Source organism: Bacillus rossius, chromosome 2 (genome assembly GCF_032445375.1).
Source record: "Bacillus rossius redtenbacheri isolate Brsri chromosome 2, Brsri_v3, whole genome shotgun sequence".
Lineage (NCBI taxonomy): Eukaryota > Metazoa > Arthropoda > Insecta > Phasmatodea > Bacillidae > Bacillus > Bacillus rossius.
The window spans coordinates 45,391,728-46,425,322 of NC_086331.1; the positions used below are offsets into that span (position 1 = coordinate 45,391,728).

At 39.2% G+C, this 1,033,595-nt stretch overlaps 2 protein-coding genes and 1 long non-coding RNA gene across 5 annotated transcripts; 2 read left to right on the top strand and 1 right to left on the bottom strand.

Moving 5' to 3' along the window:
* The first annotated feature begins 92,983 nt into the window (after positions 1 to 92,983).
* LOC134529260 (uncharacterized) lies at positions 92,984 to 234,027 on the top strand. Of its 3 annotated transcripts, XR_010074515.1 has the most exons (6): positions 123,990 to 124,259; positions 197,304 to 197,365; positions 208,055 to 208,218; positions 225,222 to 225,389; positions 231,356 to 231,626; positions 233,529 to 234,027. XR_010074515.1 is itself a non-coding variant. In XM_063363160.1 (3 exons), exon 3 carries the CDS (start codon positions 208,270 to 208,272, stop codon positions 210,184 to 210,186), a length of 1,917 nt encoding a protein of 638 aa, XP_063219230.1. In that variant the 5' UTR covers positions 92,984 to 93,073; positions 197,304 to 197,365; positions 208,055 to 208,269; the 3' UTR covers positions 210,187 to 212,790. The 3 variants fall into 3 exon arrangements, 2 of the variants coding, with proteins under 2 accessions (XP_063219230.1, XP_063219229.1); XM_063363160.1 differs by lacking the exons at positions 123,990 to 124,259; positions 225,222 to 225,389; positions 231,356 to 231,626; positions 233,529 to 234,027 and adding an exon at positions 92,984 to 93,073 and having other exon boundaries at positions 208,055 to 212,790; XM_063363159.1 differs by lacking the exons at positions 225,222 to 225,389; positions 231,356 to 231,626; positions 233,529 to 234,027 and having other exon boundaries at positions 208,055 to 212,790.
* On the bottom strand, positions 230,996 to 720,534 carry LOC134529262 (WSCD family member AAEL009094). The gene is made up of 5 exons (XM_063363161.1): positions 720,436 to 720,534; positions 385,664 to 385,812; positions 316,849 to 317,038; positions 233,506 to 233,757; positions 230,996 to 231,676 (listed from the first exon to the last, which is right to left on the bottom strand). The coding sequence occupies exons 2-5, from the start codon at positions 385,778 to 385,780 to the stop codon at positions 231,339 to 231,341; spliced, it is 897 nt and encodes a 298-aa protein (XP_063219231.1). The 5' UTR covers positions 385,781 to 385,812; positions 720,436 to 720,534; the 3' UTR covers positions 230,996 to 231,338.
* A 41,803-nt stretch (positions 720,535 to 762,337) lies between these two features.
* Positions 762,338 to 770,096, top strand: LOC134529263 (uncharacterized). Its single transcript, XR_010074516.1, has 2 exons — positions 762,338 to 765,131; positions 768,568 to 770,096. It is a non-coding gene; the product is annotated as an uncharacterized LOC134529263 (long non-coding RNA).
* Positions 770,097 to 1,033,595: the final 263,499 nt, after the last annotated feature.

The following is a 1,033,595-nucleotide window of genomic DNA, read 5'->3' on the forward strand; positions in this document are numbered from 1 at the left end:
TTTCTCCAAATGCTTATGATTATTCCTAACTAGACATCTGATGGTTTTCTCCGAGTTCGCCTGATTATTTCTGGCTAGACATATGATGGTTTTCTCCGAGTGCTCCTGATTATTTGTAAGAAATCTATCTCTGCATGAAAGATTTTTTACTTAATGAGTAATGTCATTTCTATTCAGAGTTACATTTAATTAGTGAAATTCTGCTAATAAATCAGCACTTACAATTATTTTAACAGGTGGATTAAAAAAATAATAACCATACTTAGAAAAAAATAATATGCTTTAATGCAGCTAAGAAGCATTAACATGTAAGACAAACTGCATTTTTCTTGGTGTCTAAGACAGGTAATTTTATTCAGAGTTGTCTAAAAATTACCGAAATCATATTATCAAATCAACTTATTTTTTTTATCAGGTGGAAATCAGACGAAAACGAAAGTTCATTAATCAGACTATTACTATGTCTTGAAACAACTCAGAAATGCTATCATACACGAAGATTTCCCTTCTCCTTGAGTTGTAGCGAAGCCCTCCTTATGTTGCGATCGTTAGGGAGCATCCCGAATCCCACACAAAACAATGACTGCTTATACAGACAACAGAGACTGCTTATACAGACAACTGATACATGATGGTTGCTAATATGTGAATAGGTTATCTTGTGATTCTCGCTAGGCCATGATGTTATTCACTAATTTTTAAATAAGGTCGATGTTCTTCCTCTTAAGATCTAGGGAAGCACACCTTTTTCAACAGATCGTTAGTGAGCATCCCGCATCCCGCATAAAAGAAATAAATATTATTTACCAGCTAGCAACACGTGGCATCATCTGTTGATGATTAGTAGAACTACTTACAACCAGTACTTTTGTTCTAGATAACTTAACTCTCGCTGACGAAATAATTAAAAAAATCTATTTAAGTAATGGTTTAATTTACAACTCTTAGTTTTCATCTGCCATTAGTCGCAGAAGCTAACATGTACTCTGATTCGTTGCCTGTAGCTGTATCAAACCGACATCACTGTAGATACTGCAGCAAGGTGTTTACATTGAGAAAGAATGCTAAACGTCATGAGAGAAGCAAGTGTAGTTTGGGTCCTTGTCAAAAACCATTTAATTGTAGTCAGTGTCATAAATCCTTTTGTAGAAGATATTACTTGGATAGACATTGCAAGAACTGTACAACTAAGATGAATAAAGATAACGAAGACTGTGTTCCAACATCGTGGAAGAGGAACGAAGGTAGAATATTAGACGACATTAATAATTATGAAGAATGTAAAAAAGCTAATGCTAAAAATATTGATATAGATCAAAACAATAATTTAAATTTAAAAACAAACGAAGAAAGTAGCAACCTCATTAGAAATGAAAAGATATTTACATCAATATCTAGTCGTCTCAATGAAAATGTGAAAGATGGAGAACCACCTGAAGCTGACAAGACCGAAGACTGTGATGAAACATCTGAAGCTGACATGATTGAAGATTGTGGTGACACATCTGAGGTTGACATGATCGATGACTGTGCTGTCACAACTAAGGCTGACATGATTGAGTACTGTGCTCAAGCACCTAAAGCGGTCAAGATCGAAGACTGTGATGGCGGTCTAAGACCAAAACGGTGGAAACGTCGTAATAAAATAAATTATCTTGATCAATATTGTGATGCTGACATGAATGAGTACTGTGCTGAAGCACCTAAATCATACAAGAGCAAAGACTTTGATGGTGTCTTGAGACCAAAACGATGGAAACGACGTAATAAAATGAATTATTCTGATCAAGCTTGTGATGCTGACATGATTGAGTACTGTGATGAAGCACCTAAAGCGGTCAAGAGCCAATACAGTGATGGTGGCCTGAGATCACAACGATGGAAACGACGTAATAAAATAAATTATCCTAATCACGCTTGTGATAAACACTGTCTCGATGCCGAAAGTGTCCTTGTAGTTGATGTTGAAACAGAAGACACCAGGGATAATAATATTTATTATAAACATAATAGGAAGATGAAAGTAGCAGAAGAGATTGATTGTAGCTCATGGGAAGATCCCAACATATTGTTTGACAGGCTAAGACTTCTACATGGTTCGCTTTGTGCAGGAAACTATTCGAACATCAAAGAAATATCCTTCATACTTAAAGAACTGAAGGAAGCCGGCTACATGAAATAATGGTTTCAATTAAATGCATGTGTATAAACTTGAAGAAAAATTAATATTTTTTTCAAAATGGATTTTAACATTTCTAGAAAGCTCATTTCTAAATAAATCTTATAAGGCGTAAAAAAGTCATCACTGACATTTAAAAATGTATACTAATAAAGTCATGCATGTAAACATGTCAAGTTCGATAAAAAAAAGTAATTTAAATCAGTTGGAACGTTTGGAGCGATTGGACCATTTGGAGCAATTGGAGCATTTGAAGCATTTGGAGCATTTGGAGCTGTTGGAGCATTTGGAGCATTTAGAGCATTTGGAGCTGTTGGAGCATTTGTAGCATTTGGAACATTTGGAGCTGTTGGAGCATTTGGAGCCTTTGGAGCATTTGGAGCTGTTGGAGCTATTGTAGCATTTGGAGCTGTTGGAGCTATTGTAGCATTTGAAGCTGTTGGAGCTGTTGGAGCTGTTGGAGCATTAGGAGCAGTTGGAGCTGATGAAGCTAAGAATTAGTCGTTTCACGTCTATGCAGGGATAAATGTTTATAAGATTGTTGACTTTCGCAAGTGACCCTGTAGTAGGATAGAATTTATGTAATAAATATTATGTTTGTAAAAGAACTTGTGGTGTTTTATTTCTCGAACCTGACACTTTTCTGGTATTTAAATTTAATTTATTTTAGCTTCGCCATATATCGAAGCAAGTTTGGATTCAATATGTAAAATAATGTTTGATTTTTTCGGTGAATTCTGGAATTTTTTCCGAACTAATAAGTCAATAAATACAAATATCTAAGATGGTACCCAAGTTTCAATATGGCGGGCACCTCATGTTAAATGACCGAATGTACATAAATACTAGGTTGTTAATTGACTTCTTTTAGTTTTTGTGTGCTGAGTGCAGTCGAGTAGACTGATGAAAATAAGTGAGGAGCTTAATGTAGAATGGACTTGTGTTGATGGATATGTTGGTGCATAAATCGAATGCTAGTGGTCTGATAATATTTTGGGTTATTTACGAAGATATTTATCGATGTGTGCTATGAAAAGCATAAAATTGTCTAGTAAACTTATAGAGTAGGACTCTTGTTTCGGAGAATTTTGTCATAAGGCTTAATAAGGATCGACTCTAAAGGCTTTGAAGATGTATGGTACTGGGCATATCTTAGCTGTAGCTATATAAACACTGAAGGTCCTCTGAACTGAAGATGAGAGGTACAAAAAATAATTGACTTTGGACCTAGCCTGGTATCGGATAATATATTTTAGTCATGTGTTGAAGACATTTGGAGGTAGTTGGAGGTTTTGTGTAGCTGTACCTAATTAAATTTAAATTATGTTTGAGTTCTGAAAGTTCCATTGTTTAGAGACTCTTCGTCCTTCTAGTAAGTCTAAATTAACCGTGTATGTAGGATGTGTGATTAGTTCTTTGAATATATAATTTAAACTTGTACTCTTTTTAATTCCTAATTTTTTTTAAGTAATAACAATAGATGTTGTATAGACTTGCGTATTATACAGGCGGACGCTGATATTTAAGCGAGTCTTAGACAGCAGGTCCTTCAGTCCACCACTTGTAGTGGTGCAGTGCAGATCTGATGGATTGACTTGTCTGCATATAAGTCCGATACATGAATATTCATGTGTATCCGAACTCAATGATAGCAACGATGACATCGGTACAAATCCCAATGGTGGCGGGGTCAACGGCTGCAGAGATCTTGTCGGAGGGTCTCGCGTCTTCACCTGGGTCCCTGACGACGGAGGCGATGATGACGAAGGAGATCCCGATGACAACGATGAGGGCGGCTCCAGAGATTCCGATGGTAACGAGGCTACCATCTCCAGAGATCCCGATGATGGCTGTATCTACTGTCTCTTCACTCCAAGAGACTTCAATGTGTGCATTATCGAACGCAGGGGAGACTCCGATACCTGCAACTACACCGCATTTGGTAAATACAACATTTTGTGAGCAATTCCCAGCTTCTGCATCAGTCGTGTATACATCAGATTATTTGGCATCCAGTACAGATGATCTGTCAATGTCGACTGGGAAATCTTCAGCTCATGCAACATACGGGACTTCGTCGCCTACAACAGCAGTGTACATTGAAAAAAAAGATACTTTCCGAGCCGTCGGTAACTCAAGGTCTAACGACGACACATCTGTGTACGTACTGTGACAAAAGTTTTAAATACCGTCAACATGCAAGAAGACATGAAAATCATGTCTGTAGAAGAAACGCTAATCGTGTGACATTTCCGTGTGACCCGTGTGGTGTACATTTCACAAACAAAAGTTATTTGATTAGGCATTGTAAAAGCAAATTTCATTTGCAGGTTGTACAGCGGGGAAGCGATGATAATTGCGATGAATATCTGTATCAGTGCTGCTACTGTGGTAAACGATTTGAACGACTACGAAGTACACGCATCCATGAAAAGCATGGCTGCAGAAGAAATCTTGACCGTGTAAAATTTCTGTGTGAGAAGTGCGGTGTACCGGTTACACGAAAATTATACTTGAAAAAAAATTATAAATTTTGTAAAGGAAGGTTTCTAGCATCAACATCTCTGGTCCTCTAAGGTGCTACACTCCTGAACTGATGTATCAAGATCTGTATGAATTATTTGTATTTTGTCACTCTATAAACGAAATATAATAATTTATTTTAATAAAAATTAATGTTACATGAACTGAGAAATGTATACGATATATATACAGTGTCAAATTTCTTTGTATATAAATGTAAACTTTTAAATGAATTATATAATTAAAATATTATTTGATTTATTTTTCTTAACCTACTTAATTCATCTTAATGTAATAAACTACATGTGACACGTAATTTTGGTCGGGGCTGTAATGCACGTTTTGACTTGTTTGTGTGTATTATTATTTTTACCAATAATGTTCAAGACAGTTTATTTTGCTAAAATTATTTTTGTCTGAGTATGTTATCTGCATTCATAGGATATTTATGGGAGATGTTTTGGTAAAGTGCTTGTGTATGTAATACCGTAACGTTAGAGCAAATCTGATAGGAACTGGATTTATTTTTTCTGAGAAATAATTTATTACTTCCCGAAATAAAACTAACAGACTTGTGGGAAATTTATGTTCTTAAAACGTAACCTGTCATATATTGGTGTACACTACGGAGGTGATATTAAAAAATTATATGATGTTAATCAATTGATCATACTTCGGAATACTCTGGTGCACTGTATGGGCTGTATAAGTATGATTCTGGATACTTGGAAAGCGGTTCTTCGTCCCAGTTACTCACTCCTTCGTTGCGGATTGCCAACATTAATTTTTACAACATGGAAAAATGAATGTATACTGGCCAAGGTCTTGATTTGAAATATTTTGTCGCTTATAATTATCAGAGTATTGAGAATGGTATGTAGGAATCGACTCCTCTCGTATATGTGCTAGAATTTTTTTTTTGTTGGTAGCAAGTTATACATGCGTAAGCTGATTTTCTGCTCTGGTTCAGTGATGCATACTTTAAAGTGGTTCCAGCAATTACTTTACGTATGCTGGATTACGATTTCACTGGAGTTTTACGTGAAATGAGTGGGAAGACTAGCGACGTGATGTGTGTATGACTCGAGCAAACATATGACTGTCACAGCATTCTGCTAGCTTGCAACTCCTGCGCGAGGGGTCAATGTTCATTTTCTGGTGACGGTATGCGTGTCTCGATCGAGAAGTCTCTGCCTCTATCCTTGAGATTTTTTTTTTGCGGTTGACGTGCTTTTAATTTATATACTTTTGACTAGTCGCACGTGAATAAGTTTAAATTCGTATGCATTGGAACATATTTTTCTACATGAGGTAAGAAAAATACACAGATGCTATAATGTCCGAGATAGGTATCGAACACCTGTTTTTACCCTATGAGTGACTAGCACTTGTTTGACCTATCTCCTCTAACCCTCGTTTACTTTGTGATATAGATGAGACATGGTTGTTTTCAGACAGATGATGGTTAAAATTTCTTGTACAAAGTGTCTTTGTAGATATTACTATGTGTGGTAATTATTTTAGTCGAAGAGATAATTTAATAAAACATGTAAAAATAACGTGAAGTTTTTTTATGTGTAAACAAATCATTGAAAGGATGGATTTGTATGTAGAAATGGTGGTATACCACATCTCTTGAAGAACGCTGCATGGTATATATAATGAAAGACTCTTGGGCTCAAGAAACTAAACTATAGGTGGAAAGGATGATGCGGTTCCTAAGATTAAATTAAAGGAACTTTGATGATTTTTTTTCTATATACTAAGTGATTTAATTGAGTTTGTGATGATGGGTTGACAGATAAAATAATAAAACTGGACTCATAGGCTTTTACAGAAAATGAGAATAAGCTCACAAGATCATAGATTGTGGTTAATCTCTGATAACTGAAATGTAGAAACGATATCATAAAATGAGTTTTATTGATACAGCTCATGACAATATTGATGACAGCTATGATGATGATGATTTGAATCTGTGATAGTCACACGGATGCAGAGATTTTAAGACAAATAATATTATTAATATAGAAAAGATGGAAGCCGTAGCACGCCTATCGTGACGAGAAACAAATATTGAAGGATGCTGATGGTTTCGGGAAAACTGAAACTAATAGAAGTATCAACACCGTGAAAAGTGAGAATACACTCAAGCCTATATTCAGTAGATCGTCCATATTGTAAAAATAATGGACTCCTAAAAAAGGAAGCGTGCAGGCGATGCAGACACTTCGCCATCAACGATAACGAGTTCTTACGGTAATCTGGGTGAAGACGATGCCTTCTACGGTGATTGCTACAGTGACTCTGAAGCTGGCGACGTGATCGAAGACTGTGCTGAGGCAGCTAAAGCGGACAAGACCGAAGGCTGTGGTGGTGTCCTGAGATCAAAACGATGGAAACGTCGTGATATATTAAATAAATCTGATCAAGCTTGTGTTGATCACTGGCTCTATGACGAATGTGACCTTGTGGAATGTGTTAAAACGGAGGACAGCAGAGATCATAATATTTATAATAAACGTGCAAGGAAGATGGTGGCAGAAGAGATTGATTACACATAATATAAGATCCAAACATATTGGTTGACCGGCTAAGACTTCTACATGGTTCGCTTTGTGCTGGAAACTAATCGAACATTAAAGAAAAATCCTTTAAACTTAAAGAACTGAAGGGAGCCGGCTACATAAAATAATGGTTTCAATTAAATGCATGTGTATAAACTTGAAGAAAAATTAATATTTTTTCAAAATGGATTTTATCATTTCTCGAAAGCTCATTTCTAAATAAAACTTATAACATAAAGGGGTAAAAAAGTCACAACTGACATCCAAAAATGTATTCTAATAAAGTCATGCATGTAAACATGTCAAGTTCGATAAAAAAAAGTAATTTAAATCAGTTGGAACCTATTGAAGATGGAGCTGTTGGAGCAATTGGAGCATTTGAAGCATTTGGAGCATTTGGAGCTGTTGGGGCCATTTGGAGCCATTTGGAACGTTTAGAGTCATTTGGAGGCCGTTTGGAGCATTTGGAGCCATTTGGAGCTGTTGTAGCCATTTGGAGCATTTGGAGCTGTTGGAGCTAAGAAGTAGTCATTTCACGTCTATGCAGGGCTAAATGTTTATGAGATTTCTGGCTTTCGCAAGTGATTCTGTAGTAGGATATAAATTGTGTAAAGACTTTGTGGTGTTTTATTTCTCGAACCTTACACTTTTCTGGTACTTTTTTAAAATTAAAGTTGTTTTGTATCGGCCAGGGATCGAACCAATGACCTTAGTCGATCTAATCAATCAGTATATAGATTACAAATTTATTTAATAAATTTTGAACTTGTTCCCGAATCTCTAGCATTACAATTACGAATTTCCAATATGGTGGACTTGATGTCTGATAGGATTATGGTAGTAGAGGATTTAAAGTCTCTTTAAGAATGTTGAACGTGGTTTATTGAAATTATTATTTTTTTCATAAAATTAAAAAAAATATTGTATCGATCGAGAATCGAACCAAGAACTGGAGTGGATCGAATCGATATGTAAGTTGATGAGTGATTTTTTTGATGAATTTTGGATTTTTTCCCGCTTTTCTAGCTACATTATTACATGATTTCAATATGGCGGCCGAATTTCAAGATGGCGGGGGCACCTCGCTAATAAATGATTACTGCACTAAAGTGGGTTAGAATAAAATCATCCAGATGGAAATGTACTCTATAACACGAGTACACACACAAGATGGTGTACTCCAGCAGGTGGTAGCTCCTGGTAGCATGTACTGAACATAATTGTCGGATCCATGATGGTCGACAAGGACAAATTTAAATTTAAAGGTCAAGGTCAAATTTCAAGGTCAAGGTCAAAAGTGTGGTGACCAGATAATTGTACTAACATGGTATCAGCACACTCTAGCGGACGAAAACAATATGGTGATCTCCAAGCGGTTATTTCAAGATGGTGGTCGTAACGAAAGGTGCAATGGCATTTCTAAAGATTTCTATTATTTAATTCGATTGATTATTTTTTTGATGATTTTTAAAAATTTTCCCGAATTTCTAGCTAAATAATTACGGATTTTCAAGATGGCGGACATGACGTTATACTAGGTGACGATATATATACTTTGACAAAAGTGGTGGGGGTCAGTATGCCAGCAGCCACCACGGGGAAGGATCGGTAGTCATTTTTTATTTTTTTGCCCTCACCGGGTTCGAACCGAGGACTCCGAACTCCGTATCGTAAAAGTACATTTTTTTTTAAATATTTTTTATTAAAATTTTATTATTTAATTTTTTTATAAAAAAATTTCATTAAAATCTTATAATAAATAAAAAAGTTAAAGATGGCGGGCTAACGGAAATTGCAACGATGATGTCATCATCCAATATTACGGAAAATACATCGCCGGAATGTTCGAGAACACAATGACGTCATCCAAAATGGCGAATCCAAGATGGCGGATCCAAAATGGCCGTCGGGGTCAAGGTCAAAGGTCAGGTCACAACCATCCAAGATGGCCGCCGTGACGTCACAATCCAAGATGGCTGACCGGCTCCCTGCTCCACAGTCTGAAGCTTGTCCCCGGACATACATTTACATACTACTGACCAATTTTTCCTAACTGCCAGGGATGTGCAAGAAGCCACGATAATGCCTGATTATCAGTTTCTAGTAAAAATTCAGCATGTTCTAGATAGGGACTAAATTTGTCAGTACCGAAAACTACTGCCAAACATTTTAATTCATAAATCGATGATTTCTGTTCCTGTTGAGTGAGAGTTCTTGACGCGAAAGCTATTGGCTTTCTAACACCATCAAATTGCTGCGCCAAAACTGCGCAATAGCTGAACCAGATTCATCTGTTTGTAAAATGAAAGTTTTAGAACAATCCGCCATACGAAGAACCGGGGAACTTTTTATATCATGTTTTAATGATTGAAAAGGCTTTTGTTCCTCATCACCCCATTCAAACTTAGTCTTTTTCTTACGTAGTTTATTAAGTGTAATTGCTTTTTCAGCTAGATTAGGAAAAAATTTGCCAAAAAATTGTATTATACCAATAAATCGAGCAACACCTTTTACATCTGGTGGTGGAGGGAACTCTCTAATAGCTTTCGTTCGTTTAGGATCAATGGATATTCCACATGGAGAAATTTTATGTCCTAAAAATGAGATTTCCTATACCGCAAACTTAACTTTTTCTGGATTAACCATCAGACCAGTCTTTTTAAGGCAAGACAAAACTTCCTTTATGTGTTGAAGATGGTGATCAAAATTCTCAGAGTATATGAGAAGATCATCTAAATAATTGTATACAAACTTAAATTTGACATTGTGGAAAATTTGGTCTAATAAACGCGTGAGATCTTGTGCACCTGTTGCAAGACCAAAGGGCAGACGGGTGAACTGATAGGATTCCATGGTACACAGAAACTTGTAATTGGTTTAGATTCATGTTTCAAAGGTATTTCGTGGTAAGCTGAGTTTAAATCGACAGTAGTAAAGAATTTGGCCTTTGAAAACCAGTGAAAGGCTGAATGCAATCTGGTAATGGAACAGATTCTATTTCAATCTTTTGGTTCACACGGCGGAAATCAACTACCATGCGTTGTTTACCATTGGGTTTTCCTACTAAAAACGCAGGACCTGCATACTGAGACGTAGACTGTTCAATTACTCCTTTATCTAATAATTGTTGTACCTCTTTTCTTAGAACATTCATCTGGGGAGGTGCTAAATGATAAGGGTGACTTTTAACGTATCCATTGTCATGGAGTTTTATTTCATACTAGAGAAGATTTATAAGACCTAAATCAGAAGTGAGAACTTTAGGAAATTTTTCACACAAATTCTTAATGGCATTATGCTGATGCTCATGTGGGTGACTCAAGGAATCAGAAGGTTCACCAGAACTTTGTTCAACACTAATTTCAGAAAGGCTATTATTATCACACTGATTTTCACCTGCAAAAGGAAATTTGAGGTTAGGCTGAAATTTGAAAAAAAATATGTTTCTCCTGCATATCAAGAACAAAACCGGATTTTGTCAAGAAATCTGCCCCGAGGATAAAGTCTAAACCCACATTTTTTGAAACTTAACAAGGGAACATCCACGTAAAATGTGCGATTTTCAATTTTATGACAGCACAACAAGCGATAGGCAAAACTTGATTATATGCAGTGTAACACCTAAATTTACCATTTTCAATAGATTTAACAAGGTTATATTCTTTAAGTTTATTCAACAATTGATAAGAGATAATGGAGCGCGTGGAACCTGAATCCACAAGAGCATGTTCTACAAACGTGCCAAAAGAAACTCTGACACGAGGCAATGGCACAGCATTAGATCCTACTAAATGAGGTGAACTAGAATTATTAACCTGATCTGGAACTTGTCTATTCTTAATTGGTGTACCAAAATACTTTTGAAAACAACATGCTACTTTCATCTGCCGAAAAATGTGAGCATTATACTGAGAATTGTTGGCTAAGCCAAATTTGCAGGGTGAACCGCTCACCTTGAATCCCTGCTCCAGGCGTTTTTTTTGTTGCAAAATTCTACATTTACTAACATCATGATTGGTTCTTTTACAATATTTGCAAATTAAGTTTTGAGGTGAACCTTTTGAAGTTTCTGGCACCTGTGTTCTTTATTGCAAATTCACATTCCTTTTGGCATAGTTGCGGTTAGGTTGTGTTGTGTTGCAAGTACTTGTGAAATGTCTAGATTGTTTGATACCTGAAAAATTGGGAGATTGCATATCTCTGTGTCTGTCAGCAAATCTTATATTCTGAGAATGAATACACATTCTGTCAAGTTTAGCGAAGGTACATGGTCTATTTAAGAAAACTAAGCGAGATCTTTCTTCAAGGGAAAGTCCATCATGTATATTGTTTACTATTTCCTGTTCAGTGACCTCTAGACGAAAAATAGCCGCAGCTTCCTTGACATCATTAACGTAATCCGAAAGTGGTTCACCGGGCTTCTGTAAACGACTGAAATGCGTTAGTTGAAGTTGTGTGAGCAATCGTGATGGAATAAAATTTTTATGAATGTCATCGTGGTAACTATCAAAGGAAAGACTTTGAGAAATAGCCGCTCGAGTTCGTTCGGCCAAGGGACCCAAAGTAAAAGGGTAAATAACCGCCAAAAGTTGTGTTTCGTGCACACAACGACTTTGTCGCAACCTGACAATGTTTTTAGGAAATTTAGTAAGGGTGGAACATTAAGACCGTCGGTGACTGGGAGCTCCTTCAACATATTTTCAAGTGGGTGTGTAATCTTGCCAAAAACATTAGGGAGAGAAAAATTACTTGCTGCTGTTACTGGCTGTGACGTTCCGGGTGCTGTAAAAATACTACACGAGAATTAGATCTCGTAGGTGGTAATGTTGTAGTGTTGGTTAGGTTGGTGAAATCCACAACATGATTAGTGGTACTTGGAACAGGATCCAAATTCAACATGGAAGGCCCAGGGATGGGTTTGCAAGGAAGGTTTTCATTAATGGAAGTGGGCAATGCTAACCCCGCAAGTTGGTCACAAACTTGTGCCATAGAAGCTGAAGGGGTGAGATCTCGCAAAAGAGAAAATTCAGTTTCTGACTTGTTAAAAATTTCTAGCAGTCTCTTAACTTCTACTACTACATTCTCCAAGGAGGCAACTTGGGCCTCGGACAACACTGAGGAATGAACCTCCAACAGCAATTGAACACATTGTTAAAATGAGGCAAACGATTTCTTACTCTGGGCAAGGTAAGGGAAAAGTTTTCATCATATGTAAAATTAGTAACTATCTCCTTTAAACTAAAATTTTACTTGAACATACATTAAATTCGTGATTCGGGTCAATACTTTTCAAATTGTCTTGAACAATAGGCACATCATTATTAATAGCTGTGCCACGCAACTGGCACTCAAATGTAAGCTCATCCTTTAAAAGGATTTCTGGGACTAACGTTGAAGGCATGATGAACACACAAATTAAAAACAAACAACAAGATAAAAAAGTTCAACAAAACTATTGCCACATCCAAGCTACATGTAAACTGTTGAGGTAGGGACACATGCAAGATTTAAAAAAAATCAACACATGCATAAAGTACATCAAAACAAAACTTCAGAACCACCAGCTCTGATACCATTACTGCGCCATCAACCACCTCTCTCAAAATCCTAGTTAGGTTAAGAAGAGTGAAAGGTAGGACAACACTGAAAGCCCATGAACCAAAGACTCAATGAAGTGTTTTGATGTGAGGTTAGTTGAGACAAAAAATTGGCTGACTGGTCATGCACACTTACACAATTGGGGTAGTTAATTAATAAAATATAATGTCTTTTAAATAATTTATTTCAAGAATAATTATTTTATTTTTTTTATATTTTTACTTAAACACCTTTGCCATATCAATTTCACAATATCTCTTGAGTATCTTATTTTACAAAATCATTTTTAAATTATTATTAATATGTATATTTTGATTTTTAAGTCTTTAGCAAGGGCCCCGCTATCACAAAAGGTAATTAACGAACATTCAGAAACAGACTCTTTTATGAAAAAATAGCTTAAATTATTTTTGTTACACAATTTCTCTTTCTCTAATTATTACATTATTTTAGTGTTGTCGTTAAGTTGTTCCAAAAGAATTTAACTTCATGCGTAGGAGACTTTAAACGAAAATGTCCGACGTGAATCACTTCAAAAAAAAGATTTTAACACATGCCTTTTTTGAGGTTAGTAAATCATGCCCAAAAAAATCAATTAGGTGAAGGCTTTCCTGGAAGATGCAGTCACTGCATGGCTTCAGGGCCGATGAGGACAGGCATCATACTCCACAGCACGAGTTTGATTCAAGTAAACCGCATGGCTGGTACTCGTCGACCGCTATTAACAAAATAACCAATATATTTTACCATGTCCGGTGTTACAAACATTACCAGACGATCTTAATTAACAGATCAGAAAAACTCACCACTTAGTGCGGTAAAAGAATGCTCAAAGCATGTTTAAATTCCACAAACTTCTACAAACACGAATTCTCACTACTTGATCATGGCGTCAAGGTGTTAGAAAAAAAAGTCCTTTCTTACTCACTTCAAGACGAAGAAGAACATAGAACAGAGTACTAGTAGAGAATACTTTTTGGAAATACAATATGTATATATTATTACTTGACAATATTTTACCACAAAATAATTAATTAACTTATAATTTATTAAATTATTATTTCATATTTACTAAACTAAATAAATTAGAATAAATAAGATTCATAATAAACTTGAAGTTAAGTTGGCACAATAACAAAATTGCTGCGTTACAAATTTTTTAGTTACACTTAATTACAATTATTATAAACAATTCCAACTTTGTTCAGTAGTAAACTTTAAATATTTAAATATGACATATTAAATTAATAAATTCCAAATTGAATAATAAAAATGTGTGGAAACCAGTTCGCCATTAAAACAAAAAAATTATAAGGTAAGTAAAGTTGAGCAAGTGCCACCAAACAATACAATGGCACAATGTATACTAGTCCAAACCTCTTTTTCTTGATAGAAGAAATTTTTAAGGATTCTTGGTCTTCTTGTAAGCGTAAAACATGTCACGTTGGTTTAATGGAATATAATTAGTCAACGTCGAAGAAGGTCATGTGATTCGGAAAAGACTGGTCTATATGTCTGACATCGTTCATTGCCCGGTCTCGCGTTCCGAAGACACTTGACCTATATGTATAGCAATTTACATGAACGTTTAAGAGGTTATTCTTAGTATCGAAAAACATTAGACTTTCATGTTAGGCATAGTGTCACCGTATTTATTTATTTGGTCAGGAATGTTGTATAGAGTTATTTTTCGTATATTGAATGATTAATAATCTCCGCGAAAGGTATTCGAGAACTGAATATAATTTTTTTTAATATTTAGTTAATTTTGTCACTGACCAAGAATCAAACCGAGGAGGGGAATCCATCGATTTAATATGTATATCATGTGTGATTTATTCTGTGACTTTTGGAATTTTTCTTAAAATTATATGACAATAAATACAAATTTTCACGATAGTGGTCGTAATGGCTTACTGGAGGTTGGTAGTAGAGGATTTGAAGCATTTTTTTTTTTTTTTGGATTTTGAACATGATTTATTACAATTATTAATTTTTTCATAAAATTTAATTTTTTGTATAATCCAGGGATCGAACCAAGAACAGGAACTGATCGAATCAATTTGTAAATTGCTTCTAAAATTTTTTGGTGAATTTTGGAATGTTTCCCGAATTTCTAGCTTAATAATTACACAATTCCAAGATGGTGCCCAAATAACAAGATTGCGGGTGTCACAGTAATAATAAATGATTACTGCACTCTAGGTGGTAAAAATTAAATTAGCATGGTGCGAGTGCACTCTAGCAGACGAAAACATGATGAAGGCCTCCAGCGGACGAAACAAGATGGCGGACATGACGTCATACCCTTGGTATTGGTGTTGGGAGGTCAGTCTTAAGGTGGCTTCGATGGAGGAAGGATCTGTCAATTTTTTATTTTTTGCTCTTACCTGATTCGAACCAAGGACAGAAATCAATAAAAACATCCATTAGTATATTAATTAGTTAATTTAATGAATTTTGAATTTTTTCAATAAAATCGGATACTAAATAAAGAATTCAAGAAGGCCTCTGTAATGATGATTGATTCAGTGGTGACATAATTCAAAATGTCGGGTGTGATGTAAAACATTTTATTACTTTTTATTGATATTTTTCTTTAAATATTAATAAAATACTGGTTTACTCTCGCCGGGAATCGAACCGAGGACCACATCGTTCAAGTATCTAATTTGAAGTAGGCAATTTTGAAAATATTATTTTGTTTTTTTGTTTTATTTCTAACATTAAAATTACAGATTTTAGAGATGGCGGCCGTAAAAAAAATATGCAATGATCTAGAATCCAATATGGCGGCCGTAACGAAAAGTGTCATGATGTTTTAGTACTCAACCAAGACGACGGCAGTAAGGGAAATTGCAACAGTGACGTCATAATACAAGATGACGATTGAAACGATATGTGCAACAATGGTTTTTAAGTAATATTTTATTAAATTTTAATTAATTAATTTTAGAACTTTTTTTATTACAATCGGATTACAATTATTGATTTTCAAGATGGTGGACATGACGTCATACTATATGACGAAATATATACCTTGAGATAAGTGGTGCGATGTCAGTCTGCTGGTGGCTCCCATGGAGGAAGGATCTGATTTAATTTTCTTTTTGACCTCGCCGGTTCTAACCAAGGACTCCGAGCTCCACGGTGTAAGTGTTCATTTAATTTTATAGCTTAACATTTTACGTACTAGGGTTTTTAACACAATCATTTACCTCGTGATATCTAGGGTTCCTTAATAGGTCAAAATCCTTTCTGAAATATCTACATCTCCGTTCTTCCGATTCAGCTGCAGAACAATTTTAATACTTTTCTCTCTACACTTGTGTAAAGTAAATTTCTCCTTGGAAAAACTTTGGGAAACTGGTCGATCTTTTAGTTTCAAGTACATAAATAACAAATGCAATTTCGTCTATATCTGTGCACCTATTTATATTACTTTTATAGTTACTGGAAACTGAGCCAATAAAACACTATAAAAATAAACACGATAATGAAGTTAGTTCCTTGATATACATAATTTTTATAATGCATTATTCGTTAGCCATTACAATGGTGGCTAATACACAAATTGGGTCAATATTGGTTCGTAGGGTTGACCGTTTGTAAAAATATTACGAGGTAACTTCCACGATAGTTAACAATAATAATTAACAATAAGAATAAACAATCCTAGGATTCTAATGATTGGCACATCGTGTAATTAATGTTCTCTAATTATCGCATTTTGGCATGCTGGGGTCTAATGGAGAATTTAAAAATATGATGTTTGGAACTAGGTGGCCGAAGATGATGTTTCACGCGGTAGTTGGACTACCACGGCGCCATAGCAGTCCTGGGTCCGAGGACGGGAAAAAAGCATGCGGTCACTATGTTCTCTCCAACTCTTGAACCCAGTCTGTGAACAAGCAAAATCCAACATGATTAGACCTGGTTCACAGACAGTCATTAAACGGGCAAAAGAGCCCACAAAAACGGTGATGGTCGGGTAAGAGAAAGGTTTTAGAAACTCACCAAAACAGGGTGTAGCTCCTAGCACTCAGAATGTGTGCCCCCCATGATTTGAGCGAAGACCATCCCAAACAATCGCGGTTGACGCGGATGCACTCAAAATTTATAGAAATTAGAATTTAGAAAAATATGACTATTTCTACATGAAACACAAACTTACTAATTAAGGTCTAAAAACACCTAGGAAAACATCCCTTTATGAGGCGACTACATTCTCGTATGACGGCAGAAGTGAAGTTTTGCTGTGGGTTGGCCGAGGATGCGAAGTGGTCAGTCTGATAGCGCAGCGCGAAGTCTCCGTGTGGCGGGAGTGACTCTTAATTAAAACAGGCTTTTGCTTTCGAAAGAAAAGGGGGAGGACTTTCGCTACCAGACCGAAAGGTTCCGAATATTTCGATGTTGGGGGGGGGGGGGGGCGAAGAAACACCTATCTCGATATCTCGATATTGTCATTAGCTGCCCGAGTGGAGCGCAATCTCTTGGGTGGTAGTCGAAATAGAAAACAAATCGACTTGTGCATATCTCGCACGAGGCTACTTCGAAATCATGGGGCTTATGAAGGAGACTAGTGGGGCACTCTGGTGGCTTTCAGAAGAATTACAGAGCACTTCTTGTGGCGTGAGTCACCAGGGGGCAGGCTGAGTTTGCCCGAGACACACAGCAGTTGCTTCCTCCGCCGGTAAAGGTCAGAGGCGATACTTCTAGATACCTATGGCTATCCTTAAATTAGGCCGGGGTAAGTGGTGGTCATTGCTCTGGGCAAGTGTTCCCAGGAAAGGTTGGAGAGGGGGGAGGAGTAAATTGCAACGACAGTATGAAACTAGCTCTACAGAGGCCGGAGACATGATGGGATGTTGGGGAAAATGACTCGTGATCATGCCACCGAGTGGTCGCGTCAGGAGGGCTCTTAGGACCGAGCTGCTCTGATAGCTTGAACGGCATAGCAGCTTTTATCAGGGCTACAAGGAGAATTACAGGCGACGGGCGTGCATCAAAGCAGTATAAAACGAGCCCACATGCTGGTTTACAAAGACTCGGCATAAATAAGATCTGGCGCTAAGAACGGATTGGGGAGACTAGCCTGACAAAGATTAAATGGTAAAATCATGGTTCAAAATTCAAATTTAAAATTCTGCCAAAAAATACTAATTGGTGGGACACAACAAACCAGGATCCATGTTAGCTTATGTGACTAATGAGAGATGCAAATTGAGATATTTATTTAGAAAAAGATACTTAAATACGAATTTGAATAATCCATGAGCGAGAGTTAATTTTTTTATTTTGAGAGACTCTTGCCAAAATAATTCTGCTTATCAACAACAGATGTCACCACATGTTGCACGGAGGTAAATATTATTATTTTTTCATGTGGGATGCGGGATGTTTACTAGCGATCGCAAAAGAAGGACGGCTTAACTTTATATCAAGGAGAAGGAAATTTGTCTGGCATGATTGTGATTCTTAGCTGTCTCATGACATGTTATTTGAATGAGAAATAGATGCTTCTTGTTTGAATTCCACCTGATAAAAAATAATTTTAGTGCTGATTTAGTAACAGTTATTCAATAATTATATGTAACTCGGAGTAAAATTGCAATTTTTATTAAGTGCAGCATAAATTTATTAATTCTGAGGTGCCTGCCATCTCGAAATTTGGATGCTATCTTGGAAGTGTGTAATTATTCATCTAGAAATTTGGGAAAAATGCCAAAATTAAATAAAGAAATTTTCAATAAGATAACTGATTGACTCGACCGATTCCTGTACTTCGTTCGATTCCTGAGCGAAGCAAAAAATTTAATTACAGTAAAAATATCATAAAAGTTACAGGTTATAGACATAAAACACCACAAGTTCTTTTACAAAAGTAATATTTATTATTTAATTTATATTCTACTACAGGAACACTTGCGAAAGCCAGCAATCTTATAAACATATGCCTGCATATGTGTGAAATGGCTTATTCTTAGCTCCAATGGTTTATACTAGACAGAGACCAGCCAGAACCTTTACTGACATAGTCCTCCTATTCCTGACAGAGTTTCTGGATACCATGTTTAACAGTTTGCTTCACATCGTTAGAACTGTAAATTACTGCAGCCGATGTCTTGAATGTTCACGTCTTCACTTTTTGATGGAACGGATATGGCTTTCCATAAATACAGTCCAACCACAAGTTATATTTTAAAGGATCGTTTGTTGCTATGTCATCAGTAAGCTGATTGATTGTGTCCTGTCTGATATCATCAAGAAAATTACAAATGTCTTTTGACTCACTTAATGTATTTAGATAATAGTAGTCTTTAAATGTTCCACGAAATGCAGACTGTGCCAAGTAGAAGCCATTATCATTCACCTCTAATGTTCCGAACACAGTATTAGGTTTAGTTTTGTGCCGCCAACTAATATTTTTGGTACAATTTTAAATTCTAATTTTTTAAAAAATTAAATAATGTCATCAGTCATTCTTTTGCTGCAAGAACTTTAACGTGTTCCTCCTCCTGTACACTACCAATCAACTTTTATCAGACCTGTCTCCCCAAGTTTTCCCAGCCCTATATCCGATTTCCGAGTACTTTGTCAGTCAGTCTGTGTATCGTTTTATCCCCGACTTGGCGCACGAACGTTGCTTTTAATTCGCCTCCGATTCATGACGAGAACTGCTATGTCCTGCAAGCTCTCGGGGAAGGCTAATTCTAGGACTTCACATGATTAGAGCCATTTTCACCAACGTATAGTTACGCCTCCGGGTTAAGTAGAGCCTCTTGCCCACTGTCATCAGCAGTTTTAACACCTCCCCCCCCAACTCTCACCAAGTTTTCCTGGGAACACTGGCCCGGAGAACTGACCAGCCACTAACCCTGGCCAGGGTCGGCCTCTCCCCAAGGCCACGACAGTAGTCCCAAAAGTACATGCTTATGCCACCTGGCGGCAGTTAAGCGAATCACTTCCCCTGGGAGTTTGAATGCCCGCTGAATGCCTGCCCTCTGGCATCTCCCGCAGCAACCAGTACCCAGTAGTTCCTTCCCCGGCCACTAGAGTGCTGGCTTAGTCAGCTCCACAAGCACCACGCTACTAGCAGTCGCCTCGTGCGAGTTGACCTCTACTTGGTTCAGACGCACCTCAGTAGGTCGTGCTGACATCGGCCGGTACCACTAACTTCGAGATATCGAAGTCTGCTTTTCTCGACAAGCCCCTCGGTAATCTTCGGAACCTTTCGGTCTGAAAGCCGAAGCATCCCCCTTATTTATTTAACTTCGCCTTTTAATTACGAAGCACTGCTGCCCCAAATTTACTGCGCTTCGCGACTATGAGCTGACTACTTAGCATCTACGTGATCAGGACGCCTCTCTAATTTTCTTTTAAGATATGATGAACTAGACAAGGGATGATTCCCACAACGGTAGTGTTTAGGCATTTGTCAGTCCGTATAGATGAAGCATGTAGAAGTAGTCATTTTATAGTCATCATAAATAATTAATTTTTAAAATCATGAAATGTCCGCAACGGGTATATGTGCTCAACACCTGGGCAGATCCTGGAAGACATCACCCTGTTTGGTGAGTTTCTAATACCTATACTCCCCGACCATCATCCTGACTAGAAGGCATTTTCTGCCTATTACCAACTGTCTGTGAATCAGTCCTGAACATATGTGTTTCGGATCTGTTCACAGACAGGGTACAAGTACCGGACCAGGTTACAAGTACCGGACCAGTTTATAAGAACTGGACACATTCCAAGAACCAGATCAGTCTCCACAGGCCAGATGACTAAGGCCCTTTGATGTCATGTCAGCTGTTCCACTTCGTCCAGCAACCTTCAAACCGCCAGCCCTTCAGTTTTTTAAAAAACCTTTTAGAACTAGCATAGAATCACAACATTGAGCAGATCAGGCAGCCAGCAATTTATCGTAAGGACTTGAAATATCCTGGGACTTCGAAGCGGTATATTGTTACGAATTTTATTTAAATTATGTTAAAAATCTATTTAATTGTCTAATAAGGGCCGGCCCATTATTTTAATAATGTGATTTTAAATAAATGTTATGTATTTTTTTTTGTTAATCAACTTACATAATATAATGTGAAAATAATCAAAAGTAAAATAAAAACAGAGGTATTAATGTCTAGACAAAATCATCATCATGCCTTCTAAAACCAAAATATCCACTAGTTACCCCCAGTTATTAGGAGAGACTGAGGAGTATAACAGTTTCATGTCCAGACGTCATAGAAATCTGTTGCTGCACATCTGATTTTTGCTTCTACGATCACGAGTCTCCAATCTAAACCGAGGAGTCAAAATTTCTGCAGGTAGTTCAACAGTAGGCACACGGACTTCACCTTTAAAGTTTTTTGAATGTCGACGCAAATTATCAATTCGAGTTAACCATTCATGACAATCATCTCAGCGAAACTTTATGTGAGCAGGATTCTTCACACATTTGTTCCGTTCATGTCTCCATGCATCATGGGAAAATGCGAACGACATATTACAGTAGCTACAAGGATACCGTGGTGATGAAGACGAACCCGAACCAGATGCCGATGTCACTGCAATCGTACCATTTCCAGGCATACTCTTATGCACATCAATCATTCGCTGTTGCACCGAAAACTTTATTTTTATCGCAGAGCAGGAACTTTGCATCTGTTCATGTGCGTTTTCATATTATCTTTCCTGGCAAACAGTTTACGACATTTCTCACAACCAAGCATTTTACGAGGAAGATTCTCAGCACATTCTCTCTTCTCATGTCGACGAGCATTGCTGTTGTTTGAGAAAATCTTGTGCCAGTAGCAGCAGATGTTCGTTAGTTGTTGTCGAATGACCAGACATTGAAGTCTCCATCGAGGGCGAAACGTCGTTGATCGTGGTTTCCTGTGCTACCAGCTCTGTAGTCATTAAGCTCTCTTCTGCTGGTGGTACCACGACACCTGAAGTCTCCTCCAGTGTTGTCGACGCCTTTGCCAACGGGATCTGCTCCATCTTCAACGTCGCTGACGTCAGGGTTCCCGTAGACGATGGTTCAACCTCCATCGAGTTCGCCGTTAAAGATGGTAAATTTGCCAATGAGTTCTCAAGAACAGGTAATTGCGCGACTTATGCACCATATGAAACAAAATAGGTGATCCTTACACCGTCGATCGACAGTAACAAACTGAGCGACCTGCTGGCTAGGACTCGCTTATATACATGCATGCGCGATGGAATAATATGCTAGTCAAATAAAGAACCATCTACTATAATACACGAGTCAAAAACAACATTTCAAAAAGAAGCATATATGAACGAAAAAATTCGATGTGGTGTGATACATTCTCGTCTCATGAATTCGATCCCACCAGTATACACTAGGCTCCAAGTGCTACAATTCGCGCCATCAGATCCATCTACATTCGGCTCCAATGCTCCAATTGCGCATCAGCTTCAAGTGCTCCAAGAGCTCCTAAGCTTCATTCGCTCCAACATGCAATGTACGTGCAATGCAAGCAATGTACGCGCAATACACGCAATTAACGTGCAATACGTAATTAAAACATAGTACACACAGGAAACGAAATGAATACACAGTACACACAGGAAACGTAATGTGCACACAGGAAAATGGAATGAACACACAGTACACACAGGAAACTGAATGAACACACAGTACACACAGTACACACAAAGGAAACTGAATGAGCACATAGTACACACACTAAACGGAGTAAACACCAAATGTTCACGCAATTGAAGCACAATACTCACAAAGTACACACAATGTATGCAATGTACACGCAATGAATACGCATAGTTCACACAGGTGACAGGTCAAACATTTAATGAAATCGAAGCACATTTGGATTGAAATTCTACAAAACGAAAGCGCATTTAAAGAAAAGGAAATGCATTCTCACGTACATTCAACTCGGTAGGATGCGATCGTCATTGATAAGTTAGGATATAATGTCTCCTACAGTCTATGAATCCAACAGTTGTTTGTTTCAAAAGTAATTGGATCTATCAGTATATGACTGTAAGAGTATTTTGGCTGAAAAAGTCATTGGCTCCAACAGTAATTGGCTCCAACAGTCATTTGCACCAACAATCATGGCGTTAAAAGTATTTGACTCCAAATAGTCTAAGACCTAGCACTATTTGACTACAAACTATGAGGCTACGAAGATACGAGACTACAGGACTACCTGTCTACATGAGTACTTGAATACGAAGCTACAAGGCTCAAATTGCTGCATCTGTCTTGGGCAGAATTTTCTCTTTGGCTCGAACTGCTCCAGCATCATATATATATAAAACATTACCATATTGTGTTGTGATAGCGAACTGTTTAGGCAGTAGGATTCAATATTGGTTATAGTTTCTGGAATATATATATATATTTTTTTTTCTCAAAACATTTGCATGTGAACGATTTTGTATGCATGGTCGCTTTTCTGCTTTGGTGAAAAGAACAGTGACTCTCTGCCAAAGTGATTTATGAACTTTCTATTTCTTAGCTGGTGGCTGCAGATATAAATTATGTAGAATTTGAACTTCCACTGCCTTCTGAATAACATAAGCATTGCCTTCCTGGGGGTGATACATCCTGTTCTCGTCCTTTGTGGAATTCTCTATTCATTGTTAAAATATAGTGTAAGTTGTGTTTTACATTCGTGTTTTTGAGTTAACTTATTTTTGTAAGATTACTTTTTTTAAATGATAAAGTATTTATCAAGAGTTTCAGACACCTGGATTTCTACTTGTTTCAGCCATTTCATTGTAACTTTTGGTTTTGAGCAAGGCAAAGTATTCATTTAAGATTACTCTCAAAACTAGTCCATGTTTTATTGAATGTGAACGTTGTATCGGAATGGCCAGAATGGACATGTTAACTACTGTCAATTATTTATAGTGGTGCTTTTGTCTACCCCGTATGGCATTTTTAAAGATTTAGTAGTCCCTTTGTGTATTGTATTGTGTTTGTCATTATGTTGTTTTGAATATGATAATGGTTATATAACATTTGTTTAGCTTTGGATTGGGCATGTCCTGATGACATGCAATGGAGAGGGATGTTTGTAAGTAGATCTGCTTTGGAGGCTGGATCCTGACCTCGGTGTGAGTTGCAGATATCATGCTATGGGTTCATCATTCTAGTGCTTCCTTTAGGCCAGTCTATTTCATTATTTTGTCAATCCTTGACTACATGCCATCAATTTAAAACTATTTTGTGAATTTCACACTCTCAAAAAAAAAAGAGAATGTTATCTTTGAAACTAATCTAATTTTTTGCCAAAGAAACTAAAGGAACTGACACTTACAAATTAATATTTGTTATAATTTTTTAAGTGCATGCTTGTACAGCTGATGAATTTCTTGTGAAAAAACATCTCAATATTTCGTACTTTCTCCTCTTTTGGCCAGATTATATGATCAGTCTCTTGCCTTGCAGGCTCTTTCGCTTCGGTAACATCGAGAGTAATCTCTTGTGCTTGTACTTTCTTAAAACCTTTTATTGGTAAAGTTTTTTGAATTTGTGTTGGATGTGGGGAACAAGCCACCGTCGTCAGAGGAGATATCACGAAGAAGAATTTTAAATTGATTGGAAAAGCATTGTCTCCTGTTTTGAAATTGTATAAATTCCTCGCGTCGTGCCAGTGCGCAGTTTGTGACACCCGGGTTTTGCAATTAATGTTTCCATTGCACAAGTAAGACTGTATACGTTGCCAAATTATCTGGGATGGGTGACTCTGTATCTCCTTGCGGCGCAGCTGGCTGCGGTAGTTATTGGCCGGCCAGTTTTAGTTTGTACGGTGTTGGCAGATCTGTGCATCGCGCGTGGTTGGTAGCATGCAGTGTGTGACGCAATTGTTTTACGCATTATGAGGGGGGGGGGGGGGGGTTCTGGTGGGTGGAGAAGGAATAACGGGATATGTAGTTGGTTTTATGTGGAAGCAGTTGGCTGTTTGCCTCTGTGCTGATACTTTTAGGTTTCGCAATGTAATCATGTTTAAAGTAGGAATTTACACCCCCATCCCCCTGGATGTTCCATGGCTTTTTTCGCCTTTGGACTTCCCTGGTGGGCGGGTGCGTGGTGGTATTCGTGTTGCAGTATAGACAGAGAGGTTAGGTAAGAAATGACACCTGTAAAAACTAATTTAAAGTTTGTTGAGATGGCCACGGCCCATTTACAGGTAAGTCATAATTTTGTAGACCTATAGGCCTATTAGCTAATAAATGCTTTCAGAGTAGGTGTATCAACGGCTGTTGCGGCTGGGTTAATACACTCATTTGTTTTCATTTATAAAGTAATCAGTTGGACATGCAAAGCAGGACTCAATTGCACCACAAAGAGGCCTATGTTGGTGGCCAAGAGCTTGCGTTGTTTGGAAATTTAATAAGAAATTGTGATACTTTATTTATTTTGGGTATTTAATGGACTGATTGTTAGAGTGTATGAATTGTTAATTATTTAAATATTCCTGTACCTATGTGGTTTTTATGTGTTTGGGTGTACACAAATGTTTAGTTTGTTTCAATGACAGACAGTTTATTTTTTTTATTTAAAAAAATGTTCTTCCTGATGGTTGAAACGAATATTTTTTTTTTTCATTTAGATAACAACTTACGACCATCCTACCCTCTCTGTAGAGAGCGAGTACCTATCTCTATTAGAGATGCTACTGTTCCCTCTCAAATTTTAGAAGCAGTATAAATTTATAAGTTGTTTTCAGCTTCCATTACATGTTTCAGTTTGGTGGCCATACCACATTTTTTGTGTGAGGTTTCGGGTATACTTACGACTTTTGGTGTAGGGTGTGTCACGTATGTTTTGGTGTGTGGGGTATTAGCTATAAAATTTTTTTTATATTTCATGGGCCGAGGAGACGAGCAGTAAGTTGCTTTCTTTATTATTTTTGTTGACATTTGTTTTGTGATGAAGGTAGTGATTTTTTAATTTTTTTTTATGTTGCTGTAAAGCTGTTTTTTCCTATGAGTGTTTGACATTGTTTTTTTCAATTAGGTATTTGATGTTGACCTAAGAATGGTAAAATATTTTTACAGTAACTTTTTGTAGGCTACAATGGGGAACTACAAGAGATATACCTATCATGTAATGTTTTAAGCTTATCTAATTTTTTTTGGCACTTTAATTAATTTGAAATTAATTTTTTTAATTTATTTCATTTGACACTTAAAAGAAAATTTTAAAATTTATTTAAAGTTGTGTGATTGATTTAAGCTGTTGTTTAATGTTATTTTTATTCTTGAACTGTTATGTGTGAGCTGAATATTTTGAGATTTTATTTTTAATATAAAGTTGTTAGGATGACAAAAGAGGGATACTATATTTACAAAGAAGTAGTTCAGAACAATATATTAAGGTTACTCTACAAGACAAATTATATAAGCTAGAGTCGGGCCACATTTGAAGATTCAAACAACAAAGAAGCAGAAAATTTTTTTACCCAGGCTATTTATGGGGCTAAAAACGTGAGAATGTATGAATTTTGAAAACATGTTAGGTGAGAGGCCACAGTTATTGGGCGGAATGACCAAAAATGTATATTGTAATTACCGACATTTCTCAGATGACCTGTTAAGCATCGGTTTAACAGTTATGAGCAAACTCTGGACAGCCTTAACACTTTCGTAGAGCTAACTACTGCTTAAAAAGCAGCATTCGTATGAGTATACCAGGTGGTAGACTTTGAACTAAGACTACCGTCAAGTGTACAGAGGGTAGAGGAACATTTCGAATAGGTTGTTTATGGTCTATTGCATTTATGTGAAGAACGCTTCAAACTGCTAATCAATATAAAGGGGGGAGGGGGTTCTTCTAGTAGAACCTTTTGCAGCTAGTTTAGAGGTGTACTTAAAAATTGAAGGGATCATAAGGAACATGTGACTCGTATATTGATACATTGATCCATTTACACACAATGTATATATTCTTTGTTACAAAAGTACAAATTGAATGGATCATTAGGAACATGAGACTCGTATATTAATACGTTGATCCATTTACACAAAAATGCATATATTCTTTGTTACAAAAGTGTGTCACAAGCGGTATTACTGAGCGAGTTAAAAGTTAAATTAAAGTTAAACGTTAAATTAAAGTGAGCACCTACGCTCGGACCAATTCCTCCTCTAGAATATTGGGTTTGGCATGGCATGGCCCAACGTAACGTATTAAGCCCCCTGCACAAGGGCAAGAAACAGTAGAGCCCGCGACCCCATACCGGGTAATCAAATGGGGGGAAGGGGTGGCCAGCCAGTAGGCTAATGAAAACCACACTTTACAACGGCACAGGCCAAAAAAAAAACAGAAAGAATGGCAATGCAAAACCATCCTGTAACACCCGGGTCGGCAAGCGACGTGTGTTCCCATGCAAGGAGCGAAGGTCAATTTTAAAAGGTGTCAGCAAAAAAAAAAAACGTTACAGTTAAAGTATGGAAACACACGCTTAACTTTACGCAAGTTCCAGTCACCTCGCGGACAATCAAAGCACCTAAATACATTACCTACCAGACGAGAGAGTGGACAACCGCCATCGAATGCACAACCGACCCCAACAAGAGCTAGAGGTGAAAAAGGCGCAGAGGCGATGAGCCTCTGTCGCACCTCGACTTGTCACTGAAGGCGCCACCATCGAAGCGCGGGGAGAAGGGTAAAAGAAGAGCTACGTCACAGACCCAGGATTGGAAAGAGGGGAGGGGGTAGGCGCGAGGCATGACGTTTATGTCTAATAACCGAAGAGGTTCTCCGGGCCTCTGCAACCCCGCCCCCTTTTCGAATCCAAAGGCCCTTCAATATGTTTACTGTCCAAACAACACGAGCTTCAGAGTGCGACGGCCAGGAACATCTTCTAGGTGCGGCGGCCCCCGTAGCTTCGTAGATGGTATCATAAACGGGCGGCCGGCAGCTGGAGATGATCGCGCAACAAGACGGCTACCCTGCGGAGGCGGCCACCATCGCCGCTCCGCTGTGAGGTGGGAATCGAGCTTCACAGGGGCAAGCAGGCCGATCAATGCCCGCCCTAGACTGTGACACCGCCATAGGGCGCCCGGCACACCAGGCATCTCTCGGCCGAGCGAGGCACGCCTCACAGCTCAGCACAGGGCTCGCGCCTCACGCATAGGGGACCGCCACAGACGACAGAGGGGTGAGCCTCTGGAGGCGGCAAGCGTCTTCACGGGAGCCCACAGCGCACTCAGCCTGGCGCTCTCAGAGCCGACGAGGGGCGGCTAGGTGGGCCGCAGGCGACTCGGGGACAGCAACTTCACATCTCCACTAGGCCAGCCGATCCCGGGAGGCATCGGAGTAAAGCCGACCTCGCAGGTGGGTCCAGTGGCCGACAAGTGCCATGATCAGCAGAGCAAGCGGAGCAGCGGGGCGGGGTGCAGTCCAGCATCACAGTGATGTCACTTCCAGGGCCGTGTCCCGTCGCAGAAGCAGAAGTAGTCCAACTAGCGTTGACGTCCACGCCCGCGCCAAACAGGAGAGGGGTGCCGAGGAAAACTGAATCTCTAGCAAGGGAACAGATGGTCAGCGCTCAGTCTCCACACTCGATATTACTTATCAAAACGCAGCGTGCCTCACAGGCTGCTGAGCAAAAAAAAAAATTACCCACACCTCAAAACAGTAACAGTATCCTCATTTCTCCGACTAAAGATTTAAATGACTAGATAATCCACATTCCACCACATCGGTTTAAGAACAGAATAACAGTACAAACAAGACACTTAAATTATACATATCAGCATATACAAGTAATAATTTATAGCATGAAGAACCAGGGCCACGAGCAAATTCTAAGTTCACACTGTGATGGCAACAAAAACACAATAATGAATTAAACATTATAACATCAACACAAGCATGCCGCACCGTACCTAAGCATATAATCGATCAAGTGACGTAAGCTTTAGCTGTGACACGTGCGCCTTGCGGAATTTCCGCTTTGAGTTGAGGTCCTGTCAAAGAACAGTGTTATTTCCTAGCATGCGGGTAATCAAAAAGGGTCCCGCATATGGCGGCAGCAGCTTCATGTTGATCTGCGCAGCCAACGACGGCAGCACGTGGGAACGGCACACAACCATGTCTCCGACTGAAAAGGGGTGAGCCACACACGCGATCTAAACCAGACTGCGAAAGCGCGGAGTCCAGCGGTGGCAGGCCCCACAGGTTCAGAAGGGGATGGGTTATCTCTCGCCCAAGAAACGGGAAAGAGGGGGGGATACCGGAAGCAGAGTGTATCGCAGTGTTCAGCCCCACATAAATGAATGAATTCGTCGGTGTCCCAGAGCGTCTGATCTGCTCGGTAGAATGAGGTTAAGATGCCCTTGAGAACTTTGGTTTACTAGTTCCGACTGGTTTCCTTGCGGAAAAAAGGCGGAACTGTAAACCGGCTTTATTGCCCACTCAAAACACATGTCCTTTTTATAGATTGCTCTGGAAGTACCGGGCGTTGTCGGAAACCAAAATGGCGGGTGATCCGAAAAACTTCCAGACCTGTTCTCGCAAAGCCTTAACAATCGAGGACGTTTTCATGTTTTTGAGCGGCACGAGCATTACAAATTTCGTAAGATATCCAAAATCACCAGCAGACATATATTCCCTTTACGTGATCGCGTAAGTGGGCCGAAGATGTCCAGATGGACTGAGTGCCAGGCGCGATCGGCGGATCAGCGTCATACAAGCCGATCTTTGTGGAATGAGGGGGCTTTGAAATCTGACAATCATGACAGCTGCGCACATATTTACGTACGTCGCTGCGCAGTTCTGGCCAAAAGAGGTGAGCCGCGATTCTGCGGTAGGTTTTATCGATTCCCAGGTGCCCGCCAATCAATAACGCATGAAAGTAGGATAAAACCATGGGCCTCAGCTAAAGGGGAACAACGGCTTTGCGGGCTCTGCCCGAGCATCCAGTAAAATACAGGATGTCGCGATCCTCCACAAAGGGAAGCGCTAGGCCCTTCTGTAAATCCTCATAGACCCTCCGGCAAAGGTCATCGTCCCTCTGGCAATCCTTAAGATTGAAGTATGACTCCGGGAATAGTCTACATACGGATATAAAGTCCGTGGATTCAGGGGGATCGGTAGTGTCTACCACGAACTCCTCTGGAGCAAACATTCGTGACAAAGTGTTAGCCACCACGTTGTCCACGCCCTTAACATGATGGATGACGAACTTAAATAGCGACCGGCGAAGAATCCAGTGACCTATCTGGCCTAATTGGTGAGGATGGTTGCACAGCCAGGACAGCGCACTATTGTCTGTGAATAGATCAAAGCATCTGCAATCCAGAAAAGATGAAAATTTTTCAACACCAAATAAACACGCGAGGGCCTCTTTTTCATACGTCCCCACGCACCGTTCCGACTCGAGGAGCGTCCTACTGGCATAAGCTATGGGTCGCAGCTTCCCCTCCACCATGTGTCCCCAGACCGCGCCAACCGCAATGGAGGACGCATCCACCCAAACGGCGAACCTGTTTATCGAAGTTAGGCAGAATTAGCACCGGGGGGGAAGCCATGCGTTCCTTCAGTCGCCTGAACGCCTTCTCTTGCGCGTCACCCCATGCAAAAGGGACGTTTTTTTTATGTAAGGCATTAAGAGGCGCGCATAGGGTGGCATAATCAGGGATAAAGCGCGCGAAATATCCCAGCATCCCTAAGAATAGCCCCACCCCCTTTACATTTCGGAGCTGGGGAAAGTCCACAATAGGCGCGATCATTTCCGGGTCCATTATTAATTGTCCCTTAGAGATGACATAGCCAAGGAACTTGACATGGTCCTTCGCCAGTAAGAGCTTACCAGGGTTAACGGTCAAACCCACGTCTCTGGACCGCGTGAACACCTGTCTAAGATGCGAGATGTGTTCCTCTAACGAGTTGCTATAAACGAGTACGTCATCAATGTAATTAAACACAAAGTCGAACTTAAACTCGGCGAGAACGTGATCCAGCACACGACTAAGCGCTTGACTTCCAAAGCTCACACCCATCGGAATACGATTGTACTTGTACTGTCCAAAAGGCGTGGAAAAGGCTGTGAACTTACGACAGCTCTCGTCCAGTAAGCACTGATGGAAGCTGTGGTTCAAATCAATCACGGAAAATACACTGGCAAGGCCCAAATGCTGCAATGCACTATCGACCGTGGGCAGTGGCCACAAATCGTCCACAATTTTGTGATTTAACAAGGTATAATTATGCACAAGTCGCCACTCTTGGTGCCCCTTTTTGGGGAACAAACAAAGTGGGAGTGCTGAAGTCCGATTTAGACGGCGAGATGACGTCAGCGTCCAAACAGCCGCTGTATGATAGTACGCAGGGCCTGCAACTTGGGTGGGGAAAATTTTTGGTATCTGCTGCGGACCGGCACTCCGTCCTTCATATAAAATTTATATGGCAGGATATCGCACTTGCCTATGCGACGAGTAATCACGTCCGGAAAATCGTTAATGAGCTGTTCCACGGCTCGCTCAAGGTCACAATCCCTCGCCTCGATGTTGTGACGTAACAGTATCTTGACAGAGGGCGCAAAGGCGAAACACATCTCATGACGATAAAGAAGTTCTACTGTTTCTTGCCCTTGTGCAGGGGCCTTAATATGTTATGTTACGTTGGGCCATGCCATGCCGATCCCAATATTCTAGAGGAGGAATAGGTCCGAGCTTAAGTGCTCACTTTAATTTAATGTTTAACTTTAATTTAACTTTTAACTCGCTCAGTAATACCGCTTGTGGCACACTTTTGTAACAAAGAATATATGCATTTGTGTGTAAATGGATCAACGTATTAAAATACGAGTCTCATGTTCCTTATGATCCCTTCAATCTGTACTTTTGTAACAAAGAATATATACATTGTGTGTAAATGGAACAACGTATCAATATATGAGTCTCATGTTCCTTATGATCCCTTCAATTTTTAAGTACACCTCTAAACTAGCTGCAACAGGTTCTACTAGAAAACCCCCCCCCCCCCTCTTATAATGATTAGCAGGTTGAAGCGTTCTTCGTCGAGCAGAGTAGCCACCATATGCGGGACCCTTTTTGATTACCCGCATGCTAGGAAATAACGCTGTTCTTTTACAGGACTTCAACCCCAAGCGATAATTCCGCAAGGCGCACGTGTCACAGCTCAAAGCTTACGTCACTTGATCGATTATGTGCTTAGGTACGGTGCGGCATGCTTGTATTGATGTTATAATGTTTAATTCATTATTGTATTTTTGTTGCCATCACAGTGTGAACTTAGAATTTGCTCGTGGCCCTGGTTCTTCATGCTATAAATTATTACTTGTATATGCTGATATGTATAATTTAAGTGTCTTGTTTGTACTGTTATTCTGTTCTTAAACCGATGTGGTGGAATGTGCATTATCTAGTTATTTAACTCTTTAGTCGGAGAAATGAGGATACTGTTACTGTTTTGAGGTGTGGGTAATTTTTTTTTTTTTTGCTCAGCAGTCTGTGAGACACGCTGCATTTTGATAAGTAATATCGAGTGTGGAGACTGAGCGCTGACCATCTGTTCCCTTGCTAGATATTCTGTTTTCCTCGGCACCCCTCTCCTGTTTGGTGCGGGCGTGGACGTCAACGCTAATTGGACTACTTCTGCTTCTGCGATGGGACGCGGCCCCGCAAGTGACATCACTGTGATGCCGGCCTGCACCACGCCCCGCTGCTCCGCTTGCTTCGCTGATCATGGCACTTGTCGGCCACTGGACCCCCCTGCGAGGTCGGCTTTACTCCGACGCCTCCCGCGATCGGCTGGCCTAGTGGAGAAGTGAAGATGCTATATATATATATATATATAAATCATTACCATATTGTGTTGTGATAGCGAACTGTTTAGGCAGTAGGATTCAATATTGGTTATAGTTTCTGGAATATATATATATATATTTTTTTCTCAAAACATTTGCATGTGAACGATTTTGTATGCATGGTCGCTTTTCTGCTTTGGTGAAAAGAACAGTGACTCTCTGCCAAAGTGATTTATGAACTTTCTATTTCTTAGCTGGTGGCTGCAGATATAAATTATGTAGAATTTGAACTTCCACTGCCTTCTGAATAACATAAGCATTGCCTTCCTGGGGGTGATACATCCTGTTCTCGTCCTTTGTGGAATTCTCTATTCATTGTTAAAATATAGTGTAAGTTGTGTTTTACATTCGTGTTTTTGAGTTAACTTATTTTTGTAAGATTACTTTTTTTAAATGATGAAGTATTTATCAAGAGTTTCAGACACCTGGATTTCTACTTGTTTCAGCCATTTCATTGTAACTTTTGGTTTTGAGCAAGGCAAAGTATTCATTTAAGATTACTCTCAAAACTAGTCCATGTTTTATTGAATGTGAACGTTGTATCGGATTGGCCAGAATGGACATGTTAACTACTGTCAATTATTTATAGTGGTGCTTTTGTCTACCCCGTATGGCATTTTTAAAGATTTAGTAGTCCCCTTGTGTATTGTATTGTGTTTGTCATTATGTTGTTTTGAATATGATAATGGTTATATAACATTTGTTAAGCTTTGAATTGGGCATGTCCTGATGACATGCAATGGAGAGGGATGTTTGTAAGTAGATCTGCTTTGGAGGCTGGATCCTGACCTCGGTGTGAGTTGCAGATATCATGCTATGGGTTCATCATTCTAGTGCTTCCTTTAGGCCAGTCTATTTCATTATTTTGTCAATCCTTGACTACATGCCATCAATTTAAAACTATTTTGTGAATTTCACACTCTCAAAAAAAAAAGAGAATGTTATCTTTGAAACTAATCTAATTTTTTGCCAAAGAAACTAAAGGAACTGACACTTACAAATTAATATTTGTTATAATTTTTTAAGTGGATGCTTGTACAGCTGATGAATTTCTTGTGAAAAAACATCTCAATATTTCGTACTTTCTCCTCTTTTCGCCAATTTATATGATCAGTCTCTTGCCTTGCAGGCTTTTTCGCTTCGGTAACATCGAGAGTAATCTCTTGTGCTTGTACTTACTTAAAACCTTTTATTGGTAAAGTTTTTTGAATTTGTATTGGATGTGGGGAACAAGCCACCGTCGTCAGAGGAGATATCACGAAGAAGAATTTTAAATTTATTGGAAAAGCATTGTCTCCTGTTTTGAAGTTGTATTCGTTCCTCGCGTGGTGCCAGTGCGCAGTTTGCGACACCCGGGTTTTGCAATTAATGTTTCCGTTGCATGAGTAAGACTGTATACGTTGCCAGATTATCTGGGATGGGTGACTCTGTGTCTCCTTGCGGCGCAACTGGCTGCGGTAGTTATTGGCCGGCCAGTTTTAGTTTGTACAGTGTTGGCAGACCTGTGCATCGCGCGTGGTTGGTAGCATGCAGTGTGTGACGCAACTGTTTTTCGCATTAGGAGGAGGGGGGGGTGCTGGTGGGCGGAGAAGGAATAACGGGATATGTGGTTGGTTTTATGTGGAAGCAGTTGGCTGTTTGCCTCTGTGCTGATACTTTTAGTTTTCGCAATGTAATCATGTTTAAAGTAGGAAATTACACCCCCATCCCCCTGGATGTTCCATGGCTTTTTTCGCCTTTGGACTTCCCTGGTGGGCGGGTGCGTGGTGTTATTAGTGTTGCGGACTAGAGAGAGAGGTTAGGTAAGAAATGGCAGCTGTAAAAACTAATTTAGAGTTTGTTGAGATGGCCACGGCCCATTTACAGGTAAGTCATAATTTTGTAGACCTATAGGCCCATTAGCTAATAAATGCTTTCAGAGTAGGTGTATCAACGGCTGTTGCGGCTGGGTTAATACACTCATTTGTTTTCATTTCTAAAATAATCAGTTGGACATGCAAAACAGGACTCAATTGCACCACAAAGAGGCCTATGTTGGCGGCCAAGAGCTTGCGTTGTTTGGAAATTTAATAAGAAATTGTGATACTTTATTTATTTTGGGTATTTAATGGACTGATTGTTAGAGTGTATGAATTGTTAATTATTTAAATATTCCTGTACCTATGAGGTTTTTATTGTGTTTGGGTGTACACAAATGTTTAATTTGTTTCAATGACAGACCATTTATTTATTTTATTAAAAAAAATGTTCTTCCTGATGGTTGAAACGAAATATTTTTTTTTCATTTAGTTAATAACTTACGACCATCCTACCCTCTCTGTAGAGAGCGAGTACCTATCTCTATTAGTGATGCTAATGTTCCCCCTCAAATTTTAGAGGCAGTATAAATTTATAAGTTGTTTTCAGCTTCCAGTACATGTTTCAGTTTGGTGGCCATGCCACATTTTTTTGTGTGAGGTTTCGGGTATACCTATGACTTTTGGTGTAGGGTGTGTCACGTATGTTTTGGTGTGTGGGGTATTAGCTATAAAATTTTTTTTTATTTCATGGGCCGAGGAGACGAGCAGTAAGTTGCTTTCTTTATTATTTTTGTTGACATTTGTTTTGTGATGAAGGTAGTGATTTTTTAATTTTTTTTTAATGTTGCTGTAAAGCTGTTTTTTCCTGTGAGTGTTTGACATTGTTTTTTTCAATTAGGTATTTGATGTTGACCTAAGAATGGTGAAATATTTTTACAGTAACTTTTTGTAGGCTTCAATGGGGAACTACAAGAGATATACCTATCATGTAATTTTTTAAGCTAATCTAATCTATGTTGGCACTTTAATAATTTGAAATTTTTTTTTTAATTTATTTCATTTGACACTTAAAAGAAAATTTTAAAATTTATTTAAAGTTGTGTGATTGATTTAAGCTGTTGTTTAATGTTATTTTTATTCATGAACTGTTATGTGTGAGCTGAATATTTTGAGATTTTATTTTAAATATAAAGTTGTTAGGATGACAAAAGAGGGATACTATATTTACAAAGAAGTAGTTCAGAAAAAATATATTAAGGTTACTCTAGAAGACAAATTATATAAGCTAGAGTCGGGCCACATTTGAAGATTCAAACAACAAAGAAGCAGAAAATTATATGACCCAGGCTATTTATGGGGCTAAAAACGTGAGAATGTATGAATTTTGAAAACATGTTAGGTGAGAGGCCACAGTTATTGGGCGGAATGACCAAAAATGTATATTGTAATTACCGACATTTCTCAGATGACCTGTTAAGCATCGGTTTAACAGTTATGAGCAAACTCTGGACAGCCTTAACACTTTCGTAGAGCTAACTACTGCTTAAAAAGCAGCATTCGTATGAGTATACCAGGTGGTAGACTTTGAACTAAGACTACCGTCAAGTGTACAGAGGGTGGAGGAACATTTCGAATAGGTTGTTTATGGTCTATTGCATTTATGTGAAGAACGCTTCAAACAGCTAATCAATATAAAGGGGAGAGGGGGTTCTTCTAGTAGAACCTTTTGCAGCTAGTTTAGAGGTGTACTTAAAAATTGAAGGGATCATAAGGAACATGTGACTCGTATATTGATACATTGATCCATTTACACACAATGTATATATTCTTTGTTACAAAAGTACAAATTGAATGGATCATTAGGAACATGAGACTCGTATATTATTACGTTGATCCATTTACACAAAAATGCATATATTCTTTGTTACAAAAGTGTGTCACAAGCGGTATTACTGAGCGAGTTAAAAGTTAAATTAAAGTTAAACGTTAAATTAAAGTGAGCACCTACGCTCGGACCAATTCCTCCTCTAGAATATTGGGTTTGGCATGGCATGGCCCAACGTAACGTAACGTATTAAGCCCCCTGCACAAGGGCAAGAAACAGTAGAGCCCGCGACCCCATACCGGGTAATCAAATGGGGGGAAGGGGTGGCCAGCCAGTAGGCTAATGAAAACCACACTTTACAACGGCACAGGCCAAAAAAAAAAGAAAGAATGGCAATGCAAAACCATCCTGTAACACCCGGGTCGGCAAGCGACGTGTGTTCCCATGCAAGGAGCGAAGGTCAATTTCAAAAGGTGACAGCAAAAAAAAAAAAACGTTACAGTTAAAGTATGGAAACACACGCTTAACTTTACGCAAGTTCCACAGTCACCTCGCGGACAATAAAAGTACCCAAATACATTACCGACCAGACGAGAGAGTGGACAACCGCCATCGAACGCACAACCGACCCCAACGAGAGCTAGAGGTAAAAAAGGCCCAGATGCGATGAGCCTCGGACGCACCTCGACTTGTCATTGAAGGCGCCACCATCGCAGCGCAGGGAGAAGGGGAAAAGAAGCGCTACGTCACAGACCCAGGAGTGGAAAGAGGGGAGGGGGTAGGCGCGAGGCGTAACGTTTAGGTCTAATAACCAAAGAGGTTTTCCGGGCCTCTTATACCCCGCCCCCTTTTCGAATCAAAAAGCCCTTCAATTTGTTTACTGTCCAAACAACACGAGCTTCAGAGTGCGACGGCCAGGAACATCTTCTATGTGCGACGGCCCCCATAGCTTCGTCGATGGTATCAGAAACGGGCGGCCGGCAGCTGGAGACGATCTCGCAACAAGACGGCTCCCCCACGGAGATGGCCACCATCGCCGCTTCGCTGTGAGGTGGGAGTCGAGCTTCACAGGGGCAAGCAGGCCGATCAAGGCCCGCCCTAGACTGCGGCACCGCCATAGGGCGCCTGGCGCACCAGGCATCTCTCGGCCGGGCGAGGCACGCCTCACAGCTCAGCACAGGGCTCGCGCCTCACGCATACGGGACCGCCACAGACGACAGAGGGGTGAGCCTCCGGAGGCGGCAAGCGTCTTCACGGGAGCCCACAGCGCACTCAGCCTGGCGCTATCAGAGCCGACGAGGGGCGGCCAGGTGGGCCGCAGGCAACTCGGGGACAGCAACTTCACTTCTTCACTAGGCCAGCCGATCCCGGGAGGCATCAGAGTAAAGCCGATCTCGCAGAGGGGTCCAGTGGCCGACAAGTGCCATGATCAGCGAAGCAAGCGGAGCAGCGGGGCTGGGTGCAGGCCGGCATCACTGTGATGTCACTTCCGGGGCCGCGTCCCATCGCAGAAGCCGAAGTAGTCCAACTAGCGTTGACGTCCACGCACGCGCCAAACAGGAGAGGGGTGCTGAGGAAAACAGAATCTCTAGCAAGGGAACAGATGGTAAGCGCTCAGTCTCCACACTTGATATCACTTATCAAAACACAGCGTGCCTCACAGGCTGCTGAGCAGAAAAAAAAAACTTACCCACACCTCAAAACAGTAACAGTAACCTCAATTCTCCGACTAAAGAGTTAAATGACTACATAATCCACATTCCACCACAGCGGTTTAAGAGCAGAATAACAGTACAAACAAGACACTTAAATTATACATATCAGCATACACAAGTAATAATTTATAGCATGAAGAACCAGGGCCACGAGCAAATTCTAAGTTCACACTGTGATGGCAACAAAAACACAATAATGAATTAAACATTATAACATCAACACAAGCATGCCGCACCGTACCTAAGCACATAATCGATCAAGTGACGTATGCTTTGAGCTGTGACATGTGCGCCTTGCGGAATTTCCGCTTGGAGTTGAGGTCCTGTAAAAGAACAGTGATATTTGCTAGTATGCGGAAAATCAAAAAGGGTCCCACATATGGCGGCAGCAGCTTCATGTTGATCTGCGCAGCCAACGACGGCAGCACGTGGGAACGGCACACAACCAGGTCTCCAACTGAAAAGGGGTGAGCCTTTCTATGACGGTCGTGAGCAGAGGCAACGGCCTTACCTGCTTTTTCCAAATAACAAGCTATGTCGCCACACACAAGATCTAAACCAGACTGCGAAAGCACGGAGTCTAGCGGCGGCAGGCCCCACAGGTTCAGGAGGGGATGGGTTATCTCTTGCTCAAGAAACGGGACAGAGGGGGGGAAACCGGAAGCGGAGTGTATCGCAGTGTTCAGCCCCACATTAATGAACTCTAGGTCGGTGTCCCAGAGCGTCCGATCTGCTCGGTAGAATAAGGTTATGATGCCCTTGAGAAATTGTTTACTCGTTCCGACTGGTTTCCTTGCGGAAAATAGGCGGAACTGTAAACCGACTGTATTGCCCACTCAAAACACATGTCCTTGTATAGATTGCTCTGGAAGTACCGGGCGTTGTCGGAGACCAAAATGGCGGGTGCTCCGAAAAACTTCCAGACCTGTTCTCGCAAAGCCTTAACAATCGAGGACGTTTTCATGTTTTTGAGCGGTACGAGCATTACAAATTTCGTAAAGAAATCCGAAATCACTATCAGACATATATTCCCTTTACGTGATCGCGTAAGTGGGCCGAAGATGTCCAGATGGACTGAGTGCCAAGGCGCGATCGGCGGATCAGCGTCATACAAGCCGATCTTTGTGGAATGAGGGGGCTTTGAAATCTGACAATCATGGCAGCTGCGCACATATTTACCTACTTCGCTGCGCAGTTCTGGCCAAAAGAGGTGAGCCGCGATTCTGCGGTAGGTTTTATTGATATCCAGGTCTCGCCAATCAATGACGCATAAAAGTAGGATAAAACCATAGGCCTCAGCTGGAGGGTAACAACGGCTTTGCGGGCTATGCCCGAGAATCCAGTAAAATACAGGATGTCGCGATTCTCCACGAAGGGAAGCGCTAGGCCCTTCTGTAAATATTCACGGACCCCCCAGCAAAGGTCATCGTCCCTCTGGCAATCCTTAAGATTGAAGTATGACTCCGGGAATAGTCTACATACGGATATAAAGTCCGTGGATTCAGGGGGATCGGTGGTGTCTACCACGAACTCCTCAGTAGCAAACATGCGTGACAAATTGTCAGCCACCACGTTGTCCACGCCCTTAACATGATGGATGACGAACTTAAATCGCGACCGGCGAAGAATCCAGTGACCTATCTGGCCCAATTGGTGAGGATGGTTGCACAGCCAGGACAGCGCACTATTGTCTGTGAATAGATCAAAGCAATTGCAATCCAGAAAAGATGAAAATTTTTCAACACCAGATAAACACGCGAGGGCCTCTTTTTCATACGTCCCCAAGCGCCGTTCTGACTCGAGGAGCGTCCTACTGGCATACGCTATGGGTCGCAGCTTCCCCTCCACCATGTGTCCCCAGACCGCGCCAACCGCAATGGAGGACGCATCCACCCAAACGGCGAACCGTTTATCGAAGTTAGGCAGAATTAGCACCGGGGGGGAAGCCATGCGTTCCTTCAGTCGCCTGAACGCCTTCTCTTGCGCGTCACCCCATGCAAAAAGGACGTGTTTTTTACGTAAGGCATTAAGAGGCGCGCATAGGGTGGCATAATCAGGGATAAAGCGCGCGAAATATCCCAGCATCTCTAACAATAGCCCCACGCCCTTAACATTTCGGAGCTGGGGAAAGTCCACAATAGGAGCGATCATTTCCGGGTCCATGATTAATTGTCCCTTAGAGATGACATAGCCAAGGAACTTGACATGGTCCTTCGCCAGTAAGAGCTTACCAGGGTTAACGGTCAAACCCACGTCTCTGAACCGCGTGAACACCTGTCTAAGATGCGAGATGTGTTCCTCTAACGAGTTGCTATAAACGAGTACGTCATCAATGTAATTAAACACAAAGTCGAACTTAATCTCGGCGAGAACGTGATCCAGCACACGACTAAGCGCTTGACTTCCAAAGCTCACACCCATCGGAATACGATTGTACTGGTACTGTCCAAAAAGCGTGGAAAAGGCTGTGAACTTACGACAGCTCTCGTCCAGTAAGCACTGATGGAAGCTGTGGTTCAAATCAATCACGGAAAATACACTGGCATTGCCCAAATGCTGCAATGCACTATCGACCGTGGGCAGTGGCCACAAATCGTCCACGATTTTGTGATTTAACAAGGTATAAATATGCACAAGTCGCCACTCTTGGTGCCCCTTTTTGGGGACCAAAAAAGTGGGAGTGCTGAAGTCCGATTTAGACGGCGAGATGACGTCAGCGTCCAAACAGCCGCTGTATGACAGTACGCAGGGCCTGCAACTTGGGTGGGGAATCTTTATGGTATCTGCTGCGGATCGGCACTTCGTCCTTCATATAAAATTTATATGGCAGGATATCGCACTTGCCTATGCGACGAGTAATCACGTCCGGAAAATCGTTAATGAGCTGTTCCACGGCTCGCTTAAGGTCACAATCCCTCGCCTCGATGTTGTGGAGCACAATGGACGTCCCAACTCGTGACGTAACAGTATCTTGACAGAGGGCGCAAAGGTGAAACACAGCTCATGACAATGAAGAAGTTCTACCATTTCTTGCACTTGTGTAGGGGGCTTAATACGTTATGTTACGTTGGGCCATGCCATGCCGATCCCAATATTCTAGAGAAGGAATTGGTCCGAGCGTAGGTGCTCACTTTAATTTAACGTTTAACTATAATTTAATATTTAACTCGCTCAGTAATACAGCTTGTGGCGCACTGATGTAACAAAGAATATATGAATTTGCGTGTTAATGCATCAACGTATTAATATACGAGTCTCATGTTCCTTATGATCCCTTCAATTTTTAAGTACATCTCTAAACTAGCTGCAACAGGTTCCACTAGAAGAACCGCCCCCCCCCCCTTATATTGATTAGCAGGTTGAAGCGTTCTTCGTCGAGCAGAGTAGCGCAGAGTTGAAGAACGCTTCAACCTGCTAATCAATACAAAGGGGAGAGGGGGTTCTTCTAGTAGAACCTTTTGCAGCTAGTTTAGAGGTGTACTTAAAAATTGAAGGGATCATAAGGAACACGAGACTCGTATATTGATACATTGATCCATTTACACACAATGTATATATTCTTTGTTACAAAAGTACAAATTGAATGGATCATTAGGAACATGAGACTTGTATATTAATACGTTGATCCATTTACACACAAATGCATATATTCTTTGTTACAAAAGTGTGTCACAAGTGGTATTACTGAGCGAGTTAAAAGTTAAATTAAAGTTAAATGTTAAATTAAAGTGAGCACCTACGCTCGGACCAATTCGTCCTCTAGAATATTGGGTTTGGCATGGCATGGCCCAACGTAACGTAACGTATTAAGCCCCCTGCACAAGGGTAAGAAACAGTAGAGCCCGCGACCCCATACCGGGTAATCAAATGGAGGGAAGGGGTGGCCAGCCAGGAGGCTAATGAATACCACACTTTACAACTGCACAGAACAAAAAAAAACAGAAAGAATGGCAATGAAAAACCATCCTGTAACACCCGGTCGGCAAGCGACGTGTGATTCCACGCAGGGAGCGAAGGTCAATTTCAAAAGGTGACAGGAAAAAAAAAAAACGTTACAGTTCAAGTATGGAAACACACGCTTAATTTTACGCAAGTTCCACAGTCACCTCGCGGACAATCAAAGCACCCAAATACATTACCGACCAGACGAGAGAGTGCACAACTGCCATCGAATGCACAACCGACCCCAACGAGAGGTAGAGGTGAAAAAAGGCTCAGAGGCGATGAGCCTCGGTCGCACCTTGACTTGTCACTGGAGGCGCCACTATCGCAGCGCGGGGAGAAGGGGAAAAGAAGCGCTACGTCACAGACCCAGATGTGGAAAGAGGAGAGGGGGTAGGCGCGAGGCGTGACGTTTAGGTCTAATAACCGAAGAGGTTCTCCGGGCCTCTTCATATGTAATCGGCTCGATGCTAAAATTTCTGAAGCCAATATTGTGATATATTTGTTGAGAGGGCATCGACCCGACATATTAGAGAAGATTATGCTATTTCCTAACAACACAATGAATCATCTGTTATGCAATTTAAGAAACATTGTGGCAGGAATATACTAACTAAAGAATAATGACAGCCCCCAGGTAGGAAATGTCAAATTAAAAGTACCTATCCGAAATGTGTGGGAAAATGGAATCACGGCACGTTCAAAATTCGTCCAGGGATAAGTACAGATTTCCTAGAAACACAAATATCAGACTGAATCATAGGCGTGTCTCATCTTATTCGCCTCCAGTCAGGAATGAGTATTGTAACATTAAATTTCCCATTCTCCACTGTCTAGTATTGTGATAAATGCTAGGCTCAAAAAAACCTCAGAGCGTAGACCCATCTGCTTTAATCGTAACAAACCCTGTCATATGCAAAGGGATGGTCCATCCCAGCCAACTTAACAGTAGCAGGAAAACAAGGAAAGATATTTTATGCACGGAGTATTAAACCATTCTGGGAAAATAAAATGTCCTTTTTTTGTGTGATGTGGTGTTGAGTGAATAAACAAAACAATTTGGAAAATAAATCCCAGTGTTTAATACCAGTGGTATTTAAGTATCACATGTGGATAGCAGAATAATACCAGATACCTACTGGAGGCCTGCTAAACATGGAGTATTTGCAGGAGTATTTAACAAAACCACCAAGTAAAACATATGAACAGGTTATACTTTAGATTAGGCTAGTTCTGATATTCTAACCAATAGGTGCTCATAGAGACTCCAGTAAGTGACCATATTCTGGGGTATATTTCCTCAAAACATTTGAAGCAGAATTTCTGGTAAGGTAGACAGAAAGTTTTCATTTACGATAGACAATTCTGACATAAGTATCCAAACCCATTGTACTGAACCAATGGAAGCTAGGTATCACCTACAAGCAAAGTCTATGAAGAGGAGAAATGATCAGACTTATTTACTTAGCTGTGACAGAAGTTGTAAAAAACCGACAACACATGTTGAACAACCTAACTTAAACCAAATTGAAACAACCAGAAGCTATTTTATGGATAGGTTGTTTCACTGTGAGCGAACACTTGCTTCTCGATACCTGGCCCATTACTTCACTTCATAAATTCCGTGGCTTCTTATGCGGAGATTTTAGATTTAGGTCTGAGTGAGGGAGAGCTAGTGCAGGTAATACTGGGAAATGTTTCGCCTGTGGTAATCCTGAATTGTGCTATGTTAAGCACCCCATCAACCTTGGATGAGCTTAGAAAATGCCGTGGCATCGTGGAAAAAAGGCTACTAGCAGTTGGGGATTACCTCAAGGAACAGAGGACTGTTTCAGCAATTGCTAGTCCAGTCCAGGTAAGTCAGGATAATCGGTGCATGAGTCATAAGGTTTTCGTAGCTTCTCTTTCTTCGGGTAAGGGTTCTCAGAGTGATCCCGACTTAGCTAGGCAGGTGCCACAGCAACACCAGCAGGCTGTTAAGCGAGGCGCAACTCAGCGCGAGGATGCGCAGTCTAATGTTCCCGCGCCGAGCGCGACGCAGTACATGTGCGCCAACTGTTGTATCTACAGTCATGGCATTTCAGAATGCATTCAGCCGGCTCTGGATTTAATGCAGCGGAAATGTTTCCGGTGTAAGCAGCCGGGACACTATCGCTATAATTGTCCGTAATAAATATAGTTTAAAAAACTAAAGAAACATGCTTTTAAAGATTATCAAACTAAAAAGTAAAAAATAATTTTAAAATTAAATTTATGACAATAGTATATAAGCAATACTAGTATAAATGAGAAAAAACTTGAGGCGCTTTGTGCCATATTTTTTGTATATTAAGCGCCCCATGATTTTTTCTCATTTATACTAGTATTGCTTATATACTATTGTCATAAATTTAATTTTAAAATTATTTTTTACTTTTTAGTTTGATAATCTTTAAAAGCATGTTTCTTTAGTTTTTTAAACTATGTTTATTTTTAACTTTTTAGTTTGATATTCTTTAAAAGCATGTTTTTTAGTTTTTTAAACTATATTTATTTTTAACTTTTTAGTTTGATATTCTTTAAAAGCATGTTTTTTTAGTTTTTTAAACTATATTTATGTATAATTATCATAGGGAAATGAGTTACCGACACTACCTATTACCATCTGAGATAACTATTTGGAGTTGCAACGTCACAAAGAAATGGTAAAGTCTCTACGAATCATTTGCAGTTAGATGTATGGATATAATATTAGAATTTACCGGAGAAAAAAAAAAACATTTTTTTTTTCGGCGTGGCCGGGAGTAGAACCCACGATCGCTGAATCCGAAAGCTGACGTCACAGAAGTCGCGCGCCTTAGACCGCTCGGCTAACAAACGTTAAAAAAGGGGTGGGACATTTTACAGTGATGAGTCACTCACTCTTAGTCGAAAGAGTTACAGACGGACAGACAGAGTTACAGACGGACAGACACACATACAGGTGAAGCTAATATAAAGCATGTAAAAATAAACTCGACCCGGCGCAAGGATGGTCGCCGAGGCCGCAAGTTTCGTAAAGCCATCTTCAGGGCGTATAATAACTACGTACAGATTTCTGTTTACAAGATGTTGCATCTGGCCTTGATTGACACAGGCGCAACGTGTTCGCTAATTAGCCAGTCTTTTTTGGATCAGTTAATACTTCAGCCCGCGGCTTGTTAGTTTGATATGTCCTAGTGATGAGGTAAAAATTTGTGTCGCTAATGGTTAAATTTTGCATTCGCAAGAAGATGTTACTTTGCATTTGAAAATTGACAGATTTGCCTGGAACTGGTGTTTTGCTATTCTGTCTGGATTGACAAGTAATGTTATATTGGGGTTAGAATTTCTCGGTTAAACACGCGCCATGTTAGACGTTTATGGAAGTGAGTTACGTTTTGGCTTTGCAACCGAGACTAAGGTAGGCCTGAATCATCATTCCTTTATGCTCTTATTGGTTTCCAGTTGTTCCGCCACGGGTCTGTACGGCCATGAGAAGGATATTGCCGATTTGGTTAGTGAGTTTTCGGATGTGGTTACCAAGCAGCTTAGTAAATGTGACGTTTGGCTGTACAATTTTTACTTAAAAAGTAATGAGCCTGTAAAAACTAAATGTATGGGAAAAACGTCTCCTTTGGATATCCAGGCTATGAAAAGCATAATTGATCGCCTATTAAGGGCCGGTGTTATATCCCCTTCTGTGTCAGATTATTGTTCGCCGACGTTTCTGGTCGTTAAAAAAGAGCCAGGTGAGTGGAGGCTTGTACACAACTTCAAACCACTTAATTATCATATTTTTCATGACGAGTTTGTACTCCCTACAGTCGATAGTGCACTTCAGCATCTCGGCAAGGCTCAGGTTTTTTCTGTCATCGATTTGAACGCAAGTTTTCTTCAAATCCTTGTAACACCCGGACTGTAGAAAATTTACCGCCTTTTTTACCCCTTGGGGCCAATATGAATTCAATCGAATCCCTATGGGTGTTGTGCCAGAAATTAGGATTTTCGACTCGTTTTTTTTTTCTAATTTTAAATAATTTTAAATTATTTTTGGAAATTTTATTTGCTCTATAATTTGGTTACTTAAGGGCGATTTTCACTTTGTTCGGCTGGTGTACTCCCTTAAGTTAAACTTTGTGCCAGTAGTATGAAGCACCTTTCCCAGAGACGTATCTGATATTTTGCAGATCTAATACTTTGCTGGCAGCCAGTTTAAAATTTCCCTCGCTTACAGGCACATCCCAAGCCTGTAACGTTACTTCTCTTCATGACTAAAACCGCCTACAGCAGCTCTGGACGAGCTGTTACCATTTCTCAGAGACAGGCTGACCATAGCCTTTACTGTCACGAATACGTATTAGGTTCTCTCCTCGAAAAGCACGTCATAGACGCTAATTCTCAGCGTCGTTGCACTTTTGTTCACCCCCCTCCTCTCTCGGTTCTAAGAATTCATCTAAGGCCAATGACCGGTCAGAAACCCCAGCAGACAGCGACCGTCTCCAAGGACGCCTTGCATAAAAAATGAGTGTGCCAAGATGGACCGCACACGATACTTAGTGGCAAACTCGCTAACCACCCAGCCAACTTACCCTGTAGGCCGCCAGAGTGTAGCACCTGACTGTCCCTTTAACCCTTGGTTTAAGCAGACACCTTGGGCGAGTCGATTCTTTTTATTTCAGACACCTCTCAACAGGTAGTGCTAAAGTCGGCCAGTGCTACCAACTTCGAGACATCAGTCAGAGTTTTTTTAAAACGCCCACTCGGGGAACTTCGGGACCTTTCTGTCTTGACTCCCAGCTCCTCCCCTCCACTTATGTTTTAAGATTTACATTTAATTACAAGACGCGGTTCTCCGCGGGACACTTCGCGCCGCGACTGCAGACGGACTGTTTGATTATCGGCGAGTCAACGAGACACTGCAAGTCTTCCATCCGGCCGCAACCGACTATGTAGTCGCCTAAATAAGGGATGCTATTCCTATAATCTTTTTCAAGAAGTTTAGTCCGTCTGCGTAGTACAAAGTGTAATAGTTATTTTTCTTTTAATTGATAACGACCGCGCCCAGTCGCGTATTTGCGGGATCCAGTTCCTGGCTGGCGATGCATCTGTAAATAGAAGTCAACTTCCTTGTCTGGTGAGTGACGATCCACGACTTTCCCCAACCTCCCCTTAACTTTTCGGGGCATTTTCTGCCCCGTATACTGTCTGTGTTCAAGTTCTGATCAGTTTTGATTAGGACTGTTCCAGACAGGGTCCGAGAGCCGGACGCCGAATTGGCATTTTCATCTCCCTTCCACAACAGGACACAAGTGCCCTGGCATCATGTACCCGCGTGATCTCCGGGAAACGAAGCCCCGACCTCCGGTGCTTCTGTATCTTTTGACACTTTTCTGAACTTTCTTGAAATTACTTCGTCAGATGCAGTTAATTAGATAAACATAATTTCTGGACTTTAAGTATATATCCTGGGAATGTTTAAACATATGTGTTTTTTTATTGGTTTATATATTTTTTAGTAAATGAAACCTTTGATAATTCCATGTACGGCCGGCCAATAATGTTTTTTGAATATACCTGAGAGCTTTTTAAGAATGTAATTAATATTGTACGTTAATATTTTCTTGTATATGTTATAAGTTTCCTCAGTATGGAGTAATTATATTTCAGACGGAATCACACCTTGTTTTTGTTCATTTCTAATAAACTGGCGAAACCTAAAGATCCACTCAGCAAGGCAAAGATGGTAATCAGACCGTGGTTTGCTGCTACAAAAATAATAGCAGTTAGCATGGTTTGAACCTTGCTACAAAAATGGTAGCAGAGCTGGGGTTTATAGTTTATTAGTGTGATTTCGTCTCTAAACAATCCCAGTAAAAATAACATAAAGTAAAGTAAATTTTTAGATATTTAATTTTTTTAATATAAATATTTGAGCGGGAATCTTGTAATATATTTTTTTAGCGCGAATATAAGAAACTTTAATTTTAATTCCTTACAAGCAATATTTATCTAACTTTCACGCAAGCCGTCGCCTAGCGGTCCTCAGCTGTCCCGACCGCGGCGCGTTTACCAGACGTGACACACACAAGGTCACAGACACCCCCCTGCCCCCTTGCAACCCGCCCGATGGCCGGTGCATTCTTATCATAGATACGTGCCTCCGCGCTCGTGCGGACTCTCCCCCCTTCCCCACAAGTCCCAGAGGTCGCTTACCTCTGCAGGATACAGACAGACGTTCCAACTTATACGTCTGCCGGTCGTAATAATGATAAACAGAACACGTTGTGTGATCGACCAGTATTTTTTTTACTAATGAGGCCCCCCAAAAAATAAATTACAATAATGTCCTTTCGAACTGTCGTGTTTGTTTGTATTTTTGTCTCTCTGCACTTGCGCGTGCCGCCATGTTATCTTCTCACCTCATGACCGGACCGCCAACCGTGTGGGACCCTCTCTCCTCCCCCTCTTCACTCCAGCCACGTACCACGTATTTTGTAAACAAACTACCCATCCTTTGTATGTCCTAATAATATAAGTTTGATGTCACAAGACAGGCACTATATATAATCTATACTGCTCTAAATCTAGCAGCGAAGTATTTTCTTAATCTAGAGGAACTAAAAATACAACATAATAATTTTCTATATAACTTACAATAATATTAATAATACAAATAATATGATAATATAAAATATGTTGTTTTAGCTAATGTTTAGAAACCGCCATTGTTTACATTTCCTAAGCTTCTTAACTTAACGATTAATTTTTTTAATAGTACATTTAATAAATCACAAAAAGGGTCCATTCATTAAGTAATATAATATAAGAATATGTTCTTAAGCAATATACACAACTACTCTAATCCAATTGCGTCGTTCACAAGCAACGTGAATATACTTCGACATATCATTTCATTGTGTTACCATATCCATCCATGTGCCTAGCTTTTATTTAAATGATTTTCATGACCACCCACGAGAGGTGCAGTCACTACCTTCAACTAAAGGTTTATTAGATTATATTTGTCAGTTTGTCGGTCGAATTTTCCCCACATATTTTTTTAAAATGCTAGCACTGCGATGATGATTTTTTTGTTAAGATAAAGTACTCCTTATTTACGTCGACGTATAGGTGAACAACTAAGAGATAAGTTTAAGCTATCAAAGTAAGTGAGTGATAAATTTTTTATTCCGATTTTTATTGTAAACCATCTATTTCTTAATTTTTTTTGACATTAAGTATATTTTTTATTGTCAGGTGATGTACACCTACGTACAGAAAACTGAGCACAGCAGCTCGTACATCTATGTTTACTAAATTTTCTTAGTTAACATTTTTTTTATTGTACTCTCTCCAAAGTTAGTACTTTATTTTGCATCATTATGAGGATATGATTCTGCATTGTTTTGCAATTGTGAATTTCAAGGTGGCATCAAGGTTTTATTTTTGTGTGTTTCCTAAAAGTCGAGCAAGGTCAAGCTAGCCACCTAGCAGCGCTAAAGTAAGGGCCCTCTGCGCCAACGAGCCACGACCCGGTCCTCTAGGTGAAACATCCTATGACCACCGAGTGTCACTGGGTCAGATCCCCAGCACTCACCCTTTGGACGACCTATGTTCAAACCCCCTCTCAGCAAGTGTGAACTTTCATGCCCGCCATGGAAGATCCGACAGCAAAAATTAAAATTAATTATAAGTTAGTTATATTTTTTTAGGACTATAATAATATCAGGTGTTACAGTTTTGTAAACATTTTTTTTATTAATTAAATTTGAGTGCACATGAAAACCTTTAAAGTTCAAATATTTTTTTTACATTATCCATCATTCATCCGAAATTCGTTGATCTTTCGGGTTTCGAACCCGAACTAACTCAGGGGTTAATTTCCCTCTTAGGTGTCTGTGCTCCAGTCTGTTGGTCTGATCAACCTTCAGTCTGAGCATGGAGCCTGAGTGAGTTAATAAATGTAGGTAACTGGGACTGAGGTTCTGTTTCGCCTTCGGGCAAGCAGCAAATTCGACCGTCTTCTCCATCGCCTGACTGTGTAGGGCTGAGTCCCAATGCCTTCGGCTTCTTATGGAAAGACTATTGTACAGGGGTTTTCATTCCCATTTAGTTTGTAAGTTACAGAGCTATCACGCTCATATACAGGCCTACCATACCCATTTACAAGGGGTCACAATCCCCTTTCGTCACTGAGCGCTCAAGGATGCTTATCCCTTGTTTCGGCCTCAGTGCTTTTCGGCCTCCCTCATAGAGCCCATTTTGTGATCCTAGACGATATCCAATATCTGAGATCAACGGGATAAATTCATTTCATTAATATAGCAATTTCATAAATAGTTGTAAGCATACAGGTACATTAAAATTAAGCTTTGAATTAAATATTTTTTATTGATACTATGATTTTAAACATGTATTTCAAAATAATTAAAACTGAGATTTTAAATGGACCCTTTTAATTATAAACGTTGTTTTAGACCTATAAGGCATTACAATCAACGGTCATTGAATTAATTTTGCATTCATTGTAAGTTTTTTGTAAGTAGTTTATCTAAGTCGATTCTGGTACACGGTAAGTATGACAGATTTCAATCATTTTATGTTTAGTGTTGGTTGCTTAACCTGGCTCCGCCTTTCAGTGGGGGAGTATGTGCCGGAAATTAGGAATTTCGACACTTTTTTTTTCTAATTTTATATAATTTTAAATTATTTTTGGAAATTTTATTTGCTCTATAATTTGGTAACTAAAGGGCGATTTACACTTTGTTAGGCTGGTGTACTCCCCTAAGTTAAACTTTGTGCCAGTAGTCTGAACCACCTTTCCCAGAGACATATCTGATATTTTGCAGATCTAATACTTTGCTGGCAGCCAGTTTAAAATTTCCCTCGCTTACAGGCACGTCCCAGGCCTGTAATGTTACTTCACTTCATGACTAAAACCGCCTACAGCAGCTCTGGACGAGCTGTTACCATTTCTCAGAGACAGGCTGACCATAGCCTTTACTATCACGAATACGTATCAGGTTCTCTCCTCGAAAAGCACGTCATGGACGCTCATTCTCAGCGTCGTTGCACTTTTGTTCACCCCCCTCCTCTCTCGGTTCTAAGAATTCGTCTAAGGCCATTGACCGGTCAGAAATCCCAGCAGACAGCGACCGTCTCCAAGGACGCCTTGCATAAAAAAATGTGTGCCAAGATGGACCGCACACAATACCTAGCGGCAAACTCACTAACCGCCCAGCCAACTTAACCTGTAGGCCGCCAGAGTGTAGCACCTGACTGTCCCTTTAACACTTGGTTTAAGCAGACGGCTTGGGCGAGTCGATTCTTTTTATATCAGACACCTCTCAACAGGTAGCGCTAAAGTTGGCCAGTGCTACCAAAATCGTGACATCAGTCAGAGTTATTTTATGACGCCCACTCGGGGAACTGCGGGACCTTTCGGTCCGGACTCCCATCCCCCTCCCCTCTACTTTTGATTCAAGATTTACTTTTAATTACGAGACGTGGTTCTCCGCGGGACACTTCGCACCGCGACTGCAGACGTACCATTTCGCGATTATTGGCGAGTCGACGAGACACTGCAAGACTTCCATTCGGCCGCAACCGACTATGTAATCGCCTAAATAAGGAATGCTATTCCTATAATCTTTTTCAAGTAGTTTAGTCCGTCTGCATAGTACAAAATTTAATAGTTATTTTTCTTTTAATTATTTTTGAAATGATGAAAACGACCGCGCCCAGCCGCGTATTCGCGGGATCCAGTTCCTGGCTGGCGACGCATCTGTAAATAGAAGTCAATATCCCTGTCTGGTGAGTGACGATGCGCGACTTTCCCCAACCTCCCCTTTACTTTTCCGGGCATTTTCTGCCCCGTATACTGTCTGTGTTCAAGTTCTGATCAGATTTGATTCGGACTGTTCCAGACAGGGTCCGAGAGCCGGACGCCGATTTGGCATTTTCATCTCCCTTCCACAACAGGACACAAGTGCCCTGGCATCATGTACCTGGGTGATCTCCGGGAAACGAAGCCCCGACCTCCGGTGCTTCTGTATCTTTTGACCATTTTCTGAACTTTCTTGAAATTACGTCGTCAGATGCAGTTAATTAGATAAACATAATTTCTGGACTTTAAGTATATATACTGGGAATGTTTTAACATACGTGTTATTTTTATTGGTTTATATATTTTTTAGTAAATGAAACTTTTGATAATTCCATGTACAGCCGGCCAATAATTTTTTTTGAATATACCTGAGAGCTTTTTAAGAATGTAATTAATATTGTACATTAATATTTTCTTGTATCTGTTATAAGTTTCCTCAGTATGGAGTAATTATATTTCAGATGGAATCACACCTTGTTTTTGTTCATTTATAATTAACTCTCGAAACCTAAAGATCCACCCAGCAAGGCAAAGATGGTAATCAGACCGTGGTTTGCTGCTACAAAAATAATAGCAGTTAGCATGGTTAGAACCTTGCTACAGTGTATGTTTCGGCAGTCAGGCCATGAGCCGTGTGCTCGATTGCGTGCTTAGCTACTTGAAGTATCAATACATATTCAATTACGTCGATGACATTATTGTCTATAGTAACAGCTGGGAAGAGCACAAAGTCCATCTGCGGGAGGTTTTCGAACGATTACGAAGGGCAAACCTAACTGTGAATCCCAATAAAATTACTTTGGGAAAGGATCACGTTAAGTATCTGGGTTACGTTATTGCTAAGGGACATCTGCTGATGGATCCGGACAAGATAGCTCCCGTTGTGAATTTTCCCCATCCGAAAAATCTAAAAGGCACTCAACGATTTCTAGGTTTGACAGGCTATTACGCTCGTTTCGTTCCTGACTATGCTACTTTGTGCGCTCTGTTGAATAAGTTGCGTAAGAAAGGTGTTTATTTTGTTTGGGGCGAGGAGCAACAGAAATCCTTTGACGTCTTAAAGGGGCTTATATCATCTCCGCCTATCCTTGTTTTACCAGATTTTGACCAAAGATTTGCCTTGCAAGTGGACGTGTCCTGTCTGGCTGTAGGCGCAGTTTTAGGGCACATGCGGGAGGGTGTTTACCACTCTATCGCCTTCGCGAGCATAACCCTCCAGGAGTCAGAAAAAAGGCTGGATATTTATGAGAAGGAAGCCCTGGCTTGTCTTTTCGGTGTAGAGAAATTCGAATCGTACTTGGATTGTTGCGAGTTCGACTTATACACCGACAACCAGGCGCTTAGTTGGCTTTTCAATCACCCGCACCAGCTGGGTAAGCTGGGCCATTGGGTTCTGCGTTTGTCACATTTCAATTTTCAGTTGCATCATCTGAAGGGTAGCGATAATGATGTCGCGGACGCTCTTTCCCACATGTTTACTACTGAAGAGTTTGAGCTGGATAAATCTGAGGACATGTCGGATCCTGTGTGCATTTCTGTATGTAAGGATTTGCCTCAGTCATTTTTTAATCTCCGGGATTGTCAGAAGGAGGACCAGTTTTGTAAGGACAATGTTCGCGATCTGCAGACTTATAAGCATATTCCTTACATTGTCGAAGATTGATTACTGTATTTCACCGGGAAAAAAGGGTGTGCCCGTAAAGTTGTTGTGCGGCGGTTGTTAAGGCCCATGGTGCTTAATTCCTATCATGCTTCGCTAATAGGAGGTCATCTGGGCATGGACAAAACTTTCCACAGGATTTGTGCTCACTTAGCCTGGCCCGAGTTATGCGCAGACGTATGTAAATTCGTACGTGTATGTAGAGATTGTCCAATTTCTAAGCCTGCCGAGTACTCTAAAGTTGGTCTGTATTGTGCTGACACCCTGGTCGCACCTTGGCATGTACTCCATGCGGACATATTTGGCCCGCTTACTCGCAGTAGAAAGGGGAATAATTATTTACTTGTTATTTTGGACATCTTTTCTAAATTCGTTGTTCTCATCCCCTTAAAAAATATAAAGGCTACAACAATTGTTAGGGCGCTGCGAGAGCAGGTCTGGAAAATCCTAGGTCTGCCTGCCATGATTGTTAGTGACAATGCCCGCTATTTTCAATCTTCTCTCTGGAAGGATATGTGTGTAGAGTAAACAATTAAGCTGATCTACAGCAGTGCTTATTTCCCAAAAGGAAATCAGAGCGAACGTATAAATAAGGTTTTAAAGGGAATTTTTATACCATTTTATAGGGAAGATCAGATGTTTTGGGACTCAGAGCTAGATTTTGTAAGTGTAGGTTTCAACAGTGTTGTTCATTCTTGCACAGGTTTTCCCCCTTCAGTACCCTTCTTCGGTCGCGAGTTGACTCATCCCCTATTAAATGTGTGGGGATTGCGGCCTTTGGACGCCGAGGCTACCTCCCAGGATGAGGTGCTGGATAAAATAACTAAAAATTAAAAAATAGCCAGAGACGTAGTACGTGAGTTGCATAACAGTGGGCGTAGGGCTCACTGCTTTTGCGTGGGTAATAGAGTTCTTTGTAAAAATTTCCTTTTGCCTTCATTGGCGGAAAAAATTAATTTTTAAATGATACCGCCCTATAATGGCCCCTTTGTGGTTAGGTGTTTTTTTAAATAGAGAAAAGCTCATGTGAGCCATTTAAACACATTTCATTCCTAGCTAGGAGGATTGTGCGTGCTCAATTGGTATATTTATTTATTGTTAAGTAGGTATTGTTTGCCCATCTTAATATTATAGTTGTGTATGTTTTCCCTTTCTATTGGGGTTGACACACGCCCAAAGGAGGTCGCTTCGTGTCTCAGTCGGGATAGACTGCGACGATTCCTCCCCCCTCTAGACTGTTCACCATTTTTTTCCTGCTTATTGTGGATTAGGTGTGTTAGAAGATTATTAAGCATGTTAGTCAGTGAGAAGGATCGCCTAGTGGCTCGTGCTTTGGGTTTTGTGTTGCGTTTGTCGCCAGTTTTATAGACATCAAGCTTGTCGGTCGCCTGTCTGCCTGCTCGCTTGCCTTTACTGCTGTTTGGCTACGTGATGATACGCGTGTCGGCGCTTTTTTTTTGGCATCCTTCCCCACTCCCGCCGCTTTGTCTGCCGTTACGCTCGCCGCCAGCACAGCGTGACGGCGCGTTCTTTGGGATGCTGCCTCTCCTCCCGATCGCTCACGCTTGCGCGGGCGCGCTCCTTCCGACGGGTCGCACTGGACTTCGGCCCATTACCGCCTGGTTTTTGGCGGACCGCGTTATGTGACATGCCATGGACGAGCTCTTCTGATGTTGCCGATCTCCCCTTGGCTGGGCCCACCTGGGGGAGGTCGTGAGAGGTGCCAGCTGTGGGTGATATCAGCGACGGAACTGTTGTGGTGCGCTGTGGGGCGTCGCATTGCTGCGTCGTGTCTTGACCTCGTGCTCGCTGCCATGGCGGGCGTGACGTGGCGTGGTGTTGGTGTAGCAGGCGCAGCTGTTGCTGTCCCATGCGCCCCTTGAGACAGAGCTTCCGCATTTATTGGATTTTTTGCTGTTTGCGGAGACTTCATGCACAGAAGCAAGAACAAGGCTTTTATTTTGAAAATTCTGGGACGCTGTTTGGAAAACACAATAATACGTCGACATGTGGAAATTTTTGTGACTTAAATTATGATGATAGACGATGCTTATCTACATTGAGATAATTGTGCATATCGATATTTAGAGACAGTGTTTGTTTACAGTGAACTAGGATTTCTTGTGTGTAAGCAACTTTTTTCTCCAGTGTTGGGGAATTCTAAAACTTATTTACGTAATGTATCCGACCTTGATGACTAATTTGGAGCATTGTACTTGGTTTCAGACCTTGAAGGCATATCATCACTGCAGGAAATACAGACATTGAAGGGGTGGGAAGTTGTAATGACAATGTCATGTACTTTGAATTCGGCGCGGCATGGTCGTCACCCCTCATACCCATTCCCCCTCCTTTCCCCTTTAGATACGTCATGATTCCTTCTCCTTCCAACTGGTAATTGATCCCCCACCCTTCAGGTTTACTGCGCTTGCGCTGTATCCCTTCTGGAGTGCGGAGATTTGCTTTGCGAGAGTCCGATTACGGGACCTGATAATGTAAAATATAATGGTTTCATGTTATTCTTATAATTTTGTACAATTATTGAATGTTACAGTTGCAGGGATCAGTAGTATACTTGTTTGAGCGAATTACTCAACTATGTAAAAGCATTTTGTGAAAGAAACTATTTGAATCTATCTATAATGTACCTATTTACAGTTGAAAGGATAATAATTAAAGGAGATGTAAGGATAAAATTTAACTTTGCTTGTACCTACAATAACACACATCTAGTAGCCATTCCTAATCCAGCTTAGGACTTTGTCATTTTTTAAGGTACATATTTTGTGAGGGTACTTTTTATAATTTATCCATGCGTGGGTTGGAGGTTATTTGCTGATCTGCAACAAGTACCCTTCACATTATATATTACCTGCATGATTCGAGGGTGACAATTTGTCAGCTGATTGAAACTTAAGATGATGATTACAGTAAGCAATCAGTATCAGTCCCCCAAAGTATTGTAAAAAAACCAACATACATGTGGATCACAAATACTACAAGTAATCCAGTAGTTTTACACCCAGGAATGAAACTATGTTACTTACAAAAATTAGAGGACACTGTTGACAACGGGGCTGAGGAAATCATCACATTCGTGTAAGCCAGGGAGAAAGATGATTTTGATCTGTCAAAACTTTATATCAATCCTATGTTATTATTTGATGAAAGAGATAATTTATTGGGGTACTCCACAAGTATCGAAGTTGTTTTAGCTGGAATACTAAGGAACAGGTGGTTTTCCTAGACAGAGTAGGTATCATGCCTTATTTTTCCATACCTTATCAACAACATAGTTCAGGAACACATTCAAAATAAAATTGCCAAACTTTGTAACACAACCTGGTGCTCATCTGTTGATTTGGTTATGAAGAAAGATAATGATTTCTATGAGTGTGTGTTGACTACAACCAGCTCAGTGTAGTACTAAAAGACAATAATTATCCCCCCTCAATGGATAAATGATTTTCTGAGTGTACTTATTGCACACTATTTCACTCGTATCGATGTGAATGCTGGTTACCAATATTTACGAGCTGCAGAACGAGTTAAGGCAAAACTACTTTTGTAACTACAGATGGGATCTTTTGTTTGATGACTTTGAATTTCGGCTTGAAAATAGCAACCTCTATGTTTCAGAGGTACATGGATAATACTTTAGCAGGACTGAAGCGGAGCTCGTGTCTTTGTATTTGGATGACATACTGACTGTAGAAAGTTCTTTTAATTAACATTTAGTCAGAATAAAACAAGTTTTAAAAATACTTCATGACGTAAATTTAACTTGAAACCTACTAAATGTAATTTAGGTTATTTTAGTACAGAGGTACTGGGACATTTAGAAAACAGGGAAGGAATTCGACCATACCAAGACAAAATTAGTGCAGTCAAACCACCAACCGCAGTCCGCCTCGAGGTCTCAACACTAGTCTGCGGATGTACCACCTCTGCCCTCTAGCGGCGGTTTTGCGGTTTATTTCCCCTGGGTGTTTGAACATCTGCTAAATGCCTGCCCCCTGCTCCCTCATACAACAAGCAGTGCCCCGTAGTTCATTTCCAAGCCACCAGAGCGCTGCACTAGTCCCCTCCATAAGCTCTATGTGTCTCATGCAAGAAATGCACGAGTCTATCTTTTCTTGTTTCTGGCACCCCTCAGTAGGTCGCGCGCTGACATTGGCCAGTACCACAAACTTCGAGGTATCGAAGTCAGTATTTCTCGACCACCCCCTCGGATATGTTCGGAACCTTTCGGTCCAGAAGCCGAAGTCTCCCCACTTTCTTTCAATAACCATCGGCTGTTTTTAATTACGAGTCGCTACCGCCACAAAATACTTCGCACCGCAAGAGCAGACTGACAAAATCGTATCCTTGGCGAGCCACACCACAAGACTTTAGTCTGGTCGTCGTTCAAGTATGAAGTCAGCTAGACAAGGGATATTGTCCCTATAACTCATTTCTTAGTTAGTAATTAGTCAGTCTGCGTGCCTCGTATAAATAGTCATGCTTCGCTAGTAAAACTTAATAATATTTTACTAATCATTCTAAATCATGGAAACGCATGCGACGACCACGTGTTCGCGAGCTTCGCATACTGGCAGGCTACTTTACTGACGCTAGAAGCCACCTCTCTGTATGGTGAGTTTTTGACAAACTTTATTCCCCAACCATCACCATTTTTAATGGGAATTTCCTGCCTATTTTATTAACTGCAAAAACAAACGGATGGCCCAAATCAGGATAAAGTCGCCCGCAAGCATTCAGAAAATGTTGAGCTGAAACAAAATTCATCAAAACCAACATCAAGGAAACCCCGGAAGGAGAAACAAGAACTTTCAGATAGTGACAGTTCAATTGGCAATGCTTTTTGTATTCATGACTCAACCTCAGATGATTTAGTTATCACTGATTCTGAAACAGATGTTATTCCAAGTGCAACATCGCCCACACTGTCTGATATCCTCCATACGCCTGAAGCTCCTAAGAAGAAAAGTGTAAAACCAAGAAAAAAAAGCTATCAACTATCGTGCTCAGAAGGTTGTGTTAAGTCTGTTTCAACCCAAAACGCATATCGGGATTACAGAAGACTCAAGGTTCAAACGAAACATTGCAGGAAAAGAACTGAAACGTCAAAAGTCTACAGCAGTAAATCACCCCAAAAAAAAAACAAGAAAGGAAAAAAATAACGTGGGACAGAAAAAACAGGAATCAGTGCCATTTGAAGTTCGTCCTGGTACCAGTGGGATACAGGCAACAAAACAATTCAAAGACAGTTGATATTGTCATTTATGTAAAGTGGATAGAATTGGTGACATGCGCCTATGTAACCGATGCATGAGATATGTTCATGAGGACTGTGAAGGCAATTTACCAGCAAGTTTTTTCTTACATGTTGGAATGCCTTATTCTTATGTATTTTCCTCTCATTTTGTACTGTGATTTTTTCAATTTTTGTATAGATTTTGACGACTAACGTTGTTTATTCACACTTATTAGGTATGTTTTATTAGTGTATTTCAAAATAACATGCCATTTTTTCCATATATTTTTGAAAATTGTAAAATTATGCATATGGGCCACCTTAGGTACAATCGTTGGGCCACCTTAGGTTCACGCTGTTCCAAAGGTGGCCCAAATGCAATATTTTCCAAAAAATTAAAACAAAATATTTAAATCTAAATTTTTTCAATTCATAGTGTTCGCTTGTAGTTGCATATGGTTCAATGTTTTAAAACATAAAATGACGATATTCTATCTTGCACAAGACATTTTTAAAAAATTATCAAAGCTTAACTATGGCCACCATTGGTACACCTACCTTACTAAAAAAAAATTCAAATTACTACCCCTATCTCGCTACTCCCAGCAGAGTGGCACACTTTTTACCACTACCCTTGCTCTAGGTCAGTAGTAACAACACTAGTACCCTTCAGGTAGCTAAGTTAAACAAAAGTGGCATACACATAATCAAATTTTTTAAGTGCCACAATAATCAACGAACTAGCTAGTGTGTCTGAAAGGGTGCCAGTAAATAAATACCAAATCATTACTGAAATGTAATAACATATAATGGGTTAATCCATTGTCACGGGTGTGACATTTGCAGAGCAGTTTTCAGCCTTCAAATAATTTATTACAACATTATAATTTATTTAACTTTAAATAATGGTCACACATTTGTAGTACAATGCCAGGCGAACATTTTGAGCTAATTGGTTTTGGTTTTATTAGGTGGTTATTTTGATTAAATAAAAGTGAAAGTTATGTCACGGGTGTGAAAAAAATAGACAGTTCATTTCACTTACATTAATATCATTGTAAAATTCTGTGAATTTATCAGAATTAAAAATTTAAACAATTATACTAGAAAAAAGGATTTCAAGACAATTGGGTTAAAACCCATGAAAATTCAATAACTATTACATCTGGTTACTAAAAAAAATTATTCTTTCACGGGTGTAACACCAATTCACTCTATGAAAAAAATTATTTTCAGAGTTAACACAGTAATTACATAAACAGGAACTGATAATGTACAATTCTGGCTTGTTTTATATGCATGATATGAAATTATAAATGAAACATCAACCTACAGTATATTGAGACAAATCTACTGCGAATGACATGGTGGAAGCAGCCCTTAATTTGCCACCTGGTAATGATGGTTCTGGAAGATTAATCACAATATCACTGGCTGACACCAGATAAATATCACTTTGTTGTGGAAAGAAAAAAATCCAGGAATCACCTTTCTTACGCAAAATGTTATATGGAAATAACTGAACTCTTTACGCTCAATTTTACCAATAAAGTATTTCTTGGAATTCTTACTTGCAAATTCTACCAGGACAAAGTCATTCACTTGAAGGGTTTCAATGTTTACACCTACAAACAAGTCAGATGCATTAAGATCTTGATGATCTGAAAGTTCACTAGAATTCTCTTCTGTTTCATCCACTTCAGAATCGGAATCTGTATAAACATCCTCTACCTTGTTCTTGAAAACTTGGCGAATATCAAGTTTGGAGGTACTTGTGCGTCCTATAAGTAGACTGTTAGCGGTGTTCACCTTGAAAATATGTTTCGACTGCAATTCTGGGATTGGTCTTACAATTTCCCATCTCTTTCCTAACATTTCCATATTCTCTGCATTTGTCTGTGACGTCACATAAACAGTGTTTACAGTTTTGACAACATTTTTCGCACATTCAAAAAAATCTACAGCAGAGTTCAGTAAACATTTTCTTGCTTTTACTGCATTCCAAACCAGTCTCTTCACACGGCTACCAATTCCATCAACAGCCCCCTTCCCATGGGATGTGGCAAAAAATACCCACTCACCCTCCATGTCAAAATCAGGTTACATTAAGCAGAGATTGGAGAGTGTAAATTTATTTTTAAATTGAGCTGCACACCCATCAGAAAAAATTGTTACTTTTTTATTTGTGGAAACTGTTTCTTAAACAGAGCAAAAATTTTAACTTTTGCTTGGACATCAGTATTTTTGCACTCTCTCTTCTTTTCTTGTCCCTTTCCCGTCCCTTTTGCAAGTGCATTTCTCTCATTTCTATGTCCTTCTTAAATTCTCACGGAGCTTTCTCATTCGATCTGTTGAACTCATTTTATCTGAAAAACAAACAGCGACATTTTGATGATCTACAGACGTACTTCTAATTAAGTTATATGTTGTTATTTTATGATATAACAGTTAAGTGCATTACCTCCATCTGACATGTGCAATTATTTTTACTACATCCTGATCAAATAAGACAAAAAATTATTTGTATTTATCTTTTCTGTCATGGGTGTGACAATCAACTAAAGTTTTACTTAATTCCCAAATCATTGAAAGATAAATTACTTAAAAAAAACAGCAAATCTTAACAAATTAAAGGCTTCCTACAAAATTGTCTTAAAAAATGTATGCAATTTCTTGTGTTAAGAAAGCTGAATAATTTTTTTATGTAGTGTTGTCATAAAGTAGTCACGGGTGTGACATAAAAAGAAACAAATTTTCTTTAAAAAATATAAGTTTTTAAAAAATTGGAGCTTTTAGGATATAATTGTCAGCTACATAACCTCACTTTTAGAAGAGCAGATTTAACTACTTCTACTGAGATGAGAGAAAATTTACTTTTGTGCCTTTTTCTGTCACGGGTGTGACAAGACAACATTAAACTATTATGCCAATAATATTATAGATACCACTTACCTCTATCAAAAGTTTTTGCCAGTTTCAATGAGAGTAGGTAGACTTGTTGCTTCAATTTGTAAATAGTTCAGCTGAATGATGTAAACATTGCAGCAAGTATCACTGTTGCCAAAACACTCTAAAAAGGTGTGACACTACTTAAACAATGAATGCAAACATACAAGCATTAAAAATTACAATCAAATTTAATTTACAAGTAAAATAGTTTGTTTACGCACATAACATGAATCATAAATGATAAGATGAGAATGTAATATTTCATATTTTATGTATTTTATTTTTTTATGCTCAGGCTCACTTTTGAATGGATTCACCCTAATCAGAAAAATAGAGGCGTACGGATAGGCAAAAGAATTAAAAACTAAAAAATATCATTAAATGATTTATTAAAAAAATTAAAAATAATATTAAAAATCTTTTGCAGGGGAAAGTACCCATAGCCTAAGTTGTTTTGCAAAACACACACTATAATAGCTTAGCACGGTAAAAATATTAAAAAACATAACATGCAATATATTAAAAAAGTATGTAAGAAAGAATTAACATATATATTTATATTATAAATAACAAATTATTATGGCTAAGTTTTACAAACATTACTCATTAATGCCAAGGTCTAAAATTATTAATATTGTCTTGTAACAGTAAGTTTAACTTTATACTTGTGATAAAAGTTTTTTTATACTAGACAAAAAAAAATGCCATATAGGCGATGGCGACTATTTCTTAACAATTCAAATAAAGAGTTATTTCCAGGGGTGTTTAAACATTCTTATTAATAGTCTCGCGAATCCTAGACCAACACCAGTGTTCTGCTCTCAATTGTATGCTTGAACACACCAAGTAGCTCGGCGCTGACGCCATAATTTATATCCATGAAAAAGTACGGTTTTTCCTGGGTCGTACGTAAATATGGCGGGCTAACACTTACTTCCAAGTCCGTAGCTCGTAGTGGGTTGCTTTTTCAGATGTTATATAAACATAGCACACTACAGCAGCACAGGGCGGGTCCGACGATCAACATAACCCAGTATTATAGGGCACAAATACATGCACTCGTAGATCTTTAAAACCAAAAACTACATTTTGCATTATTCGTTCACAATCATAGTTACACCGTTATTTTGCAATACGTACGAGATTATCAAAAATACGTTACACTAACGCAACATCGGTTGAAAGTATTCTCACGGAGTCTAGGCAGTGGCTCGCATGTCTTCCGTGCCGGCCCATAGCTGTCACTTGTCCACCCATCACCGCCTCCACTGTAATCGCGCGGAAACACATGTAACCACCTTCTGGTGTACATACACACAAAAGAAAATCGTTCAAGCACACAATCAAGGATTACCTGCCTATTACCAAGGTATCAGTACTAAAATATTAAACTATAAAAAACTTAATTAAAAATTAATATAATATAATGCTCTAAAATACTTACAACATACAAAATAAAATATAAATTTTACTAAACCAGAATGTTATCCGTTTTTCAGCGCCATTTTTGGTTTTACCAATTCGACAGTCATGCTTTGGGCATGTTCCCAAACAATTTGCCGATCACAAAAATTTAATTATGTTAACATAATTTATAAAGATAATTACAACACAAGTGCAAAAATTAGTAAAAAAACTTTTAAAAAAATTAATTAAATATAAAAACCAGAACGAAAACCGAGTTTCAAATTCCCCCTTTAAAAATATATTTATATAATATATAATGTCTTTCTTAGTCTCACAAAACTTTTCAAATTTAAAATTTTACCCGTAAAAACTCATAGTAAAAAATAGGCTTAACATAGAACAGAAACATTAAAAATATTAATTAGATTATGTCAAGAGTTTACAATAAAACTATATATCTAAGTCTAAACTCACAAATACTCCATATTACAAGGAAATTAGTCTCGACATGATAGCAAACACTAAACAAAACGTAGTGAATTCTTTCTCGCTAAAACTTTTTAAAATTAAATCCATAAACTAAACTAAATATTCATTAAAAATTCCATTTTAACCACAATACATTATGAAGAACGTTTGCAATAAGCCGTTAATTTGGTAACATGAACTTTTTTATTTTTAAAGGTATTAAGATTATCCTGCAGTAGTAATGTCACTGGTCCTTAAAATTTTTTATGACAGAAAGCCCAGAAAATGAATTCTCAAACTTTCCAGACTAAAAATTCGCTTTATTGCTGAACACTTACTGCCTACAAAATACTTTCTGACCAGCATTGAAGTGGTTTGGCTATCGGCTCTTGTACTGGTGACTTACTTTACTTTGTGCCTTTTCCAAAGTATGCGCGGCCTCTTCCTAAATTCTTTCTAGCGACCTTGGACTGTTCACCTGAAATATCTCCGGGTCAACTCCCCAAACATTAAGGAAAGGATGGCACTATTATATAATAGGGCATCCGAGCCCAGGCTTTCGCAGGTGCCGGCGTTCAGGCTGTGTATTATGACGTCACGTTGGCCATTGTAGATGACCTTGACCTTTGATGTTGACCTTTAATTTTGACCTTGACTCCGGCAGCCATTTTGGATCCGCCATCGAGTTTTATAGAACTTACCATCATTTTGAATAATTACATCACGGTTACAATTTTCGCTACAGCCGCCATCTAGAAAATCCGTAATTATTATCAGAAAATTTGAACAAAAAATTAAAAATTTATAGAGAAATATTTTTTTAAAATTTAATTAAAAAATTAAAAAAAAAAAACACCATTACAATTTTCATTTTGGTCGCCATGTTGAAAATCCATTAGTGTTATCAGAAAAATTAGGAATTTTTTAAAATAATAATAAAATAATAAAAATTTATATAAAAAAATTCCGCCATCTTGGATTATGGCATAATGACCGAAATATGGAAAATCCGTAATTATTAAATAGAAAATAAAAAAATGTTAGGATTAAAAAAAGTAATCAAATGTAAAGAAATAATTATTTAAAAACGCATTTACGTCCACGTTTCAAACCCAGTGACGGCAAAAATAAAAGAAACTGCAACAGATACTTCCTTCTCTGAAGCTGTCGACAGACAGACCTCCCACCACTAATGCCAGGATATAGATATCGCCAGCTAGTATGTCGTCATGTCCGCCATCTTATTTTTGTCTGCTAGAGTGCGGTACCAAGATATTATTTTAATTTTTACCTACTGGAGTGCAGTAAACATTTATTATTACTGTGGCGCTCGCTATCTTGACATTTGGACACCATCTTGGAAATCCGTTAATATTTAGCTGTAAATTCAGGGAAAATTCCATAATTTATCAAAAAATCTACAATTAATATTGTTACGATTTACCGCGGGTTCGTAATAAATAGCCCAATTAAAGATTTTTATCACACACAGTTTTATTTATTGCCACTACTTATGTCACTTACAAATAATCTAAAATGGCAATTAATCAATTGTACTTAAAAAAAAATGTTGCTTCCTCCAGTCACTCGTTTCTCACAATCCACACGCATCGCTGGGCCACACCTCTGGCGCATCTCTCGCCGCAGCACCCCTCGTAGTCCTCCGTCGCAGGACTCCGTCGCCGCATTCCGCCGCCGCCGTAGCACTTCCTCTCGCCGAGATCCCACTCGACGCTTCGCTCGCAACTTCGCTCGGGTCTCAGCCGCACCCGCGGCACTATCGCCCAGAAACTTCGCAGCGGGAAAACTCCCGACTCCACTCACTCACTCACTCCCTGCCCTGGAATCTTCGTCCAAGGACTTCGCCACTCTGCCGCACCCGCGGCACTATCGCCCCGGAAGCTCCGCCGCGGGAAGGCTGCCGCCTGAACTCTCTGAACTCTACTGACTCCGCTCGAGGCCGCCGTCCTAGTTTTATCTATCAGCCGCAATTTCCTGAACTCGCGAGCGCGGCCGGGGCCTGTCGCGTCATTCCACGCCGACACGACGGCAGAAATCTCTCGAAACACGTGTCGGTGGCTCGTGTAACTCCACAGCTGTCAGGTTTCAGTTACGTGTCAAAGGTAGGGCGCCGCAGGGGGGGCCACTCCCGCTAGCCGCCCGCTATTGGTTGGCGTGACGTCACTGCGCGGACACCTGCCGTCACCACGCGCGAGCCGCACTACTCTCCAGGCGTTTTACAATTCCATGCGTTTCTCATTGCTCACAAACACCAAAACTGCCAGCATCACTTGTAGTTTTATGCCATCTTCAACATTTTACTGTACTTCAAGAATAGTAAATACATGTTATACCAATTGCATCTATTGCATGTAGAAATATGTACATACCGATTTAATTATATTCGGGTACTTCATTAAAATTTGCCATCATTTTATCGCGCATATTTAGCCTATAATTATATTTAAATTTTGTGTGCATGGTTGGTTATCAATAAATAGCAGACACTTGCATTTATTATGTAATTTACAAGAATGAAACCTAATAATAATTTGACTTATAAATTAATTTAATAACACTTGCAAAGACATAAGTTATTTGTTACATTGAATGTAATAATATACATACAAAACCACTTGATGACTTAGTATTTATTGATGGAAAAAATTATAGAAACTAAGCAAAATTTATTAAAACTTATTTTTAAAAAAATAAAAATTTAGCTTTTATCTACATCTATGTTTTACAAGAGTAAACTGTTAGATATAGGTAATCACTTCTTCAACACGCTATTAAACTATCCCAGACCATTACTAGTACCCTAATGAAAATACATAATTAACTACAAAATGTACTTAAACGAATATATTATACCGATACGAAAGTAATTGTTAAAATTTACAAACTTTACATCAACTCTAATATTTATATACAAAGCAAATTACGTTTTGAACCTCAACATCATAATGTTTAGGTAACTTAACTGCAAATAGAAAAAAAGATAATAATCACGTCGTCCCTTTATAAAAATGTCCAATTTCTAAAATTGGTATCCTACAGACAACAAATATTTATAATGTTTAGGAAGTTATCCATTTTCTCTAGTTTCTTGAATGTCTGTATATATATATATGATTTATATATTTATCAGTAATGCACACGCCTACTTAGTACTTAAGTTTTAGTTTTTTATAAGTCAAACACTGTACTAACTCCCTAGCAAACAATTTAAAATGTGAATTTTTAAGTTGAATGAATGTTGTACATTTAACCACATGATTGTTCACATTTATAGTTAGGCATGCTCTATTGATATTTTAAGTTGGATTTAAAAATTTCAGCAAGTGTTTCAGAAGTAGGCCTTTACAGAAAACCTACCAGACTTATTGTTTAGCACAAGAAGATTGTACCCACAGCTTGTTCTTTTTTGCTGCGTACTTTTTCATTGCACTCATTTTCATTACATGATTTAAATGCCTTATACGAATAAATGTCCTTGTTTTAACAAACAAATGAATGGCCTTCTTGTGGCACTCGGGAAACTTATTTTGCAACAGAGCCGTCAGAGTTGTAATAACATTTTTACATTTAGAAATTTGTGGGCCATGAAACACTGAAAATAAAATTTCGAACTGCCTGACTTTATCCAACCATTCTGGAGATGGATGCAGAAGTCCTCCACGAGAAATGACTGAAATCCAATCATTTTGTACATTGGTTATGTCACCCTTCTCATGACATACACCCAATGATTTGTCTACGTTTTGGCATTTAAATGCCACATAACCTGCAATGTACTTTAAAGCATCAAGTCTTACATCCGTTTGAAGTTCCTTTTCGAAAACTTCACTTTCAACATCATGTTGTAAAAGTTCTTGAACCTCTTCGTCCTCGTTTGGTTCTAAGGTAGGCCTACTTTCTGTTATGCCTATGCAAAGCTCACTAGATATGAAAGTAGATAAATCTTCCAAGTCGTCACAGTAAGTCGAAGGTTCACAGTTTTCTTCAGCAACTGGTGTATTTTTTGACAATGGAATATCACTTGCATTGCCTGTTAACACAAGTAATCGTATTCTATTTCTGATTTCAAATGGTGTTGGGTTGTTGTAGAAAACACCAAAACCACGGATTCTTGAAAAAAAGTTTTCAAGGCAGTCTTGATTCAACCGAGACGTCAGTATGTAGGTTGCATTTTTTTTCTTCATGTCCTGGAACAGTCCAATGAGCGACTTAATAGATATTAAAAATCCATTTTGAAAAGGCAATGGATGATTTCTTTTGCCAAAACGCAGTACAGGACAAACTTCTAAAAATCTTTTCAGAGTATTTTCCTGACTGGGATTAAACAACCCATAACCACTTCGCAGAGGTGTTTTGACGTCTTTTGGAATTCTAGAGTTTAAAATATCAAACACATCGTTGACTAGTTCAACGAAATTGCATTCAGTTGTTTTCTTCAAAACATGATTCAAAGCCTGCGCAGTGCGGCGAGAAAGCAACTGTGCAGCCATCCTCACATTTTGACGAGTACGTCCTGCAACATTAACATGAGCTGCAGATATGTGATGTGTGATGGAAATGTCACTTTTTTGATGGTTAAGTAGTTCTTCTATTAGTGCTTTCCCAAATTTTGTACCATCGGGTAATGTGACGCCATCATCTAAAAGGTGATTTCGTAGAAGTTTAAGTAAATGAGGCACATCGTAAAAGACCCAAATCTTCTGGTCTGTGATCACAGGATTCATGAAGTATGGTTTCTCTATGTTAACATACAGTTCCCTCCATACTTTGTTGTTCTTTCCTCCCATATCACATGTTACTCCTACAATGTTCACTCCACAGGCCTCTACTTGTGATATTATACTTTTCAACAATTCACTTGTCATCGTTACATCGAAACCATAATACACCGGCTGCTTCCAACCTTGAAACAGTCCTCTGAGCATGACTACTTGTACATTTTTGTGTGGCCCAACTACAGTGTCTTCCGAAGAATCATAGCACATTCTGCCATCAATGTTCATTTCATCGAACGACAGCACTGCAATTTTTTGAAATTCACTTACATTTTCAAATTTGGCTTTCAAAAGACACAACACTTCTTTTAATATGCCTGCTTTGCACGTGAAATTTTTGGTCCACTTTTGTAGTGTCGAACGAGATGGCAAGGGAATGTTGCGTTTCCTCAAATAAAAGTATGTTTTTCTCGAAAGAGCTCGTAAAGCTAAAGCACTTGCAATGTCTTCGGCACTCCAGGTTACTCTTCTATTGTTGCGCAACAAACAGCGAATCTGACCAGGTGTAAAACACTTTCCTAATATTGTTTTGACTTTAGAAATTGTTTCATTTCTGACATGATGTGATGTTGCTGGTTCCTTCTTCTTCACTACATAACGCATATTTTTAGCTTTCTTCAGTGATGCTTTACAGTTGTTCAAAGAAATTTCTAGAAAAGTGTTTCTCTTCTTCAAATCATCTATAGTTTTCTTTAGCCTCTTAATTTCTTCATTCTCGTCCACACAAATTTCAGCTGTAATAGTTGCCTGTTCAATTTTCTTCTTCTTCGGAGAAATAGTCTGTAGCTTTGATAGTGCTCTTTTTCTTATTTCTCTTTTTTGACAACGCTCTTGACGTTCACTTTCAGCCTAAAAGAAACAATAATAAATGCCTTTCAATTGTTAGCACCATGTGCGAATTAAAACATTTCCAACATTTTACTATTCCTAATAAACCTAGTTGGCAAACGTAAACATCATTAGCGAAATCGTGTTTTTTCCCATTTTTTTTTTAAATTATTATTTTGCGGTACCCAGTCGTCATCACTGAAGGTATTTTGAAAACTATTTAAGTTGATAAAATTTTACCCTGAAGTTAAAATGTTTGGAACGAGAGGAAATGCTGGGGATTATAAAATTCTAAATTAACAAATTATTAATTATTTGATACGTCTCCATGGCATTTCTTGTCACATTCGTCACGTGTATATAATTTTTAGAGCTCTTTACAATTATGATTTTATTTTCAACTATAAGTTATTTTGCATTTTATTAGACCATTTTGTTGCAGTTCTATTGTTGTGAAAGTGAACTGCAATCATAGAGAACTAATTAGTTTTCCATTATATGCAAAATTTCAACCTCAGAGTGTAATATTTTGGAACTATAACAATATACTAACTATAAGGTCAGGAAAAAAAAGAAAAACTCGGAAATAACATTTAAATGTCTAGAGGGATATTTGAGAAGGCATTCATCGCGGTAAAATTTACAAACTAGGTATTTGTCATTAGATCAGCATGCTAAAATTTTCAGCACTGTGTGAAATAATTTTGGAAAATGTGAGAAAACCAACATTGCGATGGCAGGGCTGAGAATCGAAATCGGCAGAGCCAAATTCGAATCCAATTTTTACACACAGCACCAACTCTCTTTATCATGAACACTATGTGAAATATTAACCAATTATTGCATAACACTCAAATAGGTACCCTATAATAATTATTTAACTCAAATTTGTGACTAATAAAGTAATATAAGCATACACAGTGGATGCAAGCATTTATGTTAAGAGGAAATGAGCCAGAAATTAAGTTATAGCGAGAAAAAACGAAAGGTGTCATGACAATGTAAAAAAAAATTTGCATACATCACTCTATATAAGCAAAATACTTGCAATACTATTAAGACAGATTATTAACTACAAAATACACGGAAAACATTATTAGCCTACTATCTTATATGCCTACATGCCTTTATAATTGAATGTAGGCACCACAACTTATCGCTTTCCAGATACATTTAAATCTGTAGGTAAACAATTAGTACCAAAAGCGTAAATGTAGTTATCTAAATATATACAAAAAAAATGTCAATAAATTTACCTGCACAGCTGTCTCTGCCTTCAGTTTGAGTGAAGTTTCTCCGTGTAAATTAGACAAACGCTGAGATGGGACTGCAGTTGGCAACAATTTCTTTTTAACAGGCAGTCCTAAAAGTTCATTTTTTAAGTCTCTCTCATAATCCCCCGGTAAAAAATGATCTGAACACACTCTTGCATTGTTAACATTAATTTTGTCAGCTCGTTTGCATAGAATCATCCATTGTTTCTGCAGGTCAACATTCTTCGGGAAGCTGTGGTAAATAACACCTACTGTTTTACGACCGTAATTAGAACACTCTGCTACGGCACAATTACTATTATTTCTTCCCATACTGAAAGTAAAGATTCGGTCTTCTAAATATTGTATTACATAGAATTTTGCCTCTGTAGCCTACACTGGTCTAGTTACATTGGTAACCTACGCTACACTAGTGCGGTGCGCTGCGTGGAAGCGACGCGATTGTCCGCGCGGTGACGTCACGTCTGGGTTGAGTGGAGGGGATAGAGCCAGGCAAGCCCGGAGTGGCCTACCTGAAATAGTCTAGTTACATTGGGGCGCCGCGCGGGGAGTGGAGGAAGGAGGGGGGAAAGCGACAATCCTTGTTATCTTCCAGGCGCGCGCAGCGCATATAATGTTGCGGCAGTCGCCAGCCAGCTCTGCACCTGCACGTGTTCCGGCCTTGCTCTCGTTCGTTAAAATATATTGAATGATTCGATCGATACATGTCCTTTGTTCGGTATTTGAACGAAGCAAAAAAATAATAATTTTTTGTAAAAAAAACTTCAAAAAATATAGATGAAAGTATTAAAAGAAGCTTATAATTATTAATCTAACAGTCTCCAGTAAGATGACCGCAATCTTAGAAATTTAAAATAATTAATGTAGAAAATCGGCAACAATTTCAAAATTCATTAAAAAAAACCATGAAATAATTATAATTATTGAATAGATCGATATCCGTCCTTGGTTCGATAATTGATCAATGAAAAAATATATTTTACACAAAAAATACTTATTTATGAAAGCATTTTAAAATCCTAAAAGCAGCTTAAGTTCCTCACATAACAGCCTTCTATAAGTCGATTTGACCATCATCATTTTGGAAATTAGATTTTATTGACTTATAAATTAGAAAACAATTCTAAATTCATAAAAAAAATCACTTATTAAATTAATGATTAACGCGATAGATGTCCGTTTTTGGTTTGATTCTCGGCTAGTGATAAGGATATTTAAAGCGTAAAATAAACTGTAATTGGTGTTTCCCAATACTTTTCGTGAAGTTTATTAATCATTCACTCTACGAAAAACGACCAAAAAACCATTTATCTGTCTGACGAGATAAATAAGCTGTCGTGCTGTCTAACACGGTAGTCTTTTTTTATACATGAAATACATTCCAAACATATTATGTACAATGTTATAACTATAGGCCAGTTGTCTTTGGACTTCAAGAGCAAGTCATGAACAATGTCAGACGTATAGACCAGACATTTCCGAACCTTAAGACCTTCTTCGTCGATAGCTAATATATCATATTTCACGTAGTCAAGAAAAGTCTTCGAACAGTCAGACTAAAGTATCGATAAAATTAACTACAAGCAATTAGGCCAAGAAAACATTTGTTATGCTTACTAAAGACCCAAGAATACCTGAAAAAAGGTTTTATCAACATCAAGAGGTGTTGAACTGGTAAATATTCAGAGTTACTGCAGATTTGACTACGCAGATTTTATGCAACGACATACATTCGACAGAAGAAAAGAACACATAATACACTCTCAGTACACACACACAGTAAACACACTAAAACCACAGTACACACACTGAACACACAGTAAACACATTGTAAACACAGTACACACACTAGACGCACAGTACACGCAGAACACACACACTAGACACACATTACACACACTGAACACATAGTACACATACTGGACACACAGTACACACACAGGACACGGAATGAACACACAGTTCACACACAGGACATGGGATCAACATACAGTACACACACATGACGCGTAATTAACACACAGTACACACGGTACACACAGAAAATGGCATGAACACACACACCGTACACTCAGCACACACAGGAAAAGGAATGAACACACAGTACACACAGGAAATGGAACGAATACACAGTGCACACAGAATGAACATACAGTACATACAGGATATTGAACGAACAAATAGTACACACGGGAAACGGTATGAACACACAGTACACACAGTACACACGGTATGAACACACAGTACACACATGAAATGGAATGAACACACTGTACACACAGGTAACACAGAATCAACACACAGTTCACACTGGAACAGGAATGAACACACAGTATACAAACAGTAGACAAAGTTAACACAGTACATACAGTACGCACAGTACACATTGAACACACAGTACACACAGTACACACATTACAAACAGTACACAAAGTAAATACAGTACATACAGTGCGCACAGTACACACTGATCACACAGTACACTCAGTGCTCACAGTACACACAGTACGCACAGTACACACTGAACACACAGTACACACTGGACACAGAGTACACACAGTACACACGGTATATGCAATGGGCATGTAACGCAGACATTGAACTTGCAGTAGTGTGAACTCTGAACTAGATATCATAATTAGTGAAATCACAAACATCACTTATAAAATCGTCAATATAATTAATTATTTTTAATTATAGAAAATTGAGGTAAAAACAAGTCATTATAGTATGAAGCTTGCTTCCCATAATTAATTGATATTTATTTGATGTGGGAATAGTTTCCTGCACAAAGCGAAGCATGTAGAAGTCTTAACCTGTCAACCAATATGTTAGGATCTTCCCATGATGAGTAATTCATCTCTTCTCCTGCCATCTTCTTTGCATGTTTATTAAAATTACTTTTAATGTCACTTTTATCGCAACGATCATTGTAAGCTTTAACAGAATAATTTATTTTATTACATCGTTTCCATCGTTTTTGGTCTCAATGCTTCAACACAGTCTTCGATCTTGCATGCTTCAGGTGCTTCAGTTCAGTCTTCGATCGCGTCACCCTATTCAGAGTCACTGTCGTCATTTTCATAGAAGTTCACGTCTTCAAATGAATTACTGTAAGAACTCGAAATTGTTGAGGTAGAAGCTTCTTTATCGTCTAAAATCTTCCTTTTGTTTGTCCATCATTATTCCAAAGTATGGAGGGTATACTGAATATGGGCTTGATTATATTTTTACTTTTCACGTTGATGATACTTCCATTAGTTTCAGTCATCCTTAAACCATCAGCATCCTTTAATTTAAATTCTTCGTCGCGATCGGGAGAGCTAATAACATCAGTCAATCTTAGTATAGTGTCTTTATCAATATTATATTTCCCGTAAGTGTGCTCCGCCTCGTCACTCTCACCTGATGATTGAGGGGAATGAGTGAAATTTTAGTTCCAGAAGGTAAAAGAGTAGTATATAATAGGGGCTCCGGAAACTGGCTTCTGGGTGTGGTGTCTGTGGTGTCGACCGCCATATTGGATTGTGACGTCACAGCGAACATCTTGGATGAGCGTAACAGGACACAGCGTAACGGGACAAGTAATACCGTGACCTTGACCTTGAACTCGGCGACCATTTTGGATCCGCCATCTTGGATCCGCCATTTTGGATTACGTCATTATGTTTTCTCGAACATTCCTGCATTTAGTTTTCTGCCATTTTGAATTATGACATTACCGTTGCAATTTCCGTTACGGCCGCCATATTTAACATTTTATTTATTATCCAATTTTAATGAAAAAAATTTAAAATTTACAAAAAAAATTCAATTAATAAATTTTTAATAAAAAATATTAAAAATATAACATACATTTACGACATAGAGATCGGAGTCCTCGGTTCGAACCTGGTGAGGGCAAAAAAAATGGCGACCAATCCTTCCCCCGTGGTGGGTGCAGGCAGGCTGACCCCCACCACTTATGTCATAGCATATATATCGCCAGTTAGCATGATGTCATGTCCGCCATCTTGTCCTCGTCTGCTGGAAGCCATCATCATGTTATCGTCTGCTAGAGTGAGCTGACACCATGCTAGTTTAATTCGTACCCGCTAGAGTGCAGTAATCATTTATTATTATTGCTGTGACACCCGACATCTTGTCATTTGGCTGCCATCTTGGACTTGTGTAATTATTTAGCTAGAAATTCGGGTAAAGTTCCAAAATTAATTCAATAAATTACTCATTAATATACATAATGATTCGATCGATTCCTGTTCTTGGTTCGATACCCGATCGATGCAATAATGTTTAATTTTATGTAAAAAAATAATAATTTCAATAAACCATTTTCAACATTTTTAAAGAGACTTTAAATTCTCTACTACCATCATCCTATCAGACAGCAAGACAACCATATTGGAAAATTCGTATTTTATTTCTAGAGATTCGGGAAAAAGTTCAAAATTCACTAAATAAATTTGTAATCTATATAATGAATGATTAGATCGACTAAGGTCCTTGGTTCGAACTCTGGTCGATACAAAACAACTTTAATTTTAAAAAAGTACCACTAAAGTGGCAGGTTTGAGAAAATAAAAACACAGCAAGTTCTTTTAAAAAAACTTTCATTTCATAAATACTACACTACTACAAAAACAAAAAAACACAGACAAATTACTAAAGTTTTGTGGATTCCTCGATTCAAACAGTCTTCTTAATGGACGAAGTAAGTCTTTTACATGTAAATGACTATTCAGTTTATCAGGTCGACATATTGGTACACCACAATTTTCGCACAAAGACGAATTATCGACTTCATTAAAAGGATAGTAATATATATCGTGTTATTGTGCACTTTTAATATTTGCTAATGTTTTGTTACAAAATAAACAGCTTGATTCCGATGAATGTACAGCCAGTCTATCACAATTCCTGAGGTGCCGTTTTAATCTTCCATAGATTATAAACTTGCTTAAACACCTGTTGCACTGATATCTAATGCGTTCAGAGTTATTATTACAATTGTGTATTACATAATCCCGTAACTTCATGTTTTTCATCTTCTCACAGTACCTACAGTTGGGTGATGGAACATCGTTGGATGCTCCTACCTTCATCAATATCTCTGGAACTGTTGACAACCATTGTAACACTGCTGAAATGTTAACTTCTGAAGCCTTTGAGGTCTGCTCTGCGGAAGATGTTGCACGCGTCGGATTATCCTGCTGTGTTGAGAGTGTAGGTGTAGCTGTAGACGACGTTGTCATCAAGCTTTGCACTTTTGATGGTAGACCTTCGATCCAGGTTGGTGTAGATAGTGGTAATGATGCCATCGAGTTCTCAAGAATAGCTAGATACCGGTCTATTATGTTATACAAGTCTAACTATCCGATCCGTTCATCACTGCAGCCGGAGGCGGACTGAAGTTCATATCACCAGAGTCTCACTTATATAGTCTAATCAGCTGGTACAACACATTAGTCAAAACAATAACCATGTTCTTTATACTCGCACTTAACTTTCTCGGAGCATTTTTTATAATGATGATGTAAGCTATCGAGATGTGAAATTAGTTTAGTACATTTTATACACTGAAACAGTATTCCTTGAGCATTATTCTGACAGATGCTTCTTACATGTCTGCGCGCATTCGTAGGTTTAGTAAAAGATGCGCCACAATATTTGCATAGATGCACTTTACGCTCTTCATTAATTGAAGTCTGGAATGCAGATGTTGAAACTTCAGCTGATGATGGAACAATACGCATCGTCTCCTCTGCAGCCGGTATCGGGATCTCCGACACCATCATCGTTGATGCCATCGAGGTCCCCACTGCTGACGGTAAACAGTCTATCCCGGTCGACATTGGTGCAGTAACTAAATCTCACGAAACTTACTGAAGAGAGCAAGTCCGTACTGCACCGCGGCCAGAGGTGAACTGAGGGTCCAGTCGTCTGAACCTCGCTTATATACCCACGGTCTACTGGTATACCACATGAGTCAAAATATTGTCCGTATATAAAATTATTTTTTTTATTAGGTACCTAAAAATTATAGAAATAAAAAACACATAAGTTCAAGTTCAAGATTTACACATTTATTTATAAAAAGAAACACAAATACTCATTAGGTTAAAGAATCAAGCATTTTCGCAAGCAAAGTCTTTAATGCCGCACGCACTGTATTGTCGACTCCAGTTCCAACTGGTTCGCAGGCCACGGGATCAGGAACACAGGTTTCCAGCTGGTCATCTTCTGCGACGTCGACAACTCCGACAAGACATGGTCCATGAAGTCTGTGACCTCGTCTACGCCTGGGCTTTGGCTCAGTGCTAGTTGGGACAGATTCACTGCCTGAACTGCGACGACGAGACGCACACCGTTTGGACAACTGCGTAGAAGCATTACAGGTCGCAACAGGTTGCAACACGCCCATGTTTGGTGTTGCACATGCAGACGAGGCGACTACCTCAGTGATGCTAGCAGGAAGGATTGTGTGTGGTCTCATGTGATAGATGCCACAGTTTCCAGGTTCGCAACAATCTAATAGCTGCTGAGTCGGTTCGTAGGACACAGGAAAGTGCGCAATCCGCCAATGCTGAGCGCCTCCATCACAGGTTTCTGTATATGTACGTAGATACCCGGAATCCCAGTAGCTGTACTCGACACTGCTGAAGCTAGGTCTTACGCTCACGTACACGTTAGCAGAATAAAACGTAAACATCTTCTTGCAGGTCGAACGACAACTGAAGGCAGGTACGGATGTACGCCATTTATATATGCAGGCTTATACTAACACTATGTGTGCCATTTCTGCATTAACTGCGAATTTGTACAGGCACAGACAAGTTCAATCTTGTCTTTTGGTTGCTTAACTTTATACATTGAACAAAGTTTGCGTAATGAAGGACAGCCGTAGTTGGTCTGTAGGTCTACAATTTCAACTGACGCTTCACTCAAATTGCTCAACAATTTCTTCTGCTCAGGTCCAGCAACATAAATTATTTCGTTTTGAACCAGTAAATCTTCAATAGTGTTTTTCACTTGGTAGTATGGAATTTTTCCTTCGTCCCACTCTAGTCCATTATAATATTTACATAGCCATTCATTCGATCGATTACTTTTTTCGTCTAGTAGTTTCCAAGGATACGGAGGTCGGAAGCTGCTAGTTCGAGTCTTGTCTCTGGAGGTGACGCTAATTTCCTTGAGCATGAATCCATTTGGACTCTGGAAACCTTGCAGGTTGCAGTACATCTTGTTGCTAGCAATGCTCGATCGTAACTAAATGATCATCGAAAACGAAACAATATTTATGTCAGAATTTTCACAAGTTTGTCTCGGCAATTGTACGATGCAAGCCGAACGTGAAGTATCAGACAAAAAGCATAGGTGTTTGGTGGAATATTTCCGCTAGTCGTTATCTCGATCCTACAGGCGATGATGTTTGAATTTATTCGATCATCCTGTTTGGAAACGTCAACCACCATTAACGGAGCCTTGATCTTGAAAATTGTCGGGAATCAGTATCGGTGACTGTCTCCGCCCATAGTAAGCTTGCTGAAACTTGGCTTACATTTGATATGCGAGAAGGAATCTTCCACTTTCAAAAACCATGTTCATGTCAACGTACGGATAATTTTCGCTGTTTAAAAATATTTTTACATTACGAATTTGACAGATATCGAATAAGGAGCGACTTACTCCTGCATTGAGCTGTCTTCCGGTCTGAAGCCCGACGATGATGTATCTTGGTTTTTCTGTAGCGAAGCTGGACTTTACTATCCAATTGATACGCTGACTATGAGGCAAGCCAGGATAAGTTTCCAGGCTCCAGGATTGGAATGGCACATCGAAGTTCTTGCCATTTTCTATGTTCTTCAACATCTTGACTCGTTCAACGGTGCTCACTTGGATGTGGGGCATCATCCACTCGATTGACTGTAGTGTTAGCGAGATATCTTGAGGGTTTTCTGCAGCGGTGACAATTCCATTAATGTTCATGTTAACTAGAAGCAGTATGAGGTCTTGTTTCGAATAAATGATTATATGCTTGTAGTCCTCATCGAAACCAAGAAACATGGTCAGAGGAACACAAACTTCGTACATTCCTTCAGCATAAACCAGAAGCTTATATGCATCCTTGAGAGCCCAACCGGCCATCTTTGCAGCAGATAGTTCATTTGGTGTGAGCGAAAGGTAATTTTTCATAGCAGATATTATGCCTACAACTCTCGTCTGGTATACCTCGATGCCATTGAGTACATATGTAATGCGCTCGATAAGGTGAAGAATACCGTTGCAGGATATTGACGTCGTTGTCGGATGCGTACCATTCGCTTTTGTCAGCGTGCCTCTTATACGAAGAAATTACTGCGAAGGTAAAGTACAAATATCTTGGTGCTGTACAGCAACTTGTACTTCCGATGGTAGTGCGTACGGTCCGAGCAGGAATGGCTGGTACACGTGCAATTCCCTTTTCGTAATGCTGTCTTCAAAAATGACCAGATTTTCCACGTTGAGGATTTCGTCTTCCATATTTATTCGGCACTTGTCCAATACTAAAAAGATACTTTATGCTGTTAGGTGTTAATTGCACCGATGTCTGGTAGAGAACTGTTCTTATTCACGCCAATACTATTTCTTTTATAACTGTTTGGTGTTACGAAAATTATGCCCATCGCTTCAAGTGCAGATGTAATATAATTTCTTCGTCTTGAAAATTCACCAAACGTCCTCACTGGTCAACGATTCTGACGACGACTTCGTGTGTGCACTTCACGACGTCTGAAACTTAAATGATACTTTGCGGTACTTCAACCAGTTTATATCATGCCGGGACCATCGGCGAAAACTCGTGCAGCATGTTGCTTAGCCTTCCGATCAGATACGTTCCACTTGCCAAATTACAGTTATTCTTATGACATTCACATGCAAAATGTTTACTGCGTGTGTAGATTCGTAAGTTCTTCCTATATTATACACCTTTGATTCGAATCCAAGCATCGTACCTATGATCCCGGGTTTCGTAAAGTCGACAATTTCACTGCATGTTAGAATGCTTTCTTGAGTGTTTGGATTTCCACGCAGTTGAAAGTCGACATCCTGTGGTAACATATCCCTGATGTAATTTGCAATGTCGTCAATTTCGTAAGAGCCGACTGGTAACTGTATTTCATGAGCGGTCCCATCGCTTTTCAGGAAGCAGATCTTGCAATTGTCTTCGTCGATATTCGGTATGGCATTATACGTTTGTATATCTACGAGTCCGATACACCATTCTCCGTCTAAATCCAGAGGCGGAAAATGAACTGACCGCAGCTTAGATGCGTGACCTGTCAAGGTAAGTGTTATCGACATGACTTATAATTTATCATCACTGCACAACCTTTAAGTAGCAACTTTTATTTGTCAGCTAATTTTTGTTTGTTAAAAAGCGAAGACACAAGTGTCCGCAGTTTGTTTGATTAGGCTTCTGCTCCGTTTCGTAATTGTAGAACAATGTTGTGGTTCGGCCCAGGTACCGCTTAAGTTCTGGCGGAGGCCATAAATTTCCAAAACTATCATAGTACTCGGCCGTTTTTCCAGTCTTTACATACGCCACCCAGTGAGTGCCACGACCTGCCGACGTGTCTATATTTATTATGGCGCACTCACGTGTCTTTGGCTTGCTGGGCAAAGTGTCTCACCTAAACACGTCTCAGAAATTTGGTATTTTCAGTTTGTGTGCGTACTTGATTAAATCTATATTGGCGAGAGGACATTTCTGCAAAGAACTTATGGTTTTTTCATTCGTTTCTTTCTCATGCCTTGGCCAGATTTGTGAGATTGCAAGTAGAGTCATGCGCCATATTTTTATCCATGGCAATGGCTTCCATGCTGGCATTTGGTCGCTGTGCTACTTTTAACTGCTTGCGCTCATTCTTCGAAGTGTTGACTGCCCGCACTATACCACTCGTTGCACCGATGGGGCCGCCAAGAGCACCCAATGCAGGAAAAAGAAAAGGAAGAAATCCCCCTATAATCTTCTTGTTGAGAGTCTGTAATTTTTGCTTGGCTTTTTGCACGCCTGCACCAGTCTTGCTTTTGGTCTTGCGTTAGTAAGTCTTTAACTTGATGGAGCTGGCTCGACGAGGATTCAGTCCTAATTTGGTCCGTGCCTTCATGAATTTAGATACACCTCACGCTGCGATTTTTTCTCCAAGTCTCGGGTTCGACGATTTACTTATATCTTTGGCTTCCTGTGCCAATATCTGATCTGCTCTGTGCCTAAATTCCAGATCCTTGCTGAGCGAGTAGGCGATATCGTGTTGTTTGCACTTTTCGTCCAGAGAATTAATGCCCACGTCACCACGAGCTAACCTTTTCGCTAGTTTAGTGCCGGGGCCGCAGAATCTGTAGCCGGGAATGTGTAGCTCGAATGACAGATTGTTTATCAGTGAGTTCAAGAGTCCTGCACCGATGTGTTTTTTGTTCTTACCACTTCGACTTATTGCGCACAACTGACCCAAAAGTATAAATATGCTTCTTTTATACAATTTTTTGTCAGTACAAGGCAAGTCGTCCAGCAAGAAGTGTGTTTACCCGTGCGCATTACGCAAGATGATGTATTTAGTGCGCGTGAACCACGACATGGCTTACTGTTGCCTTCTGCCGTACTATGCATAATGGCTAGTCCGTCCAACTGCGGTAAAACGTGCGTTCTGCTGAGTTTATTATAGGAACCAAATGGACTTAGGTTTGAAAATGTTTACGTCTATTCCAAATCGTTGCAACAGTCAATATACCAGCGCCTAGCTACGTTTCTACAATCGGTGGATTATCTGGAGTATTTTACATTTAATGATAATGCAGATGTGGTACCTCGAAGCGAAACAAAAGCCAATTCCGTGTTTGTTTTCGACGATGTGATGTGCGAGAAGCAAGGCATAATACAAGATTACTTTTCCATGGGCAGACACGCCAAGGTAGACTGCGTTTACCTGTGTCAGACGTACAGTCGTATTCCAAAACATCTCCTACGAGACAACCCAAATGTCATAGTACTTTTTCGCATGCACGAACTTAATTTACGTCACGCTTATGATGATCACGTAAACACTGACATGACATTCCAGGAATTCAAAGACATGAGCTCCTTGTGTTGGAAAGAAGAACACGGATTTCTAGTTATAGTCAAAGACTGGCCTCTATATAAGGGCAGTTACAGAAGAGGTTTCGATTAGTTTATCGTCAAACATGAGTCATAGCATTTCTAAATTCGGTCGTAGCAGTCGAGACTTATGTACTGCTCTCAATTCTCATGAAGACGTTATCCGCAAATACATTTCGCTACTGACTCAAAAAGTATAAAGTGTGAAAAACGAATTAATAGAGTATCTCATTGCCATCGACCAGCGTGTGGAAGCCTTGGATTCTCGCATTCGCGACATGATCGATGTATCGAATGCACAAAGATGTGACGATATGAGGACTTTTCAAAGTAGTTTGAAAGCAGCACTAACTGACTTGTCAACAAATTCAGGTTAGTCAAACCTAAGAAAGAAGTTTATGCGAACGAATAAAACCGTATAAAAGGAGGTCTTGCAGTATGTTATCAGCCAGTACAATGTCGGACCTGGCCAGTGACCTTCATCGAGCTATACAGTCTGTTCGTAAAAAATATCTACTTGCTAGATGAACCAGACTTACACGTGTAATGGAAAATGAGGAGATATTTAAACCTATCACTAGTCGCCTCGACGAACTTAAAAACAAGGAAGAACCAGCCATCATTCTGAGAACAGAATTTGAAGATGCAATGGCAACTGTAAAGAAGAGAAAGTATATACCAGATCGAGAAGAAGAGGACTTAACAAGTACAGAGTCCATGCACAAGAAAAAAGATACCGAAAAAAGGGCACCAAGATAATGCAATGGTCCGGCCATACCTGATATCGTTAACGAGTCGGAATAATGACACGACCTACGGAGTGTACAGAAAACATAATAAGTGGTTCCTCGGTGCTAAAGAAATAGACTTTCTACCAGAAAATATCGTGCGCGTAGAAGAGTTCAAAACGCGCGGGACTCCGGGTCTGTACAAATTGCTGTTTCGCAGGGAGCCTAAAGGATATTCTCACAAAGACTTACAAGAGTACAAAAAACTGCTAGAGCTTACCAATGCACATTTTCGAGATAACGATCCAGATAGTGGTGTATATAAAAATGAAGATCATGAAAAAATCGACATTCTCGCTAATCTCTTCAGTGAACTAACAATACATGGAGAAGGTTTAAAAAAGCTAGAAAGTGGTCAGATATTTGACTATGTATATTGGGATGACCCCAATAAATTAGTTGATCGTCTTAGAATTCTACATGCTTCGCTTAGTGTAGGAAACTATTCACACATCAACGAAATATTCTCCATACCTGAAGAACTGAGGGAAGTTGGCTACATACATTGAGTCGAACCGGAATCGCTCGCGTACTTCATGCTCCTGGTAGACGGAAATACCTTCGTCGCAAAGACATTGTTCGCGGAATTGATGATTTATTCCAGGCGGAACTTGTTGAGATAATACCGTATTCCCGATTGAATAAAGGTTTCAAGTACATGTTGACAGTCATCGATGTTTATAGCAAGTTCGCTTGGGCTAGACCTGTAAAATCAAAGACTGCAACTGAAGTAACCGAGGCCATGAACAATATTTTGCGGGATGGACGTGTACCATCGCACCTGCAAACGGACCTCGGGAAAGAATTCTACAATGCAACCATCAGTCTTTGATGAAGAAGTATGGCATCAAACACTACTCTACATTTAGTAACACCAAAGCCTCAGTTGTCGAAATGTTAAACAGAAGTTTGCGTTCCAAGATGTGGCAACAGTTCACGGTTAACGGGAATTACAAGTGGCTTGATATCTTGCCGAAACTAATAAGCGAGTATTATTCCACGGTGAATTCTACCACGAAAATGAAGCCAAAGAACGTAACGGACAATCGCCTGCTTCAAACGGTGTTTTCCAAAACTAAGATGAAAGATACACAATATCTTAAAGCTAACGTTGGTGACATTGTGCGAATCTCCAAACAGAAAGGTATCTTCGAGAAAGGTTTCACTGCGAACTGGAGTCCAGAACTTTTCCGTGTGTCACATGATCGTGAATCAGATCCTAGGATCTACTACCTTGAAGATTCGGACCACAAACCTATTCGTGGCGGCTTCTATGCGGAAGAGATTCAGCCTACGATGTATCCCGATACGTACTTGGTGGAGAAGATTATAAAACGAAGAAATGGATAGTCCTACGTCAAGAGGTGGGGCTTTCCACCTCGCTTTAATTCGTGGGTGGCAGATGCAGAAATAGAAAAATCCACAAAACTTTAGTAATTTGTCTGTTTGTTTTTTTTGTACTTGTAGTAGTGTTGAATTTATGTAATAATTTTTTTAATAGAACTTGCGGTGTTTTTATTTTCTCAAACCTGCCACTTTAGTGGTACTGTTTTAAAATTAAAGTTGTTTTTTTTTTATCGGCCAGGGATCGACAAAGGACCTTAGTCAATCTAATCATTCATTATATAGATTACAAATTTATTTAGTGAATTTTGAACTTTTTCCCGAATCTTTAGCAATAAAATTACGAATTTTCCAATATGGTTGTCTTGCTGTCTGATAGGATGATGGTGGTAGAGGATTTAATTTCTTTTTAAGAATGTTGGAAATGATTTATTGAAATTTTTCTTTTTTTATATAAAATTAAACATTATTGCATCGATCGGGTATCGAACCAAGGACAGGAATCGATCGAATCAATACGTATATTAATGAGTGATTTATTGAATTAATTTTGGAACTTTTCCCAAATTTCTAGCTAAATAATTACTCAATTCCAAGATGGCAGCCAAATGACAAGATGGCGGGTGTCACAGCAATAATAAATGATTACTGCACTCTAGCGGGTACGAATTAAACTATCATGGTGTCAGCGCACTCTAGCAGACGATAACATGATGATGGCTTCCAGCAGACGAGGACAAGATGCCGGACATGAAGTCATGCTAACTGGCGATATACATATGATATGACATAAGTGGTGGGGGTCAGTCTGCCATTAAAATTGGATAATAAATAAAATGTTAAATATGGCGGCCGTAACGAAAATTGCAACGGTAACGTCATAATTCAAAATGGCGGAAAACAAAATACAGGAATGTTCGAGAAAACATAATGACATCATCCAAAATGGCGGCTCCAAGATGGCGGATCCAAAATGGCCGCCGAGGTAAAGGTCAAGGTCACGGTACTACTTGTCCCGTTACACTGTGTCCTATTATGCTCATCCAAGATGGCCGCCATGACGTCACAATCCAATATGGCGGTCGACACCATAGACACCACACCCAGGAGCCAGTTTCCGGAGCCCCTATTATATACTACTTAAAACAATGATTTTGTCTAGGTGTTAGTTTCTCTGTTTTTTTTTTTTTTACTTTTGGTTATTTAACATAATATAGAGTTATAACATGTGATTTAATTAACAGAAAGCGTAAACATTGGATTGAGATTACATTAATACAAGAATGGGTACAACAAGAATGATTACAAAAACGGGCCGGCTCTTATTAGGTGATTAATATGCGTAGATTTAACAGTTTTGAATTACAATCCCTAATAAGTAAACATATTAATTTATCGTAGTCATGTTCTTAATTTCAGGTCAAGAAAACATCATGGCTGGATACTATTCCGAAAAAGGTTTTAAAAAAAAAATTGTAATGCTGGTGTTTCGGTGATAGAGGGATGAAGTGGGGTAGATGACAAGACGTCAGAGGCGTTGGGCCATTCGCCCTTTGTAGACGGATCTAGTCCTTGGCAAAGCACCCGGGTCTGGTGTTCGGTGCCTGGCACGAGTACGTTTGTACTTGAATACTGGGGCACTTGATCCCTGTCTGTTATAAGATCCAAACACATATTTTTAGGACTGAATCACAGACAGTAAGTGAAATAGGCAGAAAATGCCTCCTTGTTATGATGACGGGTGGCGGATTAGTGGTGCTACAAACTCACCAAACAGGGTGATGGCTTCCAGGGTCTGCCCGATGATTGACCATGCGTGCGCGGCGCGGATGATCCATTATTCACAAAAAAAGTATACTATGGTGACTTCTACATTACTACTTTAGATATATTTACTTGGACTGACTAATGCCTAAACACTACTAGGTTGGGAAACATCCCTTGGCTAATCTGATCACATCTTCAGAGAAACGGCGAGGCGTCTCGATGACTTTCGTTCTATGCAGTCAGTCCTGAATCGCGGCGCGCAGTGAAGTAAGTTAGAGACGGAAGATGTTAATGAAAGAAAGGTGGGGTGCACTTTGGCTCTCGAACCGAAAGGTTCCGAACATTACCGAGGTGCTTGTCGAAGAAAGGCAGACTTAGATACCTCGAAGTTGTTGGTACTGCCCGATGTCAGCGTGACCTATCGAGGTGTGTGCCGTAAATTAGAGATTTAGGCACGTTTATTTAAAATTTTGTAATCTGAAATATTTTTGAAAATATATTTTTTTTCTTTCCTTTTCTCTCATCTTATTTTCTTTATGGCCAGGCCCTCAGCCTCTGTTCTCAGAGGCGAGCTGATTTTCTTTCCCAGCCTCATGCTAGGCTAGCATTCTGGCTAATATATCTCCCGCCTCCAGGCACGTCGGGGCCGGTAACTTTATTTCTTCGCGTGACTAACTTTTGCTAAGAGCAGCTTGTGAAGCAGTGCTGAGCCCTGCTAACTCTGTCACGAATCGGTATAAGGTTCACTAGCAGCAAGACACGACAGGAGGATCCCGTGGGCCTTGTGTCCCACAGACCATGCGTTTTTTGAAGCCACCCCCCGCCTGCTCACCCACCCTCTCTTCTCAAAAGTGGCTAGGAGCGACGACCGCTCGAGTGCGTTAACCGAAGTCAAAGTCATCTCAGGCTTGACAGCCGCAGTTACGATTCTGCACCTTAACGACACCTAGCGACGGCTGTGGTAACTAATGCCACTTGTGAGGCGTCGGCAGCGCCGACACTACCGCGCTCGCGCGGAGGTAACGACAACCTCTCTCCCCTCCTTATGTCTCAGGCCGCTAGGTGGCACCACTGGTTACTCCATTAACCCCCTAGCTTGACACTCTCGTCGGTCACTAGTCGATTTATTAGTACTTCTTCTCGCCACCCAAAGATAGCGCCTCAGTCGCGCAGTCACTCCAGTAAGATCTAATTTTTTTTATGCCAGACACCTTCGGGTGGACTCGGTAATTTTCGGCTCAGAGACTACCCCCCTCCCATTCTCTAGGGACCCCGCGCTTATGATATTCTGGTGATATCCCGCTCTGAACTTACTTCGGTGCGCGCCTCCTGACTGATTGGTACCGTTTGTATCTGCAATCTTCTGGAATCATCGACATCGTATATTATGTAGTCTCCTCAGACTAAAGGGATGGAGTCCCTAGCTAAAATTTATTAACCAGTCAGTAGTTTAGTTGAAAGTAGAGAAACTTAGTATTTTTATATAGATTATTTTTTTAATTAATCATGATGACTTCCGTGGCTACCGCGAATCGTGGTTCGAGTTTGCGGAGACGAGACGCCCTCTCCTGAGCGCCAGGACCAACACCCTGTTTTGGTAAGTCTTGACGTCATCCCCCCCCCCCTTTAATTTCCCTCTATTGGCCTTTTGCGCCATTTAAGTATACTGTCTGGAAACAGGTCTAATTCTTTGGAATTTGGACTTTTGTTTCAGACAGGGTTCCAAGTTTGGGGCAACCAAAATCCTCTGCCAGAACCTCTGGAGTCGGTTCCTGCGCAGAATCCAACATCATTTGGCCTACTACCTTGATCACCATCTACCTACAGCCCTGGGTGATACCCGCATAATTCTATCTTTTTATTCACGAACCCAAGATTAGTGTAACCCAGTTAAGACAGCGGACAGTAAAAGGCAGTTCGAGGAGAAGAAATTTATATTATGTTTTGGAAGGACTATATGTACAATATTTAAAGTTACCAATGTTAAATTCATTCTTGTTTTTAAATATTTTAATTTTTGTTATACATTAAGGGCCGGCCCTATCGTAAATAACGTTAAGTAATATCATATAATAAGTGTAATTGTGAGTTATGTAAATAAGATCACTTATCAATGTAAAACAGTCTTTACTAAGGAAAATTTAATCTATAAAAAAAAAAAGAACAATGATTAATAAAATAAGGAAGTCTATAGACGTAACAGTTGTTTTTATTTATTTAATATATAATAACGATCCTTTTACTCCCAAGTATTTGTAGGGAGTCCCTAAATTTTCTTTGTTTACTTCTAGTGTCGCCTCTGTTGTTGACTTTTATAGTTATTAATTGAGGGCCTCAGTAATCAAAGCTTCCAAATCTTTTAACCTTATTATTTAATTATTCTTTAAGACACTTGGGGTATAACAAAATGGTAGCAGAGCATGGTTACGTCTATAGGCATACCTAAGTTGAAAGGTCATACCTAAAATTAAAATTAAAAAAAAAAAAATTGATTAAAAAAAAATTTTTTTATATATTTTTTTGTCACTTAGAATCTTTTTGTAGTAAGTAATTTGTGAACTGTCCGCTGATACACGTAGTAGCTAAATTGACCCTTGAATCTTAAAATTATCATAAGTTTTGTGTGTTTACATTTGAGCGCGCACTGTGAGCAGCTGGCTGGCTGCCCGCCCACGCCACTCGGGCCGCGCGCGTGGCTTATCAACAGAGACGTGTCCGCTGGACAAGATACTCCCTCCCCCCCCCCCCACACCCCTAGTTTAAGGCGCTACGCGCCAAGGTCAGTCCTGCCGGCTGACGTGACGTTCCTTGTAGGTACCCTGTTGTGCAAGCTAACCTGACAGCTTGTTACACCCGAGTACACGGTTCATTTCCCGACGCGCGTAGTAATAATAATAATAAATGATGACGGCACAGGTGTGACTGAACTGAGTAGAGATCGACTCGCGTGGGTCAGCTGATAGTAGCATTGAGGCTTATGGAGAGGACTGAGCCAGCGCTCTTTTGGGCTGTGAAGTAACTATAGTACTGGTTACTGCGGCAGACGCCAGAAGGCAGGCGCTCCGCGGGCATTTTAACTCTCAGGAGAAGAGATTCGCAAAACTGCCGCTAGACGGCATAAGCATGCTTTTCATGTACTACAGTCGTGACCTTGGTAAGAGGTGGGGCCTGGCCGGGGTTACCGGCCGGTCAAAGACCTGGGGCAATGTTCCCAGGAAAACCTGGAGAGGGGGGAGGAGGGGTTAAAACTGCAATGCCAGTGAGAAAACTGGTCTACAAGACCCGGACGTGTGACCATACTTTGGCGAAGATGATTCACGAACATGCCAAGGAGTTCTGGCGTGGGGGGTGCTCTAGGAACTGCCCAGTCTTGGGAGTTCGCAGGCCTTAGCAGTTCTCGTCATGAATCGGGGACGAATTACAGGAGACATCCGTGCATTAAGGCGGGATTAATGGGTTCATTCGGCTGGCTCATTGAAAAGTGCTGCTGAGAAAATTAGGGGAGACGATTCTGACAAAGTTTGGATGGGAGTGTACAGGAGGAGGAACAAGTTTAAGTCCATGCAGCAGAAGAATGATTGGAGACATTATTTAAGTTAAAAAAATTCAAATTTTAAATTGTGCCAAAACTACTAGTTGGAGGCAAATTCTCCCCCACTGAAAGGCGAAGCCAGGGTAAGAAACCAACACTGAGCATGTGAAGCCAGAGAACCGTTCATACTTAGCCTGTACCAGAATCGATTGAGATAAACTACTTACAATAAATGATAGTCTTACTAGTAACACGATTATACAAAACAACCTTAAGTACTAAGTCACATTATTATTCCTGATTTACACAGAACTTTGCAAGCTAATGGGCATGGTGATTCATGCTTTACATACAACTTTACGAACAGAACTCTCTTATAAACGAAGTGTCATTACACTCTTATAAACTAAGTGGTACCACTCTCTTATAAACTTAAGTGTTACGAATTTCTTATGAACTAAGTGTCATTACTCTCTCCCTCTCTCTTATGAACTAAGTGTCACAGCTATCTTATGAACTATGTGGCGCCACTTAAAATTAATTTTTTTTACTCTGTATTTTTAAGCTGTCAATTCGTGTTAAATACTTACTACACCGATTACAGATTAACATTTTGCATAGTGGTTTTTTAACTCAAAGATTCTTCTTGTGACTTCTAGCATTCATTCTCAGGTCAAAATCCTTGCTGCAGTAACTACAACGGCATCCTTCCGATTCAGCCGCACACAGCCAACCAATATCTTTTCTTTTTCGTTACATGTAAGACAATGGTACAAACACAGTTACACCCGAAAAGCCGAATGGGAGCCGTGCGTCCCAGCGACACTGCGCTCAACCAGGATCCATGGCAGCTTCTATAAATAATGTTAGATGCAAATTAAGAGTTTTCAATTGGAACAATTTCTTAAATATATATATTTTTTTCTTTTTTCGTCAGTCAGAGTTATTTATCTCCTACAAGAAACTTCTCGCAAGTAGTTCTGCTTTCAACAACAGATGACGCCACGTGTTGCGTAGTGGTCAATATTATTCTTTTTTATGTGAGACGCGGAATGCTGTCTCACGATCGCATGAGAAAAGGGGTTTCGCTATACAAGGAGAATGAAGTTTGTCTCTGATGATAGTGTTTCTCAGCTGTCTCAAGGCATAGTATTCGACACAGTAATGTTTTTTATTTCATTTGAATTTCACATGATAAACAAATATTATAAGTGCTCTTTTGGTAACAGGGATTAACCATTTAAAGGAATCTTTAATATAATTGCATGTCATTTGGAACAAAAATGCATGCAAAAATTATTTTTTTCAAATCAACCTGAAGCACTCAAAGAGCACCTGCGGTCTTTTATAGATATAATCAGAAGCACACGGAGAACACCAACAGTCATCTTTCCAGGAAAAAATCAGTAGCACATGGTGAACACCAAGAGATGTCTGGAAATTCCCATTCAGATAACACATTTCGATGATTTATACATATAGTAAACCTTACATAATGAATTGCTTACCATATATCTGTTTCAAATGTGTATATGCATAAAGCAAAAAGCATAAAACAAATAAATTGTGCTAACAAATTATTATCTAAAATATGTAAGCATTCATATAAATGTATTAACTGAGCTTGATTTTCAGACTTTTCATGGTTCTCTCCATGCACTGACGATTTTTTTTCCTTGGTAAGATGGCTGTTGGTGTTCTCTGTATGATCCTGATTATTTCTATCAAGACTGCTGGTGCTCTCAATGTGCTTCAGGTTATTTCCGAAAAAAAAAATAATCGTTCATGATTTTTTTATTTAAAATGAAACATGCAATTGTATTCAGAGTTTGGTTTAGTTGGCAAATTTTTGTTACCAAATCAAGACATACGATATTTTTCATTAAAATATTAAATTCGAATAAAATAAGATACATTACAAATACAAATAAGATACATTACTTTGCCTTGAGAAAGCTAAGAAACACTATCATGCAGGACAAACTTCCTTCTCCTTGATGTCTAGGGAAGCTTCTTCCTCTTTCGATATTGAGAGAGCCCCCTGCCATCCACATGAAAAAAAAATATTTAAATCAACACACATGAGGGGACATCTGTTGGCTGGAATAGGAACTACTTGCAATAAGTATATCATTAGCATGATAAGTGAGAATATATTAATGCCCATCTCAAGAAGATCTTCCATAGTGTGGACAAATGATAGACACTAAAAAGGATGTTTGTAGATTACAAAAAAGGTTAGAGGTCAACGATTTAGAATTCTAACTGTAATCCAGGTGAGGATGCTGAATGCTGTGATGATAGTGACAGTGACTGTGAAGCTGGTGACAAAAAAATATACTTTAATGAAGCACCTAAATATGCCATGATGGAAACTGTGATGAAGCTCTGAGCCTAAAAATGGATGAGACTCGTTACAATAAATAAATTTGATCAAGCTATCTATGATCACTGGGACTATAATGATCTTAAAAATATTAATAACGAACATTCCAGAAAGATAATGATAGCATAAGAGACTAATTATACATCATGGAAATATCCTAACACATTGGCGATCGCCTGAGGCTACAGATAGTACGATTAATGGATGAAACTACTCGCAACTCAACTAAGTAGCCTTTATACTCTTAAGAACTTAGGAAAGCTGGCTGCATACAATAATGCGTTCTTTTACCTGCATATATATAAATGGTAACTGTCTCGATGGCTTTGCGGTTAAAGGTGTATGTTTTTCAACCTAAAGATCAGAGTGGCAATGGTTCGATTCACAGCACTTCCAATGTATTTTTTTCATAAAAATTAAATTTAATATGTCGATAAGACCATAATAGCTCTGGTAGGTAATGGAACATCGACCTTATGTGATGAGACAGAGTGTCGCTGGCACTCTCTAGGAACATACAGCAGAAACAAATTCGATGGTATCCAAGATTGTGACCTCCAGCGGAACAGAAAAAATCAATATGGCAGTCGTGACGAAAATTCCATCAAGAGTGAGTGGGGCGCTTGATTTAAAGATGGCGGATCCAAGATGGCCGCCAATGTCAAGGTCAAAGGTCATTATCAAAGGTCAAAGGTCATAGTCAAAGGTCAAGGTTATCCAAGTAGGCCGCCATGACGTCAGAGATTGACGTGACATCAGAGCTCGGTCGGCACCACTCACCACACCCTGAACCCCGTCCCCGGAGCCCCTTTTCTATACTACTCTTCTTTTTTGGTGTGCTTCCAAATGTTCTTCCAATTTGTCAAAAGACCTTTTTTTAATGTGCTTCCAAATGATCTTTCTTTTTATCGAATGTGCTTCTTTTGTTCCGAATGTGCTACCTTTTGGTTAAATATGCTTTCTTTTTGTTTAATGCGCTTTCAAATGTGCTTCCTTTTCGGTAATTTAGTTTCCAAATGTGCATTATTTTTGTAAATGTGCTTCAAAAAATGTTTTCTTTTATTAATTTTCTTTCTTTTTATTGATTGTACTTTCAAATGTGCTTCCTTTTTGTCAATATTCTTACTTTTTGACGAATATACATTGACAAGACTGTAGTAAGGCCTGTCCTCTTGGTTGGAAGACACTTGGCCTATATGCCTTACAATGAACATGGCTTGTTTAAAATGTTAGTCTAGTATTGAAAATTAGAACCTCTTGGTTCGGAGATGTTTTGTCTGTATGAAGATTTGTTGTTTCTTATTATTTAAGGCTGTATCATGTTTGTGGCATATTGCTTGAATTGGACTCTGGTATATGTACTACAAAGATTTTCGAGGCGCTAATGTTACCTTGATAGGCTTGTTTTCTAATCTTGTTTTCCATGTTTTGTACGTTAAAGCGATTCCAACAAGTTCTTTTCATGTACTGGTTTAATATTTCAAGCATGTTTTTACGTATTGGCAGGATGTCCAGGAAGCGATGGCCTACATGTCTCGAATGAGCATCTGAATGGTCACCCGACTCTTCTGCAAGCTTGCAAATCTTTCCCCTGTACGCAAGGTAAAGTCTTTAACACAATGACAGACTGGCCTTTTTTTCAGCCAGCACCTACTTCTAACCTTAATAATTTAAAAAATTCTTGTGATTGAATTTAGGTACTCAGACTAATTTATGTTTATGTGTATTGAAAGTGTTTTTCTATGCAAGGTAAAAAAATACGATGTTGGCAGGTGTGTATCGATCACATGGTCTTTACCACATTAGTGACTGGCACTTAGTTTGTACTAACTATTCTGTCCTGCTGTTTCATATGTTTTTGATGTTTTAAATTATTGTATATCAGACTTTAAACTGTTCAATATATAATTAATATATCGAATTAAATACATAGTGTCTGGTATCAAACTCTGGGCAGGAATATTTCGAATCAATCGTTTAATAAATAGCTAATTTTTTGATGAATTTTAGAATATTTTCCAAATTTATATTTTAATAATTACTATTTACAAGATTTTGGCTATTCTGTCATCATTAGCTTACTAAAGGCTGGTAAATGAGAAATTTATGATTTTTTTTTAGTTTTTTTCACTATGTTTTATTAAATAAGTGATTTTGCCTTATATTATAATTGTCTGCAACTATCAAGGATCGTACCAAGGTCAGGATTCGCAATAATCGATGATTATTTTAACAAGCTATTTTTTATTATTTTGGGATTTTTTCACATATGTCTAGGTCCTTAATTAGAGAACTTCAAGATGGTGGCCAAGATGGCCAACAAGATGGCAGATATCGCGACCATCGACTGTCTGTCAATAAATAAATACTGCACTCTGGTGGGCAAAAATTTAACTAATATGATGACAGAACCCTCTAGCATACGAAACAATATATCGGATCCAATATGGCGGTCTCCAGCAGACGAAAAAAAAAATATGGTCACCATGGAATCATACTGGCGGATGTAATATCTGCCTTGGCATTAGTGGTTTGAGGTAAGACTGCCGTTAGCTTCTATTAAGGAATTCCATCGCCATTTTTAATCGAATTATCTCGCCGGGTTCGAACAGAGCACTCCCTGATAATTTAAAAATGTTTTATTATTTACATTTTTATGAATTTTAGAATCTTTCTTGATTTTATAGCATGAAAGTATACATTTTCAATTTGTCCTACAATTTTCAATATAGTGGAATAATTTTTAAAATTATAATTATTTTTAAATAAATTTTAATATTTTTTTTGAGTTTCTATCTCAATATTTTTGGATTGACAAGATGGTGTCCATAACAAAAATTGCAATGATGATGTTTGAGGTTAAGTTCAATGTCATACATCCCCTACAGAAACTTATTGGGGGCCTGACAATGGGGAATTTTCTTAATGGGGAATTTTATTTTTTTAGAAGGCAAAATAATTTTAAGGCGTTTCAAATATTTCATTTATTATTTATATGGGTTTTTCTCTCAAAAATGGAATTTTTGACTTTTGATAATTTTTTATATTTAGGTTGAATATTTTTCCTTAATACTGAAAATTTTGGCGAATTTTAGAGAATTGTTGACATAATTTGACAAAATTTGATCCTGTTTGGGAATATTCGGCAAATTTTGAAGGTATGGGTCAAGGTGAAGGTCATCCAAGATGGCTACCATGACATCATGATGGTAGATCATTGACCCCATACTCACTATCCTGCCCTTAAACCCTGGTGCCAGACCGCCATTCTGAAACAACTTATATGGGTAATGAAATCCCTTTCTTTAATGGTAGAAAGTATGCACTTCGGTGTTTTGGTTCTTATTACGATTGCATCAAAGCAGACAAGAGGACAAGGCCTAGTTTGCGCGTGGAGGATGGTGGAGTCGCATGTTTAGAGGGTGGACATGCAAGGGCTGTTAACCGGGTCGATCATATTTCTGGGGGTTTTGGGTTATTCCCAGGGAGCATTTAAAATTTCGGACAAAGTCGTGACAAAAATCATGAACATTAGTATTGAGATGCTCACTGTGCCAAAGGGTACAGTTGTAGGATTTGCCACACTCATCGTAGAGAATGCTGAAATTCTATTGTGTAAAGCCATGCCCCGTATATGCAATGAGTTCGTGTAAATGCATTCGGGAACTGTGACTGAGTTGCCATGTGTGGTTGAGCAACCGCAAACAGAACCACGGAGAAAAATCTTGTTAGGTGTCCCCATACTTTCTGACGAAAAGTGCCCATTTTAAATCTCTAAAGCAGATCAAAATCCTTCAAAAAGATACCTTGTAGAGAGTGAAATTAGTAAAGAGGTCATGGAGTATGGCTATCTTTGTCACTGTATCCACTAACACCCCCGAGCTAGAGTTAAGAGATACCCGAATCGAGGTAAAAAAATCCATAATCCTGTGATAAATTGATTCATGTGGAATATGAGAAAAATTAGGATTATTCTTTGATATCTCATTCACATAGTTATCAGTAGGATAAATTAAAATATTGTGAAAACGCTTTTAGAATTCAGAGATATCACGCAAAATCGCATTACGGTCTGTGCGACTAGAATTAATGCCACAAAGCATAAAAGAGACCGATGGTGTAATAGGTTGTCTAATGAAAAATTCCAGGAGATTAAGGAGATTATTAAGAAAAAGCCGAACCATTTGGGAACGAAATATTTTGATGTAATGTTCCAATTATTGTTGAAAGAGGCGCATGTATTCAAGTTCGATGGAAGTGCAAATTTTCGATGCACTAACTTGTTGAAGCATAAAATTGATACAGGAGAGGCCAGACCAGTTAGGAAGAATCCGCATATAGTTACTCATACTTTAAAGCCAGTTACTGAAGAACAAACAAGCGATATTTTAGAAAAAGGTATTATTTTGTCGAGTAAGTTACTTTGGAAGTTTCCTATAGTTATAGTCAAACAGAGAAATTAAGATGGCTTGTTTAAAATGTGTTTCTGCATATACTTTAGATATATGAATGCCACTATAATAGAAAATGATATCCAATTCTAAACATATAAAAGATGCTTGATTCATTGAAAGATTTTAAGTATTTTACTATGTTAGATTTAATAAGTGGCTATTTCTATATATAAGTTAATGAAAAGATAGAGAGAACACTAGCTTTGCTTCCTTAATGAGGAAATTGAAATTTAGTAGGCTTCCATTTGGGCTTTGTAATGCCACAGCACTATTTTAAAGACACATGGAGAATTATATGATAGTAGGTTTGTCAGATTCTATGTTACTTGTGTATCTTGATAATGATATTATAATACACTAGCTGCAGTACCCGGCTTTGCCCGGGCTGAACACCGGGTGAAATATTGTCCGCGAGTTACAGAAAAATGGATAGCGATAAGTCCAGTGTGGTGGACATTAAGAAATGACACATAATTACTGTTTTTGTATCTGTGACCTTTGGTTTTCTGTTTACCCATGGCGATCGGTTGAAAGGTTTAGAAGTTGATGCGCTACAGCGCCATCTAGCGGCGAGTTAAAAAAAATGGTTAGCATAAAAACCTTCTCCATGATAAAAACACTTTGATGTGCCAACTTTCATGGCGATCGGTCAAACGGTGTAAGAGTTTATCGACGTCATACATGCCAACATCCAATTATATATATTCTTATATTTCGAAATTTTGGGGCTTTCACTTTTACGGAAAGTGGATGTTCAGGACCTCGAATGGTTTGGAACACTCCATCTCGAAAGCATAGATATTTGAAATTCCTGAAATTGTCGAAATTTTGGGGCTTTGTTCCCAGAGGGGGGCGGGGAGTTCGAGGACCCTGAATGGCTCGAAAACACTTAAAATCGAAAGAGATAGATTTTTAAAATTTTTTTAACTTTCGAAATTTTGGGACTTCAACCACGGGTGGGGAGGGGGGGGGGGGTGATGTTGAGAACCCCGAATTGCTCGGAAACACTCCAAATCGAAAGATATATAAAGGGATATAAGAATGTAGCCATTTACTATACTCCTATCTACCATAATAACAATATTGACAAATAGAAAGCTTATAACCTACCTATGAATAATTATCTAAATAAATTAATAAATAACTGTATGTTTAAGAATTTACGTACATACATAATATTACACTTCAAACTATACACACTAAAAAAACTAAGGATGTTATTGAAACTATTTTTTATTTGCCATATTGTTTAAAACATTTCTAGGATTTGTTTATATGTAAAACTGTGGTAGCAATATTCTGCTTATCCAAAGGAGTATAGAAATTAATAGAGATATCACTCCCTGTACACACCACAAATATTTGAATTAAGTAAAAAAAAAAACATAGTCCAAAATGAACCAAAAAGTATAAATAACAACTAATTTGACAAAAAAATTATACAACTGGAATGACAATATTAACATCCACCTGAAATTTAATAGAAGTAGGTAGGTAAGAATATATATATAAGAAATTAAATTAAATTATAACATAGATAAATAAAATTATCTCACACTCAACCAAACATAATGTTTAATATGAAATAAAGGAAGATGGCAATTACACATAACTATTCTAATTAATAAAAAAAATCAACTATCCTGAAATAGTAAAATTCAAAATTTTTCAACAATATAATACGTAATTGATAAATATTTCTGGTCTTCGGTATCGGCAGCCCTAAGACTCTTGACGCTCAGCAGATAAATTATAAACACTAAACCAAACTCCTTGTTAATAAGTAGGTACTGTAAAAAAATTACAATATTGACAAATAGAAAGTATTAGTAGGCCCCACCAACCTATGAATAAATTTCGAAGAAATTTATAAGTTTAAGAATTTATGTACCTACATAATATTAAACTTGAAACTATCCACACAATAAAAACCTAAGAATGTTAGTGAAACTAATTTTTTTTATTTGTCATAATACTTAAAATACGTATGTTTCCAAAATTAAACAAAGTATATATAATGACCAATTTGACAAACAAATGTACAACTCGAATGACATTGAAAACATACACGTGAAATTTAAAAGAATTATGAGTGCCCTAGGTAGGGAGAAAAAAATATATAGAAGAAATTAAATTTAAATATGGGTGCGTGTACTTAGGTACGCGCATGAGAAGTTATACTTCTTTGGCATCATTAAAAAATATTTTTTAATTGCATGCAAAATATTGCGTGGAGTTCCTCCACGTGGAAGAAGTGAAACTTCGTAAAGTGCAAATGAAAATAGGAAGGGGTAGAAATTGATTTTTAGTGAAATCATATTGTATCAAATCAAACTAAAAAAATAAAGGAAATAAATTTGTAACGATTCATAGATTGATCTTCAGAGAGAGAGATAGACACCTATTGAATGTCTATAAAACTAACTTTTTTATGAGAGCAGATTTTCATGAAATAAATCATGAAATCATTCAACGATAAAAGCTGTTTATTTAACTAAGCGGACGGGTTCGCCCCAAGGAGAAAATTGACGCGGCGAGACCTTGTGGACATAGAGAAATGACACACACTCACTATTTATGTGTCTATGAAACATTATTTTTTTCTGCAATTTAAATTGTAATATACAAACACGGTATTGAAAATTGAAACAAATATGGCGACACTACAAACTGTCAAGTTCTTTATTTTTTTCTTACTCATTACTTAGTTCCTTACAATAGCAAAACGTAACGTAATGGCTTGAAAGCTATTGCTCGGCAGACATAGAGGAATGACACTAACAGTTTGTATATCTATGACACACATTACATAAAATTAAGATATATATTTTTTAACCCGTTTAAAATTTATTTTTTTAGACAAAAGATAGCCTATGTCCATCCTTTAGGATATAATATATCTCATTGCGAAATTTCATTACGATCCGTCCAGCCGTTCAGCCGGGAAAAGGTAACAAACAAACAAACAATCAAACAGACAGACAGACAGACAGACAGAGTTACTTTCGCATTTATAATATTAGTAAGGATAGTAGTAGTTCGATAGAACAACGTGCTGAACACACAGATAAAGTATTCAGGAGATTAGAAGAAATGAAATTAAAGATAAAGCCAAGTAAATGTTTTTTTACAAGACAAAGTAGAGTATCTAAGGTCATGTTGTAAGTTGAAAAGAAGTTGAACCATATCCAATGAATTTGAAGGCAATAAAAGAGTTGCCAGTTCCCCAGAATATATCAGAAATCAGGTTGGTAGTATGACTAATTCAGTATTATAGAAAGATATAGCTAAATTTTGGTGATGTGGCGAAACCTTTTATGATATTAATGAATAAAAATGAATTATTTATATGGGTAAAAGAACACGAGAAAGCATTCTAAATATTAAAATATAAGAAAATGTATTATGAACTGTTGATTTATCCAAATTGTTTGCAAATTTATTGTGAGTACTGATGCCATTAACTATGTAATCGGTGGTGTCTTTTCACAATTTATAAATTGAGAATAAAATACCACTACTTATGCGAGTAGATAGTAAATAAAGCCGAATTAAAATATAGTAAAACTGAGAAAGAATTATGTTTTTTAATGTTTGCAACAAAATATTTTGAGCATATTTGCATGTTTGAAAGTTTATGGTTGTTACATACCATGCTGCTCTAAAATGGTTACTAAATTTTAAAGCTCTGAGTTCTAAATTAACTTTATGAGCTCTTAGATTAGCCAAATTTTTATTATGAGGATATATTAACTAGGTAAATGGCAATCAAATGCCTAGAATGGTTAACTCCATTGAATCACAATTTATTTCTAAAGAGGTTATAATCAGAGTACAAGAGAAAGACATGACTTGTCAAGGGGTTCTTTTGGATAAAAAAATTAAAAGGAGTTCTTTAAAGATAGTAAAAGTATTTTGTATAAGAAAGATTCTGATAAAATTTAAGTATTTATTCCAGATTATTTTGTTAATCAAATGATGGTTCATTACTATGAGAAGCCATTTATGGCCCACCAGAAAATAAAATTAATACAGGCTTTAAATATACATATATTCTGGTGGCTTAGTTTACATAAAGATATAAAGGGGTACAACGCACAGTAATATGTGTGTATTAAAAGGAATAATAACAAATTTATGAAAATACCATTAGGAACCTTACCTGAAGTATCTGCCCTTTTCAGTTAGTTTCATTAGACATTCTTGGACCATTGTCAATGATTTAACAAGCAATTTAACATGTTTTCGCTTCCATGGATTATTTTACGAGATATTGTAAGGCAGTACCAATACCTGATCAGTCAACCTAAACAGTTGCAAAGCATTTGGTGCAACATATTATGTTGAAATATGGTATGCCATATAGATTATTGTCAGATCAGGGACGAAATTTCGTGGCCTGTATCATGTCAGTGACCTGTAAGTTGTTACAAATTGAGAAGTTGCAGAGAACCTTTTTCAGACCTAAGTCAAATGGTAGAGTAGAACTTTTGTACCGAACTTTAGCGGATATAATTTGGCATTACGTTGATGAAGATAGTAGTGATTAGGAGTAATACTTACCTTATGTGGTTCATGCCAACCATAGTATACTGCATACTGTAACAGCATTCAGTCCTAATTTTTATTATACAGGAAGGAAATGAGACTACCCCCTCTAGGAGAATTAAGTCCTGGAAATAGCGAAGAAACATGTCATGCATGTATTGAGGACCACATGATGAATTTAAAGAGGTAACTAGATGAAGTCTATAAAGCTGCGTGAGAAATAAATAAAGTCGCTAGAGAGAAACAGAAATAATATTATGACTGTAAGTCAAAAACTCCCAAGTTAAGAGTAGGTGGTTACATGTACCTCCACACACCTAGCCTCAAGAAGGGATGCGTTTCAAATTTTGGTATTTTTTTTCTGGACCTCATAGAATAAGGAGGAAGTTAGGTGATGTCACATATGAAGATATGTTAGACAAGATATCGTGATGTAAAAGGCAAATCAGATTAATTACACAGATTGTCATGTGAAGACAATAAGGAGAAAACCTTTTCATGTGAAGACAATAAGAATAAAACCGTGTCATTTGAAGACAATGAGGAGGAAACACGTGAAATATTAGATGAACATAGTTGTTCTCCATGTGAGGAGGGTAGGCAGGAAGTAAGTAACAACAGTATTTTGATTCATAATGATGAATTTTGTAAGGAGAGTATTGTAAAATCATATCTGTTCATAAATGAGTTAGATGAGCTAGGAGAAATAGAGAAGATAGATTTAAACATGCCCGACATCAATGAAGATGATAGTGAAGCCCAAAGTGATGATGAAGTTGTCGATAATATTGATGTAAACGATAAGTGGGAACCATCGCGATATTTAACAAAGTGTATAAAATCCCCTGTAGCCCCTGGTGATATAGCTCCCAGCATCGTAGACCCTGGTATTGTAGCCCCCGATGTCGTAGCCTCTGATATCACTTGTAGGTATATTTATGTTCGAGAAATAAAGAAAGGTACAAAGCAGAACATAAAGGAAACTTATAAAAGGGTAATAGTGAAAACTTGAAATTTTATACCTGAGAGCATTAATTACAGATAGATGATTAAGTATGCATCATTTTTATATTCCAGATTACACCATAGGTGATGGCATAATAACGTTTTAAGTGAACAATGCCTTGCTAACAGGATATAAGTGTATGATTATTTACATCCCAGTGAAGTATTTTGAGACAGCTGTCGAGGAATTTAAGAGAGAACTTAATTATACTAAAGCTGCTGATGTAGGGATAGGAAATTCGTATTCACATAATAAATTAATATATCCCCTAATATAAGATTAATCAACAATATGATTAATGAAAATTCATCACTCACAAAAATAAAATATTAACAAATGCATACAGGACAATTCTTTATGTGATCGATGAACTGGAAAATAAGATTTCCGACCTGATATTGATTTTTCCGTATTCTCAAAAGAGGAGAAAATGAGATTTAATTAATGTACATGGTTCAATTTTAAAGTTTTTTTTGGGACACAGTTGATAACAAGGTTTATAGACATTTCATGAAATAACCAGTCAAATTAGATAAGACAACTAACAGTCTTGAACGGATTAAATGTGAAGGTTGAAAATAACTTTAAAGATGTACAAATTTTGGTGGATAGGTAAGCCAAAACTTTACAAACAATAAAGGAAAAAGGTTATGTAGTAAATCACTCTATTTTAACCTTAGAGAAAGTTAATGTGCGAAAAATTTTTATACCAGGATTAGAGATAGTTCTTGACTTGTATGTACAAGAAATATATAAATTTAAAACAGTGTTACGTATTATCTGAACAGGTAAACTTCCAATGTCATTTATTTATCCAAGATGATTGCATGAATTTCTGAAATTATTTTCTCTGAAACTATACCCAAATATATCCTTAATATCTGGCACAGTAATTGATCAGATCGATGAATAATACGAAGTGTCGACTCTACATGCTTTAGTAACATCTTCTAGTATTCAGATTATAATTAAATGTCCCTTAAAATCTGTTGATATGTATTTTACTCTTTACAAAGTCTTCCGACATATGAACAAAAGTTAAATAAATTATTTCCACAATATCCTTAGACAATAATAACGGAACAAGATATAGCAGACTGTAGAAATGGAAATAATGTAATTTGCCCTGCGAATGTCACAACATTTTCTCATAAATTTACGAATTTTTTAGCTTATTTATTAATGTTGGGTGCAGAGATTATTAATGATGAATTTCTATCTGTTTTTATAAAATCCATAAATTGATACAAATGGTACTATTCAGTTCTCAAAAGGTTACAAATAACAAACATATGTCCTAATATTTGGATAGAGAAAAATAGAGGAGGAGTGGATCGAAGCCCAAGGTGAGTTGGTGTAGCATATTAAGTGACAAAATACAGCTTCTACCATTCAGTACTAAGTATATAAGTATAAGTACTTACTTATAAAACAGAGAAAGTTACATTTAATTATATAAAGTCAATTTTAAGCCAATAATATATCAAGTTTCTCTATTCAGCACATCTTAAAGTAATTTTTAAGTTAACAAATTAACAAAGTGGTGAAAAAATGAAATCGATGATTTAGTCTCTGATTTTCAACATATATAGAATTGTTAAAATATTGAAAAGCAAATGTATAATGGATTAATAATTGTTGGTGTAATAATCCTCTTAAGTTTTATAATAAACATCACGATGTTCGTCCGACGAAGTCTTCTGTTCCTGATGACCATGTGTTCGAGACCAAGTCGAGCCGACCGTGGGAGAAATAAAGAATCCAGAAGAAAGATTGGAGCTGTGCTCAAGCCCTAGCACTGCTCCTCACAATGCTTCCTCTTCATCAAATCAAAACCCCTGTGCTATAACCCGATTTGTGAATATGGTAGGTAGTGCAGCATCTTAAATATAATGCAGACTAGTGTGTCCTTGTTTCACCTATGTTGCATAGGGTGCATATGATACAGTAAATAAAATTCAATGCGATTAAAATTCTAAGAGAGTTAACACAATAATATCTTCAGAAAAATGAGTGTATAATTAATTCAAATTAATCGATATTGTTGATTGTCAATATACCCATATTATCAGTTTTGCAATGCATTAATTGAAACGAAACGATATAATCCATTACTTAATGTAATGCATTATGTTTAAGTTAAATAACTGTTCACAAAAAGTTGATAAAAAAATACAATTACAAAGAGATCTATCTAATCACCAATGATGATAAAAAGTTTTATTCTTCAATTTTATGTGTTAATGATGTAAATATTTATAATAATTCAGAAAGTAATATCAACTAGTATACGATCATGTATGTAATGTATGAGAAGGAAATTGATAGACTATGGGATTCTTATTTAATATTTTTAAGTATATCGAATATAAGAGTTGTTTTAACTTTATTAATTGAATTATATGAGATAAAAAGCATCTTAGATAACTTCAAGAAAGAAAAACGATAGCTCTAAGATATAGTCACCCAAGCTAACATTTTGGAGACCGACAATCCACATCCATCAATATGCCGAATGTCTCTTTATTCTGATGCTCCACAGAATTCCTACTGACCGACAAACTTCCTGTAAGCTGTAAGCAACCATCAAACAAATTTGGTAAGATATTTATCAGAAACTACATCCGAAAGAGTTTCTAATCTCGTTAGCTCTAAACTAATCTACTGCTCAACTCTTTCCTATGACACTTTATTGTTCCAGTTATAGTTCCAGTTTTTTATTTAATTAAAAGAAGTGTTTATCCTGTATCATTTTTCTTTGAAAAAGGGAGTGGTGAAGTGCCCCAGCTGTTCACCCACTTATTTTGGACATTCTTTTACTTAGGGTATTTCGTTTGCAAACATACTACCTTCTGCCTGCATTGCCTCCCATCGAGAGTCACATGGATCCACGCAGTATCTATCTGTGGAGTGGTATCTCGCTGTGACATGCTATCTCGCCACATCCATATGCAAGCCTCGCCTGTATCCACCTGCTGATCTACGCAGCACATACTAACCAGTTTTTGTTCTGGCACACTCAATACAGGGCATTTCCTCATGTTGTCTCTCGTGTCTTCATGCCAAGTTACCTAGCAAACAACATCCAAAAGCTGGTTCTAACAGGGTTTCTTTCCCCTTTGTTCGAAATATATAAATACTGCAGTCTGTGAGAGTGAAATTTGAGGACCTGGCTGTTGAGGACCTAGCTGCTCGTCGCTGCTCGCCACAAGCCTGAAGACACACCCTAGGCCAAAAACCACTACGACCCTTAGTCAAGAGATACTTCTTATCTCATTAATTTTGATAGTATTAGGGACTACATCTAAGTTCTTCTCAAGTAAGTATTAAACTTGCAATTGCTTGTTGCTTAATTAGGGCTTAATAAAATAATATACATTTTGATGTTTATCATATCATATCACATTTTTATTTTGTTGATGCCTTGCTCCCAGGCCGCAGCATAACAAAATGTTCTAAACAATGAGAGCCGGCAGCAGACCGGCAGAAATTAGGATTTTAAAACCGTTTTAAAACCGCAACAAAAGAATCAGAGTTCGCTCAGAGATGAGTAACCTCCCCTCCAATTCTTCTCCCGCTCCATCATAATTTATTGGTATAAATAACAATTGCGAGCTTGAGTAGTGGGACCTAGCTGGTTCTATGACAGTGGGATCTGCGGGGGATAGGGGCGGTAAGATCACTGTGATAAGGATAGGCCCCTCAGGGAGGGTAGGGGAAGAGGCAATGATATTCCTATCCCAGGGGAGGGTACCACCCAAGAGGGTGGAGGGGGTAGGAGGCTTTGTTATTCTGGGTCTAGAGGCGGCCATAGCAACAGGTGGTTGCTTGGGGTAGGCGTGGCAGATGGGTGGGTCGCCATTTGAAGTTATCTTTGGCGAGGAGCATCGTCTGCTAGACGGTGTCAGTTGTGGTTCATTCTTTAGGAGCTAGGAGGCATTGCTGTGTAGTGGTGAAATTATTTCTACTAATAATAAAATACTTGGAGGCGGTAGCCGGAATTTGATCCATGGGACATGAGCACATCGAAGTTAGGAAGCAGAGATATTAGCCACTAGACTACGAGGTCAGTTGAATAGTAAAGAAATAAATAAGGGATATAAGCTACTGTACTAGCTTTGATATAAGCTGCCATACACTCATGAAGGGCGCCACCTACGTGTACTAGCTATGATATAAAGCACCATCTTTAATACCAACTCTCGCCACAGAGAGCGTGCCACAGAGAGCGTGCCACAGTCAACCGCCATCTAGTTGTCTTCTGCTGGGACTCCATGCACATTTCGCACCTATAATATTTATTCCCCCATGCCATTTTTTATATATAGTTTTAGTTCAGAGAGAAATGTATTTATGACATAACTTAAAATACCATAGTGAAATATATGCACATATCATAAACAAATTTAAAATAAAATGTTGTATTTTAAATAAAGCATATGTAGAACTGCTTCAGTAGTAGGTCACACAAAGACTGTCATTTTAAAGTACTAGTCTAAATTCATATACTGCCACTTTTATAGAACTAGGTCACAGTTAAGTTCAAAGAGAGACCGCCATCTTGTTTTTATAGTACTATAAGATGACATCACATCCAAAGACCTTTAAATTTAAAATACTATAAAGTGCCACCCATATTTTCGCTGTTTGCCAAAAAAATTTATAATACTAGCATCACATTTAATAGAATGTGTATAAGATACTATTATTTCCTTATAAAAATATTAATTCTATAATAAATATGTTTTATAGTGTTAGATAGTCTTTAATACTTGTTGTGTATATCACTATATGGATATAGTTTTAGATATGTTCAGTAATTCGGTGTTAAGTAATAAAAAATATTTTGAAATAAGTTTAGCTCTTCTTCCGTTATAATATAAAAAAGAAATAAATAATAATATTTGGGTTAATAACAGCCCCCTATTAGCTTTATTATTTATTTGTAACACTCCTATGCATTATAACAGTCAAAGTGTTTAAAATCTTTTAACCAAGCCTCGCAGACATGTCTTCCCAATCACAGAAAAGGGCAGGCTATAAATACACTGCACGCAACACCAGCCAACCACCACAACCACATAGTTCTTTACACTTATTAAAAATTACTTGTTCCTAGTAACTTGCCAGCCTCAAGTAACATACAAAGCATATTGGATGTTGAAATAATATAAGTGACACAAGAGGATTCATTAAAAAAAGTAAAGAAATTTTATTTAAATTGTTTTAACAATATTCACTCTTTGGTTTTTTTTTTTGCCTCTAATGCTAGGGAGAGCTGAGTGGCAAGGGCATATGGGGTGGGGAAGGCATGTGGTAGCCCCGGAGCTCTTCTAGGGTGAGGGGGCATCCCAAGGGACACAACCATGATGGCCCCGCCACCACCTCCAACCCCTCAGGCAGGCTCGCAGCAGTCGTGGACGAGGGCGTATGCTACGGTCCCTCTTGCTCCTCTTCATCGAAGAAGGCTGCCACAATGTCAGTAGGTATGCCCTCCTCTACTTCTTCTGCGAAGAAGGCTGCAATGATGTCGCCCAGGATCTGTTCCATTTTTAGGGGAGTAGATCTGTAGAAAATCACATAATTAAAGCATTTAGTCCGCTACTGTTACAGCAACACATTTCACTCAAATCAGGGCAGCATTTAAATAGCAATTAAGCCTGAAAAAATATACATTAAGTTCAATCTAGACTGAAAAAATTACTTTAAAACAATTAAGATACTAGCCTGAAAATAGTATGTGAAGTTCAAGACAGCCTATAACATGAAATGTAAATCAGGGCAAGAATTTAAAACCAATCTAGCCTAAAAATAAGTTAAAACAATTATTATACTAAACTGAAAAAATACATTAAGATAAAGCTACCCTGTAAATTATATCTTAAATATTTAAGATGAAGCTATTATGTAACAATTTGATTTAACTGTAACAATAGTATAGATTTAAAACCTCCATACACAATTATGCTGCAATAGGTTGGATTGAAAAACTCTATACACAATTTTTTAACATACTGATGTTTAATTTTCCACATGCATAATAGAGGGGATCCAGTGGTGCAAGTTGGACTCGACTAAGGGGGTGGGATGTTCAGAGAGTTCTGTTGTTTTCTTACAACCACCCCTCAGGAGTCAGCTGGGGGAGGCAGTATACAGTGCTGTTGTTTGCCTTCAACCGTCATTAGTCCTCTGAGCAGGGGAGGATGGAAGAGTGCTGTTGTGTTCCTACAACCACTGCTCGGAGGAAATGTCAGCCGTGTTCCACTCTGTCTGATTGCTGAACATTAACTAGGGAAAAATTCAGGGTGCATGAGGCGAGGCACATGTTGGAGAAGGGCGTTGATGTTTATGCCCCCAAGGTAAAGTGCTGACACCATCTTCAGAAAGCCAATGCTATTTGTTTCCTGAAGATAGTGCTACCTTGTTCACTCACTCTGCAAACACGGCGTGGCCTCGGAATCAGAAATGATACTGAGTGCCGAGAACCTGGGAATAATGAAGAAAGCAATTCAGGTACTGAGGGAACAGGAGCGATCGCAGTATGTTGGCCTTAACACCCTTTGATTTTGCATATAAGAACCATCTTACATCAAAAATGCATAAAGTTTCGGGCGAAGACCCACGTACTCCATGATGATCTTGCCAGCGACTTCAACCTTCATCACTCTTGTTATACCCTTGTTAACAAAGGTGCATAATTGGAATTATCAAAATGTGGAGCTTAGTCGGGGCAAATTGAATCATAAACATTGTCACACTCAACATGGTAAATTAAAGAATCAGTATCCGAGTACAAGAGATGGAGAGTCTGTGTAGAGATTTTTTTATATAGTTATAATGAAAATCTTATAAAACTATTATTGAAAAATCCGAAATGGCGATGCTCATGTACAAAGGTTTGTGGAATGTTATCGAACCTTTCTGCAACTCTATGAAGACTACATTGTCATCGATGATTTGCCGAGTCTTGAATGTTGGATGACATATCAGCTCAGCTGCCCCATAAATAGAGTCATACCGCGAAACAAAATGTATATCTTAATGTTTGTGAATATTTTAAACTTTTACCATATCTGCTATTGAAAAGTAATTTAAAAACAACTTTTCGAAGGGATTCGCAGCCTGGTATCGATGCTCAGCATTGAAGGTTATGTTATCCTTCATTCAGGCCAACTATTCGAAACATAATACTCAGTTAACGTGGTAAGTGACCACCCCATACTAAACATAGTGCTACAGTGTTTTAACATGGACAACATAGTTATTCCACTGTATGAGTGTTAACAGTAATTTACTCATATGGCCATTTGATGGTACACCATTCACAGGGGCCAGAGGCAGATCTGATAGGCGATCGTGACATTCATCAAGAAATGTAAAATCCATACCCACAAAATATGATGTATCACCATATATGCCAATGGTGTTCAAATCCCAACTCGCATACTCATCCCTGAGAACTCACTGAAAATTACCCACAGGCAGCTTGCCTAACATTGTGTGAGCATACAAGGCATTCACATCGAAAAACATGAAAGAAAACGGAAGGGAAGGATCGTGACTGGACTTGTAAATATTATTAGCTTTTGCATGATGTCGACTTACATTAGTAATATCTCCACAAACTGCAGATACAAGGAAGAGGTATGTGTCTGGGTCAGTTATGAGCTCAATACATGCACTGGTTTTAAAGAGAAGAGTATCCAATGCGAGCGAGGGAGCAGTAATGTAATGGGCAGGATCTAGTGAATAATACTGCAAACAAACAGAACGAAATAACTCGAGTATGATGGACAGCAAACAAGTACCCACCTTAAGGTAACTAAGCACATACTCATTGAGTGTGACACAATGGAAGATTTCCCAAGAATTTTGGGCATGAGTATAGTCCAGATCACTCACATCCACACCACTCATTATGTTATGGAACTCTTCATGTCTAGGTAGTGAGGCACTTCGCAATTATTCACTAGATTAAACAAAATCATAAATAAAAATTACAAAAAATTCTGGCTTATACTGGAACTCTATTCTTGTTCAACAAAAGAGAAGTTCACAAGCTGACAAAACCTGTTTTTATAATTTTTTTCCATTTTTTTGTTTTTATTTTTATTATTTTAAATTTTTTACTGTGATTCTTCTTATATAAAAGAAATAGAGTGACGGTTTTCCCTGTGTGCTCCCAATTATTCTAGTCAATATTATTATGGCTTTCTCCATGTGCTCCCAATTATTCTTGTCAATATTTTGATGGTTTTCTCCATGTGCTCCTGATTATTCCTGTGATTTCTACAAGTGCTTCTCGTTATTTGTGAGGAGATTTAACTGTGCATGAAGGATTTTTTACTCAATGAGTCATACCATTTTATTCAGAGTTACATTTAATTAAAGAATTTCTTCTATTAAATCAGCACTTAGAATATTTTAACCAGGTGGAATTTAAAAATATATATTTTTTAATTTACTTTGTTAAATAATAAGCTCTGAGACATCTGAGAAACACTACATGCTACAAGAACTTCCTTGTCCTTGGTGGTAGTGAAGCCTTCCTTTTTTTGTGATCATTAGTGAGCATCCCACATCATACTTTAAATAAATAAATAAATTTTAAATCCACACAACACATGACGACATCTAATGTCAATAATCGGGACAACTTACAAGAAGTTATTTTGCATGAGATAAATTAACTCTCGCTGCTGAATGGAGCTATTGTAGCCAGTTAGTATCATGTATTCTCGAAGCATGTCAGTCTCATAGCCACGTATCATTGTGCTGTGTCTTTTAATATTTTTATCATTTGGAATTAAAAATGAATTACCCATTACTCAGTCGAATAATATGTCACGAGACATCTAAGAAGCACTTACATGAAATACGAACTTCCTTCTTCTTATTGTCTAGCATAGCTTTCCTTATTTTGCGATCATTAGTGAGCATTCCACATAAATTAAATAAATAATATTTACCTACAAGCAACACATGGTATCATCTGTTGTTGAAAAGCAGAACTACTTACATCAAGTTACTTGGCATGAAATAACTTAACTCTCGCTGATAAAATAATTTTAAAAATTCTATTTAAGTAATAGTTTCAATTTGAAAAATCTCAGTTTCCATCCAACATTAGTCATAAAGGTTACCCTGGATCCTGGTTTGTAATCTGCAGCTGAATTGGAAGGAAGCTACTGTAGATACTGTAGCAAGGATTTTGACACGAAGGAATGATAGATGTCATGTCACCCACTACACAAAATATTAAGCTGTAATCAGTGCAGCAGGTTGTAAACACAAAATTTAAAAAATTTTAAAAATAAATAGTATAACATGAAAAGCCAAGCCCACTTACCGGATATAGGACTTTGATTAAGACATTACACTAAGGAAGAGTGTGCTGGTTGATGTAAATAATATTCCTTGTCCTGAGCATGATGGTATTAGTTCACCCGATCGTGACAAAGAACATAAAAATTGAAGGATGTTGATGGTTCTGGGAATACTGAAACTAATGGAAGTGTCAACACCGTGGAAAGTAAGAATACATTTAAGCCCATATTCAGTAGATCCTCCATACTTTGGAATAATGATGGACACTTAAAAAAAGATTTTAGAAGATAAAGAAGCTCCAACATCATCAATGATTTCGAGTTCTTACAGAAATTCGGGTGAAGATGCTGCCTTCTATGGTGATATTGGTAGTGATTCAGAAGCTGGTAATGTGATCGAAGACTGTGCTGAAGTACCTAAAGCTGGAAAAATCGAAAGCTGTGATGAAGCCCTGAGACCGAAATGATGGAAAAAACATGTTAAAATAAATAAATCTGATAAATAGTATTATGATCATTGAATTAATAGTGATATTAAAAGTATTTATAATAAACAAACAAGGAAGAGGTTTGCAGAAGATATTGATAACACATCATGGCAAGATCCAAACACATTGGTTGACTGCCTAATACTTCTACATGCCTCTCTTTGTGCAGGAAACTATTCGTGCATCAAAGAAATATCCTTCATACTCAAAGAACTAAAGGAGGTATAATGTTGAGGAATAAAATAAATAATTTAAATTACAAAATTTAATGTTTTGTTTATTGTATTATTATTTCTAATTAGGCCTAAGCAGGTGTTCTCGCTACTGTGTGTACTGTGTTCATCCCATTTCCTGTGTGCACTGTGTGTTGGTTCCGATTCCTGTGTGTACAGTGTGTACTTTGTGTTCATTCCTTTTCCTGTGTGTACTGTACATTCAGTGTGTTCTTTTGTTGAATGTGTGATGTTTCATTAAATGTACGTATTCATATCTGTTGTATCTCGGCATTTCTACTAGTCTAAAACCTCTAAGTCTTAACTAAACTATTTTTCAGGCATTCATGGTCTTCTTGAAAGTGTAAAACATGTTAGGTTGGTTTAATTGAATATCATTAGCTGACGTCGAAGAAAGTCATGGGTTTCGGAATGACTGATCTATACGTCTGACATTGTTCATGACCCAGTCTTGTGGTTCGAAGATGCTTGGTCTATATTGTAACACCCCTCCCTCGTGTCTTGTTAAAGTTATTTAAGTTCCTTATCAAAATTAGGAAACACTTTGAAATGAAAATCTGAATTATATGAAATTGCTGGAAACGAACTGTTAAAAAAGAATAACAGAGGTGAACGAGAGAGTGTGTACAACAAATTTCATACAGCCCCTGAATGGCTTACAAGGAGCTGGAGGATATTTTGGTTATGAACTTAAATTAAAAGTCAAGATTTGGGTTGATAGGATTCTTTTTGATTTTTAAATTAAATAATTCAAATTCTTTTCTTTAAGTTTGCTGGTTGAATTGTAATAAACAACATTATTTCTTAAACAACATCAACAAAAGTAAAGTCGGCCCGGGCCCTACACAGAATTATACCATTTATACATTAAAGTTAAATCCTTCCTTAAAAACAATATAAAATACATTTATAAAGACAAAAACAAACTAAATTTAAATTGTCTCCCAGCTGGCAATATTTGATTTTATTTAGGGAATGTTGCCAGCAGAAGGTGGGGAATTCTTTGTCATTGTTGCCCGGGACTAAATTAAGACCGAATTGTGGTATGCCAGCTGATGACCGCTAATGGGGTTGAACAATGGAGGCTTGGCCTGCAATCCTGAAGCCGTCAGATTGGTGGAATCTTGGCGGTACTCTTGAACCCGCCTACAGACCAAACCAATCAAAGAAATTAGGCCTGATTTGTAGGCGATTAACGGAGGGGCGGAATTCGCCCTCTTGAAGGGGTGGAATCAAAAGGGGCAGTGGTGAACACTTACCGAAGCGGGGAGTACTCAGCCGTCTCGGTACAGCGTTGGTGCCCATCGTGCGAAGACGTGGTCGTTCGCGGAAGCCATGTTCTTGGAGCTTAAAATACAAAATAATTTACAAATTTTTCCAACTGCTCTGGGCAGACTACCGAAGTTAAATTAAGACTTAAAAATAAGGCCAGGGTGCCTTTATTCTAGGTAACTACATTCAGCAGATGGATGACAGAATTCAGCAAAATGTGTGTGAGTTGCGGATCAGCGGAGAAACCCGCCCGTCTGCTCTGTTGAAAAGCTGCCCAGAGAATCCTCCTCGATCAAGAGGACTTCCTCATTAAAATCGGGGGCTCTGCCCTTTGGCTCCAGGTGGAGGGGGACTCTTCGATCTCTCGAACCTTCAAGCGCACGGTCGACTCCTGTGAGTTGCCTCGCAAAAGGGTGGTGGGGGGTGAACAGTGCAGCGCTCTGGCGACAGTCCGGAGGAAGTATACATGGTTAGTTGGTGTAGCTCTCGTTAGATGGGGCGAGCTGTCACTTCTGGTGCGCCCAGATGTTTTTTTGAAAGGCCTCCCCAAGATGGCGGCCCTATGGGGGAGCCTTGAGCAGGGGGTTGAAAGGAGTTAATGATCGCCCGGGGTCACCTCAGGCAGGGTTCTAGGCGTGGAGAAAGGGGTAATTTCAGCTTAACTCTTTGAAGGGTGCGGGTCACCTCAACTAACCACCAATATGATACTGTTTTATGGGTGGTGGTTACTGTAGCTAACCACAAAAATAAAGTCGTTATGTGGGCGGTGGTTACTTCCTCTAACCACATTATTTTCGTGTGCTCCCTTTTACGGGTCGCGGCGATTCTCTCTAACCACACATTGTAGTTGTCCTGCGACCCAACAGATGGCAGGAACAGTACCGCGCCACATTTATATGTCCTGTTTATTACTCGAGCCACCACTTTACTCAGACTCGCCATTGTTTCTTGCGTTGCTACGTATTATAGTGCTTTTTACTAGGAATTTTACTATTATATGTGTGGTAAGTGTTTGCTTTTATATTTAATGTGTTTATATAAATGTTTTAATAGTATTTGGGCACTTACAAATGTTCGTTTCTATTCCAGACAGCGTATTTGCATGTGGTTAGTGCTGCTAACCACTGCCCTCCCAGAACTTCAGCATAAATAACAGATCTAATATGCCTCGGCAAAAAGGTTTATCGGAGGATGAAATTTACCGTTTACTGTTTGAAGAAATACCTTCAGAAGAAGATAGTGTCATAGACTCCGATGACAGTTCATCTGATCCTACTTACATAAATAAGAATTTGAACAAAGAAAAAGTTTTCAACACAGTGTCAAGCAGCAGTGAATCTGAACAAAGTGACAGTGATGTGCCAAATGTTTCTAAAGTACTCTCTCGTACAGCTTCATCCAGCTTCGCAGTTACATGGACCCAAGATACTCGTGTTCTTCCAGTCCCTCCCTTCACAAAAGAAAGTGGTGTAGCAGCAAGAATAAAGAACAAAGCAAATATCAAGCCATTGGACCTCTTTTGTGAGTATTTTGATGAAACGCTTATCAACCATATTGTATTTCAGACAAACCTTTATGCTACCCAAACAGGAAAACAATTTGTCCCTACTGATGCATGTGAAATCAGGACATTTATTGGGATAAATTTATACATGGGCATAACCAAAAAACCAAGCTATAGAGACTATTGGAGTTCTGAACCTGACCTCGGTGAGAATTACATTTCTAAACTAATGACTGTGAAAAGATTTAGCTTCCTTTTGAGCCATCTGCATCTAAATGACAACACCGTAGCTCCAGACAGAAATAGTGTAAGCTATGACAAATTATACAAGCTTCGGCCTTTGCTGGATCATCTTTCGAAAAAATTTTTTGAATGTTACCAACCTCACCAGAAACTGGCAGTTGATGAGTCGATGGTAAAGTTCAAGGGGCGGTCGTCCCTCAAGCAGTATATGCGAGATAAGCCTATAAAACGGGGCTATAAGTCATGGATGTTGTGCGATGAGTCATCCTACAATTTGAAGTTTGACATTTACACAGGAAAGACATTAGGGGCAACAGAAGTAGGGTTAGGTGCAAAAGTTGTTCAAAATTTGTTAAGTGGTCTCGAAGGTTGTCATCACATTGTTTTCATGGACAATTATTTTTCTTCTTATGATCTGTTCAGCAACCTGAAGTCAAAAAGTGAAATATATGCGTGTGGAACAATAAACCCTAGAAGAAAACACCTACCTGCACTGAAGGATGAGAAACAACTTGAAAGGGGTGAATTTGATTGTCGTGTTAGTGAAGATGGAGTGGCTGTGTACAGATGGAAGGACAACAAGGCAGTGAACTTGATTTCAACATGCCATGATCCACTGGATGTTTCTTCTGTCAACCGCAAAATGAAAGATGGAACTGTAACAACCATCAAGTGCCCTCAGGTTTTGAAAGACTACAACTCACACATGAATTTTGTCGATAACTTTGATAGACTCAAATCAGATTATGCGATCAACAGGAAAAGTAAGAAGTGGTGGATGAGGTTGTTTTTTCATTTCATCGACTGTTGTGTTACGAACGCATTTATAATGCACAAGGAACTTCCTGTAGAACAATTTACAAACAAAGATTTTCGTCGGGAGGTTTACAAAGGGTTGCTAGCTCCAAGAATAGTTGCTGTGATAGCATCCACTCCATCTGGAAGCAAAGGAATGTCTCCAGTCGCAATCAAGACACATAAACCATTTGTAGACAAGAGTATTCGCCATGAAAGCAGCGGGCACCAACCGGTTCATTCAACATCAAGGAGATGTGCAGTCTGCAGTTCTAGGAAGAAACCAGTTCGTACTGTGTGGATGTGCACTGTATGTAAAGTGCCCCTATGCCTTAGAGCAGGAAAGGAATGTTTTAGAAGTTATCACAGTAAATAGCTTAACTGTTATGGAAGGATAAAGTTACTTGGAAAAGTGTTGGTTATAAACAAAACATTACTGTACTGTTTGTTACATTTGATTGCCTAGTGGGGCTGTGGTTAGTTGTCTAACCACTTTTCATGATCATAGATTATGATTGTTTACAAGTTATTTTAAGAATGTTTCACAGTAGTATACATAAAAAGTAATAAATATTTAAATATAAGTCAGTTGAAATTAATTCGTGAATTTTTTTTTCTCTGCCCCTGTCAGGTATTTTTTTGCTCGCCATTTCCGCCCTTCACAGGTATTTTTTCGATCAAAATTTCTGCCCTTCAAAGAGTTAAGCGATGGAAATTCGTGGCGAACGAAAGCCGCTACGTGTCTGCTCCGGCTTGAAGACTGCTGATGGTCATACTTCCACGAAGTCCGTTGGGAGCGACGCCAGTGCTCGACACAGCTTTTCTAATCACGAAATCGTGTAGGGTTTTGAGGTGCTGGGCCTGACTGGAGCCGGGAATTATAGGACATGGCTGCTTAACGCAGCTTCGGCGAGCCTGAGAGCTGAAGGTGTGAAGGGGGAAGGGGTGGATGGGAAAGAACACGCTACAAAAAGAATTGACCCGGCCGGACATTGGGCTGAAAAAAGGCTGTAGGCCAATAAATTTAAGTTTAATTTTATTTCTTAAATTAAAAATAACTCAATTATTATAAAATTAAAAAAGGTGCTGATGATGCACATGATTGGCACAATATGTATGTATGGCTTTGTACATGAACATTTTAGAGATTATTCTAAGTATCGAAAAACTATTCTTTCATGTTAGGCTTATTGGCAAAATATTTAATTGTTTGGACAGGTATATTGTTTTGAGTTGTTTTTCGTAGAGTGAATGATTAATAAACTTTGCAGAAGGTAATGAAAAACAAAATATATTTTTTTTTAATATTAAGTCACACTTGACACTTGTCAAAAATAAAATCGAGGACAGGGATCCAGCTATTCAATATGTAAATTATTGAGTGATTTTTTCGGCGGAATTTGGTATTTTTCCCGAATTTTTAGGTCAATTAATACATATATCCAAGATGGCAGTCATATAGGTTCACTGGATGCTGGTATTAGAGGATTTTAAGCCCCTTTAGGTCTTACCATCTTATTTATAGAAATTGATAATATTACGTAAAAATAATTTGTTTGCATCGCCCAGGGATCGAACCAAGTACATGAATCGATTGAATCAATCATTACTTTAATGAGTGAATTTTTTGATGAATTTTGGATTTTTCCTGAATCTCTATCTGCATAAATATATGTTTCCAAGATGGTGCTCAAATTTCAAGATGGCGCGCACCTCAATAATAATAAATTATTACTGCACTCTAGCAGGTTAAAATAAAACTAGTATGATGGTAATGCTCTCTAAAAGATGAGTACACACACGAGATGGTGTCCTCCAGAAGATGAATACAAGATGGTGACAATTTCCTCTAGCAGGTGATATATGTTAACTATCGCTCCTGGTAGAGTGTACTAAACACAAAATGTCAGATCCATGATGGTCATCAAGGTCAAGGTCAAAGATCAATGTCAAGACAAGAGTTCAAGGTCAAAGTTTAAGGTCAAGGTCAGAGATAACTTTCAAAGTTTAAGGTCAAGGTCAAAGTTCAAGGTCAAGTGTAAAGTTCAATGACAACAGTCGAGGTTAAAGGTATGGTGAACAGAAAATTACACTAACATGGCATCAGCACACTCTAGCAGACGAAAACATGATGGTGGCCTTCAGCAGATGAAGACAACATGGCGGACATGATGTCATACCAGCTGAAGATATATACCTTGGTGGTCGGAGGTCAGTCTGCAGGTGGTTTCCATGGAGGAAGGATCTGTTGTTTTTTTTATTTTTTGCTCTAACCGGGTTCGAAAGAAGGAAAGGAATCGATTAAATCACTCAGTAAAATAATAGGTTCTTTTATTATGAATTTTGAACTTTTTTTCATTAAAATCGGATAATAAATAAAGATTTTCAAGATGGCATTTGTAACAATAATTGATGTAGTGGTGACATAAATTAAAATTTTTTGTGGTATAAGACATTTTTATTAAATTTTAATGAGAATTCTTAAAATATTTATTAATAAATTACTGGTTAATGCTTGTCGGGAATCGAACTGAGGACCGAAATTTTTTAAGTATTTGAACATTTGAAACAGGGACTTTTTAAAATATTTTTTGGAATTTTTTCGGAATTTCTAGCATTAAAAATATGGATTTTCAAGATGGCGGGCGTAACGATAATTTCAGCAGTTACATCTGAATACAAGATGGCGGTTTCTATCACGAACAGAAGATGATATAATAACTTCAAATTAAAAAATATTACAATTCCGAATATGCATGTTATTTTTATATAAACCTTATTTTATTCTCAGTCTGGTAACTGTCTTGATGGCCGTGTGGTCAATGGTGTATGTTTTCCAACCTAGTGGTCAGAGCTGCAATGGTTCAAATCACAGTGCTTCCAAAGTATTTTGAATAAAATATTAAATTTAATATGTCGATAAGGACCATACTAGCTGAGTTAGGTAATGGAACATCGACCTTATGTGATGAGACAGGGCAACTCTGGCACTCTCTGCGAACACACAGCAGAAACAAATTCGTTGGTATCCAAGATGGTGGCCTCCAGCAGAACAAAAAAAATCAATATGAAGGCAATGTAGAAAATTTCATCATAAAAAGGAGTAGGGTGCTCTATTTAAAGATGGTGGGTCCAAGATGGGGGATCCAATTGGGGGATCCAAAAACGTTGCCAAGGTTAAGGTCAAGGTCATCCAAGATGGCTGCCATGACATCAGTTTGGTCGGTTATTGTCCATCACCACACTCCACAACCTGTAGCCTGTCCCCATACATACTTTCATATACTACTGGCAGGATTCTTATGGATAGTACTTAGTAAGGTATTATGATATATGTGCATTTATTGGTGTGTTTAGCACAGATTTTAAAATGTAAGTTTAAATTTTCATTTTTAAAATTTTTGCATTTTTATTCTTATTTTATTTTTGTCAGACTTCTGTACACTCTTATCAAACCTTTTTCATCCTAGTTCTCTTTCCCTGGTTTTCGGTGCACTCTAGTGGCCGTGTCCTTAAGTCTCTCCCTCTCTCTCTCTCTTCTTTGGCCACCAGAAACACTCTTGTTACCCCCCCCCCCCCCCTTTAAAACTCAATGCTGGTTCCAAGAAACCAAGCGCGAGATTTGGAGGTCGAAGTTAAACTTAGGTCGACTGCGCCTCCACAGAGCACGTGGCGCTCGATGGCTATAGATGTTTTTACCAAGCAACAGATCTTTGTTTTACCTTGCCTCGGACGTCTTCGGCTCCTTTCGGCGCTGAGCCATAGCCCACCCCCCCCCCCCCCCCCCCCACGGCATTCCGGGTCCCAGCATCCTTTTTTATAGACGATATAGCCGCCATGATGGAATTCATTCGCGGGCTGTTGGGCTGACTACATCGGCGTCTCTGTCAAGTTGCAACTCGACTAATAAATCGCAAGTAGATCTGCCTTCTACTGCGGTATAGGATGTAATCATCTCGGCCGAGGGAATTTTTCCCTAAACTTTTCCTTATCCTCTGTTAGTTAGTCAGCCAACCAGAATAGCTACGTTTTAGTATTTTTTTTAATTATTTTCTATGTTCTTCAGCGACATCTCCGCGTCGCGCGTCCTAACTGGCGATCGCACAACATGAGTGGAATCATCTGTCATCACCCTGCTTTGGTGAGTCTTTTTATTTCAATATTTTCCCCAATTCGCTCCTTTTTAGCGGGCTTTTGCCCGATTGATGGTCTGTCTGCTACCTGGTCTAATCTCTGTCGATATTGGACCTTGTTGCAGGCAGGGTACAAGAGATACCCACCGATTGAAGGAACACCAGCATCATCCGAGAATTATCATTCGATAAATGGTCGTGATTCAAAGTCAATTGAGTGAACCCCAACAAAATTTATTCTGCTCTTCCCGCCGACTTGTATCTGGTCGTGAGTTCTGAACGACAAAATTTCTTAAATCTTGGTGTTTCAGTGGACAGGGGAGAAGATTTTGTTAACGATATAAAATTATATCTTCAGTAATTATGACTCAAGAAGAATCAACCCTTATCGGACATGGTGATTTCACTATGGTTAGAACCTTGTTAAATTTTCGCTAGATTCGCGGTCCGGACTCGCTAGCACTATAAATTGTGTTCATGTTTTCTTCAATAATAATTGCTAAGATGTTTAAATGCTAATTTGTTGATCGATGTTTAACCGGCCTTGATCTTTTCTGGTAAAATCTATTTAAAGAAAGGTTATGCAATACATTAAACCAGGAAGCCTATAGATCACATGACTTATTTTGTTGTTTTTATTTGAGTACCTATATATATATATATCTACCGATCCACTAACTCCCAAATGGATTGTGTGTAGGGAGTTGCTATATTGTTTTGTTCTCCGACTCGTGCCACCTCTGGTGATGTTCGAATTTTATGTCAATATTGTAGCTTGTTGTTCAGCTGTTTCCTAAGACTTTTTAGAGGTGTTATAACACTAAAAATTAATTGCACTAGAGGTGTTACAAATGGTAGCAGAGCATGGTTTGGTCTATAGGCATACCTATGACAATTAGGCTTATGCAAAATTAAAAATAAAAAATTCTAAATTTTGAAAAAAAAAATATATATAAATTTTGGTCACTTAGACCAGGGTTGTACGAAGCAAATTGTGAACTGTTCGCTGGTACACGCTGTAGTAAAATCGCACTTAAATATTTTAAATTATATTGAGTCTTAACATCCCACTGTGACTGTGTTTGAGCGCAGCGCTAGAGACCGCCCACGCCTTGTTGGTTCGACGTTCCTGAGGCAGCGTGCATTCGCGAGCGCGCGTTACATTCTCCCTGTGAACCACTTTCCCCCTTCCCCTCTCGCCACACCGGCTCTTTGAGGCAAGGTCATTCTGTTGCCCAACATGTCCAGCAGCGTAAACAACGCGTTGCAATCTAGCCTGATCCTCACGGCCGACAGTGCCCTGAGTTTGTCTTAATTCTGTATTTTGATCTGTGTTTTGTTTTAAACACTACCATCGGAAAACAAGGCTGGATTGGTGGAAAACAAAACACGTCCACTTATTGTTATTATTCTTTTAAAAGATTTACTAAATCCCCCCAAAAATAATATACATAGAAGTCCTTTCGGACATTGTGGTATTTTTTGTCTCTCTACGCTTATGCGCAGTGCCATGTTACTCTCATGTTCAGGACCGCCAACCTGACGGCTACCTTTTCCTCCCTGTTGTCCACATGCCTTGTGTTGTTAATAAGGCAAGCACATTTTCGTAGCCACCACTGACTTCTTTGACAATTTACTTTTTGGGAATCTAAAATATGGTATATAAAAATAAAAATTAAATTGAAGTATAATTTCATTTTGTTTTGAGCACATAATAATTAAATGCGGTGTTATATATAAATGTATACATAATTATATTTGACATTTTAAGAATAATCCCAAGTTAAGATTCATAATATTTAAATGGGGTCTAGAAATTACTTTTATAAACATTCTTAATTTAATAATCATAATATAACTTTACACCAATCATTTAATATTACAACTAATGTTAACATAAATATGCTATTTACTATTGTCCCAAGTACTTAATATTTACTAGATGTAATCCATATGTTAACATTTAAATTTTACAAGAAGTTAATTTTGTAAATTTATCTAAGGTCAGATATAATAATTATAATGACTATAATAATAATAGGATTTATCGTATTCATTTCTAAAATAATTTCATTCTATTTAATTCTAAATTAATATATGCCTTGATGCTATTGTTTATTGTTTTTTTTACTTTTCCAAAATTTGTATCCATCATATAACTAGCACTTTTGTTCTGATGATATTATTTTTGATCATCTAGTGAGAGGTGTATCCATTTTAGCCGTTGACGAAAGGTTCCTAAATTAAGTTGTTGTGGTGTAAGTTAACTAACCAGATATTTTTATAAGCTAGTACGGAGATGATGATTGCCTAGGACGTCAAGTCCATTTGTTTACATTGACTATTTTAACCAGTAACTGAACTGTATATTCATTGTTTCTCAGACTGTATTGAGTGTTAACTAATTTTGTATTATTGTTTCAATAAGATTTGTATTTTCATTAATAATTAAATTTTTTTCACTGTACAGCTACATAAACAGAATTTGAGCACAGTAGCTGATACCTTTGTGCATCTAGATATTTAAAGTTTTATTTTAATTCTCTTAATTGTCTTACACACTCTCCCTAAAATTAGTAGCTATTTTACATCATTATGATAATATTATTATACTTTCTTTTGCAATTGTGACTTCCAAGGTGGCATCAAGATTTAATATTTGTGTGTTTCCTAAAAGTCGAGCTAGGTCAAGCTAGCCACCGAGCTGTGCAAAAGTAAGGGTCCTCTGCGCCAACGAGCCACGACCCGGTCCTCTAGGTGAAACATCCTATGACCACCGAGTGTCACTGGGTTAGATCCCCAGCACTCAACCTTCGAACGACCTATGTTCAGGCAGTGTGAACTTTTGTGCCCGCCATGGAAGATCCGACGGCAAAATTAATCAATTAAAATTTAGTTATGTTTATTAGGATTATATTATGCGATGTTAAGATTTTGTATATATATTTTTGTATTAATAAAATTTGAGTGCGATGATTTATATTAATTAAAATTTAATTATATTCACAATTAATAATTAGATAACATAACGTTTAAAATATAGTTTACCAAATAAAATATTTTTCAGAATATAAATATTATGGATTTACACAGTCTGTGTTTGTTTTAATCTTTTTTTCTCAATTCATCTAAATTCGTTGATCATTCGGGCTTCGAACCCGATCTAACTCGGGGTGAAATTCCCTCTTAGGTATCTTTGCTTCAGCCTGTTGGACTGATCAACCGTCAGAGCTTGAACATATTGATCCTATGTGAGTTAAAAAATGTATTTTTCGAGGATAAGATGTACTTAGGTTTTTGAGCAAGTATAAAATTATATAATTTAGTTTAATCCATCGCCAGAGTGTGCAGGGCTTGGACCCATGCCTTCGACTTCTTGTGGACAAACAAATATGTACAGGGGTTTTCATTCCCCTTTTAGATTGTAAGTTATAGGGGTATCCAATCCCCTTATATCACGGAGTGCTCAAGGACGCATTTCCCTTGTTTTGGCCTGAGTAATTTCGGCTTTCCATCACAGTACCCACTTTGTAAAGCTACACGATGTCCAACATCTGAGATCAACGTGATTCAATATTTACTTTATTAACTATGTCTGATCATTACATATAATTTTAGATTTATCATATGCTAAAAATTAAAATTTTATTATGAGTCTCTTGACATAACAATATTTGAAACTTTCTTTATTAATAATGCACCCACAATAATTATCTATAATTATACATTTTCTTTCAGAATAAGAATTTTTCTAATAAAATTAGTAATTGAGATTATCTGTAAGGTTTTACCACCTACATTAACCAATAAGTTTATTCATTTCCCTCTATCTCAACCCGACTCCCTCTCTTAACTCAACGCGACTGCCGACGCGCCGCAGCCGTGCGTCTAATGTTAGTAGTAGTATACAGCCGAACCTTGTAACTTTCCGAACTGAAAAGTTATTTTGTTGCATTTGTTTTCCCCGGTGCTTCGCATATTAGCGGGGGAGTATGTGCCGTTTATTGGTGTTTTGGCACAGATTTGAAATTTTAAGTTTTCATTTTCATTTTTAAAAATATGCATATTTATTCTTATTTAATTTTTGCCAGACTTCATTAAACTCTTATCAAACCTTTTTCATTCTAGTTCTCTTTCCCTGGTTTTCGGCGCACTCTAGTGGCCGTGTCCTTAAGTCTCTCCCTCTCTCTCTTTCTTCTTGGCCACCAGAGCACACTCTTGTTCCCCCCCCCCCCTTTTAGCACAATGCTGGTTGCAAGACACCAAGCGCGAGATTTGGAGGTCGAAGTTAAACTTAGGTCGACTGCGCCTTCACAGAGCGCGTGGCGCTCGACGGATATAGATGTTTTTACCAAGCAACAGATCTTTGTTTTACCTTGCCTCGGACGTCTTCGGCTCCGTTCGGCGCTGAGCCATAGCCAGCCCCCCCCCCCCCCCCCCTCAGCATTCCGGGTCCCAGCATCCTTTTTTTAGACGATCTAGCCGCCATGATGGAATTCATTTGCGGGCTGTTGGGCTGACTACATCGGCGTCTCTGTCGAGTTGCACCTCGACTAATAAATCGCGTGTAGATCTGCCTTCTACTACGGTATAGAATGTAATCGTCTCGGCAGAGGGAATTTTTCCCTAAACTTTTCCTTATCCTCTGTTAGTCAGCCAACCCGAATAGCTACGCTTTAGTATTTTTATAAATCTTTTCTATGTTCTTCAGCGACATCTCCGCGTCGCGCGTCCTAACTGGCGATCGCACAACATGAGTGGAATCATCTGTCATCACCCTGCTTCGGTGAGTCCTTTGCTTTCAATACTTCCCCCAATGCGCTCCTTTTTAGAGGGCTTTTGCCCGATTGATGGTCTGTCTGCTACCTGGTCTAATCTCTGTTGATATTGGACCACGTTGCAGGCAGGGTGCAAGAGATACCCACCGATTGAAGAAACACCCCCGTCAACCGAGAGTCACCCCTCGATAAATGGTCGTGATTGAAAGTCAATTGAGTGAACCCAAACAAAATTTATTCTGCTCTTACCGCCGAAATTTTTCTGGCAGGGAGTTCTCAACGACAAAATTTCATAAATCTTGGTGTGCCAGTGGACAGGGGATAAGAATTTGTTAACGATATAAAATTATATCTTCAGTAATTATGACTCAAGAATAATCAACCCTTATCGGACATGGTGATATTGTAATTTTTTGCATAGGATTCAAAACCAACATTGTAAACATTTCACTTTGGCTAGAACCTTGTTAAATTTTCGCTATATTCGCGGTCCGGACTCGCTAGCAATATAAATTGTGTTCATGTTTTCTTCTTTAATAATTGCTAAGATGTTAAAATGCTAATTTGTTGATCGATGGTTAATCTGCCTTGATCTTTTCTGGTAAAATCTATTAAAAGAAAGGTTATGCACTACATAAAAGAATAAATACTAATATTATAAATGCGAAAGTAACTCTGTGTGTCTGTTTGTTTGTTACCTTTTCCCGGCTGAACGGCTGAACGCATCGAAATTAAATTTGTCAAGGAGATAGATATTATCCCGAGGATGGACATAGGCTATATTTTGTCTAAAATAAATAATCTTTTAACGGGTTAAAAAATATATCTTAATTTAATGTAAAATTTGTCATAGATATACAAATTGTTAGTGTCATTCCTCTATGTCTGCCGAGAATAGCTTTCAAGCCATTACGTTACGTTTTGCTATTGTAAGAAATTGAGTAGGGAGTAAGAAAAATTAAAGCTCTGCATCGTAGTACCTCAACACACCAGTATATGTCACTATTAGTTTTTTTATTAATAGTTTTATAGTTTGCACTTCCTAACTAATATTATAAAAGCGAGTGTGTGTTTGCTACGCCATGAAATTTTGCATAGAGATAATTTATGGGCTGGAGAGTGACATAGGCTCATTTATATGTACGGTTCCAGTGGAATTTTGTTAATACCTCTAAAATTGCGTAATTTTTTATTGTTACATTTTGTTTGGTTGATCGCAAGATAAATTTATTTATATATATATATATATATATATATATATATATATATATATATATTTATTTAAATTCTTCTAAATATATTTTCTCCCTACCTAGGGCACTCATAATTCTTTTAAATTTCACGTGTATGTTTTCAATGTCATTCGAGTACAATGTTTTTTTGTCAAATTGATCATTATTTATACTTTCTGTTTCATTTTGGAAACATACTTTTTTTTAGGTATTATGACAAATAAAAGAAATTAGTTTCACTAAAATTCTTAAGTTTTTATTGTGTAGATAGTTTGAAGTTTAATATTATGTAGGTACGTAAGTTCTTAAACTTATAAATTTCTTCGAAATTTATTCATACGTTGGTAGGGCCTACAAATTTTTTCTATTTGTCCATATTGTTATTTTTTAGAGTAACTACTTATTTGCAAGGAGTTTGGGTTAGTGTTTATAATTTATCTGCTAAGCGCCAAGCGTCTCTTAGGGCTGCCGAGACCGAAGACCAGAAATATTTGTCAATTATGTAATATATTGTTGAAAAATTTGAATTTTACTATTTCAGGAAGTTTGATTTTTTTTATTAATTACAGTAGTTAACGTGTAATTGCCTTCTTCCTTTATTTCATATTAACCATTATATTTGGTTTAGTGTGAAATAATTTTATTTATGTATGTTTTAATTTCATTTAATTTCTTATATATATATTCTTACCTACCTAATTCTATTAAATTTCAGGTGGATGTTAACATTGTCATTCGAGTAGTACAATTTTTTTTGTCAAATTGGTCGTTATTTATACTTTTTGTTTCATTTTTGACAATGTTTTTTTTACTTAATTCAAAGATTTGTGGTGTGTACAGGGAGTGAAATCTCTATTAATTTCTAGACTCCTTTGGATAAGCGGAATATGGCCAGCAAAGTTTTACATTTAAACAAATCCTCGAAATGTTTTAAACATTATGACTTAAATAAATAAAGCGTGTAAAAATAGTTTCACAAACATCCTTAATTTTTTGGTGTATAGTTTGAAGTTTAATTTTATGTATGTACGTAAATTCTTAAACATAGAGTTATTAATTAATTTATTTAGAAAATTATTCATAGGTAGGTAATAAGATTTTCTATTTGTCAATATTGTTATTATTGTAGATAGCAGTACAGTAAATGCCTACATTCTTATATTCCTTTATATCTCTTTCGATTTTGAATGTTTCCGAGCCACTCGGGGTCCTCAACATAACCCCCCCCCCCCCCAGAAGTCAAAGCCCCAAAAACCCCATTCAGGGTCATCAAAATCACCCCTCCCCCTCTGGGGACAAAGCCTCAAAATTTCGAAAATTTCAGGAATTTCATAAATCTATTCTTTCGAGATGGGAGTGTTCCGAACCATTCGAGTTCCTGAACCTCCAACCCCCCCCCCCCCCTTTTCCACAAAAATGAAAGCCCCACAATTTCGAAAAATTGGAGGAAATTGTATTAAAATTAAGTCATTATGAACTAAAGTGTCCAGGGCATGGTGGGAAATTTACCCAAAGACGTCTTCTCCATCAAACTTGGAGGAAAACGTTGGGAGGGGGGGGGGGGAGGTGGAGAGAAAAATGCCAAAAGCTAAAATTTCGAAACAGTTCAATTTTTTATTTAACTATATATTACTTTTTTTCGATTTGGAGTGTTTCCTAGCCATTCGAGGTCCTAAAACTAACCTCCCCCCACAAGGAGTCAGGGCCCCAAAATTTCGACGTTTAAAAATTTCAAAAATCTATTCTCTTTAGATTTTGAGTGTTTCCGACCCATTCAGGGTCCTCAACCTACCCCCACCTCAAGGGATAAAGCAACAAAATTTCGAAAATTTCAGAAATTTCGAATATCTGTTCTCTTTAGAGAGATAAATAGAGATAGAGAGATACATAGATCTACAATAGATGTAGATAGAGATAAATATATATAGAGAGATGGATAGATTATTTGTGTATGTGTAACTACTTCAAACATATTACAAAACAAAACTGAATGAGGCATTGAAATGCATGCCGAGCAATGGAATCTTTTCAATATTCGTAATCTCTTATTTTTCAGCTTTTTTCTATAGTGCTTTATATAGTCTAGATTACATACATACCACCAATTTTTATATATATACTGGTAAATAACTATACACTAGCAGAAAAACGTCTGTCGGGATCTGAAAGTGATATAAATTATTTTGCACACTTTACATTCAAATTAAGAAGACAATTACTAACTACATCTGATTTCGAAAAAGGTCCCGCTCACCCTGTTTTCATCCCGGGCAACGCTGGGTACTGCAGCTAGTATTAATATAAATAAACCAGGAAGCCTATAGATCACATGACTTATTTTGTTGTTTTTATTTTATTGAGTACCTATATATATACCAATCCACTAACTCCCAAATGGATTGTGTGTAGGGAGTTGATAAATTGTTTTGTTCCAATTTTGTAGCTTTTTACTCAGCTGTTTCCTAGGACTTTTAAGAGGTGTAATAACACTAAAAATCTAGGGCACGAGAGGTGTTACAGATAAAGGATGTGTAGAGACAAGATCGAATCACTCAGCTATTAAGGTTGTGGAGGGGTCAGGGTGAGGGTGAGGTGGTTGCGCTGGTGACGCATGAACAAGATTGGCAAGGAGTGGGAAGAGGTCTGGAAAGGGGCATACTAAACCATGTATATATATATATATATATATATATATATATATATATATAAGTGTGTGTGTATATATATACGACTGATGTTTGAGAACAAAACTTCAGTTCAATGTTAGCGATGTTACACAAACTCTCTCTTAATGACTTGTGTAACTGGTGGATCTTTTAGTTACAAAGGTAAAACAATAAAAAGGGTGATTTTGTCTGAATATAAATGCCTTTACATTTTTTAACCATTAATTGCTTTCACACCAATAAATAAAACATTGATTTTACAAACAGGTTAAAAAGTTAACTTAATTTATGTATATGTATATTGACAAAGTATATTAAAATTATAACTTTCAGTTAGTTGGTTGACGAATATATTAAAATTATTGCATTATATAAAAAAAAATATTAAGTAAAATATATTTAATTAATGGGCTGGCCTGAATAAGACGATTACCATTAAGTTTACATTAGGCATAATTAAAACGGAATCATAAACAATAAATTAACATAAACAATCTCCAGTAATTAAAGTTATCAAAGTTCTGCAATAAATAATGTTGGATGTTCCAGTCTCTTTAACGGAGTTATATGCTGGACACGCTGAAGACATCACAAAAATCTGGAGCTCTGGAGATTTGACGTTAGCTGGACGAAGGTGATCTGTTACAAGGTACCAGGGTACCATAGTCGTGCAGCTTCCCGGAAGGAGTCGAGTGTGGTGTGGTCAAGTCCTCATCTGGCACTTGGACCCTGTTTGCGAACAAGCCCGGATCGAACATGATTATAACTGGTTCACAGACAGTTCGTAAAATAGGCAGAAAATTCTCACTAAAACTGTGATGGTCTGGTCTGGGAATAACGTTTGACAAAGACTCGCCTGACAGGGAGGTGGCTTCTGGCATCAGCAGGGTAGCCTACCAAGGTGCGAACCTCGCGAAGATGTGCGGTTGTCGCTGGCAATTCCAGGATTTATAATCATTATTAAATTTAGCAAGGATGAACTACCTCTACCATGCACACAGAATGACTAATTAAAGATTAAAAATGAGTTGTAGGGAGAACATCCCAGTTGACTACATATTTTCACGACATCTGGACTGACATCTTTTTTTGCGGCACGCTGATATTGCGAAATTGTCAGTCTGCTCTCGCGGCGCGAAGTATTTTCGGGGCAGCAGCGACTAGTTATTAAAAATGTGATGTCAATCATAAGAAAGGGGAGAGACTCCGGCTTCCGGATTGAAAGGTTCCAAAGAATTCCAAGGGGTTGGTTGAGAAATACTGACTTCGATATCTCGAAGTTGGTGGTACTGGCCGATGCCAGCGTGACCTACTGAGGGGTATCCGAAACAAGGAGAGATCTACTCGCATATCTCTCGCACGAGATGCGTAGAGCTTATGGAGGGGACTAGTGCAGTGCTCTGGTGGCTTGGAAATGAACTACGGTGCACTGTTTGTTGCATGAGGCACCAGGGAGCAGGCGTTTAGCGGGCGTTCAAACACCCAGGTGAAATAACTTGCAAATCTGCCACGAGAGGGCAGAGGCAGTGAATTCGCAGACCGATGAGCATCCTTGGAATCAGCCGGGGTTGATGGCCTGCCATTGGACTGGGCATGGTTCCCTGGAAAGGCAGTAGGGGATAAAAATGTGCTTGAGGCATTGGAAAACTCTCTCAGCATAGGCCAGATATGTGCCGGGGGCTTGAGCAAATAGACCCGTGCTCGTGTCTGGAATCGCTCGCGTAAGGCTGGCTTGCAGAAGAGCTCCGAGAACACAGTGCCCTGGGAGAAAGCCGACATAAGCCGTCTTGATCACAGCTCTGAGGAGAATTACAGGCGATGGATGTGCACCAAGGCGGAGATAAAACGAGCGTAATGTCTGACTTGGACTGGGTCGGCAAAATCAGATTTAGTGCTAGGAAAAGATTAGGGAGACTGGCCTGACAAAGATTTAATGTGAGTGTACAGACAACGGAAAAAGTTTAAGTTTTTAACTGCAAATATGACTGACAAAATTATTTTTCAAAATTCAAATTTATAAGTGTGCCAAAAAATGCTAATTGGGGGCATGGCTATTATGCAGTATTTTTGTAGTAATATGGTTATATTTCAAAACAGCGACTTCAACCATAATTTTTCGAGTGTATATAATAGTGGGCCCTCTGCGCACATTACTGTCATCAAAATTACGAGTGATGAAGAGGAGGATAAAGAAACTTTCCTCAACAACTGGGTAGCTATCTAGCGATACAGGCATCAGTACCGTCGCTGGACATGAGAAGTGCGGTTGGGTTTAACTCCCGAGCTAGATTGGTTATCACTAGAATTTGCCCAACAATTTTTAGGGGTAAACTCCCAACAGCCACTGAACCATGGAAACGTGTTTGTGGCAGTGCAACCTCTCACCTTCATTACTACTATCAGTCATGATGGAGAATCAAACCCATCACCACCCCTAATTATGATTACTGCTATCCAGCAGCTCACTTCAAACCTTGCTGGGGTGTGTGGCCTACCACCACCCATTATCACCAATATTGCTGCTGGACAGCAGTAAACCTCTAAAATTCGTGCTGGATCACTACCTTTGGCTTCGCTTCTCCTGGTGGGATCACTTATGCCACTGATGGCGACTGCAAGACATTGACAGTAAAGGTAAGGAGGGAGTTCTTTGACAGCAGCTACTGTGGGTGGTGAGGGGTAATGATCAGCAAAGTTAAATAGAGCCCACCTTGAGGAGAGGTAGGGAAGGGGACCCTGTTTTTGACATGGAATGTGGGTATTCAGACAAGTCGTCTGCTGGTGGCCGCTATCTTGTTGAAGTCTGCCATTTTGTTTTGAAGGTTGTGGCACCTGTGATTTATACAAAAAATCTGGTAGTGGCAGGGATTCGATATGGGAGACATGAGTACTTCAAAGTTATAAAGCAGAGACCTTAACCACTAGATTACATGGTCAGTTGAAGAGTAAAGAATTAAAAAGGAATATAAGATATCAAAGTATCCAATAGTACTATCTATGTTTAAATTTAAAAAAATAGGCTGCCATCTTTAATTCTACCTCAAACTCCCAAAGGTTGCCACGTTAAAAGATAGAGGCCACCATCTTTAATTCCACCTCTCGCTCTTAGAGGGTGCCACATTAAAAAAAAAGGCCCCCATCTTTAATTCCACCTCTCGCTCTCAGAGCGCACCACATTAAAAAAAACAGAGGGGACTAACTAATTTTTGTCTGCTGGGACTCATTCCATTACATGCTCAGTGTGCACAAGTAATGAGATATTTCCCCGCAATCTTGTTGATGCCTGCTAGGACTTATTCCTTTATGTGCAAAGAGCGCACCAATAATCTCTCGATATCTTGTATTGAAAAAAAAAATGTCATCAAGGATGAGAGGCATAGTAGACCTAAGAATACATTCCCTAATGTGCATTAGAAGCATGCATAAGAAATATAGTTTGTTAGAATATGCCTATAGCGATATAAGTAATTATAAATATACAGGCATAGTATAACCTGTATGCTTATAGATGACCATGGATGCATATAGGATAATTTTAAAATTGAATGTTGCAAATAGTCATAATATTTTTGTTACAAATATGTCTATAGGGATATAAGTAATTATAAATATATAGGCATGGTATAGACTGTAGTGTTATATGTTACCATGGATGCATATAGGGATATCATAAAAAATTGTAGCATAAAAAGTTTATCCCATTTTATATTGTATAGTATAATATATTATTAATTAAAACAGTTGTTTTAATAAGCATAGTTAAAATTATTTTTCTCTAGGCAATATGTAACACCACTATAGTACTATAGCCCGGCAAGATACTTGTGAACCTGCGCAGACCCCAATTCGTGGCGTGACGCACACTACCGTCACGTGATAGACGCCAGGGGAAGTGGAGGGGATCAGTTACGCGCTTCACTCGGCTGCGTGAGGATTGCGTCGGTGCGTTATGCCGGAACCTGGGTTACACGGTACAACAAGCGAGCCTATCCCATCAACCTCGGGAATTAAGTGGAACCTTATTCCAGGACGACCCTTGCGAGGACAGGCGCGTGAAATTGTATACAACGTTGCGACGCATCTGAAAGAAAAGAAGTTGCTGTACGGTTTAAAATACAATGTTACTGAAGCGACAAGTGCTGCGACGGGTGTGTCTAAATCAAAGGTAAAAAGGATTTTGGCTGAGGGGAAAGTAAAAAGTAAAATTGGTCTGAACTTTTCAACACCTACTGGCAAGAAAAGAGAACGCAAAAAACAGTTAAAAGTTGACGATGTTACGTGTGGTGCTGTGAGGAGAAAAGTGCATGAATTTTACACTGTCAGGAAAACTGTTCCAACTTTAAATAAATTAAAGACGGCTTTGCGAGATGATGGTGTTTTGGACTGCAGTAAATAATTTTTGAGAAAACTTTTAAAGAGACTGGGATTCCGTTGGACGAAGTGTAAGTCAAGGAGAAGGATTTTGATTGAGAAGCCTGATATAGCAAGAAATGCGCAAGTTTCGAAACGATGGTCGTTCAATCGTTTATGTAGATGAATCGTACATCCATGCTACCCACAGCGTTAGTTCTTGCTGGCAATCGGACAATGAGCTGGGTGTTACAGAGCCAATCGGGAAAGGCCAGCATTTAATAATATTGAATGCAGGAGGAGAGGAGGGATTTGTACAGAATGCATTGTTGATATTCCGGGCAAAACAAACAACGGGTGATTATCATAATGATATGAATTTCGAAAACTTTTCGAAATGGGTTACACATAAATTGCTTCCAAATTTGCCTGAAAACTCCGTCATTGTTCTCGACAATGCAAGTTATCACAATGTACAGACAAATAAGAAGCCGACTTCCGCTAACACCAAACAAGTGATTCAAGAGTGGCTAAAAATAAACAACATAACTTTCTCCTCTGACCTAACAAAAGCCAACCTATTATTACTTGCGAAACAAGTGCCCACTTCCAAAACTTACAAAATTGACGAAATCATTAAAATGAACTCCCACGAAGTAATCAGGCTTCCACCCTATCATCCTGACCTCAATCCGATAGAGTTAGTGTGGGGATATATTAAAGGACAAGTGTGCGAAAAAATATCATCCTCACTCGAAGACAAGAAGACATTATGTGAACAGCTTTTTAGTAGCTACTCTAAAGAGCAATGGAAAGAATGCTGCCGGCATGTGGAAAAAATCTAGAATGAATACTGGAACAGTGATAGGTTATTAGATACTGAAATAGATAAGATTATTGTTAATCTTGAAGAATCTACAGACGAAGATTCCTCTAGTGAAACGGAAAATGCCAGCTTTACATCAGACTCAGATTTGGTAAACAACATAATATAATAACTATCTAACTATTAAAATATTACGTTGGCATCTTAAAATTATGTATCTATAATCAACACGCGGTTTTGCATCGAACATTAGTGACGGAAAAAGTAGTGACAAAACGCAAATGTTCTATATTTTACCTTTAAGAAAATGCTATTTTTACAGAACCCTTAACCAAATGATAGTTTGATAACCAGTCCTTCAAAGAAAGAGTAATTTTAACACATGCAGCATTTTTGTTTATGATAATATAGTTTTTTTCACAGAGAGGTTTTTTATGACTGCAAACAAATAGCGTGACTGTTAGCATGCTGATGTTCTGTTAACTTGATTTATTTTTGTAAATATGTATGTGTTTGAATGATTTGGACATGGGTTAACTATGTAGTGTATTTTCCAGTTGTGATTACATCATGCAGTTCATGTCGCGTTCGTGTAAGACGGGCTGACACTCCATCGCCTTGATTTGGAGGGGTCGCCACGCCTTCCCCTCCAGACACTGTCGTTGCGCTAAGGGTGGTAAAGGGGAAGGCAGCCCATGCGCATAGCGATAAGAAAGACGGTTCAGATTGAACTTTTCCCCCTATAGTCATCCTTTGATTATAGTGGTAAATTACATATTGTTAGCTCTCCTGTAATAGGTAGTGAATCTATAAAATTATTTGTGTTTAGGAATAAAAACTTATATTATGCATAGTTCCAACATCTCTCTCTTCAGTTATAGTGTACTGAAATATTAATAATTAATGTTATAGTATCATAGACAATCTCTTCTTGTTTCAATTTGAGGAATATCTCTCTGATGTGTAAGCTGGAAGACAACTTGTATGTGAAATTAGATAGTCAACACTGTACATATATATTTTATTTATTAGTGTGTAAGTCCAACGACGATTCGGCGGCTTGTTGACGGCACTCGCTCAGTGGGCAGCAGCCGTGAAAACTGTTATCGTAACAGGCTGGCGAGCCGGACAGATGTACCAAGCTCAGAATGAACTATATTCTGCAACTTCTTCTCCAAAAATGTGTCTTGCAGGTGGTCTAGTACGGTCTCCACTTATTTCAACCATCGTGTTCGCTAAAACACAACCTTTCATGCAAATCAGTCCCGAAATTTAAATAAATTTGACATTTAATACTGATAAGTTTAATTTTTTTTTTACTTTAAAACAATTTTACATGTAAATTTTATGTTAAATCAGGCTAGCCTGTAACACTTTAAAGCAAGCTATCGTGTAAAGGTTTAATTTACATGCTGCAATAGGATAGATAGAAAAAAAATTAAAATTATATTTAACATACCAATTGTTTATTCTCCACATGCAGCGGCGTTAGCTGTACTTGACCGAGGAATTGAGCTAGATGTCGCTGTTGTTTTCCTACAACTCCATTCGGAGCAGCATTGGTATGTTTGCTGAACATGAAAAGTGGAAAGGTTTTTGAGCTGAAATTTATGGTGGACGAGGCGAGGCACGAGCTGGGGAAGGCCGTAGATCTTTATGCCCCCAAGATAAAGTGCTGACACTGTCTTCAGAAAGTCAATGCTTATCGTCTCCTGAAGACAGTGCTACCTTGTTCACTCGCTCCGTGAACACGGTGTGGCCTCGCGAGCGGAAATTGTATTTAGGTGCGAGAATCCAGGAGTTCTGAAGCAAGCAATCGAGTACTGAGGAAGCAGAATGGCACTTAAACGTGTTTAGTTTTGGATGAAGACCCATGTACTCCATGATGATCTTGCCAGCAATTTCAACTTTCATCACTCCTGTTATGCCATTAATAAATAAAGGGAATCGTTTATCATTACCTTGTGCTTTGAAGTATCGAAATGTGAAGCTAAGTTGAGGCGAATTGAATCATTAATGTTGTCACACTCATCATGATAAATCAAAAAATCAGTATCGGAGTAAGTAGATGTATTTGGTATGTATGGGGGCACCGGAGGACGGAGGGGGATTCGGGGATTACGTCACTTCCTTCGACCATGCAGCACGAAAAAGTGTCCCGTTACGTTCATCAGACATGTACGCACGAAAAAGTGTCCCGTTACGACTAGATGGAAAATGCCGATTCAAGGACAGGCGGAGGAGCGACGAGCCGACCTTGACCTTGAACCATGACCCTAGTCCTTGACCTTTGACCTTGACCTTTGACCTGGACCATTAACTATGACCTTGATTTTTAACTATGACCTTGAGCTTGACCTTGAAATTTGACATTGACCTTGAAAATCGACCCTGACCTTTAGCCCTGCGACCCTCGATGTTGCCAACCTCTTGGATGACGTCATCGGAGATTATCTTGGATGACGTCATCTAATCCATGCTAATCCATATGCCAATCTATGATAATCCGCATGCCAATACATGCTAATCCATGCCAATCTATGCTAATCCATGCCAATCCATATGCCAATCTATGCTAATTCGTATGCCAATCTATGCTAATCCTTATGCCAATCCATGCTTATTCGTATGCCAATCTATGATAATCCATATGCTAATCCATGCTAATCCATCCACCATTTTGTATTTCTAGAAATTTCCACCAACTTCGAATCGTGACATCACCGTTGCACTTTTCGTCATGGCCGCCATCTTGGATTAGATTTTTTTTTCGAACTTCAACTTTTCGAAATTTGATGTAAACATCAGCCGCCATCTTGTTTCGTCTGCTGGTGGCCACCATCTTGTTTTCGTCTGCTGGAGGCAGCCATCTTGTGACATCATATAGTTCTGTTGGTCGCCACCAGGTAGCAGCAGGGATTATTTTATTTTTTTCTTTAACTAAAATATTTTCAGTGCCGAGGCTGGGAATTCGATCGATTGGACGTGAAAACGTCCAGGATGTCGCGGTTAGAAAGCAGGCACCTTACCAACCAGACCACGAGACCAGTTGGGATATAGTGAAATAAATAATCTATATATGCTACGTACTGACGGCAAGTTTATGATAAATGGGGGGGAAGGGGGTTTTTGCCTTCCTTAATGCATACCTAAGGCGCCACATTTGAAATTAAAATTATTATACAGCCACCATCTTTAATTCCATCACAGACTACCAGATGGCGCCAAATTAAAAAATTAGTTGCCATAGGCGCCGCCATCTTGGTTCTCAAGTTGGCTGGTAGATGTCGCTAGTATCGCGCACCTAAATTCAAAAATTAGTTGTCAGAGCCACTGCCATCTGGTTCTCAAGTTGGCTGGTAGATGTCGCTAGTATCGCGCGCGAAATTCAAATATTAGATGTCAGAGGCGCCGCCATTTTGTTTCTCAAGTTGGCTGGTGGATGTCGCTAGTATCGCGCGCCAAATTCAAATATAAGTTTTCAGAGGCGCCGCCATCTTGGTTCTCAAGTTGGCTGGTAGATGATGCCACCGTCGCCATCTTTTAGTTCATATAATCGATACCAGATGATGACACCGTCGCCATCTTTAGTTCCTAGTGTTGCTACCAGAGCATGCCACCGTCGCCATCTTTAATTCTTATAGTTACCGCCGGAGCGCACCAAATTCAAATTCAAAAACCTAGTAGATAGCGTCACAACAACCATATTGGCCGGAGAAGTGTGGCATGATGCGTCAGACTCACACACGAGATTTTTCATTGACAAAGTCCCTGAATGTATTGTTATAGGGGATTATTCGTTTAACAGTATATACCTATTAAGTTAATAACCTACAAGTGTTATGTAGTCAGTCGAGACAAGTCGGGAACGAGTCGAGACAAGTCTAGACGGAGTAAGTCTAGATAGTCGAAACAAGTCGGGGGACAAGACGAGACAAGTCGGAAGCCTGCACTCACCAAGTTCACTGTTGACGTCACTGCCACCCGGGTATCTGACGATTCCTAATTAATACACTCGTACACATCCTACCTCTATGATTTCTACAGACTGATTGTCTGCATATAATTACATTTTACCTATCTCTAAGACATTTATAAGTATCTTTACCTTGGGGGATATATGTTATAACAATTAAAAAAATAAGTAATATGTAGGTAAAATCTTATTTATTAATTTAAGAACATAAGCTGAAACAGAAACTATACAACAAAAAAGAAACTATACGACAAAAATGGTAACCATTAAGCCAAAGAAAACAGAAACTTTACACCAAAAATGGAAACTATACACCAAAAATGGAAACTATACAACAAAATGAAAACCATAAAACAAAAAATGGAAACTATACGACGAATGGAAACAGAAACCAAACTACCAAACTATTTACAACAAAAACTATTTACAGAAAAAAAAATTATTCGTCGCCTCCGATATAGCCGTGGGGGACTGTGCGGATGCCATCTTCACAGATTAAACGTTTGTCATGCTCCCATGTTATGGCTAGCTTATTGCTGTAATCGCTGTACAGCACATGCTTTCTCGACCGTATGACTCTAACACCTGCCCCCCTTGTGCGGTGGTCTTGCAGGGCATCCAGGTAATCACCGAATGTGATGTGGTTTTTGACCACACAATGCTGGATGCCCTTAGCCTTCTTCTCAACCTTGCCACCGCACATGTATGCATAGAGTTTGGCCCGCAGACTGACAAACTAGCTCATTACTTCTCCCCCACATTCATCTTTGAATTTGCCTACAACTTTCTTGTTGATGGGGGAGAAGCATGGGTGGTCAGGAGGGTAGCAGATGGTGTCGAATTTAGACATGAACTTGGGGTCGGCTCTTAGATCATGGTAGAAGTCCTGTGTTTGAATCTCATACACAAAGCTGTCTGTATCCATATATGCCAGATGAATATTTTCCTGATATTTTGGTTTCATAGTATTATAGTGGAAGTCGTACATGAGTGTTTTTGATAGATCAAGTACTGCGAGTCCGGCATTGATCGGCTTGTCGAAAATTATGGTCTCATGGTTCAGGTGTACAAGAGCCAAGTTTGGCTCATACATCGTGCGGTCCTTGAAGGACGGACGACACACCAACTTCTTAAATCTCTTCTCAGAGCACACCAACTCCATTTTGAGCCTCCGCCTCTTGTTTTCCATCAGTTTACCAAATGTCGAGTTCAAAGCGAGCTTGAAGAACTCCTTCTCAAACTCGTTGGCTGCTGCTTTGCGCTTGTTGGTGTTCAGCCGAATATAAGGCTCCAACCATGCCGACTGCTCAAACTTAAGAACTTTATGTATTCTTATGATTTTTAGACCATGCGATACTGCTTGCTGTAGGATTCTGTAGTGAACGATGCAGTGCTCTTTATTTTCCAGCGTTGTCATCAGCTTTGATTGCTTTGAGCCGGGCGGACACTGATTTACAGGAATAAATGGCAGGTCTTTGTGACTTTCGTGGAGTTAGAGAGGTTACTCCACATCACACTCGATAATGTAGCCTGTGGGTGAATTTTCCGGAATAGACATGACATCAATTGATGTGTCTGTCCATTGGAAATGACGAATGGGGAGCGGCAGAGACATCGCCCACCCGTACAAGTTGTTTGCATCAATGTACTCCAGGAATGTGGATGGCTTGGAAGCATCGTGTGTTTCTGGTATGTAAGCGTTATTGGCTACGAAATGACGTTTAATGCTTTGAGCTACACCACTGCGAATACCAGCCTCCACAAACATATACATGTCGTAATCTGTGAGTAGCTCTAGCTGTACACCTGTGATTCAAAGCATCGCGTCGAAAGCGAACCCAGGACAAGAAATTTACTGAGACGGATCTAAACTATATGTTTCCAAGCAAAGACTGCAAAAATTCTCAAATACATCCGCCAAAATCAAAACATCCGTCTTCGGGTACAAGTCAGCGTACTCCCCCAAAGTAGCACACTGAAACTTGTCCCAGACATTTTGTGCGTGAGCGTAATCCGCCTCGGGAATACCAGTATCAGTCAGAATATTAAAGAATTCATCGATGGATGGAAGACTAGTATCTTCTAGTCGAGAAAAAGAATCAACGAAGTCGTATGGGAATACTCCTTTGCGGGTAACCAACTCCAACTCATCAGGAGCGAAAAACTTTGCAGTACTTATAAACTTGTCTGCAGGCAAGAACTCGGCGAGCGAAGCAAGACCCCGATTCATAATACGGAAAGTATCAACAAACTGGATACTGAACTTATCGCATAACTTTTTGGAAAAAGTTATCAGCTTCTCTTCTGAATTCGGAATTACGAAAATATCTTTAGTATCATACCCCAACTTCCTGATAATGAAGTTCTGGTCGTATGCCAGGTTGTGGAAGAACACAATCAACTTTTTTGGTCTGCGCCTGAGAAGGTTGCAGTCATTACATGCAGACCCAATAAATTCGCCGGTGAAGTGATTATGGTCACGAACATTCTTTACAGTTCCTCAAAACTTTCCCCCACAGTAGCAACAACACCTTGCTTGCAGAAAAGCAGTGTTCTGTGCATGTGTGAGCGGAGTCATAGGAACAGATGTAGAAAAGATTTTCTGTACGTCATGTCCAATCTCCACAATGCGGGATATGAATTTATCTTCTGCATCACACCCCCTGTATACTTCAGGCTGTGAAGGAAGTGCAGAAGTGAGGTGTGCTGGAATGACTGTATTATCTGCTTTTACATAAATACAGTAGCTGTACACTTTATGCTTTTGGTACTGCAGCGTGTATGACTCATCAGGATTCGGGTGACACATATGGATTTTCTCTAGAATAGCTTCAAAGTCACAATATACCACGATGGGCATCTTATTATCATGATGGAAGTTTTTGAACTGCAGAACAGGAGGCTGGCCATTTTCATCAAACTGTGGCATTTCCATCCTAACTGCAGCATGCTGTTTGCAGAGCTCACTGTGTTTTGCCTAACACTGAAGACCAGTGAGCTAACTAACCCTTTCCCGATCATCATAATGCTTGAAGCATCTTTTACATACATGAATAGCCACAGTGTGTGTAGTGATTTGGGACCGAACCAGGGCAGAAAAATTAGTGATGTAGGTACAATGGGACAAATTGTCATTAACCAAGACCAGAAGATCGAAAATATGCTCTTTTTCTTCAGTAAAGACTCGTGCAGGTTTAATGTTCTGGTTCTCATCGATACTGTAGATGTTGATGGAGACTCCAGGGTTCTGTTTTTCGAACAGTGGTATTTGCTTGATTGGAGTAGGAAACTCGATGTTGTTGAAGTTTAACTTCCCCTCCAAGTCATGGTAGCGCTGGTTGACACGTTCAGGATGCCATCCTTCCACATACTTGACAAGAATTGACCACTTAAAGCACATGTGGTCTTCGAGGTTTTGCGGATTGATCACTGCGAATTTGTCTTTGATAGAAGTAGGTAATTCGATGTAGGAGCTGGCACGGAGTGGATCGAGCTTGTTTATTCGTATTTTAAGTCGCTTAACGGCTGACAAAGTCCATCCGCACCCCTTCCCCATGTAGTCTTCCTCCTCCTTGCAGATCTTAGAGATGGACTCGGTAACTGCCTCCTCCACCTCATGATCTGCGTAGAGGGGGACATTCATGGTTTTGAAGGCCCTCTTGACTTCACTGGCATCTACTGGTTTTTCGTAGTCGCACTCGAGCACGATATTGAATTTGAGAGGTCCGTTTTCTTCAATCTCCTCCACAAGTTGGTTTATTATTTGGTTCTTGACGGAGTCCAGGTACGCACAAATGTCCTTGGCAGATCTTGATGTATTTACAGCTACGTAAGTCTTTAAATTACCCTTGAATCCTACTTCTGCGGTGGTGAAGCCATGGGTATTGGCCAAACCCGCGCCGGTCACCACCTTTGTTCGGCTGGTCGATGGTTTATGCAGTACTGCTGGCAAGACTGCTGCCATCTTCTGCTTCTTTGTCGGAGGCGGAGCAGGCCCCTTGCACACCTTGATGTGGGCTTTCAAATTATCTGCTCTGGCGAACTCCTTAGCACAGTTGTCGCAGTAATGTGCTATGCAGTTTGGGTTGAGGCCACAAGCAGACTTCTCATGACGTCTAGCAAAATCAGCGCGGGTGAAGACCTTATAGCAGAAACTGCATCGCATGCCTGATGTCGTGGCGACAGCTCCAGCACATTTTGACAGGTGCTGCTGCATTTTTCGCTGCGTACGAACATCTTGCCACATAGGTGGCACTGCTGGAAGTCACGCTGCTGGTTCTAGGCACACAAGCGCTCATGTCGGTAGCGGTTGTGGGCCAGCGAAAACACGGCAGGACAGAAACGGCATTTCTGCACGGTAGATGCCATCACAGCCATCTGCAGACTGTTCTTGATGTACGGAACAGGCGAAGGAAGATCGACGTATGGAGAACTATAACAAACGAATAAAGAAAACAATGTAGCTAGATGTTACACGAAAAAGTTGCAAACATAACCTCAAAACTCTAACCCTTAATCTTATTACCCCAAACTGTTAGCAATGTTACTAAATAAAAAATTTCCAAACATAACCTCAAAACTCTAGCCCTCAAGCTTACTAACCTAAACTGTTAGCAATGTAACTAAGTAAAAAAGTTGCAAACATAACCTCAAAGCTGCTCCTTCATGTACAATCCAAAAAAAGGGTATAATATTTAAAGTACTGGTAAAAGTTAAAGCTGAAAAAAAGTATTCAATGTTAACTAAAAATGATTGATTACATAACCTCAAAACTACTCTAATGCACAAACCAAAAATGCTAGAATATTTAAAGTACTGTTAAAAGTTTAAGCTAAACAATTCCTGTTTACCCACACACATGTGTACAGAGAAAAAACTAGCTATCTTATAACCTACAAAAAAGCTGAGAAACATAAAAATATTAACAAAACATGTAGCATACCTCAAAAAACGATGAAGTGGAGCTGCAGAAGATGATGTAGCGTTGGCGGTAGGAATCGTGGTAGCAGCGAAACTCACACACGAACTAACTTACTCAAACTCTAAGAACACACTGAAGCTCCGACAGCTAATCCCGGCCTTTTATAAGTAGTTCTGCTTTTCAACAACAGATGACACCACGTGTTGCTTGCAGATAAATATTATTTATTTCTTTCATGCGGTATGCAGGATGCTCACTAACGATCGCAATAGAGGGATGGCTTCGCTAGACTCCAAGGAGAAGGAAGTTTGTTCTTCCAGTTAGTGTTTCTCAGATTTCTCAGGGCATATAATTATTTATTTGTATCATTTTTTTTAAATTCCATCTGATAAAAATAAAATAGGAGCACTCAGAGAAAACCATCAGGGAGAAGAATTATTTTATAAACATCATAAATTATCAATTTTTTAAAAAATTCCAAATTTAATCCTGCTTAAGAAAAGAGTTCACAAGCCTGCTTGTGAACTCTTTGCTGAAGCAACATGAGTGTTCTAGCACAAGCCAGCTTGTGAACTCTTTGCTTAAGCAACATGAGAGTTCTAGCACAAGTCAGCTTGTGAACTCTTTGCTTAAGCAACATGAGAGTTCTAGCACAAGCCAGCTTGTGAACTCTTTGCTCAAGCAACGTGAGAGTTCTAGCACAAGTCAGCTTGTGAACTCTTTGCTTAAGCAACATGAGAGTTCTAGCACAAGTCAGCTTGTGAACTCTTTGCTTAAGCAGGATTAAATTTGGAATTTTTTAAAAAATTGATAATTTATGATGTTTATAAAATACATCTTCTTCCTGATGGTTTTCTCTGAGTGCTCCTATTTTATTTTTATCAGATGGAATTTAAAAAAAATGATACCGTCAAATAATAATATGCCCTGAGAAATCTGAGAAACACTAACTGGAAGAACAAACTTCCTTCTCCTTGGAGTCTAGCGAAGCCATTCCTCTATTGCGATCGTTAGTGAGCATCCTGCATACCGCATGAAAGAAATAAATAATATTTACCTACAAGCAACACGTGGTGTCATCTGTTGTTGAAAAGCAGAACAACTTATAAAAGGCCGGGATTAGCTGTCGGAGCTTCAGTGTGTTCTTAGAGTTTGAGTAAGTTAGTTCGTGTGTGAGTTTCGCTGCTACAACGATTCCTACCACCAATGCTACATCATCTTCTGCAGCTCCACTTCATCGTTTTTTGAGGTATGCTACATGTTTCGTTAATATTTCTATGTTTCTCAGCTTTTTTGTAGGTTATAAGATAGCTAGTTTTTTCTCTGTATACATGTGTGTGGGTAAACAGGAATTGTTTAGCTTAAACATTTAACAGTACTTTAAATATTCTAGCATTTTTGGGTTGTGCATTAGAGTATTTTTGAGGTTATATAATCAATCATTTTTAGTTAACATTGAATACTTTTTCAGCTTTAACTTTTACCAGTACTTTAAATATTATACCCTTTTTTTGATTGTACATGAAGGAGCAGCTTTGAGGTTATGTTTGCAACTTTTTATTTAGTTACATTGCTAACAGTTTAGGTTAGTAAGCTTGAGGGCTAGAGTTTTGAGGTTATGTTTGGAAATTTTTTATTTAGTAACATTGCAAACAGTTTGGGTTAATAAGATTGAGGGTTAGAGTTTTGAGGTTATGTTTGCAACTTTTTCGTGTAACATCTAGCTACATTATTTTTTTATTCGTTTGTTATAGTTCTCCATACGTCGAGCTTCCTTCGCCTGTTCCGTACATAAAGACCAGTCTGCAGATTGCTGTGATGGCATCTACCATGCAGAAATGCCGTTTCTGTCCTGCCGTGTTTTCGCTGGCCCACAACCGCTACCGACATGAGCGCTTGTGTGCCGAGAACCAGCAGCGTGACTTCCAGCATTGCCACCTATGTGGCAAGATGGTCGCACGCAGCGACACGATGCAGCAGCACCTGTCAACAAGTGCTGGAGCTGTCTCCACGACATCAGGCATGCGGTGCAGTTTATGCTATAAGGTCTTCGCCCGCGCTGATTTTGCTAGACGTCATGAGAAGTCTGCTTGTGGCCCCAACCCAAACTGCATAGCACATTACTGCGACAACTGTGCTAAGGAGTTCGCCAGAGCAGATAATTTGAAAGCCCACATCAAGGTGTGCAAGGGGCCTGCTCCGCCTCCGACAAAGAAGCAGAGGATGGCAGCAGTCATGCCAGCAGTACTGCATAAACCATCGACCAGCCGAACAAAGGTGGTGACCGGCGCGGGTTTGGCCAATACCCATGGCTTCACCACCGCAGAAGTAGGATTCAAGGGTAATTTAAAGACTTACGTAGCTGTAAATACATCAAGTTCTGCCAAGGACATTTGTGCGTACCTGGACTCCGTCAAGAACCAAATAATAAACCAACTTGTGGAGGAGATTGAAGAAAACGGACCTCTCAAATTCAATACCGTGCTCGAGTGCGACTACGAAAAACCAGTAGATGCCAGTGAAGACAAGAGGGCCTTCAAAACCATGAATGTCCCCCTCTACACAGTTCATGAGGTGGAGGAGGCAGTTACCGAGTCCATCTCTAAGATCTGCAAGGAGGAGGAAGACTACATGGGGAAGGGGTGCGGATGGACTTTGTCAGCCGTTAAGCGACTTAAAATACGAATAAACAAGCTCGATCCACTCCGTGCCAGCTCCTACATCGAATTACCTACTTCCATCAAAGACAAATTCGCAGTGATCAATCCGCAAAACCTTGAAGACCACATGTGCTTTAAGTGGTCAATTCTTGTCAAGTATGTGGAAGGATGGAATCCTGAACGTGTCAACCAGCGCTACCATGACTTGGAGGGGAAGTTCAACTTCAACAACATCGAGTTTCCTACTCCAATCAAGCAAATACCACTGTTCGAAAAAAAGAACCCTGGAGTCTCCATCAACATCTACAGTATCGATGAGAACCAGAACATTAAACCTGCACGAGTCTCTCCTGAAGAAAAAGAGCATCATTTCGATCTTCTGCTCTTGGTTAATGACAATTCGTCCCATTTCACCTACATCACTAATTTTTCTGCCCTGGTTCGGTCCCCAATCACTACACACACTGAGGCTATTCATGTATGTAAAAGATGCTTCAAGCATTATGATGATCGGGAAAGGGTTAGTAAGCTCACTGGTCTTCAGTGTTTGACAAAACACAGTGAGCTCTGCAAACAGCATGCTGCTGTTAGGATGGAAATGTCACAGTTTGATGAAAATGGCCAGCCTCCTGTTCTGCAGTTCAAAAACTTCCATTATGCTGATAAGATGCCCATCGTGGTATATTGTGTCTTTGAAGATATTCTAGAGAAAATCCATATGTGTCACCCGAATCCTGATGAGTCATACACGCTGGAGTACCAAAAGCATAAAGCGTACAGCTACTGTATTTATGTAAAAGCAGATAATACAGTCATTCCAGCACACCTCACTTCTGCACTTCCTTCACAGCCTGAAGTATACAGGGGGTGTGATGCAGAAGATTAATTCATATCCCGCATTGTGGAGATTGGACATGACGTACAGAAAATCTTTTCTACATCTGTTCCTATGACTCCGCTCACACATGCACAGAACACTGCTTTTCTGCAAGCAAGATGTTGTTGCTACTGTGGGGGAAAGTTCGGAGGAACTGTAAAGAATGTTCGTGACCATAATCACTTCACCGGCGAATTTATTGGGTCTACATGTAATGACTGCAAACCTTCTCAGGCGCAGACCAAAAAAGTTGATTGTGTTCTTCCACAACCTGGCATACGACCAGAACTTCATTTTCAGGAAGTTGGGGTATGATACTAAAGATATTTTCATAATTCAGAATTCAGAAGAGAAGCTGATAACATTTTCCAAAAAGTTATGCGATATAGTTCAGTATCCAGTTTGTTGATACTTTCCGTTTTATGAGTCGGGGTCTTGCTTCGCTCGCCGAGTTCTTGCCTGCAGACAATTTTATAAGTACTGCTGAGTTTTTCGCTCCTGATGAGTTGGAGTTGGTTACCCGCAAAGGAGTATTCCCATACGACTTCGTTGATTCTTTTTCTCGACAAGACGATACTATTCTTCCATCCATCGATGAGTTCTTTAATATTCTGACTGATACTGGTATTTCCGAGGCGGATTACGCTCACGCACAAAATGTCTGGGACAAGTTTCAGTGTGCTACTTTGGGGGAGTACGCTGACTTGTACCCGAAGACGGATGTTCTGATTTTGGCGGATGTATTTGAGAATTTTTGCAGTCTTTGCTTGGAAACATATAGTTTAGATCCGTCTCAGTAAATTTCTTGTCCTGGGTTCGCTTTCGACGCGATGCTTCGAACCACAGGTGTACAGCTAGAGCTACTCACAGATTACGACATGTATATGTTTGTGGAGGCTGGTATTCGCAGTGGTGTAGCTCAAAGCATTAAATGTCATTGCGTAGCCAATAACGCTTACATACCAGAAACACACGATGCTTCCAAGCCATCCACATTCCTGGAGTACATTGATGCAAACAACTTGTACAGGTGGGCGATGTCTCTGCCGCTCCCCATTCGTCATTTCCAATGGACAGACACATCAATTGATGTCATGTCTATTCCGGAAAAATCACCCACAGGCTACATTATCGAGTGTGATGTGGAGTAACCTCTCGAACTCCACGAAAGTCACAAAGACTTGCCATTTCTTCCCGTAAATCAGTGTTCGCCCGGCTCAAAGCAACGAAAGCTGATGACAACGCTGGAAAATAAAGAGCACTACATCGTTCACTACAAAAACCTACAGCAAGCAGTATCGCATGGTCTAAAAATCATAAGAATACATAAAGTTCTTCAGTTTGTGCAGTCGGCATGGTTGGAGCCTTATATTCGGCTGAACACCAACAAGCGCAAAGCAGCAGCCAACGAGTTCGAGAAGGAGTTCTTCAAGCTCGCTGTGAACTCGACATTTGGTAAACTAATGGAAAACAAGAGGCGTAGGCTGAAAATGGGGTTGGTGTGCTCTGAGAAGAGATTTAAGAAGTTGGTGTGTCGTCCGTCCTTCAAGGACCGCACGATGTATGAGCCAAACTTGTCTCTTGTCCACCTGAACCATGAGACCATAATTTTCGACAAGCCGATCAATGCCGGACTCGCAGTACTTGATCTATCAAAAACACTCATGTACGACTTCCACTATAATACTATGAAACCAAAATATCAGGAAAATATTCATCTGGCATATATGGATACAGACAGCTTTGTGTATGAGATTCAAACATAGGACTTCTACCATGATCTAAGAGCCGACCCTAAGATCATGTCTAAATTCGACACCATCTGCTACATTCCTGACCACCCATGCTTCTCCCCCATCAACAAGAAAGTTGTTGGCAAATTCAAAGATGAATGTGGGGGAGAAGTAGTGAGCGAGTTTGTCAGTCTGTGGTCCAAACTCTATGCATACATGTGCAGTGGCAAGGTTGTGAAGAAGGCTAAGGGTATCCAGCGTTGTGTAGTCTAAAACCACATCACATTCGTTGATTACCTGGATGCCCTGCAAGACCACCGCACAAGGAGGGCAGGTGTTTGAGCCATATGGTCGAGAAAGCATGTGCTGTACAGCGAATACAGCAATAAGCTAGCCATAACATGGGAGCATGACAAACGTTTAATCTGTGAAGACGGCATCCGCACAGTCCCCCACGGCTATATCGGAGGCGACGAACTATTTTTTTTTTCTGTAAATAGTTTTTGTTGTAAATAGTTTGGTAGTTTGGTTTCTGTTTCCATTCGTCGTATAGTTTCCATTTTTGGTTTTATGGTTTTCATTTTGTTGTATAGTTTCCATTTTTGGTGTATAGTTTCCATTTTTGGTGTATAGTTTCTGTTTTGTTTTGTTTAATTGTTTCCATATTTGTCGTATAGTTTCTTTTTTGTTGTATAGTTTCTGTTTTTGTTGTATAGTTTCTGTTTCAGCTTATGTTCTTAATTTAATAAATAAGATTTTACCTACATATTACTTATTTTTTAATTGTTATAACATATATCCCCCAAGGTAAAGATACTTATAAATGTCTTAGAGAATGGTAAAATGTAATTATATGCAGACAATCAGTCTGTTTGTAGAAATCATAGAGGTAGGATGTGTACGAGTGTATTAATTAGGACTCGTCAGATACCCGGGTGGCAGTGACGTCAACAGTGAACTTGGTGAGTGCAGGCTACCGACTTGTCTCGTCTTGTCCCCCGACTTGTCTCGACTGTCTAGACTTACTCCGTCTAGACTTGTCTCGACTCGTTCCCGACTTGTCTCGACTGACTTCATAACACTTGTAGGTTATTTACTTAATAGGTATATACAGTTAAACGAGTAATCCCCTATAACCATATATTCAGGGACTTTGACAGTGAAAATTCTCGTGTGTGAGTCTGACGCATCATGCCACACTTGTCCGGCCAATATGGTTGCTAGTGACGCTATCTACTAGGTTTTTGAATTTGAATTTGGCGCGCTCTGGCGGTAACTTTAAGAATTAAAGATGGCGACGGTGGCACGCTCTGGTAGCAACACTAGGAACTAAAGATGGTGACGGTGGCATCATCTGGTATCGATTATATGAACTAAAAGATGGCGACAGTGGCGTCATCTACCAGCCAACTTGAGAACCAAGATGGCGGCATCTCTGACAACTTATTTTTGAATTTGGCGCGTGATACTAGCGACATCTACCAGCCAACGTGAGAACCAAGATGGCGGCGCCTTTGGCAATTAATATTTTAATTTGGCGCCATCTGGAAGTCTGTGCTGGGATTAAAGATGGTGGCTGTATAATAATTTTAATTTCAAATGTGGCGCCTTAGGTATGCATTAAGGAAGGCAAATACCCCCTCCCCCCCATTTATCATAAACTTGCCGTCAGTACTTAGCATATATAGATTATTTATTCCACTATATCCCAACTGGTCTCGTGGTCTGGTTGGTAAGGTGCCTGCTTTCTAACCGCGACATCCTGGACGTTTTCACGTCCCATGGATCGAATCCCATTCTTGGCACTGAAAATATTTTAGTTAAAGAAAAAAATAAAATAATCCCTTCTGTTACCTGGTGGCGACCATCAGAACTATATGATGTCACAAGATGGCTGCCTCCAGCAGACGAAAACAAGATGGTGGCCACCAGCAGACGAAACAAGATGGCGGCTGATGTTTACATCGAATTTCGAAAAGTTGAAGTTCGAAAAATAAATCTAATCCAAGATGGCGGCCGTGACGAAAAGTGCAACGGTGATGTCACGATTCGAAGTTGGTGGTAATTTCTAGAAATACAAAATGGCGGATGGATTAGCATGGATTAGCATATGGATTAGCATAGATTGGCATACGAATTAGCATGGATTGGCATAAGGATTAGCATAGATTGGCATATGAATTAGCATAGTTTGGCATATTGATTGGCTTGGATTAGCATGGATTGGCATACGTATTAGCATAGATTGGCATATGGATTAGCATTGATTAGATGACGTCATCCAAGATGGTCTCCGATGACGTCATCCAAGAGGTTGGCAACATCGAGGGTCGCAAGGCTAAAGGTCAGGGTCGACTTTCAAGGTTAAGGACAAATTTCAAGGTCAAGGTCAAGGTCAATTTCCAAGGTCAAGGTCATAGTTAAAGGTCAAGGTCAAAGGTCAAGGACTAGGGTCAAGGTTCAAGGTCAAAGTCGGCTCCTCGCTCCTCCGCCTGTCCTTGAATCGGCATTTTCCATCTAATCGTAACGGGAACCTTTTTCGTGCGTACATGACTGATGAACATAACGGGACACTATTTCGTGCGTGCATGGTCGAAGGAAGTGACGTAATCCCCGAACCCCCCTCCGTCCTCCGGTGCCCCCATACATACCAAATACATCTACTGGAGTACTAGAGATGCAGAGACAGTGCAGGAAATTTTGCATGCATGTATTTTATATTATAATATTTTATAATCAATTTTGATAAATCCAAAATGGCGACACCCTTGTAAAAAGGTCTATCAAAGGTTATCGAACTTTTCTTCAGCTCTATGAGAACTAAATTTTTATTGATATATCTTTTCCTTGGCATTCATTTTCTAAACTTTTCCTATATAAGTTGTAAGAAAGTATTTTAAAGAACGTTTTGTAGAAGGGATTTGCAGCCTGGGCGCGATGCTCAGCATTAAAGGTTATGCACTTCTTTAACCAGGCCAACTGTATAAACCTCAAAATCCGGTGAACATGTCCGATGACCGCCCCATACTGAACGTAGTGCTGCTGTGTTTTGGCATGGATGATATAGTTTTGCCGCGGCACAAGTGTTAAAAGTAATTTATTTATACGGACATATGGCAGTACGCCATTCTCAGGGGCCAGAAGAAGATATGATAGGCGATAGTGACAATCATCGGGAAAGATTAAATGTACTTCCACGAAATATAACGTATCACAATCTATGTTTATGGTGCTCAAAATTCCAATTCGCATATTCATCCCTGGGAACCCACAGGAAGCTTGTCCCACATTGTGTGAGCATACAAAGCATTTACATCGAAATAACAGATGTAAGAAGGCTAGGATCATGAGTGTACATTTAAATATTATTAGCTTTCGTGTGACGATGACTTACGTTAGTTATACCTCCACAAACGGCGGATTCTAGGAATAGGTTTTATGTCCGGGTCTGTTATGAGTTCAAGACACGTAACGGTTTTAATGAAAAGAGCATCCCAAGCGAGCGAGGTAGCGGTAATGAGCAGGATTTATTGAATAATAATGTAAAAGAATTTACAGGTATGGCAATGTGTATGTTTCGCTAGCCTTGCTGTGATGGCTGAAGTCGGTGTCTTAACAGCGATGGTCTTTGAATAAATATCGCAAACCCACTTTGTCTTTGAAACTAACTCTGCGACAATATCAGCAAAACAATTTTCACCCTCAAATTGCACATATTTTGTCAAATATCTATCAAACCCACACACTAACAAAATGCTACATGTTTGTCTACCTGTTTGGTACTACAAGACTCTGCTCCAAGCAAACATGTAGAGAAAGGCTTAAGGTATGACTCGGTGTCACATTACGTAATAAAACTGAGGCGTTCCTGTTTTGCTATGTTTGTAAACTGTAAAAACTTGTTTTAATGGTGTAGGGAAACAGGTAAGCACTGCATTAACTGGCTACAGAGAACACTGTGTGAAGTCAAACTGTCTTTTGTTCGGAAATATTGAAGACAGCGCTTGCAGATCCATTTCTTAATATTAGCCCGGAAAAGTTGTGAATGCAATAATCTGGAGAGACTCTTAATAGTTAGAAAATCGTGGTGCTCTGGCATGTCACTTAAACGAATCACTAATATGTTTACATGCTTTCCTCTTCGCATGGAGGATACGCGAAGAGGCTGGAAAGAATAATTGCCACTAAAACATACTGTCCATTCACGCATACACGTTAACGGAAATATTTTTGTTCTGCTCGATTATTTTGATCTGATGGAGACAAGACAGTAATGTCAAGCCAGGTATATTTAAAACCACAAGTAGATTCGGATATGAACTGGCTCGGCTAACATTGCATTCCACAGTCGTCACACCTGCCATGATAGCATACAGAAAGCAATGCTGCTCGGAAAAATCAGTGTTGACACAAGCTTTACTTTTGGACAAAAAACGCCGGCAATTTCATGTGTGGTGCACCAACCATGCAAGCTTTAGGGGAAGGCGGGGTAACTGGACGCATTGGGTAATGGTACGCACGTCAGTATCTGGCTAAAGAAGAGGAGACACACGCGAGAAGGCTGGTGCTACTATGCGGCGAAAGGAGTATTTTCGTTCTAGTCGAGTGGCAATGGCGTGAGGCTGAAGTTGTGTCTAATATTCGTGTTTTTTTTAAATCGGAGATTTTTCCAATAAGATCCTGCATTCATTGCATTTGAGGTAAGGAAACAACTGTGCACTTTTGTAGCATATTAGATGTTTACAAATAATTAGTGGTGTTTTTGCTATAACTTAACACTGTAAGGGCCTGTACTTTGTGATCGTTTCAACTGTGACTGCCAGTAAACTGAAATGGCGTCGTTTGGGGTATTCGTACGCAGGCATGCGTACAAATTCTCCATCTGCGTTTCATTCATCCGTGCGAAATTTGGTAACTGTTTTGTTTAAATAGATCATATCAATGGTTATGTACATTGCGAAAATAACAAACAAATATATATACTAATTTCCCCAGTTACAAAACCATCGACATCAACTATAGGGACCAGGCAGGCGCCGAGACGAAAACGGCGTTTGGAAATGTTGACACTCCAAGAAAAAATGTGCCGGCAGAAGTGGATACTTAGAGGAAAAATAAAACGGAAACACAAGCTAAACATGATATAGGGAATCCAAAAAAAAAGAAGAAAGAAACAATGAAAAATATTTTAAGCGATTTGTACGTTTCTTCTAGCGAAGACGAAGGAAATACAAAAAGGTTTTGTCAAGATGATGACATTGAAGATTTGGATATGTTGGCTTCATCTTTGACACAAAAAAATAGCACTAATGAGATCTGTAGGTTTTGTGGAGAGTTTGGTAAGGCCAGAGAACTGTGGTACCGCTGTGGCAGGTTTTCTGACTATGTCCATTCAGACTATAGTGCTGCAGAAAATCACTATAATTTTGTATGCGTTTTTTTTCAAACCAAAGTATAATTATTTCAATAACTTTGTTGCTAAGATAGTAGTAGTATAGTTTGGCCGGTCCGAGATCTGGGTTCTGGGTGTGGAGCCGGAGCCGGTGTCTGCCATCTTGGATTCTGACGTCACGGCGGCCATCTTGGATTGTGACGCCACGGCAGCCATCTTGGATAAGCGTAACGGGACACCGTGTAACGGGACACCGTGTAACAGGACATCTAGTAACGGGACACAGTGTAACGGGACATAACGTAATGGGACAAGTAGATCACGGCGGCCATCTTGGATCCGCCATTTTGGGATGTCATTGTGTTCTCGAAAATTCCGGCGATGTGTGGTCCGCCATCTTGGATGATGACGTCACCGTTGCAATTTCCGTTACGGCCGCCATCTTTAATTTTTTTATTTATTATCCGATTTAAATGAAATTTTTTTTAAAAATTATAAAAAAATTCAAATAATAAAATTTTTATAAAATATTTATAAAAATCATACATTAACGACACGGAGCTCAGAGTCCTCGGTTCGAACCCGACGAGTGCAAAAAAAAATGGCGACCGATCCAACCCTCTCAGTGGACGCAGGCAGACTGGCTCCCACCACTTTTTTTCAAAGCATATATATCGTAACCTAGTATGTCGTCATGTCCGCCATCTTGTCTTCGTTTCTGGAGACCACCATCTTGTTTTCGTCGGCGAGAGTGCGCTGACGCCATGTTAGTTTAGTTCTTATCCGCTAGAGTGCAGTAATCATTTATTATTGTGACACCCGCCATCTTGAAATTTGGACGCCATCTTCAAAATCCGTAATTATTTAGCTAGAAATTCGGGAAAAGTTACAAAATTCATTAAATAAATCACTCATTAATTTACATATTGATTCGATCCGCTCCTGTCCTTGGTTCGATACCCGATCGATGCAATAATGTTTAATTTTATGTAAAAAATAATAATTTCAATATACCATGTTCAACATTCGTAAAGAGTCTCTAAATCCTATATGACCATCATCCTATCAGACATCAAGGCCACCATATTGGAAATTCGTAATTTTTTTTATGCTAGAGATGCGGGAAAAAGTTCAAAATTCATTAAATTAATTGACAATAAATATACTGATTGAATAGATCGACAAAGGTTCATGGTTCGATCCCTGGCCGATAAAAAAAAACTACTTTAATATTTTAAAAAAGTACCACAAAAGTGACAGGTTTAAGAAAATAAAAACACCACAAGTTCTTTTATAAACCTTTTATTACATACATACTACACTACTACAAGTACAAAAAAAATACACAGACAAATTACTAAAGTTTTGTGGATTTCTCGATTGAAACAGTCTTCTTGTTGTATGGTACTACAATTGTGTATTACATAATCCCGTAATTTCAAGTTTTTGATCTTCTCACAGTACGTGCAGTCGGGTGATGTAACACCGCTGGATGCTCCTTCCTTCATCAATGCCACTGGAACTGTTGACAACCATTGTAACACTGCTGACATGTTAACTTCTGAAGCCTTTGAGGTCTGCTCTGCGGAAGATGTTGCACGCGTCGAAATCTTCTGCTGTGCTGAGAGAGCAGGTGTAGCTGTAGACGTCGTTGTCATCGTGCTCTGCACTGATGATGGTAGACCTTCGATCCAGGTTGGTATATATAGTGGTTATGATGCCATCGAGTTCCCAAGAATAGCTAGATACCGGTCTATTATGTTATACAAGTCTAACTATCCGATCCGTTCATTACCGCAGCCAGAGACGGACTGAAGTCCATATCACCAGGGTCTCACTTATATAGACTCATCAGTCGGTACAATACAGGAGTCAAAACAAGAACCATGTTCATTATACTCACACTTAACTTTTTCGGAGCATTTTTTATAATAAAGATGTAAGCTATCAAGACGTGAAATTAGTTTTTTGCACTTATTGCACTGAAAATGTATACTTTTAACATTATTAGAACAACTGCTTCTTTCATGTCTGCGAGCATTTGAGGTGATAGTAAATCATGCGTCACAGTATTTGCACTGACGCAATGTATGCTCTTCATTAGTTGAAGAATCCATTGCTGACGATGAAACTTCGGATGATGGTGGAATCACATCTGTTGAAATCTCCTCCAATGTTGACGACGTCGTTGCCAACGGGATCTGCACCTTCTCCATCGTAGCTGTCGTCAAGGTTCCCGTAGACGATGGTACAACCTCCGAGTTCGACGTTAAAGACGGTACAGATTCCATCGAGGTCTCAAGAACAGCTAATTGACACGACTTATGTACCAGAAGAAACAAACTAGGTGATACTTACACCGCCGACGTCAGTAACAAACTGAGCGTCCTGCTGTCTAGGACTCGCTTATATACATGCACCGTATGGAATAATACGCTAGTCAAATAAAGAACCATTTACAATAATACTAGAGTCAAATCAACAAATTAAAAAAGAGGATCATTTGATCGAAAAAAAAATTCGATCACTCCAATATACGCCAGGCTCCATGAGCTACAATTTACGTCATCAGATTTATCTACATTTTGCTCCTATGCTTCAATTGACCATTAGCTGCAAGTGCTCCAACAGCTCCATCAGCTTCAACACGTAATGTACGCAATGTACACGCAATACATGCAATTTACACGCAATAAATGTAATGATTACACAGTACACACAGGAAATGGAACGTACACACAGTACACACACACAGGAAACAGAACGTACACACAGTACACACAGGAAACGGAATGTACACACAGTACACACAGGAAACTAAACAGACACACAGTACACACAGGAAACTAAACGGACTCACAGTACACACAGGAAACGGAACGTACACACAGTACACACAGGAAACTGAACGTACACACAGGAAACTGAACGTACACACAGGAAACTGAACGTACACACAGGAAACTGAACGTACACACAGGAAACTGAACGTACACACAGTACACACACAGGAAACGGAACGTACACACAGTACACACACAGGAAACGGAATGTACACACAGTACACACAGGAAACTAAACGTACACAATACACACAGGAAACGGAACGTACACACAGTACACACACAGGAAATGGAACGTACACACAGTACACACAGGAAACGGAACGTACACACAGTACACACAGGAAACTGAACGTACACACAGTACACACAGGAAACGGAACGTACACACAGTTCACACAGGAAACGGAATGTACACACAGTACACACAGAAAACGGAACGTACACACAGTACACACAGGAAACGTAACGTACACACAGTACACACAGGAAACGGAACGTACACACAGTACACACAGGAAACGTAATGATCACACATACAGTAGCGGAAACACACACAGGCTTAGTTGGATATCAGAATACAATAAATAAAAACATTAAATTTTTACTTTCAATATTGTATTACTTCTCAACATTACACAAATACAAGTACAAGAAGCCATTATTGTATGTAGCCAGCTTTCCTCAGTTCTTTGAGTATGAAGGATATTTCTTTGATGCACGGATAGTTTCCTGCACAAAGCGAGCCATGTAGAAGTCTTAGCCGGTCAAACAATATGTTTGGATCTTTCCATGATGCGTAATCAATCTCTTCTACCACCATCTTACTTGCTTGTTTATTATAAATACTTTTAATATCACAATCGTCCCAGTGATCATAATAAGCATTATCAGATTTATTTATTATAACACGACGTTTCCATCGTTTCTGTCTCAGGACATCGCCACATTCTTCGATCTTGTCAGCTCTAGGTGCTTCATCACAGTCTATGCCTTTGTCAACAGCCTCAGAGTCACTGTAACAATCACTGTAGAAGACATCCTCTTCACCCAGATTACCGTATGAATTCGCTATCGATGATGTCGAAGTGTCTTCATCGTCTTCATGCTTCCTTTTTAGGAGTCTATCTTTGCTCAACAATGAGAAGTTCACAAGCTAGCAGAATGTTTGAATTTTTTTTCGTTTTTATTTTTAATTTTTTATTAATTTTTTTTTGTATTTTAATGATATCAAAGAAAACTTGTGGCGGTTTTCTCCGTGTGCTCCTGATTATTCTTGCCAATATTATGATGGTTTTCCCCGTGTGCTCATGATTATTCTTATCAATATTTTGATGGTTAATCCGTGTGCTTGCGATCATTCCTGCGGTTTCGGTCAAAGGTCAAGGTCACACCAATCCAAGATGGCCGCCATGACGTCGTAATCCAAGATGGCGGACCGTGAGAAATCTGAGAAGCACTAGCAGGAAGGACGAACTTTTTTCTCCTTGGATACTATCGAAGCTAACCTCCCTTTGCGATCGATAGTGAGCGTTCCGCATCCCACATTAATGAAATATATATTATTTACCTGCAAGCAACACGTGGCGCCATCTGTTGACGACAGCCAGAACTACTTGCATCAATTTGCTTTGCATTAGATAACTTAACTCTCACTGATGAAATATTTCAAAAACTCTATTAAAGAAATGGTTCCAATTGGAGAAAACTGACAGTTTATATCTAACATTAGTCACAGAAGCTACCATGGATCGTGGTTTGTTATCTATAGCTTAATCGGAAGGAAGCCGCTGTAGATACTGTGGCAAGTATTTTGTCATGAGAAGGAACGCTAGACATCATGAGAAGAATGATTGTGCTAGAAACCCACTACGCAACATGTTAAGCTGTAATCGTTGTAGCAGGTTGTTAACACGAATTGACAGCTTAAAATGACATGGTAGAACATGTAAAGTCAAGACTACTTACGGCATAGAGGACACCGATGGATCCACTAGACTAAAGAAGAGTGATCTGCATTATGACAATAATTTTTCTTGTCCTGAGCGAGATGGTATTAGCTCACCCGATCGTGAGGAAGAACATAAATTGAAGGATGCTAATGGCTTCGGGAAGACTGAAACTAATGGAAGTATCAACACCGTGAAAAAAGAGAATACTTTCAAGCCTATGTTCAGTAGATCCTCCATTCTTTGTAAAAATGATGGACTCCTAAAAAGTAAGCATGAAGACGATGAAGACACTTCGACATCATCGATACTGAATTCATACGGTAATCTGGGTGAAGAGGATGTCTTCTACAGTGATTGTTACAGTGACTCTGAGGCTGTTGACAAAGGCATAGACTGTGATGAAGCACCTAGAGCTGACAAGATCGAAGAATGTGGCGATGTCCTGAGACCGAAACGATGGAAATGTCGTGTTATAAAAAATAAATCTGATAATGCTTATTATGATCACTGGGACGATTGTGATATTAAAAGTATTTATAATAAACAAGCAAGTAAGATGGTGGTAGAAGAGATTGATTACGCATCATGGAAAGATCCAAACATATTGGTTGACCGGCTAAGACTTCTACATGGCTCGCTTTGTGCAGGAAACTATCCGTGCATCAAAGAAATATCCTTCATACACAAAGAACTAAGGAAAGCTGGCTACATACAATAATGGCTTCTTTTACTTGTATTTGTGTAATGTTGAGAAGTAATAAAATATTGAAAGTAAAAATTTAATGTTTTTATTTCTTGTATTCTGATTTCCAACTAAGCCTGTGTGTGTTTCCGCAACTATATGTGTGATCATTACGTTTCCTGTGTGTACTGTGTGTACGTTCCGTTTCCTGTGTGTACTGTGTGTACGTTCCGTTTCCTGTGTGTACGTTCCGTTTCCTGTGTGTACGTTCCGTTTTCTGTGTGTACTGTGTGTACGTTCCGTTTCCTGTGTGTACTGTGTGTACGTTCCGTTTACTGTGTGTACTGTGTGTACGTTCAGTTTCCTTTGTGTACTGTGTGTACGATCCGTTTCCTGTGTGTGTACTGTGTGTACGTTCCGTTTCCTGTGTGTACTGTGTGTACGTTTAGTTTCCTATGTGTACTGTGTGTACATTCCGTTTCCTGTGTGTGTACTGTGTGTACGTTCAGTTTCCTGTGTGTACTGTGTGTACGTTCAGTTTCCTGTGTGTACTGTGTGTCCGTTTATTTTCCTGTGTGTACTGTGTGTACATTCCGTTTCCTGTGTGTACTGTGTGTACGTTCTGTTTCCTGTGTGTGTGTACTGTGTGTACGTTCCTTTTCCTGTGTGTACTGTGTAATCATTACATTTATTGCGTGTAAATTGCATGTATTGCGTGTACATTGCGTACATTACGTGTTGCAGCTGATGGAGCTGTTGGAGCACTTGCAGCTAATGGTCAATTGAAGCATAGGAGCAAAATGTAGATGGATCTGATGACGTGAATTGTAGCTCTTGGAGCCTGGCGTATATTGGAGTGATCGAATTTTTTTTTCGATCAAATGATCCTCTTTTTTAATTTGTTGATTTGACTCTAGTATTATTGTAAATGGTTCTTGATTTGACTAGCGTATTATTCCATACAGTGCATGTATATAAGCGAGTCCTAGACAGCAGGACGCTCAGTTTGTTACTGACGTCGGCGGTGTAAGTATCACCTAGTTTGTTTCTTCTGGTGCATAAGTCGTGTCAATTAGCTGTTCTTGAGACCTCGATGGAATCTGTACCGTCTTTAACGTCGAACTCGGAGGTTGTACCATCGTCTACGGGAACCTTGACGACAGCTACGGTGGAGAAGGTGCAGATCCCGTTGGCAACGACGTCGTCAACATTGGAGGAGATTTCAACAGATGTGATTCCACCATCATCCGAAGTTTCATCGTCAGCAATGGATTCTTCAACTAATGAAGAGCATACATTGCGTCAGTGCAAATACTGTGACGCATGATTTACTATCACCTCAAATGCTCGCAGACGTGAAAGAAGCAGTTGTTCTAATAATGTTAAAAGAATACATTTTCAGTGCAATAAGTGCAAAAAACTAATTTCACGTCTTGATAGCTTACATCTTTATTATAAAAAATGCTCCGAAAAAGTTAAGTGTGAGTATAATGAACATGGTTCTTGTTTTGACTCCTGTATTGTACCGACTGATGAGTCTATATAAGTGAGACCCTGGTGATATGGACTTCAGTCCGTCTCTGGCTGCGGTAATGAACGGATCGGATAGTTAGACTTGTATAACATAATAGACCGGTATCTAGCTATTCTTGGGAACTCGATGGCATCATAACCACTATATATACCAACCTGGATCGAAGGTCTACCATCATCAGTGCAGAGCACGATGACAACGACGTCTACAGCTACACCTGCTCTCTCAGCACAGCAGAAGATTTCGACGCGTGCAACATCTTCCGCAGAGCAGACCTCAAAGGCTTCAGAAGTTAACATGTCAGCAGTGTTACAATGGTTGTCAACAGTTCCAGTGGCATTGATGAAGGAAGGAGCATCCAGCGGTGTTACATCACCCGACTGCACGTACTGTGAGAAGATCAAAAACTTGAAATTACGGGATTATGTAATACACAATTGTAGTACCATACAACAAGAAGACTGTTTCAATCGAGAAATCCACAAAACTTTAGTAATTTGTCTGTGTATTTTTTTTGTACTTGTAGTAGTGTAGTATGTATGTAATAAAAGGTTTATAAAAGAACTTGTGGTGTTTTTATTTTCTTAAACCTGTCACTTTTGTGGTACTTTTTTAAAATATTAAAGTTGTTTTTTTTTATCGGCCAGGGATCGAACCATGAACCTTTGTCGATCTATTCAATCAGTATATTTATTGTCAATTTATTTAATGAATTTTGAACTTTTTCCCGCATTACGAATTTCCAATATGGTGGTCTTGATGTCTGATAGGATGATGGTCATAGAGGATTTAGAGACTCTTTACGAATGTTGAACTTGGTATATTGAAATTATTATTTTTTACATAAAATTAAACATTATTGCATCGATCGGGTATCGAACCAAGGACAGGAGCGGATCGAATCAATATGTAAATTAATGAGTGATTTATTTAATGAATTTTGGAACTTTTCCCGAATTTCTAGCTAAATAATTACGGATTTTCAAGATGGCATCCAAATTTCAAGATGGCGAGTGTCACAGTAATAAATGATTACTGCACTCTAGCGGATAAGAACTAAACTAACATGGCGTCAGCGCACTCTCGCCAACGAAAACAAGATGGTGGTCTCCAGCAACGACGACAAGATGGCGAACATGACGACATACTAGGTTACGATATATATGCTTTGAAAAAAAGTGGTGGGAGCCAGTCTGCCTGCTTCCACTGTGAGGGAAGGATCGGTCGCCATTTTAATTTTTTTTTTGCACTCGTCGGGTTCGAACCGAGGACTCTGAGCTCCGTGTCGTTAATGTATGATTGTTATAAATATTTTATTAAAATTTTATTATTTGAATTTTTTTATAATTTTTAAAAAAAATTTCATTTAAATCGGATAATAAATAAAAAAGTTAAAGATGTCGACCATAACGAAAATTGCAACGGTGGCGTCATCATCCAATATGGCTGCCATGGCATCCTAGTTTTTAAGGTCATGACCTCGGCGGCTTAGAGCGGCTAGCTCTTAGGAGTTTTAAGCCGCTTTTAGGAATTAGGGTTCTTTCTATGGCAAAACTACTTTTGAGGATTTTCGAAATCCTGATTTTTGAATTGAGGAATTTTTTGAGAATTTTTGGCGGATTTTTTTTCCACAGAAATGGAAATTTTGGCGAATTTTGAGGAATTTTGGGCAAATTTTGCCCAATTTTGGCAGACTTTGGCGATTTTTGAGGACCAAATTCAAGGTCAAGGTCTAAGGTCAAGGTCAATGTTCAATGTCAACAGTTGAGGACAAAAGTATGGTGACCAGATAATTATACTAACATGGTATCGGCAAACTCTAGCAGACGAAAACAAGATGGTGGTCTCCAGCGGATGAAGACAAGATGGCGGACATGATGTCATACCAGTTGATGATATATACCTTGGTACTGGTGGTGGTAGATCTGTCTAGGTAGCTTTCATGGAGGAAGTATCGACCGTTTACTCTCGCCGGGAATCGAACCAAGGACGTACATCGATATAATCAAACAGAATTCAAATACGTTAATTTTTTGATGAATTTTGGAATTTTTTTCATTAAAATCGGATAATAAATAAAGATTTTCAAGATGGCGTCCAAATTTCAAGATGGCGGACATGACGTCATACTACCTGATGGTATATGTGCATTGACATAAGTGGTGGGGGTCAGTCTGCCTGCATCCACTGTGAGGGTTGGATCGGTCGCCATTTTTATTTTTTTGCCCTCACCGGGTTCGAACCGAGGACTCTGAACTCCGTGTCGTTAATGTTTGTTTTTTATAAATATTTTATTAAAATTTTATTATTTGAATTTTTTTATAATTAAAAAAAAATTCGTTAAAATCGGATAATAAATAAAAAAGTTAAAGATGGCGGCCTTAACGGAAATTGCAACGGTGACGTCATCATCCAAGATGGCGGACAACACATCGCCAGAATGTTCGAGAACACAATGACGTCATCTAAAATGGCGGATCCAAGATGGCCGCCGTGATCTACTTTTCCCATTATGTTATGTCCCGTTACGCTGTGTCCCGTTACGCGGTGTCCCGTTACGTTGTGTCCCGTTGCGCTTATCCAAGATGGCCGCCGTGACGTCACAATCCAAGATGGCGGACACCGGCTCCGGCTCCACACCCAGAACCCAGATTTCGGACCGGCCAAACTATACTACTAATAGTCTATTCCTTTGTCATATAAAAAAACTGTGATTAGTTATTTTGACGAAAATTTAATTTTTTCATTCATTGGGAACAATGGTTTGTCAGTGTGTGTGTTGTTTTTTGTTAGCTCTCCCTACTTGTACATTAACAATGCAAATAATGAGTAAGCTACGTACTAAACTATGTATAATTTCCTCCAAATACCTACATAAATGTTTTAAAACTATTATACTGCAATTATGAACGAGAGCCTATGAAAATTTAAAAGAAAAAACTTTAGATAAAATTAAACTCATGAATGTATTTAATTTGATAAGAAAAGAGGGGAAAATGATGTCATCTCTATAGTACAAAAAGTGTATTTTGTTATTTAGGTACATTGTCATTTTTAAAGAATTATATTTTCTTTCAGGGAATATTCGGGAAAATTTTTATGTACCAGAATTAACATAGGGGGTAATAGTACGCAACACAAATTCAGTGCGTACGATTACCCGACTTGAGTGGGTAATCGTACGCAATACATATCATAATAATTTAAGTAAAATATCACACTTCCCTTTTAAACAAAGTACTAATACTCGGCTATATTTAAACTGACTTAATGTCGCTTTGCAACAAATTATTAAATAGATTTTTAAACTTTATTAACAGAAATATAATGTGTCAAAGTTAAGTGCGTGCAGTTACCCCGCCTTCCCCTATAGCGTGATAGGTGCATATTCATTTAATCAAACTCTTTATAGCCCAGTCACTGCCACGAGCATAAAAATTTCTAACGTTCCTATTAAGTTTCGGAATGAACACTGAATCATATATTTCTCCTACTTCATCAGAGATCAGTACCGTAGTTGAGTGGGTGGTGAAGTAAAATGTCTCACTCTCGTTTCCCTCCATAGTTTCCTTAACAAATGAAGCCGAGAGTGAAAGGTAGACATTAAAGGGACAAATTAAATCGGAAGTTAAGGTTTGAAAAAAAACCTACATCTCTGTAGAAACCAGTTCAGGTCCACGTCAAAAGTCCACTATCCTGTTAGCAAAGGTAGTGTCTCCTGCAGGGGAGGCGAGTCTTTAGTCTCACTTGGCTCCACCCCTGATGCCGATTTTTTTCCTTTGGGGCTTTTTTATTAGTTTAGGTCCTGAGTTAATAAAACTTTTTAATAATTTACCATTAATTATTATTTAATTAATTTAAATATAAATGTTAATTCCTTGAACTATTATAAAAAAAACTTAAGGTTAAAGGCGGAGTCATTTTATAGTAAATATATATGAGCAGATTTGTTTTAAAGTTATTTAATTGTTTTATCTCTCATATTATTTCACTACCATCGTACGGTATCTATCTACTCAACAATTACACTGAAGTTTTCATATCTGAACTTGAACATTATACTGCAAAAAAGAAAACTACCTATCCAATGCCTGTAGAAGTATTCCACATTTTCATTATTTAACATCTCGACTTCGGAATTCCAACCATTGGTGTGTTAACTGATTTACATGCAGTTATGGCATACTTATCATGAAACCCTCTCAAAAACATTCCTGTCTTATTTCAGCGAAAACCTCCTTTAGAATTTGTTTCATGGTAATGCCTAAAAATGCAGAAAGTCATCCCAAATATTTCACATCACTGTTTTTCCTCAAGGCCTGTTTCACACAAAAATTAGGGCCTTTAGAAGATACTGGAGTAAGTCCAGGAATATAAAGTTTTGATTTATCCATACCGAATAAAAATATGAAGTTTTCATTTGTCAAATACGTAGCTAACTCAAATATATATATTTTTTTTACTCATGCCACTCACATTTCGGCCACAGTTATGCCAATCAACAGAAGGTTATCAACAAACATTAGTACATAAGAAAGTAGATTACTTTTGCACGCAGGCCAAATAAAACAAATAAATAAATAAGTTAAAACGGTCTCTGAAGCCTCCAAGCCAATTTCATTTTAAACTACATCCCCAAGTCTAAAAGCAAATGTGGAAAACAAAACATAGAATTAGTTATACGATGGTAGTGAAATAATGAGAGAGATAAACATTAAAATAACTTTAAGCAAAGTCTGCTTATTTTTACCATTAAAAAACTCCACCTTTAACGGAAGTTTTTGTTAAGAGTTTAGCTAATTAACATAAATAATTAAATTATTTCAAAATAATTTAATACTAAAAAATTAAAATTAAATAAATTGTATTATTGACTCAAGACCTAAACTTACAATAAATCTGTCTTCAGGTTACAACTTAAAAACTATTTTCCATTTCCCAGTTAATTAGCTAAGATATTAGTGATTTACATTTAAGAAAATCTAAATTCATAACTCTAGGGGTGTTAAATAAAAAGTATCTCACAAATATAAATTTCTTGTTTTAGTTCATTCTCCTAAATAGAGCTAGTCACGCTTAAGGGACAGGTAACTTACATTTACATGTCACCATCGACTTACACTTCTGGAATCATGTACATACTTGTTATCATGGGTCTCCCTACCCGAAAGAGCCTTACTCGAGACTTCACTACACGATATATCTTCATACTCCGTGAAATACAACTAATTAAAAGACTATCACAAAACAAGTGAGCTTAAACAACCTAAATATTTTCATCTTCACGAACCTTTATTCGCTAACTCGTTTTACCATGGGCAAACCAAAACGAGAGAGCATACATGACTTCACTTGCTTTAAACTTAAGTTCATAATCAATGAAACCCAAGCTATCCACTCGTTCACACCGGAGGGAGATCTCCATGTGAGCTCCGAGCAAAGGCACTATATGTAGAACGATAGTGCTAACGTGAGCAAATTTTGGATGTCCAGTAAAGGATAACCCAGTTTCAATGTATGCTGTATCAATTTAATTTATATTATTTACAACAAGTCATTATTAAATTCAAAGTGCACTAATCTAGTTTTTCTTACAAATATTCAATATGTGCGCCTTTACTTATAGGGCACACATCAAACATAAGTCTTATTCTTCCCACACAATAGCCTCTTCAGTTCTTTGTCTCAACTCTGGAAAATCATTAATAACAATAATATCTGAAAGCTTGTGAACTTTCTCTTGCTAAAGCAAGGTTAAAATTCTAGCACAAGTAGTTAGAAATTATTGTTATTAATTTTTTAAATAAAATAAAAAATTACAATAAACAATTTGATAAAATTTATAACTTGTAAACACAACCTTGTTGAAGCAATGATAGAGTTCAAGCACAAGCAATAATTTTATTAAATTTTTTATATTAGTTTTTAATTTTATAATTGTTTTGGTATTTTGTATTTTTAATTAGTTATTAAATCTGTAGGGAAAAATAATATTTTTATTGCTATTGCTGTCAATCTTGATTTTTTTTAAATTCATATATTGGAGTCCCTACATAATTTCCACTCTTAGAACTGGTGACTCTGTGGCCTTATTTAGAAAAAAATTGGTTTTCACATAGCATTTTTCAGTGAATTCTGAGGTAATAATCCATCATTGTCAGATTATTTCTACATGTGACTGGTTATGTGCTGAGAATTTCGGTTAGTTTAAACAATTGTTAATAACGATGACACTTGATTGAAATCCACTATCTTGTTACATATAAGAAATTTTAGCAAGGAGACCTATCAAATTCTTCCTTTTCTGGCGAACATGAGTATTCATCCTCCATGCTACATTAAAACATACCTTTATAAACCGCGTAAATACATCATACTCTGAAACGATGTGAGTTGAGTATCGTAATACATATTGGTTACATTTGTTACCGAATTTACTTCATTTGTAGTCATATGTGGGTAACATTAAATTATGGTTGACTAATATTATGTACTTTAAATAAGGTTTACTTCATTTCAAACAAATAATTAAATATTTTCAATCAGCATGTTGCGAATTCTGTTGGTGAGAAGCGAAACTATTTGACCATGTACTATTTTCGATTCAGAATTAACTCCCGTTGATAGTTTATTTTAATTTTCTATTTAATTTTAGTATTTCCAAATAAACTTTCAGGTTACTTCTGACACTTTTCGTAGAAACTAATATAGATTCTGGATCTATACTATTAATAACATTAAAAGATCACTGCTGTAGCTATTGTGGCAAGGGTTTTACCGTGAGAAAGAATGATCATGTCAAATGTCAACTACATAAAATATTAAGTTGTGATCGATGTGACAGCTATTTTGCTCTAAGAGAGAGCTTAAAACACATTACAGGACTTATAAAGCTACCAAGATAAATTACAATGATGGAGCTTCAATACAAAAAAAAATTATGCTGACTGATGAATATTATTACTTGCCATAAACTCTCATAGCTCTCCTGATCTCTACAAAGAACTTGAAATTAAGGATGTTAAAGGTTTAGGAAGACTGAAGACGATGGAAGTATCAGTGTGAAAAGTGAGAATATGTTTCAGTACATTTATAGTAGAGCCTTCGAACTTTGACAATTTATGGACACATAGAAAGGGTTGTTGAAGATAAAGAAGCTTCGATGCTAAAGAATACGAAATATTATAGTAATCTGGATGAGTATTTTGATCATGATGATAGCTGTGCTGATGATAGTTGAGAAGATAATGAGATTAATGAATATGTGGCTGGTGTTAAAACAAAATATTATTGTGATTTTCAGAATAATGGCAGCATAAGAGATATTCTATGTAGGTATCTTGATTTGGTGGCCAGGGTGATAAATTTAATTCTTTCTTTTCGTGTAGGAACCTATACTAGTATGGATAAGATAACCTCCATACTTGAACTCATGCATATTATTCGCCTTGTATTTTTAGAGTGATTTTTAATTATATTAAGTTCAAAAAGGGGTCTGTAATAAGCAAACCTGTAGATTAATTTTAAGGTGTTTTGAGTTGTTTGATAATTTATCACTGTGATTTATGGATTTCATGTGGGTTTGTAGGTATAAAGTTTTTTACTCAAAATGTTTCGTGAGCAACTAATGTTTTCGCAGGTATGTGTGTGCTCTGAATCTAAAAAAGTATTAAATGATTTTAATGTTTCTATTTTTTTTCATAACTATAACATTTACCATGTCAAGTATTCCCATGCCGAAGTTTAACTGTGTGAGTAGATAATGTCTGAGTCCTGAGTGACTCTTGGGTCTACGATGTCGTGAATTAGTTGAGTCGGTTGTGGCTATCTCAGGCTCTCAGACGTTATTGAGCCAACAGTCATGATTTTGGAAGTACCTCGCGACCATAATATTATCTATAATAATTGCCAAAGTCAATAGTAGTTGTAATTGGCACTTGCTATAAAGGTTGCTAACATATTTTTTACTCCATTGCAAAGGTGACGTCATAATTCAAAATGGCGGTCATGGTATCCTTATTCCTAAAAAAAAAAGTATTATCGGAGGCTGTAGACATGGATTCGTAAGCCGTTTTTAGGAATTTCGTGGTTTCTAAGGCAAATTTACTTTTGAGGTTTTTTTTAATCCTAATTTTTGAATTGTGGAATTTTTTGAGAATTTTTGGCGGAATTTTTTTCCAAAATAATGGAAATTTTGACGAATTTTGAGAAATTTTGTGCAAAGCTTGGCTAAATTTTGGCTAATTTGAAGGTCAAAGGTCAAGGTCACACCCATCCAAGATGGCCGCCGTGATGTCACAATCCAAGATGGCGGTTCGGCACCAGGAACCACATCCTGAATCCTGTTTCAGGACCGGCTATTACACACTACTCGTGTAAATGAGTATTTCATTTTAATGCTTCTTTGAACTTAAACATTTGGGTAAGTTACCAGTTTTGTGTGGATTGAGTGTGGTTTATGTTTGATTTATATGCGGATTGGGTGGATTAATTTAATAGCTTTGTAGTTCACTGGTTTGAGTTTATGTATGCAAATATTTTTCATGTCACAGCTAGCTACATTATTTTCTTAATTATTTTGTTATACTTCTACGTACAGCGAGCTTCCTTCGCGTGTTCCGTGCATTGAGTACAGACTATGGATTGTTGTGATGACATATACCATGCAGAAATAACGTTTCTGCGCTGCGGCCTTTTAAGTGGCTAAGAACTGCTACCGACATAAACGTCAGTGTGCTGACAACATGCAGCATGACCTCCAGCAGTGGTAGGATGGTTGCTCGCAGAAATAAAATGCAGCAGCATCAAGCAACATGTTCTGGTGCTGTCCCCACGACATCAACCACCCGGTGTTACTTCTGCTACAAGACATTTGTAAACTCCAGTCATGTCAGACAAAATGAGAATACGGCTTGCAGTCTCAACCTTAACAGCAAATTGCACACTTGGGAAAAATGTGGTAAAGAGTTCTTCAGGGATCATAATTTGAAAGCACTCACCAAAGTGTGCAAGGGACCTGCTCCAGCTCCATCCACGAAGCAGAGATTGGTGATGCTTAAGCATGCAGCTATACCTAAGCCAAGCACCAGCCGAACAATTGTGGTTACCGGAGCATATTTGGTCAATGTCCACAACTTCATCATTGCCGAAGTGTGGTTCTGTGGTAATTTGAAGACTTATGTGGCAGAAAATAACACCGGTTCTGCCAAGAACTTATGTTCGTACTTGGACTCAATTAAGGCTTAACTATTAAGCCAACTTGTAGAGAAGATTGGGGAGAATGGTGGTCCGCTCAAGTATAACATCGTGCTTGAGTGCGACTATGAAAAGCCGGTGGATACAAGTGAAGAGAAGAGGGCCTTTAAAACAATGAGTGTTCCCCTCTACAGAGTTCATGAGGTGGAGGATGTCATTACTGAATCCATCTCTAAGATATGTAAAGAGTAGTAAGACTACATGGGAAAGGGGCTCATATGGACTTTTTCTTCTGTCAAGCGACTTCAACTGAGAATAAATAAGATTGATCCACTTAGATCTAGCTCCAACATCGAACTACCTACCTGTATCAAAGAAAAATAATCTGTGTTAAATCTGTGAAAACTTGGATGAGCACATGCGTGTTATGTGTGCTATCCTGATCAAGTTTAAGGAGGACGAACATCTGAGCATGGTAACACTACCATGATTTGGAGGGGAAGTTCAACTTATATGTTTTTGCTTTTATGTTCATGAATGGTGAAATAAATGTCTAGGTTGGAGTAAATAATTAAATTAAATTTTGATGGAAGAATAGTTATAAATTTGCTAAGTATTTTTTAAAGGTATTACATGTTACATTAAAATAAATGTAATCAATGAATCCGCAATAATGAGATGGTTGATTTGATATGTGATAACATATATCTCAGGCTATACATATAAATATAATATATGAATATGTCTTTAAGAAAAAATGTTTGCCACAACCACTATCATAAAAAAAATGGTCGAGAATTTTGTGAATATTGTGGATTTGTAGATTTTTAAAAATTTACATATTTTTTTTAGGTCTATAAGGATTATAACAACACTGGGAGGAAATATAATGTCGACCTTAAATGCGGAAGAGCGAGACTGACATACTTTTGAAACAAACTGAAGAAACAAAGATGATATTTATAAAATGAAATCAGGATGGCTGTCTCCACTAAATGGAAATAAGATGGCTGCCTCCAGCCGATGCTGGTGGTGCCAACATAACAAAACGTACAACGCACTGAAGTGGGGTGTTCGATGATGATGTCATCCTAACGAACATTGCAATGTTCAGGAGTGGGTCTCTCGAATATTTTGTCATCATAACGAAAAGTGCAATGTACAGGAGTTAAGCGCTCGATGGTGATGTCACCATAACTAAAAGTGCAATGCACAGGAGTGGAAAGCTTGAATCAACAAACATTTTATTAATTAATTTTTTTTCATAAATTTAAAATTTTTCTGATTTTATAAGTTAATAATTATTAATTTTCAAGATGGAGGACGTGAAATAATAACTCAAAATAGTTGAATGTTCTAGAAAACAAAATGGCGGCATCGAATATGGCCACTGGGCTCAAAGGTCGATGTTAAGCTCACCCAAAATGGCCACCCAAAATGACGTAATCCAAGTAGGCTGCTGTAAGTGACATAATCCAAGATGTACGCTGGAAGTGATGTAATCCTAGATGGCGACAACAGATCCCTGGATCCTGACCCTACACCCGGTTGCCCCATACATACCAAATACACCTTCTCATTGTATATTTTGCAGTTCCTTTGTAGTTGTAAATTTAATGTGAAAAATATTTTTCACAATTACAATGACCGATGAGAGTACCTACAAGTAAAGTGAACTTACAAAAAAAGACGCATATTAAATTAACACTTTTTCTATATATAAATTCATATATACATTCAAATATGTAAATTAACAAGTTAGTTTTTGTAACGACAGATACATTTTTATATACTTATCCGTAAGCCTGTAGTAAAATTTGGTTCTCTAGAAAATGTTGTATAAAAATAATAAAAATGTACTATATTTCAAAATCAAATCACATAGATGTAAAATGATGTTACCTTTGTACATATAATTTAAGGCGTTTTTACATTGTAGGTTTTGTGAAATGAGATTAGCTTCGATAAATTTAGATTTTGTACTTAATAAATATAAATTAAAACTATACGCCAACGAGAACATGGTTAAGTAATACTGCCAATTCCCGGTTTATAGTTTAACTAGCTGCCCGACCCGGCTTCGCACGGCTATACTAATGGAAAAAAATTAAGCCACATCTCCCATTTATAGTAATGGTAAATAAAAAAATCAGTGGAAATTTATTACAATGCTGTATAATGTACCGGAGAGAAAATGAATAGCACCGATGGTTTCCCAACTCGTGCACGCAACGTACAACTAATGTACCCGTAATTCGCTACGGCTGTCTACAGGCAGATCACTCTTGCGCCGCTCATTATACATGCCCCTCCTTGTGGGTACGCCACTGCCGCGCGATGCCCGTTGCAATGGAGACGCAGAAGGCATGAACAATGCAAAATCCTGTTCTCATGCAGACAAAGTACCCACTGTCTTCGTTTTAGACACCCATGGGATATTATTTTCGGAAAATGTCATCCTGCGTAACATAAGGAACTTTACTGTGAAGTTTCAAGTCTGTAAAATATATATACTTGAAAAAAAGGGCAATAAAAAGACAAATTAAACACAGAGAGAGGAAAAAAAACAATAGTTTAGGTTTGCGATTTAAAGTGATAAAAAGTATTTAAATACTAATTGAACTCTTATGAGGGTACTGATTGCTTCATTGTTAATATCACACGGGTTTTTTTTTACTTGTATGGGAAAATTAAGAATGATAAGGCATCTAGTGCGTGGCAACAATGTTAATAGGCAATAGGAAATAAACTTCTATGCGCCTGCGGCATTGTCAACACACACTTCGTATCTAACCCCTTCAAACACATTTGATTCTAAATTGGACTTTTAGTAAGGATCCCTAATGTTATTGATAATATAGTATAGCCTATAGCCTTCCTTGATAAATGTACTATCCAACACTGAATGAATTTTTCAAATCGGACCAGTGGTTCCTGAGATTAGCACGTTCAAACAAACAAACAAGCAAACAAACTCTTCAGCTTTATAATATTAGTATAGATTAGTGGTCGTAATTCTAGCCAGTGGAAATGTGCAAGAAGGCGTCCATGTAAAAATAACAGTATTTTCTTTATGTGTAGTAGGTACCCTGTGAATTTTCTTCAGTACGTTTTGTTAGGAAACGTTGCTGATTTATAAAATGTTACATAAGTACCCAACTACCTGCCCACCTAATTAGCTACCTACCTAACCATCTACCTACCCGATTATCCACCCAAATATTTATATACATTCAAAAATACATAACCCAACGACTTACTAAGCACTATCCTTTTGGGTAATGTATTTAAATTACCAGTCTAATGACCACAATGAAATAATTAAAAAGGAGTATTTTTAGCTCGTAACCAATAATTTGTACACGAAACAGAGACGCAAATAGTCAAGAAACATATACAATTCCAATAATGTTGATAAAATTATGGAATAAAATATTAATAATTCTAAATGTTTATTAAATTATTATTTTTAAAAAAATCTCCTGGTGAACTAACCTCAACATTTTGGTTATGGAATTTACAACATTGCTTCAATATAAAAAAATTGATCCTGAATACACAAAAATTCTAAGAATTTCAACATCAGCGATTGTGATTTCAAAAGGATTTAAAAAACGAATAAAAGACTGACAAATGAAAACTATCTGTGGAAAAGGTATTTTTTTAAGTTAATTTTTTTTACAGCCAATAGAGTAAGCCATTGCAAAGGCTGATCAGTGCATTACAAAATGTGCGAAGCTCAGAAGTATAAATGTTCGTGGTAGGAGAGGGGAAGGAAGGATATTGTTCGCCTCTCTCCTCACTCTAGGACAAGTCTTACTAAATCTATGCTTGAGTGCTGCATTTTTCGTTACGCTGCTGCCACACTCGTCCTGTTGACCGCCGCTCCTTTTACACAGCCTTCTGGAAACACGGAGACAAACACACCCAGCCGGTCTCACAGCTGTGCATTTCGTATGCATAATAGTATTTAGTATGCTATTGTGTACTTTATTGTTTTATTTAGCGTTTCTGTGCACTATTGCATATTTTTTTATCGTTTAAGTGGTATTTTGATGCGTGAAGTAGATTCATTTCTAACGTGAGTGGCGGTCGCACATATTTTATGCTTTCAAAATAATATTTTATGCTTTCTACATAACTTGTGTGTGCACAACTCTGCCAGTGTAGAAGCTACATCCAACTTACCGCTCAGTTTTTATTTTATTTTCCTGTTTAAATCAACCTGAAGCAACATTAAAACAGAAGAAAACACAGCACAAATATTGGAGAGTCCGTCGCACTTGCTCTGGACTGCAGGCATAGATTTGTATTAGGTATAAACTTTTTTTCATTTTTTGCGAATTTATCATACCAAGCAAGACTCCTGCAGTAATAACTACTATTTTCCTGAACCATTTGGCAGGCACAGGGTTATAAATAATAAAACGAAATCCAAACTTATTTCACTTAATCTTATTTCGCAAATGGCAATGTACTCTTTCCCTTTAAAGACTGTACATACCATAAAAGAACAATTCAAACCGTTTTAAAACTTGATGGCTTGGAAATGTACATTTGAAAAAAATTCACAACTATAAAACTCAACACTGCTCCAAATGCAGTAAAATAATGGTTATTTAAGAAAAAATTACAAAAGGTTTACATTTACAAATAAAGAATGCATCTTGCATTAATGTAAAATATATAAAGCTATAACTGTATAAGGGTTTGCTCCTCCTTTTTTGATCAGGAAAGGTATTAGAGCTTAAGCTATGACCCGAGGCTAGGGCTACCCATCTCAGCATGGTCACCACCTCGGCCCCCTGCCTTACTCAGTTAACAAGACAGTTGACTGTGTCCTTAATCCTTAGACCTTATCAGCACTGCTGTTGTTTACCCCGATCTACCACATCACACCTAGTGAGCCCGTGGTCCGGTGGAGGCCTATCCAACCTCTCCATGCTAATGTCGTAGTGACAGATTATTCCGACTTACGGCTGACATTCTCACATTCCCCTACCACATATTCGCCTTATCAGGGTAGGTTGGGAAAAACTTCCACTTAGTTTTACATACATTCCAGAGCTTATTTAAAACAGAACTGTTAGGTATCAATCCCTGATGTTTGATCGGAAGGGTATTAGAGCTTCGGCCACCAACCTAGCATAGTCACTGCCTCAGTCCCGTACCTCACTCAGCTGACCAGACAGTTGACTGTGTCCTGAGCCCTAAGATTTTATCAGCACTGCTGGCACCTTCCCCGATCTCCCATATCACACTGGGACACCTCAAAACACCCAGTGGACCCGTTGTCTTGTGAAGGCCTATCTAACCTCTGCTAGCTGTCCAAGCAAGTACCAGAGCTGTGTCGTCGCTCACCACATTGACTCCGCATTGGGCTAGGGAACCCTTGGAGCATGCTCCAAGCGATCGGAGCACAACTACCAAGTTCGAGTCTTACCCCTTCAGAATCCTGGGCATTGGAGAAAACCTCAGCGGGACACCATTCAATCTTTCATGGATTATTCCAGTACTACTAACAACTTGGTGTCTATGCAGCAAAAGAATATTCGCCATAAGGCTGACCAACCGCCACTCTTCAGAATCACTCCACTGGATGTCCTCGTCTCCTCAGACCTGACATACCTCGACTTAACAGATTTACAACCAATTAAGGCTCGGGTGTGCCTCGACTCTTCCGGTGGCGACCGCAGAGAGCTCTGGCTAGAAATGACAATCCTGTCAGGCGTGGGCTGGAGTTCCTCAGGTTTACCTCGGTACCTCCCTTGCCCATTGGAATAGTGGAACATATCACACCTAGCTGAGCAGTTTACCGCTCTTTTAAAAGCCAGAGAGCCCCCGAACATGCCGGCGCCATGCTCGGTCGTCTCCATTACCATAGGACTAATCCAATCACTATGGGGCTCTTGGGACCGAGACACCAAGGCTCGGCAGTCGAACCCCCCAGAAAGGCTTCAAACATATCTGCTGTTGCCCGCAGATTCAGCCAATTCACCATTGCTGGTCCCATACATGTAATTGGGGATGCACTGTGGGGAGGTTACGCCTGGCATTGTCCTCTTTAGTTAAGGCGATGCTATGACTAGAGGTTGAGGCTACCCATGCCAACATAGTCACCACGATTCATCCCCAACAGCAGTGCCCACAGGGAGGCAGAGGATTGCCACTTGGTGCGGAGAGGCTATGTATTCGCATCCATGCACCCATTCCGTGAGCCTATTGGATCATGTCTCGGATACTAGAGCCGGCAACAGCCCCGACACCACAAGGGACAATCACCTTCCCGCAGGGTCAGGACCACTCCCGCCAGTGGTAGTGACAGATTATTCTGACCTTACAGCTGACATTCTCACGTTCCCCTCCCACATATGTGCCCTAATAGGGTAGGGTAGGAGTAACATTCCAGTTCGCTTTTATAAGCAAACCAGAGAATTTAAGAAAGCAGAACTCTGAGGGATCACTCCCTGTTGTTGATTGGGAGGGTATTAAAGGTTCGGCACGGACCAGAGGCTGGGGACACCAACCCAGCATAGTCACCGCCTCAGGCCCTTTACCACGCTCAGCTAACCAGACAGTTAGCTGTGTCCTGAGCCCTAAGACTTTATCAGCACTGCTGGAACCTTCCCCGATCTCCCACATCACGCTGGGATCTCTCAAAACACCCAGTGAACCCGTGGTCCTGTGGAGGCCTATCCAACCTCTGTTAGCTATCCAGGCTAGTACCGGAGCTCTATCATTGCTCACCACGTCGACTCCGCATCGGGATGGTAGTGACATGTTTTCCGGAACATGTCCGGCTTTCCGCACCTCCTCCCTCCCTGTAACTGCACCTCAAAGGTAGAACCAGGGAACAGCTGATAGACATGTTTAAATAGGCCTATCAAAGCTTCGACACAAGCTTGTTGCCTATCTCAAAGATCCGTACTGCTTGAAAGCACGCCCCTCCGCCTGCCCGGCTGATGCCAGACAGGTTTCTCAGGTACACTAAGACAATCCGGTTGCCCACGTGCACTTGCAGATTCCTTTAGGCTGATGTTCTAGCCTTCTAAGCAATCCACGTATGGGCCAGGATGCCACCTGTATTAGCACAGTCTGGGATGGTGAACTACTTCATCCCAAGTCGTAAGATTCACGGGCACCCACCACTGGCTGAGGCTCAATTCAATTAGTTCGGACCGTGGCAGGCGCTGCATGCACTGTGCTGGGTGGGATTGTTCCCTAGGGCCTCTGCCGGAACATTGACAATGGTACTGGTCCCTCCCATACCTCCCACGATCCAGTCGGTGGGTGTCCTTCCACCATCCGAATGTCTCCACCCGAGTGTCCTGGACATCTTGGGAGGGCCCTAGCACACCAACCTTTAGAGCCGACATGCTGAGCTGTCCCGCACAATAGTCGGTGTTATGCTCCAGCTTAACATACACATTGCTGGAGCCTTGGCACCTATGCAACCCGTGCATTCCCTGGAAGGAGGCGAGTCACCCCGCCCACTGCAGCCAGGTTAGCCATCTGGGGGTCTCGGCGTCAGCAGTGTTTCTGCTAAACTGAGCTGGTGGATCACTTTACGAGCAAATGCTCCTAATAAGGCTGCTGTGCTCTTATGTAGGAGCATCTCAGGCAATGTTATCTCACTCACCAGGAGCCCGACCTGGTGGCGCAGTTGTTCCCGCAGGTCCTCCACATTTCCACAATTGGTCAGAACATGGTGAACATCATCGTTCACATGGCAATACAGGCAAAGTGGCGTGTCCACCAGCCCAAACTGGTGCAGGCTTGCCCAGAAGTTACAGTGACCATTCAAGATCTGCGCAAGTACATGGGTAACTTGGATGAACCCAGCCCACACGCGACACCACACAGACGGAAATACCACGTATGTGTGCTGCCCTCTCTCCAATGTGTCCCATATGAACTGCCATGCAGTGAGACTGTGCTCCCGCACCAGTTGTTCACGTGCAGAGGTCATCTCTCGGGTGATTCTGAGTCGGGCCAAGGCCCCACGCACCAATACTTCAATATCCAGGGGTGCTACACCAGCAAGGACAGGTAGGGCATCACTGGCCACAGTGGTGTATGCCTTGGTCCCCGCAAGAAGAGCTGCTCGTTGAGCCGAGAGCAGTTTCCACCATACGTGTGCCTGGGCAGCCCGCTGCGACCACACCACATACGTCACAATAGGTAGGAAAACACTGTGGTACAACACCATCATTTTTCCAAAGGTTAGACCTTCTGAACTAGGTGAAAGTTTCCTCTGGTTCTGGAGCACCTATGTCGCTTTCTGAGACACACAGGTTACATGCTGGATGTACATTAGATGCTTATCCAACAAGACCCCCAAGTACCGGATGGTCGTCACAAAACCCAGCCTGTTGCCAGCAAGATTGATTTGTGGATAATGCGGCCATTTCCCCTTGAATTAGCCATGCAGCATCATGCACTTGGTTTTGGCAACCGAGAAGTGCAACTTTGCAGCTGCTCCCACATTCTCAATTGCCTGCATGGCTGTAAGGGCCTTGCTTTCCAGTTCCGCTCTGGATTCTCTAGGAATCAGGACTAGTCCGTCATCCAACATACCCAAAGACTTGGTGGTCGGGGGCAGTGGGATCCTGAGGAAGCCGTCAAATAAGATGTTCCAGAGCAGGGGATGCAGGACAGAGCATTGGGGGCAACCCTTGGTTAACGTATTTCGACATCACAGGTGTTGAGCCTGAGTACTCCTGTGTGTTTGTCAAAGTAGTTTGCCAGCAGCCGATGTAAATTTGCGGGGCATTAATGTTCGCGGAGCCTCTTCAGAATCCCAGGCCACCATGTAGAGTCGAAAGCACCCGAGTTGCCAAGGAACACCCCTACAGGTATTTACTCTGACATGCTCTCACACAATATGTGACATCGTAAAGAGCATTGTCAGGGGGTGGTAGTGACAGACGCTCGAGTGAAAGCAAGGATAAGAAGGCTCGTCATGCGAGTCGCAGCCCCACATGCCACGAAAACATTACACCAGACAGCCCGCGGTTATGATGTAAACATTTGTTTCGCATTGCCAAACTAGCGATAGAGCAATGCAAAGAAAACTCTTACATTGCCAGGGGCTATAGAATAACGTCAAATAGTGGAAAGGTAAATGGCCAACATTCTAACGATAGTTACGTCTAATATTTGTGCAATTGAAGCTTTATATAAATTCCAGGCTCTACACTGCATTGTACATGCACAAGCTATCGACATGTTATTTCTACAAGAATGTACCATAGTTTAGGTTACATATTTTTAACAAAATAATATCTACCTTAACATTGGCACTCATGGTAGAGGCACTTTTATTGTCACTTATAAGCACATAGAGCTTACACTCTTCAGGGAGCATACATTCGGAAGAATAAACGTGCCAAAACATTTTTAGATAGAGCCTTTTTACATCTGTCCGGAATGACAGCACAGGCATTTTTTTAGGTGGGGATTTCAATTCAATAATTAAACCCATTGAACATATTGGAGGCAACCATTAAATAAACACTTCATTGCAAGAACTTGTTACAGCTATACAAGTAGAAGACATGGTAGATATCTTCCCCATACCAACACCGTGTTAATCGTTCCATGGATATTCCTCTAGCTCAAGCTTAGACATGTTTTTTGTTTTAGTATCACAGCGGAACAATGCCAGGACAGTGGTGGTGACTTATGATACCATGGTTGTATGCACAGTGGCAGCCCCGAAAGTTTTACCAATGCCAGGATGGAATTATTGGAGACTACAGATGCGATTACTGGAGCAAACAGAAGTGGACGATGATTTCCGAAAGTGCTGGCAACAATGGTTGTGGTACAAGCAATGATATGCGGATGTAGTTGATCGGTGAGAAAACTGTGTCAAACTAGGGATTACCAAACCATTTAAATACCACAGAGTATGATGACGACAGGCACAAGGTTCTGTCCTCTACTTGTACAAAAGGGCGCCGAGAGAACTAAGAGATGGATACGAACATGCTGGAAAAATCCCATTGACTGAAAGAAAAACTACTGGCCATACACCGAGCTAACATGGAAAGTCGATTCATCTTCAATAAACCTCAGAGTGTGGTCCAACAAGAACGGTTTAGTATCCACTTCCTCACGCGGGAGCGGATGATGCGGAACAAAAGGCACATAAGTGCTATAATGAATGGAGACGGTGCGGTAATTAGGGATTCAGCCACGATCCTAACAGCATTTACGAGTACATACAAAGAGCTTTATACTGAACATACAATCGATTTTGCTGCATGAACACGATATCTCGACATATATGACAGCAGCCTCGGTGACGTGGCACAGTATGGAATGGTGGCAGAACCAATATCATCGTTCGTCGAGCTCCGAAAACAAAATCCCCTGGCATAAATGGTATAACATATGAATTTTCCAGCATTATTGGCCGATAATTCGAGGTGAATTCTGCGAATTGGCTCGAACAGTCATCCAATGAGGATGCCTGGGGTGCACACAAACATAAGAAATTATTTTTCTCCTTCCTAAGGTGAAACAATTACATGAAATCACTCATTATAGGTCTGTCACAATTTTTTGTGCTGACTACAAACTAATAGCATGGGTGTATGCTAATCGAATAAAAACAGTGCTCTTGAATGTGATTGGACCTGATTAACATTGTGCAGTGCAGGGAACATCCATTGCACACACCACCACCGCATGCAGGATTTTCAGATACTGGTTCAAAATCCCCGGTGCTATAGCTCTACTGAACATTTATCTCGAGAAAGCCTTTGACAGGGTGAATTGGACATTTTTGGACAGGGTTCTTGAGCACCTACGCTTCCCACCAATGCTCCTGGCAACATTAATTACATTCTGCGGGGATCTAACTTCCAGGATGTCTATCAAAAGCAGATTTTGTGACAAATTCCCAATCCTGTCATCTGTTAGACAAGGGTGCCCGCTCTCGATGGCGCTTTTCGTAATATACATCGGGATCATTATGAGGGAGTTCAACACCACTCTCTCAGCCCTGAGTATTAATGGGAACCAATTAATATGCATTGGCTACACAGACGATGTCACAATAATTCTGAGCAAAGAGGCAGAAATAACATATGTTCACATGAGTCTATCCCGGGATCACCAAGCTACACAGGCTAAAAGCAACTTCTCAAAAACGCACATCCTTAACTTGAAAGCAGAACCCGATGTGATCGCTTTACCTCATCCCTTCCAACCCACAGATGCGATACGAACGCTTGGAACAAAACTTAACAGCAACATATAGCAGACAATTACAGAGAATTGGGATAAATTTGCTCAAAGGTACATGACAACTTGCTCGAATTCCACCTCCGAAATCTTGAACGCATACGAACGTATGCTCCCTGAAATGTGTAAGCTCTAAGTGCTTATTATTCAGAGAATATACATTATCAACACCTACTCACTGTCACAGTTGTGGTACATGGCGCAGGTGTTCCCAATGCCATCATCTATAGCAGCTCGCATCAGGCAGTATGTAGGATGGTTTATTTGAAAAGGTTCCCTTTTCATGGTCGACAGAGTTCAAATAACGATTCCTGCTATCAAAAAATTTTCTAGGACTCATTTAAAACGAGCAGAAAGCAAAAGCTTTATTCCAGAAGTCCATCATACAGAATGTCTTAATGAGTGGACTTTCATCGGCTTTGTACACAGAAGCATGGGATGCTATAGGGAGGTTTCGCTGGCACTACAGTACAGCCGCAGAGCATGTAAAGACCACCGTTTCAGGACTCCCGGGTGGAAAAAATGTGTCATCTTGTTTCCTCTATGATTTTCATCAAACAACTACCGTGCCAAAATCCAGACCAAGATTCTATCATTGTGTTGGACGCAAATATGGAAAAATATCGCGAAATTGGAACTACCCACTCATAATCGTGCCGCAGCCTTTTGCTTTTTTAAACGACCTGACTTCCACCTAATATCGCAGGAAAAGAGTCACGCTAACCCAGGACCACTGGTGTGAACTCTGTGGCTATCGCGACACTGTTGTACATCGAGTGTATGACTGCGCTTTCTCGTGCTATTTGTGAGAGTTGTGTCAACGAACACTTTCAAGACATCTAGGAATACCACAGAGAGATGTGTGTGCGGACAGGATGTGCTATATTGACATATAACGTTTCCGACTATGAAGAGGAGGGCTGCCGTGTGGCTCATGACAAACTTGATTGCTTTCGTGTTTAAACCGCCAGTGCAATACATATAGGGAGACTTCATCTCCCAGTTACAACGTGACAGGTGGTTAGTGGTCAAAAGGAACACCTTAAGAAGATGATATGGATGTTACCTTTTCCTGTTTTTAAAACATTAATGGTAGAACATGTTGGTTGTTGATATGAAAGAATGTTACCCATTTGTACACCCTTCTTCCAAACTTAGTTCTGTAATGTGAATTTACCAGCAACAATTTTCTAATAAAAAAAATGGTCAAGTGCATGGCCTGGAAATCTTCCGGTTTTAGTTCAATACCCACTGGTACTTTTTTTTACATTTTCTTTTCTTCATTTCTCACATTTGTAAACTGTTAATCACAGATTCTTAATATGTCTAAACAGTTAAATTACATAATTGTGTAAGGTTTTGATTAAAATCGCAAACCATGCTCTACAGTACATACAATTTAAAACTGTATCATTTATACAATCCTGTTAAAAATGTATATATAAAAATTTAATTATTTACCATAAACTTTACTATATAGAATATATTAATTTAAAATTAATAGCTTTAACTGTTTCAATATATATTCAATTTTTGTAATCAATAAGAAATAAAAAATTAAAATGTAAAGAAACTTTCAATGGGTAGTGAACCCTAGCTGCCGAAATGCCAGGCCATGCGCTTGACCACTGCGCCACACCCCTGAACTCAAAATCTTGAAGACATATTCCTTAAACAATTTTTAGACTTAACTAACAAGTTCGGAAAATTTTTAATGTATTAGTACAGATTAGGCATTTACCATGCACCCAAACCAATGAAAAAATAGTTATGTGTGAAAATTTTTTAATACATTGAGATGGTATTAGTAAAAATATATTTTATACGGTATTCTGATTTAAAACAATGCTAGTGATGCATTCAATTACTACTAACGCCATTATTTCACAGGATACCGCGAGCTTCACTAAGCCGACGAGACATGTCCAGGCAAAGGATAGGAAGTTGCCAGACCTATCTATATGACAGTGATAATGACTAGCACGCATCTAGGTTGCAGAGACGAAGCCAAATAACCAAATGCAAGCCTTCGGTAAGCTTGCAGACAGCAAGTCTGATTTTCAGGTCAACATAAGTTTGAATCATTTTTTTTTGTGTCAGGTTCTCACGATAAGTATAATTCAAGTCTATGGCAAGCTTACAGCTAGCTGTCATGTGAAGTAGGATATTATTACATTACTTCGTATTAAAATAAATTGCCATATTTGGCTTTTTGATGTTATAATTCTTTGGGCTCATTATGAAAAATGATAGTGAATTTTTACGATGCGTGCGCACCATGCAACAAAATATTCACAGGATAAAAAAGGCTAAATACAAATAAAAATTATATAAGGACAGTAGTATAGGAATGTTTGTCCGAGAGCTGAGTTTTAGGTGAGGTGTTAGGTGGAGTGAATGACGAAAGACCTCTGATCTCACAGTGGCCATCTTGGATGACATTGACCTGGAACTTTGACTTTAGAACTTGGCCTTGACCTTTGACCTCAGTCGCAACCTTTGATTCCACCATATTGTCATCGAGTGCCCCAATCCCCAAACATTGTAATTTTTGTTCTGGCCCCGTCTTGAATTCAAATAACATGTTCTTCATTTTGGATCTGATGTTATAACCATTTTTTTAGAGTCTGAGGTCATGTCCACCATATTGTTTTCGTCTGCAGGAGGCTGCTATCTTGAATGAAGACATGATATCCATCTGCTTTTTTTGTTCTGTTGGAGGCCACCATCTTGGATACCGATATCTTTGTTTCTGCTGTTTGTTCCTAGAGAGCGCCAGCATCGCTCTACCTCATGCACATAAGGTCTATGTTCCATGACCTGCTACTGTGGTGGTCACTATCAACACAATAAGTTTATATTTGTATAAAATACATATAGGAAACTCTGGGATTTGAACCATTACAGCTCTGACCTCTGAGTTGGAAAACATATTTCTTTAATCGCACAGCCAACGAGACAATTACCAGACCGAGAATTAAATAAGTTATATAAAAATTAACACATTCAGACTGAGCTGCCATATTTATCTTTTAATAAATGATAACACGAGTGCTAGTTAACACACAACACCTGCTAGAGAGTACTCCCGCCATCTTGTTCACTAATTTGTATCAGGAGTGCTAGTGCCACATAGAACACACAACATCGGCGAGAGGGCGCTGTCACCATAATAGTTTTTTACCCGCTAAAGTTCAGGAATCATTTATTACTCTGACGTCCACCATTTTTAAATTTGGGTGCCAGCTTGAAATTCTCTAATTATTGAGATAAAGATTCGTAAAAAATCCTAAAATTATCAAAAACTTACTAGTAAATATATTAATTAGATATATATCCATCCTTTGTTCGATCCTTATTCGAATGCAAAAAAAAAAATACAATTGAATTATAATTACCAAAAAAAAAATTACAGGTTCGAGAAAAAACAACAAAAATACAAATAAAAAACTTATTACATAAATTCTACAAGTTCAAAAAAATTACAACTGTTTCTCGATGTCTGCAGTCTTCTTATAAAGCAAAGCGAGTTGTTTGCATGCATTTACATGGGTTTTCAAGGCATCTCCACATGTCAGTCGAATAACCAGCCACATCCAGTCGGTGGCCAGGTACTTCAGTCGGCTGGTCAGGCTAACATGTCAAGTTGATTGCAAGGTGCTAGCGCTTCTAATATCGAGCACTGAAAAAAAAATGGTGCCTCGGTCTGAAAAAATTGATGATATTATATATTCGATTTATAAATTACAAGTCCAAATGTGTGTTATTTTTATTTGCCTTATTTAATTCTCTGTCTGGTAATCGTTTTGATGGCCGTGCGGTTAAAGGCGTATGTTTTCCAACCCAGAGTCAGGGGTTTGATGGTTCTAATTACAGCATTACCAATGTATTTTGTATAAAAATTAAATTTAATATGTTGATGAGAACCACAACATCAGCAGGTAATATGTAATGGTTTGCGGTTCGCTGTTTGCAGTTCCCAGTTTGCAGTTCGCAATTTTTTAGTTTGCAGTTCCCAGTTCGCAGTTTGCAGTTCGCAGTTCACAGACCGCTAAATTCGCAGTTGTCAGTTTGCGGTTTGCAATTAGCATTTTTACGATTGCATTTGTAGCTCGTAGTTCGCAGTTCGCAGTTCGCAGTTCGCAGTTTGCACTACCCAGTTTGCAGTACGCAGTTTGCGGTTTACGGTTTTGTGGTTGGCTGTTTGCGGCTAGCAGTTCGCATTTGAAGTTCGCATTTTTCAGTTTGCAGTTCGCAGTTTTCTGTTTTAAAATTGTGGTTTGAGAATTGCGTTTTGCGGTTTAAGGTTCACATTTGCACTACGCAGTTTGCAGTTTGCAGTTTGAAGTTCGCAGTTTGCAAATTGACATTTGTGGTTTGCGGTTGGCAGTTTGCGGTTTGTGGTTTGCAGTTTGCAGTTTGCAGTTCGCAGTTTGCAATTGGTAGTTTGTGGATTGCATTTTACAGTTGGCAGTTAGCAATTTGCAGGTTACAGTTTGCTGTTAGCCAATAGAAGTTCTCAGTTTGCAGTTCGTAGTTTCCAGATAGCAGTTCGCAGTTTCCAGTTCGCAGTTTTCAGTTCGCATTTCGCAGTTCGAAAATTCGCAGTTGTCAGTTTGCGGTTTGCAATTTGCAGTTTTACAGTTGAGGTTTGTAGCTCGTAGTTCGCAGTTCGCAGTTTGCACTTCGCAATTTGCAGTTCGCAGTTCGCAGTTCGCAGGTAATTTTAAACAGTTTGTAGTTAGCTGTTTGCATTTCGCAGTTTGGCAGTTGGCTGTTCGAAGTTTGCCATTCGCAGTGTGCTGTTTAAAGTTTGTGGTTTGCGATTTCGGTTTGCAGTTAGCAGTGTGAAGTTCGCTGTTCGCAGTTTGAAAATTGCCGTTTGTGATTTGCGGATTGCGGTTTGCAGTTTGCAGTTTTCATTTGTGATTTATATTTTGCAGTTTGCTGTTCGCAGGTTGCTGTATAAAGCTTGTGGTATGTGGATTGTGGGTTGTGGTTTGTAGTTCGCAGTTTGAAGTTTGCAGTTCAAAGTTTGCAAATTGCCTTTGCGGTTTTCGGTTTGTGGTTTGCAGTTAGCAGTTCGCAGTTTGCAGTTCGTAGTTCGCAGTTTATTGTTCGCATTTCGCTTTTCACACATCGCAGTTCTCAGTATGCCGTTTGCAGTTTGCAATTCGCAGTTTGCAGTTTGCAGTTTGCTGTTCGCAGTTCGCAGTTTTCATTTCGCAGTTCGCAGTTCGCATTACGCAGTTTACTGTTCGCAGTTCGAAAGTTTGCATTTCGCAGTTTGCAGTTCGCAGTTTGCAGATAGCAGTTCGCAGTTCGCAAACTGCCATTTACGGTTTTCGATTTGCGGTTTTTGGTTTGCGGTTTGCAGTTGCAGTTTGTAGTTCGCATTTTGCATTTCGCAGTTAAAAATCAGCAGTTTTTAGTTCGCAGTTTTCTGTTTGCAGTTCGCAGTTTCTAGTTCGTAGTTTGCAGTTCTCTGTTTGCATTTCACAGTTCGCTGTTTGCAAATCGCCGTTGCGGTTGGTGGTTTGCGTGTTGCAGTTGTAGTTTTCATTTTGATATTTGTAGTTCGCAATTTGCAGTTCGCAGTTTAAAGTTTGCAGTTCGCATTACGCAGTTCGCAGTTTGCAGATCGTAGTTCTGAGTTTGCAGTTTGCAGTTGGCAATTTGCTTATTGAATTTTGTGCTTTGCGGATTGTGGCTTGCGGTTCGCATTTGCAGTTTACAGTTAGCAGTTTGCTGTTTGAAGTTTGTGGTTTGCGGATATTGGTTTGCGGTTTACGGATCGAGTTTGCAGTTCGCAGTTAGCTCCACGCAGTACGTAGTTAGCAGTTTGCAGTTCGCAGTTCGCAAACTGCCGTTTACAGTTTTCGGTTTGTGGTTTGTGGTTTGCGGTTTGCAGTTGCAGTTTGCAGTTGGCATTTTGCATTTCGCTGTTTGCAATTCGCAAAACTTTGTTTGAGGTTTGTGGTTTGCGGTTCGCTGTTTACAGTACACAGTTTGCAGTTCACAGTTTGCATTTCGCAATTGGCAGTTAGCAGTTCGCAGTTTCAGTCACAGTTTGAAGTTCGCAGTTCGCAAATCGCAAATTGCCGTTTGCGGATTTCGGTTATTTTGTTTGCGGTTTTTGGTTTGTGGTTTGCGGATTGCCGTTTGCAGTTCGCATTTGCAGTTCGTAGTTTCAGTTTGCAGTTTTTCAGTTCGCAGTTTGCAGTTCGCAAATACGCATTTTGCGGTTTTGTGGTTTGCGATTTGAGGATTGCTGTTTGCAGTTTGCAGTTTTCATTTTGTAATTTAAAGTTTGCAGTTTGCAGTTCGCAGTTTGCTGTATAAAGCTTGTGGCATGTGGATTGTGGGTTGTGGTTTTAGTTCGCAGTTCAAAGTTTGCAAATTGCCGTTTGCGGTTTTTGGTTTGTGGTTTGCAATTAGCAGTTCGCAGTTTGTAGTTCGTAGTTCGCAGTTTACAGTTCGCATTTCGCTTTTCGCACATCGCAGTTCTCAGTATGCAGTTTTCAGTTCGCAATTTGCAGTTCGCAGTTTTCAGTTTGCAGTTTGCAGTGCGTAGTTCGCAGTTTGCAATTCGCAGTTTGATGTTCGCAGTTCGCAGTTTGCATTTCGCAGTTTACTGTTCGCAGTTCGTAGGTTCGCATTTCGCAGTTTGCTGTTCGCAGTTTGGAGTTTGCAGTTCGCAGTTTTCTGTTTGAATTTTATGCTTTGCGAATTGCGGTTCGCATTTGCAGTTTGCAGTTTGCAATTTTTGCAGTCTGTAGTTTGGCCGTTCGCAGTTTACAGTTCGCTGTACGAATACGTCTATCGCCGTTTGCGGTTTTTCGGTTTGCAATTTGCGGTTTTCGGTTTGCAGTTGCGGATTGCGGTTTTACTTTGCGGTTTGCAGTTGGCAGTTTGCTTTTGGCAGTTAGCAGTTCGCAGTTTGCAGTTCACAGTTTGCAGTACGTAGTTTGCATTTAACAGTTTGCAATTTGCAAATTGCAGGTCGCAGTTTGCAGTTCACGATTTGCAGTTCACAGTTTGCAGTTCAAAGTTTGCAGTACGCAGTTGGCAGTTTGCAGTTTGCAGTTTCAGTCACAGTTTGAGGTTCGCAGATTAAGTTCTCAGTTCGCAGTTCGCAAATTGCCCATCGTGAAAATATAACGGTGTGCTTTTGCGCACCTATCTCTGTCTCTGTCTAACAACTTGTGACGTCACTTTGGAGGGATTTGTTTTAGTTGGTATAGCGAAATGGTTAGTAAACTGTGTTCATGTACTTTTCAAACTGCGAATATTAAAAGAACATACAAGTGCATGCTATGTGGTTTTCACAAAAATAAAGTTTAAGAACCATTTTTCACTTATAATATTAGTTCTTCAAGAAAATATATGTTTAAATGTTTTTTTCCCCCATTTTTGTTTCTTCGTCCGCCAGACTCCTTGGTTGCAAATGGACGAGAACGTGGAATGTCAGTTTGTAGCAATTGGTTTGCAAGTTAAGGTAATAATTGCCATATGTTTGTAGCATAGATAAAAATATTGTTTTGTTAATAACAAGTAGTTATAAAAATGCATAAAATTTGGTTTACTAGGTGAAGAGAGAAATATAAGTATGTTGATATTTTCAAGCAGTCACATTGGACTAACGTTTTAAAGATTGTTACATTACAGTAAGGTAGTAAAAGTTACCATTTGTTTTAATGTGTAAGTGTGGCTTTTATGAAGGTGAAGCCTATGAATGTCGGTTTTACTGTAGGATTCATTAAAATGAGTTCTTACAACTTTCACCTGAAAACTTAACCTTGAAAATAATTTCCCAAAACTAACCTTTAATATAGGTATATACATTTATTAAGAAGAAAAGTGGTTATGAAGTTCATGGTATTAAAACAAATAATAGACTGAAAAATCGATACAGTTTTTTTTTATTATACCTACTGCAAATGTGTGAAGCTACATGCTTTTCTTTAGAAAAAAAAGTAAAAGGACTAAACATTTTGGTTAGCTCGGTAATATTCATACGTCGCATCTTCTCTGTAAATAAAATAATGATTTTTTTTTTCAGTACTACAGGTGTTCTTTGTTTGACTCTGAAAACAATGTTGATAAATTCTTATTGGTTTCTGAGAAATCACTGTTTACAGCTTACATTACAATAGCTATTCATTGACGTGGCCACCTCCATTTTTGGCTTTCCTGGTGGGGCCGTGTGTGTGTTTAGGAAAACTGTATGAGCAAATGTAACATTCTTCACATCAGTCCATTCTGAGACCACGTTTATGCATTTTAGGTGTTAATATTACAAATTTGTGATATTGTGAGAATGGTTGATTATGTTAGTATAGCTACATTAAAATACATACTGGAAAATAATTTTAATGATTAGTTTGGATTTAACAATTTAAGATGTAGTTATTCTGACCTAACCAACTGTACACATAATTTCACAGTACTTATATATAACTTAACCTAATCAATGTCCATATTTTTTGAAGGACAATTCTCTAATTCTTATAATATGTGCTATTAAGGTTGCACGAACGAGCAGCGAACTTTGGAACTGTTCGAGCATCATAATGAACTGGTGTGAAACGTTTATTAAGTTGCTACACTAAAGTGCAATTGCGGTGGCCGTGTCGCTGCATAAGCTACCCATACCAACCTGTAAACAGTAATTTCTCAGAAACCAGTATTAATTTAGAAAAGCTGTTGTCAGGGTAAGTAGAGAAACTCATTTAATGTTCCAAAAAATCATTTTCGCAATTTTATTATTATATTTACAGAAAATCCCTAACGTAAGAATATTACCGTTCTCTCTCTTTTAAAGTTTAAATTTCCACCTTTTTACTTTTGCACTTTCCAAATTTTCTCATATTTCTTCCAAGAGTGTAAGTGAAGGCCACACCTGTCTACCTATAGAATTTTATCTGTTATTTTTAAGTTAATTATGTTATTTAAACTTATCTTGTAAAAAAAATTGATTTTGTGTGTGTAGTGCATGTATAATTTAAAAAAAAAAGTTGTTGATTTTTGTTTCTTGCTCTGATAAAAATAGCAAGCTGATAATAACAAAATATTTTGTTGCATCATATAGCCTACTTTGCGCTGTGTACTCATTATTGTGATTCCAGAAAAATTGTAACAAATTTTTTTTATTACATTTTGCCATGCCTATTAACAGCATTAAGCCTTAGAAATAGGCACAATACAATTAAGAATAGGTATATAATGACATTACATCAAGAGATGATACCTCCACCAAAATACACACATAAACAACATTACTAACAATAAACAACATTTTTATAACATTTACAGAGACAACAACAAGACTAGACAAAAAAGAACTATACACATTTTGTGATAAAGGTCATGCTTTTGATCCCAAAACCTCTGCATGATAATTATTTTTTGAACAAAACTGGTACAGAACTATGGACTCAAAACCTTACCTGTACTTTATACCTAGAGCGCACCATGTCTCCCTTTATTTCTTTTTCACACCCCACGATGGAGCATAGAGGTGCAATAGTAAGACACTAGACTTGCATTATGAAGGGTTTAGATTTGAATCCCTGTTGTATATATTTACTGTTGTTACTTTTGTTGTAACAGTGGTTAGGTGACAGGAATCCGTGTGTGCTCCCCTAGAGTGGTGCAACGCACAAGCGATAAGCAATGAACACATTACTGGTAGATGGAAGTTTGCTCTGCTCATATTGAAGGATTTTTTTATTACCAACAGAAAATTTAAAAGCAAACAATATGTAAATTAGCATAGAGAACAGATATTTTTAATATTTAAAAACATATGTTTTAACCTCTTAAATGCAGATGTGTCGCTGCTCTCTTTCTCCCATCACTTTTCTGGCAATAGTGGACCACATGGCGTGGTCTGGTCATCACGCCAGCCATTTGCAAAGCAGAGCCTTTTAACTATCACATTATATATATATATAGTGTAACTAACCGTGCTAATAAATATGTACTTCTGAAACAATGTGTATTTTTTTGTGTAATCAGGAGCTGAAAGAGTGAGGCGTGTGGGATGCCTGAAGAGCCCAAGTGTAAATCACTTCAGTAACATCGAAAGCGTGCTTGTTGCTAAGATCTGGCATGGTCTGTGTTAGGGTGCTACAAAGGGGTTCAAGTCTCGTTCCTTACACGGGCGACTGTATCTCAGTAGGGTCTGTGTGCCCTTCCACACAGTTGCTTGTGCGAAGCACACTATCAAAATAGAACCTGATACACAAAGTGCATATCAGATGGCTCCCTGATGGGGCAAAAGTTAACACAAGTATACTCTGCATACATCAAGGATTTCCTGCAGAAAATGAAGTGTGGTTGCTGAAATTACAGGTGCAGTGAGAAGAAAAAACTATTTACATTGTGAATTTTAATTAGTGCTCCATTTTTGTATTTTTTTCCTAGAGTCAAATTCTATTCTCTGTGTGTGACAAATTTTGTGAGTATTTAATTAATGCAACCAGTTTTGAGTAGCTGAGACAGTTTAATAATGTGTGAAATATAATTGTTGGGGGCGGATTTATAAAAGGCCCAGAAGTATATACTTACATTTTTTTTCTTACTAATTGAATTCAGTAGTTATATTAGGTAAATGTGTGCAATCTGTGAGTTCACTATCCCATACTTTATAAGTTTTGCATGTGCTTGAATTGGCTATAATAACTTTTAAAATAACTTTAAAAATTATGACCTCTTGTGACATTTGATTAATGTTCTATTTTTATCTATAAATTATTCAAATACTTTGAATAGTGAGTCATTAATTTAATTACCCTCTAATAGCCACATCATCTTGAATTTTTTCGTATTTTTGCTATAATTATAATTTTGAACTATTTACCCCAATGTTCGGCATATCAAGGCATAAATCGTATTTCCCAGACCTTCTACACCTTGTTGAGATCCACATATTTACCACAGACTCTAGTGTAAGCGCTGCGAAGAAATAACTTATTATTTCACATGAGCATCTTCAACAATAAAGATAATCATGCAAGTTCACAGGTGTCGACTTCAAAAAGCAGCCAGAGCTAAGTCCTATGCTTTGTGAAACCCAAAAAGATCACGGATCTTTATTGCAAGCGGTATCAAAACAATTGGAATTTTAAGCTTGAGAAACCTTATACCCTTGATTTAGATTATAACTTAAAACATTTATATAAATAAAAACTGTATCATAGGCATTAAAATGTAAATTACTGGAGATTTTATAACAATTAAAATAATAAAAATAAATAAAAGTTTTACATACCTATTCATGATTCACAGTGGATTTCCCATTGGTGTTACACAAAATATCCTAGGTAGTCATCTACTCATGTGGAAATGTCATTCAGAACCACAGATATTCTTCCTTCTGCTCTCCTGAAGATCATATTTAAAATCACAGGACTAAATATTTGACACGTGAAATATTGATTGACATATTGGCCAGTGCACTGTTTACACTTAATTATATTGTAAAAATACTTTCAACGTAAAATAATAATTCAGGGAAATCACATTGATGTAGCATGGACATGAAATTGATTCTTCCATTTTACGTTGAATTTCTAGATAATTTTGTATATATATCTATTGTATATGTATTTATAAGTGATGTAAAACCCATAGTTTTTTTATTCAATTCACACTGACCCTAGCACTGGTCTTTGGGCTGAATACCTTTCATTACTTCTTAAAGTTTGTGTACTTGGCAATTTTTCCTTTTAATTTTTTTGCAAATATTTGAAAACTTATTTCTTTGTTTAGTTTTCTTAGTCTTATGTATGTCCTTACTCTTGCTAAACACAAAATAACTTCAAAAGGAACTTTCAGTCTAACAGGTTCAGGGAGTTCTGCGACAGTTTTTTTGGCAAGTTTGTCAAATAAAAGATCTGTATTCAAAAGTTTGCTTCCATGCATACTGTAGAATTCTGTTTCAAGCTGTGCTGTAACTTTAATTAGCTCTTGACTTGGATACAATAAATTTCCTCGTGATATGTGATGAAGCCAGTCTGTTCCTTCGTTTTCACTGCTTTGGTTAGCAGATTTTACCCCAAGATGAGTATATTTATCTCTAAATCGATATGCAATGTTGCCTGCAATATATTTTAAACCTTCATTACTGACTATTTCTTTTTGTTCAAAATTTCCAATCAAACTTTCCAGTTCTGTTGTTATTTCAAAATTTATGAGTTGACTAGTACCCAGATTATCATTTTCAAAAACTTCTGAAGAAAAATCACTTGCTTCAGTTGTATCTTCTTTCAAAATATGGTTTGTTCCTTTAGTGATCGGTGTCAACATCTTCTGTGTTATACAGATTTCAATGTTTTCATCCAAAGGCTCGACCAAACATTTTTCTGCATTTGATTCTATATCCTTTGTGCTCTGTGTGAATATAGCAGAAGAGTTTTTGCCAAGAATATACCATTTTAGTCTGTATTTGAAGTCAAGTGGAGTAGGGTGGTCATTTGATCCTCCCATACCTCGTATGTAGGAAAATAAATTCTCTAATATGTCCTGGTTAAGTCTGTATGTTAATAAATAGTCAATGCCACAGCGAGATTGTAAATAGGCAATTATTTGCAGCAAAGAAGTGTTGCTGAGTATGATTCCTTTTTGAAACTGAATCAAGGACTTATGATTACCCACAGTCATGGTAGACACTACTTGAGTAACTTCATTCACAAGGGTAGTTTGATTAACTATATCTGTTCCAAAAGCATTGCACCCAACATGACTCCCGAATTTTGATTTAGAGTTGAAGAGATCAAACCAGTCATTGATGAGTTTAACAAATTTTGAAGTTGCTTCCCAGTTAACTTCTTTTAGAAATCCATTAGCTCCAGAGTATTCAATTGCTTTTGAGACAGTGTTGGAGAGTAACTGGGCAGCAGGTTTCACTTTTTGTCTTTCAGTTCCCTTTAAATCTAGATGATACTTGCTTATTTTATGTGCCAGTGTTATCTCAGTACTGGAAGCTGTCAGTAAAAATTCAAAACATCTTTTGTTAACAGTAGTACCATCAGTAACAAAACCATGATCAAGTAAGTGATTTCTTAGCAGTTTCAGAAAATGGGGAACATCAGCAAAGAAGAAGATTTTCAAACATTTGTCTCTTGGATGATAAATATAGCACTTGCTGGTATGTTTAATACCAAGTTGTGACCACAAACTCATATTTCCTACCCCCATGTCACATGTTATGCCAACTAATACATAACCTGCATCATACAATTTTGATGTCAAGTCTGAGATAATGTTCTCATTCATTGGTTGGTCGAACTGATAATAAATTGGTTGTCTCCATTGGCCAATTAATCCGCGAACCATTACTGTTTGGCAGCATTTATGGGGTCCTAAATTTTTTTGATTTTTTTTGTAAATGCAAATCTTGTTTGAAATATAGATCTCATCAAAAGTTAAAATGGTCAAACGCTGTAAAATGTTTGATCCAAGTGATTTACTTTTCATGAGATGGATGACTTCATTCAGAGGCCCAGGACTCAACTCCAAAGTTGTAGCCCATGCTCGTAGTGTTAAAAGTCCTGGCAGAGGGAAATTATTTGCTCTTAAATAACGATACGCTTTTGGACTTAAACTTCTTAAGGAAATAGCAGATGTAATATCATCTGAATTCCATTTCACTTTACTTTTTGTTGGATTTCGCAGCATGTTTATTTGACCAGGTGTGAAAACTCTACTTAAAATATTTTGAAGTTGCTCTTCAGTGTTGTTTGCTTTTAAGAGTTTTTGTGATATTTCTGATTTTTCTCGTAAAAGCTGTTCAACCCTCAATTCCAAGTCACAATTTTCCTTTTCCAAAATTGATATTTTCTTTTTCAAGTCCTGGATTTTATTTTCATATGTTATTACTGATTCTAAACTTTTAATTTTGGGCTCAGGCTCAGTAACATGAATACTTTCAGAGGTGTTACTATTGTCAGACATGTCTCTTGTTGTAATATCAAGACTTACAGACATGTTACAAGTGTCAGACATGTAATCAGTTTCAGATGTCAGCATTTCCATGATGAGAGTCTTGACTTCAGTTTTGCGGTTCCGTCTTTCGACTCTACTTGACCTTTCCATATCAGAAGACTTATTTGTTTTGTAGTGACAGTTATACAAATTTTCAGTTGGGATGGCATCTGGTTTTAAATTTCTTGCATTTCTTGGTGTGTAATTCAAGAGTCGTTGTTGCATTGGAATTTGATAACATCTCTCATGGAAATGAACTGAACATATTCGAGCTGAAATTAAATCATAATCACAATTATTAAAATCACAATAAAATAATTACTTCAGAATCATATTTTACTGTATATACATAGTAAAGATTCAACTAATAGCTAGAATACTGGTTGCGTTATATTTAAAATTTTAACGAAGATAATGGCTTAAACAAAATTCATTAATTTAGATTTTATCAGATTAGTAATTATTATGTAAATTTATGTGACCTAGACTTAATTCATAATTTTTTTATGTGTATATTGTTTTGTGTTATATATATATAATATAAATTAACGAATTATATAAATGGTAAAGTATTTTAATAACAGACAAATTTTTAAAATTTTTTGTGTTTGAAATTTACGTTAATTGTAATGATTTATTTTTGTGTGTATGTTTATAAATGTATATATTAAAATCATTTCTTATTTTTTATTATCTCAAGTTCTTCAATGCCATAGTTTGCCTAGAACAAGAATAGGGTGGAAACCTTGTGTGTCCTAAAAGCATTTTAAACAATTTAGAATATTAAATGCTTAAGGGTGTGTTTCAACATAATGATATTTCAAAGTTTGTCTTTGGTGGCCAAGTATTTACTGGTCATGCTCATATGGTTGCTGGACTAAACATGCATTAATGACTTAACTCAAAAATCCTTGCATTAACTCATCATTGGTCATGTTACAATGTTACACTGTTAGTGGTGCGTGAAATTTTTTCGCACATTCGCTTCTTTCGCATCCACGCCCGTGGGGGCCCCAGGGCGGTAAGGCGTATGTAAACAGCGCTGGATTAACAAAACAAAAGGGGGGAAACCCTTAGACAGTCTATGTCTAAGTCTATAATAAGAACATATTTGAGTGAATAAAATAATACATATTGACTACTTGTTATTTATACTGTAATTATTTTGAGCATTAAAATTATTTTATAATACATAAACATATGTGTTTAAATACAACAAAAACTATTAGAAAATAAGTTGGTTTACTTTTAACTTTTCTTGAATATACCCAAGTAATGATTTAAGCACATGAAAAAATTAGATTATACAAGATAATAAAGTATAATTATAAGTGAATATTTTTAAACCCCACAGAATGTTTATGTTTGCAGGTTGGGCAGATGGGTGCCTCACACAATGAACGTATCTAACTTAAGGAAATATGTTTCAATACCAGTGCAGAAAACATAAAATAAACTCAATATGCAGTGTTATACCGATAATATTGATAACCTTCTTCTCCGGTTTTATAAACGTGACTGGCTGCGCAATGAGAAAAGTTCACACATACTAAGTATGCACACCAGTTAACAGAGACCTGTCACAAGTACAACAATGCATCATTCGTTGCAACCAGTTTGGGTGTTGGCCATTGAAAGTTGAAAACTCAGCTAAAAAAAAATACAATAGTGCTTAGACTTGTCTTCAAAAATAAAACCATATTTTTTTTCAGTGTCAGATAAATGATCATAGCAGGACTAATGACGGGTTAAGTTGATAATTAGTGATCAAAGAAGAAAATAGCTACACAGGTGTAGCACTCAATCCTTCATGAGGCAGCTAATACATACCCACTTGAAAGGAATCATCACACAGAAAATTTCTATGTACTTTGGTTGAATACACTACAAATTCATTCAGTAAGACACCCTTACAAAAATATCTATCTTCTCTGACTGAGGAGCATTTTAGTAATAATCTATATACTTTCAGAAATAACTTTGCCCAATAAAACTAATTTTATATTAAGCTTAATAAAACAAAAAATGCATTTAAATGAAGTATTTGTTTCATAAAATATGCAAATGGGATTTGCATTGTGTGCAGAACATGAAAAAGTTACATGTCAGGTAGGTACACATTTGAAATATAACTGATAACTAGAGCCAAGATTTGGTGGTGTTAAAAAAAGCAAATATTGTCATTGAAAATTGTCGATTTTGTCTTGGTCATTAAAAAAAATGTAATTAGTATAGATCATGCAAAATTACATTGAATAACTGCTTCAACAATTCATCTTAGGATAATAAAATATGTACATAAGATCATACTTCATTTATTGTTGAGAGTAAAGAAAAAGCAACTATATAATACATACAGTATTATTCTGTAATGTTTTTTAGCTCAATAAAAAAGTTATAAATCATAAAGTACAGCCAAACATTTTTATAAAATTCCGTGTCAAGAGTCAAGATATTATATATATATATATATATATATCAAAACCCAAGAAATAATGTTTTTGCAACCAATAAATATACATAAATTTTAAGTGGTCATGTGGATTAAAGTTTATTTCGGATGCCAAAATATTCCCAAATTTTATTTTTGGTTATTGTCACTTTTTTTTTTCATATGAATAAAAGCCCCAAGGGGTATCAGGGTAGGGTATCAGCTTTGAAAAAACTATCCTTGGAAACTAAATATATATAAACATAATATTTTATGGTTTTAAATAAAAGCCTGGACTAAAAATTTATGAAGTTCAATATTTTATTAGACAATATGAGGAGGTGAATTCAACTGTATTTAATTTTTTTCCCCCTTTTGCATTTCGGTGTTAGATGTGAATTTTCTTCCATTTCGATGTTTGGCAGTGTATTGACTTTAATTTCTCTGTTATTTTGGTTTCATCACTATTCACCATATAATCTTTCTCTACTGATAACTCTTAATCCTTGTAGGCTGCTTACCTTAAGTTATTTATTACAGATGTAAGGAAGCATCAAGAGTGCAAGCAGCTTACACCTCTGTGGCCTGTCTCTTCATGTAAGGTAGGGAATTATTGTAGTCCCATACATAGTGTTGCATGCAACATAAGAGCTGCTAGTGGTGACTATCATTTCACAAGACACAAAAAATGAAAGTTTGCACCATTTAATTCTAAAGAAATTATCTTTCAAGATTTTATGCAATGATTTGAGTAAGAGACTACTAAGAAATCTTCAGTAGTTATTAAAATTTTGCACATTTGAAATCCTATGTAATATGTAAGGTAAATAGACTGGCATTACATAGTGGAGGCCATGATAAAGCAATCAGATTACTTGCTCTTCAAAGTGTAGTAAGAACCGCGGCGAACATTATCATGCGTCCTACACACATTCATTTAGTCAGTCATCCATTCTGATCTCATCTAAACTTTTGCCTTTTAACAAAGACCTACAAGTTAAAAATGTTCAATACCTAATGGGAAATTGCCTTCCGGTGTTAGACTGAGTTATGTTGTCCATTATGTGGATGGTAAAGGTAAACCATTGCAGAATTAATGTGCCATCAGAAAACTGAATGGTCTGAGACTTCCTCACCATGCCACTGCATGATGTCACCATGTTTGATACTGAGCTGTAAGAGCTGATCATTGAGGTGAAAACAGGTTTGCTTTGTACACGTCTTAATTTTGCAAATGTTTTCTATTATATTTTTTTTTACCTCATATTTAAGAGACTCCCAATCTCTGTCCCTAAAATGTAAATAAAGATCTACTGGATGCATCATTAATAAAAAAAAAAGAGCATCCACGCTAAATCTGAAAACAAACTCTCTTGAGCTCACTAAGCTTAACGAATAAGGTTTTTATGCCTTATATTTTCTGCTAAACTTCTCTCATCATTAATTGCTATTAGTTTGTGTTTTTTTTCTCTTCCAAAATGGTTTTATATCAGTTGAAGCAATAGGCATAAGTACCCAGTAAGAAATCCCAAACTATCTTTGACTTTGTATATCACATAGGTACTATGTTATTAATTTGAAAGTGACTATGTTACAACTGAGATAGGGCCTAGCTGTGCTCATCATGATGAAATGAGTGCTTGTAATTTACTCTCATATGCCTACATTTCAGCTTACACTTAATGTTATTAAGGGGGAGTCTCAATATTCCAATTCATCTTCTGAAGAATGTAAAAGTAGGAGTTAACTTGGTTTGTGAAGAGGCTTAAAATAAACACTTAAAAAAAAAATAGTGAGCTCTGAACCACCAGGACATTTGGTAGGTAATGAATTCCCAGAAATTGGGTAATTTGGGGGGGGGGGGGGATACAAAACCTGCTTTCGCCCAATAAATGTGATATATTTGTGGGCACTGCCACTGAGGATCCCCTTAGGAGCATAGAGAAGTATTAATTGACATTAATTACACTAAGAAATATAATTTGGATCAGTCATTGTGAATGCTGTCAACAAAGTCTTGCATTAAGGCATAATTTAGCTTGTTGCAAATACTTGTTTAGAGTGAGTCATTTTAGTAGCTGTGCTCCCGTTATTTATATTCACAGGCAGAGATGCTAACATATTAAGCAGAAATTTGTTTCTGAAAGTGTCCTTACTTAATCCATGCTTTATATAAATCCACTTATATGCTCCTGAAAAATCAGCCATTATCTGTTACAAACTTAGATGTGTAAAAGACAAGTTTTTTCCCAACAATTTCTGTACCCACTACATGCCAAATTATTAATCCTGACATTCTTAATTTTTGCATGTCTTGAAAATATTGCAATTGTGAAACATTTAAGTTGGGGATTGCACGATTATAACCTAAAAGTTGCAGCACTATTGTAAGAAATACATTACAAACATCAATAAAAATAAACATTGGTTAGGCTTGTACATCTACATTTTAACTGATGATAGAGGCTATTATGTTTAAACTAGTTTACAATAAACTATATATAAAATTTTTATCTTTAAATAGAAAATATTTGTGTTAAATTATAAAAGTCGGCTGCAATACTGTGTATCTATAAATAAGTAACATGTACTGTCGTTTACCATTTTTCAAATTTATTTTGTCCTTGCGTTTACATACATGTACTTAAATTTTGGCTAAATCCTCATTTTTGGGGAAACTATAATATTTTATGTTCTTTCCTTTTGTATTTTTATTTTCATTGCAACAACCATATACGGCACAACTCGGCATTTTTTTCTCGTCAAACATTCAAATGTCCGTTACATTACATGCTAATCGCGCGCCAATATCGTCTGCAGTCCCTCCAACGTGACGTAGATGCGCAGAACGGAAAAAAAATGTCCACGGATGAAGCAGGCCTGTATATTTAGGCCATGAAATTGCCATTTGCGGTTTTCGGTTTGCGGTTTGCGGTTTGCGGTTTGTAGTTGGCAGTTTGCAGTTTGAGTTAGCAGTTTGCAGTTCGTAGTTCGCAGTTCGCAAACTGCCGCTTACGGTTTTCAGTTTGCGGTTTGCAGTTGCAGTTTGCAGATTGCATTTTGCATTTCGCTGTTTCAATTTGCAAATCTTTGTTTGTGGTTTGTGGTTCGCTGTTTGCAGTTCACAGTTTGCAGTACACAGTTTGCTTTTCGCAATTGGCAGTTTGCAGTTCCCAGTTTCAGTCGCAGTTTGAAGTTCGCAGTTCGCAAATCGCAAATTGCCGTTTGCGGATTTCGGTGTTCGGTTTGCGGTTTTTGGTTTGTGGTTTTCGGATTGCCGTTTGCAGTTCGCATTTGCAGTTCGTAGTTTGCTGTTTGCAGTTTTTCATTTCGCAGTTTGCATTTTGCAGTTCGCCAATACGCATTTGGCGGTTTTGTGGTTTGCAATTTGTAGTTTTACAGTTTGCGGTTTGCAGCTCTTAGTTCGCTGTTCGCAGTTCGCAGTTCGCATGTTACAGTCATCAGTTTGTAGTTCGCAGGTTGCAGTTCGCATGTTATGGTCATCAGTTTGTAGTTAACAGGTTGCAGTTCGCAGTTTGCAGTTAGGAGTTTACAGTTTGCAGTTTGCAGTTCGCAGTTTGCATTTTGCAGTTTTACAGTTGCGATTTGTAGCTCGTAGTTCGCAGTTCGCAGTTTGCACTACGCAATTTGTAGTTCGCAGTTCGCAGGTAATTGTCAGCAGTTTGTAGTTCGCTGTTTGCATTTAGCAGTTTGCAGATGGCAGTTCGAATTTTTCCGTACGCAGTTTGCTGTTTGAAGTATGTGGTTTGCGAATTCGGTTTGCAGTTAGCACTGTGATGTTCGCAGTTCGCAGTTTGCAAATTGCCGTTTGCGATTTGCGGATTGGGGTTTGCAGTTCGCTGTTTGCTGTATAAAGCTTGTGGTATGTGGATTGTGGGTTGTGGTTTGCCGTTCGCAGTTTGCAGTTGGCAGTTCAGAGTTTGCTATTCGCAGTTTGTAGGTTTCGCATTTCGCAGTTTGCAGTTCGCAGTAGCAGTGTGCAGTTCGCATTTTGCAGTACGCACATTGGTGTTTGCTGTTTGCAGTTCGCAGTTTATAGTACGTAGTTTGCAGTTCGCTGTTTGCCTTACACAGTTTGCAGTTTGCAAATCGCCGTTTGCAGGTTGCGGTTGGTTGTTTGCGTGTTGCAGTTCGCAATTTGCTGTTTGAATTTTGTGCTTTGCGGATTGCGGCTTGCGGTTTAGCATTTGCAGTTTACAGTTAGCAGTTTGCTGTTTGAAGTTTGTGGTTTGCGGATTTGGTTTGAGGTTTACGTATCGAGTTTGCAGTTCGCATTTGCAGTTCGTAGTTTGCTGTTTGCAGTTCGTATTTGTAGTTCGCAGTTTGCAGTTTGCAGTTCGCAGTTCGCAGTTCTCAAACTGTCGTTCACGTTTTTCGGTTTGCGGTTTGTGGATTGCGGTTTGCAGTTGCATTTTGCAGTTCGCATTTTGCATTTCGCTTTTCGCAATTCGCAAATCTTTGTTTCCTGTTTTGTGGTTTGCGGTTCGCTATTTGCAGTTCCCAGTTTGCAGTTCGCAATTTGCAGTTCGCAGTTCGCAAACCGCTAAATTCGTAGTTTTCAGTTTGCGGTTTGCAATTATAATTTTTACGATTGCATTTGTAGCTCGTAGTTCGCAGTTCGCAATTCGCAGTTTGCACTTCCCAGTTTGCAGTACGCAGTTAGAGGTTTACGGTTTTGTGGTTTGAGGTTTGCGGCTAGCAGTTCGCATTTGAATTTCGCAGTTTGCAGTTTGCAGTTCGCAGTTTGCTGTTTAAAGATTGTGGTTTGAGAATGGCGTTTTGCGGTTTAGGTTCGCATTTGCACTACGCAGTTTGCAGTTTGCAGTTTGAAGTTCGCAGTTTGCAAATTGACGTTTGTGGTTTGCGGTTGGCAGTTTGCGGTTTGTGATTGGCAGTTTACAGATTGCTGTTCGCAGTTTGCAGTTGGAAGTTTGAGGTTTGCATTTTACAGTTGGCAGTTAGCAACTTGCAGGTTACAGTTTGCAGTTAGCCGTTTGAAGTTCGCAGAGTGCAGTTCGTAGTTTGCAGATAGCAGTTCGCATTTTGCAGTTTGCAGTTCGTATTTCGCAGTTCGCATTTCGCATTTCGCAGATCGTAGTTCTTAGTTTGCAGTTTGCAGTTCGCAATTAGCTGTTTGAATTTGGTGCTTTGCGAATTGCGACTTGCGGTTCGCATTTGCAGTTTACAGTTAGCAGATTGCTGTTTGAAGTTTGTGGTTTGCGGATATCGGGTTGCGGTTTACGGATCGCAGTTTGCAGTTCGCAGTTAGCACCACGCAGTACGTAGTTAGCAGTTTGCAGTTCGTATTTGCAGTTCGCAGTTTGGAGTTCGCTGTTTGCAGTTCGCTGTTTGCAGTTTGCAGTTCGCTTTTTGCAGTTCGCAAATTGCATTTGGAAATTTGCAGGTAGCATTTTACATTTCGCTGTTCGCAAATTGCAAATCTTAGTTTCATTTTCTGTGGTTTGCGGTTCGCAGTTTGCAGTTTCCAGTTTGCAGTTCGCAATTTTTTAGTTTGCAGTTCCCAGTTCGCAGTTTGCAGTTCGCAATTCGCAGACCGCTAATTCGCAGTTTTCAGTTTGCGGTTTGCAATTAGCAGTTTTACGATTGCATTTGTAGCTCGTAGTTCGCAGTTCGCAGTTCGCAGTTTGCACTACCCAGTTTGCAGTACGCAGTTTGCGGTTTATGGTTTTGTGGTTTGCGGTTTGCGGCTAGCAGTTCGCATTTGAAGTTCGCAGTTTGCAGTTTGCAATTCGCAGTTTGTTGTTTTAAGATTGTGGTTTGAGAATTGCGTTTTGCGTTTTAAGGTTCGCAAATGCACTACGCAGTTTGCAGTTTGAAGTTCGCAGTTTGCAAATTGACGTTTGTGGTTTGCGGTTGGCAGTTTGCGGTTTGTGATTGGCAGTTTGCAGATTGCTGTTCGCAGTTTGCAGTTGGTAGTTTGAGGTTTGCATTTTACAGTTAACAGTTAGCAATTAGCAGTTTGCAGTTCGCAGTTTCAGTCGCATTTTGAAGTTTGCAGTTTGCAAATCGCAAATTGCAGTTTGCGGATTTCGGTGTTCGGTTTCGGTTTTTGGTTTGTGGTTTTCGGATTGCCGTTTGCAGTTCGCATTTGCAGTTCGTAGTTTGCTGTTTGCAGTTTTTCAGTTCGCAGTTTGCATTTTGCAGTTCGCAAATACGCATTTGGCGGTTTTGTGGTTTGCAATTTCTAGGTTTGCAGTTTGTGGTTTGCAGCTCTTAGTTCGCTGTTCGCATTTTGCAGTTCGCATGTTACAGTTATCAGTTTGTAGTTCGCAGGTTGCAGTTCGCATGTTATGGTCATCAGTTTGTAGTTAACAGGTTGCAGTTCGCAGTTTGCTGTTAGGAGTTTACAGTTTTTTAGTTTGCAGTCCGCAGTTTGCATTTTGAAGTTTTACAGTTGCGGTTTGTAGCTCGTAGTTCGCAGTTCGCAGTTTGCTGTTTGCAGTTTTTCAGTTCGCAGTTTGCATTTTGCAGTTCGCAAATACGCATTTGGCGGTTTTGTGGTTTGCAATTTCTAGGTTTGCAGTTTGTGGTTTGCAGCTCTTAGTTCGCTGTTCGCATTTTGCAGTTCGCATGTTACAGTTATCAGTTTGTAGTTCGCAGGTTGCAGTTCGCATGTTATGGTCATCAGTTTGTAGTTAACAGGTTGCAGTTCGCAGTTTGCTGTTAGGAGTTTACAGTTTGCAGTTTGCAGTCCGCAGTTTGCATTTTGAAGTTTTACAGTTGCGGTTTATAGCTCGTAGTTCGCAGTTCGCAGTTTGCACTACGCAATTTGTAGTTCGCAGTTCGCAGGTAATTGTCAGCAGTTTGTAGTTCGCTGTTTGCATTTAGCAGTTTGCAGTTGGCAGTTCGAATTTTTCCTTACGCAGTTTGCTGTTTGAAGTATGTGGTTTGCGAATTCGGTTTGCAGTTAGCACTGTGATGTTCGCAGTTCGCAGTTTGCAAATTGCCGTTTGCGATTTGCGGATTAGGGTTTGCAGTTAGCAGTTTTAATTTTGTAATTCAAAGTTTGCAGTTTGCAGTTCGCTGTTTGCTGTATAAAGCTTGTGGTATGTGGATTGTGGGTTGTGGTTTGCAGTTCGCGGTTTGCAGTTCGCGGTTTCCAGTTGGCAGTTCAGAGTTTGCTATTCGCAGTTTGTAGGTTTCGCATTTCGCAGTAGCAGTTTGCAGTTCGCATTTTGCAGTACGCACATTGGTGTTTGCTGTTTGCAGTTCGCAGTTTATAGTATGTAGTTTCCAGTTCGCTGTTTTAATTACACAGTTTGCAGTTTGCAAATCGCCGTTTGCAGGTTGCGGTTGGTTGTTTGCGTGTTGCAGTTCGCAATTTGCTGTTTGAATTTTGTGCTTTGCGGATTGCGGCTTGCGGTTTAGCATTTGCAGTTTACAGTTAGCAGTTTGCTGTTTGAAGTTTGTGGGTTGCGGATTTGGTTTGAGGTTTATGTATCGAGTTTGCAGTTCGCATTTGCAGTTCGTAGTTTGCTGTTTGCAGTTTTTCAGTTCGCAGTATGCAGTTCGCATTTTGCAAATACGCATTTGGCGGTTTTGTGGTTTGCAATTTGTAGTTTTACAGTTTGCGGTTTGCAGCTCGTTGTTCGCTGTTCGCAGTTTGCATGTTACAGTCATCAGTTTGTAGTTCGCAGGTTGCATTTCGCAGTTTGCAGTTGGCAGTTCGAATTTTTCCGTACGCAGTTTGCTGTTTGAAGTTTGTGGTTTGCAGATATCGGTTTGAGTTTTACGTATCGCAGTTTGCAGTTCGCAGTTACCACCACGCAGTACGTAGTTAGCTGTTTGCAGTTCGCATTTGTAGTTCGCAGTTTGCAGTTTGCAGTTTGCAGTTCGCATTTTGAAGTTAGCATTTCGCAGTTCGCAAACTGCTGTTTACGTTTTTCGGTTTGTGGTTTGTGGATTGCGGTTTGCAGTTGCAGTTTGCAGTTCGCATTTTGCATTTCGCATTTCGCAGTTTGCAGTTCGCAGTAGCAGTTTGCAGTTCGCATTTTGCAGTACGCAGATTGGTGTTTGCTGTTTGCAGTTCGCAGTTTTTTGTTTGCTGTTTGCAGTTTCTATTTCGTAGTTTGCAGTTAGCTGTTTGCATTTCACAGTTCGCAGTTTGCAAATCGCCGTTTGCAGTTAAGCTGTTGGTTGTTTGCATGTTGCAGTTCGCAATTTGCTGTTTGAATTTTGTGCTTTGCGGATTGCGGCTTGTGGTTTCGCATTTGCAGTTTACAGTTAGCAGATTGCTGTTTGAAGTTTGTGGTTTGCGGATATCGGGTTGCGGTTTACGGATCGCAGTTTGCAGTTCGCAGTTAGCACCACGCAGTACGTAGTACACCCAGTATGGAGAACAAAGAAGTAACTAATATATTACAAGCTAGATATAAAAATCATGTTGATTTTGATGTATCGAAATTAAACATTAATCCAGAGTTACCAGAGGAACAAAAATACAGACTAGTAGAGTTGTTGTATAAATATCAAAATGTTTTCAGTTGGGACCCCAGCCAGATAGGGAGAACAAAAGAGGAAGTAGTTTTTCTGGATACAGGGGACAGCACACCCATATCATCTGTACCTTATCGAGTTTCTCCTGGGGAACGGGAAATTATTCATAACATAGTACAAGAACACATTAAGAATGGGATTGTGAGACCCTGTGACACGAGTTGGTGTTCACCAGTTGTTCTTGTTAGAAAAAAAGACAACGATTATAGGATGTGTGTGGACTACCATCGTTTAAATACTATTCTTAAGGAAAATAAATACCCCCTTCCTTGAATAGATGATTTCTTAAGTCACTTGACTGGTGCTATGTATTTTACTCACTTGGATATGAATTCAAGATACCACCAACTGAGAGTAGCTGAACAGGATCAGGAAAAAACTGCATTTGTTACCACCGATGGTACTTTTTGTTTTGAAACCCTTCCTTTTGGTTTGAAAACCGCTCCGTCAATTTTTCAGAGATACATGGATAAGACTTTGGCAGGGTTAAAGTGGGGTTCATGCTTAGTCTATTTGTATGACATTCTAGTAGTGGGTAGTACGTTTAATCAACATCTTGACCGATTAGAACAAGTTTTGAAAATGATGCAAAATGCTAATTTAACCTTGAAACCGTCGAAATGTACCTTCGGTTATATTGAAACCGATGTGTTGGGACATTTGGTTAACCACGAAGAGATTAGGCCCCAGCCCGATAAAGTAGTAGCAGTGAAAAAATTTCCTTCACCTAAGGACCAATGAGGGGTGTGAAGCTTTTTAGGCCTACCTTCTTTCTATCGTAAGTTTATAGCAAATTTCTCTCAGATTGCAAAACCCTTGTCGACATTGCTAAAGAAAAATGAAAAGTTTATCTGGACTGACAAGCAAGAACAAGCATTCCAAATCTTGAAAGAAAAGCTGATTTCTTCCCCCGTGTTAGCTCACTTCCAGGAAAACCAGCACATTGAAATACATACAGATGCTAGTACATTAGGGATAGGAGCCACATTGTTACAAAGAATTTATGGAAAATTACAACCTATTGCCTATGCCAGTCGAACTCTCACTTCAGCAGAGACTAGATATCCTATAACTCACCTTGAATGTTTAGCCTTGATTTATGCTTTAGACCAGTTTCGGCCTTACTTTTACCTGAAGCCATTTAAAATTGTAACCGATCATCATAGCCTGTGTTATTTGGATCGTTTGAAATTTAATGCTCATAGCACAGGAGGGTAACCAGGTGGGCATTGAAATTGATGGAGTATGAGTACACTGTATGTTATAGTAGTGGGAAAACTCATGTACATGTAGACAGTTTGAGTATAAATGCTGTCAACACAGGGACAGCCCTTGACGAAGAAAAATCCCTTGAGTTAACCTGTTTTTGTGATTCATGATGTGGATTTAGCTAAGTTGCAGTATTCTGATGTGAGTCTAAGACCTTTAATTTCTGAGTTGACTCAACCGTCAGGAATCGATAACAAGTTAAGCCGGCAAGCGAAAAATTTCTCTTTGTTAAATGGTGTTTTGTACAAAAATAACTCTAACCCAGGTGGTAGGGACAAGCTATTAGTAGTCCCAGAAAGCTTAAAGGCTGAAATTTTGAGGGAAAGTCACGAAAATCCCACTTTTGGTGGTCACTTAGGAGTAGTTCGTACCACAGACAAAATTATACGTCGTTATTATTGGACCAATATGCTAAAAGAGATTCAGGCCTATGTGAGGAGTTGTAGGGGATGTCAGGGGAAAAAGGGAGTTCCTCAAAAGAAAGCAGGGTTATTAGAACCATTACCTATCTGTGAACCTTTCGAACGTATTGGTGTCGATATTTTAGGCCCTTTTCCAAAAACCATGTCAGGAAACAAATACATTCTTGTGGCTATTGATTACGGTACTCGATGGGCTGAGACTAAAGCCACCCCCACTAGTAACGCCAATGACGTAGCTAAATTTTTACTAGAAAATTTAATTTGTCGCCATTCGGTACCATGTTCCATATTGACAGATAGAGGAAAAGTTTTTACTTCCAAATTCGTTAATGAATTACTTATGTTAATGGATGTAGAAAGTTTGAAAACCTCAGGATACAAGCCAAACACAAATGGATTATGTGAAAGATTAAATGGAACAATAGCAATGATGCTATCTCAGTATGTGGCATTCTCACAACGTAATTGGGATTAATATGTACCCTTGGTCACTTTGGCATACAACACGGCGAGGCAGGAAACATTAAAATTTAGCCCATTTGTGCTCATGTATGGTAGAGAACCTGTATTACCCTCAGATGTTCAATTAAGTCAGCTTGTAGAAGATGACAGCCTTCTATTGCGTACTCGTTGGAAGGAGATCCTGCGACAGTCCAGAGAGAATTTAAAAAGACAACAGGGTATCGATAAATAAAGGTATGACCGCAGACGACGAGCGGTGACCTATAAGATAGGACAGGAGGTTATGGTGTACACACCTGTTCGGAAAAAGGGTTTGTCAGAGAAGCTATTGCATAAATGGTTCGATCCTTATGTTGTGGTGGACCAATTGTCTAATAACCTGTACAGGTTAAAGAAGACGAGTCGAGGCAGAGATCTTTACGAAGTTACAAACGTAGAGAGAATGAAATTTTTTTACACTGTATAAGTTATGATAAGTTATGTAATAGAGATTTTTTTTAGTTGTGGATAACCAAATAAAACAAAGAGAGAGAAAAAAACTGGAGAGTTTTGTAACACCTCAAAAAAAATCGAGCCTGTCTAATATTTAGTTTTGTATAGAATTTTTATAGAGTCATAAGGCGTGATCATCTTCCATCCTGACGATGAAGATGCTACACATCGTCCTGGTGCTCCTGTAGCTGGGAAGCAGCCGACAACATCGACCACTACCTGAAGGAGCAGTGGGAGTGGTTGCGGGAGCTAATTTCGAGCCGATACCTCAGGTAACATTGTACACTTCATCGGTACCAGTAAATTTTAAGGTTGCTTAGCCAATGCAATTAGATGACATTCAGGATAGTATCAAAGAAATCACTTCTTGTCCCTCCAATAGTTCAAGTGAATGGTGTGTTATTTTCAAAGAATTAAAACATAGCTTAATTTATACTGACATGCTAATTAATAAGGTAAATGAAGCAGCAGGGGATGACGTATTGGATTTTCAGTCTCAAGTTAGGGAAAAACGAGGATTAAATTGTATTGGAGAGTTTTTTCATTTGTGTTGTGACATTGCCGTCAATAGTCAATTGAATAATCTTTTTATAAATGAACAACAAATGTTCGAACACATAAACAAGATGGAATCACACATTTTAAACACTCATGAGGCACTGGCAAATATGAGCAACACTATTTTTGTTATAAACGAGGGAATGACCGGAATTCTAAAAAGAGTACAATCAAAATTCACAAATCTGTCTAATTACTTAAAAGACCTCCGAGAGACTATGATGACTAAGTTTTCAGAAATGGTTCAAGACATAGGACATTCATTCCAGTTTCAGGTACTGTTGGCCTCTCAATTAGCCAAACAAGCGCATACATTTACAAGATTAGAGATTCTGGATATTTGCCGGTCAAATAAGATACCTGCCATTGTAGTAACACCAGCTCAGTTGAAGGAGAAATTAAATATGCTAAATATAATTCTTAATAGGGATGGTTATGCCTTGTCCTTAAGTGTGTCAGAAGTTCAGAAATACTTTAATTTACCCATTTGTAAGTGTCAAGTTCACAAGGAAAATTTATACCTTCAAATTAAAGTACCCATTGTTAAACTAAATTCCAAATGGAGATTGTTTCAGTTCGTTGCAGTCCCATTTCAGTGGAAGAACTCAACTTGTCATTTGGATCATGCTCCAAATTTTCTGGCAGTGGATGGAGACCATCTAATCACTATTCAGGGTAGAAATTTATTGGATTGTAGACCAATTGAAGATAAATTGTGTTTTGTTCCCAGGTTCTCCGGAGACACCCTAGGTAGTGTTTTGTGTCCAAAGGCTCTTTTTCAGGGGATTACCGTTGAAAACCTTAGTACAACATGTGCTTTTCGATGCCATTCCGGAAACCAACTGATGATCACCCAGGCGGGACTAGAGCGGTACTTCCTAACAAACCCTTCAGGAAAATTAGACTTGCAATGCATGAAACATAACAATGAATCTTTATTTTTAGGAAGTGGAGACATCCTCGGAGCTATAGATATAGAAGTACCTTGTGATTGTCGTTTGTATTTAAACCAAGAACTTAAAATTAACGAGTTGTATCCATGTGATTCTTTAAAGAAATCTAAATTTCAATTAGTACATGTAATACCAGCTGCTTGGACGAAGTTACGCAAATTGAAAATTTTCCCTCATCCTACGTCAACACATACAGTTTTTCCATCTTTAATGGATTGTTTAGATGAAAATTGGCCAACCTTAATACCACATTTAAATTTTTCTTTGTCAAAGTTTGAAACCCCTTTATACCCGATTCATTTAAGAGAACAAGAAAACGTATCTAGATTTGTTATGAAAAACTTGCAGAGTATTGCGCTTTCCATTTTAAGTAGTGTATTATTATTAATTATTATTAAAAATCCCTATCTAGTAGGTATTGGAACGCTACCAAGAGTATCCGCCTTGGACAATGTTACTACTCTTGGCATAGAAATAAGTGTAACTGTAATTACTATATTGGTAATATTTGGAATGTTGTTATTTCTGTTACTAAACTATCTGAGAAATCGGAAACCCCTCAGTATGTCTGTAGAAATGTCGACTACAGTAAAAAATTCTGTTCCTTTTACCAGTGGAAAGGTAGAATTAAAAGACATACTAGCCAGAGATAATGGTTGTGTAGCTAAGTTATCCAGTGAAACTGGTGAGGAATTGAAAGTAACCATTTCTGTTTGTGATGATCAGTAGTAAATGAATTTTGTTCAATGTAAAGCTTTACTTATGATTAGAGAATTAGAATTTGACTAATGTTTATGTGAAGGGGCATGCGCCCATATATAATTTTTATAGAACCAAATAACGATGGAGGGAGAATACCATGTTCAATAAGGGGAATTATGACGTCAGGACTAATCATTGAGAATGTGGGTGGGATCCTTTCCGTATTCCCATTTTCCACCATAAAACCCCCACCCCCCTTGTTTTTTTTATTCAAGAAGTGACATTGATAGTTATTGTCAATAGAAGAAAATAACTTTTGAGGCGGACTTGTTAAGTGCAATTTCGAAAGGAGTGCTGTGGTGCAGCTCTATCCAGAATACTTGTCCCTTCTCAAGTTTGGAGAAGGCGCGTCGTTAAGGGTCAGCCAGATACCACGTGGGCCAGTTGGGAGAAGAGGACCTTCATCTACCCATTGCTGCGGGATGGTGCCCATATCGTCGAATCGTGTGGTGAAGCACGGTTACCAGGAGTATCAGCGGTTTGGGAGTGGCCATGTCAAAGGACAGTGATTACACATCGCGGTAGGGTGTGGCCCCCCCTAACAACAAATTTATCTAGAAGACTAGAATTATACGTAGTTAAGGACTGCTGACCTGACTTTCAAAACAAAGTGTATAGCAAGACAATGCCAGTGTAATTATAAACTTTTAACCTACATGTGGACACATTCAAGTTTTTGTTGTTAATTTTCCTATTAGGTACCTTACCTTATCCTTTATCTACGAAATGTGGGGGTAGGCTTTTCATGATGTTAAATATTGCAGATGAGTTAAGAGTTTGGTTTTTGAATAGTTACTTGTTTTAAGTATCTTTAACAGTTCTTTTTGTGTTGGTACCTGGTATGACCCTCCTTGGTTAGTTGTGTTGATCTCATGAATAATTCTTGATAAACACATGAAAATACATCATTAATTTAAATAAGATAATTTAATTGTTCGATTTGTTCACTATTATTTTGATATTTGAGAGTATTTTTTGAGTTGTTTGTAATTGTATGACTCCTGATGCTGCTCATGTATTTTGTGTAGGAATGGTGTTGTGTACCGTGGATGACGAGCAGTTGGGACGAACGACATCGGGATGGACCGGCTGGGAGAGGCATAAGTTGGAGTGGGGTGTGATTCTGCAGCTCACAGTTCCACTTGCTGTTCCTGTCTCTGCCCTGAGTTGGTTCATCTCTTCGCCGTACCCATCCTGGCTGCTTGCTGTCCCAAGCAGTGCTAACATGTGAAATTTTGTAGAACACACTTGTCCTCCGAGAGGAAATTGTCAATAAGTGCTAGTAGAACTTAGAGTTGGTATTTATACATAAACAGCAACCACTGTAATCACTAAATTTAATTTATAACTGTAAAAAGATCACATAAAAATTATAGTAACAAATTTTTTTTTAAAGGAAACTTAAGTATTCCCCAAGCATTGTTGTAAGCTTGTGGGGCACAAGCTCCTGCCATCCGGGGTAATGTCACGTGGCTCAAAATTATCATTAATTTATTTAATTATTTTATTTGTTGGAAATACAATTTTAAATTCTTTTCTCTAGTTCGGGAATTGGTTTCCCTCACGATAAGATGGTGTAACACCTTTGTTTGATTTGGGTCTCCGCGGGGCTGGAAGAGTGCGAGTCTTGCACATCTTTGTCTGGGAACACAGGCATGACCGCGTTTCAGCCAGGCCAGCTGACACGTTGTTTGCTGCAGTTCCAGAGAAACGCGGCACAGACTTGTTTATCGTTTCTTTTGAGGCCAGCTGGGAACGAGGTTGTGCGCACGCGCCGTGCACAGGGTGAGTGTCGCAACCTGGTGGCCGGTTTTCTGACTACGTGGACAACCCGGCGCGGCCGAGAGCGCGGCCGGCTTGTTGTAATAACTTTACGTCTTTGGAAAACACAGGAAAACTTCCCGTCAGAATGTTTTCCCCGTAGGGGTTTTGCGGCCAAGCAAATGGCTTAAAAGAGATGAATGTTTTCGCGGGGCTGTAATCCTGTGGAAGGCTGTTATGCGCTGCCCGGCCGTGCGGCGACGTGGTAATGGTTAGATGAGTGCAATCGAAATGGCGTCTGAGTGATGCCGGACTCTTAGCCTTCCGCACCTTCATGTTTCTTCGTTGTTAACTTTAAAATTCTCGTTTGGTGTATTATTTGCTCTCTTAAATAATTTGTTTTAAAAACTTGGTGTTATTAATGTGTAATGAGTTGAGCACTACTGTTTCCTTTTTATTTTCAAGTATAAACTCGGTAATTTGTTTGTATCACGATCCTTGTCTTTTCATGTTTATGATGACGTTATAGACTTAAACTAAATAATTTGTAAAATCTGTTTCGAAGTAGTGAATGTTCTTTATAATTTTTATAAATGAAGTTGTGGAAGAACTAATGACGTTTGGTATCACTGGGTGGCCTGGGGGAAATGATAAGGATAATGTTAATGTGTTAGTACTAATAATGGAATCTTAATCTGAATGTTAGTATGTTATGTCTGGGTATTTAAGGCTTAAAGCGGACATTGAAGGTGCCACATCATTTGTCAGCTCTATTTAATTGTTATCAATAAATGTTATGTGTTTAATTGTTTTTTGGTTTATCTTATTTTTTTCTCAGTATCCTGATTTTCTATTCTTGTATAAGAATACACCTACTAAGATCAATCCTCAGTGAAACGCTCTATGGCTAGTTAATGTTTTGAGTTTATAATTTATCTGAGCTACATTTTTGAAGAATAGAAAACCCCCCCCCCCCCCTGAAAGTGAGACGTGACAATATTGATGGGACATTAGTGGAAACATTTCAGAAACGTTACCATTTGATGTTGCAGGGAGGTTTCGTTGAAATATTTCACACGGCGGACATTTTGACGTTTCTGAAATATATCCGAGATGTTTCAGGTTGGTTGAGAAATATTTCAAAAATGTTACAATGTTTCAAAAGTTACATTAATGAAACATATCTGTAACATTTTGTGCTGTATGGGATTCAAATACTTTAACTCTCTCATGGCTGTCACTGAGTAGCGAGACTGTAACTAACTCCTTAGATCATTAAATAACTCTATATTTACATTTAATTCACTTGATTATCAAAACAAAATATTAAACATAATATCAAATGAAAGGTCCTTGAATCACTATAGTTCCTGTGCGCGCACTTTTACGGTATTATGCATGAACTCGTTTGCTGTCTGTCTCGAGCAATCACGGCCTAAGTGGGTAATGTTGCACCTCTCGTAAAAAAGCATCCAGAAAAATGTACGTCCACTTCAAAAACTAGTAAGACACGAGCCCACCCTTCGCCTATTCTGGCAACAAGGTGTTTGTGCGTCGACTCCTTACTTTATATGCGTTGACTGGGGCCCCAGCTGGTCGTCCACGCGGGTCGCGGTCGCCGCCACACCTGCGGCCGCCAGCTCTCGCCTGCCCATGTTGCTCTCGTCGTCGCTGGCTCGCAAGTCCAGTCTCACAAGCTCGCGCGCCACAGCTCTGCGCGTCACTCCGCCACGTCATCGTCGTGCACCTTTGACCGTCCTCGGGATTGCTCGGAACACCCAATACTTACTCAATACTTTGCGTCCATTTAGCAAACGATTTCAGTTTCATTTTAGCATCCTAACGAAATTACTTTAACAAAAATGGCCTAAACCAATAAAAATGAATATTTTATACTTAAACAGAAAAATAAATACTTCTTCAAAGAAAATAAACTCACGTAGGCAACACCTAACTAAACAATGAAGAAAGTTGCCGGAACCGGTAACAATGGGCGTGTTAAATAGCTCCAGAGGTAGTGGTCTTGATTAGCCATCTTTAGCCACCACTTCAAGACCCTAGGCAGTCCTGCAGGTGCGGTTGGACCTGGTCGATGTCCGGGCCTGAGGCCCACAGCGCAGTGTCGTCAGCGAAGAGCTGGAAGCGCACGTCCGGCACTGTGGGGATGTCGGTGAAGTACAAACTGTAAAGGAAGGGGCTTAGCCGCGCACCTTGCGGTACTCCACTGGAGGTTGGCCGTGGCCTGGATAGCTTGCCCTCCACCTTGACTCGGAGGGTCCTGTTGGCCAGAAAGATGGACACGAGTAGAGGGTAGCGTGGCGGGAAATGAAGTGAAGTGAGCTTGTAAATGAATCCCTCGTGCCAGACCTTGTCAAATGCCTTTTGAACATCCAGGAGCACGCTTATAATTTGTTTCCGGGCATTGAAAGCACCTGTGGCCGATTCGACTATCTGTGTGAGAGGGCCTGCCGTGGAGTGGGCCTCCCGGAAGAGCAATTGAAGGTCCGGGAGCACCCCGAGGGCGGTGGCACGCACTGACAGCCGACTCAAAATTACCTTTTTGACCAGCTTGCTGAGCGAGGTCAGTAAGCTGATTGTTGGGGGGGGGGGGGGGGCGATTTTGTGGGAAGATTGGGTTTTTGCCTGGTTTTGGCAGTGTAATGATTTGGGCCTCCTTCCAGGTACACGGGAATTAGCCCAGTAAATGAAAGGAAAAAAATGTATAAATTTCGGGAAAAATTAGAGACAAGCTGAACTTTCGGCAGGTGTTAGGACCCAAAAAAGGTGTATTTTCCCAAAAGTCCCCACCACTCCCCTCTGTGCTTCCCACCCTACCCATCCCCTAAACATACGATTTGCAAGCATTTGGATTACCCTTCATATCTCCGTTGTTATTTACTGCAGTAAAATTTTCTATATATTGTTTTATACCTTATATTATTATCTACAATAAAAATATGTATTGTTTTGTTCTACGATTAGCAGTTAACTAGATATTATCTGATGAATGTCAAGTTTTACAATTTTATGTTAAGTTTGTTAAGAAACACTTAAGATAAAAAAGTGTAGAATGATTATTTAACTTTCCAACAGTATTAATTTTTCATAGTTTGGATGACGATAACATGAAGTAGAGGGCCGTAAGTAAACCAAGAACTCACCTCTCGCAACCCGGACTTAAAAGCAATCTGCCGCAAACTATTCAAGCTCGCTTCGCTGGCCTTAAACTTTACTTGTAATTCTTCGTAATTATTCTAAATAAATTATATATCCAATTTTAGTTCAGAATACAGAAACAATGTTGGTTTAATTTTTATATAATTTTTGCCAGTTTTGTTTCGTGTGGGGGGGGGGGGGGAGGCCCTTCAACCTTAACCCACATAGGATCGTTCCATTATCCACCACCTATGGACCCGCCGTGTCCCGAACTGACAACAACTGGCAGCTGTGAACTAAAATACATGACTGCTTATTCACAGTATGTGATAAAGAGCATTCAGTATCATCCACTGCATCACGGACCACCCACCCACCGACCCACTTCAAGCTGTTGTGACATTTACTGAATTAATCACTTCTTTATGTGTATTTTTCATTTCCCAACTTTGCTATTATTTACACATCATGTTATTTAATTTGTATAGACAATTTCTACTTACAACAAAAGTACTTCAATGTATTTTACAAACATATCTAATCATAACGTTTTCGACTCAACGACCTCATACATAATTATTCATTATCAATGGCATCTTCATCTTCATCTATGGCTGTTGCATTGTTACACGAAAGACCATTGCAGTGTTCACACATAGCTGAGCAATGTAAACCTGTCTTTCGACATCCACAATAGTTCCCACATGCATATTTACATGAACATGACACTAAGTGCAACAGATCGTTTGGTGCAAAAGGCTTAGATGTGGTAATTGGCTGTGCGTTTCTCTCGCCTCCAGCTTCTCTTACACACTCCAGTTTCCATCCCCACTCAGAAGGTGGTAAATTATTTCTCAACCATCTCTGGACTTGCAAATAAACCCTTAACATATGTTGCTGACATGCCTCTGTTGTTTGGGGCATTTTAGCCAAATCAAAATTCAACCTTAGATTTGACTTCTTTGTCATCATAGTGAACTTGAAGTATCGTGCTTCATTCAAGCTAGAATATTTGATCATTCCATATAGTTCTAGTACGAATCTTTCTCCGCTGATCAGCAATTGTTCTTTCGATACATTATATTCTGTAAACATCAAAGCACGTTTATTTGCCTAAGATGAAGATTTTAATATTTAAACTGATTTTATCTTGCCTAAACCATAAAAGCAAGATGTCGTATCGCAGCCACTCATTGCATGTGCAAAAAAGAGGGCTTTTCTGATGTCATGTTGTTGTTCAATCAACGTTTTAACATTGTAGAATACTTTGGCTGAATCTTTACCACCTCTTGGTTCACAAAAGTACATATTTACATTCTCGGGAGTTGGGGAAACTAACAGAACCAGTAAATCAGTATCGGAACCAACAATCACCACCTTGGAGAACAGATTTAGTTTTTCCATGACAACCTTCACAATTTCAACATCGGCATCTTCTTCTGAAGTGTAGGTGGCTAAACCCTTTTTATCCATTTCAGAAGCTACTGCCTGTAACAATTTTTTTCTTGTTTCTTCTATTTCCTAAAAAGTTTTCTTTAGGCACCATAAATTTAGTATTTTTGTCGAAGTTTATGTAACATGAAGTTTTTTTTGCAGCTCTTCATGTTTGTTCTCCGTTTTTCGTGGTTGAGTGCTCCGGATATCCATCAAAGATGATAGTGGTATGTTCTCCATTGTTACTTATTACATATTCGCAGTTGTTGTTAATTATATCTCCATATGTGGAATCATTTGGCCAGCTGACATAATGAATTAAAAATCCTCCATCAAGTACAAATATAGTATCAGTTACATCAATATCTCCCTGCATGCCATTTTAAAATATCTTCATTAATGAAGATTTTGTGCCTTTTCGGACTGACACATCATCGAATAGAGATGGTGGCCTAGATGCCAGCTCATATGCAAGGTATTCTTTTAATTTATTTGGACTATCGCAAACACAAAGTATTCTGTTGAAAAGCTGTTGAGGATTAACTGTAACTCTTGCGATCGAACTTTCACCATTTTCGGTTTCGCTTGAGTTTTAACCATGTCCCTTCTCTGCAAATGTAAATCGGCAAAACTCTTTCCTTCGATTTTCCTCATTGCTGCAATACCGATTTCATAAGCCTGATCACAGTTCACGGAGTCGTCACAGTTCACGGAGTCGTCACACACATAGCCACATGATAAAGAGACAAGTTCACCAGATAACTTGGTGAATGGATTGTGATCTCAAAGCCATACAGTGAACTTTTCCCAATCGGTGTGGTCTCTGTTTCTTCTTGATTCTCTAATTTCTACGTGTTGTTCAGTGAATATAATAGCACATCCCAAAAATTCTTCAATGGCCTCTTGTATCTTCAAAAAATGAGGAGTTCCAAACACCCATTTGGACAGTGTGCTTTCAGTTATGCCTCTGCCGTGTGTCAAACCACCTACAGATTTCATTGGGCGCATGAGGCACTGCTCAATACACATATCTGTCCAAGTCCCTGACCAAAATTTGCCACTTCGTCTTACTGTGAACATTCCTCTCTTTGTAAACAATTATAGATCCCTCTCTGTCAGTTTGGAGTCGATGTCCATCATTTGCTGGACATATAAATGTGCAGATTTCGAATAAGGGAGTGTCCTGCAGCATGGAAGAACGGAAGCATTTTCACAGTTGTAGCCAAGTGCATATCCCAATCTCCTGTTCTTTCTGCATAAATGAATTGCAGAATTAGGTTTATACATTTTAAAAGAGTCAGACAAAGTTTTGAAGTCCTGCTTGATGTTTCCATGTTTTTTTATAGAAGTAACTATTTTAGCATGAGCTTCAATAAATTCTGGTTTCTTTACTACATATTCTGGATACATCTCGTGGTTCAGAAGTTGCTCGTGAAACCTCTCCAAGGTGGCGATGCTGTCCTTCAGCTCTTCTCAATGGTCTTTCATTACATTAACAATTGCAGAGGCTGTGAGTGCATATGCTCGGACACATCTAGCATATGAATGACCATTAAGCATGGTCTGCACTGCATTTTACCATACACAGTAGCCCACAAACATTCAAGTCCACTGTCTTCCATTATTTCTCCCACGGAGCCCTTAAATGACATTGAGAGATGAAATCCACCAAGTCTCACAACTATCTTTGAAATTTCACTGTCGCTTTCAGCAGAAGCTACAATATCTGAAGCCTTTAAGAATAAAGGTAGGTCAAAAGTCACTATGCAGTACTGATTTTGTTTTCTGCTCTGTTCAGCAGCAAAACGTAAAGCTGTGAAAATTGTAGACATATTAGTAGCATCCAAATTAATAAATGGAAGAGCCATGACATATTTTGAGTCACATTTTCCCCTTCTGCTGTTAATGAGGTTCATGAAACCATTCCATCCTGGTTGGAAATTCATTCCAGAAAGCCAAATAGAGATTAGAGGAAACATGTTTGCTACTGTGAAGTCTGAATTTTTCAGCTTAGTTTTAATTCGTTGTAGTCTTTCACAGTAATGCTACTAAGTCCGTTGTGGGTTTTTTCTTTTGGTAAGATCGTATCCTAATGCATTCTGGATTAAATGTTCCAGAAGATTTCCTTGCAACCTTTACTTGAGTTTCAACACTAGAATCTGGGGTAATAGTTTGGACCCCGCCCATTGCATGAAACGTGTTCATGCCATCCAGTGTTCAAACAATAACATCAGCATTATCAGAAACATGCTGTATGAAATCATCTTCATTGACATTTGGTGACCCTGAATTTATAAGAGCATTAATGTACACGGAAGCTTCGTAATAGGATGCACAAATACCCATAGAAGATAGCATGTTGATAAGATGCTTAGATCCATATAAACGATGTAGTGTCAGAGCTAAGCCAATGTAAAGTGGTGACAAAAATGATCTGGGTCTTAGAGCTGATAAAAAGCATGGTTTATGACTACACATTTTCTGTCTACCATTTCAAACTCTTAAACATTTTTCTTTTTCGTAACTCTTTGTGTGAAAGCTGCTAATGTATATGGTATTTAATGTTCTTTAATGATGTCAGCTGCAGCCAATACAATCCTAAGTTTTTTTTCAATTTCTAGGTTCCTTTCTTTGTACCAGGTCTCAATAATTTTATGGACAGTATCAGACAAACACACAATGTTCTTTCTACCTGAAACATTAGATACCATAATGCGTTCTTTAAAGTGTTCTATAAGAAGATTTTTCAGGTGTTTGTCGGAATATGTATCTTGTTTCCTTGAATTGCATGCCATTATATCTAGCAACACTTGAACTGAATATTGGCATTCATCACTTTGTTCAATGTAACTGCACAACATTAAAAAAGATTCTTTATCCGTCATCGGTCTGCCTACAAATCCTTCACTTGGGTTTGTCTTTGAATAAGTGTCATGACAGTTTTTATGGTATCTTGCTTCTGGTGCTGCAAGGTCAATTACATTTAAAATGCGTGCTTTCACTTGAACTCCCCATTCATCGCTCCGATCTTCACATCTCTGCAACAAACTATCTATAATTTCTAATGTTGCTACCATACCAACTTTTTTCCTACGATACAAAGCAATCTTAGAATCGACTTTTACCTCTTCCCCACAAAAAATACAATTTTTTTTTAGTCAAAATTCTCGCCTACACTTCGCAAAACAGACGATAATGTTGAAGGAATACATACAGCAGGACTTAGTGATAATGTAGTTGCAGCTTTATTACTTGGTGGTCTCGTATAGTTTTGCCTACACGATTTGTGTACTCGAACACTTGATTTTCCTTTCCAGCTCTCGTTGAGCCCATCCTTTCGTAGAATGCTTGCTTCTGTTATTGTCTTCAACCCTTTTGTGACAACAGCAGTATCTCCTTCCGTATCTTCACCGCATAGAATACAAGTAAACTTAAATATTCATTTCAAAATTTGGTTATTATGAATTCTTGCTATATCATGGTAGGTAGATTGAATCCTGAAACATACGAAGACGTAATTACTCATAACTTAGAAAGTTGTTGATTTACAATTGTCGAATAGTAAAAAGTTACCATAGACTTACAAATGCGCATTTTAATAGTATACTTATTTATTTAAAATGAAAGTTTGGTATTCTGAAGAACCATAAAAACCATACGACAAACAGTCACGATATTGAATTGAATCAGTTTATAATTATATTTTTAAAAAGATTTTACTACAAATCTTACACAAATAAGTAAAAATATCTAAGTTATATGATCTAATAATTTCCTGAACTTCAAAAATAGTGTATTGACACACACATCATTAGGCCTAATGGTGTTTGATATTTGTGTTGCAATAGAAATCACATTTATGTGATACAAATTTAAAAAGTAAGAAAACTGTAATAAAGCCGACACATAGTCTTCTGTGTAAAAATATTTTATAAGATGTTCTGGTGGATCTTAAGACGTGAAGCATCTACAATCGGTGCTAATATGCGAATGAAGCAGAGCCAGAGTGCTAGGGTGGGGGATAGCACAGGGCTCCGAAGAAGGAAAAAAAAATCGACAGCCGACCATGCAGTGGTACAAATGAAAAAAAAAAATGAGTGGTCCTATCCGGGAACCAAAACCAAATCGTCTTGGCACTATAACCACTTAATAGCAACAGCCCACGGGAAGAAGTGGATTTTTATTATTACAATAATAGTTACCTTTTGTTATTAAAAATATTCTTACCTTCTTAGATTTGCGAGAAGCTGTTTCAAAATTTCTTCAGCTATCAAAAATTAACACGGTATTTTCTAGTAATTCACGTTATTATGTGACGTAGATTAAGCGAAAGTTTTATAAAATCACGCACATAAACGCAAGAACGTTACCGCACGCTTCAAAACCACTCCCAGAACTAGTCTCTGGAAGACGGGCTACTCAAGACTGTAAACATGTAAGAAATTTATGGCCGGGGGTTGTAAGGGACATTTCCATTACTCAACACGCCAGCTCCCTCGCTCTTGATAGTAAGACTGCTGTTTAGCCTCCTGAGGCCACCCACTGCAGCACGCACCAAGGGTAGAACAAAATTCAGCGCTTTCCTCGCATAATCTAGTGTTATACACATGTTATCGTGATCCAAAATATAAAAAATATATACCGTTGGAAATCTAGAGAATCATTGTACACTTTTTATCAAAAGTGTTTCGTGAAATAGTCCCAAAATAAAATTTTAAACTTAAATATTCTTAACAAACTTAACATAAAATTGTAAAACTTGACATTCCTCAGCTAATATCTAGTTAACTGCTTATCTTAGAACAAAACTATATATAACTTTATTGTAGATAATAGTATAAGAAATAAAACGATATATAGAAAATTTGACTATGATAAATAACAACGGAGATATGAAGGGTAATCCAAATGCTTGCAAATCCTATGTTTAGGGGGTGGGTAGGGGGGGAATCACAGAGGGGAGGGGTGGGGACTTTTGGGAACAGATACCTTTAGTAAGGTCCTAACACTTGCGAAGATATTAGCTTGTCTCTAATTTTTCCCGACATAAAACCTTCTTTTCCTGGGCTAAATACCCCAGTGCGCAGTACCACGTTCAAAACCCGAAACAGAACTCCACCGCACAGAGTGGCAATTTATTTAGCATCAGGCTGGAAACTTGGTCCGCCCCCGCGGCTCTCTTCACCGGAAGTTCTCGCATTACACGCCTAACTTCGGCGTCCGTGACATGTTCTTGGGGTTATAGTTTAGGCGCGACTATTGTGCGGAGATATTGATGCACCGTGTGCTTCTCTTCATCTGTGAAGTAGTCATCCTCGGGGTCCTCGTTCGACTCGAATTGACGCTAGGGTAATTCAGCAATGGCTTCTGACTTTGCTTCGGCCGTGTACGCCATTCCGTGCAAGCCATGGATTGCAGGGATGGCACGCCATGCCTTAGCGCCACACAGTGAGCTCACTAGCTTCCACAATCGGCGTCAGTCTGCTCCACCTCCTGAATATATGGTCCTGCCACTGGCTGATTTTGAGTCGCTGTGTTGTGCGTCTCAGCTGTGCCTTGAGCCTGTTGAAGGCCGCCTTGGATGCGAGCGCGCGAATGCGCTGGTACTCCTGCCATCCAGGTCAGGGTATTCAGTGCGGTGGACCTCGCGCATGGTGAGGCGCGTCGTTGCGTCGCGTGTGGCTGTGTGAAGTGTGTTTGTGAAGCACTCCACAGCTCTCCGACTGGAAAGATAATGCGTGAGTGCCAATCAGTGTGTTTTGCATTTAAGTCGACTGCTAGAAAAAAAAATGAGGGCAGTGACTTGCGACCATGTCAAGGTCGTCTTCGTAGAAACGTTTATTGGGGGACCTGTTTGCCGCGGCAACTAAGAAGTCCCCTTCCTGTGTAGGTAACACAACCATGAGGCTTTCTTATGTTTATAAGATTGTAAATGTGACGGAATAATGTTGAAGTCCACACTTTATTAGCACAGCTTACCTTGGCCTGAGTCGTCTCTGTAAATTCTGTAGTCAGGGATGCTCAGGAGTTATGTGGGTGATATAACAGTTTCGTTAATAAGTGCAATTGAAATTCCATATGTTATTAGCACTTATTTGAACTCGGGCATTTGTGGTCGTAGTCCATTTGAGTTCCAGTATAGTATGATGAATATCTCGTCAGTTCCGTCAGTCGTGTTTGTCATTGAGTTAGATCAAGTACTCGGACATTGCCTGCAGGAACACCATCTTGCGCTGCGTCGGGTATGTAACCGAGCGCATGGCAATCAAATGTGGATGAAAGATATGCGGCATCCTCGGTAGGTCCAGCTCTTGCAGAAACGCAAACAGCTCTCCCAGGGATGCTGTGGCCGGGTTTTAAAGGGGGCTGTGAGTGTTCAGCTTGCGTTTGGGAACCGACTTGGTGCTCCGGAGCAGCAAACGGAGCGGGGCTGGCAGTACTGGCTAGGTTTGGCTTGGGCGGGGGAAGGGAATGGCAGCCCTGGGCTACCTGCTCCTCGCTCCCACTGTGTCCCGCTGCGCTGCGTGCCGCGGTTTCAACAGCCCGGGCCAGGCATTCTCCGCCTGTCCCGTTATGGTCGAGGGAGGAGGCGGGGGAGGGGATGCGTTCTGCTGGTGTGCAGGCATTTGCTTGTCAGCTCATCAGAAAAAAGTGTCCTCATCCAATATGGTGGCCTCCAGCAGACGAAATAAAGATGGCAGACATAACATTAGAATCTAAAAAAGTGGTTTTGACATTAGATCCAAGATGACGGACATATTATTAGAATTCAATATGGCAACCATTACGAAAATGGCGACATTCGGTAATTGAGGCACTGGATGACAAGATGGCAGAAACCAAGATGGAGACCAAGGTCAAAGGTATAGGTTGAAGGTCAATATAAAGGTCAAATGTCAAGGTCAAAGGTTAAGGTCAAGTTCAAATTTCAACATTAAAGTTCAAGGTCAATGTCTAAGGTTAGGTTCGTCCAACATGATCACTGTGGTGCCAAAGGTCGGTCGGTCATTGACCCCAACTCACACTTCACCCAGGACCCATTGCTCAGACCACCATTCCTATACCACTGATGGCTTTTAAATTTGATACTTTAGTGATTGTTATTGAATACTGGTTAGTATCATTAAAACTGAAGCAGTTTGGCACTGTACAGCATTCCTTCCCCTCCTTTCCCCTCCCCACTCCTCCTTTCCCCTCCACTCCCCTCCTTTCCCCTCCCTCTCCAAAACCCCTTCTTCCCCCCCCCTCTTCGTCCCTTCCCCCAGGCTTCACCAGCGCTCTCTGACGAGTGGTTTACCGGGCCTATATATTCTCCGGCTCCTAGCTTATTCGTCGTAGTCTCTCGGTCTCTGGACTCGAAGGCTGTCACTGCGGGGGTGGCGCTGCGTTCTGGTATGTACTCGGCTGTGTAACTTAGTTTCTGTATTATGTAGTATGAAGTATTATTCTTGCCTGCGCGTTGTGGCCGTGCCTTCATTTGTGTATTTCTGCCATGTAATGTAATGTTTCGTAATTGCTGTCAATGTTGGACCCTTCAGGTCATTTTGATTTGAGTTTCTTTTGCTCACGCCGAGTACTACCCGTAGCTTTGCGAAAATTTCTGCGGTTGTATATGGGCATGCAACGATGGCATTCGACACTTATTGTCAAGCCGCATTATAATTTCTTTCTCGCTTTTGCTTTCAACCTAGCGGCCCATATTACTTGTTTGCTACTTCCAACGCTTCGCCACAATGTCCGCTTTACTCTTGCATTGTTTTAAATTGTATGAATGATTGTATTTATTCGTTTTCGCATCCCGCGGGAGCGCATGAGGAGCGCATGATTATTATAAATTGCTAACCCGTAATTATGTCATATAATGTATGTCATATGTTCCATTTTCGCTCTAGAGGCATTTTATTAATAAAAGTATTGTATTTTTCTAGATATTCATATTTTTTTGCTAATGCACCAGCTTCCCACTGTCGTTGGGTTTTAATGTAAAAACCCCCTCCCTGCTTTGTTATTCTCAGTCGTAGTCTAGGCGGCTACAAAACATTTATTTATTGTACTATCAGTAATACAATTTTTGTCTATAAAAACTTTCATGTGTATTTTTGAGTATATTTGTTTATGTGAGTTTTGGTTGTACTTCTTTAGGTGTATTAAGAAAAAATTAAGAAAAAATTAATTTACGATAAGCATGCAGTATTCAACAAATATTGACACGATGTAAAAAGGCTACAAATAAATGAAAATTGTATTTATGTGCTTTAGTCATTGACATTTAATACCATTCCATATTAATAAAAACATTTATTTATTGTGATTATTAGTGATAAAATTGTGCTGTAATGACATTACCACCGGTGCACCCTCTGGTTGTGCAGATCACTCCAAACCATCGACGCCTCAATGAGGTGTATGTAGCAGGTGTAAGGCCGTGCACCGCGCCAAAAACTGGCCAGAACAGGCCAGTGCAGCATAGCGGGAGTGACAGCCTCGAAAACCCTGCTGGCTATCGCCCGCGCGATAGTTACCTCTGGAACTATTTTCTTGATTCCCAATTTTACATATCTGTAGTTACAAGAAACATTTAAGTGCAGGCGGCACGCCACCCATCTTCGTAAGTTATTTGCAAATGAATGAGAAGGATAATGTGTTTACAGAAATGTGACCTAGACTGGCTGCCGATTGATGAGCGTCTCTCGCAACAGCCGCCCCAGGTGGTGGTCTCCCTCCAACAAGGGAAAGCAGTCCAAGCAAAGCTCCTCTCGGGTAGGGACGAGTCTTGCGATCACGGCGATCAAGCTTGTCTGCATCCAGTAGCGGCAAAAGTGAGTACCTCAGCTAATCATCTTGTTAGTCCCGTGGCTTCACCCAAGCTTGATTTATACTCCGATTGTCAAGCTTCTTGTTGAAGAAATAGTAACCATAATCCATTAGGTTTACTAAAAATTTTACTAACCCAAACTTAATAGCCCTGCTTACGATTTGGCCGGTGTGTTTTCAAATTGAAAAGCACGAATTCACACCGCAAATAGCACCATTCGAGTTCCAATTGAAGTGGCACTGTTTTCATGTTCTTTGAGTACATAAACTTGGAAAGCAAAATAAAATCCCACAATTCACATAACTTAACTCTTCATTAGGGGCTACTTCAATCTTACAAACAAAAGATAGTTTCACTTTCAGATAAAGAGAAAAGTTAGCTGTCAAAATATATTTCTTTGGTTTAAATCATTAAAATTACCAGGGTAATAGCGAACGGAAAACGTAGGCTACATCCCATTTTTTTTAAAGAAGGAGAAAGTGACGCTGGAAAAAAAATATTACCGGTTATAAGAGTGGGAAGGAAAATATTTGCAGGGGACATCCAATGCCCGCGGGCATATGTGAAGTAAACGTTAAGGGGAGAAAAAATTTAAATAAAAACCCTACAAATTATATATCAGCAAAATGTTGGTTATAAAAATATTTTTTCTTTATTTATATAAATATATTTCTTTGAGGATGCAGAATAAACTAAGTAATGTCAACTACAAGGCCGAATATTTAACCGTTCAAAGGTTATTCAATTTCCAAGGTCACATGTAAGTTAAATTTAAAATTCGAATAAAGTAATTTTGCCTAACATTTGGGTAACCACCGCAAAGATGGAAAAAGTTAAAAGTTAAGGGAAGGAATAATAATTAGAATGCGGTGGTTTGGGGTAGAAGGGTAGAAAGAGGAACTATGGGAAATGTTTTTAATTTCCAACTGAATGTTCTTGAACTAACGGTATAAAATGGCTATTCAGAGTCGTTATGAATTTATTAAAATCATGTGTCTTAAGCTGCATTAAACAATTTTTAAATTTTTTTTTTTTCCGAATTTTCATTTGGGATTCTTTGCTAGCTTTATTGTTAAATCACTGAGAGGTCTAATAAAACAATTTTTTTTTAAATATTTTGTAGAATATTGTTGAATTTCAAAACTTTTTTTGGGATAATGATGAAAGTTTTATATATTAAAAAAGTTTTAGAAAGTTTTATTTATTAAATATATAAATTCTATTATTTTGTTTACTGCAATAAAAATATGTCATAATGATTAAAAAAGAAACAGTTCACAGATATAGTTGCAGCAATAAAGCTTAATGTGCAATTCATATGTGTTCTGGGTAGTCACACTGAGGAGTATTGTTTAAAAAATAACCCAAGGAGTTATGTAAGTATTATGGTTGGTTTTATTTTTAACTGAATCGTAAATATGTTGTACGTATTTAATTCCGTCTTATTATATTTTCCTTCAAAACTATTTTATTGTAATGGTTACTAAAGAAATATTTCCAGACACAAAATGCTTCAGTTTTCTCCTAGTTCATTTCATTTATTTAAGGCTACAGTATGTAGGTAAACGAGCGAAACACTCTCTCCCAAAACGGTACTGCTTAAGAGAATTATAGCCATGTTGCATGCCATTCATGTATTATGTCCCTGAAAGACGCGGTATGCCTCATTTAACCACTACGTGCTATATTATATTAACTCTTTGAAGCACGATGGTAAATAAACCATAGCACATTTTAAAACATTTATGGAGATGAAGCACGCCGGTATACTGCTACTACCACTTGTCTAAACCGTTCACGTAGTTCTCTACGCCACCCAGAGATAGCACCAGCTACCCCATCGCTCCTAAAGACTTCCAAGAAACGTTTCGCGCCAGGACGTGTTTATTGCTCTTTGCTACAACATTGTTTACGACTATAAAGTTAGGTGTTTACCGCGTTTTCTGTGTGTCTACAATTATATATATATCATCAGAAGGCATCCACAAAAGGTAGGAAATTTGGAATAACATTTCATGTAATATTTTCAAATAGTATTTTAGACATAAACTATGTGGTATTTAAACTATACCATTGTGCATCTTTGAGCTGGGCAACAAAACCATAACCAAAAATTCATTACGGACTTCTTATTAATATATTGCATTAGCATGGAGGTTTGTTTTATACTCACTCCCTGAGTTATTTCTCGGTCTCTACAGGATAAATACAGGACCCTCCCGCACTCGCATCATAAATTATAAATGTCTACGAACAAAGTTTATTATTTATAATTGTATCTTTCTTATGGAATTAATTTTTTCTTCTTCTTGAAATGCAACTTAATATGGTTTATAATTTATTCTGACACATCCCATGACCTTGAGTTGTATTTCTCACAAAATCACCCCTCTAGTCCAAAGGGAATAAATAACTAAAAAAGTAAATTTTTTTCTAGATGCTACAGCAGTCTCAGAGGAGACTTGGATGAGGTGGAGAAGAGAGATCTGAACTATTTGTTTTGGTACCTTCCGATGAAGAAAGTGTTGTAGATGACAGCGATGATGATCCTGACTTTACTCCTAATATTCAGCCAAACCCTGAACCTATGGAAACAAGTTCATCGGATGAAGACGACGATGCAACAAATCCTTCCATCACAGGTAATACAGCAGAAGAATCACCCACTAGTTATGGCAGAACTTGTACAAGAACCAAAATGGAGGCAGGAATGTGTTGTACGAAACATTTCGGAATTCAATGAATATTCTGGACCATCGAATCGCATCTTAGAAATTGAAGATCCTACACCTATCGACATATTCAGTCAAATATTTCCAGATGAACCTATTGAACACATAGTATTTCACACTAATCTCTATGCTACACAATCGGGCAACAAGTTTACACCTACAACACCAGTTGAAATACGCACATTTCTTGGAATAAATTTGTTGATGGGTTTGAAGAAGCAGTCTAGCTACAGAGATTATTGGTCTAGTACACCTGCAACTCCATGATCATTATATTGCATCTCTGATGACAGTAAATCGGTTTGGTTGGATTCTTACTTATGTGCACTTAAATGACAATTCACTACAACCAAAAAGGGGCAGCTGTGACTATGACAAGTTATACAAGCTACGCCCACTGATCAAAATACTCTCTGAAACATTCCAGAAATGTTATCGTCCTAGAAAGTTTCAAACCATTGATGAGTCGATGATAAAATTTAAAGGTCGTAGCACTTTGAAGCAATACATGAGAGACAAGCCTGCAAAACGAGGATACAAATCTTGGATGCTGTGCGACAATAGCTCTTACAACATAAAATTTGATATTTACACCGGAAAAAGTAGGACAAACTGTACAGAAGGACCTTGGGGCAATGGTAGTGCTACGACTGTGTGAAGGGCTAGAGGGAAAAAATCATTGGTTGTACTTTGACAACTACTTCAACAGCTACAAGTTGATGCTATAACTACGTAACAAACAAATACATGCTTGTGGAACTGTGCAAGCAAACAGGAAGCATTTACCAACACTGAAATCAGACAAGGAATTGAAAAGAGGGGAATTTGATTGGCGATTAAGTGACCACGGAATTTCGTTCATGAAATGGAAGGATAAGAGAAAAGTGCACCTGCTTTCAAACCATCACAACCCTAGCGATGGTGTGTCTGTCTCAAGACGAGAAAAAGATGGCAGTTTTACAGAAGTACCTTGCCCCAAAGCCCTTTAAGAATACAATTTGCATTTGAACAACGTCGATACATTTGATCAGTTTATGAAGTCGTATGCAATCGACAGACGAAGCAAAAAGTGGTGGCACAGAATTTTTTTCCATCTTCTTGATGTATGTGTTGTGAACAGTTTCAAAATCTGGAAAGAACTTCAGGATCAGGAGAAAATGAGTGCTAAAACATTTCGAAGAAACGTGTTGACCAGTTTGGTAGCAGGGACACTAGCTAAAAAGTCAATAGTGCGTTCACCAAGAGCCCAAATTCAAGTCAGAAAACACAAACCACATGTTAGTGCAGATGTACGCTTGCAGGGTTCAGCACATCAGCCTGAACGATCCACAGCCAGACGCTGTGCTAAGTGCAGCAACAAAAACAAACAAGTTCGTACAATGTGGATGTGTTCTGTGTGTAAGGTTCCTTTGTGTCTCAGTAAAAACAAAAAGTGTTTCCAGGAGTTTTACGCATCAAGTAAAATATAAGAAATGGATATATGTTATAATTATAGTAATGGCAACTGGTTTTAAATTATTTCTATTATTGACACATACTTGCATAGTGGTATAGTATTCATACCACCTGATAACGAACAAATTAATAACTAAATGTGTGTAAATAAATTTTTTTGTATTATTTCAGTTTATAATGTCTCAATAATAAATAAATGTTTTATTATATTGGTAAATTGCATGTTTGTCCTTCAAAGAGTTAAGAAGGGTTTATAATTTGACAAAATTAGACCGTAAATACTGTAAACATCCTTGGGAATGTTTAAAAAATTTAAAATTTTATCAGTCATTAATCATGCAAAAGGTAGGCTGCAATTCTCCTAAAAATATCGGCCAACTATTATTGTTATTAGTTTTGAGGTAGTTTGGCATTGCTATCTTGTGAGATGCACGTCTAATCTTAGTGTGCAGAAAGTAAGTTTAGTATTTCGGAGACACTGTGTAATTAGCTTAAAAATTATTTAAACGTACGCTGTCCCAATAAACCGGTTAAAAGTGAGATACGTATCACGTTTGGTTAATAGGGTCTTGGGTCCAAAATAACTGAACTATAATACCCGTAAAATCTCTGGGTTATACTGGCAATTTATGGAATAAATTTAGGATACTTAAAATATTAAAGTTTTTTTTTATCTCACAAAACTCGCATATTTTAATATTTTGCATACATACACCAACCTGACTGGCAAAAATAACGACAAAAGTTGAAGGATTTGTCTTCTGCAAAATTGTTCCGGCCTCTTATATAAACTGTAATAAACGATTTACTGACAGAATAAATGGTACTCAGTTATACAGGTAGGTAGTTATGCCATCTGTGGTTAAATAAGTCTCGAAGACACTTCTTCAAATTCTTTGACGAAAATTCGTAGTTTACTTAGCACATTTTAAATAATATTTAATACAATACTACTTCATTTAAAGTTCTGGCAGTTTTAATAGTAAAATTTGTTCCGTAATTTGGGTTTAAACAGTTTAAGAGACTTTTAATACAAATGTTCAAGAAATGCGGTTATTAAGCCGCGGCAATAAAGATAAATGTTATGTTGTTTTTAATTTCTTTTAAAAATTTAAAAATTTATAATAATTTTTCTGGTATATGATTTTAATAAAAGAGGAAATAAATAGTTTAAAATGATGACCATCCATTTCTAATGAAAGTGCAAAAGAGGACATAATTTTATCAAACTATTTTAAAAATTGCTTTCCTATCTTTAAGATGCTTTATCTCGCAAAATAAACTATATATATATATATATATATATATATATATATATATATATATATATATTTATATATAAATAAATGATGAACATCCATTGGTAATGAAAGTGCAAAAGAGGACATAATTTTATAAAACTATTTTAAAAATTACTTCCCTATATTTAAGATGCTTTATCTCGCAAATAAAACTATATATATACATGTATATGTGTGTGTGTGTTTATATATATATGGAATTTTTGTGTTATTCAAAAGTGTAATTTTTAAATTGATACAAAATCGTCAGGGCCATTTATGTTCTAAAGTCAGAGAACACTGCTGTAAAACATTAAGGACAAAGAGTTAAGAACCACCAGATGAGCGATATCTCAAGTTCAGAGCCAGCTGATGTTCAAAGACTCAGATTGAGAATTTTCCTGGCGCGGGCTGTCGTGCATTACTGCAAACGACCACACATTGCTTCGAGAACACATCTATAGTGATTGTGCCGATGAGTTGGCACTATTGCGTGGTTCCAGCTTCCAGGGTGACCCTAACGGCGTCGTACACCGCCCGCCGCTCCTTGCCCAGCATGGTCCTCATGGCGGGCGTGTAGGCGTCGAACGGCATGGCGCGGCGCTTGCGGCGGTAGACGCCCTCGTGACGCTCCAGGGCACAGGCCAGCGCCTTGTCGGGCGCCGGCGCGCCAAGGAACTCTAGCAACGCTTCGAGCTGCCTCTTCAAGTCGCGTACGAGCTCCTCGTAGAGCACGACGTGCAGCGGCCCCGTGAAGTTGTGCAGCCAGTCCAGGTTCGTGTGCTTCCATGTGGCCAGCTTCTCGCTCACGAAGTGCTGCCAGTCTGCAACACACACGCAGCGTTCTTTTACGGGAGAAAAATATACGAACTGAACATTCAGAATGTCCAATAGCTCAACTTCAAGCCGAGAATAGTTGGCAGGCCAGTTAATGTCAGTTCTGAATAATAAAAAAACACAATCCAAATAAAGTCGTAGTTTTCAAGCTGTAGGCTTTTTTAGTTTCCATCCTTAGTAAAATTACTAGGTACTGTGACAGAAAAGTTTTGCCACGCAATCATAATTACACCTACAATTGAAAATAATTCCAAATAAAATCAAAAATGCTATACTGTTGCGGGGAAATAAATTGTTAGCAAGCCTTATGCGGCAACAATTAATCCATTAACTTTGACTATTCACACTGTAAAAAAATTACTTTGCAAACTTATCAAGTTATTGGCTTTGATTAGCCATTTTTTTCAAAAACTTGCAACGTTAGCAAAGTATTTCTACAGTATGGCTAATCTGATTCACCTAATTAAAACATTTCTGCAGCAAATGTCTACGAAATATTTTTACCTCAATTATACCGTGTTTGGTTTTATTTTAAATTGTTATTATTTGTGAAATTATTTGTTTAATTCTTGGATATGTTTTATTACAGTGAATAATAATTTGTGTCATAGTGGTCATTCAAAACCTTTCGAAAAATGCTTATATCTCGAAAACTACGACACATTTTGTATATTGGTTTTTTGATTCAGAAACGTAATTTACTAGCCTATGAAATGTTTTAGGCTTGAAGTTAAGTTCTGGGACATCATGTATAAAGTAGTGTGTCCCTTGGTTTTTTTAAAATATAAATCTAGAGTTATATTCCGAGATTGGCGAAGTTTTTAACTTTTGCCCTTCAAAACAAGAGAAAAATAGTCTACGTAAGAAGTGAGATTATTAAAATCCACCCCCCAACCCCCCTACGATGGTTTTAAATAGAAATTCTTTTCGATGAAATTTTACACAATTGTTGTTTAAAATAAGAGGAAAATATCTTTATATATTTCCTGACGCTCTAAACGGATAAACAGACAACATTTTTGTACTCGCAGGCTTTGAAAAAAAGATTTAAAGCATTTAAAAAACAGTGTTTGTTTGTGTTATATCTAAATAAAATCTACAGTTTTATTCAAGATAAATAAAAATTTGCAAAATTTAACTTGAAAGAAAATAAAGGATTTCGTAAAACATTGGGGTGTCAAACAACACAAAAAGCAGTCAGCTGCATATGTCAGTGGCTAATATTATACATGATTTTACAACTGATAAAAAATAATCCTTGTTATTTGATGAACATATGACTGTGAACACTTCTTATGTTTATTGCTTACTGAATTAACTATCCCTAACTTCCTAAATTGAGTAATACGGTTAAGATTCCGCCGGGAATATAACACGGATCCTCTTGGCGTCATTCGAGTGACTTATATATTTAAATTTTCAATTAAAATAAATATAGAGCATATTTCCTTTCTCATAAATATTAATGTATGTTGAGTATATCTGGTGTAAATATTTGAGAGTTTGGTTAGCATACATATTATGAAATTCGATATAGCATATGCCTGTTCAAAGTTTGAAATGGCCACCACCAAGTAAGACCGCTCAGAAAGCGGCGGACATTTGCGAGAAAGTATAAAGTTCAATATATAAAAACCATAATCATTATTGTGGCTTTGTGGTTTCCCGCATGATCCGCTCTCCCGCTAAATCTCACTACTTACATAAAAATCAGTACATTCTATTGCCATGTTAGTCGAACGTTTAAGGCTCAGTGTGCGCAAACAATAAAAACTTTTTTTTAGAGATAACACTTAAAATTAAAATAATTGCTTACATTTGCCTTTATTGCGACGGTAGCGATCCGGTGAAGCGAATCCAATGTGGCCTCCGCTCTGCCTGTTGAACTCGGCCTGTATCGCCGGGCCTGGCTCCCTCACCAGAAGAACTGCCCTGCTGAACAGCTGCCTCGCTCCAGGCCCCCACTCGTGCGTCTTCACAACCAACACCGAGCCGTTCACCACAGATTCAGCAGGAAAGCCATTCTTCAGTAGGCCATAGTCTTTGTACACTGATCCAGTGTAAATTCCTAAGGAAAAAATTAAAATTTTCCATTGTACAATAAATTTCCGCCTGTTAAAAAAAAGTTGTAAAAATTCAAACAACATTTTACTTGATTTTCTTTAATTAAATAAAAGAAACTATAATTTCACATAAATTTGCCAATAAATTGCTGCTGGTTAGACTATTTTACTCCGTAATTGACACTCATGATGCATGATTTTGATGTAGAAGTAATCCACACAGCTTGTGCAAAACCGTATGTTGCAACCTCCTTAAAATAAATGTTTCAAAATTCTGTTTGTTAAAAGTATTTGCAATGTGCTTCTTGTAGTTATAGTTACTGATTATACATTTTCTCAGATAACTCGAATGAAAAAATGTTTCTGTATATTTAATTTTTCGGTTCTTCTCTCTTTTGATTCACGCAAAATAAAATTACATTACACAAAGCTTTCCAACGAGAAAACGTATTTTGGTATTTAAGCTCTGATCTGATTCTACACGGCCAGCCAACCAACATACAACATTTGCAACCAACAGTTAAATACATAACCTATAGTGTGTTTCACGCTTATATTGCAGTACAGATAAAATTGCGAACTTTGTTGTCAGATTGATGCTACCCGGGTTGTTTAAATTATGTCTTGTTTTATATATCATCGTTTATAATAATAAGTTTTAATATGTATTTTTAATTTCACAATTTCTTAATTTTTTTAAGACCATAAAATAGTGTCTTCTGGCAATATTATTACAGAAAGAGTCATATTGAATGAAAAAAATTATTAAATGCTAAACACCAATTATTATTTTACAGGAGAAACTTTTTGTAACAGCCATTCACAAAGCATTCTATGATAGTATGTGCAATGCTGAAAAGCGCCTTACTTCTTAAATTTTAATTATATAAACTACATTTAACAAAAACTTTTGAAACCAAGATGGCGTTTTTAATATATATCCTTAGAAATAAAAATGTAAGTTATTAGAGCGCTTGATGAAATACGCCACGAAAATGTATTTTGACAATTTTTATCCCAAATTTTATCTTACATAATACAATTTGCCGATTCATTAAAAAAAATTTCATTACATTACAAAGTTTTGTCTGAAACTTTTGCTATGGCTATGGCGTGCATCTGGCAACAGAACACACCGAAACAAGGACAGCGCTAATGGCAGAAATCGCGCATTGGAAAGAGAAAGTAAATGCCCATTTAATAGCACACTGCAATCTAAGTATGAAAAGCGCTATACCTACACCAAAATGCTTATGGGTGGGTTCATATTAATGGACTCGTCGTTTACAGACAGATCAGAACTAAAACACTAAATGAACAGTTCAAAATCGTAATTTTATATTATTTTAAGTCAAATGTGTGAAGACGACATGAAGGACTATAATGAGTACTCAAAAAATTAAATCATTTTTATTCATATAAAATGGAAAGTTAACTACCACATTTGAAAATTTTACACTTTTTTTTTTTAAAGTTATAAGTGCTTTCCGAACGCTTGCAACCTCTGTCAACATTTGTATACTTTTGACTGAGGGGATTTTTTTTTGCATTTTGGGTTTTTTGATTTGTAATAATTATTGTAATATTGTTTTAAATCCTAATTTTATAATTAAAATGTTTTTCATTTAGCCACTGACATTAAATCACAGTATTTCTGCAATGAAAAGTTCACAAAAAATTATTTTATTGGAAATACTACTTCTTAAGTCAAACTCAATTAAAAGTTATAAAATAATACAAATTGAGTAATGTAAAATTAAATAGAAACAAAAATTAGTTTTGAAAATTAGTAAGTATTTGTAAAAACGTATGGTTTCTAGTGACACTATTCAATTCTAATTTTCGAATAAAATTATCATACATGTGTATTAGTAGGCAAACTTATTTTTGTAACAATGAAAGTAACTATTTGCTTTGTGGTACAACTATAACATATGTTCAAAAGTAGAAAATCATGGACAGTTCTTCGAATAGAAAAATTAATCAATCATTTGAAGTTAAGACTATGTTAATGTTCCAGTTTCCCAGGAGTGAATTCCTGAAAGATTTCACTTAGTTCACTTTTTCATAATTTTTTCTCTGTGTTCAAAATTTTTGTAGTATTTTCCACTAACTAAAAAAATCAACAAAGATTTTAAAGAAGATGGTTACTCAATCGAAAAAATATAAAAAAAGATATTATAGGATTATGATATTATCGACATTTTTTAAATTCTTTTCTCATTTATGAAATTTTCAGATTTAAAAAATAAAACACAAATTTCAAGTGGAACGAGAATGTTTAATGTTTTATTTCTTTGGTTATAAAAATTATTTTTACATGTGTCAAATTATAATTGCATAATTATATAGTCAACTTTTCTAGTTTCAAAATTAAAAAATGTCATAATAACATCTAGAGGACGGGCCAAATGCTACTAGTCGATCATTTGAAAATCCAAAGGTAAACCATAGTCCTATAATTATTAAAACTACAATGGCAACACCTGAAACAACTACATTTTTCTAGCGCTAAACCAAACAACTATGATTACTGCTTTCTATGAAAAAGACAAAACTAGTATATAATATTTCCTTCTGCTTCAGGGCTTCAGGCTGTGGTACTTGGTGCCGAATGCCATCTTGGAATGAGATGTCATGGCGGCCATCTCGTATTACCTTTGATCTTGACCCCGTGGCCATCTTGGATCCGCCATCTTTGGTTCTGCAATTTTGCTTTCTAGAACTTTCAACAATTTTGTTTTCTAGAACTTTCCACAATTTAGTTTTCTAGAAAATTCCATAATTTAGTTTTCTAGAACTTTCCGACATTTTAAATTATGACATCACAATTGCAATTTTCGTTATGAACGCCATATTTAAAATCTGTAAATATAATCAAAAAATTAGTAAAAAATTTAAAAGTTATAAATAAATTTGTAAAAAAAGGAAAAAATTAAAAAAAAATTAAATTAATTAAAATCTGAACAAAATATTGTTTAAAAACCCAAATACATCATGGAGCTCAGAGTCCTTGGTTCTAACCCGGCAAGGTCATTCGATTAAAAATGGCAACGGATCTTTCCTTCACGGAAGCCGTCGGCAGACTGACCTTCCACCAATAATGCCAAGGTGTGTGTGTGTGTGTATACAATATATTATAGCTAGTTCGACGACATGTCCGACATCTTTTTTTCTTCAGCTGGAGGCCGCTATTTTGTTTTTAACTGCTAGAGTGCACTGCTGGCATATTTGTTTAATTTTTACCCACAAGAGTGCATTAGTATTTTATTATTACTGTGGCCTACCATCTTAAAATTTAGTCACATCTTTTAAATTCGTAATTATCTATACTAATATTATAAAGCTGAAGAGTTTGTTTGTTTGAACGCACTATTCTCAGGAACCACAGGTCCGATTTAAAAAATTATTTCAGTGTTGGATAGTACATTTATCGAGGAAGGCTATAGGCTATATTATAATCAATATCATTAATTGTATCAATAATTGTTATCAATAACATTAGAGATCCTTACTTAAAGTCCAATAAGGTAACCCAAGGTGTAAAAAAATGACCCGAAAAAATCCTTACACGGCATGCGCTGCGAAAATTATAGAACAAAACAATGTACTACCACTTTGCAGAACATATAATTGTCTTCAAAATATATCGCGTAACCATATGTCTAACTATTGTAGTTATCTCACAATTAGTGTTTTCTTTTATTTTTTTTAATAATTAAAATGCCGTCGCTGAAAAACTCTTTAATGTGTACCATGGTATTAATCCTTATCAAAATACATTACTGCGTATTCAAGACGAATTCAACACCTTTCTAGAACTTTTTGAATTATTCAATTCGGACGTTTCATCCACAAGATATCGCGATATTTAAAATTTAAGTATTAGTGTTGTAGCCAAATATGTATTAAGTATTGCACGCGCATGTATGACTAGCATTGAAGACCTAATCTCTAAAGTGTACCCAGATGTAGTCCATATAGAAAACAAAGACTACCAGTGGATGTGTTAAAGGGCAATATTGGAAGCTAGAAACAGTAGCGTTGACATCAATAACATGATACTGGGTAAACTTCCAGGAGATAGAGTGAACTACAGGTCCATTGATAAAGTAATGGATCAAGAAGATGCAGTACATTATCCACAAGAATTTTTAAATTCTTTAAATCCGAGTGGCCTTCCCTCACATTCACTCAAATTAAAACTGGCTGTCCAATTGTGCTGCTAAGGAATCTTAAACCACCAAATTTATGCAAAGGAACCAGACTCCAAGTAAAATTCCTTCTAGATAACGTGATTGGTGCTACAGTATTGACTGGTCCAGCAGTAGGGCATACAGTGCTGATACCTCGCATACCTATGATACCAACGGATTTGCCTTTTCACTTTAAGCGAATTCTATTTCCGGTGAAGGTATCGTTTGTGGTAACAATAAGGCCCAGGGACAAACATTTAAGTACATAAGGAATAGATTTACGCCAAGAGTGTTTTTCGCACGGGCAACTATATGTTGCTCTGTCGAGATCTGGTTCGGGAGAAAATCAATTTCTACTTCTGCTGGAAGACAAAACTAAAAATATAGTTTACGCAGAAGTACTTTAATATACCATAGGTTATGAGTGTTTTGATAATAACCTAAAACTGTGCATCTACCCTATTATCTCAGAACGTCACAATACCCCCCAACAAAGTCCACGTGGGCAAAGTCGCGGGCACGGCTAGTTTTGCTATAAATTCGGGAAACATTCCTTAATTCATGAAAAAATTACTTTAATTTACTGATTTCTTCGATAGATTTCAGTCCTATGTTTGGTACTTGATCGATAAAAAAAATTCAATTTATGTTGTTGCGGGTTTTACTAAGGACATAGTAAAACCCTAACAAGGAGGAAAAGGGACGTTTGCGGGTGGTTCTGAAATTAGTTGCTAAGTTAAATTCAATCCAATAAAAATTTATTGACAAACTTAATAACACCAAAAGGAATTGCATTGATTCTCAAACTGACATAACATTTAAACAAGTCGGGTTGTCGTGGAGACGAAACGCCGATGCAAGTTCTCACTAGAACACAAAACGTACCAATTAACGCTAAGTGATCGATTCCAGAACAATTAAAGCAAAACAAAACAATACCCTTAATTGTGGCGGGCCGTGAGCTCGTCACCGCGAACTATCGAAACACAGTCAATTTAAACTACTTAGGCTATACCACATAAAAAGTCACAATGAACATACTTCATCTAAATATTACTCAATTTTACACGTAACATAAATTCAGATATTTAATACAAGAAGTTACGATTATATACACGCAACTAGTCGTGTAACGCTGTCAATGTTTATAGGTTGGTTTTCGTTACTCTTCCCCTGGTACCAAGTGAAGCTTTCTCCGCATTCCCGTAGTAACGCATAAGTTCTTTATTTTACTCACTGTCTCTTGTGTCTAGCATTCTTCGTTACCGGCAGTAGAGTTAGAGTCCATACTGTGTCGCGATCTGGTCGCAATAGTATTCTGATAGTGTCGTGATTGTGTCAATACTTCCGCTCGCTCAGCCCTCATGGAGTTTGCTAATGCACACCCTCTTTTCCCTTGTGGCTGAACTATCGTTTTTAGTTCATGTTCGTTCTGAAAGATTTTATTCTTAATCCAGCGACGCTTCCACATGAACTGTCTCTATCCTGGGTTACAACTCGGAGAGGTCTCACCCAGTCGATGTCTTGTCGGTCCTCGGGCGGCAGCAACTCCTTGGCGATTGACGGTGTAGGCCGGCAAGCGGTGTCGGAGCAGCGTAGCCGCCTGCTCGCTTGATGTCCCAGTTGTTCTGCTCATCGATAGAATTGGCGCATGCCCTTTTATACTCGCCAGCTTCCCTGACAAGCTGGAAGAAGAATAGTCTCGTCTATTCGGGGGAAGCCTGGCCAGCTCACTGTTGTGCGGGTGGTATGCCGTTAAAAGTCAGGGGTACAATACTTTGCAAGTGTACGCAGGTACACATTGTAAAAAATTCTCCCCCTCCCCCCCCCCCTTTAGATGGAGCACCCGTAGAGGCAGCGACATACAACATAACAAGTTGGCCAGACAAGTTACACAGCACATCTCTGATACTTTACGGTCACAATACATAGCAAGGAAAGACAATATACGAACAAATACTAGTCATAATCGATAACGCTCATGTTGATAACACAAAATTGTACCATTAAAAAAAAAAATGTCCACTAGTCACGTCCGAGTAAAAGTTACGTCAAAATCTGTACCCTGTTCACACTCTTCTTATTTGTTCACTCCTGTACAACCTCGCTTTATATGCACTTCTTTCCCGCAGCGAAAGCAGCGGAGTCCCTGGTGTCTGTTTACTTGGGGCGATTCATGCTGTTGCTTACATTCGAAGTCCACATGCACTCTAGTTTCTGCCGAAATAATTTCGGATTGTAAATCAGCTAACTTCACTGGTTTCCCCACTAAACAATACATTTTCAAGTCAGTACTTCGGTTATCTATAATCATATCTACTAACTCTCTTTCTGCGTAAGGATTACCTAGAATCTTAACATATCGGCAAATATCTGTGACGTAGGCTAGGCCTGACTCATTATGACGTTGCTTTATACATAGAAAATGATTATACAGATTTTCCCTAATTTTAGTGTTGGTGCCAAAATGTATCAACATCTGTTTTATTTCCTCCCAATTACAATTACTTTCTTGTCCTTTCAAAAAAATTTCACGTAATTCCAATGGGACTTGGCACACCAATAACCCACACAAAGTGCTCTGTGGTATAATATTCGAGGCAGTAATATCCTCCACCTTACTCAAAAATATTATTATGTCTGTGGGATCACAACGTTTCAATTCGGGCAGTTGTCCTATAATTTTATTTAAGACATGTTTTAACATCAATCGGATTCACGTCGGTCACATTGTCAGTGCGTTCAGTGGCGTAACACTTACGCGCTATATGTCTTAATTCGTCTAACGTGACTTCGTCCAGATTAACGTCTACTACCTTTAGGTCTGTCAGTAGTTGCAATAGTGTCGTTTTGGAAATGTCTTGAATCCAACTACTCCCTGAAAATGACATGATTACTGGGTACAACAACACACTAAAAATATACAAATTTAAAATGACTCCGACAAATTCTAGTTTGAGAATACGTACAGTAAAAAACATCTCTCTTAAAGCACCTAATCAACCACCCTAACTGCAAATGCAGCACAGTGGCGCACAAACCCTTGAAAGATTTTATGCTTAATCCAGCGACGCTTCCACATGAACTGTCTATGTCCTGGGTAACAACTCCGAGAGGTCTCACCCAGTCGATGTCTTGTCGGTCCTTGGGCGGCAGCAACTCCGCGGCGATTGACGGTGTAGGCCGGCGAGCGGTGTCGGTTTTTTTTTTAAGATTTGACAAGTCAAGTATCACCTATTAAGCAAGATACTCACTCCTGTAAATTACACGATCCCACCACCAACAGTTGGGTTCAAACGCTCCAGCACTTGGAGCTCTTTCGTAAACACTGCTACGAGCGGGGGAAATAAAGCAAAGAATGAAAATAAGATATTACCAGCAAAGGTATAAGATGCTGGGAAAAATTGGAAAACCCAGCCCGCAGCCATGGTGGAGGGGCAGCAAAACTAAACAAAATGACATTTCGCTAACAAAAGAAAGAAAGTGGCACGGGGCAAAAGAAGAACCGGTGCTGATGAACAGGTAGGGCGGTCAGCAAGAAGCCACGAGGGGAAAGAATCTTCACGTTAGAAGGGAGCAGCCAAAGTCATGTCAATGTGGGAAGGACAGGCCTTGGTTCTTCACTAAGGTCAGGTAGGATCTTGCAGCAGAAAATCACGAATGCGGCTATGAGCACGTGGTGCCACGATGTCATAATCGCCGATGGCCGCAATCACCGGGTTGGTATGCCGGCGGATCTTCCGGAAGAAAGAGGCAGCAAGCAGTCTAACCCGCTCCTGCGGGGAGGGCACATTCCCCAGTCGGTAGAGAAGGCGGACTGCAGTATGTAGCGGCCAGCCGAGGACGGTGCGGAGTCCGTGGTTGTAGCCGGAGTAAACGGGCCGCTTACAGTACTCCGGCACGTACGCCCAGATGACGGCGCCGTACATCAAGATGGGCAGGATGAGCGATGCTAACAGCCGGAGACGGGTATCTTGGTCCAGTGGGCAAGCGGGCACAAGGAGAGGGCGCACCGAACGGAGAGCAGAACGGGCCTTGGCGGCCATGGTGGCAAGATGATGTGTCCACAACAGCGTGGAGTCCAAGTAAACTCCCAGGTACTTGATGCGCGGCTGCCATGCCAGTGGGTGGCCCAGCAGAGTCGGCGGTGCAGGGGGACGCCAGCGACGTTTGTTCAGGAACATGACAGAGGTCTTTGCTGCGTTGGGCAATACGCCCCACAGCTGAAAGTATGTGCTGAAAGAACGAAGACAGCACTGCGTACGGGCCTGAAGCGCCAGAGCATTCTCCCCGACCAGGTGGACAGCAGTGTCGTCAGCATACTGGTACACCGTGGCGCCCGGCAGACATGGGAGATCGGCCACGTGGAGGGTAAACAGCAATGGGCTAAGGAGCAGGCCCTGTGGCACGCCAGCGGCAACAGACAGCGGCCGGGAGAGGGCGTCGGCCACTCGAACCTGGAATCGGTGTCCACGAAGGAAACTACATAGCAGCGACAAGAGGCATTCGGGAAATTGGCGCGACCGAAGCTTGCAGAGAAGACCATCATGATGTACAGAATCGAACGCCCCAGACAAATCGAGGGAAATGAGCGAGGAGTGCTGGTGCAAGCAAAACCCCTCCGTCACTTTGTCAATAAGGGCCGCGATGGCATGGATGGCAGAGTGGCGACGGCGAAAACCGAACTGGTGGTCGGGCAGGAGTTCCAAGATATCGGCAGCAAGGACGAGGCGACCCAAGATGATACGTTCCGACACTTTGGCCAAGATGTTGATAAAGGAGATGGGCCGGTAGGACGTCAACAGATGCGGCGGCCGCCAGGCTTGGGCACTAGCACAACGATGGCCAACTTCCAGGCCGACGGGAAGTACGACTGAAGGAGCATGCCATTAATTATGTTTGTAAGGAAAATCACAGCCTTACGCGAAAAAGAGCGAATGAGGCGTGCCGGAATCCGGTCCACACCAGGTGACTTGTGGATGGATAGCTTGTCAATCGCACGGGCCACTTCCTTGGGTGTAGTCAGATAGCTGTATGGTAGGTACGAGTCAGCTTCAGGCGAAAAATGTGTGGTACCCAGCTCGGCCCCCACGGCACCAACATGAGAGATGACAGAGTGGAACGTAGCCTCGAACCGTGTGGCGAGAGCTTCGGCCTTGTCTTGGGGATCCTCAAGGACTGCTGTGGCATCGTGCAAGGGGGGAATGCTCCGAGGGCGGGCTCGCAAGCTGCGGACGTGGCGCCACACCGAGCCCGACGAGATGGACAGCGAGCGGAGGCGTGCAAGTAGGACAGCCGCCTGCCATTGAGAGACCACCCAGTTGGTAGCATGGCGGGCCCTGCGGTAATCATCCAGTCCGGCCTCTGTGCGTAACAACTGCCAGCGGGAGCGAGCACGATCCCAGTGGCGAATCAGGTCTTTGATGGCGCGCGGGAAAGGCATCCCAGCATTCCATGGCCAACATTTAGGAATGGCCAGGTATGCAGCATGGAAGACGGCAGCTGAGAGCACCTGGACAGCGAGGCGAAGTGGCAAGATTGAGCTGCCCGTCCAAAGAATGCCTGTACAAAGGCCAGTCGGCACGGTGGAAGTCCCAATGGAGAGTGGCATCCGAGAGGTCAAGCGTAGCCTGGAGCTCGGCCACTACAGGCAGGTGGTCAAAGGCAAGGCCGAAGTGAGTGTGAACGGCATATAGAGCAATGCCAGGCGTGGTCAAGAACAAGTCCAGCATGGAAGGTCGCTGGTCGCGATGCGCGGGCACATAAGTGGCAGACGGCGGAGCGAGTATACGGAGACCATCAGCCGTAGCGACATGAAGTAGTCCCCGCCCCCGATAGTCCGTGGTGGCACAGTGCCAGTGGGTATGTCGGCTGCTGAAATCACCAGCGATAATGACAGCTGCATCCAATTGAGCCAGCAGCGAGATGCCCGCAGAAGGAAACAGCCTATGAGGCGGGAGGTAGGCCGCCACAAACGTGAAAGGACGCGCCATGCCAGTGATGCGAACAGCAACGGCCTCAAAAGGCAAGACTTGAGGCAGTACACGTCGATAATGGCGCACATCCCGGCGAACGAAAAGCGCGACACCGCCGCGCATCGCATCCAAGCGGTCAGCACGGTGGATGACATAGCATAGGGAGAAGGAGATCCGGGGCGTGAACCAGGTCTCGGTGACTCCAGCGACCAGAGGGCGATAGGTGTCCTGCAAAAAGCGAGAATTCTTCGCGGCGACAGGCCAGCGAACAGGCATTCCACAACAGGAGGTTGTCAGGCATGGTGAGTGGCAACATCATTGGACGATGGAGGAGCATCGCCGCACCCATAGAACAGCGAGGACAGGGCCATGCGGACCACGTCGCATTTGTCCGCGAGAGAGCGCGCCGCTTAAAAAGAAGCCAGCAGATGTCGGAGACGACCGAGCCACGCACAAAGGTCCAGCTGACGGAAGAAGGCGAAAAGCTCCCGTAGTGATTCCATAATCGGCACGTCTTCAGTCGAGTCAGATGCTGCAGGACCCCAGAGTTCGGAAGACCGGGGGAGACCATCAGCGGCCGCAGCAAAGGAGCGTGTTGGGTCACGCCAAGCGGGAGCAGAAATCTGCGCAGGAGCCCTTACTGCCTGGGCCTGCTGATTGCGGGCCTTTCCTGAGTCAATTCATGACGCTTGGGGCATAATTGGCTGGGTGGTCACCACCGCAGAGACAACAGTTGGGCTTCTCAGTCAGAGGCCGAGGGCATTCCTTCGCTGTGTGGCCTCCTGCACAATGCACACACTGAACAGGCTCGTTACAGTTGTGGGACGTATGACCCAAGGACTGGCAATGGTAACATTGGACCAGCTGGCCACCACCCAGAAACAATTCTATCTTCACCGCCAGTGGCCGAGGTGGAACAATTTCAGCACTTCCTGAAGTTGGTCGGTGCCTTCCAAGATGACCAGGAACAGCGGATATGGTTCGCGATACAACCCCAACTTCTCAAAGCGCAGAACTCGGGAGTGCCGAATGCCTGCCTCGTGGAGACAGTCCGAGATATCATCCATCGGCATCTCAATATGTAGCTTCTTAATGACCACACGTGCATTCCTATCTTCGGGGCAAGTCCACGTATGATAAGGAATGCCGCTCTGCCGGAGGAGGTCCGTTATCTTGACATGGTCGGCTTTGTTGGCCATCTGGAAGGTAGATGTATCGTTGTAGTGCTCAGCAACGAAATCGGCACCAAACTCGGCACGCAAGGCAGACATTTCCTTGATGGCAGTTGGTGGTAAGCCACCACGACAGACAATAAGAGGCGGCCGGCGCGACCGCGCCAAGCGTTCGTCCGCGGGCGGGGCGTGCGGCTGTTGAGATGGAGCGACCCGACGGGAGTCAGAAGAGGACGGACCGGACGCATGGACGGCGGGAGAACGTCCAGGAAGAGTAGCAGAGGGAAAAGGGCGAGAGCCAACAGGGGCAGAAGGATAGACAGCACGACCCCTTAAGTGCGGGTTGGGAGCACGTGCAAACGTGGAACGGGTCCCAGCAGGACTGGCCGACGGTCGACGAGAAGCAGGAGATTCGGAACGCGCCGGCGTGATGTCACGTCTTCTGGCCTCAGGGGCCCCAGCAAACGAACGAGCAGGCACCCGAGCTGCGCGGGAAGACTTGGCACGCTGGTGCTTGGGTTGAGAGGCAGTCCAGTCGACGGAGTCGTCACACCAAGCTGTCGGGCCTGGGCGTTTGCCAAGCCGCCCTTCGGCCTCATCCATGTGGTCAGGATTAGGCAGCTGGACCAATGAGTTGGTGTAGCGGTAAGCAGTTGGCGCGGGGGGGCCCATAACAGCGCCAACCTGTTGTGTAGGTGGCAGTGGCAATGGAGAGAGCGCCGCAGCAGAGGAGAGGTCAGGCAGCGAAGACATCGTAGTCGAAGCTGCCTCAGGTCGGGGCAGCACAACACCAAGCGGCACAGCAGCCGGAACAGCAAGACCAGCAGGCGAGGCAGAGACAAAATCATCTAGGGGCGAAGAGGGTAGAAGGAAAGGGGTGGCCGACTGGCATAGGTAAGAGAGACTCGGGTCAGGGAGGCAGTGCGACTCGGCAGAAGGGTGCGGAGCAGTCGCCGAGAGCGACACAGACATCTGCGACAGGAAAGGAGACTGATCGGAAACAGTAGAGGACCTGGTGGATGGCTGAGAGATAGACGCAGCAGCAGACATGGGCGTGGAGCAGACAGTGGTCGTGTAAGTGCTCGTTGTCAGTGTAGTCGTGGGCGACGAGGCCAGCACTGGCAGGTTCCCTGCTGCAGAAGATGGCGACACGGAGACGTGATGCGGGCAAGGGGCAGCACTCTTCGCCCCCTGGGAAAGGGCAGCACCATCCGATTCATCCAGGGACGACGAGGAAGCTGCATGGGAAAATTCAGGCGAGCTGCACGACGTGCGGCTGGATTGAGACCGCGACGGCGGCTGCAGCGACATCAGGCGAGTGGGAACGCGGCCACAGCCAGCCGCATCGAACTGGTCGGTGGTGGAGGGCGCCTGAGGACGCCTCTGTCCTCTCCCGCGGCACGCAGCGGCGGACTTCACAGACCTAGCATCGGAGCCTGGACTAGCAGCATCGTCAGCAAGTGCCGCAAATTGATTGCTTGTGGGCAGCAAAAAGGACGGTGCAGAGTCCGGGATGGACTCGGCCGGATGAGCAGCTTGCAGTTGCCTCCGTAATGGGCTATCAGCCATAGTTGAAGCACAAAACACAGCCGAAAATAGCGAACAGCAATAGGTGGCACAGAAAGCAGGCGAAAGAAAATGCAATCAGCAACAGACACAATAGAGCAAAACACAAGAGACCACAACAGGACCCAGCGCAGAACATACAGCAAAAACAGGAGCACGAAACAAAAGCAGCGATCAACAGAACAGAAAAATTATACAAACTCGCAACATAAGAAAAGCACAGGCAGCACAATGCACAGCAAAAGAAAAGAAACCATACGACACTAAGCAACAAGGGACTGTACAAGTGAGGCGAAAGTAAGCAGCACCTAGATAGTAACATACAGAACACACTAACTCGCCTGTAGAAGTAGCAGCAGGAGGAGAATGACATCAGCGACGAAAAATCGGAGTCAAAGCGGAAAACCAACAAAAACGAAAAGACGAAGCGCAAGTGACATCGCAAACAGCAAAAGTACTGGCACACCACACAGACAAACAGCGAAAACAGCGAGAAGCAGAGACGATCCGCATAGGAACAGCAAAACAGCAGTCGTAGATCCAGGATGCCAGCGAGGGTGAAGTAGTTGAGCAGCAGCACGATAGGCGGCAGCACGGCGCGCGGCCGAAGCTGCCACCCAGCGGAGACGACGTGAGCTCGACGGGCACGGCGATTGGAGTTTGCGCCCAGCGACACCCTACTACAGCTATACGCACAAGTTCCCTAACTACGCTACGACGTTCACGAAGGCGGCTCTCGGTGTCCGGGCAGCGAGGCAGCCTGCCTTGGTGAAGTCCCAGTTGTTCTGCTCATCGACAGAATTGGCGCATGCCCTTTTATACTCGCCAGCTTCCCTGACGAGCTGGAAGAAGAATAGTCTCATCTATTCGGGGGAATCCTGGCCAGCTCACTGTTGTGTGGGTGGTATGCCGTGAAAAGTCAAGGGTACAATACTTTGCAAGTGTACGCAGGTACACACGTTACAATGTAAAAAAAAAGTAATTTCAATAAATAAGGTGGAAAGTCCTAAAAAAATTTTTAATTTCACTACTACAGCTTCTATTTAACTGATGATGAAATATTGAATTCCAATTTTGTAATTTCGTAATAGTTAACCTATAAATTTGGGAACCATACCAAAAATCATTTAATAACAACGCAGTAATTTACTATTGAATTGATGGATTTCTGTCCTTGGTTCGATCCTTGGAAAATACAAAATAAATATTTTAAACAAAAAATAATTTTTTTTATTATGTGCAAAATCCTTATAAGGGCTTAAGTTCCTCATACACAAGCCCCCAGTAAGCCTATATGACCGCCATCTTGGAAATTTGTATTTATTGACGTATAAGTTTGGAAAAAAATTCTAAAGTTCACCAAAAAATCACTTTTTAAAATAAAAATTAACGAAGTATATTTTGGTTCGTGGTTTGATTATATGCCAGAAATAAGAGTTACTAAAGCATAAATTAAATTAAAATTCTTTTCCCATTACTTTATATGGAGTTTATTAAAAATTCACTCTTCGAAAAACAATTCTAAACAAGATAACTGTCCAAAGAATTAAATTTGTTGTCGCGCTGCTTAACGCAGAAGTCTATTTTTTCGATGCATGAAATACTTTCCAACCAATTTATGTACAAGGCTATATTTATGGGCCAAGTGTTTTCGGACCATGAGACCAGATAATGAAATATGTCCGACGTATAGGCCAGACATTTACAAACCATAACACCTTCTTCGTCGATAGCTAATACAACATATTTCAAGCAGTCAAAACAATTTTTGAATTTTCATTCTTAAATTATCAATAAAATCAATTAAAAGCATTAAGACTAACGGAAAATGTTTTATGCTTACTAAAGGACCAAGAAACCCTGATGAAAGTTTCAAGGCCAAGAGGTTTTGAACCATTATATATTCAGAGCTAGTATAGATTTCACTACGCACATTTAAAGAAATGACACCCATTCAACAAAAGTAAACATCACACAATACACATAGTACACACAGTACACACACTGACCACACAGTACACACACAGAATATGCAAAGAACATGCAATATATGCTCAGGATATGTACTTGACAATAAGGAACCACATTTGGACGAAAATTCGATTTGGTGTGATATGAACTCGTCACAGGATTACGATCTCGACAGTATAAGGTAGGCTCCAACTGCACCAAGAGATCCAAGGGGTCCAATTGCTCAGAGCCCCAATGCACCAAGAGATTCGAATCTTAAATTGCTCCAAGAGCTCCAATGCTCCAATTGCTCCAAGAGCTCCAATGCTCCAATTGCTCACACAGCTCCAACTGCTCCAGTTTCTCCAAGTGCTCTAAAGCTTCATCTGCTCCAAAGCTCCAAGTCCAAAGCTCCAAGTCCAAAGCTTCAAGTCCAAAGCTTCAAGTGCTCCAATTGTTCCAACATCTTCAACAGCTCCAATTGTGCCAAGTGCTCCAATAGCTATAGGTGCTCAAACTGCTCCATCTACATTTGGCTCCAACTGATTTCAATCCCATTTTTAATCTAACTTGGCCATAAGCATATTCGATAAAAATAAGCGAATTTGGAAGCCCATTTGGAAGCAGAGGCAAAAATTGGAATGACATTTAACAAAAAAAAAAACGCACATTTGGACGAAAATTCAACTTTGTAAAATACGTTCTCATCAAAATGACACTGTCCCATCAGTAGGTTATGAAACTACATTCTTGTCTACGCAAATTAAACGCAAAGCACATGCATTTCATCAGTAGGAAATTATCTCCAATCTATGGTAGTCCTGAACTATACCAACAACATTTGGCTACATTGTAAACATTTGGACATGTTTACATGTTTATAATTATTGTTGTATCTTAGCTTTGTATTTTGTGATCTAAGTAAGAGTAACTATACATTTTTATGTAATGTATGTAAATGCTAAATTGTACATGGTGCGACGACCCAAAGATATTCCATAGTTCATCAGTTGACATTGATATTTGGGATGTTATTCTTCTTTGTTGAACATTTATTTGAGATGTATTGTTCCGTTTATTACTGACTTCGCATCATGTAGATACTGTTAGATATGGTCTTCGAGTATTGAATTCTCGCCAGGTAAGAAAAAAGGTTGTTTAATTATTCTTCCTAGCTGAGATGCTCGCTGGTCGGCATTTTCAGGAGGAACGAGGGACTTAAGTTTTGAACTGCGGAGCGAATGGACGTTCTCTGTGCGTGTGACAGTTCCTAGGTTCGGGAATTGCGCGCAGAGGACAAGAATATACGTGGCTAACGCGTAATTAGTTATTTTTGCAAATCTTAAGTGAAGGAAGTCTGATTCTTCGTCATGCAGACTAAAGGGAGTCGCATTTCGTAATTAATTTTACTACCGCGTCGGGCGAATATCCGTCCTTGCAAGACTTCCGATCATCTTCATGCTGCAGTTCCTGTCTGCGTTGGTGAGACCTGCCCAATCTAAAGATTTTTCAGCACACCCGGAATGGCGTCAACAGTAGCTGTCATCATCAGTATTGCTACTGGATCGTAGTTTAGACTTTCTTTCACAGCAAGACTGCTCGTATATCCTGGAAAGCTGAGGACGAGATCAGTGGTCCAAGAAGAACGGGGTTTCAACTGCCCTCCCCTGAACTCAGCCGGATTATTTTCTTACGAATAACTTATTTATTAGCTAGAGACTCATGAAATTCAATTTTACCCTGAACATTACTGGAATTAGATATAGGTATCAATGGGTCGTCGCGTGCTAGTAAAATTTGTATAAAATTTAGAGTTATCAAAGTTATCATTTTTTTTGTCTTATCTCCTTATAATATTACTTAATAAACTATGATGAATTTAAATGTGGTAAATTTATGAACCCGTATGATACTACTTCACGTTGACCTGATACTAGATCACACACATCCATTAACATCACCAAATAACTTAAAATATTTAATTACAGATGACCCATCAATGTGGAGTGGAAAGCAGTAAATTCTAATTCCAATACATTAAACACAATAATGTGGGTCTGAAATTTAGCCTAAATTTGATAGATGGCGCACAACTACGGGGCCTCGATTGTCCTAAGCTATTTTCAGGATAGGTGGTAGCCATTTTGTTTAATAACTTTCTTCTTCTCCCATTTACCTTGTCCCTACATCGAGGAAGGTGCTATGTCAGGTGACGAAGGTACATACTTACTACGCCACAGAAGCAAAGCCGCAAACGACACCGAGGAATGTGAGCATAATTCAGCAGAAAATCGTGATAGTTCATACAGTGAGGTTTTATCACCCGTTAGGTGTTACTTGGCTGATAATCAAAGTAATAAAGTAACTGGGCAAGCAAGCGCCATCGATTCCCCAGAACAAATTCCATTTTACAAAGAGAAAGAAAACCCGGTTAGTGCAGTAGAAAACACATCACAGACGGGAACAAATTTTACCACGATGGATGATTTCATGCGTGCTTTTAACACACTTTCTACTCAGCTAAACGCGTCACTAACATTGCAGACAAACAGTATTTCAGAGGAATTAGCACGTCAAAGAGCTGAAGCGGCGGAGTTGTCACGACAACAGACCGAACAAAATAAAACTATTTCAGAGGAATTAGCACGTCAAAGAGCTGAAGCGGCGGAGTTGTCACGACAACAGACCGAACAAAATAAAACTATTTCAGAGGAATTAGCACGTCAAAGAGCTGAAGCGGCAGAAAAAAGCACAAAAATAACCGAAAACCTAAATAAAATGCAAACGGAGGTATTAGCGAGAGTAGACTATAAGATCTCTGAATTTACGCAACACGTCACTGCACAAATACATAATGTACGCGAAGAAGCACAAAATTTTCGCGATTCAGTCACCGCTAAATTTACTTCTGTCGAAGTTCAGATGCAATGCATGCAGCAATCCATAGAGAATACTGAAACCATGTGCCAAGACACATCTAGGCGGGTAACAGAGGAAACAATTACACAAACCACGACTGGCATGGAAGAACATTTCTCGCAAATGCTACAGCAACACGAGACCGACACTACACAGGAACTTAAAACTATAAATAATAAAATCAAAAGTTTGGAGAGTTGCGTACACAGGATTCCTCTGCACGATACTAACGCATGTTTATTGGAATCGTCGTCAACACAACCACCTGATCATCACGTTCCGGTTTCGCCGTTGCGTACAGACAACCAGTCGGCAAGCACGACTGACGCTACAAAAACTACGGCAAACGGACAGGCGATATTAGTTTTAGATTTCGCCACTACGATTAATCATCCTGCGCGTCATTGGGCCGAAGAAATGCCCAATTTTTCTGCAAAAACGAATGAAAACCCTCGTAAATTTCTAAAATCATTAGACGAATATGCTAACCGATTTAACCTTACAGAATCGGAGAAAATGCGTTGTTTCAGTTCGTGCTTGAAAAGTACTGCGTACTACTGGTGGGAGGTTCACCAAGGCAGCACAGAATCGTACAATGAGTTTTGCCAACTATTCCTACGCCAACACTGGAGTATGAAAATACAAGGGAACCTTCGCGCGCAGCTGCATAGCGAAAAATTCGATCCAAAACGTGGCCGGTCATTAGAGGCGCATCTTAGTGACATGTTCGAGCGAACGCGTTACTTGGACATTGTTATGAATGACGAAGAATTTATAGGTTTGATTTTGGGACAGTTGCCAATGCGTTATCAGCTGCATCTTTCCGGCAGAAACTTTGAAAATATATCTGATTTTCGTGAGCAACTTCTAGCCTACGATCGTTTGGACAGGCAAAGCCGTGCCAACACGAATGTTCGAGAGGAAGGAGAGCGACAGCCGCCAAACAAGCAGCCGCCATTGTACCAACCGTGGGTACGACGAAATTACAACACGAATAATACGAATATACATCGTACACCACAGGCAAACACATTAATTTGGCGTCAAAACAAAACAAATCACAGACAAAAGCAGTGGTACCACGACAACGGAACCAATGATAACTATCGTAGCAATTGGCGACGTAAAGGTGCTGATAAACAACCGTATCCGAATGCTTGGCAAAACAGGTATAACAGTAATAGGGATCAGACTACACCACGTCGGGAAGAAGATGTTAGGGGACCCGATAGGACTCCGTCATCTTGGCCTCAACGGCCTCCCAGGTCGCCGCGACAAGGAGAATGCAGACACGCGCCAAGGAATTTTAAGCAAGACTACATTCGGTCTAAGCTGCAAACCCCGCAGTATTATGATGATCATGGCGAGTCACATTATGGTAAGAATTCTCAAAGTCCGCGGAACCGACTGCCACCTGAAAGAAATCCCTCGGGTCAGTTGCAAGTTACCCAACTGCAAAGCACCGCAGCTTGCAACGTTGCCAGTTCAACATCATTGCCTTCATTCCGCAAAAATCATCCATCGCCATCGTTACAGCAACCCGGGTACTTCCAGAGACAAGAACCTGTCAACCCAACTTTTTTCTATTCGAATAGTCAAGGTATTGAACCAATACGCAGCAACGTCGCACAGCAGAACACTTATTTTGTTGCGACGAATCCTGAGACATCTTTAAACCAGTAAGCATCGGTGATGGTAGTCCCCGATCGCCGATCGCAACTGTTGACAAAGGGGTAATCCAGTCGAAATTTAATAAAAATTTGTACACTATTGTTATGCACGAAAACGAGCGTGAATTCCTTACTCATGAGGATGAAATAGAATTAACCAGTAACGCAGCATTCTGCCCAGAAATTTATTTACGTATTTGTGGGATGCCTGTAGCTACTTTATTAGATAGTGGAGCAGAGATAAGTTGTATTAGTAATAATCTCGTGTTCGCCATAGAGAAAACAGGCGTAAAACTGCCTATTCTACCGGTGCCTAGTCTCAAGATTTATGGTGTGACGTCACGAGCAAGTCCCGTGGTAAACCAACAAGCTATGATTACCATTGAAGGTTTAGGCCAAGTCAAGTTGATGTTGGTATTAATCGTAAAAGGTCTAGCCAAGCCTTTGATTTTAGGGACGGATTATCTGTCAAAGTATGGCATAATTTTGGACTTCGGTGGATGGTTAATTACACCAAATGATTCCGCAATACCGGCTACAACGACTAGTTGGCAGATAGCTGACAAATTAGTAGGCATGTTACAACGAGAAATATGTTTACTTCAAGCATCCAGTACACCGGACAGTAAATCACGGTATGCTACTTCTGAAGATTTAATACAGTCCGTTTTAGAGGTGAAAGTAATTCAAGATATACAGAAACAAGCATTGTTTAATGTACTGTCATATCACAATACAGTATTTTCAGATAAACCAGGATTTAACAACCTATATGAGGCAAAGATTATTGTGAAAGATGGAGAACCTTCCATCGTAAATCGTATCCCATTCCCAACAAATTTTTGAAAGAAGCCGAAGAGTATTTAAACCTGATGCTGGAGTGGAAAGTAGTTAGTCGCGAGGGCAGTCCTTACGCTAATCCTATGGTTTGCGTCAGAAAGAAAGACGGCAGCGTAAGATTATGTTTAGACGCCCGTGAACTTAACCGAATTACAGTGAAAGACCGAGAAAGCCCGCAAAACACTTGCGATATTTTGAGGCTATATCAGGGAGTAAAATTTTTAACAACCCTAGATCTTTCGGCCGGCTACTGGCAAATACCTCTGAAATCTGAATCACAGCAATATACTGCATTTTTATTTCGGAACCAACAGTATGTTTTCAGAGTAATGCCGTTTGGACTCTGTAACGCCGTAGCAGAGTTTACCAGGTGCTTAGACGCAACTTTGGGTTCCGAGTGCAAAAAGTTTGCCCGTGCTTACGTAGACGATATCCTGATTACTTCATCTACATTCGAGGAACATCTGCAGCACATTCATCTAGTAATGTCAAAACTACAGTCTGCTGGAATGACAGAGAAATTACGTAAATCCGTATTTGGTAGAGAGGAATTGCCATTCCTTGGACATATTCTTACCCCTACTGGCATACGTACAGCGCCGGACAAGCTAAGCGCTATTACAAATTTCCCCATTCCGAAAAATGTGAAACAACTTCGAGCATTTTTGGGAGTCGTGGGATTTTACCGTAATTACTCAGACCAGGTTGCAAGAGTAGCTATACCACTGTTTGAGCTATTGAGAAAGGATAAGTCATGGAATTGGACGGAATCGGAGCAGCAGTCGTTTGAAGGGTTGAAAAACATTTTCCTTACCGAACATGTGATTCACCACCCTGTACAAGGACGATCGTTTCTTGTGTACACCGATGCATCAGCTTACGCGCTGGGAGTCAAACTAGCTCAAAGAGACGACGAAGGAAACGAGAAGACCGTCGCGATGGCAAGTCGGACGATGAACGTTGCAGAACGGAACTACACCGTCACCGAAAAGGAAGCATTAGCCATAATTTGGGCACTACAAAAATTCCGAGATCTACTTTTGGGTGAAAATATCAAATTAATGACAGATCATCAAGCCTTGATTTGTCTACGAACCGGAAAAACATTTGGTTCACGACTTACAAGATGGTGCCTACTACTTCAAAAATACGATATCGAAATACGTCATGTCCGAGGTCAAGAAAATCTGGCTGCAGATTATCTAAGTAGAGTTCCTGATTTATCAGACGAGCCTACACATCAAGCTAATAATTTAAAAGAATTTTGGGTGGCTAAATTAATTACTGATAATTTGAAGAATAATGCAACGCTATTAGAAGTTTTCGCAAATTTGAAAACTAAGCAAAACGACGACAAATTCTGTAAGGATATCCGACAAAAATTACAAGACTTACCTACGCATCATAAACTTCATAGGATATACAGCTTGTCCGAAAAAGGAATTTTATTCCGATACACTATTCCTAAGTCACCTATGGAGGATCGTTGGAAACCGGCTAATACCTACCGCAGTTATAGCTAAATTAATTTTAGAAATGCATCGTATCTTAGGACATATTGGTTCTGGAGAGCTATACGAAGCTCTGCGTCGGCAATTATTTTGTATCTACCTGCAGAAAACTGTGCGACAACTTGTGACTAGTTGTGACTTATGCCAAAAGGCAAAACATCCTCAAGAGAACATGGAAGGCGAATATCAGCCCATTTTGCCAGACAGGCCATTGCAGCTTGTATCCATCGATCTATTCGGACCATTACCTACATAAAAAACCGGAGTTAAATATGTTATTGTATTCATGGATATTTTCTCCAAGTACACAAAACTCTATGCCATCGTTAAAGCCGATGCGAAGACCGTTTTCACGAAAATGAAACTGTTTATCTCGCAAGTAGCTAAACCAGAATGTGTGTTAACAGATAAAGGCACTCAATTCACTAGCAACGTATGGCAACAAGGTATACGTAATTTGGGCATCTCACCTACAACTTCTTCGGTACGTCATCCACAATCTAATCCTGTGGAAAGACAGATGCGTAACTTAGGCAACATGTTAAGGACATTTTGTCATAACGCACAACAAAGCTGGCGCAATCATTTACAGTTGGTAGAATGCATACTCAACCACACCGTGCATTCTTCGACTGGATTAACCCCCCATGAAATTTTGTCACACGAACGTTCGGAGGCCTTACCCACACTTTTATTACCTATAATTGACAAGAATAAGGAAGACAATGAAGAGGACGCAAATAAGCAAGAAGAAACGCGAGAGCACTTGGAGGAGTTCGTCAGAGCGCGCCTTCACCTCGCCGCGGAACTTCGTAGAAGGGGACAGAAGAGAACACGCAATGACAAACTTAATATTGGAGATCTCGTTCTGAAAAAGTCAAATCCTATTAGTAATTTATGGCAACAAGTTACCAAGAAACTGTTTCTCCTTTATGAAGGACCATTTAGAGTGAGCGACATAATCAACGAGAACTGTTACACCTTGAAGGCTTTGGACAGCGAGGAAGTGATTGGAAATTACAATTTAACACAGCTGAGACGGTACAAACAGTATGAATTGTAGTAACTTATAACATCGTTGAATGTTTGTTTCAAGGTGGTAGTTATGTTTGAAGTGAAGAAAGGGGTGAAGCAGAATTGTTTATTTGATCATTAATTATATTTGCATTTCGAATGGATAAATGTATGTTGCATCTCTGAAGTGATTAAACATTGGAAGCGGCTATTTTGTTTGTGTTCACTGGATAATAGAAACCAGTGAGGACATCTTGGCGCACCGCGCTGTCGACGTTATTATTTTTGTCCACTGAGCAATGCAGGCCAGTGCGGACATCTCGTGCAGTGATTGCATTACGTCGATTTTAGTTGCCCACACCTAAATGGGGTAGTGTGACGTGATTAGCTTCAATGTTAAGTGTTGCGCGATGCCACATTTTTTTTTTTCATGAAGAATTTTATGGAAGATTCGAAATTTTGTTTTTTTTCTGCCAATTGCCTAATTCACAGCGGACAAGATATCTACCATGAAACTGATATTGCTGCAAGTCTAATTTAACTAAAGAGCTGGCCCACAAACGAAGAACAACTGCTAGCTGTCAATGGAATGAGTACCTCGAGATTATTTCCCACTAGCACTCCTCGTATATTGCTTGTCCATGAGTTAGTCGCTATTCTCTCATTTATACTTGTTAGAGTTGTCCTTATACACTCGTTCAAACATATACTCCAAAACAATGAAAGCGAAAATATTGATTTCTATTTGTTTACGACTTCTATTGATGAAAGAGATTATCCTAATCTGTATGATGTCCTTCTCCATGCTCCTGTTTATTCTATCGCGTTTTTTTTCTCTTCTTCTTACCTTATTCATGTTTTCATTACACAACACGACATATTACATACAAATCAAGAACTTGAATGCTGTTGCATTTATTGGTATTTAAGTGTGATTTTCATTTTTCGCACGCCTTGTCATACAAAAATAGGAAATTGTTATTGGTAAAATAATTACTAACTGATTTTCTTTATCTAATATGCAGTCATAAGGAATACTTAAAATAATAAAATAAAATGTGGTTTCAATTTGTTTAGAAACAACCTATACATATAGTAGGACTGTAAATATAAGAGAGCATAGTTCTTAATGAATTTGTTGTTTTATTCATATTACATAAATTAGTCATGCAAACTTTAGTGTAGACGCAATGTTATGAAATTTTAAAACTTAGATGACAAGAGAAACGGTTAATGATAGGGAATTGTCAAATTAACCTACACCGACACCCATTGAAATAGGTGAACATTAACATTAATTAATACAGCCTCATTAGGGAGTGAAGTGCGCGAAAACGATCGTTGGTATACGATATGCTACTTCGATGGTAATTCGCTAGAGAGTGATTAAGGTCACAGTGCTTCGATCTACACTCATATAAGTACCAACTTCATCTGTTAAGACTTATCGACTTTTTGTAAATTATGTGATTTTTTCAGCGAACAAGTACGTCCGAACAGACTATAACAGTATTAAATAACAAATCAATTTTATTCTTGGTACAGTTGTATACAAAAGTATTATGTATGATTCATGTTGTCAATTGATGTTGAAAAAAAATTTGCATCTTTGTTTATCATCTCCATAAACATAAGTCATGTTATGTTATAAGGGTAGTAATATGTGATAATGTCAATTGTAATTTTATGTGTAATACCACAAACATTACAATCAAGCACGATTGCTTAGAAAACATTCTAAAATGTAAGAGACTGACATCAAACAAATTGCATAATATTGTCAATGTTTGTCAATTATCAATTTTAAGAGTAATCAAATGTTTTTCTTTCTTTCAAGAAGGTATGAGTTAAGAAAATTTACAATAATGTTATGTCATAAATATTAAAATTTTCTTGAAGCGGCTCTGTAAACATTTGGACATGTTTACATGTGTATAATTACTGTTGTATCTTAGCTTTGTATTTTGTGATCTAAGTAAGAGTAACTATACATTTTTATGTAATGTATGTAAATGCTAAATTGTACATGGTGCGACGACCCAGAGATATTCCATAGTTCATCAGTTGACATTGATATTTGGGATGTTATTCTTCTTTGTTGAACATTTATTTGAGATGTATTGTTCCGTTTATTACTGACTTCGCATCATGTAGATACTGTTAGATATGGTCTTCGAGTATTGAATTCTCGCCAGGTAAGAAAAGAGGTTGTTTAATTATTCTTCCTAGCTGAGATGCTCGCTGGTCGGCATTTTCAGGAGGAACGAGGGACTTAAGTTTTGAACTGCGGAGCGAATGGACGTTCTCTGTGCGTGTGACAGTTCCTGGGTTCGGGAATTGCGCGCAGAGGACAAGAAGATACGTGGCTACCGCGTAATTAGTTATTTTTGCAAATCTTAAGTGAAGGAAGTCTGATTCTTCGTCATGCAGACTATAGGGAGTCGCATTTCGTAATTAATTTTACTACCGCGTCGGGCGAATATCCGTCCTTGCAAGACTTCCGATCATCTTCATGCTGCAGTTCCTGTCTGCGCTGGTGAGACCTGCCCAATCTAAAGATTTTTCAGCACACCCGGAATGGCGTCAACAGTAGTGTCATCATCAGTATTGCTACTGGATCGTAGTTTAGACTTTCTTTCACAGTTAGACTGCTCGTATATCCTGGAAAGCTGAGGACGAGATCAGTGGTCCAAGAAGAACGGGGTTTCAACTGCCCTCCCCTGAACTCAGCCGGATTATTTTCTTACGAATAACTTATTTATTAGCTAGAGGCTCATGAAATTCAATTTAACCCTGAACATTACTGGAATTAGATATAGGTATCAATGGGTCGTCGTGTGCTAGTAAAATTTGTATAAAATTTAGAGTTATCAAAGTTATCATTTTTTTGTCTTATCTCCTTATAATATTACTTAATAAACTATGATGAATTTAAATGTGGTAAATTTATGAACCCGTATGATACTACTTCACGTTGACATGATACTAGATCACACACATCCATTAACATCACCAAATAACTTAAAATATTTAATTACAGATGACCCATCAATGTGGAGTGGAAAGCAGTAAATTCTAATTCCAATACATTAAACACAATAACGTGGGTCTGAAATCTAGCCTAAATTTGATAACATGTCTACAAAGCAACTTGGCTACGAAGCTACAAGTCTACGAGACCTCAATTGCTGCATCTGTCTTCGGCTCCAATTGTCTTTGGCTCCAACTGCTCCAGTGACATTTGGCTATAAGAATTCAAGGTTTCTTGGTTACGTAGCTACAAATCTACAAGGCTTCGTGGCATCATGACTACGCAACTAAGAGACTACGAAGCTGCCAGACTACAAGGTTACCAGCCTGCGAGGCTACAGGACAACGAAGCTACCAGAACACAAGGCTACGTGGCTACGAGACTACAAGGCTACGAGACCACAAGGCTACGAGACTACAAGGCGACGAGACTACGAGACTAACGATACATGGCTCCAAAGTGCTATAATAAATCCATTCAGCACCGAGAGTTATTTTATTTCTTGCAAAAATCTTGTCACAAGTAGTTCCAATTCATGTAATCAATATCAGCAAATAAGAGAACAAAAATAAAAAACATTAAAATATATGTAAAATATGGAAAAATTGAAATAAAAAATTAAAAAATAAAATTACAAAAAACCTCAAAAAATCTGGTTTATGCTAGAATTCTATATTTTCTGAAAAAATGAGAGTTCAACAAGCTGGAAGAAAGTTTTTTTTTTTTATTTTTTGTGATTTTTTACTTTTTATTATCTGTTTTAATTTTCAATTTTTTTTATTTGCTTATATTGATTAAGGAAAATGAGTAGTGTGTAAATATATGTCCGGGGACAGGCTTCAGGATGTGGTGTTGTAGTGGCGGCTTCGGCCTTGGAACCTACATCTCCGATGGTCACGGCGGCTATCTTGGATGACCTTGACCCCGGCGGCTATCTTGGATCCACCATCTATGATGACGTCATCGCTGCCATTTTGTTTTCTCGAACATTCCGTCTTTTTGAATTATGACGTCACCATTGAAATTTCCGTTACAGTCACCAACTTGAATTCTAATTACATGTTCGCCATCTTGGATATGATTTCACAGTCAATTTTTTTTATTCTTACATCATGTCCGTCAGCTTGTTTTCGTCTGCTGGAGGCAGCCATTTTGGATGACGACATGTCCGACTTCTAGGTTTTTACTGGTCTGCTGGAGTCTGCCATTTTGGATACCGACATTTTTGTTTCTGCTGTCCATTGTGTGTACTGTATGTGTACTGTGTGTCCAGTGTGTACTGTGTGTCCAGTGTGTACTGTGTATCTAGTGTGTACTGTGTATCTAGTGTGTCCAGTGTGTTTACTGTGTGTCCAGTGTGTAGCCAGTGTTTGTGTACTGTTTGTGTACTGTGTGTGCAGTGTGTGTACTGTGTGGTTAGTGTGTGTACTGTGTGTATTTTGTGTTGTTTACTTTCAATGAATGCGTGTATTTTCGTTAAATATGCTTAGTCAAATCTGTAGCAGCTCTGAATGTTTACCGGTTTAAAATATTTTGATCTTAATACAAAATTTATCACGGATACTTACTCCTTTTTTAAGCATAAAACATGATCCATTAGTCTTATTGATTGTAATGGATTTTATCGATAATTTAAGGCTGAAAATTCAAGAATTTGTCTTGACTGCTTAAAATATATTTTATTAGCTATCGACTAAGAAGCTGTTGTGTTTCGGAAATGTCTGGCCTATACGTCTGACATTTTACATGACCTGGTCCAGTGGTCCGAAAATACTTGGACTATTTGTATTGCTTTTAAAATGTACTGTTTGGCAGGGGCGGGATTTCAGCATTTTTGTTGGGGGGGCAACGTGAAAATGAAGTAACACCAACCCAGTGAATAAAGCGGGTGGTCCGGGGGCTCTCCCGCGGAAAAATTTTGAATTCAAAGTGCAAAATGTTGCTATTTAAGCAGTTTTCGGCCGCATTAATGTAGAAGTTTCTGTAGGGAAAAGATAGGGATTAAATCTCAATAAAAAAACATGATTTCAACACTGACTCCCATTTTAATATATGTAGTCTTATTAATGCGAAGTATTTTTCTTACAGAAAATATAGTACAGTGACATAAATAACAAAAAATGTAGTCATTTTACTGTAAATAACACACAATTTCATTTAAGTTTTTCTACTTTTTCTCATTAACTGAAAATGTAATCTTCGCTTTCGACTTGAATAAAAAGCAGTAATCACATTCGATATGACAATTTTTATGTCTCTTTCAATGGCTATCAGAGCCAAAGAAGAGAGCCTTTCTTGTCCTAAATAATTCCTGCATTATGTTTTTAACAGTCTCAAACATGAAAAGGATCGTTCACAAGAAGCTGAGTTCATAGGTATGGTAAGATACAAACGAAACAACTTGAAAATAAATGGAAAAATATGTTTCACATTATTTCCTACACATGCAGATGCAACCACTCTTTCTCCAATGCACTTGTTCTTAATAATTTCCATTTTATAAAAAGACTGCAGTTCTTCCACGAGGCATTCCTTGTCTAGGTTGTAGTAGTTGCAAACAACATTTACACTAGAGGCGTTAATTTTTTTTTCACCTAGAATGTTACTCAGGTGATTTAGTATATCTAAATTGTTTTCATCCAGCCGGTCTTGTATTTCTTGGACAAGAATGTCAAGAAGTGGTAAATGTGTCGTAATTTTGTAAAACTGTTCCACAGTTTCAAAGGGAGTTTCACTACCACCATCTATTTTTCGTGGTATTATGCCTTTTCTTGGTAACTGTGCTGGCTGGAAACCATACTGTTCGGCTACCTCAGTGCAGTGATATAACAGTTGAGTGAAAAAGGCATCTGTCCTAAAAGAAAGCAAAACACCAATAGTGCTGTTCGCCACACGTTTTACTGTTTCATAGCTCACACTACCCCTTTGGAGGGAGTTAGATAGGATGCTGCACTGAAAAAGAACTCTTCTTAACAACAAAAGATCAAACATAAAATTGAAATCTTCCATGCATTAAGTAGGGCACTGGCCTCGCCACCAAAAGTATGATCAGTAGCTGCGTTTTCGCTCAAATTTACAATGTAGTTTCAAAATTGTCAAGTAATGAACGTACAGCTTCAACACGACAGGACCATCTGGTGTCACTCAGAGACTTCAATGTTTTTGTTCCACCACTGAAAACTGTTGCGCTTTTACGAATTTTTTCAAAAATTGCGTGGTGTTTGCCTGATTTTTCTGACAAGTTGTACAAAGTTTGTACAGTGGAAAAAGTATTCCTTATTGATGTAACCCCTGTGCAACAAATTGCAATGCAGAGATTTAAAATGTGTGCATTGCAGTTAATGTACATTGACAAAGGGTTTTCTTTCTGGATTCTTGCCGCAACTCCTTTGCACGGCCCTCGCATATTCGATGCTCCATCGTAGAATTGAGCTCGTATGTTTTGTACTTCCAAATTTAATGAAGTTAAAACATCCTTCAATAGATTTGCTAACGATTCACCGACAGTTTTTTCTGTACAGTAAAATCCTACAAACGATTCATGAACCTCTAGATTGTCGTTCACATATCTTATAACAACAGCTACTTGCTGCAGTCTGGAAAAATCTTGTGTTTCATCAACAATCAAGTCAAATATTTTTGCCTGTCTTATTTTATTAGTAATTTGAGTCTTTATTTGCTCTCCCATAATGGTTAGCAGTAAATTATGAAATTTTTAATCTGTGAACTTGAAGTTTTTGTGTCGATCAGTGAATAATTGTTTTATTAATGTGCTGTCTTTGCTGCGAAGCTCCATCAACTCCAAAAAATTCCCTTTATTTTTTGAAGCAGTGGTCTCATCGTGACCTCCTAAGGCAATTGCTTGCCTTCCACCAAATATCAATGTTTAGCACACTACTTGTAGGTACAGTCTGTTTTCTTGAACGTCTTTGGAATATTTATCATTAACCTTTTCAGCAATGCTTCCATCTTTTTCAGCCTGCTTACGTGAAGCAAATTTCACTTTGTTTCTGATATAGGTGCTATTCTTCTGATGGTTCTCGAAAGCTGTAGTAGCCTTCTTCGACTTGCAAAATCCGGTGACTGTAAAAACATCTTCAGCTGTTGATACCATTTCTAATTGGTGAAATAGTTGACACATGAAACAGTAGACTTTGTCGGTTAGTGGGCTATACTCCAGCCAAGTATATGTTTTGTACCACTCAGCCCTAATTTCTGACCAACCGTAACAGGAAATTTTAACTTGTCCGGCTGAAATGGACCCTCTTTGAAATATTTCATAGCTAGAGATGGATGATGACAGGGATCACGTTCGTTTCTGAGTAATTAGTCAGGCACACAAGAGTCGTCTTTAGTACAAAAAGCGGAAAAATCTAGTTTGAAAACAGATTCAGCCCTAGACGAAGAAGCACTGTCACTCAAGTGAGAGTAAGGAGCAGGTAGTTGATGAAAAGACGAATCAGATGCCTGATCCTCTTCTTGCTGACAGCTCTTATTTCGCTTCTTCTTACTGGGTGGTCCAAAAAAAGACAGTAGTGAACTCTGTCCTTTTATTTGAGCCTTGAAATATAAACACACCGACTTAACATAACATGAAAAATTACATAAAATATTATATATGACAATTTTGTACAAGCATAAATTCAGTGGTTTTATGATTCTGTCAATAACTTTTGGTTATTATGGCAGTATGAAAGTACAAAACAAACAAAAATTAAGTATAGGGTCAGGAGGGGTAGTAATGAGACATGGGACAAACGAGGGAAAGTGATAAATAGTGCACTTTGTTCACTCCACCCCCCCCCCTCGGTTAGAATTATTTTTATGTGTATTACATTGAAATGTTATGACGTACAATTGACACATACCACAAATGGTTTTTTTTTTTGGGCAATTCACTTTCACTGTTTTGACCTGTGTCACAGAATAAACAAGTAACAGAAGCGACATGGTGTGGTTTTTAACGAACTCGTTTATTTCTTTGTTGCCATGGCACCAAAGATGGTTTTCACTGAATCTGGATGTAATGGTATACTAAAATTTTTACTTATTTCAAGTTTTTTGAGGAAACATTTACCAAGTAAGTATTATGACGCAAACAATTTTCAAATGAATTATTTCGGGATATATATATTACAGAACTTGTGGGCGGCCGTGTTTACATTTAAATTCTGCACGCCCCGAGAGCTGGTACAAAAACAACAATGAAAAATATGTATAATGTCACTTCTGTTAGCTTTACTTATTCTGTTCCCGTATACCATTACTATCCACAGACAGAGGACCTTTATGTGTACGTACATACACAGAAAGTTTCTCTGTGTGGGTAACTTAATACCACCGATGATTAAGTAAATAATTGTTTATTTTTTATATAATTATTTTAGAAGTTAAACTAAAATTATAGCTCATAAAATCATTTACAGCAGTTGGTTTTCTACGTTGAGTATTATTTTTACGTGAGACGTAATATAAATGTAAGAAGTTTTGTTTTATGTATACGAAATTTATTATTTTTACTGCTATGTTGCTATCTATCGGTGAATTGGAACTTACAACGAACTTGGAACGAGTGTAATTCACTCAAAGTGATGCTGCATAAAAATTAAAATACAATATAGATTTAAGATTACTCACATAATATGAGTAATATTAAGTCTCACATAATATATAAATCTCTGTTATTTACCATCCCAGCTCAAACATACACAAGACAAGTACCTAATGTAAGACAACTTCGAAACATCTAATCACTCACTTCTCACTTCACTATCTTATTATACCTACAATGATTTATGATTCCATAGACTAGACAAAATAATAGACTGATTCTGACACAACTTGGACAGTGAAAACCTGAAAATACTTCTGCTTTGCAGTGATGCTCTCTATCGAATGGTGTGAAAACAAAATCCACAATACTATGATAGATGGCAGTACCTACCAGGATATAGGTTCGCCGTGCGCCAGAGCTAAAGAGAGGTAACTATCAACACCTGCAAAAAAGTTTTTTTCTCTAAAATTTTTGGGGTGGCAAGTGCCTCCCCCCCCCCCCCCCCCCCCAAGTCATCACCAAATCCCGCCTATGCTGATTGGAATGTAATTCATGCAATGAAAAATTTAGATTTTGGTGTTAGGCAGCGCGACAACATTTTTACTCTCGTCAGACAGTTATCTTGTCTATAGTTATTTTTTGTAGAGTGAATTATTAATAAACTCCACGGAAGTTAATGAGAAGGTTAATTTAAAATTAATTTAAGCTTCAGTTGCTATTATCACTTGCTGAGGATAAAATTAAGGACAGAAATATATCGCGTCAACAATTATTTTAATAAGTGTTTTTTTTTGTGAACTTCGGAATTTTTCCGAATTTCTAGGTCAATAGATACAAATTTCTAAGTTAACGGTCATATCGCATACTGGAAGCTGGTATACGATGAACTTAAGGCGCTTTCAGAATTTTGAATATTACTTATTTAAAGAGTTTTTTGTCGAATTTTTTTTTGCATTGATCAAGTATCGAACCAATCTATTCAATCAGTAAATTAATGAGTTATTTTGATGATTTTTGGAATTGTTCCCGTATTTACAGGATAATTATTACGAAAATTCAAGATCGCAGCCAATAAATTATCGGTTAACTAGAGGCTGGTAGTAGAGGAATTTAAGCCTATTTTATTATTTTCTATCATATTTATTTATTAAAATAATTTTTTACGTGAAATAAAATGTTTTTTCATCGATCAAGTATCGAACAAAGGAAAGGAACCGATCGAATCAATAAGTAAATTGAGATTTTTTTGACGAATTTTGGAAATTTTCCCGAGTTTATAGCTAAATAATTACGAATTTCTAAGATGGCATCTAATTATCAAAATGGCGGGCACCGCAGTAATGATAAATTATCACTGCACTCTAGCGGGTAAGAATTAAACTAACATGGCGGCAGTACACTCTAGCAGACAAAAACAAGATATCGGCCTCCAGTAGACAAAAACAAAATGGTGGACATGACGCCATACTAGCATGAGATATATATATTTATAAATATATATATATAAACCTTGGCATTAGTGGTAGGAGGTCAGTCAACCGGTGGCTTCCGTGGAGCAAGTATCGATCGCAATTTTTAATCGAATGTCCTCGCCGGGTTAGAACTAAGGACTTCGAGATCCATGATGTAAGTTTTTTTTAAATAATATTTAATTAAAATTTTATTAATTAATTTTTTATAATGTTTAATTGTTTTCCTAATTTACTTATAATATTTACAGATTTTAAAGATGGTTTTCGTAACGAAAATTGTAACTATGAAGTCATAATTAAAAAGATCGAAAAGTTAAAGAGAAAAAAATTGCTGAAAGCTTTAGAAAAAAAAGCTTAATCCAACATGGAGGATCCAAGATGACCGCAGGAGTCAAGGTCAAAGGTCAAGGTCAAAGGTCATACAAGATGGCCGCCATGCAATTTCAATCGAAGATGGCGATTGGCTAATGGCTCCAAAGCATGAAGCCTGGCGCAGGAGGAACTTTTATATGCTACCTATAAATTTTTTTTTGACTTCTTAATTTTGTGTGTCTAACAATATTTTTTACAATTAGGGTTACCTTAACTACTAGCATGAAGATTGTTGTGGTTTTTAAATTTCAATACTGACCCTCGAAAATATATTCATATTTTTCTTTCCAGTTATTTTTATCGTGAAATGTTCTATTTCTTACGCCATATTTTTAATTCCGGATTTTAATTTTTTCCATTTGAGTTAAATTAAATTAGATGAACTACCACACTAGTATAGCTTGGTATGTCCGGGGACTGGGTCCTAGGTGTGGTGGTGGTGTCAGCTACCATGGAACCTAAAGCTTGGATGAGGTCACGGCTGCCATCTTGGATGACCTTGACCTTTAAACTTGAAGTTTATATTTTACATTTGACCTTGAACTTTTACCTAGGTTGTCATCCTTGTTTCCAACATGTTCATTTCGACCATCTTGACATCGAGTGTTCCACTTAAATACATTGAAGTTTTCATTATGGTGACATTACTACCTTGGCTAATGTCTGCCATCTTAAATTATGAGTCACAATTGCCATCTGTAATTATTATGGCATGTCCGAAATCTTTAATTATGAAATTTCATCGGCCAACTTGTTTTCTGCTGGAGGCCGCCATCTTAAATTAGGTCACATTTGCCATCATGTTTTTTTCTGCTGATGGTCACCATCTTGGATACCACGGTCTTTGTTTCTAGTTTGTTTCCAAAGAACGATATCATCACTGTGTCTAATGCAAGTAAGGTCGATGTTCCATTACGTGCCAATGTTGTTATTACTCTTATCGACATATTAAATTTAATTTTTTACACAAAATACATTGGAAGTGAGATGATTCGAACCGTGACAGCTTGGACCTCTGGGTACGAAAAATATGCCTTTGAGACCACATATGTCAAGACATTTACCAGACTGGCCGTAAAAAGGTAAATAAAAAACATATTCATTTGTATTTGTTATTTTTTTAATTCGAAGGATTAATGGCATCACCTGAGAGAGAGTGCTGCCACTATTTTTAATTTTTAATACTTGCTACTAGGAGCGCTAGTAAACACATTGACGGCTAGAGGGCATTGTTGCCAATATTTTTCCAACACTCGATACCAGGATGGCTAGCATACGATATAATCAGCAGAAGGGCACTGTCTCCATCTCTGTTTAATTTTTACTGGAAAATTTTATGTAGTATTTACTTCCAAGTATTCCGCTTTCTTGTCATCCATATTCCTCCCCATCTTCGAATTCTGTAAACATTAACCTATAAATATGAAAAAGATCAATAAATCCTCAGAAATAAATACTCTTTTAATGTATTTACTGTTTCATTTGATTTCAGTCCTTAGTTAAATATTTATCTATGCAAAAAAAAAATATTTTAGATAAATAATATTTTTTTTTAATATGGAGGAAAGTCCTTAAAGTGGCTTAAATTCTTAATTTACCATCCTCCAGTAACACGCTCATGAAATACAAAGACTCTATACAAGAGAACTGTTTGATGAAATAAATATCAATACCTAACAGGAGGCCTTCCTTTTCGAAACTTGGAAAACCTTTCAATCAGGTCATGATCAATCTTTGGCTTATAGAACAACATCTCCGTACCATTAGGCCTTCATCGGCGATACCTGTTATATTTTTAAAACAAAAAATATGACATATTTCAAGCAGAAAAGATAAAGACCCCGAACTATCAACCTATTGTATGGAAATAATCTATTACAAGCAAAAAGACAAAATAAAAGAGCATGGTTTACACTTACTCACCAGAAGGGATACATTCCCATAAGTAGGGATATATTCCCATAAGTAGGGATACGATATAATCAAATGGATATGATCCCATCAGGAGGATATGAACGACAGGGCATGGTAGGATACGATCTCATCATTAAAATACTATACCATCAACAATATGCGAATTTATCATTAAAATACAATCCCTTCAAAGGGATACCATGTCATCAGTAGGGTACAATCTCATCAAAGGTATACGCTCTCATAAGTAGGATTCGATCCCATCAGAAGCGATACGATCTCATTAGGAGGATATAATACCCTCAGTAGGATACGATACCGGGTTACAATCCCATCAAAGTGCGACTATCCCTTTAGTAGGATACAATTGATAGTGTACGGTAGTATACGATCCATCAATAGGAAAACGATTTCAAGACTAAGATACTATGGGATCCAGCTTCATTTAGCTACAATGTCACCATCTGATATTATCTTTGAAAGATTTGTGCAATGGGAGTGCATGACTTGATGTAGGCTTTTGGACATACGTCATTGCTCAGCACATGTATGTCTGCAGAAGAAAACTACAAAAAAACACAAATGACAAAAAACACAAATTAAGCAAAAATTGCTGTTGTCAGGATTTAACGCCACACAATATTCCACAACAGGAATATTGTCAACAAACAAGGAAAAAACAAAGAAAAATGGACTAACAGAACGAAAAAACCCCCACAAATGATGACAGCACCTGTGTTTCCGTACCATGTGCGTCTCTGCCTGAGGACGGGAGCAGATAGCAGTTCCCGAAACGTCGCTTGTTTCTGTTTTAGAAAACTGTTGTGTTTGTTTCGTATTTTCGTTTGGTCGTGTTTTTGTCTCGTTTTGACTGTTGTGCTGAATTTTTTGGGTTAAATATTTTTTTGTGCTGTCATCATTTGTGGGGGTTTTTTCGTTTCTCTTTTTGTTATTTGTTTTTTTGGAAAACTATTGTGTTTGTTTCGTCTTTTCGTTTTGCTGTGTTTTTTGTCTCGTTTCAACTGTTGTGTTGAATTTTTTTGGGTTCGGAATTTTTGTGCTGTCATCATTTGTGGGGGTTTTTTCGTTCTGTTAGTCCATTTTTATTTGTTTTTTCCTTGTTTGTTGACAATATTCCTGTTGTGGAATATTGTGTGGCGTTAAATCCTGACAACAGCAATTTTTGCTTAATTTGTGTTTTTTGTCATTTGTGTTTTTTTGTAGTTTTCTTCTGCAGACATACATGTGCTAAGCAATGGCGTATGTCCAAAAGCCTACATCAAGTCAAGTGTCACCATCTGAATTTGGCTCTAAATTATTACATTGACATTTTCCACGAAATGGCCTAGATTGCTGGAATAGATCTATAGTAGTGTAGAAAGGGTTGATCATGGCACAGGCTTCTAGGCTGTGGTGCCTGTGATGCCGAACCTCTTAGATGTCACGGTGGCCATCTTGGATGATTTTGACCATGACCTTTGAACTTGACCTTGACCTTTGACGCTGACTTTTCACCTTGAACTTTGACCCGGAAGCTATTTTGGATCCACCATCTTTAAATCGAGAGTCCCACTCACTAGTACTGCATTTTTCGTTAGGCCCGCCATATAGGATGTGTATGATATCACCATTGAATTTTTCTTTACGACCGCCATCTTGGATTTTAGAACATTAAAATTTTCGTTATGGCAGCCATCTTGAATTCTAATATCATGTCTGCCATCTTGGATTTAATTTCACAATCTTTTTTTTTATTCTGATATCATTCCCGCCAATTTGTTTTCATCTGCTGGAGGCCATAAACTTGAATAACACATCCACCATCATGGTATTTTTTTGCTCCCATGGAGGCCACCATCTAGGATACTGACATCGTTGTTACTGCTGTTTACTCCTAGAGAGCCCCAGTGTCACTCTGTCTCATTACTTAAGGGCGATGTTCCATTACAAGCCAAAGCTATTATGGTCCTTATCATCATATTAAATTGATTCTTTTTCAAAATACATTGGAAGCGCTGTGAATCGAACCAACGCAGCTCTGACCTCTAGGTTGGAAAACATACGCTTTTAACCATACAGCCATCGAGACATTTACTAGATTGAGAATTAAATAATGTATATAAAAATAACACACATATTCGGACTAGTAATTTCTTTTCATTTGAAGGAATAATAGCATCGTATGTTCGAGACCGAGCCGCCATATTTATTTTCAGTACTTACTACCAGGAGCGATAGTTAACACACGTGGTCTATGCTAGATAGTGCTGTAACCATATTTTTTTTAGTAATCAAATCAAGGAGCGTTAGTGTCATGTAGTAGGTACCCATGCAATCTGCTAGAGTGTGTTGCCATCATATCAGTTTAATTTTTGTCCGATAGAGTAAAGTAATAATCTATTATTACAGTGGCATCGCCATTTAAAAATTTTGATGCCATCTTGGAAATTCGTAATAATTAACCTAGAAATTCGGGAACAATTCAAAAATTCATTAAATGAATATGCAATTAATATACTGATTGATTCGATTAGTTCCTATCCTTGGTTTGATCGTTGACTGATGCAAATATTTTAATTTTAGGTAAAAAGATACTTATTTAATAAATCATGTTCAAAATCCTGAAAGATGACGACCTACATTACTATTTATTATTAATCTAAATTTGTGTTGTCATTGGTAACATGTTATACATAATTAAGTTATAAATTGTATTCCGAGAAATCGGCCATACAATAGATTTCGAGAAATAACCCAATCATATTTGAAATACAAATAAAATTTATTTTTCAATTTTATAAACTTGAAAGGTAAAACATTTCGATATTGTATTTATCCAGCTTTCTTCAGCTCTTTTGAGTATAGAAACTACTTGGTTGATGTGTGGATAGTTTTCTGCAGTAAGTGAAGCCAGCCACGGTACTTATCAGAAATTGAACCAACATGTTTGGATCTTCCCATGTTGTGTAAACAATCTCTTTTGTTGCTGTCCATTAATGTTTATTATGAATATTTTGAAGTTCTTTGAAGCCTTCCGTTTTAAAACCAGCCTCAAAGTCTCTATCGTCATCGTCCCAGTGATCGATCATCGCAATCTTGATCAGAATAATTTATTTTAACTCGTCATGGTCATCGTTTTGGTTTCAGTACTTCTTCACAATATTTTGTTTTAGTAGCTTCAAATTCTTCTATATTGTTCTCATTTTCTGTAAAGCTATGTTTGTTGTCATGGTTTAACTTGCGTAACAGACAATCCATCAAAGAATTCTGTAGGAAGGTCTAATCCTTTATGAATCATCTTAGGAAAATTGACATTTTCTTCCTGGTGTACAATATCTTGTTTACATTTCTTTGATGCTGGAATTCCTTTAACTTTCAATGAATACAATGCAGAAATGTCCAAGTGTGATGATTTATACCAGTTTCACATAAATTCGATCAAAACACTGATGTTTACATAGTAGACGAAAAAAGTGTACTTTCGCAGGTTTGAAATGTTTTTTTTTTTTTTTTAATTATCAGTTTGTCCAATCTGTGATCCGGACTTGCTATAACATAGCATTTTCTGCAATTTGCACAATAACATTTCTCACGATGTCGGGCATTGTTGGTATTAGTGAACGAAATGCCACAGTACCTACACATTTATGGATATGGCGATGTTGACATTACTGCTTTTGTAAAACCTCTGACTGTCCTTGACATAATATCAAAATTTTCTTCCATATTTTCAACAAAAAGTTATCAAGCCGTGGTCGAACACTCTCTCTTTCAAATTATTTCCGTAACATTATCGTTCTTATATGTGCAGATTTTAATTTTTTGTCAGCGAGAATTAATTTATCTCGTGCAAGAAACTTGTTGCAAATAGATAAATTCTTGCCAACAGAAGTCATCACATGTTGTGTTAAGTTGTATATTTAATTTTTTATTATGTAATAAGTGACACACATTGGTCGTAAGAGAAAGAGAGCTCAACTCGACATCAAAGGAAGGGAAATCGTCTTGCATATAAGTGTTTCTCGGCTGTTTTAAGGCATAGTAATCAAATGTGTAATTTTTGTCTTAATTCTACATTATAAAAAATATTGTAAGTGCTGAACTGGTACCACGATTTCACCGATTAATCGAAAATTGTAACTTAATTGCATGTTTGATTAAGAAAAAAGTGCACAAAACTGTTTTTCCAGGAAAAATCAGAAGGTAATGGAGATAGCTAACGCATTCGCTTCAGGAACACCAGGAGCACACGGAGAAAACCAACTGATATCTTGGGAAAAAATTCACCGAAGTGAATATAGACGATTAATATACAGTAGTTGTAGCATAAAAATAAAAAAAAATACTTAGTTTCAATATGTGTTACAAATATGCATACGATTAGGAAGTATATAGATATTATAAACATACATATTATTTTATTAAACATTCTAGCATATGTATTAATGAATTCATAAGCTGATTTTTTCAAATCCTCGGTTGGTTTTGTCCATGTGCTACAAGTTATTCCTGACTAGACTGCTGCTGCTTTCTCCGTGTGCTTCTGGTTATTCCTGGCAAAACAATCTCTCAATGTATTTTTTGATGAGACATTCAATTGTGTTTCGTTTTTTTGGTTTCTTGGTAAATTCCTGTTACCAAATCAGCACTTACCATATTATTATCATGTGGAATTCAGACAAAAACATTTATTACTTTATCTATTTCTATGCCGTTTTAAGGTATGGAAAACGATTTCCCTTCCCTTGATGTCTAGCGAAGCTCTCTTTCTCTTGTGACTATTTATGAAGATCCTACATTTCATAAACATGTTAATCGAATGTCTGCTAAGTACCGTGGCTGGCTTCACTTGTTGCACGAAACTATCCACACATCAACTAAGTACTTTCCATACAATAATAACTGAAGAAAGCTGGCTTAATACAATATTGACATGTCTAACCTTTCATGTTTATAAAATTGAAAAATATATATTATTTTTATTTCAAAAATAATTGGGCTATTTCTCAAAATCTGATTTAAACCTAAGAATGATTTCTCGGAATAAAAGGTCTAACTTAATTTTGCAAAACATGTTACCAATGACAACAAGAATTGAGATAAATTATAAATTTATTCCAGCTTGCTGGGCCATCTCGTGCAAAATTTAATTGTAATTATTTGGAGCCAAATGCAGATGCTGCCATTGTAGCTAAATGGAGCTGGATCCTATCAGTAGTGCATGACTGTATGTCCGAGCCCTGGCTTCTGGCTATTGATTCGGATGGGGCCATTTACAGATTGCTCTGATGTCATGGTGGCCATCTTGGATCACCTTCACCTTTGATCATCTTGGATCAGCCATTTTAATATCCTTCGTTTTGTTTTCTACAACATTCCGTCATTTCAATTCCGCCATTTTGTTTCCTAGAAATTACCACCATTATTTTCAAGAAATTTTCGCCATTTTGAATTCCGCTTTTCAGTTTTCTAGAACTTTTCGTCATATAGCACTGCACTCCCTAAAGTTTTAACTGTCGTTATGGCTACTATCTTGAAAATCCATAAATGTTAGCTATAAATTCGGGAAAAATATTAAAATTTATAAAAAACATCTTTAATCAAAATTTAATAAATTATAATTTAAAAACAATGTTGCTATTTTCGTTACTGCTGCCATTTTTGAATGCATATTATTTTTTATGCTTGCAATCAGGAAATGTTTTAAAATTTATAAAAAATAATAAAAATATAAATAAAAACACGCCTTCAACATAACTTATGATGTCACGGTCGCCATCTGGAAAATCCTAATATATTATCGGACTAATGAGAAAAATTTATAGTTTATAAAAAAATTATTAATAAAAATTTAATAAAATATTTAAAGCTCACATTTACGTCCTTGGTTCGATTGCGATGAGGGCAAAAAAAAAGACAACAGATCCTTCCTCCACAGAAGCCGCCGACAGACTGACGTCCCACCACTAATGCCAAGGTATTTATCGACAGCTAGTATGATGTCCTGTCCACCATCTTGTTTTCGTCTGCAGGAGGCTACAATCTTGTTTTCGTCTGCCATATTTCGCTATTAAAATGTTAGTTTAATTTTTGTCCAAAAGACATATAACCTTGAACTTGACTGTAGGCCTTGACCATTGCCTTTGACCTTGAACTTTTACCTTGATCTTAGACTATTAATAAGAAATTTACATATGACCTTGACCATTACCTTTAACCTTGGCCTTGACCTTTGACCTTAAGATTTTATCTTGACACTAGCTGTCCGACCCGGCTTCGCACGGCTATACTAATGGGAAAAAATTAAGCCACATCTCCCATTTACAGTAATGGTAAATAAAAAAAATTCAGTGAAAATTTATTACAATGCTTTATAATGTACGGGAGAGAAAATGAATAGCACCGATGGTTTCCCGACTCGTGCACGCAACGTACAATTGATGTACCCGTACTTCGCTACGGCAGTCTACAGGCAGATCACTCTTGCGCCGCTCATTATACATGCCCCTCCTTTTGGGTACGCTACTGCCGCGCGATGCCCGTTGCAATGGAGACGCAGAAGGCATTAACAATGCAAAATCCTGTTCTCATGCAGACAAAGTACCCACTGTTGCCTGGTTCTAACCATCCATGGGTTCTAATTTTCGGAAAATGTCATCCTGCATAACATAAGTGTTACGCAGTTTCGCACTGCGTAACTATACGACTACCAGACAGCGCCCCTGCCCCTCTGTTGGATACCACCCGCAGCACAGGTGCGCGCAATGTTCGAGTCCTGCGCGCCGGACGGCAATGTATCGGGGCCGCTCGGGCCGCTTCGACTCCGCCCGGCTTTGCGGGCTTCGTCCGGAACAACCAACGATGACGTACTTCCGCCGGCGGGTATCCAGACTGTTCCTCGGTCGGCCCCGGCGGACTATATAAACCGGCCCAGCCAACGCTTCTGCAGGCAATCTCCGACTGGCCCAGCAGCATGAACCTACAGTGACGACGATCTACACCACCGGCCTCCACCGTCACGCTGCCCGACGACGTACCGACCGCTTCAGGAAGAAAACGGTAAGAGACGCCGTCAGAATCTAAGTCCGTAAGGGACTCTAAAAAACTTTCAACCCAGTAGAAATACTACAAGTCCACGAGGGACTTAGAATAAATTCAAGCCGAATTAGTTTGGACTTAGAATTTTCGCAGAGTGAGGAAAAAGAAAATTTGCCTCGTCGGTAGAATGAAGGGAACTGTCTCGTGTAGGTAACGGGTTAAGTAAATGTTTGACTGGTGTTGAAAGTAAATCGGCAGTGGGGCAGTGTGGCAAGAGAAGGAGTAGAGGTCGAGTACCGCATAACGTTAAGTGTACCAACTTGCAATACGTTGAGGCTTACCGTAACGTAACCAACGTAGTTTTACGTTACGGGATTCGACTGAACTGTTATAAGTTCCCGGACTACACGATCAATGAAACGAGCACTCCTGTGTGAACTTCAGTACGCAGCTACTTCGTAGAACGACTGACGAGGCGAAGAAAGATAAAGACTGCTCGCCGCAATATTGGCGGGGCACCACGGCATACCACTGTCAGTAATCAGGAGACTTTTGAATACGACTCGCTGACTACAAGTGTGTGTAAAAACGTAAACATTTTAAGTGTCATAAATTTGGTATTGAGACTTACACAAGTAACACTGTTTAATAACTTTAAAGAATCAGACCACGATGAGAGAGAAAGTATTTTAAGTTTAATCGATATTTCTTTATTATCTGGGAAACTAGTTACAGATAATATTTATCTGTACTATAAGCGATTTCATGTCAGTTGTCCTTGATTTTTTTCTTTCACTTTTCTTATTCTCTAATGGTAATTTGCTATATTTGGCAAAGTTAAATTCATGTTAGTATAGTTATCTAACGTAATATTAAAGGTGCCAAAAACCAAATTATTTGATGTTCATATTTTCTACTTATATAATTTGCTGTTTGCTTTATAATAAGGCGTTAATTTAATGTGTGTGAAATATATATGTGATCCAATATTGTTAAATATATTTTTCTGTTCACAGACATCGTGGGCACTTGCTGTAATCGTAAAAATAAGAATTCAGAAGGTTGTCATATCTGAGCATGCGTGTATTGAAGGATGTGATGTTGTTATTACAAGTTTTTTTTTAGTAAAACACTTTAGTTTCACGAACTTTAGAACCACTTTCTGAGATTCTCCCCTTGTCCTCCCGCCCTTCCGGACTGGAGGTAACATAAGGAACATTACTGTGAAGTTTCAAGTCTGTAAAATATATATACTTGAAAAAAATTGCAATAAAAACAAATTAAACAAAGAGAGAGGAAAAAACAATAGTTTAGGTTTGCGATTTAAAGTGATAAAAAGTATTTAAATACTAATTGAACTGTTATGAGGGTACTGATTGCTTCGTTGTAAATATCACACGGGTGTTTTTTTTACTTGTATGGGAAAATTAAGAATGATAAGGCATCTAGTGCGTGGCAACAATGTTAATAGGCAATAGGAAATAAACTTCTATGTGCCTGCGGCATTGTCAACACACACTTCACGTACGTGTACTGCATGTTGTATCTAACCCCCTCCAACGCATTTGATTCTAAGTTGGACTTTTAGTAAGGATCCCTAATGTTATTGATAATTTAATATAGCATATAGCCTTCCTCGATAAATGTACTATCCAACACTGAAAGAATTTTTCAAATCGGACCAGTGGTTCCTGAGATAAGTGCGTTCAAACAAACAAACAATCAAACTGTTCAGCTTTATAATATTAGTATAGATTAACATTTGGCCTTGATCTTTACCTTAACATATACCCTTGACTATGACCTTGTACTTTTACACTGATCTTAATTTTGAAACAGACCTTAACCTTGATCCTTGACCTTCAACCTTTGTCCTTGACTTTGACATTGGACCCTGATACGTTAATTTGACCTTGAATTTTGACCTCGGAATTTTACATTGACATTATTTTATGACCTTTAAATTTAACCTTGATCTTTGAACTAGACCTTGACCCTGATGACCATCCTGGATCCACCATCTTGTTTTCAGCACTCGCTATCAGGAGCGCTATAGTTAACACACATCCCCTGCTAGAGGACATCACCGCTATCTTGTTTTCAATACTTGTTACTAGGAGCGCTAGTATCACATAGTACACATGTCATCTGCTAGTTTTGTATTTGCAATCATATTAGTTTAATTCTTAGCCACTAGAAAGCACTATTATTTATCAACAGATATGGTATCCGCCATCTTGAAATTTGAATGTCATCATAGGAATTCGTAAATACTGACCTAGAAATTCGGAAAAAAATTACTAAATAAATAAAAAATGCGAAATATAAAAATAATTATTAGCGCGATAGATTTCCGTCTTTAGTTTAATTCTCGGTCACTGATAAAGGTAACTAAAGCTTAATATATGTATATTGTAATTCTGTTTCCAGTGTAGTTTTAAATAATTCACTTTAAGAAAAAAACAACTCTAGAAAATATACCTGACCAACGAAATAAATACGTTGTCAGGCTGCCTAACATGGTTGTCAAATTTTTCGATACTTAGAATACCATCCAAACAGTTCATGTGCAATGCTATACGTATAGACCAAGAGAATTCGTACCACGAGACCAGGTCATGAACAATGTCAGACGTATTGACCAGAAATTTCCGAACCTAATGACTATCTTCGTCGATAGCTAATATAGCATATTTCAACCAGTCAAGAAAAGACTTAAAACTGTCAGGCCTAATATATCGATAAAGTGAATTACAATCAAATACACCAACGGATCATGTTTTACGCTTAATAAAGGACCAAGAACCCTAAAAATTGTTTTATCAAGACCAAGAGGTTTTGAACCAGTAAATATTCAGTTTCTCTACAGATTTAACTAAGCACATTTAACGATACGGCACACACACTGGCACGCACAAAGTCAACAAAAAATAACACACATAATTGATACACCGGACACACAGAATCACATTAGACTGCAGCTGTCAGGTCCGCTGCCTTCAAACTTCGCGCATCGCCGCGGGCGTCGGCGCATCTTTCCGTCCCTCCTTCCTCCTCTTAGTGTTGTGTATTGTTTCTCCTTGCCACCCCTCTCGGGGTTGGCGCATGCGCGCTGTGCCGCGCCGATTCCATATAAGCAGCGTTTGGGCGATTTTAGTTAGTCATGAGCATGTAGTCTTCATTTAGAGTTTTCTTTATCAACGATGTGTGAGAGCAACCTCGGGGGGAAAGCTATGTAAGTGTCATATCTTGTGAGTGAGGCGGTGGCCCTTGCCATAATGTAATCCGCGAACTTTAACTATTGTTTTTGCTTTCTAGTATAAATTCTTTTTCGGCTTCCACCTCAGCAACATTATGTTTCGATTAAATTTTCTGTCGTTTGCTTTATTTATGCATTTACTAATTTCTATTAATTGGTTACTCAGAACAGTTCTCCCCCGAGAAGTCGATGATGATATTGATAATGATGATGTTATTTATTAGTATGTAAACGTTATCGCGTGTAATATTTTTTGGTTCATGCATTTTTGCCATACTTTTAAAGTATTTATTATCCTGTTTCTGTGGCCAAGTCTTGTAATTGTGTTGGTTAACACAACGGCCCTTTTGATGGTCCGTACAGGGATCATACTCCAGTTATGCGGGTGTTACTTTCGTTGAAGAATGTCCATGGCGTTGATATTTGTAATGCTCGTCTACATTAGGCGTAATTATACGTGTGTATCCCTTTAGGATTTGTCAGTTATCATTGCTTGAGGCAATCGTATTTCGCTCGATTGTTTTTTTTGTATTTACCTAAATTTATATGTCTTAATGTTCAAGGACAGCATAACTTCAAAAAAACTCATTATAATGGTATTTCACCTGTCAGTATTATCTTTGTACTTTGTACGAAATGTTCTATTAGGCTCGGGGCTTAATTAAAAATTAATTTAAATATTCTTATTTGAAACTACCTTTGTAGTCCCTATTGAATGCGTTGTTTTCTAATACACAAACACCTTAGTCTTTGCCGAATAATTTAATTTGGCCACTCCTTGTATAGAAAGATAAGTCTTCAAGACAAAGAGGAAGAACAATCAGAAGCACATTCGTCAAAGAGGTACCACAATTAACGAAAAGAAAGCACAATTTTAAGCAGAACCCTAGAAAAGAAAGCACAATTGGAAGCAAATTCATAGAAAGGGTAGCACAATTGGAAGCACAATCCACAAATACGAAGTACGTTTGGAAGCACAAACAACAAAAAAGAAGCACAATCAGAAGCACCATTAAAAAAATGGAATCAAAAACGGAACTACAATCAACAGAAAGGAAGCACATTTGAAAGGACAATTAACAAAATGAAGCTTTATTACGAGAACTAAGTGTTAGGTAAAAATTAGATTACAAGAAATAAAACATTACATTTTTTTTAATTTTAATTAGTTTTTTTCTTAATATTATAAGCATGCAAGTTAAACAAGTAATTTTTTTATATAGCCAGCCTCCTTCAGGTTTTTTAAATTTTGGTGGCTACTTAGTCGATTAGTGATTAGTTTCTTCTACGGCCCGATGCCACGAACAGTCTCAGGTGACCAACCAATATGTTAGGATCTTCCCATGACATATCATTAATTTCTTCTAATATCGTCATCTATCTGAAATGTATATTATTATTATTTTTAAGATCAATATCGTAATAGTATTCATCATAAGCTTGATCAGAATGATTTATTTAAACATGCTGTTTCCACCGATTCGGTCTCAGAGCTTGATCACAACGTTTGATCTTGTCAGCTTTAGGTGCTGCATCACAGTCTTTGCTTATGTCACCAGCCTCAGAGCCACTGTCGCCATAATCGTAGAAGTCATCGACTTCACCCAGATTACCGTAAGAATTTAAAATCATTGATGTGAAAGATTCTTCATCGTCTTCAAACTTTTTTTTTAATAGTCCATCATTTTTACAAAGTACGGAGGATTTACTTGAATTCAGCTTGACAGTATTCTCACTTTGCATTTTAAGGATTCTTCCATTTTCTCTTTATTCTTGCAGAAACCATCATCGTCTTTCAATTTAAGTTCTTTTTCAAGATCGGAAAAGCCACGAACAATATCTGGTTCAAGATAAGGAAAATTATTGACGTAAGGCACAACATTCCTCTTTAGATTAGTAGATCAATAGTTTGTCCTCTAACTTGTAAGCAGCTATTGTGTCTTTCTAAGCTCTCTCTTCGCGTAAACAACGAGCTTCAACTATCACAAGTTATCATATTGCGTATTGGATTTTTAACACAGTCATTCCTCTCGTGTTGTCTGCCATTGTTACTAAAGATAAATTTTTTGCTGCAATACTTACACATGTGTCCTTTCGATACAGCGGCAGACACAAAACAAGGATCCATTAAAGTACTGAAACTATTAGGATGTTAACTGAGAGTTTTAAATTGAAAGCATTACTTTAATAGAACTATTTTAATATTTCATCAGAGTTAGTTATTTTTTTTTCTTTTTCAAGAAACATGTTGGATGTAGTTCCTATTCCCGCCACCAGATAGCATCACGTTTTGTGTTGATGTTAATATTATTTTGTATGCGAGATGCAGGATGCTCACTCACGGTCGCAAGAGAAGGAAGGCTTCGCTAGACATCAAGGAGAAAGAAGTGTTCTTGCATCATAGTGCTTCTCAGATATCTCAAAGAACATTATTTGACTGAATTTTTTTTTGTGTAAATTCCACCTGATTTAAATATCGTAAGTGCTGATTTAGTAAAATCAATTCATCATATAATACGGGACAAAAACTTAATGAATAATTACAAAAACAGCTTCTGCCAGCTTGTGAACATTTTTGTTGAGCAAGGATAGAGTTCTTGTATCAGCCAGAAAATTTGTAATTTTTCATACATTTTTTGGTTTATAATTTTTTATTTTTTATATTTATTCTTTTAAATTTCTCTATTATTTTTATTGTGTGATTTTATGATATTAAGGAAAAGGTTCGTTTGTTTTCTACATGTGCTCCTGATTAATCCAGCCAATATTAGGACGGTATTCTTCGTGTAATCCTTCTTATTCCGTTCGAGACCTCTGCTGATGTTTCCGAGTGCTATTGGATATTTCTGAGAAGTCAATTTCTGCATAAAAAAGTTTTAAATAATTAGGCATGTATTTTATTCAGAGTCCCGTATTATATGTTGAATTACTTTTAATAAATCAGCACTTACGATACTTAAATCATGTGGAATTTACACAAAAAATAAACATTACTCAGTCAAATAATATGCTTTGAGACAGCTGAGAAGCACTTTGATGCAAACAACTTCATTCTCTTTTATGTCTAGCAAAGCCTTCTTTCTCTTGCGACCATGAGTGAGCATCCTGCATCTCGCATAAAAAATAATATTAACATCAACACAAAACGTGATGTTACCTGTTGGCGGTAATAGGAATTAAATCCAACATGTTCTTTGAAAAAGAAAAATTAACTATCACTGATGAGTAGTATACGAATGGCGGAACTGAATCTGGCGCCGGCGCGTGGATTGTGATTGTCGGTCCGCCATCTTGGATTGTGACGTCACGGCGGCCATCTTGGATGGTTGCGACCTTGACCTTTGACCTTGACCTTGAATTTGATCCTCAAAAATCGCCAAAATCCGCCAAAATTGGGCAAAATTTGCCCAAAATTCCTCAAAAATCGCCAAAATTTCCATTTCTGTGGAAAAAAGTTCCGCCAAAAAATCTCAAAAAATTCTACAAATTAAAAATTTCTCTTTTCGAGGGAAAAATTTCCCGTTTCGAGGGAGAAATTCCCGTTTTTAGTCCTTAAAAATCCCAGCGGCTGAAAATTCCTAAAACTGGCTTAAGCATCCTTAACTCAAGCCTCAGTTAAGCCATTTCTAGGAATAAGGATACCATGACCGCCATCTTGGATTATGTCGCCACCGTTGCAATTTTTGTTACGGTCGCCATCTTTAAAATCTTCATTTACTATCCGATTTTAATGAATTTTTTTTTAAAAATTATAAAAAAAATGCAAATAATAAAATTTAAATAAAAAATGTTTAAAAAGCATACATTAACGACACGGAGCTCGGAGTCCGCGGTTCGAACCCGGTGGGTGCAAAAAAAATTAAAAATGACGACAGATCCTTTCCCCTAGGTGGCTGCTGGCAGACTGACCCCCACCACTTTTACCAATGCACATATACCATCAGGTAGTATGACGTCATGTCCGCCATCTTGTCTTCGATGCTGGAAGCCAACATCATTGTATCGTCGGCTAGAGTGCGCTGACACCATGCTAGTTTAATTCTTACCCACTAGAGTGCAGTAATCATTTATAACTGTGACACCCGACATATTGTCATTTGGCCGCCATCTTGAAAATCCATCATTATTTAGCTAGAAATTCGGAAAAAATTCCAAAATTCATTAAATAAATTTGTAATCTATATACTGATCGATTAGGTCGACTAAGGTCCTTGGTACGATCTAGGATGATGCAAAAAAAATTAAATATAACATCAATTTAACATAAAAGTAACAGGTTCGAGGAATTAAACACCGCAAGTTCTTTTACAAACATAATATTTATTACATAATTTCTATTCTACTACAGGATCACTTACGAAAGCCAGCAATCTTATAATCATTTAGTTCCGCAGCGGTGTGAAATGACTTATTCTTAGCTCCAATCGGTTTATACTAGACAGAGTCCAGCCAGAACCTTTACAGACATAGTCCACCTCTTCTTGACAGAGTTTCTGGATACCATTTTTAACAGTTTGCTTCACATCGTTAGAACTGTAAATTACTGCAGCCGATGTCTTGAATGCACACTTCTTCACTTTGTCATCGAACGGATATGGCTTTCCATATATACAGTCGAACCACAAGTTATATTTCAAAGGTCCGTTTGTTGCTACATCATCAGTAAGCTGATTGATTATCTTCTGTCTGATATCGTCAAGAAAATTACAACTGTCCTTCGACTCACCGAACGTATTTAGATAATAGTAGTCTTTCAACGTTCCACGAAATGCAGACTGCGCCAAGTAGAAGCCATTTCGTTCACTTGTAATGCTCCGAACACAGTCTTAGGTTTAGTTCCATGTTCAGACGTCATATCAATCGGTTGCTGGGCATCTGTTTTTTTGGTTGTATGCTTTCGTGTCTCCAATCTAAAGCGAGGAGTCGAAATGTCGGCAGGTAGTTCAGCAGTAGGAGCACAGACTCCACCTTTACATTTTTTCGCATGATGTCGCAAACTGTCAATTCGAGTAAACCATTTAAGGCACTCATCACATCGAAACTTGATACGAGAAAAATTCTTTTTGCATTTGCTCCGCTCATGTCTTCCTGCATCATGGAAAAATGCGAACTACGTATCACAGTAGCTGCAAGGATACCGTGCTGATGTAGACGAACCTTTCAGACCCGATCCAGATATGGACATTGCAACAGTAGTACCATTTCCAGGCATACTCTTATGAACATCGATGCATCGCTGTTGCACCGAAACCTTTACTTTCTGCCGCACAGCAGGACCTTTACATGCCTTCATGTGCGTTTTCATATTATCTTTTCTGGCAAACTGCTTATGACATTTCTCACAAACAAACATTTTACGATATAGGTTCTTGACACATTCGCTCCTCTCGTGTCGCCGAGCATTGCTGTTGTTTGAGAAAATCTTGTCGCAGTAACAGCACCGATGTTCGCTAGTTGTCAAATCAGCATCCATTGAAGTCTCCATCGAGGTCGTATCGTCGATCGTCGTGGTTTCCTGCACATCCAGCTCAGTAGTTATTAAGCTATCTTCTGCTGGTGGTATCACATCTATTGAAATCTCCTCCAATGTTGACGTCGTCGTCGTTGCCAACGAGATCTGCTCCACCATTGTCATCGCTGACGTCAAGGTTCCCGTAGACGATGGTACAACGTCCATCGAGTTCGACGTTAAAGTCGGTAAAGATGCCATCGAGTTCTCAAGAACAGGTAATTACGCGACTTATGCACCAGATGAAATAATCTAGGTAATCCTTACACCGTCGACGACAGTAACAAACTGACCGACCTGCTGTCTAGGACTCGCTTATATACATGCACCGGATGGAATAATACGCTAGTCAAATCAAGAATCATTTACAATAATACTAGAGTCAAAACAACATAAAAAATAGAAGGACCAACAACGAAAAGGCAGCACCGACAACGAAAAGGCAGCACATTTGGAAGCACCGACAACGAAAAGGCAGCACATTTGGAAGCACCGACAACGAAAAGGCAGCACATTTGGAAGCAACGACAACGAAAAGGCAGCACCGACAACGAAAAGGCAGCACATTTGGAAGCACCGACAACGAAAAGGCAGCACCGACAACGAAAAGGCAGCACATTTGGAAGCACCGACAACGAAAAGGCAGCACCGACAAAGAAAAGGCAGCACCGCCAACGAAAAGGAAGCACATTTGGAAGCACCGACAACGAAAAGGCAGCACCATCGACGAAAAGGAAGCACATTAATTTGTCATTGACTCCAATATTCATTGGCTCCAATATTCATTAGCTCCAATATTCATTGGCTCCAATATTCATTGACTCCAATATCCATGAGCTCCAATATCAATTGGCTCGAATTGCTCCAAAAGGTTCCATCAGCCTTTTGGCTCCAACAGTTTTTTGGCTCCGATAGTCATTGGCTCCAATAGTCTTTGGCTACAATATTCATTGGCTCCAATAATCATTGACTGCAATATTCATTGGTTCCAATATTCATTGGCTCCAATATTCATTGGCTCCAATATTCAATGGCTCCAATATTCATTGACTCCAATATTCATTGGCTCCATCAGTCATTAACAACTACAGTCTTTTGGTCCCAAAAGTCTTTTGGCTCCAAATATATTAGGCTAGAATTCTTCGAGTCTAAGAGACTATGAGACCACATGGTTACAGAACTACGTGACTACGAATCTTCAAGTTTACGAGACTGCGAGGCTACAGAGCTACGAAGCCTCTAGTACACAGGTTTACGTGACTGCGAGGATACAGGACTACCAGTCTGCATGAGTACTTGACTACGAAGCTACTCGTCTACAAGGCTACAATTACAGCATCTGTTTTCGTCAGAATTTTCTCTTTTGCTCCAACTGCACCACCAGCATTATGTTATAAGATTACAAGGCCGCCTGCTTACGTAGCTTCAAGTCTACGAGGATACTTGGATACGTAGCTTCAATTCTACGAGGTCCTAAGACTTCGTGACTACGCGACTTCGAGCCATGAGGTTACGAGATTACGTGACTACGAATCTTCATGTTTACGAGACTGCGAGGCTACAGAGCTACGAAGCCTCTAGAAAACGAGTTTACGTGACTGCGTGGATACAGGAATACAAGTCTGCATGAGTTCTTGACTACGAAGCTACTCGTCTGCAAGGCTCCAATTGACACATCTGTCTTCGATGGAATTTTCTCTTTTGCTACATCTACACCATCAGCATTATGTTATAAGATTACAAAGCTACTTGCTTACGTAGCTTCAAGTCTACGAGGCTCCAATACATCATAACTACGAGACTACCAACCATGAGGTTACGAGACTATGCGATTGCAAGTCTTCAAGGTTACGTCATCGCGAGGCTATAGGACTACGAAGCTTCCAGAACGCATGGTTACGAGAATGCATGACTAATTGACCGCATGGCTACGAAAATTTATGTCTCTAACTGACTACAATAGCACTATTCAGTGGTGAGAGTTAATTTATTTCATGCAAAGGTACTTGCTGCAAGCAGTTCCGCTTTTCAACATCAGATGACGTCATGTTTTGCTTGCAGGTAAAATTATATTTATTTTATGCGGGATGCGGGTTGTTCACTATCGGTCGCATAAGAAGAATGGCATCGATAGTCTTCAAGGAGAAGGAAGTTCGTCCTTCCTGCTAGTGCTTCTCAGATTTCTCACGGTCCGCCATCTTGGATTGCGACGTCACGGCTGCCATCTTGGATGGGTGTGACTTTGACCTTTGACCGAAACCGCAGGAATGATCGCAAGCACACGGATTAACCATCATAATATTGATAAGAATAATCAGGAGCACACGGAGAAAACCATCATAATATTGGCAAGAATAATCAGGAGCACACGGAGAAAAACGACACATGTTTTCTTTGATATCATAAAATTACAGGAAAAAAATATTTAAAAATAAAAATAAATTAATAAAAAAAATTTAAAATAAAAACAAAAAATACATAAACTGATTCTGCTAGCTTGTAAACTTATCATTGTTGAGCAAAGATAGAGTTATAGTACAAACCAGAATTTTATGTATTTTTTGTTTTTATTTTAAATTTTTTTATTAATTTATTTTTATTTTTAAATATTTTTTTTCCTGTAATTTTATGATATCAAAGAAAACATGTGTCGTTTTTCTCCGTGTGCTCCTGATTATTCTTGCCAATATTATGATGGTTTTCTCCGTGTGCTCCTGATTATTCTTATCAATATTATGATGGTTAATCCGTGTGCTTGCGATCATTCCTGCGGTTTCGGTCAAAGGTCAAAGTCACACCCATCCAAGATGGCAGCCGTGACGTCGCAATCCAAGATGGCGGACCGTGAGAAATCTGAGAAGCACTAGCAGGAAGGACGAACTTCCTTCTCCTTGAAGACTATCGATGCCATTCTTCTTATGCGACCGATAGTGAACAACCCGCATCCCGCATAAAATAAATATAATTTTACCTGCAAGCAAAACATGACGTCATCTGATGTTGAAAAGCGGAACTGCTTGCAGCAAGTACCTTTGCATGAAATAAATTAACTCTCACCACTGAATAGTGCTATTGTAGTCAGTTAGAGACATAAATTTTCGTAGCCATGCGGTCAATTAGTCATGCATTCTCGTAACCATGCGTTCTGGAAGCTTCGTAGTCCTATAGCCTCGCGATGACGTAACCTTGAAGACTTGCAATCGCATAGTCTCGTAACCTCATGGTTGGTAGTCTCGTAGTTATGATGTATTGGAGCCTCGTAGACTTGAAGCTACGTAAGCAAGTAGCTTTGTAATCTTATAACATAATGCTGATGGTGTAGATGTAGCAAAAGAGAAAATTCCATCGAAGACAGATGTGTCAATTGGAGCCTTGCAGACGAGTAGCTTCGTAGTCAAGAACTCATGCAGACTTGTATTCCTGTATCCACGCAGTCACGTAAACTCGTTTTCTAGAGGCTTCGTAGCTCTGTAGCCTCGCAGTCTCGTAAACATGAAGATTCGTAGTCACGTAATCTCGTAACCTCATGGCTCGAAGTCGCGTAGTCACGAAGTCTTAGGACCTCGTAGAATTGAAGCTACGTATCCAAGTATCCTCGTAGACTTGAAGCTACGTAAGCAGGCGGCCTTGTAATCTTATAACATAATGCTGGTGGTGCAGTTGGAGCAAAAGAGAAAATTCTGACGAAAACAGATGCTGTAATTGTAGCCTTGTAGACGAGTAGCTTCGTAGTCAAGTACTCATGCAGACTGGTAGTCCTGTATACTCGCAGTCACGTAAACCTGTGTACTAGAGGCTTCGTAGCTCTGTAGCCTCGCAGTCTCGTAAACTTAAAGATTCGTAGTCACGTAGTTCTGTAACCATGTGGTCTCATAGTCTCTTAGACTCGAAGAATTCTAGCCTAATATATTTGGAGCCAAAAGACTTTTGGGACCAAAAGACTGATGGAGCCAATGAATATTGGAGTCAATGAATATTGGAGCCATTGAATATTGGAGCCAATGAATATTGGAGCCAATGAATATTGGAGCCAATGAATATTGGAACCAATGAATATTGCAGTCAATGATTATTGGAGCCAATGAATATTGTAGCCAAAGACTATTGGAGCCAATGACTATCGGAGCCAAAAAACTGTTGGAGCCAAAAGGCTGATGGAACCTTTTGGAGCAATTCGAGCCAATTGATATTGGAGCTCATGGATATTGGAGTCAATGAATATTGGAGCCAATGAATATTGGAGCTAATGAATATTGGAGCCAATGAATATTGGAGTCAATGACAAATTAATGTGCTTCCTTTTCGTCGATGGTGCTGCCTTTTCGTTGTCGGTGCTTCCAAATGTGCTGCCTTTTCGTTTTCGGTGCTGCCTTTTCGTTGTCGGTGCTTCCAAAAGTGCTGCCTTTTCGTTGTCGGTGCTGCCTTTTCGTTGTCGGTGCTTCCAAATGTGCTGCCTTTTCGTTGTCGGTGCTGCCTTTTCGTTGTCGGTGCTTCCAAATGTGCTGCCTTTTCGTTGTCGGTGCTGCCTTTTCGTTGTCGGTGCTTCCAAATGTGCTGCCTTTTCGTTGTCGGTGCTGCCTTTTCGTTGTCGTTGCTTCCAAATGTGCTGCCTTTTCGTTGTCGGTGCTTCCAAATGTGCTGCCTTTTCGTTGTCGGTGCTTCCAAATGTGCTGCCTTTTCGTTGTCGGTGCTGCCTTTTCGTTGTCGGTGCTTCCGAATGTGCTGCCTTTTCGTTGTTGGTCCTTCTATTTTTTATGTTGTTTTGACTCTAGTATTATTGTAAATGATTCTTGATTTGACTAGCGTATTATTCCATCCGGTGCATGTATATAAGCGAGTCCTAGACAGCAGGTCGGTCAGTTTGTTACTGTCGTCGACGGTGTAAGGATCACCTAGATTATTTCATCTGGTGCATAAGTCGCGTAATTACCTGTTCTTGAGAACTCGATGGCATCTTTACCGACTTTAACGTCGAACTCGATGGACGTTGTACCATCGTCTACGGGAACCTTGACGTCAGCGATGACAATGGTGGAGCAGATCTCGTTGGCAACGACGACGACGTCAACATTGGAGGAGATTTCAATAGATGTGATACCACCAGCAGAAGATAGCTTAATAACTACTGAGCTGGATGTGCAGGAAACCACGACGATCGACGATACGACCTCGATGGAGACTTCAATGGATGCTGATTTGACAACTAGCGAACATCGGTGCTGTTACTGCGACAAGATTTTCTCAAACAACAGCAATGCTCGGCGACACGAGAGGAGCGAATGTGTCAAGAACCTATATCGTAAAATGTTTGTTTGTGAGAAATGTCATAAGCAGTTTGCCAGAAAAGATAATATGAAAACGCACATGAAGGCATGTAAAGGTCCTGCTGTGCGGCAGAAAGTAAAGGTTTCGGTGCAACAGCAATGCATCGATGTTCATAAGAGTATGCCTGGAAATGGTACTACTGTTGCAACGTCCATATCTGGATCGGGTCTGAAAGGTTCGTCTACATCAGCACGGTATCCTTGCAGCTACTGTGATACGTAGTTCGCATTTTTCCATGATGCACGAAGACATGAGCGGAGCAAATGCAAAAAGAATCCTTCTCGTATCACGTTTCGATGTGATGAGTGCCTTAAATGGTTTACTCGAATTGACAGTTTGCGACATCATGCGAAAAAATGTAAAGGTGGAGTCTGTGCTCCTACTGCTGAACTACCTGCCGACATTTCGACTCCTCGCTTTAGATTGGAGACACGAAAGCGTACAACCAAAAAAACAGATGCCCAGCTACCGATTGATATGACGTCTGAACATGGAACTAAACCTAAGACTGTGTTCGGAGCATTACAAGTGAACGAAATGGCTTCTACTTGGCGCAGTCTGCATTTCGTGGAACGTTGAAAGACTACTATTATCTAAATACGTTCGGTGAGTCGAAGGACAGTTGTAATTTTCTTGACGATATCAGACAGAAGATAATCAATCAGCTTACTGATGATGTAGCAACAAACGGACCTTTGAAATATAACTTGTGGTTCGACTGTATATATGGAAAGCCATATCCGTTCGATGACAAAGTGAAGAAGTGTGCATTCAAGACATCGGCTGCAGTAATTTACAGTTCTAACGATGTGAAGCAAACTGTTAAAAACGGTATCCAGAAACTCTGTCAAGAAGAGGTGGACTATGTCTGTAAAGGTTCTGGCTGGACTCTGTCTAGTATAAACCGATTGGAGCTAAGAATTAGTCATTTCACACCGCTGCGGAACTAAATGATTATAAGATTGCTGGCTTTCGTAAGTGATCCTGTAGTAGAATAGAAATTATGTAATAAATATTATGTTTGTAAAAGAACTTGCGGTGTTTAATTCCTCGAACCTGTTACTTTTATGTTAAATTGATTATATATATTTTTTTTTGCATCATCCTAGATCGTACCAAGGACCTTAGTCGACCTAATCGATCAGTATATAGATTACAAATTTATTTAATGAATTTTGGAATTTTTCCCGAATTTCTAGCTAAATAATTATGGATTTTCAAAATGGCGGCCAAATGACAATATGTCGGGTGTCACAGTAATAAATGATTACTGCACTCTAGTGGGTAAGAATTAAACTAGCATGGTGTCAGCGCACTCTAGCCGACGATACAATGATGTTGGCTTCCAGCATCGAAGACAAGATGGCGGACATGACGTCATACTACCTGATGGTATATGTGCATTGGTAAAAGTGGTGGGGGTCAGTCTGCCAGCAGCCACATAGGGGGAAGGATCTGTCGTCATTTTTAATTTTTTTTGCACCCACCGGGTTCGAACCGCGGACTCCGAGCTCCGTGTCGTTAATGTATGCTTTTTAAATATTTTTTATTTAAATTTTATTATTTGCATTTTTTTTATAATTTTTAAAAAAAATTCATTAAAATCGGATAGTAAATGAAGATTTTAAAGATGGCGACCGTAACTAAAATTGCAACGGTGGCGACATAATCCAAGATGGCGGTCATGGTATCCTTATTCCTAGAAATGGCTTAACTGAGGCTTGAGTTAAGGATGCTTAAGCCAGTTTTAGGAATTTTCAGCCGCTGGGATTTTTAAGGACTAAAAACGGGAATTTCTCCCTCGAAACGGGAAATTTTTCCCTCGAAAAGAGAAATTTTTAATTTGTAGAATTTTTTGAGATTTTTTGGCGGAACTTTTTTCCACAGAAATGGAAATTTTGGCGATTTTTGAGGAATTTTGGGCAAATTTTGCCCAATTTTGGCGGATTTTGGCGATTTTTGAGGATCAAATTCAAGGTCAAGGTCAAAGGTCAAGGTCGCAACCATCCAAGATGGCCGCCGTGACGTCACAATCCAAGATGGCGGACCGACAATCACAATCCACGCGCCGGCGCCAGATTCAGTTCCGCCATTCGTATACTACTCTGATGAAATATTAAAAAGTTCTATTTAAGTAATGCTTTCAATTTAAAACTCTCAGTTAACATCCGCTAATAGTTTCAGTAATATAATGGATCCTTGCTTGGTGTCTGCCGCTGTATCGAAAGGACACAGGTGTAAGTTTTGCAGCAAAAAACTTATCTTGAGAAAGAATGGTAGACAACACGAGAAGAATGACTGTGTTAAAAATCCACTACGCAATATGATAAGTTGTGTTAGTTGAAGCTCGTTGTTTACGCGAAGAGAGAGCTTAGAAAGACGCAATAGCTGCTTACAAGCTAGAGGACAAACGATGGATCTACTTATCTAAAGAAGAGTGTCCTGCATTACGTCAATAATTTTCCTTGACTTGAACCAGATATTGTTCGTGGCTCTTCCGATCTCGACAAAGAACTTAAATTGAAAGACGATGATGGTTTCTGGAAAAATAAAGACAGTGGAAGAATCCTTAAAATGAAAAATGAGAATACATTCAATTTGAATTCAAGTAGATCATCCGAACTTTGTAAAAATGATGGACTATTTAAAAGGAAGCTTGAAGACGATAAAGAAGCTTCCACATCAACGATTTTGAATCTTTACAGTAATCTGGGTGAAGTCGAAGACTTCTATGATGATGGTGACAGTGGATCTGAGTCAAGTGACTTAAGCAAAGACTGTGATGGAGCACTTAAAGATAAACCTGAGACCGAAACGGTAGAAATAGCATGTTAAAATAAATAATTCTGATCAAGCTTATGGTGAACATTAGGACGATTGTGATCTTAAAAATATAAATAACATACATTTTAGGAAGATGACGATAGTAGTAGAAATTGTGAATATGTCATGGGAAGATCCTAACATATTGGTTGATCGCCTGAGACTGTTCATGGCATCGGGCCGTAGAAGAAACTAATCGCACATCGACTAATAGCCACCAATACTTAAAGAACTGAAGGCGGCTGGCTACATTAAATAATTACTTATTTAACTCGCATGTTTATAATATTAAGCAAAAAATAAATATTTAAAATTTTAATAATGTTTTATTTCTTGTAACCTGATTTATATCTGAACATAGTTCCCGAAATATGGCTTCCTTTTTTCATTGTGCTTTCAAATGTGCTCCTTTTCCTTGATTTTGCTTCCAATTGTGCTTACTTTATGTTGATTGTGCTTCCGATTTTTTTTCGTTTCCTATAATTGTGCTTCTAGTGTGGTTTATTTTCGTTGTTTGTGCTTTTAAATGTGCTCCCTTTTTTATGATTATGCTTCCAAATGTGCTTCATTGTCTAAGATTGTGTTTCCAATTGTGTTTCTTTTCCATTGATTGCACTACCTCTTAGACAAATGTGCTTCCGATTTTGCTACCAAATGTGAGACCTTGTCGTTTATCATGTGTTCCTGTGTGTTTGTTGTGTGTTCAGTGTGTGTACTGTGGGTCCATTGCGTGTGTGTACTGCGGTTCATTGCGTGTCCTGTATGTACTGTGTGTCCAATGTGTGACCTCTGTGCACTGTGTTTTAATTGTGTGTCCGATGTGTCAATTGTGTATGTTATTTTTTGTTGAATGTGTGCGTGTCTGTGTGTGGTTCGTTTTGTTAAATGTGCGTAGTAAAATCTGTAGTGACTCTGTATATTTACTGATTCAAAACCTCTTAGTCTTGATATAACAATTTTCACAATATTGGTCCTTTCATAAGCGTAAAATATGATCCGTTGGTATATGTAATTGTAATTAACTTTAGGTCTGACAGTTCGAAGTCTTATCTTGACTTGGTTAATATGTTTTATTAGCTATCGACGAAGATAGTCGTGAGGTTTGTAAATTTCTTGTCTATACGTCTGACATTGTTGATGACCTGGTCTCGTGGTACGAAGACGCTTGGTCTATACGAATAGCATTGTACATGAACTGTTTGGATTGCATTCTAAGTGGCGAAAAATAAGACAACCATGTTAGGCAGCCTGACAAAATAATATTTTTTTTCGTTGAGGTATATTTTATAGAGTTGTTTTTTCTTAGAGCGAATTATTAATAAACTAAACGGCAAACAGAATTTTAAAAAAAATTTAAGCCTTAGTTACCCTTATCACTGACAGAGAATTAAACCAAAGACGGAAATCTATCGCGCCCATCATTTGTATATATTTTTTATAAATATTGGATTTACGAATTCCTAACATGGTGTCCAAATTTCAAGATGGCGGATACCGTAAGAGACAACTGTCTGTTAATAAATAATACTGCTTCTAGTGGCAAATAATTAAACTAATATGATGGCAACACACTCCAGCAGATGACATGTGTACTGTGCTGTTCCACTCCGTAACGTTGCATGTACTCAACTTGTTGTCATTATAGTTTTTTTTTTTTTTTTTTTTTTAGCAAACTGGACATCATGTAGGCTAAATTTTGTGAATTTTGAAAACAATTTCTTTGTTTTGTAAGTTTTTGTATTTTAATCATATCTAAATGTAAATTGTGAGAAATGTGAAACTTTTTTGTAATCTAAAGTGAAGTGCTTCAAGATTATATACAACAAAAAGGAAAAATATTAATTTAAAGTACTTTATAAAATATAAATCTTTTTCAACACTAATATTTAAATACCTTAAACTTTTTCATTTACTTTAGTTGAGATGTATTAGTGATAATTTTGGAACTAAACCTGTATTATTTTAATTTTTGTTCAGCAAGTTTAACATCTTGTGTCAATATCTATGGTGTAGCTTCTTCAAGAGATGAGTTACCTTTATGTTTCTTATTCCTAATCGGTCACCATCATGTAACATCGTAATTCAAGTATCTGTTTTAATCCGCTGGATTATGCGGTGATTTTATTGCCACTTACCGCCTTATGGGTGAGTTTTCTTCCTTGATTCCCCCGTAATCATGTTATTTATTTTTGGCCGATGTCTTAATGTTGGTGATTTTTGTTAATTTCTTTTAACGGTCCTTGTGGGTGGCGTGAGACATCCGGGCCATGCTTAATGTAGTCCAATAAGTACGGGACGGGGGAGAGCATTTTATCCTCCGCTATTTGTATCAGGATGCAGCCAACTAATTAAGGAAAGTTTTTTTTTTATCTTCTGGCTTCCAGCATGTTTCGGCATGAAGGTTATCTGCTTTCGGCATTATCGGCTCATACATTTTAGTTTTTATCTTCAAAATTTTTTCTTTAACTGTTGCTGTTATTGTATTTGCCACTCGTGTAACTAGCCATGTGTTCATTTTACTTTAATATTTCGTACTTGCGGGGCCCCCAAGCTTGTCAAGTTTTAATATTCAAGGTTTTGTGAAACGGAATACTCAATTGTAAGTTAAGTATGTGCATGATGATATTATTTAAATAAAAAAAATTAATCGCCTGAACCGAAATATATATGTATTTTTTCATATAAAATCAGTTCCGTTCCTTTCGTTAGTTAATTTAATATATATTTAGTTGAGTTCTGTTGGTTGTAAGAGCCACGTGATGAGCCAGTCGGCGGAGTCTCTCTACTTGTATATCTCTACACATACAAAGCAGTGCCATTGAGCCTAAGGTCCTGGAGCTTCCCTGTTGTGTCCCCCACGAGGTCAGCCTAACCGACTGAGGTGGATATGGCAGAGTACTACGTGACACTAGCGCTGCTAGTAAAATGTATTGAAAACAAGCTGGCGACGATGTCCTCTAGCTCTCCTGGTAGAGAGAACTGAGAACTAGATGGTGGAACTAATATGGTCACCTGGTGCACGGTCAAGTTCAAAGGTCAAGGTTAAATGTCAATGTCAAGTTAAAAAGTCAGTTCCTTAGGCCAAGGTCAAATTTTAAGTTCAAAGTCAAAGGTCAAGATCAATTTCTATGGTCGAATTCAAATGTAAGGAAAAAGTCAAAGGTCATTGGTCAAGGCCAAGGTCAAAATTCAAGGTCAATGTAAAAGTCCAATGTCAAAGTTCAAGTACAAGGTCAATAGTTGTCAAGTTGAAAGTTCTAGTGGACAAAAATTAAACTAACATGGTGGTAACTCACTCTAGCAGACGAAAACAAGATTGTGGCCTCCAGTAGACGAAAACAAGATGGCGTACGTAACGTCATACTAGCTGTCGATGTATACCTTGGCATTAGTGGTGGGAAATCAGTCTTCCGGCGGCTTCTGTAGAGGACTGATCTGTTGTATTTTTTTTTTTGCCCTCATCGGGTTAGAACCAAGGACGTTAGTGTGTGTTTTCAATAAAATTTATTAAAGTTTCACTATTTAACTGTTTTTTATAAATCTTAAATATTTTCCCATTAAAGTCTGATAATGATCACGGATGCTTAAGATAGTTACCGTGACGGCATAATCCAAAATGGAGGAGTGAGTGTTTTCATTTACACTTTTATTATTTTTTTATAAATTTTAACATTTTTTCTATACTTCTGGCATAAAAATTATGCCTTTTCAAGATGGCGGCCGTAAAGAAAATTTGCAACGGGGTTTTTAAATAATAATTTATTAAATTTTGATTACTTATTTTTTTATAAATTTTAAATGTTTTACCGAATTTATAGCAAAAAAATTATTGAATTTTCAAGGTGGTGGCCGTAACGAAAATTTTAAGATTATGTAGTGGAGTGTTAAAAGGCGGAAAGTTCTAGAAAACAAAATAGCGGAATTCAGAATGGGGGATCCCAGATGGCTGCTGGGGTTATTTTGTCAAAGGTCAAGGTCATTCAAAATGGCCGCCGTGATAGAGCAATCAATCATTGACACCATCCGAATCCACAACCAGAAGCTAGGGCTTGGACATACATTCGTACACTACTCCTATCGTATCATACTGATGATATCCTACTTTTGGAATCGTATTCCTACTGATGGGGTCGTATCCCTACTTATGGGATCGTATCCCTACACATATTATTGTATCCATACTGATGGGATTGTATCCTATTAATGATATTGTATCCTTTATTAGATCGTGTCCTTTTGATGGTATTGAATCGTATCGTGTTCAATGTGCTTTCAATTTTAGGTATTTTTCGTTAAAAATACCAAGTCGAATTTGTAGTTATATTTAATGGTTAAGCTCTTCTTGGTAATGTGATAAGCATATCACAGCCCTGGTCTTCACAAGTCCAGACCAAGGCTGACAACCTTCCCCATACCCTCGCACCAAGAGGATAAAAAGCTAGTCTCAGTCTTAACACAGTTCATACCCTTGTACACAAAAATCCCGAGTACAAACCCCCTCCTAATTGCGATGTTTAAGAGCTCAACCGACGATTTAAATAAGCACCGAATATTTCCACCTGTAAACTAATATAGTAGTCAATGGGAATAAACAAACTAACTATTTCACTTTTTTCCAGTTTTATTCACGAATATATTCTTAATGATATTGGCTGTACCAGGTACTATAATTTATCTTACATAAACTGTAACAAAATATATCATTGATACTATATATAAATCCCGCATTATATAGTTCCCCGGCAATCATATTAAATAACTCACCGGTGACTTTAGAAATTATATTTTTCAACATCCAAGAAAAAATATTGAACACCAAAAGGAGTAAAATATTTTATAAAATATTTTCGAAAAATTTTCTTTTTTCAATACAACATAGGGCTAATATAGTTCAAAAAACCTTGATACGATTCAAATAATTAAATTGTCTAGGACCCAAGTGAAAAGTATTCTTGCCTAATAGCGTGCCAAACAAAAATATCGCAATTAATTCAAAAAGTTAACCATCTTATATTCGTAACGTATTTTATAAACGTTACTACGTGAAAGTTTATCAACGTCCTTCGTTGCGATTAACCTGGCAGGTATAACTTCATTCAATCAGCACTAAAATCATGTGAAAATACTGCGTTAATGAGCAGAGTAAAGTCAGGCTTAGTCAAAATTTAGGTCGATAGCCTTACTTTGAGACGGTGCCCGAACCCCAGGACATCCCGCTGGTGGCACGGGTGGTCGCCAGCGACTCGCCGCCCGGTGTCGTAGCTCCATCCGGTGCTGCGGTCAAGACAATAGTCCTCGCGGCCTCGGCCCAATGCCTTCTCAACGCCGAGCTTCATTCTCTTGTTCGGTCACTTTTTCAGCTCCACTCGTGATTCGTACCAAAAACACCCGAATGTCAAGGCTATAGAAGCTTGCTGGCAAGCGTACTGAAAGTCCACATCTTGTTATTATCAACAAAGCTTAGCACTACGAATTATTATATTAACTGGTAATGAATACGGCATATTTAGAGGATAAAATTTAGCACACATTTAAAAATTGAATAAAATTAAATAACTATTTTGGAAAGATAAATAGGCTACAAACTTAATCTAAAAGTTACCAGAAAGTTGCCAGAACTTGTAAAAAGCATAATAAATTTTTCAGGGATGCTTTGCCCTATAGTAAGCGTGAAATATGCTCCTTCAGTTGGTATATTTTCTTGTAATAGATTATATACATACAATAGGTCTGACAGATGAGGACTCTTGTTTTGTTTTTTTAAAATGTCATATTTGTTTGAAGGATATAACAGGTATCTCCCGAAGGAGGCCTCGATCGTAGATGTTTTGTCTCTATGCCTAACATTGGTCATGACCTATTTGAAGGATATTCTTACTATCGAAAAAGAAGGCCCGTATGTTGGGTCTAGTGATAACATATTTATTTTATTGGACAATTGCCTTGTCCTTGCTCGTAGTAAACTCAAAAAAGGTAATGGGAAACAGAATTTAAAATAAATCATTTTAAAGTTTAATTACTCTTAACACTGGCCAAGTATCGAGTTAATGAGTAAATTATGGGTGATTTTTTGATATTTTTTGGAATAATTTTTATCGAATTTTTAGGTTAAAAATTACGGAATTCTGAGATGTCGGTCAATATGTAATCAGATTCTTACTGGAGGATGGTAAATTATAAATTCAACCCAATTTTAGGTTTTTTCACCATATTTAATAAAATAAATATTATTTCCCTAAATGACATTTTTGTATCGATAAAATAGTAAACGAAGGGATGAAATCAATCAATTAAATAAGAAAATTAAAAGGCAACGTTTTATGATTTTGGAATTTCTTTCAAATTTTCAGGGCATTAATTACAGAATTAAGTAATGATGGGCAAGATGACCGATAACATGGCGGAAACTTTGGTAGTAAATAATAATGCACTTTAAAGGATAAAAATTAAACAAAGATGGAGACAGCACCTCTAGTAGATGATTTGTATGCTAGCATTCCTGGTATCGAGTATTGAAAACAAGATGGTGGCAACACCCTTTAGCAGTCGGTGTGTTCACTATCACCCCTAGTAGCAAGTATTTAAAAATAAAAATGGTGGCAACGCTCTATCGCAGGTGATGTTTTATTCCTTCAAATTAAAATAATATATACAAGTCCGAATACATGTTTTAGTTTTTTATATATCTTTTTTAATTCTCAACCAAGTAAATGTCTCAATTGCCATGCGGTAAAAGGCTTATATTTTCCAATCCAGTGGTACGAACTGTCATTGTTCGAATCAACTAGCTTCCAATGTATTTTGTATAAAATTTTTAATTAATATGTCGATAAGGGTCATAACAACATTGGCAGGTAATAGAAAATCAACCTTACATGTATGAGGCCGAGCGATGACGGCAATCTCTAGGAACAAACAGCAGAAACCATGATGTTGGTATCCAAGATGGCAAACTCCAGCAGAAAAAAAAAAAAAACAAGATTATGGATATGACATTAGATCAAGATGGTGGCCTCCAGCAAACGAAAACAAAATGGCTCAGTGATAACAAAATCTAAAAAGTGGCTGTGACATAAAACAAGATGGCGGCCTCAACGAGACGACTTTAATATGAGGGACTTGGTGCCATAAACCTAGATGGCGGATGTGTCTTCAAAATTTAAAAGTGCATATCTGATGTAAAATTCAATATGGCGGACGTGAGCCAAGGCCGTAATTTAACTATAACGTATGTATGTGAGTGGCGAACTCGAATTCAAGATTGTATAATTAAATATGGCGAAAACCAGAATGGCGATTGAAGTAAAAACAAGGTCAAAGGTTATGGTCAGATGTCTATGGCCAAGGTCAAAGACCAAGGTCAAAGGTCAAGGTCAATGCCATCTAAGATGGCCACCGTGACGGCATTCAAATTGTATGTTCCAAGGCAGCTGACACTGCCAGTAACACCACCACACCCAGGACCCAGGAACCTGACATACCAAGCTATACTACTTACCGTTTGCTTGCACTTTAGTTTTCGAATGAACTTGAAACAAAACTAATGAACTATGGTGTTTGGTTCTCATTTAAATAGACGGTTTATTTAGTAACCTGTTTTGAGACATTGCTATACCAAGCTTGATTTAAACTTGTTCCAAGCTTAATATTCAGATTATTACACAACTCTGCACTCCAAACGTGTAGCTAATTCTGTAAGCCCATATGACAGTTTGTAAAGTCAAACCAAATAAAAGTTAGGCTTGAATTACGCTGGCAATGTCAACTTAATTCAAACTCCACATAAATTTTATTCAAGCCTGCTGGTTTGTAAATGAGAGCAAGCTTGTTTCAACCTTGTCGTAGCAAGCTTGCAGCAAACTTGTAGTGTGGAGACTGTTAAGCTTGATTCAAGTGTACTATGACATGGTGGTTTGATGTCTCGTCGACAAGTAGATGGTCAGGCATACGTGATGATTGTAACGTGGAGAGCTGCAGTGAAGGGAAGGCAGTAGTATAGAATAGGGGCTCCGGGCACAGGCTTCAGACTGTGGTGCCTGTGGTGCCGACCGCCATCTTGGATTGTGATGTCACGGCGGCCATCTTGGATGGTTGTGACCTTGAACTTTGACCTTGACCTTGAATTTGATCCTCAAAAATCGCCAAAATTTGCCAAAATTGAGCAAAATTTGCCCAAAATTCCTCAAAATTCGCCAAAATTTCCATTTCTGTGGAAAAAGGTTCCACCAAAAAATCTCAAAAAATTCCACAAATTAAAAATTTCTCTTTTCGAGGGAAAAATTTCCCGTTTCGAGGGAAAAATCCCCGTTTTTAGTCCTTGACGGGCCTCCCTAGTAGCATCAGAAGTTAGCGGAACACTATGTTTTTAAAATAATGATGGGACTTTATTAATCGACACTACGAATCTGAAAATTTTTCACCCACGAGAAGATAATACACGAATTGTCTGTATACTTTTACATTTTTGTTTTTTTTTTTCTATCAAAATATGAAATAAAAAATCACCAACTTGTCCAACTTTGGGGCCATTTTATACTGCTTAGAAGAATGACGGAAAAAAAGTACAAAACTAGAAAAAAAGATAATTGTTTTCTGACGAAATTCATGTATTTAAAACATATAGTCATCGCTTTGAATTCCGAGATATCTTTTCCACAATTTCTGCAAATCCTGAAAGTTTTCCACCGTCTCGTGCTGCCGCTCGGCGAAGCCAGCTCGCAGGCCACAGCTCAGGTAGCCGCGTGGAGGAACACGTGGCCGGAGGGGAGGCAGGCTAACTGTGTGAGCGTGCGTGTGTGAGAGGGAGACAACCCACAACCGGCACCGGTAAAAGATAATCCCGTGACCGAAAGAAATTCTCAGAATTGCTTTTAGTGTGCCTCGCCACAGTACCATGTGCTCGACTTACTCTGTGACTATATTCGTGTATCTCTAAAACATTGCTTTTGTTTAAACTACAAATATCCTAAAGCTTACCATACTAGATCATGTATTACGAAATAAAGTATTGAAACTAATCAATCAACACATTGAAAGTTGTCCTACAAACTATTTATTGGTGGCTTTACAGTCTCGCTAGCTTATTCGACAAAATTTATATTTAATTTTTAACATGAAAATACACTTCATTGTTTTTCCTTTTATTTTTAATAAAAATTCAAGAAACAATTATTATACTACCCAATATTTTTTAAAATTATTTTAGTTTTCCAAAATGATTTTACACATCTTACAACGCCAAGGAAAAATTTTATACTGGTATTAACCAAATGGTTAACTATTTACAAAAGTTTTGGTACTTAAAAATGTAGGTTTTATATAAAATGTATCTTAAATTAAAAGAAAAATCGTATTTTGAAAACTAAATGTCATTTTGCTATGCTTTTTGGTTAGATAGATATCTGATTGTCTGCACTGTTTTAAAAATGTTCATGGAGTGATAAATAAAAAATAAAAACTAGGGAAGTTCTATATTAAATAAGCTAGTCAGAATTATGTAAATGTTCCTCCTGGCGCAGGAATCACGAGGAGGATTGAAGATGAGGTCAGTGACCGATCGCTCACATATGTAGTTATGGATGGTACGTTATTAATTACAAAATTCAAAAAATATTTTGAAGTTAAAAAGTATAATTAGTGGCAATGTTTAATAAATATGACGTAAATGTTCAGATAAACTTATTTCTACAGCTCAATTAATTAATAAGGGCAGGAAATAAATTTTTTACAGCAATTATACAAAAAAATTTTAAACCACAATTAATTTATCCAAAAACCAAAATTAAGTAAATATTGCCCACACATTACAACATCCACGAAAGAACCTTGCAAATTATTTTTGTTAGATGCATTATTTTGCATTCAAGTTCTTTATTTTTTTATACTTCACCTACTTATAATTGTTACATATTTGGCACATGGTCCGTCACGCCCAATTAAAGGGCCTGAATAAGTAGAACGCGTTTCTTATCAAATTGCACGCCTGTTACTTTACCTGCAACCCGGAGCGGTGTGAAATAAATTATTGTACATTCGTGACGTTGGCAATCAACTTAAATATTTATGAGTTAAAACCAAACATAACTATAACGGATAATCAACGAAATTTTGAAATTTTGAAAGTTTGTTCTGTTTTTATATAGTACACAAAGCAGTTAAACCATAAATTATTTGTTGTTGAAAAAAAAATCCTTAACCTTTCATGCTTTTTTTCATTTATTTTTATTACCAGATATTTCCGTTTAAGTAATACTTATATATATAACAATATAGCAATCTAGAAAAAAAATTAAGGTAGCCTTATTCCAAATATGTTATGATAGACGTTAGTTAACTAAGAATATAAATTCGCTTTACAACCACAGCTTACACAAGTAAAAAAAACATGGTTCTACTTACATGCCGTATTGATTGTAGGGTAGGTTTATGACAAATACAACAGCAATAAACATATGGCTGAGTCTGCTTTCATGTACACTTTTTTTTTAAATTATCACTTTTAAAGCGGGTAAAGGGTACCTATCAAGTAGCTTAGCATTACCCAAAGTGAATGTCGTGCTCCAGAAAATGTTCGAACTATGTAATATTTGTATCACTGTTGCGTTACAGACCTGCAACTTTTTTCAGTGCGCGATGTCACTCTCATGTAAAAATATGTCGTGTTTAGCGCAAACGTGTTCGAATGAATCCACATCGAGCTGCCAAAGAATACCTATCGATGTCGGCAACATACACAACACACAATATACAAACCAACGTTTACAAGTGTATTCATACGTAAGTATAAAACTGGCGGCGGGCCATGATGCAGTTGGTTTTTCGCGTACAGTCCACTGACGGGATTAGAAGCGTCAAAGATCTTATATGGCTATTCTGTAAACTTGTATGTCATTTCACTGCCTGCTTTAGACAAACAACATACATTACTTTTAGCTTTGGCTTGAAAAGAATTACTCCGGACGGCTTTCTTATATGACTTATTTCAGCTCCTCGTGCGACCAGTGTGTATACCTAATTTGTCCGCGGCCTTATCTTAGGGTGAAAGTTATTTGTAAGGGAAGTTGTATCGGTAATGTTCATCATGTATTACATAACAATTCGACTTAGATACGCACATGTGTTTTTAAAATATATGTTTAATAACTTGCAATACAAAGTATGTGTTGAATTTCATGTATTGAATTTTTTTTTTACATTATGTACGAACATAATAATCACAATATTTCATGAGAAATTTTTAAAACATTTTACAAAGTAATCTCTAATTTCTTCCTCACCTCATGGTTAACCTTACTATTTTATTTCATGTTTCAGTTGATTTAAACTGTTTGGAATCATAATATGACGGACAATGAAGAATATTAGTTTCAGTAAATTTTATGAGAGGATTTACTTATTACATTAAATATACCTCAATTTTTACCTCAAAGGAAAATAGTTGCATATCATTAAATGATAAATATTTGTTTCCCATAAATATAGTTTATGAACATAACTTATTGTTATAATACCTACATTAGTTAAATTGTGTTTTTGTAATGCTCTCCTATTTCAGTAAAATTTTTGGGCAAATTGAATAGCATATAGTCGATCTTTAACATAAGCTTTTGGAATACATAAATATAATAAATTATGTTCTCGTGATTTTAACAATTAAATACTTCTTCGCATGAAAAAATTAATTAACTAAAAAAGATTTCAGTAATTTATACTTAAGGACTAAAAAATTTTATTTTTATAATATAATAATATTGTATGTATGTATACTTTTCTGAAAAAAGTAGATTCAAGAAAACAAATTTTCTTTTTTTAAATTTTGTTCTTGAACTTACTTGACAAGCGATATTGAACTTCAACTTTATACTTTCGGTATAGCACTTTTCGATTTATTTTCTCCAAACGGGAATTAAAAGTAAAGAATAAATAACATTTTCCTCTATAATTATTGCAGCCGTATACTGAAAAGTTTAACTTTCCTTTATTTGCATGACGCGGAGCTCCTAACTACACAAAATTTTTGTTATTTATTTTGAACATTGTATTTATGTTTCCTTATAAACTTAAATGAACCTCTTAACATTTAATTTCATCAAAAGTTATACAATGTAAGTATCAAGTTAAAATATTTTTAATTGTAGTTGTGGCTATTTTGTTGTTGAAAATGACACTCTTAAGTTTGAATGAAAGTGAGATATGATAAAATTATATTTGTAGTTAAAAACAGATAATTCATTTCAAATTCAATCTTTTGTTACATGCATATTTCGAAATAAATTTGGCAATATATTAAATTCTATGCATTTGAATCTATTCGTATATTCTGCAGCATTAATTCCTATAAGCAAATACTTATTACGTACAATGTACTTTTAGTCCTGTCGTATAGTTATGCAAAAAATTGTATCAAAAGTATTGTTTCTTCTATGCGGTTATGGTTTAAAAAGAAAAAAAAAGTAATTTAATTTATTTTTAAATTCGGTTGTCAGTAAGAACACGTATTTAGTGTAATACGACATATATTATTCTGTTTATTAAAACATTACTATCGATAACTCCATTTTAGATTTATCTGTCTATGTTATATTTCAAATTGATTCTTTTTCTTCGGCTTATGACAGCAGCAAATTTTGTTTTATCGCATATGTAATGTTTTTATGTTTTGCATATTATAATTAATGAGTTAGTATTGTTGGCGGGTGAGGCTTTTTCACAAATGGACGCGTTCTTGGCGGCTAGCAGGTAGGACGCGTGTATTACGCAGGCTGGATAGGGAAGTACGACTGCGGGCGAGCTCCATGATAGAAGCAACGGGAGTAGTAGCACTCGGTTATTTGTATAGGTTGGGATAGCTGTGCGAATTGTAGAACAGACCACGGGTCTATGGTGAGGAAAAAGGTCCCAAGCTCGACATCCCGACGATGAGACCGTTTACGAACTGTCGATGGATCATCAGGAAAGTTAACAACTTCTTCAGAAACTTGAGTCCCTCTTTCAAAATTCAGTTTAATACCTGGAGATGACTATATTCGGTGTTCTACCAAGCGAAGCATACTCTTAATTCATTACTAGTTGATGTTTAATATTTTGACGCAAAATAAAATTGTGAATCAGCTTACTTTGCTCATGCCAGGTTTTACAAGTTTTGTCAAAGTTAATTAAATGAATAAAAATTGTGTCCCTTTGTTGCTGGCTACCCGCAAGAAATTATCATGGTGAATAATAATAATTTTAAGTCGACATGTAATATTATGATTTTTATGGGATTGTGTTTTGGTAATGGTGTGTGTAACTGTCTTGTGTATTTTATTACATTCACTTCACGTAACGAATTGTCTGAACGTAATGTTATTGTTTGTTTGTTTTAATATTTCGTTTTATTGAACAAAGATACATAGTTTGCCGCTTCGAGCGACTACAGAAGTGACAATACAATTAGTTTACAGTGTTCCAAACATTTTAGTTTCCTCTACTGTACATGGGGCGAATATTTGTTATGTTATGTTTACTGAAACCATTTTACGCGCTAAGTGAGATGTTGCGATTGAGTAGAAGGGAAAATATGTCTTAAAACCCTGCGTAATGTTATGAATTCCATTCATTCGCTTACTCTGTGATCCGTAGGGTCTAATGTTAAGACTGAATACATGTGCACTTCCTCTATGTAGAGTGGCTTCATTGAGATGAAAGCAAAGCTCACGTTGATGAAATACTTATTAATTAAAAAATTAAAATGTTCTTTTATGCTTCAATTTCTGTTAGTGTCGTACACAGATTAAAAATGTAATGCAGAGTTCCTCAGTTTTATGTCTATTGAAATTTGCTCATGTGTAGAGTAGTTATTAAAAGCATAAAAAACATATATGACGAATTGTTGTGTATTATTTCCATTAGGCGTGACCATGAAAATAGATAAGATTTTATCATTATGTGAAATCTACATTTTAAATGTTGGCGTTTAAATATTTATGAAAGCGTGTGATCTTAAAGCACTATTTATCTATTTAGGAAGTAGGTAGTTTCTTTGATTTTAGAAGGGTTTTTTAAACAAACAACTAAATTAATTCAAAAATTTGAACTACTGCAAGCAAAAAATACTTTATTCCATTTTTATTTTAAAATTAGCCATTGTATTCTACCTTGCTTACACTCTATTATCGAAAAATATTTTTTTTTTGACAGAGATGAATACCGTAAATTAATACACAAAACATACATGTTTTCGTATGATACAATAATAGCTAGTGACAGTGACGAAACCAAAATTATTTTGATAGTTTGTATAGAAAATCCCCAACAGTAGTGGTGGTATATTTAGGGATTTCTTTGTAGATGGGTACTATTCCACAATAAAAAGGAGTTATCGTCAATTATCAAAGCAGCCATATTTCGTATCTTCTTTGACAGCCTAAATACAGCACCAAATGACGTACTTGGCTAAAAATTCATTCCAGCTGCATGCGTAGATTCCGGGAGGAGGGGAGAATCTCAGGGTGGCCGGAACCTCCCTGAAATAAAAAAGTCCGTCTGAGGGGGCCCGCTTGCATTTGCAAAATCTTCACGTTATCCCGTCGGCCTCATGGGAAACCTACAAATTTTCGCCCGTGATTCCAGCTATACATTTCACTGACACCTTGAGCACAACAGTCAGTGCAAACTTAGTTATTCCATACCACCCGCACTTGCCTTCGATAAAATCTGAACTCAGGTGGATTCAGCGTGACTGACTAAGCCTGCAGTCTGAATCCACCTGTAGGCCGCTGTTGCAACAGCTAAGAAATGTACACTGCTCGTAGTGAACAGTCTGTATGTAACTCGAAACGGGATTCCAGTTCATTCGTGTATACTTATTCATCATATTATGCAACGTTAAAGTCATTAAAAAAATATGCAAAAATAAAATAAAATGCTAAACATGTAATAAGAGCCAGAAAATAATAATATGCAGTAATATTTAGTGTAACTAAATACGACGTGAACCCTAGAATACAAAGTTGACGATGTGTCGTTGGTGGGAACACTTGTTTGTTCCTGACATTTTTTTTCTTTACAGAATTTAAAAGTAAGTTTGACATGCACTTTTTATTCAGGAAGTAAGTTAAAAATTTATTTGTCGTTATTTCGATTTAAAAAGTTGATTTGTGTCTAAGAGTAAAAATAATTAATATTATTTTCATCATTTTATTCCCAGTTTTATTACTCAATTATTAGTAGGACGTGATTTCTCGTCGCGGTGCGGAATAATTTTATGAATGAAAGCATAACTGTTCGTGCAAAACCATTCATCACACAAATGTCAGTTCGAAAGTATAATGTTGGAAATTTTTTTAATGATATAATTTTTGCATTTTTTCCCCCCTGAAAACCCAAGCTAACACATCGATTGTTGGTAACAGCATTTTTTGTAATGTATGTAAATCTCTTAATTATGTAGAACGTTAATTAAAAAATAAAAATACATGTTTTAAACAGAATTGACGATTGTTTGCATTTCATGGATATGGACTGGATCGCAACACTAATTTAATGTTTCAAGTTAATAAACACTGTCAGGAAGCAAGCAAGGCAATGCGAGAACATTATCCTTTTGGTTGAATGTAGCGAAAGGGAAAAACAGTCACCTTTCTTGCCACGATCTTGTTCGCAGATAACGCAGGTATAAGTAGTAAATGGACTCCACACAATGGCAACCCTCCCATTTTTCCGCCCCCCAGGCTGAAACGCCCACTCCCCCCACCGCCACGGCGCAGGCGACAGGCTCAGGTATATCGCCCCGCCCAACCACTGGCCGTAGCACGTGGCCAGTGGCCCACCGCGCTAAAAATTTTACTAGGGAGGCCCCTTAAAAAGCCCAGTGGCTGAAAATTCCTAAAACTGGCTTAAGCATCCTTAACTCAAGCCTCAGTTAAGCCATTTCTAGGAATAAGGATACCATGACCGCCATCTTAGATTATGACGTCACCATTGCAATTTTCGTTACGGTCGCCATCTTTAACTTTTTTAATTATTATCCGATTTTAATAAAAATAATTAAAATTTATAAAAAAAATCAAATAATAAAAATTTAATAAAAATATATAAAAAGCATACTTTTTCGACACGGAGCTCGGAGTCCTCAGTTCAAACCCGACGAGTGCAAAAAAATAAAAATGACGACCGATCCTTCCCTCGTGGTGGGTGCTGGCAGACTGACTCCCACCACTTTTTTTAAAGCATATATATCGTCAGCTGGTATGACGTCATGACCGCCATCTTGTCTTCGATGCTGGAAGCCATCATCATTGTATCGTCGGCTAGAGTGCACCGACGCCATGTTAGTTTAATTCGTATCCGCTAGAGTGCAGTAATCATTTATTATTGCACTGACACCCGCCATCTTGTCATTTGGCCGCCATCTTGAAATCATGTAATAATGTAGCTAGAAATTCGGGAAAAGTTCCAAAATTCATTAAATAAATCACTCATTAATTTACATATTGATTCGATCTATTCCCGTCCACGGTTCGATACCCGATCGTTGCAATAATGTTTAATTTTATGTAAGAAAAATAATTTCAATAAACCATGTTCATCATTCGTAAAGAGACTCTGAATCCTCTACGACCACCATCCTATCAGACATCAAGACCACCATCTTGGAAAATACGTAATTTTATTGCTAGAGATCCGGGAAAAAGTTCAGAAATCATTAAATAAATTTCCGATCAATATACTGATTAATAAGATCGACTAAGGTCCATGGTACGATCTAGGATGATGCAAAAAAAATTAAATATAACATCAATTTAACATAATAGTAACAGGTTCGAGGAATTAAACACCGCAAGTTCTTTTACAAACATAATATTTATTACATAATTTCTATTCTACTACAGGATCACTTACGAAAGCCAGCAACCTTATAATCATTTAGTTCCGCAGCGGTGTGAAATGACTAATTCTTAGCTCCAATCGGTTTGTACTAGACAGAGTCCAGCCAGAAAATTTACAGACATAGTCCACCTCTTCTTGACAGAGTTTCTAGATACCGTTTTTAACAGTTTGCTTCACATCTTTAGAACTGTAAATTACTGCAGCTGATGTCTTGAATGCACACTTCTTCACTTTGTCATCGAACGGATATGGCTTTCCATATATACAGTCCAACCACAAGTTATATTTCAAAGGTCCGTTTGTTGCTACATCATCAGTAAGCTGATTGATTATCTTCTGTCTGATATCGTCAAGAAAATTACAAATGTCCTTCGACTCACCGAACGTATTTAGATAATAGTAGTCTTTCAACGTTCCACGAAATGCAGACTGCGCAAGTAGAAGCCATTATCGTTCACTTGTAATGCTCCGAACACAGTCTTAGTTTTAGTTCCATGTTCAGACGTCATAACAATCGGTTGCTGGGCATCTGTTTTTTTGGTTGTACGCTTTCCTGACTCCAATCTAAAGCGAGGAGTCGAAATGTCGGCAGGTAGTTCAGCAGTAGGAGCACAGACTCCACCTTTACATTTTTTCGCATGATGTCGCAAACTGTCAATTCGAGTAAACCATTTAAGGCACTCATCACATCGCAACTTCATGCAAGAAGGATTCTTCGTGCATTTGCTCCGCTCATGTCTTCGTGCATCATGGGAAAATGCGAACAACGTATCGCAGTAGCTGCAAGGATACCGTGGTGATGAAGACGATCCTTTCAGACCTGATCCAGATACAGACGTTGCAACAGTAGTTTTATTTCCAGGCATTCTCTTATGCACATCGATGCATCGTTGTTGCGCCGAAACCTTTACTTTCTGCCGCACAGCAGGACCTTTGCATGCCTTCATGTGCGTTTTCATATTATCTTTTCTGGCAAACTGTTTATGACATTTCTCACAAACAATCATTTTACGATATAGGTTCTAGGCACATTCGCTCCTCTCGTGTCGCCGAGCATTGCTGTTGTTTGAGAAAATATTGTCGCAGTAACAGCACCGGTGTTCGCTAGTTGTCAAATCAGCATCCATTGAAATCTCCATCGAGTTCGTATCGTCGATCGTCGTGGTTTACTGCACATCCAGCTCTGTAGTCATTAAGCTATCTTCTGCTGGTGGTATCACATCTGTTGAAATCTCCTCCAATGATGACGTCGTCGTCGTTGCCAACGGGATCTGCTCCACCATTGTCGTCGCTGACATCAAGGTTCCCGTAGACGATGGTACAACGTCCATCGAGTTCGACGTTTAAGTCGGTAAAGATGCAATCGAGTTCTCAAGAACAGGTAATTACGCGACTTATGCACCAGATGAAATAATCTAGGCGATCCTTACACCGTCGACGACAGTAACAAACTGAGCGACCCGCTGTCTAGGACTCGCTTATATACATGCACCGTATGGAATAATACGCAAGTCAAATCAAGAACCATTTACAATAATACTAGAGTCAAATCTACAAATTAAAAAAGAGGATCATTTGATCGAAAAAAAATTCGATCTCTCCAATATACGCCAGGCTCCAAGAGCTACAATTAACGTCATCAGATCCATCTACATTTTGCTTCTATGCTTCAATTGACCATTAGATTCAAGTGCTCCAACAGCTCCATCAGCTCCAACACATAATGTACACAATGTACGCACAATACATGCAATTTACGTGCAATAAAAGTAATGATCACACAGTACACACAGGAAACTAAACGGACACACAGTACACACAGGAAACTAAACGGACACACAGTACACACAGGAAACTAAATGGACACACAGTACACACAAAAAACTGAACGTACACACAGTACACACAGGAAACTGAACGTACACACAGTACACACAGGAAACGGAACGTACACACAGTACACACAGGAAACGGAATGTACACACAGTACACACAGGAAACGGAACGTACACACACTACACACAGGAAACTAAACGTACACACAGTACACACAGGAAATGGAACGTTCACACAGTACACACAGTACACACAGGAAACGGAACGTACACACAGTACACACAGGAAACGGAACGTACACACAGGAAACGGAACGTACACACAGTACACACAGGAAACGGAACGTACACACAGTACACACAGAAAAAGGAATGATCACACATACAGTAGCGGAAACACACACACAGGCTTATTTGGAAATTAGAATACAAGAAATAAAAACTTTTAATTTTTACTTTCAATATTTAATTGCTTCTCAACATTACACAAATACAAGTAAAAGAAGCCATTATTGTATGTAGCCAGCTTTCCTCAGTTCTTTGAGTATGAAGGATATTTCTTTGATGCACAAATAGTTTCCTGCACAAAGCGAGTCATGTAGAAGTCTTAGCCGGTCAAGCAATATGTTTGGATCTTTCCATGATGTGTAATCAATCTCTTCTACCACCATCTTACTTGCTTGTTTATTATAAATACTGTTAATATCACAATCGTCCCAGTGATCATAATAAGCATTATCAGATTTATTTATTATAACACGACATTGCCATCGTTTCGGTCTCAGGACATCGCCACATTCTTCGATCTTGTCAGTTCTAGGTGCTTCATTACAGTCTATGCCTTTGTCAACAGCCTCAGAGTCACTGTTACAATCACTGTAGAAGACATCCTCTTCACCCAGATTACCGTATGAATTCGCTATCGATGATGTCGAAGTGTCTTCATCGTCTTCATGCTTCCTTTTTAGGAGTCCATCATTTTTACAAAGAATGGAGGATCCACTGAATATAGGCTTGAATGTATTCTCACTTTTCACGGTGTTGATACTTCCATTAGTTTCAGTCTTCCCGAAGCCATTAGCATCCTTCAATTTATGTTCTTCCTCACGATCGGGTGAGCTTATACCATCACGCTCAGGACAAGAAAAATTATTGTCGTAATGCAGATCACTCTTCTTTAGTCTAGTGGATCCATCGGTGTCCTCTATGCCGTAAGTAGTCTGGACTTTACATGTTCTACCATGTCTTTTTAAGCTGTCAATTCGTGTTAACAACCTGCTACAACGATTACAGCTTAACATATAGCATAGTGGGTTTCTAGCACAATCATTCTTCTCATGACGTCTAGCATTCCTTCTCATGGCAAAATCCTTGCCACAGTATCTACAGCGGCTTCCTTCCGATTCAGCTGCAGATAACAAACCACGATCCATGGTAGCTTCTGTGACTAATGTTAGATACAAACTGTCAGTTTTCTCCAATTGGAACCATTTCTTAAATATAATTTTTTAAATATTTCATCAGTGAGAGTTAAATTATCTAATGCAAAGCAAATTGATGCAAGTAGTTCTGGCTGTCGTCAACAGATGTCGCCGCGTGTGGCTTACAGGTAAATAATATCTATTTCATTAATGTGGGATGCGGAACGCTCACTATCGATCGCAAAGGAAGGTTGGCTTCGATAGTCTCCAAGGAGAAAAAAGTTCGTCCTTTCTTCTAGTGCTTCTCAGATTTCTCACGGTCCGCCATCTTGGATTGTGACGTCATGGCGGCCATCTTGGATGGGTGTGACCTTGACCTTTGACCGAAACCGCAGGAATGATCGCAAGCACACGGATTAACCATCAAAATATTGATAAGAATAATCAGGAGCACACTGAACTAAGCCTAAGACTGTGTTCGGAGCATTACAAGTGAACGATAATGGCTTCTACATTGGCGCAGTCTGCATTTCGTGGAACATTGAAAGTCTACTATTATCTCAATACGTTCGGTGATTCGAAGGACATTTGAAATTTTCTTGACGATATTAGACAGAAGATAATCAATCAGCTTACTGATGATGTAGCAACAAACGGACCTTTGAAATATAACTTGTGGTTGGACTGTATATATGGAAAGCCATATCCGTTCGATGACAAAGTGAAGAAGTGTGCATTCAAGACATCAGCTGCAGTAATTTACAGTTCTAAAGATGTGAAGCAAACTGTTAAAAACGGTATCTAGAAACTCTGTCAAGAAGAGGTGGACTATGTCTGTAAATTTTCTGGCTGGACTCTGTCTAGTACAAACCGATTGGAGCTAAGAATTAGTCATTTCACACCGCTGCGGAACTAAATGATTATAAGGTTGCTGGCTTTCGTAAGTGATCCTGTAGTAGAATAGAAATTATGAAATAAATATTATGTTTGTAAAAGAACTTGCGGTGTTTAATTCCTCGAACCTGTTACTATTATGTTAAATTGATGTTATATTTAATTTTTTTGCATCATCCTAGATCGTACCATGTACCTTAGTCGATCTTATTAATCAGTATATTGATCGGAAATTTATTTAATGATTTCTGAACTTTTTCCCGGATCTCTAGCAATATAATTACGAATTTTCCAAGATGGTGGTCTTGATGTCTGATAGGATGGTGGTCGTAGAGGATTTAGAGTCTCTTTACGAATGATGAACATAGTTTATTGAAATTATTTTTTTACATAAAATTAAACATTATTGCAACGATCGGGTATCGAACCGAGGACGGGAATCGATCGAATCAATATGTAAATTAATGAGTGATTTATTTAATGAATTTTGGAACTTTTCCCGAATTTCTAGCTACATTATTACATGATTTCAAGATGGCGGCCAAATGACAAGATGGCGGGTGTCAGTGCAATACTAAATGATTACTGCACTCTAGAGGATACGAATTAAACTAACATGGCGTCGGTGCACTCTAGCCGACGATACAATGATGATGGTTTCCATCATCGAAGACAAGATGGCGGTCATGACGTCATACCAGCTGACGATATATATGCTTTAAAAAAAAGTGGTGGGAGTCAGTCTGCCAGCACCCACCACGAGGGAAGGATCGGTCGTCATTTTTATTTTTTTGCGTTCGTCGGGTTCGAACTGAGGACTCCGAGCTCCGTGTCGAAAAAGTATGGTTTTTATATATTTTTATTAAATTTTTATTATTTGATTTTTTTTTTATAAATTTTAAATTTTTTTATTAAAATCGGATAATAAATAAAAAAGTTAAAGATGGCGACCGTAACAAAAATTGTAACGGTGATGTCATAATCCAAGATGGCGGTCATGGTATCCTTATTCCTAGAAATGGCTTAACTGAGGCTTGAGTTAAGGATGCTTAAGCCAGTTTTAGGTATTTTTAGCCACTGGGATTTTTAAGGACTAAAAACGGAAATTTTTCCCTCGAAACGGGAAATTTTTCCTTTGAAAAGAGAAATTTTTAATTTGTGGAATTTTTTGAGATTTTTTGGTGGAACTTTTTTCCACAGAAATGGAAATTTTTGCGAATTTTGAGGAATTTTGGGCAAATTTTGCTCAATTTTGGCGGATTTTGGCGATTTTTGAGGATCAAATTCAAGGTCAAGGTCAAAGGTCAAGGTCACAACCATCCAAGATGGCCGCCGTGACATCACAATCCAAGATGGCGGTCGGCACCACAGGCACCACAGCCTGAAGCCTGTGCCCGGAGCCCCTATTCTATACTACTGAAGGCATTGGTGGTAGTAAACGTCAGTGCTACAGGAAGACCCAACTGGCTCATGGCAGTGACTGGCATGTGTCAGGCCGCATCGAGAATCGAACCTCGGATCGCCTTGGTGGAAGGCGAGTCATATGACTACTCGCCCATCGAGGCATCTAGGCTTGCTGGGACAGGCTTATCCAGTAGCAAGGTATGTTGACACAGCGGTTGGAAAATTGTTGGGAAAATTAGCAAAGTGTTGCTTTGAAATACCTACATGCATTATTAAAACAACGTTATCACATTATATCTTTTCTAACGAAAGCTCACAAATTTTATTGTGAGCAATCAGGAATTACTTTAATCCTTCAAGCCAGAATATGGCAGGATACACAAGATAGAATGTTTTAGACTAAGTTTGTTGGTTCCTTACTGGCCACATATTTGTTAAACATTCATTTTGGTAATTAATGTGTTTTTTTTGTTGGTCCAATGTTGTTTAGCCAACATTTTACATCAAAAAATAGATACTTTTCTGTAAATAAAAAAAAACAAAAGGCAGTCCTGGGGACTGTCGACAGAAGTGAAAACTTTCAAACATTTTTTTCAATGTGTAATATGACGTCTTTTCTACATCAAATATACGTAAGAAAATGATTTTGGTTTTATATCACTAGCGTATCGGTCACGCAAACCCATAAGTTTTTCCCATACCAATGATAACTTTAAATTTATAAGAAATGAAGTTTATCATTGAAAAAAAAAATATTAACTTGAATCCACAATTAATCAACATTGCCTCTCATAAATCAATAAACTGATATTGGAATAAATTTACTACGCAAATAAATAATGTAAAGAAAATAAACATAACCTAACTTAACTACCTACTAAAAAACAGCCAATACTCGCAATATGTACCATACAATAACATTAAAATTTCCTTGCAAAATAAAAATAATGTGAAAACCCTACAACTTTAAAATTAGAATAGACGAAGTTTTATCTTTGAAAAATCAAAAAACTTTGATCTTAAATCCACAAATAATCAACATTCATTAAGTAAATAAATAACAAAAGAAAATCGCTCAACGCGGTCAATTTAACTTCACTTACTGCTACTACAGCATATCGGTGACGCGAACCCACAAGATTTTAACCATCCAAAAAGAATCCAACACGCACATGTCACAGTCAAGTATTTACAATGTAATAGTGTATATATGCGTATACATGTACACTGGCCGCTGCACGTCGCCAGTCTGGCACAACACGTCACTAGCATGTCAGTGACGCGAACCCATAAGTTTTGCCCCTACCAAAAATCGCTCAACGCAGAAAAAGAAGTTTTCACTTGAAAAAAATAGTATTTCTATTGCATTGGATTACAAACGTTAAAAAAATACGGTGGGTTGACGTGAACTCGTGTGACATGTAAACATTGGCAGAACCCTAAGGCGAACGTTGGCCCAACGCTAAGGCAAACGTTTGACCAAAGTGGGCCCGACCAAACTTGCTACCGGGGTAACAGCAAGCTTGTCCTGCAACCAGGGGGTGTGCAGCCAACTCCGCTGACCTGTAGCTTGCTGCAGGAGATAGCGGACCCACGTGTTCCCGCTGCCTGGGAACGATGCCAGAGCCACCACTGGCCCGGGCTGCCTCTTGAAGCGTAACGGTCGACACCACTGCAGCCTGCCGCGGTGACCAGCCGCGCGAATACCCGGCCCCACTTGAATGTTCCTCGACAGGCCGTTGGAGAGTGAGTCCTGCGGTGGCATGGACGGTCGAATATACATTTTATTTCAAATTTGTTAATTTTTATTCATCATTTAATATAATTTGATTTGCAAAATTGCTAATGGAAAATACCTACAAATTTTGTAACAATTATCTAGTAAGTTAAATTTATACACAATTATCCTCTTTACTCTTCAGGTTGATTATATAAGTAGGTATATAAAATAGGTCCTGGGACACCGGTGGGTGATGGGGGAGTTGGGGAGTCACGGTGGCCATCTTGGATTATGTGTCTTCCGGCTACCATCTTGGATTACGTCATTTCCGGCGGCCATCTTGGATTATGTCACTTCCGGCGTCCATCTTGGATTTGACCTTGACATTTGACCCCGACGGCCATTTAGAACATTCCGCCATTTTTTTCTAGAACATTCCGCCATTTCAAGTTTCGTCCGCCATCTTGAAAATCTTTATTTATTATCCAATTTTAATAAAAAAAATTATAATAAATTAAATTATTAAATTTATAAATAAAATTTAAAAATAAATTAAAAAATAAAATTTTAATTAAATACCTGTGCATCGAACACCCCACTCCTCTAAATTACGAATACACCATCTAGCACACCACTCCTATGTTACAATGACATCGTCATCGAACACCTCACTTATCCCTGTTACAGTTTTTCGTTACACGACATTCTTTTAAATAAATTTATTATCAAAATAAAAAATATATACCATCGTTGTATGCCGGAGGCAGCCATGTTATTTAGTGGAGACCACCATCTTGAATTCATCTGATGGATGTCATCATCGGGTGTAGATTTCTAAAGTACGTTAGTGTATGTTAGATCGAGTTTAAATTTCTACCAACATTATTATGACCCTTATAGACAAAATTCCACAAAATCCACAAAAATCCAAAAAAATCCACAGTCATTTCGTTGTTGTAACCCCCATTTTTTCTTAAAGTCTTATTATTTATAGGTTTTAACTAAAATATATGTTATCAATACTACCGTGGATGTGATAGTTAAAGTAATGATAATTTTAAAAAACATTTATTACTCCATTTTTGCGGACCAGACATTTTCCAGAGTCCTAACTCACAAGTAATATTCTCTTCTCATGTTTGCGTACTCGTGTTTTAAAATCTGCATGGAAGCAGATATTTTTAATGTCTGCATATAATTACATTCCTAAACAAGTTCATAATTGCGTACACGTGTTTAAAAGCTGCATGGAAACAGATATTTTTTTAATTCCTGCGTATAATTACATTCCTAAACAAGTTCATGTTTGCGTACTCGTGTTTTAAAGCTGCATGGAAGCAGATATTTTTAATGTCTGCGTATAATTACATTTAACCATTCTCAAAGACATTTATAAGTATTAGTACCTTGAATGATTTAGGTGTTACGTTAAAATAATAAACAATTTGACGGAAGCACATTCATAGAAAAGGACGCACAATCGGAAGCACAATCAAAAAAAAGGTAGCACATTTGGAAGCACAATCTCAAGCACAATCAACAAAAAGGGTGCACATTTGGAAGCACAATCAGCAAAAAGGAAGCACATTTGGAAGCACAATCAACAAAAAGGAAGCACAATCGAACATTTTACGTTTCAACTTAATGTCTGATCGCTTACAACACTCACCTCAGCTATTACCTACTGCCGCTACGAGATGCACTTCATATCAAATGAAAATAGTATTTTTTTAAGTCGTGGCAAGAAGTCGAAGTAAATAAAATATCAAAAAAAATATTTAACACTATTTAATAAAACACACAATCCTTCGCACCATCTTCTCACCCTTGTTAACACAATACCATTCAGAAGGCGTTACCGACCCCCTTCACAGCACACCGCTCCACAGTACTTTCCATACTAGCCATCAAATACTCTGTCCACACAACTATACAAGCTTCACACAGCTCCGAAGTCGATAATTGAGAAATAAAAGCCTAATATACCACCACCACAGCGGCAATATCCTCCACAAACAGATTGGAGGTGTTCACAGGTATATCTGCGATGTCTTCCCTGGACTCTTCGTCTTCATCCATTGCAAGTGCTTCTTCCGGACCGCTAGCCTCCTGACAGCATGCACAGAAATCCCCCTCAACAATTTTCTCATCGCTGGCAAGACACTCTTACTAGCTCTGTTGATAACTACGAATGATACATCCTAAGGGTGCAATTGTTGAACTGTCCCCACCCATCTATTGCAGTCCTGTTCGTGCATGCCAAGCACACACGTCACTGACGCATGGCCTTTGACGTCGGAAGACCTACCCCCTCCCCCTCACCCGGAACCATCCACACTCCAAATAGCTGCTTCATTTAGACCTGACGCCACACTCCCCAGCCTCCTAATACCATTTTCAGCACCTTCGACGAACATCCCAAACTCTGGTAACTGGTGAAAAGTTTCAAAAAGTACATATATAAATACATTTTTTTATTTATTAGACTTGCATTTATTAATATAAAAATTTACATTTCAAAACATTAAAATTTATATGGCATCAGTAGATTTTATCCAACTGATTTTCACTTTTATCGAATCCTAACCACTACACAAACAAGGGATCATCTTTCTAATACATCAATTTTTCTACTAAATAATCGCTTGGGTACTTGGTAGGCTGAATTTATTCCCCATAGAATCCGCCACGTATCGCCGAACATCGTTAATCTCTCAAGTAGTAACATCTAAGATGGTAAAAACGTATTTTAACAATACGTAATATTTATGTCGACCATTTTTAAATACACACCTAATATTCAATTTAAGCTCTAAGTTTTATTGCGCCTAGTTTATTTGCATCAAAATAAACAGTTTCCAGGAGTGAGTTATCTTTTACATTAACAGGCACCATGACAGTTTTTCTGTATTTTCTGTAACATATAAATCCACATATAACTCCCTTTTGCTGCAAACTCCCTTCATATGGCTTCCTTTAGAGCAGGAATAAATCACAAATTCACCCATCCTTTTATCTCTGTGAACATTGTTTAATTATATATTCCGAACAAGGCTACAAGACTTCTTGGCTACAAAGCTACAAGCTACAAGGTTCCAATCGGATACGAGTCTACAATACTACCAGGCTACAAGACCACGAGACTACAAGGATACATCAAAAACACATAGAAAAAAACCTTGGTATACAAATACCAACTCAGCAACTTTAAAGCTTACTGTAGAGCAGAAAAATCCCTGAAATATGTATTTTATGCTTACTACAAGATCAAGTGGTTTTTTAACCATTACATATTCAGCCCTAGCTACAGACTTGACAACAAACATTCAATGAAACGGACACACATTTGGATAAAACATTGAACTCAGTAGGATACGATATCTAAGATACATTAGCTAAAATAGTAAAGGAAATGATAGGCTCCAGCTCAAGCCGGCTGCAATGCCTTCAACCACATTTGGCTCCAAATGATTTTAGTTACAATATAGCACGTACCCGCCACAATTACCGGTAAGACGTTATTATGACTCTTCATTTTGTTAGTCATTTATTACGATTTTTACATCTTTAAGTTATAAGTTGTACTACGATAACCCAACCTTAGCTAGAAATTATATTACAATAAATAAAACAAACCTTTTTATCCAAAGTATAATTTTGTTTTTCACTTTTAAACACATGCAGACAAAACAAGTTATTATTGTATGTAGCATGCATTTGGTATTGGGTAAATATTCTTCATTTTTGCGAGGCAAGTAGAAGTCTTAACCTATTTACCAATATGTTAAAATATTCCATGTGGTGTAATAAATCTCTTCAGCTTCTAACATCTTACGTAAATTTTTATTACTAACACTTTTAAGATTTCTGAAGTTCCTTTTTTAATACCAGCCTAAAAGTCATTAAAATTGTAATCGCTCCACTGACCATTATAAGCCTAATCTGAATAATTTAGTTTAATAAGTCGTTTCCATCATTTTGGTCTCAAAATTTTATCACAGTATTCGATTTTGTGAGCTTCACGTTCTTAATCATAGATTTAATTCTTGTAAGCTTCAGGTGAATCATAGCATTATTCGACATTTTCAGCTTTAGGCTGTTCTAAAGTGCTCTCAATTACATGGAGGCGGCTAGAACTTGGTGTAAAATATTTTTTTTAATTCCCCATGATAATGCTACTTTCTTCGTTAACTTTTAGTTCCAAATAATTAACAAGACCTGGTATAGTACTATTAGAATCATCCTCTTCTCATTTCTCGGGATCATGATAGTCATCCAATATTTTGCTACCATTTCACTTCTTTGCTTTTATAGACACGCCATTCTTAACATTAACCAGCCTTGTTTTACAGATAGAGGGCTTTGCCAGACCTCAAGGGGGAAGAGAATCATCTTACAAACGAGTGTTTCTAGGCTGTACTTAAACTATTTAACGAATGAATAATGGATATTTTTATTCAAGTGCGACCTCATTAAAATGCGTAAATTTCTTATTTGGTGTCAGGAATTCAAAATACAAATGGATACCTCTCAATATATTCCAAGACCAATACAAAAAATTTAACTCAATAAAAGATATATGACTCAAAAAAAATGGAAGCACAATACATTAAATTAATTTATTAACACAGAATCATTCCTCTATAAGAGTACAAATGTGTTTATTACTAATGTGAACACACATTTAAAACACTAATACTCATATTTCAAACATAATTCATCATATTTCACACACAAATCAGCATAATTCGAAACAATAATCTACACAATTCACAAAAACCGCATATATTCAAGACCAAGAACATAAGTTTGAAGTGATGTTCTTTTCTCTTATAGAGCGACACGTAATAATACAATCATCTGGTTTTCGTCGATGCTATAGATGTTTATGCAGGCACGAGGATTCTGTTTCTCGAACAGAGGGATCTGGCGGAGTTGATTGCGAAACTCGTTAGTTAAGTTGAACATTCCCTCCAAGTCATTGTTGCACTGATTACCATGCTCAGAACCTCACCCGCATATAAATTGACCAGAATTGCACACTTAAAATGTATGTGCTCATTTATATATTTACAGATTGACCACCGCATATTTTTCTTTGATACAGGTAGGTATTTCGATGTAGGAGCTAGCTCAAAGTGGACCAAGCTTAATAATGTGTAGTTGTAGACGCTTAACACCAGACAAAGACCATCCGGACCCCCATCATAATTATTATTCTTCCTCTTTACATATCTTAAAGATGTATTCAGTAATGACATCCTACACTTCACGAACTGCAAAGAGTGGAACTTTCGTGGTTTTGTAGGCCCTCTTGTCTTCACACGTACACATTGGCTATTCACAAATGCACTCAAGCACGATGTAATACTTGAGTGGACCATCATCTTCAATTACCTCTACGAGTTGGCTTATTAGTTTAACCTTCATAGAGTCCAAGTATGTACATGTGTCCTTGACAGAACTAGTATTATTTTCTACCACACAAGTCTTCAAGTTACCCCCAGATTCCCACTTCTGCAATGATGAGGTCCTAGATGTTGGCCAAAACCCGCCTCAGTCACCAGTTATGTTCGGCTGGTGCTTGGCTTAGGTATGACTACAGGTTTAAGCGCAGCCATTCTCTGCTTCTTAGCTGATATTGGATCAGGACCCTTGCACACTTTGGTATGTGCTTTCAACTTACGATCCTTGGCGAACACTTTAGCATAGTTCCCACTTGAATACCTTTTATGGCTAGGGTTGAGAACGCAAACCGTCTTCTCATGATGTGTGACATGGCTGGAGTTTTCGAAGGTTTTGAAGCATAACCTACATCAGGTGACTGAAGTCGTGAGGGCAGCACCAGTACATGTTGTAAGATATTATCGCAATTTATCACTTCGAACAACCATCTTTCCACACATATCACACTGCTTGAGGTCATGCTGCAGGTTGTCAGCACACTGACGTTCGTAACGGTATCAGTTATTAGCTGCCGTATAGATAGCAGAGCAGAAACGTCATTTCTGCATGGTTGATGTCATCACAACAATCGGTAGTCTGTTTTCAATGCACGGAACACGCAAAGGAAGCCGAACGTACGGAAAACATTACCAAAAGTCTTAACAAAACCATGTAGCTAGCCATTACATTAAAATGTTTGCATACATTACTTCAAATCTACAAAATACAGCTTCAATAAACCAATCCTTAAGTTAGCACTACCTTGCCCGACAATAATCTAAAAAATCAAAAATCTTAAAGCACTGTAACTAACAAGTTACACAGAAGTAGTCAAAAAATATTCAAAACCTTATAACTGGTAACTTTAACAAATTTTTAAGTACAAAGAAACATTTAGCTGAAAAATATTAAAAGTTCACACAGCCCTCTCTCCACACAAATATTTAAATACAGAGAAGCATTAAGCTGAAAATATTCAAAGCCCTTCATAGTTATATTTTCACACAAAAGATTAAGTACACAGAAGCATTAAGCGCAGAAATATTCAAAGTCCACACAACCCCCTCTCCACACAAATGTTTAAGTACAGAGAAGCATTAAACGAAAAAATATTCAAAAGCCGCACAGCTACATTTTCACACAAAAGTTTAAGTACACAGAAGAAGCTAGCAGAAAAAATGTTTAAAGTTCTGATAGCTAACAAAATTATTTAAAAGATCATATACATAGCTATCTACGAAAGGAAAAAAATGAATACACAGCCTAAAACCCACTCATTTACACGAAATCCAACAAATTAACCCACAAACTACAACTAATCATACTACCCCTCAATATAACAAAGAAGCCCCTTGCTTGAAACAAACCAAACCTAAAAATTGTTACAATTTTAGCACAAAACGTAGCTCAGGTGCAGGTGTTTATAATAACTCCTGAGTTTCGGTAGGTCTGTGATGTGTGAAGGGGTATGGGGTAAAAACATATAGGAACCATGCAACAAGTATGATTAACCTCTATAGCTTGGACCAAGTACAACCACTATTAGCTTTGCCAATTAGAGATGGGGTCGCGAGGTACTTTCACAATCATGACTCATCTCTCAATAATGCCTGAGAGCCTGAGCTATCCACAACAGTCTCAAGCAATTCATGGCATCGTGGACCCAAGAGTCCCTCAGCACACAGACATTATCTACACACACAGTTAAACTTCTACATGACAATACTTGACATGGTAAATGTTATAGTTATGAAAGGAAATAGTTAGAAAAATTTAAATCTAATACTTTTTTGCATTCAGAACATACACATACATGTGTGAAACTAAGCATAGTATTTGAGCGAAAACATTAGTTGCTCACAAAATATATTTTGTGTAAATAACTTCATACCTACAATACCCACATTAAATCCATAATTCATAGTGATAAATTATCAAAACAACCCACAACACCATCAAATTAATCTGCACATTAGCATATTGCAGCTACCCCCAACACCCTTTGAATTCAATCTGACATAAAAATCATTCAAATACCACCAATGTAAAAATTACAAGTCGAAAAACTATGCATGAGTTCAAGAATGGAGGTGATTTCATCCATATCAGTATAGGGTCCTACACAAAAAGAAACAATTTAATGTATCGCCCTGGATACCAAATCATTTAGACCATCCCAAGACACATATAATATCTCTTATTCTGCCATTATTCTGAAAATCTTAAGATTCTTGTTTTTTAACACCAGCTACATAGGCATTGTCATCATCATCTTCTCAGATATCATCGACACAGCCATTATCTTGATCAACATACTCATCCAGATTACTGTCATATTTCGTAATCTTAGGCATCGAAGCTTCTTCTTTGTCTTGAAATATACTTTATAAGTGTCCATCCGTTCTCAAAGATTGAAGGCTCTGGATAAATGGGCTGAAACATATTCTCACTTGTCACAATAATGATACGTCCATCGTCTTCGGTCTTCCTTAAACCTTCAACATCCTTAATTTCAAGTTCTGTGTCGAGATCAGAAAAGCTACGAACATTCATCCCAAGGAATAACATTCATCAGTGAGCATAACTTTTAAAGTCTTGCAATGTCTTTTTAAGCTCTCTCTTAGAGAAAAATACCTGTCACACCGATCAAAACTCAACATTTTATATAGTTGGTTTTTGACATGATCATTCTTTCTCAAACTAAAACCCCTGAAAAATATCTACACCAGTGACCTTTTCATGAAGTTAATAGCACCGATCCAGAATCCATATTTGTTTCTACAACAAATATCAGAAGCAACCTGAAAGATCAAACGCAAATACTAAACTTAAATAGAAAAAATTAAAATAAACTATCAGCGAGAGTTAATTCCGAATTTAAAATAATACATGGTTAAGTAATTCCGCTTCTCACCAACATATTTTGCAACATGCTGATTTAAAGTACTTAATTATTTATTTCTAATAAGATAAACCTTATACATAGTACATAATATTAGCTAAGCAAATATAAATGTTTTCCACATATGACTACAAATGTAGTCAATTCGGCAGCAAATGTAACCAATTTTCTCCATCTGTCTACAAATGTAACCATGTAGCCTATGTATTCCGATCTTCAACCCATTTCGTTTCAGAGTATGATGGGTGTATTCATACTGTTAATAATGCTATGTTATTATGTAGCATGCAGGTTGTAAACTTGGTGTTCGCAAGAGATGTAAGGATTCGATAGGTCTCAAGGGAAAGAAAATCAAATTTGTGTTGTCCTCGTAACAAGCTACCATTTCTTATATGTAACAAAATAGTGGATTTTAATCAAGTGTTATCGTTATTATCATTTGTTTAAACTAACCGAAATTCTCAGCGCATAACCAGTCACATGTATAAATAATCTGACTATGGTGGATTTTTACCCTAGAATTCACTGAAAAATGCTATGTGAGAATCAATTTTATTTCTAAATAAGGTCACATTCGCCAGTTCTCAGAGTGAACATTATGGAGGATGTATACTTGGTGTTCGCAAGAGAAGTAAGGATTCGATAGGTCTCAAGAGAAAATCATAAAATTCTTGTCAGGTAAAAAAGCAGAAGCACACGAAAAAAAAAATACTCATCTGACCCAGTAAAGTTGAAGCAAACGTAGAAATCCATCGAAATTTCACGTTAAAAAATAGGGAAACTCAGAGAAAACCATCAGGTAGAAGATGTCGTTTATAAACATTATAAATTATCAATTTTTTTGAAAAAGTTCAAATTGAATCCTGCTTAAGGCAATTGGTGCATGGTAAAAAATGGTCACAGGACCGAAAACAATGAATTTTGTATCATATGACCACTAAAGAGTCTAGGTGCCTATGTGGGTGACCGTTACTATGTAGGGAGGTCAGGAGCTTAGTTCCAGCTCGTCAGTGGCGAGATGGCCTTCATACGGGAAGGGTGTCGCTGGTGGTCGCTCTGCGGCCTGCCATCTAGCGGTAACTAACAAAACCTCGAAGATTGTATCTCGCTCTCCCTCTAACACACAGCCGATAAGGTTCTATCGTGCCCGGAGGAGGGGAAGGTTTAGCAGGTTTCTCTTTCACTCATCCTTCGCCATGGGGAGGCGGAATGGATTATTTTTTGTCCGTAACTGCGCACATGTGGCTGAGAGGCTAACCTCTCCACTCCCGCACATCTTCTCACTCAACTCGCTCGTTCTCTCACACTTTTTCAATAAATCTTTTAAAATCTTCAACATCAATACTTTAAACCATTGCGCTTCCTACAGATTAATTATATTTCAGGCACATGCCCGAATTCAGCTGAAAAAAAATAAAACGTGTAGTCAATTTTTTTCTTCAAAAACCTTCCGAAACACTGTGTGTTAAAAAACATTCTGAAAGCCCATTTTTCTAGATAAATGGAAATTCTAAATCTCCTACGCCACAAGGAAACATTGTGCTTTAATATTATGTAAAGAAAACACCTCTTAGTTTTATAGTTATGTATAGGTGGTGTGATATGTTTTAGATGTCGCACCATCTTATCATCCATGTAGAAGAGTTACCCGAAAAGCTAACAAGACTATTGCAATGGAAATGGAAACATGGTTAAGGAAATATTTTTCAAATAATTGTAAACAGTAAACAACATATAAAATTCTTATAACTGTAAAATTAAAATACAAACAACCCTATAGCAAATTTAATTTCAATATGAAAAAGTCTACAATAATGTTTACAAGAAACGAAATTGCAATAGCAATAACAAAATATCGCAATTTTGTTACATTGTTAACATGTATATTATTTTTAATAAAGGCAATAAAAATGACATACTCAATATTTGGAATACAATAAATACCTTAAGCCCTACATAATTGCTGCGATATTCACAATAAATGCTTTTCTTAAATATAGTAATTAAAAAACATTGTAAATAAATTATGAACATACATATTATGGTGAAGGAATGTGGACACTATCACACTGAAAAATCTTAGAGGGTAGTTTTCCTCATCTTATTTCTTTCTTTGCGTTTTTGGTCTTGTTCGTTAAAATATTTCATGTTCAAATATGTACTTGATACGCATATACGTTCTTGTCCTGACAAAACAGTATAAAACTTCTTCTGGATATTTATTTTCAGTAGTTCCGCAAATAATTTTAGTCAGTGATTCAAAAATCCGCTCTTTTTTGTACAAATTGTTGCCATGAACATTATCAAAACCCATTTCAGGGATCTTTATTAATTCAAAAAATTCATTAGTGGGACATTTTAAGTTACCCTTTGATTGTTCATGTATCCAGCTATCGTCCTCCGAATTGAAATCCGTAGTGCCAAGGTCAAGATATTTATTTCTGAATCGGTGAGCTATATAGCCAGAAACATATTTCAGCCCTTCAAGAGAAATTTCGTCACTTGAAAGAGGCCTGGCCTCTAAATCTAAGTCTATTTCTTCCATGTCAGCAAGATCTATTTCATTTAAACATGATTTCTCTTGAAATGTCTTTGTAAAATACACATCCTTGCACAAAAGTAGTTCTGTAATTTCATTCTGATAAGCACTGTCCTGTTCCATTTCATTTGACGAAACATCACTTACCAAACACATTTCGTTTGTCTTCTCATCCGTGTTTTTCCGTTCAGAAAAAACTGCTGCAGAATGTTTTCACAATATGTAGTTTATAATTCTGTATTTAAAGTAAATGGGCGACAGATGCGTATTTTGATGTCCCATACATACCTCTAATATACGGAGAGAGAAAAAACCACTCTAACACATCTTAGTTCAGTTTAACTGTTAACAAATATTTAGGTTACTGGTCCTATACATATTTCCGAATGTTTTACTGACTGAGTTATACTGGACATTAATTAAATTGATCGCTGATATTTACACTTTTAAACGAAATTTTGGATTTATCATTTTATGTAAACTCTAATGCGTTAAAAAGTGTAACGCAACTCTACACACAGGTAGTGCACTGCCCTATGCACATTAGTTAACAAAAAAATAAAATGAAATATTAATTACTGATAAATAATACCTTGATGTCGTGATACAAGTAACACATGCTTATCTGATATTTATCTCAATTAGAATACGAAATAGGAAGACAAAATAATTAACTGATTTTAAGACTGATTTATTACTTACACAGTACAGTGCATTTTGAAGACAAATGGGTCTTAAGAAGCGAAAATCGTACTCGATTAAAGGATGGTATGGTGTTTGGTTTATTAAGGTTTCCCTCAAAGTAACGGTTTCACAATGCTTTTAAGATATTAGTTGCATCCCAACATAAGTTCAAAACATTTCTCTTAAGAGTGTGCTTCATAGCATTTAAAGATGTGCCTTAATTATTTTGCAAATTTATCATTGTTATGGTGACGATGTCAGGGGTTTTCGTAATTTTTTTTAGAAATGTAGTACAGTATTAGCAACTACGTTAAGAACTGTTATTTTATTCACACAGAGAAAAGAAATACAAAATGCTAAAATTTGGCATTTGTCTTTTTATATACTATATAGGTTTGTTAATATATGTGTGTTGTAACATGTATAAAAATGTTAAATAATTATATTCAACAATATTTGGTAATTATATATATTAAAAAACTTTTATGTACGCGACTTGAAACTACGTGAAAGGTTTTCAGTCTATAAAGGCCTATCTATGATTTTTTTAAAATTATTAATTCTTATGCAAACAATTAATAAAAATGAAAGTTTCTTACATTGTCAGTATATGCATAGCATTACAGTTATTCCAAACAATTCTCTACCAGTGTTTACCTAAGGTTTGCATGTTACGTTGGTTCTTATACTAATACACGTATATTACAAGAGGTTTGTAATAGATTAAATGAGGTAATTAAAATTCGTTTTTATAAACGTTGTGTATGAAATTATAAATTTTTAGACGTATAATAACAAAAAGAAGTGCGTTCCGAAGACATATGTCGGAAGTGTTACCCACTGAAACATTATTCCCACTTCAACTCTCTGTAAAAATAAAAGTATGGGGTTGAATGCATCAAAAGGGGTATTTCATACGCTGGTGTCCCCCACTTATAATTGCAAACAAGAATTTTTCCTCGATGTTGTAATTTACTCTGCGTATTCACAAAATTTTTTGGCAGTAAATAGGTATTTAATTTTTAAAAATGAAAGCATTCATGTTTCGAAAAAAATATTAAAGCGATCTGGGGAAAAATGTTTACAGATACTCTAGTAAAATTTTCAGTTTGATTGTTTTGATAGTTTCGGAGCTGTTGCGAGTTTAGTTTAGAGGATTTTTCGGCCGCGCGAGGCAAGTTTGGCTCGTGTTCGTTTTCTTCCAGCGTAGGAAGCAGGGAACAAACGCCGATACCCGGCTTCACCTCGCATCCTCTGCTGGCCTTCCCTTGTCCTCTCCAGATGTATTACTGTATATTAGCTCCATGAGCGCGACCTTGACAGACCCTTCGTTTCTTCGGCCTCCTCTCTCGTCCTCCCTCTACACCCCATTCTTCCCCCTCCCCACCCGCAGGCTGCGGCCAGCCAGCCGGAGATCCGCCGGACTACCTGGTTCCGACAAGCGCCACCCTCAGCGCCACATCGCGGGGACATTATTCCGGGCGGCGAGAGTTTTACACGCAGCACTAGAACTGTCACTCCAGAGGGCGTGTTTTGAGTCGTATTGTATCAAAAACAAAAGGATATGAAAATATATACATAACTCAATAGTTTTCTGCAAATTATGTTTTCATTTTCATTTAAATTTATTCTTTAAATCGCTCCTGAAGTAGTCCAGCAGTGATCAATTTGAAATTGTCATTATTAAACTGTAATTTTGACGATGAAATTTTTTTTCTTACTTTTATAGGTGCAGAAATCTATTTGTACACTCGTTTCTTGAACTCTACTTAAGTTTAACATAATTATGTGTTTTCTCAATAATTCTGGCTTGGAATAAAAATTAATGCATTTAAAATGGCATAACTCAGTAAAAAAAAGTTTATTAAAAATATCCTAGGTATATTATGTCTTAAAAAGAAGCATCAAAAATAAATATGTACAGTTAAATTAGTTTTGTCGTAATATTTTCCATGTACCAATCGCCTTAAGCAACATGAGAGTTCTGGCACAAGTCAGCTTGTGAACTCTTTGTTTAAGCAACATGAGAGTTTTAGCACAAGTCAGCTTGTGAATTTTTTGTTTAAGCAACATTAAAGTTCTTGCACAAGTCTGCTTGTAAACTCTTTGCTTAAGCAACATAAGAGTTCTGGCAAAAGTCAGCTTGTGAACTCTTTGCTTAGCAGGATTTAATCTGAACTTTTAAAAAAATATATGATAATTTATGATGTTTAAAAACGACATCTTCTACCTAATGGTTTTCCCTGAGTGTCCTATTTTTTCACGTGAAAATTCGATCGATTTCTACATTTGCTTCAACTTTACTGGGTCAGATGACTTTTTTCCATTTGCTTCTGCTTTTTTACCTGACAAGAATTTTATGATTTTCTCTTGAGACCTATCGAATCCTTACTTCTCTTGCGAACACCAAGTATACATCCTCCATAATGTTCACTCTGAGAACTGGCGAATGTGACCTTATTTAGAAATAAAATTGATTCTCACATAGCATTTTTCAATGAATTCTGGGGTAAAATCCACCATAGTCAGATTATTTATACATGTGACTGGTTATGCGCTGAGAATTTCGGTTAGTTTAAACAAATGATAATAACGATAACACTCGATTAAAATCCACTATTTTGTTACATATAAGAAATGGTGGCTTGTTACGAGGACAAAACACATTTGATTTTCTTTCCCTTGAGACCTATCGAATCCTTACTTCTCTTGCGAACACCAAGTATACAACCTGCATGCTACATAATAACATAGCTTTATAAACAGTATGAATACACCCATTATACTCTGAAAAGAAGTGGGTTAAAGATCGGAATACATAGGCTACAGGGTTACATTTGTAGACAGATGGAGAAAATTGGTTACATTTGCTGCCGAATTGACTACATTTGAAGTCATATGTGGGTAACATTTATATTTGCTTAACTAATATTATGTACTATTTATAAGGTTTATTTCATTAGAAATAAATAATTAAGTACTTTAAATCAGCATGTTGCAAAATATGTTGGTGAGAAGCGGAATTACTTAACCATGTATTATTTTTAATTCGGAATTAACTCTCGCTGATAATTTATTTTAATTTTTTCTATTTATGTTTAGTATTTGCGTTTGATCTTTCAGGTTGCTTCTGATATTTGTTGTAGAAACTAATATGGATTCTGGATCGGTGCTATTAACTTCATGAAAAGGTCACTGGTGTAGATATTTTTCAGGGGTTTTAGTTTGAGAAAGAATGATCATGTCAAAAACCAACTATATAAAATGTTGAGGTTTGATCAATGTGACAGGTATTTTGCTCTACGGGAGAGTTAAAAAAGACATTGCAAGACTTTTAAAGTTATGCTCACTGATGAATGTTATTCCTTGGGATGAATGTTCGTAGCTTTTCTGATCTCGACAAAGAACTTGAAATTAAGGATGTTGAAGGTTTAAGGAAGAACGAAGACGGTGGACGTATCATTATTGTGATAAGTGACAATATGTTTCAGCCCATTTCTCCAGAGTCTTCGAATTTTGAGAACGGATGGACACTTACAAAGGATATTTCAAGACAAAGAAGAAGCTTCGATGCCTAAGATTAAGAAATATGACTTTAATCTGGATAAGTATGTTGATCATGATGATGGCTGTGTCGATGATATCTAAGAAGATGATGAGGATAATTCCTATGTAGCTGGTGTTAAAAACCAAGAATCTTGTGATTTTCAGAATAATGGCAGCATAAAAGATATTATATGTGTCTTGGGATCGTCTAAAAGATTTGGTAGCCAGGGCGATACATTAAATTGTTTCTTTTTGTGTAGGAGCCTATACTGATATGGATGAGATCACCTCCATACTTGAACTCATGCATAATTTTTCGACTTGTAATTTTTACATTGGTGGTATTTGAATGTTTTTTGTCAGATTGAATTCAAAGGGTGTTGGGGGTAGCTGCAATATTCTAATGTGCGGATTAATTTGATGGTGTTGTGGGTTTTTTGATAATTTATTATTATGAATTATGGATTTAATGTGGGTATTGTAGTTATGAAGTTACTTACATAAAATGTATTTTGTGAGCAACTAATGTTTTCGCTCGAATACCATGCTTAGTTTCACACATGTATGTGTATGTTCTGAATGCAAAAAAGTATTAGATTTAAATTTTTCTAACTATTTCCTTTCATAACTATAACATTTACCATGTCAAGTATTGTCATGTAGAAGTTTAACTGTGTGTGTAGATAATGTCTGTGTGCTGAGGGACTCTTGGGTCCACGATGCCATGAATTGCTTGAGACTGTTGTGGATAGCTCAGGCTCTCAGACATTATTGAGAGATGAGTCATGATTGTGAAAGTACCTCGCGACCCCATCTCTAATTGGCAAAGCCAATAGTGGTTGTACTTGGTCCAAGCTATAGAGGTTAATCATACTTGTTGCATGGTTGCTACATGTTTTTACCCCATAACCCTTCACACATCACAGACCTACCGAAACTCAGGAGTTGTTATGAAAACCTGCACATGAGCTAAGTTTTGTGCTAAAATTGTAACAAAATTTTTAGGTTTGGTTTAGATCAAGCAAGAAGCTTCTTTGTTATATTGAGGGGTAGTATGATTAGTTGTAGTTTGTGGGTTAATTTGTTGGTTTTCATGTAAATGAGTAGGCTTGAGAATGTGTATTCATTTTTTTTCCTTTCGTAGATAGCTATCTATTTGATCTTTTAAATAATTTTGTTAGCTATCAGAACTTTGAACATTTTTTCTGCTAGCTTCTTCTGTGTACTTAAACTTTTGTGTGAAAATGTAGCTGTGCTGCTTTTGAATATTTTTCAGTTTAATGCTTCTCTGTACTTAAACATTTGTGTGGAGAGGGGGTTGTGTGGACTTTGAATATTTTTGAGCTTAATGCTTCTGTGTACTTAATCTTTTGTGTGAAAATGTAACTATGTAGGGCTTTGAATATTTTCAGCGTAATGATTCTCTGTACTTAAACATTTGTGTGGAGAGGGGGTTGTGTGGACTTTGAATATTTTTCAGCTAAATGCTTCTCTGTACTTAAAAATTTGTAAAAGTTACCAGTTATCATGACTTTCAATATGTTTTGACTACTTCTGTGTAGCTTGTCAGTTACAGAATTTTAACATTTTAGTGAATTTTTAGATTATTTTCGGGCAAGGCAGTGCTAACTTAAGGATTAGGTTTGTTGAAGCTGTATTTTGTAGGTTTGAAGTTATGTATGCAAACATTGTAATGTAATGGCTAGCTACATGGTTTTCTTAAGACTTCTGTTATTGTTCTCCGTACGCCGGGCTTTCTTTGCGTGTTGCGTGCATTGAAAACAGACTACCGATTGTTGTGATGACATCAACCATGCAGAAATGACGTTTTTGCCCTGCTACCTATACGTCAGCTAATAACTGATACAGTTATGAACGTCAGTGTGCTGACAACCTGCAGCATGACCTCATCCAGTGTCATCTGATTGGAAAGATGGTTGCTCGCAGTGATAAATTGCGATAATATCTTACAACATGTACTGGTGCTGCCCTCACGACTTCAGTCAACTGATATACGTTCTGCTTCAAAAGATTCGAAAATTCCAGCCATGTCACACATCATGAGAAGACGGCTTGCATTTTCAACCCTAGCCATAAAATGTATTTGTGTGGGAACTATGTAAAGTGTTCGCCAGGGCTGGTATGTTGAAAGCACATACCAAAGTGTGCAAGGGTCCTGATCCACTATCAACTAAGAAGCAGAGAATGGCTGCGCTCAAGCCTGTAGTCATACCTAAGCCAAACACCAGCCGAACATAACTGGTGACAGAGGCGTGTTTTGACCAACATCCACAACCTCATCATTGCAAAAGTGGGAATCTGGGGGTAACTTGAAGACTTATTTGGTAGAAAATAATACCAGTTCTGTCAAGGACACATTGTTATGACTCGCTCTGAGCACTCTGGCAAGCGGCTTCGAGGCTAGCCCTGAGTCAAATACGAGGTGTCAGCAATTTTAACACCGCCAGAGAAACAGCGACGCAGGTCGCCGAAGGCCGACCGCCGCTGCGAGAGAAAAGGGGACAACACGGAACATCAAACAAGACGCGGACAGAAGGATGAAAACGAGAGCCACCGTCGAGAAGGGGCTTCTTCTGGTCACCGGCGACTGGACGGCTGAAGTCGCGACATCGGAACCACGGAGCGCCGTGGTCCTCGGCCGCCGCAGTCCGTCGTCGAGAACCTGCCACGAGCGCGACCCATCACAACGTGGGTAAGGAACCTGCCGAGGTGTGGTAGCGAGGCTCCCTGATCATTGTCGGAATTAGGTGACAGCTAACACTGTAATGGTACTTGACAGTAAATCAAGTCTCTATATTGAATTGTCTTTCATTTCTAGTCTTGAGCCCCCTATCACCCTGTCTTGGAATAGTCAAGAATTCAGATCATCATAAAGTTGAATCATAACAATGGTGGAGGCGCCTTAAGATTCCCACCTCTTGCTGCGAACTACGAGTTTATCACCTCACCACCCACCCTTTTCTGTAATATTTTGTTTTACGGGTGTAGCCCGACCTATCACACCTATTAAATAGACATAGTGCTTATATAAAATTTGCATGCAAACTAACCTCTTTTAATGCTGCCTTGCTTATACTAATTCTAGTATTAAGAGTGTAATTTGTTAGTAATGTTAATATATGGCGAATGACGAAGGACCACGACCTATTAAAAGTGCAGCAAAACGATTGTTTGAAACACTGTCAGCAAGCCCCGGCTCCAAGGCTAGCGCCTCGCAAGTACGGCTGAGTCAGGATACAAACACAAATGCCACACAGGATTTTAACTCGTTAGTCGCACGAGCACAGCAGCTTGTTACCACTATTCCAGAGGTGGTACAACAGTTGGATCACACAGGGAGAAGTATTACTCGAGCATTCCTCAGTAAACTTGTTTTACAAGGAGTAGAACCAACACAGAACACTGACATATATTATGACGACGTTTTTAACCAGATAGATTCAGGAAAGTCAACTGGGGAAGACAACGGTAGGATCGCTGTAGACATAAAGGACAAACACATGGAAACACACACATACGATAATAACAACCAAATAAAGTTTTCCTAGAGTCTCAAATACCTATAGGTACATTAGAAGGCAAAGCGTTCGAAGATATAGAAGAGTTCCTACACAACTATAATACAAATGGAGAAATCAACAGATGGACAGACCAGGACCGACTACAGCGGTTAGAACTATATCTACGAGGTACAGCTAAGAGGGCATATGAAAACTTACAGACAGCACAGGACTCAACCAGGACGTGGCAACAGACGGTCGAAGGATTAAAAGCCTTGTTTATGCCGCCAGACAAAATTAATAGACGAAGACAAGAATTGCTCTCTCGAAGACAACAGACAGACGAGAGCAGTCTCTTGCATGTCGAAAATATAGTGTACCTAGCAAAACGCTATAAGGCAGATATGAAGGACGAAGAGATTTTGGACATTTTGTGGAAGTCACTTTTACCATCTGTCGTGGACAAGTTGATCTTGCAAAACATTCATACGTTAGATGACATGAAATCATACTTGAGAAAAATAGAAATAGGAAATAGTAGATACAAAGCCAACATTGAAAAAACAACACTTAATACAGAATCATTAGAAAAGGAAATAAATAATTTAAAAGAAGAAATACATAGTCCAACAGTCAACATTGCTAGCACGAAACAAAACATACAGCAACAAGACACCCACGAAAAATTGGTTGTCTGTAAAGTCGGTTTACGGACGATAGTTTAACGTGACAACGTCATAACAAAACATTGATGAAATTATTGCATACCTTTATGAATAAAATTTAATCATTTTTATTTTAATAATAAAAGAATAAATAGTTGAAATATATACTAGTAATCAGATTTTTTAAAAGCAAGAATAATTAACCTTTATTGCCGAAATTGTTGTTTTAATAAGCAACGAAAACCACATTAACTTGTCACTTCACTTTATAAACAGTTGAGCGGAAGAGAGATAGATGCGGCGCAAGCATACAATGAGCGTAACGGGACACAGCGTAATGGAACAATGTGCGTAACAAGACACTTTTTCGTGCGTGCAGCCGGCGTTCATCGATTTATTAGACGTTGCCACGTCAAAAAGAATAAAACCACAGTACAGGCCAATGGAAGTAAGATACAAGGACAGGACATTTATAAACAATAGATCGGGATATAGAAGAAAACCTCCACAGTATGCTCTTAGTAATAGTTGCGCACAGTATCAGCATGCTCAACACTTTATGCGACAGACGCATTACAGGCAGCCGCCGAGCCAAAATAATAGCGAGAGTCATAGAAGAGCGCAGCGTGAGAATTATGACAAAGCTGAGAATATACGAAGAACTGAAAAGAGAAATGAAGGTTTGAATGGGAAATCGTTCAATGAACGAAGACAGTACGAAGACAGACAATGGAGGAATAACAATTAAGATGACAGGAGCAAGAGCAGAGAAAAAAACAGGGATAACTGGCAATACAGAAATAAGGGCAGGTCGTATGAGCAACATTCAAAAAACGAATATTGCAGGGAGTGAAAACAGTGATTCCCGCACTCCCAAAGCAGAAAAAAAATAAACGGAAATCAATCAAGAATAAAAAGTAGTTACGCCGAAGTTAGCAAGCAAAATGCTACGCCTGATAATAAATGCATTTTGCTGTATAGAAACCAATATAGAGCAATTATTAAAAATATGCCTAAAAGAAAAGAACACGAAGAGCCAAGTTCTGAAATAAAAATTTCAAGAACTTCAATAGCACAAGAGAAACAACACTGTGAACGTGCAACAAGGAGAAAGTCAAAGGATAAGGAAGGTCAAGAAATTAATGGTCAAGCGCAAAAAGGAAATTATAACCGAGACACAGAACAACAAGACGGAATAAATGTAACAGAGAACGACAGATTTAAGAAAGTCGCACAGGTAAAAGGACCAAACAAATTCCGGGATACATGCGCAATGTGTTTTTACACAGGACATCATTTAGATAAATGCCCATTATTTACCAATCAAGATTTTTAGTGGCACACAAATGTGTCAGAAAGGTTCAAGGAATTTCAACGTAAGTTTGGTTTGCAACAGAAACAACCAGCCTTGCCGTGGAGAGAGAATAATACACACAGGAAGTATCGCAGCAAACTTGATGACGCGGCGACAGCAGGCGCGCGTGCACCGCTACAAATGCAGAGTAAGCAGGGAGGCGACGTAGCTGAAAAACAAGGTCGTGACGAGAAAGGAAGAGAATCAGCTGACCACATGCGGGGAAAAAATAACAAGACACGAAGAATGCCCAAGGTCGCTGTCAAGATAGGAGAGACCACTATAATTGTATTAATAGACACAGGAAGTACGCGCAGTTGCATTGCATCTACTATCGTCACGAACCAACCACTAGAACCATTGAAGGAAAAAATCACACTTGTGGGAGCCACAGAATCACTCCCGACTCCAACACGCCAGGTGAAATTAAAATTTAGTATACAAGGATATTCATATACACATACATTCCTCGTAATCGAACATTTAAGTTTAGATATAATACTTGGGTGTGACTTTCTACAAAAGTACAACATGGTCCCATTTATGAAAGAAGGCATAATTGTCATGGAAACACCAAAATCCCAGAAAATTATTAAAATAGAAATGATAAATGAAAACTTCCAAACATATGCAGGTTCGATTCAAGAATGTACTCGTAAAGTAGAGTAAATGCAGGACGAACAAGCGAAGTCACCATATGAAGGAATAAATAAAAAGTTATCTCAGCAGGAACAAAAAAGTTACGACAACTTATTAAAGAAAACGAAGATCGCTTTGCATTTAAAATACAAGATATCACAGAAACTAAAAATTATCAAATAAAAGTCGAACTGACAACAGACAAACCGATCCACACAAGACCATACAGAATCGCGCCAAAAGTTAGAGAAGTTTTAATGGCACAGGTGCAGCAAATGGAGGCAGCCGGAATTATCGAGAGATCGGACAGTGCGTACGCAGCACCATCACTGGTGATACAGAAGAAGAACGGAGGAATACGCTTCTTAACAGACTTTCGTCTCTTAAATAACTACGTCAAGAGAATGTCATATCCTTCACCACGAACGGACGATATATTACAGACGTTACAGAACTCGCGATACATAACATCACTGGACCTATTTTCAGGATTTTACGCTATACCCGTAAGGAAAGAAGACAGACATAAGTTATCCTTCACTATTAACAAAATAGGGTTATACCACTACAATAGAATGCCAATGGGACTTTCAAACTCACCAGGTTATTTTCAAGAGTTTATTGATATTTTATTAGTACCACTGAGGTGGCACACTGTGATAGCATACGCAGACGACATTTTTGTAATGGGAGACTCATTCGAGGAATATCTACAAAATTTGCATGATGTATTTAACAGGTTACGGCAGTTTCACATAAAAGTCAACCCTGCAAAGTGCAAATTTGCACAGGATGAAATAAAAATATTGGGACATTGTATAACACCGAATGGAATAAAACCAGATACAGACAAGGTGGAAGCCATAAATCGTATGACACAACCATAAAACATTAAGCAGTTACGGTCATTTCTGGGCATGACTTCATACTTAAGGAGATATATAAAAAACTACGCAACAGTGGCAGAACCATTAATAGAGCTTACAAAAAAACAAACGAACCTCCATTGGGGGGTTAAACAGCAAACTGATTTTCAACAGTTAAAACAGGCACTCTCGGAAGTACCACTATTAGAAAAATTTGTTGAAAACCCAAAAAACTATTTTAGCATGTGACACATCCCAAACGGCAATAGGTGCAACCTTAATGCAAAAGGATGAACGCGGAAACCGTCACATTATAGCTTATGCATCAAGGAAACTGACATCCAATGAAACTCGCTGGTCAACAACAGAACGATAATTAGGCACCATAAAATATTTCTGGCATCTGTTTAAGCAAAATTTATATGGCAGACATTTTATTATTGAGACCATGCTAGCTTGAGATACTTAAGAAGCATGGCGGAACACAATATGCGAATACAAAAATTTGCCACATCAGCTGCTGAGTTCGACTTCGAAGCAAAAATAGTGAAAGGTGCGAACAATAAAGTTCCGGACGCTCTATCACGTGTGCCGACGACAGATGAGCAATACATAAATAAGCGTGTAGGAAACAAGGAATATATAGTAAGAGAATGTCACGCTCGAGGTAATTCAATTTTTCACTCTCTTGCTGACGCAATATTTCCGGAAGAAAATAAGGAAAGTGAGATACAAACAACCATAGCTAAACACATCCACAAAAACTGGAGTGATTACAAAACATTTTACGAAAACCTGGGTAGCCCTATATTGAACAAAGAAAAAATTCTACTAATAAACATGAGTAAGGACGAGGTATTAAGTGAGCCTATATTACACACAGCCGTGGAAATTTATCAGATCAATATTAAGATATTTGATATCGAAACAGGTCAAGAGAAAACATTCGAAACTACAATACCTACTCAAACAATAGTCCTACTAAAACATAACAAACATAATAAACAAGTATTCGAAACAGTAGTGTTGAACTCCAGGTACGATATAGGTATTGAACGAGATGAAGATTTACTATTTTCAGTGAACGACATTGTAAACACATCACCCTTCCAAGGAGAATATAGTGAAGACCCTCATATTCAAAAATTAAAAGTAGCCCTAACAGACCCGGAGCATGCGGAGGGAAAATACATCAAATTAACTCGGCGTTATGGAATGAAAAATAATCGGGAAATATATTATAAATTAAATACACCGGGAGGAGAAATTCATCTGACACTAGTCCCTAAAAAATTTCAACGGGAAATTATACAAGCCCACCATGATGCACTTTTAGGAGGCAGCCATTTCGGCATATTTAAGACAATTGCAAAAATACGCCAGGCATATTATTGGGATACAATGAGTAAGGACATAACAAATTATGTCAAATCATGTAAAATTTGTCAAAGAGCTAAACCAGGGCGTGAAAAACCATCGGGTCAATTGCAACCAATTGAACCGCTACCAATATTTAAACAGTGGACACTGGATGCCAAAGGTCCACTTACTTGTACCAGGAATGGCAATAAATATATTCTTGTTACGACAGAATAGGCGTCAAGATTTGTAGTTGCTAAGGCAGTACCAAGAATCGACACAGAGACTTGTGCAGAATTTATTAAGGATGTTATTTTACGTTTTGGATGTCCAGACAGGCTGCTGACGGACAGAGGAACGTCATTTAATAACGAGTTAGTAACAAAACTTTTACAAAAACTGCAGATCAAGAAGCTCTAGACAAAAAGTTTCAATCCCTGTAGTAATGAATTGGTGGAATCTATTAACCGTGTAATTGGAGAACAACTGACAATATGGGCAGCTGAAGACCCCCGCGGATGGGATGAATATCGCCAATACATAATTTTTAATTATAACATGATAGTAAATTCCAGCAGTAAATACACACCCTTTTTCCTTGTACATGGGGTTGAGGCCATGCAACCATCACACGCTGTGCTTGGGAAATTTCCACGTCGGCCGGTAGATTGGGAAAAACACTTACGTAGTGATAGAGAGCAGGCAAAAATAAATATCATGCACAGTCAAAAAACACAGGAAACCAATTTTAATAAGAAATTTAAAGTAAATACATACAATGAAGGTGATTCCGTTTGGCTTAGACGTAAAGCTCGGCATAAGTCATTATCATTTAAATATATAGGTCCTTTCCAGGTTGTCAAGGTGTTGGGGCCAGCGACAGTAGTGTTGAGAATGAAGAAAGGTAATAAAATGATCAACGACACGGTGTCAACACGTCATTTAAAGCGAGCATACATAAACCGACAGTTCGTACTGTTATCAGAGTGATAATGCACGGTCTAGTAATAAGAATAACGATAACAATAAGACAGTAAGGCAAGACTAATATATAGTATACTGATATAGCATAGTAGAGTATGTATGAACCTAATGGCATGTTTTGTATTACAGAGGGAGGAGCCAATCATGGAGTTCTTTCAGGGAATTTGCCATCTATTAATACTCAGCATGTTTGCAGTCAGTGTCGTCAGTAACAATATGCCTAGCTTTCGTACTCATGCGGGTGTGTATTGGCTTGAAAAAAAAAGGCATAATTACATATGAGGAATCGATTACCTTGCTATATAAAATCCATTTTCACCATCTAGTGATAGCAAGGTAATAGAGGAATGGGAGAACAAGACTTGTTCCATGACACAAAAACATTTATGTAGCAAAGCACAAGTATTAAAAACATTCATTAAGGGAAGAAATTAGACGTTAAGCCCAACCGTCATTACATCTCCACAACCAATAGACACCCGCAAAAAGAGAGAAAAAATATAAGAGTTAGTATAAGAATACAACTAGACAGCCGCAAACCCGTTCCAACCTTCTAGGAAACAAGCAGCCAAGGTTAAAGTCTATATGAAAAAAAAAACGCACCCATATAGGTGTAGGTTCAATAGTTAATAAAACCTTATCCTATAAAATTCCCTCGCCATGGTACCAATTTTCACTCCCGGGAGTTCACGTTATGTAGCGCTACAGTGGACAAGAGTTAAGGGTCGACCCGTTTTTGTACAATAAATTAATGGTATAAATCTTGTAGATAAGTGTCCATGTAAATAAGTTACTGAGATATAGGATATAAGGAGTAGTTTAATAAAATAAATTATGATATTAGTAATAGTTAATACAATAAATTATAACATACAGCTTATAATATAGGAGGATGGCATATGCTATAGATATTAGAGAAATGTTATTTGATATAAGAAAATAAAAAAGAAGGATATGTATGTATATATTTATAATAAGAACATAATTATGTGGAAATTATTTTTATGTCTCCATACAAAACTTGATTTTATATTCCATTTGTGTCCAAGATATGTTCCTTTTAGATGATATAATTATTTTTCATTACTTTATCAATGTGTCTGTATATTTTTGTTTTCCAAAGTGGTTTGTAATGTAATTTGTATATTTTGTTATTATTTTTGTCTTAATTTTTTTTTTGTATTTATAATTTATTTCACTTTATTATATGTCTTTTGTATGTAGTAGTTGTATTGTATGTCGTGCACAACGTTTAGACTCAATTTGAGTGTTGCTGTGAATGTAACAATGTATAAATAATTAAAGTATAGAGTAAAATTACAAAAAAAATCTGGTTACCATGCATATAGTCAGAGTATGTTCATATAATTTGTATTGATATGTTTATAATACAACTAACATGTATCAAGTTGTTAACACGATTATATTAATTTGTGTTGTGTTATGTTATATCGGTTGTAAGGAATATCGGGTCCGCGCCCGATGCATCAAGACACCTATGTCCCGCTCCAAGATGCAGTTACCAGTGTCCTCTTGAACTAGGCTGAGGACAGCCTCTTAATCCAACCAGGGGGAGAGTGTTACGACTCGCTCTGAGCACTCTGGCAAGCGGCATCGAGGCTCGCCCTGAGTCAAACACGAGGTGTCAGCAATTTCAACACCGCCAGAGAAACAGCGACGCGGGTCGCCGAAGGCCGACCGCCGCTGCGAGAGAAAAGGGGACAACACGGAACATCAACATAGACGCGGACAGAAGGATAAAAACGAGAGCCACCGTCGCGAAGGGGCTTCTTCTGGTCACCGGCAACTGGACGGCTGAAGTCGCGACATCGGAACCCACGGAGCACTGTGGTCCTCGGCCGCCGCAGTCCGTCGTCGAGAACCTGCCACGAGCGCGACCCATCACAGCGTGGGTAAGGAACCTGCCGAGGTGTGGTAGCGAAGCTCCCTGATAATTGTCGGAATTAGGTTGAAGTGGTCGGTGCGCTGTGATTGAACTTCGCACCACGCAGCGGGCTTTGGCATTCCTTCCCTTCCTCCTTTTCCCCCTCCCTGCGTCTAGTTCTGTGTTTGACTTCCCCTCTTGAGGTGTCCGCGCATGCGCGTGGCGCCCTCTGTTTTACTTAAAACTGCGCGTATTGCCTTGAAGGCTCTTCTTGTTCGTAAGCACTCATGTAGATTGGTCGTGATAACCAGTCGGTGCTGGTAACGCACTGAATTAAGCATGTAGGTCATATAGTTGATTTAGAGAACAGCAGGGAGACTGCACGTAAGTGTTTGTAAGGTGGTGACCCTTACAGTCATGTAACTGATAACTGGTAATAGCTAAACTCTAAATTGTTTATTCGGCCGTCACCTTCTAAATTCTATTTGGCATTTTTACCCTATTCCTTTTTCTTTGATTAATTGCTCTCTTTGCTACGTGTAGTTAGTCTGACGTTTCTCCCCGTCATGTCTTCACTCTTCAATAGGACTTGTCTTTCGCTTTTACGTAATGTATGTAATGTGTTAATTAGTTAAATTTGTTGGGTTTTCTTTTGATGTCATGCTTTAAAGTAAGTTTCATACTGCCTAGTGTATGTTAGGCCGCGGTCGCCTGCATGTCCATTTACGGGTTTTGTATTGTCTAATGAGGCATTAGTCTGTGCTAACGACATTCTTGGTCGCTGTGTGTTAATTTAACTATAAAGTATTCTTTATTATCCAATACTATCCAATACTATTTGTCTAAAGTAAATACTAATGTATTTGTAATATTAAAATACGTTCACGTATTTTGCCGTGACATTTGTACTACTGCTTTTGTTGCTAATTAATCAGTATTAATTTATATGTGAAAGAATGGTGTAATTGTATGAGGATTTACATGAGGCTTTTGCCCTGGATTAAACGAAATGAGTTAATTTAAATACTTGCTATTTAACCTTTGCATCTATCCTTGGCTATAATTAATTGGAATACCCTTTTGAACACTGTTTACTCGGCTCAAATTATTTTATTAATTTTTAAGGATTGTGTTACACGCGGTTGAAGGTTCTCGTGAAAGTACTTCACCTGTTGACACTTTCCTATGGAGCTCATGGAAGCCTTCAACTGCGCAACTCTGCTGTTTTGCGCTGAGTGCTAAATTGTTTGTTTCTCTTTTGTCTTGCATGCACCATGGGGTCACCGGTCACGGGATGGGTGTATCGTCTGCGCCGTGACGAGCTGGTTGAAATCCTCTCCGAGGAGGGCGTTCCCTTCGAGGAGGGCGCTACCGTTGCTGTTCTGAGGAGCCTACTCGTCCAGCATGTACGTAACTCCTGGGAATCGGCGGAGGAGGTACCGTCTCGGCAGTTCCCACCCCCTTCTGGCCCCGCCTTGAACTCAAAATTTAATTCAAAAATATTTTTTTCCAACCTCAAGCTCCTTCCTCGGCTTGATAGCTGCGAGCCACGAGCTGTTTTGGATTTTTTAAGTGCGGCTTCGCGTCTTGAAGGGCTGAAATTAGTCAGTGAGGCAGAATTGTTAAAGGCTCTATTAAGTCTCTGTGGAGCCACATTTTTGCAATTACTTACTGACGCAATTACTCAGAATCTTTCTTTTGCTCAGTTCAAGAGCTCAGTTTTGCAATTTGCCTGTCCTCCACGTGTGCTTGAGAGCTGTAAACGGGACCTAGTATTTAGGTTTCAATTGCCTAACGAGCCCACTCTTCAGTTTATTAATTTCGTGGCCAATTATACGGCCGTTCTTAATTTAAACCTCACGGAAACTGAGTTAGTACAAACTATATTAGGGAATGTCTCTCCGCTTGTGCTTCACATAGCACCATGCTTAGTCCTCCAACAACCTTGAATGCCTTACACAAGTGGAGCTCTGAAGTGGAGAATCGCTTGCTCGCAGTTAGAAAATATAAGGAGGAATTCCCCATTTCATCTACATCGCGGTTTTTTAAGCCCAAAAACTTTGAATTTCAGCCTGCTGTGAATGTTTATTCTCAGTCCGCTCGTGCCACTCGCGCGCCGCAGCTCGTCGATTGTGCGGTTAGTGTAACCGAGCCCCTTGTCGGCGCCGGCCGCGCCACCGACAGGCGCCCCCCTCCCACTAATGCGCCCGGCCTTAAGGCCAGCCGGTCCAGGTGTGCCAACTGCGGAAAGTTCGGTCACGCGGTGTCTGAGTGCACGCAGCCCGCCGTGAGCCACGATTTACGCAAATGCTTTAGGTGCAACCGCGCAGGGCACTATAGGGATCAGTGTCCGGGAAACGGGCCCCGATCGGGGCGTATGAGCGGTCGCCGCGATCGTCGTCAGAGAAAAGCCGCCTTTCATAAATTTTACAACTTCGTTCATGTTAATTTATTTAATGACATTGTTCCGGCTTTAGTGGATTCCGGAGCCACTCGTTCCTTGTTGAGTGCTGATTTTTTTGATTCCTTACGTAATAAACATCCTGCATTGCAGAGCCGTGTGACTACGTGCCCTGATGTAATTATTTGTGTAGCTAACGGAGAAGTAGTACGTGCTAACATGACAGTTGAGCTTCACATTTAAAATTGCCGGATTTTCCTGGAACTGGCATTTTTACGTTATTCCTGGTTTGTGTCATCCACTTATCCTTGGTCTAGATTTTCTGGGAAAAACTCGTTGCTTGATTGACGTGGCTAATCAGCATCTTGTTTTTGGTTTTCGCCCTTCATTAAAAATTAAATTAATCCCGCAGGATGCCGCCCCTGAAGTCATGTCTTGTCCCGACATGAATGATGTGGCCTTCAGAGACTCTCTGATTTCGGACGTCTTCAGTCGTTATCCTGACGTAATAAACAGTCGTATAGGTAGGTGTGATGTATTTCCCTACAAGTTTTATTTAAAGGATCGCACGCCTGTTAAGGCCAAAGGCCACAGAGTATCACCCCCTAAACTACAAAAAATGAAGAATATTGTTGATCGCCTCATGGAAGCTGGGATCATTGCCCCTTCCATTTCTGATTTTAGCTCGCCCACCTTTCTAGTTCCTAAATAGGAGGCTGGAGAATTTCGCTTGGTTCACAACTTCAAATCTTTAAATGATAAGGTCATTCAGGACTCTTATGAATTACCGACGGTAGAGAGCGCTCTACAACACCTAGGAGAGGCAGCCATTTTTTCCGTCATCGATTTAAACGCCAGTTTCCATCAAATTCTCTTGCATCCCGATTGTCGTAAATACATCGCATTTTCTACCGCTTGGGGACAATTTCAGTTCAATAGGGTGCCCATGGGAGTTTCATTTGGTAGTCAGGCCATGAGCCGCGTGCTGGACCATATTCTTTCTGATTTAAAGTATACATTTGTCTTTAACTATATTGATAATATTATTGTTTATAGCGCTAGCTTAGAAGAGCACAAACAACATCTAACCCAGGTGTTTGACCGTCTTCGAGCGGCTAGGTTAACCGTTAATCCTGACAAACTTCGTTTGGCCCAGGACCATGTTAAGTTCCTTGGTTACATTATTTCTAAGGGAAAGCTCATTATGGATCCTGACAAGGTTTTACCCATAGTTAATTTTCCGCCCCCTAAAAATGTCAAGGGAATTCAGAGATTCCTAGGCATGACAGGTTACTAAGCACGCTTTATACCGGACTATGCTGTGGTCTGTGGTCCGTTGAATAAGCTGCGTAAGAAAAACATAACCTTTGAATGGGGTGATGCACAACAGAAAGCCTTTGATAATCTTAAGGCCCTTGTCTCTTCTCCCCCCGTTTTGATCCTTCCGGATTTTCAGCGTAGGTTCGCACTTCAGGTCGATGCGTCTAGCATTGCTCTAGGGGCCGTCCTGGGTCATCTCGAAAATGAAAGATTACGTCCCATAGCTTATGCTAGCCGATCGTTGACAGATGGAAAAAGGCGTCTCGGCGTGTTTGAGAAGGAAGCGCTTGCATGCTTGTTCGGCGTTGAGAAGTTCGCCTCGTACCTGGACTGTCAGGAATTTTGACCTGTACACAGACAATCAGGCGCTTAGCTGGTTATTTAACCACCCTAACCAGCTAGGAAAATTAGGGCGCTGGGCGTTACGGCTGTCCCGTTTTAATTTTAAGCTACACCATCTTAAGGGTAGTGACAATGTGGTCGCGGACACGTTGTCACGGATGTTTACCCCTGAGGAGTTTGACACCAGTGCTTTGCCAGTATCCTGTTCTGAGCCAATTAGTGCCGCGGTGTGCCAGGTTTTCCCAGAGTCTTTCCTTAGTATCCGTGATTGTCAGAAGGATGACCCGCAGTGCGTTCACATACGCAGGGATTTGCATCATGGCACTGTTACGCCCTACGTAGAGGAACAAGGTGTAATTTATTACACAGGGAAGTCTGGCAAGCAGAGGAAGGCTGTGGTCCCTGCCTCCCTTCGTCCGATGGTTCTTAAGTATTTTCACGACTCCTTGTTGGGTGCTCACTTGGGTATAGAAAAAACGTTCCGCCGCATCAGCGCGCATCTGGCATGGCCTGAACTACGAGCAGACGTACGTCACCACGTGAGGTCGTGTGTTGACTGTCAGGTTTCTAAACCCCCGCAATGTGCCAAGGTTGGCCTGCATTGTGCGGATCCCCCGGTTGCTCCATGGTATGTTCTGCATATGGATATTTTTGGCCCCCTTACACGCTCCAAAAAGGGAAATATTTACATTCTAGTTGTTTTGGACATCTTTTCCAAATTTGTGTTGCTACTCCCCTTAAAAAATATGAAGGCGACTAGTGTTGTTAAAGCCTTAAGAGAGCAAGTGTGGAAATTTTTTGGTGCTCCTGCTATGATAACCTGTGATAATGCCCGTTACTTCCGGTCTGTATTATTTAAGATGTGTTTTGAGTGGGCGATTAAACCCATTTACAGTAGTCCCTATTGCCCCCAGGGCAATCAGTCTGAACGTGTAAACAAGGTGCTTAAAGCCACTCTTACTGCTTATTACAGGGATGATCAGTCATTGTGGGACAGTGACCTTGAATTCATCAACGTGGCGTTTAATTCTGCTGTCCATATGGCGACAGGCTTTCCCCCTTCCATCCCCTTTCTGGGCCGTGAGTTGACCCATCCCTTGCTTTACTCCTGGGGACTGCCGCCTCTGGAACTCGCCTCTGACAGTGATTCCCTGGAGGTCATGCTTGACGACGTGAGTTGCAATCTTAAGAGGGCCCGCGAGGCTGTAGCCGCCTCTTATAACGCTACGTGGAGACCACATGGTTTTACTGTTAATGACTTGGTTCTCTTAAAGAATTTTAAATTGCCAAAACTGGCTGATAATGTTAATTCAAAATTAATTTATGCTTTTGTTGGGCCGTTTGTCATTGATAAATTTTTAGGAGACAACACGGTCCTATTGTGTAACCCTTCTGGTACTAGAAAATATAAAAAAGCCCATGTGGGTCAATTAAATAAATTTCACCAATAGTTTTTTTTTATCTCTCTCTTTGACAATAGTTGTTTGTTGTTGTTTGGGTGTTTGTGTTTCCCCCCCCCTTTTTTTTTCTTTTCTCCCACCGATGCTCCCGCCACGCCCAGAAGAGGACTTCGCGCCGCAGCGCACCCGACGCTCCTCGCCCTGCCCGAGATACCGTGACCGCAGCCACCCGCCGGGTTCGTCGTGTCTGCGAGGTCACTTGCTTGCTGGGAGGTTGGTCGCCATCACGTCACCGATGAGGAGCGGTGGCAGGCTGTCGCCGCCGTCTCCTGCCCGTGAGGGGCCGTGACGCGTGCGGAGACAGACTCTTCTGCAGCGGCCGCTTCGGATGGCCCTGCCTGCCAGGCGCCGAGCGTGGGCAGGCGGTGGGGACGCCCGCCGTTCTCGCCCTGGTGTCGCGCTGGCTGAAGGCATGCTGTTCCTGCTGCTCTGGCATGAAGGGGATGCTGCTCGAAATTGAACTTATTAGGGACGTCCCATACTCTAAACTTTCTCTTCAGCGCTGAAGAGTCTTTATTTCAGTGGAAACACTGAAGAATCCATACTGTGTCTTACACAGAAAATTATGCCAGTCATGAACTCGCTTCAAGAAATCGTCATTTAGAAATACTTTTTGTTATTGTATACACATAGAAATGCGTTGAACTCGCTTCAAGAAATCGTCATTTAGAAACACTTTTTGTTATTCTATACACATAGAAATGTGTTGATTTACATTTGAGATTCTTTACTTCAAGAGTGTTGTGACCGGACCTGCAGTGCCAGCTCGTGTCCTTGAGACTTGGTTGGCGAGGCTCGCGGTTGCGCTCCGTCAAGGGTGGGGGAGTTGAAATGGTCTGTGCGCTGTGATTGAACTTCGCGCCGCGCGGCGGGCTTTGGCACTCCTTCCCTTCCTCCTTTTCCCCCTCCCTGTGTCTAGTTCTGTGTTTGACTTCCCCTCTTGAGGTGTCCGCGCATGCGCGTGGCGCCCTCCGTTTTACTTAAAACTGCGCGTATTGCCTTGAAGGCTCTTCTTGTTCGTAAGCACTCATGTAGATTGGTCGTGATAACCAGTCGGTGCTGGTAACGCACTGAATTAAGCATGTAGGTCATATAGTTGATTTAGAGAACAGCAGGGAGACTGCACGTAAGTGTTTGTAAGGTGGTGACCCTTACAGTCATGTAACTGATAACTGGTAATAGCTAAACTCTAAATTGTTTATTCGGCCGTCACCTTCTAAATTCTATTTGGCATTTTTACCCTATTCCTTTTTCTTTGATTAATTGCTCTCTTTGCTACGTGTAGTTAGTCTGATGTTTCTCCCCGTCATGTCTTCACTCTTCATTAGGACTTGTCTTTCGCTTTTACGTAATGTATGTAATGTGTTAATTTGTTACATTTGTTGGGTTTTCTTTTGATGTCATGCTTTAAAGTAAGTTTCATACTGCCTAGTGTAGGTTAGGCCGCGGTCGCCTGCATGTCCATTTACGGGTTTTGTATTGTCTAATGAGGCATTAGTCTGTGCTAACGACATTCTTGGTCGCTGTGTGTTAATTTAACTATAAGGTATTCTTTATTATCCAATACTATCCAATACTATTTGTCTAAAGTAAATACTAATGTATTTGTAATATAAAAATACGTTCACGTATTTTGCCGTGACATTTGTACTACTGCTTTTGTTGCTAATTAATCAGTATTAATTTATATGTGAAAGAATGGTGTAATTGTATGAGGATTTACATGAGGCTTTTGCCCTGGATTAAACGAAATGAGTTAATTTAAATACTTGCTATTTAACCTTTGCATCTATCCTTGGCTATAATTAATTGGAATACCCTTTTGAACACTGTTTACTCAGCTCAAATTATTTTATTAATTTTTAAGGATTGTGTTAGACGCGGTTGAAGGTTCTCGTGAAAGTACTTTACCTGTTGACACTTTCCTATGAAGCTCATGGAAGCCTTTAAGGTGACAGCTAACACTGTAACAGTACTTGACAGTAAATCAAGTCTCTATATTGAATTGTCTTTCATTTTCAGTCTTGAGCCCCCTATCACCCAGTCTTGGAATAGTCAAGAATTGAGATCATCATAAAGTTGAATCATAACAACATGTACATACTTGGACTCTATCAAGGTTAAACTAATAAGCCAAATCGTAGACGTAATTAAAGAGGATGGTCCACTTAAGTATTACATCGTGCTTGAGTGCAATTGTGAAAAGCCAATGAGTACGTGTGAAGACAAGAGGGCCTTCAAAACCACGAAGTTCCACTCTTTGCAGTTCGTGAAGTGGAGGATTTCATTACTGAATACATCTTTAAGATATGCAAAGAGGAAGAATAATAATTATGAAAGGGGTTCGGATGGTCTTTGTCTGCTTTTAAGCGACTAAAACTACACATTAACAAGCTTGATCCACTTTGAGCTAGCTCCTACATCGAAATACCTACCTGTATCAAAGAAAAATATGCGGTGGTCAATGTGTAAATATTTAGATGAGCACATACATTTTAAGTGTGCAATTCTGGTCAATTTATATGCGGGTGAGGTTCTGAGCATGGTAATCAGTGCAAAAATGACTTGGAGGGAAGTTTCAACTTCAATAAGGAGTTTCCCAATCCACTTCGCCAGATCCCTCTCTTCGAGAAACAGAATCCTCGTGCCTGCATAAACATCTATAGCATCGACGAAAACCACATGATTGTATTATCACGTGTCGCTCTATAAAGGAAAAGAACATCACTTCAAACTTATGTTCTTGGTCTTGAAATATGCGGTTTTTATGAACTGTGTAGATTATTGTTTCGAAGTATGCTGATTTGTGTTTGAACTATGAGTATTAGTGTTTTAAATGTGTATTCACATTAGTAATCAACACAGTTGTATTCTTATATAGGAATGATTCTGTGTTAATAAATTAATTTAAATTAATGTGCTTCCAGTTTTTTTTAGTCATAATCATTTATTGAGTTTAATTTTTTGTATTGGTCTTGGAATATATTGAGAGATATCCGTTTGTATTTTGAATTCCTGACACCAAATAAGAAATTTACGCATTTTAATGAGGTGGCACTTGAATAAAAATATCCATTATTCATTCGTTAAATAGGTTAAGTACAGCCTAGAAACACTCGTTTGTAAGATGATTCTCTTCCCCCTTGAGGTCTGGTAAAGCCCTCTATCTGTAAAACAAGGCTGGTTAATGTTAAGAATGGCGTGTCTATAAAAGCAAGAAAGTGAAATGGTAGCAAAATATTGGATGACTATCATGATCCCGAGAAATGAGAAGAGGATGATTCTAATAGTACTATACCAGGTCTTGTTAATTATTTGGAACTAAAAGTTAACGAAGAAAGTAGCATTATCATGGGGAATTAAAAAGAAAATGTACGTTAAGTTCTAGCCGCCTCCATGAAATTGAGAGCACTTTAGAACAGCCCAAAGCTGAAAATGTCGAAGACTGCGATGATTCACCTGAAGCTTACTAGAACTAAGTCTATGATTAAGAACTTGAAGCTCACAAGATTGAATACTGTGATAAAATTTTGAGACCAAAATAATGGAAACGACTTATTAAACTAAATTATTCAGATTAGGCTTATGATGGTCTGTAGGGCGATTAGAATTTTAATGACTTTGAGGCTGTTATTAAAAAAGGAACTTCAGAGGTCTTAAATGTATTTGTAATAAAAATTTACGTAAAATGATAGAAGCTGAAGAGATTTATTACACCACATGGAAATATTCTTACATATTGGTAGATAGGTTAAGACTTCTACTTGCCTCGCAAAAATGAAGAATATTTACCCAATACAAAATGCATGCTACATACAATAAAAACTTGTTTTGTCTGCATGTGTATAAAAGTGAAAAACAAAATTGTACTTTGGATAAAAAGGTTTGTTTTATTTATTGTAATATAATTTCTAGCTAAGGTTGGGTTATCGTAGTACAACTTCTAACTTAAAGGTGTAAAATTCGTAATAAATGACTAACAAAATGAAGAGTCATAATAACGTCTTTCCGGTAATTGTGGCGGGTACGTGCAATATTGTAACTAAAATCATTTGGAGCCAAATGTGGTTGAAGGCATTGCAGCCGGCTTGAGCTGGAGCCTATTATTTCCTTTAATATTTTAGCTAATGTATCTTAGATATCGTATCCTACTGATTTCAATGTTTTATCCAAATGTGTGTCCGTTTCATTGAACGTTTGTTGTCAAGTCTGTAGCTAGGGCTGAATATGTAATGGTTAAAAAACCACTTGGTCTTGTAGTAAGCATAAAATACATATTTCAGGTATTTTTTTGCTCTACAGTAAGCTTTAAAGTTGTTGAGTTGGTATTTTTATACCAAGGTTTTTTTCTATGTGTTTTTTACGTATCCTTGTAGTCTCGTGGTTTTGTAGCCTGGTAGTATTGTAGACTTGTAGCCGATTGGAACCTTGTAGCTTGTAGCTTTGTAGCCAAGAAGTCTTGTAGCCTTGTTCGGAATAAATAATTAAACAATGTTCACAGAGATAAAAGGATGGGTGGATGTGTGATTCATTCCTGCTCTAAAGGAAGCCATGTGATGGGAGTTCGCAGCAAAATGGAGTTATATGTGGATTTATATGTTACAGAAAATACAGAAAAACTGTCATGGTGCCTGTTAATGTAAAAGATAACTCACTCCTGGAAACTGTTTATTTTGATTCAAATAAACTAGGCGCAATAAAACTTAGAGCTAAAATTGAATATTAGGTGTGTATTTAAAAATGGTCGACATAAATATTACGTCTTGTTAAAATACGTTCATACCATCATTGATGTTACTACTTGAGAGATTAACGATGTTCGGCGATACGTGGCGGATACTATGGGGAATAAATTCAGCCTACCAAGTACCCAAGCGATTATTAAGTAGAAAAATTGATGTATTAGAAAGATGATCCCTTGTTTGTGAAGTGGTTAGGATTCGATAAAAGTGAAAATCAGATGGATAAAATCTACTGATGCCATAAAAATTTTAATGTTTTGAAATGTTGTAAATTAAATATCAATAAATGCATGTCTAAAATAAATAAAAAATGTATTTATTTATGTACTTTTTGAAACTTTTCACTAGTTACCAGAGTTAAGGATGTTCGTCGAAGGTGCTTAAAATGGTATTAGGAGGCTGGGGAGTGTGGCGTCAGGTCTAAATGAAGCAGCTATTTGGAGTGTGGATGGTTCCGGGTGAGGGGGAGGGGGTAGGTCTGCCGACGTCAAAGGCCATGCGTCAGGGACGTGTGTGCTTGGCATGCACGAACAGGACTGCAATAGATGGGTGGGGACAGTTCAACAATTGCACCCTTAGGATGTATCATTCATAGTTATCAACAGAGCTAGTAAGAGTGTCTTGCCAGCGATGAGAAAATTGTTGAGGGGGATTTCTGTGCATGCTGTCAGGAGGCTAGCGGTCGGAAGAAGCTCTAGCGATACCTATAAATGTCTTAGAGAATAGTTAAATGTAATTATATGCAGACATTAAAAATATCTGCTTCCATGCAGCTTTAAAACACGAGTACGCAAACATTAACTTGTTTAGGAATGTAATTATACGCATAAATTCAAAAATATCTGTTTCCATGCAGCTTTTAAACACGTGTACGCAAACATGAACTTGTTTAGGAATGTAATTATACGCAGACATTAAAAATATCTGCTTCCATGCAGCTTTTAAAACACAAGTACGCAAACATGAGAAGAGAATATTACTTGTGAGTTAGGACTCTGAAAAATGTCTGGTCCGCAAAGATGGAGTAATAAATGTTTTTTAAAATTATCATTACTTTAACTATCACATCCACGGTAGTATTGATAACATATATTTTAGTTAAAACCTATAAATAATAAGACTTTAAGAAAAAATGGTGGTTACAACAACGAAATGACTGCGGATTATGTGGATTTTTGTGGATTTTTGTGGATATTGTGGATTTTTGTCTATAAGGGTCATAATAATGTTGTTAGAGAATTGAAACTCGACCTTATATTCACTAACATACTTTAGAAACCTACATCTGATGATGTCATCCATCAGATGAAATCCAGATGGCGGTCTCCACTAATTAAGATGGCTGCCTCCGGCAGACAACGATGGTATATATTTTTTATTTTGATAATAAATTTATTTAAAAGAATGAGGTGTAACGAAAATTTGTAACAGGGATAAGTGGGGTGTTCGATGACGATGTCATTGTAACAGAGGAGTGGTGTGCTAGATGGTGTATTCGTAATGTAGAGGAGTGGGGTGTTTGATGCGCAGGTATTTATTTAAAATTTTATTAAATAATATATTTTATTAAATTTTATTTTATTTTTTAATTATTTAGTTTTATATAAATTTTTAATTTTTTTATTAAAATTGGTTAATAAATAAAGATTTTCAAGATGGCGGACGAAACTCGAAATGGCGGAATGTTCTAGAAGCCAAATGGCTGTCGGGGTCAAAGGTTAAGGTCTAATCCAAGATGAACGCCGGAAGTGACATAATCCAATATGGCCGCCGGAAATGACGTAATCCAAGATGGCCGCCGGAAGACACATAATCCAAGATGGCCACCATGACTCCCCGACTCCCCTACCACCGACCGGTGTCCCAGGACCTACTTTATATACCTACTTATATATAATGTGGATATATATATTTATTTATACATACACAATCTAAAAATCTAACCAGTCAATTGTTTTGGTTATATTTATTTATGAAAAGGAAGAATGTATTTAATGCCTTAAATAACAATGCAAAACTCTAATCAAATATACATTCAACTTAAAAACGTTTTACATTTACATCATCATTTTTTTATCTTACTTTATTCAAACGAAGTGGTGTTTTCCTGTATTTAATATTTTTACAACAATAATGTTTAAATCGAAATTAATTCCGACGGAAGATTACTAGAAGTAAACTCATCCCATAAATCACACTTGCAGGAATTTCACCATAATGCATTTACTTTCCACAAATCTAACAATTACGGTTTTACTATGCTGTTTTTCTTCATAAATAATATGAAAATGTGAGATATTATTATATTATTTATAATGTTTTGTCTAATTTATATTAATTGAATTTTAAAAACTTAATAAATATAAATTAAATTTTAAAATACTGACATCTCTGTTCTGAGTTATTTTACAAAAAATTCATGGTATAATAGCTTTTCCCTGGGATAATTTTATACGCATACCTACTTAGGGAAATATTTCAGAGGTGTGATTCTATAGTACGATTTTGAAAGAAATTTATTTTTAAGTATATTGATTTTACTGATTCCCGTGATATATAAAAGAACAATGCAAAATTCCAGCCTTTTGTAATAATGAAATGTCATTCATAGTAGTATAGCAATGGGTTTTCTGGCGCAATGGTATTCATATGGAACTACGGCTTGATGGCTTGATGACTTGTTGTCTTACCAATCGTAAGGATTCGGGCTCGTTCCGGCGTTTTCACCGCTTGTTGACTATGATCAGGACCTCGGCGGCCAATTTTGGTGACGCCACTTCCGCCATCTTGGAACCCACAACTATTTTAAATCTGTAATTATTTAGCTACAAATTTGAAAAAAATTCGAAAAATTATCAAATATTTCTTATTATAATAACTAATATTCGATTGATTTCTGTCATTGGATCGATCCTGGACTGAGGCAAACAAGTTAATTTCAGGTAAAAAAATATATTTTTAATAAATTATGTTGAAAAATCCTAAAAAAATGCCTAAATTTTCCATCCACCAGCCATCAGAAAGCTACCGATGCCATCTTAGCCACCATTTTGGAAATTCGTAATTATTAACCTATAAATTCAGGAAAACTTCCAAATATCATAAAAAAAATTATTATAAAAATTGTTTGACTCGATCTATATTCGTCATTGTTTGGATTCTTTGACGATGAAAAAAAATGGTTTTTTAGGTAAAAAAATTATTATATTTATTCAAAAAATTACGAAAAATCTAAAAATAAAGTTAATATTCATATTCGACCTGCCTCCAGTAAGCCGATATGGCAGACGTTGGAAATTAGTAATAATTTTCCTATAAATTTGGAAAAAACTATATAAATTATCAAAAAATGTCTATTAATGTAAGATTGACTCGAAATATTTCCGACATTGTTTTTATTCTCGGCCAGTGATAATAGTAACTGAAGATTTAAATAATTTTTTTCAATTATGTTCCCCGTTACCTTTCGTGAAGTTTATTAATCATTTTCTCTACGAAATACGACTCTATAAAAGATACCTGTCCAACGAAATAAAAACGTTGTTTCTGTGTCCACCCCGGGAGTCTAATTTTTTGATACTTGTAATATGTTCCAACCAAGTCTTGTACAATGTTAGGCTTATAGGCCAAGCGTCTTTGAACCAAGAGGTATTTTACGATAATATTTCGACGAACATTTTAACCAGGGCATGTCCAATGTCAGGCATTTTGGCAGGGATCTACAAAACCACAAAACCAATTATGTCCTGAGTACAGACCTAACTAACCACAATCAATGAAAAGGAAGCACATTTAAAAGTACAATAAAAAAAGAAGCACACTCGGAAATACAATCAAAAAATTATGCATACTTGGAAACACAACCAACGAAAAGAAAGTACATGTGGAAGCGCAATCAAAAAAGTACGCACAATGGAAGCACTATCAATGAAAATGAAGCAAAATTGGAAACATAATGAACGAAAAGGATGCATAGTAAAAAAAAGGATGCACATTCGGAAGCATAAAAAACCAATAAAGCACAATTAAAAAAGGAAGCAAAATCGGAAAAACATTCGACGAAAAGGAAGCACAATTAAATAAAAGGAAGATTAATTTGGAAGAACATTAAAAAGAAAGCATATTTTAAACCACAATAAAAAGGGAGCACAATCGAAAACACAATCAACAGGAAGCAAGCAACTTAAAAAAGAAAAAAAAACAATCGGAAGCAAAATCAATGATTAGGAAGCACAATTGGGAGGACATTCAACGAAAAGGAAGCATAATTAATATAAATTATTATTTTAAAATTTTTTCATGATTTTTCATAATGTTTTATTTCATAGATAAGTTTTTTTTACCTAAAATTAACTTTTTACATCGTCCAGGATGACGGATACTGACCAAATCAATCATTATTTTATTATAAGATTTTTGTGTGATTTTTGGAAATTTACGTGAATTTATAGGTTTATAATTACGAATTTCCAAGATGGCGTAAAAGATGGCATTGTTGAATGGGTAATTTAGACCCTTTTTAAGTTTTTTTACAATATTTTATTCAATAAATTTTGTTACGTGAGTAAAATGTTTGCATCAGTCATGGATCAAACGAAGGATAGAAATCAATCAAACAATAATTATTTTAATAAGCGATTTTTTTTATAAAATTTTGAATTTTTTTTCAATTTTATAGTCAAATAATTATAGATTTTCAATAATTGTTGTTTCCAAGATAGCGGATGTGGTATCGTCAAAAATGGCTGCCGAGGTCTTGTTCATAGTCATAGTCAACATAGTCAACAGAGTCAATTAGCAGCTAAAACGCCCTAACATGGCAGATTCCTTGAGATTGGTAAGTCAACAAGCCATAAAGCTATAAAGCCATAATCCCTTAAGAATGAAATTGTACCAGAAACCCCATTAATATAATATTTTACTTCTATATCGTTTAATCGCTTCGAGTAATATAAAAAATATATCAGGCGCCAGGCTTCCGCAGATGGAGCCGGTGGAGCGAGTCAACGACAGATTGCTCTGATGTCACAGCGGCCATCTTGGACTCAAAATTCCTAAATGTCCTATTTTGAGGAAAAATTCTCATTTTGAGGAAAAATGTCTTGTTTTAGTCCTTAAAAAATGGCAACAGCTACGAAATTCCTAAAAACAGCTATAATTCCTGAGTGCCAAGCCTATCTAAGCTGCACCTTGACAATCTTGTATTAAGTTGCAATTTTCGTTACTGCATCCATACTGAAAATCTGTAATTATTATGCTCAAAAACCGGCAAAAAATTTTTTTAATTCATTAAAATATTAAATTAATAATATTTTAATAAAAATACTTAAAACACTGTTGCACATTTCGTTATGGACGCCATCTTGGATTCTAAAATTGGTGCACATTTCTTTATGCCTGCTACCTTGGACGTGTATTACATAGTCGTTGCACGTTTCGTTATAGGCACCATTTTGGATTCCAGATCGTTCCACTTTTCGTTATGCCCCGCCATCTTGAAAATCTGCAATTATTGTCCGATTTCATTGAGGGAAAAAATTAAAAATTTTTAAAGAAATCATTAATGAAATTTTAATTAAATATTATTCTAAAAAAAACCACTCACGTCCTCGATTCGAACCCTGTCAGGTCAAAAATAAAAAATAACAACAGATCCTTCCTCCACAGAAGCCACTGACAGACTAATTCCAGGGTATATTTATCTCCAGCTAATATGACGTCACATACGTTTTCATCTGCTAGAGGCTGCCATCATGTTTTCCCATTTTAATTTTTATCTGCTAGATACTTCTAATCATTTATTATTACTGGGGAACCACACCTCTTGAAATTTGGGCGCCATCTTGGAAATTCCTAATTATTTATCTAGAAATTCGGAAAATATCCTAAATTCTTCAAAAAAATTACTCATTGAAATAATGATTGCACCATAGATTTATTTCTGTGGTTAGATACTCAATCAGCGATAAGGATAACTAATTAAACTTTTTTATTCGGTTTCCCATGCAGTTTATTAATCATTCACTATAATAAAAACTTTACTAGACAAGATACCTGTCCAACAAAATAAATACGTTGTCGCGATGCCTAACATAGTAGTCTATTTTTTTCTTCGTATAAAATACATTCCATACAGTTCATGTACATGGCTTTACATATAGACCAAGTATCTTCGGACATTGAGACCATGGAATGGACAATGTCAGACGTATAGACCAGAAATTTCCGAACATCGTGACTATCTTCGTCGATAGCTAATATAACATATTTCAAAAGTCAAGAAAAGACTTAAAACTGTCAGGCCTAAAATATCGATAAAGACAATTACAATCAAATATACCAACGGATCATGTTTTAAGCTTAATAAAGGACCAAGAACCCTAAAAATTGTTTTATCAATACAAAGTCTATAATCTGTCAGACCTAAAGTATCATTAAAATGAATTAAAAGCATTTAGAACAACAGATCATGTTTTACACTTACTGTAGGACATAGTAAATATTCATAAATACTACAGATTTGACTACGCACATATAACGAAACCACACACATTCAACAAAAGAAAACAACACACAGTACATACACTGAACACACAGTACTCACACTGAACACACAGTAAAAACACTGGACACACAGTAGACACACTAGACGCACAGTACACACAGTACACACACTGAACGCACAGTACACACAGAACAATCAATGGACACACACTACACACAGCACAAACACTGGAAGCACAGTAAACATAGTACACACATAACAATCAATGGACACACACTACACACAATGGATTGTACACTCACTGGACGCACAGCACACACACATGACACGCACTGGACGCACAGTACACACATTACACACACTGATGCAAAGTACACACAGCACATACATTGGACACACAGCACACAAACACAGTACACACTGGAGACACAGTAAAAACAGTACACACACTGAATATACAATTCACACACTGGACACATAGTACACACACTGGACACACAGAACACACAAGTACACACACAGGAGTCGCATTTTAATAAAGGGAAGCACATATGGATAAAAATTCGATGTGGTGTGATACGATCTCGTCATAGGAATACTATCCCGCCAATATACAGTAGGCTCCAACAGCTCCAACAGCTACAAAGCTTCAAGTGCTGAATCAGCTACAACTGCTCCAAATGCTTCAACTACTCCAACAGCTCTAACTGTTCCTATACTTGATCAGCTCCAAAGCTGAATTTGCTCCAAGAGCTCCAATGCGACAACTTGCTCCAATTAACCAACAGCTAAAGTGCTCCATAGATACAAATGATTTAACTTGATGTAAGCTTTTGGAAATACACCATTTCTAAGCACATGTATGTCTGTAGAAGAGAACTACAAAAAACTCAAAAGATAAAAACACAAATTAAGCAAAAAAATTCTGTTGTCAACAGGATATAAACACGACATAATATTCCATAACAGGAATATGGTCAACAGACAAAGAAAAACAAAGAAAAATGGACTAAGAGAACGAAAAAAAAAACACAAATCATGACAACAGAAAAATATTGAACCCCAAAAAAAAATTCAGCACAACAGTTGAAACAAGACAAAAACACGACAAAACGAAAATACGAAAGAAACACAATAGTTTTCCAAAACAGAAGAGAACGAAAAAAACCCCACAAATGATGACAGCACAAAAAAATATTGAACCCATAAACATTCAGCACAACAGTTCAAACGAGACCCGGTATGCATATTTCTCTGAGGAAGTTAGAAAAGAAAATAATTTATCCATCACAATGTTCCAATAACTTGCCTTTTCTCTGTAATTGTCGCAGTAAGGGAGTCATTCCTAGGAGACTCACAGTCAAATACCCGGTCAACAGCAAACAGGCTCAACAAATAACCCGGAAAGCCAGCCAAACGCTACTGAGTGAAAGAATTGCCGCATATCACTGTCCAAACTCACATTTGAACAATGAAATTTCGGCACTACAGCTTGAAATTCAGTCCATCCTCAATACTAAAGATTTCAATTGCATTTATCAGGCCATCAAGAATTTTGTCCAAAAGAAGTCTCTACAGTGCAAAGAGAAGCAAAAAGATAAATTAGCCAAACTGACGAGTATGGTGAATACAAAAACACATCCCACAACGCAGAACATTAACACTGTCGTTAATTCATCTTCAAGAAAACTGTCCAATAGAGAGGAAAATGTTCTACTAAAAGGCCTCAATTTCAGCATTGCTCCACGACACATCCCTGCACTTGACATAGTTTCATCTGTTGAGAGCGCAATATACAAACTTCCTGCCGCCAAACAAGATGAATTTCGTTGGAATGTGCGTACAGCAATCACCTCAGCTGGTCCGCCTAAACCAAATCTGCCGCCTGATGAACTCAAGGCCATCAAAACTCTGAAATCCGACCATACCAATGTAATCCTCCCGGCTGATAAGGGTCGTGTACAGTCATACTTGACAAACCAGACTATGACCAAAAAATTACTGATTTGATCACCACAGATCAATATACAAAACTGGTTAAAGACCCCACAGCCAGCATTGAAAGAAAAGTGTAACAAACTCTAAAAAAAAAATCAGAATCACATCCCAGAAAAAAACTAGATCATAACTGATGCCACACAGCAGTAAAGCACCCCACATTTATGGTCTTCCAAAAATTCATAAACCCGACATGTCTCTGCGCCCGATCATCAGTTGTTGTAATTCCCCATGCCAGAAACTATCAAAATATCTCCTGAAAATTGTTGAGCCACTAGCAGGACAGACAGATACTTTTGTCAAAGATTCTAATCATTTTATTTCTATAGTCAAAACACTGAAAATAGAAAACAATGATACCCTGGTGAGTTTTGACATCCAAAGCCTCTTCACCAATGTGCCAGTAGCCAAAACACTCATCATTGTCAAGGCCAAATTGGAAGCTGATCCAACTCTAAAGGACAGAACTATAATACCAATCCCATCCATCATCGAAATGATTACCCTCTGTGTCACCACGACATATTTCCAGTTCAAGAATATTTTCTTTAAACAGATCGATAGGATGGAAATGGGCTCTTCTCTTTCACCATTTATGGCCAATATATTTATGGAAAACTTTGAGCAAGAAGCACTTAGCAAAAGTAATAGCCCTCCTAAAATCTGGCTCTGTTATGTAGACAACACCTTCACTGTCTGGCAACTTGGACTTGAAACTTTGGAGGAATTTGTGAACCACCTCAACTCTCTGAGGCCATCAATACAGTTCACCTATGAAAAAGAAACCAATGGTAGCATTCCTTTCCTGGATGAACTAGTTAGCAGTAAAAACAACAGCTTGGAAACTAAAGTATACAGGAAACCTGCGCACACAGGCCAATACCTTAATTTTGCATCCAACCATCCCAAAACAACAAAAACTGGCATAAGTCACACACTAACCAACCGAGCTGAGGTAATTTGTTCTGATGAGAAATCTATTGCGGTTGAACACAATCATAAAAAAAAAACTCATAGCCAATGGTTACCCTGTCAACACCATCAAACAGCATATGAAATCCAACAAAACACTTAAATCCACAGAAACCGAGAAACCGGCAGGAACCTTAGTCATTCCGTATGTTCAAGGGCTTTCAGAAAAAATAAGACGCCTGGGAAACATATATGGACTTAAAAAGGCATTCCGTTCTAAATCTACTATTAAAAGTATTGTTACCAAGGTGAAACCAGCCACAGAAAAATTACAAACCCACGACTGTGTGTATCAGATCCCCTGTGAATGTGGCCACATGTACTTAGGTGAAAATGGCAGAGCTCTATCCACCCGAATCAAAGAACACAAAAACAACTGCAAGAAGGGTGAAACCCTAAAATCCAGACTTGCTGAACATACATGGGGAAATAGCCACAAAATTCTCTGGGAAGACTCCACACCACTCATACTAACCAATCCGCTTTAACTCCATGGTGCACAGCCAATGGAGAGACAGCTTGTCTGCCATTGGCTGAGCAAGATGTAGTCCATTCTCTGATAAATACACACATTTTTCCGAGCATATGCATTCTTTACCGCGTGCTGGTCGGAGAAGGGTCAGCCTCTCTCTTTGCCTAGCCTGGCGTTCCTAAAAAGGAAGCTCAGGTCAGTGGCCAGTGCGTAAGGTGCTAGGTCGTTAGCTAGTTAGGACGCGGCGAACAGATAGGAATACCACGCTAGTTAGGTCGGACGATACGCCTGTTGTGTGCCCTGCTTTTTTCAAGGCGGGGCACCTACTTGCGATGAGTAGTAGCGACGAGGAGATGGAGGTCGGCACCGCGACGAAGCGCACGCATGAGGGCAGCGACTCAGAACACTCTGTTCAGTCTAAAAAACCGTCAGGGCTCCAGCCCACCACAACCGAGGACGACAACAGTGGCTTCACCACTGTTGAGCGTAGACAACGCAGGCGTAATAGCGATGCGTCACAAGCGGTACCGACACCGCAACAACGGACACCGACTGACGAGGCTCCGCGCTACAAACGCGTACCATTCGTAATCCGCAACAGTCAGGCAATCGGCAGCTTGGGCCCTGCCTTCGCGCGACTCGGCATCAAAAACCGAATGACGCTGACGAAGCGTCAAGAAGTGCGCATAACTTTTGATGGCAAATCGGACCAAGACAAAGCGACCGCTTGGTTTAAGGCAAACGATGTGCCTTTCCACACTTTCTCCCAGCCCAGCGAGCGAGGGGAAAAAGTAGTGATAAAGAATTTGAGTAAATTCACGCCGGTTGATGCGATTTCTGAGGAGCTCACCGCGCTCGGGTTTAAAGTAAATTTCATCAAACAGCTCAGTCGGCGGCTAACAGACCGCAACTCAGGGCAAGAGTTTTTCGAGCCAACACCGTCATTCGTGGTGTGCGTGGCACCTAGCGCGCACGACATCTACGCCGTCAAACAACTATACTACACAAGTGGTATAAAGATTGAGCGGTACACGACTCGCGCGGAAGACGTCCCGCTCTGTAAGAGGTGTAGTTCCTTCGGACACACCACCGGAAACTGTTCAGAAGTACCTAAATGCATCAGGTGCGCGGGTTCGCATCCCCGCAGCGAATGCCCAGTCCCAGAGGAGGCACCAAAGGTGTGCTCGAACTGTAAAGAGACAGGCCACACCGCGGCCTGGCGACAGTGCCCCGCGTTTTTGAAGATCGTAGAGTCGCGGAGACAGGCCGCCGCGGAACAGGCAGCACAGAAAGCTGCGCGCACAGCCTCGCGAGCACAGCCGGCCGCACCGACGCGGGAAAGTTTCCCCCCTCCCCCCGCGCCCACCAGGGAACACGTGCACCGGGCAACAACAACAACAGAGCGCAGTCCGCGAAACGCACGGCCCAGCGAGCAGGCCAGCCAACCGGGCATAAATCAAACACAGGCAGTAGCTTCCACGTCATACGCGGCAGCTACGTCAGGCGTAAGCCCACCGCGGCGCACGGCAACGGAAATCGTGCAGGCTCGCGTCGAGAAGAGCCAGCAGCATAGAACAGAAACCGCGCCAGAAGCACAGCCAAATAATAATATCACTAGCCTCGCGGAACTCGCAGAGATCTTGCGCATGTGCGATTATTGGAATTTAGTGAAGGCACTCGAACCGTATTACGCACGCATCCGCTCCACCGAGAGCATTAAATACCGCCAAACCATTCTATTGGAAGCACTCGCGACAGTGCTCCAGTAAATGGCAGTAAACATGGGGAAAACACTACAACTCCTAAACTTTAATGCATGTGGTCTCCGCCTTCGGTCGTACGAGTTGGAACAGTGCCTTGTAATATATGGGATTGATGTGGCATTCATTACCGAGACTCACCTATCACCGCATCATCGATTTAATATTTGTGGTTACACCACTTACCGCACTGACCGCGCCACTCGTGGGGGCGGCACAGCCATATTAATTAAACACGGGATTCATCACCATCCGATAGAAATAACTGGCTTAGAGCACCTAGAGGCCACCAGCATAAATATTCGTAATAAAAATGCGCATGTCTGCATGTCGGCAGTATATAAACCCCCAGATAAGCCACTACTTTCTAGGGATTTAAATAAATTAATTAATCCACAGCAACACTTTTTCATCGCAGGCGATTTAAACAGCAAAAACGAAGACTGGGGATGCAAAAATACTAACCCAGCAGGCAGAAAATTATTAGATCATTCGGCAGCAAATAATTACGAAATTTTTGCTCCAGGCTCGCCAACTTGCTATCCAACGAATGGTGGCATGCCTGACATATTAGATATAGCTCTTACAAACATACCAGGTGCGCAGGTTATTTCAGAAAAATTAGATGAGCTTGACTCAGACCATTTTCCGGTACTTATTCAATTAACTTTTAATGCTCAATTTTGCGCAGCGATATTTAGCCGCACTTTTGGTATTCCCGACTGGGACAAATTTCGCGAAGACCTGGAATTAACTTTTACAGAAACTCCAGCGATAGACACAGCAGATGAGCTCGAAACTCACGTAAAACTTTTCACCGACACAATTACAGACGTGCGCAAAAAACACACGAAAATCGTGAATAAAAGAGAATTTACGCGAATAAATTACCCAGATGTAGACATGCTAATCGTTTTAAAACGGCAGGCGCGCAACACTTATCAACGAACGAGAACACCGCAAGCTAGGACTGAATACAATCGCCTTAAAGCTCAAGTCTCGCGAAAACTTAAAGATTTAAAAATAGAAAAATACGGAAACTTAATAACAGAGTGCGCAACTCAACCTCGGCAAATGTGGCGGCTCACACGCAATTTACGAGGGAAAAATAAATTTATCTCCACACCGGCCATTGTTACAAACGCGGGCATTAAATATGACGCGATAGATAAAGCAAATGCTATAGCAGACATTTTTGAAAAACAATTTTCACCAAACGAGGACATAAACGAGCCTCAGTTTACTAGGACCACGACAGTAGCTGTTAATAACTATTTACAAATCGTTCCACAAGCCGAGCCGGAACTCGTAACAATTAAAGAGCTCTTAGAAGCTATTCACTCGCGACCAAAAAATAAAGCAGGCGGACCTGACGGAATAAATTTTGATACTTTAAAGAAATTATCATTTCAGGCTATACAATACTTTCTTAAAATAATAAATGCTATTTTTATTCTTAAATCCTACCCAGCGTCATGGAAACTAGCTAAAGTTATCACCATTCCGAAACCGGGAAAAAATGCGTCACTACCACAAAACAGGCGACCTATTAGCCTCCTAAATAGCATGAGTAAAATTTTCGAAAAAATTTTACTCAAACGACTTCAACACCATTCGGACGAACACGAAGTCATTCCAGATAACCAATTTGGTTTTAGAAGGGGCCACTCTACCTCTCACCCCCTAATTAAGCTCATTGAAGAGGCCACTGACGGTTTTAACTCACGAGCGAAATTTACTGTCGCAACGATGCTAGACGCGGAAAAAGCTTTCGACAAGGTTTGGATACCTAGCTTAATTCAAAAATTAATTACATTTAACTTTCCAGACACGTATATTCATCTGGTGGCCCACTATTTATGGCGTCGAAAATTTTTTGTATCAATAGAGGGGGCGAAATCATCCACTCGGGAGCTGACAGCAGGTGTGCCGCAGGGGTCCCCACTCTCACCCTTTTTCTATAATGTTTACACAGCCGACATCCCGCGGGAACATGCCCACGTGCAATTATATGCAGACGACACTGCAATAATATATCAATCCCCGAATTTGAAGTTTGCTTTAACCAAAGTTTAGAGGCAGCTTACCTCACTCGAACAATGGTACACTCGCTGGCGCATTAAAATAAATGGAGCCAAGTCCACAACTTTAATTTTAACTAAAAAATACACCGCCCCCGACCGCGAATTAAAAATTTTTAATCAAGCCATACCATTTGTTAAATCGGCTAGATATTTAGGTTTAACTCTAGATACCAGGCTCACCTGGAAAGTTCACACCACTAAGGTGACACAGTTTGCGCGAGGCACTTTGCGCAGCCTATACTCAATGTTTAAGGCCCCCCAATTTCCTAGAAAGAAAAAATTACAGCTGTATTTACAAATAGTTCGCCCTCAATTATTATATGCTTGCGAAATCTGGGGCTATGCAGCAAAATGCCATATCGATAAAGTACAGGTCACTCAAAATAAATTTCTTAGAGCCATTGCAGATTGCGGCTGGTACACCAGCACACTAGAAGTACACCAGCTACTCAAAGTAGAATATGTAGAGGAATATATAAAACGGCAAAACAGGTCTTTTTATGGCCAGCTCCCTGAACATGCCAATACTTATATGAATTCACTTCCGGACTACGACCCAGCTGCACAGCGACAGTTTAAAAAACCGCGACTTGCCTAAGCCAGGTTATACTAGAATCCACACATCCCATGTACGCAGGGCAACTTAGCAAACATAGCAGACGTTTCTCTCTGGCCCCGATGTGCCTGTCTACGTCCTGCGGTGCAAATAATCAACATTGGACTAGCCAATGATTGACATGCCCAGGACTCGTAAATATTGCGTCAACACTACTTTTGGCCCAGCGGGGCTCTATTTTATTGCGTCAACACTACCTTTGACCCAGCGGGGCTCTAATTATAAACCAGCGACAACTCGACCGCAGGCCCAAATTCCTTTAATTACCAAATCTTTCCTTCCCCCACCTCCTCCACTAGTCCTTGCTAGTTGTTTTCCCCAGCCATTATTAATTAATTCATTAATGTAAATTTTATTTTCTTGCTAATTCGAAATGGTCCGAAGCATGCAGGTGTAGGTTTTGACCCATGCAGCGGTCCACTGCCTGTGTGTTAGGGCTGACTCCGTATGCCTGAAGGGCGAGACCCGCCTGGCAGGCTTCACCTCCAGTGCCGGCCGCGTTTCGGAAGGCATGGGTTTTTGAATTGCGACAAAAAAAAAAAAAAAAAAAAAAAAAAACCCACTGGACGAGGGCATCTCTCTGCTCGAACAATAATAGAATAGGATGACATTCATTTACTAATTTCACTCTCTATTTTTCAGGTTTAGACGACAACAGCCTGGGGGCTAACTACAGCAATACTGGTTTAGCCTAACTTTGACCGAACTATACTGGAACGCAATAGTTCGGTCCTTAAGGCGGCCAGGTGTTTACTAATCTATGTAATTTCTCCTACACATCGGTAAACTTACACGATGATATGCCTGCTTGGTCAGCCGGGTATGTGCGGCCTTGGAGCTATACACTACACTCACACAACGAAATTAATTAGGCCATTTTTGCGCACACTCCACACGCCTCTAAATACAGACATCACGACACTCTCATGCATCAGTTAGCCAACTAACTGAGGGGAAAGGGTGACCTCCCCCCGCCTGACAACTACACTATTAAAAATAGAGCCAAGCAACATGCGACAGCTATTTTACTTCTTCTGGACCGTGAGCCACCTTTAATCTTAAAATCACACACATCGCGCCCCGCCGACGTTTCCAATGATTCGATCAAAGTGACGGGGTTGCACTATTTATATTGGCGACCACATAGCGAGTTATGGGAACGTTATAGTTCCCGGTATCGCTGTCACACGCTCCCGGCCGAGCATATGAGGAAACGGCGGCCGAGCATATGCATTCTTTACCGTGCACTGGTTGGAGTAGGTAGTCCTATCTCTTAGCCTAGCCTGGTTTCCGATAACGGAAGCTCAGGTCAGTGGCCAGTGTTAAGGTGCTAGGTAGGTCAGCTAGCTAGGACGCGGCGAATTCTACAGACAACTACGCTCGATAGTTCGGTCGACACGCCTGTTGTGTGCCCTGCTTGTTTCAAGGCGGGGCACCTACTTGCGATGGCGAGCAGCGACGATGAAATGGAGGTCGGCACGGCGACAAAGCGGCTGCACGAGAGCAGCGACTCAGACACCGAACACTCGGCTCAATAAAAAAAACCGTCAGGGCTCCAGCCCACCACATCTGATGACGACGACAGTGGTTTCACCACTGTTGAGCGTAAGCAACGCAGACGCAACAGCAATGCGACTCAAGCGGCACCGACACCGCAACAAACAATGCAAAGCGACGAGGCTCCGCGCTACAAACGCGTCCCTTTCGTCATACGAAACAGTCAGGCAATCGGCAGCTTGGGCCCTGCATTCGCGTGACTCGGCGTCAAAAACCGTACGACACTGACGAAGCGACAGGAAGTAAAAATCACGTTCGACGGGAAAACCGATCAGGACAAGGCGACCGCGTGGTTTAAGGCCAACAATGTGCCCTACCACACTTTCTCCCAGCCCAGCGAGCGGGACGAGAAAGTAGTAATAAAAATTTTTAGTAAATTCACGCCGGTCGATGCGATCTCTGATGAGCTCACCGCGCTCGGATTCAAGGTAACTTTCATTAAACAGCTAAGCCGGCGGCTCACAGACCGCACCTCAGGGCAAGAGTTTTTCGAGCCAACACCGTCATTCGTGGTGTGCGTGGCACCAAGCGCGCGCGACATTTACGCCGTCAAACAATTATACTACACAAGTGGTAAAAAGATCGAGCGTTACACGACTCGCGCGGAGGAAGTCCCGCTGTGTAAGAGGTGTAGTTCCTTCGGGCACACCACAGGAAAATGCGCGGAAGTACCTAAGTGCATCAGGTGCGCGGGTTCGCATCCCCGCAGCGAATGCCCAGTCCCAGAGGAGGCACCAAAAGTGTGCTCCAACTGTAAGGAGACAGGCCACACCGCGGCCTGGCGACAGTGCCCCGCGTTTTTGAAAATCGTAGAGTCTCGGAGACAGGCCGCCGCGGAACAGGCAGCACAGGAAGCTGCGCGACAAGCCCCGCGAGCGCAACCGGCCGTACCGACGCGGAACAGTTTCCCCCCTCCCAACGCGTCAACCAGGGACCACGTGACTCGCACAGCAACAGACCGAAGTCCGCGCGGCGCGCCGATTCCAGGAAACGCACGGCCCAGCGAGCAGGCCAGCCAACCGGGCAAAAATCAATCGCAGACAGTAGCTTCCACGTCCTACGCGGCAGCTACGTCAGGCGTAAGCGCACCGCGGCGCTCGGCGGAACAGATTGTGCAGGCTCGCGTCGCGAAAAGTCAACCTAGAACAGAAACCGCGCCAGAAGCACAGGCAACGAATAACATTTCTAGCCTCGCGGAACTCGCAGAGATCCTGCGCATGTGCGACTACTGGAACCTAGTGAAGGCACTCGAGCCGTTTTACGCGCGCATCCGCTCCACCGAGAGCATAAAACACCGCCAAACCATTCTACTGGAAGCACTCGCGACAGTGCTCCAGTAAATGGCAGTAAATATGGGGAAAACACTACGAATCCTAAACTTTAATGCATGTGGTCTCCGCCTTCGGTCTTACGAGTTGGAACAGTGGCTTGTAATATATGGGATTGATGTGGCATTCATTACCGAGACTCACCTTTCACCGCACCATCGATTTAATATTTGTGGTTACACCACTTACCGCACTGACCGCGCCACTCGTGGGGGCGGCACAGCCATATAAATTAAACACGGGATTCATCACCATCCGATAGAAATAACTGCCTTAGAGCATCTAGAGGCCACCAGCATAAATATTCGTAATAAAAATGCGCATGTCTGCATGTCGGCAGTTTATAAACCCCCAGATAAGCCACTACTTTCTAGGGATTTAAATAAATTAATTAATCCACAGCAACACTTTTTCATCGCAGGTGATTTAAACAGCAAAAACGAAGACTAGGGATGCAAAAATACTAACCCAGCAGGCAGAAAATTATTAGATAATTCGGTAGCAAATAATTACGAAATTTTTGCTCCAGGCTCGCCAACTTGCTATCCAACGAATGGTGGCATGCCTGACATATTAGATATAGCTGTTACAAACATACCAGGTGCGCAGGTTACTTCAGAAAAATTAGACGAGCTTGACTCAGAACACTTTCCAGTACTAATTCAATTATCTTTTAATGCTCAATTTAACGCAGCGATATTTAGCTGAACTTTTGGTATTCCCGACTGGGACAAATTATGCGAAGATCTGGAATTAACTTTTTCAGAAACTCCAGAGATAGATACAGCAGATGAGCTCGAAACTCACGTAAAACTTTTCACCGACACAATTACAGACGTGCGCAAAAAATACACGAAAATTGTGAACAAAAATAAATTTACGCGAATATATTACCCAGATGTAGACATGCTAATCGTTTTAAAACGTCAGGCGCGCAACACTTATCAACGAACGAGAACACCGCAAGCTAGGACTGAATACAATCGCCTTAAAGCTCAAGTTTCGCGAAAACTTAAAGATTTAAAAATATAAAAATACGGAAACCTAATAACAGAGTGCGCAACTCAACCTCGGCAAATGTGGCGGCTCACACGCAATTTACGAGAGAAAAATAAATTTATCTCTACACCTGCCATTGTTACAAATGCGGGCATTAAATATGACGCGATAGATAAAGCAAATGCTATAGCAGACATTTTTGAAAAACAATTTTCACCAAACGAGGACATTAATGAGCCTCAGTTTACTAGGACCACGACAGTAGCTGTTAATAACTATTTACAAATTGTTCCACAAGCCGAGCCGGAACTCGTCACAATTAAAGAGCTCTTAGAAGCTATTCACTCGCGACCAAAAAAATAAAGCAGGCGGACCTGACGGAATAAATTTTGACACTTTAAAAAAATTATCTTTTCAGGCTATACAATATTTTCTTGAAATAATAAATGCTATTTTTATTCTTAAATCCTACCCATCGTCATGGAAACTAGCTAAGGTTATAACCATTCCGAAACCGGGAAAAAATGCGTCCCTACTACAAAACAGGCGACCTATTAGCCTTCTAAATAGCATGAGTAAAATTTTACTCAAATGACTTCAACACCATTCGGACGAACACGAAGTCATTCCAGATAACCAATTTGGTTTTAGAAGTGGCCACTATACCTCTCACCCCCTAATTAAGCTCATTGAAGAGGCCACTGACGCTTTTAATTCATGAGAGAAATTTACTGTCGCAACGATGCTCGATGCGGAAAAAGCCTTCGACAAAGTTTGGATACCTAGCTTATTACAAAAATTAATTACCTTTAACTTTCCGGATACGTATGTTCATCTGGTAGCCCACTATTTATGGCGTCGAAAATTTTTTGTGTCAATAGAGGGGGCGAAATCATCCACTCGGGAGCTGACAGCAGGAGTGCCGCAGGGGTCCCCACTCTCACCCTTTTTCTGTAATGTTTATACAGCAGACTTCCCGCGGGAACATGCTCATGTGCAACTATATGCAGACGATGCAGCAATAATATATCAATCCCCGAATCTGAAGTTCGCTTTAACCAAAGTTCAGAGGCAGCTTACCTCACTCGAACAATGGTACACTCGCTGGCGCATTAAAATAAATGGAGCCAAGTCCACAACTATAATATTAACTAAAAAATACACCGCCCTCGACCGTGAATTAAAAATTTTTAATCAAGCCATACCATTTGTTAAATCGGCTAGATATTTAGGATTAACTCTAGATACCAGGCTCACCTGGGAATTTCACCCCACAAAGGTGACACAGGTTGCGCGAGGCACTCTGCGCAGCCTATACTCAATGTTTAAGGCCCCCCAATTCCCTAGAAATAAAAAATTACAGCTGTATTTACAAATAGTTCGCCCTCAATTATTATATGCTTGCGAAATCTGGGGCTATGCAGCAAAATGCCATATCGATAAAGTCCAGGTAACTCAAAATAAATTTCTTAGAGCCATTGCAGATTGCGGCTGGTATACCAGCACACTAGAAGTACACCAGTTACTAAAAGTATAGTACGTAGAGGAATATATAAAACATAAAAACAGGTCGTTTAATGGCCAGCTCCCTGAACATGCCAATACTTTTATGAATTCACTTCCGGATTATGATCCATCTGCACAGCGACAGTTTAAAAAGCCGAGACTTGCCTAAGCCAGGTTACACTAGAATCCACACATCCCATATACGCAGGGCAACTTAGCAAAAATATCAGACTTTAATGGCCGATGTGCCAATCTACGTCCTGTGGTGCAAATATTCAACATTGGACTAGCCAATGATTGACATGCCCAGGACACTTAAAAAGTGCGTCAACACTATTTTTGTCCCAGCGGGGCTCTAATTATTTGCGTCAAAACAACCTTCGGCCCAGCGGGGCTCTAATTAATTGCGTCAAGACTGCTTTTGGCCCAGCGGGGCCCTAATTAAAACTCAGCGACAACTCGACCACAGGCCCAAATTCCTTATAACAACCAAATCTTTCCTTCCCCCACCTCCTCCACTAGTCCTTGATAGTTGTTTTCCCCGAGTCTCTTTTAAAATTAATTCTACAGCCATCATCGCAGTGTTAATTAGTACTATGCGTTCTTTCCCTCACCGGACTATACCTACACGATGATATGCGTGCTTGGTCAGCCGGGTATGTGCGGCCTTGGAGCTATACACTACACTCACACAACGAGATTAATTAGGCCATTTTTGCGCACACTCCACACGCCTCTAAATACAGACATCACGACACTTTCATGCATCAGTTAGCCAACTAACTGAGGGGAAAGGGTGACCTCCCCCCGCCTGACACCTACACTATTAAAAATAGAGCCAAGCAACATGCGACAGCTATTTTACTTCTTTCTGGACCGTGAGCCACCTTTAATCTTAAAATCGCACACTTCGCGCCCCGCCGTCGTTTCCAATGATTCGAACAAAGTGACGGGGTTGCACTATTTTTATTGGCGACCACATAGCGAGTTATGGGAACGTAAGAGATCCTGGTATCGCTGTCACACGCTCCCGGCCGAGCATATGAGGAAACGGCGGCCGGGCATATGCACTTCGCACCAGGCAGCGGTGCAGGGAAGATAGCTTCCCTAAGGCATAGCCTCTCCTGTCACCAGGTGTTGGTCAGCCACCGCTGTTTTAGGGATTTAGGCACCGGCGGGTCGGATAGCCCGCGTACCGCGACAAGGGTAGGAACATGGCGACAACAACAACTCTGGAACAGGCCGTGGCCATGGAAACACAGCACACAGGCGCAAAGAGGGAGCGAGCCGACGACGACAGCGAATTTCAGGAGGTTGGGGGGAAAAAGGCCTCGCGGAAAAACAATGCGCATAACCGGAGCCAGTCGCTCGGGAGACGACGGGTAACGGTGCTGGGAAACAGCGAGTATGCGCGGCCAACAAGGCACGACTCCGCACAACCGCAGGTGGCAGGGATTTCCGCGATCCCTGTACGTAACAGCTACGATGCGCTGGCAAACCTGTCCACCGACACACAATCACCGGCTCAACCACAGTCCACAACCGCGGCCGGAAGTAGGTACAAGGGGGTACCGTTCATGGTTAGAGAAGTTGCAAAACTGAAGGAAATTGCAACTTTCCTTAACACAAACAACATCGCCTTCCGCAACACCATCACACGCAGGAGAGAACTGTGTCTCAATTTCAATGACAGAGAAAGCTACACACGAGCCCTCTCCTACCTAAAAACTCATGAAATTTTCCACCATACGTTCGCGCACCCAGACGAGCGTAACACCAAAGTGGTGATAAAGGGCCTGTACCCTGAGGTCGCCGAAGAAGACATCAGGTTTCGTAGTTCACGACGTGCCGAACTTCGAAATTACATGCACAAAAGCGACAGGACAGCCGAACCGTTTCAGGTCAGGGACATTCTGCGCGACCGTCGCTGCTTCAGATTTAAACATCCTCGTGGTACGTACTCTGCACTACACTTCGGTATCAGTACAGAAATACCAATCCCGCCCACAGGACATCGCCCAGTGCAAGCGATGCGGAGAATACGATCGCACCCACACTCGCTGCAGCAAACCACCGCGATGTGCAAGGTGTGGCGAAAACCACGCCCGAAAGGACTGTCAAAAGTCTGACGACTCTGAAAAACTCTGTTTCAACTGTAAAGTGCGAGGGCACACTGCAGCCTGGAAGCAGTGTCCAATTTTCCTGAAGATGGTGGCGAGCAGGTCACAAAAACAAACCGTGCAGGCACAGCCTCAACAAAAAGCGCCAGCCACGCACAGCCAGCTGGAGTTCACCCCCACCCGCCCCGCTCACGCACAGCCGCGCGCCCAGGTGGTCAACAAGCCACAAACAACAACAACAACAACTACCGAGCTGACACGTCCGGAGCTCAAATACTCGCAGGCCGTGAAAGAACAATGCAGCACACACACTCCAGCGCAAAACAGAATAGAGGGTAACACCGTCGGTGATCTGTTTGAGCTGGCAGAGATTCTGAAACTCTGCAATTTCTCACAGCTCATTGCTACACTCTCTCCACACTACGCCGCCATCCGAGCTGAAACAAACGTATCGAAGCGACAAATGATTTTACTATCCGCAATCCTGAATCTCGCTACACCTTAAAATGGCACAGAACCCGGGGAAGTCTTTACAGGTTATATTTAATGCACATGACCTCCAAAATAAAATCTATGAACTGAAACAGTTACTTTTTGTATACGGAATCGATGTCGCTTTCATCTCTGAAACATTTCTGAAACCACACATGCGAGCGTACATATGCGGTTACACAATATACAGAACAGACCGCCCCGCACTCCGCGGCGGCACATACATACTAATTAAACATGGAATACATCACCACCCGGTAACTATAAATAGACTGGAGCATATTGAGGCTGCCAGCATAAACGTCCGTAATAATAATTCACATGTTTGCATGTCTGCGGTATACAAGACACCACAAGACCCACTCACACCACAGGACCTCAATAAATTAATGGAAGTTGAGGATCAATTTTTTATTGCAGGAGACTTAAACAGCAAACACACTGACTGGGGCTGCACACAAACAAACGCAAACGGGAACATTTTACACGGCCACGAGGTAGCCGGAAACTACGTCATTCTTGCGCCTGACTCCCCGACAATTTATCTAACAAATGGCGGCACTCCAGAAATTTTAGACATAGCCCTAACAAACATTCCAAACGCTCAGATACATATAGGAACTCTGGATGAACTAAACTCCGATCACTTATCGGTGCTAGCACAAATAACATTCAATGCTACTTCCAACATACAGCTTTTTAATAATAACCTAAAAATCACAGATTGGGACGGGTTTAAGGAAGAACTTATAGACACCCTAAATCAGCCCCCCGAAATAAATTCACCTGAGGAAATAAATCCACACGTAAAACTATTCACAGACACAGTAAAAAATGCCATAAAAAAACACTCCCGATTTGAAACAAAAAGGCAGTTCACTAGAACACACTACACCGATCTGGATTATCACATTTCTCTTAGGCGGCAAGCCAGAAACAGAGCACAAAGACTCCGCACACCAGAAGCTAGAAACTAATACAACAGACTAAATAATCTCGTACAGCGCAAATTAAAACAGGAAAAAATAAATCAATTCGGAAACTTAATAAACGAAGTAGCCACAAAACCTCAGGAAATGTGGAAACTATCTCGCAGGCTCCGCGGTAACAAAAAATTTATTTCAACTCCAGCTATTATAACAGCCACCGGGGCTAAATACATCGCAGAGGACAAGGCAAACGCAGTAGCAGACCTACTGGAGAAACAATTCTCCCCGAACACAGACGTAAATGACAGAAATTTCACTTTAACAACAACACAGGCGGTAAATAACTTTCTACAAACCGGCACGCAATCTGTCCCTGAACCCATAACATTAAGGGAACTTTTAAAGCTAATTAAAGTTAGTCCAAACAACAAATCAGGCGGCACGGACGCAATAAATTACGAAACACTTAAAAAACTCCCTCTAGAGGCACTTGAATATTTACTGGCGATATTCAACGCTATACTAATACATAAAACTTACCCCGATTCCTGGAAACTAGCAAAATAATCACAATACCTAAACCAGGGAAAAACCCAGCCATTCCAGAAAACAGGCGACCCATAAGCCTTTTAAACAGCATGAGAAAATTTTTTCAAAAAGCATTACTCTCGCGCCTTCAAGCACAAGAAGAGGAACACAACGTGATTACAGACATTCAGTTTGGTTTCAGGAAAGGTCACTCAACAATCCACTCCTTAATTAAAATCGTTGAAGATGCTACCGACGGTTTCAATAACCCATCTAAAGCCTACACAGTAATGACAATGCTCGACGCAGAAAAAGCTTTCGACAAAGTCTGGATTCCAGGCCTTATACAAAAATTAATAAACTTCAATTTCCCAGACATATGTATACCTGGTGGCCCACTATTTATTGCGTCGTAATTTTTATGTTGCTCTAGACAGGGCTAAATCGACAACTCGCGAACCTACAGCTGTAGTGCCACATGGCTCCACACTCTCTCCTTTCTTCTATAATATTTACACAGCCGACATACCGCACGCAAACGCCTACGTACAGATGTATGCGGACGATACAGCCATAATTAAACAATCAGGAAATTTAATATATGCCATGGTATGCGTCGAACGACAGCTGACAGCACTGGAGCAATTTTACACTCGGTGGCGAATAAAAATAAATGCAGCAAAATCAACCACGCATGTAATTTCAAAACGTAGAGGCAGACCATACAGGGAACTAGAAATTTTTCATCAACCTATTCCTAATGTTACACAGGCAAAATATCTAGGACTCACGCTAGACAGAACACTACCAGTGTTGTTAGGGCTGACTCCCTATGTCTGAAGGGCGCGACCCGCCTGGCAGGCTTCACCTCCAGTGCCGGCCGCGTTTCGGAAGGCATGGGATTATGAATTGTGAAATAATTATAATTTATATATACCAAAATAACAATAAATTAAAAATATCAATAAATAATTAAAAGCTGCACAATAATTTTAGCATACACAACTCCACCTCTTTCGATTCAAAATAGTCCGAAGCATGCAGGTGTAGGTTTTGACCCACGTAGGGTTCACTGCCTGTTGTGTTAGGTCTGACTCCCTATGTCTGAAGGGCGCGACCCGCCTGGCAGGCTTCACCCCCAGTGCCGGCCGCGTTTCGGAAAGGCATGGGATTTTGAATCAAAATAATAATAACAAAATACACTCTTACATCACCACTTAATAATAGCCAATTACTTCACTTAAATTCTCTTCAAATCTCTCTCCTAGCAAATTCAAAATGGTCCGAAGCATGCAGGTGTAGGTTCGACCCATGTAGGGTTCACTGCCTGTTGTGTTAGGGCTGACTTCCTATGTCTGAAGGGCGTGACCCGCCTGGCAGACTTCACCTCCAGTGCCGACCGCGTTTCGGAAAGGCATGGGATTTTGAATTAATGAAGCTAGTTCCGTAAACTTATCATCACCTAATAAATATTTTTCCCTTGCCCGGGGTACGTAAAATTTTACTGTCACACCACTACAACACGCGCGACAATCCACACAAACGTCGTAGCACCTTGTCAAGGCAGAATCATGCAGGTGAACTGGTAGAGGGAGCTGCCCCAGCCCTCGCTGGGGATCCGGGCCGAGAGGCATGCATGCCTGTCAGGGCAGGGCTCTGGGGGCATGTTCAGTAGTTTTAAGTCTAGATTTAATCTTTAAAAAAATAATAATAAATAATAATAAAAAATAAATATATATAAAATAAAACAAAAAAATTTGGACGAGGGCATTACATTAGGACGACCTTCATTGGGAATACAATCCACTAACTCCACTTTGTTTATTTACAGGTTAAAGCAGACATCAGCCAGGGTGCTAGCTACAGCAATACTGGCTTAGTCTAACTTTGACCGAGCTATGTTGGAACGCAATAGTTCGGTCCCTAAGGCGGCCAGAAGTTTCCATGTAAGTTTTTTTTACCGTTCACCAACACGACCACACGATTATATGCCTGCGCGAGTGTCGGCCAGAACTTCCTTTTACATGCACATATGAGCTGACTACTCATGCATGTTCTGTGTTCCCAGGGTTTCGAAGGAGTGGCTCGCACAGCTTTACACTACACGCCACACCCGAGTTTAACTCGGTCACTTGAAATTACAGCACACAGACAAGCCTCTAATGCACACCAACATGACATTACATCACGCCAGTTAGCCGATCTAACTGGTGGGGAGCTTCTTTCCCCCGCCGATGACAGGTACACGTTACTTTTTATAGCATTACACAACCTACCAGCGCACACACAGGCCTGTGTGCCAAACTTATTCAACAAGACACGCGCCCCGCCCGTTGATCCAAGTGATTTTACAAAAGTGTGGGGTGCACCTGATTTACAATGCACTAAGCGAGTTATAGAAACTTAGGTTTCTGGTCTCGCACGCACTAACTGCCCCGGTTGGCAATATGATGGATCGGCGGCGAGCATATGAGGAAACGGCGGCCAGCCCCTACTCAGTCGCACCTGTGTTTGCGTACCATGTGCGTCTCTGCCTGAGGACGGGAGCAGATAGCAGTTCCCGAAACGTCGCTTGTTTCTGTTTTGGAAAACTATTGGGTTTGTTTCGTTTTTTCGTTTTGCTGTGTTTTTTGTCTCGTTTCAACTGTTGTGCTCAATTTTTTTGGGTTCAATATTTTTTGTGCTGTCATCATTTGTGGGTTTTTTTTCGTTCTCTTCTGTTTTGGAAAACTATTGTGTTTGTTTCGTTTTCGTTTTGTCGCATTTTTGTCTCGTTTCAACTTTTGTGCTGAATATTTTTCTGCTTTCATCATTTGTGGGTTTTTTTTCGTTCTCTTGGTCCATTTTTCTTTGTTTTTCTTTGTTTGTTGACCATATTCCTGTTATAGAATATTATGTGGTGTTTATATCCTGTTGAAAACAGCAATTTTTTGCTTAATTTGTGTTTTTGTCTTTTGGGTTTTTTGTAGTTTTCTTCTACAGACATACATGTGCTTAGCAATGGCGTATGTCTAAAAGCTTACATCAAGACATGCACTCCCATTGCACAAATCTTTCAAAGATAATACCAAATGATTTAATTGCTGCAGCAGTATTATCTGCTCTAATTGCTCCAACTGTTCCAAGTGGTTCAAATTTGCAATTGCTGTAAGTGCTCCAATTGCTCCATCTACATAAGTCTCCAACTTATTTCATTTGCATTTTTGAGCGGTATTGGCTAGAAGAATAAACGAAAAAAGGAAGCACAATTAGAAACACAATAAACGATAAGGATGAACTTTCAAAAAAAAAGAAAGCACATTCGACAAAAAGGAAGGACAATAAACAAAAAGGATGCACATTTTAAATGTAAATTCACACAAAATGGAAGCACATTTAACGAAAAGGAAATGTTTTCAGCAGGAAGATACCATTATACATTCTTGTCTACGCACATTTAACGGAAAGTATGTACATTTTCACAAACATTCAACTTAATAGGATGCGATCGCCAATTTTATGTTAGGATATATGGCCTCCAAGAGACATTGGCTCCTGCAGTCTTTTGGCTCAAACGTCTTTGGCTTGAACAGTCAATATCTCCAAAAATCATTAGCTCCAACAGTCATAGGTTCGAACAGTCATTGGCTCCAACAGTCATTGGTTCCAACAGTCATTGGCACCAGCATTCTTTAACACCAACAGTCTTTCGCTCTAAAAGACAATGGCACCAAATGTATTGGGCTCCAAAAAGATTTAGGCCTAGCTGCTATATTTATACAAGTGTAGATGGCTACAAAGCTACGATACTACAGGAATACAAGACTACTAGGCTACAAGACTATTAGGCTACATTTCTATGAGGCTACGACATAGTTGGCTCTAACTGTATTTGACTCCATTTAGCTGCAAGAGTTATTATATTTAATGCAAAAGATCTTTTTGTTATTATTCCCGATTATAGGCAACATATGTCTTCAAGTGTTGTGTTAAAGTAAAATTATTTATTTCGTATTTTGTGGAATGTGGGATGCTCAGTAATGTTTGCAAAATAAGGAAGGCTTCGCTTGACACCAAGGAGGAATATCGCCCTGCATGTTACTGCTTCTCAGCTGTATCAATGCATATGATTTGACTGAGTAATAGATGTTACTTGTTTGAAATTCGCTAGTTAAAAAGTATGTAACCCAAAATAAAATTGAGTGAATCATTCAGTAAAAAAAATTTCGAGCAGAATTCATTTTGTCAGAAATAACCAGAACTACTCGTAGAATATCAGCAGCAGTCTCTATAGGAATAATAGGGAGCACACGATGAATACCATCAAAAATATTGACAGGAATAATCAGGAGCACACGGAGAAAACTATCGCACATTTTCTTCAATATCAGAAAATACAGTAAAAAATTAAAAAATTCAAAAAATTAATTCAAAAATTTTTGGTTTGTACTAGAACATTATCTTTACTCAAAAAAAGATAAGTTCACAAGCAGGCAAAAGCTAATAACTGTTGGAGCCAATGACTGTTCGAGCCAATGACTTGTAGACCTCATGACTATTTGAGCCAATGACATTTGGAGCTAAAAGACTGCTGGTGCCAACGTCTCTTGGAGGCATTATATCCTAACGTAAAATTGGCAATCGCATCCTACTAAGTTGAATGTTTGTGAAAGTGCACGTACTTTTCGTTAAATGTGCGTAGACAGACTGTATTATCGTATCTTACTGCTGAGAACATATCCTTTTCGTAAAATGTGCTTCCTTTTTTGTTGAATTTACGTTCAAAATGTGCGCCCTTTTGATTATTTTGCTTCTTTTTTGTCGAACGTGCTTCCGAATTGCTTCCTTTTTTAAATGTGCTTCCGTTTCGTTTATTGTGCTTCCAATTGTACTTCAATTTTTCGAATATGCTTCTGGCCAAGTTTTTCAAAAAATGCAAATCAGTTGGAGTCGAATTTAGATGGAGAAATTGGAGTACTTAGAGCAATTGCAGCACTAGGACCAATTTGAGCTGTTGGAGAAATTGGAGCAGATGGTTCTGTTGCAGAAATTGGAGCATTGGGAGCTATGGAGCACTTAGAGCTGTTGGTCAATTGAAGCTTTGGAGTTTTTGGAGCACTTTGAGCTGATGGCCAATTGGAGCAATTGGAGCAGTTGGGGCTGTTGAAACGATTGGAGCTTCAGAGATTTTGTAGCATTGGAGCATTGGAGCTCTTGGACCAATTGCAGCAGTTGGCACGATTAGAGCAGATGGTGCTGTTGCGGCAATTAGAGCATTGGGAGCTATGGAGCACTTAGAGCTACTGGCCAATTGAAGCAAATCATTGCATTTTACCTCTTGTAGAAAATTGAGCTTTGGAGCACTTGGAGCTGATTGCCAAATGGTGAACTTGGAGCAAATGGAGCTGTTTAAGTGATTGGAGATTTTGAGCTCTTGGAGAGGTTGTAGCACATTAGGACAATTGAAGTCATTTTAGCATTGGAGCGATTGGAGCAATTGGAGCTGATGGTCAATTGGAGCAATTGGAGCATTTCAAGCTGTTGGATCATTTGGAGCTTTACAGCACTTGGAGAATTTGGAGCAATTGTAGACCTTAAAGCAGTTGGAGCTGTTGGAGCAAGTATAGCACTAAGAGCTGTTGGAGCTGTTGGAGCATTGGAGCAGTTGGAGCCTGATTCATATTGGCGAGATGTATTACACCACATTGAATTTTCGTCCATATGTGCTTCCTTCTATTCACATGCGACTCCTTTGATTGTGTACTGTGTTTGTTTCTGTGGGTCCAGCGTGTGTATTGGAGTTCAGAGTATGTACTGTGCGACCAGTGTGTGTTCTGTGTGTGTACTGTGCGTCCAGTGCGTGTACCATCCAGTGTGTATACTATGTGTACTGTGTTTCCAGTGTGTGCTGTGTGTAGCATGTGTCCAGTGTTTGCACTGTGTGCACTGTGCATCTAGTGTGTGTACTGAGTGTCCAGTGTTTTTATTGTTTGTTAAGTGTGTGAACTGTACGTTCAGTATGTGTACTAGGTGTTCTTTTCTTTTGTTGAATGTATGTCGTTTCGTTAAATGTGCGTAATCAAATCTTTAGTATCTTCGAATATTTAGCAGACCAAAACCTCTGTCTTGATGAAACATTTTTCCGGCATTCTTGACTCTTGTAAGCTTAAAACGTGATCCGTTCGTCTAAATGTTTTTAATTGAATTTAACGATTCTTTAGGTCTGACAGTTCGAAGACATTTGTCTTTACTGCTTAAAGTATGTTATATTAGCTATCGACGAGTGGATTTTGTGGTTCGGAGACAGCAGGTCTATACGTCTGACATTGTCCATGCCCTGGTCTTGAGGTCCGAAGACACTAGGTAAATACGTATATAAATGTACACGAAATTGATGGAATGCATTTCATGCAATAAAAATAATAGACAACTATGTTAGGTATCGCGACAACGTATCAATTTTGTCGGACAGATATCTTGTCTAGGTTTTTTTGTCTTAGAGTAAATGATTGATAAACTTCATGGGAAACTGAATCTAAAAATTTATTTTAAGTTTTATTTATCTTTATCACTAATTGAGTTCAAACTAAGGATGAAAATCTTACATGTAATCTTTATTTTAATAAGTGATTTTTTACGAATTTTTGATTTTTTTTCCCGATTTCTTATATTAATTATCACAATCTTCCAATATGGCAGTTATATCGGCTTGTATAAGATTGTTCTATGAGGAACCTAAGCTGCTTTAAAGATTTTGGACATGATTTATTGAATAAGTATTTTAGATTAAAATTATTTTATTTTGTATCTATCATGTACTGAACCAAGGATGGATATCAATAGAATCAATAATTTTACTAACGAGTGATTTTTTTTATGATATTTGGAATTTTTCCCGAATTTCTAGATAAATAATTACGAATTTTGAAAATGGTGCCCAAATTTTAAGATGGCGGGGGTTATACAGTAATTATAAATAATTACTACACTTTAGCAGGTAAAAATTAAACTAAAATAGTAGTAGCGCACTCTAGCAGATGAATACAATATGGTGTACGCGACGTCATACTTGCTGGAGATATATGTACCCTGGAATTAGTAGTCTCAGTGGGTTCTGTGGAGGAAGGATCTGTTGTAATTTTTTATTTTTGACCTGACATGGTTAGAATCGAGGATGTGAGTGGTTTTTTAAATAATGTTTTATTAGAATTTCAATAATAATTTTTTTTATTAATTTTAAATGTTTTCCCAATAAAATCATATAATAATATTACAGATTCCAAGATGGCAGGGCATATCGAAAAGTGCAACGATCTAATATCCAATATGGCAACCATAACGAAGTATGCAACAGTGTTTTTAAATGATTTTATCAAAATTTTATTAATTACATTTTTTATGAATTTTAAAATTATTCCTGATTTTTGGCATAATAATTATGGATTTTCAAAATGCTGCCGAAACTAAAATTTCAACAGTTACGTCTTAATACAAGATTATGGCCATGGAATCCTAATTGCCAATGTGCGGCTTAGAGCGGCTTATCGCTTAGAAATTTAAGCCGTTTTTAGGAATTTCGTAGCCATTGCCATTTTTTAAGGACTAAAACGGGAAAATTTTCCTCAAAACGAGAATTTTTCCCTTGAAATAGGAAATGTTTTGAAATTTTGAGTAATTTTGAGTCATTAATGAATTCTTTTGAGGACTTTTTAGTCCAAGATGGCCGCTGTAACGTCAGAGAAATCGGTTGTCGACCCGCTCCACCGGCTCCACCTGCTGAAGACTGGCGCCGGACACATACTTTCCTATACTACTGTTTCGTGAGAAAATTTCGACCTTAAGTGTTTTTTCTGTTTTTTATCAGTTTACCTTAATCTTATTAACTCGTTTTCTGTAGTCTTTCGTCCAAAATATTTGACTCAATATTTATAAAGCGTTTATAAATTATATATAAAATTTTCTATTATAAAGTCAGGTTTTAAATAAAAATTATCTCACATACAGACTTATTTTTGGCTGTAAGAAACATATTTTTTCAAGTATATAATTTGCACCTTATCGTTTCCGCATGTTCACTAGAGGGTTGGTAATCCAGGAACAGTTATGATTGTAAAGAAGAGATAAGGAATAGTTTTTTATACGAATACCTAGTTGATTACCTTGGAGTACGTTTTCCGAGTAGGTTCCAATGTAGCAGAGAATATAAACAAAACACCAGCTAAGTAAAATGTCAATAATAGGCCAAGGGTACACAAGCGGTCCCGATACAGCTGCATTATAATCCTCTTCAGCCATGTTTCATGAGCACCTGAAATAAAATGGCGGAAATATATAAATTTACATGAAACAGACACTAATCTTTACGAAAATAGGATAATGGAAACCCATGTTGACTTTAATAACCTTTGCCCTAATAACGCAATTTAATTTGGTTCTATCAAAAGTCAACTCAGTGTCCTCTTATAATACAGTCTGTGATGATTTTTTGGTTGGTAGCTGTACATGCTATGTATTCAGTTTTTATTGGGACAGGAAGCTTAGTCTATGTTCCTTGTAAGGATACGTGCATGTAATGGTGGACGACGTTAATGATTGAGTTAAAATAAAATATATATATTAAGGAATGTTAATTTCTGTCGGGATTGGGACTAGCAGTTTATTTCCCTGCAAATGTTCCATGTCCTAGAAGAAGACTTTCAGACCATCCACTTTATTAAATAGGAGATTTTTTTATACATTGGTAAAATATATACAGGTTGGCCATGAATATATGTTACACATTGAAAGGGATGGTAGATGTATATGTGTGGAAAACATTTTATTAAGAAACCCATGTCCGGAAATGCATCATTATACCTGAAAATTGCGCAACAAAGTAACAGGGGTAGGTAGACAACCTGGCACGGACGGTGATGTCGGATGTCAATAACGACACATGTGTATCTGTATTTATGCAGGTTTAACCGTACGCTTTACATTTGCTGCTCAAAATGTCCTCCGCCACACCCGATACATGCAGTGCAGCGCCGTAACAGGTTGCGTCGCACATCGGCGAAGACAGCTGTTGTGTTTCCTATAGGTGCATGTCGCCAGCCCCCCCACCTCCGCTGATCACGATTAAATTTTGTCAGTGGTTTGTGCTCAGTTTGTGCTGGTTTTTGCCGCAAATTTTAGAGTTTATGCTAGTCTGGTTAATGAGCTATTAATTAATTAAAGTGGGGCTAGCATGTCGCCAGCCCCCCCCCCCCCCCCCCCCCCCCCCCCCCACCCTCAACCAACGATCACGATTAAATTTTGTCAGTGGTTTGTGCTCATTTTGTGCTCGTTTTTGCCGCAAATTTTAGAGTTTGTGCTATTCTGGTTAATGAGCTATTAATTAATTAAAGTGGGGGCCAAGCTTGTCGCCAGCCCCCCACCTCCGCCGATCTCGATTAAATTTTCAGTGCTTTGTGCTCAGTTTGTGCTAGTTTGTGCTAGTTTGTGCCGCAAATATCAGAGTTTGTGCTAGTCTGGTTAATGAGCTATTAATTATTAAATTGGGGGTGCTGGCGACATGCTAGACGCCACCCCCGATCACGATTAAATTTTGTCAGTGGTTTGTGCTCAGTTTTTGTTAGTTTGTGCCGAAAATATCTGAGTTTGTGCTAGTCTGGTTAATGAGATCTTAATTAATTAAAGTGGGGTGGCTGGCGACATGCTAGCCCACCCCCCCCCCCCCCCATCCCCCACCCCGCCGACCTATATTAAATTTTTTCAATGGTTCTGCTCAGTTTGTGCTAGTTTGTGCCTCAATAATCAGAGTTTGTGCTAGTCTGGTTAATGAGCTAATACTTAATTAAAGTGGGGGGGGGGGGGGAGGGGGCTGGCGACATGATAGCCCCCCACCCCCACCGATCTCGATAAAATTCTGTTAGTGGTTTGTGCTCAGTTTGTGCTGGTTTTTGCCGCAAATATCAAAGTTTGTGCTAGACTGGTTAATGAGCTATTATTTAATTTAAGTTTGGGGGCTGGCGACATGCTAGCCCCACACCCCCACCGATCTCGATTATATTTTGTCAGTGTTTTGTGCTGAGTTTGTGCTAGTTTGTGCCGCAAATATCAGAGTTTGTGCTAGTCTGGTTAAAGAGCTATTAATTAATTAAAGTTTGGGGGCTGGCGACATGCTACTCCCCCAACCATCTCTATAAATTTTGTTAGTGGTTTGTGTTCAGTTTGTGCTAGTTTGTGCCGCAAATAGCAGAGTTTGTGCTTGTCTGGTCAATGAGCTATTAATTAATTAAAGTGGGGCCAAGCTTGTCGCCAGCCCCCCACCTCCGCCGATCTCGATTAAATTTTCAGTGCTTTGTGCTCAGTTTGTGCTAGTTTGTGCTAGTTTGTGCCGCAAATATCAGAGTTTGTGCTAGTCTGGTTAATGAGCTATTAATTATTAAATTGGGGGTGCTGGCGACATGCTAGACGCCACCCCCGATCACGATTAAATTTTGTCAGTGGTTTGTGCTCAGTTTTTGTTAGTTTGTGCCGAAAATATCTGAGTTTGTGCTAGTCTGGTTAATGAGATATTAATTAATTAAAGTGGGGTGGCTGGCGACATGCTAGCCCCCCCCCCCCCCTTCACCCCCCGCCGACCTATATAAATTTTTTTCAATGGTTCTGCTCAGTTTGTGCTAGTTTGTGCCTCAATAATCAGTGTTTGTGCTAGTCTGGTTAATGAGCTAATACTTAATTAAAGTGGGGGGGAGGGGGCTGGCGTCATGCTAGCCCCACACCCCCACCGATCTCGATAAAATTTTGTTAGTGGTTTGTGCTCAGTTTGTGCTGGTTTTTGCCGCAAATATCAGAGTTTGTGCTAGACTGGTTAATGAGCTATTATTTAGTTTAAGTTTGGGGGCTGGCGACATGCTACTCCCCCAACCATCTCTATAAAATTTTGTTAGTGGTTTGTGCTCAGTTTGTGCTAGTTTTTGCCACAAATATCAGAATTTGTGTTAGTCTGATTAATGAGCTATTAATTAATTATTAAATAAATTATTAAATACAATTATTGTTTGATTGCAGTTCTTATCAGTCAATAATATTGATATAATATAATTTTTTTAAAAAACTAAAGAACATGTTTTTTTTAATTGAACTAAATAAGTAATATTTAAATTCAATTATGTTGTTTAACAGCGACTGAATTAATTACAACTCTGTATCACGAATTTTTTTAATATGCTTAAAATAAAAATCACGAAATAAACAAAACAATGAACTTTAATAAAAAAAAAGCCTGGGATCCTCTCTTTTTTTCATTTTCATAATGACCTTGCCCGAACGAATAGACACTCAGGTAAACAATTAATGACAACTGATTTTAAGTACCCTTCGCCTATTTTAAAATAAAAAATCATTGTTTGTTTTATTTCTTGAATCTTATTTTAAGCTTGTTAAAACATTTCGTGAAACAGAGTTGTAGTTAATTCTGACGCTGTTGAACAACATATTAAAATTATTAATTTTTTTAATTTTTAGTAAATATACAAATGAAAATGTTTCATTAGTTTTTAAAACTATAATTATATTATTTTACTTTTTTTTGTTAAATTTGAATTATTTTTTTTTATAAATTCCTCTAAATGCTTACAACAAAGTTTTTGAAGTCCTCGAAATTTCGGGGGCAATCGACCTCTCACCCACCAATGAGGTCCAATAGTGCCCGAAGGCCCCAGAAGTACATCAAAATTAATGTACTTTCATTGTCCCAACTTTAAAAAATCGGGTTCCAATGGCATTTTCTTTGAGGGGGCAGTCGACCTTAGACAAATAAATCTCCCACCATGCCCCGGACTTATGGATATATAAAAAGCACGGTTATTCCTCGTGGCACCAAAATAGTGTTTTTGTTTGCATGTATTACCTCCCTCCCCCTTAACATTTCGGGTCATGAATTCTGAATTTCATATACTTGCAAATTTTCAAATCGATACGACAATTAGAATCAAAATTAACAACCTATCTTAATTGTCCCAACTTTTAAAAAATCGGGGGCAAATGACTTCTCTCCTGAGGAGGGGAGGGGATTTTGATGACCCTGAAAGGCTTGGAAACACTAAATCTAAAGAGAATCAATTTTGGAAATTTTTGAAATTTTTGGGTTTTGGCATCTCCCCCCCCCCCCCCCCCCCCCCCCTCGTTTTCACGATTGAGGGGTGGGAGCAGTTGACTTCGGATAAATGTCCCACAATGTCCCGGACTTATGGACTTATGGATATACAAAAAGCATGTTTATTGTCCATAGCAGAAAGTTGTTATTTTTTGCCCTTTGCTCCATTGTTCGATAAAGTTTGATTCAGATAGGGGTAATTAAACTTAACCATTGATATATCCAGAAATAATATGTATTAAATTTGGAAGCTGTGGTGTATAACTCTTCACACATATGTGGTGAGTATCGCGGGGACAAACTCAAACCCCGAAATGACTGACAATTGTGAGTACCAAGTTTCACTAAAGTAATCTGGATATCATTATAACATGGAAGATTCACGAACTTTAAACTTATTATTTGATCTTGAGATTTACCTTTCCTACCTACATACCAAGCATACTTATGTAGATAAAATAAGTACATAAATTTTAACACTTTCAAATTTCAAGGTTTTACATTAAACATGTTTCAAACCTACATGACTTTCATATACTATCGTTAACATACACAAAGTTAATAATCTAAAAATCTAAACAAAACCTTATTTTATAATGCCAATTTGTAAACAAATAAACAAGCTATATTTAAATTAAAATTACCCTATAAAATTGATTACTATAACATTTTGGATGAGTATTTACAAGTGAAAAACCTAATAAAGATATTTACATGCTGTACATATCATCAAACCTTTGCATACACACTTAGGATATTTTATTTTATAACAAATGCTGATTTATTTTTAACACAGCCAGTAACACGCAATTTCCATTACATAATTGAAATCAACTAAAGTTGTGTTGTAATAGGTAACTTTGGTATTTTTTGAGAAGGAACTAAATAGTGTAGAGTAGCAACTAACAGTTAAATATTTGGATGTTTTTTTTATGATGCTAGAGGAATTGCATAAATCGTTGTATATCTCCCATTGCTGTTCTGGTCTCAGACAACATGCAAAATAATGCCCTACAACATTTAGCCCCATTGCCTATTGTATCTTCCAGAGTCTGAAGATGGCATCGTTGCAACTATCCCTCGAAAGAAGTAGGTGCAATTGGATTTCTTCAAAGTAATTGATCTGGGGAGTTTGTGGAGTGCTACTTGGAAAGGATATGCTATGTCTGAAGGATTTTCTACAACCAAAGAATTAACAACTTTAATCACTAAATGTTGCTCAGAATCAGTAACTGTAATTGTCTTCAGGCCACCGCAGTTTTCTGAACACTCTACCTCTATATCGGTGAGTAATTGATCAAAATAACTCTCCAGGTTATTTACAGAGTGGGTCTCCATAGCTATAGAAATTACTGCTTTTTCAATTCTTCTGTTTGCCATGCATTTGGTGTTTGTGCATACAATTGTTTCAATGAATGAAGGAAATTTTGCTAAAAGTCTACTGGCCATCGAAATTGCAGTTGAAGTTGAGTTAATTTCAATTAACTTGTTGGACAGAGAAGAAGATGAGCAGAGAGATTGTAAAACATCAGCTCTACATTTGTAAGTCCCAGACATGATAGTATTATGTGATAGGTTTTCAACAATCTTAAAAAGAGGGATATTCTTATTTCCTGCTATGAACTCTTTGAAATGTACACTGTCGGTGTAAGATGTAGCTAACACCTGAAGAAAAGAATCGAACGCGCATGTGATAGTTAAAATAACATTATTTCCATGCAGGGATATGGCTTTCAGGGTGTTGGCTCTGTTGCCATTATTAAGTAAGCCTGCTGGAAGCGCAGCACATAATGTCGTGGACGTACCTGGCTCTGCAAATTCGCTAGGTTCCAAATAAGAAAATCGTCGTCTCTTTTTCGGTGGAAGTGAAGCCAACCCTCTCCAGTTTTCTTTTGCAGTGTCTTCGTGAATATCTATATTAGAAGTGGAGCTATTTTCTTTAGTGTATAATGTATGGAGAGTACCATTCCTTACACATTTCACGCATATACGTTTCTCGCCATACCCTTCTTCAGAATTTTCATATGGGAGTGAACATTCAGTAAATGCAACATGGACAGGAATGCCGCAGACACAAGTGTGAGTACCTGTTGGCAAATCACCTCTAGCACATGCAAAGCATTTATTGGGTTCATTGATGAGCATATGTTGTGTATCAATCGCCACAGGTTTTAAGTACTTAATTTTTTTATTTCCAACTTTCTTTGTTTTGTTTTCCTTTACATCGGATGATAAAAGGAGTTGTTCAATATAATCATGAGATGCTTGTTCCTCTCTATGCTTGAACATGTTTTTGCTTGGTATATTCGCTGCGACTAACTTCATTTCACCATCAACAGATTTCAGATGCTTTTCCAGAAATGAGTCCACAGTCGTTGGCAGACGTACGTTCTGAAAAGTTCGGTGCTTAATGTCATTGAATATACTTTCTACTGAAGCACTTGAAGCTGTCAAAGAACCATACCCAAAAATTGGCACCATTAAGGCAGACCACAAAGGTAGAAACTTTAACATTTTTATAAAGACTTCTACAATTTCTGGTAAGAAATGTAAATTGTCATGGTCACCTTCCTCATTAACCTTACTGTGAACTTCTGCCGCAATTTTACGTGCCCATTTGGTGAAAACAGTGGTAATTCCTTGTGTATTTGAAACACTTTCAAAAAAACTGCTTTCTCTTGGTTCACTTTCGTCAAGTAAAATAATTTATATTGTTGCTTGTAATGCTGGGTTTGGTCCTGTTAGGAACATACTTTTTAAAGCATCTTTTGCTTTTTCACTGTGCGTCTTTTCGCCTGTGATTGCATTCGTTCCTTCTGTTTCGCTAAGTGCTACTGTAAAAATGTTCTCCAGTAAAATTTTAACATAATTTATGTTCGCGCTTTGAACTATTAGGGCTAAACTTCGTATGTTGAAATGGCTAACATTTATTGGCTTGCCGTGAAGGGGAGGTAAATTTGCTATTAATTTTAATGTGTGCGCTACATCACAACGTACGAAACAGTCAGGAATTTCATAATACCCGGAACGAAAAATGTCGTTAAAACAGTTATCCACGTATTTTGCAAGAGAACTGAAATGAGTGAAGCTTTTTACTTGTCCAGACAGAAGGGCTAGTGAGTGATCACTGATAGTTGCTTTTGGAGTCGGAGCACCACTTCGTAGCCCAGTTTGTAGGAAATGTTGAACTCTCAAATTGTGATGACTTTCTGAAAGCATGTTTGCAACTGTGTACTGCAAACCAGCTGTAGAGTCATGAACTGCAACAGAATACAGGTACACTACACCTGAAACATTTCCAAAAGGGCGCTGAAGTTTCCTAACTAACCCTCCTGTTGCATCTATCATAATTGATGGGTTTGAACTCATTTTGCAGTACTCATGGTATACAAAAAGTTGTGCTGGTGTCCAGTAATAAACATCAAATGAGTCTAGACCTATTTCCACTATACTGCTGTGATACTCAGCTGAATATTTAAGTTTACCAATAGCCAATAAAGGGATATCATCAAAGCGCCTTGATTTCAACTCTCTGGATTTTGCAAGTCTCAGGGCATTCAATGTTGGTATGTGACTCGGTTCATCATCTCCAAATTTCATTATTTTCCTTCCTTCTTAGTAGTTAAGTTATGTAGGTCCGAGCGCACAGGCTGCAGGCATAGGATTCAGGATTCGTGACCTTTGACCCCTGATGTCACAGTTATGACCTTTGACCGATGACTTCATCACCGATTTCCTAGAAATTTCCCGGTTTCCCCCCAAAATTTCCTCAAAATGTCCCGTTTTCCCCCTCAAAATTTCCCTTTTTTCCCTACAAAATTTCCCTACAAAATTTCCCCATTCCTCCAAAATTCTAACAATCCACCCATATCCCCATAGTGGGTTGGTATCCCCCTTACCTACATCACCACACCCGCATCTTGGATTATGTCACTTCCTACCGCCATATTTCATTACGTCACTTCCGGCTGCCATCTTGGATTATATCATTTCCAGCCGCCATCGTGGATGACCCGGCCACCATCTTGAATTATGTCATTTACATTAACCATTTTTATTTCTAGAACTTTATACTGTCTCTATTACATCGCCACTGATAAGACTTAGGGATTTGGATTTAACATTTTCACATTATGCAATCACCATCTTGGATTATGTAACTTCTGGCCGCCATTTTTAATTCTGGAACTTTCTATTATGTAATATCCGGCCTCCATTTTGTTTTCTAGAAATTTCTACCATTACAACATAACTACCAAGATTTAGATTTTCGCCATTTTGTATTCTAGAACATGTGATGACATCATGCCCGTCATTTTTAATTCTAGAACATTATACCATTACATCACAACTAATGAGGATTCAATCACCATCTCTAATGTTATTTTTTATGCTACTGGCAGCCATCTTGGATTCAACCATTTTTAATTATGAAATCACACCTACCACCACTGAATCGAGTGCCCCACTCATATGTTGAACTTTTAGTTACGATAAATTCATACCATTTACATGCATTACACTTTTCGTTATGGTCACATAATCACCGCCATATTGTATGACCTTGACCCCAACTGACATTTAGAATTCTACCATTATAGATTCAACCATTTTGAATTATGTAATCACACCTTACACCCTACAATCGAGCACCCTACTCCTATGTGTTGATATTTTTATTATACAGTCATAGTAATTTTATCTTCTGACGGCAGGCATATTGGATTTTTTAATCCTCACCTTTATCCTATGATATCATGAACATCATATTGGACTATGTCGCCATCACCAGCTCCAAAGCCATCTTGGACTCTAGAACCTTCAATCATTTTGAATTATGACATCATGCCTATCTCGTAATCTAGTGCCCCACTCCTACATGTTACAGTTGTTAATACACCAAGCACCCTTATGATGATATCATTATATATTACATCTTATGTAGGCAGCCCTATTGGATTGTCATCACTGTAGCTCCTTTAGAACCACATCTTGGACTATATCGTCTTCACTTGACCTATAACATCTTGGACTATGTCACTCACCTTGAACTTTCCACTATATTGGATTACATCGTTTATGTGCGCCTTACTATATGTCGTCACCAACACTATCCTAACCTATATAATCTTGAACATCGCATTTCACATTACTGTAAAAACCCTGAACTTCCCGCCATCTTGAGATATGACATCACTTTACTGTAGAAACCCTGAACTTCCCATCATTATGGACTGTATCGAAACATATGACTTATAACTCATCCACACTACCGCCATGTTAAAATATGTTATCACCCACTTTAATCTTGACAAACAACATATTGTATTATCATCTCATGTATGCACCCACCATACTTGATTATGTATAATCATACTAACTTTCATCCTCTGCTAGAGTAAGCAGATTAATTATTCGTAATGAGCATCACGAGATCATCCCAAATACCAAGATTAAAAAAAAATTATTCCTAGTATTACCATTAAACTGTCCATATACCAAAGTCATACTGCAGACTCGTGCACTGTAGCACTCTACTCAAACTGACATACATAGCTTAAATTTCTTTATGTGCTTTCATTTGCGCTTACATTTTCTTTGAGGACTTTCATCGGCGCTTACATTTTCTTTACGTTCTTTCATTTGCGATTACTTTTTCTTAACATGCTTTCATTTGCGACTACAAGTTCTTTGAGGGCTTTCCTTTACACTTATGTTTTCTTTAAGTGTTTTAAGTTTCTCTTATGTTTTCTTTACATGCATTCCTTGGTGCATACATTTTTTTTATATTGTAACTCAGTATCTCATGTAAACAATATTTAAGTATGCATATATATGATTAATCTTAATAGCAAATGTTATGGTCATGCATGCATCCTTATTTTTATAGCTGTCACCATAAAGTAAGCATGATAAATTAAGAGAATTAAAAACATAGTATACATGAAAAAAATTATTTTATTTACAAAGTTAATTATATACACAGTCTTTTACATAAAGTAAATCATCTATTTATCTAGTGGGTCGAAAAGGCTAATTCTCAACTCCAAACAGTTCACCGAAGTCAGCGTCCAACCAGATTCTTTACCCATATATTCTTCTTCTTCCTTGCAGAGTTTTTCGATGCTCTAATTAACTGACTGCTTCACGTCGTTTGAAGTATAAATTGCAGTAGCCGATGTCTTGAAAGCACGCTTGCTCACTCGATTCTCGTGCGGCTCTGGTTTACCATATAAACAATACGACCATAAGTTATATTTTAAAGGCCCATGCGATGCTGTGTCCTCCATAAGCTCTTGTATTATATTCTGCTATATATAACTCAGAAAAGTGCAAATATCTTTTGCCTCACTAAAAGTATTTAGATAGTAATAGTCTTTAAGAACTCCTCTAAATGCAGATTGTGCCAAGTAAAATTCATTATCATTTGTCTGTAAATGACCAAGCACAGTGTTATATTTATGTCCAGATGACGATGCGGGTGGTTGTTGCTGCTGATCTCCATTAATGCTGGAGCCTGTTTCTAGTTTAAATTGAGGAGTCGTGACGTTAACATGCTGTTCTACAGGCAAGCGAACTGCACCTTTACAAATCTTCATATGTCTTTTCAAACTATCAATGCGAGTAAACCACTGATTGCACTTAACACACTAAATCTTTGTACGAGAGGGACTCTTCATACATTGACTTCTCTCATGACGTCTCAAGTTGGAGATCGTTGAGAATATCATATTTCATTGCGGACACCGATGCTACATTGGAGACATTAGCTCCATGCAGGATTCCGAAGAACTTGCGGTAGGTTCCATAACCACACCCTCTTCAGACATTATAATAGTTAAACAAGAAAGAGAGCACCCAAGCTATGTCCACTCTTCGGAGTCAGGATGACAGCTTAGCTACTAATTCCGTCCACACCCCTACATATAAAGCCAACCCCTACCCCCACTACGACAATCTTCACATCATCAATATGTTTACTTAGGACTCAGGATACATAAGATCTCTCTCTCTCTCTTCTACTTCCAAATCGTTCAACTATCCTAGAATTCTTGAAACTATCTATATGATGCAGATTCATAACCTAACCAATGTAATCACGAGATCATTCTTTTGTACGACAAACACAACTAAAATACATATCCTCCAGCTGACATGATATATTATTTATAAAATGCCTAGCATCCTCTTAAATATCAACGTATAGGACTTTGCACACCTCATTTAATTTCAAAACTCCCAGCCACTATATCTATATGGAACCATAAATCATCAATACTATCCCAACTCACTGTCTTCCACCAGCATATTTGTGTAATATTATCCACTGTATTTTTTCTATAGTTACCATTCCACATAACCTACTAACATAATACTTAGTAAGATAATGTTAGGTAGCATTCCATACCATTATATAAGCATTTAAAGTCGTAATCGTAATTGCCTCCATGCAACAAAATTTTAATACTATCAAGTATCAGCCCAAGATCATACTACTTAAGAAAATTCCATACGCAAACATTAACCACACCATATTAAATATGCACTAGGTTCACCCAACAATCCAACATGAACATCAGTCAAAAGACAGTTTTATAACTACAAACCATAACAGACTTTCCTATTCCTCAGCCCACAGTACCCAACATTCATCAGCTTACAAATTCTTTAAATTAAACATTTAATTATGTATTTTCTTTCATGCTTTGAATGTTTCTTGCAGTAAAGAATTTTGAGTAAAATACAATTTACAGACAATTCAATTCACATCCTGCCATACAAAAAAATGAGAACCTATTTCTACTCAGCCACAGGATAAATCCATGCAGCATCTTAAAAACCAACTAAATATAATACTTAAGATATGTACAAAGTCTGATCTGACATACTGGTCGAGTCATTGCAAATGAATACAAATATGAGGAGGGTACACACAAGCTAAGTCATTACATACGAATACAAATATGAGTAGGAGGGACCATAGCATACGAATACAAATACGAGGAGCAGGGATCGTAGCATATGGATACAAATATGAGGAGGAGGGACCGTAGTATACATTAATCACACCTAACTTTACTCATATACCTACTATATCAACCAGAAAAGTAAATTATAAGAGTTATGTTTCCAATTTAAATTACTTTCCAATCTATCATTCAGAAACCCAAGCTTAAGACACATAAATAAATATCGTCTAAGATCAAAAGACCTGCAAAGTCAACATATAATACTGATGTCACAGTCTAAGTTATAAGCTCTATGTCCATTGCATTTATATCAACCTTTTCCCTTATCACCTAAATTGTATGAAATATAAGGCAGCAAAAAGAAATACTAGATAAAAACAGCCCATTTTAATTGTCCTTTTCACAATGTAAATACTTGTAATGATTATGCTGAGGATATTCTGAATAAAATTTCTTACTTAAATAACAACTACTATGCAATCGAGTCATATTATAAGAACCGATAATAACTCTCCTTACGCACATAATATGAACGTAAAGACAAAAATTACTCAAAATGTTAGTAGATCTACAATACAACAATATATAAAGTCATATGTATAAGTATTTACAACACTTGCACGATTCGAGAAGTTAAACCAAACCATACAAACCATACAAAATCTAAGAAGCACTAACAGGAAGGACGAACTTCCTTCTCCTTGCAGTCTAGCGAAGCAAATCTTCCTTTGCGATCGATAGTGAGCATTCCGTATCCCGCATTAATGAAATAGATATTATTTACCTGCAAGCAACACATGGCGACATCTGTTGATGACGGCCAGAACTACTTGCATCAATTTGCTTTGCATTAGATAACTTAACTCTCGCTGATGAAATATTTAAAAAATTATATTTAAGAAATGTTTCCAATTGGAGAAAACTGACAGATGTATCTAACATTTGTAACACCCCTCGTGCCTCAAAATTGAATTATTTTGAATTAATTAAAAAGGAGCCTTGGAAACTTGCTGGATAAAAAAAGTTTAATAAGTTGATTTACCAGAGGCGACACGAGGTGGGGAACAAACAAAATTTAGGAACTTCCTGTAACAGACAAGGAGGAAGTTGGTGGATCGTTAAAATCAATAAATAAAAACTACACGATTAACTTGATCTATAGTTTCCCTGTTTTATTTGCCCTGATGAATTATCTTGTTTCTATTACATTCAAAAGGTTTTAACAAGTTTCAAAGATTTAAGACAAAAACAAAAGAAAAACGAAAAGGGGCCGGCCCGCGATTATTTAAAACAAAGTACATTCTTAGTTTGACATATAAACATTTGCATTATGAGTTTCACACCCAAAATTGGATGAATCCGATTATTATATTGATAATTAGTTCTATTTGTTCTACATGTTCTTGAGAAAAACACTGGTCGCTGGTGGGTTGGTCATCAGCTTAAGATAGTTCGTAGCTAGGTAAGGGGGAAATGTTGAATTTACATTACCACCCGGGGTCTTCAAACGATCACGTCGGGTAGTAGAAACGTTTCTTCTAATGTGACCCACGGAACAGAAGGGGGGGGTGGCCACGAGATGAGAGCAATCAGTCTCTCCCCGTCATCGACCCTGTCTGCAACAGTCCAAATCAAAACTGATTAGAACTTGTATACAGGCAGTCTATGGGGCAGAAAATGCCCAAAAAAAATTTAAGGGAAAAAAAAGGGGGGGTCGCGAATTATCACTAACCAAAACAGGGGAGTTGCCCAGCACGCTGCCATCGTGGAGTCAGCCAGGGTCTGGAGCTCGCGAATTGCGCGGCAGGACGCGGATGATTTCTACATGATAATATTTAAAAGAAAAGAAATTTCGAAGGCAAATAACTAAACTATGCAGACAGACTAATCAACTAGGATTGACTTGAGGGATAGCATCCCTTATACAACGCGACTACATAGTCGTTAGCGGTCGGATGAAGTCTTGCAGAGTCTGCCGATTCGCCGATACTCGCTGGAGATCAATCTGCGGACGCGACGCGAGTTGATCTGTGTGTCGCGGCAAACCGAGTCTCGTAATTAAAAGTGTGCGCCGGCTCTTACAGGTGGAGGGAGGTCTGGGCCGCCGAAAGATTCCGAACTTGCCCGAATGCGGGCGGACAAAACTTTGCCAGGAGTTTTGAAGTTGGCATCACTGGGCGACACTAGAGAACTCTGTCGGGGGGGGGGGGGGTCTGAGTTGAAAACAATCGACTCGCCCCTGGCGTCCATATAACTCAAGGGAGAGCAGGTGCTGCTCTCTGGCGCCCTAGAGGGTAGGCTAGCGGAGAAGTTCGCGACTTGGTCGCTAGGTAGCGCTTGCAATCAATTTTGGCGCACTTGTTTTGCGAGTAGACCTTGGGGACGGTCACTGTTGTCCAGGGGGTTACGACCGGTCATTGGTCTTACTTGGAACCGGGAAGGTGGGGGGGAGGGTAAAAGTGCAACGACGCTGAGAACAAGCGCCCCGTCGTGGCTGCAGAGGAGCGAACATAACACTAATACGTGATGAAAAAGGCCAATCTCAGCTCGTCTCTGAGAACTGGTCGCCTGCAAGCTACAGGCTTGTCTATGCAGTAAGGGTCACGAAGAGAAATGATATTACAGGCTTGAGGCGTGACTGAAGGCGGGGGAAATGGTAAGCTGTCTGCATGTCAGGGATTAGGCCAGCAAAATATCCGATACGCCGATGGGAAAGGGGCTTCAGAGCACTGAGACAAAGTTTAACTCAGAGGAGTACACCAGACTAACAAAGTAAAATCACACTATAGTAGAGCAAATAAAATTTCCACACAAAAAATTTAAAATCATAATAAAAATTTAAAATATATCGTGTCGAATTTACTAATTAACGGCACATACTTCCCCCCTGAAAGACGGAGTCAGGGTGGCCCACTTTAGCCACCAACAACCTGGGTTCCATAAACTTACCCTGTACCAGGATCTACTGTAGTAAACTTCTTACAATGGCTAACAATAAATAAAGTCTAAAACTTACAGATAACTTATTGACAACTTAGTGTAACACTTCTTAACTTAAACATCTTATAAACTAGTACCATGGATTTTTTTATATTACTTATAATTATGACCTAGGTTTTTTTTATATCAACACGTTGGTTGAGTATGGCATGCCGTAGTAGGAACGCTGTTCCTTGTATAAAGAAACACAGTGAAGAGTGCCCTTACTTTAGGTTCGGGTGCACTTTTTTCAGCTGAGATATGTGCGCGCGCGCGATATTCGCCGGAGCTGGGGTCGGCTAACGCGACCGTGACTGGCGTGAGGTATCGCTGGATCTGCCAGGGGCCATTCCAACGATATGAAAGCTTGGGTGACCTCTTGTCGATCGCCTTGCTGAGTGTGTGTGCTCTGCACAACACTAAATCTCCTACTCTGTAGGGATTGGGATAGCGTTTTTTGTTATATTTTTGCCTGCTTGCCTCGTGGGCCAAGTTCAGGTTTTTACGAGCTCTACTCCAGACTTCCTTAATGTTCCTGGGGTCGTCTGGTAGTAACTCTTTTAACGTCCATTGATTAGAGAGTAGGGTGTTGGGCTGGTATGTAAACATGAGTTCAAACGGTGTTGTTTTGTGACTTTCATGTCTGGCGGAATTGAAAGCCATTTGCAACCACACGAGATTGGAATCCCACCTATCCTGCGAGTTCGCATGGAATGCTATTAAGGCAGACCGGAGGTTTCGGTTGAAACGCTCCGCATGCGAAGGCTGGGGGTAGTAGGGAGTCGTGATCACATGCTGAATCCCGTGTGAAAAACACATGTTTTTGAACTGAGTCGATTTAAAGTTTGTGGCATTATCGGAAACAATAATGGAAGGTACCCCGGATATTTTGAAAAAATAATTTTGGAGGGCTCGAATGGTGATTTCGGCCGTGGCTCTTCTAACAGGGATTAGCCACACAAATTTTAAGAATGCATCTACGCATACTAGAAGCATTGAATTTCCGTCTTTTGACCTTGGGAAGGGTCCCACAAAATCTATGAAAAGCTTTTGCATGGGCCTTTCGGCCACGTCAGAAATTAAATAGCCGAACTGGGTCTGCTGCGCAGGTTTACTCAATGCACATAATTTGCACAATTTCACCCTTTGCGTTATATCCTTGTGCATTCCGTCCTAGATAAAATTCCTGCGAATGTTTTCAATTGTTTTGAAAATTCCTAAATGTGCGCCCAAAGGTGACGAGTGGTAATATTGAAAAACCATGTCCCTGAGATTCTGAGGTAGGGCTATTCTGAAATTTTTTGCTTGTTGTGTCCTTCGGTAAAGTATGCCTTTTGAAAGTTTGTAATATTTTGGAGGTGAGCCTGATTTTATTTGTTTAATTATGTCGGACAATTGTGGGTTTGAATTTTGATTTGATTGTATGTCGGAAAATGCTAGAGGAAAATCTGTTAACAATGCGTGGCAGGCAATAGGATTGTTTTCCTGAATTTCGGAGTTGGAAGGATTCTCGAACATTCGAGAAAGAGTATCTGCCACAATGTTCTGTGAACCACGAATATGTTGGATGTTGAATTTGAGAGAAGCAATTTTTACAATCCACCGACCTAATTTACCTAGTTGCTTTGGATGGGCTAGAAGCCAAGCAAGGGCCTGGTTGTCGGTTTCTAGTAGGAATTCTTTGTGTTCCAAATAGGGCCGGAACTTATCTATGCCGAAAACTACGGCAAGGCACTCAAGTTCGTATACCGAGGAGGCTTTCCTCTCCTGGTGTGTTAGGGTGCGGGAGGCGAAAGCTATAGGTTGCCTGCAGCCATCGAATTCTTGTGACAACACGGCCCCAATGGCCACACTGGATGCATCGGTTTGAAAAATAAAAGGTTTACTGAAATCAGCCATTCTAAGTACTGGAGGGCTAGCTATTGCATGTTTTAGAAAATCAAAAGCTTTGTCCTGTTCTGGACCCCAATTGAAAACGGAATTTTTCTTATGTAGAGCATTCAGTGGTGCTGCATGCTCAGCAAAATTAGGTATGAATTTGGCGTAAAAATTTGCCATGCCAATAAACCTGGAAATGCCCTTAGCATCTTTAGGGGGTTGCAAATCCTTTATCGCTTGTGTGCGATTAGGGTCAATGGTCACTCCTCGACTTGAAATCAGGTGTCCGAGGAAAGAAATTTCCTGCACTGCAAATTTCACCTTCTTTGTATTAACAGTAAGGCCGGATTTACGTAGTCGCTTAAGGACTTCTTGCAAATGAGCCATATGCTCTTCAAAAGATTCTGAGTAAACAACGACATCATCAAGATAATTAAAAACAAATTTGAATTTCAGGTCGCTGAAAATTTGGTCTAGAAGGCGTGTTAACACTTGGGCGCCTGTGGCTAGGCCAAAGGGTACTACCTTGTATTGATACAGATTCCACGGAACACAGAAACTTGTGACGTGTTTTGACTCTGGTGTTAGTGGTATTTGATGATAGGCCGAATTTAGGTCAAACACACTGAAAAATTTGGCTTTACTAAACCAGTGACATGCCGAATTTAGGTCTGGTAATGGAGTCATCTCTACTTCAATTTGCCGATTTACGCTGCGGAAATCGACCACTAAAAATGCCGGGGAGGCGAAACTGGAAGTGGAAGGTTCGATAACATCTTTATCCAATAAACTTTGTATGTGATCCCGCATTATCTGCATTTTAGGTCCTAATGATTGGTAAGGGTGACACCTAACTGGGGTTTTGTCCAAAAGCTTAATTTCATATTGGGTGAGATGGGTGCGCCCTAATTTTTCACTCAAAACGTCGGGAAAGTTACTGCATAACTTCTCTATTTCTTGTTTTTGTTCAAAGTTAAGATGGGTTAGTGAAATATTATTATCACCTTTAGCCTCTGTGTGAATGGCATTTACTTTGCTCTGACATTTTGCGTCAGGTGACACAAAAGAAACAAAAACTTGGTTGTTAAATTTAAAGTGAATTCTTCGTGCTTTCAAATCAATTATCATGCCTGTTTTTGCAATAAAATCGGAACCAAAAATTAAATCTGTGGCCAAATCATCTGCTACTAAGAATGGGAAAGACCAAGAAAACAAATCAATTTTTACTTTAACAAAAACAATACGATTTACCTTCAAAGGCTGTTCAGCAGCTGTAAAACACTTTATTTTTATTGGCTCTACCTTTTGAGTCAAACGGTCTTGTTGTAATTTCCTGAATAGCTGGCCTGACACGAATGATCGCACGGATCCAGTATCTATTAGGCCTGGAACTTCTTGTTTTTTAATTATTGTGTTGACGTAGGGCAAAACTGTGGGTATAATAGCTAGAATATTATGACATGTTCTTTTGTCCGTGGTTCGCGGACAATTACATCGTCTGCACATAGGCCTAAACGTGTTACAGTTTTCCGTTTGCTTGACTTGACAAGCTTTGTTTTTCTTAGCTCGCCTTTGTTTTTGTTTTCTTAGTTTGTATTTTTCTCGGTGTGGGGAAGCTGTGTTTTGTTGAAGTTTTTGGTCGAATTTGGCATTAGGGCCGGTGTGAAGGGAAAAATTTCTAACTGCTGTTTGGGCGGCTGGCTCAGAAAGAATTCTTTCTGGCCAGCGGTTTACACGTTTTTTGGATTCTGAGGATAGTTAGAATTTGGCCGATAGTTTCTTGCACGAGACTGCTCAATGTAGTGCCCAGGCTTTTTGCAGTACCTACAGACAGGTATCCGTTCATCTTTATTTTGAGGCTTAGCGACTTGTTTATTGCTGTTTTTGTGTTGCGAATTTTTGTTATAATACTGCTGTTTATTTTCTGTTATTCTGGTATTGTTGTGGGCGTAGACATTAGCTTCTCGATTTCGCTGGTGGTCTGCGTATTCTACATTTGTGTTGGAGATGCACAAGCGATCAAGCTCAGCAAAATTTTGTGGTTGGGCCTGAAAAACTGCCCGCGATCTTTCTTGAGGGTTAATTCCATCAAGTATGTTAGAGACTATTTCACTCTCAGACACTCGCAACCGAAGAATTTGAGCGGCTAGTTTGATGTCTGCTATGTAATTAGGTAAGACTTCATTTCTTTGTTGTAGCCAGTTGTACCATTCCAACCTGATGTTGGTCATCAAACGGGCTGGAATAAAATAATTTAGTATATCTTCGTGAAATTGATCAAAAGAATAATTTTGCTCAATGGCGAGCGTCACTCGCTCGCTCAAGGGTGGTTGTGTAAAGGGGAAAATAACTTCTAGGAGTTCCCTGTCCGGAAGGTTTGCCTTTTGTTTGATTTTGAACAAGTTCTTTAGGAAGTCGATTAGGCTCCTGGGCTCCAACCCTGTGGTTTCCTTAAAATTAGCCAGCAGTCTTTCAACGAGATTTGGTATCTTAGAGTAAAAACTACCTCCAGTTGTCTGATTGAAGATAGGAACCACAGGTACTGGGTTCGGTGCTAGATTAGAGGCTTGAGGTGTGACTGGTGGAGGTTTAGTTTGGTTTTGAAGTTGGTATACCTGCGGGCCCAATGGCAGGTATGTGGTGGCGGGGCTGGGGTAAGGAAGTTGTGATTCTATCCTGCCACCAGGGTGCACAGGGGCTGGTTGTGGTAGTGTAGCTGCCAGGGTGGAAGGAAAGCCTATCAGTGGCGAAACCGACCTACCACTGGCCGAGGAGGTGGGAAGGGCTTCCGGAGAGGTATGGAGGGATGAGAAGGCTGACCGGAATTCATGATAGGGGTTGAAAATGGCGGTCGAGGTGGAGGGTAGGTATATGGGTTGGGGCATGTAAACAGGATGAGCTGAGAGCGAATGCATAGGATAGGCGAAGGTGACATTGGTGCTCGGGTGAGTACCAGTCGCCATGACAGTCGCAGATGGAAAATGAGATGGTGTGAATGTCGAAGTCAATGCCCGGCGACGTGATGTCATGGGGGGTGAGGGTGGTGGGGAGGGTAAAGGAGGTGGGGTAGGGACTGGGCTGCCTCCAGTGTGCATTTGTTTTGGTTGTTCCTGTACGTGACTGTCAGTTACTCCTCCTGCCACTGCCTCTATGGGTTCAAGTATTCTTTGGTCGATTGCGGCTAGTTTGCTCCGCAATTGGAAATCTAGACCAGGAATCTGTTGCCTACATTTCTCGATCTCCCTTTGGTAGATCCCATTTAATTTCTTAGTGGCTACTATTGTGGGGTTGGTAAATCTCGTGCCAATATGACTCAAGCGAGTGAGCGCACGTAAGATGTTGTTTCTATTTGTCTCGTCTCGTATAGAATTAGTGTAACTGTGGAGTTCCTGAAATTTATTACAAACACAGTTAAATTCCTCCAAAGAGTCCAAGTCAGCGAGATTAGTGACTTGTGGTTGAATTTCGTCGGCACACGCAGCTCGGAATCTTCTCCGAAGCATGCCCATGTTACCGAGGATTGACAAACCTCGAAATCGGAGTTCGTACTCCAGCTCGTCACGGAGGAGATACTCCGGCGTGAGCATTGTGTCCCTTTCGTAGGTGGAGCTTGGTCCAGTCTTACGAGGACAGCAAAACATATACACAAAATTTAAGTTGATTGGTCAACCAACAAAGACTTAAAACTATGGTTGAAAAAGTACCTTAAATTCTACACAAGACACTCTTAATTTAACTTAGCTTAATAATATCGTAGTTGCTCCGACGGGTCGGAAGTATGTGCCCAGAATAATAAAAAAATATATTAGTTTAGTCAACATTAATTTGGTACTTCTGCTGCTCGAGAAAAGAAAAGAACAAGGCCACGGCGGGCGGACAGTGGTCTGCGAAGGTCGTGCAGGACGCACAGGGCGGTGAACTGAACTCGACGCGACAACGCGCGCCGTGAGAGATAAGCAGCGCGCAGGGACGGGGGAGGGGTGGCTACGACGTTGTCAACAGCACGTTCGGGGACGCGCGGTGGGGAGGACAGCTGGCTGGCTGACGGACGTCTCGCGCACTACGCGCTAGCCTAAGTCCAAACGGAAATTTAACTCAAGATAAATCTTAAATTTTTTAACTCAATATAACTACGGGGTGTACCAGCAATCAGTTTACAATATTATTACAAAATTGCTATTATCAAAAATTAATTTGAAAAAAAAATTTTTACTTTTATTTTTATTTTAGATATGCTTATATTATTCAAGTATGCCTATAGATCAAGAAAACCATGCTCTGCTACCAAGTTATAACACCCCTCGTGCCTCAAAATTGAATTATTTTGATTTAATTAAAAAGGAGCCTTGGAAACTTGCTGGATAAAAAAAGTTTAATAAGTTCATTTACCAGAGGCGACACGAGGTGGGGAACAAACAAAATTTAGGAACTTCCTGTAACAGACAAGGAGGAAGTTGGTGGATCGTTAAAATCAATAAATAAAAACTACACGATTAACTTGATCTATAGTTTCCCTGTTTTATTTGCCCTGATGAATTATCTTGTTTCTATTACATTCAAAAGGTTTTAACAAGTTTCAAAGATTTAAGACAAAAACAAAAGAAAAACGAAAAGGGGCCGGCCCGCGATTATTTAAAACAAAGTACATTCTTAGTTTGACATATAAACATTTGCATTATGAGTTTCACACCCAAAATTGGATGAATCCGATTATTATATTGATAATTAGTTCTATTTGTTCTACATGTTCTTGAGAAAAACACTGGTCGCTGGTGGGTTGGTCATCAGCTTAAGATAGTTCGTAGCTAGGTAAGGGGGAAATGTTGAATTTACATTACCACCCGGGGTCTTCAAACGATCACGTCGGGTAGTAGAAACGTTTCTTCTAATGTGACCCACGGAACAGAAGGGGGGGGTGGCCACGAGATGAGAGCAATCAGTTTCTCCCCGTCATCGACCCTGTCTGCAACAGTCCAAATCAAAACTGATTAGAACTTGTATACAGGCAGTCTATGGGGCAGAAAATGCCAAAAAAAAAATTTAAAGGAAAAAAAGGGGGGTCGCGAATTATCACTCACCAAAACAGGGGAGTTTCCCAGCACGCTGCCATCGTGGAGTCAGGCAGGGTCTGGAGCTCGCGAATTGCGCGGCAGGATGCGGATGATTTCTTCATGATAATATTTAAAAAAAAAAAAATTTCGAAGGCAAATAACTAAACTATGCAGACAGACTAATCTACTAGGATTGACTTGAGGGATAGCATCCCTTATACAACGCGACTACATAGTCGTTAGCGGTCGGATGAAGTCTTGCAGAGTCTGCCGATTCGCCGATACTCGCTGGAGATCTGTCTGCGGACGCGACGCGAGTTGATCTGTGTGTCGCGGCAAACCGCGTCTCGTAATTAAAAGTGTGCGCCGGCTCTTACAGGTGGAGGGAGGTCTGGGCCGCCGAAAGATTCCGAACTTGCCCGAATGCGGGCGGACAAAACTTTGCCAGGAGTTTTGAAGTTGGCATCACTAGGCGACACTAGAGAACTCTGTCGGGGGGGGGGGGGTCTGAGTTGAAAACAATCGACTCGCCCCTGGCGTCCATATAACTCAAGGGAGAGCAGGTGCTGCTCTCTGGCGTCCTAGAGGGTAGGCTAGCGGAGAAGTTCGCGACTTGGTCACTAGGTAGCGCTTGCAATCAGTTTTGGCGCACTCGTTTTGCGAGTAGACCTTGGGGACGGTCACTGTTGTCCAGGGGGTTACGACCGGTCATTGGTCTTACTTGGAACTGAAAAGGGGGGGGGGGGGAGGGTAAAAGTGCAACGACGCTGAGAACAAGCGCCCCGTCGTGGCTGCAGAGGAGCGAACATAACACTAATACGTGATGAAAAAGGCCAATCTCAGCTCGTCTCTGAGAACTGGTCGCCTGCAAGCTACAGGCTTGTCTATGCAGTTAGGGTCACGAAGAGAAATGATATTACAGGCTTGAGGCATGACTGAAGGCGGGGAAAATGGTAAGCTGTCTGCATGTCAGGGATTAGGCCAGCAAAATATCCGATACGCCGATGGGAAAGGGGCTTCAGAGCACTGAGACAAAGTTTAAATCAGAGGAGTACACCAGACTAACAAAGTAAAATCACACTATAGTAGAGCAAATAAAATTTCCACACAAAAAATTTAAAATCATAATAAAAATTTAAAATATATCGTGTCGAATTTACTAATTAACGGCACACATTAGTCACAGAAGCTACCATGGATCATGGTTTGTTATCTGCAGCTGAATCGAAAGGAAGCCGCTGTAGATACTGTGGCAAGGATTTTGTCATGAGAAGGAATGCTAGACTTCATGAGAAGAATGATTGTGCTAGAAACCCACTACGCAACATTTTAAGCTGTAATCGTTGTAGCAGGTTGTAACCACTAATTGACAGCTTAAAAAGACATGGTAGAACATGTAAAGTCAAGACTACTTACAGCATAGAGGACACCGATGGATCCACTAGACTAAAGAAGAGTGATCTGCATTACATCAATAATTTTCCTTGTCCTGAGTGTAATGGTATTAGCTCACCCGATCGTGAGGAAGAACATAAATTGAAGGATGCTAATGGCTTCGGGATGACTGAAACTAATGGAAGTATCAACACCGTGAAAAGTGAGAATACATTCAAGCCTATATTCAGTAGATCCTCCATTCTTTGTAAAAATGATGGACTCCTAAAAAGGAAGCATGAAGACAATGAAGACACTTCGACATCATCGATAGCGAATTCATACGGTAATCTGGGTGAAGAGGATGTCTTCTACAGTGATTGTTACAGTGACTTTGAGGCTGTTGACAAAGGCATAGACTGTGATGATGCACCTAGAGCTGACAAGATCGAAGAATGTGGCGATGTCCTGAGACCGAAACGATGGAAACGTCGTGTTATAATAAATAAATCTGATAATGCTTATTATGATTACTGGGACGATTGTTATTTTAAAAGTATTTTAATAAACAAGCAAGTAAGATGGTGGTAGAAGAGATTGATTAAACATCATGGAAAGATCCAAACATATTGGTTGACCGGCTAAGACTTCTACATGGCTCGCTTTGTGCAGGAAACTATCCGTGCATCAAAGAAATATCCTTCATACTCAAAGAACTGAGGAAAGCTGGCTACATACAATAATGGTTTCTTTTACTTTTATTTGTGTAATGTTGAGAAGTAATAAAATATTGAAAGTAAAAATTTAATGTTTTTATTTATTGTATTCTGATTTCCAACTGAGCCTGTGTGTGTGTTTCCGCTACTGTATGTGTGATCATTACGTTTCCTGGGTGTGCTGTGTGTACTTCCCGTTTTCTGTGTGTACTGTGTGTACGTTCCGTTTCCTGTGTGTACTGTGTGTACTGTGTGTACGTTCAATTTCCTGTGTGTACTGTGCGTACTGTGTGTACGTTCCGTTTCCTGTGTGTACTGTGTGTACGTTCCGTTTCCTGTGTGTACTGTGTGTACGTTCCGTTTCCTGTGTGTACTGTGTGTACATTCCGTTTCCTGTGTGTACTGTGTGAACGTTCCGTTTTCTGTGTGTACTGTGTGTATGTTCCGTTTTCTGTGTGTACTGTGTTTACGTTCCGTTTCCTGTGTGTACTGTGTGTACGTTCCGTTTCCTGTGTGTACTGTGTGTACGTTCCGTTTCCTGTGTGTACTGTGTGTACGTTCCGTTTCCTGTGTGTACTGTGTGTACGTTCCGTTTCCTGTGTGTGTACTGTGTGTACGTTCCGTTTCCTGTGTGTGTACTGTGTGTACATTCCGTTTCCTGTGTGTGTACTGTGTGTACGTTCCGTTTCCTGTGTGTACTGTGTATTCATTACATTTATTGCGTGTAAATTGCATGTATTGCGCTTACATTGCGTACATTGCGTGTTGGAGCCGAGTAGACTTGTATCCTTGTTGCTTCATAGACATGTAGTTTCGTAGCCATGGGGTATTTAGACATGCAGTCTCGCAGCCATGTATAACTCGGAACCAGCTAAAGCCTTTTAGACTCGTTGCCTTGTAGCCTTGTAGTCTCTTAGACTCGTAGCATTGTAGCCCAATATCATTGGAGCTGTTGAAAGAAAAGGCAGTTGGAGCATTTGGAGCTGTTGGAGCTGTTGGAGCCATTTTGAGACCGTTTGGAGCATTTGGAGCCATTTGGAGCATTTGGAGCTGTTGGAGCCTGGCGTATATTGGAGATAATTTTTTTTTTCGTTAAAATGATTCTCTTTTTTAATTCGTAGATTTGTTTCTAGTATTATTGTAAATGGTTCTTGATTTTACTAGCGTATTATTCCATACGGTGCATGTATATAAGCGAGTCCTAGACAGCAGGTCGCTCAGTTTGTTACTGACGTCGGCGGTGTAAGGATCGCCTTGTTTGTTTCTTCTGGTGCATAAGTCGTGTCAATTAGCTGTTCTTGAGCATCGATGGCATCTTTACCGTCTTTAACGTCGAACTCGATGGAGGTTGTACCGTCGACTACGGGAACCTTGACGACAGCTACGATGGAGAAGGTGCAGATCCCGTTGACAACGACGACGTCAACATTGGAGGAGATTTCAACAGAGGTGATACCACCATCATCCGAAGTTTCATCATCAGCAATGGATTCTTCAACTAATGAAGAGCGTACATTGCGTCAGTGCAAATACTGTGACGCATCATTTACTATCAACTCAAATGCTCGCAGACATGAAAGAAGCAGTTGTTCTAATAATGTTAAAAGAATACAATTTCAGTGCAATAAGTGCAACAAACTAATTTCACGTCTTGATAGCTTACATCTTCATTATAAAAAATGCTCTGAGAAAGTAAAGTGCGAGTATAATGAACATGATTATTGTTTTGACTCATGTGTTGAACAAGCTAATGGGACTATATAAGTGAGACCCCAGGTGATATGGACTTCAGTCTGTCTCTGACTGCGGTGATGTACGGCTCGGATAGTTAGACTTGTATAACATAATAGACCTGTATCTAGCTATTCTTGAGAACGCGATGGCATCATTATTACTATCTACACCAACCTGGAGCGAAGGTCTACCATCATCAGTGCAGAGCACGAGGACAACGACGTCTACAGCTACACCTGCTCTCTCAGCACAGCAGGAGATTTCGACGCGTGCAACATCTTCCGCAGAGCAGACCTCAAAGGCTTCAGAAGTTAATTTGTCAGCAGTGTTACAATGGTTGTCAACAGTTCCAGTGGCATTGATGAAGGAAGGAGCATCCAGCTGTGTTCCATCACCCGACTGCACGTACTGTGAGAAGATCAAAAACTTGAAATTACGGGATTATGTAATACACAATTGTAGTAATAACTCTGAATGCATTAAATATCAGTGCAACTGGTGTTTAAGCAAGTTAATACATAATGGAAGATTAAAACGGCACCTCAGTAATTGTGATAGACTGACTGTGCATTCATCGGAATCAAGCTGTATATATTGTAACAAAACATTAGCAAATATTCAAAGTGCACAACGACACGAAATGTATCACTGTCCTTTTAATTCAGTCGATTATTCGTCTTTGTGTGAAAATTGTTGTGTACCAATATGTTAACCTGATAAACTGAATAGACATTTAAAGTCATGTAAAGGACTTAGTCCGTATAGTAAGAAGACTGTTTGAATCGAGAGATCCACGAAACTTTGGTAATTTGTCTGTGTATTTTTTTTGTACTTGTAGTTGTGTAGAATTTATGTAAAAAAAGTATTTTAAAAAAAAAACTTGCGGTGTTGTTATTATCTCAAACCTGCCACTTTAGTGGTACTTTTTTAAAATATTAAAGTTGTTTTGTATCGGCCAGGGATCGAACCAAGGACCTAAGTCGATCTAATCAATCAGTATATAGATTACAAATTTATTTAATGAATTTTGAACTTTTTCCCGAATCTCTAGCATTAAAATTACGCATTTCCAATATGGTGGTCTTGATGTCTGATAGGATGATGGTCGTAGAGGATTTAGAGTCTCTTTACGAATGTTGAACATGGTTTATTAAAATAATAATTTTTTTTACATAAAATTAAACATTATTGCATCGATCGGGTATCGAACCGAGGACAGGAGCGGATCGAATCAAAATGTAAATAAATGAGTGATTTATTTATAATGAATTTTGGAACTTTTCCCGAATTTCTAGCTAAATAATTACGGATTTTCAAGATGGCATCTAAATTTAAAGATGGCAGGTGTCACAGTAATAAATAATTACTGCACTCTAGCGGATAAGAATCAAACTAACATGTCATCAGCGCACTCTCGCCGACGATACAATGATGATGGCTTCCAGCATCGAAGACAAGATGGCGGACATGACATCATACTAGGTGACGATATATATGCTTTGAAAAAAAAAGTGGTGGGAGTCAGTATGCCATCAGCCACCGCGGGGGAAGGATCGGTCGTCATTTTTATTTTTTTGCCCTCACCAGTGTCGAACCGAGGACTCCGAGCTCCGTGTCGTTAATGTATGTTTTTTAAATATTTTTTATTAAAATTTTATTAATTGAATTTTAAAATTTTTTTTCTCTAAAATCTGATAATAAATAAAGATTTTAAAGATGGCGACCGTAACGGAAATTGTAGCGGTGACGTCATCATCCAATATGGCGGAAAAACAATGCCAGAATGTTTGAGAAAACAAAAAGACGTCATCCAAAATGGCTAATCCAAGATGGCCGCCGTGATAGACTTGTCCCGTTACGCTGTGTCCCGTTATGCTCATCCAAAATGGCCGCCGTGACGTCAGAGATGGACGTGACGTCAGAGATGTGGCTCGTCTCTCGGCTCCACCGCCTGGCGCCTGCCGCCGGACATACATTCGTATACTACTTACAAGGCTAAACATTATTTTAAAACTTTAATATGTAGATCATAAATATATTATTTTCCGAAGGATTGAACATGTATTTGGCATAAGCATTGCCGCTAAGCTACATACATACAAGTTAATGGCATTTGCACTCATTCAAATATTGTGTAACAATATTGAAGCAACATCTACAATGTAATGTCAGAAAAAGGAGAAGTAAATGAAATGAGAAGGATCTAGAATTAACAACAAATGCTGGAATTTGGCACACAGCTAAATTTTACTATCTATCACTGATACAGGTAGGTACATGATAGCATGTACAAGTTCTTACACTTTCAATTACGGCCGATAATATTCGATGATTCAGGATTCAGCTGCGAAAACATATCATGAAAGAAAATGTTTTTATCAGGTTCTCGCAATCAGACATTACTTCATGTGGTATATCGACAAGTTAAATATCTTTAGGTGAATATCTATTACACACCGTTAATGAACAATTATTTCCAAATGCTTCACTTGAAAATCACATCATCATCATCATCATCATCATCATCATCTAGAAGCCGACGAGATCTTGTAAACTGGAGGCCAGTCTCATAGTAGTTTGTGCTGGGCAGGATGCTTTCATAAGAATGAAATTATATGTTGCAGCGACTCATGTGCACATTCAAACTATCACTTCGTGAAAACAACTTTCCACATCTATAACACTGATACGACTTGGAGGTAGGATTCACAAGACGTTGATGTTCTTCATGTCGCCGAGCAGTACTGCAGCTTGCAAACTTATGCTTACAATATCTACACAAAATTTCAGATTTACACCTCACAATATAGAGGTTAACATTTTCTCGTCGCATCAACAACTTTTCACATCTGTCACACAGAAGTGTTATTTCGGAGGAATTCTTTATACGCCCATATTTTTCAGGATATGATGATTCTGGTGACACTATAGGTGATGTAGGCGTTGGTGATGATGGGTGCAATGACTTAGACCTTATTTCCTGTGTAGTAGAATGATTCACTGCTAGTGATCTACCACCAAATGTTTGACCCATTGCAGGAGAAAAAATAACCTGGAAAGGCTATCCCAATGAGACTCAGCTTTTTAAATCCCAGAAACAAACTGATGGATTGCTATTTACATCACACCTTATATATTCTCGAAACTATGATCACATCATATTAACCAATTAAAAGAAGCCGAGTCCTCTTGCATACATAAATATGTATTCACATGGACAAGAATGGACATGCACTGCACTCACTGAATACACACAGTGGCCACAAATGTGACTAAAATTAGCTCCAAATGGATTCAAATACCTTCAGTAGCTATAATAGCTCCAACTCTTGGTAACATCATTTACTGGAATTAGTTGAAAACACATTTAAAAACACAATCAAAAAAAATGGAAGCACATTTGAAAGCACCATCATCAAAAAGGCAGCACATTTTGGAAACACAATCAAAAAGGAAGCACATTCGGAAGCATAATAAAAAAATGTAGCACATTTGGAAGCAAAATAAAAAAATGAAGCACATTTGTAAGCACCAACATCAAAAAAGGCAGCACATTTTCGAAGCACAATCAAAAAAAAAGGAAGCACATTTGGAAGCACAATCAAAATAGGAAGCACCGTCATCAAAAAGGCAGCACATTTTGGAAGCACGATAAAAAAGGCAGCACATTTTGGAAGAACAATCAAAATGGCAGCACATTTTGGAAGCACAATCAAAGAGGCAGCACATTTTGGAAGCATAATCAACACAAACGGAAGCACATTTGGAAGCACCATCAACAAAAGGGCAGCACATTTGGAAGCACAAGTTACGAGAGCTAAGTCTTAGTTATAAATCAGAAAACAAGAAATAAAAACATTAAATTTGTATTTTCAATATTTAATTTTTTTTCCACATTATACAAATGCTAGTAAAACAAGCCGTTATTGTATGTAGCCAGCTTTCCTCAGTTCTTTGAGTATGAAGGATATTTCTTTGATGAACGAATAGTTTCCTGCACAAAGCGAGCCATGTAGAAGTCTTAGCCGGTCAACCAATATGTTTGGATATTTTCATGAAGTGTAATCAATCTCTTTTATCACCATCTTGCTTGCTTGTTTATTATAAATACTTTTAATATCACAATCGTCCCAGTGATCATAATAAGCTTTTCTGATTTATTCATTATAACACGACGTTTCCATCGTTTAGGTCTGACCGTTTCAACATATTCTTTAATCTTTATTTTATCTTCGGGTGCTTCATCAAAGTCTTTGATGTTTTCAGTAACACAACATTTCCCTTGTTTAGATCTCACAATTTCATCACAATCTTCAATCTTAAGAGTTTCGGGCACTTCATAAAATTCTTCGATACCTACGGTTCCATCGTTTCGGTTTCAAAACTTCATTGTAGTTTATAATATTGTGAGCTTTAGGTGCCGCATTACAGTCTTCGATATTGCCAGCTTCGAGTGCTTCATCGAAATCTTTGAAGTTGCCAGCTTCAGCCTGTTCTATGTTGTTCATAATTTAGTGAAGGTAACTTGAATTTGGTGTAAATTTTTTTTTATTTCCAATAAAGACACTACTTTCTTCATTAGATTTCAATTCTATTTCATTAGTGATATCTAGGTTAGAGTTGGTATAACCAGCATTTTCAACTTCTTCGAGTTCATAATAATATATTTTTATAATAATTAATCTTCTTTCCTCTTCTTTGTCGTTGTAAACCTGACCTCGTTATCATCAGATAGCCTGGTTGCATAGATTTTGTGATGTTTATTTAACAAATATCTTCGACCAAAATATTTCTGACACAGATTGCAACTAAATGGCCTTTTTTGGTAAGGACTTAATGTACATTCTGCTATCTCATGTCGCTTCGTCTTTTTTCTCAAGGTGAACTCCTTGTCGCAATATACACACCTGTGTCCTTTCGATAACATTGCTGGCAACGACTCAGAATACATATCAGCTTCTACGACTAATATCAGATGCATATTGGGAGTTTTAATTTGTAACAAATACTTAAATATTTTTTTTTAAACATGCCATCAGCTGTAACTAATATTCCTTTAAAAATATGTAAGTTGCAAGTAGTTTCACTTCATGCTAACATATATCACCACATGCTGTGTCAAAGTAAAGTTTGCGTATAATTAGGTAGGATGCTCTCTCACAGTCACAAGAGATGGAGAAATTCGCTAGACCTCTAGGGGGGAAGAATTCTTTCTCAAGGAAAAGATCAGGTACCATACCGATGCTGGTAACGATAAATAATCGTTGTTATTTTAATACTAGACATATAAAATTCCAACACCAAAAATAAATGTTTCTACTTAGATAAATAAAATCATATATTGGAGAAGTAGAATCAATGTATTTTAATATTAGAATATGTCGTTGCGGATGAATGTGTGTTGACACCTTTTAACATTTTTTTATAACAACAGCCTGCAGTCAGCTAAAGAAAAATAAAGCTATAATAAAATAAATTATCTTCCATGATGGCCAATTTCTTTTCTGATGTAGGTGGGCACCATATTACTTATGCTTATGCTTGCACATTAGTATATTTATATTTAAACATATACTGAAGCATATATATATATGTAAAAATATCTAAAATTAAAATTTATTTATGCTTAAGCATATTATATGCTTTAGCATTAGTTATATACTATATACATATATATATGGTGCCCACCTACATCACAAAAGAAATAGGCCGTCGTGGGAGATAGTTTATTTTATTATAGCTTTTTTTTTCTTTAGCTGACAACAGGCAGTTGTTATAAAAAAATGATAAAAGGTGTCAACACACATTCATCCGTAACGACATATTCTAATATTAAAATACATTGATTTGAAGCGGGTGTATCTTCAGAGTTCGTACATGCGCCTTCCTTCCATCCCTCTCCTCACGTCATTATACTCCTCTCCTACCCCCTCCCTCTCGCCAATAATTTATTTACAGGTGAATTCTAATGTGTCTGGTGTGCGGTGCGCCGTTTCCCCTTAATTTCCCCTCCGCGCATGCGCAATTGTGTTAGGCTCTATTATTTAAGGGCTCGCAGAGCTCATTGGAGCCTCTTATTTTCAACTGTGTTTAAGTAGAAACAACATGTATTGTTGTTACCGTTCTGTCAGATTTAATCACTTCATAGCTGTTGGTCGTCATAATGTTTTGTAAATTTGTATCTGTTAAATTTTTGTTCGGGCACGTCTGACAGAACTTTACTTAAATTCACTTTGGGAAATAAACGTGCTGGTGTAGCGGGGTTGAGAACTCATGTCTAAAGGATCATCACTTTTAATAATTTTGAATTTATGCTAGCCAGCTTATAACCTTTTGCAACGACGACCACGGTGAATAATTCGCGTGTACGGCCATGCAATCTCTAGTCCGCCGCGTCGAATGAAGTACTGTCAGGTTTGGTAGAGTAATAAACCTTCGTGTAACTTGTACTTTGTCTCGGTTTGTATGTCAATGCTTGAATTTTTGAGAGTCATTGTTTGTTACTGCATTTGTTGGGCTTGCGCGCTTAATTGGGTGCGCAGTTTTTTGGGGCGTTTAGTCCTTTTACCTTGGTCGTGGTGATTTGCTTTGAACTAGACCCGGGATTGCATGTGTCATAACGGTTTTTTTTGTTGTATATTTGGCGTATGTAAATTGATCATTATTGTATTACGTATCTAATCAGTTTATTGTTAATTGCTTGTTCGAATACGTATAGAGTTTACTAAACTATAAATGGTTTTGCTATTTTGGTTATATTTATTTGTTTTTCTCTCATACCACGTAAGGGTTTCCTCCACAGTGTAGCTACTCATTTCCTATCCAGCTAGGAACTTCGAATTAACGTGAGGTGTTATACACCGAGTTTGTAGTCTCTTGCGAATTCCGTATCCTAAGGGGCTGCAAATAAACTGCGCTACTCTGCTAGCGTAGCTTCTGTGCTGTGTTGTTCCCTGTTACAGTATCACTACCATCATGGCAGCTCCGTCCGTGGGCTGGGTGTATAAATGTTCTAAGAGCGAGCTGCTGCAGCACTTTGAGGACAACGGCCTTGTCTACGAGCCTTCTGAGACCGTGGCGGACTTGCGCGCCAGGCTCGTAAAGTTCGTCCGGACGTCATGGGACGCGGCGAGTGCGGACTCTCCTCTGCCCGCTCCCGTTAGCGTGAGTGCTGCGCAGAACTCGTCGTTTAATTTGAAACTTTTTTTTTCAACTTTGAAATCTCTGCCTTCCATGGACGATGCCGAGCCCAAGGGGGCTTTGACATTTCTGTTAGAAGCACATAGGATCAATGAGCTTAATCTTGTTTCTGAAACTGACTTTCTAAAGGCTCTGCTTAGTAAGTGCGGAAGCCACTATCAGGAATTGTTAACGAACGCGATTCGCAATAGGTCTACCTTTTCAGATTTTAAGTCACAAGTTCTACGTCTAGCATGTCCTCCACGGGTCCTTGACACCTGTAAAAGAGATTTAGTTTACAGGTTTCAGTTTCCTAACGAGTCAGTTGTAACATTTATAAACTCAGTTTTGTCTTACGTTGAAGTGTTAGAATTGACTCTGCTTGAGGCTGAAGTGGTAGACATTATATTAGGAAACATCACACCTCTGTGCCTTCAGCACTCAGCTATGCTTAAAGCCCCTACTACAATAGAGGAATTATGTCATTGGGGCCGTGAAATAGAGAGTAGGCTCATTACCACGCAGAAGTTTCATGCGGAATTCCCACCCATTGGTCATTTTGGCGTGACACGCCCACAGTCTAAGGCCTTGAGCTCCCAGCCTGCTAAAGTGTTGGCTGTCGGCGGCGCCGAGCGACCGCCCGCTCGAGTGAGCATAAGTGTAATCCAGCCTGGTAGCACCGAGCGACGTGCGCCTGATGATGCACCGCGCGCCAGCCAGGTCGCCGGGCCGTCTAATGCCACTGACGTCACGCACTCCCACGGCAGGTGTGCCAACTGCTGCGCGTTTGGACATTTAACCGCAGCTTGCTCTAGCACTCGCGTGGATCTCCATAGACGTAAATGCTTTAGGTGCAAGGGAATCGGGCATTACCGCCGGGATTGTCCGGGAAACTGACCTTGACGGGCCGGAAACTTGGTCGTCTCCGTCGGAAGTTTCGCAAATCCAAGTCTAAATATTTTTTACATTTTGTGGAAACTTTGATTCAAGGACAGTCTTTCTCCGCCTTGGTGGACTCCGGGGCTACTTGTTCGCTTATTAGCGATAGCCTGTTTGATCGTTTGTGTATCCGGTCCCCGTATTTAGCGAGTAAAGTCTCTCACAACCTTGAAGCTAAGGTTTTCACCGCCAACGGGGAAGTTTTGAGTGCCTCTAAGTCGGTCATCTTACACTTGAAAATCGCGGGTTTGTCCTGGGATTGGGTATTTACTGTGGTGCCTGGTCTCTCTTATGATTTGATATTGGGGTTAGATTTCCTGGGCGGCACCCGCTGCGTCTTCGACGCGTGTGCGTGTGAGTTACGCTTTGGATTTGCCCCCAACTTAAGGGTATTGCTTACCTCTGAGAACGTAAAGCCGATTGTCATGGCTTGTCACGAGCCCACTGTTAGTGATAGGGAGAAAGCTTTAGCGGAGTTGATAACGTTGTATCCAGACGTAATCACTAAGGCCATAGGTAGATGCGATGTGCTTCCGTATCGCCTTTATTTGAAGGACGAAACGCCTGTCAGATCTAAGTATCACAAAGTGTCGCCTCCTAAGTTGCAGGCAATGAGAGAAATTATTAACAGGTTGTTGGATGCCGGTGTTATATCGCCGTCTACCTCGGATTACAGTACTCCCACATTTTTGGTTTAAAAAAAAAACACCTCTGAGTTTAGGATGGTGCATAATTATAGGCCCCTAAATGAAAAGTTAGTGGATGACATTTTCCCTCTCCCTACTGTTGAAAGCGCGCTACAGCATTTAGGGAAAGCTAAATTTTACTCAGTTCTTGATCTCAATGCCAGTTTTCATCAATGTTTGATGGATCCTGCCTCTCGTAAGTACACAGCCTTTTCGACTCCCTGGGGGCACTTCGAATATAATCGCGTGCCTATGGGCGTGTCGTTTGGAAGTCAGGCACTGAGCCGTGTGCTTGACCATGTGCTCAGTGACCTAAAGTTCAAATTCGTCTTTAATTACATTGACGACATTGTTATTTATAGCGCGACGTTTGAGGAGCACTTACTGCACCTCAAGGCGGTTTTAGAGCGCTTAAGGACCGCCCACTTAACCGTCAATCCAAACAAAATTGACTTAGCTAAAGGCCATGTTAAATTTTTAGGTTTCATAATTTCTGAAGGGAACTTGGTCATGGATCCAGATAAGATATTCCCCATTGTTAATTTTCCCCGACCCAAGAGCCTTAAAGGGGTACAACGCTTTCTGGGCATGATCGGATACTTCGCCCATTTTGTACAAGATTTTGCCGTTATTGCAGCCCCGCTTAACCACCTGCGTAAAAAAAATGTCGGATTTTCCTGGGGTGAGGAACAGGAAAAGGCTTTCAACACCCTTAAATCCTTAATAGCTTCTCCTCCTGTTCTTATCCTTCCGGATTTTGATCGGCGATTTACTCTTCAGGTTGATGCCTCCTCCATTGCTCTAGGCGCGGTGCTAGGGCATATGGAGGACGGTAGGTTACGCCCCATCGCCTTTGCCAGCCGCGCTCTCTTGGAGTCGGAGAAGCGGCTAGGCACATACGAGAAGGAGGCCCTCGCCTGCCTATTCGGCGTCGAAAAATTTCAGTCTTATCTTGATTGTCAGCAATTTGATCTTTTTACTGACAGTCGGGCATTGTCTTGGCTCTTCAACCACCCACACCAGCTGAAGAAGCTGGGTCGTTGGGTTCTTCGTCTTTCCAAATTTAATTTTCAGCTGCATCACATTAAGGGCGCTGATAATGTGGTTGCCGACGCTCTCTCTCGCATGTATAACACTGATGAATTCGAGGCCGTGGAAAACCCTTCTGAGCTTGAGCCTGAGCCTGTTCACGTTAATGTCGTTAAAGTGTTCCCTGAATCTTATTTCAGTATACGTGATTGCCAGGCACAGGATCCCTTTTGTGAGGGAGTCAAAAACGACTTGGCGGCTAAGGAAAATGTTCCGTACGTTGAGGAAAACGGCGTAATTTTCTTTACAGGCAAATCTGGCCATGCCCGCAAGGCCTTGGTGCCGGCTAAATTACGTCCCATGGTATTGAGTTATTACCATGCGTCCTTGATAGGTGGCCACCTTGGCATAGAAAAAACCTTCAAGCGAATTTCAGCTCATCTTGCGTGGCCCGAGTTAAAGGCCGACGTAAGAAATTTTATCCGCTCCTGTCACGACTGTCAGGTGTCAAAGCCCCCTCAGAACACCAGAGTGGGGCTGTATGGTGCAGACGCCCCCGTCGCCCCCTGGCATGTAGTACATATGGACATTTTCGGCCCCCTCACCCGGTCCCGCAAGGGTAATAATTGTATTTTGGTTCTCCTAGACATATTCACTAAATTTGTCATTTTGATACCTTTAAAGAACATGAAGGCCACCACGATAGTCAAATCACTGAGGGATTGTGTTTGGAAACTGTTCGGCGCTCCCGCCATGTTAGTGACCGATAATGCTAAATATTTTCAGTCCACGGTCTATAAAAACATGTGTCTGGAATGGGCTGTGAAACCGATTTTCAGCAGTGCTTACTATCCTAAAGGTAACCAATCTGAACGCCTAAATAAGGTCCTTAAGGCCACTCTCATTTCCTTTTACCATGATGATCAAACGTTGTGGGACACAGATTTAGATTTTATTAACGTTGGATTAAATTCTGCTCATCACTCGGCCTCTGGATTTCCGCCCTCGATTCCTTTCTTAGGTAGGGAAATTACCCACCCACTTCTTAATCAGTGGGGCCTCCCTTCTTGTGAGACCGTACTCGACAGCGCCTCCCTAGACGCCGTTCTCGATACTGTGTCGTGTAACTTGCGTAAGGCCCGCGAGGCTGTGGCAGCTACGTTTAATAAGACGCGCACTGAGCATGGTTTTAGTGTAGGTAACAAGGTTTTATGCCGGAGCTTTGTTCTCCTCTCCCACATTGATAACCTTAATGTAAAATTGTTACCGCCGTATTATGGCCCCTTTGAGATCATAAGATTTCTGGGTCCTAATACGGCGTTGCTCAGATGTTCTTCGAATAAGAAGAAATACAAAAAATGCCACGTTAGTCATTTGAAATTGTACTGCTCTGCATAGCATCCTTTAGTATAGTTTATGTGATGGCTGTAAATTTTCTTTTTACCTTTAGAAACTGGTACGTTGAAGCACTTTTGTCTTTCGTCATAGTAACATGATTTAGATTGAAAGTTTGTTAATATATATTTAAATTAATATTTGTATAGCCTTTTGTATAGCCTTAATTCTTTTGGTGCACACCCAAAAAAAAAAAAAAACTACTGCCTGGGTTTGGTTGTTTCCTCGTTGTTTTTCGTATGTTTTAGCCATACTGCATTGACGCCGGCATCCCCTCCCTCCTTGCCCGTCCTCTGGCGTGCGTGCGAGCTTCAGTGCGAGTCAAGCTGTTTATCCGTCATCGCCTACAGCTGACTTCTGCTCGTCCGACTTCGCTTGTTGCGGAGTCAGCCCGTCCGTCGGCTGAATGTGTGATTCGTCTCGTCCCGCCCCCGCCGGAGCGACCCACTCCCTGGACTACACGGCCGTCTTTGGCCTTGACATCTATCAGCGGCTTCACGGCACTCTCATTGCCGTCCCTTCGACAGTCAACATGGGGCAGGGCCCGCCCCAGCTGACGTCATCGAAGAGGATAGCTGCCTTCCCGGCGTGCTGTAGTCATGACCAGCACCCCGGCGAGCTCGAAGATCTTCAGGCCGACTCGCAGAGACAAATCTCCTTGTCATAAGGTCGCCTCTCGCCAATCCATGGTGGCGCTCGAGGCGTCCCTCGAATTGACTTGCCTTATTATCGCCCGACTTCATGGGCCGAAACGTCCGCTTCAGTCAGACAGACTTACTGCTCACCACCCTTGCCGACAGAGATTCGTCAACGCTTCACTAGGCTGGCCGCCTAATCGTAATGAGCAATCATCATGTTACTACCCTATGCTCACCCCACTGAAAGGGCTGAATCTGCAAGATCCGCCTTCTGCTGTGCCAATCGTCCCGCCCGACGTCATGGCGTTCCGGCCCAGCTGTCACGATTTTCCTCTGGGCGGCATAAGTATCAACGTACCGAGAAGGCGCCCGGGCTGCCGCAACCCCAGGCGCAGAGACCTGTGACGCTTGGGCGAGGCGCAGAGATAGACGCTGTCGACGACTTACGCCACCGCCTGCCGTCGGCCCGCAAGCTGGTTGCTGGTAGCTGGTCGCAGGACGCTGTTGCTGGTTGCCGATCTCCAGTTGCTGGTCGCTGCTCGCTGGTCGCTGTTTGATGCAGTCAAGAATGTGCTACTATCCTGTCATAAACTTTCGCCTTTAAGTGTGTGACACGAAGATGAGAGAAAATAAACTGTTTAAGGCCCGTATCATGGACGCCTTTTAAGTCGTTATTTAAAACATTGGAAATTGCTATTTACTGGTGAACTTTAGGGATCGTTCCGGAAAGGTTTAAATTTTTTTTAAGGGGGGGAAGTTGAAGCGGGTGTATCTTCAGAGTTCGTACATGCGCCTTCCTTCCATCCCTCTCCTCACGTCATTATACTCCTCTCCTACCCCCTCCCTCTCGCCAATAATTTATTTACAGGTGAATTATCATGTGTCTGGTGTGCGGTGCGCCGTTTCCCCTTAATTTCCCCTCCGCGCATGCGCAATTGTGTTAGGCTCTATTATTTAAGGGCTCGCAGAGCTCATTGGAGCCTCTTATTTTCAACTGTGTTTTAGTAGAAACAACATGTATTGTTGTTGCCGTTCTGTCAGATTTAATCACTTCATAGCTGTTGGTTGTCATAATGTTTTTTAAATTTGTATCTGTTAAATTTTTGTTCGGGCACGTCTGACAGAACTTTACTTAAATTCACTTTGGGAAATAAACGTGCTGGTGTAGCGGGGTTGAGAACTCATGTCTAAAGGATCATCACTTTTAATAATTTTGAATTTATGCTAGCCAGCTTATAACCTTTTGCAACGACGACCACGGTGAATAATTCGCGTGTACGGCCATGCAATCTCTAGTCCGCCGCGTCGAATGAAGTACTGTCAGGTTTGGTAGAGTAATAAACCTTCGTGTAACTTGTACTTTGTCTCGGTTTGTATGTCAATGCTTGAATTTTTGAGAGTCATTGTTTGTTACTGCATTTGTTGGGCTTGCGCGCTTAATTGGGTGCGCAGTTTTTTGGGGCGTTTAGTCCTTTTACCTTGGTCGTGGTGATTTGCTTTGAACTAGACCCGGGATTGCATGTGTCATAACAGTTTTTTTTGTTGTATATTTGGCGTATGTAAATTGATCATTATTGTTTTACGTATCTAATCAGTTTATTGTTAATTGCTTGTTCGAATACGTATAGAGTTTACTAAACTATAAATGGTTTTGCTATTTTGGTTATATTTATTTGTTTTTCTCTCATACCACGTAAGGGTTTCCTCCACAGTGTAGCTACTCATTTCCTATCCAGCTAGGAACTTCGCATTAACGTGAGCTGTTATACACCGAGTTTGTAGTCTCTTGCGAATTCCGTATCCTAAGGGGCTGCAGATTCTACTTCTCCAATTAATGATTTTATTTATCTTAGTAGAAACATTTATTTTTGGTGTTGGAATTTTATAAGTCAACCATTAAAATAACATGGATTATTTATCGCTACCAGCATCGGTATGTTACCTGATCTTTTCCTTGAGAAAGAATTCTCCCCCCCTAGAGGTATATCGAATCTCTCCATCTCTTGTGACTGTGAGAGAGCATCCTACCTAATTATACGCAAACTTTACTTTGACATAGCATGTGGTGATGTATGTTAGCATGAAGTGAAACTACTTGCAACTTACATATTTTAAAAGGAATATTAGTTACAGCTGATGGCATGTTTAAAAAATAATATTTAAGTATTTGTTACAAATTAAAACTCCCAATATGCATCTGGTATTAGTCGTAGAAGCTGATATGTATTCTGAGTCGTTGCCAGCAATGTTATCGAAAGGACACAGGTGTGTATATTGCGACAAGGAGTTCACCTTGTGAAAAAAGGCGAAGCGACATGAGAGAGCAGATTGTAGCCTACATTAAGTCCTTACCAATAAAGCCATTTAGTTGCAATCTGTGTCAGAAATACTTTGGTCGAAGATATTTGTTGAATAAACATCACAAGATCTGTGCAACCAGGCTATTTAATGATAACGAGGTCAGATCTACAACAGCAATGAAGAGGAAAGAAGATAAATCATTAAAAAATATATATTATTATGAACTCGAAGAAGTTGAAAATACTGGTTATACCAACTCTAACCTAGATATCACTAATGAAATAGAATTGAAATCTAATGAAGAAAGTAGTGTCTTCATTGGAAATTTAAAAAATTATTTACACCAAATTTAAGTTGCCTTCACTAAATTATAAACAACATAGAACAGGCTGAATCTGACAACTTCAAAGATTTCAATGTAGCACTCGAAGCTGGCAATATCGAAGACCGTAACGCGGCACCTAAAGCTCACAAGATTATGAACTATAATGATGTTTTGAAACCGAAACGATGGAACCGTAGGTATCGAAGAATTTGATGAAGTGCCCGAAACTCTTAAGTTTGAAGAATGTGATGAAATTGTGAGATCTAAACAAGGGAAATGTCGTGTTACTGAAAACATCAAAGACTTTGATGAAGCACCCGAAGATAAAAAAAAGATTAAAGAATATGTTGAAACGGTCAGACCTAAACGATGGAAACGTCGTGTTATAATAAATAAATCAGATAAAGCTTATTATGAACACTGGGACGATTGTGATGTTAAAAGTATTTATAATAAACAAGCAAGCAAGATGGTGGTAAAAGAGATTGATTACACATCATGAAAATATCCAAACATATTGGTTGACCGGCTAAGACTTCTACATGGCTCGCTTTGTGCAGGAAACTATTCGTTCATCAAAGAAATATCCTTCATACTCAAAGAACTGAGGAAAGCTGGCTACATACAATAACGGCTTGTTTTACTAGCATTTGTATAATGTGGAGAAATAAATTAAATATTGAAAATAAAAATTTAATGTTTTTATTTCTTGTATTCTGATTTCTAACTAAGACTTAGTTCTCGTAACTTGTGCTTTCAAATGTGCTGCCTTTTTGTTGATGGTGCTTCCAAATGTGCGTATGTTTGTGTTGATTATGCTTCCAAAATGTGCTGCCTTTTTGATGACGGTGCTTCCTTTTTTGATTATGCTTCCAAATGTGCTTTCTTATTTTTGATTGTGCTTCCAAAATGTGCTTCCTTTTTTTATTTTGCTTCCAAATGTGCTTCCTTTTTTGATTGTGCTTCCGAATGTGCTTCCAAAATGTGCTGCCTTATTGATGATGGTGTTTCCAAATGTGATTCCTTTTTTTTTTTTTTGATTGTGCTTCTAAATGTGTTTTCAACTAACTCCAGTGAGTGATGTTACCAAGAGTTGGAGCTATTATAGCTACTGAAGGTATTTGAATCTATTTGGAGCTAGTTTTAGTCACATGTTTGGCCACTGCGTGTATTCAGTGAGTGCAGTGCATGTCCATGCTTGTCCATGTGAATACATATTTATGTATGCAAGAGAACTCGGCTTCTTTTAATTGGTTAATATGATGTGATCATAGTTTCGAGAGTATATAAGGCGTGATGTAAATAGCAATCCATCAGTTTGTTTCTGGGCTTTATAAAGCTGAGTCTCATTGGGATAGTCTTTCCAGGTTATTTTTTCTCCTGCAATGGGTCAAACATTTGGTGGTAGATCACTAGCAGTGAATCATTCTACTACACAGGAAATAAGGTCTAAGTCATTGCACCCATCATCACCAACGCCTACATCACATATAGTGTCACCAGAATCAATATATCCTGAAAAATATGGGCGTATAAAGAATTCGTCCGATATAACACTTCTGTGTGACAGATGTGAAAAGTTGTTGATGCGACGAGAAAATTTTAACCTCTATATTGTGAAGTTTAAATCTGAAATTTTGTGTAGATATTGTAAGCATAAGTTTGCAAGCAGCAGTAGTGCTCGGCGACATGAAGAACATCAATGTCTTGTGAATCCTACCTCCAAGTCGTATCAGTGTTATAGATGTGGAAAGTTGTTTTCACGAAGTGATAGTTTGAATGTGCACATGAGTCGCTGCAACATATAATTTCATTCTTATGAAAGCATCCTGCCCAGCACAAACTACTATGAGACTGGCCTCCAGTTTACAAGATCTCGTATGCTTCTGGATGATGATGATGATGATGATGATGATGATGATGTGATTTTCAAGTGAAGCATTTGGAAATAATTGTTCATTAACGCTGTGTAATAGATATTCACCTAAAGATATTTAACTTGTCGATATACCACATGAAGTAATGTCTGATTGCGAGAACCTGATAAAAACATTTTCTTTCATGATATGTTTTCGCAGCTGAATCCTTAATCATCGAATATTATCGGCCGTAATTGAAAGTGTAAGAACTTGTACATGCTATCATGTACCTACCTGTATCAGTGATAGATAGTAAAATATAGCTGTGTGCCAAATTCCAGCATTTGTTGTTAATTCTAGATCCTTCTCATTTCATTTACTTCTCCTTTTTCTCACAATATATTGTAGATGTTGCTTCAATATTGTTACACAATATTCGAATGATTGCTAATGCCATTAACTTGTATGTATGCAGCTTAGCGGCAATGCTTATGCCAAATACATGTTCAATCCTTCGGAAAATAATATATTTATGATCTACATATTTAAGTTTTAAAATAATGTTTAGCCTTGTATGGTTTGTTTTAACTTCTCGAATCGTGCAAGTGTTGTAAATACTTATACATATGACTTTATATTTTTTTGTTGTGTAGATCTACTAACATTTTGAGTAATTTTTGTCTTTACGTTCATATTATGTGCGTAAGGAGAGTTATTATCGATTCTTATAATATGACTCGATTGCATAGTAGTTGTTATTTAAGTAAGAAATTTTATTCAGAATCTCCTCAGCATAATCATTACAAGTATTTACATTGTGAAAAGGACAACTAAAATGGGCTGTTTGTATCTAGTACTTCTTTTTGCTAGCCTTATATTTCATACAATTTAGGTGATAAGGGAAAAGGTTGATATAAATTCGATGGACATATAGCTTATGGCTTAGACTTTGACATCAGTATTATATGTTGACTTTGCAGTTCTTTTGATCTTAGACGATATTTATTTATGTGTCTTAAGCTTGGGTTTCTGAATGATAGATTGGAAAGTAATTTAAATTGGAAACATAACTCTTATAATTTACTTTTCTTGTTGATATAGTAGGTATATGAGTAAAGTTAGGTGTGATTAATGTATACTACGGTCCCTCCTCCTCATATTTGTATCCATATGCTACGATCCCTCCTCCTCGTATTTGTATTCGTATGCTATGGTCCCTCCTCCTCATATTCGTATGTAATGACTTAGCTTGTGTGTACCCTCCTCATATTTGTATTCATATGCAATGACTCGACCAGAATGTCAGATCGGACTTTGTACATATCTTAAGTATTATATTTAGTTGGTTTTTAAGATGCTGCATGGATTTATCCTGTGGCTGAGTAGAAATAGGTTCTCTTTTTTTTTTGTATGGCAGGATGTGAATTGTATTGTCTGTAAATTGTATTTTACTCAAAATTCTTTACTGCAAGAAACATTCAAAGCATGAAAGAAAATACATAATTAAATGTTTAATTTAAAGAATTTGTAAGCTGATGAATGTTGGGTACTGTGGGCTTAGGAATAGGAATGTCTGTTATGGTTTGTAGATATAAAACTGTCTATTGACTGATGTTCATGTTGGATTGTTGGGTGAACCTAGTGCATATTTAATATGGTGTAGTTAATTTTTGCGTATGGAATTTTCTTAAGTAGTATGATGATGGGCTGATACTTGATAGTATTAAAATTTTGTTGCGTGGAGGCAATTACGATTACGACTTTAAATGCTTATATAATGGTATGGAATGCTACCTAGCATTATCTTACTAAGTATTATGTTAGTAGGTTATGTGGAATGGTAACTAAAGAAAAAATACAGTGGATAATATTACACAAATATTCTGGTGTAAGACAGTGATTTGGGATAGTATTAATGATTTATGGTTCCGTGTAGATATAGTGGCTGGGAGTTTTGAAATTAAATGAGATGTGCAAAGTCCTATACGTTGATTTTTAAGAGAATGCTAGGCATTTTATTAATAATATATAATGGCAGCTGGAGGAGATGTATTTTAGTTGTGTTTGTCGTACAAAAGAATGATCTCGTGATTACATTTGTTAGGTTATGAATCTGCATCATCTAGATAGTTTCAAGAATTCTAGGATAGTTAATCAATATAAAGGTGGGGGGGTTCATCTAGTAGAACCTGTTGCAGCTAGTTTAGAGGTGTACTTAAAAAAATTCAAATTGAAGGGATCACAAAGAACATGAGACTCGTATATTAATACGTTGATCCATTTACACACAATGTATATATTCTTTGTTACAAAAGTACAAATTGAAGTGATCATAAGGAACATGAGAATCGTATATTAATACGTTGATCCATTTACACACAAATGTATACATTCTTTGTTACAAAAGTACAAATTGATTTTAAAGGTACATCGTGCGGCACAAGCGGTATTACTGAGCGAGTTAAACGCTAAATTAAAGTTAAACGTAAAATTAAAGTGAGCACCTACGGTCGGACCAATTCCTCCTCTAGAATATTGGGATCGGCATGGCATGGCCCAACGTAACGTAACGTATTAAGCCCCTACACAAGGGCAAGAAAACCCGGGTTTAAGGACGTGCATACAGACGTCTCATACACGTGCAACAGAACCAGTAGAGCCCGCGACCCCATACCGGGTAATCAAATGGGGGGAAGGGGTGGCCAGCCAGGAGGCTAATGAAAATCACATTTTACAAGGGCACTGAACAAAAAAAAAACAGAAAGAATGGCAATGCAAAACCATCGTGTAACACCCGGGTGGCAAGCGACGTGTGTTTCCATGCAAGGAGCGAAAGCCAATTTCAAAAAATGACAGCCAAAAAAAAAAAAAAACATTACAGTTAAATTATGGAAACACACGCTTTACTTTACGCAAGTTCCACGGTCACCTCGCGGACAATCAAAGCACTCTAATACATTACCGACCAGACGAGAGAGTGGACAATCGCCATCGAACGCACAACCGACCCCAACGAGAGCTAGAGGTGAAAAAGGCCCAGAGGCGATGAGCCTCGGTCGCAACTCGACTTGTCACTGAAGGCGCCACCATCGCAGCGCGGGAAGAAGGGGAAAAGAAGCGCTACGTCACCGACCCAGGAGTGAAAGAGGGGAGGGGGTAGGCGCGAGGCGTGACGTTTAGGTCTAATAACCGAAGAGGTTCTCCGGGCCTCTTCAACCCCGCCCCCTTTTCGAATCCAAAGGCCCTTCAATTTGATTACTGTCCAAACAACACGAGCTTCAGAGTGCGACGGCCAGGAAAATCTTCTAGGGGCGGCGGCCCCCGTTGCTTCGTAGATGGTTTCAGAAACGGGCGGCCGGCAGCTGGAGACGATTGCGCAACAAGGCGGCTCCCCCGCGTAGGCGGCCACCATCGCCGCTCCGCTGTGAGGTGGGAGTCGAGCTTCACAGGGGCAAGCAGGCCGATCAAGGCCCGCCCTAGACTGCGGCACCGACATAGGGCGCCCGGCGCACCAGGCATCTCTCGGCCGGGCGAGGCACGCCTCACAGCTCAGCACAGGGCTCGCACCTCACGCAGAAGGGACCGCCACGGACGACAGGGGGGTGAGCCTCCGGAGGCGGCAAGCGTCTTCACGGGAGCCCACAGCGCACTCAGCCTGGCGCTCTCAGAGCTGACGAGGGGCGGCCAGGTGGGCCGCAGGCGACTCGGGGACAGCAACTTCACATCTCCACTAGGCCAGCCGATCCTGGGAGGCGTCGGTGTCAAGCCGACTTCGAATGAGGGTCCAGTGGCCGACAAGGGCCATGATCAGCGAAGCAAGCGGAGCAGCGGGGCGGGGTGCAAGCTGGCATCACAGTGACGTCACATCCGGGGCCGCGTCCCGTCGCAGAAGGAGAAGTAGTCCAACTAGCGTTGACGTCCACGCCCGCGCCAAACAGGAGAGGGGTGCCGAGGAAAACAGAATCTCTAGCAAGGGAACAGATGGTCAGCGCTCAGTCTCCACACACGATATTACTTATCAAAACGCAGCGTGCCTCACAGGCTGCTGAGCAAAAAAAAAAAAAAAGTCACAGTTAAATTATGGAAACACACGCTTTACTTTACGCAAGTTCCACGGTCACCTCGCGGAAAATCAAAGCACCCAAATACATTACCGACCAGACGAGAGAGTGGACAATCGCCATCGAACGCACAACCGACCCCAACGAGAGCTAGAGGTGAAAAAGGCCCAGAGGCAATGAGCCTCGGTCGCACCTCGACTTGTCACTGGAGGCGCCACCATCGCAGCGCGGGGAGAAGGGGAAAAGAAGCGCTACGTCACAGACCCAGGAGTAGAAAGAGGGGAGGGGGTAGGCGCGAGGCGTGACGTTTAGGCCTAATAACCGAAGAGGTTCTCCGGGCCTCTTCAGAGGCAATTACGATTACGACTTTAAATGCTTATATAGTGGTATGGAGTGCTACCTAACATTATCTAACTTAGTATTATGTTAGTAGGTTATGTGGAATGGTAACTATAGAAAAAATACAGTGGATAATATTACACAAATATTCTGGTGTAAGACAGTGAGTTGGGAAAGTATTAATGATTTATGGTTCTGTCTAGATATAGCGGCTGGGAGTTTTAAAATAAAATTAGGTGTGCAAAGTCCTATACGTTGATTTTTAAGAGGATGCTAGGCAGTTTATTAATACTATATAATGGCAGCTGGAGGATATGTATTTTAGTTGTGTTTGTCGTACAAAAGAATGATCTCGTGATTACATTGGTTAGGTTATGAATCTGCATCATCTAGATAGTTTCAATAATTCTAGGATAGTTAAACGATTTAGAAGTAGAAGAGAGAGAGACCTTATGTATCCTGAGTCCTAAGTAAACATCTTAATGATGTGAAGAGTGTCGTAGTGGGGGTAGGGGTTGGCTTTATATGTAGGGGTGTGGACGGAATTAGTAGCTTAGTTGTCATTGTGACTCCGAAGAGTGGACATAGATTGGGAGCTCTCTTTCTTGTTTAACTTTTATAATGTCTGAAGAGAGTGTGGTTATGGAACCTTCCGCGAGTTCTTCGGAATCCTGCATGGAGCTAATGTCTCCAATGAAGCATCAGTGTCCGCAATGTAATATGATGTTCTCAACGATCTCCAACTTGAGACGTCATGAGAGTAGTAAATGTATGAAGAGTCCTCTCGTACAAAGATTTAGTGTGTTAAGTGCAATCAGTGGTTTACTCGCATTGATAGTTTGAAAAGACATATGAAGATTTGTAAAGGTGCAGTTCGCTTGCCTGTAGAACAGCATGTGAACGTCACGACTCCACAATTTAAACTAGAAACAGGCTCCAGCATTAATGGAGATCAGCAACAACAACCACCCGCATCGTCATCTGGACATAAATCTAACACTGTGCTTGGTCATTTACAGAAAAATGATAATGTATTTTACTTGGCACAATCTGCATTTAGAGGAGTTCTGAAAGACTATTACTATCTAAATACTTTTAGTGAGGCAAAAGATATTTGCACTTTTCTGAGTGATATTAAGCAGAATATAATACAAGAGCTTATGGACGATACAGCATCGCATGGGCCTTTAAAATATAACTTATGGTTGGATTGTCTATATGGTAAACCGGAGCCGCACGAGAATCGAGTGAGCAAGCGTGCTTTCAAGACATCGGCTACTGCAATTTATACTTCAAACGACGTGAAGCAGTCAGTTAAATAGAGTATCGAAAAACTCTGCAAGGAAGAAGAAGAATATATGGGTAAAGGATCTGGTTGGATGCTGACTTCGGTAAACCGTTTGGAGTTGAGAATTAGCCATTTCGACCCACTAGATAAATATATGTTTTAATTTATGTAAAAGACTGTGTATATAATAAACTTAGTAAATAAAATAAATTTTTTCATGTATACTATGTTTTTATTTATCTTAATTTATCCTGCTTACTTTATGGTGACAGCTATAAAAATAAAGATGCATGCATGACCATAACATTTGCTATTAAGATTAATCATATATATGCATACTTAAATATTGTTTACATGAGATACTGAGTTACAATATAAAGAAAATGTATGCACCAAGGAATGCATGTAAAGAAAACATAAGAGAAACTTAAAACACTTAAAGAAAACATAAGTGTAAAGGAAAGCCCTCAAAGAACTTGTAGTCGCAAATGAAAGCATGTTAAGAAAAAGTAAGCGCAAATGAAAGAACGTAAAGAAAATGTAAGCGCCGATGAAAGTCCTCAAAGAAAATGTAAGCGCAAATGAAAGCACATAAAGAAATTTAAGCTATGTATGTCAGTTTGAGTAGAGTGCTACAGTGCACGAGTCTGCAGTATGACTTTGGTATATGGACAGTTTAATGGTAATACTAGGAATAATTTTTTTTAAATCTTAGTATTTAGGATGATCTCGTGATGCTCATTACGAATAATTAATCTGCTTATTTTAGCAGAGGATGAAAGTTAGTATGATTATACATAATCAAGTATGGTGGGTGCATACATGAGATGATAATACAATATGTTTTTAGTCAAGATTAAAGTAGGTGATAACATAATCTAACATGGCGGTGGTGTGGATGAGTTATAAGTCATATGTTATGATAGAGTCCAAGTTGGTGGGAAGTTCAGGGTGTCTACAGTAAAGTGATGTCATATCTCAAGATGGCGGGAAGTTCATGGTTTTTACAGTAATGTGAAATGCGATGTGCAAGATGCTATAGGTTAAGATAGAGTTGGTGACGACATATAGTAAGGCGAACATAAACGATGTAATCCAATATAGTGGAAAGTTCAAGGTGAGGGACATAGTCCAAGATGTTATAGTTCAAGTGAAGACGATATAGTCCAAGATGTCGTTCTAAAGGAGCTACAGCGATGACAATCCAATATGGCTGCCTACAGAAGATGTAATATATAATGATATCATCATAAGGGTGCTTGGTGTATTAACAACAACTGCAACATGTAGGAGTGGGGCACTAGATTACGAGATATGCATGATGTCATAATTCAAAATTATCGAAGGTTCTAGAGTCCAAGATGGCTTTGGAGCTGGTGATGGCGACATAGTTCAATATGATGTTCATGATGTCATAGGTTAAAGGTGAGGATAAAAAAATCCAATATGGCTTCCCTCAGAAGATAAATTTACTATGACTGTATAATGAAAATATCAACATATAGGAGTAGGGTGCTCGATTGTAGGGTGTAAGGTGTGATTACATAATTCAAAATGGTTGAATCTAAGATGGTAGAATTCTAAATGTCAGTTGGGGTCAAGGTCATACAATATGGCGGTGGTTATGTGACCATAACGAAAAGTGTAATGCATGTAAATGGAATGATGTTATCGTAACTAAAAGTACAACATAGGATTGGGGCACTCGATTCAGTTGTGGTAGGTGTGATTTCATAATTAAAAATGGTTGAATCCAAGATGGCTGCCAGTAGCATAAAATATAATATTAGAGATGGTGATTGAATTCTCATTAGTTGTGATGTAATTGTATAAAGTTCTAGAATTAAAAAGGGCGGGCATGATGTCATCACATGTTCTAGAATACAAAATGGCGAAAATCTAAATTTTGGTAGTCATGTTGTAATGGTAGAAATTTCTAGAAAACAAAATGGAGGCCGGAAATAACATAATAGAAAGTTCCAGAATTAAAAATGGCGGCCAGAAATTACATAATCCAAGATGGTGATTGCATAATGTGAAAATGTTTAATCATAATCCCTAAGTCTTATCAGTGGCGATGTAATAGACAGTATAAAGTTCTAGAAATCAAAATGGTTAATTTAAATGACGTAATCCAAGATGGTGGCCGGGTCATCCAAGATGGCGGCCGGAAATGATGTAATACAAGAGGGCAGCCGGAAGTGACATAATCCAATATGGCGGTAGCAAGTGACAATCCAAGATGCGGGTGTGGTGATGTCATATATGGGTGGGTAGGTAAGGGGGATACCAACCCACTATGGGGATATGGGTGGATTGTTAGAATTTTGGAGGAATTGGGAAATTTTGTAGGGAAATTTTGTAGGAAAATGAGAAATTTATAGGAAAAAAAGGGAAATTTTGAGGGGAAAACAGGACATTTTGGGGGGAAATCGGGAAATTTCTAGGAAATCGGCGATGAAGTCATCGGTCAAAGTTCATAACTGTGACGTCAGGGGTCAAAGGTCACGAATCCTAAATCCTATGCCTGCAGCCTGTGCGCTCGTACCTACATAACCTAAATACTCTTCTTCTCTCCTAAAGAGCATGCAGATACATTCCTTTCTACGAGATTTTCCAGTGCCTCGTTCCTTATTGTACCCTTAAGAATACGTTTACCCCTGGCTTTACATTCAGCAAAAGACCCACGATACTGGAAGTTTATGAGTACACTAGCTGACCCACCCGGTTTCGCACGGCTATACTAATGGAAAAAAATTAAGCCACATCTCCTATTTACAGTAATGGTAAATAAAATAAAAGTCAGTGAAAATTTATTACAATGCTGTATAATGTACTGGAAAGAAAATGAATAGCACCGATGGTTTCCCGACTCGTGCACGCAACGTACAATTTATGTACCCGTACTTCGCTACGGCAGTCTTCAGGCAGATCACTCTTGCGCCGCTCATTAAACATGCCCCTTCTTGTGGGTACGCCACTGCCTAACGATGCCCGTTGCAATGGAGACGCAGAAGAAATGAACAATGCAAAATCCTGTTCTCATGCAGACAAAGTACCCACTTTAGCCTGGTTTTAACCACCCATGGGATCTAATTTTCGGAAAATGTCATCCTGCGTAACATAAGGAACATTACTGTGAAGTTTCAAGTCTGTAAAATATATATACTTAAAAAAAAGGGCAATAAAAAACAAATTAAACACAGAAAGATGGAAAAAAAACAATAGTTTATGTTTGCGATTTAAAGTGATAAAAAGTATTTAAATACTAATTGAACTCTTATGAGGGTACTGATTGCTTCGTTGTTAATATCACACGGTTGGTTTTTACTTGTATGGGAAAATTAAGAATGATAAGGCATCTATTGCGTGGCAACAATGTTAATAGGCAATAGGAGTAGTATAACATAGCCGGTACTAGATTTGGCGCTGGCGCGTGGAGCCGAGAGCCGGCTCCGCCATCTTGGATTTGTGACGTCACGGTGGCATAAATTCCTCAAAATTCCTCAAAAATGACTCAAAATGACTCAAAATTTCCCGTTTTAAGAAAAAAATTCCCGTTTTCGAGGGAAAAATTCCCGTTTCGAGGGAAAATTTCCCGATTTAGTCCTTAAAAATCCCAACGGCTAGAAATGTCCTGATGCTTAAGCATCCTTAACTCAAGCCTCAGTTAAGCCTCTATCAGGATGTGACCTTGACCTTTGACCTTGACCCCGACGGCCATCTTGGATCCGCCATTTTGGATGACGTCATTTCGTTTTCTAGAAAATTCCGGCATTGTGTTATCCGCCATTTTGAATTATGACGTCACCGTTGCAATTTCCGTTACGGCCGCCATCTTTAAATTTATTATCCGATTTTAATGAAAAAAATTTAAAAATTATAAAAAATTAAATCATAAACAATTTAATAAAATATTTAAAAAACAAACATTTACGACACGGAGCTCGGAGTCCTCGGTTCAAACCCGACGAGTGCAAAAAAATAAAAATGGCGACCGATCCTTCCCCCGCGGTGGCTGCAGGCATACTGACTGCCTCCACTTTTTTTTCAAAGCATATATATATATCGTCAGGTAGTATGACGTCATGGCCGCCATCTTGTCCTCGTCTGCTGGAAGCCATCATCAGTGTATCGTCGGCGAGAGTGCGCTAACGCCATGTTAGTTTAATTCTTATCCGCTAGAGTGTAGTAATCATTTATTATTGCTGTGACACCCGACATCTTGTCATTTGGCCGCCATCTTGAAAATCCATAATTATTTAGCTAGAAATTCGGGAAAAATTCCAAAATTCATTAAATAAATTTGTAATCTATATACTGCTCGATTAGGTCGACTAAGGTCCTTGGTACGATCTAGGACGAAGATAAATTTATTTTTAATTAAAAAACCAGAAAAGTGTCAGGTTCGAGGAATTAAACACCGCAAGTTCTTTTACAAAAATAATATTTATTACATATTTTCTATTCTACTACAGGAACATTTGCGAAAGTTATCAATTTTATAATCATTTAGGCCTGCATAGGCGTAAAATAACTAATTCTTAGCTCCAATCGGTTTATACTAGACAAAGACCAACCAGATCCTCTACTGACATAGTCCTCCTCTTCTTGACAGAGTTTCTGGATACCGTTTTTAACAGTTTGCTTCACATCGTTAGAACTGTAAATTACTGCAGCCGATGTCTTGAATGCACACTTCTTCACTTTGTCATCGAACGGATATGGCTTTCCATATATACAGTCCAACCATAAGTTATATTTCAAAGGTCCGTTTGTTGCTACATCATCAGTAAGCTGATTGATTATCTTCTGTCTGATATCGTCAAGAAAATTACAAATGTCCTTCGACTCACCGAACGTATTTAGATAATAGTAGTCTTTCAACGTTCCACGAAATGCAGACTGCGTCAAGTAGAAGCCATTATCGTTCACTTGTAATGCGCCGAACACAGTCTTAGGTTTATTTTCCTGTTCAGACGTCATACCAATCGGTTGCTGCACATCGGTTTTCTTGCTTGTACGCTCACGAGCCTTCAACCTAAACCGAGGAGTCGAAATTTCTGCAGGTAGTTCAGCAGTAGGCACACGGACTTCACCTTTACAGTTTTTCGCATGTCGTCGCAAATTATCAATTCTAGTAAACCATTCATGACACTCATCACATCGAAACTTCATGCGAGATGGATTCTTCGTGCATTTGCTCCGCTCATGTCTTCGTGCATCATGAGCAAATGCGAACGACGTATCACAGTAGCTGCAAGGATTCCGTGGTGATGAAGACGAACCTTTCAGACCCGATCCAGATACTGACGTTGCCGCAGTTGCACCATCTCCAGGCATACTCTTATGAACATCAATGCATCGTTGTTGCGCCGAAACCTTTACTTTCTGCCGAACAGCAGGACCTTTGCATGCCTTCATGTGCGTTTTCATATTATCTTTTCTGGCAAACTGCTTATGACATTTCTCACAAACAAACATTTTACGATATAGGTTCTTGGCACATTCTCTATTCTCATGTCGTCGAGCATTGCTGTTGTTTGAGAAAATCTTGTCGCAGTAACAGCACCGATGTTCGCTAGTTGTCAAATCAGCATCCATTGAAGTCTCCATTGATGGCGAACCAGCGTTCGCCGAGTTTCCCTGTGCAGACAGCACTAGCGGCATTAAAGTCTCTTCTGCTGGCGGTACCACGTCTGTTGAAGTCTCCTCCAGTGTTGACATCGACGTTGCCAACGGGATCTGCTCCACCATCGTCGACGCTGACGTCATGGTTCCCGCAGTCGATGGTACAACCTCCATCGAGTTCGTCGTTAAAGTCGGTAAAGATGCCATCGAGTTCGCAAGAACAGGTAATTACGTGATTAATGCACCAGAAGAAACAAACTAGGTGATCCTTACACCGACGACGTCAGTAACAAACTAAGCATCCTGTTGTCTAGAGCTCGCTTATATATACATGCACCGTATGGAACAATACGCTAGTTAAATCAAGAACCATTTACAATGATACTAGAGTCAAAACAACATTAAAAATAGAAGGACCATCAACGAAAAGGCAGCACATTTGGAAGCACCGACAACGAAAAGGCAGCACATTTGGAAGCACCGACAACGAAAAGGCAGCACATTTGGAAGCACCGACAACGAAAAGGCAGCACATTTGGAAGCACCGACAACGAAAAGGCAGCACATTTGGAAGCACCGACTACGAAAAGGCAGCACATTTGGAAGCACCGACTACGAAAAGGCAGCACATTTGGAAGCACCGACAACGAAAAGGCAGCACATTTGGAAGCACCGACTACGAATGGCAGCACATTTGGAAGCACCGACAACGTAAAGGCAGCACATTTGGAAGCACCGACAACGAAAAGGCAGCACATTTGGAAGCACCGACAACGAAAAGGCAGCACATTTGGAAGCACCGACAACGAAAAGGCAGCACATTTGGAAGCACCGACAACGAAAAGGCAGCACATTTGGAAGCACCGACTACGAAAAGGCAGCACATTTGGAAGCACCGACTACGAAAAGGCAGCACATTTTGAAGCACCGACAACCAAAAGGCAACACATTTGGAAGCACCGACTACGAATGGCAGCACATTTGGAAGCACCGACAACGTAAAGGCAGCACATTTGGAAGCACCGACAACGAAAAGGCAGCACATTTGGAAGCACCGACAACGAAAAGGCAGCACATTTGGAAGCACCGACAACGAAAAGGCAGCACATTTGGAAGCACCGCCAACGAAAAGGCGGCACATTTGGAAGCACCGACAACGAAAAGGCAGCACATTTGGAAGCACCGACAACGAAAAGGCAGCACATTTGGAAGCACCGACAACGAAAAGGCAGCACATTTGGAAGCACCGACAACGAAAAGGCAGCACATTTGGAAGCACCGCCAACGAAAAGGCGGCACATTTTGGATGCATCATCGAATAAGGAAGCACATTTGGAAGCTCCATCAACTAAAAAAGGCAAAAAGGAAGCACAAGTTACGAGATCTAAGTCTTAGTAAGAAATCATAATACAAGAAATAAAAACATTACATTCTTATAATTTAAATTATTTATTTTATTGCTTTACATTATACAAATGCAAGTAAAACAAGTCAATATTGTATGTAGCCAGCATTCCTCAGTTCCTTGAGTATGAAGGATATTTATTTGATGCACGAAAAGTTTCCTGCACAAAGCGAACCATGTAGAAGTCTTAGCCGGTCAACCAATATGTTTGGATCTTTCCATGATGTGTAATCATTCTCTTCTACCACCATCTTCCTTGCACCTTTATAATAAATATTATGATCTCTGGTGTCTTCCGTTTTACCACCAACCTCAGGGTAACTTTCATGTTGGAGACGATGATCATCACAAGTTTGATCAGATTTATTTAATATATCACGTCGTTTCCATCGTTTCGGTCTCAGGACACCGCCACATTCTTCGATCTTGGCAGCTTTAGGTGCTTCATCATAGTCTATGTCTTTGTCAGCAGCATCAGAGTCACTGTAACAATCACCGTAGAAGGAATCGTTTTCACCCAATTTACCGTAATAATTCGATGTTGATGATGTTGAAGTGTCTTCATCGTCTTCATGCTTCCTTTTTAGGAGTCCATCATTTTTACAAAGTAGGAAAGATCTACTTGAATTCGGCTGGAATATATTCTCACTTTTCATGTTAAGGATTCTTCCACTGTCTTCATTCTTCCGTAAATCATCAACCTTCTTCAATTTAAGTTCTTTGTCGAGATCGGAAGAGCCAACAAAATTATTGTCGTAATGCAGATCACTCTTCCTTAGGCTAGTAGATTCATCGTTGTCCTCTAGCTTGTACGCAGACTTGGCGCTACAAGTTCTGCCATGTCTTTTTAGGCTCTCTCTCCGCGTAAACGACTTGCTACATCGAACACAACTTATCATATTGCGCAGTGGATTTTTAACACAGTCATTCTTCTCGTGTTGTCTTTTATTCTTTCTCAAGATAAACTCTTTACTGCAAAACTTACACCTATGTTCTTTCGATACAGCGTCAGATCTCAAATCGGAATTCATATTAGTTACTGAGACTAATGCCAGATACCAATTGAGTGTTTTAAATTAGATTCAATACTTAAATAGAAATTTTTTCATATTTCATCAGCGAGAATTAATATATCTCATGCAAAAGTACTTTATGCATGTAGTTCTGCTTTTCAACAACAGATGTCGCCACATGTTGCTTGCAGGTAAATAATATTTAGTTAATTTATGCGGGATGCGGGATGCTCACTATCGATCGCAAAAGAAGGATGGCTTCGTTAGACTCCAAGGAAAAGGAAGTTCGTCTTGCATGTTGGTGCTCCACAGATGTCTCATGGCGTAATATTAATTTGACTGAGTAATGATATTTGTTAATTCCACCTGATAAAAATATTGCAAGTTTTGATTTAGTAGCAGAAATTATCGAATTAAATGTAACTCCAAATAAAATGACATGTCTCATTAGAACAAAAAAAATCCATGCAGAGAGTGGTTTCTCAGAATAGTCAGAAACACTTGAAGAAACCACAGGAATGATTGCAAGAACACGGGAAAAACCATCAAAATATTGTCAAGAATAATCAGGAGCACACTGAGGAAACCACCATAATATTAACAATAATAATCGGAAGCACACGGAGAAAACCATCATAATATTGACCAGATTAATCGGAAGCACACAGAGAAAACCACCACATGTTTTCTTTGATATCATAAAAATAAAAATAAATTAATAAAAAATTAAAAAATACATAAACAGTTTCTGCTAGCTTGTAAACTTATCATTGTTGAGCAAAGATAGAGTTCTTGTACAAGCCAGAAATTTATGCATTTTTAATTTTTTTTAAATTTTTTATTAATTTATTTTTATTTTTATGATATCAAAGAAAACATGTGGTGGTTTTCTCTGTGTGCTTCCGATTAATCTGGTCAATATTATGATGGTTTTCTCCGTGTGCTTCCGATCATTATTGTTAATATTATGGTGGTTTCCTCAGTGTGCTCCTGATTATTCTTGACAATATTTTGATGGTTTTTCCCGTGTTCTTGCAATCATTCCTGTGGTTTCTTCAAGTGTTTCTGACTATTCTGAGAAACCGCTCTCTGCATGGATTTTTTTTGTTCTAATGAGACATGTCATTTTATTTGGAGTTACATTTAATTCGATAATTTCTGCTACTAAATCAAAACTTGCAATATTTTTATCAGGTGGAATTAACAAATATCATTACTCAGTCAAATTAATATTACGCCATGAGACATTTTTAGAGCACTAACATGCAAGACGAACTTCCTTTTCCTTGGAGTCTAACGAAGCCATCCTTCTTTTGCGATCGATAGTGAGCATCCCGCATCCCGCATAAAATAACTAAATATTATTTACCTGCAAGCAACATGTGGCGACATCTGTTGTTGAAAAGCAGAACTACATGCATAAAGTACTTTTGCATGAGATATATTAATTCTCGCTGATGAAATATGAAAAAATTTCTATTTAAGTATTGAATCTAATTTAAAACACTCAATTGGTATCTGGCATTAGTCTCAGTAACTAATATGAATTCCGATTTGTGATCTGATGCTGTATCGAAAGAACATAGGTGTAAGTTTTGCAGTAAAGAGTTTATCTTGAGAAAGAATAAAAGACAACACGAGAAGAATGACTGTGTTAAAAATCCACTGCGCAATATGATAAGTTGTGTTCGATGTAGCAAGTCGTTTACGCGGAGAGAGAGCCTAAAAAGACATGGCAGAACTTGTAGCGCCAAGTCTGCGTACAAGCTAGAGGACAACGATGAATCTACTAGCCTAAGGAAGAGTGATCTGCATTACGACAATAATTTTCTTGGCTCTTCCGATCTCGACAAAGAACTTAAATTGAAGAAGGTTGATGATTTACGGAAGAATGTAGACAGTGGAAGAATCCTTAACATGAAAAGTGAGAATATATTCCAGCCGAATTCAAGTAGATCTTTCCTACTTTGTAAAAATGATGGACTCCTAAAAAGGAAGCATGAAGACGATGAAGACACTTCAACATCATCAACATCGAATTATTACGGTAAATTGGGTGAAAACGATTCCTTCTACGGTGATTGTTACAGTGACTCTGAGGTTGTTGACAAAGACATAGACTATGATGAAGCACCTAAAGCTGCCAAGATCGAAGAATGTGGCGGTGTCCTGAGACCGAAACGATGGAAACGACGTGATATATTAAATAAATCTGATCAAGCTTGTGATGATCATCGTCTCCAACATGAAAGTTACCCTGAGGTTGGTGGTAAAACGGAAGACACCAGAGATCATAATATTTATTATAAAGGTGCAAGGAAGATGGTGGTAGAAGAGAATGATTACACATCATGGAAAGATCCAAACATATTGGTTGACCGGCTAAGACTTCTACATGGTTCGCTTTGTGCAGGAAACTATTCGTGCATCAAAGAAATATCCTTCATACTCAAGGAACTGAGGAATGCTGGCTACATACAATATTGACTTGTTTTACTTGCATTTGTATAATGTAAAGCAATAAAATAAATAATTTAAATTATAAGAATGTAATGTTTTTATTTCTTGTATTATGATTTCTTACTAAGACTTAGATCTCGTAACTTGTGCTTCCTTTTTGCCTTTTTTAGTTGATGGAGCTTCCAAATGTGCTTCCTTATTCGATGATGCATCCAAAATGTGCCGCCTTTTCGTTGGCGGTGCTTCCAAATGTGCTGCCTTTTCGTTGTCGGTGCTTCCAAATGTGCTGCCTTTTCGTTGTCGGTGCTTCCAAATGTGCTGCCTTTTCGTTGTCGGTGCTTCCAAATGTGCCGCCTTTTCGTTGGCGGTGCTTCCATATGTGCTGTCTTTTCGTTGTCGGTGCTTCCAAATGTGCTGCCTTTTCGTTGTCGGTGCTTCCAAATGTGCTGCCTTTTCGTTGTCGGTGCTTCCAAATGTGCTGCCTTTACGTTGTCGGTGCTTCCAAATGTGCTGCCATTCGTAGTCGGTGCTTCCAAATGTGCTGCCTTTTCGTTGTCGGTGCTTCCAAATGTGCTGCCTTTTCGTAGTCGGTGCTTCCAAATGTGCTGCCTTTTCGTAGTCGGTGCTTCCAAATGTGCTGCCTTTTCGTTGTCGGTGCTTCCAAATGTGCTGCCTTTTCGTTGTCGGTGCTTCCAAATGTGCTGCCTTTTCGTTGTCGGTGCTTCCAAATGTGCTGCCTTTTCGTTGTCGGTGCTTCCAAATGTGCTGCCTTTACGTTGTCGGTGCTTCCAAATGTGCTGCCATTCGTAGTCGGTGCTTCCAAATGTGCTGCCTTTTCGTTGTCGGTGCTTCCAAATGTGCTGCCTTTTCGTAGTCGGTACTTCCAAATGTGCTGCCTTTTCGTAGTCGGTGCTTCCAAATGTGCTGCCTTTTCGTTGTCGGTGCTTCCAAATGTGCTGCCTTTTCGTTGTCGGTGCTTCCAAATGTGCTGCCTTTTCGTTGTCGGTGCTTCCAAATGTGCTGCCTTTTCGTTGTCGGTGTTTCCAAATGTGCTGCCTTTTCGTTGTCGGTGCTTCCAAATGTGCTGCCTTTTCGTTGTCGGTGCTTCCAAATGTGCTGCCTTTACGTTGTGGGTGCTTCCAAATGTGCTGCCTTTACGTTGTCGGTGCTTCCAAATGTGCTGCCTTTTCGATGACGGTGCTTCCAAATGTGCTGCCTTTTCGTAGTCGGTGCTTCCAAATGTGCTGCCTTTTCGTTGTCGGTGCTTCCAAATGTGCTGCCTTTTCGTTGTCGGTGCTTCCAAATGTGCTGCCTTTTCGTTGTCGGTGCTTCCAAATGTGCTGCCTTTTCGTTGATGGTCCTTCTATTTTTAATGTTGTTTTGACTCTAGTATTATTGTAAATGGTTCTTGATTTGACTAGCGTATTGTTCCATACGGTGCATGTATATATAAGCAAGCTCTAGACAACAGGATGCTTAGTTTGTTACTGACGTCGTCGGTGTAAGGATCACCTAGTTTGTTTCTTTTGGTGCATTAATCACGTAATTACCTGTTCTTGCGAACTCGATGGCATCTTTACCGACTTTAACGACGAACTCGATGGAGGTTGTACCATCGACTGCGGGAACCATGACGTCAGCGTCGACGATGGTGGAGCAGATCCCGTTGGCAACGTCGATGTCAACACTGGAGGAGACTTCAACAGACGTGGTACCGCCAGCAGAAGAGTCTTTAATGCCGCTAGTGCTGTCTGCACAGGGAAACTCGGCGAACGCTGGTTCGCCATCAATGGAGACTTCAATGGATGCTGATTTGACAACTAGCGAACATCGGTGCTGTTACTGCGACAAGATTTTCTCAAACAACAGCAATGCTCGACGACATGAGAATAGAGAATGTGCCAAGAACCTATATCGTAAAATGTTTGTTTGTGAGAAATGTCATAAGCAGTTTGCCAGAAAAGATAATATGAAAACGCACATGAAGGCATGCAAAGGTCCTGCTGTTCGGCAGAAAGTAAAGGTTTCGGCGCAACAACGATGCATTGAAGTTCATAAGAGTATGCCTGGAGATGGTGCAACTGCGGCAACGTCAGTATCTGGATCGGGTCTGAAAGGTTCGTCTTCATCACCACGGTATCCTTGCAGCTACTGTGATACGTCGTTCGCATTTGCTCATGATGCACGAAGACATGAGCGGAGCAAATGCACGAAGAATCCATCTCGCATGAAGTTTCGATGTGATGAGTGTCATGAATGGTTTACTAGAATTGATAATTTGCGACGACATGCGAAAAACTGTAAAGGTGAAGTCCGTGTGCCTACTGCTGAACTACCTGCAGAAATTTCGACTCCTCGGTTTAGGTTGAAGGCTCGTGAGCGTACAAGCAAGAAAACCGATGTGCAGCAACCGATTGGTATGACGTCTGAACAGGAAAATAAACCTAAGACTGTGTTCGGCGCATTACAAGTGAACGATAATGGCTTCTACTTGACGCAGTCTGCATTTCGTGGAACGTTGAAAGACTACTATTATCTAAATACGTTCGGTGAGTCGAAGGACATTTGTAATTTTCTTGACGATATCAGACAGAAGATAATCAATCAGCTTACTGATGATGTAGCAACAAACGGACCTTTGAAATATAACTTGTGGTTGGACTGTATATATGGAAAGCCATATCCATTCGATGACAAAGTGAAGAAGTGTGCATTCAAGACATCGGCTGCAGTAATTTACAGTTCTAACGATGTGAAGCAAACTGTTAAAAACGGTATCCAGAAACTCTGTCAAGAAGAGGAGGACTATGTCTGTAGAAAATCTGGTTGGTCTTTGTCTAGTATAAACCGATTGGAGCTAAGAATTAGTTATTTCACGCCTATGCAGGCCTAAATGATTATAAAATTGATAACTATCGCAAATGTTCCTGTAGTAGAATAGAAAATATGTAATAAATATTATGTTTGTAAAAGAACTTGCGGTGTTTAATTCCTCGAACCTGACACTTTTTTGGTTTTTTAATTAAATTTATTTTTATCTTCGTCCTAGATCGTACCAAGGACCTTAGTCGACCTAATCGAGCAGTATATAGATTACAAATTTATTTAATGAATTTTGGAATTTTTCCCGAATTTCTAGCTAAATAATAATGGATTTTCAAGATGGCGGCCAAATGACAAGATGTCGGGTGTGACAGCAATAATAAATAATTACTGCACTCTAGCGGATAAGAATTAAACTAACATGGCGTCAGCGCACTCTCGCCGACGATATACTGATGATGGCTTCCAGCAGACGAGGACAAGATGGCGGCCATGACGTCATACTACCTGACGATATATATATATATATGCTTTGAAAAAAAAGTGGAGGGAGTCAGTATGCCTGCAGCCACCGCGGGGGAAGGATCGGTCGCCATTTTTATTTTTTTGCACTCGTCGGGTTTGAACCGAGGACTCCGAGCTCCGTGTCGTAAATGTTTGTTTTTTAAATATTTTATTAAATTGTTTATTATTTAATTTTTTATAATTTTTAAATTTTTTTCATTAAAATCGGATAATAAATTTAAAGATGGCGGCCGTAACGGAAATTGCAACGGTGACGTCATAATTCAAAATGGCGGATAACACAATGCCGGAATTTTCTAGGAAACGAAATGACGTCATCCAAAATGGCGGATCTAAGATGGCCGTCGGGGTCAAGGTCAAAGGTCAAGGTCACATCCTGATAGAGGCTTAACTGAGGCTTGAGTTAAGGATGCTTAAGCCTCTATCAGGACATTTCTAGCCGTTGGGATTTTTAGGACTAAATCGGGAAATTTTCCCTCGAAACGGGAATTTTTCCCTCGAAAACGGGAATTTTTTTCTTAAAACGGGAAATTTTGAGTCATTTTGAGTCATTTTTGAGGAATTTTGAGGAATTTTTGCCGCCGTGACGTCACAAATCCAAGATGGCGGAGCCGGCTCTCGGCTCCACGCGCTAGCGCCAGATCTAGTACCGGCTATGTTATATTACTAATAGGAAATAAACTTCTATGCGCCTGCGGCATTGTCAACATACACTTCGTACGTGTACTGCATGTTGTAGCTAACCCCATTAAACGCATTTGATTCTAAATTGGAATTTTAGTAAGGATCCGTAATGTTATTGATAATATAATATAGCCTTCCTCGATAAATGTACTATCCAACACTGAAAGAATTTTTCAAATCGGAACAGTGGTTCCTGAGATTAGCGCGCTCAAACAAACAAACAAACTCTTCAGCTTATACTATTAGTATAGATTTCTACCTTCATTAGGTTCATTTTTCAAGTGTCCGTCTATTATGGAACCGCTTTCCTTGCACTTGCCAGAAATAGTAAGGAAAGGGTATCCACTTTTATAAACCTTCGCTCATTTGAATGATAGGGCACAGGGTAGTGATGTATGTTCCCAAAAGTGTTCATTAATAACATCCGTCCAGTCACTATGGGGAGGAATAATTTGGTACACTCTGGTCAACCTATTGGGTTTATTCTTCTCTGTGCACTTGTATACACGTTCCTCTGGTTTCATTTTGGCCCATTTATTTTCAGAGTGACAACAAAGTTAATATGCTCTCCATATTCTGTGGTGGATTCTTCAGAGTAAGAGTCATTTTCCTGTTCAGATTCTGCATCACGTGTTTCATCTGCTTTATCGGCTGGTATGAGAGTAAAAAATTTTTTTTAATATTTAATACATCATGGACATTGTACCTGTTCATTTTAACAATTATGTAAGCATAGTTACTAGATATATCGAAGTTTAACGACTTCGATATATCATTCCACACATTACTGTTCTTTGTTGCAATACTACCATCTTCATTGATTATACAACTTTTAAATCTTGATATAGTTTGCAGTATCGTGTCTGTGTTTGTAGTGGATGATCTCGGTCGCGGCATGGTGAAACTTCTCACACGAAGATACCTGAAATACACAAATAAGTGTTTGGTGAACAGAATAAACTATATGTAACTTTTTTTTTTCATTTCTGCATACAATTTTTTGGTATTCTGACTCATAATTTTTAAGGATTATTACGATTTAAAAATTCATTCAACAACTGATTTGAACCACGATTTTGAATTTTGTTTGTTGCTATTTTCAAATGTCTGTAAAGAAATATTTATAAATATGATGTATTAATTGGGTTTCCCAGCCGCAGAAACCCATAAAATGAACGAGTATGATATAATGCATTGAAGTTAGGGAAGTAATTTTGGTTGTGAATACTTGCTTGACTTTTTAGAAATGTAACAATAACATGTCGCATATATCTAGTGACTTTTACTAACAACACACTATGCCATGTTTATAAAGTATAACTCCCGTATCAAATGGTCTAGATAAATAAGACTGACATGAAAAGGCAATAACCTAACATGGCAGTTGAAGCAGAGTCTTAATCAGTGTTATGTAACTATATGGAAAAACACGGAACTTAATATAAAATACATATAGTAGAAAGATTTTGACTATAAAAACCATTCAACATAAAAAAATGTTTAAATCGAAGATGAGAAAACTAATAAAAAACTTTAATAAAACTAATATTTGAAAAAAATCTAAAAAGGTTTATCCCTATTCACAATAAAACAACTTCAACCGCGCAAATCTCAGAATATTCCTTATGCGAAACTTTTAAAAGGAAAGGAATTAATATCTAGATAAGGTTGTATTACTATAAAAAAATTAATGATTGGAATTTAGTAAGTGGTTTTATATGTATGTGTATATATATACATGTATACATATATATGCCTGTTTTTTTAAGGGTGCGTGTGGTGATTTCTCAAATCCTATTGTGATTTCGGAGATATATTGTTCAAACTTTATACAACTAAACTGACCAACTTTCATGTTCAGAAGAACGTTAATTTTAAAAAATGGTAATAAATGTGCTTATTTATTTGTTATGTAAACCATGCCGAATTAAAAATGTTCCATTTCATTTGATTTTGCTGTATGCATGTCTTAAAAATAATATCTTTATCTTTTATCATAAAGTTATAATGAAATAATAAAAATATCCCCTTTTGCACAGCCTAGAGGCATAGGTAGATTTGAAAGTAAAAATTTCATCTGGAAATATTAACTTCTATAAACTACTTGAACATTTTGAGAACTTAATGTAGCTGACATAAAAACCTATCTGTTTGCAAATATTCAAAAAAGATTAATTCAACATTTTCTCGTATTCCATGCAGCGAAAATATTTGGAATGTTTTTAACTTAATGCATCCAGGAATTAATGTCTTTAACGAATTTGATAATATACCTACTAAGGTAGTCATGCAATAATTTTTGATCTTCAAACACTGTTTCTCATCTCTTACACTAATGTCGTATAAATTTTTTTCGAACAAAAATTTTTTGTAATATTAAGATGGGTATGAATAAATTCCTACAAATGCAAAATAAGTTTTTTTTTTAATTTCAGCCCCTGTTTTCATGGTAATAGTTCCTTTCATCAAAGATTGTTTCAACCAAAAGTTTTGGATAAAGTTTAGGAATTTTTACAATAAGTTATAATGTTTTTGAAAGTAAAAGTAATTAAAAAAGTAATTACATTTTATTTTTCTACCCTTGTTATTTCCATTCCTTGAAGAAATGGTTTGAATCATCAAAAATTGTTTCAGACAAAAGTTTGAAGTAAACATTATAAGATTTACAAAAAGTTTGAATGAATTTCAAAGTATGTCTTAAGGGAGTTATGCATTTGTTTAAATTCCACCCCTCTTTTTTTAACCCCTTGCAGTACTAGTAATTCTAATCAAAAACTGTTTCAGCCAAAGGTTTTTGATAAAAATTGTAAGATTAATACACAATTTTTACGAATTCGATGTTGTAACTACGAAGGGAGTTATGATTTTTTTTTATCCTCTAACCCTTGTTTATTCTACCCCTTGGAGTAGTGGTTGGTCGTATAAAAAATTATTTCAGACGAAAGTTATAGACAATAATTTAAGGTTTTACAGTAAATCAGAACGGAATTGATAAAGTGCCTCTTAAGGGAATTACGATTATTATTACTAAATTCTAACCGTTATTTTATCCACCCCCTGCAACAATGGTTCGTCTTATCAAAAATTGTTTCAGAATAAAGTTTTAGATACAAATTATAAGCTTTACAAACAATTCGAACGGATTTGATAATGTATCTACTGAGGGAGTTATAATTGTTTTAAATTTTATTTCTTATTTTTTCAAACCCTGTGGCAATGGTTCGTCCGATCGAAAAATGTTTCTGACAAAGTTGCAAAAATTAATCACGCCCGCCATCTCTGTAAATCCGTAATTATCACCCGATTTTAAGGGGGAAAATAAAAACACATTTAATTAATAACATTTTGATTAAAATCACTTGGATTCCTCGGTTCGAACCTGGTGAGGTCATTCAAAAAAAATGACGTATCCTTCCTTCATGGAAGCCACCGACAGACTGACCTCCCACCACTAATGCCAAGGCAGAATTATTCTTCAGTCAGTATCATGTCATAGCAGCCATCTTGTGGTCGTCTGCTAAAGTCAGTTGGCACTGCTGTCATGTTAGTTTAAATTTTACCCGATTATGTGCAGTAATATTTATATCAGACAGTCAACTGTCACGTCACCACCATCTTGTCGACTGTCATAGATGCCATCTTGAAATTATGTAATTATTTAGGTAAATATTCTAAAAAAAAACAATCATCTATAAAAAAATCGCTTGTTAAAATAATATCTGTATTGTTTGATATCCTTTCTTGGTTAGTACATTTAGTGACGCAATAAAAGATAATTAATTAAATAAAAACCAAATTGACAGGTTAAAAAGAACCACCAAATATAAAAAAAATTCAAGCGCCTCTCGTTTTCTACAGTAACCCTATAAGACGACGAAGCGACACCTCTGCATGCCACGACATGTGTGTTTTCAGGTCGGTACTACATAAAAGTCTGTAGCCAGGAACGTCTATTCAGCGACCAGGAATACACATCGAGTAGGTACCAAGAAGCATCCAGTTGGTAGCTAAACATATATATATTTAATAGTCAGGTACGTAATAGATGGCCTGGTACATTCAGTTGGCGCTTAACATAACCAGTTATCACCTAGGCATGTCCAGTCAGCGACCAAGCACGACCAGTAGGTGGTAAGAAGCATCCAGTTGGTAGCTAGGCATGTAGCTATATTCAGTAGCCATGCACGTTATCGACGGCCAGGAACTTTTAGTTTGCGATCATCATGTCCTTTTATCAGCTAGGCATGTCATTTCAGCAACCAGGAAAGTCCAGTAGGTGACCAGACGCATCCAGTCAGTAACCAAGACGTATTATTCGTCAATACTCGACCAAAATTTTAATCGGTTTATGTTCAATATCATACGTAAAAATTAACAGGCTTATTTTTCAAACCACAAGGCCAATCCTGATCTGATTGCAGTCTCAACTTAACAAATTTAACGAAAAGAACGCACATTTGGACAAATATACAACAAAACAAGGTGGCAACCGTAATGAAAAGGTGCAATGGTGACGTTTTGATTGAAGACGGTGTAAGTTTTTTTAATACTAGGTATTCATTTTTTTGGTGTATTTTAAAAATATTCCCGAATTTATAGCTTAGAAATTACGGATTTCCAAGATGGCGGGTGTAACGAAAAGTTCAATGGTGACTTAATCCTATGTGGCGGGTTTGACGTTAGCACGATTTTAAAATTAATTTTATTTAAATTGTAATTTAATTTTTTTATTAATAAACTACATGATTACTCTCGCAGGGAATCGAACCAAGGACCGAAATCAATCGAGTCAATGATTATTTTTATGAGTGAAATGTTTGATGATTTTTAGAATTATTCTTTTTTCAGATTTTCTAGCAGAATTATTGCAGATTTTCAAAAATTGTGGATTCAAAGATGGCGGATATGGAGCATCTAAAATGGCCTACGACCTCCCGATCATAATCCACGAGCGGCGGACACTCCCCGAACACGCCCGAGCATGACCAAATATTTCCGATTGGTAAGCCACAAATGAGAGCCACCAAAATCGTAGTCTCATAAGAATAACATTGCACCAGCTTCGGCTGTTATATACTACTTATGTTACAATTGTTTGTACTAATTTCGATAGAGAACTGAAAAACAAATATTTTAGTAACATATAATGTTTAATGCGTAAGATTATATTTTATGTAGATATTTTTAACTATGTAAGTTTGGCCCTTATATTAGAGTCTGTACAACAAAATCAGTTATTATTAATAATATATTTAGAAAAATTTATACTAAATTCTATTAAATCTGTACATTACAAAAGTTAAAATGCAATATTTCTCTTAAAAAAACAGGCCACTGGTTCTGATTTTCCGTAAACATTACTCATTATTTTATTAAAGGAGAACAAAAATTAATTTAAATATATATTTTTTTTTTCGGTACGATGCATAGGTAGATAGTAATTGCGGGATTTGTCATTCAGGGCTTCAGATTGAAGTCTAGCTTTTGCAAAGACAGACACATTTTGAACAAAGACTGAAGTCAAAACCAAAGATACGCTGAAAATGGCATTGCATACACTGGCTTTCTAGGTTAAAACTAGCTTTTAACTATTTTCAGTTTATTGGAGAAAATTAATGAATTGAATATTAAAAAGTGTCATTAACACTTATCTCGGACTTCCGCAGGTCAAATCACTAGCATGTCATTGTTATTTTAACGATTGAATATTTGGTTCATAATGCCTTTCACTAATTACCTATATACCTATATACCTGAAATACAACTACTTCATTAGACTATATAATTAAAAATCGCAGCTACCTGAAGAACTCCGTAGTTGATAAAGATCTTGAATTCTGCATGTTATTCTTAAGTTTATTTCTTTGTGTGTTTGTGTGCATTTAAGCCTGCTATCCCGTGCCGGGGCGTGTAGCCCACGTCCGTCCCTACCAGGACAGCCAGTTACGATCATTCTGTTTGAACCCAGCTGTCTGACTTTACCATGGCTAGTCGCGTAGACATGGTAGGGACGCAAAACTAAAATAAAATGCTTGATTATGTGTTCAGTAGAGTATTGCAGTATTCGTAAATTTATTCTGACACATAAAAAAAAAGATAAATTATAATACACGGACTACTTACAAGTGGCATAAAATACATAAAAAAAAGATATAAAAAATTACAATGCTGACGTGATGCTCGGCCGTAGCGATCACGTTACCTACAACACCAAGGCCTTGCCTTCGCATAAGTCTAAGTCCGTACTTGAAAGACGAGGGAGAGAGGGGGAGTCCACACCAAAGCTTGCCTACCGTCCCAAACCAACTTCTTCTTCCACCAATAACAAGTTAAAGTTTTACTTACAGTAATTCTCGCCGTGTAGTAGAAATTTACCAAAACTGTAGCGCCTCCAGATACCCGGGTTGTAGGTTCGGCGTAGGCGACACATGTAGCACAGTCAAACGGCAGCGGTCTTCGCACTTCGGGACGAGGTGCATTAACACTCGCGTCTCACGAAAAGTTTAAAATCGCTTACGATAAATACGTTGCCGTTCCTTCCAAATTAAAAATAAAAATCAACTGATGCAGGCCGCGGCAACGATAGTTCCGCGTAGCAGTCTCCAGGGTTAACATTTCACGACGACCGTGTGGGTCGCGTCCCTACTCCCGTGCACGCAGCTACACCAACACCCCATATTCATGGAACTATCAGCTGTTCCGTCGTCGGTCAACGCCCGCGAGCCACTGTCCTCGCTAGAGTCCAAAATGTCTCTCTCCTGCATACGTCACACTCCCGTGACGTCATCCACCTCCCTCCGCTAATTTCCCCTTTTCATACGTGAACTAGTCCATTCAACAGAGGTAAATGGCCGCACGGAAAACCAAAGTCTTTGATTAATTTTAACTGAGAGTTCTGAAGACATAAATAAATATAAATATGAATGCATTAACTAAAAAAATTACGTTAACATTAAACTTTAAACATAATTAAACATTAAACATAATAGCATGAGACACCAGAAGTGTCTCAGCATCATATTGCATTTGCTCGCGCAATACTGCAAATGAGTGAATTAGCCTAATCATTAAATCTTAATGCCTCGTCAACATCCGGTCATTGGAGACGATGAAAGGCAGCGATATAAGGATGGAGCATTGATAATGTGAATGGTTAAAGGTTAATGAAAACCCCACGAGAATACTCATGGCAATCAATGCCCGCTATGTTTAAAACTCGCGAAAAATCCAAGTTTGAGTTCTTAACAAGACCATTTAACTGATCGTATTAAAATAATAGTAGGTATATAGAATGCTAATGAGATTATGTCATAGTTTTTTAAGCTGCAATTAATATATTTTTGAAGATTGCATATTGAATTAGTAAATTATTATTTTTTAGTTTATTTTCTGACATAGATTGTAATGGTGTTACACCATATAAACTATACGTTTCCTCCAAATCTATCGAACTCAGAAAATAATCATACTACGAATTGTTTAGATTATAGTTGTAATATATTCGTATCCGACATGAGTTGATACTGTCTTAATATCCATAACTCATTCTAGCTATATATCAACACATTATCAGTTGTACACTTTGCGGATTTTAAACTGTTCTTCATGTATATGTTTAGTTTTCCTCTTGTTATTTTCATACTGTTTCCATTAGAAATTCAGTGCGGAGTGAAAGTTTACTTTAAAACTCAGTATGTTAGTAAATCACTAAATGGAATTGCAACGGTCACGTGCATTTGTTACAATATTATAAAATTTATAAAATGTTATTAAAATGTTTAAGATATAATGAGAAATAAGGGAAAACAAGTTATTAGGCAGAATGAAACGATATTGTGACTCGCAGTCGAGGGGTAAAATAATATTTTTAAGAAGCTTACAAGCCTATGTGAAACAACTTTCAGCTCTACGTACGCTAAAGGCTGACACGTTTGTGGAATAGTTTGGAACTGTGCGTTTAAACGGAGGCGTGGTATTTAGGGAAGCATGCATTCGTATGCCTGGCCATTAGAATTTTTAGAAAGGGTGTATGCCTCTAATGGGTGTTTAACCAAGTTTAAAGTCTGTTTTATATGTTCTAGCACGTTTGTTAACACAACCAGTACGACGCGCTTATCCAATGCATGTAAATAATAATGTAAATAAGTGCTAAGTATGCAAGTTCTAACCAATTAAGTCTGAGTATTTATAAACCATTTTTGATTTTAAAATATTTTTTAATGTAACATACCATTATATTGAAAAACTATGTTAGAAACACACAAAATTAATTATGTAATTACGTGAATGTGCCATTATATTACATGTAATAAACTTAACCTTACAGCGTATTAAATTACTCATAAAAGAAAATAAATAATTAATGCACTCAGTTTAGCCATTACTTTACGGTAGTTTGCGGTTACTTTTTTTATTATGACGTGATGTGTTTGGTTACATAATACAACCTAAACATTATAATGATTATAATAGCAATGTTATATCTTTGTTGTTGAATTTGTTTTCTTTGGGTGAGAAAAATAAATATGTTCCTGAATTGATAGTAGCATTAATTTTTATAATGATTTACTGTACACCAAGTTCTCACGCATTAAAGTTGTAACCTATTTGCTTTAAAACATAGTATAAAAAGTCATTTTCGTGGAAATGGTATTTTAAATAATGATAAGTAGCATATTAAACAGATTAAATGCTTTAAATGTTTGTGTTAAAGACCGACCGGATTCCTGATTTTGGCTTAGGTATTTACAGTTTTCGATTAATTGTGATACAATCGCAAAAGATCTACAGAAATAAGTTCTGTATTTAATTAAATGTTAAGAAAATATTTTTTTTCAAAACTATATAAAAATTAGTATACAAATATTTTTACTCATTCTCAAAACCACTGCGCACAAATATTATTCGGGGATAAAATATCTTCATCGGGGAACAGCGTCTACTTCACCAAACACTTCAACACAGCGACTGGCGAAGTTCATGTTTCAGGAACGGATGTTTGACCGCCAGGTAGTGTCATAAAATACCCATCCCTTCGAACAACAATTTTAAATCCCTTTCGGAAGTACCTTGGCACGTTCCCGGCAAACGTAAAGTGCCGCCGAAACACCACCTTCAGAATTCAGAGGTGCATTTGCTTGCAGCTAAAAAAAAAAACATCTGGGCATTTACAAATAATTCATTTTTAATCAATAGTAAAATATGACTCAGAATAGCCTTCTTATATGACAAAATTATTATAATAAGTTCTACTAATGTACGTAGATCTAGAAAATTACATTATTGTTCATTTGGACTTAAAAAATTACTAATGTGCGAATGAAAGCTGAGTATTCTAATAAGTAGCGTAAAAATACTTGTTTCTCTAAGCTGTTGTCCTCTCGCCTTAAGGCTAGAGAAGATTATACCTAACCTTCAAAACGAACATCACCTATACCACCCGCTTTAATTAATTAATAGCTCATTAACAAGACTAGCACAAACTCTGATATTTGCGGCAAAACAAGCACAAACTGAGCACTAACTACTGACACAACTTAATCCAGATCGGTGTGGGTGGGGGTGCTAGCATGTCGCCAGCCCCCCCCCCCCACTTTAATTAATTAATAGCTAATTAACAAGACTAGCACAAACTCTGATATTTGCGGCACAAACTAGCACAAACTGAGCACAAACCACTGACAAAATTTAATCGAGATAGGTTAGGGCGGGGGGGGGGGGGGGGGGGCTTGCGACATTCACCTATAGGAAACACACCAGCTGTCTTTGCCAATGTGCGACGCAACCTGTTACGGCGCTGCACTGCATGTATCGGGTGTGGCGGAGGACATTTTGAGCAGCAATTGTAAAGCGTACGAATAAACCTGCATAAATACAGATACACATGTGTCGTTATTGACATCCGACATCACTATCCCTGCCAGGTTGTCTACCTACCCCTGTTACTTTGTTGCGCAATTTTCAGGTATAATGATGCATTTCCGGACATGGGTTTCTTAATAAAATGTTTTCCACACATCTACATATACCATCCCTACCAATTTGTAACACATATTCATGGCCATCCTGTATATCACAGCTGCAGGCAAATAAACCACATCGGATGTGCGCAAGATAGCTAAGTTTCTTAACTGTTTTGGCGAAAACACTTTGGAAGCATATAGTAATTTTAATCCTCTATAAGATAATCTGAAATAAGTGATAGGATCCAAGCTTTAAAAAAAAAAATTCAAGCCATGGACAAATATTTTTACTGATCGTCACAAGTTCTTTTCCAGGATTCTAAAACGAAATAATAATAATAATAATAAATAAAAACTTTTAACCCCTTCTTGAACAATCTACCTACTAGTAGGTTAAAGTTTAGCCTCAGTCACCATGCCATAATGGTTTATAAAGGTAATATAGTTTCTTTGTTTCTTCGACAATAATATAACAGCGTTTTCTGTTCTATACCTTAACTGATTGCATGCAAAAATTTAAATATTACAGTGGACATGGTGTCTAACAGACACCCACTCTTCTAATACTTATAAAGGATACATTTTGGGTCTGGATTTTTTATTGTTTTTATATAAAAAAGTTTTTCAAAAAAAATTTAACACATTTTCATAACTCACACTAAGACTAAACATTCATTACAAATAAAATTTTCAGTAAATGAACATTATAACACTAAAAATTAGCACTTTTACGAAATCCATTATATCCATAAGTTGAACTGAAGTATGTTTTTAATTTGTTCCCCAGATATAAGTTTACTAGATAAATAAATATTTCTTGAATATTCTTTCAAAACATAGGAAAATATAATGGAAAATTTTAAATTGAGAAATTTCATCAATTTGCACCGACCATATAAATTTTCTATTTGCCATGCTCTCAAAAACCACTGTACATTTATTATATTTGAGTGCGCAATACGAAAATGTTTTTAAAAAAAAATTGGTTACATTTTCAAGCTAATTCACCCCCTCATAAATTTTTCTAACCCTCTTTAACGGCACATGACTGGGAAAAGTTCTTATAGCTGCCCTCGAATTTTTACCCTCTTTTCGTTTGACAAACTTTATCAATAGAAAAAAGGAAGACAGCAAGTATTCATGAACTCTTCCAAAAATACACATGTTTCCTTTCATTCATCGTTTTCACTGCTAACATAAATTTCCCTGGTACATTGCAAATAGACAGGAATCTAGCATTTGTAGCACGAGTAGGCTGTCCTCCACTTCTGGTATTATGAACAAATGCGATAAGTAGTATAGAAATATATTTTCTGGCATAGGCTTCAGGTTGTAGATTTTATTCCTCCGAACGCAGAAATACTCATGAGGAGTCGGTGTCTGACATCTTAGATTGTGACGTCATGGCGGCTATCTTGGAAAAAATAGACCTTGACCTTAACCCCGGCGGTCATCTTGGTTCCACCTTTTTGGATCCTTTTGTTTTCTAGAACTTGCAGCCATTTTAAATTTTGACATTTTGTTTTATGAAACTTTTTGCACTTTTGGAATCGAATGCCCCACTCCATAATGTTGCAATTTTCATTATAGCCACCATATTGAAAATCTGTATTTTTTATGCTACAAAATCGGAAAAAAATTAAAAAAATAAAAAATTAATGAATCAAATTTTAATAAAATATTAAATAAAAAACCGTTCTTAATTTATTTAGGGCCACCATCTAGAAAATCCGTTATTATTATTATTATTATTATTATTATAAAAGTCTGGAAACAATTTTAAAAGAAATAAAAAATAATAAAATTTTATTTAAAAATAATCCGCCATCGTTTATTATGACGTCACGCCTGCAATATTTAAAATCTGTCACTATTTACTAGAAAATCGGAAAAAAAATTTCAATTTCTAAAAAAAATTAATCAAAATATGTAAAATATAATTTAAAAAAAATTCCAATTCTCGCTCGAGCGCCATTTTAAAAACCCGTTATTATTATCAGATTTAAAGAGGAAAGTATTTAAAATTTATAAAATAATTAATTTATCACATTTTAATAAAATATTATATAAAAAGCACAATCGCACAATTCGTAACGGTCGCCATCTATGATTCTAGGAAACATTGCACATTTGGTACGCCCGCCCTCTTGGATGTGTATGACATCATCATTCCACGTTTCGTTACAGCTGCCATCTTAAATCCTAGATCCTTACTATTTTCGTTACGGTCTCAACTTAGTTCGAAACTTTATCAATGCAAAAAAAATATTTTAGACAAAAAACACTTGAATGATAAATCATGTTCAAAAACCTAAAAGCAGCTTACATTTCTCATATACCAGCCACCTATTAGCCGATATGGTCGCCAATTTGTAAATTTGTATTTATTTGCCTATGAATACGGAAAAATTCCAAAAATCATAAAAGAATCCATTATTAAATTAATGATTGAAACAATTGATTTACATTCTTAAATTGTTACTCGGCGAGTGATAAGAATAAATAAAGCTTAAAAATAATTTTAAATTATTTGCCCCTTGTGTAGTTCAAGAAACTTTATCCATAGTTATGAAAATTCTGGAAGCTGCATCAAGTGGGCGAAACAGTAACTACTGTATACTCAGAGGACACAAAGGAGCAACAAAAAATATTAGTTAGGTCTTATAATGGGAACTAGAAAGGAGGATCGTATTTGAAGTGAAAAACAAATATGTTTGCATAAAGTTTACCCTTTTTAGTGTTAATTAACAATTTAATTATCTTATTTTGAAGTTCTTTCAAATTACACAATTACAATTATTGGAAATAATAATTAATTATTGTTAAGAGGCCCCGGGCCATTTGAAGTCATTAATAACAATTTTATGATACATTTTATAAATGAGATTATGAAAATAACCTTAATAAATTTAACATTAATTGTTCTGATTGGTGCTGAAGTACATATTCAAAATGTTCAATAGCGGACTGTTCATTAGCGAAGCATAATAAGGATGTTCTGGGCTTTAATCTCCGAAGGGTCGCCGTAAATTTGGCAGACAAAGTCTTGAAAGGAAACTTCACCCAAGTATTGAAACACTTCCTGAACCAAGTCTTGAACACCACTGGAACCAAAAGGGAATCCAGTGGTCAAGAATAGTGAACTATTTAAGTTAGGGCAAAAGGATAACAGGATGGCAACAATAGTCAAACAGGACGTTTGTTTTTTCCACTTACCGATCTGGGGTTGGAGTGATGAGAAGTGAAGTCAATCCCCGAGAGGAGGCGGCGCGAGTGGTCGCGGTGAACCGTCGTGAGACATTACGAAATTACTACTTGGCTATACTAATGGCAAATAGCCCACCAGAAGAAAAAAAAATATCGTTAAGGAATACTCCCGAACTTGAGAGATCACATCTCTTAACTAGGTTGTGGCGGCTGAATATGTAAAAGACGCGGGCGATGAAGCTCCGGCGCGGGACGCTATCGTGGTGACCGCCGAAGGAAGAATCTCTCTCTCTCTTCCAGGAGTTTAAGTTCGAGCGAAGGGCCCGGAGTGTTAGGGAGTGGGATAAATGGCCTCTGATTGGCTAGAATAAGCCCGGAGGAGTACTTGCTCCGCCCTCCAAAAAAATTAAATGAAGAGGGCTAATAGCCTAACTTAAAGGGGCCTAAGAGGTGCAATGCAGAGCACTCTGTTGAGGACAACAGTAACTGACTCTGTGTTGGTACACAAGTGTCCCACGGGGGGGGGGGGGGGTGGGAACTAGCAAAAGCTTGTACCCTAAGGAGCCCACTGGTGCGAGCTCTGTCGGGGAGAAAAGGAACTTAGATTAAGTAGGGTCGCGGCCGCCAGAGCGCTCGCTCCGATGCCTAAAAGAAGGTTATTTAGTTCGACGTGCCGCCCTGAGATGGCGCAAGCTGTCCGTTTGCCGGCCTGGGGTCTGTTACAGGGACCGGAAGGGAGTTTATCCAGTTGGAAGGATCTGGAATGGATAGAGGGGAAAAGCAAAAGGAAGGGGGGGTAGTGCTGCATAGTGGGAAAGGCTGCCTACAGGACTCCCGAGGCGTGTCGGGACCGACCGTAACCTGTGCTGGTGAACCTGACCAAATTTGCTTCGGCCAACTGTAGCTTGAGCTACAGGTGTGCCTAAGAGAGCTGACGGAAGCTAAGGTAGTGTGTGAAGGACATGCACGGGGCACTGAACGGGCGCGAAATTTCGCTCACGTACGTGCAGAGGAGCGAAGAGACATTAGGCGCCTGCCTAATCAGGACTTGAGTGATGTGGGAGCCCGTGTATGAAAAGGCCAGACACAAAATTAAGTAGGAGGGTACAATACTGGGATTTAATTTTGATAGGCTGTAACAGGCTACAAAAAATACGTAAAATATTTATTTAATTTATCCTCAGTCTAAAGATGAGCCATGAGAATATGAAAATTCATGGCTCATACTCCCCCGCTCAAAGTCAGAGCCCAGGGTAATCATCATACATACAAACACACAGGATTCTTTGTTACCCTGTTAATAGATAACTAACATTTGACCTAACTTAGGTGAGTTTCAACTGATTATACACAAATTGTGACTAAAGTGGCGCCACTTAAAACTACTACATCTTGAGCTCAACTTAAAACTAGTACCATGGTTTTTAGTGAACTTACAAACTAGGACGTAGGGATTATTTTGTACATCCTGAAGATGTGGAGAATGGCATGCCGATATTTAGTGGAAACTCCTATGGTAGGATTAGGGAAAACACAAGAACACAAATATTTCATTTTAGGGTGTGCCTTTTTCAAGTGGGAGATGTGAGCCCTAGTCAAATACTTCCCCCGAACTTGGGTCTACTAGTGACACTGTTACAGGTGTCAGAAAGTGCTGGATCTGTAGAGGACCAGTCCAGTGATACATAAGCTTGGCCGACTTCTTGTCAATGACCTTGCTCTGAGGATTTGCCCGGCACATCACTACATCTCCTACCAAGTAGGGATTAGGGAATGTTGCTTATTGTACTTGTTTCGGTTTAACTCATGTGCTAGATTAAGATTCTTGTAAGCTCTCTTCCAAATCTCTCGGATGTCCGCTTGATCATCGGGCAAAGGTTCCGTTTAGGATCACAGATTGGAAAGGGGAATGTTTGGCTGGAAAGTGAACATGAGTTGGAATGGGTTTGTTTTATGACCCTCATGATGGGCATAATTGAAAGACATCGGCAACTACTTTAGGTTACTATCCCAATTTCCCTGTGCATTCGCATGATATGCTATAAGCGCAGAACAGAGATTCCTGTTGAATCTATCCGCATGCGATGGTTTAGGATAATATGGGGATGTGGTGACATGTTGGATGCCGTGAGAAAAACACATGTTCTCAAAAAGCTTGGAAGTAAATTGAGAGGCGTTGTCAGAGGCTATTATGCTTGGGAGTCCAGCATGTTTAAATATCTGGATTCGCAGTGTGGTAATGGTGGTTGTAGCCGTGGCTTTCCTTAAGGGAATGAGCCAGACGAATTTGGAAAATGCATCGATGCACACCAGAAGCATGTTGTGACAACTTTTAGAGCGTGGGAATTGCCCTACGAAGTTAATGAACATTTTCTGCATAGGTCGGTCTGCTATTTCGGAGGACAGGAATCCAAATTGGATAGTTTGGGCAGGTTTACTGAGTGCGCACAGATTGCACAGCTTTACACGCTCGGCAATGTTACGATGCATGCCATCCCAAATGAAATTTCGGCGTATGCTCTGAATTGTTTTATATGTACCCAAATGCGCACCTAGAGGTAAGAATGGTAATACTGGAAAATCATATCTCTTAAATTTTGCGGTAGAACAATTTTGAAAGATTTCGACTGTTGTATTCGTCGATACAAAAGTCCTTTAGAAAATTCGTAAAATTTTGGGGAAGTACCAGCCTTAACATGGTCAATGATATTGGCAATATATTGGTCCGATCGCTGATGAGATTGTATGTCTTGAAAAGCCAAGGGAAGGTCTGTAATAAGAGCCTGACACCAATTTGGAGGGGCCTCTGGGATAATTTCGCCAGAGGTTTTTTCGAACATGCAAGAAAGCGTATCTGCCACAATGTTCTGAGAACCTCTTATGTGTTGGATTTGGAATTTAAGTAATGAAATCTTGGCACTCCAGTGTCCGAGTTTACCCAGTTGTTTCGGATGTGCCAATAGCCATTCAAGAGTTTGGTTGTCTGTTTCCAAAACAAATTCGTGGTGTTCTAAAAATTGTCTAAATTTATCAATGGCAAAGACAACTGCAAGACATTCCAATTCGTAAACCGAGGATGATTTTCTTTCCTGGTGTGTAAGCGTTCGAGATGCGAATGCTATAGGCTGTTGGCAACCATCAATTTCCTGCGATAAAACTGCTCCAATTGCTAGGCTGGATGCGTCTGTTTGAAGAATGAATGGCTTGCTGAAATCAGCCATTCGCAATACAGGAGGACTAGCTATCGCCTGTTTCAATAACTGGAAAGATTTTTCCTGTTCCGATCCCCAGTGGAATTGTATGTTCTTTTGCGCAGCACATTTAATGGGGCTGCATGCTCGGCAAAATTTGGGATATACTTGGAGTAGAAATTGGCCATGCCAATGAAACGAGTGTTTGTGGTATTTAGGAGGTTTAAAATCCACGATGGCCTGTGTATGGTTGGGATCTATTGTAACTCCTTTGTTTGAGATTAAATGTCCTAAGAAGGAAATTTCCTGAATGCAAATCTTACTTTTTTGGTATTTACTGTCAAACCTGCTCCACTTAACCTGTAGAGTATTTCTGTCAGGTGGTATGATGCTCCTCAAATGATTCAGAATATACCACTACATTATTCAAATACTTAAAGACGAACTTAAATTTTAAATCCCCTAGTACGTGGTCAAGCAGTCGAGTTAGCACTTGTGCTCCGGTGGCCAGGCCAAAGGGAACTACTGTATATTGGTATAGATTCCAGGGGACACAAAACCAGGTTTAGATTTGGAATTTTGGGTAAGTGGAATTTGGTGATAGGCTGAATTAAGGTCGAAAGTACTGAAATATTTCGCCTTGCTGAACCAATGGCAGGCTGTGTTGAGGTCTGGGAGAGGAACGGCCTCTAAATTTTTTTGCTGATTCAGCTTACGGTAGTCGACCACCAAATGGTGATCTTGACCTTTAGGTATCAGAAATGTGGGCGAAGAGAAACTGGAGGTCGAAGGCTCGATCACCCCCTTATCCAAGAGGTCCTGAATGTGGTCACGCATGATTTGCATTTTGGGACCAAGCAACTTATATGGGTGGCATCTAACAGGAGTTAGGTCTAAAAGGTTTATATCGTATTCCATTAAGTGGGTACATCCTAAATTTTTTGTTAGAACATCTGAAAATTTGTCGCACAGATTTTTAATCGCTGATTGCTTTTCATGGCTGAGATGTTCCAGAACTAAATTACCTGCATACTCAACGCTTGTTGTTATATTGTTGGTGTGGCCTTGGAGTACAGATTCTGGCCTAATAAAAGGCACGACAACATTTTTATTAAATTTAAATTTAATATTTTGTGCATGTAGGTCAATCACCAATCCTCTTTTAGCAATAAAATCCGAGCCGAAAATAAGTTCTGTTGCTAAATCATTACACACTAAGAATGGGAAATTCCATGAAAACAACTCAATTTTGACTTTAATTACCGCAGCGGTGTTAACGTGTAAGGGTTGCTCAGAGGCTGTAAAACATCTCACATTTGTTGATTCAACTTTCTTAATTAAATGGTTTTCCTGCAATTTTCGAAAAAAAGTTCCTGAAATAAGGTTGGGAACAGAACCTGTGTCAATTAATCCAGGTATTTATGTGTGTCAATCAAGGTGCTGGCATAAGGAGGCACATTAGGAATTTTACCAAAAGTGTTATGACAAGTACGTTTTCCTGGAACCTTCGGACAAATACAGGTTTTGCACTGAGTAAGGTTAGGGAAAGTGCTCTTTGTGCTTCTTGGTTGAGCAATTTTTGATAATTTTGTTGATTTAAAACCCTTTTTCCTTTTTGGAAAATATTTCCTGTTCTACCCCTGTTCTGATTGAATGTTCCTGAATAATTACCTTTATTCTTGTTAATATATTTGTTAGCCATTAGGGGATTCTCTGTCTCTAAAGTGTAGGTAATGTTGGAAAGGCGATTCTCCTGGGCATATAGCTTAGGTGGCGCAGAGTACTTGTTCTCTGGCCACAAAATTATAGGTTTTTTGATGTTTTTGAATTCTGGTAGTTTTGGGTTCTGTTTTTCGTGTGACATTCCTCAACTACATGCCCCTGTCGTTTGCAGAAATTGCAGAATAGGGTTTGAATTTGGGGGGTAGTTGTATCTAGCCTGTTGGTTGTTGTGAGAGGACTGTTTGGATTTGAAATTGGTATTCATGTTTTCGTTCTTGGGCCTTTGCGGCGCCGTTTGAATTACTTGCCAATTCCTTTGATAGTCGGCATACTCGACATTTATTGACTGAATACACCATCGGTCTAGCTCGGCAAAATTCTGTGGTAGAGTCTGGAAGACCGACGTGAACGCTCCGCTGGATTAATTCCATCAATAATGTTAGTGACAGTCTCGCATTCGGAAAATCCTAAACGAAGGACTTGTGCGGCCAGCCTAATGTTTGATATGTAGTGGCGAAATGCTTCGTTTTTGTGTTGCAATTTATTGTACCACTCTAGTCTCAGATTCGTGATCATACGAGCTGGAATAAAAAAACTCAGTATATAAGCATGATACTGGTTAAAGTTCCAATTATTCTCTATAGCCATGGAAGTTCGCTCACTCAGTGGTGGTTGAGTCAATGGGAATATTACCTCAAACATATGTTTATCTGGTATGTTACCCTTTTGGTGCAATTTGAGTAGGTGGCATATAAATTCGATTAGTTTGGTCTGCTCTAACCCGCTGGTTTCCGGGAAGCCTGTTAACAACCTTTCCACTGAGTCGGCAATTTTACCATAGACCTGATATTCGTTTCCTGGGGTTTCGGGTGTTTGGACCTATGTTTGTACAGGGGTGGGATTGATATTCTGTGTCTGTGAGGGATGGGGGTTGTTTCGGGAGAAGGAGGCTTCTGGGGCTAAGGGAAGGTAGGTTGTGGAATAACTGATTTTGTGGCAGCTGCTGGTCTGCCATAGAAACGGGTGGTATAATTACTGGTTGTGAGACAGTGGCTTCCAATGTGCATGGGAAAGGCTGGGGTACGGGTGATACTTGGGTGCCGAGAGGCAAGGGGGAAGGACGTTGTTCAGGGGTAGTTTGGATCGAAGAGAAGGCAGAAGGAAACTGATGGTAGGGGTTGTAAGTGGTGGTGGAGGTGAGAGGAAGGTGCATCTGTTGGGAGGGATGAAAGGCAAAGACTGGAATGGGGTGAGTGTAGGTTACCTTGGTAACTGGGTGGAATGCAGGCGCCATAACAGTTGCGGAAGGGAACAACATACGACCGGGAGGGTAGGTGATAGTGGTGAAAGAGGGATGGCTCATGAATGGAAGGGAGGGAAAGGAAACTGGTAGTGGGGGTGGAGAGTGCACGGGTGGTGATGCTGGTAAGGGTGAAGCCAGAGAGGGGATAGACTGGAACAACTGTGGCCCTGTTCTTGGGTCGTGGAGGGGTCTTGTACTTGGATTGGGTTCTGTGATTGTATTACTTCCAGGCATTTGCAGCTGGGGACTGGAAATTGGATTTGCAGGCTCGATAATTTTCTGTTCTAATAAGATAAGCTTGGTTTTTAACCAAAAGGTGAGCTTTGAAATTTGATGCCGAAACATCTCTACTTCTTTGCGGTAAACTTCATTCAATTTACCCGGGGACAAAATCACTAAATTTTTGAGTCTGGTGGAGACATGTGAAAGACGTGTAAGAACACGCAGTATGTTATTTTTGTTTGTTTCCGCATGCAAGGTATTGGTATAACTAGCAATGTCTTGGAACTTGCTAACCGATGTATTAAATTCGTCTAGGGCGTCCAGTGTCAAATTCATCACTGACGGCTGTATTTGATCATGACAAGCGGCCCTAAGTCGTTTTCTTAGAGTTTGGGCATCACCTGATGAAGGTAGCCCCTGGAGGGGTACCTCATACGCTGCCTCGTCCTTCAAGAGATACTCTGGTGTAATCATCTTACATTAGTTTCGGTAAAACTTGATATAAAAAAATTAAGGTGTAGAAACACCACTCATAACATATACGTAACCTAAACTTAAACCTTAGGACACTCTTAGACTAATAAAGTACTTATTTTAAGTCTTACACTAATTTATAACAGAAAGCTCTTGTTGATTACCCTGAACTCTCCCAGGAGTAAGGGGATCAGCAGATATGTTTGGGTGGTATACCAAGGTTAAAAAGGTTTTAATTTTATTAGTAGCTTATATAGCAAAAGGGGAAATTTTCTTAACAAAATTTGCTGTTAAAGGCGGGAACCATTGGGTACCTGTAACGCTGGGCGACCGTAATTATTTGTGCCGATGTATATATTGTAGTGAAACCCTTAGCAGGCCTCGAGTCGTGTGCCCGAGAGAGCGGGTCTGTGATGTGTGTTATTACGGCAGGCGGAGGTACTCCGCATTGCGAAGGGGGGAGGGGGGTTTGTTATGCCGGGACAGGGTCGGTTGATGTCAAAAGGGCGTCGACCTTGCTAGGTCGCTGAGCGACAAGCGGTGTGGGGGAGGGTGGGTAGGCTACTGAGTGATAAGGCTGTCACGGGCGGTCCGACTGGACGTGCTTGCTAAAGAGGGGGGTGGGTCAAGCAGCTGGGTGGCTGGACTGCGCCGAAGTCAGAGAGGTGTCCAAATGGGAATAAAAATATTGTTCGTCTTCTGAATTTAAAAAGTCAACTCTCTCTCATTAGTTGGGAGTTGATAGCGTAAATATTTATAATGCATACTAAATAGGAAGAAAATTCGCCAAAATTTGAAGCCAAGTAACGATTTGTTTTAATAAGTAGAAATTTATCTTTTTATGTTTTTTCATGCATGGGAGTTAAATCTAGTATCACCAAGGGAAATACTATCCCCCGGTCACAGTTTAAAATTAGAAAAATTAAAAGATTTTAAAAAATCTGGATTTAAAATCATTATTATTATTTTTGTAGTACTTCAACACTAGAGCATAATTATATGAAAACCATTCTAAATACATTTAAAACTGTGCTCTGCTACCAATCTGTGCCGCTTGTGTAGTTAAAGAAACTGTATTCATAGTTATGAAAATTCTGGAATCTGCATCAAGTGGGCCAAACACTTACACTGTATACTCAGAGGACACAATGGAGCAACCAAAAATATTAGCTAGTTCTCACAATGGGAACTAGAAAGGAGGATCGTATTTGAAGTGAAAAACAAATATGTTTGCTTAAAGTTTACCCTTTTTAGTGTTAATTAACAATTTAATTATCTTATTTTGAAGTTCTTTCAAATTACACAATTACAATTATTGGAAATAATAATTAATTATTGTTAAGAGGCCCCGGGCCATTTAAAGTCATTTATAACAATTTTATGATACATTTTATAAATGAGATTATGAAAATAACCTTAATAAATTTAACATTAATTGTTCTGATTGGTGCTGGAGTACATATTCAACATATTCCATAGCGGACTGTTCAATGGCGGAGCATAAATAGGAGGTTCTGGGCTTGAATCTCCGAAGGGTCGTCGTAAATTTGGCAGACTAAGTCTTGAAAGGAAACTTCACCCAAGTATTGAAACACTTCCTGAACCAAGTCTTGAACACCACTGGAACCAAAAGGGAATCCAGTGGTCAAGAATAGTGAACTAACTAAGTTAGGGCAAACGGATAACGGGGAGGCAACAGTATTCAAACAGGACGTTGACTTTTCCACTTACCGATCTGGGGTTGGAGTGAAGTGAAGTGAATTCAATCCCCGATGGGAGGCGGCGCGAGTGGTCGCGGTGATCTGTCGTGAGACATTACGAAATTACTACTTGGCTATACTAATGGCAAATAGCCCACCAGAAAAATAAAAAAATAAACTTTAGGGAACACTCCCGAACTTGAGAGATCACATCTCTTAACTAGGTTGCGGCGGCTGAATATGTAAAAGACGCGGGCGATGAAGCTCCGGCGCGGGACGCTATCGTGGTGACCGCCGAAGGAAGAATCTCTCTCTCTCTTCCAGGAGTTTAAGTTCGAGCGAAGGGCCCGGAGTGTTAGGGAGTGGGATAAATGGCCTCTGATTGGCTAGAATAAGCCCGGAGGAGTACTTGCTCCGCCCTCCAAAAAAATTAAATGAAGAGGGCTAATAGCCTAACTTAAAGAGGTCTCAGAGGTGCAAAGCAGAGCGCTCTGTTGGGGATAACAGGAAATGACTCTGTGTTGCTTTGCAAGTGTCCCGCGAGCAATTGGGGGGGTGGGGGGGGAACTAGCGAAAGCTTGTGCCCTATGGAGCCTACTGGTGCGAGCTCTGTCGGGGAGGAAAGGAACTTAGATTAAGTATGGTCGCGGCCGCCAGAGTGCTCGCTCCGACGCCTTAAAAAACGGTAATTTAGTTCGCCGTGCCGCCCGGAGATGGCGCAAGCTGTCCGTTAGCTGGCCTGTGGTCTGTTACAGAGACCGGAAAGGAATTTATCCAGTTGGAAGAATCTGGAATTGATAGAGGGGAAAAGCAAAAGGGGGGGGGGGGGTAGTGCTGCATAGTGGAAAAGGCTGCCTACAGGACTCCCGAGGCGTGTCGGGACCGACCGTAACATGTGCTGGCGAACCTGACCAAAGTTGCTTCGGCCAACTGTAGCTTGAGCTACGGGTGTGCCTAAGAGAGCTGACGGAAGCTAAGGTAGCGTGTAACAGGACGTGCACGGGGCACTGAACGGGCGCGAAATTTCACTCACGTACGTGCAGAGGAGCGAGGAGACATCAGGCGCCTGCTTAATCAGGACCTGAGTGATGTGGGAGCCCGTGTATTAAACGGCCGGAGACAAAATTAAGTAGGAGAGTACAATACTGGGATTTAATTTTGATAGGCTGTAACAGGCTACAAAAAAATACTTAAAATGTTTATTTAATTTATCCTCAGTCTAAAGATGAGCCAGGAGAATAAGAAAATTTATGACTAAATTCTGTTAAGTGTTACCTTTCGTGGAGTTTATTAATCATGAACTTTCTAAAGACAACACTAAACAAGATACTGTCCGAAAAAAAAAAATTTTGCTGTCGCACCGTCTATCATGAAAGTCAATTTTTTTCGATGCATGGAAAATCTTCAAAAGAGTTCGTGTACAATACTCTATGTATAGACCAAGCACCATCTGTCCTCGAGACTAGGGCAATAACAATGTCAGATGTATAGGCCAGACATTTCCGAACCACAACACCTTCTTCTTCGATTGCTAATAGAAGATATTTCAACTACTCAAGACAAATTATTCGAAATATGGTACCTAAAGTATGGTCGGAACATTTTGTACGCTAACTAAATGTACCAGAAACCACGACAAATGATTTATCAAGAACAAGAGTTTTTGAAACAGTATATATTCAGAGCTACTACAGATTTGGACGAAGCACATTTAGCAAAATAAAAGACACACTTTCAACAAACGAAAAGAACACATTGTACACACACTAGACGCACAGTATACACAGTACACGCACTGAAAACAAAACAAAACACACTGTACGCACAGTCCACACACAGTAAACAGACAGGACGCACAGTATACACACAGTGTACATGCCCAAGACACAGAATGAACACACAGTACATACACACTATACAGACACTACACAAAGTACACACATTGGACAAAACATAAAACACAAACTACAACACTCGGCGTACAGTGCACAGACTGAACACACAGTACACATGCTGGACACACAGTACACACACTGGATACACAATTCACACAGTACACATTGAACAAAAGAAAAGAACACACTATACACACACTGGACGCAAAGTACACACAATACACTCACTGGATGCAAAAGTACACACAGATCATACATTGAACACACAGTACACACACTGAACACGAAGTACATAAACATTACACACGCTCAAGAGTACACACACAGTACACACGCACAAGACACGGAATAAAAACACATTAGGGTATACTAAAAGGACCCACACATTACACATACTAGACACACAGTACACACCGTACACAGACAGGATGCACAGTATACACACAGTGCACACTGGACACAATATTCAACACACTGAACAAACAGTACACACACAGTACATATTCCACAAAAAAGAACACACTGTACAAACACTGGACACACAGTACACACAGTACACACACTGGACGCACAGTACACACACTGAACATGCAGTACACACACTGGACGTGCACAGGACACTTTATGTAAACGCACTGGATGCACAGTACAGACAAACACTTAACACACAGTACACGCATTGAACACACAGTATAAGCACTGGACGCACAGTACACAAAGTACACACACTGGAGGCACAGTGCACACAGTACACACAGGCCGCACACTGAACATACTGTACACACACTGGACATATGCTGTACACACACTGGACACACAGTAAACACTCACTGGACACACTGTACACACACAGTGTACATGCCCAAGACACAGAATGAACACACATTACATACACACTATACAGACAGTACACAAAGTACACACATTGGACAAACATAAAACACAAACTACAACACTCGGCGTACAGTACACAGACTGAACACACAGTACACATGCTGGACACACAGTACACACACTGGATACACAATTCACACAGTACACATTGAACAAAAGAAAAGAACACACTATACACACACTGGACGCAAAGTACACACAATACACTCACTAGAGGCACAGTACACACACTGGACGCATAGTACAAACAGTACACTCACTTAATGCAAAAGTACACACAGATCATACACTGAACACACAGTACACACACTGAACACGAAGTACATAAACATTACACACGCTCAAGAGTACACACACAGTACACACGCACAAGACACGGAATAAAAACACATTAGGGTATACTAAAAGGACCCACACATTACACATACTAGACAAACAGTACACACCGTACACAGACAGGACGCACAGTATACACACAGTGCACACTGGACACAATATTCAACACACTGAACAAACAGTACACACACAGTACATATTCCACAAAAAAGAACACACTGTACAAACACTGGACACACAGTACACACAGTACACACACTGGACGCACAGTACACACACTGAACATGCAGTACACACACTGAACATGCAGTACACACACTGGACGTGCACAGGACACTTTATGTAAACGCACTGGATGCACAGTACAGACAAACACTTAACACACAGTACACGCGTTGAACACACAGTATAAGCACTGGACGCACAGTACACAAAGTACACACACTGGAGGCACAGTGCACACAGTACACACAGGCCGCACACTGAACATACTGTACACACACTGGACATATGTTGTACACACACTGGACACACAGTTAACACTCACTGGACACACTGTACACACACAGTGTACATGCCCAAGACACAGAATGAACACACAGTACATACACACTATACAGACAGTACACAAAGTACACACATTGGACAAACATAAAACACAAACTACAACACTCAGCGTACAGTACACAGACTGAACACACAGTACACATGCTGGACACACAGTACACACACTGGATACACAATTCACACAGTACACATTGAACAAAAGAAAAGAACACACTATACACACACTGGACGCAAAGTACACACCATACACTCACTAGAGGCACAGTACACACACTGGACGCATAGTACAAACAGTACACTCACTGAATGCAAAAGTACACACAGATCATACACTGAACACACAGTACACACACTGAACACGAAGTACATAAACATTACACACGCTCAAGAGTACACACACAGTACACACGCACAAGACACGGAATAAAAACACGTTAGGGTATACTAAAAGGACCCACACATTACACATACTAGACACACAGTACACACCGTACTCATGCTGGACACTAATTTAACAAATAATACACACAATGGACACACAGAACACACACGGTAAACTCAGTACATACAGTACCCACACTGGACACACAGAACACAATGTACACACACTGAACACATAGTACACATAAAGTACACACACTGGACACACAGTACACACACTATTATCTTTGAAAGATTTGTGCAATGGGAGTACATGACTTGATGTAAGCTTTTGGACATACGCCATTGCTAAGCTTAGCAATGGTGTATGTTCAAAAGCTTACATCAACTCAGTACACACACTAGTCACACAGTACACACAAGGGACACACAGTAGCCCCATAGAACACACACTGGTCACAGATTACACACACAGGACATGCAATGAACACACAATGAAAATATAATATACACGCAATGAATCCACATTACTCACAATGAACAAACAATGATCACACAGTACACACGCGCAATGTATCTAGCACAAACACTGGACACACAGTACATATAGTACACGCAATAGACACACAGTACACACAGGATATGCATTGTTAAAACAATTCACACAGGAAACGCAATGAACACACAATGAACACTTAGTACAAACACGCAATGGACCCATTGTATACTCAATTAACAAACAATTAACACACAGTAAACACACGCAATGAACACACTATACACCCACACAGGTTATGCAATAAACAAACACTAATTACACACACACCGAACATGTAATGGACACGAAATGTAAAAACCGAACACTCAATGTACACAAAGGACACGCATTTTACTAAAAGGAAGTACATTTTGACGAAAATTCAACTTTGTGTAAAACCAGCTAATCTGTTGAATATGATCTCATCAGTAACATACGATAATACAGACTTGACTACAGACATTTAAAGAAAGGACATACATTTTTATGAACGTACGATTCAGTAGGTTGCGTTCGTATAAATACGATAGGATATAATGCCTTGTACAGTATTTTTTTCTCCATCAGACATTGGCTCTATTAAACATTTGCTCCCACAGTCTTCGACTCCAACAAACCTTTTCTCTAAAAGTCAATGGATCAAAAAGTATTTGGCTCCATAAAATATATTTTGGCACCAACAATCATTGGCTCTAAAAGTATTTGGCTCCAGCTGTCTTTAGCTCCATCTGTCTTAGGCCTAGCTGATATTTGGCTTCTAGTCTAGGAGGCTAAAAAGCTACGAGACTGCAGGACTACAAGTCTAAAAGGCTTTAACGAGGCTACAGGGCTATTAGGCTACAAGTCCACGAGGCTACAACTCTACGATGCTACGAGACAAATTGGCTCTAACTGTCTTTGACTGAATTTAGCTGAGAGAGTTAATTTATCTCATAAAAAATAATTTGTTGTAAGCAGTACCGATTCTTGCCAAACATATGTCGCCACGTGTTGTGTTGAGGTAAAAAAAAAAAATATGTATTACATGTAAGTGGGATGCTGAATGCTCACTAAAGATCACAAAGAAGTAAGGCTTCGCTGGACATCAAAGAGAAGGAAGTTCGTCTTTCATGATAGTGCATCTCATCTGTCTCAAGGCATATTATTTTACTGAGTAATGGATGTTTTTTGTTTGAATTCCTCCTGATAAAAATAAATAAATTTAGTTAAAATTTGCTTTCAGAAATTTACTAATTAAAATTAACTCAAAATAAAATTGCGTTACTCGTTACATTTTTTTTTGTCTTTTCCAGACATTGATTTCTCAGAATTAAACAGATGCAGCTGTAGAATATAAACATAAGTCTCGACAGGAATAATAAGCACACGAAGAATACCATCAAAATATAGGCACAAATATTCAAAAGAACAAGGAGAAAACTAATGCACAATTCCTTCATATCAGAAATTTACAGAAAAAAAATTAGTAATTAAAATTTAAAAAAAATATAAATATCTAATTTTTACAAAAACAGCTTTTGCCAGATTGTGAATACTTCTTTGTTGAACAAGGATCGAGTTCGAATACAAGCAAGATTTTTTTTTGTAATTTTTTACTTATTTTTTTATTTATTAATATAATTTTTATTAAATTTTAATAACTAAAAATTTTTCAGGAATTGGCTGATATTAAGGAAAACCTAAGGTAGTTTTCTCAGTGTGCTGTGCCATTGTACTGTTTTGTGGCACTTGCTCAACTTTACATACCTTATAATTTTTTTTTGTTTTAATGGCGAACTGGTTTCCACACATTTTTTTAAATTCAATTTGGTATTTATTAATTGAATATGTGATATTTAAATATTTAAAGTTTACTACTGGTTAAAGTTGGAATTGTTCCTAATAATAATTGTAATTGGGTGTAACTAAAACTTTTTGTAACACAGCAATTTTGTTATTGTGCCAATGTAGCTTCAACTTTATTATGAACCATGATTTATTCTAATTTAATTATTTTAGTAAATATGTAAATGAATAATTTCATAATCTATAAGTTAATCCATTGTTTTGTGGTAAAAATATTGTCAAGTAATAATCGATACATATTGTATTTCCAAAAGGTATTCTCTACTAATACTATGTTCTATGTTCTTCTTCGTCTTGCCGTGCGCAAAAAAGGACTTTCTTTTTCAACACCTTGACGCCATGATTAAGTAGTGAGAATTCGTGTCTGTAGAAGTTTGGGAATTTAAACATGCTTTGAGCATTGTGTTACCGCACCAAGTGGTAAGTTTTTCTGATCTGTTAATTAAGAACGTCTGGTAATGTTTGTTTTACCGGACATGGTCAAATACCTTTGTTATTTTGTCAATAGCGGTCGACGAGTACCGGCCATGCGGTTTACTTGAGTCAACCTAGTGCTGTGGAGTATGAGGCCTGTCCTCATCGGCCCTGAAGCAATGCAGTGACCGCATCTGCCAGGAAAGCCGTCATCAAATTTTTGGTTTGGCATGTTTTACTAACCTCAAAAGCATGCGGACATTTTCTTCTAAATTCTGCAACGCAGCAAGCTACATTCTTTTGGAACATAACCACAACGTCAAAATAAAAATATAATTAGATAAAAAGGAACTTATGTAAAGTTTTAATATATATGAATTTTTTGTTATAAAAGGCATGTATCAAAATGTTTCTTTAAATACCTTCTGTGATAGCAGGGCCCTTGCTAAAGACTTAAAAATATAAATATATAAATAATTATTTAAAATTATTATGAAAAAGACGATACTCAAGAGATATTATGTAATTGATATGGCAAAGGTGTATAAGTAAAAATATAAAAAAGAAACAATTAATTTATTCTTGGAATAAATTATTTACATGAAATTATATTTTATTAATTAACTACCCTAATTGAGTAAGTGTGCATGACCAGTCAGCCAATTTTCTTGTCTCAACTAACCTCACATCTAAACACTTCATTGAGCTTTGGTTCATGGGCTTTCAGTGTTGTCCTACCTTTCACTCTTAACCTAAATAGGTAATTGAGAGAGGTAGTTGATGGCGCAGTAATGGTAGCAGAGTGTGGTGGTTCTGAAGTTTTGTTTTGATGTACTTTATGCATAAGTAGATTTTTTTTTAAATCTTGCATGTGTTGTGACATATTTTGACTGAAAGGCATCTATCTGTTATAGCATCCTACATAACCTCAATGTGTGTCATTGAAAGTTACCCAAGGACACTATAACATATGAAAGTTTCAGATATGTCGCATCGTTTACATTTACTGTACTATGTTATTATGTATTAACTAAAGAATTAGTATAAATTACTATAGAGAAATAAGAACATATTGCCATTTATAACCAAACATAATATGTTAAAAAGAATTAAGACATACCTATTGAAATAAACAACTGGAAAACAAAATAACACGCAAATATCAGATTGGTGCTGGTTGTAATTATAGGCGTTTGTAAAAATCAACAATGTAAAACAAACATCAATAAAACAATTAACATATTAACAAAATATTACTGAGTATTAATATATTAAGTAACGAGCTCGTGTTCAACTAGGTACGTACCAAGTATTTATTTAGATATAAGTATTAAACTGGTTAATTTACTCAAAAAATATTATTAAAAAAATTAATTCATCAAACAATTATTAAATTATTGAAGTCTTCTTATAATTCTTTCTTCAGAATGAAAATTAATTGCCGGAAGTGTTCCCAAGTGTAGAAATCCATATTATTTCGTTGATTCAAGTTCAATAACAGAAACTTGCTTGATGATCACGTAGAAGTTTAAAACAGTTACATAACCTTAAAATAATAATAATGAAATTTCTGGCCTTTGTTTTGAAGAGGTCAATTCCCAAAAATGAATTAAGATTCCTGGAACACCAAAGCAAGGATGAGGCCCATTACTCGAACCGCTATGGAATGAAACCACAAAAATTTTAACCTCCATACATAAATAATAATTATCATGGGATACACTTTTCCCACAGACGAAACATTTACTCACCCAAAACGGCGGTAACAGATAGGTTGTTACATTTTGTGGTGGATTTTACATCCGCACCAAAAAATTACATGCCAAATGGACGAAAAGAAATTGAAAAAGGGCAAGGTAAGTCTTTTACGTTTGGCACGACAGAAATCATAGGACTTACAATAAGTAGAGGGTATACAAACAAAATAAAAATATTTATAGAACCAGTATTGTAGTAGTGTTTCCCTTACACATTTGATTATAATAGAAACAAACACATTTAAGACATCATTAATTAAATAGCTACACAAAACTTTAACATTAAGTTAATGAAAATATGTAAAGATAAATAAATATTAAATATAATCTTTGCATAAAATATATTTTAAAAATTATTTAACATGAAAGATTAAAAAAAATATGAATAAATTAATTACTCATAAAAATCACGAGTGCCATACCTAGAAACGGCACAGTGTCCCTATCTCAACAGTTTACGTGTAGCTTGGAGGTGGCAATATTTTTTATTTCCTTTTTTTTTATCTTTTTGTTTGTCTGTAATGTGTGTGTTCTAGTGATTTTCATTGCACAGTTGTTTAATATTTGAGGTTATGGTAACCTAAATTTTTTTCAGGAATGGCATTGTTTGGTAAGTGTTTGATTTTTAGTAAACTTACCTTTTGATTAAGTATTTGGTTAATATTTTTTTCTTGGGCTGTGTTTGGTCTTCATTAAAATTTATTCTCCTTGAGCCTATTGTTTTGTCTTCATTTAAATTTCATTATTTTGCTTTTGTTTTGTTCTTAATTATTTTGTTTCAGTGAGTTGCAGTAAAAGGTCAGTGATTTTCTTCTGTTAGAATTTTGTCGTTTATCTTTTTAATTTTTTTAAGCACTATTATAGAAAGTTTTATAGTTTTAATGCATTGTTATATGCAATTTTGTATTGTGGGAGTTAGTTACTTCCAGACGATATTTGTTTTTTTTTATTATGTTTTGTTGACTTTGGTCAAGTTTAGCCAGTGAGCAAACTTGTGAAATTAATGTTTTTTATTTGGATCCTCTGAGCCAGTTAGCCATGACCATTCGATAAGTGCTTAGGCTTCACCAGCACTTTCCCTTTTCAGACCTCAGTCATTTTTATCAAACCATATATCTGCCATGGAAGATCTTATCGCTCATTTTAATAGTAGTTTCATTTTAGGTTCATAATCTGTTTTGTGATTTTATTTGTTTTTGATTAATAATTAAATTTTGAGTGCTAACTTTGAATTATTATTTTTCTATTTTGTTTGTCTTGCCAGTGTCATCATTTAAAATAACACAATTAGCTTTGTTTTATTACTTGTCTTGTCATCCAAAATATATATATATATTTTTTAGAAATTTCTGTATTATAGGCCTAGGTTATGTAGTGTGTGTTAGCTCATGTGGAATGTTGGCTTGGGTGTGTCTCATGTGTTCCACACACTACACAGTGTAGTATCTTCATCCTAATCATTCTTCAATTTCTTGCAGGTTTCTTTCTGTTTTGAACTTTGACATTCCTCTTGTTTTGATTTTGTGTGATAGGTTTGTTGCTGTATGGCATCTCTCCTGTGGGGTGTCTGCTGCATGGAGTTTGCTAGGGTGGTTGCGGCTTCGGCTCGGTGTTGCTGTGACTCACCGTTTCAGCTATCTCTGGTGAATTTCGTGTAGTGGAGTTCTGCTTGGTGAGACTGTCGTATAGTGGCACAGTGCTCCTGAATATCCCTGCCAATATTTTAATGGTATTCTTCGTGTGTTCCTTATTATTTCTTTTGAGACTTCCGCTGATATAATCCGAGTGCTTCTAATTATTTTTGAGAAATCTATCTCTGCACAATTTTTTTTTCACTTATTGATTCACTTAATTTTATAAATTGAGAATTTCTGCTACCAAATTTATCACTAAAAATATTATCTTATCAGGTGGAATTCAACCAAATAAATCCATTACTCAGTCAAATAATAGCCTATTCCTTAAGACCGCTGAGACGCACAATTATGGAAGACATACCTTCATCTCCTTGATTTATAGCGAAGCCTTCCATTTCTTGCGATTGTTCGTGAGCATCCCAAGTCATACATAAAAGAAATAAATAATTATACCTCAACACAACATGTGACGACATATGTAGGAAAAAATAGGGACTACTTAGATCAAGTTCTTTTGCATGAGATAAATTAACTCGCGCAGCTGATTGGATTCAAAGACAGTTAGACCCAAGTAGTCTCGTTGGCTCGTAGAATAGTAGCCAAGTAGCATCCTAGACTTGAAGACAAGTAATCTTGTAGCCGCATAGTCAGTTGAAGTCTTGTAATCTCGTAGCCTCGTAGCTTCGAATACTTTTAAGCTCCTGGTCTCGTAGCTAAATAACCGCTAGACCTAAGACAGATGGAGCTAAAGACTGCTGAAGCCAAATAGTTTTGAGCCAATGACTGTTAGAGCCAAAATATATTTTTTGTAGTCAAATACTTTTGGAGACATTGACTTTTGGAGATAATGTCTATTGGAGTCAAAGACTATTTAAAGTAAAAGATTGTTGTAGCCAAAGACTGTTGGTGTCAATAACTAATGGAGCCAAAATACTGTAGTAGGCATTATATCATATCGTATATTGGCTATCGCAACCTACTGAGTTGTATGCTCGTGAAAACGTACGTTCTTTTTTTTTTAAATGTGTGTAGTCAAGTCTGTCTTATCGTATGCTACTGACGAGATAGTATTCAACAGACGAGATCGTTAAACACAAAGTAGAATTTTCGTCCAAATGTACTTCCTTTTAGTCAAATGCGTGTCCTATGTGTACATTGCGTGTTCAGTGTGTTTAGTGTGTGTACTGTGTGTGTCCTGTGTGTGTGTTAACTGCGTGTCCAATGAGTGTATAGTGTGTTCATTTCGTGTATTGTGCCTGTGTACCTTATGTGTACTGCATGTACAGTGAGTGTACTGTGTGTTCTGTGTATCCAGTGCATGTACTGTGTGTACCATACTTCCAGTGTGTGTAATGTGTGTACTGTGCGTCCAGTGTGTGTACTGTGCGTCCAGTCTGCGTAGTGTGTGTTCAGTGTGTGTACTGTGTGTACTGTGCGGTCAGTGCGTGTACTGTGTGTTCAGTGTTTGTACTGATTGTTCAGTGTGTGTACTGTATGTTCTTTCTTTAGTTGAATGTGTGTCGTTTCGTTAAATGTGCGTAGTAAAAATCTGTTGTAGCTCAGAATATTTACTTTTTCAAAACCTTTTGGTTTTGATAAAACATTTTTCATATGTTCTGGGTCCTTAAGTAAGCGTTAAAAAATGTTCCGTTGGTCTTATTGCTTGTAATTGTTTTTTAACGATACTTTGATCTGACATTACAATGGCTTTATATTGATTGGTTGAAATATGTTATAATAGCCATTGACTTAAAAGGTGTAGTTCGGGAAGGTCTGGCCTATACATCTGACATTGTTAATTCCTTGGTCTCGTGGTCATAAGACGCTTGGTCTACACCTATAGCTTTGTACATGAACTGGTTGGAAGGTATTCCATGCATCGAAAAAATAAACATCCTTGTAAGGCAGCGCGCCAACATATTTATTTCGTCGGACGGATATCTTGTCCAAAGTTATCATTCGAAAAGCGAATGATTAATAACTCAACGAAAGGGAACGTGAAACAGATTTAATTTTTTTTTATCTTTATCATGGGCGAGATTCAAACCAAGGATGGAAATCTATTGTTTCAATAATTATTTTAATAAGTGAATTTTTTATGAATGTTGGATTTTTTTTAATTTTTAGGTAAATAAATACAAATTTTCAAGTTATTGGTCACATCGGCTTATAGGAAGCTGATATATGAGTAACTAAAGTTCTTTTAGGATTTTTAACATTATTGATTAAATATGTATTTTTGGTCTAATATACTTTTTTTGCATTGATCAAGTATCTAACCAAAGATGGATATCCATCGATTCAATCAGTAAGATTAATGAGTGATTTTTTAAAGAATTTTGGTAATTTTTCCCGAATTTATAGATAAGATATTGCGAATTTTCAAGATGGCATCAAACGTTAACATGGCAGGGTGCCACAGTAATAATAAATAACTGCTGCACTCTAGCAGGTAAAAATTAAACTAAAGTGGCATTAGCGCACTTTAGCAGACAAAAATAAGATAGTCACCTCCAGCAGACGAAAACAAGACGTTGGCCGTGACATCATACTAGCTGGCGGTATATGTTGGTATTATTGGTGGAAGGTCAGTCTGTCGGTGGCTTCCATGGAGGAAGGATCATCGCGTTTTTTATTTTTGCCCTCGCCAGTTTCGAACTGAGTAGTCCATGAAATATGTGCGTTTTTTGTTTAATATTTTAATAAAATTTAATAAATTATTTTTTATAATTAAAACAATTCAAAAATTTTTGATAATAATAACGGATTTTCAAGATGGCAGCCATGATATCATAATCCAAGATAGCTGAGTGTTTTGTTAAAATATTTATTACGTTTTATAAAATTTAAAAGTACTCACGATTTTCTGGCATAAAAATAATGGATTTTCAAGATGGCGAACATAATGAAATTGCAACGATCTATTATCCAATAGGGCAGCCATAACGAAATGTGCTATGATGATGTCATACACTACCAAGATGGCTGTTGTAATGAAACATGTAACTTTTCCTATAATCTAGGATGGCGAACGTAATGAAAGTGTGCGAAGGTTGTTTTAAAAATAATATTATATTGAAATGTGATTAATTATTTTTTATAAATTTTAAATCTTTTCTTCTAAAAATCTGATAATAATTACGGATTTTCAAGATGGCGGCCGTAACGAAAATTGCAATGGTGTTTTTTTAAATAATATGTTATTAAAATTTGATTAATTTTTTTCTCTCGGTTTTTTTGGTAAATAATTATGGATTTTCAAGATTACAGTCGTGACAACATAGTTTTTATATAATTTTTTATAAAATTTTATAAATTTAATTTTTTTTTACAAATATTTCTGAAAAATGTACGGAATTCAAGATGGTGGTCATAACCAAAATTGCAACCATGTTATGAACTAATATTTTATAAAAACATGATTCATTAAATTTTTAATGAATTTTTATTTTTCCGATTTGCTGGCATAAACATTATGGATATTCAAGATGGCTACCATAACGAAAATTCCATCATTATGGAGTGGGGAATACGATTCCAAGAGGGCGATAGTTCTAGAAAACAAAATGTCATATTTCAAAATGGTGGAAAGTTTTAGAAAACAAAATTGTGGATTCAGTAAGGCAGATTCTATTTGGCCTATGGTATCAAGTTCAAGGTCATCCAAGATGGCCGCCGTTACGTCACAATCCAAGATTATGGACACCGACACCTCATGAAAAACTCTGGGCTTAGAGGAACTATGACAACAATCATCAATCCACAACCGGAAGCCTGGGCCAGAAAATACATTTCTGTACTACTGTGATAGGTCTTCCTTTTCAAGTTTGTTCCTTGGTCTTCTTCCAATTGAATTTATAAAATACGTGAAATCCCAATCCCTATTTCCCTTTAAATCTTTTGATTTAGCGTTCTTCTTTCTACATGTTTCTTTACTAACAAGATGATATATTTTTAAAAAGTTATATTTTGTAATGTCTGTACTTTCAGAATAAGACTGGATTAATACATATGCGTTGGCGACTGCAACGTCAACAATAATGAAAAATACAGCAAATTACCATCGTCTTGTTCGTCGGCTAGATAAGTAAGGCGTGCAATTTTTTTTTTTTTAGCCAAGCTGTCAACACCTCCTTTTGTTTTGCTGCACATTTCTATAATGTCTGGTTTTCCTATTTCGGTAGGCATACCCTTGTATTGGTGCATGGAACACAAATATTAAACCACTCCATTTTTTTTGGTACATGTGGTTTATGGGTAAAATCGTTTGGAAATCCATGTACAGATGATCCAACTACTCTCTGTTTCGATGGGAAGAATCATGCGATTATTTCTATTATTTTTTTTTCCTTTTTATAGTTCCCAGACATGCGAGCTTTGCCGAATTCAGGTTCTCATCAAGTTCGATAGAAGTAAATCAAATGTGATGTTCCTGTTGGTACCTTAATTAGCTTACATATTATAAATATTGCTTGAGAATGTTTGCTATGCTTGTTTCTTTATTATATAGTCCAATTCCATTGGTGTTACTGTCAGCATAAAAAGAGCCAAATATAAAAGTAATATGTCGGTGAATCGGACAGACATCTATTTAGACCATATTTGTCGGATTTCTTCGACACGTAGATTTTAATTCTGCAGCGCCCTCGGAAAGCGATTAACATTGTGTCCATGCATATATATGCTCCCAGCGAGTATTCTTCTGATAATGTTTCTATTGTCAACCTTAATTTTTCAGAAACAGCTGCTGTTAGGTCTTTAACACGTCTCTGTACCCTGTCTGTAGGATTGCATAACTGTAACACTAGGATAAGGGTAATAATTCATTTACCAGACACGATGAAGTGATATATTTCTTTACCAGCTCCATCCGTTGCAAAATGGCAGAATCTTCTTAATAGTTGTGTTGTATTTATAAGCCGCAATGTAACGTAATAAGTCTATGAAAGCCTTTATTTTAAATTCATCTTTTTTCTGAATTTCATCATTGTTCACATGTTTATACATACATTTATCATATTATTCCAATGAACTAAGTTGCACATCCTCCAACAAGAAATATCTAATCCAATGCTGTTTTCCTGTCAATTTTATTTTTTAGTCCTATTAAGATCTCAATGAATGTAAGTTAATGTATTATGGCTAGAAGTACGCACATTTCGTGTGGGTTCTGAAGTGGCCCAATTGTAAAGAATTTTTTCCTATAAAAACTCAGTTTTTCTGCAGATTATTTACTTTTATCTTCACTAGCAGATGCTTTCTACTTTGTATCAGTTATATGTGAACTTTAAATCTCAAAGTCAAACTCATCCTAGAGTGAAACATCACTACAACTTCGTCTAACCACTGTAATATTTTATCTTTGAAGTCAGGATCATCTGGTATCGTGGATCTTGATAGTTCTAAAAAATAAAACTATAACTTTTTATTGTTGTACATATTTTACAACAATAAAAATACATAATTGGTGACGTGGTGACTGTGAAGCCACTACGAACATGAAGTTCACTTTCAGAATTTAACTGTAAGACTGAGGTACAAAATAAGACTCTGATGTATTGTTCTGAGATTAAAACGTAAGGTCTCAGAATATAATCTGCTCAGTAGTGTCAATATGTGTGTTTAGAAGAGTCTGTCAGACAACAGGTCATCAGTTAAGAGATATAGCAAATTCTGTCAGCTTATATTTATTAATTATTAACTGTCACTTGCAAAGAGTTGGGCAAATATTGAGATTAATATTTTTTCCTGAATTACTACGTCGCTGTCACTGTTTGGAAGTTCAGTTTCTGGGTTTCCACAGCTAGGAATCACCTGACAAATGGCTAATATAATATTCAAAATATTAGGTTTTAAATACCGGAAACAAGCAAAAACCCAAAATATCATTATTGCTGGTCAATAAAGCCTCTCGTTATGAGACAGAATAATTTTTGCAATTATAGATGACACCATAAAAAACATTTTTAATAGATCCTGAGTTTTCACATTGAAGAACAGGACATTTACCGGGTTGCTCAAATTAAGAAAGTTTATACAGCTGTCTTTACACATCGCACACCGAGAATAATAGGGCCACATCTCAAAAAAACTACATTTTACAGGAGAGTGAATAATTGAAAGTTTATTCTTAGCCTCAGCAATCAGGAAGTGCATAATGTCGGCACTGTTTCTATGGCACAAGACTGTGCCGTTAATTAGTAAATTCAACACGAGATATTTTAAATTTTTATTATGATTTTAAATTTTGTGTGGAAATTTTATTTGCTCTACTATAATGTAATTTTAATTTGTTAGTCCGGTGTACTCCTCTGAGTTAAACTTTGTCTCAGTGCTCTGGAGCCCCTTTCCCATCGGCGTATCGGATATTCTGCTGGCCTAATCACTGACTGACAGACAGCTTACCATTTCCCCCGCCTTCAGTCACGCCTCAAGCCAGTTATATTATTTCCCTTCGTGACTCTAACTGCATAGGCAAGGCTGTAGCTTGCAGGCGACCAGTTCGCAGAGACGAGCTGAGATCCGCCTTTTTCATCACGTCGTAGTGTTATATTCGCCCCTCTGTAGCCACGACGGGGCGTAGTTTCCCACCAACGTTGCATTTTACCCCCACCTCCCCCCCTTCTCAGTTCCAAGTAAGACCAATGACCGGTCGTAACCCCCTGGGGACCGGTGACCGTTCTCTAGGTCTGCCACGCAAAAACGAAGGCGCCAAAACTGATCACTAGCGCTTCCTAGCGGCCAAGTCGCGAACTTCTCCGATTGCCTGCCCGCTAGGGCGCCAGAGAGCAGCACCTGCTTTGCCTTGTGTTATATGGACACCGTGGTCGAGTCGATTGTTTTCAACTCAGACCACCTCCGACAGAGATCGCTACGGTCGCCCAGTGTGGCCAACTTCAAGACTCCTGCTAGAGTTTTTTTTCCGCCCGCATTCGGGCAACTTCGGTATTTTTGGCGGCCCAGACACCCCCCTCTTCCACCTGTTAGAGCCGGTGGGCATTTTTAATTACGGGACGCAACTTCCAGCGACACAGACCAACTCGCGTCGCGTCTGCAGACAGGCCTCCATCGAGTATCGGCGAATCGGCGAGACTTCATCCGACCGCTAACGACTATGTAGTCGCGTTGTATAAGGGATGCTATCCCTCAAGTCCATTTTAGTAGATTAGTCTGTCTGCATAGTTTAGTTATTTGCCTTAGAAATTTTTCTCTTTGAAATTTATTATTATGAAGAATTCATCCGCGTCCTGCCGCGCAATTCGCGAGCTCCCGAGCCTGGCTGACTCCACGACTGCAGCGTGCTGGGCAACTCCCCTGTTTTGACAGGGTTCGATGACCGGAAGAGATTGATACTCTCATCTCGTGGCCTCCCCCTTCCCTGTTCCGTGGGAAGAAACATTAGAAGAAACTTTCTACCACCCGCCGTGATCGTTTGAAGACCCCGGGTGGTAATGTAAATTCAACATTTCCCCCTTACCTATCTACGAACTATCTTAAGCGGACGACCAACTCACCAGCGACCAGTGTTTTTCTCAAGAAAATGTAAAACTAATACAACTAATTATCAATGTAATAATCGAATCCATCCAACTTTGGGTGTGAAAGTCATAATGCAAATGTTTATATGTCAAACTACGAATGTAAACTGTTCTCAGTAAGCATAGGCCGGCCTATTTTCGTTTTCCTTTTGTTAATCTTTGAAAATTGTTAAAACCTTTTGTGTGTATGGAAACATGATAATGAATCAGGGCAAATAAAACAGGGAAACTATAGATCAATTTAATCGTGTAGTTTTTATTTTATTGATTATAACGATCCTACAACTTCCCCTTTGCTTGTTACTGGAAGTTCCTAAATTGTGTTTGTTCCCACCTCGTGTCGCCTCTGGTAAATCATTTCATTTAACGTATTTTTTTTTCCAGCTTGTCTCCAAGGCTCTTTTAATTAATTCCAAATAATTCTATTTTCAGGCACGAGGGGTGTTACAACTTGGTAGCAGAGCGTGGTTACCTTGGTCTATAGGCATACCTGAACAACATAAGCATACCTAAACTAAAATTAAAAGTAAAAAAAAGTTTTTTTAATTAATTTTTGATAATAATAATTTTGTAATAATATTGTAAACTGATCGCTGGTACGCCCCCTAGTTATAATGAGTTAAATTTTTAAAATTTATATTGAGTTTTAAATTTCCATGCGGACTTAGGTAGCGCGTAGCGCGCAAGACGTCTTTCAGCCAGCCAGCTGACCTTCCCCCCCCCCCCCAATCGCGCATCACCAGACGTGACAGGCACAAGGTCACAGACACCCCTCCCCCCCTTTTCTCCTCGCCCGACGGCCGAGGGCAGTGGCGTCTGTTGACAGCTGTAATCTTGCCACGCGTGCGTGATAGCACGTCGCCTACCCCCCCCCTTCCTTGTTCCCGCAGGTCCCAGAGGTCGCTTACCTCCGAGAGCAACGCCGACAGGCGTACCAACTCATTCGTCTGCCGGCAAAAATAGTAAACTTTCTGTATTCTGGCCACATACTTCCGACCCGTCGGAGCAACTACGATATTATTAAACTAAGCATAGTTAAATTAAGAGTGTCTTGTGTAGAATTTAATGTACTGTTTCAACCATAGTTTGTTTCAACAATAGTTTGTTGGTTGGCCAATCAACGTAAATTTTTGTATATGTTTTGCTGTTCTCGTAAGACTGGACCAAGCTCCACCTACGAAAGGGACACAATGCTCACGCCGGAGTATCTCCTCCGTGACGAGCTGGAGTATGAACTCTGATTTCGAGGGTTGTCAAGCCTCGGTGACGTGGCCACGCTCCGGAAATAATTCCGAGCTGCGTGTGCCGAGGAAATTCAACCACAAGTCACTAATCTCGCTGACTTGGACTTTTTGGAGGAATTTAACTGTGTTTGTAGTAAATTTCAGGAACTCCACAGTTATACTAATTCTGTACGAAACGAGACAAATAGAAACAACATCTTACGTGCGCTAACTCGCTTGAGTCATATTGGCACGAGATTTACCAACCTCACAATACTAGCCACCAAAAAATTAAATGGGATCTACCAAAAGGAGATCGAGAAATGTAGGCAACAGATTCCTGGTCTAAATTTCCAATTGCGGAGCAAACTAGCCACAATCGACCAAAGAACACATGAACCCGTAGAGGCAGTGGCAGGAGGAGTAACTGACAGTCAAGTACAGGAACCCCTAAAACAAATGCACACTGGAGGCAGCCCAGTCCCTACCCCACCTCTTTCACCCTCCCCACCACCCTCACCCCCCTTGACATCACGTCGCCGGGCACTGACTTCGACATTCACACCATCTCATTTTCCATCTGCGACTGTCATGGCGACGGGTACTCACCCGAACACCAATGTCACCTTCGCCTATCCTACGCATTCGCTCTCAGCTCATCCTGTTTACATGCCCCAACCCATATACCTACCCTCCACCTCACCCGCCATTTTCAATCCCTATCATGAATTCCGGTCAGCCTTCACATCCCTCCATACCTCTCCGGAAGCCCTTCCCACCTCCTCGGCCAGTGGAAGGTCAGTTTCGCCACTGACAGCCTTTCCTTCCACCCTGGCAGCTACGCTACCACAACCAGCTCCTGTGCACCCTGGTGGCAGGATTGAATCACAACTTCTTTACCCCAGCCCCGCCACCACATACCTGCCATTGGGCCCGCAGGTATACCACCTTCAAAACCAAACTCAACCTCCGCCAGTCACACCTCACGCCTCTAATCTAGCACCGAACCCAGTACCTGTGGTTCCTATCTTCAATCAAACAACTGGAGGTAGTTTTTACGCCAAGATACCTAATCCCGTCGAAAGACTGCTGGCTAATTTTCAGGAAACCACAGGGTTGGAGCCCAAGAGTCTAATCGACTTCCTAAAGAACTTGTTCAAAATTAAACAAAAGGCAAACCTTTCAGACAGGTAACTCCTAGAAGTTATTTTCTTCTTCACACAACCACCCTTGAGCGAGCGAGTGACGCTCGCCATTGAGCAAAATTATTCTTTTGACCAATTTCATGAGGACATTCTAAATTATTTTATTCCAGCCCGTTTGATGACCAACATCAGGTTGGAATGGTACAACAGGCTACAACAAAGAAATGAAGCCTTGCCTAATTACATAGCAGACATCAAAGTAGCCGCTCAAATTCTTCGGTTGCGAGTTTCTGAGAGTGAGATAGTCTCAAACATCCTAGATGGAATTAACCCGCAGGAATGATCGCGAGCAGTTTTTCAGGCCCGACCACAAAATTTTGGCCAAGCTTGATCGCTTGTGCATCTCCAACACGAATGTAGAATACGCAGACCACCAGCGAAATAGAGAAGCTAATGTCTACGCCCACAACAATACCAGAGTAACAGAAAATAAACAGCAGTATTATAACAAAAATTCGCAACACAAAAACAGCAATGAACAAGTCGCTAAGCCTCAAAATAAAGAGGAACAGATACCTGTCTGCAGGTACTGCGAAAGACCCGGGCACTACATTGAACAGTGTCGCGCAAAAACTATCGCCCAAACTATCAAAATTCGCGTGATTCAAAAAACGTGTAAATCGCTGGCCAGAAAGAATTCTTTCTGAGCCAGCCGCCCAAACAACAGTTAGAAATTTTTCCTTTCACACCGAACCTAATGCCAAACCCGACCAAAAGTTTCAACAGAACACCGCTTCCTCACACAGAGGAAAAAATAAAAGAAGAAAACAGAAACAAAGGCGAGCTAAGAAAGACAAAGCTCGTCAAGACAAGCAAACGGAAAACTGTAACACGTTTAGGCCTATGTGCAGACAATGTAATTGTCCGCGAACCACGGACAAAAGAACATGTCATAATATTCTAGCTAATATACCCACAGTTTTGCCCTACGCCAACACAATAATTGGAAAACAAGAAGTTCCAGGCCTAATAGATACTGGATCCGTGCGATCATTTGTGTCAGGTCAGCTATTCAGGAAATTACAACAAGACCGTTTGATTCAAAAGGTAGAGCCAATAAAAATCAAATGTTTTACAGCTGCTGAACAGCCTTTGAAGGTAAATCGTATTGTTTTTGTTAAAGTAAAAATCGATTTGTTTTCTTGGTCTTTCCCATTCTTAGTAGCAGATGATTTGGCCACAGATTTAATTTTTGGTTCCGATTTTATTGAAAAAACAGGCATGATAATTGATTTGAAAGCACGAAGAATTCACTTTAAATTTAACAACCAAGTTTTTGTTTCTTTTGTGTCACCGGACGCAAAATGTAAGAGCAAAGTAAATGCCATTCACACAGAGGCTAAAGGTGATAATAACATTTCACTAACCCATCTTAACTTTGAACAGAAACGAGAAATAGAGAAGTTATGCAGTAACTTTCCCGACGTTTTTAAGTGAAAAATTAGGGCGTACCCATCTCACCCAATATGAAATTAAGCTTTTGGACAAAACCCCAGTTAGGTGTCACCCTTACCAATTATTAGGACCTAAAATGCAGATAATGCGGGATCACATACAAAATTTATTGGACAAAGATATTATCGAACCTTCCACTTCCAGTTTCGCCTCCCCGGCATTTTTAGTACCCAAGGACCAAGGCCAAGGTCACCGCATGGTGGTAGATTTCCGCCGCGTAAATCGGCAAATTGAAGTAGAGATGACGCCATTACCAGACCTAAATTCGGCATGTCACTGGTTCAGTAAAGCCAAATTTTTCAGCGTCTTTGACCTAAATTCGGCCTATCATCAAATACCACTAACACCAGAGTCAAAACACGTCACAAGTTTCTGCGTCCCGTGGAATCTGTATCAATACAAGGTAGTAGTACCCTTTGGCCTAGCCACAGGCGCCCAAGTGTTAACACGCCTTCTAGACCAAATTTTCGGCGATCTGAAATTAAAATTTGTGTTTAATTATCTTGATGACGTTGTTGTTTATTCAGAATCCTTTGAAGAGCATATGGCTCATTTGCAAGAAGTCCTTAAGCGTCTACGTAAATCCGGACTCACTGTTAATACAAAGAAGGTGAAATTTGCAGTGCAGGAAATTTCTTTCCTCGGACACCTGATTTCAAGTCGAGGAGTAACCATTGACCCTAATCGCACACAAGCGATAAAGGATTTCCAACCCCCTAAAGATGCTAAGGGCATTTCCAGGTTTATTGGCATGGCAAATTTTTACGCCAAATTCATACCCAATTTTGCTGAGCATGCAGCACCACGAATGCTCTACGTTAAAAAAAAATTCCGTTTTCAATTGGGGTCCAGAACAGGACAAATCTTTTGATTTTCTAAAACATGCAATAGCTAGCCCGCCAGTACTTAGAATGGCTGATTTCAGTAAACCTTTTATTTTGCAAACCGATGCATCCAGTGTGGCCATTGGGGCCATGTTGTCACAAGAATTCGATGGCTGCAGGCAACCAATAGCTTTCGCCTCCCGCACCCTCACACACCAGGAGAGGAAAGCCTCCTCGGTATACGAACTTGAGTGCCTTGCCGTAGTTTTCGGCATAGATAAGTTCCGGCCCTATTTGGAACACAAAGAATTTCTGCTGGAAACCGATAATCAGGCCCTTGCTTGGCTTTTGGCTCACCCCAAGCAATTAGGCAAATTAGGACGCTGGATTGTCAAGATAGCTTCTCTGAAATTTCAAATCCAACATATTCGTGGTTCACAGAACATCGTGGCAGATACTCTTTCTCGAATGTTTGAGAATCCTTCCAACTCCGAGATTCAGGAAAACAATCCTATGTCCTGCCACGCATTGTTAACAGATTTTCCTCTAGCATTTTCCGACATACAATCAAAACAAAATTCTGACCCACAATTGTCCGACATAATTACCCAAATAAAATCAGGCTCACCTCCAAAATATTACAAACTTTCAAAAGGCATACTTTACCGAAGGACACAACAAGCAAAAAATTTCAGAATAGCCCTACCTCAGAATCTCAGGGACATGGTTTTTCAATATTACCACTCGTCACCTTTGGGCGCACACTTAGGAATTTTCAAAACAATTGAAAACATTCGCAGGAATTTTATCTGGGACGGAATGCACAAGGATATAACGCAAAGGGTGAAATTGTGCAAATTATGTGCATTGAGTAAACCTGCGCAGCAGACCCAGTTCGGCTATTTAATTTCTGACGTGGCCGAAAGGCCCATGCAAAAGCTTTTCATAGATTTTGTGGGACCCTTCCCAAGGTCAAAAGACGGAAATTCGATGCTTCTAGTATGCGTAGATGCATTCTCAAAATTTGTGTGGCTAATCCCTGTTAGAAGAGCCACGGCCGAAATCACCATTCGAGCCCTCCAAAATTATTTTTTCAAAATATCCGGGGTACCTTCCATTATTGTTTCCGATAATGCCACAAACTTTAAATCGACTCAGTTCAAAAACATGTGTTTTTCACACGGCATTCAGCACGTGACCACGACTCCCTACTACCCCCAGCCTTCGCATGCGGAGCGTTTCAACCGAAACCTCCGGTCTGCCTTCATAGCATTCCATGCGAACTCGCAGGATAGGTGGGATTCCAATCTCGTGTGGTTGCAAATGGCTTTCAATTCCGCCAGACATGAGAGCCACAAAACAAAACCGTTTGAACTCATGTTTACGTACCAGCCCAACACCCCACTCTCTAATCAATGGACGTTAAAAGAGTTACCACCAGACGACCCCAGGAACATTAAGGAAGTCTGGAGTAGAGCTCGTAAAAACCTGAACTTGGCCCACGAGGCAAGCAGGCAAAAATATAACAAGAAACGCTATCCCAATCCCTACAGAGTAGGAGATTTAGTGTTGTGCAGAGCACACACACTCAGCAAGGCGATCGACAAGAGGTCAGCCAAGCTTTCATATCGTTGGAATGGCCCCTGGCAGATCCAGCGATACCTCACGCCAGTCACGGTCGCGTTAGCCGACCCCAGTTCCGGCGAATATCGCGCGCGCGAGCACGTTTCTCAGTTGAAGAAAGTACACCCCAACCTAAAATGAGGGCACTCTTCACTGTGTTTCTTTCTACAAGGAACAGCGTTCCTACTACGGCATGCCATACTCAACCAACGTGTTGATATAACAAAAAACCTAGGTAATAATTATAGGTAATATAAAAAATCCATGGTACTAGTTTATAAGAAATTTAGGTTAAGAAGTGTTACGTTAAGTTGTCTAGTTTATAGGGGCGCCCCTAATTCAATAGGTTATCTGTAAGTTTTAGCCTTAAGAATTGTTAGCCATTGTAAGTAGTTTACTACAGTAGATCCTGGTACAGGGTAAGTTTCTGGAACCCAGGTTTTTGGTGGCTCAAGTGGGCCACCCTGACTCCGTCTTTCAGGGGGGAAGTATGTGCCGTTAATTAGTAAATTCGACACGAGATATTTTAAATTTTTATTATGATTTTAAATTTTGTGTGGAATTTTTATTTGCTCTACTATAATGTAATTTTAATTTGTTAGTCCGGTGTACTCCTCTGAGTTAAACTTTGTCTCAGTGCTCTGGAGCCCCTTTCCCATCGGCGTATCGGATATTCTGCTGGCCTAATCACTGACTGGCAGACCGCTTACCATTTCCCCCGCCTTCAGTCACGCCTCAAGCCAGTTATATTATTTCCCTTCGTGACTCTAACTGCATAGGCAAGGCTGTAGCTTGCAGGCGACCAGTTCGCAGAGACGAGCTGAGATCCACCTTTTTCATCACGCCGTAGTGTTATATTCGCCCCTCTGTAGCCACGACGGGGCGTAGTTTCCCACCAACGTTGCATTTTACCCCCACCTCCCCCCCTTCTCAGTTCCAAGTAAGACCAATGACCGGTCGTAACCCCCTGGGGACCGGTGACCGTACTCTAGGTCTGCCACGCAAAAACGAAGGCGCCAAAACTGATCACTAGCGCTTCCTAGCGGCCAAGTCGCGAACTTCTCCGATTGCCTGCCCGCTAGGGCGCCAGAGAGCAGCACCTGCTTTGCCTTGTGTTATATGGACACCGTGGTCGAGTCGATTGTTTTCAACTCAGACCACCTCCGACAGAGATCGCTACGGTCGCCCAGTGTGGCCAACTTCAAGACTCCTGCTAGAGTTTTTTTTCCGCCCGCATTCGGGCAACTTCGGTATTTTTCGGCGGCCCAGACACCCCCCTCTTCCACCTGTTAGAGCCGGTGGGCATTTTTAATTACGGGACGCAACTTCCAGCGACACAGACCAACTCGCGTCGCGTCTGCAGACAGGCCTCCATCGAGTATCGGCGAATCGGCGAGACTTCATCCGACCGCTAACGACTATGTAGTCGCGTTGTATAAGGGATGCTATCCCTCAAGTCCATTTTAGTAGATTAGTCTGTCTGCATAGTTTAGTTATTTGCCTTAGAAATTTTTCTCTTTGAAATTTATTATTATGAAGAATTCATCCGCGTCCTGCCGCGCAATTCGCGAGCTCCCGAGCCTGGCTGACTCCACGACTGCAGCGTGCTGGGCAACTCCCCTGTTTTGACAGGGTTCGATGACCGGGAGAGATTGATACTCTCATCTCGTGGCCTCCCCCCTTCCCTGTTCCGTGGGAAGAAACATTAGAAGAAACTTTCTACCACCCGCCGTGATCGTTTGAAGACCCCGGGTGGTAATGTAAATTCAACATTTCCCCCTTACCTAGCTACGAACTATCTTAAGCGGACGACCAACTCACCAGCGACCAGTGTTTTTCTCAAGAAAATGTAAAACTAATACAACTAATTATCAATGTAATAATCGAATCCATCCAACTTTGGGTGTGAAAGTCATAATGCAAATGTTTATATGTCAAACTACGAATGTAAACTGTTCTCAGTAAGCATAGGCCGGCCTATTTTCGTTTTCCTTTTGTTAATCTTTGAAAATTGTTAAAACCTTTTGTGTGTATGGAAACATGATAATGAATCAGGGCAAATAAAACAGGGAAACTATAGATCAATTTAATCGTGTAGTTTTTATTTTATTGATTATAACGATCCTACAACTTCCCCTTTGCTTGTTACTGGAAGTTCCTAAATTGTGTTTGTTCCCACCTCGTGTCGCCTCTGGTAAATCATTTCATTTAACGTATTTTTTTTTCCAGCTTGTCTCCAAGGCTCTTTTAATTAATTCCAAATAATTCTATTTTCAGGCACAAGGGGTGTTACAACTTGGTAGCAGAGCGTGGTTACCTTGGTCTATAGGCATACCTGAACAACATAAGCATACCTAAACTAAAATTAAAAGTAAAAAAAAGTTTTTTTAATTAATTTTTGATAATAATAATTTTGTAATAATATTGTAAACTGATCGCTGGTACGCCCCCTAGTTATAATGAGTTAAATTTTTAAAATTTATATTGAGTTTTAAATTTCCATGCGGACTTAGGTAGCGCGTAGCGCGCAAGACGTCTTTCAGCCAGCCAGCTGACCTTCCCCCCCCCCCCAATCGCGCATCCCCAGACGTGACAGGCACAAGGTCACAGACACCCCTCCCCCCCTTTTCTCCTCGCCCGACGGCCGAGGGCAGTGGCGTCTGTTGACAGCTGTAATCTTGCCACGCGTGCGTGATAGCACGTCGCCTACCCCCCCCCCCCCTTGTTCCGCAGGTCCCAGAGGTCGCTTACCTCCGAGAGCAACGCCGACAGGCGTACCAACTCATTCGTCTGCCGGCAAAAATAGTAAACTTTCTGTATTCTGGCCACATACTTCCGACCCGTCGGAGCAACTACGATATTATTAAACTAAGCATAGTTAAATTAAGAGTGTCTTGTGTAGAATTTAATGTACTGTTTCAACCATAGTTTGTTTCAACAATAGTTTGTTGGTTGGCCAATCAACGTAAATTTTTGTATATGTTTTGCTGTTCTCGTAAGACTGGACCAAGCTCCACCTACGAAAGGGACACAATGCTCACGCCGGAGTATCTCCTCCGTGACGAGCTGGAGTATGAACTCTGATTTCGAGGGTTGTCAAGCCTCGGTGACGTGGCCACGCTCCGGAAAAGATTCCGAGCTGCGTGTGCCGAGGAAATTCAACCACAAGTCACTAATCTCGCTGACTTGGACTTTTTGGAGGAATTTAACTGTGTTTGTAGTAAATTTCAGGAACTCCACAGTTATACTAATTCTGTACGAAACGAGACAAATAGAAACAACATCTTACGTGCGCTAACTCGCTTGAGTCATATTGGCACGAGATTTACCAACCTCACAATACTAGCCACCAAAAAATTAAATGGGATCTACCAAAAGGAGATCGAGAAATGTAGGCAACAGATTCCTGGTCTAAATTTCCAATTGCGGAGCAAACTAGCCACAATCGACCAAAGAACACTTGAACCCGTAGAGGCAGTGGCAGGAGGAGTAACTGACAGTCAAGTACAGGAACCCCTAAAACAAATGCACACTGGAGGCAGCCCAGTCCCTACCCCACCTCTTTCACCCTCCCCACCACCCTCACCCCCCTTGACATCACGTCGCCGGGCACTGACTTCGACATTCACACCATCTCATTTTCCATCTGCGACTGTCTTGGCGACGGGTACTCACCCGAACACCAATGTCACCTTCGCCTATCCTACGCATTCGCTCTCAGCTCATCCTGTTTACATGCCCCAACCCATATACCTACCCTCCACCTCACCCGCCATTTTCAATCCCTATCATGAATTCCGGTCAGCCTTCACATCCCTCCATACCTCTCCGGAAGCCCTTCCCACCTCCTCGGCCAGTGGAAGGTCAGTTTCGCCACTGTAGCCTTTCCTTCCACCCTGGCAGCTACGCTACCACAACCAGCTCCTGTGCACCCTGGTGGCAGGATTGAATCACAACTTCTTTACCCCAGCCCCGCCACCACATACCTGCCATTGGGCCCGCAGGTATACCACCTTCAAAACCAAACTCAACCTCCGCCAGTCACACCTCACGCCTCTAATCTAGCACCGAACCCAGTACCTGTGGTTCCTATCTTCAATCAAACAACTGGAGGTAGTTTTTACGCCAAGATACCTAATCCCGTCGAAAGACTGCTGGCTAATTTTCAGGAAACCACAGGGTTGGAGCCCAAGAGTCTAATCGACTTCCTAAAGAACTTGTTCAAAATTAAACAAAAGGCAAACCTTCCAGACAGGGAACTCCTAGAAGTTATTTTCTTCTTCACACAACCACCCTTGAGCGAGCGAGTGACGCTCGCCATTGAGCAAAATTATTCTTTTGACCAATTTCATGAGGACATTCTAAATTATTTTATTCCAGCCCGTTTGATGACCAACATCAGGTTGGAATGGTACAACAGGCTACAACAAAGAAATGAAGCCTTGCCTAATTACATAGCAGACATCAAAGTAGCCGCTCAAATTCTTCGGTTGCGAGTTTCTGAGAGTGAGATAGTCTCAAACATCCTAGATGGAATTAACCCGCAGGAATGATCGCGAGCAGTTTTTCAGGCCCGACCACAAAATTTTGGCCAAGCTTGATCGCTTGTGCATCTCCAACACGAATGTAGAATACGCAGACCACCAGCGAAATAGAGAAGCTAATGTCTACGCCCACAACAATACCAGAGTAACAGAAAATAAACAGCAGTATTATAACAAAAATTCGCAACACAAAAACAGCAATGAACAAGTCGCTAAGCCTCAAAATAAAGAGGAACGGATACCTGTCTGCAGGTACTGCGAAAGACCCGGGCACTACATTGAACAGTGTCGCGCAAAAACTATCGCCCAAACTATCAAAATTCGCGTGATTCAAAAAACGTGTAAATCGCTGGCCAGAAAGAATTCTTTCTGAGCCAGCCGCCCAAACAACAGTTAGAAATTTTTCCTTTCACACCGAACCTAATGCCAAACCCGACCAAAAGTTTCAACAGAACACCGCTTCCTCACACAGAGGAAAAAATAAAAGAAGAAAACAGAAACAAAGGCGAGCTAAGAAAGACAAAGCTCGTCAAGACAAGCAAACGGAAAACTGTAACACGTTTAGGCCTATGTGCAGACAATGTAATTGTCCGCGAACCACGGACAAAAGAACATGTCATAATATTCTAGCTAATATACCCACAGTTTTGCCCTACGCCAACACAATAATTGGAAAACAAGAAGTTCCAGGCCTAATAGATACTGGATCCGTGCGATCATTTGTGTCAGGTCAGCTATTCAGGAAATTACAACAAGACCGTTTGATTCAAAAGGTAGAGCCAATAAAAATCAAATGTTTTACAGCTGCTGAACAGCCTTTGAAGGTAAATCGTATTGTTTTTGTTAAAGTAAAAATCGATTTGTTTTCTTGGTCTTTCCCATTCTTAGTAGCAGATGATTTGGCCACAGATTTAATTTTTGGTTCCGATTTTATTGCAAAAACAGGCATGATAATTGATTTGAAAGCACGAAGAATTCACTTTAAATTTAACAACCAAGTTTTTGTTTCTTTTGTGTCACCGGACGCAAAATGTAAGAGCAAAGTAAATGCCATTCACACAGAGGCTAAAGGTGATAATAACATTTCACTAACCCATCTTAACTTTGAACAGAAACGAGAAATAGAGAAGTTATGCAGTAACTTTCCCGACGTTTTTAAGTGAAAAATTAGGGCGTACCCATCTCACCCAATATGAAATTAAGCTTTTGGACAAAACCCCAGTTAGGTGTCACCCTTACCAATTATTAGGACCTAAAATGCAGATAATGCGGGATCACATACAAAATTTATTGGACAAAGATATTATCGAACCTTCCACTTCCAGTTTCGCCTCCCCGGCATTTTTAGTACCCAAGGACCAAGGCCAAGGTCACCGCATGGTGGTAGATTTCCGCCGCGTAAATCGGCAAATTGAAGTAGAGATGACGCCATTACCAGACCTAAATTCGGCATGTCACTGGTTCAGTAAAGCCAAATTTTTCAGCGTCTTTGACCTAAATTCGGCCTATCATCAAATACCACTAACACCAGAGTCAAAACACGTCACAAGTTTCTGCGTCCCGTGGAATCTGTATCAATACAAGGTAGTAGTACCCTTTGGCCTAGCCACAGGCGCCCAAGTGTTAACACGCCTTCTAGACCAAATTTTCGGCGATCTGAAATTAAAATTTGTGTTTAATTATCTTGATGACGTTGTTGTTTATTCAGAATCCTTTGAAGAGCATATGGCTCATTTGCAAGAAGTCCTTAAGCGTCTACGTAAATCCGGACTCACTGTTAATACAAAGAAGGTGAAATTTGCAGTGCAGGAAATTTCTTTCCTCGGACACCTGATTTCAAGTCGAGGAGTAACCATTGACCCTAATCGCACACAAGCGATAAAGGATTTCCAACCCCCTAAAGATGCTAAGGGCATTTCCAGGTTTATTGGCATGGCAAATTTTTACGCCAAATTCATACCCAATTTTGCTGAGCATGCAGCACCACGAATGCTCTACGTTAAAAAAAAATTCCGTTTTCAATTGGGGTCCAGAACAGGACAAAGCTTTTGATTTTCTAAAACATGCAATAGCTAGCCCGCCAGTACTTAGAATGGCTGATTTCAGTAAACCTTTTATTTTGCAAACCGATGCATCCAGTGTGGCCATTGGGGCCGTGTTGTCACAAGAATTCGATGGCTGCAGGCAACCAATAGCTTTCGCCTCCCGCACCCTCACAGACCAGGAGAGGAAAGCCTCCTCGGTATACGAACTTGAGTGCCTTGCCGTAGTTTTCGGCATAGATAAGTTCCGGCCCTATTTGGAACACAAAGAATTTCTGCTGGAAACCGATAATCAGGCCCTTGCTTGGCTTTTGGCTCACCCCAAGCAATTAGGCAAATTAGGACGCTGGATTGTCAAGATAGCTTCTCTGAAATTTCAAATCCAACATATTCGTGGTTCACAGAACATCGTGGCAGATACTCTTTCTCGAATGTTTGAGAATCCTTCCAACTCCGAGATTCAGGAAAACAATCCTATGTCCTGCCACGCATTGTTAACAGATTTTCCTCTAGCATTTTCCGACATACAATCAAAACAAAATTCTGACCCACAATTGTCCGACATAATTACCCAAATAAAATCAGGCTCACCTCCAAAATATTACAAACTTTCAAAAGGCATACTTTACCGAAGGACACAACAAGCAAAAAATTTCAGAATAGCCCTACCTCAGAATCTCAGGGACATGGTTTTTCAATATTACCACTCGTCACCTTTGGGCGCACACTTAGGAATTTTCAAAACAATTGAAAACATTCGCAGGAATTTTATCTGGGACGGAATGCACAAGGATATAACGCAAAGGGTGAAATTGTGCAAATTATGTGCATTGAGTAAACCTGCGCAGCAGACCCAGTTCGGCTATTTAATTTCTGACGTGGCCGAAAGGCCCATGCAAAAGCTTTTCATAGATTTTGTGGGACCCTTCCCAAGGTCAAAAGACGGAAATTCGATGCTTCTAGTATGCGTAGATGCATTCTCAAAATTTGTGTGGCTAATCCCTGTTAGAAGAGCCACGGCCGAAATCACCATTCGAGCCCTCCAAAATTATTTTTTCAAAATATCCGGGGTACCTTCCATTATTGTTTCCGATAATGCCACAAACTTTAAATCGACTCAGTTCAAAAACATGTGTTTTTCACACGGCATTCAGCACGTGACCACGACTCCCTACTACCCCCAGCCTTCGCATGCGGAGCGTTTCAACCGAAACCTCCGGTCTGCCTTCATAGCATTCCATGCGAACTCGCAGGATAGGTGGGATTCCAATCTCGTGTGGTTGCAAATGGCTTTCAATTCCGCCAGACATGAGAGCCACAAAACAAAACCGTTTGAACTCATGTTTACGTACCAGCCCAACACCCCACTCTCTAATCAATGGACGTTAAAAGAGTTACCACCAGACGACCCCAGGAACATTAAGGAAGTCTGGAGTAGAGCTCGTAAAAACCTGAACTTGGCCCACGAGGCAAGCAGGCAAAAATATAACAAGAAACGCTATCCCAATCCCTACAGAGTAGGAGATTTAGTGTTGTGCAGAGCACACACACTCAGCAAGGCGATCGACAAGAGGTCAGCCAAGCTTTCATATCGTTGGAATGGCCCCTGGCAGATCCAGCGATACCTCACGCCAGTCACGGTCGCGTTAGCCGACCCCAGTTCCGGCGAATATCGCGCGCGCGAGCACGTTTCTCAGTTGAAGAAAGTACACCCCAACCTAAAATGAGGGCACTCTTCACTGTGTTTCTTTCTACAAGGAACAGCGTTCCTACTACGGCATGCCATACTCAACCAACGTGTTGATATAACAAAAAACCTAGGTAATAATTATAGGTAATATAAAAAATCCATGGTACTAGTTTATAAGAAATTTAGGTTAAGAAGTGTTACGTTAAGTTGTCTAGTTTATAGGGGCGCCCCTAATTCAATAGGTTATCTGTAAGTTTTAGCCTTAAGAATTGTTAGCCATTGTAAGTAGTTTACTACAGTAGATCCTGGTACAGGGTAAGTTTCTGGAACCCAGGTTTTTGGTGGCTCAAGTGGGCCACCCTGACTCCGTCTTTCAGGGGGGAAGTATGTGCCGTTAATTAGTAAATTCGACACGAGATATTTTAAATTTTTATTATGATTTTAAATTTTGTGTGGAATTTTTATTTGCTCTACTATAATGTAATTTTAATTTGTTAGTCCGGTGTACTCCTCTGAGTTAAACTTTGTCTCAGTGCTCTGGAGCCCCTTTCCCATCGGCGTATCGGATATTCTGCTGGCCTAATCACTGACTGGCAGACCGCTTACCATTTCCCCCGCCTTCAGTCACGCCTCAAGCCAGTTATATTATTTCCCTTCGTGACTCTAACTGCATAGGCAAGGCTGTAGCTTGCAGGCGACCAGTTCGCAGAGACGAGCTGAGATCCACCTTTTTCATCACGTCGTAGTGTTATATTCGCCCCTCTGTAGCCACGACGGGGCGTAGTTTCCCACCAACGTTGCATTTTACCCCCACCTCCCCCCCTTCTCAGTTCCAAGTAAGACCAATGACCGGTCGTAACCCCCTGGGGACCGGTGACCGTACTCTAGGTCTGCCACGCAAAAACGAAGGCGCCAAAACTGATCACTAGCGCTTCCTAGCGGCCAAGTCGCGAACTTCTCCGATTGCCTGCCCGCTAGGGCGCCAGAGAGCAGCACCTGCTTTGCCTTGTGTTATATGGACACCGTGGTCGAGTCGATTGTTTTCAACTCAGACCACCTCCGACAGAGATCGCTACGGTCGCCCAGTGTGGCCAACTTCAAGACTCCTGCTAGAGTTTTTTTTCCGCCCGCATTCGGGCAACTTCGGTATTTTTCGGCGGCCCAGACACCCCCCTCTTCCACCTGTTAGAGCCGGTGGGCATTTTTAATTACGGGACGCAACTTCCAGCGACACAGACCAACTCGCGTCGCGTCTGCAGACAGGCCTCCATCGAGTATCGGCGAATCGGCGAGACTTCATCCGACCGCTAACGACTATGTAGTCGCGTTGTATAAGGGATGCTATCCCTCAAGTCCATTTTAGTAGATTAGTCTGTCTGCATAGTTTAGTTATTTGCCTTAGAAATTTTTCTCTTTGAAATTTATTATTATGAAGAATTCATCCGCGTCCTGCCGCGCAATTCGCGAGCTCCCGAGCCTGGCTGACTCCACGACTGCAGCGTGCTTGGCAACTCCCCTGTTTTGACAGGGTTCGATGACCGGGAGAGATTGATACTCTCATCTCGTGGCCTCCCCCCTTCCCTGTTCCGTGGGAAGAAACATTAGAAGAAACTTTCTACCACCCGCCGTGATCGTTTGAAGACCCCGGGTGGTAATGTAAATTCAACATTTCCCCCTTACCTAGCTACGAACTATCTTAAGCGGACGACCAACTCACCAGCGACCAGTGTTTTTCTCAAGAAAATGTAAAACTAATAGAACTAATTATCAATGTAATAATCGAATCCATCCAACTTTGGGTGTGAAAGTCATAATGCAAATGTTTATATGTCAAACTACGAATGTAAACTGTTCTCAGTAAGCATAGGCCGGCCTATTTTCGTTTTCCTTTTGTTAATCTTTGAAAATTGTTAAAACCTTTTGTGTGTATGGAAACATGATAATGAATCAGGGCAAATAAAACAGGGAAACTATAGATCAAGTTAATCGTGTAGTTTTTATTTTATTGATTATAACGATCCTACAACTTCCCCTTTGCTTGTTACTGGAAGTTCCTAAATTGTGTTTGTTCCCACCTCGTGTCGCCTCTGGTAAATCATTTCATTTAACGTATTTTTTTTTCCAGCTTGTTTCCAAGGCTCTTTTAATTAATTCCAAATAATTCTATTTTGAGGCACGAGGGGTGTTACAAGACAAAATATGGCCATGGTGTATTCCAACCTAACCTTTAGCTGTACGAATAATAAAGCCGCGTGTCAACATGTGGCTGTATTATTCTGATTTCTGTTTTACGAATTTAAAATGTAATAAGGACATATCTCATCTCAGGTGAATATTTATTGTACTACATATACGGCCTTGTTATACCGAATAGATATAGCCATAGACATTAACAATATACAAAAATGTAAAAACAATTTTTTTTAGATGTGGCCCTATTATACTCGGTGTGCGACATGGGCCTTTATTTGGAGAAGTCGATGAGTTCCAATGCTGTTCCGGGAGGGGGAGGAGTGTTTGACCATAAAATAAGTTTCAGGCAAAACCACATGTCTGCAGTGAGTGTATCAATATTCCTCGAGCCAAATGCCCAGCTTTTGGTAAGCACGGTTACAAATGTCCCGAAATTAATCAATTTTCTTCAGTTTGTAAACAGAAAAAAAATGTAATGTGTGAATGAAATTCAGACTTTCAATGTAATTAATATTATGTTGATTTCGTGTTCACGTATTATTTCCTTAAATTTGGAAATCAGTTTGTTCAAAACGATAACATAAAACTTCAACTGGACACAGGAGTTGATTGGAATGTGCTGGCTACCAATGCATTCAATAAAATTAAGTTTGAAACACAGCTGGAAGTTCTGTCAGCTTAAATCAACACTGAAAGTGACGCTAATGATAGTTTTAAGGCAAACAGTTTTGTAACACTCTTGTACTGTTTTAATGAATTCTTAACGCACACAAAAAATTGGTTTTATGAGACATTTGTCTTGCACTATTTGGTTTAAATGTAAGTTATGTGAAAGCATGATTCAGGCAACCATATCAAACAGCGTGAAAATAAGTGCAGTTACAAACTTAGTTAAGAACTTCACCTCGAAATATAAAAATCCTGCTTATTTTATTGGTATAAATATATATTTTTGATATGTTCGGGAATTATCCAACATTATGACAGTGTTATTAAAAATAATTCAGCTCCTCTAGTCAATTCAAGCAAAAATATTCTATTTTAGAGTAATTTAAAAACTCACTGCATAGATTAGAACAAAATCAGACCACCGAAAAAGTCATCCATGTAATTGATAATTATTAAGTAGCCAAATGGATCACCGCAGCTTTAATTAGACCCATATTGCTTAATAAAATGGTTTAAAAATAAAAATATTCCATTCCAAATGTTTACGAACTAAGCAATAACTAAACACAAAAAGTATTTTGCTGTTCTTTATAATAAACACGACGTTCATGATGTGAAAGGGACATACTTATGAAGATTCTAGTATTTGATTTTTTTATTGCAATAGGCAGGTAACGGTACAAATGATTAAAATGCAGTTAACCAAATGCCCCAAATGCTTTCCAAATATTCAATTTGACACTCTTAAGTGGTCAAAATGTTTATTTTATGATATTATTGTTTTAGCGACCAATTAGTTTGAACATGACCACATCTTAGACACAGTACTTGATAAGGCTATAAAGAATAATGACAGGTATTAATGTAAACTAGTTACAATATAAACCCAATAAAGTAAAACATTATTGGTCGTTCAATGATCAAAGTGATAGTAATGACCCAATTCATGTTGAAGCTATAGGTATACATGAAAGTCCAAACAACTTGTGATGGTTAATTACCTACCAAGTTTTACCTACCAAGGTCTGAACTCACTGCTCTCCGGTATACTAACTAAAAAGAAGTAATTTGGGTTTTGGTTTAAATAAAATTACATATGTCTCTGTTTTGAAGCTGTGTGATATGTTATATCATTTACCGATCAAGATTTAAGCATATTATTCCCTAAAGGGTTTTGGTTCCTTCTTTATAACAGGGTAGTTTTGTGGGCCATGGTAGCTTGACAGACACTGAGAAGCAATACCCAAAAATAAATGAAATTCCTAGCTCTATGTTTTCTCTTGGTAAATCAATCAGTGTGATTATGGCAATAAAAAGTTGGTACTGACAGATCACAAGCCTATTGTGTCCTTCGTTCAGAAACACATGCACAAAATAACTCATAGACAGCAGTAGTTAGGTTATGCCGATCCGGGGACAGTGGCTGGTGGCATAGGATTCAGGATTCGTGACATTTGACCCCTGACGTCACTGTTATGACCTTTGACCCCTGGCGTCATTTCCAGCCGCCATATTGGATTACATCAGTTCCGGTCACCATCTTCGATTATGTCATTTCCAGCCGCCATCTTGGATTACGTCACTTCCGGCCGCCATCTTGGATTACGTCAATTCCGGCCGCCATCTTGGGTGACCCGGCCACCATCTTGGATTACATCATTTCCAACCACCATTTAGTTTTCTATAACTTTCCGCCATCCTGTTTCCTAGAACTTTCTATTACGTCACTACCAATGAGGCTTGAGGATTCGGATTAAGAATTTTACCATTATGCAATCACCATCTTGGATTATGTAGGCTAATTTCTAGCCGTCATTTTTAATTATGGAACTTTCTGCTATGTAATTTCCGGCCTCCATTTTGTTTTCTAGAACTTTCTACCATTACAACTTAATTACGAAGATTTAGATTTTCGCGTATTTGTATTCTAGAACATGTGATAACTTTATGCCCACCATTTTTAAGTCTAGACTTTATACCATTACATCACAACTAATGAGGATTCAGTTACCATCTCTAATATTATTTTTTTATGCTACTGGCAACCATCTTGAAATATACTTTTATTACTGAATTTTCTATATAATTTCTTGTCCATCATATATACAAGCATTAATATTAGTTTCCTTCTAGTGATGAACATAAGGTCAAATGTTTAATGTAATACGTATGTATACCTTAATAACAAACTTTAAAATATTTTAGTGTTAACCACTAGACCATCCTTTTAGTTATATTTTTTTACAACCATGCTACTTATATATTAATTTTTTATATATCGGTACCAAGGAACTAAAACTACGAAATAAAATACAACATTTTTTTTTTAACAATCACCATATTTATTAATATATATGTACAAAATTATTTTCGAAACATATTCTTTTCACGACGCATCACGTCTTGGATATCTTCCACTTCTTCCCGAAGCCTCCTGAGTTTATGCAGAACAGCAGTTATGTCCATGTTCTATGCATCTTGTATGACTATTCTCTCCGCAACAACTTCTTCGCGAAAGACGCGCACCTCTTCAATGGCAGTGCCCTCCCCATCTGTTGGTTCCTCCTGCATGTCAGGCGAATCGAGCGTGTACTCGCTCCAGGGCACCGGCAAAATTTCCTGGAACTAAAAATCTTGCACTTTTGTTCTAGGTTCTGCATTTTCACGGGCTGGGATCCGTCAACGCATATTTAGACTTATGACCATAGAGTGATGTCGTAAATTTGAATATGCGCAGGCTGCAATACAATGCCGAAAATTAACACATCCCAAATTAGAAAACAACAACAAAATATACATGCCAGAACACAATTCACAGACACTATATTCTCACACTTATATGAACAAAATTAAGCAACAAAAAAATACAACAAAGAGAGAAAGAAGACGAAGATAGAAAGATAGAAGAGAAAGAAAAGAGAGTATGTCCAATACTGCCTACAGTGGTTACAGTTATGTTGTATCTGTGAACTACATTGCCTATACATATTCCGGTCAGAATAAGTAATGGTTCCTCCCAAAAGCCCGAGAGGCCCATTAAATACCTGCGCGAAACAAATATAAGTAATATAGTTTTTTCACTCGGTGTTGTACAATTATCATTTGCCAGTGCATTTCTTGCCAGAGTCATCATCATATTCATTGCCAGAGCCATCATATTCATTGCCATCATCCATTGTATCCATTCGGGAGCGTGTGTATGCCATCATCCATGATCATCCTTTTGTCGTCCATCCAGGAAAGTGTCAGTTTGTTTGTTGTTTCAGTATACACTTCATGGTGATGTGATGTTATATTATTCACATGCACTCTCATGATCTTCTGTTTCATTAGAACTTCCTTGTAATCATTAAATGTTATTGTATTTACAACGACGCATTTCTGGACTCCCTTTGCCCTCTTAGTCTCCTTTCCTGCAGACTTGTAGGAATACATTTTTGCTCTCAGCCCAACGAACTCAGTCATTACATTTTCCCCACACTCATTTTTAAATTTCCCCACCACCTTTTTGTTAGTGATGGAGTAGCATGGATGAGTATGGGAGTACGCACTTGTTTCGAATTCAGCCATTAATTCAGGGCCAGAGGCCAGGTCCATGTATAAGTCGGCTGTCTTTATCTCGTAAATGAAAGAGTCTGTATGCATATATGCCAATTCAATATTAACTTTGTATCTTTTCTTCATTATATCGTAATGGAATCTATACATCAAGCTCTTTGACAAGTCGAGCACAGCAAATCCTGCATATATAGGTTTGTTGAATAGTATGTTTTCCTTTTCCAGCTTCACCAGAGATAAATTTTCAGTGTATACAGTTCTGTCCTTAATACAGGTTTTGTTACCAGTTTCTTTAGTCGTCTTTCCTTACACACCAGCTCCATGTTCTGTTTTTTTCTCATATTCTCCATACGTTTACCGAATGTGGCATTATTCATTAATTTGTAGAAATATTTTTCGAAATCTTCTCGGTATTCATATAAATATAAGGTTTTAACCAGGCTTCCTGCTTGAACTGAAGCACCCTATGAACAATGGTCACTGTGAGTCCATATTCCATTGCCTGCTTGAGATTTTTATGATGTAAAATATACTTCTTCTTGTCTTCCAAAGTCGTCATCAGTTTCGGTTGTCCGGAGCCAGGAGCACACTCATTAATTTGTAAAAATGGCCAGTCTTTGTGATAATCATGAAGTTATGTAGGATATTCAATAAAACACTCTAGAATGTAGCTAGTGGAATCTTGATCGGGTACAGCCATTATATCGATATCTGTGTCAGACCACTCGAAATCACGAAGGGGCAGAGGTTGAGACATTGCCCAACCATATAGATTATTGGCATCCACATACTCAAAATATGTCGATGGCTTGCTTTCATCATAATTTTCTTGTATGTACTTATTATTCGCCTTGCAGTGGCGCTTTATACATTGGGCAGTAGTATGTAAATGTTCCTCCTGAAACAGGGTTCAGGGTGTGGAGCCGACAGCCGGTCCGCCATATTGGATTATGACATCACGGCGGCAATCTTGGATGAGCGTAACGGGACACAGCGTAACGGGAAAAGTAGTACCTTGAACTTTGACCCTCAAAACTAGTCAAAATTGGACAAAATTTGCCCAAAATTCCTCAAAAATCGCCAAAATTTCCATTTTTTTTGGTAAAAAATTCCGCCAAAAATTCCCAAAAAATTCCACAATCCAAAAATTAGGATTTCGAAAATCCAAAAAATCGTTTTGCCCTAGAAAGAACCCAAACTCCTAAAAGAGGCTTAAAACTCCTAAGAGATAGCCGCTTTAAGCCTATGATGTCATCTAGGATTATGAGCGCCATCTTGGATTATGACTTCAACCATTGCAAATTTTGTTACGGTCGCCATCTTTAAAATCCTTATTTATTATCCGATATTAATGATTTTTTTTATATTATAAAAAAATTCAATCAATAAATTTTTTAATAAAATATTAAAAAAAAAACGACCTTTACGACATGGAGCTCGGAGTCCTCGGTTCGAACCCGACGAGTGCAAAAAATTAAAACAAAAGCGACCAATCCTTCCCCCGTGGTGGGTGCTGGCAGACTGACCCCCACCGCTTTTTGTTATTCATATATATCATCTCACGACCTTCCTCATCGTCAGCTGATTATATTCAATTGAACCAACGGGTCATGTTTTTATGCTTATAAGAGGACCATGAATCCATCAAAAAAAGGCAGCACATTTGGAAGCACCGTCAACGAAAAGGCAGCACATTTGGAAGCACCATAATCAAAAAGACAGCATATTTGGAAGCACCATCAATAAAGGAAGCACAATTGGAAGCACCATCAACAAAAAGGCAGCACATTTGGAAGCACCGACAACGAAAAAGCAGCACTATCATCGAAAAGGCAGCACATTTGTCATTGGCTCCAATATTCATTGGCTCCAATATTCATTGGCTCCAATATTCATTAGCTCCAATATGCATTGGTTCCATCAGTCTATTGATCTGTCTTTTGTCTCATCAACTCCAAATATATTCGGCTAGAATTCTACCAGTCTAAGAGACTATGAGGCCACAAGGCTACGAGTCTTAAAAAATCTAGCTGGTTACGAGTTATTCATGGCTACGAGACTGCATAGCTAAAAGACCGCGTGGCTACGAAACTACATGTCTTTGAAGCTACAAGAATACAAGTCTACTCGGCTCCAAAAGCTCCATCAGCTCCAACACGCAATGTACGTGCAATACATGCAATTTACGTTCAATAAACGTAATGATCACACAGTACACACAGGAAACGAAATGAAGAAATAGTACACACAGGAAAAAACGTAATGAACACACACTACACACAGGAAACGGAACGTACACACAGTACATACAGGAAACGGAACGTACACACAGTACACACAGGAAACGGAACGTACACACAGTACACACAGAAAACGGAACGTACACACAGTACACACAGGAAACGGAACGTACGCACAGTACACACAGGAAACGGAACGTACACACAGTACATACAGGAAACATAACGTACATACAGAAATCGGAACGCACACACAGGAAACAGAATGTACACACAGTACACACAGAAATCGAAACGCACACACAGGAAACAGAATGTACACACAGTACACACGGAAATCGGAACGTACACACAGAAAAGGGAACGTACACACAGGAAACGGAACGTACACACAGTACACACAGAAAAGGGAACACACACAGGAAACGGTATGATCACACATACAGTAGCGGAAACACACAGGCTTAGTTGGAAAATCAGAATAAAAGAAATTAACATACTTTTTTAAATGTAAATAAATATTTTTTTTTTCAATAGTACGCACGTGGCAGTTAAACAAATGATTATTGTATGTAGCCAGCTTTCCGCAGTTCTTTAAGTATGGACGATACTTCCTCGATATGTGAGTAGTTTCCTCTACGAACAGATGCCACCAACAGTCTTAGCCGGTCAACCAATATGTTTGGATCTTTCCATGATGGTTAACCAAACTCTTCTACCACCTTCTTCCTTGCATGTTTATAATAAATATTATAATATCTGGTGTGTTCCGTTTTAACACCAACCTCAGGGTAACTTTCATCATCGAGCCAGCTATCATTACAAGCTTGAACTGATTTATTTATTATAACACGGCGTTTCCATCGTTTCGGTCTCAGTACACCATCACAGGGTTCGATCTTGCCTGATTTAGATGCTTTAGCACAGTCTTCAATCACGTCACCAGTTTCAGAGTCACTGTAGCAATCACCGTAGAAGGCATCGTCTTCACCCAGATTTCCTTAAGAACTCGATATCGTTGATGTCGAAGTGTGTTCATAATATTCATGCTTCCTTTTTAGGAGTCCATCATTTTTACAAAGTATGAAGGATCTACTGAATATAGGCTTGAATGTATTCTCACTTTTCACGGTGTTGATACTTTGATTAGTTTCAGTCTTCCCGAAGCCATCATCGTCCTTCAATTTATGTTCTTCGTCACGATCGGGTGAGCTAATACCATCACGCTCAGGACAAGGAAAATTATTGTCGTAATGCAGATCACTCTTCTTTATTCTAGTGGATCCATCGATGTCCTCTATGCCGTAAGTAGTCTTGGCTTTACATGTTCTACCATGTCTTTTTAAGCTGTCAATTCGTGTTAACTACCTGCTACAACGATTACAGCTTAACATGTTGCGTAGTGGGTTTTTAGCACAATCATTCCTTCTCATGACAAAATCCTTGCCACAGTATCTACAGCAGCTTCCTTCCGTATCAGCTGCAGATAACAAACCATGATCAATGGTAGCTTCTGTGACTAATTTCAGATACAAACTGTCAGTATTCTCTAATTGGAACCATTTCTTAAATATAATTTTTTAAATATTTCATCAGCGAGAGTTAAGTTATCTAATGCAAAGCAAATTGATGCAAGTAGTTCTGGCTGTCATCAACAGATGTCGCCACGTGTTGCTTGCAGGTAAATAATATCTATTTCATTAATGCGGCATGCGGAATGCTCACTATCGATCGTAAAGGAAGGTTGGCTTCGCTAGACTCCAAGGAGAAGGAAGTTTGTCCTTCCTGTTAGTGCTTCTTAGATTTCTCAGAGATTTTTATTATTCGACTGAGTAATGATATTTTTTTTTGTAAATTTCCACCTTATAAAAATATTACAAGTGTTGATTAAGTGGCAGATTTTACTAATAAAATGGAACCTTGAATAAAATGACATGCCTCATTAAGTAAAAAAATCCTTCATGCAGAGATCAATTTCTAATCAGTAACCAGAAGCACTCGGAGAAAACCATCAGATGTCTAGTCAGGAATAATCAGAAGCACCCAGAGAAAACCATCAGAATATTGACAAGAATAAACAGTAGCACACGAATAAAACCACCATAATATTGACAAGAATGATCAGGAGCACCCAGAGAAAACCACCATAATATTGTCAAGAATAATCGGAAGCACCCGGAGAAAACCACCATAATATTATCAAGAATAATCGGAGGCACTTGGAGAAAACCATAAAAATATTGACAAGAATAATCAGCAGCACACGAAGAAAACCACCACAAGTTTTCTTTGATATCATAAAATTACAAAAAAAAAAAATTATTAAAATTTTTAAAATGAAAACGAAAATAAAAAAAATACAAACATTCTGCTAGCTTGTGAACTTCTCTTTGATGTGCAATGTTAGAGTTCTAGTACAAGCCAGAATGTTTGTATTTTTTTTCGTTTTTATTTTAAAAAAATTTTTTGTAATTTTATGATATCAAAGAAAACTTGTGGTGGTTTTCTTCGTGTGCTCCTGATTATTCTTGTCAATATTTTGATGGTTTTCTCCAAGTGCTTCCGAATATTCTTGACAATATTATTGTGGTTTTCTCCGGGTGCTCCTGATCATTCTTGTCAATATTATGGTGGTTTTCTTCGGGTGCTCCTGATTATTCTTGTCATTATTTTGATGGTTTTCTCCAAGTGCTTCCGATTATTCTTGTCAATATTTTGATGGTTTTCTCTGGGTGCTTCTGATTATTCCTGACTAGACATCTGATGGTTTTCTCCGAGTTCTTCTGGTTACTGATGAGAAATTGATCTCTGCATTAAGGATTTTTTTACTTAATGAGGCATGTCATTTTATTCAAGGTTGCATTTAATTAGTGAAATTCTGCTACTAAATCAACACTTGTAATATTTTTATAAGATGGAAATTTAAAAAAAAATATATCATTACTCAGTCGAATAATAATAATCTCTAAGAAATCTAACAGGAAGGACGAACTTCCTTCTCCTTGGAGTCTAGCGAAGCCAACCTTCCTTTACGATCGATAGTGAGCATTCCGCATGCCGCATTAATGAAATAGATATTATTTACCTGCAAGCAACACGTGGCGACATCTGTTGATGACAGCCAGAACTACTCGCATCAATTTGCTTTGCATTAGATAACTTAACTCTCGCTGATGAAATATTTAAAAAATTATATTTAAGAAATGGTTCCAATTGGAGAAAACTGACAGTTTGTATCTAACATTAGTCACAGAAGCTACCATGGATCATGGTTTGTTATCTGCAGCTGAATCGAAAGGAAGCCGCTGTAAATACTGTGGCAAGGATTTTGTCATGAGAAGAATGATTGTGCTAGAAACCCACTACGCAACATGTTAAGCTGTAATCGTTGTAGCAGGTTGTTAACACGAATTGACAGCTTAAAAAGACATGGTAGAACATGTAAAGTCAAGACTACTTACGGCATAGAGGACACCGATGGATCCACTAGACTAAAGAAGAGTGATCTGCATTACGTCAATAATTTTCCATGTCCTGAGCGTGATGGTATAAGCTCACCCGATCGTGAGGAAGAACATAAATTGAAGGATGCTTATGGCTTCGGGAAGACTGAAACTAATCAAAGTATCAACACCGTGAAAAGTGAGAATACATTCAAGCCTATATTCAGTAGATCCTTCATACTTTGTAAAAATGATGGACTCCTAAAAAGGAAGCATGAATATGATGAAGACACTTCGACATCAACGATATCGAGTTCTTAAGGAAATCTGAGTGAAGACGATGCCTTCTACGGTGATTGTTACAGTGACTCTGAAACTGGTGACGTGATCGAAGACTGTGCTGAAGCATCTAAAGCAGGCAAGATCGAACCCTGTGATGGTGTACTGAGACCGAAACGATGGAAACGCCGTGTTATAATAAATAAATCAGTACAAGCTTGATGTGATAGCTGGCTCGATGATAAAAGTTACCCTGAGGTTGGTGTTAAAACGGAAGACACCAGAGATCATAATATTTATTATAAACATGCAAGGAAGAAGGTGGTAGAAGAGTTTGGTTAACCATCATGGAAAGATCCAAACATATTGGTTGACCGGCTAAGACTGTTGGTGGCATCTGTTCGTAGAGGAAACTACTCACATATCGAGGAAGTATCTTTCATACTTAAAGAACTGCGGAAAGCTGGCTACATACAATAATCATTTGTTTAACTGCCATGTGCGTACTATTGAAAAATAAATGAAATATTTACATTAAAAAAATTATGTTTAATTTCTTGTATTCTGATTTTCCAACTAAGCCTGTGTGTTTCCGCTACTTTATGTGTGATCATTCCGTTCCTGTGTGTGTTCCCTTTCCTGTGTGGATTATGTGTACGTTCCGTTTCCTTTGTGTACGTTCCATTTTCTGTGTGTACGTTCCGATTTCCGTGTGTACTGTGTGTACATTACATTTCCTGTGTGTGTGTTCCGATTTCTGTGTGTACTGTGTGTACATTCTGTTTCCTGTGTGTGCGTTCCGATTTCTGTATGTACGTTCCGTTTCCTTTGTGTACTGTGTGTACGTTCCGTTTCCTGTGTGTACTGTGTGTACGTTCCGTTTCCTGTGTGTAATGTGTGTACGTTCCGTTTCCTGTGTGTACTGTGTGTAGGTTCCGTTTCCTGTGTGTACTGTGTGTACGTTCCGTTTCCTGTGTGTACTGTGTGTATGTTCTGTTTCCTGTGTGAACTTTGTGTAAGTTCCGTTTCCTGTGTGTAGTGTGGGTTCATTACGTTTTTTCCTGTGTGTACTATTTCTTCATTTCGTTTCCTGTGTGTACTGTGTGATCATTACGTTTATTGAACGTAAATTGCATGTATTGCATGTACATTGCGTGTTGGAGCTGATGGAGCTTTTGGAGCCGAGTAGACTTGTATTCTTGTAGCTTCAAAGACATGTAGTTTCGTAGCCACGCGGTCTTTCAGCTATGCAGTCTCGTAGCAATGAATAACTTGTAACCAGCTAGATTTTTTAAGACTCGTAGCCTTGTGGCCTCATAGTCTCTTAGACTGGTAGAATTCTAGCCGAATATATTTGGAGTTGATGAGACAAAAGACAGTTGGAGTCTATGACTGTAGGAGCCAATGACGGTTGGAGTCACTAGATTGATGGAATCAATAGACTGATGGAACCAATGCATATTGGAGCTAATGAATATTGGAGCCAATGAATATTGGAGCCAATGAATATTGGAGCCAATGACAAATGTGCTGCCTTTTCGATGATGGTGCTGCCTTTTCGTTGTCGGTGCTTCCAAATGTGCTGTCTTTTTGTTGATGGTGCTTCCAATTGTGCTTCCTTTATTGACGGTGCTTCCAAATATGCTGTCTTTTTGATTATGGTGCTTCCAAATGTGCTGCCTTTTCGTTGACGGTGCTTCCAAATGTGCTGCCTTTTTTGATGGATTCATGGTCCTCTTATAAGCGTAAAAACATGACCCGTTGGTTCAATTGAATATAATTAGCTGACGATGAGGAAGGTCGTGAGGTTCGGAAATAACTGGTCTATACGACTGACATTGATTATGACCTGGTCTCTCGTTCCGAAGACGCTTTTTCTATAAGTATGGCTTTGTTCATGAACGGTTTAGAGTTTATTCAGATTATCGAAAAACTAGACTTTCATGTTAGGCTTATCGACAACGTATTTAATTCGTCGAACATTGTCGTACATTGACTTGTGTTTGATTTTTGAAGAGATAATGATTTATAATCTCCGCGAAAGGTAATGGAATAACAGAATATTGAATTTATTTAATATTTAGTTATACTTGTCACTGTTCAAGTATCGAATCGAGGGCAGGAATCTAGCAATTCAATATGTAAATTAATGAGTGATTTTTTGATGAATTTTGGATTTTTTCCCGAATTTCTAGATAAATAATTACACGATTTCAAGATGGCGTCCAAATTTCTAGATGGCGGGGGCACCTCGTTAATTAATGTTTACTGCACTGTAGCGGGTTGTAATTAAATTATTCAGATGGAAATGTACTTAATAAGACGAGTACACACACAAGATGGTGTACTCCAGCAGGTGGTAGCTCCTTGTAGCATTTACTGAACTTAAAATGTTGGATCCATGATGGTCAACAAGGAAAAAGTCAAATTAAAAGGTCAGGGACAAATTTCAAGGTCATGGTCAAATTTCAAGGTCAAGGTCAAATTTCAAGGTCAAGGTCAAATTTCCAGGTAAGGTCAAATTAGAGGTCAAGGTCAAAGTTCAAGGTCAAGGTCAAAGTTCAATGCCAACAGTTGAGGACAAAGGTATGGTGAACAGATAATTATACTAACATGGTATCGGTACACTCTAGCAGTTGAAAACAAGATGGTGGTCTCCAGCGGATGAGGCCAGATGGTGGACATGTCGTGTTACCAGCTGATGATATATGTACCTTGGTATTGTTGGTGGTAGGTCAGTCTAGGTAGCTTTCATGGAGGAAGTTCGACCATTTACTCTCGCCGGGAATCGAACCAAGGACGTAAATCGAGCTAATCAAACAGAATTCAAATAAGTTAATTTTTGATGAATTTTGGAATTTTTTTCATTAAAATCGGATAATAAATAAAGATTTTCAAGATGGCGTCCAAATTTCAAAATGGCGAACATGACATAATACTTCCTGATGATATATGTGAATAACAAAAAGTAGTGGGGGTCAGTCTGCCAGCACCCACCACGGGGGAAGGATTGGTCGCCATTTTTAATTTTTTGCACTCGTCGGGTTCGAACCGAGGACTTCGAGCTCCATGTCGTAAATGTAGGTTTTTTTTTAAATATTTTATTAAAAATTTTAATGATTGAATTTTTTTATAATATTTTAAAAAAATCATTAAAATCGGATAATAAATAAGGATTTTAAAGATGGCGACCGTTACAAAATTTGCAACGGTGACGTCATAATCCCAGATGGCGCTCATAATCCTAGATGACATCATAGTCTTAAAGCGGCTATCTCTTATGAGTTTTAAGCCTCTTTTAGGAGTTTGGGTTCTTTCTAGGGCAAAACGATTTTTTGGATTTAAGACATCCTAATTTTTGGATTGTGGAATTTTTTGGGAATTTTTGGCGGAATTTTTTACCAAAAAAAATGGAAATTTTGGCGATTTTTCAGGAATTTTGGGCAAATTTTGCCCAATTTTGACTAGTTTTGAGGGTCAAAATTCAAGGTATTACTTGTCCCGTTACGCTGTGTCCCATTATGCTCATCCAAGATGGCCGCCGTGACGTCATAATCCATTATGGCGGACCTGCTGTCGGCTCCACACCCTGAACCCTGTTTCAGGAGGAACATTTACATACTACTTTGGGCTACTTCTCCCCTTATGCCTGCCTCAAAAAACATGTATGTGTCATATTCTACGATCAATTCAAGTTAAACTTTGGTTTTATTCAACATCGCATCGAAAGAAAATCCTGGAGCACTCACATAATGAACACAATCCAGACCATATGTAGTTAGGCACAGTCTTTGGGAATTCTCGAAGATGTCGAACAGCAGGAGTACATCAGTCTTCAAATAAATATTGCTGTACTCCCCCAACGATGTACAGTTGAATTTCTGCCACACAGCTTGTGCATGCTCAAAATCTTCTTTGGTGATATCAGAGTTTGTCAGCCTGTTGTGGAAAGAATCTACTGAAGGTAACTGAGGCTCGTCAAGTTTTTGAAGATCTGTGATATAATTATAAGGATAAATATCTTTTCTGGTAACCAGCTATAGTTGTTCAGAACGGAAATATTTAGAAGTGTTTTGTAATCCATAAGCAGGAAGGTTTTCGGCTAGAGAAGCAAGACTAGTGGACATGAATCTGAAAGTATCGATGAACTGTATGGAAAATCTGTCATAGTTTTTTTTTTGGAGAAGGTGATTAGTTTTTCATCACTGTGAGGGATAATGAAGATGTCTTTGTCATCATAACCCAAGTTATGTAGTAGGAATCACTTCATTGTCTACTTGCACATACAAGCAATAGCTGTAGGCCTCATGTTTCTGGTACTTGGAAGTATAAGATTTGTCTGGATTTGGCTGACATGATTGAACAGGTTTTAACATTGCCTCAAAATCGGCATATACCACAATAGGCATTTTGTCTGCATGATGGTAGTTTTGAATTTAAGAACTGGAGGCTTGCCATCACTTCCTGCCTGAGGCATTTCAACTCTCACTGGTGCTTACTCATTGCAGAACTTTTTATGTTCTTCTAAACACTGCTGCCCTGTGAGCCCAGACACTCGTGGTAAATCATGGAAGAACATGAAACACTGCTTGCAAATATGGATTTTATGTCCATGAGCAGTACCCTGAGGTCCAACCAGTTTTGAAAAATTCTTGATATATGCATAATGTGCATTGTCTTCTTCGGATATATACAAGAGATCAAAGTGCTGACTCTTCTCTTCTTTTGCTACATGTAGCAGTATGATTTTTCTGTCCTCATTGAGTCCATACACATTAACTGTCACTCCAGGATTGATTCTCTTGATTACATTAATTTGGCGAAGAGGCATGGGGAATTTAAGACCACTAAAATTAAATTTGTTTTCCAAGTCTTTATATCTCTGGTTCACACTTTCTGGATGCTCCCCTTCAACGAATCTTGCCAGCATAGACCACTTGAAGCATTGTTGGTCTTCATTCTTTGGGTTTATGATGGCTTCCCTAGCCTTGATGGGAGCTGGTAAGTCGATGTAGCTGGAAGCACGGAGTGGATCTAGCTTATTGATTCTTAGCTGCAGACGATGTACAGAAATGAGGGTCCAGCTACTTCCTTTGCCCTGGTACTCTTCTTCTTCCTGGCATATCTTCTCTATGCTGGCTGTGACTGCTTCTTCGATGCCATCGGTTGTGTAGAGCGGGATGTTCTTAGTCTTAAAAGCCCGCTGGTCTTCTTGGTCTGCATGAGGCTCTGGCTTTCCATAAAGACAATCCAACCATAAATTGAACTTGATGGCTCCATTTTCTTCAATTTCTTGTTTGAGCTGGCCAATTATGTTTGTTTTCATGTCTTCCAGATAACTAAATATATCTTTGCCACATTCGGATGTATTTTCAGCTACCAGGGTCTTCAAGTTGCCTCTAAATGCGGTCTCGGCCTCCACAAACCCAAACTGGGAGGCTACTCCTGTTTCAGCCACAATCTTTGATCGAGATGATTTGGGTTGAGGAGCAGTCGATGGACCAGGCTGGGGCGAAGCTTCTCGTCTTCTCTTGGCCGGTGTTGGGCCATTACACTTGGTAGCATGTCTGGCTAAACTGTCTGCTCTGGTGAAGTCTTTCTCGCACTTATTACATTTTAAAAGCTGGCGATCAGGATTAAAATTGCACGCCTTCACATGTCTTCGTGCATCTCCAATGTGAGAAAATAGTTTGCTGCAGTAGTTGCCACTCACGGTCGCTGCATGGCAAATTTCGCCAGTAAATTACCTCAGATGTTTAGCCATGTTATCCTTGCGAGTGATGGCTACCCCACACTTCTCACAAATTTGCTGGTCGTCTCTTTGTGGGTTGTGGGGGCACTGGCGCTTGTGGCGTAATCCATTGGAACGAGTAGCGAACACCTTATTACAGAAACCACACTGTTACCCTGGAGGAAGCATTGGACTTACCCCAGAAGAAGAAGCAGAAGAAGAAGCAGCAACTCCGGATGTCTTGCTGTCCATGATGATGTTGATGAAGATGATGCAGGACGTCTGAACTGGAATCTCCCAACGGAACATGCGGTGGCAGCTCTACGTTGAAAGAGATGAGGAGGAAACCTTAGAGATGACGATGATGAAGTAGTAATGATGAAAAGCTCTCGAAGTCACTGAGAACACTAATCCACAAGCTCTCGAAGTCGATGGGCAGAAGCGCACGAGCAGCGAAGAACTTGCAGTCAGGTCGGCCGATGAACAGCGAATGAACTAGGTTGCCCTCGCTTGCCTGCTTTTATAGTCCCTGCAGCAGCAGTGGTTGACTCACTAATCCATATATGGGCATGAAGAAAATCCAAGCATCTGATTGGCTGAGATAATTTCGGAGGGGCATATGACATCATACATGATGCAGCACGAGGTAGTCAGGTCTGGATGCCTTATCTGTTTACCAAGAATCCCCCTGACACAATAGGCGCCAGCATGTCGCAGCACTGACGACCAGTTGCAACAAGCTCCCATGACTCATAGGGCTGGCTGACTTGTGTACTGGGGAAAAACCCAGTAGGCGCTGATAAAGACTAGTTGCAACAAACAACTTAAGAGTGACTCATGATTGCTGGGAATTATTTATCATTGCTTCCAGATACTACAGGGCGCCAGCATGTCGCATCGATGATGACTGGTCGCAACAAGCTTCTATGACTCATAGGACTGGCTGTACTGGAGGAAAAAAGCCCGACATGATAGGCGCCAGCATGTCGCGTTTCTAAAGACAGCTTGCAGTGTTTAAAAGACTTTTACTAAACAGATTCATGTTACTGCATTTTCATATACCTTAATTACTTTGATATCAATGTATTTATACCATTATTAATTTTTACTTGGATTTAAAGTCATGAAAATAAGTATTCTTACATTGAATTATTTTAGGTAGAAAATAATATATTTTAATATCCTGAATAATGGTATTTTCCAAATTATAGAAAAAGTAGTTATTGCACAATAAGTATTAAGTGAAACAAATAAGTTCGTAATATTTGTATTTTATTCTTTTTTCAATACCATAAACACATTCGATTACATTTGCAAAGAATTCAGCATGTCTGTAAGAACTTTCCTTAGTACATTTTTGACACACAAAGTAATTATTTCAGAGTCTATATTCAAAGGAATACTCTCCTTGGTAACATAATTTACTGGAGTTAGTTGAAAACACATTTGGGCATAATCATCTGAAATGTCCGTCATCGAAGGCAGTGCTCTAACGTCTTCATCTTCAGTCTTGCGTTAAGATGAGCTGGATGGAATCCGGAATGCTGGTGGAAGCAAAAAGTGATGTAAAATCTTAATTTTTTTGCTGGTTGATGGAGCAGTCTGGTGCATGCAAACTCGGCTTGTCATTTCGTTTTGCATGTGCTATTACTTCTTCTGGCAGGCAAGGCAGCTTGGTTTCTTCTCTCATGTAGTGAACATAACTTTGCCCGTATGTCGAACAGTCTATAATTTCATGGCAGCGTTCAAAAGATGCAGGCTCATGTACATAGAGCGAATGGTAATTTTCATCACATTCTTCCGTGTATGTACGTAATCTTCCTCCATTACAGTAGCTGTACGTGACTCTGCTCAGGCCAGGCTTTGCCGAAATGTAGAGTTTGGAGGGATGTAACATAGCCATCGTCTTCCTTCTTCGGTAGTTCACAGCCGAATGATGGAGTGAAGGTCCGGTTGTTTCTTATATATACACGACCACATTTATTTACTTAATACTTTCTGCAAGTAGTAGCATGATCCGTCGAATAAAGTCACATAGTGCCTGCATACACTTACATCTGCTTCGGCATATTACTTCACCCTCAATCGTTGCACTGTCGGTGCTGTAGGTGCTGCTGCTGCTGCTGCTGCTGAATTCCATTTTGCATGGTATGCTTCTATGTTGATGGTAGTACTTAGAATAAATTTTGCATGCATGAGGTGAATTTATATACTTGTTTGCATGTCCAAAACATTAGCAGGAGTAAACTTTGCATCCTGCATTAATGTATTTCTATACACGAAGCACAAATAAACGACACAAGGCGTGTTCAATGGTGCGTTACTACCAAATCTACAATGCTGCTTGCCATTGCATGTTTCTTGGAATTCCGGATACCCTACTCCTGCTTCTGCTTGCATCTTCAAGTCTTCAAGTTTTCATTGCATATGCGTATCTGGTCGACAGAGATTTATAATGCAATTTTCATCTTCACAGACGAATTTTGTCAGCAGTTTAACTGTTTCGTATGGTGCAAATAATTTCCAGCAGAGACGAAAATGAATGCCGTCGCGACACATTTCAAAATATGTTGTGGTGAGAATGTCTTCTTCGTCTTTAAAACTAAGTGTATATTTCACACAATGCAAACTGAATTTCACACCAAATTCAAACAATGTGCGCGGAGATGATGCTTCTTTCCTTGGGTTTGGGCGCAGATGTAACATCTCTTCTTTATCGGGATCACAATCTTCAGGAGAGCCGTTTTCCTCCTCCGAAGTTTGAAACACAAAAAGACCGGAGCGAAATCTTGAAGGCTGGGGGCGATACGATTGCTCTTCGGTCATGCCTGGTTGAAACATGTCTGGTAACAGTGCTGGCTTCTCATCGGTCTTATAGCTGCCAAGAAGATGATGGGACGATAGGAAAACAGCACATGTAAGTGGCGAACACATGGTTGACCAAGTTGTTTTACCACGATTCAGGAGAGTGGTGTGCTTGTACCCATCACAATATTCTATCCACCGTAGATCACTCGAGCAGGATTGTCGACACAGCTTGTAGGATATCGTACTAAATTCGTGTACTTCGTAAATTGTCTCTTGATCAACTTGCATAATAAGATCCTCGGTAGTAGATGGAAGCTGGCTGTCCGGTCTCAGATAGAAGACAGGGCAGGTTCTGAAATCGCAGGGTATGGTTCGACATTTAAAAAAATCTTCATAATTAGTGCTGATCCAGTGCTCCAGACCATCGCAGCTTTCCACCATTTCAGGCATCCCGGGAGGCTTGAAGTGCACTCTGTGATATCCGATGGTGACATCCCCATAAAACTTGCCGACAACTTCAGGCTTGAACATGGATAACATTTTTAAACAACCTTCCTCGACGAAAGCTAGGCTGCAACTGAGACTTATATTTAATGTGTACCTCGTGTTATCGGTAAAATCCTGTTGCAAATTGTCCGCATGACGTCATTCAGATGATTACTCATCCAGTGCCCACATCCGCAACAAGCCCAACCCTGCACGCATGCATTGCAACTATGGCTTAGCTTGCTTTTGTATATGATAGTTAATTTTTTCAAAGACGGGCACTCGTACTCTGTTTGCAAGTTAAATATTATAACATTATCACTACAATAAATGCTCAACCAACGTCTCTGTTCTGGACCGGCTACGAAGACGACCCTATCAATTTCGTGTTTAACTCATTCCTAAATAAAGCTATAAATATTTTCGTACTCCATTTCTCCACCTTGCCACGTTAGTCCATGGTAATATTTAGTCAGCCTTCTGTTTGTAGATTGGTTTTTGCAGTCGAGGAGATGCCAGGAGAATGGCGGTAAGAATTGACGAGATATGGTGCTTCCGTCGACATATGCTATGCATATTTCCTTTATGATAAATCCTACTTGCGACATGAAACCGTGGATATTAACGAACATGTTGGCAATTGAAACTATACTGAATTCTTTTCCGCATTTACACCAGTATTTTAACTCCTTTGTCCTGGACATTATATGTAGCCAGCCTATTGTGCATAATAATAGCATACACTTGAGTGTTTGCAGGCATGTTTACTGCAGCTGTAATCTCGATTTTGCAGTCTATAACTCCAGTATTAATACGGTCGTCCTGGCTACTAATGTCAAATACAAAGAGAGGAGCAACATTTTTGAATTCATTCGAGTCTAATATCGGGGATGGTAATTGACAATAATACGATTGTTGATATTGTGCGTACATCTGGTAAGCGAGCAAATATCTTCCATTTTCAAAGTCTGCATTCATATCCAGATAAGGGTAACTTTCAGAGTTTAAGAAAACTTTAATATTTTTTTTATTTTGACATGTTTAAATGTAGAGAGGTTTGCCCTTATATCATTTTGTTTGTATGTTTGTTTGAAATGCTACTATAATGTAGCGCGGCTTTTCTGCAGCAAAACTAGATTTTACATTCCAATTTATGTTTTGAGACTGGGTAAGATTAGGGTAGGTTTCCAAATTCCAAGAACGAAAAGCAACGTCGATATTTGTGCCTTTCTCGACAAATTTCAAAAGCCTAATGCGTTCTGCCGTATTCACTTGAACGCGAGGAAGAAGCCACTCGATAGTGTGTATGGATAAAGTTACATTTTCCGGTTTGTTGCTTGTATCGAAAAGTGTTTTTGCCTGGGTGTTGGCTAAAAGTATCACTAACTCGTTCGTCGCATTAATTATGATGTGCTTGTAATCTTCTGCATACCCCAACATCATCGCGAGAGGAATGCAAATTTCAAATCTTCCGCCTGCATGTAATGACAACTTGCAATCTGGTTCTATTCCCCATCCGGCCATTTTAGCCGCGGGTAGTTGATTATGGGTTAGCGACAAGTAATTTTTTAAAGTACAAGTAATTCCTACATCTCGTGTTTGGTCGAGCTCGATACCATTTAATTCGTAATATATTTTACTGATCATGTGAAGAATACCATTACGTACGATCTTGGTAGTGGTAGGAATATCACCATCATCTTTTAAAAGTGTGCCTCTAAATTGCAAAAAAGAATTGCAAGGTATCGTATATATATCTTGGTTTTGTACAGCAATTCGTACTTCCGACGATAGAGGATATGGTCCAGAAAGATAAGGTAAGTACGAGTGGATTTCGGTCTTTGTAATAATATCTTCGTAACTAACTGCATCTTCCACGTTCAGGATTTCCGTATCCATACCTAATCACTTTATACCCGAGTTGTTTCAAGAAATGAACGTTAGCACGAGTTAACACGCTCGAGGTTTGTGTTATACTGACTGTAGGTTTGGTAGTGCGAGTTAATTTATAGTTTTTTTCATATAAAATTAAAACCCATCTCTCTTTAAGTGTAAGCGCAATGTGATTTGTTCCTCTCTAAAATTTATCAACTTATCGTCCTGGTCGACTATGCGGACGACAATTTCGTGTACGCTCTTCCCAATGACCGGTAAGTAAATGAGTGTTTTAGGCACTTCTACAACTTTGAACCCGGGAGGGACTAGCACGCTAAACTTGTGTAGTGTATGGTTTGGTCTACCATTAAGATATGATCCGCTGACCAAATTGCAGTTTACTATTATAACATTTACAGGAAGAATATTTATCGGTAATGTTGATACATGTAATTGACCTCCTTCGTAAATTTTATTTTGAAACCCTAGCATTGCTGCTAGAGTATCGGGCATGCTGAAATCGACATTAGTGCTACACATCATCTCACTTTTCAGAGAGTTTAAGTTACCAGGAAGATAAAACTCTAAATCATTTTCTTGCAATGCTCGCTTAATGTATGATGCGATATCATCGATCTCGTATGATACCGTGGGTACAGATATTACTTTCAAAACATCATTTTTCATATTTCGTATTTTACAGTTTGCGCTATCAACATTCGGGACGGAGAATTATGTTTGAAAATCGACTAATGCGATACTCCATGTACCTTCCAAATTCAGAGCCGGAAAATTAGTAGATCGGAGCTCCGAGGTTTTACCCGACAGGATAAGAGTTATCGACATGACTGGCTTGTTTTTCCTGTATGAAAGCTCTTTTATAAGCAAATTTATTAATAGGCAAAAAAAATAATTTTTTGTTAGTTAAACTTTGTTAGCTAAGAAGAGGAGGCACAAGTGGACGCAATTCCACTGATTAGGTGACTGCTCTGCTTCATAGTTATATTTTAATGTAGTGTCACGAAGATACTTGCGTAATTCCATAGGTGGCCTAAGATTCCCGAAACTGTCATAGTATTCTGCCGCATTACTGGCCTTTCGGTATGCTACCCAATGTGTTCCGCGCCCATGCTTACCATCCAAATTTACGATTGCGCACTCCCTCAACTTGGGTTTGCGTGGTAGTTCATCACGCATGTATACATTGCGGAAAAAAGGTATTTTTAATTTTTTTGCAAACATGTTCAAGTCAGCTAGTGTTAGCGGTCTGTTAGATATTTTAGGATCTCCTCTTTTTTCTTTTCTTCCTTTGACCTCCCCCCACCGGATATGATCTTAGGTATAGTCCTTTTCCGTTTTTTGCTCCCATTGCAATAGCTTCCATGGTCTTGTTATGTCGTAATGCCACTGCTAGTTGTTTGTTTTGATTCTTTGATGAGTTTACTGCACGTACAATACCACTTGTGGCCCCAATAAGCCCGCCGAGTGCACCGAGAGCAGGAAGAACTAGTGGGAGAAAATCTCCTGCCTTCTTTCTTTTCTGTGCAATTTTTTTCTTACACTGCTTCTTACACTGTTTTTTCTTGTAGAATTTTGTACCCATTCCACGCTTAACTTTAGTCTTCATTATCTTAGAAACTCCCCAAGCAGCTACCTTTCCTCCAAATTTAGTATCTGGTGATTTCAAAATTTTCCTAGCTTTTTCAGCTAAGATGTTGTCTGCACGATGCTTGTCTTCCAAGTTATTACTGGTGGCATATGATATATCGTGTTCTCTGCACGCTCTGTCCAAAGTATTTATACCTTTGTCACCTCGTGCCAAACGTTTAGCTAGTTTGGTGCCTGGTCCACAAAATTTAAATCCCGGAATATGAAGTTCGAATGGCAATTTGTTTATAAGTGTATTTACGAGTCCACGACCTTATTTGGTCTTTACCCTACGAGGCATAACGACAGACTGTTCCAGAATAACTACAGTTGTTAAAAATATATATGTATGTATTGTAAACATTATTGTTACGAAAACAAAATTCTAAATTTACATCTGGATTAATATAATGTAGTTTGTGTTAGTTACGTTTTGGATGTCGAAGAGTGAACATCTTAGCTTGCTGGATGCCATGGTTCACATGGAATTCAAATGTGAAATCTGTCAACATATATTTACCCGCAGTGACAACTTAAAACATCATACACAATGATGTAAGCTTAAACCCCCTCCTCCTCCTCCTCCTCCTCATAGCCCTCCGCCACTCATAGCCCTCATCCTCATAGCCCTCCTTCTCCTCTTATTATATCTACAAATACATCATATTTCGAAGGTTTACAAGTAGTTCAGCAAGATGTAAAATTACCGGTGCGAATTAACATTTAGGATGAAACACTAGCACGTATGTCGCGCCATGGTTGTTTGCTTCTATCGACTGTACGTTGCATTATTGCTGGGCCTTCCAACTGCGGGAAAACATGTGTGTTACTGAGTTTATTGGAGGATCCCAATGGACTTAGGTTTGAAAACATGTACCTGTATTCAAAGTCACTAATGCAACCAAAATATCAACACCTAGCACAAGTGCTGCGGGCATTAGAAGGTCTAAGATATTTTCCATATAACAATAATGAAGAAGTTGTGCCGACTGAAAATGCATTGCTTAATTCTGTGTTTGTATTCGATGATGTAGCATATGAAAAGCGGCAATGTATCCAATATTACTTAAGTATGGGAAGGCATGTTAATGTAGACTGTTTTTACCTATGTCAAACATACTCGCGCATTCCAAAACAGCTGATTCGCGATAATGCAAACATGATTGTGTTATTCAAAATGGATGATATTAATCTTCGTCATGTCTTTTCCGATCATGTTAATACTGACATGTCGTTTGAAAAATTTAAAAATGTGTGTTCCTTGAGCTGGAGTATCGATCATGGTTTTATGGTCATAGTCAAGGATTTCCCCCTACTTAATGGACGGTACAGTCGAGGATTTTATCAGTTCATAATAATACATCATTGACAAATGAGCTATATCATATCCAAATTTGGACAAAATGGTCTAAAACGCAGGGCAGAGGGGTGCTGTCATAACTTAGAAACACACAACTTAGAAACACGCAACTTAGAAACACATAACTTAGAATTTTCTAAGTTATGACCGTTCTAAGTTATGACTTTCTACGTTATGACATTTCTAATTTGTGTGGTTCTGCATTGCGTGTTTCTAAGTTACGTGTTTCTACGTTATGATCGTTCTAAGTTGTGTGTTTCTAACTTGTGATAGTTCTAAGTTGTGACTTTCTACGTTACGACGTTTCTAAGTTGTGTGGTTCTGCGTTGCGTGTTTCTACGTTACGTGTTTCTAAGTTATGACAGTTCTAAGTTGTGTGTTTCTAACTTGTGATAGTTCTAAGTTGTGACTTTCTACGTTATGAAGTTTCTAAGTTGTGTGGTTCTGCGTTGCGTGTTTCTACGTTACGTGTTTCTAAGTTATGACAGTTCTAAGTTGTGTGTTTCTAACTTGTGATAGTTCTAAGTTGTGACTTTCTACGTTATGAAGTTTCTAAGTTGTGTGGTTCTGCGTTGCGTGTTTCTAAGTTACGTGTTTCTAAGATATGACAGTTCAAAGTTGTGTGTTTCTAACTTGTGATAGTTCTAAGTTGTGACTTTCTACGTTATGAAGTTTCTAAGTTGTGTGGTTCTGCGTTGCGTGTTTCTAAGTTACGTGTTTCTAAGTTATGACAGTTCTAAGTTGTGTGTTTCTAAGTTGTGATAGTTCTAAGTTGTGACTTTCTACGTTATGAAGTTTCTAAGTTGTGTGGATCTTGAATTGTTAACATTCGGTTGTGTGTTTGTGGCGAAGGTTTTCATATGGTCTTTCATGCAGTCCCTACATAGTTCTCACTCTGCCCGGTAGATGGAGATGAATACCTAACCATCTTTACCACGAGTGCTTTCTATTGGTTACTTTAAATACTACATTTTATAAACTTTTTTTTATTAACAATGGCATTTCCACACAGTACGTACATTAAACAAAGAACATTTGTGAGAAATAAATATTATATATTATTAATTGTAGAATAGTCAAAAAATGAGCTTATCTCCAATTGAAACACAAAGTTGAACTATGATATAAAAAAATATCCTAAATTATTTGAAGCGCAATCTAACAAAAAATTACTTCAACTGAATTAAAAAATAAAGTTAACATCCAATTACCAATATGATGGAAATAACGGCCATTTAAATGAGCTAGTAATGCCTAAAACTTGATGGGTAGTTTTGATTGCATGGTTTTAAAACTGGGAACAATACGATTGGTTTATTCTTTGTAATAGTGAACACCAAATAACTCTTCGTGTTTTGAAACTGCGTAATTAAAACAAGTATTTTGAATTTATATGTTATATCCTTTAATTGTTAAAACTCCGCTTTGTTGGTCATTTGTGAAACGGAAAAATTCATTCACAGTCTAATGTTCAATAATAATGTATGTTCGCTGAAGTATTACGTGTAATAAAATGCATTAATGACTACGGCTAGTCGACGTCTTATATAAAATGTATAATCATCCCATACAACACAGAAAGTTAGCCAATAGATTCACAATGAAACATTTTGTTAAGTTTTCGTTATGTGCGATTCACAGTTAAGTAGTATTATTTTAGTTTAAAAATTGGTCTAATAAATACATACTTAGCAGACTTACGGGTCTATCTTTTGACAAAAGTTTGAAATCAAAATATTTCATATGTTTTTTTTTTGTATATGTAAATTTACTATTTACTGCAGAGCTTTATAATCATGCAAATTTATAATATATACTTGATAGTTCAATGGTTTCATTACACGTTACAAGATATTACTTCAATCATTTGTTATTTGTAAGTAAATCATCTAGAGTTTGTGTTGTAGGCCAATGGAAATGAGAAAGAAAAAATCTTAGCGACATAGTTTTGTACCCTTCAAACGGATTGTCGAATAGAGTTTGATCGTGTATTGGATTATCAAGAAAACAATGCCAAAAACACGTACAAAGTTTATGAGTTGTGTTTCGAAATTATATTCGATACTGCTGTAGCGACCAGCCATCCTATCTTATTTTAACTCAATAACGTTCATTGTTTAAGAGAGTCTTTATTTTAAGAACTAATTTTATAACCGTAAATTAATTATACTGTTCCTGAGCTTACTTTTACTATCCATAATTTAATTGTGTTAACGCTTAATAGGCCCCTTCTTTAGAATTCTATTTTAAAACGATTTCTCTAGACTCATCAAAAATTAAAAACTTTGTTTTAAATTTTATATGAAAAAATTAGGCTGAAAAAAAATTTAAGTATTTTTTTTTTCGTAACCCTACAAACTATTGCCTGAATATATTTCTTGGTGGACTGATTCATACTGCTGTATTTTTTAAGTGTACTTGGATTTGGTTGCCAAAATAATTAGTGTAACTTCTGCAGTCACAAACATTGTGTCGTTATTTTTACCAGTTACTAAATTCCATTAAATTAAATGAATAAGGAAAGTAGAATTTTAACAAATATTTTAATGTTGATTAACTTGAATATTTTAACATTAAAAGAGAACAAAATTACATAAAAATTTCATGGACTAACAAATTTCTGAATTCTTGCAACTAGTAAGGTCTGGCGAGTCGAAAACATAATTTAGAGTTGTTATTGTTGTTAAAGTTGGGTTCTACCCGACTTTGACGTATTACTTTTACAGAAAAATAACAGATCTAATATTGTTTCATAACTCAGGTAGAATTTGATGCTTAGAGTGAAATTTGAATACTAGATTCCAATTTTACCTAGAAACTAAAAGATTCAAATAAAAAAATTAAAATAAATTACAAAAATTATGTATTCTTTTTTCATTCTCTTTTCTTCAGACAACTATTTATAAGTATAACTTATATTAAGACGTATTTGAAACCAGTCACATGAAAAAAAAATATTAGTGTCAATTAATTCAATTACGGTATTTGAACTTCGGGAAGACAAAAAATCCACAGCTGTCTTTACACTTCCAAGCCTATTAGGTGACTGATCTCCTCCGCAACAAGCAGAATGTCTGTATGTTCAAATACTATTTCTATTATTTAACTTTTCAATCTCACTGCACATGTCATAAAAATATACAGAATGCTGGTATGTAAATCTTCATACAATTAAAAACAATTAATGACAATTATTCTCATATGATGAAATTATTTCATAACATTTAATGCAAATAATTATTTTTATAAATGTTTGCCAACTTATGTACATAAAGAGTAATTTTAAATATTTTAAGGTAGCAAAAAAATTTTAACGTCATTGTTTTCTTGTCCTATATTTAATTGAATACAGAAATATACATTTAACAAAAAAAAATCAGATTTAGTTGTTGCTTAAAGAAGGCAACACAAGTATTATGTGATGTAACATCATTAAAAAAAATTGCAAAAGTTCTAACCAAGAAGACACAATTTTCTGTTTATACAAATCAATAATTTATAAACGCCATATTTGTACTTATAATTGGATTCACTTACATCATACAAAAGTGCGTGCATTTTATTAGATTTAAAGGCGTAAAATGCATACGCCGTCCATTTCACACTTTTTTATTCGTCATGACGGGTGAGCGCCACTTAATGTTTACAAATACAAATACAAATAGGCTTAGTTATTCTTTTATTTTATTGAATTAAACCTTACATATGTAAGAAATTAATTCCTCTTTCGCTAGACGTGATTTTAACTTTATCGTTGGAAGCCTCCGATTTGATTTACTTCGCGGGCAAATTACTTTAAATGTTGTGAGACACACTGTGCTTAGTTTTCGTTTGGCGAAAACAAGGCTTTGAAAATAACGGTTTGTGGTAATGTTTTGTTCAGAAAACATTTGTATGAAAAATTGTGTTTATGTTTTAATATTGTAGTAAGAAGCCACATCGAATATTCTTTTAGCAAATATCCGTCTGATAGTTTTACTTTTCTTTTTGGGTATTTCTTCTTCAATATCTTCATTTTTTAACGAGGATGCTTTGATATCTGTATTTATAAATGGACGTAACTGACCTATTTCTAAGCATCGCTTTGTTTTTAAGTGGGTTCTTAAGCCATTGATATAACGTTGACTGATTTTCAAAAATTGAGAACACATTAGGCCTTCAGATGTATTTAATTAATGCCATTAACCTTTAACATTACTGTCACCAAAATTCTTCTGATGTGGTTTTGAAAGAGCCATACTTTACTAGTACCCGCAATTAAAAATAATTGATTAGGTTTTGTACATGAATTAATGTAATACACCTTACGTGAATAGATAATAAAATAGTTCTAAAAAGTTACCACAATTCAATGGGATTATCTTGAATCAAGGTAAAGGCAGAAATTATTTAAATGAGCGAAAACAAAAATATACTTTACTAACACGACGACGGATTGTTCGTGAAACCACCCATGTTTTTTGCGCGAATCAAATGCCAACTGGCGAGTGAGACGGCGGCGTGGCGGCGCGGCTATGTCCGAGTGCATGCGAGATGCAGAGCGACGGAGCGGCAACGTCGCGCTAGGCGATTCAAAGAGCGGCAAATTTGACTGAATTTTGCGCGATTTGTCAACAAATTCACGATATGGATCCACAAGCCAGTGAGGGATCCCCCAGGCCTTCAGATGATGCTGGATCCCGCGGGATTGCGGGATTACTCTTAGCTGTATTGCAATCCCTAGTCTCAGTGCCTTGCTCCTGTCAAGCTTATACGCCTATAGCGTTACAGTCTTTCATTTACATGTACCTTATTAAGTAATGCGATTGTAGTCTCGTCTTTATTTGCTATCAGCCACGCACACGGAGCTCAGAAGGGAGACGCTAGCCATCAGTGTGTACCTAAATACGTTTTGCTAACTAATCAAACCATCTATCTTTACAATAAATATATTTTTAAGTTTCTCTACTTTTAAGAGCAATGCATATATTTTAAACCATGTTTTGCTATGCATGTTTTATCAATTCTGACTATTACCACATTTCTACAGCTATAATTAAATAAATTTAAATAAAAACTAAATATAAGAAATTGTTCGAATTTTACATTCAGTTTGATATCAGTTATTTGTAGGGACCGGAAAAATTCGCGGTTTCAATTGCCTTTAGGATAGACTGCACATTCCCCTGTACGCTCGGGCAAATAACGCAAGTTCATTGGCTGCTGACTTGTAAGTCGTCTCAGCTGGTTTGTCTGTGATTCGATCCTTCTTTGGTTGAGGGTTTATAATTGGTTGAGATTTGTCCAGATGAACAATAAGCCAATAGCAAAATCATCTCAAAGGTATATTTATTTTAATTTTAGCCTATCGCTGAAACAATCGGTGAATTTTTCCGGTCTCTAGTTATTTGTACTGCTTCTATAAAGAAAACTTGCTAAATCTGAACCATCCATATAACTTACTTAGTCCCACACCTTTTTTATTAGAAAAATCTGGTCTAAAATTAAAAAATAAAGAATTATACAACTAATTTTATAAAATAAATGTTTGACAAGTAGTCAGTATGTTTATAGTTCACTTAAGATAAAGTAAATTTCTTAGTTGCTCGTGTCAAAAGTAATATATAAGGTAAGTTAGCCAAATAAGGCCCTGCTTGATTATAAAATTAAAAAAAATAGTATGAAGATAGTAAAAATTATTAATGTTGGACAGCAGCCTTCTTAAACATGTGTACTTCGATAATACATGATCAGAAGTACCAAAAGTAAGCTAGTTGTATGTACCAAAAGACATTATCCAAAAATGATGCAAAGGGCCTAATTAGGAACACCTGTTCCGAATAAGGCCCAGCAGCAGTACCAAATAAGGCCCATTTTTAAATAACTGCCAATTTAAGTCAAATAACCATAAAGTGTAATGAAACTATCTATACATTACAAGGTGCAATGGTGGTAGTCCACATTCAGATAATTTGAATTACATTGTAACATTTTAGAACCTCTATCGATAAAATTAAAATTCCTACAGCTGAACATGTAAATACTAAAAGTTCGCACTGAAAATGAACATGTAGGTACACAATATGTCTGTGAAACTAAGTAGCCTACAAGCACAAACTGGGCAAATGAAATTTGGTGTTTTTTCCTTAGCAGTAAGCCCCACACATTCTTCATGAACATAGTGGATACACTTTACATACAGTCTCATGTCAGCAATCCTGTCCTCTGTGCAAATGAAACAACACCAGGCTTCTTTTCCTTTCTTATTCGTGTCAGTCGATCCAATAGCAATATGTTTTTGTGTGGCAGTTTCAGAGTGTTTTTTATTGCCTTTAACATTGCAACTTCCTGGGGCAGCATTGCCTGGCTTGTTGTCTTGATTTTGATCATTCTGAATCTTCATTTTGTCTTCATGTAATGTCTTCGTTACCTCAACAGCTTTGTAATTAACCGATTTTCTTCGATTTACATTACTCTTTTCCATCACCTCAGGTGTCCCTAGGATATCTTTGAATGAAATGTTTCGACTGGGTTCTGTGCCATCACAGGATACAAGAGAAGAGTAACTTGAATCACCTGTTCCCGACGATGAGTCATCTGCATACCTTAGTTTGTCAGCTATTTTTCGAGTTTCCTCTTTTACCTACCCATGCTTGCTCTCTTGTGGGTGAACTGGGGCTGCAGACTGTGATCCTTGTATTGTTTCATCTGGGTTTTCTATTCTGGAAGTTCTGAAGGAGCATAAGCACTCTTGTGGATAACTGTAGGGTCAAATGGGTAAATGCCAGTTGCAGAAAACACACTTGCTACATTACTAGGCATAGCAGCTTTGGTCCAAACCCTACTAAATATTTTTCCAAAAATCCTTTTGGTTATTGTGCGGTCTTGAATGTTTGTCTGCTTTGACCAATGTAGTAACATTTCATCGTCCCAAAATGTTTCATAAGGACCGAAAACAGATTTATCAAAAGGCTGCAGCTCATGTGTTGTGTTGCTTGGTAAGCAGAATAGTGTGATTCCGTAGGCTTCAGCAGCTTCCACAATGCCTATGTCCAAGTGTGATGATGCACCATCAAAGATAAGCAAAATGTTACCTTGTGGTTTGAATTTCGCAAAATGATGAATCCATGAAAAGAAAGTTGCTAGTGTCATCGACCCTTTCTCAGTCATCTCAACCTCTGTTCCAGGCGGAAGGTTATCTTTCCATTCAGGATTTAATCGCTTTCTCTTAAAAAGAATCATTGGTGGTATGACCTGACCCCAGTGCATTCCCACACGATACAATAGACACATTTTCACCATGTTCAGGTGCTACAAGATTGACTCTTTTTTTCCCTTTTCTGGCATACACATTTTGTTGTTTGTGGAGGGTAAGTCTACAGACTTTCTCGTCAATGTTGTAGATTAGCTGGGGCTTGTAAAAAATATCTAAACGGGTCATAACTGCCTTCAGTTTATCAAAATAATCATTCACGATAACTTTATTCAACTTTGCAGCCCTACCAGGATTCATGTTTTGAGCTTTTCGCTTGGATATTTCTGGGTGACCCTGTAAGAACAGTTTCAACCATTTTCTTCCAGCCAGTCCACATGCTTTATCAAATGGGTTGGCGATATTATATTATTAACAAAAATTTCAGAAAACGTATGTTCCAAATAAGGCCCGGCGGGCCTTATTTGGTTCTCCAGTGTGGGCCTTATTTGGAGTTTGTCGCAAACACACACTTTCTTTTAGTGTTTTACTCACAGTTTAATACACAACAATAGTTCAGAATATATACCCATACTAACATATTCTGTAAACTACGGGCTTTAAAATGGTATATAGATACTTTGTGTCAGTTACATTACCTTAATGTGAAGTCGTTTTTCACGATTCGTCGAAATTAGTAACCACAGCCACTACGAATTCATTGCTGGTCTCTAATGCGTGTAAAATGGCGAACAGTTCGTGTCCCAACAAGTAGTACCTGCATTGACCACTAGATGCCAGAGGCTGTCCGTAGCATGCCTCGTCAGGTGAAAACCTCTTTGCTATCCTAGTAAACTCAATGACTGGCCTTATTTGGACCCGGGCCTTATTTGGTCAAGGTACCTTATTCAGTGTAAGTTTTAGCCGCAGCGTCAGAAAAGCATAGTGTAATATTAGCCTAGCAACTTCAAGCGCGCAAGGAAAGAATATATATATACAAACATATACACACACCTAATATGTGTGTGTGCTTGTATGTACATGTGTGTATATATAAAACATTTTCAGCAGTTTGTAGAACAAGAAATGAATAAATGATACATAATACATTCATTTCTTAAAATTTAATAAAAATAATATCCATCACATTTATTACTTCCTAGCTTTATCCCACACGGCTTCGCTCTCGTTTAAGTAGATTTTGTCATTCAATTCAGGTTGTCGGTTGACACAGGAAGAAAAACTATTAAATTAAATTAATTAATAATATAATTAACTCATTTCATTCATGTTGTTTAATACGGGTAGAGGTTAAATATTTACTAAAGAAAAAAAACTACACAATATAAATCAGGGTTAAGTGTTGGAGAAGAAAAGAAATAGCGGAGTTTGTGTTAGTAGAGTCATGGGTTCTGCCTTGTCGCGAATTTAAGATCCCACTCCATATTAAATTTTACCTACAGTTAATTAACATCCCTTATTAACTCCGCTTGTAATCTATATCTTACATAGTATAAACCAAAGTCGCTTCCCGCTGTCAAACTGTCATTATGTATGCTTAGATCTTTAAAACTACGCAACAGATTTTGATGCGTTTTTTTTTTAAAGATAGATTGATTCAAGAGGAAGGTTTATATCTATAAAACATGCATAATATAATAGAGAAACACTGATAATTTTAGAGGTTTAGTAATGTTGTGATGAATTGGTAGAAAATCACCATGGCAACGGCTGTAACATTGTTGATGCTTCATTCGTTTTTATGGCAACGACTATTTCATTGTTAGTGCAGTCCCCATCACCGTTGAAATTTTGCGGGGAATTTAAATATATAAAAATTACTCTTTTTTTTTCCAAATATATATCCTACCGACTTGAAACTTGACAGTAATGTTCCTTATGTTACGCAGGATGACGTTTTCCGAAAATCAGCTCTCAAGGGTGGTTAAGTCCGTGCAACAGTGGTTACTTCGTCTCCATGGCAACGGGCATCGCTTTGATTTCTTTTTCCATTCGAGGCGCTGCAGTGGCGTACCCACAAGGAGGGGCATGTAAAATGAGCGGCGTGAAAGTGTACTGCCTGCAGACTGCCGAAGCGAAGTACGGGTACACCAGTTGACGTTGCGTGCTCGAGAGTCGGGAAACCATCGGTGCTATTCGTTTTCTCTCCGATACATTAAAAAACATTGTAATAAATTAATTTCCATGGTATTTCATTAATTATTACTGTAAATGGGAGATTTGGTCTTCTTTTCCCTGTAGTATAGCCGTGAGAAGTCGGGTTGCGCAGGTAGTATATATATATAAATGATGAAATTTCTTCTGCTTTGAGGTGCAATCGCGTAAACACGACTAAAAGTACCGGTATGGGACCATCACCATTCGAAGCGGGATCGCATGTAGGTGGTTCTAGGTTATTATTAATTCTTTTAATTTCGTAGACCCTTTCACCAATTTTTGTTTAGATTTTTAAATTTGATAAGATTTTTCACCAGTAAAAATATATACATACAATTTATGTTATGGAAACGTTTCTCCGTGCTAACGGATTGCTCATAGCAACGAAAAATAACTACACCCAGCGATATATTAGTTAGATTTGCTGTAAAAATTTTCTTTAAGTTTATTAAACTATAATTTATTTTTTGATGAAATATATCCTATGTCCTTTTCTGTACCCCTGACAATGTGTATGCAAAATTTAATCATGATCGGTTGAGTAGTTAAGGCGTGAAAGCGTAACAAACAAACAATCAAAATCAAATTTGCATTTATAATATTAGTAGGATGAATGAATATAAGAGCTAATTGAACGGAACAGGCCTGTGTTTATTTTTCATAGTCGTTTACCTATATTTGTTTAAGTCATTGACATTTCTTTCAATGAAATTAGATATGTGCCTCCCGAAATCAGATACTAAAATAAAAAAATTAAATTTAGTTTTGTTTATGAATAGGTTGAACGAATATTTATGCTTGTGTATACGAGCACAGCGACTGCTTGTTGTCGACGGAAATGTTTGCAGGTTTTACTGTATGGCTTGTCATTGTGATGCCTCAGCGGGGCGCCTGAGATCCCGGACTCAAGGTCGTAGGGTCTTTGGAGAAGAATACCTGAAATGTGCTGGGGTGGGGTGTGGCAGGAAACCCGTGCGTCACTGGGGAAGGGGAGATAAGTTGCCAAGTGGTGGGGGAACAATTTACGGGCAAACGGATTCTCAAGACAAAGGACAGAATGAAACTTACGCAGATATTCGTGCTGGTTTGTATGAAATATAATTAGAGTATTCACAAACACAAAATATTATAAAAACGCAATACAGTCTCCTTGAGTTCTATGGGGAAATAAATTTTTGTTTAGTTTAAGTGTTCCAAGTTACTTCCAAAATTAAACCTTCACATTAAATAATGTTATAAAAATCTACAGTTTTTCACTTTTTACAATCGTATTCTAACACATAAAATTTTTTCACCCGTTCAGATGGTAAAACAACGAGCTTTGAGAGACGCACGTGTACACTTACAAGGGGCCATCCATAAATTGTCACTCGAATCATGATTTTTTTGCCCCCCACCCCCACCCGGGACTTGTCACAGATGGTGTGACGTCACAAATTTTCCATTTTTATAAATTGAACTAATTTAATTAAAACAGCAGTTTTAAAATTATTTTTACTCTCATTAAAAATATGTTTTAAACAAAATAACATTAAAACAAACATTTTTCGCTTACATTTAAAGTTTCGCATTTCAATATTTTATATTTGGACATGTGACATCACGAAGCTTATGACGCCTCCTACCCCTTGTCACACAATGTCACACTTCGTCGACCACCTCCCCTCCCCTTAACTCATGGCGTTATTTAGGGATGGCCCCCAATGAGACCGAGTCTTATCAGTTTCAGACAAGAAACTCAAGAAAAGGTAAATAACAATGTTTTCAAATAACCTTTAAAAATCACACAAGACATCTTGTAATTCTGTCCTCCATATTTAATGTAACGTATTCCGAGAACACTGAAGTTATTTGTATGGAAGCCAACGACTTTATTTTTATTACACGTTTCACGTTTTCACTTATGAAACTACCAAACAGTGAAAGCACATGAAATTTTTTAATGAAATTATAAAGAATTGCTTACTTTGACATAAAAATTAACATTACTTATAGAAATAAGCCAACTGTAAATTGTTTCGACATTTGTATTGTTTCAAGTTGCAGGGTCGGCGATGTTAGCGTCTGGCGTATTTTACCTATAAATTGCCGCAGTTTTATTGCACTTGTTGCATGTAGCTTCCTGTGCGTTTGCTTTTCTTGCGAAGTTTATAACATTAGCCTTGTAGTCAACTAGTGAACACCTTAAGGTGTAGCCAAATTATACGTGTTGATTTTATTTAATTTCAGACACCCGTGGTCAATTCTTAAACATAATTTACTACAGTTACATCCAATTGTTAAATTTTCATGTATTTCACACTTCTTCCACGTGAAAAGTGCCACGTATCTACCGCTCAAGCCCGCTCCACAATGTGTAATGGAACTTCAAGAAATTTAGGTTTCAATATGCGTTCGCTGCTTCCACAGTGTGTGAAAACTTAACAAATGGTAATGAAGTGATTGAATTTCACGGTTACGAAAAAAATAAATTAATTGAACATTGGTTGAGTTACGATAAAATAACCACGGTCATGATTTACACACACACACCTACACGCACACACACATGTATATAAACATAATTATATAATTAAATATAATTAAAAACAAAGTAATGATTCTGGAGGCAAATTGAAAATAATGTCTTATAATAGCGAACTACATATTAAAAGTTCTCAAATAAAATGAAAACAACAGCATACTCTGTTTATTAATTACTGAAATCCAGCGCTATTGGACGTCTACACTTTCAACTACCATGATTCATAACTGCATTTGCTTTACGAGAACTTGCAAAAAAATCAGTGTAAAAACAACAACATACAGGATTAGCATATATGAATGACCGGATGTAAAAAAAATCATATTTTCAAAGATATTATTCCATCAGTGATACTGAAAAAAAAAAATTCCAATTTCTTATCAAAATCGTTCAATTCATGGCAGCTTTACCTTAGAACTCGATGATAATCGGAAAAAATGATAAGTGTTTATAAACCAAGTATACATTAATAGTTAATAATCAGGCATTGATATGTTTACATCTCATGACCTAACTTCGTATTACGCTTCATATCCTAGTAATTTCGTCATTGTAGATCCACAAAATGTACTTGAACTAGACCCCAATTTACATATGGGTCAACCGGGCATTCGCCCAGATTTCCAGTTTTTGAGCGGCGAAAGAATTCGTGGTACGAAAAAAATTGGACAAAAAGGTTTGAGGGACGAGAAATAATGCCTAAAAATATAAATTACTAAATAAAATAATTTAGAAAAAGATTTAAAATTTGTTAATTAGTATACTGTAACTCATATTTTATTACGGTACGTATAACAACCGTATAAAAATGCTACAAGCATTTATTAAATTTAAAAAAATACACACAGCCTTTGTCTTTGAAAAACCTTTGTATTTAGTTGCATAATATGCTGTTTTAAAACTTATTCAAATAAGCTTGCCATTGAAAAGTTTTATTATTTTTGCGGGGAACTGGAAAGAAAGGGGGCAGCTAAAAATTATCTTCCCAGAGCGCTGGCTCCTGAAATCGGGGCCAAGTTAGTACATAATACAAGAGCAACCAAATTACTAAAATTGTTTACGATGAAATGTACATATTTTCCACTTTCCCTACAACCAATTCTATAGATTTTGGTGTAAAGTCAAAATCATCCTCACAACGAATCAAGTGAAAGCTTACATTCGAAAATATCTTAAAATAAATGTATTGTATAAATAAAATGGAAAGGCTGTTTGCAAAACAATCTGTTATTCACAAATGCAAGGCTACGCACAGTTAAAACATACTTGTTTTTTCCAACACTCAACCCACTCAATACTAAAGAACATATACTGAGAACTAAAATTAACCTAGCCAAACTCAAGAACTAATTATTCTTAGATGACGCTGAGGGCACTATTCAATTGGTAAGAATTCGTATATAAGGAGTATAAAATCTATATTGTAACACAAAAAATTAGGATAGGTTCGTAATATGGTAATTTTATAAAATAGCAGCTTCTTGTAAATAAGGCTAATACAAAACTGTGAAGTGGAAGATTCGTTGCGTAAATCCAGAAATAGTAATATTCATTTGGTACGTAAGTAAAACTTTATTACGCAATTAATAAAGGCAACCTAACTAACCTTTAACTGTAGTTACTATTCAACTTGTTTTCCAGGAGCCGCTACTCTGTAATTTTGCCCTAAAACATTCCGATATGGCATACGAGTAATATATAAATGTATGTCCGGCATCTGGTGCCAGTACATTGTGTGTGGTTGAGGTCCATCGTGTGTGGTTGAGGTCCATCATCTTGGATTGTGAATTCATGGCGGCCATTTTGCATGACCTTGACTTTGACCTCGGCCGCTTGATATTCCTGACAACATTTTGTTGGTGTTCTCCCTGTGCTCCTGGTTATTCCTGTCAAAACTTTTGTTGAATTTCTTAGTGTGCTTCTGGTTAATCATTAGAAAGTAGGTTCATTTCAAGCATTTTTTCGATATGAGAAATGCAATTGTATTCAGTTTTACGTTTAGTTAGTGAATTCCTGTTACCAAATTACAACTACAAATTAAATCAGGTGAAACTCACACATAAATTAGATTTATCACTGAGTCGATTTCTATGTATTAAAACAGCTGAGAACCACAGCATGCAAAACTATTCTCCTTCTGCTTGAGGTCTAGCAAAGCTCTCCTTCTATTCCGATCGTGAGTGAGCATCCTGCATCTCGCCTAAAACAGTGGCCGCTTTTACAACATAACAAATAACGAATGTTTTATACTTGCATTATTATACAAGGTAAATTGTACTAGATGGATTCAGATATATTGTTTAAAGCAAGAACACTGTGAGCAATTACATGAGGAGACATCTGTAGGTGAAAAGCAGATCTACTTGTAGATGAATTTTTCAACAAATGTAAAATTAACTCTAGCTGATGGTTTACTGAAATTCCTACTTGAATGTCTTTTTTAGTTTGGAACACTCAGTATGCTTCTGACCACATTCACAGAAGCTAGTATGAATTCCGTAGCGATGTCTGTAGCCGTTATCGAACGGACACAAGTGTAGTTATTGCAGCAAGAAATTTACCTTGCAATAATTGTTAAACGTCATGAGAGAAGCGAGTGTATTTTGGGTCATTACCAAAAATTATTTAGTTGCACTCATCATCATTTAGTTGACGAAATATCTTGAATAAACATCACAAGATCTGTACAACCAAGCTAACTGATGATAAAAAGAACGGTGCTTCAACATCCAGAAAGTGAAATAAAGACAACACTATCCCAGATTTCGTTAATGATTTGAAATTAAATGCTAACGAAGAAAGTAGCATCTTTAATGGAAATGAAAAAAAAAAAAGAATTATCAATAGCAAATTGAAGTCATCTTTGCATAACTGAAAACAATATAAAAGCATCTGAAGTTGACAAGTTCGAATAACGTGATGACGCACTTGAACCTTTCAAGATCGAAGACCAAGCTGTAGCACCTGAATCTTACAAGATCGACAATTGTGATGAAGCACTGAGATCTAAACGACGGAAGCGACATGTTCAAATTATCAATTCTGATCATTTCCGTGATGATCAATGGGACGATTATGATTATAATAACTATGAGGCTGGTTTGAAAACAGAAGACTATCGAGTTTCTCAGAAAATTGGCAGTAAAAGCGTTAAGAAGATGGAGGCAGCAGCAGCAGAAGAGATTGATTACACAACATGAGAAGATCCTAAAATATTGGTCGATAGGTTTAGACTTCTACTTGCTTCCCAAAATGTTAAAAATATATCCATTACTAAAGAAAAAGGTACTATACTTCATGCACTAAGATGTACGGGATAGTACAATAATGCCTTGTTTTACCTGCAACTGTATTTTATTGAAAAATAAATTATATTTTGTATTTTGGAAAAAATGTTTTATTTCTTGTATTTTAATTTATCGCCTAAGATTGTTTTCTCACACTACAATTTCTAACTAAAATATGCAAAAATCGTCACCAAACAAAATAATAAGTAACAAAAAAGCCTTCTCAGCAATCGAGACAATTTCGGGCTAAATATGACTGAAACCAATAAGAGCTAAATTCAGTTGTAGCTGTTGTAGAGAGTTGGAGACATTGTAGCCGTTGTAGCCAGTTGGAGCTGATGTAGCGATTGTAGCCGTCGTAGCCAGTTGGAGCTGTGGAAGCCAGAGTAATTTTGAGTTGTTGATTTTAATCTTTACTCGGACTGGACAGTAGCAGTCACAACAATGACGAAGACCTTGATGACGTATGTACCATCAGCAATTGAAGGTTCTTCAGTTCAGTCTGACCTATCACCTATAACAACAGTAATGCTGACTATCGTCAGTAGAGATCATTGTGGAAGGTCTACCATCGTCGTTTACATACTAGAGGAGACTTTAACGGGTGCAGTGTCTTTATCAGCAGTAAAAACATAAGTATCGAAAACGAATACATCGTGGTTCGGATATGCTTGGCCTACAAGGCTGACATTGTAAATGATCTGTTCGAACAGTATTCTGAGAACCGATGAATTAGATCTTATGGTTCGGGATACTTTGTCTATACCTGAAATGGTACATGAGTAAGCTGAAGGAGTTTCCAAACCTCTTGGTGTGGAGACGCTTGTCATACGGCCTGTCTAGAGTGACGTTTTGTTGTAAGGCCAACTATCCAATTGTCAGAAGGTAAAGAGAGAAATAAAAAATATATATTTTTAGTCTAAAATCCCCTTTTTTGCATCGACCAAAGATTGAACCGAGGACTGAAATCAATTGATTCAATTGCTATATTATTTGGCTAATTTCCTAATATTTTTTTGATTTTTTCTCGATTATTAATTTAATAAGTACAGAATTTCAATATGGCGATCAAACCTACATCTGCGGCTCACTAGGAGCCGATAGATTAAGAAAGTAAATATATATATATTTTTGTATTTTTAAATGAATTTAATTAAATTTTAAACATAAAACTTTATTTGTATTGCTCAAGGATTGAAACAAAGACTTAAATCAATCGGGTCAATCATTACATTATGAAAGATTTTCTTTTATAATTTTTGGAATCATTTCCGGATATATAGGTTAATAATTACAGAATTACAATATGACGGCTATGATGTCCGAAAATATGGCGGAAGTGACAACATTCTTGCAATAAATACTCCTGCACTCTTGCCAACATAGCGGTAGCGCTCTATAGCATACGGCTGGATACTAACGTGCCTGGTAGCTAGAATTGAAAACAAATATGTTGGCAGCGCCCTCTAGCATATGGTTGGTGTACTACATGACACTCACGCTCCTATTATTGTGAATTGAAAACAAGTATGGCGGCAGTTCCCTCTAACAAATTCTGATATTTTTATTTCATCATATTGAAAAAAATTACGTCTGAATTTGCGACATTTTTTATATATACCTTATATAATCTCAGTCTGTTAAATGTCTCGATGGTCATGTGGTAAAAGGCGTATGTTTCTAATCCAGAGTTCCGAACTGCCATGGTTCGAATAACCTAACTGCCAATGTATACAGTATAAAAAATTAAATTTAATATGTCGATAAGGGTCATAAACTCATTAGTAGGTAATGGAACATCGAACTTATGTGCATGAGACAGAGAGTATTTGACAAACACTAGGAAAAAATAGCAGTAACAAAAATGGTAGACATTACATAATCCAAGATGGCGACCTCCAGTAGAAGAAAGAAAAGCAAGATGACAACTTCCGGCAGATAAAAACAAGATGATGGAAAAACCCAGATTGCGGCCGTAACGAATTGGGGCATTCGATTTTAAGATGGTGGAAAGTTTCAGAAACAAAATGGTGGATTCCAGTATGGCGGCGAGATCATAGTCCAGGTCATTCAAGATAGCCGCCATGATGTCACAATCCAAGATGGCGGACTCCAAACACACCACGCACCGACTTCAGTTTCCGGACATACATTTAAACACTTCTCATACGGAATGCTAGAAAAAAAAGTTTATTTTGAATGCATACTGGCGTGAACTTCTTAATAATTATAAATACTTTTTTTGTTAAGAATTCTTTAAAAATATATCATAAGGAATTTTGTGTGTTTCAAGGGAAAGGCCCTGCTGTTAATTTCAGCTGCAAAAAAAATGAGTCAAATATGACAAAACAACACAAGTGAATATGTTAAAATTACTAGTTAATGGAGTGTAGCACTATGAGGCAAAAAGCCACAGACTAATGTAATGTAGGTCTACACATAACATAACCAACCGCAGACATTCAATTAAGTAATTGTGTCACAGCATTTTTCTCAAGAAAACAATTAGTTAACTCATTTGTGAATAATGCCTCTCCACTCAACCTACTCGCATTTGGCAATGAATTAGTGAAAGTGTTAATTCAAAGTCGAGTACAGTAAATAGTTATCTGGTTGCAAGCAATAGAGCTTAAAATTTTCGTCCAAAACACCTGACACAGTTCTCACTTTTAGAGTAAAGTAAATAATAAAAGGGAATTTTTTTTCATAGAACCATTAAAATACATAATATTAAATTTTAAAGTTTATTGTGCGAAATACGAAACCAAAAATAATGTAATCATTAATTGATGAAAACCCGTACTTATATTATTGACATTACTATAAAAAAATGGGGGGGGGGGGGAGCTGCCGTAGTACGTACATTTCAACATATTTACTAAGACATTGGAAACTTAAAAGTCTGTAGACAAAATACTCTGCAATCTTACGTGAAGGAAGAGAAAATCCGCGAGAGATAGTAAAATTTCTGATTTATACGTAGGGCATAACGCAGGTCACACCGAGCAGATCGACCGGTATTTTCAGCTACATGAGTCACGCTGAAATATGAACTCGATTGAAACTTCTACGAGCCGAAGAAAAGAAACAGAAATTTTTCCTAAACTGTTACTATTCAAAGTTATGATAAATATATAAACGGAAAATACCCTTAAATTTTTTTTATAATATTAGTCAAAAATAGTTATAAATAACTACGGGTAACTCATTCAAAAATATGAATAGGTATATTAAAGGAAAATAGTTATCGAATTTTATTTTACAACTATGAAAATAGGTTAGGCAAACAATAAATTAATTAAAGTAACAATGAAAAAAATTGTAAAAAAATATATACTTTTAAATTTAAAACCTAATTCCCGTAAAAATACCTCATTATCTCACATCAAGTAATGAGTGTTACTCGGAAATGCACTACGTATAATACAACGAGGTAGCGAAAACGCGAAAGCTCAGGTTCGAAATCATTTCATGAATCTTTATTTTTTTACCACCTCTCCTATAACCTTGCCGTCATGTTGGAACCAGCTGTCTGGACAAAAGTTTTCTGCATCCCCAGTAAACATTGCTTGTGCAGTATTGCCCCGAAAATCAACAGGAAAATAGTACCTTGATATAAATTTTATGAAATGGAAAAAATTAAATATTTATGTTCCTCATATATAAAATTTTTAAAGCTTTTTATCTCAAAATGTGTTAAAAAGATTTTAATAACTACCCTGCGTCTGAACATTAATGTTTCTGCTTTCTCTATATTACGTGATTTATCACTTATTACAGTTTTAACGATTATTTTACATACATTCTGTATTTATATTCTCAAGATTATGTTTATCGCTACATTTGAAAAACTGTAAAAATTTTATATTAAATAAAAGACACTAATGTAACCTTCGAGAGAAGAATACCTAATGACGCTACAACGTAAGTAAATGAGATAATACAAGTTTATTTTTATTTAGTTTTAAATTTCCGTCAACAGCGAATTTATTATAGCTCTACAAACAAAACAAACTGTTTTACTAACACAAATTAAATCTTAATCATATGAAAACAGGAATAAAATAAACGTGTAATTCAGATATGGCGAGCAAACCATTAGCTGAAGTCAATTTAGCTATGTGTGGAACTAACAGCACCATCTATACACAGAGAACCAAACTGAACCCGAAAGTAACTGTTTAGCCACAAGAGTGCAGCTCTGAATGCGGGGAATGCAAGCAAAAATATTTCTCACTACAGTCCTTTCAAAATATTTACGCCTTCTCATTCAAATTCTAAGTAACGTGATTCGGCGTTATGTGTTTCTAAGTTATGATCGTTCTAAGTTGTGTGTTTCTAACTTGTGATAGTTCTAAGTTGTGACTTTCTACGTTATGACGTTTCTAAGTTGTGTGGTTCTGCGTTGCGTGTTTCTAAGTTACGTGTTTCTAAGTTATGACAGTTCTAAGTTGTGTGTTTCTAACTTGTGATAGTTCTAAGTTGTGACTTTCTATGTTACGACGTTTCTAAGTTGTGTGGTTCTGCGTTGCGTGTTTCTAAGTTACGTGTTTCTAAGTTATGACAGTTCTAAGTTGTGTGTTTCTAACTTGTGATAGTTCTAAATTGTGACTTTCTACGTTATGACGTTTCTAAGTTGTGTGGTTCTGCGTTGCATGTTTCTAAGTTACGTGTTTCTAAGTTATGACAGTTCTAAGTTGTGTGTTTCTAACTTGTGATAGTTCTAAGTTATGACTTTCTACGTTACGACGTTTCTAAGTTGTGTGGTTCTGCGTTGCGTGTTTCTAAGTTACGTGTTTCTAAGTTATGACAGTTATAAGTTGTGTGTTTCTAACTTGTGATAGTTCTAAGTTGTGACTTTCTACGTTACAACGTTTCTAAGTTGTGTGGTTCTGCGTTGCGTGTTTATAAGTTACGTGTTTCTAAGTTATGACAGTTCTAAGTTGTGTTTTTCTAACTTTTGATAGTTCTAAGTTGTGACTTTCTACGTTACGACGTTTCTAAGTTGTGTGGTTCTGCGTTGCGTGTTTCTAAGTTGTGTGTTTCTAAGTTATGATCTTTCTAAGTTGTGTGTTTCTAAGTTACGTGGATTTTTCCAAGTTTTCTAAGCTATGACAGTTCTAAGTTGTGACTTTCTAAGTTATGTGTGGTTCCCCAGGGCAGAGACTTGTCTCATGCCTACGGATGATGGCCACTGCAGTGCTGATGGGAAACGTATTAGAAATGTAGGCAGACCCAAACATGAAGAGGATGTAGTTAACAAGGCCTTTGTTAATTCAGAGATATTAGCATTATTAGTATTGAATAATAGCACAAAGGAGAATATTATTACATCTTTAAGCAATTAAATCGATGCAATTCCCCCCAAAACCATTGCCTTATTTAATGACATACTTAAAATTATAGAAGATGAGCTACTTGATAAATTTAACAGTAAATTATCGGATATGTATGGCAATATTGACGAAATATTGGAAAAAGTATAGGGAAAGATAGTACATTGATTAGTGAAACTCGAAAATACTGTGAAAAATTACATCAGCGTGTCTTCTGCTGATGATCTTGTCTTGTTGGAGGATGGGAACAAGGAACCTCATCATGGAAAGAATATATAAACGGTTTCCATTTTGTTTTTGCATTCAGTATAATGTCTGAAGCTGTAAGTGACTTACATTGTGTCATTAAGAGTGTGCGTGCAAAATATATGTTAGCTAAGCGTGCACGATTGGAGCATGATATGGTTAATGAATAAGCTTTTAAACCAATTATTTCTCGACTAGAAAATTTAAAACCGGTGGTGGTGCCCATAGAAGTAAAGGAGGAGCCTGCTGATGGATTTCCGAAACGGAAAAAGCAATTATTGTTTAAACCTAGTGGCGAGGATGATTTTCCTCTGTCTGAATTAAAACCTAATAAGGCTAGGGCTAACACTCGGAGCTCGGCTCTTCGCGGCTATTTGTCTTCTTATTCGTCTCAGAATCAAGATACGACATACGGCGTACAGAAAAAAAATAAAAAATAGTTTTTTGGGAAAAAAGGAAATTGTTTTCCTCTTTAATGACGTAGTACAGGTCGGTAGCGAAGTAATACATGCAGCTCCTGGCCTATATGAACTGCTTTTCAAGATGGAGCCAGGCACATATTCTAAGGAAGCACTAAAGCAGTATAAGCGTTTACTAAAAATCACGAGTGCACATTTGAGGAATAACAACTCATCGAGTAATGCATATAAGGATGAGCACCATGCTAAATTCGATATCACTTCGCATTTGTTTCCGAATGTAGGAGGTGGTGTTCCATGTGGTAAAGGACTACCGAATAAAATCGAAAATGGTCGACGCGTAGATTATGTTTATTGGGACGATGTGAATGAACTTATTGACAGACTGCGTTTGCTAGTTGCCTCTCAAAGAGCGGGAAATAATTCGCACACAAATGAAATAAGTTCTATACTCGAAAAACTGAGGGAAGCAGGCTACATACAATGAGTCGCTCGGATATAGCTGCTGAATTGCACAAACCTGCTAGGCGATACTGTCCAAGATGCAAAGTAACTCTTTTTGGTTTACGTGATTTATTCTAAGCAGATCTCGTCGAAATGATTCCGTATTCGCGTGAAAATAAAGGGTACAAGTACATGTTGACCGTAATAGATTGTTTTAGCAAGTATGCTTGGGCAGTGCCGGTAAAAACGAAGAATGCTGTCGATGTTACAAAAGCCATGGGCATCGTTTTGCAAGATGGAGGACCGCCTAAAAACCTGCAAACTGACTTGGGTAAAGAATTCTACAACTCTTCCTTCAGTGCACTCATGAAGAAACATAAAATTAACCATTACTCGACTCACAGCAACCTCAAAGCTAGCACAATTAAGCGTTTTAATCGAACTTTAAATGGACTTATGTGGCGCGAATTTTCGTCTCATGGAAATTATAAATGGATAGGAATATTGCCTAGACTTATAAGTACGTATAATAATACGAAGCATCGTACTACAAAATTGAGACCTGTTAATATCAAGGATAATTCATTGCTTCAGACCATATTCAAAAATGCTAAAGTGCTGGATACTTGTAAAGTAAAAGCAGGAGTAGGATCCTATGTCAGAATATCCCAGCAGAAAGGTATATTTGTTAAGGGCTACACTCCAAATTGGAGCACGGAAATTTACAAAGTTATAAATATTCGTCATTATAAGCCGAGAATGTACTACCTCGAAGATATGAAAGTAAATCCTATCTGGGGTGGATTTTATGCTGAAGAAACTCAGCCTACAAAGTTTCCGCATACATATTTGGTGTGAAAAGTATTGAGACGCAAAGGAAATAAAGTTATAGTCTGTTGGCTTCGTTTTGACAAAAGCCACAACTCGTGGATACCGATGTCTGACATTACAGATAAGTAGTAAACAGGATGCTGATGGTCTTGATTTGTTCGGACTCATCTTATCGCTATAGCCCCGCTATACTTGTTTACTTCTGTTGAGAGGCATTATCTTTCCACTATAAATAGGGAGGGATGATTCTTCACTACCTTCATTTTGACCACAGACGTCAACATGGATACATTGACAAGCAGTGCCGAGTCGTTACTGAATGCTGTATTTGATGCAGTCATCGAAGTGGAAACATCGTCAATGGTTGATCGGCAACATTCGCAAATAGATTCAACGTTGGACGAGGACAGACTGCATCCACCACCCGCTGCATCTAATGCTTGTATAGGTCTATGGTCCGACGAAGAACTTTCACCTGTGCCGCGGAGCGAGTACACACTCGATTCGCCTGACATGCAGGAGGAACCAACAGATGGGGAGGGCACTGCCACCGAAGAGGGACCGTCTCTTCAAAATGTCATTGAAGAGGTGCGCGTCTTTCGCGAAGTTGTTGCGGAGAGAATAGTCATACAAGATGCATGGAACATGGACATAACTGCTGTTCTGCACGAACTCAGGAGGCTTCGGGAAGAATTGGAAGATATCCAAGACATGATGCGTCGTGGAAAGAATATGTTTCGAAAATAATTTTGTACATATATATTAATAAATATGGTGATTGTTCAAAAAAAATGTCGTACATTATTTCGTAGTTTTAGTTCCTTAGTACATTACATAATATAAAGTTCCAGAATTAAAAATGACGGCTAGAAATTAGCCTACATAATCCAAGATGGTGATTGCATATTGGTAAAATTCTTAATCCGAATCCTCAAGCCACATTGGTAGTGACGTAATAGAAAGTTCTAGGAAACAGTATGGCGGAAAGTTATAGAAAACAAAATGGTGGTCGGAAATGATGTAATCCAAGATGGTAGCCGGTTCATCCAAGATGGCGGCCGGAATTGACGTAATCAATTATGGTGACCGGAATCGACATAATCCAAGATGGCGGCCGGAAGTGACATAATCCAAGATGGCGGCCGTAAATGATGTCAGGGGTCAAAGGTCATAACAGTGACATCAGGGGTCAAATGTCACGAATCCTGAATCCGATGCCACCAGACACTGTCCCCGGATCGGCATAACCTAACTCCTGACAGAAAAAACTTCAAATTAAAATTTTCAGATACAAATGTGAAATTGGAAGTAGTCAGATAATGGCGAGTCGGGCACAGGGTCCAGGAGGTGGTGCGCGGTGTATCTTAATGACTGGCCGACCTGTAATGTCATAGTGGCAATCTTGGATGACCTTGACCCTGACCTTTGACCTTGACTTTTACCCTGACCACCATATTGGATTTGCTATCTTGGATTCCATCATTTTATATCCGCCATTTTGAATTATGGCATTTTTTCTATTTTCGTTGTGGCCGCCTTCTTGAAAATCTTTTGTTTTCATTAGAAAAATCGGGAATTTGTTAAATAATATTTTTTTTAATAAAAAACTTACATCATGGCATTTTTGGTTAGGACCCAGCATGGTCATTAGATTAAAAATGACGATGGATCCTTCCTCCACGAAAGCTACCAAAGCAGACTGACCTCCCACCTCTAATACTAAGGTAGATATTACATCAGTCAGTATGATGCCATGGTGGCCATCTTTTATCGTTGTCTGGAGGCCGCCATCTTGGATCCGACATATTGTTTTCTTCTGTTAGAGTATGATGCCACTAATGTGTAAATTTTTTACCGACTAGAGTGTAGGAATCATTTATTCCCAAAGCACCCGCCATCTTTTTGGCCATCATAGCTGCCATCTTGAAAATATATAATTTTTAAGTTATAAATTCGGAAAAATGCCAAAAATTATCAAAAAAAAAATCACTTACGAAAATAATGATTGGTTTTATCATCTCGGTTCGATTCTCTACAAGCGTAAAATAAAAAAGAATTCAGTTTCCCATTACCTTTATGAAGAATACTCTTTACAAGATATCTGTCCAACGAAATAATTATGCTGTTACTGTGCCTACTACAGAACTATAATTTTTCAATGCATGGAATACCTTCCAACCTGTTCTCGTACAATGATATATGTATAGGCCAAGTGTCTCCAAACCATTAGGTATTTTGTGAACATGTTAGGCAAACATTTTGAACAGGTCATGTTGAATGGCAGGTATATAGACCAGCCATCTTCAAACCACGAGGCCAATCATGACCTGACTACAGTATTTACTACGCACATTTAACGAAAAAACACACATACAGCAAAAGAAAAGAACACACAATACACACACTGGATTTATTATGGACATGCAATACAGAGATGACATGTAATGAACACAAAACACATGCACTGAACATTCAATACACACACTTGACATGCAATGAACACATTGGACACAGTCACGAGGACACAGTATTAGGTATAAATAGCAGGTACAAGAAATAAAACAACAAAATTACAAATAAAAAGATTTATTATATAATTTCTACAAGTACAAAATGCAAGGAAAATACTAGCGTATCTCGATTTATGCATCAACTACCAACTAATTATAGCGAGGTGGGGAGCCCCAACACTTGATCTAGGATCGTCGATTTATCTTCAACAGGTACATGTCAGGATACATTGTAGGCTGAATTTCTTCAGCATAGAAGCCACCACGAATAGCCTTGTGGTTTAAGTCTTCGAAGTAGTAGGTCCGAGTTTCCAATTCAAGACTGTGGGTCACATGAAAATGTTCCGGACTCCAGTTCTAAGTGAAACCATTTTCGATGATGCCTTTCGGCTTAGACATTCGCACAATGTTTCCAACGTTAGAATTACACTTTCGTTGATCTTTCTTCTTTGTGTTAGAAAACACTGATAGAAGGAGGTGATCATCGTTTTAACTTTTGGGGTTCATTTTCGTAATAAAATGCACCTTAGAATTGTTTTGGCTTATTTATTGTTTGTTTATTTATTACAGTTGTGACATGCACACCAACACCTTATAAAGAGGGTACTAGGGTGTGCACGGGAACCTTTGATAAAAAAAAACTGTGTTTTCGGCAAGATATCGAACCAAATGTAATTTCTGTTAGCCATGAACTGTTGCCACACCTTGGTGCGCATAGTTCTGTTAAACCTTTCGACAATGGAGGCTTTGACATTACTAAATTTAGAAAATTGTGTTATAGCATACTTCTTCATTAGAGCCTTGAAGATTTCATTTTAGAATTATTTGCTGAGATCCGTTTACAGGTGTGATGGTACACGTTCATCACACAAAATGTCTGCCATGTCCTTGGTTACGTTGGTCGCATTCTTCGATTTCACAGGTCTGTCCCAAGTGAACTTACTATACACATCAATGACTGTCATCATGTACTTAACATCTTTATTCAATCGGGTATATGGTAATATTTTAAAAAGGTCACCCTGGAATAAATCATCAAGTCCACAAACTACGAAATTGTGCCGACATTGTTATTATGTATTTTCGTCTTGCAGGAGAGTGAAGTTCACGAGTGACTCCCGTTCGACTCATTGAATGTAGCCAGCTTCCATCAGTTCTTCGAGTCTAGTGACTATTTCTTTTATGTGTGAATAGTTTCCTGGATTAAGCAATGCCAGCAGCAGTCTCAGACGATCGATCAATTCGTTTAGGTCGTCCCAATATACATAGTCAAAGTAATGACCTCATTCTAGCTTTTTAAACCTTCACCATGTACTGCTAGTTCACTGAAGAGATAGGTGAGAATGTTGATTTTTTCATTATCTTTGTCATTATATATGATACTTTCTCGATCGTTATCGTGAAAATGTGCATGTGTTAGAGCTAGAAGTTTTTTGTACTCTAGCAAATCTTCTTGTGAATAGCCTTTAGGTTCCCTGCGAAACAGCAATTCGTACAGACCTGAAGACCTGTGTGTTTGGTACACTTCTACACATATTATATTTCCTGGTAAAAAGTATATTTCTTTAGCAGCAAGGAATCACTTATAATGTTTTCTGTACACTCCATAGTTCATGTCATTATTTGGACTCGTGAAAGATCTCAGGTATGGCCGGACCATTAGATTAACTTATGTCTATGTTTCCGTAATTTTATTCTTGTGCACAGACTCTTTACTTGTAAAGTCCTCTTCTTTTGGAGCTAGTTTATATTTTCTCTTCTATGCAGTAGGCATCCCATAATCAACTTCTGCCTTAACACTGGTGGCTGGTTCGTTAATATTTTTAAGTTCATCAAGACATAGAGTAATTAGAATTGATAAATCTATACTTCCCATCCCGAGTGAAAGTCTGGCTCTTCTATAAAGTATATATTTTTCACAAACAGACTGTATAGCACAACGAACATCACTGGCTAAGTCCGACATTGTACTAGTGCAAAATATTGCAAGACTTCCTAATTATACATTTTATTCGTCTGCATAAATTTCTTCCCTGTAGTTAGCAGGATCTGTTTCTGTTTTGCCAAAAGAGCTAGTAATTTATTTAGAATACTTTAAAAAGCCTTCAGTTCATCGCGTCTTTGTACATTAGATACTTCGATCATGTCGCGAATTCGAGTATCCATGGCCTCCACGCACTGGTCGATGGCTAATTCGTTTTTCATATTTTCCTTTTTTGAGCCAGTAGAGAAATGTATTTCAAGATATCGGTGTTGTGAGACTCGAGAACAGTATGCAGTTCGGTAGTGCGACTGCTACGACAAAATGTCAAAACGCTATAACTCATGTCTGAGATAAACTTAACGAAACATTGTCTGTACCTGCCTTTATATTGTCACGGTCTGAAAATTTCTTTAATTTTTATTTTTTTTTAAATTTATTTTACTTTTGTATCTCGTCTGGTTAACGTGTTGGTGTACGTGCGCGTTTCCAGGCTCGGCCGGTTGATTTCGACACACGGGTAGCGGAATATAGGTTGCTGCGATGGTAGTTTGCAGGCACCGCGGGCTTTTGCGAGGCTGCGTGGTTTGCTAATTCTCGCGGGTCGCTGGCCAGGGCCCGCCGAGAGGTTGCAACACGCCGTTCCAGAAAAACCCGCTGTGTAGCGTCGGTTTTGTTTTCGTCTGTCATTTTCGGCTTCGTGTACTCGTTTCGAGGACTCTGTCCTGATTAGTGTTGCCATCTTGCGTCCGAGTTTGGAAACGTGGGCAGAAACAATCGAGCAGCGCGAGAGGGGAAGAGGGATGCTCGCTCGCGCCTGCGCAGAGGGAACTGTCTACTTCGCTTGTTTTTTTTTCCTTGCGGGAAGAAGGGTCAGCCATTTTCCCCATGGCTTAGTTTTTCCCGGTGTTCGTGTTTTTCGGGGTGACCTCGTTCGTGAGGTAAAACCCTCGTCCAGGGAGTGACCGGGGCTTTTTTCGCCTTCGGGACCTCGCTGGACGGATGATCCACGTCAGTACGGGGCCGTATCGCTGAGACGAAGTGTGGGTAAGTGATTGGCAGTGATGGATAGTGAGACGGAGCTTCAGGCTGGACGATCTTTATCCAGCACTTAATCTTTTAATAAGTAATGTAGCTTCAATTCGTTTTCAGGCCAATTATGTTTTTAGGAAAAGTGGTTTGGGGAATCGACGTCTTGTTATAGGCATGCATGTAGTGGCTGGGAAGTAGACTATTCCTCAGCGGAGCTGCGGCGACGGGAGAATGGCCATATTGTTTTAATGTTAATTGTTTGCCGGCCGACATCACTTTAATGTTTATTTAATGTAGTTATTTATTTATTAGTATTTGTAACACTAATTTTTTTTGTTACATAATAAATCAATGTCTGGACTGTTTAATTATGTCTTCTTTCAGTTCGTGAGAGTTTTCCCTACACTACCTGTATAGGTAGCAGACTAGGTCTCGGGTACCTCATGCAGTGCTCTACCATCCCTTGTTTTCTACCCCCTTAGTCATAATCTCGTTTTAGGTGGTAATTTGTCGGAGGCCCGGCTGAGCTCCGTCACAAGTGGTGTGAGGCGCCGGTTAAAAGTCTGTTGAAGGGTATTTTGTGTTGTTTTAAAATTAATAGCATTTCTTAATTTCGGGATGGAAAGAGAAGAAAGGCTAGTGTACCTATTATTTTATTAGTTATGTTTGGTCTCTGTTAATAACGCCTGTGTTGTTTTTCAGACTTTAAAATACTCAAGTTAATTTTTTTTCTTACAGCAGCCTGTGATAGGAGGTCCGAGATTAAAATAAGAGCATGTTGTTTTTGTTTTTTTGTTAGGATAAGCAAACTACCTATTTAATTACTATGTTATCAATTAAGTACATTAAAATTTTTTTTTAAATTAAGTTCTGTTATATAAGTTACAATTATCTAGGTTAAATCATGAAGCATTTGTTTTAATCAAGCACTGAGATAAACTACCATGCTATTTAAGTTATATTTAACTTGTTCACTTTAATTAATAGCGACAATTTTTTCCCTCTCTCCAGTCTGGTTACTATTGTTTTGTTAGGGTGAACAATAATTGATTCGCTACTTATCTTTCGGTGGTCGCAGGCAGTTTTTTTTTTTTCTCTCATATAGTAAACATTATCGGCTCTGAGTTAGTTTAAGCTTAAATTATTTTAAGGGTGGAGGTATGTCACAGAGGTTCACCATAAGCTTATGTGAGGATGATAAAGCAGGAATACAGGACGTAATAGGGAATAGTAGCTCTGATGAAGAACCTTTAGTGAACTTACAAGATAGAATACGATCACTACAGCTAGCGAATACTTGTGAAGACTTCGAAAACATGGAGGCAGGAAAATTCTTTGTTGACCCGGATCATTTTTGGGGGAAACAGTGTGAGGATGTGCAAGAGTTTTTGAAGCAGTTCAGGAGAGCAGCCAAGGTCAATGGGTGGAATGAACAAAAATGTATTTCCTATCTACCAACTTTCCTTAGGGGACCTGCTGGGCATTGGTACGATAGTTTCGAAAAAACTTTGGAAAACCTAACCACATTTGAGGAGCTAGCCACTGCATTGAAAGCAGCATTCACACGAGTAGGGCAAGTAGAAGATTTGGAATTAAGACTTCAGTCAAGGATACAGGGTAGGGAGGAGCCCTTCGAAGCTTTTGTTTATGATGCTTTACATTTGTGCAATAGGCTCGATTCAAAAATGTCTGAAGCCAACAAGGTTAGGTACTTATTTAGAGGACTAAGGTCGGATATTGTTGAAAAGGTTATGCTACTTCCAAACAATATAGTTGAGCAACTGTTAGGGAACCTTAGGAACATTGAGGCAGGGCTATACTATGCAAAGAGCCATGACAGGGTACAGGGAAGCAACGGGAAACCAGAACACGTTCCCATTATGAACATTAGGGATACTAATAACACCAATGCTACACTTGAAAGCACCTTATTTGAATTTGGGAAACAGTTAAATCAATTACGTGAGGACCTGAAAACACTGCGTGTTCAATCAACACCACAAAGGAGTTTTAAGCCAAGGGAGGAATATAGACAGGGTGTGCCCAACAATTTGTATCCACCAAACAATCAGTTTAGAAGAAACCTGTTTAGGAACATAACACCAGGCTCGGGTCCTAGACCTTTTAATAGGCCCCAGCGGACTTCTGATGGACGACCCATCTGTTTCAACTGTAATAAACTTGGACATATGAGAAGGGAGTGCCCATCTCTGCACAATAACCGGAAACAGGGAAACTAGCCTGGGCGGGGTACATTCGGGGTGTGCACTCGTCCTGGGAAAACAAAATGTCCCTTTGTAAGCGCGATAGGGTGTTTAGCTTAACAACAAAAATTTTTGGGACAGAAATCCCCGTGTTTATTGATATTGGTGCAGCTGTTTCACTACTAGAGAATCGGTTGATGCCAATGAACTACTGGAAACCCGCTGAACCCAGAGTTTTCTCGGGAGTGTCTGGCCAAATTCAATAGTTGAAACACATGTGTCGCCTACACTTTAGACTCGGTATTTTTCGATATTCTCACCCTGTGGTGCTTGTGGAGACACCAATAAAAGGGCTTATTTTAGGGTGTGACTTTTTGAGCAAATATGGGGCTGTCATTACATGTATAGGAGATAGGAGTTTGTCTCTGACTTTAAACCATCCTGATTTAAGTATCCCCACACGAGGCGCAGAGGTGAGGGAAGCCAAAAACAGTCATCGTGCGAAATGTAAACAGACTGAACAAAAACAAGTAAATCCTTTCCCTACAACTGGTAAAGACAACCAGTCAGCTGTTCCGACCGAACAACCTAACTTAACCCAAATTCAACCAGAAGGGGTGGTGAAGATAGGTTATGTGGCAGTAGCCGAACACTTGCGCCTAGATGCTCGAACACACCAGTTGATACCTGTTTACTTCCAGGGAGGAGACCTGCCCGATGAAGTTTTGCTTGAGCCTAAAGAGGATGTGTATAGTAGATTTTCAGTGTTGGTCCCTCGTAGCATTGTAAATCAAAAACAACATAATCACATATGGATCACCAACACCGCACACCACCCAGTGGTCTTACATTCAGGGATGAAATTGGGGTACCTACTTAAATTTGAGGGTACTGCCCCCTCCCCCTCTGAGGAAGTAAGTACCATCTTACAAGCTAAGGAGGAAAACCAATTTGATCTGACCCAATTGAATATTAATCCTAAGTTACCTCCTGACCAACACGAGAAGTTAACACAACTGCTGTACAAGTACAAGGGCTGTTTTAGTTGGAACCCCACACAAATAGGACGCACTAACGAGGAGGTTGTCTTCCTTGATACAGGAGATAGCCCTCCTATTTCTTCTGTGCATTACCGCGTGTCTCCAGGAGAACGCGAAATTATTAACAAAATTGGGCAAGAGCACATAGATAACAAGATAGTTCGGCCATGTGACACAACCTGTTGTTCTCCAGTTGTGTTAGTACGAAAGAAAGATAATGACTTTCGCATGTGTGTTGATTATCGTCGGTTAAATGTAGTGCTTAAAGATGATATATATCCCCTACCCAGGATAGATGATTTCTTGAGCCACCTCACGGGGGCCCGATATTTCACTCACCTTGACATGAATGCTGGGTATCATCAATTGAAAGTAGCCGAAAAGGATAAGGAGAAAACTGCTTTTGTAACTTCAGATGGGACTTATTGTTTTGAAACTTTGCCCTTCGGTCTGAAAACAGCACCTTCTATTTACATGGATAAAACTTCAGCAGGATTAAAGTGGGGTTCATGTTTAGTTTATCTTGATGACATCCTTGTGGTGGGAAATTCATTTAACATACATTTAGGCAGACTTGAATTAGTGTTAAAAAGAATGCAAGATGCCAACCTAACTTTGAAACCCTCTAAATGTACATTTGTGTACTTTGAAACTGAGGTCCTGGGACATGTAGTAAACAGTGAAGGCATTAAGCCCCACCCTGGAAATATTTATGCAGTCAGGGATTTTCCCCAACCTAATGATCAATGGGGAGTTAGGAGTTTCTTAGGACTTGCTTCGTTTTATCGTAAATTCATTCCAAATTTTTCTCAAGTTGCAAAACCTTTGTCTTCTCTATTAAAGAAAAATGAGAAATTCATCTGGGGAGCAGAACAGGAAAAAGCATTTCTAACTTTGAAAGACAAATTAACGACAGCACCTGTGTTGGCCCATTTCCAGGAGAAATTACCCATTGAAGTGCACACTGATGCCAGTACATTGGGTATTGGGGCTACCCTGTTGCAACGAGTAGATGGAAAGTTACAACCCATAGCCTATGCTAGTCGTACTTTGACAGATGCAGAAACCAGATACCCTATAACCCACCTGGAATGTTTAGCTTTGATTTATGCTCTTGACCAGTTTCGATCTTACATCTACCTCAAACCGTTTAAGATTGTTACTGACCACCATAGTTTATGTTACCTTGACAGGTTAAAGTTCAATGCACATAGTGCAGGTAGATTGACAAGGTGGGCCTTGAAACTGATGGAGTATGATTACACTGTGTGTTATAGTAGTGGTAAAGCACATGGTCATGTGGACAGTCTGAGTCGTAATGCCGTAACAGAGGGAACTTTAAGCAATGAAGATAAGTCCTTGGAATTACCAATATTTCTGTTACAGGATGTTGATTTAGCAAAATTACAACAATCTGACCCTAGTCTGGCACCTTTAATAAATGAAATGAAGAACCCTTCTGGACTCAATAATAATCTTAGCAGACAAATCAAAAATTTCTCTTTGATTGACAATGTGTTGTACAAAAATAACCCCAACTCGGTTGGTAAAGAAAAATTGTTAGTGGTACCTGATAATCTGAAAGCTGAGGTTTTGAGTAAATGTCATGATAACCCTATTTTTGGAGGACAGCTAGGCGCAGCGCGCACGATAGATAAAATCACCCGTCGGTATTATTGGACTAACATGATTAAAGAAATTCAGGCATGCGTACGTAGTTGTAGGGACTGTCAAGGGAAGAAAGGGGTCCCTCAAAAGAAAGCTGGGCTACTTCAACCCTTACCTGTTTGCGAGCCCTTTGAATGCATTGGAGTTGACATTCTAGGCCCTTTTCCCAGGACGACGTCAGGAAATAAGTATGTGTTAGTTGCAATAGACTATGTTACTAGGTGCGCTGAGACAAAAGCCACTCCTACCAGCAATGCTACAGATGTAGCTAAATTTTTATTGGAACAAATTATTTTTCATCATTCTGTACCCTCTTCTATCCTTACCGATAGAGGAAAGGTTTTCAGTTCAAAAATTGTCAAGGAGCTGTTAAGATTAATGGACATACAGTCTTTAATGACCTCTGGTTACCGCCCTAACACTAATGGTCTTTGTGAACGTTTAAATGGTACCCTAGCCATGATGATGTCTCAGTATGTATCCAGTTCACAGAAAAATTGGGATGAGTATTTACCTTTGGTAACTTTCGCCTACAATTCATCTCTATGGACGAGAACCCGTCCTACCCTCAGAGATAAACCTAAGTCAACAAGTAGATGAGGACGAGAGTCTGGGGTTGCGCAGTCGTTGGAAGGATGCGCTTCGCCAAGCAGCTGAAAATTTGAAGAAACAGCAACAGGTAGACAAACGAAGGTATGATAAACATAGACGAGTTGTAAATTACAGAATTGGACAGGAAGTGTTGGTATTTATCCCTATTCGCAAAAAGGGTCTGTCCGAAAAGCTGTTTCACCGCTGGTTTGGACCCTATGTAGTGGAGGACAAGCTGTCGGATAACCTGTATCGACTGAAGAAGAGTCGACGTGGGAAAGATGTTTTTGAGGTGACCAATGTGGAACGTATGAAACCCTTTTATTCATCCTGAGTTTCTTTTTGTGTAATTACTGGGGTCGACCCAAAATCTATCCTGATGTTAATGAAGTAAGTGTGTTTCTAGATGTTATGTTTGTTTAATTTATTTATTGCAGGTTATGTTTCAGTGTCTCGTTAATAATGTGTCTAAATTGATAACAGAGGTTCAATTATGTTTTGTTTTGTTTGATAAAAAGCTGTTGACGGTGCTCTAGCCTCTATTTTGTACCTAAAATCAGTATTTAAGAGTGTTGCAGGTTGCTACAAGTAAGCCTCTCGGGCCCACGGTCAGAAGATGAACCTCTGGGTGCTGGTGGGGGCCGTGCTAGTGGGGGCGCTTGACAGTACGGCTGCCTCTTCCCCTCATCAACAGCGAGACGCGGTCGGAGTTGTGGCCGGGGCCCACTTTGAGCTGTTGACTCAGGTGACGTATACTTCTTCGGTTCCTCTCAATTTCAAGGTCTCGTGGCCTACCAAACTAACAGACATACAGGAGAATATTGTACTTCTAACTTCCTGTCCCAGAAATGGTCCTGGTGACTGGTGTAAAGTTTTCATGGAACATAAACAGGTTATGTTTCATTCTGACATGTTAATAACTAAATTAATTGAGGCTGCTGGAGAAGACTTGGTGGATGACAAGTTAGAAGAGAGGGAGAAACGGGGGCTGTCCTTCATTGGTGAATTTGTTAGATGGTGTTGCGATATAGCAGTCACCAGCCAAGTTGAAAGTTAATTTTTAAATCAAAAACAGATGGCACAAGATGTTGGTGTAATGGAATCGCAAATTTTAGATGACCATGTTGCACTAGCTAATATAAGTAATACAATATGTGTGGTTAATGAGGCTATGTCCGGTGTGTTAAAGCGAGTCCAGTCCAAATTGTTAACCTTACTAATTACCTAAAAGAATGGAGAGAATCCATGACAGTTACATTTTCTGGTATGGGACAAGAGATAGGTCATTCTTTTCAATTACAGCTCTTGTTGGCGGCTCAACTACTTAAGCATTCACATACTTTAACTCGAATCGAAATTTTGGACCAATGTCGTTCTCATAAGATCCCTTCTGTTTTGGTTACCCCAGATCACTTACAAAAGCAACTACAAGTATTGGAAAAGATTTTAAATAAAGATGGATATAGTCTAGCTATTAGTGTTGCCAAAGTACAAAAGTATTTTCATTTGCCCATTTGTCGCTGTCATCATTACCAAGATAACTTGTATGTAAAACTTAAAATACCTATTGTTCATGTTAATTCCAATTAGAAATTATTTCAGTTTGTGGCGGTACCTTTCTGCTGGAAGAATAACACTTGCCACTTAGAGCACGAGCCCAACTTTTTAGCAGTAAATAATGAGCAACTGGTGACCATTCAGGGTCGAAACTTGTAGGATTGTCGCCCCTTCGAAGACAGTTTATGTTTTGTTCCCAGATTTTCAGGTGATGCCATGGGAAGTTCTCTATGTCCTAATGCTTTATTTCAGGGAGTGACTGCAGAAAAACTTGGTGAACTGTGTGCTTACAGATGCTATTCGAGAACCCACCTCATGATTACTCAGGCTGGCCCTGAACGTTATTTCTTAACTAACCCAGTTGGTAAACTAGAAGTACAGTGTTTAACGAATAAGAACCAAACCTTGTTTTTAGCTGCTGCCGATCGACCTGGCGCTGTGGACATTGAGGTCCCTTGCGATTGTCGCTTGTACATGAATGATGAGCTTAAAATTAATGAACTTTATCCGTGTGATTTTCTTTCTAAAGCTAAATTTCAAATGATTCATGTGATTCCAGCTGCCTGGAATAAACTAAAAAAATTAAAGATTTTATTCTTAACTGCTTCATCACACACCATTTTTCCTTCATTAGCAGATTGTTTGGATTAGGCCTGGCCCTCTGTTATTCCGCATTTAAACTTAGTTTTCTCTCGTTCTTTTGCACGGCCAGAGGAATTACATTTACAAGATCCTGTTGAAGTTGTAAACTTTTTGTTAAAACATTTGCAAAGTATTTCATTATTTGTGATTGGTGGTACTTTATTATTAATTGTTGTAAGAAACCCTTATCTAGTGGGGATTGGCACATTACCCCGTGTATCTGCTCTTAGTGAAAATGCTATGTTATCACTGGAAGTTAGTGTAACTGTGTTCATTATTGGTGTCATAATGTGTATGATTATTTTCCTGCTATGGAAATGGTTGTCACTCAAGTGGAAATTACGAAAAACTGAGAAAAATTCATCTCCAGTACAGACTGTTGTTGCATCTACCAGTGAGGCATTTAATTTACGCGAGAAATTTACTGAGAATTTTCAATTAAAATCTAAGTTTGTTAGTGAGTCGGGTGAAAAGATTCATGTTTACCTCACCCTGTGTGATTAATTAATAGACCTGTTGTTTATGTTGTTCGATTTGTTCAACCCATTAAGGGTACATTGTTGTTAAACACTTTGTGTTATTAGAGAATCTCTTTTGTGGTTATGATTTATAATGTTTTTGTAATTAACTGTTCAGTTCAGAGGTTTTCCTTTTTGTTTAAAGAATAAAAACAACAATCGAGGATGAATCTAGGGGTCCAAGCAATTATTAACCTAGGGTTAATTTTTATTTATTTATTTGTTTACGCTCGACTTTGACTTAACCTGGGTAGGGATACCTTATTCCTGGTCTATTCCCTCCCCTGTCCAAACCTGTGTGCCCTTGTGCCTCTAAAGACAGTGTAATTTTTTTTTCACAGACTCAAGTGAGGCAGAGTTGTTAGCAACAAGTGTTTGCGTTTTATTTTTCTTTCATGAAGAAAACATAGTGCTTCTATGTACCACATCCAGAGACTTCAACGATTACGTAAGCTATGTGAAGAACTTTCCTTCGTCATGTATGTCCTCCTGACTGAGGACCATGTGTTGTACAGCCATTGAACTTGTGTGGGAGATGGACTACTGTTTCCTCCCCTGTTGTGTGGTGGGCTGCTTATAACTTATAAAGCACCCCCCGAAATCAATTTCTGTGTGTATGTGAACTCTCTGTCATAAAAGAATGAAGAAACTGATGATCAGCATGGGGCTCGCTTTCATCGACTTGTGCCGAACGAAGAAATTAGTTACTCTCGGCCAACCAGTGACAATGCTACATTTTTTCCTGTTCTGTAGCTAGTAGCTGCAGAGGCGTGTTTTGAAGATCTTGGACTTCATCTAACCCTATGGAAATTTCAGGTTCCTTTCCTGATGTTTATCCTTTGTATTCCTGACCTTTATAATCCATTCCTTTTTCTCTTGGAGGCCAAGCTCCCATTTTAATTTAGCTGTATTTTTTATGTTTTTAGGAAAAGTGGTTTGGGGAATCGACGTCTTGTTATAGGCATGCGTGTAGTGGCTGGGAAGTAGACTATTCCTCAGCGGAGCTGCGGCGACGGGAGAACGGCCATGTTGTTTTAATGTTAATTGTTTGCCGGCCGACATCACTTTATTGTTTATTTAATGTAGTTATTTATTTATTAGTATTTGTAACACTAATTTTTTTGTTACAAAATAAATCTATGTCTGGACTGTTTTATTATGTCTTCTTTCAGTTCGTGAGAGTTTTCCCTACACTACCTGTATAGGTAGCAGACCAGGTCTCGGGTACCTCATGCAGTGCTCTACCATCCCTTGTTTTCTACCCCCTTGGTCATAATCTCGTTTTAGGTGGTAATTTGTCGGAGGCCCGGCTGATCTCCGTCACAATATAGAGGCCAGTCTTTGACAATTACTAGGAACCCGTGCTCGTTTTTCTATCACAAGGAACACATGTCTGTGAATTCCTGAATATTCATGTTGTTATTGATGTGATCGTCATTTGCATAACGTCAATTAAGGTCGTCCATGCAAAACAGCATGATGTTGTCATTTTCCAGTAGCACATGTTTCTGTATTCGACTGTAGATCTGATACAATATAATGCAGTCTCTTTTTGCATGTCTGCCCATGGAAAAGTACGCTTGAATCACGTCTTGCATCTTGCACAAGATGTCGTCAAAACCTATTATGGAATTGGCTCTTGCTTCGGTAGGACGCCCCACATTTATATTACCATATCGGTCAATGGAAAATACTCGAGACCATCTACCGATTGTAGAATAGTCGCCAGGCACTAGTACTTCGGCTGTTGCAACGTCTTGGAATAATGGTACACATTATCGAACCGATTACCATTTGGTTCTTCCAGCGAACTCAGTAGAACGCAAGTTTAGCCGCAGTTGAACGTGCCCATCATTATGCATCGTACAGTAGAATGCAATATCGAGGCGTGCTGCGATTCGCGCGCACTGGCCTCGTCATTTTGTGTTATGAGTTTGGGAAAATACACTTTTTGTTTGACGACTTGCGTTGTATTGGCGAAATTGTATAAACGCAAAATAATTTATACTTTCGGTTCAGCTTTACGTAATCACTTGCAGAGGAAGAATAAAAAACACATCGGTGCAGGACTTGTGAATTCGCTGATAAGCAATTTGTATTTTGAGCTACACATTCCAGGCTACAGATCCTGTGGTTTAGGAACGAAACTGACCAAACTAATAGCTCGAGGCGACGTGGGCATTAATTCTCTAGACAAAAAGTGCAAGCAGCACGATATTTCCTATTCCTTCAGCAAAGATCTGGAATCAAAGCACTCAACAGACGATATACTGGCACAGGAAGCCGAAGATATAAGTTAATCGTCAAACACAGGGCTTGGAGAGAACATGGCGGCATCCAAAATCATGAAGATAAAAACAAAATAAGGAATGGGTGGTCACCGAGCTAGGCCCCACAAGACCAAGCGCAAGTCTGGTGCAGACATGCAAAAAGCCAAGCAAAAATGACAGACACTCGATAAGAAAATTACTGGTGGATTTCTACCGAGACTTTTACTTGCATTGGGCGTCCCCAGTGACCTCATCTGTGCTACGAGTGGTATAGTGTAGCAGTCAACACTTTCAATAACGAGTGAAAGCTTTTAAATGAAGCACTAAGACAATAACAGCATGAAAGCCATTGCCATGAGTAAAATAAATAGACCAGGAATCTACTTATGACCCCATATTCAAATTAGTTTATGCGCGAGAAAGAAACTAGTGGAAAAATATTAAGTTCTCTGCCAAAACGTCCGCTCAACTATATAGATTAAATTAAGCACGCTCGCAAACTGAAAATACTAAATTTCCGATGTATATTTATGCAAGACACTTTACCTAGAGAGACAGAGCCTCGTGAGTGTGCCATTATTAATTAAGTTGCATTGACAAGGCATGGCACGCACTGGGTATCATACATAAAGTTTAGAAAAAAGGCTGAGTACTAGAACAGTATCGGTAATTTGACACCTCCACCATAACTTTGATGATACCTCGGCTGGACTATTACCACACTGTACAATAATTACCAAACAGAACAGTCGCCTAAACAAACAAACTATGGACACTTGTGCCTTTTATTTTGAAATAATTTTTTTTTTGCTTATTAAAATGACTGTTCAGTCATGAAAATAAATCAGTCATGTCGATAACACTCACGTTAACAGGTCATATTTCGGAGCTGCGGGTGGTCCATTTTCTACCTCTGGAGTTGGAAGGTAAATGGTGTAGTGGTCTCGCGGATTTTCAAACGTATAATGTAATACCGAGTATCGGTGAAGATAACTGCAAGATTGGCTTTCTGAAAAGTGATGGGACCGCTCAAGATATACAGTTACCTGGTGGATCTTACGAATTTGACGACATTGCAAATTACATTGGGGGCCAGTTACCTCAGAATGTTGACTTTTAACTGCATAGAAACCCAAAACCCAAAAATGCATTCTTATACGCAGTAAAAAGTTCAAAGTTATTAAACCTGGGATCATAGGCATGATGTTTAAATTCGAACCATAATTTATGGTCCAGGAAAAACTTTTGAATCTATTGGCCCGAATGTTATAAGGATAAATTGCAATTTGTCAAGTGGAACGTAAGTAGTTTGTATTGGGGGCTCCGGAAACTGGCTACTGTCTGTGGATTGTGATTATCGGTCCGTCATCTTAGATTGTGACGTCACTGCGACCATCTTGGATGAGTGTAACGGGACACAGCGTAACGGGACAAGTAGATCACGGCGGCCATATTGGATGACCTTGACCTTTGACCATGACCGTGACCCTGGCGGCCATTTTGGATCCGCCATTTTGGATGACATAATTTTGTTTTCTCGAACTTTCCGTAATTTTGTTTTCCACCTTTTTAAAATATGACGTCACCGTTGCAATTTCTGTTACGCCTACCATCTTTAACTTTTTTATTTATTATCCGATTTTAATGACAATTTTTTTTAAAATTTATAAAAAAATTCCTTTAGTAAAATTTTAATAAAAAAATATTTATAAAGCAAACATTTACGCCACAGATCTTTGAGTACTTGGATCGAAACCGGTGAGGTCAAAAAATTAAAAATGGCGACCAATTCTTCCCTCACTGTGTCTGCTGGCAGACTAACACCTGACACTTGTTTCATAGCATATATCATTAGGTAGTATGACATCATGACCGCCATCTTGAAATTTAGTCGCCTTCTTGAAAATCTTTATTTATTATCCGATTTTAATGAAAAAAATCCAAAATTCATCTATAAATTAACTTATTAAAATTCTGGTTGATTAGATCGATTCCCGTCCTTGGTTCGAAACCGCTAGGAGCAAAAAATATATAAAACATCCTTCCTCCACAGAAGCCACCTACAGACTGACCTACCACCAATACCAAGGTATGTATCGACAGCTGGTATGATGTCATGTCAGCCATCTTTTCTTCATCCGCTGGAGACCGTCATCTTGACTTTGTCTGCTAGTGTGTGCTGGCGACATGTTAGTATAATTTTCTGTTCACCATACCTTTAACCTCGGCTGTTGGCATTGAACTTTGTCATTGACCTTGAACTTTGACCTTGAACTTTGACATTGACCTTGACCTTGAACTTTGGCCTTGACCTTGAAATTTGACATTGACCTTGAACTTTGACCTTAATCTTGAACTTTCACCTTAACCTTGAACTTTGAACTTGACCTTGAACTTTGCCTTTGCCTTGAACTTTGACCTTGATCTTGAACTTTGACATTGGACTTGAAATTTGACCTTGACTTTGAAATTTTACCTTGACTTTGATCTTTGACTTCGACCTTGATGTCCATCATGAGTCCATATTTTTATGTTCAGTACATGTACCAGGAGCTACCACCTGCTAGTGGTCATTGCCAGCATCATATTTTCGTCTGATGGAGGACACCATTTCTGTGTACTCGTCTTACAATCATGCTAGTTTTATTCTAACCTGCTACAGTTCAGTAATTATTTATTATAACTGAGGTGTCCGCCATCTTGAAATTTGGACACCATCTTGATATCATTTAATTATTTAGCTAGAATGCGGGAAAAATTCCAAAAGTGTCCGAAAAAATCAAATTATTAATATACAAATTGAATCAATGGATTCATGTCCAAGGTTCGATTCTTGACCAGTGACACTTGAAACCAATTATTAAATAAATTTAGTTTCTGTTTTCCATTACCTTTCGCGAAGTTTATTAAGCATTCACTATACTAAAAAAAAACTCAAGACAATATACCTGACCAACAAATTAAATACAGTGCCGATTAGCCTAACATGAAAGTCTTATTTTTCAATAATCTGAATAACATATAAGCCGTTCATGTACAAAGCCACACATACAGGCCATTGTGTTCAGTCCATGAGACAGAGTCATGACAATATCAGACATATAGGCTAGTCATTTCAGGACTGCATGACCTTCTTCGTTGTTAGCTAATTATATTCAATTAGTCCATCAAGACATTTTTTATACATACTAAAAGACCAAGTGACCTTGAAAAATATTTAAGTATCACCAAGAGGTTTTGAACTATTAAATATTCAGTCACTACATTTTGTACTACACACAATCAACGAAATGGCAGCACATTTGGAAGCACCACCCACAAAAAGGTAGCTCATTTGGAAGCACCGACAATGAAAAGGCAGCACCGCCAACGAAAAGGCAGCACATTTGGAAGCATCGACAACGAAAAGACAGCACCGCCTACATGTTTTTCAAGCTACTCGTATACAAGGCTCTAATTGACGCATCTGTCTTCGTCGGATTTTCTCTTTTGCTCCAACTACTCCAGCAGCATTATGTTATAAGATTACATGACAACTTGTTTACGTAGCTACAAGTCTACGAGGTCCCAAGACATCAGGACTACGCGACTACGAGCCATGATGTTACGAGACTACGTGACTACGAATCTTCAAGTTTACGAGATGCGAGGTTACAGAGCTACGAAGCTTCTCGAACACGAGTTTACGCGACTGCGAGGATAGAAAACTAAAAGTCTGCTTGAGTACTCGACTACCAAGCTACTCGACTACAAGGCTCTAATTGTCGTTTCTGTTTTCGTCGGAATTTTCTCTTTTGCTCCAACTACACCATCAGCATTATGTTATAAGATTACAAGGCTACTTGCTTACGTAGCTTCAAGTCTACGAGGCTCCAATGTATCATGACTACGTGAGTGACTACGAGCCATGAGGTTACGAGACTATGCGATTGCGAGTCTTCGAGGTTACGTGATTCGAGGCTATAGGACTGCGTAGCTTCCAGAACGCATGGTTACGAGACTGCATGATTAATTGGCCGCGTGGCAACGAAACTTCATGACTCTAACTGACTACTATAGCACCATTCAGTGGTGAGAGTTAATTTATTTCATCCAAAGGTACTTTTTGGAAGTAGTTTTGCTTTTCATCAACAGATGACGCCACATGTTGTTTGCAGGTAAAAAATATTTTTTTATTTGTTGCATGACTAATTGGCCGCGTGGCTACGAAACTTCGTGTCTCTAACTGACTACAATAGAACCATTCAGTGGACTACATGACTACGAATCTTCAAGTTTACGAGACTGCGAGGCTACAGAGCTACGAAGCTTCTAGAACACGAGTTTACGCGACTGCGAGGATAGAGAACTAAACGTCTGCATGAGTACTCGACTACCAAACTACTCGACTACAAGGCTCCAATTGTCGTTTCTGTCTTCGTCGGAATTTTCTCTTTTGCTCCAACTGCACCATCAGCATTATGTTATAAGATTACAAGACTACTTGCTTACGAATCTTCAAGTCTACGAGGCTCCAATGTATCATGACTACGAGATTACGAGCCATGAGGTGACGAGACTATGTGATTGCAAGTCTTCAAGGCTACGTGATCGCGAGACTATAGGACCACGAAGCTTCCAGAACGCATGGTAACGAGACTGCATGACTAATTGGCCCCGTGGCTACGAAACTTCATGTCTCTAACTGACCACAATATCACTATTCAGTGGTGAGAGTTAATTTATCACATGCAAAGGTACATGTTGCAAGTAGAACCGCTTTTCAACATCAGATGTCGCCACGTGTTGCTTGCAGGTAAATAATATTTATTTATTTAATGCGGGATGCGGGATGATCACTATCGATCGCATAACAAGGTTGGCTTCGATAGTCTCCAAGGAGAAGGAAGTTCGTCCTTCCTGTTAGTTCTTCTCAGATTTCTCACGGTCCGCCATCTTGGATTGTGACGTCACAGCTGCCATCTTGGATGGGTGTGACCTTGACTTTTGACCGAAAACGCAGGAATGATCGCAAGCACACGGAAAAAAACCATTAAAATATTAATAAGAATAATCACGAGCACACGGAGAAAACCAGCATAATATTGGCAAGAATAATCAGGAGCACACGGAGAAAACCATCACAATATTGACATGGATAATCGGGAGCACACGGAGAAATGTACCACTCATTTTCTTTCATGACATAAAATTAAATAAAAATTTTAATATTTAAAAATAAAAAAAATTGCAAACAATACATAAAATTCTGGCTTGAGAACTTCTCATTGATGAGCAAAGATAGAGTTTTAGTTCAAGCCATAATTTTATGTATTTATAATAATTTTTTTATTTTAAATTTTTAAATTTTTATTTAATTTTATATTATTAAAGAAAATGAGTGGTTGTTTTCTTCGTGTGCTCCCGATTATCCATGTCAACCATGAGAAATCTTAGAAGCACTAACAGTAAGGACGAACTTATTTTCTTATTGGAGACTATCGAAGCGATCCTTCTTATAAGATCGACAGTGATCATCCCGCATCCCGCATTAAATAAACAAATATTATTTACCTGCAAGCAACACGTGGCGACATCTGATGTTGAAAAGCGGAACTACTCGCAACATGTACCTTTGCATGAGATAAATTAACTCTCACCACTGAATAGTGCTATTGTGGTCAGTTAGAGACATAAAGTTTCGTAGCCACGCGGCCAATTAATCATGCAGTCTCGTAACCATGCGTTCTGGAAGCTTCGTAGTCCTATAGCTTCGCGATCACGTAAACTTGAATACTTGCAATCCATAGTCTCGTAACCTCATGGCTCGTAGTCACGTAGTCATGATGCATTGGAGCCTCGAAGACTTAAAGCTACCTAAGCAAGTAGCCATCTAATCTTATAACATAATGCTGATGGTGCAGTTGGAGCAAAAGAGAAAATTCTGACGAAGACAGAAACGACAATTGGAGCCTTGTAGTCGAGTAGCTTGGTAGTCGAGTACTCACGCAGACTTTTAGTTTTCTATCCTCGCAGTCGCGTAAACTCGTGTTCGAGAAGCTTCGTAGCTCTGTAGCCTCGCAGTCTCGTAAACTTGAAGATTCGTAGTCACGTAGTCTCGTAACATCATGGCTCGTGGTCGCGTAGTCCTTATGTCTTGGGACCTCGTAGAATTGTAGCTACGTATCCAAATAGCCTCGTAGACTTGTAGCTACGTAAACAAGTTGTCATGTAATCTTATAACATAATGCTGCTGGAGTAGTTGGAGCAAAAGAGAAAATCCGACGAAGACAGATGCGGCAATTGGAGCCTTGTAGACGAGTAGCTTCAAAGACATGTAGGCGGTGCTGTCTTTTCGTTGTCGGTGCTTCCAAATGTGCTGCCTTTTCGTTGGCGGTGCTGCCTTTTCGTTGTTGGTGCTTCCAAATGAGCTGCCTTTTTGTTGGCGGTGCTTCCTTTTTGTTTATTGTGTGTAGTACAAAATGTAGTGACTGAATATTTACTAGTTCAAAACATCTTAGTGTTACTTAAATATTTTTCAAGGTCACTTGGTCTTTTAGTATGTATAAAAATGCATTGATGGACTAATTGAATATAATTAGCTAACAACGAAGAAGGTCATGCAGTCCTGAAATGACTAGCCTATATGTCTGATATTGTCATGACTCTGTCTCATGTTCTGAACACAATTGGCCTGTATGTGTGGCTTTGTACATGAACGGCTTATATGTTATTCAGATTATTGAAAAATAAGAATTTCATGTTAGGCTAATTGACACTGTATTTAATTTGTTGGTCAGGTATATTGTCTTGAGTTTTTTTTAGTAGAGTGAATGTTTAATAAACTTCGCGAAAGGTAATGGAAAACAGAAACTAAAATTTATTTAATAATTAGTTTCAAGTGTCACTGGTCAAGAATCGAACCGTGGACACGAATCCGTCATTCTAATTTTATATTAATAATTGATTTTTTCGGAGACTTTTGGAATTTTTCCCGCATTTATTGCTAAATAATTGCATGAATTCAATATGGCGTCCAAATTTCAAGATTGTGCACACCTCAGTAATAATAAATAATTTCTGCACTGTAGCAGATTAGAATGAAACTAGCATGATGGTAAGACGAGTACATGCAATATGGTGTCCTCCAGCAGACGAAAACATGATGGTGGCAATGACCACTAGCAGATGGTAGCTCCTGGTACATGTACAGAACATAAAATTACTGATCCATAATGGACATCAAAGTCAAAGTCAAAGATCAAAGTCAAGGTCAAATTTCAAAGTAAAGACCAAACTTCAAGGTCAAGGTCAAGGTTCAAGGTCAAGGTCAATGTTAAAGTTCAAGGTCAAAGTTCAAGGTCAATGACAAAGTTCAATGCCAACAGTCGAGGTTAAAGGTATGGTGAACAGAAAGTTATACTTACATGTCGCCAGCACACTCTAGCAGACGAATACAAGATGACGGTCTCCAGCGGATGAAGACAAGATGGCTGACATGACGTAATACCAGCTGTCGATATATTCCTTGGTATTGGTGGTAGGTCAGTCTGTAGGTGGCTTCTGTGGAGGAAGGATGTTTTATATATTTTTTGCTCCTAGCGGTTTCGAACCAAGGACGGGAATCGATCTAATAAATAAGAATTCTAATAAGTTAATTTATATAAAATTTTGGATTTTTTCCATTAAAATCTGATAATAAATAAGATTTTCAAGAAGGCGACTAAATTTCAAGATGGCGGTCATGATGTCATACTACCTAATGATATATGCTATGAAACAAGTGTCAGGTGTTAGTCTGCCAGCAGACACAGTGAGGGAAGAATTGGTCGCCATTTTTATTTTTTTGACCTCACCGGTTTCGATCCAAGGACTCCGAGATCTGTGGCGTAAATGATTGCTTTTTAAATATTTTTTTATTAAAATTTTATTAAAGGAATTTTTTTATAAATTTTAAAAAAATTTTCATTAAAATCGGATAATAAATAAAAAAGTTAAAGATGGCAGGCGTAACAGAAATTGCAACGGTGTCGTCATATTTTAAAAAGGTGGAAAACAAAATGACGGAAAGTTCGAGAAAACAAAATGACGTTTCCAAAATGGCGGATCTAAAATGGCCGCCAGGGTCAAGGTCATGATCAAGGGTTAAGGTCTTCCAAGATGGCCGCCATGATCTACTTGTCCCTTTACGCTGTGTCCCGTTACGCTCTTCAAGATGGTCGCCGTGATGTATCAATCCAAGATGGCGGACCGACAAGCACAGTCCACAGCCAGAAGCCAGTTTCCGGAGTCCCCAATACATACTACTAACATATCTCCACGGAAGACTAAACAACATGCTACTCGAGTTTTCGCCAATGATCCCGCCAAGATATAAACTGGTTGATACACCACAAAGTGTCATTTACTCTCCAGTCGTCACGAAGTGCGCACACGAAGTCGTCGTCAGAAACGTTGACTAGCAAACACGCTTGGTCAATTTTCAAGACAGAAATCCATTATGTCTGTACATTTAGTGATGGGCATAAACTTTGTGACACCGAACAGTTATAAAAAATGCATTGGTGCGGAACAAACCAGTTTTTTTATAAGACGTCAGAGCATTAGCATCTGATTGTGCAAAGTTTCTTCTCAGTATTGGACAAGCGCTGAATATATATGGAAGACGAAATTCTCAACATGGAAGACCCAGTTATTTTGTATGACAGCATTAAGAAAATGGAACTGCACGAGTACTAGCCTTTCCGTTCGATCCGTCCGCACTACCTTCCGGAGTACGCATTTGTGTTTAGCACTAAGATATCTGTACTTTAACTGAACAGTCATTTCTACATATATAAGGTAAGATAACAAAGGCATATTGCACGCATCCGACGAACGCGACAATATCCTGCATTTGTATTATTCTCCTAATCGATCGCATTACCTATGTACTGAATGGCATCGAAGTATACCAGATGAGAGATGTAGGCATAGCATCTGCTTGAAAAAATTACCTATCGCTGACACCAAATGAACTGTCTGCTGTAAAGATGGCTGTCTTAAGGATGATTAAAATCTACCTATTTATGCCAAAGGAAAATTCGAGGTTTGCATTCCTCTGTCCATTATTCTTGGATTCGCTGAAGACTACAAGAAAATAATCATATAATCAATAATTCGAAACAAGAGCTCGTACTGTTTCTAGCCAACACACACATAAATGCAATTGTCGCTAGTAGTATATAATAGGGAATCCGGCATCTGGCTTATTGCTGTGATGACAGTGTTGCCGACCATCATCTTGGATGGTGATATTGACCTTTGACCTTGATATTTACCTTTGTCCTTGATCCTAGTGTCAATCTTGGATCGGTCATCTGGATTCACAATTTTGTTTTCTTGAACTTTCTGCCATCTTGGATCGACAATTTTGTTTTCTTGAACATTCCAACATTTTGTTTTCTAGAACTTTCCGCACTCTTAAAATCGAATTCCCTACTTCTTAATGTAGCAATTTTTTTTATGGCACCATCTGGAAAATCCATGATTTTTATGTTTGAAAATCGGGAAAAAACTTAAAATTTATAAAAAAAACTAGATGTACCCTGTCACGCTTTGCGGTGGCACATTGTGGTTTTATTTATGAGAAATAAGGGACAAAACAAAGCATACGTTTCACAGAAGTTTAATTTTGCTATACTTCAGAGTATAAAATATTTTTTTTGTTTTTCCATTGTTTTCGTAGATTAAAGGCTATCTGGTTTGCCGACACGGGAACACGCATCATACAGGTGTCCATGTGAGAAGCAATCAGCATCTAAATATAAACCACACAATTCTAAATATGGACCTTGAACTTTATTGATTGTGATTACGAACGCCAATCGAATTGGGAATTGCATTCTTTTAATTTGAAATGGTGTATCAGTAGGGACCTTTGGAAGTCCCCGTTAAAATCGTTGCTTCCACTACATTGTTCATCAATTTTTTAACTGCGAGTCACGTGCTGGTGCAGAGTTTTGTCTGATTTATATTCCGCAACATGAAAATTGGCACGCCTATTTTCAATTTTTAAAAAATGTGGTGGCATCCCTGGCAGATCAAGTTAGTTCAAAACTTCCGTTGGATAATTAACTACTTCATCTGCTTCCACAACGGTGTCTATCGACTTATAAGTTAATTTCCTCGCTTTGAATTCTGTTTTGAATAACATTATTAATTGGATATACATATTTATTCTTCGCGGCCAAGATAGCTCGTTCACTGAGCCAATCATGATTGCAATACTTAATTTGAATATTAGGAAATCCTTTATGGATCAGTTCTTCTTTCGAAGTTACTAAATTACAAAAATTATCAGGAAATGATATTCGTCTTAACGTCTCATCGACTGGCAGCTGTCCGTTCCTAAAGTCCAGTAATTTACGTGAGAATACCTCGGCTGATTGAACGTTCTGCAGCTAAACACGCATATTCGTAGTCAACTGCAATGTACGTACATGTCACCACAATGTTGAATATTTTAAGCAAGCATTTATTTGGTCTGTTGGTGTTGATCGAGAAACTGCAGGCAATGTTTGCCTAAAAATCTCCTGCGAGCAATATCAATGCATTCCCGAATGGTTGAACGTTTCCACGCAAATCTCGTAACGATCGTTCCAGAGCTTCAAGCGAATTTTTATGTGCCATCCTACATTCATCCCAAACAATGAGTTTGCATTTTTGTAATACTTTTCCCATACCGGATGCTTTGGAAATATTGCACGTGGGAGTTTTGATGATCTGCTTTTTAATGGTAACTTCAGGGCTGAATGAGCAGTCCTTCCACCTGGTAACAATGTCGCAGCTACTCCAGACGAAGTGAGAGCTAAGGCTATGTTTTTTTTTTTTTTATCTAACCGTTCAATCTGATATGGAATGTTTTCCCAGTTCCTCCTAGCGCATCCAAGAAGAAGGTACCCCCCAACTCCGCAATTTATCATTTGCATTAAGAGATCATAAATGCCCTTCTGTTCACGCGTTAATTTGGGAATTTTTAATTGGACGGTGTTAAAAATCTGTTCATGGCGCAAATCCACATCGAATGAAGAAGTCGCAGCTCGGGTGGGTTTTGGTATTCCCAATTGACTACGAACTTTATTTGCAATCTAAGCACTTGTCTTCAATATTTATCAATGTTTCGTTGTAAATACCTTCTGTAAATTCCATGTAAATATTGACATTTTCTAGGCATACTCTATGCATAATATACTCAGCCCTTTGCAATCGATATATTTCCCATAATTTTGTGGGAGATGAAGGAAAGCAAGAGGTGAATATAATAATTGCGAATAATGCGCGAATTTGGTTTGGATGTGCCGTGTTGCACGCGTCATTAATACATTCACCCCCTGTTGGTCGTTTTCTTATAAATTCACAATTTGGACACAAAACACACAGTACATACACTGAACACAGCACACAATACACACACTGGAGACGCAATAGACACATAGTACACGCAAGGCTCACGCAATGTACACACAATACATGCAATGCACATGCAATGGACACACATTTCATGTAATGGACACACAGTACACGCAATGGACACATAGTACACACAATGGGCATGCAATAGAAACACAGTATATGAAATGAAAACCAACATCACACACACAGGATTCACATTAGACTAAAAGAAAGCCCATATGGAAGCACATTCGACAAAAATTAAGCACAATCAAAGGAAATGAAGCACAATTGGAAGCACAATCAACGAAAACTTAGCAAAATTGGAAGCACAATCAACAAAAAGAATGCACAATAAACAAAAAGGAAGCACGATTAAGGAAAAAGAAGCACAATCGGAAGAAAATTTGACAAAGTGGAAGCACAATCAACAAAAAGGAAACACAAATGGAAGCATAATCAACGAAAAGGAAGCACAATCGGAATCACAATCAACGAAAAGGATATGTTCTCAGTAGTAATATAAGTTAATACAGGCTTCACTGCGTATATTTAACGAAAAGGACGTACATCTATACGAAAATTCATCTCTGTAGGATGCGATCGCCAATTTGACGATAGCATATAATGCCTCCAACAGTCTTTAGCTCACACAGACACTGGCTCCAAAATTCTTTGTCTCCTACAGTCACAGGCACAAAACGTCCTCGGCAACAACAGTCTTAAGCTCAAACTTTCTTATTGCTCGAACAGTCTTTGACTCCAAAATGACTTTCACTCCGAAAGTCTTTTGCTCCAAAAAAATTTTTTTGTCTCCAGCAGTCTTTGACCCCAAACGTCTTGAGCTCCAAAAACATTTAGCTTCAGCTGTAGTTGTCTCCAGCTGTCTTAGGCCTAGCTGGTATTTGGCTGCGTAGCTACGAGCCTACAGGACAACAAGACTACAAGTCTTTAACTGACTACGAGGCTACAAGGCTACTAGGCAACAAATCTACGAGGCTACAATTCTACGAGGCTTCAATTCTACGAGGCTTCAAGTCTATAAGCTACGAAGGTACAAGACTAGTTCAAAACTTCTTGGTCTTGATAAAACATTTTTCAGGAATTCTTGGCCCTTTAGTATGTGTAAAACATGTTCCGTTGGTCTAAATGCTTGGCATTGATTTTATCGATACTTTAGGTCTGAAAGTTCGAAGACTTTGTCTTGACTGCTTGAAATATGTTATACTAGCTGCCCGAACCCGGCTTCGCACGGCTATACTAATGGAAAAAAATTAAGCCACAACTCCCATTTACAGTAATGGTAAATAAAAAAAAATTCAGTGAAAATTTATTACAATGCTGTATATTGTACCGGAGAGAAAATGAATACCACCGATGGTTTCACGACTCGTGCACGCAACGTACAACTGATGTACCCGTACTTCGCTACGGCAGTCTACAGGCAGATCACTCTTGCGCCGCTCATGATATATGCCCCTCCTTGTGGGTACGCCACTGCCGCGCGATGCCCGTTGCCATGGAGACGCAGAAGGCATGAACAATGCAAAATCCTGTTCTCATGCAGACAAAGTACCCACTGTGGCCTGGTTTTAACCACCCATGGGATCTAATTTTCGGAAAATGTCATCCTGCGTAACATAAGGAACATTAAAGTGAAGTTTCAAGTCTGTAATATATATATACTTGAAAAAAGGGCAATAAAAAACAAATTAAACACAGAGAGAGGAAAAAAACAATAGTTTAGGTTTGCGATTTAAAGTGATAAAAAGTATTTACATACTAATTGAACTCTTATGAGGGTACTGATTGCTTCGTTGTTAGTATCACACGGGTGTTTTTTACTTGTATGGGAAAATTAAGAATGATAAGGCATCTAGTGCGTGGCAACAATGTTAATAGGCAATAGGAAATAAACTTCTAGCGCCTGCGGCATTGTCAACACACACTTCGTACCTGTACTGCATAATGTATCTAACCCACTCCAACGCATTTGATTCTAAATTGGACTTTTAGTAAGGATCGCTAATATAATTGATAATATAATATAGCCTATAGCCTTCCTCGATAAATGTACTATCCAACACTGAAATAATTTTTCAAATCGGACCAGTGGTTCCTGAAATTAGCGCGTTCAAACAAACAAACAAAATACTTCAGCTTTATAATATTAGTATAGATTAGCTATCGACGAAGAAAGAGTTGACGTTTGGACATATCTGGTTTATACGTCTGATATTCATCATTAACCAGTCTCGTAGTCCTAAGACACTTGCCCTTCACGTATAGCATTGTACATGAACTGGTTGGAATGTTTTTCATGCATCGAGAAAAAAAATTATTTGTGATAGGCAGCGCAACAACATATTTAATTTTTCTTACAGGTAACTTCTCTAGTGTTTTTTTAATATAGTAAATGATTAATAAACTAAATGAAAGGTAATAGGAAAAATTATTTAAAAATTTAATTTGGCTTTATTTATCCTGATCACTGGCTGATAATCAAACCACAGGTGGACAACTTTTGCGTATATAATTATTTTAATAAGTGATTATTTTATGAATCTTGGAAATTTTTCCGAATTTGTAGGTCAATAAATACAATTTCTAAGATGGGGGTCTTATCTGCTTATAGGAGTCTGGTAGGGGAGACCAGGGCAATATGATCCCCAGGGGCAAAACGATCACCCTTGGTTTTAAAACTTGTAGGTGCTGCTATCTAGCGGCTAGCATACACACTACTTGTATTTGATAGAGAAGCACTGTTATGAGAAGTTTCGTGCGTTCCGGATTAACCATGCAGCTGTAGACAACAGAAACCCATTTTATTGGTGAGCTGATCTAAGCTAAGCACACATTTCAATTTTTTTTTTATTCTCAGCGTATTTGCTTAGTATTGCATTGACTTGTATTGTCAAAACACGAGGGGAATATACATTTAATAGACAAAAGTATTGTTACGATCGCGCTTGGCTGCAGTGCTGGCGTCGCCGCGCTCGTTCGGCCTGTCTGCGCCCCCTTCCACCCGCATCCTCTCCCTGGTATCTCGTGTCATACTATCTCGCTACATCCTGACCGTCGCAGCGCGCACCTGCCTCAGATCGGGTTACTTAAAAGAGGCCGCACTGCGGAATAAAAGGACTCAGACGCCTTTATCGGCGTTCTTAGAGCAGCCACCGCGTCCTTCGAGGACTCACGACGCGTTTCTGGGCATTTCGACGGCGAAGGTCGCGAGATATCTCGGAGACATGCCCGATTGTTCTGGACGGGAACCCAAGGGCTATATAAGGAGGTTGAGTCTGAGTCTGAGTCAGTGAGTAGGGAGTTCTCCCGCTGCGGAGTTTCCGGGCGATAGTGCCGCGGGTGCGGCAGAGTAGCGAAGTCCTTGGACGAAGGTTCCAGGGCAGAGAGTCTGAGTGGGGAGTTCTCCCGCGGCGGAGTTTCCGGGCGATAGTGCCGCGGGTGCGGCAGAGTGGCGAAGTCCTTGGACGAAGGTTCCAGGGCAGAGAGTCAGAGAGAGAGTCTGAGTGGGGAGTTCTCCCGCGGCGGAGTTTCCGGGCGATAGTGCCGCAGGTGCGGCAGAGTGGCGAAGTCCTTGGACGAAGGTTCCAGGGCAGGGAGTGAGTGAGTAAGTGGAGTCGGGAGTCGGGAGTTTCCGGGCGATAGAGTCGCGGGCGCGGCGGAGTCCCGAGTGAAGTTGCGGGCGAGTCGTCGTGTGGGATCTCGGCGAAGGGTGTGACGGCGGCGGCGGAGTGCGGCGACGGAGTCCCGCGGCGGAGACCCACGAGGGGTGCTGCGGCGAGAGTTGCGCCGGAAGTGCGGTCCAGCGAGGTGTGTGAAACGAGTGACTGGGGAATTGACCTTTTTTAGTGTAATTAATTATCTGCCATCTTAGAAGATTAATTGTAAGTGACAAGTAGTGGTAATAAATAAAACTGTGTGTGTGAAATAAAATCTATTAATTGGGCTATCCTTTACGAACCCGCAGGGAAATCGTAACAGTATGAACAAAAAATCTGTGACGGTTGGATGCAGATTTCCGAATGAAACAATTGTCACGCTCCGGGCAAAACGATCACGCAGTGGGATCGTTTTACCCCGCGGGGATTATTTTTCCCCTGACATTTAATAGGTGCTACTTGTGTATTGGTTATATTTCTCTGTGTGTCTACAAAATGAATCACACGTGAGCTACTTGAATATTTTATACTTATTACCCATTTTAGAATTGAAATTATCTGTTGTTGTTTTATACAAAGGTTAAATAATTACTAAAAATAATTTAATGCATTTTTACGATTATAATTAATGTTAAGTTTCAATATTTTAATTTGGTGTCGTATATTTTAGCTTGTCTGCATCAAAGTTTTGTTGTAGTGAGTTAACAAACTGTAGACCAATAAAACTGTAGATCTAAAAATATGCATTGTTCTTAGAAAATTTAAATAATAACCTTTAAAACGTCAGCCTATAACACTTTTATTACAACACAATTCCAAAATTGTCTTATTTTTTAATGTTTGGATATATTGCTAACACATTTTTCATAGCATTATTATTATGTTGCATGATTTTATTTTCAGGATTACAAAATGGGGTACCTACAAACGCAAAACTACTCGCCAAAGCTGGGGAAGTGAAAACATGTCAAGTGCCATTGAAGCTGTACGAAATGGCATGGCTGTAAAGATAGCAAGCAGGAGATTTGGTGTCCCCAGAATGTCCCTGAAGCGCCGAATCACTGGTAAAAACATTGATGCAACATCAAATAAAATAAAAGGTAAGGTAGGTTAAGACAAGTTTTTAACGAAGAACAAGAACAAGAGTTGGTGAGTCTATTACTTCAGATGGAAAACACAATGTATGGTCTAACTTCTCGTGATGTGCGCAAGCTTTGCACACCCTTTCAACCGTGAAGAGGGCCTTGCAGGAGAAGACTGATTACTTAGTTTCCGACGTCGTCATCCAGAATTATCATTAAGGGTTCCTGAATCCACATCTGCTGCCAGAGCACGTGCTTTAAATCGGCCAGTTGTGGAGAAATTCTTTAAACTTCTTGGGGATATGAACTCAAAGAGACCTTTTCTGCCACATAGAATTTTCAATGTTGATGAAACTTCTATTGGTACCGTTCCATGTAGAAATTCTGCAGCAGTATTGGCTCAGAACTGGAAGCGTCAAGTTGGTAGGATTGTATCTACTGAGAGAGGCGAGTCGTCTACAGCTGTTATGTGTGTGTCTGCTAGCGGTGCTCATATTCCCCCCATGATCATATTCCCTCGCCTACGAATGATGGTAGAGCTGACTGATGGAGCTACTCCAGGTTCAGTATTTGCATGTAACAGCTCTGGGTGGATGAATTTGGGTGTGTTTTCTTCTTGGTTTGATCATTTTGTTCACCATACAAAACCAACCTGTGATGATCCCGTTTTTTTGATTCTGGATGGTCATTTGAGTCACACAAAGAACCTGGATGTCATAGAACTAGCGAGGAAATGTTATGTCACAATCATTTGCTTACCACCTCACTGTACACACAGGCTCCAACCCCTGGATGTTGCCGTAATGTTTCCACTGAGTGAGTACTAACTACAATGTAGCCCTTCAGAAATGGCTGAACAATCATCCAGGCCGAGTTGTCACCCTATACCAGATAAGTAAATTGTTCAGCACGGCAATTTTGAGAGCAATTACTCCTGTCAATATTATAAACGGTTTTCAGAAGTGTGGAATTTACCCATACGACCCTGATGTGTTCCAAGACTGTGACTTTATACCTGCAGAAACAACAGATCAAACTGAACTTCAACCCTGTAATTCTTCTATGTCTACTTTACCTGTTGCTCGCCCTTAGACCTCTTCTGCAGGTTGTTCAAAATATCACGGTATTGCAAGTGCAAATACAGCAGCAGATGGACTGCCTCATAATTTTTTTGATGTCCCTTCATGTAGACCTACTGTACGCTTAAGTTAAGATTGTGCTTATGTGTCGAAAGCGTCTTCTGTGGTTGACGAAGGTCAGCCAGGTTCAAGCAAGTGTCAGAATCCTTCAGCATTTACAAATTTACCTGCAGGGGACATCTGTCCACTTTCCAAAATTTGCGGCCCAAGGTCTAACACCACTATAAGACGAAAACGTGGAGCTACAGCAATACTGACAAGCAGTCCCTACAAAAATATGTTAGTGGAAGAAAAGAAGAAAAAAGAAGACGAGGAACAAAACCGAATGCTAAAAAAGGGCAGGCCTACTAAGTTTCAGACCAAATCAATTCTCAAGAAGAAGAATAAGGGAGGCTGTTTACAAAACAGCATCCCTAGTCAGTTTCATGTGAATATGCCACACCAAGATAATAGTGAGGATGACGATGATACATTATGCATTTACTGCACTGAAGCATTTCTTCAATCTGTAGCATGCGAGCCTTGGGTGAAGTGTCAGTCGTGCAAACAGTGGGCTCATGTGAATTGTGCAGGCATTGAAGAAGACGATACAGTTTCTTTTGTAATTATTGTCGCCATTAAAAAGGGAATGCGAGAAGGATTGGTTTAATGGTTAAAAAACATTATTTTGAAAATGGACTTAACTTAAATAACCAATATGTCATGCCAGTTCTATGGTGAAAATATTTTTTTCTTTATGTTTACCAACATAATTACAAATGTTGTAATATTATTTCATGTGTTTGTTATGCTGCATAATTTGTTAATTTATTTTGGTTTAAATTCACCTCTGTGTATATAAATTAAGTTAAGGATCATTTTGTCCCATACTCGGGGGCAAAATGAGCTTTTTGCATAAAAAGATTTAATCACTCTCAAGGCTTTTAGTTTTCAGGTCATAAATATTTAAAAAATTGGTAAGTGTTCATTGATACACAAACAAATCCTCACATCGCTTCATGCACTGATAAATTGGGAACAATGCTTCAAAACTTAAGGGGATCATATTGCTCTGGTCTCCCCTATATGAGGAACTTAAGCTTCTTTTTGGATTTTGAACATTATTTAATAAGTTTTTTTTTGTCAAATTTTTTTTGCATTGATCAAGCATCGAACTAAAGGAGAATATCGATCGAATCATTCATTATATTAAAGAGTGATTTTTTTTCGATGAATTTTGAAATTTTTCCCAATTGTCTACGTTAATTATTTTGAATTTTCAAGATAGCTGCCATTATGTTATCATATGATTACGGGGTGCTGGTTTATGAGTAATTTAAGCTTCTTTTTATTACTTTACACCATATTCGGAAAATTATTATTTTTTACATAATTATTTTTTATGTAAAACTGGTTTTTTGCATCGATCAAGTATCGAAAAGAGGACAGGAATCAATCGAATCAATCAGTATATTAATTGTAAATTTTTCTGAAGAATAATGGAATTGTCCCTGAAATTCTAGCTAAATAACTATGGATTTCCAAGATCACGTCCAAATGTCAAGTTGGTGGGCGCCACAGTAATATGAAATTATTACTACACTCTAATGGATAAGAATTAAACTAATATGGCGGTAGATATTCGAGCAGACTAAAACAATATGGTGGCCTCCAGCAGACGAAAACAGTATGGTGGCCTCCAGCAGACGAAAACAAAATGATGGCCGTGACGTCATACTAGTTGGCTATATATTTTGGCATTTTTGGTGGGAGGTCAGTTTGTTGGCAGCTTCAGTGAATGAAGTATTTGTGGCCAATTTTTTTATTTTTTCCTTACTTGGTTTGAACCAAGGACATAATGGAATAAAAAAATGTTTTATTAGTATTTGTTAATTAAAATATTTTAAATATTTTAAATATTTTAGATTCTTTCCTGATTTTCTAGCTAAATAATTATAGATTTTTTAAATAGTTGTCGTGAATTCGTAATCCAAGATGATTTAGTTTTTAATATTATTTTTACTATTATTGGTTTTATAATCTTAAGTTTTTTCCGGATTTTTCTGATACTAATTAATATTATTAAGACAGTGGCCAGGAAAACTATAAACCGAGATGGCGGAGTGTTTTTATATACATTTATTTGTTATAAATTTTAAAATATTTTCCTAATTTTAGATTATAATTACAGATTTTGAAGATGGTGGTCTTAACTAAAATTGAAACATTAGGGAGTGGGGCATTCGATTTCGAGAGGGCAGAAATTTCTAGAAAACAAAATGGCGGAAATTTTTAGAAAACTTTATGTCGGATCCAAGATGGTGGATCCAAGATGGCTACCGGGGTCAAGGTTAAAGGTCAAAGTCATCCCACATCATCCATGATATCACAATCCATAATGGTTTTTGGCACCAATGTCACTGCAGCCAGAAGCGAGGCACCGAATTCCCTATTATATGCTACTGTCACTGCTGCAGAATACCCACAGGATGTCTCACTAATACTGCAGTCTATCGAGTGGATGTGCCTCAAGTACAAGTGAGCAAGACTGAACGTATCAATTTGCTGAAAAACGTAGAAAATTGCAAGAACGTAATGTGCCATTCCGATCCAGGAGCCTGGAAACGTATCATGGCTTGCCTCAATGTCACCCTCAAAGCTTCACTAAAGAAAAACCAAGATGCATCATCGTCGGGCTTCAGACTGAAAGACAGCTCAACGCTGGAGGTAATCTCTCCGTGTTCGATAACTCTCATATATATAATGTATAAATATTTTTAAAAAGCATACAAGGACATAAACATGAACTTTGAAAATGGTAGATTTATTTTCACATATCAAGTGTATGCCAAGTTTCAGCAAGCATACTATGGTCGCGGACAGTCACCCATACTGAGTCCCAGCAGTTTCATGAACAATGCTCCATTATTAGTGTTTGACGTTTCCAAACAGGCCAATCAAATAAATTCAAACATCGTCGCCTGTAGAATCGAGATATCGACAAGCGGAAATATTCCACCAAACATGTATGCTTTTTGTCTGATACTTCACGATCGACTTGCATCGTTCAACTTCCGTAACAGCTTGTAAAAATTCCTCATAAATAACGATGCATTTTGCGAGATTAACATATTAACGGACAAGCATTCTTAGCGTCAAGATGAACTGCAACCTGCAATGTTTCCAGAGTCAAATCAGATTCGTCCTCAAGGAAATTTCCGGACTCGAATTCGCATCTTCCGGCCTCCATATACCTGGATATTACTAGACAAAAATGTAAAGGTTCAAATAAATGGCTATGCAAATATTATCATGGCCTAGAGTGAGACGAAGAAAGAATTCCGTACAACCAAATGAAAAACACTCTAGATGATTTGATAATGTAAAATCCGCGTGGCATCATTTATGTCGCTGATCCTGAGCAGAAGAAATGACTGAGAAAGTTAAGCGATGGAGCCACCGAAATTGTAGACCTGCAGATCGATTATGGCTATCCTCTGCGCAAGCTTAGTGCAGTGTATGGCGAGCAGCCACATGACAAGTTGGAACCAGTCTGTGCGTGTATAGACTCGCAGCAAATACGGAAATGACACTCTCAGGGTGATTATAGTCTGCACATATAAAATGTGTGCAATGGTTGGTGCCTTCAGTTGTCTTCCGACATTCAAGATGTTTTTGTTTCATCCTGCCAACGTGCACATGAGCTTAAGACCTAACTTCAGCAGTGTCGAGTACAGCTTCTGGGATGCCGGATATCTGTGCACATATATGGAAACCTATGATGCAGGCACTCAGCAGTGGTGGTTTTCTCACATTTCTGTGTCCTATGAATTGAATCAGCAGCTGCCAGATTACTGCAAATCTGTAAACTGTGCCATCTATCACACGAGACCTAACACGATCATTCCAGCCAGCATAGAATAAGAAGTTTCCTCGTCTGTACGTGCATCACCAAATGGGGAGATGTTGCAACCTGTTGTGACCTGCGATGCATTTACGCAGACACCCAAATGACATGCATCTCTTCGTAGATCAGTCAGTGATCCAGTCCCAACAAGCACTGAGTCAAAGCCAAGTCGCAGCCGTGGTCTCAAACCGTCAGTATGTGTATTTGGTAGGTCGTGGGGCACCGGATGATGGCTGGGGATCCATGGATCCGTCGCGGCCATCTTGGATGACCTTGAACTTAAACTTTGACTCCGGCGCCGATTTTGGATTATGCCACTTCCAGCAGCCATTATGGAGTCCCCCAATTTTTTTCTAGAACTTTCCTCCTGTTTGAATTATGACATCACATTGCCTATCTGGAAAATTCACAATTTTTAACTTAGAAATTTGGAATTTTATTAATTTATAAATAAAATGTAATACATTTTTAATTTAAAAACTTTGACTTCTTCATAGAACGCCCTACTCCTATGCGTTACACTTTTCGTTAAATCCACCATCCTAAAATATATTTATTATCAAAATAAATAACAAATACCTTTAACTAAATTATACCAGCATCTTTTGCTAGAGGCAGCCATCTTGTTTATTAGAGCCCGCCATCTTGATTTCATCTGATGGATATCGTCGTTGAGTGTCGGTCTCTAAAGTACGTCAATGTATGTAAGGATGTGTTTGTATTTCCTAACAGTGTTGTTATTAAAATTATAGACCAAAAAATCCACAAAATCCACACTCAATTCACACATAATCCACAAAAATTTCCACAAAATCCACACATAAACAACACAAAATCAACAAAATCCACAGTCATTTTGTTTATGATGGTGGGTGTGACTGCCAATTTTTCTTTGCTTCCTTTTTGTTGATTGTGCTTCCGATTGTGCTCCCTCTTTGGTGAACGTGCTTCCGATTTTGCTTCCTTTATCGATGATTGTGTGTAATAAAATCTGTAGTGACTGAATATTTACTAGTTAATAACCTCTAGTTCTTGTTAAAATATATTTCAAGGTCTCTCGGTCCTTTAATATGCATAAAACATGATACTATGAAGAAGGTCATGAGGTTCGGAAATGTCTAGACTATACGTCTGATATTGTTCATTACCCCGGCCTTGTGGTCCGAAGATGCTTTGCCTATATGTATGGCTGTATGGCTTTGTATATAAACGGTTTAGAGGTTATTCTGAGTATCGAAAAACTAGACTTGCATGTTAGGGTATCGACCACGTATTTAATTCATCAGACAATTATATTGTCTTGATTTGTTTTGTGTAGCGTGAATGGTTAGTAAACTTCGCGAAAGGTAATGGAAAACAGAACATAGAGTTTATTTAATATTTAGTTATACTTGTCACTGGTCAAGAATCAAACCGAGGTCAGGAATCCAAAGATTCAATTTGTAATTAATGAGTGATTTTTTCGATGAATTTTTGAAATTTCCCGAATTTCTAGTTCAATAAATACAAATTAACAAGATGGCGGTTGTAATGGCTTACTTAAGTCTGGAAGTAGAATATTTTAGGCCTCTTTTAGGACTTTGATCAAGATTTATTGAAATTGATATTTTCTACACAAAATTAAAAATTAATGTATCTCCCAGGGATTAAACCAAGGACAGGAGCTGATCGAATCAATCAGTATATTGATTGCGAATTTATTTACTGATTTTTTTCCCGAATTTATAGCTAAATAATTACACAAGTCCAAGATGGCACCCAAATTCAAGATGGCAGGTACCACAGTAATAATAAATTATTACTGCACTCAAGCAGGTAAAAATTACACTAACATGATGGTGGCACACTCTAGGAGTCGAAAACAAGATAATGGTTTCCAGCAAACGAAAACAAGATGGCAGATGTGACTTCATACTTGCTGATATATGCATTTACCAGGTATCGATTTATTTTGTAAATTAATGAGTGATTTATTGGGTGAATTTTGGAATTTTTTCCAAATTTCTAGGTCAATAAATACCAATTTTTATATGGCGGCCATAATGGTTTTTGGAGGCTGGTAGTAGATGATTTTAAGCCTCTTTTAAGACTTTGAACATGATGTATTGAAATTATTATTTTTACATGAAATTAAACATTTTTTGTATTGACCAGGGATAGAACCATGTATAGGAATCGATCAAACCAATTAATATATTGATTGGAAATTTATGTAATGAATTTTGGAATTTTTCCCAAATCTCTAGCAATTTAATTACATATTAACAAGATGGTGTCCAAATATCAAGATGGCAGCCGTATCAGAAATCGCAACGGTTATGTCATAATTTAAAATGTCTGGTGTGGTGTAAGATGTTTTTATTACTTTTTATTGAGATTTTTTTAAATATATTAATAAAATACTGGTTTACTCTCACTGGGAATAGAACCGAGGACTAAAATTGATAGAGTACTTAACATTTGAAGTAAGCAATTTTTTAACAGGCGAGGCTATTATTCCTTCTAATTAAAGAAAATTACAAGTCTGGATATGTGTGTTACACTTTATATACCTTATTTAATTCACTTTCTGGTAAATGTCTCGATGGTCATGCGGTTAAAGGTGTATGCTTTCGAACCTAGAGGTCAGAGCTGCGATGGCTGGAATCACAGCACTTTCAATGTATTTTGCAAAAAAAAAATTAAATTAAATATGTTTATAAGAACCATAATATCTCTGGTAGGTAATGCAACATCGGCATTATGTGATGAGACAGAGGAGTAAAAAGCAGAAACAATGATGTCGGTATCCAAATGGCAGCCTCCAGCAGAACAGAAAAAACCAAGATGGTGGATGTGTCGTCATCCAATATAGCGGTCTCCAGCAGACGAATACAAGATGGTGGACTTGTCACAATCGGAAAAAAACTTCTAATTCATCCAAGATGGCGGACATGTTATTTTAATTCAAGATGGCGACCAGAACGAAAATTGCAACGTACTTGAATCCTTATCCATGGTCAAAGGTCAAGGTAAAGGTCATCCAAGATGGTCGCCGTGACGTCGGGATCGACGGAATGAATCCCGGCACCAGCACCACACCCTGCACCCTGTCCCAGTAGCACCTTTTCTACACTACTATTAGATTTTGTCAATATGAATTTGCATTTATTTAAATAAGTAGGTGTATTATGTATGTATGGGGACACCGGTTCGCTTTTGGGGATTCACGGTTCCGGTCGCCATCTTGGATGACATTAACATTGCGTTCAAAATTCCATTTTTACCCCAGACAACACCTAAAAAGTCCTCATTGTGTACCAAATATTTTCTATATCGTGGGAAAATATCCCATTTTAAGTGTAAAGATCCCATTTAACTCCCCAAAAATTCATAAGGCTTGAACACGCTACACATTTTGACTTAGCTCCCCAACTACCAGCCTCCAGTACGGCACGAGGGGAACCTCTGACTTTGACCTTAACCCCGAAAACCATTGTAGCTGACCTTGACTTCCATAGCCCGTACTTTTAAGCACTCCTGAACGTTGCTCTTTCCATTTCGAAAATTAATATCTAGCGCTCATTACTGTTGGAACGACCAACACACGCCTGCCCTGTTAACCGGGCGGAACCAAACTGCATGTGAAGGTGACTTGTGGATAATTAAACACTTCTCACTTTCCCCTCCCCCAAAGAAAAAAAAAATTCTGCTTGCCAACGAAAGAGAAACTTTGTTTTTGTTGTTTGTTCATAGGGTGCGAGCGTCTCTCTGTCTAATGCATGTAAGGTCGAATTTCCATTACCCACCAGTGTTGTGAACCTCATATAAATAATTAATTTATATTTTTATACAAAACACTTGATAAGCGATGAAATTCTAACCAAGACATGTCGGACATCTGGTATGGAAAATGAACATCTTTGAACACTCGACCACTGGGACATACACCTGACAAATATTTAAATAGGTAATACGTAAAATTAACAAATATTTAAAAAAGGATGATTTATAGCATCACGTGTTTAAAACCGTGACGAGATTTTTGTTTAAAATACTTGTTACTATAAATGGAAGTGTCGCATACTGTACAAGTCGTCTGCTGGATAGCGCTACTGCCATCTTTGTTTCCAATGCATGCTACTAGAAGTGCTAGTGTCACATATAACCCACATCATATGCTAGAGTGCGCTGCACTCATAGTGGTAAAGATCTGACCGCAAGAGTGAACTAGCATCAATTACCATTTCGTAGAAATCGTTAACTTATCGAATATAGTGCCCACCACATAAAAAGTTTGTATTTATCAACCAAAATTTTGGGAAATATCCAATAACAATTTTTTAAAAAATATTTTGTTGCATTGATTAATTTTATAGAATCACGCCCTTGGTTAAATTATAGATGAGTTTTAAAAAGGTAATTTTAGTTTTAAAATGTTATTATTTAAAATTTTTTCCCGTTTCATTTCGACGAGCATTATAATAATCCTCACTACTGTCCGTCACCGAGATGAACAGACAGATCTATGGATCTAGCCCCTTTGTTAGTCACCAGTTAAATAGGCAGACCTACAAAGTAACTACAATTATTACCTGCAGTTGATACACCGAATCTATGGATACCAATATCTAGAGATGATGATATCCAAGTATACACGTACTTCAGTTAATTTTACTCTTTTGAGGGCTGAATCCACGAATAAGATCTTTTTGCAAAACAATATCTTCTCTTTAATGTTATTCATTAATTAGTCAAGTATAGTAGTGCAAAACATCTGTAAGCTGTGAAGTGGTCATGAACATTAGTGGAACAAAGATACTGAAAATGAAAGGTGTATTGAAAATTTGAATTTTTACTACCAATGTATTTAATTGCGACGCTGGTGACACAATACACATTTACACAGACATGCCCATTTACACTGCATATGAAAATAATGAAAACGTGACACGTGATTATCATTCACAAAAATTCCAGATCAATATAGCTCATCATTATTTCATTGACGATATTTGAAGTATTTAATTTTGGTAGTTTGTTTATGTTAGATTTCAAACCAACGATGATTATAACTTCCTTGGAATTATTTGGTAATTTACCAACTAAAAGCATAAGTTTCTCTTAAAATGCATCATTTTCTTTCAATAACAAAAAAATACTTTAAACGTTCGGTACTCAGTCGAAGAGCAAGAGTTATAGGAACCACTGGTCTTAGAACTGATAGTAGCATACAAACTCAGTTTACAATTGGAGAGTGTCCATTTATATTATTACATTTATGAATAGAATTATTGGATTGAACTTATGACATTTCAAATATGTGAGATAACACTTAATTCACCATAGTTTATTTTGAACAAATTTGACTCTAATTATTTGTGGGACAAAATAATAAAACAATTATAAATCTTGTGACTGTTCGGTATTAAGGGGTTAACACGAACTTTACGCAGTTTGGGGTACCTTTGGGTGGGGAAACAAACCTCGTCGAACCGCTACACGATTTGGACTGCTCTTGAGAACCTTTCAAACTCCGTGGCTTCCTTACTGTGCTGCTGGCTCTGCAGCTGCCGAAGTTGAATGTTAGGTTACTCCTCCGGTCCTCTTCCTCTGAACCTGACGTTGTTAAAATTGGAGTCGTCGTAGTGGATGCTGCCTCGGATCCCATCGTCCGCGATATCTCCTCTAGTAGATCGACATCCTTCCTTCGCGGCGTGGGTCGGCATCTCTTCTTTCTTGCTTCACTGACATATTTGATTCTCTGTTATCAAGCTAATTAACGTTGCCTGTACCAATCGACAGTCTTGATGTCATGCTCCATAATCGGTCACTACCTCTTCTAATACTTAGTAGTACCGGTTTTCTTGAAATATATCAATATTATTCATGGTTTTGGTCATTAATTAATTACTACTAAAACTTTACACGTTTATTCTTCGATTCTATAATCTCAAATTACATGGAACTTATTAACGATGTATCTCAATCCCTTGGCCGTCGAACGAACAATCCAAACTAAGCTTCCAAATTAAAAAATATATATAAACACATTAAGTTTCCTTGTTCCGAGCTCATCGATATATCGCTCGAAATCGCAAATATAGTTTAAACGGAATATTAATCGTGCCCTACCTCCAATCAATAATAATCTCTTAAGTGTTATCTCTCAGGAACAATACATAAATATAGTAACACCGAATTTCATTGGACAATATCAAATAAAGCATTGATAATTATTTTAATCAAGAAACATACTTATAGAAAGTAATAAAATTAACCTCTAAGCTAGAGTGAAATATTCATAGAGAACAAAAATTGCAAATAATTTTCAATATAATAAAAAGATAAAATTACACAGAGAATAAAATTAAAGACATTTAAAAACAAATGTTAAACTTATATGAGTGCTTCACCAAGTATCTCTACATAATTGCCCCTTCCAGAAATGTTCATAATGGACTATAAATTGCTATAGGACTTTAAGTTTATTTTTCAAACTGTATACTAATTACAAGCTAAATCAATTGAAATGTTAGTGTACGTCTCTTAACTCAACAATAGTCTCTTAGCTGACCGAACATTGACAACACCATGACACTAAATTCAAATGAATATTATTACAAACATATACCAAACATTACGCTAATTAAATAAATACTTATTTACATATGCAAGTGCATTGTCACCAGATAAATGTTTTCAAGTGAAACGTATGTAGCTATACCTTTCATTTAGGTTTCTACAGGAGTGTAATACTTCCTGAGCTGTGTGATGTTATAATATCCCACTATTTGTTTAGTTTCAATATCTGTCAGTTCATAGCAATTATTACGTATTATATCAGTAATCATATATGGTCCGTCGAATAGTAGGAACAATTTTCTTGTGATGTATTTCCAAAATTGGCTCACAGGGTTGGTCCTCTTGAGTACCAATTCCCCGCAAACGAAATTAATTTTGTATGCATCCTTCTGATATCTCTTGCGAAGTTCTGCAGTGGACCTCAATTTAGCTGCGACTAATGATTCGGTTTCCTTCCTGATTTATTCCAGTTCAGGAACTTCGTCTTGAGGTTTAGGTAGCATAGCCGGTGGAATGAGCAAAGACTGTTTTCCCGTGAGAGCTTCATACGGAGTGACACTGGTGGAAATGTGTACCGTGTTATTCAGAACATACTCTATAAAGGGTAACTTACACATCCAACTCTGTTGTGCGTCGTGGCAAAATGTTCGTAGCATGTTTAACAACGTACGCATCTGCCTTTCAACAGGGTTACTTTGAGGGTGTCTCACTGAAGACATGGTGGGTATGATCCGCAATTTCTTTAGTCCTTGTCAAACTTGACTTATAAATTGTGTGGCATGATCAGAAATAATCACATCCGGGTGACTACTTCTGCTACAAATTGCTTGACCTTTTGGAACACTATTTTGCTAGTGGCACAAACGACTGGGTACAACTTGGTGTATTTGGTAAACAGATCTACCATTACAAAAATATACTTTACACCTGCCATCGATCTAGGCAAGGGTCCCAATACATCCACGGATACCAATTTCAGAGGTCTCTCAGGAACGATAGGCTGTAATTCTCCCTCAAGGTTCTGTTGTGCATGTTTCGCCTTTTGACATAAATCGCATGATTTTGTGAGTATACTGCTACTGCCTTGTGCAGGTTCGGAGAATACAACTGTCTACTTAAAGACTGAATCAATTTCTTTGATCCAATATGACCACAGTTCAAATGAGCCTCCCATATAACAGTATTAAAGTTTCCTTTAGGAATTACGAGTTTCCACTGTTCTTCAAACCTGGATTTTAATTTAGTTTGACAGAATAATACTCCCTCATTGAAAACACAGTATTTATCATTAAGTTTGTGTGTGATTTCTGAGTTCTCTAGTTTAGCTATTACAGTTTCACAAAATTCATCTTCGTTTTGCAACTGAGCTAAATTTTCAAAAACATTTCTGATAGTTGCATTGTTTTTAATTTGTTGGGTTACTAAATTCGCTACCAAAAACTCTTTGGAATTCTTCTTCGGCGGAACCTCATCGGATAAAACATCGGGTACTCGGCTAAGGAAATCAGCGACTATATTTTCTTTGCCTTTAATATGGCATATTTCAAGGTCAAATTCTTGCATAAGCAAGCACCATCGAGTTAGCCTTCTCCCAAAAATTTTACCTGTTTTCAAACACATCAGAGCTTGATGGTCGGTTAGTAGTCTAATGTGTTCTCCCAGAAGAAGGTCTCTAAACTTCTGTAATGCCCATATTATAGATAGTGTCTCTTTCTCAGTGACTGTATAATTTCTCTCTGCTGTGTTTAGCGTCCTGCTCGCCATCGCAACTGTACGCTCTACTCCGTCATAGTCCGTTTGAGCCAGTTTTGTGCCTAACGCATACTCGGTGGCATCAGTATACAATAAAAATCCTTTACCTAAAATGGGGTGATACATGACTCGTTCTTCGAAAAATATCCTCTTGAGGCCTTCAAACGCTGCTTTCTCCTCTTCGTCCCATTTCCACATATTGTCCTTTTTTAGCTACTTGAACAACGGCACAGCAATTTTGGCTACCTGGTCGCTATAATTGCGATAGAAGCCTATGACTCCCAGAAATGTTCACAATTGTTTTATGTTCTTCGGTGTAGGAAAGTTGGTGATACTATGTAGTTTTTCAGGTGTGGTGTGAATCCTTGTTGGAGTCAAATAATGACCTAGAAATGGAAGTTCTTGTCGGCAAATCACCGGTTTTTTTAGCTTCACTGTCATGCCTGTGTCACGTAATTTAGTCAGCACATTTCTAATGTGTTCGAGATGTTCTTAGTAAGTGGATGATGTAATTAAGATATTGTCTACATATGCACGTGCGAATCCCTTGCACTCTGGTCCTAGTGTTTCATCTAGACAACGAGTAAATTCCGCCACGGCATTACACAAGCTGAAAGGCATGACCTGGAATACATATTGGTAGTTCTTAAATAGCAACGAAGTGTATTTCTTGGAGCTTTCTTCTAATGGTGTTTGCCAGTAACCTGCTGACAAATCCAGGGTGGTTAAAAATTTAACACTATGGTACAAGCGTAGAATGTCATTCGTGTCTCGAATGGTGATTTTATTTATCTCTCTAGCATCCAGACATAAACGCACGGTTCCGTCCTTATTTCTCACACAAAGATTGGCGTTAGTGAAAGGACTAGGTGCTTGTTTTACTACATTCCAGTCCAACATTAACTGCAAATATTCCTCTGCCTCGTTCAAAAATTTTGCCGGAATCGGATAAGACTTTTTATGGAAAGGTTCACCGGGTTTAACTTCAATGCTAGCCTGATATAGTTTGTTTAAACCAGGTTTTTCTGAGAACACATTCTGATAGTTTTTAACACCTGAAGAAGCTTATTCCTCCCTGAATCATCAACCATCGTAACACCATTCACAGCATTGATTAAATCCGATTCTGTCGCCACCAAATCTATTACATTATTCGTACATATTTTTAAGTAGGTTTCCTCCTTGTGAATTAAAGAAACACACTTTTCGGAAACTTCCCAAAGTTCCGCAGTCTTAGGATTTTCCGCATCATCCATGGCGGTTACCATCCATCCAGCGAAGTCTAAAACTACTTTATTGTTGCTTAGGAAATCAACACCTAAAATAACTGGTTTTGCTTATCCCTTTACTATCAAAACATTTGCGTACTTGTTTTTACCTAATCCTTCTACTTCTAACAAGGTCTGTCGGTTAATAATGGGACTAGCCCTTGACGTGACTCCCAGAATCTTCAAGCTTGGTACTGGCATTCGCGGTAATATCACACCTGTACTCTCTATGATTTCTACGCAATCTTTACTTATGCAGGATATTTCAGCTCCGCTATCCAAAAAAACTGTAACTTTTACTCCGTTTAATGTTAACAGAATTTCCGGACATAGAGCTTGTTTAGACTGGATTTCAGTTTCCTCTGGCTCGTTTAGTAAAAACTCGCACTCATTCTCCTTGAACATTATCGTGTTTACATGTTTGGGTATTAATGCGTCTTGACTGTCATTGTGTGCATAAGTGTTTTTAATTTTAGCCCCGGCAACATTATCGTTAGGGAGTGACGTGCGGAGCTGTGTTCCGCCATCCCCGATTAGTTTACCGTACTATTTCTAAATCCTTTAATTTGTTCAGGAATCCAATTTGCAACTCCATTATCTGTACTTTGCGGAATCACGAAATTATTATTTCCTCCTTGGCTTTCCTCTGTTACTCCGTTTGCCTGCACGAGCGACCATTTTGTGTTGCCATTTTCGTGGCTGGGTGCGATAAAATATGCATTGTTTACTCCTTGTCGTGCCTCGTGACTTGCAATAGTGAAACTGTTCCCTTTTCCTGATGGTACGAAAGTTCGTGCGTCGACACGATACTGACTTTCGGAACTGTTGGTGTTGGCTGTCGGCTGTTCTTTCATGCTTTGATTCTCGCGCGTATTCTCTCGAGCTCCAGCTGCCCCTTCATGACGTTTATCCCCAAATCGCTGTTCATCTTCTCGGCGGTCCTGTCGTTTTTCATTTTTACGCCGGTAATTCTGGTAGTTTGGGTATTTACTATTATATCGGCGACCTCTGAAGCCGTGGTGATACCAGTTTTGTTTTCGACTGTCTACATTTAACGTATGAACTTGCGTTGATTTTTGTACGTTACCATGTTCGTCGTTTCGGTTACGCCAGTTGTTGTACAGTGGCACGGACGGGTACGTGTTCTTACGTTCTTAACTTTCTTTGTGCGTGGCCGTTCTATCGAGTTTCACTAGTCGGTCGTAGGTCAAGAGTTGTTCCTTAAAATCCACTATGTTATTATAGTGTCGACCTGTGAGTTTAATTTGATAATTAATAGGCAGTTGTGATATAATCATCGCAATGAACTCCTCGTCCTCCATTCTGCCGTCTAAATAGCGAGTACGCTCATACATCTCACTGATATGTGATTCTAGGTTCTGGAATTTGCGATTTTCAAATTTTTTAATGTTATTCTATCCTTAAATTACTCTGGATTCGGGTACTCCAAAATTGTTGTACAAACGATCTTTGAAACGAATCATACTCGTGTAAGGAGTCTTGCAATAATTCCCACCAAAAATAGGCAGTTTTCTTCAAACAGTGGCTAACGCATTTCAGTTTCTCCGCATCCGAAAGATTGAATGTTTTGCAATATTCTTCGAATTGTTTAAGAAAACGTTTTGGATTTTCTGTACTTTTTCCTGCGTAAATCGGCACATCATCTAGCCATATCCTAGCTGGGTGGTGTAATGTGAGTACTGGATCAGTAGACATAGGTATCGCATTATGGCTTGTGTGGTTTCGTTCTCTATCGTTTATTAATGAATTGTTTATATGGGCATTTTCCCTATCTGGATGACACACACTTGTTGAGTTGGTGGTTATGGTAGGAGGAACATTTGTATTTGGTCTGTTTTCCTTTTCCATCTCTCCTACCCTAGATTCTACTATATCCAACCTTCCTGCTAAATTTTCATGCACTCTGCAAACCTTATCATTCATGATTTTACCGAATAATTCTAATGTTTCGATACGTGTTCGCATACTGGAAAATTTCCGTTCCATTTCCTGTTGAGTTTCCGTTAGATCGTTTCTAATATCTGTCGTTTCTTCGGATATCTTGCCTAATGTGGTGTGAAGGAATTGAACTAGGCCGTCTAATCTTTCATCATTTTCCCGTTCTATCCGTTCCCGTTCCAGTTTTTCCTCTCGTTCCTTTTGTTCCCGTTCTAGATTTTCCAATCGTTCCTTCTGTTCCCGTTCTAGTTTTTCCTGTTCCCGTTCTTGTTTTTCCTCTTGTATAAACTGGAAAAGTTTCTCTAGAGTAGCTCTTGTGTTTGGGGCATATCCCTCCTCTCGGCTTCATGTTGTGACGCCATGTTAATGACTTCAACGTTATGTAATTCTACTATTTCCCTAGGTTCTCTTTCATGACTCGAATCTGGGCTATCAGTTCCTCCTCTCAGAAAGTAGGGTTCTCGACCTGTGTCTGACATGCTAAATAAATATTAATTTCTGTTCTGTGACATTGTTGAATATTACCAACAGAATCCTCTATGCAAAATGTATTTTTTTGTCTATGGTGTCGGAGTGACAACAAATATAGGCTACTATAGTTCCTATCTGGGCTACACATTTTGGGCGCCAAAATCTGTCCGTCACTGAGATGAACAGACAGATCTATGGATCTAGCCCCTTTTGTTAGTCACCAGTTCAATAGGCGCAGACCTACAAAGTAACTACAATTATTACCTGCCGTTGATACACCGAATCTATGGAAACCAATATCTAGAGATGAAGATATCCAAGTATACATGTACTTTAGTTAATTTCACTCTTTTAAGGGCTGAATCCACGAATAAGATCTTTTTGCAAAACAATATCTTTTCTTTAACGTTATTCATAAATTAATCAAGTATAGTAGTGCAAAACATCTGTAAGCTGTGAAGTGGTCATGAACATTAGTAGAACAGAGATACTGAAAATGAAGGATGTATTGAAAATTTGAATTTTTACTACCAATGTAATTAATTGCGACGCTGGTGACAATACACATTTACACAGACATGCCCATTTACACTGCATTTGAAAATAATGAAAACGTGACACGTGATTATCATTCACAAAAATTCCAGATCAATATAGCTCATCATTATTTCATTGACGATATTTGTAGTATTTAATTTTGGTAGTTTGTTTACGTTAGATTTCAAACCAACGATGATTATAACTTCCTTGGAATTATTTGGTAATTTACCAACTAAAAGCATAAGTTTTTCTTGAAATACATCATTTTCTTTCAAAAACAACAAAGAAAACTTTAAACTTTCGGTACTTAGTCAAAGAGCAAGAGTTATAGGAACCACTGGTCTTAGAACTGATAGTAGCATACAAACTCAGTTTACAATTGGAGAGTGTCCATTTATATTATTACATTTATGAATAGAATTATTGGATTGAACTTATGACATTTCAAATATGTGAGATAACACTTAATTCACCATAGTTTATTTTGAACAAATTTGACTCTAATTATTTGTGGGACAAAATAATAAAACAATTATAAATCTTGTGACTGTTCGGTATTAAGGGGTTAACACGAACTTTACGCAGTTTGGGGTACCTTTGGGTGGGGAAACAAACCTCGTCGAACCGCTACACGATTTGGACTGCTCTTGAGAACCTTTCAAACTCCGTGGCTTCCTTCCTGTGCTGCTGGCTCTGCAGCTGCCGAAGTTGAATGTTAGGTTACTCCTCCGGTCCTCTCCCTCTGAACCTGACGTTGTTAAAATTGGAGTCGTCGTAGTTTATGCTGCCTCGGATACCGTCGTCCGCGATGTTTCCTCTAGTAGATCGACATCCTTCCTTCGCGGCGTGGGTCGGCATCTCTTCTTTCTTGCTTCACTGACATATTTGATTCTCTGTTATCAAGCTAATTAACGTTGCCTGTACCAATCGACGGTCTTGATGTCATGCTCCATAATCGGTCACTACCTCTTCTAATACTTAGTAGTACCGGTTTTCTTGAAATATATCAATATTATTCATGGTTTTGGTCGTTTATTAATTACTACTAAAACTTTACACGTTGATTCTTCGATTCTATAATCTCAAATTACATGGAACTTATTAACGATGTATCTCAATCCCTTGGCCGTCGAACGAACAATCCAAACTAAGCTTCCAAATTAAAAAATAATATATAAACACATTAAGTTTCCTTGTTCCGATCTCATCGATATATCGCTCGAAATCGCAAATATAGTTTAAACAGAATATTAATCGTGCCCTACCTCTAATCAATAATAATCTCTTAAGTGTTATCTCTCAGGAACAATACATAAATATAGTAACACCGAATTTCATTGGACAATATCAAATAAAGCATTGATAATTGTTTTAATCAAGAAACATACTTATAGAAAGTAATAAAATAACGTCTAAGCTAGAGTGAAATATTCATAGAGAAAAAAAATTGCAAATAATTTTCAATATAAGGCAAAGATAAAATTACACAGAGAATAAAATTAAAGACATTTAAAAACAAATGTTATACTTATATGAGTGCTTCACCAAGTACCTCTACACTACTAACTCGTACACTATAGAAGACAACTAACTAAATTTGTATGTAACTTAATATCATTATTCCAACCATTGACTATGTATTCAGTGCACCTCATGAATACAAGAGTGCCAACTATAAGCGTATAGGGCAAATTTTACGAATTACAGGTTCTACACTACCAATAATATTATGATTGTTCACCATTGCATTTGAACTTAGAGACCAGCGGTTTTTACTTAAACATGAAAATAAAGTTCATAAGTTTAGCTTCTGATTTAAAAGACGAAAATCTGTTCATGTTACAATTACATTATGAAACTCTTTGTAAAAATGTCCACGTGACCTCTTGGTGCAGGTACCACCAGTATCTCAGTATTCGTCGGTGTCGCTGCCATCGAGATCTCCGCCTAAGATGGATAAATTTTCCATTGTGGTCAACAATGTAAATGCAGCTTCACTAAAACCTACCAAATTCTAGGTTATGTAGCAAAGAGAGCTGGACAACAGATGAACTATGGTATTGCATTGCCTAACCTCTTGAATATACACTCAAAGCTATGGTTTAATATATGAGTCAAAACAATAATAACAATCATTAGTTTGAATTAGTTGTTTAAAATATTGTTTGGGTAAACATAATGTGTTAGCAGTAAAAGTTAAGACTTGAAATCTAGAGATTTACAAATATTTCTATTTTAATAATTGATATTTTCATCCATTACCCTCGTCTATATACTACCAACAACAATAAGAGATATAAGGTCACCATCATACATTTATTTTCTGACTATGGTGGACTGGGGCAGGAAAAATTACTGAGATAACCTTAAAAAAATTTAAAATTACTAGTCCATGGCTCTAATTGCTCCAACTAGCTCCAAGTGCATTGGCTACAACTGGCTGCATTTGATTCTAAATCATGCATAAAAAATTATCAATATTATTTTTTCTATTCCTTTATCGATAAAATATAATGTTCATCATCACTATGAACAAGAACACTATAGAAGTAATCTACCCGGCATAATAACTATGTCACACGCTATCATTACATCAACAATGTTTGACATATTTGATACACGTTTTAACTACAGCGGTGCCAACTAAAGCATATGGGCAAATTATCTCTAAACCAAAAAGCTTTCAGTACTGATACCTGGTTTGCAAAACATAGAAATGAACACCACTGTCGAGCACACACATCAAAACCAACCAAATTACAGAGCAAACATAAATAAAATATTTAACTTTACACTAATATTCTTCTAACACAGACCTACAGTTATCATACTGAATATGCATTGTGCTTACTTCAGTACCAAGACACTCTGACACATGGAACATTCAGATCTGACTTCACTCCTAATAATATGCAATATATATTCACCATCATCAACACACATTTAGAATCATATTTGCCATCATGGACACACAGTTAGACACACAATCACCATTATCAACACACCATACATTTATCACCATAAACACAGAGTCACCATCATCGACACACAATCGCCATGCACACATTTAACCACACATTCGTTATCATACTATACATTCAACTTTATCGATATACAATTAAACACACATTAATACCCATTGGCATACAATTCAACACACATTTACACTCATCGACACACAATTCAACACATTGACGTCGACCCAAGTGTCTCCTCGGCTCCTTCAGGCCGTTATGCCTCGTCAACATCCTCCCTTGCGATACGAGTGCACCGACTGTGAAGTGCGGCGAGCATGGACGCACCCGCGTGCGCCCTAGTATGCCAGTGGGCTTCTTTTCGTGTAAATAATTATGCTTTTTATGTAGTTTTAAATGGTCACGAGCCTCAACAATTGTGTATATTATTTAATCGTAACTTATTAATTCTTGTTTAAATTTGCTTTTAATTAATTACTCGCTAAAGTTGTGTTAATATTTCTGTGATTCTTCTCAAGTGATTTGCCGTGCTAGTCATGTAATCGCAGCCTGGCGCGTCGCGGGGCGGGCCTCTCCCACGCCGGCCGATTGCCCCTCCCCTCCACCAAGGCCCGCGGGCCAGGGCCCGCTGGCGGGCGGGGAAGGACAGTGGTGTTCTGGGCGCGATCGAGAGCAGACATGCACGCCGCTCCGCGCTGATCGTGAGGCGCGTCTTCTCAGCTCGTAGTCCGACGACAGTGTAACATCACGGGTTGTCACTGCAGCCGAGCTGCATCCGTTGTATCGCTCACCGTTTTGAGTTTTAAAAGTTTTCCGGGGCGTCACCATACGAATGTCATAGGCCGTGTACGCGCAGTTACGGACCACCGAACCTCGCCGTCAGTACGAGACTCTTACGTGACGGACAGCGTACGCGCTGCGCATCGTTACGGAGCAATCTTAATCGGAGCCATTGTTACGGGAACAACTTCCCAGTTTGTGTCGGGACGTGTTAACGGGCGAGACTTTCTTCCGGGGGTCCGGGTCGTAGCGGGGAGGGCGCTCATTCCGCGACGGATCCGCCAGTCTGTGGCAGGCTCTCTAAGCGACAGTAAAAGGGGCTCGTGGAAAGTCAACACCGAGTTATCCTTGTAACTGCCTACCATTCTTCCTCCTCACCTAAACTCCCTCCAGGTCCCGCATTTCCCGGTCCCGGCCACGTTGGCCTGGACCCACACCTCACCGACGAGAGCAGCACGGGCAAGACAGGGCAATTACGCAAACGGGGAATCAGGGACCAAAAGCCGAGGGACGTCAACATATTAACACTAAACGACATAAATTTCGACACACATCCAATATAATCGATGCACAATTCAAAACATATTCAAGATATATTCGTTATCATCAACACATATTCAACACTCTTCAATATTATTGACACACAATTCGGCAAACATTCGCCATCATCGACACACTAATACACTTCGACATATATACACCATCATCGACATAAAATTCTACACACATTAACCTTCATCAACACATAGTCAACACACTTTCAAAATTATCGACACACGATTCGACACACATTCACCACCTTCGACACAAAACTAGACACACATTTACATTCATCCACACAGTCCGACACAAAATTACTATCATTGACACACATTTCGACACACAATCATTATTATCGACATAGAACTAGACATAATACATAACATTCGTAGACGCGCAATACTCTACAAAATTACAATCATAGACAAACATTTATGCACACATTATTCACCATCATTACACAACTACACTGTCATCGACACACATTAACACTAATCGAAACACAATACGACACACATTCATCAACACACATCGTCATGCATATCTATAGTCACTCACACATACACATGCATACATATGAGGAAATATATTATGGTGATCTGATATCTGTAATGGTTGCTATGTCGGTATATGAGTAAAAATATAAATTATTAAAATAGAGATAGTTATTTTATTTCTAGAGTTTTATGTGTCCTACGTTTTACTGCTAACACATTATGTTTACCCAAACCATACTGTAAACTATTAAAACAAACTAATTAAATTGGTCATTGTTTGGACTCTTATATTACCTATCTTCGAGTGTATATTCAAGAGGCTATGCAATGTAACCACTAGTTCGTCTGTTGGTCAAATCTCTTTGCTTCTTTACCTAGAATTTAGTAAGTTTTAGTGAAGCTGCATTTTCATTGTACACCTCGATGGAAGGTGTACCATCTTAGGTGGAGATCTAGATGGCAGCGACCACAACAACCACGGAAAAATTGGTGGTACCTGCACCACGAGGTCGTGTGGTTTTTGTACATAGAGTTTTATTACATAATTGTAACATGCACAGGTGTGCGTGTTTTGGAAGAAGATGCCCAATATATAAATTTAATTTCTTGTTAAAAAGGAATCTATAGTTCTCTTAGTTCAAAGTTAATGGTGGCCAATCGCAGTATCATTGGTAGTTTTGGCCATGTAACTTGTATATTTTGGACTATATGCTTGTAGGTTGCACTGTAGTATTCATAAGTTGCACTGAATACGAACCAAATGTTAGGCAAAATGATATTGAGTGACATATTTATTCAGCAGGACAGTTATTTTCTGTAGTGCCCTTGTTAAGAGTGAGGATTATTATTATGCTTGTCGAAAGGTAATGTGAAAGATGATTTTTATATTAATATTTATAAGCTAAATTTACCTTTTACTAGAACTCTATCTTGGCTCAACAATGAGAAGTTCACAAGCTAGTAGAATCTGTTTATGTATTTTTTTGTAATTTTTTTCATTCTAAATTTTTTATTTATTTATTTTTATTTTATTTATTAAAATTTTTCTGGTACTTCATATAAAAAAAATTGTGTGATGGTTTTCTCCATGTGCTCCTGATTATTCTTGTCAATACGTTTGCTCCGGATTATTCTTGACAACATGATTATAGTTTTCTCCGTGTAATCCTGATTATTCCTGTGGTTTCTTCAAGTGCTTCTCTCTATTCTGAGAAACCGTTCTCTTAATGAAGGATTTTTTTACCTAATGAGTCATGACATTTTATTTGCAGTTACATTAAATTCGTGAATTTCTGCTATTAAATCAGCACATGCAATTTTTTTTACTAGGGGGAAATAAAAAAATAAACAACCATTACTCAGTCAAATAATATACCATGAGACATCTGTGAAGCACTAACATAGAAGACGAACTTCCTTCTCCTTGGTGTCTAGCGAAGCCATACTTATTTTGCTATCGTAAGTGAGCATCCCGCATCGCACATAAAAGAACAAAATTATATTTTCCTGTAAGCAACATGTTGTGTCATGTGTTGACAATAATCGACACTACTTTAAACAGGTTATTTTTCATTAGATAAATTAACTCTCATCACTGAATGGAGCTTTTGTAGCCAGTTAAGTTCATGTAGTCTTGTAGCCACGTAGCCTCTTGTACTGGAAGCTTCGTAGTGTTATCTTTAAAAGATTTGTGCAATGGGAGTGCATGACTTGATGTAAGTTTTTGGACATACGCCATTGCTAAGAACTTTTTCTGTTGAAGAAAAACTAATAAATAAAATAAATAAATAAAAATAAAAATACTCGAAAAAAAAAAAAAAACAACACAAAATTAAGCAAACAATTGCTGTTGTCAACAAGGATATGAACACCACAAAATATTCCGAAACAGGAATATGGTCAGCAAACAAAGAAAAAACAAAGAAAAATGTACTAAGAGAACGAAAAAATCCCCACAAATGATGACAACACAAAAATATTGAAACCCAAAATAATTCAGCACAACAGTTGAAGCGAGACAAAAAAAAAAAAAAAAAAAAAAAAAAAACGAAAAAACAAACAAATACAATAGTTTTACCTAAACAGAAACAAGCGACGTTTCGGGAACTGCTATCTGCTCCCGTCCTCAGGCAGAGACGCACATGGTACGGAAACACAGGTGCGACTGAGAAGGGGCTGGAAAATGAGGGTATTTTCTTTGTTTGCTGACCATATTCCTGTTTCGGAATATTTTGTGGTGTTCATATCCTTGTTGACAACAGCAATTGTTTGCTTAATTTTGTGTTTTTTTTTTTTTGAGTATTTTTATTTTTATTTATTTATTTTATTTATTAGTTTTTCTTCAACAGAAAAAGTTCTTAGCAATGGCGTATGTCCAAAAACTTACATCAAGTCATGCACTCCCATTGCACAAATCTTTTAAAGATAACATCAATGCCCGGTATGGACCCGGTATGCATATTTCTCTGAGGAAGTTGGATAAGAAATTAATTGATTTATCACAATGTTCGAATAACTTGACTTTTCTCTGTAAATGTCGCAGTAAGGGAGTCATTCCTAGAGGACTCACAATCAAATCCCCGGTCAACAGCAAACAGGCTCAACAAATAACCCGGAAAGCCAGCCAAAAGCTTCTGAGTGAAAGAATTGCCGCATATCACTGCCAAAAATCACATTTGAACAATGAAATTTCGGTACTACAGCTTGAAATTCAGTCTACCCTCAATACTAAAGATTTCAATCGCATCTATCAGTCCATCACGAATCTGGTCCAAAAGAGGTCTCTACAGTGCAAAGAGAAGCAAAAAGATAAATTAGCCAAACTGACGAGTAAGATGAATACAAAAACACATCCCACAACACAGAGCATCAACACTGTCGTTAATTCATCTTCAAGAAAGCTGTCCAATAGCGAGGAAAATGTTTTACAAAAAGGCCTCAATTTCAGCATTGCTCCACGACACATTCCTGCACTTGACATAGTTTCATCTGTTGAGAGTGCAATATACAAACTTCCTGCCGCCAAACAAGATGAATTTCGTTGGAATGTGCGTACATCAATCACTTCAGCTGGTCCACCTAAACCGAATCTGCCGCCTGATGAACTAAAGGCCATCAAAACTCTGAAATCCGACCATACCATTGTAATCCTCCCAGCCGATAAGGGTCGTGCTACAGTCATACTTGACAAACCAGACTATGAGCAAAAAATTACTGATTTGATCACCACAGATCAATATACAAAACTGGTAAAAGACCCCACAGCCAGCATTGAAAGAAAAGTGTACCAAACTCTAAAAAAACATCAGAATCACATCCCAGAAAAAACTAGATCAGAACTGACACCACACAGCAGTAAAGCACCCCACATTTACGGTCTTCCAAAGATTCATAAACCCGACATGCCTCTGGGCCTGATGATCAGTTGTTGTAATTCCCCATGCCAGAAACTATCAAAATATCTCCTGAAAATTGTTGAGCCACTAGCAGGACAGACAGATACATTTGTCAAAGATTCTAATCATTTTATTTCTATAGTCAAAACACTGAAAATAGAAAACAATGATACCCTGGTGAGTTTTGATGTCCAAAGCCTCTTCACTAATGTGCCAGTAGCCGAAACACTCAGCATTGTCAAGGCGAAATTGGAAGCTGATCCAACCCTAAAGGACAGAACTATAATACCAATCCCATCCATCATGGAAATGATTACCCTCTGTGTCACCACAACATATTTCCAGTTCAAGGATATTTTCTACAAACAGACCGATGGCATGGCAATGGGCTCTTCTCTTTCACCATTTATGGCCAATATATTTATGGAAAACTTTGAGCAAGAAGCACTTAGCAAAAGTAATAGCCCTCCAAAAATCTGGCTCCGTTATGTGGATGATACCTTCACTGTCTGGCAACATGGACCTGGAACTTTGGAGGAATTTGTGAACCACCTCAACTCTCTGAGGCCATCAATAAAATTCACATATGAAAAAGAAACCAAAGGTAGCATTCCTTTCCTGGATGTACTAGTCAGCAGAAAAAACAACAGCCTGGAAACAAAAGTATACAGGAAACCTACGCACACAGGCCAATACCTTAATTTTGCATCCAACCATCCCAAAACAACAAAAACTGGCATAATTCACACACTAACCAACCGAGCTGAGATTATTTGTTCTGATGAGAAATCTATTGCGGTTGAACACAATCATATAAAAAAAGAACTCATAGCCAATGGTTACCCTGTCAACACCATCAAACAGCATTTGAAATCCAACAAAACACTCAAATCCACAGAAACTGAGAAACCTGCAGGAACCCTAGTTATTCCATATGTTCAAGGGCTTTCAGAAAAAATAAGACGCCTAGGAAATAAATATGGACTTCAAACAGCATTCCGTTCTAAATCTACTATTAAAAGTATTGTTACCAAGGTGAAACCAGCCACAAAAAAATTACAAACTCACAACTGTGTGTATCAAATCCCCTGTGAATGTGGCCACATGTACATAGGTGAAACTGGCAGAGCTCTATCCACCCGAATCAAAGAACACAAAAACAACTGCAAGAAGGGTGAAACCCTAAAATCCAGACTTGCTGAACATACATGGGAAAATAGCCACAAAATTCACTGGGAAGACTCCACACCACTCATACAGGAATCCGATAAAATAAAAAGGAAAATCAAAGAATCAGCCTTCATTATTAGCAATAAAAATATTTTCAGCCAGCAGAGCATTCAATTAAAAAATATGTGGATCCCTTTGATAAAGAGAGAAACATCCCTGCAGCACAAAACAATAGCCAATACTCAACCCACCATAACCAATCCGCTTTAACTACATGGTGCACAGCCAATGGGGAGACAGCTCGTCTGTCATTGGCTGAGCAAGATGTAGCCCTTTCTCTGATAAATACCCTCATTTTCCAGCCCCTTCTCAGTCGCACCTGTGTTTCCGTACCATGTGCGTCTCTGCCTGAGGACGGGAGCAGATAGCAGTTCCCGAAACGTCGCTTGTTTCTGTTTAGGTAAAACTATTGTATTTGTTTGTTTTTTCGTTTTTTTTTTTTTTTTTTTTTTTTTTTTTTGTCTCGCTTCAACTGTTGTGCTGAATTATTTTGGGTTTCAATATTTTTGTGTTGTCATCATTTGTGGGGATTTTTTCGTTCTCTTAGTACATTTTTCTTTGTTTTTTCTTTGTTTGCTGACCATATTCCTGTTTCGGAATATTTTGTGGTGTTCATATCCTTGTTGACAACAGCAATTGTTTGCTTATTTTTTTTTTTTTTTTTTGAGTATTTTTATTTTTATTTATTTATTTTATTTATTAGTTTTTCTTCAACAGAAAAAGTTCTTAGCAATGGCGTATGTCCAAAAACTTACATCAAGTCAAGCTTCGTAGTCCTGTAGCCTCGCAGTCTCGCAACCTTGTGTTCTAGAAGCTTCGTAGTCATGATGACTTGGAGCCTCGTAGACTTGTAGCTACGTAATCAAGTGGCCTTGAAATCACGTAACGTTGTGTTCGGGAAGCTTTGTAGTCCTGTAGACTCGTTTTCACGTAACCTTGTGGTCTGGAAGCTTCGTAGTCTTGTAGCCTCGCGATCACGTAACCATGTAGACTTGCAATCGCATAGTCTCGTAACCACATAACTCGTAGTCACGTAATCATGATGCCTTGGAGCCTCGTAGACTTGTAGCTACGTAACGAAGTAGCCTTTTAATCTTATAACATAATGCTGTTGGAGCAGTTGGAGCAAAAGAGAAAATTTCGTCGAAGACAGATGCGGCAATTGGAGCCTTGTATACTTGTAGCTACATAACCAAGTAGCCTTGTAATGTTATAACATAATGCTGCTGGTGCAGTTGGAGCCAAAGAAAAATTCAGCCGAAGTCAGATGCCGCAATTGGAGCCATGTAGACTTGTAGCTTCGTAGTCAAGTACTCATGTAGACTTGTAGTCATGTATCCTCGCAGTCTCGTAAACTTGTGTTCTAGAAGCTTCGTAGCTCTGTAGCCTCGCAGTCTCGTAAACTTTAAGCCTCGTAGTCACGTAGTCTCGTAACCTCATGGCTCGTATTCGCGTAGTCATGATGTCTTGGAGCCTCGTAGAGATGTAGCTACATAGCCAAGTAGCCTCGTAGACTTTTAGCTACGTAAACAAGTAGTCTTGTAATGTTATAACATAATGCTGCTGGAGTATTTGGAGCTTTGTAGACTCGTAGGCAGTTGGAGGAGTCTTGTAGACTCGTAGAATTGAAGCTTTGTAGCCAAGTGGTCTTGTAGCCATGTAGCCTTGCAGTCATTTGGAGCCGAGTAGAGACTTGTATCCTTGTAACTTCATAGACATGTAATTTCGTAGCCAGGCAGCCTTTTAGCCTTGCTGTCTCGCAGCCATGTATAACTCGTAACCAGCTAGATCCTTGTAGAATCGTAGCCTTGTAGCCTTATAGCCTCTTAGACTCGTAGCTTTCTAGCCAAATATCTTTGGACCCGTTGAAGCAAAAGGTAGTTGGAGCCAATGACTGTTGGAGCCAATGACGTTTGGAGCCAAAAGACTATTGGAGTCAATGACTGACGGAGCTAATTTCTATTGGAGCCAATGACTTATGGAACTAAAGACTAGTGGATTCATAGACTGATGAAGACATTATATTCTAACTTAACATTGACGATCGCATTCTACCGAGTTGAATGTGCATGAGAATGTACCTCCTTTTCGTTAAATGAGCTTTTGTTTTGTAGAATATGCTTCCTTTTGATTGACAGTGCGTCCAAAATGTGCTTCCTTTTTTTTGATTGTGCTTCCAAAATGTGCTGCCTTTTTTGATGGTGCTTCCAAAATTTGCTGCCTTTTTGTTGATGTTGCTTCCAAATGTGTTACTTTTTTGATTGTGCTTCCATAATGTGCTGTCTTTTTGATGATGGTGCTTCCAAAATGTGCTGATTTTTTGATTGTGCTTCCAAAATGTGCTTCCTTTTCTGATTCTGCTTCCAAAATGTGCTACCTTTTTGTTGATGGTGCTCCCAAATGTGCTGCCTTTTTGTCGATGGTGCTTCCAAATGTTTTTTATTGTGCTTCCAAATCGTGCTCTCTTTTTGATTGTGGTTCCAAAATGTGCTTCCTTTTGGTTAATGGTGCATCCTTTTTGATGATGGTGCTTCCAAAATGAGCTGCCTTTTTTATGGGATTAGTGGTCCTCTTGTAAGCAAAAAAACATGTTACGTTGGTTTTATTGGATATAATTAGCTTTCGATTAAGAAGGTAGTGAGGTTCGGAAATGACTGGTCTATACGTCTGACATTGTTTATAACCCGGTCTCGCGGTTCGAAGACGTTTGGTCTATATGTATGTATGGCTTTGTACATGAACGGTTTAGAGGTTATTCTAAGTAACGAAAAACTATGTTAGGCTTATCGGCAATGTATTTAATTCGTCGAACATTGTCGTATATTGTCATGAGTTGTTTTTCGTAGAGTGAATGAATGATAAACTCCATTAAAGGTAATGGTAGCCAAAATATAAAACTTATTTAATATTTATTTACAATTGTCACTGGTCAAGAAGCAAATCGACGACAGGAATCCATTGATTCAATAAGTAAATTAATGAGTTAATTTTTCGGTGAATTTTGGAATTTTTCCCGAATTTATAAGTTAATAAATACAAATTTTCAAGATGGCAGTTTTAATGGCTTATAGAATGGTGGTATTAAATTATTTTAAGCCACTTTTAGGTTTTTGAACATGATTTATTGAATTTATTATTTTTTATATAAAATTAAATGTTTTGCATCGACCAGGTATCTAACCAAGGACAGGTATCTATCGAATCACTCAGTATATTGATTATTGATTTATTTAATAAATTTTGTAATTTTTCCTGAATTTCTAGCTAAATAATTACTAATTGCCAAAATGGTATTCAATTGATAAGATGACGGGTGTCCCAGTAATAATAAATGATAACTGCACTCTATTGGGTTAGAATAAAACTAGCATGATGGTAATGCACTTTATAAAGCGAGTACACACACACAAGATGGTGTCCTCCAGCAGACAAAAACAAGATGGTAGCAATGTCCCCTTGCAGGTGGTGGCTCCTGATAGCATGTACTGAACACAAAATGAGGTATCTAAGTTGGATGTCAAGGTCATGGTTAAACTTCAGGGTCAAGGACAAAGTTCAAGGTCAAAGTTCATGGTCAAAGTTCAGGGCCAAGTTCAAATTTCAAGGTCAAGGTCAAAGTTCAAGGTCAAGTTCAAATTTCAAGGGCAAGGTCAAAGTTCAAGGGCAAGGTCAAAGTTCAAGGTCAAGGTCAAAGTCAAAGGTATGGTGAACAGAAAATTATTCTAACATGCCATCAGCACATTCTAGCAGACGAAAACAAGATGGTGGCCTCCAGTGGACGAAGACAAGATGGCGGACATGACGTCATACCAGCTGACGATATATACCTTGTTATTGGTTGTGGTGGGTCGGTCTGTAGGTGGCTTCTGTGGAGGAAGGATCTGTTGTTTTTTTTTATTTTTTCTTTTACTGGTTTTGAACCAAGGACGGGAATCGATCTTATCAATCAGTATTCTAATAAGTAAATTTTTTGATGAATTTTGAACATTTTTTTATTAAAATCGGATAATAAATAAATATTTTCAAGATGGCGTCCATAACGATAATTGATACAGCGGTGACATAATTCAAAATGTTGCGTGTGGTGTAAGATGTTTTTATTACTTTTTATTGAGAATTTATATATATATATATATATATATATATATATATATATAAATGAATTACTGGTTTGCTCTCGCCGGAAATCGAACCGAGGACCGAAATCATTTTAATAACTAAACATTTGAACTAAGCAATATTTAAAGTATTTTCTGGAATTTTTTCGGAATTTCTAGCATTGAAATTACGGATTTTCAAGAAGGCGGTCATGACGTCATACTACCTGATGATATATATGCTATGAAAAAAGTGGTGGGGGTCAGTCTGCCAGCAGCCACTGTGAAGGAAGGATCGGTCACCATTTTTTTGCCCTCACCGGGTTCGAACCGAGGACTTTTTATGGTAAGTCTTTTATATAAAAAAATTATTAAAATTTGCTTTAATAATTTTTTAATTTTAAAATTTTTTCGAATTTTTTTTGTTGATAAATAAAAAGTTAAAGATGGCGGACAAATCCGAGATGGAGGATGTTTGTTTTTATTTAAAAAAATTAATAATTTTTTTTATTAATTTTTAATTTTTTTTTCAAATGTTTTCGTTAATAAATAAAAAAGTTAAATATGGCGGGCGAATCGAAAAGTGCAAAGGCAAATTTCAAATTGGCAGAATGTTCCATAAACCAAAATGGCAGCGATGACATCATAAAACAAAATGGCGGCTATGATGTCATAAAACAAAATGGCGGCGATGACATCATAAAACAAAATGGCGCCGAAATCCAATAAGCGGATCCAAAATGGCCGCCGAGGTCAAGGTCAAGGTCATGGGCATACAAGATGGCCGCCGTGACATCACAATCCAATATGGTGGACAAAATCCTCAATCCTCTGCCTGAAGCCTGTCCCGATACAGGCCAATATATACTACTTGCATATTTCACAAAGACAAGATCGTACAGAACTTTGTCCCGCAAACATACATGGAAAACCATCATTACAGAGATAAACAAAAAAATACAACTATTTCCTCAAGTCTGCCGGACTGGTTAATGTTTATGTCTGTTATGAGGTTTTTGTGTGCGTTTGCTGATTTTGTGTCATTTTCATTCAATCATGATTACAGTCCTCACCATTGTTACATTAAATATTTGTGCGGTCTCAGTCCCTGCACGAATATCAGCTTTAGAAACATTTCTTAGAACCCATGCAGTCAATACTGCACTCCTACAAGAAGTTGTAACACATGATTTTTGTGGCTGTCAAAATTTCAATATGTATACCAATGTTGGCAATCAGGGACGGAGAACAGCGATAATAACTCGCGCCGGACTGGAAATTCAAAACCTATGTTGCCATCCATCAGGCCTGTGATGGCAGGACATATCAACGATGTACTGCTTCTGAACGTTTATGCGCCCTCTGGAACTCAGGTAAGATGTGTGCCAATTAGGATTTTTCGGCACAATTTTAAATTTGAATTTTTAACTATCATCTAGCCTTATTTTCTTCCAGCCTTGGTACACGCTCTGCTCCCGAAACTCTCCCAGTCGTCGTGACAAGGAGAACTTTTCTCTGTAGCTTCTCAGGCAAGCCTGTTTCTCAGATCTCGCCTGAGGTGAGTAATTTCAGTCAGGCTCCGGAGTCAGTTTCCCTAATGTCCCAGCACATCTCCAGGCTCATTTCCCACCAATGCAGCATCCTGCCCCCTGCCCCTCTACCACTAGCCTTCTCCTTGAGCTTCTAGGAACACCGGCCATGTTCAATGCCCAATCATAAGGAACACCAGCCACATTCAATGGCCAGTCATAACCCCGGATCTTGTGGGCCTTCCGAACCGCAACTCCAGTGCTAATCTGAGCTACTGCAAGCACCATCCCTCGGCGACAATTTGAACTAACATCCTAAATTATTCCCTTTTTGCTCACCAGAGAGCAACACTCAGTTTGCCCACTTCCTAGTCTAGCACCCATGCCAAGGTGTACGCTCTCGCGTTAGTCACGAGAAGCTTCCCAAGATAATGCCTTTGTCACTCGTAGAAGTACTCCACTCGCTACTCGACCATCCTTGGTTGCCTCTGCTTGGTATGCTAACAGCGCGGCTCCAGCATAGTTTTTTATTCTTTGGTTGAAGACCCTCTCAGCCTGCTCTGCTGGCCGATCAGAAGGCAGTTTCCCTTTCCCGTAGACTCCAAGCCTCTAGCGCCAGATTTAATCATACGTCACTCCGATTATCAGGAGAGTCGTTATATCTTCTTGACCACATTCAAATCTTCTCCCACTGCTCGGACGCGAAACTTGTAGTGATTTAGAGCTTATATCCGGGATGTAGTTCTGAAGCATTAGGGAGTGTCGTCCCTGCCAACACTTGCGATGTATTTTAGATGAATTTAGTTTTGTCTTAGAATCTTTATTCAATTTATCGCGGTGCGTGTGTTTACTCCTGCAGACCTCATGGAATGGTGTCTGGTCTTCTACCCCATTTGGTTAGTGAAAATCGACTGTCTAGCAACATTTGTCACAACCCTCTCGCCCCCCCCGCCCCCCTTTTTGTTTGTCACTTTCTTGGTTTCGGTCCTTTTCTGGACGTCTCGATTAACTCGTCCACTGTGGCCTTTGTTCACAGTGGGGTCTAATAGTCCTATGATCGGAGTTTATGGACTGGTGTTCCTTTGCAACTTGCCGAGCTCATATATAGAGTCATGATAGCAGCTGGTCCTCATGGACCACTCTAAATTCACCCGCCGAGCCCCCCACTCCCCTTGGCGGCTCTTCCCCGGCGGCAGCATGCAGACGATCAGGAAATCATAATGAAAGAGGAATCCAATCTGTTAAGTCACCGTGTCTGCAGTTTTAAAGGTTCACACTATATTTATATGTAACTCAATAAGAATTAATATACCAAATCAAAATTACGAATGCTTTTGATATGGTCATCTTAATCAAACATAATGTAAATTATTACTATAAATAATGGGTCACCTGTGAGTCTGTAACATTACTGGTGGTTCTCCATCCCCTGTTCTATTGCATTTTATGTAATTCTCCTTACCCGGCCGGGGTTTTCCTTTTTTAGTATAGATCAAATGTTCTCCAAATAGATTGTTATTCCGTTTTTCATTTCCGAATTTTTCAATATTTACCTTTTGGTTGTTCCTGTATAAGTACTGTGATTATATTTAAAGTGTTTTCACTGCACGAATTTTCAAATAAGGGTTACCTACAATGATAACACGAAATAAAATAAAACTATGAGTAGTATAGGATAGCCGGAGCTGGGACAGGCGTCAGGCGCGAGGAGCGAGGAGCTGGCCGAGCTCTGACGTCACGTCCATCTCTGACGTCACGGCGGCCATCTTGTATGAGTGTAACGGGACACAGCGTAACGGGACAAGTTTGACCTTGACCTTTGACCCTCAAAATCCGCCAAAATTGGGCAAAAATTGCCCAAAATTCCACAAAATTCGTCAAAATTTACATTTCTGTGAAAAAAATTCCGCCAAAAATTCTCAAAAAATTCCACAATTTAAAAATCAGGATTTCGAAAATCCTCAAAAGTCGTTTTGTCCTAGAAAGAACCCAAATTCCTAAAAGCGGCTTAAAACTCCTAAGAGCTAGCCGCTCTAAGCCGCAGAGGTCATGACCTTGAAAATTAGGATGCCATGACAGCCATTTTGAATGATGACGTCACCGTTATAATTTCCGTTACGGCCGCCATCTTTAACTTTTTTATTTATTATCTGATTTAAACGAAATTTTTTTTAAAATTTATAAAAAAATTCACTTAATAAAAATTTAATAAAATATTAATAAAAAAATTACTTTTACGACACGGAGCTCGGAGCCCACAGTTCGAACCCGGTGAGGGCAAAAAAATAAAAATGGCGACCGATCCTTCCCCCCGTGGTGACTTTTGGCAGACTGACTCCCACCACTTTTTTTCAAAGCATATATATCGTCACCTAGTATGACATCATGTCCGCCATCTTGTCTTCGTTGCTGGAGACCACCATCTTGTTTTCGTCGGCGAGAGTGCACTGACGCCATATTAGTTTAGTTCTTATCCGCTAGAGTGCAGTAATCATTTAGTACTGTGACACCCACCATCTTGAAACTTGGCCGCCATCTTGGAATCGTGTAATTATTTAGCTAGAAATTCGGGAAAAGTTCCAAAATTCATTAAATAAATCACTCATTAACTTACATATTGATTCGATCGATTCCTGTCCTCGGTTCGATACCCGATCGATGCAATAATGTTTAATTTTATGTAAAAAATAATAATTTCAATAAACCATGTTCAACATTCGTAAAGAGACTTTAAATCATCTACTACCATCATCCTATCAGACAACAAGACCACCATATTGGAAATTCGTAATTGTAATGCTAGAGATTAGAAAAAAAGTTCAAAAATCATTAAATAAATTTGTAATCCATATAATGATTGATTGGATCGACTTAGGTCCTTGGTTCAATCCCTGGCCGATACAAAACAACTTTAATTTAAACAAATACTAAAAAAGTGTTAGGTTTGAGAAAATAAAAACACCACAAGTTCTTTTAAAAAAATTTTATTACATAAATTCAATACACTACTACAAGTACAAAAAAAACACTGACAAATTACTAAAGCCTTTTGGATTCCTCGATTCAAACAGTCTTCTTATTGTACGGACTAAGCCTTTTACATGACTTTAAATGTCTATCCAATCCGGTCATCACCGCAGCCAGAGACGGACTGAAGTTCATATCACTTATATAGTCTCATTAGCCGGTACAACACATGAGTCAAATCAATAACCATGTTCATTATACGTCTCGGAGCATTTTTTATAATGACGATGTAAGCTATCGAGACGTGAAATTAGTTTATTGCACTTATTGCACTGAAATTGTATTCTTTGAACATTATAAGAACAACCGCTTCTTTCATGTCTGCGAGCATTTGAGGTGATAGTAAATGATACACCACAGTATTTGCACTGATGCGAAGTACGCTCTTCATTAATTGAAGTATTCAATGCTGATGAAACTTCAGCTAATGGTGGAACAGCACATATCGAAGTCTCCTCCAGTGTTGTCAGAGGCGTTGCCAACGGGATCTGCTCCAACATCGTCGGCGCCGACGTCATGGTTCCCGTAGTCGATGGTACATCCTCCATCGAGTACGACGTTAAAGTTAACAAAGATGCCATCGAAGTCTCAAGAACAAGCAATTACACGTCTTATGCACCAGAAGAAACTAACTAGGTGATCCGTACACCGTCGACGTCAGTAACAAAACTGAGCGTCCTGCTGTCTAGGACTCGCTTATATACATGCACCGTATGGAATAATACGCTAGTCAAACCAAGAACATTTTACTAAAATACTAGAGTCAAAACAACATTAAAAAAATAGAAGCACCATCAAAAAAAAAGGAAGCACACTTGGAAGCACCTTCAAAAAAGGAAAAAAAAATTGGAAGAACCATCAAAAAAAGGAAGCACACTTGGAAGCACCTTCAAAAAAGGAAAAAAAAATTGGAAGCACCGACTACGAAAAGGCAGCACATTTGGAAGCACCGACTACTTAAAGGCAGCACATTTGGAAGCACCGACTACGAAAAGGCAGCACATTTGGAAGCACCGCCTACGAAAAGGCAGCACATTTGGAAGCACCGACAACGAAAAGGCAGCACATTTGGAAGCACCGACAACGAAAAGGCAGCACATTTGGAAGCACCGACTACGAAAAGGCAGCACATTTGGAAGCACCGACAACGAAAAGGCAGCACATTTGGAAGCACCGACAACGAAAAGGCAGCACATTTGGAAGCACCGACAACGAAAAGGCAGCACATTTGGAAGCACCGACTACGAAAAGGCAGAACATTTGGAAGCACCGACAACGAAAAGGCAGCACATTTGGAAGCACCGACAACGAAAAGACAGCACATTTGGCAGCACCGACAACGAAAAGGCAGCACATTTGGAAGCACCGACAACGCAAAGGCAGCACATTTGGAAGCACCGACTACGAAAAGGCAGCACATTTGGAAGCACCGCCTACGAAAAGGCAGCACATTTGGAAGCACCGACAACGAAAAGGCAGCACATTTGGAAGCACCGACAACGAAAAGGCAGCACATTTGGAAGCACCGACTACGAAAAGGCAGCACATTTGGAAGCACCGACAACGAAAAGGCAGCACATTTGGAAGCACCGACAACGAAAAGGCAGCACATTTGGAAGCACCGCCTACGAAAAGGCAGCACATTTGGAAGCACCGACAACGAAAAGGCAGCACATTTGGAAGCACCGACAACGAAAAGGCAGCACATTTGGAAGCACCGACTACGAAAAGGCAGCACATTTGGAAGCACCGACAACGAAAAGGCAGCACATTTGGAAGCACCGACAACGAAAAGGCAGCACATTTGGAAGCACCATCATCGAAAAGGCAGCACATTTGGAAGCACCGACTACGAAAAGGCAGCACATTTGGAAGCACCGACTACGAAAAGACAGCACATTTGGAAGCACCGACAACGAAAAGGCAGCACATTTGGAAGCACCGACAACGAAAAGGCAGCACATTTGGAAGCACCATCATCGAAAAGGCAGCACACTTGGAAGCTCCATCAACAAAAAAAAAAGGCAACAAGGAAGCACAAGTTACGAGATCTAAGTCTTAGAAATCAGAATACAAGAAATAAAAACATTAAATTCTTATAATTTAAATTGTTTATTTTATTGCTTTACATTATACAAATGCAAGTAAAACAAGCCATTATTGTATGTAGCCAGCATTCCTCAGTTCCTTGAGTATGAAGGATATTTCTTTGATGCACGAATAGTTTCCTGCACAAAGCGAACCATGTAGAAGTCTTAACCGGTCAACCAATATGTTTGGATCTTTCCATGATGTGTAATCAATCTCTTCTACCACCATCTTCCTTGCACCTTTATAAATATTATGATCTCTGGTGTCTTCCGTTTTACCACCAACCTCAGGGTAACTTTCATGTTTGAGACGGTGATCATCACAAGCTTGATCAGATTTATTTAATATATCACGTCGTTTTCACCGTTTCGGTCTCAGGTCACCGCCACATTCTTCGATCTTGGCAGCTTTAGGTGCTTCATCATAGTCTATGTCTTTGTCAACAGCCTCAGAGTCACTGTAACAATCACCGTAGAAGGAATCGTCTTCACCCAATTTTCCGTAATATTTCGATGTTGATGATGTTGAAGCGTCTTCATCGTCTTCATGCTTCCTTTTTAGGAGTCCATCATTTTTACAAAGTAGGAAAGATCTACTTGAATTCGGCTGGAATATATTCTCACTTTTCACGTTAAGGATTCTTCCATTGTCTTCATTCTTCCGTAAATCATCAACCTCCTTCAATTTAAGTTTTTTGTCGAGATCGGAAGAGCCAAGAAAATTATTGTGGTAATGCAGATCACTCTTCCTTAGGATGGTAGATTCATCGTTGTCCTCTAGCTTGTACGCAGGCTTGGCGCTACAAGTTCTTCCATGTCTTTTTAGGCTCTCTCTCCGCGTAAACGACTTGCTACATCGTACACAACTTATCATATTGCGCAGTGGATTTTTAACACAGTCATTCTTCTCGTGTTGTCTTTTATTCTTTCTCAAGATAAAATCTTTACTGCAAAACTTACACCTATGTTCTTTCGATACAGCGTCAGATCCCAAATCAGAATTCATATTAGTTACTGAGACTAATACCAGATACCAATTGAGTGTTTTAAATTAGATTCAATACTTAAATAGAAATTTTTTCATATTTCATCAGCGAGAATTAATATATCTCCTGCAAAAGTACTTTATGCATGTAGTTCTGCTTTTCAACAACAGATGTCGCCACATGTTGCTTGCAGGTAAATAATATTTAGTTATTTTATGCGGGATGCGGGATGCTCACTAACGATCGCAAAAGAAGGATGGCTTCGCTAGACTCCAAGGAAAAGGAAGTTCGTCTTGCATGTTGGTGCTCCACAGATGTCTCATGGCATAATATTAATTTGACTGAGTAATGATATGTGTTAATTCCACCTTATAAAAATATTGCAAGTTTTGATTTAGTAGCAGAAATTATCGAATTAAATGTAACTCCAAATAAAATGACATGTCTCATTAGACAAAAAAAATCCATGCAGAGAGCGGTTTCTCAGAATAGTCAGAAACACTTGAAGAAACCACAGGAATGATTGCAAGAACACGAGAAAACCATCAAAATATTGACAAGAATATTCAGGAGCACACGGAGAAAACCACCATAATATTGACAAGAATAATCGGAAGCACACGGAGAAAACCGCCACAAGTTTTCTTTGTTATCATAAAATTACAGAAAAAAATCAAAAATAAAAAAACACAACAAATTCAAAAACTGATTCTGGCTTGGACTAGAACTCTATCTTTGCTCAACAATGAGAAGTTCACAAGCTAGCATAATCAGTTTTTGAATTTGTTGTGTTTTTTTATTTTTGATTTTTTTCTGTAATTTTATGATAACAAAGAAAACTTGTGGCGGTTTTCTCCGTGTGCTTCCGATTATTCTTGTCAATATTATGGTGGTTTTCTCCGTGTGCTCCTGAATATTCTTGTCAATATTTTGATGGTTTTCTCGTGTTCTTGCAATCATTCCTGTGGTTTCTTCAAGTGTTTCTGACTATTCTGAGAAACCGCTCTCTGCATGGATTTTTTTTGTCTAATGAGACATGTCATTTTATTTGGAGTTACATTTAATTCGATAATTTCTGCTACTAAATCAAAACTTGCAATATTTTTATAAGGTGGAATTAACACATATCATTACTCAGTCAAATTAATATTATGCCATGAGACATCTGTGGAGCACCAACATGCAAGACGAACTTCCTTTTCCTTGGAGTCTAGCGAAGCCATCCTTCTTTTGCGATCGTTAGTGAGCATCCCGCATCCCGCATAAAATAACTAAATATTATTTACCTGCAAGCAACATGTGGCGACATCTGTTGTTGAAAAGCAGAACTACATGCATAAAGTACTTTTGCAGGAGATATATTAATTCTCGCTGATGAAATATGAAAAAATTTCTATTTAAGTATTGAATCTAATTTAAAACACTCAATTGGTATCTGGTATTAGTCTCAGTAACTAATATGAATTCTGATTTGGGATCTGACGCTGTATCGAAAGAACATAGGTGTAAGTTTTGCAGTAAAGATTTTATCTTGAGAAAGAATAAAAGACAACACGAGAAGAATGACTGTGTTAAAAATCCACTGCGCAATATGATAAGTTGTGTACGATGTAGCAAGTCGTTTACGCGGAGAGAGAGCCTAAAAAGACATGGAAGAACATGTAGCGCCAAGCCTGCGTACAAGCTAGAGGACAACGATGAATCTACCATCCTAAGGAAGAGTGATCTGCATTACCACAATAATTTTCTTGGCTCTTCCGATCTCGACAAAGAACTTAAATTGAAGGAGGTTGATGATTTACGGAAGAATGAAGACAATGGAAGAATCCTTAACGTGAAAAGTGAGAATATATTCCAGCCGAATTCAAGTAGATCTTTCCTACTTTGTAAAAATGATGGACTCCTAAAAAGGAAGCATGAAGACGATGAAGACGCTTCAACATCATCAACATCGAAATATTACGGAAAATTGGGTGAAGACGATTCCTTCTACGGTGATTGTTACAGTGACTCTGAGGCTGTTGACAAAGACATAGACTATGATGAAGCACCTAAAGCTGCCAAGATCGAAGAATGTGGCAGTGTCCTGAGACCGAAACGGTGGAAACGACGTGATATATTAAATAAATCTGATCAAGCTTGTGATGATCACCGTCTCAAACATGAAAGTTACCCTGAGGTTGGTGGTAAAACGGAAGACACCAGAGATCATAATATTTATAAAGGTGCAAGGAAGATGGTGGTAGAAGAGATTGATTACACATCATGGAAAGATCCAAACATATTGGTTGACCGGTTAAGACTTCTACATGGTTCGCTTTGTGCAGGAAACTATTCGTGCATCAAAGAAATATCCTTCATACTCAAGGAACTGAGGAATGCTGGCTACATACAATAATGGCTTGTTTTACTTGCATTTGTATAATGTAAAGCAATAAAATAAACAATTTAAATTATAAGAATTTAATGTTTTTATTTCTTGTATTCTGATTTCTAAGACTTAGATCTCGTAACTTGTGCTGCCTTGTTGCCTTTTTTTTTTTGTTGATGGAGCTTCCAAATGTGCTGCCTTTTCGATGATGGTGCTTCCAAATGTGCTGCCTTTTCGTTGTCGGTGCTTCCAAATGTGCTGCCTTTTCGTTGTCGGTGCTTCCAAATGTGCTGTCTTTTCGTAGTCGGTGCTTCCAAATGTGCTGCCTTTTCGTAGTCGGTGCTTCCAAATGTGCTGCCTTTTCGTAGTCGGTGCTTCTAAATGTGCTGCCTTTTCGTTGTCGGTGCTTCCAAATGTGCTGCCTTTTCGTTGTCGGTGCTTCCAAATGTGCTGCCTTTTCGTAGGCGGTGCTTCCAAATGTGCTGCCTTTTCGTAGTCGGTGCTTCCAAATGTGCTGCCTTTGCGTTGTCGGTGCTTCCAAATGTGCTGCCTTTTCGTTGTCGGTGCTGCCAAATGTGCTGTCTTTTCGTTGTCGGTGCTGCCAAATGTGCTGCCTTTTCGTTGTCGGTGCTTCCAAATGTGCTGCCTTTTCGTAGTCGGTGCTTCCAAATGTGCTGCCTTTTCGTTGTCGGTGCTTCCAAATGTGCTGCCTTTTCGTTGTCGGTGCTTCCAAATGTGCTGCCTTTTCGTTGTCGGTGCTTCCAAATGTGCTGCCTTTTCGTAGTCGGTGCTTCCAAATGTGCTGCCTTTTCGTTGTCGGTGCTTCCAAATGTGCTGCCTTTTCGTTGTCGGTGCTTCCAAATGTGCTGCCTTTTCGTAGGCGGTGCTTCCAAATGTGCTGCCTTTTCGTAGTCGGTGCTTCCAAATGTGCTGCCTTTAAGTAGTCGGTGCTTCCAAATGTGCTGCCTTTTCGTAGTCGGTGCTTCCAATTTTTTTTTCCTTTTTTGAAGGTGCTTCCAAGTGTGCTTCCTTTTTTTGATGGTGCTTCCAATTTTTTTTTTCCTTTTTTGAAGGTGCTTCCAAGTGTGTTTCCTTTTTTTTGATGGTGCTTCTATTTTTTTAATGTTGTTTTGACTCTAGTATTTTAGTAAAATGTTCTTGGTTTGACTAGCGTATTATTCCATACGGTGCATGTATATAAGCGAGTCCTAGACAGCAGGACGCTCAGTTTTGTTACTGACGTCGACGGTGTACGGATCACCTAGTTTGTTTCTTCTGGTGCATAAGACGTGTAATTGCTTGTTCTTGAGACTTCGATGGCATCTTTGCCGACTTTAACGTCGTACTCGATGGAGGATGTACCATCGACTACGGGAACCATGACGTCGGCGCCGACGATGTTGGAGCAGATCCCGTTGGCAACGCCTCTGACAACACTGGAGGAGACTTCGATATGTGCTGTTCCACCATTAGCTGAAGTTTCATCAGCATTGAATACTTCAATTAATGAAGAGCGTACTTCGCATCAGTGCAAATACTGTGGTGTATCATTTACTATCACCTCAAATGCTCGCAGACATGAAAGAAGCGGTTGTTCTTATAATGTTCAAAGAATACAATTTCAGTGCAATAAGTGCAATAAACTAATTTCACGTCTCGATAGCTTACATCGTCATTATAAAAAATGCTCCGAGACGTATAATGAACATGGTTATTGATTTGACTCATGTGTTGTACCGGCTAATGAGACTATATAAGTGATATGAACTTCAGTCCGTCTCTGGCTGCGGTGATGACCGGATCGGATAGACATTTAAAGTCATGTAAAAGGCTTAGTCCATACAATAAGAAGACTGTTTGAATCGAGGAATCCAAAAGGCTTTAGTAATTTGTCAGTGTTTTTTTTTTGTACTTGTAGTAGTGTATTGAATTTATGTAATAAAATTTTTTTAAAAGAACTTGTGGTGTTTTTATTTTCTCAAACCTAACACTTTTTTAGTATTTGTTTAAATTAAAGTTGTTTTGTATCGGCCAGGGATTGAACCAAGGACCTAAGTCGATCCAATCAATCATTATATGGATTACAAATTTATTTAATGATTTTTGAACTTTTTCCCTAATCTCTAGCATTACAATTACGAATTTCCAATATGGTGGTCTTGTTGTCTGATAGGATGATGGTAGTAGATGATTTAAAGTCTCTTTACGAATGTTGAACATGGTTTATTGAAATTATTATTTTTTACATAAAATTAAACATTATTGCATCGATCGGGTATCGAACCGAGGACAGGAATCGATCGAATCAATATGTAAGTTAATGAGTGATTTATTTAATGAATTTTGGAACTTTTCCCGAATTTCTAGCTAAATAATTACACGATTCCAAGATGGCGGCCGAATTTCAAGATGGTGGGTGTCACAGTACTAAATGATTACTGCACTCTAGCGGATAAGAACTAAACTAACATGGCGTCAGTGCACTCTCGCCGACGAAAACAAGATGGTGGTCTCCAGCAACGAAGGCAAGATGGCGGACATGATGTCATACTAGGTGACGATATATATGCTTTGAAAAAAAGTGGTGGGAGTCAGTCTGCCAAATGTCACCACGGGGGGAAGGATCGGTCGCCATTTTTATTTTTTTGCCTTCACCGGGTTCGAACCGAGGGCTCCGAGCTCCGTGTCGTAAAAGTAATTTTTTTATTAATATTTTATTAAATTTTTATTAAGTGAATTTTTTATAAATTTTAAAAAAAATTTCGTTTAAATCAGATAATAAATAAAAAAGTTAAAGATGGCGGCCGTAACGGAAATTATAACGGTGACGTCATCATTCAAAATGGCTGTCATGGCATCCTAATTTTCAAGGTCATGACCTCTGCGGCTTAGAGCGGCTAGCTCTTAGGAGTTTTAAGCCGCTTTTAGGAATTTGGGTTCTTTCTAGGACAAAACGACTTTTGAGGATTTTCGAAATCCTGATTTTTAAATTGTGGAATTTTTTGAGAATTTTTGGCGGAATTTTTTTCACAGAAATGTAAATTTTGACGAATTTTGTGGAATTTTGGGCAATTTTTGCCCAATTTTGGCGGATTTTGAGGGTCAAAGGTCAAGGTCAAACTTGTCCCGTTACGCTGTGTCCCGTTACACTCATACAAGATGGCCGCCGTGACGTCAGAGATGGACGTGACGTCAGAGCTCGGCCAGCTCCTCGCTCCTCGCGCCTGACGCCTGTCCCAGCTCCGGCTATCCTATACTACTACTATGGTAAGTGGATAACTAACCTGCTTGATTTTATTATTTCTTAACGTCGATAAACATCCTTTGGAGTGTGTTTAAATTTTGTCTTGTTTTCACCATGTGTTCTCCTCTGAAGTGTATTTAATATTTTATCAATATTTGTATCCAGACGGCTTCCAGTCTTATCTATGATCATTCTGATGACTTTAATTTTAGAACACAAAGGGAGTTACAGACCGGCAAGATAACATTTTTCGAAGTAGATTTGGTTTCTTTATTTAGCCCTGCTTACAACCAGATAGTTTTTGATGGCGATTTCAATTGCTTCACTCAAGCAGATGACCACCAGGGAGGCATATATCCAACAAACGCAGCTCTATCAAAATTGATAACTCGCCTGGAAATGAGCGATATAACTGCCGGCAGGATATACAGACCATTTAACATATTTTACGACGCATAACCAATTATGGATTGACCGATTTTACATAAAAACAGGGCCTTTAAATAAAGTGCATCGATACGAGGTACTACCAGTAGCAATCAGTGTCAATTGTGCGGTAATATTCACGTATGAAAATTTTTCTGAAGTGACACGGTATGGGTGAGTAACGTGGCTCCTTAACACAGAACTGTTACAAAATACAGAAGTGACAGCTTACTTCATAGAACAATGGCAACGATGGCGAGGACGGAAACAGCAGTTTCCTTTGGTATCCATTTGGTGGGAGAAGTTTGTAAAACCAAACGTATGAGGCTTTTCAAACGGTATGCATATCGACTTGCGGAAGACTTAGACTTTTAACGAAACCATGCTGCACGAATTACAGAATAATTCAAACGGAGGGGGAAATATAATCGACAGTATCCGAGCCCCCATACCAAAACTTTTAGGTTTATACACTCAAAAAATGCAAAAACGTCACATACTATAACAAAATTAGGAGCCTTTTTGACGATGAAAAAATCCGTTTATTTTCCATAATTAAACAGCCATAGCAAGTACTTCGTAAGCGGTTACCATAATCCTGAACGACAATGGAATAACAATTCACGACCAGCTAGAGATAGTGAATGTATTTAGACAATACTTTTCACAGCTTTACAAGAAACAAGAGACAAAATCAAATTTAATTCCAGAAGTGCTGCGGAGGTGTGAAAACAAAGTCATTGAAGATGTTAAGGAAACAATGGAGGTAACATGTTTGGACACGGAAATTAATAAAATAATACAGTAATTGCCAACAAAAAGGTCGCCAGGCATTGATGGGATTCCCTATGAAATCTGCCAGGCCCTCTGGGAGATTATTGACTCCAACTTCTGTCTCCCATAAAGGAGGCATCTTTTGTTCTAATTCCAAGCAACATGCAGTGAAGCCTTTAGGCCAATAACGCTTCTTTGTACGAACTTTAAAATGATAGCTTGGATATGCGCACAACGTTTAAAGTTAGGGCTAAATGATATCATTGGTCCTGGCCAGACATGGGCGGATACAGGAAGATCTATTATACAGTGAGTACTTGCATTGCGTAATGTGCAATTACTTTCAACCTTAGAACCAAAAATAAACCTTGTTAAGCATTGACAAGGATAAGGCTTTTTACCTGGTTGATCACAATAATTTATTTAGAATAATGGCCCGCTTTGTATTCCCAGACACTACAATAACTTGGGTAAAAATGGTATGCACAGGAATATCCTCTCGGCTGATTATAAATGGAATTCTTACGCACACTATACCGATTGAGAGCTTCATCAGACAAGGTTGTCGATTGTCAATGGTTTTATTTACATTTGCCATTGAATCCTTATATCTAATGTAAGACATCAAATGGCAAGGCTTTCTTGTAAACCACATTTCATTTAACTTGATGCATCTGGCGACGATATCGCGTGCATTATTAGATCAAAATATGAAATAAAAAAAGGTGCAAATTGTCTAGAACTTAACCATGACGTATCAAATTTGAAAGTCAATGCTACAAAAACGATGGTGCTGCAGCTGGGTGGCACAGAATAAATTTTTGAACCATAGATAAGATTGAAATACTAGAAATGTGTATTTTCAAGCAGATATAGTTCGTATTGTGCTACATAACTGGGACGTAGTAGTAGTAGTAGTATATAATAGTTCCTCCCGGCACTGGGTCCTGGGGGTGGATTGAAGATTGTTTACATTGTGACGTCACGGCCGCCATTTTGGACTCAAAAATTCCTCAAAGTTCCTCAAAAATGACTCAAAATGATTAAAAAATTCCTGTTTTGAGGAAAAATTTCTCGTTTTCCTCCACAAAAATTCAAAAATTAGTATTTCGAAAAACCTCAAAATACTTTTGCCTTAGAAGGAACACAAATTCCTAAAAGAGGCTTAAGCATCCTTCTCTACAGCCTCCGATAAGCCGCTTATAGGATTATGATGTCACCGTTGCAATTTTCATTACGCCCGCCATCTTGAACATTTTTACTTACTATCCGATTTTAATGAAAAAAAAATTAAAATTTAAAAAAAAATTAATTAATAACCTTTTAATAAAAAATATTTCAAAGACTTACAATAAAAAGTTCTCGCTTCGAACCCGACAAGTGCAAAAAAAATGGCGACAGGCTCCTTCCTCCATGGTAACTGCTGGCAGACTGACCCACACCACTTATGTAAAGTATATCTATCGCAACCTAGTATGACGTCATGTCCGCCATCTTGAAAATCCGTAATTTGTATGTTAGAAAATCGGGAAAATTTTAAAAAATCTTTAAAAAAATTAATCAATGGAATTCAATAATAAAAATTTAATAAAAAAATTACTTAAAATCCACTGTTGCACTTTAAGTTACAATCGCCATATTTGATCCTATTAATGTTGCAATTATCGTTACGCCCGCCATCTTTGTTGAGAACGATGTCAAGGATACACTTTACGTTACGACCGCCATATTGGATCTATAAATGTTGCATGTTTCGTAACACCCGCCATCTTGAAAATCCGTAATTTTATGCTAGAAATTCCGAAAAAATTCTAACAAATATTTAAAAAAATGCATACTACAAATGCTTGGTTACCTAATTGTTTTCGGTACTCGGTTCGATTCACGGCGAGAGTAAACGGCCGATCCTTCCTCCACGGAAGCTACCTAGACTGACCTCACACCACCAATACCAAGGTAGGTATATATCGTCAACTAATATGTCGTCATGTTCGCCACCTTGTCTTCGTCTGCTGGAGGTCGCCATCTTGTTTTCGTCTAATAGAGTGTGCTGGCGACATGCTAGTATAATTTTCTGTTCACCATACCTTTGACTTTGACTGTTGGCATTGAACTTTGACTTTGACCTTGAAATTTGACCTTAACCTTTACTTTACCTGAACTTTACCTTGAACTTGAACTTTGACATTGACCTTTATATTTGACCTTGACCTTGAAATTTTACTTTGACCTGGAAATTTGACCTTCACCTTGAAATTTAGCCTTGACCTTTAAATTTGACTTTGACTTTGACGACCATCATGGATCCAACTTTTTATTATCAGTACATGCTACCAGGAGCTACCACCTGCTATAGGTCATTGCCACCATCTTGTTTTCGTCTGCTGGAGGACACCATCTTGTGTGTGTACTCGTCTTATAGAGTACACTAGCTGCCCGCCCGGCTTCGCACGGCTATATTAATGGAAAAAAATTTAAGCCACAACTCCCATTTACAGTAATGGTAAACAAAAAAAATTCAGTGGAAATGTATTACAATGCTGTATAATGTACCGGAGAGAAAATGAATAGCGCCTATGGTTTCCCGACTCGGGCACGCAACGTACAACTGATGTACCCGTACTTCGCTACTGCAGTCTACAGGCAGATCACTCTTGCGCCGCTCATTATACATGATAATTTTAAAGGTTATTCTAAGTATCAAAAACTAGACTTTCATGTAAGGCATAACGGCACTGTATTTATTTATTTGGTCAGGTATATTAACTTGAGTTGTTTTTCGTAGAGTGAATGATTAATAAATTCCACGAAAGTTAATGGAAAGCAAAATATTAAAACTATTTAATATTTACTTACACCTGTCACTGGTCAAGAATCGAACCGAGGACAGGAATCCATCTATTCAATTTGTAAATTAATAAGTGATATTTTGGTGGCTTTTGGATTTTTTCCCGAATCTCTAGCTAAATAATTACATGATTTTAATCTGGTGCCCAAATTTTAAGATGCCGAGCACCTCAGTAATAATAAATGATTACTGAACTCTAGCGGATAAGAAAAAAACTAGCATGATGGTAATGTACTCTATAAGACGAGTACACACACAAGACAGTGTCCTCCAGCAGACGAAAACAAGATGGTGGCAATGACCTATAGCAGGTGGTAGCTCCTGGTAGCATGTACTGATAATAAAATGTTGGATCTATGATGGTCATCAAGGTCAAAGTCAAATTTAAACGTTAAGGCTAAATTTCAAGGTCAAGGACAAATTTCAATGTCAAGGTCAAAGTTCAATGCCAAAAGTCGAGGTCAAAGTTATGGTGAACAGTAAATTATACTAGCATGTCGCCAGCACACTCTATTAGACGAAAACAAGATGGTGACCTTCAGCAGCCGAAGACAAGGTTGCGGACATGATGACATACTAGTTGACGATATATACCTTGGTATTGGTGGTGTGAGGACAGTCTAGGTAGCTTCCGTGGAGGAAGGATTGGCCATTTACTCTCGCCGGGAATCGAACCGAGAACTGAAAACAATAAGGTAACTAATCATTTGTAGCATGCAATTTTTTAAATATTTGTTGGAATTTTTTCGGAATTTCTAGCATAAAATTACGGATTTTCAAGATGGCGGGCGTAACGAAACATGCAACATTAATAGGATCCAATATGGTGGTCGTAACGTAAAGTGTAACGATGACATCGTACTCAACCAAGATGGCGGGCTTAACGATAATTGCAACATTAATAGGATCTAATATGGCGGTTGTAACTTAAAGTGCAATAGTGGTTTTTAAGTAATATTTTATTAAATTTTTATTATTCAATTTGATTGATTAATTTTAAAAAAGTTTTTTTTAAATTTTCTCTATTTTCTAACATACAAATTACGGATATTCAAGATGGCGGACATGACGTAATACTAGGTGACGATATATATACTTTGACATAAGTGGTGTGGGTTTAGTCTGCCAGCAGTTACCATGGAGGAAGGAGCCTGTCGCCATTTTTTTTGCACTCTTCGTGTTCGAACCGAGGACTTTTTATTGTAATGCTTCTATATATTTTTATTAAAAGGTTATTATTTAAAAAATTTTATATATAATTTAATTTTTTTTATTAAAATCGGATAGTAGTAAATAAATATTTTCAAGATGGCGGGCGTAACTTAAATTACAACGGTGATGTCGTAATCCTATAAGGGGCTTATCGGAGGCTCTAGACAAGGTTGCTTAAGAGTGCGCGATACATGTCGTTCCGAGCAGCAAAATCGACGTTCGCAGCGGAGCAGATTCTGTAAATGCCATGACATAAAATGGATTTTGGTAAAATATTATTTACAGAGTAAGGATGTATCTTAAAAATGTTATTACTCGAAATTTCGGTATGCATCTTATTTTATTAACTAATTATTCCTAAAAACGGCGAAGTTTAGTAGACGAATGCTAGTATAATTTGATTGGAAATGGGAAACAAAATAATAATATTTAACAACACATATGTGTGCATGAGTTCGAAACAGCAGGATGCATTTAGAAGCAATACCAGCGGAAAAATCTGTTCCGCCGTAACCTTTGTAATCGGTAGACGAAGAACGAATTTTACACATCGTAGTTCACGCGTCGACACACAGATGTCGGGCACTCCGCACGCAGAGGTTCATTGCAGTAACACATAACAGATGTCGCACATGTCGGAGGTCGTCACTACTTGTTTTGTTGTATCGCGGTACCACGAAGCCACATTATTAAATTGAAATAGGTGGGAAACGCTGCAATTAGTGGCAATAAGCAGCGCAGAGACTGTATCATCCGAGACCAGCCGCAGCGAGCGTGGGAAGTTAGCGCGGGAAAGGGCGGGCCGCGCGGCGCCGGGCTGGCGGGGCGGGCCAGTGCGCATTCCACGTTCACACTAGAGGTGTAAAAGTAACGAAAAAAAGCGTACCTTATGTATTCGTTACTATAATAATCAGTACTCGTTACTATCGTATCGTTACTCGTTACTTCTGATACCGCATAACATGCAACGAATCAAGTGGTATTGCGTACGCGTACAGTATGACGTCGCGTAAATAATAATAAATAGAATATATACAATTAACAATATTTGATAATTAACAGTTTTTGTTAACCAAGAAACCATTAAATCTCATAAGAGCTGCTTTATTATATTATCGCTTTTAAGATAATAAAAAAAAACGTGAAAATTCGCGATAATAAAAAACAAAAACATACATATTTCTAATTTGTAAAAAATACTTTCTTACGTTGTTTCTGTTTCAATCTCAAACTTTGTCTACACACACAATACCTTTAAAAAACAGTAAAAAACTTGGACGACGAATTTCCAAATTATACTTTACTTAATAAACAAACATCGTTCTTTGTAACGTAAATTCATCGAATATGCGCGCGCATGCGTGAAACATACGAAAAATGCGAGTAACGAAATGCAGCCGCGTGTAACGTTTCGTTACTCGTATATAGACGGCGCACCCGTTACTCAGTAACGAATACATACGGTTTGCTACAGCTCTAGTTCACACGCTACGGCCGGAGGTTTTTTCATCCCTCGTTGCGGTAATAGTCGTTTATATTTAATTATATGTTGTTTATAACGAACAAATACACACCAGTAATACCAAATATATTTAGTTCGAAAAGTTCGAGAAATAAAATGGGAAGAAAAAAGGGGGGGGGGGGTGCAAATGGGCCAGCCCCGATTTTACAAAGGCAGCGATTTTACGAATGCCATCCTTGGAACCGTGAGCCAAGGGCGCCCATACCCATGAGCAGGGTAGGGCCGTGGCCCCCTCCCCTAGCTTTCAGGAAGAGGAAAAAATGTATGGGTTTTTGAGGATTTTTGGCAAATTGTAATTTTTGACACTTTTTGTCAATTTTTGAAGGTCTGCCCCCTCCCCTTACAAACTATTTTATAGTCTGGCCCCCCTTACAAACTGCCATATGGGCGCCCTTGCCGTGAGCATACATAAAATCGTGGTTCTAGTATTATTAAAAATGTGGAAACTAACAAGTTCTAGTGTTGTCACAAAAAACGAACTTGAACCCAAATTTGTTGACACGTACTTGAACCGAACTATTTTAAAGTTCGGTTCGAAATTTCGAACTTTCGTACAGCCTTATGCAATACTACTCTTCAAATGTCACACGTGAATGGATACTTATCAAATAAGCGCAGCATAGCAATTATATATCGCGTCTATTAAAAACATTAGTTTAAAGAATTTAAAACATTTATCCAGGACTCTTTTTGGTCATTACATATTTGGGATTGCTATAGCCCGTCCCACTCTTAGATTGCAGTACACGGCTTATGGCGCGCGCTGTTGCCAAATCTCTAACACATTACGAATTTCAGGAGATGTGTGTCTTTGTAATTCGGATCTAACAAGAATAATTTTGAGAAATCATATCGTAATTTATAATATTTTGTACTATTACACATATAAATTTGTAATAATGCCACTTTTATGTAAATTTCAAATAAAAACTACCTATTGTAGACTAAAATTTCTTATAGTTTTCTTTTAAGTTCTAAAAATCCCATATATATCACATATTCATGGGCCCGATAAATGCCGTATTTTTGGACAAGTCATGTACAAAATGATAAATTAAATACGGTAATGGAAATTCTCGGTCGAGTAAGTTATGTGAAAAATCCGAATAATTGGGTCGAAATGGGGAATATTTTTTGAAAAACTGAAAAATCGGAACCACTCCCATAATATGAATAATATCCCATCCGTTTTAACGTATGATAACTCGGAGTACCTAATACCAAAAAAATGTTTTCTAAATAAATTTTTGATACGACCAGCCATAACTGCATGGGTTCGAAAAAAATTTTCACCGGGAAAAAAAACGCAACTGCCTTAGTAGACACATTATCAAATCTGTTTAAATTGTTTGTAAATATCATAATTATTTTCCAAAACTTTGTCTAAAACAATGTTTCATAAGATGCTTGGTGTTGAGAAGAATAAAAAAATAATTCAAATTTTTGTTCCATGATCGCTATTAAATCACTTCGTATTTATTTAATACATTTTACATATTATGTTCAAGATTTTACCTTACCAGGCGTACTTAGGGTACCATGTCGCTGCATTTCCGTCCTAATGTTGTAAATGGTTCGTTTGGAACAGCCGGTTGCTTTGGAAGCTTCTTTAATTGCATTGCACACATTCATATTTTTTTGAAAAATACTAAAATACCTACTTTCAACACAATATTGCACTCCCTCCCACGTAGCCTACCGATATAATTTTTTTTCGGTGTTCTATCTTCCATATTTTATATGTACGTAATAAAAATAAATGTAGAAAATAAAATCACTTATCTTTATATATATATTTCTTGTGTGCGTGTGTATGTCACTGAACTCCTCCTAGACGGCTGGACCGATTTTGATGAAATTTTGTGTGTGAGTTCACGGGGATTCGAGGATGGTTTAGATTCACAATTGGATATTTTATCTCGATTCTGAGTTAAGAAAAACTAAAAAAAAAAAAAACACGCTTTAAAAGCAAAAATTGCAACGCATTATTAGAAGCCATTAAGTTTTGCTATTGTAAGGAACTAAGTAGAGAGTAAGAAAAAAATAAAGATCCTGACAGTTTATAGCGTCGCCATATTTGTTTCAATTTTCAATACCCTTTTTGTATATTACAATTTAAATTGCAGGAAAAAAATCATGTTTCATAGCCACACAAATAGTGAGGATGGTTTAGATTCAAAATTGGATATTTTATCTCGATTCTGAGTTAATAAAAACTAAAAAAACACACTTTAAAAGCAAAAATTGCAACGCATTATTAGAAGCCATTAAGTTTTACTATTGTAAGGAACTAAGTAGAGAGTAAGAAAAAAATAAAGATCCTGACAGTTTATAGTGTCGCCATATTTGTTTCAATTTTCAATACCCTTATTGTATATTACAATTTAAATTGCAGAAAAAAATCATGTTTCATAGCCACACAAATAGTGAGTGTGTGTCATTTCTCTATGTCCACGAGGTCTCGCCGCGTCAATTTTCTCCTTGGAGCGAACCCGTCCGCTTAATTAAATAAACAGCTTTTATCGTTGAATGATTTCATGATTTATTTAATGAAAATATGCTCTCATAAAAAAATTAGTTGGATAGACATTCAATAGGTGTCTTTCTCTCACTCTCTCTCTCTCTGAAATGTATGTAGCTTGCTCGCGGGTCAGTAATGCAGACAATCTTTACATTCTAGCTCGAGACGGAAAAAACAGTAAATGTGGTTTACAAAGACATTTTATGAAGTGTCTTCCCGTCATTACATTTGAAAGTAGAAACATATTTACTCAAAATTTAGGTAGTAACATATTTTTATTGCAAAGACTGAAATAGAGGTGAGAAAAATTATCATTTGTGAACATAAGAAAACTACTAAAACTGTATCAACTGTTATGTTATAATGTTTAAATGTTCTAAATGGTGCAAGATAATACAAAATTCCATGCGGAAAAAGTCGGGCAGCAGATACGTATATTTATAGGTGTGGGGCTATGCATGCTGATTTTTCATATACTGCATGGATGCGAACATGTAAGAATAATCTATCTAACTTACTATAATAAAACAGTAATTTTTCTGTCTGTCTGTTTGTACGCGATTTTGATGAAATTTTGTGTGTGAGTTCACGGGGATTCGAGGATGGTTTAGATTCACAATTGGATATTTTATCTCGATTCTGAGTTAAGAAAAACTAAAAATACACGCTTTAAAAGCAAAAAAACTAAGCATTGTTGATAATTAGCCTCCATGGCAACGGGCTTTTGCATTGTTGTTGCCTTCTGCGTAAGCATGGGAAAGGTTTTTGGTAACGGCAGTGGCGTGCCCAAGAGGAGGGGTATGTATAATGAGAAGATACAAAATGTCCAGCGTAGAAATACTTACCGCCATATCCATATCTCACAAAAAGTACATTTGGGCAGGACAATGTCTGTCGGGTCCGCTAGAAAGATATATAGAGAGATAGAGATATAAATAGAAAGATAGAGTTATAGAGATATACATAGAGAGATAGAGAATTAGAGAGATAAAGAGAGATGCTTAGTATACGTTTAAAAAATTACAAAAAAAAAAATGATTGAGGCATTGCAACGCATGCCGGGCATTATCTAGTGTTAATATATAATTTGTCAAAATTATAACTGTAACGAGTCACCGGACACAACGCGTTGCTTTGTCGCGATACTAACTGGCAGGCTGGTTTTCAGAAATGCGTGTCTAAGGAAATACATGGTTGACTAAGGAAGCCATGTATTTGAAATTGCTTGCAGGACAGAACCCCACTTATCTAAACACACGACCCTGTTTCCTCTTACGACGGCAGCTTGTGAGTGAAACCTCTATTGCAGCGCGCTCTTGTACTGATAAGACACATCTTTAACAGCTATTTCCACGGAAACTGTAGAAGCAATTGAGTTGGAGCTGCCCTTAAAAACTAATTCAATTCATTGTGAACATTTTTCATGCTTTCGTCCCCCATCTATCTCTAATAAAAAAAATTTTCCGCTGGTCAACTTTTTGATGTGTCAGTTTGTGAGAAAATGCATTTCAATATATTAATAAAACTTTTTAAGTAAAATCTGTACAGTTTGTGTATTAACATTTGTTCGGTGGCGTCCTAAGGCATTAATTTATTAACAAAAAAAATCTGAATGAAATACACATGTAGGTTATTTTTTTGTGATGTGAAACATCTCGGAATACTTCAAAACAGTTCGCAGTGAATAAGTTATGTATTTAATTTTTCGGACACTTAAAATATTGTAAAGTATTTAAAATAATCATTGCCTAATGCGTATTTCGATGCTATACAATATGAAAAAAAGCTTGGTCCAAAAATTAAAATTTTAATTTCTTTTGATATTTGGCAACAACGCCCGAAGAAACAAGGACAGTGCTAACGGCAATCGGCGTGTGTTAGAGACAGAGAGAATGCGCCCATTTTCTTCCACACTGCAATCTAAGAGTGGAATGCTCTTATACATCTGGACACACATTAATGTTAATTGTTTCTGACATCACATAACACAGTATAAACAAATACTAAACATCCAAAATATATACGCCACAACTGCATTGCCAGTTCACTATCTAGCACTAGCGGCCGGCCGAGGTTGACGTGCGACCTGAAAGATAAGGTGTAGCGCTGTAAGCAAATACCGCGTCTACCATAAAAGGAAAGTGAATGGGTGTTATGGGTTTGACAGAGGGGAAAAAGGAAAGGGAGGAGGGCATCGTGTTGTGAGGTTGAACGGGCCAGAAGATTATTTCCTCATAACTGTAGTTCCGAATAACTGGATGCCGGATTCACGGGGGAGGAGTACAGTTTAATAGAATATTATAATTACACCGTAAAATTTTATTGGTCCCGAAATGTTTGTATCAGTACGCAGTGTAACATAGTTACACTTATTTGTAAGTGAGGAGTATTTCAAACTTTTGAGCACGGTAAACGAATCTTACGAGATGCTATAGCTTCAATTATTTAATGTGTACTACTTTTGGTGGTGAAGCCTTTTCGTACCCTTGTTCTGTTTTGTGCGAGTAAATTACAATAATCGTAATTTTCACCGCGACTGATACTGGAGAACATTGTAAAAAATCTCACGTGTCTAAAAATTTCATAAATACGCATGAACAGATGAATAGAAAACAAATTGCAATGGCTACTAAGGTAATATTCCAGCTTTAACAATTAATCGTTAATTTTTGGTATCATATGTGGTTTTCTACTAAGACTGTGCTTTATTTCAAAATAAATCTTGACGTACTTTATATAGAAAATTAAAAAAAAAAAAAAACTTATTGGTGGAAAATAACTTGAAAGTTTATGTATTTTATCGCTCAAAGACTTGTTGGAACCTACAGCTTCGAAGCAAATCAATACCCCGAATATCTTAATGAAATTTAAGAACCGTTACTAATACTTAGCTAACCAACATGGAGGATTTTGGGCTCTTTTGGCGAAAAACCAAGACTGCCTGAAATGACTCATGCAAACTGAGTCAATAAAGGTGCTTCACCTACACTATTACAGACATCCTGCACTACGCCAAGAGACCCTGACCCTTTGACCCCATAACACGTAACATTTTTGAAATATTGTATTTCCCCCAAATTTAATGTTACTGACAATATTTCATTTTCGTGACTTTTTATCAATACATACACGACTATGTGACCATGAACTTTACTACATACCCAAATTAGCCAAAAATCCCCCCCCCCCCCCCTTATATACGCCCATGGACCTATCCTACTGTAAATTCATTTCATATCATTTTCTTAAAATATAGGTACTCCATAATCTTTTATATTTTCTGCACACATTATTTATTATTTTGTGGATGCGATTTGTAAAACTTCCATTCTTGCAAGGGCCGAATACGGAATGTCAACTTTCTAAATTATTCTATATACATTTTTAAAGTTAGTAATGTATTATATACCTGATATGTGTAAACTTTCTACTGTTTTCCATATAAATATATATATGTAAACTTTTTAATGTATTCTATATACAACGTGTATCTAAAACATACTGACAAATTCTGGCAGAATTTTCCTGGCGAACATACAAGACGAAAACCTGTGTACCATACTTTTCTCGTAAATGGATTCGGAGTTTTGAACCCCCAAAAATAAAATTTTCTTATTTTTGAATAACTTGCACTGCGTCTGATGATTTTGTAGAACGCAAATTTTTCGCCACTAGATACGTAGGTTGTAATGAACATACTTCAATGAATATAACGGCATATATAACGGCATTTCTGTTTTAGCACATTTTATCACCTGAAAAGCTAATAATAAATTTAAAAAAAACCGGGGCAGGCATTACAAAGCACGTTTGCAAGCTGTAAAGTTTCCTTTCTAAAAAAATCATATGCCACAGTTTACTTACTGATGATGTTAATTTCAAGATATGGAAAATTCCATTTTCGGAGGTTCGTAACTCAATTTATGAGTAAAGTGGTTATTAGGCTTTCGTCTTGTATTCTTTCCAGAAACAGCCTGCCAAAGTTTGTACGTATGTTTTAGATACACGTTGTGTATATATGTAAACTTTATATGTATTATATATATATATAGTGCTCAATAACCAAGAGTAAACTTACTTTGGTTACGTTAGTGAACCTATGACTAGCCTATGGAAAGAAAACGCTACGTAACATGAACAAAAAAAAATCTTAAGTAAAACATAATTTTTCACTCAAATTAATTACATGTTTCAATATTAATTTTCGATGGGCTCTTTCGTGGGCATCTTTATTAGAAGGCCGTGGTGTGCTAGGGTAAATGGCTGTCGCTCATTAGCTGTTATAGTCTCTGTATCATATTTAGATATACGGTAGCTTCAATTACAGAACAGCCACTGAGCGACAGGCAGCAAGCCCTCCCACACCTTAGGCCGCGGCCTTCCACCATAGACGGTCATGGCTCTTAACGACACATATAATTTATTCTAATATTTTCCGCAATATAGATACACTACTTAAAATATAACAAGACTCTCTGGAAAAGGATTGAAACCCAGGCCACCGCGAATGCGAGTTTAGTAATTGTACCATCAGAGGTAGTATATAAGTGGGTAGTTACCACGACCATGTTCTACGTTATATTGGAAGAGACATACGTTTCCTTTCTGTAGCGAGAAGTTGGCTCAATTTCAACATACTTAACACAATGATAATATAGTGAACTGTCATTCAATTTCGAAAAACCGATATGGTAATATTTTGTATTCAGAAATAACTTCCATTGAGATAAAGTCCATTTTGTCCGAACTTTGACGTTCACTTTTTAAAAAGTTTCTGGCAGTCCAATAGTTTTCTGGTAAAATAAGATCTTTGCAATCCTGTTCACAGAGACCTTTCTCACAAGCTAAACGTCAAAATTCGTACAATGAAATATATTATAGTAGTTCTGTTTAATTTATGATTACCGGTTGTGATTGCAATAATAATAATAATTTATGTGTAATATACTGTAATGCCAGTAACATTCACTTTTAAGTTCACTTAATTGGTTACGGAGCAAATATTATGTTGATCGATAAAAAAAGGTATACTTAATTATACACCACATGCATTTATAAAAGTTAACTTAAAGTTAAAATTAAAGTAAGGACATTTGGATTTACAGAAAATATAGAAACTATTATCTAGGTCCATTGCGGGAAAAAAAAGACAAATTCTTGTTTGAATTTTCTTAAAATCAAAAACGTAGACTACACGGACTTCACGTTTTTTTTTTTTTTTTTTAACTTCGAAACGAAATTTGAAGAAACGATTAACAAATTTTCATTTAGAAAATAGTAAACTAGCAAACTGATTAGGATAATATTTCCTGGAGTAATTCAGCTTCAGTTGCCTGAGCCAGTACCTAGTAATTTGGGTGCCGGGACGCCGGCCAGACAGAGCGGAAAACTGTTCCAGACTATCAGGATGCGCCATTGGTATTAACGCCAGCTCGCGCGATAAGAGCCGAAAAAGTTGAGGTCAAGCCGATATTTTGTAATGCGGAAAGTGCCGAGATCGCGGATTTTTCAGAATTGAATATGCTGTTATCTTCTCAAACTATTAACAAATTATGTTGTGTTTTATTCTCTACAAATCAACGGTATATTTGTTACAAAACACGAGTCAGAAACGTCAAGTGTATTAAAACAAGGTATAAATAAGAAGTTTCGTTATGCAGTTGCCAGGCAGATGACATTATAACAAATTATGTTGTGTTTAATTCTCTACAAATCAACGGTATATTTGTTACAAAACACGAGTCAGAAACGTCAAGTGTATTAAAAAAGGTATAAATAAGAAGTTTAGTTCTGCAGTTGTCAGGCAGATGATATTAGGTATGTAGTGTATGTAGACTTGTATCTAAAGTTCTATTTTTTATGTTTAGCTTGCAGTAAAATGTGAAATAAACATGAGTGATAAATTTACTTTGTAATATTTTATGTACCAGAACTGTTGTAAGGTTTTTATTTAAACTAAGTGGTGTTGTATCACACAGTAACATCCACGGACGCCGAAACAGTTAAGCATAAAAACGGCGTTCCTTTAAACGAAAAAAAAAAGATCTATCCGCTCTGTCTGGTTTGTATGAAACGGGCGTGATAGTCCAGTGTCGTCTTGTGCTTCTCAGCACATCACAAAGCCGTTGCCTCGGCTGCTTAGCTGACTCATCCCACCCTATCAGCTGTCCTTCATTTGTCTTTCTATCTCACGGCACTATCCCCCCCAACCCACCCAACGCCCGGCGGCATTCCGTTTTCCTACTAGTTCGCGGGATCGCCACACGATGTCGCGTCGTACGCTCTTCTGGCCGAATGCAACGCTATCCTACGAGGAAAAAATGAACCACTTCAACTGACCGCGCACGAGAAAATATTATCTCCCTCGACACTCTTAAACCTCTTTTAGGAATTTGTGTCCTTTCTAAGGGAAAAGTAATTTGAGGTTTCTCGAAATCCTAATTTTCGAATCTTTGTGGAAGAAAACGTAACATAAGGAACATTACTGTGAAGTTTCAAGTCTGTAAAATATATATACTTGAAAAAAAGGCAATAAAAAAAACAAATTAAACACAGAGAGAGGAAAAAAAACAATAGTTTAGGTTTGCGACTTAAAGTGATAAAAAGTATTTAAATACTAATTGAACTCTTATGAGGGTACTGATTGCTTCGTTGTTAATATCACACGGGTGTTTTTTACTCGTATGGGAAAATTAAGAATGATTAGGCATCTATTGCGTGGCAACAATGTTAATAGGCAATAGGAAATAAACTTATAGCGCCTGCGGCATTGTCAACACACACTTCGTACGTGTATTGCATGTTGTATCTAACCCCATCCAACGCATTTAATTCAAAATTTGACTTTAAGTAAGGATCCCTAATGTTATTAATAATATAAAATAGTTTGTAGGTATGCCATTTTGTAATCCTGAAAATAAAATCATGCAACATAATAATAATGCTATGAAAAATGTGTTAGCAATATATCCAAACATTAATTGATTTTACTCAAAACAGGAATTTTTGAGTCATTTTGAGTCATTTTTGAGTCTAAAATGGCGGCCGTGACGTCACAATGTAAACAATCTTCAATCCACACCCAGGACCCAGTGCCCGGAGGAACTGTTATATACTACTCAAAGTCACAAATAAATTCCGCACTAGTATAATAAGCATAAGCTACCAACGTACGAACATATTGCAAAGGGTATCGCTAATAAATATTTTTTTACTTGCAAAGATGCGGTATGTGTCACATATTTTCCCTCTACCAGGAGAATATAAAGTTCGTGTTATATCGTACGTCGGTCATCTGTGGAATTCGTATATTTCTAAGTTAGCTAGACCACAATTCTACCCACTTACAAACCATGGGGAGTCAGAGACTTGTTGATCGTGGCGCAATATGCGAAGGAATTTTTCACACAACAGCTAGCGCCTCTGCATTAAGACAGACGGACATGTACGTGCATCTCCAAAAAACAGTCTTGGCGGAAGCAGGGCGACTGCCGCTCATACTGGAAGAGCCCAAGAAGTGTTTGCTACTGGCGTACAATCCATGCCTGAAGACTCGTCTGCCTCAGTCAAATATCTGTATCACAGAGCTATAAAATCCCGAGAGACAGTTCCAGCCATAGTAAATCGGACACCAAGTATCCACTAGATGCGGATTTGGAGTTAAATATTTTTTCAGATTTACGATTGGCAGCGTACAGTTTCTTCAATAATCTAACAGCCACTGCAATACGAAAGTACAGGATTCATCTAACAGAAAACCCTACATCCGTGCTATGAGGTAGTATTGATACAGCTTTGCACAGAATAAAGGACTGCACGTATGCGGTGCCGATATGGCAATGGTGTCGCACAAAAGTGTGACGACTAATCAACGATGGTCAAGGTGACGTCAGCGACGATCGTCTAATGCAATGTGACTTCTTCGTATTTCCGTCAGTGAAGAGAAGAGCGGCGGCGGCGTGGTTCATGCTGCAAGCTATACAACTCCTGAAAGACGTCAAAAGGCATAGTTAAATATGGCTTGATTGCATAAAAAACTGAAATAAAAAAGTTTATTTGTACATTATTTGTACATTATTTCATTTTCGTACCTATATATTATTTTTACTAAGGAACTCAAATAAATTGCCATTTATTCTATTTACCCTCTATATAAACTTTTTGGCCTGAAAGTATTAAATTTTTTTATGATTTGGTTTTTGAAATGTTTTTGACGTGACGTATAAAAAATTGATGAACGCCGCCTGCACGCACGAAAAAGTGTCCCGTAACGCACATTGTCCCACTACGGATGTCCCATTACGGATGTGTCCTGTTATGCTCATTGTACACATTAGTGGCATCTCTCTTCCACTCGATTGGAACAACCATCGATTTGACTTTTCAATCATATTTTCGTCGTTTTAATTATTAATATTATGTAATTTAACGATTGTCCACCCATTTTCAGCACAATCGGTACGGTTATATAAAAGTAATGTTGAATATTCAAATACGGTTTTAACGAACAATGGTGTTTTACAGTTACACATAATAATTCAAACTACACCCGGGATCTTATGCACAATGTTTTAAAAAATATTATAACACATTATAAATAAGTTTGGTGTATTTGGGATGCGTATTTGTTATAAAATCGTATTATAAAAACGAAATAATCTTATTCCCCTACGGTGCTGTCATCTACGGTAACGGACGCGAACCGAACGAATCGCTCTATCTATCTTCCGCGGCAACCAGGCACTAGTTAATAGATATTTTTCTTTGTTTATCGCTAGGGGCGTTATTATTAATGTATTATAAATTAAATTTCGTGCCCAGGGTCACAATTGCATATCATTTTGAGCACTGGAAGACATAAAATCGTAAAATATTGTGGACGAATTTTATTCTGTGGTTTTCATTGCTTATTAGAACAACAATTTTGTCAATAAAGGTTAATTATTCTAGCATTTTAAAAATCTGATTACTAGTATAATTTCAAGTTATTTATTCTTTTATTATTAAAAAAGTAGCATCTGTCGGCGAGTGCAGTAATAATAGTTTATGTATCAATTGACTTAAGTATTATGGTGATTCATATAATTGATTATAGATATTTGATTACAGTTTATTTTAATGAAAACTTGTTCATAATTATATTTAAACTTTATAGCTAAACACCAGTTTTTAAAATTATATAAGTCATCTACACGTGAACTGTTTCATCGACTGTTTATAAAGTGAAGTGAAAAGTTAATGTGGTTTTCATTGCTTATTACAACAACAATTTCGGAATTAAAGGTTAATTACTTTTGCATTTTAAAAATGTGATTACTAGTATAATTTCAGGTAGGTACTTATTCTTTTATTATTAAAATAAAAATGATTCAATTTTATTCATAAAAGTATGCAATATTTCATCAATGTTTTGTTATGACGTTGTCACGTTAAAATATCGTCAGTAAACCGACTTTAAAGACAACCAATTTTTTTTTAACTTTTTAAACAATAATTGAAATATTTTTGGCACACAGTCAAACATGTAACTCACATTTATGTTTACATTTGTTTTTGTATGCATCATTTGTAAATAAAACTATAAAAAAAAGCGATCAAAGCACTGTGTTGATAAACGGAAGATCATGGGTTCCAATACGCTCACCTCCGAAAATTTTTTATCTTCTTTAAATAATTTAAGGAACCGCCATAATAACTAACATAAAACTATTTTTGCAGGTGAAGTAACCAATACCGCGAAAAATATAAAAATATGACTAACCTCGCAGACGACAGTAGCACAACTGCGATTATCACTGTGCAGGAATGCGGGTAAAAAAATTGACGAAAATTCCCAAAAATTGTCGATGAGGTTGCGATCTTAGTCATACAGCGACGGAAACATCTGAACATTGCCGAATCCTGACGATTGAATAGCCATCACAAGAATCCTTCACAAACTCGTAGTCTCATAAGATATATATATTGTCCCATGAAATAATTTTATATAATACTATTCTATTAAATCAATCAGTTATTTAAAAGTTTTTTTAATTGTTTTTGGGTTTTTTCTAATATGATGGCAGCATACTCTAATATGTGACATTAGCACTTCTTTTAGCTTGTATTAAAAACAAAGTTAGCAGAAGCGCTATCTAGCCGACGACTAGTATAATATGCGACAATAGCGATTCTAGTAGTAAGTATTAAAACCAAACTGGCGTCTTGGTTTTGTACAGGTGGTGCTATAAATCATCCATATTAAAAAATGTTCAAATCAGAATATGTGTTATTTTTATATATTTTGCATTTGCGTACTAATGTATTACAATTAAAATAAGTACTTTTGAAACAATATGGACAAACTATAGTGTAAAAAGTTAAGTTATTACTTCTTATTATATTGTGATTATATCGTTGGGCGCCTTGTGAAAATAAATGTAAATATCATACAAGTTATTTTAATTGAACTGAACTGTATTTTCTATGGTAGTATGTCTTGTGAACATCATATTAATATCAAACTCATCTAACACTTTTATAATTTTCTAACTTTGTGTATGATATCACTAGTTACTAATAATAGCAAAATTATAAAATGAATGATTTTGATAGTTATGAACAGTGACTCATATCACGTACCAAATCTATCTATATTAGCTCAGCCAAGCATTAACCAGTAAAATTTCAAACTTTCTAATATTACAAGAACTGAATTATAAGTATTCATAAAAAGTTTTCTAGTGTCATTACAAAAATAAACTACATTCGTCAGGACTAGTCTCTCTCAGCGGCAGTAGCTACAACCACTGAAGTTGATTGAATAAAATCAAAGTGAAATTATAATGAACTTTAATCTTAAAGACAGATAAAATTGGCAACGGTCAAATTCATACATATACCACTAAAGTCTTAGTATATAATTTCTATCTAGGAAAGGCTTCCGCAGGAGGTGCCAGAGGAGCAGACCGCTATCTAGGACTGCGACCTTACGGCTGCCAACTTGGATGATCTGGACCTTGACCTTCAAATTTGCCCAAATTTGTCAAAAATTACTCAAAATTGGGCCACATTTTGACCAAATTTCCAGTATTTTGAAAAAAAATAATCCCGCAAAAATTCTCAAAAAATTTTAAAAATTAAGAATTTCTCTTTTTCGAGAGGAAACATTCCAGTTTCGAGGGAAAATTTTCCGTTTTAGTCCTCAACAATGACAACGGCTTCGAAATTCCTAAAAACGGATTTAATTCCTTAATTAAAAACAAGCCGCTGTAAGACGCACCTTGACAATTAAGATGCCATGGCCGCCATATTGTTTAAGACGTAACTGTTTCAATTTTCGTTATGGCCGTCAACTTGAAAATCCTTAATTATTTTTATGCTAAAAAACCAGGAAAAGATTTTAAATTAATAAAAAAATTATTGAAATTTTAATAAAAAATATTTAAACACCATTTCTCATACCGTTACAATCGCCATATTAGATTCTAGAAATGTTGCACGTTTAGTTTCGCCTGTCATCTTGGATTGTAAGACGTTATCGTTGGTCGCATTAAAAAAAAAACACAATTTTTATGCTAGAAATTTGAAAAAAGGTTAAAAAAATAATAAAAAATATAATAAATTATTATGTATAAAATTCATTTACATCCTGGAGTCCTGGGTTCGAACCCGGTGAGGACAAAAATAAAAAAAAATTGTGCCAAATCCTTACGCCAGCCACAGAAGCTGCCGACTGACTGACCTCACACCAATATGACGACTGCATAAATATCGTCAACTTGTATGACGTCACGTTCGCCATATTGTTTACATCTGCTGGAGACCACCATCTTATTTCCTCTGCTAGAGTGCGCTACCACCATGTTCGCTTAACTTTTACCCACTAGAGTGCAGTAATCATTTATTATTACTGAGGCGACTTCCATCTGTACATTTGGGCACCATATTATAAATTCGTAAATATTTAGCTAGAAATTCGGGAAAAATTCCAAAATTTATCAAAAAAATTTACTTATTAATATACTGATTGATTCTATCAATATCAGTCCTGGGTTCGATCCCTGGTATGTTGGGGAAAAAAATTATTATATGTAAAAAAAATTTAAATAATATATGATGGAAATTCCTAAAAAGCAGCCTAAGAGAAGGGGGTAGGTAACAGAAGGGACAACTATGGTAAGTATGTTGCGGGGAGAGAGAGGGGAATGGTAAACACAGCCCCCCTGTGGAAGCGATGCGGGTAGGGGTCAGTGTTGTTGACATGGCATGTGGAAAATAACGATACGCCAGAAGGAGGCCACCATCTCTACGTCGTCTGCTGGAGGCCGCCATCTTGTTGATGTCGGCCGGACGTAGGAATAGTGTACAAAAAGCCATGCGGTGGCTGGGATTTGATACAGGGGACGTGAGTGCATCGAGGTTGGAAAGCAGAGACTTTGGCCACTAGACTGCGAGGTCAGAGGGGGTAAAGAAAGAAATAAGAAGCAGAAGTTACAATACCATCAATGTTAAAGCCGCCTGAGTATAGTACTAGCTATTATTATATAAATGCGCCCATTGTCCTCCCACTCCGAACACAGTGCCACAAAATGCGGTAAGAGTAGTAGTGTGTAAATGACGGTTCGGACACTGGCGCTGGTGCGTGGTGCCAGTGCTAGTCCGCCATTTTTGTTTGTGACGTTACGGCGGCCATCTTGGACTCAAAAATTCCTCACAATTCCTCAAAAATGACTCAAAATGACGAAAAAATTCCCGTTTTGAGGAAAAATTTCTCGTTTTCTTCTTCAAAAATTCAAAAATTAGGATTTCGAAAAATCTAAAAAAGTCCATTGCCTTAGAAGGAGCTCAAAATCCTAAAAGCGGCTTAAAAGTCCTAAGAGCTAGCCGCTCTAAGCCGCTGACGTCATCTAAGATTATGACGTCAACGTTGCAATTTCTGTAATGGCCGCCATCTTGAAAATCTGTATTTATTATCCGATTTTAATGGAAAAAATTTTAAAATTAAAAAAAAAAAGATTCATTAATAAAATTTTAATAAAAAATTTAAAAAAACATACTTTTTCAACATGAAGTTTGGAGTCCTTCGGCTCAAACCCAGTGAGGGCAAAAAAAAATGTCGACCCATCCTTCTTCCAAGGAAGCCGCTGGCCGACTGACTCCCCCTCACCACTTATGTCAAAGTATATATATCGTCACCTAGTATGATGTCATGTCCGCCATCTTTAAAATCCGTCATTTTTATGTTATAAAATCGGGAAAATTTTTAAAAATCATTAAAAAAATTAATCAATCGAATCGAATAATAAAAATTTAATAAAAGTTTACTTAAAAACCGCTGTTGCACTCATAGTTATGGTCGCCATCTTGGATTATATAAATGTTGCATGTTTCATTACGCCCGCCATCTTAGTTGAGTACGATGTCATCGTTAAACTTTACTTTACGACCGCAATATTGGATCCTATTAATGTTGCAATTATCGTTATGGCCACCAACTTGAAAATCCGTAATTTTAATGCTATAAATTCCGAAAAAATTCCAAAACATATTAAAAAAATTGCATACTTCAAATGTTTAGTAACTTAATCCATTTCGGTCCTCAGTTCGATTCCCGGCGAGAGTAAAAAAATAATTTATTAATGTATTAAAAAAATTCTCAATAAAAAGTAATAAAAATGTCTTACCCCACGCGACATTCTGAATTATATCACCACTTGTATCAATTATCGTGAAAGGCCCCATCATGAAAATCTTTATTTACTATCCGATTTTAATGAAAAAAGTTCATTATCCACCAAAAAATTTTCTTATGAGAATACTGATTGATTAGGGTGATTCCCGTCCTTGGTTCGAAACCGGTAAGAGCAAAAAATAAAAAAAAAACAGATCCTTCCTCCACAGAAGCTACCTAGACTGACCTACCACCACCAATACCAAGGTATAAGTTATATATCGTCAACTGGTATGACATCATGTTCGCCGCCTTGTCTTCGTCCGCTGGAGGCTGCCATCTTGTTTTCGTCTGCTAGAGTGTGGTATTGCCATGCTAGTATTTTTTTTGTTCTCCATACCTTTGTCCTCAATTGTTGAAATTTAACTTTGACCTTGACCTTTGACCTTGATCTTTGACCTTTGACCATGAAATTGATCTTTGACCTTGACCTTGAAATTTGACCTTGAACTTTGTACTTGACCTTATAATTTTACCTTGACTTTATAATTTTACCTTGAATTTTAAATTTGACCTTCACCTTGAAATTTGACTTTCACCTTGACGACCATAATGGATCCGACATTTTGTTTTCAGTATATGCTACCAGGAGCTACCCCCTGCTAGAGGACATTGCCACCATCTTGTTTTCGTCTGCTGGAGGACACCATCTTGTGTGTGTACTTGACCTATAGAGTGCATTACCATCATCCATCATGCTAGTTTTATTCTACCCCGCAAGAGTTCAGTAATAATTTATTATTACTGAGGTGCCCCACCATCTTGAAATTTGGGCGCAATATTGGAATCGTGTAATTATTTAGCTAGAAATGCGGGAAAAATTCCAAAGTTCACCGAAAAAAAACTCCTTTATTAACATATTGAATCGATGGATTCCTGTCGTCGGTTTGCTTGTTGACCATAGTAAAATGTAATTAAATATTAAATAAATTTTATATTTTGGTTTCCATTACCTTTCGCGGAGTTTATCAATCATTCACTCTCCAAAAATAAAACTGAAGACAATATACGACAATGTACGACGAATTAAATACATTGCCGTTAAGCCTAACATGTAAGTCTAGTTTTTGATACTAAGAATAATCTCTAAACCGTTCATGTACAAAGCCATCCATACATATAGACCAATCATCTTCGGACCGCGAGACCGGCTCATAAACAATCTCAGACGTATAGACCAGTTATTTCCGAACCTCACGACCTTCTTCATCGTCAGCTAATTATATTCAATTAAACCAACGTATCATGGTTTTACGCTTACAAGAGGACCAAGAATTCCATCAAAAAGGCAGCACATTTTGGAAGCACCATCAACAAAAAGGTAGCACATTTTGGAAGCAACATCAACAAAAAGGCAGCAGATTTTGGAAGCACAATCAAAAATACAGCACATTTCGGAAGAATAATCAAAAAGGTAGAATATTTTGGAAGCACCATGAACATAAAGGCAACACATTTGGAAGCACAATTAAAAAGGAAGCACATTTGAAAGCACAATAAACAAAAAAGAAGCACATTTTGGACGCACCGTCAATCAAAATGAAGCACATTCTACTAAACGAAAGCTCAATTAACGAAAAGGAGGTACATTCTCACGTTTATTCAACTCGGTAGTATGACATCGTCAATGTTAAGTTAGGATATAATGTCTCCATCAGTCTATGAATCCATCAGTTTTTAGTTCCATAAGTCATTGGCTCCAATAGTCCTTGGCTCCATCAGTCATTGACTCCATCAGCTCCAAACGCTCCAAATGCTCAATAGCTCCAACAGTTCCAAATGATACATGAGCACTAATTGCTCAAAAAGCATCAATGCTCCATCGGCTACAAATGCTCCAAATGCTCCAACAGCTCCAATTGGTCGAAATGCTCTAAATGCTCCAAATGCTTCAAATATTCATAGCTCCAATAGCTCTAACAGCTCTAAATTCTCCAAAGCCTCAACAGGTCCAAATGCTCCAAAATCTTCAATGCTTCAATAGCTCCAAATGCTACAAATGCTCCAACAGCTCCAAATGCTCCAACAACTCAAAATGCTCCAAAGCTCCAAAGCTCCATCAGCTTCAAAGCTCCAAAGTTCCATCAGCTACAAATGCTCCAACTGTCTACTGCTCCAACAATCATTTATGTCAAAAGTATTTGACTCCAAATAGTCTTAGGCCTTACACTATTTGAATTAAAGACAAAGAGGCTACGAAGTTACGATACTACAGAACTGCATGTTTACATGAGTACTTGCCTACAAAGTTACACGTCTACAAGGCTATAATTGCCACATCTGTCTTCGACGGAATTTTCTCTTTTGCTGCAACTGCTCAAACAGCATTATGTTATAAGAATACAAGGCTACTTGGTTACGTAGCTACAAGTCTACGAGGCTCCAAGACATCATAACTACGTGACTACGTACCATGTGGGTACGAGACTATTCAATTGCGAGTCTACATGGTTACGTGATCGCGAGGCTACAAGACTACGAAGCTTCCAGAACACTAGGTTACGTGAATACGAGGCTACAGGAATACAAAGCTTCCAGAACACAAGGTTACGTGATTTCAAGTCTACTTGGTTACATAGCTAAAAGTCTACGAGGCTCCAAGTCCTCATAACTACGAAGCTTCCAGAACACAAGGTTACGAGACTGCGAGGCTACAGGACTAGGAAGCTTCCAGGACACGAGGCTACGTTGCTACGAGACTACATGACTCTAACTGACTACAATAGTATCATTCAGTGGTAAAAGTTAATTTATTTCATGCAAAATAAACTGTTTAAAGTAATGGTGATTATTGTCAACAGTTGACACCGCATGTTGCTTACAGTTAAATATTATTTAGTTATTTTATTTGGGATGCTAGATGCTCACTAACGATCGAAAAAGAAGGATGGCTTCGCTTGACACCAAGGAGAAGGAAGTTCTTCTTGCATGTTAGTGCTTCACAGATGTCTCATGGTATATTATTTGACTGAGTATTGGTTGTAAATTTTTTTATTTCCACCTGGTAAAAAAAAATTGCATGTGCTGATTTAGTAGCAGAAATTTACTAATTAAATGTAACTCCAAATAAAATGTCATGTCTTATTAGGTAAAAAATCTATCATGCAGAAAGCGGTTTCTCAGAATAGACAGAAGCACTTGAAGAAACCACAAGAATAATCAGGAGCACACGGAGAAAACCGTCATCATATTGACAAGAATAATCAAGAGCAAACGTACTGACAACAATAATCGGGAGCACACGGAGAAAACCATCGCACTTTTCTTTGATAACATAAAATAACAGAAAAAATATTTATTAAAAAAATTAATATATTTTTAAATAAAACAAATAATAAAAAAATACATAAAATTCTGGCTTGTACTTGGACACTATCTTGGCTCATCAATGAGAAGTTCACAAGTTAGCAGAATCTGTTTATGTATTTTTGTAATTTTTTATTTCATTTTAAATTTTTTATTTATTTTATTTTATTTATAAAATAATTGTTCTGTATTTTTATGATATCAAAGATAAGTGTAATGATTTTCTTCGTGTGCTCCCGATTATTCTTGTCAATATGTTTGCTCCTGAATATTCTTATCAATATGTTTATGGTTTTCTCCGTGTGCTCCTGATTATTCATGTGGTTTCTTTAAGTGCTTCAATCTATTCTGAGAAACAGCTCTCTGCATGAAGGATTTTTTAACTAATGAGTCATGACATTTTATTTGGATTTATTTATAATTCGTTAATTTCTGCTACTAAATCCGCACTTTCAATTTTTTTATTTACCAGGTGGAATTAAAAAAATAAACAACCATTACTCCATCAAATAATATACCATGAGACATCTGTGAAGCACTAACATACAAGACGAACTTCCTTCTCCTTGGTGTCTAGCGAAGCAACCCTTCTTTTGCGATTGTTAGTGAGCATCCCGCATCCCACATAAAAGATCTAAATAAATTATGACTCAACACAACACGTAGCAAAATCTCATGCTAATAATCGTGACTACTTGTAACAAGTTCTTTTGATTGAGATAACTTAATTCTCGCTGATGGAATATAAAAAAAAATTATTTAGTTAATGGATCTAATTTAAAACACTCAGTTTTGCATCTGGCATTAGTCTCAGTAACTAATATGAATCCTGATTCGGTGTCTGACGTTGTATCGAAAGGACACAGGTGTAAGTTTTTCAGCAAAGAATTTATCTTGAGAAAGAATGGAAGACAACACAAGAAGAATGACTGTGATAAAAATCCACTAGGCAATATGATAAGTTGTGTTCTATGTAGCAAGTCGTTTACACGGAGAGAGAGCTTAAAAAGACATGACAGAACTTGTAACGCCAAACCTGCGTACAAGCTAGAGGACAACGATGGATCTACTAGACTAAGGAAGAGTGATCTGCATTACGACAATAATTTTCCTTTTCTTAGGAGAGATATTGTTCGTGGCTCTTCCAATTTCGACAAAGAATTTAATTGAAGCACGTTGATGATTTATGGAAGAATGAAGACAATGGAAGAACCCTTAACGTGAAAAGTGAGAATACATTCCAACCGAATACAAGTAGATATTTCCTATTTTGTAAAAATGATGGACTCCTAAAAAGCAAGCATGAAGATGATGAAGACACGTCGACATAATCGATATCAATTTCTTACGGTAATCTGGGTGAAGACGATGCCTTCTACGGTGATTGCTACAGTGACTCTGAGGCTGTTGACAAGGCATAGACTGTTATGAAGCAACTTAAGCCTCAATTCCACTGAGGCAACATTTTGGCAACATGTAGCATGCGGCTGACGACAGCTGTCGCCGTGTATAGCTTGTCGTCTGCGGGGAGGTACGGTGCCGCATGCTACATGTGTTGCCATGTGTCGCATGCGCTTCTTGTCGAAACGTGTAGCATGTCACAAACACAATTCCACTGAATCGACAGCTTCCTGGCAGATTCCGGTCAACAAGGATGTCTTTACAGACTATTGCGGCTGTAGCTTATATCGTAACTAGCTGCCCGACCCGGCTTCGCACGGCTATACTAATGGAAAAAAATTAAGCCACATCTCCCATTTACAGTAATGGTAAATAAAAAAAATTGAGTGAAAATTTATTACAATGCTGTATAATGTACCGGAGAGAAAATGAATAGCACCGATGGTTTCACGATTCGTGCACGCAACGTACAACTGATGTACCCATACTTCTCTACGGCAGTCTACAGGCAGATCACTCTTGCACCGCTCATTATACATGCCCCTCCTTGTGGGTACGCCACTGCCACGCGATGCCCGTTGCCATGGAGACGCAGAAGGCATGAACAATGCAAAATCCTGTTCTCATGCAGACAAAGTACCCATTGTTGTCTGGTTTTAACCACCCATGGGATCTAATTTTCGGAAAATGTCATCCTGCGTAACATAAGGAACATTTCTGTGAAGTTTCAAGTCTGTAAAATATATATACTTGAAAAAAGGGGCAATTTTTTATATTTAAAGTATCCGCAAAATTTCAACGGTGATGAGGACTGCACTAACAATGAAATAGTCGTTGCCATAGAGACGAATGAAGCATCAACAAAGCAACAGCCGTTGCCATGGTGATTTCCTACCAAAAACTGGAAATTTTGGTATATTACGCCCCCAAAACTCCCCTTGGGATCGGATTTCTGCAGAATCCGTTCTTAGTGAGCGTCTACATCACAAAATGAGTAACAATACTAAATTTCAAGTCAATCGGGTGTATAGTTTTAGAGATCTCGTGATGAGTGAATCAGTGAGTGGTATTTCGCTTATATATATATATATATATATATATATATATACATACACACACATACAAGTCCTTGTCAGATTTGTAACGGGAGAGGAAAATTATTGATGGTCCGAAAATGAAAATTAATTTTAAAAAAATTGAAATAATTCTAGTAAAAGAAAAAAAAATTAAACACAGAGAGAGGAAAAAAACAATAGGTTAGGTTTGCGATTTAAAGTGATAAAAAGTATGTAAATACTAATTGAACTCTTATGAGGGTACTGATTGCTTCGTTGTTAATATCACACTGGTGTTTTTTTACTTGTATGGGAAAATTAAGAATGATATGACATCTAGTGCGTGGCAACAATGTTAATAGGCAATAGGAATTAAACTTCTAGCGCCTGCGGCATTGTCAACACACACTTCGTACGTGTACTGCATGTTGTATCTAACCCCCTCCAACGCATTTGATTCTAAATTGGACTTTAAGTAAGAATCCCTAATGTTATTGACAATATTATATAGCCTATAGCCTTCCTCGATAAATGTACTATCCAACACTGAAAGAATTTTTCAAATCGGACCAGTGGTTCCTGAGATTAGCGCGTTCCAACAAACCAACAAACAAACTCTTCAGCTTTATAATATTAGTATAGATTGCGAATGTTTGTAGGAGGATACGGCCCCGGTGGTGGAGGCGCGAATTACTCATTAGACCACAAGAGAGACAAAACGAATTTAATGACAAATTGTGTGCTGACGACAACGCACACTTCAGAAATTTTGTGAGGATGAGTCAGGAAGACTTCGACATTTTGCTACAGAAGATTATGCCCATTATAACAAATTGCGACACCAACTTCCGTAAAGCAATTCCAACAAAAGTGCGATTAATGATAACACTCAAGATATCTCGCAAGTGGGAACAGTTACGCATCTCTGGTGTACTTTTTTCGTGTTTCGGAAGCCAGTATCTCACGATTTTCCTTTCACTGGTGATGCGCCACTTACCTTTTGCAGTCTTTTGCGCTTTCGATGGAAGGCTGAACGCAGGTTTTAAATCTTCTTTTTCACTTCCTCAACACTGCACTCGTACTGATTTGCATACCACTTAAAAGTATCAATATTCAGTTTATTGTTTTTGTACTCTCATAAAGTTACATTCCATAATTCAGGGGCATTACGATAGTCTTGTATAAACTACGCGGTTTTTTCGTTTGGCCATTCCATCTTGTCGCCCGAAATTTGCCGCACCGATCCACACACTGCCGGATCGAGGGCGACACTGTTCGACAGCCCGATTTTTGTGGCATGCGGCAATATTGTCGGCCCGACAGGTGGCAACATGTGGCATGCGTCACTGTCGCATGCCACATGACGCACTGTTTTGCCTCAGTTCAAAGCCAACAGCCTGTGCGTCATTGTCGTATGTCGCATGTCGTTCAAAATGTTGCCTCAGTGGAATTGAGGCTTAAAGCTGACAAGATCGAAGAATGTGTCGGTGTCCTGAGACCGAAGCTATGGAAACGATGTGTTATAATAAATAAATCAGATAAAGATTATTATGATCACTCGGACGATTGTGATTTTAAAAGTATTTATAATAAACTAGCAAGTAAGATGGTGGTAGAAGAGATTGATTACACATCATTGAAAAATCCAAACATATTGGTTAACCGGCTAAGACTTCTACATGGATCGCTTTGTGCAGGAAACTATTCGTGCATCAAAGAAATATCCTTCATGCTCAAAGAACTAAAGGAAAGCTGGCTACATACAACAATGGCTTGTTTTACTTGCATTTGTATAATGTTGAGAAATAAATTAAATATTGTATGTCAAAATTAAATTTTATGTTTCTTGTATTCTGATTTCTAGTTGTCTTAGTTCTCGTAACTTGTGTTTCCAAATGTGCTGCCTTTTTGTGATAGTGCTTCCAAATGTGCTTCATTTTTTGATTGTGCTTCCAAAATGTCCTGCCTTTTTGTTTGTGCTTCCAAATTGTGCTGCCTTTTTTGTTAATGGTGCTTCCAAATGTGCTTCCTTTTTTTATTGTGCTTACAAATGTGCTGTCTTTTTGCTGATTGTGCTTCCAAATGTGCTTCCCTTTTTGATTGTGCTTCCAAATGTGCTGCCTTTTTGTTGATGGTGCTTCCAAATGTGCTTCCTTTTTTGATTGTACTTCCAAATGTGCTGCCTTTTCGTTGATGTTACTTCCAAATGTGCTGCCTTTTTGTTGATGGTGCTTCCAAAAATGTGCTTCCTTTTTTGATTGTACTCCCAAATGTGCTGCCTTTTTGATTGTGGTTCCAAAATGTGCTTCCTTTTTGATGGTATTCTTGGTCCTCTTGTAAGCGTAAAAACATGTTACGTTGGTTGAATTGTATATAATTATCTGTCGATGAAGAAGGTCGTGAGGTTAGAAAATGACTGGTCTATACGTCTGACATTGTTTATGACCCGGTATCGTGGTCTGGAGACAATTGGCCTGTATGTATGGCTTTGTACATGAACGGTTTAGAGTTTATTGAGATTACGAAAAACTAGACTTTCATGTTGGGCTTATCGGCTACATATTTAATTCGTTGAACATTGTCATACATAATCTTTAGTTTTATTTTTGAATAGAGAGTGATTGATAAACTCATCAAAAGGTAATGGAAAACAGAATCTAAAATTTATTTAATATTTAGTCATTCTTGTCACGGTTCAAGTAAAGAACCAATGACAGGAACTGATCGAATCAATTCGTAAATTAATTGTAATTTTTTTTTGGTGAACTCTGGAATTTTTCCTGCATTTCTAGCTAAATAATTACACGATTCCAATATGGCACCCAAATTTCAAGATGGTGGGCACCTCAGTAATAATAAATGATTACTGCACTTTAGCGGGTTAGAATATAACTAGCATGATGGTTATGATGGTAAGACAAGTACACACTCAATATGGTGTCCTCCAGCAGGCGAAAACAAGATGGTGGCAATGTCCTCTAGCAGGTGGTAGCTCCTGGTAGTATGTACTGAACAAAAATGTCGGATCCATTATGGCCATCAAGGTCAAGGTCAAATTTAAAGGTCAAGGTCAAAGTCCAAGGTCAAGGTCAAAGTTCAAGGTCAATGTCACATTTCAAGGTCAATGTCACATTTCAAGGTCAACTTCAAATTTCAAGATCAAGGTCAAAGTTCAATACAAGGTCAAATTTCAAGATCAGGGTCAAATTTCAAGCTGAAGGTCAAATTTCAAGGTCAAGGTCAAATTTCAAGGTCAAAGTCAAAGTTCAATGCCAACAGTCGAGGTCAAAGGTATGGTGAACAGAAACTTATATAAGCATGTCGCCAGCACACTCTAGCATACGAAAACAAAATGGCTGCCTCCAGCAGACGAAGAAAAGGTGGCGGACATGAAGACATACTAGTTGACGATATATACCTTGGTATTGGTGATGTGAGGTAGTCTAGGTAGCTTCTGTGGAGGAAGAATCGGCCATTTACTCTCGCCGGGAATCGAACCAAGGACCGAAATCGTTTAAATAACTAAACATTTGAAGCAGGCAATTTTTAGAATATTTTTTGGAATTGTTTCGGAATTTATAGCATTGAAATTACGGATTTTCAAGATGTCGGCTGAAACGAAACATGCAACATTAATAGGATCTAATATGATGGTCGTAACGTAAAGTCTAACGATGAAATAGTACCCAACTAAGATGGCGGGCGTAACGAAAAATGCAACATTTATATAATCCAATATGGCGACCGTAACGATGTGTGCAACAGTGGTTTTTTAAGTAATATTTTATTAATTTTTTTATTATTCAATTCGTTAAATTAGTTTTTTTATTATTTTTTAAAGTTTTCCCGATTTTCCAACATAAAATACATACTAGGTGACGATATATATACTTTGACATAAGTGGTGGGGAGAGTCAGTCTGCCAGCGGCTTCCTTGGAAGAAGGATCGGTCGACATTTTAACTTTTTTGCTCTCACTAAGTTCGATCCGAGGACTCCGAGCTCCATTCGGTAAAAAATTGATTTTTATAATTTTTTTAAAATAATTATTTATTAAAATTTGTAATTTTTTTTCAGTAAACTGGATAATAAATAAAGATTTAAAACATGGCGGTCGTAACAGTAATTGAAATGGTGACGTCATAATTTAAAATGGCGGAAAATAAAATGCCGAAATGTTCGAGAAAACAAAATGACGTCATCCAAAATGGCGTATCCAAGATGGCGAATATAAAATGGCCGCTGGGGTCAAGGTCAAGGTCACAATCATCCAAGATGGCCGCCGTGACGTCACAATCCAAGATGGCAATCGGCTCCACTGGCTCCACACCCAGAACCTGTGTCCTCGCAGCCCCTTTTATATATTACTATTACTGAACACCAAAGTATTATATACAAGATTTTTAATATACAACAGTTTAAGTCTTTATTCTATGTTTTTTTATATTACTTAACACATTAATGACTATCTACCACTACGGTATAACGGTGATGTTTAAGTGATATTGTTTTATTTTTTTCTGAACTAGTACTATAAAATCATGGTCTTTCGGTGTGGTCTAATACTATAGCATTCCTATTTTTACTACGTCTTTATTCTACATTTATTTTTACATATGCATTTTTTTATTACTTATACGCTATGCCATAACACTGGTCGCCAGCGGAAATACTATTTTACGTGTAGTCGTTTAATTTCTTTCTGAACTAGTGATATAAAATGTCTGGTGCGCACTTTTCATGGAGTCCCAGCAGACGACTGTGGCGCTCACTGTTCACAAGAGGTTGGTTGTGCCTCCCTCTGTAGGCAGGTAAGATGGCGGCGAGGGTATGTGGCGCTCCCTGGGAATGGAAGTGTGCATTAATGATGGCAGCAAGAGTATGTGGCGCTCCCTGAGAGCAGTGTGAAGGAGAGGGTATGTGGCGCTCTCTCGGAGCGGGGGGTCGAAATAAAGATAGCTGTGATCCCTGGGAGTTGTGTTTGAAATTTAAACAGAGATAGTACTCTGGCGGTATTTTGTGGTGCTCCCTATACACAAGTGGTGGAATTAAAGATGACTGCATTTATTTATTTTTTAAATTTAAACATAGCTAGTACTCTGGCGGCATTTTGTGACACTGACTCGGAGTGGAAGGACATAATTACGGTGTACATTTAAACATAGCTAGTACTATACTCAGGCGGCTTTAACATAGCTAGTATTGTAACTTCTATTTCTTATTTCTTACTTTACCCCTCAAATAACCTCGTAGTCTAGTGGCTATTGTCTCTCTCTGCTTTCAACCTCGACACACTCTTGTCCTCTAAATAGATTCCCAGCCACCGCCGGGCGTTTTGTACACTATTCCTGTCTCTGGCCGACGTCCACAAGATGGCAGCCTAGAGCAGACGACGTAGACATGGCAGCCTCCTCCTGGCGTCTCTTTTGAATACCCATTTTCCATGTCAACACACTGACCTCTACCCCCATAGTAACCTCTGGGGGGGGGGGGGGGGCGCCTCTGTTTACCATTCCACTCTCTCTCCCCCATCCCCAGGCACTCTCCACGCCCTAGTTGTCCCGGTACTCTTACCTACCCCCTTCGCTCTTAATTTCCTCATCTACCAGCCTCCAATAATCTGTTATGACCACTATCTTGGAAATACATAATCAATAAGCTATAAATTCGGGGGGAAACAACACTATTTACAAATACAATTTATTAAATACATCCTACACTACTACAAGAGGAATTCCTAGAGTTATCAATCTTATAAACAATTAGTTCTGCATTGGCTTCAACTGACTTATTCTTATCTCCAATCGGTTTACTGAAATAGAGGCCAGCCAGATCCTTTGCCTACATAGTCTTTTCCTTTCCGACAGAGTTTATCGATATTATGTTTAACAGACTGCTTCACATCGTCGGAATTGTAAGTGGGAGTATTCACTGTCTTGAATGCACACTTCTTCACTTTGTCCTCGAAAGGATATGGTTTGCTGTATACACAGTCCAACCACACGTTAAATTTTAAAGTTCCGTATGTAGCTACTTCTTCAGTAAGATATTGATAATATTCTGCCGGAAATCAAGAACAGTAGTAATGTTTTTGGATCCATCAGTTTTAAGCTCCAACTGTCTTTGGCTCCAACAATAATTGACTCCAAAGGTCAATGCTCCAATGCTCCAACTGCTCCAATGCTCCAATTAGCCACCACCTCCAAGTGCTCCAAAGCCTAAATTGCTCCAATAGCATTGGCTTCAAAAGTGAATGGTTTTTGGCCAGGACCCAAAATACACTCGCTTCTCTCATAACGTTTAGAATTTTTTCTCAAGGTAAACTTCTTGCTGCAGTATCTAAAGTGATGCTGTTTTAATGCAACTGCAGACCACGAACCAGGATACATGCTAGCATCTGCGACTAATGCCAGATGCAAACTGACAGTTTTAAATTGGAACAATTTCCTTAAAAAGAATATTTTTAATTTCTCATCAGCTATAAGTTTTTTTTTTATCTCATACAAGAAAGTAAGAAACTTGTCGCATGTAGTTCTGTTTTTCAACAACTAATGGTACCACATGTTGCGTAGTAGCAAATATTATTATTCTTTATTTAGGATGCGGGATGCTCTTTTCCGTTCGCGAGAGGAGGGCTCCGCTATACAGCAAGGAGAAGGAAGTTGGTCTTGCATTATTGTGTATCTCAGACGTCTTAACACATATTTTTGGACTGAGTAATGATATTTTTGTTTGAACTCCACCTGATAAAACTATTTTTTAGTAATAATTTGGTAGCAGATATTCTTAATTTAAATTTAACTAGGAATAAAATTACATTTCAAATTAAGTAAAAAAAAAACGTGCCGAGATCGATTTCTCAGAAATAACCAGAAGCACGCGCAGAATATCAGCAGAAATCACGACGGGATTTTAAGGAGCAAATGAAGAATACCTTCAATATATCGGCTGTATCAATCAGGAGCACACGGAGAAACTAACGCTCTTTTTCCTTAATATCAGAAACTAAAAGATAAAAATAAATAACAGTTAAATAAAGAAAATAATAAATGTTAAAAGTGAAAACAAAAAATGAATGAAAAATTACAAAATATTCTGGCTTGTTTTAGAACTCTATCTTTGTTTAACAACGGAGATGATCGCAAGCTTGCAGAAGCTGTTTTTGTATGTTTCATACATTTTATTTTTATTTTTTATTATTATTTGAATATTTTATTTATTTTTTATCTGTGATTTCCTGATATTAAGGAAAACGATCGTTAGTTTTCTCCGTGTGCTCCTGATTAATGCAGCCGATATATTGACGGTATTCTCCGTGTGCTCTTGATTAATCCAGCCGATGTATTGAAGGTATTCTTCATTTGCTCCTTAAAATCCTGTTGAGACTTCTTCTGATATTCTGCGTATGCTTTTGGTTGTTTCTGAGAAATCAATATCTGCACAATTCTTTTTTTACTTAATTAGCCATGCAATTTTATTTTGAGTTTCATACAAATCAGGAATTTCTGCTACCAAATTATCACTAAAAATACTTTTATCAGGTGGAATTCAAACAACAATATCATTACTCAGTCCAAATATATGTGTTAAGACGTCTCAGAAACATATAATGCAAGACGAACTTTCTTCTCCTTGACGTCTAGCGAAGCCCTCCTTATATCGCGAACGAGAGAGCATCCCGCATTCTACATAAAGAATAATGATATTTGCTACTACGCAACACGTAGTACCATATGTTGTTGAAAAGCAAAACTACATGCGACAAGTTTCTTGTATGAGATAAGAAAAAACTTACGCTGATGAAAAATTAAAAATATTCTTTTTAAGGAAATTGTTCATATTGAAAACTCTCGAGAAGAATTTCCGCTGCGCTTCGGTGGAGGACGGACATGTCCGGGAGCTGCTCTTCAGTGAACCTGCGAGAACTTCAAGCATAGCTGTGGCTAGCACTTCTAAGTGCTACCCAGCGATCAGTTCAACGAAAGGTACCTGTGTGTTTCGTGCGCACAGGCTAGGACAGCTATGAAAGCAACGGTATAGTATTGTGTAGAAGATCGACAAGTTTGGCAACACCCGGGGACCTAGATCACCTATAGCCTAGCCTGAACCCGGCTAACTCAGCCCCGGAGGAAGGTCAGTGGGTGTACCTAAGTGATAGGGACATCCTAACGGACTAATGACGAGCGAGATGGCTGACTGCGACGCCGGGCCGAGTAACGAGCGACAAGACGGCTGGACTGTCGCAACAAACAAGCGTGCTAAGCGACAGCACACTGACGTGTCCGATGCAGGCAGCGACAACGAGGCGGGCCCCGTTCCCCCTCCCCAACTGCCGCAAACGGCCGCGCCTAGGAAGCCGCAGGTGAAACCCGTGTTCGTCTTCCTCGACCAGGGTCACCAGTACCCACTGGTGTACACGACGCGCAAAAGTGCCTTACAAGAGCCGTTCACCTGCAAGAACCGCGGCATAGACTAACTGCTCATTCACACGAGCAGTATCCACGATTACCACCCCGCACCCCTAAGGCCCTTCAGGCCATCGGCGCTCAACACTCGGCCCTGCTCCAGCGAGACGAGACGCCCCAAAAGTTTGTTTTGCGTTGTGTGCACCGCCACACGCCCTACGACTTCCTGCAGCAGGAATTCGCCGCGGCCGACCTGCCAGTTCAGAACTGCTGGTTTCTTGAGAACCGACAGAAGCGCGAGAAATGTGACGCGCTTGTAATCGAGGTCCCTCAGACCTATGACACTGAAAAAATACGCGCCCTAAAAGAGTTCGCCGGTATGGAAATTCGTGTCGACAACTACAGACGCCCCAACGGCCCCAGCCAGTGCAGCCGATGCCAGCAATTTAATCACGTTGGCAAAGGCTGCAACGCTGACCCAATCTGCCGGTGGTGCAGCGGCCCACAAAAGGCAACAGAATGCCCAAATGGAGGCGACCCTGAACATAAAAAATGCGCCCATTGTAAGCTGCAGCACTCTGCAAACCACAGAGGCTGCAGCGCGTTTAAGAAGGAGAGCCGCAGGCACATCCCCCCCCCCCCCCCCCCAGGTTCGTAAACAGCACGCACAACAATTCCGTCGCAACATTCGAGCCAACCAAAGAGCGGCGACACAGCCCCCGCCACAGCAACCAGGCCCTTCAGGCTACTTCGGCCCACCGAGACAAACCCCCTGGACAACACCACGGAACCCCCAGACCCCACCATCGGCCAGTACATGTCTCAGACGGGAGGAAACATGTTCGACGCACTCCGACTGCACTGTGAGACCAGCTACAATGAGCTGAAATACCCAGTGCTCGCGAACAATCCCTGGCTGCGCAAACCGAGGCAGACGCAACAGAAGCAGCCCAAGAAAAATTGGACTGGCCACAAAAATGGCAATAACAGACCCCATCAGACTGCCACAGCGGTCCCAGCTGCCCCAGCTGTTCCGACCCCGAAATAACAAGCCCAGGCCCCGCAGCGAGCGGCGCCAGTCGCTACCGAGAACATGGCTGTTGACGCAGCCCCAGTGTCGCCAACTGCCCCACCCACACCCACCACCAACACGCAGGTGCCACAGCTGGATGATGTTCAATCAATCCTTCAGAACAATAACGCCTTAAGTGGCAATGCTCAACTGCAACATGCCATCGGCCCACTGTGCCAGTTGATGGCCATTTGGCTCGATCCCGCCAAATCCGTGGCCAACAAAATCCGTGCTACCATGGATTGCGTGTGTGCGCTCGCCGACACCATCCATGGCGACGAATAACGTGGTCCCGGTACACAACACAACCCCGGCCATTAGTTTTAAAGTTACATTCTCTTCTATTCTGGAATGCACGTGGCATTAAAAATAAATTACCGTAATGTATAAACCACCTGGATAAATAAAAAATAAAATTAGCAGTGATAAGTGGAACACATTTTGTACCGACTGATAGACTAACCATTTTAATTTATGTTATCTACAGGTGCGACCGTGATGCCAGAGGCGGCGGAGTAGCCCTGGCAGTACAAAACAGCATCAGGCACTCTGCCTGCCAGCTCCCCGATTTTCAAAATCTAGAAGCAATATGAATTAATTTGACCATCAACCGCCAACAAATTAAACTCATATTGATGTATGTAATCCCTGGTAGGTCCCTCAGCGTGGCGGATCTGGACGCTCTGAATGGGGCGGCCCCGAGCCTCCTCGCTGTTGGCGACATAAACGCAAAACGCCTAACGCAAAACTGCAGGCGCACCACGGCGAATGGCAGACTACTCTACACCCACCAGCTTAATTAAAACTACCATGTACATGCTCCCTCCGAGCCAATACATGACTCAGGCAGACTTAATAGCTTACCCAATATTTTAGATAGCTATCGCCATAAATAAGCACGTCAACACGGGATTCGAACTCGAGGTTGTACACGATATGTCGTCAGACCATTTCCCTGTCCACTTAAGCTTTGATGAGGCAACTTTAGACAAAAACCCACCGCACAAAGTTAAGGATTACAAAAAACGCGGATTGCCAACGTTTTAAAAATTATTTAACGATAAATCTCCCAGACGCGGCCGAAATTAACATTGAAAATAGCGAAAACCTAGATTCAACGATAACAGAATTAAATGTAAAATTCCAGGGCGGTATCAGCCAGTGCATCCCAGAAAAGGAGGTTAGTTTGGAAACGAGGTGTTAAAATAAATTATTCTGACAAAGCTTGCGATTATCACTGTGACGTTGATGAAAGTGTCCATGAGGCTGGTGTTTAGGCGGAATAGTCCAGAGAATTTTAATAATAATATTTATTATAAACATGCAAGGAAGATAACAGCAGAAAAGATTAATTATGCATCCTGGGAAAATCCTGACATATTGTTTTCAGGTTAAAACGTCTACATGCTTTGCTTTGTGCAGGAAACTATTCAATCATCAAAGACGACATCATACTTAAAGAACGAAGGGAAGCTGGCTACATATAATCATGTCTTATATTACTTGCACGTGTATAAAATTAAAGAAAAAAATATTTTGGTTATCAAAAGTGATTGTTTCATTTCCAGAAATTTGATTTATATCTAATGACGATTTTTCGTAATACAACTTCCAACTTAAAGATAAAAAAAATCATCTCCATTGACAGGCAAAATAGAGAATAATAATAGTCATACCAGCAATGAGGACAATTACGATCAAAAAATGTAATTGAAATCATTTGGAGCTCAATGTAGATGGAGTAGTTGCAGAACTTGGAGCAATGGAGCTGTTGGATAAATTAGAGCAGTTGGAGCTGTTGGCAAATTTAAGCATTGGAACACTTGGAGCAATTGGAGAAGTTGGAGTTTTAGGAGTACTAGGAGCATTTACTTTTGGAACCCATATCAGTTGGAGAATTGGAGGTCTTGGAGCAATGGGAAATTGGAGCACTTGAAGAAATTCGAGTTTTTAAGCTCGTGGAGCCCATTAGAGCAATTGGATCGTTGGAGCTGTTGGAACGTTGGAGTAGTTGAAGCACATTAGAGTTATTGGAGCAATTGGAGCTTTTAGAGGAGTGGGAGCAACTGGAACTGTTGGCAAATAGATGCATTGGAGCAATTGGAAATTTAGGAACTTTGGAGCAGTTAGGGCTGTTGGCGTATTTGGAGCTTTAATGCACTTTCAGCTCTTGTCCAATTGGAACAATTGGAGCATTGGAGCTCTTTGAGCAATTGGAGCAATTAAAGAATTGGAGCATTGACCTTTGGAGTTAATTATTGTTGGAGCCAAAAACAGTTAGATCAAAAGACTGATGGATACAAAGACATTTCTACTTTTCTTGACATCAGGCAGAATATTATAAAACATATTACTGATGAAGTAGCTACATACGGACCTTTAAAATATAACTTGTGGTTGGACTGTGTATACAGAAAACCATATCCGTTCGAGGACAAAGTGAAGAAGTGTGCATTCAAGACAGTGAATACTCACATTTACAATTCCGACGATGTGAAGCAGTCTGTTAAACATAGTATCGAGAAACTCTGTCGGGAAGGAAAAGACTATGTAGGCAAAGGATCTGGCTAGTCTCCTTTTTCAGTTAACCGATTGGAGCTAAGAACAAGTCAGGTCAAGATAATGCATAACTAAATGTTTATAAGATTGCTAACTTTAGCAAGTGTTCGTGTAGTAGTATAGGATCTATGGAATAAATTGTATTTGTAAATAGTGTTGTTTTTCCCCCAAATGTATAGCTAAAGGATTACGAATTTCCAAGATGGTGGTCATGACAGCTTATTGGAGGCTGGAAGATGAGGAACTTAGGCTATTTTTAGGAATTTCAACCATATTTAATTTAAATTATTATTTTTTACATATTATTAATTTTTTTCGAAACATACCAAGAATCTAACCAAGGACTAATATCGATTTTAATTAATCAGTGTGTTAATAAGTGATTTTTTGATGAATTTTGGAATTTTCCCCGAATTTTTAGCAAAATATTTATGAATTTCTAATATGGCGCCCAAATTTTAAGTTGGAAGGCGCATCAGTAATAATAAATTATTACTACACTCTAGTGGGTAAAAGTTGAACTAACATGGTGGTAGCGCACTCTAGCAGACGAAATTAGATGGTGGCCTCCAACAGATGTAAACAAGATGGCAAACGTGACGTCATACAAGTTGACGTTATTTATGTAGTAGTCATAGTGTTGTGAGGTCAGTCAGTTGGCAGATTCTGTGGAGGAATGATCTATCTCCATGTTTTGTCCTCACTGGGTTCGAACTGAGGACTCCAGGACGTAATTGCAATTTATATATAATAATTTATTAAATTTTGTTTCATTATTTTTTTAATATTTAACAATTTTTCTAATTTCTAGCATAAAAATTGTCGCGTTTTAAGAATGCGACCGTAATAATACCTAATTGCAACATTCTTAATCCAAGTTATTGGGCGTAACGAATAGTGCAACGATAACATCATACAATTCAAGATGACAGGCGTAACGAGATATGCCACATTTCTAGAATCAAGATGGTGACTGTAACGGTATGTGCAATGTTTTTTTAAAATATTTTTTATTAAAATTTAATTTATTATTTTTTTTATAAATTTTTAATTTTTTCCCGGTTATCTAGCATAAATATTAATAACTTTCAAGTTGACGGCCGTAACTAAAATTAAAACAGTTACGTCTTAATACAAGATGACGGCCATGGCATCCTAATTGTCAAGGTGCGGCTTACAATGGCTTGTCGTTAAGGAATTGAAGCTGTTTTTAGGAATTTCGAAGTCGTTGGCATTTTCGAGGACTAAAACGGGAAATTTTCACTCGAATCGGGAATATTTGCTTCGGAAAAGAGAACCTTTTATTATTATTATTATTATTTTTAGATTTTTGGTGGCATTTTTTTTCTGTAAAACTGGAAGTTTTGGCGAATTTCTGGCGAATATTGCGTCAATTTTAGCAAATCTTGTCAAATTTGAAGGTCAAGGTCATAGTGAAGGTCGAAGTCATCTAAGATGGCCGCCATGAAGTCACAATCGAAGATGGCGCTCGACTCCTCTGAATCCTCCTATGGAAGCCTGTCCATGGATAACTATTACATAGGCTACTACTCACTAAGTTTGGGACACGTTTGAATAGCGTACTTTAGAGGTGCAATAATATTACATTGATGGTAATTTTTGTAGTTTGGTTTGAAACACGGAATACGTACTTGTGACGGGAATTAAATTGAATGTTATAAAGGCAATTTTAACGGGAAGTTTTGGACAAACCAACCTTGTTTTGACGCGTCGAATAATATGGTAATCCCAGTTTTCAGACTGACGTCGTTCCAGTGGTTTAACACAACTTCTGGATCAGCTTTAGAACGTATCCTCTTCGGTCATCCTTCCTTCAAACGTTTTGATTCGGGAGTCGCTCGGTAATCTCGTTGGCTGCAATTGATGAAGCCTCGACGACAGCAACACGGGACGTCCTTCCGCGTTGATTCAGGAATCGTTTCAAGCTAGACCTTCTTAAATAATTTGAAAATATTGTAGACGAGCTGATAAATTCGTAAATAACATATTTTGAATTAATATATATCAAAATATCGAGTCCAATCCACAAAATAATTACAATATTAAACATATACTTCTGCTCTTCAGCTCGGATGGTTTTGAACTAATTATATAATTTGAATATTTCGCTGTTGACGTAACCAATGTTCGGTTTTTGTCATAAATAAAACATAAGAGGATCGGCTTTGAAGCGAAAATTAAAAGAAACATAGTGATAGACGTACCAAATTCATACCCGCGTAACTGATAGAAATTTGGTACAAACCTTTTCATTGGTGGTCGACACTGTCTCCACTAAATCAATACCCAGAGAAAGCAACGATGAAACATCTAAAAAGTTACGAAAAGATAAAAAAAAACATAGAGGACAAAATACATAAATCTTGGGAAAATATTAACATTAGACAAACAATATTCATAGTCTCTGCTATGAAATATTCTTTCTTTCTTTTATAATATAATTTATTAATTAGTGGTCTGGTTTATGTCCTTGTGGTCCTTTGGTCAAAGATATATATTTTCCATACCAGATGTCCGCCCTGTTATGGTTCGAATTACCTCGATTTCTATATATATTTTTTATAAAGAATTAAACTGAATATTTCTATGAAATATATATCACTGGTCGCTAACAGAACATCGACCTTACATGGATTAGACAGAGCTACGCTTGCGCACTCTAGGAACAAAAAGCAGAAACAAAACTTTCTCTTTCGTTAGCAAACATGATGGGGGAAGTGTTTACTTACTTACAAGTCACCTTCACTTTCAGTTTGGTTCCGCCCGTCTACCAGGGTAGGCGTGTGTTTGCCGTTTCAACATTAATGAGTGTTCGATTTTTACGGATACCTACATACCCGTTTGCCGAAGAGATTCTCCGCCCCTGCGACTGCTAGTGACGCAGCCCGTCCGACACGGCTGGACGCGCGAGTTTGAAGTGAGCAAACTTTGGTCGTGAAGCATCGGAGCCCCTCGGCCACGATAAGAAGAGAGGCAACGTGACAGAAAGTAGCAGATGTCCGCCATCTTGTCTGGGATTGTCAAGAATTTTCAATTGTAGTCTGGGCAGGAGATATGGCTGCCTGTAACTGGCTCTCGTGCTACTAATTAAATATAAATGCTCATGTGGCTGATTAAGAACTGGAAGTGCGTGAGCAAAATAACTAAGTAAATATACCATCAGAGGGAGCAACGAGAGGCCAGACAAAATAATTTAGATTTTCTCCTTAAAACAAGTGGGGGAAAGAGGATCGTTATTCGTTAAAGGGATACTACAAACATGTCTCTAGGCATCCTGGTTTATTCCATAGAATTTTCTTTTTCTGTTAAAGATTAAATTCCAAAATAGCACACAATGGACATATCATATATATATATATATATATATATATATATATATATATATATATATATATATATGAAAAAAAAGAATTCTAAGTGCTGCGAAAACTACGGACGGGCCCGAAACCGTATTACATGTTAGCAAAAATTATTAAATTAATTACATTATATTAATTTTATAAATGTGCAAAGACAAGCTATCTGTGAATTTACTTTTAATTCCAATCATAAGATATTACCCACACAAAACAATTTAATTATTTGGTCTTGACATATATATATATTTGTAAGTTCATGTTACTTAAGTTCACATCTTCCTATCGGTCCGCAAGCTGACACTTTTAAGCTTGTTTTCACTCACGAATCGTTGACAATTTGGTGGGGAATGGATCAAAAGGAGGTCATAGGCCCTTAGAGGACCAGGGTGGTAGTCCCTAGGCCATCGCAGGAAGCAGCGCTGGGAAGACTCCCAAGAAAAACTACCAGAGCTTTGGGCCTGGCTCTAGGAGTGTATCTTGAAACCGTTTCTTGGACTGACTGATCCTTGGGGTTGGTTACCCGGACTTGGGCTCTTGGATAAGTATCTTGGACCCTGCCTGCAACAGAAATCCATTCTTGCGAATAAGACCTATTTGCAGACAGTCCCGAAAAACATTGGCCCAATATGCCTGGAGAGGGGGTGGAGGGGGAATTTAGCGAAGTAGAAAAAAAACACTCACCAAAGCAGGGTGGATGATGCCGTGACTCCGGAAGGTGTCGCGTCTTGTCTGGCCGAATCCCGACGCGGTAGATATGGAATAATTGCATAATTTAATATAATTTAAATAAATGAAGAAGTACTGAAAATATAACACTAATTTTTACTACTGGCTGGCTATATTATACTACCTAATCTAGGGATATCATTCCTTGTAGCATGTTGACTACATAATGCGACGATCTTTCCGGAAACCTCGTCGATGATTACCGTTTACCAGCCAGAAAGAGGTTGCGCGCAGAAGTGTCTTAATTAAAAATCATGTTCAGCCCTGGAACAAAGGTTGGAGGGCGGGGGTGTACCGAAGGTACCCAAAGATGCCCGAAGGGGCGGGGCGAGAATGAAACATAACCCCAGTGGTTAACTCGAAGTTCGCGCGACCACTGCGCTATCTAGAGAGCAACTCCGAAAAAAACCGCCTATCGACTCTAGCCAGGTCGAGATGGTAAAGCCTGTGTCCTTATGCTGTAGCCAGTGCTGCGATCTAGCAGCCTAACTGCGAGGGGGAATGGAAGTACTCATATCAAGCGCCCAGGGAGCGCTGGTGGCCCTTCTCTGTCAGCCACGAGGTGGTTAGTTCTAAAGGAGCTCGTCAGATGTCGTGGATGTCTCCAAATCGCACCGCAACTCTGGAGGCTGAACGGCCTTGACTCAGGCCACTTGCCCTGCTGTGTTCATGAACTTTCAATGACACTCGCTATGGGCGGGGTAAGAGGGGGACTAAACGACACCACTCGGCATGGGAAAACGCGCCCTAACATGACTTTCTATGAGTGAACCTAAGACGTGTGCGTGACGGGATAGCTGCACTAAGCTGGGCTCTGAGAAGAGGTAATAACTCGTCCAGAGCTGTTTTGTGCAAATTAAGTCATAAAGGGAATTAATGTTACAGTCCCCGGGCGTGACTGCAAGTGAGGGAAATTTCATCCGAGCTGCTAACGTCGTCTTTAGCCTTGCAAAATATCAGATTGGCCCCTGTGAAAAGGTGGCTCGGGCCACTGCAGCAAAGTTTAACTAAGTAGAGTACACCAGCCTAACAAAGTGTAAATCATCCTTTTGTAACCAATTTATATGGAAAATAAAATTTCCAAAAATAATTTAAAATTATAATAACAATTTTAAAAACGTGCCGAAATACCTAATTTCCGGCACATGCCTGAGCTTACAGCCTGGACTGAGTGAGGGGAGCCACCGAGTAGGGGATGTCCCTGCCCGATTGCCGACTTCCGATCGCACAAGCATCGCCACCGAGAGTCTATACTATCAACAAGAGCCGCTGTCACCCTCGCCCGAGAACATTCAAGTGCCAGTTGGACTTGGTAAGACAGCATGGATTAGTTTAAGGCTTCAAAGAACTTTACCAGTCGTGGAGTAGAGGGAGGCTTCGGACTTGGTTGACACACTGAGGTTGCAGATAATAATTTGGATCTGTGAAGTCATGTCATGAAGCAGTGGTTATAACGAGCTGGTAACAAGAGGGCTAGTTGTGGTGACATGTGTGGACTTAGGCGATAAGCGGTGTATCTGATTTGGACTTGGACACACAAAAATTGTGTACTAATCTAAGCTGACGTTTAGACGGGTAATTAGTATTTTTAATCTTTATGTTTGTTTTTGAAATTACAGTTTAAATGTAAGCCCAAAGTAAATTATATTTTTTGTGAAACATATAAATCATATTTATTTATATTTTTGTATTAATTTTTTAGATATTGTATTTGTGTGGAAAGGCCAATTATAGTTTAGCAGGCCTGACAACATTTTAGGTTTAAGCAATAAACACTGAATGAATCAAGCTGTGTAATAGTGGTAAAGTGTTGAGATGCCAGTTTTACGTGAATAGTTATTTTGTGCTAAGAATTATATTTAAAAGTAACTCTTGTGATAGTTGTTTGTGTTACCTAATAACAGCGTATGGAGTAAATGCACAGCTAGTTTCACGACACACACACCACACAACACACTGTTAAGGGTGTTCCTTTAGTCATGTAGAACATGAAATTAATAGTTGTGTATTTTACGTTTACAAAGCAGTGGTGTGGTGCGTGGAGGCTCATTTATGTAAGAACATTCGTTGGTGTACGTGCACGTTTCCATGCTTGGCCTGTTGATTGCGACACACGGGTAGCAGAATATAGGTTGCTGTGATTGTAGGTTGCAGGCACCGCGGGCTTTTGCGAGGCTGCGTGGTTTGCTAATTCTCGCGGGTCGCTGGCCAGGGCTCGCCGAGAGGTTGCACCACGTTGTTCTCGAAAACCCGCTGCGCTGCGCTAGTTTTTTGTTTGTCGTTCTTGTCCGTTTCGCTACGCGAGGCTTTAGTGTATCCGTTTCGAGGACACCGTCCTGTATGGTGTCGCAACCTGGCGTCCGAGTTTGGAAACGTTGAACAAGCGAGCAGTGCGAGAGGGGAAGGGGGAGGCTTCGCGCCTGCGCAGAAGGAATTGTCTACCTCGCGTGTTTTGTTTTACTTGTGGGAGGGGGAAACAGCCATTTCCTGTCGCTAAGTTTTTTCCCTGTGATCGTGTTTTCCTTGTGACCTCGTTTGGGAGGTAAAACTCTCTTCCAGAGAGGGGCTGGGGCTTTTTTTCGCCTGCGGGACCTCTCTGTACGGGTGATCCACGTCGGTGCGGGGTCGTAACGCTGTGTCGTAGTGAGGGTAAGTGACTGACGAGTCATGGTTCGTGAGACGGAACTTCTGGCTGGACGATCTTCGTCCAGCACTTAATCATTAATGAAGCGTTGATCAGTATTAATTTTAACCATGCCTTAGGGAAAGTAGTTCGGGTATCGATGGCTTGTTTAAGGCATACATGTAGTGGTCTGGGCGTAGACTATTCCTTAGCGGAGCTGTGGCGAAGGGAGAGCGGCCATGTTGTCTATAAGTAAATTATGTTGACGTATTTGTGGGATGTCCTGCATCATGTTTTTATGTTGTTATTAATTTAGTAGAATTTATTTATTTTGTTAAGTTTGAGTATGTGGTAAATAATAAATCTGTGTCTGAATTGTTTAATTAGGTTTTCTTTCAGTTCGTGAAACTTTCCCTACACTGCCTGTATATTTAGGAGACTAGGTCTCGGGTACCTCATGCTAGTGCTCTACCATTTCTTTTATTCTACCCCCAAAGTTACATTCATGTTTTAGGATGTAATTAGTCGGAGGCCCGGCTGAGATCTGCCACAATATGCAGAAGAGTTCATTGTTTTTCAAATTGTCTTATAATTTAATTATGAATATACTCATCATGCCTCTGAACCACTTGCAACTCATTCGCAAGCTTTCTTAAGACCTTATAGTGCATTTCCTATCATTCATGGTAGTAATGTCCGTAATAGAAAGTGCAATGTTCAGGAGTGCTGGAATGTATCGGTTGCGGAGGTCAATGTCATTTACAATGGTTTCCGTAGTTAAGGTCAAAGTCCAAAGTCTCCCCCCGGAGCCTTACTGGTAGCTAGAAGTTGGGGAGCTAAATCACAAAAAGGAAGTATTCAAGACTTCTAAGATTTTGGGGGTAAAATGGAAACTTTACACTTAAAATGGGAAATTTTCCTTCGAGATAGAGAAATTTTGGGATGTAATGAAGACTTTTGTATTGTTTTAGGAGGTATAATGGGAATTTTCAAGGTCAAGGTTAAGGTCATCCAAGATGGCGACCGAATACCTGAACCCCCAACCGCAATCTGTTGTCCCCATACATATGCAGTGGTATGTTTTGGTACCTCAGGGCACAGGCTTCAGGCTGAGGAGCCGAGGAGCCGACCGCCATCTTGGATTGTGACGTCATGGCGACCATCTTGGATAAGTGTAACGGGACACAGCGTAACGGGACAAGTAGTACCATGATCTTGACCTTGACCCCGGCGGCCATATTGTATCCGCCATTTTGTATGACGTCATTTTGTTTTCTCGAACATTCCGGCGTAGTGTTTTCCGCCATTTTGAATTATGATGTCGCCGTTGCAATTTTCGTTATGCCCACCATCTTTAAAATCTTTATTTATTATCCGATTTTAATGAAAAAATTAAAATCTATAAAAAAATTAACTAATAAAATTGTATTAAAAATATTTAAAATCATAAATATAAAACAGAGCTCGGAGTCCTTGGTTCGAACCCGGTAAGGAAAGAAAAAAATTAAAATGGCGACCGATCCTTCCCCCGTGGTGGCTGCAGGCAGACTGACCCCCACCACTTATGTCAAAGTATATATATCGTCAGGTAGTATGACGTCATGTCCGCCATCTTGTCTTCGTTGCTGGAAGCCATCATCATTGTATCGTCGGCTAGAGTCCGCTGACACCATGTTAGTTTATTTATTACCTGCTAGAGTGCAGTAATCATTTATTGTTACTGTGACACCCACCATCTTGAAATTTAGATGCCATCTTCAAAATCTGTAATTTTAATGCTAGAGATGCGGGAAAAGTTCAAAATTCATTAAATAAATTGGCAATAAATATACCGAATGATTCGATCGATTCCTGTCCTTCATTTGATCCCAGGATGATGCAAAACATTTAATTTTATAAAAAAACAATAATTTCAATAAATCATGATCAAAATTTTAAAAGAGGCTTAAAATCAACTACTACCATCATTCTATAAGCCATTTTGACCGTCATCTTGGATATTTGTATTAATTAACCCAATAATTTGTAAAAAAAATCAATCATTAATCTACCTATAGAATCGATACTTGGTTTGATCCCAGGGTGATACAAAACAACTTTAATTTAAAAAACACCACAAAAGTGACAGGTTTTAGGAAATAAAATAACTCAAGTTCTTTTCAAAAACAAATAATTTTATTACATAAATTCTACACTACTACAAGTACAAAAAAACACAGACAAATTACTAAAGTCTTGTGGATACCTCGATTTCTGCATCAGCCACCCACGAATTAAAGCGATTTGGAAAGCCCCACCACTTGACGTAGGACCATCCTTTTCTTCGTTTTATAATCTTCTCCACCAAGTTATTATCGGGATACAACATAGGCTGAATCTCTTCGGCATAAAAGCCGCCACGGATAGGTTTGTGGTCCAAATCTTCGATGTAGTAGGTCCTAGGCTCTGATTCACAAACATGTGTCACACGGGAAAGTTCAGGACTCCAGTTCGCAGTGAAACCTTTCTCGAAGATACCTTTCTGCTTGGAGATTCGTACAATGTCACCAACGTTAGCTTTAAGCTTTCGTGGATCTTTCTTTTTCGTGTTGGAAAACACTGTTCGAAGCAGGCGATTGTCTTTTACGTCCTTTGGCTTCATTTTCGTGGTAGAATGTGCCGTGGAATTATACTCGCTTATTAGTATCGGTAAGATGTAAAGCCACTTGTAATTTCTGTTAGCCGTGAACTGTCGCCACATCTTGGAACACAAAGTTCTGTTAAAACTTTCAACAACAGAGGCTTTGATGTTACTAAATGTAGAGTAGTGTTTGATGCCATACTTCTTCATCAAAGCCTTGAATGTTGCATTGTAGAATTCTTTTCCGAGGTCCGTTTGCAGGTGTGACGGTACACGTCCATCCCGCAAAATATTGTTCATGGCCTTGGCTACTTCAGTTGCAGTCTTTGATTTTACAGGTCTAGCCCAAGCGAACTTGCTATAAACATCGATGACTGTCAACATGTACTTGAAACCTTTATTCAATCGGGAATACGGTATCATCTCAACAAGGTCCGCCTGGAATAAATCATCAATTCCGCGAACTATGACTTTGCGACGAAGATATTTCCGTCTAGCAGGAGCATGAAGTTCGCGAGCGATTCCGGTTCGACTCATTGTATGTAGCCGGCTTACCTCAGTTCTTCAAGTATGGAGACTATTTCGTTGATGTGCGAATAGTTTCCTACACTAAGCGAAGCATGTAGAATTCTAAGACGATCAACTAATTAATTGGGGTCGTCCCAATATACATAGTCAAATACCTTATCACTTTCTAGCTTTTTTAAACCTTCACCATGTATCGTTAGTTCACTGAAGATATTAGAGAGAATGTCGATTTTTTCATGATCTTTGTCTTTATATACACCACTATCTGGATCGTTATCGCGAAAATGTACATTGGTTAGCTCTAGCAGTTTTTTGTACTCTTGTAAGTCTTTGTGAGAATATCCTTTAGGCTCCCTGCGAAACAGCAATTCGTACAGACCCGGAGTCCCGCGCGTTTTGAACTCTTCTACGCGAACCATATTTCCTGGTAGAAAGTCTATTTCTTTAGCACCAAGGAACCACTTATTATGTTTTCTGTACACTCCGTAGGTCGTGTCATTATTCCGACTCGTAAACGATATCAGGTATGGCCGGACCATTGCATTAACTTGGTGCCCCTTTTTCGGTATTTTTTTCTTGTGAATGGACTCTGTACTTGTTAAGTCCTCTTCTTCTCGATCTGGTTCATACTTTCTCTTCTTTACTGTTGGCATTGCATCTTCAACTTCTGTCTTCACAATGATGGCTGGTTCTTCCTTGTTTTTAAGTTCGTCAAGGCGACTAGTGATTGGTTTAAATATCTTCTCATTTTCCATCACATGTGCAAGTCTGGTTCGTCTAGGAAGTATATATTTTTCACGTACAGACTGTATAGCTCGATGAAGGTCACTGGACAGGTCCGACATTGTACTGGCTGAAAACATACTGCAAGACCTCCTTTTATACTGTTTTATTCGTTCGCAGAAACTTCTTTCTTAGGTTTGACTAAACCTGATGTTGTTGACAAGTCAGTTAGTATTGCTTTAAAACAACTTTAAAAAGTCCTCAAATCGTCACGTCTTTGTGCATTCGATACTTCTATCATGTCGCGAATGCGAGAATCCGAGGCTTCCACACGCTGGTCGATGGCAACGAGATACTCGAGTAATTCGTTTTTCACACTTTCTACTTTTTGAGCCAGAAGCGAAATGTATTTGCGGATATCGCCGTCATGAGACTTGAGAGCAGTACGTAAGTCTTGACTGCTACGACCGAATTTTGAAATGCCATGACTCATGTTTGACGATAAACTGATCGAAACCTCGTCTGTACCTGCCCTTATATAGAGGCCAGTCTTTGACTATAACTAGGAATCCGTGTTCTTCTTTCCAACACAAGGAGCACATGTCTTTGAATTCCTGAAATGTTATGTCGGTGTTTACGTGATCGTCATAAGCGTGACGTAAATTAAGTTCGTCCATGCGAAAAAGCACTATGACATTCGCGTTGTCCCGTAGGAGATGTTTTGGAATACGACTGTACGTCTGACACAGGTAAACGCAGTCTACCTTGGCGTGTCTGCCCATGGAAAAGTAATCTTGTATTATGCCTTGCTTCTCGCACATCACATCGTCGAAAACAAACACGGAATTGGCTTTTGTTTCGCTTGGAGGTACCACATCTGCATTATCATTAAATGGAAAATACTCCAGATCATTCACCGATTGTAGAAACGTAGCTAGGCGCTGGTATTTTGACTGTTGCAACGATTTGGAATAGAGGTAAACATTTTCAAACCTAAGACTGTTTGGCTCCTTTAATAAACTCAGTAGAACGCACGTTTTTTCCGCAGTTGGACGGACCCGTCATTATGCATCGTACGGTTGAAGGCAACAGTAAGCCATGTCGTGGTTCACGTGCACTAAATACATCGTTTTGCATAATGCGCACATGTAAACACACTTCTTGCCTGACGACTTGCATTGTACTGAAGAAAACGTATAAAATAAGGGTTTTTATACTTTCTGGCCAGTTGTGCGCAATGACTCGAAGAGGTAAGAACAAAAATCACATCGGTGCAGGACTCGTGAACTCGCTGATAAACAATCTACCATTCGAGCTACACATTCCCGGCTACAGATTCTGCGGCCCCGGCACGAAACTAGCGAAAAGGATAGCTCGCGGTGACGTGGGCATTAATTCTCTCGACGAAAAGTTCAAGCAGCACGATATCGCCTACTCGCTCAGCAAGGATCTGGAATCCAGGCACCGGGCCGACGAGATATTGGCACAGGAGGCCGAAGATATAAGTCTATCGTCGAACACGGGACTAGGAGAAAAAATCGCACCGTGGGGTGTATCTAAAATCATGAAAGCAAAGACCAAATTAGGACTGGGTGCTCGTCGAGCCAGCTCCATCAATTCAAAGACTAACTCACGCAAGACCAAATGCAAGACTGGTGCAGGCGTGCAAAAAGCCAAGCAAAAATTACAGACTCTCGACAAGAAGATTATAGGAGGATTTCTCCCATTGCTTTTGCCTGCATTGGGTGCTCTCGGCGGCCTCATCGGTGCAACGAGCGGTATAGTGCGGGCAGTCAACACTTCAAATAATGAGCGCAAGCAGTTAAAAGAAGCACAGCGACACAATGCCAGAATGGAAGTCATTGCCATTGGTAAAAAAAACGGCGCACAACTGTACTTGCAACTTCACAAGGTAGGTCGAGGCATGAGAAAGATACGAATGAAAAAATCCTATGTTATATGCCGAAACGTCCACTCACCAATATAGATTTCATCAGGTACGCTCGAAAACTGAAAATACCAAATTTCCGCGGTGTGTTTATGCAAGACACTTTGCCCAGCAAGCCAAAGAAACGTGAGTGCGCCATCATTAATTTAGATACATCGTCGGATCTTGGCACGCACTGGGTGGCTTATGTAAAGACTGGAAAAATGGCCGAGTACTACGATAGTTTTGGAAATTTACGGCCTCCGCCAGAACTTAGGCGGTACCTGGCCCGGTCCACTACGTTCTTTTACAATTACGAAACGGAGCAGAAGCCTAATCAAACAAACTGCGGACACTTGTGTCTTCGCTTATTAACAAACAAAAATTAGCTGACAAATCAAAATTGCTACTTAAAGGTTGTGCAGTGATGATAATTTATTATTCATGTCGATAACACTTACCTTGACAGGTCACGTATCTGAGCTGCGGGCAGTTCATTTACCGCCTCAGGATTTAGACTAGAATGGTGTATCGGACTCTTAGATTTTCAAACTTATAATGCCTTACCGAATATCGACGAGGGAAATTGCAAGATCTGCTTCCTGAAAAGCGACGGGACCGCTCATGAAATACAGTTACCTGTTGGCTCTTACGAAATTGACGACATTGCAAATTACATCAGGGATATGTTACCACAGGATGTAGGCTTTCAACTGCGTGGGAATCCAAACACTCAAAAAAGCATTCCAACATGCAGTGAAAATGTTGACTTTACGAAACCTGGGACCATAGGTACGATGTTCGGATTCGAATAAAAGGTGTATGATACAGGAAGAACGTACGAATCTACGCGTGCAGTAAACATTTTGCCTGTGAATTTCATAAGAATAAACTGTAATTTGGCAAGTGGGACGTATCTCAACGGAAGACTAAGCAACATGTTGCACGAGTTTTCGCCGATGGTCCCGCCAGGATATAAACTGGTCGAAGTATCGCAAAGTATAATTTATGTTCCAGTCGTCGTGAAGTGCGCACACGAAGTCGTCGTCAGAATCGTTGACCAGCGAGGACGATTGGTGAATTTTCAAGACGAAGAAATTACATTACGTCTGCACTTGAAGCGATGGGGATAAAGTTCGTAACACCGAAAAGTTATAAAATAAATCGTATTGCCGTGAATAATAACAGTTCTCTACCAGACATCGGTGCATTAACACCTGACAACATAAAGTATCTTCTTATTATTGGACAAGTGCCGAATAAATATGGAAGACAAAATTCTCAACGTGAGAGATCCGGTCATTTTTGATGACAGCATTACGAAAATGGAATTGCCCGAGTACCAGCCTTTCCTGCTCGGACCGTACGCACTACCATCGGAAGTATGCACTGCTGTACAGCACCAAGATATTTGTACTTTACCTTCGCAGTCATTTCTACGTATAAGAGGCACGCTTACAAAAGCGGATGGTACGCATCCAACAACAACGCCAATATCCTGCAATTGCATTCTTCAACTAATCGAGCGAATTACAATTGTACTCAATGGCGTCGAGTTAGACCAGACGAGAGATGTAGGCATAACATCTGCTATGAAAAATTACCTTTCGCTCACGCCAAATGAACTGTCTGCTGCAAATATGGCCGGTTGGGCTCTCGAGGATGAATATAAGCTTCCGGTTTATGCCGAAGGGAAGTTCAAAGTTTGTGTTCCTCTGTCCATGCTTCTTGGATTCGCTGAGGACTACAAGCATATAATCATTAATTCGAAACAAGAGCTTGTACTGCTTCTAGCCAACACGCACATTAATGCAATTGTCGCTGCTGCAGAAAACCCTCAAGATATCTCGCTAATACTACAGTCTATCGAGTGGATGCTGACCCACATCCAAGTGAGCACCATTGATCGAGTCAAGATGTTGAAGAACATAGAAAATGGCAAGAACTTCGATGTGCCATTCCGATCCTGGAGCCTGGAAACTTATCCTGGCTTGCCTCATAGTCAGCATATCAATTGGATAGTGAAGTGCAGCTTCGCTACGAAAAAACCAAGATACATCATCGTCGGGCTTCAGACCGGAAGACAGCTTAATGCAGCTTAAACAGCGAAAGTTATCCGTACGTTGACATGAACATGGACTTTGAAAGTGGAAGATTTCTTCTCGCATATCAAATGTATGCCTCAGCAAGCTTACTATGGGCGGAGACAGTCACCGATACTGAGTCTCGACAGTTTCAAGAACAAGGCTCCATTGATGGTGTTTGACGTTTCCAAACAGGATGATCGAATAAATTCAAACATCATCGACTGTAGGATCGAGATAACGACTATCGGAAATATTACACCAAACACCTATGCTTTTTGTCTGATACATCACGATCGGCTTGCTTCGTACAATTGTCGAAACAAACTTGTGATAATTCTGACATAAATAGTGTTTCATTTTCTATGATAATTTAGTTACGACTGAGCATTGCTAGCGACAAGATGTACTGCAACCTGCAAGGTTTCCAGAGTCAAAATGGATTCGTGCTCAAGGAAATTAGCGTCACCTCCGGAGACAAGACTTGAACACGCAGTTTCCGACCTCCGTATCCGTGGAAACTACTAGACGAAAAAAGTAAACGGTCGAATGAATGGCTATGTAAATATTATCACGGACAAGAGTGGGACAAAGGAAAAATTCCGTACCACCAAGTGAAAAACATTATTGAAGATTTACTAGTTCAAAATGAAATAATCTACGTTGCCGGACCTGAACAGAAGAAATGGCTGAGAAAGTTGTGTGATGCACCTGTTGAAATTGTAGACCTACAGACCGACTATGGCTGTCCTTCCCTGCGCAAGCTTAGTACAATATACGACGTGCAGCCATGTGACAAGTTTGAACGTGTCTGTGCCTGTACAAACTCGCAGTTAATGCAGAAATGGCACAAACAGTGTTAGTAGGAGCCTGCATATACAAATGGCTTACATATGTACGTGCCTTCAGTTGTCGTTCGACCTGCAATAAGATGTTTACGTTTCATCCTGCTAACGTGTATGTGAGCGCAAGACCTAGCTTCAGCAGTGTCGAGTACAGCTACTGGGATTCCGGGTATCTACGTACATATACAGAAACCTGTGATGGAGGCGCTCAGCATTGGCGGTTTGTGAACTTTCCTGTGTCCTACGAACCGACTCAGCAGCTGGTAGATTGTTGCGAACCTGGAAACTGTGCCGTCTTTCACATGAGACCACACACAATCCTTCCTGCTAGCATCGCTGAGGTAGTCGCCTCGTCTGCATGTGCAACACCAAACATGGACGTGTTGCAACCTGTTGCGACCTGTGATGCTTCTACGCAGACGTCCATACGGTGTGCGTCTCGTCGTCGCAGTTCAGGCAGTGAATCTGTCCCAAGTAGCACTGAGCCAAAGCCCAGGCGTAGACGTAGTCACAGACGTCATCGACCATGTCTTGTCGGAGTCGTCGACGTCGCAGAAGATGATCAGATGGAAACCTGTGTTCCTGATCCCGTGACCTGCGAACCAGTTGGAACCGGATTCGACGAGGCAGTTCGTGCGTCATTAAAGACTTTGCTTGCAAAAATGCTTGATTCCTTAACCTAATTTGTATTTGTGTAATTTTTATAAATAAATGTGTAAAACTTGAACTCGTATGTTTTTTATTTCTATAATTTTAAGGTACCTAATAAAATTATTTTTAAATACAGACAATATTTTGACTCATGTAGTACTTATTCCAGTAGACTGCGGGTATATAAGCGAGGTTCAGACGAGTGGTCCCTCAGTTCACCTCTGGCCGTGGTGCAGTACGGACCTGCTCTCTTCTGTAAGTGTCGTGAGATTGCGTTACTGTTCCAACGTCAGAAGCGGGGAACTCGATGTCAGCATTGATGATGTAGTCGGAGATCCCGATACCGACTGCAGAGGAGACATCGATATGTGCTGTTCCACCATCAGCTGAAGTTTCATCATCTGCATTGAATACTTCAATTAATGAAGAACGTTCATTGCGTCAGTGTGAATACTGTGACGCATCATTTACTCTCACTTCAAATGCGCACAGACAGGAAATAAGCGGTTGTCCGATTAATGCTCAAAGAACACTGTTCCAGTGTATACAATGTAATAAACTAATTTCACGTCTCGATAACCTAAATCGACATTATAAAAAATGCTCCGAGAAAGTTAAGTTCAAGTATAATAAACATAATTATTGTTTTGACTCATGTGTTGTACCAGCTAATGAGAATGTATAAGTGAGACCCTGTCGATGAGAACTTCAGTCCGCCTCTGACCGCGTTGTCGTGCAGATCGGATAGTCAGGCTTGTATAACATAATAGACCAGTATCTAGCTATTCTTGAGAACTCGATGGCATCATTATCACTACCAACACTTACCTGGATCGAAGGTCTACAGTCAACAGTGCAGAGCCCGATGTCAACGTCGACTACAGCTACACCTACTCTCTCAACACAGCAGGAGATTTCGACGCGTGCAACATCTTCCGCAGAGCAGACCTCAAAGGCTTCAAAAGTTTACATTTCAGCAGTGTTACAATGGTTGTCAACAGTTCCAGTGACATTGGTGAAGGAAGGAGCTTCCAACGATGTTCCATCACCCAACTGTACGTACTGTGAGAAGATCAAAAACTTGAAATTACGGGATTATGTAATACACAATTGTAATAATAACTCTGATCGCATTAAATATCAGTGCAACAGGTGTTTGAGCTAGTTTATACACTATGGGAGATTAAAACGACACCTCAGGAATTGTGATAGACTGGCTGTACATTCATCAGAATCGAGCTGTATATTTTGTAACAAAACATTAGCAAATATTCAAAGTGCAAAACAACATTAAATATATCACTGTCCTTTTAATGAAGTCGCTAATTCGTCTTTGTGTGAAAAATGTGGGTACCGATATGTCGACCTGATAAACTGAAAAGACATTTACAGTCATGTAAGGGACTTAGTCCGTACAATAAGAAGACTGCTTGAATCGAACAATCCACAAGACTTTAGTAATTTGTCGTGTTTTTTTGTACTTGTAGTAGTGTAGAATTTATGTAATAAAATTATTTGTTTTTTTTAAGAACTTGCGGTGTTTTTATTTTCTCAAACCTGTTACTTTTGTGGTATTTTTTAAATTAATGTTGTTTTGTATCACCCTGGGATCAAACAAAGTATATATTCTATAGGTAGATTAATGATTGATTTTTTTATAAATTATTGGGTTAGTGAATACAAATATCCAAAGATGACGGTCGTAATGGCTTATAGAATGATGGTAGTAGTTGATTGTATGCCTCTTTTAGAATTTTGATCATGATTTTTTGAAATTATTGTTTTTATATAAAATTAAATGTTTTGCATCATCCTGTGATCGAACGAAGGACATGAATCGATCGAATAATTCAGTATATTTATTGTTAATTTATTTAATGAATTTTGAACTTTTTCCCGCTTCTCTAGCATTAAAATTACAGATTTTCAAGATGGCATCTAAATTTCAAGATGGCGGGTGTCACAATAACAACAAATGATTACTGTACTCTAGCAGGTAATAATTAAACTAACATGGTGTCAGCGCACTCTAGCCGACGATACAATGATGATGGCTTCCAGCAACGAAGACAAGATGGCGGACATGACGTCATACTACCTGACGATATATATACTTTGACATAAGTGGTGGGGGTCAGTCGGCCTGCAGCCACCACAGGGGAAGGATTGGTCGCCATTTTAATTTTTTTCTTTCCTCACCGGGTTCGAACCAAGGACTCCGAGCTCAGTGTCTTATATATATATTTTTTTAATATTTTTAATAAAATTTTATTAGTTAATTTTTTTATAGATTTTAATTTGTTTCAATAAAATAAGATAATAAATAAAGATTTTAAAGATGGCGGGCGTAACGGAAATTGCAACGGCGATGTCATAATTCAAAATGGCGGAAAACACAATGCCGGAATGTTCGAGAAAACAAAATGACGTCATCCAAAATGGCGGATCCAATATGGCCGCCGGGGTTAAGGTCAAGGTCACGGTACTACTTGTCCCGTTACGCTGTGTCCCGTTTCGCTCATCCAAGACGGTCGCCGTGACGTCACAATCCAAGATGGCGGTTGGCTCCTCAGCTCCTCAGCCTGAAGCCTGTGCCCGGAGGTACCAAAACATACTACTATATATAATACAGAGATACTTGATTATTGTGAATTTACACCAAAGTATATTATGCACTTTTTCAGTGACATAAGAATGTTTTAAACTATAATGCGTATTGATAAAAATGAAGCCATTAATTATTTAAACAATGTGCATTTTCACGTGTCTTACAACCAAAATGTGCAATAAAACCATTATCGTACATTGAAGTGTACAAAGTTACATGTAAGTTAAAAAAGGCCTGTACAATTTAGTTTTCTAGAAATATTTGTGTAAAATTACCTATACTTAGTTGTTTCCAATAGTACAAAACGAACATGTATGTTTGCTTAAAATTTGTATATGCATTTTATGGGTAGTCGTATGAATCGCCGATCCGGGGACTTGCTTCTGGCTGTGGTGCCTGGTACTGGTCCGCCATCTTGGATTGTGACATTACGGCGGCCTTCTTGAACGACCATGGCCTTGACCTTTGACCTTAATATTCAAAATTTGCTAAAAAAATCAAATTTTGCCAATATTTGCCAAAAACTCACCGAAATCGGCCAAAATCACCAGTTTTTTTGGGAAAAAAATACCACCAAAAAATCTCACAAATTTTTAAAAATAAAAAAAATTTACTATTTCGACGGAATAATTCCCGATTTGAGAAAAAAAATTTCAGTTTTATTCCTCAAAAATTAAAAAATTTGGATTTCGATAAATCTGAAAAGACTTTTGCCTTAGAAAGAAGAAAACTTTCTAAAAACGGCTTAAGAGTTCTAAGCCGCCGTAGGCATGAAACATCTTATTATAAAAAAATTTCAGAAAAACCTATAAAATATAAAAAAAAAACTTTCTTGCTTCAAATGTTTACTTAATCGATTTCGGTACAAAGATAGATTCCCGACGAGATTAAACAGGTAATTTATGTATAAAAAATTTAAAAATCTTAACTAAAGTATAAATATAATGTTAATAAAAAAAATTGCTTACATCAAACTAGCCATCTTGGATTCACGGATTCTCTGGGAAAAATTTTAAAATTTATAAAAAAATTAAAAAATAAAATTTTATAAAAAAATTCCGTCCTCTAGATTTAAGATATCACTGCTGCACATTTCGTTACGAACGCTGTCCTGGATTCTAGAAACGTTGCACTTTAAGATACACCCGCCATCTTGGATGTGAATGACGTCATCGTTGCACGTTTCGTTACAGCCGCCATCTTGGATTCTAGATCGTTGAAATTTTTGTTTTGGCTGTCATCTTGAAAATCCGTTTTTTATGCTAGAAAATCTGTAAAATCTTTAAAATTAATAAAAAATTAAAATCATAAAAAATTCAATAAAAAACATTTCGGCATCTTGGATTATGACGTAACGATTGCCATATTGTAAATATGTAATTAATTAGATAGAAAATTGGGGAAAACTTTAAATTTTACTAAAATTAGTTAATGAAATTTGAACAAAAAACGCACCTACAGCATGGAGCTCGGAGTCCTATGTTCAAACCCGGTGAGGGGAAAATATAAAATAATGACAACAGATCGTTTCTCCATGGCAGCCACCAACAGACTGACCTCTCACCAATAATGCCAAAGGTTATATATATCGCCAGCTAGTTTGATGTCATGTTCGCTATCTTGTTTTTGTCTGCTGGAGGCCGCCAACTTGTTTTCCTCTGCTGCAGTCCGCCATCATATTTTCGTCGGATGGAGACTACCATCCTGTTTTCGTCTGCTATAGTGCGCTATCGCCATGTTAGTTTAACTTTTACCCACTAGAGTGCAGTAACCATTTATTACTGTGATTCCTGCCATCTTGATTGATATTTGGGCTCCATCTTGAAAATTCGTAATTATTTAGCTAGAAATTCGGTAAAAATTCCAAAATTCATCAAAACACCACTTGTTATTATACGAGTTGATTCGATCCACTCGTGTCCTTTGTTCGAAACTTGTTAAAAACAAAAAAATTAAATTAATTAAAATTTCCACAAAAGTGACAGGTTCGTGAAATACAAAAAAACTAAAATATAAACAAAAAAATTGGTTGTCTGTAAAGTCGGTTTACGGACGATAGTTTAACGTGACAACGTCATAACAAAACATTGATTAATGATTGCATACTTTTATGAATAAAATTGAATCATTTAAATTTTAATAATAAAAGAATAAATACTTGAAATTATACTAGAAATAAGATTTTTAAAATGCAAGAATAATTAATTTTTATCGCCGAAATTCTTGTTGTAATATCAATGAAAACCACATTTGTTCACTTCACTTTATAAACAGTCGACGAAACAGTTCACATGTAGATGACTTGTAATTAATTTTTAATAACGGGCGATTATCTATAAAGTTTAAATATAATTATGAAAAAGTTTTTATATAAATAAACTATAATCAAATATCTAACATAACCTATTATTACTGCACTCGCCGACAGATGCTACTTTTTTTAATAATAAAAGAATAAATACTTGAAATTATACTAGTAATATGATTTTTAAAATGCAAGAATAATTAACCTTTATTGCCGAATATTTTTGTTATAAGCAATGAAAACCACATTAAATTTTCACTTCACTTTATAAACAGTCGACGAAACAGTTCACGTCTAGATGACTTGTAATTAATTTTGAAAACTGGTGTTTAGCTATAAAGTTTAAATATAACTATGAACAAGTATTCATATAAATAAACTGTAATCAAATATCTATCATAAATTATATGAATCACCAAAATTTTTTAGTCAATTGTAACATAATCTTTTATTACTGCACTCGCCGTACCTGGTTCCCGCGATAGAGGATAGATATCGCGTTTCATTCGGTTCGCGTCCGTCACCGTAGATAGCAGCACGGTAGGGGAATAATATTATTTCGTTTTATAACACGATTTTATAACAAATATGCATCCCAAATACACCAAACTTATTTATAATGTGTTACAATATTTTTTAAATATTGTGCAAAAGATCCCGGGTGTAATTTGAATTATTATGTGTAACTGTAAAACACCATTGTTCGTTATATATAGGTATGTTATTCTTTGAGGAAGAATTTTTTTTAATTTTTCTATCTTTTGTATGATAAAATCTACCTCTGCATCTTTTTATGAATAAAATTGAATCATTTTTATTGAATTATCACTATTTTGTATGGATACAAAGGAAGGAGTGAAATGAAATCTACAATTTATTTTATAAATTTACTTTTATTTGCACTCATTAATTCAAATATGTTTATTACTTTTGTAGTGTCGCGTGCGCCATATTTATTTTTTTAAGTACAAAAATCAAAGTATAGCGGCGGCGGGGATTCGATCCGACAACCATTCGATGTTTTTTTTTTTAGATTTATATTGATTTTATTCAACACATAAATACACAGTACAAACGAACATTACAGCAAATAAAAGAGCACGCTCCAGCTATCTCAGCTCTTTCGTGCTTAAAAAAAATAAATGTTACAATAAAAAACAACACAACAGGACAAAATATCATCACTAAAATTTCTAGGAAAAAGTTCAAAAACCCAGAGTACAGCAAACAAAAAGGGAACAGAAATAAACAAAAAATATGACCCGAAATAACTGAAGGGAACATGGAGAGTCGGAAAAAAAAAGGTCGCCATCTGACTTCCAGATAGGAAAAGTGAGTGGCACGGAAAGGTAAGTAACGAAATATAACAAGGAAAACAAGAATAATTTGATTGGTAGTCAGCGATGCTGACCACATGGCCACGAGGCCATATTAGAAGTGATAGTTTCAGATGTTATATATATATATATATATAGTTACTAGCAGTGCCCGCGACTTTGTCCGCGTGGACTTTGTTGGGGGGTATTGTGACTTTCTGAGATAATATGGTAGATACCCAGTTTTAGGTTATTCTCAAAACACTCATAACCAATGGTATATTAAAGTACTTCTGCGTAAACTTTATTTATAGTTTTGTCTTCCGGCAGAAGTAGAAATTGATTTTCTCCCGAACCAGATCTCGACAGAGCAACATATAGTTGCCCGTGCGAAAAACACTCTTGGCGTAAATCTATTCCTTATGTACATAAATGTTTGTCCCTGGGCCTTATTAATTGTTACCGCAAACGATACCTTCACCGGAAATTGAATTCGCTTAAAGTGAAAAGGCAAATCCGTTGGTATCATATGTATGCGAGGTATCAGCACTGTTTGCCCTACTGCTGGACCAGTCAATACTGTAGCACCAATCACGTTATCGCGAAGGAATTTTACTTGGAGTCTGGTTCCGTTGCATAAATTTTGTGGTTTAAGATTCCTTAGCAGCACAATTGGACAGCCAGTTTTTAATTTGAGCGAATGTGAGGGAAGGCCACTCGGATTTAAAGAATTTAAAAATTCTTGTGGATAATGTACCGCGTGTTCTTGATCCATTACTTTATCAATGGACCTGTAGTTCACTCTATCTCCTGGAAGTTTACCCAGTATCATGTTATTGATGTCGTCAACGCTACTGTTTCTAGCTGCCAATACTGCCCTTTGATACATCCACTGGTAGTCTTTGTTTTCTATATGGACTACATCTGGGTACACTTTAGAGATTAGGTCTTCAATGCTAGTTACTTTCTCACCTAAATCAAGGTCAATTTCAATTTTGTTATCGACATAAGGTACCTTCCCGTCTCCTATTAAAAGTAACTTTGAATGAAATCCTCTACTACCACCACCCAAATGTGCTCTCATATTTGTAGACAGCTTTAGGGTATGAACAAACATCCATAATGGGGAAGATTTTAAGAAAGACTTCACAACGTCAGCTTTAGTTCCCCTGACTATCACCGGTAATGTTTGGCGAAAATCACCATTAAACATGATAGAGATTCCACCCATGATTTTGTTAGAGTTTCTGATATCTCTAAGATTCCTATCTAAAGCCTCTACATGAGCTCTATGAATCATAGTGCATTCGTCCCATATTATTAAATCAACATCTTGCAAAACTTTTCCCAAAGGTCCATTTTTACGGATCGAGCACACGCTATCTTTCTGCAAAGAAACAGTCAAAGGCAGCTTAAAAGATGAATGAACGGTGCGTCCACCCGCTAATAGAGTCGCTGCGATGCCTGAAGATGCTACGGCCAAAGCTAATTTTCCTTGAGACCTAACTTTAGCTAATATTAAATTGGTAACGAATGTTTTGCCGGTTCCTCCAGGGGCATCATAAAAATATATCTTCCCATCATTTAAGCGAACACTGTTCAAAACAAAATTATAAGCTATCAGCTGGTCATCCACTAACTTAGGTTCGTTTTCAGAAATATAATCACTTAATTTATTTACATTAAACGGTTTCCGCAATGCTTCTTCCAACGGATCCATATTAATATTTGAATTATCCCTATTTGATGCTGGAAGTCCAAAAGTAGTTAAAGATTTAACTCACATCTCATGAATAATATCTTCAATCATTATAATTCCTTCATTGTATATAGTCACATTATATTCTAATGTCATTTCCTGATAGTTATTACGATTTCTATTTAGAATATATTCACAGAAATCATTACGAAATTTACTCCATAACGCGAATGGGTCAGATGGCTGACAAAATATGAGGATGATGGTAAATAATTCTCTTAACTTTGAGGCTGATTCTGATAAAACAGCGTCTGATACAGTATTTTACCAGTGATGATCTCCTTCCAGTAAATCTAAACTCTTGCAAGCGCCTTGATATGTGTGTGAAATAATACCATTGACGGTTCTAAGATATTTAAATGACGTTGGACCGCGAACATGTTGCAATAACATCCTCAAATAAAAGCATTCCGTTTGTGTCGGATGCACATTGTACACGCGGCCCAAAGCTGTATCTTTTTTTACACCTGGGAATCCATCAACATCTTGCCCTTTTTTCCTTCTGGAAAATGTATTTCTTCCCATGTGTAATATTGGGGTACTTCTTGATACAAAAGAGTTTTAGCAAATACATCTCTTCTGCACAGATCGAAAAACGCTATAAGCGTTGTCGCAGGAGGATTGTTTATCCGATCTTGGAGATTTTCATTATTATGAAAATAAATTATTTGTCCGTTTTCCAAATGAACTGCTAAATGAATAACTCCAGGGAAGCGTTCATGAATGGAGAATTGGAAAATTCTCCAAAACGCTTCAGATGAACTAATATAGCGACCATTTAAATATTTTTCTACTTCATCGTTAATATTTTGTAATGAAAATGAGGCTAGATCAGAACCTTTATGAATATATTTAAAAATATATTTAATAGCTTTGACCGATTGACAAAATTCTATGTTGATATGCGCATTGAAACTTCGTGATAAGACTGGGTTATAAGGAACCACCCACCTATTATCCACGTTCACATCTGTTCCTTTGACACGAACAATACCCGTGTTTACACCATTATCTGGATACCTGCGCCTGTAGGTTGGGTAACCATCATCACCAGTTTGTGTTTCAGAAATAAAATGCCTGGGATACTTTTTAGAACATATGCCTTCTTTCATACATGGTGACGTAGGGTTATGAAATCCACAGGGACCATGAATCATGTTTTTTTTGACGATATTATGAAGTACGGGATCTTGTTGTTTGTCAGGTATTTCAGCCGATATTATTTCATCTATGGAATCCGGTTTTAGTTTGTTTGCTAACCATAATAAAATATGGGCGTGAGATTAACCTCTTTTTTGCCATTCAACGCTGTAAACAAAAGCTTGAGTTGGTCCAAAGATATGTTTTTTTGTCAATAGGTCTATCATTTTCTTTAGTTTTAAATGGAATACTCTAGAAACCAAATCATGCCGATCGTATGATTTTTGGTCGTGTAATAACTCATTTTATTTTGGTCCATTCAGGATTACATGTGAATGTAACAAAGAGATCTGGTTTTCCAAACTTGCTGACATATGTCATGGCATCTTGACTTTTTTCGTTCATGTATCTTGGAGATCCTGTAAATGACGATGGCAATATAACACGCTGACCAATATAAGAAGCATCTACACTGTCATCATTGGTCACGGCATCTCTTAAATGTATGTATTCTTCAGCCCTCGATTTTTTTATTTCTTTTTAAGAAAGCAAGCCTCTCAGATATAATTTTTGCCCCCATATCGACACAATTATGATTAAATAATCCTTTAAAATAATGTAAGCTGTTGAAATCACCTATTCTCACCATAAATATAAAGGCATAAAACTGCATACATGATACAGTTTAGATCTAGCAGCACTATTTTGTTGTGGAATGTTTATGCAATACCCGTCATTGCCAGATGGAAACAATAAGGGATATTGAAGTGGGTTGTAAGATCTGTGAATCTCAGAAACTAGTTGAAGTTAACCATCTCTCGCATTCAACACAATATCTCGGGGACCTTTATCCTCGTCTATCAAAAGAACAGCTACTTCGTCTGCCATTGGCACATTATACCGACCTCGATGATCGTTGACAGGTTTTACATCAGCATGAATTATGAGTTTTAAATCACTCACTGGTCTATTTTCGAGATTGTATTTAAAACTTTGAATATACGTATTATTTTCTTGAAGATATTTTTTAAGCGCATCGATAAGTTCAATTTGTAAGGTCGGGTTTAAGTTAGAACGCAAAGATACCTGATCTGCATGAGAAACAAAATATATTTGCAAAAACTCTGGTTGTGCACCTTCATCCGGTCCGGCCGTAAGTTACCGATTAAATGATAAATTTGTCCCTGCACTTTAATTGTGGGCATAAAGTTCCCCTCTCGAATTTCTTTGGCACCAAATGAAGTCATCTGAAAAAGTGTATTATATTGCCTTGAATGATTTAAGAAATGTTTTGATGAAGGGTGTGATCCTGATATCAGGTCCTTTAAAACTGATGTTGGTTCAGGGATTTTGGGTATATTTATTTTTCCACCAGCACAACACAGACCAGGAGCTTCAGTCTTCCATTTCTTTGCTTGACATTGATTGCATATTTTATCCATTCTACCAATATCGACATCATTTAGCACAGCATAGTCAAAGTTAAAGTCATAAGCAAAAGCAGAATTCAATACATTGTGCTGTCTGCGAGTTATATTCATTGCTGATCTTGCATTTTGTTGACCTAATCGGTGGGAACGTTCAACACTTGATTCCCGTTCCCTAATCGCTAACGTACGGGAATTCTGTGAATCCAAACGTTGTGAACGTTCATTGCTTGTTTCCCGTTCACGGTTTGCTATTGATCGGGAATTTTGTGAGGCCAAACGTTGAGAACGTTCAGCACTTGATTCCCGTTGTCGATTCGACGAAGTTCGAGTTGTTTGTGAAGCCAAACGTTGCGTTCGTTCAACGCTTGTTTCTCTAACGCAGTTTCGTTCAGCGATTGCTCGTTGAGTAGCCAACCTCTGCCTTTGTTCATCCTCTGTCTCATTGCTGCGCATGAGTCGCAGTCGTTTTGCAGTGGCAGACTGTCGAGAAAGTTGGGGTCTCTTTCTAGGCATTTCTTTATTTATAAAAAAAAAAATTTAAATTGTAATTTCCCAATGGAAATTAACAAAAGCAAAACTTACTAAATAAATAATTTACATAATCAAAACTTATTAGGTATTAAATAATTACTTAAAAAATAGTAATTATTTTACAATGAGACATGGTAGAAGATTTACCCTAAAATACATCAAAATCTAATTTGTGTCTAATTAGACACTGGAATTCACAAAAATAACTAAACTTAAACAAAACTCATTATATCTAGAAAGTATTATAAGTATATATCCCCTAATACTACAAAATAAAAAAACAATACCCTAAAGATAATTAAATACTACAAATTCTAATTAAGGTATTATACGATGATGAGATATCGCCTAATACGCCGACATCAAACCCTAAAGATAATTAAAAAGTAACCAAACAAAAAAAAATTTTGTCTAAGAAATATTACAAAAAATGTTGTTCGTTAAGCACAACCGTTACGTAAGGAGCCGACCGCGCGAGTGGGCCGCGCGGCATGGTACCTCGCAGAGGCAACCGCCCCCTCGTCCATCATGACGGTCCACAACATGCGCGTGCAATAGGCCTACTTAATACTTATTTGGCTACAACACTAATACTTACATTTTAAATATCGCGATATCTTTTGAATGAAACGTCCGAATTGAATAATTCAAAAAGTTCTAGAAATGTATTGAATTCGTCTTGAATATGGAGTAATTTATTTTGATAGGGATTAATACCAAGGTACACAATAAAGAGTTTTTGAAGCAACGGAATTTTAATTATTTAAAAACATAAAAGAAAACACTAATTGTGAGATAACTACAATAGTTAGACATATGGTCACGCGATATTTTTTGAAGACAATTATATGTTCTTCAAAGTGGTATTACATTGTTTTGTTCTATAATCAATAGGTTTCGCAGCGCACGCCGTGTAAGGATATAATCGGGTCATTTTTTTACACCTTGGGTTACCATATTGGACTTTTAGTAAGGATCCCTAATGTAATTGATAATATAATATAGCCTATACCCTTCCTAGATAAATGTACTATCCAACACTGAAGGAATGTTTCAAATCAGACCAGTGGTTCCTGAGATTAGCGCGTTCAAACAAACAAACAAACAAACTCTTCAGGTAGGGGAATAATATTATTTCATTTTTAAAACGGTTTTATAACAAATAAGCATCCCAAATACACCAAACTTATTTATAATGTGTTACAATATTTTTTAAAACATTGTGCATAAGATCCCGGGTGTAGTTTGAATTATTATGTGTAACTGTAAAACACCATTGTTCGTTAAAACCGTATTTGAATATTCAACATTACTTTTATATAACCGTACCGATTGTGCTGAAAATGGGTGGACGATCGTTAAATTACATAATATTAATAATTAAAACGACGAAAATATGATTGAAAAGTCAAATCGATGGTTGTTCCAATCGAGTGGAAGAGAGATGCCACTAATGTGTACAATGAGCATAACAGTACACATCCGTAATGGGACATCCGTAGTGGGACAATGTGCGTTACGGGACACTTTTTCTTGCGTGCAGCCGGCGTTCATCGATTTATTAGACGTTGTCACGTCAAAAATAATAATTACATAAATCTTACACTACTACAGGATTACTTGCTAAAGTTAGCAATCTAATAAACATTTAGTTCTAAAGTGGCTTTAACTGACTAATTCTCAGCTTCAAACTGTTTGCCGAAGACATAGTCCAGCCAAATCCTTTTCCTACATAGTCCTTTTCTTCCCGACAGAGTTATTCCATATTGAATTTAACAGACTGCTTCACATCGTCGGAATTGTAAATGGGAGTATTCACTGTCTTTAATGCGCACTTCTTTATTTGGTCTTCAAACGGATACACAGTCCAGCCACAAGTTATATTTGATAGGACCGTATGTTGATAGTTCATCAGTAAGCTGATTAATAATATTCTTCTTGATGTTGTCAAAAAATTAACAAATGTATTTGGACTTACTGAACGTATTTAGATAATAGGGGTATTTCAAATTCCACGAAATGCAGATAGCGCCAAGTGGAATCCATTATCATTTACCTGTAATGCACCGAGCACAGTCGTGTGTTTAATGTTATGCTCAGACGTCATCGCAATCAGTTGCGGAAGATCTACTAGTGTGCTTGTACGCATACAAGTCTTCAACCTAAACCCAAGAGTCGAAATGTCTGCAGGTAGTTCCACAGTAGGCACATGGATTTCACCTTTACAGTTTATCGTGTGTCGTCTCAAACTGTCTATACGAGTAAATTACCCATGACACTCATCAGCGAAACTTTATGCGAGAAGGATTCTCCGTGCATTTACTCTGCTCAATTCTTCATGCATCATGGGAAAATGCGAACGACATATCACAGTACACGAAAGGATGTCTAGTCGATGAAGACGAATCTTTCATTCCAAAACCATATGCTGATGTTACTACAGTTGTACCAATGCCCGGTGTACTCTTATGCACATCGATGCATCAATCTTGCAGCAAAACGTTTATTATTTCTGCCGTGCAGCTCGACCTCTGCATGTCTTCAAGTGCGTTTTCATATTGTTACGACCGCGAAAGACTAGACCACGATGCCAGGTTCTGAGCTGGCTACCGCCCTGCACGGCCACTGGCGTCACGCGCCGCGTCACATGCCGTCCACTGACGTAAGGCACACCACGTGCGGCTGACCGGATTACAAGGGTCGTCGCAACCCCCCTTCCCCTCCACAACCCGCGCAATGACCTTCCTCGGCGCTGTTATCTATCGCAGAGAGGCCTTTGGAATCCCGCGGGCCGATGCGTGAAGTGGCGTGAACAAGCGACGCTATTCCCGATTTTTCGGGCATCGGGTCGGCCTGGGATGACGCGACTCGTAACAGGATCTTGTCAGTTCGAGAAGGATGCCACAGTACTTAAGCAGAATCGCCGGCCATCGCGGGAGTTCCGCGTGAGTTCCGTGACGAGTGCCGCGTCAGTTCCGCGATGCATGCCGCGATGAGTCCGCGAGAGTTCCGAGAGTTCAGTGAGTTCCGCGAGTGAAGGGAAGTGCGACATCGGCGAAGAGGGTGAGAGACCCCACCTGAGAGTGGCGCGACTCAGAGTTCCACTGGATCGTGAGAGTGCAGCGACTGAGTGGCGTGAGACTGTGTGTGTGGACAGGCACGAGGTAAGGAACGAACCACTGTTGAGTCTAGTTCCATTGAGGAGTGCGAACTGCGATAATTGACATACATTGATTGACTTGAGAATAAACATTTTCAAGTGCCAGTGACTTGTGATCTGACATTTTTAAATACAATTATTTATTACTGATATAAATTTTAGTAATTAGTAAAACTGTAATGAAACTAAACTGGGCTATCCCTAACTGAAGTATAGGTAAGTATTTCCGGCGCAAGGCTTCCGTAGGAGGTGCCGGAACTGCCGAGGTTCAGGCTGAGGATCGTGACGTCTGGCGGACATCTTAAATTACCGTGAAATTTGACCTTTACCTACAAAATTTTCTAAAATTGGCCAAAAAAGACCCAAAATGTGCCACAATTTGCCCAAAATTCACCAAGATCCGCCAAAATTTCCAGTTTTAACAAAAGAATTAGGCCAAAAATCTAAAAAAAAATTGAAAAACATACAAAACTTCCCTATTTCAAGGAAAAAATTCCCGTTTTGAGTGAAAATTTCTCGTTTTAGTACTCAAAATGCCAATGGCTTCAAAATTCCCCAAAGTGGATTACATTCCCCGGTGACAAACCGTTCTAAGCCACCGAGGTCATGACCTTAACAATTAGGATGTCATGGCTGAAATTTTTAATCATGACGTCACCGTTACAATTTTAGTTACGGCTTCCATCTTGAAATCGGAAATTTTATGGTAGAAATTGGGGAAAAAATTTAAAAATATTTCATTAATTAAATTTTAATAAAATGTTTTATAAAAACACCGTTGTATTTTCGTAACGGCTGACAACTTGAAAAATCATAATAATTCTAAAAAAAATTGAATGTGTCTTAAAATTTATATAAAAAAATTAATCAAATTTTAATAAAATATTATTTTAAAAACGAACTTCCACAAAGGAGTCCTCGAATCGAACACATGAACAGCAAATTATTTAAATATATATTCGAGATATTTCCAAAATTTATCAAAAAAAAAACCTCATTAATTTACAGATTGAATCGTTCGATTCCCGCCTGCTGTTATATCCTTTATCAATGCAAATAATTAGATGAAATTTAAAAGAAATTTTTTCAATAAATATGGTGGAAAGTACTAAAATAAGATTAAATTCATCTACTACCAGCCTCAAGTAAGCCGATGATGACATATTGACCATCTTGAAAATTCGTAATAATTTACCTAGAAATTCGGAAAAATGTTCATAATTCATAAAAAAAATCACTCATTAATTAACTGATTGTATCAATGGATCCTTGGTCAATGCAAAAAATTAATTTGAGGTAAAAAAATCCTTATTTATTAAAAATATAGTGGAAGTCCTAAAAGAGGGTAAAGTTCCTTATAAACCGGCCTCCAGTAAGCCGATATTGCCGCCATTGTGAAATTTGAATTTAAGGACACTGAAATTCCAAAAAATTAAAAAAAAATCACTTATTAAAATAATGATTGGCAAAATAGATTTCCATCCTTGGTTTGATTCTCGGCCAATTCTAAGGGTAAATAAAAATAAAAATAAAATTTATATTGATTCCCTTCACCAATTGTGGAGTTTATTAATCATTCACTCTAAGAAAAACAACCCTGGACAAAATACCTGTTCGACGAATTAAATATGTTGTCGCACTGCCTATCACGGAAGTTATTTTTTCTTGATGCATTAAAAAATTTCCAAACAGTTCATGTACAATGCTATACGTATAGGCCAAGTGTCTTCGGGCCACGAGACCAGGCCATTAACAATGACAGATGTATAGGCTAGACACTTCCGACACCAAGACCTTCTTCGTCGTTAGCTAATATAACATATATCAAACAATCAATACAAAGTATTCAAACTATTAGACCTAAAGTATTGATAAAATCACTTACAAGCAATTAGACCAACAAAAAAAGTTTTTTGCGTACTAAATGACCAAGAATACCTGAAAAATGTTTTATCAAGTCCAAGAGGTTTTGAACAAGTAAATATTCAGTGCTACTACATATTTGACTACGCACCTTGAACGAAAAAACACACTTTAAAAAAAAAGAACACACAGTACACACACTGGACACACAGTACTCATGCACATTACAAACAAAGTACACATAGTACAAACGCTGGACACACAGTACACATGCACAGTACAAACACAGTACACAGTATACAAATTGGACACATAGTACACATGGATATTAAAAACATAGTAGACACACTACATACAGTAAATGCAAATGGACACACAATACACATACAATGGACTCACAGTATACACAATGGACACACAATAAACACACAGTTAACACACAGGGCATGCAATGAACACACAATACACGCACTGCACATGCAATGGAAATCTAATAAAGACAGTGAACATTCAGTCGGGAGAACTTAGGCTTATTAAAAATCATATTTCGTTAAATAATACCAATCACTTAAAATTCATAAAATAAATTACTATTCAAATTTATACAATTGATAGTAAAACAAGTAATTATGCTATGTAGCCAGCTTCCGTCAGTTCTTTATATATATATAACCTACTTATTTGATTGGCGAAAAGTTTCCTGCTCAAACCGAAGCATGTAGAAATCTTAACATGTCAAGCAATATGTTAGGATCTTCCCATTATGCATAATCAGGCTGTCATCGTGCATGTTTATTAAAAATATTTTTAATATTACTATCGTCCCAGTTATCATGGAATCTTAATCAGAATTATTTATTTTATTACGACGTTTCCATTGTTTTGGTCTCAGCGCTTCATCACAGTCTTTTAACTTGCCTGCTTTAGATGCTTCTGCTCAACACAGTATCCTATTGTGTCACCAGCTTCAGATTCACTGTCGCCATCACCATAGAAGTCAGCGTCTTCACCTAGATTACTGTAAGAACTAAAAATCGTTGACGTCGAAGCTTCTTCATCGTCTGAAATCTTCCTTTTAAATTGCATATAATTATTCCAAAGTATGGAGAATCTACTTGATATGGGCTTAAATGTTTCCTCATTTTTTAAGTTGATGATACTTCAATAAGTTTCAGTCTTCCTTAAAACGCCAGCATCCTTACATTAAATTTCTTTGTCGTGATAGAGAGCTGTGATCGTAGTCACGCTGAACACAAGGAAGATTATTTACATCAAGCATCTCACTCTTCCTTAGCATAGTGGCGATATCGATGTCCTCTATCACTAAATGGGCTTGGATTCACTTGTTCTGCTGTGTCTTTTTACATGCTTTATATTAGCTTCACGTGTATGTTTGTCTGTCCGTCTGTAACTCTTTCGACTAAGAGTGATTGGCTCATCACTGTAAAATGTCCCACGAATTTCATTACGTTCGTTAGCCGAGCGGTCTATGGCGCGCGACTTTTGTGACGTCAGCTTTCGGATTCAGCGATCGTAGGTTCTATTCCCGGCCACGCCGAAAAAAAAATGTTTTTTTTTTTTTTCCCCGGTAAATTCTAAGATTATATCCATACATCTAACTGTAAATGATTCGGAGAGACTTTACCATTTCTTTGTGACGTTGCAACTCCAAATAGTTATCTCAGATGGTAATAGGTAGTGTCGGTAACTCATTTCCCTATGATAATTATACATAAATATAGTTTAAAAAACTAAAAAAAACATGCTTTTAAAGAATATCAAACTAAAAAGTTAAAAATAAATATAGTTTAAAAAACTAAAAAAACATACTTTTAAAGAATATCAAACTAAAAAGTTAAAAATAAATATAGTTTAAAAAACTAAAGAAACATGCTTTTAAAGATTATCAAACTAAAAAGTAAAAAATAATTTTAAAATTTAATTTATGACAATAGTATATAAGCAATACAAGTATAAATGAGAAAAAAGCATGGGGCGCTTAATATACAAAAAATATGGCACAAAGCGCCTCAAGCTTTTTTCTCATTTATACTAGTATTGCTTATATACTATTGTCATAAATTAAATTTTAAAATTATTTTTTACTTTTTAGTTTGATAATCTTTAAAAGCATTTTTCTTTAGTTTTTTAAACTATATTTATTAAGCTATCAAATCTTGTTAACATTCCGCTACGCAGATTACAGCTTAACATTTTGCGTAGTAGGTTTTTAACACAATCATTCTTCTTGTGACGTCTAGCATTCTTTCTCAGGACAAAATCCTTGCTGTAGTATCTACAGCAATGTCCTTCCGATTCAGCTGCAGACAAGAACCCAAGTTTTATGTAAGCGTCTGTGACTAATGATAGATGCAAATTCAGAATTTTATTTAGAATCATATACTTAAATACGAATTTGAATAATCCATCAACAAGTGTTAATTTTCAATTTTGAAAGACTCGTGGCCATATAGTTCTGCTTACCAACAACAGATGGCGCCACATGTTACGTGGAGATAAATATTATTTGTTTTTCATCTGGGATGTGAAATGCTCACTCTCGATCGCAAGACAAGGAAGTCTTAGCTAAACCTCAAGGAAAAGGAAATTCGTTTTGCATGGTTGTGATTCTCAACCGTCTTAGAACATATTATTTTATTGAGTAATGATACGTGTATTTGCGTTCCACCTGATCAAAATATTGTAAGTGCTGATTAAGTAACAATTATTTACTAATTAAATGTATCTCTGAATAAAATTGCTTTTCTCATTAGGTGAAAAAAATTTCATGAAGAGATCGATTAGTCAGAAATAACCAAAAGTACACGGAGAACATCAGAATAAGTCTCGACAGGAATAATCAGGAGCACATGAAGAATGCCATCAAAATATTGGCACGAATACCAGGGGCACACGTAAAAAAATAACAGAAACGTCACCATGAATGAACAGAAGAACGTGGAGAAACCAACAAAATATTGACAGGAATAATCAGGAGCATATGGAGAAAACTAACAAAATAATGATAGGAATAATAAGGAGCTCACAGAGAAAACTAGCGCACGTTTTACTAAATCAAGAACAAAAAAAATTATTAAAAAGAAAAAAGAATTTTTTTTAAAAAATTCTGCTTTGTTCTTGCTCAACAAAGGACAATTTCAAAAGCTGGCAGAACATTTTTTTGTAATTTTTTCTTTTTTCATTTTCATTATTATTATTTTGTGATCTTGATTTCGTAAAACGTGCGTTAGTTTTTTCAGTGCGATTTTTATTATTCCTGCCAATGTTTTGATAGTATTCTTCATGTGCTCCTTATTCCTGTCGAGACATATGCTGATGTTCTCCAAGTGCTTCTGGTTATTTCTGACTAATCGATCTCTGCATTAACAATTTTTTACTTAATGAGCCAAGCAATTTTATTCAGCGATACATTTAATTAGTGAATAACATTTACTAAATCAGCAATTACAAAGTTTTTTCAAGTAAAATTCAAACAAATTCAATAAAATAATATGTCTTAAGACGGTTGAAAATCACAATCATGCAAGACGAATTTCCGTCTCCTTGAGGTATAGCAAAGCACTTCTCTTGCGATGTAAAGGGAGAATTCCACATCTAACATGAAAAACAAATAATGTTTATCTCCACGCAACATGGGGCGACATTTGTTGTTGATGAGCATAACTATTTGGCCACGAAATTTAAAAATTTAAAAAAAAAAATTCTCGCTGATGGATGACTCATGTGTTTCTAAATAAGAATCTGAATTTGCATCTAATATTAGTCACAGAAGCTAACATGGATCCTGGTTTGTTGTCTGCAGCTGAATCGGAAGGACATTGCTGTAGATACTACAGCAAGGATTTTGTCCTGAGAAGGAATTCTAGACGTCACAAGAAGAATGATTGTGTTGAAAACCCACTACGCAAACTGTTAAGCTGTAATCTGCGTAGCAGGATGTTAACAAGAATTGAAAGCTTAAAAAGACACAGCAGAACAAGTGAATCCAAGCTCACTTAGTGATAGAGGACATTGATAAAGCCACTTTACTAAGGAAGAGTGAGCTGCTTGGCGTAAATAATTTTCCTTGTGTTGAGCGTGACTATGATCTTAGCTCTCCCGATCGCGACAAAATACTTTAATATAAGGATGCTGGCGTTTTAAGTAAGACTGAAACTTATTGAAGTATCATCAACTTAAAAATTGAGAAAACATTTAAGCTCATATCAAGTAGATCTTCCATACTTTGGAATAATTATTTGCAATTTAAAAGGAAGATTTCAGACGATGAAGAAGCTTCTACGTCTACGATTTCGAGTTTTACAGTAATCTAGGTGAAGACGCTGACTTCTATGGTGATGGTGACAGTGACCCTGAGGATGGTAAAGCAATCGAACACTGTGCAGAAAAACTTAAAGCAGGCAAGATCGAAGATTATGATGAAGATCTGAAAACAAAACAATGGAAACGTAGTAATAAAATAAATAATTCTGAAAAAGATACCATGATCAGTGGGACGATAGTATTATCAAATATATATTTAATAAACATGCACGATACAGCAGCAGAAGAGATAGATTACGCATATTGGGAAGATCCTAACATATTGTTGACAGGTTAAGACTTATACATGCTTAGCTTTGTGCAGGAAACTATTTGCACTACAAAGAAGTAGCCTTCATACTCAAAGAACTAACGGAAGCTGGCTGCATACCAAAAATAAACTTGTTTTATCTTCATTAGTATAAATAGGAATAATAAATAATATTTTTTTTATTTAATAGTGATTGTTAATATTTCACGAAATCTGATTTCTAGCTAAGCTTACTTTCATGCGATTGCATGTTCAATGTCTGTATTATATGTCCATTGCATGTTCTGCGTGTGTGTGTATTGAGTGTGTGTTTATTACATGTCCATTGTGTGTACTATGTGTTCATTATGTGTTTATTGTGAGTAATGTGTGTGTACTCTTTGTTTGTGTTTTGAATGTGTATTGTGTGTCCAGTGTGTGCACTTTGTGTACTGAGTGTGTTGTTTGTCTAGAGTGTGTACTGAGTGTACTGCGTGTCCAATTTGTGTACTGTGTTTAGTGTGTGTACTGAGTGATAACTTCGTGTCCAGTGTGTGTACTCTGTGTGTATTTTGTGTCCATTTAAAATGTACTTTTTGTACTGTGTGCTGTGTATTGTGTTTGTACTGTTCATGTATACTGTGTGTCCAGCGTTTGTACTATGTGTACTTTGTTTGTTACGTGCATGAGTACTATATGTCTAGTGTGTGTACTGTGTGTTCTTTTAAGTGTGTTTTTTCGTTATAGGTGCATAGTCAGTAGTATAGGAATGTATTTCCGGGCGCACGGGTTCTGGGTGTGGTGCCGGTGCCGGTGTCCGCCATATTGGATTGTGACGTCACGGCGGCCATCTTGGATGGTTGTGACCTTGACCTTTGACCTTGACCTTGAATTTGATCCTCAAAATGTGTCAAAATTAGGCAAAAATTGCCCAAAATTCCTCAAAAATCGCCAAAATTTCCATTTCTGTGGAAAAAATTTCCGCCAAAAAATTTCAAAAAATTCCACAAATTAAAAATTTCTCTTTTCGAGGGAAAAATTTCCCGTTTCGAGGGAAAAATTCCCGTTTTTAGTCCTTAAAAATCCCAGCGGCTGAAAATTCCTAAAACTGGCTTAAGCATCCTTAACTCAAGCCTCAGTTAAGCCATTTCTAGGAATAAGGATACCATGACCGCCATCTTGGATTATGTCGCCACCGTTGCAATTTCCGTTACGCCCGCCATCTTTAAAATCTTCATTTACTATCCGATTTTAATGAATTTTTTTTTAAATTTATAAAAAAATTCAATTAATAAAATTTTAATAAAAAATATTTAAAAAACATACGTTAACGACACGGAGCTCGGAGTCCTCAGTTCGAACCCGGTGAGGGCGAAAAAAAATAAAAATGACGACAGATCCTTCCACCACGGAAGTCACCTACAGACTAACCTACCACCACCAATAACAAGGTCAACTAGTATGATGTCATGTCCGCCATCTTGTCTTCGTCTGCTGGTAGCCATCATCATCTTGTTATCGTCGGCGAGAGTGCGCTGACGCCATGTTAGTTTAATTCTTATCCGCTAGAGTGCAGTAATCATTTATTATTGCTGTGTCACCCGCCATCTTGTCATTTGGCCGCCATCTTGAAAATCCATAATTATTTAGCTAGAAATTCGGGAAAAATTCCAAAATTCATTAAATAAATCACTCATTAATTTACAGATTGATTCGATCAGTTTCAGTCCTTGGTTCGATACCCGATCGATGCAATAATGTTTAATTTGATGTAAAAAAATAATAATTTCATTATTCCATGTTCAACATTCTTAAAGAGACATTAAAACCTTTACTGTCATCATCATCCTATAAGCCACCAACACCAACATATTGGTAATTCATAATTTTAATGCTAGAGATTCGGGAAAAAGTTCAGATATCATTAAATAAATTTCCAATCAATGTACTGATTAATTAGATCAACTTAGGTCCTTGGTACGATTCTGGACGATGAAAAAAATATCAATTTAACATAATAGTAACAGGTTCGAGGAATTAAACACCACAAGTTCTTTCACAAACATAATATTTATTACATAATTTCTATTCTACTACAGGATCACTTACGAAAGCCAGCAAATTTACAATCATTTAGTTCCGCAGCGGTGTGAAATGACTAATTCTTAGCTCCAATCGGTTTATACTAGACAGAGTCCAGCCAGAACCTTTACAGACATAGTCCACCTCTTCTTGACAGAGTTTCTGGATACCGTTTTTAACAGTTTGCTTCACATCGTTAGAACTGTAAATTACTGCAGCCGATGACTTGAATGCACACTTCTTCACTTTGTCATCGAACGGATATGGCTTTCCATATATACAGTCCAACCACAAGTTATATTTCAAAGGTCCGTTTGTTGCTACATCATCAGTAAGCTGATTGATTATCTTCTGTCTGATATCGTCAAGAAAATTACAAATGTCCTTCGACTCACCGAACGTATTTAGATAATAGTAGTCTTTCAACGTTCCACGAAATGCAGACTGCGCCAAGTAGAAGCCATTATCGTTCACTTGTAATGCTCCGAACACAGTCTTAGGTTTAGTTCCATGTTCAGACGTCATAACAATCGGTTGCTGGGCATCTGTTCTTTTGGTTGTACGCTTTCGTGTCTCCAATCTAAAGCGAGGAGTCGAAATGTCGGCAGGTAGTTCAACAGTAGGAGCACAGACTCCACCTTTACATTTTTTTCGCATGATGTCGCAAACTGTCAATTCGAGTAAACCATTTAAGGCACTCATCACATCGAAACTTCATGCGAGAAGGATTCTTCGTACATTTGCTCCGCTCATGTCTTCGTGCATCATGGGAAAATGCGAACGACGTATCACAGTAGCTGCAAGGATACCGTGGTGATAAAGACGATCCTTTCAGACCCGATCCAGATACAGACGTTGCAACAGTAGTACCAATTCCAGGCATTTTCTTATGCACATCGATGCATCGTTGTTGCGACGAAACCTTTACTTTCTGCCGCACAGCAGGACCTTCGCATGCCTTCATGTGCGTTTTCATATTATCTTTTCTGGCAAACTGCTTATGACATTTCTCACAAACAAACATTTTACGATATAGGTTCTTGGCACATTCGCTCCTCTCGTGTCGTCGAGCATTGCTGCTGTTTGAGAAAATCTTGTCACAGTAACAACACCGATGTTCGTTAGTTGTTGTCGATTCGGCATCCATTGAAGCCTCCATCGAGGGCGAAACGAAGTTCGTCGAGTTTTCCTGCACAGCCAGCACTACCGGCATTAAAGTCTCTTCTGCTGGTGGTATCGCGTCTGATGAAGTCTCCTCCAGTGTTGTCGCCGTGGTTTTCAACGGAATCTGCTCCTTCTCCGTCGTAGCTGTCGTCAAGGTTCCCGTAGTCGACGGTACAACCTCCATCGAGTTCGACGTTAAAGACGGTAAAGATGCCATCGAGGTCTCAAGAACAGATAATTGACACGACTTATGCACCAGAAGAAACAAACTAGACGATCCTTACACCGCCGACGTCAGTAACAAACTGAGCGATCTACTGTCTAGGACTCGCTTATATACATGCACCATATGGAATAATACGCTAGTCAAATCAAGAACCATGTACATTAATACTAGAGTCAAATCTACAAAATTAAAAAAGAGGATCATTTGATCGAAAAAAAAATTCGATCTCTCCAATATACGCCAGGCTCCAAGAGCTACAATTCACGTCATCAGATCCATCTACATTTTGCTCCTATGCTTCAATTGGCCATTAGCTGCAAGTGCTCCAACAGCTCCATCAGCTCCAACACATAATGTACGCAATGTACGCGCAATACATACAATTTACACGCAATAAATGTAATGATTACACAGTACACACAGGAAACGGAACGTACACACAGTACACACACAGGAAACGGAGACGTACACACAGTACACACACAGGAAACTGAACGTACACACAGTACACACAGGAAACAGAACGTACACACAGTACACACAGGAAACGGAATGTACACACAGTACACACAGGAAACGGAACGTAAACGCAATTTACGCAAAGTACACGCAATGTACGCAATGTACGCAATGTACACAATATATATGCAATGTACACACAATGACTACGCTTCGTTCGCGCAGGACAAGCATTTAATGAAAACGAAGCACGTTTGGACGGAAATTCTATAAAACGAAAGCTCATTTAACGAAAAGGAGGCACATTCTCTCGTTCATTCAACTTGGTAGGATACGATCGTCAATGATAAGTTAGGATATAATCTCTCCAACAGTCTATGAATCCAACAGTTTATATTTCCATTAGCCATCGACTCCAACAGTCATTGGCTCCAACAGTCATTGGCTCCAACAGTCATTGCCTCCAACAGTCATTGGCTCCAACGGCCTTTTGGTTCATCAGCTCCAATGATATTTGGTTAGAATGCTACGACTCTAAGAGACTATGAGACTACAATTCTACGAGTGTACAAGACTCCTCCAACTACCTTCAAGTGTACAAAGCTCCAACTACTTCAGCAGCATTATGTTATAAGATTACATGACTGCTTGTTTACATAGCTACAAGTCAACGAGGTTACTTGGCTGACTACATGACTCTAACTGATTACAATAGCACCACTCAGTGGTGAGAGTTAGGTTATCTAATGCAAAGCAAATTGATGCAAGTAGTTCTGGCTGTCATCAACAGATGTAGCCACGTGTTGCTTGCAGGTGAATATTAATTAGTTATTTTATGTGGGAATGCGGGATGCTCACTAACGATCGCAAAAGAAGGAAGGCTTCGCTAGACACCAAGGAGAAGGAAGTTCGTCCATCCTGTTAGTGCTTCTTAGATATCTCAGAGATTATTTGACTGAATAATGATATATTTTTTTTAAATTTCCACCTGATAAAAATTTACAAGTGCTGATTTATTGGCAGAATTTCAATAATTAAATGCAACATTGAATAAAAAATGACATGACTCATTAAGTAAAAAATTCTTCATGCAGAGATCAATTCCTCATCAGTAACCAGAAGCACTCGGAGAAAACCATCATAAAATTAGCAAGAATAATCAGCAGCACACGGAGAAAACCAACAAAATATTGACAAGAATAATCAGGAGCACACGGAGAAAACCACCAAAATATTGACAAGAATAATCAGGAGCACACGGAGAAAACCGCCGCAAGTTTTCTTTGATATCATAAAATTTCAGGAAAATATAGTAATAAAAAATTTAAAAAAAATAAAAAAAATAAATACATAAACAGATTCTGCTAGCTTGTGAACTTCTCATTGTTGAACAAAGATAGAGTTCTAGTACAAGCCAGAATTTTATGAATTTTTTTTATTTTATTTTTTTTTAATTTTTTATTACTATTTTTTCCTGAAATTTTATGATATCAAAGAAAACTTGCGGCGGTTTTCTCCGTGTGCTCCTGATTATTCTTGTCAATATTTTGGTGGTTTTCTCCGTGTGCTCCTGATTATTCTTGTCAATATTTTGTTGGTTTTCTCCGTGTGCTGCTGATTATTCTTGCTAATTTTATGATGGTTTTCTCCGAGTGCTTCTGGTTACTGATGAGGAATTGATCTCTGCATGAAGAATTTTTTACTTAATGAGTCATGTCATTTTTTATTCAAGGTTGCATTTAATTATTGAAATTCTGCCAATAAATCAGCACTTGTAAATTTTTATCAGGTGGAAATTTAAAAAAAATATATCATTATTCAGTCAAATAATCTCTGAGAAATCTAAGAAGCACTAACAGGATGGACGAACTTCCTTCTCCTTGGTGTCTAGCGAAGCCTTCCTTCTTTTGCGATCGTTAGTGAGCATCCCGCATTCCCACATAAAATAACTAATTAATATTCACCTGCAAGCAACACGTGGCTACATCTGTTGATGACAGCCAGAACTACTTGCATCAATTTGCTTTGCATTAGATAACCTAACTCTCACCACTGAGTGGTGCTATTGTAATCAGTTAGAGTCATGTAGTCAGCCAAGTAACCTCGTTGACTTGTAGCTATGTAAACAAGCAGTCATGTAATCTTATAACATAATGCTGCTGAAGTAGTTGGAGCTTTGTACACTTGAAGGTAGTTGGAGGAGTCTTGTACACTCGTAGAATTGTAGTCTCATAGTCTCTTAGAGTCGTAGCATTCTAACCAAATATCATTGGAGCTGATGAACCAAAAGGCCGTTGGAGCCAATGACTGTTGGAGGCAATGACTGTTGGAGCCAATGACTGTTGGAGCCAATGACTGTTGGAGTCGATGGCTAATGGAAATATAAACTGTTGGATTCATAGACTGTTGGAGAGATTATATCCTAACTTATCATTGACGATCGTATCCTACCAAGTTGAATGAACGAGAGAATGTGCCTCCTTTTCGTTAAATGAGCTTTCGTTTTATAGAATTTCCGTCCAAACGTGCTTCGTTTTCATTAAATGCTTGTCCTGCGCGAACGAAGCGTAGTCATTGTGTGTACATTGCATATATATTGTGTACATTGCGTACATTGCGTACATTGCGTGTACTTTGCGTAAATTGCGTTTACGTTCCGTTTCCTGTGTGTACTGTGTGTACATTCCGTTTCCTGTGTGTACTGTGTGTACGTTCTGTTTCCTGTGTGTACTGTGTGTACGTTCAGATTCCTGTGTGTGTACTGTGTGTACGTCTCCGTTTCCTGTGTGTGTGTACTGTGTGTACGTTCCGTTTCCTGTGTGTACTGTGTAATCATTACATTTATTGCGTGTAAATTGTATGTATTGCGCGTACATTGCGTACATTATGTGTTGGAGCTGATGGAGCTGTTGGAGCACTTGCAGCTAATGGCCAAAAGAAGCATAGGAGCAAAATGTAGATGGATCTGATGACGTGAATTGTAGCTCTTGGAGCCTGGCGTATATTGGAGAGATCGAATTTTTTTTTCGATCAAATGATCCTCTTTTTTAATTTTGTAGATTTGACTCTAGTATTAATGTACATGGTTCTTGATTTGACTAGCGTATTATTCCATACGGTGCATGTATATAAGCGAGTCCTAGACAGTAGATCGCTCAGTTTGTTACTGACGTCGGCGGTGTAAGGATCGTCTAGTTTGTTTCTTCTGGTGCATAAGTCGTGTCAATTATCTGTTCTTGAGACCTCGATGGCATCTTTACCGTCTTTAACGTCGAACTCGATGGAGGTTGTACCGTCGACTACGGGAACCTTGACGACAGCTACGACGGAGAAGGAGCAGATTCCGTTGAAAACCACGGCGACAACACTGGAGGAGACTTCATCAGACGCGATACCACCAGCAGAAGAGACTTTAATGCCGGTAGTGCTGGCTGTGCAGGAAAACTCGACGAACTTCGTTTCGCCCTCGATGGAGGCTTCAATGGATGCCGAATCGACAACAACTAACGAACATCGGTGTTGTTACTGTGACAAGATTTTCTCAAACAGCAGCAATGCTCGACGACACGAGAGGAGCGAATGTGCCAAGAACCTATATCTTAAAATGTTTGTTTGTGAGAAATGTCATAAGCAGTTTGCCAGAAAAGATAATATGAAAACGCACATGAAGGCATGCGAAGGTCCTGCTGTGCGGCAGAAAGTAAAGGTTTCGTCGCAACAACGATGCATCGATGTGCATAAGAGAATGCCTGGAATTGGTACTACTGTTGCAACGTCTGTATCTGGATCGGGTCTGAAAGGATCGTCTTCATCACCACGGTATCCTTGCAGCTACTGTGATACGTCGTTCGCATTTTCCCATGATGCACGAAGACATGAGCGGAGCAAATGTACGAAGAATCCTTCTCGCATGAAGTTTCGATGTGATCAGTGCCTTAAATGGTTTACTCGAATTGACAGTTTGCGACATCATGCGAAAAAAATGTAAAGGTGGAGTCTGTGCTCCTACTGTTGAACTACCTGCCGACATTTCGACTCCTCGCTTTAGATTGGAGACACGAAAGCGTACAACCAAAAGAACAGATGCCCAGCAACCGATTGTTATGACGTCTGAACATGGAACTAAACCTAAGACTGTGTTCGGAGCATTACAAGTGAACGATAATGGCTTCTACTTGGCGCAGTCTGCATTTCGTGGAACGTTGAAAGACTACTATTATCTAAATACGTTCGGTGAGTCGAAGGACATTTGTAATTTTCTTGACGATATCAGACAGAAGATAATCAATCAGCTTACTGATGATGTAGCAACAAACGGACCTTTGAAATATAACTTGTGGTTGGACTGTATATATGGAAAGCCATATCCGTTCGATGACAAAGTGAAGAAGTGTGCATTCAAGACATCGGCTGCAGTAATTTACAGTTCTAACGATGTGAAGCAAACTGTTAAAAACGGTATCCAGAAACTCTGTCAAGAAGAGGTGGACTATGTCTGTAAAGGTTCTGGCTGGACTCTGTCTAGTATAAACCGATTGGAGCTAAGAATTAGTCATTTCACACCGCTGCGGAACTAAATGATTGTAAATTTGCTGGCTTTCGTAAGTGATCCTGTAGTAGAATAGAAATTATGTAATAAATATTATGTTTGTGAAAGAACTTGTGGTGTTTAATTCCTCGAACCTGTTACTATTATGTTAAATTGATATTTTTTTCATCGTCCAGAATCGTACCAAGGACCTAAGTTGATCTAATTAATCAGTACATTGATTGGAAATTTATTTAATGATATCTGAACTTTTTCCCGAATCTCTAGCATTAAAATTATGAATTACCAATATGTTGGTGTTGGTGGCTTATAGGATGATGATGACAGTAAAGGTTTTAATGTCTCTTTAAGAATGTTGAACATGGAATAATGAAATTATTATTTTTTTACATCAAATTAAACATTATTGCATCGATCGGGTATCGAACCAAGGACTGAAACTGATCGAATCAATCTGTAAATTAATGAGTGATTTATTTAATGAATTTTGGAATTTTTCCCGAATTTCTAGCTAAATAGTTATGGATTTTCAAGATGGCGGCCAAATGACAAGATGGCGGGTGACACAGCAATAATAAATGATTACTGCACTCTAGCGGATAAGAATTAAACTAACATGGCGTCAGCGCACTCTCGCCGACGATAACAAGATGATGATGGCTACCAGCAGACGAAGACAAGATGGCGGACATGACATCATACTAGTTGACCTTGTTATTGGTGGTGGTAGGTTAGTCTGTAGGTGACTTCCGTGGTGGAAGGATCTGTCGTCATTTTTATTTTTTTTCGCCCTCACCGGGTTCGAACTGAGGACTCCGAGCTCCGTGTCGTTAACGTATGTTTTTTAAATATTTTTTATTAAAATTTTATTAATTGAATTTTTTTATAAATTTTAAAAAAAATTCATTAAAATCGGATAGTAAATGAAGATTTTAAAGATGGCGGGCGTAACGGAAATTGCAACGGTGGCGACATAATCCAAGATGGCGGTCATGGTATCCTTATTCCTAGAAATGGCTTAACTGAGGCTTGAGTTAAGGATGCTTAAGCCAGTTTTAGGAATTTTCAGCCGCTGGGATTTTTAAGGACTAAAAACGGGAATTTTTCCCTCGAAACGGGAAATTTTTCCCTCGAAAAGAGAAATTTTTAATTTGTGGAATTTTTGAAATTTTTTGGCGGAAATTTTTTCCACAGAAATGGAAATTTTGGCGATTTTTGAGGAATTTTGGGCAATTTTTGCCTAATTTTGACACATTTTGAGGATCAAATTCAAGGTCAAGGTCAAAGGTCAAGGTCACAACCATCCAAGATGGCCGCCGTGACGTCACAATCCAATATGGCGGACACCGGCACCGGCACCACACCCAGAACCCGTGCGCCCGGAAATACATTCCTATACTACTATAGTCAAATATGAGTAGCACTGAATATTTACTGGTTCAAAACCTCTTGGACTTGATAAAACATTTTTCAGGGATTCTTGGTCCTTTAGTACGCAAAAAACAGGTTTTGTTGGTCTAATTGCTTGTAAGTGATTTTATCGATACTTTAGGTTTAACAGTTCGAATACTTTGTCTTGATTACTTGATATAAGTTATGTTATATTAGCTTACGAAGAAGGTCTTGGGGTCGGAAGTATCTAGCCTATACGTCTGTCATTTTTAATGACCTAGTCTCGTGGCCCGAAGACACCTGACCTATAAATATAGCATTGTACATGAACTGTTTGGAAATTTTTTTAATGCATCAAGAAAATAATGACCTCCATGATAGGCAGCGCGACAACATATTTAATTCGTCGAACAGGTATTTTGTCAAGTGTTGTTTTTCTTATAGTAAATATTAATAAACTCCACGATTGGTAAAGGGAAACAGAATATAAATTAAAATAAAGCACTCTAGTAGGTAAAAATTAAACTAACGTGGTAGCAGTGTACTCTAGCAGATGTAAACATGATGGCAGCCTCCAGCGGATAAAAATAAGATGGCGGACTTGGCATCACACTAGTTGGTGACCTATATACCTTTTTCATTAGTTGTGGGATGGCAGTCTGCCGGCGGCTTCCGTAGAGGTGGATCGTTTGCCTTTTTCCCCCTCAGCGGGTTCGAACTGAGGACCACCTTATTTTAGTGCGTTTTAAACAATATTTAATAATATTTAATTAATATTTAATAAATTTTTAATTTTTTCCTATATATATATATTATTTTCATTATGGTGGCCAAACGAAAATTAAAATGGTGTTTTCTAAAATATAAATTTATAAAAATTTGATTGTTTTTTTTTTTAAATGTTAAAAAATTCCGAACTTCTAGCATAAAGTCGCGGATTTTCAAGATGGCAGCTGTAACGAAAATTACAATTGTGACGTCCTAAATTAAATTTTGGCCATTGCATCCAAATTATTATGGCCATTACCTCGGTGGCTAAGAGTGGCTTGTTGCCTGTGAATTGAAGCCACTTTGGGGAATTTTCAAGTTATTGACATTTTTGAGTACTAAAACGAGAAATTTTCCCTCAAAACAATGATTTTTCCCCTTGAAATAAAGATTTTTTATAAATTTCAAATTTTTTGAGATGTTTGGTGTAAGATTTTTCTAAAAAATGCAAATTGTGGCGGATATTGGCGAAGTTTGGACAAATTTTGACAAATTATGGGTCATTTATGGCAATTTTGGTCAAATTTGAAGGTCTATTTCAAAGGTCAAGGTTTGAGGTCAAGGTCATTGTTATCCAAGATGGTCGCCTTGATGTCACATTCCACAGCCTAAATCCCGGAACCTCCGGTACCTCCTGCGGAAGCTTGGCGCTGGAAATACTTTTCTATGCTACTCCTTACGAACACAGTTTTCTCCCCATCATAAATCGTTACAATATAATTTTTTTGGCAAACTACTCATGGCATTTCTCACAGCCAAACATTTAGCGAGTAGTATTCTTAACACATCCTCTCTTCTCGTGTCGACAAGCATTACTGTAGTTCGATAATATCTTGTCACAGCATAAATGCTCGATAGTTTTTGAAGAATCACCTATAATTAATTTAAGTCTCCTTCGCTGTCAAAACATCATTCATCGATGTTTCCAGCACAGGCAGCACTTCAGTCAATAAAATCTCTTTTGCTGGTGGAACCACGCCAGTTAAAGTCTTCTCTATTGTTGTTGGTGACGATGATAAACAATTCATTGAGATCTGCATCCTCGCTGATAAGATCTCCGCAGTCGATGGTACAGATTCCATCAAGGCCTTCGTGGTTGTCGTTGACGATGCCAACGGGATCTGCTTCAACGTCGTCAACGATGGCAACGGGATCTACTTCACCGACGTCGTCGCTGCGGTCAGTATTCCCGTACACGATGGTAAAACTGTAATCGGGTTCGCTGTTAAAGATAGTAAAGAAACTATCAATATCTAAAAAAAAGTAATTACGTGACCTATGTATCAGATTAGTCAAATTAGGTGATCCTTACTCCGTCGTAGCCAGTAACAAACTTAAAGTCCTTTCGTCTGGGACTCACATATATATCCGTGACCGCTCGATTAATATGCTAGTTAAAACAAGATCCATTAACTATAATGCACGAGTCAAAACAACATTAAAAATGGAAGCACACTCAAAAAAGGAAACATATTTGGAAGCACATTCGACAAAAGAAATGGACACACAATACGCACACTTGACATGCAATTGACATACAATACACACACTGGACATGCAATGAACACGTAATGGACACACACTACAAGCAATGAACACACAACACACACACACTCACACACACAGGACACGCATTTGACTAAAAGGAAGAACATTTGTACGAAAATCAAGTAACTAAACATTTTAAGTAATAAATTTATTTTATATTTTCTGGAATTTTTTTGACACTTTTTGTTTGAAAATTAAAGAGATAATGTTTACGATCAATGTCATTACCTCGGCGGCTTAAGACTCGAAAGCCGTTTTTAGGAATTTTGGTTATTTCTAAACTAATAGTCTTTTGAGATATTTGAATACCAAATATTTGAAATTTTGAGGAATAGAACGGGAATTTTTTCCTCAAAACGGGAATTTTTCCCTCGAATTAGAAAAACCTTTATGTTTCAAATTTTGTGACATTTTTTGGCGCAAGTTTTTTCCCAAAAGACTGGAAATTTGGTCGGATTTTGGCGAAATTTTGAGTGATTTGGTGAATTGGGCAAATGTGGAAAGTCTAGGTCAAATTTCAAGGCCATGGTTATCTAAGATGGCGTCCGTGACGTAACAATCCAAAATGGCGGACCGGCACCAGGCACCACAGCCAGAAGCCAGTCCCCGTACCGGCTATCCTATACATACTAAGTTGGGTATTTTTACAGTTTAATCCTTACTACCACAAATCACATGGCTTCGCATAAAAGGCTGTAAATATTTCAAAAGACATTGAGAAATAGGACTAAATTGACGGACGTTGATCTAATAACTGCATTATTGGAGCACATTTACTACACTTTCTGGTACTAATGTTTTGCTAGAATAACTGCCCAAATTGCGATCACCACTGCCCACTGTTAAGTCTGAGCAAACAAAAATTATCCACGATAGTTAAGCAAAATTATCGGCTAGGCAAATAAACAAATAAAATATATTATGATAAGGTTTTCAGGGTTCAAGCAGGGTTTCAAGCCTGGTGATCGTATGATGGTAGGGGAGAAAGTACCTACATTGGGACCTCGCATAATCACTAAAGTGAGAAAATTGCCACGACCTCAAACCTTTTCATTATAAAAAGAAATCATGCCAGGCGAAACTCTACTAATTGAAAACTGTTTGTCATGAAACAATAATATTGCAACAAGTGTGTGATGGTAATAGCTTTACTAGACAGAATGTGTCGGAACAAGTATTAAATGACGACTATGCCTAAGTCCAAGTCATTCTCCGAGATGTTACCAGTGTGTGATTCAAGAGGCCATGCTAAGTCTTTGTACGTAACTAGGTGTGGAAGAATGAGTAAACAGCCAATATTAGTTAAGGCATTTGAAAATTTCGAAAATTTAATTTGTGAAACATTTTGTACATTTTTACAATTTTTTTCCCGAAGAAAAATAATACGCACAACTTATCAGATTAAAAAAAAATTTTTTTTTTAGCGAGTATTAAAAAAAATTGTAGTATAGAGAAAATAATGATCGGGAGATAAAAGTAGGTAGTTCAAATTAAAAATTTTTATAGAGGGAAAGAAATAAGCATTTATTCGTTAATAAATTAAAATATTTATATTTTTAAATCATGTAAATGTGAAACTTTTATCATAGTAAGTATCAATTTTGGAAATTTTCTAATGTTTAACTAGAAAATCCAATTTTTAACTAACTCTGAAGATTGAAAATCAGAATTTCTACCAGTGAATCTAAACGCTTTTTCGAAGGGTGCAATTGTATCTATGTAACCTTAGACCAGTGAACATGTGATTATTGGTAATTTTACCCAATAAGTTTGTGAAAAGTTGGGGTGAAAAAATCGAAGTGTGGAAATATCACCTGAAGAGGGATTTTTGAAAAAAAAAAAAATATATATATACAATTTTTTGTTGTTTCTGAAATGCACAACTAATTCATATAGTTTGGTCATTATGAATTGAGACACCCTACCACACATGGTGTTCACAAAGCTAGTGCTCTTAATAATTAAAGTAGAGCTAACACTCTCGCCCCTTACTCGTCCTCAGCTGTCGGTCTGTCTGTTCTTAAGTCGGCACTAAAACTCAGCAGCCACGTTTCGTTCTAACGAGACCGTGTCGCAGGCCAGTCAACCACGACTACACGAGACACTGTCACCTGCACATCACATGCCACGTGGAAGCTGTTGCACATCCTGTGTCTCAGATGCTTCGAAGCAGTCAATAAAGTCAATAAATTGGCAGCAGTTATGAAAAAATTTGCAAAATTTCAGTTGATACAGTATGTTACTGTGTGAGAAGCCACGTCATCTACGGCTACAACTATAGGTCCACATGTCAGTGTGTTAGGGTCAATAGTAATGCAAGTTTATGAATGCACATGTTCAAATAATTTTTCTTAATCTTTTTGTTATAAATTCCTATATCCACCACCACTAATCGGCAGGCCGTACATTCAAGCTCCAGTTGAAGCTGGTCGGTAATTTACACCAAGCTGAATTAAAATTTACGTTACTCCCCTCACAAATTGCGGCTCATATATGAACGTAAGTTAACAATTCTAAGATACCAAATATCGTTTTTAAGGACAGCCGAAACATTTTTACGTTTTACATGGATTTATATTTGGTTTATTAGTGATTATTGAACATCTATGTAATGTATAATTGTAATTATTGGGGAACAAAAGTAATAAAATATTAAAATTGTTTTTAAAAATTTTGTTAAATAAATTTCAACCTTACGGTAGAACAATGAAAACTGTGTCATCACAGTGGCTTGGTACCTGTATGAGAATTTAGATGATATATTAGAATAAAAAGAGTTGTTATGTACTTTTAAAGTTTGGTAAATGTAAAAAAAAATTACATTATTCAGCAACGAGGTCTGCGAAGAAAATAAATTCCACAACCGATTCTTTGAAAGACATATATAAATAAAATTTTACACTTCAAACGAATTTGGTTAAATATACACGCCCCATTAGTCATAGCATATATTTTTCTTAAAGAATTTTATGTGGGCACTTACCTACTGGTTTGCACTAAATTTATAATTATTTTGAGATTTAATTTTTTTTTCGCTCGAACTACAGCGTGCCGCAAGCTGAAGGTCCATACGATAACCTCTCATGGCGAATATTTTAATTTAAGTTTATTATTTTCACTGGGGAATTTAGTTGCAGAAAAGAAACAACAAATATACCTTAAGAACTCGAATAGGTTAACTCTATGTTTACGCATGCGAAAAAGGAGACGTGCACAAGTACACGAAGTAAAATAAACAAGTGCGATGAACGCCAGCGTGGAGTATTTTCACTCACCTGAAGGCAGTGTCCTTCTTCCAGCGAGAGCAGCGGCTACATGGCGGGCGGTGCTACAAGATGTTTGACCGGGCGCAGTGTGACGGCACGCGAGCGTTATGTTGTAGAGGGGTGAGTCGCAGGGATCATGGGTAGAGGAGGGTGTGTCGCTTGCTACGGTTTACCGGGAGAGACGGAGGGGAGCGGGCGCTGCCCGCGCCACTCAGATACACGGGATGCGCACGCAATCAATAATACATCCTCGCTTCCAGCCGCCGACTCCCCGACGGTTGCTGGTTACGAGAAGGCAGATTTTATTTAATAAACTGATCATAACGTAACGTCGACATATAAGTCATCAGTCATGATTTAGGTTGATGAGGTGCTAATCGAGTAATGGTGGAATGATTTGGTGTGGTAGGAAGCAGTAGTACCCAGATAAAAACCGGCCACTTCAACTTTCGCCACGTTTCCTACTTGCGAAAAATTCTGAGTGGGACGCAAGTGAACTGACCACTCAAACATCGAAACCACGCAATTAAAAAAAAAATAGTTATTTTATGTTGTGCCCAAGGGGGAAACTTAACTATAAGCATGACACAAATCATGATATGCCCATGTTGACTTTTTATTTTCTCGTCATTACCATTATTTAAAGGCATATACGCGGTGCAAAGGTTAAAAAAAACACGCATTTCAAAACTGCTAAACATATTAGAGTAGAGTGTATTTAAGAAACGCGTTTAGTATTACGCTAAGAGGATGAGCAGTTATATTTCCAAATGTCGTTTTTAAACTGTATTTTTTAGAAAAGTGAAGATGATAACATCAAATGATTTCAGGATAATTGTTCAGTAAAGATTCTTGAAAGCACTCACGGGATTTTCATTGTACATTATTCTTCGTTTTTCCGTCATATAATGTTAAGGTTGCCATTCAAATCTGATAGTTTCCTTATAGTAGAAGGAAATTAAATTTGGAGTCGGAAATAATTATAAGAAAGCTTATTACTCCTTAAATAAGTTATTTGGGTCCCCCTTCACTTCCCCAGAAAAATCCCAAATTATCCTGCATGGGTAACACCCTTAAATTTTAAATAAATGTACGCACTCCTGGATTTTTCCAAATAAAAAAAAAATAAATAAATGTCTTACTCTTAACTCAACAATGGACAGTCTCATGGAGGCGGTATTGATGGCAGACTTTTCTGTTTTTGCAGAAGAACTTTAAAAAGCAATAAAAGGTTTCAAATAGTTAGTTAATATAATTTTACTAACATAAAACTGTTTTTAAAACTCATAATAATAATATATTTTTTACTAAAAGATTTAAGAATTTCTTTGGCGTTTATAATACAATGGAAATAATTTTATAATTAAAAATGGACGTGTATAAATAAACAGATAGTGTTCGAATGACTGAAAAATTAGTGTATTTTATGAAACGCACCTTCGTTTTGCATAATCTACTCTGATTGAGGTGCTGGTGCGTTTGGCTTCGACATGATCCTATTATTTATCCTCGGAATCTGGAATATTCAGAAAAAAAGCGGATCCTCCCGCACATTTGCTGCACATAGTGATGCATGACAACCCACTTCTCTTGCACTCCCAATTTTGTAGGAGCAGTATTTTGCACCCATAACGTACGGGATACAGCAGCTTGTCTGGCACGGGAGTTAAAGTGTATGTGACGGGCTTTAGCCCATAATACATAACTATTTAACGTCTCGGCTTGGTTATATACTCGTGGACTATGCTAGCAAGCGGCAGCTGAAGTAGGAGGAAGGCTTACAAGATTTCTAGCGTTTTTTAAATGTTTTTTACAAACGGTCCGGACTTGTTTTTTGTATCTGGTTTTGTTAAGTCCCTCTGAATGTTTTTCTTTATGCAATTTGACAGTGAATTGCTCTGTTAAATTTTCAAAGCAGTCTTGCAACACGTTTATGTTGTTAAATATTTCCGCAAAATTCTGCAATTCACGATCATTTTGTAGCTTGTTGAAGCCTTAAACTGTACCTCTTCTGTACAAAGCAGAAATTTTTTCGCATACCATAAAAGCTTCGTGTTACCAAGGCCTTCATGTTATTATATGCTGAATTGAAGCCGACTTCACTACAAATTACAAAGAAGAAAGCAGGGAGGGGGTTTTTACATTAAAACCCAACGACAGTGGGAAGCTGGTGCTTTAGCAAAAAAATATAAAGCTTTAGAAAATTACAATTTTATTAATAATAAAATGCCTCTATAGTAAAAATGGAACATGACATAAATAATTACAGTTTATAGCAGTTTATAATTATCATTGGGGCAAATCCTAATGCGCTCCCGCGGGACGCGAAATAAATACAATCATTCACACAATTCAAACAAAGTAAGAAAAAGTAAAGCGGACATGATGGCGAAGCGCTGTAAGTAGCAGAACAAGTAATATGGGCCGCTAGGCGAAAAAAATAAAGACAGAATCAAGAAAGAACTTATAATGCGGCTTAACAAGAAGTGTCCAATGCCATCGTGGCATGCCCATATACGACCGCAGAAATGTTACATAATGCTACGGGCAGTACTCGGCGTGAGCAAGGTAAACCCAAAACAAATGACCTGAAGGGTCCAAACATTGGTGACAATTACATTAGATTACATTACATTACATGGCAGTAATAAAAAATGAAGGCGCGGCCACAACGCGCAAGCAAGAATAATACTTAAATACTAAAATACAGACGTTAAGTTTCACAGCCGAGTACATACAGGAACGCAGAGCCACCGCCGCAGTGACAGCCTTCGAGTCCAGAGACCGAACGACTGCAAGGAATACGATTTTTTTTCCTAACCTAACTAAAAACTAAGTGTGTTTGGGAGGGGTCCGGGTTAGGGAGGGACCTAAGTGCGTCTCAGGCCGAAGCCTATCACGCCTTAGTCATGCTGGGAATAGCCATGCAGGGAGAGGGTCACATGCATCGTGTGCTAGGAGGGGATTGGCCAGCCATGGCAGCGATTGTTGCCATGACTAACTCCCCTCACTCTTATCTCTAGTCTAAGCTACTAGTTAAGTTGGGCCCAGGTAAAACCTGCATAGACACAGGGAAAACCCTGGGCACTTTCATGTGGGATGCAAGTTTGCATGCATTAGTGTAGGAGAGTACAGGAGACAGAGGATGGTCTGGATAAAGAGTTGGCCAGAGTAGAAAGAGTCTACCATGCGGGGGTTGGGTACTTGGACTCGAGGTCCGCCTTGATGTTTGATTTTGTCCATGACTGGAATTCTCTGGCCATGGACGGAGGCGCCCCTGGCGGTGAGGGTAACACGAACCACTCAGATCCGCTCCAGACAGCAGCACCTATAACTAACACATAGAAAATTAAACATCCTACAGACTAGACTATTTTTAGTAAATGCATGTTGCGCGGGCTAACATGCCTTAACGTGTGGTGTAACGCATGTGTGGGCATTAAATGTTTTATTTACGTTAAGTATCCGCGAGCTGAGACATGGGCTTTACTCCAGAGAAACTATAGCTTCAGGTCGCCTGTCGCCTGTCAATGGCTGTCGGCACCTAGAGAAATTAGTTCGTCCGTCATTGCTTGCAAGGAATACGCTAGGGGCCGGGCAATATATATAGGCCGGGAAACCACTCGACAGAGAGCGCTGTTGTGGTGGTGGGGAAGAGAGGAAGAGGGGAGGGTAGGAAGGGGATGTTTCAAGAGGGAGGGGAAAGGTGGTGTGGGGAGGGGAAAGGAGGAGAGGGGAGGGGAAAGGAGGGGAAAGGAGGGGAAGGAATGCTGTACAGTGCCGAAAAACGGAGCAACTGCTTCAGAATCCCTACCCAGTGGAAACAAGCACAAGTAATTGTTTTCCACAAGCCAGGGAAAGACAAAACCCTGCCTCAGAATTATAGGCCAATAAGCCTACTAAGCACTGTGTCGAAAGTCGCGGAAAAAATCCTACTATCCAGGCTTAACAAACACATACACGATCACAACTTACTGCCGGACGAGCAATTCGGTTTCCGAAGTACCCACTCGACAGTACATCAATTAGTTCGTCTCACAGAAGAGATCACTAGCGCATTTAACGCTCAAAACTATGTAGTTGCGACGTTTTTAGACGTAGAAAAAGCCTTCGACAGGGTATATCATGCGGGGCTGATCTACAAATTATTTCAAACTAATTTCCCCGACTGCTATATTAAGCTAGTCGCGTCCTACCTCGCAGACAGAACCTTCAGAGTGTCAACTGAAGGAGCTCTGTCCGATATTAAACAAATAAGAGCTGGCGTACCACAAGGCAGCATTCTTGGCCCTGTCCTATTCAACATATATACATACGACTTACCACGCCCTGAACACCGCCTAGTAAAGATAGGTTGCTATGCAGATGATACTTTACTTTACAGTAGATCACATAACCTCCAGCTGGCCACGGCCAGACTCCAGGATGCATTAGCTGTGTACCAGCAATGGTGCACATCCTGGCGAATAAAAGTAAACACAGCTAAGTCAGAGACTATTGTGTTTACCCGCAAAAACCTTCCGCCTGTAGAACGCCGGCCACCAATACATTTGTTCAACGAACAAATCCCTCACAAGGACGTAGTAAAATACCTAGGCGTACACATGGACAGGAAACTGCTCTGGCGCCATCATATTGACGCCAAGCGGGCCCAAGCCCATGCTAGAATGAGCTCACTATATCCAGTCATGAGTAGGCGATGTGGAGGCACAGTAAAAAATGGTCTGCTGCTCTACAAAGCACTCATTCGCCCCATAATTACGTATGCAGCCCCAGTATGGGCAACTGCTGCGAAATCGCACTTAATAAAGCTACAACGAGTACAAAACAAATGTATTCGGGCAGTTACAGACGCCCCAGTGTATTGCGCTGTAGCAGCCTTGCATCGTGAAACGAAGTCGGAAACCTTACAAGACTTCTACATCAGAACTACACAAACTTTTTACGATAAATGCGCAAATAGTTTAAATCCACATATTTCTACATTAGTAAATTATGATCCAGACATTAATGAGAAATATAAACGCCCAAAATCTATCCTGTCACACCGCCCGCCGTAAACGCGGACGTGGCGGAACTGCTCTGTGATTGGCCGGCAGCCGCGGACCAATCAGCGCGCCCCCTCCCCCTGCTCCGAGCGCGAGAACACGCGCGCAGAGTGCACGCACACAAGCTGGCAGCTCACGTACATTAAGTTAATATTAAGTTAAGTTAATATTATGCCCCAATTATATATAAGCACACATAATCCCACTACACACTGCACAACACAAACTATCAGGAGAATCAAATAGTCGTGCTTTGGCCCAGCGGGGCCCTAATGGAATAAATAAATTATCCTTCGAAGATTAACAGCGTAGATGCTAGGCTAGAGTCTTTCAATGACAGAAGGTGGCAATTTCTCTAACTGACCGACTACCTTTTGCTGGCAACAGGTCGACCTGAAGCTATGTCACCATTCTGGAGTCTGGCTCGATGCCCTGTTCGCGACCGCAGCTCACACAGCGTAGTACTGCAGCTAGGACTTTTCAATGACAGATGGTGGCAATTTCTCTAACTGACCGACAGCCTTTTACTGGCGACAGGTCGACCTGAAGCTATGTCACCACTCTGGAGTCTAGTCCGACGCCACAGTTCGCGACCGCCCCACTTACACGATCATATTACACAGCCACAATGAGTGCTAACTGGCAGCACGACGGGAAACGGCATAAGCCGCCCCCAAAAAGACCAGACCTGACTAAACCAATGCGGACTAAAAGTCCAAGTGCCCCACCCCTTGCATAGTAGAACTTCTACCACGCCCCACTCTTCTTCCAGGACCATCCTTCTATTCCTGTAATCCACCTGCTTGTAATAATGCATGACCTTTGCATCCCGCATGTATGTGCCCAGGGTTTTCCCTCTGTCTATGGAGGTTTTACCTGGGCCCAACTTATATAGTTTTAGTCTAGAATTAAGAGTGAGGGGAGTTAGTCATGGCGAAAACGTCTGCCATGGCTGGCCAATCCCCTCCTAGCACATGATGCACGTGACCTTTTCTGCATGGTTAAAAACCCGCATGTTTAGAGCGTATAGAGCTTGCCCTGAGACGCACTTAGAGTCTTCCCTACCTAGACCCCTCCCTTACACACTTAGTTTTAACTTAGGTTAGGAAAAAAAAATGCTTCAGAATTTTAACTATCTAGCGATGGCAGAATTTTCCAAGACGATATGTACACGGCATCTTGGCGTTGCACCAAGGTAGCAACTAGTAAGGTCCCTGATGGTAATATGGCCATGTTGGTAATATGGCCATTTGGCTGCCATTGACGTAGTTCGTGCGGATACCGATAGAATGTGCTGGCATGTTCTTCGGAACACCATTGTCGAGAGCTCACAGATTTGCCGGGTCCGGGCAGCACGCACACCACCAGGGAGGCGCCATTTTCATGGGTTTTTGCTGCGAGCAGAGAACTCTTCTTATTTTACTCCGGTAAGTTTATATTTTGTTTTAATAGTGTACTACTAGATATTGTCAGAAATTTGATGTCTCAGTGCGTAGATTTCTATGCTTATTTAAATGTATTTTAAAAAGATTTATTACCTTCAACCATTTAAAAACTATAATCGACTTTTTGAAATGTCACCCAGGTTGTTGATATGGCCAACCATGTGGCCATATTAGCTGCAGTTGGCCATATTAGCAACCTTTTGTGAATGAAATGGTTTATACATACTGTATGTCCCCTCGTAGGTAAATTGTTATTAGTGTATGTGATTTTATTATTTATTACGAGTTTATTTATTACTGTAATTAATATATACCTTTACAGAGACAAGTAATAAAAATTACAGAAAAATGTGTACCTCACACAGGATACCTACCTAAAATGACAACTTAAAAAAAACTCCTCAGATGCCATCACTGGGTATATTTAAATTGTTTTTGTCTGGTGCATTTTTGCCGGAAAATATTTATTAAAGTGCACAATGGAAAATATATTTTTAAGAATAATATGTAAAAATGTAATGAAGTGAAAATATCATGAAACTTGTTTTGCAGGAAAATATTTATTGAAAGAGCACACTGGATATTATATTTTCAATAATTCTATATAAAAATTAATTAAATTACATAAAAAATATCACGATACATTAATTATAGCGCCAAAAATAATAACTTATAATTAAATTGTAACTAATGTTAATTATTTGTTTTTTGTTTCAGAAATGAATCCCTTCAATCCACAAAAGAAGCGGGGTAGTTGGACACAAGATGGACTCAGCAAGGCAGTAGATGCTGTAAGACTTGGCAACCTATCTGTTAATGCAGCAAGTAAAAGGTATGTCGTGCCTAGGCGAACCCTTCGCCGTTATCTTTCCAATAACCAAGATGTTAAATAAAAATTGGGTTGTAAGGCAACACTCAAAACTGAGGAAGAGAGGGAACTTAGCAGGAGAATAATTCGTCTAGCAGATGTTGGTTATCCACTCACATCAAAGATGCTCAAGTTAAATGTTTTTAAATACTGCCGTGAAAATGGGATAACTCACCGGTTCACTAAAGAAACTGCAGGTCGCTACTGGTTGAATGGCTTTTTGGCCAGAAATCCTGAAATTAGCAAACGAAAAGCTCAAAGGCTAAATCCTGCCCGAGCTCAAAAGCTTAACAAATTCATAGTTGGAGACCATTTTGAAAAATTGCAGAATGTCCTTGCTGAGAACAAGTTTTTAAACTTCCCTGAAAAAATATTCAACATGGATGAGAAGGGTTGTAGGTTACAACTGCACAAAGATCCAGAGGTTTTGGCGAAAAAGGGGTCAAAGCGCGTCCATATTGTTGCAAAGGAACGTGGCGAGAGTGTTACTGTTGTAGCCTGTGGAAATGCTACTGGAAATGTCATTCCCCCAATGATCCTATTCCCTGGATTAAGAAAAAATCCAGCTTGGGAAAAAAATTTACCTACAGGTTCAACAACAATAATGACTCGAAAAGGTAGCATGACAACCGAATCTTTTGTGTCCTTCCTGAATCACTTCTCTAGGTTCAAGCCAAGTGGGCCTTGTCTTCTGATTTTTGATGGGGCTAAGTCACATTTAGACTACAGCATATGTGAAGTTGCAGAACAGAATGAAATTATTTTGTACTGTCTTCCGTCAAACACGACTCATGAGTTACAGCCTTTAGACAAAGGTTGTTTCCAAAGTTTTGAGATTTTTTGGGATCAGCACACACTCCTTTATTTTAATATGCACAAAGAACAGCAAGACATTTCCAAATTGAACTTTGCTGATGTTTTTACACCAACATGGGAAAAGTTAATGACACAAGCAAACATGAAAAGTGGATTTAAGGCTACTGGCATTTTCCCCTTCAATCCGTTCGTGATTCCAGAAGAGGCCTTTGCACCCAGCATAGCTACTGAGCTTCCGCCACCTAACACAAAAATGGCAGACGAAACTGTAACCGCTTATGCGTTGCAGGAACAACATAATGCCAATGACGACCATTCATTGGCAGGTCCGTCTGGTCTACAGACAAATGTTAGCCAGCTTGGTTCTAGACACAGCACCAGTTCATCATCTGATTCAGATATCACAGGAGACTTGGCACAACCTTTAAGTTCTTCAGATTACTCTGATAGTTTGCATATTCCCGAAAGTACTGCAAATCTGTCCAGGCGTGGTTCCATTGGAGAAATGCTACCTACACCAAAGAAAAAACGGAAAACCACACGGGTTATGAAACCTGCTATAAACAACAGGGGTGTTGTACTGAATAAATCTTTATTTGAAGATAACAAGGATGTAAAGTTAGATAGCAGCAAGAACAGTGGAAACAGCAAAAAATATAATACAAAGTCTGTTCGCCAGATGACTGCTTCAAAGAAGTCTGAGAGTTGGTACTGTGCAATTTGTTGCAATGATGAAGTGAAGGATATGAGACTGTGCGGAGTTTGTGAAATATATGTCCATGAAGAATGTGTTGGCCTCACCAAAGATCACAAAGAGTTTTTTATTTGCCCGAAATGTTTATTATAGTGTGAATATTTTGAAAGAGACCAATATGTTCCTTGTTAATTTAATATTTTATCTACAATCTGACTTTCATTATCAAAAAATAATAAAACTGTATTTTATATGTTTTAAAAAATATATTTGCTGTTTATTCTTATGTATGTATAAGTAAATATTATTTAATATTCATCAGAAATACAATTCATTTATGATTTGTGCTAATAAACCTTATTTTTAGCTTCCTATAAATCATTGGCCATATTAACATCACATGCTTTTAATATGGCCCAAATACATGTATTTATTATTTTTCAGTTATTTTATAATGACATGTATTAAAAAATGTTTTGTTAATGGTTTTTGACAAGAAAAACTGTAGATATTATGTCCATCAAACACTTATGGGGATTTCCCGAAAACTAGATAAAATAAAATTAAACAAAGCTTAACATGGCCATATTACCATCAGTGACCTTACAAGTAAATCTGAAAACATTCGCGTCACTAAGGGGAGAACTTTTCCTTCTTAGATTATTATTACAAATTTCAAAAAGGTTTTTTTATTCGCAATATGACCTGTTTTATAATCATGACTGGACAAACACCGAACCAAAACTTATCCGATTCCGAACTGTACAAAAACCCTAACGGACTAAACATGAAGACTTTTTGTCCGACAAAGTAGTCTTAAGTTTAGTCATATTATGAAGGTAGAAGAGGGCTTATTTAGCGTAACTAATATCCCCAGCTTCATCGAGTTAACTAACATGCATTGGACAGAAAATAGACGAATGGTTCAGTCACCTTTATTTTCGCTCTCATGAATGTATGCATTAGAGAAAATTGTTTTCTGTAATACATTCATTATTAGGCTGTACAGCATAGTTCTTTTAGTGTCTTCGTAGTGATGGATACAGCACATAGTAAAGGTTTGACTTTGGATCTAAAACATTCTTCGGAGGAAGAGCAGTTTATCACCTCGTTGTGAATTCCCCTGAGAGTTTCGAGGATAGAACCTATTAAAAACCCATCTTCCTTAGAACACTCCAAAGCAAATGAGCGATAGCTGCCTGAGCAATCGAATGAGAGCATAATGCTCTTGCATAAGATTTTGATAGCAATATTCTTAGAAAATATCTCCCCCACATTTCTTCCATAACAATTACCACCCATGATTTTGGCTACCCCACCCGTATATCTCAAAAGCATATAAATCCACCTAATCTCACTATTATCTGAGGCAGTTCCTCAGTTTCGTCCCCCTGAAAGAGTATATACATGGCTTTAACGAAAAACGACTGATCGAATGTCATAATACACTTTTGTTGCCGATTTCTGTATTCTAAAGCTGCAAAATGAAGACAAGTGTTAATTGAGGTGGAGTTATAATGTTGAGAATTAACGAATAGCAAGGATATCACTGCTGATTTTTCGTATCATCGTTGTACTGCGGCATATCAATGAAACCACTCCATACCATATGAGATTCTTCATCTGACTTGGGGCCTGCCATAAAAATGCAGTGGTATGTAGAACCGATTTTGGCATCCATCCTCCGAAATTTTAGAGAGAATATTTCTTTCATTACCAGGCGATTCAATCCATGATTCTTGAACTGGTTGAGAGTAACGATTGGGATGAATCCATACTTCCCAACAACAGTTGCCGTTGTAGAAAATTAGGTCGTGGAGTACGAGTACTCATTTAAACAGATAAATAAATCGTCACACACTGCCATCCTCCCTATATATGAAAAGAACCATGTCCATCAACAGTTTGAGTGTTGTGATCTCAATTGCCGAAGAAAAACTGCATAAATCCATTGTCCTAAACTTCACTTGAAGTTTTTGTTTCGGAAGTTTCATACTTACAGATCTTGCTGTATGAAACACTAGCCTTATTATGCAAAAGGTTAATTATATTTCTTGATAGGAAATGCCTATGAAGAAACATTCCAATTTCAACCTGCATAGCTGACATAAATTAATATGTACACACAAAAAAAAAAGTGCGCATCACTTAAAACTTTATCTTTGTAAGGTGGACCTTTTACTTATTTCATAACAACGAAAAGCAAATATGTAATCATCACACCCTAGATAATTTTCTCCCACTTTCTATATTTCTTTTTAGGTTGGGTATTTGGAGCAATCATAAACTTGAGATCTTATCTCTCTTGGAAGATACTGATAGCTGCAACTACAGTCCTCTTATTTTTATCAATGGTATCTATTTTTCGGTCAGCGTGTCAGTAGTCCGTTAAAAATCTCTATTTAACTGGCCTTAAAAAACAGTTCCGAAACATTCCATGCTAGCTGAAATAAGAATGGTATTTCTGTAGCATTATGATAAAAGCTCCCACAGTCTATTTTTACTTTACAAATTGTCACATTTGGTACTAAATTTAAGAGTATCTCCATAAGGTCAGACAGCAATTACTGGTGGAATCATTAAACATTTAATTTGAAAAAAATTATTGAAAGCCTAGTAGTATAGGAAAGGGGCTCCAGGCAGTGGGTTCTGGGTGTGGTGAGTGGTGATGAGCCACATATCTGATTTGTGATGTCACGGCGGCCATCTTGGATTACCTTGACCGTTTACCTTGACCATGCCATTGGCACCATATTGGATCCACCATCTTGGATATGCAATCTTTAAATCAAGCGCCCAAATCACTACTTATGAAACTTTCGTCATGGTCACCATATTGATTTTTTTTCTGTTCCGCTGGAGGCCACCATCTTGGATACCGTTGACATTGTTTCTGCTGTTTGTTCCGAGAGAGTGCCATCATCGCTATGTCTCATCACATAAGGTAAATGTTGCATTACCTACCAGAGCTATTATGGTTCTCATCGACATATTAAATTTAATTTTTTATGCAAAATACATTGGAAGCGCTGTGCAAAGAATTGCAGCTTTGACCTCTAGGTTGGAAAACATAACACCTTTGACCGCACGGCCATCGAGACAGTTACCAGACTGAGAATTAAATAAGGTTTATATAAAAATAATATGCATATTCGGAATTATAATTTTTTTAAAATTTGAAGTAATAAAAGCATCGCCTGTTCGAGACAGAAACGCCATCTTGGATTATGATGTCACTGTTGCAATTTCCGATACTGTCGCCATCTTGAAAATCAGTAATTATTATCCGATATTAATAAAAATAATAAAATATTATAAAAAATTAATTAAATAAAATTTAATAAATTATTACTTAAAAACCACCATTGCACATATTGTTACGGTCGCCATCTTGGATTATTTAATGTCGCATGATTCGTAACGCCCTCCATCCTGGATAAGTATGTTGTCATCATTACACTTTTCTTTACGTCCGCCGTACTGGATTCTATAAATGTTGCATGTTTCGTTATGGCCGCCTTCTTGAAAGTCCGTAATTTTAATTCTTGAAATTCCTAAAAAATTCCAAAAAATATTTTAAAAATTGCCTACTTCAAATGTTTTGTTCCTGAAACGATTTAGGTCCTCGGTTCGATTCCCGATGAGAGTAAACCATTAATTTACTAACATTTAAAAAAAAATCTCAATAAAAAGTAATAAAAATGTCTTACGCCACACCCGATATTTTGAATTATTACATCACCGTTGCAATTTCCGTTACGTACACCATCTTAAAAATCTTTATTTATTTCCGATTTTAATGAAAAAAAAATTCATCAATAAATAACTTATTAATATACTGATTGATTAGATCGATTCCCGTCCTTCGTTCAAACCCAGTAAGAGCAAAAAATAAAAAATGACAGATCCTTCCTCTATGGAAGCCACCTGCAGACTGACCTCCAACCATAAATACCAAGGTTTATATCGTCAGCTGGTATGATATCATGTCCGCCATCTTGTCTTCGTCCACTGGAGGCCACCACCTTGTTTTCGTCCGCTAGAGTGTGCTGACACCATATTAGTGTAATTTTTTGTACGCCATACCTTTGACCTTGACTGTTTACTTTGAACTTTGACATTGACTTAAAACTTTGACCTTGACCTTGAACATGGACTTGAATTAGAACTTTGACCTTGAATTTGAACTTGACCTTGAACTGTGACTTTGATGTTGACATTGAACTTTAACCTTTTCGATCATCTTAGATCCGCCATATTGTGTTCAGTACACGTTACCAGAAACAATTGTTAACATATATCACCTGCTAGAGGACACTGCCACGATCTGGTTTTCTTCTGCTGGAGGATGCATTCTTGTGTATGTACTTGTCTGATAGAGTGCATTACCATCATATTTGTTTCAGTTTTACCCGCTAGAGTGAAGTAATCATTTACTATTACTGAGGCGCCCGCCATCTTGAAATTTGGGTGTTTTCTTGGAATTGTGTAGTTACTTAGCGAGAGATTCGGGAAAAAGTCCAAATTTATCACAAAATAACTTATTCATATACTGATCGATTGATCAGTTCCTGTCCTTGGTTCAATCCCTGGGAGATGAAAACAATTTAATGAAAAAATACCACAAAATGACAGGTTCGAGAAATAAAACACCTCAAGTTATTTTACAAACGTAATATTTATAACTTAATTGCTATTCTACTACAGGAACACTTGCGAAAGCCAGCAATCTTATAAACATTTACACCTTCATAGGCGTGAAATTACTAATTCTTAGCTCCAATCGGTTTAACTAGACAGAGACCAGCCAGAACCTTTACTGACACAGTCCTCCTCTTCGTGACACAGTTTCTGGACACCATGGTGATCACTTTGCTTCATATCGTTAGAACTGTAAATTACAGCAGCCGATATCTTTAATGCACACTTCTTCACTTGATCATACCTTACTCGTCCCTAGCTGTCTGTCGGTCTGCACTTAGGTCGGCACTAAAACTCAGCAGCCACGTTTAGTTCTAACGAGGCCGTGTCACAAATCAAGAACCATTTACTATAATACACGAGTCAAAACATCATTAAAAATAGAAGCCCATATGATCGAAAAAATTCAATGCATGTGATACGTTCTCGTCTCAAGAAATCGAACTCACTAATATACTCTCGGCTTCAAGAGCTCCAATTCGTACCATCAGAACCATTACATCTGGCTCCATAACTCCAATTATCCATCAGCTTCAAATGCTCCATCCGTTTCAAAGCTCCATTCGCTCCAACACGCAATGTTCGCGCAATTGACACGCATTGTTCTTACAATACACGCAATAAACGCGCAAATCACGCAATGAACACACAGTAAACACATAGGAAACCTAATGAACACACAGTACACACAGGAAATGGAAGGAAGCACATTTGGAAGCACAATCTCAAAAATCAAGCACATTTGGAAGCACAATCAACGAAAGGAAGCACAATCGGAAGCACATTCAACAAAAAGGAAGCACATCTTACGAAAAGGACTTACATTTTCACGAACATTCAACTCAGTTGGTTGCGTTCGTTGATTTTACGTTAGGATACAATGCCTCCAACAGCTCCAAAGCTCCAACAGCTCCAAAGCTAGAACACCTCCAAAGCTCCAAAGCTCCTACAGCTCCAAAGCTCCATCAGCTCCAAAGCTCCAAAGCTCCAATAGCTCCTAATGGTCCAAAGGCTCCAACAGTCATTTGCTCCAACTGTCTTTTACTCCAACAATCAATGACTTCAAAAGTATTTGACTCCAAATAGTCTAAGGCCTATCGCTATTTGACTACATGACTAGGAGACCATGTGGATGCTAGACTACTGGACTACATGTCTACAAGGGTACTTAACTACGAAGCTACAAGTCTTCAAGGCTCCAAGGCATCGTGACTACGCGACTACGTGCCATGTGGTTACGAGACTACGTGATTACGAGTCTACAAGGTAACGAGACTGTGAGGATACAGGACTACGAAGCTACCAGAACACAAGGTTTCAAAACTGCGAGGCTACAGGACTACGAAGCTTCCAGGACACAATGCTATATGGCTACGAGACTACTTGGCTCTAACTGACTACAATAGCACCATTCAGTGGTGAGAGTTTATTTATCTCATGTAAAATATTTTGTAGTAAGTAGTCCCAATTCTTGTAAACTGATGTCGCCACGTGTTGCTTGCAGGTATATATTTTTTTTATTTCTTTTATGTGGGATGCGGGATGCTCACTGACGATCGCAAAAGAAGGATGGCTTTCCTAAACACCAAGGAGAAGAAAGTTCGTTTTGCATGTTTGTGTTTCTCATATGTCTCAGAGCTTATAATTAACCGAGTAATGGTATTTTTGTTTCATATTACACTTGATAAAAATATTGCAAGTTTGATTTAGTTGCAGAAATTCACTAATTAAATAAAACCTTGAATAAAATGACATAAATGTACTAGAACTCTTTATTTACTCAACAATGAATAATTCACAAGCCAGCAGAATCAGTTTTTCTATTTTTGTAATTTTTTTTTGTTTTTATTTAAAATATTTTAATTATTCATTTTTTAAATTTTTTTTCTGTAATTTTATGATATCAAAGAAAACGTGCAATGAAAATGTCCAAGATCTCCCGATTATTCTTGTCAATAATATGATGGTTTTCTCCGTGTGCTCCCGATTATTCTTGTCAATATTTTGATTATTTTCTCTGTGTGCTCCTGATTATTCCTATGTTTTCTCCAAGTGCTTCTGGTTATTTCTGAGAAAACGATCTCTGCATGATGAATTTTTTACTTAATGAGATATGTCATTTTATTCAGGTTTTTATTTAATTAGCGAATTTCTGGTACTAAATCAGCACTTTAAATATTTTTACCAAGTGGAATTTCAAAAAAAAATACCATTACTCGGTTAAATAATAAGTTCTGAGACATCTTAGAAAAAACTTACATGCAAAACTAACTTCCTTCTCCTTGGTGTCTAGCGAAGCCATCCTTCTTTTGCGATCTTAGTGAGCATCCCGCATCCCACATAAAATAAATAAATAATATTTACCTGCAAGCAACACGCGGCGACATCTGTTGACAAGAATTGGAAAAACTTACAAGTTATTTTACATGAGATAAATAAACTCTTACAGCTAAATGGTGCGTTTGTAGTTTTTTTTTTTTTGTAGTTTCGTAGCCACGTAGCCATGTATACTGGAAGCTTCGTAGTCCTGTAGCCTCGCAGTCTTGTTACCTTGTAGACTCGTAATCACGTAGTCTCGTCACCACATGACACGTAGTCGTGTAGTCATGATGACGTGGAGCCTTGTGCACATGTAGCTTAGAAGTCAAGTACTCATGTAGACATGTAGTCCTGTAGTCTAGCATCTACATGGCCGCCTAGCCTTGTAGTCAAAAGGCGATAGGCCTAAGACTATTTGGAGTAAAATATTTTTGACATCTTTGATTGTTGGAGTCAAAGACAATTGAAACAAATGACTGTTGGAGCCTTTGGACCATTTGGAGCTATTGGAGCTTTGGAGCTATGGAGCTGTTGTAACTTTGGAGTTGTTAGAGCTTTGGAGCTTTGGAGCTTTGGAGCTGTAGCATCGGGTTCGCCGCTACTTTTAAACACCGCGCGTCAGCGCGGGCGTTGGCTCTTCGTCCCCTCCTTCCTTTCCCCTCCTAGTGTGTGCTTGCTTGCTCCTCGCCTCCCCTCCTCGGGTTGGCACATGAAAGCTGTGCCTCACCTAATCTATTTAAACGGCTGTCAAAGTGTAATTCGGTCTTGCCTTGTAAAATTTGTTGGCTGGTCTCTTTCGGCAGCTCGAGTAGCTGCATTGTCTTTGTAATCCAGCATGTAGTCAGTTAGGCTTAATTTGTACGACGTGCGAGAGCGACCTCGGGAGGAAAATTGTAAGTGTTGTTTAGTTTTGCGAGTGAGGCGGTGGCCCTTGCCCTAATGTAAGCTTATGTAAATTCTTGTCTGTTTTGTTTAAATTCCCTTTCGGTCGCCACCTAGAAAATTCTGTTTGGTTTAACTTGAATTATTTAACTTCACTTTCAACCTATTCTTTGTAATTGTTCTCCCCTGAGACGTCGATGTACATAAAACGCCACATTAATTATTTATTTTAGAATGTAACTTAACTAGCGCGCATTATGTAGTAGGTTTTCCCTACATAACGACTTTGTTGGAATTTTGCTGTTTTCAACGCGTCTACCTTGTGACGCCCCCTTTTGATGGTCCGTAATGGGACCGCGCACTGTTTCGCCGGCGTGACTTGTAACTTGTTCTCTATATTTTGTGGCCTTGATAATGGCTCGTTCACTTGCAATTTTGCTGTGTTTATTGTAAATTTAATGGATTCATTCATTGTTAACCTACTTGGTTTTCCTGTCTCACTGTTGCTGTTAACGTGGTCATTAATAAATATTTTTTGGCCTAACTAAACACCAATTTAATAATGTGAAATTATGTTATTATGTCATCAAATACCATTCCTCAATCCTTGCCATGCTATGGTCTCCCTCCTCGTATCCTAGCATTAAGCTTTCAACTGCGCAACTCTGCTAGGGATTGAGAAGGTTAACGTGTATTTGTTCTTTTTTTGCATGTACCATGGGGACTCCGGCAACCGGGTGGATATACCGTTTGCGGAGAGACGACGTAATCCAGGTCCTAACCGAGGAAGCTGTTCCGTTCGAGGAGGACGCGACTGTAGCTTCCCTTCGTGGTTTGCTCGTTCAGCACGTGCGAGGCACCTGGAAATCGTCAGAAGAGGTACCGTCTCGGCAAGTCGCCACCCCCGCTAATCCTGTTTCGTCTAATTCTAGATTTAATGAAAAGGTTTTCTTTGCTAATTTAAAACTTCTCCATCGTCTTGACTGTTGTGAACCGCGTGCGGTTCTGGATTTTTTGATTGTGGCTGCACGCTTATCTGGGTTAAAACTAGTCTGTGAGGCGGCGCTTCTGAAAGCTCTCTTAAACCTCTGTGGTGCGGCGTTTCTGCCACTGCTCACTGACATCATTAGCCGGAATTTAACTTTCGCGCAGTTCAAGACGTCTGTGTTACAGTTTGCCTGTCCACCACGTGTCTTGGAAACGTGTAAATGTGAGCTAGTATTCAGGATTCAGAAGCCTGATGAGCCCTTACTACAGTTCATTAATTCTGTTGTGGCCTATGCTAAGGTGCTGGAGTTGAACCTCCCTGAGGCTGAATTAACACAAACTATAGTAGGCAACGTGTCTCCGCTGGTGTTACAGTATAGCGCTATGCTAAGCCCTCCTTCCAGTCTGAGTGCTCTCCGCAAGTGGAACTCAGATGTGGATAGTAGATTGTTGGCTGTTAAAAAGTATCAGGAGGATTTTCATTCCATGCCTACGCCAAGTATTTTTTCTTTGAATTCTAAAATCAAATCTCCTAATTTTCAGCCCGCTTCGCATGTCAGTTCTAAACCCGCTCGCGCTATGCGCGCAACGCGACACGTTGAGTACGCGGCTAGTGTTAGTGATCCTTCTGCCACGACGAGTCTTCCCGCCAGCAGACACCCAGAGTCGGCAAACGCGCCCGGCCCATTCTATAATCGTCCCAGGTGTGCCAACTGCTGTACCTTCGGCCAAGCGGTGTCTGAGTGCACGCAGCCCGCCGTGAGCCGCGAACAGCGAAAATGTTTTCGTTGTAAACACACTGGGCATTACAGAAATCAATGTCTGGGAAACGGGCCCTGACCGGGCGTGCGAGTGGTTACCATGGTCATCGCTTGAGGAAAGCCGCTCATCATTTGTTCAATAATTTTGTACACATTCGTCTGTTTGGCGAAATAATTCCGGCCTTAATAGATTCTGGTGCTACCCGTTCTTTAATCAGCTCTTAATTGTTCGATGCATGTTGCATCAAATCTCCCCATTTGCTAAGCCGTGTAAGTACCGGCTCTGACGTAAAAATTTGTGTCGCCAACGGCGTGATTGTTACGTCAGAGGTTGAAGTTGAACTTCATTTAAAAATCACAGGTTTCTCATGGAATTGGCGATTTAATGTTGTTCCGGGGTTATGTCACCCGCTCATTCTAGGATTAGATTTTCTGGGGAAAACTCGATGTTTTTTAGACATCGCTAATCAGGAAATTGTATTCGGCTTTCATCCTTCAAAGAAAATTAAACTCATTCATCAGGACTCCACTCCTATCGTCATGTCGTGCGCCGACAATTCTGACGTCATTAATAGGGACGCTGTTATAGCTGATGTCATGAATATGTATTCTGACTTAATTACCAGCTGGATAGGCAGGTGTGATGTCATGCCCTATAAATCCTATCTTAAGGACACGACTCCTGTCAAGGTTAAGGGACATAAAATTTCACCTCCCAAATTGCAAAAATTGAAAAATATCATCGATCGTCTTTTAGATGCAGGAGTCATTGCTCCCTCTGTTTCCAATTTTAGTTCTCCGTCTTTTTTAGTCCCTAAGAAGGAGGCTGGTGAATTTAGGCTGGTTCATAACTACAAAGAACTCAATGATAAGATTAAAGAGGACGGCTACGAGTTGCCAACCGTACAGAGCGCCCTTCAACACCTAGGGAATGCCGCCATATTTTCTGTTATTGATTTAAATGCTAGCTTCCACCAGTGTCTCTTGCATCCAGACTGTCGCAAATACACTGCATTTTCTACCCCTGGGGGCATTTTCAATTCAATCTTGTGCCTATGGGTGTGTCTTTTGGTAGTCAGGCGATGAGCCGAGTGCTAGATCACAATTCTCGGTGACTTGAAATATAAATCAGTCTTTAATTACATTGACGATATTATCGTCTACAGTGCTAATCTGGAGCAGCACAAACAACATTTATGTTAGGTGTTTGACCGCCTCAGAGCCGCTAATTTAACAGTAAATTCCGATAAAATTCACTTGGGAAAAGATTACGTGAAATTTTTAGGTTACATCATTTCAAAAGGTAAATTGATCATGGATCCTGATAAAGTTTCCCCTAGTGTAAATTTCTCTCCTCCTAGGAATGTCCGAGGAGTTCAAAGATTTCTGGGCATGACGGGATATTACGCTCGCTTCATTCCCGATTAAGCTGCGGTCTGTAGTCCGCTTAATAAGTTGCGTAAAAAGAATGTTGTTTTCGAGTGGGGCGATGCTCAACAGAAGGCCTTTGAAGGTCTTAAGGCTTTAGTGTCTTCTTCCCCTGTCTTGCTTCTTCCTGATTTACAACGCAGGTTCGCCCTCCAGGTAGATGCGTCAAGCATCGCGGTAGGTGCCGTCTTGGCCACATTGAAAACGACAGGTTACGCCCTATCGCCTATGCCAGTAGAACACTTACTGACGGGGAACGATGTCTAGGTACATACGAGAAGGAAGCCTTAGCGTGTTTGTTTGGTGTCGAGAAGTTCGCGTCTTATCTTGATTGACACGAATTTGATTTGTACATGGACAATCAGGCGCTCAGCTGGCTCATTAACCATCCGAACCAGGTCGGTAAGCTCGGGCGCTGGGTGTTGAGGTTGTCTCATTTTAAATTTAAATTACATCACATTAAGGGTAGTGATAATGTGGTGGCTGATGCGCTTTCGCGAATGTTCTCCGCGGATGAGTTTGATACACGTGTTTCGTCTGCGGCTGAAACAAAGCCGATTAGTGCCGCTGTTTGTAAAGTATTTCCCGAGTCATTTCTTAGCATTCATCAATGTCAGCAGGAGGATCCGTTGTGTATTCAAATCCGTAAGGATTTGAGTGCTGGTAAAGCCATGCTATACATTGAGGAACAGGGTGTAGTGTATTATAACGGGAAATCCGGTAGGCAAAAGAAGGCTGTTGTTACTGCCTCCCTTCGCCCTATGGTGTTGAAATACTTTCACGACTCCTTGTTGGGTGCGCACTTGGCCATCGACAAAACTTTACGTCGAATTAGCGCGCATTTAGCTTGGCCTGAATTGCGAGCTGATGTTCAGAAACACGTGCGATCTTGTCGAGATTGTCAAGTCTCGAAGCCCCCGCAGTGTGCCAAATTCTGATTGTATTGCGCTGATGCTCCTGTCGCCCCCTGGCATGTGCTTCATATTGACATTTTTGGTCCTCTAACACATTCAAAAAAGGGTAATAATTGTATTTCGGTCATCTTGGACATTTTTTCTAAATTTGTGTTACTCATTCCCTTAAAAAATATGAAAGCCGTTAGTATTGTAAGAGCCTTACGAGACCAGGTGTGGAAATTTTTTGGTGCACCTGCCATGATAACGTGTGATAACGCACACTATTTCCGTTCAGTACAGTTTAAAGACATGTGTTTTCAATGGGCCATTTAGCCTATTTACAGCAGTCCTTACTGTCCCCAGGGAAATCAATCTGAGCACGTAAATAAAGTGCTTAAGGGTATTCTTACAGCTTTCTGCGGGGATGATCAGTCGCTATGGGATAGTGATCTGGATTTTATTAATGTAGGGCTTAATTCAGCTGTTCATTCCGCCACTCGATTCCCTCCTTCGATCCTATTCCTAGGTAGAGAGTTGACCCACCCCCTCCTTAACCTGTGCGGACTGCCGCCACTGGAATCGACCTCTGATGACGAATCACCGGAGGCCGTGCTTGATAGTGTGGCGTGCAACCTAGCGAACATCGTGTCAGGCCATGGCTAATTTGTATAACACTTCCCGGAGGCCTCATGGTTTTGTAATTGGAGATCTTGTGTTGGTTAAGAATTTTTTGTGGCCTAGTTTGTCTGATAATATAAATTCTAAATTAATTCCTCCTTACGTTCGTCCGTACGTCATTAATAGATTTTTAGGTGACAACACTGTTTTGTTGCATAGTGCTGCTGGCTCTAAGAAATTCAAAAAAGCCCATGTTGGGCATCTAAAGAAATTTAATGTGTAGCCTTGATGGTCTGCTGTTGTTTGGGCGTTCGCTTCTGGCCTTGTGTTTTTTTTCAGCTTGTTTGGTTATCGTTTCCCCCTCCCCCCTTTCCTTGTCGCGGAAGCCACGCCCACAAGAGGATTTGCGCCGCTGTGGACCTGACGCTCCTCAGCCTGCCCGCGCCCCCGTGGTTACTGGTGCCCGCCCATTCGCCCCTGCGTCTACGAGGCCGCCCGCCTCTTTTGCCGCCTGAGTTCGTGACTGCATGATTGTGAGCCATCCGGAACGCCGCGTACGCATGTTGCTGTGCGGCCCTTCGCAGGCTCTAAGGGCAGGGGCCCGCCCTGAGGAGCCTTCTTCGAGTCGCCGCGGGACGCTCGATGCTGTGCCTGGCTGAGCGATCGGCCGTCTACTCTGCGGTGCTGGTGTGCCGATGTGCTGGTGTGCGTCCCTCGTCCCGCGCGTCAGCGCGGGTGTTGGCTCTTCGTCCCCTCCTTTCTTCCCCCTCCTAGTGTGTGCTTGCTTGCTCCTCGCCTCCCCTCCTTGGGTTGGCGCATGCGCGCTGTCCCTCGCCTAATCTATTTAAACGGCTGTCAAAGCATAATTCGGTCTTGTCTTGTTAAATTTGTTGGCTGGTCTCTTTCGGCAGCTCGAGTAGCTGCATTGTCTTTGTAATCCAACATGTAGTCAGTTAGGCTTAATTTGTACAATGTGCGAGAGCGACCTCGGGGGGAAAATTGTAAGTGTTGTTTGGTTTTGCGAATGAGGCGGTGGCCCTTGCCCTAATATAAGCTTTTGTAAATTCTTGTCTGTTTTGTTTAAATTCCCTTTTGGTCGCCACCTAGAAAATTATGTTTGGATTAATTTTAATTATTTAACTTCATTTTTAACATTTTATTTGTAATTGTTCTCCCCTGAGACGTCGATGTACGTAAAACGCCACATTCTTTATTTATTTTGAATGTAACTTAACTTGCGCACATTATGTAGTAGGTTTTCCCTACATAACGACTTTGTTGTAATTTTGCTGTTTTCAACGCGTCTACCTTGTGACGCCCCCTTTTGATGGTCCGTAATGGGACCGCGCACTGTTTCGCCGGCGTGACTTGTTACTTGTTCTCTATATTTTGTGGCCTTGATAATGGCTCGTTCACTTGAAATTTTGCTGTGTTCATTGTCAATTTAATGGATTCATTCATTGTTAACCTAATTGGTTTTCCTATCTCACTGTTGTTGTTCATGTGTTCATTAATAAATATTTTTTGGCCTAATTAAACGTCAATTTAAAAATGTGAAATTATGTTATTATGTCATCAAATACCATTCCTCAATCCTTGCCATGCTATGGTCTCCCTCCTCGTATCCTAGCATTAGGCTTTCAGAGCTGTTGGAAGCTTTGTATCCTAATGTAAAATTAATGAACGCAAGCCTCTGAGTTCAATGTTCGTGAATATGTGTGCCTTTGTCGTTAGATATGCTTCCTTGTTGGTGAATGTGCTACCGATTGTGCTTCCTTTCGTTGATTTTGCTTCCAAATGTGCTTCATTTTCATTAAATGCTTGAACTGCATGAAAGTTGAGTAGTCATTGCGTGTACATTGCGTACATTGTGTGTACATTACGTGTATTGTGCGTCAATTGCATGAAAATTGCGTGTTCGTTCCGTTTACTGTGTGTGCTGTGTTTTTTTTCGTTTCCTGTGCTTACTCTGTGTACTGTGTGTTCATTCCGTTTCCTATTTGTGTACTGTGTGTTCATTTGGTGATTTGCGCGTACATTGCTTTAATTGAATGTACATTGCGTGTCAATTACGCGAACTTTGCGTGTTAAAGCGAATGGAGCTTTGGAGCGGCTGGAACACTTCAAGCTGATTGATAATTGGGTTTTTTGAGCCAAATGTAATGTATCTGATGGTATGAATTGAAGCTCTTGGAGCCAAGAGTATATTGGTGAAATCGATTTCTTGAGACGAGAACGTATCACATTGCATTGCATTTTTTCAATCATATGGGTTTCAATTTTTAATGTTGTTTTGACTCTTGTATTATAGTAAATGGTTCTTGATTTGACTCGCATATTGTTCCTTCGTGTGCATGTATATAAGCGAGTTCTAGACAGCAGGTCGCTCAGTTTGTTACTGACGTAGACGGTGTAAGGATCTCCTAGTTTTTTTCATCTGGTGCATAAGACGCGTAATTACCTGTTCTTGTGAACTCGATAGCATCTTTAACGTCTTTATTGGCGAACTCGATGGTGGTTGTATTATCGACTACGGGAACCTGGATGTCATCACTGGAGGAGCCTTGAACAGACGTGGTACCACCAGCAAAAGAGAGCTTAATAACTTCAGTGCTGGCTCCACAGGAAACCTCGACGAATGCTGTTTCGCCCTCGATGTAGACTTCAAATGGATGTCGAATGACCATGATAGTCGACATTAACTTACGAACATAGATGTCGTTACTGCGACAAGATTTTCTCAAACATCAGCAATGATCGTCGACACGAGAAGAGAGAATGTGCTAAGAATCTTCCTCGCAAAATGTTTGGTTGTGAGAAATGTCATAAGCAGTTTGCCAGAAAAGATAATTTGAAAACGCACATGAACACATTCAAAGATCGTGCTGTACAGCAGAAGGTACGGGTTTTGCTACAACAACGATGCATTGATCTTCATAAGAGTATGCCTGGAAATGGTACATCTGCGGTAACATCGGTATCTGGAGCGAGTCTGAAAGACTCGTCTTCATCACCACGGTATCCTTGCAGCTACTGCGATATGTCATACGGACATGGAACTAAACCTAAGACTGTGTTCGCTGCATTACAGGTGAATGATAATGGCTTCTACTTGGCGCAGTCTGCATTTCGTGGAAAATTGAAAGACTACTTTTATCTAAATATGTTAAGTGAGTCGAAGTACATTTTTACTTTTCTTGATGATATAAGACAGGAGATAATCAATCAGCTAACTGATGACGTAGCAACAAAAGGTCCTTTAAAATATAACCTGTGGTTGGACTTTATATATGGAAAGCCATATCCGTTCGATTATAAAGTGAAGAAATGTGTATTAAAGACATCGGCTGCAGTAATTTACAGTTCTAACGATGTGAAGCAAACTGTTCACCATGGTGTCCAGAAACTCTGTCACGAAGAGGAGGACTATGTCAGTAAAGGTTCTCGCTGGTCTCTGTCTAGTATAAACCGACTGGAGCTAAGAATCAGTCATTTCACGCCTATGCAAGTGTAAATGTTTATAAGATTGCTGGCTTTCGCAAGTGTTCCTGTAGTAGAATAGCAATTAAGTAATAAATATTACATTTGTAAAAGAATTTGTGGTGTTTTATTTCTCGAACCTGTCACATTTGTGTTATTTTTACTTAAAATTAATTTTTTTGTATCGCTCAGGGATTGAACCAAGGACAGGAACTGATCGAATCGATCAGTATATAAGTAAGTTATTTTTGATGATGTTTTATTTTTTACCGAACCTCTAGCTAAATAACTACACAATTACAAGATGATGCAAAATTTCAATATGGCAGGCGTCTCGGTAATAGTAAATGATTACTTCACTCTAGCGGATAAAACTGAAACAAATATTTTGGTAATGCACTCTATCAGACAAGTAGGAGAAGGGGGGCCAAGATGGGGTTGTGAGGCAAGATGGGGCAGGTGTTTAGTTGTCTGCATGGTGCTACCATCTTGCGGGAAACGATTGAATCTCGAAGAACAAGTCACGCTGGCTCGGCATACAAGATTTTAGTAAGCTTGGAGTATTTCGTTGTGTTCGGTGGCCACTTTAATGTATCTCTCTGTTGTGATCTTATTTTAAATGGTTTTGGCAACGCCAACAGGTAAGCCACGATTTAAAATGTTATATTTATTGGATTGTATTGAATAACATAGTGTTTGAGGTATTTAATACTGTAACCGCGGAAGTGACTAAAAATGCTGTAAAGTTATTATACTTCTTTTAATTGTTATGCTACAGTTGAGGCAAGATGAGGACGTCCCCATCGGGCTCCTAACATTGTACCCATCTTGCTCCTTAAAAGATCCTAAATATTGTCCCGCCAAGAGTAATGCTTTTGAAAAGTTGTAGTTATATTATAGGTTTAAAAACCATACCTGCTCGTTTGTTATAGTCTAGTAAAATGTAAAAAACGTACGGGTTTGGGGGAAGTAGGATGCAAATAAGCACAAGTCCACATTTTCTCTAACAATATTTTTTTTTATGGCAACGGAGCTTTTGTTTATTGTATCTACCAGTATTTTAATGGATGTAAGAATTGTTTTTAAAGCTAAATTATACGGATAATAAATTATGTAACTGAGTCAAATAAGTGCAGTTCTGTTTACTAAACTATTTTTTATAGAAAATAATTTGAACCAACTGTTAATTGAATTGTGGGCATATTTAATCTGGCTTAGAGAGGGCTCTGTCGTACTCGCGTTTACGTCACTCTTATATCACAGAGAGCACTCTCTGGCGGTTCCGATATGCTCAGAGAGAGTGCCATCCACCATGTTGGTTTTAAAACTTCAGATTTTGGCTCTCTCTCGAAAGTAGCATCCTTTTAATTGAAAAAAGGCAACCTATTGCAATATTGATAAAGTTAGACCATAATATTTTTAAGTAGATCACATGTTACCAAAAGCATTAAAACAATTTATTCCACATGTCTTTGGTCATTTTAATATTGTCCCTAATTAATTTTTTTTTCAGAGAAAATGGTACGGACATATAAAAGAAAGACAGGTCGACAGAAGTGGTCCGAAGAGTCGATGCAAAAGGCAATTGACGAAGTTTTGCAAAAGAAAATGGGTTATCGTAAGGCTGCTTTTAATGTCCCACAAACAACACTAGAGAGGAAGGTGGCTATATTTCGACAAAATCCTCATCAGCCATTCAAGGTCAGTTTGGGACCATTTGAAACAGTGTTTTGTCTTTAAGAGGAAGATGAGCTAGTAGTTTACTTCAGGTCTGCCACCACTTTGAAAACAATATCCTTGATTGAAAGTGAAATATCCTGTAATATCCTTGTTTTCAATATAAAATATCCTGTAAAATCCTGTAAAATAAAAAATACAAAAAAATATGCAATTTTTATGAAAATTATTCGATCATAATGTACATAACTATACTTCAATCAAAACATCACAATTTTTAACACTTTATACAAGTATTTACACACACACACACACACACACACACACGTAGCCTACACTTCACCACTGGCAGTATTTAAATATCACTTTTTCAGATGTTTTGCCCTTCTCCTCATTTCTTCTGTTGGCTGGAATTCTGCCATATTCTTCCCAGAAGAGATATGCAACAAAGCATTTAGCATTGGCGATTCAAGACATGACCTGTGCGCTGTCTTGATAAGGTTGAGCTTACTAAATATCCTTTCCACCCCTGCATTGCTGTATGGAAGAATAAGCATTGCCTTTGCAAGTTTACAAAGCAGTGGAAAACATGTTTTCCCATTAATTTCATTCTGTGACACTTCATGCCAATACTTGTCAGACTCATGTGTCTTAGCAGTACTCAATTCTGCTGGTGGATCCCACAGTGAATATGCAACAAATTCTGAATTCAGTTCATGATATTCATTAATTGCGATGACATTCGGAAATGCTTTGGCCAAGTTTTCCACCTTTACCCAATCTCCAGACTGCTGTTTAGCTGGATCAAAAATGTATATGTTCTTCAAAACATCATTCTTGAGTGGGAGAAGACGATGCAACTCTTTTGTACTCATCTCATAAAACTTACGAACACAATTGAAAAATTCTGTCTCTTCCTGTGAGTTTATTTGGTTATTTTCCAAATGTGTTCGTGTGGCATGACCAATGAAGATTCCTGCATTTGGAAATTGGTTATGCATTCCAAAGTCAACAGCTGTTATATCAGGCGCTTGTTGAATTGCACTGAACTGTACAAAACTAGCGTTGAACTGGCGTAATAAGACACTAATTTCTGAGTATAATTTGTGCACATAAGGCCGTTCCTTTTGAAAAAGAAGGTTAAAGTTCAAGAAACGTGGTAGAGTTGCACTTAAAAAAAGAAAATACAGCTTTGCTGACTGTGAGTGCAAATTTTTTTTTATGCGCTGTACTGTCTCCATATTACACTCTCTTGGTTCAATTTTCGAATCAAAATATTCTTCAAGTGCTGCCCACTGTTCAAGAAGGCGATCAACACAATGCAGCATCGCAAGCCACCTGGTAAAACATGGGCGTAATATTTTATGTTCTGGTACATCAAGCAACTGCGGAATGTTTTTAAACTCATCTTGCCTTTTGCCAGATACCTTGAAATGTGTGTATACATCTCGGGTTAGCTGTTCACAAAGGTCTGGCAATTCACTGCAAGCATGTGATGCAGCCAAGTGGGCTACGTGGCAAGTACAATGAAGGAACCACACATTTTCTTGCTTGCCTCGAATGCGTGACAATACAGAATTAAATTCTCCTACCATTGACTTATCTCCATCCGACGACATGCTAATACAATTCTGCCAGGGAATGTTGTCTTCTTCGAAGGAATTGTTGACAACATTAAACAGGTTTTCACCTGTTGCTTTTCCCCTAAGCGCAACTACTTTGTAGAGGTGAGTTTCAACTTCTGTTGTGAAAATTCTAGTCATTACCACAACTTGTCTGGTGACAGAAACATCTGTAGACTCATCAATTAACAGGGTAAATGGAGAATTTTTCATGTTGGTAATAATAAGCTCCTCTGCACATGAGCCAAGGGTTTGAGTATTAATTTGACTTGTTTTTGTATGGTTACAACTGAAGTTCTTTGCGATTTCACTGTCTGGGAACATTTGGGCCGCTAATTTAGAAAAGCTGTCACTTAGCTTAACTGGCAAATTATTTTCACATATAAAATTCGCCCAGCGCAGTTCAGCATCGACGACTCAATGATTTTGTTTTGTTGCAAAATTTAACATTGAGTTACTACTACTACTACTGCCACAAGCGAAATATATTTTGTGGTAAACCCTTGTTTCATGCCGCCGCAAATCCTTTAGCCCTCCTTTGGCGATGTCAAACTCGGAATTACAAAATTTATACACCGCGTGATATTCATCTATTCCTTTTTTTAGCCACGGAAGTTCCGATTCCCACTCACGTTTATATTTCTGCCTATACACAGACCGTTCATGAGATGTCTTAAATTTATTCTCCATTGTTAAAAGTACAGTTGCTAGCTATGGAAGAATATCAAAAACATTTCAAATAAATAGCTATTGAACGCAACGAACGTCACAATTTCGTATTCCAATACTGTTTGTTTTTGTCAACAAAATACACCGCCGCTAATAACTCATCTTAGAGCCAGAAAACGCTTATTGTCGCTTTCGACTTCCTACATTCTATCGATTTTCGTAAACGTCTACTGAGTAAAATGAGCACACGAATCGATATAACCATGTCGGAAAGAAAAAAATCGCTGTTGGCTAACCTGAAATAAAATATTCTGTTGACATGGCGGCGTGATGTTTACCGTTTGCGGTTCGGAGGTTAATGTGATTTAATCACGTAAATTCCAAAACTTTTTGAGGAACGTATGAAAAAAAGTCTGAAATATCATGGAATTTAGTGCTTTGTCCGCGAATCCGTTTTAACCTCTAAATATCCACAAAACCGGATAAAATCCGTGTAAACGGCAGCCTTTTTACTTGAAAGAAATGGAAGGCAAGTTGTTTTGTCTAAACACTGCTGATCTGAGAAAACTAGCTTTTCAGTTAGCTGTGAAGAATAATAAGAATCATAAGTTTGACGTTGCCAAAGAAGAGGCGGGTTTGGACTGGCTTAAATGTTTTATGAAGCGACATCCGGATTTGTCTCTTCGAAAACCGGAAGCTACTTCTGCAGCGAGAGCAAAGGGGTTCAACAGAGCTGTGGTTACCACATTTTTTGAACTATTAGGACAGCTGTATGACCAATACCAAATTACTCCAGACAGAGTGAACAACTGCGATGAAACAAGTGTGTCATCAGTGCCAAAGTCAAGATCGAAAATCATCTCTTCGAAAGGAAGAAAACAAGTTGGAGCTCTAACATCGGTAGAGAGAGAGGACAAACAGTAACTGTAGAACTTTGTGTCAGTGCATCAGGCGTTTACATGCCACCAATGATGATATTTCCTCGATAGAGGATGAAAGATGAACTGTTGGATGGGTCTGCACCTGGAACTTGGGCCGAATGTCATCCATCAGGCTGGATGCAGTCCGATATTTTCGTAAGATGTGTGGCCACCAGGCCACATTTATATTTTTATTTTGGCTTTATTGATTTTACCGATTTGTTTCCATTTTAAATTATCCTTTTAATTTTTAAAAGTGAGTCGCTGTATTTTTTTAATTATTTAATTATTGTGATTATTTCTTTTATTGGTTATTCTTTGTTTAGTTTCTTTCAAGTTTCGTAAATAATATATATATCGATTTCGTTTATATGGCCGGCTACTGGGAGCGGTAACTTCGCTTTGCGGCTGACGTCACCAGCGCCTGAGTTCCGGCGGAGGTGTGAACTGTGCGCCGACAGGGAGTGTTGGACTGCGAGTCACCGCGCGTGGACATGTTGAGGGACTCCACCGCGAGACAAGCGAAACCGCTTCGACTCTGCACAGGTCAGTCCATGCCGGGATCAGCAGACATGGGGCCATGCCTTGGACGGGTGCATAATGAGCTGCCACGCTATCAAGAATTACGATAAGGTAAAGAGGCGACTCGTAGTATTTGTTTTCCGGATTTGGGACAAGAAAAGAATTTTCGTAAGAAGCATACATTTGCAAAGGGCTCTCATCTATGAAGCACGATTACAGTTGGCTTGTGCTTATTAGACTAACTTGTTTGATATGCTGAAAATATAACGAGTCTACGTTTGAGTGCAGCCGCAATTTTGTATGACTTTACGTCATACGTCAAGATTAGTCGTAATTTAAACTTTGATTTTGGATTCCCTTTTTCCCACGTAACTAAACATTTTGAGTGACGCCCCTCGGTGTATAGTGTGGCAATAACCGGTGCTTTATACTGCACTGTCAATATTTTGTGAAGGTCACGGCAAACCGCTAATCGTGTATAACCAGGAAGACGAGAAACCGTTTATTCGCGTGTGCAAACATTTCAATCCGGCCCCCAGTAGGACACTTGAAATTTATAATTTATATATATATATTTGCTTTTTGTCTTATTTATTCATATGGTATCAGTACGTTTTCATTTTGTATTCAGCGCCGACTTATAATGCGTAATGATTTTTTATTATCGTTATATTTCCGCAATATAAATGTCAAAGTAGAAGCAAGTAACTGCTATTCACATTTATTTACAATTTTATATGAAGCTTTGAAATGAAGTTGGCTTTATTAAAACTCTGCTTAGTATTACTCTGCTTTTTCATTATTTTTTGCCAAAGACTAGCCTTTAATCTGTGTGAATATAGTCCTATTTTTTGCTCTACCACTTGGGTAAATTTTCTAGAGCTTATTACGTATTTCAGGTTTTACTTTTTTTTATTTGTAGTTACCCAGGGTGAGTCGGAAACGGGACCCCCCTTCTTATTTGGTCGGAAGGCGGGTTTCAGGTGGTTCAAGCGGTTTATGCAATTCACTAACGCCTCCAAAGATAATCGTGTTTTATTACTGTTTGACGGCCATTCTACGCACACAAAAAATCTTGAACTAATTGAACTAGCAGGAGAAAACGGGGTTATACTCCTCTGTTTCCCGCCGCACTGCACCCATCGCCTCCAGCCACTGGACGTTACATTCATGAAGCCACTCAGCACATGTTATGAAGTTGCAGTAACCAATTGGTTGCGATGCCACCCAGGGCGTGTTGTCACAATGTATCAGATAGCCAGCTTCTTTGGAAGTGCTTATCTACGAGCAGCCACAATGACGACAGCCATCAATGGTTTCAAAACAACGGGAATATGTCCAATACACCCTGACGTATTTCAGGATAGTGATATTTTGCCTTCCAAAACAACTGAAACACCAGTGCCTAGTGTCGTTGAAGGAGCCAGCATACCAGAATCTTCGGGCTCTCAAGTATGCAAGGATAATTCTGTTCCTGGTTGTTCGTCCAAAACGACTGACAGAATAATGCCTGATGATGTCACTGAAAAAGATAGCACACCAGAGTCCTCGAATCCTGTAGTAAACAAGAATTGCATATTTCCTAGCTGTTCGTTCTCCACTGTATAAAATAACTCTAGTGCATTTAGTCGAGTATCCCCAAAACATAAAATGTCGTTTCCCCATGTCGGCAAAGAAAGGAACAATTCTATTGATCGGCGCCGTGGGAAAACTGCTATTTTAACTGAATCGCCATATAGAAATGACCTGAAAGCTCAAACTGGGAAACGTGCTATTTCTTGCAAAAAGAAGCTGAACCTAGAGCACAGAATGATGACAACAAAGAAGAGTAGGCCCATCATCAAACAGAAAAAAGGCAAAGGTTCTGAAGTGAAAGAAACTGACGATGCTAAATGTATTTTTGTGGTCATTTGTTTTCTGAATCAACGGAAGCATGGGTTATGTGTATAGAATGTCAAGGGTGGGCTCACTGTGCATGTGCTGGAGAAGACGATGAGGACGAAGACACTGCTTATGTATGTGACATTTCTAAATAATGGCACCCCATCTTGCTCCAAGTTATGCCCATCTTGCTTCATGTATGGGGAAAGATTGGGTGTTATCGTGAGATCATAAATGTTTTGCCATTGTTTTCAGTGAGTAATATGTAACTATCATTTTAGTTTACATTGATAGCCTGACATTTTGTGCACCTGTAAAAATATTTGTCGCCATATTAGCAAAAACCATTATTTTTTTAAGGCAATTTCTTCTTTGCGTCCCCATCTTGCCCCCCCCCCTTCCCCTACATAAACAAGAATGCATCCTCCAGCAGATGTAAACAAGACGGTGGCAATGTCCTCTAGCAGGTGATATACCTTAACAATCATTCCTGGTAGCGAGTACTAAACACAAAATCGCGGATCTAAGATGGTCGTCAAAGTCAAGTTAAAATTTAAAGATAAAGATCAAGGTTGTAGGCCAAGTTCAAAGGTCAAATTCAAGGTCAAAAGTCAATGTCAAAGTTCAAGGTAAAGGTCAATGGTCAAGGTCAAAGTTCAAGGTCAAGATCACAGTACAAGTTAAAGTTCATGGTCAAAGTTCCAGTTTTAGGTCAAAGTTAAAGGTCAAGGACAAAGTTCAAGGTCAAAGTCAAAGTTCAAGGTCAAAAGTCGAGGTCAAAGGTATGGTGTACAAAAAATTACACTAACATATTGTCAGCACACTCTAGCGGACGAAAACAAGATGGTGGCCTCCAGCGGACGAAGACAAGATGGCGAACATGATGTCATACCAGCTGACGATATGTACCTTGGTATTGGTAGTGGGAGGTCAGTCTGCAGGTGGCTTCCGTAGAGGAAGGATCTGTCATATTTTTTTTTTTTTTGCTCTTACTGGGTTCGAACCAAGGACGGGAATCGATCTAATCAATCAGTATATTAATAAATTATTTATTGATGAATTTTGTACTTTTTTTCATTAAAATCGGAAATAAAGATTCTCAAGATGGTGTACGTAACGTAAATTGAAATGGTGACGTAATAATTCAAAATGTCGGGTGTGGCGTAAGATATTTTTATTACTTTTTATTGAGAAATTTTTTACATGTAAATAAATTACTGGTTTATTCTCGATGGGAATCGAACCGATGACCGAAATCTTTTAAGTATCTAAACATTTGCAGCAGGAAATTTTTTTAATATAATGTGGGACTTTTTCGGGATTTCTAGCATTTAAATTACGAATTTTCAAGATGGCTGCCGTAACGAAACATGCAACATTTATAGAATCCAATACGGTGGATGTAACGAAAAGTGTAACGATGACAACATACTCATCCAGGATGAAGGGCATTACGAAACATGCGACATTTATATAATCCAAGATGGCGACCGTAACTATATGTGCAATGGTGGTTTTTAAGTAATATTTTATTAAATTTTATTAAATTTTTTTATAATATTTTATTTTTTTTATTAAAATCGGATAATAATTACTGATTTTCAAGATGGCGACAGTATCGGAAATTGCAACAGTAACATCATAATCCAAGATGGCGTTTCTGTCTCGAAGAGGCGATGCCTTTATTACTTCAAATTTTAAAAAAAATTACAAGTCCGAATATGTTATTTTTATATAAACCTTATTTAATTCTCAGTCTGGTAACTGTCTCGATGGCGTCAGCCTCCGTGGCGCAGTCGATAACGCACCGGGCTACGGTGCGGGGGTGAGGCTCTGGGTTCGAATCCCGGGTAAGACATGGATGTAATTTCTGTTGTCATAATACGCCAACATTCACAACTCCAATTTCACAATTACTCGTGGTGACATAATAATACAACGTTAAAGGGGGGGGGGGGGGGAAATGATTGGCACACTGGTGACTATCAAGACTTGCCTGTGTGCAGTCAAAGGTGTATGGTTTCCAACCTTGCGGTCAAAGCTGCAATGGTTCGAATCACAGCTCTTCCAATGTATTTTGCATAAAAAATTTAATTTAATATGTCGTAAGGACCATAATATCTCTGCTAGGTAATGGAACATCAACCTTATGTGATGAGATATAGCAACAATGGCACTCTCTAGGAACAAATAGCAGAAACAAAGTCGATGGTATCCAAGATGGTGGCCTACAGCGGAACAGAAAAAAATTCAATATGGTGACCGTGATGAAAATTTAATCATGAGTGAGTGGGGCACTTGATTCAAAGATGGCGGATCCAAGATGGCGTATCCAATATCGCCGCCAAGGACATGGTCAAGGTAAAAGGTCAATGTCTTCTAAGATGGCCGTCGTGACATCACAAATCAGATATATTATCTTTGAAAGATTTGTGCAATGGGAGTGCATGACTTAATGTAGGCTTTTGGACATACGCCATTGCTTAGCACATGTATGTCTGCAGAAGAAAACTACAAAAAAACACAAATGACAAAAAACACAAATTTAGCAAAAATTGCTGTTGTCAGGATTTAACACCACACAATATTCCACAACAGGAATATGGTCAACAAACAAGGAAAAAACAAAGAAAAATGGACTAACAGAACGAAAACGAAAAAACCCCCACAAATGATGACAGCACAAAAATTCCGAACCCAAAAAAATTCAACACAACAGTTGAAACGAGACAAAAAACACAGCAAAACGAAAATACGAAACAAACACACTAGTTTTCCAAAAAAAACAAAAAACAAAAAGAGAAACGAAAAAACCCCCACAAATGATGACAGCAAAAAAAATATATATATTGAACCCAAAAAATTCAGCACAACAGTCAAAACGAGACAAAAACACGACCAAACGAAAAGACGAAACAAACACAACAGTTTTCTAAAACAGAAACAAGCAACGTTTCGGGAACTGCGATCTGCTCCCGTCCTCAGGCAGAGACGCACATGGTACAGAAACACAGGTGCGACTGAGAAGGGGCCGCCGCCGTTTCCTCATATGCTCGGCCGGGAGCGTGTGACAGCGATACCAGGAACTCTTACGTTCCCATAACTCGCTACGTGGTTGCCAATATAAATATTGCGACCCCGTCACTTTGTTCGAATCATTGGAAACGACGGCGGGGTGCAAAGTGTGCGATTTTAAGATTAAAGGTGGCTCACGGTCCAGAAAGAAGTAAAATAGCTGTCGCATGTTACTTGGCTCTATTTTTAATATTGTAGATGTCAGGCGGGGGGGAGGTCACCCTTTCCCCTCAGTTAGTTGGCTAACTGATGCATGAAAGTGTCGTGATGTCCGTATTTAGAGGCGTGTGCAGTGTGCGCAAAAATGGCCTAATTAATCTCGTTGTGTGAGTGTAGTGTATAGCTCCAAGGTTGCACATACCCGGCTGACCAAGCAGGCATATCATCGTGTAGGTATAGTCCGGTGAGGGAAAGAACGCATAGTACTAATTAACACTGCGATGATGGCTGTAGAATTAATTTTAAAAGAGACTCGGGGAAAACAACTATCAAGGACTAGTGGAGGAGGTGGGGGAAGGAAAGATTTGGTTGTTATAAGGAATTTGGGCCTGTGGTCGAGTTGTCGCTGAGTTTTAATTAGGGCCCCGCTGGGCCAAAAGCAGTCTTGACGCAATTAATTAGAGCCCCGCTGGGCCGAAGGTTGTTTTGACGCAAATAATTAGAGCCCCGCTGGACAAAAATAGTGTTGACGCACTTTTTAAGTGTCCTGGGCATGTCAATCATTGGCTAGTCCAATGTTGAATATTTGCACCACAGGACGTAGATTGGCACATCGGCCATTAAAGTCTGATATTTTTGCTAAGTTGCCCTGCGTATATGGGATGTGTGGATTCTAGTGTAACCTGGCTTAGGCAAGTCTCGGTTTTTAAACTGTCGCTGTGCAGATGGATCATAATCCGGAAGTGAATTCATAAAAGTATTGGCATGTTCAGGGAGCTGGCCATTAAACGACCTGTTTTTATGTTTTATATATTCCTCTACATACTATACTTTGAGTAACTGGTGTACTTCTAGTGTGCTGGTATACCAGCCGCAAACTGCAATGGCTCTAAGAAATTTATTTTGAGTTACCTGGACTTTATCGATATGGCATTTTGCTGCATAGCCCCAGATTTCGCAAGCATATAATAATTGAGGGCGAACTATTTGTAAATACAGCTGTAATTTTTTCTTTCTAGGGAATTGGGGGGCCTTAAACATTGAGTATAGGCTGCGCAGAGTGCCTCGCGCAACCTGTGTCACCTTTGTGGTGTGAAATTTCCAGGTGAGCCTGGTATCTAGAGTTAATCCTAAATATCTAGCCGATTTAACAAATGGTATGGCTTGATTGAAAATTTTTAATTCACGGTCGGGGGCGGTGTATTTTTTAGTTAATATTATAGTTGTGGACTTGGCTCCATTTATTTTAATGCGCCAGCGAGTGTACCATTGTTCGAGTAAGGTAAGCTGCCTCTGAACTTTGGTTAAAGCGAACTTCAGATTCGGGGATTGATATATTATTGCTGTATCGTCTGCATATAGTTGCACATGAGCATGTTCCCGCGGGAAGTCTGCTGTATAAACATTACAGAAAAAGGGTGAGAGTGGGGACCCCTGCGGCACTCCTGCTGTCAGCTCCCGAGTGGATGATTTCGCCCCCTCTATTGACACAAAAAATTTTCGACGCCATAAATAGTGGGCCACCAGATGAACATACGTATCCGGAAAGTTAAAGGTAATTAATTTTTGTAATAAGCTAGGTATCGAAACTTTGTCGAAGGCTTTTTCCGCATCGAGCATCGTTGCGACAGTAAATTTCGCTCGTGAATTAAAAGCGTCAGTGGCCTCTTCAATGAGCTTAATTAGGGGGTGAGAGGTATAGTGGCCACTTCTAAAACCAAATTGGTTATCTGGAATGACTTCGTGTTCGTCCGAATGGTGTTGAAGTCATTTGAGTAAAATTTTTTCGAAAATTTTACTCATGCTATTTAGAAGGCTAATAGGTCGCCTGTTTTGTAGTAGGGACGCATTTTTTCCCGGTTTCGGAATGGTTATAACCTTAGCTAGTTTCCATGACGATGGGTAGGATTTAAGAATAAAAATAGCATTTATTATTTCAAGAAAATATTGTATAGCCTGAAAAGATAATTTTTTTAAAGTGTCAAAATTTATTCCGTCAGGTCCGCCTGCTTTATTTTTTTGGTCGCGAGTGAATAGCTTCTAAGAGCTCTTTAATTGTGACGAGTTCCGGCTCGGCTTGTGGAACAATTTGTAAATAGTTATTAACAGCTACTGTCGTGGTCCTAGTAAACTGAGGCTCATTAATGTCCTCGTTTGGTGAAAATTGTTTTTCAAAAATGTCTGCTATAGCATTTGCTTTATCTATCGCGTCATATTTAATGCCCGCATTTGTAACAATGTCAAGTGTAAAGATAAATCTATTTTTTCCTCGTAAATTGCGTGTGAGCCGCCACATTTGCCGAGGTTGAGATGCGCTCTCTGTTATTAGGTTTCCGTATTTTTCTATTTTTAAATCTTTAAGTTTTCGCGAGACTTGAGCTTTAAGGCGATTGTATTCAGTCCTAGCTTGCGGTGTTCTCGTTCGTTGGTAAGTGTTGCGCGCCTATCGTTTTAAAACGATTAGCATGTCTACATCGGGGTGATTTATTCGCGTAAATTCTCTTTTATTCACGATTTTCGTGTGTTTTTTGCGCACGTCTGTAACTGTGTCGGTGAAAAGTTTTACGTGAGTTTCGAGCTCATCTGCTGTATCTATCTCTGGAGTTTCTGAAAAAGTTAATTCCAGGTCTTCGCGAAATTTGTCCCAGTCGGGAATACCAAAAGTTTGGCTAAATATCGCTGCGCAAAATTGAGCATTGAAAGTTAATTGAATTAGTACCGGAAAATGATCTGAGTCAAGCTCATCTAATTTTTCTGAAGTGACCTGCGCTCCTGGTATGTTTGTAACAGCTATATCTAATATGTCAGGCATGCCTCCATTCGTTGGGAAGCAAGTTGGCGAGCCTGGAGCAAATATTTCGTAGTTATTTGCTACTGAGTGATCGAATAATTTTCTGCCTGCTGGGTTAGTATTTTTGCATCCCCAGTCTTCGTGTTTGCAGTTTAAATCGCCTGCGATGAAAAAGTGTTGCTGTGGATTAATTAAATTATTTAAATCCCTAGAAAGTAGTTGCTTATCTGGGGGTTTATAAATTGCCGACATGCAGATATGCGCATTTTTATTACGAATATATATGCTGGTGGCCTCTAGGTGCTCTAAACCAGTTATTTCTATTGCATGATGATGAATCCCGTGTTTAATTAACATGGCAGTGCCGCCCCCACGAGTGGCGCGGTCAGTGCGGTAAGTGGTGTAACCACAAATATTAAATCGATGGTGCGGTGAAAGGTGAGTTTCGGTAATAAATGCCACATCAATCCTATATATTACAAGGCACTGTTCCAACTCGTAAGACCGAAGGCGGAGACCACATGCATTAAAGTTTAGGATTTGTAGTGTTTTCCCCATATTTACTGCCATTTACTGGAGCACTGTCGCGAGTGCTTCCAATAGAATGGTTTGGCGATGTTTGATGCTCTCGGTTAAGCGAATGCGCGTGTAAAACGATTCAAGTGCCTTCACTAAATTCCAATAGTCGCACTTGCGCAGGATATCTGCGAGTTCCGCGAGGCTAGAGACATTGTTTGTTGCCTGTGCTTCTGGCGCGGTTTCTGTTCTATGCTGGCTCTTCTCGAAGCGAGCCTGCACAATTTGTTCCGCCGAGCGCCGCGGTGCGCTTTCGCCTGACGTTGCTGCCGCGTAGGACGTGGAAGCTACTGCCTGAGACTTTATTTTGCCCGGTTGGCTGGCCTGCTCGCTGGACCGTGCGTTTCCCGGAATCGGCGCGCCGCGCGGATTTCGCTCTGTTGTTGTACGAGGCATGTGGTCCCTGGTGGGCGCGGGGGGATTGGGGAAACTGTCCCGCGTCGGTGCTGCCGGCTGCGCTTGCGGGGCTGTGCGCGCAGCTTTCTGTGCTGCCTGTCCCGCGGCGGCCTGTCGCCTAGACTCTAGGTTTTTAAGAAAAGCTGGGCACTGTCGCCAGGCCGCGGTGTGGCCTGTCTCCTTGCAGTTGTATCACACCTTTGGTGCCTCCTCTGGCACGGGGCTTTCGCTGCGGGGATGCAAACCCGCGCACCTGATGCATTTCGGTACTTCCGAGCAGTTTCCTGTGGTGTGTCCGAAGGAACTACACCGTTAACAAAGCGGGATGTCTTCCGCGCGAGTTGCGTAGCGCTCCATTTTGATGCCACTTGTGTAATCCAAGTGTTTTACCGCGTAGATATCGTGCGCGCTAGGTGCCACGCACACCACGAATGACGGAGTTGGCTCAAAAATCTCTTTCCCTGAATTGCGGTCTGTGATCCGCCGACTAAGTTGCATGATGAAGTTTACCTTAAATCCGAACGCGGTGAGCTCCTCGGAAATCGCGTCTACCGGCGTGAATTTACTGAGATTTTTTATTACGACCTTCTCGCCTCGCTTGCTGGGCTGGGAGAAGGTATGGTAGGGCACGTCGTTGGCCTTGAACCACGCGGTCACCTTGTCCTGATCGGTTTTCCCGTCGAAAGTTATACGCACTTCTTGGCGCTTCGTCAGCGTCATCCGGTTTTTGACGCCGAGTCGCGCGAATGCAGGGCCCAAGCTGCCTATTGCCTGACTATTGCAGATGACGAAAGGGACACGTTTGTAGCGCGGAGCCTCGTCAATTGGTATCGGTAGTTGCGGTGCTACAATTCTTTAGTGAAAAATGCAGTTTTTGTATGTTTTCAAATCTGTTTTATAATATAATTATATCAACTCTGTTTTAGACTTTTTATTGCAGTAGCGAGTTTTTATTCCAAAATAGTAATATTTGGCACCAACAGCACCTCCTTATAATTGTTCATTACTGAGTTATGGCATATTTTAAGCATCCAAGATGGTGGGCGTTTATTCAAAATTTAAGGATGTAGGCTGGGTCATGTAGGCTTTTTTTTATGGAGAAGTACAGATGGGCCTATACAGTGTATTTTAAAGGGAAATAGTTTACTTATAATTTAAGTCTGAAGTGCTTATACGACAAGACTGTGCGCCAATCCATAGCCTTGCGCTTATAAACATAGACTATAAGCTCCAACGAGTGTTTCACTTATAATCCTTCTGCACTTATACAAATACATCCATGACTAGACGAGCCTCTTATGAGCTATTTCTGAAATTATAACACGATACCTCCCTTGCATTTTTTTTGTCAATAATATTTTCAACCAATATTCACCAAGTGTAATACAATGGGTGTAAAAATTCGCGCAATTGTTCGTAATTATTACCACTCGCGCTATTTTGTACACCCAATATATTACATTTAGTGAATGTCTTATGAATATATAAGTGACAGAACAACTAAAGGAGGGATTGTGTTAAAATTTCAGAAAATGTCCATAAACAATAGTAATTACGAAAAAACATGAAAAATAAAATCGACATGTCATGCGAGGCCGAGCATTAAGAGGGTTTTACTTAGCCATCTTGGACTATTTTTAATGGGCAATATCTTGAGGTAACATTTTACAGGTCGACAAACCACAGGACTCTTGATGCAGTCAACAGTCATAGGCTAGTTAGTATAAAAGCTGCGGCATGTACAATCACCCACTTAAAATTATCAGCTATTTCTTCTAGGTGATAATATGTGAGAGCCTATTCATAAATATAAGCCGATAGCCGCGCGAGATACTTGGAAAAGTACCAGAAACTTATACTTTGTCGTGCCAATAATTAGGGTTGACATTTCCAGATGGTGACTACAGCAGAATATTGTTACATCGAAGCTGTCAGAGTATGTAACGACACTAGAGAGAGTATGGGACATTCGTAAGACCAATAGGCCACAATATGTATCAAGAAGCCATCTCAACATTTCCCCGTAGTCAATTTGGAAATACTTGGGAAACCGGAATCAGGAGGGTCAGACCGGGATTCGGACCTGTCTCCTCTGGAATCCAAGTCCAGTGTCTTTACCATATACCAGCCTGTTCCAATAAACTCTAGTTATACTGTAGAGGGGAATATTCTAATTTTTCGACTTTCATCCGGTGGAAGAAGAGCTTCTTTTAACAATGATCGGGTTTTGTCTATATATTGTCGCGGTCTGAAAATTTCATTATTTTTTTTCTTAAATTAATTTTACTTTTGTATCTTGTTAGGTTAACGTGTTGGTGTACGTGCGCGTTTCCAGGCTCGGCCGGTTGATTTCGACACGCGGGTATTGGAATATAGGTTACTGCGATAGAAGTTTACTGGCACCGCGGCTTTTGCGAAGCTGCGTGGTTTGCGTTTTCTCGCGGGCCGCTGGCCAGGGCTCGCCGAGGGATTGCACCACGTGGTTCCAAAAAACCCGCTGCGCTACGCTAGTCTCTTGTTTGTCGTTCTGTTTGTTCTGCCACGCGAGGCTTTTGTGTACTCGTTTCGAGGACTCTGTCCTGATTAGTGTTGCCATCTTGCGTCCGAGTTTGGAAACGTAGACTGAAAAAAACAATCGAGCAGCGAAAGAGGGAGAGGGGGAAACTTGCTCGCGCCTGCGCAGAAGGAACAGCAGACTTCGCTTGTTTTCCATTTTTCCTTGTGGGAAGGGGGGACAGCCAGTTTCCCCGTGGCAAAGTTTTCCCGGTGTTCGTGTTTTTTTTCCGGCATGGCCTAATTTTGTAGTTAAAACCTCCTTCCAGGGAGGGGCCGAGGCTTTTTGCCTGGGGACCTCTCTGGAAGCCGGGTCCACGTCGGTTTGAAACAACTTTTCTCCGTCTCCAGTCAGAGGGTAAGTGATTTGGCAGTGATGGATAGGGAGACTAAGCTTCGGGCTGGACGATCTTCGTCCTATACTTAATCTTTTAATAAATAAGGTAGTATTATTCCATCCCTATTATTTATTATTATTTGTTTTGGGAAAAATCGACGTCTGGTTATAAGCATGTATGTAGTGGTTACTGGGATGTATACTGTTCCTCAGCGGAGCTGCGGCGACGAGAGAACGGCCATGTTGTGGTAGCGATAATTGTTTGCTGGCTGACTTCACTTTAATGTGTATTTAATGTATTTATTTATTCGTGAATCTATTTGTTAACTTATTTATTAGTAATTCATTGGTTAACCGATTTATTATTAATTTGTTTATTAAATATTTGTTTAATTATTGTTATCCTAGTAAATAAAATCTGTGCTTGAATGAACTAATCATGTCTCTTTTCAGTACATAAATTATACCCTACACTTCCTGTATAGGGAGAAGACTTGGTCTCGAGTACCATGCCTACCAACGAGCTACAGTACCATCCCCCCCCCCCCCCCAATGTTATAGGTTATTTATTGTTTTGTGTATAGGTGTATGCGGGACGTCTGACGGAGTCACGTCACAAGTGGTGTGAGGCTTCGGGTAGTCTCTTGTAGGGTTGTTTGTGCTTTATTTATTTTTTTTTCTCTTACCTTTTTCTTTCGAATTTAATCATGTTTTATTCCAGAGCAGTGGAAGCAGTGTCATGTGGGAGCACGCAGCGGACGCGTTGCGTTGTGCTTCACGTATTTTTGTTAGTAATGTTACTGTTGTTTTGTTTAAATTTTATGAATAAAAAGTTTTTGGTTTAGTTAAGTTAGTCACTCAGTCAGTCAGTCAGTCAGTCATGAGTTTCTTTTTTTTTTTTTTTTGATCAGGTCACCTATCAAGGTTTATTAATTTTAATTACGTAAATTCTAATGCCGGTTTAATGATTATTTAATTAATTTTGAAAATTATCATAATTAAATTTTGGTTAAGAAACTAAGAGTTTGTGTGGAGTTTTGGTTTAGGAACGATGTTAAAACTTGTGTTAAGTAATGTTGTAGACAGTGCTTGTTGCGGGCGAGGAAAGTCATGTGTCGTGGAGTGGTGAGGGGCGCGACGGTCAGCTGTGCGCTGACCTTGAGCGGCGGACGGCCTGGCGCGGTCCGGCTCGGCACGGCGCGGCAAGGCTCGTTCCGGCCCGGTGTTTACCGGCCGGCTGGTCTTCCAAGGATACAGATAAGAGTTTCACAGTTATTTTTTTTTTTAACGATTAATTTTATGTGCGTCATTGACTACACCACACCGGCTATTTTTTTTATGAGTTAATTTAATAATGTTGAGAGTAATACTTTTAATATAATTTATTTATTTGTCATTATAATTATTTTTGTTTTAATAATAAATAAAAAAAATTTTTTGAACTTTGCATTTCAAAATTGTAGGAGGTACACAGTAGAATGGATTAGCTCTTAGGAAAGTGTGATGTTTGTTTATTTTTGTATTTTAAGGGAATGAACTCCAGGGGAACAGTAAGGTATAATTTGTGTTGTCTTTGAGATGAGAGAGTTGTTGTTATTGTCCAGCCAGTGGAGCTGAGCTGGGACAATTTGAGGTGTCCCTGGGAGAGTAGGGACTGTAGCACAGACCCATAGGAGATGGGCTGGCTACTGGTTAAGGGTCGGGAGAACCCTGTGTTGTTAGTAGTTGGGGCAGGAGTTCCCCATGGTAGTACCGAGGTGGCTATCCCGTATGGGATAAGGGTACCACTTCAATTAATTTTGTTGGTGGGGTTAGAGTCCCCTGTTGTGTAGTAGGCCTATAGGAGATAGGCACTACAGCGAAATTTTTGGTTGTCCTGGAGGTAAATTCCCTGGGTTAAGTTAATGGAATTGTGTTAAAGTTAGGAAGTAGGGAAATGTGAATCATTGTTGGAGAGTGAGTTAGTGTACCTGCCTACGTATTAAACTAAATTTTATTGAATTAATTTATGAGAAAGCTTATTGTGTTAAGGATAATGGAAGTGAGTTAATTTTTTTTAAATTTGTTTTTGAAGTAAAGTATTTTAAGTAATAAAGTTAAATAATAGAGTGAGTGGTGACAGTTATGATAGAGCATTTTTGAATTTATTTTGTTTATTCTACTTGGAATGTAATGTTTTGATTTGTTCTCTCAACATAATTAAAATTTAAATAAGTTTTTTTTTACAGTGCCCCTTATACATTTGTTGACACAAGTAATAAAGCATTTTTATTTATTTACAATTTTATTTTAATTACACGAAAATTTGTATTTAGATTTGTGATACAGAGGAAACATTTTTTTTTTAATGAGTTGTTTTGTTTGAGCTTGATTCTTATCAGTTTTGTAAAAGTAGTGTTACAGTACTCAGTTCAGTGGTGACCTGTGACTGGATTCATGACTAAGAAGACTGAGCATGGTGTTGCTGGCTGCACATCAGAGTGAATCTGATGGCACCACCAGTAGCCGTTGTTTCGAGGTGTTGCTGTTTTCACCAGACGAGACCAACCAGCTGATGGCTGCCTACAGCCTAGCAGATGTTAAGGTAAAGTATTTTTATTTTTCTTATCATGTTCATTAATTTTTGTTAAATTTTTTGTCTAGGATGTTTAATGCAATTTTTATTTCAGCTTTCGTGGTTTATTAATAACAGGCAGATTTTAAGTGAATAAAGAAAAGTAATTTTTTTTTTGGGCAGTCTACTTTTATGATTGTTGATTCAGGAGTTGATTTTTTCTAAGAGAGCAAGTTAAATAGTAAATAATGGTTAAAAGTAACTTACATAATTTTTGTTGATTTTGGCTATGGCCCTGGTTCGATTGAGTAGTTACTGTGTTAACAAAATTTATTTGTTGATGATGCCAGTGTAGGAAGCTATAGAGTAATGTAATACAGACCCTGGAGGAATGGGCTGTAGCGTGAGGGCATGGAGGCCCTGGTTGTGACTGGGTTCGCAGGGTAGGCGACCCTTAGTAAATGAGGAATGAGCCTGGGGAATGTTGTGTCCTTTTGAAGTAGTGGTGGCTACCAATGTAAGAGGCACGGAGGGGTAGAAGTGGTGGGCCAGGGAATTGGCACCACAGGGATGATTGGTCGAGCCAATCCTGCCGCTGAGAATTTTTTTTTGTTGTTGTTGGGTTAGAGTCCCACAATGTGTGTCCACAGGAGGTGGATGTTAGGCATCTATTGGCTTTTGTTGTTTTGAAAAAGTTAGAAGCATGTTGATAGTCATCAATTTCGGGTTGGAGTCATTCGTGAACCAGGTGCCAGAGGTCAGATCGTCAGAATAATTTAAATTTTGATTGATGAGATTATTGGTAAAATTATTTAGCTTTGGTATTGAGGTTTTTTGTCCATGTGGGTATGTTTCATAATTTTTTTAAAGACTTTTCAAATAGTTAACCTGTACCCATCTTTGTTTAGAATCGTTTAACTATTAGTGTTGCCCAAGTACAAAAGTATTTTCATTTGCCTATTTGTCGCTGTCACATTTATCAGGAGAACTTGTATGTCAAAGTTAAGATACCTATTGTTCATGTTAATTCCAATTGGAAACTATTTCAGTTTGTTGCGGTACCTTTCCGCTGGAAAAATAACACTTGCCACTTAGAGCACGAGCCCAACTTTTTAGCAGTAAATAATGAGCAACTGGTGACCATTCAGGGTAGAAATTTGTTGGATTGTCGTCCCTTCGAAGACAGTTTATGTTTTGTTCCCAGATTTTCAGGTGATGCCATGGGAAGTTCTCTATGTCCTAAAGCTTTATTTCAGGGAGTGACTGCAGAGAAACTTGGTGAACTGTGTGCTTACAGATGCCATTCGGGAACCCACCTGATCATTACGCAGGCCGGTCCTGAACGGTATTTTCTAACTAACCCTGTTGGTAAACTATAAGTACAATGTTTAGTGAATAAGAACCAAAACTTGTTTTTAGCTGCTGCGGATCGACCTGGCGCTGTGGACATTGAGGTCCCTTGCGATTGTCGCTTGTACATGAATGATGAACTTAAAATTAATGAACTTTATCCGTGTGATTTTCTTTCTAAAGCTAAATTCCAAATGATTCATGTGATTCCAGCTGCTTGGTCAAAATTAAAAAAATTAAAGATTTTACCTTTAACAGCATCTTCACACACAGTTTTTCCTTCATTAGAAGATTGTTTAGACGAGGATTGGCCTTCTTTTATTCCTCACTTGAATTTGGTCGTTTCACGTTCCTTTGCGAGGCCCGAAGAATTACAGCTGCGAGACCCGGTGGAAGTTGTAAGCTTTTTGTTAAAACATTTACAAAGTATTTCTTTATTTGTGATTGGTGGTACTTTATTACTAATTGTTGTAAGAAACCCTTATCTAGTGGGGATTGGTACCTTACCCCGCGTATCAGCTTTTAGTGAAAATGTCATGTTAACAATGGAGATAAGCATAACTGTATTTATACTTGGTGTCATAATGTGTATGATTCTTTTTCTGTTATGGAAATGGTTGTCACTCAAGTGGAAATTACGGAAAACTGAGGAAATCTCACCTACTGTACAGACTGATGTTGCAACTACAAGTGAAACCTTTAACTTACGTGAGAAATTTTCTGAGAATTGTCGATTAAAATCTAAGTTGGTTAGTGAGTCAGGTGAGGAATTTCATGTTTTCCTCATCCTGTGTGATTAATTAACAGAACTGTTGGTTATGTTTGATTTGTTCACCCCATGGAGGGCACATAGTTGTTAAACACTTTTGTGGTTAGGATTTATAATGTTTTTGTAATTAATTGTTCAGTTCAGAGGTTTTTCCTTTTTGTTTAAAGAACTAAAAAAAAAAAAAAAAAAAACATCAATCGAGGATGAATCTAGGGGTCCAAGCAATTATTAACCTAGGGTTAATTTTTTTTTAATTATTTGTTTACGCTCGACTTTGATTTAACCTGGGTAGGGATACCTTGTTCCTGGTCTATCCCCTCCCCTGTCCAAACCTGTGTGCTCTTGTGCCTCTAAAGACAGTGTAATTCATTTTCCACAGACTCAAGTGAGGCAGAGTTGTTAGCAACAAGTGTTTACGTTTTCTTTTTCTTTCATGAAGAAGAGACAGTGCATCGATGTACCACATCCAGAGACTCCAACAATTACGAAAGCTATGTGAAGAACTTTCCTTCGTCATGTATGTCCTCCTGACTGAGGACCAGGTGTTGTGCAGCCATGGAATTTGTGTGGGAAATGGACTACTGTTTCCTCCCCTGTTGTGTGGTGGGCTGCTTATAACTCATGAGGAGTTATACTGTGGAAGCCCCTTCTCAAATCGGTTGCTGTGTGTATGCGAACTTTCTGTCTTAAAAGAATGAAGAAACTGATCAGCATGGGGCTCGTTTTCGTCGACTTGTGCCGAACAAAGAAATCAGTTACTCTCGGCCAACCAGTGACAATGCTATTTTTTTTTCTGTTCTGTAGCTAGTAGCTGCAGAGGCGTGTTTTGAAGATCTTGGACTTCACCTAATCCTATGGACATTTCAGGTTCCTTTCCTGATGTTTATCCTTTGTTTTCCTGACTTGTATAGTCCCTTCCTTTTCTCTTGGAGGCCAAGCTCCCATTATAATTTAGCTGTGTTTGTTTCATTTTATTGACATATTTATGATCATCTTTGTTGTTGTTGTTGGAGAATAACATGCCCCTGGACTCATCCTTGGTTAGTTATACTGTTTATGGAACTGATAAAGATGAAATGTGAGGTGGATATTATTTGCTACTCAGTCACTGTATTCGTAGGTAAAATATTTGACAACATTGTTTGATAATTATTCAATAGGGTTACTTCACAGTTTTACTTAATGGAATAATTTGAATTTTTTGTTGTTGTTAATTGTTTAACATAATGTTTTGATATGACGTTAAAAATAAACCCTCCCCCCTTATTAACTTGTTGAAATAGGCTTGACAGTGTAGTGTATGTTCTTTGGTGAGATTTTGATACTGGTGTTGAAATGTTTGTTCAGTTTCACTAGGGGAGACATCCCCGATGACATGCTGCGAGGAAGGCAGGCTGAGGGCAGAACTGCTCTGAAGGCTGGATCCTGGGTGTGAGCTGCAGATCACACTTCAAGGACTCTTCTCTCCAGCTTCATCTAGGGCTGATCCATCCACGGTTCATGCCTCTCCTAGTTTTATGTCGTACGAGTAGTTTTACGATGTGCCAGCCACCAGCGATTCTTACAGGAAAGAATTGTTTCCTGGGCTATTTACTAAAATTGTATTATGTATTGGTTTAACTTTCTCAGTTTAGACTTTGAATTTAATTGTTGTGGTAAAACCTAACCTTCGTGCGCTGTCTTGTTTGAGTAGGCATTTAACTTGTAATTCTTTGCCCCTTGGTTTTATTCATTGTCAGGAATTTTTTTTTGTATGGCTTGTGGGGCACAAGCCCTTGTAGACAGGAGTAATGTCGCGGTCTGAAAATTTCATTAATTTTTTTTCTTAAATTTATTTTACTTTTGTATCTTGTTAGGTTAATGTGTTGGTGTACGTGCGCGTTTCCAGGCTCGGCCGGTTGATTTCGACACGCGGGTATTGAAATATAGGTTACTGCGATAGAAGTTTACTGGCACCGCGGCTTTTGCGAAGCTGCGTGGTTTGCGTTTTCTCGCGGGCCGCTGGCCAGGGCTCGCCGAGTGATTGCACCACGTTGTTCCAAAAAACCCGCTGCGCTACGCTAGTCTCTTGTTTGTCGTTCTGTTTGTTCTGCCACGCGAGGCTTTTGTGTACTCGTTTCGAGGACTCTGTCCTGATTAGTGTTGCCATCTTGCGTCCGAGTTTGGAAACGTAGACTGAAAAAAACAATCGAGCAGCGCAAGAGGGAGAGGGGGAAACTCGCTCGCGCCTGCGCAGAAGGAACAGCAGACTTCGCTTGTTTTCCATTTTTCCTTGTGGGAAGGGGGGACAGCCAGTTTCCCCGTGGCAAAGTTTTCCCGGTGTTCGTGTTTTTTTTCCGGCATGGCCTAATTTTGTAGTTAAAACCTCCTTCCAGGGAGGGGCCGAGGTTTTTTGCCTGGGGACCTCTCTGGAAGCCGGGTCCACGTCGGTTTGAAACAACTTTTCTCCGTCTCCAGTCAGAGGGTAAGTGATTTGGCAGTGATGGATAGGGAGACTAAGCTTCGGGCTGGACGATCTTCGTCCTATACTTAATCTTTTAAGAAATAAGGTAGTATTATTCCATCCCTATTATTTATTATTATTTGTTTTGGGAAAAATCGACGTCTGGTTATAAGCATGTATGTAGTGGTTACTGGGATGTATACTGTTCCTCAGCGGAGCTGCGGCGACGAGAGAACGGCCATGTTGTGGTAGCGATAATTGTTTGCTGGCTGACTTCACTTTAATATGTATTTAATGTATTTATTTATTCGTGAATCTATTTATTAACTTATTTATTAGTAATTCTTTGGTTAACCGATCTATTATTAATTTGTTTATTAAATATTTGTTTAATTATTGTTATCCTAGTAAATAAAATGTGTGCTTGAATGAACTAATCATGTCTCTTTTCAGTACATAAATTATACCCTACACTTCCTGTATAGGGAGAAGACTTGGTCTCGAGTACCATGCCTACCAACGAGCTACAGTACCACCCCCCCCCCCCCCAATGTTATAGGTAATTTTTTTTTTGTGTATAGGTGTATGCGGGACGTCTGACGGAGTCACATCACAATATTTTAGAACTGGTCGAGGCTGGCACAATGGTGTTCCGAACAACTAGGGTTCAAATATCGGATCCGGGTGACCCAATTCCTGTTTCCCACGGTCTTCTGAAATCACTCCAAGGCAAATGCAGGAATGTTTCTTTGTCTTATGCCATAGTCGATTTCTTCGCCAATGTCGTGTGTCTGTCTATAGAACTTACTGTCGACCAGTTGCAAAGGAAATATATTGTCAAGAATATTACATTATAAATAATGTTAGGATATGTAATAATATAATGTTACGATTTTAATAATCGTTGAGTGGGAAGAATGGGTTCGTATAGGGATAGCTCAATTATTTATATTTTTTGCACAGTTTTATTGATTGCTAATATTTACAAAACCAATAAATAATCTTACTTATAAAGCCTACTAATCAATTACTCGCACTTAGTATCTCAAGTCCTTACACACCGCACAACTCGCTGGGCCGCACCCCTCGCGCAACTCTCGCCGCAGCACTCTTCGTGTACCTCCGTCGCCGAACTCTCGTCGTACTCCGTCGCCACCGTCGCACTCCCTTTACCGAGGAGCTCACTCTAACTCGCCGAGCCACTGTTGCGGAGGCCGACGTCCAGGCTTATATAGACCCTGGTGCCCTCCTAGAAGTTACGAGCGCGGCTAGGGCCAGTCGCGTCATCCTGTGCCATCCCGACGTCCGAAGCGTCGAGAAGGGCATTGTTAGCTCACACGATGTCCCAGGATGACGAGTCACATCATGCCGTGCCGACCCGCCGCCCGAAGCGTCGAGAAGAGTATCGGCAGCAGGCGCGTGGCATGTCGCCGCGCGTGGTGAGGTGAGGAGAAGAGGGGTAGCGGCGACCCTTGTAATCCGGGCAGGCATTCGTGGCATGTCTTACGACAATGGATGGCGCATGACTTCAGTGACCGTGCGGGGCCGCCATACTGCTTCGAACCTGGGATCGTGGTCTTGTCTCTCGCGTTCGTAACAATATTATTTGAAAAATTCATGCAAAAGGGAAGAGTTAATTATTTCAAAAGTTATATTGGACATTGCTTGTTTGCACTGTATATGTAATAGGAGAAAAACCATAAGAACGGACCAATAAAAGAGAAAGTAAAAGTGTATTCGTGTAATCATGTCTCTTGGCCCTTTTTTTAAAGTTTTTTTTCTCTATGACACATAAAGCGAACTAGCTAAGATGTATGACCGAAATAATGATTTAGATGCAACATTACTATTTGTATCATACGTAACTGATGGAAGGCAATTGGTTTCCTTCCTTTTTTTTGGCATGGCTCATTACCATGTTCATATCAAAATATATTAGAAGGGACGTGTCTACAACAGTTCAAGCTAAATGTGACGTGGGAATTATTCACTTCCTAACGACTTCTCGACAATGCCTGACAGATGTAGCATCATTAAAGCCGATCTTCGTGGGTAAGTTAGGTGCGAGGGGATTCAGGTTCGATCCCACGGTAAAGCAAAGTTATAAATTTGCGTTTGGATTGTATTTATTATTTATTCGTTACAAAATAGGTTAATGACTATAAGGACTTTTCCAATTAATAACAATGAAAACTATTTACAACAAAACTGTCATCAAAAAGAGAGAAATCTAAAATTCTTTGAACCCGAATAATGTTTATATATATATATATATATATATATATATATATATATATATATATATAGTAGTATAGGAATGACGGACCTGCGGCAGGCGGCAGGCGGTGGATTGATGATTGTCGGTCCGCAATCTTGGATTGTGACGTCACGGCGGCCATTTTTGACTCAAAATTCCAAAAAATTCCTCAAAATTCCTCAAAAATTCCTCAAAATTGACTCAAAATGACTCAAAATTTCCCGTTTTAAGAAAAAATTTCCCGTTTTCGAGGGAAAAATTCCCGTTTCGAGGGAAAAATTCCCGTTTTTAGTCCTTAAAAATCGCAGCGACTAGTAAGTCCTAAAAGAGGCTTAAGCATCCTTAACTCAAGCCTCAGTTAAGCCTCTATCAGGACTTGACCTTGACCTTTGACCTTGACCCCGGCGGCCATTTTGTATCCGCCATCTTGGATGACGTAATTTTGTTTTCTCGAACATTCCGGCGATGTGTTGTCCGCCATATTGGATCATGACGTCACCGTTGCAATTTCCGTTACGGCCGCCATCTTTAAAATCTTTATTTATTATCCGATTTTAATGATTTTTTTTTTAATTTTATAAAAAAATTCAAATAATAAAAATGTAATAAATTATTTATAAAAATCATACATTAACGACACGGAGTTCGGAGTCCTCGGTTCGAACCCGACGAGTGCAAAAAAATAAAAATGGCGACTGATCCTTCCCTCACAGTGGACGCTGGCATACTGACTCCCACCACTTTTTTCAAACCATATATATCGTCACCTAGTATGACATCATGTACGCCATCTTGAAAATCTTTATTTATTATCCGATTTTAATGAAAAAAATTCCAAAATTCATCAAAAAATTATCGTATTTGAATTCTGTTTGATTATATCGATGTACGTCCTTGGTTCGTTTCCCGACGACAGTAAACGGTCGATCCTTCCTCCATGAAAGCTACCTAGACTGATCTACCACCAACAATACCAAGGTAAATATCGTCAACTTGTATGACATCATGTCCGCCATCTTGTCTTCATCCGCTGGAGACCACCATCTTGTTTTCGTCTGCTAGAGTGTGCCGATAACATGTAGTATAATTATCTGGTCACCATACTTTTGTCCTCAACTGTTGACATTGAACATTGACCTTGACCTAGAAATTTGACCTTGACCTTGAAATTTGACCTTGACCTTGAAATTTGACCTTGAACTTGAAATTTGACTTTGTCCTTGTCGTCCATCACGGACCCGACATTTTATGTTCAGTAGATGCTACCAGGAGCTACCACCTGCTGGAGTATGCCATCTTGTGTGTGTACACGTATTATAGAGTACATTTCCATTTGGATAATTTTATTCTTACCCGCTACAGTGCAGTAATCATTTAATACTGTGACACACGCCATCTTGAAATTTGGATGCCATCTTGAAAATCCGTAATTTTAATGCTAGAGATTCGGGAAAAAGTTCATAATTCATTAAATAATTCACTCATAAAGTAATGATTGATTAGATCGATTCCCGTCCTTGGTTCGACCCCTGATCGATACCAAACAACTTTAATTTTAAAAAATACCACAAAAGCGACAGGTTTGAGATAAAAAAAACACAGTAAGTTCTTTTAAAAAATACTTTTATTACATACTACACTACTACAAGTACATAATAAACACAGACAAAGTACTAAAGTCTTGTGGATTCCTCGATTCAAACAGTCTTCTTATTATACGGACTAAGCCTTTTACATGACTTTAAATGTCTATCCGATCCGTTCATCACCGCAGCCAGAGACGGACTGAAGTTCATATCACCAGGGTCCCACTTATATATTCTCATTTGCTGGTACAACACACGAGTCAAAACAAGAACCATGTTCATTATACTCACACTTAACTTTCTCGGAGCATTTTTTATAATGAAGATGTAAGCTATCAAGACATGAAATTAGTTTTTTGCACTTATTGCACTGAAATTGTATTCTTTTAACATTATTAGAACAACTGCTTCTTTCATGTCTGCGAGCAATTGAGGTGATAGTAAATGTTGCGTCACAGTATTTGCACTGTCGCAATGTACGCTCTTCATTAGTTAAAGAATCCATTGCTGATGATGAAACTTCGGATGATGGTGGTATCACATCTGTTGAAATCTCCTCCAATGTTGACGTCGTCGTTGCCAACGGGATCCGCACCTTCTCCATCGTAACTGTCGTCAAGGTTCCCGTAGACGATGCTACAACCTCCGAGATCGACGTTAAAGACGGTAAAGATGCCATCGAGGTCTCAAGAACAGCTAATTGACACGACTTATGTACCAGAAGAAACAAACTAGGTGATCCTTACACCGCCGACGTCAGTAACAAACTGAGCGTCCTGCTGTCTAGGACTCGCTTATATACATGCACCGTATGGAATAATACGCTAGTCAAATTAAGATCAATTTACAATATTACTAGAGTCAAATCTACAAATTAATAAAGAGGATCATTTGATCAAAAAAAATTCGATCTCTTCAATATACTCCAGGCTCCAAGAGCTATAATTCACGTCATCAGATCCATCTTCATTTTGCTCCTATGCTTCAATTAACCATTAGCTGCCAGTGCTCCAACAGCTCCATCAGCTCCAACACGTAATGTACGCAATGTACGCACAATACATGCAATTTACATGCAATAAATGTAATGATCACACAGTACACACAGGAAACGGAACGTACACACAGGAAACGGAACGTACACACAGTACACACAGGAAACGGAACGTATACACACAGTACACACAGGAAACGGAACGTACACACAGTACACGCAGGAAACGGAACGTACACACAGTACAAACAAGAAACGGAACGTACACACAGTACACACAGGAAACGGAATGTACACACCGTACACACAGGAAACGGAACGTATACACACAGTACACACAGGAAACGAAACGTACACACACAGTACACACAGGAAACGAAACGTACACACAGTACACACAGGAAACGTATACACACAGTACACACAGGAAACGGAACGTACACACAGTACACACAGGAAACAGAACGTACACACAGTACACACAGGAAACGAAACGTACACACAGTACACACAGGAAACGAAACGTACACACAGTACACACAGGAAACGAAACGTACACACAGTACACACAGGAAACGGAACGTACACACAGTACACACAGGAAACAGAACGTACACACAGTACACACAGGAAAAGAAACGTACACACAGTACACACAGGAAACGAAACGTATACACACAGTACACACAGGAAACGGAATGATCACACATACAGTAGCGGAAACACACAGGCTTAGTTGGAAATCAGAATACAAGAAATAAAAACACTAAAATTTTACTTTCAATATTTAATTACTTCTCAACATTACACAAATACAAGTAAAAGAAACCATTATTGTATGTAGCCAGCTTTCCTCAGTTCTTTGAGTATGAAGGATATTTCTTTGATGCACGAATAGTTTCCTGCACAAAGCGAGCCATGTAGGAGTCTTTGCCGGTCAAACAATATGTTTGGATCTTTCCATGATGTGTAATCAATCTCTTCTACCACCATCTTACTTGCTTGTTTATTATAAATACTGTTAATATCACAATCGTCCCAGTGATCATAATAAACATTATCAGATTTATTTATTATAACACGTCGTTTCCATCTTTTCGGTCTCAGGACATCGACACATTCTTCGATCTTGTCAGCTCTAGGTGCTTCATCACAGGCTATGACTTTGTCAACAGCCTCAGAGTCACTGTAACAATCACTGTAGAAGACATCCTCTTCACCCAGATTACCGTATGAATTCGCTATCGTTGATTTCGAAGTGTCTTCATCGTCTTCATGCTTCCTTTTTAGGAGTCCATCATTTTTACAAAGAATGGAGGATCTACTGAACATAGGCTTGAATGTATTCTCACTTTTCACGGTGTTGATACTTCCATTAGTTTCAGTCTTCCCGAAGCCATTAGCATCCTTCAATTTATGTTCTTCCTCACGATCGGTGAGCTAATACCATCACGCTCAGGACAAGGAAAAAAATTGTCGTAATGCAGATCACTCTTCTTTAGTCTAGTGGATCCATCGGTGTCCTCTATGCCAGAAATAGTCTTGCCTTTACATGTTCTACCATGTCTTTGCCCGGAGAGTGCGTGAGGTGAGATGGGATGGGGTGTGGAGCAGCGACATGATGAATTAGTGGGAGAAACGGGCGTACCCCGAAAAAACATCACAGTTCACGGCAACGTCCGCCGACGTGTACTGTGTGTACGTTTCGTTTCCTGTGTGTACTGTGTGTACGTTTCGTTTCCTGTGTGTACTGTGTGTACGTTTAGTTTCCTGTGTGTACTGTGTGTACGTTCTGTTTCCTGTGTGTACTGTGTGTTAGTTCCGTTTACTGTGTGTATACGTTTCCTGTGTGTACTGTGTGTACGTTTCGTTTCCTGTGTGTACTGTGTGTGTACGTTTCGTTTCCTGTGTGTACTGTGTGTACGTTCCGTTTCCTGTGTGTACTGTGTGTATACGTTCCGTTTCCTGTGTGTACGGTGTGAACATTCCGTTTCCTGTGTGTACTGTGTGTACGTTCCGTTTCCTGTGTGTACTGTCTGTACGTTCCGTTTCCTGCATGTACTGTGTGTACGTTCCGTTTCCTGTGTGTACTGTGTGTATACGTTCCGTTTCCTGTGTGTACTTTGTGTACATTCCATTTCCTGTGTGTACGTTCCGTTTCCTGTGTGTACTGTGTGATCATTACATTTATTGCATGTAAATTGCATGTATTGTGCGTACATTGCGTACATTACGTGTTGGAGCTGATGGAGCTGTTGGAGCACTGGCAGCTAATGTTTAATTGAAGCATAGGAGCAAAATGAAGATGGATCTGATGACGTGAATTGTAGCTCTTGGAGCCTGGAGTATATTGAAGAGATCGAATTTTTTTTGATCAAATGATCCTTTTTTTTTAATTTGTAGATTTGACTCTAGTAATATTGTAAATTTATCTTAATTTGACTAGCGTATTATTCCATACGGTGCATGTATATAAGCGAGTCCTAGACAGCAGGACGCTCAGTTTGTTACTGACGTCGGCAGTGTAAGGATCACCTAGTTTGTTTCTTCTGGTACATAAGTCGTGTCAATTAGCTGTTCTTGAGACCTCGATGGCATCTTTACCGTCTTTAACGTCGATCTCGGAGGTTGTAGCATCGTCTACGGGAACCTTGACGACAGTTACGATGGAGAAAGTGCGGATCCCGTTGGCAACGACGACGTCAACATTGGAGGAGATTTCAACAGATGTGATACCACCATCATCCGAAGTTTCATCATCAGCAATGGATTCTTCAACTAATGAAGAGCGTACATTGCGACACTGCAAATACTGTGACGCAACATTTACTATCACCTCAAATGCTCGCAGACATGAAAGAAGCAGTTGTTCTAATAATGTTAAAAGAATACAATTTCAGTGCAATAAGTGCAAAAAACTTATTTTTACGTCTTGATAGCTTACATCTTCATTATAAAAAATGCTCCGAGAAAGTTAAGTGTGAGTATAATGAACATGGTTCTTGTTTTGACTCGTGTGTTGTACCAGCAAATGAGAATATATAAGTGGGACCCTGGTGATATGAACTTCAGTCCGTCTCTGGCTGCGGTGATGAACGGATCGGATAGACATTTAAAGTCATGTAAAAGGCTTAGTCCGTACAATAAGAAGACTGTTTGAATCGAGGAATCCACAAGACTTTAGTACTTTGTCTGTGTTTATTATGTACTTGTAGTAGTGTAGTATGTAATAAAAGTATTTTTTAAAAGAACTTACTGTGTTTTTTTTATCTCAAACCTGTCGCTTTTGTGGTATTTTTTAAAATTAAAGTTGTTTGGTATCGATCAGGGGTCGAACCAAGGACGGGAATCGATCTAATCAATCATTACTTTATGAGTGAATTATTTAATGAATTTTGAACTTTTTCCCGAATCTCTAGCATTAAAATTACGGATTTTCAAGATGGCATCCAAATTTCAAGATGGCGTGTGTCACAGTATTAAATGATTACTGCACTGTAGCGGGTTAGAATAAAATTATCCAAATGGAAATGTACTCTTTAATACGAGTACACACACAAGATGGCATACTCCAGCAGGTGGTAGCTCCTGGTAGCATCTACTAAAAAAAAAATGTCGGGTCCGTGATGGACGACAAGGACAAAGTCAAATTTCAAGTTCAATGTCAAATTTCAAGGTCAAGGTCAAATTTCAAGGTCAAGGTTCATGGTCAAGGTCAATGTTCAATGTCAACAGTTGAGGACAAAAGTATGGTGACCAGATAATTATACTACATGTTATCGGCACACTCTAGCAGACGAAAACAAGATGGTGGTCTCCAGCGGATGAAGACAAGATGGCGGACATGATGTCATACCAGTTGACGATATATACCTTGGTATTGTTGGTGGTAGATCAGTCTAGGTAGCTTTCATGGAGGAAGGATCGACCGTTTACTGTCGTCGGGAATCGAACCAAGGACGTACATCGATATAATCAAACAGAATTCAAATACGATAATTTTTTGATGAATTTTGGAATTTTTTTCATTAAAATCGTTTAATAAATAAAGATTTTCAAGATGGCGTACATGATGTCATACTAGGTGACGATATATATGCTTTGAAAAAAGTGGTGGGAGTCAGTATGCCAGCGTCCACTGTGAGGGAAGGATCAGTCGCCATTTTTATTTTTTTGCACTCGTCGGGTTCGAACCGAGGACTCCGAACTCCGTGTCGTTAATGTATGATTTTTATAAATAATTTATTACATTTTTATTATTTGAATTTTTTTATAAAATTAAAAAAAATCATTAAAATCGGATAATAAATAAAGATTTTAAAGATGGCAGCCGTAACGGAAATTGCAACGGTGACGTCATGATCCAATATGGCGGACAACACATCGCCGGAATGTTCGAGAAAACAAAATTACGTCAACCAAGATGGCGGATACAAAATGGCCGCCGGGGTCAAGGTCAAAGGTCAAGGTCAAGTCCTGATAGAGGCTTAACTGAGGCTTGAGTTAAGGATGCTTAAGCCTCTTTTAGGACTTACTAGTCGCTGCGATTTTTAAGGACTAAAAACGGGAATTTTTCCCTCGAAACGGGAATTTTTCCCTCGAAAACGGGAAATTTTTTCTTAAAACGGGAAATTTTGAGTCATTTTGAGTCAATTTTGAGGAATTTTTGAGGAATTTTGGGGAATTTTGAGGAATTTTGAGTCAAAAATGGCCGCCGTGACGTCACAATCCAAGATGGCGGACCGACAATCATCAATCCACCGCCTGCCGCCTGCCGCAGGTCCGTCATTCCTATACTACTATACATATATAGCGTTTAGTTTTACAGTAGCAACGAAAAAAAACAAGAACATGCATAAACGCAAATTATTCGGGTTCGAAGAATTTTAGATTTCTCTCTTTTTGATGACAGTTTTGTTGTAAATAGTTTTCATAGTTATTAATTGGAAAAGTCCTTATTTACATATATATATTAAAAAAAATATTTTTTAAATTTTGAACCTTTCATAAGAATTTATTCTTTTTTTTCGGGAGGGTAGGTTTTCACACGACTAAGTGATCGTAACTAAAATGAAAATTTCGTTAGGTTAGATCAGCGATACGTAAAAACCTCTCAGGTCGTAAACATATGTTAATTCTCGCAAAATGATTTGTTTTTATTCCCATTGCGAAGTTCCACTTCGGATATGTTAGGAAATGATCAGGGGTATATGAATTTCTGGTTTCTCCTTAAAATATATTTAAAGCAAATAAACTAAATAGCTAGTTGACGCTTTTTCAGGTGTGCTGGACTGCCCTCCGAGACGGTTGGAAAAGCTTTATTTCGACTCTCAGGGAAATTAAGAATTTTAATGACCTGCTTTCGGACGTCATATGTGAAATAAAGGAAGTTAGAATATGGTAAAACCCCAGTAGTGTATAATTGGCCGTCCGGCGCCAGGCTTTAAGGAAAGATGCTGAGGTGCCGATCCTCCATCTTTGATTGTGATGTCACGACGGCCATTTTGGACTCAAAAATGACTCAAAATTTACTCAAATTTACTCAAAAAAACTCAAAATTCCTAAAAAATTTCCATTCTCGAGGGAAAAATTCATGTTTTCAGGGAAAATGTTCCGTTTTAGTCTTCACATTGTCGTGACATTGAACATGACATGTTTAAAATTTTGGTCGCATATCAATGTATATTACCTTTTGTGTCGGTGACACTTGGCTTATACGTATAATTTTGTAAATGAATTCTTTAATATTATCGAAGAATATCGGCGAAAAAGAAAACTACCTCTTGAGTAGTTATTATAATAGGGCATCCGGGGACAGGCTCCAGGGTGAGGTGCCAAGATGCCGACCGCCATATTGGTTTGTGACGTCACGGCAGCCATTTTTGATGGATGTGACCTTCACGTTTGACCTTGACCTTGAATTTTACCATCAAAATTTGCCAAACTTGCCCAAACATTCCTCAAAATTCCTCAAAAATCGTCTAAATTTCCTTTTTTTTTTTGGAAAAAATTCCGCCAAAAAATCTAAAAAAATTTGATAAATTAAAAATTACTCTTTTCGAGGGAAAAAATCCCGTTTAGAGGAAAAATTTCTGGTTTTTAGTCCATAAAAATCCTAGCGGCTAGAAATGCCCATATAGAGGATTTAGCATCCATGTCGACAGCCTCCGATAAGCCTCTGACATCATGGAATATGTCGTCTTGGATTATGACGTCCCCGTTGCAATTTCCGTTACGCCCGCCATCATTAAAATCTTTATTAATTATCCGGTTTTTAATGAAAAATTTTTAAAATTATTTAAAAATTCAATAATTAAAATATTAATAAAATATAGTTAAAAAACAAATATTTACGTCACGGAGCTCGGAGCCCTTGGTTTGAACCCGGTGATGGCAAAAAAAATAAAATTGGCATCCAATCCTTCCCCCACAGTGACTGCAGGCAGACAGACCTCCACCACTTATGTCAAAGTATATATCGTCACCTAGTATGATGTCAAGTCCGCCATCTTGAAAATCCGTAATTTTTATGTTAGAAAATCGGGAAAAATTTCAAAATTCATAAAATAAATTGGCAATAAATATACTGATTGATTCAATCGATTCCCGTCCATGGTTCGATCCCTAGACGATGCAAACCATTTGATTTTATGTAAAAAACAATAATTTTAATAAATAATGATCAAAGTCCTAATAGAAGCATAGTTTCCAAATCAACCATTATCATATAATCCATTACGACCACCATCTTGGAATCGTTTAATTATATAGCTAGAAAGTCGAGAAAAATTCTAAAATTCACCGAAAAAATCACACATTACTTTACAAATTAAATCGATACTTGGTTCGATCTGTGAACGAAGCTAAAAATTAATTTAATTTCAATATGAGAAAAGTGTCAATTTCGAGGAATTAAACACCACAAGTTCTTTTACAAACATAATATTTATTACTTAATATATATTTTACTACACGACCACTTGCGAAAGCCAGTATTCTTATAAAAATTTAGTTATGCATCGGTGTGAGATGACTTATTCTTAACTCCAATCGGTTAATACTAGACAGAGACCAACCAGAATATTTACTGTCATAATCCTCCTCTTCTTGACAGAGTTTCTAGATACCGTTTTTAACAGTTTGCTTAACATCGTCAGAATTGTAAATTACTGCAGCCGATGTCTTGAATGCACACTTCTTCACTTCGTCTTCGAATGGATACGGCTTTCCATTTATACAGTCCAACCACAAGTTATATTTTAATGGACCGTTTGTTGCTACGTTGTAATACCCCAAGTGTCTTAAAGAATAATTAAATAATAAGGTTAAAAGATTTGAAAGCTTTGATTACTGGGGCCCTCAATTAATAACTATAAAAGTCAACAACAGAGGCGACACTAGGAGTAAACAAAAAAAATTTAGGGACTCCCTACAAATACTTGGGAGTAAAAGGATCGTAATTATATATTAAATAAATAAAAACAACTCTTACGTCTATAGACTTCCTTTTTTTATTAATCATTGTTCTTTCTTTTTTATAGATTAAATTTTCCTTAGTAAAGTCTGTTTTTCATTGATAAGTGATCTTATTTACATAACTCACAATTACACTTATTATATGATATTCCTTAACGTTATATACGATAGGGCCGGCCCTGAATGTATAACAAAAATTAAAAATTTTAAAAACAAGAATGAAATTAAAATTGGTAACTTTAAAGGTTGTACATATATTCCTTGCAAAACATAATATAAATTTCTTCTCCTCGAACTGCTTTTTACTGTCCGCTGTCTTAACTGGGTTACACTATTTCTGAGTTCGTGAATAAAAAGATAGAATTATGCGGGTATCACCCGGGGCTGTAGGTAGACGGTGATCGTGGTAGTAGGCCTAATGATGTTGGATTCTGCGCAGGAACCGACTCCAGAGGTTCTGGCAGAGGATTTTGGTTGCCCCAAACTTGGAACCCTGTCTGAAACAGAAGTCCAAATTCCAAAGAATTAGACCTGTTTCCAGACAGTATACTTAAATGGCGCAAAAGGCCAATAGAGGGAAATTAAAGGGGGGGAATGACGTCAAGACTTACCAAAACAGGGTGTTGGTCCTGGCGCTCAGGAGAGGGTGTCTCGTCTCCGAAGACTCGAACCACGTTTCGCGGTAGCCACGGAAGTCATCATGAATAATGAGAAAATAATTTATATACAAATACTAAGTTTCTCTACTTTCAAATAAACTAGTGACTGGTTAATAAATTTAGCTAGGGACTCCATCCCTTTAGTCTGAGAAGACTACATAATATACGATGTCGATGATTCGCCGAAGATCGCAGATACAAACGGTACCAGTCAGTCAGGAGGCGCGCACCGAAGTAAGTTTAGCGCGGGATATCACCAGAATATCATAAGCGCGGGATCTCTAGAGAATGGGAGGGGGGGTAGGCTCTGAGCCGAAAATTACCGAGTCCACCCGAAGGTGTCCGGCATAAAAAAAATTAGATCTTACTGGAGTGACTGCGCGACTGAGGCGCTATCTTTTGGTGGCGAGCAGAAGTACTAATAAATCGACTTGTGGCCGACGAGAGTGTCAAGCAAGGGGGTAATGGAGTAACCAGTGGTGCCACCTAGCGGCCTGAGACATAAGGAGGGGAGAGAGGTTGTCGTTACCTCCGCGCGAGCGCTGGTGTCGGCGCTGCCGACGCCTCACAAGTGGCATTAGTTACCACAGCCGTCGCTAGGTGTCGCTAAAGTCCAGAATCGTAACTGCGGCTGTCAAGCCTGAGATGGCCTTGACTTCGGTTAACGTACCCGTGCGGTCGTCGCTCCTAGCCACACTTCTGAGAAGAAAGTGGTGGGTGAGCAGGAGGAGGAGGATGGCTTCAAAAAACGCATGGTCTGTGGGACACAAGGCCCACGGGATCCTCCTGTCGTGTCTTGCTGCTAGTGAACCTTATACCGATTCGTGACAGAGTTAGCAGGGCTCAGCACTGCTTCACAAGCTGCTGTAGGCAAAAGGTAGTCACGCGAAGAAATAAAGTTACCGGCCCCGACGTGCCTGGAGGCGGGAGAAATATTAGCCAGAATGCTAGCCTAGCATGAGGCTGGGAAAGAAAATCAGCTCGCCTCTGAGAACAGAGGCTGAGGGCCTGGCCGTTAAGAAAATAAGATGATAAAAAAATATATATATAATATTTCCAAAAAAATATTTAATATTACAAAATTTTAAATAGAACGTGCCTAAATCCCAAATACACGGCACATACTCCCCCGCGTTATAGCGGAGCTTAGGGGAAAGCAAAAACAAAAACCAAAAACTTCAGTAGGACGAGCTACCAGGTTCGCCTGTATCCTACTACTAACATTTGACGCACGGCTGCTGCGCGTCCGCACCTGCAGTCGCGTTGAGTTAAGAGAGGGAGTCGGGTCGAGATAGAGGCAAATGAATAAATGTTTTTGTTAATGTAGGTGGTAATACCTTACAGATAATCTCGATTACTAGTGGGGTCACTTTAACCTTTTTATTAGAAAAATTCTTATACTAAAGAAAATTTATAATTATAGATAATTATTGTGGGTGCAATATTAATAAAGTAAGTTTCAAATATTGTTATGTCAAGAGACTCAAAATAAAATTTTAATATTTAGCATATGATAAATCTAAAATTATATATAATGATCACACATAATTAGTTAATAAAGTAAATATTGAATCACGTTGATCTCAGATGATGGACATCGTGTAGCTTCAAAAGTGGGCACTGAAAGGGAAAGCCGAAATTACTGAGGTCAAAACAAGGGAAATGCGTCCTTGAGCACTCAGCTACATATGAGGATTGGAACCCCTGTATATGGGTATGGTGACCCGTAACTTACAAACTAAATGGGAATGAAAACCCCTGTACATATTCGTTTGTCCATAAGAAGTCGAAGGCATGGGTCCAAGCCCGGCACACTCTGAAGATGGATCAAACTAAATTATATAATTTTATACTTGCTCAAAAAGCTAAGTACACCTCAGTCCCGAAAGCTACATTTATTAACTTACATAGGATCAATATGTTCAAGCTCTGATGGTTGATCAGACCAACAGGCTGAAGCAAAGATACCTACGAGGGAATTTAACCCTGAGTTAGATCGGTTTCGAAACCCGAAAGATCAACGAATTTCGATGAATTTAGAAAAAAGATTAAATCAAACACAGACTGTGTAAAAATCATAATATTTAGATTCTGAAAAATATTTTATTTGATAAACTATATTTTAAAAGTTCAGTTATCCAGTTATTAATTGTAGTTATAATAAAATAATAATTAATATTAGTCCTCGCACTCAAATTTAATTAATATAAATATAAAATCGTAACATCCAATATTATAATCGTAATAAACATAACTAAATTTAAATTAATTAATTTCGCCGTCGGATCTTCCATGGCGGGCACAAAAGTTCACACTGCCTGAGATGGGGTTTGAACATAGGCCGTCCAAAGATGAGTGGTGGGAATGAAACCCAAAGAACACTCGAAAACGGTCATGAGATGTTTCACTCAGAGGACCAGGTCTTGGCTCATTGGCTCAGAGGACCTCTCGCGATTTAACGCCTGAATATAGTGCTGCACTGTGGCGAGCGTGACCTAGTTCGACTTTAGAAATACACAAAATTTAAACCTTAATGCCACCGTGGAAGTCACAGTTGCAAAACAATGTATAATAATACTATCATAATGATGTGAAATAGCTACTAATTTTAGAGTGAGTGAGCAAGACAATTAATAGAATTTAAAAATAACATTAAATATATAGATGCACAAATGTATCATCAGCTACTGGGCTCAAATTCTATTTAAAAAGCTGTGCAGTGAAACAAACAAAAAATTTATTTCTTAATGAAAATAAAACAAATTAAGATCTTATTGAAACAATAACACAAAATTAGTTAACACTCAATACAGTCTGAGAAACTATGAATATGCAGTACAGTTACTGGTTAAAATAGCCAATGTAAATAAATGGACTTACTTCACGTCCTAGGCAATCATCTCCTCCGTACTAGCTTATAAACAAATATGGTTAATTAACCTACACCATAATAACTTAATTTAAGGACCTTTCGTCGAAGGCTAAAATGAATACACCTCTCATTGGGTAATCAGGAAATAAATCTAAACAAAAGCTAGGCACATGGATGGATGCAAATCGTGGAAAAGTAATAAACAATAATCAATAGCATCAATGCATACATTACTTTTAGAATTAAATTGACTGTAAACCTGTATGTATAGAATACAATAAATTTATATTTCTTATTATAGTCATTAAAATTGTCTCTGACCTTAGATAAATTTGCAAAATAAACTTCTCGTAAAATTAAATCTTTATATGTTATGAATAATGTCTAGTAAAGCCTACTTGGTACACCAGTAAATAGCGTAACTATGCTTACATTACTTCTAATATTAAATGATCGGCGTAAAGTAGTATTAAAATTAGAAGGTTTATAAATTACTGTCTATACCCCTTTTAAATGTTATGAAACTACACATGAGGTTTTTCTTAAAATGTTAAATATAATTATGTATAGATATATATAACACAGCATTTAAATATTATGTTCTCAAAAAAATGAAGATACACTTAAATATAGCTTATGATTAAAACAATTGCTTTATTGCGTGGGAAGTGTGTGCCTTCATAATTTATTATTATTATTATTACCCGCGTCGGGAAATGAACAGCGTACTCGGGTGTAACAAGCTGTCAGGTTAGCTTGCACAACACGGTACCGACAATGAACGTCACATCAGCCGGCAGGACTGACCTTGGCGCGTAGCACCTTTAACATGTGGAGTGGGGGGGGAGTATCTTGTCCAGCGGACACGTCTCTGTTGATAAGCCACGCGCGCGGGCTGAGTCGCGTGGGTGGGCAGCCAGCTGCCTCTCAGCTCGCGCTTAGATGTAAACACAGAGACTGAAGTGCAGCACAACTTATGATAATTTAAAAATTCAAGGGTCAATTTAGCTACTACGTGTATCAGCGGACAGTTCACAAATTACTTACTACAAAAAGATTCTAAGTGACAAAAAAAAATTAAAAAAAAATTTTTATTCAATTTATTTTTTAAAATTTTAATTTTAGGTATGACCTTTCAACTTAGGTATGCCTATAGACGTAACCATGCTCTGCTACCATTTTGTAATACCCCAAGTGTCTTAAAGAATAATTAAATAATAAGGTTAAAAGATTTGGAAGCTTTGATTACTGGGGCCCTCAATTAATAACTATAAAAGTCAACAACAGAGGCGACACTAGGAGTAAACAAAAAAAATTTAGGGACTCCCTACAAATACTTGGGAGTAAAAGGATCGTTATTATATATTAAATAAATAAAAACAACTGTTACGTCTATAGACTTCCTTTTTTTATTAATCATTGTTCTTTCTTTTTTATAAATTAAATTTTCCTTAGTAAAGTCTGTTTTTCATTGATTAGTGATCTTATTTACATAACTCACAATTACACTTATTATATGATATTCCTTAACGTTATATACGATAGGGCCGGCCCTGAATGTATAATGAAAATTAAAAATTTTAAAAACAAGAATGAAATTAAAATTTGTAACTTTAAAGGTTGTACATATATTTCTTGCAAAACATAATATAAATTTCTTCTCCTCGAACTGCTTTTTACTGTCCGCTGTCTTAACTGGGTTACACTATTTCTGAGTTCGTGAATAAAAAGATAGAATTATGCGGGTATCACCCGGGGCTGTAGGTAGACGGTGATCGGGGTAGTAGGCCTAATGATGTTGGATTCTGCGCAGGAACCGACTCCAGAGGTTCTGGCAGAGGATTTTGGTTGCTTCAAACTTGGAACCCTGTCTGAAACAGAAGTCCAAATTCCAAAGAATTAGACCTGTTTCCAGACAGTATACTTAAATGGCGCAAAAGGCCAATAGAGGGAAATTAAAGGGGGGGAATGACGTCAAGACTTACCAAAACAGGGTGTTGGTCCTGGCGCTCAGGAGAGGGTGTCTCGTCTCCAAAGACTCGAACCACATTTCGCGGTAGCCACGGAAGTCATCATGAATAATGAGAAAATAATTTATATAAAAATACTAAGTTTCTCTACTTTCAAAACTACTACTGACTGGTTAATAAATTTAGCTAGGGACTCCATCCCTTTAGTCTGAGAAGACTACATAATATACGATGTCGATGATTTACCGAAGATCGCAGATACAAACGGTACCAGTCAGTCAGGAGGCGCGCACCAAAGTAAGTTCAGTGCGGGATATCACCAGAATATCATAAGCGCGGGATCTCTAGAGAATGGGAGGGGGGGTAGGCTCTGAGCCGAAAATTACCGAGTCCACCCGAAGGTGTCCGGCATAAAAAAAATTAGATCTTACTGGAGTGACTGCGCGACTGAGGCGCTATCTTTTGGTGGCGAGCAGAAGTACTAATAAATCGACTTGTGGCCGACGAGAGTGTCAAGCAAGGGGGTAATGGAGTAACCAGTGGTGCCACCTAGCGGCCTGAGACATAAGGAGGGGAGAGAGGTTGTCGTTACCTCCGCGCGAGCGCTGGTGTCGGCGCTGCCGACGCCTCACAAGTGGCATTAGTTACCACAGCCGTCGCTAGGTGTCGCTAAAGTCCAGAATCGTAACTGCGGCTGTCAAGCCTGAGATGGCCTTGACTTCGGTTAACGTACCCGTGCGGTCGTCGCTCCTAGCCACACTTCTGAGAAGAAAGTGGTGGGTGAGCAGGAGGAGGAGGATGGCTTCAAAAAACGCATGGTCTGTGGGACACAAGGCCCACGGGATCCTCCTGTCGTGTCTTGCTGCTAGTGAACCTTATACCGATTCGTGACAGAGTTAGCAGGGCTCAGCACTGATTCACAAGCTGCTGTAGGCAAAAGGTAGTCACGCGAAGAAATAAAGTTACCGGCCCCGACGTGCCTGGAGGCAGGAGAAATATTAGCCAGAATGCTAGCCTAGCATGAGGCTGGGAAAGAAAATCAGCTCGCCTCTGAGAACAGAGGCTGAGGGCCTGGCCGTAAAGAAAATAAGATGATAAAAAAATATATATATAATATTTCCAAAAAAAAATTTAAGATTACAAAATTTTAAATAGAACGTGCCTAAATCCCAAATACACGGCACAACGTCATCAGTAAGCTGATTGATTATGTTCTCTCTGATATCACCAAGAAAATTACAAATGTCTTTTGACACACCTAACGTATTTAGATAATAGTAGTCTTTCAATGTTCCAAGAAATGCAGACTGTGCCAAGTAGAAGACATTATCATTCAACTTTAGAGCACCGATCACAGTCTTAGGTTTAGTTTCATGTCCAGATGCCATAGCAATCGGTTGCTGCGCATCTGTTTTTTGCTTGTACGCTTACGAGTCTCCAATATAAAGCGAGAAGTCGAAATTTCTGCAGGAAGTTTAGCAGTAGGCGCACAGACTTCACCTTTACAGTTTTTCGCATGTCGACGAAAATTATCAATTCGAGTAAACCATTCATAACACACAACACAGCGAAACTTCATGCGAGAAGGATTCTCCGTACATTTACTCCTTTCATGTCTCCGTACATCATGAGAAAATGCAAACGTCATATCCCAGTAGCTGCAAGGATACAGAGGTGATGAAGACGAGCCTTTCAGACTCGATCCAGATACTGACGTTGCCGCCGTCGTACCATTTCCAGGCATACCTACTCTTATGCACATCAATCATTCGCTGTTGTATAGACACCTTTACTTTCTGCCGCGCAACAGGTCCTTTGCATGTCTCGAAGTGTTGCTACAAATTAGCATTTCTTGTAAAGTTCTTACGACATTTCTCATAGCCAAACATTTTTCGATAAAGGTTCCTAGCACATTCTCTCTTCTCGTGTCGTCGAGCATTGGTGTAGTCTGAGAAAATCTTGTCGTAGTAACGGCACCGATGTTCGTTGTTTGTTGTCGAATCAATATCCATTGAAGTCACCATCGAGGGCGAAACAGCGTTCGTCGAGTTTTCCTGTACAGCCAGCACTATCGGCATTAAAGTCTCTTCTGCTGGTGGTACCACGTCTGTTGAAATCTCCTCCAGTGTTGACGTCGTCGTTGTCAACGGGATCTGCTCCTTCTCCGTCGTAGCTGTCGTCAAGGTTCCCGTAGACAATGGTACAACCTCCATCGAGTTCGACGTTAAAGTCGGTAAAGATGCCATCGAGTTTGCAAGAACAGGTAATTACGCGACTTATGCACCAGAAGAAACAAACTTGGTGATCCGTACACCGTCGACGACAGTAACAAAATGAGCGACCTGCTGTCTAGGACTCGCGTATATACATGTACCGAATGGAATAATACGCTAGTCAAATAAATAACATTTTTCTATAATAAAAGAGTCAAAACAACATTAAAAATAGAAGCACCATCAACAAAATGGAAGCACCATCAACAAAAAAAACACCACATTTGGAAGCACCGTCAACGAAATGGCAGTACATTTGGCAGCACCAAAACAAAAAGTCACCACATTTGGAAGCACCATCAAAAAAGGCAGCACATTTGAAAGCTCCATCAACAAAAAGGAAGCACATTTTAGTAGCACAATAAACAAAGCAGCACATTTGGAAGCAATGTTAACAAAAAGGCAGCACATTTGGAAGCACTATCAAAAAGGCAACACATTTGGAAGCACTATCAAAAAGGCAACACATTTGGAAGCACAAGTTACGAGAAGTAAGTCATAGTTAGAAATCAGAATACAAGAAATAAAAACATTAATTTTTTACTTTCAATATTTAATTTATTTCTCAACATTATACAATACAAGTAAAATAAGCCATTATTTTATGTAGCCTATCCTTAATTTTTCGAGTATAAAGGATATTTCTTTGATGTACGAATAGTTTCCTGCACAAAGCGAGCCATGTAGAAGTCTTAGCCGGTCAACCAATATGTTTGGATCTTTCCATGATGTATAATCAATCTCTTCTACCACCATTTTAACTGCTTGTTTATTATAAATACTTTTTATATCACAATCGTCCAAGTGATCATACTAAGCGGTTGCAGATTTATTTATTATAACACGTCGTTTCCATCGTTTCGGTCTCATCACAGCGACACATTCTTCGATCTTGTCAGCTTTAGATACTTCATCACAGTCTATGCCTTTGTTTACAGCCTCAGAGTCACTGTAAAATCACTGTAGAAAACATCCTCTTCACCCAGATTACCTTATGAATTCGATATCGATGATGTCGAAGTGTCATTATCGTCTTCATGCTTCCTTTTTAGGAATCCATCATTTTTACAAATTAGGAAAGATCTACTTGAATTTGGCTGGAATGTATTCTCACTTTTCACGTTAAGGATACTTCCATTGTCTTTATTCTTCCATAAATCATCATCGTCCTTCAATTTAAGTTCTTCGTCGTGATCGGAAGAGCCACGAACATAATCTGTCCCAAGACAAGAAAATTATTGTTGTAATGCAGATCACTCTTCCTTAGTCTAGTTGATCCATCGTTGTCCTCTAGCTTGTACGCAGGCTTGACGACACAAGTTCTGTCATGTCTTTTTAAGCTCTCTCTCTCCGCGTAAACGACTTTCTAAATCGAACACAATTTATCATATTGTGTAGTGGATTTTTAACACAGTCATTCTTCTCATGTTGTCTTCCATTCTTTCTCAAGATAAATTCTTTGCTGCAAAACTTACACCTGTATCCTTTCGATACAGCGGCAGACACCGACTCGGGATTCATATTAGTTACTGTGACTAATGTTAGATATGAACTGACATTTTTCCAATTGGAACCATTACTTAAATATAATTTATTTAATATTTCGTCAGCGAGAGTTAATTTATCTCATGCAAAGGTACTTGTAAGTAGTTCTGCTTTTCAACAACAGATGACACCACGTGTTGCTTGCAGGTAAATATTATTTATTTATTTCATGCGGGATGCAGGATGCTCACTAACGATCGCAATAGAGGGATGACTTCGCTAGACTCCAAGGAGAAGGAAGTTTGTTCTTCCAGTTAGTGTTTCTCAGATTTCTCAGGGCATATTATTATTTGACTGAATAATGATTATTTTTTTAAATTCCACGTAATAAAAATATTGCAAGTGTTGATTTAGAAGCATAAATTCAATAATTAAATGTAACCTTAAATAAAATAAAATTTCACATTAAGAGTAAAACACCTTCATGGTGAGATCGGTTTCTCAGAAATAACCAGAAGCACTTGGAGAAACCACAGGATTGATCTCAAACACATGGAGAAAACCATCATAATATTGATAAGAATAATTCGGAGCACACGGAGGAAACCATCTTAATATTGACAAGAATAATAGGAACACACGGAGAAAACCATCATAATATTGACAAGAATAATTAGAACACACAGAGAAAACCATCATAATATTGACTTGGATAATCGGGAGCACACGGAGAAAACCGACACACAATTCCTTTGATAAAATAAAATTACAAAAAAAAATATTTAAAATAAAAAAATTATAAAAAAATACAAAAAATTCTGGCTTGGACTAGAACTCTATAATTGCTCAACAATGAGAAGTTCACAATCTAGCAGAATTTTTTTTTTAATTTTTTTTATTTTAAATTTTTTTTGGTGTAATTTAATGTTATCAAAGAAATTGTGTGTCGGTTTTTTCCGTGTGCTCCCGATTATCCATGTCAATATTATGATGGTTTTCTCCGTGTACTCTAATTATTCTTGTCAATATTATGATGGTTTTCTCCGTGTGTTCCTGATTATTCTTGTCAATATTAAGATGGTTTACTCCATTTGCTCCGAATTATTCATATCAATATTATGATGGTTTTCTCCGTGTGCTTGCGATCAATCCTGTGGTTTCTCCAAGTGCTTCTGGTTATTTCTGAGAAACCGATCTCACCATGAAGGTATTTTACTCTTAATGTGAAATTTTATTTTATTTAAGGTTACATTTAATTATTGAATATATGCTACTAAATCAAAACTTGCAATATTTTTATCACAGGGAATTTAAAAAAAAATCATTATTCAGTCAAATAATAATATGCCCTGAGAAATCTGAGAAACACTAACTGGAAGAACAAACTTCCTTCTCCTTGGAGTCTAGCGAAGCCATCCCTCTATTGCGATCGTTAGTGAGCATCATGCATCCCGCATTAAATAAATAAATAATATTTACCTGCAAGCAACACGTGGTGTCATCTGTTGTTGAAAAGCAGAACTACTTACAAGTACCTTTGCATGAGATAACCTAACTCTCGCTGACGAAATATTAAATAAATTAAATTTAAGTAATGGTTCCAATTGGAAAAATGTCAGTTTGTATCTAACATTAGTCACAGTAACTAATATGAATCCCGAGTCGGTGTCTGCCGCTGTATCGAAAGGATACAGGTGTAAGTTTTGCAGCAAAGAATTTATCTTGAGAAAGAATGGAAGACAACATGAGAAGAATGACTGTGTTAAAAATCCACTACGTAATATGATAAATTGTGTTCGATGTAGCAAGTCGTTTACGCGGAGACAGAGCTTAAAAAGACATGACAGAACTTGTGACGTCAAGCCTGCATACAAGCTAGAGGACAACGATGGATCAACTAGACTAAGGAAGAGTGATCTGCATTACGACAATAATTTTCCTTGTCTTGGGAGAGATTATGTTCGTGGCTCTTCCGATCTCGACGAAGAACTTAAATTGAAGGACGATGATGATTTATGGAAAATAAAGACAATGGAAGAATCTTTAACGTGAAAAGTGAGAATACATTCCAGCCAAAATCAAGTAGATCTTTCCTAATTTGTAAAAATGATGGATTCCTAAAAAGGAAGCATGAAAACGATAATGACACTTCGACATCATAGATATCGAATTCATACGGTAATCTGGGTGAAGAGGATGTCTTTAACAGTGATTGTTACAGTGACTCTGAAACTGTTGACATGGCATAGACTATGATGAAGCACCTAAAGCTGACAAGATCGAAGCATGTGGTGGTGTCCTGGGACAGAAACGATGGGAACGACGTGTTATAATAAATAAATCTGATAACGCTTATTATGATCACTGGGACGATTGTGATATAAAAAGTATTTATAATAAACTAGCAAGTAAGATGGTGGTAGAAGAGATTAATTACACATCATGGAATGATCCAAACATATTGGTTGACCGGCTAAGACTTCTACATGGCTCGCTTTGTGCAGGAAACTATTCGTACATCAAAAAAATATCCTTCATTCTCGAAGAACTGAGGAAAGCTGGCTACCTACAATAATGGCTTATTTTACTTGTATTTGTATATTGTTGAGAAATAAATTTAATATTAAAAGTAAAAATTTTATGTTTTTATTTCTTGTATTCTTATTTCTACTTAAGACTTAGTTCTCGTTACTTGTGCTTCCAAATATGCTGCCTTTTTGATTGTGCTTCAAAAATGCGCTTCCTTTTTGTTGATGGTGCTTCCAAAATGTGTCGCCTTTTTGTTGATGGTGCTTCCAAATGTGCTGCCTTTTTGTTTATGGTGCTTCCAAATGAGCTGCCTTTTATTATTGTTCTTCCAAATGTGCTGCCTTTTCGTTGACGGTGCTTCCAAATGTGCTGCCTTTTTATTGTACTTCCAAAATGTGCTTCCTTTTTGATGATGGGGCTTTCAAATGTGCTGCCTTTTTTGATGGTGCTTCCAAATGTGGTAACTTTTTGTTTTGGTGCTTCCAAATGTACTGCCTTTTTGTTTTGGTGCTTCCAAATGTGCTGCCTTTTCGTTGACGGTGCTTCCAAATGTGGCGCCTTTTTGTTAATGGTGCTTCCTTTTTATTGGTGGTGCTTCTATTTTTAATGTTGTTTTGACTCTAGTATTATAGTAAATTGTTCTTGATTTGACTAGCATTAGTAGTATATAATAGGGGCTCCTGCGGCTGGCTTCTGGCTGTGGTGCCTGTGGTGCCGACCGCCATCTTTGATTGTGTCGTCACGGCGGCCATCTTGGATGACTTTGACCTTGACCTTTGACCTTGACCTTGACCCCGGCGGCCATTTTGGATCCGACATCTTGGATCCGCCATCTTGGATGACGTCATTTTGTTTTCTCGAACTTTCCTCCATGTTGTTTTCCGCCATATTGGATGATGACGTCACCGTTGCAATTTCCGTTATGTCCGCCATCTTTAACTTTTTATTTATTATCCGATTTTAATGAAAAAATTTTTAAAATTTATAAAAAAATTCAATTAATAAAATTTTAATATATTTTTTTTAAAAAACGTACTTTTTAGACACGGAGCTCGGAGTCCTTGGTTCGAACCCGACGGGTGCAAAAAAAAATTAAAAATGGCGACAGGCTCCTTCCTCATTGGTGGCTGTAGGCAGACTGACTTACCCCCACCACTTTTTTTCATAGCACATATATCTTCTTCCCCCCCCCCTTTCCATCCAAGCAACCCCCCGCCACCCAAAATTTTTTTTTAATTATTGATTTTATCGTAAAAAAACTACTGTTGCTGTTCCCCCGCCCCTACAAGAAAAAAAAGTTCACCCCTCCATCTCTCTTTACCGTCATTCCCTCCCCTACCCTCCTCCTCCCCTATTTTGTGTAGAGTATAAAAACACCTGTTGTTGGACCCGGGAAGACTTCAGTTACTTGCAGTTCGTCTCCTCATTGCCAGCATCGTGGTCCTTGTAACATCTAACATGTCATCGAAAAAATTAATCGACGACCCATGGATGCTGGAGTCCTCTACGTGCATACGCATGGACGATATGAGCGACGAAGAAGACGAGGAAACATACCTTCACAACTGGTATGCCATCGAGTGCTGCAGACGACAGGGACGTCGCTGGTCGCGAGACGAGCCATGGGGTCGATCCCCCGATCGTGACGACTCACCAGTAGAGTCTGCCCGTCAAGTGTTTGGAGAGGCGGGCTCTCGTCAGTTCGTGAACCATGGACCATCACGTGAGGCGTCACTGTCCCACACAACCATTGCTGGTGCTGCCCAAGAGCCTGATACATCTCGTAACGGATCTCCATCTCTGTCATCTCCCACACCGTCGAGACCATTAACGCCACTATCGTCAATTGCATCACGCCGAATGTCAAGTTCTGCAATGTCTACACCATCGTCATCGCTACCTCATCATCATCCCGTGTCGAAGTGTACGGATAGTCATCGCTCCATACCAGAGTCCACAGAAGAACAGTGATCTGCGTGACGACAAGTATAGCGTGAAATATTTACAGTGTTAAAGTTTTGTCACTCCTGTTGCGTCAGTTATTGTTCCGTAGCTATATCAAAACTATTATTTGAATCAAGTGTGAACTAACTAACCATAATCATCAGTGACTCAAAATTACGTGTTATATTTTTTATCGCCCATAAAAATTTATATGGGATGTGTAAGACTATAAAGAAAATATACAATCAGAACTATATGTAATGAACTACAATTCAACATTGTAATGCGTCCTCTGTAATCGTCTGGTACCGGACGGGGAATTTTTGGAAAAAAAATAAATCCAATTTATGTGTGTATTTTATAATAATCCGCCTTCACTATACTAAATTAAAGTTTTAAAAAATATTAAATATTCTTGTTTCACGTTAAATACTATTAGTTATAAAAAAAGTAGCAGGGAAAAAATTTACAATTTAAAAGTTTTTACATTTATTAAAAAAGCTGATATTTGAAATAACAATAATGTGTTACATTTATAAAAAAGTTGATAATTAAAATAATAATGCGTTTCATGTATAAAAAGTGATATTTAAAATAAAAATTGTCTACATTTATAAAAAAAAATCAATATTTCAAGTTTAATGTAAAATCTTTCAGATTAGATACTGAATAATTTTTCAAAAAGCCAGCACAGAGGCTGCGAGAGATCGCTCGACCGTGACGAGGTACCAGCACGAGGTGGGAGTGGAGCAGGGAAGGAGGGAAAAATTTGCAAGCGAGCATGTCCGCTCACCGGCGGAAGCGCTAGCCCCGCCTCCACCAGGGCCGCATGGAGGGGGAAATCTACCATCATTCCTCCGTTGGACGCGGCAGAGAGCGCTGCGCCGAAGACACCGCTCCGGACATACACACAATATACAGAAATTAAAAATTTTTACTTCGTACATTAAACAAAGGAAACACTTTCAACCATAGAAAAAAAAAACAGAAAAAAATACGGAATGTACACACAGTACAAACAGGAAACGGAATGAACACACCGACACACAGGAAAATGGAATGTACACACAGGAAAACGAAATGTACACATAGTAAAACGGAATTTACACACAGGAAAACGAAAAGTACACACAGGAGACGGAACGTACACACAGGAAAACGGAACGTACACACAGTACACACAGGAAACGGGACGTACACACAGGAAAACGAAATGTACACACAGGAAAACGAAATGTACACACAGTAAAACGAAATGTACAAACAGGAAAACGAAATGTACAAACACGAAAACGAAATGTACAAACAGGAAAACGAAATGTACACACAGGAAAACGAAATCTACACACAGGAAAACGAAATGCACAAACAGGAAAACGAAATGTACAAACATGAAAACGAAATGTACAAACAGGAAAACGAAATGTACACACAGGAAATCGAAACGTACACACAGTACACACAGGAAACGGAGCGTACACACAGGAAACGGGACGTACACACAGGAAAACGAAATGTACACACAGGAAAACGAAATGTACACAGAGTAAAACGAAATGTACACACAGGAAAACGAAATGTACAAACAGGAAAACGAAATGTACAAACAGGAAAACGAAATGTACACACAGGAAATCGGAACATACACACAGTACACACAGGAAACGGAATGATCACACCTACAGTAGCGGAAACACAGGCTTATTTGGAAATCAGGATACAAGAAATAAATCATACTTTTTTAAAATATAAATAATTCATTTTATTTTTCATTAGTACACACATGACAGTTAAACAAATGATTATTGTATGTAGCCAGCGTTCCGAAGTTCTTTAAGTATGGTCGATACTTCCACGATATGCGAGTAGTTCCCTCTACGAACAGATGCCACCATCAGTCTTAGCCGGTCAACCAATATGTTCGGATCTTTCCATGATGTGTAATCAATCTCTTCTGCCACCATCTTCCGTGCACATTTATTATAAATATTATGATCTCTGGTGTCTTCCGTTTTAACACCTACCACAAGGTCACATTCGTCATCGAGACATCGATAATCACAAGCTTGATCAGATTTATTTAATATATCACGACGTTTCCATCGTTTCGGTCTCAGGACACCGCCACAGTCTTCTGTCTTGTCCGCTTTAGGTGCTTCAGCACAGTCTTCGATCACGAAGACAGTTTCAGAGTCACGGTAACAATCTCCGGAGAAGACATCTCCTTCACCCAGATTACCGTAAGAACTCGTTATCGTTGATGGCGAAGTGTCTTTATCGCCTTCATGCTTCATTTTTTAGGAGTCCATTATTTTTACAAAGTATGGACGATCTACTGCATATAGGCTTCAGTGTATTTTCACTTTTCACGGTGTTGATACTTCCATTAGTTTCAGTCTTCCCGATACCATCAACATCCTTCAATATTTGTTTCTTGTCACGATCGTCGTGCTACGGCTTCCATCTTTTCTATATTAATAATATTATTTGTCTTAAAATCTCAGCGCCCGTGCCACTATCACAGACGTAAAGGTATCATCATTATAGCTGTCATCAATATTGTCATGAGCTGCATCAATATAACTCATTTTATGATATCGTTTCCACATTTCAGTTGTCAGAGATTAACCACAATCTATGATCTTGTGAGCTCCATTCTCATTTTCTGTAAAAGCCAGTGTGTCCAGTTATATTATTTAATCCTTCAACCCATCATCCCAAACACAATTAAATCATCATAGTAATATAAAAAAAAACATCAACAAAGTTCCTTTTATTTAATCTTAGGAACCGCTTCATCCTTTCCTTCTATGGTATAGTGTATTGAACCCAAGAGTCTTTCATTATATTACATGCAGTGTTCTTCAAGAGATGTGGTATACTACCAGTTCTACATACAAATCCATCCTATTAATGATTTGTTTACTCAATAGAGAAAAAAATCATCGCGTTAATTTACGTGTTTTTCTAAATTATCACTTCGACTAAAATAATTACCACACCTAGTAATTTTGACAAAGGACTCTTTGCCCAAGACATTTTAACCATCATCTCTGAAAACAACCATGTCCCATCTATATTACATAGTATAAGAGGGTTAGATGAGATAGGTCAATCGACAAGTGCTTGTCACCCATAGGGCAATAACCAAGAGTTCGATACCTATCTCAGTCAATGTAGCATCTATGTATTTTTCTTACCTCATGTAGAAAAATATCTTACAATGCATACGAATTTAAACTTATTCACGTACGACCAGGCAAAGTACATAAATTCAAGCACGTTAACCTCAAAGAAAATTAAAAAAATTCTCAAGGATAGAGGTAGAGACTACACTATCGAGACACGCATACCGTCGCCCGCAAATGTACATTGACCCCTCGCGCGCAGGAGTTGCAAGCTTGCAGAATGCTGCGTCAGTCATATGCTTGCTCGAGTCATACACACATCACAACGCTAGTCTTCCCACTCATTTCACGTAAAACTCCAGTGAAATCTTAATCCAGCATACGTAAAGTACTTGCTGGAACCACTTCAAAGTATACATCACTGAACCAGAGCAGAAAATCAGCCTACGAATGTATATCTTGCTACCAACAAAATAAAAAAAATTTGTAGCACATATACGAGAGGAGTCAATTCCTACATACCATACTCAATACTTTGATAATTATAAGCAGCAAAATATTTCAAATCAAGACCTTAGCCAGTATACATTCATTTTCCCATGTTGTAAAAATTCATTTTAGTAATCAGCAACGAAGGAGTGAGTAACTTGGACGAAGAACCGCTTACCAAGTATCTAGAATCTAACTGATACAGCCCATACAGTGCACCAAAGTACCCCGAAGTATGATCAATTGATTAACATTATTTAATTTTTTAATATCACCTCCGTAGTGTACGCCAATATATGACAGGTTACGTTTTAAGACCATAAATTTCCCACAAGTCTGTTAGTTTTATTTCGGGAAGTAATAAATTATTTCTCAGAAATAATAAATCAAGTTCCTATCAGATTTGCTCTAATGTTACGGTATTACATACACCAGCACATTACCAAAACATCTCACATAAAAAATCTTAAGAATGCAGATGACATACCCAGACAAAAATAATTTTAGCGAAAAAAAAAAACTGTCTTCAGCATTATTGTTAAAAAAAATAATACACACAAACAAGCCAAAACGGACATTACAAACCCGACCTAAATTACGTGTCACATGTAGTTTATTACATTAAGATAAACGATGCAGGTTAAGAAGAATAAATAAAAAATTCTTTAATTCTATAATTTATTTTAAATTGTACATTTATACACATTAAAATCTGACACTGTGTATAAACTTTTTACATTTCTCAGTCCATGCGACATTCAATATTATTAAAATAAATAATTATAGTTCGTAGTAAGAGTGAAAAAATACAAATAATTCATACAGATCTCGTTACATCAGTTCAGGAGTGTAAGACCTTAGAGGACCAGAAATGTTGATGCTAGAGACCTTCCTTTACAAAATTTATAATGTTTTTTCAAGTAAAATCTTCGTGTAACCTGTACACCGCACTTCTCACACATAAATTTTACACGGTCAAGATTTCTTCTGCAGCCATGCCTTTCATGGATGCGTGTACTTCGTACTCGTTCAAAACGTTTACCACAGTAGCGGCACTGATACAGATACTCATCGCAATTACCATCGCTTCCCCGATGTACAACTTGCAAATGAACTTTGCTTTTACAATGCCTAATCAAATTACTTTTGTTTGTGAAATGTACACCACATGGCTCACACGGAAATGTCAAACGATTAACGTTTCTTCTACAGACATGATTTTCATGTCTTCTTGCATGTTGTCGGTATTTAAAACTTTTGCTACAGTACGTACACAGATGTCTCGTCGTTAGACCTTTAGTCACCGACGGCTCGGAAAGTATATTACTTTCAATGTGCAGTGCTGTTGTAGGCGACGAAGTCCTGTATGTTGCATGAGCTGGAGATTTCCCAGTCGACATTGACAGATCATCTGTACTGGATGCCAAAGAATCTGAAGTATACACGACTGATGCAAAAGCTGGGAATTGCTCACAAAATGTTTTATTTACGAAATGCGGTGTATTTGCAGGTATCGGAGTCTCCTCTGCGTTCGATAATGAACACATTGAAGTCTCTTGGAGTGAAGAGACAGTAGATACAGCCATCATCGGAATCTCTGGAGATGGTAGCTTCGTTACCATCGGAATCTCTGGAGCTTCCCTCATCGTTGTCATAGGGATCTGCTTCCTCATCATCGCCTCCGTCGTCAGGGACCCCGGTGAAGACGCGAGACCCTCCGTCAAGATCTCTGCAGTCGTTGACCCCGCCACCATTGTGATTTGTACCGATTTCGTCGTTGCTACCATTGAGTTCGGATACACATCAATATTCATATACCAGACTTATATGCGGACGAGTCAATCCATCAGATCTGCACTGTACCACTACAAGAGGTGGACTGAGGGACCGGCTGTCCAAGACTCGCTTAAATAACAGTGTCCGCTTGTATAATACGAAAGGAAATACATCATCCATTGTTATTACTTTAAAAAAATTAGGAATTTTAAGGAATAAGAATTTAAATTATATATTCAATCAAATAATCACACATCATACATACAAGGTTCATTTAGACCTACAAGAGGAGCAAGAGTCTGTAATCAATGGAACTTTCAGAATCCAAACAAAATTTAAACTACTCAAATGTAAATTTTATTATCTACAGCTACACATAACCTCCAACTGACTCCAAATTTCTACAACACATGTCTAAATTATTTTATCCGATACCAGGCTAGGTCCAAAGTCAAATATTTTTCGTACCTCTCATCTACAGTTCAGGGGAGCTTCAGTGCTGATATAGCTACAGCCAAGACATGCTCAGTACCACACATTCTCAAAATCATAACCCTTCAAAGTCGATCCTTGTTAAGCCTTACGACAAAAGTCTCCGAAACAAGAGACCTACTCTATAATTTTACTAGACATTTTTAAGCTTTTCATAGCACACATCGATAAATATCTTCGTAAATAACCCAAAATATTATCAGTCCACTAGCATTCGATTTATGCACATACTGTGGGTCACCAACATATTCATTAACATATGACCATTCTACATTAAGCTCCCCACTTACTTCCATCAGTCTACTAGGCTCCATGCAGCACACATACACTAAAAGAAGTCAATTAACAACCTATTATTTATTTACATTCGAATATTTAACAGCATACCGTCGACTAGTAAAATAATCCTGTCAGTGAACATGTCAGCAAAGTCTATATTTATATAGAACCAGGAATCCATTGAACATTCAGAACCTAGCTACACATACACAGTGCTGGATGCAAGTTAATTCTACACTTATTTTTCATCACTGACACTCATATTACATCATAGGCACTTGAGTCAACACTCATTTTCAATCATTAACATGCACACAAATGCAAATTAACCACCATCGACACTCAATTCAACACTCACATTCCATAATCTAATCTTAATTCAACACTCATTTTCCATCATCGACACTCAATTCATCACCCCCTTTAATCATCGACACTCAATTCAACACTCACTTTCCATCATCGACACTCAGTTTCCATATTCGACACTCAATTCAACACTCATTTTCCATAGTCGACTCTCAGTTTCCATCATCGTCACTCATTTTCCATAATCGACACTCAATTCGACACTCACTTTCCATAATCTAATCTCAATTCAACACTCATTTTCCATCATCGACACTCAATTCATCACCCCCTTTAATCATCGACACTCAATTCAACACTCACTTTCCATCATCGACACTCAGTTTCCATATTCGACACTCAATTCAACACTCATTTTCCATAGTCGACTCTCAGTTTCCATCATCGTCACTCATTTTCCATAATCGACACTCAATTCGACACTCACTTTCCATAATATAAACTCAATTCGGCACTCATTTTCCATCATCGACACTCAATTCAACACTCACTTTCCATAATCTAAACTCAATCCGGCACTCATTTTCCATAGTCGACACTCAATTCAACACTCATTTTCCATCATCGACACTCAATTCGACACTCATTTTCCATCATCGTCACTCAATTCGTCACTCATTTTCCATCATCGACACTCAATTCGACACTCATTTTCCATCAACTACACTCAATTCGACACACTTATTTTCCGCCATAGACACTCAATTCGACACTCATTTTCCATAATCGACACTCAATTCAACACTCAATTTCCATAATCGACACTCAATTCGACACTCAATTTCCATCATCGACACTCAATTCGACACTCATTTTCCATCGATGACACTCAATTCAACAATCATTTTCCGTCATCGATACTTAATTTGACATACTCCTTTCTTCTTCGACACTCATTTTCCATCATCTACATACAGTAAAATGGAAACTTTCCACACACACACAGAGATATATATTAATATATTCATACTCAACTCAATTCTTTAAAGTAGCAAACACATGAACTTTATTAGGGCATGAATAACGGCACATTTTAATAACAATTTTTAAAATTATATTTATATCAAAAATACAAAAGTATAAAAATTCGTCAGTCAATAAACATTACTAACTTATTATATATACCCTGAAATTATAAGTTCATCAAGAATAGCCCACGTTTCTTTGATAACTGATAAAATTTCGTCATCTTGCGAAACAAGTAAAAGTCGCAACCTGTTCACCAACACGTTCGGGTCTTTCCACGATATATAATCAATTTCACTTGATGACACCATCTTCTTCGATTGTTTGCTGAACATATTCTGAAAATCGTTGTATACTATAATATACTATGATGATTTAATTGTGTTTGGGATGATGGGTTGAAGGATTAAATAATATAACTGGACACACTGGCTTTTACAGAAAATGAGAATTGAGCTCACAAGATCATAGATTGTGGTTAATCTCTGACACCTGAAATGTGGAAACGATATCATAAAATGAGTTATATTGATGCAGCTCATGACAATATTGATGACAGCTATGATGATGATACCTTTACGTCTGTGATAGTGGCACGGACGCTGAGATTTTAAGTCAAATAATATTATAAATATAGAAAAGATGGAAGCCGTAGCACGCCGATCGTGACAAGAAACAAATATTGAAGGATGTTGATGGTATCGGGAAGACTGAAACTAATGGAAGTATCAACACCGTGAAAAGTGAAAATACACTCAAGCCTATATGCAGTAGATCGTCCATACTTTGTAAAAATAATGGACTCCTAAAAAATGAAGCATGAAGGCGATAAAGACACTTCGCCATCAACGATAACGAGTTCTTACGGTAATCTGGGTGAAGGAGATGTCTTCTCCGGAGATTGTTACAGTGACTCTGAAACTGTCGTCGTGATCGAAGACTGTGCTGAAGCACCTAAAGCGGACAACACAGAAGACTGTGGCGGTGTCCTGAGACCGAAACGATGGAAACGTCGTAATATATTAAATAAATCTGATCAAGCTTGTGATTATCGCTGTCTCGATGATGAATGTGACCTTGTGGTAGGTGTTAAAACGGAAGACACCAGAGATCATAATATTTATAATAAACGTGCACGGAAGATGGTGGCAGAAGAGATTGATTACACATCATGGAAAGATCCGAACATATTGGTTGACCGGCTAAGACTGATGGTGGCATCTGTTCGTAGAGGGAACTACTCGCATATCGTGGAAGTATCGACCATACTTAAAGAACTTCGGAACGCTGGCTACATACAATAATCATTTGTTTGACTGTCATGTGTGTACTAATGAAAAATAAAATGAATTTTTTATATTTTAAAAAAGTATGATTTATTTCTTGTATCCTGATTTCCAAATAAGCCTGTGTTTCCGCTACTGTATGTGTGATCATTCCGTTTCCTGTGTGTACTGTGTGTACGTTCCGATTTCCTGAGTGTACATTTCGTTTTCCTGTTCGTATATTTCGTTTTCCTGTTTGTGCATTTCGTTTTCCTGTGTGTACATTTCGTTTTCCTGTTTGTACATTTCGTTTTCTTGTTTGTACATTTCGTTTTCCTGTTTGTACATTTCGTTTTACTGTGTGTACATTTCGTTTTCCTGTGTGTACATTTCGTTTTCCTGTGTGTACGTCCCGTTTCCTGTGTGTACTGTGTGTACGTTCCGTTTTCCTGTGTGTACGTTCCGTCTCCTGTGTATATTTTTCGTTTTCCTGTGTGTAAATTCCATTTTACTATGTGTACATTTCGTTTTCCTGTGTGTACGTTCCATTTTCCTGTGTGTCGGTGTGTTCATTCCGTTTCCTGTTTGTACTGTGTGTACATTCCGTTTTTTTTTCTGTTTTTTTTTCTATGGTTGAAAGTGTTTCCTTTGTTTAATGTACGTAGTAAAAATTTTTAATTGCTGTATATTGTGTGTATGTCCGGAGCGGTGTCTTCGGCGCAGCGCTCTCTGCCGCGTCCATCGGAGGAATGATGGTAGATTTCCCCCTCCATGCGGCCCTGGTGGAGGCGGGGCTAGCGCTTCCGCCGGTGAGCGGACATGCTCGCTTGCAAATTTTTCCCTCCTCCCCTGCTCCACTCCCACCTCGTGCTGGTACCTCGTCACGGTCGAGCGATCTCTCGCAGCCTCTGTGCTGGCTTTTTGAAAAATTATTCAGTACATTAAACTTGAAATATTGATGTTTTTTTATAAATGTAGACAATTTTTATTTTAAATATCACTTTTTATACTTGAAATGCATTATTATTTTAATTATAAACTTTTTTATAAATGTAACACATTATTGTTATTTCAAGTATCAGCTTTTTTTATAAATGTAAATAACTTTTAAATTGTAAATTTTTTCCCTGCTACTTTTTTTATAACTTATAGTATTTAACGTGAAACAAGAATATTTAATATTTTTTAAAACTTTATTTTAGTATAGTGATGGCGGATTAATATAACATACACACATAAATTGGATTTATTTTATTTCCAAAAATTCCCCGTCCGGTACCAGACGATTACAGAGGACGCATTACAATGTTGAATTGTAATTCATTACATATAGTTCTGATTGTATATTAGTAGGGGGAGGTAAGGAGTACTGGGACCGATGTTATAATCGAAATGTAAACACAGCGCCAGTACCCCCCATGGGCGCCGCCATCTTATCATGTGGGCGCCGCCATTGTTGTTGACATTGGCTACCAGGGCGCGCCACCGTCTGCTGGAGGCCGCCATCTTATTTCAGCCTTTAGTTACCGGAGCGCGCCACCGTCGCTCCGAAGGCGGGAATTGTATACAAAAAAACCTGGGCACTGGGTGGATTCGATCCCGGGGACGCACCAACGTCGTGGTGAGGAGACGGACGCCTTGACCACTACACCACGGGACCAGATGAAGTATGGGGAATTAAATAACGAACATATGCTTTAAAGAAGCTATGCCTAAAAGAAGCTATGTCTTTAAAATTTCGAAAAGCATCCGCCATGTCTTTAAAAAAATGCAACCATACTAGCTATGCCTATAGACCCCACCACTCCACAATCGCCGCCATGTTTAAATTTCGAAAAATAAAATATTGCAATGCTTATAGACCCCCACCACTCCACAACCGCCATGTCTTTTAAAAAAATATGCTTAAAAGAAGCACATGCCATGTTGTTAAATTTGGAAAATAAAATATCGCTATGCTTAAATAATACAGTCATTCTAGCTATGTCTATAAAACCCCACCCCTATATTAGCTATGACTAAACCCCTCCAACCCCCAACTACAAGTATGCTTAATCGCAATGTTTAATTCCCAACCACCAAATTTCGAAAAAAAAATATGTCTATAAAACCCCACCCCTATATTAGCTATGACTAAAACCCTCCACACAGAGTATGCTTAATCGCCATATTTAAATTTCGAAAAGAAATCAAATACCGCCATATTTAAATTTAAAAAAAAATACTGCTATGTTTATGAAATTTCGAAGAAAAAAAACGCTATATTTAAATTTCCAACCGCCATGTTTCAGTATGCTTAAAAGCCCCACCCGCCATATTAGCTATGACTAAAGAAACATAACCTCAAAAATCCCGCGCAGAGAAAGCGAGATGTTGCCCGCTGGAGCGTCACTCGTAAACTGCGCAATTATAATCCCCACATCATATTATAAGCATAATAATGTCTTTAAAAAAATGCTTTAAGTAATAAGCATAGTTAAAAACAATGTGTTAAGCATTACTTTACGTCGAGTAAAATAAATATTATAAATAAAGAAAATAAGCATATTTAAATCTTTATAATAATAATACTAAGCATATTTAAATTTAATAATATTTTTACAGGCCAATGTGTTAAGCAGTACAAACGCCGTGCTGAGAGCGTGCGCCGGCGACCAGGAATGTATTAAGGAACCCCTACAGGTAACACGAAGCGTTAAGTAATTAGCTGCGGCACGAATGCCATAAATAAACCATATAGGCATAGTTAAAAAAAGTACGCAAAGTTAAAATAAAAAAACAGTTCTAACCCTCCAAATAGCGCTCTGAAACATATACCAATAAGCATACATAAAATAAAAACTCACCGGAACGCACCCCACCCACCCCGGCGACATGTAACAAAATAAAAGTTGTGTAGGGAAGCATGTTCTCTCACCGGTGGCCGCGATGCGTCTGCAGATGACCTGTTGACAAAACACCTGATGCTAGGGAAAGTGTTGACCGATGCGGCGCGCGGCCGGAGGGGGGAAAGTGAAAGCGCCACTTCCGGTCTCGCCCGCGAACGCCCCAGGGGGCAAGTTGTTATGCCGGACACAGGCGGCGAGGCCGAAAAACAAAAGACGTGCGACCCACAAACCTACCGGCTAACATCACGGTAATTAACCCAAGTCTTTACGGAAACGGGAAAACCTTTCCACGACACTAGGAAACGTTCGCCACACTTTTTATGAATTTTATTCACTAAATAAGTATCGGGGTACGCAGTTACTTGAATCTCAGGACCATAAAATCCGCCTTTAATTTCATTACCGTCCAAATCACTCAAATGAAACACACATGGAAAATTATTCATAACTCTGACCACTCTGAAAACTTCGTGCGACCACCTCGGTTTGAATGCCTTCTCAAACACTGTCTTGTGTTTCGATATACGTACGTACGAACCCACGCGAGCCTTTAACCGTCTAGAATCTATTTTCTTCACATATCTGTAAACTGTTTGTAGCAAAGTGTTATCCCTCACAGCATTCGGAGCCATGCCTATAGTGCGGTGGAACTTATTATTGTAGACAGAAAGTAATTTCGGTAAAAGTGTAAGCCACTTATAATTTCCTTGTGCCGAGAACTCACGGTAAAGCATATCCTTGAAAGTCCTATTAAAACGTTTTACAACAGACGCCTTGACTTCGCTATAACTAGAGTAGTGATTAATTGCGTACTTTTGCATTAAGGCTTGAAAATGTTTATTGTAAAATTCCGCTCCAGCGTCGCTTTGAATGTTCTTAAAACTTCCCGCCTCATTTAAAATACTCTTCATCGACGCGGTGACTAATATTCCCGTCTTTCGTTAAACTGGAACCGCATAAGCACGTTTGCTATAAACATCTATAGCAGTAAGGATGTACTTGAAACCGCTATTTATCCTGCTGTACGGAATCATCTCCACCAAATCAATCTGTAATAAATCGCGAAGCCCATATGTCAACACACGTCTACGAGGAAAAATTCTGCGAACTCCGCGATGCAGTTCATTAGAAATCCCACGTTGTGCGACACTCATTTTACGATATATCCAGCTTCCTTCAACTCTTCAAGAATAGATATCACCTCGTTGCTATGTCCGGTATGGCCAGCAGCTTGCGAGGCCATTAGTAATCTGAGGCGAGCAATAAGTTGGTTCGGGTTGTCCCAATAGATAAATTGCTTTGTGCGTTGCAAATCCAATGTTTTTTGTAACAAGCCACTTCCTCGCTGAGATGAGTCAATATTCGGAAACAATCCTTTAATGATATCAAACTTTGCATGCGTTTCACTTTTATAACCTTTTGTCGTAGGATTATTTCTTTTATAATAAGCATTTGTAATATCTAGTAAATGTCCGTATTGTTTTAAGGCAGAATCGGAGTAGGTGTGCGGCACTCGGCGGAACAATAATTCGAATAAGCCGGGAGCAGGCTGTATCAATTCTTCGTTGACGCGAATTAAATTATTATCGTGAAAAAATACTTCCGTATCCCCTAAGAACCAATGGTTGTTGCGTTTATAGAGACCGTAGGTCCCATCACCTGAGCGAAGGTTGTACCTCCGTAAGTAAGACTGTAATTCACCCAATGAATCATTCATAACATTGCGACGTATACTAGTGTCAGAATCATAACCATCACTCATTACCGGTTCTGGCTTCACCTCTGAAGACTCTTGTTTCGGAACAATATCACGTTGCGGGGTAGACTGCACAAACGACTGTCCAAGACTATCCAAACGCGAATTAACAGACTTGAACATTTCCTGATTAATCGCATCCCTCTCCATTCGCGCTCGCTTAGCCAAAATATATTTGGCACGTATGTTCCGTATGACATGATCTAAAGCGTTTGCCTCGGCAGACATGACTGAAGATAACCATACAGCATAAAGCCTTTTTATATACAAAATGTCTAAGTTTTAGGAGGCGGTCTCTGAGGTGTGGGCCGCTTAGCAACAGTCCTCGCAGTCGATGCAGAAACCAATCCATCAACACCATTCTTAACAACACCAATAGTACGAGCCAACTGAGAAACACATTGCGAAATGTCAGCGCCACTAGCGGTAAGTTTCAATATCAGTTCCGCCAAGATACCGTTTACCTTTTCTATAATCGCATTCTCAAATAGATCGAGTTTATTCTCCAACAAAGTAACATACATATCACCCAACTTTGTTGGCAGTACCGACAGACGAGAATTGATTTGGTCCACAGACCGCTGCTCCTTCATCTCCATATTACGTAAAAACTCGATAATACCAACCTGCACATCCCGTACATTGACTAACGACAAATTGATCTCCGTAAACCGACGCAACAGCTCCTCTGTCACCGTGCGAATGAATACACTCGCGACCGAGTCAATATAATGTTTACTCGCGCCATCCCCAGCATCCTTTGGCATACCCACACGCTTTAAACGTTTTCCGCCCAAATCGCAATTCCCATCAAGATCGCGAGATATACACGAGTCAAGCTGACGTTTCAGAGGACCACCTCCAAACTTTGATACGCTGTAGGACATCCTTCAATGACTCGCAACAATAAAATGATCAAAACCACAACGATACCTGCCATTAAGTAAAGGATAATCCTTTACGATAACAAGAAAACCATGTTCATTTTTCCAACACAAGAAGCACATATCCTTAAACGCGCGAAACTCCATATCACTGTTTACATGATCTTCGTAGGCATGTCGCAAATTAAGCATATCCATGTGGAAAAGCACGATAACATTCGCATTATCACGAAGCAAATGTTTAGGTATTCTGCCATAATTCTGACATAGGTAAAAACAATCAACATGTGTGTGTCGACCCATAGAAAAATACTGTTCTATGATTCCTTGTTTCTCACACATTATATCGTCAAACACAAACACTGAATTGGCCCTGGCCTTGCTAGGAGGTACCACATCAGCATTTTCCGTATACGGGAAAAATCCCAAACCTTCCACCGCTCTAAGAACCGTAGCCAGCCGTATATACTTTGGTTGGTGCAGCGATTTTGAATATAGATACACATTCTCGAACCGAAGACCGTTCGATTCCTCGAGTAAACTAAGTAGGACACACGTTTTTCCGCATTCGGACGGACCGACAATCAAACATATTATTGTCGAAGGTAATAAAGAACCATGCCGCGACTCGCGAGCACTGGCTTCATCAGCCTGTGTAATCCGCACAGGCAGCGACTCGCGCTGTGGCACTACTTCCATTACGCAACTAAACAAAAAACTATAAAAACAGCGTACTTATACCAACTCGAATCAGTATAGTGTTATGCGTTGTACACAAAAGAAGGTACAAAGAGGTGGAGGAATAATAAACTCTGTTATTAACAAGCTGCCAGTAGAAGTACATCTGCCAGGATATAATTACTGCGGTCCGGGAACGAAACTCGCCAAGAGGCTAGCATGCGGAGATACAGGAGTCAACTCCCTTGACGAGGCGTGTCGTCTCCACGATATTAGCTATTCTAAAAGTAATAACCTAAGTGACAGACATATAGCCGACGGTATATTAGCGACCAAAGCCGCACAAATAGCAAAGAATCCCGCAACGAAATTCGGTGAAAAGATTGCAGCGTGGGGAGTCAATAAGATAATGAGAGTAAAACGTAAGATTGGCGGCGGTGTTTCAACAAAGAAAAACTGCGCGAAAAAAGGCGGGCTACTACCTTTCATTTTCCCAGCGCTGGCAGCGCTAGGCAGTCTGATTGGCGGAGCGGCGGGTATAGCCAAGACCGAGAACAACGCACAGCACAATAGTAAAATGCGGGCGCTTGCAAAAAACGGTTCGGGCCTATACCTGCGTCCCTACCCAAAGTCAGGGGGAGGGGTCAAGCGGAGAAGAAGGAAGAGGGGCGGGAAAAGGAAATGAGGATACTGAGTAACCTGCCAAAGCGAGCCCTTACCACCACAGACATAAAGACAGCAATTAGGAAATTAAAAATTCCACATTTTAGAAATGTGTTTATGAAGGATAAATTACCCACAAAACCATATCACAACGAGAGCGGTATTATTAATTTAGATACGAGAAAGGGGCCCGGAACGCATTGGGTAGCGTATACCAAGACCGGTCGTACGGCTCGGTATTACGATAGTTTTGGAGACCTGCCGCCCCCTTTAGAAATGCAGCGATATCTGAGAGGCTGCAAAATAACATATAATTACGATAGACAGCAAAAGTTAAACTCATTCAACTGCGGACACTTGAGCATAAAGTTTCTCATCTCGGTATATAAGAGAACCGGCTTCGAAAGAACATGTCCATCACGCTAATACTAAGTGGAAACACATCGGAACTGTGTTCAACACACTTCCCACCGATCGATGTAAGTGACGGGTTATGGCAGCTCGCTCTCGTGGATTTTACCATATACAATTCCATCCCGAACGTGGACGAAAACAACCGAATGTTTTGGTACAAGCTGAAAAACGAAGAGATGACGCGAGAAATTAAATTACCTATAGGTTCCTACGAAGTCTTAGACATTGAAACGTATATTAAACAACACCTACCAACAGACGTAATGTTTTCGTTGAAAGGTAATCCAAACACTCTACAATGCGTATTGCACAGCAATGCACAAATCGACTGCACCGGCGACTGTTCCCTAGCCCCGATGCTTGGATTCGAACCGGAAGTCTACGAGGCGAATAAAATTCACGAGTCGATCCAGCCCGTAAACGTGATGCCGGTAAACGTGATTAGAATCACGGCGAATATTATTGTCCACAGCTTCCTTAATGGAAAATTAAACAGTACGATACACGAATTTTCCCCGAACGTTACTCCAGGATATAAGCTTAGTGATACACCCCAAACACTCATTTACAGTCCGGTTACCGTGCAACAAATACGAGAGTTGGTTATTAGAGTGGTAGACCAGAACGGTAAATTATTCAACTTTAGAAACGAGGTGATTACACTACGCTTACATTTGAAAAAAGTATGGGCGTAAGATACTTTGGTTTACATAAAGGGGCGGGGGTGAGCAAGCATAGAGCCAGTACGAAAGCAAACATCAAGCGGTTAACACCTGCCAACGTGAGGTTCCTAGAAAAATTAGGTTTCAAAGTATTTCCAAATGGAATATAGTATACTCGATGTGCAACAATCACCGCAGTTTGACGATGCAGTCTCAAAATGTGAAATGCACACGTACAATCCATACATTGCGGGACCGTACGAGCCAAGCTCCGAGATAGTTATAGCAATACAAAACTCTGACGTGTATACGCACATTGCAAAATCGTTTCTGCGAATTCGCGGTGCATTCACGAAACCAAACGGGCAGAAACCAGACAATGCAAAAATCGTAAACAATGGTATACTACATATGATAAATCGAATATCATTCGAACTTAACGGCGTGACAATCGACGAGGTACGTGAAGTTGGAATTGTGACAACTGTGAAAAACTATTTATCGCGCACGCGTGATGAAAAATCCGTAAATAAGATGGCGGGATGGTGTCCGGACGGCGACTACAGTTTACCTCTTACAGCGCAAGGCGAGTTTGAAATATGCGTTCCGTTGAACCAGTTGCTAGGCTTTGCAGAAGACTATAAACAAATATTAATAAATTGTAAACAAACGCTCGTTATAATCACCGCAAACAGTTATATTAACACTATAATGGACACAAGCGATCAGCCACAGCAAGTGACATTAAGTTTGCAATCTATCGACTGGCTTGTTCCGCATGTAACGGTAAGCCCCGCCCAGCGCACACGGCTGTTGAAAATGATTGAAAAAGGCCGCGACATAGATATGGCTTTCAGATCATGGGGAGTAGAAGTTTACCCGAGTTTACCACCATCACAGAGCGTCAGTTGGGCTGTAAAATCTAGTTTCTCCAGCGAACGCCCTCGTTATATAATAGTGGCATTTCAAACCGGCAGGCATAATGTTCTAGCCGCAAACAAATCTAAATTCGACCATTGTAATTTACAAAATATCAAGGTCTATCTTAATTCCGAGGCGTATCCATATTCGGACCTAGCAATAAACTTTACGAATGGATACTAACTACTTGCATATAATATGTACTCGGACTTTCAAGCGAGCTACTACGGTAGACTAAATACGCCTCTACTTGACCCGGAGGGATTTAAAGATAAGGCCCCTCTCTTTGTATTCGACATATCACCTCAAAACGAAAAACTAACCTCAACCGTCATAGATTGTAAAATAGACATTACCGCAGCAAACTATATACCGCCGCCAACACAGGCATACGCAATTATTCTACACGATAGATTAGTATCGTACAACCCGAGGGATCAAAGTATTAAAATAATGAGCTAAACGCGATGTATGTTCAGTCGTGTCTCAGCCGCCATGGCGAAGTGTGTTAACCTCCAAGGCTTCTTCTCACAACACGGGTTTATCGTTAAGGAAGATAGCATCGCAGACGCGGAAGGGAACGTGATTACGCGCTCGTTTCAACCACCATTTGCGTGGGAACATTTAATTAGAAAACATCAACAAACACATGGCTCACTAACACCTTCCACAATCTGAAATGGGAAGACGGAATATTTCCCTACACAAGCCTGCCAAACATATTGACGGCACACCTGAGTGGAACTATAATGGTCGCCGGAGCCGAACAGAAACGTTGGCTAGCTAAATATTGTCGCAAACACGTGCGCATAGTGAACGTTCAAAGTGAATATGGCTGCCCATCATTAAAGATATTAGATAAAACGTACAGCAACAACCGCAGAGGCACAAGACCGGTATCGTCGCGCCACAACGCAGCGCTGCTCAGAGCATGGATGATTGAAAACATTGCCAAGAGCAATGAGAAGGCGGAAATGTCAGAGGAGGAGGGGTAGGCTGCAAGGTCGCAGCAAGCGGCGAGAACGTAAAAAACAAAAACAAGATGTCGGTATAAATATAGCTCGGTGGTCCAGAGCTAACCAGTAAACGGTAGCCCACACCCGTTGGAATGACGTTCGACCCAACAGCACACTACCTGGAGGTAACGCCGGGCTTCCGCCGCGTGCAGTATGTCACCCCGGACGGTTATTTTCAGCTACACGTATGCAACTTTGATCATCATTGGGTGAGTGACTGCGACGAGGAGAACCCAGACATCCTCGAGACGCCCTGCAAGCTGTAAGACTGTGTCGTACACCATATACGGCCAGATACTACTTTCCCCACAATGCTAGAAGAACTTAAGGCAGCAGCCGACACTGAAACTATAAGTTCAGTCCCCGATTATTCCTCCGTAACGTGTGAACTGACACGCATCACGAAGCCAGAGACTATCGTTCGTTGGGTAGAGAGGTGCGGTGGATTTATTCACTATACCATAAATGGTAATCGTAGATGGTACACATCGTGCAGCTTCCTATAGTGTAGACTCTTCCGCTTCAAACCCCTCGTGTAACAATGTTATGTAACCGCAAACCAAGGACTCTGAATGAAGCGATCACAGTAAGACATAATGTTGGGCGCTGGGATGAAGACTATATACCTGACGCTATAGACATACACGATGATCCTGTATTCTACCCGCTGTGGCATCTACCGCCGGACCCAACACAGTGTGAAAGGCAGGCATGCACTATGTTTGACCCTACCGAAAAAAGATACATGCTTACCCATGCGGGTTTGCATAGTATAAAATACCGAATACGTTTCTTTGATACAAACAATCCAAACATTATCAAAGCCTTCACATACCTCGAGTACTGCAGAGACAACACGCATTTCCGATTGAGGTGGGAACCGAAACGGCCATATAATACTGTGCAACGTGTGAGCGTGTTTCAGTGTGAGGGTAAAGACTGTATTGTCCATTTGAGCCATCCGCATGCACGCTTCCCATGCACGCGTCACGACCTCGAAACATCCAGAATACCTGCTGAAGAATCCAATTACGTCGAGACGTGTGCCGGATCATCACATTCTCGCTATGACATGCAATTACCAACAGGATGGATACAAATGCATGACACACCTTGTAGTCACCATTTGTGTCCGTTGGGGCGAGCCTACATATTAAAATTAAACAACTTCTCAGTGCCTTCGTATCTAAATACCCAAGTAACAGGTCGTGCACCGAAATGTTGCCGTTTGATGCCACTCCTCCTCCTGCAATGAACTGTTCAGAATGCCATGATTGCATAATACATTTAATTATTCATCTGGTAAATATTGTTTTAAATAGACCCGCAGGTCTGTGCGTGAACAGTCGTGCAGAAACAGTGACGGTGTAAAGATGGCTAGCTTTAAGCCCCGGAACACGTATCCAGATGTAACTCCAAGCGTAGGCAGTGTAGAGTATAGCGAGTGGAGCCAGGGCACATTGAGACATGTTACGGAAGAATGTGACTCTACAGTGCACTCGAAACATATACACAACCCAAGACCGGAAGACCTGCCTCTAGAAGTGATTCCCTGCCCCGGCTTCGGCGAGTGCTGCGTTAGTATGCTACGCACCGATACAACTCTACCCGCAACAAGTGCAGAGGTCTACGCACACGCCTTCGACACGCAGCCGCCATTGCCCGCCTGCAGCCAGACTTCACCGCCGCCGGTGGAGCCGAGACGCCGACGCCGCCCTTCCGCCCGCAGAGCGCGAGGCCTGGATGAGGGCGACCTGGGTCCAGCGGTGAGCAGTGACCAAGCATTGGATGAAAGAGTGTTAGACATTGCCAAAACCGCACTGCGCAAAGTACTTACAGACCTTTTAAAGAAAATATAATTTATTTTATACATAACTTTTATTTTATACGTAATATCATATAAACGTAATTTCAGTGTAATATTTATATACGTAAATTGATTTCAATGTAACTTTTATTTTATACGTCAACATTGTCTTCAGTGTAATATCTTTATACGTAAAATTGTTTATATGTATTATTGATTTCAATGTAACTTTAATACATAAAAATTGTTTATAAGTATTATCTTTATACGTAAATTGTTTACAATGTAACTTTTATACGTAAAATTGTTTTCACGTTTTGTATTATTTTATACGTAAAAAAATAAATTCAGTGTAACTTTTATACATAAAAAATGTTTTCAATGTAATAAGTTTGTAACTCTATTCCAACGGGTGTGGGCTATTAAAAACATAAAAAAAATGTCTCGATGTATTCTTCTTTCTACTTGACCCTGACAACCACACTAATGTGTTCACTCTTGACCTTGCAAACCAAATAAATAACTAATGTGTTCACACTTGACCTTGCAAACCACATAAATATTTTTTTTGAAAATGTCTTGACACTTGACCTTGCAAACCACTCCCCTGGAGAGTGTTATTTTGGACTCTGCTTTTGCTAACCGGATAGTGGACTTTCGGATCGGAAATGATGTTGAGCCTATTGATCCCGATTTGGACCGGTTTCTACAGAGATGTAGGGTTCCCTTTCTGGCCTTAACTTCCGTCTTGGTAGGCCCTTTTAAAGTCTACATTTCACTCTCGGCTTCGTTTGTTAAGGAATCTGTGGAGGGAGGCGAGAGTGAGACATTTCATTTTACAACCCACTCAGCCGCGGTAATGCTCTCTGATGAGGTAGGGGAAATCTACGATTCAGTATTCATTCCGGAAGTCAATAGGAACGTTAGCGAATTCGCTGCTCGTGGCAGTGGGTGGGCTCTACAGCGATTGATTAACATGGATCTACATGTTTCAAGTTAAAGGGCTTTCACCGTTGGCGTGCCGCACACGAAATTACCGACGTTTTTATCCAGTAGGAAAGCTTGTGTCAATATTGAATGTCCCGAGCAGCAGTGCTTTCTGTATGCCGTTATGGCAGGTGTGATGCCGGCGGAAGGCAATGTTAGCCGAGCCAGTACGTATCCGGATCCACTTGTGGCTTTCAATACGTCTGGTTTGAGTTTCCCGTCTACTCTCCATCAGATTAACACATTCGAGTGGAACAATAATATTTCCGTTAACGTTTATGCTTGCGTAGACAGTAAGGGGAATATTGTTGATGAATGTTTTAGTGGCAAGTCTGTATCCTCTATCCAACCTCTTCGCGTATCCTCTGAGCGAAGAGCGAGACATGTAAATATTTTAGCGATTCGTTATAGTGGCGCGGCAGAGCACCTACACTTTGTAACAATTAAGAGTCTGTCCAGATTATTGCATTCACAAATATCCCGAGGTAATGGTAAGAAATGGATTTGCGAGCGCTGTCTTCAATACTTCCCAAGTGAAGACAGGTTAACTTCACACACTATTCTCTGCAGCCAGCATCAAGCAGTGTGTTCCTGTTTCCCTACAGAGGAGAACTAATATTTACAGTTTACAAATATTGCAAAACAGGATCGCCTCGGCTTTATTGCGTACTGTGACACCGAGTCATACCTTAAGCCGATATCCACCTGTTTACCCGGTGATGAGACACCTAATACCACACGGGTAAACGAACATGTACCATACGCATGCAGCATTTTGTTAGTGTGTGGATACGATAGCTCTTTGACCAGGTATGTGCAATTAAGGGGGTGATAATTGTATTGCTGAAATGGTCGCCAAATTAGTTTCAATGACTAAGTGGGTATGTGATATATATTAAAAGACCATTCCTATTAAGACGCCGAATCCAGCCGTCTCTGCAAGGCTTGCGAGTCAAACACATTGCCATATCTGTAAGAAGGTATTGGCTGGGCAGAAGGTGCTCGATCACTGCCATTTGACTGGTGAAATACGTGGTTATGCCCATTCGAAATGCAACCTGGCTTTCAGGATGCAAAAGAAACAGCTTGTCGCGGTATTCCATAATTTGCAAAATTATTATGCCCACTTTTTAATGAAGCATTTAGTTTCGCGGCGGATTGCACAGCCGGACGGCTCCTTTGTTGTGAAGAATCCCGGCGAGGTCAAAGTATTAGGCATAACTCTAGAGAGTTACAAATGTATTACTAAATACATACCTGTCTCAGGTAATGCGCAAGGAGGCGTGCGCGCTGTGCGTCTTCGATTTATTAAATTCACTTAACTTTTTAAATTCATCTCTGGAAACTCTCGCTGGCAATCTCACGCCGGATCAGTTGAAACTCACCCGTTCAATGTTTCCGGATGACGCACAGTTTCAGTTAGCTACGCGTAAAGGTTTGTTTCCCTATGACTTTGTTACGTCTAGTGAACGTTTGCAGACTGCCTCGCTACCAACAAAGGATGCGTTCCATTACGTATTGAGTGGCACGGACGTGAGTGATCTGGACTATACTTACGCTCAAAAGGCTTGGGACGTCTTCCATTGTGCCACATTGAAAGAGTACGCACTTAGTTACCTTAGGGTGGATACTTGTTTGCTGGACGATATATTCGAATCTTTTCGTTTCGTTTGCCTACAGCATTATTCGCTTGATCCCGCTCATTACATTACTGCTCCCTCGCTCGCATGGGATGCACTTTTAATTAAAACGGGTGTGCGTCTTGAACTTGTGACCGACCCGGACATATACCTCTTCCTAGAGTCTGCCGTTCGTGGAGGTATTACAAATGTAAGTCGACGTCACGCGAAAGCTAACAATGTCTACATGTCCAGTCATGACCCGAGCCTTCCGTCTTCATACATTTGTTATTTCGATGTTAACGCACTGTATGCTCACACAATGTTGGATAAGCTTCCTGTGGGTAATTTCCAATGGGTTCCCAGGGATGAGTATACGAGTTGGGATTTCAACACCATTGACATCGATGGTGATACATCAATTTTCGCGAAAGTAGATTTGACCTTTCCCGATGATTGTCACGATCGCCTATCAGATCTGCCTCTGGCCCCTGTGAATGGCGTACCGCCAAACGGGCGTATGAGTAAATTACTTTTAACTCTCGCGCCGCGTACTAAATATATTGTTCATGCTACATCACTGCGGCACTACGTTCGGTATGGGGCGGTCATCGGCCAGGTTCACCGCGTGCTGCGGTTTGCGCAGGCGGCCTGGATGAGGGACTATATAGCCTTTAATGCTGAGCGTCGTGCGCAGGCTGCGAACCCCTTTGAGAAATCGTTTTTTCAAATTACTGTCGAACTCGGTTTACGGAAAAAGTTAGAAAATTCGTGAAAGCATAAGGATATACGCATTGCTTCACGATACGATTCCATTTATGGGGCGGCTGAGCTGATTGGTCGTCCGACATTCAAGGCTCGGCGAATCATCGATGAGAGTTTAGTCCTCATAGAGATGCAAAAAGGGACGATTACCTTTGATAGACCATTGTACACAGGTGTCGCCATTTTAGATTTATCAAAATTAGTCCTCTACGATTTTCACTATAATTACATGCAAAAGAAATTCCCTCCACAGTCTCTGCATCTCCTGTACACTGATACGGATTCTTTAATTTACCACGTTGTGTGTGACAACATTTACAATTCGATTCGCCCCGATTTAGCTTCCCGTTTCGATACTTCAAATTATGCGCCAGGTAATGAGCAACGCTTCCCCTTGGTTAATAAGGGTGTAACGGGGGTGATGAAGGATGAGGCCGCTGGCAATGTCATCACGGAGTTTGTTGGTCTTCGCCCGAAGCTTTACGCGTTTAAGATGGAGGACGGTTCTTCTACGCGTAAGGCGAAGGGAATCAAGGCTAGCGCACTGCGTTCACTCCTGTTTCCTCAATACCTGGAATGCTTGCTTCAAAATTCACGGGTTCTCGCGACCCAACACCATTTCCGATCGCGAGGCCACACTGTGTTTACGGAGCGTGTGACCAAGGTAGCATTGTCTTCAGGAGATGATAAGCGTTGGCTTTCTGAAGACGGTGTCAGCACTCTACCTTGGGGACATAAGGACCTACGCCTTTCCCCGGACCATGATTAGCCCTTTCCTATTGTTACGTTCAGCTATGCTGTCGTCCCCGAGTGATGGGGTGGCCTAGCGGTTCGATCCTCCCACCATTGCACGTGGAAAATAACCTATTGGTATGTCACAGTACACAAGTAATTTAATTTCCTCTTTAAGAAAAGTTATCTCTTTTACACAAGTAATTTATTTTTCTCTTTTAAAAAAAGAAATGTTAACATATTTTATATAATTATATTTTAAAGCTAGAATGATTTTAACGTATTTTATACACACGTAAGTGTTTTTAATTTAAAGTTAGAGTGATTTTAACGTAATTTATATAATGTTTTTTAAAGTTAGAATGGTCTTAACGTATTTTGTTTTAAACATGTAATTTAATGTTCCTCTTTTACAAAGGTTGATGTAATTTATTTTTTTCTTTACAAGTTTTAACGTAATCTATTTTAAAAATGGAATTGTTTATCTACACATGTTTATATATTTTAATTTACACAAGTAATTATTTTTTCTTTAAACTCTTAACATAATCTCTTTTACACAAGTAATTATTTTCTCTTTAAATTATCTTAACGTAATTTATTTTCATGCATTTTACATTTATTAATTTTACACGACTAATATATTTAAAAAAATAAATGTTAACGTAAATGTTTTACACACTTGGGTTATGCTGTAGGTACTGCGTATGTATTGTTCTGCAGATCTCCCCGACACGAGATGGCTGTAACAACTTGTGCTCATATGTCGGCCCTTATACCGAAAGAGATAGCTGAGCTGTTCTTTACGGAGGAGGGTGGGCCACAGCCACCGCGGGACCGTGAGCCTGAAGTTGGCCGTAGCGATGGCTCGACCGCGCGCCAAGGGAGTTGAAGAGTTGGCGGGGCCTTCGGGGTTGGAGTTGTCCGCCAACCGTGGATGAGCGACGTGGCTATTATATATATATATATATATATATATATATATATATATATATATATATATATATATATATATATATATATACCAAAAGTTAAATAAAACCAACATTCTTTTTTACCCGTGTGTTGTCTACATTATTTCTTTTTCCACCTCTGTATATTCCTTGTGCTTGCTCCTTTCCTGTACGCAGCGATGGCCTGACCTTGCTCCTCTGTGGAAAACACTTTCACTGTCACCCAGCAGGTAAACACATTCCTGGTCGCCGGCGCACACTCTCAGCACAGCGTTTGTACTGCTTAACACATTGGCCGAGAGCCAGTTACTACACGATGTTTGTAAAAATATTCTTAATTTCATTAATTTTAAATATGATTACACAATATTATGAATTTTAAATATGCTTAACACATTGTTTATACATTATTATAATAACTTAACTTTGCTTAATATTATGATTTTTAAAAATGCTTAACACATTGTTTTTAACTTTGCTTATTACTTAAAGCATTTTTTTAAAGACATTATTATGCTTATAATATGATGTGGGGATTATAATTGCGCAGTTTACGAGTGACGCTCCAGCGGGCAACATCTCGCTCTCTCTGCACGGGATTTTTGAGGTTATGTTTCTTTAGTCATAGCTAATATGGCGAGTGGGGCTTTTAAGCATACTGAAACATGGCGGTTGGAAATTTAAATATAGCGTTTTTTTTCTTCGAAATTTCATAAACATGGCGGTATTTTTTTTTAAATTTAAATATAGCTGTATTTTATTTCTTTTCGAAATTTAAATATGGCGATTAAGCATACTCTGTGTGGAGGGTTTTAGTCATAGCTAATATAGGGGTGGGGTTTTATAGACATTTTTTTTTTTCGAAATTTGGTGGTTGGGAATTAAACATTGCGATTAAGCATACTTGTAGTTGGGGGTTGGAGGGGTTTAGTCATAGCTAATATAGGGGTGGGGTTTTATAGACATAGCTTGAATGACTGTATTATGTAAGCATAGCGATATTTTATTTTCCAAATTTAACAACATGGTGGTTGCTTCTTTTACGCATATTTTTTTAAAAGAAATAGCGGTTGTGTAGTGGTGGGGGTCTATAGGCATAGCAATATTTTATTTTTCGAAATTTAAACATGGCGGCGATTGTGGAGTGGTGGGGTCTATAGGCATAGCTAGTATGGTTGCATTTTTTTTAAGACATAGCGGATGCTTTTCGAAATTTTAAAGACATAGCTTCTTTTAGGCATAGCTTCTTTAAAGCATATGTTCGTTATTTAATTCCCCATACTTCATCTGGTCCCGTGGTCTAGTGGTCAAGGCGTCCGTCTCCTAACCACGACGTTGGTGCGTCCCCGGGATCGAATCCACCCAGTGCCCAGGTTTTTTTGTATACAATTCCCGCCTTCAGAGCGACGGTGGCGCGCTCCGGTAACTAAAGGCTGAACTAAGATGGCGGCCTCCAGCAGATGGTGGCGCGCCCTGGTAGCCAATGTCAACAACAATGGCGGCGCCCACATGACAAGATGGCGGCGCCCATGGGGGGTACTGGCGCTGTGTTAACATTTCGATGTTTACATCGGTCCCAGTACTCCTTACCTCCCCCTACTTATATTTTCTTTATTGTCTTACACATCCCATATAAATTTTTATGGGCGATAAAAATATAACATGTAATTTTGAGTCACTGATGATTATCGTTAGTTAGTTCACACTTGATTCAAATAATAGTTTTGATATAGCTACGGAACATTAACTGACGCAACAGGAGTGACAAAACTTTAACACTGTAAATATTTCACGCTATACTAGTAGTCACGCAGATCACTGTTCTTCTGTGGACTCTGGTATGGAGCGATGACTATCCGTACACTTCGACACGGGATGATGATGAGGTAGCGATGACGACGGTGTAGACATTGCAGAACTTGACATTCGGCGTGATGCAATTGACGATAGTGGCGTTAATGGTCTCGACGGTGTGGGAGATGACAAAGATGGAGATCCGTCACGAGATGTATCAGGCTCTCGGGCAGCACCAGCAATGGTTGTGTGGGACAATGACGCCTCACGTGATGGTCCATGGTTCACGAACTGACGAGAGCCCGCCTCTCCAAACACTTGATGGGCAGACTCTACTGGTGAGTCGTCACGATCGGGGGATCGACCCCATGGCTCGTCTCGCGACCAGCGACGTCCCTGTCGTCTGCAGCACTCGATGGCATACCAGTTGTGAAGGTATGTTTCCTCGTCTTCTTCGTCGCTCATATCGTCCATGCGTATGCACGTAGAGGACTCCAGCATCCATGGGTCGTCGATTAATTTTTTCGATGACATGTTAGATGTTACAAGGACCACGATGCTGGCAATGAGGAGACGAACTGCAAGTAACTGAAGTCTTCCCGGGTCCGACAACAGGTGTATTTATACTCTACACAAAATAGGGGAGGAGGAGGGTAGGGGAGGGAATGACGGTAAAGAGAGATGGAGGGGAGAACTTTTTTTTTCTTGTAGGGGCGGGGGAACAGCAACAGTAGTTTTTTTACGATAAAATAAATAATAAAAAAAATTTGGGGGGGGGGGGTGTTTGGATGGAGGGGGGGGGAAGAAAATATATGTGCTATGAAAAAAAAGTGGTGGGGGTAAGTCAGTCTGCCTACAGCCACCATTGAGGAAAGAGCCTGTCGCCATTTTTAATTTTTTTTTGCACCCGTCGGGTTCGAACCAAGGACTCCGAGCTCCGTGTCTAAAAAGTACGTTTTTTAAAAAAATATATTAAAATTTTATTAGTTGAATTTTTTTATAAATTTTAAAAAAAATTTCATTAAAATCGGATAATAAATAAAAAAGTTAAAGATGGCGGACGTAACGGAAATTGCAATGGTGACGTCATCATCCAATATGGCGGTAAACAAAATGGAGGAAAGTTCGAGAAAACAAAATGACGTCATCCAAAATAGCGGATCCAAGATGTCGGATCTAAAATGGCCGCCGGGGTCAAGGTCAAGGTCAAAGGTCAAGGTCAAGGTCATCCACGATGGCCGCCGTGACGACACAATCCAATATGGCGGTCAGCACCACAGGCACCACAGCCAGAAGCCAGCCGCAGGAGTCCCTTTTATAAACTACTAGCGTATTATTCCATCCGGTGCATGTATATACGCGAGTCCTAGACAGCAGGTAGCTCAGTTTGTTACTGTCGTCGACGGTGTACGGATCACCTAGTTTGTTTCTTCTGGTGCATTAGTCGCGTAATTACCTATTCTGCGAACTCGATGGCAACTTTACCGACTTTAACGTTGAACTCGATGGAGGTTTTACCATTATCTACGGGAACCTTGACGACAGCTACGACGAAGAAGGAGCAGATCCCGTTGACAACGACGAAGTCAACACTGGAGGAGATTTCAACAGACGTGATACCACCAGCAGAAGAGACTTTAATGCCGATAGTGCTGGCTGTACAGGAAAACTCGACGAACGCTGTTTCGCCCTCGATGGTGACTTCAATGGATGGTGATTCGACAACAAACAACGAACATCGGTGCCGTTACTGCGACAAGATTTTCTCAAACAACAGCAATGCTCGACGACACTAGAAGAGAGAATGTGCTAGGAACCTTTATCGAAAAATGTTTGGCTGTGAGAAATGTCGTAAGCAATTTACAAGAAATGCTAATTTGCAGCAACACTTGGAGACATGCAAAGGACCTGTTGCGCGGCAGAAAGTAAAGGTGTCTATACAACAGCGAATGATTGATGTGCATAAGAGTAGGTATGCCTGGAAATGGTACGACGGCGGCAACGTCAGTATCTGGATCGAGTCTGAAAGACTCGTCTTCATCACCTCTGTATCCTTGGAGCTACTGCGATATGACGTTTGCATTTGCTCATGATGTACGGAGACATGAGAGGAGTAAATGTACAAAGAATCCTTCTTGCATGAAGTTTCGCTGTGTTGAGTGTTATGAATGGTTTACTCGAATTGATAATTTCCGTCGACATGCGAAAAACTGTAAAGGTGAAGTCTGTGCACCTACTGCTGAACTACCTGCAGAAATTTCGACTCCTCGCTTTATATTGGAGACTTGTAAGCGTACAAGCAAAAAACAGATGCGCAGCAACCGATTGCTATGGCATCTGGACATGGAACTAAACCTAAGACTGTGATCGGTGCTCTATAGGTGAATGATAATGGCTTCTACTTGGCACAGTCTGCATATCGTGGAACATTGAAAGACTACTATTATCTAAATACGTTAGGTGAGTCGAAAGCCATTTGTAATTTTCTTAATGATATCAGACAAAACATAATCAATCAGCTTACTGATGATTTAGCAACAAACGGACCTTTGAAATATAACTTGTTGTTGGACTGTATGTATGGAAAGCCATATCCGTTTGATGAAAAATGAAGAAGTGTGCATTCAAGACATCGGCTGCCGTAATTTACAATTCTGACGATGTGAAGCAAACTGTTAAACACGGTATCCAGATACTCTGTCAAGAAGAGGATGATTATGTCAGTTAAGGTTCTAGTTGGTCTCTGTCTAGTATAAACCGATTGGAGTTAAGAATTAGTCATTTCACACCGATGCGGAACTAAATTATTATAAGATTGCTGGCTTTCGCAAGTGTTCGTGTAGTAAAATATGTATTATGTAATAAATATTATATTTGTAATAGAACTTGTGTTTAATTCCTCGAACCTGGCACTTTTCTGATATTTAAATTAAATTTATTTTTAGCTTCGTTCACAGATCCAACCAAGTATCGATTCAATATGAAAGTAATGTGTGATTTTTTAGGTGAATTTTGGAATTTTTCCCGACTTTCTAGCTATATAATTAAACAATTCCAAGATGGTGGTCGTAATGGGTTATAGGATGATAGTTGATTTGGAAACCATGCTTCTTTTAGGACTTTGATCATTATTTATTAAAATTATTATTTCTTATATAAAATCAAATGTTTTGCATCGTCTAAGGATCGAACCAAGGACGGGAATCGATCGAATCAATCTGTATATTTATTGCCAATTTATTTTATGAATTTTGAAATTTTTCCCGATTTTCTAACATAAAAATATCGGATTTTCAAGATGGCGGACTTGACATCATACTAGGTGACGATATATACTTTGACATAAGTGTTGGGGGTCAGTCTGCCTGTAGCCACTGTGGGGGAAGGATTGGACGCCATTTTTTTTGCCTTCACTGTGTTCGAACCGAGGACGCCGAGCTCTGTGACGTAAATGTTTGGTTTTTTAAATATTTTTAATTAATATTTTAAATATTTAATTTTTTATTAATTTAAAAAAAATCATTAATAACCGGATAATAAATAAAGATTTTAATGATGGCGGGCGTAACAGAAATTGCAACGGGGACGTCATAATCCAAGACGACATATTCCATGATGTCAGAGGCTTATCGGAGGCTGTCGACATGGATGCTAAAACTTCTATATGGACATTTCTAGCCGCTGGGATTTTTAAGGACTAAAAACGGGAAATTTTCCCTCTAAACGGGAATTTTTCCCTCGAAAAGAGAAATTGTTAATTTATCAAAATTTTTGAGATTTTTTGGCGGAATGTTTTTCCAAAAAAAAAAAATGGAAATTTAGACGATTTTTGAGGAATTTTGAGGAATTTTGGCAAATTTTGAAGGTAAAATTAAAGGTGAAGGTCACATCCATTAAAGATGGCCGCCGTGACGTCACAATCCAATATGGCGATCGGCACCTCACCCTGGAGCCTGTCCCCGGATGCCCTATTATATACTACTCTCTTGACTGGTGATTGGATGCGTTTAAACACCGACTGGATGTGTTTGGCTACTAACTAGATATGTCTTGTTACCTAATGGTCGTACGTAACTGAACGTTGAATAGACATGCCTGGCTACCGACGGGTTGAGTATTTTCACGTAGTATACGTGCCTGACCACCAAATATATGCCTGGCCACCAACTGGTCGAGCCTTGTTGCTGACTTGACATTCGTAGCTGATAACTGGGCATGTCGGCCACAAACAGAATGCTCCTGGACGCCGATTACGTGCCTGGCTACTGAATAGATATGTCTGGTTAATCAACTGTTATATATAACTGACTATAAAACATAGGTCAAGGCATGCAAAGGACTCGCTTTGCCTTCTAAGAATACTGTAGTAAACGAGAAACGATAGTAATTTTTTTATTTGTATTTGTAGAATTTATGTAATAATTTTTTTAATTGATTTTGTGTTGCTTTATATCTCGAACCTGTAACCTTTATGATAATTTTAATTTAATTAATATGCTTTTAACTGAACTTATTTTTTTGTATTGACCAAAGATCGAACCAATGACAGGAATAGACCGATTTAATCATTATATGAATGAGTGATTTTTTTGATGATTTTGGAATTTTTCCCGAATTTCTAGCTACCAGATTTCCAAGATGATGGACATAAAGACTTATTGAAGGCTAGTTTATGTGGAACTTAGGCTACTATTAAGATTTTGAACATGATTTAATAAATAAGTAGTTATTTATAATATATATAATTAATATATTTGCATCGGACAAGGATCGAACCAATGAAAGGAACTTATAGAATCAATAAGTATATTAATTGCAAATTTATTTAATGAATTTTGGACTTTTTCGTGTATTTCTATGTCAATAAATACAAATTTCCAAGATGGAGTCCAAATTTCAAGATGATGGGCGCCGCAGTAATAATAACTAATTACTACACTCTAACGGACAAAAATTTTATTAACATGATAGTAGCAGACTCTAGCAGACGAAAACAAGATGGTGGACATTACGTCATACAGACTCACGTAATATATACCTTGACCTTAGCGGTGGGAGGTCAGTCTGCTGGCGGCTTCCGTGGAGGAAGTATCGGTCGACATTTATTTATTTTTGCTCTTAACGGATTCGAACCGAGGACTCCGAGCTCTATGACATAAGTACGTTTTTAAATATTTTATTAAAATTGTTCAACTAAATTTTTTTATAAATTTAAAGTTTTTTTCCTATTAAAATCGGATAATTCCTGATTTTCAAGATGGTGACCGTAATGGAAATTTCAACGATCTAGAATCCAAGATGGTGTCAATAACGAAACGTGCAACGATTATGTCATACACATCCAAGATGGTGGGCGTAACGAAATGTGCAACATATATGGAAACCAAGATGGTGGCCGTATTTATATGTGCAACGGTGTTGTTAAATAATGTTTTACTACAATTTGATTCGTTACATTTTTTTATGAATTTTAGAATTTTTTTCCTTGAAATCGGATAATAATTACAGATTTTCAAGACGGCGGGCGTAACGGAAATTGAAACGGTGACATCATAATCTAAGATGGAGGCCATAGTTTCCTAATTGTCAAGGTGCGGTTTAGAGCGGCTAATCGCTAAGGGATTTAAGCCGTTTTTAGGAATTTCGAAGCCGATGGCATTTTTGAGAAATAAAACGGGATATATTCCCACAAAACATGATTTTTTTTCCCCCGCGAAAATGGGAAATGTATAGGAATTTTGAGTCATTTTGAGTCAATTTGAGTCAATTTTGAGTCATTTTTGAGTTCAAAATGGCCGTCGTGACGTCACAATCCAAGATGGCGGATCAGCACCTCAGCACCTCTCCTTAAAGCCTGGCGCCGGACCGCCATTTATACACTACTAACCCCCTTCCTTTTTTTGTCAATCTTATTTTGCGTGCCAGCATTACGTTTGAGACATTATACAAATTCAAATAAATAAAATATTATGTAGCCTATGTTAATTTAGTAAACCATGGCAAAATTTGCGCAAATAAATATGAGATTAGAAAAAAATTCTCAAAAATAATACATGTCTTTCATTGGCCAGGGTGCAAGAACGGCTGTTTTATATTTTCCTCGCTGGTTTATCAGTTACAAGCAGGCATGCATTACATTTTAGAATAAGCAATGTTTTTCTTAGTATGTTTAAGCACACAAGCTTAAGTGGACGCCAGCTTTAAGAGAACGTGTAGCTTGTGAGCAACTCAATAGACGACCTAGTATTCATAGAGCGATAAAAATGCACAGTGGAAAAATAATACGAAGAAATTCTGTAATATATATATATTAATAATATTACATAAATCAATTAAAACTATTTGCATAAAATCAATTAAGTGATTTTTGGTAATAAAAGTTTATTGGATAAATTTTTGTTTATTTGAACATTGATATTCTTTTAAGGTTCAAATAATTTGGCTTCATTATCAAACCTTACTCCATAATTATAGTAGTTATCTTTATCATTAAGAAATTTTAATTAAAACCAAGCTAGATTTTTCTGTAAATGTACATTTGACGCAATTTTTTTTGCTGTAAAGTAATCATTGTTGTGACTCACGCATAAAATACTTTTGTCATGGCAAAGAAAGTGGTTTTAGAGTTTTTGATGTTCGTTCAATAAACCCGTCCCACTATAATTGTCATGTCTGATGCGACGATAGTAATGAAAGTAGGTCGCGCAAAGCCAGTTCCAGTTGAACAACTGATCACGTGACTACCGTCTATCGTAGCCGCCACATTCGCTTCGTGAACTGTTTCGTTTGGCGTCGTCGACTATCGTTTCTGCGCGTGTTTCAGTCGAGTGCTTCTCAAAGAAATTCACGCTGCAACTTTGTTGCCATGTTACGTACGAAAAAGTTGCAAACGGTAACAGCCTTGTTGGTCTCATTCGTGCTACTTCCCAGTGATATAGTAAGTAAATGATATACTAGTAAGTAAGTACCAAATATTCGCACTTTTCCATGGATAAATGCTGTAGCTACGTATAGTATAGTCATATTAGACAATCAAATAAGGTATTTTGTTTTTTTTGATATACCAAATTTTTGACCTCGGCAGACGACCAGGTCGTTGTCAAATATTAAAAAAAAACTTCTAAATTGTCTACCTTTTTATTCAATTTTTGTCGAATCTGACTCGTAGGCACTGGTTTTTTGGCAACAACCTTCCTATTCTTATAAATTCAATTCAATTTCCAACAATTTGAGACCAGAATCGTTATAGTATGACCAACAGTTTCGATGATAGGGGAGACTTACAGTACCGACTACCTTAAGTTTTTTAACGGTAATTAAGATAATGTATTTGAATATCGCATTTTAATACATTAATCTTTTACAGTAGCAAGATTTTATTTAAAATATATTATGTTTCTTGAATTACATTAGAAAAAGTTTTTATTTTCAAATATAAAAAAAGCTTTATTTTGTAGAGTGCAAAAAATTGTCGTTCAGTACCAACCAGCCATTAGTTTAGAAGTTTAAAGGTCTCAACGACTAATATTTTAATTATAATAACAGTTAAATCTAAGAAAATAAGAAGAAAAAATGTATTTGACTTTAATATTTATCTAACGAAGTTAGTCCAGTTATTATAATATTTTTCACAAGAAAAACATCATAACATGACAGAATTTCTTTACAGTAACTTAAGGATAAGTTCACTTTCTTCAAAGGTCACGATTAAAATATAATATGCCTTCTTGAGATGTATTTTTTAATGTGCCCAACCTTTACATTCTACACATTGCACCCAGTCTTCTTCAAATGATTCACGACAAATAAAAAACTCCGTTTTGTCTTCTGTAGGATTTTTTCTGTTATAATTTTCACTAAATATAAGTTTCTTTATATGTTTTCTAGTGATCTTTTCGTCTTTCATCCTTTCAATTTCTCCAGTGGCCCCGAACTTTCTTATTTTCTTGATTATTTAACCTCTCTTTTCATTTCTTTCTCTCTTCTCTGCTTTTATCCTTTTCTCTTGAGTCAATTTTTTTCTCCACAAGTAGATAAGCGGTTATGGTAAGAATCTCTGATTGTTGTGTTTGTTGAACTTTTTTTTTCATCTTGACCTCTTAATCTTTTCAATTATTTTGTTGAGATAAACAGTTTTTTAAGAACAAGGTAGTAAAACTTCATATGTGAGATTGAATCGGGAGCTGATGAAGGTCCTGGTTGGGGTCCAGTGAGATTAGTTGGAGTGAGAACTGTAAAATATTTTGGTTGCGGTTTAATATGAATGGTTGGTGTGAGAGCCGATAAATTTCCCTGTTTTGGTTGATTGTTCGGAGAGAGCGAAGATGTTCCAGGCTGGTGTTCAGTAATCTCAGCTGGAGGAAGAGGTAATACAGGTCCCGATTTGGAAACTATGCATTTGAATACATTTAAATTTGAAGAGGGCATCGATGTTGCAGACTGGCATTGATCCTCTGAAGTTACTGGAATAGCTTCATCATCAGTAGTCTTTGGTTCTCGTAAATGCTCAGAAGGAATGAAGTCCAAATCTGAGAACACACCTGGGTTCAAAGGCCAAAGTCCTGTACACGCAAAAGCTGACTCTGCCAAATTAATTCTACGGATTTAAGCGTAGGCAGTGTTAACCACACCAGCAACATCCTTCTTAGAAATTTTTAAAGGTCTATATTTCCTCATCCAGACACTGCAAACTTGATTGAATGCTCCTTTGAAAGGCCGCATAACCGCCCGATATAATGGTTGCAACTTATGTGTAATGTGTGGTGGTAGGCTTAAAATGTGAATGTGATTTTTCTTAGCAAACATAAAAAAAAGTTTTAATGTGTTTATTTTGTTGATATATTTCTTGGCCGGTTTTTGGATAACAATTGGGTGGACGGTACTGTATGACAGCAATGTGATAACATTAATGCGAATTGCACATTTATCTCAAGTAATATCATGAATTTAATAATATGTTATTATACCTTATAATCAAGAGATTAAGTGGATGCTAAAAAAGAAACAACTTGACCCAGAAAGGAGAGACGCCTTCGTCAAAACAATCCTCATGTATGAAATGTAAACAAACACCTTCACTGGCACACAGTTCCCACAACACTGAAAAAATATGGTAGTCGTACAAGAATACTAACTATGAAGGGAAAAGTTATTCACGAATACCTGCAAATTGCTGCTAACTAGTGTCAGAAGTGAGAACTAAGAATGTTCGGTACTGTAAGACAGTCGGTACTGTACGACCTTCCCTAAAGCTTTTCAAATTTGGTCAAAATTTTCAATAAACATGATTTTTATGAAAATTTCATAATTTTAAGTACCATTTTAAGACTAGTTTATTGGTCGAAAAACCCCTTCCACCCTCCCAATTGACTCTACTGGGGTTTTAGGAGAAACCAAAGTGATGTCTCCGGCCGCTGGGCAAAAAATTTATATTTGTAATCTTATTTGCAGGCGTGGATATATGAAAAAATCAGAAGTACTGACAGTTACTTACGATAATAATGTTCACAGGCTTCCACAGCCATTGTCTGAAGTAGCTTGGCTTCTGGGTTGTAGCCATGTCCTTGGCGAATAATTCACCTGAATTATTCGCCAAGGACACGGCTACAACCCAGAAGCCAAGCTACTTCAGTTACATACGATATATTTTAATTCTTGGGATGATCATTATCATTATATATAAAAAGATATATAGAAGATAATTACGTAGATGTAAAATTTCTGAAAATATAACGTATTTAATATCTTCAAATCTAACATGTTAAATCAATTTGAAGGATGTGTTTGTTATTTTAATAAGATTTTGCTTTTTTTGATAGATCTGGTTGTCTAAGATGTCTTTTGAGATGACAGGAGGTTTTTCAAGATTTGTCCGAGACCGTCGTCCACAATTCTTCATTTAGTTCGTCCTCATCTGTCAGATCATCTGAGACGAATGAGTAATTCACACCAAATGCAAGCTCAGGGATTTTGTCACATGAGGCTCCTGCGCAGTGGCTACAAACTACGAAGCACTTGATACCAGCCTTCCTGCAGCTGCAGGCACTGCCTCAGCCTTTTCTGCAGCTGCTGGAGATGAACTGCAGGAGATTTTGAGGCACCGTGTCTCTTGAAATGATCTTGAGGCTGAGAACTTGGGAAGTGCGCAGCCACCCCCTGTAAAGAGGTTCCTTGTCGACTCCTAACCACTTCTGGGCCTGTTTGGAAAAAAACATTTACTAATCAAGTTCAATCATCAATTGGGTACCAAAGCAATCAAAGAGTAAATGTGCAGGAAGCTAAATGGTATTCAAAGTCTAATATTGTACCTGGTGCTAGGTGGCAGGGAGTGAAATATATTTGAATTCTGGGTCTGAGGTATTCTCACTAGGTTGATGTTTGTTTTCGCCGCAGCATTTGCTGACAAATTGTGCCTCAGGTCACCCAGGTTCTGAAAACTATACAGTACTCCTTAACGAACACTATCATCTGGGTTGGTGTTACTGTCCAATAAAATCTCAGCAATCTCAGAAAATCAAGGTCTCGATGTTTTTGAACCATGATGACAATTTTTGTTTTCCCTTACCCAAATAATGAAGATGTAGCATCCACTGAAGGTGTAGAAGACAAGCAGGTGTTGAGGGTTAATACAGTCATATTTGAAAGTGGTGTTGGTGTAGGTATCATCATGTTAACCTCGCCCACATTTCGTAAATATATATTCCGATGGTTTGGTGATGTGAAGCCTGCGAGCAAGACTAACAAGTACATGTCCTCACCAGCAATTATGACATCATGAGTAGTGGATAAAGAGATCGAAGTTGTTATGATTAGTCTGTAGCCTGCAATGTTGGAATATTGTGTTTCCCCATTTGTCTCTTCAAGAAGTCGATGAACCTAATTTTATTTTTTATTGAATAATAACTTTTATTGAGATACTTGAGCAATTATACTGGCATCAAATAAATTTTGAGGAGATTTATCAGCCTTAGATCTGCGAATACACTCAGAACTCTTTGTGCTATTCTCTGCAGCCTCAGTCGGGTAGCCATCAAAAACTACCGTAAATTTGGATTCACAGTGATGTACCTGGCAGCTACTACCTCAAATGAGGAGTTGTGAGGATACACAACTTTGTGGATCAGATGCCCACCATCTACCACCACATGTTTTGGGCTTTCTTGAGACTCACCTATGTTGACAGGTTCGAATGCTGCATAGAAAGCCGATTTTTTGCCCGTAATCATTCCTTCTGCTGTGAAAATCGACAATGGGAATGGTGAAAGCTCATATGTGAAAAACAGTTTAAATTATTCGCCAGATTGTTTCAAGATTCATAACATGTGATACAGGGTTAGAGGGTCAAATGTCACCTTTCCCTTACAACTGACGTGGTTCGTACAGCGAACAAGAATTGGTTGTTTCATTTCAATTTGACATCTCTGAAGTTTTGTCTAACTACTTGTAACAAAGATTGCTTTCCAATCTGAAGGGACATGTGGCAGTTAACATGTGCATTTCCACCGTCCCACTGCTTATTGACATGATGAATTCGGTCGTAGGGAATGAGGATGCTGGGAAAACCAGTGACACAGCTTTCCTGTATCTGCTACATCTCGGGTGACACGAAACTGGCATAGGTCCATGTGCTTCTCACTTGTTGCTGAGTCAATATCCCAGTAAACATCTACTTCTTCGCAGATCTTCTGGAGATAAACCATATCCAAAGCCCATCGAGTCAGCATGCTGGGAGTAATTCCACGACCACAGGTGAGCCCTACATAGCTCTTCATGGAATTCATGGGCTCCTGCTTTATAGACATCTAAGATCAGATACCAGTCCATAATTTTTAAAGCATTGGATTGTAAAGTATCCATCTATTGTAAAAACTTCATATTCCCGAGGATACATTATCTCTTCCAAACCCAATATGTCCTGAACATACAAGTGAGAACATTTAACATAAAACTAGTGGCCTGCAGCATGGAAAAGTGGTAGCATTAGCTGTGTCGTGGTCAAATGTAAAACCCAGTTCTCTGATCTCTCTGCTTCGATGAATTGTTTTATCAGCATCGCCATTTGGAAACATTGCACCCACAATAATTATTGGGCAGTAGGACTTGCTTATGTTAGAGCACTGTGCTCTGATTACCTTTTTTGATACAGCATTGTTCATAAATCAAACCAAAGCAGATAGAAAGTTAATCATGCTAAATGCTACCATAAAAATTATACACTGCTGTAATGGTGGATCTTTTAGTTTCACAAGGACATGCGGAATGAACAGAAACAAGGTGTGATTCCATCTGAATATAATTACTCCATATTTATGTAAGGAAACTAACAGATATTAAAATGTGTTAAAATACAATTTCAATTACACAATTAAAGAGCTCTCGTATATGTTAAAAAAAAAATATGGGCCGGCCCGAAATTAGATTATTAGAGATTTCATTAAACATAAATAAACAAATAAAAAAAATACAAAGAGCCTCAAATAATCCCACAGTAAATTCTTGAAGTCCAGAACGAAAGTGTTATATAATTCTTATTTCATCGAACATAGTAATTTAAAGGTTGTTCCAAAAAGGTTCATAAATACTGTAGCACCGGAGGCCGGATGTTTGCTGGCCGGAGTTCAGCACTCAACATAGTGCCAGGGTGCCAGTTTGTTGAAGAGGAAGTGTGTGAAAGTGCTACGTCGGCATCCGGCTCTTGGACTCTGTCTGTGAACAGTCCTAATCAAACCTGATCAGAACTGGTACACAGAAAGTTAGCAAACTGGGAAGAAAATGCCCGCAAAAAGATAAGTAAAGATCGGGGAATAAAGCTGATAGTAACTCACCAGACAGGGAAGTTGGCTCCTAGGTTCTGAATCCTAGCAAGTCCAGATCTGATGATCGCAGAAACGCCGGAGGCACGGACGTTTCCATGGTTTTAAAAAAAATAATTTAAAAAAAAAATAACTACTATGCTGAGTACTATACATACGGACCAAACTACTTGAAGAATTTATATGGATAGCATCCCTTGTCTAATTGACTACATCGTCGGTTACAACTGGACAGAAGTCTTGTAGTATGTCTCGCAGATCCACCGATAATCTAAAACAGTCCGTCTGGATCGCGATGCGAAGTGTCTGCGGAAGGGCCGCGTCTCTTAATTAAAAGATATAGCTCAAACAAAGGGGGGGGGGAGACTAGGGTGTCCGGACCGAAAGGTTCCGAAGTTCTCCGAGTGGGAATCACAAAAAACTCTGACTTTGATATCTCGAAGTTGGTAGCACTGGCAGATTTTAGCGCTACCTGTTGAGGGGTGTCAGAAACAAATAGGAATCGACTCGCCCGAGGCGTCTGCTCCAGCCTGGGGCTAATGGTGCAGTCGGTGCTGCTCTCTGGCGGCCTACAGGGGAAAGAAAGAGGAAGGTTGGCAATGTCGCCACCAGGTGTCGCTGGCATTAGCTCCACTAGCTGGCGACGAGAGGAGTTACTATTTCTGCCGCTAGATGTCGTGTGTGGTACATTTCTGCAAATTTTTGTTTCAGTTGCAAATCGTCCTTGAAGTCGGCCACTGCCTGCCGAGTTCACGTCAGGGCAATGATCCTTAGCTAAATTCTGAGAACCAAAGGGCCGGGACTGAGAGGTGAGGGTGGAAAAAAACGCAACGAGGCTGGAAAAAAGAGCGCCCTAACGTGACTTTCTATGAGTGAACCTAAGATGTATGCGTGACGGGAAGAGCTATTGTAAGCTAGTCTCTGAGAAATGGTAACAACTCGTCCAGAGCTCTTGTGTGCAGATTTATTCATGCAGGGAAATAATATTACAGGCCGCGAAAGTGCCTGCAAGCGGGAGAAATGTCATCCGGGCTGCTAACGACGTCTTAGAATTGCAAAAGTTCAGATTGGTCCCTGAGAAAAGGTGCCTAGGTCCACTGGCGCAAAGTTTAACTAAGTAGAGTACACCAGCCTAACAAAGTGTAAATCACCCAATTGTAACCAAATTACATAGAAAATAAAATTTCCAAAGAAAATCTAAAATTATAATAACAATTTAAAAAAAACTGTGCCGAAATACCTATTTTCCGGCACACATTGAAGGGCACTTGTGAATTTGGTGTCAACATCTCGAATCTGCCCATTGTCCTTGGTCGTCAGGAATTCTGATTCGTCCAGATTTGATAACAACTCTTCGATTATGCTCTCATTATCTTCTGTCATTTTTTTAAATGCTCATTGGACAAAAGTGTGGACCCTCGCAGCTCTAGAATAAGCCTGGCTAGACATAATATTTTCAATGCTGTTTTCTGTATAAATGTTTGAAAGTAGTTCCTTTAGTCCACTTCTTCCCATGATCATGCCAATTGTAACCATTAAAGACATAAGCAAGTGGAAACCACTATGTTGCTCGAATAAGTATCGTGACAGTTCTCACTGATATTTTTGGCTTTGATAAAAAAAAAGTGGTTGATCAAAGGTTAGAATACAGGTTTTCTGCCCATGGATTTGACATTTCTCATTGGAAGCTGGAGAGTTTGTTATTATGGTGTCATAATCTTATGGTGGGTGGTTGATGAATGAAAGGGAATAATATTTGGATGTTTCAAATGGTTTGTCATGTGTAGCCTCTTCCATGAAACTATTCTATTTGCTGATAAGCAAATTTTTCTGAGTTTTACCGAACAGCCATAATAGATCTGAATGAAGTCGCAAAATATCTTCAGGCAGGGAGTGAATGATGTCCAAATTTTCCATCTCAATTAATGCCAAATGCTGATTGTTAGCATGTTGGAAGTTTACTAACTGAACAAGAGGGTTTTTCTCTACTATTTCAGCAGCCATGATATTTTTTTGTGAGACGGGATTAAATCCCTTTAGGAACATTCCAAATCCATCCAATGTGATTACATTAAAATCAGCATTGTCGAATGCAAATTGCAAGAAGTATGATGGCTCCAATCAGAGTTTTTCTTGTCGCAGGATGGCTGAGGTTTCAAGAATTGTGGTTTTAAAGTAGGATGCTGCAAATCCAAGGGTGTACAACAAATCATCAGTTGGTTTGATCCAAATTTGTGATAAAGATAATTGCTGGCTCCATACAATAACGAGGAAACGAATGTCCGAGGCCTCACTGCTGTTATTATTGCATGTGCAAGAGTATAACACTTCTTTGTATGTGTATCTAGGCAGTATCGTTTGTCTTTAAGAATTACTGTTTCCAACAGTATTCGAAAATATTCGTGATAACAGTATTTGCATCATAGGGGAAGTAAATTGAGGGAGTGAATGAAGTTGCATCAAAAGGTTTTTCACGAATATCCTTTCGTATTACATCGGCAGCTGCCATAACCACACACACTCTTTCTTGATGAGTATCTAAATGAGTATCATTGTACCAAGCAGATGTCATATTTGTGTGTCCAGTATTTTTAATACAAACAACAGTTTTTTTCGAAGCAGTTTCGGCAATTATCATATCCTCTTCATACTTATTAAACAGACGACTTTTGATTGATCGAATATCCGTCTTTTTCCTTTCTATTCGGTTAATGGTGTCATCCAAGAAAACTGACATTCTTCTGAGTTCTCTTGGAGATGTGCAATTTTTTTTTTCCATGGCATCCTCAATCATGGTGTGCTTGCGATCTCCCCTCTTCACACGTTCTTGTGTTGGGGGCAAGTAGAGTTTATTTTGAAAAAATCTGTGTTCTATCACATCTACTGCTACCAAATAACTGTCCTCAGTAATGCAATCTTTATTTTTTAAGGCCCAATCATCACATAAATTTTTCTGCTTCTCTGAAAATTATTGCACAAAGATCAACTTTTTCCACAACAATGATAGTATTTATTTTTTTCTGCATTTTTATTCTCGGCTGCAATTCTATTTGTAATTTTATCTCCACATAGAAAACAGTGTTCTCTGAATTTGAACTGTTCACTCACTGATCTTCAAGGTCATGCATATTTTGCTTTCACATGTGTTTCTCCTAGCGAACTGCTGCTGCAATCAACTTGGGGTGGCTGTAGCTCTTCTCGGGAAGCAGTATGCACATTAATCTTATTCACACATTTCAACACTCATATCCTCGATTCTTCAATGATTTACTGGATGCCAGAAGGATTTGTATCCTTCTCGCCTTTACTGTCACCACTTCACCCACATTTAACTCTCGCGACAAATAAAAAACAAACTCACTAAAGTCCCAGTCTCCGACATTCTGTAGTCACTAAAAATAACTGCGCATAACTAGTCATACTCGGCGTAGTAGTCGAGAATGAGAGTTACAAAGGAGGGGAGGAAAAATGTAGTTCACAGGAGGAGAGGTATGGTGGATAGTGAAAAAAAGTATAGGACGGAAGGTGAATGAGGAATGAAGGGAGGGGAGGTACGATGAACTCTGCCGGCCCTTTCGTGGGAAAAAAATACCACTCCTTAGTGTTGTAGAGCTATCCAAATGGCTTTTTTTCCCAAGCATTACACACAAGGTTAGTTATAGGTACAGGCAACAAGTACAGTTAGATGGATAGTATTAAAAAATAGTATCTAGGTAACTCTTCAATTTTGATTCAAACAGACCCCCAAATTGCCATAATAGTGGGAGAAAGGGGGATCACTTTGGGATACCCCGAAACTCCAGTAGAGTCAATTGGAATGGTGATAGGGGGTTTCCGAATAATAAACTAGGCCTTTAGAAACATAAATGGTACTGAAAATTATGTAATTTTGCTAAAATTAATGTTACTTGAAAAATTGGCCAAAATTTTCAAAAGCTGTACTTCCAAACTATTGGTTCTTCAATAACAGTTCTGGTCGCCAATTGTTGTTAAATATTTAAGTTGATTTTTATGCGAGGAGGACGGTCGTTGCCGAAAAACCAATTCTTATGGATCAAAATCGACAGTAACTGAAAAAAGGTAGAAAATTTCGAGGTTTTCTTGATTTTTTGACAATGACGCGGTCATCCGCCAAGATCGAAAACTTTAATTTAACATTCCATTTGCATCATATACAACATATAAAAATACCTGATTTTATGCATCGTTCACAACATTTTCATTTCTAATTTGACTGTACCAGTAACTTGTATCAGAGTTGGACAGTTCTCAAAAGCAAAACCAATGGTTCACATATCCTTCTGCCACTGTTTTTCTGTCAACAGTGTTTGCAAACAACCTCTTTTGGTTGCCAGTGTTCGTAAACAAACATCACGTGTTTATTTGCAATTGGCATGTGGGAAATGGGTACTGTTGGTACTACTTTTGGGAACTATCAAATTTGAGACAAGTTACATAACATGGACTGTAGAAACCATTCGACTGGAAAAAAACCTAACAAGCATGTCACAAGCATATCTGTAAACACTGCACACACACACATTCATGTATACTATATTGTTTAGTCAATTAGCACTCGGTAGTAAAAGCTTCGTCTGACTTGCTGACTATGGTGAGTCAATTTATGTGGCACAGTTGGCTGAACATGGATTTTTGGTCCAAGGAGTTCTGGGTTCAAGTCCCAATTAAAGCTTAGTTGTTAATATATGCTGTTTAAATTTGGTTGCACACACTTAACAAGCTATATAATTGTCAAAACCATAATTAAATTTATTTAAAGTACTAAGATGGTTGGATGGTTGGCTCGATAGGAATTAAAATTATCAACGACCCAATTATTTAAAAAGTGATTAGAGCTGGTGAGCCAAACCGCCATGTTCATTTCCTGGCTGGGTCGAAAATGTTTCACCTATGGGAAATTTCCTGCTCGATTTATGGGCTGGGTGTTGAGTTGGTCTTTCACTTCAACGCTGCATAAAGCAGTCGTTACCCAGTCTGCCCTGGACACTCAGTGGTCACCTCCCCGCAGCAATATCTGAGGATCCAAACTGTTCACCACATTATCAGTTAATGTATGCCATAGGATGTTAGAGGATCCAAGCTAACCTCCAGGCTGTTCCTCTCATTATCGGTTAATGTATTCCACTATTTCTGGCGGATGAAGCCAGCCCCTGGGCTGTTCACCTCATTTACGGTTAATGAACACCGTTGTATCTGGGGATCCAAGCCAAACTCGGAGTTGTTCACCTCATTATCGGCGAATGAATGACTCATACATTAACATCGTTAACAGCTCGCCCTCGTGTAACGATGGTTTAATATTTGATCCCAGCTTCCCGACATGATTCCAATTCACGAAAAGATAGTCAATCTCCAAAACAAGCAAATACTAAATACTTATTGCTCTTCACCTGCTCCACAAAGAGGTTGGTTATAAGGGGGTTGGCATGAATGCATTTCATGGATGTTGCGTGAGGTCGCTATTAGTCCAGCTCATGCTCTGCGTCATGTTTGCAAGGCATCCAACACATTGGGTAAAGTGCAGTGTTTGCATTGAGGAAATTGGATTGAATAACTGTATTTCATGGAAATGACTGTGTTTAATGTCAAAAATTATGATTTATAGTTTTGAACTATAATCAGGTGTGGTCAAGCAGAATTCTGCAATTTTTTTTTTGGTTGTAATATGGCACAGCTTGCCCTCTCCTGACCATAATAACTCAATTTGCAAAATGCAAACGTTATTTAACCGTGCGACCCTTGGAAAAAGTTATGAATTAAGACTGTTAATAAATGTCTCTAATTTGGCTGTTGTTTTAACGATTTATAAGCATACAAATAAGAGAAAATTCACATTAATTTGCAAAATGCAAAATGCAAACGTTATTTAACCGTGCGACCCTTGGAAAAAGTTATGAATAAAGACTGTTAATAAATGTCTCTAATTTGGCTGTGGTTTTAACGATTTATAAGCATACAAATAAAAGAAAATTCACATTAATAACTCATTGGGAAATTATATTGGAAGCCACTGGCATGCCTTAAGTTATGCCATTATTGGCCACCACTTAACCGAATAATTTATATTCCATAAGAATTGGAGGATATTTGAAGGTGAAAAGTATAAAAAAACCTCCACTTTTTTTTTGGGACTGACAAGAAGGTACAAAGCAAGACATTATTTTTCTAAGAATAATTATTGACAAATCAGGAATTTATAATAGCTAAACAAGTAATTTGCTTCTAAAAAAATATTTTTTAGATGCCACATGTTTAAAAGTGTCAAACCTTCGAATAACTCCAGAGATACATGCCAATTATATTCCAAAATAGCTGCCCGACCCGGCTTCGCACGGCTATACTAATGGAAAAAAATTAAGCCACATCTCCCAGTTACAGTAATGGTAAATAAAAAAAAATTCAGTGAAAATTTATTACAATGCTGTATAATGTACCGGAGAGAAAATGAATAGCACCGATGGTTTCCCGACTCGTGCACGCAACGTACAACTGATGTATCCGTACTTCGCTACGGCAGTCTACAGGCAGATCACTCTTGCGCCGCTCATTATACATGCCCCTCCTTGTGGGTACGCCACTGCCGCGCGATGCCCGTTGCCATGGAGACGCAGAAGGCATGAACAATGCAAAATCCTGTTCTCATGCAGACAAAGTACCCACTGTTGCCTGGTTTTAACCACCCATGGGATCTAATTTTCGGAAGATGTCATCCTGCGTAACATAAGGAAAATTACTGTGAAGTTTCAAGTCTGTAAAATATATATATTTGAAAAAAAAAAGGCAATAAAAAAAATTAAACACAGAGAGAGGAAAAAAAACAATAGTTTAGGTTTGCGACTTAAAGTGATAAAAAGTATTTAAATACTAATTGAACTCTTATGAGGGTACTGATTGCTTCGTTGTTAATATCACACGGGTGTTTTTTACTTGTATGGGAAAATTAAGAATGATAAGGCATCTAGTGCGTGGCAACAATGTTAATAGGCAATAGGAAATAAACTTCTAGCGCCTGCGTCACTGTCAACACACACTTTGTACGTGTACTGCATGTTGTACCTAACCCCCTCCAACGCATTTGATTCTAAATTGGACTATTAGTAAGGATCCCTAATGTTATTGATAATATAATATAGCCTATAGCCTTCCTCAATAAATGTACTATCCAACACTGAAAGAATTTTTCAAATCGGACCAGTGGTTCCTGAGATTAGCGCGTTCAAACAAACAAACAAACTCTCCAGATTTTTTAATTTTAGTATAGATGTATGTTGAGTTTTCTGCTAAAAATAGTTTTGTAAAACATTAGTCACTTCCATGGAATTCGAGGAAAAAATACTGGAATATTAAGTGAAGGAATACATGCTGTGTTGGTTTTATCTACTCACATATAGTAAATAAAAAAAATTATGTATGTTTACTATTTGCAAACAAGCATTTTTCTACTGTGCTTATCACAATGAACGATATTAAATAATATTTCACGGGACACTATAAGTTTATCCGCACTCTGCAATACGAAATAAAATGTAAAGTTAAACAAATATTGAAAAATTAAATATACCTGTCAATTGTTTTGATACTTTATTAATCAATGTTTGTATTAAAGCAAGAAAATAATATCCCTTGAAAATAGCATCAAACTATCTTGAGCGAGTTTCATAAATTTCTTAGCTATCTTGTAGAAATCGTACCACATAGTACCTGTGTGTTTATCTGAATATGCATTAAAATAATGAATAGAAAATTTTATGTATATGAACTAACATTTCAGTAGTATGTAAATAATTTTCCGAGGACAGGCATCGCAAGGAGGTGACAGAGGTGCCGTCAGCCATCTTGGATTGTGACGTCATGGCGGTCATCTTGGGAGACCTTGACCTCGTCCTTTGACCTTGACCTTGTCATTCAAAATTTGCTAAAATAATTCCTCAAAATTTGCCAAAATTTTGCCCAAAATTCGCCAAAATCTGGCAAAATTTTTAGCATTTTTGAATAAAAAAAAAGTAAAAAAAAATTGAAAAATTAAAAAAAATTCCTCTTTCGAGGGTAAAAAACGCGTTTTGAGGGAAAATTACCCATTTTCGTCCTCAAACATGCCAACGGCTTGAAAATTCCCTAAAATCGGCTTAAAATTCCTAAAACAAAGCCGGCATTAGCCACTGACAATTAGGATGCCATAGCCACTATTTTTAATTGTTATGTAATTGTTGCAATTTTCGTTACGGCCGCTATCTTGAAAATCCGTATTTTCTATTTTAGGAAATCGGGAAATTTTTTTAAAAATCATACAAATATAATTATTTAAAATTTTAATTTTAAAAATTCCAACATCTTACATTATAATTTTACCGCCGCCATTTTGGAAATTCGTATTTTTATACTAGGAAATCACGAAAATTTTAAAAATACATTTTTAAAAAATTAATAAAAAACATTTCGGCATCTTAAATTATGATGTCATGTCCGGTATCTTAGATATTCGTAATTAATTAGGTGTAAAAAGGGGAACAATTTTAATTTGGTAAAAAAATATAAGTAATCAATTTTAAATTGCAAAACACACATCTTCATGGAGCTCGCAGTCCTCGCTTCGAACCTGGTGAAGTCCAAATAAAAAAAATGACAACATATTTCCTCTACGGAATCCACAGACAGACTGACCTCCCACCACTAATGCCAAGGTATACATATCGCCAGCTAGCATAATGTCATGTGCGCCATCTTGTCTTAGTCTGCTGAAAGCTGCCATCTTTTTTTTTGTTTGCTGGAAGCTGCCATTTAGTTTTCGTCTACTGGATGCCACCATCCTGTTTTTGTCTGCTGTAGGCCGCCATCTTGTTTTGGTCTGCTGGAAGCTACTATGTTACTTTCGTCTGCTAGAGAGTGCTACCGTAATGTTAGTTTAATTTTTATCTGCTAGAGATTCTGTGATGCCTGCCATCTTGGAAATTCGTAGTTATTTAGTTAGAAATTCCCTAAATATTCAAAAATTTATCAAAAACTTCATTCATTAATATACTGATTGATTCAATCGGTTAATTTCCTTGTTCGATACTTTATCAATAAAAAATTTATTTAATGGAAAAAATAATAATTTCAATTAATATGATGAGTAGTCCTAAAATAGGCTTAAATTGCTCTACTATCAGCCTCTAGTAAGCCAATGATGACATGTTGTCCGCCTTTTTTGAAAATTTCTTTTAATTAACCTAGAAATATTCCAAAAATCATTAAAACAATTTTATTTACTAATTGAATCGATCGATATCCTTTCTTGCTCCAATCCTTGGTCAATGCGAAAAGGTTTGCTTATATAATTTACCAAAATAAATACATGTTCAAGAAATAACACAACAAAATTACAAACAAAAATGTATTACATATTACCTACTCTACTACGGGAACACTATCTAAATTTATCATTTTAATAAACATTTAGTTCTACATTGGCTTTAAATAACTAATTTTTTAGCTCCAATCGGTTTACTGAAGACAGAGACTAGCCAAATCCTTTGCCTACATATTCGTTTTCTTCCCGACAGAGTATCTCAATACTGTGTTTAACAGACTACTTCACATCGTCAGAATATTAAATGAGAGTATTCACTATCTTGTCCTCGAACGGATTTGGTTTGCATATACACAGTCCAACAACGAGTTAAATTTTAAAGGTCCGTATGTAGCTACTTAATGAGTAAGCCTATTGATAATGTTCTGCCTGATGTTGTCAAGAAATGTACTAATGTCTTTCAAATTAGTAAACGTATTTAGATAATAGTAGTCTTTTAACGTTCCACGAAATGTAGAATTTTCCAAGCGGAATCCATTATCATTTACCTATAATGCACCGAGCACAATCGTGTGTTTAGTGTAATGTCCAAGCATTATCAAAATTTGTTACTGAGCATCTGTTTTCGTTCTTGTATGCATACAAGTCTTCAACCTAAAACGAGGAGTTTAAATGTTTGCAGCTAGTTCCATAGTAGGAACATAGATTTCCCCATTACAGGTTTTCGCATGTCGTCTCGAACTGTCAATATGAGTAAACCACACATGACACTCATCACAGCGAAACTTCATAAGAGATTGATTCTTCGTGCATTAAGGGTAGACTGGGTACGGTTAAAACATTTTAGCGTTTATCGTCCATTGCATCGGGATTAGTTAAGCGAGCGATGATGGAAATATATTAAATAAAAGACCATATATCTGTCTACTAATGGGAAATGTTACTTGAGATCACTGTATTGTATTTTATGTGTAAAATCAAATTTTAAAAAATGTAATTTTTTGCAACCGCCCCCATGCCAAGGTCGGTTGAAACAATGCCTGCGGTCATTTGAAACGCATGCAAATAATACAAAATATAATAAATTAACATGTTTTATTCATCGTCTAATGGCATTTTACGACTCGTAATGGCACAGTTGAAAATCACAAATATTTTTTTATTAATATTCAAGTCTTTCGCGATTCTTATAATCTAGTGCGTTAATGTGAATATGTAAAGAGTGGTTATCAAGCACAAGTAAGAATTTGTATGAAGGAGAAGACAGAAAGTGTTCCAGGAAATGATTAAATGTTTCATCCTGCATCCAGCCAGAATGATTTGCACTTCTAGCAGATCCTATTGGTCCATTCCTGATGAAGTAATCTTGGTATCGCTTTCGCGGAAAGACGAAGGATGGAAGAATAGCATTTCCGATGGCATTGGCCGCAAAGGCTACTATGACTAAAGTACCCCTCTCGGCTGAAGTCACTGAACCTACTTGACGAGCACCACGTCTAGATATTATTCTGTCAGGTTTTTACACAGTAGTTATGCCGGTCTCATCAGCATTATATATATTTTGTGGTTAAAATTTTATTCTGTCCATGACAGTAGCCAAATTGTCGTAGAAAGCATATATGTTATTTTTATTAAAGCTAGTCGCTCTAGAAAGACTTGTAGCCTGTGCTGCACATACTGACAGTTCAGGATTTCTTCTCATAAACATGCGAAACCATTCTTCACCAGCCATTTCGTTGTCATCCCAAGTCCGTGGTCGTTATAAGTCCTACTTGACGGTTAGTTCGTATGCCAATTTCATAACATCATTTTTAGTTAGGCCAAAATATATATCTGCACATCTAATTAAATATTTAGATAGCTCATGCTCTTGTTCCTGGTCAAAAACTCGATTGTGAGCCTTATATCCCATTTCTTGATTTTCATCGCCACCAGTAGCATCTCGTTTACGTACATACCTCAACCGGGAACAGTGGTTTAGTCCATTCTTTTCTGCCACTATTATTAACGAAGATCCCGCTTTTAAATCTTCATATGCTTGTTTGCACGTTGATAAGTCGGCCTGACTTCTCGTAGTCTTCCTTTGGCGTACCCTTGGCATCTAAGAAACAAGAAAACTAATAGAATAAACTGTTTCAACCGTACCCACAAAAAATGTTTCAACTGTCCCTGTCTAGGTATAAAACGGTTGACAGTAAAAATTATAATAAATTTGAATAAAAACTAATCATACATCCATATTCTAAAAACTTCAATTAAAACGATACAAAACTATCAATACTCTAACTTTAATAAAACCATAATAATTGCAAAAATGTACAAACAATACTTACTCCGTCAAGAAATGCAATGGGGCCTCCTATACGCAAGCAGAGTGCGTGAAGAGCGACGCACCACTAAAATACGTGTTTCGCCTTATCGCCAGCTTCGTTCTCCCCTTGTACCCCTCACCCAATCAGGCACGGTGTCGAGATATCCGCTTTGTTTCAACCGTACTCAGTCTACCCTACTCCGCTCAAGTTTTCATGCATTATGGTAAAAAGCAAACGATATATCACAGTACCCGCAAGGATGTCTAGTCGATGAAGACGAACCTTTCAGACCCAAACAATGTGCTGATTTTACTGCAGTTGTACGAAAGCCCGGTTTACTCTTATGCAAATCAATTCATCGTTGTTGCAGCGAAAACTTTATTTTCTGTCATGCAGCACGACCCATGCATGTTTGAAAGTGCGTTTTTATATTATCTTTTCTAGCAAACTGTTTATGAAATTTCTCACAGCCAAACATTTTGCGAGGAGCTTTATCAGCACGTTCTCTCTTCTTGTGTCGTCAAGAACTACTGTTGTTCGAGATTATCTTGTCACAGTAACGACATCGATGATCGATAGTTGTTGATGAACACCAGTCATTAAAGTCCCCATCGAGGACAATAGGTCGTTCATCGTGGTTTCCTCTGCAACCAGAACTGGTGGAATTAAAGTCTGTTCTGCTGGTGGAACCAGGCCAGTTGAAGTCACCTCTATTGTTGTTGGTGGCGATGATAGTAGTATGTAAATGGGCATCCGGGGACAGGCGCAGGTGGTGGAGCCATTGATCCGACCGTCATCCTGGATTTTGACATCATTGTGGCAATCTTGAATGACATTGACCTTAAACTTTAATCTTAACCTTGACCTTTGACCTTCATAATTTTGCTAAATTTGCCTCAAATTCCTCCGAATTTTCCAAAATTTCCAGTTTTTCGGAAAAAAATTCCACCAAAAAATCTCAACAAATTCGACAATTCGAAAATTAGGATTTCGAAAAACCTCAAAAGTCATTTTTTTCCTTAAAAAGAACACAAAATCCTAAAAATGGCTAAAGAATTCATGTCTACGACCACCGATAAACCGTTTCTAGGAATAAGGATGTCATGACCGCCATCTTGGATTAAGATGTCACCGTTGCAATTTCCATTACGACCACCATCTTGAAAATCGATATTTATTATCGGATTTTAATGAATAAAAACTCTAAAATTTACAAAAATTTCAAATAAAAAAATTATTATACAAAATATTTTAAAAATACCGTTCCATTTTCCGTTACAGCCGCCATATTGAAAATCCATAATTTTTAAGTTAGAAAATTGGTAAAAAGTATAAAATTCATAAAAAATAATCAATCGAATTTAATATTAAAAATTTAAAAAAAATTTAAAAAATTTAATTATTTAAAAAAATTTACACTTACATCATGGAGCTCATATTTATCGGTACAAACCAAACGAGGTCAAAAAAGATGGCGACAGGTTCTTCCTCCATGGAAGCTATAGTCAGACTGACCTCCCACCACTTATATCAAGGTATATATATATATCGTCAGCTTGTAGGATGTCATGTCCGCTATCTTGGAAATCTTTATTTATTATCCGAAATTTAATGGAAAAATATTTAAATTTTATAAAAAAATTAATTAATTAATTTTTAATTAAATCTTTAAAAAACACTGTTACACATATCGTTACGACCACCATCTTGTATTCTAGAAATTTGGCATTTTCAATGTGCCCACCATCTTGGATGACTATGACATCATTCCTATGCATTATGTAACTTCCGCCATATTGGATTCTAGAATGTTGCACTTTTATGCCACCATCTTGAAAAACCATAATTTTTATGATAGAAATTTGGAAAAAAAATTAAAAATTATGTTAAAAAATTATTATGGTAATTAAACTATAAAAAATAATAATATTTTAAAAACGCACTTACCCTTTGAAGTCCTCAGTTTGAACCCTGTAAGAGCAAAAAAAACAGATCCTTCCTCCACTGAAGCCACCTACAGATTGACCTCCTAACACCAATACCAAGGTATATATTGTCAGCTGGAATGATATCATGTCCTTCGTCTGCTAGAGGCAACCATCTTGTTTACATCTGCTAGAGTGTGTTGACACCATGTTAGTTTAATTCTTACACGTTAGAGTGCAGTAATCATTTATTATTACTGTAACACCCGCCATCTTGTCGTTTAGGCACCATCTTGGAATTGTGTAATTTTTTAGCTAGAAATTTGGGAAACATTCCAAATTTCACCAGAAAAAATAACAATCAATTTACAAATTGATTCGATCAATTTCTTCTCTTAGTTAGATCACTGGACGATACAAAAAAAAATTAATTTTATGTAAAGATTTATATTTTCAATAAATCATGTTCAAAATTCTAAAAGAGGCTTAAATCATCTACTACCAGCCTACAGTAAACCATTATGAGAGCCATCTTGGAAATTTGTATTTATTGCCCTATAAATTCGGGAAAAAATCCAAATGTCACCGAAAAAATCAATCATTAATTTAAATATTAAATCGAAGGATTCATGTCCTCGGTATGATTCTCGGTCAGTGACAAGTATAAATTAATATTAAAATATTTTATTCGGTTTTCATTACCTTTCGCGGAGTTTATTAATCATTCAATCTACGAAAAACAACTCTATACAAGATACCTGTAAAATAAATAAATACGCTGTCGCGATGCCTAATGTTTTTTTCTATACTTAGAATAACCTCTAACCGTTTATGTACAATGTAATACATTAATATCAAGTGTCTTCGGAACGCAAACCCGGTTCATGAACAATAACATACATATTTTTACGTCTCACTTTCAGGGGGGAGGGGGTTCTATTCTTCAAAATGTAGCTCAGATAAATATAAACTCAAAACTTGAACTAGCCATAGAGCTTTAAGTAACAGGAAACTGTTTTTAAGAGGCTCATTCTTATACAAGAATTGAAAATCAGGATACTGAGAAAAATAAGATAACTCTAAAAACAATAGAACACATAACATTTATTAAGAAAATAAATAATTAGTCATGACAAAAGATGTGGCACCTTCCACGTCCTCTACAATCCTTAAATACCCCTAAAGAAATAACTTACTAACTAAAATTCTGATTATGTTTCCATGTTTAGAACTAACACATTAACATTATTTATTCTTATCATTTCTCCCAGGCCACCTAGTGATACCAAACGTCATTAGTTCTTCCGCAACTTCATTATAAAAATTATCAAGAACATTCACTACCACGAAAAGGACTTTAAAAATTATTTAGTTTAAGTCTATAACGTCATCATAAACATGAAAAAACAAGAATCGCGATACAAACAAATTACAGAGTTTATACTTGAAAATAAAAAGGAAACTTTAGTTCTCAATTCCTTACACGTTAATAAAACAAATTTTTTAAAACAAATTATTTAAGAGAGAAACAACTATGCCAAACGAGAATTTTAAAGTTAACTACGAAGAAACATGAAGTTGCAGAAGACTAAGACTCCGGCATCACGCAGACGCCATTTCAATTTCACTCACCTAACCATTACCACGTCGACGCACGGCCGGGCAGCATAACCGCCTTCCACAGGATTACAGCCCCACTGAAACATTTTACATCTCTTTTAAACAATTTGCTTGGCCGCAAAACCCCTACAGGGAAAACATCCTGACGGGAAGTTTTCCTTTGTTTTCCAAACACGTAAAGTTATTACAACAAGCCGGCCGCGCGCTGCCCACGCCGGGATGTCCACGTAGTCAGAAAACCGGCCACCAGATAGTGACACCAGATTGTGCGCACAACCTCTTTCCCAGCTGGCCTCATAAAAGAAACGGTAAACAAGTCTGTGCCGCGTTTCTCTAGAACTGCAGGAAACAACGCGTCAGCTGGCCTGGCTGAAACGCGGTCATGCCTACGTCCCCAGACAAATACGTGCAAGACTCGCACTCTTCCAGCCCCGCGGAGACCCAAATTAAAACAAATGTGTTACATCATCTGAGCGCGAGGGAAACCAAGTCCCGAACTAGAGAAAAGATTTTAAATTTTGTTTCCAAAAAATAAAATAATTAAATAAATTAATGATAATTTTGAGCCACGTGACAATATAGACCAGTCTTTCCGAACCACATAACCTTCTTTGACGTGTAATAATTATGTTCAATTAAAACAACATAACACGTTTTAAGATTACAAGAAGACCAAGAATCCCTGAAAAATTGTTCTATTAAAACAAAGAGGTTTTGGACAGGTAAACATTCAGAGATACTACAGAATTGAATACATCATTTAAAGAAACGTCACACATTCAAAAAAAGAAAGCTCGGAACATACTGTGCACACAGTACACACAGGAAATTGAATGACACACAGTTCTCAAGAAAAAAGGAACAAACACACACTACACACACAGGATACGGAACGAACAAACAGTACACACAGAAAACTGAATAAACACACAGTACACCAACTACACACAGGAAACGGAACGAACACAAAGTACACTCAGTACAAACCGGAAAAGAAATGAACACACAGTAAACACAGTACGCACAGGAAACGGAACAAACACACAATACACACCGGAAACGGAATGACAAAACAGTTGACATACAGTAACAAGGAATGAGCACACACACTAGCGGGAACACAGGCTTAGTTAGAAATCAGAATACAATTAATAAAACTTTTCATTTTTGTAATTGAAATTATTTATTTTATTTTTTATCATTATACAAATGCAGGAAAAACAAGTCATTATTGTGTGTTGCCAAACTCCTTCGATCTTCGAGTATGAAGGATATTTCTTTGATGCACGAATAGTTTCCTGCACAAAGAGAGGCATGTAGAAGTCTTAGCCGGTCAACCAATATGTCTGGATATTCCTATGATGTGTAATCAATCTCTTCTGCTATGTTCATCTTCCTTACATGATTATAATAATCGCTGATGTCTTCCGTTTTAACACCAACCACAAGGTCACTTTCATCATCGAGCTAGTGATTATCAAAAGCTTGATCAGAATAATTTATTTTATTACGTCGTATCCATAGTTTACGTCACAGGAAACCAACACAGTCTTCGATCTTGCCTGCTTTAGGTGCTTCAGTACAGAGTACAGTCTTCGATCATGTCACCAGCTTCAGAGTCACTATCGTCATCACTATAGAAGTCAGCATCTTCACCCGAATTACTGTAAGAACTTGAAATCGTTAATGTTGGAGTTTTTTTATCGTCTAAAATTTTCTTTTAAAGTATCCATCATTATTCCAAAGTATGGAAGATCTACTGAGTATCGGCTTGAATGTATTCTCACTTTTCACGCTGTTGATACTTCCATTAGTTTCAGTCTTCCCAAAGCCATCAGCATGCTTCAATTTATGTTCTTCGTCACGATCGGGTGAGCTAATACCAGCACGCTAAGGACAAGGAAAATTATTTTTACATCAACCAGCACACTCTTCCTTAGTGTAGTGTCTTTAACGATGTCCTCTATACCGTAAATGGTTTTGGTTTTACATGTTCTAATATGTATTTTCAAGCTGTCAATTCGTGTTAACAACCTGCTACACCGATTACAGCTTAACATTTTGCATAGTGGGTTTTTATCACAATCATTGTTCTCATGACAAAATCCTTGCTACAGTATCTACAGCGACTTCCTTCCGATTCAGCTGCAGATAACAAACCATGATCCATGTTAGCTTCTGTGACAGTAGTATAGGATAGCCGGTCCGGAGAGATGGCGCCGGCGCGTGGATTGCGATCGTCGGTCCGCCATCTTAGATTGTGATGTCACGGAGGCCATGTTGGATGGTTGTGACCTTGACCTTTGACCTTGACCTTGACATTTGTCCTTCAAAACGTACCAAAAATGACCAAAATTGGGCAAAAATTCCTCAAAAATCCTCAAAATGACTCAAAATGATTCAAAAATTCCCGTTTTAAGAAAAAATTTCCCGTTTTCGAGGGAAAAAATCCTGTTTCGAGGGAAAATTTCCCATTTTATTCCTTAAAAATACCAGCAGCTAGGAATGTCCATATGTAGGCTTAAGCATCCATGTCTACAGCCTACGATAAGCCTCTGACGTCATCATGGATGATGACGTCACCGCTGCAATTTCCGTTACGCCCGCCAACTTTAAATTTATTATCAGATTCTAATGAAAAAAAATTTTAAAATTCAATTAATAAATTTTTAATAAAAAATTTTAAAAAACATACATTAACGACACGGAGCTCGGAGTCCTCGGTTCGACCCCGGTGAGGGCAAAAAAATAAAAATGACGACCGATCCTTCCCCCGCGGTGGCTGCTGGCATACTGACTCCCACCACTTTTTTTTTCAAAGCATATATATCGTCACCTAGTATGACGTCATGTCCGCCATCTTGTCTTCGATGCTGGAAGCCATCATCATTGTATCGTCGGCGAGAGTGCGCTGATGACATGTTAGTTTAATTCTTATCCACTAGAGTGCAGTAATAATTTATTATTATTGCTGTGACACTCGCCATCTTGTCATTTGGCCACCATCTTGAATATCAGTAATTATTTAGCTAGAAATTCGGGAAAAGTTCCAAAATTCATCAAATAAATCACTCATTAATTTATATATTGATTCTATGGATTCCCGTCCTCGGTTTGATACCCGATCGAAGCAATAATGTTTAATTTTATGTAAGAAATAATAATTTTAGTAAACCATGTTCAACATTCGTAAAGAGGCTCTAAATCATCTACAACCATCATCCTATCAGACATCAAGACCACCATATTGGAAATGCGTAATTTTAATGCTAGAGATTCGGGAAAAAGTTCAAATTTCATTAAATAAATTTGTAATCTATATACTGATTGATTAGAACGACTTAGGTCCTTGGTTCGATCCCTGGACGATACAACACAACTTTAATATTTTAAAAAAGTACCACTTAAGTGGCAGGTTTGAGAAAATAAAAAACACCGCAAGTTCTTTTTAAAAAAATTTTATTACATAAATACTACACTAATACAAGTACAAAAAAAATACACAGTCAAAGTACTAATGTTTTGTGGATTCCTTGATTCAAACAGTCTTCTTAATGGATGAAGTAAGTCTTTTACATGTTCGTAAATGTCTATTCAGTTTATCAGGTCGACATATTGGTACACCACATTTTCACACAAAGACAAATTATCGACTTCATTAAAAGGACAGTGATATACTTCGTGTCGTTGTGCACTTTGAATATTTGCCAATGTTTTGTTACAAAATATACAGCTTGATTCCAATGAATGTACAGCCAGTCTATCACAATTCCTGAGGTGCCGTTTTAATCTTCCAATTTGTACAAACTTGCTTAAATACCTGTTGCACTGATATTTAATGCGTTCAGAGTTATTACTACAATTGTGTATTACATGATCCCGTAATTCCAAGTTTTTGATCTTCTCACAGTACGTGCAGTCGGGTGATGGAACACCGCCGGATGCTCCTTCCTTCATCAATGACACTGGAATTGTTGACAACCATTGTAACACTGCTGACATGTTAACTTCTGAAGCCGTTGAGGTCTGCTCTGCAGAAGATGTTGCACGTGTCGAAATCTCCTGCTGTGCTGAGAGAGCAGGTGTGGCTGTAGATATCGTTGTCATCGTGCTATGCACTGATGATGGTAGACGTTCGATCCAGGTTGGTTTAGATAGTGGTAATAATGTCATCGAGTTCTCAAGAATAGCTAGATACCGGTCTATTATGTTATACAAGTCTAACTATCCGATCCGTTCATCACCACAGTCAGAGACGGACTGAAGATCGTATCACCAGGGTCTCACTTCTTTAGTCTCATCAGTTGGTACAACACATGAGTCAAAACAATAACCATGGTCATTATACTCGCACTTAACTTTCTTGGAGCATTTTTTATAATGAAGATGTAAGCTATCTTGACGTGAAATTAGTTTATTGCACTTATTGCATTGAAATTGTATTCTTTTAACAATATTAGAACAACTGCTTCTTTCATGTCTGCGAGCATTTGAGGTGATAGTAACTGATGCGTCACAGTATTTGCACTGACGCAATGTACGCTCTTCATTAGTGGAAGTATCCATTGCTGATGATGAATATTCGGATGATGGTGGTATCACATCTGTTGAAATCTCCTCCAATGTTGACGTCGTCGTCGTTGCCAACGGGATCTGCACCTTCTCCGTCGTAGCTGTCGTCAAGGTTCCCGTAGACGATGGTACAACCTCCTAGTTCGACGTTAAAGTCGGTAAAGATGCCATCGAGTTCGCAAGAACAGGTAATTACGCGATTTATGCACCAGATTAAACAAACTAGGTGATCCTTACACCGCCGACGTCAGTAACAAACTGAGCGTCCAGCTATCTAGGACTCGCTTATATACATGCACCCTATGGAATAATACGCTAGACAAATCAAGAACCATTTACAATAATACTAGAGTCAAAACAACATTAAAAATAGAAGGACCATCAACGAAAAGACAGCACATTTGGAAGCACAGACAACGAAAAGGCAACACATTTGGAAGCACCGACAACGAAAAGGCAGCACATTTGGAAGCACCGACATCGAAAAGGCAGCACAATTGGAAGCACCGACAACGAAAAGGCAGCACTTTTGGAAGAACCGACAACGAAAAGGCAGCACATTTGGAAGCACCGACAACGAAAAGGCAGCACATTTGGAAGCACCGACAACGAAAAGGCAGCACATTTGGAAGCACCGACAACGAAAAGGCAGCACATTTGGAAGCACCGACAACGAAAAGGCAGCACATTTGGAAGCACCGACAACGAAAAGGCAGCGCATTTGGAAGCACCGACAACGAAAAGGTAGCACCACCATCAAAAAGGCCGCACATTTGTCATTGGCTCCAATATTCATTGGCTCCATTATTAATTGGTTCCATCGGTCTATTGATTCCATCAGTCTAGTGACTCCATCAGTCATTGGCTCCAACTGTCTTTTGTCTCACCAACTCTAAATATATTTGGCTAGAATTCTACGAGTCTAAGAGACTATGAGGCCACAAGGCTACGAGTCTTAAAGGATCTAGCTGGTTACGAGGTATACATAGCTACGAGATTGCATGGCTAAAAGACTGTGTGGCTACGAAACTACATGTCTTTGAAGCTACAAGAATACAAGTCTACTCGGCTCCAACTACTCCAGCAGCATTATTTAATTATATTGCATGACTACTTGTTTACGTAGCTACAAGTCTACGAGGCTACTTGGCTACATAGCTACAATTATACGAGGTCCCAAGACATCATGACTACGCGACAAAGAGCCATGAGGTTACGAGACTACACGACTACGAATCTTCAAGTTTACGAGACTGCGAGGCTACAGAGCTACGAAGCTTCTAGAACATAAGTTTACGAAACTGCGAGGATACAGGACTACAAGTCTACACGAGTACTTTACTACGAAGCTACAAGTCTACAAGGCTCCAATTTCGGCATCTGTCTTCGTCTGAATTTTCTCTTTGGCTCCAACTGCTACAGCAGCATTATGTTATAATAGTACAAGGCTACTTGACTACGAAGCTACAAGTCTAAATGGCACCAATTGCGGCAACTGTCTTCGACTGAATTTTCTCTTTGGCTCCAACTGCTACAGCAGCATTATGTTATAATAGTACAAGGCTACTTGACTACGAAGCTACAAGATAACATGGCACCAATTGCAGCATCTGTCTTCGGCTGAATTTTCTCTTTGGCTCCAACTGCTACAGCAGCATTATGTTATAATATTACAACGCTACTTGGCTATGAAGCTACACATCTACAAGGCTCCAATTATCGCATCTGTCTTCGTCGCCATTTTCTCTTTTGCTGTCACTGCTCCAACAGCATTATGTTATATGATTCCATGAATACTTTGTTACGTAGCTACAGGTCTACGAGGTTCCAATGCATCATGTTTACGAAGCTTCCAGAACACAAAGTTACGAGACTGCGAGGCTACAGGACTACGATGCTTCCAGGACACGAGGCTACATGACTACAAGACTACATGACTCTAACTGATTACAATAGCACCATTAAGTGGTGAGAGTTAGGTTATCTAATGCAAAGCAAATTGATGCAAATAGTTCTGGCTGTCATCAAGAGATGTAGCCACGTGTTTCTTGCAGGTAAATATTAATTAGTTATTTTATGTGGGATGCGGGATGCTCACTAACGATCGCAAAAGAAGGAGGGCTTCGCTAGACATCAAGGAGAAGGAAGTTCGTCTTACATGTTAATGCTTCGCTGATGTCTCATGGCATATTATTTAACTGAGTAATGGTTGTTTATTTCTTTAATTCCAACTGGTAAAATTATTGCTAGTGTCAATTTATTAGCAGAAATTCACTAATTAAATGTAACTCTGAATAAAATGACATGACTCGTTAAGTAAATATCCTTCATGCAGAGATCGATTTCTCACAAATAATCAGCAGCACTCGGAGAAAATCATTAGATGTCTTGCCAGGAATAACCAGAAGCACTTGGAGAAAACCATCAAATTATTAACAAGAATAATAAGGAGCACACGGAGAAAACGTAATGACAAGAATAATCGGGAGCACACGGAGAAAACCATACAAATATTGAAAAGAATATTCATAAGCAAACATAATGACAAGAATAATCGGGAGCACACGGAGAAAACCACCTGTATCCTACTACTTACATGCTAACACACAAAAATATTAAACACTCTTATGATCTAATGTGCACATTCTTAATGACTAACATGATTAAATTCGTAAACCGAGGATGATTTTCTTTCCTGGTGTGTAAGCGTTCGAGATGCGAATGCTATAGGCTGTCGGCAACCATCAATTTCTTGCGATAAAACTGCTCCAATGGCTAGGCTGGATGCGTCTGTCTGTAGAATGAATGGCTTGCTGAAATCAACCATTCGCAATACAGGAGGACTAGCTATCGCCTGTTTCAAAAACTGGAAAGATTTTTCCTGTTCCGGCCCCCAGTGGAATTGTTTGTTCTATTTGCGCAGCGCATTTAATGGGGCTGCATGCTCGGCAAAATTTGGGATATACTTGGAGTAGAAATTGGCCATGCCAATGAAACGAGCAATGCCCTTGGGGTCTTTAGGAGGCTGAAAATCCATGATGGCCTGTGTACGGTTGGGATCTATTGTAACTCCTTTGTTTGAGATCAAATGTCCTAAGAAGGAAATTTCCTGAACTGCAAATTTTACTTTTTTGGTATTTACTGTCAAACCTGCTCCACATAACCTGTTGAGTACTTCTGTCAGGTGGTTAAGATGCTCCTCAAATGATTCCAAATATACCACTACATCATCCAAATAGTTGAAGACAAACTTAAATTTTAAATCCCCTAGTACGTGGTCAAGCAGTCGTGTCAGCATTTGTGCTCCGGTAGCCAGGCCAAAGGGAACTACTGTATATTGGTAGAGGTTCCAGGGGACACAAAAACCAGTGATAGGTTTGGAATTTTGGGTCAGTGGAATTTGGTGATAGGCTGAATTAAGGTCGAAAATACTGAAATAATTTGCCTTGCTGAACCAATGGCAGGCTGTGTTGAGGTCTGGGAGAGGAACAGCCTCTAAATTTATTTGCTGATTCAGCTTTCGGTAGTCTACCACTAAACGGTGACCTTGACCTTTCGGTACCAGAAATGTGGGCGAAAAGAAACTGGAGGTCGAGGGCTCGATCACCCCCTTAACCAAAAGGTCCTGAATGTGGTCACGCATGATTTGCATTTTGGGACCAAGCAACTGATATGGGTGGCATCTTACAGGAGTTGGGTCCAAAAGTTTTATATTGTATTCCATTAAGTGGGTGCGTCCTAAATTTTTTGTTAGAACATCGGAAATTTGTCGCACAGATTTTTAATCGCTGATTGCTTTTCATGGCTGAGATGTTCCAGAACTAAATTATCTGCATGCTCAATGCTTGTTGTTATATTGTTGGTGTGGCCTTGGAGTACAGATTCTTGCCTAACAAAGGGATGACAACATTTTTATTAAATTTAAATTTAATATTTTGTGCATGTAGGTCAATCACCAATCCTGTTTTAGCAATAAAATCCGAGCCAAAAATAAGTTCTGTTGCTAAATCATTACACACTAAGAATGGGAATGTCCATGAAAACAACTGAATTTTGACTTTGATTACCACAGCGGTGTCAATGTGTAAGGGCTGCTCAGAGGCTGTAAAACATCTCACATTTGTTGATTCAACTTTCTTAATTAAATGGTTTTCCTGCAATTTTCGAAAAAGAGTTCCTGAAATAAAGCTGCGAACAGAACCTGTGTCAATTAATCCAGGTATTTTATGCGTGCCAATCAAGGTGCTGGCATAAGGAGGCGCAGTAGGAATTTTACCAAAAATGTTATGACAAGTACGTTTTCCTGGAACCTTCGGACAAATACAAGTTTTGCACTGAGTAAGGTTAGGGAAAGTGCTCTTTGTGCTTCTTGGTTGATCTATGTTTTGATAATTTTGTTGCTGATTTAAAACCCTTTTTCCTTTTTGGAAAATTTTTCCTGTTCTACCTCTTTTCTGATTGAATTTTCCTGAATAATTACCTTTATTCTTGTTAAAATTTTTGTTACCCATTAGGGGCTTCTCTGTCACTGAAGTGTAGGTAATGTTGGAAAGGCGATTCTCCTGGGCATATAGCTTAGGTGGCGCAGAGTACTTGTTCTCTGGCCACCGAGTTAATTTTTTTTTTTTTTATGTTTTTGAATTCTGGTAATTTTGGATTCTGTTTATCGTGCGACATTCCTCAACTACATGCCCCTGTCGTTTGCAGAATTTGCAGAATGGGGTTTGCATTTGGGGGTAGTTGTATCTAGCCTGTTGGTTGTTGTGAGACAACTGTTTGGATTTGAAATTAGTATTAATGTTTTCGTTCCTGGGCCCTTGCGGCTCCGTGTGAATTACTTGCCGATTCCTTTGGTAGTCGGCAAACTCAACATTTATTGACTGAATACACCATCGGTCTAGCTCGGCAAAATTCTGTGGTCGAGTCTGGATTACCGATCGTGAACGCTCCGCTGGATTAATTCCATAAATAATGTTAGTGACAATCTCGCATTCTGAAACTCCTAAACGAAGGACTTGTGCGGCCAGCCTAATGTCTGATATGTAGTGGGGTAATGCTTCGTTTTTGTGTTGCAATCTATTGTACCACTCTAGTCTCAGGTTCGTGATCATACGAGCTGGAATAAAAAAACTCAGTACATCAGCATGATACTGGTCAAAGTTCAAATTATTTTCTATAGCCATAGAAGTTCGCTCACTCAGTGGTGGTTGAGTCAATGGGAATATTACCTCAAACAGTTGTTTATCTGGTATGTTACCCTTTTGGTGCAATTTGAGCAGGTGACATAGAAATTCGATTAGTTTTGTTGGCTCTAACCCGTTGGTTTCCAGGAAGCCTGTTAACAACCTTTCCACTGGGTGGGCAATTTTACCATAGACCTGATATTCGTGTCCTGGAGTTGCGGGTGTTTGGACCTGTGTTTGTACAGGGGTGGGATTGATATTCTGTGTCTGTGAGGGATGGGGGTTGTTTTAGGGGAAGGAGGCTACTGGGGCTAAGGGAAGGTAGGTTGTGGTAGGACTGATCTGTGGCAGCTGCTGGTCTGTCCCAGGAGCAGGTGGTACAATTACTGGTTGAGTGACAGTGGCTCCCAAGGTGCATGGGAAAGGTTGGGGTAGGGGTGAGAATTGAGTGCCGAGATCCAAGGGGGAAGGATGATGTTCAGGGGTAGTTTGGATCGAAGAGAAGGCAGAAGGAAACTGATGGTAGGGGTTGTAAGTGGTGTGGATGGTGGGGGGGAGGTGCATCTGTTGGGAGGGATGAAAGGCAAAGCCTGGAATGGGGTGAGTGTAGGTTACCTTGGTAACTGGGTGGGATGCACGCCATGACAGTTGCGGAAGGGAAGAGCGTACGACCGGGAGGGTAGGTGATGGTGGTGAAAGAGGGATGGCTCATGAATGGAAGGGAGGGAAAGGAAACTGGTAGTGGGGGTGGAGAGTGCACGGGTGGTGATGCTGGTTAGGGTGAAGCCAGAGAGGGGATAGGCTGCAACACCTGTGGCCCTGTTCTTGGGTCGTGGAGGGGTGTTGTCCTTGGATTGGGTTCTGTGATTGTATTACTTCCAGGCGTTTGCAGCTGGGGACTGGAAATTGGATTTTCAGGCTCGGGAAATTTCTGTTCTAATAAGGTAAGCTTGGTTTTTAACCTATTGGTGAGCTTTGGAATTTGTTGCCGACACTTCTCTACTTCCTTGCTGTAAACTTCATTCAATTTACCCGTGGACAAAATCACTAAATTTGTGAGTCTGGTGGAGACATATGAAAGTCGTGTAAGAACACACTGTATGTTATTTTTGTTTGTTTCCGCATGCAAGGTATTGGTATAACTAGCAATGTATTGGAACTTGCTAACCGATGTATTAAATTCGTCTAGGGCATCCAGTGTCAAATTCGTCACTGATGGCTGTATTTGATCATGACAAGCGGCCCTAAGTCGTTTTCTTAACATTTGGGCATCACCTAATGAAGATAGCCCCCGGAGGACTAGCTAATACGCTGCCTCGTCCTTCAAGAGATACTCTGGTGTAATCATCCTACATTAGTTTCGGTACAACTTCATATAATATAAAAAATTAGGGTGTAGAAACACCACTCATATCATATACTTAACCTAGACTTAAACCTAAGGACACTCTTAGACTAATAAAATACTTATTTTAAGTCTTACACTAATTTATAACAGAAAGCTCTTGTTGATAACCCTGAACTCTGCCAGGAGTAAGGGGATTAGCGGATATGTTTGGGTGGTATACCAAGGTTAAAAGGTTTTGATTTTATTCGAAGCTCATATAGTAAATGGGAAATTTTCTTAACAAAATTTGCTGCTAAAGGCGGGAACCATTGGGTACCTGTAACGATGGGCGATCGTAATTATCTGCGCCGATGTATCAATTGTAGTGAGACCCTTAGCAGGCCTCGAGTCGCGTGCCCGAGATAGCAGGTCTGCGACGTGTGTTATCTCCGCAGGCGGACGTACTCCGCTAGGAGAGTCGTGAAGGGGGGGCTTGTTCTGCCGGGACAAGGTTGGTTGACGTCACAAGGGCGTCAGCCTGGCGAGGTCGCTGAGCGACAAGTGGTGAGGGGGAGGGGGAGGGTGCTACAGCCTGATAAGGCAGTCACGGGCGGTCCGGCTGGACGCGCTAGTTAAAGAGAAGGGGGGGGGGGGTGTCAAGCAGCTGGGTGGCTGGACTGCGCCGTAGACAGAGAGGCGGCTAGCAGGAAATGAAAATATTGTTCGTCTACTGAATTTAAAATGCCAACTTGCTCTCATTAGATGGGAGTTAATTAGCGTAAATATATTTAGAAGGCCTACTAAATAGGAAGAAAATCCGCAAAAATTTGAAGCCAAGGGACGATTTTTTTATAACTAGAAACTTATCTTTTTATATTTCATTTTTATGTATGAGAGTTAAATCAAGTATCACCAAGGGAAATACTATCCGCCAGTCACAGTTTACAATTAAAAAATTAAAAGATTAAAAAAATCTGGATTTGAAATAATTATTATTAGATTTTTTGTTGTACTTCAACACTTAGGGTAGACTTATAAGCAAACCATTCTAAATGCATTTAACCATGCTCTGCTACCATCTGTGCACCTTGTGTAGTTAAAGAAACTTTATCTATAGTTATGAAAATACTGGAAGCTGCATCAAGTGGGCGAAACAGTAAATACTGAATACTCACAGGACACAAGGGAGCAACCAAAAATATTAGTTAGTTCTCACAATGGGAACTAGGAAGGAGGATCGTATTTGAAGTGAAAAACAAATATGTTTGCTTAAAATTTACCCTTTTAATTGTTAATTAAAATCTTCATTATATTATTTTGATGTTCTTTGAAATTACAAATTTACCATTATTGGAATCAATAATTAATTATTTAAAGGGGGCCCGGGCCATTTGAAGTCATTGGTTACAATTTTATGATACATTTCATAAATGAGACTATGAAAATAACAATAATAGTTTTAACATTAATAAATGTAATAGTTATAAAAAAACATTAATTGCTCTGATTGGTGCTGGAGTACATATTCAAAATGTTGCGTAGCGAACTTTTCACTGGCGGAGCATAATTAGGAGGTTCTGGGCTTCAGTCTCTGAAGGATCGGCGTAAATTTGGCAGACTAAGTCTTGAAAGGAAACTTCGCTCGAGTCTTGAAACATTTCTTGACTCAAGTCTTGAACCCCACTGGAACCAAAAGGGAATCCAGTGGTCAAGAATAGTAAACTAATTAAGTAAGGGCAAAAGGATAACGGGGAGGCAACAATTGTCAAACAGGACTTGACTTTTCCACTTACCGATCTGGGGTTGAAGTGAAGTGAAGTGAAGTGAAGTCATTCCCCGAAGGGAGGCGGCGCGAGTAGTCGCGATGAACCATCGCGAAACATCATGCGAAATTACTTTGGCTACTAATGGCAAAAGCCAACCAGAAGAATAAAAAAAATGTTAGGGAACACTCCCGAACTTAAGAGATCACATCTCTTAAATATATTGCGGCGGTGAATACGTAAAGGGCGCGGGCGATGCGAGTCCGGCGCGAGATGCTTTCGTGGTGACCGCCGAAGGAAGAATCTCGCGCTCTTCCGGGTGACATGAAGTTAAGTTCGAGCGAGATGCCCGGAGTCTTAGGGAGTGGGAGAAGTGGCCTCTGATTGGCTAGAATAAGCCCGGCGGAGTGCTTGCTCCGCCTTCCAAAAAAAATATGAAGAGGGCTCATTGACTAACTTAAAGGGGCCTAAGAGGTGAAAAGCAGAGCGCTCTCTTGGGGACAACAGGAACTGAATCTGTGTTGGTACACAAGAGTCTCGCGGGGGGGGGGGGGGGGGGGAGGAGAACTAGCGAAAGCTTGTACCATATGGAGCCGTCTTGGTGCACCACAAAATGTTACCAATCCTCCTTTTCTGCTGAAAATAAAACACAAACTTGCCTAATTTTAAACATAGACAACTGATACACATCTGAACTCATATTCTGCCATATCTACCTTACTTGGCTAGGTTAGCCTTGTAAAGGATACAACAGAGAAGCATCCGAGACATAGGATTTAATGGCATAGTGTTCTGCTTGTGTAGAGAGAGAATCGAAGTAGAAAACATGCTCCGACTGGCTCATCACTTGACTCTTACAACCGATGTATAGTAAAAAAAAAAACCAAAAATTATAAATGAAATGATGAAAGGAACTGATTTTAAGTTTATATGAAAGAATACATACTTCGGTGTGGTCCCATATTTATTTATTTCTTAATATAGTATGCACATACTTAACAGAACTTTCTTCACATTAATTTGTTATCATAATTGAGTATTTTGAGTTACCAACATTTACGCACAACAGATATAAATATGCTTGGGGGCCCCGCAAAGACAAAAAAAAAGGTGAAACATGAACTTGTTACACAATAGTAGCAATTACAATTAATTACATCATTTTATACAAATGATTATAATAAAATTATTTTTTTACGTTTATAATATAAAAAAGTCTTTTCATTGGGTAGGTTAGAATTTCGATGTCACATGTGGAAGTCCAACAAGGATAGTTCATGCGCAAACATGCTTCAAGCTAAAAAAGATTATGGTAGTGACTTTCTTGAAATTGTAGGCAGCATCCTGAGGCCATAAGCGGAGGAGAAAGACTGACTCCCATCCCAGTACTTAATGGACTTAATCAAGCATGGGCCCGGATGTCCCACGCAACACAAGGCCCGCTAAAAAAAATTACAATTACAGTTTTGAAGTTCATATGATGACTGACCACAAAAGAAAAAGATCAAGACAAAGGTGACCTTACTGAAGTAGGTCATAGATATTACACAAGGGGGCGACTGAAAAGTATCCAATCGGAATGGTTACCATTCCGTAAATTATACATCCTCATGTGCCCAGAGCAATCCGGAATGGTTACCATTCAGGATTTACTGGCAAATATCGTATAATTGCAAATCCTGAAAATTATCCACTGTATGAATTGTTACCATTCCGGCTTTTACTGCAAATGTGCTGCTAGAAAAAATCCGGAAAAGTGTCCGCAGTGTGAATGGTTACCATTCCGGATTGGATAGTTTTCCGTGTTCGTCTGCAAAATACGGAAAATTATCCGCTGTCGGAATGGTAACCATTCCAGTTTTGTGTGCGCAGATATAAAAAGGAGCGACTGAAAAGTATCCAATCGGAATGGTTACCATTCCGTAAATTATACATCCTCATGGCCCCAGAGCGGGGACTTTGAATTGCGCCCCATTGGAAAGGGCGCCTTTCAGGTTTTTTCAAGCACACACACGATTATTTAAATCCTGATAGGCTACCTTTCCAAAACTTGTTATAGATTTCATTTTAAGCCTAAAAGAATACTGAAATGTGCCCCATTGGAAAGGGTGCCTTTCAGGATTTTCTTCATATGCAAAAGAATTTGTAAAATCCTGATAGGCTGCCTTTCCAGAACGTGTTACAGACTTCATTTTAAGACAAAAATTATCCTTAAATTAGCCCCATTGGAAAGGGCGCCTTTCATATTTTTCTTCATATGCAAAACAATTTGCAAAACTATGAAAGGCTGCCTTTCCAGGGCTTGAATTTCGCTTTGTTGTTTACGGGAAAATATCCTGAATTGTGCCCCATTGGAAAGGGTCCCTTTCAGAATTTTTTAGTTTTCGTTAGATCGTTGTGGGCACTGAATTTAGCCCCATCGGAAAGGCCGCCTTTCAGGTTTTTTCCGTGTACGCATACAGTTCGTATATTCCTGATGGGCTGCATTTTCAGAGTTGGCTGTTTGCTCTGTTTTAAGCGAAAAAAAAAAACCTGAATTTTGCCCCATCGGAAAGGCCGCCTTTCAGGTTTTTTCCTTGTTCGCATACAGTTCGTAAAATCCTGATGGACTGCCTTTCCAGAGTTGGCTGTTCGCTCTGTTTTAAGCGAAAGAAAACCCTGAATTGTGCCCCATCGGAAAGGCGGGCTTTCAGGTTTCTTCCTTGTACGCATACAGTTCGTAAAATCCTGATGGGCTGCCTTTCCAGAGTTGGCTGTTCGCTTTGTTTTAAGCGAAAGAAAACCCTGAATTGTGCCCCATAGGAAAGGCCGCCTTTCAGGTTTTTTCCTTGTACGCATACAGTTCGTAAAATCCTGATGGGCTGCCTTCCCAGATATATTTTGGTCATTTTGTGTTAAGCGAAATCAGTCCTGAACAAAATTATACAAATACAATTAAACATTAGATATTATCAGTGGGTGAAATTCAGTTTCGAAATAGCATAGACCTCCATTCCTTACAGAATTTTTATATGTCTGTTCGTAATTGTTACTTAAAGAATTGAGTGCTTCTCTAGTATTGAAGACCAGTAACATATAACATACTCATTGTTCCGGAAACATCTACTGACGGCTCTAAAAGCAATGGCAAAGATTTTCCAGGAATGTAAAATGATCTTGTGGGATGAATGCACGATGGCACATAAAAAGTCTTTGAAGGCGTTAGACATAACTATGAAAGATCTGCGAAACAATAAAAACATATTTGGTGGAGCGATGATTTTGTTAGCAGGAGATTTTTCGTCAAACATTAAGAGTGATTCCACGGTCAACGCCAGCGGATGAACTCAGTGCATGTTTAAAGTCCTCTATTTTGTGGAAATATGTTAAGATACTAAATTTAAGCAATAATGTACGTGTGGAATTGCAAAATGATCGATCTGGAGAAATATTTTCTAAACAACTCATTGACATTGGTAATGGCAAAAATCCCTGTAGATGTTTTGACTGGCAGCATTTCATTTCCTGTCAATATTTGTCAGTTTACTGAAACAAAAACCGAGCTCATACAAAAGATGTTCCCAAACGTCGCTCAAAATTATAAAGATAATTTTTGGTTGAGCGAACGTGCTATATCAGCTGCCAAAAACACGGATGTAAATGAAAAAAATTTCAAAATTCAAAATGAAATTGCCTGTAAATTAAGGCCATACTACAAATCAGTTGATTGCGCAACTAATCAAGATGATGTCAACTATCTGAAGTTCTTAAGGTAGAGATGAACGTCTTCCACTTTGGCATCGTGACCTTCAAATTTTAACAGCAAGCAGATATTGTGGTTTTTGCCCTGTGGTACTCTAACATTTGGTGTATATTATTTTTCTATGTAAACACTATAATATAGATGTTTGGTTTTTTGTTATTAATAAAACAATTTTGCTTATTGTTGAGATAGTATAAAGCTAATCATTTCACCTAATTCATTTGCTATATTTCAAATTTGTTTTTACAAACTAAGTTTAATTTTAGTGTAGATTTGAGGTTTAAAAACATACTCCTCAAAACAATTCTATCGAGCCCAAACTCGATGGATTTATCTTATTTAGTTCAGAAGTTACTTTGGCCATCTTCCGGCTCCATCATCAGAACTTCATGGTACCATATTGTTGTATTGTCACCGAAGATAAGTTACATATGTGCACCAAATTTGAGCTTAATCGGAAATAGGGAAGTGGTTCTAATTCTGCTTCCAAGATTAGTGTTGAACACAGACATACATGCATACAAACATCGCAAGTTAAATAAAAGCTTGTAAAAATTTTAACACTACCTGCTATGACCATAAGAAACGATGAACATATGCGTACATTCATGTAACGGAAGGCAAACGAACTTTGCATAAATTATTTATGTAGGCCTATGTATGGTCACAATATCATATCACCTAACAAAAAAAATGGTTGTCTGTAAAGTCAGTTTACGGACGATAGTTTAACGTGACAACGTCATAACAAAACATTGATGAAATGATTGCAAACTTTTATGAATAAAATTGAATCATTTTTATTTTTATAATAAAAGAATAAATACTTGAAATTATACTAGTAATCAGATTTTTAAAATGCAAGAATAATTAATTGCGAAATTGTTGTTGTAATAAGCAATGAAAACCACATTAACTTTTCACTTCACTTTATAAACACTCGAAAAAACAGTTCACGTGAAGATTACTTGTAATTAATTTTAAAAACTGGCGTTTAGCTATAAAGTTTAAATATAATTATGAACAAGTTTTCATATAAATAAACTATAATCAAATATTATCATCAATTATATGAATCACCATAATTTTTTAGTCAATTGTAACATAACCTATTATTACTGCACTCGCCCACAGATGCTACTTTTTTTAATAATAAAAGAATAAATACTTGAAATAATACTATTAATCAGATTTTTAAAATGCATGAACAAATAACCTTTATTGACGAAATTGTTGTTGTAATAAGCAATGAAAGCCACATTAACTTTTCGTTTAAATATAATTATGAACAAGTTTTTATATAAATAAACTGTAATAAAATATCTAACATAACCTATTATTACTGCACTCGCCGACAGATGCTACTTTTTTTGATAATAAAAGAATAAATACTTGAAATTATACTAGTAATCACATTTTTAAAATGAAAGAATAATTAAACCTTTATTGCCGAAATTTTTGTAACAAGCAATGAAAACCACATTAATTTTTCACTTCATTTTATAACCAGTCGACGAAACAGTTCACGTGTAGATGTAAGTTGTGTGCTGCCGCTGTCTTTCTTTTCCTCGGACGCATAGGCCAATCGAGTGGAAGAGAGATAGATGCGGCTCAAGCGTACAATGAGGGTTACGGGACACAGCGTAACGGCACAATGTGCGTAACGGGACACTTTTTCGTGTGTGCACCCGGCGTTCATCGATTTATTAGACGTTGTCACGTCAAAAGCACAGTAGAGCCTTAACAAAGATCATGTCTTATTCGTTCCCTTAGAAACGCATTTTTCGGGATAAAGATAGGCCTATGTTCTATTCCTGGACATAATCTTTCTCTATGCCAAATATTATACAAAACTGTTCAGGCGTGATTGAATAACAAAAATAAAAACTTTCGCCATCATTATTATTATGGTCCTGACGCTGTCCTGACGCTGTCCTGACGCGACTTTGCCCGCATTAAAAATGTTTAGTCTATGTTTTACTCTGAGTTTAATATACTAAGGGAAAAACGATATATGTCCAGTTGTGATATACCAAAGAGGATAAAGATATATGTCCATTTTTTGCGAAAACATGTTTAACCCAATTTCAGTCCCTACATTTAAAAATTTCTAAAAAATAAATAATTTTTTTTTTTAGGTATTTAAGTAAGCAGTGATTTGAAACCAAATAGTATAAATATATTTGTATATTTTCTCAGATTAGGGAGCTATTAAGTATATGGCGAAAACAGTTTTCACCATTTTTCTACCCCTTAAATTTTGATTTCGAAAAATCCTGAAAATACTTTTTTTAAGGTATTTAAATCAACAATGTTTGAAACCAAAAAGCGTAGCGATATCTGCCCAGGTTATGGGGATTTAGAGGTAGATTTTAAGGAAATTGCAAAGACAGTGTTCGCCCCTATTCACTCCCTTAAATTTAGAATTTCCAAAATCCTATACCATTTTTTAGGTATTTTAATTTAGCAATTTTTTTGAACCAAATAGCAGTATCATATCTGCACAGGTTAGGGAGTTAAAAATAAAATGGTGCGAACATTTTTCAACCCTGTTCACCTCCTGGAGAAAATAAAGCATGCTATATCGTCAAACTCGCATTTCTATGATATAAGCTGTTATGAGAGCAGCTACACTAGTCCACGCAGCAACTTTTACGAAAACCTGGTACCGTGGAGTGTGTGTGTGTGTGTGTATATTATATACACATAAATAGATAGCTTAGAGCTTAGTTTATCGGTGAGTACACTTCATTTTGTATGTTATAATTACTGGCCATAATCCGGCACCTAGACGCTTTAACATATACTTTTTTTTTCATTTTTATTACTTTAAACTCTGTTCTATTACATTAACTTTACATGGCATCGCCCATTTTCACATTTTTTGGTGCAAAAAACTTAAGTTACAACTATGGTGAGTAGGCCTTCTGCGTTACACAGTTTAAACCCCACTACAGCCAAGAAAAATGCAACACTACTTCCACAAACCTGCAAGAACATAGACAAGTTGTCACGGCAATCTTTATAAAAGCTATCTACTATCCCTCACCGAATGTCAACATTAAAGCTGTCGTGTGCCTGTGTGCACATCTACGGCCGTATAAGAAGCTGTAATGCCCACTGGGTGTCCTCACGCCCCGTGGTCTTATTCTGTAATAGTACCTAGCAATAAGTTGCATAGTAAATTTATTTGCGTTGCATTTCCTTAACATATAGCTTTATGATCTCTTGGGCGATTGTATAAGCGTCGATTTTGTTTCTGATGATAGACATCAGACAGCAGATAACTATAATGCTTAAATAAAATATTACATGGAAACTAAAATTGTTCGTTTTGTCGTACACCATAAGTTAAATATTAATTTGTATAGACATACATTGAATGCATTTTGAGAAGAATGTTTTGGTTCCTCCGGCGCCAAGCTCCAGGCGGTGGATTGTGATTGTCAGTCCGCCATCTTGGATTGTAACGTAACGGCGGCCATCTAGGATAAGTGTGACCTTAAACTTTGATATTGACTTTAACCCCGGTGGCCATATTGGATCCGCCATCTTGGATCTGCCATTTTGGATGACCTCACTATGTTTTCTCGAACAATTCCGGCAATTTGTTTTCCGCCATTTTGAATTATGATGTAAAAGTTGTAATTTCCGTTACGTCCGCCACCTTTTAATCGAGGGCCCCGCTCACTCTTAATGAAATTTTCGTCACGGCAGCCATATCGATTTTTTTTCTCTTCCACTGGAGACCACCATCTTGGAAGCTGTCGAATTAGTTCCTGTTGTTTGGTCCTAGAGAGTGCCAGCGTCACTCTTGATTTTTTTTTCTGTTCCACTGGAGGCCACCATCTTGGATACCGTCGACTTTGTTTCTGCTGTTTGTTCCTAGAGAGCACCAGCGTCGCTCTGTCTCATCACATAAGGTCGATGTTCCATTACCTACCATAGCTATTATGGTCCTTATCGACATATTACATTTAAATTTTTATGCAAAATATATTGGAAGCACTGTGATTCGAACCATCGCAGCTCTGATCTCTAAGTTGGAAAACTACGCCTTTAACCACAAGGCCATCGAAACATTTACCAGACTGAGAATTAAATAAGGTATATATAAAAATAACTATTCGGACTTGTGATTTTTTTTAATTTGAAGTTATAATAATATCATCACCTGTTCGAGACAGAACCACCATCTTGTATTAAGACATAACTAATTCAATTATCGTTACGGTCGCCATCTTGAAAATCCGTAATTTTTTATATTAAAAATCAGGAAAATTTTTAAAAATCTTTTTAAAAATAATTAATCAAATTGAATTATAAAAAATTAATAAAATTATACTTAAAAACCACTGTTAAACACATTGTTATGCTCGCCAATTTGGATTATATAAATGTTGATACTTTTCGTTACGCCTGCCATCTTGGTTGGGTACGATGTCATCGTTACACTTTTCGTTACGACCGCCATATTGGATCCTATTTATGTTGCAATTTCCGTTACGCCCACCATACTGAAAATCTTTATTTATTATCTGTTTGTATGAAAAAAGTTTAAAATGCATCAAATAATTAACTTATTAGAATACTGATTGATTAGATCGATTCCAGTCCTCGGTTTGATTCCCGGCGAGAGTAAACATTCGATCCTTCTTCCACAGAAGCTACCTAGACTGTCCTCACACCACCAATAATAAGGTATATATATATATATATATATATATATATCGTCAGCTGGTATGACGTCATGTCCGCCACCTTGCCTTCGTCCGCTGGAGGCCACCATTTTGTTTTCGTCTGCTAGAGTGTGCTGGCGACATGTTAGTATAATTTTCTGTTCACCATACCTTTGTCCTCAACTGTTGGCATTGAACTTTGATCTTGACCTTGAAATTTGACCTCTGACCTTGAAATTTTACCTTCAAATTTGACTTTGACCTTGAAATTTGAACTTGACCTTGACGACCATCATGGATCCGACATTTTGTGTTCAGTACATGCTACCAGGAGCTACCACCTGCTAGCAGTCATTTTCACCATTTTGTTTTCGTCTGCTAGAGTACTCCATCTTGTGTGTACTCGTCTTATAGAGTACATTACCATCATACTTGTTTAAGTTTTACCCGCCAGAGTGCAGTAATCATTTATTATTACTGAAGTGCCCACCATCTCGAAATTTGGGCGCCATATTGGAATCATGTAATTATTTAGTTAGAACTATGGGAAAAATTCCATAATTCACTACAAAAAATTTACAATTAATTTACAAATTTAATCGATCAGTTCCTGTCCTTGGTTCGATACTTGAACCGTACCAAGTGTAACTAAATATTAAATGAATTTTAGAATATTTTTTCCATTATCTTTCACGAGGTTTATTAATCATTCTCTCTTCAAAAAAAAACTCAAAACAATGTACGTCAATCTACGACGAATTACATATGTTGCCAATAAACCCAAAATGAAAATACTATTTTTTCGATAATCTGAATAACCTCTAAACCGTTCATATACAAAGCCATACATACAGGCCAATTGTCTCCGGACCACGAGACCAGGTCATAAACAATATCAGACGTATAAACAAGTCATTTCAAAAACCTAAGGACCTTCTTCAGCGACAGATAATTATATTCAATTAAACCAACGTATCATTTTTTTACGCTTACAAGAGGAACAATAATCCCATTAAGGCAGCATATTTTGGAAGCACCATCAACAAAAGGTAGCACCATCAACATAAAGACAGCATATTTGAAAGAACCATCAACAAAAAGGCAGCACATTTGGAAGCACCATCAACAAAAAGGCAGCACATTTGGAAGCACCATCAACAAAAAGGCAGCACATTTTGGAAGCTCAAACAAAAAGGCAGCACATTTTAGAAGCACAATCAAAAGGCAGCATATTTTGGAAGCACAATCAAAAAAGGAAGCACATTTTGTAAGCACCACCAACAAAAAGGCAGCACATTTGGAAGTACCATCAACAAAAAAGCAGCACATTTGGAAGCACAATCAAAAAGGCAGCACATTTTAGAAGCACAAACAAAAAGGCAGCACATTTTGAAAGCACAATCAAATAGGAAGCACATTTGGAAGCACCCTCAACAAAAAGGCAACACATTTGTAGCACAATCAATAATGGAAGCACATTTGGAAGCACAAGTTACGATATCTATGTCTTAGTTAGAAATCAGAATACAAGAAATAAAAACATTAAATTTTTACTTTCAATATTTAATTTATTTCTCCACATTATACAAATACAAGTAAAACAATCCATTATTGTATGTAGCCAATTTTCTCAGTTCTTTAAAGATGAAGGATATTTCTTTAATCCACGAATAGTTTCCTGCACAAAGCGAGCCATGTTGTAGTCTTACACGTCAACCAATATGTTTGGATAATTCCATGATGTGTAATCAATCCCTTCTACCACCACCTTACTTGCTTGTTTATTATAAATACTTTTAATATCACAATCGTCCCAGTGATCATAATAGGCTTTATCTGATTTATTTATTATAACACGTGGTTTCCATCGTTTCGGTCTCAGGACACCGCCACATTCTTCGATCTTGTCAGCTTAAGGTGCTTCATCACAGTCTATGCCTTTGTCAACAGCCTCAGATTCACTGTAGCAATCACCATAAAAGGCATCGTCTTCATCCAGATCAGCGTAAAAATTCTATATCGATGATGTCGAAGTGTCTTCACGTCTTCATACGTCCTTTTTAGGAGTCCATCATTTTTACAAAGTAGGAAAGATCTACTTGAATTCGGCTGGAATGTATTCTCACTTTCACGTTAATGATTCTTCCATTGTCTTCATTCTTCCATAAATCATCAACGGTCCTTCAATTTAAGTTCTTTGTCGATATCGGAAGAGCCACGAACATAATCTCTCCCAAGACAAGGAAAATTATTGTCGTAATGCAGGACACCCTTCCTTAGTCAGTAGATCCATCGTTGTCCTCTAGCTTGTACACAGGCTTGGCGTTAAGTTCTGTCATGTCTTTTTAAGCTCTCTCTACGCGTAAACGACTTGCTACATCGAACACAACTTATCATATTGCGTAGTGGATTTTTAACACAGTCATACTTCTCGTGTTGTCATCCATTCTTTCTCAAGATAAATTCTTTGCTGCAAAACGTACACCTGTGTCCCTTCGATACAACGTCAGACACCGAATCAGGATTCATATTAGTTACTGAGACTAATGCCAGATGCTGAGTGTTTTAAATTAGATCCATTACTTAAATAGAATATTTTTCATATTTCATCAGCGATAATTAGGTTACCTCATACAAAAGAACTTGTTATAAGTAGTTGTTACCTAGCTTGTGAACTTCTCATTGTTGAGCAAAGATAGAATTCTAGTACAAGCCAGAAGTTTATGTATTATTTGTAATTTTTTTTTTCATTTTAAAATTTTTATTAATTCATTTTCATTTATTAAATATTTTTAATGTATTTTTATTATATCAAAGGAAATTGTAATGGTTCTCCGTGTGCTCCCGATTATTCTTGTCAATATGTTGATGGTTTTCTCCGTGTGCTCCTGATTATTCCTGTGGTTTCTTCAAGTGCTTCTGTCTATTCTGAGAAACGAGCTTTCTGCATAAAGGATTTTTTACCTAATGAGTCGTGACATTTTATTGGAGTTACACTTAATTCGTTAATTTCTGCTACTAAATCAGCACTTGCAATTTTTTTACAGATGGAATTTAAAAAAAAATAAACAACCATTACTGAGTCAAATAATATACCATGAGACATCTGTGAAGCACTAACATACAAGACGAAATTCCATCTCCTTGGTGTCTAGCGAAGCCACCCTTCTTTTGCGATCGTTAGTGAGCATCCCGAATCCCATATAAAAGAATTAAATTATGACTCAACACAACACGTGGCGACATCTCATGCTAATAATCGGGACTACTTGTAACAAGTTATTTTATATGAGATAACTTAATTCTCGCTGATGAAATATGAAAAATATTCTATTTAAGTAATGGATCTAATTTTAAACACTCAGCATCTGGCATTAGTCTCAGTAACTAATATGAATCCTGATTCGGTGTCTGACATTGTATCGAAAGGACACAGGTGTAAGTTTTGCAGCAAAGAATTTATCTTGAGAAAGAATGGAAGACAACACGAGAAGAATGACTGTGTTAAAAATCCACTACGCAATATGAATAAGTTGTATTCGATGTAGCAAGTCGTTTACGTGGAGAGATAGCTTAAAAAGACATGACAGAACTTAACACCAAGCCTGCGTACAAGCTAGAGGACAACGATGGATCTACTAGACTAAGGAAGGGTGATCTACATTACGACAACAAATTCCTTGTCTTGGGAGAGATTTTGTTTGTGGCTCTTCCGATCTCGACAAAGAACTTAAATTGAAGGACGTTGATGATTTATGGAATAATGAAGACAATGAAAGAAATCTTAACTTGAAAAGTGAGAATACATTCCAGCCGAATTCAAGTAGATCTTTCCCACTTTGTAAAAATGATATACTCCTAAAAATGAATCATGAAGACGATGAAGACACTACATAATCGATATTGAATTTTTACGGTAATCTGGGTGAAGACGATGCCTTTTACGGTGATTGCTACAGTGACTCTGAGGCTGTTGACAAAGGCATAGACTGTGATGAAGCACCTTAAGCTGACAAGATCGAAGAATGTGGCGGTGACCTGAGACCGAAACGATGGAAACCACGTGTTATAATAAATAAACCAGATAAAGCCTATTATGATCACTGGGACGATTGTGATATTAAAAGTATTTATAATAAACAAGCAAGTAAGATGGTGGTATAAGGGATTAATTACACATCATGCAAATATCCAAACATATTGGTTGACGTGTAAGACTACAACATGGCTCGCTTTGTGCAGGAAACTATTCGTGGATTAAAGAAATATCCTTCATCTTTAAAGAACTGAGAAAATTGGCTACATACAATAATGGATTGTTTTACTTGTATTTGTATAATGTGGAGAAATAAATTAAATTTTGAAAGTAAAAATTTAATGTTTTTATTTCTTGCATTCTGATTTCTAACCAAGACTTAGTTCTCGTAACTTGTGCGTCCAATTGTGATGCATTTTTGTTGATGGTGCTTCCAAATGTGCTTCCTTTTTTGATTGTGCTTCGAAAATGTGCTGCCTTTTTTGTGCTTCCAAAATGTGTTGCTTTTTTGATTGTGCTTCCAAATGCGTTTCCTTTTTGTTGATGGTGCTTCCAAATGTGCTTCCTTTTATGATTGTGTTTCCAAATGTACTGCCCTTTTGTTGATGGTGCTTCCAAATTTGCTTCGTTTTTTGATTGTGCTTCCAAAATGTGCCGCCTTTATTTTGTGCTTCTAAATTGTGCTGCCTTTTTATTGTACTTCTAAATGTGCTGCCTTTTTGTTGATGGAGCTTCCAAATACACTTCCTTTTTTGTTGATGGTGCTTCCAAAATATGCTTCCTTTTTTATTGTGCTTCCAAAATGTTTTGCCTTTTTGTTGATGGTGCTTCCAAATAATCTGTCTTTTTGTTGATGGTGCCTCCTTTTTGTTGATGGTGCTTCCAAAATGTGCTTACTTTATTAATGGGATTATTGGTCCTCTTGTAAGCGTTAATACATGTTACGTTAGTTTAACTGAATATAAATATCTGTCGATGAAGAAGGTCGTAAGGTTCGGAAATGACTGGTTTATACGTCACACATTGTTTATGACCCGGTCTCGTGGTCCGGAGACAATTGGCCTGTATATATGTCTTTGTACATGAACGGTTTAGAGGTTATTCAGATTATCGAAAAACTATACTTTCATGTTGGGCTTATTGGCACTGTATTTAATTCATCTTACATTGACGGATTTTAACTTGAGTTTTATTTTTGAAGAGAAAATGATTAATAAACTCCGCGAAAGATAATGGAAAAAATATTCTAAAATTTATTTAATATTTAGTTACACTTTTCACTGTTCAAGTATCGAACCATAAACAGGAACTGATCGAATCAATTTTGTAAATTATTGTAAATGTTTTTAGTGAATTCTGGAATTTTCCCCGTATTTCTAGCTAAATAATTACATGATTCCAATATGGCGTCCAAATTTCGAGATGGTGGGCACTTCAGTAATAATAAATGATAACTGCACTCTAGCGGGTAAAACTTAAACAAGTATGATGGTAATATACTCTATAAGATGTTTACACACAAGATGGAGTCCTCCAGCAGACGAAAATAAGATGGGACAATGACCTCTAGCAGATGGTAGCTCCTGGTAGCATGTACTGAACACAAAATGTCGGATCCATGATGGTCGTCAAGTTCAAGATCAATTTTCAAGGTCAAAGTAAAATTTGAAGATAAAATTTCAAGGTCAAGGTCTAATTTCAAGGTCAAATTTCAAGGTCAAGGTCAAAGTTCAATGCCAACAGTTGAGGACAAAGGTATGGTGAACAGAAAATTAAACTAACATGTCGCCAGCACACTCTAGCTGACGAAAACAAGATGGTAGCCTCCAGCGGACGAAGGCAAGGTGGCGGACATGACGTCATACCAGCTGACGATATATATATATATATATATATATATATATATACCTTATTATTGGTGGTGTGAGGACAGTCTAGGTAGCTTCTGTGGAAGAAGGATCGGTTGTTTACTCTCGTCGGGAATCAAACCGAGGACTGGAATTGATCTAATCAATCAGTATTCTAATAAGTTAATTATTTAATGAATTTTAAACTTTTTTCATTAAAATAGGATAATAAATAAATATTTTCAATACGGCGGGCGTAACGGAAATTGCAACATAAATAGGATCCAATATGGTGGTCGTAACGTAAAGTGTAACGATGACATCGTACTCAACCAAGATGGCAGGCGTAACGAAAAGTGCCACATTAATATAATCCAAATTGGCGAGCATAACAATGTGTTTAACAGTGGTTTTTAAGTATAATTTTTTTAAATTTTCATAATTCAATTTGATTAATTATTTTTAAAAAGATTTTTAAAAATTTTCCTGATTTTTAATATAAAAAATTACGGATTTTCAAGATGGCGAGCGTAACGATAATTGAATTAGTTATGTCTTAATACAAGATGGTGGTTCTGTCTCGAACAGGTGATGATATTATTATAACTTCAAATTAAAAAAAATCACAAGTCCGAATAGTTATTTTTATATATACCTTATTTAATTCTCAGTCTGGTAAATGTTTCGATGGCCGTGTGGTTAAAGGCGTAGTTTTCCAACTTAGAGATCAGAGCTGCGATGGTTCGAATCACAGTGCTTCCAATATATTTTGCATAAAAAATTAAATGTAATATGTCGATAAGGACCATAATAGCTATGGTAGGTAATGGAACATCGACCTTATGTGATGAGACAGAGCGACGCTGGTGCTCTCTAGGAACAAACAGCAGAAACAAAGTCGACGGTATCCAAGATGGTGGCCTCCAGTGAAACAGAAAAAAAATCAAGAACGACGCTGCACTCTCTAGGACCAAACAACAGGAACTAATTCGACAGCATCCAAGATGGTGGTCTCCAGTGGAACAGAAAAAAAAATCGATATGGCTGCCGTGACGAAAATTTCATTATGAGTGAGCGGGGCTCTCGATTTAAAGATGGCGGATGTAACGGAAATTGCAACGGTGACATCATAATTCAAATTGGCGGAAAACAAATTGCCGGAATGTTCGAGAAAACAAAGTGATGTCATCCAAAATGGCAGATCCAAGATGGCGGATCCAATATGGCCACCGGGGTCAAAGTCAATGTCAAAGGTCAAGGTACACTCATCCATGATGGCCGCCGTACGTCACAATCCAAGATGGCAGACCAACAGTCACAATCCACCGCCTAGAGCCTGGTGCCGGAGGAACCAGAACATACGTCTGTTTTGTGTGTAAAACTGTTTTATCTGCGCCGATCATTCAACAATAGGGGACAATTCAAAATTGTCTTGGAATAAAATAAATAGTTTAAACTCTCTGGGTAGCCGATCAGGATTTTACGAACTGTATGCGTACAAGGAAAAAACCTAAAAGGCGGCCTTTCCGATGAGGCATAATTCAGTGTTTTCTTTCACTTAAAACCAAGGGAACAGCCAACTCTGGAAAGGCAGCCCATCAGGATTTTACGAACTGTATGCGTACAAGGAAAAAACCTGAAAGGCCGCCTTTCCGATGGGGCACAATTCAGGGTTTTCTTTCGCTTAAAACAAAGCGAACAGCCAACTCTGGAAAGGCAGCACATCAGGATTTTACGAACTATATGCGTACAAGGAAAAAACCTGAAAGGCGGCCTTTCCGATGGGGCTAAATTCAGTGCCCACAACGATCTAACGAAAACTAAAAATTTCTGAAAGGGATCCTTTCCAATGGGGCACAATTCAGGATATTTTCCCGCAAACAACAAAGCAAAAATCAAGGGCTGGAAAGGCAGCCTTTCATAGTTTGCAAATTGTTTTGCATATAAAGAAAAACATGAAAGGCGCCCTTTCCAATAGGTCATATTTCAGGATAATTTTTCTCTTAAAATGAAGTCTATAACACGTTCTGGAAAGGCAGCCTATCAGGATTTTACAAATTCTTTTGCATATGAAGGAAAACCTGAAAGGCACCCTTTCAAATGGGGCACAATTCAGGATTCTATTTGGTTTAAAATTCAGTTTATAACTCGTTCTGTAAAGGCAGCCTATCAGGATTTAAATAATTGTATGTGTGCTTGAAAACACCTGAAAGGCGCCCTTTCCAATGAGGCGCAATTCAGTCGCCCCACAGAGCAATCCGGAATGGTTACCATTCAGGATTTACTGGCAAATATCGTGTAATTGCAAATCCTGAAAAGTATCCACTGTATGAATGGTTACCATTCCGGCTTTTACTGCAAATGTGCTGCTAGAAAAAATCCGGAATAGTATCCGCAGTGTGAATGGTTACCATTCCGGATTGGATAGTTTTCCGTGTTCGTCTGCAAAATACGGAAAAGTATCCGCTGTCGGAATGGTAACCATTCCAGTTTTGTGTGCGCAGATATAAAAGTAGCTTCTAAAATTCTGAATGGTTACCATTCCGGTTTTCCTTGCCAATGCACTTAATTTAAAAATACGGAAAAGTCTTTGCAGTGTGAATGGTTACCATTTCGGGTTTATTTGACAATGCACTTACTTTAAAAATCCTCAAAAATGCCCGCAGCCTGAATGGTTACCATTCCCGTTTTCGCCGCTGTTGCACATCTCATAATAATCCTGAAAACTATCCACTCGGAAAAGTATCAGCTAAGGGCGTGCAGTTGACTCATTTACCCGTTGCTAGATGGCAGCAGTGTTATCTGTACACGAGAGATGGCGTGCATAAAACATTTCTATATGGATTTATGATCAATTATAATATATTTTCTTTTAGCAAGATTTACTACCCATATCTGTGTTGCGAATAACTGGATAATGTCAACTGAAAAGAAATTTTTAGTGTGAACAATATGTTTTGTAAAATATCTCTGAAAATGTCATTTGATTTACGGGACTGGACTTGTCTTTATCCTAAAAACATTGTACGTATTTTAAATTTAATTTTTTTTATATTTCAGAAATAATATGCCTACTGTCAATTATACTTGAGTGTTCATAAATACAAAAATATCTACACTAATGGTGTTCTTAAAATCAACTTTGTTTGGGCAAAGGCAGAAAGTACATAAGTGATAATAGCTGTATCCCTTAGCTAAGGGATCCATAGATAGTTCATCGTAATGGACGCGGCCATCTTAGAGTTGTATCCGAATTCTCACAAGGGATGTCGATGCATCCTCTCATGCGTCCACTAGTTCGAGATTTTAAGGGACGCGACTCTCATATCCACTGATATGTCCATACATCCCTTAGCTTTGTTATTGTGACCATAACCCATTGAAGACGAGAGTGTGATACGAGATAGTTAATAAAAATGGATTTTGAACTTGAAGATAATCACGTAAAATTTAACTAAGGTACTTATAAATACTTATACTATAAGTATATGTTACATAAATCACATAAACATCAAATTAAATTTATTTGTAGGAACAACAAGTGCCCGATTTAAATTTTCTTCTAGTAGTATGTAAATGGGCGTCCGGGGACAGGGTTCAGGGTGAGGTGCCGAGGTGCCGACCGCCATATTGTATTGTGATGTCACGGCCGCCATCTTGGATGGTTGTGACCTTGACCTTTGACCTTGACCCCGGCGGCCATTTTGGATCCGCCATCTTGGATCAGCCATTTTGGATGACGTCATTTCGTTTTCTCGAACATTCTGGCATTGTGTTATCCGCCATTTTGAATTATGACATCACCATTGCCATTTTTGTTACTGTCGCCATATTTAACTATTTTATTTATTATCCGATTTTAATGAAAAAAAATTTTAAATTTATAAAAAAATTAAATAATAAAATTTTAATAATTTTTTTATAAAAAAATGTACTTTTACGACACGAAGTTCGGAGTCCTCGGTTCGAACCCAGTGAGGGCAAAAAAAATTGCGACCGATCCTTCCCTCACAGTGGCTGCTGGCATACTGACCCCCACCACTTATGTCAAAGTATATATATCGTCACCTAGTATGACGTCATGTCCACCATCTTGAAAATCCGTAATTTTTATGTTAGAAAACAGGAAAAAATTTAAAAATAATTTAAAAAATTAATCAATCGAATTAAATAATTAAAATATTAAGAAATACCGTTGCACTTTTCGTTATGGAAGCCATCTTGAAAATCCGCAATTTTTATGCTAGAAATTCGGGAAAAATTCCAAAATTCATCAAATAAATTTACAATCAATATACTGATTGATTCGATCGATTCCTGTCCTTGGTTCGATACTTGACCGAGTCAATATATTTTAATTTTATGTAAAAAATAATAATTTCAATAAATCATGTTCATAATCCTAAAAGAGGCTTAAAATCAACTACCACCATCATTCTATAAACCATTACGACTGCCATCTTGGATATTTGTATTTATTATCCGATTTTTATTGAAGAAAAAGTTCAAAATTCATTAAATTTATTTGCAACAAATAAAATGATTAATTAGATCAAGGTACTTGGTACGATTCGGAATGAAGATGAAAAAAAATAAACATAATAAAATAGTATCAGGTTCTAAGAAATAAAGCAACAAAAATTCTTTCACAAAATAAACTTTATTACATAATATATATTCTACTACACGAACACTTGCGAAAGCCAGCAATCTTACAAACATTTATGTCCGCATAGGCGTGAAATGACTAATTCTTAGCTCCAATCGTCTTATACTAGACAAAGTCCAACCATAACCTTTACAGACGTAGTCCTCCTCTTCTTGACAGAGTTTCTGGATCCCGTTTTTAACGGTTTGCTTCACATCGTCAGAATTGTAAATTACTGCAGCCGATGTCTTGAATGCACACTTCTTCACTTCGTCTTCAAATGGATACGGCTTTCCATATATACAGTCCAACCACAAGTTATATTTTAATGGACTGTTTATTGCTACGTCATCAGTAATCTGATTGATTATGTCCTCTCTGATATCATTAAGAAAATTGCAAATGTCTTTCGACTCAACTTACGTATTTAGATAATAGAAGTCTTTCAATGTTCCACGAAATGCAGACTGCGCCAAGTAGAACCCATTATCATTCACTTGTAATGCGCCGAACACAGTCTTAGGTTTATTTTCATGTTCAGACGCCATACCAATCGGTTGCTGCACATCGGTTTTCTTGCTTGTTCTCTTACGAGTCTCCAGTCTAAAGCGAGGAGTCGAAATTTCTACAGGTATTTCTTCAGTAGACACACGGACTTTACCGTTACAGATTTTCACATGTCGTCGCAAACTATCAATACGTGTAAACCATTCATGACACCCATCACAGCGAAATTTTTACGGGAATGATTCTTCTTGCATTTACTCCATTCATGTTTTCGTGCTACATAAGCAAATGCGAACGACATATCACAGTAGCTACAAGGATACCAGGGTGATGAAGACGAGCCTTTCAGACCCGATCCAGATACTAACGTTGCCGCAGTTGCGCCATCTCCAGGCATACTCTTATGAACATCAATGCATCGTTGTTGCACCGAAAACTTTACTTTCTGCCGCGCAGCAGGACCTTTGCATGTCTTCATGTGCGTTTTCATATTATCTTGTCTTGCAAATTTCTTGTGACATTTCTCACAAACAAACATTTTACGATAAAGGTGCTTGACACATTCTCTCTTCTCATGTCGTCGAGCAATACAGTTGTTTGAGAAAATCTTGTCGCAGTAACAGCACCGATGTTCGTTAGTCGTTGTTGAATCACCAGTCATTAAAGTCTCCATCGAGGACGAAACAGCGTTCATCGAGTTTTCCTGTACAGCCAGCACCACCGGCATTAAATTCTATTCTGCTGGTGGTGCCGTGACTTTTGAAGTCTCCTCCAATGTTGATATCCTGGTTGCCGTTGGGATCTGCTCCTTCTTAGTCACCGCTGACGTCAGGGTTCCCGTAGTCGATGGTACTACATCCAAAAAGTTCGTCGTTTTAGACGGTAAAGATGCCATCGAGTTCACAAGAACAGGCAATTACACGACTTATGCACCAGTAGAATCAAACTAGGTGATCCTTACACCGTCGACGTCAGTAACAAACTGAGCGACCTGCTGTCTAGGACTCGCTTACATACATGCACCGGTTGGAATAATATGCTAGTCAAATCAAGAACAATTTACTATAATACTCGAGTCAAAACATCATTTAAAAAGGAAGCACACCAAAATAAGGTAACACATTTGGAAGCAAATTCGACAAATGAAATGGACACGCAATGTACGCACTTGCAGATTTCATCACAAAGTTAACTTTTTACTTTCATTCAAGCGAAGTATCAGGCCAATGTCACATTATATTAACATTCTATTGATCATACTTCTCAAAATTTACAGTCTTATAAATCACACCAGTTATAGAAGGACCTATAGTTTATAACACACATCATTTCAGTCATTTTTCTTTAACAAGTTCGAATTTAAAAATACAAATTATACATGGTAAACGAAGAACCAGTTACGTAAATAAATTATATACGTTATGTACACTATAGGCACAAAAACCCTGAAAGTACTTACTTAAAAATGATATTTAATAAAACTCATATTAAATTGTATATTTAATCAAAATACTATACATCAGATCAATAAAAAGTAGGTTTTATTCTATAAACCCCTCATTTCTTAGTTCATGTTTCTTTGAGAACGTATAAACTTTCAGCATTTCGCGAACCAAGTAGAAGTTTTAGCCTATTCTTCAATCATTTGGATTGTCTCTCGATGAACAACTGGTCTCACGTTCTACGGCTTCCATATTCTTTACATATATGTTATTATTAGTCTTAAAATCCCCAAGCCCATGTCACTATCATAGACGTAAAGGCATCATCACCGTAGCTACCAGTAAAAATACCAGGAGCTGTATCAATATCACTCATTTTATGATATAGTTTCCACATTTAAGTTGTCAGATATTTACCACAATCTATGATCTTGTGAGCTTCACAATGTTCTCTATTGTTTTCAAATTCTCATTCTTATTTTCTGTTAAAGAGAGTGTTTTCAGTATAATTATTTAATCCTTGAACCCATCATCCGAAACTTAATTAAATCAAAGTTCCTTTCATTTAATCTTAGGAACCGCTTCATCCTTTCCACCTATAGTTTAGTTTCTTGAACCCAAGAGTCTTTCATTATATACCATGCAGTGTTTTTCAAGAGATGTGGTATACTGCCAGTTCTACATACAAATCCATCCTAACATTGATTTGTTTACGCATTAGAAAAAAAACCTTCAAGTTAATTCTTACATGTATTATTAAATTATTACTTCGTCTAAACAATTACCACACATAGTAATTTCTACAAACGACTCTATGCCCAAGACATTGAGGCGTTTGTTACGCCTCCGTTAGTTCCTAGTTTAAATTAATTTGTAATTTTAATGTCTTTTTGTAATTTTAACGTATTTTTAATTGATTTGGTTTACATTGTATTAAAATATATTATAGATATTGATGTCCCTCGGCTTCTGGTCCCTATTTCCCTGATTGCTTGTAATGTCCGTTATGCCCGTGCTGCTCTCGTCGGAGAGGTGTGGGTCTAGGCCGACATGGCCGGGACCTGGAAATGCGGGACCTGGAGGGATGGTGAGGTAGAGTGACAGGTAGAGTGAAAGGACCACTCGCTGTTAATCGGTTCACGAGCTCTTTTATTGCGTTCAGAGAGCTTGCCGCGGCCTGGCGGATCAATCGCGGGTTGCGCGCCTCTCCCACGATGACCCGGACTCCCGGTGACCGTCTCGTACGGCCCACTCGTCCCGACGCGTGCTGGCTTTTATCCACGTAACAAAGTTCCTGATAGACAACTGTGTTGTAATGGCACGTGACGCGTGCGCGGTCCCTACGTACTGACTCGTAACGTCGGTGATGGTTCGGCAAAGGGTAACTACGCCCCACACTAAGACACATGATGCGTGCGCGGTTCTTACATACTGACTCGTAACGTCTGCGGAAGTCCTGCGACGCGTAACGAAGCTTACGCGTCCCGTAATGCGTGATGCGCGTCGTAACTTACGTACTCGCAACTCAGGCACCCACTCGCGTAGGCGGCTCGTCGTGGGCAGCACGGCTGCTGCGAAAGATGCTCGTCCTACGGCTGAGTCGCCGGACCGTGAGCTCGACACCCGTCTCGCGATCAGCGCGGAGCGGAGCGCACGTCCGCCGCTGCTCGAGTCCTGAGTTCCACTACTGCTCTCCCCCGCTCGTCCGCGGACCGTCGCGCGCGGGCTGCGGGGGAGTGGAGGGGAAATCGGCCGGCGTGGGAGAGCGCCACCCCTCGCGACGCGGATGAGCACCAGGCCGCGCTTACATACAGACACTGCGATACGTTTACAAGAATTACACGATAGTTGCCGATAGTTAATACATACATAACAGTTACACTATTTACACCCTTAAACAAAGTCACTGTCATTTAGAAAGAAACATATATACACGGAAATATTTACATAAAAACACTGGCGTGCTAGGGCGCACGCGGGTGCGTCCCTAGCCGATGCACACACTGAGGATCACTGGGGTTCACTGGGGGGGAAAACAGCCCCCCTCAGGCCCGCGTCGGTGGCCAGGTACGGCCTCTGTATCTGGGAGGGTACGACGACTGTCGTCATATGCCCCCCCTCTCCCGAGGCCGTCCTGGCCCCCGACGCCGACCTAGACCGGCAGCCGCGTCCGCGTCCGGCCACGTGTCTGGTCGTCGGATTTCGTCACGTCAGTTCGTCTGGGTTATGCAAACTGGGGCAAAAGCCGCATCACGCTGCAGCGTAACCCCCCGTCGGCCGTCTGTCTCACGTCTCGGGGCTTGTGATGACTCCCCCACTCGTAATCCCGGAGGTAGTGGGGGGCCGTCTTCTCACGCGTGGACCGGCGCAACGCCGGTCCCCTCCCCGCGTGAGCGGTCATCATCTGCTCCCCGGAAGGCAAGTCCAGGACCACCTGCTGGGCCCTGTCGACATCGCCCTCCCCACTGAGGAGTCGGACCGTTACCCCGTCTGTCACGTCCTTGCTCACGTCCGTCCCCGTCACCCGCCGTTCCCAGGGGTGGACGTACCTCCGTCCACGTCTCTGGATAGGCTCCGGCAACGTCACCACTGGTTCACTCAGGTCGACCAGGTCGCCCTGTGCAGTGTTGTCATTCGTCACGTCCTCGATGAGTGGTCCGTCAGTTTCATTGGCGTAGGCGCTGACGTCATCAGGCGGGAGCACGCGGTCCACGAAGCGCTCCAGCTCTGCCATGCTTGCGCCACTCGGATCCCTTCTGCCCCTTCTGACTGACGTCCTTTCCCCGCCCCCTCTTGACAGTCGCCAACCGCCGTCTCCCCTCTGCTGTCCCCCCGTAGGAAGCTGAGTCGGTGTCGTCGTGTGGGCCCGTTCATGTGTCGTGCCCCAGGTGTCGTCGCCCCCGTCAACGTTCCTGCCAACCCCCCGCTGTGACCTGGGGTGGGTGTGTCCCCGTCGACATCCCTGATCTGGCTCTGGTGGCGTCACCACGGGGTCACCGAGGTCGACCAGTACACCTACTGCGACGTTGTCATCGGTCCTGTCCCGTGTGTCGTCGTTCCCGTCAACGTTCCTGCCAACCCCCCGCTGTGACCTGGGATGGGCGTTTCCCCGTCGATGTCCCTGATCCGGCTCCGGTGGCGTCACCACGGGGTCACCGAGGTCGACCAGTACACCTACTGCGACGTTGTCATCGGTCCTGTCCCGTGTGTCGTCGTTCCCGTCAACGTTCCTGCCAACCCCCCGCTGTGACCTGGGGTGGGCGTGTCCCCGTCGACGTCCCTGATCCGGCTCCGGTGGCGTCACCACGGGGTCACCGAGGTCGACCAGTACACCTACTGCGACGTTGTCATCGGTCCTGTCCCGTGTGTCGTCGTTCCTGTCAACGTTCCTGCCAACCCCCCGCTGTGACCTGGGGTGGGCGTGTCCCCGTCGACGTCCCTGACCCGGCTCCGGCGGTGCCACCACAGGGGCGCCAAGGTCGGCCAGCACACCCTCGGTGACGTCATCCTCGGCCCCGTCACCGTCCACTGGTCCGCTGTCGTCGTGGTCGTACTCGTCATGCGGGTCGCCTATCAGTCGAATGTCGTCCCTGTGTACCTTAGTCGTCCGTCCGTCGGCGCGATGCACGAGGTACGAGGTGGTCCCCAGTCTGTCTACGATCTCCTGAGGTCCTGCCCACTTAGGGGCCAGACTGGCGCAAAAACCCCTCTCGCCAGCCGACAGGTGATGACACTTAACAAACACCTGCTGACCAGGCTCCAAACGTTCAGGGGGTCGGTGCGTCTGCGGCGTGCGTCTAGTCAGGTAGTCAGCTTGGCGACGTCGGGTGTCTTCGCGCAGATCGTGCGCGGTTAGGTCGTGTGAGTCGGGGGGTGAACGCGCCTCCCCGGGCAGGGCGAGGTTTCTGCCCTGCACCAGTTCAGCGGGGGAATGGCCCGTGACCGCGTTCGTCCGACGGCGCAGGCAAAACAGCAGCGTCGGCAGGTGCAGGTCCCACTTGGTGTGGTCCTCGTCCAACCGGATGCGCAGCTGAGTTTTAATGTCCTGATTCCGCCTTTCGGTCGGATTCGCATGCGGATGGTAGGTGGGCGTCGTGTGATGCTCCATCCCCCACCCCGCGCAGGACATTCGCCAGCTTCTCCCCGTGAACTGCACCCCGTTATCCGTCAGCAGGACAGCGGGGTACCCGTATCGCGGGAAGAACTCGCGCTCGAGCAGGGCAATCACGGTGCCGGCCTTCACGTTTGGTACTGCGAACGCCTCTGCCCAGCGGGAGAAGACGTCCGTGACCACAACAATGAATCGCCGACCACGGGACGTGCGAGGGTACGGCCCCATAATATCCACCGCCACAGTGTGGAAGGGATCTCGGGGCCGCCGTGGAACCTGCTGCTCCCTGCCGTCGGGTCGCCTGGACTTCCGCTCCTGGCAACGCAGGCAGGCCCGCACGTAGCGTCTCACTTCTGCCGCGTCGCCAGGCCAGTGGAACGTCCGTCTGACCTCCCGCAGCGTCTGTTCCGCACCCGGGTGTCCTGCCAGGGGGTGGTCATGCAGGTAGCTCAGGACCCAGCGCCTCGCCTCGGGCGGCACGTGGGTCCGCCACCCGCTCGTCCTGTGAGCCCCCCTGGTCTGGAGCACCCCGTTTAGACTTCGGCAGCCCGGTACCACCCCCTCCCCGCACTCTGTCAGTCGAGTCTGGGTGTCGGGGTCCCGGAGTTGCGCTGCGTGGACCCACGCGAGCAGGTCAGTCATTGTCTCAGGTCGCGCGTCGGGTGCAGGAGCAGTGGAGCTTGTCAGCGTGTACAACGCGCACGGTCGCGGCACCGAGTCCTCTACCCCGCGCCCACGCTCAGGGAGGAGCACTTCCTCCCAGCCCTGATCGTCGTGGAACTCGTTCTCAGGATCCGGATTCCGGGACAACTCGTCGGCCAGCTGATTTTCACGTCCAGGAATGTGTTCGACCATGAACGAGAATTCCTGGATCAGCATGGCCCACCGAGTGAACTTAGACTTCCGGCCCTGAGCGGAGTCTAACCAGCGGAGGCACTGGCTGTCGGTTCTCAGCGTGAATGAGCGCCCCTCGATGTGGTGACGGTACCTCTGCAGTGCCCAGACCACCGCCAGGCACTACTGCTCATTCACGTGATACCTCCGCTCAGCCTGCCCAAACTTAGCACTGGCGTACTCGATCACGCGTCTCACGCCCCGGTCATCCACCTGATACAGCACCGCCCCCATCCCCTCCTCACTCGCATCTGTCTGGATGAAGATGGGGCGGCTGGGCACCAGGCGTGAGAGCGTGTGACAGTTCCTGAACCGGTGCTTTACCTGTCGCAAGGCCTCGTCCGCGGCGGGGGTCCACCGGAACTTAGTCTTCGGCGACAGTAGGTCCGTCATCGGGGCCGTCACCGTGGCGAAGTCGGGGACGAAGGACCGCAGCCAGTTGAGCAGCCCCAGCAGCTTCTGGAGCTGCTTCCTGGTCTTCGGTGCCCCCTTTCCCTCAATCAGCTCCAACTGCTCAGGTCGGGGGCGGCACCCCTCCGCCGTCACTATGTGTCCCAGGAACTCGATTTCTGTGGCCCCAATGTGGCATTTCTTTGGGGCACACGTCAGTCCGTGTCTGGCCATTTGTTCTAGCACTAGTGCCAGATGGTGCGCGTGCTCCTCCCACGTCCTGGACCATATGATAACGTCGTCCAGATAGGCACTGGTGAAATCACCAATGTACCCATCCAGAACACGTACCATCAGTGCCTGGAACGTGGCAGGGGCGTCCATGAGACCAAACGGCATGGCGCAGAACTGGTAACGTCGGCCGTCTGGTGCTGTAAATGCCGTCTTGGGGCGGTCCTCTGGGCATACCGGCACCTGCCAGTAGCCCGATTTCAAGTCAAGTGTCGTGAAGATAGTAGCGTCCCCCAGTCCTGCCAGAGCGTCTGTGATGTTAATCTGTGGGGGCGGGGCGGGAATGGTCAGTTTGTTTATTGCCTTGAAGTTTACGCAAAAGCGTAGACTTCCGTCTTTTTTAGGGGCCAGCACCACCCGCGAGTTGTACGGGGAGGTGCTGGGTTCAATCACCCCGTCACGTAACATCTCGTCAATTTGAGTCTGTATGGCCCCCCGTTCCCGGATGCCAAATCCGTATACCTTCTCAAATCGGGGGGCGGTGCGGTACCATCGGTATCCGGTGCTCAGTCACGTTCGTCCGTCGTAGCCGGTCCGCGGCCGCAAATACCTGTGCCTGGGAGGCGAGGACATTGTTGATGACGTCGACGTACTCCTCGGGGACACCGTGCTGAAGATCCTCTAGGCGGATGACTGACTGAGGGGGACTGGGGGGGACCTGGTGCATGCCGTACACCATCCAGCGCCCCCAGGTGCCGAAGTGCATCCGGCCGGCTCGTACTTCCACGGTGGCGTCGACCTCGTGCAGCCACGGGACCCCCAGGATCAGCCCCTCGCGGAGCTCGGGGACCACCCAGGCCTCGATGTGGCTAACGTGACCAACGATGCTCAATGTTACCTGAGTGATGCCCCCTGCTGCGACGACGGCGTCCCTGGTGGCCAGCTGCACCAGCTCCCTCCGCGGTGTCACTGCCTCCGCTCCCACCAGGTGGGCCGCGATGTAGGTACGGCTGGCGGCGGTGTCCCCCAGGGCCAGCATCTCCCGCCCGTTAGCTCGGACAGGAACTCGCAGCAGCTCCGGCTCCTCGGGGCCGACCTGCCCCAGCTGTGCAGTCGTCTGTCCCCCACCGCCCCCGGCCGCCTGGCCGTCCGGGCGTGGGGAACTCGCGGCGAGGTCCGCGGCTCGCTCTGGCGTCGACGTGTTGACGTTCCGGTGGTCCACCTCGTCGACAACAGGTCGACGAGGCGGCTGGTCCGGCCCCGGAAAAACCTCCGTCGGGGCCGCTGTGATCTTGGCGGCATCCAGTTGCCCCCGCACGGGGACTGCTGGCGGGATGCCTGCGCTGATGCTCTGGTGGCCCACCTCGCCGACGGCATGTCGACGAAGCGGCTGGTCCGGCCCCGGAGTCCTGGCGGCATCCAGTTGCCCCCGCACGGGGACTGCTGGTGGAATGCCCGCGCTGCCGCTCCGGTTGCCCACCTCTTCGACGGCGTGTCGACGAGGCGGCTGGTCCGGCCCTGGTATAACCGGCCTCAGGGCCGCGGTGGTTGTGCCGGCCTTCGGCTGTCCATGGGGTTGCCCCGGCACGGGGACAGCTGGCGAGGAGCGGGTCTGTTGCCCCTCGCTCTCTTGCGGCGTACTCGGCGTTGGTGTGGTAGGCTCCGGTGGTGGTCGACGAGTCCTGTCGGTTACTGGGTCTGCCGGTGACTGGCGAACCGGGGAGCGGCACCCAGTTGTCCCTCCGCCCCCGGTCCTGCGTTTCCCGCTTCGCGCGCCTCCTCCCACGCGGCTCTGGTGGGGCAGAGGCGATGCCAATGGTACGCCTCCGGGCAAAATCGGCATCGCGGCAGACGTTCATCCCTCTCTCTCGTAGCTGTCCGCTCGTGGCGTCCCCCTTCTGCCGCAGCTGATTCCGGACGATCCCTGGTGCCACCCCAGTCTGTTGTCTTGCGCGGTCCCGCGCCGCCGGCGTAGCTCACCACGGCCAAGTCACTGTCCGTGACCTCTGTGACGGTCACCCCCCGCGGCCTCGAGCGGGCACGGGGGGTTCTCGCGCCCCTGAGCGCCGTCCTCCACTGCGACATGTCACGTTCGATCACGCGGGCGAGGGCCACGAACTCCTCCGTGTCACGACCAGCCGCCGTTCTCATGAAGGGACGGAACTCTGGTAGCAATTGTTCGACAATAGTTGGCAACGCCGCACTCACGTCCTCACTCATTCCCAATCGGCGGAACATGCGTAACTTCTCGTAAATGAACTGCTCCGCACTCTCGTCCTCCTCCTGGTTTCGGCAGTAAAATGTCCGCAAACACATTGCCCGCGCCTGATCGTTATCAAACCTGGTCCTGACTTGGCGTACAAAATGTCCCCACTCGGTATCGAAACTCCCAGCCATTGACCACCAGTTCCTTGCCTCGCCGCGGAGCTGTCCCGCCACTCGCGACGCCCACTCCGCCCGTCGCACTTCGTACAGTTTTAAGAGGTGTTCACACTCCCGCAAAAACTCCCGCGGGTCCTCGTTGTCTCTCCCCGCAAACACTGGCAACTCGAACTGCGTGTTCACGTATCGCACTACTGGCCCCTCCATGTCCGCGGGCCTGCCCCCCTGTTCCCATTTACAGTCCTTGTCCGTGCTGTCCGTGCTCTTCGTGCCTTCGGCCACGCCGCCGGACCCGCACACTTCGTCTTTTACGTCCATTTTCGCGGAGCCTCCTTCCTCATGCAAGTCTGTTTCGAAACTTATTAGATCGTCTCTCCCTTGTCCCGCCTGTTTCCACGCCATTCTGTCCTCTCGGAGCTACTGACGCGCGGATCGTGAACACAATCTCTCCCAGTAATACAATACGTTCCTACCCAGCGCGTTATCTTCAGTCCGGGATACCACTGCGCCGCCGTCTTGTATTTCTGTCGCCCTCACGACGCGTTATCTCTCGCCGAAACGTCTCGTATTCGCGCCGTTCCCGCGCCGCGATATCTCCCGCCGAACGTCTCCGGTTCGCGACGTTCCCGCGCCGCGTTATCTCCCGCCGGCGCGCCGTCTCGAATTCGCGCCGCTCCCACGCCGCGCGGCCGCACCTGCTTCCGTCCTGTCCTGCACCTGCGCGCTTGCGTGCGCTTGCGTGTGCTTGCGTGCGCTTGCGTATGCTTACAGCCACACTAGTTGGGCGCCAAATGACGTCCCTCAGCTTCTGGTCCCTATTTCCCTGTTTGCTTGTAATGTCCGTTATGCCCGTGCTGCTCTCGTCGGAGAGGTGTGGGTCCAGGCCGACGTGGCCGGGACCTGGAAATGCGGGACCTGGAGGGATGGTGAGGTAGAGTGACAGGTAGAGTGAAAGGACCACTCGCTGTTAATCGGTTCACGAGCTCTTTTATTGCGTTCAGAGAGCTTGCCGCGGCCTGGCGGATCCATCGCGGGTTGCGCGCCTCTCCCACGATGACCCGGACTCCCGGTGACCGTCTCGTACGGCCCACTCGTCCCGACGCGTGCTGGCTTTTCTCCACGTAACAAAGTTCCTGATAGACAACTGTGTTGTAATGGCACGTGACGCGTGCGCGGTCCCTACGTACTGACTCGTAACGTCGGCGATGGTTCGGCAAAGGGTAACTACGCCCCACACTAAGACACGTGATGCGTGCGCGGTTCTTACGTACTGACTCGTAATGTCTGCGGAAGTCCTGCGACGCGTAACGAAGCTTACGCGTCTCGTAATGCGTGATGCGCGTCGTAACTTACGTACTCGCAACTCAGGCACCCACTCGCGTGGGCGGCTCGTCGTGGGCAGCACGGCTACTGCGAAAGATGCTCGTCCTACGGCTGAGTCGCCGGACCGTGAGCTCGACACCCGTCTCGCGATCAGCGCGGAGCGGAGCGCACGTCCGCCGCTGCTCGAGTCCTGAGTTCCACTACTGCTCTCCCCCGCTCGTCCGCGGACCGTCGCGCGCGGACTGCGGGGGAGTGGAGGGGAAATCGGCCGGCGTGGGAGAGCGCCACCCCTCGCGACGCGGATGAGCGCCAGGCCGCGCTTACATACAGACACTGCGATACGTTTACAAGAATTACACGATAGTTGCCGATAGTTAATACATACATAACAGTTACACTATTTACACCCTTAAACAAAGTCACTGTCATTTAGAAAGAAACATATATACACGGAAATATTTACATAAAAACACTGGCGTGCTAGGGCGCACGCGGGTGCATCCCTAGCCGATGCACACACTGGGGTTCACTGGGGTTCACTGGGGGGGAAAACAGCCCCCCTCAGGCTCGCGTCGGTGGCCAGGTACGGCCTCTGTATCTGGGAGGGTACGACGACTGTCGTCAATATTTTGGTCTTGCTTTAAACACGCCCTGAAATATGGTTAAACACACAACGGACATTAGCGGCTCTGCTGTTTTGTGTTTCCACGAGTGAACACCGCGCGGCGCGCGGAGCGGGATGACATCACGTGAGGTGTGAACGAGCCCGTGACTGCGGCAAGTAAGGCACATCGGCTTGCGGGAGCAAGTGTTTTGGGCTGCAGCCATGGAAAGACGTACCGCATTCACACACGCCGCGAGGAGTGGCCAGTCCGAGCGGTCATTCACAACACTGCATGCAAAAAAGTAAGCCTCGACGCACCTTTCGATTATCAACCAGACATCGGGTTGAGCTTTTGGTGGAACAAAACATAGCGACTAAAGTGATTATGAACTGCGACGTTACTAGCCCCATTTATTGTTAACTCCACGAACTAAACTTTTTGCGTTTCAATTTGGGCTGTGCGAAAAAACTGGATTTACTGGATGTGAGACTTAAATTGTTTTAAAGTGTGGTGCTGGTACTTGGCACGGACTATTGCGTCAAAATTTGGGACCAATTAGACGAAGATAATTGGGGACGTTCGAAACAAGTTAAAGACAACTACGTCATCCACGATTACTTGTTCAGAACTATTAGGGCGAATTTATATTTTTTAAATGTTTGCATAATTAAGCAATACATGTTTCTGTATGATTAGTTATATTATAGGTTTTTTAATGCAAGATCGCGATCTGCAGTTAGTGTAAATGGGTATGTAGTAACTGCACCAAGCCCATGCCATGGTGTAAACGCCGTGAAATTAAACATCAGCCAGGCAAAGATGCATTTAATTATTTTTTATGCCGTCCTATCCTGCTTATGGAGTCTAGTGTCCGCTGCCTTTACACTTGTTACCCGACTGCGATCTTTGGCTTTAAATCTGAGCGCCTCAAGTAAGGCCTCAACATTTTAAACATCATCTCTCTGAATACAACCATGTCCCATCTATATCATAAAGTAAAATGGGTTAGAGGAGATGGGTCAAACGTCAAGTGCTAGTTACTCATAGGGTAATGAACATGTGTTCGATACCTATCTCAGACATTGTAGCAGCTATGTATATTTCCTACCTCATGTAGAAAAATATCTTCCAATGCATACGAGTTAAAACTTATCCACGTGCGTCTAGTCAAAAGTACCTAAATTCAAGCACGTTAACCTCAACGATAATTAAAAAAAATTTCAAGGATAGAGGCAGAGACTACACGATCGAGACACGCCTACCATCACCTGCAAATGAACATTAACCCCTCGCGCGGGAGTTGCAAGCTTGCAGAATGCTGCGACACTCATATGTTTTGCTCGAGACATGCATACATCACGTCGCTAGCCTTCCAACTCATTACACGTAAATCTCCAGTGAAATCATAATCCAGGATACGTAAAGTACTTGCTGGAACCACTTCAAATTATACATCACTGAACAAGAGCAGAAAATCAGCCTACGAATGTATAACTTGCTACCAACAAAAATAAATTTGTAGCACATATACGAGGAGTCTAACCCCACATACCATAGTGTAAAAGTCGATACTCTGATAGTTATAAGTGGCAAAAAATTTAAATCAAGACCTCGGCCAGTATACATTCTTTTTCCATGTTGTAAAAATTCATGTTGGGAATCAGCAACGAAGGAGTGAGTAACTTGGACGAAGAACCGCTTACCAAGTATCCAGAATCTTACTGATACAGCCCATCCAGTGAACCAGCTTACTCCGAAGTGTGGTCAATTTATTAACATTCTTTAATTTTTTAATATCACCATCGTAGTGTACACCAATATATGGCAGGTTACGATTTAAGACCATAAATTTCCCACAAGTCTTTTAGTTTTATTTCGGGGAGTAATAAATTATTTCTCAGAAATAATAAATCAAGTTCCTAGTCAGATTTGCTCTAATGTTATGGTATCACCTGTACGAGCACTTTACCAAAACATCTCCCATAAAAAACTTAAGAATGCAGATGACATACACAGTCAAAAATAATTTTAGCAAAAAATAACTGTCTTTATCATTATTGGTAAAAAAAAATTAAATACACACAAACAAGTCAAAACGGACATTACAAATCCGAACTAAATTACGTGTCACATGTAGTTTATTACATTAAGATAAACGATGCAGGTTAAGAAGAATAAATATAAAATTCTTTAATTCTATAATTTATTTTAAATTGTACATTTATACACAATAAAATCTGGCACTGTATATTTATCGTATACATTTCTCAGTCCATGCGACATTCATTTTTATTAAAATAAATTATTATAGTTCTTTTTAAGAGTGACAAAATACAACTAATTTATAGAGATCACGATACATCAGTTCAGGAGTGTAACACCTTAGAGGACCAGAGATGTTGATGCTAGAAACGTACCTTTACAAAATTTATAATGTTGTAGCCTCTCGTGTTACACACTCGAGGGGAACAAGGAGTAGGAATGGAACAGAGTGTGGCGAAAAGTCATCTAAAGCTATTACAACTGTAGGGTAACAACACATTTTTTATTGATTATACATGAAATTATTCATTACAACATTAATGACAAAAAACGTAAACAGTTGATATTTGCGGCGTGGCTCTGATTCAAAAGTCTGCAAACAGAAACGTTTAAGAATTATTGCAACATGAGACACGTGAATGCAGCTTAACAAATCCACTTCACAATTGCCCGTGCTCTCATACTTGGCACGCCGCTTGGCGCTGGGTACACCGTCATAAGAAAAGCTAAGATACAAACAATTAAAGTACATTAATTCCCAGAGTGCAAATGAAAACAACTAACAAAACCTCTCGACTTATGGAATATTATTGACCTCTGTCAATGAACAAGTAAGCAAACTAAAATACTACTATTTATACACAAGATGACTAATACATAAAGCATGTTTTTACGAGGGTACGCAGACCTCTAATAATTAATATAACATGTCGTCGACTTCAAATACTCTTGTCGACACGTATTTCGTCGATGCAGGGGTTACCATTCACTAATTCCCCAAACTATCATAGCGGGAGAAATGCTCGTCGGTGTGGGCACTGGCATTATTCCTCACGTGTCACCGCCGGGTTTCGCACCTAAGTGTTGTATGTCCAGTCGGTTGTCAAGTCTTTCATCGGGACTCACAAGCTCACACCGCCATCTCCAAGCCTTGCCTCCGTCATCACTGCCCCTCTTCTCACTCTAAGATTTCTACCCACTCGGTTTATAAGTGTCTACGACGAAACAGTACTTTACCAAGTGGTAGCTTCTTCCAACGGGCAGCGTGACGGCAGGCCGGCGAGACGTGTTGACAGTGTAGCTTCCTTCGGCAGGAAAGGCCAGCAGGGCCTCCGGCTGGTGTCGCTGGCGGTCGCGATGAGTCTCCTCCTTCAGCGCAAAATGGGCCCCCTTTTATATTCTGCGAACTGCTAGTATCAAACATGGCAGATTGTTCTCGGTCGGGGCAACCGGAACCGGCGCCTTCGGCGATGTCCGGTTGGCAGCCCGCCAAAACGAGCCTCCCCGAGGGCTCCCGAGCGGCTCCAAACGTCATGCGCGCAGCGCGCGAACAATTGGCTTGTGCTGGTTGCATCGGCGCGCGGTTAGGCGCCGCGCGACATATCTTGATGTGCGTATGCGGAGCACACGCAACAATGTTTTTTGAAGTAAAATTTTCGTGTAACCTGTACACCACACCTCTCACACAGAAATTTAAAACCGTCAAGATTTCTTCTGCAACCATTCTTTTCATGGATGCGTGTACTTCGTAGTCGCTCAAATCGTTTACCACAGTAACAACACTGATACAGATATTCATCACAATTACCATCGCTTCCCCGATGTGCAAATTGCAAATGAACATTGCTTTTACAATGCCTAATCAAATTAATTTTGTTTGTGAAATGTACACCACATGGGTCACACGAAAATGTCACGCGATTATCGTTTCTTCTACAGACATGATTTTCATGTCTTCTTGCATGTTGACGGTAATTAAAACTTTTGTCACAGTACGTACACAGATGTCTTGTCGTTAGACCTTGAGTCACCGAAGGCTCGGAAAGTATATTACTTTCAACGTACACTGCTGTTGTAGGCGTCGAAGTCTCGTATGTTGCAGGAGCTGGAGATTTCCCAGTCGACATTGACAGATCATCTGTACTGGATGTCAAAGAATCTGAAGTATACACAGCTGATGCAGAAGCTGGGAAGTGCTCACAAAATGTTTTATTTACCAAATGCGGTGTAGTTTCAGGTATTGTAGTCTCCTCTGCTGTCGATAATGCACACACTGAAGTCTCTTGGAGTGAAGAGACAGTCGATACAGCCATCATCGGGATCTCTGTAGATAGTAGTCTCGTTTCCATCGAAATCTCTGGAGCAGCTCTCATCGTTGTCATCGGGATCTGCTTCGTCATCATCGCCTCCGTCGTTAGGGTCCCCGGTGAAGACGCGAGACCCTCCACCAAGATCTCTGCAGCCGTTGACCACGCCACCATCGGGATTTGTACCGATGTCAACGTTGCTACCCTTGAGTACGGATACATATTAATATTCTTATACCAGACTTATATGCAGACAAGACAATTCATCAGATCTGCACTGTACCACTTCAAGAGGTGGACTGAGGGACCTGCTGTCTAAGACTCGCTTAAATAACAGTGTCCGCTTGTATAATACACAAGTCAATACATAATCCATTGTTATTACTTAAAAAAAAATAGGAATTTCAAGGAATAAAAGTTTAAATTATATATATTCAAACAACTAATCGCACATCGTACATACAAGGTTCATTTAGAATTACTATAGGAGCAAGAGTCTGTAAACAATGGAACTTTCAGATTCCAAACAAAATTTAAACTACTCAAATGTAAATTTTACTATGTACAGCTACACATAACCTCCAACTGACTCCAAATGTCTACAACACATGACTAAATTATTTTATCCGTTACCAGGCTAGGTCCAAAGTCAATTATTTTTTGTACCTCTCATCTACAGTTTAGATGAGCTTCAGTGTTGATATAGCTACAACCAAGACATGCTCAGTACCACGCATCTTCAAAATCCTAATCCTTCAGGGTCGAACCTTGTTAAGCCTTACGACAAAAGTCTCCGAAACACTCTATAAGTTTACCAGATATTTTTAAACTTGTCATAGCACACTTCGATAAATATCTTCGTAAATAACCCAAAATATTATCAGATTACCAGCATTCGATTTAAGCACATACAGTAGGTCATCAACATATTCATCAACACATGTCCATTCTACATTAAGCTCCTCACTTACTTCCATCAGTCTACTCGGCTACACTCAGCACACATAAACTACAAGAAGTCAATTATAAACCTGTTATTTATTTAACAGCATACCGTCGGTTAGTTAAATAAGCCTGACAGTGAACATGTTAGCAAAGTTTACTTTTATATAGGACCAGGAATTCATTGAACCTTCAGAACCTAGCTACACATACACAGTGCTGGATGCAAGTTAATTATACACTCATTTGCCATCACTGACACTCATATTAGATCATAGACACTCGAGTCAACAATCATTGTCCATCATTAACATGTAATCAAATGCCAATTAACCATTATCTACACTCAATTCGACACTCACTTTCCATAATTAACACTAAAATCAACACTCATTTTCCATAATCCACATTAAATTCGACACTCATTTTCCATCATCGACACTCAATTCGACACTCATTTTCCATCATCAACACTCATTTCGACACACAATTTAATCATCGACACTCATTTCTACACTCAATTCAATCATCGACACTCAATTCGACACTCATTTTCCATCATCGACACTCAATTCGGCACTCATTTTCCATAACCGACACTCAATTCGACACTCATTTTCCATAACCGACACTCAATTCGACACTCATTTTCCATAACCGACACTCAATTCGACACTCATTTTCCATAACCGACACTCAATTCGACACTCAGTTTCCATCATCGACACTCATTTTCCATCATCAACACTCAATTCAACAGTAATTTTCCATCATCGGCACTCAATTCAACACTCATTTTCTATCATCGATACTCAATTCGACACTCATTTTCTATCATCGACACTCGATTCAACACTCATTTTCCATCATCAACACCCATTTCCCATCATCGACACTCAATTCGACACTCATTTTCCATCATCGACACTCAAATCAACACTCATTTTTCCGTCATTGACACTCAACTCTTTCCAACTTCGACACTCATTTTCCATCATCTACATACTATAAAATGGAAACTTTCCATCATCCACACACACACAGACATATATTAAAATATTCAAACTCACCTCAATTCTTTAAAGTAGCAAACACATGAACTTTATTAGGGTATGAATAACAACACATATTTAATATCAATTTTCAAAATTATATTGATATCAAAAATATAAAAGTATAAAAATTCGTCAGTCAATACACATTAATAACTTATTCTATATACCCTGAAATTCTTAGTTCTTTAAGAATAGTCCACGTTTCTTTGATAACTGATAAAATTTCGTCATCTTGCAAAACAAGTAAAAGTCGCAACCTGTTCACCAACACGTTCGGGTCTTTCCACGATATACAATCAATTTCACTTGATGCTACCGTCTTCTTCGAGTGTTTGCTGAACATATTCTGTAAATCGTTGTAATATTGATTACGATAATTTATATCATCATCGGTGCTGTGCACATCTTTATCAAACACACTGACATCGTCATCTTTAGTATCCCAGTATTTCGAAATTTTTGACATTGGAGTACCATCATTGCCAACAATCTTACTAGCTAATTGTCCAAAAAAATATTCCAAAGTACGTAGAAGACTACTATAATACGACTTGTCACTTTTTCTGGAGATGTTACTTTCATTATCTTCTTTTTACTTATTATATCTTCAACACAATTCAAGCTATTTCCTTTATCAAGACCTGGAGAGATTTTAAAACAATCGCTTTTAAGACTAGGTAGATCATTTTCATTTAAGACATACTGTCCCTGAGCTTAGCGTATCACATCTATGTACTTTATCTCCTGCGTGAGCTAGGCTTTACAAGTTTTATCGTGTCTTTCTTAATTCTCTCTTCGTGTCATCTAACTACCACACTTGACACAACTTAGTATTTGGCGGAATGGGCTTTTAACACAATCGATATTTTCATGTCTACGAGCATTATAGCTTTTATCAAAGTATTTGCTACAGTATGTACAATGTCCTTCAGATTAGGATTGATATTTGAGTATCGTACCTTAATTAGTCTGTACGTACTCCATAATGGTTGAATAGCGACTAAAGTATTTTTAGGTACTTCGTATTTTTATGTATGAGCATTCGACAATCATTTTCGACACAATATTTTTTTTTTTCATTTTGAAAAAAATTATGCCCCAAGTAGTTTTACTGCCCACCTTCATATTTCCTCATGAGATGTGTTGTAACAGCAGCCGATGTTGGTCATAGGTTGCGGAATGCTCACTCAAGAACTGTTGAAAAGGTGTGTTTCCCTAGATATCAAGAGGAAGAACTTTGACATTTTTTAAAAATTAGTGAATAATATCATGGCCTAGCGAGAATCACAAGATAATCTATTCACATATTAGCAACCATCATGTATCAGTTGTCTGTAGAAGCAGTCTCTGTTGTCTGTATAAGCAGTCAATGTTTTGTGTGGGATGCGGGATTCTCCCTAACGATCGCAACAGAAGGAGGGCTTCGCTAGAACTCAAGGGGAAGGGAAATCTTCATGTATGATAGCGTTTCTGAGTTGTTTCAAGACATAGTAATAGTCTGATTAATGAACTTTCGTTTTCGTCTGATTTCCACCTGATAAAAAAAATTAAGTTGATTTGATAATATGATTTCGGTAATTTGTAGGAAACTCTGAATAAAATTACCTGTCTTATACACCAAGAACAATGCAGTTTGTCTTTCATGTTAATGCTTCTTAGCTGCATTAAAGCATATTATTTTGTCTGAGTAAGGTTATTATTTTTTAAATCCACCTGATAAAATATTGTAAGTGCTGATTTATTAGAAGAATTTCACTAATTAAATGTAACTCTGAATAGAAATAACATACTCATTAAGTAAAAAATCCTTCATGCAGAGATAGATTTCTTACAAATAATCAGGAGCACTCTGAAAAAACCATCAGATGTCTAGCCAGTAATTATCATAAGCATATGGAGAAAACCATTAAAATATTAACAAGAATAATCGGGAGCACACGGAGAAAACCAACATAATATTGACAAGGATAATCAGAAGCACGTGGGGAAAACCACCATAATATTGACAAGAATAATCAGAAGCACACGGAGAAAACCACCACAAGTTTTCTTTGATATCATAAATTTACAGAAAAAAAATTTAAATAAAAAAAATATAAAAAAAAATACATTAAATTCTGGCTTGTACTTGAACTCTATCTTTGCTCAACAATGAGAAGTTCACAAGCTAGCAGAATCTATTTATGTATGTTTTATTATTATAATTTTTTATTTAATTTTTTTTCCTGTAATTTTATGATATCAAAGAATACTTGTGGTGGTTTTCTCCGTGTGCTTCTGATTATCTTGTCAATATTATGGTGGTTTTCCCCGCGTGCTTCTGATTATCCTTGTCAATATTATGTTGGTTTTCTCTGTGTGCTCCCGATTATTCTTGTTAATATTTTGATGGTTTTCTCTAAATGCTTTTGATTATTCCTGGCTAGACATCAGATGGTTTTCTCCGAGTGCTCCTGATTATTTCTGGCTAGACATATTATGGTTTTCTCAGAGTGCTCCTGATTATTTGTAAGAAATCTATCTTTGCATGAAGGATTTTTTACTTAATGAGTATGTTATTTCTATTCAGAGTTACATTTAATTAGTGAAATTCTTCTAATAAATCAGCACTTACAATATTTTATCAGGTGGATTTAAAAAATAATAACCTTACTCAGACAAAATAATATGCTTTAATGCAGCTAAGAAGCATTAACATGAAAGACAAACTGCATTGTTCTTGGTGTATAAGACAGGTAATTTTATTCAGAGTTTCCTACAAATTACCGAAATCATATAATCAAATCAACTTAATTTTTTTTAACAGGTGGAAATCAGACGAAAACGAAAGTTCATTAATCAGACTATTACTATGTCTTAAAACAACTCAGAAACGCTATCATACACGAAGATTTCCCTTCCCCTTGAGTTCTAGCGAAGCCCTCCTTCTGTTGCGATCGTTAGGGAGAATCCCGCATCCCACACAAAACATTGACTGCTTATACAGACAACAGAGACTGCTTCTACAGACAACTGATACATGATGGTTGCTAATATGTGAATAGATTATCTTGTGATTCTCGCTAGGCCATGATATTCTTCCTCTTGATATCTAGGGAAACACACCTTTTCAAAAGTTCTTAGTGAGCATTCCGCAACCTACGACCAACATCGGCTGCTGTTACAACACATCTCATGAGGAAATATGAAGGTGGGTAGTAAAACTACTTGGGGCATGATTTTTTTCAAAATGAAAAAAAAAAAATATTTTGGCGAAAATGATTGTCGAATGCTCATACATAAAAATACGAAGTACCTAAAAATACTTTATTCGCTATTCAACCATTATGGAGTACGTACAGACTAATTAAGGTACGATACTCAAATATCAATCCTAATCTGAAGGACATTGTACATACTGTAGCAAATACTTTGATAAAAGCTATAATGCTCGTAGACATGAAAATATCGATTGTGTTAAAAGCCCATTCCGCCAAATACTGAGTTGTGTCAAGTGTGGTAGTTAGATGACACGAAGAAAGAATTAAGAAAGACACGATAAAACTTGTAAAGCCTAGCTCACGCAGGAGATAAAGTACATAGATGTGAGACGCTAAGCTCAGGGACAGTATGTCTTAAATGAAAATGATCTTCCTAGTCTTAAAAGCGATTGTTTTAAAATCTCTCCAGGTCTTGATAAAGGAAATAGCTTGAATTGTGTTGAAGATATAAGTAAAAAGAAGATAATGAAAGTAACATCTCCAGAAAAAGTGACAAGTCGTATTATAGTAGTCTTCTACGTACTTTGGAATATTTTTTTGGACAATTAGCTAGTAAGATTGTTGGCAATGATGGTACTCCAATGTCAAAAATTTCGAAATACTAGGATACTAAAGATGACGATGTCAGTGTGTTTGATAAAGATGTGCACAGCACCGATGATGATATAAATCATCGTAATCAATATTACAACGATTTACAGAATATGTTCAGCAAACACTCGAAGAAGACGGTAGCATCAAGTTAAATTGATTGTATATCGTGGAAAGACCCGAACGTGTTGGTGAACAGGTTGCGACTTTTACTTGTTTTGCAAGATGACGAAATTTTATCAGTTATCAAAGAAACGTGGACTATTCTTAAAGAACTAAGAATTTCAGGGTATATAGAATAAGTTATTAATGTGTATTGACTGACGAATTTTTATACTTTTATATTTTTGATATCAATATAATTTTGAAAATTGATATTAAATATGTGTTGTTATTTATACCCTAATAAAGTTCATGTGTTTGCTACTTTAAAGAATTGAGGTAAGTTTGAATATTTTAATATATGTCTGTGTGTGTGTGGATGATGGAAAGTTTCCATTTTATAGTATGTAGATGATGGAAAATGAGTGTCGAAGTTGGAAAGAGTTGAGTGTCGATGACGGAAAAATTAGTGTTGATTTGAGTGTCTATGATGGAAAATGAGTGTCGAATTGAGTGTCGATGATGGGAAATGGGTGTTGATGATGGAAAATGAGTGCTGAATCGAGTGTCGATAATGGAAAATGAGTGTTGAATTGAGTATCGATGATAGAAAATGAGTGTTGAATTGAGTGCCGATGATGGAAAATTACTGTTGAATTGAGTGTTGATGATGGAAAATGAGTGTCGATGATGGAAACTGAGTGTCGAATTGAATGTCGGTTATGGAAAATGAGTGCCGAATTGAGTGTCGGTTATGGAAAATGAGTGTCGAATTGAGTGTCGATGATTGAATTGAGTGTCGAAATGAGTGTCTATGATTAAATTGAGTGTCGAAATGAGTGTTGATGATGGAAAATGAGTGTCGAATTGAGTGTCTATGATGGAAAATGAGTGTCGAATTTAATGTGGATTATGGAAAATGAGTGCTGATTTTAGTGTTAATTATGGAAAGTGAGTGTCGAATTGAGTGTAGATGATGGTTAATTGGCATTTGATTACATGTTAATGATGGACAATGAGTGTTGACTCGAGTGTCTATGATCTAATATGAGTGTCAGTGATGGCAAATGAGTGTATAATTAACTTGCATCCAGCACTGTGTATGTGTAGCTAGGTTCTGAAGGTTCAATGAATTCCTGGTCCTATATAAAAGTAAACTTTGCTAACATGTTCACTGTCAGGCATATTTAACTAACCGACGGTATGCTGTTAAATAAATAATAGGTTTATAATTGACTTCTTGTAGTTTATGTGTGCTGAGTGTAGCCGAGTAGACTGATGGAAGTAAGTGAGGAGCTTAATGTAGAATGGACATGTGTTGATGAATATGTTGATGACCTACTGTATGTGCTTAAATCGAATGCTGGTGGTCTGATAATATTTTGGGTTATTTACGAAGATATTTATCGAAGCATGCTATGACAAGCTTAAAAATATCTGGTAAACTTATAGAGTAGGTCTCTTGTTTCGGAGACTTTTGTCGTAAGGCTTAACAAGGTTCGACCCTGAAGGGTTATGATTTTGAAGATGCGTGGTACTGAGCATGTCTTGGTTGTAGCTATAACAAAACTGAAGCTCATCTGAACTGTAGATGAGAGGTACAAAAAATAATTGACTTTGGATCTAGCCTGGTAACGGATAAAATAATTTAGTCATGTGTTGTAGACATTTGGAGTCAGTTGGAGGTTATGTGTAGCTGTACATAGTAAAATTTACATTTGAGTAGTTTAAATTTTGTTTGGATTTTGAAAGTTCCATTGTTTACAGACTCTTGCTCCTATAGTAATTCTAAATGAACCTTGTATGTACGATGTGCGATTAGTTGTTTGAATATATATAATTTAAACTTGTATTCCTTGTAATTCCTTATTTTTTTAAGTAATAACAATGGATTATGTATTGACTTGCGTATTATACAAGCGGACACTGTTATTTAAGCGAGTCTTAGACAGCAGGTCCCTCAGTCCACCTCTTGAAGTGGTACAGTGCAGATCTGATGAATTGTCTTGTCTGCATATAAGTCTGGTATAAGAATATTAATATGTATCCGTACTCAATGGTAGCAACGTTGACATCGGTACAAATCCCGATGATGGCGGGGTCAACGGCTGCAGAGATCTTGGTGGAGGGTCTCGCGTCTTCACCGGGGACCCTAACGACGGAGGCGATGATGACGAAGCAGATCCCGATGACAACGATGAGAGCTGCTCCAAAGATTTCGATGGAAACGAGACTACCATCTACAGAGATCCTGATGATGGCTGTATCGACTGTCTCTTCACTCCAAGAGACTTCAGTGTGTGCATTATCGACAGCAGAGGAGACTACAATACCTGAAACTACACCGCATTTGGTAAATATAACATTTGTGAGCACTTCCCAGCTTCTGCATCAGCTGTGTATACTTCATATTCTTTGACATCCAGTACAGATGATCTGTCAATGTCGACTGGGAAATCTCCAGCTCCTGCAACATACGATACTTCGACGCCTACAACAGCAGTGTACATTGAAAGTAATATACTTTCCGAGTCTTCGGTGACTCAAGGTCTAACGACAAGACATCTGTGTACGTACTGTGACAAAAGTTTTAAATACCGTCAACATGCAAGAAGACATGAAAATCATGTCTGTAGAAGAAACGATAATCGCGTGACATTTTCGTGTGACCCATGTGGTGTACATTTCACAAACAAAAGTAATTTGATTAGGCATTGTAAATCAAAGTTCATTTGCAATTTGCACATCGGGGAAGCGATGGTAATTGTGATGAATATCTGTATCAGTGTCGCTACTGTAGTAAACGACATGTACGAAGTACACGCATCCATAAAAAGAATGGTTGCAGAAGAAATCTTGACCGTGTTAAATTTCTGTGTGAGAGGTGTGGTGTACAGGTTACACGAAAATTTTACTTCAAAAAACATTATAAATTTTTTAAAGGTACGTTTCTAGCATTAACATCTCTGGTCCTTTAAGGTGTTACACTCCTGAACTGATGTATCGTGATCTCTATAAATTAGTTGTATTTTCTCACTCTTAAAAAGAACTATAATAATTTATTTTAATAAAAATGAATGTCGCATGGACTGAGAAATGTATACGATAAATATACAGTGCCAGATTTTATTGTGTATAAATGTACAATTTAAAATAAATTATAGAATTAAAGAATTTTATATTTATTCTTCTTAACCTGCATCGTTTATCTTAATGTAATAAACTACATGTGACACGTAATTTAGTTCGGATTTGTAATGTCCGTTTTGACTTGTTTGTGTGTATTATATTTTTTTTACCATTAATGATGAAGACAGTTATTTTTTGCTAAAATTATTTTTGACTGTGTATGTCATCTGCATTCTTAAGATTTTTTATGGCAGATGTTTTGGTAAAGTGCTCGTACAGGTGATACCGTAACATTAGAGCAAATCTGACTAGGTACTTGATTTATTATTTCTGAGAAATAATTATTACTCCCCGAAATAAAACTAAAAGACTTGTGGGAAATTTATGGTCTTAAATCGTAACCTGCCATATATTGGTGTACACTACGATGGTGATATTAAAAAATTAAAGAATGTTAATAAATTGACCACACTTCGGAGTAAGCTGGTGCACTGAATGGGCTGTATCAGTAAGATTCTGGATACTTGGTAAGCGGTTATTCGTCCAAGTTACTCACTCCTTCGTTGCTGATTCCCAACATGAATTTTTACAACATGGAAAAAGAATGTATACTGGCCGAGGTCTTGATTTAAAATATTTTGCCACTTATAATTATCAGAGTATCGACTTTTACACTATGGTATGTGGGGTTCGACTCCTCGTATATGTGCTACAAATTTATTTTTGTTGGTAGCAAGTTATACATTCGTAGGCTGATTTTCTGCTCTGGTTCAGTGATGTATAATTTGAAGTGGTTCCAGCAAGTACTTTACGTATCCTGGATTATGATTTCACTGGAGATTTACGTGTAATGAGTTGGAAGGCTAGCGACGTGATGTATGCATGTCTCGAGCAAAACATATGAGTGTCGCAGCATTCTGCAAGCTTGCAACTCCCGCGCGAGGGGTTAATGTTCATTTGCAGGTGATGGTAGGCGTGTCTCGATCGTGTAGTCTCTGCCTCTAACCTTGAGAATTTTTTTAATTTTCTTTGAGGTTAACGTGCTTGAATTAAGTACTTTTGACTAGACGCACGTGGATAAGTTTAAACTCGTATGCATTGGAAGATATTTTTCTACATGAGGTAGGAAATATACATAGCTGCTACAATGTCTGAGATAGGTATCGAACACATGTTCATTACCCTATGAGTAACTAGCACTTGACGTTTGACCCATCTCCTCTAACCCATTTTACTTTATGATATAGATGGGACATGGTTGTATTCAGAGAGATGATGTTTAAAATGTTGAGGCCTTACTTGAGGCGCTCAGATTTAAAGCCAAAGATCGCAGTCGGGTAACAAGTGTAAAGGCAGCGGACACTAGACTCCATAAGCAGGATAGGACGGCATAAAAAATAATTAAATGCATCTTTGCCTGGCTGATGTTTAATTTCACGGCGTTTACACCATGGCATGGGCTTGGTGCAGTTACTACATACCCATTTACACTAACTGCAGATCGCGATCTTGCATTAAAAAACCTATAATATAACTAATCATACAGATACATGTTATGCTTAATTTTACAAACATTTAACAAAAACATACATTCGCCCTAATAGTTCTGAACAAGTAATCGTGGATGACGTAGTTGTCTTTAACTTGTTTCGAACGTCCCCAAATTTCTTCGTCAAATTGGTCCCAAATTTTGACGCAATAGTCCGTGCCAAGTACCAGCACCACACCTTAAAACAGTTTAAGTCTCGCAACCAGTAAATCCAGTTTTTTCGCACAGCCCAAAATGAAACGCAAAAAGTTTAGTACGTGGAGTTAACAATAAATGGGGCTAGTAACGTCGCAGTTCATAATCACTTTAGTCGCTATGTTTTGTTCCACCAAAAGCTCAACCCGATGTCTGGTTGATAATCGAAAGGTGCGTCGAGGTTTACTTTTTTGCATGCAGTGTTGTGAATGACCGCTCGGACTGGCCACTCCTCGCGGCGTGTGTGAATGCGGTACGTCTTTCCATGGCTGCAGCCCAAAACACTTGCTCCCGCAAGCCGATGTGCGCCCGACCAGTCGCACGCACCGTCTGCCTTACTTGCCGCAGTCACGGGCTCGTTCACACCTCTCGTGACGTCATCCCGCTACGCGCGCCGCGCGGTGTTCACTCGTGGAAACACAAAACAGCAGAGCCGCTAATGTCCGTTGTGTGTTTAACCATATTTCAGGGCGTGTTTAAGGCAAGACCAAAATATCTATAGTATAATTTAATACAATGTAAAACAAATCAATTAAAAATACGTTAAAATTACAAAAATACATTAAAATTACAAATTAATTTAAACCAGGAACTAACGGAGGCGTAACAAACGCCTCAATTTCTTGGGCATAGAGTCGTTTGAAGAAATTACTACGTGTGGTAATTGTTTAGACGAAGTGATAATTTAATAATACACGTATGAATTAACTTGAAGTTTTTTTTCTTAATGTGTAAACAAATCAATGTTAGGATGGATTTGTATGTAGAACTGGTAGTATACCACATCTCTTGAAGAACACTGCATGGTATATAATGAAAGACTCTTGGGTTCAAGAAACTAAACTATAGGTGGAAAGGATGAAGCGGTTCAAAAGATTAAATATAAACTAAGTTGATTTAATTGAGTTTGGGATGATGGGTTCAAGGATTAAATAATAATACCGAAAACACTCTCTTTTACAGAAAATGAGAATGAGAATTTGAAAACAATAGAGAACATTGTGAAGCTCACAAGATCATAGATTGTGGTAAATATCTGACAACTTAAATGTGTAAACTATATCATAAAATGAGTGATATTGATGCAGCTCCTGGTATTTTAACTGGTAGCTACGGTGATGATGCCTTTACGTCTGTGATAGTGACATGGGCTTGGGGATTTTAAGACTAATAATAACATATATGTAAAGAATATGGAAGCCGTAGAACGTGAGACCAGTTGTTCATCGAGAGTCAATCCATATGATTGAAGAATAGACTAAAACTTCTACTTGGTTCGCGAAATGCTGAAAATTTATACGTCCTCAAAGAAACATGAACTAAGAAATGAGGGGTTTATAGAATAAAACCTACTTTTTATTGATCTGATGTATATTATTGTGATTAAATATACAATTTAATATGAGTTTTATTAAATATCATTCTTACGTAAGTACTTTCAGGGTTTTTGGGCCTACAGTGTACATAAAGTATATAATTTATTTACGTACCTGTTTCTTCGTTTATCATGTATATTTTGTATTTTTAAATTCGAATTTGTTAAAGATCAATGACTGAAATGATGTGTGTTATAAAATATAGGTCCTTCTATAACTGGTGTGATTTAAAGGACTGTAAATTTTGAGAAGTATGATCAATAGGATGTTAATATGATGTGACATTGGCCTGATACTTCGCTTGAATGAAAGTAAAATGTTAACTTTGTGATGAAAGCTGCAAGTGCGTGCATTGCGTGTCCATTTCATTTGTCGAATTTGCTTCCAAATGTGTTACCTTATTTTGGTGTGCTTCCTTTTTAAATGATGTTTTGACTCGAGTATTATAGTAAATTGTTCTTGATTTGACTAGCATATTATTCCAACCGGTGCATGTATGTAAGCGAGTCCTAGACAGCAGGTCGCTCAGTTTGTTACTGACGTCGACGGTGTAAGGATCACCTAGTTTGATTCTACTGGTGCATAAGTCGTGTAATTGCCTGTTCTTGTGAACTCGATGGCATCTTTACCGTCTAAAACGACGAACTTGATGGATGTAGTACCATCGACTACGGGAACCCTGACGTCAGCGGTGACTAAGAAGGAGCAGATCCCGACGGCAACGAGGATGTCAACATTGAAGAAGACTTCAAAAGTCGCGGTACTTCCAGCAGGAGAGAATTTAATGCCGGTGGTGCTGGCTGTACAGGAAAACTCGACGAACGCTGTTTCGCCCTCGATGGAGACTTCAGTGTATGGTGATTCAACAACGATTAACGAACATCGGTACTGTTACTGTTACAAGATTTTCTTAAACAGCAGTAATGCTCGACGGCATGAGAAGAGAGAATGTGTCAAGCACCTTTATCGTAAAATGTTTGTTTGTGAGAAATGTCACAAGCAATTTGCAAGACAAGTTAATATGAAAACGCACATGAATACATGCAAAGGTCCTGCTGTGCGGCAGAAAGTAAAGGTTTCGGTGCAACAACGATGCATTGATGTTCATAAGAGTATGCCTGGAGATGGCGCAACTGAGGCAACGTTAGTATCTGGATCGGGTCTGAAAGGCTCGTCTTCATCACCCCGGTATCCTTGCAGCTACTGTGATATGTCGCTCGCATTTGCTCATGTAGCACGAAGACATGAACGGAGTAAATGCAAGAAGAATCCTTCCCGTAAAAATTTCGCTGTGATGGGTGTCATGAATGGTTTACACGTATTGATAGTTTGCGACGACATGTGAAAATCTGCAACGGTAATGTCCGTGTGTTACTGAAGAAATACCTGTAGAAATTTCGACTCCTAGCTTTAGACTGGAGACTCGTAAGAGAACAAGCAAGAAAACCGATGTGCAGCAACCGATTGGTATGGCGTCTGAACATGAAAATAAACCTAAGACTGTGTTCGGTGCATTACAAGTGAATGATAATGGGTTCTACTTGGCGCAGTCTGCATTTCGTGGAACATTGAAAGACTACTATTATCTAAATACGTTAGGTGAGTCGAAATACATATGTAATTTTCTTGATGATATCAGAGAGGACATAATCAATCAGCTTACTGATGACGTAGCAACAAACGGTCCATTAAAATATAACTTGTGGTTGGGCTGTATATATGGAAAGCCGTATCCATTCGAAGACGAAGTGAAGAAGTGTGCATTCAAGACATCGGCTGCAGTAATTTACAATTCTGACGATGTGAAGCAAACTGTTAAAAACGGTATCCAGAAACTCTGTCAAGAAGAGGAGGACTATGTCTGTAAAGGTTCTGGTTGGACTTTGTCTAGTATAAGCCGATTGGAGCTAAGAATTAGTCATTTCACGCCTATGCGGACATAAATGTTTATAAGATTTATAGCTTTCGCAAGTGTTCGTGTTGTAGAATATATATTATATAATAAAGTTTATTTTGTGAAAGAACTTGTGTTGCTTTATTTCTTAGAACCTGATACTATTTTATTATGTTTATTTTTTTCATCTTCATTCCGAATCGTACCAAGTACCTTGATCTAATTAATCATTTTATTTGTTGCAAATAAATTTAATGAATTTTGAACTTTTTCTTCAATAAAAATCGGATAATAAATACAAATATCCAAGATGGCAGTCGTAATGGTTTATAGAATGATGGTGGTAGTTGATTTTAAGCCTCTTTTAGGATTATGAACATGATTTATTGAAATTATTATTTTTTACATAAAATTAAAATATATTGACTCGGTCAAGTATCGAACCAAGGACAGGAATCGATCGAATCAATCAGTATATTGATTGTAAATTTATTTGATGAATTTTGGAATTTTTCCCGAATTTCTAGCATAAAAATTGCGGATTTTCAAGATGGCTTCAATAACGAAAAGTGCAACGGTATTTCTTAATATTTTAATTATTTAATTCGATTGATTAATTTTTTTAATTATTTTTAAATTTTTTCCCGTTTTCTAACATAAAAATTACGGATTTTCAAGATGGTGGACATGACGTCATACTAGGTGACGATATATATACTTTGACATAAGTGGTGGGGGTCAGTATGCCAGCAGCCACTGTGAGGGAAGGATCGGTCGCAATTTTTTTTTGCCCTCACTGGGTTCGAACCGAGGACTCCGAACTTCGTGTCGTAAAAGTACATTTTTTATAAAAAAATTATTAAAATTTTATTATTTAATTTTTTTATAAATTTTAAATTTTTTTTCATTAAAATCGGATAATAAATAAAATAGTTAAATATGGCGACAGTAACAAAAATGGCAATGGTGATGTCATAATTCAAAATGGCGGATAACACAATGCCAGAATGTTCGAGAAAACGAAATGACGTCATCCAAAATGGCTGATCCAAGATGGCGGATCCAAAATGGCCACCGGGGTCAAGGTCAAAGGTCAAGGTCACAACCATCCAAGATGGCGGCCGTGACGTCACAATCCAATATGGCGGTCGGCACCTTGGCACCTCACCCTGAACCCTGTCCCCGGACGCCCATTTACATACTACTTCTTCTATATTTTAATTCCCAACAATAATTTAAATCATCTGAAATTGTTTAGAAATTTGAATGTTCATTTACGTTTTACTTGCCCACCTTTAGATGTCATGAATATAAAAGGCCAATCCACATTAGTACAATGACAAACCAACAGGCAGTGCTAGCTGTATAACTATTCGGATATCGTACATACTTTAGAATGTACCTTTAAATTGTGGGTGCATTTGTTTAGGGATATAGGGACGTGAAACTAATGGACGCATCCCTAGGTATTCGGATACAGCCAATATTTCGGTCATAAAGTAATAACAGTGCTAGCACACACAAATCTGAGCATGTAAACTATTGTTTACTTAACAACGAATTTTTTAAAATTTCATTTGAAGGCTAGGTAACTGAAAGAATTCAATAACAACCTGCTCATCAACACAAATATATTTTTGACGTGACAACGTTTTATAAATCGATGAACGCCCGCTGCACGCACGAAAAAGTATGACTCATTGTCTCGTTACGATTATTGTCCCGTTACGCTCATTGTCCCGTTACACTCATTGTCCCGTTACACTCATTGTCCCGTTACACTCATTGTACGCTTGCGCCGCATCTATCTCTTTTCCACTCGATTGGAACAACCATCGATTTGACTTTTTCGAGGCACATTAAACTTGAAACACTCCCATTTGTTTCCTACTATTCCTATCATCGTCCTATCCTTAACAGAATAACACAGATTGGAAGAAGTTAAATAGCAAATATGTATAAAAGTTATAGTTAAAATAATCTGTTCGTTAAAGTAATAAACATATTTGAATTAATGAGTGCACATAAAAGTAAATTTATCAATTAAATTGTAGATTTCATTTCAGTCCTTTGTATCCATACAAAATAGTAATAATTCAATAAAAATGATTCAATTTTATTCATATAAGTATGCAATCATTTCATTAATGTGTTCTTATGACGTCACGTTAAACTATCGTCCATAAATCGACTTTACAGACAACCAATTTTTTTCGTTAAAACCATTACTTCCTACATTGTAACACTTGGAACCGGTCTGAACCTGGGTCTGGAATGAGTTAATCGGCAGTCGTGTCACCAAGGTTGTCTGTGCTGTGGAATCTGGGTTTAAAGCTTGCCATTAACACTGAGAATCCTACTAGCCCAATAATACTATAAATGCAAATTTGAGTTTGTTTGTTTGTTTGTTTGTTATGCTTTTACGCCTTAACTACTCAACCGATAAACATCAATTTTTCTTACACGTTGTCAGAGGTGCAGAAAATGACATACCTGTCATCAAGAAATAAATTATAGATTAAAAAACAAAAAGAACTTTAACAGCAAATCGAACAAATATATCGCTGGACGTAGTTATTTTTTTAAATTTATATTTTCACGTTACCTAATGAAAAAAATTCAATAGCACTACATATTTTAATGTGCTTTTGACGATACCACTGCTTCCAAATTAATAGTCATTAGATTTCTGTGTGTAAAATCTTGGAAAGTAGCCTTAGTTACCAATACTTATTGCCTGTTTTTGGTAGGTCAAACAAGTCTTCAGGATTAGTTAAAAAAATTATTATTTTAATTTTCGATACACCCGCGCCCAACTTTCACCTCCTCTGGTGTTTATTTTCGTAAATATGTTTTCGGAAAACTACAACAATATAATATTATTTTTTTTATCCTTCTTGTGTATGTATTCCTTTGCAAACTTTTAAAATGTACCATCTTATTAGTATGATCAATTACTTATTTCATTAAAATTTAAAAAAAAATTACATACTTCTACAAATGATCACAACGAAATTGGTAACTTAACTGACGTTTCACTTAACTTATGTTTGCTTTAATAGGTGAATGTGGGGACACAGGGGATGGTTACTTGTTCTAATAAACATAATGAACAGTTTAATATTGTAATTAGATCTTTGTCTAAATTTCATTTTCAAGAAGTAATGTGAAAATAAACCATATAGATTAATATCAGTGGGTTTTTTAATCTTTGTTTTATATTATAACACTAATTTCTTAACGTTTAATAAAATATTCTCAAACCTTTGGCGGATGTCTTCTAATTTCGTTATTACTATATATTTCAGCGTGTTTTCACAATCAATCCACTTGCTTGATTTTTTTTTTGTTTACCGGTAAGTTACTGAAAAGAGTTCAAAGTTTGTGGCACACAACGGAACAGTTAAAAATTCTTTCACGAAAGTTGAATATAATAATGCCACAAAAACTATGAACGCGTTTTGAAAACTGGCTTGACTTCCGCTAGTTCATAATATTTTAGGCGTATGGTAAATAAATATAGACAGTTCGTTGGTGTTGTTCCCTTAAAAACATTTGGAAATTTAAAATGACCTGAAATAAATCTGTAACTTGTGGTTAGATTAGACATGTTTCCTTTCGTCAATATGTCCACCCAGGGATTATGGCAACGTCGCTGTTTGTTACCTCTACCATCCTTACTATAATAACAGTTTCTACAGTGCGACTAGTTTCCTAGACCCCACCTTGCGAATTGTCATTCCCGGCTGTTGGAAGAAGTTGCCAGCGACGTTCGACCATACGAATTTAAACCACACCTTAGTTATTTGTAGCAGCCAACCGAAGGCCAGTCGTACACCTCAGCAACAACCTCAACCACCAACCAACTCTTCTTATTCAATGGCATTTCCACTTGAAAAATGCCGAAATATCATCGGTTTCTTACTAATTCCGATCAATGGAATTAAAGATTACATTTAATGTTCAGATTAAGCTGTTGCGCCTTGTTAGGGGCTTGTTGTTCTTTTATCCATACAAGTTCATTGACGATACAACAAGCCCATTTTTTTTTGTGGGGTTGTGCCGTTTCAGTGCCACTTTCAGGCACAAATGTACGAATTTAAATTTAATTTTTAATTTTTAAAGAAGGAAACCAAATAATACATTTGTATTTTTTTTATTTTATTAAATTTTGTTTCCATTACTGTACACTCCGACGTAAGCTTGTGCTACCCAGTGCACCTGTGCTTGTTCGCAGGCTTCAATTAGATACTGTTTGCTGACGATTTGCGATCGCAGCATCCCGGCCGTGGTTCGCGTCACGTTTTCCCCATGTAAAAGAATGACTTTCGTGTTAGTTAACGCTACCCCAACCCCACTGCTAGCAACTTTCATTTCTCGGAGGCAAGCATAGGTAAGGGTTTTGCAAGCACGCCTCTGGACCAAGTTACAGCCAGCGGCGAAGCCTCGGGACGGTCCACATGACGCCTTTCCCAGGCGACTTAGCAAATTTAAACCCCCCTCCCCTCAACACCCACCTGTGGCTTCACGAGAACTCAAACCCGGAGCAACGACCCCCAGTGAACCCCGGGCGGAGACCTGGTCTCCCCAAGGACATTCCCACTTGTCTAACAGAGCCCTCAGCGAAGTCTAGCGGCGGGAAAAATCCCTAACCTTGCTCTGAGCGCTGGTCGCGAGTGCGCCCACTGCACTCTAGCGGACGTTTCTGTGACCCTCCAGACAGGTTCTCGTCTTGGCCACCAGAGTGCAATACTCATCCCTCCCATAAGAGACAGCTTGTCACAATCGACCTTGGCAGCAGTCGCAGTGCGATTGCGATTTTAGTTCGCCTACGACTCGCGTGAGAGCGCAGCGAACAGGTTGCAGTCTGCTTCGCCCCTTCGGGCATCTCCGGACACCTTCGGGCAATCACCACCCCCCCCCCCCCTTCTTTGGCTGGGGGCAGTTGCTTCCTTTAATTAGGCGCCCCGACGCCATTTTTTGAAGATTCGGCGGGCAGCATCTGGTCTGTGCGGACCACGCGTCACGATCCGCGAGAATTAATCTCCGAAGTTTATCTCCAAGACTCGACACTACGTCATGTAGTCGCCAACGTCAAGGCATAGAGGCCTCAATTTTCTTAGTTTTAAATTTTGCTGCCCGCAATAGTTATTTGCTAATCCAAATTATTTTATCTCTCTCTCAACATGTCTACCGCGACCATCCGTGCCGCGAGCTGCCTTCTCTGCTCCTGCAGCCAGCCTGCATGACTTCACCCCGCTGTTTTGGGTAAGTGGTCGTCATCCTTCCCCCCCCCCCCTCTTTTTTTTGCCTTTCACTGGGCATATTTTTGCCCAGTCTTAGCCGCCTGTTAACCAGTCTAAGTAATTTGGGACTTTGGTTGCAGGCGGGGTTCAAGTAGAGGTTCAAAATCAGCCTCCAAGTTTAGCTCAAAAAACAGCCTCCAAAATCAGCCTCCAAAATTAGCCGCAAGCTCCAAAATTAGCCGCAAGCTCCAAAATTAGCTGCAAGCTCAACTCCGAGTTTATCTCCAAGTTTCTACTCAAAATGATTTCTTCTGGACGTTAATCTGCCGAAACCTCCGGTGCCAGGACACAGGACATAATTAAATGTCAATGTAATTGTTTTTTTTTTTTGAGCCTGCGAGCTAACTTAAAACCAGTATTAAATTCAAGAGATATTATGGTGTTACTTATATATATATGTATTTTGTTGCCCCGGGGCTCCCTCCATTTTGTAATCAATATGTTTTAATACCAATGTAATTAAAAGATAAAAACAAAAGTAAATTAGTTTAGTAAAAGGGCACTTATATAAATCAAACCACCAGTCTTGTTATTTCATTAGTATTCATCCCCGATCCACATAGCCTACTAGAGTTGCTAGGAGGTTATAAATAAAATTCTTTTATACGACGTCTGGGCACCTCTGTGATTATTGTTGTTATTGTTTTGTTTTCTGGGCTGACGCTTCCAAGGCCTTAATTTAATTATTCACTTTTGAGTGTTTACCTGCAGCCCAGCGTTCGTAATAGGGTGAACAAATTCCCGTTTTCGCCGCTGCTGCACATCTCTTAATCCTGAAAACTATCCTGTGATGGCGTGCAGTTGACTCATTTAACCGTCGCTAGATGGCAGCAGTGTTTAATGTACACGAGAGATTGTTTGCACAAGTCAGTTGCATATGAATTTATAATCAAATGTAATTTATTTGCTTTAGAAATCCATAATCCATTGATGTATCAAAACCGTTGCATGACTTTTTCTCTCCGTACCTCCACCCCCTTCCCCAATTGGTCTTAAATAAACAAGAAGTCAGCATCTCACACAGACCTGTGATTTCACACGAACATTGTTTGCATTTCGGAGATACCTGGATGGGGATTAGTCACGTAAGTGTTGCACTAATTCGCTGCCCGCCTCGTGTTTAAAGTGTTGGCGAATAAGGGGATTGGGAGGGGGGAGTGAAAACAAGGTGGGGTGAACTCGCTGGCTAGCACAAAATGACTGTTTAGTGTTTGCATACCAGCTAAGACTCAATCTACAATGTTTTTATTTAGCATTAACACATCCCCGTATACCAACATCACAATAACATAAAACTTCAATAAATCACAATGTGAATTACTTAACACGTAAAGTAACTGTGTATATCGATTTAAAATGATTAGCCTATAACTTAGAAATGGCTAAGTTAATAATATAATGGTTTGTTGTACATTTTTAATTATCTGTTAGGGTGACTTCTTTGTTATGGCTGCCGTAATCTATGTCGGTCTCTGCAAGGCCCGTTCTACAATTCCACGGATGCGGAACACGGATCACGTAAGCCGAAACGTAAAGTAGTCTGTTTTCATTCCACAGTGGGACGTATCCGGTCACGGAAACATACGGATTCGCGGAAGAAAGCTCGTCAACTCCCAACTATTGCATGCCCGTGAATCCGTATATAGACAATAGGAAGCAAGTATTTCGGCACCATTTTGTTTTAGAAGAAAACAGTGGAGATAAACAACTGAACAAAATAAGTTTTCGGCACTTTATCTTTTTTTTAAATATTAATAAGGTAAACAAAGAGTTTTAGTATTTGATATACACATTAAAAACATAAAGTAATATGCATGGTTTTTGATGTATTTTGTAATCGTAAAAGCATTAACATATTAATTTAATATTATTTATAATTATAAAACAATAAACAAATATCAGAAGCACGTTGAATATTTTATAAAATATATAATATTGGTTGTTTTCAAAACAATTATCTTTGGTTTTTCAAAGGTTGCCATCATTACTTTTGTGTTGTAGAAAAAAAAATTTTTGTCCCAGCCGTCTAGTTTGCTCCGCTTACGTGTTCCGTGTCGGAGCTTTTACGTGTCTGTGTCATTGTAGAACACGCCTAAGAACGAGTCGGGCTACGCCACGTGTTTCGTATTTTAACATGTATGCTCACCTACGAGGCATTTACGGCCACATCAGTATCGTGACACCTGATGTAGTAATGAAGGGATGGCAGAATGGAAGAACCGAATAGTAGTATATAATAGGGGCCCCGAGATCAGGGTCCAGGGTCCGGTGCCGGTGCCGGTGTCCGCCATCTTGGATTGTGACGTCACGGCGGCCATCTTGGACTAGCGTAACGGGACACAGCGTAACGGGACATAACGTAACGTGACAAGTAGATCACGGCGGCCATCTTGGATCTGCCATTTTGGATGACATCATTATGTTCTAGAAAATTCCGGCATTGTGTTGTCCGCCATATTGGATGATGTCGTCACCGTTGCAATTATCGTTATGGTCGCATCTTGAAATTTGGATGCCATCTTGAAAATCTTTAATTATTATCCGATTTTAATGAAAAAAATTCCAAAATTCATCAAAAAATTAACTTAATAGAATTCTGATTGATTATATCGATTCCCGTCCTCGGTTCGAACCCGGTGAGGACAAAAAAATAAAAATGATGACCGATCCTTTCCTCGTGGTGGGTGCTGGCAGACTGAATCCCACCACTTTTTTTCAAAGCATATATATCTTCACCTAGCATGACGCCACGTCCGCCATCTTGAAATTTGGACGCCATCTTGAAAATCCGTAATTATTTAGCTAGAAATTCGGGAAAAATTCCAAATTCATAAAAAAATTAACTTATTCGAATTCTGTTTGATTAGATTGATTTACGTCCTTGGTTCGATTCCCGGCGAGAGTAAAAAATAAAAAAACAACAGATCCTTCACAGAAGCCACCTACAGACTGATCTACCAAGGTACATATATCGTCAGCTGATATGTCATGTCCGCCATCTTGGCTTCATCCACTGGAGTCTATCATCTTGTTTTCGTCTGCTAGAGTGTGCAGGCGACATGTTAGTATAATTTTCTGGTCACCATACCCTTGTCCTCAACTGTAGGCATTGAACTTCGACTGTTACCTTGAACTTTGACCTTGACCTTGAACTTTGACCTTGACATTGAAATTTTAACTTGAACTTTGACCTTGACCTTGAACTTTGACCTTGACCTTGAAATTTGACCTTGACCTTGAAATTTGACCTTGACCTTGAAATTTGACTTTGTACTTGAAATTTGATATTGTACTTGTCGACCATCATAGATCCGACATTTTATGTTCAGTACATGCTACCAGGAGCTACCACGTGCTGGAGTACGCCATCTTGTGTGTACTTGTATTATAGAGTACATTTCTATCTGGAAAATTTTATTCTAACCCGCTACAGTGCAGTAATCATTTATTACGGAGGTGCCCCCCGCCATCTTGAAATTCGGCCGCCATCTTGAAATCATGTAATTATTTAGCTAGAAAATCGGGAAAAATTCCAAAATTCATTAAATAAATCACTCATTAACTTACATATCGATTCGATCCGCTCCAGTCCTTGGTTCGATCCTCGATCGAAGCAATAATGTTTAATTTTATGAAAAAAATAATAATTCCAATAAACCATGTTCAACATTCTTAAAGAGACTTTATATCCTCTACTACCATCATCCTATCAGACAACAAGACCACCATATTGTAAATTCGGAATTGTAATGCAAGAGATTTGGGAAAAGGTTCAAAATTCATTAAATAAATTTGTAATCTATATACCGATTGATTAAATCGACTAAGATCCTTGGTTCAATCCCTGGCCGATAAAAACCAACTTTGATTTTAAAAAAGTACCAGAAAAGGGTAAGGTTCAGGAAATAAAACACCACAAATTCTTTTACAAACATAATATTTATTACACAATTTCTATCCTACTACAGAATCACCTGCGAAAGCCAGCAATCTTATAAACAATTAGCCCTGCATAGAGGTGCAACGACTACTTCTTAGCTCCAACAGCTCCAAATTCTCCAAATGGCTCCAACAGCTCCAAATGGCTCTAAATGCTCCAAACGGCCTCCAAATGGCTCCAACAGCTCCAAATGGCTCCAAATGCTCCAAACGGCCTCCAAATGCTTGACAGCTCCAAATGTCTCCAGCAGCTCCAAATGCTCCAAATGGCTCCAACAGCTCCAAATGCTCCAAATGACTCCAACAGCTCCAAATGGCTCCAAATGCTCCAAACGGCCTCCAAATGCTTGACAGCTCCAAATGTCTCCAGCAGATCCAAATGCTCCAAATGGCTCCAACAGCTCCAAATGCTCCAAATGACTCCAACAGCTCCAAATGCTCCAAATGACTCCAACAGCTCCAAATGCTACAAAAGGCTTCAATTGCTACAACAGCCTCCAAATGCTCCAAAAGGCTCCAAATGCATCAAAAGGCTCCAAATGCGCCAACAGCTCCAAAAAGGCTCCAAATGCGTCAACAGCCTCCAAATGCTTAACACAACTCCAAATGCTTCAACAGCCTCCAAATGCTCCAACAGCCTCCAAATGCTTAAGACAGCTCCAAATGCTCCAAATGGCTCCAACAACTCCAAATGCTCCAAAAGGCTCCAAATGCTACAACAGCCTCCAAATGCTCCAAAGGCTCCAAATGCTCCAAATGGCTCCAACAGCTCCAAAAGGCTCCAAATGCTTCAAAAGGCGCCATTTGCTCCAACAGCTCCATCTTAAATTGGTTCCAACTGATTCGAATTACTTTTTTTATCGAACTTGGCATGATTACTAACATGTCTTTATTAGTATACATTTTGACTGGCAGTGGTAACGTATTTTGCACCTTTAAGTTATAAGTTTTATTTAGAAATCAGATTTCGATAAATGGTAGATACCATTTGGAAAGAAAATATATTAATTTATCTTCAAGTTTATACACATACATTTAATATAAGCCATTATGGTATGTAGCCAGCTTCCTTCAGTTCTTTGAGTATAAAGGATATTTCTTTAATTTTCGAATAGTTTCCTGCATAAAGCGATCCATGTAGTAGTCGTAGCCTGTCAACCAATATGTTAGGATCTTCCCATGAGGTATTATCAATCTCTTCTGCTGCGTTCATCATCCTTGCATGTTTATAATAAATATTATTATCTCTGGTGTCTATCGTTTTAACACCAACCACAAGGTCACTTCCGTCATCGTGCCAGTGATTATCACAAACTTGATCAGGATAAATTATTTTATTACGTCGTTTCCATCGTTTTGGTCTCAGACCGCCATCACAGTCTTCGATCTTGCCTGCTTTAGGTGCTTCAGTACAGTACTCAATGATGTCAGCCTCAGATGTGTCACCACAATCTTCAATCATGCCAGCTTCAGATGATTCATCAAAGTCTTCGACCTTGTAAGCTTCAGGTGGTTCTCCATCTTTCACATTTTCATGGAGACGACTAGATATTGGAGTAAATATATTATCATTTCTAATGTGGTTACAACTTCCTTCGTTTGTTTTAAATTTTAAATTATTATCTTGCTCCAGATCAGTAATTTTAGCATTAGCTTTTTCGCCTTCGTTCCTCTTCCACGATGTTGTAGCCCAGTCTTCGTTATCTTTATTCATCTTAATTGTACAGGTCTTGTAATGTCTATCCAAGTAATATCTTCTACCAAAGGATTTCTGACACTGACTGCAATGAAATGGTTTTTGACAAGGACCCAAATTACACTCGCTTCTCTCATGTCGTTTAGCATTCTTTCTCAAGGTAAACAAAAAAAATACAAAATTAAATTCTGGATTGTACTAGAACTCTCACTTTGCACGTCAATGATAAGTTCACAAGCTAGTAGAATTTAATTTTGTATTTTTTTGTTTTTATTTTAATTTTTTTATTAATTTTTTTTCTGTAATTTTATGATATCAAAGAAAACTTGTGTTGGTTTTCTCCGTGTGCTCCCAATTATTCTTGTCAGTATTATGGTTGTTTTCTCCGCGTGCTCATTTTCTTGACAATATTTTTTATGGTTTTCTCTTAGTGCTTCTGATTATTCCTTACTAGACATCTGGTGGTATTCTACGAGTGCTTCTGGTTACAGATGAGAAGTTGATCTGTGCATGAAGGATTTTATCAGGTGGAAAAAAAAAATCATTACTCGGTCAAATAATATATCATGAGACTTCTGTGAAGCTTTAACGTACAAGACGAAATTCCTTCTCCTTGGTGTCTAGCGAAGCCATCCTTCTTTTGCGATCGTTAGTGAGCATCCCGCATCCCGCATAAAACAACTAAATATTATTTACCTGCAAGTAACATGTGGCGACATCTGATGTTGATAAGCAGAACTACTTGCAACAAGTACCATTGAATGAGATAAATTAATTCTCGCTGATGAAATAATTAAAAAATTCTATTTAAGTAATATATCTAATTTAAAACTCTTAGTTTGCGTCTGGCATTAGTCTCAGTAACTAATATGAATCCTGATTCGGGATTAGTTGCTGTATCAAAACGACATCATTGTAGATACTGTAGCAAGGTGTTTACCTTGAGAAAGAATGCTAAACGACATGAGAGAAGCGAGGGTAATTTGGGTCCTTGTCAAAAACCATTTCATTGCAGTCAGTGTCAGAAATCCTTTGGTAGAAGATATTACTTGGATAGACATTACAAGACCTGTACAATTAAGATGAATAAAGATAACGAAGACTGGGCTACAACATCGTGGAAGAGGAACGAAGGCGAAAAAGCTAATGCTAAAATTACTGATCTGGAGCAAGATAATAATTTAAAATTTAAAACAAACGAAGGAAATTGTAACCACATTAGAAATGATAATATATTTACTCCAATATCTAGTCGTCTCCATGAAAATGTGAAAGATGGAGAACCACCTGAAGCTTACAAGGTCGAAGACTTTGATGAATCATCTGAAGCTGGCATGATTGAAGATTGTGGTGACACATCTGAGGCTGACATCATTGAGTACTGTACTGAAGCACCTAAAGCAGGCAAGATCGAAGACTGTGATGGCGGTCTGAGACCAAAACGATGGAAACGACGTAATAAAATAATTTATCCTGATCAAGTTTGTGATAATCACTGGCACGATGACGGAAGTGACCTTGTGGTTGGTGTTAAAACGATAGACACCAGAGATAATAATATTTATTATAAACATGCAAGGATGATGAACGCAGCAGAAGAGATTGATAATACCTCATGGGAAGATCCTAACATATTGGTTGACAGGCTACGACTACTACATGGATCGCTTTATGCAGGAAACTATTCGAACATTAAAGAAATATCCTTCATACTCAAAGAACTGAAGGAAGCTGGCTACATACCATAATGGCTTATATTAAATGTATGTGTATTAACTTGAAGATAAATTAATATATTTTCTTTCCAAATGGTATCTACCATTTATCGAAATCTGATTTCTAAATAAAACTTATAACTTAAAGGTGCAAAATACGTTACCACTTCCAGTCAAAATGTATACTAATAAAGACATGTTAGTAATCATGCTAAGTTCGATAAGAAAAGTAATTCGAATCAGTTGGAACCAATTTAAGATGGAGCTGTTGGAGCAAATGGAGCCTTTTGAAGCATTTGGAGCCTTTTGGAGCTGTTGGAGCCATTTGGAGTCTTTGGAGCATTTGGAGCTGTCTTAAGCATTTGGAGGCTGTTGGAGCCTTTTTGGAGCTGTTGGCGCATTTGGAGCCTTTTGAAGCATTTGGAGCCTTTTGCAGCATTTGGAGGCTGTTGTAGCAATTGGAGCCTTTTGTAGCATTTGGAGCTGTTGGAGTCATTTGGAGCATTTGGAGCTGTTGGAGTCATTTGGAGCATTTGGAGCTGTTGGAGCCATTTGGAGCATTTGGATCTGCTGGAGACATTTGGAGCTGTCAAGCATTTGGAGGCCGTTTGGAGCATTTGGAGCCATTTGGAGCTGTTGGAGTCATTTGGAGCATTTGGAGCTGTTGGAGCCATTTGGAGCATTTGGAGCTGCTGGAGACATTTGGAGCTGTCAAGCATTTGGAGGCCGTTTGGAGCATTTGGAGCCATTTGGAGCTGTTGGAGCCATTTGGAGGCCGTTTGGAGCATTTAGAGCCATTTGGAGAATTTGGAGCTGTTGGAGCTAAGAAGTAGTCGTTGCACCTCTATGCAGGGCTAAATGTTTATAAGATTGCTGGCTTTCGCAGGTGATTCTGTAGTAGGATAGAAATTGTGTAATAAATATTATGTTTGTAAAAGACTTTGTGGTGTTTTATTTCCTGAACCTTACCTTTTCTGGTACTTTTTTAAAATCAAAGTTGTTTTTTATCGGCCAGGGATTGAACCAAGGATCTTAGTTGATCTAATCGATCGGTATATAGATTACAAATTTATTTAATGAATTTTGAACTTTTTCCCAAATCTCTAGCATTACAATTCCGAATTTACAATATGGTGGTCTTGATGTCTGATAGGATGATGGTAGTAGAGGATTTAAAGTCTCTTTAAGAATGTTGAACATGGTTTATTGGAATTATTATTTTTTTTCATAAAATTAAACATTATTGCATCGATCGAGGATAGAACCAAGGACTGGAGCGGATCGAATCGATATGTAAGTTAATGAGTGATTTATTTAATGAATTTTGGAATTTTTCCCGAATTTCTAGCTAAATAATTACATGATTTCAAGATGGCGGCCGAATTTCAAGATGGTGGGGGCACCTCCGTAATAAATTATTACTGAACTGTAGCAGGTTATAATAAAATTATCCAGATGGAAATGTACTCTATAATACAAGTACACACACACAAGATGGCGTACTCCAGCAGGTGGTAGTTCCTGGTAGCATGTACTGAACATAAAATGTCGGATCCATGATGGTCGACGAGGACAATGTCAAATTTCAAGTACAAAGTCAAATTTCAAGGTCAAGGTCAAATTTCAAGGTCAAGGTCAAAGTTCAAGGTCAAGGTCAAAGTTCAAGGTCAAGGTCAAAGTTCAATGTCAAAGTTCAAGGTCACAGTCAAAGTTTAATGCCTACAGTTGAGGACAAGGGTATGGTGACCAGAAAATTATACTAACATGTCGCCTGCACACTCTAGCAGACGAAAACAAGATGATAGTCTCCAGTGGATGAAGCCAAGATGGCGGACATGACGTCATATCAGCCGACGATATATGTACCTTGGTAGATCAGTCTGTAGGTGGCTTCTGTGGAGGATCTGTTGTTTTTTATTTTTTACTCTCGCCAGGAATCGAATCAAGGACGTAAATCAATCTAATCAAACATAATTCGAATAAGTTAATTTTTTAATGAATTTTGGAATTTTTCCCGAATTTCTAGCTAAATAATTACGGATTTTCAAGATGGCGTCCAAATTTAAAGATGGCGGACGTGCGTCATGCTAGGTGAAGATATATATGCTTTGAAAAAAAGTGGTGGGATTCAGTCTGCCAGCACCCACCACGAGGGAAGGATCGGTCATCATTTTTATTTTTTTGCCCTCACCGGGTTCGAACCGAGGACGGGAATCCATATAATCAATCAGATTTCTATTAATTTTTTAATGAATTTTGGAATTTTTTCATTAAAATCGGATAATAATTAAAGATTTTCAAGATGGTGTCCAAATTTCAAGATGGCGACCATAACGATAATTGCAACGGTGTCGATATCATCCAATATGGCGGACAACACAATGCCGGAATTTTCTAGAACACAATGACGTCATCCAAAATGACGGATCCAAGATGGCCGCCATGATCTACTTGCCCCGTTACGCTGTGTCCCGTTACGCTGTGTCCCGTTACGCTTGTCCAAGATGGCGGACATCGGCACCTGACCCTGGACCCTGATCTCGGAGCCCCTATTATATACTACTCCGAATCTATTCACTAGTTAACAGCAGCCTATACTACTTTTGCTAAAAAGAAAAGTCGGGAGTGACCCAAAAGTTAATCGCACTCCAGTTTTTTTTTTTTTGCAATAAAGTGAACGGTATGACCGTTTGTGTTTCAAAGTTTAATAAATCTAAGCGCCTAATTATAGTATCATTATTATAGGCCCACTGTTTATTATAGTAATGTGTAAGAAATGCTGAATGTGAATTATTTAATTTGAGAAAAAACGGCACAGTTGTGTTTAATGTATTTATTTTTTGCGTGCGAAGTATTTGGACGAGGCACAGTGGGGCCAAATCCGAATTCCCTGGCCAAAAGTCTTAAAATTAAATATTTTTTTTCGCGAATCCTGAAGTTATATTTTTAAATATAAATGTCCAGGGCATCAAGATTTGCACAAATCACTTCATTATGACGAATAGTTTTTGCACAGTAATTGAGAGAAGACAAAAACTCAACTTTTAGAAAAAATTCAGGTAATAAAAACGTCGTTTATTGATTGATGCATTCACTTTTGATTTAACATTTTAGAGTTCTCAGAGGTACTAGCTTAATCTACGTTCTTTTCTGATTCTTAGGGTACATATTTCGTATCGGGAAAGCTACAACTACCTTGCAAATTAACGTATTTTAATAAAATAACGGTAAAATTTAAGTAAACCTAACTGTTCTTTGAGCTACATAATTTCCCCTTATTTCCCCCAACCAGATTTTTGTGTTTTTAGGTACCCTAATATGTACCCTATATAGCCCTGCAAACGGCATTTGCTCAAACTTGCTCGTTTGAAAGATACATAATTTTTAATTTGCCCGTGGAGTATATTCAGCTGCAGAAACTCAACTGGGCTGCGAGCGACGGTGACCGCCACGCGTGTTTTTGTTGGTTCTCGTGTTTTGACTGGAAAGTTTCGGAGGTGGTAAACAAAGATGAATCATCGTTTTTTTATTATTCTTTGTTCACTCTTAGCTGAGTTCTGAAATAAACAAAGCCGACTGTAAACAAACATTGTGAGTGGCTGCCGATCTCCACGCACAGTAGTCGTGCGTAAGAAATAGTCACTTGTTATGTACCGTTTATAAATATTTTTTACCGTGACTATTTGCAAACAATAATTGTTATAAATCATTATAACATATCACCATTAATCTGCAATATATTTAAATGCGTTAAGCGTGTATTTTCTTACAATTGTGTTAGCAGACGACATGTGTACACTTGATGCACGATTTTCCTAGCACGCCCTGCGCTGCCTGGCGCTAGTCGTACTTCGGATTTTCGCGCGTACGGTTTTGTTTATTTGTCTGGCTGACGCCATGCCAGACCGAGTTTTGTAAAGCACAAAACGCGAAAGCCATTGGAAAGTACTAAAGACTACTATTAGGCATAAAGTGCATTGTTTTTTCTTCGCACCTATGTTAAACAAATTACTACGGTGTGTTAATGACGACCCTGACCTGCCTAATTTCAGAAGAGATAGCACCACTGCCAGCCAGTGATTAGGCGAGTACCAAATTGCAACTCATCATCAAAGACTGTCCGCTTCCCATCGGAATGCTGAGCGAGGAAGCTCAAGAGGCAAGGAACAAAGATTTCCGCCACTACCAAAGAGATAGATCTCGGAAAGTTTCACGTATAGCTACAAATGTTGATGTTTTTCATCTAATGCTCGCCTCCTCCGATCCGATTATCTCTGCTATACGGGAAACTCCCAAAAGATTCTCAGGCAGCCTGAGTGGGGATGATGTTGCCCTCTTAAAACAACCTGATGATGACAGTAGAAGTGACACCAGTACTCTTGATAGTGAGGCTGAGGAAGACTGAGGGTTTTTCTTGCATTGCCATGTTAGCTAAAGACAGCAACACATCAAAAGAGATTTCATTATCATTTGACTGTTTTACTTGATTAGTAAATATATTTTTGTTAATTGTTTACCTTTAAAACATATGGAAGCATAAATAATTTCTTAGTTAATTTAAGCTACTTGTTAGCTTCGATTTAATTTTTAATTTTTATGATATTAAAAAAGTTTACAAAATTATTTTTGATGTGCGTGTCAAATACAAACCTAAGCAAACGATTTACAATCACTGCCTTCAGCCTAATCACATCCGGTTTTTGTTTGACAGTCTTATACTTTTCAATATTTCAAATCAATTTCCAAATGACCACTTCACATTTAAAGGTAAAAACTGCGATTTTAAAATAAGTTTTATGGTATTTGAATTAAGCAGCCTCAAAAACCCCGAGGCTCTACTTTTTACGTGCAAATAATGTTTTGACACTTCCGAAGTTATTCCGAACAAATTGCGGAGAAGTCATCTCGAATTTTGAAAGCAAAATTAACAGATTTGCTATCAGTTTTGTTGGGAACCCAACCAAATCCCGTTTTCTGCGTCAAATGCTTATTTTTGGCTGTTTCAAAGTAGTTTCGAAGTAACTAGTTCGAATTTTATGTAAAAATAAACAAATTGAATTCAGCGACCTCGAAATCATTCAGGGGACAATTTTTTAACGCTACTATCAATGTTGTGGTATTTTCGAAGTAATTTTGATTAAAATTCAAAGTAATGTTATTAAATTTTGATGTAAAATTTAAAGATGTACAATTAGGGACCTCAGAAACCCAGCAAATACAGAGTTTTCTGCGTCAAAGGCACATTTTCGCCGTTTTCGAAGTAATTTCGAAGTAAATATTTCGAATTTCGATGTAAAACAATGGATTTGAACTCAGCGACCCCGAAAACCCCCGAGTGCGATAATTCGCGCCAACTGTCAAACCTTTTCGACTTTTGGCCAGGGAATTCGGATTTGGCCCCACTGTGCGAGGGAGCGATAAGGCGACACGGTTATACGCACCAAGTGTACCTTCGCCTCAACACGCAAGGCTCTGAACTTAGTGGTTTTTTTTTATGTGTTGTTCTTGCCTAATATGTGACTTTCAGTAGCAACCAAATAATAAAATATTTATTTTTTTGTCTTTGGAATGGCGATGTTAAGGCATAGCCTTCTCTTAATATGTATAAAAATTCAATGCAAGACAATATTGTTATATTTTGAAATAGGACTGTCTGAAAACACAGTTTTTGACTGTTTGAGGACTCCGAAACTATACTTATTTATAATACGCGTAATGTCTTGAAAGTAGGTCTACATACTCGTTTTCGTCTGAAGTACACAAGTTGTTGACAATAGGTAGAATGGTCTCGTAAAGAAAACGTGTATTTCGTACACATTTCTGTACACAAACGTACTTAAAAAAAGAAAATTTAAATGACTGAACATAAATAAGTAATTAAATACCCTGGGCGCTTGTTCAACTATAATACTGAGCTGGGAAAACCATAGAAATGACATACAACAAATGTTAATTCACTAATAAATATGAAAAATTTATTTTATTGATTAGACAAATCATAAGTTCAATCAGTCTCCAGTTAATAAATAGGAATTAATTAAGCTAAAATATTAACTAACTAATGTTGATCACAATCTATAGAACAGTTTGTAGAAAGTCCAGATATTTCAGAAAACAAAAAAAAAATATTATTTAATATATTTAAATATGTCAGAGTCTAATTGTTAATTAGAAATGTTCCGGTTAGCTCAAGCATGAGATCCTAGCACTCAGGACCTCTGGACCTGTGTGAATAAGACTGTTTGTGTTGTAGAAAAAGAAATTATTAAAGTTAATGTTTACTCAATGCACATCACTTATTTACCGTCGGATAGTCAAAGTTTACTGTCTCGGCGTTACGATTACTGCAAAAATACGTTGGCGTCCTTAGTGATTAACCACGACAGCCATACCTGGTTGATAGTAGAAAATTGCCAGTTATATTACCGTCGTAACTCACGGTAAAATGCGTCCCGCAACTTGCCTTCAATAGTTGTGGTAACTCACCTTTTTCCCTGTGCCATTGGCAGTAGGCATATTATTTCTGAAATATAAAAAATTAAATTTAAAATACGTACAATGTTTTTAATTGCGTGTTTTTAGGATAAAGACAAGACAGAAAAAAAAATGAAGAGCGACGCTGGCGCTCTCTAGGAACAAACAACAGAATCTAATTCGACGGCATCCAAGATGGCGGCCTCCAGCGGAACAGAAAAAAATAAATATGGCGGCCAGACGAAAATTTCATCAAGAGTGAGTGGAGCGCTCGATTTAAAGATGGCGGATCCAAGATATGGCCGCCTGGGTCAAGTTCAAGGTCAAAGGTCAAGGTCAATGGTCAAGGTCACGGTTATCCAAGATGGCCGCTGTGATGTCAGGATCAAAGATGGCGAACAGGCACCCGGCATCACACCCAGAACCCAGTCCCCGGACCGGCCAAAACATACTACTGGAATGTTATTAACATCACCAACAATAAAAGAGGTGAATTCAACTGTTGTAGTTCCACCAGCAGAACAGACTTTAATGCCTCCAGTTCTAGCTGCAGAGGAAACCACGAAAAACGACGTTTTGCCCTCGATGGAGATTTCATTGGCTGGTGATTCGTCAACAACTATAAAGCATCGAATTCATTATTGTGACAAGATATTCTCCAACAAAAGTAGTGCTTGACGACACAAGAAGAGAGAATTTGCTAAGAATGCTCTTTGCAAAATGTTTGGCGGTGAGAAATTCCATTAGCAGTTTGCCAGAAAAGATATTATGAAAAGGCATTTGATGATATGCAAATGTCGTGCTGCACGGCAGAAAATGTTTCGCTGAAACATAGATGCATTGATGTGCATAAGAGTACACCGGGCATTGATACAACTGCAGTAACATCAGCATCTTGTTTGGGTCTGAAAGGTTCGTTTTCATCGACTAGAAATCCTTGCGGGTACAGCGATATATCGTTCGCATTTTCCCATGATACACGAAGACATGAGAGGAGTAAATACATGAAGAATCCATCTCTTATGCAGTTTCGCTGTGGTGTGTGTCATGTGTGGTTTATTCGTATTAATAATTTGAAACGACACGTGAAAAACTGTAAAGGTGAAATCCATTTGCCTAATGTTTAACTACCTGCAAACATTTCGACTTCTCGGTTTAGGTTGAAGGTAGGCGTGCAAGCACAAAAACAGATGTTCAGCAACTAATTTCGCTAATGCCTGGACATGACAATAAACACACAACTGTGCTTGGAACATTACAGGTAAATAATAATGGTTTTCACTTGGTGATATCTGCATTTCTTGGAACCTTCATATACTACTATTATCTAAATACATTTAGTGAGTCGAAAGACCTTTGTACTTTTCTTGACAATATCAGGCAGAAAATTATCAATCAGTTTACTCATAAAGTAGCTACATATTGACCTTTAAAATATAACTTGTTGTTGGACTGTGTTAGTGACACAATATATCCGTTCGAGGACAGATTGAAAAAGTGTGCTTTCACGTCAATGAATACTCCCATGTTCAATTCCGACGATGTGAAGCAGTCTGTTAAACACAGTATCGAGTAACTCTGTCGGGATGAAAAAAAAGACTATGTAGGTAAAGTATCTGTCTTCAATAAACCGATTGGAGCTCAGAATTAGTCAGTTCAAGGCAATGCTGAACTAAATGTTTATAATTTTCGTAACTTTAGGAAGTGTTTCTCTATTAGAGTAGAAATTATGTAATATTGTCGCGGTTCGAAATTTTACAGGGTTTTTGAAATCAAATTTAGGGACTTTACTGATGGGACTCTGGGCTGGCAGCTCTGTTCATTCGTCGCGCAAGTGTCGTGACCATGTAATTGGGGCACGGGGCTGGCGCGGCGCGCTGCTGGATTGCAGTTATTTGTTTTTTTGTTTGTTCGGCCGCGCGTTGGCACAGCCACAGGCCACGGTTACTGGGGCGCGCTGTCGTAACAGGCCGGCGGGAGTGGACTTGGCCTCTCTGGCAGTGGCGCTGGAGAGCAGGCACCCGGGCCTAAAAACGGGCTGTAAACTGCACGGCGAGGTTTCCCCTTTAGCCTTGCAGTCGGTGAGGAGATTCAGGCAACCCCGAGGTCTCCTCTGCTTGCTCTAAGGTTTCCACACACCGCTAGGAAGGCGATTGTCGTTTGAGGTGTCGGAACTGTTGCCGGTTCTAGTATCCGAGACATGAACCACCAAGTCCGCGGAAAGGGTGTGTGATGCGATTACATAGCCTCTCCACACCAAGTGGCAACCCTCTGCCTCCACGTTGGCACCGCTGTTGGGGGAGGATCGTGGTGACTATGTTGGGAGGGGTTTCCCCAACCGCTGGTCATAGCACCTCCCTAACTAAAGAGGGCGCTGCCGGGTCAAACTCTGCCACAGTGCATCCTCAATTGCATGTATGAGACCAGAAATGGTGAAAGGGCTGAATCTGCGGGCAACAGCAGATGCGATAGAAACCTTTCTGGGGGGTTCGACGGCCGAGCCTCGGTGCATCGGTCCCAAAGGGCCCCATAGTGAATGGATCAGGCCCCATGGTAATGGAGTTCGACTGGGTATGGTGGTTGCGGTGTCGGGTGCCCGGGCCTAAAAACGGGCTGTAAACTGCACGGCGAGGTTCCCCCTTTAGCCTTGTAGTCGGTGGAGGTACTGAGGCAACCCCCAGGTGCTTCCTGCCCGGACACCGTGATTGCCATTTCCAGCTGGGGTTGGTGGTGTTCGTCCCAGAAGCGTGATGATCCGGTCAAACTACCAGCGAACAGTCTGCCGACGAGACCAAAAGTTGGTCGTAGTACGGGAAGAATCCATCATGTTTGAATGGTTCCCCGCTGAGGTTTTCTTATGGCCCAGGATTCTTGGTGAGGTAGGACTCGTACTTGGGAGTGGTGCCCCGAGTGCTTTAGGGGCAGGTATCAGGGTTCCCTAGCCCATTGAAGTACTGACGTTGTGAGCGACGAGGACAGCTCCGGTAACCAACCTGGACAGCTGGCAGAGGTTGGGTAGGCCTCCACCGGACCGCGGGTTCGCTGGGTGATTGAGGAGTCCCAGTGTGAGGCGGGAGACCGGGGTAGGCGCCAGAAGTGATACTCCAGAGGGCAAGGGAGCATCCAACTTGCTGGTTAGCTGAGTGGAGTAGGGGGCCAGAGGTGGTGCATAAACTGAGATGGGTAGCCTCAGTCACTTTGCATAGCCAAAAGCTCTAACGCTCTTCCTGGTTGCGTATGCGGCGTGATCCGCATCCACGCCCATGGGGGCCCCAGGGCGGTAGGGCCTCACGGCTAAGAGCGCTGGGTTATCAAAGAAAAGGGGGGAAACCCTAATTCGTGACTTCTTCTGACTTCTGTCGTAACAGGCCGTCCGGTGTGGCCAGTACGTCTGGGTAGAGGGGGGTAGCCTTCTCAGCTGTCCTGGTTAGCTGTTTAGTAAATTTGGCTTCAATAACCAGTGTTTGTTATGCTAGGTGCGGCGGTGCGCGCGAATTTAAGCGCAAGTGAGTGTTATCTCGGGGCTCACTCAGGCCGAGGCTATGCGTCTCACCTGTGGTAACGAGTTGTTTAAGTTAGTTTATCATGTAATCATCTTCAAGCTCACTCAGGCGGAGGCTATGCTTCTCTCCTGTGGTAACGAGTCCGTTTAGAGATTTAATTTGGAATGTAGGAGTTTAAGATCACTCTGGCGGAGGCTATATCTCTCGTCAGGGGTCACGAGTCGTTAGAGTCATAGTTTAGAAATGTAATGTTCGTTCGGGTTTTCCAGGGCAGGATAGGCTCCTACGTAAGTTTGAAAGTAAGAGATCAAGAATTGTTCTGCTTATTGGAAAATGTGAGTATTGAATTATCTTTGTTTTAATTTTAAGTATAAATTATGGTGTAATTTATTCGGAAGGATTAGGGAAGAGCTTAGTGAAGTTCTTTCTTTCTCTCTCTCTCTCACACTCTCTTGTATGGTCGTTCAGTTGTCAAGTACTGAATAGATTGTCGTTGTAATTTTTAATCTCGATATGAAAATATTCTTTAAGACTGATTTTGCTTCTTTAAGTTAAACAAATAAAATCATTTTAATTTAGTATTAAGTTATTTTTCAAAATCTCCTTTAGTTCATCTCTCACCAGACATCCTGTACGGGATGACGAACCTATTTACTTCAATCCTAGGTACCTACATTAAAGTATTTTATTAAGTTAAGAAGAACTGGGACTAATACCTTTCGCAAATTATAAGTTGAGGCAAAGTGAGTATGTTCAGAGTTACGTATTCCTCCCCCCTCCCCTAAAGGAAGTTAAAGAAACTTTGATATAGTTTTCGAAGGATTAATTTGACATTTGATTTGATTGATTTAAATTGGAATATTTATTATTTTATTTATTTTAGTGTTTAAGATTTGTAAACGCGCGTGACAATATTACTTTGTTTGTACTTTTGTTGTTTTATTTCTTGAACATGTATTTATTTTGGTAAATTTAGCTAAACAAACTTTTTCGCATTGAGCAAGGATTGGAGCAAGAAAGGATATCGATCTATTCAATAAGTAAATTAATGACAGTTTTTTTTATAATTTTTTGAATTTTTCCCGAATTTCTAGGTTAATATTAGAAATTTTCAAGGAGGCGGTTAATATGTCATTATCGGCTTACTAGAGGCTGGTAGTAGAAGAATTTAAGCCACTTAAGGACTTTTCGCCAAATGTATTGAAATTTATATTTTTTCTCATGAAGTTAAATTTTTGCATCTGTCAAGTATTAAACAAGGACAATAATCTATCGAATCATTACATATATTAATTAGTATTTTTTATTAATTTGGGACTTTATTCCTAATTAATAGCTAAATAACTACAAATTTACAACATGGCACCCAAATGCCAAGAAGGCAGTCATTATATAAATAAATGTTTACTGCACTCTAGTGGGTAAATATTAAACTAACATGGTGGTAGCGCACTCTATCAGACGAAAACAAGTTGGCTGACTCCAGCAGACGAAAACAAGATGGTAGTCTCCAGCATAAGAAGACAAGTTGGTGGACGTGACATCATATTAGCTGGCGATATATACCTGTATACACCTCGGTCTTAGTGATGGGAGGTCAGTCTGTCATTGAGACCCAGGGTAGGAAGGATCTGTTGTCATTTTTTTTCCTCGCCGTGCTCGAACCGAGGACTCCAAGCTCCATGATTTTAGGGCATTTTTAATTAAATTTTTATCAATTAAATTTTTCATTAAATTTCATTTTTTCCCCGATTTTCTAGCTAAATAACTACGAATTTCCATGATGGTGTACATGATATCATACTCTTATATGTCAGAATGTTTGTATTAAAATTTTCATTAATTAATTTTAAAATTTATCCCGATTTCCTAGCATAAAAATATTAAATTTTCAAGATGGTGGCCACGACATCATAATCTAAGAGGTCGGAATATTTTCCATTTAAATGTTTATTTTTAATATTTTTTATAAATTTTAAAATTTTTCCCGATTTTCTAGAATAAAAATTACTGATTTTCAAGACTGCTGCCGTAACGAAAATTGCAACGTTTAAATAACAATTCAAAATGGCGGCCATGGCATCCTTTATGACCTTGTGGATTATGGCAGCTTGCTTTGAGGACTCTTAAGCCACTTTTAGGGAATTTTCAAGCCATTGGCATTTTTGAGGACTAAAATGGGTAATTTTCCCTTTAAACAGGGAATTTTTTTATTTTTCAATTTTTTCAATTTTTTTTTTTTTCGATGTAATTGATTTTTCAAAAAACTGAAAACTTTTCCGGATTTTGGCGAATTTTGGTAAAATTTTTGTCGAATTTTGAGGAATTTTTAGCAGAATTTCACGGTCAAGGTCAAGGTTAAAAAACGAGGTCAAGGTCATCCAAGATGACCGCCGTGAAGTCACACCCCAAGATGGCTAACGGCACCTCCGGCACCTCCTGGCTAAGTATGTCCTCGGAGGAACATTTACATACTACTATTTTCCTAACATCAAGTGCTATATTAATATGTGCTTAAATACTTTTTTTTCAGGCAACTGATGTCATTTTTGAAAACCTGATAAGTGTCGTGGGACTGAACAAAACCAGCGTGCTGAACAGTCTCTTATCTTCTGGCGTTGCGACCAGCGGCCTCCAAATCTCAAATGGTTTTGAAGAGGTGTTGAAGGGCTTGAAGAACGAACTGAAAGCTCAGAGAAAGTTTTCTGAACAGTTTATTAGTGATTATACAGAATCTGGTTGCCAATATGTAAATCAGGGCGAGAAAAACATCAAAGATATCTTTAACATTATCACGACTGTCAAGCAGACTATTCTCAGAGACATTATCTTGTAAATAAATTTTCTAAACCTTGCAAGTTGCTGTGCCATTGTGACTATCCAACCCGATATTGTATTTCAACTGATTTAAAGAGACACGGCATAACGATGCTAGATGGTGTGTAACAGTCCAACATGCCTAACATGTATGCAGTACGCAATGCGTGCAATTAGTTTCTTACTGCCAACATCTCAAGTCTCCCGACTTAATACCGATTTTTTCTTTCAAATGTACAAAATCCGCTGGATCTATGTCTTGAAACATGAGCTGTTGAACCAGGTTACGATCATTGTAGTTTATTTCAACGTTATCCAAATTTCCGTGCATCGCCGTTGCAATGTTTATAAACATGCAGCGAACCACCAGTTAGAAAATAAACTGTAGTATTAATTATGCTAATGAGTAAAATGTTAAGAAATAAACCAAACAAAATACGAAATCAAATATACAATTATACTACCACCAACACGGCCAAATTTCCTTGAGAGGAAGACAGCATGAGGCAACTGCGTGCCTGACAGCCTGCCTACTTACTAGGCGTGAGAGAGCATAATGCCCTACATAGCTATGCCTAGCATCGTACGGAAACATTCCCAGAGATCCAGGTGCCAAAACAAGTTGCTTCTCACTACACTTCTTTTGTCACAGTAGTGATAAAATATCTTTTTTATTGCAAAATATTGCAACTTATTCAGTTAATGTAAAAACTCAAATATTTGCTGTATGAGTCTGGTTTTTCATGGATTATGTAGAGTTGACACAAAACAACTATATTTTGCTAATTATAAAATTCATTCAAGCAACAAAATTAATAGTTTTCTCATAAATTGTATTTATTTATATAGATTGCATATTTTTCATATACATTTTGTTAGGTGGTTTCTTGAATAGTTATGTAATTATATCTTGGTTTAAATATGAGTGTGCCCGTTCAATGAATCTAATTTCATGAAATGAGATGTCCTACTTTTTTAATTTTATTAATTAATATATTGTATTGTTTTTATTATGTTTACTAATTCATAAAACAGTTACATGAATAAAAATTGTGTGCCTGAAAACATTTTTTAAATTTAACTCTTTTGAAAAATTATTACCTACATTAAAATCCTTTAATTATATTAAACACATACGTTCTAAAGCAAGTCATACAAATTTACCATATGCTAATGTTCCGACGCAATAAATGTTTCATCAGGTCTTAAATCATCTTCTCACAAGATTAAGACATTTTGTAGCAAATTTTTTCAGACCACCACACAATATGTATTTTGTGCTATGTACCTTCAGTTTGCTACCCTACTGTTAGCAAACCGAGTCGTTTGTCCTGATCATTTGATTGAGCGTTCTCTTTGGTTAAGTATTCCAGATTGAATGGCAGAATAAGACACAAAATGGCATGTAATCTATTCACAATATACATTTTCCAAAGAGATTCCTAAATGCGTGCAGTGAAATCAAGTTCTCATATTTCGCAAGATAAATTAAATAAATGACAAATATGTTATGAACATTTTTTTTTACTTTATAAACTTAAGCAATATGCTTATTCTCAGAGACAAAAGAATTTATTCAAAAAACTACCTCACTTTAACTATGATTTGTTATGTTGTGAGGAGATACAATAAACAATTACAGTATTTTCTGAGACAATTAATCACCTAATGTGTAGATACTTTCTCTATTGTTTGCAGTGTTTGCATACATATATTAAACCCCCTCGAATTTTGCAGGTTGTGAATGGTTACAGCATTATTCTTTGCCTCAATAAAATTAACACTTCAGTTTTGCTCCTTGAAAAAAAATGTGCCTATATGTGTGGAACAATGGAACATAGTGGTGCAAGTCGAAAATTTTTCAGCTGTGAGTTAGTCGCATACTTCACCTCTGAAACATCGAAATCAAAGTTTGGTATGGAAAACTCAAATTTGTGAAATCCATTAATCACATAATTATTTTCCAGATTCCCTCCAATGTGTAGTGTTAATTTTTACCATGTCATACATCTCCATATTGGACTACAAGCTACCAAATCTCGCATTTATAAGTAGGTTTGTAATGTGGGTGATAAACATCTAAATCGGCCAAATATTTATTTTACAATAAGATGCATAGTTTATCTGAGTTATAAATGTAATTAATTCTGAATGCAGACTGTCTTATCAGCCATTTTGGCCTCGGCCAGCGGTGCAACACATTAGGAACATACTTCTTGACAAAGTTTGCCTTGCAGCCCAACTACATCATTTCTACATGTTTAGAAAGAGTTATGCCCACAGTGGCCCCTAGATGGAAGTTACAGTTATTCCCGAACAGTACAGTGAATTGGCCTATGACATTGTCTGCGGTTATCTATGGTAGTGACTATAATCATAAGGTATTATATTTGTGTGTTGTACACTATGTAAAAGCTATGGTGCACAAATCATATATGTACCTATGTATTGTAAATGCATGTCAGAGAAGAGAATATGCCCTGGTCACATATGTAGCTCGGACGAGCCCACCACTTCAGTGATGAAAGGAAAAATAAGTTTGAGCTGCATCACAGAAGAGTGAAGATGTCCGAGGAACTCATCTGCTGTGAACTTATGTAAGCTGTGGTGAGCACCTCCCAGTACAACCCAGCCGACCAGAAGGGTTAACTGCCAAGTCCTGTGCATCTCATGTGCGCAGGCAAGGTATTCAGTTGTATCATAGGTAAACAAGCTAGTGTAAAAATACAACCGACGAGCTAGATTACAACCCTGTAGCCTAGCCACAACCCTGCCTAACTAGTCCCAGGAAAGTGGTCAGTGGGTGTGACTGTGACATGAGGAGCCACGAGGCTCAAGAAATGGCGGACTGCACCCCATCCCCAATGCAGGGAGATAGCGACTAAAATGGCTGAATTTTCGCACACAAACATGGCTGGTGCGAGTATCGATGACGAGCTCATTCTCCCCCACCCCCAACAGCTGCCTGTGACTGCGACCAAGGCCCTCCAAGTGAAGTCCCTGTTTTCTTTCCTGGACTAGAGACACCAATACCCAAGGGTATTGACTTGTTCCAGGCCTCTGTCAGGGATGATTAAATGATCACCTTGACTAGTTGAGATTCGTAGGTATTGGAGGTTGGAGGAGTCGCTAGCTGGAAGGGTGTGCCCGCGGTCTCCACATGGTCGCTAGCAAGAGGGAATAGTTCACTGTCTTCGCAGATTCGCTAGCTGAAAGAAGTCGCTAGCAGGAAGGGAGAAGGAGAGAGGGGAGAGTAAAGGGTCGGTCGAAGTAACTAAAATTTGATTACTTCTCTGGTTTTATTTTCCCCAGATTTCTTTGGGAAACGCATCTCTCTAGTGGTTGGCTCGCATGAGCTACATATAGGACCAGGTAGTCTATGGCCTGCATTTACATGACACATATACATGAAGGATTTGAGCAGCACACCTGTTTACACAAATATACAACATACAAATATAACACATGGTAGTTACGATCGGTGTCAAAGTGCACTCCGACAAGAAGTTTGTTCTCAATGTATTGCAGTGCCAACCCAGGCCAAAATGGTGGATGTGATAGTATAAGATTTCACGTACCAAAACCGCAGTCGTGATGATATACAAGTAAACACCGCGACCATTTCCGAGCACCACAGTGCTATCACGGCCCTTGAGGCCAAAGGAGCCCAGCAATTGGTACTTCATAAGGATGAGATGCAAAACAAGTTTGTTTTGTGTGGCATGCACCGATACACACCGACCGACTTCCTCCAGGAGGATTTTAAATCCCTGAATCTGCCTGTCCAGAACACTGTGTCCTGGAAAGCAGGCAAAAACAAGAGAAGTGTGATGCCCTGGTGATCGAGGTCCCTCAGATCTTCAACAACACAAAAGTGTATGTGAATTCGCCGGAATTGTGATTCGCATAAATGACTACCGACGTCCATCAGTTACCAACATCAAGTGCCAATGTTTCGGCCATATCAGCAAAGACTACAAAGCAGCTCCCATCTGCAGGTGGTGCAGTGGCACGCACCGCATGCTCGACTGCCCGCACAGAAGACCGCGACCACAAGAAGTCCACCTACTGCAAGTTGAAGCATTGTGCCATATTCAAGGGGTGCGCCAAGTACAAGAAGGACAGCCACAGGCATCTTATCCCCCAAGTCCACAAGTAGCGCGAGCAGATATCTCGCCGAGCCTTGCATGATATAAACCGAACGGTGATGCAGCCTCCACCCCAGCAGCCAGGTCATTCAGGCTACTTCGGTCCACCAAGGCCGAACCGATGGGGCCTCCCAAGGTACCCTTTGCCACCAAACTTTGGCCCTACATGGCACAGGCGAGCGGCAATATGTTCGCGCTCCTGCAGCAGTACTGCGAGCTTATCTATAACGAGTTGGACTACCCAATGCTGGTGAACCATTCCAGGCCCCGCGGGCAGCAGTACCAGCTCAGGGGTCTCAAGAAAAACCCGACTTGGGATAAACATGGTCAGTGAAGGCCCCAGAAACCGGCCTAGGACAAGCTGCTGGATACCGAGTTTACCTCATTTTCCCCAGCTGCCCCAACCCAGGAAGCGACAACACCCGCCCTGCAGTAGGACGCGACTATCACCGCAGATACTATGGTTCTTGACGTGGCCCCAGCGCTGCCAAAGGCCGCAATCACGGCCCCCAACAATGACTTAATGCCACAACTGGATAATTTCCATCATATCCTTCAAGAAATAGTTGCGCGGTGCCATGATATAATTGTGCTAGTTAATGGTTATTTGGTGCGAACAAACGAAATCCATGGCTATCAAAATCCAAACGACCATGGATTGTGTTGTAACGCTGGCCGAAAGCCTGCATAGTGGCAAATAATCAGGCCCTGAATTGCTTCACAGCCCCAGCCAATAGGATTAGTTACATTCCCTCTTATTCTGATATTCATTAAGAATTAAAATAAATTGCCGCAATGTATAAACCATTTTTATATATATAAAATAAAAATCGTAGCTATTATCAAAATGCTTTTGCAACTGACCTAAAAATTTACTTTCCTAAATTGTCATTTGCAGGCGCAACTGCGATCATAGAGGTGGCGGAATATCTATGTCAGTCCACAACAGTATTAATCACTCTAGATTCCTAATTTTCAAAATTTATAAGCTTTGGGATTAGTTTGTTAATAAACCAACAGGAAATTAAAATTATTTCTATGTATGTTTCCCCAGGTAGTTCCCTCAGTGTGACAGATCTGGATGCCCTTCATGGGGCAACCTCGAGCTTTCTAGCAGTACGCGAAATAAAAACTAAACACCTAGAGCGGAACTGTAGACGCACTGTCACCGCCCTGGTCTCGACAACCCAGACCAAGGCTGACAACCATTCCCACACACTCGCACCAGGGGGGCTCAAAATCTAGTGTTGTTAAAACTAATGCCAAACACTATAAATTCCAAAAACTAACACCCTAAACCACCTCCTATTGGCGGTGTGTGGGTGCAAAACTTTGAATACAAAAAAATAAAAGAAGCAGTAAACATGGAAGACTATAAAAATTTATTTAATGTGCTCTATATACAACATTTATGATTATGACCGTGCTTGTTTTCATGATGTAGGCTATCATACAATATCATAAATTTTTTGTTAAAAACATATAGATATGCATCCTCCATTTTAACATCAATTGTAAATTTAAATATTTATTGTGAATTACAAATGTAACTATATTATTATATAACCGAAATTCACACATTAACGAAAAAAGAATATATAAAATTCCCCTGATAAAAGGTACCTAACATTACAAAAATTAACTGTACTAAAAAAGTTCAATGTCCGTTGGATGCGCATCATATTCCTGTCGTTCAGGGCGCATAATATAGCCTACTCACTTGCCATAAACATTTATCGTCCAAACACTTTCGCCTAGCAGCCTAAAACTCGGCGACCAAAAATAACCTGTCTTTATATTTTCCACTTTAAGTTGACGTTCTCAGGGCCGCGGCTTCTCTAATACATTTTCCGCATTATATCGGCAAATAAAATACTGTCTGTCTTTCAAAAAGTGTACAAATACAATTTTTTTAAAAATTGCACCACAATAGTACCTATATAGTAGGGCATACTGGGACACGGGTTCTGGGTGAGGTGCGAGGTGCTGACCGAGCTCTGACGTCATGTCCATCTCTGACATCGCGGCTGCCATCTTGGATAACCTTGACCTTAAACTTTCACCTTGACCTTTGACCATCAAATTTTTCCAAAATTTGTCAAAATTTGTCCAAAAATAGCAAAAAACGCCAAAATTTCAAAACTTTTGGGAAAACTTCCACCAAAAATTCTCAAAAAATTCCACAATCCAAAAATTAAGATTTCGCAAAAATCAAAAGTTATTTTGCCTTAGAAAAATCACAAATTCCAAAAAACGGCTGAAGCATCCACATCTAAAGCCTCCGAAAAGCCATTTCTAGGAATAAGGATAACATGACCACCATTTTGAATTATGACATCACCGTTGTAATTTCTGTTACGGCCGCCATCTTGAAAATCTGTAATTTTTGTTAGAAAATCTAGAAAAAAATTAAAAAAAAAAAAAAATAATCAATCGAATTGAATAATAAAAATTTAATAAAAATATTATTTTTAAAAATTTATAAAAAAAAGTACACTTACACCATGGAGCTCAGAGTCCTCGGTTCGAACCCGGCGAGGTCAAAAATAAAAAAAAAATGACACAAGGACCTTCCTCCACGGAAGCCACCGGCAGACTGACCTCCCACCACTAATGTCAAGGTATATATATCGTCATGCCCACCATCTTGAAAATCTTTATTTATTATCAGATTTTAATGAAAAGATTTTAAAATTTATAAAAAATAAATTAACTATTTGTTAATAAAAAATCTTTAAAAGACACCGTTGCACATATTGTTACGGTCGACATCTTGGATTATAAAAATGTTGCATGTTTCGTTACGCCCACCATCTTGGTTGAGTACGATGCCATCGTTACACTTTTCGCTACGGCCACCATATTGGATTCTAGATCGTTACCTGTTTCGTTACGACCGCCATCTTGAAAATCCGTGATTTCAATGCTAAAAATTTCTAAAATTTTCCAAAAAATATTTTAAAAATTGCTTACTTCAAATGTTTAGTTACTTAATCGATTTCGGTCTTCGGTTCGATTCCCGGCGAGAGTAAACCATTAATTATTTCATATAATTAAAAAATTCTCAATAAAAAGTAATAAAACTGTCTTACACCACACCCGACATTTTAAATTATGTCACCACTCTAATAATTATCGTTACAGATGCCATCTTGAAAAATTTTATTTATCATCCAATTTTAATGAAAAAAGTTCAAAATTCACCAAAAAATAACTTATTAATATACTGATTGATAAGACCGATTCCCGTCCTTGGTTCGAAACCAGTATGAGCAAAAAAACGACAGATCCTTCCTCCATGGAAGCCACCTGCAGACTGACCTCCCACCACCAATACCAAGGTATATATCATCAACTGGTATGATGTAGTGTCCGCCATCTTGGTGTCGCCTGCCAGCTTTGTCGGCCTCACTACACATTTTTTCCATCATAAATTTCACAGCTGGCAAGGAGAAAATTCTAAATGAAAAACTAGGGAAACTAAGTAATAGGACATTCAAACACCTATGAGCACCTATGTACATGGTTATTTTAATATTTTATAAATAAAGATTTAATGTCACTGCGGCAAACCAACAGCTTTATTAAATATAACGTTACCAGCTTTTTGTAAATTTCACTTTATAACTTTTGTGTATAATGTCAAATTTAATTTTATTACCTACTAATGGCAATCTTTCTGTTCAAGTTTATTTAAACTCACATAATGTGCTTGCTGTAAAACTGCTGCAAGGAAAAGAAGTAAGAAAAATAATAATCAAATTAAACATTTGTATGTTGTCACTTACATAATTACCTCTCCCAGTGGGTTATCTCTTAAGAACTTTATTCCTGTACTGTTTTTTCTCTTAAATCATCATAATAGACCAAGCCAGTTAGTCTAAGATCCATGGTAACTCTGCAGCTAATGCTTGTAGGAGTTAAGCTAAATTTATTCGGTTCTCACTCCGCTCTGGCTCTAGGTTTTCTGCACACTACTGTGTTTCTTTAATATAGGTTAGCATATGTTTCCAAGCCTAGTTTCTTATCAATGATAAATTAGAATGAATTAGACCCAGAGTGAAGGTTTCCACTCGTCTCCTACTACTACCACTTCCATGGGGGTCATGTTTGTGGCCTTGTTGACCCAACTGCAGACACAGGTTAGGGCCTCTGCGATGTGGGTATCCCCCTGAGTGTGGTCTGCCCCGATGCGAACACACAATTATGCCTTCATATTCTGATTGTGCCATTCGGTTGGGTTGACTCTGGGGTGGTAGGCTCGTTGTGGTGTATTTCTCAGTTTGTGGTTCCTGGCACCATTTTTTCCAGCATCTCCCCAGGAACTGGCAGCATTATAAGTCAGGACCAACTGCGAAAACTCCCATCATGGTAAAAACTCCTGAGTCATGACGTCAATGATGGTGGCAGCTCTCGAATTTCCGCAGGGGTACACCACTGTCCATCAAGTGAACATTTCAGTGACCACAATAACAAATCTTTTCCCCTTAAGTGTTCACACGTAGGGGCCCATTATGTCCAGTGCGATAGTTTGAAATGCTGTCATGGGTTCCCTCGGCTGTGGATGCTCCTCGCCATTTCGCCTCCGAGCCTTGCGCGATTGGTAAAACTCACATTTTCTTGAGTATTCTCGCACATTCCAGTGACTCTGGGCCAGTGTTAATATTGGCAGACTGCCCTCTTCGTCTGATCTGTGGTTGGATGTCTGCTCAGTTCGTGGTCATGGTGAAACCTGAGCATGGCCTCACGCGCTTCCGGCAGGTCTTACGACTTTCATTCCGTATCTGCTCCAGGGGTGTCCTCCCTCACATACCATGTCCCCTCCACTTCGGTGATCACCTGCTGGTGGCACTGAGCCACATCTGTCGATGTTCTTTGTGCCTGAAGCACTATTAGGTGCATGTCTGCCGGCATACTTTTCGGGTCGTTTCCACACTGCGTTGTCGATCATTACGGCTTGGCAGCAGAATGCCTTCCCAGTCCTCACTGTCCACCATTTAATTCAGTTCACCTGATTGCCTTGATAATAGGACAGAGAGCTGATTTTCTGATCCAGGTACATATTTTACAGTGAAATAAAAGACCGGAGGAACAGCACTCAATGAATCAGCCCCCTTTTCCTGCCCTGCATTGTATGTAACCACGTCCAACATTGGTTGTCGGTGTGGAATATGAATACTTTCCCTTCCAAGTGTGGGCGGTAACACTTTATAGTCCACACCACAGCCAAGCATTCCTGCTCATTGCTGTTGTAGTGCCACTTGGCCAGGCCGAACTTTGCACTCACAGAGTCAATGACTTGTTGGTTTACCTCCTCATTAACGAGGGGAAAGCACCTCTCCCAATCCAGGGTGCTCACATCCATTTGTCAATATAAGTGTCACTCTAGATCGACTCGTGCCAGTGTGTGGCACTCAGCGAATGCAGCCTTCACTTGATCAAAAGCATGCTGGGTGGTCTCATTTCACCTATACGGTTGTTGTGGTGACAAAAGGTCTGTCAAAGAGGCAATGATTTTGGAGAACCGAGAATGTAGCAGTGTAGCCAATTTATTAGTCCTACAAATAGTTGCACTTGCCTACGGGTTTATGGTACTTCCACATCTGCGATTTTCCGCAGCTGCCAGGGTTGTGGGCGGTATCCATCCGTGCTTACCACATGGCCCAAAAAATCAACCTTAATTGCTTCCAAATGACATTTGTGGATGGCAGCCATGAGGTGATGAATCGCTAATCGTTTCAACTCTAGTGCCAAGAGTGGGATGTGGTCGTTCCACATCTCCAAAAACACTATGATGTTGCCGAGGTAGGCGATCGCCAACTGCTTACATAGCCCTTCAGCACTTGGGACATCATCTCCTAGAACGTGGCCGGGGTACACTTTAGACCGAAAGGCAGCGCCCAGAATTGAAACCTCCACCCATATGGTATGATAAAATCTATATTTTCCCTATATCCATGATGAATGGGTACCTGCCAATAGCCGGCTTTGATTTCCAGTGTGCTGAACACTTTGTCGCATCTCAGGCCAGCTAGCGTGCCTACAACACTGATCTGCGGTACTGGGTAATTCACGGTAATAGCATTTAAGTTGCGGAAGTTCACACAGAAGCATAAGGAACTGTCTTTCTGTGGTGCTAACAGTACAGATGCATTTAGAAGGCTCAATAATGCCGCCCTGTAGAATTTCCGATAATTGTTCTCGGATAGCCTGTTATTCCCTAAATCTGTAGATTCGAGGAGGCTCACAAATGAGCAGGTCATGAGTAGTTGGAATGCGATGTTACATAACTGTGGTACATCGCAGAGGGTCTCCTCTAGCGAGCACATCCTTCAGCTCACATAGCATACGATAGATAGCTGTATGATACTGTGACTGCAAGTCGTGTCGGAACTGTTCCAGAGTAATTCGTCAGGTGGTTCGGGGTCAGCCTTATGGTGTACACCATCAGCCACTTGTGCATTCCTACATGGATGCGAGCTGATTTCTTCTCGACTAGTGCATCATGTTCTGCGAACCATGGTTGACCAAGTATGATCTCATGCACTACAAGCTCTCTACCTCAAGGGCGGCCACTGCTATTGTCAGATCCCCATGACTTACCTCCAGGTCCACGAAACCCAGCGACACACCTGGTTGGGTGCTGGTGGCCAGATGCAGCATAGCCCAGTGAGGTTGCCGCGCACCAGGTGGTACGATGCTTGGGTTCACAAAATTGTGGCAGGCATCCGTGTCGGCCAGCACAATAATGGGTCTACCATTCACCTCGATGGCAATGCAGAGCAGCAGATCGTGGGGTCATGAAAGCTGTCCCAGGATGGGCATTGGGCTGCCTAGGCCCTCTGTGATGGGATCAATAGTTTTGTGGGCAGGTTGCCTAATTCTGCGCCCCCTACATACCATTTTCTGGTGGTGACATTGCAGATGGCTGTTGCTGAAGTGGTGGAAGTGGGCATTCACGATGCCAATGATAGATCCTCATGGGACATCCCCACTGACATTGTGGTGGTCGGTCGGTGTTCCTTGGTCATTGTTCATCTCGCATTTCCAGTGGTGTTTAGTTCCCACATGTTTCCACCATACCCCCAATGGCATGTTGCCACCCGGATGGGTTGATTGAGTCATGATACCAGTCCTGTTATCCCACTTCTAATGCCTGATAAGTCACTGGCGGACTGTTTGACTTCGGGTATTCGATGTGCTTGGGCGACACACCGTTTGTAAGTTTTTTTCGGTGCAACAGCATGCTGTACGAACTGCTCCACTGAGCCTGACTGGTAGCTTCTCAAAAATGGTCGTAGTTCCTCCCTCAGCAGTGTAGTGATGATCGGTAATGACAGGACCAGCTATGGTACTGGGCGAGATGCATCGAAATAATTGTAGTTTGTTTGCAATAAATCTTCTGCTTAGAACTTGGATGGGCACTGCACTATTAACTGTCCTGTGTAGAAACAGTGCATTAATTCATCTATAAAAACCAGCCAGGGCATGCCGAACTGGCCCTACAAGCTCCACCAATTGCATGTGGAACAGTGCAGCTGTTCACTAGCACTTCGGCCCACTCATCTGCTGGTATTCCGGCCCGCACCAAAAGTCCTTCGCAATGGATCCTCATGGGAAAGTCCACTTATTTCTGGTAACATTAACTATCCCGTACTAGCAATGGTGTGTGGGGTTGCTCGATCTGTGGTCCTACTCCCCTGATGTTGGTCTGGGCATACTGCATGATGTGTACAGCTCGGACATGTAGCTGTCTTGACATCGATGAACATGGCCTCTATGAGATTATTCGCAGATGTCATTATCGGTTGTATCGGTGATCGCATCTAGGTTTCGCACATCCCCGCCCACCCGGCTTCCCAGTGTATCGTTCCGGTGCTACTGTCCATATCCCTTCTAGATTAAACCTTAGTGTCACTATGAGCAAATCTGCATGTGTTGCTCTATTGCCATGTGCCTGTCGGCAGGTCCATTGTGTACACATGTAGGTTGCGATTACAAAGTGTCGTCGGTAGATAAGTATGTTGTATCATTATTAGTGTCCGTGATGTTGGTGTATCACATGAGGGCGCAAGCACATGGGTTGCCGCTCACCCCCGACTGTCAGTGTTGGCACATGGGAAAACATGGAAAAACATGGATCGGGGAAGGTAGTGGTGGGCCACTCCACAAAGTAGGGTGCACAGAAGATGAGAGAATGAGTGAGGTGGGAGGGGTTGGTGAGGAGAGAGAGTGGTGGGAAGAGAAATCCTGCAGCTGCTGACATTTCAGATGTTTGGGATACAAAGTGATTGTGCATTTTATCAGTGCCCATGTCTGGTGCAGTTATTGGATCCTGGAACAGGTGAGGTAAATTGTTGCACGGAATCATCACATGATGCGAAGAAATCCAAGCTGGCATACCATTGCCTTCTTGCAACATCTGCACAGTATTGTCATTGCACAAAGGTTTCCTGTATGCTTCTTTTCGCCCCAATTGGGTACCATTTGCCATCACCCAGGTTCTGTGTCTAAAAGCTCATGTTGTACTCAGTGTGGCGAATGCGAATTTCTGTGAAGAGCATCAGGCTAGTCTCCACAGCTTAAAACGAGATTGGTGGGTCATCAGCCCTGTGTGGTACACTGAGTACAAGCTGCGATAGTTCGTAATCTATTTAAACTATTATTGCAGTACTCCCCTGTTCAGATTAAGATGCTGATAACTAACTAGTGTGGACAGGTAAAAACACTACAAATAATTTTAAATGTTTGGTCAATGGACTTAAATCACACACATTATTCAGGATTATACACAGTCGCATTGGCACATCACATACTATAAAACAATTAACTGTAAACACTTGTGATCTGATTCTGCGGCATTCTCTTTAACCACACATTCCGCAGACAGTGCGCGAGATACAATTAACTGGTCAGTACTGTGTAGTGGGTTATACACAAAAATAGCTGTATAGAATGATATAGCAGTTGGTAGTTGTGTGCGCGACACAATAGGGTATTTGACAGGTTTTAGGTAAATGTCTAAAATTGTTCATTATGACATAATACCTAAGCAATTTGATTAATTCTTTGTGAAGTTATCTATTTTCTATGAATATCACCATCAAAGTTTAGATGAATAAAAAAGCCGCCAAAACGGTGAGACGCCATGTTTGCAGGTCACCTGATGTCATGACATCACATGCTTGTAAACAAACTGTTAGCTTTCACGTAGAGGTGTAAAAGTAACGAAAAAAAGCATACCCATATGTATTCGTTACTATAACAATTAGTACTCGTTACTATCGTATCGTTACGTTACTTGTTACTTCTGATACAGCATAAAATGCTATATTATGTTGCAGCAACGAATCGAGTCGTATTGCGTACGCGTACAGTATGACGTCGCGTAAATAATAATAAATAGAATATAAACAATAAATATCTGATAATTAACAGTTTTTGTTAACCATGTAACAATTAAATCTCATTAGAACAGTTTTATTATATTATCTCTTTTCAGATAAGAACAAAAAAACGTGAAAATACGCGATAATAAAAACAAAAACATACATATTTCTAATTTGTAAAAAAATACTTACTTATAAACAGTAAAAAACTTGGACGACGAATTTCCAAATTATACTTAATAAACAAACATCGTTCTTAGTAACGTAAAATCATCGAATATGCGCGCGCATGCGTTAAACAGGGTCACGGTCTAAGAAGGGGAGGTCTGGACACTCGCCAGATAAAAGTGACTACTTACTGTCTCCATAGTTCGTTCGACGTCCGCTATTCAACTCTAGCGCTAGGTGTCTTGCGGTGGAAATATATCACTAGGTGTTATGATGAATTTGTCAATTCTCGTGAAAAACAAACAAGAGGTAAATAATATACGATACAACGATAGTTTAAAATCATCGCCGGAGGACGCACAGTAACGTGATAATCGGGCATAGGGCCACGTTTCCGCAAACTATGTTAATATCTATAAAACTTAAAAAAATACACTCGTTTAAAACGGTAATTTTATGCAAATTACTGAAAATATCGCAATGCCGTTTTGCAGAATAATCAGGAATCATGTAAGGAAGTAAAAATAAGTTTTTTTTTTACTTTTTTTATTTCCATGGTGGCCCTCTCATAATTACAAACGTAGAGATTTACGACAGTATTTGATGCACTGCAATGAATTTTAATATAATTACACTATAATTTAACATTTAAAATTAAAGGCTGAATCAAATTACATAATTTGGCTGATTTACGTATTTGAATAACAATACAAAACCTGCATTTACAATACATTATTTGCTACACAAATAAGTGCCATCGTCAATGTTTTGTGTCTCATGTCAAGGGTTGATGCTTCAGCTTGGGTGCATAGTAGGGACGTATTTTTATTTTTAATTTACATTGCATTACAATATCCAAATAAAAAATATATCCTTTTTTATAAGTTGTCGAAAACAAACAAGACGCACATACACAGCAAGCAAAAATAATGTCTTCGACCACATGAATGCACAGGTATTGTAATGTAAATTACAAACGGCGATTACTCCTAAACGAGTTGGAATTCCGTATCTGCGCCTTTTGAAATAACAAAGGAAAGTTTAGAGCACTGAATAAAATTTTTTTGGGATTTTTATTATTTTTTTTAAGGAAGAGACCGCACTCGTTTTGCAAATTTTATATTTTAATAAAAAATGGTGTATTGTCAAACTACTTACAAACAGGTATTATCAGGGTTGTGCTGGTCATTAATAAAATTCGACATCATACATTCCATTTTTAAAAAAGTCGGGCCTATACAAAAATAAGTAATCTTTATACATTCATACAAATAATAAAATTTAACTTACTATTCCAATGACGTTTCCGAACTGATCTTTGTGTTCCTTTTTTTGTGAGAATGTCGTCTTCCACAAAATGTTTTTCGCATACATAATGGGATCTTTTAATTACAAACTTGTCTCATTGAATTGCTTTCTGCCACAATTGCCTAACATTGTCATCATTGGGAACTCGGAATATTGCAACTTTCTCGTCCGACTTTGCCTGATAATTTGTTTTGCACCCAGGTGCAACACAATGGTTAGGCATTTTCACAATTAAAATAATATACGCTTATTCTCTTTACTAACAATCAATGCTCCTTGCTCACAATGAAGTTCCCGGCTTCCCGCAAATGCCAATGTGGAAACTGTACTTCGTAACCTAATTTACCTAATTTATGAAATAATTCCCAAACTTATAAAAAAATAAACACATCCAATTTAATACTGTATCGATATATGGAGATGAATGCATTTTTAACATTCAAATGAACATTTAAATGATTATTATGTTGAGTTGTTCATAACAACAAAGCTTAAAATACCACCGCAGAACAACCAGCGCTACAGGTCAGATGGTGGAGCGGAGCGGAACTACGGAGACATTAGGTGTGCCACTTTTGCATGCTGACCTGGTTGGGGAGTGTCCAGACCTCCCCTTCTTAGACCGTGAACAGGGTAAAACATACGAAAAATGCGAGTAACGAAATCCAGCCGTGTGTAACGTTTCGTTACTCGATACAAGATGGCGCACCCGTGATCTACCAATGAATTATGATCTTGATTTGAATAAAAAGTAAAATATATCGTGCATTCAACTTACGACCATTAGACATTATTTTACCACAAATTTTGATTATGTCCAGAATCTTTCGACGAACTAAAACAGAAAAATTATGTACCACAGTAACAAAAATGTACAGGATCATGCCATCCATAGCAAGAGACCAATTTGGATACGCGATACGGAACTCTTACCTATTAAAGTAATGTTGACATAACTGTGGTTCACAAAACGATAATTTGATGAATAATTTTATATCTATATACATTGAAATACATCATTTCATTTTTATTCGCTTTAAATTAGTTCTAACGGGAGCCCTACTTTTGTTATTGAATGGTCAATCCAATCAATCTGTCAACATTATATAAAATGTTTACAATAATAAAACGGTTTTTAGGCTTTTCTAATTTACTTAATTATTTAAAAGTATATTTTAATTATTTATAATAACACTTACAACGCTACTTTCACGTTTTTTAATTCTGCAACATAAAAATCGGGATTGTTTTTAAAAAATAGTCCGACCATTATTGCGTCTATTATCGGGAGGTTTCTACTGTCAGCTTTAATGAAGTTGGTCTCCATCGTATTTTTTCTAATAATTACAATAATTTATTACTTTTAGTCAGCATTAGATAAGAATACTAGTTAATATGACGAAAAAACCTTCAAGAAAACACCGATGCACCGTACAAAACTTCGACTGGCATTTACTGTTTACAAGCAGGTGACGTCACGCCAGATTCAGCCAATCCCGTGCGTTTTCAATCACGTGGTCAAACATGAGAATTTAATTATTTTATTAATGATTTCTTATAATAATCATATATATTTCTGAATAATGCGTTGGCCAAATTGGTTTTGAAAAATGTTTACTGTAAAGCTAACAACTTTTAAATCAATATTTTTACTATAATCAAATACCCTATTATCCAAAGATCACTGATGGGAGTAGGTTAGTGCTGTATTTAAGCAAACCATTCGCGGAAGGGTCACCCGGTAGTTGAGCTGTAGCTGATCAAGGTTAATCCCTTACCATGCAATGGTTTGGAGTCATATTGGATAGCTTATACAAAGGCTCCAGCTTAATTACTCATGAAACAGAATCACTCGATCAAAGTTGCAACATTGAAGGATCCCATGTGGCACGAAATGTATGCGCTCCGGAACATGGCTTGATGCAGTATGCTGGAGATTGGGAAGAGATGTGAGAGGGGTGGAAGCATCCTCCTATGCAAATTACATGAAAACAAAAATTAACTATTCTTATGAAGACTTACAGCCTAAGAGTCTTACAACATTCCTTTGTAATTAAATGGCATTGGACATTAATTTAACAGTTTTTATGAATAACAAGATTATTTGTGTAAGGAATAATTATTGGCTGCTAGTCAAATGGAAGATTGTTCATCACTTGCTTGGACTATTCCATTTAATATTAAACATTTCTCATCAAATAATGATAAAGGTGGTACCCACAAATAATGAGTGTTGATTTACTATAATGCCCTGAAGGGGCCATACACATCCTTACAGTGCACTTCACTTTTGGGGTATTTTACCAGATTAAAATTATATACACTGTGGCTGTGTGTATTTGGTCACCAGACATTTGATGTTTAATTTCTGCATTTAAAAACATTTCAGGACACGAGAGAAGCACTTAACCTTGCCAATTTACATTGCCAAGGGTATTACATCATATGATCATCACAAGACATATATAAGGTACTGCTGTGTGCTAGTAAAATACTGTGCACTTCAAGCAAAAACATTAGGGTTCATTCCTAAATAGCTCAAAACTCAGAGGTACCAACCGAGTTCATAGGAAGAAGAAGAATAAATAACCAAGACTCGTCTGTGTATCGATTGTTTTGACTGCAGTGAAGATCATTCTAGAACTTTCGATAACATTCTCTTAAACTCGATATTATCCTGGAGAATTGAGTGGTAATTGAGGGGGAGGGAGGCAAATTGAGGCTATATATACTCGTGTTTTGGGCAGTTGGTTATGGAGCAGCACGACCATCAGCCACCCATGGAGGAATAATACAATGCGAGAGAGAGAGGGAGCGAGTCCGAAGGGGTGTTTGGAGAGTTAAGTATTTGTAATGGCCAGCAGTAAAATTCTAAATGTTGTTATTGAGTTTAATATTTAAATGGTAGTTGTAACTTTGTTTGATGTGGCATTGTTTGGCCTTAGTTTGTTTTCTTGCGATTTTTTTTCTGGTTACAATTAAAGAGTTAAAGAGTTTGTTGTATGCTCTTGTGATGGCCATATTTCTTTCAATTAATAGTTTTCATTAGATCGCCAATCACCTGTGCTAAGTTAAATGATATTTAGTTATGTATTTTTGGCAAATATAATTATATTGTGCTATAGGTACAGCCCTAAATATTTTTGCCTAGTTGGCTTATAATACGTTTCACTACATTTTGGATTGTGTGGTTTTTCAAACAACCTATAAAGTCAAACATGATAATTATTATTTTTAACTATCTATTTTCTGTCAAAAATAATGTATTTTTTTTTTGAAGAGTATAATAAAACCAATATAGTTAAGCTACTTCTTGATGTTGTATTCTGCCACCTTGTAAAGAACTATACCTTAAGTTACTTTTTCCTTTGATTTTGATTTTTAACATGCAGGTTAGGCCCCATCTGGGCACATCTTATTTTCATAAACTTGGTAACCAGAGTTGAAGCTTGCATTGAGGGGTGTGTTTTCCTGGTGCGACCGGCCTCAACACATTCTTATGGAGGGATTCACTGATCACTTCCTACCGTCGTCCATGGGCCCTGCACATGTGCGATGCGATTATGCATGTCCCTAGAGGGGATTGATTTAGCAGGTTGGGGACCGGGTTGGGGTCCATAGGAGGTACAACATAAAACTTAGGCAGGCATTTTCATATTTGCATATTTGCGATTGTATGCTACAAATTTTCCTTCTTGAATTAGTTGTTAAAAATATTGTTCACCATGTAGCATTAATTGACATTGAAATAATATATAAATAATGTTGTTATTTGTTGTTTAACAGTCGCAGCTGTGAGATTCTGCATGTTGTAATTTAAATAAAAGACTTTTAAAGCAACCATGACCGAATCGTAGGCGAATTAGCATCGAATAAAAGGATCTCGTGTGTTGATGTTGCCAGAACCAAGGGCGTGGTTATAGATATGGTTTAAGTAGTTTATATGGCTATGATAATTACTACACGCCCAAGCCAACTTTGATCCCGAGGAGGGGAGTGACGGGAGCGCTAGTGTCGCAGTGTGAGAGGGGCGGGGAATGAGGAGAGGTTGGCAGTAGGGGAATACCGTTAGCTGTGGAAGCAAGGAGTATACATATGCGTTCATAAGTGTACGCAACGATGGTCATGAAGCGCAGTCGTGCAGTAAGAAATGTTGTGATAAGGTGATGGTACAGTTGTATGAAACAGCGAAACACAGTGTCTACGAAGATGTCACAGTGTGTACCAAAGTGTGTCACAGCATCACATCGTACCGTTTGTGTTATAATAATTATTTCACTTAGCACCATATTTAACATACATATCGGTATACATATGCCTATAATCAAAGAAAATATTGTTTGTGTGATTAATTAATGAAAAAAATGCAAGAAACATTTCAACACAGTTTCGTGCATAGTGCACGTAACAAACGCCCACTCAGCCATTTAGTTCTTGAATTCCTTATATGTTACCATTGGAATATGTGCTGCTGTTGTCCGAAAAGTCCCATTCACTGTCTGAGCTGGACTCGCCAAAGTTAACAACAATTTTCTCAATTTCGTGCTCTATTAGACAGTCACCTGTCCAGTACTCTGCTTTTGTATGTTTTATATGTAAAATATCATTTTGCCATTCTTCTTTGGTGACGCTATTGATTGCTTCTGTTGTGATGTTTTCAATGGTACGTGATGATTGAGCGACATTTTTTTCAGCAACACGTGATTTCACAATGTTCCATACATAATAGCATTAAGCTCACAGTGGTATGGTGGTAATCTTATTACTTCATGCCCATGTTCTTCTAACATCTCATCTATGCAAAACCTGGGAGGTGGACGTCGACCACGAACGATCTGGAGGAGTTCACATTTTGTCATATCATTGTCATGGGGAATGTTATTGTTCTGTAACCATTGGATGATATCTTGTTTTCTTGTACCGGCTGTTGGTGGCTTATTTAACTGGACGGAATGATAAGGGGCATTATCCATTACAACCAACGAATTAGCAGGCAGATTTGGAATAAGCTTGTCTTGCACCCATCTAGAAAAGTAACCGGCTATGTAACTGGCTATGTATAGTTTTTTTGTTTTGTTGTACTGCCCGATGCCATTTGTCAATACACATTATATTGACTTGATATAAGCTTTTCGACATACGCCATTGCTTAGCACATGTATGTCTGTAGAAGAAAACTACAAAAAAACACAAATTACAAAAAACACAAATTAAGCAAAAAATTGCTGTTGTCAGGATTTAACGCCACACAATACTCCACAACAGGAATATGGTCAACAAACAAAGAAAAACAAAAAAAATGGACTAACAGAACGGAAAAAAACCACAAATGATGACAGCACAAAAATACTGGACCCAAAAAATTCAGCACAACAGTTGAAACGAGACAGAAACACAGCAAAACGAAAAGACGAAACAAACACAATAGTTTTCCAAAAAATAATAAACAAAATAGAAACGAAAAAACCCACACAAATGATGACAGCGCAAAATATTGAACCCAAACAATTCAGCACAACAGTCAAAATGAGACAAAAACACGACCAAACTAAAAGACGAAACAAACACAACAGTTTTCTAAAACAGAAACTAGCGACGTTTCGGGAACTGCTATCTGCTCCCGTCCTCAGGCAGAGACGCACCTGTGCTTCCATACCATGTTACCAGCTGACCAGCCGCCCCGCCCACCTGATTTCGGTGGGGCTGGTCCGCGTCAACACGAGCCTCTGCGCACCATGTCATTGGCGAGCACCATCATGTACTGCCGTCACCCGACCTATGTGAAAGGTCCGGGGGGTACCTGACGGGCGCTACGGGCGTCGCGATGCTCTGGTTGTCCGGAGGGGCGCCAGGCTAGCGGGCTGCTAGGCCGTTGGTGTGGGGTCGTGGGTACTCTGCCCCCGCGTGCCCCGCCAGGTACACGGCTTGAATGTAACCTTAATGGTTCTACGCTTGACTGTGAAGGCCGCTCGGACGTGTGGAGGACGGGGAATTACGGAAAATTAGTGTACACGAGTTGGCGAGAATACGTTTAATTTGTGAGTTTCACCGGGGGTCCATGTGGGTACACGGTACACTCTACAAGTCCGCTCCGCGGTTCATTCTCGCTACAAAAATTCTCACCAACACTAACACAGAAAAACATACCACTACGCGACACTGATGGTTACCGCGGCAGTCTCGCGGGACGCGGGTCGATGCTCGCTGGAGACGGCCAGCGCCGGACATTAACGGGTGCAGGGGGGGCTCTATGAGCGGGCTCCTAAATTAGGCGAAACACTTACGTGAGTGATACGATCTGCCGCACGGTATCACTATGAAGACGGTCGGGATAGGCCCGGTTCCGTAAAATACGCGCCGAGTCGACGTGGGCAGCTATGAATTAATGAGGTTTAAATTTAAAGATTTAGTATAGAATAAAAATTAATAAAATGAAAGAAACTTGGATGCTGCCCACGGACACACGTCTGTTCCCGGCGCGGAGTGGTTCGAGACTGCCGGACATGGCCGCCTCGCAAGGAAGAGAAACTTTCTCTTCTTTGTGAGTCGGCGTCAAAAAACATATATTAATTTAATTTACTATATTACCAGTTAAAACATGTTCCAGGTGCCCAATTAAAATGTAGCACCTGGTAATTGGGTGCTTAAGGCTTAACAATAGTTTTAATGTATTTAATTATTTAAAATGTGACATCAAGTTGGCGACTGTATTTATCAGCATATTGTCTCACTGTGAGCTGTAATAGTTGGATTTCTTCTAATCTGACACGATCCTAGTCACGGACATTTTAATTAAGGCCAGTGGCCAAGGTGACTTTTAATAAGGTTTGTTGTCTATTGGGGTCACGCCCGGGACGCTCGCCTGACTCAATCCGGCTGGGCAAGGGGCGCGCTCCGAAAACGGGATACGGTACTGGCGGTGCGGAGCACGGGCTTAAAGGCCATGGTCGGTACGACGTCAGTACCTGATGTCATCGACGACCCCAGCAGCAGATGCCGAACCTTATGGCGTGTCACCACGACTTGGGTGGATGGGACCAGAGAAGGGCGGGCTTTTCCTGCTCCCCGTCCGGGTCAACGAGCGAGACTTAGAGGCGTTGATGGATACTGCTGCATCTCACACCTACATCGCGGCCCACCTCGTCCCAATGACCAAGATGATAGCATGTACCCAGATGGTACAGTTGGCCTCCAGGAAAGCCAACATACCCACGACCGGGCATGTTAAGGTAAATATCAATATAAGGGATAATGTAAGCCTAACGTATGCTTTAGTTGTTCAAGACCTGTGGGAGGAGATCATCCTGGGTACTCCCTGGCTAGCACAGGTGGATGCCACGATCGAGGTCCATGTGGGGTGGATACACTTGACTACTCAAGGGAGTTGGATGGTCTACGGACTCGCCCGTCAATGCCCCAGTCCTCCTGCCATGTCACCCACCTGGCCGACCTCCGACTGTTCTGCCCTATCCACCTCAGGGAAGCTCCAGGACCTTAGGCTCAATGGCACTGCTTTGTATGTGTACAGGTATACAAGTAGAGAGAAAATGCCGACTGGCTCATCACGTGGCTCTTACAACCAACAGAACACCACAAATATTTATTAAATTAAATTACGAAAGGAACTGATTTTACATGAAATAATACCCTTTTATTTCGGTTCAGGCCATTTATTCTTATTTAAATAATTTGAATAATATCATGCACATACTTAACTTACAAAGATATGAGTATTCCATTTCACAAAACATTAAATTAATAAAACTTGCATGCTTGGGGCCCCGTACTATTACAACACTTAAAAAGACAATGAGCACATGAAGATTCAGTAACATTTCAGCAAGATTCGTTTGGCAATATTACATTGTGGTTGATTCTGAAATGTATCTGAGACATTATATTGAAACTTCCCATCATGCTTGTTGTCACTGAAGTTTAGAAATCTTTGATGTCTTTGTGTATTATTTTTTGTTTTGGCGCAGTATTTTGGTACTTGGATTTTTATATGTGGTGAATCAATTTTTAAGTTTGAACATTATTTATTTCATGTTAGTTCACAATTTTTTGTTTTAACTTTCGCACTTAAGCAAGTATAAAAACAATCTTTTATGCGTCTTCGAAATGTGTGAAGCTGTAGGTTAAAAGATAATAATATTGTGGAATGTCTTTTATTGTCTTGTGTAGGCTTATTATACTCAAACATTCCCGTGCCATATTTATATGTGCGCTGTTATCAGTCTGATTTTTAATTTATGTGATGCATTAACAGGATATTCGCGATTTAATAAAATTGCTAAAACATTTAACAAGTTTTCTACTTACTGTAGCTATGCCGCTATATGGTCGTTGACAAAACATTGCTAATGTATGGGTTAGTCCCTTTAATGTTATCTTTAGTTAAAAATAATACAAATATAGGCTTATATGCTCCTAAATATTTTGGTTTTAATAGCATTTGCTTAAACCAATTTATTTTATTCAGTTATCACCTTCGGGCTTTTATAATATACTTAATTAAATACATTTCATAACCTATATGTAGTTAAGGGTAATTTATGTTTATTTACTGTGCACAACACATAAATTAATTATGTTGTGTTTATTTTAATATAAATATTGAAGTGCTTAATTTCAAATAATTTACAATTCTGCTGGTTAAGTAATTATTTTTATTATTTTCTGCACTCTGTAGTACTTACATCGTAATGGAAATTTAATAAAGCCTGCTATTATATTTGGCTTGTCATAAATGTAATTTATTGTAAGTGAATTCACTTAGCCTACACATATAATTAGACAGCGGTTTCATTAATTGCGATTTCGTTTAACAAAGTTATTTCTGAAATCTGGCCTTCATGTTATTGGTGGGCTGGGATTACAGCGCAAAATAATTGAAATAAAATTTATCCTTCCCCGCAGAGAAGGTACAAGTCTTCGAGTTGTGTTGTACTAAGCATAAGCATCATTGGTATTTCTATTTAAATTAGTTTTTCTTATGCTAAATTATAGTAGTAACAAATTATCTTTGATTTGGAGCGTTTTACAAAACCTAATTCCATCCATTATATGACAATAAAGGAAACACATTTAATGATAAGTATTTATTAGATTACATGTGTATAGTTATGTAGTGGTAGCAATTTAAATAATGGAAATAAACATAAAATATGCACTACAAAGGATAATATTGACGTCGTAACTCATTATTTAAACAAAACCCGGTTCACAGTCATGTCCGTGGCACAACATTCCGGCCATGGCCATTGTAGTGCCACCACTCGTCACCAGATAGCAGTTCTACATATGAACAGACAATGTTATATTAAGACATGTTATGATTGTAAATATTTATGAAGATTATTAATTGTGTAGTGTAAGTATGTTTCGTATTCTTGGGAATAATATTGTAAATGCAAATCAGCTAAAGTGATAGCAATATGTAAAATTTACCACGAACGATTGTAGAAGGAAAATGTATATATAGTGCGGGCTAACAAGTCTAGTCAGCTCTCCTCTCACCCAGCCAATCTGGGACAATATATACAAACAGCCTAAAGTGATATTATTGGCATACCTTTCTCTCATTCCTTCTCCTCTGCTAGCGACACTTCTCTCCTACTTCCAAACTTTCCGCTAGCGACTCTTCGTGAGACCGCGGGCATTCCTCTCTTCTATTCCCAATCTTCCTGATAGCTACTCGTCAGCACGTCCTTGGTCAGCTGCACTGGGCCGAACGGTCCACTCCCGCCACAGAGTGTAAGGCTGCTCTACCCAAGAGCTGGCGCCGGGCAAACAACACGACAACTGAACGACCGAGCGATGTCCACCCTGTCTCCACACCTTCACCAGAGACGAGGCCGCGATAATATTGACAATCGGCTCAAAAAATTACTAGAAATTTTAGAGTATTCTTGCACAAAAACATGGGCTGAATTGTAATGATGTAACATCACAGGCACTGTTCACACAGACATTTATTAGGAAATCATTAGGATTTTAATGATAAATTTAAGTTTTCTTTTAAAACTTTGCATAAAATGTGTTATTATACAATGTCATGGGCCTCTTTGCATTAACCAGACACCATTAAATTGATTATTAGGAATGTAAATAGCATGTTAAGAAATTCCCAGTGAAGAAAGTATTCCTGCTTAATAAGTTTGAGAAACAAAAATGCATAGGTTGCAATACCAATTTGTCCCTTTTAAAATGCTTTCAGTTTTGAAATTTATCATTGGCTTCAGAAACTTTTTTTAATTTTCTGTTTGCATGTTAATTTAAAAATAAATAATGTAACAACTCAGTGTCTACATGTTTAAAAATTTCACATAGGCTACATGTCATAATTGACCTGAAACAAGTTAAAAATAATTGTTTTTTTTTCTTTTCTTATTTTTCTCAGAAAAATCTCAAGAACACCTGCATAGAGAGTCAGTTAAAAATTTCATGTATTGTATATATATAATATATATATAGTTTTTTTATTAAAGTATACTTCTCAGACTACGTTGTTATTTTTTATTGAAAATACCCCTTTGCATCTTTGCCTCTATTGTTAAGTATTCAAATGGAAAGAACCTGGTTTGACTTGGTGTGGCTTTCTGATTATGGTTATACATGGTTCTTAAGTTACTTCAGGTGCATTCTTGGCTGGTTTCATAACATAGATCATAGAAGTTACAATCCAAAACCCTATTGTCTGTTTGAATAAGTTTCTCTATCTCTAATGACTTCATTTTGACGAGTTAGGCCAAACTAGCTACCTTCTATTTTGTACAAAGTATAAATCGCCATGCATATTATTTTAAAATTTTGTACTACATATTACAAAATTATTTATATTATTTGTTTACAATAAATTTGTGATCTCATTTGAATCTAGTTTGTGTGAAAGTACTGATGTGTTAATATTATTTTGTGCATTTACTTTGAAAATTTGGATTATAGAGCCCCTATACACTATTGCCATATTGTATTTGTTGTTTTATTCTTATTTAGTCAATTTGGTAGTATTAAAATACAAATATAAAACCTAGCACAATCCATGAACTTAAGGTAGATTAACATGCTAGGTAGGCTATCTATAGAAAAAATTAAGGAAACCAGATTTTTTATGGACTGTCACTTTTGTATCTTCAGCAAGTCACTGGCATCTCAATGTTAGGGAAGATGAATCAATTTGAGCTCTCGCCTGATAGAATAAGTCTTTCAATTAGGGAAAGTGACATTGCAAGGTAATAGAGTATTTCTCATTGCACATTTGTTTCATTCCCATTTATATTCCACTACTACAGCACCATCTCACTTCATTTAGTCTGGTCAGACAAGTTTTTCGTTTAGAGAGGACAGCCGATTCCAGTCCAGTCTCAATTATTTTGAGCTTGTGTGAAATGGAAAACAATATGCCGATTATAAAGCTATATGATGAATTTGTATTAAGACTGTATTGTTTCATATCTAGACCGTCTGTAAATTAGTATATGTGTGTTTAAGAAGAAAAAAACATTAATTATAACATAAAATTGTTACGTGTCTTTTGAGGGTTTTCAAGCACACATTTTTTTCTTGCAAATGTTCAAATCACAAGCACCAGCCATATATACCTACCATAGCATTAAATAAGGAGAAAATTACATCACAATACGAGCACAAGTCAAGTCTCATGGCTGTTCATTATGTTAATACCGGTTTTCTGTGCAACAAACAAGTACGAATTTTCTATTATAATATGTTCGTGTATTGTATATAGGCATATTAGTTTTTTATTTCTATAAAATTTGTTTGAGGTTGAATGCAATTTTTTTTTGTGTGTAACAAGTATTTTAAGTAAATGATTATCTAGACTGCTGATACCGTACACAATAAGAGTGTCGTGATTTTTGAGAATGTCAACATCTGGAATGCAATAGAGAACCACACCCAAATTCTCAAGACATTGTTCTAATACAGATAAAGACATCGATGGACAAGTGCTCATTTATGATACTCAAAAACAAACTTGAAGTGGCCATAACACAATGGGTTGTGAAAATTATATTTTGAAATGCTCAGAAATCATGTCTCCTATGCAAGTGGAGTTTGGTTGTTATGGATTAAGTAAATATTAGCATACTTTCTGTGCTGAGCATAAGGAGATCACATCCAGATTGCTTGGGGAGCCTCAATTTAATTTATTCATTACAAGATGACATTGTCATTGTATTTAATAATGGAACATTAGTGCATTAGCTTGTCCCTTTCCCCCCATGTACTGATGTAGATGCATGCCTGCCTGCCACTATATCACATTCAAATTCGCCATTAAAATAAATTGCAATGGTCAGGAACCATGAACACCAGTGCTGGGCTTCCTATGACATTCATGTAAGTTTCATTCACTTTGCGAGCATACTGAAGACTTATTTAAATTCTACTTTCTTGACCATAATTTGTTTTAGAATAATAAAATAGTTTGTAGCCTAAATTGATGTTAGGCATTTCTGGTACGCTGACCTGGGAAAACATCTGATGTCTTATTAGATTAATTAAATTATTTCTTTAACTTGGTTCATATATATATATATATTGACGTCCCTCGGCCTATGGTCCCTAATTCCCTGTTGTGAACGGTCCTGATTTGCCCGTGTAGCTCTCGTCGGAGAGGGAGTGGAGTTCAGGCAAACGTGGCCGAGACCGGGAAATAGGGGACCTGGAGGGAACTTTACGTAGGTAGAAGGAATGGTAGATGGTAACAAGGATAAGATGATGCTGTCCGTTTTCACGAGCTCCTTTATTCCGTGAAGAATCATGTAGCAGCCTGGCCTGCACGTCGCGAAACGAGGGTCCTCCTCTGCCGCAAACCAGACTCCCGGAAACAAACACTTGGAGACAAAATGAGAACCTGCGTCACAGTGAATGCGGTCCCGTTGCGAATCGTACCGGTTACGAAAGTTTAGCAGTGCTTCGTAGCACGTAGGCGACTCGTCATCTATGCGGAGATGGCTCTATAACGATACGTACTGATTAAGAAAGAAATAAGGTTCGGACGTGCACAGCGTGCGTCTCGAGCGGAGTGAATTGCGAAGTTACGAAGACGCGATCTTGTTAACGAGGTTTATCGCGGGAAATCCTGTCACAGCCTCAACGACCACGTCGGTAGACGAACGTTTTATCCACGCTGCGACCCGGACTCCGTGCTACTTCTCGCGGAGCGAAGCGAAGCAGGTCCGCCCCGTGCGACTCCCAGCAGGCGACTGTCTCACACTCCGTGCTCCGCCACCCTGCCGCGCGGGCTGCGGAGGGGAGGAAGGGGATACGTGCCGGTGGGGAAGACGCGACTCACGCAGTGGGCCAGGCCTGCCGATCTACATGTTAATGACACAGCATAAGCACTTAAAAATATATACAAAATATCTGAATGCTAATTCTTAAAAGAAAAAGACATTTTAAATTATTTACCAAAAAGTAGACACTTGTGAATATTTACAACGGAACATAGTGACAATAAGTATAGGATATTAAAAGTTATTTACAAGAAAAAAGATCGCCTTTGGACGTTCCAGGGCGCACGCGGGTGTGTCCCTGTTCGTAGACACTGCACTAAGGTTGCACTAGTAATGCAAGAGAGGACGCTGACGAGGCATAACGGCCTGAAGGAGCCGAGGAGACACTTGGGTCGACGTAAAATGCCCCCCCTCCGACGAGGCGATTATGTCCGTCAACGCATCTCATTTACCCGCATGGACGTGATACACTGGGCCGTTGCACTGGAGCACTAACCTGGTGAGTCCATCGTCCTCGTGGTGTCAGTGCAGACCGTACCTGTCGCCATGGGGGCGACCGAGGTGGGCGGCGGCAGCGTCGCGGCGCCTTCAACGTCAGGCGGCGGCGCTCCCAAGGTGGCCCGCATGGCGGCCGGAAGAAGCGTGTCACCTGCAGCGGCGCGCGTGGCAGGTGGCGGCATCGCTACTAAGGTGGTTCGCGTGGTGGGCGGAAGGGGCGTGGCACCTTCAGCAGCGCGCGCGGCAGCAGATGGCGTCGCTTCCAAGGTGGCACGCATGGCGGTTGTCGTGCCACGCCCTTGGTAACATGCAGTTGTGGCATGCCCTCGATGACGTGCGTGACAGGCAGTTGTGGCATGCCCTCGTCGATGTGCGTGACGAGCGGTTGTGGCACGCCCACGTTGACGGGCGTATCGAGTGGTTGTGGCACGCCCTCGATGACATGCGTGTCGAGCGGTTGTGGCACGCTCTCGTTGACGTGCGTGACGAGCAGTTTTTGCACGCCCTTGTTGACATGCGTGACGGGCGATTGTGGCATGCCCTCATTGCCATGCGTGACGGGCAGTTGTGGCATGCTTCCGTTGACGTGCGTGACAGGCATTTGTGGCACACCCTTGTTGATGTGCGTGATGGGCGGTTGTGGCACGCCCTCGTTGACGTGCATGACGGGCGGTTGTAGCACGCCCTCGACGTGCGTGACGAGCAGTTGTGGCACGCCCTCGTCGGCATGCGTGATGGGCGGTTGTGGCACGCCCTCGTTGACATGCGTGATGGGCGGTTGTGGCACGCTCTCTTTGACGTGCGTGACGAGAAGTTGTGGCACGCCCTCGTCGGCATGCGTGATGGGCGGTTGTGGCACGCCCTCGTTGACATGCGTGATGGGCGGTTGTGGCACGCTCTCTTTGATGTGCGTGACGAGCGGTTGTGGCACGCCCTCATCGACGTGCGTGACAGGGGGTTTGCTGCACGCTCTCTATGACGTGTGTGACGAGCGGTTGCGGCACGTCCTCGATGTGCCTGACAGGTGGTTCTGGCACGCCCTCGTAAACGTGTGTGACAAGCGGTTGTGGCACACCCTCATTGACATGCGTGACAGGCGGTTGTGTCACGCTTTCGTTGACGTGCGTGACGGGCGGTTGTGGCACGCCCTCGTTGACGTGCGTGATGGATGGTTGGGGCATGCCCTCGCTGATGTGCATGACGGGTGGTTGTGGCACGCCCTCGTTGACATGCGTGACGGGCGATTGCGGCATTCCCTCGTTGCCGTGCGTGACGGGCAGTTGTGGCATGCCCTCGTCGACGTGCATGATGGGCAGTTGTCGCGCGCCCTCGTTGAAGTGCGTGATGGGCGGTTGTGGCACGCCCTCGTTGATGTGCATGACGGGAGGTTGTGGCACGCCCTCGTCGACGTGCGTGACGAGCAGTTGTGGCACACCCTCGTCGATGTGCGTGACGAGTGGTTGTGGCACGCCCTCATCGACGTGCGTGACAGGGGGTTTGCTGCACGCTCTCTATGACGTGTGTGACGAGCGGTTGCGGCACGCCCTCGATTTGCGTAACAGGTGGTTCTGGCACGCCCTCGTAAATGTGTGTGACGAGCGGTTGTGGCACACCCTCATTGACATGCTTGACAGGCGGTTGTGTCACGCTTTCGTTGACGTGCGTGACGGGCGGTTGTGGCACGCCCTCGTTGACGTGCGTGATGGGTGGTTGGGGCATGCCCTCATTGATGTGCATGATGGGCGGTTGTGGCACGCCCTCGTTGACATGCGTGACGGGTGGTTGTGGCACGCTCTCGTTGACGTGCGTGACCATTAGTTGTGGCACGCCCTCGTTGACGTGCGTGACAGGCGGTTGTGGTACGCTCTCGTTGACGTGCGTGACGAGCAGTTTTGGCACGCTCTCGTTGACATGTCTGACGGGCATTTGTGGCACGCCCTCGTTGACGTGCGTGATGGGCGGTTGTGGCATGCCCTCGTCGATGTGCGTGACGAGCGGTTTTGGCACGCCCTCGTCGATGTGCATGACAGGTGGTTGCCTCATGCCCTCGTCAACGTGCGTGATGGTGGGTTTGCTGCACGCCCTCTATGACATGTGTGACGAGCGGTTGTGCCCTTTTTGACGTGCGAGTGGCAGCACGGACGGTTTGCACCGCGTCAGCCCCCTGTGAGCCCCTACGGCAGTTGGGGGCGGCGACGTCGGGGGCCGCATGTCTGAGTCGGCCTGTCGTATCCACCCGGATTCCGCGTGCCAGTTGTACCACAGAGGCTTGACAGGTGCGGCTTCCTCCATCTGCAGCGATGTCCTTCTGCTCGGCGTTTCCACCCCATATGGCAGGGGCGGTGTTGGAGGTGGTGTCGGAGGCGGCGTCGGTTGCAGTGACATCGGGAGTATCGTCGACTCTCGCAACGTGTCGGCGTCCGCCCAGTGTGACCACTCGATCGTCGTTGTCGTGACACTTGCGGCAATTCCCCACACACAGATTCGCTCGGCACTGGTCACACGTAAAGCCGGACATCAATGCCTCTTCTCGCGCGACCAGATGTGAACACTCCTTGTGCCATAGATTCCCGCACATCTCGGAGATCCACTCATCAGATGTCTCGCCGGGGCATGAATCCGCAACCGCACAATGTCATACCATTCGAAGCTAAATCAACACTCATAATCTTCGAAGTGCTCGCAACTCTCGCCAGGCTCTGTAAAGTCCGCTTCCGCCCAGGTCCCGTACGCTTCCTGCTAGTCGTCCATGCTTATCGGGAGTAACTTGGCTGATCGGTAATACAGTCTGCGTCTTCACGCGGCATTATCTTGCACCGAAGATCCTTGCTGCTTCGCGGTCTCGGGTTCGTGGTGCTCCCACGTTGCGTTATCTCGCCAAAGATCCCTGCCGCGCCGCCCGCCGTCTCCGGTTCACACCACTCCCACGTCGCGTTATCTCGCGCCGAACGTCTCCGGTTCGCGACGTTCCCGCGCCGTGATATCTATCGCCTACATCTTGGGTTCCCGTCGCTCCCACGTCGCGTTATCTGTCGCTGGCGTCTTGGGTTTGCGCCTTCCTGCGCTGCGTAATCTCGCGCCGACATCTCGGGTTCGCGTCGCTCTCACGCCACGCTGTCGCCCCTGCTTCCGTCCGTCTGCGTGCATTTACGGGCATTTATGTGCGTTCGTGTGCGTTTACGGCCACACTAGTTGGGCGCCATATGACGTCCCTCGGCCTATGGTCCCTAATTCCCTGTTGTGAACTGTACTGATTTTCCCGTGTAGCTCTCGTCGGAGAGGGAGTGGAGTTCAGGTAAACGTGGCCGAGACCGGGAAATACGGGATCTGGAGGGAACTTTACGTAGGTAGAAGGAATGGTAGATGGTAACAAGGATAAGATGACGCTGTCCGTTTTCACGAGCTCCTTTATTCCATGAAGAATCCTGTAGCAGCCTGGCCTGCACGTCGCGAAACGAGGGTCCTCCTCTGCCGTAAACCAGACTCCCGGAAACAAACACTTGGAGACAAAATGAGAACTGGCGTAACAGTGAATGCGGTCCCGTAGCGAATCGTACCAGTTACGAAAGTTCAGCAGTGCTTCGTAGCATGTACGCGACTCATCATGTATGCGGAGATGGCTCTATATTGATACGTACTGATTAAGAAAGTAAGAAGGATCGGACGTGCACAGCGTGCGTCTCGAGCGGAGTGAATTGCGAAGTTACGAAGACGCGATCTTGTTAACGAGGTTTATCGTGGGGAATCCTGTCACAGCCTGGACGACCATGTCGGTAGACGAACGTTTCATCCACGCTGCGACCCGGACTCCGTGCTACTTCTCGCGGAGCGAAGCGAAGCAGGTCCGCCCCGTGCGACTCCCAGCAGTCGACTGATTCACACTCCATGCTCCGCCACCCGGCCGCACGGGCCGCGGAGGAGAGGAAGGGGAAATGGGCCGGCGGGGAATACGCGACTCGCGCGGCGGGCCAGGCTAGCCGATCTACATGTTAATGACACAGCATAAGCACTTAAAAATATATGCAAAATCTGATTGCCAATTATTAAAAGAAAAAGACATTATTATTTATTAACCAAAATTTAGACACTCGTGAATATTTACAACGGAACATAGTGACAATAAGTATAGGATATTAGAAGTTATTTACAAGACACAAGATCGTCTTTGGATGTTCCAGGGCGCACACGGGTGCGTCCCTGTTCGTAGACACTGCACTTAGGTTGCACTAGTAATGCAATAGAGGACGCTGACGAGGCATAACGGCCTGTAGGAGCCCAGGAGACAGTTGGGTCGACGTCAATATAAATTTAGCTCAGTAGGGTGGAGAATATTGTTTCATTAATTTACATGAAATGTTGTATGTTGTCGGCAGGCCTTTTCAATCTTACATATGATAAAAATTATAAGCAATTTTTTATTGGTTTTTCAATAACTGTACAAGCCAAATTATTAAGCAATATAATCAATTATCATTACATTAAAAATGTCAAAAATTTACATTCTTGGCCCTACCAGAGCACAGCTTTAAAATAATCTCAACAAAATAATATTACAATATCTATTTTTTATATAATCATAAAATGACACATTACTAAGGACTAGCAATACTTGACGAAAACAAGAAGATACGAACAAGATCATATCAATCCACCGATTAACACTTTCTAAGGGAGTGGTCAAGGTGCGTTATGCACAAAGTGATCAAGAGGAAGTGTACGAGGTCATGCTGTGATGAATTGGAACACAGTAACTGCACATCACTGCAACTAGCTGACCAATGCAGCTGTAACATTATGGTATCTGTTAGAGTGCAATACTCTTTTAAATTATAAATATACCCTCAGTCATCCTAATTTCCAGTTGTATTTTAGGTCACATGATACATTTTATACGTATTTCAGAACATTTATGGAAATATTTCGGTTAAATGTTTCAGAAATATTGATGGGACATTAGTGAAAACATTTCAGAAAAGTTACCATTTGATGTTGCAGGAGGTTCCATTGAAATATTTCACAGGGCGGACATTTTGACGTTTCCGAAATATATCTGAGTTGTTTCAGGTAGGTTGCGAAATGTTTCAAAAATGTTACAATGTTTCAAAAGTTATGTTTCTGAAACATATCTGTAACATTTTGTACTGTATGGGGTTTAAACTTCATGCCGAAACATGCTGGAAGCCGAAAGATGAAAAGGTTAACTTTCATTATTTAGTAGGCTCCATCCTGATGCCAATAATGGAGGAGAAAATGCTCACTCCCGTCCCGTACTTAGTGGACTACCTCAAGCATGGCCCGAATGTCTCACTCCACTCACAAAGACCGCTAAAAGAATTAACAAAAATCACCAAAATTAAGACATCGGCTAAAAATAAATAAAGAACATGATTCCGGTGGAATCAAGAAAGAAAACTCACCCAAAAGGCGGTAGGTAGCAGTCAATTCACCGCATAATCCAGCGGATTAAAACAGAATATTTTAACAAAGATGATTACATGATGGCTGACCGATTAGGACGAAGAAGGAGGCAAATAGATCTCCTAATGAAGATACACCATAGATTTTTTACACAATACTTCAAACTTAGTGAGCAAAAATGAAAACAATATACGTTTAGTTCCAAAATTATCACTAATACATCTCAAGTAAATGAAAAAGTGTAAGGTAATTAAATATTAGTGTTTAAAACAAAAACATATTTTTTATAAAGTCCTTTAAATTATTATTTTTTTTCTTTTTGTTGTATGAATATCTAGAAGCACTTCACTTTAGATTATAAATATGTTTCACAGTTCTCACAATTTACATTTAGATATGATGAAAATACTAAACTTACATAACAAAGAAATTATTTTCAAAATTCACAAAATTGAGCCTGCATGATGTCCAGTTTGCAAAAAAAAATTTTAAAAAAATGTCAATAGGTTGAGTACATACAACGTTACGGAGTGCAACGGCACACGACATAATGATCACATTGAGTATATCCGCCTAAAGTATATAACTCTGAACAACCATCCCCAAGTGTTTGCAGCTTCCGACCAGCCCCGGAGGATCACCATCACTGAGCATTGCATTCCCCTGATACCACATCAACCCCCATTTGAAAAAGTGCATGGCTTTGGACCCCGAGAACAAGCGGCAATCGAGGAGCAGATCGAAGAGATGCTGGCGGGCGGAGTTGATCTAGCCTAGTACTTCACCCTACAACAGCAGTATTTTCCTGGCCAGTAAGAAAGACTGGACCCTTAGATTCTGCGTGAATTTTAAGCCATTTAACAATCCTACCTATCCCGACCCTCCCCTGTCATAAACATCACTGAAGCCATAGCAGGACTAGCGGAGGCCACGATTTTCATGTCACTTGATCTCAAGTCCTGGAACTGGCAGGTGCCAGTACACCCGACTGACCGTCCCTAAACTGCATTCACCACCCCAGATGGCAGGTGCTTCCAGTTCTGTGCGATGCCTTTCGGGCTGATGAATGCCCCCGCTACCTTACAGTCCATAATGGTCCGCATCCTGAATGGCTTCATTGCCAAGTTCGCCGTAGCCTACCTGGATGACATGATCGTCTGGTCACAGTTGTGGGAGGACCATGCTCATCACCTCGAACTGCTCGCTCGACAAGGCCTTACCTGCACCTCGTAGAAGCGTCACATCGGGGTGGAACAGATCAAGTTCTTGGGCCACATTGTCAACGCCGAGGGCTACCATCCCATGCCCAAACAGTTATCCGTGATTGAAGACAAACAAGCACCCAGGACACAGAAGCAGCTGCAGAAGCTTATGAGGCTGCCGAACTGGCTGCGGTCTTTTGTACCCCATTTCGCCACCCTCTCTACACCCATGACTAATCTTCTGTCGTCCAAGAGTAAATTCAGATGGTCACCGGCTGCTGACCAGGCCCTCTTCCTCGTCAAGCAGTGGTTCAGGGAATGCCATACTTTGTCACGCATGTCCCCTGACAAACCCCTGTTCATACAGACTGATATAGCAGATGGCATTTATCAGCTGAGCGAGGAAGGCCACAAGCAGGTGATAGAGTATGTGAGTGCCAAATTTGGCCCCGTTGAGAGGCATTACCACATCAATGAACAGGAGTATCTGGTAGTGGTGTGGGCTCTGAAACAGTACCAGCATTACCTCGAGGAGCATCCTTTCACACTCAGAACCGACAGTCAGTATCTCTGCTTGCACTTCCTGCACACTCACGAGCTTGCGGGACACCCTGGCGCCGACTGGAATTCGCACGGGAATGGTCCGGGCAGCTGCGAGCAGCCCGTGGCCTCACCAGTAGAACTCAGGCCTCTGGGATGGACACACACGCCGAGACACGTGGAGTCTTCGCCAGCAACTCAACGCATGCCAGACGAGCTTCTCTCATGCACCTTACAGGTCAGCTACTGGGGCAGCACCATGTACGAGACTGGATTGTAAAATAAACCCCGCGAGTATACTTCATAGTTTATTTCCGTACATTCTGAACATTCCTGTAGTGACTAACTACTGTGTGTGTGGTGCCTGAGACGGCCAGTAAGGGCACAAGAAGTCAACTCTTCCGATGTACCACTGCCTCCAGCCATGTGATCAATATCCCCCCTGAGATAGTCTCATGTATCTGTGCACATAATCACTGATTGGCATGGGCACAACCGCAATCGTTCAACACCTATCCGCGAGGCAGTGGGTTGGACGTCAGTATAGTAGAATTTCCAATTCCATTTTCTTAAAGGTATGACGGAGTCCTTTATGTGTATATTTTGAGCTGCTTACACAATAATAGTTTGGAATATGTGCTGTTGCACTTCGTAACATTGCATGTACTCAACCTGTTTTTTTTTTTGTTTTTTTTTGCAAACTGGACATCATGCAGGCTCAGTTTTGTAAAAATGGGAAATAATTTGTTATTTAATGTTTTAATCTAATTGTATCTTAATGTAAATTGTGAAGTTTGTTTTTAATCTAAGTGAAGTGCTTTAAGATATATAAGAAATAAACATAAATATGTATGGACAATAAACATTTTTAAAACTAATATTTAAATAAATTAAATTTTGAATTACTCAAGCCTTATTATTGTTTTTTTTTTTTTTTTAACTAAACATGAATTCTTTAATTTTTTGTTTACCATGTTTGATTACTTGTGTCAATGTCTATGGTGTATGTTCTTTAGAGATGATAAACTTTGCCTTTTCTTCTTCTTTGTCGGTCAGCCATTATGTGAACATTGTAATACATTGTAACTGATAAAATCCTCTTTATTAAGCGGTAAATTGATTACCACTTACTGCCTTTTTGGTGAGTTTTCTTTCATGATTCCCCGGAATCATGTTATGTATTTATTTTTAGCAGATGTCCTATATTTATTTTTTTTTGTAATTTCTTTTAGCGATCCTTGTGTGGAATCAGACATCCGGGTCATGCTTGGTTTAGTTCATGAAGTATGGGACAGGAGTGAGCCTTTCTCCTCCTGAATTGATCCCAGGATTCAGCCTACAATTTCAAGAACATCACTTCATTAATTCTCTTTCGGCTTCAAGCGTGTTTTTGCATGAATGTTAATTTTTCTGGACTTCTACAAATCTATCATCGCATCGAAAATTTAATTCATCAAGTGAAAGGACCTTGTCTTCTTTTTATAATCAACTTACATGACAAAATAAAAATTTAGTACTAATCATTTAAAATTTAAATGTTGCTCTTGTTATTGTAATTGCCACTATGGTGTAACAAGTCATGTGTTAATCTTAATTTTTTATTTTCTCTTGCGGGCCCCCAAGCTTGGTTATATAAACGAACAAATGTTAACTTAAAACACTCAATTTTGATATCTGTAAGATAAAGAAAGTTAAGAATGTGCATAATTGATTTAACATAAAAATAGCCTGAACCAAAGTATATATGTATTTTTTATACAGATTGTATCAAAAATCACGTTACAACGCTTGATGGTAGAAAGCTCTTATTATTTGCAACCATTTTTGCCAGTAAATATGTTGCCGGAAACGCGTAGTTAAGCCCCTGTAGCCCCAGAAAGAGTCAGCATAGGCAACTCGATGGGCTTTGTGCGAGACAGACGATTCTGTGATGAATTACGTGTTTACGACGCCGGGCAGTGCTCGAGAGGACTGTACGATGTCGAATGCTGACCCCCGCCCCTTTTTACTTCTGTTGGTGGCACCCTCATCTCTTTTCTTCCGTTCGTGCCGTGCCATAGCACTGTGCAGCGTGACATCGCAGTGTCGCAGTGTGTTTTGATATCACTGGTGGTCTGTCGACTGTTCTGTCGTACAATCAAACTCGTGGTGTCATTTCTTTCGCTGTGGTTCTGAAAAGGGCGACGTTTTAGTAGAGCTCAATGGAGTACACGTTTAGTGAGTACACGGACATGTTGCTTGTTTACAGGGAAGCTAGACAAAATGGACGAGCCGCCCATCGTCTATATGAAGAACGATATCCGGGTCGTAGGATTCCAGCTCGTACCATGTTTGCAAGACTTACTCAGCGAATGCGTGATACTGGTACATGTGCCGTCACAAGACCAAATGCTGGTGCTCCACGCAGGGTTTGTACTCCCAGTTTTGAAGATGTACTTTAGAGATTTGAGGAGAGTCCGGATACAAGCACAAGGGCAGAAGGTTCCGATATGGACGCTGACAAAATGGCTGTTTGGCGAGTTCTTCATGAGGAACTCTTGTACCCGTACCACCTTCAAAAAGTGCAACACATGGATCCGGCGGACTATCCTCTTCGCATGACCTTTTCTCATTGGTACATTCGAAGAGTATTGAGGAACCCCGAGTTAGTGGTTTTATTCAGCGATGAAGCCAAGTTCACTCAAGACGCTATTCTCAATTCGCACAACAGTCATGTTTGGAATGATGTCAATCCGCATGCAACGTGTGTTACAGCTTGCCAGGAACGTTTTTCAGTTAATGTGTGGGCCGGTATTGTTGACAGCGTACTCATCGGGCCTTTTTTCTTCCGCAACGGCTTACCGGCGCCGAATACCTCCACTTCCTTCAGAACGAACTACCAGGTCTTCTTGAAGAGGTTCCATTGCATGTCCGACGTGTGATGTGGTACCAACATGACAGGGCACCACCTCATTTTTCCCTGCAAGTGCGAGAGTATTTAAACCAAACATTTCCAAACCGATGGATTGGACGAGCGGGCCCTGTCGCATGGCCGCCAAGGTCACCGGACCTAACCCCGTTAGATTGATTTCTGTGGGGTTACATAAAAGGGCTTATCTACGCTACTCCAGTAGAAACGGTAGAAGAGCTTACACAGCAAATCATTGAAGCTTTCGAAATCATAAGGTTGACTCCACACATGCTCCAACTTATCCGTGAAAACATAATTCGCCGTTGTCACCTCTGTGTCGCTCAAGGTTGGCATGTTTTTGAGCCGTTGCTTTAGGCTGTCACGTTGTTAAAACGTATGCAACAATTTCAATGTTGTGAAACAAAGCCGAAGCTGTGATTGATTTCAGAGTGAAACTAAAATCTGTGCCACGATTAAAAAGGTTATTTCTCTACTCGAACGCCCGCACATCCACAACATAACACTCTACAACGGGTTGCCTATGCTGACTATTTCTGGGGCTACAGGGGCTTACCTATGCATTTCCAGCAACATGTATATTGGCAAAAATGGTTGCAAATAATAAGAGCTTTCTACCCTCAAGCATTGTAACATGCATTTTGATACATCCTGTATAAAATTATAATCAGTTCCTTTCCTTATTTATTTAATCATTCTCTTGGAAAGATCTCTTGGTTTTAAGAGCCAAGTGATGAGCCAGTAGGCCCATGTTTTCCCTGCTTATTCATTTCTCTACACATACCGAACAATGTCATTGAGCCTAAGGTCCTGGGGACTTCCCTGTTGTGTCCCTCATGAGTCTAACCTAGCCAACTGAAGTTAAGATGGAGGAATGTTTGGTAGCAGAGCTGGTGATTTTGGCATTTTGTTTTGTTGTGTTGCTTGAATAAGGGTAGAATTTTTCTTGCATGTGTCCCTGCCTCAGAGATGTGCATGGTTTGGAGGTGATAATAGTTTGTTTTATTTTTTTATTTTAATATAAGTTTTGTAAGTTAATTTTTCACCATGAAATACACTATTGTGCCTGAGTTTTTGTTATAATATGAACTTACTTTTGAGTGTATCTTGAGTGTCTCCCATGTGAGAACACCACGACTGCCTTTTTGCGTAAAACACTGTGCATTGCCCTTCAGAGTAATGTGCCTGTAGTTAGTGACAATTTAAAAACATTGATTCTAATGAGGAATTTAATCATGTCTCGAGTAAAATCCTTATGTTACAAGAATTAGTGACAAACCATGTTGATGACGAGAAACTTGCTCTTACTTTGCTAAGAGTGAGAAATAGGTTCAAAAATTTGGAACGACATGTTCAATACCTGTTAGAGTTGGATTCCCTTGTATTGTCTGAGTTTCAATTTGCCTCATTGAAAAATGTTTTTGCTGAAGTTAAGAAACTACTTGAACTCGTCAGTAAATCAGAATCAAAATTTTCCCTGTTATGAGACCTTGATGCCGACCGCCAATGCTCCTCTATATTGCACAGACCGCTATGCCTAATCAACGTCTCACGAAAGCGTGTGCACCGAACGTTCACCGGAGTGTAGAAGTGCAACGACGCGAACGCCACGTAATTAGTGCCACGTCGGCGGAGGATACCGGCCGGATAAGGCATATCCCTCCGCCGAACTACAAGAGTGTTTATGTATTTTTTCCACAGGAACGTATTAGACTTTATTTTCATTGTTTAATACTTTATATGTTCCAAATTATGTTTCACCGTGCGCCTTGTCCCGAACCTGGCTGGTTCAGTTTCCTGCCAAAAATCACGTGTTTTCTGCGGGAGGGCTGGCAGTGAAGGGGGGTCGCGCGTGATGAGGGCGGCAGTATTCTTCCAGAGCTCACAGAGGCCGGCAGCCTCTGCGCATCACAGCACCAGCATTTTCTTTACTTTCACCGACATGTAGTTTACCATAATAAAGCCATTCTTAAAACCTTTTCCTTCAGTCCCGTGGTCGGCCTCGATTTACCGTATGGTATGTAACTTAATTAATTATTGCTCCAAGACGAGCGTGCTACGACGTATGCAAGTACTGTGTAAGGACTGTAAGATAGTCCATCGGTGCCTCACGCGATATCTTAGCCAGTCGGCTACTTAGTTTTAGCCCGCTCGAGGCAGCCAGTAGGCACTACATAACCAACCTTATAATGCATCAGTATCTGGGACAGTTTTAGGACTCATGTAGTGTCACCAGAGTAGCAGGCCTAAACGACCCTAGCCTAGTGCAATACGTAAATGTTATTGTGAAGTGTGATCTTGCTTAGGGTTCTAGTTGTGTTATGTTTAGGGTTCGTATATGTAATCATCGTGTAATAAAATCACGAGCCGCCACTGAGAGAGTGGCCGCGCGTGTGACGATTCGTTTCGGGATAACCGTTACGGCCAGGAGCAGTGCCGGATTAAATTAATAAGTTATAACACAGTGTTTTCTTGGACTTATCAGGCGTCCCGAGTGGCCTAAACAGCTCGGGAGGCCCTGTTGCATCGAACGTCTGCCTCCTGCCACAAGGCCTAACCTACCCCGAGATTCCGGTCAGTACATAATACTCCTAAATTCACACGGAGGTAGCGGGGTTCGTGTCAACCTACCCCTGTGTCATCCATGGCACAAGTCTGTGATCGGCTTGCTGGGCTGGCATTGCCTTCTTCCTCTATTCATAATTCAATCTTTGTACCGGTTACAGGTCCTTCTGATATGAATTAGGACACTTCTAAGGTGGTTGATTTCCTAACCTAACTTACACCACAGTGACACAGCCCACGAGTTCTAATTGTTGTGTCACTTTCAGTAATGCATCAAGTGTGCCACACCCAGTGACAACACCTAATAACTTTTCTCTGCCCGATGTTTTTGGTAAATTGACTCTTCCTCTATAAAATAATGTTGAAAGATTTCCCGACCACTAATGGTCTTCAAATCCATACATTTTTGAACTTTCTCAAGCTCATCGTCAAACTGCAGCAGAGTAATAGCATACATGAAACACAGGTTTTAGATGTTATATACCCATTCACTCTCAGCCCATTGGTTCAAAGGACACAGTTAGCTATTGCACACATGTTTTATTATGACCACCAGTATCATGAAGACATACTTAAATTTTTTATTCTATCCAGGCTACTCACTAGGCTACAACTGAGCAATTTCAATCAGTTTCAAAAACCAGGTGAAGCCCTTACGGTCTATATCAACGAAGTGAAAGAGGCTGCTGCCAATTTTTGTTTAAGAGTAACTGAACAGGAGGTGATTTACACCATTTTAATTTGACTGAAACCCGATGAGCGGTCCATATTGGTTTTCCTAACTAGGCCTTGTACATTTTCTGAACTGGATATGATGTGCATCCACTCACAAAATGACCGATGTGCAGACCATCACAGAAATGTGTCATTTTCTCAGTCTTCCGGTGTAAGACAGTTCAAGTACTATTCTAGTTGACGTAATGAAACTAAACCTAGCCATAATACAGTATATAGTACCTCAAACTCACGAACACACAATAAAACATCAGGAAATCATAATCACTCTCCTCATTGGTCTGCCTGCTATTTTGTAAGAAACCTGGGCATATGATTAAACAGTGTAGGGCACAAAAACAAAAAAAAAATGCTTAAATCAGGAATGTAAAATGAGCGGCTACCCCTGAAAAACTAACCAAGTCAAGATTTCTCAATACAATGCTCACCTATTTCATTAAGTGAAATCTGCCCATTATTTTCAAAAAACTTTGGAATCCAAATACCTTATAAGCAGGTCCCAGATTAGATCGGTCGTCTTAATCTACCTAATTTTGTGGGTTTAAATCCTGCCCCTGTTTTTCGTGTTGCAGTAAGCTTCAGTACTTATGAAGAAAAAGCTCTCATAGATTCAGGATCGACACGTTCCATTATGTCGTATGATTTGTTTACTAAGTTAAAAGAATCAAACCTAGTCAAGTCTGCGGAGAAAGATGATTTTAAGTGTCACATTGCATCTAATTATGTTTTACTCATCAAGTTGAAAATTGCACATTTTATTTGGATGTTTCCATGTTTAGTTTCTAAAGATGTGAGGCTAGACTTTATACTTAGATCTGATTTTATGTCAAAATCTGGATGTGTCCTAGATATGCAGGAGAAATGCATTTTCTTTATGTTACAACCTAACCTTAAAGTACATTTTTTGGCACCATCACCAATCAGCAGAAATTAGCACAACAGCAACAATAAAAAAGAAAATGACCCATTGAATCATTTACCTTACCAACAGCATCTTGCTATCAAAAATTTGTGTGAACGATTTCCTAAGGTTCTAACCTCAGAATCAGGACTTACCAAACTGCTTGAATACAAAATCAAACATAATGATAAAAGTTATGTCAAAAGTCAACATTACCATCTTGCACCTCCCCAAATGAACCTTTTGAGTAAGGAAGTACAACAATTATTGGATGAATGTGTCATTGAGCAATCCACTTCACAATATGCGAGTCCTGCATTTTTGGTCCCTAAACCTAATGGCAAACAGCGGATGGATGTGGACTTTCGTCGGTTTAACCGAAAAATTGAAATTGAGTCTAGTCATTTGCCTGATTTGCATTCGGCATTCCATTGGTTTTCTAAGGCAAATTATTTACTTCCAGTGATCTAAATTCAGCAGTCCATCAAATACCTTTGAAACATAAGTCATAATAAATTACTAGTTTTTGCATACCATGGATTTATACCAATTTACACATGTGCCTTTCGGTCTTGCGACAGGCGCACAGGTCTTCACACTATTTTTGGATCAGATATTTCATGTTATCAAATTTAAATTTGTGTACAACTATTTGCATGATAGGGTTGCATATTCTGAAAAGTTTCGAAGAACATCACCAACACCTGAAAGAAGTACTGTCTCGTTTGGAAAAGACAGGTTTAACAGTAAACCCCCAAAAAGGTTAAATTCACGGTTCAGGAAAATTTTACAACAAAATTCGTCACAAAATTTCTTCAGGCCATGCGTGACATCGTGGATAAGCTTTTAGCCGCAGGTGTAATTTCTCCTTCTACATCTGACTTTTGCACTCCTACTTTTTTAGTGTGTAAAAAGGACGGTGTGAGCTGGCGTATGGTGCAGAATTACATTCCGTCGAGCCACAAAATTTCTAAGGACGATGTTTTCCCGCTCCCCACTGTCGAAAGTGCCCTTCAACGTCTGGGTAAGGCCAGATATTTTTGAGTTATTGACTTAAATCAAAGTTTTCACCAGGGCCTTTTAGATCTCAGTTGCCGCAAGTATACTGCATTTTCAACTCCTTTCGGCCATTTTGAATTTTATCGTGTTCCTATGGGTGTTAGTTTTGGCAGTCAGGCTATGAGTTGTATCCTCGATTATGTTCTATCGGATCTCAAGTATGATTACGTGTTTAATTATGTTGATGACATCATTGTTTATATGTAGTTATACCATTGAGGATCACATTATTAATCTGACTGACGTCCTTTCTCATTTACGAGTGGCTAATCTTACTGTCAACCCCAAGAAGGTCACATTAGGAAAAACTTCTGTTAAATTTTTGGGTTGTCATTTCACAGGGTATCCTCCTTATGGATCCCGACAAAATTTCCCCTATCATCCAGTTCCCTAGGCCAGTAAACTTAAAGGGAGTCCAGCATTTTTTGGGTATGTAAGGTTATTTTTCCATGTTCATTAATCATTTTGCCTCCTTATCTGCACCCTTAAATGTTTTACGTAAGAAGGATTCAGTCTTTGAGTGGGGTCCCGAACAGGAGAAATCTTTTCAGGTGCTGAAGTATTGCATGGCTTCACCCCCAGTTCTTATCCTACCTGATTTTAGTAAGTGGTTTGCTATTCAGGTTGACGCCTCTTCCATTGCGCTCGGAGCTGTTCTAGGACACCTAGAGGAAGGCAGGATTAAGCCAATTGCCTATGCTAGTCGCTCGCTTTTGGAGTTTGAGCGGCGTTTAGTTGTCTACGAGAAGGAGGTCTTGGCTTGCCTATTTGGTCTGGAGAAATTCGAGAGTTATCTCGATGCTCGTGAGTTTGACTTGGTTACTGATAACCGAGCTCTTAGCTGGCTCTTCAATCATCCTAATCAGCTGGGTAAGCTTGATCGTTGGATTTTGAGGTTGTCACGATTTCAGTTTATCATTCATCATGTTCAAGGTAAGGAAAATGTCATTGCTGAATCTCTTTCGCGCATGTTCTGCACCGATGAATTCGAGCCAATGGAACCCGCCTCATCTGATTCTATCAAATTTATTACTGCTTGTAATTTTTTCCTGAATCATATTTTAATATCAAGGAATGTCAGACTCAGGATCCCTTCTGTCAGCAGGTCCATAGAGATCTTCATAATAAGAAAGTTGTCCCCTATCTTGAGGAGGCTGGTATATTGTATTTTACAGGAACTTCTGGCAGAGCATGAAAGGCTGTTGTTCCAGCTGTCTTGAGGCCTATGGTGTTAACCTATTTTCATTCATCTCTCTTAGGTGGTCATCTAGGAATAGATACAACTTTTCGCAGAATTTCAGTGCACCTGTTTTGACCCGAGCTTCAGTCCGATGTTCGGAAGTTTGTTCGAGCTCTTCTCGACTGCCAGATTCCCAAGCCACCTCATAATTCTAAGGTGGGTCTGTATGGTGCTGATCCTCCTGTGGCTCCCTGGCATGTCTTACATATTGATATCTTTGGTCCTCTTACACGTTCTAAGAAGGGTAATTAGTGTCTGCTCACTGTTTTGGATATTTTTACAAAATTTGTAATTTTAGTACCTCTTAGAAATATGAAGGCCGCTATCATTGTTAAGGTGCTTAAGGAACAAGTTTTCAAGTTGTTCAGTCCTCCATGTATGATTGTTTCTGACAATGCCCCGTATTTTCAGTCTACTCTCTACAAGAATTTTCTCTTTGAGTGGGCTGTTAGGCCTATCTACAGTTCAGCATATTTTCCGCAGGGCAACATGGTACAGCGGCAAAATAAGGTTCTCAAGCGCATCCTGATTTATTTCTATCTCTCTGACCAGACTCTATGGGATTCAGACATTGAGTATATCAATGTTGGGCTTAACTCTGCTCTTAATTCTGCTTCGGGTTTTCCACCTTCCGCCCCTTTCCTAGGCCGTGAGCTTACTGTTCCCGTACTGAACCAGTGGGGTTTTCCGTCCCTCGGCACCAGCCTAGACGCCCAGGCGTTGGAACGTGTGCTCGGCACGGTTTGCTGTAATATTAATAAGGCCCGTAAGGCCATTTCTGACAGTTATAATAAAGCTAGAGCACCTCATGGTTATAAGATAGGTGATCTAGTCTCATGTAGGGCTTTTAAGTTGCCTAAGTTGGCAGATAAGTTAAATGTCAAGTTTTTCCCCCCTTACAAAGGAACTTATTATGTAGACAAGTTACTGGGTGTCAACGCCCTTTTGTTAAAGTGCTGTAAGCACAAATTTAAATTTCGAAAGGCTCACGTAACCCAGGTGAAACCTTTCGTTAAATAGATGTACATGGGTTTGTTATAAGGTTTTTGCTTTATATTTTTTTGTACTCTTTGTATAATAGTAGCATTTAAATTTAATGGCCAGTTGTTATTGAATGTTTGTGTTCCTAGGAATTTGTGTTTTGTTGGGTCTGTGCGCGGTGTTGTGGCTCCTTTATATTGTCGCAATCGCCCTCGGTCTCCGTCAAGATCTACAATATGTCACTCAAAAATATAAAAAAATAAGATAACATCTTATTATTTCAAAATAAACATTAGGGGGGGGGGGTGGTAGCAGTAGAGCTGGTACAGGGATGGTCTAACCTCCTTAGGACAGGGGGTGTAGGGTGTTGACTGAAAGAAAATAAAGTATTATTTATCCCACATCGTTTCAGGTTTTATTTATGGTAAACTGTGACCAACACAAAAGTAAATAAATAACTAATTAAATAATTAAATAAAGTCAATCATGTCATAATATCTCTGGTAACAAACAATAAAGATAAATAAATACACAATAATTTATCCTCTTCTTAGAACGAGTATTACTTCCTTTTAAAATAACATGATTATTCTTAACGCACACCTCGACCCATCCTTAAGCTAAATAAACGAAAGAAAGTTTACATTAATGGATACCACACACTGCCTGCACTCCTGGAAAGAATCAAAACGTTAAGTCATCCTTACCCAAGTTTGAAATACGCCCCCAGATGTTACAAGAGGTGAAAGAAAATTACGAGTTCGCCATTACTTACAATACCGTCGAACAGCAGCACGCAGCTACCCGCCAGGCCGGGGCTCCGACAGACCTCCAGCACCTCACCGAGAAGAACCACACCGCGCGCACCCAGGGTGGCCCCCTTTATTAAATCCACTTCACAACGTCATCACGACGAGAACAAACCACGCGAAAACAAAAATCCCGGCCGCGATTCCACAACACAACGCCATTCCGCCAACCGACGCTATCCCCCCCCTCCACCGGTCATGCTAGACTCGCACTTCTGCCACCTGGTGGCGACACAAACACCAGCACGTCACGCGCACGAACAACAACGCAGCGTAACCAACCAGGGCGGCCAACACTCCCGGAGATTCCAGGACAGGATGACGCAACCGCCCGCGCAGCTGGCCAGGCTCTCGGGCGGCGAATCACGTCACCGCCCCAGAAAAACAGAGAGCGTTAGCAATCTACCGCGCCAGGAAAACAAATCAAAGCCCGAGTGTCGCAAACAAGTGTCAGGAACTCACGCGGGCTCACAAAGCACTACAAGCACAAAGCCAAGTTAAAAAAAAACTCTACACGTAAAATTTTACCGCGTGACATCACTCCGGACGACGAGGGCTTGTGCCCCACAAGCCAAGAACCACAACTTTAAATTTACAAACAAAGGATTGAAAGAAAATTTTACAATGTTAACTATTAAGATTACAAAAGTAGCCTGAGAGGCACGAGCCAATTCCTAAAAGTCATAGCAAGACCGGCCAGAGGAGAATCGATGACATAACAAACAGAGCTAGACTTAAAGACGGGTTCGAGGTATCCAAAGATTGATCCGATTGCTTACATCATAAAATTACAATTTCATATCTCCAATTATGAGTGTACATAGTTGTATTGAGCTAAATAAAGTATATTGAGGTACAAGCACATTTAAGCCTAACTTGACTGGCCTACAGCCGAGATAGGCGGAGTATGGTGACAGAACAGCTCGAAGGGGCGGCGGGAACCATGATCCCGGAGGACGATCTGCAGCTCGTCCCCAAGTCCAGGGCTCCACCATTTGGAGTAGCACCCCTCAGCTCCTGCCATCTCTGCTGTATGTTGCCAGCAGTGCCATCCGTCAATACTGTGAAACTTTCATACCCAGCATCAGATTCATCAACAAAATAAACAATAACAACAAAAGAAATAATCTTAGGTGATTCAAAAACACAAACTTACATAGGGGTAGCAACATACTTCAACAATAGAAAATGACAAACTCATAAATTTAACCTTTCATTAATGTCATTTAACAACAGTGTCTAACATAGGCAAATCTGAAACAAGTTAGATATGGGGATCTAAAAACGCCTAACCATTGATGAACCCAGGTGCCTGTTTACCCCGCAGATTCAATAATTAGGATACAAAACTTACATCCTACAAATAAAGGTTAACCCGAGCAAAACAAGAAATTTGTAACAAAATATCCTGCCCCTTTTAAGAGGACCGAGGGCACAAGAGGATACGCTGCTAGGTAGGAACCAGAAGGTAGTTCAAAAGTTTCAAAAGTTAGTTGAAGTCCAAAATCTTCACAGAGTCGTAATGGCAGCAACCAGCTGCGGGATAGAACGTTCATCAAACTCATTAGTACAGAAATGTAGCACTGGCTTCTCAACGTAGCAATGCCATGATAGCGGCGAACCCCACTGCGACCAAGCAGTCTCGTCTCTTCTCTTCTAGAAACTGAGAGTCCACACATACATGTCGCAATCAACTGGGGTCATCCGACGAATGCACTTCCACAGGAGTCACACACAGCCCACAACAATTCCTGGATGGGATAACAGTTACTTTTTCCCACCACCAGGTACAGGCTGTATAGTCCCAGATCCTCGGTAATGAGGATGGACACGATGATTGATGCTATAACAGTTCATCTTCTACACTAGCACCACATGTCGAGTTTAAAGTTGGTCCTGGCTCTCCGAGTCCATGGAAATCTGGTTCAAACGCACAGTACATGACACTGGAAGGAGTATGGAAGGGAGGTAAAGGAGATAAGGAACTCTTTCTTGGCTTAACTCCCAATCCAGCATAACCTATCAAAATAACAGACACCTAGGGTCATCTCTGGTTAACAAACAAAATCTAAATCTTTATAAACAATACACCAATGTGCCCAAATAATTAGTCGTAACTTACTTTGTTTTAAAAAAACATAGCTAATTCTTCATTAAACAACAAATACCATTTTGAAATAATTACAAACCGCGATAACAGTAAACAATTAGAATGAGTCCATCAATCAAAGAAAATTTACCTCATGGTTCGATAAGTGTGATGTTTACAAGAAATTCATCACCAGTGTTACTGGACAATTTGGCCTTTATTACATTTTCATTACGTAATCGTTCTCGTAAGTCCATAGCCTCTCCACTCGTGGAGGCCTCAAAAGGCGTGACTGGGGACGATATCTTCAAATTTTTCTGTGCACTTCGTTTAAGTTGAATACACTTCCAGATAAGAAAAGCCAACATACCAATTATAATTCCCAATATAAAAACCATAACAGTAAGTTCAGCATTTAACATAGCGGTCTCATCCAGTGCAGCTACACGTGGGAATGTTCCAATACCCACAAGGTATGGATTTCTAATAATAATCAAAAATAGGGTACCCCCTATCACAAATAATGCAATACTTTGAACATGTCTAACCATGAAACTCAATACTTCAACCGGTTTATTCAAAGAAATGGGGTCCAATCTAGTGAACCGAGAAACCGTGAAATTCAAATGAGGAATGGCAGAGGGCCAGTCCTCATCTAAACAATCCTCCAATGAGGGGAAAACTGTGTGGCTGGAAGCAGTCCGTGGAAAAATCTTTAATTTCTTTAACCTTGTCCAGGCTGCTGGGATCACATGAAGTAGTTGAAACTTAGACTTAGCTCTATAGTCACAAGGGTACAATTCATTAATTTTCAATTCACTATTCAAATACAATCGACAGTCACATGGAACTTCTATGTCCACAGCACCTGGTCGTTCTTCATCATCTATAATCAAAGTTTGGTTAGGATTCTTGGCACACTGTAACTCCACCTTGCCCCTAAGGTGAGTCAAAAAATAGCGTTCCGGCCCAGCCTGCGTGATCATGAGGTGAGTTCCGGAACGGCATTGAAAAGTACAAAGTTCTGCAAGTCTTTCGATTGTAACCCCCTGAAACAAAGCTTTGGGGCACAATGCACTTCCCATGGTGTCTCCTGAAAATCTAGGCACAAAACACAAATTCTCCTCCAAAGGCCGGCAGTCCAACAAGTTACGTCCTTGGATCGTCACTAGGTGGTTACCATCCACCGCTAAAAAGTTTGGTTCATGTTCTAGGTGACATGTATTATTCTTCCAATGAAAAGGTATACCAACAAACTGAAACAACTTCCAATTAGAGCTATAGCGTACAATAGGGATTTTGACTGACACATACAGACTTTCTTTAAACGCATTACATCTACAAATAGGCAAATGGAAATAAGCCTGAACTTGGGTACTACTAATTGCTAATTTATAACCATCTTTAACAAGGATAGTTTCCAAATCCTGCAATTTTTCCTGCAAAAGTGCCGGTGTAATCAAAACAGAAGGAATCTTATGTGAGCGGCATTGATCCAAAACTTCAATACGAGTTAGAGTGTGAGCTTGCTTAGCTAACTGAGCCGCTAATAATAATTGTAACTGAAAAGAGTGACCTATTTCTTTTACCATCCCGGAAAAACGAACTGTCATTGCTTCTCTAAAAGTTCTCAGGTAATCAGTAAGGTTAGTGAATTTCGTTTGAACTCTTTTCAAAACACTCGTCATGGCTTCATTAACAACACTAATAGAATTACTCAAATTGGCAAGCGCCACATGGTCATCTATGATTTGTGCTTCCATCTGATCAATATGCAGAGCAATCTGTTGCTGATTTAGAAATAAACTATCTACTTGACTGGTCACCGCCACATCACAACACCATCTTACAAAATCGCCAATAAAAGATAAGCCTCGCTTTTCTCTATTAACCACACTGTCATACTCCAAATTCTCACCAGCTGCATCATTTAGTTTATTCAACAGTATATCAGAATAAAACATAACCTGTTTTAATTCCCGGAAAACTGAACACCAGTCAGAGGATGCATTAGAGGGGCAAGAACTCAAAAGTTTTATACCGTCTTGAATTTCTGATAATTGTAATGGCCAGGGGACCTTAAAATTTAAAGGTACCGATGAGGTATACAACATCACCTTTGGTAGAGGTTCGAAATGGGCACCAGCAATGACCCCCACTGTCTCAGGTTGGAACGGCGAAAGAGGCGCGTCATCCCCTCGAGACAGCACCAGCATACCCATCAGTAGCCACCAGCAAGTTGTCTTCATTATGAGGGCCCGAGTGGCTTTGAGGGTACCTGAAACACTCTTACGAGCGACTTAAAAAAAACAAATCTTAAATTGACAAGTCACTATTAAACAAAATTACCCAGGACCGAAATGAAATGTATCACAGGTTACAATACACAACAAACGAACACCAAAAACAAATACTTGATGGCCTTACAAAGAATCTAGACACAATACAAACAGGGCTCACAATTGACATCACCATAAAAAAAAAAAAAAAACTCAGGCAGCAAAGAATGGTTTCATTCTTTCCACATTAGTTACCTCATAGCTAACTTTACCACGTTGACACTTTTTTAACCGATATAGATTATCAGATATTTTTTTCTCAACAACAAAAGGACCAAACCAGCGATGCAACAACTTCTCCGAAAGCCCCTTTTTCCGGATCGGAGTAAACACTAACACTTCCTGCCCCACCTTATAACTCACCGCTCGTCTTCGTTTGTCGTACCTGCGTTGGTCTATTCTATCTGGCTTGGGATTGTTATAACAAAACACATCATTAAACAAAGAAACATTTTTGGTCCATCTACGTAATTTTGTCTTAGGTCCTGAAGGCATTAACCTGGGGTCAGACTGTTGCTTCTTAGTCAAATCAGCATCTTTCACAACAAAAACTGGTAATTTTAATGTTTTCTCTTTGCCCCTTAGGGTTCTACTACCGACTTCCTCTGCTAAATCATTACCTGCAAAACACACCGGAATTCGTTGATGCATCCTAGCCTCGTTGTGTGAATGCTCTTTTATCCTGACACAACCTAACCTCAAAGTAGGTTCTGATTCAATTTTGTTTACTTTAGGAGGATCATCTTGGGTTTCTGACTTCTGAACTTGGTTATCACAAGGGGGTGCGTTAATTTTATCATGTTTTCTGTGTCTGTTCTTAGCCTCCCTCACCTCTGCTCCGTGTACTGGAATGCCTGCAGTGGGATGGTTTATTGTAAATAAAGTATTTCTGTTTCCCTTACATGAAATTACTGCCTCAAACTTAGTAAGAAAATCACATCCTAAAATAAGACCACGGATTGGTGTTTCTACCAGTCCCACTGGGTGATGATAAAAAAATTGGCCTAATTTAAAACCCAGCATAACCATGTGATTCAAGTGGTGGGTTTGTGCAGACACCCCTGCTACAACTCTGTGTTCTGCTGGTTTCCAAAAACGTTTAGGAATTAACTTACTATCCACTAAAGATACAGCAGCGCCGCTATCTATAAAAACGGGGATCTCTGTCCCAAAAATCTTAGTTTTTAAACTGAACACTCCATCGCACTTAAAAAGGGACATTGTGTTTTTACAGAATGCATTCCTAGTCTGTGCATAACTTTTCCGGCCTAGTTTCCCTGTTTTCTGCATATTTGGCTGTGAGCGACAGTTCCAATGAATGTGTCCAGGCTTGTTGCATTTAAAACAGATGGGTCTCCCATCAAAGGTCCTCTGGGGTCTAGCAAAGGTTCTAGAACCGGGATCTTGGGTTGTGTCTCTAGGTGTACTGTTGTGTTTCTGTTTGTTAAGATTATTTCTATTTTCTCCACTAGGTCTGAAATTTTGTAAGTGTATGGGCTGAACTCTTAAAACTTCCATTTCTTCACGCAGTTGCTTTAACTGTTTCCCCAAATCCATTAGTCTATTTTCTATTTTTGAATCCATTGTGTCTGCCTCCCTGATATTTCGAACAGGGACTTGTTCTGGTTTTACAGCCCCACTTCCCTTTAACCTATCATGACTCTTCGCATAGTATAGGCCTACCTCAATGTTTCTTAAATTTCCTAGCAACTGGTCTACTGTGTTGTTAGGAAACAACATAACTTTCTCCACAATATCCGGTCGTAAGCCTCTTAATAAATATCTCACTTTATTGGCTTCTGGCATTTTGGGGTCAAGCCGATTACAAAGGTGAAGAACGTCGTAAATAAAAGATTCAAATGGTTCCTCCCCACCCTGTACTCTTGATTGAAGTCTTATTTCCAGGTCTTCTACCTGACCTACACGAACAAAAGCAGCCTTTAAAGCAGTGGCTAATTCATCAAACGTTTTCACATTTTCCAATGTTGACTCATAACTGTCATACCAGCGGCTAGCTGGTCCCCTGAGAAATGTGGGTAAATACGCAATACATTTTTGGTCATTCCAGCCATTGACCTTGGCTGCTCTCCTAAACTGTTTTATAAACTCATCGACATCTTCTATTTGTCTCCCCCAAAAACAGCTAGGTTCCACAAAAAATTTTCCTGCCTCCATTGTGTCGTGGTGGTCTTCTCTAGGTGCTGAGTTTAACAAATGCAATTTTTCTTGTATCTTTACCAGGGGCTCCTCATCTGAACTACTATTTCCACAAATATCAGGTATCCCTGTCTTGTCGTCAGTACATAGGCTAAGAGTGTATTGATAAGACATGCCCAAACATAAAAAAAAAAATAAACAGAATACTCAGTGTGTGGACATACTTAAACTAAAAAAAAAAAATAATCATGCTCCTGATAAACATTCAGCCTCCTCACAAATGTTACCTAACCTGGCTTAAAAAAATCTTAAATCAACTGCTTATAATTACACACACACAATACCAAATCAAATGAAATACTAAAGTGCAATTTGTAAAAAAAATTTACTTAACTTAATTAAAATACTTAACTCTATAACAAGACCATTTCATTTCTACACTTATTCAGAGTACATGTGAGTAGGCTTTCTGTCTCCACTCCCCTAATTAAAACCTGAAAATGGAAGGTATGCAAATTAAAACACCTGAATATGTTGTTCCTTGCTGATAAACATAAACACTTATCTCAAACACTGGCTGAAAAAAAAGAAAATGATTACCATTACAGAATAGGCCAAATTTAAAAATAAATAAATTAATAATACTTTCTCATGCTTAAAACATTTATAAATAACCTGGCTGTACCTCGTGACCCCTGAAACAGATATGGTTAAAACCAAACATCACCATTACACCAAACAAATTTAAAAAAAAAATAACACACACCCTACAATTAGACATACCCGGCGCCTCCACCATTTTGTCGCAATCGCCCTCGGTCTCCGTCAAGATCTACAATATGTCACTGAAAAATAAAAAAAATAAGATTACATCTTATTATTTCAAAATAAACATAAGGGGGGGGGGGGTGGTAGCAGTAGAGCTGGTACAGGGATGGTCTAACCTCCTTAGGACAGGGGGTGTAGGGTGTTGACTGAAAGAAAATAAAGTATTATTTATCCCACATCGTTTCAGGTTTTATTTATGGTAAACTGTGACCAACACAAAAGTAAATAAATAACTAATTAAATAATTAAATAAAGTCAATCATGTCATAATATCTCTGGTAACAAACAATAAAGATAAATAAATACACAATAATTTATCCTCTTCTTAGAACGAGTATTACTTCCTTTTAAAATAACATGATTATTCTTAACGCACACCTCGACCCATCCTTAAGCTAAATAAACGAAAGAAAGTTTACATTACTGGATACCACACACTGCCTGCACTCCTGGAAAGAATCAAAACGTTAAGTCATCCTAACCCAAGTTTGAAATACGCCCCCAGATGTTACAAGAGGTGAAAGAAAATTACGAGTTCGCCATTACTTACAACACCGTCGAACGGCAGCACGCAGCTACCCGCCAGGCCGGGGCTCCGACAGACCTCCAGCACCTCACCGAGAAGAACCACACCGCGCGCACCCAGGGTGGCCCCCTTTATTAAATCCACTTCACAACGTCATCACGACGAGAACAAACCACGCGAAAACAAAAATCCCGGCCGCGATTCCACAACACAACGCCATTCCGCCAACCGACGCTATCCCCCCCCTCCACCGGTCATGCTAGACTCGCACTTCTGCCACCTGGTGGCGACACAAACACCAGCACGTCACGCGCACGAACAACAACGCAGCGTAACCAACCAGGGCGGCCAACACTCCCGGAGATTCCAGGACAGGATGACGCAACCGCCCGCGCAGCTGGCCAGGCTCTCGGGCGGCGAATCACATCACCGCCCCAGAAAAACAGAGAGCGTTAGCAATCTACCGCGCCAGGAAAACAAATCAAAGCCCGAGTGTCGCAAACAAGTGTCAGGAACTCACGCGGGCTCACAAAGCACTACAAGCACAAAGCCAAGTTTTAAAAAAACTCTACACGTAAAATTTTACCGCGTGACAATATTTTCAGCTTGGCACGCCATCCTTTTTTTCTCCTGTTACCCTTGCTTGCTGTGCCCGACTTCCGCCAGTGATTTTCAGCTATCTTCACCTCGCCGAGAGATGACTCTGCGGGGGCTTTTCCTTCGTCGCTTCCTCCCTACTAGTGGTACCTGCCTGTGAGAGCCCATCGTGCTACCATGAGTTTGCCTGGCGGCTTTCTGCTTGCGTGGAAGCTCGATGCTGTCTCGCTGCTGCTGGGTCTTCGAGAGCAGCCGTGTTGACTCTGGCTGAGTGCCTTTCGCCCTGAAAATCAAGTCGCTTTTACACACGTCCATCACACGCGGTGGACACACAGCACGAAGCACCGACATCCTAAATGTGTGGAAATCTACCTTCTGTACAATAGCCTCTGTTAACCTAGACACATACACGCCGGTACACTTACTGAGAAGAATAAAGGCGTCAGCTGACACCAAATTCAATTTGGCGAGACGCTCAGCCTGAAAAAAATCTAAAATGGGCCTGGGCTCACCGCCACTGAACACAGGGAGGGACATGAGGACGGAAAAAAAATTTTCTGAGAAAATGAATTATCAAGAGCCGGACTTACTTCCAGTGTGGACTGTGCCGACAGAACACTAGACGAGACGTCACTGACCTCGTGTATAAAATGAACAAGCCGGGCGTGCATGTCGGCCATGGTATCGCTCGCCTCGGTGGGGAGCTGGTTCTCCTCAAGATAACGAATCAACACCTCGCGGTGAAGCCGGTAAATCCAACTGACTCCCGGGCTGCTCATGGTCATGAAAAGTACAAAAAAACACAACGACAACCACATCCGAAGCAGAGTGGCGCAGAAGTTGGAGCCGAGTGGACAATAAGTCTAGTCGACCACAGCAGAGGTAAAAGATACGGGGGGGGGTTTTACATTAAAAACCAATGTCAGTGGTATAAGTGTTTTGAAAATAAACAAAAAGAGAATAAGAATGATTTAAAAATATTATAACAGATTTATTTATCATAAATCGCCACTGCGGCATAACACCATTAAAGCACGACCAACTCGTTCCTGTGGGACGCAAATTTAGGATAAAACATTTACACAACAGCATTTACACATAAATAAAAATATCATAAGCAGTAAAGTGGACTTGGTGGCTAGGCACTCTATGGGCAAACGAGGTAATATGGGCCACAAAGGCAGGAAGGCAGAATGCAACAAAAAAAAGCCTACAAGATGGTTTGACGAAATGCGTCCAAAACCATCGCTGCGTGCCCATATGGCTGGTAGAACATAACAAAAAGTTTAATTAGTAAGCATACTACAGGCAGTACTCGGCGTGAGCAATTAACTAAAGCCCGAACGAAAACATGGGTCTCAAACACAAGTGGTAATAACATTTAAACGGGCAACAAAGAGAAGTTACAGCGCGGCCACAACGCGCGAGAAAGAGACAATACATAAAAACAGAAGTTAAACTTCACAGCCTAATACATACCTAGAAACGCAGAGCCTCCACTGCAGTGTCAGCCTTCAGATCAGGACAAAGCCCGAACGACTGTGTCAAGACTGGCTGAGGGCCGGGCTTATATAGCCCAAAAAACATTTACAACAGAGAGCGCTGGCGAGGTGGAGGGGAAGAGATCTAAATAGGAGGAAGGGGAAATTGGAGCGGGAGGTCAAGCTAGAGAGTGAAAGAAGGAGAAGGGAGGGGAAAGTGCTGAAAATGCTAGAAGCAGGAGACTACTGCTTTAGTTGTTTTGGTATCGATAAATACAGACCTTATCTAGAACATGTAGAATTATTTTTTGAAACAGATAATCAAGCGTTATTGAGCATTTGGCTCATCTATGTCAGCTAGGCAAAATTGGTCATTGGGTCATTAGAATTTCTTTGTTAAAGTTTAAAGTTCAGCATATCCGTGGGTCACAGAATGTGGTTGCGGGTACCCTTTCATGTATGTTTAATTATACACAGGTTGATAAACCTCTAAATGAAACTGCTTGTAATGTTCTCATAACCGATTTTCGCCTGGCTTTCAAAAATATTCAGGCTATCAGGATGAGGATGAAGAACTGCAGAAAATCGTAAAAGATTTAAAATCTGGCATTTCTCAGAGTCCATATTGTTTTATTCCTTTATTATTCACTATTGATTACAAGACATAATAACATGTTCCAGTTATGATCTATTAAAGGTCCGCCATTACATGAATACTGCTCGCCTTCATGTCTGCCAACTTCCAATCACAACACCATCCCCTAACGAATAACACACTGTCACAGCATTTGACGAACTAGTCTCTCAATCATGCGGGCAATCTGATTTCCCGGCCACTCTTTGTTCGCACCGGACACCCCGCAATTGCCCCCTTGTTCTCACGCTCACTCACAGCAGCCTCTCCCTGCTGGCTGACTTTTTCTTGTCCTCCACTCGATGGCTCCACAGCAGCATCTCTCTGCTGGCTGAATTTTCCTTGTCCTCCGGTCGACTGCTCTTGTCCCTGGCCCCTTGTTACTTCTTCTGGTGTAAACCCTCTGAAGTTGAAGTCTAGGCTGTAATATCTACCATGCTTTTCCACAGGCAAAGCCGACGGTCTCAGATGTACAGAAATTCTTCTGATCTGCCGACCCTCTTGATCCCTGACTACATACGATCTTGGTGTCCCCACATCTCGCACTACTTCTGCAGGTTCCCATTGTCTGTTTCTATATAGCAACACTCGGTCCTGCTGGTTGAACCCTCTTTTTATTTTTGCCCTTTGATCCTGCCACTGCTTGCTTTTATCTTGCATGTCTTGTAACGCCTGAGTTACTTTGGTGTATACTTGAGGTTTTAACAGTTTCTTGCTGACTGGCAACTTTGTCCGCACACACAGGCTCATGAGTAGCTGTGCTGGTGACACTCCCACTCCCGACAGGGGAGTATTTCTATACTCAAGTAGCATGACTGACAAGTCAGTTTTCAGATCCAGGCATCTTCTGAGCATGTTCTTTGCTACTTGCACCGCCCGCTCTGCCTGCCCATTAGACCTCGGGTAACCTGGGCATGTTGTCACAACTTCAAAATCCCAAAATGCTGCAAATTGCTTGTACTTGTATGAATTAAATGGCATGTTGTCAGACACAATCACTTTCGGGACACCATGAGTTGCAAACATGGTAAACAGTGCTGTCGTTACACCCCCAAATTGTTTGTTTTCAACAAGTACCACTTCCATCCACTTAGAAAAGTACTCTACTAAGACCAAGTAACTCTTCCCTCCAAAGTCACACAAATCGACACCAACTTTTTCAAATGGTAGCATTGGGACCTCATGACTAATTAGTGGCTCTGCTGTGTTCCTGTTTCTGAAATTCTGACACACAAAGCACCTACTAACCATTGCTTCGATGTCCACTGACATGTTCGGCCAGTACAACAGCTGTCTGGCACGAGCTTTGGCTCTCTCGATGCCTAGGTGTCCTTGGTGCAGATGGAGTAGCATTTGCGGACGCAACATTCCGGGTACCACTACACGGTCATTTAGAAATAGGAGACCGTTGTCGGCATGCAAGTTATGTCTCTGAACAAAATATGCTTATGCATGTTGGCTGACTCGATTTTTATGTTCTGGCCACTCTGTTTGACAGTATTGCATCACCTCACTTAGTACTTCATCACCGTATGTTGCCTGTCTGAACTCAGCCTTTCGCTCTTCTGACATCTGAACACTGTCACACACACCGATGGTGTGAACCATCTCGTTGGTCAGCTCAGCCTCTCCATCGTCAAACTCTCGTACCAGGGCGCACGCGGGTGCGTCCCTGCTCGTACCACTTCACAGCCAGTGCACTAGGGGGAACATACCTCCCTTAGGCCCACGTCGGCGGACAGGTACGGCCTTTGCATCTAGGAGGGCATGACGACTGTCGTCACACTTATACTGAAATGAGTCGGAAATCTAATACATCAAACAAAATCACTCGATACAATATAAATAAAGTGATTTGTACCTAAATGTAATAAAATAAAAAAATTAAGTAAAATTACTTGAAAAAGCATCAAGAGAACCCATTTATAACGACTATAATAGAAAAGTATCTCAATGATTAAATCCATGAATTTTGAGGAATTTAAATCAAACAAAGGACTGGAAGGGTGAAAGGGTATGCACAGTGAAATTTCAGAACACATTAAGAAATGTGATCTGTGTGATTTTAGCAAACCTCTCAAAATAATCATTTGGGTTTAATGGCGTCAGAGGTCGCAATGCAGACATTATTCATTGATTTTGCTGGCCCTTTTCCAAGGAGTAAGCAAGGGCATAATATGTTGTTAGTTTGTGTTGATGTTTTTTCAAAATATGTTTAGCTTATTCCACTAAAAAAAAGGCACAATCATAGCTCTTCAAGCTCACATTTTTCAAAATTTCGGAATTCCATCTGCAATAGTTTCAAAAAACGGATCTCAGTTTACTTCTAAATTATTTAAGAATATGTGTTTCACCCACGGCATACGCCACATTACTTTGTCTCCATACGAACATCTGCCTTCGCATGCGGAAAGATTCAACTGTAATCTCCGTTCAGCATTAATTTCTTTCCATGTGAAAGACCAGTCTAATTGGAAAATAAATTTATTTTGGCTTCAAATGGCATTCAATTACACCCGCCGTGAATATCATAAATCTACACCATTTAATTTAATATCTACATTTGCACCAAAATAACCCTTTGTCAAATCTTTGGTGTCTAAATGATTTGTTACCACAGGATTCACGAGATGTTAAGGTAGTTTGGGTGGCTGACCTCAAGAATCTAAATCGGTCTCATGATAACAGTCGTATTAAATATAACAAGAATAGTATTGCAAATCCGTTTCGGCCAGGTGATCTAGTTTTGTGCAGAGCACACCATACCAGCAAAGCAGTCGATAAGAGAATGGCTAAATTGTCTTTTGGTTGGTCAGGTCCATGCCGGATTCAGCATTGTCTTACCCCTGTCACAGCTAGCTTAGTAAACCCTGACACCAGAGTTTATGTGACGAGAGCTCATATTTCCCATTTGAAGAGGTATTATTCCCAGCCTTCAGTTTAAGTGTTCATTGTTTAGGAAATGCAGCCTAAACGTGTGTCCTACTGTTAGCAAGTTTTTGTTATTTTGGTCCTCGACTCAGTTGATCGTGGACTGATCACCCACGGGACATAATCTTGGAGTCCCTGGTAACTTTTGTACTCGAGTTATCAAAAAAAACATGGTACTAGTTTTTTTTTTTTTCAGTTTTGTTGCAACATTTTGTCTTTTATGTTATTTCATGGGAACAAGTTTTTGGGTATAATGTAGTATTGGGTTATTGAGTTTAAATGTTAGGGTAAATTATTTTTTTGGGTTTTATGGGTTGATATATTTTATGCTTTTTTATGATGTATGGTCCAAGACTCGTCCCCGAGTATAGGGGAATTTCACCTAGAGATTTAGTTGTGTCATCCATTCGTTCGCAAGGTTGGGAAGATAAGTCTGACGACAGTCGTCGTACCCTCCCAGATGCAGAGGCCGTACCTGGCCACCGACGTGGGCCTGAGGGAGTCTGTTTCCCCAGTGAACCATCAGTGTAGTGCATCGGCCAGGGACGCACCCGCGTGCGCCCTAGCATGCCAGTGGGCTTCTTTAGTGTTACGAATAATTCTGCTTTATGTATTTTTCAAATGGTAGTGAACCTCAATAAGTGTGTAAATAATGTAACCGTAATGTATTAATTATTGTGTAAATAATCTTGTAATTTTCTCAAATGTCTCGCAGTGCTAATATGTAATTGCGGCCTGGCGCCCGTCCGCGTCGCGACGGGGGGCGCTCTCCCACGCCGGCCGATTTCTCCTCCCCTCCCCCGCGGCCATAGGACCACGGCCCACTGGCGGGCGGGGAAGGGCAGTGTTGCTCAGGGCTCGTTCAGCGGCAGACGTGCACGCCGCTCTGCGCTGATCGCGAGGCGCGTCTTCCAAGCTCGCGATCCGGCGACAGCACCACTGTACGGGTTGTCGCGGCAGCTGAGCTGCTTTCGCTGTGTCGCTCACACTGTTGAGCTTACGAGTTACGAGTTACGTCATGAGTCAAACATCCTAGAACGCGTAAGCGTAGTTTCGAACCGCCGAACCTTCGTCGTCATTACGAGTCTGTTACGTAAAGGACCGCGCACGTGTCACACGCCTCTGTGGAGCAACTTTCAATCGGGAACCTTGTTACGTGGGAGGATTTCTAGTTCGTGTCGAGACGAGTTGATTGCACGAGACGGTCTTCGGGAGTCTGGGTCTTCGTGGGAAGGGCGCTCGTTCCGCGACAGATCCGCCAGGCCGCGGCAGGCTCTCAGAATTACAATAAAAGGGGCTCGTGGAACTGTTAACATCGAGTTGTCCTTAAAAACTGCCTATCATTCTTCCTCCTCACCTCACTCTCCCTCCAGGTCCCGTATTCCCCGGTCCCGGCCACGTTGGTTTGGACCCACACCTCTCCGACGAGAGCAGTACGGGCACAACAGGAATTTCAAGTAAACGGGGAAATAGGGACCAGAAGCCGAGGGACGTCAAGTCCAAAGTATTGGTGAATTCGATTATTTTACTAGTGCATTTGGCATGGTTCTGAAGGATTGATTGTTTGCTAACCTGTTGGTTGGTAGATTCGGCAGAGTCCCCATTGGGGCCACTTACCACCACTGTTACCCAGTAGAAGAAATCTTGATTCTTTTCATGTTCTTTCTTCAAAAAGTATCAAGATTTCCAAGTACAGAAGACACAAGGCACCACTAGGTAATTAGATATATGTACATCGCTAACTCCCCTAACTTTGCAAAGTGCAGCCTATCACACAACTTCTCACTTTGAAGTCGCGAGACAGAATCTGGCAGTAACAAACTATATAGATTAGAGGTTACATTTACTATGTTGAAAATTAAATACTGTACTGTCCCATACAGCACAAAATGTTACAGGTATGTTTCAGAAATATAACTTTTGAAACGTTGTAACATTTTTGAAACATTTTGCACCTACCAGAAACATCTCAGATATATTTCAGAAACGAAAAATTTCCGCCCTGTAAAATATATTTAAATGAAACCTACCTGCAACATCAAATGGTTACCTTTCTGAAATGTTTTCACTAATGTCCTATCAATACATCTGAAACATTTAACCGAAATATTTCCATCTGAAATATAAAATGTATCATGTGACCTAAAATACCTCTGGAAATTAGGATAACTGAGGGTATATTTATAATTTAAAAGAGTATTGTACTTTAAAATATACCATAATGTTACAGCTGCATTGGTCAGCTAGTCGCAGTGAAGTGCAGTGACTGTGTTCCAATTCATCACAGCATGCCCTCGTACACTTCCTCATGATCACTTTGTGCATAATGCCCCTTGACCACTCACTTAGAAAGTGTTAATCGGTGGATTTATATGATCTTGTTCGTATCTTCTTGTTTTCGTCAAGTTTTGCTCGTCCTTAGTAATGTGTCATTTTTTGATTATATAAAAAAATAAATATTGTAATATTATTTTGGTTGAGATTATTTTAAATATGTGCTCTGGTAGGGCATAGAATGTAAATTTTTGTCGTTTTTAATGTAATGATAATTGATTATATTACTTAATAATTTTGCTTGTACAATTGCTGAAAAACCAATTGAAACTTTCCTTATAATTTTTTCATATGTAAGATTAAAAAGGCCTGCCGACAAAATCCAACAATTCATGTAAATTAATGAAACCATATTCTCCACCCTACTGAGCTAAATTTATATATATATAAATATATGTACCAAGTTAAAGAAATACTTTAATTAATCTAATTAGACATCAGATGTTTTTCCAGGTCAGCGTACCAGAATTGCCTTATATTAATTTAGGCTACAAACTATTTTATTATTCTAAAACAAATTATGGTCACGAAAGTAAAATTTAGATAGGTATGTCTTCAGTATGCTTGCAAAGTGAATGAAACTTACATGAATGTCATAGGAAGCCCAGCACTTGTGTCCATGGTTTCTGACCATTGCATTTTATTTTAATGGCGAATTTGAATGTGATATAGTGGCAGGCAGGAATGCATCTACATCAGTTCATGGGGGAAAAGGGACAAGCTAATGCACAAAGGTTCCATTATTAAATACAATGACAATGTCATCTTGTAATGAATAAATTAAATTGAGGCTCCCCAAGCTATCTGGATGTGATCTCCTTATGCTCAGCACAGAAAGTATGCTAATGTTTACTTAATCCATAACAACCAAACCCCACTTGCAAATGAGACATGATTACTGAGCATTTCAAAATATAATTTTCACAACCCATTGTGTTATGGCCACTTCAATTTTGTTTTTGAGTATCATAAATGAGCACTTGTCCATCGATGTCTTTATCTGTATTAGAACAATGTCTTGAGAATTTGGGTGTGGTTCTCTACTGCATTCCAGATGTTGACATTCTCAAAAATCACGACACTGTTATTGTGTACGGTATCAGCAGTCTAGATAATCATGTGGTATTATATTAACTCCAAATAATTGATACACGCAAGAAAAAAAATTGCATTCAACCTCAAACAATTGTTATAGAAATAAAAAAACTAATATACCCATATACAATGACGTCGTCCGACCGAAGGCCACCCTAAAGCCCGACCTGCAACCGCCAGTATCCAACCCCGCTAACGGAACGCGCCCCTAGCCATGGCCCACCCGAGTCAGGCGAGCGCCGCGGAACTTAGGTATTTCAACGCCCTTCATTAATTGGCAAGACAAACCAAGCCATGTATACAGTAAATTCACCAAACTTTAATGAGCGCGTCACATTGAATTAATAACACCATGCAACACAAGTGCGACGTAGGAGTGCCCGGGTCACTCACGTGTAGCTTTCTACTAAAACAGCTGTGAGCGCAACCCTTGCGGCCTTCAGCCTAAATTCCATAGTGAAATATGTGACGTAACTCAAACCGCCCCAGATTAGCATTATCATTCGCCACTGGAGTAGTTATCAAGAAACAGACAGTCTCCAGTATGACTCTAATATTCAAACTTATTTTATACAAATTCATTAAATGTCATTTCTGAAACATATATAGATATTAAGTTAATCATTAAGTTTTATTGTATGAATTTAGAGCCACTTGCTTTTTATTATTAACATAATTTTTTACGAATAACGGAACTTTAGAAACTCTGGCGCGACAGGGAGTTCACCCCTCCCCTCGCGCCAGGGCCAGACACCAGTACTGCTCGACTCGCAGACCGGGACGGACGCACGTCCCACGGGGAGCCATCATCTTTTGTATTCATCCAACTTCAATCTGGTAATTAGTCACAACCGAAACCTTTTTTAAATACTCCCCGTGTGCGCCCGGTCCTTTTCCGGTGTAGGGCCCAACCCAGCCGCGTCAATTTAACATGCCCCACACAACGTATTACGTGGGGCCGTGCAATATATGGCACGGGCCGACTCCCGCCACCACAGAACTTTACTTAATTGCTTAGTGCACAGGCACTAGCTACATCCAATCGTAGACGTGTTCTTAATTTAATAGCGAGCCGCGGTCCACACAGGTGGGCCCGCGCGTCGCAGCTTACCAATTACGGGATTAGCCGATTCTAATCGAACACTCTCCCTCAGCTGCAACTGGCGTGAGGGCATAACGTTAGTGACGGCGCGTCAAAGCGCCTCGTGTGTAATGGACAATGTACTTTATGTTAGGGAATTCGTGTGATTGTAAGTGCCGTGTAATTTGCCAATATAATTAAAAATCCACTCCGCACACTCTGTGCGTGATGTGCGAACGACAGTGCAAACCATGTATATTATTTCTAAACCTCACCAATCCAGTTAGGGATCAGTGTCCTATGCTGTGTAGGGCCAGTGGGGCAACAGGCATTAGGGATCCCTAGCATCATCACCATCGCCGCATTTCCTAGTGGGCCATGCAGGGGCTTCAAACCTCACGACCCACCTCGTGGCTAACCCCCGCGTTAGCCTGGCACCCTTCCGGACACGTTTCCCCGCAACAGAACAGCCTTCCCGCTAGGAACACCGCCGAGTCTCGAACACGAGAACCCGGGCGACGGCAACAATACACTAACATATTATAATAGAAAATTCCTACTTGTATGTTGCACAGGAATCCGGTATTAACATAATGAACAGCCATGAGACTTGACCTGTGTTCGTATTGTGATGTACTTTTCTCCATATTTAATGCTATAGTATATATGGGTGGTGCTTGTGATTTGGACATTTGCAAGAGAAAAATATGTGCTTGAAAACCCTCAAAAGACATGTAACAATTTTATGTTATAATTAATGTCTTTTTCTTCTTAAACACACATATACTAATTTACAGAGGGTTTAAATATGAAACAATGCGGTCTTAATACAAATTCATCATATAGCTTTATAATCGGCATATTGTTTTCCATTTCACACAAGCTCAAAATAATTGAGACTGGACTGGAATCAGCTGTCCTCTCTAAACGAAAAATTTGTCTGACCAGACTAAATGAAGTGAGATGGTGGTGTTGAAGCGGGCGCTTAACCCTGACATTCGCGCATGCATCGGACCGGCGACCTTCCCCTTCTTCCCCACTCCTTTCCACTCCTCCTTCCCCTCTAGCGCCTTAGTGACCTCAGCGCCACCTGCGAGGTTTTAAAAGCGGCTGCGCGCGCTGGGTCTCGTTCATTATTTAGTTGCTCTTAGACAAGTAGTATGAGTAGGATGCGGTGTGCGGAGCTCGGCAGTAGCTAGCCTGAGGAGTAATGCTTTGGTATATTCTTAGGATTGTCGTCGCACGAGGTGGCCATGCCATTAGCCATGCCTTAAGGTGATGTATCGTTGTGTGCCTTCTCTTCTAAATTCCGTTTCGGCCGCCACCTGTAGAAATTCACTTTTGACAAGTCATGTTTAGTTTTCGTAAGGCAGTATTTTTGCCGTATCGTTTGGTTATAATGGGATGCTCTTGATTTGCCCTTTTAATTACTTGCTGTTTAGCCGGTTGCTACCATGAGCAGTTGTTCGTTGCGCGATGTTTCCGTAATTATGCATCGTTATATCTGCCTTATATAGTATCTTTTTTGCGTCTTGTTCTGGTTTCCGGGAATGTTAACGTTCTTTGATTGCGGGCTTATTTCGTAGGGTCGTTTGATTTGGATCCGCACGCCTCATGCCTATTGGACTGTTCCATGTTTATGTTTATTGTACTTAATGTCTTATGAGTCTTTTGAGATTCTATGTATGATTATTTATTGTCGTGGCCGCGACGTCTAAACGTAATTTCTTACTGTGAAATCGATATATTGTAGTAGATTGTATACACATGTAACTGGCGTATTTCTATCCTAGTCATTACATATTACAGGCCTTCATTAGTCGTGTAATCCATATTGTTTTATTATGCTTATTCCTAGTGATAACGTTGATGATGTTTGCGATGTGACAACATAATTTAATCACCTCATGTTAGCCCATCTGAGAGGCCTTGTAGAATGCGTAAGCTTTTGAGTGTTAATTAAAAATAAAATAAGAGATGTCGCCCAGGGCGAGTGGAGAATTATATAAGTGTTTTGTTTATTGGGTTTCTTTTCCCCGGGCCAACGGTCACTATACTCTGTGGCTCTGATATATGAGCCATAACCATCTGTTACAAGAGAATCACTGTGGTTGTAGCGTGCGAGACACGGCTACAGTGTAGTAGTGGAATATAAATGGGAATGAAACAAATGTGCAATGAGAAATACTCTATAACCTTGCAATGTCACTTTCCCTAATTGAAAGACATTGTATCAGGTGTGACCCCCGAGCCACATTTATGCGTATTTATTTTTTTTTCTGTTATTGATTTTACGATTTATTCCCATTTAAAATAATTCTTTTAAATTTTGTAAGAATTTTTGGTTGATTATTTAATGATTGTGAATATTTTCTTTTATAGTTATATTTTGCTTTGAGTTCGTTCTAATTTTATTGCTTATCAATATTTATATCGATTGTGTTTCTATGGCCGGCTACTGGAAGCGCGAATTCGATTCGGTGATGACGTGATGAGCGCCCGAGTGCCGGCGGGGCCGGAGTGAACTGAGCGCCGGGGTCTGTTGGTTTTTGGAGTCGCCGCGACCGGACGTGTGTCGCGAGGCAAGCTGAACGGCTTTTCGACTCTGCACCGGCCAGCCCTTGCCGGGGCCTGCTGAGATGGGGCCTTGCCTTAACCGGAGGCATGTTCAGCGGAGAGATATTCAAGATTTACGCTAAGGTAAAGAGGCGACACATAGCTTTGGCTGTAGCGGGTTGTGGATGAAGAATATATTATTAAAAAGAAGCAAAGCTTTGCAAGTTGAACTTATTTACGACCCACGTATTACAGTGGAAGCTTACTGGTTAGACCCTCCCATTTGTTAAAGTGGGTCAATGCTACTTTGCTTGACTTTGATCAATGTGGAGTGCATCAAAAGTTTTGTAGGAATCCACGTCATTACCTCAAGAGATTAATAATTTAAATTCTGTTTACCTGCGTGTTTTGCCCTCGGAACTAAAACATTTTCACTGAAGCCTCCTCGCCCAGACTAAGTGATATTTTCCTTGGCACATTTGACTGAGCTATATAAATGCATTTTCTGAAGGTCATGGTTATCAGCTGTTTCCATTATAAGAAGCAAGACGTGCAGTATTGATGGACATGCGCGTGTATAAATCCAGCTCCCAGTAGGACTTTTTTGGAACTTTCAAAATTAATCCTTTTTATTTATTTAGTATTTTTATGGTTTTAGTATTATCTGATTTTTAGCATAGAGTCTTGTATATATTGTAATATATCTTAATAGGTTGAGGTAATCGCCATGCAAAAGTGTTTAATATTTTTTGTTTATGAATGCTACAAAAGATGTTGCCGATATTAAATTTTTGTATAGTCTTAATCTGCTTGGTGTTTTTAATGAGCCAAAGTCTTGCTGTGTACGTTTGTCATTATTCTCCCTTTCATAGCTCGACCGCCCGGGTGCAACTTTTGGAACGAAATACCTATTTCAGATTTTGCCTTTTTTTGGTATTGATAGTTACCCAGGGTGAGTCGGGGACGGGACCCCCCTTCCAATTTGATCGGAAGGCGGGTTTCAACCTGCGCCACTCTGCTAAGCATAGACTTTGGCTTTTTCTGATTTTTTCAATTTTGAACATAATGGCAGTTACCTGGATCTATAAGTTACAAAAGGAGCAATTGTTAATTAATTTACAAGCTGCGGGGATAGAAACTTGTGCTGATGATGACGTAGATTTATTACGTAGGAAATTGAGTGCTCACATTAAGGGAGGTAAAAATCAGGAGTTGGTTTAGAATCCGGTAGAGTCAGTCAACGATAAAGTTACGTGTTTACCTACCATGATACAGAGCAAATTACTTCTAAAAGACCTTGACAAGCTACTTTCTTGCAATCTAGTGATCCTAAACAATTAGTTAAATTTTGTTTGGGTGCTGAAGCCCTGAAAAATCACCAAATTTTTGAATGTGAACAGCAATTTTTGATGTGCATTTCTAGTAAATGTAGCGGGATTGCTAGAGACGATTTTGCCTCTGGCATTAAAGAATTGGCTAGTTGGGACACTGTAAAAAATAATTTGTGGGAGCACCTCTGTCCCAAAAGGGTAAAAGAAAGTTTGATACGTGATTTAGTTTTCCGTTTCCAGCGCGAGAATGAAAGCACGGTGGAATTTGTGCAGGATATAGTGAATCACGTGAGAGTTTTTGATGTGAAGTTAGATGATGATAATTTTCTTTCGTTAATTTTGGACAATATTACGCCCGCGGTTAGACATGAATGCGCATTCGTAGGCAGGCCAAATAATTTGGATGATTTGAACCAATGGGCTTTTAAGGTAGATAATATTTTTTATGCTAAGCAAGAATATGAGAAACTTAAGGGTGCTGTACGTTGCAATCAAGATTTGTATAAAAACAGTATGGAGAGAAAAGTTGATATTTATTGTTTTAAATGTGGAAGAGAAGGACATTTGGCTAGGAATTTTAGCAGTGGGAAGAGCGCTGTTTTTAACTGCAATTTTTGTGGGAAGAAAGGGCATTTAGAAGCCTTTTGTTTAAAGAAAAAAGGGAATGAACGCAGTCGTGTGTGTGGGTATTGTTATAAAAGAGGAAACCTGAGTAAAAGGTGTAGATTCCAAAAAGAGGTTAGAAAGTTTCGGTTTAATAATAAGCACACTTTGGCAGTGGCGAGAGTGACCCAAGGCCTCTGTGTAAAAGTTCTGTTGTATTGTGAGGAAATACAAGTGCTAATAGATACTGGGGCTAGTTGTAGTTTTGTACAGCAAGAGTTTTTAGCCGATTTAGTACGCGCTAACAAACATTTAAAATACAAAATAGAATGTGGTGAGGAAATGGTAGTACAATTGGCAAATGGCGCGGAGCATAAGGTTAAAGTGAGAATAGCACTGCATTTTAAAGTGGAGCATTTGTTTTGGACATGTTAATTTTGGATAATTCCTAACTTAGTGCACAAAATGATTATGGGTGCCTATGGATTTTTTTATGGAAAGCCAAGCCATTGTTAACTGTAGGAGAAAGGTACTCCAGTTTGGGTTTAATGAGAAAATTAGGATAGCATTATGGGAAAATAGACGAAGAGGGAAGGTGGTTTGTGGAGGTATGGAAGGTTTGAAAGAAAGGTTAAATGGGGAGCAGGTGCTACAAATACAACGGCTAAGCGAAGAATTTAATGATGTCATTACCACCAAAATTGGTAAGTGCACCTTAATGGCTTATAAAATTGTCATGATGGATGAAACTTCTATCAAATGTACCCCATACCAATGTGCGCCTCCTAAAATTCAAGTATTTCGTGGAATAATAAGTGATTTGTTTAATGATGGTATTATCACTCCTTCTAAATCAAATTTTGCTTCACCAGCCTTTTTAGTGGATAAAAAGGAGAAGGGAAAATACAGGTTAGTTTTGGATTACCGCTTACTTAATGCGAGAGTAAAATTGGATCCGTTTCCCATGCCTAAGGTAGAAATCATTGTGCAATATTTGGGTAAAGCAAAATTCTTTACGGTGCTTGATTTAAATTCTGCCTTCTATCAATGTGTTCTGGACAAGGATAGCCGGAAAATTACGGGCTTTGTTACCCCATGGGGGCATTTTGAATGGCAAAGAGTTCCGTTTGGTGTAAATTTTGGGGCCCAATGTCTATCATGTATATTAGGTAACATTTTACAGGAGTTCCAATATGATTTCGTTATCAGTTTCCTAGATGATATTTGCATTTTTTCGGACTCCTTTGACTAACATCTAGAGCACATTAGAAAAGTGCTTGAAAAATTAAGGGAAGCTGGTTTTTCTGTCAACCCAGAAAAAATTTGTTGGAGCCAAAACGAAATAAAATTGTTGGGGTATGTCGTCAAAGACGGTGAATTAATGATGGATAGGAATAAAATAGCCCCTATAGTTAATTTCCCCCCTCCTCACAATGTAAAAGGAGTGATGCGATTTTTGGGGATGTTGGGTTATTTTTCTCTTTTTATTCCTAATTATGCAAACTTATGCACGCCATTAAATAATTTAAAGAAAAAAGACGTGGAATTTAGCTGGGGGGGGGGGGGGAAAGAAGATCAAGCCTTTAGAGTTTTAAAAACAGCCATTGCTCACCCCCCTGTATTGATATTGCCTGATTTTGAACAGAAATTTATTATCCAAGTAGATGCCTCAGGAGTAGGGTTAGGAGCTGTGTTACTGCAAGAGCGTGATGGAGGTCTGAAGCCAGTTATGTATACCAGCAAATCCTTAAACCGCCACGAGCTAAATTATAGAGCGTTTTGAAAGTTTTTTGGAGCATGATCGTTTTGAATTATTGACAGATAACCAGGCTTTGACGTGGCTTTTTTCCCACCCACGTCAATTGGGCAAAATAGGGCGCTGGATAATGTGGCTGACTTGTTTTCGTTTCGACATCAAACATATAAAGGGAAATGACAATGTGGTAGCGGACACTTTATCGCGTTTGTTCGACGAACAAGAATACCTACAGGGAGAGGAACTGCGGTATGAGGAAAAGGTGGAGTGTAATGTTTTAAGGGAATTTCCCCAAGGTGTTATAAATCTGCAAGAATTACAAGCTGAGGATCAGGAAGTGAAAGATTTAATTTCTCATTTAAGGGAAAATGGGACAAAAAACCTGGATAGGAGAGACGGTGTGTTATACTGGGTAAAAATGAGGACAAGGAAGTGTTTGTACCCCGGGGGGTGAGAAAAATGATAATAAGGTATTATCATGACTCGAATGTGGGAGCCCATGGAGGGGTAGAGAAAACCGTGGAGAAAATTTCAAAGGAATTTTTTTGGCCTAACATGAAAAAGGAAATAAAAGATTATGTGCAAAGCTGTGAGGGGTGTCAATTAACCAAACAAGCTAGGAATAGTAATGTAGGATGGTATTCTGTGGAGGCTTTAACGAGACCATGGGAGAGAGTATATTTAAATATTTTTGGGCCTTTACCAAGGACCTTAAATGGTAACAGTTATTTGCTCATCTTAGTCGATGGTTTTTCGAAATTTTGTTTATTTCTTTCTTTGCGTAGTATGAAAAGTGAAAATATTATAAAAGCTTTGGAAAGTAAGGTATGGGGTTTGTTTTGTAGCCCAGAACAGATTGTGTCGAATAATGCTACGTATTTTATTAGTAAAATTTTTAAAGTTATGTGCATCGATTGGGGTATTAAACATATCACTACCAGTCCTTATTACCCGAATTCTAATTTAGTGGAAAGGATGAATAAAAATATCAAGGTAGCTCTTACTATTTTCCATCAACCTAATCAGCGTAAATGGGATAGCAATATCCATATTTTAAATTTAGCATTTAACATGACTGTGCATAGCGGTACTAAATTTTCTCCGTCAGAAATATTTTTAGGGAGAAACGTACCGCATCCCTTACTTAACTGCTGGGGTTTGCATCCGAAATGTTTGAGTACCTACTCAAGTCCTCGTCTGTTGGAAAAAATGTGGGGCGAAGCAGCTGAAAATTTGCAAAAAGCTAGAAATAAAAAAAGTAAATATTATAACAAAGGACGGGTGGAAAATGAATTTAAAGTAGGAGATAAAGTCTTGTGTAAGCAATTTGTGTTAAGTGATAAGGCTATGTACAAAACCGCAAAATTAGAAAATACTTATGATGGACCTTTCAGAGTTGTTAAGTTTTTGGGACCTGTAACCGCATTGTTGGAAGATGTCGAAAGGTAAAAAAGGCCCATTTAAGCCATTTGAAGAAATTTGTGAGGTGGGACCTGAACATTTAATCTTTTTTGAATTTTTGAATGGATCGAAGTGTGTAAGTAATTTTATCGATCCGGAACTGATTGGACTAGAACTTTTTCTGAACATATTGTTTGGGATTGAAATACTAAAATTAAATTTTTTTTGTCTTAGCTTTTAAGATTTACCTGCTGTAAAGTAGATATTTGTAGTGCTATCTAGTCATAACTTTTTGTCCTTTGTGATTTTAGGATTTTTAACTCTTTTATCTTTCTTAATCTTAACCTTTTTCTTTTTGTATTACCTTTTTCTAGGTCTCTTGTGAGTTGAGCAAAAGATAATTTTAGTTGCTAAATTTCTTTTAACGTAACTTTTATGTCACCTGTGATTATGGTGATGATATTTGGCATTTATAATTTTTTTTGGCCAGGTTTTTTTTGTGAGAGGTGGTTGTGGCCCCCGGGCCACATTTATGCGTATTTTTTTTTTTTTGCTGTTATTGATTTTACGCTTTATTCCCATTTAAAAGAATTCTTTTAAATTTTGTAAATTCTTAGTTACTGTATTTTTGGTTGATTATTTAATGATTGTGATTATTTTCTTTTAGAATTATATTTTGGTTTGAGTTCTGCCGTCGTCCGGGGTCTCGGGCTCGAGTCCCGGTGCGGTTCCTAGCGGGAGTGGCTGTTGTGAACGTAATGTGTCCGGGTGGGCGCCAGACTAGCTCTAATTCTAGTCGATAGGTGGGTCGTGGGGTCGATTGCCCTGCGTGGCCCACTAGGACCGTCGGCTATGTTGCGTGGGTCTGAGGAATTTCCTACTCGGCGGTGGTTGGGAGTCGTAGGGTTAAGTAATCATACACTGAAGTGATGCAACAAATGACGTGTGTCATTTATTCATGCGACTGTGGTTTAGGTGTAACGCCGTTGGTTACACGCCACGTCGTACAACAGGTGACGTCACACAATACAGAAATACACAATTACACAAGGATAGTTTGAAAGTTACGTAATAAGACGTGGCACAAGTTCATAAAAAATGTTACGCGGAGATGCGTCGCACAAGTTCACAAAAGAAAACGTTTTAGATTCAAGGCATCGCACAAAGTTAGTAATTATTACATATTAACGTGGCACTAGGCGTTTCTGAGCCTGGTTGCTCAAAAGAGGGGTGAGGGCGATTGGAGGCGGCCAATCCCGTATAACAACGTCTCGAGGCGGTGTTCGCGTCCACTGTAGTGGAGCGCGGACCGCAGCTAAATTCGCTCAAAGTTCCCTTACGGGTTTGGGTCAGCGCTGGAGTGGCTGGTTTTAGTTAAAGTTCTGTTCTTCGGGAGGCGGCCCGTGCCGTATGCTGAAACTACCCCTCAGACCAAGTGTGGTGCAGGGGGGTTTAAAAGTTAAGCGGCCGGATTAAGTCCTGAACCGAAAATTGGACCGGGTATGCACAGAGAGATTAGCAGAAAAAGAGGTTTTAAGAAGTGACTATAATTACCAGAAGTGAGTTCGATGCAGACAAAGGATGATGTCTCTCCATGGGACGTGCGTCCGCCCCGGTCCACGAGTCGCGCTGTACTGGCGTCATGTCATGGCGCCCGGCCGAGGCTCGGTGGCCCTCGCGCCAGGGTTGACATCATTACGTTAGTTTCTAATGTGACATGTTAATAAGAGAATTTAAGGGCGTTAAATTCTTACGTTAATTATTAAAGCTGAATCAAGATCACTCGTCCCTTCTACAAATTGAAGTTAGTATGTTTAAGAAATATTTCATTTAAATTTTACGTCACACCAGCGACTGTTCGTCTCTTGCCGGACTGCTCTGGTGGGGGTAATAACGCAACACAAGGGGTGAATAATTATGTCACATGGTTTAATTGACTAATTCAGGCAGAAGGCCGCCAGGGGAACACTCACACACGTATCGACGTATTTACACACGTGAGTGCCCGGGCACTCCTACGTCGCACTTTCGTCAATTAACTTTTAATGTATACATAATATTGTTTAATATTCTGTGTTTGTTTTTGTAATGTGGTCGGTTGTAATGACGGTCTGTTTATTAGGGGGGCCGGGTTCTACCTTGGTTGCTGGTCGGCGGGTCCTCTGGGGGAAGTTCCCTGGGGCGTCTCCTGAGCCCAGGGAACCATGGGGGGACGCGGTAGCGCCTGGCCGTAGATCGTCCGGGGCTGAGCGCGGCGTAGAGTGGTACGGGTTTCTCTCCCGCTCTGGGATGCCAGGCGGTCCCAGGTCGGTGGCCTCGTCGTCTGGTTCCGTCACCACGGGGATGGTGTCAGCATCGCCGTCTTCTGTCGGGGTGCTGAGAGGGTCCGAGAGCTCTGTGATCGAGAGTGCCCCGATGCCGTCCTCTGGCGGTCTCGGTGTAGTCGTGGGTTCGTCAGTGTCGGGAGGCCACTCGATGAGGGGTCCTTGGGGCTCGTCTTCGAGGGTAGGTGTCCCGCTGGGCTCGTCGGCTACCTCTGGTGCCGGTGTGGCTGTCGTGTATTCGTACACGAGCGTCTGTGGTCGGCTCTGACCAGTTTGTGCCGGGGTGGTCTCGGTGGGCGTGTCCCCCTCAGGCGCTCCCTCGGTGTCTGGTGTGAGTGCTGTTTCCTCGTCGGGGGGGGATCTCCCCGGGTAGGTGGGCCAGCCGCAGATCGTCGCGGTGCACTTTTCTGTCCCGTCTTCCGCTGGTTCGTATTAGGAAAGTGGACCTCCCGAGCTGTCGGCTTACGGGGTGGGGACCGCTCCACCTTGGGGCGAGTCCAGCGCAATAGTTGCGGGGCGCGTTGGAGAGGGGGTGCACGCGGACAAACACCTGGTCGCCTACCTGCACCGCGGGCGGGGGGTATTTAGTCGTGGGTGTTATCTCCTGGGCGTATTGTCTCTGACGTTGCCGAGCCTCGCCGTGTTCGACGGTGCATCGCTGATCTCGGTCGGCTGCGTCTTCCGCCAGGTGGGGTGGTCCGTGTGTGGTCCATTCCCCTGGCAGTGGCAGGTTGTGCCCCTGCACCATCTCTGCCGGTGTGCGGCCTGTGGCAGCGTTAGTGCGTCTCCAGACGCAGAACAGTGTGTCTGGTACGTGGATATCCCATTGAGTGTGGTCCGCCCCCAGTCGTATGCGCAGTTGCACTTTCAGTTCTTGGTTCCGTCGTTTTGTGGGGTTTGCTCTCGGGTGGTAGGCTGGCGTTGTGTGGTGTTCGACCTCGTGGTCGGTGCACCAGGTCTTCCACTGGCGGCCCAGGAACTGGCTGGCGTTGTCTGTTAAGATGGATTGGGGGTAGCCCAAACGTGACAGAAACTCGTTGGTCAGGATGTGAAGTAGAGTGGTGGCCCTGATGTTGCTGCACAGGTACGCTTCGGTCCACCGCGTGAACAGGTCCGTCACGACAAGCAGGAAGCATTTCCCGCGGGGCGTGCGGGGGTAGGGGCCCATCACGTCCAGCGCGATAGTCTGGAAGGTGGTGGTGGGCTCCCTAGGCCGTTGTTGCTCCTCTCCGTCCCGTCGACGTGCCTTTCGTCTCTGACAGACCTCGCACTCGCGTACGTATTCACGGACGTCGTGGGTCAGGCCTGGCCAGTGGTAGTGTCGGCCCACTTCGCGGCGGGTCTGGTCTGTCCCAGGATGCCCGGCGAGGTTGTGGTCGTGATGGAATCGTAACGTGGCCTCTCGCGCCTCCGTGGGAACGTAGGTCCGCCTGTCGTCGTGGTTGCCTGGGGTCCGTGTCATTACTACGCCGTCCTGCATGCGCCAGGTGCCGTGCTCGGCCGCGAGGACCTGTCGACGCCGGCGGTCGGCGTCGGGTGACGTCTCCTGAGCTTGGCATACGCGTCGATACAAGTCGGCGGCAGTGTTGGGCGGTCCCTCCTCGTCGTTGGCTTCGGCCGTGAGACGGCTACATATCGTGTCGCCGTGTTCGAGCGGGTTCGACGTGACTGGTGGTAACATGGCGTCCCAGTCGTCGTCGTCCCGCAGTTCGTTGTTCTGGTAGGGTTCTCGTGATAACAGGTCGGGCAGCTGATTTTCGGTGCCGGGGACATGCTCTACCTCAAAATCAAATGATTGGAGAAACAAGGCCCACCGAATCAGCTTGCCCTTCCTGCCCTGCATTGTGTGCAGCCACGTCAGGCATCGGTTATCTGTCCTCAGTGTGAAGTTTTTTCCCTCGAGGTGTGGCCGGTACTTTTTCATGGCCCAGACTACGGCTAGGCACTCCTGCTCGTTACTGTGATATCGGCGCTCCGCCTAGCCGAGCTTTGCGCTAGCGTAGTCTGTGACCTCACGCTCGCGGTCTAGGCCTACGTGGTATAGTACCGCGCCTACTCCGAGGGTACTTGCGTCCGTCTGTAGGTAGAGGCGACGTTCCGGGTTTACCCGCGTGAGCATGTGACACTGTGTGAAGGCGAGTTTAACCTCTTCGAATGCGCGCTGGGCGTAGTCGTTCCATCTGTACTGCGACTGGGGTGACAGGAGGTCCGTCAGGGGGGCTATTGTCCTCGAGAAGTTAGGGACGTAGCATCGAAGCCAGTTGATCAGGCCGATGAAGCCTTGCAGCTGTTTCCGCGTCCGTGGTACCTCGGCTTCCGCGATCTTTGTGAGGTGGCCCGCTTGCGGCCGGTTACCCGCTGAGCTCACGACATGCCACAGGAACTCGACCTCCTGTGTCCCGATGTGGCACTTGTGGTGTGCGACGGTCAAGTGGTGGGTAGCGAGGCGTTCTAGGACTAATGTAAAGTGCCGAATGTGTTCCTCTCAGGTCTCCGAGAATACGATTACGTCGTCGAGGTAAGCCAGTGCGAAGCTATCGACATAGCCCTCTAGTACGCGTGTCATCATCCCCTGAAATGTCGCGGGGGCGCACTTCAGTCCGAATGGCATCGCTCGAAATTGGAATTTGCGGCCATCGGGGATGGTGAACGCGGTCTTCTCGCGGTCCTCGGTCCGTATGGGAACCTGCTAGTACCCTGATTTAAGGTCGAGGGTACTAAACACCGTTGCTCGTCCTAGTCCTGCTACCGCCTTCTCGACGCTGATCTGGTGTGGCGGGGCGCTAAATGTGATTGTGTTCAGTGGCCGGAAGTCCACGCAGAACCCTAGTGACCCGTCCTTCTTCAGCGCGAGTACAATGCAGGCGTTGTAGCGACTGTTCGACGGTTCGATAACACCGTCCTGGAGCATCTCTGTGACCTGTTCCCTGATGGCGCGTTGCTCCCGGAAACCGTACCCTCGGGGGGGCTCGTACACTGGGTTGTTGTGGGTGGTCGGTATGTGGTGTTCAGTGACCGTGGTTCGTCTGAGTGGGTCGGACACCGTGAATATCTCTTGTTGCTCTGCTAGTACCCGGTCTACGGCGGCGGGGTACTCGAGTGGGACGTCGTGACGTATCTGGTGGAGTGTTATGGCTTCCTTAGACCTAGCGGGTAGTGACCCGATGGCATAGACAACTAGTCGCTCTTGCGTGCCGATGTGTACTCGGGTGGCCTTGGTCTCGATTACGGTGTCCTGCTCCGCTAGCCAGGGCTGCCCCAGGACTATCTCCTCGCAGAGGTCCTCGACTACGAGGGTGGTCACGGTGGTGATATAGCCCCTTATGCTAACCTGTAGTGTTGCTCGCCCTACTGTCAGGCCTGGCCGGGTATGCGTGGCTAGTTGTAGCTCCGCTTGTTGCAGTTGGAGTTTCCCGGGCGGTACCAGGTGGGGGGCTACGAATATGTGACTCGCCCCCGTGTCGACTAGAGCAGCCGCGGCTCGCCCGTCAACCTCCACGGGGATGCGCAGAAGGCTGTCCCGGGGGCGGGTCAGTTAGTACAGTTGGGGGGGTCCTTCCCCTCCCGTGGTAACCGGAGGCGGTGGCTCTAACGGTCCTCCCCCGGGTTGGCGTTTCCCGGTGGTTTACTCGCGCGAGGAAGTGGTAATGGGCAGTCTTTGTGCCAGTGGCGTGTACCATTGGGGCAACCTCGCTGGCACAGTGGTAGCCCCGGGACGTCCTATGATGCCGACCTGATGGGTGTTGTGTGTGTTTGGGGCGTGTTCTCGATAGCCCGTCGTCGGGTCGGTGGCTGGCTATCAGCCTCCCCCTGTTGTGATGTCTGACTGAGGCATCCCCGAGTCGTGCCCGGCGTGCCGCGTTGCCAGAGATCACGCAGGTTCTACTCAATGGCCGCTGCCTGTTGCACGTATTCTTCTACCGACTCTGGGCGGCAACAACGCATGAATGGCTGGAGGCCGGTGTGTAGTAACGCTGTCACGGTATGTTGCGCTGTCGTGGGTCGGGCGTGCGGGTTGACGCGCGCGAAGAGATGTAGTTTTCGTGCTACAAACAGCTCGGCCGTTTCGCCGTCTTTCTGCCGTTCGCCATATAACTGCGAAGTGCAGTCGACCAATGCCTCTTCGGTGTCGAAGCGGCGAGTTAGTGCGCCGGCGAACTCTGTCCACGGCATGCCGAACCGTCCCCATATGTCCCACCATTCGTGTGCTGTGCCTCGCAGCTGTCCACTGGCCTGTACCGACCATTAGTCCACGGGTATACCTGCCCTGGTCAATCGCACTTCACAGTTTTCCACGAAACTCCATGGGTCCTCATGTGTAAGGCCACCGAATTCAGGTAGTGTGAACTTGCCCTGATAACCTTGGGGGCGGTTGTACGTAACTAGGTTCGGTTCGGCGAGTGGTGTTGGCTGTTGCGCATGGCGTTCCCCTTGTGTGGCATGTGTGCACGTCGTGCAGGTGGTCGGACGAGTGCTCACCACGGTGGTGCTAGTTTCCGCTTCCGTCTTTATGGTTTGTGCGTGGTTTTTTCCCCGGAATTGTCCGTCCCACGGCTGTACCCATGATTGGTCGTGTGGGAAGTTACTGTGGGGGTGCATTGGCAGGTCATGTACAATGGTCTCGACCCTGTCAGCAGATCCGTTCCCCTAGGCAATAAGCACTGGGCGCACACAACGTCGGTGTTCCGGGTTTGCATGGTGCTCCAGTTATGGTGCGAGTTCCGCGGTGTTGATTTGCGTTTTGTAATACCCCAAGTGTCTTAAAGAATAATTTAATAATAAGGATAAAAGATTTGGAAGCTTTGATTACTGGGGCCCTCAATATATAACTATAAAAGTCAACATCAAAGGCGACACTAGGAGTAAACAAAGAAAATTTAGAGACTCCCTACGAATATTTGGGAGTAAAAGGATCGTTATTATATATTAAATAAATAAAAACAACTGTTACGTCTATAGACTTCCTTATTTTATTAATCATTGTTCTTTCTTTTTTATAGATTGACTTTTCCTTAGTTACATCGGTTTTTTATTGATAAGTGATCTTATTTAAAACCCTCACAATTACACTGACTATATTATATATATTTTTTGAACTTATTGACTATCGGGCCGGCCCTGAATGTTTAACAAAAATAACAATACTTAAAAACATGAATGAAATCGACATTGGTAACTTTAAAGGTTGTACATATAGTCCTTGCAAAACCATAATATAAACTTCTTCTCCTCGAACTGATTTTTACTGTCCGCTGTCTTAACTGGGTTACACTATTTCTGAGTTCGTGAATAAAAAGATAGAATTATGCGGGTATCCCCCGGGGCTGTAGGTAGACGGTGATCGAGGTAGTAGGCCTAACGATGGATTCTACGCAGGAACCGACTCCAGAGGTTCTGGCAGAGGATTTTGGTTGCCCCAAACTTGGAACCCTGTCTGAAACAGAGGTCCAAATTCCAAAGAATTAGACCTGTTTCCAGACAATATACATAAATGGCGCAAAAGGCCAATAGAGGGAAATTAAAGGGGGGGGATGACGTTAAGACTTACTAAAACAGGGTGTTGGTCCTGGCGCTCAGGAGAGGTCGTCTCGTCTCCGCAAACTCGAACCACGATTCGCGGTAGCCACGGAAGTCATCACGAATATTTGAAAAATATTTTATATAAAAATACTAAGTTTCTCTACTTTCAACTATACTACTGACTGGTTAACAATTTAGCTAGGGACTCCATCCCTTTAGTCTGAGAAGACTACATAATATACGATGTCGATGATTCGCCAAAGATCGCAGATACAAACGGTACCAGTCAATCAGGAGGCGCGCACTGAAGTAAGTTCAGAGCGGGATATCGTCAGAATATCATAAGCGCGGGATCTCTAGAGAATGGGAGGGGGGTAGGCTCTGAGCCGAAAATTACCGAGCCCACCCGAAGGTGTCCGACATAAAAAAATAGATCTTACTGGAGAGACTGCGCGACCTAGGCGCTATCTTTTGGTGGCGAGAAGAAGTACTAATAAATCGACCAGTGACCGACAAGAGTGTCAAGCTAGGGGTAATGGAGTAACCAGCGGTGCCACCTAGCAGCCTGAGACATAAGGAGAGGAAAGGTTGTCGTTACCTCCACGCGAGCGCGGTAGTGTCGGCGCCGCCGACGCCCAGGAGTGGCATTAATTACCACAGCCGTCGCTAGGTGTCGCTAAAGTCCAGGATCGTAACTGCGGCTGTCAAGCCTGAGATGGCCTTGACTCCGGTTAACGTCCCCGTGCGGTCGTCGCTCCTAGCCACACTTCTGAGAAGAAAGTGGTGGGTGAGCAGGAGGGGGATGGCTTCAAAAAACGCATGGTCTGTGGGACGCAAGGCCCACGGGATCCTCCGGTCGTGTCTTGCTGCTAGTGAACCTTATACCGATTCGTGACAGAGTTAGCAGGGCTCAGCACTGCTTCACAAGCTGCTCTAGGCAAAAGGTAGTCACGCGAAGAAATAAAGTTACCGGCCCCCGACGTGCCTGGAGACGGGAGAAATATTAGCCAGAATGCTAAGCTAGCATGAGGCTGGGAAAGAAAATCAGCTCGCCTCTGAGAACAGAGGCTGAGGGCCTGGCCGTAAAGAAAATAAGATGAGAGAAGAAAAAAATATTTCCAAAAATATTTAATATTACAAAATTTTAAATAAAACGTGCCTAAATCACTAATACACGGCACATACTCCCCCGCGTTAAAGCGGAGCTTAGGGGAAAGCAAAAAAAATAACTTTAGTAGGACGAGTTACCAGGTTCGCCTGTATCCTACTACTTACATGCTAAAACACAAAAAAAAATGATTTAACACTCTTATGAACTAATGTGCACATTCTTAATGACTAACATGATTAAATTCATTAACTTAATTAAAATTATTAATTTAAGTGGCCATTTAAACTAACACCTTATATTAAGTTTTCTTACAAACTAGTAATATGGATTTTTATTGTTACTTAATGTTACTACCTAGGTTTTGTATTCTTCAGTTAAACTCCTTATTGAGTCTTAAATATATATATATATATAGCATGCCAAGGCTTAGAGAAAGTAATCGCTCCTATTTTAAATTCGGATGCGCTTTCTTAAGGTGGGAGATGTGCGCTCGTGTCATACTCTCCGGAACTGGGGTCGGCTAGACTCACAGTCACTGGGGTTAGAAATCGTTGGATCTGTAATGGTCCAGTCCAGCGATACGATAACTTGGCCGATCGCTTATCGATGGCCTTACTCTGCGGGTGTGCTTTGCACATTACCGTGTCACCTACCCTGTAGGGGTTAGGGGAGCGGTACTTATTGTACCTTCTCTGACTTGTTTGGTGAGCCAAATTTAAATTCCTACGCGCCTTTCTCCAAATTTCCGTGATGTCCTTGGGATCATCCGGCAGTAAGTCTTCGAGAGACCAAAGATTGGAAAGGGGTGTGTTTGGCTTATAAGTAAACATAATCTCAAATGGGGTGGATTTGTGTCCTTCATGTCGGGCATAATTAAATGCCATCTGTAACCACACCAAATTACTGTCCCATTTTTTCTGCGCATTCGCGTGGAACGCTATGAGCGCCGAACGGAGATTTCTATTAAATCTCTCCGCGTGCGAGGGTTTAGGGTAGTATGGCGATGTCGTCACATGCTGTATACCATGCGAGAAACACATGTTCTTGAAAGTTCTGGATGTAAACTGTGTTCCGTTGTCGGATACAATTATGTTCGGTAATCCTGAAGTTTTAAAAATGTGATTTTGTAATGCACACACAGTGGTGTCAGCTGTAGCCTTACAGAGTGGAATAAGCCAAACAAATTTCGAAAAAGCATCTATGCCCACAAGAAGCATAGAGTGTCCGGATTTGGATCGAGGAAATGGCCCTACAAAATCAATAAAAAGTTTTTGCATAGGTCTTTCGGCTACTTCTGAGGCAAGAAAACCGTACTGTGTATTTTGTGCAGGTTTACTTAATGCACATAGCTTACATAACTTAACTCGCTGTGTAATGTCCCGGTGCATTCCTTCCCAATTAAAATGGCGTCTGATACCTTGAATGGTTTTATAAATACCTAAATGGACACCGAGAGGTGAACTATGGTAATATGTGAAAATCATATCACGCAGATTTTGTGGAAGAACAATTTTAAGGTGCCTTGACTGTTGTGTACTTTTTTGTAGAAGACCTTTAGCTAACTTATAAAATTTCGGAGCTGTACTTGTTTTAACTTGTTCAATTATTTTTGCCAAATATGGGTCGGCTTGTTGATGTGTTTGTATGTCCTGAAAAGCTAAGGGGAAATCGGTTAGGCGTGCCTGACATGAAATCTGAGGTTCCTCCTGAGATATTGTTTCGTAGGGGTTCTCGAACATTCGAGAAAGTGTGTCAGCCACAATGTTTTGAGTACCGTGAATATGTTGAATATTAAATTTGAGAGAAGAAATTTTGGTGATCCACCTTCCAAGTTTTCCTAATTATTTAGGGTGAGCTAACAGCCAAGCGAGTGCCTGATTATCAGTTTCCAATAGAAATTCCCTATGTTCCAAAAACTGTCGGAATTTATCAATACCAAAAACTACTGCTAAACATTCCAATTCATACACTAAAGATGCTTTCCTTTCCCGAAAAGTTAATGTACGTGAGGCAAAGGCAATGGGTTGCCTGGCGCCATCTATTTCCTGAGACAATACCGCCCCTATAGAAACACTTGAGGCGTCTGTTTGTAAAATAAAGGGTTTACTAAAATCTGCCATGCGCAGAACAGGTGGATTCGCTATAGCTTCTTTCAAGAAATTAAATGCCTTGTCTTGTTCAGGACCCCAAATATATTGTGTATTTTTCTTACGTAATGCATTCAAAGGTGCCGCATGCTCGGCGAAATTTGGTATGTATTTGGCATAAAAATTAGCCATGCCAATAAAACGAGCTATGCCCTTTGTGTCTTAAGGTGGTTTGAATTCCCTGATCGCCTGTGTTCGTTCTGCATCAATTGTAACACCTTTGTGTGATACCAAATGTCCAAGAAAAGAAATTTCGGACGCAGCAAATTTTACCTTTTTTGTATTTACAGTGAGGCCTGCCTTGCGCAGTCTTTCAAGGACAAGAGTCAGATGCTGGATGTGTTCCTCAAAACTTTCTGAATAAATTACAAGATCATCTAAATAATTGTAAACAAATTTAAATTTAAAATCTCCTACTACTTGTTCAAGAAGTCGTGTGAGTACTTGAGCACCTGTGGCCAAGCCAAAAGGTACCACATTATACTGGTAAAGATTCCAAGGTACGCAAAATGCGGTAATAGGTTTTGAGTCTTGCGTGAGTGGGATCTGATGGTACGCCGAATTGAGATCGAACACACTGAAATACCTGGCCTTACTAAACCAATGAAAGGCCGAGTTCAAATCTGGGAGGGGTGTTTGCGGTATTTTAATCTGTTTGTTCAGTTTCCGATAATCAGTGACGAAACGTTGTTCCGTGCCCTTGGGCACTAGAAATGCAGGTGAACTGAAAGGAGAATTAGAAGGTTCTATTACCTTATTATCTAACATTTTCTGTACGTGTTTTCTCATAATTTCCATTTTAGGACCTAAAAGTTGATAAGGGTGACTTTTGACTTGCGTGGTATCAGTCAATTCAATTTGATATTCGATTAGGTTAGTTCGACCTAATTTCTTCGTTAGCACATCTGAAAATTTATAACACAAATCTCGAATAGCAACTTGTTTACTGGGCTCGAGATGATCCAGGGACAAAGAATTTCTCTCGTCAGTGTTGGTAGAAACATTAGTAATTTGTCCTGACCTTTTATTTTCAGGTTCCACGAATGATATGACAAGATTTGTATTAAATTTAAATACAAAACTTCCTGCTTGTAGATCAATCAAAATACCTGTTTTAGCGATGAAGTCGGAGCCTAGGATAAGCTGCGTGGCTAAGTTTTCTGCCACAAGAAAAGGTAAATTCCAAGTGAATAATTCTATCTTGATTTTCACTATAGCCACTTTGGATATACTAATTGGTTCGTCCGCTGCAGTAAAACAGCGCACATCCGTGACTTCTGTTTTCAGAACCTGCTTGTTCTTCTGTAAATCCCTAAACAAATCACCTGAAATAAAACTACGAGTAGCTCCTGTATCTATCAGACCAATAATTTGATTTTTGCCAAACATTGCTTTAGTGTATGGTAATACAGTTCGGACGTGACCGAAAATGTTGTGACACTTACGTTTTCCTTTGTTAGTCAGGTTAACACATTTTTTACAAATTCTTGTGAATTTCTCAGAATTTTCTTTATGATTAATTTGCTGTGTTATAATCTTCTGTTTGTGTTTTCTGTCTTTTTCTGTGTATTTCTTTCGTTTGCTTTTCTTGTGTTTTTGTTTTCATGTGTTATACCTTTTTTGATTTTTGTTTTGTTTTTGTGATTCGTTAGTATGCACATTATGAACAGAAAAATTCCTCTCGGATGAAGTTTTAGGTGGACCAGGTAGAAATTTGCCTGGCCACCGCCTTACGCGTTTTTTGCCTTGTTGAAATTTGGTTTGAAATTTTTGTGTTTACATTGCTCAATGTAATGTCCTGTTTGCTTGCAATAATTACAGAAAGGTGTTTGTTGTTGTATGTTCTTGTTTGAACTATACTTATTATTTCTGTAGTAGTTTGTTTTCTGTTGTGGGTGGCTATTCTGTTGTTTCGTGTATGGAAAACTATTTGCAGTTTCTGCCTGAGAATCATGCTTATCCACGGACTTCACTGACCTGTTTCTCTGAGTGTCTGCATATTCGTAACTCATGGCCTGAATACAGAGTTGATCTAGTTCTACAAATCTCCGTGGCCTAGCCTGGAAAACAGCGCGTGAGCGCTCTGCCTGATTTAGTCCGTCTACTATGCAACTAACAATTTCGCTCTCTGATACGCCCAATCTCAGAACCGCCGCGGCTTCTCTGATTGATGCTACATAGTGCGGCAATGCTTCATTACTTCGCTGTAGCCTGTTGTACCATTCCAAACGGTAATTTGTCAAAAGTCTCGCAGGTATAAAAAAATTCAAAATTTCTTCATGGTATTTGTCAAAAGATTAACTATTTTGTATTGCTTGACTCGTTCTTTCACTCAGTGGTGGTTGGGTGTAGGGAAAAACTATCTCCAACAACTGTTTGTCAGGAATGCCCCCTTTCTGTCTGATTTTAAGTCAGTGACTTATGAATTCGATTAATTTATCTGGGTCAAGACCACTTGTTTCTGGAAAACCAACAAGTAATCTCTCGACTGGATGGGCAATTTTCCCATAACAGCTATACTCAGCCGCTCTTGGCGGAACTGGTAATGTTGTTTCTGGTTGATTCTGCGTTGATGGCGGAGGTGGGGGTGAAGGATGTGCAATTTGCGCGGTGGGGATGGTAGGGATCGGAGTTCCTTGCCCGGATGTCAATAAAGAATGAAACTGGGAATATGGATTAAAATATGGCTGGTTTGTGGCGAATGGGAAAAACAAATTTTGTTGTGTTAAAGGATGCGGATTTGCAGGCAAGTTACCGGAAAATGTGACACTGGTGATGGGAGCTGTAGAAGCATGCATGCCTGAGGGAATTTGAGTGGTGGCTGCTGGGATGGGAGGGGTTGGAACTGTGATGAGTGATTGAGATGTTGATGTTGATGAAATGGGCGGAACTTGCTTTGTTTAGCACAAAGATACTTGTGTGTCGGGTTGCCTTATTTCCTGAGGAAATTCCGGATTTTCAATCTCTACATTTCCTAGTGTTTCCATTCCTAGGTTTTCTGCCTGAGCCATGTTGGCCCGGAGGTCCTGTTGAGTTTCTAATTGGGCTGCCCTAGCTTTCAATTTAATTTGGAAGGCATTTGTCTGTTGCAGACAACGATTTAGCTCTGTTCGATAAACACCATTGAGCACATCTGCGGAAAGTACCACAAGATTTTCCAGTCGTCTGGTGACATGCTCTAATCGCTTTACATTGGGCAAATTCTCTTCCACATCTGAATAACTTACGAAAGCAGCTATGTCGTAAAATTTGGAGCAAGCTATGTTGAATTCCTCGAGTATTTCTAAATTTAGATTATGTACTGATGTAGGTAACTTATCACGTACTGTGGCTCGAAGCCTTTTTCGCAGCTCTTGCGCATTTCCAGTAGTTGGTAAATTACGCAACTGCAACTCGTAACTTAATTCATCTACTAGTAATAGCTCCGGAGTAATCATCCTGTCCGGATTCATAGTATTACACAAAACAAAACACTACCCTCTTAAAATTATCTCTTAAACTTTAAACTTAAGTATACACTTAAATCTAGCTTATGATTAAAACAATTGCTTTATTGTGTTGGAAGTATGTGCCTTCATAATTTATTATTATTATTACTACCCGTGTCGGGAAATGAACAGTGTACTCGGGTGTAACAAGCTGTCAGGTAAGCTTGCACAACACGGTACCTACAATAAACGTCACGTCAGCCGGCAGGACTGACCTTGGCGCGTAGCACCTTTAACAAGGGGAGTGGGAGGGGGAGTATCTTGTCCAGCGGACACGTCTCTGTTGATAAGCCACGCGCGCGGGCTGAGTCGCGTGGGCAGGCAGCCAGCCAGCGGCTCACAGCGCACGCTCAAATGTAAACACAGAGACTGAAGTGCAGCAAAACTTATGATAATTTTAAAATTCAAAGGTCAATTTAGCTACTATGTGTATCAGCGGACAGTTCACAAATTACTTACTACAAAAAGATTCTAAGTGACAAAATATATATAAAAAAAAATTTTATTCAAATTTTTTTTTAAATTTTAATTTTAGGTATGACCTTTCAACTAAGGTATGCCTATAGCCGTAACCACGCTCTGCTACCATTTTGTAATACCCCAAGTGTCTTAAAGAATAATTAAATAATAAGGTTAAAATATTTGGAAGCTTTGATTACTGGGGCCCTCAATATATAACTATAAAAGTCAACAACAGAGGCGACACTAGGAGTAAACAAAGAAAATTTAGAGACTCCCTACGAATACTTGGGAGTAAAAGGATCGTTATTATATATTAAATAAATAAAAACAACTGTTAGGTCTATAGACTTCCTTATTTTATTAATCATTGTTCTTTCTTTTTTACAGATTGACTTTTCCTTAGTTACATCGGTTTTTTATTGATAAGTGATCTTATTTAAATCCCTCACAATTACACTGACTATATTATATATGTTTTTTGAACTTATTGACTATCGGGCCGGCCCTGAATGTTTAACAAAAATAACAATACTTAAAAACATAAATGAAATCGACATTGGTAACTTTAAAGGTTGTACATATAGTCCTAGCAAAACCATAATATAAACTTCTTCTCCTCGAACTGATTTTTACTGTCCGCTGTCTTAACTGGGTTACACTATTTCTGAGTTCGTGAATAAAAAGATAGAATTATGCGGGTATCCCCCGGGGCTGTAGGTAGACGGTGATCGAGGTAGTAGGCCTAACGATGTTGGATTCTGCGCAGGAACCGACTCCAGAGGTTCTGGCAGAGGCTTTTGGTTGCCCCAAACTTGGAACCCTGTCTGAAACAGAGGTCCAAATTCCAAAGAATTAGACCTGTTTCCAGACAGTATACATAAATGGCGCAAAAGGCCAATAGAGGCAAATTAAAGGGGGGGGATGACGTCAAGACTTACCAAAACAGGGTGTTGGTCCTGGCGCTCAGGAGAGGTCGTCTCGTCTCCGCAAACTCGAACCACGATTCTCGGTAGCTACGGAAGTCATCACGAATAATTAGAAAAATAATTTATATAAAAATACTAAGTTTCTCTACTTTCAACTAAACTACTGACTGGTTAATAATTTAGCTAGGGACTCCATCCCTTTAGTCTGAGAAGACTACATAATATACGATGTCGATGATTCGCCGAAGATCGCAGATACAAACGGTACCAGTCAGTCAGGAGGCGCGCACTGAAGTAAGTTCAGAGCGGGATATCGTCAGAATATCATAAGCGCGGGATCTCTAGAGAATGGGAGGGGGGTAGGCTCTGAGCCGAAAATAACCGAGCCCACCCGAAGGTGTCCAGCATAAAAAAATAGATCTTACTGGAGAGACTGCGCGACAGAGGCGCTATCTTTTGGTGGCGAGAAGAAGTACTAATAAATCGACCAGTGACCGACGAGAGTGTCAAGCTAGGGGTAATGGAGTAACCAGCGGTGCTACCTAGCGGCCTGAGACATAAGGAGGGGAAAGGTTGTCGTTACCTCTGCGCGAGCGCGGTAGTGTCGGCGCCGCCGACGCCCACGAGTGGCATTAATTACCACAGCTGTCGCTAGGTGTCGCTAAAGTCCAGGATCGTAACTGCGGCTGTCAAGCCTGAGATGGCCTTGACTCCGGTTAACGTCCCCGTGCGGTCGTCGCTCCTAGCCACACTTCTGAGAAGAAAGTGGTGGGTGAGCAGGAGGGGGATGGCTTCAAAAAACGCATGGTCTGTGGGACACAAGGCCCACGGGATCCTCCTGTCGTGTCTTGCTGCTAGTGAACCTTATACCGATTCGTGACAGAGTTAGCAGGGCTCAGCACTGCTTCACAAGCTGCTCTAGGCAAAAGGTAGTCACGCGAAGAAATAAAGTTACCGGCCCCCGACATGCCTGGAGGCGGGAGAAATATTAGCCAGAATGCTAAGCTAGCATGAGGCTGGGAAAGAAAATCAGCTCGCCTCTGAGAACAGAGGCTGAGGGCCTGGCCGTAAAGAAAATAAGATGAGAGAAAAAAAAAATATTTCCAAAAATTTTTAAGATTACAAAATTTTAAATAAAACGTGCCTAAATCCCTAATTCACGGCACAGTTTCTAACCCGTGGCCCTGTGCGCGCGGGGTAAGCTTGCGCGCGGGTATCGCGCTCGCCGGCTGGGCAGGTGCCCGGACAGCCGCACAAAGTGGAGGCCGAGAATGGCCGCGTCGCAGGCGGTGGTGCGGATGGACGTACGAGGCAACGGGCGTGAGCGCCCGGACGGCCGCACAAAGCGGAGGGTGGAAACGGGTTAACTAGAGGAGGGTGGGGTGGGGATCGCTGCGCGCAGCGATGGCCGAGGGCGCACAGACAGCCGCACAAATAGGAGGTCGAAACTGTCCGTGATGGAGGGGGGTGCGGATAGGCGTGCAAGTGTCCGGGCGAGGGCGCCCGGACACTCGCACAAAGCGGAGGCCGATGATGGCCGCTGTGGAGAGGGGGGTCGGGCTGTGACGTAGGCTTCTGCGTCGCGTGTGGCGCTGGAGTGTCGAGTGGGGTGGGGGGGTGTTGAAGCCCCTTTGTCCGCTGGCTTCGTCGCGCCGGCCTGTCTGGCCCTAATCACTTTTGCCTGTGCAAAATGGCCGTCCCGTGTCCGTGCTGTGGCTTAGTCTGGCCGGAAAAAAAAATCCGACTTGATAATGGCTCAATTTTTGCGTGTTTTCGTGGGAGTTCTTGTAATTTTGTGTGGAGAAAATCTTGATTTTTCCTATCTTCGCCCCACGCAGCGGGTGCCAAATGCCGTCGTCCGGGGTCTCGGGATCGAGTCCCGGTGCGGTTTCTAGCGGGAGTGGCTGTTGTGAACGTAATGTGTCCGGGTGGGCGCCAGACTGCTCTGATTCTAGTCGATAGGTGGGTCGTGGGGTCGATTGCCCTGCGTGGCCCACTAGGACCGTCGGCGATGTTGCGTGGGTCTGAGGAATTTCCTACTCGGCGGTGGTTGGGAGTCATAGGGTTAAGTAATCATACGCTGAAGTGATGCAACAAATGACGTGTGTCATTTATTCATGCGACTGTGGTTTAGGTGTAACGCTGTTGGTTACACGCCACGTCGTACAACAGGTGACGTCACACAATACAGAAATACACAATTACACAAGGATAGTTTGAAAGTTACGTAATAAGACGTGGCACAAGTTCATAAAAAATGTTACGCGGAGATGCGTCGCACAAGTTCACAAAAGAAAACGTTTTAGATTCAAGGCGTCGCACAAAGTTACTAATTATTACATAAAAACGTGGCACTAGGCGTTTCTGAGCCTGGTTGCTCAAAAGAGGGGTGAGGGCGATTGGAGGCAGCCAATCCCGTATAACAACGTCTCGAGGCGGTGTTCGCGTCCACTGTAGTGGAGCGCGGACCGCAGCTAAATTCGCTCAAAGTTCCCTTACGGGTTTGGGTCAGCGCCGGGACGGCTGGTTTTAATTAAAGTTCTGTTCTTCGGGAGGCGGCCCGTGCCGTATGCTGAAACTACCCCGCAGACCAAGTGTGGTGCAGGGGGTTTTAAAAGTTAAGTGGCCGGATTAAGTCCTGAACCGAAAATTGGACCGGGTACGCACGGAGAGATTAGCAAAAAAAGAGGTTTTAAGAAGTGACTATAATTACCAGAAGTGAGTTCGATGCAGAAAAAAGGATGATGTCTCTCAGTGGGACGTGCGTCCGCCCCGGTCCACGAGTCCCGCTGTACTGGCGTCATGTCATGGCGCCCGGTCGAGGATCGGTGGCCCTCGCGCCAGGGTTGACCTCATTATGTTAGTTTCTAATGTGACATGTTAATAAGAGAATTTAAGGGCGTTAAATTCTTACGTTTTTTATTAAAGCTGAATCAAGATCACTCGTCCCTTCTACAAATTGAAGTTAGTATGTTTAAGAAATATTTCATTTAAATTTTACGTTACACCAGCGAATGTTCGTCTCTTGCCGGACTGCTCTGGTGGGGGTAATAATGCAACACAAGGGGTGAATAATTATGTCACATGGTTTAATTGACTAATTCAGGCAGAAGGCCGCCAGGGGAACACTCACACACGTATCGACCTATTTACACACGTGAGTGCCTGGGCACTCCTATGTCGCACTTTCGTCAATTACCTTTTAATGTATACAAAATATTGTTTAATATTCTGTGTTTGTTTTTGTAATGTGGTCGGTTGTAATGACGGTCTGTTTATTAGGGGGGCCGTGTTCTACGATGGTTGCTGGTGGCTCGCCTGACTCGGGTGGGCCATGGCTAGGGGCGCGTTCCGTTAGCGGGGTTTAATACTGGCGGTTGCAGGGTGGCCTTCGGTCGGACGACGTCAGTTCGTTCTAAATTTATTGCTTATCAATATTTATATCGATTGTGTTTCTATGGCCGGCTACTGGAAGCGCGAATTCGATTCGGTGATGACGTGATGAGCGCCCGAGTGCCGGCGGGGCCGGAGTGAACTGAGCGCCGGGGTCTGTTGGTTTTTGGAGTCTACGCGACCGGACGTGTGTCGCGAAGCAAACTGAACGGCTTTTCGACTCGGCACCGGCCAGCCCTTGCCGGGGCCTGCTGAGATGGGGCCTTGCCTTAACCGGAGGCGTGTTCAGCGGAGAGATTTTCAAGATTTACGCTAAGGTAAAGAGGCGACACATAGCTTTGGCTGTAGCGGGTTGTGGATGAAGAATATATTATTAAAAAGAAGCATAGATTTGCAAGTTGAACTTATTTACGACCCATGTATTACAGTGGAAGCTTACTGGTTAGACCCCCCCATTTGTTAAAATGGGTCAATGCAACTTTGCTTGACTTTGATCAATGTGGAGTGCATCAAAAGTTTTGTAGGAATTCACGTCATTACCTCAAGAGATTAATAATTTAAATTTTGTTTACCTGCATGTTTTGCCTTCGAAACTAAAACATTTTCACTGAAGCCTCCTCGCCCAGACTAAGTGATATTTTCCTTGGCACATTTGACTGAGCTATATAAATGCATTTTGTGAAGGTCATGGTTATCAGCTGTTTCCATTATAAGAAGCATGACGTGCAGTATTGATGGACGTGCGCGTGTATAAATCCGGCTCCCAGTAGGACTTTTTTTGGAACTTTCATAATTAATCCTTTTTATTTATATAGTATTTTTATCGTATTAGTATTATCTGATTTTTAGCATAGAGTCTTGTATATATTGTAATATATCTTAATAGGTTGAGGTAATCGCCATGCAAAAGTGTTTAATATTTTTTGTTTATGAATGCTACAAAAGATGTTGCCGATATTAAATTTTTGGATAGTCTTAATCTGCTTGGTGTTTTTAATGAGCCAAAGTCTTGCTGTGTACGTTTGTCATTATTCTCCCTTTCATAGCTCGACCGCCCGGGTGCAACTTTTGGAACGAAATACCTATTTCAGATTTTGCCTTTTTTTTTGTATTGATAGTTACCCAGGGTGAGACGGGGACGGGACCCCCCTTCCAATTTGATCGGAAGGCGAGTTTCACAGGCAAGAGCTCAAATTTATTCAGCTTCCCTAACATTGAGATGCCAGTGACTTGCTGAAGATACAATAGTGACAGACCATAAAAAATCTGGTTTCCTTAATTTTTTCTATAGATACCTAGCATGTTAATCTACCTAAAGTTCATGGATTGTGCTAGGTTTTATATTTGTATTTTAATACTACCAAATTGACTAAATAAGGATAAAACAACAAATACAATATGGCAATAGTGTATAGGGGCTCTAAAATCCAAATTTTCAAAGTAAATGCACAATATAATATTAACACAACAGTACTTCCACACAAACTAGATTCAAATGAGATCACAAATTTATTGTAAACAAATAATATAAATAATTTTGTAATATGTAGTACAAAATTTTAAAATAATATGCATGGCGATTTATACTTTGTACAAAATAGAAGGTAGCTAGTTTGGCCTAACTCGTCAAAATGAAGTCATTAGAGATAGAGAAACTTATTCAAACAGACAATAGGGTTTTGGATTGTAACTTCTATGATCTATGTTATGAAACCAGCCAAGAATGCACCTGAACTAACTTAAGAACCATGTATAACCATAATCAGAAAGCCACACCAGGTCAAACCAGGTTCTTTCCATTTGAATACTTAACAATAGAGGCAAAGATGCAAAGGGGTATTTTCAATAACAAATAACAATATAGTCTGAGAAGTAGGCTTTAAGAAAAAAAACTATTAATATAATATATATAATATACAATGCATGAAATTTTTAACTGACTATCTATGCAGGTGTTCTTGAGATTTTTCTGAGAAAAATAAGAAAAGAAAAAAAACAATTATTTTTAACTTGTTTCAGGTCAATTATGACATGTAACTTATGTGAAATTTTTAAACATGTAGACACTGAGTTGTTATTTTTTTATTTTTAAATTAACATGCAAACAGAAAATTAAAAAAGTTTCTGAAGCCAATGATAAATTTGAAAACTGAAAGCATCTTAAAAGGGACAAATTGGTATTGCAACCTATGCATTTTTTTTTCAAACCTATTAAGCAGGAATACTTTCTTCACTGGGAATTTCTTAACATGCTATTTACATTCCTAATAATCAATTTAATGTTGTCTGGTTATTGCAAAGAGGCCCATGACATTGTATAATAACAAATTTTAAGCAAAGTTTTAAAAGAAAACTTAAATTTATTATTAAAATCCTAATGATTTCCTAATAAATGTCTGTGTGAACAGTGCCTGTGATGTTACATCATTATAATTCAGCCCATTTTTGTGCAAGAATACTCTAAAATTTCTAGTAATTTTTTGAGCCGATTCTCAATATTATCATTTGTAGTGCACATTTTATGTTTATTTTCATTATTTAAATTGCTACCACTACATAACTATACACATGTAATCTAATAAATCATCGTTAAATGTGTTTCCTATATTGTCATATAATGGATGGAATTAGGTTTTGTCAATCTCTCCAAATCAAACATAACTTGTTACTACTATAATGTAGCATAAGAAAAACCAATTTAAATAGAAATACCAATGATGCTCATGCTTAGTACAACACAACTCGAAGACTTGTACCTTCTCTGCGGGAAAGGATAAAATTTATTTCAAT

Coding starts and splice junctions, on each gene's coding strand:
- LOC134529260 (XM_063363160.1), top strand. CDS start 208,270: ATGCAATTAGATGACATTCAGGATAGTATCAAAGAAATCACTTCTTGT.
- LOC134529262 (XM_063363161.1), bottom strand. CDS start 385,780: ATGCAGCTGTATCGGGACCGCTTGTGTACCCTTGGCCTATTATTGACA. Junction 317,039..385,663: donor CTCGGAAAACGTACTCCAAG/GTAATCAACTAG, acceptor ATGCCACCGCAG/GACTCACTCTCCAACGGCCT. Junction 231,677..233,505: donor CCGTCGCAATAAAGGCAAAT/GTAAGCAATTAT, acceptor TGTGTGTTGCAG/ACTGGCAGCACTTCGTGAGC.